General features: G+C 49.0%; 1 protein-coding gene across 1 annotated transcript; it reads left to right on the forward strand.

Annotated features, from left to right (window-relative positions):
• The first annotated feature begins 9375 nt into the window (after positions 1–9375).
• On the forward strand, positions 9376–962572 carry pou6f2 (POU class 6 homeobox 2). Its single transcript, XM_072467231.1, has 10 exons — positions 9376–9480; positions 23936–24110; positions 367124–367215; positions 451305–451533; positions 625124–625338; positions 772635–772763; positions 847674–847883; positions 864190–864349; positions 891360–891528; positions 958137–962572. Exons 1-10 carry the CDS (start codon positions 9376–9378, stop codon positions 958639–958641), a joined length of 1989 nt encoding a protein of 662 aa, XP_072323332.1. The 3' UTR covers positions 958642–962572.
• The last annotated feature ends 190861 nt before the right edge of the window (positions 962573–1153433 follow it).

Raw genomic sequence — 1153433 nt, forward strand, 5'->3', positions numbered from 1 at the left:
AACTCACTCTGACAAGCGATGCTTCCCCTTACAGGATGATGCACTATCAATTACGACGAGGCGAGAGTAGAGTGTAATCGAGGCTTTATTAAGCAGAGATGTGTTGCCTCCTGCAGCTGCTGCCGAAATGGCTGCAGCTCGGTGAGCACACACATTTATACTCCGCCTACTGGGCGGAGCCAGCAGGCAGGATCTACCCCCGTACCTGTAGTACAGGAGCCTTACCGTATTACCACTCATATACGTATTATACAAACAGTGGTGACTACCACATTCACCCCCTGTTAAAAAAGAGTCCAGCGGGGGGGGTGGAAAACTATTTACATGGCATGTGAGCATTTTCAAAACTATTTACATGGTATGTGAGCATTTTAAAAGAGTACAGTTTGGTGAAAGTTCACAAATTTAGCCGGTCGGGTGCCTTGATCTTCCGTTGTGAGTGCCGCATTCCCGGTGGTGATGCAGGCTTCATCCTCATCCCCGGGTGGAACCAATGGGAGGACGGATCGTCCTGGTGCGGGGGCTGTGGTGAGGTGCGCTGGGGGGAGGGTGGGTGGCGCCGGGGCAATTGGAGGGGAGTGGGGAACCAGCTGGTGCCAGGTCCCTGAGGCAGACTGTGTCTTGGCAGCCATCAGGGTATGCCACGTAGGCGTGCTGCGGGTTCACATGCAGCAGCTGTACCCTTTCGACCAACGGGTCAGACTTGTGAAGCCGCACGTGCTTGCGGAGGAGGATGGATCCTGGGGCTGCCAGCCACGTTGGGAGCGAAACGCCGGAGGTGGACTTCCTAGGGAAGGCAAGGAGATATTCATGGGGGGTTTCATTAGTCGCAGTGCAAAGTAGCAATCGGATGGAGTGGGGGGCGTCGGGGAGGACCTCCTGCCAGCGGGAGACCGGGAGACTTTTAGACCGTAGGGCCAGCAGGCCGGCTTTCCAGACCGTCCCATTCTCCCTCTCTACCTGTCCGTTTCCCCGGGGGTTGTAGCTGGTCATCCTGCTCAAGGCAATGCCCTTGCTGAGCAGGAACTGATGCAACTCATCACTCATAAAGGAGGATCCCCGGTCGCTGTGGACATAAGCAGGGAAACCGAACCGAGTGAAGATGCTATTGAGGGCTTTGATGACTGTGGCAGATGTCATATCGGGGCATGGGATGGCGAAGGGGAATCTGGAGTTTTCATCGACCACGTTCAGGAAGTACGTGTCTCAGTCGGAGGAGGGAAGGGGCCCTTTGAAATCCATGCTGAGGCGTTCAAAGGGGTGGGAGACCGTCACCAGGCACGCACGGTCTGGCCGGTAGAAGTGCGGTTTGCACTCCGCGCAGCCCTGGCACTCTTTGGTGACCATCCTGACTTCCGCAATGGCGTAGGGTAGGTTGCGAGCCTTTATGAAGAGAAAGAACCGGGTGACCCCTGGGTCACAGAGACCATCGTGTAGGGCCCAGAGTCGGTCCACTTGTGCGCTGGCACATGTACCTCGGGATAGGGCATTGGGGGGCTCATTGAGCTTACCGGGGCGATACAAAATCTCGTAATTGTAGGTGGAGATCTTATCGTTTTTGATCTTGCCCCGCTGATTATTACTGAACATGAAGGCCACTGACCGTTGGTCAGTGAGGAGAGTGAATCTCCTGCCAGCCAGGTAATGCCTCCAATGCCGCATAGCTTCAACGATGGCTTGGTCCTCTTTTTCGACAGAGGAATGCCGAATTTCGGAGGCATGGAGGGTGCGGGAAAAGAATGCCACGGGTTTGCCTGCCTGGTTGAGGGTGGCGGCCAGAGCTACGTCCAATGCATCGCTCTCCACCTGAAAGGGGAAGGACCCGTCGAATGCGTGCATCATGGCCTTGGTGATGTCCGCCTTGATGCTGTTGAAGTCCTGGTGGGCCTCAGACGTCAGGGTAAAAACCGTGGACTGAATGAGTGGGCGGGCCTTGTCTGCATAATTAGGGACCCACTGGGCGTAATAGGAGAAAAACCCCAGACATCGTTTCAGGGCCTTGGGGCTGTGGGAGAGGGGGAGTTCCATGAGAGGGCGCATGCGATCGGGGTCGGGCCCTAGAACTCCATTTTGCACCACATAGCCAAGGATGGCTAAGCGGTTGGTGCTGAACACGCACTTCTTCTTGTTATACATGAGGTCCAGGAGTTTGGCGGTGTGGAGAAATTTGAACAGGTTAGCGTTGTGGTCCTGCTGGTCGTGGCCGCAGATGGTAACGTTATCTAGGTATGGGAAGGTGGCCCGCAGTCCGTATCGGTCAACCATTCGGTCCATCTCACATTGGAAGACCGAGACCCCATTAGTGACGCCGAAGGGGACCCTAAGGAAGTGGTAAAGGCGGCCGTCTGCTTCGAACGCAGTGTATTGGCGGTTCGCCTTTCGGATGGGGAGCTGGTGGTAGGCAGATTTCAGGTCCACTGTCAAGAAGACCTGGTACTGTGCAATCTGATTGACCATATCAGATATGCGTGGGAGGGGGTACACGTCGAGCTGCGTGTACCGATTGATGGTCTGACTGTAGTCAATGACCATCCTGTGCTTCTCCCCAGTCTTTACTACTACCACTTGGGCTCACCAGGGGCTTTTGCTGGCCTCAATGATGCCTTCCCGCAGTAGCCGCTGGACCTCCGACCTGATGAAGGTCCTGTCCTGGGCACTGTACCGTCTGCTCCTTATGGCGATGGGCTTGCAATCCGGGGTGAGGTTTGAAAACAGGGAGGGTGGGTCGACTTTAAGGGTCGTGAGGCTGCATACGGTGAGGGGTGGTAGGGGCTCGCTGAATTTCAGGGTTAGGCTCTGGAGGTTGCACTGGAAGTCCAGGCCGAGTAGCAAAGCAGCACAGAGGTTGGGGAGGACGTAGAGCCGGAAGTTGCTGAACTCTACACCCTGGACGGTGAGGGTGGCGCTGCAGTACCCCCGGAGCCCCACGGAGTGGGGTCCGGAGGCCAGGGAGATTCTTTGGGTGACGGGGTGTACTGTGAGGGAGCAGCGCCTTAACGTAGCGGGATGGATGAAGCTTTCCGTGCTCCCGGAGTCGAGAAGGCAAGATGTCTTGTGGCCATCGACTTTCACCGTCGTTGTCGCGGTTGCGAGGTTGTGTGGCCGGGACTGGTCGAGCGTGATGGAGGCGAGCTGCGGCTGGTGTTGGTGAGGCCCGGGCTGGTCGGCGGCAGTTGAGGGCGATGAATGGCCAGATGAGGTGCCCGACAAGCAGGGGTCCTGAGGCGCCATCCAAAATGGCGCTGAAGATGGCGGTGCTCATGGGGCGCACGTGCGGGCGGCGTTAAAGATGGCGGCACCCACGGGCCGCTCGAGGTCTGATGGGGGAAGATGGTGGCTCCCACGGGCCGCACGTGTTCTGCTGAGAGGAAGATGGCGGCGCCCACGGGCCGCACGTGTTCTGCTGAGAGGAAGATGGCAGCGCCCACGGGCCGCACGTGTTCTGCTGAGAGGAAGATGGCAGCGCCCACGGGTCGCGCGTGTGTGGTGCAGGAACAATGGGCCTGGATACAGCGGCATTCGACCGAGCCTGGCACACCGCAGTGAAATGCCCCTTCTTCCCGCAGGTCTTGCAGATTGCACTCCGCGCCGGGCAACGCTGCCGGGGGTGCTTCCTCTGCCCACAGAAATGGCACTTGGGCCTTCCAGGGTTTGCTGACTGCCGCGCGGCGCATGCTTGGGATTGGCTGGGGGTGGCTTCTGGTGGGGTCCACGATGTCCATGAAGGGGGGCGCCGTGCGTTCGGGGGCCTACGCTTGTACATTACGGGGGGCTACCGTTAGTGAGGTCGCGTGTTTCTTGGTCACCGCTGGGTCGAGCTTACCCCCTTCTAAGAGGCGCTGGCGGATGTACGCCGACCCCATGCCCGTAACAAAAGCGTCCCTGATTAAGAGTTCAGTATGTTCAACGGCTGAAACTGCCTGGCAATCGCAGTTCCTCGCCAGGGCGAGCAGGGCACGCCAGAAATCGTCCAATGACTCACCGGGGAGTTGTTGCGGCGTGGACAGGAGGTGCCTGGCGCAGAGTTTGTTGATCGGCCGGATGTTGTTCTCTTTCAGAAGCGCCATGGTCGCAGTGAAGTTTGGCGCATCCCGGATAAGGGGAAAAATATCGGAGCTCAACTGTGTGTACAGGATCTGGAGTTTCTGTGCTTCTGAGGGTTGTTCTGTCGCTGCTCCGATGTAGGCGTCAAAGCAAGCTACTGGTCGAAGGCCAACACGGCGTTGTCTGCTTGAGGGCGCAGTTGCAGGCAATCTGGCTTGATGCGTAGGTCCATCGCTGTAAAGTCTCTGCTTAATAAATTGATGCACTATCAATTACGACGAGACGAGAGTAGAGAGGAATAGAGGCTTTATTAAGCAGAGATGTGTTGCCTCCTGCAGTTGCTGCCAAAATGACTGCAGCTCGGTGAGCACACACATTTATACTCCGCACACTGGGCGGAGCCAGCAGGCAGGGATCTACCCCCGTACCTGTAGTACAGGAGCCTTACCATATTAGCTCTCATATACGTATTATACAAACAGTGGTGACGACCACACAGGATTGGGGCGGTACTCTCACACCGCTGGAAAGATGGGACTGAAAGTTTCATCGCCTAAGCATCCAGAACACTCTCAGATGCTGAGCGGAGGTATTCTCAAATTGAGGAGGACTTGATGATCGTGTTTGATGTGACAAAATGGCACCAATACCTCTATGGCAAGTGTTTTGTGACAGTGACCGACCACAAGCCTTTATTGGGACTTTTTAAGAAGGATAAAGCAATCCCCCCTATTGCCTCCCATCTGGCCTTGTTATTTGAAGCTTATGAATATCTCTTAGACACCTCCCTGGAATGCGAATAGTTAACGCCGGTGCTTTGAGTCGGTTCCTGCTGCCCACAAGCCCGGCTCCTTGCCAGTGTTGGAAAAGGCCACGATGATCCTAAATTATTTGGAGACTTTACCAGTTCTTACAAAGCAAATCAAGACCTGGACACAAAGGGCCCAACACTGTCAAAATTGAAGCATGTGATCCTGAACGTTGGAGTCCGAGGTCAACCTCCGAGGACATGAACATTTATTTGATCAAGAAAGGCAAATTGAGTATTTAATTTTATTTAAAAATTCATTTGCAGGATGTGGGCTTCTCTGGTGGACCAGTATTTATTGCCCATCACTAGTTGCCCTTCAGAAGGTGGTGGTGAGTTGCCTTCTTGAACCGCTGCAGTCCTTGAGGTGTAGGTACACCCACTGTGCTGTGAGGGAGAGAATTCCAAGATTTTACCCCAGTGACAGTGAAGGAACGGCAATATGTTTTCAACTGCTGCTCTATTCTTTCTAGATGGTAGTGGCCATGGGTTTGGAAGATGCTGTCTAAGGAACCTTGGTGAGTTACTGCACTGCATCTTGTAGATGGTACACACGGCTGCCACTATTTGTCGGTGGTAGAGGATTTGGAATGTTTGGGGAAGGTGGAGCAATCAAGTGGACGGCTTTGTCCTGGATAGTGTCGAGCTTCTTGGATGTTGTTCTATTGGACTCATCCAGGCAAGTGGAGAGTATTCCATTATGCTCCTGACTTGTGCCTTGTAGATGGTGGACAGGCTTTGGGGGGTCAGGAGGTGAGTTACTCACCGTAAGATTCCTAGCCTTTGACCTGCCCTGGTAGCCAAAGTATCAACATGGCTAGTCCAGTTCAGTTTCTGATCAATGGTAATCCCCAGGATTTGATTGTGTGGGATTCAGCAATGGAAATACCATTGACTGTCAAGGGGCAATGGTTAGATTCTTCTTGTAGGAGATGACCATTGCCTCGCACTTGTGTGGCGCAAATGTAATTTGCCACTTGCCAGCCCAAGGTGAGGACTGTATCATTCTTTCGGGATCCCAGGTGGTTGTCCCCTGCACAGAGCAGCGTCCAATTCTACTGCAACTACATAATGGTCACCCTGGGGTCGCTAAAATTCAAATGTTCACCAGGAGCTACACCTGGTGGCTTGCTCGCAACTCAGACATCATAGACTTGGTGAAGAGATTCATGCCAGGAAAACCAGAAACTCCCTCCTTCAGCCTCCCTATTCCCACCCATGGGAATTACCAGGCAGGCCATGTGCACTTTTCCAGACCTTTTATTGTTTTTGATCCTGGTAGATGCCCCAAATGGTTGGAGATACACCCCATGGGGTCCACAACCTCCCATGCTATGATCAAGAAACTACGACAGAGCTTTTGCGCGCAAGGCATAGCGGAAATCCTGGTTTCCGACAATGGCACGGCCTTCACCAGTGGTGAGTTCCAAAGCAACCCAATGGCATCAGACATATTAGAACAGTATCACCTGTCATCAAATGGGCTGGCAGAATGGGCAATGCATACCTTTAAAATCGGCAAGACAAAGCAACCAGCAGCTTCCTTAGAGACCAAATTTGCACGATTTATATTTGATTATAGGACCATTCCTCATACTACAACAGGTATCACCCCAGGACCTGTTAATGGGATGGCAGCGTCATACGAGATTAAGCCTGCCAATCCCAAAGCTAGTGGGGAGGGTGGAGTCCCAGCAAGGAGAACAGAAAATAAATTATGATTCTGTGAGGTCCGAAAGAATATTCAAGATATGTGGACTGGTTTATGTGAGCAACTTCAGAATGGCTCCAGTTCTTTCCCCGGAGTCGTATTGGAGAAAACGAGGCCTGTCTCCTACAAATTGAAGGTTCAGGATTGGCCGGGATTCTCCCCTGCCCGGCGGGGCGGGGGGTCCCGGCGGGATGGAGTGGTGGGAACCACTCCGGCGTTGGGCTGCCCCAAAGGTGCGGATTTCCCCGCGCCCTCTCCAGGTCTCTGGAGCCCGCCTGCGCTGCCAATCCCGCCGGCAAGAGAGGTGGTTTGATTATCGCTGACGGGACAGGCGTTCCAGCAGTGGGGCTTCGGCCCATCGCGGGCCGGAGAATTGCTGGGGTGGGGGGGGGGGGGGTTCACGCCAGCCCCCGGCGATTCTCCAACCCGGCAGGGGGTCAGAAAATCCCGCCCGTCTTGAGGAAACACCTGGACCACCTCAAAAGTAGGGAGTCCGTCCCTGTACAAGCCTCACCACCGGCTGCAGAGGCAGTTGCTGTCAGTGCCGGGCTACAGCCCATAGAGCCCTGTGTCCGTCTCCCCTGATAATGAGAACTCAAGTGCCGAGATTGAAGCAGTGGAAGCAGTGTGTTCCAACTGTAGCAGAGTCCCAGGAGAAATCAGCAGCGACAACTCTTTGACGCTCCCTCCAGAAATGAAGATCTCCAATTTGGTTCCCACCTGCTAGTCCTGTTCCACCCTAGACGGACCTCAGACCGATCACGAAGAAGTAGGAGTGCAGAGGGAGAAACGGACTTGAGGGGGGAGGGATGTTATAGTGGCCACGAAGGACATGGGGGATCGGCAAGAGAGCTCCGTCTGGGCTTCATGGAATATTAATTCCTCTATTAAGCAGAAGGTGGCTCGCCCAATCGTAAATGTGAGCTTAAACCCCACTTTTCCAACCTGGTCCGACATCTCCGAAGGTCACTGGGCTTGGATGCATGTAAGCTGCAGTTGCAACCTTTTTTGTTTCTGTAATAAAAGGGTTTATTATTAAAAGATTGGCCTTGCCGAAGTTATTACAGTGTATACGTGAGTGTGATGATGTGTATGTGTTACATTGGATGAGTATGAGTGTATTACAATTGGTGTGTGTGAGTGTGAAGAGTGTGTTGAGGAGTGCATTACAATGAGTATCTGTGAACGATATGTGTGAGAGGGTAAATGTCTGTACACTGTGTGCGTTGCAGGGGATTTGCTTGGGAGAGGTGTGACTGAGAGCCCATACAGTGAATGTATGTCTGAGTGCGTTCACAGTGGGATTGTATGGAAATTTGTATTACAAGGGTGTGGCTGTACAAATGTTGGTGTGCATAGTGTGAGTGCCCACTGTGCCCAGCGCCTGCTCACAATCTCCAGACACATGCCATCTATTGTTTGTGACTGGGAGAATGGCTGATCATCTTGGTGTAGCAATCCCAGGTTAAATGTAGCTCAGGGAATAGTCCCATTTAGTGAGTTTCTTCAGTGATCACTGACATTGTTTAAGAAACCTAATTTGTGTCCAAAATTAAACTTTTCAAAGTTAATCAATCATAACTCTAATGTCCCCCAGGGTGACAATAATTAAAGATTTGACAGCAGAATAAAAAAGCTTGTCCGTTTGCAGCCGGACACTATGAATACCTTACAGATAAAAAGATATAAGACTGAACCCATCAAGCATTCCCTTGGTGATGATGTTTTAGAATTTGTAGCAAAGGGGAAGAGTTTGATGCAGCCTACAGGAGCAAGTGTTGCAGAGTTGGCAGTAGCATTAATTTGTCAACGTTTCTTGGGACGGAAGACGCATGAAGCAAATTAAAATAAACAGGGGCACATGATGCATTGGAAGTGAGGTGAATGCTCCCTCGTTCTTCTACATTTTGTTGAAGGATGTGTTGAGAGTATTTTACAACACAAAGGTGTTGAATGCTGGAACTCCTTTTCCACATCAATCAAAGTGCATAACCCAAACTTCTAATGCTCTTTATTTGTATTGAAATGATATTTGGAAAATCGATTACTAACTTTCAGTAAAGTACAAATATGTAAAGTGCAAATTAAATGGTGGTTTACTTTCATCTTACAACTATATTGTGTTGTATATGCAAATAACAGGTCATTAGTCAACAATTAATTGTCTCATTCATTCCCCATAAGTACAAATGAGTGTTTCGATCAATGGCTCTCACTTTTGACAAGCAGCAATATTTGCTTCCTTGTTGTGCAGGGTATTTTCCACTCAATAGTTATTTATACTTGTGTACTATTTTAACATTTTGATATTATGTATGACAGCAAAATATGTTGCGGAACATTTAACAATTTAGACATGAAATTTCGTAACATGCTACCTTTGTTTTTTTACAGGTACACTTTCAATTAGTGCACTGCATAATACTAGTATTGAGATTCTGAGCATATCAATAATCTTTATCATTCAATTGCAGATACAGTTTTTTGAATTTCAGTGACTTAATCTGATGTTTTATAAAATGGTACAGAATTACAGAAATAATTCTGTCTTTCCAAATAAAGCTATATTTATTTGTTTTTTCGTTCAAAACAGGCACTTATTATCAGGTAAGTAAATGGCAAATTTCTGAATGTTGCAGTTTTGAAGCAAGGTCACTTCTAATGTGCAGGAAATACATGCAGTATGTTTGTGTGTGTGTGTATACATACTGCTGTCATGTGATTTTTTTTCAATCCTATTTGGTGAAGCAGCTTGACTTTTTGCTTTTGCCTCTGTTTGGTGAAGATTTTGACTGCAAGCGTTGATTGACAGATGCATGGCAGAAACCCCCATTCTGCTTTTCACAAGATATGTATGATGGATAGCGATCTCTTGGCCCAGCAGGATACAGGGACCATGCATGCTGTAATTGGTCAGGTATGGAGTCAGCCATTTCTCAACTCCTCTCTTATTTTTCCATGGGGGTATAACAGTACGATTCATATAATTTATATTTACAGTAGCTTTCTTTTCTCTTATCTTGTCTGCAGTTATGCACAGCTATTGTTAGTAAGAAATTCAAAATTCCACCCTGACAATTAATGTTGTGAACTGTTCGCTGCTTTTTGGTTTTTGTTTACTGCTTAACATGACTCTATCATCAAAAATATTTTTAATTCCCTTTGTACTGTTATTTTAAATGTGCAACAAACCATTGAGGAGATGTAAAGGCTCAGATTCGGTGTACTTTCGTGAGAGATCCACAGTATTCTACTGATGTGACTGCTATGTTGTTCTGTTTTTTTATATTTTACCCCTAATCCAAATGATGTGTGCCCTTAGTAAGTATAGTAATTCCTGTTGTTGCAGAAGCCAGTCTGCAAATTAAAAAAAAACTACAACAATCTAAAAGGTCCAGGTGGTCTGCTCCGTCTAATGTAATACAGCAGAGTAGCTTTAATAAACAGCTCTATTTACTCCCTCAAGCCACCAAGATAAACTGGTCTAGGGCTGCTGTGATGAAATGCCAGAAGAATATTTCTCAAAGGCCTCACATGCTGGGCTTTAGAGCCATTTCGTCTTTGTCTACTGGATACCAGATGGGTCACTAGTGCTTCCTGTGTTGTTTGTATTCTGAGTAGTCCTGGTATACGTGTCCTTTGCTTTTAAGCACAATCATCTAGAAAGCAATCCCAGGCTTGTAATCTTCTTGTTTATCTGCAAATAATCACAGGAACTGGTGGAATTATGCTCTTTTGGGTAAGGAAGGTTGGTTAAGAACAGGTTGTGTAAAGTTAACATTTTCCAGAGATTATTTTAGTAAAATGATATAAAATCGCAACAATATGAATTATAATAAATTTGTTCCAGGGCAAGTATATTAAAACGTAATTTTATATATTGAAGGTGAAAAGAACAGCTGTATAAATGTGTGTGTGTGTAAGTTTCCTTAATGCGTAAGGTTCCTGTGAAAGGTGTTACTTGGAAGCATCTCACTTTGTTAGAAAATTGATGGAGAAGATCCCCAAATTTGATTGAAACGTGAGCCTGCCCACTCATATTTACCCCAGTGCCTTAGAAGATTTAATGAGCAGATGTACTGTTTCTGTAAAATATCATTGTTTTGAAGATGATTTGTAATATTGGTCCTCAGCAGCTAGTATTCTGCTTTCGAACAACAATCCAGATTAGTTTTGGTCTGTTCATAATTTAATTTGAATAACTGCTAATCAGAATATGTATAGAGTAACAAAACTCATTTGTTAAACTTGTACTGTTTAAGTTGATATCTCTTTGTTTTTCTCCAATGATATATTAGCCTGTGTACTTTTTCATTAACTTGAATTACTAGATATCTTAACGGCAAACTAATCAGGTATTCCAAATATAGATCATAAGAATATTTGCTAATTGTTACCTGGCACATTGTAAAACTATGCGGTGCAGTACAAGTGTGATGTGTTCATTATTACTGAGTTATTCTGAACTTATTAATTCTCTGTACAAGTAAATAAATTACTTTTATAACACAGCTTTATCATTTTAATGAATTAAATTTCACTTACCTGGTAGAAAAACCCAAATAGATTTATCTCTGCAAGTTTTCAAACATTGGAAGTAAAAATAACAAAGAACTTCTGAGGAATTCTTTAAACTAATGGTAATGTTAATGCTCAGCACCAAATGTGTCTTTTAATTTTTCCTCTTGTTTAAGTAATAAGCAGTCTGTGGTTTGGATAACATGGTGCAGCCAAATGCTTGTCATAGATCAAACAATATTTTCTAAATTTGTACAAGGCATCTTTCCAGTTGTGAGACTCAGCTGATTTTATTTCACAACTGGTCAGACTCAAATCATAATGCCACTGTCCAAAGAAAATGTCCATTCTGGAAATTGAAAATGTAGTATTTCTGTTACACAGTGTTCCACATAGGACTTCCTTGAGCCATGAAAGATGGCTATCAGAGTATCTAATCTCAGAATATTCATCTCTGCAAAGGTTATGTTTGTTGAAGGAGATGCCATGGGATTTTATGTAGATATAATTTGAACTGTTATTAAATCATTTCTAAATGTACTGAAAAGGTTACTTTTTCTCACTTTCTTTCTGTATATGTGAGTGTCTCCCTCTACCTCCGTGTTTCAGTCTCTGTCTGTCTGTCTCGCTCTCCCTCTCTCTCTCACTTTCTTTCCCTCCATCATCTCCCACCCAAATCCACTACTGACAAGGCAATCAAAATTATTTTAAAAACAAAATTGCACTCCACAGAGCAAGCATTTTTTTACATTGCATTCTCGTCTTTTCTGTGCATTTTACATTTTGAATATTTCACAGCACAGATAGTTGAATATTTAATTGCGCTATTTGAAAATGTATAATCTCAATTTGCGTTATTCAGATGGTGAAAATCCATTCATTGACCACAATAATCTGCATCCTTTTAGCATTGATATTTAAAGTAAAACAATTGAAATATTCCCTGTAAGAAAAGGTAGAATTATGAATACTTGAGTTTTTAATTTGTCATGATTTTTAAAAATTAAAAAAAATCAGTGTGGCATAAGCACTGGTGAACTCTAAATACAAAAAAGTTGCTTGTTTGATTGAAGCAGCAGTGAATAGGGAAACATTACTTAATGTTGTATATTTTATAATTTTACTTTAAAAAGATCCAGTGCCTAAAATAATGTGTTCCCTGCTCAATATTTGACAGCAATGCTCAAGAAATTAATTTGAAAGAAGATGAAAAAGTTGATGTACATAGATAAACAGAATTTTGCAACCGTCTTACATTCTTATATATTAATTGTAAAGATTTAAATAAATTGAAATATATGAACATGAGAGGGATTTTACAGATACACCTAAATTGTTCAGTGTGATTCCATCAATAAAATTCTTGAACGAAAACATTCAGTGACTATAGAAAAAAAATCTGTCTTCAATCACCAGAGGAGTTGAGATATTCTGCTCTTGTATATTGTTCAAACCAGCTGTTTTGCGAAACTAGGCTCCATTATAAATCTTCTGATCCAGAATCTTCTTAATGTGTAAAGAATGATCCTTAACTTCCCTTTATTTAGTTGATTTTGTTTTTCAAAAAGATGTTATAATATTAGAAGGCAAACCTATTTAAATAGCTTAAGTTTGGCTTCTCGGGTATAAATTAGATAAACGGTAATGGGTTTAGGATGGAAATTAAATAACAATTTATGTTACAGAATATCACACTGCTTATTAATCATCCCTTTGTGGAAAGCTTCAATACATTTATAATAAATTATTTAAAATAAATTATTTAAACTATGGTTATAGGTTGAATGACCAAGTGCATTGCAAAGAATTAAATTTGTGTTCTTATCAGAGCTCACCAGTTTTTAATTTTTCTGTTTTAAGCATGTATTATAGAATTGTCTGAGTGAGGCTTCATTCTCTGCATGACAGGTATGTTCATCAGTATTACTACCCTCCTGTTTATATCTCAGCAGAGGCAGGCAGGTCACAGCGTCCAGTCACCCTTCTCACACTGCTGTCCCCAGGGAACAGTCCAACCATGCCATCATGATCCCTAGGCCTGAGGGCTTGGACTAGCTGTGCATTTGTATGTTCGCTGGGTATGAAAACCATAACACAGCTCAGCTTGTTAAATGAGGTACAGAGGGAACAAAATTGCTGTGACATGAAGCAGGAGGTGTGTGTTTGTGTGTGCGTATGTGTGCGCGCGCGTGTGTGTGTACGCATGCAGTGGTGGTGTGAATATTTGTGCACATGCGCAGGTGTGTAATGGGACGGGTGATGGTGTAATGGGAGTTGGAGATTACTATTCTAAACCTGTTTGTTATTTTACTGATTCAGGATGTAAAATTACTCCCATTTCGTTGTTAACCCCTTGAAGATTGAAAAAGTTTATACCACAAAATAAAAATATATTTTAATATTTAAATGCCCATGGGTCTGATGTGGCAGTGTGTTATTTAGGATTAGCTTCATTAATTTTTTTGTGTTTTTGCTTGCAATTGAATGATGAGTCTATGTCTACTTATAGCATGCCCTTAAATCTTAAACATTGACTTAAATTAATGTTTCAATTTTTCAATGCCAGTATTGGTATATTTTCTGTAAAGTAGTATTGCACGTGGCAGGAAATCAACAGTAATTCTTGCTAAACATACAATAAGTAAATATAATTAATGTAGGAAAATTAGCTACTTTCTGTCTGGCACCTCCGATGAAAATTATTGGTGCGATATTGAACCTTTTACTAGAAGACACTTTTCAGCAGTAAAGCAGCAAACATTTTCGTATTCTGTTTGTAAAAATGTACTAATTCTGAAGATTCATATTCTGTGCTCCCAGCACTTACACAACAAATCTGTAATTTAAAAGATTTAATCAATTAATTAGAAATGTTTATTTAGGTTACTTCAGAACCTGTTTTTCATAGGTGAGAAGTTTGGTAGGTTTTAAATATTCTAAGGGAAAATGTAGTCATTATTTGCAATATTGGGGTTTGTGTATTTAATATGTTTGTGGTGACATTTCTTTATCCACTTTAACATAACTGGGTGGGAACCTCAGCCATAACAAATAAATTAAAATAATGCAGTTGCGTTGGGAAAACATCAATTTATGGGTCATTATCTTAATCTATTTAAGTTTGCACAAGTCAAAGTTCATTCAGGTTTTATTTTACTGGGTACTAGAGTTTGATTGCAAACCAGCTGAGCAACACTCTTTTCCACCATGTTTAGATCATTTTGTTCCCCCACTTTTATTTCTGTAGGTGAATCATTGTAGGGTTATTGATGCAGTTTTTAACCTTTCGATTTTGAGTTCTTTACTGTTCCTTTTTCTTCTGAAAACTAAGTTTTCATTTAAAAAAATAAAATAACACCTGTGGGCTTTTATATATAACGTTAGACAGATTATGAAATAATTGTGTCCTGATAGCTGTTCATTTTGTTGTGCTCGCAGAAGATATTAGGTACAACTTCAGTGTTTACTTGGAAATGTGGACCAACTCCTGCCTTAGTTTCTCTCATTCGTATGTAATTCTGCCCCCTCCTCTTTATACACACAGTGAGATATATTTGACTGGATTTCTCAGAGGCGTAACATATCCCAGTAGTAGAGACTTTTAAAAAATACCCTTGCCTATCAACCTTCTACTGTAATTGTTGTCAATATACAAAAAGAATGTCTGATTTTGAAAAATCTCATGGGTCAGTTTATTCCACACAGTGGAGCCTCACAGTTTACATGTAAATAATTACAATGCAAAACACTAACAACCCCTCCTGAATGGAAAAGCTAATCTTCTGTAATGAGAGACATAAAAGCAGCTTTGTCACAAATTGATTTAGAATGCTTCTACCAACAGGGTTGAACATTATTGAGAACAAACCGTTCCAAAGAAGGATGCTAGTGATGTCCAAAGGAGCAAGCCGCATATTTGAGGTCGAAGTTGAAATATGATATAAGCCCAGCTCTGAGTAGCCAAATCTGGACACTGATTAGAAATAAATCGTGTACCTTCAAAATTTGAGCATTTAAAATCATATGCCAGTTCTCAAACACACGCTGTTTCATGTGTTAATTAGCGGGCTGCACTAATCTCAAGTTAGTTGCAGTCCTGGGAAAATCTGTTTTGCATATTTCAAGTGCAAACACTTTGTACAAAATGATCAATTTATAGTTATAAACTTGTTAAATCCACCACCAACCCCCACCAAAAAAAATCACTAAAATCTACCAGAGGTAGAGTTGCTGACTATTGAAATTACTGTTATTATTTGGGGAGTGGGAGGGAGGTGAGGAGGTGCCAAAGTCACTGCGAGTCACACCTGACATTGGTGACTCTGGTTGTTTGAGGGCTGTCGGTATCCGTTTTCTGGATTGCTTACTAACTATAATTAATCTTCCACACAAACCATCATTAGTAGTTTTTTGGTAGACCTGAAATATTACGATTAGTGCAGTTTAATCTGAGGATGTTCGCCTGCTCTACTATGATCATTTTCCTCGAGTCCAGTCAAGATTATTGACAGGGCTGGGAAATATTTTATTTCTATTGTGCTAATGTTTTTTTAGTTGACAGGATATGAAACAAAAACAGACTTGCATTTTTTTATGCACATGATTTGACCTACATCTTTCAGTACCAAGAGACCATGAGGCAAATGGGGATTAAAGGTGGCTTTAGTTTTCTGATGTACTGTACAGGTCTTATTTAAATAAAAGAAAATATTTTTAAAATCAAGAAACCACCTATTCAAGATGTTTAGAAAATGGATGAGATCTGTGTATTTTAATCCCACCAAATACACATTTCAGTGATCATTAATATGCCTTAAGTAATTAGGGCACACTGAGATAGAAATTCATCTTGGGTGGCATCGTCTGCTAACTGCTGTGCTTGATATTCAATTCTGTTGAAGTCAACGGAACTGAATTTTGAGCGGAGAGTATAACATCAGTCAGGTTTGCTACCGCCCATTTTACGCTATTGCCCAAGGCAAATTTCCAGCCCATTCATTTTGATCAAAATTCTCTGGCTTGCTTGAAATTCTTTGTGTTTTGAACCCATGAAACTATTTGTGTAGGGGAGAGTATTGAAAAACTGCATAAATTCCAGAGATTTTGCAGTCAGATTAAATTAAATAAATTAACCTGCATCAGAAGCAAGTTTTCAATATCTCACGTGTCAAATTTGCTGTGGACGGCACAGTAGCACCAGGGTCCCAGGTTCGATTCCTGGCTTGGGTCACTGCTTGTGCGGAGTCTGCACGTTCTCCCATGTCTGCGTGGCTTTCCTCCGGGTGCTCCTGTTTCTTCCCACAGTCCAAAGATGTGCAGGTTAGGTGGATTGGTCATGCTAAATTGCCCCTCAGTGGCCAAAAGGTTAGGTGGGGTTACTGGGTAACGGGGATAGGGTGGGGTGCTCTTTCTAAGGGCCGGTGCAGACTTGGTGGGCTGAATGGCCTCCTTCTGCACTGTAAATTCACCTGCTAGGATTTTTTAGAAAGTGTCAACAAAGAAAAAGTGTCAGGCTGAAATTTGGAGGACTGCAGAAACTGACCTAGTGAATTGAAATTCAGCAAGAATCTTGCGAATAATACTAGAGGAGGGATATATATGGCAGAATGCAAAGAGAATTAAACATGTTCCCACTTTATTCAGGTGTTCTACCAAAGTACTCAATATTATTGGTGATGGAAATGCTGCAGTTGAGAGCTTTCACGAGTCAACTACGGCTCAGTTTCATCTCTGAGGCAAACGGTGATGGGTTCAAGTGCCATCCCAGAGATTTGAACATTTGATAGACACTGACATTTCAGTGCAGTACACAACAGAGTGCTGCATTGTCATAGGCGCTGTCTTTCAGAAGAGGTGTTAAATCTAAGCCACTCTTAAACCTGAGGTGGAAATAAAAGAACTTGACACAATTTGAAGAACAGAGGGGTTATCCTATTGTTCTGAACAAGTTTTGTTACTCAAGGATCGCCGCTAAAACTAGATAATCTGGTCAATAACTCTTTGCTGTTTGTGAAACCTTGTTATGTGCAGAAAGGCTGCCAATTACATTGCATTGGTGACCACACTTGAAAAGTACTTAATTGACTATTAAGCACTTGGGACATCCTGAGGCAATGGAAGCCGCTTTATAAATCCGAGTTCTTTCTTGCAATGAAGGAGGCTTGTGAATTAAAGGGAAGACCATGTGATAGATAAACACTCACGGTCTATGAATGAACTAGGATAAATTTAACTGTGTGCATATTTATTTGTAGTAATCTCAGTGCAACAAGCGATCACTTGTTTGGCCATAATTTAATAAACGGAATCTTTGTAGTCTGCCTAATTCCTCTTTGAGAACAATTTCTTTGAGTTGCAAAATTTATTTTGTAATGCAGCAATGCATTACTTCTGCTATGTGCCTCATTACATTTCATGCCTCCAAAGATAACTCTCTTAACCTCTCTTCATGATGCTATGAATTTGAGCTCCTGTAAATCTTTGCTATCCATATCTTAACTCTGTATGTCATGTTCATCCATCACCCATGTGCCTGATGACTTACAATAGCCCCAATTCTCATCCTAGTTCAATCCTTTCCATGATCTTGCCCTTCCCTAGCTCTGTAACCTTTATAACCTTCTAAGAACTCTGTGGTCACCCAAGTCTAACTGCTTGTGCATCTCCACTTTCTTCACCCACTATTGGAGCTGTGCTATCAACTATAGGCCTTAAATGCTGGGATTCCATCACTAAACCTGTCCGTCTCTCCAAATTTCTGTCCTTTATCCGAAAGACACTATAATCTACGACCAAGCTGTTAATCACCTGTCCTAATATCTCCTCCTTGGCTTGGTGTCATTTGTTATCTGATTGCACTCTTGTGGATTACCTTGGGACATTTTACTTATGTTGAAGGTGCTATATAAGTGTAATTTGTTGATGTTATTATTGCATCGCATATAATAATCTTTATTGTCACAAGTAGGCTTACATTAACACTGCAATGAAGTTACTGTGAAAAGCCCCTAGTCGCCACATTCCGGCGCCTGTTCGGGTACACTGAGGGAGAATTCAGAATGTCCAAATTACCTAACAGCATGTCTTTTGGGACTTGTGGGAGGAAACCGGAGCACCAGGAAGAAACCCATGCAGACACGGGGAGACCGTGTAGACTCCGCACAGACAGTGACCCAAGCCGGGAATCGAACCTGGGACCCTGGCGTTATGAAGCAACAGTGCTAACCACTGTGCTACCGTGCCGCCCGACAAGAGAGTTGAGGTATTATCACTGAACTAGTAATCCAGAGACCCAGGGCATTTCTCCGGAGACCTGGGTTCGAATCCCACCACAGCAGATGGTGAAATTCAAATTTAATAAAAATCTTGAATTAAAAGTCACAAAATTGTTGTAAAAAACCCATGTCCATTAGAAAAGGAAATCTGCCGTCTTTACTCAGTCTGGCCTACATGTGACTCCAGACCCACAGCCTATAGCATTGAGCAGCATAGATCAGGAAGTTGGGGGTTCCAAGGTTCAGGTTTTCGTCTGTGCTGAGTTACTGGATCACAAACAGTATTGGAAGAGCTGCTGCATCACTGGAATGGAAAATGTGCACATCCTGGTTGCCATCCAGAGATCCCTGCAGGTAGATAGTGGACAAGGACAAAGCTGTGTTCATCTGTGGTGGTCCCTTGGTTTAATAGCTCTCACGTGGAGAGTGGACACCCACTGAGACACTGTGGAATCATTGGCGTTTACTCAATGGCACCAGCAGGAAAATCATGCTCGAAGGAGTTATGGATCAGCAACAGGGCCTCAAAGTTATAATTTTTATTTGCATATCCGCCGTGCTGTGTACATGGCCTCCTGCAGGGAGTGTGGGATTGTGCAAGTATCCTGCATATTCCAAAATTATGTATCACTCTCAGGAAAAGAGCAGTAAAGAAGCAGAGCAAAGGTCGGGAGGGAATTTACTGTCCAGAAATAGTATAAAAATGTGGAACATTTCTTTCCCGTGTAAATCATTCCTCTAACACTAGCTGTCTGTTCCTTTCCGGCATCATCTGTATCAGCATGTTCCTATCCTACAGAAATCAAAGCATATTGAAGGCCACTGCGGAAATTATCATTTTCTCACAGTCGGAAACAACATTAATTTCTAATGGTTGAAATTTAGTAACTTTAGCAATCTCTTAGATGTAAATTAGTCTTGCATCTTCCCTTCTGTTCGGAATTTGACTAACCAGAAATGAGACAGGTCTGTGTTTGTGCAATTTCTTCCCCCCACCCCCCCCCCCCCCCCGCCCCCCCCCACCCCACCCTTTGTTATTAATAATACTTGTACACAAACTGGGAGAACAGGTGAAATTGAGCTGCTGGTCTCTTTGTATGAATACATGGCTTAAGACAAAAGTATTTGTGCTTCACTCCTTTCGCGGAATGGAATCACAGCTTGAAACACTTGTGAATCGATTCCGTGCGAAAGTCCTTCTGCTGGTGCCTCTTTGTTTGGCTGCCGAAAGAAGCACAGGAACTTTGTGTGCTGATTTGAAACATTTTCTTTGCTTAAATTTCCTCCGAGCCTCTCGCAGCTGTTGAAATAAGATTGCTTGGTTTATTATGTGTGTGGGAATAAATGTCCCAGTTACAGGTTTTTGTTCAAGGCAGTTATTTTTGTCCTGGATTGGGAGAGTTCTTTTATTATTCGATTGGTCAAAAAAATTCAATCACAGCTGGCTGTTTTCATTCTTTGGTTTTCCGTTGGATTTTATCCTTGTCAGAACTGGAAAAGATTGAAGGTGATACAAAGAATAAATCCAGTGGGATAATTCGGTGACTTTCCTCATCAGCATAATCTCTCTTTAGCTTCCTCTGCTCATAACCTGGCTATTGATTGTGTCACAAGCTACAGTAGGCCAAGGCAGGGAACTGAAACAACCACCATGGCAGTAGCTTGCCGATGTGACTGCAGCTCAAAGGGGGGATAAAAAATCACACTGAGAAAACAATCAGTGCATTTACTTTTCATCTAAGTAATTCCAGCCAGGTCGATGCCTCATGCTGATATGTTGAAAAACATTAAAAAAATTTGAAGAGCTTGACTTTCAGCTGGAGGAGTGTAGCATGCAGTCCTTAGTGTTTTGAAATAGTTATTTAACTGCTGCAACAAACAGTTCCCTCTTGTCACAACATAAGCCAGTAGAAAAAGTAGGCCATTAATCCATGTACTTTCATTAATGTTACCCTTCAAAGTGTTTGAGTTGTTTTCATTAAAAAAAAACATGTCTGCATTGTAAACCAGATGAACACAACATTCACACCCTAATCACCCAGAACTTCCTCATTGTAACTCTAATCATGTGGCTCATTCCATCTTCTGCATCTAAACTTAATTATCTGCAGTATATTGTTTCAGACAGATTTACAGATTGCACACTGTGTCTCTCATTAGTGTAGTAAAGCACTCCAATTAGGTGCCTGAGGACTATTTAAATATCTAGGACTCTTAGTATTGAGGTGACGCGCTGGCATCGTGCTTAGATTGTTTTAGACTTCCTAATGCGCTGTCAATGGAAGAATAATTTTTCTTTTGCAATGTACTTAGCAAAGATTTATCGATTCAGTTTTTTTCCTTCATAGAGAATTACTGATCCATTTTGGAAAATCAGATTTTCACACCTTCCGTGAGAATGTGCACAGCACAGTTCCCATGAGGCTGCCTTGGAAGTTGACTTTGACAAGAAATCCCTTGGTAGTAGCATACAACAAAATGTGTTCTCATTGCTGTTATACATTTTGCAAGGAGGTTAAAAATGAATTTCTTTATTTTATTTGAGAAGTGATTTGCTCCCAAGACTATTTTGTCAGAAGAGCCTCCATCAAGATTTAAATCATTTGTTTGTATTCATTATCTGAAGTTCAGTTTTTAAAAAACTTTATTAAGGTGATGCGCAACATTTGTAACAAAGGTCCTGAAATTTAAATACAGCACAGTTGGGTTCAGGTTATATTAAAAAAAATCAGGAGAAAACTACCTATAAATTCTCTCTTCGTCAAAGCAAGGGTAGATAGAGGAACTGCAGTGAGAGGACAGTGTAAGGATATTATAGCTTCAAAATGGCGCACTATGTAGGTACTGAAATGATTCAGCTGTCTTGGGCCGAGGATTGCCATTTGAACTATGCTGTGCTACTGAAAGACAGACAAATAGCTCAGCTGAAAGAATATTGAGCTCCGTGGCACTGGGTGCAGAAGGAAATGCCGACTGCGTGAAGTATTCTCTGCAGGAGCCGTTCTTGAATACTTTATTACATATTTGAAGGGAGTATGGCGTGGACTGTGAGTATCCCATGTGTACCGCTAGCACATCTAAAGCTAAGGTCACGTTAGGTCCGTTTTGAATCTTTCGTACACTGTAAGGTCACTGGCAGATCAGTGGACACAGGTGAACCCTAAGGTTTCTTTTGATTTGCTTGAGTTTTTTTGTTAATTTTTTCATCCATGTGTATTTAGAGCTAAGTTTTAACCTGCTAGTTTCCTTCCATCTATTCGAAATTGTGGACGTAGCTGAAACTTGCTTCTTCCGCTATCTGTAGGCTATTTGTGTTTAGTACGCTCATTCGCTAATTTTGGAATAGTAATTAATGTTCAGATAGAAACATCATCAATGATCAAATAAAAAGAAAATATACGCGGCAAATAATTATTTTCAAGAGAGTGAGAGAGAGCAATTATACTGCTTGCATAAAGCTTGGTCATAAAGCTTGGTGTAAATCATTAGCCATTCTATGGTGAAAGTAAACAAGAGTGGACACTAAGGAAGGAAATGTGAATATCCAACAATAGGAATATGGAGCATTAAAGATTCATTTAATGATCTTTGATTTCAGAAAATGCCATGTTCAGGCTCCAGCATTTCACCTTGCCTTTTTGTGGTGAAAGCTCTATATGTCTACAAAGCAGCTGATTTTTAAAAATTACCATTATTATTATTTACATGCAGGGTCAACATTGCAGTCTTATTACCTCTGGAAGTATGTTGCTTTGGGAGCAGTTTTTATTTAGTAATTAACAGGGTAAAAAGAAAGAAAAGCTGTCATGTTGGTTGTGGAACCAGAGATTGTGATGAAAGATGATATCTACGGTCTCATCCTTTCCACTTGTTTAGGATTGTCAGGATGAGGAATGTCAGCATTATGAAAGCTCAGCTCTGCTCTTGATATGATAAAACGCTTCAGAAACAGCCTGCTTCCATGTGTGCAGCTTTGTTCCATTCCCCTTTTTTCTGTGCTTGAATCTCAGAAATTAATTTCTTTTCAGAGTGTGCCCTTAACCCAGTCACTTTTCCTTCCACGGTCCAGACCTAATGCGTGCTGGAAATTGAATTGGTTAACGATAGCATGTTAAAATCATGAGTCCTTTCCAACCTTCCCCGCGAGGTTTCAAACAGTCAACAGACTGTAAAGAATAAATAATAAAAAATATTGATTATTTTGATGACTGTGAGATTCAATTAAGTATTAATTTTGCCCTCCAGTGGACCTACCAAAGTATTCAAAGGGGAGGATTTGCTGCAGCTAAATGCACATGGAGTTGTAGAAACCAACTATTTTCTAATACACCTGATAAGTAAAAGATAGCTATTTAGCGTAAATATTAAGCTCCAGTTTTAAATACCCATTTTAAATTGAGGATTTCAGCACTCATAACCTCAGGTCATGATTAAAACACATAATTCAAGTCCTAAAAAGAGGAAAATGTGTTAACTGCTTTGAAGACCAGCACATTGATGCACTGAGTCCAATATTTAAGTGCTGAGCAAATTAAGCCCTGATGACAGTGACATTGTTTGCAGCGATATTAGTATTGACTAAAGGAGTGCATTTGATGACAGCTTAAACTATTTTTATTGATTAACATTTTCATAGATTATCATGTGTCATATCAAATACCATTTTCAGAAATGAATACATTAAAAACCCGCAGGCATTCATCGACCAATGTGGTGACTGGACACCGAGGGCAGGCTATCCATCCTACAAAAATTCCAGTCACCTGTTCTCCACACAGAGCCATTTAGGCATAAACTTTTCAATAAATAGCCGAAATGCAGCTCAGGGAGATTAGTTATTTCTTATTTTCACCAGTGAAGGTTTACAAGAGCAACCGTAGCCATCAAAGGTAAATGTCAGCGAGTTTAATAACAGGCAGTTTACCCTTTCATTGCTTGTTGTTCCTGACACAGATCAAACTGCAACATAAGAAAGAGAATGCTAAAAGTTATTACTTTAGCTGAATCTTTTCAGATGTGACCAAAATCATTTTCTTCCCGTTGAGCTAATTTGTGAATCTTTTGAGTAATTATTGTTCACAAATATGAGATGCCAAAAAGTTCCACCTGTTGGTTTTTATTATAAATAGCAGATTTTATTTTATTTACAGCACACAAAGAGCCTGAGAGTAAATGATCCAGAACACCCATTGCGACAGATGCAAACTTTGTTGTCTTTTTCTTGAGAAAGTTTATGACCGGTTTTGTTAGCATCAGTTAATGCACCCAATGTTGCCAATAACTGCACATTTTTTGACAGCATAAATGCACTTTAAAAAAAATTACTAGGCTTTATGTCTTACGCTGCAGTGTTTCTTCAATCAGCTTTTCCTGAAAAGAGTATTGTAACAAAGGATAGCAAAATCCTCACATGCTAGTAGATCTTTAATAGGGCGGAGAGTAATGGAAAACTCATTGAATCTGTAATAGCTCTTCACTTGACTGCAGCTAGCAATAGCAGCTGAAGCTGCCTGGGACTTAGATAAGGGAGAGAGTGTGCACCAAAGCTAACCTTGTTTCACCCACCGTTTTCTTTCCCAGGATCCCATGATTTCTGGACAACAACTCAGCAAACCCTTGCTATCCCTCCGAGCTGAAATGAATGCAGAATTAAGAGGTGAGGACAAGGCGACCACTTCAGACAATGAGCTAAATGAGTCCCTGCTTGTGCCTGTGGAATCAAATGACAGCGAGGATACTCCCAGCAAGCTCTTCGGTAAGTCGGTTTGGATATTTGTTTCAAAAGCTCTTATTCTGTGTACAGGATCTGCTCCTCTTTTAAAAAAATTTTTTAGTCGTCTAGCTGCTGAAAGGAAGTGGACCAAATCCCTCTGTCTTATTTTCATTCTCATGCAAACCAAATGCATCTCGTTCCTCAAAATCCCTCTCCACCCACCCTCCAAGAAAAAAAAAATCAAAACCATCTGAAAATTAATTGTTAACTTATTCTCTAGGAACTTACAAATAAGCCAGGCATTGCTTATGTGGGTTTGAGATCTGACTTCATAATCCTTAATGGGGATCTGTCAGAGATTAAAAGCTAAATCCTCGCTGTGCATCAGTTTTTAGCCGAGTGACATTTTGATGCTATGTTTTAATATTCTGTGCGTTGCTGCATTGTGTTTGTCAAACATTGAGGAAATATTTGTCAAACACTTTAACAAAGGTTTTACCTATTCTCGTGGCATTTCTGGATGGCTGTTGCTGTTTTCAGTGTGAAACTTAACTGAATGTAGGTTTAGGTCAGCCTGTTCAGGCCATGAAGGAGTGAACTACTGCATGCCTATTGACAGAATGTGTTCAGATTAATTGATTAAATGTCTGTTTAAAACAGCATCAGAAAAGTGTCAGTGATGATCCCTGCTTCAGTAAGTTAGTTATGTGATTAACTGACTTCACTTGACTTTTATGTAAAGACAAAGAATAAGCGATGATGTATGACATTACTGTTACATTCCTCACGATGGTGTTCAAGCTTGCTGGATGTATAATTTCTATAGCATTCGAGCAGACAGACTTGCAAAAAATTGTACTTAACTTCCTTTTTGTACAATCAAAATAGTTGAATTTCCATTGTCAACCGTGAGTAAACATGGATTATTCAATGTTGGAAACTGGACTTTTCTTTGATTTAAAAACCTTGCAGTTATATGATTTGAAGTTAATAATACATCAGAGATCAAAAGAAGTAGGTGAAAATTTGAAAATCACCCATTAAATCTTTCTTCACTTCCCTCACTGCCCACCAAACACCTTCTCTGGTGGACACACTTTATTTCTCTGCATTGGAGATGTGATTCAGAATTACATTTATAAATGTCTTTGCAAAGCTCCAGTTTAATAACATCTGTTTGGATTTTTCCATTGCTAAGGAGTGAGGGCTGTTGAAAAACTTCAGCATGGTAAAGTGACAGGCGAGTGATCTGTGTAAAGTGTCATGCTGTGAGGTTAATAAATTTTTCAGCATATCCAAAGGCATGAATATCTTTAAAATACTTATGGCAGAAAATGCAATTCAGCCCATCTGATCCTCTTTAATATCCAGGATAGTTTCTATTTAAATGAACGGTTCAATTCTATGGTTCCTTCTTTCACCACTGGGCTACTGGGCCGAATGTTCGCAGTAATTGACTCTTATCTCATGTACTGTCTTTCATTCTGTTACTTTGTGCATTTAAACTTTTATTTTCTTTCTTCATCCATGCCCTTCATTTATCTGCTATTGTCTCAAACTATAAACTCTCTGGCATTGATCCTGTTTTGTATCACCGCAAATTCCCATTTGAAAGAAATTTACAATAGTTTTATTGCTGGTCTAAGGCCAAGTCTAAATGGTACATACGTAACTTACTGTGATCGTGGTTTGAAGGAATTATTGTTGCAGTTTCCGTTGAAGTAGCAGTTGAAGTACCTACGAGGCTGATATAAATGCCCAATGTGAAATTCCTGTGTGTTGATGGTCACATGAATCTGGTGACTATATTCTCTTCTTAGCTTCTTGACCCAAAACTGTATGTGATCTGTAAATGGAGATAGATCTGTGCTGAGCTTTTTGCCTTCTTGAAAGAGTTATGCAAAGCTGATCTCAGATTTTGGAACTATAAGCTATAGGGGTCTTCAAATAGAGAAACATTCTATTATCATGATCAGTGATGCTGTTAATAGTGTGCTGAACAAAGGGATAAAGTAGTGGATTTCTGCTGTTACAAAATTGTGTTGCTATCAAGTACTGATATGCTAATAATTAGTGGTGTCACTAGGAGATTAGACTATAGTACATTTTTGCTCTCTTTTGCCCTTTCATGGACAGTTTTGTGGACTCCGAGGCCATGTAGGGCCAAAATCCCTTGGTAAAATCTCTCTTTAGCATGCATCTACCCAACTCAAACTACCCACTTCAAGCGTCAACCATTAATAATTTATTGCACAACCCTGTACAATTCTCTTTTCCATTGAAATCATAGAATCATAGACTACCTGCAGTGCAGAAACAGACCATTCGGCCCAACGGGTCTGCACTGATCCTCCTAAAGAGTACTCTACTTAGGGCCACTCCCCCACCTACCCCGCCCTGTCCCTGTAACCCAACCTACACACCCCCTAGGCACTAAGGGGAAATTCTAGCATAGTCAATCTATCTAACCTGCATGTCTTTGGACTCTGGGAAGAAACCAGTGCACCCGGAGGGAACCCACGCAGGTATGAGGAGAACATGCAAACTGCGCACAGTCATCCAAGGTTGGAATCAAACCCAAGTCCCAGGTGTGTGATGCAACAGCGCTAACCACTGTGTCACCGTGGTGCCAGGAGAAACGGAAAACAGATGCAGTGAAAATGAGCTCTGATTTGCTTTTGCCCATTCTGTACTACTGCCAAAGACCAATTTTACCCCAATTTTGTCTCTTCTCTTTCTTGTCAGCAACTGATTTATGGAAATTGGATTATGAATTGTTGAAGTCATACCTTATTGGCACTCGGGCCTATACATTTTCATTTTTAAAGGATGTGTTATTCTGATATGGCTGATATGTCATTACTGAACAGCTTTTACAAGTACCATTGGCTTAGTTGCCTTCCCGATGTGAAAGCTGAATCGAATACTATACTGAATATTTACCTTTGCTTCTTTAGCAACAATATTATAGAGTCTGTCTTTGGAGGTGAGTGGGGGCGGGGGGGGGGGGGGGGGGGGGAGCAAATTGAGGGCTCTCTTCTGTTGCAAATAGCTTTAGCATCAAATATTAAGATGGTAATAGAGGGCTATTGCTATTGTCCCTGCATGGAAGGAATTTAAGCCTCAGGGATAAATGGCTTTGATGTTGAAAGAGACAAGGAAGGAGATGGTGAGGCACTGACTATCATGTGGAGGGGTTCACTGGATACTGGAGAGGAACTAATAGATTAGAAATAGGCTAATATGGTGCCTGTGTTCAAAAAGTGAAAAGATACAAAGCCATTAGTCTTAGTTGAACCTTGTGTGAAGTGTTTGAATTTGGGATTATCTATACAGCAATAAAATAATGAATAAACTAGTCAATGTAAATTCAGAAGGGAAAAATCCTCCCCGAGCAACCTCCTGGACTCCATCCAAGGAAATAATAACTTAAATAGACTGTGGTGTACCTAGAATTCCAAAGGATTTCTGACAAGTAGACTTGAAAGTTAGACTTCATGTTGTGCAGACTCAGGGCAACTCTTGGTAGTGGATAATAACTTGACTAGAGAAAGAAAGAACTTGAAATTATGTAGTATTTTCTTATAATCTTAGGTACTTCGGTCATCCCAAAGTGCTTTACAACCAATTTTTGCCTTATGTTAGGAAATATGGCAGCCATTTCACATACAATAAATTCTTAAACAGCAATGAGGTAATGACCATCAGTTAGGACACTTAGGTGATGTTAATCAGATTAAGAACAGTGACTATTTCATAAAAAGATTATGTCAAGGATGGGAGCTTGCTGTTGGGACCACTGCTGCTTCCAATTTACATAAATGATTTGGATTCTGATACTTCATGTAAATTGGCTAAATTTGTAGATGATGGAAAACAAGAAATGGCAGTAGATTTGGCGATTGAAACTCAAATGTTACAAAATCAGTGTGATAAATGAGCATATGTAAATTTCTGCACAAGAAGGGAAAATAGGATATGCCCCATGAATCAACCATACTGAGCTAATTATACATGAAGTTGAGAGAAACCGACCTAATCTTGAAATATCAGTGAAATTACCAAAGACAAGGCAGGCTGTGGAAAAGTTCAGACAATATTAATCTGCTCCTTTTGGCTCAAATGAAACTAGTTAGCCATGGGTATTGAGACCATTTCTGTTCCTGTTGGCCAGTATGCCCTATAAACTATGCCTGCACACTGCTGCCCAACAGTACAGGAGGCATCCTGTCGGCTATTATCCACTCTAAAGTTATCCCCTTTAAAATACCGCAGGGTGGATTTTATTGAACAAGAGTGAGAAATGTGTGCAGAGTGACTCAAGTAGGTGGGATGCAAAATTTCTATTTCCCAAAAGCGGGTGAGATGCAGAGATAAAGGGCGTGATTCAACCAAAGATTTCTGTGTCATTTTGGGCGAGTTTGGCAGGTGTTTGCTGCCGGACCTTTGGGCGAGACCCAGACGGGTATTCAACCACACGTTTTTTTGGGCCGTGGGGAGTTTCGCTCCAGTCCAGCCCACGCTTAGAGATGTTTTCAGCAGTGGGGAGCTGAACTCGCCAGCAAGACCAGCTCCTTAGAGATCAGGGAGCAATTGTGAATCTGTTCCCCGATCCCTAAGTGAACTTGACGGTCCATAACCCCCCCACCCCCCACCCATGGGCATTGCAACTCCCTGTAGACAGGGGCATTACCACCGCCCCCCAGTGACAACACCCCAATATGGGGTCGCTGAGGGCCTCCTTTTCAGGCACCCTCCTAAATGTTATAACACCCCTCTTTTACACTCCCGCCCTTCATACACCCCTCTTTCATGGGCATGGCCCTGCTCAGGCCTCGCCCCTTAGAGTGCCAACTTGGAACCCTGGCACCCGGACAATACCTCTGGGACCCTGTCAGTGCTAATTAGGCACCTTGGAAGCCAATATGGCACTGCCAGGGTGCCCAGGGGAAATGCCAGGGTACTACCCTTCTCTGTCCCCTACCATCTGGGGGGCTCCATTGGCCTCCAAGACCCCTGAGTGGCCATCACGCCTGGTCTCTGCTTGTGAAGACCAGCACTAATTGGCGCCCAGTTGAAGCCTAGCCAGTGCGGCCGGTGACTCCCGGGCTCCAGCTGAATGCGGCATCAAGTAGGTCATACATATTTAAATGAGCCTCATTGATCATTTAACTATGATTATCTGAATCTTGGCCAGAGAGGGCATGATCCAGATCACGCCGGGTGCAGCTGGTGACGTATTGGCGCAGCGTGAAGCCCAATTTGGGCCTCTCCCGCGATTCACCTGGTGCACCCGGACCGGTGCTGGGCCAGAAGAATCATGCTGTAAGTCAGTGGCATATTTGCAACACGTTGGAACTTGCGGTGGTTTGTGGTGACTTTGTACTTGTCATATATTTGCAGGCAATGACTACTCAGTCTTGTGAAACTTTTAAAATTAAAGTCCAACTTTCAAAATAAAATCACTGGCGAGCATGTGTTTAAAGGTGGCATGCATTAGTCAGCTTTGTGCAGTTATGTCTGAGTTCAGTGGTTTTCATTGTTAAGCTCTATGGCACAAAGGGGAGGAGCAGGACTGCAGCGATGAGACAGTGCTGGGGTAGAGGTAGGGATAGGAGTGCGGAGTGGGGTCAGGGGCATGGAGGAGTGAAGTGGGAATGGCCTGGTGTCCTGGGTGTGGAAGAAGGGTGGCTGAGACAATCAGTCAAGCAAAAAATGAGGATCCTAAAGGGTGAGTTCAATACCGTCCTCATGTCGGTCCATCTCAGGGTGTTGACTGGCAGATGGAACAGTCACGGGAGCAAGTCCAATCTGAGGTCATGATAATCAAAGGTCTTTATATGATAGGTCATGGGATCCAACAAGAACTCTAAGGATGATACAGAGAGAGTCCAGGTTTAAATGAGGAATGTCGACAGAGACAGGTGTCGGCTCAGGGGGAGAGATGGCATTTCCAAATGGACAGCGACAGGATCCAGGAAATGGGGGGCTGTTGAAAGGTCAGAGCAGAAAGGTGCAAAGTGATGTTGAGAGGGTCAAGGGTGATGGGGACAAGTGTAAAAGTAACAGAAGGGGGATGGTGGATCATAGCTTCACTGAAATGAAGCAGGTTAACCTTTGAATACCAAATGTCTTTTGAAACTTCCAGTTTTTTAATCTGCTGCAAATGATTCTTCCTTGCAATGACCATTCTTGAAATTTAGAAGCATATGCGGTACCAGGATCGGTTATCGAAGTGTGAGGAGCCCAGTGCCTGGTGGGTGAGTGTTGGTTGTTGACAATGCAATGGATTGAAAATCTCCTTGCTCATCTATGGGCACATTCCATGGACACGTGTGTCCTCACCATCACTGGCTGCCTTCTTCATCCAATTGTTGGAATACCTATTGGTGTCATACACCCAATATTCCAGCAACATCTAGAGCAGGAGTAGAGGACTCGATATCGGAGCGCTTTTGCTAGTCAAAACAGAGGCAACAACAGCAGCAGACAACATTGCATGCTCAGCATGCAGCCATCCAGGGAAGGCATTGTAGAAGACAGGCACTAGTTTTTGGAATATGCGGAGCTTTCTTGTTTGTCCAGGACTCTCTTTCATAAGCCACAAGTAGCTGCAATGTTGTCAGCTGATGGCAGGTTACACCAATGAAAAGCATTTCCCATGCATTCCGCAGGCATTTCAAATTGTAATTATAAGTAAGTAAAAGAGAAAGAGTGGGAGTGGCGCACACATTTGTTACACTGTTGGAAATGGCACACTGTTGACAAAACACACTGGGCGGAATTCTCTGATCCTGAGGCTAAGTGTTGATGCCGTCGTAAACGCCGTCGCGTTTCACGACGGCGTCAACATGTCCTCAGGAGCAGCGATTCTGACCCCGACAGGGGGCCGATACCGGTGTCAAATGGGTACTGCTGGTCTGCGCATGCGCAGTGCGACCAGCGCCAATGCGCGCATGCGCAGTGTGACCGGCGCGAGTGCGCGCATGCGCGGTGGCTCCCTTCTCCACTCCGGCCCCGTTGCAACATGGCATAGGGCTACAGGGGCCGGCATGGAGCAAAAGAGGCCCCCAGCCCTAGAGGCCGGCCCACCAATTGGTAGGCCAGGCCACAGCGGAGGCCCCCCCACCCCCCCCCGAGGTCGGATCCCCTCTCCCCCCCCCCACCGGGCCACACCCGGATGGATGGTCGCCAAGGTCCTGCCGGGACGGCGCCGCTGGGACTCGGATTTTTAAAATGCGGCTCAGCCCATCCCTAGCGGAGAATCGCCGGGGGGGGGCCACGTAGAGTGGCCCCCAACATGGTGCCGCGCCGACTACGCCGGCACCAATTCTCTGCTCTCCGGAGAATCAGCGGACTGGCGCCGGGGCAGCATTGCACGATTCACGCCCAGCCCGCCGATTCTTCGGCCCGGCCTGGGCTGAAAGAATCCCGCCCCCTATACATGTGCATAGCTGTGCAAAACCTTTTTAATGTACCAGACACTAAAATGAATAGGCAACACACAATGAAACATATTTAGAGGGGCCATCTCTACTGACATATCAGGTGAACCAAGCTGACAAAAATTTTTATGAACAGAAATGCTGTTCAGTTCACAGGTAGTGTTTAATATTGTAAGAATGAGGAATAGCAAATAAATGCAGCTGTGATTTGACCTTCGGGCAAATGATTAATGTGGTTAATGCAGGATAAAGGAAAATCAAAATAGCCCCAAAAATAACCAGTATAGTTTTTGACACCTCTCATGAAGAACTTATAATAGTCTCCTGTTGTGAAAAATAAAGTGTTCAATTGAAATATGCTAGTACACATTAATCCAATTATTAAGATGTCCAACTGAGCAAATCTGGAGATCAGTAACTTAGTAAATAACACTTCCAGGGAAATTAGATTCCAAATGAGTTTCTAAGTACTTCGAACTATTTAACCTGGCATTCTCTCTAAACAGTTCATCTGATGATCTATTCATGTCATTCACTTTGTTGTTTGAAAAGTGTATGGATTTATAATATTTTTATTATTTAAATGACTTTGTTTGCACTTTAAGTCAATATAATGTGTTTTTATTAAGAAATCATTCGAATATTATTAGAATGTCATTCCCCAGCTTCCTCATCTATCTGTTCATACTGTGGCCAGCATTTATTATTCCAATTTGATTATCATTGTTGTGAATCGTGGGACACTCAATTTAGAAGAGCTGGGGGAAAAGCAAAAGCTGGTATGTGAAGCAGTGTGAGCGATTTCAAGTGGCTAGCTTGTGCTACAACATTCTTATTGATCCTCTCTTTCCCTGGTATTTTGCCCAGTTTCAAACTGTGTTGTGGACACGCTTACCTGTGACTTAACTGCAACAAAATATTTAGATTATGAAGCATTTCACAATGTCTTGTCCTTTGCCTCGTGCAGTACATGCATTTTACCACTGGAAGCCTCCAATGAGCTATGTTGCCAGTTCAGCTCCTATTGTCGAGAAGCTTTCCGTATGCATTTTACTTTGTGATGCACGATCAATTGCACAAAGACTAAAGTCGGGTACAACTGTGGCTTCATTACAGTCAGATGCATGGCCTTCTGCTGCAGCTGGCGAAATGGCAGGGCACTGGAGGTCATGTATATTTATACAATTCTCTGTGGGCGGAGCCAGCCGGCAGGAGCTACCGGCGAATCTGTAGTGCAGGTCCTACCTTACATCTCCTATTACAGTGGTTCACCACATTCACCCCCTTTAAAATGAGTCCGGCGGGGGTGACGTGAAACTGTATACAATTAGTGCAATTATGTACAGTGGTAGGGAAAGAAAAGTCCATGTTGACGGTCCGGAGTCCGTCAAAGGTTCAGCCAGTCCCGTGCTTTGGTGCTTCGTTGGGAGCGGCGTAACGGTGGCGGTGAAGTCGGTGCTGGCTGTGGTGGAGGTGGCACCGATGGCAGTGGTGGTGATGCTGGTGCTGGCCAGTCATCGGGGAACTCCGGGAGCATGCAGAAGTCCTCTTCGTCCTCTTGTGCGGAAAAGGGGAGGAGGGGTGCTCTGGTGGGGTCAATATTGGCGGCGCGGTGGGAGGTGGGGGGGGGCGCATTGGTGGGGGGGGGGGGGGTGTTGGGGTGGAACCTGACGGTGCCAGGTCTCTGAGTGAGACAGTATCTTGGCGGCCATCCGGGAACTCAACGTAGGCATATTGAGGGTTTGCGTAGAGCAGGTGAACCCTGTCCACCAAGGGGTTCGCCTTGTGGAGTCGGACGTGTCTACGGAGAAGGACCGGCCCTGGAGCAGCGAGCCAAGTCGGGAGCGACACCCCGGATGTGGACTTCCTGGGGAAGGTAAAAACACGTTAATGGGGTGTGTTATTAGTGGCGGTGCACAATAGTGACCGGATGGAGTGTAGAGCGTCAGGGAGGACTTCCTGCCAGCGAGAGGCTGGGAGGTTACTGGACCGTAGGGCCAGCTGGACGGCCCTTCAAACCATCCCATACTCCCGTTTTGCTTGCCCGTTCCCCCGGGGGTTGCAGCTGGTCGTCCTGCTGGAGGCTATACCCCTGCTGAGCAGGAACTGACGCAGCTCATCGCTCATGAATGAGGATCCCCTGTCACTGTGGATGCAGGCGGGGAAACCGAACAGAGCGAAGATGGTGCTGAGGGTCTTGATGACGGTGGCAGACGTCATATCGGCCTCCAATGCCGCATAGCTTCAACGATAGCTTGGGACTCCTTTTTCCTTTTCAACGGATGAGTGTCGAATTTCAGAGGCATGAAGGGTGCGGGAAAAGAATGCCACGGGTCTGCCTGCCTGGTTTAGAGTGGCGGCAAGGGCGACGTCTGAAGCGTCGCTTTCTACTTGGAAAGGCAGTGACTCGTCCACTGCGCGCATCCCGGCCTTGGCGATGTCTGCTCTGATGCGGGCAAAAGTGTGTTGTGCCTCGGCCGCGAGGGGGAATTGGGTGGACTGGATGAGTGGGCGGGCCTTGTCCTCATAGTTTGGGACCCACTGAGCATAGTAGGAAAAGAACCCCAGGCAGCGTTTGAGGGCCTTTGGAGGTGGGGGAGGAGAAGTTCCATGAGGGAGCACATGCAGTCGGGGTCATGCCCGAGAAGTCCGTTTTGGACTATACAGCCGAGAATGGCTAACCGGTTCGTGCTAAACACACACTTCTCTTTGTTGTAGGTCAGGTTGAGAAGAGTGGCAGTGCGGAGGAATTTATCGAGGTTGACATCGTGGTCCTGCTGGTCATGGCCGCAGATGGTGACATTATCTAAGTACGGAAAGGTGGCCCGCAAACCGTACTGGTCGACCATTCGGTCCATCTCTCTTTGGAAGACCGAGACACCATTTGTGACACCGAAAGGGACCCTAAGGAAGTGGTAGAGGCGACCGTCCGCCTCGAAGGCAGTGTATGGCCGGTCTGACTTCCGGATGGGGAGCTTGTGGTAGGCAGATTTCAGGTCAATTGTTGAGAACACCCGGTACTGTGCAATCTGATTGACCATATCAGATATGCGTGGGAGGGGGTACGCGTCGAGCTGCGTGTACCGATTGATGGTCTGGCTGTAGTCCATGACCATCCTGTGTTTCTCCCCAGTTTTAACCACTACCACTTGGGCTCTCCAGGGGCTGTTGCTGGCCTCGATAATACCCTCCTTAAGCAGCCGCTGGACTTCGGACCTGTTGAAGGTCTTGCCCTGGGTACTGTACCGTCTGCTCCTAGTGGCAACAGGCTTGCAATCCGCAGTTAAATTGGCAAAAAGGGAGGGGGGGCCGACCTTGAGGGTCGCGAGGCTCAAAACGGTAAGGGGGGGGTTAAGGGCCCGCCGAATTTGAGGGTGAGGCTCTGGAGGTTGCACTGGAAGTCCAGGCCCAACAGGAGTGCAGCGCAGAGATTAGGAAGGACATAGAGGCGGAAGTTACTAAATTCTACGCCCTGGACTGTGAGGGTGACTATACAAAAGCTTCGGATCGGGATGGAGTGGGATCCGGGTACTAGGGATATCCTTTGATTGGCAGGGTGGACCGCGAGGGAGCAGCACCTTACCGTATCTGGGTGAACGATGCTTTCAGTGCTCCCGGAGTCCAGCAGGCACGAGGTCGCGTGGCCGTTGATTTTAACCGTCGTCGACGCGGTGGCCAGGTTGTGCGGGTGAAATTGGTCCAGCGTCATCGAAGTGAGCTGCGGGTAGCCATCGGATGCTTCGGGTGGCGAGCGTGTGCGGTTCCGATGTCGGGATGTCCGGGGACCCTGTGGGGAACAAGATGGCAGCGCCCATGGTGCGCACATTGCGGGGTCGGGATAAGATGGCGGCGCCCATGGTGCACACATTGTGGGGTCGGGACAAGATGGCGGCGCCATCCTCCATTGGTCGCACATGGACCAGGGAGGATAAGATGGCGGCTCCCATTGTGCGTCTGGCCTGGGGAGGGGGCGATAGCGGGCGCGATCGCAGCGACTGCCCGCGCCTGGCACACAGCAGTGAAGTGGCCCTTTTTACTGCAGGCTTTACAAACTGCAGTGCGGGCCCGGCAGTGTTGATGGGGGTGCTTCTGCTGACCGCAGAAGTAGCAGCGGGGACCCCCGGGGTGTGCGGATCGGCGTACAGCGCAGGCGTATTGGGAAGGCAGGGCCCCGGCTGAGGAGGTCGTCGGCAGGGTCCAGGAAGGGTAGGAAGGGGTAGAGGGGTGGGCAGCGCGGCGGGAGAGGTACGATTGTACGCTACGGGATGCGACCGTCATGGAGAGCGGCAAGGTTTTTGTCTCCGCCAGTTCGAGCATGGCCCCTTCCAGCAATCGTTCTCGAATGCGGTCCAACGCAATCCCCGTCACGAAGGCATCGCGCATGCGGAGATTCGCGTGTTCGGCGGCCGTGACGGCCTGACAGTCACAGTCCCGGATGAGTGGAATTAGGGCCCGCCAGAAGTCTTTGATGGACTCACCAGGTAGTTGCGAGCGGGTGGCAAGTATATACCTGGCGAAGAGCGTGTTCGCCTTCTGCGCGTGGTGTTCTTTGAGGAGATCCATAGCTTTTGTGTAAGTCGTGGCGTCTTGGATCAAGGGGAACATGCTGGAGCTCAGTCTGGAGTACAGGACGTTTATCTTCTAAGCCTCCGTTGGCGTGGTGTCCGCCGCGTTGATGTAAGCCTCGAAACATGCTAGCCAGTGAGTAAAGTCTTTCCTGGCGTTGGGCGAGTGCGGATCCAACTGCAGGCGATCGGGCTTAATTCGGATATCCATTCTGTGGAAAATCTGACTGTAATAAATTGATGCACGATCAATTGCACAAAGACTAAAGTTGGGTACAACTGTGGCTTTATTACAGTCAGATGTGTGGCCTCCTACTGCAGCTGGCGAAATGGCAGGGCACTGGAGGTCATGCATATTTATACAGTTCTCCGTGGGCGGAGCCAGCCGGCAGGAGCTACCGGCGAACCTGTAGTGCAGGTCCTACCTTACATCTCCTATTACAGTGGTTCACCACACTTTGGTGCAAAGGTCTTGTGCTTTTAACACTGATATTTTCTGTATATCTTGACTTCGTAATAATGTATTCCCAAACTTCACTCTTTGGACTGTTCCAACCCACCATATCCTTAACAAATGAACTAACAGAAGGGGAAATGACTTTAGGTACTTACAGATGCGGGACTTTGTACGCAGACAGGTCCAATCCTTCCCACGCCTCCCGCCAATAGGTATCCAGGACAGAATAGTCTACAGAGGAGAAGGAGGAGAGGTTAGAGTCTCGGATATCTACAAGGTGCTCATGAATGGGGAAGAGTCCTAGACGGAGGAACTGAAACTCAAATGGGAGGAGGATTTTGGCAGGGAGATGGAGGACGGGCTGCGGGAGGAAGCTCTGAGTAGGGTAAACTCAACCGCAACATGAACCAGGCTCGGCCTGATTCAATTTAAGGTTGTTCACCGGGCCCACATGACGGTAGCTCGGATGAGAAAATTCTTTGGGGTAGAGGACAAGTGCGCTAGATGCGCGGGAGGACCAGCGAACTATGTTCACATGTTTTGGGCATGTCCTAAGCTTAGGGGTTACTGGGAGGGATTTGCGGGGGTCATGTCCCGGGTGCTGAAAACAAGGGTGGTGATGAGTCCAGGGGTGGCAATTTTCGAGGTTTCGGAAGACCCGGGAGTCCAGGGGGAGAAAGAGGCAGATGTTCTGGCCTTTGCTTCCCTAATAGCCCGGCGGCGAATACTACTGGCATGGAGGGACTCAAAACTCCTGAAGACCGAACTATGGCTTTCGGACATGTCAAGTTTTCTGGGTATGGAAAAAATTAAGTTCGCCTTGAGGGGATCTGTACTGGGGTTTGCCCGAAGGTGGCAACCATTCATCGACTTCTTTGCGGGAGAGTGAACGTCAGGAGGAGGTGGGGGGGGGGGAGATTAGAGTAGAGTAGGAGGGATAAATAGGCGGGTAGTGTCTAGGGGAGAGGAGCGGGTATGTGCATTATGGTTTGGTTGAAGTGTTGGTTTTCTGTTGATGTTTGCATATGTCTGTAACTGTTCACAATGCCAAAAAATACCTCAATAAAATTGTTTGCTTAAAAAAAAGATGAACTAACACGTCATTTTAGAATTTTCTTTTCCATTCTTTAGGTGTAAGCATCTCTGGCAAAGTTGACATTTTATTGTCCATCCCTGAAATAGTAGTGGTGGAGCTTCTTGAACTGCTGCAATCTATGTGATGAAGATGCTTTTGAAGTGCTGTTAGGGAGGGTGCTGCAGTGTTTTTTTGCCCTATATATCATGTTCCACAGATGGTGCTGAGACCATAGATGATTTGGACTTAGGAATCAAAAGTACAATATCAAACGTTGTGAATGACACCAAATTGGGGAACATGGTTAATATTGAGGAGAACCATAATACCATAACAGATACCATGGTTTGGATTCTCCGATTCTGAGACTAAGTGCTGACGCCGGCATGGGAACGGTGTCATTTTACGACCGGAAAAAAGGAGCAAAACGGTCACCGATCCCCCGTGTGGTGGGGGGCTAGCTAGAGCGTAGAGCACCCGGCTCTAGCTGCGGATAGGGCCGGAGAATTGCCGGGTCCGTGGGCCCGCCAAAGCCCCCCCCCGCTTGCGGATCAGCTCCCCCCGCCCCGACTGTGGCGGCGCTGGACTTAGTCCGCAGCCGCCACGCCAAGTTCCCGAAAATAAATACCATGAGTGACCTACGCTGTTGGGAACTCGGCCATCGGCGGTGGAGCATCAGATAACATTCCAGGGGACACCATTTTGGAGGGGGCAGAGCATCGCAACAGTGGCGGCGCCCCCGATTTTGGCACCAACGTGGATTCTCTGGCCATCGCTGAATGCCATAAATGTAGACAACCTGCAGAATGGAGCTTATAAATGGCAATATAATTTCAGTACAGATAATTGTGAGGTGATGCAATTTAGTAGGAAAAGCAGAGAAGCCCTTTATTGAAAATAAGAGTTGAATTGGTACAACAGCGCAGAGGGACCTAGAAGAACAGATTCACAATTCATTAAAAGTGTAACTCGCAGTAACACAGCCAGAGGGGGCGATCTCTCCAATATGGAGCCCAAGTGCTCGCGCTGTCATGAACGCCGTCGTGTTTCACGATGGCGCAAACCGGGCCCGGGTACGACCGATTCTGGCCCCCACAGTCATGCCGCTCCAGCCTCCTTTCGCGGTGCCAAATGGGCGCCGCGCCAACCTGCGCATACGTGGGGGATGTCTCTAGCGCGCCGGCCCCGACTCAACATGGCGTCGGTGTTCAGGGGCCGACCGCGCCAGAATGTAGGCCCAGGGAGGGAGAGGCCGGCCTGCCGATCGGTGGGTCCCGATCGCGGACCAGGCCCCATCTGAGGCCCCCCCCCCCCCCGGTGAAGGAGCCCCCCTCCCCCCCCCCCCGCAGGCCGCCCCCCCCCCGACCGTTCATGCAGAATTCCCGCCGGCGCCGGCCCATTTGGGCCGGAGAATCGGTGGCCCGCGGCCGGCGCCGCTCCAAACGTGCCGGCGCAAATGGCGCCGATTCTCCGCACCTCGGAGAATCGCACGCCGGCGTCGGGGCGTCGTGGGGTGGTTGCGGTGATTCTCCGGCCCGAAGCGGGCCTCGGAGAATCGCCCCCAGAATGTTCAACCAAAGCAGAGATTCATCTCTAGAAGAATAGAATACAAAAGTAGAAGTGATGTGGAACCGATATGGAATTTCAGTCAGCGACACAGTATTGTGAACAGTTCTGGGTTTCCATGTTTACAAAAATGATACAGAAGCAGCAGTGGTGACACAAAGAATATTTATAAGTATGATACCAGAACACCGGCGTTATAAATATCTGGAATGACAAACAGGCTGCAACTCTTCTCTCCAGAAAAGGCAAGACTGAGATGTGAGCTGATAGAGATCTTTAAAGTTATGAAGGTGTTCAATGGGATAGATGTAGAGAAAATGTGGAGAAGACCAAAATTAAGGGCCAGAAAAATAAGAAAGTTACAAGTATGTCCAAATTTCAGAAGAACCTTCATAATACAGAGGAAGGTGAGAAAGTGGAACTTGTTATCACATGAAGTGGTTAATGGGAACCGCATAAATGCAGATAAAAGGAGGATAGGTCGGTACATGAGGACGAAAGAAGGAGAGAGTATGCTGATATGGCGAGGTGAAATAAATAGAGTGGGGAATGTGGAGCATAATCTGTGATACAAACCTGGTAGGGTGAATGCTCTGTTTCTGTGTTGTAAATTCAAAGTAATTGTGACCCACAGAAGCGGCCTTGTCATTATACTCCACAAAGCGGTTGGTGACAGCCAGGACTAGAACCAATCTTTACACACTGTTATATTTCTTGACAGAGTTGTACAGTACAACCATATACACCCCCCCCCACACCACCCAACCAAAAGCAACAGTTTGAGTCTGCATCTATTTATAGGGATTCAAATAACTCACCCGTAAATGCCCTCCTCCTGCATACAATTAAACATCATTAATATTCGTTTAACAGATTCTATTCTCTTTAAATAAATTAGAATTAATATGTACAACAAATCTGTCAAAAACAAAATCAAGAAGCTCCATATTTTTCACAAAGTATACCATTATGAGATGGTCCTCCTCTAGGACACCAAACAATTTTGTAAAACAGACAGTTGACGGCTTGCACCCACGCATTTAATTTTCAAGATTTCCCTTCTCTCCAGAGTTTGTTTCAAGTCAGCGAGATCAGTCTGTAACCTTTTCTCACTCACACGTTTCGCAGGGAGTATGTTATCCCACACTGAACAATTATCTCCATAACATTCAATGGATATACCACCTCACTTAAAATATGTATTAAAAAAATAGAATCCCATACCCACTGCTTCCACAAAAGCTGTTGTTTTCGCAGCCAAAGTATTTAAAAAAAATTATTTTATCTTTCTAAGGTTACTTCATATTTTCAACCGTCAGAAATATTATGAAAACAGCTGCACTGATACCTCTCAAATAGATTAGCATATGCAGCATCACTAAAGATATCTAGTTCTACGTACTGTGGATCATCTAATGCTACCAACCCAGTACGCATTTCTCCAAATTTAGTATTCAGTGTTTTATTTGTTCTTAAAACATTATCAAATTTGGAATGTTTCATCTTAGTATTTCACCCCGACACATTAGAAATAGCATATGGTCTAGTTTGAGTGCCCAGCATTTAACCAACCAAACAAGCTTCACAATATGTGTCTTTTCTTCAGATAAAACATCACCTTTCTGTGAGGATCCAGAATGACTAACTAAAATGGGTGTAACACTCACTAAACAGGATTGTTGGTTTGATTTAAAGTTATTCCAGACAGACTCTGCTTAATAGCTAAACCAATATTTTTAAAAGCCCCAAGAGCCTGACTCCCAGTTTTAAATTTCATCCTAATCTAATAACATATTTCTCACAGTTTGCAGAACCACCTTATAAGATATCATCAACATGCCTTATGAAGATGCCTGAACATTTCTGTTTACGAGTTTTGCAGTATCTGCTTTTAGTTGAAAACGACTAGTTTTTCAGCAAAACCAATCACACCAAACAAAAGCATACACTGGAAGCATCACCTTTTGTGCATTTGTTTAGTTTTCATCGTTTTCTGTCTGCATCTGCTGCCACCTCAGAGCAGTTTCAGGAATACATTTCTCGGAAAAATATCACCCTGCAGAAGTGTGGCTTTCATGCCAATTAACCTATGCTGCCATGTATATGTTACAGAGGATTATGAAGGAATAATGTGGCCAGAGCCAAAGTCATTTATGATTACTTTTCCAGCTGTGGGAGAATCTGCTCTAACATCTCTTTCATCCAGTTAGTCTTGAAAATGTCGAGCAACTAGATTTGCTTTACTAAGTCCCATATGCATGGGCTTTTTCAGTACAACTCCACCTATGTGACAAAACTGGCTACCCTTTATCTGATTCTTCAGCATAAACTCCAAACTCTCTACAATGAAATAATTCTGTTTGTTTGCTTCCCTTATTAATCTATCTTCAGGTTTATTGGCAGGCCCCAAAAATATTATAGTCATGAGGACTTTTGCTTGCAATTCTGTTTTGATGTGGCCTTTATTTCATTGTTTACTCTATTCAAGGTACTGCCTCCACTTGCACGTTTTGTCTGCTGGGATGACTATAGCAAGATTGTCTTCTTGCACTATCTGAGGGTCTTTCTCTGGTGTGACATTGTTTTCTGCAAAAAAGTCACTCTGGATCCATTGTATGATGCTTAGTAATAACCCTCATGTTCATGTAATTCTGTTAGTATATGGACCTCACTTCTTGGCCATCATCCTGAACGGTCAACCAATATATAAACCTGGTATATTTGTCACCAGAGTACCCACGCTCGGTGATTGGCCTTTGAGTGTGATGGCTCTGTCCTGTATGTCATGATCACTCACATTACCGCGACCTAACCCTTGATCTTCCTACTGTATTCCTTTCCTCAGGACTTTCATCTCAAAACACATGAGCATTTGAGCTTTGAGCACCTTCTTTACTTCCATCAACTGCTTAGAATCAGACATTTTGTATTTAGTTCTGATTAATCATGAGGAATGAACCTTAATCATTTTGTTGCAACGATTTATCATCATTACCTCCTTCCTTTCCAGGGTCTTTAAAATCCCCGTTGCTCTCCTTTTTATTATACACCAAATTTATTGAATTAAATTTTCTGATGGTCTTATACAATGTTTGAGCACACTGGATCTTCTCTGAAACCTCAGCCCATATCCCTGCATGCAAAGCATTCAGATATTGTTATGACACCCCGGGCTAGTGGGCAGCCAATTCCAACCCCACTTTCCCCAGAGTCACAACACAAGTGAATTAACCAATAATTCTTCAAAAAATACCCAAGGTCTTTGGCCCGAAATGAAAAACAGTAACAAGAACCATAAAAGTACAAAAGTAAAAGGAAAAAGAGACTTTGTTTCAGATGGTGGTTTTTAGCACACCTTCCCTCACATCAAGCTTGTAGATTAACATTTCTGTTTGCAGCCTGTAATGGTCCTCTCGGTAGGTTCATTCATTCAGGTTCTCTGCAACTTCAGAAATACAGTAGTCACAGTCTTTCTGAGGCAAGAAAACAGTTCCTAATCTTGGTTTGCAGCCTCCAATGCGTTTTCAGTAGATTGATTCACTCAGGTTCTCTGCAGTTTCAGAAATACTCACAGCTTTTCTGGAGAAAGAGAGAGAAGGGTCTTATATTTCTTCTGCCAGGAGTCAAACTGAAACTCCTTGGAACTCTGAAAATCATTCCACTGGGATAGGATTCAATCACCACCTATTACCGGGCAGAGTACGGCCTTTTGGGCCAATTCATTGGCCACCAGCCAATCAATCAAACCGCGTCCCACCCCTTTTCTCTCTGGATGTTGACAAGTCTGCAACTCCTGTGTAGACTAGCAGAGTGTTCTCTTTTGTAACTTCTGAATGCTGCTGCTTGACTTAAAGATACATGTCCATTAAGCATCAATGTATCAAAAATATTAAGAGCAAAATGAAAGAAAAAGGAAATAAGTGCATAAACAAGAATCATAGATTATCATAGAATGTATAGTGCAGAAGGAGGCCATTCGAGTCTGCACCGGCTCTTGGAAAGAGCACCCTACCCAAGTCAACACCTCCACCCAATCCCCATAACCCAATAACCCCACCCAACGCTAAGGGCAATTTTGGACACTAAGGGCAATTTATCATGGCCAATCCACCTAACCTGCACATCTTTGGACTGTGGGAGGAAACCGCAGCACCCGGAGGAAACCCACGCACACACGGGGAGGATGTGCAGACTCTACACAGACAGTGACCCAAGCCGGAATCGAACCTGGGACCCTGGAGCTGTGAAGCAATTGTGCTATCCACAATGCTACCATGCTGCCCTTAAGAAGAATCCTGACAATATTCAAAAATAAATGTACTCATTGTCGTACCTTCTAGAGCAAGAGGACTATCACATTGCACAGAAGGCAATTTGAGCTTTTGCCTGTAAACTAATAGATTGGGTACATACCCCCAACCAGCTGGACTGAATTTCTTAAATGAACCACTAATACCATGGTGGTTGTCAACTTGCGGTCTGGGTGATCAGTTAAATGGTTGGGCAGCATTTCATCGATCGCTACATGATTCCTTTCACAAGAGTTCATTGCTGAGAGGGACTTTAGCTGCGATATTCATGACGATGATGTTCATGTTTTCACACAAGACGGGCAGCACGGTGGCGCAGTGGTTAACACTGCTTCCTCACGACGCCAAGGTCCCAGGTTCGATCCCGGCTCTGGGGCACTGTCCGCGTGGAGATTGCATGTTCTCCCCGTGTTTGCGTGGGTTTCGCCCCCACGACCCAAAAAAGATGTGCAGGGTAGGTGGATTGACCACACTATATTGCCCCTTAATTGGAAAAAATGAATTGGGTACTCTTTTATAAAAAAAAATGTTTTCACACAAGTCTCTAAACTCATCGTTGGCAAATTCCCCTCCATTATTCGTCATAAATTTGCTGATGCCGCAAGTCTTGTCCCTACCTATTTCTCCATGAACTTCTCTATTATAACCCTTTTGCCCTTAGTATATATCAATGTAGAAAATCTAAATCTGATCACCTTTCAACAAATGAGAATGAAAATATATCTTTCTTTATCCCATACCTTTAGATTTGCCTTGTTAAAGTCACACACCAATGGAAGGCTAAGAATAGGATGTGATGGTGTCATTGTTACAGATTTCACACTTCTCACCAAACTCTTCTGATAGTCTCGTACACTCTTCATCAACCACACCTGAATTTTTAGGAGGATTTTTAACAAAGAATAAAGAACAAAAAACAAAGAAAGGTACAGCACAGGAACAGGCCCTTCAACCCTCCAAGCCCGTGCCGACCATGCTGCGCGACTAAACTACAATCTTCAACACTTCCTGGGTCCGTATCCCTCTATTCCCATCCTATTCATGTATTTGTCAAGATGCCCCTTAAATGTCACTACCGTCCCTGCTTCCACCACCTCCTCCGGCAGCGAGTTCCAGGCACCCACTACCCTCTGTGTAAAAAACTTGCCTCGTACATCTACTCTAAACCTTGCCCCTTGCACCTTAAACCTATGCCCCCTAGTAATTGACCCCTCTACCCTGGGGAAAAGCCTCTGCTTATTCACTCTGTCTATGCCCCATATAATTTTGTAGACCTCTATCAGGTCACCCCTCAACCTCCGTCGTTCCAGTGAGAACAAACTGAGTTTATTTGTCCGCTCCTCATAGCTAATGCCCTCCATACCAGGCAACATCCTGGTAAATCTCTTCTGCACCCTCTCTAAAGCCTCCACATCCTTCTGGTAGTATGGGGACCAGAATTGAACACTATACTCCAAGTGTGGCCTAACTAAGGTTCTATACAGCTGCAACATGACTTGCCAATTCTTATACTCAATGCCCCGGCCAATGAAGGCAAGCATGCCGTATGCCTTCTTGACTACCTTCTCCACCTGTGTTGCCCCTTTCAGTGACCTGTGGACTTGTACACCTAGATCTCTCTGACTTTCAATACTCTTGAGGGTTCTACCATTCACTGTATATTCCCTACCTGCATTAGACCTTCCAAAATGCATTACCTTGCATTTGTCCGGAAATAAACTTCATCTGCCATCTCTCCGCCCAAGTCTCCAAATGATCTGAATCCTGCTGTATCCTCTGACAGTCCTCATCGCTATCCGCAATTCCACCAACCTTTATGCCGTCTGCAAACTTACTAATCAGACCAGTTACAATTTCCTCCAAATCATTTATATATACTACGAACAGCAAAGGTCACAGCACTGATCCCTGCGGAACACCACTAGTCACAGCTCTCCAATTAGAAAAGCACCCTTCCATTGCTACTCTCTGCCTTCTATGACCTAGTTAGTTCTGTATCCACCTTGCCAGCTCACCCCTGATCCTGTGTGACTTCACCTTTTGTACCAGTCTACCATGAGGGACCTTGTCAAAGGCCTTATTGAAGTCCATATAGACAACATCCACTGCCCATCCTGCATCAATCATCTTTGTGACCTCTTTGAAAAACTCTATCAAGTTAGTGAGACATGACCTCCCGTTCACAAAACCATGCTGCCCTCACTAATACGTCCATTTGCTTCCAAATGGGAGTAGATCCTGTTTCAAAGAATTCTCTCCAGTAATTTCCCTACCACTGACGTAAGGATCACCAACCTGTAGTTCCCTGGATTATCCTTGCTACCCTTCTTAAACAAAGGAACAAGATTGGCTATTCTCCAGTCCTCCGGGACATCACCTGAAGACAGTGAGGATCCAAAGATTTCTGTCAAGGCCTCAGCAATTTCCTCTCCAGCCTCCTTCAGTATCCTGGGGTAGATCCCATCAGGCCCTGGGGACTTATCTACCTTAATATTTTTCAAGACAGCCCAACACTTCGTCTTTTTGGATCTCAATGTGACCCAGGCTATCTACACACCCTTCTCCAGACTCGCCATCCACCAATTCCTTCTCTTTGATGAATACTGATGCAAAGTATTCATTTAGTACTTCGCCGATTCCCTCTGGCTCCACACATAGATTCCCTTGCCTATCCTTCAATGGGTCAACCCTTTCCCTGGCTACCCTCTTGCTTTTTATGTATGTGTAAAAAGCCTTGGGATTTTCCTTAACCCTATTTGCCAAAGACTTTTCGTGACCCCTTCCAACCCTTCTGACTCCTTGCTTAAGTTCCTTCCTACTTTCCTTATATTCCACACAGGCTTAGTCTGTTCCCAGCCTTCTAGCCCTGACAAATGCCTCCTTTTTCTTTTTGACAAGGCCGACAATATCTCTCGTTATCCAAGGTTCCCAAAATTTGCCGTATTTATCCTTCTTCCTCACAGGAACATGCCGGTCCTGAATTCCTTTCAACTGACAATTGAAAGCCTCCCACATGTCAGATGTTGATTTACCCTCAAACATCCACCCCCAATCTAGATTTTTCAGTTCCTGCCTAATCTTGTTATAATTAGCCTTCCCCCAATTTAGCACATTCACCCAAGGACCACTCTTATCCTTGTCCACCAGCACTTTAAAACTTACTGAATTGTGGTCACTGTTCCAGAAATGCTCCCCTCCTGAAACTTCTACCACCTGGCCGGGCTCATTCCCCAACACCAGGTCCAGTACAGCCCCTTCCCTAGTTGGACTGTCTACATATTGTTTTAAGAAGCTCTCCTGGATGCTCCTTACATACTCTGCCCCGTCTAAGCCCCTGGCACTAAGTGAGTCCCAGTCAATATTGGGGAAGTTGAAGTCTCCCATCACAACAACCCTGTTGTTTTTACTCTATTCCAAAATAACCTTTAAAAGTAGGTTGACAAAATATTGTGTACAACTTTAAGACAATTTTCTTTTTGTGTTTTTAATTCTTATTACCTGATGCCAGTAATCCTTGTCCTGATGAGAAACATCAGATTTTCTTAAGGGGATTCAATAATATCCTAGCTGGGTAAACTGCAGGTCCACTGACTTCCCAAAAATAATTGCCGCCATGTCAAGCTTTGATTGTACCTTGTATTGTGGGAAGGTTCACTTTTTGGGAAATCTGCATTTTGGTTCACTTTAATATGCAGTTTCTCGAGGCACCTGAGGCATTGGGATCTAACTTCTTTACCTCGGAGACCTTAGGCAAGCACCGTTCAGTACTAGTCTCCACAAATGAGGACCAGATGGAACGGCACTCGTGGGGCTCTCCCACAGGATCGGAGGCCCCCAGGTTCTTGCCCTCTGGGCAGAGTGCCAGCAGGGGCACCTTGTCTGCCAGCCTGGCACCCTGGCAGTGTCACTTGGGTGCCGGCCTGGCACTGCCAAGATGCCCAGGTGGCACTGCCAAGCTGGCATTTTTCATGCGGTGGCTGGGGTGCCTTGCTTGGATGTTGGAGCGGGGCCTGGGGGCTCCCTCATAGTGAATTTGGCTTGGGGAGGAGTCAGGGGTTGTGTCAGGGGCTCAATAGATAGGGAAGCAATTTTGAAGGTGTTGCGGAGGGCAGCGCTCCTCCATGCAGAAAACGGGGCTTTGTCCTGCCTTGGCCATGCGTTTGCCACTGAGGCCCTAACCGGGGTGGGGGTGGGGGGGTTAAATAGCGGGTTGTTTATGCGCTGCCAGCGTTGGGAAACATGCGGCTGAACGCGCTCGCTCTGGGACATTTGTTCCCATTTGATTAAATCGTGCTCTATGTTAATGGACCAATTAGATGATTCTGATTGGGACTATTTTATTTGCAGAATATGAAGTGCAAACGTTAATTAGATTTCCAAAGTCGATCAATTGGATCTGACTCAGATTACCCACTGCAGGATTTGAAGTGTTGCCTTCTATAAACAGATACTCTTTTTGATATTTAAAATAAGTTTTAAAAAACATTAATTTAGTAGTGTTTTTTGGCTGTCTGCTTTATTTGACAGACCTATAGCTGCAGGCAGCAATATACCCCGCAACTACTAAGTTGCAATGAACAAATATATTTTATTGCAGTGTATTGATTTATTAGGTATGTTGTCTCAGTTGATAGCAGACTCACAGTCAGGGAATCAGGGGTTCTGGGTTTTGGAGTTGAGGATTATATCAGATCAGTCATGATCTCATTAAATGGCGGAGCAGACTCGAAGGGCCAAATGGCCCACTTCTGCTCCTACGTCTCAGGGTCTTATGGTCTCTGAGTGAGAAGGTTGCGGGATTATGATCCGGTCCAGAGACAGGAGCTCAAAGTGACACTCCAGTGACACACTGAGGTGCTCAGAGGTGCTGTTTTTGAATGAGAGTTATTACAGACAGGGGGATGTTTAATTTAAACAGCACTAATTTCTCCTCTCACCACCTGGCCATACAAAGAACGGTGTCCTGACTTGTTTCCCTCTTACAAGTGACTGTGCATACCCCAACCCCTCAGTTTTGGGGTGATCTAATTTTCTATTAACAGCCCCACAACCAACTCGATGTACTGTGAACTCAAAGGGTGAGTTTATTTGCACACACTCAAGAAGCAGGAGGAGGGCCTCCTTTACATTCATACAGTAAAATAGGGTTAGAGAAAAAGATTTACAGTGCTGAGACCATTTTCCCTGATTTAATGGGAGAGAAACAGCCCCGTTCTTTGAGCCCGTTTAGTGGGGTATTTTTTGCGCCTGCAGAGCCGAGAACGATACCGCTATTTAATGGTGCTTTGCCGTTTTTTTTTTTGCCTCGATCAGGACGCCCCGCCGAGGCGGCACTTACAATCATTTCCTGCACTGATAAGCTCAGCTCGCCAGTGCAGGAAGAGTACTCGCGGATTTGGGTGCCATTTTTAAATGCTGCCACGATCTTTCAACCCACCCTTCAGCCACCACTGGCTTAGGGACCCCTCCTTCCCCACCCACCACCACTGCACACAACGTACCTCTTATGGGGTCCTCGAGTCTTCCCTCACCGCACTCTTAAGGTCAAGCCACCCAGGTATCTTGGCACTGCCAGACTGGCACCCTGACAGTGTCCCTGACAGACTGGCAGTGCCACCTAGGCATCCTGTCAATGCCATGGGGCACTGCTAGGATGTCCAGGTGGCAGTGCTAAGGTGCCAGGCTAGCAGTACTAAGGTGCCAGGCTGGTCCTGTCAAGGTTGCCGGGTGTCAGCAGTAATGCAAGCATACCACCCTGCCCAGAGCCCAACCAGGGCCTCTAATGACCTAGGAGACCGCCTAGGTGCCGTTACACCTGGACCAGTACCAAACCATGGTGAGGTCACCTAGACGAGGCCGTTAGTTCCTAGGCCCCGGGAGAATATGGCGAGCACATAATTAAATGAGCCTAATGGCTTGTTTAAATATTCCGATCTGGATCTTGCCCAGCGAGAGTGCGATCCAGCTTGCGAAGTTTCGTGAGATTTTGTTAAATCTTGTGAGGCGTTTCGAGTATTGCGAATATCACAAGAGGCCTCTCGCGAGATTCAACGGGGTCATTGCGTCACCAGCTAAGGCATGACGAGGCCATTAAATCACGTCCATTGTTTCACTTGAGTTCCAGAGTCTAGGGGCGGGATTCTCCAATAATGGGAGTAAGTCCAGGGTGATACTCCGATTTTCAGGGGGCTAGCAGGACCCCAGAGTAGTCCTTGCAACTCCGGCTGCCGATACAGGGCCCTGCACTTGCAGTAGGGGGCCCGCTCATTCGCACGGCGGCGGCCTGTGTCTGCTGCCCCGCGAGATATGGTCGACCCACACTGCGGACCAGCACCAAGAAGATAGGCACCCCCAGGCCATGCCCGCCAACGGATCGGTGGCGCCTGATCGATAGCCTGGCTATCCTGGAGGCTCCCCCCGGTGAATTATTTTTTGAGGAGGTCAGAAAGATGATTGATGCAGGTAGGGCAGTGGATGTTGTCTATATGGACTTCAGTAAGGCCTTTGACAAAGTCACTCATGGCAGACTGGTACAAAAGGTGAAGTCACACGGGAGCAGAAGTGAGCTGGCAAGATGGATACAGAACTGGCTAGGTCAGAGAAGGAAGAGAGTAGCAATGGAAGGATGCTTTTCTAATTGGAGTGTTGTGACTAGTGGTGTTCCGCAGGGATCAGTGCTGTGACCTTTGCTGTTTGTAGTATATATAAATGATTTGGAGGAAAATGTAACGGGTCTGATTAGTAAGTTTGCGGACGACACAAAGGTTGGTGGAATTTCTAATAGCGATGAGGACTGTCAGAGGATACAGTAGGGTTTAGATTGTTTGGAGACTTGGGTGGAGAGATGGCAGATGGAGTTTATTCCGGACAAATGTGAGGTAATGCATTTTGGAAGGTCTAATACAGATAGGGAATATACAGTGAATGGTAGAACGCTCAAGAGTATTGACAGTCAGAGAGATCTAGGTGTACAGATCCACAGGTCACTGAAAGGGACAACGCAGGTGGACAAGGTAGTCAAGAAGGCATACGGCATGCTTGCCTTCATTAGCTGGGGCATTGAGTATAAAAATTGGCAAGTCACGTTGCAGCTGTATCGAACCTTAGTTCGGCCACACTTGGAGTATAGTGTTCAATTCTGGTCGCCACACTACCAGAAGGATATGGAGGCTCTAGAGATGATGCAGAAGAGATTTACCAGGATGTTGCCTGGTATGGTGGGCATTAGTTATGAGGAGAGATTGAATAAACCTGGTTTGTTCTCACTGGAACGACAGAGGTTGAGGGGCGACCTGATAGAGGTCTACAAAGTTATGAGGGGTATAGACAGAGTGGATAATCAGAGACATTTTCCCAATGTAGAGGGGTCAATTACTAGGGGGCATAGGTTTAAGGTGCGAGGGACAATGTTTAGAGGAGATGTACGAGGCAAGTTTTTACACAGAGGGTAGTGGGTGCCTGGAACCCGCTGCCGAAGGAGGTGGTGGAAGCAGGGATGATAGTGTTGTTTAAGGGACATCTTGACAAATACATGAATAGGATGCGAATAGAGAGATACAAACTCCGGAAGTGTAGAAGATTTTAGTTTAGATGGCCAGCACGCTCGGCGCAGGCCTGGAGGGCCGAAGGGCCTGTTCCTGTGCTGTACTTTTCTTTGTACTTTGATCCCCGCCCCCCACCAGGGCCGCCCCGGACTGTGTCCGCAGCCGCCACGCCGAGTGCCCGCCGGGTGGAACCATGAGAGAACCACGCCGGCGGGAACTCGGCCAGCTGCACTTGGAGAATAGCCGTGGCGGCCTCTTTCAATGGCCCCCGACCGGAGTCGCGTCGACGGTGTGCGTCCCATTGGCGGCGATTCTCCGGGGATGGGAGAATCACGGGAGCAGCGTCAGACCTGGGGCGAAATTCTCCTACCCACCCCGCCACATTTCTGCCCCGACCGGCCGGCGGGAGTCTCCGTAACACCGGCCGGTCAATGGGGGTTCCCATTGTGGGGCAGCCCCACGCCGTCGGGAAACCCCCGGGTGCCGGCAAAACGGAGACTCCCGCCGGCGGAGAATGACGCCCCCGATCTCAGATTTGACACCCATTCTCCGCACCAGCGCGAGCGCGATTTCGGCGCGGAGGCTCCGAGAATCCCGCCCAGAAGTCCAATGAAGTATTCCTTCATGGAGGTCAGCAGATTGAAAACCAAGCATCACTGGAACCCTCAGTAAACTCAGCTCAATTATTCTATACATCAAGATTTTAATTTAATTTAATTTTGTCAGATCTTGAAACTATTATAAGTTGTATTAGTAGTTATTAGATTTCACTATATTGTAGAAACTAGTGCCAAATTGGTAAAAGTGCCAGAGGCTTTGAAATCTGTCTCGTGGGGTACGTTTTCTGAGTTAGCGCTCACAATAAGCAACTTTGCTTGGTGGTGGAACAGATCTGACCAACTGGCATTGGGGTTGAAGCATCTGCTTCAAGGGCTTCACAATATTCCAGTTATTAATTTTAATTAGAACCATTGACTGAACATGATTGTCTGATCTCTCCTCCCATGAATAGCAGCTTCTAGTTTGACCTGCATACCTGCTTTTTATCTGCAGCTCTATGAAATGTTGTTTCGCTATTTCAATCGTTGTGAGGGTGAAAGGTACGCTATGTGGGAGTAGGGAAATGCATTTGTGGGTGGGAGGGGGAGGAGTGGCTGGGCAGCATTGTAGGATGATGGAGGTTGTGTTAACCGCAGGATCATTTTTAAAATTTGGACTCCCACCTGTCAGCCAGCTAGATTGACAGACTAGCCGGATATTGAGTGGGAAAACCAACATTTGGAACTGCAGCCAGGGACTCGTGGGAATGGTCCCTGGGAAAGACTGTGCGGGGTTGGGCCAGACGAAATATGAAGCGGAAGTGGAGGTATTGAACCACAGCTGACGGGAGGTGCAGGCTTCGGGTCAAGAGGCTGGATTACACATTGAGGGTCGGCTCTCCACGTCAGTGACAAGGCCATCTCTGCCAGCCAGCTTGAGGCTACTTCCGTTACACTCCAGGAGCGTGGCCACTGCCAATACTGAAGAAGGCCCGGAAAGACAAGCAGCCATGGATACCCTGGAGTCTAATTCTTCGATCCCACCGGCGTTGGCTGGCGGCACCTGGTAAAGGGGGTGGCTGGGAGCATATGGGACAGGGCAAGTTATGAGATTTTTAATGAGATTACGTTTTTAGAATGTGTAATTTGAACAAGAATCCAATCATAAATCAATTTACAAATACTCACCTTAATTGTGGCCTTTTCCTGTGATAGGTATAGATTGTGAGACTTGTGGTGACATTAGAAGAAGGTTTATTTGAAGATGGCACAATAAAGTAATGCATAAGACTACTGATACAGGAGTTCTTGATTGAATAAATTCTAATTAAGAAATGTAGAAGGCGAAGTTTAAAAACTTAACTAACTCAATTCTTTGCATGGCAGGATTTGCAAATTAGGTGAACGTTAGAGTGATCAGTTCTTGGAATGTGCCACCCTTTCCCGGGAGATGCCATGATTCATCTATCCTTTCTGATGTGACACCAGCTAGCAAAGATGTCGCTTACAACCTCTACTTTTAACGCCTAAATTACCATTAACTCATCTCGAATTATGTCCGTTTTACTTTTGCAATTGGTCAGTTTCACAGTTGAATTATTTTCATTGGATTTTAGCTACCTGTGTACATTGTCCATCTAAAGGAACAATGTATCTTTCACAGAGTCGTATTTGACTCTGCATCTATTGTCACAGACTATTGTCTTTTCACAACTTTGAGATGGTCAAGGCCAGAGTGACGCTGAGCAAGCACACAGTATCTGATTTGATGCTGTTCCCACAGGCAGAATTCACAATGGCTAATTCATGGGCGCGATTCTCCACTCCCACGCCGGTTGGGAGAATCACCTGGGCTGCCAAAATTTCCGGGGACGCCCGTCCGACGCCCTCCCGCGATTCTCCCAAGCGGCGGGAATGGCCTGGTCGAGTTTCGCGGGCCGCAGGCCGGAGAATCGCCGGAGACACCGAAAATGGCGATTATCCGGCACCCCCGCGATTCTGAGGCCTGGATGGGCCGAGCGGCCAGACAAAACGGCGGGTTCGCCCCGGCGCCGTCCACACCTGGTCGCTGCAGTCGTGGGCGGTGCGTGAACGCTGGGGGGCGGCCTGTGGGGGGGCGAGGGGGGATCCTGCACCGGGCTTCACCTGCAATGTGGGGTGGCCCACGATCGGTGCCCACCGATCGTCGGGCCGTCCTCTCTGAAGGAGGACCTCCTTCATTCCGCGGCCCCGCAAGATCCGTCCCCCATCTTCTTGCGGGGCGGATTTGGACAGGACGGCAACCATGCATGCGCGGATGACGTCCGTTATGCGGCGCCAGCTTTTACGCGGGAGACAAGGCCTGGCACGGGTAGATGACGCGGCCCCAATACTGGCCCATTGTCAGGGCCTGAATCGGTCGGGACCGGGGCCGTTCCGCGCCGTCGCGAACCTCGACGGCGTTCACGACGGCGCGGCCACTTTGGTGTGAGAGTGGAGAATCCCGCCCCAGATATTTTACTTACAGACTTGCTTACAGACTTAACAATAAACTACTTGAAAAATTGCTAGTTCTTCAATTGTAACTAAATTGAGGTCCTCTACTGAGTTAATCAACTGTTTCTGGCTGGTTATTATTTTTTTTTAAAACGCATTTTATTCAAACTTGTATCAAAGTAGATTACACAAATAAACACCCCGGGAAACATTCTTCCCAACAATCAACTATACAGTTTGTACAGATTTTCCTCCTTTTTTACCCCCCCTCTGCCATCCCCCCCCTCTGCGATGAACAGCTCCTCAAACACGATCACAAACATCCCCCACCTTTTCTCGAACTCCCCTGCTGAGCCCCTTAACTCATACTTTATCTTCTCCAACCGCAGGAAGTCGTACAGGTCACCCAACCAGGCTGCTACCCCCGGTGGTGATGCTGACCGCTGCTCCAGCAAAATTTGTCGCTGTGCAATCAGAGAGGTGAAGGCCATCATATCGGCCTTCCTCCTCTCCATGAGCTCCGGCTTCTCTGAAACTCCAAATATTGCCAGCAAAGGGTCCGGGTCCACTCCCTCCTCCACTATCCTCCCTTCAGAAGATGGTTGTGAGTTGCCTCCTTGAACCGCTGCAATCCTTGAGGTGTAGGTACACCTACAGTGCTGTTAGGGAGGTAGTTCCAAGATGTTGACCCAGCGACGGCAAAGGACTGGTGATATATTTCCAAGTCAGGATGGGGAATGACTTGGAGGGGAACTTCTTTCACTCTGCACGGACAAATCTGTCGGGCCTATGCCTCTACCGCTACCCATTAAATCTGAGTGACAGGTGGATTAGGCCGTTAAGTAGGCATTAGTTGCCAACTTAAAGACCTCAATTGGGTGTGGGCAAGAAGCCCACACAATGCCTCCCCTGCGACTTATAAAATTATGATAGAATGGTGGTGGGCGGAAGATGGCACAACACCTTATTTTATGGGTCTGACCACCTGTTTTCTTGCCTGTAGGCGGCTGTGAAATCCAGTCTCGGGATTTTGAAGGGGTGCTTGTTGATCAGGACAGAAGGATTGCTTGAAGGGCCAGGCTAGCATTCCTACATCTCCTGGTTTAAATATTATGGTGATGAGGTATAGTGCGTCTCTCGAGTGGGACACAGACTGCCACTGTAGGAAAATGACAGTATGCATGTACATGGCAGATTGTTTTTTTTAATCTTAAGTCTCCACCCCCGACCCTCTTCTCATTTACAGGTTAAAATTTCCCCCATTGCTGCCTTGTTTGCATTTTCTAAATTAACTAATATTTATGAGTCACAGGCCCAATTCCCTGGCACATTTGGTCTGCCTGAAGTCAGCGAGTAGTATTGTCGACATTCTGGAAGCGCACACATTTTAGTATCTTCAAACATTCAGATTGTTCCCCAAACACCTATCTTCTAGGGAACCCTTTTTTGTGGTACCCAGTCAAAAACATTTTGTATTATTAAGTAGTGCTGACTGGGCCCCCTCATCCAACACCTTCAAAAAATATAGTCAGATTTGCAAGACACAACTTCCTTTTTCTGAAGCCATGTTTGAGTTCCCTATTATTTCTTTCTCTGTCTAATCAGTAAAATCTTGTATTCCTAATGATTCCCTGAAGCATATTGCCTGTTACCGATGTCAAACTAATGGGCTATAGTTTCCAAGATCTGTCTTACCTCCTATTTTAAAGATGTCGCTGAAAGAAAGATTGGCTTTTTGATTGACTTTTGCTAAAGATCACAAATCAATATTTGTAGTGCTCGGAGAAGCTTCAAGCTCTGCTGACTAATCAGTACTTTAGAATCAGAGAATAAATACAGTGCAGAAGGAGACCATTCAGCCCATCAAGTCTACACCGACCCTTTGAAAGAGCACCCTACTAGGCCACGCCCCCACCCTATCCCCATAACCCAATAGCCCCAATTAACCTTTTGGACACGAAGGGGCAATTTAGCATGTCCAATCCACCTAACCTGCACAATTTTGTACTGTGGGAGGAAACACGAGCAACCGGAGGAAACCCACACAGACACGGGGAGAATGTACAAACTCCACACAGTTACCCAAGGCTGGAACTGAACCCGGATTCTTGGTACTGTGATGCAGCAGTGCTAACCACTGTGCCACTGTGATCCAATGCCATATTTTAGTCAACTTATTAAGATTTAATATAAATATGGGGAAAATAATTGGGTGATCTGGCAAAGGTGTCCACTTCAGCTTGGCAAACTCATAAATCTATTCTTGGTAAATGTGCTCCTGATTTTGTGAGTGCACAGTTCAAACTTTCTCTTGGAGAAAAGCCAGTATATTCACTGAAGTGGTGGTGAAACAAAAAAATACAACATAGAATTTTTGTCTCTTGGAGATGTGAATTTAGAATTTTGCAAAGCAAAAGTTACTTTTCCAAATAAAAAAAAATGATAGACTAGATTCTAAGAACTGCAGATACTGTAGGTTAAATTTTACTGGCCACCCGGACATGGGATTGGAGGTAGGGGTGTGGGATTTGATTTGATTTGATTATTATCGTTACATGTATTGGTATACAGTGAAGAGTATTGTTTCTTGCATGCTATACAGACACGCATACTGTCCATAGGGAAGGAAGGAGAGACTGCAGAATATAATGTTACAGTTATAGCAAGGTGTAGAGAAAAGATCAACTTAACATGAGGTAGGTCCATTCAAAAGTCTGATGGCAGCAGGGAGGACGCTGTTCTTGAGTCAGTTGGTACGTGACCTCAAACTTTGTATCTTTTTACTGACGGATGAAGGTGAAGAGAGTATGTCCGGGGTGCGTGGGGTCCTTTATTATGCTGGCTGCCATTCCGAGGCCATAGGAATTGTAGACAGAGTCAATGGATGGGAGGCTGGTTTGCATGATGGATTGGGCTACATTCACGACCTTTTGCAGTTTCCTGCAGTCTTGGGCAGAGCAGGATCCATACCAAGCTGTGATACAACCAGAAAGAATGCTTTCTATGGTGCATCTGTAGACGTTGGTGAGAGTCGTAGCTGACATTCTAAATTTCCTTAGTCTTCTGAGAAAGTAGAGTCATTGGTGGGCTTTCTTAACTATAGTGTTGGCATGGGGCCCAGGATAGGTTGTTGGTGATCTGGACACCTGAAAACTTGAAGCATTCGACCCTTCCTGCTTCATTCCTATTGATGTAGACAGGGGCATGTTCTCCACTACGCTTCCTGAAGTCAATGACAATCTCCTTTTTGTTTATCTTTGAGAGAGAAATTATTGTCATTGCACCAGTTTACCGATTCGCTATCTCATTCCTGTACTCTGTCTCGTCATTGTTTGATATCCGACCCACTACGGTAGTGTCATCAGCAAATTTGAACATTAAGTTGGAGGGGAATTTGGTCACACAGTCATTGGTGAATAAGGTAAATAGAAGGGGGCTGAGGACACAGCCTTATGGGGCACCGGTGTTGAGGATGATCATGGAGGAGATGTTATTGTCTATCCTTACTGATTGTGGCCTGTGGGTTAGGAAGTTCAGGATCCAGTTGCAGAGGGAGGAGCCGAGGCCCAGGCCATGGAGTTTGGAGATGAGTTTCATGGGAATAATGGTGTTGAAGGTTGAGCTGTAGTCAATAAATGGTGTAATGAAATGGCGAGGGAATGCATTGGAACAGAATTCTTGTTGCCGGCGAATTTTTCCAGAGGCAGTTGGGCAGCAAGGATGAGGACATAGCGACTGTTAAGAAGCTAAATGAAAGCTATTTTGAAGCGACTTTTCAATTTTACTGGGGGCGCATGGAATTCGTAGCACGTTAGTGGCTCTCCAGCCACAGAGGAATGAGAGCTCAGCAGCAGGTGAGAGGAGGCAAATATCGAGAGCACCATTGCTGCAGAGCAACATTCTTGAAAACTTCATCGAAACCAAATTTGCACACCCCTTGCATTGAATAGCCAGTGAAGGTTGGAGCCCATCTTCCAGGAATGGTGAGAGGCAATAAAGCATAGGAGTGACATGCTGGAGGCACTGCCAAGTGGGCAAACTCATCAAAGGCAAATTATGGGAACGATCTAACTGAGATGCAACTCATGCATGCAGAGTTAGGGGTCATAAAGCCATAGTCATGGAGTCAAATTCGAACAGTACAGAACAGGCCCTTCGGCCTATCGAGTCTGCACCGACAAAGCTACACTAAATCTACACTAATCCTACTTCCCAGCACTTAGCCCATATCTTTGAATGTTATGACATTTCAAGTGCTCATCCACGTAATTTTTAACGGTTGTGAGCTTTCCTACCTCTGCTACCCTGCCAGGCAGTGAGTTCCAGGCGTCGACCACCCTCTAGGTGAAAAAGATTTTCCTCAAATTCCCTCTAAACCTCCTGCCCCTTACTTTAAAGTTATGCGCCCTAGTTATTGACCCTTCAACTAAGGGCAACAGTTGCATCCTATCCGCTCTGTCCATGCCCCTCATGATCTTATACACTTCAATCAGGTCACCCCTGAACATTCTCTGTTCTGAAGAAAACAACCTAAGCTTATTTAGCCTCTCTTCATAGGTCAAATGCTCCATCCCAAACAACATCCTGATGTATCTCCTCTACGCCCTCTCCAGTGCAATCATATCCTTCCTATAGTGAGGCAAACAGAACTGCACACAGTACTCCAGTTGTGGCCTAACCAAAGCTTTGTACAGCTCCAACATAACCTCACTGTTCATATAATCTGTGTCAGGCTGATAAAGGCAAGTGCCCTGTATGCTTTCTTAACTCTCCTATTAACCGGTCCTGTTTCAGGCTTCTGTGGACAAGCACCCCAAGAGCCCTCTGTTCCTCTGAGCTTTAGTGTCCTGCCATTCATAGAATCATTGAAACATAGGATCCTAGAAAAGTCACAGCCCTTCTTGTCCATGCCAGTCAGAGGACTCCTAGGTGCCCTTTCTAATCCCACCTTCCTGCACCTGGTCCATAGCCCTGTAAATTATAATGCTTAAGGTGCAGATCCAGGTACCTTTTAAAAGAGTCTAGGGTCTCTTCTTCCACCACCATCTTTAGCAGTGAATTGCAAATTCCCGCGGCCCTTTGTGTAAAAAGGTTCTTCCTCATGTCCCCTGTATACCTTCTGCGACTTATCTTGAATATATTTCCCCTAGTTCTAGAATTCTACACCAAGGGAGTCTGCACGTTCTCCCCCTGTCTGCGTGGGTTTTCTCCGGGTGCTCCCACAGTCCAAAGATGTGCAGGTTAGGTGGATTGGCCATGTCAAATTGCCCTTAGTGTCCAAAAAGGTTAGTGGGATTACTGGGTTACGGGGATAGGCACTTTCCAGAGCAATAATGTCCTTCCTGTAATGTGGTGACAGAACTGCACACAATACTCCAGTTGTTGCCTCACCATTGTTTCACATAATTCCAACATTATATCCTTACTTTTATATTCCATACCTCTGCCAATAAAGGATATCATTCCAAATGCTTTCTTTACAACCTTGTCTACTTGAACTGCTGCCTTTAGGAAGCTATGCACTTGTATTCCAAGATCAAAGAACAAAGAACAAAGAAAAATACAGCACAGGAACAGGCCGTTCGGCCCTCCAAGCCCGTGCTGACCATGCTGCCCACTAAACGACAATCTTCTACACTTCCTGGGTCCGTATCCCTCTATTCCCATCCTATTCATGTGTTTGTCAAGATGCCCCTTAAATGTCATAATCGTCCCTGCTTCCACCACCTCCTCCGGCAGCGAGTTCCATGCACCCACTACCCTCTGTGTAAAAAACTTGCCTCGTACATCTACTCTAAACCTTGCCTCTCGCACCTTAAACCTATGCCCCCTAGTAATTGACCCCTCTACCCTGGGGAAAAGCCTCTGACTATCCACTCTGTCTGTGCCCCTCATAATTTTGTCAACCTCTATCAGGTTGCCCCTCAACCTCCGTCGTTCCAGTGAGAAAAAACCGAGTTTATTCAACCGCTCCTCATAGCTAATGCCCTCCATACCAGGCAACATCCTGGTCAATCTCTTCTGCACCCTCAGCTGCAACATGACTTGTCAATTCTTATACTCAATGCCCCGGCCAATGAAGGCAAGCATGCTGTATGCCTTCTTAACTACCTTCTCCACCTGTGTTGCCCTTTTCAGTGACCTTTGGACCTGTACACCTCGATCTCTCTGACTTTCAATATTCTTGAGGGTTCCACCATTCACTGTATATTTCCTACCTGCATTATCAGACCTTCCAAAATGCATTACCTCACATGTGTCCGGATTAAACTCCATCTGCCATCTCTCCGCCCAAGTCTCCAAACAATCTAAATCCTGCTGTATCCTCTGACAGTCCTCATCGCTATCCACAATCCCACCAACCTTTGTGTTGTCTGCAAACTTACTAATCAGACCAGTTACATTTTCCTCCAAATCATTTATATATACTACAAACAGCAAAGGTCCCAGCACTGATCCCTGTGGAACACCACTGGTCACAGCCCTCCAATTAGAAAAGCATCTTTCCATTGCTACTCTCTGCCTTCTATGACCTAGCCAGTTCTGTATCCACCTTGCCAGCTCACCCCTGATCCCGTGTGACTTCACCTTTTGTACTAGTCTACCATGAGGGACCTTGTCAAAGGCCTTACTGAAGTCCATATAGACAACATCCACTGCCCTACCTGAATCAATGATCTTTGTGACCTCTTTGAAAAACTCGATCAAGTTAGTGAGACACGACCTCCCCTTCACAAAACCATGCTGCCTCTCACTAATACGTCCATTTGCTTCCAAATGGGAGTAGATCGTGTCTCAAAGAATTCTCTCCAGTAATTTCCCTACCACTGACGTAAGGCTCACCGGCCTATAGTTCCCTGGATTATCCTTGCTACCCTTCTTAAACAGAGGAACAACATTGGCTATTCTCCAGTCCTCCGGGACATCCCCTGAAGACAGTGAGGATCCAAAGATTTCTGTCAAGGCCTCAGTAATTTCCTCTCAAGCCTCCTTCAGTATTCTGGGGTAGATCCCATCAGGCCCTGAGGACTTATCTACCATAATATTTTTCAAGACGGCCCAACACTTCGTCTTTTTGGATCTCAATGTGACCCAGGCTATCTACACACCCTTCTCCAGACTCAAAATCCACCAATTCCTTCTCTTTGGTGAATACTTATGCAAAGTATTCATTTAGTACCTCGCCCATTTCCTCTGGCTCCACACATAGAATCCCTTGTCTATCCTTCAGTGGGCCAACCCTTTACTTGGCTATCCTCTTGCTTTTTATGTACGTGTAAAACGCCTTGGGATTTTCCTTAACCCTATTTGCCAATGACTTTTTGTGACCCCTTCTAGCCCTCCTGACTCCTTGCTTAAGTTCCTTCCTACTTTCCTTATATTCCACACAGGCTTCATATGTTCCCAGCCTTTTAGCCCTGACAAATGCCTCCTTTTTCTTTTTGACGAGGCCGACAATATCTCTCGTTATACAAAAATTGCCGTATTTATCCTTCTTCCTTGCAGGAACATGCCGGTCCTGAATTCCTTTCAACTGACACTTGAAAGCCTCCCACATGTCAGATGTTGATTTACCCTCAAACATCCGCCCCCAATCTAGGTTCTTCAGTTCCCGCCTAATCTTGTTATAATTTGCCTTCCCCCAATTTAGCATATTCACCCTAGGACCACTCTTATCCTTGTCCACCAGCACTTTAAAACTTACTGAATTGTGGTCACTGTTCCCAAAATGCTCCCCTACTGAAACTTCTACCACCTGGCCGGGCTCATTCCCCAATACCAGGTCCAGTACAGCCCCTTCCCTTGTTGGACTGTCTACATATTGTTTTAAGAAGCCCTCCTGGATGCTCCTTACAACTCTGCCTCATCTAAGCCCCTGGCACTAAGTGAGTCCCAGTCAATATTGGGGAAGTTGAAGTCTCCCATCACAACAACCCTGTTGTTTTTACTCTTTTCCAAAATCTGTCTACCTATCTGCTCCTTTATCTCCCACTGGCTGTTGGGAGGCATGTAGTAAACCCCCAAAATTGTGACTGCACCCTTCTTATTCCTGATCTCTACCCATATAGCCTCACTGCCCTCTGAGGTGTTGTCCCGTAGTACAGCTGTGATATTCTCCCTAACCAGTAGCGCAACTCTGCCACCCCTTTTACATCCCCCTCTATCCCGCCTGAAACATCTAAATCCTGGAACGTTTAGATGCCAACCCTGTCCTTCCCTCAACCAGGTCTCTGTAATGGCAACAACATCATAGTTCCAAGTACAAATCCAAGCTCTAAGTTCATCTGCCTTAACCGTAATACTTCTTGCATTAAAACATATGCACTTCAGGCCACCAGACCCTCAATGTTCATCAACTTCTCCCTGTCTGCTCTGCCTCAGAGCCATACTGGCCCTATTCCCTAGTTCTTCCTTAATGCTCTCACCTTCTGACCTATTGCTCCCGTGCCCACCCCCCTGCCATACTAGTTTAAACCCTCCCGTGTGACACCAGCAAACCTTGCGGCCAGGATATATATGCCTCTCCAGTTTAGATGCAACCCGTCCTTCTTATACAGGTCGCACCTGCCCCGGAAGAGTGTCCAGTGGTCCAGATAATGGAAGTCCTCCCTCCTACACCAGCTGTTTAGCCACGTGTTTAGCTGCTCTATCTTCCTCTTTCTAGCATCACTGGCACATGGCACAGGGAGTAATCCCGAGATTACAACCCTAGAGGTCCTGTCTTTTAATTTTCTGCCTAGCTCCCTGAACTCCTGCTGCAGGACTTCATGCCCCTTCCTGCCTATGTCGTTAATACCAATATGTACAACGACCTCTGCCTGTTTGCCCTCCCCCTTCAGGATGCCTGCTACCCGTTCAGAGACATCCTGGACCCTGGCCCCAGGGAGGCAACATAAGATCCTGGAGTCTCTTTCACGTCCACAGAAGTGCCTATCTATGCCCCTGACTATAGAGTCCCCTATGACTATTGCTCTTCTGCGCTTTGACCCTACCTTCTGAACATCAGAGCCAGCCGTGGTGCCACTGCTCTGGCTGTTGCTGTTTCCCCCTGATAGGCTATCCCCCCCGACAGTATCCAAAGGGGTATACCTGCTCGAGAGGGGGACAACCACAGGGGATTCCTGCACTGACTGCGTGCCCTTTCTGGTGGTCACCCATTTCTCTGCCTGCACCTTGGGTGTGACCACATTTATATAACTGCTATCTATGACGCTTTCCGCCACCTGCATGCTCCTAAGTGCATCCAACTGCTGCTCCAACCGAACCATGTGGTCTGTGAGGAGCTCCAGTTGGGTGCACTTTCTGCAGATGAAGCCACCCGGGACGCTGGAAGCCTCCCGGACTTGCCACATCTCACAGTCAGAGCACAGCACCCCTCTAATTGACATTGCGTCAATGAATTAATTAATTAAATTTAAAAGTTTTTTAAAAAAGTTACTGTTAACTATATGTCTCCTAGCACTAGATTTCTACTATAAATGTGAAAGCTAAATACAGTACTCTCCGATCTCTGGCTTAGATACCCCTCTAAATTAGAATTAAGCAGTTGTGTTTAATTAGTTTAACAATGCTTAATTTTTAAAATTTTGTGTAGATTCCCAACCAGCCAATCAGGTCACAGCTTTTCTGTGATATCACTTCAGTTCCCCCCCCCCCCCCCCCCACCCCCCACACACAATTTAAAAAGGTAATAAAAGTAAAAATGAGTAAAACTCACTTATTTACCTTCTGAGGGTCTCAGATGCTCTCTGGTTCTCTCTCTGCAGAGTAAATGTTACAGGCCAGAAGAAAGAGAGAGAACAAAACAGTAGGGAAAAAGTACCTTCTCCCACTCTGCACCGAATTACCTCACTGCACTAAATTACCAAGTTCCAAATTCCCACTCTGGATGTGTCTCACTCCGGCTGTGTCTCCTTCACTTGCACAAAGATCTCTCACTTCATCTACCCCTCTTAGTATATTCCCATCTATTATATACTCGCTACAACTGTTTGACCTCCTAAATGCATGACCTCACACTTGTCTGTGTTAAATTCCATCTGCCACTTGATCACCCATCTTTATCACTTTGGAGACTATAGCCATCTTCTACACTGTCCACCGCTCAGCCAATCTTTGTGCCATCTGCAAATTTCCCGATCATGCCACCCACGTTCACGTTCAAATCATTAATATATAACACAAACAGTAAGGGTCCCAACACCGAGCCCTGTGGAACACCACTTGAAACAACTTTCTAATTGCAAGGGCAGCCATCGACCATTATCCTTTGATCCTGTTACTAAGCCAACTTTTTATCCAGTTTTCCACATTGCCCTGTATCCTATGGGCTTTCAGTCACTTGACCAATCTGCCATGTGGTACTTTGTCAAACGCCTTGCTAAAATCCATGTACACAACATCCAATGCACTATCTTCATCAACCCTTCTTGTCACTCCCTCAAAGAATTCAATCAAATTTGTGATGCTAGACATTCCTTTAACAAATCCATGCTGACTATCCATGACTAGTCCATGCCTTTATATGTGCTAGTTAATCCTAACTCTTGAGGTTGATTCTACTAATTTTCCCACCACCAACGTAAGACTAACTGGCCTATAACTGTGTGGCATTTCCTTCGATCCCTTTTCAAACAGTAGAACCACATCTGCATTTCTCCAGTCCTCCGGTACCCCCCATGTATCTTGTGAGAATTGGAAAATCATCCTCAGAGCATCTGCTATCTCCTCCCTGATCTTCTTCAGCAACCTCGGAAATAATCCATCTGGCCCTGGTGACTTATCAACTTCCAAGAATTTCAACTCTTTGGACTATTTCCTCTTTCTTTATGATTATCCCATCCAATATCTCACAGTGTTCCTGCTGGACTACTATATCTGCATTTCCTTTGCAAACATAGGGACAAAATATTAATTTAAAAGCCTTCCCACAGCCTACAGACACATCTACAGACACGTTCCCTTCCTCATCTCTGATAGTTCCCACTTTTGCCTTAACTAACCTTTTACCATTAATATATTGTTGAAACATCTTTGTGTTTTCTTTAAATTTACTTGCTAATTTTTTATCATACCCTCTCTTTAATTTCTTTATTTCCTTTTTAAATTCATCCCTGCACTTCCTACACTCATTTAGGCTATCAACAGTGCTTAGTTCTTTGTGTCCATCATAGAACATAGAACATAGAACATAGAACAATACAGCGCAGTACAGGCCCTTCGGCCCACGATGTTGCACCGAAACAAAAGCCATCTAACCTACACTATGCCATTATCATCCATATGTTTATCCAATAAACTTTTAAATGCCCTCAATGTTGGCGAGTTCACTACTGTAGCAGGTAGGGCATTCCACGGCCTCACTACTCTTTGCGTAAAGAACCTACCTCTGACCTCTGTCCTATATCTATTACCCCTCAGTTTAAAGTTATGTCCCCTCGTGCCAGCCATATCCATCCGCGGGAGAAGGCTCTCACTGTCCACCCTATCCAACCCCCTGATCATTTTGTATGCCTCTATTAAGTCTCCTCTTAACCTTCTTCTCTCCAACGAAAACAACCTCAAGTCCATCAGCCTTTCCTCATAAGATTTTCCCTCCATACCAGGCAACATCCTGGTAAATCTCCTCTGCACCCGCTCCAAAGCCTCCACGTCCTTCCTATAATGCGGTGACCAGAACTGTACGCAATACTCCAAATGCGGCCGTACCAGAGTTCTGTACAGCTGCAACATGACCTCCTGACTCCGGAACTCAATCCCTCTACCAATAAAGGCCAACACTCCATAGGCCTTCTTCATAACCCTATCAACCTGGGTGGCAACTTTCAGGGATCTATGTACATGGACACCTAGATCCCTCTGCTCATCCACACTTTCAAGAACTTTACCATTAGCCAAATATTCCGCATTCCTGTTATTCCTTCCAAAGTGAATCACCTCACACTTCTCTACATTAAACTCCATTTGCCACCTCTCAGCCCAGCTCTGCAGCTTATCTATATCCCTCTGTAACCTGCTACATCCTTCCACACTATCGACAACACCACCGACTTTAGTATCGTCTGCAAATTTACTCACCCACCCTTCTGCGCCTTCCTCTAGGTCATTGATAAAAATGACAAACAGCAACGGCCCCAGAACAGATCCTTGTGGTACTCCACTTGTGACTGTACTCCATTCTGAACATTTCCCATCAACCTCCACCCTCTGACTTCTTTCAGCTAGCCAATTTCTGATCCACATCTCTAAATCACCCTCAATCCCCAGCCTCCGTATTTTTTGCAATAGCCTGCCGTGGGGAACCTTATCAAACGCTTTGCTGAAATCCATATACACCACATCAACTGCTCTACCCTCGTCTACCTGTTCAGTCACCTTCTCAAAGAACTCAATAAGGTTTGTGAGGCATGACCTACCCTTCACAAAGCCATGCTGACTATCCCTGATCATATTATTCCTATCTAGATGATTATAAATCTTGTCTCTTATAATCCCCTCCAAGACTTTACCCACTACAGACGTGAGGCTCACCGGTCTATAGTTGCCGGGGTTGTCTCTGCTCCCCTTTTTGAACAAAGGGACCACATTTGCTGTCCTCCAGTCCTCTGGCACTATTCCTGTAGCCAATGATGACATAAAAATCAAAGCCAAAGGTCCAGCAATCTCTTCCCTGGCCTCCCAGAGAATCCTAGGATAAATCCCATCAGGTCCCGGGGACTTATCTATTTTCAGCCTGTCCAGAATTGCCAACACCTCTTCCCTACGTACCTCAATGCCATCTATTCTATTAGCCTGGGGCTCAGCATTCTCCTCCACAACATTATCTTTTTCCTGAGTGAATACTGACGAAAAATATTCATTTAGTATCTTGCCTATCTCTTCAGACTCCACACACAATTTCCCATCCCTGTCCTTGACTGGTCCTACTCTTTCCCTAGTCATTCGCTTATTCCTGACATACCTATAGAAAGCTTTTGGGTTTTCCTTGATCCTTCCTGCCAAATACTTCTCATGTCCCCTCCTTGCTCGTCTTAGCTCTCTCTTTAGATCCTTCCTCGCTACCTTGTAACTATCCATCGCCCCAACCGAAACTTCACACTTCATCTTCACATAGGCCTCCTTCTTCCTCTTAACAAGAGATTCCACTTCCTTGGTAAACCACGGTTCCCTCGCTCGATGCCTTCCTCCCTGTCTGACCGGTACATACTTATCAAGAACACGCAGTAGCTGATTTATGATTTATTTTTCTGTTGATCGTCCCCTGAATTCCTCTAGACAACCAGAGGGGCTTAGATTTTCCAGTACCACTCTAATTTCTGGGGCGGACATGTCTACTTTGTACATTTAGGATCTCGCTTTTTGGTGCTTCCCATTGGTTTCCACTGATTTATCCTTTACCAGTGCTGGCCAGTCCACCTCAGCCAAATTTCTTCTAATTTTTGCAAAATTTACTTCCCCCAGTTCAAACTTTTTACTTTGAGTACTTATTGAGTACATGCTTGTCTTGTTACTCCTTTCAAAGTGTGTCACCTCACACTTATTCGAGGCAAGGTACTAACATGGATTGACGATTGGCTGTCAGGCAGAGGGCAGAGAGTTGGGATATAAGGTTCTTTTTCGGAATGGCAACCGGTGACGAGTGGTGTCCCACAGGGTTCAGTGTTGGGGCCACAACTGTTCTCTTTATATATTAACGATCTAGATGACGGGACTGGGGGCATTCTGCAGAAAGTTTTAGACAGTTTAGGAGAGTGGTCCAAGAAATGGCTGATGAAATTCAACGTGGGCAAGTGCGAGGTCTTGCACTTTGGAAAAAAGAATAGAGGCATGGACTATTTTCTAAACGGTGACAAAATTCATAATGCTGAAGTGCAAAGGGACTTGGGAGTCCTAGTCCAGGATTCTCTCAAGGTAAACTTGCAGGTTGAGTCCGTAATTAGGAAAGCAAATGCAATGTTGTCATTTATCTCAAGTGGCTTGGAATATAAAAGCAGGGATGTACTTCTGAAGCTTTATAAAGCATTAGTTAGGCCCCATTTAGAATACTGTGAGCAATTTTGGGCCCCACACCTCAGGAAGGACATTCTGGCACTGGAGCGGGTCCAGCGGAGATTCACACGGATGATCCCAGGAATGGTAGGCCTAACATACGATGAACGTCTGAGGATCCTGTGATTATATTCATTGGAGTTTAGGAGATTGAGGGGAGATCTAATAGAAACTTACAAGATAATGAATGGCTTAGATAGGGTGGACATACGGAAGTTGTTTCCATTAGCAGGGGAGACTAGGACACGGGGGCACAGCCTTAGAATAAAAGGGAGTCACTTTAGAACAGAGATGAGGAGAAATTTCTTCAGCCAGAGAGTGGTGGGTCTGTGGAATTCATTGCCACAGAGGGCGGTGGAGGCCGGGACGTTGAGTGTCTTTAAGACAGAAGTTGATAAATTCTTGATTTCCTGAGGAATTAAGGGCTATGGAGAGAGAGCGGATAAATGGAGTTGAAATCAGCCATGATTGAATGGTGGAGTGGACTCGATGTGCCTTACTTCCGCTCCTATGTCTTATGGTCTTATGGCCTTATCAGAGACTTTGAGAAATGAGCACACCAATTAGAAATGGGCATCCGTCACTCAGATTTTGACCCCAGTGAGTAGGAACACATGAGTGAGAGAGATGGACAGGCACAAGAAGTGGGTGGGCTGAGATATGACACCCTGGGCTAGTGCATGGTCAATTCCAGCCCCACAGGCCCCAGAGCCCCAACATAAGTGAATTAACCAAATGCGATAAACATGTAACGAAAATAATAGATCAATGGTCTACTAACCTATCTATTGCCCGAACCCCGTCCCACCTTCCGTCCAGACACACACAAGACAGACACACGGTGGGCAGGTAGGAAAGGTTCAAAAATAACAGGGATTAAAAGGACGTGAGATGAATCTTTGTTGTTGAGATTATAGTCGGCGATCTTGAAATCATTGGTCGGTTTGGGTCTTTTAGAATCATTTGGACCTGGCGGACTGCCGGAATCCCTCCAGAGATTCACCTTCACTTGTACAGGTTTTAACCATATTGACTATCAGTCCCACTGAGATAGTACTAGACTTCTCTACCTGAGATTATAAAAAAGGTTTAACCGTCCACTCTGCTTGGCTGCTCTTGAATGCTTGGCTGCTCTTACTGCAGATCAAAATTAACTGTAGTAAATTACTTTGCACCTTCAGACAGAGACCCATCAGAACATAGGGATCAGGGCTTGTACTCACCAGCTTCTTGATACAACCAAAAACTAACTTGGAAAACTGTTTCATAAAGAATGCCTGTCAGCTCGGCTGAGGAAAAAACAGAGCCTCCAACTGGGGGTTTTGAGAGAGATCCACCTCCTTAGGTGGAGAGAACTTCAAGCCTTCTTCATCTCTGTCCCAAAACCAAACTTACGCCTCGGAGCCAGCCTCAGCTGGTAGAATCTGTTGGTTCCTAATTTTTCACAGAACTGGCTGCAGACTGCTTGCAACCTTTTAATCAGAGGGTACCTTCACAGGCCTGACTGTGTAGAGAGAGTGTTTTAAAAACCTGCTTCTGGCTGCTCTCGAGATCTAAGCAGAACTGCAAGCCAAAATGGATTCTGCCTTTTGTTCCAGAATCTTCTGAAGGGATCCACCAATCATAATCGAAAGTAGGATGTGTACTGATTTTCAGAGGAGGCAATTGACTGTTAGCCAAGTCCATCAAAACGACACCATAGCCCATAGTCTATCACGGCCACACAGCACACTGCATGGAGGGGAATCCCCTTGGGCCAGTATAAATAACAGCTTGCAGCGGGCGGGGGGGGGGGGGGGGGGGGGTGCGGTGTTCAAATGTCTGTAGTTTAAAAGCAGCCAGCAACATATGGCCAGCAAACAATAGTCAACAAGACATCGATTAAAAAAGGAAACTGGGATCAGGCAAGGATTTAAAAGAGGGCCCTTACAGCTGTAATGCCCAAAGGAGCAGTCATCTCCTGACAACAAAAGTAAATACAGAAGAGGAGGGAGGAGAGTATCATAATTGGAGACTCATGGCCGCAGAAGGTGTAACCCTACTGAAAGGCTTTACCGGCAAAGACTGCTACACACAGATGTTGAGTATCAGTGCCTATAAAGCCTGCAAATGTCTTGGCAAGTGTTGTCAGAGCTGTGCACAATGCTGAAGAAGGATTTGAGGCCAGTGGGATGTGACGGCCACATATTACTTGGGCTGTGAGGGGCACTATGGCCCTCAGCCTTTATACCGCTGGGATCCTCTGGAAGCAATTGTGAGATTTCCCAGTCAGCAACCACCACTGCATCAACCTGATCACAGATGGCCTATACCAGTGAGCAGGTCATTAAACATGTTAGGCCGGGTGGGAAGTTGGATTTGGGGCAATCGCTGGATTTTTCCAAGGAAGGGGGTAATTGACTGAATGCATGAGGCCATCAATCCTTCCGCGGGAGGGCCTGGAGCCATCGAGATAGGAAGTGTTTCCACTTGCTGCAAGTACAGCTAGTAAACAATCACGGCGGCAAATGGATCCTGCAGGTGTGTACAAAAAGCTGTCACAAATCTAACATCCTGAGACACCATTTGCTTCAAGTTTTCAAGCCACCTGAAACCTCCTTGGATGGACACTCTGAAAACATGGCTCCTATCACTTGAGGCACTCCAACACATAGGCAGCGAATACCTACAACTGGTGACACATGATTACAAGGGCAGCCATTGAGTAGGCCATAGGCCTTCTGAAAATGAGGTTGCAGTGCTCTATTAGATCTGGGGATCTCTGAACTATGAACATCGAGAGTCTCACGTACTGTTGTGGTATGCTGTTTTCTGCACAGCCTGGCGCTCCAGAGGACAGGGCCTTGAAGTCATGAGTACCCTCCGTTCCTCTTAGTATCTAAAAGAGGCCTGAAGCTAGGCAGCTAATGTCATTGCACCCACGGGACTGATACCAGTTGGTATTGATATGTGCTAGGGAGAAATACAGATCAATCATATGGACATGTTTTTCCTGAGTCTACCTTTTTTTTTTTTAATAAATGTTTTATTGAAAATTTTTTCCCAAACAACAATTTTTCCCCTCTTACAAAGCAAACGCAACAATAACAATACAGAAATTTTAAACAATACACAAGTAACAAAACCCCTTTATCTTTGACCTAAACTAAACCCCCCCCCCTCCCCCCCCCTGGGTTGCTGCTGCTGGTCATCTGTCTTCCCTCTAACGTTCCCCTAGGTAGTCGAGAAATGGCTGCCACCGCCTGGTGAACCCTTGAGCCGATCCTCTCAGGGCAAACTTTATCTGCTCCAGTTTAATGAACCCCGCCATATCATTTACCCAGGCCTCCAGTCCGGGGGGTTTCGCCTCCTTCCACATGAGTAGGATCCTGCGCCGGGCTACTAGGGACGCAAAGGCCACAACGTCGGCCTCTTTCGCCTCCTGCACTCCCGGCTCTTCCGCAACTCCAAATAGAGCTAACCCCCAGCCTGGTTTGACCCGGGCCTTCACCACCCGCGAAATCACTCCCGTCACTCCCTTCCAATACCCTTCCAGTGCCGGGCATGCCCAAAACATATGTGCGTGGTTTGCCGGGCTCCCGCCACACCTCCCACATTTGTCCACCACTCCAAAGAACCTGCTCAATCTTGCTCCCGTTATGTGTGCTCTATGTAGCACCTTAAATTGAATCAGGCTAAGCCTGGCGCATGAGGAAGAGGAATTTACCCTGCTTAGGGCATCAGCCCACATACCCTCCTCTATCTCCTCCCCTAGTTCTTCTTCCCACTTTCCTTTTAGTTCGCCCACCGACTCCTCCCCCTCTTCCCTCATCTCTCGGTAAATCTCTGACACCTTGCCCTCTCCGACCCACACCCCTGAAAGCACCCTGTCCTGTATCCCCTGTGTCGGGAGCAATGGAAATTCCCTCACCTGTTGTCTAGTAAATGCCCTCACCTGCATATATCTCAAGAAATTTCCCCGGGGCAACTTATACTTTTCCTCCAATGCTCCCAAGCTCGCAAAAGTCCCATCTATAAATAAATCTCCCACCCTCCTAATTCCCAACTGGAACCAGCTCTGAAATCCTCCATCCATTCTTCCTGGGGCGAACCTATGGTTGTTCCTGATTGGGGACCCCACCAGGGCTCCCCGCACCCCTCTCTGTCGCCTCCACTGTCCCCAGATATTCAATGTTGCCGCCACCACCGGGTTCGTGGTAAACTTTTTAGGTGAGATCGGTAGCGGCGCCGTCACCAGCGCCTCTAAACTCGTCCCTTTACAGGACTTTCTCTCCAGTCTTTCCCACGCCGCTCCCTCACCCTCCATCATCCATTTACGTATCATTGCCACATTGGCGGCCCAATAGTAATCGCCCAAGTTCGGTAGTGCCAATCCTCCTCTGTCCCTACTACGCTGAAGGAACCCCCTCCTTACTCTCGGAACTTTCCCTGCCCACACGAAGCTCGTGATGCTCCTGTCTATTTTATTAAAAAAGGTCTTAGTGATTAGTACAGGGAGACATTGAAATACAAATAAGAACCTCGGGAGGACCATCATCTTAATTGCTTGCACCCTGCCCGCCAGCGATAGAGGCTGCATGTCCCACCTCTTGAAGTCCTCCTCCATTTGTTCTACCAACCGTGTCAGATTAAGTCTGTGCAAGGTTCCCCAGCTCCTAGCGATCTGAATCCCCAGGTATCGGAAGTTTCTTTCCACTTTCCTTAGAGGCAAGCCTTCTATCTCTCTACTCTGGTCCCCTGGATGTATCACAAATAATTCACTCTTCCCCATGTTTAGCCTATACCCCGAGAAATCCCCGAACCCCCTCAAAATTCGCATAACCTCTATCATTCCCCCCGCTGGGTCCGACACGTATAACAATAGGTCATCCGCATATAACGAGACTCGGTGTTCTTCTCCCCCTCTAATCACCCCTCTCCATTTCCTGGAGTCTCTCAACGCCATGGCCAGAGGTTCAATTGCCAACGCGAACAACAATGGAGACAGCGGGCATCCCTGTCTTGTTCCCCTATATAGTCGGAAATACTCCGATCTATGTCGACCTGTAACTACGCTTGCCGTTGGAGCCCCATAAAGAAGTCTAACCCAGCTAATAAACCCGTTCCCAAACCCAAACCTCCTTAACACTTCCCATAAATACTCCCACTCCACCCTATCAAATGCCTTCTCTGCGTCCATTGCCGCCACTATCTCTGCCTCCCCCTCCACTGGGGGCATCATTATCACCCCTAATAGTCGTCGCACGTTAACATTCAGTTGTCTCCCTTTTACGAACCCTGTCTGGTCTTCGTGCACCACCCCCGGGACACAGTCCTCTATCCTCGATGCCAGTACCTTTGCCAACAATTTGGCGTCCACGTTCAACAATGAAATGGGTCTATAGGACCCGCACTGCAACGGATCTTTATCCCTCTTCAAAATTAACGATATCGTCGCCTCCGACATCGTCGGGGGTAGAGTCCCCCCTTTCCTGGCCTCATTGAACGTCCTCACCATCAACGGGGCCAACAAGTCCACATATTTTCTGTAATACTCCACCGGGAACCCGTCTGGTCCTGGGGCCTTCCCTGCTTGCATGCTTCCCAGTCCCTTAATAACCTCGTCCACCCCAATCGGTGCCCCCAGGCCTACCACCCCCCGCTCCTCCACTTTCGGGAACCTCAATTGGTCCAGGAACTGCCGCATCCCCTCCTCTCCCTCTGGGGGTTGAGACCTATACAGTTCCTCATAGAAGGTCTTGAACACCTCATTTATCTTTCCTGCCCTTCGCACCGTGTCTCCCCTTTCGTCTCTAATTCCTCCTATTTCCCTCGCTGCTGCCCTCTTTCGCAATTGATGAGCCAACAGGCGACTCGCCTTTTCCCCATATTCATACCTTCTCCCCTGTGCCTTCCTCCACAGTACCTCCGCCTTTCTGGTGGTCAGAAGGTCAAATTCCGTCTGGAGTCGTCTCCTCTCCCTGTACAATTCCTCCTCCGGGGTCTCTGCAAATTCCCTATCCACCCTTAAAATCTCCCCCAGTAATCTTTCCCTTTCCTTGGCCTCTGTTTTCCTTTTGTGGGCCCCAATGGAGATCAGCTCTCCTCTGACCACCGCTTTTAGTGCTTCCCATACCACTCCCACAGGGACCTCGCCGTCGTCATTGACCTCCAGGTATCTCTCAATACACCCCCGCACTCTTGCACACACTCCCTCATCCGCCATCAGTCCCACATCTAATCGCCAGAGTGTTCTCTGCTCCCTTTCCTCTCCTAATTCCAGGTCCACCCAATGTGGGGCATGATCCGAAACCGCTATGGCTGAGTACTCAGCTTCTTCCACCCTAGAGATCAACGACCTTCCCAAAACAAAAAAATCTATCCGGGAGTACACTTTATGGACATGGGAGAAGAAGGAATACTCCCTAGCCCTAGGTCTAAGAAATCGCCATGGATCCACTCCCCCCATTTGGTCCATAAACCCCTTAAGTACCTTGGCCGCCGCCGGCCTTCTTCCGGTCCTTGAGCTGGATCTATCTAGCCCCGGGTCCAGCACCGTATTAAAGTCCCCTCCTAAAATCAAGTTTCCTACCTCCAGGTCCGGTATACGCCCCAGCATCCGTCTCATAAAACCCGCATCGTCCTAGTTTGGGGCATACACGTTAACCAACACGACCTCCATTCCCTCCAGCCTGCCACTCACCATTACATATCTACCTCCGCTATCTGCTACGATGTTCTTTGCTTCAAATGCGACCTGTTTCCCCACCAAAATGGCCACCCCTCTATTCTTTGCGTCCAGTCCTGAGTGGAACTCCTGTCCCACCCATCCTTTCCTTAGCCTAACTTGGTCCGCCACCTTTAGGTGCGTCTCTTGGAGCATAACCACGTCTGCCCTTAGTCCTTTCAAATGCGCGAGCACTCGGGCCCTTTTTATCGGTCCGTTCAGGCCTCTCACGTTCCACGTGATCAGCCTTACTAGGGGGCTACCTGCCCCCCTCCCGTGTCGACTAGCCATTACCTTCTCTAGGCCAGTCCCATATCCCGCCTCCGCGCTCCCGCTCGCTCCCCCAGCGTCGCACACCATCCCCGCCCACCCACTCTTTAGCCATTTCCTTTTGGATTTCCGCAGCAGCAACCCAGTTGTCCCCCCCCCCCTTCTCCCTCCCCGCTAGATCTCTTTCTAGCTTGATTGCTCCCCCCATATTACTTCCGTAAGTCAGCTAACTTCAACTGACCCCGGCTACTCCTGCTCACTCCTCGACCCCCCCCATGTGGGGAACTCCCATCCGCCTTGCGTCTGTCTTCCCGCCTTATTCTTTCTGGTGCGGGAACATCCCTTTACCTGACCCGCCTCTTATGGCGCAGCTCCCTTTCCCCTCCCCCTCCCCTTCCCCATTCTCCAACTATGTCCCGTCTTTCCCCCCTCACCGGCGCCCACATTTCCCCAATGTCTCCCCCCTTCCCTGTTTACTTCTCAATTAACTTCCACCGTAACATTAACAATAACATTTCCTGCAGCATCAGTCCCTCAGTTCCGATCCAATTTCTCTTCTTTGATGAAGGTCCATGCTTCCTCCGCCGTCTCAAAATAATGGTGTCTCTCCTGATACGTGACCCATAGTCTTGCCGGCTGCAGCATCCCGAACTTCACCTTCCTTTTATGCAACACCTCTTTGGCTCGGTTGAAGCTCGCCCTCCTTCTCGCCACCTCCGCACTCCAATCCTGGTATACCCGTACCACTGCATTCTCCCATCTGCTACTCCGCACCTTTTTAGCCCATCTCAGGACCTCTTCTCTATCCTTAAGGCGGTAAAATCGCACGATTATCGCCCTGGGTGGTTCTCCCGCTTTTGGTCTTCTCGCCGGAATCCGATTTGCCCACTCCACCTCCAAGGGGCCCGTAGGGGCCTCAGCACCCATCAGTGAGCTCAGCATCGTACTTGCGTACGCTCCACAGTCCACTCCTTCCACACCCTCAGGGAGACCCAGTATCCGAAGGTTCTTCCTTCGCGCTCCATTTTCTAGGGCTTCGATCCTTTCAGTACACTTTTTATGAAGTGCCTCGTGCGTCTGTGTCTTAACCGCCAGGCCCAGGATCTCGTCCTCAATATCTGTCACCTTCTGCTCCACCACACGGAGCTCTGTCTCCTGGGTCTTTAATGTCTCCTTGAGCCCCTCAATTGCCTGTAGCAACGGGGTCAGCACCTCCCTCTTCAGCAGCTCCACGCACCGTCTCACAATTTCATGCTCAGGCCCCCATGTCGCCTGCGCTTTCTCCGCCGCCATCTTGTACTTCTCTCTTTCTGACCCTTTGGTCGACGATTCCTCGCGCTGCAGCCGCCGCCGCCGGTTTTTTCCTCCTTCGTTTGGGGGGGACTCCCTTCTCACACGCCCCACACCGGGTTGCGCCGTCGAAAAATTCCCCGTTGGGGCTCTTAAAAGAGCCCGAAGGTCCGTCGGAGCTGGAGCCGCCGAAGCGTGCGGCTAGCTAGGCATCACCGCAACCGGAAGTCCCTTCAGTGGCCTTGATGAGGTCTTTTCACAGTTGTTCCCTCTGCTGCTAGAATTCACCTTTGATACAGGCCCTCAGGTCAGCTTGCAGCTTTAAGCTTGCCCTTCCCCCGCCTGCATGCTGGAAGAGACCCTGTTTATCCTGTAGTTGCAGCCAAATCTTTCACTGTTTCTGCGTGTGTCTGGCAACCAAGAGACATACCCTTCCTGGGGGACACTGTCGGGGGAATATTGCCGCCTTCTTCCCACACCGGGAAATGTCAAACAAATGCCGTGGGGGCCCTGTAAAAGAGCCCAAAAGTCCGTTCCAAGCAGGAGCTGCCGAATATGCGACCTAGCTCTGCATAGCCGCACCCGGAAGTCTTCCTGAGTCTACCTTAAACGCCTGTGTAGACGCTTCACCTTTCTGCCTCACACAGCCGTCCTGACCTTTCCTTCAATGCCCTGACCATCTCAGTTAACCAATCTTGACAGGACTCCGAGGCATACATCAATCATTGACACAGGCAGTGCAAACCTTTTCCTTACCTCCTTCTCAAGAGCTTACCCGCTGGGGACAGCCCAATGGTGCAGAAATTAGTGTTCGAGACATTAACTAAAATAAAATATTGCCCTTCATTTTGTACATTGAGTCAAATATTTGCCATTTTACAATAAACTGGCACCCGGTGAGACCCAGGTTCAACCAAGCGGTTATATGTGAATGCCTGCACATGCTCAATGTTACCCCTGTCCTGGTACATGCAGCTGAGGTGGAGTCAGGCTGCTTGCCATCCTTCCCTGGTGCAGTAGATGGCCACTGTGTACATTCTCTAGGTGTCTGTGGCCTTGAGGGCTCTGACACATGGGGAGCCATCTGCTTCTGTGCAGGAGTTACCTTTGTCATCCTGGCTTCTTGTAGTTTTGGTGTCCCTGTCAGAGGGAACAAGGAGTTGCCGTCAATGCCAGGAACACCCTGATAGGAGCCCTCAGGATTTCCTCCCCCCTTTCAAGACCTCCCTGTGCATCCGGCTTGAGCAATTATAAGACGTCCATGCATCTGTGGTCCATTAGCACCCACTCATTACTGCACAGAGTTCATGGATGAGGCAATGTCCTATCTCTACTGGGTGGTTTGCTGCATGTGGTTCGCTCATAAGCCAGGGAAGTGGTTCCACTCATACATGGATGGACACGTCCAATCTCGATGTATGAATCCTGATGTAGAGTGTTGTTTACAGTTTGGTCAGTCTGAAGAAGTCTTTGTAGCGATACGTAGGTTAACTGTTTATTGACTCTTAGAACTATTTACAAATGTACAGTAAAGTGTACAAGCTAGAAGCTGTCTCTATGCCTGCTGGTCTGCACAACTCTGTCCAACATTAGACTGAGCGTCGGTGCGGGCCGTGTGCACTCTTATATCACTGTCCTTGGTCCCATATTAACCCTTTATGTGCCAGACCCTTAAACTACAGGTGTGGACAACCTCTGAGACTTTGGCAGATTTCCACACATTTCACTCAGCTGCTTTAGTATCTGTTGTTTTGCTAAAGACATCCAAGGCTAAACATTAGCATGAAGATGAGCATCATTGGGCCCTTCCACAGTCCTCCGATGTGGAGTAGTCTCTGCTGTCACTGTATCTGTTCACATGCTTCAAGCCACTGGATTGAGAATTCGTTAGCAGACAGGAAACAGAGTAGGAATAAATGGGTCTTTTTTGGAGTGGCAGGCGGTGACGAGTGGGGTCCTACAGGCATCAGTGCTTGGGCTCCAGTTATATTGATAGATTGGAAAATGTTGACATACAAAAGGACCTTGGTGTCCTTGTACTAGTCACTGAAAGGTGCAGCAAGCAGTTAAGGCAAATGGTATGTTGGTCTTCATTGCCAGAGAACTTTCATACAGGAGCAAGGATGTCTTACTGCGGCTCTTACAGGGCCTTGGTGAGACCATATTTGGAGTATTGTGAGCAGTTTTAGTTTCCTTACCTAAAAAAGGATACACTTAATAATAATTTTTATTAGTGTCACAAGTAGGCTTATATTAACACTGCAGTGAAGTTACTGTGCAAATCCCCTAGTTGCCACACTCCAGCGCCTGTTCGAGTACACTGGGAGAATTCACCTAACAAGCATGTCTTCCGGGACTTGTGGGAGGAAACCGGATCACCCAGAGAAAACCCACACAGACTCATGGAGAATGTGCAGACTCCGCAAAGACAGTGACCCAAGCCGGGAATCAAACCCAGGATTCTGGCGCTGTGAAGCAACAGTGCTACTAACTATGCTACTTGCATGGAAGGAGTGCAGCGAAGGTTCACCAGATCGATTCTTGGGATGACAGGATTGTCAGAAGAGGAGAGATTGGATCCACTCGGCTTGTATTCACTAGAGTTTAGAAGAATGAGATGGCATCAGATGGTCCTGGGATCCAGCAGCCCTCCGACTGCTGTCTTGCCTGGGGGCTCCTGCCTCCACCTGATGTGCATCATCAGCAGTGTGGTGCTCACCAGATTGTGCCCCAGAAGCCTGTCCACTGACATTTCCTGAGGTGTGTGTATTTGCGCTAGTGGGGGGTGGGGACAGCTGTGCCACGACCACGGTGGCATCCTTGGAGCTCTCCTCCGAGGTGTTTTCCTTGGAGTCAGGAGAGGGTGCAACCTGGGTAGGGCCAGCGCCATCGGCTGGGGGACCTTCAGGCGAATGGACATGTGGTTAGTAGGAGGGATGGGTCAGTCAACAAGGCAATCACTATTCATGTTTGACAGGTCCCCTGGGTGGAGCCCGGTGGTTCCTCACCAGTGCGGCATCCGCCAGCCTGTCCTCGGCCCCCCCAGTCACCTTCAGGGTATGCTCCTCGAAGGAGGTGAGGATTCTTGAGCATCATTCTCCGACCCCCCGCCGGGTCGGAGAATGGCCGTTGGCCGCCGTGAATCCCGCCCCCGCCCCCGCCGAAGTCTCCGGTACCGGAGATTGTGCGGGCGCGGGAATCGGGCCGCGCCGGTTGGCGGGACCCCCCGCTGGATTCTCCGGCCCGGATGGGCCGAAGTCCCGCCCAGAAATTGCCTGTCCCGCCGGCGTAAATCAAACCTGGTATTTACCGGCGGGACCAGGCGGCGTGGGCGGGCTCCGGGGTCCTGGGGGGGGGCGTGGGGCGATCTGACCCTGGGGGATGCCCCCACGGTGGCCTGGCCCGCGATCGGGGCCCACCGATCCGCGGGCGGGCCTGTGCCGTGGGGGCACACTTTCCCTTCCGTCTCCGCTACGGCCTCCACCATGGCGGAGGCGGAAGAGACTCTCCCCACTGCGCATGCGCGGGAAACTGACAGCGGCTGCTGACGCTCCCGCGCATGCGCCGGGAAACTGACAGCGGCCGCTGACGCTCCCGCGCATGTGCCGCATTTCCGCGCCAGCTGGCGGGGCAACAAACGCCATTTCCGCCAGCTGGCGGGGCGGAAATCCCTCCGGCGTCGGCCTAGCCCCTCAATGTTGGGGCTAGGCCGCCAAAGATGCGGAGCATTCCGCATCTTTGGGCCGGCGCGCTGCCAGTCTGATTGGCGCCATCTTTGGCGCCAGTCGGCGGACATCGCGCCGTTGGGGGAGAATTTCGCCCCTTTTGTCTGGCACCCCTCTGCCAGTCTGGGCCATCTCTTGCTAATTACGGGAGAGTTTTCCTGCGGAGACACAGAGGGGGCATCTGGTTCACAGTGGTGGCAGAGAGGGTGTAAAGGTGGGGTTGGGGGTTGGCGGGGAGGGGGAAGGAAGGGCTGAGGGTCGTTTGGAGAGTTGGGGGGGTGGATTCTCCCATGGGGACGGAGGGGTCTCGGGGAGGGGGACATTGGAGTCTACTCACTCGTGCTGCCTGATGGAGGTTGTTGACCTTCTTCCTGCACTGCTGACCAGTCCTCTTAGTCATACTATTCAAATGTACGGCTGCCACCATCTCATCCCAGGTAGCACTGGCTGCCTTGTGACTCACCCTCCATGACCCTCGGGGGAACAGGACATCCCTCCTGGCCTCCACCGCGTCCAGGAGTCTCCCCAGGTCAGCGTCCCCGAATCTTGGGGCTGGTGAGCTCGGTGCTATTGTGGCAAGCTGGCTGGGGTTGGTTGAGCAAGTGCAGTTTAAGTGCTGCTTGTTAGCAGGGGGCTGGCGAGCACGGTCCCGGAGAATCAGCTGGCGAGCCGTTATTTGCGGCGAGAAGCCCGTGAGGCCTGGTTAAGTGGACCAATTAACATTGCATTGCGTTGCCGGCCTCACTGGGCTGAGCGCCGGGAAGCTCGTGTCAATTCCCACTCGCTACCACACTTTGAAATTTTTACGGTGAATTACCCATAATATCTGTCTTGGAAGCATTCAACATTTATTGCTGAGCACAAATATTTTGTTTCCTGTTGCAGATATTCCCACTATAATATTTATTTTGGTTTCTTTTTCCTTTTTGTCTAATATCCTAGTCCAGCCCCAATGTGCCTGCATTTCTCCTTCCAAGGCCACACCCCCCACTCCCCTTGCTCCCATAATGAGCCCTGTAAATTAAATGTATGGCGAGAGGTCTTGGATGTCGGTTGTAGCAGCTGGGATTACACTGAATATTGTGTTGTAAGGAAAATTAGGTCATGCTGCTGATGGCCAATGTCTCAGTTTTCATTGCAGCAGAAGCTCAATTAATGATTTATTTATATTCTCCTAGTTTGTAGTAGCCTGCTACAGAATGCTGAAATACTTTTTAGTTGCAGTATGCGAAGCAATATTCTTTCAAGGGAAGAAAAACAGAAAATGCAGACATGTACACAACAGATCATTTAACATCTGTCAAGGAAAAAGATAAGTTAATGGTTTGCGTTTATAGCCTTCAGATTACTGAAAACTAAAAGATAAGAAAGCATTTTCGTCAGCTTAGAAAAAGGTGGTTGAAGAAACAGAAATTCGAATCGTAAGAAAGGAGTGAATGGGTTGAATGTTTTTTAGAAAACTTTCAGATGATATGATCTCAAGTGAAATATTGAAAATGCAGTAAAAGAACAAAGGAATGTATAGACAGATAAAGCATGAAAATACATGAGAGAAAATGAAAATGGAAAGAAATGAAATTAAAACCTGCACATGTAGTGTATGTTTAAAGGTTGTCAATTGAATTTTAATCGCACTATGAAGAGTTAATGGGGAGAAACTGTTTCTCGTGGTAAACAGAACAAAAATGTAAGATAATTGTCAAAATACGTTGAGGGGAGTGAAGTGGACTTTTTTTAACACAGTGAGTTTTTATGATCTGGGCTGCAATGCCTGAAAAGGTGAAAGCAGATTTGATAATAACTTTCAAAAGGGAGTTGAACATTGTAAGATCTGGGGTTTGATTTAATTTAATTGTCAGATTTGGGTCAATTACAATTACAGTCTAAGTTGGGAGAGCTGATCTAAAAGAGACTTCTCAGTTCAAACTAGCTGAAGACCACGCTAGGTAAAGATATGTTTCACAGAATTTATTATGTTTATCACAATAAGTACAACTGTTTAATACATAGCAATAGGCAGTGGTAAATAGTGATATTCACTGTGGAACACCAATCCTAAACCATTAACTTATCTTTTTCCTTGACAGATGTTAAATGATCTGTTGTGTACATGTCTGCATTTTCTGTTTTTCTTCCCTTGAAGGAATATTGCTTTGCATACTGCAACTAAAAAGTATTTCACCATTCTGCAGCAGGCTAGGAGAATATAAGTAAATCATTAATTGAGCTTCTATCTTCTTTCTTCTCTTCTTTTCTCGATGAAATCCACTTTGAGGTCTTGAAAGTTCTTATTTTATATACGGAAAATGAAAACATTGCACGCAAGAACAGGCAAAAATGAACCTTGCCTTCTGGTGAGTTGCCACCTGTGCTACCCTATGGCAATTCAAGATTCATGCAACAATTTTTATAATTTCCATGAGATCATTAAACTTTTTGGCCACTCAGGGCTAGACTGCTGGTATTGACCTTCTGGCTATTTGGTCTCACTGTGCTGGATTCTCTGTTGCCCGACAGCAGCAGCGAGATTTGCGATTGGGTGGTGAATCTTGCCTTGGGCTAAAAACATGATTGGCGCCTGGGATCGATCCAATTGCGATGGTCCGATTACCTGTTGGCGGAGGCATCAAGGGTCATGCCCTATGAAAATTCACGAATTGCATTGATTTAACTACGATTAACGGGCTGGACACCGGATGCACCATTCCTCCACAATGCTGTACCCCTCTCAAGCGGGAGTCACACGGGCGTGAATTGGTGCAGGTATTTACGAGCAGGGCCCAGATGGCATGGCTATTTAGGGAGAGCAAGAAGATAAGAGAACACTCAAAAGGGAGTCTGCTTTGAGCTCAGGGAGTAGTGGGGAGCACCATGGTGGCAAGTACATGGACTTGGGCTGTCCCCCTCGAAATCGAGGTGGCCTGGCTCAGACCCCCATCGCTGCATTAATTCATTTAAATCCACCTCCTAGCTACAACTTCCAGGCTCCTGTCTGTTCACACTGCTGACTGCTCACAGTAATCTGTATTTGCTCAGAGGGCTTCTGGTCATGTGGCTGTGCTTCTGCATCTGCACCAGTGATGGGATCATATTTTCCAGAAGCATGACACCTGTCTTGAGTCTCCGCCCCACCCTGGGGAAAAGGGTGTCCCTCCTCTCCTGAATGGAATCCAGCATACGGTCAATCTCAGGGAGGGCATGTCATTGTGCAGCCATCCTCTTGACTGGTATGACAGTCTGTGCTGAGTGGAGCGCTTGAAGCAGCTCCAGCTTGTCAGGTTCTTTAACATGAATCCCAGTCCCAGCAAATCAGATGCCAGCGGGGCCAGGAATCAATTGGGCGGCATGTCAGCACGAATGCTGGCCCACTTGCATGACCTGAATTTTAACTGCACAGTGTTCCCAACACGAATTCCCCGCGATTCAGTTGCGGCGGGGGAACATAGTCTCCCAAACAGAGAATTCTACCAACTGTCTCCAAAAGGTATGTGTGGAGGCCTTCTGGTCCTCTGTGGATAGACGACTACCGCCTGGGTAGCATAGTAACATAGTGGTTAGTACTATGGCTTCACAGCGCCAGGGTCCCTGGTTCGATTCCCGGCTTGGGTCACTGTCTGTGTGGTGTCTGCACGTTCTCCCCGTGTCTGCGTGGGTTTCCTCCGGGTGCTCCGGTTTCCTCCCACAGTCCAACGATGTGCAGGTTAGGTGGATTGGTCATGATAAATTGCCCTTAGGTTAGATGAGGTTGCAGGGTTCATGTCATTCTTGAATCTTTCTCACATCAAAATAACTTTCAGAATGTCTTCGAAAATGCCACGATGCACCATCGTTTTGAAATACGTTAGCTAAAGTGGTCATCTACAGAGGCTGTCTACTTACATGCCAGGACTGGTGGAAAGCTGTTCAGCCTCGCTCACCTGAGATCCAAGATAAAGGTGCACCAAGTTCTCATCAAAGAGTCGCTGTGTGCTGACAATGCCACACTAACATTCCATACTGAGGAATATCTTCAGCAGCAAATGGATAGACTCTCTTGCACCTGTGAAGGCCATCAGGAAGCCAAATGTCATGGTGCAGAATGTTGCCATACTGCCATCTATCAGCGTTGACAATGTGATGTTGGAAGTTGTTGATTGCTTCACATATTTAGAGTAGGCTTCACAATTTCACTTGATGCGGAAATTAATGCTGAGTAAGAAATGAAAAATGAAATGAAATGAAAATCGCTTATTGGCACAAGTAGGCTTCAAATGAAGTTACTGTGAAAAGCCCCTCGTCGCCACATTCCGGCGCCTGTTCGGGGAGGCTGGTACGGGAGAGTGTGGAACAACAGCAACCAAAGAACATGAAACCACCAGTCTATCAAGCTTGTATCCTCAGTGTAGTTCTCTACATTGGTGAGGCATGGACAGCATATGTTAGGAAGAGAAAAGGCTGAACAGTTTCCACCTTCATTGTCTCAGACATATCCTTGGCATCTCTTGGCAGGACATGAACACACCAACCCAGAAATTCTGGAGAATGTTTATTCCATCAGCATACACCCATTGCTAAGTAATGATGGCTGCACTGCCTCTGCCACATTCATCAGATGGATGATGGCTATTTACACAAAGACCTTTTATATGGTGAACTGGCCACTGGGACGTGACCACTTGAGCACCCATCCTCCACTACAAGAAGCCGGAAATGAGATATGAAGATGGCAGATAATAACACTGATAATAAGGGTTGCGATGCTGATGGCTGTAACCTCGGAAGACTGACTGGAAGGGCATTGGAAGAAGCGAGCAGAAAGCAAAAGCTCAGCTGGCCCTGAAGAGGGCCCACAGAAAGCAGAGTACAGCAAATTGTGCACCTTCCCAGACCACTGTCTTCCTCTGCAAATGCGGCAGAGCCTGCCTTGCCAAAATAGGGCTCCTGAACCACACCAGGCAATGTTTAACAGAGAGTTGATGGGACTTCCGTTGGCGGCCATGAAGTGAGCGGTCGCACATTTGGTGGCTCCTGTTCAAGGCGGATTTTCTCGGCCTTTTCCCGCCTGAAGGGCAACGTATTTGAGAGCAAGAGGTGCAAGGGTGCCTGAGGAAGGTACCTGATGGATGGATCCATGGACTAAGAGTGGGGATGAAGGCAAGGGCTGCTGGAGCAGGAGAGTCTTGGTGGTGTGCCACAGAATAAGGTGGCGGAGGGCAAGGGGGCAGTTCTGCCTTCCTGTGGTCAATTGAACAGTTAATAGAGTTCTTCAATGAAAGGTTTTGCCAGTAGAAGAACGAGGCCGTGGAAGACCTGGCCAAGGTGGTGGAGCCGATTAAATCGGGGTTTGAGAGAGGCTGGAGTCCCAGAGCCTGGCGATCGAGAAAGTGGGGGAGGCGCACGAGGACCAGTTGGCCTCGTTGCTGGCTGAGATAGGGGTGACGCGTGTTGCCAATTCGCACCAGAGACGCCAACAATGTTGCCCTTTTAATGAGTGGGGTACTATCCCACCAGCGTCACCAATAATGTTGCCAATTAATAATGATGATTTTGCTTTTCAGAGTCGCCAGGTATCAAATGATACAACTACAAGGTTCAACCGGATATTGATCAAAGACCCAACAAACAGTCAGTTAGTTCAAGTTCAATAATAGTTTATTCACACACAGGATTAACTCACACATGCAACATAAAAACACTACAAGCTAAATTATACCTAACACTACAACAACCTGTACTTAACTTCAGGCACCCGGCTTTGGCAGAGGAACAAGGCCTTTTTTCGGATCTGGATTGGCTGGGTCTGGAGAAGTTACTTCGGTTCTGCTGGGCTCATCCGTCTGGTAGCGATCGTTGATCTTGGGCTTGCTTCCGGTCATGGTGCTGCATTGGCTTCAGGAATATGCTGGGCTGAAGAGTGCCAGTGTGCCAGGGCCAAAAGCGATCAAACACATGGCAGTGTCTCTCTTTATCCTTTGGGATTTTTTGCTCTTTTGGGCGGTCCTTAGCTTTGGACCCAATAATTCGGCAGGCTTCAATTACTGCCTTCGATTTGAGCAAATAAAGGGGCGGGTGCCTTGATGGCTGGGCATGTTCTGAGCGGTCACTGACCTTGGCTGTTTGGGCTTCCTGGGTGAAGGGAGTGGCGTCTATGTGTCTGGAATTGTATCTGATACCTGCGTACCAGTCCTTTGTCCTGGGGAAATGGGCCATTAGAATGCAAATCGGCTAGGGGTTTCGATACTGTCTGGTTCTCTGTTAGCAAATATACATTTAGACCCTGAGTTTGCCTGAATCCTGTACTGGCCATATTTCTTTTGAGTCTTTGCAAGTGTCCCATGTTTCCTTTGTAAGTGGCCATCCCAGATGGCTACAGTCCGTCCTCTTGATCCTAAACGCGAAGTGTGGTGGATCATAATATTGATCCTTCATCTGTTCTTTGATGTGCCGGGTACCCTCGGTCAAGGACAGGTTCTATACTACTCTGTCCTATGTATTGGCGCATTTACCTAAGTTTTTAATACATCACACATTTATAAATTCTAAGGGGGCACTATAACATTTCATCATTCTGTTTAGCTGTTTAGCACAGGGCTAAATCGCTGGCTTTGAAAGCAGACCAAGGCAGGCCAGCCGCACGGTTCGATTCCTGTATCAGCCTCCCTGAACAGGCGCCAGAATGTGGCGACTAGGTGCTTTTCACAGTAACTTCATTTGAAGCCTACTTGTGACAATAAGTGATTTTCATTTCATTTCATTCATTTAACTTCTTCACACAAGGGGAACCTCTAACTGTCCTTACCTAAACTACACTTATGCTGCTAGCTAATAACCAAAAAGAACTTTAAATAATGGCAGCATCACATTCCTACTTAACTTATTACATTTACCGAAACGCGAACTTTATTTCTCAGAAAAGGGTTAAAAAAAGAGTGTGGGGTCTGTCGAAGTCCAACAAAAGGGGCTCAGAGTGTATATATCAGGGAGCGGGAGGCTCTCCTTCAACATTTTTGAAGTTTAAGTGTCTGAACGACATTGCAGAGTATTGCAATAACTAATAGAGCTTCTACCGTGTATGAGAGGGAATACCATTTTATGATGTTTTCGCACCATGTGGGGGTATCAGTCTTTATCTTCATGTGAGGTGTGGTGTCCGGGCTAGGGGTGTCGCATTGTATGGTTACGTTTGGGGCCAATGTGGTGTGGGTTACAGGGGCCGTCGACACGCGCAACTGTAGTGATCCAACGATGATCATAATGGAGGTCATCAGTTCTGTCTTCATCTTGTCTTTTGTTACTTGTATCTTCGTATATTCCTGGGGTTGCAAGCATAATATCCTGTTATTATCTTTGTTTAATATCTCGTTTGTCTGCCTGTTTCTCCTTAATATCAATTTCCCATGAGAATTGTCACCATGTGTGACTCCCTCATTTAAAAAAAAAACAACCATTTTGGAGAAAAGACATCTGAAAAGAACATTCTGTTAAAGTGCAAGGAATTCTCGCAGCTTGTGGTCGATGCGTTCAGTGGGAGGACAATTTATCTGTCCAGCGCTGAGGTAGTTTTTGTAATAGCAGCAAATTTTGTTTCAACCAAGTGTGTTGAACATGTAAATAGCAGTTGGGGTTAGCGACCAAAGAGTCGCCGGAAACCAAAGTTGAGTGCAGAGACTGTGGGAAAGAGCATTCTTCAAACCATACGCAAAAAAGAACAGACCAGGGAAAACAAAGACCTGCCAGAGACAGTAAAGAGTTTTGAAAAACTTTTCCAAATCAGTGATGGGAACATGGGGTGCGTATGAGCCGCGGCAGGGCAAGAATGGGTGGAAGCCCCGGGTAGGGCGGTGATCAGTGCCGTTGCTCCATTACCCAAGCTTTGCTGACCAAATACTTAGGGGGTCCTCAGGCAGGGCGAGGATTAGTGCCGTTACTCCACTGCCTGGGTGAGCTTACATGAGCGGAGTTTGTAACATATGGACTCCGAGAATGTGCAGACGAGTAATCATGACTGCATTGAGAAATGTAGTGGACGGGCGACATTAATTAACCATCCGAGACTGGAAGAATAAAGTGTATCAAGAAATTCGAGAAATAAAGGCGGGCAGGCTCCATCAGAAAATAGGACACCATAAATCTCAATCGGTTCCTTTTTCTCATCATCTGGACACCTCAGGGTTCCATTTCAAAAAGCGTCGTAAAAGGGTTACCATAACCGGAGTCAGATTCTGAGTCATCACCATCTCCCGGTTGCCAAACTCGTGTCTGGCGTTTTCATGCCGTGGCCGAGTGGGCCGTTGTGTTATCCGAATCGTCGTTCCGTATCAATCGACAAGAGTTATCGCGGTGCCAATGGGGAATTCTTTGGTCAGAAGGGGCAAATTTCTATCGTCGGGCGGTGGCGGTGGCTCTGGTTGTGGCAATGACAGGGGGTATGAGGGGCCAAACATATCTTGGTTGTGGTTCCTGGGAATGGAGCGACTAGGGCCTGGGTGGTTGTGCCATTGGTCGTTGATTTCAAGTAAGTCCGGAGCGCTGTCGCTAGCGTCCGAATCAAGTTTAAGGTGGAAAGTCGTTCCTGGGGGCTGAGACAAGGTTGGGTCTGTGGACGTGCTGTCCTGGCTGGGGGAGGGTTGGACTAGGTTGTCAGTGGGCGGGGTGTAATCATCTGCTATTGCCAGGGAGACGTGGTGTGAGTGGCTGCACTGGGTTCCATAAACCTTAAGTTGGTTGATATGAAACCATCCTGACTTTCCATAAGACCATAAGACCATAAGACATAGAAGAGGAAGTAAGGCCATTCGGCCCATCGAGTCCACTCCACCATTCAATCATGGCGGATTTCAACTCCATTTACCCGCTCTCTCTCTCCATAGCCCTTAATTCCTCGAGAAATCAAGAATTTATCAACTTCTGTCTTAAAGACACTCAACGTCCCGGCCTCCACCGCCCTCTGTGGCAATGAATTCCACAGACCCACCACGCTCTGGCTGAAGAAATTTCTCCTCATCTCTGTTCTAAAGTGACTCCCTTTTATTCTAGGGCTGTGCCCCCGGGTCCTAGTCTCCCCTGCTAATGGAAACAACTTCCCTACATCCACCCTATCTAAATCATTCATTATCTTGTAAGTTTCTATTAGATCTCCCCTCAACCTCCTAAACTCCAATGAATATAATCCCAGGATCCTCAGACGTTCATCGTATGTTAGGCCTACCATTCCTGGGATCATCCGTGTGAATCTCCGCTGGACCCGCTCCAGTGCCAGTATGTCCTTCCTGAGGTGTGGGGCCCAAAATTGCTCACAGTATTCTAAATGGGACCTAACTAATGCTTTATAAAGCTTCAGAAGTACATCCCTGCTTTCATATTCCAAGCCTCTTGAGATGAATGACAACATTGCATTTGCTTTCTTAATTACGGACTCAACCTGCAAGTTTACCTTTAGAGAATCCTGGACTAGGACTCCCAAGTCCCTTTGCACTTCAGCATTATGAATTTTGTCACCGTTTAGAAAATAGTCCATGCCTCTATTCTTTTTTCCAAAGTGCAAGACCTCGCACTTGCCCACGTTGAATTTCATCAGCCATTTCTTGGACCACTCTCCTAAACTGTCTAAATCTTTCTGCAGCCTCCCCACCTCCTCCATACTACCTGCCCCTCCACCTATCTTTGTATCATCGACAAACTTAGCCAGAATGCCCCCAATCCCGTCATCTAGATCGTTAATATATAAAGAGAACAGCTGTGGCCCCAACACTGAACCCTGCGGGACACCACTCGTCACCGGTTGCCATTCCGAAAAATAACCTTTTATCCCAACTCTCTGATTTCTGCCTAGGGATACATTATTTTATATACCGAGGGACTTACTTTATCTGAAATCAAATAGGGTCCTGCAAATTTAGGGGAGAGGAATGAACTGGGGTTATACCAGGAAACCATCACCTGCTGACCGACTGTATACTCTACTGGGTGTACTGTTTTATCAAAGCAGGCCTTACTCTGCTTTTTCCTAGCGCCTAGTCGGACAGCTGCAGCGAGCTGGGCTGCCTTGACATTTTCCATTACCTGTTGGACTGCTTTTTCGTGGGTGAGCGCGGTCACTGTGGGGCTGGCCAAATCAAGTCCTAATATATAAATATTCAGTTCCTTTCATGGGTCGTCCGGTCATAAGGGTGTGGGGGGTGAAACCTGTGGAACTTGATACCGTGTTCCTAATAAACATAAGTGCAAATGGGAGAACTGTGTCCCATGTGGTGTTGTGCTGTTGCACCATTTTCCTGATAGTCGTTTTTCGGGTTGTGTTCATACGTTCCACAATGCCGCAGGATTGTGGGTGATAGTCAATCTGGAATTTTTGTTTTATCCCAAAAATCGTCAAAACATTCTGCATCACTCTTCCCGTAAAATGCGACCCTTGGTCCGATTCAATGCTGTGGGGGAGTCCCCAGCGTGTAAATATTTGCTGTGTTAAAATCTTGGCTGTTGCCTTAGCCGTGTTTGTCCTGGAGGGAAATGCTTCCACCCATTTTGTGAAGTTGTCGACCACTACCAACACATATTTAAAACCATTTCTGCAGGAGGGGAGGGGACCAATATAATCTAGCTGTAAATTCGTCCATGGGCCATTAACAGGGCGGGTGTGTCTTAACTGACCTTTCCTGGAGTATCTTTCTGGATTATTTTGAGTGCAAATTAAACAATTTTCAATATAATGTGTGACGTCTGCTTTTAAATCGGGCCACCAGCACAAAGGTCTTAAGTGGGCAATGGTGGTTTCTATCCCCTGATGTCCGTGTCTGTCATGAAATTGACAAATAATCTGGGGCGCGATTCTCCGACCCCCCACCGGGTCGGAGAATCGCCGGGGGCTGGCGTGAATCCCGCCCCCGCCGTGTCCCGAATTCTCCGCCACCAGAGATTTGGCGGGGGCGGGAATCGCGCCGGTCGGCGGGGGCAGGAATCGCCTCACGCCGGTCGACGGGTTCACCCCCGCCGCTGTCAACCCTCTCCTGCCGGCGTGGATTAAACCACCTTTTGAACGGCGGGACAAGACAGCACGGGCGGGCTCCGGGGTCCTGGGGGGGGCGCGGGGCGATCTGGCCCCGGGGGGTGCCTCCACGGTGGCCTGGCCCGGGATCGGGGCCTACCGATCCGCGGGCGGGCCTGTGCCGTGAGGGCACTCTTTTTCTTCCGCCTTCGCCATGGTCTTCACTATGGCGGAGGCGGAAGAGACCCCCTACCCTGCGCATGCGCGGGGATGACGTCAGCAGCCGCTGACACTCCCGCGCATGCGTCATGTGGCGCCAAAGGCCTTTCCCACCAGCCGGCGGATCGGAAACCACTCTGGCATGTGCCTAGCCCCTCAAGGTGAGGGCTTGGCCCCGAAAGGTGCGGAGACACCCGCACCCTTGGGGCGGCCGGCGGCGGAGTGGTTCCCGCCACTCCATTACGCCGGAAAATGACTGGAATGCAGTGACATTATGGGGCAAGGGCAATTTAACAATCGAATCAATCCGTTTTTGCTCTATCTCTCTTTTTCCGTGTGTGATGACTGTGCCTAAATAAAAGACCTTTTCGTTTAGGATTTGGGACTTTTTCGGGTTACCTTTACATCCAATTGAGTGTAGGAGACCTAATAGTTCGGAAAGAAGCAAAATATGCTCTTCCTTGGTATCAGTTTGTAGGAGCAAGTCGTCCACATACTGAATGAGGCATTCGGGTCGGGAAAATTTGGATAATCAATTTGCCAATTGTCGGTGGAAAATGGAGGGGGAGTTGTGGAAACTTTGCTCAAGGCAAGACCACATATATTACCGTTCTTGGAACGTGAAGGCAAATTTGTATTGGCAATTCTTATCTAATGGAATGGACCAGAAGCCATTGCTAATGTCCAGTACCGTAAAATACCTTGACTGTAGTCCCTGCTTTAGCATTGTCCCGGGACTCGTGGCAATGGTGGGGGCTGCTAATGGAGTTACTTTATTGAGTTCTCTGTAATCGATGGTCAGTTTCCATGAACCGTCTGGTTTCCTTACGGGCCAAATTGGGGTATTGTTTGTTGAGGCTACGGGTTGAATTACACCTTGGTCTAACAAACATTGAATTACTTTTGCAATTTCTCCCTCGGCTTGCTCTGGGAAGCCGTATTGTTTCTGGGGCTTGGGATCGGGACCTCTCATGGTGACTGTTCCCGGAATTTTTCCACAATTGTGCTTGTGCTGGGCGAAGGATGCTTTGTGTTTCCTTAGGACCTCTCTAATTGTCCTATCTGTACTAATGGCTTGCGGATCAAACCAATAGTCGCCTACTGAGCAGATTCTGTGTTCGTAGTCTCCTACAGTGAGCGTGGCGGGGGCTCTCGCTGTTCTAGCCATTTTCCAAACACACTTATTCACGGGGTCAAAGGAAAGGTTGTGTGAGCTCATGAAGTCGATCCCTAAAATGTGTTCTGCTATTCGGGGCCAATCTACTAAAACAACGGGGTGCTTGGTATTAACGTTTCCGATTTGAATATCTACGGGGGCCATAATATATCCCTGCTGGATATGTCCTGTAAATCCGCTAAGAGTGACAGTGTCTGAGTTGGTCATTTATCTCGCGGAAACATTGTGGAGGAGTTTAAAGTGGTGCGGACCCTCCTGTGTCCCAAAGAAACTACGGAGTGTCCCCGGACTGTGCCTGTGACTACTGGTCTACCTGATTTGTCCCAGAATGTGTCGCAGACCCAAGTTGGGAGTCAGAACACCGTCAATCTGTGCTATTTATGGCAGAATTGTCTGGGCAGGCGCTAATACTATGTATAGGCCTGGCATTGTTCCTATGTGGGGCGTTCGCTTGCTGATTCTGTTGCTGGTTCGGGGGGGCATTGCATTGGCGGGCGTAATGTCCCTTTTGTCCACAATTATAGCATCCCTGTTCTCTGTGGTGCTGTCTGTCATGTCTACCTTCGTTTACCCATGCGGGGTCCTGGTGTGTCCTTACTGGATTCATATTTGCTTCTGCCTTCTCAGGCTTTGCCTTTTTATGTAGGGATTGTTCCCAAGTTCTAGAAAGTCTCTTCAGAACCCACACTTCGTTATGTGTGGCGTCTGAGGGGTCATAATTCGCACAGGCTTTTTGACCTGCTTCTGTGGCGTGGGAGACTAAAATACGGGACCATTTGGTTGTGCGCAGACTAAATCTCCAAATACCACTTTGAAGTGTATCCAAAGGCATCCTGCGTATGCAGTCGGATGCTCTCCCTTTTTTTATCTGCAGCGAATTAGACTTTCTACCGGATCTCCTCTGTTATAACCAATTGCATCTAAAATAGCTGGCTTCATGTCGTGGAGGCTTCCTCCTCCTACATTCTGTGGATCGGGTAATGCTGAACTAACGGATGGGTCAAGGCTCATCACTATAAGTTTCACTTCCTCTGGTTCGTCCAGACCGTAACTGTCCATAACTGTCTGTTGTCTTACTTGCTCAAAGAAATGATGTGGGTCTGCTGTGGATTGGAATGGTTCACTTTTAGCACACGCACCTCTCAATTGTGTGATGGATAATGGGGTGGTGTAGACAAAATCGGGTTCGTCGTCAATCGGTGACTTGCGCTGCGTGGTGACTGGATTCATGGGGTTGGGTGCTGCCTGTGCAGTCGGTGGTGCGGGTGCTTTCCTTTCCTTTTCGGGGTCTGGGGGGCTCTATTGTGATTTCCGGTATTTTCTACATACCTTTAGGCAGTTTCATTGAGTTCCTGCCAATCGGGGCCATCTTCCAGGTCTAAATTTGGTCCAAAGGTGTCTCTGAAACCATTTTGCACTGAGAGCAGTGACTTGAAATTAGCCACCTGCATTTGGCGTGGTCTACTGAACTCTGCCTTTGTTCCGTTGTGGAAGCTGCCTTCAAATCTGCGCATTGCTTCTTTAACTGTTCTACCTGTTATTCCGTCTCTTCTCTTACCAAGACTGCACGTTGTGTATCTTGGTAGGCCTTATCATATTGTGTCTGAAAGCTGCTTAGGTGGACTAAACAAAATTGGTGTGCCCGTTTGACATCAGCCATCTCCTTGTCTTTTGCTGCCATCTGCTCTCAGAGTTGCTCATTAATTTTTTCACACTTGCTAACGTTTCCCTCACTCTTCTCCTCTTTCTCTACAAGGTGTCTGCGGAGCGTCTTCACGATCTCCTCTGTGCCTCGCAATTGTGCCAGACAGGACACGATTGCCATCGGCTTACGAACTTTTCCTAAACTCTTCTTGTGTATCTCAGTTAGGTTGTCCCACCAAGTTTATCCTATACTATCAGGACCTGACTCTTCATTCGAACAAAACTCAGATGAAAGGGGCCATCCTTTCCCCTTTGAGTATTTCCTTAGTTCCTCTTCCCATATGGGATACTGCTCTGCTGGTCGCGGCAACCTCAGGTTCCTGTGGTTCATAAGGCGTTCCATTGCGTTTGCTGCCGTTTCTACTGGTATCTCTTTTCTGTATCCTAAATTTGGGACAGGGGGAATAGGGCGGCGATGCAAACAGCGGGTATGGCCTAAGCTATTTTCCGGTTTACAAAACTCCCGATAGTTATTACGCATCAAAATCTAACTAGTTTACCTTATATCCCCGTTAGTACGCATGCAAATTACTACACACTTCTGAAGCTTGGAGGTTTGATCAATACGGGTCTTACACTTGTGGTTTCTTTCACTTTTCCAATTGGGTTTTTAATTCAACGTTTTGAGGGTTCTCTCGGAGTGACAAAATCACTTCTAGGTCGAATCTTACCAGAGCTGCCAATAACTGTTGCCAATTCGCACCGGAGATGCCAACAATGTTGCCCTTTTAATGAGTGGGGTACTATCCCACCAGCGTCACCAATAATGTTGCCAATTAATAATGATGATTTTGCTTTTCAGAGTCGCCAGGTATCAAATGATACCACCACAAGGTTCAACCGGATATTGATCAAAGACCCAACAAACAGTCAGTTAGTTCAAGTTCAATAATAGTTTATTTACACACAGGATTAACTCACACATGCAACATAAAAACACTACAAGCTAAATTATACCTAACACTACAACAACCTGTACTTAACTTCAGGCACCTGGCTTTGGCAGAGGTACAAGGCCTTTGTTCGGACTGGAGTGGCTGGGTCTGGAGATGTAACTTCGGTTCTGCTGGACTCATCCGTCTGGTAGCGATCGTTGATCTTGAACTTGCTTCGGGTGGTGGTGCTGCAGTTGGCTTCAGGTATAGGCCGGGCCGAAGAGTGCCAGTGTGCCAGGGCCAAAAGAGATCGAACACATGGCAGTGTCTCTCTTTATCTTTTGGGAGGATGAGGAGGATGTGTGCGAAGGGGCGAGGGCCACCATTCGGGGGTACGTGGAGCTAAACGACATGGGGAAGGTCACGGCCGCCACACTGTGGGAGACACTCAAGGAGGAGGAGATATCTCCATTTGGGGGCACAGGGAGAAAGCAGAGCAGACAGAAATGGCAAGGCTGGTGGATGAGATTTTGAGGGCAGGCAGGAGGTACTTGGAGGCCCGGAAGCAGTGCTGTTGAAGGAGAGGCAGAGGCTCCAGATGCAGTTTGGGCTAGTGTCTACAGGGAAGGCGGTGGGGCAGTTACGGAGGGCCAAAGGGGCAGTGTATGAGTATGGGGAGGAGACGAGCAGGATGTTGGCCCACTAGTTTAGGAAGCAAGAGACGGTGAGGGAGATTGGTAGAATAAGGAATGGAAAGGGGAAGGTGGTGATCGACCCAGAAGGGGTGAATGGTGTTTTTTAGGTGTCCTAAAGAAGGGTATACAAGTCTGAGCCCCTGGTCGGGAGAGGGACGTGACGCTTTTTAGGCTGGAGTTTCCCAGCTGGAGGAGGAGCTGGTTCAGGAATTGGTGCCCCAATTGGGTTGTGGGAGGCGATGGACACCATTTTTCTCCACGGTCCCTGTGGTAGTCACCACTAGTGGTATATTATATGTATTGTGGCACTGCCCATATATTAGAGGTACAATGGTAAATCCCTGCCTGCTGGCTCCACCCCAGCAGGCAGCGTATAAAAGTGTGTGCTCTCCTGCGCTGCAGCCATTCTGGTTCCAGCTACAGGAGGCACAACATCTTGTTCAATAAAGCCTCAATTGTTCTACCATTCTCATCTTGTGGTAATTGACGGTGCATCAATTTGTCGAACAAGATTTTTTAAACGATGGATCTCCACATCAAGCCTGATCGCCTGCAGCTGACCCCTCAAGCAGCCAACGCCATGTCCATCTTCGACCACTGGCTAGCCTGCTTCGAAGGCTACCTCAGAGCAGCCGCTGAAGAACCCTCGGACGCGCAGAAGCTCCAAGTCCTCTATTCACGGGTGAGCCTTGACATTTTTCCCCTCATCCGGGATGTGCCCACCTTCTCCGAAGCGATGGAGCTCCTAAAGGGACATTACGTTCTACCGGTGAACCAAGTGTACGCCAGGCACCTCCTGGCCACAAGACAGCAACTCCCCGGGGAGACTTTGGACGATTTCTTGCGTGCCCTGCAGATCCTAGGTCGGAACTGTGACTGCCAGGCAGTTTCGGCAGTCCAGCACACCAAACTTTTAATTAGAGATGCTTATGTCACGGGCGTGAAGTCTGCGTACGTCCGCCAGCGGCTACTGGAAGGGAGTACGTTCGATCTTGTGGGGACTAGGCAGCTTGCTAATTTGTTAGGAGTGGCCTCCCGTAGCTTTCAGTCCAACGCACCCGACCGTGCAGCACCCTCGTGGGCATTGTGGGCCCCACCAGCTGCCGACTCCAGCTCACCGCAAGCCTGTGCCGTGCGGCAGCCAGCGAAATCTGGAGGGCCCAAGTGTTATTTTTGCGGACAAAACAAACACCCCAGGCAGCGCTGCCCGGCGCAGAGCGCGATCTGCAAAAGGTGTGGAAAGAAAGGACACGTTGTTTCTGTTTGCCAGGCCCGGTTGGACGGCGCTCTTTCCAGGCCTGGCGTTTCTACAGCCCCCACGTGCGCCCCATGGGCGCCGCCATCTTCGGCGCCATTTTGGACTGCGCCTCAGGACCCCTATTCGTCTGGCCGTTTTCCGCCTACCGCTACCTCCGCCACCACTGACCAGCCTGGGACCTCCCAGCATCTTCCGCAGCTCGCCTCTATCACCCTGGATCAGACCCGGCCCCGCAACCTCGCGACCGCGACGACGACGGTGAAGATCAATGGGCACTTTGACTCTGGGAGCACAGAGAGCTTCATCCACCCCACAACGGTAAGGTGCTGCTCCCTCCCGGCACACCCTGTCACCCAGAAAATCTCTCTGGCCTCCGGGGGTACTGTATCGCGACCCTCACCGTCCAAGGCGTAGAGTTCAGCAACTTCCGGCTCCACGTCCTCCCCCACCTCTGCGCTGCCCTGTTACTCAGCCTGGATTTTCAATGCCTCCTCCAAAGCCTTACTTTAAAATTCGGCAGACCCCTACCCCCCCTCACCGTCTGCGGCCTCATGACCCTTAAGGTCAATCCACCCTCCCTGTTTGCGAACCACACCCCGGACTGCAAACCCATTGCCACCAGGAGCAGATGGTACAGTGCCCAGGACAGGACCTTCATCAGGTCGGAGGTCCAACGGCTTCTGTGTGAGGGGGTCATTGAGGCCAGCAACAGCCCCTGGAGAGCTCAAGTGGTGCTAGAGAAAACTGGGGAGAAGCACAGGATGGTCATTGACTACAGTCAGGCCATCAATCGGTACATGCAGCTCGACGCGTACCCCCTCCTACGCATATCTGACATGGTCAATCAGATTGCGCAGTATCGAGTCTTTTCCACAGTGGACTTGAAGTCCGCCTACCACCAGCTCTCCATCCGCCTGGAGGACCGCCAATACACTGTGTTCGAAGCAGATGGACACCTCTATCACTTCCTTAGGGTTCCTTTCGGAGTCACTAATGGGGTCTCGGTCCTCCAGCGAGAGATGGTCCGAATGGTTGACCGGTACAGACTGCGGGTCACCTTCCCGTATCTAGATAACATCACCATCTGCGGCCACGATCAGCAGGACCACGATGCAAACCTCCAAAAATTCCTCCATACCGCCAAACTCCTTAATCTCATACATAAGGAGAAATGCATATTCTGCACCAACCGCTTAGCCATCCTTGACTATGCAGTAGAAAATGGAGTCCTAGGGCCCGACCCCGATCGCATGCGCCCTCTCATGGAACTCCCCCTCCCCCACAGCCCCAAGGCCCTGAAACGATGCCTGGGGTTTTTCTTCTATTACGCCCAGTGGGTCCATAATTATGCGGACAACACCCGCCCACTCATTCAGTCCACAGTTTTTCCCCTGACGTCTGAGGCGCGCCAGGCCTTCAACAGCTTCAAGGCGGACATCACCAAGGCCATGATGCACGCGTTCGACGAGACCCTCCCCTTTCAGAGGGAGAGCGATGCATCAGACGTAGCTCTGGCCGCCACCCTCAACCAGGCGGCAGACCCGTGGCTTTCTTTTCCCGCACCCTCCATGTCTCTGAAATTCGGCACTCCTCTGTCCAAAAGGAAGCCCAAGCCATTGTGAAAGCTGTGCGGCATTGGAGGCATTACCTGGCCGGCAGGAGATTCACTCTCCTCACTGACCAACGGTCGGTTGCCTTCATGTTTAGCATTACACAGCGGGGCAAGATCAAAAACGATAAGATCTTGAGGTGGAGGATCGAGCTCTCCACCTATAATTATGAAATCTTGTATCGCCCGGGGAAGCTCAACGAGCCCCGTGATGCCCTATCCCGCGGTACATGTGCCAGCGCACAAGTGGACCGACTCCGGGCTCTCCACTATGACCTCTGCCACCCGGGGGTCATCCGGTTCTTCCATTTTATCAAAGCTCGCAAACTGCCCTACTCAATTGAGGAGGTCAGGACCGTCACCAGAGACTGCCAAGTCTGCGCAGAGTGCAAGCCGCACATCTACCGGCCAGATAGAGCGCGTCTGGTGAAGGCCTTCCGCCCCTTTGAACCCCTCAGCGTGGACTTCAAAGGGCCCCTCCCCTCCACCGACCGCAACACGTATTTCCTGAATGTGATTGATGAGTACTCCCAGTTCCCTTTCGCCATTCCATGCCCCGATATGACTTCTGCCACAGTAATCAAAGCCCTGCACAGCATCTTCACTCTGTTCGCTTTCCCCACCTATATCCACTGTGATCGGGGATCCTCTTTCATGAGCGACGAGCTGCATCAGTTCCTGCTCAGCAAGGGCATCGCCTCGAGCAAGACGACCAGCTACAACCCCCGGGGAAACGGGCAGGTGGAGAGGGAGAACGGGCCCTCCAGAACCTGTACTCTTACATTTGTATGAGTCACGTGCAATGCCTCAGCAGGTTCAGATTTTCCTTGGCCTGAGTTGAAGCTTCGTGCCAGGGTAAGGATGGGCCTCCTAGTGGCTGTGAATATAACTATGTGGCAACACAGGAGTAAAGCTGAGGTCATTTGACCCAAAGCTACTATTGGTCAAATGCGGTGCTAGACCAGAATTATGGGGCGGGATTCTCCAATCCCGCGGCAGAGTGTCCACGGCGTCGTAAATGCCGCCGCGTTTTACGATGGCGTGAACGGGCCGCTCCCACATCTAATTCTGGCCTCTACAGGGGGCCAGCACGGCACTGGAGCGGTTCGCGCCACTCCAGCTGCAGATCCCGGCGTGAACTGGGCGCCGCGGGATCCGCGCATGCGCAATTGCGCCGACGCCAACGACGACATGCGCAGTGGCGCTGGCACAAACGCGTGCATGCGCAATGGCCTCCTTCAACGCGCCGGCGCCGACGCAACATGGCGCAGGGCTACAGGGGCCGGTGCGTAGGAAAGGAGGCCACCAGCCACAGAGGCCGGTCCGCCGATCGGTGGGTCCCGATCGCGGGCCAGGCCACATCGGAGGCCTCCCCGGGGTCGGACCCCCCCTCCCCCCACAGGCCGCCACCCGACCCTTACGCGCCGAGGTCCCGCTGGCCCAGAGCAGGTTAGAACGTGCCAACGGGACTCGGCTCTTTTCCTACGGCTGCTCGGCCCACCCGGGCCAGAGAATCGGTGGGCTGGCCGCATAGAGCGGCCCGCAACCGGTGCCGCGCCAACCATGCTGGCACTGATGGCGCCGATTCGCGCGGCCTGCCGCCGATTCTCCGGTGTTGGAGAATCTCGCCCATGTTCTGCCTACTTTGATTTCAATGGGCGGAGGCAAGCCATGGATTACAATCCACATATCAAAACCAGGGCAGACTAAATACTAGCCAATAGTGTACATTACTTGTGATAATGCACACAGGAAGAATTGTTCTGGATTATTCACTATATTGCTTGTTCTAATCCATGAAATACATGTTAGTGAGGATTATACACAACAGGGGGGATTTTCCGGCCCCCCAACCCACACACTGGCATGTTCTGCAGCGGCAAAGGTGGCCCACCATTGGTTGGTGGTGGGATCTTCTAGTCCCATTGCTGTCAACACGGTGCCCCATTGTTTGCACCCTCACGCGATGGGGTGTCCCTGTCTGCAGGACCGGAAGATCCTGCCAGCAGGAACAGCCAGAAAATCCTGCCCAGAATGTATGGCTTGGGGGAACATGTATTATTGGAGAGTAGTGCATACATTCTGTATCACAATGGGATAATGTGCATGGTCTTATGAGGGTAGTGAACATTGTATTTATTTCTGGAGTCCACTGCAGACAGCTTCTATCAATGGGGAGTAAAATATATTATATTACAGTAGTTTAAAGTACATTGTATTCTAAAATAATAAATTAAGGATTTATTAATAGTTAATGTTTCTGAATGTCATAGAATCATAGATTGTGCAGTGCAGAAGGAGGCCATTCGACCCATCATGTCTGCACTGGCCCTTGGAAAGATCACCCCACTTAAGCCCACACTTCCAACCTATCCTCATAACCCAGTAACCCCACCTAAGCTTTTTGGACACTAAGGGCAATTTAGCATGGCCAATCCACCTAACCTGCACACCTTTGGACTGTGGGAGGAAACCGGAGCGCCCGGAGGAAACCCATGCAGACACGGGGAGAACGTGCACATTCCGCATGGACAGTGACCCAAGCCGGGAATTGAACCTGGGACCCTGGAGCTGTGAAGCAACTGTGCTAACCACCGTGCTGCCGTGCTGTTCTTTATGTGGTTGTTGAAGAAACCCTCTTCACTCATTCTATTGGAAATTGTTTATTTAAAAATAAGAAGACTGATAACGTCTTCTTGCACTACATATTAAGCTGGTAAAAATCAGCAGCACCAAACATAGCTGATTATTCATATTCTGTCCATTACAACTAATAGAGGGAAGATCGACGTGGCGAGCTGACCTGTGCAGCCGGAATTATGCTGGAAGTGCTCATTTAGAAAATTGACCCCAAAAGGTTTATTCAGCACCAGTAAAATCCAGGACAGAAATATGCACACTGACCAATTGTTCTGTTTCTGTGTGCCTGTAGATTCTATATGCTGTGCAGCCTAGGTTAATTCAGAGTCATTTTTTTAATCATAGGAAAATTTGAATTATTCAAAAAGTAAGCAATGATGTGAAGTGGCAATTTGTTCCGAAAAAAATTACTCAAATTACCAGATAATTTTAAGTTAATAATTTGGATGTATGAGTTGGCTATGTTTGCATCTTGCTGCAGTTAATATATCCTGTATGCAAATATGCCCAAAATGTAAATATCTTTCTTGAGACTTTTAGTCTTCACTGGTTATTCCAGTATCATTTGTAACCGTGTGCATTAGTTTATTGGCCTTTTTTTATTTTCCTTTGGAGTTTCTTTTTTAACGAACGGGTCATATAAACCATACATTGCCTCTATGACACAGTGTCACCAGTGGGTTCCAGCAAGGGAGTAATGAGCAGTAGATTGTAACCTATATTACCAGCACTTTCAGTTTTTATTTCGGAGTTTCAGCATCTGCAGTATTTGTGAACAAAAGAACACCTATTAATTGAAAGTAAATTTAACCCGTCAGCTACAATATTGGAAGTTACTGATCTATTGGTCTGACGCCAGTGTCATTTGTTTGGATGTTAATTTATTCTATTAAAGTTTAGGAATATTGTTTTAAAAAAATGAAAATTTGATAATAATTCCTGTTTCATAAACTTATTTTCTTCTCAATTGTGAGTGAGCTGCTCTGTCTGCTTATTCTTTTCAATTTCCAGTTTGTTTAACCTTTTACAACAGTATCTACACACTGGCCATCCATTGACAAGTGTAATCAATGTCAATGTGTATATAAGTGTATCTCAGGTTTGAATTAGCGCTCCTACCATGGAGCATTGCATGGCAAATACATATATTATGTATTCGGAACAAAGGTCAGTGAGATCCACACTTTGCTGTGTTATGATTCCCTGATTGAGATGCATGTAAGTTAGAATATCGCGATGTGACAAGGTGCATTATTTGCTCCCATTTCGCTCTTATTTCCATTACCTGTTCTGCAAAATGGATGTTCAGCACTGCTCGCATTAGTCTCTCTGGAAGTATCTCTAAATAGACTAGTAGTGAGATGGCGACATTGTTGGTCCTCTGCTACATCGTTTAATTAATTGTTGCTAGTGATGAGTTTGAAGAGTTCTGGTGGCTGTTGCCTTTTTTCCTATTTCTGCTGCCATTGTATCCCCATCGCTTTCCATTAGAATTTCCTCAACATTGTTGTCTTTTGGGGAGGTAGGAAAGGTGGGAAGGCTGCAGTTAGAACATTATGTACCCAACTGCCAGGATTCCAATTTAAAATATACAACCAGTGGTGCATATGACTCGACTTGAACAAACGGCAGTGGGATTCAATTCATGAGAAAACTAGTGATGGATTTCCAAATCTTGCAAGAAGACTTGCAGCAATACTGCACCGAAGACACAACACTTACAATATTGTTAAAATTACAGCTGTACTGAACTTTCTATGCATTGGATGAATTCAAGATCTTTTCTGGATATTCCAAATTTGAGATCTGTGAAGCAAGTGGAATTATTCGGCACGTTCTGCACTTCAGTAACACATGTAGTGATTTGTCAAGTAGCCTGTACTATATTCATTGCATTCCCAAAATATCATTGTAGATTAACCCTAGAGCATAGACAGTGTATATTATTCCAATTAATGCACGGAACAGGTGTAGTTTAATGCCGCCCTCAGGAGTGGTATCGGAGGAGGCGCACTGTAGAATTGGTAATGAAGATGAGGGGAGGAGTGCTCCTCTTTTTCCCGACTCCCTACAATTAGGTCAGGGGCAGGGAAGGTCAAGGACTGCCTACCTGCCAAGATGCCAATTGAAGATCTTAAATGGTTAATTAAAGGCCACTAAAGAGCATCATTTTTTGCCACCACTAGTATTTTACCAGTGGCATTGGGGCCCTGTACCACATGGGGAGACCAGGCAGTAAAAGCTGTCGGCCTCCCCGTGGGACACCCTTCCCATCCGTCACATGCCAGCAACACCACTGGGGCCTGCCTGGCTGGCCACTGCAAACCCACAAACATAGCTAATTCCAAGGCTTCTTCCATCGTCACTGGGCTAGGTCTTCTGTGACTGAAGAGTTGGCGGAGTTCTAATTGGCTCTGAACTCAGGGAGGCAGGAAAATCCACCCTTAAAGGGGTATAAACTGCGACAGCAGTTACATAACTACATAATGCCATTGAATTCCATCAGGGCTTCTGAAAATGGCCATCGAAGCTTTTGCGGTCACCTCCCCCCAATTCCCACTCCCGGTTTTCGCTGCCGCAGCCGTTAAATTCAACCTTAGATGTGATGCTCTTCAATAATATACCACTGTAATAAATACTTGCAATTTAAAAGCTGCGCCGCGCCTGATTTGGTGAGGTGACAAGGCCATTGAATCTCGCGAGAGGCAGACATTCATGATGTTCGAAACGCCTTGCGGGATTTAATGAAATCTCACGAGATGTCGTGATCTGATACATATATACAGATATATGTCTGTTCTGTATTCACCCAGGGCCCAGAAACTAACGGCCTCGTCTGGGAGACCTCACCATGGCGCCCTTTAGCACTAGTTCACACAAACGTGGACCAGGCGTAAGGGTACTTCAGGGTCTCCCAAGACATTAGAAACCCACGGGTGGTTGTGCTCTGGGCAGGGTGGTACCCTGGCACTCCCACTGGCTGCGTTGGGGTGGGTGGGGGGGGGGGGTCGAAAGATTGGGGCAGCATTTAAAAATGGCACCCTGATCCGCCTATACTCTTATTGCACTGGCGAGCTGAGCTCTTCAGTGCAGGAAATATTGTAACTGCGGTCTCTGCGGGACATTCCTCGCCAAGGCCAAAAAAGCCCCCAGCAAAGTGCCGTTAAATAATAGCGCTGCAGTCAGCAAGAAACATCCCACTAAACCCACCCAAAACGGGACTCTGTTTCTGTTTGTTAAATCGCGCCCACAACCTCCAACTCTGTGCATTATAGATTTGTGATTTAATTTAAAAATATGTTCTTAATCTTCACTGTCCCATTGTGTTGCTCTTCGCATGAGAAGTCGTTGGCCAGAGATAATTCCTGGTATCAGCTTTGCATTCACGTTCCCAATAAAATTAGAGAAGTTACCACAGCCAACAAATCACATCCAAATAATGAAGATATCACATATTTCTTTAGACCAATCATTTCAATAATATATTGGTAACGTCCATCTTTGTTTCCAAAGACTAAATCAAAGCAGGAATAGACCACTGATGTGCAGTCTTCCCTCCCTGCAAAAGTAGAGACTCCCTTCTCTGCACAAATACAAATAACTGGTAAATTGCTGAATTGCATATTATCTACAAAACTTAAAAAGTACAGAGATGGGTGACAGACAGCAGTTCTAACACTGGGTTTAGGAAACAGCATCAGCACTAATAGTGATTCTCAATATAATCAGAATTATGTCATAGAGTTCCTCTGTCTTTTACGTAACATTCCCAAATATTTAATGCTTGACATTTAAATGATTATTTGGCTTAATTTACTTCCTTATTGTTTGGTGGACGAATGACAAGATCTGTTTCTCATTACTCTGCAGAGAAGGAAATATCAAGCTCATATCTTGAACTTATTGTCTGTTGTTCTGGTTGAATCATAAAATGACACTGCACTGAAGGAGACCATTTGGTATGCGTGCTCTTTGAAAGAGCTATTGAAATAGTCCCTTTCACCTACTCTTTACCAATAGTCCTGCTATCTCTTATTCACCACTGTTTTAGACTATGCATTTCAGATAACAATGAGCTGTATAAGTACATTCTAATTCTCCCTTAGGCTCCTTTGCCAATTATCTGGAATTTCTGTCCTCTTGCCATCGGTTCAGTGGAAACAATTTCTACCTATGTATCTTTTCAAACCCTTAATAATTTATGACTCCCCATTCAATCTTGCCATGACCTTCCCTGCCTTAAGCAGAACAATCCCAGCTCCTCAATATCTCTACAATGACAACTGTACTTTTACTCAACCATCAGAGTTCATCTCCTTGCCTAATAGGAATCAGGGCACCATTCAACCGCTGTATAATTATAGATTGGCAGGATTCCCAAGGTTGCAGTGTTGTACATTTTGTGCTCTTTTGGTCCTAGTTTTTCACTGAGCAATGTTTTATTACACCAACACAAATTGGTAAAGAGTCCTCTTTCAATGTTTAGTTTGCCTGCAACCATCGGCACCAAATTATGCAAATTAAACACTACCTTCCCCACACCTGTCACAACACCTTTATTTTATGGTTGTCTACTTCCCAAATTGGTAAATGTCCCCACTGCACAAATAACCATGACTGTATTTTCCTCAAGGTCTCTGTACATGTGCATCACTTTGGGTGGCATCCATTTTTCATTTTATAAACCTGACATTTTCCTGATTAAACTTGTTCCAAAATTTGCAATTTTTTTCCGGTTGTTTGTGCAAATTGGACTGTGAGAAAATTAAGTGTTCTTTCTCCTATCCCTGGATGAGGAGGGTAGTGCTAAACCTCAAAGGTTCTGGAGAAAGGGAGTGAATGAGCAGGGAAGTTGATTTTAAGCCCCCTTGTTGGGTGGGAAAGGATTGGAGAGGACATTAAATTGTCCAAATTATGAAACCTGACTTCTATCCTCTGTACAGACATATCTTTAAAAAATACATATTCTGTCACTCTATGGAGGAATCACTGGCAAGGCCAGCCCATCTTGCCCACCTTATTTGCTTGCCCTTGAGGGGATGGTGCACCATTTTCCTGAACTGCTGAAGTCCATGTGGTGCAGATATACCCAGGATGCCTTTCAAAAGGGAGTTCCAGGTTTTCACCCAACAGCAGTGAATAATTCCAAGTCAGGATTGTGTGTGGCTTGATGGGGAACTTGTAGGTGGTGGCATTTCCATTCAGCTGCTGCCCTTGACCTTCGAGGTGGAAGATGTCATGGGTTTGGAAGGAACTGTCAAATGAGTCTTGGCGAGTTGACACATGTGTATCGTAGATTGTACACGAGGCTGCCAATGTGCATTGGTGGTGCCAAGAGTGAATGTTGAAAGTTGTGGACAAGTGCTGATCAAGCGTACTGCTTTGTCCGGGATGGTGCTGAGCCTGTGTATTGTTGGAGCTGCACTCATCCAGATGACTGGATTCCATCATGCTCCTGATTTGTGCCTTACAGATGACAGGTTTCTAGCAACGAGGAGGTGAGTTACTCGTCGTATAATTACCAATCTCTGACCTGCTGTGTTTATCTGGGTAATTTCAAATCCTTAATAATTTATGACTCCCCATTCAATCTTGCCATGAGTATTTATCTTGCCACAGTATTTATCTGGGTTATCCAGTTCAGTTTCTGGTCTATACCAGAGATACAAATAATGTTTTAACCTCAGTGAATTACCTGCTCTGAAGAGGTGAGGGCATAATTAGAATATTTAAGTGAAGCTCTGTTTCTGATATGTTGGCAGTGATTTGAAATTAATGCCTCATGCATGGGTTTCCTGTGGTTCAGAAGACTTGCCGGAGATGCCAAGGTGCAATTGAGCACGCTTTGTGGAGATGGTCGAAAATTAGGATTGGCGATATCAATAAAGACCCGTTGCTCACAAGTACTTTCTCAGTTCCCTTCAGCAAATGGTGTGGTGAGAGCACGTATTGTGAGAGAAGTATTTGTCCACTTTGGAGGTGCCAAGAAATAAAACAGTAGGATGGGTGACATCATGGCTGCTTTGACTGGACTTCAGATGAGGAAGACAATTAGCATTCACAGCAGCAAGAGCATACTGTTGAGGAAGCTCCAGGTGGACGGCAGAAAGAGGAGTAACAGGGAGGTCCAGTTTGTAGGAACTCTCAGTTGAACAGACTAAGGCTCAGGTTCGTCAATTTCTCGAAAGAGTGGTGCTTTTGGAGGCTCGGATTATCACATCAGGTGTTTTCAGTCACCACTGGGGCTGGCTTAGCACACTCGGCTAAACCGCTGGCTTTTAAAACAGACTAAGGCAGGCCAGCAGCACGGTTCAATTCCCGTACCAGCCTCCCCGAATAGGTGCCGGAATGTGGCGACTAGGGGCTTTTCACAGTAACTTCATTTGAAGCCTACTTGTGACAACAAGCAAATTTCATTTCATTCATTCATTTCACTGGTCTGCTGGATCTGGCAGCTACACATCAATAGTGGCTTTAAATGTCACCTTTGCCCTTAGTATATTTGCTTCCGCTTGCTTCCAGCACACTACCAGAGATATATTGAGCGTTTCCCTGTTGGCGGCACACAAATGCATAAGACATGTGAATATGAATTCTTTCCAGGATTAGGAGTTAGTTACGCTTTCCCTGTGATGAGAATAGCCAGAATGAGCAGGTACCATGATTTACATATCTGGTTCACCTCCCACAGATGGAAGGTGCCATCGATTATGCATATATGGCATACTGAGTACTCCCAGAATAACCAGGACTATTGTCAATTATAAGGATTTCCTCTTATAGGTACATATGTAGCCTCTCGTGAGATACCTTCCATGAAAATGGCATCAATGAAATTTGACATCGAGCACGATGAGGCAATTATTGATGGAAAGTCGGTACATCTGCAGTTTACCCAGTTAGGACATCTGAACAAAATCTGATGTTTCCTGTCCGAATGTTAGACAAGTAATAGCAGCATCGGATGAAAAGGAATCAGAGAGGCAAAAAACAAATTGTCTTAAAATTACACACACAACTAGCTCACTTCACTTGGCAAAGGTCACAAATGCTGCGAAAAGGTGCAGGCATGGTTAATGAAGGGTGTACGTGGCTAAAGAAGAGATGAGTGAGAATTGTGAAATCTACAAAAAGTATCAGAGGTCACCATCGCATCCTATTGTAAGCTTTCATTTTCACATGACTTCAACCAGGTTGCTCATTCGAGGTGAAATTGACCATGTTTATCACCTGGGGTGTTGGGTAGGGTTACAATGGGTATGTAGCTGACTGCTAAGGCTGCTTTGTGCCCAGAAGGTTCTGCGGCAAATCGGACAGGATACTGCAAATGACTGAGTTTTGGACAAGTTGCCGGCTCAGAAGTTCCTCTCCTTGCAAATTCTCTCTGCCTTTAATATGAGCTTGTTTTTGCAATAGACCACAGATTTTTGTTTGGTTGCACCAGGTTCAGCGATCCTGGGCGGGCTTCCCTAAGGTCTTGAAGTCAGTATCTGAACACCTAAGTGAAGTCTTCAGTGAGTCCTAGCAGCGCTTCCTTTGACTGCCATGACAGCTGGGGTGAACTGGTGTTTTGCCCTGCCATCTGATATTTAGAAGATTCCGAAGGTAGCTTAAGTGAAAGCAGCTGATCTTGGAATAACACTGGTACACAACGCAGGTCTCATATGCATAGCGCAGAGTGTGCATGACTATTGAGTTATGGATATTTAGTTTAGTAGGCAGACTGATATCTGAGCTCTGCTGAAGGCTACACCTGCATTGGCAAGTCGTGGATATGTCTCATTGTCAACAAAGTCAGCTTAAGAGAGTGCGCTGCCGAGATAAGTGAACTTATTCACTGCTAACAGATTCTGGTCATGGATTGAAACAGGGCTTTCCTGGAACAGGCTGGTACATTACTCCAATTACCTTTGTGCTGCTCGTAAGGCTAAAATTGTCACAGGCATTGGAGAACAAGTCCATGCTACATTGCAGGTCCAGCAGTGAACGGTGAATCTACAGATATGGGATAAGGACAGAAGTATTCGTTCTAAATTTTGTAGACTTGGCAAGCAGGTTTAATCTTTCTTCAGTACTTTTTAGTGAGGACAAAATAGCTATTAAAGACAAAATCTTGGGGAAACAGGTAGAGCCTGGATGTGGGCAGGAAAGTTTCTGAATGATAAAGTGAACCAGCTAATGATCAGTTCAGTAAAAGCATGAAAGCATTAACATTATAGTCATGAATACCACAGCTGAAAGCTCTTTCAGCAATCAACTCTGTGAAAGGAATCATGTGGTTATCAATTAAATGCTACATTCGCTTTTAGCTGTTCAACCAGACTGTAAGTTTAAATACTGTTTTCTTTTCTTTTGTTTTAATAAAGTTTGTGTATAAAATAACCATGCCCTATTTCTTATTTTATCACTCCTGGAACAATTCGATCTTTCCGCACCATCTCCAGACTTTTAAAAAGTTATGGTCCTGGTCAAGTTTCTAAGCCACTGTTGAGGGCTGACCAGGCGTCTGTAACACCTTGAAAACACATGATAAGCTAAAGTCTTCGACAAACCAATCTGTTCAAGATCTCAACAAACAAATTTCTGAGGCACCACAAAGGAAATATCAACTCTAAATTCAGTTGTTGGCAAATTATATCAGGAGTTGGGAAAACTCAACAGGATGTACAACCAGGCACAATAGCAGGCAGAAAATGTACTCAAAGATGTTGCGGCCTTTAAAGATCTTTTGAGGAACCAATGCGCCCCTGGGAAAACAGGGATTGAGTACTACTTCATAAAAAGTTGCATTGGACCTTTTGGTAATAACAAAGTCATGTACTGATATGCAAAGTGAGAAGGCAAGGGTTCAACAGGAAAGTGAACTGTTGAAAGAACAGCTAACTGTCCTTCTGGATCAAATTCAAAAAAAAGTACATAATCCTTCGGCAGCATGAAGGGATAAGCTGATTAACTTCTTAAACCTCGGTCCAATCTGAATAGCATGAAGGTTGAGATGTGCAATATGGAAGAGCAAATCCAAACTTTGAAAGCAGATAGAAATTCTACAAAACAGGTTGATGATCTAACGAGTGAATTGAAAGAGTCCAAGGATCAGTCAGTGACCATGGGAGGAAGATCCTGAACACAACTGAATGCCCAGGTGAAATTGTCTGAAATATGTTATAAGGGTTCTGCAAATAACTCTGAATCAAGGACAACTCAAATCAGCAAGGGCAGTTGCTGAGCTGAATGAAAAGATTCCAAAGCTCGAAAAACAATTGGAAAAGAAGAAAGTAGTAAAAGAAATTGGTAAAATTGAAACATAAACTTCCATATGCGTCTTGACAGCCCACACGATGATGGAAGAAGCAAAGGAAGCGACAAGGAGATGAATACAATGCTCACCCGCCTCCCAATAAATGCATTAGAGTAGCAACCACCGATCAGCGCAACATGAATGGAACCAAAGGATTAAAAAACAAACATTTGCTCGAACAACCTGAAAACCTACAGGAAAAACTAGCAATGGCAAAGCCTACCACACCCCCAATAGTAGTGCGAATGAGATATGGATGGGATGTAAGAGTTCCAGACTACCTGAATTTTTGAATTCAAGGACTTGATGGCAGGAAGTGGTGTACTAATAATGTAGTAGTGACAATATAAATGTATGATAATATTAACAATGTATGACATAAGGTAAACTATAATCACTTAAAATACATTGAATAAAGACTTGGGGATGGGGGTGGGGTAGTATAAGGGTCTCGCATCTATAGGTTTAATGTGAGACTGAGTACAGCAGCACCCACACAGTGATGTAAGAGAGCACATGATCCACACCTAGGGCCACTTGTGTTGAACAGGGTCACGTGTTCTAGCAAACATGGGGACAACAACTAGCTTGTCCCCTTTACTATAAATGTGTAAATAGTTCTAAGAGTCAATGAAGTATTATGGACGCCTGGTCAGATCCCAACAACGCCTAAGATACTGGACCAGAACCCCAACATTTTTTTTTAATTTTAAGAATATGCGGAAATTTCGATTCGCTTCAGAAGTGATTGCAGAAGAAATAGGGCTTGGTTATTTTTATAAACAAAACTTGATTAAAACAAAAGAAAAACAATATTTAAACTTTTAAATTTCAAACCTAAGAAAAACAGCTTACGTGTATCTCTTAGCCGTAACACACGATTTCCCATTAAACAGTATGTAAAATGAACAGACAGCTCTCATCTGCACTTCGGCAGGCAGGCAACAATGATACTTGCATTTACAGAATAAATGCCTGTTGTTAGTGTAGCTCCTTCAGATTCCTTTATGAAAGTCTGTCTCTGCGCCAGCTTTTCATGACCTCTCCCGGTGGCTTTCCAAATCCTTCTGCCGCTGACCTATTAGAACAGGATTCTTTTTTCTGTGAGCTCTACCCAGCTCCTCAAACAATGGTTCTGTCCTGGGATGTCCAGACTTGAATTCATTATCGTGGTGGTCTTTTGATGGCCCACTCCCGTTAACACAAAAGAACAGGGCCATGCTATTAACCCCAAATTTACAAACAAAAGACGCTCTTAGACTTTGTTCATAATAGCTGGTCAGATCAGAGTGTCCCGGACATCCCAGTTGAACATAGGTATGCTGTTTATTCCCACTAACAAGCCCTAGTCTGAATGGGAAAATGTAACTCTGGCCAGGTGTGGGCTATACCTCTGACTCAGTGCTGGCAGTTTTACCCTCAGTCTGTTAACCCCTAAGTTGCCCACTACATCTTTGATTCCATTTCTGGATCCAAATTCCTAACATCTACCTGTCGCAACAAAATACTTACAGTTAACCTATGTAAGACAACAAAGACTGATCTACGGAACTATGACTAACATCCTACGAAAGTGGATGGGATGCTGATCAAGTGGGTTGCTTTGTACTGGATGGTGTTGAGTTACTTGAGTGTTCTTGGAGCCATATGCATCCAGGCAAGTGGAGAGTATTCCATCACACTAATGACTTGTACCTTCTAGATTGTGAACAGGAGTTGGGGAATCATGAGATGAGTTACTTTCTGCAGAATTCTCCGCTTTTGAACTGCTCTTACCATCACAGTATTTACATGTCTGGTCCAGTTAAGTTTCAGGTCAATGTTAACCCCATGAATGTTGATGGTGGGGGATTCAACAATGGCAACGCTATTGAATGTCAAAGGGAGATGGTTAGATTCTCTCTGTTGGAAGTCATCATTGCCTGGCACTTGCCTGGTGTGAATGTTTGTCAGAAAGCCAGGCCTGGAGGTGGCAAAGACTAAATGGATCTTTCTGCAAGAAAGGAATTAGACAATCCTACAATGAGTGTCGTCAACAACCGTAGCAGATGTAGAATTAATGGTTCAGCTTTGGGACAAGTAGAATACAGATGTTGCACGGCATTCGATTGGGCTTGAATAGGAAATCTATAAAGGGGATGAAATCAGGGACTAAGATGGAAAAGCCCTGATGGCCTTGCCAATGCTCAAATTCAAAGTCAACTACACAACAGACACGCACTGTGGCAGTGCAGCGGCAGGCGTGAAATTAAGAGTGGTATTCAAGAGAGAGTTGGGTATTGTCTTCATATTTATGAACAATTAACTCATTATTGAGGATGAAAATATTTTGAGGATTCCAAAAATATTATCTTAGGGCATCTTGGAGGTGACTTATAGTCATCGCACAACTAGCTGTAATGGGTAAATGTAACTGGAGTTAAACTATGATACTTTGCATAGAATTACACAGAGCCCACAGCATACAAACAAATCATTTGGCCTAACTAGTTATCCTGGGATTAATGCTCCCAAATTGTTCAATTCCTTCATGCAGCCTGAGCTTATTGGGCTTCCCTTTAAACGCAGCTATGCAATTCAGTACAGAACAGAAAGAGACCATTCAGGCTATTTTGGCACAATATATTCCATTAGTCCTACTGCCCTACCCTTTCCCATAGCTCTGCAAATTTTTCCCTTTGAGTATTTATGCATTTCCTTTTTGAATGTTGTTATTGAATCTGTTTCCAGAACCCTTTAAGGTAGCATGTTGTTGTGATCTACAGTCAAGATTTTCTTTATCTTTCATCTGATACTTACTTGTGTACTTTGGTTAGGGACCCACATGACACCAAAAACAATTTCCCCTAGTGTCATGAGAATGTCGCTTTAAGAAATGTTTGGTTGCTCATATTACTGCAGTGATGTCAGAGTGTGGGTGGAGCTGGGCTGTCTGTCGGCTTTTTACTTTCATTTTAGGCTGTCTGCTGCAGGGTGTGTTTTAGTTTTGTTTTCAGTGTTGGAGCTGAAGTCAGACAGAGCACGTGTACTGTTGATCTCTCTGCCATGAAAAGACTATCTCTTGATCATTTGGTGAATTCAGAATTATAAATGTTCTCAGGAGTGAATGTAAACTTAATGTGCTTCTGTTAAAAGGTGTTTCTTTTGTCTTCTGAATGTTGTTTGGGAAGTTATTAAGGATTACTTAGTGTTGTATTCTTTGGGATTGTATTTGAATTTAGATGTTCTAAAAAGGTTGGTAAGATGTTCTAAAAAGGTTAACTTGAGTTAATAGAATAAACATTGTTTTGCTTTAAAAAATAAGGAATAGAAACTGGGGATATGAGAAATACTCAAGTGGTAAAGGTGATTAGATGGGAGATAATAAGGAGAGTGCACCTCAGGTCATTTGGGAATAAGGAAAACTCAAGCTAAAATCCAAAAACATTTTTATTGGCTTGGACTACATAAAGATGTAGTTAAATTTTGTCAATCATGTCACACATGTCAAGTGATAGGGAAACCTCAAGCAGTGATAAAACCAGCGCCTTAAATACCTGCATTTGAGGAACCTTTTACAAGGTCCTAATTGATTGCGTAGGACCGCTTCCTAAAATGAAAAATGGGAATCAATATCTTTTGACGATAATGGATGTGTCTATGAGATTTCCAGAGGCCATTCCAGTACGTAATATTACAGCCAAAAAGATTGTGGAGGAGTTACTTAAATTCTCTACTAGATATGGACTATCCACAGAAATGCCTCAAGGTTATTCGAAGAAGTTATGGATATCTTAGGAATAAAACAATTTAAATCAACTGCGTACCATCCAGAATCGCAGGGAGCGTTAGAAAGGCGGCATCAAACATTAAAGACAATCTTGAGGGTTTATTGTCAAGATTATCCAGAGGATTGGGAGAAAGGAATTCCGTTTGTACTGTTTGCAATTAGGGATGCACCTAATGAGTCAACCAAATTTAGTCCTTTTGAACTAATTTTTGGTCATGAGGTAAGAGGACCACTTAAATTGATTAAGGAAAAATTGGTGAGTGAGAAATCGGAAATTACATTGTTGGATTACGTGTCAAATTTTTGGGAACGATTAAATAGAGCAGGTGAATTGGCTAGACAACATTTAAAAGTTGCACAACATGTGATGAAACGGGTAGCGGACAAGAAATCCAAAGTTCGTAGTTTTGCCAGTGGAGATAAAATTTTAGTATTGTTACCAGTGGTATGTGAACCTTTAAAAGCAAGGCTCTGTGGACCTTATCAGATTGAAAGGAAATTAAGTGAGTTGAATTATGTGGTAAAAACACCAGATAGAAGGAAGAATCACCGAGTGTGTCATGTGAATATGGTTAAAGGGTACTTTGAAAGGGAAGGAGAGAAAAAAGAGGAGGTTTTAATGATTCTATTTCAAAGTGACGAACCAAATCCAGATGACTGTGAATTTGACATACCTCAAATTAAATTGGAAAATGAGGATGTTCTTAAAAATTGGGAACGAACTGACCTGAAAGAGTTATTGATATCACATGGGCAAGTTTGTGGAGATAAATTGGGAAGTACTAAAATGGCTATACATGATGTAGATGTGAGTCCTTGAAAACTTTCTGAAAGTGTGTTGCCCAAAATTGGACAAATAAACTTGGATTTTTCTGTGGGCAGTGAAGAAACAGCTTTTGCTGTTAATCTTACATCAGTTGTCCAGAAATGTTTCACAAACCGGTCAGTGAAGATTTCCAGTTTTTGAGTATCTGGCCCAATGTGTTGCCATCCACAGGATATCTGCGGCAGCTGTCAGTTGGACAAGCAGCAGGGAGGCTTTTCAGCCAACCAGATTCAGGAATCTTTGGAATTATTTTAATCCGAGCGATTAATTTTCTTCTGAGGGAATGCGACTCGACGCTTTTTTTAGTATCAGAGAGGTTGTTCTTCTGTAATTATCATTTATTATGCCATTAAAATCTTAATTACTCCTGATTGCACAGGCCCTAACTTTCTTACTTTCTTTAGTGCGAGGCTAGTGAGAAATTGCCCTATGTTCACACCATTACAGTGATCTCTCAACAGATTCCATCAGTGAAGACTGCAATGGTACAGCCTCGGGATAAGCGTGGTCTCTCTGGCAGCAACGTACATATTTCCATGTTTAATTGCCATGTCTAATTGCCGGCAGACAGCAGATGTTCTCAGTTATACTCTGTATAAACAATAAGTAGTGAGTCCCGATAACCCCTTTGTTAATACCGCAAAATCTGTGTCATCACTCCAGCTAGGCTTAACCAGTGGTTTCTAAAGGTATAATGTAACGTCTTTGCTTTTGCACACTCTGCCTGTCAAGGATCACCAATGCTTTCGAACAGTCATCTCAATTTGCCCATTAGACCATAAGATATAGGAGCACAATTAGGTGATTCGATTCATCAAGTCAGCTCTGCCATTCGGTCATGGCTGAAATGTTCCTCATCCCTATTCTCGTGCCTTCTCCCCATAACCCCCGATCCCTTTACTAATCAAGAAATCCCCTTATTAATCAAGGACACCAGCTTTGTGCTTTGTTCCCTACATGGCTACAGACCAAGAGCTGCAAGGTGGAATTAGACAGAATAGTTCTTTCTTAGAATATAAGAACTTAAGAACTAGGAGCAGGGGTAGGCAATTTAGCTTCTCGAGCCTGCTCCACCATTCAACACGATCATGATTGATCTTATCATAGCCTCAACTCAACAATTCTGCCCGTTGTGTGTAACGCTTCAACCCATTACTAATTAAAAATCTGTCTAACTCCTCCTTAAATTTACTCACTGGACCAGCAGCCACTGCACTCTGGGGTATATAATTCCACAGATTAATGACCCTTTGGGAGAAGTAGCTTCTCCTCATCTCTGTTCCAACCAAAATTGATGACCTCACACTTACCCACATTAAACTCCATCTGCCACATTTTGGCCCACTCACCTAACCTATCTATATTCACTTTAGTACTTGTATATACTGACAGAAACTTTTGCTGTCCCTTTTGATGTTTTGCGCTAGTTTCCTTTCATAATTTAGATTAGCTCCTTTAATTACTTTTTTAGCAACCCTTTGTTTATGTTTGAACATTTTTCAATCCTCCGGCCTGCCTCTGGCCTTTGCAAAATGGTATACCTTAGTTTTTGTCTTTATATTATCCGTAACCTCTTTGCTTAGCCATGAATGTTTTTACCGTCTTCACTTCTGGAATATATTTTAATTGTGAGGACTTGAGCATCTCCTGAAGTGACTGCCACTGCTCTTCAGCTGTCCTACCCTTTAGTCTTCCTGCCCACTCTACCCAGGCCAAATCTGCCCTCATGCCTATGTAATTATCTTTGTTTAATTCCAGAACGCTAGTTCTTCCACTTTCAAAGATTTGTATATGTGAACTGCCAGATTTCTCTCTTCCAGCATCTCCTTTGAAATTGTACCATTTAGCTTATGTTGCTGGCCTCATTCTTTATACCAAAATACACAACTTACATTTTTTCTGCATTCAATTTAATCGGCTGCGTTTTCTGCTCATTTCACCAGTCTGCCAATGTCCTCCTGAAGTCTGCCGCTACCCCCCCTCGCTGCTAGTACACATGTGATTTGTTTCAACTGCAAACTTTTAAAACAATGCCGTTCACCCATGTCCAAGTTATTAATATATATCACAAATATACGTGGTGTTAATACTAACCCATGGAGTACTGTATACTCTATTGTTCTAGGTCCACCCTATCGTTACTACCTTTCGTTTTTGGCTCTCATCCACATTGCCACTGTCCCTTTAATCCCATGGACTTCAACTTTTCCAGTAAATTTCTTCTGCTTCTTAAAACTTGAGTCTTGCTGAAAAAAGGGACATGCTGTCCAAGCTTTGTTGTCTTGCACCCATCAGAACAGATTCGCAAGAATACCAATTCTAAAGGGAACAACAATTAATATTGCATGAGAAGAGAGTGCTAATTGGTTGGCAAGTGGACTCTGATTGGTAGAGGCGATGCAATGGAGAATGCACCAGGGAACAATTAACTGCCAAGCTTTCTTTTAAATTGAAACCAGGCAGGTTGACACTAATTGGTCAAGGCATTGCTACGGGGAATGAGCCAAGGAGTGGCTGCCCGTATGCTTTTGTTCAGTTGAAAAGAGTGCAATGTGTGGACATGCTATTTCTTTTTGCAAAGGACAGGGTCCTGTATGAGAATATATACTTCTAGCATGCATAAGTGCGCCACACTGCGAGTCTGACTAATAATCTTAGATTGATTGTCAGTGTAATTTTTAACACAACAAAGATTGTTTACCAAGTGCTCTCCAATTGCAAAATTACATCTCATGTTGGACACCATGGGCGGGATTCGGCGACCCCCCGCCAGCTCGGAGAATCCCCGGGGGGCGGCGTGAATCCCGCCCCGCCGCTCGGATGCTGGCTGCCATATTCCCGGCGCCGGTTTTCGGGCGGGGGCGGGGATCACACCATGCCGGTCGGGCGTGGTTGGCAGCGCCCCCCCCCCAGCATTTCTCCGGGCCCCGATGGGCCGAGTGGCTGTTGGTTTCTGGCCAGTCCCGCCGGCATGGATTGGACATGGTCCCACATGGCGGAACCTGACAGGTAAATTGGCTGGTGCGGTACTCGGGGGGGCGGGGGTGGGCGCAGGGGGAGTCTTCCCTGGGAGGGGGCCCCCATGGTGGCCTGGCCTGCAATTGGTGCCCACCGATCTGCGGGCGGGCCTGTGCCGTGAAGGCACTCCTTCCTTCCACGCCGGCCTGTGTAGGGCTCCGCATGTCCGGCGCGGAGAAGACACCCCCCTGCACATGTGGTAGAGTACGCCGGCTGGTCTGCGCATGCACTGAAACAAGCCAGCGGTTCTGTGCATGCGCTAACTCTTGCAGTCCCTTCAGCGCCGGCTGGCGCGGCGCCAACCCCTCCGGCACCGGCCTAGTCCCCGGAAGTGCGGTCGGCCCGACGCCGGAGTGGTTTGCGCCGTTTTTTACGCTGGCGTCGGGCCAACACACCGATTCGGGAGAATCCCGCCTCATGTTTTGATTTTTCCAAGCCCAAGTTACATGGGTGCGATCAGTACTTTGATACGATTCTTCAGTCACTGGGACATGTGGGCTACTTACCTGACATCACACCGGCACTGAAATTCATTATAAAGTTTTCCCTAATCAACTGAGCTTACCATTCCTCTGCCATTCCTCCAAATGTGACCAAAACGAGATCTGGAAGAATTGTCAAGTCTTGACTCTCTGAATTTGTCATCAGAGACTTGAAGTGGAAGAAGGAATGGCATGATTGTAATGTAAATATGTTGGGAAAAGGGGATTTCTGGTGTGAGGTAGGAGGGAGGTCCCATTAAAGGTGGCTCCTGCTTAGGTCCCGAACAGCTTCAGGTCAAAAACGTCAAGCACAGTCGGCCACGTACCCAGCCGGAGACAGCGCGTAGAAGAACGCAGCCAGCCAGAGACGGCGCAAACAGGCATGCACTCGGCCACAAACTCAGCCAGAGACAACGTGGAGAAAAGGATGCGCAGTTTACAGTGGTTTATCCGGCGAGGCTGAGGGTCATGTTGAACTCGAGGGATTGCTATTTTGACTCATGTTTATGATTTTTCTCTTTTTGTACAGGCTGAGTATATATTTGTCTTGCTCTCTATGACCATGTCATTTGTTGTTGATAATTGGGGGAATTCTCTGTTTGGTCCTCTCTTTTTGCTATAGGCGATTAGGTCTATGGGGGTTGATAGGACGTTGGACGAGGGTGGGGGACGGGGATCACAGGTCTTGGGTTTCGTGGCGATCCTTATCAATAAACGAGCTTGTTTCCATGTGGAGAAGATGATGGTAGATCCGAGAGGGCGATACGTGATAGTGTTAGGAGTCTTGGAGGAATTGGGAAAATATGTCGCTCATGAAAAGTTTGGAATGGGGTGCTAGAGCTAGACATCCACCAGACAATTGTGGGGGGGGTGTAATGAATTGTGTGCTGGATCCGAAGGCAGATCGAAATATGCTGAGATTGCTGGTCGGTTGGGATTGTGAGAGTATCATCCACGTTCATTGAAGAGGTGGGAGGGGTGGATCCTTGGAGGTTTGCGCACCCAGGGAAGAGGGAGTTCTTGTTTTTCTCTACGGTACACAAAGTGTATTCGCAGATTGATTAATTCATTGTAAGTAGAACTCCACTGGATGGAGTTAGGATAGCCGAATATTCATTGATAGTGATTTCAGATCACAGCCCACATTGGGTGGACCTGGTGCTGGGAGTGGGCCAAGAGCACCGCAGAGGTTGGCGGTTAGATATTGGGTCAGATTTGGGGGTCTGTGGGAGGATTTCAAGGCCATATGAATATTGACAATGGAGAGGTCTCACCCTCGATGTGGAAGGCACTGAAAGTGATGATCAGTGGAGAGATTAAAGCAATTAAAGCACATGCAGATACGGAGGCCAGGAAGGAGCAACAGAAATTGGTGGATAAGATTTTAAGCATGGACGGGAGGTATGCGAAGGATCCGACCCCTGAATTGTTGATGTGGAAGAGGGAAATGCAGTTCGACCTGATGTCAATGGACAAAGCAGTGCAGCAATTGAGGCGAGTAAAAGGGGCAGTTTACGAATATGGAGCGAAGGCAAGTCGACTTTTGGCACATCAATTAAGGCAGCAGGAGGCGAATAGGGACATCATCCAAGCTGATGACTGAGAGGCTAAGTTGGTTCCGATCCGGACGATGTGAATGGGGTGTTCATGGTTTTTTATGAAAAGTTATATCGATCGGACTCACCTAAAGATGGATGCGGGATGGGGGAGTTTCCGGGGAGTCTGCAGTTTCCCAGAGTGGGTGTCGGGCTATGGGTGGAGCTGGAGGCCCCGCTTTGTTTAGAGGGGATCCAGGGTGTCTTGATGCAATCAGAGAAGACACCATGGCCGGATGGGTTCCTGGTGTTCTATAAAAATTTCATGGATCAGTTGGGTTCATTGTTGCTGGGCATGTTTAAGGACTTGGTGGAGCGGAGCACTCTCCTGGAGACATTGGGGCAAGCGTCCATTTTGCTGTTTTTGAAGGTGTTGGCTATAGGACTGGAGTCGGTCCTCCCCGAGTTCATAGGGGACGATCAGATCGGGTTCGTGAAAGGGCAGAGGCTGTTGCCGAATTTGCGCCGATTGCTTAATGTGGTGCTTTTCCCTGTGACCAGTCCGGTATTGGAGATTGTTGTATCTCTGGAAGCAGGGAGGGCGTTGGGATTCTGAGAGTATCATCCACGTTCATTGAAGAGGTGGGAGGGGTGGATCCTTGGAGGTTTGCGCACCCAGGGAAGAGGGAGTTCTTGTTTTTCTCCACGGTACACAAAGTGTATTCGCAGATTGATTAATTAATTGTAAGTAGAACTCCACTGGATGGAGTTAGGATGGCCGAATATTCATTGATAGTGATTTCAGATCACAGCCCACATTGGGTGGACCTGGTGCTGGGAGTGGGCCAAGAGCACCGCAGAGGTTGGCGGTTAGATATTGGGTCAGATTTGGGGGTCTGTGGGAGGGTTTCAAGGGCCATATGAATATTGACAATGGAGAGGTCTCACCCTCGATGTGGAAGGCACTGAAAGTGATGATCAGTGGAGAGATGAAAGCAATTAAAGCACATGCAGATACAGAGGCCAGGAGGACATGTTTAAGGACTTGGTGGAGCGGAGCACTCTCCCGGGAACATTGGGGCAAGCATCCATTTTGCTGCTTTTGAAGGTGTTGGCTTTAGGACTGGAGTCGGTCCCCCCCGAGTTCATAGGGGACGATCAGATGGGGTTCGTGAAAGGGCAGAGGCTGTTGCCGAATTTGCGCCGATTGCTTAATGTGGTGCTTTTCCCTGTGACCAGTCCGGTACCGGAGATTGTTGTATCTCTGGACGCAGGGAAGGTGTTCGACCGGGATGAGTGGGGATACCTCTTTACAGTATTGGAGAAATTTGGACTGGGTCTGGGATTTGTGTCCTGGGTGCGGCTGCTGTTTGTGAATATTTGCACTAATGCTATGACTTCTGAATCTTTTTGGTTACATCCGGGCACAAAGCAAGGATGTCCGCTGTCATCTTTGCTGTTTGCAATGGCAATTGAGCCGTTAACCATGGCATTGAAGGCCTCGAAGGAGTGGAATGGAATAGTTAGAGAGGGGGTGGAGCACAGGGTATCGTTATATGCTGGCGATTTGCTGTTATATGTAAGGGATTTAGGAGCATACATTGGGAACATGAAGGAGATTTTGCAGCAATTTGGGGCTTTCTCTGACTATAAGCAGAATATACGGAAAAGTGAATGTTTAGTGGAAGGAGCAGCGGGAGGGGAAATTAGACTGAGGGGGTTGCCATTTTGATTGGCAAGGACCAGCTTCCGATATGTGAGGGTAATGGTGTTGGGGAGTGGGGATAGTTACGGGAGCTGAATTGTACAAGCTCAGTGGGGAGGGTCAAGGCAGACCTACAGCGGTAGGACAGTCTCTCACTATCGCTGGCGGGCAGAGTACAGTCAGTTAGAATGAACATACTGCCTGGATTCCTAGTCCTGTTCCAGGGCCTCCTGGAATTTCTGCCCAAATCGATTTTTCAAGAGGTAGACCGACCTATTACTGGATTTATTTGGGTGGGCATGGTCCCAAGAATTCAAAGGGGGATGCTTCAGACAGCAAGAAGTGGGGGGGGGGGGGGGCTCGCGTTGCCAAATCTGTTATATTACTATTGGGTGACTAATATGGAAAAGGTGTTCGGGTGGTGCCCGGGGACGCTCTGGGTAAGGTTGGAATCGGAGTCAGTTAGGGAAATGAGCTTGGGGGCACTGGTAATGGCACCACTCCCGATATCACCAATGAAATATTCAACAAATCTTGTGGTGGTGGCCACGCTAAATATTTGGAGGCAGCTCCTCCAACATTTCGAATTGGGGGCAACATCACGGCTGACTCCAATGTGTGCCAATCACTTATTCAAACCAGCAAGGCTGGATGCCACATTTAGGGCTTGGAAGGAGTGGGGCTTGGAGAAGGTGGGAGATCTATTTTTGGAGGTATGGTTTGCTAGCTTGGAGGAGTTAAAGGAGAAACGTGGGATTTTGGAAGCAGACGGATTTCGAAACCTTCAGGTGTGGAGCTGGGTTAAGCAGTTTTTCTCTGGCCTTTCTGGTGGTTCAGCCGCCCACCTTGTTGGAATGGAGTTTATCCTGCGCAGGATTGGTGGAGGCTAGTACGTCCAGGATGTACCAGCATATAGCAGGGGCGGAGTTGGTTTCAGTTGAGAGGACGAAGGTGAAATGGATGGAGGAGTTGGGTCCGATACTAGAGGAAGGGGTGTGGTGTGAGGCGTTGATGAGGATGAATGTGACATCGTCTTGCACGAGGCTGAACCTCATGCAGCTAAAGGTAGTTTTAGTTGCTCACCTCACTAAAGCGAGGATGAACCGCTTTTTTGACGGGACAGAAGATAGGTGCGAGCCTTGTTCAAGAGGACCCATACATCACACACAAATGTTCTGGTCGTTCCCCAGGTTGGTGAAGGTTTGGGTGTCCGTTTCTGACACCATGTCGATGATCATGAATGTAGGTGGGGTGAATCCCTGCCCACTGGTGGTGTTTTTTGGCGTCTCCGAAGTGCTGAAACGGGAGCAGGGGCTGATGTCCTGGCATTTGCTTCATTGGTGGCATGGAGGCGTATCATACTGGACTGGAGGATGGTGGCACGGCCAAAGACTTCAGTGTGGCTAGGTGATTTGATGGAGTTTGTGTGCCGTGAGAAGGTCAAGCACATTTTGTGAGGGTCGATTGAAGAGTTTTATTGAAGATGACGACCGTTCATAGTGTATTTCACAGAACTGGTCACTGCTAACATTTAAGGGAGGTGGGAGTACTCGTTTCGGGGGGGCGGGGGGGGGGCGGGGGGCGGTAGCCCGGGTGGGGCGGTGGGAGGGTGTGTAGAGGTGAGAGTTTTTGAAAAATGTGTTTATTGATGGAATCTTGTTAAAGAATGTTTGTCATGCTTCATGCCTTTTACATTCCTTTTGTATGAAAGGTTAAAAATGTAATAAAAATCATTTTTTTTAAAGTTGGGTAAAGACTTGGAGGAGTTGGAGGAGAAGGTATCTGACATAGCAAGGGTTAATATGGGACTGGGGACAGTATGCCCATAGTGTGCTGTAAAGAGACACATGACCTGAGATTAGTTGTAAACTGGACAGAGACCTGTGCAAGGTAAGCATGGAGTTAGCTGATAGCTTGGGCTGTACCCGAATATATGCATATAGTTATATGTTATCAATGAATATTCAATATTCAACCATACAAGACTCAGAAACACTTCTTGGGACTTACTGAACATGCAACATACTACACTGTTTACCCTTAACCTTAACCAGGTCCCTCACATCTGCACGCTGTCTTGGTATAACAGTGTGACTAAGAGGGTGTAAACCAGTAGGGTTGTTAGTGGTTGTGAAACACAGCATGCCAACTGGGAGTGACAGCCACATCATCCATGGCACCATGCATTGTGTGGAGCCATTTCTCCCATAACATCTCAACAGTTCTCATTTATAGAATGGTGAAAATAATTAGTGCATGTGAGCCCGCAAATGTGATTGAGAGCATTCTAGGATGTAAGGCTCATAACGCTTTTGTTTTAAATTTGCATTGCTAGATTTTCACAGAGGAGATGCTGGGAAAGGTGTGGGTCTAGCCACCCCTTTGTTCAGTGATCAGAGCCTGTAAATATTAGTGGATGAGGTCCATCAACCCCACTTGAAGGCTGACCTAGGGTAGTGGAGGTTACTGAGGAGGGTGATGATAGCAAGAGATTCTCTGCACCCTCAGCTTTCTCCACCTCACCAACTCCTCTGTCAGAGTCTTCTGCTCCACAGGTGTCAATGACCACCGCTGCCCATACAGCGATGCAGAGGGCGCAGTCTGAAGGAGACCCCAAAGGGTGCCTGGACAATGAGGCCGGCCAGCACGCTACTCATTGTCACATAGACTGAGAATCGAGATACCAGCCTCCACCTCCTAAAGGTAGGGGCACTTTGCAGTAGTGTGTACAAGAGCAGGGTGCCCAGAGCACTAATGGATTCACCATCTTCGCACTTTTTCTGAATGTTTTTTTGAATACATGTGCATACACTGTTAGCTATCTTGGTGTGTGTTTGTATATTATCAAACATAATTGAAATGTGAACTTAATGAAGGATGTTGTTGCCAACATCCTGAAGTTCACCTTTGTCATGTGAGAGTGCCTTTAAGAAATGGATGTTTACGCAATGTACCTTTAAGAAATGCAGTGATGTCAGAGTGTGGGTGGAGCTGTGCTTTAGATCAGCCATTTTGCAGTTTAGTTTTCAGTTTTGAGGAAAAGAGCTTAGGGTGTGTCTGTGTTTGCAGTGAGCTAGATCTGCTGTGATCTGTGCCATGAAAGACTATCTCTGGATCATTTGGGTGATTTAAACTCATAATAGTAAAGCCTTTAACTTGATGTGTTTCTGTTTAAAGGTGTTAAGTCTCTTGGATGTTGAAAGGAATAACTGAAGGATTATTTAGTGTTGTAATATTTTCGGGGTTATCTTTGAAGTAAGGGGTGTTAAGTGATCCAATGTTTATTTAAAAGGTTGAGTTGAGTTCATGGAATAAACATTGTTTTGTGTTTAAAAACCCACGTGTCCATAATTGTAATCCCACACCTGGAGACCAAGCCGTGTGCTCGGAAAAGCAACTATACATTATATTGTTAGGGAAACAGATCGGGAAACCTCAAGCAGTGATAAAACCAGTGCCCTTAATACCCATTCCAGCATTTGAGGAACCTTTTACAAGGTCCTAATTGATTGTGTAGGACTGCTTCCTAAAACAAAAAGTGGGAATCAATATCTTTGGACTATAATGGATGTGTCTACTAGTCTTCCAGAGGCCATTCCAGTCCGTAATATTACAGCTAAAAGGATTGTGGAGGAGTTACTTAAATTCTTTACTAGATATAGGCTACCCACAGAAATACAATCGGATCAAGGATCGAATTTTACTTCAAAGTTATTCAAAGAAGTTATGGATAGTTTAGGAATAAAACAATTTAAATCAACTGCGTACCATCCAGAATCGCAGGGCGGGTTAGAAAGGTGGCATCAGACATTAAAGACAATGTTGAGGGCGTAATGTCAAGATTATCCAGAGGAGTGGGGTAAAGGAATCCCATTCGTATTGTTTGCAATTAGGGATGCACCTAATGAGTCAACAAAATTTAGTCCTTTTGAACTAATTTTTGGTCATGAGGTAAATTGATTAAGGAAAAATTGGTGGGTGAGAAATCGGAAATTACACTATTGGATTACGTGTCAAATTTTAGGGAACGATTAAATAGAGCAGGTGAATTGGCTAGACAACATTTGAAAGTTGCACAAAATGTGATGAAACGCGTAGCGGACAAGAAATCCAAAGTTCGTAGTTTTGCCAGTGGGGATAAAGTTTTAGTGTTGTTACCAATGGTAGGCGAGTCTTTGAAAGCTAGGTTTTGTGGACCGTATCAGATTGAAAGGAAATTAGGTGAGGTGAATTATGTGGTAAAAACACCAGATAGAAGGAAGATTCACCGAGTGTGTCATGTGAATATGCTTAAAAGGCACTTTGAAAGGGAAGGAGAGAAAAAGGAGGTTTTAATGATTCTAACTCAAAGTGACGAACCAAATCCAGATGACTGTGAATTTGACATACCTCAAATTAAATTGGAAAATGATGCTGTTCTTAAAAATTGGGATGAATTGTTAAGTTACCTTCCTGAGGAAAAACAAACTGACATGAAAGAGTTATTGATATCACATGGGCAAGTTTGTAGAGATAAATTAGGAAGTACTAAAATGGCTATCCATGATGTAGATGTGGGAAATGCTGTTCCTATCAAACAACATCCGTATAGACTTAATTCTTTAAAATTGGCACAGGTTAACAGGGAGATTGAGAGCATGCTGAAGAATGGCATGATTGAAGTGGGTTGCAGCCAATGGAGCTCACCCATAGTGATGGCACCTAAACCAGACGGTACCCAATGGTTGTGTGTGGACTATCGAAAGGTGAATGCAGTTACAAGAACGGACTCTTATCCTATCCCGCGTTTGAAGGATTGCATTGAGAAATTGGGACAATCTGCTTTTATTTACAACTTCCAGACATGGAAAGAACATTTAAAACATCGTATGGAGTTCTTCGATCGACTTCAGGTGGCGGGTTTGGTGATGAACCTAGCCGAAAGTGAATTTGGAGAAGCACAAATCACTTTCCTTGCGGAGTTTCTGATACCCTCAAGACAAAGGGAAATAATGTGATTTCTTAGCATGAGTTGATTTGATCGAACATTTGTGCAAAAGCTTTGTGGCGTGATTACTCCACTGTTGGGTATTGCTGATTAGACCAGTGCTCATTGCCCATCCCCAATTACTCTTGAGAAGTGGGTGATTAGCTGCTGCAGTCCATGTGGTGTAAATACACCAACATTGTTGTTAGGGGGGGAATTCCAGGATTTTGACCCAGTGACAATGACTAGTGGCAATATCGTATCAAGTAGATAGTGTGTGGCTTGGAGGGAAACGTGCAGGTTGTGGTGTTACCATGTGTTTGCTGCCTTTTACCTTCTAGATGGTAGAGGTCATGCCTTCCCAAGGTACTATTGAAGGAGCCTTGGTGAGTTGCTGCAGTGCATCTTGTAGATGAGACAGACTGCTGCCATTGTGCATCGGTGGTGGAGGGAGTAAATGTTTAATGTGCTGGATGGGTGCTGATTAAGCAGTCTGCTTTGTCCTGGGTGGTGTTGAGTTTCTCGAGTGTTGTTGGAGCTCCACTCATTCATCCAGGCAAGTGGAGAATGTTCCTTTGCACTCCTCATTTGTGCTTTGTAGATGGTGGACAGGCTCTGGGGAGTCAGGCGTTAAGTTGCTCATTACAGAATTCCCAGCCTCTGACCAGTTCTATATCCTCAATATCTATATGGCTAGTCCAGTTCAGTTACTGGTCCATTGTGACCCCAGGATGGTGACAGTGGAGGATTCAGTGATAGTAATGCCAGTGAATACCAAAGGGAAGATAGTTAGATTCTCTCTTGTTGGAGATGTTGTGGAACTAATGTCACTTACTATTTATCAGCCCAAGCCTGAATGTTGTTCAGGCCTTGCTGCATATGGACGCAAACTACTTCAGTATTTGAGAAGTTGCAAATGGTATTGAACATGATGCAATCATCAATGAACATCCCAATTTGTTTAATTAATTGCACTCAGAACTGTGGCCATGGTTTGACTAGGCAGCAAGTGGCACTTTTGACCTTCATCGACAGCCATTATGATGTGAGAGGGCCAGATTGTGAAGGACATTTCACCCTTTTTTTGCTATATGCTGAAAACAAAGCTTGATGGCTGATGGTGACGGCTGTGGCATATTTTAATGTAACTGTGTCAAACTCATTGAGGTTACCTTTCTCTCTTTTTGGGGATTAGTATTACCTTGAGTAAATGTGGCTTCCATGTAAAAGGATATTTAATTAGAAAGTGCTTACCAGAGTCTGGCTAATGACATGTTTCACAACTGAGGACCCTATGTGAATCCATTTTGCACAAGGACACATTTGGCGATGATTGAGGGAGTAAATGTTTAATGAGGTGGATGTTCTCTGGAAGCCAACCACAGATCTATAGGTGGATGAAATAGCTAAGGGAGTTCGGAACTCCTCAGTATGAATGGGTCTTGGCAATTGCCAGGCAACCTTTCATATACTTGAAGGAAAGTTTTGTTGTGGTCACAGGCTAATTAAACATTGAGGAAATGGAAGGACTTTCAGTTCACAAAGGTGTTTGGTTGTTGATTTGGAGCCTTTATGGAGATGTGGGTACAACCAAGAACACTCTGCCCTTGAGGGAAACCTATGGCTCTCTGTATCCTGAGAGGCCAAATAAAAAATTAGGCTGCTCTCTCACATGAGCAAACAGGGCAACAGTTACTGCCTTGATGAAGCTGTGTGCCACTGAAATGAAATGAAATGAAAATCGCTTATTGTCACAAGTAGGCTTCAAATGAAGTTACTGTGAAAAGCCCCTAGTCGCCATATTCCGGCGCCTGTTCGGGGAGGCTGGTACGGGAATTGAACCGTGCTGCTGGCCTGCCTTGGTCTGTCGCTGCTCCATCCAACATATGTCGGTGAACACTTCGCAGTTCAACCTCAGCTGCCTTTGGCACTGGCTCTCTGTTGAGGTATGATTTTGGAGATCTGTGTACCCTTCCCTCAGGGTAATACCTGGTTGTCCTTCTTCTCTTTCCTGGTGCACATGGTGCTGCCTGCACTTCATAGAATCCCTTCAGTACAGAAGGAGGCCATACGACCCTCCATAGGAGCACCCTATCTAGGCTCACTCCCCCGCCCTATCCCCATAGCCCCACCTAACATTTGGACACTGGGGCACGGGTTCAATTCCAGACTTAGGTGACATTCTGTGTGTCGTTTGCATGTTCTCCCCATGTTTACGCGGGTTTTCTCAGAGTGCTCCAGTTTCCTCCTCAAAGTCCAAAGGTGTGCAGGTTAGATGGATTGGCCATGCTAAATTGACCCTTAGTGCCAAAAATGTGCAGGTTAGGTGGGGTTATGGGGGTAGGGAGGGGGAGTGGGCCAAGGTAGGATGCTCTTTCAGAGGGTCGATGCACAGATGATGGGCCGAATTGCCTCCTTCTGCACTGTACAGATTCAATGGATTCTTAGGTGAGACTGACTGGATTGCTCCAAGGAGAGCTGGCATGGTCTTGATGGACTGCAATTTCTCCACCCAGATCGTGGTGAGCCTGTAGAATTCGCTACCACAGAAAGCAGTTGAGGCCAAAACATTGGCGTTGGATATAGCTCTTGAGGTTAAAGGGATCAAAGGATATGGAGGTAAAACGGGAATAGGCTACTGAGTTTGATGATCAGCCATGATCATGATGAATGGTGGAGCAGGCACAAAGGTTAAATGACCTAATCCTGCTCCTATTTCTATTTTTCTATGTTCTTGGTATGCAGACAATTTGGGCATTTATTGCTCCTTCCTGGTTGCCCTGAGGGCACTAAGAGACAGCAGTGCAATGAGGGATTGGAGTCACCTGTAAGCCACAACTTGGGGTGGCAGATTTCCTTCCCCGGTGATGTCAGTGAACCCAATGATATTCTTCCATGTCTAACAGCAGACATAGCTTTTTTTAAGATTTCAAGCACCTTTTTCTCTTTGCAAGAAGCATACTTAACAATTTGAGCACAATAAAGTCTGCTGATCCTTATTTTTTCTTTCTTCAAAACTGTGTCAAATGTTTCTGACAGAGACTTCACCATGCTCTGTCTAGTTTTCCTGTTCATAATTTCTTTCACTGATACATTTCCTTAAATCTTTTATTTCTATGAATTTATATAAGCTTTAGAACTGGGATTCAAAAGAAATGAGACATTTCCTGTCTTTTATTGATATTTTCTTTTGAGTCTTTGCCCAATCTATTGTTCCAAATGAAGTAATATATTTTATAGCCATGAAAAACAAAAATGGCTTGTATTTAGATAGTATTTTTAAAATAATAAAATGCCCCAAGGAATTTGATAGAAATGATGTAAGGTAAAATTTGACACTGAGCCATGTAAGAAGATGAGGACAGAGAACCAAGGACAGGATTCTCACAACAGGAGTCTAAGTGCCGACGCCGGAGTACAAACCGGAGTGTTTTACTCCGGCGTCGGTGCCCGTTCCCAGACCCCTATTCTCCCCCCTCCGTGTGGCTAGCAGGGGCGTCGCGCGATTTACGGGGGCGGGGCCTCGGCGCGGCATCAGAGACCCGGCACCTTGGGTCCCGCGCATGCGCAGTTGGGCCGACGCCAACTTGCGCATGCGCGGTGGCCGTCCTCCGCTAGGCCACCCCGCATAAACATGGCGGATGGATCCAGGCTCGCCGGCGGAAGAAAGGCGGCCCGCCGACAGAGAGGCCGGCCTGCCGATCGGTTGGTCCCGATCGCGTACCAGACCACTCCGGAGGCCCCCCCACCCCGGGAACGGAGGACCCCTCCCCCTCCCACAGGCCGCCACCCAAGCCTTCGCGACGAGTATCTGCCGCCAGCGACCAGGTGTGGACGACGCTGGTAGGACTAGGCCATTTACGCGCGGCCGCTCAGCCCATCCGGGCCGGAGAATCGGCGCTTGCCGTTTACGGCGATTCTCCGAGCGGCTCGGCGCGATTCTCGCAGCGCTGGTTTCGGAGGGGGTGGGAGAATCGCGTGCAGGGGTAGGGGCGGCGTGGCGCGATTCCCGCGGCGCCCTGGCAATTCTCCCACCCGGCCGGGGGGGGGGGTAGAATACCGCCCCAAATGCTTGATAATAATAATCTTTATTAGTGTCACAAGTAGGCTTACAATAACACTGCAATGAATTTACTGTGAAAATCAAAAAGTAGGTTTTATGATACATCTTTAAGAAGTAAGGAGAGATAATATGTAATAATCTTTATTGTCACAAGTAGGCTTACATTAACACTGCAATGAGGTTACTGTAAAAAGCCCTTATTCGTTACATTCCGGCGCCTTTTCGGGTACACAGAGGGAGAATTCAGAATGTCCAAATTACCTGACAGCACGTCTTTTGGGACTTGTGGGAGGAAACCGGAGCACCGGGAAGAATCCCACGCAGACACAGGGAGAACGTGCAGACTCTGCACAGACTGTGACCCACGCCAGGAATCGAACCTGCGACCCTGGAACTTTGAAGCAACAGTGCTAACTACTGTGCTACCGTACCGCCCATATAGATAGAGAAGTGGAGAGATTTAGTAAGGGAATTCTAAAATCTGGGACCCAGGCAGCTAAAGGGGAACTACCATTTAAAATTATGGGTGTTCCAGAGACCAGATTTTGCAGAGGGTTGTGGGACTGGAAAATGCTATAAAGATCAGGTGGGGCAAAGCCTTGGAAGGATTTGCCGAAATGAGAACTATTGTAACTCAGCAAGCATAGAAGTTTTAAATGACCTCAAATTTACAGAGAGTGGAATGTGGGAGGCTAACCAGGGGTGCATTGGAATATCAAGTCGAGAGGTAACAAAATTATGGTGTGTGTTTCAGCAGCAATTGAGCAGAGGCTGGGGTAGAATTGCACAATGTTATGGAGGTAGAAACAGATGGTCAGAGTGATAGCACAGAGATGTGGGGCGTCATTCTCCGACCCCCCGCCGGGTCGGAGAATGGCCGTTGGCCGCCGTGAATCCCGCCCCCGCCCCCGCCGAAGTCTCCGAAGGGAGAAAAGTCGGCGGGGCGTTAATGGCGCCGCTGCCGCGGAGAATGTCACGGGTCTGCGCAAGGCAGCCGATTTTCGGCCTGCCGATATTCTCCCTTCCGGATGGGCCGAAGTCCCGTCGGCGTGATGACCGTTCACGTCGACGTGAATCAAACCTCCTTTTCATCGGCGTGACCCGGTGCTCCAGGCTCACGCCGACCAGCGAGGAGGTGAGTGACGGCCTGGGGGGTTGGCTCTGGGCAGGAAATGGCGTGGCCGCAGACTGATTGCCTGAGGAGAGGTGTGTCTCGCCTTGTGTGTGTGTGTGGCGGGGGGGGGGGGGGGTGGTTAGAGTAGGCTGGGCTCCGGGGAAGTGCCGGGAGGGGTTCCGTGCCGGGGTGGAGGTTGGGGGTTGTGGAGGGGGTTCGTGCCGGGGTGGAGGTTGGGGAGGGGGTCCGTGCCGGGGTGGAGGTTGGGGGGGGGGTCCGTGCCGGGGTGGAGGTTGGGGGGGGTCCGTGCTGGGGTGGAGGTTGGGTGTTGGGGAGGGGGTCCGTGCCGGGGTGGAGGTTGGGGGGGGTCCGTGCTGGGGTGGAGGTTGGGGGGGTCCGTGCTGGGGTGGAGGTTGGGGGTTGTGGAGGGGGTCCGTGCCGGGGTGGAGGTTGGGGGGGGTCCGTGCTGGGGTGGAGGTTGGGGGTTGGGGAGGGGGTCCGTGCCGGGGTGGAGGTTGGGGGGGGTCCGTGCTGGGGTGGAGGTTGGGGGTTGGGGAGGGGGCCGTGCCGGGGTGGAGGTTGGGGGGGTCCGTGCTGGGGTGGAGGTTGGGGGTTGGGAGGGGGTCTGTGCCGGGGTGGAGGTTGGGGAGGGGGTCCGTGCCGGGGTGGAGGTTGGGGAGGGGGTCCGTGTCGGGGTGGAGGTTGGGGGGGCGGGTCCGTGCTGGGGTGGAGGTTGGGGAGGGGGCCGTGCCGGGGTGGGTGATGGGAGGGCAAATGAGTTGGTCCACCTGGCCAGGTGCCAGCCTCCAACAGTTGGACCCATGCGGTCCATGCCACCTGGCTGGGGGGAGGAGGGGATATGGGCAATGATGACATGTCGTCGTTCCCCTCCCCCCCACCAGGCCGTCATGTTTTCAGACCATCCAGCGATGTTGGCCGCCGTGGTGGCAGCCACTCATGTCTATGTTGCCCTGGATGAGGAGGAGGAGGAGGAGGAGGACGAGGAGCGTGCCAGAGAGGCGGCGCAGGCTGCCGCAGAGGGGCAGGCGGCAGCCGCCCAGGCTGGAGGGACACCTGACCGACAGGACGAGGAGGGGGAGGAGGACGTCGCGGCCCCACGGCAACGGAGGCACCCGAGGGCGCCCCGTGTGTACCGGCCCCGGCAGTCATACCAGGACCTCACGGACCGGGAATGCAGGAGGAGACTCCGGATGAGCCGGGAAACCGTGGCACACATCTGCCACCTGCTGGCACACCTGTCACCGCGTGGCACTGGCGGGGGACACCCTCTCCCCGTGTCCGTCAAGGTTACGGTGGCCCTGAACTTTTATGCAACGGGGTCATTCCAGGCACCGAGTGGGGACCTGTCCGGCATATCGCAGACATCGGTGCATCGGTGCATCCGGGCAGTGACAGATGCCCTTTATGCCATGGCGCACCGCTACATCCGCTTCCCCGTGGACCGGCCCAGCCAAGATGCCCGGGCCGTGGGCTTCTCTGCCATTGCCGGGTTCCCCATGGTCCAGGGCGCGATCGATGGGATGCACGTCGCCGTGCGGCCACCTGCAGATAACAGGGCCGTGTTCACTAATAGGAAGGGGACCTATTCGATGAACGTACAGGTGGTCTGCGACCACCGCATGATGATCCTGCACGTCTGCGCCCATCACCCAGGCAGTGTACACGACTCATTCGTGTTGTCGCGGTCATCCATGCCCGGCATGTACGAGGGACGCCATCCCCGGCTGAGGGGCTGGTTGCTGGGCGACAGGGGCTACCCATTGCGATCGTGGCTGATGACGCCTATACGGAGGCCACGCAATGAGGCGGAGAACCGCTACAATGATGCCCATGTAGCGACAAGGGGAGTGATCGAAAGGTGCTTTGGCGTGCTGAAGATGCGTTTCAGGTGCCTGGACCTCTCTGAGGGCGCCCTCCAGTATCGGTCAGATAGGGTCGGCTGCATCATTGTGGTGTGCTGCGTCCTGCACAACATAGCCCAGCAGAGGGGCGATGTGCCGCAGGCAGGGGAGGGCGGAGTGGAGGAGCAGCAGGAAGAGGCCCAGTCCTCCCCAGATGAGGGGGATGGGGGCAATGGTCAGGGCAGACGGGGTAGACACAGACGGGTGGCTGTCCACCGTTACCGGCTGGCCCAGCGGGCACGGGACAGACTGATAGACGCCCGCTTCACTGACTAGATGGGCGTGGGAATCGGGTAGTATGGCCACAGACCGCACACCATGACAACAGCCGACCACCCACACCCCCCACCCATCCACCCACCCAGCACCCTCACCCCCCTCCCCAACCCCACACACCCTACCCGCATGCACACCATCCCCCCACCCCCAATTGCCGATCCACCGGCGGCACAACGGGCCGGGCTCACCCAGTTGCGGGTGGACGCGTGTCTATCGCAGGCCATGGAGAATGATGACAACCCGCCTCCGATGAGCTCCTGGCTCTACATCGTTGGACTATGTCTGACCCATGGCCACAGTACCACCATCCACCCGGACCATCCCTGCATGCGGCTGTGACACTGCAGCGCACGGTCCCGTCCTCTGCCCGGGGGATGTTGATGGCGGCCCAGGGGGAAGGGGGCAGACTCACCTGGGGCTGAGGTAAGACCACCCCTCACACACACACTTGCGCTCAACGTACATGACACCCCCGCACACTTTGGACAGAGCACAAAGGCAGCTTCGGTAGGTGTAACATTGACTTTAATAACCAAAGGAGTTCATGCACGTGCCCTCGCGCCTAAAACTCATCTGTGCCCTGCACCCGTGCCAACTTACTCAGTGTCTAATTGTTTGGCCTTACGGGCCCTTTGACTACGTCTACGTGGTTCCCCAGACGGTACAGCAGAACTGGAGGTGGACTCCTGTGATTCCTGCCCTCTGACACTGGATCCCTTTGGTGGCCGTTTCCTGGGGCGTCCTGGCCTAGATGGGCCAGGCTGCGGCCCGGGCGACTGGGATGGCGAGCTGCCAGCCTGTCCTACCCGTTGCCCACCCGATGCACCTGGGACGGAAGGGGGGGAGTCCGAGGTGTCGCGGTGTACCGGGACCTCCCCTACAGAGGGAGCCGGGACGGACCACACCACCTCCTCCTCCCTCGGGGTGCCCGATGGCCCCAAGGCCTCTACATGGGTGGGGGATGCGAACGGACTGGCCATCCGACGCGCCCCCGACATCTGGCGCTGCCAGTCCTGGAGGCCCGTGCTGGTATCGACAGGGGTCTGCAGGTTTGCAGCCATGGAGCCCAGGGGGTTGTCGAACCCTGTCTGCGACAGTGCGACGCCAGCTCGCACATGGCCACTGGCGCCGATGCCCTCAGCGATGGCCTGCTGAGACTGGGCATGGCCTGCAGAGACTGGGCCATGGCCTGCAGAGACTGGGCTATGGCCTGCTGAGACTGGGCCATGGCCTGCTGAGACTGGGCCATGGCCTGCTGAGACTGGGCTATGGCGTTGAGCGCCTCTGCCATCTGGCGCTGGCACTGGCTCATGGCCTCCTGTGAGAGGGCAGCCATTTCCTGGGCCACAGACGCCGCCTGCACGGAAGGCCCCAGGCCTCGCAAACCGTTCCCCATGTCTGACACCGTCGCACCCATTGCCTCCACCGCGGACGCCACCCGTGCGGTGTCAGCCTGGGTGGCACGCATGACCGGGACCACTCCCAGCTCCTGGACGCGGGTGGACTCCTCCACCTGCGACCGCAGCCGCCGCAAGCCACCCGTCACCCTATTCGCTCGTCTCCGTGTCGGTGGTTGCATCGGATCTATGTGTGGGTGTGGTAACTGCAGGAACCCGGGATCCATCTGGGCGGCAGATGTTCGCTTGGCCTGGGCTGCCCTCCGACCGCCCGGTCCCTCTGCTGCTCCTACCTCCACCTGCTGTACCGGGACGGCTGTGTTGTGCGCACCAGTGAGTGTACCAGACGCCTCATCACTAAAGTGCCCAACCGTGGTGAGTGTTTCTGCGATGGTGGAGGGTGTTGGTGACAGCAGTGGCGTTGTGTCGTGCTCGTCGTCCCACTCTGAGTCCATGGCACTTTGGGGTGGGGGTTCGTCTCCACCCATCCACTCTGAGTCACTGTCCGGTATTTCGTCTTCCCGGGTAGGGGTGTCCTGGGTAGTGCTGTCCCGGGTAGGGGTGTCCTGGATAGTGGTGTCCTGGGTAGTGGTGTCCTGGCTCGGATGTGACGGGGGCCTGTGGCTGCCCCCCTCATCGCTGGGTGGTCGCTCCCGCACGTGACGGGGGTGTCGTCTCCCTGTTGCTCCAGGTCTCTCCGTCTCCCGTGGTGTGCGAGAGGCATCCTGCGGGCGTCGCATGCTGGAGGGTCCGGGTCTCTCCGTCTCCCGTGGTGTGCGAGAGGCATCCTGCGGGCGTCGCATGCTGGAGGGTCCGGGTCTCTCCGTCTCCCGTGGTCTCCGAGGGGCATCCTGCGGGCGTCGCATGCTGGAGGGTCCGGGTCTCTCCGTCTCCCGTGGTGTGCGAGAGGCATCCTGCGGGCGTCGCATGCTGGAGGGTCCGGGTCTCTCCGTCTCCCGTGGTCTCCGAGGGGCATCCTGCGGGCGTCGCATGCTGGAGGGTGCGGGTCTCTCCGTCTCCCGTGGTCTCCGAGGGGCATCCTGCGGGCGTCGCATGCTGGAGGGTGCGGGTTTCTCCGTCTCCCGTGGTCTCCGAGGGGCATCCTGCGGGCGGTCTGCATCTGCGGGGATGGGTGCCTGGACGTTTGGTCCTGCGATACTCAATGAAGCATGCATGGTTAGACATCAGGCAGTGATCAGGTGATACGGGAGAGGGGGATATAGGGGAGGGGGGATATGGGGACGGGCTGTTGGTGGCTCACTTGCTCGTGGGGCCCCGACCTCTGCATCAGCAACCTCCCGGTCCTCAGGTCCGCCAGCCAGTTCCAGGGCCCTTTCCTCGTGTACGGTCAGTGGCCTCTCATCAGCGGGCCCTCCTCCAGTCCTCACATGCTCCCTGGTGTTGTGTGCGCGCTTCTCCTGTGGGGGGGGGGGGGGGTGGTGGCAGGGGTAAAAGGCAACAGTGTTAGGCAGGTATATGAATGCACGCCATCGGTTGCGCGTGCATTTCAGAGGTTAAGGTTAGGGCTGGATTCACTTGGGGATATGGGGGATATGGGGGAGGGGGGGATATGGGGGATATGGGGGAGGGGGGATATGGGGGATATGGGGGAGGGGGGAATATGGGGGATATGGTGGAGGGGGGATATGGGGGAGGGGGGATATGGGGGAAATGGGGGAGGGGGGATATGGGGAGGGGGGATATGGGGGAGGGGGGATATGTGGGAGGGGGATATGGGGGAGGGGGGATATGGGGAATATGGGGGAGGGGGGATATGGGGGATATGGGGGAGGGGGGATATGGGGGAGGGGGGATATGGGGGAGGGGGGAATATGGGGGATATGGGGAGGGGGGATATGGGGATATGGGGAGGGGGGATATGGGGGAGGGGGACATGGGGGAGGGGGGATATGGGGGATATGGGGGAGGGGGATATGGGGGAGGGGGGATATGGGGGAGGGGGGAATATGAGGGATATGGGGGAGGGGGATATGGGGGATATGGGGGTGGGGGGATATGGGGGAGGGGGAATATGGGGGATATGGGGGAGGGGGGATATGGGGGATATGGGGGAGGGGGGGATATGGGGGAGGGGGGATATGGTAGATATGGGGGAGGGGGGGATATGGGGGAGGGGGGATATGGGGGAGGGGGGGATTTGGGGGAGAGGGGATATGGGGGATATGGGGGAGGCTCACCCTGCCTGCTCTGACGAGGTCGTTCACCTTCTTGTGGCACTGGGTGCCTGTCCGTGGTGTTAGGGCCACAGCGGTGACGGCCTCTGCCACCTCCCTCCACAGACGCCGGCTGTGGCGTGGGGCAACTCTGCGGCCGTGCCCGGGATACAGGGCGTCCCTCCTCTGCTCCACCGCATCCAGGAGCGCCTCCACATCGCGTGACTCGAACCTCGGGGCTGAGCGACGGCCAGCCATCAAGTCGGGTGTTGCGGTCGGCTGTTCCGGTCGGGTGGGGGGGAGCTGCGCGGCCTTATGAGCCGTCACGCCGTGCAGCGCGTATGACGCTGCACGGCGTGAACCACTGCGCAAGCGCGGATCCCGTTACGTCGCTGCTAGCCCATTTCGGGCCGCAGACTATCGGCCCATTTTTATGACGTGACGCAAGTGGGATTTGCGCCGTTTTTTGCGCCGATCGGCGGAGTTTCTGCCGATAACGGAGAATTTCGCCCGTGGTCAGAAGCTCATCCCAGAATCAAATATGTTTCCAACGTTGCGAGCAGTTTGATTCAGCTTGTACAATTTTCACCCTAACTGCTGGGTAAATGGGAACATTTTGTGACTGACAAATCAAATATACTTTTTCTATGCAATAAATAAGTTTGTATTACTATAGTTAACAATACTTCCTGTGACATGGTCATCCCTCTTTCAAGCTGCCTAAATAAAGTGGAGCAATTAAAGAACAAAACTAGAGAACTATTATAATATCTGGACATGAAGTATCCTAATTTAGAAAATGGTTACATTTTTTCAAGTGGTTTGAATAATATTTGCCTTTTGCAATTGCGATCCACCTCATTTTCTGCACAAAATAAAAGCTCAGCATATGAAGCAAATTGTTTGTTATTTCCGTCCACCCTGCTGTATTTATTTTCAGAAAGGATGGACATTAGTTGGAAATCAGTTGTTAAAGGCTGACCGGTTCTGTGAAGCCAAATCAGTATGTGGGTTCTCGTTGTTTTAGATGAACCAACCTTCTGACATCAAAAGACAACATAATAAGGCACTTCAACCACAATTCAGTATTATATTCAACATCTAAAGGCTCATCTTCTGTCAGTTTGCATTTACTGTAGAAGGGATGTGCCGCTTCTGTCATCATTCTGTCAAGGGGAGCCTGGCAGAAAAAATGCAGAGCACTTATTTCACACACTTAGTGTTTTATGAAATAGGCAAACTCTTTTGGCATCAGCAAAAATAGAGGGATAATTTGAAAAGGGTCATGAGCAGACAAAGAGAGTTGTATTGATTGTATGATTAGGAGACATCATATAAAGCAAGTTTACATGGGTTTGCTATGATTTTGTTGGTTTATTCAGCAATATGTCTTATTCAGCATGTGAAATGGTCAATTACTAAAATCATTGTCTGAGAGGGGGAATGGCAATCCAGTTAACCAAAAGAATTCTAATGTGCAATGATTGAGAACATTTATCTGAAATATAAATAAAATAGTTTATTTGATTCACTGTTTCTTGATTCTTATAAAGTCAATATTCAATTTAAACTTCCTAATCTTCCATTCCTTCCCCGGTATAGATATTATTGATGCTCCAAAGCGTTCTGAAAAAGTCTTCTCCCTCAAAATTTACTGAATATTAGGTTCTTTGTTTTCTTTATATCATAATTTGGTAGTGCTGTACACAAGTAGCTCAGCCTCAGTGAAATATTTCCCCAGCATTTACTTTCAGTGTCTAATTCTTATGTCGACTGCACAATTTCTTCCCTCAAACAAAAGAGGCAGTGTTGCAGTCAAGACTTACCATTAAGAAAGCGTGCCAAGAAGGATTGTTAATGCCAACACAGCATTATATCTAACTGTACAAGGTGTGTGCAAACACTTTGCATCAAGCCAAAACCTGATTTTCAATACAGAATAAAAATAACCCAATCTCACAGAAATAAGAGGGTTATTTTATCCAGTTATGTTTCAATTCTGAGTCAGTGCAGATTTTAAATTAGATTGATCCAAAATGCACAGTAATGGTGCATCACAAAAATGGTGGCAGTAACACAACTGATTCTATTTCAAAGTTAAATATATGATTTATTATTTATTTTTCTTTTATTTATTTTCTCCCTGCAATATTGGCCGGAAGAGAGTCAGAGTGGCTTTAAACAACTCCAGCTGACTCTTCTGACACCACCTAGAACAAAGTTTCTGATTTCTGAGGATATCGCCTGCCCTACCAACAACTAGCACATTTGGAGCTGGCCAGCAAGTAAAGCATATCTCTCGTAACTTGGGTTTTTAACAGGGAATTTGATTCTTCTCTTTGATTGCTCAGCTTCGGTCCTGAGGTAATTTTGAGTGCCCTTCGCCCTGGCCATCTTTATTATTTATGACACTTATTCTTTGAGCGCTGACCATCACTAATACATGACCCTTTGTCCTTTTAACTGAATTGTTTCCTTTTGAAAACTAAAAAGAAAATTACACTGAGACACATTTGTAAGATTTCCAGGAATGTTATTACTTTAGTTTTTATGATGTGTTGGACAATCTGATGTTTACTATATTTCTGAATTCTTCGGAGGAAAGAAACACATTTGTTGTGGCCTTTAATTGCGTGTTTGAAGTGGGAAGGCTATTCCTCGTACGATGCTGTTCTTTGTGATGTGCACATCGGGCACATTTCATTGCACCTTAGCCCTCATACATTTCTGTTCATTTTTAATCTCTTAAAAACAAGAATAGGTGGGAAACCAAATTGTTCCTTACTCTGCACACGCAAAGAAGTGGGGCATGAAGGAACATCAGCAGCAAAACCCCTGGGGGGGCAAGGGAAAGTATCCACAGCACGACGCAGGGGTCTTGCCTTCTTGAATGGTCCATGTCGGTCTGATGGCTAATGACTGAAACTGGATACTTTGCCATCAGCTGCTTTTAATTTTGCTGCATTGCACAAATTGTACTGATGCAATTTGAAGTGACAGCTACAATTTCAGCTTTTCTCATCAACAGCTTGCGAGCCAAATAGGGTGCCTGTTTTGGGGTATGTGTCAGTGAGGTAATGATAGAGATATAATGTCATTTTTCTGGAAATATTAGTTTTGTCTAAATGCAGAAGGTATTGTGTGCTCTTGATGAGCTCCCATAAATTTCATGTTTCACCGCAATTCTCTCTTTTGAAACAAGGCTTGTTTCCCCTTACCGAACTGTACATTGTTCAGAAATGAATACTGCACAGAAATGGAGGAAGTGAACAATTAGCTTCACATGGATGACTTACAGAGCTGCCTTTAGAAGTTCCATGCAATAAATGTTTATATGAAGCTGTTTAATTTGTATTATTTTGTCAATTTGTACACAAAACATTCTCTTTTATGTAAATCTGGTACAAAGTATATCCTTGTTATTTAACCTTTGAAATCTTATCTGGAACAAGTTGAGTTATTTTAGTTAACCCCTGATAAATGAGGAAAAATGATCAATGACAATAAAGGTTTTAACAGTACTGTGAATCGTGTTCTGTCAGCTCCACACATTTTCCATTGTACATTGTCTGCTTGTTTCAAAAATATACACAGTTAAAACCCCAATCAACAGAAATGTAAAGCTAAGAGCAACAGGGGATTTTAAGGGGAGATTTATGTGAAATATTCAAAATTATGAAAGGTTTTGATAGTGAAGATGGGGAGAAATAGTTTTCACTGGCAGGAGAATCTGCAACTAGATGACACAGATTTAAGATAATTGGCAAAAGAACCAGAGGGGAGATAATGAGAATTTCTTTCTTAAGCAGTGGGTTGTTATGATCTGGAATGCACTGCCTGAAAGGGCAGTTGAAACAGATTTCAGATGGATATTGGCTGTACACTTAAAAGGGAATAATTTACAGGGCTATGGGGAAAGAGGAGGGGAGCGAGGCTAATTAGATAGCTCTTTCAAAGAGTAAGCATCGGCACGATGGGTCAAATGGCTTTCACTGTGCTGCGAGCTTCTATGCTTACCGTGCTCACAGAAATTTCTGCACCAATATTTATCAGGGCAGAAGAAATCTTTCTTCCACAAAATAAGAGAAAAAGTCATCAAGCTTCTCATTTAGTTGGGGGTTGATATCTTGTTGGTTACTGCCACCTGCCACCTTTGTCAGCTGCATGTGGGAAGGCCTTTTGAAGGTGGGAAATGTATAACTTTCACACTCCAGGAAGCATGACATTCCTTGTTACCAGTCAGAGTAAAGGCTAATTGAGAAATATGTATGAAAACTGTAATGAGTAGCATTTACATGCATTGATTAGAAACAGCCACTGGCTCTCATTTATCACCTACCGCAGCTGTGAAATTTCCCCCACATCAATCGGCACAGCTTCCTGCTCCTCCAGTTGTTTATCGCTTTTTTTTTCTGCAGCCAGAATTCTGACTCACCATCTGGAATGGGCTGGTAATTACTGCGACAGCTCCACCAGCTGCCAAATCGCTGGAGTGAAAAATTCCATCCTGCGTTTCCCGATTTTTACATTAGGACTGCATAATCATATTTGACGAATAATTAACCTGGGTTAATACTACAGGGAGTCATTTGCCAGTAAATTGATAAGCTGCATGCACTAACCGCTCACAAGGGTGTTAGGCTCTAGGGCCATTTCAAATGATTGCCAAATGGAACATAGAACCGTTTTGTTTTGCTCACATGTGTAAATTATTGCTGCTAATCTGACTGCTAGTTACACAGTTTAGTGAACCTCACTTCACACATTTATAGTGCAAAATTTGTGTTTTAGTTTCAATGGCTAATACACAGATCTAGATTGCATGTTTGTCGAAATTTGAATGACTGTGTTTCAGCCAGTATTTTGAATAAAACATTTCTATATAATGTTCAAGCTGGATGTTCTTTAAAACATTTGAATTGCAAAAACTGGTTTTCCTTCATCCCATACCCGACATTTTCTCGAATGACATTATCCATTGCATGAATTCCTACAGATCTTAATTTTATTTTGGAACTCATTGGATTGTAGGATTACATCAACCCCTCACAAACTGGAAGAGAAACATGATCAATTGGTTTGGAAAAGTGATTGTAATGGCCTAGCAAGTGTCAATGATGAAGCTTTCACTGAGTTACACACTTAATGGCCCAGATATCCAAAATACCGAAGAAGGTTCAAGATTGATTAAGACAGTTTTTAGTTTGCATCATAAAGCTGAATCAGAATATAGGTGCTTAGCTTAAAGATGCAAGTTACAAACAAATGTTGCAACCACATAGTGCATATCCTGTTCCATGTGGGAACTCCAGGATGCTTCTCTTGTCCAGGACAACCGTATGGTTAGGAAGTGGATTGTGCTCTGGGTTTAGAAACTTGAGTGGTAACTAGCATCACTGCAGTGTATCCAGGAGGCTGAAAGTTTTGCTGGTAGCACATTTCTGGATGTGGTCATCCTGTAGCTTAAGAGTGTGCAAGCAAAAAGGGAATGGGTAGCCATCAAGCAGACAAGTAGGACCTGGCAGGTAGTACAGGGGTTCCGGATTGTTTCTTGCTCACCAATTAGTGTTCAGCACTGAATACTAATGAGAGCGATGGTTCATTTGGGAAGTGCAATTACAGAAAATTCCATGGCATCATGGCTGGCTCAGCTGTACAAGAGTGCAGGAGGAAGATTAGGAAAGCAATAGTGATTGGGGGTGTTCTAGTTATAGGAACAGACAGGTGTTTCTGCACTCACAGACATGAATCTAGGATGGTACGTTGCCTCCTTGATGGCAGGGTCCAGAATGTCACTGAAGAGATACTGAGTACTCTGAGGGGTGTGGAGGGTGAGGTTGATCTATATCAGCAATGACATTTATAGAAGGAGGGATGATGTCCTGCTGGTAAATTTAAGGGAGCCTAGAAAGACACTTGCAAGCAGGACCTCAAAGGTGGTAATCTTTGGATTACTCGCAGTGTCACATGTTAGTGAATGTCGAAATAGGAGGGTAAGCATGGCTGGAGAGAGCGTGCAGGAGGGAGTGCTTTAGATTCCTGGGACAGGAGCAGTGCTGAGAGAGGTGGAACCTGTAACAGGCCACATGGTTGTACATGAACAGAGTCAAGACCAATGTCCTTGTGGAACAGTTTGCTGGTGCTAATGGGCAGATTTACACTAGCTTGGTGGGGAATGGGAGCAAGGAGTTAATATTAGAGAGGGAAAATAGGTTTCACAAAGAATTGGGAATACAGACAATTGCCATAGCTGGGGTAAGGAATAGCATTAATTCTATAAATCAATGTATTGTATCAACAAGTGGGGGGCACTTATTGAATAATTACTTGTGCACCACTATGTTTCTTTAAAATAAATTTAGAGTACCCAATTCATTCTTTCCAATAAAGGGACAATTTAGCGTGGCCAATCCACCTACCCTGCATATCTTTGGGTTGTGGGAGCGAAACCCACGCAACCACGAGGAGAATGTGAAAACTCCACACGATCAGTGACCCAGAGCCGAGATTGAACCCGGGATCGAACCTGGGACCTTGACGCCGTGAGGCAGCAATGCTAACCACTGCGCCACCATGCTGCCCTTGCACCTATATGTTGGTAGTCACATGTATCAAAATATTACAATGGTTCATAGGTTCCCAAGTCGTCTGTAATTTCTGCAGCCTCAGTAAGTCAATGTTCCACGCTGAAGTTGTATGCGTAAAGTTTCAGCAACTTTTTTATTATTTGAGGGGGCTAATTCTTCATTTCTGGTGGTACTTCAGCCCCACGCTCCTGTTCTTTGGTCACCCAGTGCAGAGAGTGGCGGGCAAGAGCAGAGGACCTTCATCTTAGCTTCCTCCTTGCTATCGCAGATGGTGCAAACCTGCCCCTTTATCTTCTCTCTCCTCACCATTCTTTTCAGGTTAAGCAGCATTTCACTTGCACCATCTTCAATTAGGTCTATGGCAGTGTTTAGCAAACATCTTTTCCAGGGACCCACTTTTGCCAACTGGCCGACCTTCGGGTGCCATTCAGCCTTTGGGACCCACGTCTCATTCGCTCACGTTTAATGTGATAGGTGAGCCTGCTTGGTCCTCACGATCTCACTCCATGTGCTTTGCATCCTTCCTCAGACTGGGTGAGACAGGAGGAATGAAGCACTCCCCCGGCTACATCGGCGCAAAGTAGCTGAAGCACATAGAACAAAGACACACGCACCTCTCTCTCTCTCTCCCTCTTCTCTCTTCTCTTTTCTCTCCCCCCATACCTCCCCAATGTCAACCTGGTGAAGCAACAATACAGAATTACTTGAGTACCAAACAGCAGAAGCATCATGCGATAGACGGAGCTAAGTGATCCCACAACCAATGATCAGACGCAACCTCTGTAGTGCTGCCGCATCCAGTCATGAATGGTGGTGGACAAATTAACAACTAACTGGAGGAGCAGGCTCCACAAATATCCCCATCCTCAATGATGAGGGAGACCAGCCCAGCAAATGACAAGGCCGAAGCATTTGCAGACACATTCAGTCAGAAGTGCTGAGTGGACAGATCCATCGGCATGTCCCCAGCGTCACAGATTCCAGTCTTCAGCAAATTTGATGCACTCCTTTTTATCTCAAGAAACAGCTGAAGGCATTGGATAATGCAAAGGCTGTGGGACCTGACATCGTTCTGGCAAAATCCGGCAAAATTGTTCCAGAACTAACTGCGCCCCTGGCTAAGCTGTCCCCATACAGCTACAATACTAGCATCTACCCGGCAATATGGAAAATTCCCCAGGGATGTCCTGTCCACGAAAAGCAGGACAAATCGAATCTGGCCAATTACCACTCCATCAATCTGCTTTCAGTCATCAACAAAGTGATGGAACATGTCATCCACAGTGTTATCAAGTAACACTTGCTCAGCAATAACCTGCTCACTGAGGCACAGTTTTGCTTCCACCAGAGCAACCCGCTCTTGACCTCATTATAGCCTTCATTCAAACATGAACAAAACAGCTGAACTCCAGTAGTGAGGTGAGAGTGACTGCCCCCGATATCAAACAGCATTTGACCGAGTATAACATCAAGGAGCTCTAGCTTAACCAGGATTGCTGGGGATCAGAGGGGAAACTTTCCATTGGTTGGTGTCATACCGAACAAAAGGAAAATGGTTGTGGTTGTTGGAAGTCAACCATCTCAGTTCCAGGACATCACTGAAAGGAGCTCCTTGGTAGTGTCCTAGGCCCAACCAACTTCGACTGTTTCATCAATGACTTTTCCTCCATCATAAGGTCGGAAGTGGGGATGTTTGCGGACGTTTGCACAATATTCCACACCATTTGCAACTTCTCAGATAGCAAAGCATTCTGGATCCATATGCAGCAAGAGTGCCAACCTGGTGAAGCTACAGCACATGACTACTTGTGTGCACAACAACATAAGCAGCAAGTAATAGACACAGCTAAGTGATCACACAACCAAACTTTTGGGTCTAAGCTTTGCATTCCTGCAGCATCCAGTTGTGAATGGTGGGGGACAATTAAACTGAGGAGGCGGCTCCACAAATATCTCCATCTTCAGCGATGGAGGGGGCCAGCACATCTGTGCAAAAGACGACACTGAAGCATTCATAATAATTGTCAGCCAGAAGTGTCAAGTGGAAGTTCCATCTCGGTCTGCTCCAGAGGACCCAGCATCACACATGTCAGTCGTCAGCCAATTCGATTCATCCCATGTGATATCAAGAACTTGCTGCACCCCTAACCACCCTGTTCCAGTACAGGTACAACACTGGCATCTACCTGGCAATGTGGAACATTGCCCAGGTATGTCCTGTATGCAAAAAGCAGGACAAATCCAAACCAGCCAATTACCATCCTATAAGTCTTCTCTCAGTAAAGTGATGGAAGGACGGGCCCAGTGGTTAGCATTGCTGCCTCAAGGCATCGAGGACCCGGGTTCTATCCTGATCCCGGGTAACTGCCCATGTGGAATTTGTACATTCTCCCCATGTCTGCGTGGGTCTCACCCCACAACCCAAAATAATAATAATAATCTTTATTGTCACAAGTGGGCTTACATTGCAATGAAGTTACTGTGAAAAGCCCCTAGCTGCCACATTCTGGCGCCTGTTCGGGTACACAGAGGAAGAATTCTGAATGCCCAAATGACCTAACAGCATGTCTTTCAGGACTAGTGGGAGGAAACCGGAGCACCCGGAAGAAACCCACGAGGAGAACATGCAGACTCCGCACAGACAGTGACCCAAGCCGGGAATTGAACCTGGGACCCTGGCGCTGTGAAGCCACTGTGCTACCGTTCTGCCCAAGATGGGCAGAGTAGGATTGGCCACGCTAAATTGTCCCTATTAAAAAAAAGTAAAGTGATGGAAGGGGTCATCAACAGTGCTATTCTGGTTACTTAGAATTAGCCTGCTGACTGATGCTCAGTTTGGGATTGGCCTGGTTCACTCAGCTTCTGACGTCTTTACAGCCTTTATTCAAACATGGACAAAAGAGTTGAAAACCAGAGGTGAGGTGAGAGTGCCTTCCCTTGACATCAAGGCAACATTATGAGAGGCACGGTAGCACAGTGGTTAGCACAGTTGCTTCACAGCTCCAGGGTCCCAGGCTTGATTCCTGGCTTGGGTCACTGTCTGTGTGGAGTCTGCACATCCTCCCAGTGTGTGTGTGGGTTTCCTCCTGGTGCTCCGGTTTCCTCCCGCAGTCCAAAGATGTGCAGGTTAGGTGGACTGGCCATGCTAAATTGCCTCTGAGTGTCCAAAAAAGTTAGGTGGGGTGGGGTTACTGGGTTACGGGGATAGGGTAGAGGTGTGGGCTTAGGTACGGTGCTCTTCCCAAGGGCCGGTGCAGACTCGATGGGCTGAATGGCCTCCTTCTGCAGTGTAAATCCTATGATTCTATGATCGAGTATGGCATCAAGGAGCCCCAGCAAAACTGGAGTGAATGGAAATAAGGGGGGAAACTCTCCGCTGGTTGGGTCATACCTGGCACAAAGTGTGGTTGTTGGAGGTCAGTCATCTTAGTACCGGGGCATCACTACTGGGGTTCCACGGGCCGGTGTCATGGGCCCAACCATCTTCAGCTGCTTCACCAATTACCTTTCTGACAATATAAGGTCATTTGCGGGGATGTTCGCTGATGTTCAGCACCATCTGCAATTCCTCAGACACTGAAGCAGTCCACGTGCAAATGCTGCAAGACCTGGACTGTATCCAGGCTTGGGCTGACAAGTGGCAAGTAATATTCATGCCACACAAATGCCAGACAATGACCATCTCCAATAAGAGAGAATCAAACCATTGCCCCTTGACATTTAGTGGCACTACCATCACTGAATCCCCCATTGTCAAAATCCTGGGGTTTGCTGTTGATCATAAACTGAATTGAACCAACCATGTAAATACTGTGGCTACAAGAGCAGGTCAGAGGGTACTCTGCAGCGATCTCACCTCCTGACACCTCAAAGCCTGTCTACCATCTACAAGGTACAAGTCAGAAATGTGATGGAATTCTCCAGTTGCCTGGATGAGTGCAGCTGCACAAACTCTCGAAGTTGGACACCATCCAGGACAAAGCAGCCCACTTGATTGGCACTGCTACCACCACAATAAATATTCATCCCACCGTCATTGATACATAGTGGCAGCAGTATATACCATCTAAAAGATACGCTGCAACAACTTAGCAAAGCTCCTTCGACAGCGCCTTCCAAACCTGCGACTGCTACCACCTACAAGGACAGGGGCATGGGAACAACACCACCAGGAAGTTCCCTTTCAAGTCACACACCATCCCGACTTGGTACTATATTGTTGTTACTTCATTGTCACCGTGTCAAAATTATGAAACTACCCTTCTCACAGAACTGTGGGTGTACCTGCACCACATGGACTGCAGTGGTTCAGAAATGCTGCTGGCCCCCAGCTTCTCAAGGGCAATTAGGGATGGGCAATAAATACTGGCCAAGTCAGAGACAGCCCACATCCATGAATGATTAATCAAAAAACAATATCAAGGGTAGTCCAGTGAAATGCATTGTCTGGTTTATAGTGCAGCGCAAGGACCATGAATTACCGAGATGGCTTCACTTGAACATGTTGGCGAGAACATTTGGTTTCAGCCTCTGTTCTCCACTATTGGCGTTGTGAGATATTATTTATTATTATTTTAAAAAATAAATTTAGAGTACCCAATTCATTTTTTCCAATGAAGGGGCAATTTAGCGTGGCCAATCCACCTAGCCTGCACATCTTTGGGTTGTGGGGGTGAAACCCACGCAAACACGGGGAGAATGTGCAAACTCCACACGGGCAGTGACCCAGAGCCGGGATCGAACCTGGGATCTCGGCGCCGTGAGGCTGCAGGGCTATCCCACTGCGCCACCGTGCTGCCCGTGGGATATTATTTTGTACATTGACGGAATCAGACAGAGTCTCTAAGTTAGCAGTTACCAGAAAGATAGCACTGACTCTATCCCACAATTTGTGGTTTGATGTGTTGGCATCAAAAATGGATTTAGGTTCCATAGGGATGATCTTAAACCTATTGCTTTCAGATCTGGTGGAGATTATAAAAATAGAATGTGTATTTACGTCTGCCCTTATAATCCTCAGGCTATCCACAAAGTCCTTCACAAAAAGAGGACTTCTTTTGAAATGTAATCACTGTTCTGCTGGTTAATTAGCATTGACTGATTACAAACTGTCCTGGAACTCTGCTGCAGTTGTCAACATTGGCCATGCTGAAGAACTGAATTACTGAATTCGGTTTGAAGCATTCAAGAGAAATATACTGACTCAACTGGGGCTTCCTCCCTCCACCACCTCCACTCTCCACTCTGATCTTTGTCTCTGGGGTATGTTCAGTTGTCTCAGTGGAAATAGCGAAAGAAGAGGAGCTGAGAATCGTTTTGCCAAACATCTTCTCTTATTTCATGTTGCACCAGCGTCTCTGTGAATTGGATAAGAACAAAGAACAATACAGCGCATGAACAGGCCCTTCGGTCCTCCAAGCCTTCTGGTCATGATACCACCCTTGGCCAAAACCCTCAGCACTTCCTAGTGCTGTATTCCTCTATAAAAGAACAAAGAACTATACAGCACAGGAACAACAGGATGATAGGCACTGGGTAGAGCTGGGGTTACATGAGATGGTCCATTGCAGCATGTTAATGATGTTTAGGGGTCATTCCTGCCCTTCCATATCATTTTTTGGAATGAACACTTGTTCACGCACGCACAGTTCAAAGCGTCCAGGAAGAAATTGGAACTACAGCTAATGGACGAGCTGATGGGCACTCATGAAGACAGGTCAAAGACTTAGGTTGGTACAGTTTGGCAATATTTCCCCCTTCAGTTTGATTCTCTTTCTGGTGTGTTTAGCTTCCAGGCCTCTGATCCCTATCAACATATAGAAAGCTCCAATCTCTAAGGCTCCTTCTGCTGCTGGAGGGATGGCCATGTGTTGGGACACATGATATATGAATGGTTTGAGATGGAAAATGCAGATGGGCATCCTTTGGATATATTGGTCCCATAGATCATGGGAAACAGAGGAAACATGATCTCATGTTGCAGTGAAATTAGACGTCTTTGGATATATGTACGTGGCTGTAGCTATCCTGTAGTTGCCAAAAGTATTTGAAAGTATTTATATAAGAAGTGGTTCTCCTGAAAAGAAATACAGAAGCAAAGCACTGTGCGTGCTGGAAATCTAAAATAAATGCAGAAAATGCTCTACATACTCAGCAGCTCTCAGCATGTGTGGAGATAGAAACACAATTAATGGGCTGAATTTTACAGTGCGGGGCCATGTAATGGCTGACAGATTAATTGGCTTGAGGTGAGACTTTTGCACCCATCTGGGGAGAAAGTCTCATTTCTGGGAGCTGACAGCCAACCAAATAGTCATCTGCACTCTCGTTCCTGCATCCAGCCCCCAACAGTGATCATCATGGAGCCTGAAGTGAAGGTAAAGTGAGGACGGTGGGGGGGGGGGAGGGAGGATTTCCTGCCAGGCCAGGCTGGCAGGCCCTAGCAAGGGGGATTTGGAGACTGGGATGGACAATGCAGGTGTGAAGGGAAAGACGGGGGTGGGGAGACCTTGGGGAATCTCCAATGGGTACAGCGAACCCGTAAAGAAGGCCCCCTAATCCGGCTTGAGCGACCACCAGCCCGTACAGTGAAGGCTGACAGGCTATACAATTGGCAGGTTAAATCCCAGTAACAGCAGGTGAAGGCCCTTGCCTCAACTGGATTACAGGCCTCCCGACACATACCCACCACTGATAAAATTGCTGGTGAGCAGGTGGGTAAGATCTGGGAATGGTATCCAGGAAGTGGCACCTAATATTGGCCCCCCACCCCTGCCTGCCAATCCATCCACAGGCACGGGCTGTAAAATTCTGCCCAGTGTTTCAGATCGGTGGCTCCTTGATTAGTTCACTACTTTTTTTTATTGTAATGACCTTTCTAAATCTCATCCACAGTCCAGTAATCTGCAAACAGTGATTAAAAAAGCATTTTTTGGGAATAGAATTGTGAGCGTTTCCAAGGTCTCATGCGACTTCAGGATAAGTGAGGCATAAGCAAATAGTGGACTGCCAGAAAGCAAATCTTGATTTGTTCTCCATTGTCCTAATGTCTGTATTAATAGATTTTATTTGGAATGGGTTCCCAGCAATAAACGTGACAATTCACTTCGAAGAAAATCTAACTTTTCACATCTCATTAGGGTGCGATATGAAAACCATTATGAAAGCATTTTCATTACAGATGGCTGATTTTAAGGGAAGTCATTGTTAATTTATTTTCTTTCCTGTTCATTATCCATCCCTTCACCCTCCCCTTCACAGTTTGCTTATGAAAACACATCACAAACAGATATTGAATCCACACACGTGTACTGCTACAGTACTTATTGGGTTATTTTTCTTTAAATGTTTTTATTAAGCTTTTGTCATTTTATACAAAAATACAAGCAACAACTGTAAATTAAAAAATAACAATAATCTAATCTATGCAGACCCCCCTCTTGAAACAAACCCCCATTTACTTCCTCTCCCTCCAGCGGCTAACAGTGAACAATTTCTTGAAATACAAACGGTTGCCATCTCCAGTAGAACCCTTCACTTGACCCCCCCTCACAATGTATTTGACCTTCTCGAGGTGCAAAAACTCCATTACATCCCCTAGCCATGCTGAGGCCTAGGTGGTGTTGCCAGCCTCCGGCTCAACAGGACTTGCCACCGAGCAACCAACGAGGCAAAGGCAAGGACATCCACCCCACACCCGTCCACAGCACCAGCACATCTGAGACCCCAAATATAGCAGCTGAAGGACATTGCTCCAGCTCAATGATCAAGATCGGCGACACAGTGCTGAAAAAAAACCACAAGCTTGGGACAGGATCAGAACATGTGCATGTGATTAGTGGGCCCTCTCAAACAACGCTCACACCTATTCTTAACCTACGCAAAGGAACGACTCATTCTTGCTTTAGTAAGGTGTTCCCTAAACACTACTTGAGCTGGATCAGGCTAGCCTCGCACACGATTACATGGCGTTCACCCTGCGAAGGTCCTCACTCCACACCTCCTTCCCCAATACCAGCCCCAGCTCTACCTCCCATTTGGCCCTCAGCCCTTCCATCAAGCCCGGATCCTCCCCCAAAATCCATCCATATATGGTGGAAGTACTACCCTCTTCCGACCCTGAACAGGAAAGGATCCTCTCCACGGGTTGTTTTCCTTTGTGTGACTGAATTGCCCAAAAATGGCAGGGGAAAGAAGGTAGAAAGCAGAAGTTTGTCGACAGTGTCTGACTCTCAGAGTTCATCGGCTGGGAAAATGGCAGAGCAAGTGTCTGGTGCTCCGGTCACTCCACTAACAGCCAAGGTCCTTTCTAATACCTTGACGGAGGACTTTGAATTGTGTCGGATGTCCTCCGGAAATGGATGGATAGAAAGCTGGTTAGCAGACAGGAAGCAAAGTGGTGGGATAAATGGGTCTTTTTCCGATTGGCAGGCAGTGGGGTACCTCAGGGATCTGTGCTTGCATTATTTTTGTGAGGGCCACGAAGAATCCAGCACGAGTTTTAAGGATACAAAGTAATAACATTTATTTACAATAACATATATATATAACAGTAGCAGTAACTTCCCTTGCTGCATACTCCTTCCTGCTGGTTCCTGAACTGGCCAGGTTTATTTATACTAGGAGTTTACTAATGGTTTCTCCGCCCCCCTCATTGGGGAAGCTCATACTCCCACAGGATTGTGGGATTGTCATTAGTCCCCAGCCAATGGTAAGTAGGCAGGTTATAACAATTATGTATTAATAATTTCGACGAGGGAACTAAATGTAGTATCTCCAAATTTGCTGATAATGCAAAGTTGGGTGGGAGGGTGAGCTGGGAGGAAGTCGCAGAGATTTAGACAGGCTGAGTAAGTGTGCATATAATAATAATCACTTATTGTCACAAGTAGGCTTCAGTGAAGTTACTGTGAAAAGCCCCTAGTCGCCACATTCTGGCACCTGTTCATGGAGGACGTTACGGGAATTGAACCTGTGCTGCTGGCCTTGTTCTGCATCACAAGCCAGCTGCTTAGCCCACTGTGCTATGCATGTCAGATGCAGTATAATGTGGATAAATGTGATGTTATCCACTTTGGTATCAAAAATAGGAAGGTAGATCATTATTTGAATGGGTGTAAATTGAGAGAGGGGGATACACAATGATACCTTGGTGTCCCCATGCATTGGTGTTTGAAAGAAAGTGTGCAGGTACAACTGGCAGTAAAGAAAACAAATGGTATATTGGCCTTCACAGCAAGAGCATTTGAGTATAGGAATAGGAATGTTTTACTGCAGTTATATATGGCATTGGTGAGGCCAATGTCAGACTCGAGGAATACGATCATCCCAACCATGTAAGACCCGCACAGGTATAGGTTATTACAGTATTGTTGTGTTTTCGCAATACCAGTTCCATATGGGGACAAATGGAAGCGAGCTCCTGCACAGCTTCTAGCCTTTCATGCAATAGTGACTGAACTGTTGCCATTTTCCCCGGTGAGATTTTCCTCAAATCCAGTGGTGGCCTCCACCTTGAGGGTTTGGAAGCAGGTCAGGCAACATTCCAAGCTCTTCTCCCTGTTTTCACTAGTTCCATCTGCAATAACCACATTTTCCTACAAGCTGGTTTGGTCCCAACGTTTAAATCTTAGGAGAGGAAGGGTGTGGAGAGGTTTGGGGACCTGTTCATGGAGTGGAGGTTTGCTCGTTTTAAGGAGCTGGCTGAGAAATTTCAACTGCCTGGTTCCAGTCTTATCAGGTATTTTAAAATTTGCAATTTTTCACCCAAAGATTTCCCCTCCTTTCCTCTGGTGCCACCCTTTTCCCTACTGAAGAAGATTTTGTCTCTGGCACGGCCAGTCAGGGGTTTATTTCGGACAAGTATGGCCGTATCCTTTCAATGGATTTTGTTTTGTTGAGTGAGGTAAGGACGAAATGGGAGGGTGAATTGGGTCCCATTCTTAATGGTGAGGTGCAGAGTGAGGCCCTTCACAGAGCCAACTTCATGTCTTCATGTGCTCAGCTGAGTTTGATTCAATTTAAGGGTTTGAACATGATCAGAGCTGGGATGAGCGGACTTTTCTCCGGGGTTGAGGATAAATGTGAGCGCTGCTTTCGGAGGCTGGCTAACCATACACACATGTTGTGGCCCTGTCCCAAGTTGGTAAGCTTCTTGGTTTCTTTCTTTAACACCATGTCGGAGGTACTCAGGGTAAACTTGGATTCATGTTCTACTGGTGGCCATATTCGCTGGTGCTTCAGTCTGGGGTGAAGGTGGATGCCCTCGCCTTTGCCTTGTTGGTAGCCTGGAAGCAAATTCTTCTTGGGTGGAGATCTCCTACTCTGCCTAATGCCTCAACTTGGTTGGGTGACCTCATGCCTTTTCTACACTTGGAGAAGGTCAATTACACGGTAGGTGGAGGGCTTCTAACTAAGATGGCAACCATTCCTTTCCTTTTTTAAGGAGTTAGTCACCATCAGCTGTTGGGGGGTTTAGTTTTTGTGTTAAAGTTAATGTGTGCTTTTGTTTTTTTCTTTCTGTCTTTTATATTGTATTTATGGTTGATTATTTCAGTGGTCTTGTTTGATATGGAAAATTTTTAATAAACATATGTAAAAAATAGAAGCTTGCAGTTGTGTGCCTCAATGACATACCATTTAACAATATTCCACCTAATAATATTCCACCTGCAATATGGCTTTGACATTGCATTGAATCAAGTTTAGCATTCACAATTCATATATACCATTCACACTGTAAGAGACTATTGCACTCTAATTAATGTAAAGCACTATAATGTGGAGTTAATGCTTAAAGCATCTGCATTATGCAACACTTTAATTGTGTGGCACTCGGTAACAATTACCTTTGCTGGTTAATACTTTACATGCTCACACTCGCTGTGTTCACATTACTGTATAACGATCACATTATCAATGCAGTGATTACTGTTTAACACTGATGCTTCCTCTTGCTTCTCCAACCAACTGACTCAGCCCATCTGCCAATTGGACAAGAACATACTATAGTTGCTGCAATAAGAAAATATATTGTCTTACTGCTACAAAATGTAAGCATGCACTGCTGTAAGATTAAACTATACTGTTACGCTGCTACAAAAGGAAACTATACTGCTTTACTGCTGAAAGGTGATAGTATACTTATATACTGCTGCAACATGCATGACAATTACTGCCACACTGCTGCAGCATGAACTATGCTGCTGGAGGTGGGGAGGCCCACATGGTTCTTGTATAAGTGTCTGGAACCTATCGGGTCAGTGTGGGGTTGGGTACAGTAACAGCCACGCAGTGATGTAAAGGAGCAGATGACCCCCACCCAGAGACTGTCGAATGTTGAACAGAACCGTGTGTACCAGCAAGTATAGAAACAGCTTCTAGCATTACTGTATATGTGTGCACAGTTCTAGAAATTAATGAAGATTTGCCATTTAACATGTGTATGACTATGAAACCTTCTTCAGACCTGCCAAATTGTAACCAACACCCTACAACATGGTGGCAACTTTTGGAAAAACCCAAGGCCTCACAAAAATGCAGAGGAAAACTAAAATGCTGGAACATTGAGAAAAATTTCAGCAAAGGAAGATCGAGAAGTAGAGCACCAGAGGGAATATCTCCAGGAAAATGCTCCAAAGAAAGGCTTAGAAGCTGGACGCAGAAAGTAAAAATTCTGTACTGCAGCAAAAGTCTCCTTTCATTCTCCTTTGGCAGTCCAGCTTCTAATCTGAGACCAAACCGGGGCAAGCTAAACTTTTAAAACTCCAGACTACAGTGATTCGTGAGAAATCTTTAAATAATTGAGAATCAGAATTGCAGTTTGATAGAACCCATCGCTAAATCCCAGCCCCTGATTCATCACCTGAACACGGGCTTGCTCCAAAATGGAAAACAAAATCAATTATTAAATAATCCGGGAGGACTGCAACTTCTAAATTCAACTCGGAGAAAGAAAAAGCCAGGATTCCACAAATTTGCTGCTTTAAAACAAAATGCTGAGCAAGCAGCAAAATAATTTTTTTTCAGGCTGAGGGCTTTTACCTCCCCCCCCCCAAACCAGCAAGTGATCAGTGGCGCCATCTTGAACTTCAGAAACCTCTTCAAGCAAAACCTTTACTTTTAAAACTTTAACCTTGGATCAGAATTCCACACTTCCAAATCCATTCAGAGAAATACAAGGCCTGGATCAATCATATAATTGGGCACTGTTGCTAACTTTGCGTTGGTTCAATTTGCTCTGTTTTATAACCTTTGCTCTAGAGTCGCCAGGTATCTTTATGATACCGCCACGAGGTTCAAGTTCAAGTACTGATCAATAACTCAACACACCAATTAGTAAGATTCAAATCAAAACACATTTATAATATATAGTAAGTCACTACTTATGCATATAACTCTACTTTCTAGACTATTTCTATCACTAAAAGGCCTATACTTAGCTTCAGAATTGGCCCACCAGGTCAGGGGAACAAATGGCCTTTCGTTCAGGTCCTGAGTCTGCAGGATTCAAAAGCTGGTATGTACTTGTAGCTAGGAGCGCCTATCTCGTAGCGAGCGTTGACTGGAGACTTACTTGGTTGGTGCGGCAGCTGGGCAGTTCACTCTCAGGGGTTGATTTGCGTTGTTGAATGACCCTGCCAAGAAGACCGATTTGAACTTGGGGGCTCTACTTTTTAGTCCCCAGAGGCTTCCCGCCCTTCGGGGTGGACCCCGTACCTGGTTCCAGGTGATTGGACTGCGTTCTAAACACTTGGATCAATTTCTGCAATACTGGAGTTGTTCCCTAATCCCTGGGCGGTCCCTGAGTGTCCGTTGGCCTTCCTTTGTCTTGGCTCCTGCTGGCGCCGAGGAGTCTGTCTTGGCCTTATTCACCTGAAGTGTATCAATTGTGCCTGGGAATCGCTCATTACTGTGCAGATGGCTGCTGGTTTCAGTGCTGTCTGGTTTTTGCAAGTTCCAATACACAGGATTTCTGCACTTGCTCGTTTTAGCCTGTGTTGGCTGAATTTCCCTTTAGTCTTTGCGGTTCTCCATTTTAAGTTGGGAAGTGGCCAACCCAGGTGGCTACACACCCTCCTTGTGTTCCCTAACGCGAAGCGTGAAGGATCAAATAACTGCGTTGTCTTCATTCCCTGACCCAGCGAGCACTCTTCCATGGCCTCTACACTGACCATAACTATGCAGTAAAAATTTTAACTAACAATTTCTAAGTGGCTCTATGTCAGACAGGGACATGCATGACAACACAAAAAAAAATGGTACCTCTAACTGTCCTCAGTAAACTACTGTGGTATGATCAGGTATTGCAGTACCCGAGAGGCTGAATACCATTGGTTAAACCTAGGAGTTTACCATTGGCTGTTTGGTATGTAGCTCCGCCCTGACAGGCGGGGTATAAGAACCGGTGCCATCCCAGCAACCATCACTCTGTACCGAAGCTGCTGGGGAACAGTTCTAGTCTATTAAAGCCTTCAGTTATGTTACTACCTCATCTTTAATTGTAATTGATTGTGCATCAACTAAACTCACTAAACATTCAGTCATATTAACTTCCTGAACAATACAAAATAATAGCAGCATTCACATTTTTCCTCTGGCTTGGCAGTCAAGCACAGGGGTGTACAATATTTCCATTTCTTTATTTACAAAAGATGCAACACAAATGGTCTTTATTGTAGATCAAGGGGTTCGGGGGCCTGGTGAAAACCGCAAATAGGGGATCTCATTCTGTATACCGGGGTGCTAGCGCGGTAGGCTCTCCTTCGCCATTTCCTCTTGCGGATAGTCTGCACGATGCTGCAGAGTATCGCCAACACTAATAGGGATTCGACTACGTAGGAAAGGAGTACCATGTTATGAGCTTATCACACCATGATGGTGCGGTGTTGCCTGTTACTGGGCTCTGGGTGCTATGGGGAAGTGAATCATTAGCGGCCGGGGGCGCGGGGGTTAGGGTCAGGGGGTCCGCGTTCGCACGCAACCGAATACACATTATAATGGTGGTGATCAACACGGAGGATGTCCTCATTGTTCTTCTTCTTTTCTCTTCTCTTCTTTTGTTTCCTTGGGGCTTCTGGAGTTCTGTGGGATCAGCATAGTTTCTGTTACTATCTTGGTTAATATCTCGTGCGTTAGCATGCCTGTCTTGTAGTGCCAATTCCCCTTGACAATTTGTCACCATGTGTGACTCCCTCATTTTTTTTTAAACCGAATATTCCGGACAAGACACCCTTAACAAATACTGAAACCAGTGCGATCCGTCTCGCAGGCTGTGCGATTTACCATCCAAATGTTGGAGGATGTAAATAGCATGGGGATGGCAACCTAAGGGTTGTCCGAAAACAAAACAAAACTTTTTGAACCAAGCGTGCCGAAATCAGGTGCGTATGGGCTGCGACGGGTAAGATTTGGATGGAATCCCCGGGTAGGACGGTGATCATTGCCATGTGTGCTCTACCCGAGCGTAGCTGACCAGAGGGGGGGTCCTCAGGCAGGGCGGAGACCAATGCCGTTTCTCCACTGCCTGAGCAACTGGCAAGAACGGGCAAAAAGGTAGTCATCGTGTGGGGGGTTGCCGTAAAGGTTCCACCTTCGAACCAGAAGAGTAGTTATGAACGGGGGTCTGGCAAGCTCTCAGCGGTTTCTGCCGATGAGCGTGCTGGCAGGTTTTCATAGGTTTCTGCCGACAAATATGGCGTGGGGCCGTGGAAGAAAAAAAAATTCCGATCTTACATACAACACATAACAATAACAGTAACAAACAACATTGAACAACATGCTGCAGGTTCCATCAGAAAGCACACCGTTTCTCCCAAGTGGTTCCTTTTTTAACATCATCTGGACACCTCAGTTATCAGTTGCGAACAGGGTTGCAAAGGGGTTCTCGCTTTGGGAGTCAAACTCAAAGTCGTCCTCTTCTCCCGGATGCCATACTCTCGAATGTATAAGGCCTGATAGGGCTGCATGGTGCGATTTGGGGTCCATCTCGTCGTTCCGGACGAGCCTGTATGAATTATCGCGGTACCAAAAGGTGGTGTCTAGTTCTGTGGGGACGGAATCGTCATCGTAGGGCGGTGGTCTTTGGTGGGATTTGTTGAGGAATGTGATGAGGAAGGGATCACTCGAATCATGGTCAGATTCGCTGGGTGTGGGTCCTGTTGCCTGGGGATAGTAGGGAGGCATGCTGTGGCTATTGTCTGAGTCACAGTCGCTGTCGCTGCTGCTGCTGTCTGTGGGTGTTCCGGGGCGGAGTCTAGAGGTCGGGGGTGGAGTCGAGGGCGAGTCCGTGGATGTGGTGGGCATGTTGGAGGAGGGGAGGGATACATTGGGTGTGGGCGGGGTGTGGTCTGCTGTGTCGAGCATGACGTGGTGTGTGTGGTTGGACTGTGGGCCATATGCCTTAAGCTGGTTAATATGGAACCACGCAGTCTTTCCATTGGGGTACTTAATTTTATACACGGAGGGGCTTACTTTGTCCGCAATGGAGTACGGACCCGAATACTTCAGTGACAGGAATGTGCTGGGGTTGTAAATTGAGAGCATGACCTGCTGTCCTACCTCAAACTCAGTCGCATGCACTGTCTTGTCGAAACAGGCCTTCCTCTGTTTCTTCCTTGTGCCTAATATTACTGCGGCTGCTTGCTGAGCCGTTTTCACATTTTCAACTAACTGTTTGACTGCGTTCTCGTGTGTGAGGGCCATCACTTCGGGGCTGGTCAAGTTCAATCCTAATAAAAATTCTGTGTCTTTCATGGGGCGTCTGGTCATGAGGGTGTGTGGGGTGTAACCTGTGGAAGTTGAGACAGTATTTCTCAAAAACATCAGCGCAAAAGGGAGGACTGAATCCCAAGTGGTGTTGTTTTGTTGGACCATTTTTCTGAGGGTGGCTTTTAGGGTCCGATTCATGCGCTCCACGATACCACTTTACTGGGGGTGGTATGCGATGTGGAATTTTTGGGTAATGCCAAATATCGTGAGGACGTTCTTCATGACACGTCCCGTAAAATGGAAACCTTGGTCGGATTCAATGCTGCGGGGAAGTCCCCATCTCGTAAAGATGTGGTGGGTTAAGATCTTGGCTGTGGTCTTTGCCGTGTTAGTTCTGGATGGGAATGCCTCTACCCATTTCGTAAAAGTGTCTATGACAACTAATACGTACTTGTAACCATTCCTGCAAGGGGGCAATGGTCCTATAAAATCGATCTGGAGGTTAGTCCAGGGGCCGTTAACGGGGCGGGTGTGACTAAGCTGAGCCTTCTTTGCGTATCTGTCCGGATTGTTCTGGGCACAGATAAGGCAATTCTCTACGTAGTGCGTTACGTCTTCTTTTAAACTTGGCCACCAACAGAGCTGCCTGAGGTGGGCTGTAGTGGGATCAATTCCCTGATGTCCATGACTGTCATGGAACAAACAAATAAGTTGGTTCCTGTCCTGTTCAGGAACCACATAAAGGATGTCTTTTAACACCACACCGTCATGTGTGGTCAGTGCATTTTTAAACCTATCATAGGGTGCTGTAAATTGTCGTTTTAAAATCTCCCTGAGATTGCTATCCTGCTTCTGGGCCTGCACTAAATCCTCGATATTAGTCTGCGAGACCTGAACTGCATTCATTGGTGCGCTTTCGGGGGGTGTCCAAAAATATCCATGCCTTGAACCTGCTTTTGCCAGTGCGTCGGCCTTTACATTTCCAGGGGGGGACTGTGGTGACTGCGAACTTTAACAATACCAAAGGTCCTGTCCTGTGCTTTCTCTAAAATGTGGCGGAGCAATGGGGCTGAAGGGAGGGGTTTTCCGTCTGCGGAAACAAATCCTCTTGCTTTCCACAGGGGTAGGAATTCTGTAAGGCTATTGCAGACATAGAGGCTGTCCCAGTATATGTCTGCTGGGCTGGGGAAGGAATCTGGGTGATATATAATATACGCAACGGCTGCTAGTTCTGCCGCCTGCGCGCCTAAGTGGCCTGGTAGTTTTAGTGAGATTTCTTCTAGGGCGCGTCCCTGCGCATCCTCGACATACATGCCGCATCCTGTAATGCTCTTCCCTTCTAATACTGTGGAAGAACCATCCACATATATCCTTAAGGTTTGGCACATGTCTGTGGGCTGGGGGCTCTGGAGTGAACTACCTATCTTTCTGGGGGGTGTTTTCGCAATAAAGGGGCCTGTGTTCTGGTGCGGTGAGGTGATTTCACATTCGTGGGGGGTGCCTGGGTACTGAAGGTTATCGGCTAAGAAAGTGTGGATCTTGGTCCGCTTAATGGTGATGTCCCGTCCCTGCAAAAGAAGGGTCCATCTAGCTGCTCTAATTTGGCTAACTGTACCGTCCTTAAGTCGTCCGTCAAGTAAAAGTTGGGTGGGGGTGTGTTCCGTGAAGATTGTGATGGGGTTTAGTCCGGTTATGTCGGAAAAGTACTGAACTGTCCAGAAATCTGCGAGCAGGTGCCTTTCACAGGCCGAAAATCCCTGCTCCACAGGATCTAAAAGTCTGGATGCGTAAGCCACGGGTCTTAATTGTTTGTGCCGTTCCTGGAGGAGCACGGACAAAAGGGTGCGGTCGGTGCTAGCTATCTCTATGGCGTAGAGGGAAAGCGGGTCTGGAACTTGTAGTGCGGGGGCTGCAATGAGGGCTCTTTTCAAAGCATCCACAGTATCCGTATGCTGCGGAAGCCATTCCCAAGGGGCTCCTTTCTTTAGGAGTTCCGAGAGGGGTGCTGCCTTGCTGGCGAAACCATCAATGTGGTTTCGGCAGTATCCAACCAGTCCTAAAAACGACCGGAGGGCTGAAACATTCTGGGGAAGGGGCAATTTGGCGATCGAGTCAATCCTTTTATGCTCGATCTCACGTTTACCATGTGTGATAATCGTACCCAAATATATTACCTTGTTTTCCAAAATCTGGGCCTTTTTTGTGTTTACTTTGCAACCAATCTGTTGTAGGAGTTCCAGGAATTCGGACAGAAGCTCGATGTGCTCTGCCTTGGTGTCTGTCTGCAGTAATAGGTCGTCCACATACTGGACCAGACATTCGGGGCAAGAAAATTTCGATAATCCATTTGCCAGCTGTCGGTGGAAAATGGAGGGGGAGTTGTGGAATCCTTGTGGAAGGCATGTCCACGTGTACTGCTGACTTTTAAAAGTGAAGGCAAATTTGTATTGGCACGCTTTTGACAATGGAATGGACCAGAATTTGTTACTGACGTCCAAAACCGTAAAGTATTGTGAGTTGAGTCCCTGTTTGAGCATGGTCTCGGGACTTGTAGCTACCGTGGGGGCTGCTGCGGGGGTGACTTTGTTGAGTTCCCGGTAATCGATGGTCAGTCGCCATGATCCATCGGGCTTTCTCACTGTCCAAATCGGGGCATTATTAGTGGAGGCTACTGATCTGAGTACGCCCTGCTCTAATAAGCTGTCGATAACTTTGCGATTTCTCCCTCTGCCTCTTGGGGAAATCCGTATTGCTTTTGGGGTCTAGGGTCAGGTCCTGTGATTTGAACGGAACCAGTCATCCGGCTACAGTCGTGTTTGTGGGTCCCGAATGCTGTCCTGTGCTTCTGCAGAACTGCCCTAACCTGCTTGTCTGTGCTAATCGTGGTCGGGTCAAACCAGAAATCGCCGACTGTGCTAATCTTGTTTGCGTATTCACCTATGGTGAGCGTTGCGGGGGCTTTTGCGGATTTTGCCATTCTCCAAACACATTGATTTACCGGATCAAATGAAAGGTGGTCGGAGTTCCTGAAGTCAATTCCCAAAATGTGTTCTGCTGTGAGGGGTAGATCGACTAAAACTATGGGGTGCTTTGTCGTTATATTGCCAATCTGAATGGGTACAGGGGCTGTGGTGTGCCCCTGCTGTGAGTGGCCTGTGAAGCCGCTGAGGGTGATTGTGGCTGTAGTGGGCCACATGTCTTTCTGAAACATGGTGGAGGAATTAATTGTGGTGCGGGACCCTCCTGTGTCCCAGAGAAATTTGATGCACTGTCCCCGTATCTTTGCTGCAACTACTGGTCGGCCGGACCTATCCCAAAGGGTGTCGCAGACCGAACTGGGGGAGCCCGAACACCGTCAGTCTGTTCCGTTCAGGTCCGTCTGGTCTGAACGGGTGCTCACGCTATGTATGGGCTCTGTCCTATTCTTATTCAGAGTGCCTACCTGCTGGGCTCTCTGTGGCTTTTGTGGGGCATTGCATTCTCATGCAAAGTGTCCTAATTGTCCAGAGTTGTAACACTCCTGTGGTTTCTGTGGGGGGCTGTTCCTTCCTTCGTTTACCCATGCGGGGTTCTGGTGCGTCTTAACTGTGTGGATATCTGCTTCTGCCTGCTGTTCTTCGGGTTTCTTAATTACGGGTTTGTTTTGGACAGATTGCTCCGAGGTGCGGGACAATCTTTTTAAAACCCATTTCTCATTGTGGGCTTCCTCTGAGGGGTCATAGTTGGTACAGGCTTTTTGTCCTGCCTCTGTGGCATGGGAGATAAGGGTGCGGGTCCATTTGGCCATACCGTCTTGGGACAAATGGGCGCGGTCTAAATTGCTGAAAACTGCTGTTAAATGAATCCACAGGTCCAGCAAACGCTGTGGGGTGTTCTGTCTTTTTCTGCCTGCACTTATTCAGGCCTTCTACTGGGTCACCTCTGTTGTAGCCGATCGCATCTAGGATCGCTGTGTGCATTTCTGCAAGGGTGCCTCCTCCTACATTCTGTGTGTCGGGAAGGGCTGCTATGACCGAAGGGTCTAAACTCAAAACTGTGAGTTTTACGTGCTCACACTCATCCAGGCCGTACATGGTCGCCTGCTGCTTTACTCTAGCAAAGAAGTGGTGGGGGTCTGAGGTGGGGAGGAATGGTGTGATTTTCTCACACGCATCCCGTAATTGGGTCACGGTTAAGGGGGTGGTATAAAGAAATTCTGTATCTCCGTCCGATGTGACTGTGCGGTGGGTGGTTACTGGATTCATTGGTGCCTGAACTATCTGCTCTGTGGGGGGTTGGGGCGCTTTTCTCTTCTGGGGCTTTCCTTGTGCACATGTTCCCTGAACATATCTATGCGCGGTCTCATTTAATTCTTCCCAATCCGGGCCGTCTTCTGCATCTAACTGGGATCCACAGGTGCTCTGGAATCCTTTCTGAACTGAAAGCAAAGACTGCAGTTCTGCAATCTGCTTCCGGCACTTTGCGTGGTCTAGTGAGCTTTGTCTGTGCTCCGTGGTGGCAGCATGGAGTGCTCGTAATGCTGCTTTCAGGTCGCTACACTGCCTTTACAATGCCTCTACCTGTTTCTCTGTTTCGTCTCTTACCAGGACTGCACGTTGCGTGTTCTGATAGGCCTTTTCGTACTGTGTCTGGAAGCTGCTTAGGTGCGCCAGACAAGACTGGTGTGCCCTATTGGCATCATCCACCTCTCCGTCCTTTGCTGCTAACTTCCTTCTCAACTCTCTGTTCTCTTTCTCAACCTCACTTACATCGACTTGCTCATTCGATGTATTCCTTCTATCTCTTTACGGAGCGTCCGAATGACCTCCTCTGTGCCTCGTAATTGTGCCAAACAGGACACGATTGCCATCAGCTTGCGAGCTTTTCACAAGGTCTTCTTGTGGATCTCTGACAGGTTCTCCCACCAAGTATGTCCTATACTCCCGGGTCCTGTTTCCTCATTCTCACAGAATTCACTCCAAAGGGGCCATCCTTTCCCTTTGAGGTACTTCCTGATTTCCTCTTCCCAAACGGGACACTGTCCTTCTCTGCTGCTGGTCGCTGCGACCATGAATCCTTCGGGGCTCATGAGGCGTTGCATTGCCTGCATTGCCATCTTTCCTCTCTAAATACTCTCTTAAAATTTGGAACGAGGGGTACTAAGGCGGTGCTGTAATTACGGGTACGGCTTTCGCTATTTTCCGGAATACAAACTCCCGACAGTTTTTCACAACAAATATCTATCAGTTTTACCTTATGGCCCTGTTAGTTACGCAAGCATTAACACACTTCCGAATTATGAGGATTGATCAGAACTGCTTGAACACTTGTGGTTTTTCTGTTCCCAATTGGATTTCTAATTCAAATTTTGGGTTCTCCCGGAGTGGTTAAGCAACTTCTAAGTCGGGTCCCATCAGATGTTGCCAGTAATATGTTGCTAACTTTTGGTTGGTTCAATTTGGTCTGTTTTATAACCTTTGCTCTAGAGTCGCCAGGTATCTTTATGATACCACCACGAGGTTCAAGTTCAAGTACTGATCAATAACTCAACACACCAATTAGTAAGATTCAAATCAAAGCACATTTATTATATACAGTAAGTCACTACTTATGCATATAACTCTACTTTCTAGACTATTTCTATCACTAAAAGGCCTATACTTAGCTTCGGAATTGGCCCACCAGGTCAGGGGAACAAATGGCCTTTCGTTCATGTCCTGAGTCTGCAGGATTCAAAAGCTGGTATGGACTTGTAGCTAGGAGCGCCTATCTCATAGCGAGCATTGACTGGAGACTTACTTGGTTGGTGCGGCAGCTGGGCAGTTCACTCTCAGGGGTTGATTCGCGTTGTTGAGTGACCCTGCCAAGAAGACCAATTTGAACTTGGGGGCTCTACTTTATAGTCCCCAGGGGCTTCCTGTCCTTCAGGGCGGACCACGTACCTGGTTCCAAGTAATTGGACTGCGTTCTGATCACTTGGATCGATTTCTCCAATACTGGAGTTGTTCCCTAATCACTGGGCGGTCCCTGAGTGTCCGTTGGCCTTCCTTTGTCTTGGCTCCTGCTGGCGCCGAGGAGTCTGGCTTGGCCTTATTCACCTGAAGTGTATCAATTGTGCCCGGGGATCGCTCATTACTATGCAGATGGCTGCTGGTTTCAGTGTTGTCTGGTTTTTGCAAGTTCCAATACACAGGATTTCTGCACTTGCTCGTTTTAGCCTGTGTTGGCTGAATTTCCCTTTAGTCCTGGCGGTTCTCCATTTTAAGTTGGGAAGTGGCCAACCCAGGTGGCTACAGGACTTTGGAGGAAAATATTCCTAAAATACAGCATCGCTTCAGGTTTAGACAACAGCAGAGCAGGTTAACATGTTGTTTTACTTGGTAGGCCTGATGGTGGATGACATTATTGTAAGACAGAGAATCAGTGAATCATCTGCTAAATTTGAAGTACTAAATTCTTTGATGCTTATTTTAATCTCAGAACTCTCGGAAAAAGCTGCATTGTACAAACAGGTCCAGCAGCCAAGAGAACTTGTCGATTACTTCATCAATGATCTGTACAAGATGGCAGAAGGTTGTGAATATGGACACCTAAAATCTGAACTTATTCTGACCTCATGCAAGAAAAAAGAATCTAACCTTGGGAACGGCAATCCAGATAGTTAAGCAGTCAGAACCCCATTAGCTGCGCAAAACCATTTTAAGTGGAGAAATTAAACTGTGGTACGAAGGCCGACCCATAGTTCGGTTCTTTAAGCAACAAAGAAACAAGGACACTCCAGGCCAGGAAAAGCAATACCCAAACCTGCCAGCAGATGATCATGCCAATATCGTGCAGCAAAGCACCCCGGCAGGCGATATCAGTGTCCCGCAATTTCAGCCCAATGCTTTCGGCACAACAGGATTGGTCACAATTGCAAACTAAGCAAGACAAAATCTCTGGAATGTACAAAAGGGCCAAAGACTATACACGAGTTTGAGACTGCAAGCTGGGAAGCACACAAAAATGCTTCCTGGAGAAGGTCAATGATCGTGGTTTCTCATTGTGAAATGCAGTCATTTCAATCGGTGGTCATTTAACAAATTTTAAATTGATACAGGAGCCAGTGTAACAGTACTGTCAGACAAAGAATCTTGGCTAAAAGACCTCTGGCTTTGAGCGACTGACTCACCATTCTCTGGGCCAGGCAGAATTCTGGAACCACCAAGGTATGACAGCAAACAAGTCTTCGAGCTGATGTATGTGATCTTTAACCAACCTTTCTCCCTCCTGAGTAGAGATGCCTGTGTAGCCTTGAATCTCTTCAAAAACGATAGAAGATGTGAAGACAACACTGTTTTTAATCAGACAGAACTGCAAGGTCCAGAGTCTCAAATGACTGGACCCAAAGCTCTGAACTGTCTTCTCTCTTTGTAGAGCGGATTTGTCCATTGTCATTATTGATGCCGGAAAAGCTTCACTGGTCCGACCAGCAAGCCCCCCAGGAGATGACCATGATGCTTCCAGTGGAGAATGTAAAAGAGAGCGACCAGCAGCCTGATCAGTTTCAACCTCCTGCTCCGACAGCAGTATAGGAGGGGTGAGAGCTTGGTAAATGGGGTGGGGGAGGAAGGGTTGAGACCTCGGGGTGGGGGGTGAGAGGTAGTGGGGGTGGGACCTTAGTGGAGGGAGGGTGAGACCTTGGGGGTAGGGACGGTGAGACCTTAGTTGGGGGAGGGTGAGACCTCGGGGTGGGATGGACTGACCTTGAGCATGGTTGGAGGGGGGGGATGTAGGAGTGGGGGTCCAGTCGGGCCTGTGGGGGTTCAGGGGCAAGAATTGGTCTGGTTGTTGGGGGGTGGGTGGAAATCCCATGATGTGTCGGGTGAAGAGTGGAGAATACCATATGGTAGCTTTGATAAAGAGTCATTGGACTCAAAACGTTAGCTCTTTTCTCGCCCTACCAATGCTGCCAGACCTGCTGAGATTTTCCAGCATTTTCTCTTTCGTTTCAGATTCCAGAATCCGCAGTAATTTGCGTTGATCGAGAATACTATGAGGTGGGGGAAGTTCCTGGGGGGGGGGGGGGGGGGGGTTAGGTGGGTAGTCAGGAAGTGGAAAGAGTGCCCTAGAGGGTTGGTGATGTGGGGGTGGGGTTGGGGGGGTTGGAAATCCCATGGCATCAGGAGGGTGTAGCTGGGGGTAGGGGAGTCCCTGGGGTGTCAGGAATGTGGGGGAGGGGGGGGTAGGTTTCATGGGGGTGTCAGTGTGGGTCTTTACAATAATTACCCATAAGCTAGAAGAGGTTTTAATTCTTCTCACATTTTCTGGTAACTAATTGGGCAACACAGCCGGGGCTTAAAATCACATTTTCAGATGTTTCTCAGTGTAGTTTGCACTTCTGGGCAATTGCCATGCTAACCCTTACCTGGGAAGCTCCAAGACCGAGTCCCCAGCGCATCTTTGGGATACCCCTCCCAAATCCCACACTCAGGATCTCAGAAGTTACAGCCCCTTTAAGGATGCCAGAGTCTAGTGTTTTACAGAGCCGTGTGTACCAGCAAGCACGGAGATGGTTCACAGCTTGAATCCTTTACTGTATATTTGTACATAGTTTTAGTGGTGAACAGGGACTTACAGTTAACCTGTGTAGGACAACGAAGATTCCTTCAGACCTACCAAACTGTAACCAACACCCTACAACAGTGGTCCCGTCTCCTTGAAAATGCTTTTGTGTGCTGCTGGCAACCGTACTGAAATCAGCGGGAAGACGATTGATCCTGGTATTGATTCAATTCTCAGCTATTTTATCAGGAGAATGAATCTTACCATAGCCGCACAGGACCCATGCAATGTCCTGCAACTCATCAGCTCACAGGAAACAAGTACACAGTGGACAGGCTGAGCAGTATGAAAGTGACGTGCAATCTGAATTGTAAGTAGTATAAACAGCAAGCTTGAGGTCATCTGTCCAGAGAGGCTTGCCATTGCTTGAGAAGTTCCCAGAAACTGCTGTCGTGGATAGTTTTGGGGTGAAGAAGTGGCTGCTGTTCTCTTAGCCTTATTTTGCATATATTCCATTCCATTCTCTTTTGTGTCATTCACCCCCACCAGCACTCCCATGACACCAAAGTGAAGGCTGCCAGCCAGACTTTCACAACACATGCTAAATCACAGTCTTACCTCCTCAACCCGCCCTCCCATCCATAAATGGACATGATCTTGGAGGGCAGGTTCTTGACAGGATACTACTCAGAAGGTTGAACTGAAAGGTACACCACTCTTGGTTTCAGTTATGGTGCTGGAAACAAAGCCATCTCATGTTTAAAAAACAAGGTGGGAAAATTCAGCCTGAAGACTCAGGCAGCACCCTGTAATATAACCTGCCCAGGCTATAATGGTGTTAAACAGGAATTCAACACTTGAATAACTTGGTCAGAAATCAATGTTGCAATGATGTTTAGGTCAAAGAATGTCATAAACATTCAGCATCCCCAGCTATTGCAATAACAATTGACATTGAATCTAATCAACAGCTAACCGATTGATAATATGTAAGGTAACAGGGCTATATTGCACATAAGTGTATACAGGTTGCACAGTAGGGAATAGTTCAGTACCGCATTGCAGTTTAGCCAACAAGGGAAATATTAACAACTGAGCAATAAAGGTCTTCTTGATGTGGATAAATTGAATATTCCAATATTTTCATCATTTTGTATTCCGTTTATATACAGAGCAATTGATCAATTTAGTTTTATTTGCAATGAAACTTTTAAAAACATTTTGCAGAGGGTAAAGTATTCATAGTGGATGTTGTCCCTGATAACGTTATGTTAGCCACCTCTACATCTTCTCCGATGGCTACCACCTTGACAATCCCCTGAAGGAAAATCTACCTCTTGATTCACAGATGATGTGTAATTTTTAAACTTAGAAGCATTAAATAGGTAGTACATTTCTAAATAAATATACACACTTTCAATTTCTCTCTTTATTGTTTTCTTTTTCTCACTCCCTTTCTCCTGTTTCCTCATAAAATCCCAGCCCAGGTGTAAGTTTATGTGAGTGATGGGGGCTTCGCCCACCATGTCGCAAGAGTTCTGACACTATTCCTGGGCAGCAGCGGGCCTCCTGTTTATTTAAACCCCAATAGGGTGGAAATCCTGCCCCTAGGGAGCTACCAGCCTCTCATAGTACTGGCAGCACCATCGGGCAACAGTGGTAGCACCGGCCGTGCCTGTGAAGCTCGATAGAGGTGAGTGTGGGTACAGGAACGAGGTTAGAAGCAAGGGCAGAATGGGTGGCCTCCTGCAGGGGCACCCGTTCCAGATGTTGAGTTCCTTGATCGGTCATCCCAAGATAATTTGCCGTTAGCCTTCCTGGATGGCGAGTTCCCCACCCACCGCTAGTTAAATAGGTGATCCTTAAGGGCGGGACGATCACCCACAAGCCTTCCCATCATGGACTTAATTTGGGGAGGTGAAAGGGCAGCGGGATCTCCAACCCACACCCAACCCAGTCACCGACCCCCACCCACCTCCAACCTCCAACCTTGCTCAATGGCGGGAGGAGTGCTGAGGGCATTAAACTCCACCCTTTTTTCACTCTTCACTTAACTGGTTTATTTTTCCTTTTTTTTTGATGTGTTTGTTCTCCTGCATGAATTCATTAAATACATGAATAGGATGGGAATAGAGGGATACGGACCCCGGAAGTGTAGAAGATTTTAGTTTCGCCGGGCAGCATGGTCGGCACAGGCTTGGAGGGCCACAGGGCCTGTTCCTGTGCTGTACTTCTCTTTGTTGTTTGTTCTTCCATTGTCTCATGTTCTGTCTCACTATTTTTTGCGCTCTTTTGTTCTTGCATGTTAGCTCTCACTGAAACCCTCTCTTACCCTCTTAATCTTTCCCTCTTGCATTCCTTTCATGATCTCTTTCTCTGTTCTATGCTCTCACTTTTGTTCATGCTCCCTTTCTCTCTCGTGCTCTCTGCCTCAAGCTCTCTTTCTCTTCTCCTTTCTTCGTTTTCTCACTTCTGCTTTCTTTGTTCTTTTTCATGCTCTCTTTCCTGCTCTCGTTCTTTCTTTGTTTCCGTAATCAGGGGCGGGATTCTCCCCTACCCGGCAGGATGGGGGGCTCCGGCGTAATGGAGTGGCGGGAACCACTCAGGCGTTGGGCCACCCCAAAGGTGCGGACGTCTCCGCACCTTTAGGGGCCAAGCCCTCACCTTGAGGGGCTAGGCCCGCGCCGGAGTGGTTTGCGCTCCGCCGGCTGGCGGGAAAGGCCTTTGGCGCCACGCCAGACAGGGCCGAAAGGTCTTCGCCGGGCGACGCATGCGCGGGAGCGTCAGCGGCTGCTGATGTCATCCTCGCACATGCGCAGTGGAGGGGGTCTCTTCCGCCACTGCCATAGTGAAGACCATGGCGAAGGCGGAAGAAAAAGAGTGCCTCCATGGCACAGGCCCGCCCGCGGATCGGTGGGAACCGATGGCAGGCCAGGCCACCGTGGGGGCACCCCCTCGGGGCCAGATCGCCCCGCGCCTCCCCGAGGACCCTGGAGCCTGCCCGCGCCGCCTTGTCCCGCCGTTCAAAAGGTGGTTTAATCCACGCTGGCGGGACAGGCATTCCAGCAGCGGAACTTCGGCCCATCGCGGGCCGGAGAATCGACGGGGGTGGGCCTGTCGACCGGCGCGGCGCGATTCCTGCCCCCGCCGACCGGCACGGCGCGATTCCCACCCCCGCCGAATCTCTGGTGGCGGAGACTTCTGGACACGGCGGGGGCGGGATTCACGCCAGCCCCCGGCAATTCTCCGACCCGGCGTGGGGTCAGAGAATCCCGCCCCAGAGCATTTTTGTTCTCTCGTACTTTCTGTCTCTCTAGTACTCGCTTTTTTATTACATTCCTGTTTCATCTATTATTACACTTCTTTGCGTGTAATGATATACTACGGAGTGTAATATGTGTCACTCAAGCCTTGGTTACTGATGAGGGCCGAAATTCTCCTACCCGCCCCGCCACATTTCTGCGCCGACCGGCCGGCGGGAGTCTCCGTAACACCGGCCGGTCAATGGGGTTTCCCATTGTGGGGCACCCCCACGCCGTCGGGAAACCCCCGAGCGCCGGCAGAACGGAGACTCCCGCCGGCGGAGAATGACGCCCGAGATCTTGTGAATCTCGATGAAGAAGACTCGAACTCGTCCAGTAGTAACAAAAGGTTTATTGAGTAACTATAACAATAATTGCGCGAGTTCTTTACTTTAACATTGATACTAGTGATAAGGTTAACAAGATCTAACTACAGTAACTATGCATAACTACACTAACCATCTGAGCTAATCTGATACTCTTGTCCTGGTCACAGTACATCCAAAAGAGAGAGAGAGAGACACACAATGTGGTTTCTTTTATACCCCTGTTGGTCCGGCCCTCTAGTGATCATGTGGTGTTACTGATTACACATTAACCCCTTATGTATATGCACATACAGAGACCACTACACTCGCCCCCTCTCTTTGCCCTTTCACTTTCATTCTCTCTAGTGTCCTCTCTCTGGATACTGCCATCAAAATGGGAAGTGCAGTCTGGGGAGTTGGGAGGGCAGACGGAGGTGGGGTGGAGATTAGTTGGTGGGGGTGGGTAGGCGGGTTGGTAGGTTCGTTGATGGGGTGGGTAGGTGGGTTGGTAGGTTAGTTGGGGAGGTGGGGAGGTTAGTTGGGGAGGTGGGGTAATCAAGGTGGGGAGGTTAGTTGGGAGTGATGGTGGGGTCATCATTGATGGATGGGGGAGTCTTGTGAGAACTCATGGGGTAATTGAGGTTTGGGGGACCATTTGGAAGAAAGTGCTCTGCTTACAACCTCGTAGAAGTGTCAATCAAAAAGGTTTTGTCGACTTAACATATCATCTTGTCCAAATAAATTAACAGGCATTGAATACAACCCCAAAGAAGGAAAACAACTTATTGCAACCTCATAAACGTGTCAATAAAACAAAGCTAGTACTCCTCTTTGCAGTTGTTTAAACATTATCTACAGGTCTGAATGCATTAATCAGTATTGGAGAACAGCCAACTATTCATAATGAGGCCATATAGATGCTATCCCAAAAGAAGCAGGCTGATGGTTTTGATATGAATGCTTGGCTGAACACCAAAACTGATGAGGGCGCATGGGGTTTCTGAAGTGGCATGGGGACAAGGGGGGGGGAGGAGTGAGGGCTGGGAGGGGCCAACAGACATGTACAGAACTGTAATAATGACCCAGCGAACTAGGACAGGCCTGGCTCACCACCATCATTTCTCTGATGCCACCTCGGGCCTACTTTGGGGCAACGCTCCCCACACCAACCTTGGCTTGACTCCCAGAGACCACAATCTGGGTGTTCCCAGATTTGTGATGTTGAGAACGCAACATTGAGAAATGGCCTGACTCATGACTCCCAGTACTAAGGTGAAAATATGGTCCATAGTTTTTGCAAACTTACAATAGTGTAGGGTGCTTTAAATCTCGCACGGTTGCCTTGAGGGAGTGCATTCGAACTGCAACAGCTTGGATCCACTGTGGGGACTAGTCTAGCAAAATAATAAAATGGAATGAGACATTATGAGGAAAAGGTGGTTGGTGGCTGTTTCATTTTGCTTTGCTCCAGAGCGCGTTGAGACCTGAACACCTAATATATAATGGTCCGTTAGCCCATTTACACGCAGCAAGATCCCGCAAACAACACATCAGGTGAAATGATTAGTCAATCAGTTTTTGTTGTGTTCATTAAGAAAAGCTTTTTACTGGTGCCTTGAGATCTTCTCTGTCCACGGGAACAGCAAATAGTTCTTGATTTAAGCTCACACATCTGTCACTACCACTTAGTAGTGCACTGAAGTGCCAGCCTAGATTATATTCCAGCTTTGGATCAATGCTAAACTTGTTGACTATGAATGTACTGTTAAGAGTCACTTTATATGCCATTGTGAGTACAAAATAACACCTGAGAGTTGAGAAGAGACGTAAGGCAGAAACAGGTTATCACCCTCAATGTTCCCAATGGCCCCTGGTACCACTGATTCCGACATAACTAGCTTCAAAATGCTGAAAGCCATTTTCTGCATCGGACTTGAAGTTTAAGATGTGTTGTCCCATGCTAATTCTGTTCTGTTTCCCTCTACTGTATTACCACCTTGTCTTGCAAGAGGAAGAGTAGAATGTTAGTAAGTGTGTAGTGCTGTGCCTGACATAGCTAAATAGCTGGAGGTATATGGAGGTAGCAAGGGGTGGATGTGAGGCTGAAAACATTGGTAAGTGTGCATCTTGAATGCTAAGGTGTGCTGGGGGTGAGGGATGTGGTGCATTGAACAAAGTTAGAGGCTACTGTTGTAATGGGTAGGATATGTGATGCGAACATTCATTCCATGACCTTGACCACCTACGTGAAGTAATTAGACCTCTTAGAAACCTACATAGAAAATAGAAAGAGGAGGAGGCAATTCAGCCCTTCGAGCCAGCTCCACCATTCATTATGATCTTGGCTGATCATCAAGTACAATACCCTGATCCCGCCTTCCCCCCATATCCCTTGATCCCTTTAGCCCCTTCTTGATGCACTGCTGCTACGTTCTTGGGTCCAAGCGCTATGAGTTGACCTACCTGACCACCTCCTTCCACTCACTTCTGAGGGTGGTCTTTAAGGGTCCTTTGGCCCTCGGCAGAAAGGCAGCATCGTTCCTCCGGCTCACCTCCACCATCAATTTCTCTTGAGCCACATCCGTCATCCAGGAACCCTTTCTCTGCTCCATTTCCAATCCTTTAAATTCCAGTAGCATTCTGCAGTTCAGCTTTTCTTTAAGGACAGCCTTCCTTTAAGAAGCAGGTTGACTGCACCATATCTCACCTATTTGGCTCCCTGCTGTGCTAATGACAGCCGAATGTTAATAACGTTGTTCGCAACATGATTTTTTCATTACATGATTTTTTACAGTGTAAAATCACATTGTAACAGACTTTGGTGCTGCCATCTTTCAGCTCTGCCTTCTCCAGTGCAAGTATCATATTTCATAATAACACACCTTGGCATCAGTGGTAACATGATGTGTTTGGCACCAACATGGCATGACTGTGGACGCAGAGCTCAAGACCCTCTTGGATGCCATGGAAGTGAGGAGGATGACCTTGTACCTTGCCCGGGAAGGAGACTGCCAGTCACCGCCATTCGCCGTGCCGGGGCACAGGTGGCAGAGGCCATGAGCACCTTGGGCAACACCATCCGGATGGGCCAGCAGTGCCGGAAAAAACTTCACAACCTCCTCAGGGCGGACAGAGTAGGCAGCACTGTGCCCCTGGCACCAACCTCCGTCCCACACACCTGCATACCCTACCCCCCCACCTCCCACCAGGAGGGCAGCCGAACCCCCACTCTGCACCACATGCCGGTACCCATACCGGCCGCCATGACTGGGTGCCCTTACCACTGAGGCCACCAGTGACACCCCCCCTGGGTTGCATGCTTCGGACTATCTAACGCTGTTGTTTTCTGTTTCCCCCCTCCCCCCAACTGTCGGGAGCGGGAGAAGACAGGAGGGGGACCACCAGACCACATGTGCACGTTGTCTGGGTAGGCTACATCAGCCATGACCGCAACCGATAACCTATGCCACCCAGGAGCCAACCCCTCAACTGGGGGGAGGCGGGGGGGAGGGGGGGGAGCCTCTTGAACATGCGAGGAATCGTCGAGTGTGCCAGGATGAAGGCATCGTGCACAGACGTGTATGATGCGCATCTGATGCTCACATAGCAGCTGCACGTTCGAGTGGAACGCCTTACGGTTCGTGTACAGTGGCCTGTTATTTGCAGGCGCCCGCCAATCCCCTCCCTGGACCCGAGGCATCCTGTTGATGGCGGAGAACCCCGCTGCCCGGGCATCCTGGTGGGATCGACCTGTTCCCCGCATTCCTCCCCCGACCCTGGCAGGGCCCCCCACTCCAGCCAGCGCAGCAGTGCCCCGGCCCGGCAGCTCACGGTCGCGTCTCTCTGTGTCCTTCCTCCTCTCTCTCTCCCTCAGCAGCCACCATGCCGGTTTCACTATTTTTAAAAGCACACGTGAACTCGGCCCATCGGAAGTGGAGAATCGCGGAGGTCCCGGAGAATACCGGGTCGGGCCCACTATGGACATGCAAACGATGTTTACTGAACGTGTGTTCCAGAACACATTGGCGCCACTGTCGACGTTACAGAGAATCGCAATTTGGCGTCAAATCGGCGCATGCAGTGATTTTGCCGTCGGAACCGATTCTCCGCCCAAATGCGTTTCCCAATTCTGGCATCGGCTGACGGAGAATCCCGCCCACTGTGTCTTCTGCATTCTCTTTATCATTCCATTCACAGAGTCTCCATAGTCCCATCTGCTACTTTATCCACTTTACATCTCTGGCGTTTCATCCTGAATGTCATCTCTACAAACATTCAATATTTATTTAATTACATTTTTGGAGAATAGAGTGATAAACAGAGATGATTAGAAGAGGTAAAACTTAAAGATACTGTTCTAATGCTCATTAACAAGACACTAATAAAGAACAACGCTGTAAACAAAGTCAAGCCATTAACAATCATCAAACGTCAAGACTGCAATCTTCGAAGTATGTAACCTGCTCTATTGAATTTGAATATGGGCTGACTCGAGCTTTCGACAAATTAAAGTCACGTGGGATGATTGAGCCAAGGAATTCATATTCGCCTATACACTGTGGCTCTCATATTTCTTCTTCCCTGACCACATAGAACAAAGAGGAAGCTCTAAGAGCGAATGTTTTACCTTTGACTCTCTGTATGCTTTTTGCATGGGATAGTTTCTTAATTTTAATTTTGTTGATGATTATTGTGTTATGCTTCTTCACGCAGCATAAGCTGCTTCCTTGATGTATACTCTGCCAAAGGAAGGTTCAGACTTGGAGATAGATTTAACACATTTATTGAACAGTTAGCAATTCTCCTACTTGGTTCAACTCTCCTGCTAATCTATCTGTAGTAACTCTATCTGACTAACCAGTCTGCTCTAATCCATGCGGTGGGTGTGATGCTCCCCTGATCTGCCCCTGTGTCTCTGAGTGTCACCGATGGAAAGAGAAAGAGCATGTGTGCCCTGTCCTTTTATATGGGTAGCCCCCTTGTGGTAGTGTCACCTTTGGGTGTGTCTTGACTGCCCATTGGTCGTGTCCTATCTTACTGACCTATTGGTTGAATGTCTGTGTGTCATTATGTCTCCGGTGCTCCCTCTAGTGTTTATTTAGTTCTAGTGTATTTACATTAACCCCTTGTGTATTTACAGTGCCCTAGTGTATCTACATTAACCCCTTGTGTATTTACAGTGATGCATATCACCACAATGATCTGGCACCACAGGGACCAAGTTGCTGTCTTCATCATTCACAGGATTGATGGTCACTGTTTGATCATCATAACCAGGTAGCAGTGGATCCCACCATCCTCTGACAATAGAGAGTATGCATGGTGTATATTGTAGACAGTTTTGAAAATGAAAGGGGTCCCAAACTCATTTCTTTCTTCTTTTCCACAAGAAAATTATGAACATATAAAGTACCCGATCAGGAGAAACTGCTTTCAATTACTGCCAAATATTAACAACAATCATGTATATGGACTGACCGATCATGGATTTAACATAACTAATTTCTCTGATTTGCTGACCCATTTAGGGTAATGTTTCTATAATGTTCCGCTGGAAGAAATCACTCCTTGGGCTGCTCGTGTCTTTTGCTGTGACAGGAAATCTGAACTCCGGCTTGAAGTGTGTGTCATCCATATCTAACATTGCATTATGGAGCTTTATGAAATAACAGATGTGTTCTAAAAAGGGTAATGTGGCCATCATCTGTTTTTTCACCACATTGGGCTGGATTTTACTAGCCCATTGGAGATGGGCTGGGAGGCAGGAGGAGTTCTACATTTGAGATGGAAGACATTGGGAAAGAAGCCTGACACCTTCGCAGCACAATCAGATGTTACGAACGGTGACCAGGCAGTGGAAAGAGGGTCACTCTGGATTAAGGCGGGAAGGTAATTAAGCCTGTTCAATAGGAAATTAACAGCAATTTTACCAAGTGTTACACAGGAACAACAGCGCTTCAGTGTTTCACCAGCTATAATGAGGCAGAGGCTTTGTGGAATGTCAGAGTGGTTTACAGTTGGCAGTCAATATTGCGAGCGACAGATTAGCTTGGCAGGGAGAGTGGAACTGGTTGGACAGCAAAAGTGGGGGCTAACTTGCTTAGCACAACAGAAGCATTTGATTAAGTACCCTCTCAGATTTGGCATCTGTGTCTATAGAACAAGGTGGTTGGGAGGTCCAGAGAACTGAATTTAGTTTATTTGCCATGGCACTTAATCAGTCAGACTTCAAGACTTCCATTGAGCAGTATCAAAGATGAAGAACTACAGATGGTGGGTCAGCAGCATTCTGAGAGGCATCAGACTCAAGAGCCTGGAAGGGGCAGGGCGGAGGTGGAAGCTGAGGGGAATACAACAAAGCATTTGCATGCAGAGACTCTACTGAGGGAGGCTGCACCACTCCAAGGAGGCCATTACTGAGCTGTGTGCCATGATAGTGGATGAGCTGAACCTTGACTTGACGACAGAAGACAAAGGGTGGTTGTAGAAGATTGTTTTTCAAACTGGAGTTCTGTGACCAGCGATGTGCCTCAGGGATCAGTGCTGGGTCCACTGTTATTTACATTAATGATTTGGATGAGAATTTAGGAGGTATGGTTAGTAAGTTTGCAGATGACACCAAGATTGGTGGCATAGTGAACAGTGAAGAAGGTTATCTAGGATTTCAACGGGATCATGATAAATTGGACCAGTGAGCCGATGAATGGCAGAGGGAGTTTAATTTAAATAAATGTGAGGTGATGCATTTTGGTAGATCGAATGAGGACAGGACCTACTCAGTTAATGGTAGGGTGTTGGGGGGGAGTTACAGAACAAAGAGATCTAGGAGTACAGGTTCATAGCTCCTTGAAGGCGGAGTCACAGGTGGACAAGATGGTGAAGAAGGCATTCGGCACGCTTGGTTTCATTGGTCAGAATATTGAATACAGGAGTTGGGACATCTTGTTGAAGTTGTACAAGACATTAGTAAGGCCACACTTGGAAAACTGTGTACAGTTCTGGGCACCCTATTACATAAAGGATATTATTAAACTAGAAAGAGTGTAGAAAGGATTTACTAGGATGCTACCAGGACTTGATGGTTTGAGTTATAAGGAGTGGCTGGATAGATTGGGACTTTTCTCCCTGGAGAGTAGGAGGCTTAGGGATGATCTTATAGAGGTCTATAAAATAATGAGGGGCATAGATAAGGTGGATAGTCAACATCTTTTCCCAAAGGTAGGGAAGTCTAAAACTAGAAGGCATAGGTTTAAGGTGAGAGGGGAGAGATATAAAAGGGTCCAGAGGGACAATATTTTCACACACAGGGTGGTGAGTGTCTGGAACAAGCTGCCAGAGGCAGTAATAGAGGTGGGTACAAATTTGTCTTTTAAAAAGCAATTAGACAATTATATGGGTAAGATGGGTATAGAGAGATTTGGGCCAAATGCGGGCAATTGGGACTAGCTTAGTAGTAAAAACTGGACGGCATGGACAAGTTGGGCCGAAGGGTTTGTTTCCATGCTGTAAACCTCTATGAGTCTTATGGCACTGAAAGTCATCGTAGCATTAACTTTCTACACCTCGGGATCATTCCAGGGATCTTCTGGCAATATCTGTGGGAACACCAGTCTGCGGGCTCATCACTGCATCAAGGTCATTAGCGCCATGTTCAAGAGGGCAAGCCAGTTCCTGTGGCTCCATGCTGCACTGAAGGGCCAGACTAAGAGATTTTTGGATTCCAAGCCATCGCTGGATTCCCCAGGTGCTAGGTGTGCTAGAGTGCACACATGTTGTCATTGAAGGTCCTAAAGACCATGAAGAGATTTTATTTGTTCAATGTACAACTATCCTGGGGAGACTCCCGCAAAGGGTTACTGCAGGTCTGTGCAAGATTCCTGGGAAGCTGATAAGGATTGCACTTTGGAAAGATGGCTGCTGACACCTGTCTGGAACCCAGGATGGATGCAGAAGAGAGATACAATATCTGCAACAGAATAACTCAAGCGACCATCAAGCAGCTGGACCTTAGGCCTTCTGGAAATGTGGTTCCGATGCCTGAATAGATCTGCTGGAGTGCTCCAAAATATCCCAGCAAGGATCTCATGTAAACTGTGCTCTGCCCAACCCAGCGCAACAGAGCAGAAAAGCTTTGAATGAGAACATCCTGGAGTATGTTGTCTCTTCCTTTGATATGGAGGAAGATGACCTAATGCAAAAGGATGAAGACGCCAAAAGACAGCGTTGAGAGATGAGCAACGGAGGCTCATACAGAGCTAATGCAGGCATGTTTCACATGAGCCTTACTTACACATCTAGTCAATTCAAGAAATTTACCACCTTCTGCAGACCCTTTTGTCATGTTCTTAATTGCCATAATATTTTCCTGCAGCCATTTTTGAATGAGGCAACAGCATGAGAAATGCACATCACACATTGTGCCCCTTACACCCTTGACGAGAGCTAGCAAATTGGAAATGGCCCTGTAGTATTTAACATAAGGGATTCCTTCAGTGGAGCACAATATCATAACTCATTTCAAACAAGTACAAATAAGCGTGCTATCTAGCATTAGCATTTTACCCCAAGCCCTCAAGTGCAGCTGAGTGGACTTTTTCCAAGTGATTTGGATGCACTTGTGTTTTACTCTCCCTGTGCTGTCATCTGACGTGGAGACAGGATGCTGACCTGTCTGCTCTGTGACGATTGGTGTGGTCAGCCTAAAGCTCCCCAAGGCTGGAGGGCTTGGGAAAATTGAGAGCCTCCTCCACAGGTGCAGGAGACCCTTCTGTCTCAGCGGTTTTGTGAGGCACTGGTGCTGTCATCATATGTGCTGAAGAGCAAAAGTCGCTGGCAGGCGCACTCTAAAAGGAGCCCACCAACGCTACCGACAGCTGCTTCTCCACTCTCTCAGGGCCCTGACAATTTTCTGGCAACAGTACTGAGGACTTGCGCTCGAGAACATGCTGAGCTCCCAGCCAAGCTGTCCTAGTGCAGCTACAACACTGTCATCTACCTGGCAATGTGGAAGATTGCCCAGGTATATTCTGTACACAAGAAACTAGGACAACTCTAACCCAGCCAATTACTGCCCCATCAGCCTACTCTATATCATCAGTAAAGTGATGGAAGGGGTCATCAACAGTGCTTTCAAGCAGTATTTGCTGAGCAAGAACCTGCTCACTGATGCACGGTTTGGATTCTGTCACTTAGCCCACAATCTCATTACAGCCTTGGTTCAAACATGGGCAAAAGAGTTTAATTCCAGAGGTGAGGTGAAAGGAACTGCCCTTGACATCAAGACAACATTTGATCAAGTATGGCATCAAGGAGCCCTAGCAGAACTGGAGTTGATGGGAATCAGAGGGAAAACCCTCCACTGGTTGGAGTCATGCCTAGCACAAAGGAAGATGGTTGCGGTCGTTGTAGGTCAATCATCTCGCTCCAGGATAACACTGCAGGAGTCCCTCAGGGAATGTCCTTGGCCCAACCATCTTCAGCTGCTTCATCACTGACCTAACTTCCTTCATAAGGTCAGAAGTGGGGACATTCGCTGATGACTGCACAACATTCAGTATCATCCACGATTCTGCAGATACTGAAACAATCCGTGCACAAACGCAGCAAGACCTGCACAATATCAAGGCTTGGGCTAACAATGTGCAAATAACACTCACGCCACACAAGTGTCAGGAAATGGCCACCACCAACAAGGGAGAAACTAACCATCGTTCCTTGACATTTAATGACATTACCATCGCTGAATCCCCCACTATCAACATTCTGGGGGTGACCATTGACCAGGAACTGAACTGGATTAGCCATATAAATACTCTGGCTACAAGAACAGGTCAGAGGCTAGGAATCCTGCGGCGAGTAACTCACCCTCCTTTCTCCCCAAAAGCCTGTCCACCGCCTACAAATCACAAGTCAGGAGTTTGATGGAATACTCCCCACATACCTAAATGAGAGCAGCTCCAACAACACTTACAAAGCTCAACACAGCACAAGCAGCCCACTTGATTGGCATCCCTTCCACAAACATTCACTCTCTCCACCACCAACGCACATCTACAAGATACACTGCTGGAACTCACCAAAACTCCTTAGGCAACACCTTCCAAACCCAAGACTGCTACCATTTCGAAGGGCAAGAGCAGCAGATACCTGGGAACCCCACCACCTGGAAATTCCCCTCCCAGTCACTCACCATTCTGATTTGGAAATATTTTTTAAAAATAAATTTAGAATATCGAATTCATTTTTTCCAATTTATGGGCAATTTAGCAGCAGGTATCTGCTGCTCTTCCCTTCTAAATGGAAGCAGTCTTGGGTTTGGAAGGTGTTGCCTAAGGAGTCTTGGTGAGTTCCAGCAGTGTATCCTGGGGCAATTTAGCGTGGCCAATCCACCTACCCTGCACATCTTTTTGGGTTGTGGTGAGCTGCCTTCTTGAACTGCTGTAGTCCATGTGGTGTAGGTGCATCCAAACTGCTATTAGGGAGTTCCAGGAAACCCACGCAAACACGGGGAGAATGTGCAAACTCCACACAGACAGTGACCCAGAGCCGGGATCGAACCTGGGATCTCGCCACCGTGAGGCGACCGTGCTAGCCACTTGCACCACCGTGCTGCCCTCCGATTTGGAAATATAACCACAGTTCCTTCACTATCACGGGGTGAAAATCCTGGAATTGTGTCTCTTAGAGCACTGTGGGTGTACCTACACCTTAGGGACTGCAGCAGTTCACGAAGACCGGTCACCACCACCTTCCCAAGGACAAGTAGAGACGGGCAATAAATGCTGACCTAGCCAGCAATGCCCACATCCGATAAATGAAGTTTTAAAAACCCTCTCTGCTTACCTGAGGAGATGGATGAACTGGTGATGTCTTCAGGCATCTCATCCTCCTTTCAACCAGCCATTACTCCCAAAATCTTATATCGGTGAAGATGGCAGGTTCACATGAATTTCCAGCATCCATTAAACTGTATGCTGGATATTACTCGTCACATGTGCTGCCACACTCTTTGTGGAGGGAGCCATGTGTGAACACTTCTGAATCATGGCAGCACTCACGACCTGGAAGCTCTGCCAAATGTTCACACACCGAATGCTGCAGCTCCAACATCTGCCGCCTTTTGGTTAACTCCAGAGGAATGGCATCAGCCGGCAGTTGAGTATTTTCGTGCCCTGCCATAGATCTCCAATTTTGAATGTTCATGGCTGTCAATGCCTCCATCAGTTTCTCCAGCACATCAGTATTGTGCTGACCAGAATGTTGCCCCGTTACTATCCGCACACTGCTACTCACCGATGTCTCAGTATCTGTGCTGGTAGTGCAAGTGGGAGAACGATGTAACAATGCATCCTGAGGTCTCCCCTTCCTCCTCCGAGGTGGAGTCTGTCTCTCAGGTTTGGCGGCTGGTCTCTCTTTGGCTGTGATCTGCAAGAGAGAAAAGACTGTTCAGAAAAAAGACTATTGAGACGGCTATCTCCATTCTCACCATCCTTCTAACTACTCATCATCTGGATTTTTATTAGAGCATTGTGCGCACATGGGCTCAATGCGTTGTGCTTACTGGAGGGTGCCTTCTCTCATCCACTCATCGTTTAATCCATTCATCCTCTTGTGGTTCTGAACCCATCTCACCTGAGACTCCAATAAAAGCAAGTAGCTTGACACCATCCAGGAGAAAACAGCCCACTTGATTGGCACCCCATTCAACATTCCCTCCTTCCACCGCCAGTGCACAGTTGCAGCAGTGTGCACCATTTACGAGATGCATTGCAGCAACTCACCAAGGTTCCTTCAACAGCACCTTGCACCTCCTGATCTCGACCATCAGGAAGAACAATGGCAGCAGATGCATAGGAACGCCGCCAGCGTTCCCTTCAATCCACTCGCTATTCTGACTTTAAATATACCGCCATTCTTTCACTTTATCTGGGTCAAATTCCTGGAACTCCCTAACAGCACTTTGGGTGCACCTACTCCACATGGACTACAGCAGTCCAAGAAAGCAGCTCACCATCACCACCTCAAAGGCTTTTAGGGATGGACATAAATTCTGGCCTTGCCAGCGACGTCCACATCCAATGAAATAATTTTTTTAAATCACCGTCCACAGTAGCCTGGCCTGCCTCCATTCCAACCAGTTTCAGTGCTCTTCCTCCATGCAGATGAGGAATACCATGCAGGGCGCATCACTTCCGAGACTTGACATTTCCCATGCATTACGAACTCTCTCCTAAACAAACTACGAAGATTCCCATTGTTTATTACTCAGTAAAGAAAGACACAACCTCAATGTTGGTGGCACCCTGACTGCTCAATGTGGTGTGACAGGCAAGCCTGATACATGCAGCCAATCAACACTGGCTGCAGGAGTGACCTTTGCCTGGTCAGGGCCTTGCACAGAGATTGACATACTTGTGACAGCCAATGCTGATCTTGCGCATCTCCACTGACAATGTGGCCACCCAATTCTCCGAACTCATAGTCGCCTTCAGTCATATCTAAGGATGCCGGCTTGATATTATGTGCTACTCTTACCTTGCCAGACTGCATCAGCGCATTGATTCTTTCTCAGCACTAGTTCAAGCGGTAAATCCACAGCTGCTAACCACCTATGCAACCTCTATCCAGGCCTTCGTGTTGTGCCATGCTGGTCATCTCCTGCTATCCTAGTGGTCATTCCTCCACCCCCTTGCCCTCTAGAGGAATACATCCAAGGAGGCGTCTGTGAATTTTGGGTTTCCAGCCATTTCTCCAATTTGCACTGCTGCTAGGATCTTCACCATTCCCTCCTTAGGACTGCTAAATTATCCTGTAATAATAGCGCAAGCAATTGATGTTCCAGGACGCCGCCCAACACCCTACCCTCTCCCAACCTCACCTGCCCTATCTCATTGGGTGTCTCCCACATGCCAGCCCTGATAATAGTGTAGACAGAACTCACCCAACCCCACCTGCCCGGAGTGTTTTTCTGGGTGTCTCTGTGTCTGTGCTATTAAACCTTTGAACAATTCTGACAAACTACTATTATCCAGCATGCATAGATCTAACAGTATAGTATTTTCTGACTTTGAAGGGTTGGGATTCCGAAGGATTCTGCTATCAGGCCTCCCACCCAAAATGTCCTCTCATAGAGAGACCCTGTCACCCTGTCTTTGAAGCCTTCCCCCCCCTGTCCCCTCCCTAAGGGAGATCCCTGACTGGGGGCCCCCATAAGAGGAAGCCTTGCCTGGGAGCCCACCATAAGAGAGGCCCCTGCCTGGAAGCTGCAGAGCAGTCCAGACAGAGGCGGTGAAAAAGATCACTTCTTTAAAGTTCACCTCTGCAATATATCTGCTGGCTCAGGCAGACAAAGCAGCACCTGTAAATGCCTGGAAAGAGAAAACAAGTCAGCTGGGTTTAAAACCCTCAGATCTTTGTCCTGAAAGCCTTTCATTCATATGTCTGTGAAATTGCTTGAACAAGGCTGTAATTGACTGCTTCCACATACACAGCAGCTCTCATCATTGTTTAATGCATCTCCCTTTATGCTTGAGTGGTTTTCAAGTATCGAGCTGTAAAACTAATCGCGATGTTCATAAACAGCAAGCTATGATTGACAATTCTGGGACTGCTCCAAAGACAGTTAAGTGCTTTCTGCAGAGATAAAGAGGAAGTGAGATCATTTAAAGCATTTAACTGGTTAGCTAAGGGTGGTGGGCTGGGTTTGCATTGTGTGGGAGAGGGTGGCCCTCCGATGCATTTTGGGGGCAACTCCCCAGCTCGAGGTCCACTGCGTCAGGGCCAGGTTTGTAAATACCTGCACCAGTTGCCGCCCACGTGTAACCAGGCCCAGAGGTCCGGAGAATCACACAGGCTCAGAGAATATGTTGCTCGATCTGTTGCTAGGTTGCAAATGGGTCTTAATGACCCATTTGCATCTATCTGCTGGCGCGGGTGTGAGCCTCTAAGCCACTCTCAGTGGGAGGCCAGAGCATCAGGAGGCAAACCCGTTTTGTGCCTGATGCTGGATTCTCTACTGTATTGAGAACTCCTCTACCGGTGGTGGAAAGCGGAGAAACCTGCCCAATAGTTCAGGGTAAGGGTTGAACCGGCACATTATGCCAGATGTGATATGATTCATGGAAAAGGTTTTGGATGATGGGAAATTTAGCATGTTTTTACAATTCACCCTTTCCATATGAAAAAGAGATGGGAATATTGACAGAAAGCTTCAGCTATTGCCCTTGTGAAATGCCACAATATTTCCTTCCCCTTGCAAACAGCTGTAACTCTGCAAGTGTAAAATCACCACTGAAAGCCTCCAGTATGTAATCTCACAGTTTTAGGACCAAAAGTTTGCTCCTGGGTCGGATGCTCAGAGACAGGAATATTCCCTGCTCTGCAAACCTAACCTTTATAAACATTTGCCCGCAGTTCAGTTTTTCCAGAGATCAGACCCACTGTCCCAGGAATGAGTGCAAAGGCTGCTGAATACGGATGCAAGCTGGGTGGAATGCCTGCTTCATGACCCATCCATACCAACTGAAGCCAACACATTTCCCCCCCCACACACCATGGCCCCTTAAACCCTGCCACACTCCCTATGTCCCCCGCACACCCCTACGCCAACGATTGCCAGCCCACACACCACCCTTTGCCTTTAACACATCATCTAGTATCCACCCTGCAAAAAATCTCAGCGGCCATGCTAACATAAAGCTATCTGTCCATTGCTAACATCAATTTTAAACAAGAAAACACTCTTGTTGATTAAAAAAACATTCAACACATAGAAATTATTTCCACGAATCTCTGATGAAAACAAAATATTTCTATGAGGAGTCATGTTGGACTCGAAACGCTGCCAGATCTGTTGCGTTTTTCCAGCACTTTGTGTTTCTGTTGCAGATCTCTAGCTTTTATTTGGCTTTTATTTCTATTCTATCACCTTGGAACTTTCAATCAAATTGTTAACTTAAAGACATTCCACTGTGATAATAGTTTGTAAAATCAGTCATTGCAGACAAAACAGGTTTTTATCAACAGAAATAATTAATATTAAGCGCTTTGAACTCCAGATTCACATTTTTAAATTTAAAGACGAGCTGAATTAAACCCAGTGACACCGTTGACAGCTCCAATGTGTTTCGACAGTTCTTTGACGGTATTGACAGTTCTTTGACAGCATAACCCATTCTTTAACATCTTGACAGTTCTTTGACAGTTCTATGGCAGTTTGACAGTTATTTTACAGCTTTGACATTTCTTTGACAACTTTCCAACAATGTTATGCACTTTTTACACAAAATCATGTTCAGTTTTAACAATCTCAAATGGGTGCCTTAACTCTCCCAAAGGGTGTCTTACCTCTCCCAAACCAAATAGTGTCTTATTTCTCCAAGAGATGTCTTGGGACCATATCCAAAGGCGTGCTTTACCTCTGCAAATGGGTACCCTGGCTATCCAAATTAGTTAAGATCACCTTTTGCCTGGTCTAATCTGCACATGCCAGGTTTCACACTCCTGACCCACCAACGTCCCTCTGCAATGGATGTAGACCATAAGACCTAGGAGCAGAATTAGGCCACTCAGCCCATCGGGTCTACTCTGCCATTCAATCATGGCTGATATTTTCTCATCCCATTCTCCTGCCCCCTCCCCATAACCCCTGATCCCCTTATTAATCAAGAACCTATCTATCTCTGTCTTAAAGACACTCAGTGATTTGGCCTCCACAGCCTTCTGCGGCAAAGAGTTCCACAGATTCACCACCCTCTGGCTGAAGAAATTCCTCCTCATCTCTGTTTTAAAGGATTGCCCTTTTAGTCTGAGATTGTGTCCTCTGGTTCTAGTTTTTCCTACAGGTGGAAACATCCTCTCCATGTCCACCTATCCAGGCCTCGCAGTATCCTGTAAGTTTCAATAAGATCCCCCCTCATCCTTCTAAACTCCAATGAGTACAGACCCAGAACCCTCAACCACTCCTCATACGACAAGTTCTTCATTCGAGGGATCATTCTTGTGAACCTCCTCTGGACCCTTTCCAAGGCCAGCACATCCTTCCTTAGATATGGGGCCCAAAACTGCTCACAATACTCCAAATGGGGTCTGACCAGAGCCTCATACAGCCTCAGCAGTACATCCCTGTTAAAGATTTAGATGGTCATTTGCTTCCATAAAATGCGCATGAACAAATCCTGGCCTGACTCAGGTCCCCGTCCCCCCACCCACTGCACAAATTAGGAAATGCCATGTTTTGGGGTGCGTCTTATGGTTTTCAGTCATTTCCGTTATTTTTGCGAGCCTCTCCACCATGGTGAAAAGCTGGGCCTTCGTGTTAGCTTCCAGCATTGTCTATGGGACAATTTAACTACTGAGAATTACTGGATAAAACTTATAATTATGTAGCATCTTTTAACATAGCAAAATGTTCACTTCACAGAAGTGTAAGGGATGAAACCTTTAGCTTGGTGGGGAAATAAGACAAATGGTAATGACTGATACCTGTTATTTACTTCAGCCAATTTACCTTTCCAATGATGTCAATAGAATGGAAATCCAGGAGTGAGCGTAAATAATGAATCAATGTTCACTAGTTTTCAATAGCGTGGATCCCAACTTTCTTCTACCGAAGGCACCCAGAGCCAGTAGTGATAACAATATAATTGCTATCCCAGTAGTCCATTGAAAGTTTGCCAATCTCAACACTTGATTGACAAAGCAGGAAAGAATTGTCCTGAGAAAGAGCCATTTACAATAGCTTATTTGAAATATATTGTTTTTATTGGACATCTAGGAGACAATCATGAAAAGTGATCCTTACACTTATGCAGGGACTGTGTATTTGATAAGAATGAGGAGCATGCTGTTTGACAGAAGCATGTTTGTCTCTATTATGGGTACAAATGAGACCAGATTTTGTTTCTTTACTTAAAGGAGTGAAGTTCATTCCAAGCTGATGGCTAAAGCTGGTGTAGAATGATGTTTCTAGAAAGATATTAAACTAATTTAAAATTCCAATATTGCAAGTTTTAAAAATAGTTAATTGTTCATTTTAGGAATTTTTCTGTTTCTAATGCTAGCTGTGTGTTTCGTCATGTGTGTAGAAATGCACTCAAGGCTGGACAAAAGATGTCCACATAAATATGTTGTGTATAGCATCCTCTAGACATTGAAAAGTGCTATACAGATAATGGGTGAAATAATATGCTCCCAAATCAGGAGTGTTCACTGTCTCTGCCAGTGCAATATTGAGTGTGATGATATTGGGTCACATCAGTTTCTTATAATACGTCAGGTGGGCGGCCTTAAAAAGGGAGTCCGCCCATGTTATTTAAATAATTTTAAAGTGAGCATTTAAGGTTTTTAACAACCTAGTTTATTGCAATAATACATTGTGTCAACAACAATTTGTTTCCAGAGTCTGTTATGCGGCATGTGGGGTTCCTGTTTTATGAGGATGCTTGTTAGGGGGGGGTTAAAATGTTCAGCTGAGCCCTGAGTCCCATCTCAGCAGTTTGGAGTTCGGTAACTGCTGGGAGTGTTTCATTCAAGGAGCAGAATTTCCATTTAAAACTTATATTAATCAGAGGCCTTTTATTCACCTGCTGAGTGCTCTGCTGAGTGCTTTATTTATTTCTTGTCCATCACTCAAGGCATGGAAGCAGCTAAGAAAAATTGGCACTGTGGTCTCTGAGAGACACAAAGGATGAAAGGGCGATGAGGAGAAGGAAGAGCGAGAGGAAGAAGGGCAGAGGGGTAGATCCAGGATGCACTGATGGTGAATCAAGGGGCCAGAGCGATGCTAGACTCAAAGGGTAATGAAGGCGTAGAACATTTTATGCAGCCACTTGAGTGCAGAGACTGAGATATTTGCAGATGTCAGCGACTCAATGAGGAAGGTTCAGGCTATCGAGAGCATGTAACATGCTTACAGGGGAGAACTCCTCCAACTGCACGGGGGGGGACACCCGATGCATGTATCTCTGAAGAGCACTGTCACGCTCAAAGTCTTTGTGACAGGCTCCTTTCAGGCAGCATGTGGAAATGCACACCACTGCACCAAGGTCTTCACTGATGTTATGTTTCTGAGGGCAGTGAATCACATCTCCTTCACACTGGACGAGCAGAACGAACTGGATAGAACCAGAGAGTTTTCAGTGACTGCAGGTTTCCCCAGAGTGCAGAGAGCCATGGAATGTCCTCACCTTTCTATAAAGGCTCCTGCTGATATCACAATCCCAGACAAGACCCCAACAGTGGCTAAGATAATGGACCGAAACCCTAATATTTTATTATATTTTTATTTTGCAAGTCTGTGAGGGAAGGATACTTCACTCCAGGAGTCATTACACGAAGAAATAGGAATTTGCTATTTTAAAACAAAACTTAATTACTAATACAGTATTAAAATATTTAACATCACACCCTTAAACAATGGCACTTAAAAAGTTAATACAGTAACCTTAATTGCTATCTTTAGTCCCACTTAAACAAGAAAATAAACCATCTCAGCTCTTAATCCACTTTAAGTACCAATAGCACAGAGTAATATTTGCTTTACAGATTTATTATTTGAGAAAGAGATCTCTTAACACTGCTTTACAGAATTGATCTGACTCCAGTCCAAACCTTTGCAGAAACTCTGGCTGGATGTCTTCAAAAGCTGTTTCAACTGGCTTGTTTCAGCTCCCCCTTGTCCTCAGACAAGTCTGCACTACTTTAAATCCAAGTAATCTCTTTTAACTAACTCATAGTGAGAACAGAACTGATTCACTGTGCACACCTTCAGCCAAATCAGAACTGAAACAGAAAAATGCTTTCTCAAAAAGCCTGATGCCTTATCTCCACCCAGCAATGACATCAAGTTAGCAAGCTGACAAGAATTAATTCCCCAGGGAATCCCTTTAATCAAAATAAAATAGCGTTAGCAAAAGCTTTTACGATGCCGAATTGCACCTCGAGCTCTGAAAAGCTTTGTTGTCTTTCACACCCAGATTATTTAAAAACATGACTGCAGCAGTCAAGCACACTCTAACACAGGGTTTTAACCCTTTACCAAATACTTATAATCCAATATATCTAAAATTCCATATTCATCACACTGTACAGCCCCACACCTTCAAAAACAAGGGGCGGGATTCTCCCCTACCCGGCGGGGCGGGGGGTCCCGGCGGGATGGAGTGGCGTGAACCACTCTGGCGTCGGGCCGCCCCAAAGGTCAGATTTCTCCGCACCTTTAGGGGCCAAGCCCTCACCTTGAGGGGCTAGCCCCGCGCCGGAGTGGTTGGCGCGCTGCCAGCTGGCGGGAAAGGCCTTTGGCACCACGTCAGCCAGGGGCGAAAGGATTTGGCGGCTGCTGACGTCATCCCTGAGCATGCGCGGGGGGGGGGGTCTGGTCCGCGTTGGCCATGGTGAAGACTGTGGCCGAGGTGGAGGGAAAAGAGTGCCCCCACGGCACAGGCCTGCCCGCAGATCAGTGGGCCGTGACCGCAGGCCACCGTGGGGGCACCTCCCCAGGGCCAGATCGCACCTCACCCCCCCCAAGGACCCCGGAGCCTGCCTGCGCCGCCTAGTCCTGCCGGGAAGGGAGGTGGTTTGATCCTCGCCGGCGGGACAAGCATGCCAGCAGCAGGACTTCGGCCCATCGCGGGCCAGAGAATCGCCGGGGGGGCTCGCCGACCGGTGCGGCGCGATTCCCGCCCCCGCCGAATGTCCGGTGCCGGAGAATTCGGCAACCGGCGGGGACGGGATTCATGCCAGCCCCAGGCGATTCTCCGACCCGGCAGGGGGTCGGAGAATCCCGCCCAAGAACTTCCAGTTCTTGAATGTCCAATTGGTGAGTAATCATAATCGCCAGATCATGCAGGTATGCGCCTGGTACCCAGGCAATAGCCAAGGCTCCTTCATTCTTCAAATCTCTGGTGCCAGATCTATACAGTTGTCCTCATGCCCTGGATGGAGGGCTTGTAGGTGACACGAGGTACCCATTGAAGAGATGGCTGATGACACCTGTGAGACTGCCAGAACAGAAGCGAAGAGGAGATACAATGACAGCCACAGGAAAACCAGGGCCATCATCGAGCAGACCATTGGCCTCCTGAAGATGAGTATCAGATGCCTTTACAGATCAGGAGGGGAATTGTAGTACTTTCCCTCACGTATGTTCCAGATGGTCATAGTGTGTTGAGTCCTCCATAACCTTACTCTCCCAAGAAGGGATGCACTGGAGGAGAAGGGAATACCACATAGGGGCCATTCCCCAGAGGATGAGGGTGAGGATGAAGTGAGGAAACACAGCAAGTCAAAGGCCATGATCACATGATGGCAGTGGCACCAGGGATGCTTGAATAAGCAGGAGTTTCAAAGTCTCAGAAGTCTTGACATCAGAGGTGCGTGGATGCTGTGTGACCAAACCTTTGTCCAGGTACAATGTGTGACTCATGTCACAATCATGTCACCACACTTACCCTTTCCAGACAATAAAACATGAGGCTTCCTGCCTGATGTAGGAGCGGTTTCAAGACCTGTGTATTGAGTCAGCTTCCACGTGGGGTTATTCCCTATGGCTCAGCTCAGTACAGAGCGGAACAAACAGGACAACCCAGGCAAGATGGCTTATTTAATCAAGTTTGTTACGTGTACACTGAGAACAGACTGGATATCTGCCAAGACCTGTTCTGCCGAACAAAGACCAGAACACAGTACTTATACAATGTTCAAAAATCAATAGCCCACCCCAGTTGGACGCAATCCAATCCCTGAATCTGCTACTTTTAAACTTATCCAATAGAATTGCAAGCAGTGTATAAACTTCATCCAATGGAATCGCAAGCAGCGCATGATTGATCCTCATCCTGACAGCTGTGTACAATCCCAGCAGCATGCACTGACTGTTTGTGAGAAACAGAACAGCAGAACCAGCACCCTGAATTGTTTCACAAAGACCTGGGCCAGGATTCTCCCCTACCCGGCGGGATGGAGTGGCGAGAACCACTCCGGCGTCGGGTCGTCTCAAAGGTGCGGATTTCTCCGCACCTTTAGGGACCAAGCCTTCACCTTGAGGGGCTAGGCCCACGCAGGAGTGGTTGGCGCGCTGCCGGACGGCGGGAAAGGCCTTTGGCGCCACGCCAGCCGGGGCCGAAGGGACTGTGCCAAGCGGCGGAAGTCTGCGCATGCGCGGGAGCGTCAGCGGCTGCTGGTGTCATCCCCACGCATGCGCAGGGGAGGTTGTCACTTCTGCATCGGCCATCGCGGAAGGAAATGTGTGCCCCCACAGCACAGGCCCGCCCGATCGCGGGCCAGGCCACTGTGGGGGCACCCCCTGGGGCCAGATCGCCCCGCGCCCCACCCAGGACCCCGGAGCCCGCCCGCGCCGCCAGTCCTGCGGGGCGGGGGGTCGGAGAATAGCCCCCTAAACCACTAATACTACCCCCATCTCCAGTCCCCCTGTCAGCAGCACCTCCTCCAGCAATGTGGAAGCCGGCTCGACTGGGAAACTCTGTATCTCCTTTCTGGCAGTCTCGAGCCATGTATCTAAATATTTCCCCCTGCTCCAGCGTTACTTCACTCCCAGCTCCTTCAGTCCTGCAAACCGACCCCCAAGAAACAAATCTTTTAGTGTCCTAATTCCTCTCTCCAACCATCTCCGAAAATTTCCATCCCACTTCCCTGGCTCAAATCTATGGTTCCCCCGAATCGGCATTTCTCTTGACCCTGCCCCCAACGCGAAATCCAGTTGCCGAAACTGTCTCCAAATTCTCAACGAAGTTATTACTACCGGACTCCCTGAGTATCTCCCCGAGGCCGTCAGAAGCAGCGCTGTTGTTAGCGCCTTCAATCCCGACCCCCTACACAAACTCGCCTCTGTTTTGACCCACTCAGAGTCAACCCCTCTGATCCAGCTCCGTACCTTCTCCGCATTTGCCGCCCAGTAATAATACATCAGGTTCGGAAGACCCAAACCCCCTGCTTGCCTTCCTCTCTGTAGTGGCATCTTTCTAATTCTGGCCACCTTCCTTGCCCATATGAAAGAGGTAATCATCCCTACTATCTCTCGAAAAAATGCCTTTGGCAGGAAAACCGGCAGGCATTGGAAAATAAACAGGAATCGCGGCAGCACATTCATTTTAACTGCCTGTACCCGACCCGCCAGTGACAGAGGGAGACCATCCCACCTTGGTCATCTGTGTCTTTAAGCAGCCCGCCGCATTAGAAGACTCCTGCTGAGAGGCTGGAAGATCTTCTGTCACCGTGGCACTGAACAAGGCCTATGTTAATGGCAGGTGGATAAAGAAGGTGCTGTCCCTAGCAGACGTTTCCGTAACCGTCCTTGTCGCTGTAAACCTCGGCCTCTTGTGAATCAGTATGGCTACTCCCCTAACCCTCATCTCTTATCAGGAGTGGTGTGTTTGTCCTACCCAGCCCTTTCGTAGTCCTTCTCCCTCAGGTGAGTCTCCTATGTCGGCTTTCAAACTTCTTATGTGGGCGAAAACTTTTCACTGGGCCGTTAAGTCCCCTGACTTTCCAGGTGATAATCCTGGTTGGGAGGGTGGGGTGGTTGTCGCCTACCCCTTGCGGGATCAACCATATTTTACTGGTGGACGCTCCCCTGCACTCTGGAGTTTCCATTTGTTCGGGGGCCGTCCAAAATGGCCACGATCACCGTTCTCAACATGAGGTTGGGCCCCTGCGCTTCGGGGTTTCCCTTTGTCTAGGGGCCACCCAAGATGGCCGCCAACTGTGTGTACGCCATGTGGGTGCACCCCTGCACTCCGGGATTTCCCACTGTTTAGGGACCCTCCATAGTGGCTGCTTGCGGCGCCATCTTGTCTCCTCAGCCTGCACCTTACCTGCTGAAGCCAATCTGAAAACCAACTCTTTATTCCCCGTTCTGTTCCCTTTCTGTTCTTTCTGGCCTCCCTGCATTGTCCTTTCCCTGTTTCCCCCGATGCGTTCCCCTTCCCCATCCCTGTGTCATTGTCCCCCACCCCGACCAGGCGCTCCCTCCCTGCCGGGAGCTGCGCCGCGGCCCCAATTGCTGTCTGTCTTCCTGTGCTAGCTATCCCTGATAGTATGGTGGCTCCCCTTCTGCGACTGGTCTAGCCCCTTACTTATGCCTGATGACTGCCCGCTTTCTCTGCCTAAACCCTCACCTACATTCCCCTGTCCTCGCTCTTTCCTGTGACCCAGTCTTTTTCATCAGAGCGAGGCAGCACAGTCCCACGAAAAACATATTCACTGACCAATGAGTTTTGGTTTCTTTTGCAATCCTCCTCTGGTCATCATTGCCTCGCTTGTCCCTTTTCCATACACAAATTCATTCACCTCCGCCAGGATGTTGAAATGGTGCTCTTTGTTCTGGTACGTGACCCAGAGCCTGGCTGGGAACAGCATACCAAATCGCACCCTGTTTTTGTACAGGGTCGACTGCGCCTGGTTCAACTCATCCCTCCGTTTTGCCAGATCTGCCCCAGTGTCCTGGTAAATTTGGAATTTGTGTCCTTCCCAGGTGCTGGCTTTCATCTGTCGTGTCCACCACAGGATCCTCTCATGATCGGTGAAGCTTTGCGATGATCGCCCTCGGCTGGTCCCCAGCTCTGGGTTTCAGCCTGAGCGACCTGTGTGCTCTGTCTGGGGGGTTGGGGAAGCTGCCTCTCCTGACTAGGTTAGTCAGCAATTGTGCGACAAAGCCCGTCGGATCTCTGCCCTCGATGCCTTCCGGCAGACCCACGATCTGACTATTTTTGTCGTCAGGACCTGTTTTCTTGGTCCTCGACTTTCCCCTTTAAGTTCCCTTGGGTCCGTCGAGGCCTTCTCCAGGGCGAGGACCGTCCTCTCCTGTGCCTCCACTCCCTTCCCCAGCCCCTCGTTTGTCTTTTGCATGGTGACCACTGCCTCTGTCACTGCCACCTTGATCGCCACCTGGCTTTCTATCCTGATCGCCTTTTTCATGTCGATCAGCTCCTTCATAAGGAAGTTCTTCCATCCATCTCCAGGTGGTGGTGGGGACTGATGCATGATCAATGACCACTAAAGCGAGATTGTAGTCCAACTGAAGGCTTTAATAAGCTAGAAGTTTTTCCCAGCGGCTCAGGTACAGAAAGAAGGCTGCTGGGGCGGCACGGGCTCTTATACCCCGCCTTGCAGGGCGGAGCTACCATACAGCTTGATCAATAGGAAACATACAATATCTACCAATGGTGTTCCAGCATTATCAGGTACCGTAATACCTCTACACAGACTACTATATTCACCACCTGTTAAAAAAGAGTCCGGCGCGAGTGGTGGCTTGATATTACAACATGGTAACATGGTAGAAATTATAGTTATGGAGGTACCGTAATACCTCCATACAGCGTTTTCTAACTATTTACAGATTCACAATTAACTATATACACTTTAAAATGAAGCAATCAGTCGATCGGGGGCCCTGGTCGTCCTCTGTGATGGTCGAAGCTTTGGTGGTGGCACCGGTGGAGGCTCAGGCATCTGTGACTCTGGGAGCGTGGCCTCGATCTCTGTGGCAGCTTCAACACCCCTAGACGGCGCTGGTGGGGAAAACGGTTGACCTGGGAAGGAAGCATCTGCGGGGTGCGTCGGTGGGGGGGGGGGGCCTAGAGGGGGCCGGCGGATGGACCGATCCTCCTGTAAGGTGCACTGGTGGGAGGGAGGGTGGGATTGGTGGCTGGGGTGTGCGTGGGGATCCGGCGGGCGTCAGGTCTCGTAGGGAGACCGTATCTTGTCGGCCGTCGGAGTATGCCACGTAGGCGTACAGGGGGTTAGCATGGAAAAGATGGACCCTCTCGACCAACGGGTCCGACTTGTGCGCCCGCACGTGTTTTCGGAGCAGGATGGGTCCGGGAGCTGCCAGCCAGGTCGGGAGCGAGGTCCCAGAGGAGGACTTCCTGGGGAAGACAAGGAGACGTTCGTGAAGTGTTTGGTTGGTTGTGGTACAAAGCAGTGACCGGATGGAGTGGAGGGCATCTGGGAGGACTTCCTGCCAGCGGGAGACTGGGAGATTCCTGGACCGTAGGGCCACTAGGACGGTCTTCCAGACCGTTCCGTTCTTCCTCTCTACCTGTCCGTTACCCTGGGGGTTGTAACTGGTCGTCCTGTTCGAGGCGATGCCCTTGCTGAGCAGGAATTGACGCAGTTCGCGCTCAGAAAGGAGGACCCCCTATCACTGTGTATGTAAGCGGGGAACCCGAACAGTGCAAAGATGCTATGAAGGGCCTTGATGACGGTGGTTGCAGTCATGTCGGGGCAGGGGATGGCGAATGGGAACCGGGAGTACTCATCAATCACATTCAGGAAGTACGTGTTGCGGTCGGTGGAGGGGAGGGGCCTTTGAAGTCCATGCTGAGCCGTTCAAAGGGACGGGAAGCCTTTATCAGGAGCGCTTTCTCTGGCCGGTAGAAGTGCGGTTTGCACTCCGCGCAGATTTGGCAGTTCCTGGTGACTGTCCTGACCTCCTCGATGGAGTAGGGCAGGTTGTGGGTCTTGATAAAGTGGAAAAAGCGAGTGATCCCCGGTGGCAGAGGTCCTCGTGGAGGGCTCGGAGGCGGTCCACTTGTGTGTTGCCACATGTGCCGCGGGACAGGGCATCAGGAGGCTCATTTAGCTTCCCGGGACGATACAAGATCTCGTAGTTGTAGGTGGAGAGTTCGATCCTCCATCGCAAGATTTTATCTTTTTTTATCTTGCCCCGCTGTGCATTATCGAACATGAAAGTAGCCGACCATTGGTCAGTGAGGAGAGTGAATCTCCTGCCGGCCAGGTAATGCCTCCAATGTCGCACAGCTTCTACTATGGCCTGGGCCTCCTTTTCGACTGAGGAGTGGCGGATTTCGGAAGCATGGAGGGTACGTGAGAAGAAGGCCACGGGTCTGCCCGCTTGATTGAGCGTGGCCGCCAGAGCTACGTCAGACGCGTCGCTCTCGACCTGGAAGGGGAGGGACACGTCGATGGCGCGCATCGTGGCCTTTGCAATGTCTGCTTTGATGCGGCTGAAGGCCTGGCGGGCCTCTATCGACAGGGGAAAAACTGTGGATTGGATCAGGGGACGGGCCTTGTCCGCATAGTTGGAGACCCACTGGGCATAGTAAGAGAAAAACCCTCGGCAGCGCTTCAGGGCCTTGGAGCAGTGAGGGAGGGGGAACTCCATAAGGGGGCGCATGCGTTCAGGGTCGGGGCCTATAACTCCATTTTGCACTACGTAACCGAGGATGGCTAGGCGGTCGGTGCTAAACACGCATTTATCCTTGTTACACGTAAGGTTAAGGATCTTTGCGGTCTGGAGGAATCTTCGGAGGTTGGTGTCGTGGTCCTGCTGGGCGTGGCCGCAGATGGTGACATCGAGATACGGGAATGTTGCCCGTAAACTGTACCGGTCAACCATTCGGTCCATCTCACGCTCGAAGACCGAGACCCCGTTAGTGACACCGAAGGGAACCCTTAAGAAGTGGTAGAGCCGCCCAGCTGCCTCGAAGGCAGTGTATTTGCGGTCACGAATGTGGATGGGGAGCTGGTGGTAGGCGGACCTAAGATCCACATTGGAGAAGACCTTGTAATGCGCGATCCTGTTTACCAGGTCGGATATGCGGGGAGAGGGTACGCGTCCAGCTGAGTAAACCTGTTGATGGTCTGACTGTTGTGTTGGGCGCTCTGGATTCCTGGAACACATACAGGTCATCAACACTTAAAATAGTGCAACACTATTTTATTGCGTCATTAACAGTTTAACATACTCTCACTGTGGGTTAACACAATACTAGCTTTAACTAAAGACCTTTGCCTTGTCCTAATCAGTCGATGCAATCAGCGCATGGTGAATGTCTGTGCTGCAGGCTGTGAGCTCTGTCCTACTGGGAAGCTGCAGCCCGAATGAGCGGGAACTCTGATGCCCCCTGTCTTTATAGTGTGTGTGCTCTAACTGGTGATTGGCTGCAGTGTTGTGTGTGTTGATTGGTTCCACTGTGTGTCCATCAGTGTGTGTCTGCACCATGATATACTGGTGTATATTATGACATCCCCCTTTTATAAAAGAATGTACATGTGTGGCAATAAATAGTGTATGGTGAGAATGTCCTTAACTACGTGTGTGCGAAAGACATATTTACAGGACTATGTACATGAGAACTAAGCTATTTACATGGGAAGGTGCCTGGTGCAGAAAAACAGTATGTCACAAGAATAACACGATGAACACTATATACAAACCATGTAAACGATCAAACAGAAGAACAGAACAATTCAGAAAGTCTATAAGTCCACAAAGTTCACAAATTAAGTCTCTAAGGTGGGTGACGAATTCTGGTTGACCGCCTCAAGGGTGGGTCGGGAGCCGCCGGCTGAGGAGCGGGCTGGACTGCGTCAGAGTGAGGAGGATGCAGAGTGACTGGAATCTCTGCATAGTCCATGGCAGGGTCAGCAGGAGGGCGAGGCGACAGTGGAGGATCACGTAGCGAGCGCGGAACGAGATGAAGGGCGCATCGATTGTGGCGCAGAATGGAGCCATCCGGTAGATGAACCAGGAACGAGCGGGGGGGGCCACCTGCCGAAGGACAACAGCCGTCGCAGACCAGCCACCATCCGGAAGATGGACGCGGACGTTGTCATCTGGAGCCAGAGCAGGGAGATCAGCTGCACGGGAGTCATGAGCCGCCTTGTGCTGTGCACGAGACAGCTGCATCCGTCGAAGGACCGGAACGTGGTCGAGGTCTGGGACATGAATGGACGGCACCGTCGTCCTCAGGGTGCGACCCGTGAGCAATTGGGCTGGCGACAGGCCAGTGGACAGTGGGACGGAGCGATAGGCCAGCAAGGCGAGGTAGAAATCCGTCCCAGCATCGGCAGCCTTGCAGAGGAGCCGTTTGACTATGAGGATGCCCTTCTCCGGTTTGCCGTTGGATTGGGGGTACAGGGGACTGGCTGTCACATGCACAAAGTTGTACCTCCTGGCAAAGTTGGACCATTCCTGGCTTGCGAAGCAGGGGCCATTGTCCGACATAACCGTGAATGGGATGCCGTGTCGAGCAAAGGTGTCCTTATAGGCACGGATGACTGCAGACAATGTGATATCGTGCAACCGTATCACCTCCGGGTAATTTGAAAAGTAGTCCACGATCAGGACATAGTCTCTACCCAACGCGTGAAACAGGTCGATGCCCACCTTGGTCCATGGTGACGTGATAAACTCATGGGGCTGCAGGGTCTCACGTGGTTGGGCCGGCTGGAAGCGCTGACAGGTGGGGCCTCTCGGGCCCGTCGGCGGCAATTTTCCACGCCAAGGTGGCCCTCGTGTAGCTGTTCCAGGACGAGCTGGCGCATGCTATGCGGGATGACAATGCGGTCCAGTTTCAGAAGAACATCTCTGACATTATAGAACTGAGGGCATTGGCCCTTGAGCTACCCGTCTGTTAGGTGACGCATGACACGCTGTAGCAAAGGGTCAGCTGCCGTCTCGCGGTGAATTTGGACGAGGCGTTCATCCGTGGCAGGTAGATTGGAGGCCACGAAGGCCACATGGGCGTCAACCTGGCAGACGAATCCCGCTGGGTCACATGGAGTGTTGATTGCCCTGGAGAAAGCGTCAGCAATGATGAGGTCTTTGCCTGGGTGTGTATACCAGCTGGGAGTCATATCGCCAGAGCTTGAGAAGAATACGCTGGAGGCGAGGTGTCATGTCGTTCAAGTCTTTCTGTATCATATTGACCAGCGGGCGATGGTCGGTCTCGACGGTGAATGGAGGAAGTCCGTACACATAATCGTGAAACTTAACCACACCGGTCAGAAAGCCCAGGCACTCCTTTTCTATCTGCGCGTAGCGCTGCTCCGTGGGGGTCATGGCGTGTGACGCATATGCAACGGAGGCCCATGATGAGGCCTCATCGCGTTGCAGGAGCACTGCCCCAATGCCGGATTGGCTGGCATCGGTCGAAACTTTGGTCTCTTTTGCTGGATCAAAGAAAGCTAAGACCGGTGCCGTGGTGAGTTTGGTTTTGAGTTCTCTCCATTCGCGCTCGTGGGCAGGGAGCCATTGGAGGTCTGTCGTCTTCCTGACCAGGTTCCTGAAAGCCGTGGTATGAGAGGCGAGGTTAGGGATGAACTTCCCTAAAAAGTTGACCATGCCCAGAAATCGGAGGACCGCCTTCTTGTCCTCTGGCGTTTTCATGGCTGTGATAGCAGCCACCTTGTCCGCATCCAGCCGCACACCCAACTGGGAGATGTGGTCCCCGAGGAACTTGAGTTCCGTCTGACCAAAAGAGCATTTGACCCTGTTGAGGCGGAGGCCCTGCTCACGTATACGTTTGAATATGCGCTGGAGGCGACTGACATGCTCCTGCGGGGTTGTGGACCAAATGATTATGTCGTTGACATAGACGCGAACACCTTCAATGCCTTCCATCATTTGTTCCATAATCCTATGGAACACTTCTGAAGCAGATATGATCCCAAACGGCATCCTGTTATAACAATATCTGCCAAAGGGGGTATTAAATGTACACAGTTTCCTGCTGGATTTGTCGAGCTGGATTTGGCAGAAATCTTTTGAGGCGTCGAGTTTGGTGAAGTGCTTGGTGCGAGCCATCTCGCATGTGATCTCTTCGCGCTTGGGAATTGGATAATGCTCCCTCATGATATTGCGATTTAGATCCTTGGGATCAATGCAAATTCTCAATTCGCTGGAAGGCTTTTTTACACATACCATGGAACTGACCCAGTCGGTCGGTTCCGTGATTCTGGAAATCACTCCTTGGTCCTGGAGGTCCTGCAGCTGCTGCTTGAGGCGTCCTTGAGGGGTGCTGGGACCCTGCGAGGTGCGTGCACCACAGGCGTGGCATTCTGTTTCAATAAGATCTTGTAGGTGTATGGGAACGTGCCCATGCCTTCGAAGACGTCGTGGTGCTGGTTGATGATGGCATCGAGTTGTGCCCTGAGGTCAGTGTCCTGAAAGGCAGACGTGTCATCAGGAGAGAGAGAGTGAACTCTCTGAACTAGGTTCGACAGCTTGCATGCCTGCACGCCAAGCAGGGAGGCTTTCGAGGAGCCCATGATTTCAAAAAGAAGGATGGCTTTGCGTGACCTGTGCGTCACTTCAAGTTGGCATGAGCCGCTGGCATCAATGGCATTGCCATTGTAATCCAATAGCTGGCAGGCTGATGGAAGGATGGCTGGTTTGACATGAAGGCTTTGGAAGTCAGATCGCGCAATGAGATTGGCGGAGGCACCAGTGTCCAGGCGGAATCGTATTTGGGACCGGCTGACCGGTGGTGGCACACCACTCATCGTCTGGATCGAGGTTGTATACCGACAGCGGCTGGTGTCTTTGCTTCGGAGACACCCTGTTTTTTGTCACGATATCGACTCGAAAAGGCGCCTTCGGGTCCTCGGTGTCACTGCTGTGTGGGAGGTCCGCATCGGACTCAGTGACCGTGGGTTGAATTGCCCGGACATTCCTGCGAGGCTGGCTGAAGCGATATGAATTGGCAAACTGAGCTGCTCGGCATAAGGCAGCATAGTGGCCAAGTCTGCCACATCTTAGTCATTGTCGAGATTTGGCAGGGCATTGCCCTTTTAAATGGGCGGAGCCACAGTTGCCGCACGTCGTAGCGTCAGCACGTTCGCTGCGCCACCGTGCATGCGCAGTGCAGTCGTACGTGGTGCACGCCTGCGCATTACGTTCTTCGACGTCGCCGTCCCCTCGTTTGGTGCGCACAAGCGCGGGAGTCTGCGAAAAGTGTGCAAAATGGCCGCCCTCATCCAGGCTGAGGCCCTGGAGTTGCTCAGTTGCTTGGACCCGTTCCGCCTCGTGGGAACCTTGCCGTGCCGTTTCAGCCGCTTGGATGTGGGAATACCGACTCGTGGCATTTCCGTGTAGGACACAGGTCTCAATGGCGGTCGCTAGGGTGAGCTCCTTTACTTTGAGGAGCTGCTGTCGTAGGGGGTCCAACTGAACACCGAAAACGATCTGGTCGCGTATCATGGAGTCGGAGGCGGGCCCGTAATTACAGGACTGCGCAAGGATGCGGAGGTGAGTGAGAAAGGATTGGAAAGGTTCATCCTTACCCTGCAAACGCTATTGGAACACGTAGCGCTCAAAACTTTCATTCACCTCTACGCTGCACTGAGTGTCAACCTGAGGAGGACCGTCTTGAACTTTGTTTAATCTTCATCATCTGCAAAGGTGAGAGAATTGAAAATGTGGATGGCATGGTCCCCGGCCGTGGAGAGGAGGAGAGCGATCTTCCTGGTGTCTGAGGCAGATTCCCGGTCTGTGGCCTCAAGGAAGGGCTGGAAGCGCTGTTTGAATATCTTCCAGTTGGCCCCGAGGTTGCCGGCGATGCGGAGCGGCGGCGGCGGGCGGATGTTGTCCATGTTGCAGGATGACAGAATGCTGGCGGAAGGCAGATCACTTGCAGGTAGGTCTAAGAAGTGCTAATACCCCTCAAATCCTGGTATCATGTCATGTTGGGTGCTCTGGATCCGTGGAACACATACAGGTCACCAACACTTGAAATAGTCCAACACTATTTTATTGAATCATTAACAGTTTAACATACTCTCACTGTGGGTTAACACAATACTAGCTTTAACTAAAGACCTTTGCCTTGTCCTAACCAGTCAATGCACTCAGCACATAGTGAATGTCTGTGCTGCAGGCTGTAAGCTCTGTTCTACGAGGAAGCTGCAGCTCGAATGAGCGGCAACTCTGATGCCCCCTGTCTTTATAGTGCGTGTGCTCTCACTGGTGATTGGCTGTGGTGTTGTGTGTGTTGATTGGTCCCACTGTGTGTCCATCAGTGTGTGTGTCTGCACCATGATATACTGGTGTATATTATGACACTGACTGTAGTCGATGACCATCCTATGCTTCTCCCCGGTCTTTACCACCACTACTTGAGCTCTCCAGGAACTGTTGCTAGCTTCAATGACTCCTTCCCTCAGTAGCCTTTGGACCTCTGACCTAATAAAGATCCGATCCTGGGCACTGTACCGTCTGCTCCTGGTGGCGACGGGTTAGCAATCCGGGGTGAGGTTTGCAAACAGGGAAAGCGGATCGACCTTGAGGGTCGCGAGGCCGCAGACAGTGATGGGGGGTATAGGGCCGCCGAATTTGAAAGTTAGACTTTGGAGATTACACTGGAAGTCTCAACCTAGGAGTGTGGCCGCGCAGAGGTGGGGAAGGACGTAGAGCCGGTAATTTTTAAACTCCCTTCCCTGGACCGTGAGGTTTGCTACACAAAACCCCTTTATCTCTACTGAGTGGGAACCGGAGGCCAGGGAGATTTTTTGATTAACTGGGTGGACGAAGAGAGAACAGCGCCTTAATGTGTCGGGGTGTATGAAGCTCTCCGTGCTCCCAGAGTCGATTAAGCAGGACGTCTCGTGCCCCTTGATTAGTACTGTTGTTGTAGCAGTTGAGAGTGTTCGAGGCCGGGACTGGTCCAGGGTCACCGAGGCTAATCGCAGCAGTTGAGTGTTCTCTTCGGGCGGTGTGCGGTCAGCCGAGCTGGGGTCCTGGGAGTCCATCCAAGGTGGCGGCTCCCATTGGTCGCACATGGCTGGGGTTGCACAAAATGGCGGCGCCCATCCATCGAACGTGGCGTCCGCAGGACAAGATGGCGGCACCCGGGGGCCGCACGTGGCCCTGGAGGAGGAAGATGGCGGCGCCCGCTGTCCGCACGGGGACCGTGGAGAGGTTTGTGGTGTCGGTCCGCATTCGCCACCTGAGACCACGGCGACTGCACGGGCCTGGCATACCACCACGAAGTGGCCCTTTTTACCGCACACCTTGCAGGTGGATGCGTGGGCTGGGCAGCGCTGCCTGGGGTGCTTGGCCTGCCCGCAAAAGTAGCAGCGGGGCCCCCTCGGGGTTGCCAGGCCAACTTGCAGCACAAGCTTGTGGGGGGATGGGAGATGTCTCGGGATCGGCTGCGGAGGGGTTCCACGTTGCGCGGTCGGGAACGTAAGCGCAGGCGTTTCGGGAGGCCACATCCAGGGAGCCTGCAAGGGCCCGTACCTCCTTGAGGCCCAGGGTGTCTTTTTCCATCAATCGCTGGCGGATTTGGGAGGACAGCATACCTGCCACGAAATCGTCCCGGATCAAGAGTTCTGTGTGGTCGCTCGCCGAAACTTGCGGGCAGCTGCAGCTTCTCCCCAACACCAGGAGCGCACGGTAGAATTCTTCCAGCGATTCCCCAGGGATTTGTCGCCCCATTGCTCGCAGATGTCGGGTGTAGGCCTGGTTTACCGGGCGAATGTAATGTCCTTTTAGCAGCTCCATTGCTGCATAGAAGTCGTCCGCGTCCTCGATGAGGGTGAAAATTTCTGGGCTCACCCTTGAGTGCAGAACTTTCAATTTCTGTTCTCCCGTGAGTGTGTTTTCGGCCGTTCCGATATATCCTTTAAAACACGCCAGCCAGTGCCTGAAGGTTGCCGCTGAGTTCGCCACGTGGGGGCTGAGTTGCAGACACTCCGGCTTGATTTGGAGCTCCATCGTTTTAAATCTAGCTTATTAAATTGATGCACGAGCAATGACCACTAAAGCGAGGTTGTAGTCCAACTGAAGGCTTTAATAAGCTAAATGTTTCCCCCAGCAGCTCAGGTACAGAAAGAAGGCTGCTGGGGCGGCACAGGCTCTTATACCCCCCCTTGCAGGGTGGAGCTACCATACAGCTTGACCAATTGGAAACATACAATATCTATCAGTGGTGTTCCAGCATTACCAGGTACCGTAATACCTCTACACAGACTACCACAGGGAGGAGGCCGATACTCTGGTCGCCGGTCTCCCTCTCTCCTGGGTGACCGGGGCCCCTTCATCTTGTGGGTCCGCCGGCTCGTCCGCCTGCTGCTCGTGGCCCTTTCCGCCACTTCTGCCGTCTCTTTGTCCCCTTGAGCTCCCGTTTTCTGGCATTTTTTCTTCTTGCCATTGAGATAAATTTGCCTTCAAATCTTCAGGCAAAATTCACCTAAAAGTGCCTATTTGGTTCTGGTCTGGAGGAGAGGCGCCTGATGTATGTCCACTCGGCACATCACCGTCACCGGAAGTCATAAAATGCTGGAATTATTTAGCAGCATAGGTAGCATCCATGGACAGAAACAGAGTTAATATTTAAGAACTGAGGGGAGAGTGAAATGTGACTGGGTTTGAGCGAGGGCGGGTTTTTAGCGAGAACTAAAGAGAAGGTCTGTGATTGAATGGAAGTAGGAGAGATTAAATTACAAAAGGTTTCATGGTTCCAAAAGCCAAAGGGAGTAGTAATGGGTAAAGAAACACACAATGTGTCCAGATGAGGTGTGAATGGCTGGATAGAAGCTGTCCAAATTCAAAGTGAAAGATTAAAGAATGAAATGAGAAAAGACCGAGTGAGCAACAAAAAAATAAACAAAGTGGAGGAGGTTATCATCTAAAATGGCAGAACTCAATGTTACGCCTAGAAGGCTGTAGAGGGCTGTGGTAAACACCACTAGTAACACATTGCATGTATTACGGTATTGCCCATTTGGTACCACAGTAAATCCCAGCCTGCTGGCTCCTCCGAGCAGGCGGCGTATAAAAGTGTATGTTCTCCTGCGCTGCTCCCATTCTGGTTCCAGCTGCAGGAGGCACAACATCTTGTGCAATAAAGCCTCGATTGTTTCACCATTCCCGTCTCGTGGTAATTGACGGCACATCAAGGGCCAAATTGAAAGATGCAATGCTGTTCCTCGCGTTGATCTTGGTTGGAACACAGCAGTAGGCCAAGGACAGACGGGTCAGAGGGGCGTAAAGTGGGGAATTGAAATGACAAGTGGCAGGAAGTTCAGAATCATGCTTCCAGCATGAACAGAGGTGTTCTGCAAAGCAGTTACCCAGTTTGTGTTTAGTCTCCCCAACATAGAGGAGATCACACGTGAGCACAAATACAGTATTCTAAATTGAAAGAAGTACAAGTAAATCACTGTTTCACTTGGAAGGAGTGTGTGGGGCCTTAGATGGTGAGAAGGGAGGAGGTGAATAGAACAGTTGTTGTATCTCCTGTGCTTCCATGGCACTGTAGGAGAGGGAGGGTGTGTTGGGCAATACTGAGGAATAGAGCAAAAAGTCGTGGGAGGAATGGTCCGCTAAGAATACTGAAAGGGGAGTGTGTTTGGCTCAGTAAACTTAATTTATAACCTTTGGTTCATTGTGTTCACATTTCACTTGCTTAACTGAGAAAAACGCCTTTATTCATTAATGGAGGCAATACATGCCTAACTCCCAACTTAGCATTGTTGTTCGCTCCCAGATCCGGGTCACTATCCGTGTGAAGTTTGCACATTCTCCCCATGTCTGCATGGGTCTCACCCCCACAATCCAAAGATGTGCAGGGTAGGTGAATTGGCCATGCTAAATTGCCCCTTAATTGGAAAAAAACATTTAAAAATGAAATTTACAACCACTTGAAATGGCTAGGGCCTCGGTTTATCATCTTGTCTCAAAAGACAACACCTCCAATATTTCCTCACTACCTTAGTGCTGCTCTGATGTGCAATAGATTATGACCGGGACTCGGAGGTGACAATGCTTACAATTGACCAAAGTAACATTTCATATCAGATAAACAAGGATCAGCAATAAGGTTGTTTTGGTCTATTCAGAGCAGATTTTATTGTAGAGTGAATGGTGAGGCTAACAGTGTTCGTTATTATCAAAGAGTAAATTGGACAACATCCGGTGACTGCAGAAAGTTCAACGTTGATATTGCCAAGTTTTTAAGCTACCAAGATTCCTGTACCCACTGAAATGATATCATGCCAAGAATTGCATAATTATAGTATATTGAACAGTGTAACGCTACTGTGTTTAGAATCATAGAATTTACAGTGCAGAAGGAGGCGATTCGGCCCATCAAGTCTGCACCGGCTCTTGGAAAGAGCATCCAATTTAAGACCATGCCTCCACCCTATCCCTGTAATCCAGTAACCCTACCTAATCTTTTAGATCCTAACGGGCAATTTAGCATGGCCTAATCCACCTAACTTGCACATCTTTAGACTGTGGGAGGAAACTGATCACCTGGAGGAAACCCACACAGACACGGGGAGAAAGTGCAAAACTCCACAGAGTCACCCGAGGCCGGAATTGAACCCCGGACCCTGGAGCTGTGAGGCAGCAGTGCCAACCACTGTGCCACCGTGCCGCCCCATGCTTATGTGATACATATCTATGAACCACCAGAGAAAGTTTGGCTTGTCCATTCCAGTTTAAGTAAATGTATGAAATGTAAGTGTGATAAGTCTTAATTACTGCTGAACAACCTCTCTGGCACCGAGAATTAAATTTTAATATGAAATCTGTCGCCTTCAGCTTTTAATTATTTCTAGAGGTTTTAAAGTATGAAAAGAAACTAAATATAAACTTTTAAAAACATTCTTTCTTTTAGCTCCCTTTCTCTCTTCATCCCATTTTTCTTTCCCTCTTCTTATTCCACTTTATGCACATGATTTGACACTGAATTAACTATTTTAACTTGGGCATTCTGATTCACATACTGTGTTGCTCAATAACGATTTTTCAGTCCAATTAATTAAGAAGTTTCATCGTTGCTTACCCTGGTCGCCGGAATGTGGCTACTAGGGGCTTTTCACAGTAACTTCATTTGAAGCCTACTTGTGACAATAAGCGATTTTCATTTCATTTCACACAGGCTCAGATCGTCTACAGAGGCTGCTGCAGTACTTGGTTCTCTAAGTTACAGTGCAAAATCCCATAGAAAGCTTATGAGCAAGTATAAGTATAATCAACATTCGGCATTGTATGTTCGTCACCAAGATTTAATTCAGCCAAATATTCTTCAGGTAGCTTCATTCCATTCAAAATATATAATTCCACAATTTCCAAGCGTACTAGAACTATGCAATGGTGGAAAACATATTTGGTGATCTGGGCTCTCTCTTGGATTTCAACCTGCAACTTTCTGACTCAGAGGCAAGAGCAGCACGTCTGAGCTAAGGCTGACACTTAATGCTTTCAATCATTCTGACCAGTCTTTGCTTCTGGCCACGTTAACAATAAAAATCATGAAGAAGCCAAAGCAAAGCATTTGTAGCAACAAGGATTTAGACTCATAATAAAGAGAAGGTGGATGGAAGATGGAAGATGGATGGTGGATGGGCAGCACAGTAGCACAAGTGGATAGCACTGTGGCTTTACGGCGCTAGGGTCCCAGGTTCGATTCCCCACTGGGTCACTGTCTGTGCGGAGTCTGCACGTTCTCCCCGTGTCTGCGTGGGTTTCCTCTGGATGCTCCGGTTTCCTCCCACAGTCCAAAGATGCGCAGGTTAAGTGCATTGGCCATTATAAATTGCCCTTAGTGACTAAAAAGGTTAGGAGGGGTTATTGGGTTATGGGTATAGGGTGGAAGTGAGGGCTTAAGTAAGTCGGTGCAGACTCGATGGGCCGAATGGCCTCCTTCTGCACTGTATGTTCTATGTTCTATTAGGGCAGCTGTTGTTCTTTAGCCTGGAATTGACATTAAAGAAGGCAGATCAAGTTTTAAAATACATCAAATATCCAAGATGAGATGGTTAATACCACAAAAAGAATCCCGTACCATGGGCGGGATTCTCCGACCCCCCGCCGGGTCGGAGAATCGCAGGGGGGCGGCATGAATCCCGCCCTGCCGAATTCTCCGGCATCGGCGATTCGTTGGGGGCGGGAATTGCCCTGCGCAGGTTGGCGGGCCCCCCCCCGGCGATTCTCAGGCCCGCGATGGGCCGAAGTCCCGCTGTTGTAATGCCGGTCCCGCCGGCGTGAATTAAACCACCTCCCTTACCGGCGGCGCGAGCGGGCTCCGGGGCCCTGGGGCGATCTGGCCCCGGGGGGTGTCCCCACGGTGGCCTGGCCCGCGATCGGAGCCCACTGATCCACGGGCAGGCCTGTGCCGTGGGGGCACTCTTTTACTACTCGTCAGCCGTGTAAGTCTCCGCGATGGCCGACGCGTAGGTGACCCCCCCCCCTGCGCATGCGCGGGGATGACGTCAGCAGCCGCTGACGCTCTCGCGCATGCGCGGACTTCCGCCGGCCAGCGGAGTTCCTTCAGCCCCGGCTAGCGTGGCGCCAAAGGCGTTCCACGCCAGCCGGCGGGACGGCAACCACTCCGGCGCGGGCCTAGCCCCTAAAGCTGAGGGCTTGGCCCCTAAAGGTATGGAGAAATCCGCACTTTTGGGGCGGCCCGACGCCGCAGCGGACCCCCGCCCCGCCGGGTAGGGGAGAATCCCACCCATGTCTGTCTTGCCAACATTTCACTCTATGAATTACTTTGGAACTGTCAAAACAATATGGCAATTATTCCACAGCTTCTGAGGTTTGATTTGAAAATTGTGAATCCCTTTTAACTATTTGTTCAGATTCTCCTTGACATTACAAGCTCGAGTTCACAACAGTGAAGCTTATGCACCTATCAACCATTTTCCTCTGTTGAATGAGATTTCTGGTTGCAAGCAGATCTTGTAAAAACATTGTACGGACACACACAGTTGCATTTGCAATGGTCAAAAAGAAAAACAGAGGGTGGTGGATAATTGAGGTTTAAATGCAGCATCATCTGAAATGTTAAGTTTGGAGAAATCGGCAGCTCGAGTTATTTCACTCCTCCAGATAATTTGGTATTCAAAAAGCAAGGGTGCAGAGCTTCTCATTATATCAAAATAAAACTTCTTCTTAAAATTGCTTTTCCTGCTTGTGAAACTTGTCTTGTGGGTCTAGGCTTCATCCGTTTTATTCATTCACTGGCAAAGGCAGCATTTATTGCACATCCCCAGCTGCCGTGTGAACATGATGTAGCAGTTTGGCACATCTGAGTGGCTTGCTAGACCATTTCTGTGAGCATATTTGGGTTATTCACATTGGTATTGAACTGGAGTTTCACATAAAGGAAGGACAAAAGTTTCCTTCTCTAAAAAGCGTTTGTGAACATTCTTATAACAATCTGATAGTTTCATGATTCATTTTTACTGATACTTGCTTACTTCCAGAGTTTCTAAATTGAATTCAAAATCTCAAACTGTTCTGATGGGATTTAAACTTTGGAGTTCTATTAGTTTAGTATGTTATGATCCTAGACAAGACTCCGAAGGTGTTGGTAAGATTTGGTTAGGGACCAATAATATTTTGTTTAAAGTAGGCAAAGTTTGAGATTGAAGACACTTGCTCAGTGAATAAAGCTACGGATTCTACAGATTGAACAACAAAAATAAAGGGGGCGATTCTCCAATATAGGGCCCAAGAGTTTGCGCCGTCGTGAACGCCATCGCGTTTCACAACGGCGCGAACCAGGCCCGGTTACGTACGATTCTGGCCCCCACAGGCGCCAGCACGGCGCTGCAGCGGTTCACGCTGCTCCAGCCTCCTTTCGTGGCGCCAAATGGGCACAGCGCCAACCCGCGCATGCGCAGTTGGACCAGCTCAATCCTGCGCATGCGCAGTTGGGCCGCGCCATCCTGCGCATGCGCGGGGGACTTTTTTAGTTTGCGGCCCCGACTCAAGATGGAGTCGGTGTTCAGGGGCCGACCGCGCCAGAAGGTAGGCCCGGTGGGGGGGGGAGAGGTCGGCCTGCCGATTGGTGGGCCCCGATCGTGGGCCAGACCCCATCAGAGGCCCCCCCCGGTGAAGGAGCTCCCCTGCCCCCCCCACAGGCCGCCCCCCGACCATTCCCGCAAAGTTCTCGCCGGCAGCGACCAGGGGTGAACGGCGCCTGCAGGACTCAGCGGCCCGCGGCGAACCGAAAGTGCCACCGCAAATGGCGCCGATTGTCCGCACCGCGGAGAATCGCGCGCCGGCGTCGGGATGTTGTGGCGCGGTTGCGGCGATTCTCCGGCCCGTCACGGGGCTCGGAGAATCGACCCCAAACTCCACCATACGAGGTCAGAAAGAAAAAAATTCCAAAATCTATTTTATACTCTAACATTCAAGGTTAATTATGAGGTACATGTGAATTAACAAGCAAATGATTGTTGAACACACCATGCCACATAATAAATGCAAGGTGTGACTGTGGTAGTCTGTGTAGAGGTATTACGGTACCTGGTAATGCTGGAACACCAGTGGTAGATATTGTATGTTTCCTATTGGTCAAGCCTAATGGTAGCTCCGCCCTTCAAGGCGGGGTATAAGAGCACATGCCGCCCCAGCAGCCTTCTTTCTGTACCTGAGCTGCTGGGGGAAACATCTAGCTTATTAAAGCCTTCAGTTGGACTACAACCTCGCTTTAGTGGTCATTGGTCGTGCATCAGTGACCAAGACAAAGTCCATGGATTTCTCAATATCTCATCCAGACGTCAGTAACACTGTGACTCAATCAATCTTACTGAAACTCTGTCTCTCTAATGAGGGACTCCAGTCTTCTCTTTCAAAGATCTAAAATGGAATTCTCTCTAAAATTTACTCCAACATGGACAGCATCAATGACCACCCACCTCAATCCCGTCTCCCAAGATTCCATTCCCCTGTATTCACTTTGACCACTAACACACAAGCACAACTTCAGCTGATTAGCCATGCCAAGCAGATCACGGCTGCTCCAAAGTGGTACCTTTTCTCCACAGGCCCGCAGCGTGGACTCACCAACCTTTGGCTGCCTTCTTTGCGCTAATGGGCCGTAGGAAGGAGTCACCAACTTTTGGCTGGCTTCTTTACTTAAAGTCTGTCTCCTGAATCTCTTTTCCTGTTTGGAACCTATTTTTTTATTCCTCTCTCTTAACGAAATTGGGGCCTTTTCCTGTCACTGTCCCCACTCTGGGACTCTTCCATTGGCACCTGCACTTGTGCATCTCACTCCCGGTGAGTGCATGTGCAAAAACTCCTAGGTCCATCAGGAGTTCTTGATCTCTGCTCTGATCATTAAGGTAAGTTTGACTTTCATAACAAATAATATAAGCACTAAACTACCAGCACTGGAAACAACAACGCAAGCAAAAAAGTCATTGCCTTTACATAGTGCCTTTCCTGATGGGAGCGGTACGGTGGTAGTGTTAGTTGCCTCACAACGCAAGGGACCTGTGTTCAATTCCGGTCTTGGGTTACTGTATGTGTGAAGTTTGCATGTTCTCCCTGTGTCTGCGTGGATTTTCTGTGGGTACTCTGGTTTCCTCCCACAGTCCAAAGATGTGCAGGTTAGGTGGGTTGGCCTTGATCAATGCGTGGGATTAGGGGGATGTGGTGGGAGAGTAGGCCGAGGTAAAGTGCTTTTTCGGAGGATCAGTGCAGACTCAATGGGCCAAATGGCCTCCTTCTGCACTGTGGGGATTCTATGGATTCACAGGATATTCCAAAGTGATTTACAGCCAACCACATACTTCTGAAAAATAGCCACTGCTATATTGTAGGAAACATCGTGGTCAATTAAATTCCCTAAAATAGCAATTAATAAATAACCAAAACATCTGTTTTACATGTTGCTTGAAGGATGAATGTTGACCAGAACATGAAATGAACTCCCCGCTTTTTATTTGAATGCTGTCTTATAGCCACACAATAGGGCAGATGGTGCCTTGGTTTAACCTCTAATCCAAAAGGCAGCAGTTCCAACAATGTAACCCTCCCTCAATGCAGCATTGGAGTGTCATCTTAGATTATGTGCTCAGGTTCCTGGATGGACTTTATTCTGCACCTTCTAATTCAGAGGTGAGAGTTCCAAAACTGTGCCACAGCTGGATGTGCAATGCAATTTGGGGAAGATGCCAATCAAGTAGTTTTGTAGCATCTACATTTAGTCATTGCTTATGTTTAAATGTGTGCACTAATGCTGTATTAATTTACCATTAGTTAGCAACTTAACAACATTGTGATTGAAAGGTTATGGACAACGGGCGGAATTGAAGAACTGCAGTGACTAATGCCTCAGCACAAAACATTTAAAGGCATTTGTCATTTGTATGTGACAGCACAGGAAATTTAGCCTTTTTAAGTGATAGACTTTAGCACAATGTGAAATCAATGGCTGGGCAATATAACACAATTGGTCACATATTGATAGAATTAAACAAAGCTGTTAACGTCACTTGTCATTGATCTGACTGGAAACGGAGTTCAAGCTTAGAAAAAACACCGTGAAGCTTGAGCACAAAGTGTAGTAGCGTAAATGTATTTTGATAAAAAAATGAAGGACCATCAGTTTCAAACATTATTTTTTGATTTGTCCTCTTGTAAAGTTGTTTCTTTTAAATTACCAATATTTTCATAGGAGTGACAGATAAAATGTTTCAGTTGAATGTTGCCCCTTTCTAAATTGCATTAACTATGAAACTGCTTGAGCTTGTTGTCAAAGTTAATTTGGAGTTGGTTGACATTCAATCTCGTGTTTTTTCATGGCATGTAGTATGGATTCCATGACTAATTCTCTATGGGAATTGGACATTAAGGGCGGGATTCTCCACCAGCGGGATGCTCCATTTGGCCGGCGCCCGGGGGTTTCCCAACAGCGTGGGGCTGCCCCACAATGGGAAACCCCATTGACCGGCCGGTGTAAGGGAGACTCCTGCCGGCGGGTCGAGGCAGAAATGTGGCGGGGCGGGTCGGAGAATCCAGCTCTAAATGTTTTAAATCCGAACGAGGACGAGTTATGTTGGGATTGGATCCCCACATTATCCCACCACATTTGGGTTTTACCCATTTAGGGTTGCAGATGAACAGGGAAGCCCTTGGAGCCATCAGGTCGTTGTGAAATGGAAATAGGCCATTAACTGCTGTCTTAATTGTCCATTCTGGCTTTAATAACCAGGGCATATATTTCCTGAGCTATCAGAAAATTGCCAGGGTCAACCAGGGGAATGCAGAGTGGGGACTGCTTCTTCAGTCAAACAGACAGGCCAGGAAGCCTTTGGTAAAAACCTTGTCTGTTTTCAAGGAGTTATGATGTGGAGATGTCGGCGTTGGACTGGGGTGGGCGCAGTAAGAAGTCTTACAAAACCAGGTTAAAGTCCAACAGGTTTGTTTCGAATCACTAGCTTTCGGACAGCAGCTCCTTCACCAGACTCACCTGATGAAGGAGCTGTTGTGCTCTGAAAGCTAATAATAATAATCTTTATTGTCAAAAGTAGGCTTACATTAACACGGCAATGAAGTTACTGGGAAAATCCCCTAGTCGCCACATTCCGGCACCTATTCGGGTACACTGAGGGAGAATTCAGAATGTCCAAATTATCTAACAGCACATCTTTCGGGATTTGTGTGAGGAAATAGGAGCACCAGGAGGAATCCCACGCAGACACGGGGAGAACGTGCAGACTCCACACAGCCAGTGACCCAAGCCGGGAATCAAACCTGGGACCCTGGCACTGTGAAGCAACAGTGCTTACCACTGTGCTACCGTGCTGCCCAGTGATTCAAAACAAACCTGTTGGACTTTAGCCTGGTGTTGTAAGACTTCTTATTGTTCAAGGAGTTAGATATAGCTTTAAGTTTATCCAGAATCTATCTGAAGAGATCAAAGAATATGGGGGGGGGTAGGCGGAAAGGCTATTTAATCAGTTGATCAGCCATGATCATAATGAATGGCGGAGCAGAATTGAAGGGCCAAATGGTCTCCTCCTGCTCCTATTTTCTATAAGGTGCAATGGAGAAACTCACCAAAGCTCTTTAGGCAGCATCATCTAAGCCCACGACTGCTACCATCTAAAAGGACAAGAGCAGCAAATCCATTATAACACTGCCACCTGGATACTGCCCTCCAAGCCACCTCTGATTTGGAAATATATCTCCATTCCTTTATTGTCACTAGATCAAAATCCTGGAACTTCCTCCCTAGCAGCACTGTGGGTGTACCTGCACCACATAGACTGCAGCGGTTCAAGAAGGCAGTTCACCACCGTCTTTCCAAGGGCAATTAGGATGGACAATAAATTCTAGCCCAGCCAGCGATGCCCCACAACCCATGAATGAATAAAACAAATAAAATAGGAAAGTTATGCTAAACCTTTACAACACTTTTATTGGCCCAAACTACTGTACTTTGTCCAGTTCTCGCCTTTAGGAAAAGTGGGAAGGTACTTGAGAGGGTTGCGAATAGTTCCAGGCATTGTGATGGGGGTGGGGGGGTGGGAACTCTTCCTGTTAGCTGATATTACAATGACTGGAGGATAATGATTTTAGAATTTGGGCAAGAGATGCAGTGGGAATGTGAGGAACAACGTTTTTACGCAGTGAGCATGACCTGAAACTTTTTGCCCATGGCAAAACAAATCAATGATTTAAAGAGGAAATTGGATGGCCATTTGAAATAAATAAACATACAGGCATATATATGGAGGTAGACTGGGGAAATGGGACTGACTGAATTGCTCTGGAGGGAGCTGGCATGGATCCCGTCAATTAAATGGCCTTCTTTGCCGTAAATTATTCTGTGACTTCGAAATATTTTCCCTTCCATCAAAAAAAACGCAACTTTTCGATGTGCTTTCAGAAAATCCAGGTTACTTCAAACATCCATATTCAGTCGGTCAAATGCTTAATTCTCTCATCTACTATGATGCAAGGAGCATTGAAGGCTACAAGGATTATGTGAATTTCTCCTTGGGCTTCATTAACCTGTGTAATGACCGAAACATGCTTTCGAAATCCTGGTCTGCAGTCATCACAGTGGCTTTGGAACAACCGAGAAAGATAAAGATTGAGGCAAAATTTCACAAATGTGTACGCCAAACATGGAGCCCAGCCTGCTATTTGCGCTTATTGGACAATTGCCTGGGAAAACTTGGGAGCTTAACCAGAATGTTTTACATTGTTCTTGGGATGAATGCAACACTGACAAGAATACGTATTGCCGATCTGTAATTATCCTGAGCGTATTGAGAGTCAGCCACGTTAAGTGTAGGGTGAGTTACATGCAGAGCAGACTTGGTTCCCTTTCTTGAAGAATATTAGTGAAGCAGTTGAGTTTTTATGACAATTTGGCAGCTTTCATACACATTGTCTGGTGCTAGCCAAAAATTGCCAGGTTTATTGAATTCAATTTTTCAACTTGCCACAGTGGGATTTGAACTGCATGCCCTCAGAGGTGCCAGTCCAGTACAATAACCAGTAGGTCAATGTACCGTAGCAGTTCTCCTGTTTCTGTTTCATGAGGAGCATCATAATATGCATGCAGTTAAAATGAATGTCTGTTTAAAAGCGAACGGACTACCAGTGCTAACTTATTTCAGTCAACATACATCCATGGTTTTCAATTAATATGCACATCTAAAAATCCTGCCAAATATGTTTTGTGAATTTTTCTATTATCTTGGCCTGTGAAGAGATGATCGGCTGGATTCTGTAGCGGAGTTCCTGATGGAGCGGAGAATCCAGCGTCAGGGAAAAAATGGTATCGCCGCCCGGTTTCTGATGCTTCAGTCCCCCGTTGGCGGTGGTATTGAGGTTCGCACCCCACGCCAGTGGGAGGATGCAAATGGGTCCCCATCACCTCCACCTCCCCCCACCAGAGACCCTCTAATTAAAGAGACCCACCCCCCAGATACCCCGTAATTAAAGAGATCCGCCAAAGACCCCCTAATTAAAGAGACCACCACCAGAGATCTCCCCAGAGATCCCGGAGAAGAGAGACCCCTCTCTGGAAGCTAGAGAGCAGTTCAGACAGAGGCAGTGAAAAAAAACACTGATTTTACTCACCCGGGCAATATACTAGCTGGCTCAGGCATGGTGGTGCAGTGGTTAGCACTGCTGCCTCACAACCACCTGGTTTCAATTCCAAGCTTGGGTGTCTGTGTGGAGTTTTCACATTTTCTCTGTGTCTGCGTGGGTTTCCTCCGAGTGCTCAAATTTCCTCCCACAGTCCAAAGATGTGGAGGTTAGATGGATTGTCCATGCCAAATTTCCCCTCAGTGTCCAAAAGGTTAGGTGAGATAATGGGGTTACGTGGATAGGGTGGGGTAATGGGTCTAGTTAGGGCGCTCTTTTGGAGGGTCGTGCAGACTTGGTGGGTCGAATGGCCTTTGTCTTAACTGTAGGGAGTCTATGATTCTATTCTAGGAAGCAGCACCTGTCAATTCCTGGAAAGAGAAAACCAGTAAGCTGGGTTTTAACCTCCTCAGACCTTTGATCTGCAAGTCATTCATTCATTTCTGTGTGATATTGATTTTACTAGGCTGTGATTGACAGCTTCCACACACATCCAGCAGGCAGCATTGCTCCAATCATCTCCCTTCATGCTTGAGTGACTTTGAAGTGGTCAGCTGTGAAATTAATCGCAATGTTAATAAACATTGAGTTTTGATTGACAGCTCCTGGACCACATACAACAGAGTTAAGTGCTGTCCATTCATCTTCCTGCACCTTGAGTGACTTCAAAGGAGTTAGAGGTGAAATTAACTCTTTAATTTTGGGGTTTCTGGAGTGGGTCTCTGGTTGGAGGGGTGGTGGTCTCTGGCGAGGGGGGTGCCCACAAACCCGGGGCGGGGGCTGAATTCCGCTGAAGGAGGGCCAGCTTCCGGACCTCACTATTGGGCTGCCCACTCAAAATGGTGGCCTGAAAGCGGGATTCCCTCGGGAATCCCTCGCAATCCTCACCATGCAAAAACTTTGCATGGCTAGGGATTAGGAATCACTTCCTGATTTGCACTCCCAGCGTGAACACAAATCAGTTGCAATTTAGCACCCGTGGGAGAACATAGGGCTAGATTCTCCATTTGTGCGTGTAATTGCTGACGCCAACAGAAGATCCGTGATGTTTCATGACTGGAAAATCGGCGCCACCGACGCCAACAGAGCAACCTGGTGTCAAACCGGCGCCTACCGCAATTTCGGCATCGGGAGCCATTCTCTGCCCTGTCGCCTTTCCCGATTTTGGCATCAGGCAACGCAGAATCCCGCCCATAGTCTCCCAAACTGAGAATCCTGCCCAACGAGTCCATGCTGATACCTCGGGCGAAATTCTCCGGAAACGGCGCGATGTCCGCCGACTGGCGCCCAAAATGGCGCAAATCAGACGGGCATCGCGCATCTTTGGGGGCCGAGCCCCAACCTTGAGGGGCTAGGTCGGCACCGGCCGAATTTCCGCCCCGCCAGCTGGCGGAAAAGGCCTTTGGTGCCCCGCCAGCTGGCGCGGAAATGACATCTCCGGGCGGCGCATGCGTGGGAGCGTCAGCGGCCGCTGACGGCATTCCCGCACATGCGCATTGGAGGGAGTCTCTTCTGCCTCCGCCATGGTGGAGACCGTGGCGGAGGCGGAAGGGCAAGAGTGCCCCCACGGCACAGGCCCGCCCGCGGATCGGTGGGCCCCGATCGAGGGCCAGGCCACCGTTGGGGCACCCCCCGGGGCCAGATCGGCCCGCGCCCCCCCCAGGACCCCGGAGCCCGCTCGCGCGCCTTGTCCCGCCGGTAAGGTAGGTGGTTTAATTTACGCCGGCGGGAAAGGCATTTTAGCGGCGGGACTTCGGCCCATAAGGGCCGGAGAATCGAGCGGGGAGGCCCGCCAACCGGCGCGCCGCGATTCCCGCCCCCGCCGAATATCTGGCGCCGGAGACTTCGGCAACCGGCGGGGGCGGGATTCACGCCAGCCCCCGGCGATTCTCCGACCCAGCGGGGGGTCGGAGAATCTCGCCCCAGATTCCTGTCTACATACCTATGCGAGTCCTGGGAAAAGACGTTGATTCTAGCTGTCAGCTAAATGATGGAGCCTCAAGAGATTGAGCTGTCCAATCAAAAGCTACAATTGCTGAAAAAGATTTATTTTCCTCCCAATTCAACAACGTCAGTTTTGAGAAGACCAGCATTAGAAGAGGATAGAATAATCTTTATTGTCACAGGCAGGCTTACAATTCCGAGCTTGGGTGTCTGTGTGGAGTTTTCACATTCTCTCTGTGTCTGCGTGGGTTTCCTCTGCACTGCCATGAAGTTACTGTGAAAATGCCCAAGTCGCCACATTCTGGCACTTGCTCGGGTACACAGAGGGAGAATTTAGAATGTCCAATTCACCTAAGAGCACATCTTTCGGGACTTGTGGGAGGAAACTGGAGTAACCGGAGGAAACCCACGCAGACACAGGGAGAACATGCAGACTCCGCACAGTGACCCAAGCCAGGAATCGACCCTGGGACCCTGCCGCTGTGAAGCAACAGTGCTAACCGGTGTGCGACCGTGCTGCCCAGTAAAAATGAAGGAAAATAAAATGTTACACAGGCAGTGGGAGTTTGGAGTAATTCCAAGATTTACCTGCATAGTCAAGGGTCCATAATCATGGTCAGTGCAATTACTGACCCAAGTATGTTTTATACTGTGCTGGGTTCAGATGAAAAAACTCTGGTCAAGTGGACAAAGCTAAAAATAGGGGGGAAAAAAGCCCAATATTGCAAAAGTGAAATATTACAGCATTTATTATTTCTGATTGCTATGTTGCATAAGGTACAGCTGCATGGTCACTCATGTGAAGGTGGGGCTGTTGCAGATAATCAGCTGGAGTTTACCAATTCTCCCTCTGTGACATGGCGGTCTGCATGCTTCCAGTTGGGAGACACCTATAACATAATTCATAAATACCAATCATCTAAATTAAATTATGCACCACACATCCTAGAATTTCCAATGTTCCCTTCTGGTAGAAAAGGCATCCTGTGTACTGAAAGCTTAAAGTCAGAAAATAGCCTCTTATGTGTTTGATTTGGGTAGTAGAGCGACAGTGGGCATGACAAAAGACGGTGTAATATCAGTAGGAATGCGTGAATTGCCTATTTCGTATTCTGCTCTAAAGATTGTTCTCACCTTTGTAAAGGATAAATCATGTCTCACTAATCTAGTTGTATTTTTGAAGACGTCTCTAATGCGATTGATAAGAGATTTTATTGAAATGGGCCTTTAGGTGGCGTTAACCAAGGTTACACACAAAGCATTGGCGCAAAAATGCAATTGAACATAATTGAAGGCAACCTGTTGGCATGGGTCAAAAATTGGTCAGAAGGTAGGAGACATAAAATCGGGACAATGAGTAAATACTCCAATTGGCAGGATGTATCTAGTGGTATTCCTTAGGAAACAGCTGAGGGGACCTGGATACTGAAAGGATGTTTTTTTCCTCATGGGGAGACTGGAACTAGAGAACACAATTTAAAAATAAGGAGTCTTCCTTTTAAGACAAAGATGAGGAGAAATGTTTTCTCACAGAGAATCATAGGTCTGTGGAATTCTCTTCCCCACAGAGTGATGGAGGCAGGATCAATATATGTTCTTGAGGCAGAGTTCAATAGATTATTGATTAACAAGGGAGTCAAAGGGCATAGACGATAGGCAGAAAAGTGTAGCTGAGGCCACAATCTGATCAACCATGGCCTGATGAAATGGCGGAGCAAGCTCAAGGGGCCTAATGCCCTTCTCCTGTTCCTAATTAGTTAGTTTGTGCAAATGTTCGTAAACTTGAATGACGCCTCAACTTTGCACTAATATTTGTCAATTGACATTATAACATACGAATAGGAGAAGAAATAGACCATACAGCCCATCTAGGCTTCTCCGCCACTCAGTAAGATCATAGCTGAGCTTCAATTTCAACATTATACTCCTGTGCTATCCTCATATCCTTTGATTCAGCACGGTAGCATTGTGGATAGCACAATTGCTTCACAGCTCCAGGGTCCCAGGTTTGATTCCTGGCTTGGGTCACTGTCTGTGCGGAGTCTGCACATCCTCCCCGTGTGTGCGTGGGTTTCCTCCGGGTGCTCCGGTTTTTTCCCACAGTCCAAAGATGTGCAGGTTAGGTGGATTGGCCATGATAAATTGCCCTTAGTGTCCAAAATTGCCCTTAGTGTTGGGTGGGGTTACTGGGTTATGGGGATAGGGTGTAGGTGTTGAACATGGGTAGGGTGCTCTTTCCAAGAGCTGGTGCAGACTCGATGGGCCGAATGGCCTCCTTCTGCACTGTAAATTCTAATTCTATGATTCTATTAGTGACCAAAAATCTATCATTTAAGTCTTGAATATGCTCATCAACTGAGCATCCACTCAGGATAGAGAATTCCAAAGGTTCACAATCTTTTGTGTGAAGAAATTTATCTTGATCTCAGCCCTAAATGATTGACCACATATAGAACAAAGAACAAAGAAAATTACAGCACAGGAACAGGCCCTTCGGCCCTCCCAGCCTGCGCCGATCCAGATCCTTTATCTAAACCTGTCTTTTATTTTCCAAGGATCTACGTCCCTCTGTTCCCCGCCCGTTCATATATCTGTCTAGACGTATCTTAAATGATGCTATCATGCCCACCTCTACCACCTCCGCTGGCAAGGTGTTCCAGGCACCCACCACCCTCTGCGTAAAAAACTTTCCACGCATATCTCCCTTAAACTTTCCCCCTCTCACATTGAAATCGTGACCACTTGTAATTGACACCCCCATTCTGGGAAAAAGCTTGTTGCTATCCACCCTGTCCATACCTGTCATAATTTTGTAGACCTCAATCAGGTCCCCCCTCAACCTCCGTCTTTCCAACGAAAAGAATCCTAATCTACTCAACCTTTCTTCGTAGCTAGCACCCTCCATACCAGGCAACATCCTGATGAACCTCCTCTGCACCCTCTCTAAAGCATCCACATCCTTCTGGTAATGTGGCGACCAGAACTGCAGGCAGTATTCCAAATGTGGCCTAACCAAAGTCCTATACAACTGTAACATGACCTGCCGACTCTTGTACTCAATACCCCGTCCGATGAAGGCAAGCATTCTGTATGCCTTCTTGACCACTCTATCGACCTGCGTTGCCACCTTCAGGGTACAATGGACCTGAACTCCCAGATCTCTCTGTACATCAATTTTTCCCAGGACTCTTCTATTGACCATATAGTCCGCTCTTGGGTTAGATCTTCCAAAATGCATCACCTCGCATTTGCCTGGAGTGAACTCCATCTGCCATTTCTCTGCCCAACTCTCCAATCTATCTATATTTTGCTGTATTCTCTGACAGTCCTCCTTGCTATCTGCAACTCCACCAATCTTAGTATCATTTGCAAACTTACTAATCAGACAACCTATACCTTCGTCCAGATCATTTATGTATATCACAAACAACAGTGGTCCGAGCATGGATCCCTGTGGAACACCACTAGTCACCTTTGTCCATTTTGAGACACTCCCTTCCACCACTACTCTCTGTCTCCTGTTGCCCAGCCAGTTCTTTATCCATTTAGCTAGTACACCCTGAACCCCATACGACTTCACTTTTTCCATCAACCTGCCATGGGAAACTTTATCAAACGCCTTACTGAAGTCCATGTATATGACATCTACAGCCCTTCCCTCATCAATTAACTTTGTCACTTCCTCAAAGAATTCTATTAGGTTTGTAAGACATGACCTTCCCTGCACAAAACCATGCTGCCTATCACTGATAAGCCTATTTTCTTCCAAATGTGAATAGATCCTATCCCTCAGTATCTTCTCCAATAGTTTGCCTACCACTGACGTCAAGCTCACAGGTCTATAATTCCCTGGATTATCCCTGCTACCCTTCTTAAACAAAGGGACAACATTACCAATTCTCCAGTCCTCCGGGACCTCACCCGTGCTCAAAGATGCTGCAAAGATATCTGATAAGGCCCCAGCTATTTTGTTCCTCGCTTCCCTCTTGAACCTGGGATAGATCCCATCTGGACCTGGTGACTTGTCCACCTTAATGCCTTTTAGTATACCCAAAACTTCCCTCTTCCTTATACCGACTTGTCCTAGAGTATTTAAACATCCATCCCTAGCCTCAACATCCATCATGTCCCTCTCCTTGGTGAATACCGATGCAAAGTACTCATTAAGAATCTCACCCATTTCCTCTGACTCCACGCATAACTTCCCTCTTTTGTCTTTGAATGGGCCAATCCTTTCTCTAGTCACCCTCTTGCTCCTTATATACGAATAAAAGGCTTTGGGATTTTCCTCAACCCTGTTAACCAAAGATATACTGAGACTATAAATCCAGTACTAGACTCTGCAGCTGGGGGTAACAACCACTTAGCATCCATTCTGTCAAGCCTTCCCCCCCAAGAATTTTATACATTTCATTGATATCACCTCTTATTCTTCTAAGCTGCAGAGAACGTAGGCCCACACGTAATAATAAGAAACGGCAACAGCTATGGGTCCTGACAACAATCCGGTGGTAACACAGACGTGTGTTCCTACGAGGCGGACCCCAAACCAATCTGTTCTAGTACAGATACAAATGCCAATTTCGAAAATTGCCCAGGCATGGCCTGCCCACTAAAAGCAGGACAAATCTTACCTGGCCAGTGACCACCCATCAGTATAGCCTCAATAATCAGAAAAGTTACAGAAGGTGTCGCCAACAGTACTGTAAAGTGGCATTTAGACAGCATTAACCGTCTCACTGATGCTCAGTTTGGATTCCGCCAGGGCTGCTCAGCTCCTGACCTCAGTATGGCCTATGTCAAACCATCGGCAAAAGAGCTGAACTCTTGACATTAAGGCAGCGTTTGACCGAGTATGACATCAAGGAGCCCAAGCAAAATTGGAGCAAATGGGAATTGTGAAAAACTCTCCACTGGTTGGAGTTAAAACTTATACAAAGGAAGGTGATTGTGGTTGTTGGAGTCCTCTCAGTCCTAGGACATCGCTGCAGGAGTTCACGAGGGAAGTGTTCTAGGCTGAATCATCTTCAGCTGCTTCATCAATTCCGTCCACCATAAGGTCTGAAGTGGGAATGTTTGCTGATGATTGCACAATGTTGAGTGCCATCCACAATTCTCCAGACACTGAAGCAGTCTGTGTCCAGATGCAGCAAGGCCTGAACAATAATTCAGGCTTGGGCTGATAAGTGGCAAGTAACATTTGTGCCAAACAAATGCCAGGAAATCACCATCTAGAGAGAGTCTAACAAATCTCCCCTTGACATTCAATGGCGTTACCATTGCTGAATCCACACTATCGACATCTTGGGAGTTACCGCTGACAAGGAACTGAACTGGACCAGCCATATAAATACTGAGGCTACAAGGGCTGGGAATTCTATAGTGAGTAACTTGCCTCCTGACTGCTCCCTGTTGTACAAAGGGAAGAGGAATAAATCTGTCTATTTCGGTTATTTAACCTAATCCTTAGTCATAGTGAAACTTTGAGGCAATAACATGGGACAAAATTATTTGCCCACTTGGAAAAATATAGTTTAATAAATGTAAGTGAGCACAAATCTGTTAAAGGCAAATTGTGTTTCACTAACTTGATTGAATTATTTGATGATGTAATGGGGATGTGTGATGAGGATAGCACGGTTACTGTGTATTTGGAATTTGAAAAAGTGTTTGTTCAGTATCACATAATAAACTTGTCATCACAATTGAAGCCCATGGGAAAAATGTGGATCCAGAATTAGCTCAAAGTTAATAAGCAGAGAGTAGAATTGAAAAGTTGTTTTTCAGACAAGAGTAAAATGTACAGTGATATTCTCCAGGGGTTGATGTTGGGACCACTGCTCATTTTGATTTATATTAATGACCTGCAGTTGGGGATAGAGGGCATAGTTGTTTGCAGATGACTGAAACCGGGAAATGTAGTAAACAGTAAGAAGGACAATAATGGACTTCAGTGAGTCGTCACATGAAAAATTAAATTTAGCCTAGAGAAGTGTCTAATGATTCATTTCGGAAGGAAGAATGAGGAGAGACAGCATAACCTAAATGGTACAATTTTAAAGGGGGTGCAGGGAGAAAGTTGCCTTTGAGTATACATACACATGCCTTTGAAGGATTGGTTGAAAAAGATGTTAAAAAGAGGTCTACCATCCATGCTTTTACAAATAGAAACATGGGACTGACTCTTCCTAGACCCATAGGAGCAGTTTTCTAGGGGGTGGTGATGAGAAATAAGGGGAAGTTACATTGTGATGGCAGCCTGATGCTTTCCTCCCTCCAGGGGAATTTCCCGGGGGAGGGCTGAGAACAATGTCAGCAGCTCATTCCGTGGAGGTGGGCAGACATTTTGGCCCCACATAGGGGCTGCTTTCCACAGCCAACGGCAATATGCTGCCATTGGAACAGTCCCCACCAAATGTGGAGCGCGTCAGTTCCTTGTAAGTGGCCTCTTATCACAAGGTCGCGGGGTCATGACAGGAAAATTGACTGCATCAGGGGTGGGCTGCAAGGCTCATAGTAATCAAAACATTTACAGCGCTGAAGGAGGCCATTCGGCCCATCGAGTCTGCACCAGCCCTTGGAAAGAGAAACCCACACATGGCCACACCTCCACCCTATCCCTGTAACCCAATAATGCCACTTAACCTTTTTGGACACTAAGGGCCATTTAGCACGGCCAATCCACCTAACCCGCACATCTTTGGACTGTGGGAGGAAACCGGAGCACCCGGAGGAAACCCATACAGACACGGGAGAACGCGCAGACTCTGCACAGACAGTGACCCAAGCCGGGAATCGAACCTGGGACTCTGGAGCTGCAAAGCAACTGTGCTAACCACTGTGCTACCGTGCTGCCCTAATAGAGCAGCAGTTGCAAGCATTCAACTTGAACAACATTCACTGTACTGTGTCTTATTGTATTTCAGCTGGAGAAGGAGGCCTTCATGACACCTCAATTTTGAAATGACCCCTAGGCCTCCAACATTTTCAGCAGTGCTCACTTCTCCTGACTGGGCTGCTAGCTGTGGGTCCTCGTAATGGGCCTCCAACTTCCCTGGTCTGCATGAGGTCCTTAATTGGATATGTCTCTCAGAGGTGGCCTCTTAATTTGCTGCCTCAGGAAGTTCGCAACCAGCATGCCTCTCATGGTTGAATCGAGGCTCACGTCAGGAATACAGCAAACTGGCAAAATTCAATCCAAGAGTACAAAAGCAAAGAAGTTATGCAAAACCTTCGTAAAAGACTGGTTATATCCCAGCTAGAGTATTCTGGCCAATCTTGGGTAGCCTAATTTAGGAAGGATGTTCGGGCTCTACAGATGTTAGGAGAAGATTTTCCCAAATGTTACCAAGGATGAAAGACTTCAGTTACATGGAGAGAATAAAGAAACTGGCAGTATGATGAAAATGTTCAAAATCTTGATAGGTTTACCAGAGTAAATGAAAAGAAACTGGCGGGAGGGTAAGTAACCATAGAACCCAGATTTTAGGGAATTTGAAAAGAACCAGGAAAACATGCAGTGATTTGTTATCATCTGAAACATACTGCAAGAAAGGCCAGTGAAAGCAAATTTGATTATTTTAAAAGTAGAATTGACTAAAAACTTGAACAGGTCGGTGTGGCATGGTGGCGCAGTGGTTAACACTCCTGCCTCACGGCGCTGAGGACCCGAGTTTGATCCTGGCCCCGTGTCACAGTCCGTGTGGAGTTGGCACTTTCTCCCCGTGCCTGCGTGGGTTTTGCCCCCACAGCCCAAAAATGTGCAGTGTAGGTGGATTGGCCACGCTAAATTGCCCCTTAATTGGAGAAAAATAATTGGGTACTCTAAATTTATAAAAATAAACTTGAACAGGAAAAATTGTCTGGATTATGAAGAAAGTGAAAAGATGTAAATATAATCGGAAAGCCCTTTCACAGGCATGATTGGCAGAATGTCCCACTCTGTGCTGTATAATTGCACGATTCTATGAAACACCGGTACGAACATAGACTTGTTGGACCTAATAGCTTGTCTCCACATAATATGGGCGAAATTCTCCCGAACCGGCGCGATGTTCGCCGACTGACGCCCAAAATGGCTCCAATCAGACGGGCATCGCGCCGCCCAAAAGGTGCGGAATGCTCCGCATCTTTGGGGCCGAGCCCCAACATTGAGGGGCTAGGCCGACGCCGGACGAATTTCCGCCCCGCCAGCTGGCGGAAACGGCCTCTGTTGCCCCGCCAGCTGGCGCGGAAATGTCATCCCCGGGAGGCGCATGCGCGGGAGCGTCAGCGGCCGCTGACAGTTTCCCACGCATGCGTAGTGGAGAGAGTCTCTTCCGCCTCAGCCATGGTGGAGACCGTGGCGGAGGCGGAAGGGAAAGAATGCCCCCACGGCACAGGCCCGCCCGCGGATCGGTGGGCCCTGATCGTGGGCCAGGCCACCGTTGGGGCACCCCCTGGGGCCAGATCGCCCCGCGCCCCCCCCAAGGACCCCGGAGCCCGCCCGCGCCACCTTGTCCCGCCGTTCAAAAGGTGGTTTGATCCACGCCGGCGGGACAGGCAATTTATCGGCGGGACTTCGGCCCATCCGGGCCGGAGAATCGAGCGGGGGGGCCCGCCTATTTTACACAGATCATGGGCGTCATTCTCTGACCCCCCGCCGGGTTGGAGAATCGCCGGGGGCTGCCGTGAATCCCGCCCCCGCCGGTTGCCGAAGTCTCTGGCACCGGATATTCGGCGGGGGCAGGAATCGGGCCGCGTCGGTTAGCGGGCCCCCCCGCTCGATTCTCCAGCCCGGATGGGCCGAAGTCCTGCCGATAAATTGCCTGTCCCGCCGGCGTAAATTAAACCACCTACCTTACCGGCGGGACAAGGCGGTGCGGGCGGGCTCCGGGATCCTGGGGGGGTCGAGGGGCGATCTGGCCCCGGGGGGTGCCCCCACGGTGGCCTGGCCTGCGATCGGGGCCCACCGATCCGCGGGCGGGCCTGTGCTGTGGGGGCACTCTTTCCCTTCCGCCTCCGCCATGGTGGAGACCATGGCGGAGGCGGAAGAGACTCCCTCCACTGCGCATGCGTGGGAAACTGTCAGCGGCTGCTGACGCCCCCGCGCATGCGCCGCCCCGACATGTCATTTCCGCGCCAGCTGGCGGGGCTACAAAGGCCGTTTACGCCAGCTGGCGGGGCGGAAATTCCTCCGGCGCCGACCTAGCCCCTCAATGTTGGGGTTCGGCCCCCAAAGATGCGGAGCATTCCGCACCTTTGGGGCGGCGCGATGCCCGTCTGATTGGCGCCGTTTTGGGTGCCAGTCGGCGGACATCGCGCCGTTTCAGGAGAATTTCGCCCCCCTGGGTTATGAGAGGTTGAATGGCTTACTTAAGATCCTGTGTTCTTATGCTGCTATTTCCCCACCAAAGGAAATAGATTCTCTCCATTAGCTCTATCGAATTCTTTTAGCATTTTAAAGACTTCAATTCTTTGTTCCCTCAACCATCTAACTCAAAGGAATACAAAATGCTTTCATGCAACCTGATGTTATAACTTAACTCTTCAAACTCAAATATTTTTCTCATGAACCTGTACCATATCTTCTCCAAGGTCAGTGTACCTTTCTTGTGGTTCAATGCCCAAGGTACAGATCTCCAGATGAGGAATAACAAAGTCTGTGTACAACTGAAATATAACCGGCGGGATTCCCGGGCTGGGTCGGAGAATCACCGGAGGGCGGGGGCGATTCACGCGATGCCGCCCCGACGCCGGTCCGCCGATTCTCCGGTGAAGGAGAATTGCTGCCGTGCAGCGCCGGTCGGGGACCGCTCTATGTGCCCCCCACCCCGGCGATTCTCCGTGTGGGATGGACCGAGTGGCCGTCGAGATAGGCCGGGTCCCGCCGGTGCCGTTCACATGTGGTCCTACCCGGCGGGACCTCGGTGTTCATCCCGCGGGGAGCGGCCTAGTGGGGGTGAGGGGGTGTCTGACCCCGGGGAGGCCTCCACCGTGCCCTGGCCCGCAATCGGGGCCTACTGATCGGCGAGCCGGCTTCTCCTGGTGGGGGCCTCCTTTCCTCCGCGCCGAGCCCCTGTAGCTCTACGCCGTGTTGCGTCGGGGCCGGCGTGGAGAAGGAAACTAGCGCGCAGGCGTGAGCTCGCACCGGCCTGTTCTGATGCTGGTATTGGCAGCTGGAGCTGCGTGAGTCGCTCCAGTGCCGTGCTGGCCCCCTGTGCGGCGCAGGGGGCCTGTTGACGCCGTTGTAAAGCGCGACGCCGTTTATGATGGCGTCAACATTTATCCTCAGGATCAGAGAATCCCACCCCATGTGCCTTGTATTCCAGTCTGCTTCCGATAAAGTCAACTTCCGATAAAGAAGGGGCTGTTTAGCACAGGGCTAAATCGCTGGCTTTGAAAGCAGACCCAGGCAGGCCAGCAGCACGGTTCAATTCCCGTAACAGCCTCCCCGAACAGGTGCCGGAATGTGGCGACTAGGGGCTTTTCACAGTAACTTCATTTGAAGCCTACTTGTGGCAATAAGTGATTTTCATTTCATTTTTTCACTTTCCAAAACTTTTTTTGACTTCTTTTAGTACCTGTACAGAGTATTTGAGTGACTTGTGACACGGACACCCAAATTCCTTTGCTTTTCCACTGTAGGCCACATTGACTATTTGGGTACTGGATCAAAGGGCAAGGTATTCATGTGATACACTGTTAGAAGTGAGTATTTTTCTGACACAGAAAATGGATGTGGTGGCATTTAGTCCCTATTCCTTAGTTCAGGGGAAAAAATGTCTGGAATGTGTTAATCCTGAGGTGCATGAATAGAGAACAATATCCCTGCAGTGGTGCCAGCTGCCTCACCAATGAAAATGGAGTGATATAGGCTGTGCGGTGTGTACTTCCTGTTCACAGGATTTATCTTCTGTCCTGCGGGGGATGTCACCATAGGCAGTTTCTCTGAGCTCGGGTCCATTCGGTAGGAAACAGAAAACATTAGCGAATACCAGTAGTAAAAGTACGAGTTGCAGTTTTTCCTAATTGATGACTTCCCCAAAGTACATTGTTGACTTTGTATGGTCATTTGTGCATTTACCTGTATAACGTTTACATATTTGGGACAAATACAAACTCTTTTTGAACAGAGTAAGGGATTTTAACCCATCATTTGATGCTGCTTGACTATCCTTTTTGCAGACACTCTGTTGTTTTCTTGTCAAACTTTAGTGGGATTCTCCTTTCCGGGGACTAAGTCCCCACGCCGGCAGGGAAACCGGCGCGAACCACTCCGGCGTCAACAGCCCCTGAAACTGCGGAATTCTCTGAACTTCCAGGGGCTAGGTGGTCGCCGGAGGGGTTGGCGCCGCTCCAACCAGCGGCGAAGGGACTGCGCGAGTTCGCGCATGCGCCAAAGGGCCAGTGTGATCTCGCGCATGCGCGGAGCCAACGGCATTTTGCGGCGCATGCGTGGGGGATTCTCCTCTCCGCGCCGGCCATGGTGGAACCCTGCAGGGGCCGACGCGGAAGGAGTGCCCCCACGGCACAGGCCCACCCGCAGATAGGTGGGCGATCACGGGCCAGGCCACCGTGGGTGCCCCCCCAGGGTCGGATCCCCCCGCGCCCCCCAGAGGACAGCACCAGCCGGCTTACCTGCCAGGACCTGCCGGTACTTGAGCCGAGTGATTCACGCCGGCGCGACTGGCCAAAAACGGATGGCCGCTCGGCCCATCAGGGCCCGGAGAATCGCCGGGGGCGGCAATGGCGTGGCCACCGGCGTGGCGTGAACCCCGCCCCAGCCCGAAAACTGGCGCCGGAGAATATGGCAGCCGGCGTCGGGGCGGCGGGGCGGGATTCGCACCGCCCCCCGAGTATTCTCCGACCCGGTGGGGGTTTGGAGAATCCCGCTGCATGATGTTTGTGTTGATTCTTTGAAAATTCTCTTTTCTCTGACTCACAGAAAACAATACTCGGGTTCTAGATGTCTTCCAGAATGGCTGAACTTTGTTAACAAATTGGCCATCCTTTGGTGCAATGTTTTTACTTCTGTGTAAAGTTTGCTCATGCTTTATTTGACAACAACAAGGTCTGAATGATTGACATTGATGCGATATTGTGGGTGGAAAGGGATGAGGTATGTCTTGTTCTAGGTTGCTGTTAGCTTTAGGATCTCAGCTGTTAGGTACACAAGGACAGCAGCTAGTTTGACAAGAGCTCCAGCTCAACATGCTAATGGGATGGTTTAGCACAGTGGGCTAAATAGCTGGCTTGTAATGCAGAACAACGCCAGCAGCGTGGGTTCAATTCACTTACCGGCCTACCCGAACAGACGCCGGAATGTGGCAACTAGGGGTTTTTCACAGTAACTGCATTGAAGTCTACTTGTGACAATAAGCAATTATTATTATTAATCATCAGTGATATTTGCCTATCGGGTACCGAACGCGGCTAACTGTGAATTAGAGGCAAACTGTGGGTGAACTGCTATTGCCTATCCCACAGTTAAAACACCTCTCATTTGGTTATGAATGGCCAATCCAGAATGGGTATCTCTGGAGCACCAACCCCTTTAGACAAAAGCCTATTCAAACCATATGTATATTTTGACTCAACTTCATCAATTTCTCCCACTTAAGAAGATTTGTGTATCTGAATTCTTCTCATCTCCCTAACCATTCAAACTTCACACTCTTCCTTCCCAATGCCCTCATTTCCTTCCGTCCTACCTTCCATCCTTCCTTCCATCTGTGTTTCCTTCCTTCCATCTGTTCTTGCATCCATCCTTCCTTCCATCCTTCCTGTCATCCTTTCCATCTCTCTGCCCAATCTGCTAACGTCTCTCCCTTCTGCTGCAGTTAACTATGCTCCCCAATTTTTGTGTATTATGAAAATGTTGTCAGTGTTCCCAACACCGCAATCCAGATGACTTGTATATAAATTCAGAAGAACAATGGTCACAAGAATAACATTTGGGGTAACACCACCCATTCAATCTAAAAAAAAACAGAGTACGAAATTCAATTGCACGCTATGGAGGCCTACCGGACATTCCGTTCTGCATGGTGTGCCATTGGCCACTTGCTGTGCAGTTCCTGCGGTGCCAATGAATTGCTGTGGCATGCGCAATTGCGTTCTCTCAGTGTACTTGAAAACCTTGAATGGCTACTATCACGACATCAATGACTCAAATGGACTAAAACAGCCAGATTACAAAATTCAGCCAGCACACGTGCAGGCAGCAACTTTGTTAGTTACTCCTGAAGTCACATACATTAAATTCCAAAGAGTTATATTGGCTGAACTTTGAAACGTTTACTCGGTTTCTCTCCCCACATGCCTGTTGTGTTTTTCCAGCACATTCTGTTTTCATTTTATCAATATGAAGTAATTTGGGTGCTTTTCTGGGACCATATAAAGGGTGGGTGACTCAACAAGCGGCAGCTAAGGTGCTTTTGACTTAGTTATGCTGAGGTTAAGTTGGTGGAAGCAGTGTGATGAGTTGCTAGGCCAATTTGGAGCTTTGGTTGTCCACAAGAAGGGAGGAAAGAAGTATGGGGACAGTTGTTGCAATACCTCTTGATGTGCAATATAAGGGCTTGGAGAGGAGAGGCAGAGAAGGGAATGTCTACCCAATGGGACGAGAAGAACGGCTCGCTGTACAAGGCCCTTCCCACAAAGGGTCTTCCAGGAGCACTATCCCGACTTAACCATGAGCCAAGAACAATACCTAAGGAGGCTACAATTCATAAAGCAGATTGTCATGAAATTGTACTTCACACTGACTTGAAGTCTCAAAGCAGGGGAATGACGTCCCTTCCAGTAGTGATAGTAATGTTCTCTGTAAGTTGGTGAGTAGTTTGTCTGCTCAGCAACTTGTAAGGTCAGGCACAGATCTCTTACAAGTTGTCCCCTTTAAAATAGTGCATGTGCATTTATATGTATTGTTCATTCAAATGAATTTGGCTGCGCACAGTAAAACAAATCTTAGAGGAAACATTGGCCGTGAAGGTAACTATCATCTTTACATTCTACACCACTGGATCCTTCCAGCCTGGTGGCACTAGCAATGAATTATAGTTCATCATGTATTGGGAGGTCACAGAGGTTACTTGCTATCCATGAGGAGAAGGATGTAATCCTCTCCTCCCTGATGAGAGAAGACCATGATGAAAGGACACTTGAATGTATCATGGCAGTTGGCTTTCTGATGGCACAGTGCACTGTCGATTGTATGTACGTTATTCTGAGGGCCCACCCATATCAACGTGGCGTGACATCACAACTACAAGGAAGACCATGCACTGAATGTAAATTTGTGCGTAATTACATCAACACGTTCATCTCATAGATGGCCAGTATCCTGGTAGCAACCACAATTTATCCCCCGCTCGTCTGCAGTACCTACATCTTCAGGCCTCCAAGATGCACTTGAGAATGGCTGCTCATTGGCAGTTGCTATCCACTCCACTCATGACCTCCTTCTGACATCTGGGGCGTCATTCTCCGACCCCCCGCCGGGTCGGAGAATGGCCGTTGGCCGCCGTGAATCCCGCCCCCGCCGAAGTGGGCGGGGGTGGGAATCGGGCCGCGCCGGTTGGCGGGACCCCCTGCTCAATTCTCCGGCCCGCATGAGCCGAAGTCCTGCCCAGAAATTGCCTGTCCCGCCGGCGTAAATCAAAGCTGGTATTTACCGACGGGACCAGGCGGCGTGGGCGGGCACCGGGGTCCTGGGGGGGGGCGCGGGGTGATCTGACCCTGGGGGGCGCCCCCACGGTGGCCTGGCCCGCGATCGGGGCCCACCGATCCGCGGGCGGGCCTGTGCCGTGGGGGCACTCTTTCCCTTCCGCCTCCGCCATGGCCTCCACCATGGCGGAGGCGGAAGAGACTCTCCCCACTGCGCATGCGCGAGAAACTGTCGGCGGCCGCTGACGCTCCCGCGCATGCGCCGCATTTCCGCGCCAGCTGGCGGGGCACCAAACGCCATTTCCGCCAGCTGGCGGGGCACCAAACGCCATTTCCGCCAGCTGGCGGGGCGGAAATCCCTCCGGCGCCGGCCTAGCCCCTCAATGTTGGGGCTCGGCCCCCAAAGATGCGGAGCATTCCGCACCTTTGGGCCGGCGCGATGCCCGTCTGATTGGCGCCGTTTTTGGTGCCAGTCGGCGGACATCGCGCCGTTGGGGGAGAATTTCGCCCCTGGGGTGGGATTCTCCGACCCCCCACCGGTTGCTGAATTCTCCGGCACCGGATATTCGGCGGGGGCGGGAATCCCGCCGCGCCGGTCGGCGAGCCCCCACCCGGCGAATCTCCGGCCCGCGATGGGCCAAAGTCCCGCTGCTGGAATGCCAGTCCTGCCTGCGAGAATCAAACCACCTCACTTACCGGTGGGCCCGGGCGGGCCCGGTGTCCTGGGGCGATCTGGCCCCGGGGGGTGTCCCCACGGTGGCCTGGCCCGCGGTCGGGGCCCACCAATCCATGGGCGGGCCTGTGCCGTGGGGGCACTCTTTTTCCTCCACCTCGGCCACAGCCTTCACCATGGCCGACGCGGACCAGACACCCCCTCCCTGCGCATGCGCGGGGATGACGTCAGCAACCGCTGACGCTCCCGCGCATGCGATGACTTCCGCCGGCCGGCGAAGTCCTTTCGGCCCCGGCTGGCGTGACGCCAAATGCCTTTCCCGCCGGCCGGCGGCACGCCAACCACTCCGGCGCGGGCCTAGCCCCTCAAGGTGAGGGCTTGGCCCCTAAAGGCGCGGAGAAATCTTCACCTTTGGGGCAGCCCGACGCCGGAGTGGTTCCCGCCACTCCATCCCGCCGGGACCCCCGCCCCGCCGGGTAGGGGAGAATCCTGGCCCTTATCACTCAAGGTCAGAGGGTTTCAGTGAAAGGAACTGAGCCAACCACAACAACATGGAGCAAACGGGGGCGGCACAGTAGCACAGTGGTTAGCACAATTGCTTCACAGCTCCAGGGTCCAGGTTCGATTCCCGGCTTTGGTCACTATCTGTATGGAGTCTGCACATTTTCCCCGTGTGTGCGTGGGTTTCCTCCAGTGCCCCAGTTTCCTCCCACAGTCCAAAGGTGTGCAGGTTAGGTGGATTAACTACGCTAAATTGCCCTTAGTATCCAAAATGGTTAAGTAGGGTTGATGGGTTACGGGGATAGGGTGAAGGTGTGGGCTTAGGTAGGGTGCTCTTGCCAAGGGCTGGTGTAGACTCGATGGGCCAAATGGCCTCCTTCTCACTGTAAATTCTATGTCTAAACCATTGTTCTCCTCGAGCCAAAACAGAAAATACTGGACAATCTCAGCAGATCTGACAGCATCTGAGGAGAGAAAAGGGAGCTAACTTTTCATGTCTGGATGACTCTTTGTCAAAGAGCTGGGGTCACTGTCTGCGAGAGTCTGCACGTTCTCCCCGTGTCTGCATCGGTTTCCTCCGGGTTCTCCGGTTTCCTCCCACAAGTCCCGAAAGACGTGCTCGTTAGGTGAATTGGACATTCTGAATTCTCCCTCAGTGTACCCGAACAGGCGCCGGAGTGTGGCAACTGGGGGATTTTCACAGTAACTTCATTGCCATGTTAATGTAAGTCTACTTGTGACACTACTAAAAAATATTATTATTATTACTTGTCTTTACCCACATCGATATACTTTCTATTGCCTCAACTTTTATCTTTGGATTTCTAAATCTCACTTCACCTGAACGATCCTCTTCTGATAGTTTAAAGCCATTTTTCCATACTCTGTCCATGTTTGCTTCGACTCTGTTTGTACGCACCGCCCCTTCCTGTCACGTTCTGATCACCATTACCCATAACACTACTCTGCACTGTCGTGTTAGGTACACTGGTCTAACACTGGCTGCAACTGGATGCAGCTTAGATCAGAAAGATACTCCAGACCTTGAAGTTAGTTCAATCAGGTTTATTGAACTAATAGCACAGTTAGCACAGTTCTCTGTGAGTTCGACTCTCTGCTAATTTAAGTGTGGTTACTCTGTCTGACTGAACCAGACTAGATCTTAGCCACGTGGTGGAGGTGTGAGATTGTAACAACACCCTTGACTGACTCTCTTGACTGATGTTCATCAGTGGAAAGAGGCGGAGTGTGAGTGCCTCATGTCTTTTATAGTCAGATCCCACCCCTGAGTGTCCTATTGGTCATGTCCTGTTCTCTGTGTCCTTTAGCTGCTTGTCTGTATATCATTATGTGTTTGTCTGCATATCATGACATGCACTATTGCCTTATTTTTACTTTTAACTTTACAAATCTTGACTCGTGTGAATCCTCCTCCTTCTCCCCACCCCACTATTTAGTTTAAAACCCTTTCTACAACCCTAGTTATGTAACTAGCTAGGACATTGGTCTCAGTATGGCTCAGATGAAGATCATTCTAATGGTACAACTTCCTCTTTTCCCAGTACTGCTGCCAGTGCCCTATGAATCAAAACCTATTCCTCCCACACCAGTCTTTGAGATAGACATTCAACACTCTGATTTTATTCACCTTTTGCCAATTTGTTTCTGGCTCAGGTGGTAATCCGGAGATGATTACCTTTGAGGTTCTGCATTTTAATTTACTTTCTAGCTACCTCAGCAGAACCTTATTCTCAGTCATACTTTTGACATTGGTACCCATGTGGACCAGGATAATGGATCCTCTCCTCCCTCTGCAAGGTCCTCTTCAGTCCGAGGAGATGTCCTTAACCCTAGCATCAAGCAAGCAGGAGGCGCTGGCCCATCAGCAGCTCCACTGGTGCTGCCCCTATCGTGACATGCGACATGGTTGTGTGTCCAGGGAGTGCATGGGCTGCTTCCCCAGTTCCCGCTTGAACATTTGCACCACCTGCTCGGCCAAGCCATTTGAGGACGGGCGGTACCCCGCGATCCAGATGTGTCTTACCCCAGTTGAGTGTACAAATGTAGAGAACTCCTCACTTGTAAACGAGATTGCATTATCTGTAGCCAGCACTTTTGGAATCCCATGGGTGCTAAACAAGCACCTTAATTTTTCAACATTGGCTCTCAATGTGGTGGAGGTCATCCTGCGTACATCTCATGTTAGGAACCCAGACCAGCCCTCAACAGTGGCTAGGATACTGGACCGAAACCCCAATATTTTAGATTATTTTAAGACTGTGATAAAAGAATGATTCACTCCAGGAGTGACTGCATGAAAAAATAGGGCTTTGGCATTTCTAACACAAAACTTTATTATGAATACAATATTAACATTTTTAACTTTATTGCCCCTTTACACTACTATACAATTTTCCATTAAACAACAAGAAAAGAAACATACAGCTTAAAAATCAGCAGGGCATAGAGTAATGCTTATTTTGCAGAAGAGATTTGGCTCCGGTTGAATCCCTTCAGTTTCTGGCTGAATATCTTCAAATAGCTGCTTCAACGAGGTTGCTTCAGTCTCGTCCTTGACTTCAGACAAGACTGCTCTGCTTTAAAATATTATTACTTTTCTTTTTCCACTATCCTACTGGGAAAGAATTGTGGACTCAGGGTCAGGCAGATCAGAATTCAGCTCCACTCTCTCTGCCCAAGCTTCTCCAAAACTCACTGCCTATCTGCCTTCCTGAGCTCCCCCCAGCAATGACCTCATCTCCCCAAGCTGAAAACAAATGATCTCTGCAGGCTTCAAAAGCACATTAGTCCAGTCAAGCCACATTCCTCCGGTCAATTTTACCTGCTATTTCCTAGGAGCAAAACAAATCCTTTTTACAACCATGCGCACTGCAACCAAAACATATTATACCCCCAGGCTTTTAATTCTTAACTTGTCCCAATATTTAGAATGCAATATTCCTAAAATCCTCCAATCATCACACCAACCACTTGGAATGGGCGTCCACAAGGATCAAGAACATGGACACCATGAAAGGTCCAGTGAGGTCTGCGTGCAGCCTTAACAGGGACACCCTGGCCATTCCCGGGGTGAAGAGAGGCTGAAGGAGGGAGTTTCTGGTGTTCTTGACACGCCAGGTATCTTTCACTACCTGCTCGATATCACCATCGACCCCTGGCCACCACACATACCTCATTGCCAGAGTCTTAATCTTTGAAGCCCCTGGGTGACCACTATCCAGGTCCTGCAGGGTCAGTTCCTGGCTTAGTTGCGGGTTACCACATGAGCTCCCCACAGGAGGATGCCGTCTTCAATTCTCAGCTCCTGCTGTTTCAAAACGTTGGGGTGCATGGCTGCCGGGGTATCCCCTGTAATCCGCTCTGCAGTAAATTATGGTGATGCTTCGCCAATGTGGGATTTCTCTGCATCCACTTGCGTATCTGCGTGGCTGTTACCGGCAGAGTATCCATGAACTTTAACGTCTGCCACTGGTGGCGAGGGCGGGGCTCACAGGCAGTGGAAATGGCAGAAGGCGTTGGAATGTGTTATCTGGACCCCTGGGTGATGCTGAAAGGTGTCTTCGTACAACACCAGTAATAGAGCCCAACGCAGAATCCAGGCCGAGGATATGGGGGCATCCCTTATCCTCCTTAAAAAAACTCATCAGTGGCTTATGGTCTGTGGTAATGAAAAAACGGTGCCCATAGACATATTGGTGGAATTTTGTTACTGCGTACATCACAGCCAAGCATTCCTTTTTGATCTGGGCATAGCAGATGGGTCCCAAGCTCTAGGCATATAGCCGTCCATAACAAGGTCCATATCTGAGTTTTACTGAAAAATGAGACATGCTATCAAAGTTTTTCATCTTCCATGGATCAGGACTGATGCAAGAGAGCCAAATTTCAATGGGAACAACAAAAGGGGTGCTGATTGGTTAGCAAGGCGGCTCTGATTTGTCGAGTTGTTGCCATGCTGAATGTACCACAGAACTATTGTTCCCATGCTTTTATTTATTCAAAAAGATTTCCAGCAGGCATAAATGTGTTACATTGTGAACCCAACCGATAATCTGAAATTGGCTGTTAATGTAATTCGTAGCACACTGAGGGCTCTTCAGCAAATCACATCGAACTTAAGACATTACATTCTAAGCTTTGCAAGCATGGTTTGGTTGGGTATAGTTAGTACTTTACTTATTGGAAACAGCCGAGGGGACGTGTTAATTGCTACGATCTGCCAGATATTGGAACTTGTGGCCTCTGCACCTGTCATTGGATGGCACAGAATTTCATATACCCGCTAACCTACCTCTCTGTCCTGGCTGCAGCCTACTTGTGTGCGTCGTAACTCACCACATGCTGATACAAATTCTACACTAACCTCTAATGTTTGCTCAATGCCAGTATCTGAACTGGTGGCTGCGGGTGTATGGTCAAGTGCCTATGCTTCCTCTTCACTTTCATGTACTTCTACTACCTCACGGTTCTTGGGAAGTTGAACAGCCAAGTTGTCGTGCTGGGTGTTCCGATACACAAATGAACCAACACGGTTGTAGATGGTACAACTCTGTTTTATTATCCTGTACAATAACAACTGTTAACTTCTGGCTGTGGTTCGTACTTCACCAGTTAACCTGTGGACCCAGCCCTAGCACTAACTTAGAGAGGCACTCAGCACATGGTGTATGTCTGAGTGGCACGCTGTGAGCTCTGTGTTCTGAGCTATCTCCTGGTGGAATGAGCGGGAGCTGTGGTGTTCCCTGTTTTATAGTGCGTGTGCTCTCACTGTTGATTGGCTGTGATGTGTGTGTGTTGATTGGTCCGTCTACCTGTCAATCAGTGTGTGTGTGTGATTGCACCAAGATTTGTTAATATGGATATCATGACATCCCCCCTTTTCACAAGAATATGTGCCTACATGGTAATAGATATTGGTGTGTACGGAGTGCGGCTGAGTATGTGTGTGCAATATTTACAACAGGTACATGAGGCTAAACTATATACATAGGAAGGTGTCAGGTGCAACAGAGCAACGAGGTTGTACCAGAAACAAAACAAGTGCAATCATCAAATATCGAAAGAGAACTCCTGGAACGACAAAAAGAGAAACACGTTAACATTGTTGCACAACAATTCAGTGAGTCCAATGTTCAAACAGGCTCATAAGTCCAGTCTAGTAGGTGGGCGATTACGCCGGCGAATGGAGCCATCAGGCATGCGAACCAGGAATGAGCAGGGAGCCACACGGCGGAGAACCTCGGTAGTTGCCGACCAGCCACCCTCTGGTAGGTGTATGCGGACGTTGTCTCCAGGCGCCAGGGCAGGAAGATCAGTTGCCCGAGTGTCATGTGCCACCTTCTGCTGAGCACGCTGCTGTCGCATCCTTTGCAGTAGTGGAGCATGTTCGGGTTTAGGAACATGAATGGACGGCACAATGGTCCTGAGGGTGCGACCCATCAGCAGCTGGGCTGGTGAGAGGCCTGTGGACAGTGGGGCCGAGCGATAGGCCAGCAGGGCTAAACAGAAGTCAGATCCGGCATCAGCAGCCTTGCAGAGGAGCCGCTTCACGATATGGATGCCCTTTTCCGCCTTGCCATTCGACTGGGGATGCAAAGGCTGGACGTCACGTGTGTGAAGCCATATGAAGCGGCAAAAGAAGGCCATTCTTGGCTCGCAAAACAGGGCCCATTGTCCGACATGACGGTAAGCGGAATGCCATGGCGAGCGAAGGTTTCCTTGCATGCTCTGATTACAGCTGCTGATGTCAAGTCGTGCAGGCGTATGACCTCCGGATAATTGGAAAAATAGTCAATTATGATGACGTAGTCCCTGCCGAGCGCATGAAAAAGGTCCACACGCACCTTTGCCCAGGGGGACGTTACCAACTCATGGGGCTGAAGTGTCTCAGGGGGTTGCGCCGGCTGAAACCTTTGGCAGGTGGGGCAGTTGAGCACCATGTTGGCGATGTCGTTGCTGATGCCCAGCCAGTATACAGCTTCTCGGGCCCTCCGCCTGCACTTCTCAACCCCGAGATGGCCTTCGTGCAATTGTTCGAGGAAAAGCCTGTGCATGCTGTGTGGGATCACAATCCGGTCCAGCTTTAGGAGGATACCATCAATGACGGCCAAGTCATCCCGGACATTGTTGAATTGTGGGCACTGCCCCTTGAGCCACCCTTTGCCAATGCATCACACGTTGTAGAAGGGGGTCAGCCGCAGTCTCACGGCGAATGTGGGCCAGACTTGCATCAGTAGCTGGCAGATTGGCCGATGTGAAGGCTACATGCGCTTCGACCTGACAGACGAACCCCCCCGATTCGGGCGGTGTGCTCACTGCTCTGGACAGGGCATCCGCAATGATGAGGTCCTTTCCCGGGGTGTAGACAAGTTGGAAGTCGTACCTCCGGAGCTTGAGCAGAATGCGCTGGAGGCGAGGGGTCATCTCATTGAGGTCCTTTTGTATGGTGCCGACCAGGGGGCGATGGTCGGTTTCCACGGTGAACTGAGGGAGACCATACACATAGTCGTGGAATTTATCGACGCCGGTTAACAAACCCAGGCACTCCTTTTCAATCTGCGCATAGCGCTGTTCTGTGGGGGTCATGGCCCGCGAGGCATAGGCGACCAGGGCTCATGATGCAGTGTCGTCCGGTTGCAGGAGTTCCGCCCCAATGCCGGACTGGCTGGCATCAGTCGAGATCTTTGTGTCTCGAGTAGTGTCGAAGAACGCCAATACCGGGGCGGTGGTGAGCTTGATCTTGAGCTCCTCCCATTCCTTCTGGTGTGCGGGCAGCCACTGGAATTCCGTTGTCTTCTTCACCAGGTGGCGAAGAGCCATTGTGTGCGAGGCAAGGTTGGGAATACATTTCCCCAGGAAGTTGACCATCCTGAGGAAGCGTAGCACTGCCTTCTTGTCTGCCTGCTGCGGCATGGCTGCAATAGCTGCCACTTTGTCGGCATCCGGACGCACCCCTGACCGGGATATGTGGTCCCCCAGAAACATTAGCTCAGTTTGGCCAAAAGAACACTTGGCTCGGTTGGGGCGCAGGCCCTGATCTCGTATCCGAGCAAAGACGCGCTGGAGACAACTGATGTGCTCCTGTGGTGTGTGGGACCAGATGATGACGCCGTCAACATAGACGCGCACTCCTTCGATGCCCTCCACCATCTGTTCCATGATTCAATGAAACACCTCGGATGCCGGGATGATGCCAAACGGCATTCTATTGTAGCAGTATCTGCCAAAGGGAGTGTTGAAAGTGCACAGCTTCCTGCTGGACTGATCCAGCTGAATCTGCCAAAAACCCTTTGAGGCATCAAGCTTGATAAAAATTTTAGCCCGGGCCATTTCGCTCGTGATTTCTTCCCGTTTGGGTATGGGGTAGTGTTCCCTCATGATGTTATTGTTCAGGTCTTTCGAGTCGATGCAGATCTGGAGCTCGCCAGAGGGCTTTTTTAGGCACACCATGGAGCTGACCCATGGCGTAGGCTCCGTGACCCGGGAAAGCACTCCTTGGTCCTGCAGATCCTGCAGCTGCTGCTTGAGGCGGTCCTTGAATGGTGCTGGGACTCAACGAGGTACGTGAATGACCAGGGTGGCGTCCGGTTTGAGCCGTATTCTGTAAGTGTAGGGCAGTGTGCCCATGCCCTCGAAAACCTTGTGGGCAAGGAGCGAGTGGAGCTGTGCCCTAAAATCTGCATCCAGGAAATCGGACGTGCCTTCTGGAGACAGAGTGTGTACCCGCTGAACGAGGTGGAGGATCTTGCACGCCTGTGCGCCTAGCAGAGAGTCCTTCGAGGATCCAACTATCTCAAAAGACAGTGTGGCTGTGTATGAATTGTGTGCAACCTAGAAAGACCCCATGGCCGGGATAACATTACCGTTGAAATCGACCAACTGACAGTGGGATGGCTGAATCGGTGGTTTGAGCTTCAAGGTGTAGAAGGCTGGCCACGCAATGAGATTGGCAGAAGCACCAGTGTCTAAGCGGAATGTGATTGGTGATCAGTTGACCGTTAGCGTGGCACACCATTCATCGCCCGGATTAATGCTGTGCACTGGCATCGGCTGGTGGGTCCTACTTGGGGACATCCGATTTCTGTCTATTCCCTTTCATTGGTATCACCGGTCTGTACGTCGTCAGGGTATGACTCGGTGTATGGAGGCTGAATGGTCCGCACGTCCCTGCGAGGCTGGCAGAATTGTGGAGCGTTGGCAGGTTGAGCTGCTCGACAGCAGGCAGCGTAGTGGCCCATCTTGCCACTGCGGAGGCATTGTCGAGTTTTGGCTGGACATTGCCTCCTTAAGTGTGCGGATCTACAGTTGCCGCACGTCGTGACGTCATGGCGTTCGTTGCGCCACCGTGCATGCGCAGTTCGGTCCTGCGTACAGCGCGCCTGCGCGTCACGTCCCTCTGCATCGACGTCCCCTCTTTTGGTGCGTACAAGCGCGGGAGGCCTCAGAAAGCGCGCGAAATGGCCGCCCTCGTCCGGGACCCGCTCGGCCTCGTAGGGTCCCTGCCGTGCCGATTCGGCCGCCTGGAATTGGGAGTACTGGCTGGTTGCGTTTTCGTGGAGGACGCAGGTTTCGATGGTGGTGGCTAGGGTGAGGCTCTTTATTTTGAGGAGCTGCTGGCGTAGGGTGTTCGAGGTGACCCCAACAACTATCTGGTCCCGAATCATGGAATCGAATGCCTCATAGCCGCAGGACTGCGTGAGGATACGGAGGTGTGTCAAAAAAGATTGAAAAGGCCCTGCAGGCGCTGCTGGAAGAGGTACCTCTCGAAGCTCTCATTCACTTTGACGCTGAAGTGTTGCTCAAGTTTTAGAAGGACCATCTTGTATTTCATCTTGTCCTCGCCTTCCGCGAATGCCAAGGAGTTGTAGATGTGGATGTCGTGTTGCCCCGCCGTGGAGAGGAAGAGGGCAATCTTCCTGGTGTCCGATGCATTCTCCCTGTCTGTGGCTTCTAGGAAGAGCTGGAAGCGCTGTTTAAACAGCTTCCAGTTGATGCCGAGATTTCCAGCAATTCGGAACGGCTGCGGCGGGCTGATGGTGTCCATGGCGCAGGATGGCGGATCTCTGAAGAGTGCAGGTAGGTCTTACAGTTGCTGGCGAGTTTCCAGCCCTGGTATCATGTCGTGTTGGGTGTTCCGATATACAAACGAACCAACACGACCCAACAAGATGGTACAACTCTGTTTTATTATCCTGTAGAATAACAACTGTTAACTTCTGGCTGTGGTTCGTACTTCACCAGTTAACCTGTGGACCCAGCCCTAGCACTAACTTAGAGAGGCACTCAGCACATGGTGTATGTCTGAGTGGCACGCTGTGAGCTCTGTGCTCTGAGCTATCTCCTGGTGGAATGAGCGGGAGCTGTGGTATTCCCTGTTTTATAGTGCGTGTGCTCTCACTGTTGATTGGCTGCGATGTTGTGTGTGTGTTGATTGGTCCGTCTACCTGTCCATCAGTGTGTGTGTGTGATTGCACCATGATATGTTAATATGGATATCATGACACAAGCGTTCATAACCATCTGTAAACATAAGAGTATAAATAAAAAGTAAAGCTGGGGGAACAGGGTGCAGGGTAGGAAAGCAGCAGTTCCACAGTCACTCTATCTGCACTTTCCATTTCATAGCACTTTTCCTGATGAGGTTGAGGAGTGAGTGGAGAAGGTGCATAAAGCAGTGACTTACATCGATGGCTGTGACAACATCTCTGCCACTGGTTAACAGTGAATCTATGGACTGGCTAACTCTTTGATTATGCCGAGGTGTTGCGGGTGTGTTGGTCTTTTGCTGGTGCCCTGAGTTTCTGCCCTGTAGTGTGCCACCCTCTCCTGCAAAACAGGGGACAGAATGTCGGTGACTGTGTGTCAATCTGCTGAGTTCATGTGCCTGTTATAGCTGAATAACTGTGGAGCTGTGTGTTTGAGGGATATGATTGGGAGGTATTTATGGGTGAGGTTGAGTATAAGGATGTTAGAGTGAGTCCTGAGTGTCCGATGCCTCCAGGGCAGTGTCAGTGAACCGGGAAGTGTTTCCCCTGGCATGGGGTGACATCTTGCTTGACCTTGAGTGCTCCAAAGTGATTATCAAGGAGCCTGCAGTGCATTAGTGCTGCTTTCCTTTTATAAGGACAGAGCCTTTAAAAAGGAAAGACAGTCTGGAGCATGTGCTTTGTTCAGCAGACAGAACTGGTAGCACTACAAAGAGCTGTTCAACCTGGGAACTGGGCAGGATTGCAACCACCAGGCTCATAAAGTGGACCTATTCAGTGTCACGCCCAGCGTCTGAAAACTATTTTTCACTGTGGCCCCATTTTAATACTTGAAAATTATTGAGACGCCATTTGCCAACCATACAAAATTACAATGAAGCAACATAGTAACATTCAGTCATAATTATTAAAGTTCATGTATTATTATGTATGATGTGACATTTAATACTTCATGGAAGAAAATCTGTGTTTGAAAAGTACTTTGTAGAAATCTTCTTATTTCATGTACTGATAATAGGTTTCAGTCAAGCTCTCCATATTCCCTGGTGACAGGGAATCCTGTGGTGAAGCCCTCCTCATCCAGCTTCCTGGTCCAGGATGACCATGTATGATCCCTGCTGCACATTACCCCCAATAAAGATGGCGGCCACACATTCATCCCTCTGTACATTGCCCCATATAAATAAGGCAGCCACACAGGTTGTCGTGTTAATCACCCTGGGGTAACACAGACTGCAACTGGATGCAGTTGTACTTGAAAGTAGACTCCAAACTAGGGCAGCACGGTAGCATTGTGGATAGCACAATTGCTTCACAGCTCCAGGGTCCCAGGTTCGATTCCGGCTTGGGTCACTGTCTGTGCGGAGTCTGCACATCCTCCCCGTGTGTGCGTGGGTTTCCTCCGGGTGCTCCGGTTTCCTCCCACAGTCCAAAGATGTGCAGGTTAGGTGTATTGGCCATGATAAATTGCCCTTAGTGACCAAAATTGTCCTTAGTGTTGGGTGGGGTTACTGGGTTGTGGGGATAGGGTGGAGGTGTTGACCTGGGTAGGGTGCTCTTTCCAAGAGCCGGTGCAGACTCGATGGGCTGAATGGCCTCCTTCTGCACTGTAAATTCTATGATCTATGGTGTTGGTTCAATACGCTTTGTTGAACTTGCTAAGCAGTGCACACAGTTCACTGTGGGTTTGACACTCTACTAATCTAAGCGTGCTTACTATAACTAACTAGACCAGACTAGCTCTGAGCCACGTGTAGAAGGTGCTAACTGATATACACACCCTGACTGTCACTCCAGTTGTCACCAGTGGAAAGAGGCAGAGTGTTGATGCCTCGTGTGTTTTATAGTGGGAAACCCCCCTCTAGTGTTCTGCCTGGTGATTGGTTGTGTTCTGTCCTGTGTGTTGATTGGCTGTACTGGGTGTCTGTCACTGTCTGTCTGTATCTCATTATGTGCATGAGTGCATATCATGACATCTCCCTTTTAAAAAAAAAATGTTGGTTGCTTGGAGCATATGCGACTGTATTTACATATAGACTTATTTACATTAAATGGCGAGTGGATGAAAGCAAGTGGATAAATATATACATAAGAGGTGTCTAGCGTGCAGATACAGAACAAAATTTACAAGATAAATGCCTAAGGGGGCGATTCTCCAAGCCTCGCGCCGGGCCGGAGAATCGGCGCAACCGCGCCACGACGCCACGACGCCGGCGCGCGATTCTCCAAGGTGCAGAGGGGGCCTCTGATGGGGTCTGGTCCGCGATCGGGGCCCACTGATCGGCGGGCCGGCCTCTCCCCCCAGGCCTACTTTCTGGCGCGGCCGGCCCCTGAACACTGACCCTATGTTGGGTCGGGGCCAGCGCACGTTAAGAAGTCCCCCGCGCATGCACAGGTTGGCGCGGCCCAACTGCGCATGCACGGGTTGGCGCGGCGGGTAAGGAGGCTGGAGCGGCAGCCTCCTTACCCGCCGCGCCAACCCGCGCATGCGCAGTTGGGCCGCGCCAACCTGCGGCCCCGCTGATGGCTCCATTGTCATTGGTGGCCTCCTGGTGCGAGGTGTCCAGAGGAGGCATGACAACATATGGAAAAGTAGGATCTGGTGGTGGGCAGGCAAGTTTGCCCAGTGCCCTTCTGTTGCGCCTGACAATGGAGCCATCAGCCATACGAACTACAAAATATCTGGGAGCAGCCTGTCGAACAACAACAGCTGGAGCTGACCAGCCTCCATCAGGTAGCTTGATCCGAACAGCATCTTCCGGAGATAGCACAGGCAAATCGGTAGCATGAGCATCGTACGTCAGCTTTTGCTGGTTCCTGAGTTGCTGCACCTTTTGCAGCACTGGGAGGTGATCCAGGTGTGGTAAGTGTATGGCCTGAACAGTCGTCCGCAGGTCTCTATTCATGAGGAGTTGAGCCGGAGACAGACCAGTGGACAGAGGGTTTGCCCTGTACGGCAGCAGTGCAAGGTTGAAGTCAGAAGCAGAGTCCGCAGCCTTGCAGAGCAGTTGCTTCACTATATGGACCCCTTTCTCGACCTTCCCGGTGGACTGCGGGTAGTGTGGGCGTGAGGTGATGTGGTTGAATTGGTATGCCTTGGCGAAATTGGACCACTCTTGGCTGTGGAAGCAGGGACCATTGTCACTCATGACAGTGAGTGGAATACCATGCCTGGAAAATGTCTCCTTGCAGGCCTTGATAACTGTCCTTGATGTGAGGTCTGACAGCTTCACAACTTCCAGGTAATTTGAGAAGTAATCTATGATGAGCACATAGTCACGCCCATTGGCATGAAAAAGGTCGATTCCCACCTTGGACCACGGCGAGGTCACAATCTCGTGTTGCTGGAGTGTTTCTTTGGGCTGAGCAGGCTGGAAACGCATGCAGGTTGCACAATTGAGGACCATGTTGGATATGTCCTGGCTGATTCCAGGCCAATAGACAGCCTGCCGGGCCCTGTGCCCACACTTTTCAACACCTAGGTGTCCCTCGTGGATCTGTTTGAGCACTAAACTCTGCAGACTGTGAGGAATAACGATACGATCTAGCTTGAGGAGGATCCCCTCGACGACTGTCAGGTCGGCCTTCACATTAAAAACTGAGGGCATTGCCCTTTTTGCCAGCCATTTGTGAGGTGGTGCATTACACGCTGCAGAAGAGGATCCTTGGCAGTCTCTTCACGAATGCTGATCACTCTTTCATCTGAGGCCGGGAGGATGCTGCCACACAGTTGCACCTGTGCCTCAGTCTGGCGGATGAAGTCAACCTGTTCACAGGGCGAGGTGATGGAGCCGGACACGGCATCCGCAATTATCAGCTCCTTGCCTGGTGTGTATACTAACTCAGAATCGTACCTGCGGAGTTGAAGGAGAATGCGCTGAAGCCTGGGCGTCATGTCATTCAAGTCCTTACAAATGATATGTACCAAGGGTCTGTGGTCGGTCTCCACTGTGAATGTTGGTAGACCGTAGACGTAGCCATGGAACTTTACAATGCCGGTTAGGAGGCCCAGGCACTCTTTTTCTACCTGGGCGTACCTCTGTTCAGTAGGAGTCATGGCCCTTGACGCATAAGCAATTGGAGCCCAGGACGAGGAGTAATCCTTCTGGAGGAGCTCCGCACCAATACCGTCCTGGCTTGCGTCCGTGGAGATTTTTGTTTCCCTGTCCGGGTCAAAAAACGCTGGTACCGGAGCAGTGGTGAGCTTTGCTTTGAGCTCGAGCCATTCTGCTTGATGTGTGGGTAGCCACTGGAATGCAGTGGACTTCTTCACCAGATGCCTGAGAGCCGTGGTGTGTGAGGCCAAGTTGGGGATGAATTTTCCCAAGAAGTTCACCATACCGAGGAAGCGTAGCACCGCCTTCTTGTCTTCCGGGGTCTTCATGGCGTTAATGGCCTTGACCTTGTCCGAATCTGGTCGCACACCCTACTGGGATATCTGGTCGCCCAAGAACTTGATGGTTGACATGCCAAAGGAGCACTTGTCCTCACAGCTTGAGGCCATATGCATGGACACATCAAAAGACTTGTTTTGAGACGAGATATGTGTTCCTCGGGGGTCGTGGACCATATGATTACATCATCTACGTGGACACGTACACCCTCAATGCCCTCCATAATCTGCTCCATGATGTGGAAGATTTCAGAGGCTGAGACAATGCCGAACAGCATACGGTTATAACAGTACCTGCCAAATGGTGTGTTGAATGTGCAGAGCTTCCTGCTGGACTCGTCCAGTTGTATCTGCCAGAAACCACGCGATGCATCTAGCTTCGTGAAGAATTTGGCATGTGCCATCTCACTGGTCAGTTCCTCCCATTCGGGATCGGGTAGTGTTCCCGCATTATGTTCTGGTTAAGATCTTTGGGATCTATGCATATCCGCAACTCTCCTGAGGGCTTCTTCACACAGACCATTGAGCTGACCCAGTCAGTCAGTTCTGTCACTTTGGAGATGATGCCCTGGTCTTGGAGCTCCTGTAGCTGTGCCTTTAAACGTTCCTTCAGAGGAGCCGGCACCCGGCGCGGTGCATGGATTACAGGCGTGGCATCAGGCCTGAGTAGGATCTTGTAGCAGTACGGCAGAGTGCCCATTCCATCAAACACATCCGGATATTGCGCAAGGATGTCATCAATGTCAGCCAGAAAGTCCACATTGGAAGAAGACATGGCATAGAACTTAGAAATGTTTTGGGAGAATCGTGTTTCTGTGTCTCCAATGGGGGTTGTGACCCCCAGTTTGGGAGAATCGTGTTTCTGTGTCTCCAATGGGGGTTGTGACCCCCAGTTTGGGGAGCGCTGGTCCATGCTGCTGATTTTTAAAATGTTCTTATTTCTGCTAATGAAGTTTTGCTGTGCAGAATCTCCTGTTTAAAACCTTGCCACCTTGGGAGAGGATTATTATCGTTTGTCGAACCTTATGGCAGAGAAGGAGGCCATTCAGCCCTTCGTGCCTGTGCCAATATTTTGAAAGATTCGGGGTGGGATTCTCCGACCCCCTGCAGGGCCGGAGAATCGCCGGGGAGGGGGCGTGAATCCCGCCACGACGCCTCGACGCCGGCTGCCGGATTCTCCGGCGCCGGATTTTCACCGTGGGCGGGAATCGCGCTGGTCGGCGGCCGTTGGCAGCGGCCCCCGTCCCCGCCGATTTTCCTGCCCGCGATGGGCCAAGTGGCCGCCCGTTTTCAGCGGGTCCCACCGGCGAAAAATACACCAGGTCCATACCGGCGGGACTTGGCTCTGCGGGCGGCTTGTGGAGTCCTCGGCTGGGCGCGGGGGGATCTGGCCCCAGGGAGGCCCCCCACGCTGGCCTGGCCCATGATCGGGGCCCACCGATCCGCGGGCGGGCCTGTGCCGTGGGGGCACTCTTCCCTCCGCGCCGGCCGGTTGTAACAGTCCGCCATGGCCGGTGTGGAGAAGAACCCCCCTGCGCATGCACTGGGATGACGCCAGCACACGCTGGCGCTCCCGCGCCTGAACCAACTCGCGCCCTACAGGGACCGGCGCGGAAGGTAAGAGTGCCCCCACGGTACAGGCCCGTCCGCAGATCGGTGGGCCCCGATCGCTGGCCAGCCACCGTGGGCCCCCCCCCCCCCCGGGGTTGGATCCCCCCGCGCCTCCCTGAGGACCGCCCCAGCCGATATACCTGCTCAGGTCCCGCTGTGCGGGTCATGTCTAATCCACTCCGGCGGGACTGGCCAGAAACGGGCGGCCGCTCGGCCTATCGGGGCCCGGAGAACTGCCGGGGGGCCGCTGCCAACGGCTCCCGACCGGCGTGGCGTTAACCCCGTCTCCAACCGGCGCCGGAGAACACGGCAGCCGGCGGCGGGGCGGGATTCGCGCCGCCACCCGTGGATTCTCCGACCAAGCGGGGGATCGGAGAATCCCGCTGCACATGTTGAAAGTATTTGCAGTTTCCTAGCTTGGAAAAGTATGTATCTTTTTGAGGGGTTGGAATTTGCCATTGCAAGTTATGGTGTTATTCTGTCACCAGAGGCTGAAATGCATACAGTTCAAGGAGTAAATAGAAAAGTCCACCAAAACTAATGTAGATAGCCCAGATATTGCATCAGCATCTGTTTTATTACTCTGGATGCTTATTACGAACGTCTGCAGGGAAATCTGGTTCCAAAGATTTCAATATCAATAAACAGATTACGTGGTTCAACAATGTGCAATTGAGGTTGAGGAAATGAAATGGTATAAATTCCCATGGTATTCTGTTTCTTAATTTTATACATAATATCACAAGTGTTCTGAAGCTGGTACTCTTGCATTTATTTATGGAATTTTTTGAATGTGTTAAATATAACTGGTTATTACAAGCTCAATCAAAGTTACATCAGTGGAAAAAAATCCTTTTATAAGATTTATTGCATGGAAGGAAGATTTATTTTCACCATCCGGTTGGAGTCAGATTCTCTAAGGTTTTGTAACAGGAATAAATGAAAAATAAACTTTAAGCTATGTATCACTGTGAATAACACATTCCATGATTCATTTAAGTGCATGAAGGAAATCTCTGTGTATATTGTTACACAAATAGAGACTGTGTCAAGGGCACGATTGCTAAGGCCATTACCCTGAGGCTGGAGGATTGACTGTATCAAACAATGACTGTTGCTTTGGGCAATTGAAGTTAGTGTTTCTCTTTCTTTTATATTATACCCTTGAGCCAGATGCCGTGACCTGCAGAGGAACAGTTAACGTTAATAGCGAGCACTACTGATACATCACAAGTCAATCATTTTCACTTTGCTAGGAAGGAGGGCTATATAACTAATTAAATGTTGTCTTTTAACCCACTTTATGTATAATTTTATGAGGGGCGTGTAGAAAACAAATCTGGCATAGGCCATTTGAGTGCCTTATTTACAGTAAATTTCACTATGAGAATGCAATAGCAATCAAAAATAATTGGATTGATTGACAACCCTCTTTGTAAAGATTCTTACATCCACCCTTTTCCATTTGGCGTGTCATAATTTCTGCAGACAGTCCTCAGTTCCAGACTCTCAGCCGCAAGAAACTGCATTGAGACTGCACAATTCATTGCACACAAGACTGTCAGACCCATCAGTTAAGGCTGGCTTTGAATTTAGTGGCAAGAGAACAATTTGCTAAGCTACTGTGCCACTCAGTCCCTGAGGCTGTGTGTCCATCTCTGTTTAAATGAATATATTTTTCAATGGAGGAATTTCAGAAACCTGCAGACAATCCTCATTAGACCATGCACAGCCAGGCAGTTTGGCAGTAACCTTTAAACTCTAATATTAGTTTCTAATTCAGAACGATTGGTGTACTCATATTTATCAAGAAAGTGGAAAATGTTTGCTGTACTATAAGCACAGGAATTAGAAAAGCTGACCTGTTTGATGCTCAACAATAGCATTTGGAATCATACAAATATCCATTGACCCTTTGAAAGAGTTATGCAGTTAGAGGGATTTGGGTGTCCTAGTGCATGAATCACAAAAGGCTAGAATGCAGATACAGCAAGTAATTAGGAAAGCTAATATAATATTATTGTTTAGTGTGAGGGGAATTGATTAAAAGCAGGGAGGTTATGCTTCAGTTGTACAGGGTACTGGTAAGACCACATTGGAATATTGTCTACCGTATTGGCCTCCTTAAGATGTAAAAGTGTTAGAAGCAGTTCAGAGAAGGTTTACTACACCTTGAATGGGTGGGTTATCTTCTGAGGAATGGTTGGAAATACCAGGCTTGTATTCACGGAATTTAGACGAGTAAGAGGTGACTTGGTTGAAACATATATGATCCTGAAGGGTATTGACAGGATGGATGTGGAAAGGATGTTTCCTCGTGTCAGAGACTCTAGAACTAGGATCACTGTTTAAAAATAGGGGGGGGGATTCTCCCCTAACCGGCGGTGTGGGCCGTACCGGCGCCGAGGAGTGGCATGAAGCACTTCGGCGTCGGGCCGCCTGGAAGGTGCAGAATCCTCCGCACCTTCAGGGGCTAAGCCGGCGCTGGCAGGGTTGGCGCCGAGCCAGCTGCCGCCAAAGGGGCTCCGCCGGCCGGCGTGAGTCGGCGCATGCGCGGGAGCGCCAGCGTGTGCTGGCGTCATCCCAGCGCATGCGCAGGGGGGTTCTTCGCCGCGCCGGCCACGGCGGACCGTTACACCGGCCGGCGCGGAGGGAAAGGGTGCCCCCGCGGCACAGGTCCGCCGGGGATTGATGGGCCCCGATCGTGGGCCAGGCCACCGCGGGGGGCCCCCCCGGGGCCAGATCCCCCCGCGCCCCCCGAGGACTCGCCGGTACGGACCTGGTGTAATATACGCCGGCGGGACCCACCGGAAACGGGCGACCACTCGGCCCATCGCGGGCCGGAGAATCGCCGGGGGGGGGGCGCTGCAAACGGCCCCCAAACGGCGCGGCGCGATTCCCGCCCCCGCCGAAAAACCGGCGCCGGACAATCCGGCAGCCGGCGGCGGGGCGCGATTCACGCCGCCCCCCCCCCCGGCAATTCTCCGGCACGGCGGGGGGTCGGAGAATCCCACCCCTGGTGTCACTTATTTAAGACAGAGATGTGGAGAAATGAATTTCTCTTAGATGGTCGTGAGTCTATGGAGCTCTCTCCCTGAAAAGATGGTGGAAGCAGTCTTTGAATATTTTCAGGGCTGAATTAGATAGACTCTTGATTAACAAGAGAGTGTAGGCTTATTGGGAATGGGCAGGAATGTGGGGTTGAGGTTACAATCACATCTGCCATCACCTTGCAGAATGGCGGAGCAGGCTCAAAGGATCTAGTGGCCTAATCCTCCTCCTAATTTAGACATTAGAACATTACAGCACAGTACAGGCCCTTCGGCCCTCGATGTTGCGCCGACCTGTGAAACCACTCTAAAGCCCAACTACACTATTCCCTTATCATCCATATGTCTATCCAATGACCATTTGAATACCCTCAGTGTTGGCGAGTCCACTACTGTTGCAGGCAGGCCGTTCCACGCCCTTACTACTCTCTGAGTAAAGAACCTACCTCTGACACTTGTCCTAGATCTATCGCCTCTCAATTTAAAGCTATGTCCCCTCGTGCTAAACATCACCATCCGAGGAAAAAGGCTCTCACTGTCCACCCTATCCAATCCTCTGATCATCTTGTATGCCTCAATTAAGTCACCTCTTAACCTTCTTCTCTCTAACAAAAACAGCCTCAAGTCCCTCAGCCTTTCCTCATACCAGGCAACATTCTGGTAAATCTCCTCTGCACCCTTTCCAATGCTTCCACATCCTTCCTATAATGCGGCGACCAGAATTGCACGCAATACTCCAAATGCGGCCACACCAGAGTTTTGTACAGCTGCAACATGACCTCATGGCTCTGAAACTCAATCCCTCTACCAATAAAAGCTAACACACCGTACGCCTTCTTAACAACCCTCTCAACCTGGGTGGCAACTTTCAGGGATCTATGTACATGGACACCGAGATCTCTCTGCTCATCCATACTACCAAGAATCTTACCATTAGCCCAGTACTCTGTATTCCTGTTACTCCTTCCAAAATGAATCACCTCACATTTTTCTGCATTAAACTCCATTTGCCACCTCTCAGCCCAGCTCTGCAGCTTATCTATGTCCCTCTGTAACCGGTAACATCCTTCCGCACTGTCCACCACTCCACCGACATTAGTGTCATCTGCAAATTTACTCACCCATCCTTCTATGCCCTCGTCCAGGTCATTTATAAAAATGACAAACAGCAGTGGCCCCAAAACAGATCCTTGTGGTACACCACTAGTAACTGGACTCCAGTCTGAATATTTCCCATCAACCACCACCCTTTGTCCTCTTCCAGCTAGCCAATTTCTGATCCAAACTGCTAAATCACCCTGAATCCCATGCCTCCGTATTTTCTGCAATAGCCTACTGTGGGGAACCTTATCAAATGCTTTACTGAAATCCATATATACTACATCAACTGCTTTACCCTCATCCACCTGTTTGGTCACCTTCTCAAAGAACTCAGTAAGGTTTGTGAGGCACGACCTACCCTTCACAAAACCATGTTGACTATCTCTAATGAAATTATACCTTTCCAGATTATTATACATCCTATCTCTTATAATCCTTTCCAAAACGTTGCCCACAACAGAAGTAAGGCTCACTGGTCTATAGTTACCAGGGTTGGCTCTACTCCCCTTCTTGAACAAGGGGACAACATTTGCTAGCCTCCAGTCTTCAGGCACTATTCCTGTAGACAAAGATGACTTAAAGATCAAAGCCAAAGTCTCAGCAATCTACTCCCTAGCTTCCCAGAGAATCCTAGGATAAATCCCATCCGGCCCAGGGGACTTATCTATTTTCACACTTTCCAGAATTGCTAACCCTCCTCCTCAAGCCCTTCTAGTCTAGTAGCCTGTATCTCAGTATTCTCCTCGACAACATTGTCCTTTTCCTGTGTGAATACTGACGAAAAATATTCATTTCGCACCTCTCCTATCTCCTCGGACTCCATGCACAACTTCCCACTACTGTCCTTGACTGGCCCTACTCTTACCCTAGTCATTCTTTTATTCCTGACATATCTATAGAAAGCTTTAGGGTTATCCTTGATCCTACCTGCCAAAGACTTCTCATGTCCCCTCCTGGCTCTTCTTAGCTCTCTCTTTAGGTCCTTCCTAGCTAACTTGTAACTCTCGAGCGCCCTAACTGAACCTTCATGTCTTATCTTTACATAAGCCTCCTTCTTCCGCTTGACAAGTGTTTCAACTGCTTTAGTAAACCACGGTTCCCTCGCTCGACCACTTCCTCCCTGCCTGACAGGTACATGTTTATCAAGGACACGCAGTAGCTGTTCCTTGAACAAGCTCCACATTTCCATTGTGTCTATCCCCTGCAGTTTTCCTCTCCATCCGATGCATCCTAAGTCTTGCCTCATCGCATCATAATTGCCTTTCCCCCAGATATAACTCTTGCCCTGCGGTATATACCTATCCCTTTCCATCACTAAAGTAAACGTAATCGAATTGTGGTCACTATCACCAAAGTGCTCACCACCTCCAAATCTAACACCTGTACTGGTTCATTACCCAGTACCAAGTCCAATATGGCCTTGCCTCTCGTTGGCCTATCTACATACTGCGTCAGGAAACCCTCCTGCACACATTGGACAACAACGGACCCATCTAAAGTACTCGAACTATAGCGTTTCCAGTCAATATTTGGCAAGTTAAAGTCCCACATAACAACTACCCTGTTACTTTCGCTCCTATCCAGGATAATCTTTGCAATCCTTTCCTCTACATCTCTGGAACTTTTCGGAGGCCTTTAGAAAACCCCTAACAGGGTGACCTCTCCTTTCCTGTTTCTAATCTCAGCCCACACTACCTCAGTAGACGAATCCTCATCAAACGTCCTTTCTGCCACCGTAATACTGTCCTTGACTAACAATGCCACCCCTCCCCCTCTTTTACCACCTTCCCTGAGGAAGGTTCCTTGTATTCATGCTCCCCACTGTCTTGCAATAATCTTGCATTATTTTTCCTTTAGAAGAATACGTACAATGCTATTTTTGAATGTTACTATTGAATCGCTACCGTCTGCATGCAGGCATTGCATTTCAGATCGTAACTACGTACTGCATAAAAAGAAAATCTCTCCACATCCCCCACCCAGCCCCCAATATTTTTCCCATTATCTTAAATCTGCATGCTCTGGTCACTGACTATTCTACCAGTGTAAACAGTTTCTCCCTATCTACTATTAACAAGTTGGGTGAGACTGCACTTGCCCAGTTTCATTCTTATCTATCTAACCATAGCCAGAAGTATCACTGAGAACCCCTAGCGTGCAGGAGGAGGCTATTCGGAACATCGAGTCTGCACTGATCCTCTGGAAGTGCACCCCACCAGGCCCACTCCCCCACCCTATCCTGTAACCCTACCTAACTTGCCCATATTTGGACAGGAAGGGGAAATTTTAGCATGGCCAGTCCACCTAATCTGCACACCTTTGGACTGTTGGAGGAAACCGAAGCACCTGGAAGAAACCCCCACACACACGGGGAGAATGTGCAAACTCCACACAGTCACCCAAGGCCGGAATCGAACCAGGGTCCCTAGTGCTGTGATGCAGCAGTGCTAACCACTGTGCTACCGTGTTGGCTTCTCCTCTTGCTCCTACATTATTTCTTCAGGTGTACCCTAAGCATTTATCCTTGGCCCTCTCCTATTTCTCATCTATATCACGCATCTTGGTGTCATTATCTGAAAATATGGCATTCGTTGATGATACCCAGCTGTACCTCACTATCACCCATTTCAACTCCTCCATTATTGATAAATTATCAGGTTGCTTGACCAGTAACCTCAGTGTCATATTTGACCCCAAGCTGAGTTTCCAAATCTTGATGTTAACTCTCATTTTGGTTTTCAAATCCCTATATGACCTTTCCCCTCCTTATAGAATCATAGAATTTACAGTGCAGAAGGAGGCCATTCGGCCCATCGAGTCTGCACCGGCTCTTGGAAAGAGCACCCCACTTAAGCCCTCACCTCCACCCTATCCCTGTAACCCAGCAACCCCATCTAACCTAAGGGCAATTTAGCATGGCCAATCCACCTAACCTGCGCATCTTTGGACTGTGGGAGGAAACCGGAGCACCCGGATGAAACCCACGCAGACACGGGGAGAACGTGCAGACTCCGCACAGACAGTGATCCAAGCCAGGAATTGAACCTGGGACCCTGGTGCTGTGAAACCATAGTGCTAACTACTATGCTACCGTGCTGCCCCCTACCTCTGTATGTCCTCCAGCCCACAACCATCCTGAATCTCTGCCACCTGTTCTCCATCTATAAAACACAAATCAGGATTGTGATGCAATATTCTCTACTTGCTTGGTTAAGTACAGTTCAATCAGAACAATGCAGCCCACTTGATTGGCACCGCATTTGCAGTGGTGTCCACCATGCTCACAATGCACTGCAGCAGCTCTTTCAACAACAATACAGGACAGGCAGTAGCATAGTGGTACTGTTGCTGGACGAGTAATCCAGAGACCCAGGATAATGCTCTGGAGACCTGTGTTCGAATCCCGCCACCAGGACAGATGGTGGAATTTGAATTCAATAAAAAAATATGGAATTGAAAGCCTAATGATAACCATGAAACCATTGTCAATTGGTGTAAAAATTCACCTGGTTCACTGATGTTCTTCAGGGAATGAAATCTGTCATCCTGACCTGATCTGGCCTACATGTGACTCCAGACCCACAGCAATGTGGTAACTCTTAAATGCCCTCAGGGATGGGCAATAAATACTGGCCCAGCCAGCGACACCCACATCCCATAAAAACGAATAAAGAGAAAAAAATCCTTCTCAACATACAACCATTTGGGCAGCACCATTTGCAAGTTCCACACCACTGTGGACCACATGGACCAATAAGTGGCAACTCACCACCACTTTCTGATGGACAGTTACACTTGGGAAACAAATACTGACCTTGCCAGGAATTCTCAATCCCATGACCAAATTACAAAAAAAACCAAGCTCATCTAATTCTGGTCTCTTAACCATCCCCGATTTTAATTGCTCCACTGTTGGTGGTTGTTTCTTTATCTGCCTAAGCGCTAATCTCTAAACGTCCCTGCTCCCCTACCTCTCTTACATTTCTCTTTCTTCCTTGAAGATGCTCTTTGACCAAGCTTTCAATCATCTGCCCAATATTGCTTTTTGTGGCTCAATGTCAAATTCTTCATCCTAGGGACCTGTGACGCAGCTAGGAACATTTTTCTATGTTAATCAAATTGTTGCTGTTCCACTTGACCAAAACTCATGGTTTTGCAACGTTCCTTGTGATTTTGAAATGATTTGATTTGATTTGATTTATTGTCACATGTACCGAAGTGCAGTGAAAAGTATTTTTCTGCGGCCGAGGGAACGTACACAGTACGTACACGTAGACAAAAAAAGAATAATCGACAGAGAACATTGACAAATGGTACATCGACAAACAGTGATTGGTTACAATGCGGAATAAGGGACCAAACAAAGCAAATACATGAGCAAGAGCAGCATAAGGCGTCGTGAATAGTGTTCTTACAGGGAACAGATCAGTCTGAGGGAGAGTCAGTGATGAGTCATGTAGCTGTGGGGAAAAAGCTGTTCCTATGTCTGGATGAGCGGGTCTTCAGACGTCTGTACCTTCTGCCTGATGGAAAGGATAATGCTGTCTGCCTTCCTGAGGCAGCGGGAGGTGTAGGCAGAATCAATGTGAGGGTGGCAAGCTTGTGTGACGCATTGGGCTGAGTTCACCGCACTCTGCAGTTTCTTGAGATCTTGGGCAAGTTGCCATACCAAGCTGTGATGCAGCCGGAGAGGATGCTCCCTATGGCACATCTGTAGAAGTTTGTGAGAGTCAATGCAAACATGCCAAATTTCTTTAGCCTCCATAGGAAGTAGAGACGTTGTTGGGCTTTCTTGACTGTTGCATCAACGTGAGTGGACCAGGACAGACTGTTGGTGATGGTGACCCCCAGGAACCTAAAGCTATTGACTTCGGAGATGCGAATGTTTCACATTTCCTCTTCCTTTATTATGTTTTCCATGATTTTGGACACATTTTCTGCTGGGATGTCTCATTCGGTTTGTTGCTTTATGACTATTTGACTGTACAACCGTGTACTGGTGAGTGCGCTCATTCGCTCAGACAGTCATACCCACACCCTGCTCATCATCACAGCTGTCTGAAAGTGGCACTATTTCTGGCATCCATGTTGGCGCTACTGCTGAGTTCTCATGAGCTAAACTGTCAAGGTCAGTGCCTGATCACCAGCAAAAGAGATTGTGTTATTTTAATAAACTATCTGCTGATAGAACTTAATGAGAAAGCAGGCAGCGAGTATTGTATCTGATTATTGACATACAGGGCAGTTTTGTAATTTGCTGTTCTTTCCTCCTCCCACACTATCCTGAGCACCGCTATCAACAGTAATGATTTTTTGTCAAGTTCAAAATGTCAGAGTAAATTGTCTTATAATCACATACTGTACATGGGTTCTGCCAGTCTGCTGTAAACCCCTAGCATTTGAAATAAACAAGACACATGCACTCAGAAAACCCCACCCCCACACCCTGACTGATCCTCTGGAAAGGCTTAATACGTTGCTTGGGCTGGGAAATCAAGAACACAAAAAGATAGAGGTAATTTTGAACATATAAGTAAACATGAGTTATTGATTTTATTGACCACCCTGTTAACTCAGTACAGCTTATTTATGTACAGAACGTACATGCAGCATCAACTGTTTTCCTTTCAACTGAATATAGTCACCATTCCAATTATAAATAAACTGGTAATGAAATTGTCTGTCACTTGTGTCGCAATTTGGCTAATTTTCAGCTGTAAAAATCAATTCATCTAACTAGATGTTACAGTTACTTGATCAGCATCAGTCTTAACAAAGATTCTGTCCCTAGTTTATTCCAAATTATATATTTATCGGGTCTTAATATGTTCCTGGCTATTTCACCAAAGGAGGTGACACTTCTTAAGAATCTTCGAAAGAGGGGTGACAGCTGTTGTTTCTGAAGGACCTTATATAATGAAATAACAGCTTGACAAGGTTTCCCTCGCACCTGATCAAATGATTTGGGATCTACTTAATACCAAAACAAAAATTAGCCCGAAGGGGGTACTAATTTTTTGTTTCGAGGAAACAATTATTTAGTGTCATACTTTGAGATCCAACTGTTGTTTCTGCATCCAGACAGAGTGTTGTTTCTATTTTGGAGGCAAAGCCAATGTAAACAACTTGTTTTAAGCACTCGTAAAATTAAACCTTTCCAGAGCTACCTGCTCCGGTTTATTTCCATGTTAATGGAGAGGTGGGGAAGAAGGGATTTATATCTGTGAACAGCAAGCAGAAGGAGCTAGAAGGGAATACAATGTTGACCTGAAGTTCTTGAAGGAACTGATGTTTCACTGCTGGCAGTTTGAATATTTAACCCAACCACTGGTTCATAAATGCCCTTTAGGGAAAGAAATCTGACATCCTTACCCGAGCTGGACTACAGATGTTTCTAGTCACCAGAATTGTATCCCATGACCCTGTATATCCCTCATTCCTAAATCAACATCAATTGAAGGGACCAACCCTGCTTCATTAAAGATACTGGGTTTTCCTGCAGTCCTGCCAAATGCATTCATAAATGGTGGTGGACAATTACACCATAAGATGTAGGAACAGAATAAGGCCATTCAGCCCATCAGGTCTGCTCCGCCATTCAATCATGGCTGATATGTTTCTCATCCTCAGTCTCCTGCCTTATCCCTGTAACCCTTGATCCTCTTATTAATCAAGAACCTATCTATCCCTGTCTCAAAGGCACTCAGTGACTTGGCCTCCACAGCCTTCTGCTACAAAAAGTTCCACAGATTCACCGCCCTCTGGCTGAAGAAATCCTTCCTCATCTCAGTTTTAAAGGATCGTCTCTTCAGCCTGAGGCTGTGCTCTCGAGTTCTAGTTTTCCCAGTGGTAACATCCTCTCCACGTCCACTCTATCTCGGCCTCTCAGTAAGACCTCCTGTAGGTTTCAATGAGATCGCCGCTCATCCTTCTAAACTCCATCGAGTACAGGAGCATCCGGAATAAGGTGGGTGAACTTGCAGCATGGGTTGGTACCTGGGACTCCGATGTTGTGGCCATTTCGGCGACATGGATAGAGCAGGGACAGGAATGGTTGTTGCAGGTTTCGGGGTTTAGATGTTTCACTAAGCAGAGGGAAGGTGGTAAAAGAGGGGGAGGTTGGCATTGTTAATCAAGGACAGTATTACGGTGGCAGAAAGGACTGAGGTAGTATGGGCTGAGGTTAGAAACAGGAAAGGAGAGGTCACCCTGTTGGGAGTTTTCCATAGGCCTCCGAAAAGTTCCAGAGATGTAGAAGAAAGGATTGCAAAGATGGTTCTGGATAGGAGCGAAAGTAACAGGATAGTTGTTATGGGTGACTTTAACTTTCCAAATATTGACTGGAAACGCTATAGTTCGAGTACTTTACATGGGTCAGTTTTTGTCCAATGTGTGCAGGAGGGTTTCCTGACACAGTATGTAGATAGGCCAACAAGAGGCGAGGCCACATTGGATTTGGTACTGGTTAATGAACCAGGTCAGGTGTTAGATTTGGAGGTAGGTGAGCACTTTGTAACCACAATTCAGTTACGTTTACTTTAGCGGTGGAAAGGGATAGGTATATACCGCAGGGCAAGAGTTATAGCTGGGGAAAAGGCAATTATGATGCGATGAGGCAAGACTTAGGATGCCTAGGATGGGGAAGGAAACTGCAGGGGATGGGCACAATTGAAATGTGGAGCTTGTTCAAGGAACAGTTACTGAGTGTCCTTAATAAGTATGTACCTGTCAGGCAGGGAGGAAGTGGCCGAGCGAGGGAACCGTGGTTTACTAAAGTAGTAGAATCACTTGTCAAGAGGAAGAAGGAGGCTTATGTAAAGATGAGACGTGAAGGTTCAGTTAGGGCACTTGAGAGTTACAAGTTAGCCAGGAAGGACCTAAAGAGAGAGCTAAGAAGAGCCAGGCGGGGACATGAGAAGTCCTTGGCAGGTAGGATCAAGGAAAACCCAAAAGCTTTCTATAGGTATGTCAGGAATAAAAGAATGATGAGGATAAGAGTAGGGCCAGTCAAGGACAGTAGTGGGAAGTTGTGCGTGGAGTCCGAGGAGATAGGAGAGGTGCGAAATGAATACTTTTCGTCAGTATCCACACAGGAAAAAGACAATGTTGTCGAGGAGAATACTGAGATACAGGCTACTAGACTAGACGGGATTGAGGTTCATAAGGAGGAGGTGTTAGCAGTTCTGGAAAGTGTGACAATAGATAGGTCCCCTGGGCAGGATGGGATTTATCCTAGGATTCTCTGGGAAGCTAGGGAGGAGATTGCAGAGCCTTTGGTATTGATCTTTATGTCGTCATTGTCTACAGGAATAGTGCCAGAAGACTGGAGGATAGCAAATGTTGTCCCCTTGTTCAAGAAGGGAAGTAGAGACAACTCCAGTAACTGTAGACCAGTGAGCCTTACTTCTGTTGTGGGCAAAGTCTTGGAAAGGATTATAAGAGATAGGATGTATAATCATCTGGAAAGGAATAATTTCATTAGAGATAGTCAACACGGTTTTGTGAAGGGTAGGTCGTGCCTCACAAACCTTATTGAGTTCTTTGAGAAGGTGACCAAACAGGTGGATGAGGGTAAAACAGTTGATGTGGTATATATGGATTTCAGTAAAGCATTTGATAAGGTTCCCCACAGTAGGCTATTGCAGAAAATATGGAGGCATGGGATTGAGGGTGATTTAGCGGTTTGGATCAGACATTGGCTAGCTGTAAGAAGACAGAGGATGGTGGTTGATGGGACATGTTCAGCCTGGAGTTCAGTTACTAGTGGTGTACCGCAAGGATCTGTTTTGGGGCCACTGCTGTTTGTTATTTTTATAAATGACCTGGAGGAGGGCATAGAAGGATGGGTGAGTAAATTTGCGGATGACACTAAAGTCGGTGGAGTTGCGGACAGTGCGGAAGGATGTTGCAGGTTACAGAGGGACATAGATAAGCTGCAGAGCTGGGCTGAGAAGTGGCAAATGGAGTTTAATGCAGAAAAGTGTGAGGTGATTCATTTTGGAAGGAGTAACAGGAATACAGAGTACAGGGCTAATGGTAAGATTCTTGGCAGTGTGGATGAGCAGAGAGATCTCGGTGTCCATGTACATAGATCCCTGAAAGTTGCCACCCAGGTTGATAGGGTTGTTAAGAAGGCGTACGGTGTGTTAGCTTTTATTGGTAGAGGGATTGAGTTTCAGAGCCATGAGGTCATGTTGCAGCTGTACAAAACTCTGGTGTGGCCGCATTTGGAGTATTGCGTGCAGTTCTGGTCGCCACATTATAGGAAGGATGTAGAAGCATTGGAAAGGGTGCAGAGGAGATTTACCAGGATGTTGCCTGGTATGGAGGGAAGATCTTATGAGGAAAGGCTGAGGGACTTGAGGCTTTTTTCGTTAGAGAGAAGAAGGTTAAGAGGTGACTTAATAGAGGCATACAAGATGATCAGAGGATTCGATAGGGTGGACAGTGAGAGCCTTTTTCCTCGGATGGTGATGGCTAGTACAAGGGGACATAGCTTTAAATTGAGGGGAGATAGATATAGGACAGTTGTCAGAGGTAGGCTCTTTACTCAGAGAGTAATAGGGGCATGGAATGCCCTGCCTGCAACAGTAGTGGACTCCCCAACGTTAAGGGCATTTAAATGGTCATTGGATAAACATATGGATGATAATGGAATCGTGTAGATGGGCTTTAGATTGGTTTCACAGGTCGGCACAACATCGAGGGCCGAAGGGCCTGGACTGTAATGTTCTATTGTTCTTTTGTACAGACCCAGAGTCCTCAACCACTGCTCATATGACAAGCCCTTCATTCCTGGTATCTTTCTTGTGACTCTCCTCTGGACCACCTCCAAGGCCAGCACAACCTTCGTTAGGTACAGGGCCCAAAATTGCTCACAATATTCCAAATGGGGTCTGGCCAGAGCCTTATACAGCTTCAGCAGTACATCCCTGCTCTTGTATTCCAGCCCTCTCGAAATGAATGCTAACATTCCATTTGCCTTCCTAATTGCTAACGGAACCTACATGTTAACCTTAAGCAAATCTTGAACTAGGAATCCTAAGTCCCTTTGTGCTTCAGATTTCTGAAGCCTTTCCCCATTTAAAAAATAGTCTATGCCTCTATTCTTCCTAACAAACTGCATAACCTCACACTTTTTCACATTGTATTCCATCTGCCACTTCTTTGCCCACTCTCCTAGGCTGTCCAAGTCGTTCTGCAGTTTCCCCACTTCCTCAACACGACCTGTCCCTCTACATAACTTTGTATCATCTGCAAACTTAGCAACAATACCCTCAGTTCCTTCTTCTAGATCGTGAATGTATATCGTGAATAGTTGTGATCCCAACACTGACCCTGAGGCACACCACGAGTCACTGGCTGTCATCCTGAAAAAGACTCTTTTATATCTACTCTATGCCGTCTGCCAGTCAGCTGATCCTCTATCCATGCCTGTATCTTATTTAACAGTGTCCTGTACGGCACCATGTCAGAGACTTTCTGGAATTCCAAATAGATCATGGCCACTGTCGCTCCTTTGTCTAACTTCCTTGTTGCCTCCTCAAAGATTTCCAACAGATTTGTCAGGCATGACCTCCCTTGACGAAGCCGTGCTGACTCAGACCTATTTTACCATGCATTTCCAAGTACTCTGCAATCTCATCCTTAATAATGGACTCTAAAATCTTACAATGACCGAAGTCAGGCTAACTGACCTATAATTTCCCGTCTTCTGCCTCCCTCCATTCTTAAATTCACTGCAGCCCCCTGACTCTCTTGAAGTTCTGGTATGCCACTGGTGCCTTCCACCCTGAAGACTGATGCAAAGTACCTATTCAGTTCCTCTGACATTTCTTTGTTTCCCATTACTTCTTCTCTCATTTTCTAGTTGTCCAACGTCCATTCTTGCCTCACTCTTACCTTTTATATATCTAAATAAATCTCTTGCAATCTTCTTTTATACCCCTTATTGCTTTTTTAGTTGTCCTCTGCTCGCTTTTAAAGGTTTCCCACTAATCCTCGCCATATTGTATGCTTTTTCTTTTGTTTTTATGCTGTTCCTGACTTCCCTTGTCAGCCATGGTTACCTCGTCCTCCCCTTACTATGTTTCCTCCTCCTTGGGATGAATTTCCGTTGTGCCTGGCGAATAACCTAAAAACTAAGCAACTAATGGGAGAAAGAAGATCTGTGAGCATTTCTGCCCTCTATGATGGTGGATCCTAGCTTTGGAGGGCAAAAGACAGGCTAAAACATTCAAAACCATCCTCAGTCACAAATGGCAACTGGATGATCCTTGTCAGCCGCCTGCTCCCCATCATCACAAATGCCAGTCTTCAGCTAAGTTAATTCACTCCATATGATAGCAAGGAATAACTGAATATACTGGACACAGCAAGAGCATCAACATCCTAACTGTGTTATTGTAGACTTGTGCTCTAGATGTGTCTGTGCTTCCATCCAGTCTATTCCAATAAAGCTACAATACTGACAGCTACCTGACAAAGTGGAAAATTGCACACAGAAAGCAGAAACAAATCCAACAGACTGCTCTCAGTCATCAGCAAAGTGATGGAAACTGTTGTCAGCAGTGCAATCAAGTGGCACTTTCCAATAATCAGCTTGTGTTTCACCAGGGCTACTTGGCGTCAGATTTCTTTACAGCCTTAATCCCAACCTGGATACAAGGGCTGAATTTGAGAAGTGAGGTGGAGAGTCTTCCCACCATTCCCTTCACATCAAGGTAGAATTTGACTGAATGTGGCACCAAGAAACGCTAGCAAAACTGAACTCAGTGGAGATCAGGGCTTGAGTCATACCTTGCACAAAGGGAAATGGTTGTGTTTGTTGGAAATGAATCAACTCAGTCCCAGGACAACATTGCAGGGATTCGTTAGGACAGTATCCTGTGCCCAGGCATTTTCAGAATTCATCAGTGACTTACCTCCCATTATGAGTTCAGAAATAACAGCTGCCTGTTTGCTCATGATAGCACAATGTTCAATTCCATTCACAATTGCTCAGGTAATAATAAGTAATACTTGTGCTAGACAAATGCCAGACAATGACCATCTTCAACAAAAGACGATAAGCACCTTGATTTTTTAACTTTTTAAAAATAAATTTAGAGTACCCAATTATTTTTTTCCAATTAAGGGGCAATATAGTGTGGCCCATCCACCTACCCTGCACATCTTTGGGTTCTGGGGGTGAGACCCACGCATACATGGGAAGAATGTGCAAATTCCATACAGACAGTGACCCGGGGCCGGGATTGAACCTGGGTCAACTGCGCCACCGTGCCGCCCGATAAGCACCTTGTTAGCACTGTTTAGCACTGTTGCTTCACAGCGCCAGGGTCTTGGGTTCGATTCCCGGCTTAGGTCACTGTACAGAGTCTGCACATTCTCCCTGTGTCTGCGTGGATCTCCTACGGGTGCTCCGGTTTCCTCCCACAAGTGCCGAAAGACATGCTGTTAGGGAATTTGAACATTCGCCCTCCGCGTACCCGTACAGGCGTCGGAATGTGACAACTAGGGACTTTTCACCATTACTTCATTGCAGTGATAATGTAAGCCTACTTGTGACAATGAAGATTATTATTAAAGTTCTGCGATTCAGAGATATCCCCATTACCAAATATCTCACCATCAATATCTTTGGGATCACCATTGATCAGAAACTCAACTAAACTATACATATAAACTCTGCAGCTACGAGAGCAATTCAGAGGTGAGGCTAATGTCTCACCTCCTAACTTCCCAAAGCCTTTGCACCATCAATTATGCATAAGTCAGGAGTATAATGGTGTACTCTCCACTTACCTGAAAGGATGCAGCTGCAACACCACTAAAGACGCTCAACATCATCCAATATAAAGCAGGCTACATGATTACCAGTGCATCCGCAACCTTCAACATCTACTACCTCCACAACCTGAGTACCGTGGCTATGAGAAGTACTAGCTAATAGATGCATTGCAGTAAGTAATCAATGTCTTCTTTGGCAGAACCATCCAAACTCAGAGGCACCAACCATTTAGAAGAAGGACAGAAAATACAAGGGGCGTGTGATTCGTTTTTCCATTGGAGGCACTATTCATTCCGCGATTCAGGACATGCAAATGGGTCAGCACTCTCCCGGCGAGAAGTGCCAGGCAATGACCATCTCCTACAAGAGAGGATCTAACCATCACCCTTTGACATTCAATGGCATTACCGTCGTTGAATCCCCCACTATCAACATCCTGGGGGTTACCATTGATCAGAAACTGAACTGGACTACCACATTAATACTGTGGCTACCAGGGCAGGTCAAAGGCTAAGAATCCTACGGCGATTAACTCACTTCCAGACCCCCCCAAAGCCTGTCCATCATCTACAAGTCACAAGTCAGGAGTGTAATGGAATACTCTCCACTTGCCTGGATCAGTGCAGCTCCAACACTCAAGAAGCTCGATACCATCCAGGACAAAGCAGCTTGAGTGCTCCCCCTTCCACAAACCTTCAATCCCTCCACCACTGACGAACAGCGGCAGACGTGTGTACCATGTATAAGATGCACTGCAGTAACTCACCAAGATTCCTTAGACAGTACCTTCCAAACCAATGAGCACTACCAACTAGAAGGACAAGAGTAGCAGATACCTGGGAATCCCTTCAAGTCTCTCACCACCCTGACTTGGAAATATATCGCCACTCCTTCACTGTCGCTGGGGCATCATTCTGGAACTCCCTCCCTAACAGCACAGTGGGTGTACCTACACCTGAAGGACTGGAGCAGTTCAAGAAGGCAACTCACCACCACCTTCTGAAGGGCAACCAGGGATGGGCAATAAATGCTGGCCTAACCAGCAACACTCACATCCAGTAAATTAATTTTTAAGAAATTGAAGCAATTCCTGGCCCAGTGGCTGTTGAAACCGTTGGGGCTGGAATCAGTGCTAAAGAGTCCGACAGCTGGAGCTGTTTTTAAGCGCGCCCCTCACTACATACTCACTGAAACCACGACGATGGCTCAGGGATGACCTGCCACCCGATCTGGGAGGCCGAGGTGGACTCACTGCTCAATGCCAATGAGGAGAGGGTGGGCCGCAGACTCAAGCCTGCCCTCCCGAACAGCTCCTGGGAGGTGGTGGCAGAGGCAGTCATTGCTGCCGGCCTCACCAGGAGGAGATAGATGACGGTGGGGGTCATTGGTGAGGCCTCTGCCCTGAGAGGGGCACAGAACCAGGGAGGGTTCCTAAAGCCACAGTGCAGGTCTCCTCTGGTTGGGGTGAGCTCTGCTAAACCCCTGCTTCCTCTGCTGTGGGGCACCGTTTCTGAGGAGACTTTTCTCTAACTTTAGGAGACTTCTCAACTGTAGGAGGTACAGCAGTACTAAGCACATCAAGGTGAAATAAAAACAGAAAATGCTGGATAAACTCAGCAGGTTTGGTAGTATCCGTATGGAGAAGCAGAGTTAAGCTTTTGGATCTAAATGATCATTCTGCAGAACTTCAAGGTGAACTTTCTGATTGCACAATCCTAAGTCAGTCTCACGCGTCATGAGCACAGATTGGGAAATTAGATTTCTTGGGTGGGACTCTCCGCCCGCCCCCCCCGGTCGGGTCGGAGAATCGCCGGGGGGTGGCGTGATTCTCCAGCGCCGGGGGTTTGGCAGGGGCGGGAATTGCGCCGCGCCGGTCAGCCGCCGCTGGCAGCGCCCCCCCTCCCCCCGGCGATTCTATGGCCGCCGATGGGCCGAATGGCCGCCCGTTTTCGGAGGTCCCAGGCGGCGTAAATCATGACAGGTCCTTACCGGTGGGACCTGGCTCCATGGGCTTCCTGCAGAGACCTCGGGGGGGGGGGGGGGGGGGGGTCTGGCCCCTGGGTGCCCCCACAGTGGCCTGGCCCGCGATCGGGGCCCACTGATCCGCGGGTGGGCTTGGGCCGTGGGGGCACTCTTTCCCTCCACACTGGCCTCTTCCAACCTCCGCTGTGGCCGGTGTGGAGAAGAACCCCCCTGTGCATGCGCATGGATGTCGCCGGCACACCATGGTGCTCCCGCGCATGCGCCAACTCGCGTATGCGCCAACTCGTGCCGGCCGGCGGAGGCAATTCGCTGCCGGCTGGCGTGGCGCCAAACCCTGCCGGCGCCGGCCCAGCCCCTGAAGTTGTGGAGGATTCCGCACCTTCGGGGCGGCCCGACGCCGGAGTGATTCACGCCACCCCTCGGCGCCGGACGGGCCCGCCCCGCCGGTTTGCAGAGAATTCCGCCCCTTGTTCCCCAGTATGCATGTGTCATGTGCAAGGAACCAGATTCAGAATACACACATGAAAAATGTACTCTTCAATATAAAGGTTCCTTTCATTCCCAGTAATTGTTTAATTTTTATACTCCTGGGCCGGGATTCTCCCCTACCCGGCGGGGCGGGGGAATCCGGCGTAATGGAGTGGCGGGAACCACTCCGGCGTTGGGCCGCCCCAAAGGTGCGGAAATCTACGCACCTTTAGGGGCCAAGCCCTCACCTTGAGGGGCTAGGCCCGCGCCGGAGTGATTTCCGCCCCGCCGGCTGGCGGGAAAGGCCTTTGGCGCCACGCCAGCCGGCGGCGAAAGAACTTCGCCGGGCGACGCATGCGCGGGAGCATCAGCGGCCGCTCACGGCATCCCCGCGCATTCGCAGTGGAGGGGGTGTCTTCCGCCTCCGCCATAGTGAAGACCATGGCGAAGGCGGAAGAAAAAGAGTGCCCCCACGGCACAGGCCCGCCCGCCGATCGGTGGTCCCCTCCCGGGACCCCGGAGCCCGCACGCGCCGTCTGCGCCCGCCGGTAAGGTAGGTGGTTCAATCCACGCCGGCTGGCGAGGGTTGACAGCGGTGGGCCTTCGGCTCATCGCGGGCCGGAGAATCTCCGGGGGGAGCCCGCCGACCGGCGCGGCGCGATTCCCGCCCCCGCCAATTCTCTGGTGACGGAGAATTCGGGACACGGCGGGGACGAGATTCACGCCAGCCCCCGGCGATTCTCCGACCCGGCGGGGGGTCAGAGAATCGCGCCCCAGGTGTGTCAAACATTAGGCTCAAACTAACACAAAAGTTTCTAAGTGTCATTTGTGACACATTTTGCTGGAAGTTCCCATCGGCTCTGTCGGGGGGGTTTCTCACCACACTGACGCTGAGATTTTCCACCACCACGCCGCGTGTTATTCAGCGGGGGAGGCAGCTCACCAGCTGTCGATGGGAAATCCTGTTGACAGCACCCTTCACCACCGGGAAATCAGTACGCCAGCATTGGACTGGAATATCCAGCCAGCGTGAACAGTCGGTAAATTCTGCCACTTTTTGGGGCTTTGGGGATTTTCTCCCAAGTCAAGCCCACACTTAGAATTATTTTCTCGCTGGCCAAATCGGCTCCTCCAAATATTCATCTTTTTTTTAGTGTCACAAGTAGGCTTACATTAACACTGCAATGAAGTTACTGTGAACATCCCCGAGTCGCCACATTCGGGTACACTGAGGTAGAATTCAGAATTTCCAATTCACCTTACAAGCACCATGGCAGTGCTTTGTTCGCTTTGCAGTGCCACCTGGGTACATTGGCAGTGTCAGGATGACAGTGCCAAGGTGCCTGTGTTCCAGGGGGAAGTGCTAGCCTAGACCATCTAGAGGCCTATGATGACCCGGAGACCCCCGGTGCCAGTCCGCCTCGTTCACGTTTGTGTGGACCAGTAATGAACAGCGGTCAGATGGGGAGGCCGTTAGATGCCGGGAGCCCGATAGACCCCGAGTGAGCATGCCTAAGTGGGTTTAAAACCAACTTAGGCACACGGGGCTTGGCCATGCCCATTGTGGGCAGGATCCTGATCGTTACACCTCAGGCTCCCGTTCGGGCGCGATCTACCGGCTGCATAGTCTTTGTTTAATGAATGTACTCCGAATAACAGGAATTTTATAAGTAATGCACAGCATATTGTAACTATTGCAAAGTGTGTATGATGGGAGCGGGAAGATGGGCTATTGTGCCGGATTTGCAGCCTGCGCAATTTCCCAAATCAACGGACAGTACGTCCTGCGGAAATCCATGTTCTCAATTCCCTGCTGCCTATTCCCATAATGTTTTAGGGCACTAAATCCTAATATGTACTCTCCTGGCTAATCAGAAGTAATTTTAATCCCCTCTCCTCCAATTCTATATCAGCCGAACTGTTCTGCTAGAATTTCTTTTGTGTTTGCTTTCCTGTTCTGGCTACTTTTTAATTGTTAAAATTTACCTCACTTGCCCCAAATTTAATATAATTGATTGCCGAGAATTTCACAGCCAACAGGTCCCCATTGTAATGAAAAATTAATAAAACTTTATGTCCTTTACTCCCATCAGGAAAACGTCTGCTTGTTGAGAATATTTCGCAGATCTAAAAACAAGAATAACTCCTAAAACATGATTTAACTGCACTAGCCATTTATATCCTGCCAATACTTCATCTGATTTTATTAATCCTCGGAATTAAGTTTTAAACTGTTGTATATAATCGGGAAGGGGAGTAGAAGCGCATTGCTTGCTTTTAGCAGATCCAATTCAACAAAAGTCAGGTTAAATTGGCCTTTATTAAGATGGCTGAAATTGAGTGGGAAGCAGTTTTAATTTGGACAGGCCTTTCTGTTGTCCCTATTGCGCTGAGGGAGCAGCTGGCCAACATGAAAAAATAATGAACGCAGAAGGTTCATACATATTTGGTGACCTTTATTTCTTGGGCAGCAGTTGCAACAAGAGAGCAAAGGCTGCTCTGGTAATTAGCAAAAAGGAATAACGGGCTATTTTAACATATAACTAAAATGTGCACAACCTATATTTCTTTTTCTGTGCATGAAACCCTGATGTAGCATTTGACACAAACACTGACTCCACATCTACATTTTATCAGCCCAATGCAGTTCCAGAGCGAAGTGACCTTGGTGCACACCACACAGAAATGGATTTCCAAAGGAACAAAATATGTATAATTTAATTACTGAATATCCCACCCAGACAATGTGATCCAAAAATATTCTGCAGTATTTAAACAGAGTACAAAGTGGCAGAGACGTCCTTTGTATCGACCTATCATCATCGGTCGGTATCTACTTACCACATCTGTTTATTTATCTGTCTGTTTGGCTATCTGTCTCCCAAAATCTATTAATCTGGTTTCCTTATCTATCAAAACACCCATCACGTTCTGAATGTGCAAGTACCTAACTCTCTCTTTCTTTCTCGTCTGTATCAATCATTATTTATCAAGCTATCTGCGTATTTAGCTCTCCATGTGTCCTTATTTACCTATCACTACCAGTCTGTCCACCCAACTCTATGAATGCCTGCTCACCTAGTCAGCTATAATCTACCTGCCTCTTTATCTGTTGCCATCTGTATCTATGCATCTAACTTATCATAATCTATTTATCTAATTATATCTACATATATCCATCGACAAAGCCTTTCTGCCCAAGATGTCAGCAGATACAACCTTTGAAGCCTTGAAAAATCCCTCCAAAAATTATTACCGAGTATGAAGGTGAGTCAATTCGGTCACCATTTTGAATGATCTATCACAAAAATTGGGGGCTGGATTCTCCATTTGCCGGCTGCAAAATCGTGAAATGCGATTGGCGGGGAATAGCTTCCGACGACGAAATCGTGGTAGGCACCGGTTTGACGTCAAATCGGTATGCTTCGGCACCCCGAAAATGCATAAATGCGGCGCTCGCTGAAAATACAGTAGGCATATCATTAGCGAGCCTGACACACAATGCTCCGGGCCCCCGCGATTCACCGCCTCCAATGGGCCGATTTCTTGATGGCGTCGTTCACTTGTGGTTATAAAAATCATGAACCTGGCGTCTCGGCTGCTCAGTGAGAGAGAGGAGGTAGGAAATGGCATGGAGTTACTGCGGGCTTCCGTCCCGGACACTGGCCGCGCTGGCTGTGGTGGGGAGGGCCCCTGCCAGGGCCGGGGGAGGGGAGGTGGGGGGGAAGGGGGGGCACAGGCCGAGCAGCCGATGTGTCCCCCCCACAGAACTGGGGCGGTGCCCAGGCACCGACCACCATTACAGTGGCCATCTTGCTGATCACCCATCCCAGCCCCTGGTTCTACACAGAGACATCGGCCATATGGGTGCGCCCACCCTCCCACCCCACCCCCCACGACAGGGCGCCCCGCCCTCCCCCGAATACCCCACCCAACCAGCCGCAACCCACCGGGGGACCACCCAAGGCCACACTGACGGCAGCCCCCAGTGAGGGCAGTGCCAGCCAATGGTACCCCTTGCAGTAGGGACGGGTGCCAGGACCAGGGGCACCAACGGGGCCGGGGTGCGGGGTTGGGGGGGCATGCGTGGGTGGGGACCGCAGTGCCAACCAGGGCCACCATGTAGCCCATGGTACCTGGATGGGCACAGGAGAATGCGCCATGCTAACATGTTTCACCCCTTGCAGAGAATGGTATTCGGACATCAGCCTGCGATGCTGGCCGCCGTGGCGATGGCCGCAGAGCTGCAAGATGCCCTGCGGCAGCGTGAGCAGAGGCCGCTCAGAGAGGAGGTGGCGGCTGCAGCAGAGGAACGGGCTGCAGAGCGGCAGGTGGCAGCCGCTCAGGCTGGAGGGCCGGCCGCCCAACAGGCCGAGGAGGAGGAGGTGCCATCGGGGCACTGTTTGAGGCCCCGTGTGTACCGTAACCACATGTCATTCGAGGAGCTTCCGGACCGGGCATGCAGACAGAGACTGCGGATGAGCAGAAGGTCCGTGAGACACATATGCCAGATGATGGTACACCTGGCACCGTGAGGGTATGTGGGAGGACACCCACTCCCGGTGACTGCCAAGGTTATGGTCGCCCTGAACTTCTATGCGACGGTGTCATTCCAGTCGCCAAGTGGGGACCTGTCTGGGATCTCGCAGACATCGGTGCGCAGGTGCATCCGTGCCGGTCTGGAGGCCCTATATGCACAGGCAGACCAGTACATCCTGTTCCATGTGGACCGAGCCCACCAGGATGCCTGGGCCGCGAGGTTCGCTGCCATCGCCGTGACGCACCGGGTCCACGGGGTGATCGATGGCATGCATGTCGCCCTATGGCCACCTGCGGATAACAGGCCGCTAGACACCAAGAGAAAGTGTTTCCACTCCATGAATATCCAGCTTGTCTGTGACCATCAGCTGCGCTCCGTGCACCTCTACGCCCGATACCTGGGCAGCGTGCACGACGCTATCATCTTGACACACTCAGTGATTCCCGACATGTTTGAGGGGCAACCCCTCTGGCTGCAGGTTGGCTGCTGGGCGAAAGGGATTACCCATTGCGGTCATGGCTGATGACGCCTATCTGGAGGCCACTGACCGACGTAGAGACCTGATACAACTATGCCCATATAGCGACCAGGGGTGTGATCGAGCGGTGCTTTGGAGTACGGAAGATGCACTTCAGGTGCCTGGACCTCTCTGGAGGGGCCCTCCAGTATGAGGCTAGGAGGGCGCTCGCACGCTGGTGGCCTGCTGCATCCTCCACAACATCACACAGCAGAGGGGTGATGTGCTGGAGGAAGAGGATGAGGAGGAAGGGCAGGCCTCGTCCGACGAGGAGGATGCGGGGGAGGGGGACAATGACTGGGACCTGGGGACCAGGCAGGCACGGGTGGCCGCATGACACCATCACCAGGGCCAGTGCACACTGGTCACCCTCATCACGACACGTTTCACCAACTAGGGGGAGCGGGGTTGCTGGCCTTGGGCACATACACCACCATCCCAGACTCACACCCCTCACCTCCCACACCACCAAACCACCCGCATGCACACCCCCTCCATGACACATAAATGCGGCGCCACGAGCTGGGGGCACTGGGTTGGCAGTGACAGCGGATCTGGTCCATGGGATGGAGGATGATGCTAACCCGCTTTGCGATGGGGTCCGGTGCTCCACACTGTATGGCAATGTCTGACTCATGCCCACCGTACCACCGTCCACCTGGGTGATCCCTGCATGTGAGCTGGCCAATCCATCACACGGTCCCGTCGAATCCCTGGGGTGCGGGTGCTGGGGACAGTCGGGGCGAGGGGGGGGGGGCAGGGAAGGATGATGGGGAGCACGGTCCACCCACGGGGCCTGCAGTGGTCCCCCACCCCCAACGCCCCATGGCCAGCCCGGACTAGCCCACCCCCACACCCATCAGACAGAGCACCAAGGCAGGATTGAACAGTGTTAACAGGTATTTATTGTGCGGAAATATATACACAGTCTGTGCCCTAGCCCCTCGAACTCAACTGTGCCCTGCATCCGAGCCAACTTAACTGGTGTCTAATTTTTTGGCCTTACGGGCCCTAGCACTTTGAGGTGGTTCGAGGTGGTTCCCCAAACGGTACAGCAGGAGTGGAGGCGGCCTGCTGTGACTCCTGCCCTGTATCAAGTGTCCCCGTTGGTGCACGTCTCCTGGGGTGACCCGGCCTGGATGGGCATCGTGGGTGGCATGTCCCTGTTCTATCCGCTGCCCACCAGATGCACTAGAGACAGGGGTCCGAGGTGCTGTGCTGGTCCGGCACCTCCCCTGCGGGAGTCACCGGCACGGGCCCCAATATCTCTTCCTCCCTCGGGGTGCCTGATGGCCCCCGGGCTACTCCATGGGACGGGGGTGTGAACAGAGCCATCCCCGGAGGCCTGCCCGCTACCTGCCGCTGCCAGTCCTGGAGGCCCTTTCTGGTCTCGACCAGGGTCTGCACGTTCGTGCCCGTGGAGCACAGGGAGTGGACCATCTCTATCTGCGACTATGCCACCACCCTGAGGGTCTGTGCCACATCAGCTAGTGACTGGGCCACGTCCCTCTGGGTGTGGGCCATGCCCCTCTGGGAATGGGCCACCTCGCTCAGTGTCTGCACAACCCCGGTCTGCACGTGGACAATGCCGCCGACGTTCTTAGCTATGGCCTGCTGTGACTGGGCCACGCTGAGGAGTGCCACTGTGATGTCCAGATGGCTCTAGAACACGGCTGCCCGTGAGAGGGCAGCCTGTCCTGGGCCTCGGCCCCCGCCTGCACAGAATGCCACAGGCCGTGCACATCCTCTGATCCATATCTGACACCGTCGCCCCCATTGCCTCCACCGCGGACACCAATGTGTGCTGTCGGCCTGGGTGGCACACATGACCGGCACCACCCCCTGCCACCTGCAGGTGCTGGAAGCCGGCCATCATCCCCTGTTGCAGTCCCTGGCTGTCTGACTGCACCTGCACTGTAGCTGGGACTGGATGATCCAGGAGCCTGGGATCCATCTGGATGGCAGCTGGTTCCTGGGGTTTGTCTGCCCTCCGACCATCTGGCCCCTCGGCTGCTCCTACCTCCACAGATACGATGTGTGGTACGCACCAGTGAGTGTCCCAGGAGCCTCTTCACTAATGTGCCCATCCGAGGTGATAGTCTCTGGGATGGTAGAGGGTGTTGGAGACAACTATGACGGAAAGTCGTGTCCTCCTCCGACTCGGGTTCCGGGGTCTCCTGAGACTTGGGCAGAGGGCTGGTGTTCGGGCTGCTCTCCCTGTCCGTGCTCGCCCGTCTGGGGGCATCGGCTCTGGCACGGCCCCATCTCCAGTAGGTCCTGTAAGACAGAAGATGACATGTATGGTTAGACAGCGGGCTGGGAGGGCGGGGGGTAAGGGTGAAGGGGTGAGGGGGGTGTGGGGGAGGTGAGGGGGGTGGGAGGAGGCGAGGGTGGTGAAGGGGTTGAGGGCTGAGGTAACTGGGGGTTGGGGTGGTCAGGGGGCTGAGGGGGGTCAGGGAGTTGAGGGGGTTCTGGGGGAGTGAGGGGGCCGAGTGGGGATGAGGGAGAGTGAGGGGGCAGAAGGGGGCGTGCGGGAGGTGAGGGGGCTGAGTGGGTGGGGGGTGTGGGGTGTGAGGGGTGTGGGTCGAGAGGGGGAGTGGTGATGGGTGCCCACACATGTGTCATGGGGATCTGCAACTGAGCAGGGTCTCACTTGCTCGCCTGCCACCGACCACCCCGTCGGCTACCTCCCTTTCCTCCGGGCCACCGGCCACGTCCAGTGCGTTCTGCTCAGGCACAGTGAGGGGCCGCAGGTCTGGCGGTCCCCTCCTCTCTACTTCCATTCCCAGCGGTTGTGTGGCGGCCTTCTCCTGGAGGGGGAGCCAACAAAGGTAACGACACTGTTAGACATTCCGACGCATGCAGCCCAGGGTAGATGATGGCATCAGTGGCCAGGGCACTCGGCCATTGCGGCTGGCATGGATGCTGGCATGTGGGGCAGGGTGAGGGGTCGGCTCTCCCTCAGGGGGGAGGGGCCAGGTTACGTGTGTGTGTGTGTGTGGGGGGGGGGGGGGGGTGGCCAGGGTTGGTGCCATGGGCACAGCGCTGCGTACTCACCTTGGCCGCCCTGAGGAGGTCGTGCAGTTTCTTCCTGCACTGGATGCCAGTCTGGACGACGTTGCCCCCCGGCACTGACTGCGTCTGCCACCTGCGCCCAGGACGGCGAACGGCGGCGCATGGTGGCCTTCTTCCCGGGCCGGGGTATAGGGTCAGCCTTCTCTCCTCCACGGCGTCCAGGAGGGTGTCCAGCTCTGCGTCTCGGAATCATGGCGCTGCTCCCCTTGCAGCCATCGTGTTGACTGGGACGGTGTGTGTGGGGGGGGGGATGGATCGTTTAAGTGTAGCTGCGGCGTGTGAGCCTCATGTGTGCCAATCATGGACCCGGCCAATCCGCCGCCGTTTCGCTTGGAACCGGTTGCGTTCCACGTGGCCATGGTGCTGGCCCATTCAGCGTTGCTGAACCGGTGCAGCTGTTGCGTCGCTTGTGCTGTCGTAAAACACCACTGTTCCCACGCCGGCATCAGCACTTAGTCTCAGAAACAGAGAATCCAGCCCTGGATGTCTTTAAACTGTTTCACATCTTCACAACACAACCGCTTGATTTCTTGCACCCAGTTGTAAGGTACGCATTAGTAAGACGCGTACCTGGAGGGTGAAAAATTGAGACTGACTATTAATGCGAGTATCGCATGTAAAGCACAGCTGAAAAGGAGATCACCTTAGGCACTGAGTATGTGCAAAATGATTTTCGGGGCTAGAAGAATGGGGTTGTTGAAAACGGCAGCATTTACAGTATATCTATATATAATTGGCTCCCTATTGTGGTGGTGTGATACAGTTCACTCAGTGAGTCCAAATTGCTGTGGCTCCATGAGCTTTCACATGCATGTTGTAGTCTGGAGCTATTGATAGTAATGGCAACTCATGGCTGACCAAGAATCTCTCCTGCTCTGGCTGCCTGCCATTAGAGTTTGTTGGAAGAATTTGTAGGTTGATTCTCAACCTGTTTGTCTGCATTATGAATGCACCTTTCTTGGCCATCAAGCCATGGAACGGAGTTTTGAACCCGGAGCCTCAGAGGCAGGGATGCTGCCCACTGCGCTACAGTCCTCTGATTTGTCTACCTATGCCTGCCTATATACCTGTCTATTAATACCAACATCCTTTTTATACAGCTATATATTCATCCACTTATTTAACTCTGCAGCTATGTCAGAATCTACCTCTAACTCTCTCTATGCCTATATACCCACATCTCTATTTATAATATATATATTATGCCTATATCTTTGTCTATCAATCAAACAATCTATCCCAATCTACATTCATATTTAATTGTCAAATCCATCTATATGGAAAGTTTTGTATGTATGGCATACATTTGTGGAGTTATAAATATAGTGTTATGTCTGCATACCGAACAATTTATTTTAATTTACAGAGTGGCTTATTGTAAAAGGAAATATTGTTGAACTGGAAGTAATGACATTTAAGCATTATTCAAATGCAAATATCAGACTTCCCACCGACATTCTCCTAAGTCACGTAATGTAGCTTTTTTAGGATTTATCTAGTCACCCAGGACCAATAGTTAAATTGATTCACGTTTGGTGAATGTGTTCATGAAGAATTTGTGTTAATGAAGAATCAATAAAGCAGGAGGTAAGTTGTGAACAGAAATCACAGTGTTGTACATCTAAACTGTATGGTGTTGCAGACAGAAGAGCAAGGCAAAGCTGAACTCCCTAACCCTCTCACCGTCTGTATATCAGCAGAGGTCTTTTCAATTGTTTAAAAATAGGCAGTGGTGTGTTTCCCCAGGTCTCACTTTGTGTTGTGTGGTGAAACCACTGTGTTGTCATGTGCTGCCACAGTCTTCCGTGGTGCCAAACCTGCTACATAAGCCTCTCTGATCAGGAGCTCCGTGTGCTCATTCACCGTTACTGCCGGGCAGTTGCAGTTTCTTCCCAGAATCAGTAGAGCACTGTAGAATTCGTCCAGAGATTCCCCGGGCATTTGTCGTCTCGTCGCGAGCTGGTGGCGTGCATAGACCTGGTTGACGGGCCGAATGTAGATCCCTCTCAGCATGGTGATCGTCGCTTGGAAATCTTCCGCGTCCTCGATGAGCGAATAAATCTCGGGACTCACCCTGGAATGTAGGACCTGGATCTTCTGGTCTTCTGTTGGTCTGCCGGGGGCCGTTCGGAGGTATCCCTCAAAACACGTCAGCCAGTGCTTAAACGTAGATGTTGAGTTAGCTGCTTGGGGGCCAATTCGCAGACACTCCGGGGCGATCCGGAGCTCCGTAGTCCTTTTTAAGTGTTCTCAATAAATTGTGGCACCATCGATAACACACAAGGCGAGATGTAGTGAACTCAATCGAGGCTTTATTGAGCAGACTTGTTCCCCAGCAGCTCAGTTACAGAATGAGGCTGCTGGGAGAACCAGGGTTCTTATACCCCGCCTTTCTGGGTGGAGCCCAGTAGGCAGCAGATCCAATCAGGACCCAGTATCTATCCACCAATAGCCTCTCGGCATAATGGTGTACCGTATTACCCCTAATACATACCACCACAAATGACCAGGACTTCCCCAGCATCCTCAGAGATAGGAGGGCAGAGCAAGTAAGTTGAAAAATGTGTTGACCCAGCTCCTGACGTGTTGCCGCCTCCACACACTTTTACCAGAGGTGGCTTTGGGTGCTAATGGCATCCTATCTGGCAGAGGCGGGATGCCAATTAAAATAGTTGTTTTGGTAATTAAGATGAAGTTTCCTGAGACAATGCCAAATTTTACAGAGCTGTAATCGCACATTTGCATGACTCATCAGCTCACAGAAGGTGAACACACAGCAGGGACATTTATAAAGCACTTCTTCCAACCACCAGATATCTGAAAGTGCTTTAAAGCCAATGAAGTATTTGTGGTGATCTTTGTGAGGGGTTTCCAGGATGGTAGACATGGGACAGGATTCTCCGATAATGGGGCTAAGTGTTGACGCCGTCGTAAACGCTCCGGTGTTTACAACGGCGTCATCTGGCCCCTAGAAGCAGCGATCCTGCGCCGCACAGGGGGCCAGCATGGCACTGGAGTGCCTCATGCAGCTCCAGCTGCCGATACGGGTGCCAACATGGGCGGCGCGGGTCCGAGCATGTGCGCCACGGCCGGCGCGGGTCCGCGCATACACGTGGGTTGCCGTCTCCACGCCGGCACCTGGGCAATATGGCGGAGCCCGACAGGGGCCCGGCGCAGAGGAACATAGGCCCCCTCCGCAATTAGCCCGCCCGTCGATCGGTTGGCCCTGATCGCGGGCCTGGCCATCGTGGAGCCCCCCCCCCCCGCCCTTGCATCAGTACGGTCCCTGCAGCCAGAACGCCGAGGTCCCGCTGGGTAGTACCAGAAGCGCGGAGAATCGCCAGGGGGGGGGCCACATTTTGCGGCCCCTGACCAGCGGCACGCCAACGCTACGGGATTCGCGCCCCCCCCCGGCGATTCTCCGATCCGCGGGATCGTAGAATACCGCCCATGGTGATCACAAAGATACACAAAGCTCTCTTTAAAGAACTAAACTAACTTGATTTTAACACTACTAAATGTGAGTTTGACACTTGTTCCAAATAGCAAACATACATAAAAGAATTAAACTACACTCACTAACAATATCTATTAACTATAACAATTATATTTTAACAAACTCTGCAACACCCAAGAATCTAATCTCCTCGAGCTCCAACCTAATCTCCCAAAAGTCCAAGAGCCTGTGCATTATTTAACACTGTCACTTAGTTCCTCTAGTGGCTCGGCTTAACATAACATCAATTCTTTATATGCTGTACATTTGTATAATGGCACATCCCCCTTTCTTTGAGAAACAAAAAGTTGTCTATACATTTTCTTGTTTACAATAGTTTACAGCATGTTAACAATGATATAACTAATGTTATTTTACAAATTCACAAATTTAATTTGTTTGGAGGTTTCCTACATCTTCTAGAACTTCTTAATGCTACTATACTGTTCTGTGAATTGTCTGGTACATTTGACAATATAGCTTTTGGAACATTTGTAGGAAATATGAGTTTTTGACTCGTGGTAGCTGATTCTGTTGCTTAAGTTTGAGGAGATCTCTTCTGTTTCTTCTAAAAGTCTTTCGAGATTGTGTTCTGATGACGTATGATCTTGGTGTGAGCTCGAGTATTTTTGCAATCTCAATCCATTCACCTTCAAGATTATGAATGCGTCCGATATCACCTTCTTTGAGTGTAGACAGTGGTTTGGAGTTTTTATCGTAGTATTTCTTTTGTTTGTTCTTTACTTGCTGCACTTTTTCATGCACGACTTGTTTATCTTTGTTTGGAATAATGAGAGTTGGTAACGTAGTACGTATATTTCGTCCCATCAATAGTTGTGCTGGAGAAAGCCCTGATGACAATGGGGTAGCCCTGTATGCCAACAGTGCTAAGTCAAAGTCCTTTTTTGTCCTCCACAGCTTTTTTGAGAAGCTGCTTCACAATTCCTACCCCATTCTCAGCTTTCCCGTTCGTCTGTGGGTATAATGGTCCAGAAGTTACATATGTGAATTTATATTGATTAGTAAATTGTAACTACTCTAGACTGCTAAAACATGGTCCATTGTCTGTAACAACAGTAATAGGTATGCCATGTCTGGCAAATACATTCTTTGTTGCCTTGACAACTGAATGTGTTGTTGAGTCGGATAACTTGATAACTTCTGGAAAATTTGAGTAATAGTCAATGATTATCAAATAATCGCAGCATTGAAAGTAAAATATGTCCATTGTGACTTTAGTCCATGGTTGAGTAACTAGTTCGCTTTCCACTAAGGTCTGCTTACATTGCGCCGGTGGTGTGTTTGACATATCTGACACAGCTGAATGTAGTTTTTCTGTATCCTTGTTGATTCCTGGCCAATACACCGATTGCCGTGCTTGTCTTATACATTTCTCAATGCCTTGATGTCCTTCATGGATTTGTGCGAGAATGTCTTGTCTAAGACATGATGGAATTACCCTACAGTCGCCTTTCAATAGAAAGTCGTCTATGATTGTCAAGTCCTCTCTGATGTTGTGAAAGTTTGCACATTTTCCTTTGGGTCAGTCAGTACGTCGATATTGTATCACTTGCTGAAGTGTCGTATCGTGTAGAGTTTCTGCCTTGATTATTTGTAATTTAGCATCTGTGACAGGTAGCATGGGCGGGATTCTACCCCTACCCGGCAGGATGGGGGGCTCCGGTGTAATGGAGTGGCAGGAACCACTCCGGCGTCGGGCCGCCCCAAAGGTGAAGAAGTCTCAGCACCTTTAGGGGCCAAGCCGTCACCTTGAGGGGCTAGGCCCGCGCCGGAGTGGTTTGCGCTCCGCCGGCTGGCGGGAAAGGCCTTTGGCACCACGCCAGACAGGGCCGAAAGGTCTTCGCCGGGTGACGCATGCGTGGGAGCGTCAGCGGCTGCTGACGTCATCCCCGCACATGCGCAGGGGAGGGAGTCTCTTCCGCCTCTGCCATAGTGAAGACCATGGCGAAGAAGGAAGAAAAAGAGTGCCCCCACGGCACAGGCCTGCCCGCGGATCGGTGAGCCCCGATCGCGGGCCAGGCCACCGTGGAGGCACCCCCCGGGGCCAGATCGCCCCGCGCTCCCCCCAGGACCCCAGACGGCCTGCCCGTGCCGCCTTGTCCCACCGTTCAAAATGTGGTTTAATCCACGCTGGCGGGACAGGCATTCCAGCAGCGGGACTTCAGCCCATCGCGGGCCGGAGAATCGGCGGGGGTGGGACGGGCGCGGCATGATTCCCGCCCCCACCGACCGGCGCGGCGCAATTCCCGCCCCCGCCAAATCTCTGGTGGCGGAGACTTCGGGACACGGCGGGGGCGGGATTCACGCCAGCCCCCGGCGATTCTCCGACCCGGCGTGGGGTCGGAGAATCCCACCCCATTGCTGTGATGAAGTTGGCTTGAGTTTCTATACTGAGTACAACGTCAACAACTTTCTCATCGTCGTGCATTGTGGATCTGGATAACGTATCCGCAAGTACTAAATTTGTCTTTGCATCTTCATGCTGAGATGCTTTGACATGCTGAGTTAATTTCAGCAGGTTTAATTTTAGACATGCCTCTGCTCCAATAAGTGAGCATTCTGTATCATCCACAATTTCAAAATCAAGTGGAATTTTGATGTCACTACTCTGAACTATGAGGCAGCATGAACCTTTTGTTGCTATTTCATTTCCATTGTAGTCTGTTAATCTACAATGTGTCTATTTGTATTTTAGACAAGTTTCTACTTTACCTAAATCCAATTCTGTGATCAGATTGGCATGTGCGCCAGTGTCCAATTTAAATTGTACCACTGATCCATTTATGACTAATGTTTCTATTCAATCTCTAGTTCTATCAGATAGCTGCCTGATTGGTTTATTAACAGTATCGTTTCCATTTGTTTTAGTGATGACTTCTATTATGAAGTTATCCAGCGAAGTAGGCACAGTTAAATCAACCTTTAATTTTAAAATATTTACTTTGTCTTCTTTATTTTGTATGGTGTTGACTTTTTTATACTGTTGAAATGCCTTTTTAATTGATTCTGTTGTGTTGTGTTAAATCTGCATTGTGTGTCAAAATAATTGAATTTATTACATGTTGTACACCTTTTTCCAAATGCAGGACAGTGTTGCTTTAAGTGGGAGTGTCCACAGTGTGTACATGTCATCATGTTGGTGACATCATGCATAAACCTCTCGTGCGCATGCACAAATTGGTCAACTTCCGGTTTGCGTCCTTTTTCAAAGTGCACATGTGCGAATTGATTTTGTACAGAACGTCGAAAGTCCATTTCGTGGTTTTTTTCCACCCGCGTCTGCGCAGAACGGCTACCTGCTGCAGCGCAATTTGTTTCAAACTGCGCCCCAGAGGCAATGGCACCGAGCACGTTGCTGAAGTTCACTCCTCTTTCTCAGGTTATGAATTCAGCATATTCATTGGTGGCTTGCTCACTTGCTTTACAGAGGTTGATAGCTTCTTCTAAAGTTAAGTTTGGTTTTCTTAGTAAACGTTCCCGCATTTGCGCTTCATAGATGCCAAAAACAATTTGGTCACGAAGGATTGATTCAATAATTGAGGAAAAATTGCAGGATTGCGCTCAGAGCCTCAAATCAGTTAGAAAAGAGCCAAAAAATTCTCCTATTCGCTGCACCCTTTTTTAAACATGTATCTTCCATACGCCTCATTGACCTGTTTATTGCAATGAGTGTCAAATTTCTCCATTACTGTTTCATATTTATTTTTGTCTTCATTTTCTGAAAAATTAAATGAATGCCTGCGGACCTGCCAGATTTAGTAGGAGAGCTATTTTTCTAATGTCACGAGCTGATTCAAGCGCAGAAGCAGAAAGTAAGACCTCAAACTGCTGCTTGAGGTTTTTCCAATTTAAACTTAATTTACCGGACATCTGGAAGAAATGTGGTTTTCTTTTTCTCTTTGTAGATTTTTAGATGTGTAGCGATGCACTAATTTATTTTCTTTCTTCTTTCTTACTGCTTGCTCTTCTGGAATACACCACCTGGTACCATGTCGTGGTCTTTGTGAAGGGTTTCCAGGATGGTAGACGTGATCACAAAGATACACAAAGCTCTTTTTAAAGAACTAAACTAACTTGATTTTAACACTACTAAATGTGAGTTCGACACTTATTCCAAATAGCAAACATACATATAAGAATTAAACTACACTCGCAAACACTATCTATATCTATTAACAATAACAATTATATTTTAACTAACTCTGCAATGCACTATGAATCTAATCTCCGCGAGCTCCAACCTATTCTCCCAGAAGTCCAAGAGCCTGTGCATTATTTAGCACTGTCACTTAGTTCCTTCTAGTGGCTCGGCTTAACATAACATCAATTCTTTACATGCTGTACATTTGTATAATGTCACAGTACTTATGAAGTCTCATCACTATTACAATGTAGGAAATATGCACACTGCACACTTCCATACACAGCAATGTGCCAATAACCAGATAACCTGTTTTCCTTTGCGCAGTGTTGATCAAGGAATAAATATTTGCCAAGACACTGGGAATAACTGGGTCGCAGCACTGATCATGTTAACTGTTTGGAGCAGCACAGTGGTTAGCAGTGTGGCTCACAGTGCCAAGGACCCGGGTTCAATTCGGCCTTAGGTGAATGTCTGTGTGGAGTTTGCACATTCTCCCCGTGCCTGTGTGGGTTTCCTCCGGGTGCTCCGGTTTCCACCCACGGTCCAAAGATGTGCGGGTTAGGCGGATTGGCCATGATAAATTGCCCCTTAGTGTCCATGGGTGTGCAGGTTAGGTGGGGTTGGGACGGGGGAGTGGCCCTTGGTAGGGCGCTCGTGCTCTTTCGGAGGGTCGGTGCAGACTCGATGGGCTGAATGATCTCCTTCTGCACTGTAGGAATTCTATGGTTCTTGAGCTTTACTTGAGATCCGCTCATTAATTCATCGAAACAAGGGGCGCAATTCTCCGCTCCGACAGCAGAGTGTCGGCGCCGGCGCCAAAATGGGAGTGTTTCACTCCGCCGTCGGTGCCCGGTCCGGGACCAAATTCTGCGCCGTACGAGGGGGCCAGCAGGGGCGCGGCGGGAAGCGCGGGGGCGCGGCCTCGGAGCTGCGTCGGAGACACGGCGCCACGCAATTGACGCGGCGCCGTGTCGCACATCAGCACAGGCTGCCGATGGAGCATCACGGCGCCACGCCGAGCAGCGCCCCAGTTCACAGACCACGACCTGGAGACGCTCCTGGACGCCGGCGAGGAGAGGAGAGGGCGTCTGTACCCTGGACCCGGCCAGAGGGTCCCACCCAACGTGGCCCGGCCTCTGTGGAGGGAGGTGGGCGCGGATGTCAGTGCCATCGCGTTGACACCCAGGACTGGAGAGCAGTGCCACAAAATGCTCAATGACCTACTGTGGGCAGCCAGGGTGCCTACCCGGTAATGTGCCCATAGTGCCAACCGCCCTCCCCCCCACTTGTGCGACACCCACCTCTTCCCCAGGGGGATGGTACAACCACAGTCGTGACTGCAGCCACCCATGCAAGCCGCGTTGGCCGTGTGCCCTGTGCACCCAAGCCAACATAGATCCAACTGCGTGCATCGGACCGCCTAACAATGCTGTCATTCCCCCCCCGCCCCCGCCCCCCCCCCCCCCCCCCCCCCCCCCGCACCCCCAGGAGAAGAGCGCCCATAACCAGCGAGAGCGTGCCCGAACTGGAAGGGGTGAACCTGACTTGCGGCACCTCACCGTGCACCAGCAGAGGGCACTGGACATAGCTGGTGCACCCGAAGACCTGGAGATTGCCCATGCCGAGATCGGGGGGGGGGGCGCCAAGTGAGATCGCCCCCCCTGCCTGGTCCCTTTCCCCTCAGCACTCTTTCCTCAGCACTCTTCCCTCAGCACACTACCCTCAGCACTCTCCCCTCAGCCCTCTTCCCTCATCACACAGGACACAAGCACACAGGACAAAGACAGGCACGACACAGGACACAGGCACACGGGTCGGACAGGCACGACACGATGACACAGGCCACCAGCACACAGGGGACAGACAGGCACGACACGATGACACAGGCCACCAGCACACAGGGGACAGACAGGCACGGCACGATGACACAGGCCACCAGCACACAGGGGACAGACAGGCATGACATGACGACACAGGCCACCAGCACACAGGGGACAGACAGGCACGACACGATGACACAGGCCACCAGCACACAGGGGACAGACAGGCATGACATGACGACACAGGCCACCAGCACACAGGGGACAGACAGGCACGACACGATGACACAGGCCACCAGCACACAGGGGATGGACAGGCACGACATTGGACACAGGCACACGGGACGGACAGGCACAACACGACGACACAGGACACCAGCACACAGGGGACAGACAAACATGAAAGAACACAACACGACACCACCAAGGAGGCGTCGGACATACGGGACATGGCACCCCAGGGTACCCCCGACCGCAGGTCTGATGAAGACACTGAGGTTGCGTCACAGCTGTCCCCTGCACCCTCCGCCACCGCAGATAATCTCACCTCGGTTGGCCATTTTAGTGATGAGGCTTCTGGGACACTAACCACACAGCCGCTCCGGTACAGCAGGTGGAGGTAGGAGCAGCAGAGGGGCCGGATGGTCGGAGGGCAGCCCGGCCCCGGCAAACACCCGCCGCTCAGACGGGTCACGGGTCCCTGGAGTTCCCCCGCCCACCCATAGGCCCGATGCAGTCAGGGACCCAGGGGCATGATAGTATGCCGGCCGGTTTCCAGCACCTGCAGACGCAAGTGCAGGAGTGCACCCGCGTCCAGGAGCAGTAAATGGTGCCGGTCATGAGTGCCACACAGGCCAACACCGCACGGGTGGCGTCCGCGGTGGAGACAATGGTGGCGACGGTGTCGGGCATGGGACTGAGTTTGCAGGGCCTGGGGCTATCTGTGCACGCGTCCTCCGCGGCCCAGGACAGGGCTGCCGTCTCACAGGCAGCCATGAGCCAGGGCCAGCTGAACATCGCAGAGGCGCTCAACAACCTGGCGCGGTCTCAGCAGTCCACGGCCCAGTCCCAGCAGGCCATGGCCCAGTCCCAGCAGGCCATGGCCCAGTCCCAGCAGGCCACAGCCCAGTCCCTGCAGGCCATCGCTGAGAGCATCAGCACCATTGGCCGGGTGATGGATGGCGTTGTACAGAGCCAGATAGGGATGGCGCACTCCCTGAGCACCATGGCTGCGAAGGTCCAGACCCTGGTCGATACCAGCGAGGGCCTCCAGGACTGGCAGCGCCAGGTGATAGTGGTGCCCCGGGTGCTGGATCCGCTCACACCCCATCCCATGGAGAGCCCCGGAGGCCACCGGGCACCCCGAGGGAGGAGGAGGTGCTGGGGCCTGTTCCGGCTACCCCTGCAGTGGGCAGAACAGGGTGGCACCATGCCATCCCAATTGCCCGAGGTGCAGCCTGGCCCATCCAGGCCGGGCCACCCCAGGAAGCGGCTGCCAAAGGGGACCGTAGTCACAGGGCAGGAATCACAGGAGTCCACCTCTAGTTCTGCTGTACCGTCTGGGGGAACACCAAGACATAGTCACAGGGCCCGTAAGGCCAGAAAGGTAGACACGAATGAGCAAGTTGGCACGGGTGCAGGGCACAGAATAGATGGGCTAGGGCACATGTACTGGATGTCTGTTATTAAACACATTCCACACGTATGTGAGCTGCCTCTGTACTCTGTCCAATGCAGGCGGGTACTGGGTGCCAGTGTGTGTGAGGGGCGCTGTGATATAGGTTGAGCTCCGGTGCGTGTGACGTACCCCCCCACCCCCCCCATGGTTCTATCACACCAACCCGCCCCAAGCCATACGCCAGGGCCATGGGATGCAGTGTCTGGGCCGCGTGTAGGGTCTACCCAGGTGGAGGGTCTTGATGTAGCCATGAGTCAGACATTGTCGAGCGATGTATGGCTCGGAGCCCATCACAGGGCGGGCTGTCATCATCCTCCATGCTTTGTACCAGACCCGCTTACACCATCAACCGTTTGCCCCCATCCCGTTGTGCCGCAGGTGGCTAACAACGCTGGAAGATGGCTAAACATTGTACTATCTGTAGGGGGTGGGAGTAGACAGGGTTTCAGCATTGGTATACCCCCCTCCACAACCAGGTGCCATGGTCCACATGGCCAGCCCGGTTGACAGCACACGTCCCACCCCTGCCCCCTCGGTGCCCTGAGACCCATCGGCCGTCTCCTCTGCCAGGGTCACCGTCTGGTGGCAGTCCCCGCACCGGGGGGCTCCCGTGTGTGCCGCCCTGGACATACCCGCTGGTGGGTGCCTCCAGTTTGGTGGGTGGGGTGCGGGTGTCTGGCACACGTCATGTGGCCTGGCAGCTTGCGCCGTGAAGCGAACGGGTTGGGTGGACAGCCGCGTGTCCGCCGTCATGGGGTCTGGCCATTGGATCCGCCCTGCCATGGCGGCCTGTGGCCGCCCGCAGCCTTTGTCGCCCCCACTGCTCCTTCCCCACCCCCACCCCCGGATGTGTGGGCCATCCCCCACCCCCACATGTGTGGGCCACCTCCCCACCCCCACCCCCACCCCCAAATGTGTGGACCCCCTCCCCCAGCACCCCCAGATGTGTGCCCCCCACCCCCAGATGGGTGGGCCCCCTCCCCCAGCACCCCCGGATGCGTGATCCCCAACCCCCTACCCCCCAGATTTGTGGCCCCCCTCCCCCAACACCCCTGGATGTGTTCCCCCCCCCCACCCCCGGCAGCCTCCCTCACACCGCCCGTAGACACGTCCCCTCCATCCCGGGCTCCCCACCCCCAACGCCGTCAACCCACCCCCCCCCACCCCCACCCCCCGCCCCAGGGACCGCTCCACGCCCTCACCCACCTCCTCCCACAGCGTCAGCCAGCACGACTGGCTGACGCTGCTTTATACCATGTTAGAACGGCGCTGGCGTGACATCCGGTCATGCCGGCGGGACTTCGGCCCATCCGGCTCGGAGAATCCCTGCTCCAGCGGAGAATCGCCACTGCGACCGCTTTCGGCGATTCTCCGAGCGGCCGGGCGCCATGCGCGAGCGCCTGTTTTGCCACGCATCGGAGAATGCCGTCCCAGCGTCGGAGCGGCGTCGCGCGACTTGCGACTGGCGGGAGGTCGGAGAATTCCGCCCAGGGAACCTGTGTTCATAGTTGGCTGAGCCTTGTATTGCAGCAGATCTTCATCCAGCCTTCTGTGACTGAGCATGCAGTGGCTTAAGAGAATCATTCAAGCCCTTTCCTCGTTACCTCCCTCTGGTAATGGTGCTCCCTCTTATTCACCAGTTAGTGTAGCCAACCTCCCTCACATACTGGCTTCTGTTTGGCCCTCCTACCTCCTCAGCCCACAGCCATCTCTGATTGGATGATGCACCCAGGGGCAACCTGTTACTAGGCTGCCTTGAGTAATGAAATGCAATGAAAATCGCTTATTGTCACAAGTAGGCTTCAAATGAAGTTACTGTGAAAAGCCCCTAGTCGCCACATTCTGGCGCCTGTTCGGGGAGGCTGTTACGGGAATTGAACCGTGCTGCTGGCCTGCATTGGTCTGCTTTCAAAGCCAGCGATTTAGCCCTGTGCTAAACAGCCCCTGTAAGGCTGGAGTCACGCCGCTCCAGCGGGTACGCTGCCAATCCAGAAATGCTCCTGACTCTGAAAATATTTTAAGGGGAGAAAATTCCAGTCAATTTTATGCATTCATATGACAACTGAAAACAATCCAACCGGATATTGGGTCAGGCCATTTTTCAATTGTCCAGAATGACTGTCAAAAATATGCTAATGAGATCAAAATGCCTGCTTCAGAATGTTTACTTGAAATTGGCCTGCCAATTTCAGGATGTGGATGCATCCGAGCCAGGAGATTTCTAGTCTGCCTTTCATGGTAGAAAATTGAGTCATTCTTGGCACGAGTTTTGTGTTTTTGACTGAGGGTTGAGTTTGATAACATGAGGGAAGATTTCTATTCATCTGCATTTGGGTGCACTGGGTCACCTATGTGTAGTGAATATTGAACAGATTGAACAGATTGGAGTAGATTGGAGTTCATGCCAGTAAAGGATCCTGCCCAGTTCTCCTTTCAGTCATTTACATTGAGGAAAGTTGGACCAGTTTCCTTGGGCGGGATTCTCCGAAATGGAGGCAGAGTGTTCGCGCCGTCGTGAACGCCGTCGAGGTTCACGACGGCGCGAAACGGCCCCTATCTCGACCGATTCAGAGCCCGATAATGGGCTAGGAGCGGCGCCGCGTCATTTCCGCGCGCCAGGCCTTGGCACCGCGTAAAGGCGGCACGCATACATGGCGCGGCCGGCACCGCATAACTGGCGTCACCCGCGCATGCGTCTCTCTCCAAGACTGGGGGACCAACTTTTGCAATTAGGTTCAGTAAATTTAGAGGCGTGTCATGCTGTGACAATAAGCGATTTTCTTCTTCTTCTTCCCAGTGGCGAGTGTGTGAAAGGCCATCTACATGCAACAGCACATCAAGCATGTTCATTAATAGGCTGGCTTTCCAGAATTAAATTCACCTTCCCAATTAGGTTATTGGAGAGAGAGCAACACATGCCTTCAGATTTACGACTGCATGTGGCGTGAAGCAGGCGAAGTAGAAAACATGCTTCAGTTGAAGTGTGTACCCACTGCTTTTTCCTCTTTGCGGAACATTTTTCAATGAGGCAATGATTGGGTGGTAGCAGCAAAACGGTAAAGCGGCAGGGAGGCTGGCCGAGGGAGGACGGGAATCAGGCGCAGAGTCAGATCCATGTGGTAGTCACCACTAGTGGCATATATGTATTATGGCACTGCCCGTATATTAAGGGTACAATGGTAAATCCATGCCTGCTGGCTCCGCCCAACAGGTGGAGTATAAATGTGTGTGCTCTCCTGCGCTGCAGCCATTCTGGTTCCAGCTACAGGAGGCACAACATCTTGCCCAATTAAGCCTCGATTATTCCACTATTCTCGTCTTTATGGTAATTGATGGTGCATAAATTTATTGAGCAAGATTTTTTAAACGATGGATCTCCGCATCAAGCCTGATCGCCTGCAGCTGAGCCCTCCAGCAGCCAATGCTACGTCTGCCTTTGACCACTGGCTAGCCTGCTTCGAAAGCTACCTCAAAACAGCCGCTGAAGAACCCTTGGATTTGCAGAAGCACCAAGTCCTCTATTCACGGGTGAGCCCTGACATTTTTCCCTGCATCCGGGTTGCAACCCCCTACTCAGAAGCGATGGAGCTCCTGAAGGGACATTATGTTCGACCAGTAAATCAAGTGTACGCCAGGCACCTCCTGGCCACGAGACAGCAACTCCCCGGGGAGACTCTGGACGATTTATTGCGTGCCCTGCAGATCCTAGGTCGGAACTGTGACTGCCAGGCAGTTTCGGCAGTCCAGCACACAGACCTTTTAATTAGAGATGCTTACGTCACGGGCGTGAAGTCTGCGAAAGTCTGCCAGCGGCTACTGGAAGGGGGTACGCTCGATCTTGTGGGAACTAGGCAGCTCGCTAATTCGTTAGACGTGGCCTCCCATAATGCTCAGTCCTATGCCCCCGACCGTGCGGCACCCTCGTGGGCATCGTGGGCCCCACCAGCTGCCGACTCCAGCGCCTGCGCCGCGCGGCAGCCAGCCAACTCTGGGGGGGGGCCCAAGTGTTATTTTTGCGGGCAGAATAAACACCCCAGGCAGCGCTGCCGGCGCGAAACGCAACCTGCAATGGGTATGGGAAGAAAGGACACTTCGCTTCTGTTGCCAGGCCCGGTCGGTCGCTGCTGTTTTCAGGCCCGCCGTTCCTACACCCCCCACATGCGGCCCATGGGCGCCACCACCTTCCTCACCGCAAACCACGTGCTGCCCGCGGGTACCGCCATCTCTGATGCCGACCGCCATGTGCGCCCTGTGGGCGCCGCCACCTTCGGCGCCATTTTGGACGCCGCCTCAGGACCCCTGCTTGTCTGGCCGTTCATCGCCTGCCGCTACCTCCGCCACCGCTGACCAGCCCGGGACCTCCCAGCATCTGCCGCAGCTCGCCTCTGTCACCCTGGATCAGTCCCGGCCCCGCAACCTCGTGACCACGACGATGACGGTGAAGATCGATGGGCACGTGACGACCTGCCTTTTTGACTCCGGGAGCACAGAGAGCTTCATCCACCCCACTATGGTAAAGCGCTGCTCCCTCCCGGTACACCCCGTCACCCAGAAAATCCCCCTGGCCTCCGGAGCCTTCAACCGCATCAAGGCAGACATCGCCAAGGCTACAATGCACGCAGTCGACGAGTCCCTCCCCTTTCAGGTGGAGAGCGATGTATCGGCCGCCACCCTCAACCAGGCGGGCAGGTCCGTGGCCTTCTTGTCCCGCACCCTCCATGCCTCCAAAATTCGGCACTCTTCTGTCGAAAAGGAGGTCCAAGCCATTGTGGAAGCTGTGCAACATTACCTGGCCTGCAGGAAATTCACTCTCCTCACTGACCAACGGTCGGTTGCCTTTATGTTTAATAATACACAGCGGGCAAGATCAAAAATGACAAAATCTTGAGGGGGATGATCGAGCCCTCCACCTATAATTATGAGATCTTGTATCGTCCAGGTAAGCTCAATGAGCCTCCTGATGCCCTATCCCGCAGTACATGTGCCAGCGCACAAGTGGACTGACTCTGGGCTCTCCACTATGACCTACTCCATTGAGGAGGTCAGGACCGTAACCAGAGACTGCCAAGTCTGCGCAGAGTGCAAGCCGCACTTCTACCAGCCAGATCGAGCGCACCTGGTGAAGGCCTCCCGCCCCCTTGAGCGCCTCAGCATGGACTTCAAAGGGCCTTCAAGCGACCGCAACACGTACTTTCTGAACGTGATTGATGAGTACTCCCGGTTCCCTTTCGCCATCCCGTGCCCCGATATGACTTCGGCCATGTTAATTAAATCCCTGCACAGCATCTTCACTCTGTTCGGTTTCTCCACCTACAACCACAGCGATCGGGATCCTCTTTTATGAGCGATGAGATGCGTCAGTGCCTGCTCAGCAAGGGCATCGCCTCAAGCAGGATGACCAGCTACAACACCCGGGGAAACGGGCAGGTGGAGAGGGAGGACGGGACGGTCTGGAAGGCTGTCCTGCTGGCCCCGCAGTCTAAAAATCTCCCAGTCTCCCGCTGGCAGGAGGTCCTCCCCGACGCGCTCCACTCCATCCGATCGCTCCTCTGCCCCACAACTGACGAGACCTCTCACGAACGTGTGTTTGCCTTCCCCAGGAAGTCCACCTCCGGGGACTTGCTCTGAACATGGCTGACAGTTCCTGGACCGATCATCCTCCGGAAGTATGCGCGGACCCATAAGTCGTACCCCTTGGTCGAAAAAGTCCACCTCCAACATGCAAACCCGCAATATGCCTACGTGGCACACCCCGATGGGCGCCAGGACACAGTCTCCCTCCGGGACCTGGCACCTGCTGGAACCCCACCCACGACCCCCGTCCTGACATCGCCCTCCCCCTCCGGTTGCCTCAATCACCCCTGCGCCACTCATCCTCCCTCCAGTGAACCTCACCACAGCCCCCACCCCAGGAGGATCCATCCTCCCACTGGATCCACTCAGGGGTGACGAAGACGAGGACAACACGCTCCCGGAGTCGCAGGTGACCAAGTCGGCGCCCACATCACCACCAGGACTGAGGCAATCGCAGAGGAGGGTCAAGGCCCCCGACAGACTTAACTTGGAATGTTTTCCACCACCCCCGCCAGACTCTTTTTTTAACAGGGGGTGAATGTGGTAGTCACCACTAGTGGCATGTTATATGTATTACGGCACTGCCTGTATATTAAGGGTACAATGGTAAATCCATTCGCCCAGCAGGCAGCGTATAAATGTGTGTGCTCTCCGATGCTGCAGCCATTCTGGTTCCAGCTACAGGAGGCACAACACCTTGCTCAATAAAGCCTCGATTGTCCCACTATTCTCGTCTTTGTGGTAATTGATAGTGCATCAATCCAGGAAGGGATGGTACAGAAACAAGGAAAGCTGATTTTTTGGCCTTCTGCTCAATTATAGTCCCCCACCCACCTTGCTTTCTCCTCCGGGAGCAGCACAAGATTCCACCCGTATATCATATCGCAGAGAATTGAGCCCATTGAGCTCTTTGAAAGAGCTATACAATTAGTATCACTCCCATGCTCTTTCCCTATAGTTTTGCAAATTTTTCCTTTTCAAGTCTATATCTAATTTTGTTTTGATAGTTACGATTGAATCTGCTTCCACCAGAACATGCATTCCAAACTACGCAGCAACGAGCTGCGTTTAAAAAATATTTCCTTTATATCTCCTCTGATCCTTTTACCCATTATCTTAATTCTGTCTCTTCTGGTTCCTCTGCCTCCTGTCAGTGGGAATAGTTTCTCCTCATTGACTCCATCAAAATGCTTCACTATTTTGTACACTACTATTAAACCTTCCCCCGAGACTGCTCTGCTCCAGAGAGAACAATTCCAGCTTCTCTAATCCTCTCCATGAAACTGAAGTCTGGGATGTCTGGTATCATTGTAGTGAATTTGCTCTGCACCCACACAAAGACCTTGAATACTTTGTATTAGTTTTAAAAACTGGATTATCAGTGTTCATCAAGAGAGTGTCCGAGAAGCTGGACTTCAAACTAAGCTAAAAAGCGATGGACAACCAGGCAACAAAATGCATGCAAATGTTCCCAGGACAATGAATCTCCAATAACTTCAAGTATGGGGACGGCACGGTAACACGGTGGGTAGCACTGTTGCCTCACAGCTCCAGGGTCCCAGATTCGATTCCCGGCTTGGGCCACTGCCTGTGTGGAGTCTGCACTTTCTCCCTGTCTCCTCCGAGTGCTCCGGTTTCCTCCCACAGGTCTTGAAAGACATGCTGTTAGATGAATTTGGACATTCTGAATTCTCCCTCTGTGTACCTGAACAGGCGCCGGAATGTGGCGACTAGGGGCTTTTCACAGTAACTTCAGTGTTAATGTAAGCCTACTTGTGACAATCAAGATTACCATAAAGAAAAAAGTAATAAATTAATCCGATTTCTACATAAAATACTTACACAATTATTCCTTAATCATATCATGAAATATTATTATGATTGACAGAATGCTGTTAAAATAAAGTTAATTCAACACTCTGTACTGGTCAATTTTATTCAGACTATGATGTCAGAACCTTTTATTTTAAGTATTCTGATTTACATTGTTCTTAATCTATTCCCGGGAGTGACATTTTGATGAATTGAAGATCCTGGGCGGGATTCCCTGTCAGCCGACAGTGGAATCGAGAAACGCGATTGAACAAAGAATCGGTTCTGAATCCGAAATCATGGCGGGTGCTGATTTCACGCCATATTGCAATTTTCTGTCGCCTCGACTGCAGCGTCAATGCGTTCCACCCTGCATCTACAGTAAATGCCGTTGGCATATCATTAGCGGGCCTGACTCGGTATTCTTTGGGGCCTCCATGATTCTCCGCCTTCACTCGGGGGAATTCCCGATTTACTTGTGCTTTTAAAAATTGTGAAACCAGCACTGTGACTGATGAGGGAGAGAGAGGAGGTAGGACACGGAGAGGCACGACCAAGGGCTCCCGGGCCAAACACTTGCCGGGCTGGCTGGGGTCGGGGGGGGGGGGAATGGGCCGTGGGCCGGGGTGACCCCACCATGGGACGTGGGTGGTGTCCAGGCACAGACAGCCATTGCCGCGGCCTGCAGGCAGCACCTTGGCCCCTGGTTCGCAGAGTGACACCAGCTGTATGGGTTCCCCCAGTGTACGAGGATGTGGGGGGGGGATGTGGGGACAGAGTCCTCAGTGCCAACCGGGGAAACCATGCGGCCCATTGGACCTGGTTAGGCACAGGGGTACGCACCATGCTAACATATCGGCCTTTCACCCTTGCAGACAATGGCTACTGGAATACAACCAGCAATATTGACCTTCCTGCTAGTCGCCACAGCCCTGGGGGATACAATACGGCTGTACCAGCTGGAGCTGCTCGAGGAAGAGGAAGCTGCAGCAGCGGAGTCTGCCCCAGAGGAACAGGAGGCAGCTACTGAGGGTGGAGAACTGGCCGCTCAACAAGCCGAGGAGGAGGTGCAAAGGAAGCGCCACATGAGGCCTCGTGTGTACCGCAGCATCTGTCATTCGAGGACCTGCTGGCACGGTCATGCCGTCCAACACTCCGGCTGAGCAGGGAGACAGTGCGACATAAATGCCAGACCATAGCGTACCTGACACCACGGGAGAATGGGGGAAGACACCCGCTCCCAGTGGCCATCAATGTGATGGTCGCCCTGACCATTTATGTCACGGGGTCCTTCCAGGCGCCGGGTCCAGGGGGTGGTCGATGGGATGCATGTTGCCCTTCGAGAACCTGCAGATGACAGTCCGCTCTACACAAAACGATAGGGGTTCCACTCGATGAACGTGCAGCTGAAATGTGACCATAGGCTGTGGCTCATGCAGGTTTTGCGCACGACACGCAGGCAGTGTGCATGATGCCTTCATCCTGGCCCACTCAATAATTCCCGGCCTCTTTGAGATGCCCCACCCAGCTGGGAGGTTGGCTCCTGGGCCACAGGTGTTATCCGCTGCGGTCGTAGCTGATGACTCCTATCTGAAGGCCACAGGCCGCCGCAGAGACCTGCTGCAATGTTCCCCATGCAGCGACCAGCGGCATGATCGAGCGGTGCTTCGACATCCTGAAGATGCGGTTCAGGTGCCTAGACTGCTCTGGAGGGCCCCTCCAGTATGACACTGAGAGGGTCGCCCGCATCGTGGTGGCCTGCTGTGTCCTCTAGAGCATCATGCAGCAGTGGGGCAATGTGCTGGATGAGGAGGATGAACGCCAGGCCTCCACCGACGAGGAGGATGCAAGGAGGAGGGAGGATGGGCAGGGCATAGAGCCCAGGCAAGCATGGGAGGCCGCATGACGTGTGTGCCAGGGCCAACGGGCACGGGATATTTTGATGATCTCCAGGTTCACCAAATAATTGAACCTGGCCTGGATACGTGCCCCAGCCCATATAACTTAACTGGTGTCTAACTTTCTGTCCTTACAGGTCCTAACTCTATGCCTAGGTGGATCCCTAGATTGTATATGATAATTGGTGGTGGCCTGCTATGATTTCTGCCCTGTGACCTGGGTCCCCGTTGACGGCCGTCTTCTGGGGTGACCGGGCCTGGTTGGGCCCGGTTGCTGTTTGGGTATCCCAGCTGGCATGGTGCCGCCCTTTACTGCTCGGTGCCCACCAGATGCACCAGGGACAGGAGTGAGGAGTCCGAGATGCTGTGGTGTTTCGGCCCCTCCACTACGGAAGTCATCGATATGGGCCGCATCAATCCCTCGGAGTGTCCGATGGCTCCCGGGCTACTGCATGGGATGGGGGTGCGAGGGGAGCTATTCCCTGAGGCACCCCTGTCACCTGGCACTGACAGTTCTCGAGGCCCACTCTGGTCTCGACCAGAGTCTGCATGCTCACACCCATGAAGCACATCACGCTGTGACTGTGCTGCCACCTTCTGGGTCTGTGGCACATCAGCCAGTGACTGTGCCATCTCTCTCTCATACTGGGCCACCTCCCTCTGCATTTGCACCATGTCGGCTAGCGTCTGGGCAATGCCACCGACATTCTCAGCCATGGCCCGCTGTGACTGGGCCACGCTCAGAAGCGCCGCTGCAATGTCTGGGTAGCTCTGGAACGTGGCTGCCTGTGAGAGGGCAGCCCTGTCCTGGGCCTTGACCAGTGCCTGCACAGAGTGCCTCAAGCCTTGGATATGGTGATCTATAGACCCTCACCACCAATGCCTCTATCATGGACGCCATCCGTGTGGTGTTGGCCTTGGTGACATGCATGTTCGGCAACATCTCCTGCTCCTACACACGTTTGGACCCCTCCAACTGTACTTGCAGGTACTGGATGTTCGCCGACAACCCCTCATGTAGTCCCTGGCTCTGCGATGGGACTGATGGGACTGTTTGTTCCAGAAGCCCAAAACCTGTCCGGACGGCAGCAAGTCCCTGGGCTTGGTCGCCTTCCGACCGTCTGCACAGACAACATGCCTCAACGACTACCTTCGTTGGTGTGGATGGTGTTGCTAGTGACTCTGGCAGCCTTTGCCACCTGCGCCCAGGGACGACAAATTGCGGTGGCTGGCAGCCCCCTTCCCGGACTGTGATACAGGGTGGCCCGCCTCTCCTCCGCGGCGTCAAGGAAGGTCTCCAGCTTGGCATCCCTGAAGCGTGGTGCTGCTTTTCTTTGCTGTTGGCTGGGATGATGTGTGTGAGGAATGTAGTGTTTACATGCGGCTGCAGATTGTCAGCCTGTTGCGAGGTCCCCTTGGGGGAACAGGGCATCCCGTCTGATTTCGATTGCGTCCAACATTCTGGCCTGGTTGGTATCCCCGAATCGTGGGGCTGGTCTCCTCGATGACATGGTTACGAGCTGTGTAGTGTTGGCTGGCCCAATTAATGCTTTATTGCAGTGACGGCCTTGCCTGGCCGAGCGTCGGGAAGCTTGCAGCAGTTCACGCTCGTTACCACGTTTAGAATCGTTTCCATTAAATCGCGCCTGTGACTGTATGAGATCAGTTGTGTGAGGAGCAATCCCACACTCCTGACCTATCTTCTTACAGTCACCAACACACATTGTTCTTTTTCACTCAGCACTTACTATTTCCCCCCCCGCTTTACTGCAATCATTAAAACCAATCCCAAAGCAAATTCAAATGTATTAAATCAATATTCTTATGTTCTACACAAAACTGAAATATTCACATTTGGGCATTCCCTTAGTGCTGTCCTTCATGTTCCTTTGATTTTCCTGATGCTCCTACAATGCACTCCCTGTGCAGTAGTCTTGATCTGCAGGCTGACAGGTTCCAGTTATGACACTGAGGAATCATCAATGTGGGAACAGAAATGCTACCATGCTGAGGGAGGACAGCAGATTCCCTTCCATGGGACCAACACCACTCATGTACGACCCCTCAGCATTGCTAGTGCTTTTCTAGAGAATAGAGTGCTGGAGTGCTGTGAGTTCAATTGTAGCATTTTATGTTACAATGAAAATTGCCATAATCATCATGAGATGCTCCATCACGGTGGATTCCAAAGCAGTGCTGAATAAATTGCCCATAATCTCACATTGGAAAGAATGGGCTCCGTGCTCTGTGAAAAGCTCTGCTTCCTCCATGTTGGTGATATTATGTTCAAATTGTCCAGCAGATTTCCCTCATACCTCCCTTTTTAAATAGTGGGGTTACATTAGCTACCCTTCAATCTGTAGGAACTGTTCCACAGTCTACAGAATCTTGGAAGATGACCACCAATGCATTCACTATTTCAGGAGCCACTTCCTTAAGGTGTTAGAATCAATTATTAAAGAGGTTATCTCTGGGCACTTAAGAGTAGCTCAAGGTAATTGGAAAGAGTCAGTATGGTTTTATAAAACAGAAATCATGTTTAACCAATTTGCTAGAGTTTTCTGAAGGAGTAACTTGTGGATAGAACATAGAACATAGAACATAGAAAATACAGCACAGAACAGGCCCTTCGGCCCACGATGTTGTGCCGAACCTTTGTCCTAGATTAATCATAGATTATCATTGAATTTACAGTGCAGAAGGAGGCCATTCGGCCCTTTGAGTCTGCACCGGCTCTTGGAAAGAGCACCCTACCCAAACTCAACACCTCCACCCAACACCAAGGGCAATTTGGACATTAAGGGAAATTTATCATTGGCCAATTCACCTAACCCGCACATCTTTGGACTGTGGGAGGAAACCGGAGCACCCGGAGGAAACCCACGCAGACACGGGGAGGACGTGCAGACTCCGCACAGACAGTGACCCAAGCCGGAATCGAACCTGGGACCCTGGAGCTGTGAAGCAATTGTGCTATCCACAATGCTACCGTGCTGCCCTTAAGAACAAATAAATCTACACTATATAATTTTACCGTAATCCATGTACCTATCCAATAGCTGCTTGAAGGTCCCTAATGTTTCCGACTCAACTACTTCCACAGGCAGTGCATTCCATGCCCCCACTACTCTCTGGGTAAAGAACCTACCTCTGATATCCCTCCTATATCTTCCACCTTTCACCTTAAATTTATGTCCCCTTGTAATGGTTTGTTCCACCAGGAGAAAAAGTCTCTGACTGTCTACTCTATCTATTCCCCTGATCATCTTATAAACCTCTATCAAGTCGCCCCTCATCCTTCTCCGTTCTAATGAGAAAAGGCCTAGCACCCTCAACCTTTCCTCGTAAGACCTACTCTCCATTCCAGGCAACATCCTGGTAAATCTTCTTTGCACCTTTTCCAAAGCTTCCACATCCTTCCTAAAATGAGGCGACCAGAACTGTACACAATACTCCAAATGTGGCCTTACCAAAGTTTTGTACAGCTGCATCATCACCTCACGGCTCTTAAATTCAATCCCTCTGTTAATGAACGCGAGCACACCATAGGTCTTCTTCACAACTCTATCCACTTGAGTGACAACTTTCAAAGATGTATGAACATAGACCCCAAGATCTCTCTGCTCCTCCACATTGCCAAGAACTCTACCGTTAACCCTGTATTCCGCATTCATATTTGTCCTTCCAAAATGGACAACCTCACACTTTTCAGGGTTAAACTCCACCTGCCACTTCTCAGCCCAGCTCTGCATCCTATCTATGTCTCTTTGCAGCCGACAACAGCCCTCCTTACTATCCACAACTCCACCAATCTTCGTATCGTCTGCAAATTTACTGACCAACCCTTCAACTCCCTCATCCAAGTCATTAATGAAGATCACAAACAGCAGAGGACCCAGAACTGATCCCTGCGGTACGCCACTGGTAACTGGGATCCAGGCTGAATATTTGCCATCCACCATCACTCTCTGACTTCTATCGGTTAGCCAGTTCGTTATCCAACTGGCCAAATTTCCCACTATCCCATGCCTCCTTACTTTCTGCAGAAGCCTACCATGGGGAACTTTATCAAATGCCTTACTAAAATCCATGTACACTACATCCACTGCTTTATCTTCATCCACATGCTTGGTCACCTCCTCAAAGAATTCAATAAGACTTGTAAGGCAAGACCTACCCCTCACAAATCCGTGCTGACTAGCCCTAATCAAGCAGTGTCTTTCCAGATGCTCAGAAATCCTATCCTTCAGTACCCTTTCCATTACTTTGCCTACCACCGAAGTAAGACTAACTGGCCTATAATTCCCAGGGTTATCCCTAGTTCCTTTTTTGAACAGGGGCACGACATTCGCCACTCTCCAATCCCCTGGTACCACCCCTGTTGACAGTGAGGACGAAAAGATCATTGCCAACGGCTCTGCAATTTCATCTCTTGCTTCCCATAGAATCCTTGGATATATCCCGTCAGGCCCGGGGGACTTGTCTATCCTCAAGTTTTTCAAAATGCCCAACACATCTTCCTTCCTAACAAGTATTTCCTCGAGCTTACCAATCTGTTTCACACTGTCCTCTCCAACAATATTGCCCCTCTCATTTGTAAATACAGAAGAAAAGTACTCGTTCAAGACCTCTCCTATCTCTTCAGACTCAATACACAATCTCCCGCTACTGTCCTTGATCGGACCTACCCTCGCTCTAGTCATTCTCATATTTCTCACATATGTGTAAAAGGCCTTGGGGTTTTCCTTGATCCTACCTGCCAAAGATTGTTCATGCCCTCTCTTAGCTCTCCTAATCCCTTTCTTCAGTTCCCTCCTGGCTATCTTGTATCCCTCCAATGCCCTGTCTGAACCTTGTTTCCTCAGCCTTACATAAGTCACCTTTTTCCTCTTAACAAGACATTCAACCTCTCTTGTCAACCATGGTTCCCTCACTCGACCATCTCTTCCCTGCCTGACAGGAACATACATATCAAGGACACGTAGCACCTGTTCCTTGAACAAGTTCCACATTTCACTTGTGTCCTTCCCTGCCAGCCTATGTTCCCAACTTATGCACTTCAATTCTTGTCTGACAACATCGTATTTACCCTTCCCCCAATTGTAAACCTTGCCCTGTTGCACGTACCTATCCCTCTCCATTACTAAAGTGAAAGTCACAGAATTGTGGTCACTATCTCCAAAATGCTCCCCCACTAACAAATCTATCACTTGCCCTGGTTCATTACCCAGTACTAAATCCAATATTGCCCCTCCTCTGGTCGGACAATCTACATACTGTGTTAGAAAAGCTTCCTGGACACACTTCACAAACACCACCCCATCCAAACTATTTGATCTAAAGAGTTTCCACTCAATATTTGGGAAGTTAAAGTCACCCATGACTACTACCCTATGACTTCTGCACCTTTCCAAAATCTGTTTCCCAATCTGTTCCTCCACATCTCTGCTACTATTGGGGGGCCTATAGAAAACTCCTAACAAGGTGACTGTTCCTTTCCTATTTCTGACTTCAACCCATACTAGCTCAATAGGGTGTTACTCCTCGAACTGCCTTTCTGCAGCTGTTATACTATCTCTAATTAATAATGCCACCCCCCCCACCTCTTTTACCACCCTCCCTAATCTTATTGAAACATCTATAACCAGGGACCTCCAACAACCATTTCTGCCCCTCTTCTATCCAAGTTTCCGTGATGGCCACCACATCGTAGTCCCAAGTACCGATCCATGCCTTAAGTTCACCCACCTTATTCCTGATGCTTCTTGCGTTGAAGTATACACACTTCAACCCATCTCCGTGCCTGCAAGTACTCTCCTTTGTCAGTGTTCCCTTCCCCACTGCCTCATTACACGCTTTGGCGTCCTGAATATTGGCTACCTTAGTTGCTGGACTACAAATCCGGTTCCCATTCCCCTGCCAAATTAGTTTAAACCCTCCCGAAGAGTACTAGAAAACCTCCCTCCCAGGATATTGGTGCCCATCTGGTTCAGATGCAACCCGTCCTGCTTGTACAGGTCCCACCTTCCCCAGAATGCGCTCCAATTATCCAAATACCTGAAGCCCTCCCTCCTACACCATTCCTGCAGCCACGTGTTCAACTGCACTCTCTCCCTATTCCTAGCCTCGCTATCACGTGGCACCGGCAACAAACCAGAGATGACAACTCTGTCTGTCCTGGCTTTTAACTTCCAGCCTAACTCCCTAAACTTGTTTATTACCTCCACACCCCTTTTCCGACCTATGTCGTTGGTACCAATGTGCACCACGACTTCTGGCTGCTCCCCCTCCCCCTTCAGGATCCTGAAGACATGATCCGAGACATCCCTGGCCCTGGCACCCGGGAGGCAACATAGAGGGGAGTCTCTGTAGATGTACTGTACTTAAATTTCGAGAAGCCATTTGATAAGCTAAATTAAAAGTTCTTGCAAAAAATTAAAGCTCTTGGTGTAAGAGGTAACATATTAGCCTGGATTGAATATTGACTGGCTCGCAGAAAACAGAGAGTATGCATAAATGGGTCTCTGTCTGGTTGGCAGGATGTAACAAGTGCAGTCCCGATGCTGGAGCCTCAATGTTTTACAATTTCCATCAATTTAGAGAGCAGCTAAATTTGCAGGTGGCGCAAAGTAGTTGTGAAGAAGACATACAGAGTTTGCAGATGGATATAGTTATGTTGAGTGAGTGAGGGAAAATTAGGAAAAGCTGGGCTTGTTTCCATTGGAGTTTAGAAGAGTGGAGGTGACTTGATAGAAGTACCTCAGATCCTGAACAGTATTGACAAGGTGGACGTTGAAAGGATGTTTCCTCTTGTGGGTGAGTCTGGAACTAGGGGGCACCGCTTTAACATTCGGGGTCGCCCTGACAGGACAGAGATAAGGACCAAAATTTTACGCCCATTCCTGCTGGCGGGATCTTGCAGTCACGCCGGCAGTGACCGCCCCCACCCTCATTCTGGATTCTCTGGCGGCATTGGGTGTGTACAGCAGGAATCCCCCCCCACCCACCCATTGACAGCGGCGCAACCAGAAGACCCCTATTTTTAAGGCAGAGGAAGATAGATTCTTGTTGAGCAAGGGATTCAAGGGTTATCAGATAGGGAATGTGGAATTCAAACTTATCGTATATACTCATGTAAAAGTTGAATTTTTGGGAACCTTTTTTAGACAATCTCTTTCTCGCTCTCTTTCGGGTGGAATAAGATAGATGGAACAGTCAACTTTTTTCTGTCTTTCATTGTTCGCATGTTTGCATTTCCTGAGGAAAACGTACCACTTATTGACAGAGTTACATTAATAGACCTATAACCTGTTTTTTACGTTGGTGCTCTTTATCAGTGGAGTCTTGAGTGAATCTTGCGTCACTTCTGAGTCTTGCACTGCGCAGGAGTGTGTTTCCTAACTATATCCTGAGTTTAGATTAATTTCAGTCTCAGATTGCCATGCATTTATCAGTGGATTTAAGGTTGTTGTATCAGCTACTGCCATTTAATGAATGAAGACAATGGACAACGTTCCAGTCTAATGGAATGTACAATGTAATTTCAGTGGAAAGATTTGATGGGACTGTTAATGCAATTTGCAGTTTAGTTCTAGGATGTGGCACACCACTTTAACCTCAGTCACCAAAGTTTCTGCACTGAGCGCTGTGTGATGAATATGTGTTAAAATGGAAATGTGTAACAGTAAAAGGCAGCAACACTGTAAGGTTGACAAAAGGTGGCATCATTATTAGTTGAGCCGTGCCTGACCTCAGATTTTGATGGGTTTTAAATATGGTTAAGGCTTGTTTAACATTTTTTTCAGCTATTGGCAGTGTTGGTTGATCATAAACTCACACTGAAATATCCATCTGTATGGTTTGAGAAATGGTGTAAAGACTGCTGGCGGTGGCTGCTCTGCTGTGTAGCCAAGAATGGTACCTTGCAGTTAACTTCATACCTTTTGGTTTAAAATTATATATACTATAGCATCAGTTCATGTTATGTTGTCGTTAATAGCCTGTGACTGTGGCTTCAAGTGTAGTTAGGTGTATAAAAAGGGGTTTGAAAATTATATTTCATGGCAATTTCGATTGAGTGCACAAAAATGAATACAGAGCGGTTTGGCAACAAGCAACTTTGCTTTGAATCACGTGGGTTTAATTGACTTAATGCATTTGCTTTTGAGGAATTGACTGCTCCTTGCAATCAACTTCCCAGGTGATATCACTCAGCCTGCTGAATTCCTTATTTGTGTAGATCATAGAATCCCTACAGTGCAGAAGGAGACCATTCAGCCCATCAACTCTACACGGACCCTCCAAAAGAGCACTCTACCCAATTCCACTCTCCCACCTACCCCACCCTATCTCCATAACCTTGTAACCTAACCTGCACATCCATGGACACTGATCATGGCCAGTCCACCTAATCTCCACATCTTTGGACTTTGGGAGGAAACCGGGGCACCTGGAGGAAACCCATGCAGGCACAGGCATGGGTTGAATGTGCAAACTCCACACAGACAGTCACCCAAAGCCGGAATCGAACCATGAGCCCTGGCGCTGTGAGGCAGCAGTGCTAAGAACAATGAGAATCTGGGAGTGATTTTTCACAAAAGGAATAGATTTATAGCAGTGATTCTGATAGCGAATCAGATACCAGAACAAAGAACAAAGAAAAGTACAGCACGGGATTCAGGCCCTTCGGCCCTCCAAGCCTGCGCCAGAAGATGTACCATTGAGTATAATAAATACCCAGAGATCATTCCATCAAGAGCAATGTCCAGATATATTACAGTAGAGAAATGTTGACATGAAAGAACTCACAGGGAAGAATTGGAACGCCGGAGTGATCCGCTAGAGAAGAATGGGTAAAGGTGGTGTTTTAAATAACCTTCTAAATGTTTCACAGTGTTTTCCAACACATGGAGTGCTTTTGAAATGTAGTCATTGCTATCATGGAAGGGAACATACCTTGTACGCAGCAAATTCCCATAACAGGCAGTGAGATAAATTACCAGGCAGGTAGTCTACCTGACCTGCTTCATGCCTCAAGGTAAAAGGCCTGCATGGGAGCAGATGGTGTCAGGAAACTAGTACGCCAGTCAGCGGCACCAATGTTCATGTCCACCAACATCCGCACTTAACCCCCATATGGGGTGAAAATTGAGCCGTCCAGAGTTAACATTTCAGGTCGATGGCCTTTCAGCAGAATTCCACTATGTTATTTTACTCATTGTGTAGGAGTGCTATCATGTTCCATGTACACTGCCACCCTCCACCCGACCTCCCCCCTTGTGAGTTAATGCCTGCAGGAGTGGAATGGGGGAATCAATCCGGTGACAAGATGCCTATTTAAATCCAAATGATTAACCAACTTTTTGAATCGCAGGAGCATGTTTAGAAACATGCTAATGCACAACTGAAACATTCTTGTATAAAAATAAGATCATTTTGGGCTTGGCAGGACAGAAGGAATTAATAAAAACTTTACTCATAGAAATCATGGGCGTCATTCTCCGACCCCCCGCCGGGTCGGAGAATGGCCGTTGGCCGCCGTGAATCCCGCCCCCGCCCCCGCCGAAGTCTCTGAAGGGAGAAAAGTCGGCGGGGCGTTAATGGCGCCGCTGCCGCGGAGAATGTCACGGGTCTGCGCAAGGCAGCCGATTTTCGGCCTGCCGATATTCTCCCTTCCGGATGGGCCGAAGTCCCGTCGACGTGATGACCGTTCACGTCGACGTGAATCAAACCTCCTTTTCATCGGCGTGACCCGGTGCTCCAGGCTCACGCCGACCAGCGAGGAGGTGAGTGACGGCCTGGGGGGTTGGCTCTGGGCAGGAAATGGCGTGGCCGCAGACTGATTGCGTGAGGAGAGGTGTGTCTCGGCTTGTGTGTGTGTGCGGCGGGGGGGGGGGGGGGGTGGTTAGAGTAGGCTGGGCTCCGGGGGAGTGCCGGGAGGGGGTCCGTGCCGGGGTGGAGGTTGCGGGTTGGGGGGGGTCCGTGCTGGGGTGGAGGTTGGGGGTTGGGGGGGTCCGTGCTGGGGTGGAGGTTGGGAGGGGGGGTCCGTGCTGGGGTGGAGGTTGGGGGTTGGGGGGGTCCGTGCTGGGGTGGAGGTTGGGGGGGGGTCCGTGCCGGGGTGGAGGTTGGGGGGGGGGTCCGTGCTGGGGTGGAGGTTGGGGGGGGGGTCCGTGCTGGGGTGGCGGTTGGGAGGGGGGGTCCGTGCTGGGGTGGAGTTTGGTGGTTGGGGGGGGTCCGTGCTGGGGTGGAGGTTGGGGAGGGGGTCCGTGCCGGGGTGGAGGTTGGGGGGGGGTCCGTGCTGGGGTGGAGGTTGGGGGGGGGTCCGTGCTGGGGTGGAGGTTGGGGGGGTCCGTGCTGGGGTGGAGGTTGGGGGGGGGGGTCCGTGCCGGGGTGGAGGTTGGGGGGGGGTCCGTGCTGGGGTGGAGGTTGGGGGGGGGTCCGTGCTGGGGTGGAGGTTGGGAGGGGGGGTCCGTGCCGGGGTGGAGGTTGGGGGGGGGTCCGTGCTGGGGTGGAGGTTGGGGGGGGGTCCGTGCTGGGGTGGAGGTTGGGGGTTTGGGAGGGGGTCCGTGCTGGGGTGGGTGATGGGAGGGCAAATGAGTTGGTCCACCTGGCCAGGTGCCAGCCTCCAACAGTTGGACCCATGCGGTCCATGCCACCTGGCTGGGGGGAGGAGGGGATATGGGCAATGATGACATGTCGTCGTTCCCCTCCCCCCCACCAGGCCGTCATGTTTTCAGACCATCCAGCGATGTTGGCCGCCGTGGTGGCAGCCGCTCATGTCTATGTTGCCCTGGATGAGGAGGAGGAGGAGGAGGAGGAGGAGGAGCGTGCCAGAGAGGCGGCGCAGGCTGTCGCAGAGGGGCAGGCGGCAGCCGCCCAGGCTGGAGGGACACCTGACCGACAGGACGAGGAGGGGGAGGAGGACGTCGCGGCCCCACGGCAACGGAGGCACCCGAGGGCGCCCCGTGTGTACCGGCCCCGGCAGTCATACCAGGACCTCACGGACCGGGAATGCAGGAGGAGACTCCGGATGAGCCGGGAAACCGTGGCACACATCTGCCACCTGCTGGCACACCTGTCACCGCGTGGCACTGGCGGGGGACACCCTCTCCCCGTGTCCGTCAAGGTTACGGTGGCCCTGAACTTTTATGCAACGGGGTCATTCCAGGCACCGAGTGGGGACCTGTCCGGCATATCGCAGACATCGGTGCATCGGTGCATCCGGGCAGTGACAGATGCCCTTTATGCCATGGCGCACCGCTACATCCGCTTCCACGTGGACCGGGCCAGCCAAGATGCCCGGGCCGTGGGCTTCTCTGCCGTTGCCGGGTTCCCCATGGTCCAGGGCGCGATCGATGGGATGCACGTCGCCGTGCGGCCACCTGCAGATAACAGGGCCGTGTTCACTAATAGGAAGGGGACCTATTCAATGAACGTACAGGTGGTCTGCGACCACCGCATGATGATCCTGCACGTCTGCGCCCGTCACCCAGGCAGTGTACACGACTCATTCGTGTTGTCGCGGTCATCCATCCCCGGCATGTACGAGGGACGCCATCCCTGGCTGAGGGGCTGGTTGTTGGGTGACAGGGGCTACCCATTGCGATCGTGGCTGATGACGCCTATACGGAGGCCACGCAATGAGGCGGAGAACCGCTACAATGATGCCCATGTAGCGACAAGGGGAGTGATCGAGAGGTGCTTTGGCGTGCTGAAGATGCGTTTCAGGTGCCTGGACCTCTCTGGCGGCGCCCTCCAGTATCGGTCAGATAGGGTCGGCCGCATCATTGTAGTGTGCTGCGTCCTGCACAACATAGCCCAGCAGAGGGGCGATGTGCCGCAGGCAGAGGAGGGCGGAGTGGAGGAGCAGCAGGAAGAGGCCCAGTCCTCCCCAGATGAGGGGGATGGGGGCAATGGTCAGGGCAGACGGGGTAGACACAGGCGGGTGGCTGTCCACCGTTACCGGCTGGCCCAGCGGGCACGGGACAGACTGATAGACGCCCGCTTCACTGACTAGGTGGGCGTGGGAATCGGGTAGTATGGCCACAGACCGCACACCATGACAACAGCCGACCACCCACACCCCCCACCCATCCACCCACCCAGCACCCTCACCCCCCTCCCCAACCCCACACATCCCACCCGCATGCACACCCCCCCCCCCCCCCCCCCCCCCCAATTGCCGATCCACCGGCGGCACAACGGGCCGGGCTCACCCAGTTGCGGGTGGACGCGTGTCTATCGCAGGCCATGGAGGATGATGACAACCCGCTGAGCTCCTGGCTCTACATCGTTGGACAATGTCTGACCCATGGCCACAGTACCACCATCCACCCGGACCATCCCTGCATGCGGCTGTGACACTGCAGCGCACGGTCCCGTCCTCTGCCCGGGGGATGTTGATGGCGGCCCAGGGGGAAGGGGGCAGGCTCACCTGGGGCTGAGGTAAGACCACCCCTCACACACACACTTGCGCTCAACGTACATCACACGCCCGCACACTTTGGACAGAGCACAAAGGCAGCTTCGGTAGGTGTAACATTGACGTTAATAACCAAAGGAGTTCATGCACGTGCCCTCATCTGTGCCCTGCACCCGTGCCAACTTACTCAGTGTCTAATTGTTTGGCCTTACGGGCCCTTTGACTACGTCTACGTGGTTCCCCAGACGGTACAGCAGAACTGGAGGTGGACTCCTGTGATTCCTGCCCTCTGACACTGGATCCCTTTGGCGGCCGTTTCCTGGGGCGTCCTGGCCTAGATGGGCCAGGCTGCGGCCCGGGCGACTGGGATGGCGAGCTGCCAGCCTGTCCTGCCCGTTGCCCACCCGATGCACCTGGGACGGAAGGGGGGGAGTCCGAGGTGTCGCGGTGTACCGGGACCTCCCCTACAGAGGGAGCCGGGACGGACCACACCACCTCCTCCTCCCTCGGGGTGCCCGATGGCCCCCAGGCCTCTACATGGGTGGGGGATGCGAACGGACTGGCCATCCGACACGCCCCCGACATCTGGCGCTGCCAGTCCTGGAGGCCCGTGCTGGTATCGACAGGGGTCTGCAGGTTTGCAGCCATGGAGCCCAGGGGGTTGTCGAACCCTGTCTGTGACAGTGCGACGCCGGCTCGCACATGGCCACTGGCGCCGATGCCCTCAGCGATGGCCTGCTGAGACTGGGCCATGGCCTGCAGAGACTGGGCCATGGCCTGCAGAGACTGGGCTATGGCCTGCTGAGACTGGGCCATGGCCTGCTGAGACTGGGCTATGGCATTGAGCACCTCTGCCATCTGGCGCTGGCACTGGCTCATGGCCTCCTGTGAGAGGGCAGCCATTTCCTGGGCCACAGACGCCGCCTGCACGGAAGGCCCCAGGCCTCGCAAACCGTTCCCCATGTCTGACACCGTCGCACCCATTGCCTCCACCGCGGACGCCACCTGTGCGGTGTCAGCCTGGGTGGCACGCATGACCGGGACCACTCCCAGCTCCTGGACGCGGGTGGACTCCTCCACCTGCGACCGCAGCCGCCGCAAGCCACCCGTCACCCTATTCGCTCGTCTCCGTGTCGGTGGTTGCATCGGATCTATGTGTGGGTGTGGTAACTGTAGGAACCCGGGATCCATCTGGGCGGCAGATGTTCGCTTGGCCTGGGCTGCCCTCTGACCGCCCGGTCCCTCTGCTGCTCCTACCTCCACCTGCTGTACCGGGACGGCTGTGTTGTGCGCACCAGTGAGTGTACCAGACGCCTCATCACTAAAGTGCCCAACCGTGGTGAGTGTTTCTGCGATGGTGGAGGGTGTTGGTGACAGCAGTGGCGTTGTGTCGTGCTCTTCGTCCCACTCTGAGTCCATGGCACTTTGGGGTGGGGGTTCGTCTCCACCCATCCACTCTGAGTCACTGTCCGGTATTTCGTCTTCCCGGGTAGTGCTGTCCCGGGGAGTGCTGTCCCGGGTAGTGCTGTCCCGGGTAGTGCTGTCCCGGGTAGGGGTGTCCTGGGTAGTGGTGCCCGGGTAGGGGTGTCCTGGGTAGTGGTGTCCTGGGTAGTGGTGTCCTGGCTCGGATGTGAAGGTGGCCTGTGGCTGCCCCCCTCATCGCTGGGTGGTCGCTCCCGCACGTGACGGGGGTGTCGTCTCCCTGTTGCTCCAGGTCTCTCCGTCTCCCGTGGTGTGCGAGGGGCATCCTGCGGGCGTCGCATGCTGGAGGGTCCGGGTCTCTCCGTCTCCCGTGGTCTCCGAGGGGCATCCTGCAGGCGTCGCATGCTGGAGGGTCCGGGTCTCTCCGTCTCCCGTGGTGTGCGAGGGGCATCCTGCGGGCGTCGCATGCTGGAGGGTCCGGGTCTCTCCGTCTCCCGTGGTCTCCGAGGGGCATCCTGCGGGCGGTGTGCATCTGCGGGGATGGGTGCCTGGACGTTTGGTCCTGCGATACACAATGAAGCATGCATGGTTAGACATCAGGCAGTGATCAGGTGATACGGGGAGGGGGATATAGGGGAGGGGGGATATGGGGACGGGCTGTTGGTGGCTCACTTGCTCGTGGGGCGCCGACCTCTGCATCAGCAACCTCCCGGTCCTGAGGTCCGCCAGCCAGCTCCAGGGCCCTTTCCTCGTGTACGGTCAGTGGCCTCTCATCAGCGGGCCCGCCTCCAGTCCTCACATGCTCCCTATTGTTGTGTGCGTGCTTCTCCTGGGGGGGGGGGGTGGTGGCAGGGGTAAAAGGCAACAGTGTTAGGCAGGTATATGAATGCACGCCATCGGTTGCGCGTGCATTGCAGAGGTTAAGGTTAGGGCTGGATTCACTTGGGGATATGGGGGATATGGGGGAGGGGGGATATGGGGGAGGGGGGATATGGGGGAGGGGGGATATGGGGGATATGGGGGAGGGGGGATATGGGGGAGGGGGATATGGGGGAGGGGGGATATGGGGGAGGGGGGATATGGGGGATATGGGGGAGGGGGGTATGGGGAGGGGGGATATGGGGGAGGGGGATATGGGGGATATGGGGGAGGGGGTATCGGGGAGGGGGGATATGGGGGAGGGGGGTATATGGGGGAGGGGGGGATATGGGGGTATGGGGGAGGGGGGATATGGGGGAGGGGGGATATGGGGGAGGGGGGATATGGGGGAGGGGGGATATGGGGGAGGGGGGATATGGGGGAGGGGGGTATGGGGGAGGGGGGATATGGGGGAGGGGGTATATGGGGGGAGGGGGGATATGGGGGAGGGGGGATATGGGGGAGGGGGGATATGGGGGAGGGGGGTATGGGGGAGGGGGGATATGGGGGAGGGGGGGATATGGGAGGGGGGGATATGGGGGAGGGGGGATATGGGGAGGGGGGATATGGGGGATATGGGGGAGGCTCACCCTGCCTGCTCTGACGAGGTCGTTCACCTTCTTGTGGCACTGGGTGCCTGTCCGTGGTGTTAGGGCCACAGCGGTGACGGCCTCTGCCACTTCCCTCCACAGACGCCGGCAGTGGCGTGGGGCAACTTTGCGGCCGTGCCCGGGATACAGGGCATCCCTCCTCTTCTCCACCGCGTCCAGGAGCGCCTCCACATCGCGTGACTCGAACCTCGGGGCTGAGCGACGGCGAGCCATCCAGTCGGGTGTTGCGGTCGGGTGTTGCGGTCGGGTGGGGGGGGGAGCTGCGCGGCCTTATGAGCCGTCACGCCGTGCAGCGCGTATGACGCTGCACGGCGTGAACCATTGCGCAAGCGCGGATCCCGTCACGTTGCTGCTAGCCCATTTCGGGCCGGAGACTATCGGCCCATTTTTATGACGTGACGCAAGTGGGATTTGCGCCGTTTTTTGCGCCGATCGGCGGACTTTCCGCCGATAACGGAGAATTTCGCCCCATATCTTGATAGAATTGTTAAAAAATCTGTAGCTTTTCCTGTGACTGGTATCCAAGAGAGGGGCCACAGTGTTCAGTGCAACTATGAACATTTTGTGAGATTTGTTCAAATTTGTAGGGTTTTTTTGTGAAAGCAAATGTCCATTATTTAAATATTCTTGCTCACAAACACGTTTTGAAGCTATGTATCAACCCGTCTTATTCAAATGAGGGTATGCCTGAAGCTTCAATTGAAAGATGGGAAGATCACATAGATTCTGTGAACAGTAATAAAAGAAAAAGGACTGCTACATAAGAATATTACTTGGATCATGGTTTACCACAGCAATTGCAAAGAATTTGTTCTTTATTTCCGTACACAAAGGGCTAACTAAACTTAATAACAATGATAAACACACATAGTGTTACTACTTCTATTCACGAGTGCGTTTGCCACAGGATAAAATTATTTGGCAGTTCAATACTTGTGTAGCGTTATTCTGCCACCTTGCGAAGACAAGACATGATAGAACCAGTAGCTGACATGAACTGAAAAGCATGCTCTTTTTGCTCCTTAGGCATGCTATGAATTTACCAAGTTAGCCGGCCATTTTATGTACTTGTGGGGGGGGCATAATGACATTGGCATGCTGACAGGAGTAATCTAAACTGTATTTAGAGTGTGAAAGGTGTAAAGAAACTCTAAAATTGCAACTCGTGATTATTTTGTGAGATTTTGTTCATGAAAGAAAAAATCAGCCACCTGCAATGTATCTTTTTAAAATTTTGTCAGCAGCTAAATTAAGAAGTAGCCCATTCTTTCCTCATGATTATGATGGGGTAAATAATGATGGATTTTTAAAACTATTTCAAGAGATGAAATCAAAAAAGCACAGTCTTAAGATCATTGTAAAGAAATAGGCCTGAATTTGCTGAAAACTTGCACTGTCATCATGATGCATCGCCTCTCAGTATGGAGGATTAATTGCAGGAAATTATATCATGAATGACGTCATTAAAAATGTCAGACTGTTATTTGTTAAGGATTTTGCGTTCCGACAAATAGACCCCATTGAAAAAGGTGAACAACTAAATGTTGTAGCTTCGCCCCCATTAAATCAATGGCTTGACTGAGTTTGTTGAATTCATGCCATTGTGAGTGCCACAGCCACTTAGACCATTGGAAAACTGGACTAGAATGATCAAAATCAGTAACATATTCAATTGTTCAGCAGGTTACCTGGGAGTAGTATCTTAACTGACCAGTTCTAGAAATGTTACTGCGATCAAAAATCTCAAGAAAGTTAAAAAAAATCACTTGCTTGTCAGCCACACATGTTCTGATTTTTCCAAATTAAATTATTTTGATGTTACAATTTCTTTTGTTTGTCCACTAAACAAGTATTGCAACTAAATAAAAACAGAATGCTGAAAATACTCAATGTATCAGTCAACATGTGTGGAGAGAGAAACAGAGGGCGGGATTTTCCGACCCCCCCCGCCACTCCAACGCCGGCTGCCGAATTCTCCGGCGCCGGTTTTTGGGCAGGGGTGGGGATTGCGCCGTGCCAGTTGGGGGCCATTGGCAATGGCCCCTCTGGCGATTCTTCGGGCCCCGATGGGCCGAGTGACCGCCCGTTTTCGGCCAGTCCCACCGGCATGGATTAGACATGGTCCATACCGGCGGGTCCTCGGAGGGAGCGCGGGGGGATCCGGCCTGGGGGGACCCTCATGATGGCCTGTCCCGCGATTGGGGCCCACTGATCTGCGGGCGGGCCTGTGCCGTGGGGGCACTCTTTCCCTCCGCACCGACCGGTGTAACAGTCCGCCATGGCCGTCGCGGAGAATTAACCCCCTGTGCATGCGCAGGAATCACGCCAGTGGTTCTGCGCATGCACCAGAACACGCCGGCCGGCGGAGGCCCTTCGGTGCCGGTTGGCGCACCGCCAACCACTCCAGCAACGGCCTAGCCCACGGAAGTGCGGAGGATTCCGCACCTTCCGGGCGGCCCAATGCCGGAGTGGTTCACGCCACTCTTTGGCACCGGTACGACCCACCCCGCCGATTGCGGGAGAATCCCGCCCAGAGTTTGTGGGCGGGATTCTCTGATTTTTAGGTTATGTCCTGACACCAGCAAGGGAACGGTGGCATTTTAAGACCAAGAATTCAGCGCAAAGTGGCCACCGATCCTCCATCTAGTGGGGGGTTAGCAAGCAGGCAGCGTAGAGCACCCGGCTCTAGCTGTGGATACGGCCTGGAGAATTGCCAGGTCCGTGGCCGCGCATGCACGTAGTGGCGGCCAGCAGCGGCCGTGCCGTGCAATATGGCGACGGCCGCGCGTGGCCCCGGCCTGCCAAATAGTGACCCCCCTTTGGCCAGCTCGCGACCCCCGGACCACCCCCAACTGTGCCCCCCGCCCCTGCCAAAGTCCCCCCTTCCCGTGGATTGGCCCTACCTGAGTCCGCAGCCGCCATGCCGAGTTCCCGACAAGTGATACCATGAGAAACCCAGAGAGACTCCTAGAGTATGCCGCTTTGGAGTGGGCGGTGCATCGCAAAAGTGGCGCCGCCCCCGATTTAGGCGCAAACTTTGATTCTCCGGCCGATCGCCGAACACGATTTTGCCGTCGACGACCAGAGAATCCTGCCTTGTGTTTCAGGACAATAATCTTTTATCAGAACTCCCTGTGAAGCTGAATATTTCTGGCAGGTTTCACTTTTTATTACAGATTTCCAGCATACACAATATTTTTGCTTATGTGCTTAGCTGAGGATTCCACACAGTTTGGTAATTTGGTGCAGTGAGATAACCAGGAAAGGTAAGTGGTGAATCTAATTTTGCTGTTTTTCAGTTAAAAGTGCAGTGTAGATTAGTGTCTGATTGGCTGAAGCTGCCCCCACCCTAATTGCTGAGAGGCAGTTATCTGGCAGTCACCTGAGGCCTGTTAAGGGGCACAAAGGTACACATTGTATTCTTCTCTTTGAAGTTTTAGTGTGAGTCATCCTGAAGTCTGTATAAAATACAGACCAAAAGCGCACTCAGTAAGCATTGCGCAGGTCAAAGAGACACAGCCACTTTTTTTTTTCAAAAGTGAAGTCAGAGGGAAGCTGTGATCTGATTGGTTGATAGCAAATCTGCCCCAAATTTAAAAAAACTCAGCTAAACTCGTAAATTTAAATTAAAATAATTAATTAAATAGAGATCATAGATTATCATAGATTATCATAGAATTTACAGTGCAGAAGGAGGCCATTCAGCCCATCGAGTCCGCACTGGCTCTTGGAAAGAGCACCCTACCCAAGGTCAACACCTCCACCCTCTCCCCATAACCCAGCAACCCCACCCAACACCAAGGGCAATTTTGGACACTAAGGGCAATTTATCATGGCCAATCCACCTAACCCGCACATCTTTGGAATGTGGGAGGAAACCGGAGCACCCGGAGGAAACCCACGCACACACGGGGAGGATGTGCAGACTCCGCACAGACAGTGACCCAAGCCGGAATCAAACCTGGGACCCTGGAGCTGTGAAGCAATTGTGCTATCCACAATGCTACCGTGCTGCCCCAATGGCTGGTCAGGTGATGTGCTTGAGCTGCTTGATGTGGGAGCTGGCAGATCCCATTGCGAGCTGCAGCGACCACATCTGCAGTAAGTGTTGGCTGCTCGAAGAGCTTTGGCTCAGAGTTGATGAGCTGGAGTCTGAGCTTCAAACCCTGAGGCACATCCGGGAGGGGGAGACTTACCTGGACACTGTGTTTCAGGAGGCAGTCACACCTGTCAGAGTAAGTAGTTTAAATCCTGCCAGTGGCCAGGGACAGCAGGGTGTGACTGCAAGTCAGGCAAGTAAAGGGAACCAGCAGTCAGGAACTCAGGAGCCTCAGCACTTGACCCTGTCCAACAGGTACGAGGCACTTGCTCCCTGTGTGGATGGCGAACAGGGCTGCAGGAAGGATGAGTCAGCTGACCATGGCACCATGGTTCAGCAGGCCATTCAAGGGGAGGGAGTAAATAGGCAATGTTGTAGTTGTAGGGGATTCTATTATCAGGGGGATAGATAGTATCCTTTGTGAGCAGGATAAAGAGTCCCGCATGGTATGTTGCCTCCCCGGTGCTAGGGTGCGGGACATCTCTGACCGGCTTGAAAGGATACTGGAGGGGAAGGATCCAGTTGTTGTGGTCCATGTCGGTACCAACAACATAGGCAAGTCTAGGAAAGAGGACCTGTTTAGAGATTATAAAGAGCTAGGATTCAAATTAAAAAACAGGTCCTCAAGGGTCATAATCTCCGGATTACTGCCCGAGCCACGTGCAAATTGGCATAGGGAGGCAAGAATAAGGGAAGTTAACACGTGGCTGAAAGAGTGGTGTGGGAAAGAGAGGTTCCTTTTCATGGGACACTGGCATCAGTTTTGGGACAGGGGGGACCTATACCGTTGGGATGGTCTCCACCTGAACCGAGCTGAGACCAGTGTTCTGGCGAAAAGAGTAAATAGGGTGGTCAATAGGATTTTAAACTAGAGATTTGGGGGGAAGGGAAAGTCAGGGAACTAAGAGGTGAAGTAATCAGTGGGAAGCGTAGCTGCTTAGGAATACAAAAAAACACGAAAAGACAGAACTTAGGAGAGGTTATGATAGTCCCCATCTCACAAAATATGACACAGTGTATGGAAAAGCTCAGTAAACCAAGGTCCACAACACTAACAAAACAAAAAGGGACGGCCAATAGAGAATTAAAGGTGCTATATTTAAATGCGCGCAGTGTACGGAACAAGGTAGATGAGCTTGTGGCCCAGATTGTGACTGGCAGGTATGATGTGGTAGGCATCACAGAGACGTGGTTGCAGGGGGTTCAGGACTGGTATTTAAACATCCAGGGATTCACAACCTATCGAAAAGACAGAGAGGTGGGCAGAGGGGGCGGGGTTGCCTTGTTAATTAGGAATTAAATTAAATCAATAGCACTAAACGACATAGGATCAGATGATGTGGAGTCTGTGTGGGTAGAGTTAAGGAACCACAAAGGCAAAAAAACCATAATGGGAGTTATGTGCAGGCCTCCGAACAGTGGTCAGGACCAGGGGCACAAAATGCACCACGAAATAGAAAGGGCATGTCAGAAAGGCAAGGTCACAGTGATCATGGCGGACTTCAATATGCAGGTGGACTGGGTAAATAATGTTGCCAGTGGACCCAAAGAAAGGGAATTCACTGAATGTTTACAGGAGGGCTTTTTGGAACAGCTTGTGATGGAGCCCACGAGGGAACAGGCCATTCTGGACTTAGTGTTATGTAATGAGCCAGACTTGATTAAAGATCTTAAAGTAAGGGAGCACTTAGGAGGCAGTGATCATAATATGGTAGAATTCAGTCTGCAATTTGAAAGAAAGAAGGTAGAATCAGATGTAAAGGTGTTCCAGTTAAATAAAGGTAACTACAGGGGCATGAGGGAGGAACTGACGAAAATCGACTGGGAGCAGAGCCTAGTGGGAAAGACAGTACATAGAACATAGAACATAGAACAATACAGCGCAGTACAGGCCCTTCGGCCCACGATGTTGCACCGAAACAAAAGCCATCTAACCTACACTATGCCATTATCATCCATATGTTTATCCAATAAACTTTTAAATGCCCTCAATGTTGGCGAGTTCACTACTGTAGCAGGTAGGGCATTCCACGGCCTCACTACTCTTTGCGTAAAGAACCTACCTCTGACCTCTGTCCTATATCTATTACCCCTCAGTTTAAAGTTATGTCCCCTCGTGCCAGCCATTTCCATCCGCGGGAGAAGGCTCTCACTGTCCACCCTATCCAACCCCCTGATCATTTTGTATGCCTCTATTAAGTCTCCTCTTAACCTTCTTCTCTCCAACGAAAACAACCTCAAGTCCATCAGCCTTTCCTCATAAGATTTTCCCTCCATACCAGGCAACATCCTGGTAAATCTCCTCTGCACCCGCTCCAAAGCCTCCACGTCCTTCCTATAATGCGGTGACCAGAACTGTACGCAATACTCCAAATGCGGCCGTACCAGAGTTCTGTACAGCTGCAACATGACCTCCTGACTCCGGAACTCAATCCCTCTACCAATAAAGGCCAACACTCCATAGGCCTTCTTCATAACCCTATCAGCCTGGGTGGCAACTTTCAGGGATCTATGTACATGGACACCTAGATCCCTATGCTCATCCACACTTTCAAGAACTTTACCATTAGCCAAATATTCCGCATTCCTGTTATTCCTACCAAAGTGAATCACCTCACACTTCTCTACATTAAACTCCATTTGCCACCTCTCAGCCCAGCTCTGCAGCTTATCTATATCCCTCTGTAACCTGCTACATCCTTCCACACTATCGACAACACCACCGACTTTAGTATCGTCTGCAAATTTACTCACCCACCCTTCTGCGCCTTCCTCTAGGTCATTGATAAAAATGACAAACAGCAACGGCCCCAGAACAGATCCTTGTGGTACTCCACTTGTGACTGAACTCCATTCTGAACATTTCCCATCAACCACCACCCTCTGTCTTCTTTCAGCTAGCCAATTTCTGATCCACATCTCTAAATCACCCTCAATCCCCAGCCTCCGTATTTTCTGCAATAGCCTACCGTGGGGAACCTTATCAAACGCTTTGCTGAAATCCATATACACCACATCAACTGCTCTACCCTCATCTACCTGTTCAGTCACCTTCTCAAAGAACTCAATAAGGTTTGTGAGGCATGACCTACCCTTCACAAAGTCATGCTGACTATCCCTGATCATATTATTCCTATCTAGATGATTATAAATCTTGTCTCTTATAATCCCCTCCAAGACTTTACCCACTACAGATGTGAGGCTCACCGGTCTATTGTTGCCGGGGTTGTCTCGGCTCCCCTTTTTGAACAAAGGGACCACATTTGCTATCCTCCAGTCCTCTGGCACTATTCCTGTAGCCAATGATGACATAAAAATCAAAGCCAAAGGTCCAGCAAGCTCTTCCCTGGCCTCCCAGAGAATCCTAGGATAAATCCCATCAGGTCCCGGGGACCTATCTATTTTCAGCCTGTCCAGAATTGCCAACACCTCTTCCCTACGTACCTCAATGCCATCTATTCTATTAGCCTGGGGCTCAGCATTCTCCTCCACAACATTATCTTTTTCCTGAGTGAATACTGACGAAAAATATTCATTTAGTATCTCGCCTATCTCTTCAGACTCCACACACAATTTCCCATCCCTGTCCTTGACTGGTCCTACTCTTTCCCTAGTCATTCGCTTATTCCTGACATACCTATAGAAAGCTTTTGGGTTTTCCTTGATCCTTCCTGCCAAATACTTCTCATGTCCCCTCCTTGCTCCTCTTAGCTCTCTCTTTAGATCTTTCCTCGCTACCTTGTAACTATCCATCGCCCCAACTGAAACTTCACACCTCATCTTCACATAGGCCTCCTTCTTCCTCTTAACAAGAGATTCCACTTCCTTGGTAAACCACGGTTCCCTCGCTCGACGCCTTCCTCCCTGCCTGACCGGTACATACTTATCAAGAACACGCAGTAGCTGATCCTTGAACAAGCCCCACTTATCCAGTGTGCCCAACACTTGCAGCCTACTTCTCCACCTTATCCCCCCCAAGTCACGTCTAATGGCATCATAAAGGAAGTCAGGGAATGCATCAAAGCAAAAGAAAAAGCCTATAATGTGGCAAAGAGTAGTGGGAAGTCAGAAGATTGGGAAGGCTACAAAAACAAACAGAGGATAACAAAGAGATAAATAAGGAAAGAGAGGATCAAATGTGAAGGTAGGCTAGCCAGTAACATTAGGAATGATAGTAAAAGTTTCTTTAAATACATTAAAAACAAACGGGAGGCAAAAGTTGACATTGGGCCGCTCCAAAATGACGTTGGTAATCTAGTGTTGGGAGACAAGGAAATAGCTGAGGAACTAAATAAGTACTTTGCGTCAGTCTTCACAGTAGAAGACATGAGTAATACCCCAACAATTCAGGAGAGTCAGGGGGCAGAGTTGAATATGGTGGCCATCACAAAGGAGAAAGTGCTAGAGAAACTAAGAGGTCTAAAAATGGATAAATCTCCGGGCCCAGATGGGCTACATTCTAGAGTTCTAAAGGAGATAGCTGAAGAAATAGTGGAGGCGTTAGTTATGATCTTTCAAAAGTCACTGGAGTCAGGGAAAGTCCCAGAGGATTGGAAAATCGCTGCTGTAACCCCCCTGCTCAAGAAGGGAACAAGAAAAAAGATGGAAAATTATAGGCCAATTAGCCTAACCTCGGTTGTTGGCAAGATTCTAGAATCCATCGTTAAGGATGAGATTTCTAAATTCTTGGAAGTGCAGGGTCGGATTAGGACAAGTCAGCATGGATTTAGTAAGGGGGGGTCGTGCCTGAAAAACCTGTTAGAGTTCTTTGAAGAGATAACATATAGGTTAGACCAAGGAGAGCCAATGGATGTTATCTATCTTGACTTCCAAAAGGCCTATGATAAGGTGCCTCACGGGAGACTGCTGAGTAAAATAAGGGCCCATGGTATTCGAGGCAAGGTGTTAACATGGATTGGCGATTGGCTGTCAGGCAGAAGGCAGAGAGTTGGGATAAAAGGTTCTTTTTCGGAATGGCAACCGGTGACGAGTGGTGTCCCACAGGGTTCAGTGTTGGGGCCACAGCTGTTCTCTTTATATATTAACGATCTAGATGACGGGACTGGGGGCATTCTGGCTAAGTTTGCCGATGATACAAAGATAGGTGGAGGGGCAGGTAGTATTGAGGAGGTGGGGAGGCTGCAGAAAGATTTAGACAATTTAGGAGAGTGGTCCAAGAAATGGCGGATGAAATTCAACGTGGGCAAGTGCGAGGTCTTGCACTTTGGAAAAAAGAATAGAGGCATGGACTATTTTCTAAACGGTGACAAAATTCATAATGCTGAAGTGCAAAGGGACTTGGGAGTCCTAGTCCAGGATTCTCTAAAGGTAAACTTGCAGGTTGAGTCCATAATTAAGAAAGCAAATGCAATGTTGTCATTTATCTCAAGCGGCTTGGAATATAAAAGCAGAGATGTACTTCTGAAGCTTTATAAAGCACTAGTTAGGCCCCATTTAGAATACTGTGAGCAATTTTGGGCCCCACACCTCAGGAAGGACATACTGGCACTGGAGTGGGTCCAGCGGAGATTCACACGGATGATCCCAGGAATGGTAGGCCTAACATACGATGAACATCTGAGGATCCTGGGATTATATTCATTGGAGTTTAGGAGGTTGAGGGGAGATCTAATAGAAACTTACAAGATAATGAATGGCTTAGATAGGGTGGACGTAGGGAAGTTGTTTCCATTAGCAGGGGAGACTAGGACCCGGGGGCACAGCCTTAGAATAAAAGGGAGTCACTTTAGAACAGAGATGAGGAGAAATTTCTTCAGCCAGAGAGTGGTGGGTCTGTGGAATTCATTGCCACAGAGTGCGGTGGAGGCCGGGACGTTGAGTGTCTTTAAGACAGAAGTTGATAAATTCTTGATTTCTCGAGGAATTAAGGGCTATGGAGAGAGAGCGGGTAAATGGAGTTGAAATCAGCCATGATTGAATGGTGGAGTGGACTTGATGGGCCGAATGGCCTTACTTCCGCTCCTATGTCTTATGGTCTTATGTGTATGGGCCTCTTGTTAATGTTGATTTATATAGTCATACTGTTTCAGTACAAACTCATCATTGACTTTAATCTCAACCTGTACATACTGACCCAAATTCTGTGGTCAGTGGCGAATGGACAGCGCTTGCCACTGACCTTGACGAAGGCTGCCCACAAAGATTTAATGGGCTCTATGGTATCAATTTCCCATCTTACAATGTCAATTTAATTTTGGCGACATCAAACAGGCTGAGCAGCCAATCAGATTGAAGAATTCTCACAGACAGCAAACCAGGAAGTAAAAAAACACTCATTATCATTTATATTTCATCATTTCACAGAGACAAAATAAAGATTGGAGCATACACATAAAATTAAGGTAGTATCATAAGCAAACTTTTAAAAATGAAATAAAAGGGGCTAAATCATCTGGCATCTGGTTCATAGGAGACCGGATTATGGCAGAAGATGGGTGTCGGGACCCTGTGGAAGCCCTGACATACAGACCTACATGGAAATTGTCTGATAAGTTTCTACTTTGATGGACTATTTCCCTGCTTCCCACGATCCTGTCCTATGCCCAATGTCCTATGTTTTTCATGTATGGAATGATCTGCCTAGATTGTACACAGACTAATAATTTTCACTGTACCTCAGTGCATGTGACAATAAACCCAAATCCAAATCCTCTGCGAATCTCCCCTCCGAGAGTTTACGTGGGAGACTCAAGACAATTGTGCGAAATGTACTTGGGCAGTTACTCAGAAAATGTAGACAGATTGAAACCTTGTCTAACACCGAGGTAACTCCACAACTGAAACCCCAATCACCCCCTGACCCAACCAGGCCACCACCCTGACCTGAGTACCGCCGATCACCGATTACCGCTGACTATCCAACAGCCCGCCCGACCACTGGACGACCGCATGATCACCCAACTACTCCCTTACCTGACTCAACTATTACCGACCACCCAACTAACCCTGAATCACTCGACTACCACACGCACCCGCCTCACCACTCACCCGCCTACCCACTTCACCTACACCCCATGCTCTTGCCTACTTATCGACATCACCCACCTAGCCACTCACCACCTATCCACCGCCAACTCACCCACCACCTGCTTACCAGTGTACCCATTCGTCCATTCACTCATCATTCATTAACATTCTAAGACCAGGATCTTAAGACGTATCATGGCGCAGCTAGTGCCGTAAGAAGGGGGAATGTCCTGTTTTCCCCTGACTGCTCTGTCCTGATGGAGTTTCCCAATGGATGCTGCATGGTGCATGATGACTGGGATCAGAAGTCATGTGCAGCAGCGCTGTTTTGGGTGAATATTGAGCGCAATGGCAATCTACTCATCATAATAATCTTAATAATAATCTTTATTACTGTCACAAGTATGCTTATATTTACACTGCAATGAAGTTACTGTGAAAATCCCATAGTCGCCACACTCCGGTGCCTGTTTGGGTACACTGAGGGAGAATTCAGAATGTCCAATTCACCTAACAAGCACGTCTTGCAGGACTTGTGGGAGGAAACCGGAGCACCCGGAGGAAACCCATGCAGAGACAGGGCAGACAGATAGTGACCCAAGCCGGGAATCGAACCTGGGACCCTGGCGCTGTTAAGCAACAGTGCTACTCACTGAGCTACCGTGCCGCCCAGGTACCATTGCCGCTTCTCTGAAGTTTTACGCCTCTAGTTTAAAAGCCTGTGGTACTTTTATCATGCTATGTAGGGAATAATACTCTCGACTTCCCAAATTAGTTTTCAGGGCCAGGGAGGTTGTTTGACAGTAATGATATCTTAGCATACTAATATAACCTCTGTTACAGTCAGGCTTAATGATTTTTACACTGGAAGAATGGATAAAAAGATGAAGTTCGTGTTCAATAGCTGATCCTGTGCTGATTACACCTGTAAAGTCTGCAACAACACACTCTGCAGAGAAACAGGGCAGCCACTTCCAGATTTTTGCATTGAAATGCGAATGAGTGGACTCAGATGTTGCCAGTTTTAAGCAGTATTGGCAGCGAATGCTGACCGTTTCATCATCATTGCAACTGAAAATTCGGGGACAACGTTCCCTATCTTCTTGTTTCAGACTGGAGCGACTGCAGTCAAGCATTTTCATATTAAATTATCTGATGCTTTATTCTGTGTCAAGACGTGGAACCTTGGATGTGTATCAGATATTGGCTGCATTGCTCCTAGTCTGTTGCTATGTTCCGTGTGGCATTTTCTAATCGTTTACCCAGCAAATTGCGGTGCACATTCCCCGCTGGAGGAACAGGAAGCAAAGAGGTCTAACTTATGGCATTCCTCGCCAATATCACCATTGCAGTGCATTGTGGTTACATGGAGGATGGTTAGGCTGGAGAATTCTCTTGCACCACAAACTATTGTTGGAGCAGGGTCCATGTTTTTTCTTTGAAAGGAAATGAGATAGTTGCTTGAAAAAGAGGAATGACGTGAAGAGCAAGCAGCAGAATGCAACTGGATTAGGCGAGCAGGCGTTTCTGCTCCTGTGCTTGACAGTCTGTGATTTTCCACCCATTTAAGTGAATAGGCAGGAAATCACAAACTTATGAGCACAGGAGCAGAAAACTCCAGTTGTTAACTTGTGGAGAAAAACACCAGTGTAGTTGTGCTGAATGAAATGGTCCTTTCATATGCTGGTACAATCTGTTACAATTATACAAAATAACTAAAGTTTGCTATAAATGTAATTGTGGCAAACATGTTCTGAGGGGTATCCTCAATTTCCCTTTTTGAATCCTAGCATCCATACAGACCATGATGTCAACGTTAGCAAGCCTAATTTCCACAAGACATATAAGCACCCTTTTTCTTGACCTGAGTGACCCCAGGGCACGAGCACATTTCATTAGTTGTTACAAACTGTGGGTTGCTGTAGATATCTTGTCCAATTCATTGATGATGTGGAGATGCCGGCATTGGACTGGGGCAGGCACAGTAAGAAGTCTTACAACACCAGGTTAAAGTCCAACAGGCTTGTTTCTAATCATTAGCATTCGGAGCGCTGCTCCTTCCTCAAGTGAATGTTCACCTGAGGACGGAGCTGCGCTCCAAAAACTAGTGAGTCGAAACATGCCTGTTGGACTATAACCTGGTGTTGTAAGACTTTTACAATTCATTGATGGGAGTTGATCTGTGTTGCCCCATGCCTAGTTTTACGATAGTGTTACCTCGGAGCTCAGAGTTCTGTCGCTCAAACCTCTGTGCTGGGAACACTAAATTGCAGCATTGATCCCATAAAGGCTAAAAAGAATTTGCATTTCTATATCACATTTCCCTTAAAATACTTTTGCAATGCAGTTCGTTTTGTAATGCAGAAAAGATTGGGGCAACCTATTTATGAACATCAAGTTCCAACAAAGAGATGACCTGGTAATTTATTTCAGTGATGTCAGTAGAGTGTTACCAGTGTTGAGATTAGAAAACAGAAAATGTTGGACCACCTCAGCAGGTTTGACAGCATCTGTGGAGAAAGAACGGAGTAACTTTTAGAGTCCGGATGACCTATGGTGGCCTATGGTGTGCTAGCGTTCATTAGCAGAGGAAATGAATTTAAGAGCCGTGAGGTGATGATGCAGCTGTACAAAACCTTGGTAAGGCCACGTTTGGAGTACTGTGTGCCGTTCTACTCGCCTCATTTCAGGAAGGATGTGGAAGCTTTGCAAAAGGTGCAAAGGAGATTTACCAGGATGTTGCCTGGAATGGAGAGGAATGCAGGTGTTACCTGCGTGGTCGATAAAACCTGTTACTCAATCCTTGGCTGATGGTGAGGTCCTCTGAATCTTGTTGAAGAAGACTCGAACTCGTCCAGTAACAACAAAGGTTTATTGAGTAACTATAACTATTAATGCGTGAGTTCTTTACCTTAACATGGGAACTAGGAATTGGATGACAAGATTTAACAATTGTAACTAAATGTAACTCCACCAACTATCTATGTGATTCTGATGTTTCCCTGTTCACAGCACACCCGAAAGAGAGACAGAGACCCCGTGTGGCAGCCCTTTAAACCCCTGTTGGTCCAGCCTTCTGGTGATCATGTGGTGCTGCTATCTATCCATTAACCCCTTGTGTGCATGTATCTACAGAGATCACCACAAGGAGGTCTTACGAGGAAAGGTTGAGGGTGCTAGGCCTTTTCTCATTAGAACGGAGGAGGATGAGGGGCGACTTGATAGAGGTTTATAAGATGATCAGGGGAATAGATAGAGTAGACAGTCAGAGACTTTTTCCTCGGGTGGAACAAACTATTACAAGGGGACATAAATTTAAGGTGAATGGTGGATGATATAGGGGGGATATCAGAGGTAGGTGCTTTACCCAGAGAGCAGTGGGGGCATGGAATGCACTGCCTGTGGAAGTAGTTGAATCGGAAACATTAGGGACCTTCAAGCAGCTATTGGATAGGTACATGGATTACGGTAGAATGTTGGGGTGTCAAATGATTTGTTCTTAATCTAGGACAAAAATTCGGCATAACATCGTTCTGTGCTGTATTTTCTATGTTCTATGTTTGTCAAATCTGGCTGGTTCCACAAGAACACAAGAAATAGAAGCAGGGGTAGGCCAACCGGCCTTTCAAGACTGCCCCTCCATTCAATACAATAATGGCTGATCTGTGCCGTCCTCAACTTCTTTTCTGTGCTATTTCCCCATTTCCCTCTATTCCTCGATCACTGAAATATTTATCCACCTCCACTTCAACTACTTCTGATGATCCTGCCTCCACCACCCTTTGGCCAGAGAATTTCAGAGATTCACCACCGTCTGCGAGAAGAAATTTGTACTCACCTCAGTTTTAAATGACCGTCCCTTTATCTACCCGGTCAAGCCTCCCAGGATCTTATGGACGCAATTCAACTAATTGGGAACAAAGTTCCATAGTGAGCACGTTTAGCTGCGTGTTTCCTGGCGCTCGCAGTACAGAGAAACACATGGCTATACAACCCGACTCACGTCGTATAAGGGGCCTCAACAGAGAACACATGGCCAAGACTGGACATAACCCCGGTTTTCACTCTGAGGAGCTCCACTTTCCGGAACTCCCCAGTGTAGCGAGAGATCGGGACGTCATTTTTAAATGCCGTTACGATCTCCGAGGCCCTGAAGCGACCCCACCCAGCCTGAACGCACTACTGAAAGCACAATGGGAGGATACCCCCCTACACTATGTGAGGGTACTCCCCTCCCCCATGCTGAGCACCCCCAGCCCAATCGCATGTGTGAAAAAATCCCAGCTTGGCACCTTGGCAGTGCCAGTCTGTCACCAGTACGCACTGCCAGCATATCCAGGTGGCACCAGCAGTGCCAGGGCACCATCCTGCTAAAAAAAGGGCATGCAGCTGCGGGCCTCCAATCCCCTGGGAGACCCCCACGAATGCCATTCCGTCTGGTTCCCATTTGTGGAGACCAGTGCTGAACAGCGCTCACCTGAGGTCTCCTAGGTGAAGGGGATGAATCCCGATGCGTCAGGTACCAAGGGAATCTGCACAGCAGAGTGAGACTAACTGTCTCGCTCTAATATGCAAATTTGGTAAAAGGTGATCCCACCCACAATGGGTGCGATCGCTTGAGGCGTTGTGAGGTGGGTAGATCTCGGGAGTGGGGTCTCCTGGCTTTTATCAACCACGCTGCGTCATGGCGAGCTGACATTCCGGGTGCAGCATGGCCACTGGATTGCGCCCTATATGTTTGAATAAGGTCACACCTCACTCTTCTAAACTCCAGGGAATACAGACCCAGACGATTTAGTCTTTCTTGAAAGAACAACCCTCTCATCCAGGACTTAGCCTGGTGAATCATTGGACTGCGTCCAATGTTACTGTATCTTTTTTATATAAGGGGGACCAAAACAGTACGCAGTATTCCAGGTGAGGCCTCACCAATACCCTGTACAATTGCAACAAAACCTCCCTATTGTTAAACTCCAACCCCTATGCAATACAGGCCAAAATGCCACTGGCCCTCTTAACTACATATTGCTAGCTGTTTTGTGGTTTTATTTTAGAACATCTTGATCTCTCTGTACTTCACTGACCTGCAGTCTCTCTCCATTTAGATAATAATCTGCCTTTTGATTCCTCCCACCGAAGTGCATGACCTCAAACTTCCCCACGTTAAACTCCACTTACCAGGTTTTAACCCACTCACCCAATCTTTATATCCCATCGCAAAAGCATAATATCCTTATCACAACATGCCCTTCCAACTATTTTCGTATCATCGGCAAATTTGGAAACCTTACATTCTGTTCCTTCCTCCGGGTCATTAATGTAAATAGTGAACGATTGTGGCCATGAACTGATCCCTGTAGGACTCCACTAGTTACATCTTTCCACTCTGAAAAGGAACCATTTATTCCAACTCTAAGGTTAGGCTGTCGCCATCGAGTTTTGGGGGATCGTAGCAGTTAAGCATTTAATCTGCCAGTCAGCTATAATTTTTTTAATAATCTTTATTGTCACAAGTAGGCTTACATCAACACTGCATTGAAGTTACTGTGAAAAGCCCCCAGTCGCCACATTCCGACACCTGTTCGAGAGGGAGAATTCAGAATGTCCAATTCACCTAACAAGCTTGTCTTTCAGGACTTGTGGGTGGAAACTAGAGCTCCCGTAGGAAACCCACGCAAATACTAGGAGAACGTGCAGATTCCGCACAGGCAGTGACCCAAGCTGGAAATCGAACCTGGGGCCCTGGCGCTGTGAAGCAACAGTGCTAACACTGTGCTAAGATCACTGACGGGGACTTCACTTGTGCAGGAAATTCACAGCATTCAGATGAAGGGACAATATTCATAACATTGCACAAAGAAATAGAAATATTGTTGGAAATACACATGTCTGCCAAAGTCAGAATCCTGTCATTTGTATCATCTGTATGGGACTTTCAGATAAGTTGCTTCTGGTTTTACAGCCAAATCCCACCATTTGTGACTTCCTCTTTCGTGAATTCACTTATGCAAGCTAAAGCCTTTGTACCCCAGATTGCCCAGCGCTGGCCCAATTGTTCATTTAACCAGAGTTTTAAACATTTTTTTAAAAGCCAACTTTAGAAAATGCTGGAAAAAAGAAAAAAATGCCGAAATGAAGTCCCTCTTGGGCTGCAACGTGGCAGGGAGAAGGCTCACAGGCAGCTGAGCAGAAGCTGTGCACAGGCTCTCAACAGAACGACATACTCATCTAAGGTGTTCAGGTAACACTTCTCCGATTCCCACCTTATCCAAGAGCAGCATGGGAGATGGCTGGTCACATTCCCACATCATTGTTGCTCCACAATTCCTCACCTTTCCATCCCTATGATGCGCTCCATCACAACATCCTCTTGACCAGAATTTTGTGGCAAATTGTGATATGACACTTCAAATAATATACACAACACTGAACTATTTTCCATTGTGCTTTCACTTGCAGATGCCTTTATCTGGCTTAGTGCTCCTCTGTAAGGCCTGAAAGCCCCTTTGAGCACTGCTATGCGCAGTCATGATGGCAGCAGTCTGAGCCTGCATAACAACAGGCTGGACTGATATGGCAGCAAGCTGAGATGACATGGCCTCATTCTGAGCTTCCACTGGAGCACTTAGACATTGGATGGCCTCTGCCTGTGCTGTAATGGAAGCTGAGACATCAGCCATTACACCCAGCATTATAGCTCTGTCTGGAAGACATGGAGTTGATCACCACTTCAGAAAGGATGGGCTGCGTGCTCTTTGTGAAGCCCTGTGCCGCATTGGAACTCAATTCCTCCACACCACTTCACAGTGACAACATGTTCTATGGCAAGCCTGCCAATGCACCAAGCATTGTGTGCATGCCCATCTGTCTATTCCTGTACACCCAGTGGAGTCCATATCTGCGTGAGGAAATCCCTACTCATCTTAGTCTGAAAGAATCATCCCTTATCCTATACCCCCATGTACTACTCTGGAAACAAACTCTCAGTGGCTACCCTGTCAAGCCCCTTCTGTATCTTGTGTTGCAATGAGATCATCTCCATTCTCCTGCACCCCAGAGAATGTAGTCCCATTGTACTTATCATGGGATAAACAGTGAACCTTTGTACACCACCTCCAAGGCAAGTATATGCTTCCTTAGAAAAGGAGAACAAAACTGTACACAATTTTCCAGACATGGTCTACAAGTCCTTTATAATTTGCTGACCTTTGCCACTGGTTTGAGAGCTTTTAACTTTTTCCAACACTAGTCAGGTCCTGACTGATTACATTGACTTCTCTGTCTACTTCCTCCCATTCCATGCCTGGATTTGCTATGTGGCCACTGGCAGAAACATGATGACCTCCTTTCCACCGCTTAGTCTAAGCGCTGCATCACAGAACCACAGAATTGTTACTGCGCAGAAGGAGGCCATTAAACCCATTGAGTCTGCACTGGCTTTCTAAATGAGCCTTCCCCTGTCCATCAGCACATTTTTTCTATTCAAATAATCATCTGATGCCCTCTTGAATGCCTCGATTGAATCTGCCTCCACCACACTTCCAGGCAGAGCATTCCAGACCTGAACCATTCTTTGTGTGAAAATGGTTGTGTTCACATCACATTCGCTTCTTTTGCAAGTCACTTTAAATCTGTGCCCTCTTGTTCCTGATCCTTTTAAAGCAGGAATAGGTTCTCCTTATCTACTCTGTCCAACCCCGTCATGATTTTGAACATCTCTATCAAATCTCCTCGTAGCCTTCTCTCCAAGGAGAACAGTCCCAACCTCCCCAATCTAACCTCAACTCATTCAGAGAATCATAGAATTTACAGTGCCATTCGGCCCATTGAGCCTAGAAAGAGTACCCCACCCAAGTCCACATCTCCACCCGATCCCCACAACCACATCCACCCTTTAGGATACTAAGGGCAATTTAGCATGGCCAATCCAATTAACAAGCACATCTTTGGACTGTGGGAGGAAACCAGAGCACCCCAGAGGAAACCCACGCAGACACGGGAGAACATGCAGATCTTCACAAACAGTGACCCAAGCCGGGAATTGAACCTGGGACCCTGGAGCTGTGAACCAATCATGCTAACCACTGTTCTACCGCGCCCCCCAATTCCTGGAACCATTCTCGTAAACCTCTTCTGCGCTCTCTCTAATGCCTTCACATCCTTCCTATAATGTGGCGCCCAGAACTGTACACGATATTCCAGCTCAGGTCTAACTCGTGTCTTGCACACGTTCAGCATAACCTCCTTGCTCTTGTACTGTGTGCCCTATAATAAAGCCCAGAATACAATGTGCTTTGTATAGACCGAATGCTCATGTGATTACGTGGCTACTTAAAGGGCCATATGATGGAAACACTGGAGTTCTCCCTCAAGCACAGGCAGAGTAGAAGAATGTAAGAGCTGCTCAGACTACTGAATACTATGGCACTTCTACATTTTATTAACTGCTCTCTCCACCTGCTGTGCCACCTTCAATGATGTATGCACATAAAAATCAGGTACCTCTGCTCCTGCACCCCTTTAAGAATTTTACCCCTTGTTTTATACTGTTTCTGCATGTTCTTCTTATCAAAATGCTTCACCTGACAGTTCTCCGCATTGAACTTCATTTGCCACCTATCTGCCCACTCCACCAACTTGTCTGTGCCCTTTTGAAGTTCGATACATTCCTCAGAGAATCTTGGATTCCTTTCTCTGACCTGCTGTACCATTGCTCAGATTTCTTTTGTTAAACACTTCCAACACCTGATGCAGACAGAACGCACCTCTCCTCCAGGAAAGTGTGGACTGTTTTTACGATCTGGAGGCTGACTTTACCTTGTGCTAGCCTGGCATGAACATAGGCCCCTTGTTGAGTGTTTAGCCACTCAGTAACATGTTTAGCAAAGGGTTGCATGTCGTTGTATGAGATGAGCTGGCAACACAAAGGTTTGTGTGCTGCTTGCATCTCCTCAACTGGATGTGGGATAAACATGCATCCATATGCTTACAAAGTGGCCATATCCAATCTTTAGCCCAAAGTTTGTTTTGGATTTCCTATCTAGTGGTTACAATGAACTCCAATATTCTTAAAAATGTGATGCCTCGGGTTGTCATATTTTGAAATTTTCATGTTCCCAAAACTCAAAACAAATGGCTGATTCCCTCATCAGATATTTCTAGCGAGGAAGGGCATCACAGGGTGCACTGGTCGGGGATATCACAAGCTGGCATGCCTAATTTTTAAATTTGAATGGACTGAAAACTAAGTGCATTCGCCCGCCAATTCCCAACCAGGACTCCCTGACCTCTCATGTTAAATCAGCAATTAGTCTCAGCATCAAAACTGTACTAATTTACTCAGGAGGCTATCATTAATGGCTTTAATGAGCCCTTCAGAAGCAAAGTCGGCTTTTTCTCTAACTTTTTAATAATTACTGATACAACCATTTACAGAGGCTTAGGGATCCTCAGAAAAAGGCTTCAAAAGAGGGACTAATCTACAAATACTTTCTCCTCCGTTTTTCACAACAACTTCTTTGTTGACGTTCGAGAATGCTGGATGTGAACATCAAAATAATGTTACAGCACCCTATGAACCCCTAAGGCGTTCCAAAACACCTTGTAACAAATGGATGACAGGAATGTTTCCCCACAATCATTTTTGCAACATGCATCTTACTTGACCGTAATCTGTGCTCCTAAAACATGTGGTCATGTTCTGCTAACACATGTACAAAATACTGGCTGCCCAGAACTCAAAAAGCACCTTTTGATATATGATGACACTGTGGGTCAGCCCCATGGGAACTGGAGTTTGCAGTCTGAACAGGAGCTTTGAATCACAGCATTCGTTGTTAGATTGTATTGAAAGCCAATATGATCTGCCAGCTTGAATTTAAAAGTATAATGTAGTCTGACCACCCCAGTGAATATCTCGGTGATACTGGACTGTATGTTGCTTCTGCCAATTTCAAGGGCCTGTTGAATCAGACACATGCCTCCTCTGTGATGATGGTGGAAGCATTCAAAGGCGAGCATCTCATTTGCGGCGAATTTTGCAGATTTCCCAACTTGCACAGTCTGAGAGAAAGTATCTTGGGAGGCATGGCAACAGATGAAGAGTCATTCCACCAGTCACCTTGTTGTAGAATCTGGCACTTGACTGGTGTGCCTTCAATAGCCGAAGTTGACTTTCTTTGCTGAAATTTTGAATTTTTTGCTTCTCCTCAGTGAAGGGATTTGACAAAGAAATGTTTTGAATATATTTTTCAATTTGCAAGTTGTTCAGTCTGGGGAAGGGATCAAATATCTGAATACGCAAGTTAGAAATTAGAATATTGGAAGTAAGAAAGAACGTAAAGAAAATCCTTTTCATTGTCTCTTGACATAAGAACGTTGAGCTTCTTTCAGAACAGGCAAACCTTTTTGACTCAAACTTGCCTATACCTTTTTCAGATATAAATAACATCAGCAAACCTTTCCCCAGCATCCTTTAATCCATTTCTCTCCAAGATTCATTTATACTGTTTGCTTCACTTAGTTTCATAGAATCATAGAAGGAGGCCATTCAGCCTGTCGTGTCTACACCGACCCTCTGAAAGAACACCCTACCTAAGTCCAATCCCCTGCCATATCCCCGTAATCCCACATCTTTGGACACTACGGAACAGCTTTACATAGCCAATCCACCTAACCTGCACATTTTTGGACTATGGGAGGAATTGGGAGCATCCGGAGGAAATACAGCAGACATGGGGAGCATGTATGAACTCCCGCAGATAGTCACTAAAGGCCGGAATTGAACCCAGGTCCCTGGCTCTGTGAGGCACCAGTGGTAACCACTGTGCTATCATGCCTCGTTTCCTGATACTTATATCACAGTTTTATTACACGTCTCAGTTTTCCTCTTAATCTATGGGCGGAGTTTTCCCTCCCTGGGCTAAATCCTGTCAGGGATGGGGACAGGGAGTTTTTCCTGCCACAGAGGTGGTTGGTAATTTGCGTGAACCTGGCCTCATTCATTATGCAGTTGGGGGTTTCCTGAGGTTTTTCTCAGTGGGGTGGGCTAGATGGCTTGCACCCTGCTGTTGTATCTGGGCACCATATTTAAAAGGTGTCGGGACATTAAATTACTCACCACGCTGATTGAGGAGATAGCCACAGGAGGACAGGGAGATCCGTCACACAAATTCAGAAAGGCCTCCCTGGGCTTCCAGCTTAACCAAGTGGAGGACACGGGGGACGTCCTCAATCCTTGGGTGGGAGAAGGAGGGGGAGCAGGGATATGAACTCTGCATGGGAGCAAGTCCCCAGGGCAGTCAGTGCTCAGGGTGTCTATCAAAGGACTGCTCTGCAAGGCCGCAAAAGGATAAATGATCTCATCTGCTCCAGCAGCGTAAGTGAACCCTCAACTGCTCACACTCACCTCAGTGAATGCTCCAGGAAACATGGGTCTCAGTGGCCATGTGATAAGATGATGCCTCATAGCCCCAATGCAGTCCATCCACTCTGCAGGTGGAGAGGCCATTGTGGGTCCCTTACCCTTCCAGACAGAGAGCCCACATTGTCTGGGATGGGTGGTGGGAAGGAGGTCAGACATTGAGGGCACCAGCAAGAACTGCGAATAATATGCCTCTCTGAGCCTTATCCTTCTATCTGCTCAGTACTCTGGAGAGTGCTGGCCCAGAATCCTTCTGGTCAACCTGCAATGCATCAATAAGATGGCACACAATCCAATAAGTTATTTATAAGACTGGAAACATGGGAAAGATACAGAAAGCACAATTTCTCTCCATCACACCTTCTCTCTTTGCACAGGAGAAGTTAAACCATAATAGGAGAGAGAGAGAAAAAGTGGGAGAGAGAAGGTAGGAGGGAGTCATCCACACCTAAATTAATTGACTGACTTTGTGGAGCGGGCAGCCCAGCTGGTAAGGATGGAGTGGGACAGATGCATCGGAGATGGACAGATTGGCTTACGGCCTCCATCCAGTAAAGATCCATGCATGCCGTAGAAACTTCAGGGGGCCTCCATGTTGGAGGCAACTCGTGCTGTCTCTCGCTCTCCCCTGTCTCACAGGTGCCACCAGGAAGAGGGCAAGTCCTGAAAGTGATGAAACCCCATCCAGCACACATACAATTCTGGAGAGGAGCGCGGATGTTTCGGATGAAGGAAGTGCGCCAGTAGAAACATCACAGCAGCCTCCTTCACCATTCATCAGTACAGAGTCACACCTCTAGTTTGGGAAGGTCTCACATTCTGGTGGTCGCCACATGGACATGTGTCTGCAGCAGGAGGAAGCAGGGTCAGCTGAGCTCACCAGCATTGGAAGGCATGCTGGGTAAGAGGTCAAAGTCTGATGTTAACCATTCGGGCCTGGCCTCGCAACAGATGGTGCGGGGTTAGCAAGAGGCAAGGGAACATCAGGCAGAGATGTTGGAGGCCCTCAGCAGGGTGGCACATGAGGCAGATGAGTTGTCCACCTGCTGGCTGATGAAGAGGTGCTGACCTGTGCATGCATGGAGGCCTCTATAGGGAGCATGGCGGACTTCATGGAGAACCAGATTCTGCCAGACATGTGCACAGATCTGCACTCCATCACTGTAGCCATGGGTGAGCTTCTGCAGTGGCTATGCAAGAGGGGTGGGGTATCCCGACCACCCTCCAGGTGACCGTTCCCCTCAAGGAGTTGAACTGGGGCCTACTGGAGCCCAAAAGGATGAGGAACAGCAGTTGGACAACCATGGGACCTCCACTCAGACCCCTCTGAGGGTGTCCGCCGTTTGGAATCCCCATTGCTTGTGACCCCTTCCGCCTGGTCCTCTGTGACTACAGGGTGCAGTTACCCCACTGCAGGGCAGCTAAGGAAAGCATGGGGCCCTCCAGCCATTGACTCTCCATTGACTCTACAGATGACAGCCTTCAAGGTCATCCAAGGTCACAGGGCAAACTTGTCAGCTGGCTTCTCTGTGCAGCAACTTCCAGGAGGTGGTCGTTCTCGGTGCAGCAGAGATTGGGGGCTGGATTCTCCGATTTTGCGGCTATGTCCGGAGGAAGTGTCTGGCCTTATGACCAAAAAGTCGGTGCCGCCCCTGCACCGATGTTCCGCCCCTGTGGGGGCTAGCAGTCCCGCCACGTAAAGCCCTGCCGATACAGACAGAGAATGGCCGGGTCTGTCGCCGGGCATGCGCACGGCAGCGACCTGCGGCGGCCGCACCGTACAACATGGCGCTGGCCGCGCACGGACCCGGCCTGCCAGATGGTGCCCTCCTGTAACCCCACTCAACACCCCTGGACCACCCCCCCCAACAGTCCCCTAGCCCACCACCGAAGCCTCCCCTGCCAGCGGAACGGCTCTCCCCCGATCGTGACGCCGCTGGACACAGTCCGCAGCCACCACGCGAGGTCCCCGAAAACGTAGAGGACACGCGACCGGCGGCGTCGGGAAGTCAGCCCATCGGGGGCGGAGCTTCGGGGAAGGGCCTCAGGTGATGTCTTGAGGCCGTCCCAACGGTGTGCGGCGTACTCAGTGATTATGACGTTTTTGAAGGGGCGGAGCATCCGAAGAATAATGAAGAGGTAGGAAAGGGCTGTGGAGGCCTAGAGGGAGGTGGGAAAGTTAGGGGTGGTAGGGGAAAGAGAGTGGTTCTGCTGGGTTGTGAAATGGGTGAGTTGGTATGGAGCAGGAGGGTGCGAAGGGCTACGCTGGGGTGCGGGAGGCAGGATTGTGCAGGTGTAAAGGGGCATGGGGGCATGTGGAGATGTGAAGAGACATGGGGGGGGGGTTAGAGGAGAAAGGGGTTCGGAGGAAGGGTTCAGTAGAATCAATGGTGGATTCTTAGGCAGCATACGGAGGATACCGGTGGTGGGACGGGATGGTGAGGGCTCAAGGGTGCAGTGGGAGTCAGTAGGGTGGGAGGGTGAGGGTGTGGCGATTTTGAGCGAAGGGGCGCTGAATGATATTGGAGGAGATGCGGAACCTGAGACAAGGGATGCCAGAAAACTAAGATAAAAAGTATTAAAAATGCAAAAAGTAGTACAGATGCTGGTGAATGGGAAGAAATGTAAAAAGTGACAAAACGAGACAAGTGCTACAAAAAGAGACGTGCAAAATAAATCAGCACAAAATAAAATTACTTTTATATTAGGGAGCATAAGATTGTCAGGGGCAATGTGGATCCCTTCAAAATTAGTAACTGGCTAGCAATGAAAGTAAGGAAATATAAACATGTTTTACAGGAGAGGGAGAAGTTAGCGTGCCAACCATCCCATGGAATGGCCGCTGGCGGGGCTCCCAGTTCATGAGTGTTGGTTGAACTATCTCAGAGACCGCCTGTTCGTCCCTCACTGGACAGTGATTCTGTTCCCTAGTCTTTTATTGACCATTTCTTTAAAAATAACACTGGGTGTGTCTGGAACATGTCATGCAGGGTCAGCACTCAAATCTGGTGCATAAATCAGATCGCTGCCCCGGAACGGAAACGCAGCCCCTGATGTCCGACAAGAATCTCTTTTGGGACTTAATTGTCACCTGTGCTTATTAACAACTTAACGCTCCAAATTTGTATAGGACAAAGAAAGGCTGCATTATAAGCAGTGCAAATGGAAGCGATATGTTGATCGATTAAGCGAATGGGCAAAACTGTGACCAATAGATTTCAATGTGAGAAAATGTGCAATCATCTACTTTGGACCGAAAAAGGATAGAACGGAGAGAATTCTCTTGCGCTTCTTAGGTTCAGTTGAGTTTGTTGACCGAATCTATTAAGGTCTCAGTTGAAAGAGGACACCTCCAACAGTACAGCACTCCCTCACTGCACTGTACCGCCAGCCTAGCTTTATGCTCAGTTCACTGGAGTGGCATTTGAACCCACAACCTCTTGGTTCAGAGGTGAGAATGCTGAAACTGTATTAGAATGATGCTTAGTAGGGCACAGCTAATTATTTCTTCTTTTATTAATTATTTCTTCCACTTGCATTCTCTGATGTGCAATATTATCCTTATTTTTAAATATATGTCCATTATTTCTGACTCTTTAATCATCAATCACCTGTATCTTTTAATTATTTTTCTTATTAATGTCAACCTGTGTCACTGTAGGTTCAGTTACATTTTCATTCACTGCCCTAAGGAATATCACGTAATAGCTTGAACAACAACTTGCATTTTTATAACATCTTTAATATATTGGGATTTCACAATTGGTTTACCTATAAATAGAAATTAACTAACTTGTTTATTGATGAAACAAAGGCTGCAGTATTGAAAGCTTGCTCTGCTGGAGTGTGGAATTTGAAGAACACGCAAAGAACTGTGTAAAAGATGTTAAGAATGAGGCAGTAAGCATTTTTTGATGACTTCTCGAAAATGTGTTATGCTTTTTTTCCACCCAGTGCCAATAGATGAATAAAAGTTACATGATTTAAATACATATCCGCATATAACATGAGAGCAACTCCTTAGTGTCCATTTATTTATTTATCATAAATAGCGAAGGCTAAGAAATACATAAAATTAAGATGAAACTTTTTCATTAGCCTTTCTCTTCCTTGACTAATACAGCACTTTATTTGAACAGACATCGTTGTTAAATCGTGACTTGTATTTAAATTGCCCTGAAAAACAAAATAATGGGAAAGGCCCAAGTAATGAATGGCAATTGTGGCAGAATTCGGCATAACTACTGGAATGAATGGAAATTTGGCTCAAAGTGATTATAAGGTTACTCGTGTGGTTACCCTTGTAAATTGGAGTGAAGGTGGGAAGGCAGGGGTTGTGGTGAGAGGAAGTTTGGAAATGGTGGGGGGAGGGATTGGTGAGGTAGGAGTTAATCAGGGTCTCCGGATCACAAACATTCTGAGCCCTAGTCTTTATTAAGGAGTTAGTGCTCGTGCATACCAGGGGATCGAAGCGACTATTAAGAATTGGCCAACTAATTTTATTTTGTAATGATTATTTACCCTGTTGTAGCTCCCATTATTACAGGGGATCCCACAGTTCTTCCACCAAAGTTACAGTGCACAAGTGGAAAAGTCACCCATGTATTGAGCTCCGATGGTATCGCTGTAAGAAGAATTAGAAAGCACGTCTTGACTTCTTCAACTCCAATTTTGTGGTGTTCTGCAGTCACTTCTTCATTCCAGAACCACCTGTATCTCCTTATATATTATATATATGTGTGCAGTCTATCAAACAATGTGTGGTCTATTAAGCAATTAAAGCTCAAATTCTAACATAAGCACTGGGGAACATTTAACTCTTCCCTAAGCATGGATATTCCCCCTCCCATAATATGAATCCTTAATTAACAGTGTAAATTCTGGGAACCAGCATGAACTTAAGAGTCATACAGTGGCACAGTGGTTAGCACTGCTACCTCGCTAAATCATAGTGCCAGCGTCCTGGGTTTGATTCTGGCCTTGCAACTGTGTGGAGTTTGGAGTTTGCATGTTCTTCCTTTGTCTGCATGGGTTTCCTCCGGGTGCTCCAGTTTCCTCCCACAGTCCAAAGGTTTGGTGGAATGCCCAGAGTCAATACCCGGTGTTACATGCATAGGGCAGGGGAATGGGCCGAGGGAGAGTGCTATTTTGGAAGGTCGTGCAGACTCAATGGGCCGAAAGACCCCTGTAGAGATTCTATGGAGATACTTCTCACATATGCACAAAACTCCAATAAAAATGAAATGAAAAATGAAATGAAATTCATAGGAATCAGTTTGTGGAATTCAACTGCAGAAAATGTTATTGTTCGGTTGGTTTTATTGGGCGTCATTCTCCAACCCCCCAGAGGGTCGGAGAATGCCCGTTGGCCGCCGTGAATCCCGCCCCCGCCCCCGCCGAAGTCTCCGAAGGGAGAAAAGTCGGCGGGGCGTTAATGGCGCCGCTGCCGTGGAGAATGTCACGGGTCTGCGCAAGGCAGCCAATTTTCGGCCTGCCGATATTCTCCCTTCCGGATGGGCCGAAGTCCCGTCGACGTGATGACCGTTCACGTCGCCGTGAATCAAACCTCCTTTTCATCGGCGTGACCCGGTGCTCCAGGCTCACGCCGACCAGCGTGGAGGTGAGTAACGGCCTGGGGGGTTGGCTCTGGGCAGGAAATGGCGTGGCCGCAGACTGATTGCGTGAGGAGAGGTGTGTCTCGGCTTGTGTGTGTGCGGCGGGGGGGGGGGGGGTGGTTAGAGTAGGCTGGGCTCCGGGGGAGTGCCGGGAGGGGGTCCGTGCCGGGGAGGAGGTTGGGGGGGGGGTTCCGTGCCGGGGTGGAGGTTGGGGGTTGGGGGGGTCCGTGCTGGGGTGGAGGTTGGGGGGGGGGTCCGTGCCGGGGTGGAGGTTGGGGGGGGTCTGTGCTGGGGTGGAGGTTGGGGGTTGGGGGGGTCCGTGCTGGGGTGGAGGTTGGGGGTTGGGGGGGGGTCCGTGCTGGGGTGGAGGTTGGGGGGGGGTCCGTGCCGGGGTGGAGGTTGGGGGGGGTCCGTGCTGGGGTGGAGGTTGGGGGTTGGGGGGGGTCCGTGCTGGGGTGGAGGTTGGGGGTTGGGGGGGGTCCGTGCTGGGGTGGAGGTTGGGGGTTGGGGGGGGTCCGTGCTGGGGTGGAGGTTGGGGGGGGGGCTCCGTGCCGGGGTGGAGGTTGGGGGGGGGTCCGTGCTGGGGTGGAGGTTGGCGGTTGGGGGGGGTCCGTGCTGGGGTGGAGGTTGGGGAGGGGGTCCGTGCCTGGGTGGAGGTTGGGGGGGGGTCCGTGCCGGGGTGGAGGTTGGGGGGGTCCGTGCCGGGGTGGAGGTTGGGGGTTGGGGGGGGTCCGTGCTGGGGTGGAGGTTGGGGGTTGTGGGGGGTCCGTGCTGGGGTGGAGGTTGGGGGGGGGGTCTGTGCCGAGGAGGGTGATGGGAGGGCAAGTGAGTTGGTCCACCTGGCCAGGTGCCAGCCTCCAACAGTTGGACCCATGCGGTCCATGCCACCTGGCTGGGGGGAGGAGGGGATATGGGCAATGATGACATGTCATCGTTCCCCTCCCCCCCACCAGGCCGTCATGTTTTCAGATCATCCAGCGATGTTGGCCGCCGTAGTGGCAGCCGCTCATGTCTATGTTGCCCTGGATGAGGAGGAGGAGGAGGAGGAGGAGCGTGCCAGAGAGGCGGCGCAGGCTGCCGCAGAGGGGCAGGCGGCAGCCGCCCAGGCTGGAGGGACACCTGACCGACAAGACGAGGAGGGGGAGGAGGACGTCGCGGCCCCACGGCAACGGAGGCACCCGAGGGCGCCCCGTGTGTACCGGCCCCGGCAGTCATACCAGGACCTCACGGACCGGGAATGCAGGAGGAGACTCCGGATGAGCCGGGAAACCGTGGCACACATCTGCCACCTGCTGGCACACCTGTCACCGCGTGGCACTGGCGGGGGACACCCTCTCCCCGTGTCCGTCAAGGTTACGGTGGCCCTGAACTTTTATGCAACGGGGTCATTCCAGGCACCGAGTGGGGACCTGTCCGGCATATCGCAGACATCGGTGCACCGGTGCATCCGGGCAGTGACAGATGCCCTTTATGCCATGGCGCACCGCTACATCCGCTTCCCCGTGGACCGGGCCAGCCAAGATGCCCGGGCCGTGGGCTTCTCTGCCGTGGCCGGGTTCCCCATGGTCCAGGGCGCGATCGATGGGATGCACGTCGCCGTGCGGCCACCTGCAGATAACAGGGCCGTGTTCACTAATAGGAAGGGGACCTATTCGATGAACGTACAGGTGGTCTGCGACCACCGCATGATGATCCTGCACGTCTGCGCCCGTCACCCAGGCAGTGTACACGACTCATTCGTGTTGTCGCGGTCATCCATCCCCGGCTTGTACGAGGGACGCCATCCCCGGCTGAGAGGCTGGTTGCTGGGCGACAGGGGCTACCCATTGCGATCGTGGCTGATGACGCCTATACGGAGGCCACGCAATGAGGCGGAGAACCGCTACAATGATGCCCATGTAGCGACAAGGGGAGTGATCGAGAGGTGCTTTGGCGTGCTGAAGATGCGTTTCAGGTGCCTGGACCTCTCTGGGGGCGCCCTCCAGTATCGGTCAGATAGGGTCGGCCGCATCATTGTGGTGTGCTGCGTCCTGCACAACATAGCCCAGCAGAGGGGCGATGTGCCGCAGGCAGAGGAGGGCGGAGTGGAGGAGCAGCAGGAAGAGGCACAGTCCTCCCCAGATGAGGGGGATGGGGGCAATGGTCAGGGCAGACGGGGTAGACACAGGCGGGTGGCTGTCCACCGTTACCGGCTGGCCCAGCGGGCACGGGACAGACTGATAGACGCCCGCTTCACTGACTAGATGGGCGTGGGAATCGGGTAGTATGGCCACAGACCGCACACCATGGCAACAGCCGACCACCCACACCCCCCACCCATCCACCCACCCAGCACCCTCACCCCCCCCAACTCCACCCACCTCACCCGCATGCACACCACCCCCCCCCCCCCCCCCCAGTGCCGATCCACCGGCGGCACAACGGGCTGGGCTCACACAGTTGCGGGTGGACGCGTGTCTATCGCAGGCCATGGAGGATGATGACAACCCGCCCTGCGATGAGCTCCTGGCTCTACATCGTTGGACTATGTCTGACCCATGGCCACAGTACCACCATCCACCCGGACCATCCCTGCATGCGGCTGTGACACTGCAGCGCACGGTCCCGTCCTCTGCCCGGGGGATGTTGATGGCGGCCCAGGGGGAAGGGGGCAGACTCACCTGGGGCTGAGGTAAGACCACCCCTCACACACACACTTGCGCTCAACGTACATCACACGCCCGCACACTTTGGACAGAGCACAAAGGTAGCTTCGGTAGGTGTAACATTGACTTTAATAACCAAAGGAGTTCATGCACGTGCTCTAGCCCCTAAAACTCATCTGTGCCCTGCACCCGTGCCAACTTACTCAGTGTCTAATTGTTTGGCCTTACGGGCCCTTTGACCACGTCTACGTGGTTCCCCAGACGGTACAGCAGAACTGGAGGTGGACTCCTGTGATTCCTGCCCTCTGACACTGGATCCCTTTGGCAGCCGTTTCCTGGGGCGTCCTGGCCTAGATGGGCCAGGTTGCGGCCCGGGCGACTGGGATGGCGAGCTGCCAGCCTGTCCTGCCCGTTGCCCACCCGATGCACCTGGGACGGAAGGGGGGGAGTCCGAGGTGTCGCGGTGTACCGGGACCTTCCCTACAGAGGGAGCCGGTACGGACCACACCACCTCTTCCTCCCTCGGGGTGCCCGATGGCCCCCAGGCCTCTACATGGGTGGGGGATGCGAACGGACTGGCCATCCGACGCCCCCCCGACATCTGGCGCTGCCAGTCCTGGAGGCCCGTGCTGGTATCGACAGGGGTCTGCAGGTTTGCAGCCACGGAGCCCAGGGTGTTGGCAAACCCTGTCTGTGACAGTGCGACGCCGGCTCGCACATGGCCACTGGCGCCGATGCCCTCAGCGATGGCCTGCTGAGACTGGGCCATGGCCTGCAGAGACTGGGCTATGGCATTGAGCGCCTCTGCCATCTGGCGCTGGCACTGGCTCATGGCCTCCTGTGAGAGGGCAGCCATTTCCTCGGCCACAGACGCCGCCTGCACGGAAGGCCCCAGGCCTCGCAAACCGTCCCCCATGTCTGACACCGTCGCAGCCATTGCCTCCACCGCGGACGCCACCCGTGCGGTATCAGCCTGGGTGGCACGCATGACCGGGACCACTCCCAGCTCCTGGACGCGCGTGTACTCCTCCACCTGCGACCGCAGCCGCCGCAAGCCGCCCGTCACCCTCTTCGCTCGTCTCCGGGTCGGTGGTTGCATCGGATCTATGTGTGGGTGTGGTAACTGCAGGAACCCGGGATCCATCTGGGCGGCAGATGTTCGCTTGGCCTGGGCTGCCCTCCGACCGCCCGGTCCCTCTGCTGCTCCTACCTCCACCTGCTGTACCGGGACGGCTGTGTTGTGCGCACCAGTGAGTGTACCAGACGCCTCATCACTAAAGTGCCCAACCGTGGTGAGTGTTTCTGCGATGGTGGAGGGGGTTGGTGACAGCAGTGGCGTTGTGTCGTGCTCTTCGTCCCACTCTGAGTCCATGGCACTTTGGGGTGGGGGTTCGTCTCCACCCATCCACTCTGAGTCACTGTCCGGTATTTCGTCTTCCTGGCTAGTGCTGTCCTGGGTAGTGCTGTCCCGGGTAGGGGTGTCCTGGGTAGTGGTGTCCTGGGTAGTGGTGTCCTGGGTAGTGGTGTCCTGGGTAGTGGTGTCCTGGGTAGTGGTGTCCTGGCTCGGATGTGACGGGGGCCTGTGGCTGCCCCCCTCATCGCTGGGTGGTCGCTCCCGCACGTGACGGGGGTGTCGTCTCCCTGTTGCTCCAGGTCTCTCCGTCTCCCGTGGTGTGCGAGGGGCATCCTGCGGGCGTCGCATGCTGGAGGGTGCGGGTCTCTCCGTCTCCTGTGGTCTCCGAGGGGCATCCTGCGGGCGTCGCATGCTGGAGGGTGCGGGTCTCTCCGTCTCCCGTGGTCTCCGAGGGGCATCCTGCGGGCGTCGCATGCTGGGGGGTGCGGGTCTCTCCGTCTCCCGTGGTCTCTGAGGGGCATCCTGCGGACGTCGCATGCTGGAGGGTCCGGGTCTCTCCGTCTCCCGTGGTGTGCGAGGGGCATCCTGCGGGCGTCGCATGCTGGAGGGTCCGGGTCTCTCCGACTCCCGTGGTCTCCGAGGGGCATCCTGCGGGCGGTGTGCATCTGCGGGGATGGGTGCCTGGACGTTTGGTCCTGCGATACACAATGAAGCATGCATGGTTAGACATCAGGCAGTGATCAGGTGATACGGGGGAGGGGGATATAGGGGAGGGGGGATATGGGGACGGGCTGTCGGTGGCTCACTTTAAACTCACTATTTTAAATCAGCAACCTCCCGGTCCTCAGGTCCGCCAGCCAGTTCCAGGGCCCTTTCCTCGTGTACGGTCAGTGGCCTCTCATCAGCGGGCCCTCCTCCAGTCCTCACATGCTCCCTATTGTTGTGTGCGCGCTTCTCCTGTGGGGGGGGGGGGGGGGGGGCTGGTGGCAGGGGTGTTAAAAGGCAACAGTGTTAGGCAGGTATATGAATGCACGCCATCGGTTGTGCGTGCATTGCAGAGGTTAAGGTTAGGGCTGGATTCACTTGGGGATATGGGGGATATGGGGGAGGGGGGATATGGGGGATATGGGGGAGGGGAGATATGGGGGAGGGGGGATATGGGGGATATGGGGATATGGGGAGGGGGGATATGGGGGAGGGGGGATATGGGGGATATGGTGGATATGGGGGAGGGGGAATATGGGGGAGGGGGGATATGGGGATATGGGGGAGGGGGGATGTGGGGGATATGGGGGAGGGGGGATATGGAGGAGGGGGGATATGGGGGATATGGGGGAGGGGGGATATGGGGGAGGGGGATATGGGGGAGGGGGATATGGGGGAGGGGGGATATGGGGAGGGGGGATATGGGGGATATGGGGGAGGGGGGATATGGGGGAGGGGGGATATGGGGAGGGGGGATATGGGAGAGGTGGGATATGGGGGAGGGGGGATATGGGGGAGGGGGATATGGGGGATATGGGGGAGGGGGGATATGGGGGAGGGGGATATGGGGGATATGGGGGAGAGGGGCTATGGGGGAGGGGGGGATATGGGGGAGGAGGGATATGGGGAGGGGGGATATGGGGGAGGGGGGATATGGGGAGGGAGGAATATGGGGAGGGGGGATATGGGGGAGGCTCACCCTGCCTGCTCTGACGAGGTCGTTCACCTTCTTGTGGCACTGGGTGCCTATCCGTGGTGTCAGGGCCACAGTGGTGACCGCCTCTGCCACTTCCCTCCACAGACGCCGGCTGTGGCATGGGGCAACTCTGCGGCCGTGCCCGGGATACAGGGCGTCCCTCCTCTGCTCCACTGCGTCCAGGAGCGCCTCCACATCGCGTGACTCGAACCTCGGGGCTGAGCGGCGGCCAGCCATCCAGTCGGGTGTTGCGGTCGGGTGTTCCGGTCGGGTGGGGGGGAGCAGCGCGGCCTTATGAGCCGTCACGACGTGCAGCGCGTATGACGCTGCACGGCGTGAACCACTGCGCAAGCGCAGATCCCGTTACGTCGCTGCTAGCCCATTTCGGGCCGGAGACTATCGACCCATTTTTATGACGTGACGCAAGTGGTATTTGCGCCGTTTTTTGCGCCGATTGGCGGACTTTCCGCCGATAACGGAGAATTTCGCCCATTGTTTCTTTTGAAAAGTTGATGTTTCTGTCTCCACTAGATTACAAAACTTCAGTTCAGTTGTGATAGCTGAGCACAGCTCCGAAAACATGATTGTGGCTATAAGGACTTTCCAAAAATATTTTAAATGATTTGATTGGTTCTTTAGCTAATTTTTACTGACATTTAAGCTTAATTTGTTATTTTCAGTCATCCTTTGTAATTCTCTGTTTGACCTCTGTTTTATTCATGTTTGTGAGGTACGCTAACTATTTTACAGCTGTGGCAATTTTTGGTTTGCAAATACCGCGTTTCAGCCAATTCGGTACAAACATGACATAAAATTTGCAGGTAAACATGTGTGACGCCTGATGTGTGCTACTAAATTGTGGGGCCAGATTTTCCGTCTTGTGCTGGGCAGCTGAAAATGGAGGAGGGGTGAGGGAAATCCACAATTGCTCGGTAGACCACTGGGCAGTCAATGACGCCCCAGAGCCCCCAGCCATCTTCCCGTCTGTCGCACTTCGAAAGTCCTCCCGACCAGACTGCTGCCCCTTGCTCATTATACTCCTTGTTTGGTAAGCCATAAACCAGCCCCACTGCAGGAGAATTCCTATCTCTCACTGTTCATGCACTACGCACCAGCAAACACCCCGTATATCGAGCGATAAAGACAAAACAATTCCACCTTGATCGGGAACCACCAAATGTGCGACCACTCACTCCATCGCCGCCACCGGAAGTCCTCACAGTTACAAACCTGATAACTGTTGCTCAATCAAAGACCTCGGGTATTTTAAATAAGATTTAATTTTATCGGTGTTGAGACTCTGGGTCAAGTGCGACTGGAATTAACATGCACTAGCCCAGCATGTCGTGTTAAGAGCCAGGTATTAAGGTATTACCTGGGCCCTGTGCTTTGATTTTTACATCGATTTAAAGTCCATACATCTGTTGAGCCTTGAAATAGTTGAACAGATGTCTGACATTTTTTTTTTTAATTCCAACTGTTGAACCTTTAGGAAAAAAAATGAACCGATGGCCACCTGTTCTGGTCATTTCAAAAACTCCATTGTATTTTCCTTTAAAGGGTTGTTAAACAGTTGTGCAGTGTATTCTCTATATGATTGGTTGGCTGAACTTGAAACCGCTCTGATTGAATTAGCTCAGCATGGGTTATTGACACAGCTGTGAAGGGGGCTGGAAGGTTTGTTTGATTGATAGTTTATGAGTATTGATGTATTTTGAAGAGGTATATTTTTGCTATTTGTTTATTTTGACAGTTTTAGGAGCACTTTAAAGAAGTGAATTTTTTCAAGGCTGGTTTGAGTGGCTGTGATTTTGACAGTTTTATGAAGTCCGAATAGGAGCAATCTTTATCAAATTGAGTCTAATGGATAATTATTTATTTATTTATTTCATGAGAATTTCAAAGATTTTCCAGTGCTATTATATATGAGTTTTGTTCATTGGTGGTGAATAGATATGGCGGATTGATGGATCTGTATTTTGTTAATATATTTATGTGTCGCCGCACTATATATCAATCATACAGAACTCGAGACTGGGAATCTTGAGTGAAGTCGAGAATATCTTTATTTATGTCAGTGACAAAGTCTATTGGTCAAATCAAATTTTATACGAATACGGAATCTAAAAAGTTGTTTGTCCAATGCAAATACCCATGATTGAGTTGAATTCAAGATACAATTCAGTTCGAAGCAATTTCTTCAGATCAAAATGCATGATACAAAACTGAAATAAAAGTAAATAGCTGTTTGCGAAGCAAAGTAGAAATAGGTTTCAAAGATTAGATTAAGATGAATTCCGAGAGAGTGCAAAAGTTTTCTCCTGGTCTCTTGAAGAAATCATAATCTTTTAGACTCCGTCCCCATTCTGACTGTGATTGGGTTAAAATAATTATTATTCATATAATTGACCCAAATGCCTGTCTATCAAGTTTTGAAATAATATGGCATGGGAAAACTTCTCTATGTTTCTGTAATATTGTGTGATCGGACCACCTGCTTTCCCACCATAGTCTCGAGAACTGGGATGTTTGCCCAGTAATGATAACAATGCAATGTGAATAGTCAGTCTGAATACTGACGACCTTATCAGATCTTTCTCATGCTCTCAGCATTTTCTGCTGTCCTAGCTTATTACATGATTTTTAATAGTATAATGTCACTAAATCATTTCTTCCCTTAACCCTTTATTACCTATTACAAATCTATCAAGGATACATGGGGGACATTGGTGGTATCAAGGAGTGAGGGAGTGGGCCAATGTACCAGTGAAAAGAGCTGGGCCTTCTAACCACCCCGTCTCAACATGCACCTGCCTCTGTTCCTACCTCGGACCTGCTTCGGGAGGTGGCAGCCCCAAATCCTGATTTACCTTGACTCCCGGGGGGGGGGGGGGGGGGGGGGGGGAGAGTATACATGCAATGTCAGGTGTAGGCCTGACTCTCAACTCCTGACTCTACATTGAAAATCAGCCCGTGATCTCAGTATCAAGCATGATGCTCATTGACACTGAAAAGCTGCTTTTTATCTCTCAGCTGCTGAGATTTTCCACCAGGAACCTCACATCTGACAGGTTCTCTGACAGACAAGTGGGGCGGACCCACATTTGTGGAGTGCCAGTCTTCAGAAGGTTTAGCTGAAGAATGGCTGACTCATGAGGTTGGCCTAATCATTCTCTTGCCCTATAACCACCTGCTTTCAGCACTCCCCACCAACCCCACTGTGAGCCACCAAGATGGGTCGAGCCCACCAATTCTGTGCCTGGTTGCCCAGGTGGACCCCACTTTCACTGCTGGTTTGACTGCTCTACTGACCTTACTGTCATCTAGCACCACAAGACCAATTTCCATTGTACGCTAGGATGTGCTATGTCTGGGTTCCAGCTTAATTTCAAGTGCGCCCAGCATATTCCTGCTGAATTTAAAGGGGAAGTGCATTGTGAAAGTATCAGGTTTTCATGGTCAGTATTTATATATCTGGTACTTCGCATGGTAAATCAGATTACGGATTGTTTCATATTATCATAAACCTTCCAGTATAGAATGGTTGGTCCATTGTGCCTCTGTCACATTTTTGAAAGTGCTATCCAATTAGTCCCACTTCACTACGCTTTTCACATTGCACTGCAAATATTTACTTTGAAAACATAAATCTAATTACCTTTTTAAAGTTACTATTGAATATCCTTCCACCGCTCTTTCAGGCACAGTATTCTTGATGAAAACAATTAGCTACTGAAAGAAAATTCTCCTCACCCGTTTGTTTATTTTACCAATTATCTTCAATCCACATCGTCTAGTTACCAATCCTTCTGTCAGTAGAAACAATTTATCTCTCTACGTTTTAATATTGAAAACAAACATTTCCCGAACTTGCTCTCCTCCAAGGAGAACCCCAGCTTCTGTCGTCTCTCCAAGTGACTGAAATTTATTTTCCCTGGTTCCAATCTAGTAAATCTCCTCTGCAGTCCCTCTCCTAAGGTGTGGTGACCAGAATGGATATAATACTCTAGCTGAGGTATCACCACTGTTTCATAAAGGTTTGGCATAATTTCCTTCCTTTTAGCAAAGGTCCTGTATTATTTTCTTCTTAACCTTATCACTTTGCCACTTTGAAAGATTTGTACATGTGAACCCTCAGGGCTCACTGTTCTGCACGCCTCCAAAATTGTCCCATTTATTTCTCATTATTATGTCACGATATGGGAGAGCTGGTCAAAACCTGAGTTCATTTAATTGCAAGAGACCTAGGGCGGGATTCTCCAAACCCCCGCCGGTTCGGAGAATCGGCCGAAGTCTCCGCCACCAGAGATTCGGCGGGGGTGGGAATCGCGCTGCGCTGGTCGGCGGGCCCACCCCCGCCGATTCTCCGGCCCGCGATGCGCCGGAGTCCCGCAGCTGGAATGCCTGTCCCGCCAGCGTGGATTAAACCACCTTTTGGACGGCGGGACAAGGCTGCGTGGGCGGGCTCCGGGCTCCTGGGGGGCGGGGCGATCTGGTCCCAGGGGGTGCCCCCGCAATTGGGGCCCACCGATCCGCGGGCGGGCCTGTGCCGTGGGGGCACTATTTCTTCCGCCTTCGCCACGGTCTTCACTATGACGAAGGCGGAAGAGACCCCCTCCCCTGCGCATGCGCGGGGATGACATCAGCAGCTGCTGACGCTCCTGCGCATGCGTGGACCCGTGTCACCCAGCGAAGACCTTTAGGCCCCGGCTGGCGTGGCATCAAAGGCCCTTCCCGCCAGCTGGTGGAGCGGAAACCGCTCCGGCGCGGGCCTAACCTCTCAAGGTGAGGGCTTATCCCCTAAAGGTGCGGAGACTTCCGCACCTTTGGGGTGGCCCAACGCCGGAGTGGTTCCCGCCACTCCATTACGCCGGAACCTCCCGGCCCGTGAGGTAGGGGAGAATCCCGCCCATGATGTAGAACATAAGAGCATAAAAACTAGGAGCAGGAGAAGGCAGTTCAACCCCTCAAGCCCACTTCACCATTCAATACGATTATGGCTAATCTCATCACGACCCCAACTCCATTTTCCTGCCTGTTCTCCATAACCTTTTAACCCATTACGAATCTGTCACCGATCCATTACTTTTTTCTCCATAACCCTTCAACCCCATGCCAAATCAAAATCTATCTATCTCTACCTTAAATTTACTCACTGTCCTGACGTCCACTGCACTCTGGGGTAGTGAATTCCACAGATTCACAATCCTTTGAGAGAAGTAATTTCTCCTCATCACTGTTTTAAATCTGCTACCCGTTATCCTAAAACCATGACCTCTCGTTCTAGATTGGCCCACAAGAAGAAGCATCCACTCTATGTCTACTTTGTCAAAACCTTTAATTAACTATATACCTCAATTCGATCTCCTCTCATTCTTCTAAACTCAAGAGTGTATAGGCCTAAACTGCTCAATCTCTCTGCATAAGACAAACCCTTTGTGGTATTATCAGGTATTACAGTACCCAACAGGCTGAAGACCATTGGTTAAACCTAGGAGTTTACCATTGGCTGTTGGTACGTAGCTCCGCCTTGACGGGCGGGGTATAAGAACCGGTGCCGTCCCAGCAGCCCTCACTTTCTGTACTGAAGCTGCTGGGGAACAGTTCTAGTCGATTAAAGCCTTCAGTTATGTTACAACCTCGTCTTTGAGTTTAATTGACCGTGCATCAATTTAATCGACTAGACTTAAGCTGAAAGAATGGATCTCCGAATCAAGCCAGAGTGTCTACAACTCAGCCCCCACGCGGAGAACTCGGCGGCAATATTTAAGCACTGGCTGGCGTGCTTTAAAGGCTACCTCGAGACGGCCGGAGGCAACCCCTCAGGAGAATAGAAACTGCATCTCCTGAACTCGAGAGTAAGCCCTGGAATCTTCACCCTCATCGAGGAGGCAGAGGACTACGATGCTGCGAGCAAACTGTTAAAAGGACATTATATCCACCCTGTAAACCAGGTCTACGCACGTCACCTGCTCGCAACTAGACGGCAAAGCCCCGGGGAATCGCTGGAGGACTTCTACCGTGCGCTACTGGTGCTGGGCAGAAACCGTGGCTGCCCGCAAGTTTCGGGCAACGAGCACACGGAACGTCTAATCCGGGATGCCTTCGTAGCAGGTATGAGCTCCTCAGAGATCCGCCAAAGACTCTTAGAAAAGGACACACTGGGACTGAGAGAGGCACGGGCCCTGGCAGGGACCATGGATGTTGCCTCCAGAAACGTGCAGTCCTATGCGCCCGACCGCGCAGCGGCCCCCTGGGCTGCGTGGCATCCCGCAGCGGCAGCCCCACTGACCTTCCCCGTGTCCCCGCAGGCCTGCGCTGTAAGACGGCCCGCAAACTCCGTCGGGCCCCGCTGTTTCTTCTGCGGGCAGGCGAAGCATCCCTGCACGTGCTGCCCGGCCCGCACCTCCACCTGCCAAGGGTGCGGCAAGAAGGGCCATTTTGTGGCGGGTCTGCCAAGTGCGAACCATGGCCGCGGTCTCCAGCGACTCCGGACCGCTGCGGCAATCTTCCCTTTGGGCCCCAGGCGGCCAGCACTCACCGCCACCCCCCTATCCTAGGGCCACGTCTGACCCACGGGCGCGGCCACCTTTCCCCTCGGACACCACGCTGGACGGATGGGCACCGCCATTTTGTCCATCCCCGCCGCCATTTTGTCCATCCATGACCACCATGTGCGATCCATGGGAGACGCCATCTTAGATGGGGCACCAGGCCCCCAGCACGGCCGACTACACGCTGCCCGATCACAACCTGCAACTGCTCCATCTGGCCTCGGTGACGCTGGACCAAAATTGACCTCGGACACTCGCGACTGCAACGACGACGGTGTTCATCAATGGCCACGAGACGTTTTGCCTGATCGACTCTGGGAGCACGGAGAGCTTTATACACCCCGACACGGTAAGGCGCTGCTCACTTGTTACCCACCCTGTAAACCAAAGAATCTCCCTGGCCTCCGGGTCACACTCGGTGGAGATAAAGGGGTTCTGCCTAGCAGACCTCACTGTCTAAGGCAGGAAATTCAACAATTTCCGCTTGTATGTCCTGCCGCACCTCTGCGCGGCTACACTCCTGGGGTTGGACTTCCAATGTAACTTGCAAAGCCTGACCTTTAAATTCGGCGGCCCTATACCCCACCTTACTGTCTGCGGCCTCGCGACCCTTAAGGTCGACCCGCCTTCCCTGTTTGCGAACCTCACCCCGGATTGCAAACCCGTCGCCACCAGGAGCAGACGGTACAGAGCCCAGGATCGGATCTTTATTAGGTCCGAGGTCCAAAGGCTGCTGAGGGAAGGGGTCATTGAAGCTAGCAACAGTCCCTGGAGAGCTCAAGTAGTGGTGGTGAAGACCGGGGAGAAGCATAGGATGGTCATTGACTACAGTCAGACCATCAACGGGTTTACGCAGCTGGATGCGTACCCTCTCCCCCGCATATCCGACCTGGTGAACAGGATCGCGCAATACAAGGTCTTCTCCACGGTGGACCTCAAGTCCGCTTACCATCAGCTACCCCTCCGCACTAGTGACCGCAAGTACACTGCTTTCAAAGCAGATGGGCGGCTCTACCAATTTTTAAGGGTTCCCTTTGGTGTACTAATGGGGTCTCGGCCTTCCAACGCGAGATGGACCGAATGGTTGACCGGTACGGCTTACGCGCAACGTTCCCGTATCTTGATAACGTCACCATCTGCTGCCATGACCAGCAGGACCACGACACCAACCTCTGGAAATTTCTCCAGACCGCGAAAATCCTTAACTTAACGTATAATAAGGATAAATGCGTATTTCGCACCGACCACCTAGCCATCCTCGGCTACGTAGTGCGAAATGGAGTTATAGGCCGCGACCCTGAGCGCATGCGCCCCCTTATGAAGTTCCCCCTCCCTCACTGCCCCAAGGCCCTGAAGCGCTGCCTCGGGTTTTTCAGTTATTACGCATAGTGGGTCCCCAACTACGCAGACAAAGCCCGACCCCTAATCCAGTCCACAACCTTCCCCCTGTCGACGGAGGCCTGCCAGGCCTTCTGCCGCATCAAAGACAGACATTGCAAAGGCCACGATGCACGCCATCGACGAGTCCCTCCCCTTCCAGGTCGAGAGCGATGCGTCCAACGTAGCTCTAGCAGCCACCCTCAACCAAGCGGGCAGACCCGTGGCCTTCTTCTCCCGTACACGCCATGCTTCAGAAATTCGCCATTCCTCAGTCGAAAAAGAGGCGCAAGCCATAGTAGAAGCTGTGCGACATTGGCGGCATTACCTGGCCGGCAGGAGATTCACTCTCTTCACGGACCAATGGTCGGTGGCGTTCATGTTTGATAATGCACAGCGGGGCAAGATAAAAAATGACAAGATCTTACGGTGGAGGATAGAACTCTCCACCTACAACTATGAGATACTGTACCATCCTGGGAAGCTAAACGAGCCTTCCAATGCCCTGTCCCGTGGCACGTGTGCCAACGCACAAGTGGACCGCCTCTGAGCCCTCCATGAGGACCTCTGCCACCCGGGGGTCACTCGTTTTTCCCACTTCATTAAGACCCGCAACCTTCCCTACTCCATCGAGGAGGTCAGGACAGTCACCAGGGACTGCCAAATCTGCATGGAGTGCAAACCGCACTTCTACCGGCCAGAGAGGGCGCACCTGATAAAGACTTCCCGTCCCTTTGAACGCCTCAGCATGGACTTCAAAGGCCTCCTCCCCTCCACCGACCGCAACACATGTTTCCTGAACGTGATTGATGAGTACTCCCGGTTCCTATTCGCCATCCCCTGCCCCAACATGACCGCAAACACCGTCATCAAGGCCCTCCAGGGTATCTTTACACTGTTCGGGTTCCCCGCGTACATACACAGTGATGGGGGGTCCTCCTTTATGAGCGACGAACTGCGTCAATTCCTGCTCAGCAAGGGAATCGCCTCAAGCAGGACGACCAGTTACAACTCCCGGGGAAACGGGCAGGTAGAGAGGGAGAACGGAATGGTCTGGAAGACCGTTCTACTGGCCCTACGGTCCAGGAATCTCCCCGTCTCCCGCTGGCAAGAAGTCCTCACGGAGGCCCTCCACGCCATCCGGTCGCTGCTCTGTACAACTACCAATCAGACACCTCATGAACGTCTCCTTGTCTTTCCCAGGAGGTCCTCCTCCGGGACCTCGCTCCCAACCTGGCTAGCGACACCCAGACCCATCCTGCTTCGGAAGCACGTGCGAGCGCACAAGTCTGACCCGTTGGTCGAGAGGGTCCACCTGCTGCACGCTAACCCCCAGTATGCCTACGTGGCATTCCCTGATGGCCGGCATGATACAGTCTCCCTCCGGGACCTGGCGCCCACCGGAACCCCACGCGCACCCGAACCATTACCCCCCACAGCACCTCACTGGAGGGTCAGTCCTCCCGCCACTCCTACCTAGGCCATCCCACCCACCGACGCCCCCTACAGGCCCCCCTCTCGGCCCAACCGTTGGCCCCACCAGCGCCGTCTAGGGGTGACGAAGCTGCCATGGAGACCAACGCCACGATCCCGGAGTCGCAGACGGCCGGAACCCCACCAGAGTCACCACCGAAGCCCAGACGATCCAGGAAGACGACTGATTGTTTCACTGTAACTGTAAATGAATACTGAATGTATATATCTTCCACGCTTGTAAAATATTCTCGACAACTCTGTAAAGAGGTATCACGGTAACTCCATATCTGATCATACCATGTAGATGCAATTGTAACCACTGGCCACCACCCCCGCTGGACTCTTTTTTAACAGGGGGTGAATGTGGTATTATCAGGTATTACAGTACCCAACAGGCTGAAGACCATTGGTTAAACCTAGGAGTTGGGACGTAGCTCCACCTTGACGGGTGGGGTATAAGAACCGGTGCCGTCCCAGCAGCCCTCACTTTCTGTACCGAAGCTGCTGGGGAACAGTTCTAGTCGATTAAAGCCTTCAGTTATGTTACAACCTCGTCTTTGAGTTTAATTGATCGTGCATCACCCTTCATCTCCTGAATCAATCTAGTGAACATCTTCTGACATCTAATGCAACTACATCCCTCCTCAAAAATGGGGACCAAAACTGTTACCAGTACTCCAGGTGCGGTCTCACCAATGCCTTGTAAGAAATAGGTTAATACCTCTGATAAGTTGCAGCTATTCCTATGAATGCAGTAAGTATATATATGTTGGAGGACAAGGGGTGGCCAGGACCAAAGTGGCGGCCAGGACCGAAGCGGGGGCCGAACCTTCAGGGAGGAAGGAACGGAGGAGCGACCGACACCCCCCACCCCCAGCAGCAGAGCACAGGGTGTGACGAGCGGCGGCCAGACCTAGCAGCGGGGAACGAAGCGGGGAACGAAACGGGGATGTCCGACCGATCCCCCCCCCCCCCACGGCGGCAACCACCATGAGGCAGGAACAAAGAGGGACTCCGGACCAGAAGCCACTCTCCCTCTCTCTCGACCTGGGTGAGTGAGGGAAAAGGAAGGAAAAAAGAACTTTTGCAAAAGCAAAACTCTGAAAAGAAAACTTTTAAACTTTTAAAACTTTTTTAAAAAAAAATTATTTTTGCACTTTTCTTGTTCTCACCCAAAACAAGTTCACCTGAGAAGAATTTTATAAAAGAGGAAAAATAAAGTGGTAAAGGAGAGAAGGGAGGGGAGAAGAAAAAGGGAAGGGTGGGACAAAATAAATAAATAAGAGGGGGAAAAAAAGGGGGAAAAAATGCCAGAAGGGAGCCAAAGCAAAGGGAGGAGGGGCACTAAAGGCAGACGGGCCAATGGGCGAGCCAGTTCAGATGAGCCAATTAGCGAGCAAAGCGGCAGAATGGAAGTATCGCCGCATCAAAAAGAGCTGGGCAGACAGGTGCAGTCTCCCCCGGGGCCAGGGGGAAGCTGGAACTGGAAGGCAGCCTTTGCCGATGAGCTGAGGGAACATCAGCAGGTAAACAAGGCAGAGGCTAGGGCAGACACAGAGGCCGCAGTGCAGGCAGCAATGGCCAAGGCCCTGGCGGAGGTGCAGCAGGGCCTGGGCAGAGCAGAGGAGAAATTGGACGCCCAAGGGAAGAAACTGGAAGCCCAAGAGGCGACCATTAAGGAGCTGGAGAAAGCAGCGACTGACGTGAGCGACCGGATCACGGCCCTGGAGAGGGGGGGTGGCGAGACTGGGCACAACACAGGGGAGCCTGAAGGGCAGAGTGGACGACCAGGAAAACCGCTCGAGGAGGCAAAATGTCAGGATAGTGGGCTTACCAGAGGGGATCGAGGGTAGAAACCCCATGGCATACGTGGCCGAGATGCTGGGCAACTTAGAGGGGAAGAAAGCCTTTCCCAGCCCACCAGAAATGGACAGAGCACACCGGTCGCTGCTCCCGAAGCCCAAAGCAGGGGAACACCCGAGAGCAGTTATAGCTAAACTGCACCGGTACCAAGATAGGGAAACAATCCTCCGCTGGCCAGGAAAAACAGAACCTGCAAATGGGAAGGACATGCCATTAGAATTTACGAGGACATTGGGGCAGACCTAGCCAGGAGACGGGCCGAGTTCAACAGAGCGAAAGCAGCTCTTCACAAGAGCAACGTGCGTTTTGGTATGCTGTACCCAGCGAAACTCTGGGTCACATACCAAGAAAGAGAATACTTATTTACAGCCCCTGCTGAAGCAAACAAGTTTGTCGAGGAACACGGGCTGGAAAACCACCAGCGAAGGTAGAAAATGAGGGGCCCCTGGCAGGGGGCAACAACACGCCAACGGGGGGGAGGGGAGGAGTGAGGCAACGCCAGGCCCCCCTGCACCCGCCACGGCGAGCGCACCCTGAACAAAGAACAAACCACTGCCCGAGGGAACGCTTCAGGTGGGAGGCCAGGCCCCAGCACGAGGGAACGAGAGTAGCGGAGAAGGGAGAGCAAGCAAGAGGAGTGCAGGGTAGGATAGGGGAAGAGTGGGCAGAAAACCTCAGAGGCCGGGCAGGGGGGAAGCGAGACAGTAACTCCCGAGAGGGGGGCCACCGTACTAGCGGGAAAGCTAGCGCCGGGGGCATGCAACAAAGCAGGGCCGCAGCGCGCCCCCAACAGGGGGAAGGCGCGAAGCTGGAGGTGGGGGGACCACTCAACAGAGACGGGAGAGCAAACTGGGACAAGAACAGGGGAAAGAGGGACAAAGGAGGGGTACAAGGGAGAGGGGGGGAAAGGGGAGAGACTGGGAGGGGCGGACACAGGGAGGGAGAGACCGGGGGGGGGGGGGGGGGGACACAGGGAGGGAGAGACCGGGGAGGTGCGGCACAGGGAAGGAGGGACAAACAAGGTTAGAAAAGGAATAGGGCTACAAAGTGCCACAACCAAGGGCTCGAAACAAGGAATCGCTGCAAGCACCCACCCAGTACGGTCTCTGGGTGAAGGGAGACCCCAGAGTGCAGGGAACTACCCGCATGGAGAGAGCAGTGACAGCGGCCATCCTGGACGGCCCCCTAACAAAGGGAAACCCCGGAGGGCAGGGACCCGACCGCATGGAGAGAGCAGTGACAGCGGCCATCCTGGACAGCCCCCTAACAAAGGGAAACCCCGGAGGGCAGGGACCCGACCGCATGGAGAGAGCAGTGACAGCGGCCATCCTGGACAGCCCCCTAACAAAGGGAAACCCCGGAGGGCAGGGGCGCGTCCACCAGGTAAGTATGGTTAATCCCACAGGAGCGAGGGGGCAGAAGCCCCCCCACCAGGATAGTCACCTGGAACGTAAGGGGACTCAACGGCCCAGTGAAGAGATCCAGAATCCTCACCCACCTAAGAAATATGAGGGCCGACATAGTCTTCCTCCAAGAGACACAGCTGAGAGAGCAGGACCGACTGTGGGTAAGGAAGGGCTGGGTGGGACAAACCTACCATCCCTGCTATGGAACAAGGGCCAGGGGGGTGGCGATATTGATCGGCAAGAGGACGATGTTTAGGGCGACAAAGATGGTTACGGACCCAGGGGGACGGTACGTCATGGTCAGCGGGGCCCTGGATGGGGCACCGGTAGTACTAGTTAATGTGTCCGAACCCAACTGGGACGACACGAGCTTTATCAAGAAGACAATGGCAGAAATCCCTGACATAGCGACGCATCGACTAATCATGGGGGGGCGGACTTCAACTGTGTACAGGACCCAAAGACAGACAGATCAAACCCCAAAACAGGGAAAATCTCAAGCATGGCAAGGGAACTTAGTCACTTTATGGAGCAGATGGGAGCGGTGGACCCCTGGAGGTTCGTCCACCCGGGGGAGAAGGAATTCTCCTTCTTCTCCCCAGTACACAACGTATACACCAGAATTGACTTCTTTGTGGTGGGGAAAACGGTGCTTCCGGGGATAGACAAGGTGGAATACTCCGCAATTGTGATATCAGACCATGCTCCACACTACATGGACGTGAGGCTGGAGACGGGCAGGGCCCAAAGCCCCACATGGAGGTTGGACGTTGCCCTACTAGCGGACAAGGCCTTCAACGAAAGGTTATCACGGGCCATTGCAGAGTACACAGAGAACAACCAGAACGGGGAGGTCTCACCGTACTAAGAGGGGAAATCATCGCTTTCAAAGCGTGAAGAGATAGGGAGGAAAGGGCGGCTAGGCAGCAGCTGGTCGACTCCATACTGGAGGTAGACCGTAAATACTCCGAGGCCCCGACCGTAGAGCTCCTGGCGGAGAGGAAAGAGTTACAAAGGAACTTTGACCTGCTCTCCACCAGGAAAGCAGTGCACCAACTCCGCCAGGCACGTGGGACCCTATACGAACACGGAGACAAAGCCAACCGCCTGTTAGCACACCAGCTGAGAAAGCAGGCAGCCACCAGAGAAATTGCACAAATTAGGGATACCAGAGGCACACTAGAAACAGAACCAGAAAAGATCAACAAAACCTTCAAGGCCTTCTACCAAGGGCTATATACCTCAGAGCCCCCAATGGGGTAGTCTGGGATGAAACGGTTCCTTGGTGGACTGGACATTCCAGTCGTGGGGGAGGGCAAGAAATGGGGCTTGGAAGCACCACTAGCACTGGGAGAGATCATGGACAGCATTAGCTCCATGCAGGCGGGGAAGGCGCCAGGACCCGATGGGTTCCCGGTGGACTTCTGCAAAACATTTGCGACAGCTCTGGCCCCGCACCTGCAGGTGACATTCACAGACTCGCTAGCGAGGGGCACACTGCCACCCATGCTAGCACAGACCTCAATCTCGCTGATACCTAAGAAAGACAAAGAGCCAGCGGAATGTGGGTCATACAGACCCATCTCACTGCTGAATGCAGATGCCAAAATACTGGCCAAAACCCTAGCCAAAAGGTTAGAAGACTGTGTACCTGAGGTGGTCGCAGAGGACCAGACGGGCTTTGTCAAAGGTAGACAGCTTACCTCGAACATCAGGCGCCTGCTGAATGTGATAATGACCCCCTCCGGGGAGAGAACACCAGAGGTAATCATCTCCCTTGATGCAGAAAAGGCCTTCGACAGAGTCGAATGGAAATACCTCAGAGGTACTGGAGCGGTTCGGGCTTGGAACAGGGTTCACCTCCTGGGTAAAGCTCCTATACAACGCTCCCATGGCGAGCGTACGGACCAACAATACCAACACCCGATACTTCCAGCTGCACAGGGGCACCAGACAAGGATGCCCACTGTCCCCACTGCTGTTCGCTCTAGCGATCGAACCACTAGCAATCGCGCTCAGAGCAGCAAAAAGCTGGAGGGGGATACGAAGGGGAGGCAGAGAGCACAGAGTCTCACTCTATGCAGATGACCTGCTCCTCTGCATTTCGGATTCACAGAGCGGCATGGACGGAATCATCGCGCCCCTGAAAGAGTTTGGCGCCTTCTCAGGCTACAAACTCAACATGAGCAAAAGCGAGATCTTCCCGGTACACCCACAAGTAGGTGGGGCAGCACTAACGGGACTGCCGCTTAAACAAGCCCGACTCAAATTCCGCTACCTGGGGATCCAAATAGCCCATGATTGGAAAGGGATCCACAAATGGAACCTCACCAGTCTGACAGAGGAAGTAAAAAAGGACCTGCAAAGGTGGAACGCACTCCCACTCTCCCTCGCGGGGAGAGGCCAGACGATCAAAATGAATGTACTGCCCAGGTACCTCTTCCTATTCAGATCCATCCCTATCTACATCGCCAAGGCCTTTTTCAAAGCACTAGACAAACTAATCATGGCGTTCGTATGCGGGGGGGGGGGGGGGGGGGGAAGAATGCCAGGATCCCAAAGAAGGTCTTACAAAAAACAAAATCAAGGGGGGGCTTGCCCTCCCAAACCTACAATTCTACCACTGCGCGGCGACGGCCGAGTGAATAAGGGGATGGATCAAGGAGCCAGAAGCCAAGTGGGTGCGCGCGGAAGAGGCCTCCTGCTTGGGGACCTCCCTCCGGGCCCTCGCCACGGTGGCGCTCCCATCCCCACAGAAAAAACACTCCAGCAGCCCGGTGGTGATAGCCACCCTCCAGTCCTGGAACCAACTACGGCAACAATTTGGCCTGACCAGAATGTCGGGTAAAGCTCCCATCTGCAACAACCATAGGTTCACGCCAGCGCTGACTGACACCACCTTCAAAAGGTGGGGACAGGACAGAAGGACACTGACAGTCAGGGACCTATACACGGACGGCAGGATCGCAACACTGGGCAAACTGACAGAGAAATTCCAGCTAGCCAGGGGGAACGAGCTAAGGTACCTGCAACTAAAAAACTTCCTACGAAAGGAGACAGGGACATACCCACAACCACCACGACAGACACTACTGGAAGAGTTACTGGACGCAAGCATACGAGATAAAAGAAACTGTAGTGACATGTATTACCGACTGGTAGAAGGGGTAGACACCGTACTGGACGCAACAAGAATGAAGTGGGAGGAGGACCTGGGGTTTGAGATAGGATGGGGACTCTGGAGCGAAGCACTGCATAGGGTCAACTCCACCTCCACGTGCGCAAGGTTCAGCCTGACGCAACTAAAAGTGGTACATAGAGCCCACTTAACAAGAACCCGTATGAGTAGGTTCTTCCCGGAGGTGGAGGACAGATGTGAGCGGTGCCAAGGAGGCCCAGCCAACCACGCCCACATGTTCTGGTCCTGCCCCAGACTTGTGGAGTACTGGACAGCCTTCTTCGAGGCAATGTCCAAAGTGGTGGGGATGAGGGTGGAGCCATGCCCGAAAGTGGCGGTCTTCGGGGTATCAGACCAGCCAAATCTATTCCTGGGGAGGAGGGCGGACGCCCTTGCCTTTGCCTCCCTGATCGCCCGCCGTAGAATCCTGTTCGGCTGGCGGTCAGCAGCACCACCCAAAGCTGCAGACTGGCTGTCCGACCTCTCGGAATCGCTCCAAATGGAGAAAATCAAATTCGCCATCCGAGGATCAGACAACGGCTTCCACAGAACGTGGGAGCCATTCACCCAATTGTTCCGGGACCTGTTTGTGGCCAACAAACAAGCAGAAGAATAGCCAGGTAGCCAAGAAACAGGGGAGAGTAGCCAAAGCATGAGAGGGAGAGATAGACCGGGCAGGGGTGGGGGGACACACAGCTAAATCTAAGAGGAAGGAAAGGCGAACCACAGGGGTGGGGGGGGGGAGGGGGGCAGGAGCGGGGAGAGGGTGGGTAGAGGGAAGAGACAGGGAACAATAGAGGAGAGCTAGGGAGGGCGGAGGCAGGGAAACATTAACAAACTTAACGTCCAAAGGAACAGAGAAAACGGGGAAGATGGGAGGGCCGCAGAAGCGAAGGTGCGCAGAAGCGGAACGAGACGACAACGGCAGCGAACTCCATCTGGGAGAAGCAAGGGACGACAACACCACGAACAGATGCCTACTTGTGGGTGTAAATAATTTTTCCAAGTGTACAGAGCTGCTGCTGTTGAGCGGGGGCATAATACCGTCCGATGGCTTCTCGGAAAATTAAAACGTCAGCAGCAGCAGCGACCCGTAGGGGAGTGGGGGTGAGTGCTCCGTTGGGAGGGTGTGGGAAGACTGAGGCGAGTGGGGTCACGTCTAGTCAATTGCTATTGTATATTCTCTTTTTGCACTATGTTAATGTTCACTCTATTTTGCTGTGTTAGGATTATTACTATTTATTATGAAAAACTTTGCAAAACTTTAATAAAAAAATATTTTAAAAATAAACCAATGCCTTGTAATAATCATTATAATAATCTTTATTAGTGTCACAAATAGGTTTAGATTAACACTGCCTACTTGCCCCTACTTGCCACGCCACGGCACCTGTTCAGGTTCACTGAGGGAGAATTCAGAATGTCCAATTCACCAAACAAGCATGTATTTCACGACTTGTGGGAGGAAACCGGAGCACCCGGAGAAAACCCATGCAGACACAGGGAGAACGTGCAGGCTCCGCACAGATAGTGACCCAAGCTCGGAATTGAACCCTGGTCCCTAGTGCTTTGAAGCAACATTGCTAACCACTGTGTTACCGTGCCGCCCTTGTACAGTTGCAGCAACACCTCCCTACTTTTATACTCTATTCTTTTAAACATAAATGTCAAAATTCCATTTGCTTTCATTGTTACCTGCTGTACCTGCATGTTAGTTTTGTGTGACTCATGCATGAGGACACCCAGATCCCTCTGCAGCGAAGCACACTGAAGTTTCTCTCCATTCACATAATAAGTTGCATTTCCATTTTTCCGACCAAAATGGATAACCTCACACTTATTCACGTTAAACTCCCATCTGTCAAATTTTGGCCCATTCACCTACCTATCTATAACCATTTGTAAATTTCTTATTTCCTCACTGCAACTTAGTATCCCACCTATTTTAGTGTCATCTGCATTTTTGGCGATCGTATCTTCTACCCCTACATCCAAGACATTAAGATCTACTTTAAATAGTTGGGGCCCAATGACCGAACCCTATGGCACCCCACTAGTTACATCTTGCCATCCAGAAAAAGACCCTTTTATCCCGACTCTCTGCTTTCTGTCGGTTAGCCAGTCTTCTATCCAAGCGAATAAATTACCCCCAATCCCATGTGTTCCTATATTGTGCATTGATCTTTTACGCAGCACCTTATCAAATGCCTTCTGAAAGTCCAGATATACTACATCTACAGGATGCCCATTATCCACTTGGCTTGTCACATCTTCGAAGAACTCTAGCAAATTAAACATGATTTACTCTTCATAAAACCATGTTGACTCTGATGGGTTGCGATTTGACTTTCCAAATGTCCTGATATTACTTCTTAAATAATGGATTCTAACAATTTCCCAATGACAGCTATTAAATTAACTGATCTAAATATATATTGAAGATATACCACATTAAATGCTATGTTATATTATATTGATTACTTACCTTTTGTCAAAGCTTAGTATTTCTGTAATATTGAAAAATGGTTACATTGGAGAAGTAAAACATGAAACACCAGACTCGGCACATTAGCACTTACTTTACTACATGCATGTGTGTGCATCTGTCTGTGAGGTTGAAAGTAAGCAGGTATGCATTGCTTTTTAAGTAATCAATGTAATTTGGGGGGGATAATTTCCAGTTGTTACTTGTTTTTACCCTTGGTCAGTTTTTAGAATCATACTTTACTCAGCTTGCTAACCATTCTTGCATCAGCAGAAGGCTGAACTTGCGAACTGAAGTGGTGAGGCTGGAATGATTCACCTGCTACTGTCTCTCGAGTATCTCACTACCATTGAGTGCTTCAGGTTCCATTTTAATCTGTCAGATTAATGCATCCTCCGCAATAAAATGGGTTTGTAGGCATTGCATGATGTTGCTGCTTTATTTACATGGTTTAATTGATTTATGGAGCAACTGAGCAATAATTTGAGATCATCTTGAATGGAAAATACTGGTGGATATTTAGTGGAGCTTCTGTTTGGGTTTCAGGGACCAGAGGAAGCTCTATGCACTCCGAAACCGGCACAACAGACCAGCACCAACCTAGCCAAACGCATCCTTCTTTTTCAGTCGGGGCACAGGTTAGTAGATTACGATTTTACAGAGAGGAGAGTTTGCCTGCATGACTTGTTTCTGAACGTATACAAGTGCAAATCAATCTTCCAGTAAGAGATGTATTTTTATTTTCCAATTTTTTTAAATTACTGAATGATTGCCATGGCTCATTGTCCAAAATTGGTCCACAAGTCATATCTATAAATCACTACATGAGCAAGAAACAATGAGCTGGGATTTTTTGCACCCAAAGTCCCAGGTAAATGAATTTCCAGATCTTTGCATGAGGATTTGGAAGGTGTCGCTGTGAGTTTCAAGGATGGTTACCAGGGATGCTGGACAGCTTTCACTTGGTTCAAATGATAGCCAGGTGACTTCCTGCATCGTCTGCCTTCTTGTCCTTGATACCTCTTTATTTTCCAAGGGTTGAGCCTGCCTCACATGCTCTTTCTCATCAATATGCTACCCCTTCAGTGGGCTGGTTTGGATTATAAAGTGGGACCAACACGTTCCCCCCCCCCCCCCCCCCCCCCCCCCCCCAACCACCACCAACACCACTACGTCCAGCTTAAAGGAATTGGCAAGGTAGGTGGACTCCCAATCAGCTCCAAGGTTGTGAACTGACAAGGTTGCGAGCCTTATTATTACTCTACTTTTGGAATTTAGTTATAAGCGGCCAGAGGACACTTGTTAGTGACAACCAGGCGTGTGCTAATGTATTCAGGCGTCATGGGCCATTTTCACATGAGGTGTATAAAATTATGAGGGCATGGATAGGATGGACAGGAAGGAACCTTTCCCCTTAGCCAACTGGTCAATAATCAGGAGGAATAGATTTAAGGTAATGGGTAGGAGGTTTATAGGAGATGTGAGGTAAAAAGTTTTCACCTCGAGGGTGGTGGGAATCTGGAACTCATTGTCTGAATGGGTGGTAGAGGAGGGAACCCTCACAACATTTAAGAAGCATTTAAAATACCATAGCATACAAAGCCACAGGTCAAGTGCTGGATCATGGGATGAGGGCAAATAGGTCCTTAAAGGCCAGCATGTGCACGATGGGCCGAAGGGCCTCTTTCCGTGCTGGAAAAACTCTATAGCTCCATGACATGCCAAACCCAGCATGTATGCCTGGGGAGCCCCTGTCATTGGGCACACACCCACCCCATGACCTTTCCCATGAGACTTCACACTTCCCTTCGCCAGGATTTTGATCAGCCCACTGCTCCCGCACCCCCACCATATTCACCCAATGCTCAGACTTCTCAAGCCCCTGCCCCAGCTTCCTTGCTGCCCCAAACTCTGATCCCCAACTTTCAGGCATCCAATTACCTCAGCAAAGGTCTCTGATGCTATTTGGATGTTTGTGATGTCTCCCACTGAAGCCCCCAATCTCCCCTGGGTTGAATCAGCTTCTCCACCCCCCCTCCCCCCCACGCGCAGGGATCAACCCCATCTTCTGATTTCCTGCACCCCCTGACACCTGCCTCACGATCAACTCCCATTCCCACCCCCCCACTGATCAGTCATCACCTCGTGATTGCTCTTCCCTTCCCTGCAGACGGCATCCGCTCTTTCCCAGTGGTCATAATCTACATTGTTCAGTACCCTCCATTGACCTGTTTCTTTCCTGACTGGCTGAATGTTTGACATCCAGGCGGGGAATTGATTATTAACACCACATGAATGCGGTGGGGTTAAAATTCCTCAGCATGCAGGAAAGTCCAGGCTTACAGGTGCCCCAAGGCTTACCAAATTTCCTTGCTCCCGTCACATAAGGTAGTCAAAACGCAGCTTACACATTTATGGTCGGTGCTATGCTGAGATCTTTTGTGGTACACGGCAGAGTTGCTGGCCTTGGGTCCGTTGTTAAGACATATTTGAATGTGTAACATTTCTAGTGATTGCCCAGAGATGCCACAAAAATAATGGAACCTTCAGAAAGCCACATAGGTATGTAAAGTTATGGAAATAATACTAGCCTCGCATTTATGCAACAGTAGAAGGTTTTACTTCCAAGAAAATGTGTAAGAAAATAATGACATGTATGTTCTTCATTTAAATTCTATTGATCCCAAGGATCAGAAATTTGCCTGGTGCAACCCATAGATGTATAGCCTCAGAGGCACTATGAAGTATAAATCCAAGTTGCCTAATTTTCACATGTGGAGGTGCTAATACAAATAGCTCTTGGTATAATGATTCAACACTGATCAATCAACGGGGCAACAACATTAAGAACAGAGTGGGCATGATTCTTTTGCCACGTTGCGCTCGAGCAAGAGCAGGACGCGGCCGGAGAATCTCGGGAGAGGCCTCTAGTGGGCCTCCTGACAGCCTCCGCACCTCACGGGATTCCCCCAAGTCCTGCTAGACGTCGGAGTCAGAACTCCGCTCAAAAGGGGTGGAACCAAATGACACTCGTAGAAGTAGGTCGTAAACTTACTTATGACCTACCATTGATTCTCCAGCCTCCCCAGGGATGTGGACCAGGCTGAATGGCAGCCGGGGGTCTCCCAGGCCATCGGAGACCCCTGGGTGGTCAGGGTCAGTGCAAGGTGGCCTCCTGGCCCTCCCCATGAAACGTGGGCACCTTGGCACTGCCCAGTTGGCTCCTTGGGACTGCCAGCCTGGAACTGCCACTCTGGCACTGCCAAGGTAACCAGGTGGCACTGCCAAGCTGGCAGGAGTGCTGCCTGGGTGCCAGTGTGGCAGTGGAAAGGTCAGGGGTTGAGGGGGGCCTTGCACATGGAACAAGGGTGGAGGGAGGGTTTGAAGAGTGGGGGTGGTGTAGGGAAGGTAAGTAGGGGCCTCTGGGAGGTTGGGGGTGAGGAGTGGGGGTCCTGGAAGAGAGGAGTGCATAAGAGGGCTTGGGGGGGCCTGAAGAGGGGGGACCCAAGGGACCCCAAAATGGGGTGTCCTCATTTGGGGGGGGGGGGGGGGTAGTGCCGATGTGTGTGGAGGGTGACATTTCCCATGGGTGGGTGCTGAGGGGGACCCATAAGCTCACTTAGAGATTGGGGCGCCCTTTCAAATTGGCAGCCCGATCTTTGAGTTCAGCTCCACAGTGCTAAAAGAAATTCTAAGTGTGGCCTAAAACAGTGAGAAATTTCCCAGGGCCCAAAAAAGTGATTAAGTGTCATTTAATAGCGGTGGGGAACTCGCCTGCAGAGCCGGTGGGAAACTCCCTGAAAAACCTGCTGATGCACTATCAATCTTGTAATTAAAGGTGGCGAGATTACGACGAGACGAGAGTAGAGAGTAATCGAGGCTTTATTACACAGAGATGTGTGGCCTCCTACAGCTGCTGCCGAAATGGCTGCAGCTCGGAGAGCACACACATTTAGACTCCACCTACTGGGCGGAGCCAGCAGGCAGGGACCGACTCCCGTACTTGTAGTACAGGGGCCTTACCGTAATACCCTCGTATGCAGTGCAGTATATACAATATAATACAACAGTGGTGACTACCACATTCACCCCCTGTTAAAAATGAGTCCAGCGGGGGGGGTGGGGGGGGGGGGGGGATCTATTTACATACAGGTTGTCATTAAAATTTCAGAGAAGGCTACAAATTTAGACGGTTGGGTGCCTTAATCTGTCGTTGAGAGCGCTGCAGTGCTGGTGGCGAGTCAGGCGTCGGCTCGGTCGTCGGTGCCTCGGGACGTGTCGACATCCTCTTCATCCCCGGTGGGACCAAGGGGAGGACGGATTGTCCTGGAGCGGGGGCTGTGGTGGGGTGCACTGGGAGAAGGGAGGGTGGCGTCGGGGCAAGGGGGGGGTGTGTGTGGGGACCCAGCTGGTGCCAGGTCCCTGAGGGAGACTGTGTCTTGGCGGCCGTCGGGGTACGCTACGTAGGCGTACTGCGGGTTTGCGTGGACTAGCTGTACCCTCTCAACCAACGGGTCCACCTTGTGCAGACGCACGTGCTTGCGGAGGAGAACGGGTCCTGGAGCTGTCAGCCACGTTGGGAGCGAAACCCCGGAGGTGGACTTCCTGGGGAAGGCAAAGAGACGTTCATGGGGGGTTTCGTTAGTCGCCGTGCACAGGAGCGACCGGATGGAGTGCGTCGGAGAGGACCTCCTGCCAGTGGGAGGCTGGGAGATTTCTGGACCGTAGGGCCCGCTGGAGGGCCTTCCAGACTGTCCCATTCTCCCGCTCCACCTGCCCGTTTCCCCGGGGGTTGTAGCTGGTCGTCCTGCTCGAGGCAATGCCCCTGTTGAGCAGGTACTGGCACAGCTCATCGCTCATAAATGAGGATCCCCGGTCGCTGTGGACGTAGGCGGGGAAACCGAACAGAGCGAAGATGGTGTTGAGGGCTTTGATGACGGTGGCAGATGTCATATCGGGGCATGGGATAGCGAAGGGGAATCTGGAATATTCGTCGACCACATTGAGAAAATAGGTGTTGCGGTCGGTGGAGGGGAGGGGTACTTTGAAGTCCACGCTGAGGCGTTCAAAGGGGCCGGAGGCATTCACCAGGCACGCACAGTCTGGCCGGTAGAAGTGCGGTTTACACTCCGCGCAGACCTGGCAGTCTCTGATGACAGCCCTGACTTCCTCGATGGAGTAGGGCATATTGCGGGCCTTAATGAAGTGATAAAAGCGGGTGACCCCTGGGTGACAGAGATCGTCGTGCAGGGTCCGGAGTTGGTCCACTTGTGCGCTGGCACATGTACATCGGGACAGGGCATCGGGGGGCCTGTTGAGCTTACTGGGGCGATACAAAATCTTGTAATTAAAGGTGGAGAGATTACGACGAGACGAGAGTAGAGAGTAATCGAAGCTTTATTACACAGAGATGTGTGGCCTCCTACAGCTGCTGCCGAAATGGCTGCAGTTCGGAGAGCACACACATTTATACTCCGCCTACTGGGCGGAGCCAGCAGGCAGGGATGTACCCCTGTACCTGTAGTACAGGGGCCTTACCGTAAATGCAGTATATACAATATAATACAACAGTGGTGACTACCACACCTGCCACAAAGGAACTTAGGAATTTTTTCGGAGATTCACGCCCTCTATACCAACTATCCCGGACCACAAAATTCAGGCAAAAAAACAAATCCGATGACGAACCACCAGCAGCGTTATATTTCCTGGGCTTCAAGAGCTGGTCAGCCAGGCACTGAGAGTCATATGTAACATCCCAGCATAGACAGTCTTATTAGATAATAAATTACCAGCTTTGCTTTTCTTATGTTACTACTGAATTGTCGCTCTGAACCTAATTAAAATGGTAAATGACAAAATATCAATGCGCATCAAGGATTATACATGCAAACAACTCAGTTCTCCCAAAGGCACCATTCTTATGTGTTGAGTTTATCTGTCTACTTTCACTGAGCCCTTGTCACACGTTCTGTACACTGATGTTGAGTGCAATTTTCCTCACCATACTGCACCAAATCAATACACCTTAATGTGACAGTTTAACACTTGTATGTTAATACATAACGACAGAATTGGAATCAAATACCTTTGGGCTAGATGTTAAAATTACAGCTGGGGATTGGGGCGATATTAATACTGTTTTTTTGTCTGCAAAAGTACCCTTCGTGCCCACAGTGCACACACATGCTTAGTGCCCACAGTGCACATACATGCTTTTAAGGCAAGTTGTGCCGATTGACATTTTGGTGAGGGCATCAGTGTGTGTACTGTGAATGGCTGCAGGCACTGGGGCAACAGGTGTTGAAGGTCAACAGGGATATTAAAGAACCGTGTAATCTCCCCTCTTCCGACAATACTAGGGGGGTTAATATCATAAATGGCCAGCAGTGCTTCAAGCGAGTTGTATTGTGGCTGGAACAGGTGGTGACAGTTGCACACAGAGCGAATCTGACCTGTGAAACATTAAAGAATGGCACAAGGTAGGAGAGCGAGGACTCCAAAGGTTTTCGGGTGCTTCACTAGGTCCCTTGGTGAAGGTGGTGAAAAGGAGGGCCGATGTGCAGAAACCTTGAGGTTAGCAAGACTCCTTCAACACCTGTTGCCCGAGTGCCTGCAGCCATTCACAGTACACACGCTGATGCCATCACCAAAATGGCAATCGGCACAACTTGGCTGAAAAGCATGTGTGTGCACTTTGGGCAGCACTTAAGCATCTAAGGGTAATTTTGCAGACAAAAGCCAAGTACATAAGAACATAAGAACATAAGAATTAGGAACAGGAGTCGGCCATCTGGCCCCTCGAGCCTGCTCCGCCATTTAATGAGATCATGGCTGATCTTTGTGGACTCAGCTCCACTCTCCGGCCCGTACACCATATCCCCGAATCCCTTTATTCTTTCGAAAGATATCTATCTTTTTCTTAAAAACGTTTAAAGAAGGAGCCTCAACTGCTTCACTGGGCAAGGAATTCCAGAGATTCACAACCCTTTGGGTGAAGAAGTTCCTCCTACACTCCATCCTAAATCTACTTCCCCTTATTTTGAGGCTATGCCCCCTAGTTCTGCTTTCCCTGACCAGTGGAAACAACCTGCCCGCATATATCCTATCTATTCCCTTCATAATTTTATATGTCTCAATAAGATCCCCCTCGCATCCTTCTAAACTCCAATGAGTACAGTCCCAGTCTTATACAGTATTAATATGTATGGTTTACCCTTCATATGTGTGCATTTATACTAGTGGTCTCCAACCTTTTTAAACACAAGATCATTTTTACAATTTAAATGCAGCGCACGATCTACTCTTAAAAATTCGACTTTACTAAAGTACTGACTATTCTTACTGTGACACCATCTTGGTGCACCATCATGCTTGTACACCATCTGTAAGTGCTGTGAGGTCTGCATCGTAGTTTGAGATGGCCAATCTCATACATTCCATCAGATGGGCATCTGTGAGACGAATGAAATACTTGGACTTGATGATTTTCATCTGGGAAAAAGCCATCTCACAGAGGCATGTGGAAGCAAGGTAGGCCTTCACTTTGAGTCCGCAGGATGTCAGAAGAGGGTACTGCTCTTTATTTACAAGTCCACAAAAGATTTTGTCCCTTGACCTAGCTTTCAACTCTATGTCATTTTGCATGGTGATGATTTTCATACTTTGTTCAAACGCATGCAGAAATCTTGCTGTCAGTTCTACAATGTCCACTTGAAGAAATGTATTTGAGACAAACATAATGGGTGCTATTCAACCACCGCATTGCGCCGGGCCCGGATCAGGGCATGTCGGGTGGGAAAGGCCAAAATTGAGATTCGTGCTGGGCAATAATAATAATAATCTTTATTATTGTCACACGTAGGCTTACATTAACACTGCAGTGAAGTTACTGTGAAAATCCCCTAGTTGCCACACTATGGCGCCTGTTCGGGTACACAGAGGGAGAATTCAGAATGTCCAATTTACCTAACAGCGCATCTTTCGGGACTTACGGGAGGAAACCAGAGCCCCTGGAGGAAACCCACGCAGACACGAGGAGAACGTGCCAACTCTGCACAGACAGTGACCCAAGCCGCAAATCAAACCTGGGACCCTGGCATTATGAAGCAACAGTGCTAACCTCTGTGCTACTGTGCCACCCGTATGAACCAGTTTGCAATTTGCCTTGCTCGCTCTTGATAATGAGTTCCAGATCTCGCCCCAAAATGGCGAGAATAGAGCCCTGCTGTGGCTTCTATCCTGAAAGTCAATTTCACTCCCTTTGACTGTGAGCAGCCTCTAGCTTCACAGCTGAAGGTTATTTCAAATGAATCATTAGCTTTGTTAGTTGTGATAGCACTTCGCGCTCCTCAACTGTCAAGAGCTTCCTTGAGGACACACGTGTCGTGTCTCAAAGGATGATTAGTGCATAGCATGGAAAGCAAACTTTGATGCCTGCACAGTGTGTCTGCACCCTAGGAGCATCAGTATCATAGAGGCAGCTGCCAACAATCTAAACTATAGAGCAGGATTTCAACACTGGGAATCCTCTCATAGCCAAAGGGTAAGTGTGTGGATCAGGGAAGGGCGCCTGAGCACGACCTCCCTAATGTTCCATGTGGAGGACTGGAATCTCCGGTCTAGGGCTCCTGATGTTGTCAGGATTGTGTGTACAGAGCAAGGTTTGCCAGCACAACTGGCTCGCTGGATGGCAGTCTGAGAGAAAGTGGGACACGTAAAGATGGAGGAGGCATGGTGTATTTGAGGGTCCCAGGATGGAAGCCCTCACTGATTGTCAGTCTCTCTCCTTCTCCAATTCTTTCCAGATCAAAAAAGGTTTGCTGGTATGGATCCTGCAGAGGCTACCCTTGTGTTGCTGGTGGCAGACATGGCAGGCAGACGCTGGCGAAGGCAGCAGCAACAATGCAGGCTGGAGGCAGCACCCCATGTACAGGGGCCACCGCACATCCTGAAGACCCAGCCGCACATCAAGCTGAGGAGGGACCCAGGAGGGAAAGCCAGCGATGGCCCTAGGTGCACAGGCATCGCTGGCCATTCAGTGAGCTGATGGACACCACGTGCCGTCGAAGAATGTGTCTCAGCATAGAGACAATGCGGCACCCGTGTCATGTCCTCACGACTTGGCACCCTGTGGAGGAGGAGGACACCCGCTCCCAGTGGCCGTGAAGGTTACCGCAGCCCTCATATTTTACGCCACTGGGTCATTCCAGGGCTCGTGCAGGGACCTGTGTGGTTTTACACAACCTTTAGCCCACAGGTGCATCCGGGAGGTGACGGAAACTCTGTATGTAGGGCTTCCTCTGGAGGCCTGGAGCCGGAAGGTCCCGGTCAACTTGCCGGCATCACAGGTGTTGCCGTGCCACCTTGTCCTGCCCGCTGCCCTTGAGATGCACCGGTTTCAGGAGGGGAGAATTTGGAATTTTGAATATGGGCCGGCATCCCCAATATGGCCTCATGGTGGCAGGCCCCGGTTTGGCCTCCAGTGCTTCCTCCTGACTGAAGGTGCCCATAGGACTCTGGGGGACACCATGGGTTGGAGGGGCATCTGGAGTAAGCTCCAGAAGTTTCCGAGTCATCTGGTTCTGCCAGTCTTAGAGGCTTTTCATTGCCTGCACCATGGTATCGATGCCCTCAGTGATGGTCCTCAGTGAATGGGCCATGCCCTGCAGTGCCCCGGCAATGTCCATCTGTGTCAGCACCATGTTCCTCGTTGACTGGGACATGATCTTGAGGCTCTCAGCCATGGCCGTCACAGACTGAGCCCCCCCCACCCCCCTGCCTTGAATGTCACAGCTGCGTCCTGTCATTTGTTGTCATCTGACTGGGATCAGGCTGAGTACTGGAATCCAGCATACCTCCAGCTGCTGTCTCACCTGGGGGTTCCTGCTTGCACCTGGGGCGTCATTCTCCGACACCCCGCCGGGTCGGAGAATGGCCGTTGGCCGCTGTGAATCCCGCCCCCGCCCCCGCCGATGTCTCCGGTACCGGAGATTGGGTGGGGGCGGGAATCGGGCCGCGCCAGTTGGCGGGACCCCCCGCTCAATTCTCCGGCCCGGATAGGCCGAATTCCCGCCCAGAAATTGCCTGTCCCGCCGGCGTAAATCAAAGCTGGTACTTACCGGCGGGACCAGGCGGCATGGGCGGGCTCCGGGGTCCTGGGGGGGCGATCTGACCCCGGGGGGTGCCCCCACGGTGGCCTGGCCCGCGATCGGGGCCCACCGATCCGCGGGCGGGCCTGTGCTGTGGGGGCACTCTTTCCCTTCCGCCTCCGCCACGGCCTCCACCATGGCGGAGGCGGAAGTGACTCTCCCCACTGCGCATGCGCGGGAAACTTTCAGCGGCCGCTGACGCTCCCGCGCATGCGCCGCGTTTCCGCCCCAGCTGGCGGGGCAACAAACGCCATTTCCGCCAGCTGGCGGGGCGGAAATCCCTCCGGCGTCGGCCTAGCCCCTCAATGTTGGGGCTCGGCCCCCAAAGATGCGGAGCATTCCGCACCTTTGGGCCGGCGCGATGCCCGTCTGATTGGCGACGTTTCTGGCGCCAGTCGGCGGACATCGTGCCGTTGGGGGAGAATTTCGCCCCTGATGTGCATCAGCAACTGTGTGGTGCTCACCAGATTGTGTCTCAGAAGCCTGTCCAGTAGTGTCGCCGAATGAGGTGCGTGTCTCTGCGCTGGTGGAAGGTGGAGGTGACAGCTGTGATGCCTCGATGGTGGTATCGTTGGAGCACTCCTCCGAGGTGGTATCTTGTGTGGCAGGGGGTAATGGCTCTTGATGGCCCGGCCACATCAGATGGAGATCTTGCGGGACAATGGACATGTAGTCAGTAATAGGGAAGGACCATTTTGTCTGACATGAATAACTCACTTGAGCCAGGCCACCTGGGTGAAGGGACAGTGGATCCTCACCTCTGTGAGGTACAGTGGTTAGCACTGTTGCCTGACAGCGTCTTGGACATGGGTTTGATTCCGGCCTCGGGTGACTGTGTGGAGTTTGCACTTTCTACCCGTGTCTGCGTGGGTTTCCTCCGGGTGCTCTTGTTTCCTCCCACAGTCCAAAGATGTGCAGGTTAGGTGGATTGGCCATGCTACATTGGCCCTAGGTGGGGTTACGAGGATAGTGTGGAGTTTGGGCCTAGGGAGGGTACTCTTTAGAGGGCTGGTGCAGTCTCAATGGGCTGAATGGCCTCCTTCTACCCTGTAGAGATTTTATAATTCTGTGGCATGGGCCAACCTCACTGTCGGTCACTGCTCTCTCCTCAGGGAACCCCGCAATCCCCAGGGCACATTGCTCATAGGGGGTGAGGACTTGGATCTTTGATTTGTGGGGTGGGAGGTGGTTTGGGAATTTGAGGGCTGGCAGGCTTAACTGATACCCGGGGAGAGGTGAAAACTCACCCTCGCAGCACAGTGGAGTTGTTGGTCTTCTTCTGGCATTGGATTGTGCTGCTGGTCATGCTGACTGAACTGACAGCTGCTGCTACTGCCTCCCAGGCGGCTTTGCTGACCCTGATGCTGGTCCTCTGACCCCCTTGGGGGAACAGGGTGGTCCTCCTCTCTCATCCACAACATTGAGAAGCTTGGCTAGGTGGGCATTGCCAAACCGAGGAGCAAGTCTGCACGCTGCCAGGCTTGTGTGTTGACTGGAGTGAGTGGCGAGGGAGCGCTGAAAAGCAGCTCTCTTTTGTTAGCAGCAAGAAGCTGAGGCACGAGTCAGGCGAATCAGAGAGCGAGGGAGCCATTAATGTTGAGAATCATCGGGGTTTATTCTTGGCGTTTACTGCCATTGAATATGGGCCGGCATCTCCAATATGTCAATTGAGAAACACCCTTCAAATGGGCCTAAAATGACCTTTGAAATGTTTCCATTAAATCGCGCCCAATGATTTGTTCCATCTTGTCTACCTCCTAAAATCGGCTGTTGAATGCCTCCCCCAATTTGTTCAGGTGACCACAGAATTTGTTTGGATGGAACCCTTTCTGTTCGACCTGTTGTTGGATTTTCTCCAGATTTGGGAAGCAGTTAGTAATTTTGTTCTTTAACTGGGAGGACCACATGCCCAGTTTCAACTTGAATGTATTCAGTGCACTGATCGTGTGTGACAAGACTCCCCTGCATTTGGAGATCTAGATCATTCAATTTTGCACTTATGAATGTAAGAAAAGCCAAATCTAGCAAACACACATTATCAGGCAGCTCGCTGGACACCTCTTTTCGTGATTTAAGAAAGGTGAAAATTTCATGGAGCAGATCTAAAAGTCTCTGGAGGCCTTTTCCTTGACTTAACCACCTCACATCTGCATGAACGATTAGCTCACTGTAGGTGGCATCAAGCTCAACGATTTGAACAAGTAATGCTGCAGAGCTCCAGCACGAATTGAGTTGACAATCTTGACAACAACTGTCATTACATGAGAAAAGTCAATAACTTTCCTCACTAGCACTTGTTGGTGGATATTACAGTGCTAACTGACAAAGGAGGGGAATTTAGGATCATTTCTGCAAGGCACAACGAAGCCTGCATTGACAACTAGCATTGACAGTGCACCATCAGTTGCGACTGAAACCTGGGACAGGATTCTCCGACCCCCCACCGGGAGGGAGAATCGACGGGGGGGGGGGGGGGTGAATCCCGCCCCCTCCTGCCACCGAATTCTTCAGCACCAGAGATTCGGCGGGGGCGGGAGTCGCGCCGCACCGGTCGGCAGGCCCCCCCCCCCGGCGATTCTCCGGCCCGCGATGGGCCGAAGTCCTGCTGCTGTAATGCCATTCCCGCCGGCATGAATTAAACCACCTCCCTGACCGGTGGGACCAGGCGGCGCGAGCGGGCTCCGGGATCCTGGGGGGGGCCCGGGGCGATCTGGCCCCGGGTGGTGCCCCCACGGTGGCCTGGCCCACGATCGGAACCCACCGATCCGCGGGTGGGCCTGTGCCATGGGGGCAGTCTTTCCTCTCCGCGTCGGCCACAGCCTCCGTGATGGCCGACACGGAGATGATCCCCCCTGCGCAGGGATGACGTCAGCAGCCGCTGACGCTCCCACGCATGCGCGGACTTCCGCCGGCCGGCGGAGTCCCTTCGGCCCCGGCTGACGCCAGCCGGCGGGACGGCAACCACTCTGGCGCGGGCCTAGCCCCTAAAGGTGAGGGCTTGGCCCCTAAAGGTGCAGAGAAATCCGCACCTTTGGGGCGGCCCGACGGCAGAGAGGTTCACGCCACTCCATCCCGCCGGGACCTCCCGCCCCGCCGGGTAGAGGAAAATCCCGCCCCAGTTTCTTGATTGGAGTGTTTATCTCAGTCACACAACTTGTGAATTTGTTGCAGACATCCTCACCTCTTCTCCTCTCTTTGTGTAGCAAAAGAGTGAGAAAGTCCCCCTTTGCCGTTGATCTTTTGATGCCATGCGAACAAAACAATCAGCTGGGCGGTATCCGTCATGTCTATTGATTCATCAAACTGCAGTGAGCCTGATATGTCTTGGTGTATTTGCTGAGACACGTCCTTGGACAATGATTTCACCCTTCTTGCTACTTAAAACGCCAAGCAGCATGCTTTTGATGGTTGTTGTGATTTCATCTTTATTTTTAACGTCTTTGAACAAGGTGTCAGCAGAATCACCATAGCCTCCTTGATAAGTTTGCCATCGGTGAATAGTTTCTTATGTTTTGCCAGCAGATGGCAAATGCAAAGAAAACGCCTCTTTGCTAACCTTGCCTTTAACCACAGGCTTGGAAAAGACTGACTGTTGAGCTTTCAAAATTCTCTTTAATCCCAAATTTTCTTCGTCCGAATCAGCCTGTTTAAAGGGAAATTTTCTGGAAATTTTGCATGCATTGTCTTGTGATGCCATTTTCAATGACCTCCTTTACTCAAGGCCACACTCTGTTGACAAATGATCCAAATGCTCTTGTCTTTGAAATTCAGAAAAGTAAATTTACTTTCCCATTCATGGTGGAAATGGTAGGTTTTTGCCCTCTTCGTGGACATCACCTGCTCATTATTTTGGCTTCAGAAAATTAACCTTCGAAACATGAGAAATGAAAAGGTCAGGGCCAGGATTTTCCGAAATACCGGGCAAGTGTTGACGCCGGCATAAACACCGGAGTGGTGCATGCCGGTGTCAACGGGCCTCCTGGCCCAGCGATTCAGCGGCCCTCAGGGGGCCAGCACGGCGCTGGAGTGCTCCACGCAGCTCCGCCGCCGATACGCGACCCTGCACTGCGCGCGACGGCCGTCTCCGCTCCAGCGTATGAGCGTGGTGGCTGTTTCCGTGCTGGTGCTGCGCAACATGGCAGAGCCCTACAACGGGCCCGGGCAGAAGGAGGTAGGCCCCCTCCAGATCGCGGGCGCTTGACGATCGGTTGCCCCCGATTGTGGGCCTGGACGCTGTGGAGGCCCCCCCCCCCCCCACCCCCGGAGTCTGATCTCCCCACCCCCCCCACCAGGACGGCCACCTTGGCCGTGCGTCTGAGTTCCCGGCGAGTGGTACCAGGTTGGAACCACGGTGGCGGGACTCGGCGGGAATTTGGCCGGTCGACCGCGGAGAATAGCTGCGAGGGCCTCTTTCTGCGGCCCCCGACTGGCATCGCATCAGCCGAGCAGGTGTGACTGCCGCCAATTCTGTGTAGGAGAGGTGTTGCGGGAATTTCCTGTGTCACCGGCGATTCTCCACTCCCGGCACGGGCTCGGAGAATCCCGGCCGAGATCTTTCCAAGTTTTGGGCGGTTCGACCACAGGCAATGATGTGACAATTGGACGGCAGCCGCAACAGTTCAGTGACACACCATAGGTGGATAACTTATTTGTTTAAGCATAAAGAATTTCTAATTAGTCTGTGAGCTGAAATTTAGCTTTCCCTCTTTTTGTTTAAACTCTCCTGCAGCTTGCATTTGCAACCTACGGCCGCCACGGTTTTAAATACAACCACTGTGAATCTCGGCTTTTTCCACACTCTCTATATAATTTTTGAAAATATGTTAAGATTGACTGTTCGAGATTCTGGGATTGACCTGTTGATCAACTGATTGAAGACCACTAATTTAGACAATTTATATACACACATACACATTAGTACTTTATCCAAAAGGCTGCTCACCAAAGGTGCAATTTTAACTTAGCCCACCTGGCAGGAACAATACATATGATGAGAGAATTAAAATATCACATGGGTACCTGTCATGCAATTCCCAAACTATTTCTGTCCCACGCAATGGCCATCTTAACTGGTAATGTTTTAGATTCAAGGCAGGTGCCTACCCCAGGCAAACATTAAAGTCATTCTGCAATGTTGTCGCCTACACACCAGTGTGATTTTAACTAAAAACTGTGCTGTTTCACCCAACCGTGGATCTGTGAATAAAACATTGTGGGACTGCTGTGCAAGAGCTGCTGAAGTATTATAAAGGGACTCCCAGCTGCACCTCGCTCGATTCGAGGTTTTTGTCATTGCATTTCGACGCGAATTTGCAGCTTCCAGATCACCACAGGCCTGAATTTTTGGGGGACTGAATCCTTCCAGGCTGTCACTGGGGTCATCTACCATATCTCCCAGCCTTCAATGCACAGCTACATTAAGCAGATCCTGGATGTCAGTGCATCATCTTCCCTATTAACCTTGACAGGAAAGAGCTCAAGCTTTTCGGCAGTATCTGGCACTCCTCATGCGCAGGACATATTCTGTACTCGCTGGAGTTTAGAAGGATAAGGCTGAAATAAAAGGATCGTCCCTTTAGTCTGAGATTGTGTCCTCTGCTTCTAGTTTTTCCTACAAGTGAAAACATCCTCTCCACGTCCACTCTATCCAGGCCTCGCAGTATCCTGTAAGTTTCAATAAGATCCCCCCTCATCCTTCTAAGCACCAATGAGTACAGACCCAGAGTCCTCAACCGTTCCTCATATGACAAGCTCTTCATTCTAGGGATCATTCTTGTGAACCTCCTCTGGACCCTTTCCAAGGCCAGCACATCCTTCCTTAGATATGGGGCCTAAGACTGCTCCCAAATGTCAGTGATCATCTCACTGCTCATTCATCTTTAGATATATTGACAGAGGAAGTGAGACTTTAACCTGGGTAAAATGATGCTTGTGAATGAGAGACATCCTTATGTTGATATCAATGATTTGGCTTCAGATCACTGAATCTAATTAGAGAGGCAAGGCTGTAGTCTAATGACATCATTGCAATGAATTGCAATCTTGGAATTACTGGTAAGCAGCATCAGGCTAGAAGAGACTCAGATAAGTTCTGATTCTTTTCACTTTCATGAGGTTCCTTGTTGACCAAGAACAGCAAGAACAGCCCACTTGGTTTAACAAGGAAACCGTGAGCACCTTTTCCCCAAATACTCCTGGAAGCTTGGATGGCTGCCTGTAATGTGTCTGTTCTGCTGAATCCAGATGTTTGTGGGTTGCAGATGGGTTGGAGTCAAGTTTGAAACTCCTAAAATTTTAGAATTTCACTCAACACCAACCACCTGATTATTGAGGCTGAAACTCATTCCATGTGGACAGGTAAAGTCTAGTATATTGCAAGATCTGAACATTTTGTTACCTTGCCCTTTTCTGCTGCCCTCTCTGGTGGGAGTTAATTCGATAATGGCTGGCTGCAGCTGATCGTATATCAGTCTTACTCAGTGCAGAGCACAGCAGAAAAATGATGATGAGGCCGGGATTGAATTTGCTTTCATGTTTAATTTGAGATATTAAGGGCTGAAGAACATGATGACACATTTTGGAACTTCTATTGTTGATTTTGTGGCAGTTTGAAACGTTGATCCGTGTGCACATCATATTCAGGTACGCAGTGAGTCAGCATGTTACATCATTAATTACAATAATAATAACCTTTATTAGTGTCACAAGTAGGCTTACATTAACACTGCAATGAAGTTACTGTGAAAACTGAAAAATGGCACTGAAGGTATATTTGGGGACAGTGAGAGAATTCAACCCTAACAAAGGGTTGGTGTAATTATGATTAACGGTTACACATTTGGCTGAGGTGAATAAACTAAGAGACGAAGATAAAGTTAATGTTTTCCTCACCACGTTACAATTGGATGATTTTGAGGGGTTGTCTAACCAATGTTAGCCGTGAGACCCCAGTAATATGGGCAATTCTGAAATTAATGAGGTTCTGGATTTATATTATGGCACGACTAAGAATGAGATTGCACTGATGGTTGCATTCTGTAAAATTAAGCAGTTGTGAAGTGGTGCCCATTACATCCTCAAATTAAATAGATCTTCTCATTACTGTGCAAACTTAGACATCAATCAGAAACATACTTGTAGGATGACTTAAGAACAATATAACCCAGGCCAAGCTTTTGCACAAAGGTAATAAACTGAAGTGGAAGGAGCCTGTGATGAGAAAGAAAGATTGTTGCAAATTACTAGGCAGTTCTTTTCCTGAGCCAGCAGGGGTGATCCTCTGGATTTCAGCAGCGTACAGGTCATGCCAGCTCGGTTCACAATCTCAAGAGTCAGAAATTTAGATGCTACTGTTGCCATGGTAGCCACCAACTATTTATATGCTCCCATTTCCAGTCAAAGTACTGTACCTGTGGGAAAGTCGGGCATATCCAGACGACATTCAGGAATAGGGGAAACAGCAATGCTCCAGATCATAGCGAAGCTCCAGGCCGCAGACAGCGCCTGTCATGGTGGACCGAAAGCTAGTTTAGGAGCCTGGAAATCCTCAAATGGTCATATGCTAGCTATGAAAACAGAGGTTGCTATTACTGAGTAGGAAGTTCAAGAGTTGTATTCAGTCAGAGAACAAGAAAGATAGCACATGGAAGATAAGTGTAATAGGTTTGAAGATCAAATTTTAGTGCCCACAGTGCAAATGGAAGTTGGAAATCCACAACTTTCACCGTTGATCCAGATACAGCTGTCTCCATTCTCTTAAGAGAGCGCAAGAATCCTCTGGGACACATTCCCTTGACTAGTTATTGCAGTAGCAGTATTCCAGTGTTAGGTGAAGCTAGTGTTCGGGTAGAATACACTGATACAGTCTATTACTTGCCATTGGTAGGTGTAGGAGGGAACAAAATAAATTGGCTTAAGGCGATACAGTTGATCTGTGCTGAGTGATTTATTGTAGGGATCAGTAAGAGGACATCTGACATTGAGAAAGTGCTAAGAGATCACAAAGTGGTCTTTCAGCAAAGGAAGCCAAATGATAAATGTAGGCATCAGTATGATATTAAATATCATGGGGGGGGGATTTTCTGGCCATTCTCACATTGGGATCTTCGGGTCTCACCCAGTGCGAAGCCCTACCGTGGGTTTCCCAGCAGCAGGGGTGAATTCAATGGGAAGTCTCATTGACAGCGGTGGGCCCAGGAGATCCCGCTGCCGGGCAACTTCAGACCACCTCCCGCAGCTGAGAAACATGGGGTGCGAAAAATCTCCCCCCGCCACCCCCGCAACATGTCAGTAGATTATACGGCATATACGGATGTCCTTCGAGATTTCCCTTGAAGATTAATTTCCAACCATTAAGTTACCTGTAAATTACTTTACATCCACAAGTGACATGCAGCATTTTCCAGAGATATTAGTGAAGAAACTTGCAAACATGTAATGCTCAGTAAAGTGTTTAATTATATCATAAAAGGCTGGCATACAGAGTGTGATGGTGAGAAATTGCAGAAGTATTTTTCACATACAAATGAACTAAGTGTAGATCAAGGTTGTCTCTTATGGGGTTTAAGAGTTAGTTTTCTACTAAGGTTGAGAGAGAGACAGTTTCAGAAATTGAAAAAGAGCACGCACGGATTGTCTGCCTTAAAACAGTAACAAAAGGTATTTCTGGTATCCAAAGGTGGATAGATAAATTGAAGAGTTAGTGAAAAGTTGTGAAGCGTATCTCAGAATGAGGAAATATCCAACCAAGGTTCCTTTCATTCCATAGTCAAACACACGGTAATGAGTACATGTTGATTTTGTTGAAGTGGAAGGGAAAGAATACCTTGCTTTGATTGATAGCGATATTGGGTCCATGCCCAATACTACAAGTACCAAAACCATTGAGGTTTTGAGAAGTTAGTTTGCAATTTATTGGTTGCCAGGGATGTTGGTGTCAGATAATGATCCACATTTAATATCAGAATAGTTTCATATATCTCTGAGTAAGAACGCAGTCGAACACACTCTAATATCACCAAATCATCTAGCATCCAATAGTGTTGCCAAAAGAGGTGTGCAAATTGTGAAAAGGTCTTTGCAGAAGTATTTGTTAGGAGACAATCTCAGCAAAAATTTCCACATTTCTCTTTGAGACATGCTAGAAAATTTTCTCATGTCTAAAAGAATAACCCCACAATCTACACCAAGTTTCTCACCTTACAGTCAGAGTTTAAAACATGTTCCTGGTACAATGTTCAGTTTGCTTAAGTCTGACATCAATAGTAAAGTAAGAGAAAAGCAAAGCAAATGAGTCCTGACAATGACCAGTACTGGTCAGAACATGGTAATAAGTATGTGATTGGAGCTTTTGTAAAGAGTGGCATTATAATAATAATTTTAAGAATCTTAATTATTATAATAATAATTATTATATTAATATAGTCTCTTTTGTAAAGAGACTACGTGCATTTACAGATCTAGGGAAGATTGCAGAGAGACAGTCAGTGTCATTGTGGATCATTTGCTTGAAAGAGGAAATCTGACAAAGAGAGAGCATGATAAACCTCCTGTAATCCAAGTTCCTCCGACTGCCCAAAGTGAAAGTCAGAGACAAAGTAAATTCAAAAAGAAACTGAAAGCTTGCCGGTATGAGAGAATCCACTGATAGAGCAAAGTGAGTCAATGCATTTGAGACAAATCAATCAATGTCACAGTCTCAACCATTAAGTGGAGTTGGTGGACAAAGTTAGAGATGTTGAGAGAGCAGCGTCAAGCTCAGAGAAATGGAAGGAGATACCCAACAGAAAAAGAAAGAATTCAGATAAATTAATTGGAAGTATATAAGATAGAAGATCAACTGACTTGTTCTTTTCATTATCGCTTGTGAAATACATATTAGCGTTAAGGAAAAACATTTTTTTTTTACATGTAAACTGTGTTATGATCCAGGAGGTAGCAAGTTCTGTGCAAACTAAATCCCAAAGGGAAATATGGCAAGCTATCACAACTGTTTTCTATTGGTGTTTTACCATGAGATGATAGGTGTACTGATGTCAGGGATCAATAATTCCAGCAACACATTCAGAAACTCTAAATATTAAATTAAGACATTTATAACATAAGAAAAGACAACTTACACACACAAGATTACATTATCGCATTAAAATTAATCTTACAGAAAATTCCCCCAAAAGATTCTTACTTGGTTATACTCACAAATAAACACCCCTTTAGGCAAAAGTTCATGTAGATGGTTAATCTATACGGATTCCATTATATTACCACAAGGCATATCCCACTGTATCTGGAGGGAAAAGATATCCCAGGGCTTCTCTTTATCTTCCCCCTTCTGCTGTGGAAAATTCCAAAAGCTTAAAAATACCTGCTTTCTGAATAAAACAAACATTGTTATCCGTTGACTTAAAAATGTTTCACATTGTTTCTTTTTACAGCTCTCTCCCAGTGAAGAGCACACTCCAGGTGGCATTACATGGACACACCCCAAAACAGTCCCCAATCTCTCTCATAATAAAAGGCAATTGACTGCAGATGCTGGAATCTGAAACAAAAACAGAAAATACTGGACAATCTCAGCAGGTCTGACAGCATCTGTCGAGAGTCATCTCAAAACATTAGCTCCCTTCTCTCTGTACAGATACTGTTAAACCTGCTGAGATTTTCCTGTATTTTCTGTTTTTGTCTCTCTTTTAGTTAGTTTTTTTCCTATTTCAACTATTCCAATTGTCCTTATCCTTATTTGAAATTTATCTTTCCTATAAAATAAAAATCTTTTATGGCCACTCCTCTCTGGTAAAATACAATTTAATGACTTTGCCTTATTTATTAATGACCTTTTCTAAGTAGTAAACTCCTTCTTACCTACCTTTAAGATTCAACAGCTAAAAACCCAAATCTTCACTTATCATCAAATGCAAATTTCTACCCATATTTCCTACCCATGCTTGTAGTAAATTAAATTTGGTCATTTTGTACTTCAAGTGGCTGCCTTTCACACCTGGACCCTGTGATATCCTCAACTTTGTAGATATTCATTCCCCAGCATAGTTAAATTAGTCATATATATACACACACACACACACACACGCATAGCCCCACAAGCCTTTCTTCACAGAATAATACAATAAACCCAAAACATATTAGAATAATAACATTTTCTTCACAATGACTCATGTATATTTTGTTTGTGATAAAAACATTGTGGGCAGGATCATCTTTTAGTAAATCTGTGTGTCAAAGTGAGACTCACTGTAATGTCCAGATTCCTCAGTTACCCAAGGCATGGGTCCAATCTCCCTCACCTCAGAGACCTTGGAAGAACACTGTTCAGTATTGGTCTCCACAAACGGGGACCAGACTGAACGGCACTCGTGGGGGTCTCCCAGGAGATCGGAGGCCCCCATGTACATGTCCTTTGGGCAGAGTGGTACCGGGCACTGCTGGTGCCACCTGGGCACCCTGGCACTGACAGCCTGGCACCCTCACTGCCAGATGCCAGGTTGGTACTACCATGGTGCCAAGCTGCCATTTTCTGCGTGGTTGCAGTCAGGCCGGGGTGCCCTGCACAGGTGTTGGAGAGTGTGGGGGGAGGCCGGGGAGCCTCCCTTGGTGTGTTAGTGCTTGGGGGGGTGGGAGTCGGGGGTTGCTTCGGGGGCCTCGGAGATCAGGACACCGTTTAAAAATAGCGTCCCAGGATGGGACGTGACACAGTGGTTAGCACTGGGACTACGGCGCTGAGGCCTGGATTTGAATCCCGGCCCTGGGTCACTCTCCGTGTGGAGTTTGCACATTCTCCCCGTGTCTGTGTGGGTTTCATCCCCACAACCCAAAGATGTGCAGGTTAGGAGGATTGGTTATGCTAAATTGCCCGTCAATTGGATAAAGAAATAATGTATTTTTAAAAAATAAAATAGTGCCCCGATCACTCGCTACACGAAGGTGCTCCGACGAGCAGAGCTCCTCGATGCACAAAGCGGGGCTATGTATGGCCTCAGCCGTGCTTTCCCCGTTGTGGCCCTTTATTAAATGTGAGGCAGGTTTTATAGTCTTGTGTTTCGAGGTGCTATGAGCGCCAGGAAACACGAGGCTAAACGCAATCGCTTTGGAACTTTGTTCCCATTTAGTTAAATCACGCCCTAAAGCTCATAATATTGCCCTGACAGCAGAGATCATGTACCCATAGAAAATCTTGACTTAAAGCCTCTTGTAGGATATAGCTGTGGATGGCAGTGGTATATTGATCCCAGTCTTCCATGAATATCCCCCATGTCTCCCGTGTAAATTATAATCAACTTTTAGTATCACCCAATAGTGCCGAATGAAGTAAAATCGCCCAGTCCCAGCTGGCCAGAGGCTCCCCTTTAGGGGGAGAGCTGACTGGTGGTGATTTAACCTGGGGACCACCACACCTCAGGCAAGGGGTGAGTTTGAGAAGGCGAGGCCTTCATGAATAACCTTAGCCGGTACGGGAATTGAACCCGCGCTGTTGGCATCGCTCTGCATCATGAACCAGCTGTCCAGCCAACTGAGGTAACCTGGCCCCTTTGCTCCATTTAAATACCCGGATGCCAGATTCGCTCTGCGCCCGGGAATCAATGGCCATGCATGCAAAATCTCACCAGGGAGCCATTTAGTTCTGGTCCACAAAACATGCTCAGGGCGTGATGGCACTGCGGCGCGGGGGGTGGGCGCCCAGGCGATTGGAGATCTCTGGGTGGTCGAGGCGGAGCAAGATGGTACCCTGGCACTACCCCTGCCAGGGGCACTGCCAGGGGTCGGGCCTGGGGGCCCTTGCAATTTGGAGGTGGGATGATGGGAGTTCCCAGGAGTCTCGACATGGTTGGGAGGTGAAGCCGGGGGGGGGGGGGGGGGGGGGGGGGGGGGAGGGGGAGGGGGGCGCGCGGGGGGGGGGGGTCGGGGGGGTGCTCAAAGGCGGGTCTGGGGAGACGATCGGGGCTGCTGGTCATAATGGAGCCCAATCTGCAAGCTCAGCTCGCCAGCAGGAGGTCAACTAAAGTGTAATCTTGGTGGGTGGAAACTCCCTGACGCCAAAAAGAACAGCAAAGTGCCGTTGAATTGTGGAGTGTTTCTCTGTGTTGCAGCCGCCAAGAAACATGCCCAAAGCGGAATTTAACATTTACCCGCTGAATTGTGCCCACAGTCTCCTATTGTGATAGCTGAATTGGCCAGGTTAGCTTAGAACAGATGAGAGTGGAGTGAATTAATTTGGCCCAATCAGTCTGCTGAGCTGAGAGATGGGAATGTGGCTGAATGAGAATTAATTGTCATAGAAATATGGGGTGGGATTCTCCCAATCTAAGTGTTTTACTCCGGCGTCGGCACCCATTCCCAGACCCCTATTCTTGGGCCTCCGTGGGGCTGGCAGGGGGGTGGCACGATTTGCGGAGGCGGGGCCTCGGCGTGGCGTCGGAGACCCCGCGCCGCGTAAAAGATGCGACGCATGGTTCCCGCGCATGCGCAGGTGCCAACTAGTGCATGCGCAGTGGCCGTACTCCCCCAGGCCACCCCGCACAACAATGGCGCAGGGCTATAACATTGCCGGTGGAGGAAAGGAGGCCCACCGACAGAGAGGCCGGCCCGCCAATTGGTGGGCCCTGATCGCGGGCCAGACCACTTTGGAGCACCCCCCACCCCCCCCCCCCTGGCTCCCCCCCCCCACAGGCCGCCCCTCGAGCGTTCCCGCCGGCAGCGACCAGGGGTGAACGTCGCCGGCGGGACTATGTCGTATCCGCGCGGCCGCTCGGCCCATCCAGGCCGGAGAATTGGCGACCCTGCCGATTCCAGCGGCCCGCAGCTAGCGCCGCTCCAAACGCACCGGCGCAAATGGCGCTGATTCTCCGCAGCTCGAGAATCGCGCGCCGGCGTCGTGGCGCGGTTGCTCCGATTCTCCTGCCCGTCGCGGTGCTCGGAGAATCGCCCCCATGGTATCAGGTCTGCAGTAGCTCAATTCTCAGTGAATCTTTTTTTAAATGTTTTTCCACACGTTCACAATGATTCTTTGCTACAAATGTCCCGTTTGTAAGATGTTCAATAAATATTCCTGGCTTTCAGCCAAAACATACGATTTCAACATAGCATTGGGTGAGATGGGAATAACTGTGCATACCACATGTGCTGAATTCTCAAGCACTTTGAAAAAAACCCAATTGTAGAAGTTTTTCAGCCGGTAAATTACAAAACTGCTGTGATCCTGTTGCGAATATTCAGTTGACGCAGTCACTTCAAGGGCATCAGCACCAATTCTCCTGATGCCCCCTTCTGCTTATTTAAACCATTTGGATCATTTCAGTTCTAGGGTCAGCAGGGAAGCTTGGAATATCCTTTTGCATTTTAAATTGCTCACTTGCAATAAACAAGTCAAATTCTGCTCTTCGGGAGCTGGGCCGTGAAGTGATTATGAGGCAGCTCCCTGCTCACTTGAGTGACTTCGAATTTGCTGTATTAGTTATCTGTGTTACAATGGGGATAAGAGGTTTTGGAAACAGACAATAGCACTTTTGGTGGGAAAACAAAGCTCTGTGCAAAAAGTTAAAACACAACAAAACTGTGGTAAATTAGGAATTGAACACTTTTTTCAGAATTTCGAGGGCCTTTGAATGGCGACGTGATGTGTAATGGTGACAACGGGGGTCTTGCCAGCCATTTGGAGAGACAGTGAGGGTTCCATGTTCCCTCTTTTTTGTAAAGCCACCCACAAGTGCCAATCAGGCATTGAACTGGGCAGCGCTGGACCTTCCCTCGGACCTGTTAGAAAAACAAAGGTAGTTTTGTGGGATCTATACTTGTATTGTAAATATTAGAAATAAGATATAGTTTTAAATGGATTTAAATTTAATATTTCTGTGCCTGAAAGGGTAAACCCTATAGTTAGATTCATGCTGGACAAAGGTATTTGTATGTGTTAAGTTCCAGTTATGTTTCTATTGTACTGAGAGAGGTCTACAGCATGAAGACTAAATAAAAGGCATAAGCATGATGGGTTGCTTAGCATCGGGGGCCATGTAAGGTAGAGAAGCTTCTAAGTTTTAATTTAGCTAATTTTATTGCAGTTGGAGATATCTAGTCTGAGAGAAGACAGCTCTTACAGCTCTGCTAGAAGCAGTTTGTTCAGAAGGATAGCGAGGGAACATCTCCTTCCGTCTTGCTAGAATAAAAGCTAAACCATGGAGTAATGGTTAAGTAAACAAATGCCGGAAATCCAAAGTCCAGCTGGTTAAGGAACTATAGAAACAAAGAGAGGTTTCCAAGAAGTGTGGACTTAACGGAACAGAGGAAACTGGAAAGCAGAACAGATTACTGTTCTGTAAAGTCACAAAGATTTGGAAAGACATTGGATCATGAGAGGCCAGAAAAATATTTGCAGTAGTGCTAAGGGTTGTGAGAAATTTCTACAGTTTGGGAGACATTATTTGAAATAATTGTGGAAAGAGGTGGCTGGACCTCGGAGTTTGAGTGACAGCCTTTAAGTCAAAGGAATCCTAAAGGGACTGGTGTAAAATCCTGCACTAGATTCTGTGGTAATACCAGGTATTGCAGTACCTGAGAGGTTGATGCCCATTGGCTAGACCTAGGAGACTACCATTGGCCAACGTATGTAGCTCCGCCCTGAGAGGCGGGGTATAAGAACCAATGCCGTCCCAGCAGCCTTCACTTTCTGTATCGAAGCTGCTGGGTACAGTTCTAGCTGATTAAAGCCGATTAGTATGACTCTCCTTGTCTCACGAGTAATTGATTGTGCATCAGATTCACTGTTAAAAATGGAGCAGAAGCTCTGTTTAAAACTGTTATTTGGAAAACCAGATCTGGATTTTGGAGTGCAAACCACTGAGGGAAAGCATTATTATGAGAGAAGATTTTAAAGCGTCATTTTGGGAACAGAGTTTGGAAACTCTCATGCGACTGTCACCTGGAGATTCGGAAGAGAAATCCACAGACACTGGGTGGGATTCTTCGTTGCTCGACGCCAAAATCAGGAATGGCAATTGGGAAGAGAATAATTCCCGATGCTGAAATTGCGGCAGGCGCCAGTTTGACGGCGGGTTGCGATGCTCCACCTCCTCCAAATCGGCATCATTACGAAGGCGCCGCGTGTAGTTGCAACCACGTTCACATCTCCTTATCGGGCCCACCCGCGATACTCCGCCACCGATGGGCCGAGTTCCCGACAGCTTGGTCCACGTGTGGTCTCAACAGGCGTGAACCTGGCGTGGTGGCTGTGGAGAAGAGAGAGGGTGTACGTACAGTGTCCAGCACCGCCATACTTCACCGACAGTCGTGCCGCTGGCCGGGGGGCTTCTGCCAGGGCTGCGGGGAGTAGTGTGGGGTGGCCAGGAGGTGGGCTGTGGGATCGGAGTGGACGTGTACGCGGTCCAGGACAACCAGCGCCATCTTTTTGGGCGCGATCGGTGCAAGTGTACGCGCGGCTACAGCTTGTCAGCCCTGAGCGTGTCCATCACGGACCCGGCGATTTCCCCCACCATTTTTCGCATGTTCTGCAGGTGTTCCACGTGGTGCCGGTGCTGGGCCCTCACCGGTTTCAGAATCGGTGCAGGTGTGGCGCCGATTTTTTCGTCGTGGAACTCCATGGATCCTCTGTTGGTATCAGCACTTAGACTCAGGAACGGTGAATCCAGCCCCCTAACTTTTGTTCAGAACAGAATATGTGCATTGGGCCAGTCAGCTTGTGTGCTTAAAAGGAATTTTTTGTGTTCATGCGACTATGGTAGCTTAAGATGTAACCATTTTCATCTTTAAATTTGTGTGCATTTCTTGAGCTAAGGGGGGAGTAAAGGAATATTCTATTATTATCAATTTTTTCATGCTTAATAAATGTTTTTCCTTGTTGTTAAAACTAATTAGCGGTCCTGTGACTATGTTCCTCCACATTTTATAAAAAAATATAAAAGTTAGGGTCTTTTGAGCCAGGGTTTCATTCTGGGATCTTCCCGTCCAGTTATAACACCAACTAGGGTCAGAACAGATCAAGGAGTCGGGTGGTAGAAATCCCATCCTCTGAGGGCTGTCAATCAACCAGAGGCTAGCAGCTCTTCATTGCCAGGCAGCACCACTGAAAAGACAGTGGTTGCTGCCATTACTATACCCACCTGAGCCCCAGGATCGCAGATGGACCCAGGGACAGGTGAGTGATGGTAGGAGAGGGTTTGCGGGGTGGGCTTTCCAGGGCTTCGGTAGAAAGGGCAGGGGATAGCTCAATGCAGGCTCTCTCCTTTCCAATGCTTGGTCCCTCAATCTGGCACTGAGTTTTATAGACTTTTGTTAGGTAAGGATATCAGAAGATTTAATGGCCTAATTCCACATTTTTGTAGCAGAAATTGTTGTAGATAGAAAATTATTGACAATGCATTGCATCATGCTTTATAGGCCAGTTTGCATGGCTTGTTAGGTCCAGATAAACTACAGTTAATATGCATTAAAGGAAGTTGTGGACCGGCTGCTAATATTTTTGTATTAGTTGCAGCATTGTTTCCACTACAATAACAAAATATATTACTGTAAAATTGGAATGGGCATCAGTGCATTGCTGAATACGTCACCGTTGTATCAATACATTATAGGCCGTTACTGTGCGCCTCCTTCGCTTGGTTTTAAGTTGCACAAAAATTTCTGACTATCATTAAATACCATATTGTGTTTGCACTTGCATAGTCAAGTCACTTTCTCAAGTCACGTCTGTGAACAGAGGACCACCCCACCCCTTGAAGCCCACAAGCAAGCACAACAACATTTGTTTTTTAGGCTGAGTGCATGGTGGGTCCCCTGCCCGCTGATGGGCAAATACCAGCGACAGCAAGAAGGCTGCCCACAATCCTGCCCACCACAAACTTAATCGGAGAAGAGGTGAGAAGTCACCTGCCACCCCCCCCATTGAAGTAAATGCTTTGCCACCAAAATTGCCATGGGGAAGGGTAAATTCTATCCCTTACGTGAGCTGAGTAGAGCCAAATTAGTCCAGGATAGGTTTCATTCATGAGGAGCGTCGAACAATAATTTTATTTTTGAATACAATCTATTTTTTTTTTAAAAATAATTTTAATTAAAGTTTTCACAAAATATCACCAACAAAATGTAAAAGGAACCCAATAGAATTAAATACAAAACAAAACAAAACAACCCCCCTCCCCTCTATACATAAATAATAAATTAACACCCGCCGAAACACATAGCAAACATAGCAAATATATACGCCCCCTCAGATCCCCCAGTATAGACAAACAAAAATAAAATAGAACCCACCTCCACCCCTCCCCCCCCGGGTTGCTGCTGCTGACCATTGTCTACCGTTCTGCCAGGAAGTCTAAGAACGGTTGCCACCGCCTGAAAAACCCTTGCACCGATTCCCTTAAGGCAAATTTCACCCTCTCCAATTTAATAAACCCCGCCATAACGTTGATCCAGGATTGCACGCTTGGGGACCTCGCATCCTTCCACTGAAGAAGAATCCTTTGCCAGGCTACCAGGGACGCAAAGGCCAGAATAGCGGCCTCTTTCGCCTCCTGCACTCCCGGCTCCTCTGCAACCCCAAATATTGCGAGCCCCCAGCCTGGTTTGACCCTGGATCCTACCACCCCCGACACCATCCTCGCTACGCCCTTCCAAAATTCCTCCAGCGCTGGGCACGCCCAGAACATATGGGTGTGGTTTGCTGAGCACCTAACACACCTGTCCTCACCCCCAAAAAAACGGCTCATCCTTGTCCCGGTCATGTGTGCCCTGTGCAGCACCTTAAACTGTATGAGGCTGGGCCTCGCGCACGCAAAGGAAGAGTTCACCCTCCCTAGGGCATCTGCCCACGTCCCCTCCTCGATCTCCTCCTCCAACTCCTCCTCCCACTTACCATTCAACTCCACCACCGAAGCCTCCTCCTCCTCCTGCATCACCTGGCATGTTGCCGAAATCTTCCCCTCTCCAGCCCACCCCCCCGAGAGCACCCTGTCCTGTACCGTGCGTGGCAGCAGCAGCAGGAATTCCACCACTTGCCGCCTGGCAAACACCCTTACCTGTAGATACCTAAAGGTGTTTCCCGGGGGGAGCCGGTACTTCTCCTACAGCTCACCCAGGCTCACGAACTTCCCATCATAAACAGATCCCCCAACCTTCTTATCCCTGCCCTGTGCCACCCTGAAAACCCTCCATCTATTATTCTCTCTGGGACAAACCGGTGGTTCCCCCATATTGGGGTCCACACCGAGGCCCCCACTCCCCCCCTGTGCCGCCTCCATTGCCCCCAAATTTTGAGGGTAGCCGCCACCACCGGGCTTGTGGTATACCTCATTGGAGGGAGCAGCGGCAGTGGCGCCATTGCCAGCGCCTCCAGACTCGTACCCTCACAAGATGCCGTCTCCAGCCTCATCCATGCCGCCCCCTCCATCACCCACTTGCACACCATCGCCGCATTGGCGGGCCAGTAGTTGGGCAGCGCCAGCCCCCCCCCCCCCCCCCCCAATCCCTACTCCGCTCCAGGTACACCCTTCTCACTCTCGGAGTCCCCCGCGCCCACCCAAACCCCGTTATGCTTCTGTTGATCCGCCTAAAGAAGGGCTTCGGAATAAGAATGGGGAGGCACTGGAACAGGAATAAAAACCTTGGGAGCACCGTCATCTTGACTGACTGCACCCTACCCACCAGGGACAGCAGCAACGCGTCCCACCTCTTAAACCTCTCCTCCATTTGCTCCACCAGCCTCGTGATATTAAGTCTATGGAGGGCCCCCCAGCTCCTGGCCACCTGGACCCCCAAATACCTGAAGCTCCTCGCCGCCCTTTTTAGTGGGAGCTCACCAATCCCCCTCACCTGGTCCCCTGGGTGAACCACAAACAACTCGCTCTTCCCCATGTTGGGCTTGTACCCTGAAAAAAACCAAACTCCCTGAGGATCCTCATTACCTCCGGCATTCCCCCCACCGGGTCCGCCACATATTGCAGCAAGTCGTCCGCATAGAGCGACACCCTATGCTCCTCCCCACCCAGCACCAACCCCCTCCAGTTCCTCAACTCCCTCAGTGCCATAGCCAGGGGTCCAATCGCCAGTGCGAAGAGCAGGGGGGACAGGGGACACCCCTGCCTCATCCCTCGATGCAACCAAAAGTACTCAGACCTCCTCTTCTTCGTGGCCACACTCGCCATCGGGACCTCGTCCAACAGCCTAACCCACCTGATGAACCCCTCCCCAAACCCGAACCTCTTCAGCACCTCCCACAAGTACCCCCACTCTACCCTATCGAAGGCCTTCTCAGCATCTATCGCCACCACCATCTCTGCCTCCCCCTCCCTCGCCGGCATCATAATAAAGTTCAGGAGCCTCCGCACATTCGCGTTCAACTGTCTCCCCTTCACGAACCCTGCCTGGTCTTCACGGATGACCTGCGGTACCCAATCCTCAATTTTCGTGGCTAAGACCTTCGCCAGCACCTTGGCATTTACATTTAACAACGAAATCGGCCTGTAAGACCCACACTGCAGGGGATCCTTGTCCCGCTTCAGGATCAAGGAGATCAGTGCCCGGGACATCGTCGGGGGCAAAGCCCCCCTCTCCCTTGCCTCATTGAAAGTCCTAACCAGCAACGGGCCCAACAGGTCCACATATTTTTTGTAAAATTTGACCGGGAAACCGTCCGGCCCCGGTGCCTTCCCCGCCTGCATGCTCCCTATCCCTTTGGCCAGCTCCTCCAGCCCAATCGGGGCCCCTAATCCTGCCACCAGTCCCTCCTCCACCTTCGGGAACCTCAGTTGGTCCAGAAAGCGGCCCATCCCTCCCTCCTCCAGTGGGGGCTCAGACCGATACAGTTCCTCATAAAAGTCCCTGAAGACTCCATTGATGCCAACCCCACTCCGCACCATACTCCCTGCCCTACTCTTAACTCCCCCGATCTCCCTAGCTGTGTCCCGCTTCCGAAGCTGATGCGCCAGCATCCGACTTGCCTTTTCCCCATGTTCATAAATCGCCCCCTGGGCCTCCCTCCACTGCGCCTCCGCCTTCCTGGTGGTCAACAGGTCGAATTCGGCCTGGAGGCTACGCCTCTCCCTCAACAGTCCCTCCTCCAGCACCTCCGCGTACCTCCTGTCTACCCTCACCATCTCCCCCACCAGCCTCTCCCTCTCCCTCTGCTCTCTCCTCTCCTTGTGGGCCCTAATGGTGATCAGCTCTCCCCTAACCACCGCCTTCAGCGCCTCCCAGACCATCCCCACTCGGACCTCTCCGTTATCGTTGGCCTCCAAGTATCTCTCTATGCTTCCTCGGGCCCGCTCGCTCACCTCCTCGTCTGCCAACAGCCCCACCTCCAAGTGCCACAACTGCCGCTGGTCCCTCTCCTCCCCCAGCTCTAGGTCTACCCAATGCGGGGCGTGATCCGAAATGGCTATCGCCGAGTACTCGGTATCCTCTACTCTCGCTATCAGCGCCCTGCTCATAACAAAAAAGTCGATCCGGGAATAGGCCTTATGAACGTGTGAGAAGAATGAAAATTCCCCAGCCCCCAGCCTTTCAAATCTCCAAGGGTCCACCCCTCCCATCTGGTCCATAAACCCCCTCAGCACTTTAGACGCCGCCGGCCTCCTACCCGTCCTAGACCCGGAGCGATCCAGTGCCGGATCCAACACCGTGTTAAAGTCCCCCCGGCATTATCAGGCCCCCCACTTCCAAGTCCGGGATCCGACCCAACATGCGCCGCATAAAACCCGCATCGTCCCAGTTCGGGGCGTACACGTTGACCAGCACCACCCTCTCCCCTTGCAGCTTTCCACTTACCATTTCGTACCTGCCGCCATTGTCTGTCACAATGTTCGACGCCTCGAACGACACCCTCTTTCCCACCAAGATCGCCACCCCCCGATTTTTGGCATCCAGCCCCAAATGAAACACCTGGCCTACCCATCCCTTACTCAATCTTATCTGGTCTGCCACCTTCAGGTGTGTCTCCTGGAGCATGACCACATCCACCTTCAGCCCCTTCAGGTGCACGAACACCCGAACCCGCTTAACTAGCCCGTTCAGTCTCCTGACGTTCCTGGTTATCAGCCGGATCAGGGGGCTACCCGCCCCCCTCCCCGCTGACTAGTCATAATCCCTCCTCGGCCAGCCACGCGCCCACGCCCGGCCCATTCCCCACGGCGGCAGACCCCGTCCCAACCCCCTCTACTCGCTCCAGCTCCCCCTTGACCATACCAGCAGCAACCCGGTTCCCCCCCCCACTCCTCCCTCCCCAGCTAGTACCCCTCCTAGCTGCATTGCTCCCCCCATTGCACTCCTGCAAGACAGCTGACTCCTGCTGACCCCGGCCGCTCCCGCCTCTCCATCGACTCCTCCCATTGTGGGAATCCCCCTCCCCCTCAATTACCCATCAGCAGGCTCTCCGCCTCCCCCTTCCATCCCAAGCACGGGAAAAAACCCGCACTTGAATACAATCTATATTTAACACGTCATTCTCAACCAGTCTTCCACACAGCTGAAACCTCAGTCACTCCTGCTGATCAGAACATTTACTACACTGTGAATCACTGGGACTGTGCAAACTTACTACAATGGTCTTTTTGAGCCCATGTATTGCAATTCCAATTTAGCATTCCCTGCCTGCAGCTCATAGAAAGGGCGGGAGGAACTTTTAACCCCACAAATAGGTGGGCTGGGAGCAGGTGTGGGATGGAAATTTGTTAATTTCAAAGCAGACAATTAACCCGGCTCCAACACGCAGTTTTGGATGTCTCTGAGAAACCTACTCTCCAAATTTGGGCATTACCTAATTACATGTTGGCAGCTACTTATTGGGGCAACTAAGATCCTGAGAGACATTCATGACTTATTTTTAAATTGTTTTTATTTGCCTTTGAATTTTACTTGGGCAGCGCGTGTTTCAGGGATTCTGAAGACTAACTGGGGAAATGGAAGCAGGTTTGAGTAGAAGCTCAGGTGGATTTTTAAAATTGTCATTGTCCAATCTGAATAAAAGCTTACTATCTATTGCAGCTGCTGTGCCTGACAAAATGTTTGGCAGAGAATTCTTGTATGGTTATAGTTTTACAATTTTTTGAAGATTTCAAATTGGTAAGATCAGTTTTTTAAATATATATTCTGTCACGGGATGTGGGCGTTGCTGGTTAGGCCAGCATTTATAGTCCATCCTTGACTGCCTTCCTGAACCACTGTAGACCATGTGGTGTAAGTATGCCCACAGTGCTGTGAAAGATCTGAATGGTAGGCACGTTGAATCTGTTGACAGTAAATCACAGCAATAAGACCACCATCATACATCACAGTGATGATATGTTGTCTTGCCATCAGTAGGGAGGTTTACAAGAGAGAATTCCACAGGAGAAAGGTGCGGAGGACAGGAGTTGTGTTTTTGGAAGTCTTTCTCACGTTACAGGTTGAAAGATATTTTGCAAACAATTTCAGCTTCCTTTACCATTCAGAACAGCAGTTCTTTCACAGGCTGAGATTTACATGTCAGATGGTAGCAAATGTCTGCAACTTCATGCAGGAAGATCAGCTCCCTGGTGTCCGCACATTGTCAGTGGTTGTGAAAGTGGCAACCATCCTCAACATTTCTGCCTGCAGATCATTCCAATGTGCGATTGGAGGCACATCTAGGATCTGCCAGTCAGCTGCACATAAATACATAAGCTTGTTTGCCTGTGCTGAACATTACGTAAATTTTCCCTTTGATAGCAGTAGCCAGAATGAGTGAGTACTGAGATTTGACTCTTCGGTAGAATCCCAGGTGTCTACATGCACATGCCAATCCAAGGATCACCTCTGCATCAAAGAGTTGTATAAATCTCCAGGAAATATGTCAATCAAAGCCCAGCTGGTATGCACCCACATGTAGAAGTTCAGGCAGATCTCTGTCAGATTTTCTGAGAGCTGTCATTGTGCCTTCATATGATGCAGTTCAACATCGAAGAGGTTTTCATTCCAGGAAGCAGACTTAAGCAGTGACTCATAGGAGACAAGAGCCTCTACAATGATTGGCAGGAACACTACAATTAGAACCTCAAAAACCTTACAGCAAGTCATTGAAATATTGAAGATCTGCTTTAGTTGCCTATACGGGCCTGGAAGCACACTTCAGTTCACTCTCGCAAGCAAGTCCAGGATGATGGTGCTGTGCGGCATCCTGCACTGCAGAGAGGAGGATATTCAGGTGCATGTAAGGGTTTGGCACTCATCTCTGGATGAGAGGAACATAGAGGAGGAGGAGAAGCAGCACGAAAATGAAGATGGGACACCCATTACCAGATCAACCGTTTAGATTGCTACCAAGGGTGGCTGGAAAATCATAAAGGTTAACCAAGTATGAATTGTAACAAACCAAATCCTAAGATCTGCTCCCCTATACTCCCCTTACCTCTTCACTATGTGGTCCTTCAACCACTTATCTATCCATTGACTATCCACTCAACAGGTCCAATCATGAAAAAATTGAAATGCTACTTCAGTCAAAATAATGGATAGAATGTGCAACGGTGGTAATCAATGCATTTTATGTAGCATTCTAAAATAAAACTTTTAACATTTGCTTCGTAGTACTGAATTTGAACATTGCTGAAAAGAGACACATTTTGCTGATGGTTTTTGTGTTACACTCATCAAAACAAATGCAAGAATACCAAATTTCAAGCAAACCTAACACTTTATACTGCAGGACAAAAGGATGCTTGTTGGTTGACGAGTGAACTCTGGCCGAGGTATCGCCATGGAGAAAGCAACAGGGATTATAAATTATCCTAGTAGCTGGGCGATTGAAAAAGGCACAAGGCTCAAACATATTCCTTTTGTTTTCAGAGAGCGTGTACCTGGGCATGAATGTATGTTGCTTCGAGCAAGTATAAAATGGCAAGATCCATTGTGAGCTTGACTGATTATCTTAAATTGGTTGTCAGTGTAAAGTTATTTGCATACTCAGGGTAGTTCAGCAAGTACTGCCCATTTGCAGCACCACATGTAACAGTAGATATCTAATTTTGTGTTGCGTTGTAAACGTACTGAGCAAGAAAATTCTCCCTGTTTGTTATTCATTATGGGATGTGGGTGTCACTGGATAGGTCAGCATTTATTGCCCATCCCTAATTGCCTTTGAGAAGGTAGTGGTGAGCTGTCTTCTTGAGTTGCTGCAAATCCTGAGGTATAGATACAACCACAATGCTGTGAGGGAGGGAGTTCCAGGATTTTGACCCAGTGATAATGAAGGAACGATGCTATATTTCCAAGTCAGGATAGTGAGTGACTTAGAGGGGAATTTCCAGGTGGTAATGTTCCCATATGTCTGCTGCTCTTGTCCTTCTATAAGGTAGCAGTCGTGGGTTTGGAAACTGCTGCCTTCGGAGTCTTGGTGAGTTGCTGTAGTGAATCTTGTAGGTACACACTGGTGCTACAGCTCATCAGTAGTTGAGGGAGTGAATGTTTGTGGATCAGGTGCCAATCAAGTGGGCTACTTTGTCCTGGATGGTGCTGAGCTTCTTGAGTGTATTTGGAGCTGCACTCATCCAGGCAAGTGGAAAGTGTTCCATCACACTCCTGACTTGTGTCTTGTAGTGGGGGGAAAGGCTTTGGGGAGTCAGGAGGTGACTTCTGATGAGCCTCTGACCTGCTCTTGTAGCTGCATAATTTATCTGGTCAATCCTGGTCAGTTTCTGGTCAATGGTAACCCAGGATGTGGGGTATCCCCCGGGAATATTAACCACAGGAAGTTAATGAACATACTTCGGATACTCTTCTCCCTCTCTGCTTTGTATCCTTTGGCGTTTCCAATTTATATTCGAATAGTTAAATATGTAACATCGCTACTCTACAATTCGACTCTGCCCTTGACCACTCTTGTACATACTTTCTCTTCAACAAGTTTAAGATCCTACTTTTAGATTAATGTGGATCACTCTCAAACTCAATGTAATATCAATCACAGTATGATCACACTTTCCTTGAGGCTTCCTGACTGTGAGAATACTAATTAATCCTGTTGTATAACACAAAACAAGATCTAAAGTCGGCTCCTCTCTGGTTGGTCTGTGATGTTTTGTTCAAGGAAACTTGGATGCATTTCATGATCTCTGCTTCCAAATTACTTTTGTCAATTTGATTTGTATAGTCTGTATGAAGAATAAAGTCCCCCACAATTATTGCATGGCCTTTATTACAAGCTCCTTTCATCTGTCCAACTGTGTGGCTACTATTAGGGAGCCTATAAACTACTTCCACCATTCTTTTATTCCATTGATATTTCCTATCTCTACCCACACTGATTCTGTTATTTCTTTATGTCATCGTTTATATAAGTGCTATCCCTCCTCATTATCCATTTTGGCTGTCCTTTTGAAATGTCAACTATCCTGGAATAGTCGTTTGGTAGAGCAGAACTTGAGTATTGTTGAAAAAAGAGACATGGTGAAGCTTCTGTGTGCCTCTTTTTTCAGCAATATCCTGGAATATTTAGTTCTCAACCTTGGCCACCAAGCTGCCATGTCTCTGGAATGATTATTAGATTATTTATCTGTGTTATAGAATCATAGAATCACTCCAGTCTGCACCGACCCTCCAAAAGAGCACCCTACTTAGGCCCACGCCCCCACCCCGTCCCCATAACCCAGTAACACCACCGAACCTTTTGGACACTGAAGGGCAGTTTAGCATGGCTAATCCAGCTAACCTGTAAATTTTTGGACTGTGGGAGGAAATTGGAACATCTGGAGGAAACCCACGCAGACGGCAGAAAGAGCAAACTCCACATAAACAGCCAAGATCGGGATCGAACCCGGGTCCCTGGTGCTGTGAGGCAACAGCCGAACCACTGTGCCACCATGCGACCTTCCTGTCATTAATTCATGTGTTTTGATATGAATGCTTCATGCATTCTGTGGTGTGGTCTACCTGGAAAAGGTTTGCAGATACATGAAAAATTCTTCATTTTTTAAATATAAATTTAGAGTACGCAATTATTTATTTTCCAATTGAGGGGCAATTTAGCCTGGCCAATCCACCTAACCTGCACATCTTTGGGTTCTGGGGGTGAACCCCACGCAGACATGGGGAGAATGTGCAAACAGTGACCCAGGGCCGGGATTCGAACCTGGGTCCTCAGCGCCGTAGTCCCAGTGCTAACCACTGCGTCACATGCCGCCCTTATGAAAAATTCTTCAACAGTGTCTTATGGGGCTGCACCACGTGAAGAGCTCACAGGATGGTTCTTCTCTGTTGGGTAAGAGAAGGAGGTAGAAGATGTTCATAATTTTATCTGTCTGGTGTTGCATTTATCTTTACCTCTCAGGTGTTTAACAGCCTCAATGACAACCATATGCTGGAACGACTTCTCAATTGAACTTTGTGCCACCCAATGACATCACCAGTGCCAAAGAGAAAACTTGACCAGCTGTAGTTCAGTATATCCACATATGGGAAAATCACCTCCTTTGTTCTTTTTGATCTGGATATGCATGGGGCAGGATTCTCCGACCCTCTGCGCTGGAATCACGCCCGGCGCAGGGGCGGAGAATAGCCGTTCACACCGGAAATCCGGTGCGACGGCGCTTCTGCGATTCTCCGTGAACCCGCCAGTCGCGGTCGACGCGGCGCAGGTCGGGGGCCACTGAAAGAGGCGCCTGCGGCGATTCATCCGCGGTAGACCGGCCAAACTCCCGCCGGCGTGGTTTACATCTGGTACCACCTGGCGGGAGCTCGGACCGGCGGCCGCGATGGCGGTCCTGGTGGGGGGCGGGGGGGGAATCTGACTCCGGGGGGGGCCTCAACCATGGCCAGGCCCGCGATCGGGGGCCACCGATCGGCGGGCCATCGCGATCTGGGGGGACCTACCTTATTCCCCGCGGGCCCGCTGTGTGGCTCCGGCATGTCAGTGGCGTCTGCTTTTCGAGGAAAATGTCTGGAGTGATTCGCGCCCATTTTCCGGCGGGCGTGGGGACTTAGTCCCCAAAAGGGAGAATCCCGCCCATGGTGTTTGTACTTTGAAATACATTTAAATAAACGTTCTGAGCGGTCTTTTAATTCAGCTGTCAATTCTGGAGTCCCACTTGCTCCTCTTCCTAATGTTGAATCCAGATTTCCATAAGTACTAGTGGCAGACTTACAAGGTGTAATTCTACAAAATTTTCTTTTTTTTAAATTTAGAGTACCCAATTCATTTTTTCAAATTAAGGGGCAATTTAGCGTGGCCAATCCACCTAGCCTGCACATCTTTGGGTTGTGGGGGCAAAACCCACACAAACACGGGGAGAATGTGCAAACTCCACACGGACAGTGACGAGAGCCGGGATCAAATCTGGGACCTCGGCGCCATGAGGCAGCAGGGCTAACCCACTGCACCACCGTGCTGCTCTAAGAATTCTACAAAATTAAGCTCCCGGAGGGAGACTGATTCTTTGGAAGTGTGCAGGATGGATTGCTTAGCTGGTTTCTACCCCGGTGAACGAGACTCTGTGCCTGGAATGTAGTTTCATAAATTTACACATATGGACCCAAGGAGCTGAAAATCTGCTGCTGGTCTACAGAATCTAGATAGAGCAGCATAAACATAGAAAATGCTGGAAATTCTAAGCAGCTCTGCAGCGTCTGTGGAGAGAGAAACCGAATTAACATTTTGTCAGAACATTTCATCAGAATTTTTCACAAATACTGTCAGACTTATTGAGTAGGCAGAAAATAACAAGACTTAAGGAGAGAAAACAGTGAGATTTCAAGGTATAAGAGCAAGACTCCAGTGTATAAGAGAGAGACTTTGGGATATAAGAGGGGGACATTGGATATTGGAGCGGCGCCATTCACCAGTTAGAGCTTCCATTCCGAACAAAAAATCGAGATGTGCTAGGACCCCAACTATTCACATGATATATTAATGATTTGGACGAGGGAACTAAATGTATTATCTCCAAAGTTTCAAACGATACAAAGTTGGGTGGGAGGTTGAGCTGTGAGGTGGATGAAGAGATGCTTCAGGGCCGAAGGGCCTGTACTGCGCTGTAATGTTCCATGTTCTATGTTCAGCGTGATTTGGACAGGCTGAGTGAATGGGCATACACATGGGGCGGGATTCTCCACTCCCACGGCGAAGTGGCCGCGCCGTCGTGAACGCCGTCGAGGTTCACGACGGCGCGGAACGTCCCCAACCGATTCAGGCCCTGACAATGGGCCAATATCGGGGGCCGCGTCATCTACACGCGCCAGGCCTTGTCGCCCGGGTAAAAGCGGCGCTGCATAGATGACGCAGGCCGGCGCCGCGTAACGGACGTCATCCGCGCATGCGGGGGTTGGCCGGCGCCAACCCGCGCATGCCTGGTTGTCGTCCTGTCTAAATCCGCCCCGCAAGAAGATGGGGGACGGATCTTGCGGGGCCGCGGAAGGAAGGAGGCCCTCCTTCAGAGAGGACGGCCCACATTCCAAGTGAAGCCCGGTGCAGGATCCCCCCTCGCCCCCCAACAAGCCGCCCCCCCCAGCGTTCACGCACCGCCCACGACTGCAGCGACCAGGTGTGGACGGCGCCAGGGGGAACCCGCCGTCTTGGCCGAAAGGTGGTTGAATTTGGGGCAATCGCTGGATTACCCCAGGTGCTGGGGGTAATCAACTAGCATGCATATGGCTATGAAGCCTCCTGCAAAGCAGCCAGGAGCCCTTCCCAAAAGAAAGGGTTTCCACTCACTGAATGTACGACTAGTACATCATAATACTGAAGGTACCTTGAAGGTCTGCACAAGTTCCTGGGAAGCTGTCATTGCAACTCTTGCATCCTGAGAAAGTGGCGGGTGCCTCAGAGTTTCAGATACCTTCATGGATAAATACTGGCCGAACTATGCTCTAAAAACATGACACGCCCACACAGAGACAGGGGATACCTAGCAGTGGTGCCATGTGACTGCAAGGTCAACTATTGAGCAGGACATAGGCCTCCTGAAAATAAGGTTCCAGTGCATGAATAGATCTGGGGGAGCCCGCAGTATGCACCAACAAGGAACATAAACATAGAACATAGAACATACAGGATCCTGCAGATTATTATGTTGTGCTGTTTTCTGCACAATGTGGTGCTACAGACAGGCGTAGTCTTGGAGAATGAGGGTTTCTTTGAGAATTCACCCTCCTCAGAAGAGGAGGAGGATCTGGAGACGACCCGAGACCTAGTGGATAACAGCAATGCACACGAGGGAACAATACCACTGGGTATTTACGAGCGTGCCAGGGAGACATGTGGATTATTATTATGAAGATATTTCTCTTGAACCTACCATAAACACCTGTGTAAATGCTTCACTTTTCCCCATCACATAGCCTTTTTGGCCATTCGTTGAATGTCCTGACCATCTCAGGCCTGGCACGGCAGGATGACCAAGGCATAAAGCCGTCATTGCCCTCATGCAGTGCAGATCTTGTGCAAACTCCACAGGGACATTGACCCGGGGCCGGGATCGACCACTGCGCCACCGTGCCGCCCTTGTGCAGACCTTCACCCCCCTTCGGCAAAAGATCACCAACTGGCGATGGCCCAATGAGCACTTCAGACCTTAGCTGAAGCAAAACATTAACTTTTCTTTTGCACGATAAGGCAAATCTTTGCCATTATACAATAAACTATAACCTGGCGAGACCCAAGTGCAACTAGTTGGATTCATGTGAAAGCTTGCAGGTACTTATTTGTTGTTCTGTCCTGATATATGCAGCTGAGGTGGAGGTAGGCTGCTTGCTTTTCTGCTCTGGTGCATTAGATAACCACAGCATTCAGCCACTGGATGGCTGAAACCTTGAGGCCTTCAGCACCTGGAGGGTTAACTGCGCCTGTAGCAATGCAGCTTCATGAGGCATTGGTGTCACCAACAAAGGAGCTGAAAGGCTGCCTTTGATACCAGGGGTGCCCTCAGAAGGGCCCCCAGGGCATTCATGCAGCTGCTCTGCCACCCTTCAATAGCCTATCGAGTTTGCTCCCAATGCTCCAAAAGAGCACCACACCCAAGCCCATTCACCCCTATTCTCGTAAACCCACCTAAACCTTTGGAAAATAAAGGGGAATTTAGCATGGCCAATCCACCGAACCTGGACATCTTTGGACTGTGGGAGGAAACTGGAGTACCCGGAGGAAACCTGGCAGACACGGGGAGAACATGCAAACTCCACACAGTCACCGAAGGTTAGAATTGAACCCGGATCCCTGGCGCTGTGAGGCAGCAGTGGCAACCACTGTGCCACTGTTCCGCCCAAGGCCTACCCGGGCTTCCTTGCGCTCTTGGAGTGCATAAGCCCTGGAAAGAGGCCTTGCAATGATACTGAGCAGGATTTTCCCTTTGGCGCGGGAAACAGCAGTTGGGATTGTTTCCGGATCCTAAACCCACTCCTGAGGGGAAATCTGTGGGATTTTGGGATCTATGGATGGCACAGTGGTCAGCACTGCTGCTTCACAGTTTCAGGGACCTGGGTTCAATTCCCCTTCAATTCCGGCCTCGGGTGACTGTCTGTGTGATATTTGCACTTTCTCCCCATATCTACATGGGTTTCCTCCGGGTGCTCCGGTTTCCTCCCACAATCCAAAGATGTGCAGGTTAAGTGGATTGGCCATGCTAAATTACCCGTCAGTGTCCAAAATGTTAGGCGGGGTTACTGGGTTACGGGGATAGGGTGGACGTGTGGGCTTAAGTAAGGTGCTCTTCCCAAGGGCCGGTGCAGAATTGATGGGCCGACTGGCCTCCTTCTGCACTGTAAATGATTCGTATGGTGTATTGGCTTTCATTAACAGGGGGATTGAGTTTAAGAGCCGCAAGGTTTTGCTGCAGCTTTATAAAACCCTGGTTAGCCCACACTTGGAATATTGTGTCCAGTTCTGGTCGCCTCAGTGTAGGAAGTATGTGGATGCTTTGGAGAGGGTGCAGAGGAGATTTACCAGGATGCTGCCTGGACTGGAGGGCATGTCTTACGAAGAAAGGTTGAGGGAGTTAGGGCTTTTCTCACTGGAGCGAAGAAGGAAGAGAGGTGACTTGATAGAGGTGTACAAGGTGATGAGAGGCATGGATACAGTGGATAGCCAGAGACTTTTCCCCAGGGCGGAAGTGGCTGTCACGAGGGGACGTAATTTGAAGGTGATTGGAAGAAGGTATAAGGGGGAGGTCAGAGGTAGGTTCTTTACACAGAGTGGTGGGTGAGTGGAATGCACTGCCAGCGGAGGTGGTGGAGTCAGAGTCATTAGGGACATTTAAGCGACTCTTAGACAGGCACATGGACAGCAGTAAATTGAAGGGGTGTAGGTTAGGTTGATCTTAGATTAGGATAAATGCTCGGCACAGCATCGTGGGCCGAAGGGTCCATACTGTTCTATGTTCTATGTTCCATGTAAATTCTATGATTCTATGATTTTCATGGAGGCACCCTAGTGTCATGATCTGCAGACATGCAGATAATGATATACAGACAGGCACAGACAGGCAGCTAATGAACACAGAGAACAGGACATGACCAATGAGCAGGCAGGACACTACAGAGGTTTCTGCTGTACATCGAAGCTTCAGACCTCATGGGTGCGTCTGATGTAAGGAAGATCGCGCTTCTCATCTCAACAGTGGGTGATCAAGCCATCGAACTCTTCAACTCTTTTCACTTCACCGAAGGCCAGGACAAGACAAAGTTTCAGACCATCCTGGACAAGTTTGACAGTCACTGTGAAGTGGACACCAATGAAATTTTCACGCGCTACATATTCAAACAGCGTCTACAAGGTAAAGATGGTTCAACTCCTTCTTAACTAACCTCCGCCTGCTAGCCCTGTCCTACAACTTTGGTGATATTGCTGACTCCATGATCAGAGACCAAATCGTTTTTGGAGTTCACACTGATCCTCTGAGAGAGCAGCTACTGAAAATCAAGCATTTGACCCTGCCAGTCGCGATTGAAACATGCACAGTGCATGAGCACGCCAAAAATCAGTATGCCCAGTACAAATCGGCTGAAAATGAGAAACTTGCCTCCCACGAGGCAGAGAGTGTGCAGGCCATCTCCCGGACGCAGTGCCTCAGCCTTGATGAAAGCGGCCATTTCGCAAGCTTTTCCCGGGGCCCCACGCATGCGCGATGCGAACGGGATAACGAAGCGGCCGACGCCCGCACTGCGCATGTGCGGCGACGCGTGGAGCGTCAGGACGCTGATGTCATGACGTGCTCGAACTGCGGCAATGCCCACTTAAAGAAACACTGCACTGCAAGAGGCAGGCGATGTCTAAACTGCGGAAAGCCTGGACACTATGCAGCCTTGTGCAGGTCTGCATTACCAGTCAGGGGCCAGTGCTCCCAATTCCGACGACGGCACGTTCAGAGTGTGCAACAATGATTACAGGATTCTGATCCTGGCAGCACAACGGATCCAGAGGAAGAATGCCTGGACTCCACCTACTGTGTGGGCATCATCGCTAAATGTGAATATGCCACATCCAACTCATCACAAATTCAATCCATCCTCGCTGTGGATTCTGGACGAATGGCGTGCGGTGATGCAGGTCAACCACTGCTCCATCCAGTTTAAGCTGGACACAGGTGCTTATGCCAACCTCCTCTCACAGGCAGATTTCAAACGCATCAAGAAGCCACCCAAGGTCCTTCCAGCAGCCTGCAGACTCCTGGACTACAACGGAAATGCCATCACGGCACTGGGATCCTGCCATCTACCCTTCTCCAACCGGAGTACCCATGCACGGTTACGTTTTGAAATTGTCAAGCTAGACAGGGCATCCCTACTTGGCGCGCATGCCTGCAAGCAGCTGAACCTCGTGCAGTGGGTTTACAGAACGACATCCTCCAATGTGAATCTTCAGGCCGGCATTGACGACATCCTCGCTCAGTATTCAACGGGATGGGCACGCCACCATATCGATACAAGATTCTGCTACAACCTGATGCCAAGCCAGTGGTCCATGCACCACGCCGGGTCCCGGCTCTGCTGAGGGAGCGCCTGAAGGCACAGCTCAGGGATCTTCAGCAACAGGGCATCATTTCCAAGATAACCGAACCGACTGACTGGGTCAGCTCGATGGTATGTGTTAGAAAGCCTTCGGGAGACCTGCGCATCTGCATTGATCCCAAGGATCTCAATAAGAATATAATGCGTGAACACTACCCCATCCCGAAGCGGGAGGAACTCACCAGTGAGACGGCACACGCACGTTTTTTCACCAAGTTAGATGCGTCACAAGGATTTTGGCAAATCCAGCTGGATGAGTCCAGCAGAAGGCTCTGCACCTTCAACACACCGTTTGGCAGATACTGCTATAATCGCATGCCGTTTGCCATTGTCTCGGCATCGGAGATCTTCCATCGCATCATGGAGCAGATGATGGAGGACATTGAAGGGGTTCGTATGAACGTGGACGACATCATCATATGGTCCACGACCCCTGAAGAGCATGTTTCCCGTCTCCAGCAAGTATTCCGCCGTGTCCATGCCAATGGCCTGAAGCTGAACAGGTCCAAATGTTGCTTTGGCATGTCGACACTCGAGTTCCTAGGTGACCAGATCTCTCAGCAGAGCGTGCGCCCGGACACGGACAAGATCAAGGCCATCGAAGCCATGAAGGTCCCTGAAGAAAAGAAGGCGGTGTTGCGCTTCCTGCTGTTATGGGTCAGGGATTAGAGAATCCCAAAGTGTATCATGGAGTTCACCTGACCCACAACTTTTAATAGATTGTAGTATGGGGAGCACACGGCCCACTCTACAAGTGTGGTGCTTCAGAAATGGAAAAGTTATTTTTTAAAGTAAAACAATGTTTATTCTATGAACTCAAGTTAACCTTTTTAAAACAAACAGTGACTATCTTAGCAACCAGTAAATCAAATATACCCCCCAAAGAATACAACACTAAGTAATCTGTATGCTGTTCTGTTAACACCCAGAAGACTTAACAAACCTTTAAACATAAGCACATCAGAGTTTACAGTCACTACTGAAAACATTTATAATTCTTCTGAATTCACCAAATGATTAAGAGATAGCCCTTCATGGCAGAGAGCTCAACAATAAAGCTGCTTTGGCTGACTTCAGCTGCAACACACACTGAAAAACGAAACCAAAAAACACAGACACACCCAAGCTTTTCTCAAAGTGAAACTAAAAAGCAGAACCAGAGCTCAGGTCCACCCACACTCTGACATCACTGCAGTAACATGAGCAGCCAAACATTTCTTAAAGCGACATTCTCATGACACCTCCCCCCCCCCCCAAGAAAAATAAATAAACCATCAACTTCAAGGTGGTTTCATTTTTCACCTTTTCACCATCCTTTAAGAAATGCACATAGTAAATATACTTCATTGTTTCAAAAAACAACACACGCAAACAGGTATAATAATATAGTCCATTTTTTTCCCATTCTTCTTCCTCCAACTGAAATCCTTCTCGATTAACAGTCTCTTTGAACAAGGAGGTCGCTGCACGATCCGTGCATTGCTCTCTACGCCTCGGCATTTCTCTTTAAAGTCAGATACTTTAGTTCAATCGGATCACAGAGTCCCTTGCAATTCTCCAACACAGGAGCATTGGTTATCACAGCTTTCAGGCCGTCAAATGCCTGTTGAAAGTCCGCTGTCCATTGAAATTTTCGATGTTTCTTAAGCAAGTCCATCAGCGGAGCAATCACGCTACAAAACCTTTGTACAAATGTTCAATCAAATCCACTCATGCCAAGAAATCGCATTATTTCCCGTTGTCTTGAGGGTATTGGAAACTCCTCAAGGAAAGTGACTTGGGCTTTTCCAAATTCACTTTTGGCTAGGGTTATCACCAAACCAGCCTCCTGAAGTCGATCGAATAACTCCATCAGATGTTTTAACTGTTCTTTCCATGTCGGGCTGAAAATTATCAGATCGTCGATGTGTACTGCACAATTGGGTAATCCTGAAACAACTTTGTTAGTTAACCTTTGAAATGTGGCTGGGGCGTTTTTCATGCCAAATGGCATAACTTTGAATTGGTATATACCATCTGGAGTTACAAAAGCTGAAATCTCCTTCGCCCTTTCGGATAAAGGTACCTGCCAGTAACCTTTAAGTAAATTCAATTTGGAAATAAAAGCTGATTGTCCCACTTTCTCAATGCAATCCTCCAAACGTAGGCTAGGATAAGAGTCTGTTCTTGTAACTGCATTAACCTTTCTATAGTCCACACACAACCATTGGGTACCGTCTGGTTTAGGTCCCATCACTATGGGTGAGCTCCATTGGCTGCAACCCACTTCAATTATGCCATTTTTAAGCATACTCTCAATCTCTTTGTTGACCTGTGCCAATTTTAAAGGGTTAAGTCTGTATGGATGTTGTTTGATTGGAACAGCATTTCCCACATCTACATCATGTGTAGCCATTTTAGTACTTCTCAATTTATCTCTACAAACTTGCCCATGTGATATCAATAACTCTTTCAGGTCAGTCCGCTTTTCCTCTGGAAGATAACTCAACAGTTTATCCCCATTTTTAAGAATATCCTCATTTTCCAATATAATTTGAGGTATGTCAAATTCACAGTCATCTGGATTTGGTTCATCACTTTGAGTTAGAATCATTAAAACCTCGTCCTTTTTTTCTCCTTCCCTTTCAAAATACCTTTTAAGCATATTTACATGACACACTCGGTGAGTCTTCCTTCTATCTGGCGTTCTTACCACATAATTCACCTCACTTAATTTCCTTTCAATCTGATAAGGTCCACAAAACCTAGCTTTTAAAGGCTCACCTACCACTGGTAACAACACTAAAACTTTATCTCCACTGGCAAAACTACGAACTTTGGATTTCTTGTCCGCGACCCGTTTCATCACATTTTGTGCAACTTTCAAATGTTGTCTAATCAATTCACCTACTCTATTTAATCGTTCTCTAAAATTTGACATGTAATCCAATAATGTAATTTCCGATTTCTCACCCACCAATTTTTCCTTAATCAATTTAAGTGGTCCTCTTACCTCATGACCAAAAATTAGTTCAAAAGGACTAACTTTGGTTGACTCATTAGGTGCATCCCTAATTGCAAACAGTACGAATGGAATTCCTTTATCCCAATCATCTTGATAATCTTGACAATAAGCCCTCACCATTGTCTTTAATGTCTGATGCCACCTTTCTAACGCTCCCTGCGATTCTGGATGGTACGCAGTTGATTTAAATTGTTTTATTCCTAAACTATCCATAACTCCTTTGAATAACCTTATCATAGAATTGGACCCAGAGAACAGGACATGACCAATGAGCAGGCAGGACACTCAGGGGTGGTATCTCACGATAAAAAGCACGAGGCACTCACACTCCGTCTCTTTCCACTGATGAACATCTACAGAGTGAGTCAGGGTGTATGTACAGCATCACACCTCCAGCACGTGGCTAAGAGCTAGTCTGGTTCAGTCAGACAGAGTAACCACACTTAGGTTAGCAGCGAGTCAAACTCATAGAGAACTGTGCTAACTGTGCTACTGGTTCAATAAATCAGATTGAACTAACTTCAAGGTCTGGAGTATCTTTTGGTTAAAGCTGCATCCAGTTGCAGCCTGTGTTATCCCAGAGTAGATAACACATCACCTAGTAGTTGGCACAGAGACAGGCTTTCAAATTAAGGGCAGTGGATGGGTTTCAAAGCTGGAGGACCAACCAGAAAATAGGGCAGACTGAAGGACGTCAGGAGTCTACAGTTTTGAAATTGTGGGAGAGAATGATTTAGAGTTGGCCACTTAGCATTGAATTCAATACAGTGAGGATGCTTGAGATGCTATTTCCAGCTTGAAAGGAACAACAGCCTGCAGTGAATGATAAGTAAATGAAAGGGTACTTCAACATGGAGCCTTCCTTTCAACAACACTTAGGCTCAGAAGGCACCATCCTTGGAGGGGGTTGGGAAGCAGGGATGGCTTTAGGTCTGTCTGGAAACCAGTCCCCTATCCTGCATTGGGTCCCGACCTCCAGGCAGTTAAATTACTCCACATCAGGACAGGAAACTGGAGGTCAACTAGAAAATCTCATTCAGCCTACTTGGCTACCTGCCCCATTGAAATGGGTGGCTTTTTGGCTCCAAACCTATTTCAGTAACTGGGAATAGGTTCGATAAATGGCATACAAACCGTATTTTCGGGTCACATCCACCACCATTCCCAACCACGGCACAGCCCAAAAATACAGCCCACAGTGTGAGCTGCATGACTAATTTTATGCAATTGCATGTTAATTAGTCCCACACTGAAGTCAGCAATTTTTTTCTTACCTACTTCATTAGCAATATTTCACCAGGTAAAACAGGCACTACTAGTATTTTGGCTTTGGCCTTTGAGAGTTTATTTCCTAAAGGTGCAGGTGACTGATGATTATTGCATCAAAGACTGACTAATCTGGCAATTGCAAGTGATGGCTCGGATACAGCTTGATAATACAGAAATGTAATGCTGTGCTCACAGCCACAGACAGCTCCTGTGGCGGAGTTTCTATGGATGTCTTATTCAAGAAGACAACATAAATCATTCAGAACCTTCCTTACAAGTTGTAGATGATTGAGGCATGTTTCAGTTGATGTTTCTGAGTAAATGTGCCCAGACTGTAGGTGCATCTTCTGGACAAGGGTGAGTAGGCATCATACAACTAAAGTACATTTAGATGCATTTCTGGAGAGAGTGAGGGAATGTTGGGATAGTTAATTGGAAACAGAGCTTTCACCCTAAAAGTCTTCTTCCCAAACATCTTACAGCCTTATTCTTATGCACTGTATACTGAGTGCTCCTCTAAACTTTTTCAGTTTTTCCTTCTGCGCTCCAACGGCATATATTTTCAACCTTTTCCTGCATCGTCACTCAATACTAAGTGGCCAACTCTAAATTGTCCTCTTCCACAATTTCAAAACTGTAGAACTCCTTAAGTCCCCTGGTCTGCCTGATGTTCTGCCATTCACAGCATTACTCAGTCATTATTTCTTGATCTGCCATACTTTATTTCTGCCAATTAGTTATCAACCTAGAGTGATGTTCTGCATTTTGAACCATATTCCTTTTCTTGTGTTTCTGAACAACATTGAAATCACAGGTCATCTGTGTAAAAAAAACATTCTGTTCATTACAGATTTTACGATCTATGCATATTGTAAAGTGTATGTTGTAATATTTCTTTGTTGCCGTCAAGAGAAAAGATATAGAGGTGCCCACACTCTGGATTCCTGTAAAGCATGATTAGAGATTTATTAAGAGTGTTGCTCATACAATCAAGATGGTGACCTGCTCCAACATTTTGCTCATATCACTACACGTCACGTGATGCATAACTAGCAAGAATGTATTTCAGGTACATAACAAATATCAATTGCTAACTTACTCAAGAATATGCTTTAACATTGTTCTATCTGGGATCGAAGCATTGAACTGAGAGTTGTCATTGAGATATGATGCATTCTCCTTGAAGTTATATTTTCCAGGCAGTATACAGCTACTGAGAATATCTTTCAACCATGGAAACTGACATTTCAAATTGTCTAAGAATGCTTTGATCAGTGTTAACACTAATTGCTGAACATGCTATTGGGTGAGGAGAGTAATTTATTTCTTCTGCGCAACATATATGCTGACGACACCCAGTTCTCCCTCTCCATTTTAGTGTAAAAGGGTAATGTTAGATATGTAAATACATAGGGCTGGATTCTCCGTTGCCCGATGCCGATATCGTAATCGTCGGTCGGGCGGAGAATCGACTCCGATGCCCAAATCAGGGAGGCACCGGTTAGCCATGCTCCGCCCCCTGGGAAATGGCGTAATCGCACCGTGTGCCGTTGCAACGGCATTGGCGCATCGTCAGCCAGCCTTCCAGCGATACTCCGCCCCCGATGGCCTGAGTTCCCGACGGCGCAGGACACGTGTGGTCTCAGCAGTCGGGAACCCTGCGTGGTGGCCAGCACTGCCACACTTTCCCGGGATCATTGCCGCTTCCGGGGGGTGGGGCTTCCGTGAGGGCTGGGAGGGCTGGTGGGGGGTGGCCACGAGGTGTCCTGTGGGGTCACGGATGCTGGTCGGGTCCATGCACGTCTGGTGCCATGTTGTATGGCATGACCGCTGCATGTCATCAGCCGTGCACATGCGCGACCAGGGACCCGGCCATTCTCTGGCCGTTTTCGATGTGGGAACCAGGAGTTTCACCCAACGCTGCTGCTACCCCTTCACCAGTTCCGGAATCAGTGAGGTGTTGGTGCCGATTGTTTGGTTGTAAACCTTCCGCAAATTCTCCGTTCAAGCTGGCACTTAGCCGCTGAAACGGAGAATCCAGACCATAGTCTACATCATCAGTGACCTAAGATCAGATGGCAACAGAGCATAACAAGAGATAGTACTATGTCGTGCCTCGTGCCGAATCTATATTCTAAATAACGTAGGGCTGGATTCTCTTCCACCCACCAGCAGTAGCGGAGTTCCGGATGTGGCGGAGAATCTATTGTTGCCCATTCCGATGCTCTGTCCCCAGTTGGCGGCAGTTTCGAGGTTCATGCCCCGCACCAGCGGGGCCCCAGATTCTTCTGGCCTGTGCGATTCTCCGTTCCTCTGAGCTGGGATTCACATAGACCAGAATTGGTGCAAATATTTGCCAGTGAGGCCTTGGCGCTGCTTGAATGCTTTCCATTTCCTATACACCCTTTCAGTAACATTTCCCAATCTATCATAGCCAGCCAACTCCCGCCACATATTGTCGTAGTTTTCTTTATTAAGATTCAGGACCCTAGTCTCAGAATCAACTATATCACACACCACCTTGATGAAAAATTCATGTTGTGGTTGCTCATCCCTAAGGGGTCGCGCACAAATAGGTTGCCAATGATTCCTTTCTCATTGCACAATACCCAGTCTCGGATGGCCTGTTTTCTAATTGGTTCCTCAACATATTGGTCCAGAAAATCGTCCTGTACTCACAGCAGGAATTCCTCCTCTACAGGGGCGTCATTCTCCGACCCCCCAGAGGGTCGGAGAATGGCCGTTGGCCGCCGTGAATCCCGCCCGCGCCCCCGCCGAAGTCTCCGAAGGGAGAAAAGTCGGCGGGCCGTTAATGGCGCCGCTGCCGCGGAGAATGTCACGGGTCTGCGCAAGGCAGCCGATTTTCGGCCTGCCGATATTCTCCCTTCCGGATGGGCCGAAGTCCCGTCGACGTGATGACCGTTCACGTCGACGTGAATCAAACCTCCTTTTCATCGGCGTGACCCGGTGCTCCAGGCTCACGCCGACCAGCGTGGAGGTGAGTGACGGCCTGGGGGGTTGGCTCTGGGCAGGAAATGGCATGGCCGCAGTCTGATTGCGTGAGGAGAGGTGTGTCTCGGGTTGTGTGTGTGTGTGTGCGGCGGGGGGGGGGGGGGGGGCGGTGGTTAGAGTAGGCTGGGCTCCGGGGGAGTGCCGGGAGGGGGTCCGTGCCGGGGTGGACGTTGGGGGGGGGTGTCCGTGCCGGGGTGGAGGTTGGGGGTTGGGGGGGGTCCGTGCTGGGGTGGAGGTTGGGGGGGGTCCGTGCTGGGGTGGAGGTTGGGGGGGGTCCGTGCCGTGCCGGGGTGGAGGTTGGGGGGGGGGTCCGTGCCGGGGTGGAGGTTGGGGGTTGGGGGGGGTCCGTGCTGGGGTGGAGGTTGGGGGGGGTCCGTGCCGGGGTGGAGGTTGGGGGGGGATCCATGCTGGGGTGGAGGTTGGGGGGGGTCCATGTCGAGGAGGGGGATGGGAGGGCAAGTGAGTTGGTCCACCTGGCTAGGTGCCAGCCTCCAACAGTTGGACCCATGCGGTCCATGCCACCTGGCTGGGGGGAGGAGGGGATATGGGCAATGATGACATGTTGTCGTTCCCCTCCCCCCCCCACCAGGCCGTCATGTTTTCAGATTATCCAGCGATGTTGGCCGCCGTGGTGGCAGCCGCTCATGTCTATGTTGCCCTGGTTGAGGAGGAGGAGGAGGAGGAGGAGCGTGCCAGAGAGGCGGCGCAGGCTGCCGCAGAGGGGCAGGCGGCAGCCGCCCAGGCTGGAGGGACACCTGACCGACAGGACGAGGAGGGGGAGGAGGACGTCGCGGCCCCACGGCAACGGAGGCACCCGAGGGCGCCCCATGTGTACCGGCCCCGGCAGTCATACCAGGACCTCACGGACCGGGAATGCAGGAGGAGAGTCCGGATGAGCCGGGAAACCGTGGCACACATCTGCCACCTGCTGGCACACCTGTCACCGCGTGGCACTGGCGGGGGACACCCTCTCCCCGTGTCCGTCAAGGTTACGGTGGCCCTGAACTTTTATGCAACGGGGTCATTCCAGGCACCGAGTGGGGACCTGTCCGGCATATCGCAGACATCGGTGCATCGGTGCATCCGGGCAGTGACAGATGCCCTATATGCCATGGCGCACCGCTACATCCGCTTCCCCGTGGACCGGGCCAGCCAAGATGCCCGGGCCGTGGGCTTCTCTGCCGTTGCCGGGTTCCCCATGGTCCAGGGCGCGATCGATGGGATGCACGTCGCCGTGCGGCCACCTGCAGATAACAGGGCCGTGTTCACTAATAGGAAGGGGACCTATTCGATGAACGTACAGGTGGTCTGCGACCACCGCATGATGATCCTGCACGTCTGCGCCCGTCACCCAGGCAGTGTACACGACTCATTCGTGTTGTCGCGGTCATCCATCCCCGGCATGTACGAGGGACGCCATCCCCGGCTGAGGGGCTGGTTGCTGGGCGACAGGGGCTACCCATCGCGATCGTGGCTAATGACGCCTATACGGAGGCCACGCAATGAGGCGGAGAACCGCTACAATGATGCCCATGTAGCGACAAGGGGAGTGATCGAGAGGTGCTTTGGCGTGCTGAAGATGCGTTCTCTGGGGGCGCCCTCCAGTATCGGTCAGATAGGGTCGGCCGCATCATTGTGGTATGCTGCGTCCTGCACAACATAGCCCAGCAGAGGGGCGATGTGCCGCAGGCAGAGGAGGGCGGAGTGGAGGAGCAGCAGGAAGAGGCCCAGTCCTCCCCAGATGAGGGGGATGGGGGCAATGGTCAGGGCAGACGGGGTAGACACAGGCGGGTGGCTGTCCACCGTTACCGGCTGGCCCAGCGGGCACGGGACAGACTGATAGACGCCCGCTTCACTGACTAGATGGGCGTGGGAATCGGGTAGTATGGCCACAGACCGCACACCATGGCAACAGCCGACCACCCACACCCCCCACCCATCCACCCACCCAGCACCCTCACCCCCCTCCCCAACCCCACCCACCCCACCCGCATGCACACCACCCCTCCCCCCCATTGCCGATCCACCTGCGGCACAACGGGCCGGGCTCACACAGTTGCGGGTGGACGCGTGTCTATCGCAGGCCATGGAGGATGATGACAACCCGCCCTGCGATGAGCTCCTGGCTCTACATCGTTGGACTATGTCTGACCCATGGTCACAGTACCACCATCCACCCGGACCATCCCTGCATGCGGCTGTGACACTGCAGCGCACGGTCCCGTCCTCTGCCCGGGGGATGTTGATGGCGGCCCAGGGGGAAGGGGGCAGACGCACCTGGGGCTGAGGTAAGACCACCCCTCACACACACACTTGCGCTCAACGTACATGACACCCCCGCACACTTTGGACAGAGCACAAAGGCAGCTTCTGTAGGTGTAACATTGACTTTAATAACCAAAGGAGTTCATGCACGTGCCCTAGCCCCTAAAACTCATCTGTGCCCTGCACCCGTGCCAACTTACTCAGTGTCTAATTTTTTGTCCTTACGGGCCCTTTGACTACGTCTACGTGGTTCCCCAGACGGTACAGCAGAACTGGAGGTGGACTCCTGTGATTCCTGCCCTCTGACACTGGATCCCTTTGGCGGCCGTTTCCTGGGGCGTCCTGGCCTAGATGGGCCAGGCTGCGGCCCGGGCGACTGGGATGGCGAGCTGCCAGCCTGTCCTGCCCGTTGCCCACCCGATGCACCTGGGACGGAAGTGGGGGAGTCCGAGGTGTCTCGGTGTACCGGGACCTCCCCTCCAGAGGGAGCCGGGACGGACCACACCACCTCCTCCTCCCTCGGGGTGCCCGATGGCCCCCAGGCCTCTACATGGGTGGGGGATGCGAACGGACTGGCCATCCGACGCCCCCCCGACATCTGGCGCTGCCAGTCCTGGAGGCCCGTGCTGGTATCGACAGGGGTCTGCAGGTTTGCAGCCATGGAGCCCAGGGGGTTGGCAAACCCTGTCTGTGACAGTGCGACGCCGGCTCGCACATGGCCACTGGCGCCGATGCCCTCAGCGATGGCCTGCAGATACTGGGCCATGGCCTGCTGAGACTGGGCCATGGCCTGCTGAGACTGGGCCATGGCCTGCTGAGACTGGGCCATGGCCTGCAGAGACTGGGCTATGGCGTTGAGCGCCTCTGCCATCTGGCGCTGGCACTGGCTCATGGCCTCCTGTGAGAGGGCAGCCATTTCCTGGGCCACAGACGCCGCCTGCACGGAAGGCCCCAGGCCTCGCAAACCGTTCCCCATGTCTGACACCGTCGCACCCATTGCCTCCACCGCGGACGCCATCCGTGCGGTGTCAGCCTGGGTGGCACGCATGACCGGCACCACTCCCAGCTCCTGGACGCGGGTGGACTCCTCCACCTGCGACCGCAGCCGCCGCAAGCCGCCCGTCACCCTCTTCGCTCGTCTCCGGGTCGGTGGTTGCATCGGATCTATGTGTGGGTGTGGTAACTGCAGGAGCCCGGGATCCATCTGGCCGGCAGATGTTCGCTTGGCCTGGGCTGCCCTCCGACCGCCCGGTCCCTCTGCTGCTCCTACCTCCACCTGCTGTACCGGGACGGCTGTGTTGTGCGCACCTGTGAGTGTACCAGACGCCTCATCACTAAAGTGCCCAACCGTGGTGAGTGTTTCTGTGATGGTGGAGGGTGTTGGTGACAGCAGTGGCATTGTGTCGTGCTCTTCGTCCCACTCTGAGTCCATGGCACTTTGGGGTGGGGGTTCGTCTCCACCCATCCACTCTGAGTCACTGTCCGGTATTTCGTCTTCCTGGGTAGTGCTGTCCCGGGTAGTGCTGTCCCGGGTAGGGGTGTCCTGGGTAGTGCTGTCCCAGGTAGGGGTGTCCTGGGTAGTGGTGTCCTGGGTAGTGGTGTCCTGGGTAGTGGTGTCCTGGGTAGTGGTGTCCTGGCTCGGATGTGACGGGGGCCTGTGGCTGCCCCCCTCATCGCTGGGTGGTCGCTCCCGCACGTGACGGGGGTGTCGTCTCCCTGTTGCTCCAGGTCTCTCCGTATCCCGTGGTGTGCGAGGGGCATCCTGCGGGCGTCGCATGCTGGAGGGTGCGGGTCTCTCCGTCTCCTGTGGTCTCCGAGGGGCATCCTCCGGGCGTCGCATGCTGGAGGGTGCGGGTCTCTCCGTCTCCCGTGGTCTCCGAGGGGCATCCTGCGGGCGTCGCATGCTGGAGGGTCCGGGTCTCTCCGTCTCCTGTGGTCTCCGAGGGGCATCCTGCGGGCGTCGCATGCTGGAGGGTCCGGGTCTCTCCGTCTCCTATGGTCTCCGAGGGGCATCCTGCGGGCATCGCATGCTGGAGGGTGCGGGTCTCTCCGTCTCCTGTGGTCTCCGAGGGGCATCCTGCGGGCGGTCTGCATCTGCGGGGATGGGTGCCTGGACGTTTGGTCCTGCGATACACAATGAAGCATGCATGGTTAGACATCAGGCAGTGATCAGGTGATACGGGGGAGGGGGATATAGGGGAGGGGGGATATGGGGACGGGCTGTCGGTGGCTCACTCGCTAGTACGCCCCCGACCTCTGCATCAGTAACCTCCCGGTCCTCAGGTCCGCCAGCCAGTTCCAGGGCCCTTTCCTCGTGTACGGTCAGTGGCCTCTCATTAGCGGGCCCTCCTCCAGTCCTCACATGCTCCCTATTGTTGTGTGTGCGCTTCTCCTGTGGAGGGGGGGGGGGGTGGTGGCAGGGGTAAAAGGCATCACTGTTAGGCAGGTATATGAATGCACGCCATCGGTTGCGCGTGCATTGCAGAGGTTAAGGTTAGGGCTGGATTCACTTGGGGATATGGGGGATATGGGGGAGGGGGGATATGGGGGAGGGATATATGGGGGAGGGGGGATATGGGGGATATGGGGGAGGGGGGATATGGGGAGGGGGGATATGGGGAGGGGGATATGGGGGATGGGGGATATGGGGGAGGGGGATATGGGGGTAGGGGGGATATGGGGGAGGGGGGATATGGGGGATATGGGGAGGGGGGATATGGGGGAGGGGGGATATGGGGGATATGGCGAAGGGGGATATGGGGAGGGGGGATATGGGGGAGGGGGGATATGGGGGATATGGGGGAGGGGGGATATGGGGGAGGGGGGATATGGCGATGGGGGGATATGGGGGAGGGGAATATGGGGGAGGGGGGATATGGGGGATATGGGGGAGGGGGGATATGGGGGAGGGGGGTATGGGGGATATGGCGGAGGGGGGGATATGGGGGAGGGGGGATATGGGGGAGGGGGGATATGGGGGATATGGGGAGGGGGGGATATGGGGAGGGGGGATATGGGGGTGGGGGGATATGGTGGAGGGGGATATGGGGGAGGGGGGATATGGGGAGGGGGGATATGGGGAGGGGGGATATGGGGGATATGGGGAGGGGGGATATGGGGGAGGGGGGATATGGGGGATATGGGGGAGGGGGGATATGGGGAGGGGGGATATGGGGAGGGGGGATATGGGGGAGGGGGGATATGGGGGAGGGGGAAATGGGGGATATGGGGGAGGGGGGATATGGGGGATATGGGAGAGGGGGATATGGGGAGGGGGGGACATGGGGGAGGGGGGGACATGGGGGAGGGGGGATATGGGGGAGAGGGGATATGGGGGAGGGGGATATGGGGGATATGGGGAGGGGGGATATGGGGGAGGGGGGATATGGGGGATATGGGGAGGGGGGATATGGGGGAGGGGGGATATTGGGAGGGGGATATGGGGGAGGGGGGATATGGGGGATATGGGGGAGGGGGGATATGGGGGAGGGGGATATGGGGGATATGGGGAGGGGGGATATGGGGAGGGGGGATATGGGGGATATGGGGGAGGGGGGATATGGGGGATATGGGGGAGGGGGATATGGGGGAGGGGGATATGGGGATATGGGGAGGGGGGATATGGGGGAGGGGGGATATGGGGGAGGGGGAAATGGGGGATATGGGGGAGGGGGGATATGGGGGATATAGGGGAGGGGGGATATGGGGAGGGGGGATATGGGGAGCCTCACCCTGCCTGCTCTGACGAGGTCGTTCACCTTCTTGTGGCACTGGGTGCCTGTCCGTGGTGTCAGGGCCACAGCGGTGACGGCCTCTGCCACTTCCCTCCACAAACGTCGGCTGTGGCGTGCGGCAACTCTGCGGCCGTGCCCGGGATACAGGGCGTCCCTCCTCTGCTCCACCGCGTCCAGGAGCGCCTCCACATCGCGTGACTCGAACCTCGGGGCTGAGCGACGGCCAGCCATCCAGTCGGGTGTTGCGGTCGGGTGTTCCGGTCGGGTGGGGGGGAGCAGCGCGGCCTTATGAGCCGTCACGCCGTGCAGCGCGTATGACGCTGCACGGCGTGAACCACTGCGCAAGCGCGGATCCCGTTACGTTGCTGCTAGCCCATTTCGGGCCGGAGACTATCGACCCATTTTTCCGACGTGACGCAAGTCGGATTTGCGCCGTTTTTTGCGCCGATCGGCGGACTTTCCGCCGATAACGGAGAATTTCGCCCCAGAATTGTGACTAATTTGATTTTCCCAATCTATATGTAGATTAAAATCGCCCATAATTACAGATGTTCCTTTATTTGCAACCTCGGTGTCATATTTAATCCTGGGATGTTCTTCTGACAATATATCCACGCCATCACTGAGACCACCTATTTTCATTTCTGTAGCATCAACTGACTGCTCCATCTCAGCTTAACTTATATTTATCCAAAACACATCTTTAATGTCACCAAATTCCATTCACTTATCACTCCTGTGTATGCTGACATATACTGGCTCACGGTTAAGTAATGCCTCATCCTTATTTACAAATCTCTCCATGCCCTTGCCTCTCCCTTTCACTGTAATTTCTTCCTGCCCTACAACCCTCTCGAGATATCTACGCTTCGCCGATCATAGGAGGCAAGGTAGCACAATGGTTAGCACTGTTGCTTCATAGCTCCAGGGTCCCAGGTTCGACTCCCGGCTCGGGTCACTATCTGTCTACGCGGTCTCCCCGTGTCTGCGTGGGTGTCCGCCGGATGCTTCGGTTTCCTCCCACAAGTCCCCAAAGACGTGCTGTTAGGTGAATTTGACATTCTGAATTCTCTCTCAGTGTACCCGAACAGGTGCCGGAGTCTGGCTACTTTGGGATTTTCATAGTAATTTCATTGTCATGTTAATGTAAGCCTACTTGTGACACTAATAAAGATTATTCTGGCTTCCTATTTATCTTGGACTTCCATCTTTCCATTTTCCACATCCGTACTTTTAGGGGCTGGTTTAGCACACTGGGCTAAATCGCTGGCTTTTAAAGCAGACCAAGGCAGGCTAGCAGCATGGTTCAATTCCCGTACCAGCCTCCCCGAACAGGTGCCGGAATGTGGCGACTAGGGGCTTTTCACAGTAACTTCATTGAAGCCTACTTGTGACAATAAGCGATTTTCATTTCATTTCATTAGCTGGCAAGTTCCAAAGCTCTGGAATTCCCTCCCTAAACCTTTGCATATATCTACCTCTTTATCCTGCCTTAAAAATTCCCCAAAAAGTATCTCTTTGATTAATCTTTTGTACTAATGGCTTCTTACGCAGCTTAGTGTCAAATTGTGTTACATAACGCTCATAAGAGGCAGCTTAGCTCGTTTTGCTTTGTTAATGGTGTTTCATTATTGTAAGTTTTTATTGTTGATGTGGGTGGAATACCTTGGATTCTGCAAACTCTACGGGAGAAGCCAGGAGCAGAAACAACACAGTAGAGAGAAAAAAAAACCAAGCAGGTACCGTTGGTTATTTTGAGACTGTGTGAAGTTTCATGTACTGATCTGCCATATAATCTCTCACCTTCAGAAATGTTAGCCCATCTCTGCAACTTTGAACCCTTCTCCTCCTCAGAGGATTGAAATTTCTCAAAGATTTTCCTCCATCGTTTTCAGAGTTTTGCCCCCTTGTTCCCTGAGATATTGTGCTTTTCCTCAGTGAGAAGCTGGTGACCCTGTGACAGGGGCTCTGATCAATCCGATTCCCTAGCAGCTCCTTAAAGGAAACATGCCTTTGTCACCCCCCGACGACAGACACGCTGACTAATCAATTTCATCAGGTAACAAAAGCAAATCACTGCAGATGCTGAAAATCTGAAATAAAAACAGAAAATGCTCCAGGTCTCAAAGCATCTGTGGAGGAACAGAATTAATGTTTCAGGTTGGTGATCTTTCATCAGTACTGATTAGATTTAAACACATTTTTTAATTAGAGTTAATCTTTATCCTTCTGTCAAGGTGCCATGTGTTATGAGCCTGGGTTTAGAGAACCCCAAAGTGTATCATGGAGTTCACCTGACCCACAACTTTTAATAGATTGTGGTATGGGGAGCTCACGGTTCACTCTGCAGGTGTGGTACAACAGAAAATGGACCAGTGGTTTTTAAAACAAAACAATGTTTATTCTATGAACTCAAGTTAACCTTTCTAAAACAAACAGTGAACATCTTAGCATACAAATACACCCCCAAAGAATACAACACTAAGTAATCTGTATGCCGTTCTTTTAACATCCAAAAGACTTAACAAACCTCGAAACAGGAGCACATCAGGGTTTACATTCAAGACTGAAAACATTTATACTTCTTCTGAATTCACCAAATGATGCATACATAGTTTTTGGATGGCAGAGATCAACAGCAGTGCAGCTCACTTTTAACTTCAGATTCAGCTCACTGAAAAACACAGACACACCCAAGCTCTTTCTCAAACTGAAACTAAAAAAGCAGAGTAAGAAGTCTTACAACACCAGGTTAAAGTCTTTTGGACTTTAACCTGGTGTTGTAAGACTTCTTACTATGCTCACCCCAGTCCAACACCGGCATCTCCACATCATAAAAAAGCAGAAGTAGAGCTCAGCTCCATCCACACTCTGACATCACTCCAGTAACATGAGCAGCTCCATTTCTTAAAGGTACATTTCTTAAACACCCATTTCTTAAAGGGTACTCTCACATGACACATGTTTCAACAGACCATTTAAAATCTTCTCAGATCCTGAAAGGGCTGCAAACCCCTAGTTGATAACACCTGTCATTCAGTGATCTTGTACTGAACTTCATTGTATTTTACTACATTACAATCAATAGTCATGTGCTGTATTATTATATACTGGATTGTACAGTACAGTACTGTGCAGAATTATAATGTGCTACATTTCTGTGGACACAGACACTACTTAGGGACCTTACTTCTTCCACTTACTGGGGAAACAAAAGGCTCACTGTTAGGAAGTAGAGTGTTAGAATGGTTGCACCACAGGAGGGGCCAATTGATCCCTCATGTCCACGTTGGAACTCTGTAAGAGCAACTCAGATAGACCCACTCCCTTGCCGTATCCCTGAAATCTTGCAATTTTAAAAAACTATTTTGAAGAAGTGCCGGGGTAAAACACACTGGCCACTAAACGTGGTTGCAGAGCCCACTTATTTTTGGAACTATGAGTGCCATTTTGGCTCCAAAGTATCATTCATGCCATGCACACACACTTCTGCTGTGGGCTATGCTGGATGCTGTTTTGGGTCTGTTTTGGGTAAATTGTTCGCGTGGGCATTAGACATTTGCAGCAGAGGTATGCAAAATGGACAGATCGTGACAGCATGTTGACTTGCCTCAAGCATTGCTATTTTGACCCCCAAAGATCCTCCAAACACCCCTTATTAGCAGTAAAATGGTTAGTTACATTTGCTGTTGCTGAGTTGGTCAAACTGTTTGGAGGTTTACGTTGCTATTTAATGTTGCTGCTGTTTACAGAGAGTAGTGTGGCACATGGTGAGAGCTCTTGTTCTGATTTCAAGGTTTCTGCTCAGGCCATTTTCTTCCCATCATGGGTGCCGTGGTTCCCATCTCCTTTTTGCCTGCAGCGTGACAAGGAGAATGAGCACAGAGGAAGACAAGTTGCTTGAAAAGGAAGAAGGAAGGGGAGGACGGCTTTCACCAAAGGGCCATATTGATCTGGGTGGCATGGTAGTATAGTGGTTAGCACTGCTGCCTCACAGCGACAGGGACCCGGGTTCAATTCCGACTCGAGTGACTGTGTGCAGTTTGCACTTTCTCCCCGTGTCTACGTGGGTTTCCTCCGGCGGCTCCGGTTTCCTCTCACAGTCTAAAGTTGTGCATGTTAGGTGGATTGACAGTGTTAAATTGCCCCTTAGTGTCCAAAGGTTAGTGTCCAAACAGCAATTGAGCATCAGTTCAGAAGGCTGTGCATGGCAAGCCTGTCCTGGCCCGAGTGCAGGGATGGGAAGAGTCTGTCTGTCCTGTGTCAGCCATGTCCAGCATGGTGTTCAGAACATGGTCAGTCGCTCACACATTGGTCCTGGGGATTCCAGGATTGGTACTGGATGCCACACAGTCAGGGGAAGTGCCTGTAGATGGGGAACCAGTAAGACAATGGTGGACACTCGATGATGTCATGGGGGGGAAGGGAGGGGAGGGGAGAGGTCTTGTTACATCACTGTGCATAGGGCCTCAAGATGGGCAAGGAAGGGTTAGGTTGACCTGGGGCATAGGGACATCAACATCAGATGGTTCAGCAAGGAGGGAGGGGATACTAACAGCAATCATGATCGGATCCAAAAGTGGAGGTGGAGAGTAATTTGCAGGGCTTGAAACCTGCAGATAAAGCTCTTCCAGCATGGTGGGAGGAACTTCAATAGTGATGGCGGGGATTGGTACCTGATAGAAGTTGATCCGAAAGTAATGCCTCAACACCACCATATTGCAAGCCGATCCAATGATACTGTACTAAAAGAAGCTTTGAAAGAAATCGCTGGGAGTGGTGGTGTTGGTCTAAGGGTTTGTGGGAGGAGTTAAATATTGCACTTTTGGGCCGAGTGAAGGGGCACACTACTTTAATGACTCAGGAAGTTGACGGTAAATAAATATAACTTTATTTAACTATGTGGTATTATCATAAATGAAGGCAGCACAATAGTTAATGAAATGTATGCAGACAGCCACTAGAGGGAGCTAGTCCCATAAGTATATAACCTTGTGAGTAAGATGATGATCAAGAAGAAGAAGAACAGACAGAAGATAGTGACGCATGAGAGAGGGCAGTTGTGTACTTGAGAATTCTGCAGTTAGATATAGCATAGTTTAATATAGAAACCTTCTACTTTAGGAATGTGAATGAATCTTAGTTAGTAGTGTAATAAATTTATAGTTTTGTTCTTTATTCAACACTACGCATCCAAGCCGTCCAGGTGAAGCTAAATAGAGAACACAACAAACTATTTACAAAGTCCTGCTGAATGCAGCCTGTCCCTCCCATTACAGTCCCTGCTGGGAGGACTAAACTCACCAGGCCCTGCTTTGGGCCTGCTTTTATCTTGGTTCCCAATGAGTACCACAGGGAGATCAATGATGGTTTTCTCTTGGTTCTCGTGGGGGTGATGACAGCTAATTTGTGCTTTGCAGAATGGGGATCACTGCACAGCTGAAACTTGTAAGGAAGAATCAAAGCCAGTTGAATGATTTGGACACTTTAAATTCATAGTGTGCATTCTTGTGCCACTCCACTCTAACCTGCGGCCAGATTTTGATTGTGTTCCAATGATCATTTACCCCTCTCATGGCAAAACGCAACCCTCAGATGGTTGTAACTGTCATGGGACAATGGCTAAACTGCATATACCTGAACCTAATGCCCCAAAGACCTCCACGTCTCTAAGCTGACGGGTCCAGGATTCCCACACCGCCCTCATTCCAGTCATTACATTAGTGAATGGTTGGGCTCTAGTCTAATCCAAAGGAGTCAGTCTGTCAGAAATGAAATGAAATGAAATGAAAATCGCTTATTGTCACAAGTAGGCTTCAAATGAAGTTACTGTGAAAAGCCCCTAGTCGCCACATTCCGGCGCCTGTTCGGGGAGGCTGGTACAGGAACCACTAATGCCTGTCAGTAGCATCCAGATCCAAATCCCTTTCTGAAAGCAATGCTATGTGTGGGCCTTTGTGACTCTGGGCTTGGACTGGGGAGGCCATCAATTGTCAGTGGCTATAAAGGTGACCCCTGTACTGAACTTTATGCAAGTGGCTCGTTCCAGGGTTCCTCTGAGGACTTCTGTAGCATATCCCAAGCAGCTGCTCATAATGCGTCAAAGAATTATCGATGCCCTATTTAACAAGGCACACAATTATACAGTTCATCCTGGATGAAGCCAGTCTGGCTGCCAGAGATGTCAGGCTGGATTCTCTGCCCTGCTGCGCCACATTTCTGTTTCAGCACGTCGGCGGGATGCTGCTTTACGCTGGCTGGCCAATGGGGTTTCCCACTGTGGGGCAGCCCCACACTGTCGGGAAACCCCTCGGGCTACCGGCAAAACGGAACATCTCGCCAGCGAGAATCCAGCCCCAGGAGCCTGCAATGGCCTCTGACTTCCCACAGGCGCACGGTACCATTGATTGTACACATGCGGCTTTAAGACCTCCCTGGCAGCAGCCCGTATGATTCATCAGCACTCTCTCAACATGCAGCTGATCTGTAACCAGCAGCAAATTACACAGGCCTGTGTGAGATACCCTGGAACCTCCCACAACTCTTACGCCTTGAGTCACTCGCAGATGCCACAATTCTTCGAGGGCCCACAAAGCATCCAAAGTCGGCTCCTCGGTGACAAAGGCTATCTGCAAAAGATGAGGCTGATGACAATATGGCTCATGCTGTGACAAACTCCTTGATTGAGACGATAATTGACGTGTCGAATATGCGATTCAGATGTCTGGACAGGCCAGGCAGTGCTTTCCAGTACTCTTCCTAGACTTGTCCTGCATTATCATGGTTTTCTGCGCTCTACACAACTTGACGCTACAAACGTTGTTGGAGGGAGGGTTACTTGCCAGATAGAGGAGCTGCACATCTCTGATAAGAAGGACGTCGAGGGGGCTGAGCTCAATGAGGATGAGGACTCTAGGGCTCCAGAGGAGGAGGCCGTAACACAGGCCAGACAAGGCTGATGTGCCCATGAGATGCTTATAGCCACAAGGTTCCAGGACAATGATAACGACTAACTCAGATGAACCTTTTTCACCTGTGCCCCACTGGCTGCTTCGATGTTAACATCTTTGTTGTTGTCTTCAACATCTCAGCGGAGGGCATCAATCTCCGAGTGAATAGTTCCAATCTTGCTTGACAATGGCATCATCCTTGGAATGCTAGGAATCCTCTGAAGCATAGAACATAGAACAGTACAGCACAGAACAGCCCCTTCAGCCCTCGATGTTGTGCCAAGCATTGTCCGAAACCAAGATCAAGCTATCCCACTCCCTGTCATTCTGGTGTGCTCCATGTGCCTATCCAATAACCGCTTGAAAGTTCCTAAAGTGTCCGACTCCACTATCACAGCAGGCAGTCCATTCCACACCCTAACCACTCTCTGGGTAAAGAACCTACCTCGGACATCCCTCCTATATCTCCCACCCTGAATGTGGTCATTCTGTTAAGGAAATATAACTCCAACAATGTACACTGAACAGAGTCAACATGGTGCATTCACTTCAGGCATCTCATCAGCATTCCACTGCTTGTGGCAGCTTTCAAGGGGCAGGAGCAGCACTGCCAACCTCAGTCACTCGTGGCAGTATGCCTTGTGGTGATATGCATCACTGTAAATACACAAGGGGTTAATGGAAACACACTACGACTAAGTAAACACTAGAGGGAGCACCAGAGACGTTATGACATGCCGATATACAGCTACTGAACACATAGAATAGGACATGACCAATGGGCAGTCAAGATCACCCAGAGGTGACACTACCACAAGGGGGCATTACACAACCCATATATAAGGACAGGGCACACATGCTCTGTCTCTTTCCACAGGCGACACTTAGAGAGAAGGACAGGGGCAGATCAGAAGCATCACACCCACCACGTGGCTCAGAGCAGACTGGTTAGTTAGACTGAGTTACTATAGCAAGATTAGCAGGAGAGTCGAACTCATAGAGAACTGTGCTAATGGTCCAATAAATCACATTGAACTTACTTCAACGTCTGGAGTATCTTTTGGTCAAAGCTGCATCGAGTTGCAGCCTGTGTTATTCCAGAGTACATAACACAACATGCCTGTGGAGTTGTGAGGTGTCTCAAGGAGAACAATCAGCATTCACTGGTTCTCACCTTGATTTCAGATCTGACCTGAATCCAGACTCCAGGATGCCTCCACAGGCAATCCTTCATGCAAGATTAGTGCTCAGACTGCGTCACCATGCTGAGTCCACAGCATGAGAATGTTCTTTAGGGCGCAGTGATCTGTCACTCTCAGTCATGGACGCAAGCCTCCGAGTCAGGTTACCTTTGTGTGCATTGCGAGAGCTTCCACAGCAACATTGTCTGATTACTGACAAACTCCCATGACCGTATCTTTGTCTGGAGTATCCCGATTTCCCATGCAGCCAGGCTTTCATATCTATAGGCCTGAGGATGCAAACATTGCATTTTGAATGAATTAGTTAGTTCTTTGATAATAAACAGTGCACATCAGATGTAGCGATGCTTGGCTCTGGCCTCATTTGTGGCCTCCACATTTTCATTCCAAAAGTCTCAGTTGTCCACACGGAAACCAGGTACACTGATGGCATTCTCACAGTCAGATAACCATGTCGATTGCCCATTGAAGAACTGCAAAAAGGATTTGGGCAAGCCACGCTAGCCACACCTTCAGGTCCGGAGTGGCATCTGGGGCTTGGCACACACCTCTGCTCCCACATAGTTGTTGCCCTCTAGCAGGCATTTCATAAGTTACCCAAGTGTCAGTTCAGTCCAAAGCTCTATATTATGCAGTTGGACAAGTGGGGACCACTATTGAGCTGATGTCTAGCTGAAAACGCATACATGACATAACGCTGCAGGTCGCCAGTAGAGTAGAAGAACCTCGAATATTGGTAGATATGTAACCCATACCCAAACCTGATAGTCATTATATGGAGGCCATTGAAAAATGTACTGACTGAGTTTGATTGTAATGCGGCTCCACATTAAAACCTATACGGACCACATGGACCATTCCTCTGCGCAGAAGCAGCAGATGAATAAACAGACGGCAATATTTAGATCATGAGGCCACATGATATGTTCCTCTGTCGCAAGTCTCAGATCATTGCTCAACTACCGTTTTGCTGGAGCCAGAGGCCTTCCCATGTCCCTGCTATGCACACAAAGGTGATGGACTGTAACAGGGCGGCATGGTGGCACAGTGGTTAGCAATGTTGCTTCACAGCGCCAGGGTCCCGGGTTCGATTCCCGGCTTCGGTCACTGTCTGTGTGGAGTCTGCACGTTCTCCCCGTGTTTGCGGGGTTTCCTCCGGGTGCTCCGGTTTCCTCACATTGCCCAAAGATGCGTGGGTTAGGTGGATTGGTCATTCTAAATTGCCCCACAGTGTCCAAGGTGGGTTGCTGGGTTCAGGGATAGGGTGGAGGTGTGGGTTTAGATAGGGTGCTCTTTCAGGGACTGGTGTATACTCAAAGGGCCGAATGGTCTCCTTCTTCACTGTAAATTCTATGATTCTATAATGAAATGGTGCGAAATACATACCTGAAGCACAAGGTGGGAGATATGCCTCTGATATATTTTTATGACCTCAGAACATTGCATCAGACTGACAGGCCATTTACTAGATAAGATGTTAATCAAAACAAAATATATTGACATAATTGCAGAGTCTGTACAGATTCTGAACACCTGTGCCACCTTTGTGATCTTAATATTTCTTAATTTCTCTTACCCTACGTCTAAATTTAGTGGTTTCCCTGACATGCGCAGCAGAGGCGGCACGAGCCTGCCGACTGGTATGGCTTGTTGTCTCTGTTGACGTTGGCGGTTGTCCTCTGGAGAGCAGAGACCTCAGCCTCGGCCTGCTTTGGGTCTCCTGTTATGGCGCAAGTGTGCCCTCCTTGGTCTGAGGAGCTGGAGTTGATGGGGTAGAATGGACTTGAAGCAGGACAGCCCCGGGGTGTCCTGGGTGATGGCCCTGGAGCATCGAGGTGACGCTTCTCCTCCCTATGGGTGGCCAAGCGCTTCTTCCACACTCCTCAAGGAGAAGGGCCTCTTGGGGTGAGATCAAGTTGCCCCATCCCCCCCTTATTGAGCCACTGCTGAAACATTCCCATGGCTGAAACGATGCATATTAGGCAGAAACTGCTGGACAAAGGTCTCAGTGGCGATTGCCACTCTTAAAATGGTGACCTCAATGCAGTGGCATGTCATGGTGTGATGAACGGTTACTGCCTTATCATCATGTAAGGTGATGTCCCCTTTAAGACCAGGCTTGGAACCCTGGGGACTCCGCCTCTGGCTCCGCCCATCTGGGAGCCATACATAAAGGCCTGCCTCATGGTCTGTATAGCAGTCAGCTCTCGTCCAAATCTGTAGCATAGTTATTAGCCTAATAGAGCCTTCTTTACAGTTTAATCTCTCAGCATCATTATTGAGGGTACCTCACATGGCCAAAAAAATAAGACTGAACGCAGACAGACTCCTCCATCCTAATCTGGTGATGACCTCAAACAACCCTGGCTGATATGCCCCTGTCTGTCTTTGAAGCTCCACCGTCTCTATCATGGCTAAGTCCAGCGGTTCGACTTCCGGTGGCGGCCATGAAGGAGTAGGTCGCACATTTGGTGGCTCCCGCTCGGGTCAAACCATTAGACCTTTTCCCCGATATTTTCTCGGATTTTGGAAAATTGATAGTGGAGGCGACTGTGAGGAGGAGTCCCACAACAGTGCATGAATAGGCGGACCAGGAGTGCTCGCAAAGGAAGAAATAGGCAAACAGAGAAGGCCTGGGTTGAAGCTGCAGTGGGAAAAAGCATGGCGGACGACCAGAGTCATAGAATCATAGAATCATCATAGAATTTACAGTGCAGAAGGAGGCCATTCAGCCCATCGAGTCTGCACCGGCCCTTACAAAGAGCACCCTACTCAAGATGAGTAGGTCGACCAGCGGTCGACGGAGCAGTTGATGAAGTTTATTCAAGAGGGCTTCGCCAAGCAGAAACATGAATGCTTGGACCCGATTAGGGAATCGATTGCTTGGCTGGAACAGAGATTGGATGCTCAAGATCGAGTGATCCAGAAAGTGGAGAAGACACTGATCGAGCACGAGGAACATCAAACAGCAATGGAGGTGGAGGTGGGGATGCTGAGAGACCAGCAGAAAATGCTCCAGGAGAAGGTGGAGGATCTAGAGAATAAGTCCCGCCGGCAGAACTTGAGGATCGTTGGTCCCCTGGAGGGGTCCGAAGGAGCGGTTGCAGCGGCATATATATAGCGGGTATGCTTGAGAAGCTAATTGGGGATGGGACGTTGACCTGAGCCTTGGAGGTGGACAGGGCGCACAGAGCACTAGCGAAGAAGCCGCCTGTAGGTGACCCTCCGAGGGCGATGGTGGTGAGATTGCACAGGTACCTGGACAAGGAGTGTATTTTACGGTGGGCCAAGCAGACAAGGAGCTGCAAGTGGGAGCATAGCATCCTGCGCATTTACCAAGACCTGAGCGCAGACGTAGCCAGGAGAAGAGTGGGGTTCATACATTAAACATCAATGGTGCCTTGCTCTATGGGAAATCTAGTTAGATGGTAGAAGTGCAAGCCTGTCGTGTGTTGCTGCCTGTTTTCCATGGTCCACTTTGTAATCGGTATATTTACATAAGATGATGGTCATGCAGCAAATCCATTCGCAATGAGATAGTTTCATATGGGTGTCACAGTGGTTAACACTGCTGCCTCACAGAGCCACGAACCCGGGTTTGAATTCCGGCCTTGGGTGGTTGTCTGCTAGCAGTTTGCACATTCCCCGTGTCTGCGTGGGTTTCCTCCGGGTCCTCCGGTTTCCTCTCACAGCCCAAAGATGTGTAGGTTAGGTGAATTGGCCATGATAATTTGTTCCTTAGTGTCCAAAGATGTGTAGGTTAGGTGGGGTAATGGAGACCGGCTACGGAAGCGAGTCTAGGTAGAGTGCTTTTACAGAACGTCAGCGCAGACTCGATGGGCCAAATGGCCTTCTTGTGCACTGTCAGGATTCTATCGTTCTATGTCACCATTTTACTGATAACTGAAGAGACCAGTCTGTTAAAGGCAGGCTCTGTCAGAAGTGCCACATGTGAGGTTATTATCTGGTGTCATTGTGGGTAATTTGAATCCTGCCAGTGTGCTTTGGCGGTTGGGAGATTTAACATATGACTCCTTCTGTTGTTTAAGCATCCAGTAGCACAGCAATGTAAGGCTGCCGTTCCCTTGACAGGCACTAATGGAGTTGACCTTTGCCTGTAAATAATTTCCAGATCTGGCCACAAGACTTGGCACAATTCTGTCATGGTATATCACAGTTCGGATGCTGTCTCCACATTACAAGGCCTTGCCCTACTTTTAGAGCCACATTGAGATGAGTGCACGTTTCACAGGTGCTTCTCCAGCTCTTAGTGCCAAGCATGCTGGACACTGAGCGCATATCAGCATCCAGTTCATCCTCCAGAACCAGATGTTGAGCCAGTGATAGGCTTTGACTGATAATGTATCCATTATACAGCCATACATGGCCGAGATAGAGGATTTTATTTAAGAGCAATCATTCAAATGTTAACACAGAGTTGCCCTTTGAAGTACATCAGCCATTTTGAGCAACAAGTGTCATTGCCCACCAGCTAAACATTTTCTATCAGAGGGTGAATCATAATCCTCATCTGTTATTGTATATTTATTCAAAAGCAGATATTTGTCTTGGGATTTATGAAGGATAATGTTCCGTTGTTTATATTCATACATTATTAATATGTGTATTACAAATTATTAAGATATTGCATTGGGAACTAGATTAAAACAGTGTTGTGATTTAATTTGTTTTTATTAAAATGAGAGGTCAGGCAAAATGTTATCTGATTAAGCTATTCTGGCTGCCAGAGTGCAAAACAGGTTGTGCGTGTTATGCTGTCTGACATTCTGCTCAGTGATTGTTAGCATTATTGTGCTACATACCTGTTATAACCTGCCTGCTTGCCATTTGCTGGGGACTAATGACAATCCCACAATCCTGTGGGAGTATGAGCTTCCCCAATGAGGGGGGCGGAGAAATCATTAGCAGATTCCCTGTATAAATAAAGCTGGCCAGTTTGGAACCAGCAGGAAGGAGTAAGCAGCAAGCGAGGTTGCTGCTGTTGTGTATGTGTATATATATATGTTATTGTAAATAAATGTTATTTCTTTGTATCCTTGAAACTCGTGCTGGATTCTTCGTGGCCCTCACAAAAATACCCTATTAGGATGGAGTTATTAAGAATGTGCTGGGCCTCATCAAATGCACTTTATTACCCTGGATATCTTGTTGACGTGGGAATAACCTGGGGTACAGGTAAAGCCTCCAGCATTGAGCTACAGAATAAGAAATGGTCATGCAGCATCTCTGTGATGGTGCCATTGACTCACAATGTTGAGAAAGCAATATAAGTGGAAACAATGAACTTCAAACTCCCATCATGTTTAAGACAATAAACAACTTCACACTGATCTAACACCAAGACTGGAGGCCAAGGTTTTTATTGCTGCAGCGGAGCCATTTAATAGCAAGTACATTCAGGGATTGTACATTTATCAGTGTTATATTGCTTGTTGAATTTATAAGATGAAATATGAAGGTACTCTTAGAATAAGTAGAAATAAGAATGGGTATGTATGTGTGCGCAAGCGTGTGTATGAGCATGAATGTGTGAGTGTGCTGGTGGTGTGTGAGGATGCACGTGTGTGCATGTAAGCTCCTGCGTATGTGAGCATGTATGTTCCCAGAATTTTTGTTACAATCTTAAATTCATAATGACACAGGTCATTGATCCAGTAACAGCCTATGTATTACACCTGATGATAGATGCCTCATTGTGAAGTTCAATGCCTTGAGATTAGGTGTGAATTTATAGGAAAATTTTACTGAGTCTGTTTCTCTGGCAATTTCTGGTTATGATACGCCAAGTGTACTCGCGTAGTCAGCGGTGGTAGTGGTTAATCTGCTCACCTCTTGTTTTCACCTCTCACCGCTGGCTAGCAGTACAACCATTGCAAAAAGAGAGCCGTGTGCGTGAGCCTCTCCCACCAGTATATTGCTTCTTCACCAGAAAATACGATGTTTTCCCTCCCATGGCAACGTACGTAACAGTGTACTATTCGGACCTAGGCAAAGCTACAGGGTACTTGGAGGCGGCCTGGCCCCCTGACAGGTGGCATACGGGGCAACAGTGCGTGGTTAACCCTTGGCGCCCAAGAGCCAGACTTCAGCTATGGGTAAATAGCCTCACTGCCTTGTCATTATCTTGAAAGAGAAGGAGGCTAAGGGAGTAAACCGTGACAGAAAATCTGGAGTGGAGTCCCTTGGGTGGAAATCTATCATCCATTGGGCAACTTACTGACAGCTCCTGCAGCAGGGCTGGTAACAGTAGTGGCATCACCTTTTCCTTCACTAGCTATGTTAGCATGATATTGAGAGATTGCCTAAGTTCAGGAAAGCAAGATATAGAAACCGTTTTGGTAGAGATGAGAAATAGTAATAGCAAGAAGTCACTTGTGGGAGTTGTGTACAGAGCCGCTAATAGTCAAGGGTGGAGCATAAAGGGAGAAAAAATGGGACCTTGTCAAAATGGCATGCCAATAATCATGAATGGTTTTAATCTATAGATTGACTGGAAAAGTCAGATGGGCAAGGACAGCCTAATGAGAAGCAGATATAATTTTTTGGGATCGTTTCTTAGAACAACGGGCAGGATTCGCTAATCCCGCGGCACAGTGTTCACGCCGTCGTAAACGCCGTCGCGTTTTACGACGGCATGAACGGGCCGCTGCCTGGACTAATTCTGGCCCCTACAGGTGGCCAGCACGATGCTGGAGCGGTTCACGCCGCTCCAGCTGCCGATCCCGGCACGAACTGTGCGCCGCGGAATCTGCGAATGCGCAGTGGCGCCGGCGCCAACGCGCACATGCGCAGTGGCCTCCTTCAACACGCCGGCCCCGACGCAACATGGCACAGGGCTACAGGGGCTGGCGCCTAAGAAAGGAGGCACCCAGCCAGAGAGGCTGGCCCACCGATTGGTGGGCTCCGATCGTGGGCCAGGCCGCATCGGAGCCCCCCCACCCCACCCCCCCCCCGGGTCGGACCCCCCCTCCCACCCCTCAGGCCGCCACCCGACCCTTAAGTGCCGAGATCCTGCCGGCTCAGAGCAGGTTAGAACGGCGGCGACAGGACTCTGTTTTTTTCCTCCGGCCGCTCGGCCCATCTGGGACGGAGAATCGGCTGGCTGGCCGCGTACAGTGGCCCGCGACCAGCGCCACGCCAACCACGCCGGCGCCAATGGCGCCGATTTTCCACTCTGCAGAGAAACGCATGCCGGCGACAGGGCAGCGTGGCCCGGTCGCGGGGATTCTCCGGCCCGGCCCAGGGCTTGGAGAATCCCACCCAGCATGTTCTGGAGCCAATCAGAGCTGGCTAAACGTGCAACGAGATGGGATTAATTAATGATCTCATAATGAAGTTGCGCCAATAGAGCAGCAACCATAATATGATCGAATTTTACATTCAGTTTGAGGGAGAGAGGAATGGGTCCAAGCCTATGTTTTTAAACTTAAATAAGGGCAGAAAAGCAGAGCTGGCTAAAGTGAATTCATTAATTAGGTTGAGGCACAGGTCATGAGAGAGGCAGTGCCAAACCTTTAAGGGTATATCTCAGAATACACATAATAGATACATCCAACAAGTAAGAAAAAGTCCAATGGATGGAAACACCATCCGTGGTTGACTAGAAAGATTAAAGATAGTATCAGACTTAAAGAAAAAGCATATAATTGTGCAAAGATAGGTATAAGGTCAGAATTTTGGTCAGAATATAAGGAACAGCAGAGGAAGGTGGCACAGTGGTTAGGCACGGTGGCACAGTGGTCAGCACAGTTGCCTCACAGCGACAGGGACTCGGGTTCAATTCCAGCCTTGGGTAACTGTGAAGTTTGCACTTTCTCTGCATGTCTACGTGTATTTTCTCCGGGTGCTCCAGTTTCCTCCCACGGACCAAAGATGTGCAGGTTAGATGGATTGGCCATACTAAATTGCCCCTTAGTGCCCAAAGATGAGATGGTTATGTGGGGCTATGGAGCTACAGGGAGAGGGCGAGTGTGTGTGCCTAGGTAGGGTGCTCTTTCAGAGGGTCAGTGCAGATTTAATGGGCTGAATATCCTCCTTCTGCACTGTAGGCGCTCTATAGTTCTTTGGTTCTCTGACTAAAAGGTTAATAGGGAGGAAAAATTTAGAGTACGAGCGAAAGCTAGCCAGAAATATAAAAACAGATTCTAATAACCTTTATTAGTGTCACAGTATGCTTACATTAACACTGCAATGAAGTTACTGTGAAAAGGCCCTAGTCGCCACACTCTGGCGCCTGTTCGGGTACACAGAGGGAGAATTCAGAATGTCCAATGCACCTAACAAGCACATCTTTGGGACCTTGTGGGAGGAAACTGGAGCACCCGGAGGAAACCCACGCAGACACGGGGAGAACGTGCAGACTCCGCATAGACAGTGACCCAAGCCGGGAATCGAACCCGGGTCCCTGGCATTGTGAAGCAACAGTGCTAACCACTGTGCTACCGTTCTGTAAGTACTTTTTTTAAAAGGGGGGTGGTTAACAAGCGAGTGTTGGTTCTATAGAAAGTGAGCCTGGAGACAGGAAATGGTAGATGAATTTAACAGTTATGTTGCATCAGTCTTCACTATGGAGGACCCTAGAAGCAACCAAAAATCAGGAAGAGGAACTCAGAAAAATTACAATGATCAGAGACAGAAAGGCGGAAACTACTGGCCAATTAGTTTAATGTCTGTCATAGGGAAAATGTTAGAATCTACAATTAAAGAAGCTCTAACAGGGCACTTAGATACATTTAAGATAATCAGGCAGAGTCAACATGGTTTTGTGAAAGGGAAATCATGTTAATCAACTTATTTTAGTTCATTGAGGAAGTAACATATTCCGTGGATAAAGGGAACTGGTGGATGTGTACTTAGATTTCAAGAAGGCATCTGATAAAGTATCACATCAAAGGTTATTACAGAATATAAAAGCTCACGGTATAAGGGGTGACATGTTGGCATGCACAGAATATTGGCTGGAGAACAGGAAGCAGTGAGTTGGCACAAATGGGACTTTTTCTGGTTGGCAAGACGTCACAAGTGGTGTACCACAGGAATCTGCACTGGGACCTCAATTTTTTGCAGTTTATATAAATGAGTTGGATGAAGGGATGGATGGGATGGCTGCCAAATTTGCTGATGGCACAACGATAGGTAGGAAAGTAAGTTGTGAAGAGGACATAAAGAGGCTACAAAAAGATGTAGATAGGTTAAGTGAGTGGGCAAAGATCTGGCAAATGGAGTACAATGCGGGATAATGTGAAATTGTCAATTTTGGAAGGAAAAATAAAAGAGAAGTAGAATATCTAACTTGCAAGAGATTGCAGAGAGATATGGATGTCCTACTGCATGGATCACAAAAGGCTAATATGCAGGTACAGCATAATGATTAGTAAAGCTAACGGAATGTTCTTATTTATTGCAAGGAGGATAGGTTACATAAGAACGTATGATCTAGGAGCAGGAGTAGGCCATCTGGCCCCTCTAGCCTGCTCCGCCATTCAATAAGATCATGGCTGATCTTTTTGTGGACTCAGCTCCACTTACCCGCCCGCTCACCATAACCCTTAATTCCTTTACTGTTCAAAAATCTATCTATCTTTGCCTTAAAAACACTCAACGAGGGAGCCGTAACTGTTTGACGGGGCAGGAAATTCCACAGATTCACAACCCTTTGGGTGAAGACGTTCCTTCTCAACTCAGTCCTTAATCTGCTCCCCCTTATTTTGAGGCTATGCCCCCTCGTTCTAGTTTCACCTGCCAGTGGAAACAACCTACCTGATTCCATCTTATCTATTCCCTAAATTCTTCTAAATTCCAATGAGTATCGTCCCAATCTACTCAATCTTTCCTCATAAGTCAATTCTCTCGATTCCAGAATCAACCGAGTGAATCTCCTTCCAGTGTCAGTACATCCTTTCTCAAGCAAGGAGACCAAAACTGTACACCGTTCTCCAGGTGTGGCCTCACCAGCACCCTATTCAGCTGCGACATAACTGCCCTGTTTTTAAACTCCATCCCTCAAGCAATGAAGGACAAAATTCCATTTGCCTTCTTAATTACCTGCTGCACCTGCAAATCAATTTTTTGCGATTCATGCACAAGGCCACCCAGGTCCCTCTGCACAGCAGCATGCTGCAATTTTTTACCATTTAAAAAATAGTCCATTTTGCTATTGTTCTTACAAAAATGGATGACCTCGCATTTCATAGAATTTACAGTGCAGAAGGAGGCCATTCGGCCCATCGGGTCTGCAGCAGCCCTTGGAAAGGGCACCCTACAGAAGCCCACACCTCCACCCTATCCCCGTAACTTGGTAACTCCACCTAACCTTTTTTGGATACTAAGGGCAATTTATCATGACCAATCCACCAATTCTGCAAACCTTTGGACTGTGGGAGGAAACCGGAGCACCCGGAGGAAACCCACGCAGACACTGGGAGAATGTGCAGACTCCACACAGCCAGTGACCCAATACGGGAATCGAACCTGGGACCCTGGAGCTGTTAAGCAACTGTGTTAACCACTGTGCTACCGTGCTGCCCTTACCAGCATTGTACTCTACCTGTCAGACCCTTGCCCACTCACTTAAACTATCTATTTCCCTCTGCAGACTTTCAGTGTTCTCTGCACACTTTGCTCTACCACTCATCTCAGTGTCATCTGCGAACTTTGACACATTACACTTGGCCCCCAACTCCAAATCATCTGTGTAATTTGTAAACAATTGCGGTCCCAATACTGGGGCTGGATTCTCCGCTGGCGTGAAGATCCATTTTTCCGGCAGCCCGGGGGTTTCCCGACGGCATGGGGCTGCCCCACAATGGGAAACCCCATTGACCAGCCGGTGTAACGGATGATCCCACCGGCGGGGTGAAACAGAAATGTGGCGGGGCGGAGAATCCAGCCCCTGATCCCTGAGGCACACCACTAGCCACTGATCACCAACCAAAATAACACCCATTTATCCCCACTCTTTGCTTTGTGTTAGAAAGGTAGGGAGGTTATGCTTAAGCTGTACAGGGCACTAGTGAGACCACATCTGGAATACTGTTTAATATTTAATATTTAAGGAGGATGTAAATGCATTGGAAGCAATTTAGAGAAGGCTTGCCACAGTAATATCTGGAATGGTGGATCCTCTTATGAGGAAAGATTGGACAGGCTACACTTTTGTCCACTGGAGGTTAGAAGAGTAAGAGGCAACTTGACTGAAAAATATAAGATCCTGAGGGATCTTGATAGGGGGGGATATGAAAGGATGTTTCCTCTTCTGGGTGAATCTAGAACTAGGAGTCCCTGTTTTTGGGTGGTACAGTTCAACAGTGGTTAGCACTGTTGCTTCACAGCTCCAGGGTCCCAGGTTCGATTCCCAGCTTGGGTCACTGTCTGTGCGGAGTCTGCCCATTCTCCCCGTGTCTGCGTGGGTTTCCTCCGGGTGCTCCGGTTTCATAGATTATCATAGAATTTACAGTACAGAAGGAGGCCATTCGGCCCATCGAGTCTGCACCGGCTCTTGGAAAGAGCACCCTACACAAGGTCAACACCGCCACCCTATCCCCATAACCCAGTAACCCCACCCAACACTAAGGGCAATTTTGGACACTAAGGGCAATTTATCATGGCCAATCCACCTAACCTGCACATCTTTGGACTGTGGGAGGAAACCGGAGCACCCGGAGGAAACCCACGCACACACGGGGAGGATGTGCAGACTCCGCACAGACAGTGACCCAAGCTGGAATCGAACCGGGGATCCTGGAGCTGTGAAGCAATTGTGCTATCCACAAGGCTACCGTGCTGCCCAACAGTGGGAGATTATTCTGCTGGGGACTCTCACCAACAGTGGGGGATTATTCTCCCACAAGTCCCAAAAGACATGCCGTAGGTAATTTGGACATTCTGAATTCGCCCTCAGTGTACCCGAACAGGCGCCGGAATGTGGCGACTAGGGGCTTGAGACAGTAACGTCATTGCAGTGTTAATGTAAGCCTACTTGTGACAATAAAGATTATTAATATTAGAAGTGGTCGCTGATTTAAATGGAGATGAGGTGAAGTTTGTTCCCGAAGGGTGTTGGGTCTTGGTCTTTGAAACTCTCTTCCTGAAAAGTTGGAGGAAGCAGAGTGTTTGAACATTTTTTAAGACAAAGGTGGATAGAGTCTTGGGGGTGGTATTCTCCCCCCCCCCCTGGCCGGGTGGGAGAATCGCCGGGGCGCCGCGCGATTCGCGCCACGCTGCCCCGACCCCCGCACGCGATTCTCCCACCCCCCCAAAACCAGCGAATTGCGCCGGGCCACTCGGAGAATTGCCGCAAATGGTGAGCGCCGATTCTCCGGCCTGGATGGGCCGAGCAGCCACGCGTAAACGGCCTAGTGCCGCCGGCGCCGTCCACACCTGGTCGCTGCCGGCGGGTACTCGTCGCGAAGGCTGGGGGGCGGCCTGTGGGAGGGGAGGGGGCCTCCGTTCCCGGGGGGGGGGGGGGGGTCTCCGGAGTGGCCTGGTGCGCGATCGGGACCAACTGTGCCGGACCAACTGCGCATGCGCAGGACGGGCGCCGCGTCTTTTACGCGGCGCTGGGTCTCTGACGCTGCGCCGAGGCCCCACCCCCGTAAAGCGTGCAACGCCCCTGCTAGCCCCACGGAGGGGGGAGAATAGGGGTCTGGGAACGGGCACCGACGCCGGAGTAAAACACTCCGGTTTGTACTCCGGCGTCGGCACTTAGACTCCCGTTGGGAGAATCCCGCCCTTGGTAAGCAATGCAATGGTAGGTTATTGGGGGTAGTGGGATGCAGATTTCAGGTTACTATCAGATCAGCCATGATCTTATTAAATGGTGGAGCAGGCTCGAGATGGCGAGTGGCCTACTCCTGCTCCTTGTTTGTATGTTTGAATTATAAAGACAAATTAAAGGAGAGGAATGTAGCCAAAGAGGTAGTACCCATAGTTGCAAAAGATGTTGTAATCCAGTTCAAAAGGTTATAAACGTACTGGTTTCTTTCTAAGAAATCAGAGGCATTGTAGAAGGATTCAAATGTATTTTTTTGAAAACTAATGCTTCTCCAGTTGTTGAGGGATTGGATATCTTAAAGCAGACAGCCTTTTATGCCCAGCTGCCCGACAACTGAAACTCTCGAGGATATAACGTAAACCCTTACCTTCAATTTTGATGTATGTCCATAACTAATTTTAGTTGTAACATTGGGCGGGATTCTCCAACCCCCCGCCAGGTCGGAGAATCGCCGGGGGCTGGCGTGAATCCCGTCCCCACCGATTGCCGAATTCTCCGGCAGGCAGAGGTGGGAATCGCGCCGCACCGGTTGGCGGCCCCCCCCCCCGGCGATTCTCCGGCCCGCGATGGGCCGAAGTCCCGCTGCTGGAATGCCTGTCCCGCCGGCGAGAATCAAAACACCTCTCTTACCGGCGGGACAAGGCGGCGCGGGCGGGCTCCGGGGTCCTGGGGGGGGGCGCGGGGCGATCTGGCCCCGGGGGGTGCCCCCATGGTGGCCTGGCCCGTGATCAGGGCCCACCGATCCGCGGGCGGGCCTGTGCCGTGGGGGCACTCTTTTCCTTCCGCCTTCGCCATGGTCTCCACTATGGCGGAGGCGGAAGAGACCTCCTCCACTGCGCATACGCGGGGATGCCGTCAGCGGCTGCTGACGCTCCCGCGCATGCGCCGCACGGCAAAGTCAGTTTTGCGCCAGCTGGCGGGGCACCAAAGGCCTTTCCCGCCAGCTGGCGGGGCGGAAATCAGTCCGGCGCGGGCCTAGCCCCTCAATGTGAGGGCTCGGCCCCTCAAGATGCGGAGGATTCCGCACCTTTGGGGCGGCACGATGCCGGACTGATTTGTGCCGTTTTTGGCGCCGGTCGGTGGACATCGCGCCGATTGTGGAGAATCCCGCCCATTGTGTTTCAAATTAATTTTCATTAGATTCTCTATTAAAACTAAGACAATGTTGTTTAACTTTTTATAGTCATTAACATTGCATGTACATTTCCACTTTAAAGTATATTGCTGGTTGAACAATTCTTTAATAAATTTGTAAATAAGTTAGCAAATTATAAAGTCTCTTTTAGTTTTTCTGTAAACAGTTTTAAGAACACACCTCTCTTGTAGTTTCTGGAAGTGGGAAGATACAAGTATTTGAAGAGAGACCCCCGGATCCTTATAATAACCAGCTGATTATAACCTGGCCTATAAATTATTTAACAAGCTATCTGGAAGAAGGTAATATCTCTTGATGTTCAACTTCTTTGTGGGGGAAATAGTTCACTTTCTCAGACCCAAGATGTGACTGTGCGAAGTGGCATGGTTTGAACTCAAGTGAGGATGATTGTTGAGGGAATTTCCATTAGGGATGGTGGTTATGATTCACTTCAATGCGAGCCGAATGGATAAAGGCTGCCTCCCCAAAGACATTCTCAATGGCAAGCTTGCTGTCAGCACGAACCCAACAGGTCACCTACATCTGCAATACCAGGATGCATGCAAGCGAAACTTCAAGTTGACTGGGATCAGAGTCGATGCATGGGAAACCCTTGCTGCTGACTGGAGTGCCTGGAGACAAGCATTCAGGGTGGGAATGGAAAAGCGAGAGGGCATAGTAAATGATGAGATGGTGGAAAAGAGTGTCTGCCAGAAAGATAAAACATCAGTCCACCTTGGGCCAATGCTGTTCACCTGTGCCAGCTTCAGAAAGGACTGCCACTCACGAATCGGCCTTTAAAGCTACAACGGATAATGTCCAATCTAGAAGTTGCTTGCACCCTGGGCAGATGGCTTAAGAACATCAGGCTTAGGAGGAGGAGTAGGACAGTTGCCCTTTGAGCTTACTCCGCCATTCGTTAAGCTCATGACTGAGCTGATTGTGGGCTCAACTTCACTTTCCTCTCTTCTGCCATAACCCGTGGCACAATTGTCTATCAAAAGTCTATCCAACTCAGCTTTGCACAAATTCAATGACCCAGCCTCCAATTCTTTCTGGAGAAGAGAATTCCACAGTCTAACAACTGCCTGAGAGACAAAAATTCCTCAATGTCATCTAAAAAGAGAGGCTCTTATTTTTAAACTGTGTCCCCTGGTTACTCGGCTCCCTAACAAGAAGAAACATCCTCCTGGTATCCACCCTATCAAATCTCTCATGATCTTATATGGTTCAATAAGATCACATCTCATTCTTCTAAATTCCAATGGGTATAAGCCCAATCTGTTCAACTTTTCTTCTTTAAGATAAGCCCTTCATTCTAGGAATGAGTTGTGAACCTTTTCTGAACTGCTTCTAATGCAATTCTCTTCTTTTTCAAATAAGGAGATCAAACTGTACAGAGTCTTCCAAATGTGGTCACACCAGGGCCCTGTACAACTGAACTAAAGCTTCCCTACTTTTATGTTCCAATCCCCTTGCAATAAACACCCACACTCCATTTGCCTTCTGAATCATATGTTGTACCTGCATAGTAACCTTTTGTGATTCATGTACCAGGACACCCGCATCTCTTTGTGCCACTGAGTTTTGCAATCTCTCTCCATTTAAAAATATACTACTTTTCTATTCTTCCTGTTAAAGTGGACATGTTCACATTTTCCATGTTATATTCCATCTGTCAAATTTTGCCCACTCACTTAACCTTGTAGAAACCTTACCTACTGTTGACAATCTACTTTCCGACCTATCTTGGTGTCATTGTCAAATTTGCCACCATATATTTATGTCCATCGTTTAAACCATTGACAGAGATTGTAAATAGTTGAGGCCTCAAAACTGGTCCCTGCGGCACTCCTGTCCTTAAAGCTTTCCAATCCAAAAATGAGCCACTTATTCGTATTCTCTTCTTGTTAGCTGACCAATTCTCTATCCGTGCTAATATGTTACCCCCTTTACAATGAGCGCTTATTTTGTTAGCAAACTTTGATTTCGCACCTTTGACTTTTGGAAAGCTTAAGTACATCACATCTGCAGGTTGACCTTTATCCACATTGCTAGTTACTTCCTCAAATAATTCTTAGTTGAACGTGATTTCCCTTTCATAAGACCACATTGATTCTGCCTGATCCCATTTTCTGAATATTCAGCTGTAATCTCCTGAATAAAGAATCCCAGCAATTTTCCAAAGACAGATGTTAGGCTAGCTGGCATATAGTTTACTGTTTTGTGCCTCCTTTAGTTATATTTCCTATTTACCAATTCACTGGATTCTTCCAAAATCCAAGGAATTGTGAACGATGAATGCCTCTACTATCTCTGCAGCCACTCCTTTTAAAACCATAGGATGCAGGCCAACAAGTCCTGGATACTTGTCAGCCTTTAGATCTAGTAGTTTTCCCAGCACTTTCTCCCTGATGATAGTGATTGTTTAAGTCTCTCCCTCCCTTTCACCTCTTGATTCCCAAGTATCTTTGGGAAATTTTCTCAGTCTTCCACAATGAAAACAGACACACATACCCCTGTTCTTCACTTCTGCCATTTCCTTGTTTTCCATTCATAATTCCCCAAACCCATTTTCTATCGGACCATCATTCATTTTACTCTTTTCCTTTTTAGATACTTGTAGAAATTTTCTCTCATACCTTATTTTCTCCCGCTTATTTTTAGTTTTTCTTTGCTGCTTCTTAAAATCTGTCCAGACTTCTGACTTACCGCTAACCTTTGCAGAATTGTACAGTATTTCTTTTTGACTTGATATTATCCGTGACTTTCTGATCCACGTCTAAATGCCATCACAGACTCTTTTCAGCAAGGGACTATGGTTAGAAAATATCAGAGATAGTTTGACCATGGGCCATGTTTCTCAGAGCCAATAGAAAACCCAACCTAAATGTATATGGAAGGGACCTGTGCAAGTGGGCCCCCACTTGGGAGAAGTGTTCCAGCTGGGGATTGGAGCCTGAATCATTAAAGATAAAATACAACTGACAATGGGTCATGGGCGTAAATGAGAGCTCGGAGATTTTGTTCTTGAGGAAGGCCCAGCACAACCAGAGTTGTCCACTAATGGCGCATTGTGCTTCTTCCTCTATTGGTTGATGCCCAGGCTCCAACCCTCAAAGCACCAAAGACCCATTCTCAGTGGCCTCACCCATGAGCTTAAACAGGTCAGTTCGACTGGGTGCAACGCCAGCACTTATTCCACTCAACCATGGATTTTCAGCCTCATCATATACAGCATGTGCCCAGATTCCTTGCTGTCAGAAAGCAAGGCTCTTCACCAGAAACTGCATATCACAAAATTATCTCAATATGTGTTATTGTCATCTCATGGAACAAAGTCATGCAGTTATTGCATTTTCTAGCCTATTGGGGGTCTGTTAGCTCAGTTGGCTGGGTGACTGGTTCTTGATAACGGAGCGATGCCAACAGTGAGAGTTCAATTCCCATACCAGCTGAGGTTATCCATGAAGGCCCCACCTTCTCAACCTTGGCCCTCGCCTGAGGTGTGGTGGCCCTCAGGTTAAGTCACCACCAGTCAGCTCTCACCCTCAAAGTGGATATTTTTCAACACTGTGAGCGCAGTCCAACGGCCGCATTGCGCTCTCGCTTAAGTGCGGTGCGGCTGGTGAATGCTGGGAGAGCCCTCTTGCGGGCTTCCCAGCAGTCTTCATGCCCCGTGAATTCACCCATGTGGCGTCAGAGTCAGAATCCCACCCACAAGGGACAGGACCAAACGGCACATGCCAAACTTACCCGGTATCCACCGGCATCACGGGATCCACCGGCCACCCCAGCGAGGCCACAGCTGGGCGCCATTCAGCACTGGTGCACACAAACGTAAACCAAGTGGAACGGCACCTGGGGGGTCTGCTGTGCCATCGGAGACCCCTGGGTGATCATGGTCAGTGCAGGGTGGTTCCCCGAAACATGGAACCTTGGCATTGCCCAGATGGCGCCGTCACGCTGGCAGGAGCATTACCCAGGTGCCAGAGTGGCAGTGCTAGAGTGCCAACGTGCTAGGATGGCTCTGCCAAGGGCCAAGTGGTGAGGGGGGTCATGCCCATGAAATGAGGGTAGGGGGGGTTTGAAGGGTGGGAGAGTACATAATAGGTAAGTAGGGGCCTATGGGAGGTTGTGGGGTGATGGGTGGGGGTCCTGAAGGTAGGTGGTGCTGTAAGTGGGCTTGGTGGGGCCTGAAGAGAAGGGACACCCAAGGACCTCATAGCAGGGCGTCCTCACTTGGGGTGTGGGGGGGGTCACATTGCCAATGGGTGGCGGGTGAGGAGGATCCACAAGCTCACTTTGAGATTGGGGCACCCTTTCAAAATGGCAGCCCGATCTCAGAGTTCAGCCTCCCAGTGCTAAAAAAAATTCCAAGTGTGGGCCAAGCCAGTGAGAAACTCCCCGGGGCCCAAAAAAGGTGACCGAGTGTCATTGAATAACGGTGGGAACTCGCCGGCTGTTTCAGGGAAAATCCCTGAAAAACCCGCCTCAAATGAACTTTGCAGTTTTTTTGGAGAATCACGCCCTACAATTCCATTGAATGAACACAAATATTCTTTAAGCAGAGCTTGAATGCGTTGCAGTCAATCTCAATTACAACTTGTATTTAACTGGATGGATTAGCATAGGCTGCTGTACGCTATTCCTGGTGCAAGGTCTGAACAGGTCATTTTTAGCAGTTACTGGCTATCGAGCCTTTGAGCATCGCTACATTTAAGCCAAGAAATGACGAGACCATTTTCCACAAATATACTGTGAGGTGCGGAAGAAAGTGACAGATGAGGTGTAATTAAGTGCAGGCCGGGAGGGGAAACGGTCAGTAATGTCTATTTTGGTAATCAGCTGAATAATTAACCAACAGCGGGCAATTAATCACCTTCAATAAATTACTACTTTTTACAGTCTTAATTTGTAACTTCAAGAATTATACTTGTTTAAATGTTTAAAACCCATAGAACTGCTTGGGTTGCTACAGTAACGCATGGAGCACAAACCTCAAAAACTGCTTCTTACAATCTGCCTGTTGGACCAGTAGCTTATTTACGGGAGGTCACACAGACATAGACCACTGGCCGAGACTCCAGAAGAAATTGAATAAAGTGTTGTTTATTTGAACTATTGGAAACTAATCGGATAAGATGACATTGGCAGGCAGGGAACACGAATGTGGCCAAACTTCAGCTACCAATTAACATGGGGAATATTCCTGCTAATTGCTAAATGATTCTTTCTGTTCTTTTCAGCCTCTGCTGACAGCACAACAGCTGGCCTCCGCTGTAGCAGGAGTGATGCCAACCAGCAATCCTGCCCTCAATCAGCCAATTCTCATACCATTTAACATGGCTGGTCAGCTTGGCAACCAGCAGGGCCTCGTCCTCACACTGCCGGCTGCCAATTTAACCAACATCCAGGGCCTGGTTGCCGCAGCTGCTGCCGGAGGCATTATGACATTACCACTGCAAAACCTGCAAGGTAAGCGCATTCACCGAACAACAAGCTTGAAATTTCCTTTTCCAGATTGACCAGCAGCTGTGTAACTGTGCTCACATATTGACAATTCCTTTTTGAAATTAATCTGCTTTCATTACTTTAAAATATTATCTAACATTGACAGTTTATGAAAATTCATCAGGAACACCGAGACATCTTTGATCTACTTTATATCTGAGGACCTTATTTTCACCGTATCAATGATAAGAGGGTAATTTGCTGTCAGATGTTGAAGATATTTAGCTGTCAATATCATGGACTGGCTTGAGCCTCAACTGACTAAAATAAGCTTATTTATGCTTCAGTTTATATTGCATCATGAGCAAAATAATGAGGAATGAGTTTCTGTAATTGATGTAGAGTTTGATACCACGGTGAAGAATCTTGTTCAATCATTGATGCAGCTCCCACTTTAGGGAATGTTATTCAATCATTAAAGTTGGTCCTGGTAATCGAGTTAGGCGTGCCTTTCAGTCAGTAGTCCAAAACCGAGCTTCATGGCTATTCTGTTCTCACAAGACTTGGACGCGATTTAACGGAAAAAGTTCTAAGTGTCAAATCAGGCGTGACTTCCTGGTTCTTTCTGATGTCTGAGCCGGTACTTAGCGCCATAAATGATCCCTCACGAGCTTCAAGGCAGACTGGCTGTCCCGTCAGCTGATTCGCTAACCAGGGGGAGCTGCTTTTAAATGCTCCTTCCGAGCTCACTCCCAGTCAGCACACAAGCATGGCACCATGCAGACCTGCTCCATGTTTCGGGGATGCTGATCTGGCCAGGATGCTGGGCGCCGTGGATGTGAGATGGGATATGCTATTGCCCCTTCGTCCCATGGAGACTGCCAGGGCCCTCTGGGCACCATCCAGGAGGAGTGGGTGCTGAAGGCCGACCCGCTGTCTGCCATCAGGGAGACGATGGTTGTATCCACCTCACCCGAACCCCCGCCCCCTTCTGACACCGGTGCATCTCAAGGTCAGCGGGCAGAACAGGGTGGCACGGTGATGCCAGTGACACAGGTAAATCGGCCAGGGCCACCCGGCTCCAGGCCCAACAGAGGACGCAGCCAAGGGTGTGCATCCTGGGGATACACCTAGACAGGCAACAAAGCACGAAAGATTAAGAAGATTGAGGATCACTGAGTGGGCACTGTGGGGGGGCATCCGTAGATAGGGACAATGAGGATTTTGAATATTCATTATTAAACAATGTTACATCTGATTATGTGTGAAGCCTCTGTTATTCTTCACAGCGGACCTGCCCGCACACCCAGCCCTAGCGGCCCTCCGCTTCCCCCACCCCCTGCCCCTCAGGCAGAGTAGTCCAACAACAAGAGCCCCCAATACATACCTCAATGGGTGTGAGCTGTCAGCGGAAAGACAGGAGTCAGACTTTGGCATAGACTGAGGAGCACCAGAGCTTACCTCACAGCGAGTTATCATCACTCTCCTGCCTTGTATAGTGACCCACTGACAGTACCGACAGAGGCCCATCACCCTGGAGTGATGTTACACAAACTCTGGGAGGGCAGGACAGGGTGGGTGCGGCGGGGGTGTGATGTGGGAGGATTGGGGAATGGTGGTGGAAGGGAGGAAATGGATGGGAGGGAGAGGAATGTGGGTGGAGTGGTCAATGGGGGGAGGGGGTGTTTCGGAGATTTGGGGGGAAAGGGGGGATGGACAAAGCCTCATTTTATGAGAAGTGGGCTAGGATGAGGGCCTCTCTGACCCTCCGGGCATGCCGGACCCTCGCTGCTGTCTGCCTCCTTCCTCCAGTTGCTCCTGCAGGTCCTACCCAGGCTCGTCCTCCAGCCCCTCCTGGTCTGGCTCTGCCTCAGAAAAGGCCGCATGTCCCTCCTCCTCCTGTCGCCCTGCTGCTGTGCCAGGTAGCGGAGGGCAAAGCAGACCACCACAAAGGGGGAGATCCTCCGGGGGGGGGGGGGGGTGTACTGCAGGGCAGAACCAGGCATTGGAACTGCATTTTCAGCAGTCCGATGCACCGCCCAATGGCAGCATGGGTGGAAGTTATACTGGGTACCGCCTCGATCTCTGGCCTTCGCACTGGTGTCATTAGTTAGAACCTCAAGAGCCAACCCAACAGTCTGGGATGGTCCTCCAAGATGCCGGGGATCTCCCAGTGTCCATGGATGTAGCTGTCATGCACACTCCATGGACAACGTGCACAGGCGTGCATGCACTGGAGTCAGTGGTCCCACACGGGTTGAACATTAAGGGAGTGGAACCCCTTCCTGTTGATGAAGGGCACTCCTTGATGCCCCAGTGCGCATAAGGTGACATGCGTGTCATCTATTACCCCCTGGACCTGAGGCATCCTGGCGATGGTGGAGAATTCTGCTGCCTGAGCATCTTGATGGGCTTAATATCGTCAGATGCCTGGCCATACAGGGCATTTGTGACTTTGCGGATGCACTTGTGGGCTGTAGCTTGGGAAACGTCACACAAGTCTCCGCTTGAGCCCTGGAATAACCTGTTGTGTAAAATTCCATGGCTGCGATGACCTTCCCGGCCACTGGGAGTGGGCGTCCTTCTCCCCCATGAGATGCCAAGTCCGCAAATCCCGGAGCCACGGATGCCAGAGCCGGCGCCTGCATCACCGCAAAATCTGCGACGATCGCAGAGGACGACCAGGGCTGCTGACCGACTAATTGCTTCATTTTGAATATAAACAAATACTGTAAATAGTTGCGACATGTAACGAGGCAAAACACTGTACTAATGTATACCGGGTACCACCATAACCTCAACCTCTACCACTGTATAACGCACCACCCCCGCCGGACTCTTTTTTTTTAACAGGGGGTGAATGTGGTAGTCGGTATTAGGGGTATTACGGTACCCAGGTTGATGCTGTAAGACCATTGGTGTAGGAGGTACCTGAGACAGCAATATCATTGGTGAAGCCTGCCTGCTGGTTCCGCCCAGTAAGGTGGAGTATAAGAGCCTGTGTCACCCTAGCAGCTGCATTCTGTACCTGCGCTGCTGGGGGAAACATCTAGTCCAATAAAGCCTTCAATTGTCATCCAATCTTGCTTCTGGAATTATTGATCGAGCATCAGGGGGCATTTAAAAATGTCGCTCCTCTAAACCACACAGTTCCCCTCTACTCACCACCCCACTCCCTTCCCGGCAGTGGCTCCACTTCAAAAATCATGTCCCGCAGAACCTTTGGCCGATTCCTCGCCCTCTTCTTCATCCTGGCCAAAACTGCGGCCCAAGAGTTCACCCGAATGCGGTTTATCAGCGCTTACATCCCCCTGGACATGGACCCCATGTGCTCTGCCCCAATGCAGAACAGTGATCCGGTGGACGACATCAAGGGGATCATCCTCCAACTCCAGGAGACCATCCTGCAGCAGAAAGAGACCATCGTGAATCAGAAGGAGGCCATCAGAAACTCACCACCAAGCTGAACAGATGCGAGAGTGGGAGTATGTCAGAGCCCTCAGTCAGTGAGCACAATTCCGGGCAGAGATTCCACAGCAAGCAGCCAGGGAGCAGTAGGAATACTCTGGGAGATCTCTCTCCGGCTCAGGTTGACACATTAAATCAACTTGGACAGAACCTACAGTCACTCAAAACACCTGGAGAATTTGAGGTAAATAGTAATGAAACTTCTGAATGTCGTCGAACTGGATTAGAACAAAAAAACACGTGGCGACGACCCAAACAGGTATTGTTACAATGACCGATTGGAATCGATTTGAGATTCGGCATACCAAATAGATACGACTTTTTAAAAACAAACTGAATCCCTGCAAAATGTTTGTCCAAGTGAAAGTTTGAATTGTGTGTGTGCGTGTGGTGTGTTCTTGATGATGACAACAGCAATACAATTCACCATCCAGACATGGAACTATATCGCTGTTCCTTCACAGTTGCTAGGCCAACATCCTGGAACTCCCTTCCTAACAGCACAGTGGGTTTGCCTACCCCACAAGGACTGCAGTGGTTCAAGAGGTTGGCTCACCCTCACCTTTTCAGGAGCAATTAGGCACGTGCAATAAATGTTGTCCTAGCCAGTGAAGCCCACAACCCATGAATAAATATAAAAACATCAACATTTTATTGAAGCGGAGGAAGTCCTGATGTTGGGCCTAAATCATACTTGGGTGTGAGGTGGGACATGAAAGTGGATTTTGCCATTCACATCCAATTCCCACCAATGCTGTCAGGCATGGGAGCTGACAGACAGGAGGAAATAGTGGAAGATGAAATACTTACTCCACATTTAAAAGGACAGTATTACACTTGGTCTTCAGGCATCATACAGAGTAATCGAGTTCCAGCTAGAGGACAGGGTGGCTTTGAGGTTTCATGATGCTGCCCTGCAGTGCTTCTCAAGGTGGCAAAGACATGGTACGAGATGCTTTTCCCTGTCAGTAGGGGAAGAGGCCTGCATGCCTCACCAGGAATGTGTAGCTGCAGGTTACAGAGCAAGTTAGCAGCCGTGGGGTGGTCACATGGACATGGTGGAGGTACCACAAGTGATGCACTGGCCGGCTGAGATCAGACAAGCCAAATGCGCCTCATTATATCAAGCTTGCAATCCTGAAAATCCCCAAAACACCAATGCAATGCAATAGCTGAACTGTGAGCGACCATTGAAAATTGCAACAGTGTACTGCGGTCACTGTCCATGTGGAGTTTGCACATTCTCCCCATGTCTGCGTGGGTTTCACCCCCACAACCCAAAGATGTGCAGGTTAGGTGGATTGGTCATGCTAAATTGCTCCTTAATTAGAAAAAATAATTGGGTACTCTAAATTTATTTTAAAAAGGAAACAGTGTACCGCAGTGTTTGTAGGAAAAGAGAGCTAAAAGGACAAAGGAGTGCAGACAAAATTGAGGAAGATTACCAGTGCTAGCTATGTTGATACCAATGGAAGAGACAGAAACGCAGCTGGGTGGGGTTTTGGCAGGGCAGCCTAAGCTGGGTGGGGTTTTGACAGGGCAGCCTACTGCTGAGGGTGGGTGGGGGTGGAGCCCATAGGGAGAGAGTTGCTTCATGATAGTGCCTAAGGCGCACCTTTGGCTTGATAGGCGAGAGGAATTGGTGGAAAGCACTGTTCCCAGCATCACTCTGGTCTCTTTCACAGTTCAAGTAGCAGATGGTGCCTCACTTACTTATGTCACCTGCCAAGTCTAAAATTTGACAATTAATTCCAATTATTTGTGAAGAATGCACTATAATTTTAACTGTGTACCATCTACAGCAGGAAGATGATCAGAAGGTAATTTGGGTATGTACCCATAGACTAGTGCTGGTAAGGAGTATATCCTCCAACCATCTGAAAAGAATTGTTTGGATGTGCCTCCCATACCAAGGCAGATGACAATTTATACTCTTATTGATCAAAGTTTTTATGCACCAATTCACCAATCACTACATGATTCCTTTGACAAAAGCCATTGCTAGATGGACCTTCAACTGGAGTACTCATGACAATGATAATCATTTTATCTGTCAACACATCATTAGCAAATTCATATGTATTATAGATATAAAACTTTGCGAGAGTCCCATGCCCAGTCCTTATCCAATTTTTCATAATTATATCTATAATAATTTCTCATCTTTACTGTATGTCAGTGTAGAATTACTAAATTTCAAAGACAGGTCAATGCAAGATGAAAACATTTTTGTCTTTCTCCTATACCTCTGGATCACTGTTTCTCAATGTCTTTTTCCCGGGACCCACTTTTGCCAACTGGCCGACCTTCAGGACCCACATCATGTTCACTAACCCAGTCTATCCTGAGTCAAGGCAGTGTTTTGGACACTAAAGTTGTCTTGCCCCAGTTAAGGGAGGGAAAGTAAATTATCTAGTTTTCCTGTTCCTAATCACTATCCAGAAGCCCCTGGTGCATTGAATTTACATCAGCATTGAGTGAGAACAGAATCAGACAAGCCTGTGATGTCCTCCTTTTAAAAAAGTTCACTGTCCAGGGTCGCACTTGAAGAATAGTTACTCATGAGAGATGCTGGTGGGCTACCAACAATTGTGAACCAGAATTCATGATGGGACACTGCCTAGAGAAAAAAAGAAGCAAAGGAAGAAGACTGAGGAGAGGAGAACAAACAAACATGTATCACTGGGAGAGAGCCATATGTGGTTCTTGTAAATAAAAAAAACAGATCTGAAGATAGTGATATTAAAATCCTGATTTATAATTTGTGTAAATGCAATTCAATTACTTAATGCAAGTTCATTCAATTTCAAAGTACACTATTAGAAACAAGTTAATCAATATTGATGAATGCTGACAGCAGTAAAACTGCCCCACAGACAACTGACAAACTAACTGTTCTGGTTGTCATTAATCAGACAGAATGGACATTGAAAAAGTTTCTCAGATATTAATTATTTTCTCCAGATATTCAATTGTGGCATTGTGATATGCGCATGTCTCGCCAACCAGAAGACATGCGATTACAGTCACTTAATGGAGACTGATGTCTGAAGTAATGTAGCTCTTGCTGCAATGGGACCAAATTTGCACCCCCCACCCACCCCCGCCCACAGTGAATGTTATTCCATGGTGTCGCTGACACACACGCTGCTGGGCCCTCAGCAGCAATCACACTGCAAGAAGATCTGCAGAAGATCTTTCAAGCTATTTGTCTGCAAGGAGACATTGCTGCCAAAGATGCCTTGGTGAATTTCTGTAGTGCGCCTCATATACAGTACACCCTGAGGCTACTGTGCATCGGTGATGGTGGAAGTGAATGTTGAAAGTTGTGGATGGGGTGCCAATCAAGCGGGCTGCTTTTTCCTGGCTGGTGTCAAGCTTCTTGACTGTTGTTGGAGTTGCATTCATCCAGGCAAGTGGAGAGTAGTCCAACACACTCCTGAATTGTGCCTTGCAGATGGTGGAGAGGCTTTGAGAGTCAGGAGCGTTACCCACTGCAGAATTCCAAGCCTTTGACCTGCTCTTGTAGCCATTGTATTTATATGGCTGGTCCAGTTCAGTTTCTAGTCAATGGTAACCCCCAGAATGGTGTTTTTTTAGCAATGATAATGCCATTAATTGTCAAGCGGAGATGAGCAGATATTTTATTGTTGGCGATGATCATTGCCTGGCACTTATGTGATGCAAATGTTACTTGCTGTTTATCAGCCCAAGCCTGAATGTTGTCCACGTCTTGCTGCATATCGGCATGCACTGCTGCAGTATCTAAGGAGTCTTCAGTGGCGTTAAACATTGTCATATTGATTAACAATCTTCAGCCAGTGTCCCCACTTCTGACCTTATGAAGGTGGATAGATAATTGAAGCAACGGAAAAGCCTAGGACACAACCCTGAGAAGCTCCTGCAGTGATGTTCTGGGATTGGGACGTCTAACAATCACAACCATGTTCCTTTGTGCTAGTGACAAGTTTCCCCTGATTCCCATTAACTTCAGTTTTATTAGGGTTTCTGATGCAACACTCAATCAAATGCTACCTTGATATCATGGAAAGCCACTGCCACGTGACCTCTGGAGTTCAGCTCATTTGTCTATGTGTGGACCAAGACTGTAATGTGGTCAGGAGTTAAGTGGCCCTAAACTGTGCATCAGCAAGCAGGTTATTGCACTGCCGATGACTCCTATCACTTTGCTGATGACCAAGAGTAGATTGATGGGATGGTAATTAGCTTGGTCCTGCCAACCAACAAAGTCTATTTTTATTTATATAAAAACAGAAAAGGGAATCTTTTGATTATATGTTAAGTGGGATATTTAATAGTATTTCGGTGGCGAGGGTTAACTGGCAACTAACCTGGGCTCATATATAGGGAAAGACTGAGGCTGCAATTGTTGGGTTGAAGGTGCACAATATGTAATTTTGATCTCTGTGAATAAAGGTTTGTTAGCGTATAAAGATTTTGATCCAGTATTCTATTACCTACTGCCTAGCTGTCTGAGTTATTCTTAAGTCTGAAGATTTCCTAAAATATTACAAGCCCCTGCCAGGTGACTATAATTTAGCACCAGGGGCGTCATTCTCCGACCCCCCGCCGGGTCGGAGAATCGCCGGGGGCTGGCGTGAATCCCACCCCCGCCGGTTGCCGAAGTCTCCGGCACCGGAGATTCGGCGGGGGCGGGAATCGCGCCGGTTGGCGGGCCCCCCCGCTCGATTCTCCGGCCCGAATGGGCCGAAGTCCCGCCGATAAATTGCCTGTCCCGCCGGCGTGGATTAAACCACCTTTTGAACGGCGGGACAAGGCGGCGTGGGCGGGCTCCGGGGTCCTGGGGGGGGCGCGGGGCGATCTGGCCCCGGGGGGTTGCCCCCACGGTGGCCTGGCCCGCGACCAGGGCCCACCGATCCGCGGGCGGGCCTGTGCCGTGGGGGCACTCTTTCCCTTCCGCCTCCGCCACGGTCTCCACCATGGCGGAGGCGGAAGAGACTCCCTCCACTGCGCATGCGTGGGAAACTGTCAGCGGCCGCTGACCCTCCCGCGCATGCGCCGCCCGGGGATGTCATTTCCGCGCCAGCTGGCGGGGCAACAAAGGCCGTTTCCGAAGCTGGCGGGGCGGAAATTCCTCCGGCGCCGGCCTAGCCCCTCTATGTTGGAGCTCAGCCCCCAAAGATGCGGAGCATTCCGCACCTTTGGGGCGGCACGATGCCCGTCTGATTGGCGCCGTTTTGGGCGCCAGTAGGCGGACATCGCGCCGTTTCGGGAGAAATTCGCCCCAGATCTTTTGCGCAGGGTGACTTTGAGGTGTGTGAAAGATCCATTTCTTTGCACGACAATTATAAGGCTGCAGCCTAAAAACGATCCCAGTCATCAAGGTTTGGCACATCACTAAAATCTGATCACCAACCCACCAAGATCACATGGACAATGAGCACAGCCCAAAAACCCACATTAAACAAAGTCACATGCAGCCTTCTACCCGGGTCCATTTGCCAAGTCCTGTGACGATGGAGGGTTGGCAGCAGGGGCAAGGCTGTGAAGCTGTGGGTCATAGGTCAAGAATCTGTGTAATGGTGACAGATGCATGAAGGCGCCTGTGTTGGGATGGAGGTCACTTTGGGTAGCAGCATCTATGACTCAGCAGTCCTCAGGATACCCACTGCTCACCCTAAATGGGGGCGGGGGGCTTGAAAACGCACGCTAAAAATTGGCTTTCCCCCTACCGCACCTTGGGGGATCATCACCTTTGTACTCAAAGAAAATTTAAAATTTTGCAACTTGTAATGTTGGAGCACTCATGGATAATCTCAAACTTGACAGTCCAGAAAGAAAACCGGCACGTGAGTTATCAAGACTCTGAACTGATTTTGCCTCACTCAGTGAGACCTGCCTTGGTGGGGAGTGGCAGCTGAAGGAATAGACAGGGGAAAACACCTTCTGCTGGAATGGAAAGGCTGATAGTATCTCATGTGCCCTTAGCTTTGGTTTTGTCATTGGGAATAGGATCTGGGATGCTGTGCCAAAAGCCCCCAATTGTATAAATGAAAGACCCATGGTTCTTCATCAACAGTTCTGCCGTAACCAATATGTCACTGCCATCAGCGCGCCTTGACTCCGTTGAAGATCTTATGGGAAAGTTCTATTCTGGCCTGGATTTATTTCTCTTTGCCATAAGATCATCCTTCTGGGAGACATGAATGTCAAGGTTGGCAGAGACTCCAATGCGTGAAGTGGGACTATTGGAAAAAATGGGATGGGAAAGCCAATGCAAAATGGCATTCCCTGCTGTTGGAGTGTACTCAGCATTGTCTCACTATAACAAACAACCTCTTCCACCAGAAGGACATATATAAAACCAGATGGAGGCATCCTAGATCATTGCATTGATACCTCCTGGCTTATTTCATGGTTTGGATGGAAGATCTATAAAACTGGATCCATACAAAGTTTGATGCCTGTTGGACAGGTCATAGACATGTTTGATTGGTGATAAACACCCACCTGGCATCAAGACATCACATGGCCCAGAAGTCCAAGAGGAAGAAGATCAATGTCTCAGCCCTAAAACAGCTGGTCTTAAAAAAGGAATTCCAGCTGCAACTCACGACCAGCCTGGAACTCTTCACACATCTAACTGCATTCTAGAACAATGGGATCAAATGAAGCACTAGCCTCCTGTGCCCGGACACATGGGGCTCAATATTGCTGTCACCAGAATTAGCTTGGCAAAAATGATGCGGAAATATGTGACCTGGAACAAAAATGAGTGGCCTTCATCGCCTGGCAAAACAGCCCAAGGTCACAAGTCAAGGAGATGATATTCTACCAGCTCGAGACTGCCGCCCAGAGACAAATCTGAATGGGAAAGAGCATTGGGAAGATGAAGCCTGAAAGATCCAACAATGTGATAACTGTCATGAAATGCAAAGTTTTTTTTCAGCCACCAGGGCCATCTAAAGACAAAGGACAAATCACAGGATAGTGTTTCTCTTCTGAAGAATGATAATGCTCACCCCACTGAGTGTCTCAGGTAAGTGTAAACAAACTAAGACCTCATATTATATTTTTGTGAAAGATATATGCCATAAAGGCTACTTCCTAAAATTTTTAAACTTGACAATGATCTTTCATAGAATCATAGAACCCCTACAGTGCAGAAGGAGACCATTTGGCCCATCAGGTCTGCACCGACCCTTCGAATAAACACTCTACCCATTTAAGAGTGCCGACCCGCCCTATCCTTGTAATCCCATAGATTTCATAGAATTTACAGTGCAGAAGGAGGCCATTCGGCCCATCGAGTCTGCACTGGCTCTTGGAAAGAGCACCCTGCCCAAGATCAACACCTCCATCTCATCCCCATAACCCAGTAACCCCACCCAACACTATGGGCAATTTTCGACACTAAGGGCAATTTATCATGGCCAATCCACCTAACCTGCACATCTTTGGACTGTGGGAGGAAACCGGAGCACCCGGAGGAAACCCACGCAGACACGGGGAGAACGTGCAGACTCCGCACAGACAGTGACCCAAGCCGGGAATCGAACCTGGGACCCTGGAGCTGTGAAGCAATTGGGCTAACCACCATGCTACCGTGCTGCCCATAACCTAACCGTCACATCCCTGGACATTAGGGGGCAATTGAGCACGGCTAATGCACCTAACCCACATATTTCTGGACTGTGGGAGGAAATAGGAGCACCAGGAGGAAACCCACACAAACTCCACACAATCACCCGACGCAAGAACTGAACCCTGGTCCCGAGCGCTGCGAGGCAGCAGTGCCAACCACTGTGCCACTGCGCCATCCTTGTCAAAATTTTACATTTTGTTAAAGTTTCTTGCTTAAATCTATTTGCATATTACAACATATAACATCTGCACTGAACCATCTCCCAGGCAGAATTTTAGAACTTAATTTTTATTTGCGCTAGAAATATTTCTTGATATATTTAAGTGGTAACCTGATACAATTTATCAATACAGATGAAAATAAGTTTAGCAGAAAAAATAAGCATTCATTATCAGTGCCTACTCCACCATTTCTGTGTAACTTGATTTTAAATAACTGAAAACATCTAAAAAAAAACCTAGATTTGTAAGATGATTGAAGCCATGTCTGGCTGTGTCCTTCGAACAACAGAAGTTAATCTAGCAGTAGTGAAGACATTTTTAACTCGTTACCACTGAAGATATGTAACCACCCAGTGGACTGCAGAGACAAACCCAAAGGTAATTACGTCAATGCCATCTACATTTCATAAGCCAGGCCTGGCCACTGGAGTCTACTTGTCTGCTAGGATATAGAGCCTTGCAGCCTTCCTTTGTTAATGCTCCAACCATTAAGACGTACAATCTCATGAACCCAGACAAACGAATATACGCTCTTTGTCAAAACCAAGGAGGAGAGGTGGGAATCATGTGACATTATCCATGAGCTGGAGGAACCTGTAATTTGGCCTTATGGAGCCACAAAGCTCAGTTTGCTATTTTCCATCTAGCAGCTCAGACAAAGAGCTCTATTCAGGTTTGAATGTCTGCCCCCACCTACAGCGTTTATACTGGGATATCTGAACTTCTGTGCCATTGCCTACAAAACAAATTTATCTCCATGTGTCTTTCTCATTTTGGAAGCCAACTCGACTGGTAAAGTGAATTATTGAGCATAAATTCAGCCCGTCAGTCTCTATGAAGGAATTCAACATTGGACTTTTAATTCTGCATTCCCGTGAAACAATTCTTTGCTCTGTGATCTGTGCCCTATAAATCTTTCTTTCTCTATCCCTCTTTTATTGTCTGAATGTACTGGGGGCTTTGTAACAACACCCTCCATCCTGTGTTTTGAGCATGTGCAAGTAAACTAACCCTTTGAGTTTACCTTAACTCAAGTTTACTGTGGTGTTATTAATAAAAATTGGATCATACTGTTGCTCTATTTATTTATCTCGGTGAACTACAAGCCTTTCCCTTATATCGATCAAATGACCACACAACCTGTTAATTAGTTTAAAAGATGGTTTGTTTACATACACAAGAGTTATCTCAACATGCAAACACAATATCTACTACGGGTTAAACTACACCTATTAGCTACAATAACCTATACTTAACTTCAGGGCGACCGGCTCTGTGCAAATGGATAAAGGCCGTTATCTGGATTTCACTTGGCTGGTTCGAAGAAAGTGGCTCTGTCTCTGCTGGGCTCATCCGACGGGTAGCGATTGTTGGTCTTGAACTTATCTGACTGTTCCTGCTGAAATTGGGTGGCACAGACTCGATCCAAGAGGGGCAGAACACATGGCTGAGCTCTCTTTTATCCCCTGGGATTTCACGCTCTTTGGGTCGGTCCTTAACCTTGGATCCAATAGTTCGACAGGGCTCTGATCACTCTCTTCGATTTCGGCCAATAAAGGGACGGGTGCCTTGGTAGCTGGGCGGGTCCTTAGCGGTCATTGACCTTGGCAGTTGTGCTTTCTGAGTAAGGGGAGTGGCACCGATCAGTCTGTGGCTGTACCGGTTGCTTGATAGGAGTTCTATTGTCCTTGGAAAATGGGCCATTGAAATGTAAACGAGCGGGGGTTTCGGTCAGGTCTGGTTACCTGTGTTTTAGATACACATAGGCTGTGTATCTGTCTGAGTCCTGGGTTGGCCATAATTCCCACGGTCCTTTGCAGGTGGCCATCTTAGATGGCTACAATACCTAAGCTGAAGGGTTGGAAAATAAGCCAGTGCTTGTAAAAGGGGAAATCAAAACACCTTTCTGCTTCAGATGGGTGGTGAGAGGAGAAAGCAGGGCCATTTAAATTAAATCCCCTCCTGTCTGTAACATGGGGTTTGAAAGCAATTGTCTGGGAAGTACAATCTCCCATGGGCAATTGCCCAGAACTGGGAACTGTCTGAAAATTGAGTTTTAAATTGTAAACTTCAGATGGTTCTGACTGTGTCACATCAATTACCCAGAAAAAGTTAGAAGGATTGAAACCACTTTTAGCTTCTGGGTAACAACGTACAAACCCACACTAATACTCCCCTCTTTAATGGACTCCCGCCACACCTCTAAATCCCCCAGGCGACTCTCACCTCCCTCCCCACCACCTCGCCACCTCCGCACCACCACGGGAATACCCCCCCACAGTATTTCCCCAAACCCAAATTACCATCACCCACAAGGCACAAGAGAGCCTGCCACCTCTCCCTTCCCACTTATGCCTGGCCTGTCCCGATCACCCACTCCAAGGCTAGGCCTGACCAGATCTACCCTGCCCTCCAACCCTTTTGAACTTAGCTGGTGTACAGCAGGTAGTGGTGTTACTTACGTTTGACTAAACAACCCTCAACGCGAGGCCCTAAGGACACCCTGAACTGCCCAGATCTCATTCAACCTGAATTAGAATGTCAGGCAAGATGGGTTGCTTGGATTTCAAAGGTAGAACTTTTGATTGGCCTCAAGTTATGGCTAGAAGTGTACAGTTTTGGTATCCTTATTTGAGAAAGGATACAATTGCATTAGTAGCAGGTTAGAGAAGATTCCCTTGACTGATTCCTGACTTGAAAGGATTATCCCCTAAAGAAAGGTTGAGCTAGTTGAAACTATATTCATTGGAGTTCAGAAGAATGAGTGAGATCTCATTGAAACACATAAGATCCTGAGGGGATTTGATAGGGTGAATATTAGAGAATCTAGTGACGTGGTGTAACAATAACTATCTCTCCCTCAATGTCAGAAAAATCAAAGAACTGGCCATTGACTTCAGGAAGCAAACTATCGTTTACACCCCTGTCTACATCAAAGGTGTCAAGGTGGAGATAGTTAACAGCTTCAAATTCCTAGGTGCGCACATCACCAACAATCTGTCCTGGTCCACCCATGTCGATGCTTCGACCAAGAAAGCGCAACAGCGTCTATACTTACTCAGCAAACTCAGGAAATTTGGCATGTTCACATTGACTCTTACCAGCTTTTACAGATGCACCATAGAAAACATCCTATCTGGCTCCATCACAGCTTGGTATGGCAACTGCTCGGCCCAAGACCGTAAGAAACTACAGAGACTCGTGAACACAGCCCAGTCCATCACTCCCATCCATTGACTCTGTCTACACCTCCCGCTGCCTTGGGAAAGTGGGCAGCATAATCAAAGACGCGTCCCACCCGGGATATCCTCTCTTCCAACTTATAAGGGGTGATAGGGTGGAAGTGAGGGCTTAAGTAGGTCGGTGCAGACTCGATGGGCCGAATGGCCTCTTTCTGCACTGTATGCTCCATGTACTATGTTAGTCCTTTGGGCAGGAAATACAGAAGTCTGAGAACACGCACTAACAGATTCAAAAACAGCTTCTTCTCCACTGTTACCAGACTCCTAAATGACCTTCTTATGGACTGAACTGATCTCTTCACACATCTTCTCTACTTCATATGCTCACCCAATGCCTGTACCTATGTATTGACATTGTGTATTTATGTGTGTCCTATGTTTTTCATAGATGGAACGATCTGTCTGGACTGTATGCAGAAAAATACTTTTCACTGTACCCTGGCACACGTGACAATAAATCAAATCAATTCAATTGTTTCCTCTTGTGGGGAAGACTAGAACTGGGGGACACAGAGTAAAATGAGAGATTTCCAATTGAAGGCAGAGATAAGGAGAATTTTTTTCCCTGAGGGTCATTAGTCTATGGAATTCGCATCCCCAGAAAACAGTGGAGAATGAGACATTGAATTTATTCAAGGCTGATTTAATAGATTTTTGGTAGACAAGGTGGCCGAGGGTTATTGGGGGCAGGCAGGAAAGTGGGATTGAGACCACACCGAGATCAGCCATGATCTTATTGAATGGTGGAGCAAGCTCGAATGACCTACTCATGCTCCTAAGTCCTGTATTCCTATTATTCCTGTGGACTGTGTGTCAGTGGCACATAAGAATGCTGGAGAAATTCCAATAGCAATGCCTTTACTGCATCCTCTGCATTCAATTGGAGGACCGTCTAACAAGCGCTGATGTCTTTCTTGAAGGCAGGCCCACTAGCATTCATGCAATGCTCCTGCAGATCAACTTTGATGGGCTGGACATTGTGTCCAGATGGCTGAAAATCATCTCCTCCACCAATTCCTGTTTTCCCAACTCTTCAAATGGTTGACGGTCCAGGGGAAGACAAAGAAAATGCTTCAAAGAAACTCTGATACTTATCGAAACACAGAAGCGTTGATGTTAGTGACTAGGAGGAGCTTGCTATCAAACATTACAGATGGTAACAACTTGTCCATCAAGTTGCAGCATGCTTTCAGTCCAAATGTCTTAATGATGAGGCAGAGCGGTAGCAGAGAAAAAAAGAAATAAAAGGAATCAAATCGTGCACTCTGGATCCCATTACCTCATGGGACATTTTGCTCGTGTGCCCTAAGATCTGTGATCCGAGAATCAATCTGTTCAGTCACATGAAGACTCATGGTAGCAACTCCCAACCTTGAGCAGACGTGATCCACAAACTGAGCGACAGCCACCACAGATGACAGTTCCTGATCTCAGCCGATGCTGGTTGATCCCATACCTTTTAGCAATTATTTTCAAGCAGCACCATTTTCAATCAATTCAGGGATTGCTGACCCTACAGCCTTTTGTTGAAGGTGGTCTGGGCTTATAACAAGTTCTTTCTCATGATGCCCTGTGATTCTCTTATTGTCTTTCTTTTTGCTGTACTTTTTTTATTTTCTGTGTTAACATGAATTATTTTCTTGAAGTGGTAGTTTATGGTGCCTCAACTTGCTGATTCAAGAAGATTGTTTCATAAATTCATTGTTTAAATATTATCACAACACCCTGGGCTAGTGTGCGATCAATTCCAGCTCTGGAGTCAAAACACAGGTAACATTAGATTTTATTTAAAATACCTGAGGCCCTTGGTTGAGCTCAATAAACTGCAGTCACCGTGTTTGTAAACACACAAGTCATGTTTTATTATGTACAGTATTTATAATTAAACAGCCAGAAATGTAACTGATCATCTACAACCTCTTTCTAAACCTCCCCTTCCTAACTCGCCCCACTCTCCACACAGACCCACACAGACAAACAACACAGAGGGGAAAGGGTAATGGAAAGGGAAATAAAACATAAATAAAAATAAAAGGGTAAGGATTTTTGATGCAGTGGGCCAACTTCCAGTCAATGTTTTCCTGAAGTTCAAGCTTTCCTTTTGATTCTTCTTCCTTCTAGGTTTGAGATGTTTTTTTCTGGCAAGGTTGTCTACTTTCTCTGCAGACGCAGCATCACTTCAGATTCACAGCAAAAGATATGCCAGGCACTCACTGCTTTCAGAACAATAGAGTAGTTCTTTCACTTCAGCAAGCAGGAGAGAGCGTTCATTTCACTTCCAAGGTCCAAACACTTCTGCCCAGTTCTCTGAGAAATGATCACGCAGGAGCCAATCACTGACTATTGTCAGGCAGAACACTGTCTCTGGCCAATCTACCAGTTGTCGGTTAACCAATCGAACTGACTCCCACCAAAGCTGATTCCTAAGATCCACTCAGTGCCGGAGAGTCTGGCTTCTCCTTTCCAAAATACAAAACCTGAAAAACACAGTGTCCCGGCAAACAGGCTGTTTCAACCTTGAGTCTTCCACATGAAGACACATCCCGATTTATGGGTCCAAGGACCAAAAATAATAAAATTAAAATTAAATAAATGGGAACAAAGGAAATAAACAGGAAGGAGTCTTACAACATAAGAGTGTGCAATATTCATCTTTCCAAATCCACTTCATGTTAACATTTGCACTTCTAGTTTTAATTTGGTGATTGTAAGGTTTTGTGTTACAGCTTTAACCACACTACAGTGAAATTGTGCTAATGTAAGAAAAAGAAAAAGAATCACAGTGCTGAACTATTATCTCAAGACAATTGAATCTGCATCACTAACATTTTATTTCCTTTGCAAATTACAAACCTTAGTGTTATTCAGAGCAGCAAAAATCACCAGTTAAATGCAAGTAAGTTCATCTGAAACCAACAGACAAGACAGCTGCATTAAGCTGCAGGATCCGACAAGACGACAGATTTGACAGTTCTCCTGAAGACAGTGCAGGGTTGATTTCCCTCAAGAAATCTCTGCCTGCAGCAGGGACATTCCTGGGTGGTCACGGTCATCAAACAGGGTTTGAGAGCTTGTAAATTCGGTTGGAGAGAGGGGGAGGAAGGAGAACGGCCACCAGGGTGTCGTCTTGTCAGTGTCTCAGCTGCTTGTCCTCTTATAGCACAGAACACAGAAGCTTAAACACACAAGGGTGGGCCTGTCACATGACTGCTACCCAGTGATTCAAACATAATCGTTACTAGTGTAGTCCCCTTGTAAATTGACCAGTTCAGGTCTGGGAATCTTCTCTCTCAACTAGGGGTTCCACTGTTAAAGTGATTGGGGGCAAAGCACATGCCCATTGTAGCTTGGTGAGTTCATGTCTGAACCTCCTATTGAATATCCCAGGTGCCTTTATGTCCTGTTCATGGGCACACGACATGTGTCCACTCATATTCTCCTGAGGTCATTGTCCTTGGTGGGTCTTTGGTGTCTCCATCTCAGTGGGTTAGAATGTGTATGGGCGGCACGGTAGCACAGTGGTTACCACCGTTGCTTCACAGTGCTAGAGTCCCGGGTTCGATTCCCGGCTTGGGTGACTGTCTGAGCGGAGTCTGCACGTTCTCCCCGTGTCTGCATGGGTTTCCTCCGGGTGCTCCGGATTCCTCCCACTAGTCCTGAAAGACATGCAGTTAGGTGAATTGGGCATTCTGAATTCTCCCTCAGTGTACCCAAATAGGCGTTGGAGTGTGGCAACTAGGGGATTTGCACAGTAACTTCATTGCAGTGTTAATATAAGCCTACTTGTGACAATAATGAATATTAATGGGGGGCCTCTAGGCAGTAGTCTATGTAACGGGGGGCTTTGCTGTAATAGGGGATTTCTGATGGGGGTCTCTCTTATGGGGATGTTTCTGGTGGGAGTCTCTTTTATGGGGGGATCTCTGGTGGGGGTTCCTCTTGGGGGGATTGGTAGGGTGGGTCTGGTGGTGGAGGGCAGGATTTGCATTGTGGGGGGGGAGGGGTCCCTTTTGGCAGCATCTCCCTTAATGAGTTACCCCCTTGGCCCACAGCGAGGTCCACTGCACCAGGGCCACGCTGAGAATTACCTGCACCGATACTATCCCACATGAATCCCAGACCAGAGGACCAGAGATTCATGCAGGCTTGAAGAATCCGGTGCCCAACCCGTTAATAGGATGCAAACGGATCACGAACTTCGATGACGCCGGCAGCAGGGGACCGGAGCATTGGAAATGGCTCCAATCCCGTTTTGTGGATAACGCTGGATTCTTCGCCGCCTTGGGAACTCCAGTATCGATGGTGGGCGACGGAGAATCCAGCCAAGAATCAGGTACATATATAAGTCCACATGTGTATCTTTTGTAGATATAAACTAAAATCAGGGTGAAATTGGTCTTTGGCAATAGTAAACAAATGGTGCTAACAATTTGCCAGTCAGTTTTACACCTTGCCTGATTCCTTTTTTATTGCAAAAGTAAATTGGCCGGGGTGTATTCACTATGTCTGTCGTCAAAGACCAATTTTATCCCCGGTGTTTTACATATGCAGATGATGTGTATAGGAATAAGAAGAGGTCTGAGGCTTTCAAGACAGGCGACCCTGACCTATACAAGATATCCAGGTACGACCTCCTCAAAGCCATATGGGATGCCAAGAGACAATACCAGACTAAGCTAGAGTCACAGACTAATGACACGGACGCTCGTTGGGTGTGGCAAGGCTTAAGCAACATAACGGGTTACAAAGCAAAGCCGAGTCAAATCTCTGGTGGCAGCGCTCCCCTCCCCGATGAACTCACTGCATCTATGCTCGTTTCAAGCCATCTGACTTCGGAAGTTGTGACGGTAGGTATGGAAGTCAGATCGGCCTTCTTGAAAGCGAACTCTCGGAAAGCAATGGGTCCTGACGGAGTCCATGGTCGTGCACTCAGATCCTGCTCAGACCAACTGGCAGGTGTGCTCGTGGCCATCTTCAACCTCTCCCTACTCTGTTCCAAGGTTCCCACCTGCTTCAAAAAGACCACCATCATACCAGTGCCAAAGAAGAACCAGACGACGTTCCATGACTACTGTCCGGTGGCCTTGATATCTATCTTTATGAAGTGCTTCAAGAGGTTGATCATGAGCCACATCAACTCCATACTCCCAGAATGCCTTGATCCACTGTAATTCGCAGACGCCATTTCCCTGGCCCTACACTCATCCCTGGAGCATCTCAACAACAAGAACTCCTTCGTCAGACTCCTATTCATTGACAACAGCCCTGCCTTCAACACCAAAATCCCAGCCAAGCTCATATCAAAACTCCAAAACCTAGGACTTGGCTCCTCCCTCTGCAACTGGATCCTCAACTTCCTGACCAATAGACCACAATCAGTGAGGACAAACAACAACACCTCCTCCACAATAGTCCTCAATATTGGGACCCGTAAGGCTGCGTACGTAGCCCCCTACAAAACTCACAATACACACATAACTCTGTGGCAAAATTTGGCTCCAACTCATCTACACGTTTGCTGATTACTCAACCATAGTGGGTCGGATCTCGAACAATAATGAGCCTTGAGTACAGGAGGGAGATGGAGAACCTAGAGGCATGGTGTAATGACAACAATCTCTCCCTCAATATCTGCAAAAACTAAAGAGCTGGTCATTGACTTCAGGAAGCAAAGTACTGTACACACCCCTGTCTACATCAATGGTGCCGAGGTGGAGATGGTTGACAGCTTCAAATTCCTAGGTATGCACATCACCAACAATCTGTCCAGGTCCACCCACATCTACGCCACAACCAAGAAAGCACAACAGCGCTTATACGTCCTCAGGAAACCTAAGAAATTCGGCATCTCTACAGTAACTCTTATCTATTTTTACAGATGCACCACAGAAAGGATCCTATCTGACAGCTTCATAGCCTGGGATGGCAATTGCTCGGCCCAAAACTGTAAGAAACTAGAGAGAGTGGTGAACACAGCCTAGTCCATCACACGAACCCGCCTCCCATCCATTGACTCTGTTTAACCTCTCGCTGCCTTGGCAAAGCGGGCAGCATAATCAAAGACCTGTCCCACCCGGGTTATTCTCTCTTCCAACCTCTTCCAGCGGGCAGGAGATACAAAAGTCTGAGAACACACACTAACAAGTTCAAAAACAGCTTCTTCCCCGCTGTTACCAGACTCCTGAATGACCCTCTTATGGACTGAACTGATCTCTTCACACATCTTCTTTACTGAGTAGTGCTATACTCTGTATGATCACCCAATGCCTGTGTCTATGTATTTACATTGTGTATTTATGTATGTCCTATGTTTTTTCATGTATGGAACGATCTGGCTGGACAGTACGCAGAACAATACTTTTCACGTACAAGTAACAATAAATCAAATCCAAGACCACCATCATACTAGTGCCAAAGTGCCCAGGTTGAGAGGGTTGTTAAGAAGGCGTACGGTGTGTTAGTTTTTATTGGCAGAGGGATTGAGTTTCGGAGCCATGGGGTCATGTCGCAGCTGTACAAAACTCTGGTGCGGTCGCATTTGGAGTATTGCGTGCAATTCTGGTTGCCGCATTATAGGAAGGATGTGGAAGCATTGGAAAGGTGCAGAGGAGATTTACCAGAATGTTGCCTGGTATGGAGGGAAGATCTTATGAGGAAAGGCTGAGGAACTTGAGGCTGTTTTCGTTAGAGAGAAGGTTAAGAGGTGACTTAATTGAGGCATACAAGATGATCAGAGGATTGGATAGGGTGGACAGTGAGAGCCTTTTTCCTCGGATGGTGATGTCTAGCATGAGGGTCATAGCTTTAAATTGAGGGGAGATAGATATAAGACAGATGTCAGAGGTAGGTTCTTTACTCAGAGAGTGGTAGGGGCATGGAATGCCCTGCCTGCAACAGTAGTGGACTCGCCAACACTAAGGGCATTCAAATGGTCATTGGATAGACATATGGATGATAAGGGAATAGTGTAGATGGGCTTTAGAGTGGTTTCACAGGTCGGCGCAACATCGAGGGCCGAAGGGCCTGTACTGCGCTGTAATGTTCTATGTTCTATGTTCTAAAGAAGAACCAGGCAACATGCTTCAATGACTACCGTCAGGTGGCCCTGACCTCAGTCGTAATGAAGTGTTTCAAGAGGTTGGTCATGAAGCGCATCACCTCCATACTCCCGGAACGCCTTGATACACTGCAATTTGCATACTGCCACAACCGGTCCACAGCAGACGCCATCACCCTGGCCCGACACTCATCCTTCGAGCCTCTCGACAACAAGGACTCCTACATCAAACTCCTATTTATTGACTAAAGCTCCACCTTCAACACCATAATCCCAGCCAAAGTCATATCAAAACTCCAAAACCTAGGACTTGGCTCCTCACTCTGCAACTGGATCCTCGACTTTCTGGCCCACAGACTACAATCAGTAAGAATAAACAACAACACCTCCTCCACGATAGTCCTCAATACCGGGGCCCCGCAAGGCTGCGGACGTAGCCCCCTCCTATACTCCTTGTATACTCACGACTGCGTGGCAAACTTTGGTTTCAACTCCATTGACAGGTTTGCTGACGACACGACCATAGTGGGGCGGATCTCGAATAACGACGAGTCAGAATACAGGAGGGAGATAAAGAACCTAGTGGAGTGATGCAGCGACAACAATCTATCCCTCAATGCCAGCAAAACAAAAGAGCTGGTCATTGACTTCAGGAAGCAAAGTACTGTACACACCCCTGTCAGCATCAACGGAACCGAGGTGGAGCTGATTAGCAGATTCAAATTCCTAGAGCTGCACATCTCCAAAAGTCTGTCCTGGTCCACCCACGTCGGTGCTACCACAAAGAAAGCACAACAGCACCAATACATCCTCAGAAAACTAAGGAAATTCAGCATGCCCACATTAATTCTGATCAACTTTTACAGATGCACCATAGAAAGCATCCTATCTGGCTGCATCACAGCCTGGTATGGCAACTGCTCGGCCCAAGACCCCAAGAAAAGTCAGAGAGTCGTGAGCACAGCCCAGTCCATCACACGAACCTGCCTCCCATCCATTGACTCCATGTACACCTCCCGCTTCCTGGGGAAAGCGGGCAGCATAATCAAAGATCCCTCCCACCTGGCTTACTCACTCTTCCAACTTCTTCCGTCGGGCAGGAGATACAGAAGTTTGAGAACATGCACGAACAGACTCAAAAACAGCTTCTTCCCCGCTGTTACCAGACTCCTAAATGACCCTCTTATGGACTGACCTCATTAACACTAAACCCCTGTATGCTTCACCCGGTGCCGGTGTTATGTAGTTACATTGCGTACCTTGTGTTGCCCTATTATATATTTTCTTTTATTTCCTTTTCTTTTCATGTACTTAATGATCTGTTGAGCTGCTCGCAGAAAAATACTTTTCACTGTAACTCGATACACGTGACAATAAATAAAATCCAATCCAATCCAATCAAATCAAGAAGAGATATTATACTTTGTATTTTACAGAAATGCAACTACTGTAACCTATCCGACTGAATCAAGGATAGGTTTTGTGCTGTGCCTCTACACCCACTCTGAACTAGATGGAACCTATCTAAAACTCAATTCCCACAGGATCACTGTGGCCACAAAAACTGAATTTCTTTCCCACCAGTCTGGGCTCTATTCAGATCTCACAAGGGGGAATTGTACAGCATGAATTGTGAGTTCTGGAGTACAAGTCTTCAGCATTATTGCCGGAATAGTGTCAGGGCCCATAGCTGTTGCAGTATCCAGTGCCTTCAGCCATTTCTTAATATCATGTGGGGTGAATCGAATTGGCTGATGACTGGCATCTGTGATGCTGGGGACGTCTGGAGGAGACCGAGATGGATCATCCACTTGGCACTTCTGGCTGAGGTTTATTGTGAATTCTTTAGCCTTGTCTTTTGCACTTCTAATTTGTTTCAAACGTTCCTCTTCAAACTCTGCCTGTTGTGCCGAAGACTTACAAAAGACACCAAGGAGCAACCTTGAATCGTCGCCATAATGTTGCTGGATCTAAAATGTTTGAACTCCATATTTCCACCCATTCAGTTGCATTTATTTCCCTTTTAACAAATAAAGCTGCATGTCCTTGTTTTATTTAGAAGACTTCTTTACACTTTTAAAAAAAAAAACTGTAGCTTTATTTTATTTCTACGTTTCACACTACCCTGAACTCTGTTCGTTCCAGAGCGAGAGTTTTCACTTTCGTGGATATCACTATGAATTTATAGCAAGCCTAAGGAACTAAAAGATAACCTTCTTCGGTTTATGGCAGCTGATGGTTTTATTCTTGTTTTTATGTGATTGCCCTTGTCTTCAGAAAACTGCAGAACAGCACTACATTCGACTTGGACTTTAAATGCCAAATAAATTTATTAAACAGTAAAGGAATAAGTGAAATGTAGCAGTAAAGAGTATAGATATTTTGCTGTAGTTGTTAAACTTAGCTAGCCCATCAGGTAATAGAAAGTAATCAGTTGTTTACAGCAACTGCGCTAAACTACCATGAAAGAAATATCCTTGCAGAGTGGTTCTTTTCCTTTTCTTGATGTCTGCCTTGGCCGATTGTCACGTTTGGAAGATTACGGACAAGATCCCAGAAGTGAATAAGACAGGTTGATGAATAATTTCGGAAAGTGACTGGGGCTATACAGATTTCAGCAACTACCTGTTACATTTAAAAAAGCTGACAATCCAAAATAATAATCCCACGAGGACGTTGGTATTTGAACAAAAAGGTTTGTTGTTGTTACTGTGAAAACCCCCTAGTCGCCACGTTCTGGCACCTGTTCGGGTACACGGAGGGAAAATTCAGAAGGTCCCAATTACCTAACACCAGGTCTTTCGGGACTTGTGGTTGGAAACTGGAGCACCCGGAGGAAACCCACGCAGACACGGGACGATGTGCAGACTCTGCACAGACAGTGACCAAAGCCGGGAATCGACCTGGGACCCTGGAGCTGTGAAGCAACAGTGCTAACCACTGTGCTGCTGTGCCGCCCGTGATTGATCCCTCGGAAAGCCCTTGGACTGTTTCCTCCATGCGCTTGTCTCATCGCCCATGTCACCCTGAACCATTTATCTGGGAGCAATTGTTTGATGGCGTCAGTAACCCGCAGAGGAATGAGTCCTGAGATTTTGACAAGGACCTGGCCACATGCCCTTGCTGAAAGCCAGCTTGTTCAGCTTTCCAGATTTTCTCCACCTCCGGCTCTATCGGCAGAAGATGAGAAGCTCTAAGACCTTGCAGTGCACAGTGAGCAGAGATTTGGGTCGGTAGCTCAAAGGTAAGTTTGTGTCTTTGCCTGGGTTTGGGAGGCAGATGATTTTGGACATGTGCCATGGTTTAGGAAGTCTTGCTTCACAGATAATGTGAGGAATTGAAACAGCCAGCAGCGGGCACGTGGGCCAAGGTGTTTGAGAAACTCAGGAAGAATGTTGTCATTGCCAGCAGTTGTGCCGCGCTTGTTTCTTTGTGGCACGTTGCCCAACCTCATGCCAGTGCAGGGTTCAGGGCACGATCTGAAATTGTAATGCCTTTGAAAGGCTCTCCACTCAGTCTTCATTTGTTTTTCACTTCTTTCCACAGGGGCCCCTTTCCCATGTGGAGGAGATGGGTCGCTACTTTGTTGGCATTTACATATAGTCGTCTTGGTGTCAGTGATTTTCTGAGCTGTTCCAAGTTGGCATAGGAGCCACCAGTATTTCTGGCTGGAAATATTTCTGGCTGGAACGGGTGAAGTTCAAATTTCTGGTGGTCTCTTCCCATCCAGCTCAGCTGGCAGAGTACAAGGACCCCATCAAGTATCAGCTACATCTGAGACTTCTGGTGGTGGCTTTGTGGTGGGCAGTCGTACACGCAGTGGCTCCCACCAGGGTAATTTGTTTTTGGCCCTTCTTTCCCAGTTTGTACGTGATGTTTGCTGGAAAGGTTGAATAGTTTGATGGTTTAAGGTCCCATAAATGTAATGCCCAACAGGTATAATACAAGGCAGCAGTCGAACAAAGAATCATCGTCGGACAAAGAAACCCCTTGAGCCTCGTTGGTGGAGAAAATGACGATGCTCCTGAGGTGACTTTGACCTCTCTGTGCACGGCCGAGATGGGGTTGTTTGTAAGCTGGGGATTGGTTTTCTTTCCCCCCCATCTCTTTGTATTAAAGTTGGGTATGGTCAGGGGGCTGGTTTCGGTATTATTTTTCTGATTTTATTCTGTGCGGGGGTCACCCTGCTAGCTTTAAGGTTAGTTAAAAGGAACGGAGGAGTGGGGGTATCTGCAGCTCATTACTATAGGGTTTTTCTTTTAGGAATGAGCTTTACATTTTTGTTTTTATTTTGTTTGGGGGTGGGCTGGAGGAGAGCGGTCTCTATTTTCCTTTTGGCTGTTTGCTTATTGGGGTGCGGTATGGCTGGGAGACGGGGTAAGGGCAGAGGTAGACTGCTGACAGTGACAAATTATTTGTCTTTGTTCTGGTTTTATGGGGCATTTGTCAGCCATATTGGGTAGGCCTGGTTTCAGCACTCGGTGAGGTGTTGTTGGAATACCCCACATGGTGGGAATGCCTGACTCTTGGTTGGGGAGAGGAAAGAGACTTCCTGTCCGGTTGATAACTAGGAATGTAAGGGGGTTAAGTAGCCCAGTAAAAAGGACCCGGGTGTTTGTGCGCCTGAGAAGTTTGAAGGCTGATGTGGTGTTTTTACAGGAGACCCATTTATGGACCAAAGGGTACGGAAGGGCTGGGTGGAGCAGGTATACCATTCGTGTTTCGATGGCAGGGCACGGGGGCTGCAGTGTTGATCAAAAAGAGGATGTCTTTTCAGCTGCTAGAATATTGGTGGACCCAAGTGGGAGGTATGTAATCGTTAGTAGGTCATTGGCGGGAACATTGGTGGCCCTGGTCAACGTGAATGCACCAAATTGGGATGATATAGCATTTATCAGTAAGGTGCTGGCTTCTATCCTGGATCTGGATTCACATCAACTAATTCTGGGGACGGACTTCAATTGCGTTTTGGATCCTAGGTTTGATAGGTCAAGTCGCAAGTCTCTGAATCCATCAGGGATAGTGAAAGCAGTATTGTTTTTTATGGATCAGACCCGTGGAGATTTATGTATCCAAGGGATAAGGAGTTTTCTTTTATTTCCCACGTCCATCGTGTCTACTCCTGGCTTTCTTTATGGGGGTAGGCCTCTTCACCCTGGGATGAGGGGGGGGGGGGGGGGGTACTCAGCGATCAACATCCTGGATCATACTCTGCATTTTGTGGACATGATGTTGGAGCCAGGCCCCTCTCAATGACCCCCGTGGAGATTGGGCACAGCATTGCTGGCGGACAAGGGATTCTGTGAGCTGATATCCTCGGCCATTGGGGAGTACATTGAGTTCAAGAGCGAGGCGGTCTCGCCTTCCACGCTTTGGGAAGCTCTGAGGATGGTCATTATGGGGAAGACAATCTCCTACAAGGCGCGTAAGGATAAATCTGGAGGGGTGGACAGGGAGAGGCTGGTGGATTCCATCCTTGAGGTGGACCGCCAGTACTCGATTGCCCCGACACCGGAATTGTTGGCGAGCAGGAAGAAACTGCAGACTGAGTTTGAGCTGCTGTCGACGGTCAAAGTGGTGAACCAGCTACTCTGCTCGAGGAGGACCGTTTACGAATATGGGGAGAAGGTCAGTCGACATTTGGTGCACCAGCTGAGGCAGCAGGCTGTCTTTCAAGAGATAGTACAGATCAAGGATTTGGGTGGCGGGTTAGTTTCCGTCCCAGAGAAGGTCGGATAAAGATCCAGGTCCGGATGGGTTCCTGCTCGAATTCTAAAATACGTTTGTGGGTCAGTTGATTCCACTGTTGCTGGATATGTTCAATGATTCCTTGTCCGGGGCGTGTTGCCGGCCATCAATTTCCCTGATCCTGAAGAAGGATAAGGAGCCTATGGAGTGTGTACCGACCCATTTCGTTGTTGAATGCTGATGCTAAGTTGAAGGTGTTGGAGCTTTGCCTTCCAGGGGTGGATGGAGGCAGACTCGTGTTGAGGTTCGCGTCTGAGGGCCCTGGTCCCTGGCCCCCTTCCGTTTTCCCTGCAAAATTCACCTCGAGCCCGGTAGTGGTGGCCACTTTGGAGGAATTAGGAGGCAATTTAGGCAGCATTTTAAACTGGAGGAAAGAAAGAGTAAGTGGGAGGGTGAACTGGGTTTGTTTTTTGATGTGGGGCGGGGGGGGGGGGGGGGGGGTGGGGGGGGGGGTGGCAGAGGTGGAGTAAGGCTCTTCACAGGGTCAACTCCACCTCCTCTTGTGCTAGGCTCAACTGGATCCAGTTTAAGGTGGTACACGGGGCCCACTTGACCAGGGCATGGTTGAGTGGCTTCTTCTCGGGGGTGGAGGATAAGTGTGACATTGTGCTAGGGGACCGACGCATCAGATGTGTTTTGGATCTCCGGGTCTCCTTTTCCAGCACCATGTCGGGGATCTTGGGTGTTAAGTTGGAGCTGTGCCCATTGGTGGCTATTTTTGGTATATCGGACTTGCCAGTGCTGCAGTTGGGGGTGAAGGCAGACGGCCTCACCTTCGCCTCGTCAATAGCAGTGAGGTGCACTCTGCTGGGGTGGAGGTCCCCGGTACCACCCAGTGCCTCGGCCTGGCGGAGTAATCTAATGGAACTTTTGCATCTTGTGAAGGTCACGTGCACCATGACGGAGGTCGGTGGGTGGGTTCTACTCGAGCTGCCAACCTTTCACCTCCTTTTTCAGGGAATTGGACACCGTCAGTTGTTGGGGACGTTTGTTTTTTGTTAAGTTTTGTTTGCTTATGAGGGGTTGGGGTTGGAGAGGGGGGTGCACATCTGAATGGGTGTATTTTCGAATGGTGTTTGCGGTACGTTATTCTTTTGTTTTACCTTGTTGTAATGCAGAACCTTGCTGAATAAAAATATTTTTACAAAGGTTTCAACTACATCTGACTCTCCAGTTTCCTCGGAGCATTGAAGGAGAGAAGCACATTCCTCTGCGAGGCAGGGAGTGAACCGTGGGCGATATCCTTGTGGGATGGATTAGGCGGCCACTTTGTAGATAGCATTGCAGAAGCGGCTGTATGCCTCCCCTATGAGATACGGGGGTTGGTTCCATTATCGCACTTTGTTCCAGTGTCTACGTAGAATCATAGAATTTACAGTGCAGAAGGAGGCCATTCAGTCAAGTGAGTCTGCACCAGCTCTTGGAAAGAGCACCCCATTTAAGCCCACACTTCTAACCTATCCCCATAACCCAGTAACCCCATCTAACCTTTTTGGACTCGAAGGACAATTTATCATGGCCAATCCACCTAACCTGCATATCTTTGGACAGTGGGAGGAAACCGGAACACCCAGAGGAAACCCGCGCAGACACGGGGAGAACGTACAGACTCCGCACGGACAGTGACCCAAGCCGGGAATCGAACCTGGGACCCTGGAGCTGTGAAGCGATTTTTGTGGTATTTTTCCCAGTGCTGATTGTTAGTCGAAGGCTGATGTAAGTCAGAGTTGGCCTGTGCCCGTTGTGTAGGAAGCTCTGCAAAACTTGCTATGTATTGGGAGTGGGTTGACATGTTTTGAGCTGACCCTGCAAAGGTCAGGTGAGTAGCCATGCCTCCATCTTGCAGAGTGGACGATTTCCAGATGTTTGGGGTCATGGATAAGATTGGGATCATTCTGTGTGGCCCAATTTACAAGTTTTGCACTATCAGCATCAACCTCATTGTAGTCCCAATCTATGTGATGCCTGATGAAATCTCCAACATAGACAGCTGGGTGTGATAAGGCAGGAAGAACATGTTTGCCCCAGCTGGCTTTGACGGAGCTGGTAGACATTTGCTATCTCGAAGGCCCCATCTTGATGATATCAACATGTTCAATTGAAGAGAAGTAGACTTCTAAGGTCAGATGTGGGGATGTTTGCTGACGACGGCACAATGCTCAGCACCATTCGTGACTCGTCAGACTCTGAAGCAGTCCACGTGCAAATGCAGCAAGACCTGGCTTGGGCTGACAAGTGGCAAGTAACATTCGTGCCATACAAGTGCCAGGCAATGACCATCTCCTACAAGAGAGAATCAAATGACATTACCATCACTGAACCTCCACCACCAACATCCATGTGTTACCACTGACCAGAAACTGAACTGAAATAGCCAGATAAATACTGTGGCTGGGGTTGCATGTGGCGCAGTGGTTAGCACTGGGACTACGCCACAGAGGACCCGGTTTCGAATCCCAGCCCTGGGTCACTGTCCGTGTGGAGTTTGTACATTCTCCCCATGTCTGCGTGGGTTTCACCCCCACAACCCAAAGATGTGCAGGTTAGGTGAATTGGCCACGCTAAATTGCCCCTTAATTGGGAAAAAAATAATTGGGTATTCTAAATTTATTTTAAAAATAAAAATAAATAAATAAATACTGTGGCTACAAGAGCAGGTCAGGGGCTAGGAATCCTGAAGCAAATAATTCAGCTCCTGGCTGCCCAAAGCCCATCCACCAGCCATATGGTATAAGTCAGGAGTGTAATGGAATATTCCCCACTTGCCTGGGTGAGTGCAGCTCCAACAACACTCAAGAAGCTCGATACCATCCAGGACAAGCAGCCGCTTGTTTGGCACCCCTTCCACAAGCATTAATTTTCTTCACCATCGACGCACAGTAGCAGCAGTGTGTAACATCTACAAGACGCACTGCAGGAACTTACCAAGGCTCCTTAGGCAGCACCTTCAATACCCACACCCAAGGCCATCTAGGACAAGGGCAGCAGAAATATGGGAACACCACCACCTGGAAGTTCCCCTCCAAGACACTCACCATCCTCAATGGGAAATATATCGCCGTTCCTTCGCTGTCGCTGGGTCAAAATTCCAGAACTCCCTCCCTAACAGCACTCTGGATGTACCTATACCACATGAACTGCAGCAGTTCAATAAGGAAGCTCACCACCACCTTCTCTAGGAGCAATTAGGGATGGGCAACAAATGCTGGCCTAACCAGCGAATCCCGCATCCTGTAAAAATGATTTATTTTAAAAGTTGCAGCTGTTATGCCCAAGCTAAGTAAGACAGTGTGGAACAACAGCAGCCTGATTGAGAACACCAAACTGCAAGTTTACCAAGCCTGCATCCCTGCTACAGCAACGACACCTGGACAACATACGCTAGGCAGCAGAAAAGGCTGAACTATTTTCATTTTCGCTGTTTCAAATGCATCCTCAACGTTTCTTGGTCGGACAAGGTCAGCGACTCAGAGTTCCTGGCGCGTGCCCATTCAAAGAGCATATTCTCATTGCTCAGCCAATGATGTCTGTGCTGGTTCAGCCCAGTTCATTGGATGGATGATGGACGTATACGGGCCGAATGGCCCACTCCTGCTCATATTTTCTATGTTTCTTTGATGCATAAGCTGAGGGAGTGCAATAGATGGTAATTAGCAAGCAGTTTCCTTGCCCATGCCATGAGGCTTCATGAGGCCTGGGGTCAATGTTTGAGAGTTGTTAGGGTAACACCGCCCTGACTGCGTACTGCTGTGCTGCCATCTCAGGTGGGTTTGTCATCCAAAGATGGTGATGGTGGTGTCTCGTGGCTGTCAGGTATGATTTGGTGAATATTATTATGTCAGACTGCTTCCTGACCAGACTACGGGACAGCTCTTCCAATTTTGGCACAAGTCGAAACTTGGCTACCTGCCGAAACTACGCAGTGTGATCTCCTCTTTGCATGGCAACATGATATGACGGGGCAGCATCAGAACCCGTCAGGAAGGAGGATGTGGTAGGGTCAACAGGGCTGGGTGTGCTATTGCCATTTCCAGTGCCAAGATCGATGCTTGATGCGCTGTCCGGTTTTATTCCGTTTTATTTTCTCTCTAGTGATTTGGTACAACTGAGTGATTTGCTGGGTTGCTTCACAGGGCAGTACAGAGTCAGCCACGTTGCTGTGAGACTGGAGTAACATGTAAGGACAGCAGACTTCCTGTCCTTAAGAACACCAGTGAACCAAATGGATTATTATGACAATCGATGATGGTTACTGAGACTAGCTTTCAATCTCAGATTTTATTCATTCATTTTGATTTAGAAATTAGCTGCCGTAGTGGGATTTTTAACCCCTCTCCCCAGACCATTAGCCATGGCATCTGGCTGACTAGTCCAATGACATTATCACTGCATCACCTTCTCCCCTCCTTTTTCCCGCTTTTCTACCTCATAAGTTATCGGTGCAAAAGTAAATGAAATGGTGGAAGAGTGTTATCAAAGAATTATTCGTAGAATCAGCTGGAATGTGTAAATATAAATGATTGTAGTGGTCTGACATAACATAGAGATTCCTGGAAATTGTGTGATTCTATTTTCATTCATCATACATTTCAGTATCATACATACATAAACTGCCTTTTGATCCATCAGCCTGGATTTCATAGAATCATTGAATTTAGAGTGCAGAAGGAGGTCATTTGACCTATCGAGTCTGCACCGGTCCATGGCATCTAAGCCCACACTTCCACTCTATCCCCGTAACGCCACCTAACATTTTTTGGACACTAAGGGCAATTTATCATGATCAATCCACCAAACCTGCAAATCTTTGGACTGTGGGAGGAAACCGGAGGGCCCCTGTCTGTTCCAGACGGTATTTCGCACAATGCCGGTCCGACGCCGTTTCGCGATTCTGCCAACAAGCCAAAGCGACGTGGTCGTGATCGCCGCCGAGCGGGCCAGAGAATAGCCTGAGGGGGTCCGTTTAGCGATTCTCCGGGGTCCCGGCGATTCTGCGGTCCGGAAGGGCCGTAGTCCCGACCGCATTTCCCCAGGTCAAGCCGGCGCTGTTCTAACCTGCTTTTAAAAATCGTGAGCCAGTCTTGCTAGCTCACGATGCGGAAGCAGGACGTCAGGGGTATGCATGGGGGGACCTACGGGTGGCGGAACGGGCACAGCCATGGCTGGGGGGTGAGGGGGTGAAGGGGGGAGGGCCTCCAGGTTCGGGGGGGGTGGCGCGTGGAGGACAGCCCTGCCGGCCGGGAACAGCCCACCATGGCAGGGCGGTGCCTAAGTTACGGCCGCCATTACGGCATCCAGGCTGATGGGCACCGCCCTTGGGTGCTGGCTGAGCGCAAGCCCCCGGCCGTGCGGATGGGTGCCGGACCCCCACCCTCCCCGGGGGGGGGGGGCGGGCCACCCAGCCGGCGGCACCCACCGTTGGGTAGGTCCAGGGCCGCAATCATGGCATCCCCCAGTGAGGGCAGCTCCATCCAACAGTGGCGCTAGCAGGAGGGATGGGCAACAGGAATTGGGGCACAGAGGGTGCGGCCAGGGGTGGGTGTGCATACGTGTGTGTGTGGCGCAACTGGCTAACCAGGGTGGCCATGTAGCCCATGGCATATGGTTGTGGAGGGGGGCCATGCACCATGGTTAAACGTGTTGTCTACCCCCCACTCCCTGCAGATCATAATGTTTGGGCACCAGCCAGCAATGTTGGCCACCGTGGCGGGGTCCGCTGCCCTGCATGCAGCCCTGTGGCAGTGTTGGTGCTGGTGGCTCAGAGAGGCTGCGGCAGCGGCGGCCACAGTAGAGGGACGGGCTGCAGAGGGCCAGGTTGCACCCGCTCAGGCTGCAGGGCCGCCCGCCCGACAGGCGCAGGAGGAGCAGGAGGACAACGACGAGGACGAGGTACAAACTTTTTACATTTGATGTTGCCTGTCAGTCCATTGGCCCCTAGCTCGATAAGAGCACAATCTGTCATTTCCTGTCTTCATAGTAAGGTATCTTGTTAATCTTGTATCATTTGGCTGTGACACGCATCGCCTGGAAAATAACAGGTAAGCAATTGCACAGGGCACAATCATAGTGATAATAGTATTCAGCTTTTAACTGCTGGTGTCAAGGAAAAGTTTGGTGCTGACAGGACACCTTTTGGTCATGCGGTGGATTAGTGTACCTGTCAAAGTCCCACACTTCCCTTTATAAGCTGCATTAATGCGGCAAACCCTGTGGGAACACCATGTCAGGGATGGTCTGTGCGACAGCGATAATATGGCATTCTTAAATCGTGTTATTTGGTATTGCAAAAAGAACAAAAGTTACGAGAAGGTAACAATATTAAAGTTCACTTAAAGGCCTACGCTACCTTGCAGTTTAGAGTGAATGCATTGCCTTTGCAGAGAAGTGACAAGACAAAGATTCTTTGGTGTAATTTGACTGATTTGTTTTGACAGTAGTCAAATTATTTGGAGTGAAAGGTGGCACTGCAGATCAAGTTTGGTGTGAACCACTTCTGACAGACAAGAGGGTTCATATTTCATGTTGTTTGATATTGAATGTTGTTTACTCTTTAATCAAAGTCGCTGAACAATCGGTTAATTTATTTATTTTAGCACTTATTTTATTTGCATTGATTAATTCAAATTATTAGAAAAATCCATTTTTTTAATGAAAACAATGAGTTGAAAAGTCCTGGGTCCATTTAAAAGGGGATTCTACAGATTTGCAATAAAATATTTACAATTATTGTTGCTTTGAATATCTTCATACTTAGCATGAAGTAGTCAAAGCATTTGCGGTTTTATAAGTTACCAGATGAATGTTCCCTCCATGGCCATGGGTGGGTGAAAAATTCTGAGCAGTTTGTGCCCGACATTGTGAATCGGCCCCACTACATGTCTAGATCCCAGTGTTTAAGAGGAAAATCTTTTCCTTTTGCGTATATCATAACTATTGTACGAGAGCGTGGATATCTTTCAGGTTTTGTTCTTATTTATTGGTCCATGTGGAAATGAGACATCAGGAAGCACTATGCTAATTGGCTGCCCCATTCAGTCCTCCATTCGAAGTGTTGCATCAACCCTGCAAATCCTTTGCTTCCTCCTGAACCCATTGCCAGGCCTCTGCTCTGCCCCAAGTCCCACTCTAGCTTTTCTAATGCTGCTTCTCTCTTTTACTCTATCCCTGCTTCCCAGTTCCAGCTGGGTACCCTGTCCCGAGGCATTCCCATTGAGGCCTCTCTCATTAGCGCTCCTACACTTCCTCCTTTGCAGTAGTCATAGAGCAATTTTGCTTCCAGGTGCGCGATCACCTGGCCACGCTGCACTGAAAAAGCAGCTCGCTGCGGCGCAGTGTGGCTGGAGAAAGCCGGGAAACCCCCCTTCCGGGTTCTATCTGGCTCGCAACGCCTCGCGTGACATTGCATGGGGATTCCCGCCCACAATGGACGGGATCAGCTTTCAGTCAAATCTGCATATTAGAGCGAGGAAGTAAGCCCCACTCTCATGTACAGATTCTCAAGATACCTGAGGCTTTGAGATTCTTGGCACTTGTGGGGGTCTTCAAGGGAATAGGAGGTCTCCCAGCTGCATGTCCCTTTGGGCAGCGTGGTGCCCTGACACTGTGCCACCTGGGTATCCTGAAAGTGCCAGCCTGGCACTGTGGCACTGTCAGCCTGCCACCCTGGCAGTGTCACCTGGGTATCAACTTGGCATTGCCAAGGTTCCCAGGTGGCACTGCCAGCTGTCATAGGCACTGCCAGGGTGCCAGATTGGCATTGCCAAGGTGGCAAGCTGGAGTTTTTTGCGTGTGCGCGATCAAGCCGGAGTTGCCCGTGTGGGTGCGGGGGGAGAGACGGGGGACCATTCCACGTTGCGTTCGGGCTGGGAGGGGAGGTCGGAGGCTTTTTGTGGACCTTGGAGATCGGGGCACCATTGTAAAAAACAGGGCTATGTGCGGCCATGGCATTCCCCATTTAGGCCCCTTATTCAAAACGAGTCACGTTCAATGGCCATGTGTTTCTCGGCACTGTGAGTATCGGGAAATACGCGATAAACACGTTTGCTCGGGGAATTTGTTCATAAGCTCTCTCACTCTGTTCTTGCTTCAGCATCAGGATAATAATGATATACAATAACAATAATCTTTATTGTCATAAGGGGCAGCACGGTGGCGCAGTGGTTAAGCCCTGCTGCCTGACGGCACCGAGGTCCCAGATTCGATCCCGGCTCTGGGTCACTGTCCGTGTGGAGTTTGCACATTCTCCCCATGTTTGCGTGGGATTCGCCCCCACAACCCAAAGATGTGCAGGCGAGGTGGATTGGCCACACTAAATTGCCCCTTCATTGAAAAAAATGAATTGGGCACTCTAAATTTTTTTTTTTTTAAATTATTGTCATAAGTAGGCTTACATTGCAATGAAGTTACTGTGAAAATCCCCTAGTCGCCACATTCCGACGCCTGTTCGGGTACACTGAGGGTTAATTCAGAATGTCCAAATGACCTAACAGCACATCTTTTGAGACTTGTGGGAGGAAACCGGAGCGTCCGGAGGAAACACATGCAGACACAGGGAGAACATGCAGATTTGGATCCTGTCATGAAACCTCCCAACCAATTATCTTTCTACCTAAACAGCTGGCTTGTAATGCAGAACAAGGCCAGCAAGCCGAGTTCAATTCCCGTACCGGCCTCCCCGAACAGGTGCCGGAATGTGGTGACTAGGGGCGTGTCACAGTAACTTCATTGAAGCCTACTTGTGACAATAAGCGATTATTATTATTGTTCTCTTTCCTCCTTTCTCACTCCTCTCCTTCTGGTCCTCCCTCCCCCTCCCTGTATCTTTCCACCTCTGTCTCACTCTCTCTCCCTTTCTTCTCTATCTCCAACTCCCTAAAATACCGGGCGGGATTCTCCACTCCCGCGCCGAAGTGCTCACGCCGTCGTGAACGCCGTCGAGGTTAACGACGGCGCGAAACGGCCCCTATCCCGACCGATTCAGGGCCCGATAATGGGCTAGGATCGGGGCCGCGTCAGCTCCACGCGCCAGGCCTTGTCGCCGCGTAAAGGCGGCGCCACATAACTGGCGGCACCCGCGCATGCGCGCGTTGGCCGGCGCCAACCCGCGCATGCGTGGTTGCCGTCCTCTCCGAGTCCGCCCCGCAAGAAGATGGCGGACGGATCTTGCGGGGCCGCGGAAGGAAGGAGGTCCTCCTTCAGAGAGGACGGCCCGACGATCGGTGGGCACCGATCGCGGGCCATCCCACATTTGAGGTACCCCCCGGTGCAGGATCCCCCCTCCCCCCCCCCCCCCCGCAGGCCGCCCCCCCCCCAGCGTTCCTGCGCTGTTCCCGACAGCAGCGACCAGGTGTGGGCGGCGCCGGGGGGAACCCGCCGTTTTGGCCTGGCCGCTCGGCCCATCCGGGCCTGAGAATAGTGGGGGTGCCGGAGAATCGCCATTTTGGGTTTTTCCGGCGATTCTCCGGCCTGCGGCCCGCGGAACCCGACGGGGCCGTTCCCGCCGCTAGGGAGAATCACGGGAGGGCGTCGGACCGGCGTCCCGGGAAATTTTGGCAGCCCAGGCGATTCTCCCAACCGGCGCGGGAGTGGAGAATCTCGCCCACCATACCTTCCCTTTCCTCTCTGTCTCTCCCCCTTCCCTCTCAATATCTCCCCCCTCTCTGTCTCTCTCTCTCTATTATCATCTCCCCTCCCTCTTTTTCCCCTCCCTTCTTCCTGGTCTGGCCCCTCTCAACCAGACACAGAATCCCATCTTGAACTGGGTATATTTTGGCTTTTATGTCATACTGCTCCTTTAAAAAACAGCTTCTTAAAATATACATTGAGGAGACAAATTGAGTGAATTGCCAATGGTCCGTGTGATACTTACAGACACCATGGTAAATAAGAGTGGGATTTAGCGGGCCCATTAGCCGTGGGCGCAAATCTCGCCGTGGCCGCAAAATATTGCGAGAGGCCAAAAACAGGACTTGCGCGGTAAGATTTCCGATCACGATGTTCCCGGGCCGTCCACGATGACGTCATCATGTCGCGTGAACCTGATTTGCATACATTTGAATGTATAAAGTTGAATCTTCAGACCTTATTGAGTCTTCCCATCCAACAGGCGTGATGTCACACAGGCGCGAATTATTACTGTTTTTTAAAAACGTGAACCAGGCGCCATGATCTCAGAGAGGGAGGAAGGAGGTGAGCACCAGTCACCACCTCGTACCAGGGAGCCCAAAGGGCAGAGCCCGCTGCCCAGCTCCGGGGAGGGGGGGGGTCAAGGGTGTGGGGGGTGGAGGGCTCAGGATGGCGGGGTCGGGGGTCTCCGGGATGGAGGTTGCAGCTAGGGTGTGTTCCTTGGGGTGTGCTGCCTGTGTCGTTTGAAATTATTTTAGAGCAATGTGCCAGTCGGCAGCCTGTGTTGTTGCACTGACTTAGTCAGCTATTAATGTCATGGGGTGTCTATGGATGCGGGGCTCATGAGATGGGGGGGAAGGGTCTGATAAGACTGAAGGAGGTGGGCTTAAGGAGCTGGGTGGACTAGACCCTCCGTGGGGTTTGGGGTAGCGTTAAAAATTAATGGAGGGGCTGTACAGGAGTCTTGGGATGATGCAGTGTGAGTAAGATGGTGCCTATTAGACTTGTCTATCCCTGATGCAGAAAGTAATCGTGCTCCCTAACATTTCTGAAACTCATGCCTGTCAAACTAATTGGCCCTCATGGTGATGTGTTGGGTGTTCTGGATCACACACAGGTCACCAACACTTGAAGTAGTGCAAGACTATTTTATTAAAAGGTTAACTATTTAAACATACTTGAACTGTGGGTAAATACGATACTAGCTTTAACTAAAGACCTTTGCCTTGTGCTAACCAGTTGATGCACTCAGCACATGGTGAATGTCTGTGTTGCAACTGTGAGCTCTGTGCTCCTAGCTAGCTGCTACTCGAATGAGCGGGAACTCTGATGCCCCCTGTCTTTATAGTGTGTGTGCTCTCACTGCGGTGTTGTGTATGTTGATTGGTCCCACTCTGTGTCCATCAGTGTGTGTCTGCACCATGATATACTGGTGTATATTATGACATCCCCCCTTTTATGTAAAAAAATGCACCTGCGTAACAATAGTGTGTGGTGAATGTTCCTGACTACGTGTGTGCGAAATATTTACAGGACTATGTACATAAAACTAAGCTATTTACATGGGAAGGTGCCTGGTGCAGAAAAAACAGTGTGTCACACAAATAACGAGATGAACACTATATACAAACCACTTGAACGATTAAACGGAAGAACAGAACAGACCAGAGAGTCCATTAGTGCACAGAATTCACAAATTAAGTCTCTGAGGTGGGCGACGAATTCTGGTTGACCGCCTCAAGGGTGGGTCAGGGGCCACCGGCTGAGGAGTGGGCTGGACTGCGTCAGAGTGAGGAGGATGCAGAGTAACCGGAATCTCCGCATAGTCCAGGTCAGGGACAACAGGAGGGCGTGGCACTGGCAGAGGATCACGTAGCGAGCACAGAACGAGACGAAGGGCACTTTGATTACAGCGCAGAATGGAACCATCTGGTAGACGAACCAGGAACGAGCGGGGAGCCACCTGCCAAAGAACCACAGCAGTTGCAGACCAGCCACTATCCGGAAGATGGATGCGGACATTGTCATCTGGAGCCAGAGCAGGGAGATCAGCTGCACGGGCGTCATGAGCCGCCTTGTGCTGTGCACGAGACAGTTGCATTCGTTGAAGGACCGGAATGTGGTTGAGGTCTGGGACGTGAATGGACGGCACCGTCGTCCTCAGGGTGCGACCCATGAGCAGCTGGGCTGGCGACAGGCCAGTGGACAGTGGGGCCGAGCGATAGGCCAGCAGGGCGAGGTAGAAGTCGGATCCCGCATCGGCAGCCTTGCAGAGGAGCCGTTTGACTATGAGGATGCCCTTCTCCGCTTTGCCATTGGATTGGGGGTACAGGGGACTGGATGTCACATCACAAAGTTGTACCTCCTGGCCAAGTTGGACCATTCCTGGCTTGCGAAGCAGGGGCCATTGTCCGACATCACAGTGAGTGGGATGCCGTGTCGAGCAAAGGTGTCTTTACAGGCCCTGATGACTGCGGACGATGTGATGTCGTGCAAACGTACCACCTCCGGGTAGTTTGAAAAATAGTCTACAATCAAAACATAGTCCCTGCCCAGCGCGTGGAACAGGTCGATGCCCACCTTGGACCAAGGGGACGTGACCAACTCATGGGGCTGTAGGGTCTCACGTGGTTGGGCCGGCTGGAACCGCTGACAGGTGGGGCAGTTGAGCACTGTGTTGGCGATGTCGTCATTGATGCCGGGCCAGTACACTGCCTCTCGGGCCCGTCGGTGGCACTTCTCCACGCCAAGATGGCCTTCGTGTAGCTGTTCCAAGACAAGCTGGCACATGCTGTGCGGGATAACAATGCGGTCCAGCTTCAGGAGGACACCATCGACTACCGCCAGATCGTCTCTGATGTTGTAGAACTGCGGGCATTGGCCCTTGAGCCACCCGTCTGTTAGGTGGCGCATGACATGCTGTAGCAGGGGGTCAGCCGCTGTCTCGCAGCGAATTTTGACGAGGCGTTCATCCATGGCAGGTAGATTGGAGGCCACGAAGACCACATGGGCGTCAACCTGGCAGAATCCCGCTGGGTCACACGGGGTGGTGACTGCCCTGGACAGAGCGTCGGCTATGATCAGGTCTTTGCCCGGGTTGTATACGAGTTGGAAGTCGTATCGCCGGAGTTTGAGCAGAATGCGCTGGAGGCGAGGCGTCATGTCGTTCAAGTCTTTTTGTATTATATTGACCAGCGGGCAATGGTCGGTCTCGACGGTGAATTGGGGAAGGCCGTACACATAATCATGAAACTTGACGACACCGGTCAACAGGCCCAGGCACTCCTTTTCTATCTGCGTGTAGCGCTGTTCTGTGGGGATCATGGCGCGTGACGCATATGCAACAGGGGCCCATGATGAGGCCTCATTGCGTTGCAGGAGCACTGCCCCAATGCCAGACTGGCTGGCATCGGTCAAAATTTTTGTCTCTCACTGGATCAAAAAGGGCCAATACCGGAGCCGTGGTAAGTTTGGTTTTAAGTTCTCTCCATTCGCGCTCGTGGGCAGGAAGCCATTGGAAGTCTGTCGTCTTCCTGACCAGGTTCCTGAGAGCTGTGGTATGAGAGGCGAGGTTAGGGATGAACTTCCCTAGGAAGTTGACCATGCCCAGAAATCGGAGGACCGTCTTCTTGTCCTCTGGCTTTTTCATGGCTGTGATGGCTGCCACCTTGTCCGCATCCGGCCGCACACCCAACTGGGAGATGTGGTCTCCTAGGAACTTGAGTTCCGTCTGGCCGAAGGAGCATTTGGCTCTGTTGAGGCGTAGGCCCTGCACCCGTATGCGTTTGAACACATGCTGGAGGCGACTGATATGCTCCTGCGGGGTGGTGGACCAAATGATTATGTCGTCGACATAGACGCGAACACCTTCAATGCCTTCCATCATTTGTTCCATTGTCCTGTGGAATATTTCTGATGCCGATATGATCCCAAACGGCATCCTGTTGTAACAATATCTGCCAAAATGGATGTTAAAGGTACACAGTTTCCTGCTGGATCTGTCTAGTTGAATTTGCCAGAATCCTTTCGAGGCATCAAGTTTGGTGAAGAGCTTGGCGTGAGCCATCTCGCATGTGATCTCTTCGCGCTTGGGGATTGGGTACCTCATTATATTGCGATTCAGATCCTTTGGATCAATGCAGATTCTGAGCTCGCCGGAAGGCTTTTTTACGCACACCATGGAACTGACCCAGTCGGTTGGTTCCGTAACTCTGGAGATCACTCCTTGGTCTTGGAGGTCCTGCAGCTGCTGCTTGAGGCGGTCCTTGAGGGGTGCTGGGACTCTGCGAGGTGCATGCACCACAGACATGGCGTTCTGTTTGAGTAGGATCTTGTAAGTATATGGGAGCGTGCCCATGCCTTCGAAGACGTCGCGGTGCTGGTCGATGATGGCGTTGAGTTGCACCCTGAAGTCAGCATCCTGGAAGGCAGACGTGTCATCAGGAGAGAGAGAGTGAACTCCTCGAACGAGGTTTAGCAGCTTGCACGCCTGTGCTCCAAGCAGAGAGTCCTTCGAGGAGCCCACGATCTCGAAAGGAAGGATGGCTTTTCGTGACTTGTGCATCACTTCGAGTTGGCATGAGCCGGTAGCAGGAATGATGTTGCCATTGTAGTCCCATAGCTGGCAGCCCGATGGAAGAATGATTGGTTTGACACGAAGGCTTTGGAAAGCAGACCACGCCATGAGATTGGCGGAGGCACCAGTGTCCAGGCGGAATCGTATTTGGGACCGGTTGACCGTCAGGGTGGCACACCACTCATTGTCTGGATAGATGCTGTATACCGACAGCGGCTGGTGTCTTTGCTTCGGAGACAGCCTGTTTTTCGTTACGACACCGACTCGAAAAGGCACCTTCGGGTCCTCGGTGTCACTGCCGTGTGGGAGGTCGGAATCGGACTCGGTGACCGTGGGTTGAATTGCCCGAACATTCCTGCGAGGCTGGCTGAAGCGATATGAATTGGAAGGCTGAGCTGCTCAACAGCAGGCAGCATAGTGGCCAAGTCTTCCATATCCTAGGCATTGTCAAGATTTTGCAGGGCATTGCCGCTTTAAATGGGCGGAGCCACAGTTGCCGCACGTCATGACGTCAGCACGTTCACTGCGCCATCGCGCATGCGCAGTGCAGTCATGCGTGGTCCGCGCCTGCACATTACGTTCCTCCACGTCGCCGTCCCCTCGTTTGGTGCGTACAAGCGTGGGAGTCCGCGAAAAGCGTGCGAAATGGCCGCCCTCATCCAGGCTGAGGCCCTGGAGGTGCTCAATCACTTGGACCCATTCCGCCTCGTGGGGACCTTGCCGCACCGTTTCAGCCGCTTGTATATGGGAGTACCAACTGGTGGCATTTTCATGTAGGACACAGGTCTCGATGGCGGTCGCTAGGGTGAGTTGCTTTACTTTGAGGAGCTGCTGATGTAGGGGGACCGACTGAACACCAAAAAAGATCTGGTCGTGTATCATGGAGTCAGAGGTGGGCCCGTAGCTGCAAGATTGCGCAAGGATGCGGAGGTGCATTAGAAAGGATTGGAAAGGTTCATCCTTACCCTGCAAACGCTGCTGGAACACGTTGCGTCCGAAACTTTCATTCACCTCAACGCTGCAGTGAGTGTCAAATTTGAGGAGAACCGCCTTGAACTTCGTCTTGTCTTCGTCTTCTGCAAAGGTGAGAGAGTTGAAAATGTGGATGGCATAGTCCCCGACCGTGGAGAGGAGAAGAGCAATCTTTCTGGTGTCCGAGGCGCCCTCCCTGTCCGTGGCTTCGAGGAAGAGCTGGAAGCGCTGTTTGAAAATCTTCCAGTTGGCCCCGAGGTTGCCGGCGATGCAGAGCGGCGGCGGCGGGCTGATGTTGTCCATTTGCAGGATGACAGAATGCTGGCGGAAGGCCGATCACTTGCAGGTAGGTCTAAGAAGTGCTAGTATGCAACCATTCCTGGTATCATGATGTGTTGGGTGTTTTGGATCACATACAGCTCACCAACACTTGAAGTAGTGCAACACTATTTTATTAAAAGGTTAACTATTTAAACATACTTGAACTGTGGGTAAATACAATACTAGCTTTAACTAAAGACCTTTGCCTTGTCCTAACTAGTTGATGCACTCAGCACATGGTGAAAGTCTGTGTTGCAGGCTGTGAGCTCTGTGCTCCTAGCTAGCTGCTACCCGAATGAGCGGGAACTCTGATGCCCCCTGTCTGGTGATTGGCTGCGGTGTTGCGTATGTTGATTGGTCCCACTGTGTGTCCATCAGTGTGTGTCTGCACCATGATATACTGGTGTATATTATGACACATGGGTTAATCCTAAATAATGTCAGCTGCCCACATTTGGTGTGCGACATTGTTCAAAATGGGCTACCTGCCAACGTCGTTGAAGAAATGCTTTCGCAGATTACTGATGCAGCACGATAGCACAGTGGGTAGCACTGTTGCTTCATAGCGCCAGGGTCCCAGGTTTGATTCCTGGCTTGGGTCACTGTCTGTGCGGAGTCTGCACGTTCTTCCGGTGTCTGCGTGAGTTTCCTCCGGGCGCACCAATTTCCTCCCACAAGCCCCAAAAGATATGCAGGTTAGGTGGATTGGCCATGATAAATTGCCCTTAGTGTCCAAAATTGCCCTTAGTGTTGGGTGGGGTTACTGGGTTATGGGGATAGGGTGGAGGTGTTGACCTTGGGTAGGGTGCTCTTTCCAAGAGCCGGTGCAGACTCGATGGGCTGAATGGCCTCCTTCTGCACTGTAAATTCTATGAAGTTCTATGAAACTGATCATCTGGATGGAAGTGCAGTGGCTCCTCACTTTTCTCTCTCAGGCTAACCTTGCTCCTCACCTGCGAGCTCCCTGGCCCTCTCCTCAAATTAGGTCGTGATCCTCAGCTCAGGTATTCCACTCCCCATTTTCTCTCTCTCTCTGTGGTTGTGAGTTATAGTCTCCCGCAAGGACTCAAATGGGAATAATGTGAGCTGACGCTTGGCAGGTCAGCGGTCGATGCAATTGATATATAGGGGCTTGTTTAGTACACTGGGCTAAATAGCTGGCTTTTAAAGCAGACCAAGGCAGGCCAGCAGCATGGTTCAATTCCCGAACCTGCCTCCCCGAACAGGCGCCGGAATGTGGCGACTAGGGGCTTTTCACGGTAACTTCATTTGAAGCCTGCTTGTGACAATAAGCGATTTTCATTTCATTTCATTTTCATTTTTCAAATGTGGGCACTGCGCTTAAGCAGGGACGGGTTCTGATGAAGAGTGCTGGGGGCGTTTGAGGATGATGCTGGCTGGTTGGGAACTGCGAAGCTGCGAGGTAGCGGCTTCTAAGTTCCCGATGACCTTCCGGGCGTGAGGGATGGGTGGAGTGCCAAGGGGAGACAGGGGACCCTTACCCTTGCTGATCGTAGTACGTCATTCATCTTCTTCCAAAACTGCACTCCCGTCCTCTTGGTCAGGTTGCTGGCACTGACCACTGCTGCCACCATCTCCCAAGTCGGATTTGTGACCTTGCTGGAGTGTCTCCTGTCAGTCTGAGGGTAGATAGTTGTCCTTCCCTCCTCCATGGCATCCAACATTCTTGTGAGGGCTCCTTGATGTATCATGAAGCATAAGACAGGTGGTGATGGGATATTTTCCAGACCCTTCAATTATGGCATCATTGACTGTGATGACTCCAGTCAAAATAATCTGACACTTAGGCTGGAGTCTCTGATTGGCTTCCCACAAGTGCAAGGTACCATTGATTGCATACAATGGCAGCCTGGGCACCCTTAGATCAACCAGGAATATTCATGACCTGCAAGAGCTTCCACTCCATCAATGTGCATTTGTTGTGCCACTGCAAAGAGATAGTCATGCATGTATGAATCAGATACCTAGGGATTGCCATAACGCTTTCATCCTGCATCAGTCCAAGCTCCCTTCTGTCTTTGAACATGCAGGTGCACTTAACAAGCGACTGTTGGGAGACAAAATGGTGGCACATGGTTGGCACTGTTGCCTCAGCGCTAGTTTCAATTCCGGCCTTGGGCCACTGTCTGTGTGGAGTTTGCACATTCACCCCGTGTTTGCGTGAGTTTCCTGCGGGTGCTCCGGTTTCCTCCCACAGTCCAAAGATGTGCAGGTTAGGTGGATTGGCTATGATAAATTGTCCCTTAGGGTCCAGGCATGTGTAGGTTAGGTTTAGGGGATAGGGCGGGGTGGAGAGGGGAGTGCACAGGGATAGAGTACTCATTCGAAGGGTCGGTGCAGACTTTATGGGCCGAATGGCCTCCTCCTGCACTGTTGAGGTTCTATGATTTCTATTTCTATAACACAGCCCTTCAATATGGGTTGATGAGACCTGTAAGAAACAGACCAGTGAAGGTCAGCAGTATGGCAGTGAAAGCCATATTACCAGCAGAGTTTTTCACAAGCTCAAGATGCACTTCAGGCATAGGAACAATAAACAAATGGTTATGTAAGGGACTTGTAGTCCAGACCTGGACTAATGATGGAGGGATACGAGTTGAAATGCCATCATGGCAACTGGGGAATTTAAATTTAGTCAATTAAATAAATCTGGAATTAAAGGCTCCTCTCAGTAATGGTGGCCATGAAAACACTGGATTGATGTAAAAGCCTATTTGGTTCTCTAATGTCCCTGCTGAGGCCCCGAATTGCAACAGAGTCCCGTTCGCTGGCACAGGAAAACACCAAGTTAAACAAGCTCAACACGGGACCCTGTTGCGATTTAATTAGGTTGCACCCTAAGTGTCATTTTGGGCAGATTTGGCAGGTGTTTCCCGCTGGCTTTTTAGGTGAAATCCAGGGGCGAAATTCTCCGGAAACGGCGCGATGTCCGCCGACTGGCGCCCAAAACGGCGCCAATCAGACGGGCATCGCGCCGCCCCAAAGGTGCGGAATGGTCCGCATCTTTGGGGGCCGAGCCCCAACATTGAGGACGCCGGAGGAATTTCCGCCCCGCCAGCTGGCGGAAACGGCCTTTGTTGTCCCGCCAGCTGGCGCAGAAATGACATCTCTAGGCGGCGCATGCGCGGGAGGGTCAGCGGCCGCTGACAGTTTCCCGCGCATGTGCAGTGGAGGGAGTCTCTTCCACCTCCGCCATGGTGGAGACCGTGGCGGAGGCGGAAGGGAAAGAGTGCCCCCACGGCACAGGCCCGCCCGCGGATCGGTGGGCCCCAATCGTGGGCCAGGCCACAGTGGGGGCAACCCCCGTGGTCAGATCGCCCTGTGCCCCCCCCTCCAGGACCCTGGAGCCTGCCCACGCTGCCTTGTCCCGCCGGTAAGGTAGGTGATTTAATTTACGCCGGCGGGACAGGCAATTTATCGGCGGGACTTCGGCCCATCCGGGCCGGAGAATCGAGCGGGGGGGCCCGCCAACCGGCGTGGTGCGATTCCCGCCCCCGCCGAATATCCGGTGCCGGAGACTTCGCCAACCGGCGGGGGCGGGATTCACGCCAGCCCCCGGCGATTCTCCGACCCGGCAGGGGGTCGGAGAATGTCGCCCCAGATCTGGATTCATCAGTCCAGAATTCTTAATTTCAGAGATTAAGTGCTGATGCCAGGACTGAATCGCGTGAGTTCTACGGCCCCGAAAGGAGCGCATGTCCCGGAGAAATTCAGGGCATTCTAATGGGCTAGCATAGGCACCACGTGGAACGAGTGCAATTTCAGCGAACACTGGCGTGTGATTCGCCGGGGTTAGGATTGGCACTCGAGAGCCTGACAAGCTGCATATAGGACTCCACACCACACACACCCTCATCCCAGCCAGGAAGATGGCACTGGTTGCACTGGAGCACGCCCATCCCGTTGATTGATCGGCTGGGTCCAAAGGGTACATGGCGGGTGGCCTGGGGAGGCACTCACATGACCAGTGGCACTAAGTTCACAGTGGGTATTAAGCAGCCGCATGGTTGACTTGCAGGCAATGGTGGTCCATGCCCGTCCACCCCGACCATTAGATCTAGTACCCGGTTGTCCCCCGTTACTCCCCCGGCCCTGGCAGGACACCTTCCGTACCCCCTCTCTCTCCCTTGGCAGCCACGGCACCTCTTTCCCGATTTTAAATACCACAAGTGAACTCCTCCTGGCAGAGGTGGAGCATTGCGGTGGGCCCAGAAATTGCAGGACGGGCCTGTTAATGGTATGCCAATGGCATTTACTGTGCAATTTGCATGCCCACGCCGGCGCGTGGCATGGAACGCATTCACACCACTGTCGGTGCACTCTGCGGATCATGGGATTCCATTGGGAGCCCGGTACCAGCCTCAATTCTCCGCCTAATCACGCTTCGCGATTCAGGCGTACTGGACGGCAAATCCCGCCCCGAGTCTTTTTTGGGGTTTTGGGGTGTTTCTCCCCGGTCTAGCCCACACCCGGAAATATTTTCATCATTGGGGAGTTGTATTCACCGTTGAGACAGACTTCTCAATGATCGAGGCGCCATTTTGAAAGTGTTCCCCAATCCCTAAGTGAGCTTGAGGATTCCCCACCCATAGACAATGCCACCCTCCAAGTGAGCACATGCCATTATGGGGTCACTGAGGGCCCTTTCTTTCAGGACCCCTCCTTGATCCCCTCAACCTTTACGAAGCCCCTTCATATACCCCTTGCCCCCCACCCCTCAAACCCCCCCTTCACCCCCCCTTTCATGGGCACAGCCCCCCTCAGGTCCCGACCCTTGTCAGTGCCAACTTGGCACCTTGGCACTCTGCCACTGTCAGCATGGTACCCAGGCACTCTGGCCAGGGACACTGCCCGGGTGCCAGGGGGAGTGCTAGGATACTGCCCTGTCCCCGACAACCTAGGGAGCTTCAATGGCCTTCGAGACCCCATGAGTGGCCATCGTGCCTAGTCTCCGCTTGAGGAGACCAGTACTAATAGCACAAGGTTGAGGCCTTGCCGGTGCGGCCAGTGACTCCCGTGAATCGGGAGAATACATATTTAAATGAGCCAATGTGACTATCTGGGTAATGCCAGTAGGGAAAGAGCAAAGGGAAAGATAGATGAACAATCCATCAAACATCTATCTCCGGAGTAATAAAACTATCAATCACTGGTTATGTAAATGTATTACTGTGTATAATCGAATGGAAGATTTGCAATTCAAAGGCTGGCAAGGAATTTGCAGCTCTTTGAAGTGGGTACTTGGATTTTGATTAAGCCTCTGACATTTGTAACACCTTCTGCTTTAAACACTTTTGTCTGAGGCAGCAGATGTTAGGGAAGGGGAAGTGAAAATGCAGTGATTTTCCACTCTACGGTCTGGACTACTCTTCAGCTTTCAGACAGGGGTGACTGGTGGGGGGTCCCTATTGGGGAGGCTCTGAGGGGGACACAGATAGGGGGCCTGATGGGTGGTGCTGGGGGTTTGGTGGTGGCGCCCCAGGACCGCCTTATGCGTGGAGGGGGTGACCCATTATTTCTGTGGTGGAGGGGAAGGATGCGGCGACTTGTCAGCAGGGGTGGGGCAAAGGGCAGGATTTGCCTGGGGGGGGAGGAGCCCACTGCCAGACCTCAGTAGCAGGCTGCCATTTTGAAGAGGCGGTCCTGTACCAACATTCCGACGGAATCCAGTGAGCTCGCCCCCATGCATAAATTAGCATGGTGAAGGAGAGAGAATCGCACCTGGATGCTGCTCCTAGCACCAGCGAAGACCAATAGCGATTCTCCGCTGGCGGCAGAAATTTGTCTCCAAAACAGAGATTCCAGACCACTTTCTGAGAGGAGGTTTTGGGAACTGCAATTACTGCATCCCCCTCCCCCTCCAACTGTTAATCCCTGGAGCTGCTGCCACCCCATGTGGAACTGACACATTTCCAAACACAGACAGAGAGGCCCCAATGTACAGCAATGTCTCCCTGCAGGTTCGTACTGTTCAGGGCCAGCAGGAGGTCCAAATTTCCATGCATGGCAGCAACAGCCCTACCTTTTGTCCTGAGTACTTTGGCCAATGGAGAGCCTGATACTTTGCATCAGTTGCTCCCTGGTTTCTACCCATGCCATCGTGGTCAGCTCCTTGCTCCAGCTTCACTGTAGAGAGCTCTTGTTGACACAGCCTATTCCATGCACACTGGCACAGTGACTTGGAACAACAAACCATCAACATGCACCTTCCCCCAATTACATTTGACTTGACCTCCATTACTCTTCACCCTCACTCTATTTCCCATGCCTTGGTAACGTTTGATCCACCCCATCACCCTTGACCACCTATCACTGACCCTCAAGCTTTCCCTCGGCACATTGGAGCTGCCCCCCCATTATGTGTGGCCTTTCCTCTGTTATCCTTTACTCTCAGGGCTTCTAAAATTACCTTCCCTGTATAACCCTTCATCAACTCATAATTAGAAGTGATCACTGGACAGTCCTTGTGGGGACAAAGATCCGTCTTCCTATTGAGGACACCCTCCATTGTGTTGTGTGCTAAATGGGATGGACTTCAACCAGATCTAGCAACTTAATACTGGGCATCCATGAGGCGCTGTGGCCCATCAGCAACAGAATTGCACTCAACCACAATCTGAAACCTCATGGCCTGGCATATCCCCCACTCTACCATTACCACAAAGCCAAGGGATGAACCTTGGTTCAATGAAGACTGCAGGAGAGCATGTCAGTAGCAACATCATGCTCCTGAAAAATGAGGTATCAACCTGATGAAGCTACAACACAGGACTACTTGTGTGCCAAACAACATAAGCAGCAAGTAATAGACAAAGCTGAGCGATTCCACAATGAATGCATTAGATCTAAGCTTTGCAGTCTTGCCACATCCAGCCATGAATAGTGGTGGACAATTAAACAACGCACTGGAGGAGAAGGCTCCATAAATATCCCCATCCACAATGATGGAGGTGCCCGGAGCATATGTGCAAAAGGCAAGGCTGAGGCATTCACGGCAATCCAGCCAGGAGTGTCGAATGGGTAATCCATCTCGGTCTCCAGCATCACAGATGTCAGTCTTCAGCCAATACGATTCACTCCACGTTATATCAAGAAACGGCTGAAGGCACTGGATATTGCAAAGGCTATGGGTCCTGACAATATTCCGGCAATAGTACTGAAGACTTGTGCTCCAGAACTTGCCGCACCCCTAACCAAGCTGTTCCAGTACATCTACAACACTAGCATCTACCCGGCAATGTGGAAAGTTTCCCAGGTACGTCTTGTACACAAGAAACAGGACAAATCCAAACTAGCCAATTACCGCCCTATCAGTGTACTCTCCATCAGCAAAGTGATGGAAGGTGTCATCAACAGTACTATCAAGCAGCACTTACTCAGCAATAATCTGTTCATGGGGGCAGCATGGTGGCACAGTGGTTAGCACTGCTGCCTCATGGCACCGAGGTCCCAGGTTCGATCCTGGCTCTAGGTCACCGTCCATGTGAGATTTGCACATTCTCCCCATGTTTGCATGGGTTTCGGCCCCACAACCCAAAAGGTATGCAGGGTAGGTGGATTCGCCATGCTAAATTGCCCCTTAATTGGAAAATATTAATTGGATACTCGAAATTTATTTTTAAAAATATAACCTGCTCATGGACGCTCAGTTTGGGTTCCGCCAGGGTCACTCAGCTGCTGACCTCTTTACAGCCTTGGTTCAAACACAGACAAAAGAGATGGATGCCAGAGGTGAGGTGAGAGTGATTGCCCTTGACATCAAGGCAGCATTTGACTGAGTGTGTCACCAAGGAGCCCTAGCTAAACTGGAGTCAATGGGAATCAGGGGGAAACTCCCCACTGGCCGGAGCCAGACCTGGCACAAAGGAAGATGGTTGTGGTGGTTGGAGGTCAATCATCTCAGTTCCAGGACATCACTGCAGAAGAATCATCTTCAGCTGCTTCATCAATAACCTCTCCTCCATCATAAGATCAGCAGTGAGGATGTTTGCGGATGACGGCACAATGTTCAGCACCATTTGTGAATCATCAGATAATGAATCAGTCCATGTCCAAATGCAGCAAGCCTGGATAATATCCAGGCTTGGGCTGACATGTGGCAAGTTACATTTGTGCCACACAAGTGCCAGGCAATGACCATCTCCTACAAGAGAGGATCTAAACACCGCCCCTTGACATTCAATGGCATTACCATCACTGAATTCCCTGGAATTAACATCCTGGGGCCTACCATTGATCAGAAACTGAACTGGACTAGCCATATTAATACTGTGGCTCCCAAGGCAGGACAAAGGCTAGGAATCCTACAGCGAGTAACTCACCTCCTGACCCCCCAAAGTCTGTCCACCACCTACAAGGCCCAAGTCAGGCATGTAATGGAATACTATCTCCTTTCCTGGATGAGTGCAGCTCCAACAACACTCAAGAAGCTCAACACCATCCAGGATAAAAGCAGCCCACTTGATTGCTCCCCCTTTCACAAACATTCAAACCCTCTACCATCTAGAAACAGTGGCAGCCATGTGTACCATCTACAAGATGCTCTGCAGTAACTCACCAAGGTTCCTTAGACAGCACCTTCCAAACCCATGACCATTACCATCTAGAAGGACAAGGGCAGCAGATACCTGGGAACCCCACCACCTGCAGGTTTCCCTGCAAGTTACTCACCACCCTGACTTGGAAATATATCGGAGCTCCTTCACTGTCGCTGAGGCAACATCCTTGAACTCCCTCCCTAACAGCACAGTGGGTGTACCTACGCCTCAATGACTGCAGTGGTTCAAGAAGGCAACCCACCACCACCTTCTGAAGGGAAACTAGGGATGGACAATAAATGCTGGGCGAACCAGCAACCTTCACATCCTGTAAGCAAATTTTAAAAATTGCTTGACCTACTACTGTATTTTACATTGACCTTCCCCATGAGGTCCAGTTTCCTCCCTCTGTCTTCCCACAAATCCTTGCAAACCTGACAGTCTCTCTCTGTTCCCTCTCTCATGCCTCGTTCCCTTTTGACTGCTGCAATCTAAACGCAATATCCATGCATCCTCGCGAGTAGTTGGAAAAATACTCCCCATAGAGTGAAAGCAGTTCCTACTCACTTTAAATCCACCATCTACCAGAAAGACTTTGTCGCCTGCTGCGCACCACATTTAAACAATTGTCAACCTGAAAGCCCGTGTTTCTCATTCATTGATTACTTAATTGGAAATTACTTAATTCTGCCAAGTTTTATTTTTAATGAGTATTCATGGTATGCCAATGTAATAAAAAGAGGTTGGCAACACTTCTGTCAGGAAGCTTGACCTGCCATCAATCCGCCGTCAATTAAATTCCATAGTTTCATCGATTTGTCAGAGGCTGACTATCAGCCTCCGACACAATTAAGTATCCCCATCTGCCTTAATTCCAAATCCTGGGAGCTTCATAAGATTCTGCTCAATGTCAGAGAGGCCCACCTCCATAGCCCACTCCACCCCTCAACCATCCCTGAGTTAATATCATAGATATCGCAGAATTTACAGTGCAGAAGGAGGCCATTCGGCCCATCGAGTCTGCACTGGCTCTTGGAAAGAGCACCCTACTCAAGGTCAACACCTCCACCCTATCCCCATAACTCAGTAACCCCACCCAACACTAAGGGCAATTTTGGACACTGAGGGCAATTTATCATGACCAATCCACCTAACCTGCACAACTTTGGACTGTGGGAGGAAACCGGAGCACCCGGAGGAAACCCACGCACACACGGGGAGGATGTGCAGACTCCGCACAGACAGTGACCCAATCCGGAATCGAACCTGGGACCCTGGAGCTGTGAAGCAATTGTGCTATCCACAATGCTACCGTGCTGCCCGATATCCGGGTCAAGGTTACAGCGAGTTAGCCACATTTATTATTATTGTTGATGAGTACTGGCCTGGGAGGTCAACCAGCGCAGGACTTTTGAAAGTGCGAGTTGCGACCCGCAACCGTAAGGTTGCGGAACAATCGGTTGCGGCATTCCGGTGGTTGTCTTCCAGCCATAAGCGGCAGCAGTGAGCAGGTCATATGCCCTACACATACACTTGACATCAAGAACCCTGTATGTACGTACTTTTGGTGTCATATCATAAAGGAGCACGGTAGCATAGTGGGGCAGCACGGTAGCATAGTGGGCAGCACGGTAGCATAGTGATTAGCACAATTGCTTCACAGCTCCAGGATGTTTCCTCCGGGTGCTTCGGTTTCCTCCCACAGTCCAAAGATGTGCAGGTTAGGTGGATTGGCCATGCTAAATTGCCCTTAGTGTCCAAAATTGCCCTTCGTGTTGGGTGTTAGTCGTTTTTGTTGCTGTGATATGAGGAGTCTAAAATTCTGTTCCTTTTTCACAAACACACATTTATTTCCTTCCAACAGCCTTTGCACAAAACTCTCCCTATGCATCACCTGACAGAGGCCACCTGAAGCCCCTTTACATATCAGTGTCAATTAATGGATACTTAACATAAATGAGACAACTAATTGCAATGTCTCTCAACCCATTATTTAACAGTCTCCCCTTCCTTGGAGAAAAAAAAAATTAGGTGAAAACAAAATTTCAAGAAACTCAAAAACACACACATGATTTCCCCCTTTTTTTTGTTTGGGCGAGAAAGAAAAAAAACCAGTCACAGAAACAAGCGCCCTTCATTAACAATATCCAAAAGTTTCTGTGAACTCGTCCCTCTTTTCGTAAAACAGTCTGACAGTTGATAGCTCCTGTCGACCCATTTAATTTTTGTTATTTCCCCTCTGTCCAACATCTGCTTCAAACTTGCGATGTCTATCCGTAACCTCTTTTCATTGACACTTTTTGTAGAGTGCACATATTCACACAGGGATTTATTGTCAATGTGACAGTCAATAGGTATATTACCCAAATCCCCTAATCCCAAAATTTCTGTCAGTATCATACTTCTATAAAAGGCCATATCCACCGCCTCTACAAGGCATAATGTCTCAGCAGCCAAAGTGCTTTTTACCACTCTCCTTATTTTCTTTGTTTCCCACATAAGCGGGCAACATTTACCATTGTTCCCCAAAAGGAAAATTATAAAACCTCCTGCGCTTGAAACCCCATCACATAAATTTGCATAGGCCGCATCACTATACACTATGGATTTCAAGTGCCTAAGGTCACCTAAAACCGGGAACTTCAAAACACACTACTGCATTTTTAGTTTGGCCAACGCTTTATTTGCTCTTATTATGTCTTCCACTTTGGGATCATTCATTTTTGTACTCAACTCTAAGACATCAAAACTCACGTCCAGTCTAGTCTGTCTACCTAACCAGTTCAGTTGCCCAATTAAACTTCGCAGTTGCTCTTTTTCTATCTTTGAAACCATTGCGTCTTTTTGTGAAACTCGGCCACGACTAATTGCTATTGGGCTGATGCTTTCCAAATAAGATTGCTGACGTAAAGTTGCCCCTAACTTAGTCTGTCTAATTTCCAGTCCAATATATTTAAATGCACCGGAAGCCTGACTTCCAACCCTGAATTGGTTCCTCAAACCAGAGATTACAATAGCTTCAAAATCACTGGTCCCAACCCACAAAAAATCATCGACATGCACCATAAAAATGCCAGAAAGATTTCCTTTATAGTGCCAGTAAAACATTGCAGGATCTGCTTTCAACTGGCAACAGCCTAACTTTAACAAAACTGACCTTACTGAAAAATACCAGACTCTAGATCCATCATTTAATCCATATACACATTTGTTCAACTTCCAGAGTACCCCTTCGGTGTCAGCTGTTTCTTTAGGAGGACGGAGAAAAATGTCTCTCTGGAGCTGATGCCCCTGCAAAAAGGCAGCTTTTATATCTATAGATTTGCATTCCCATGCCTTTGTGGCTAATAGAGCCAAGAAGATCTTTAAAATAACCTTTCCTGCTGTAGGTGAATCTACCCTTAAATCCTGATCTTCTAAGTTTTCTTCAAATCCCCTTGCCACAAGCCTGGCCTTTGCCTTATAAGTTCCATCCGGAAGAAGCTTTTCCGTGCAAATCCATCTGTGGGATAGAGCTCTTTGTCCCCTATCCGGTACTTCCGTGTATACCCCAAATTCACTCCAACTATGCAATTCTAGCTGTTTAGCTTCTTTGACAACTTTTTCATCTAATTTATTTGAAGCCACCAAAATCTCACGTGCATGTGGGCTTCTACTCCTATTAGTATTCGTAGTCTTACTCATGTTCCGAGATCTTGATAAACTACGTCCCCTCTCTCGTCTGGTATCTCGTTCTGTACTGCTACTGCTTGATCTTTCCCTTCTGCTGTGGGATGTCCTTTCAATAGTTCTCAACCTTTTCCTGAGGACCTATTCACTATCCGATGTACTATCTGAACTGGCACTGCGTTTCTGTGCCCTCCATTTTTGAACTTCGTTTTCCCAATCCATTGTCTTGACTCCTTCCCCTGAATGCTGTACATTCAACCAATGTTTATACTTTCCAGTGGCCTTCCCTGCTCTACTAATAACAGTTGCATCCTTCCATTGACTGGACCCTTCAGGCAAGTATGTCACTTTTGTACCAACTTTTGGCAGTTGCCCTTTGGGAAAAATGGCCTGTCCTAATTCATCAGAGTGTTGTGTTCCTCCACAGAAACCCTGTCTATATCAGTTAATTGGTCCTCATAGTTCTGCAACACATGCATACCAGATGACTTTGGTTCCTCGTCATGTCTGTCTGCTCTGTCTAAGTTTGAAAATTTGTAATCTGTACCCATTATCCTTGATGAATGTACCCGAACAGTTTGATTATCATGTTGCAAAATAATTGTTTTGCCATCTATGCCTATGATCTTCCCTGGGCCTTTCCATTCATTAGAATTGTCTCTCTTATAGTATACTATGCCTCCTTGCTGAAAAACAGCACCTGACGGCCGTTCGTTATGTCTTAAAGCTCTGCGAATTCTTTCAGAGACTTCTGCTTCCAAAAAAGCTTTTCTACTGCGGTGTAATGCATTTAAATGTTCAGCAAAACCAGAACTAATTGTAGTCCCCTCCCAAGCTGGAGGCTGGTCATCCAAATTGGACGGAATTTTAGGATTTCTACCAAACACTAATTGATAAGGGCTATAGCCCCCAACCATCTGCAATGAATTCTTTGCATGTACTGCCCAATCTAAAGCTGAATTTAGCCTGCAATTTGGTCAATCTGCCAAAATTTTCCGAAGTATGTCATCGATGACAGCATGATTTCTTTCAAAGACACCATTACTAAATGGGCTTTCTGTAGCCGTATTCATAACTCTGATATTCATGTTTTCACACATATCCCTAAACTCATCATTAGCAAATTCTCCCCCATTGTCCGTAAGGAATTTTGCCGGTGGACCCATTCCTGTCCCTATCCATTTTTCCACGATTTGATCCAGAATTACTCTCTTTTCTTTACTTTGTACAATCGTTGATTGACTAAATCTGGTTGCTAAATCTACAAAATGCAAAATAAATATATTATTTGCTTTATCCCAGATCTTAAGATCCATGGCCACAATGTTGTTAAAATCCCTGGCCAAAGGTAGGGTTACTATCGGTCGTGCTGGTGCCCTTCTGTACTTCCTACAAACTTCACAGCGGTCACTAACCTGGGGCGAAATTCTCCTACCCGCCCCGCCACATTTCTGCGCCGACCGGCCGGCGGGAGTCTCCGTAACACCGGCCGGTCAATGGGGTTTCCCATTGTGGGGCAGCCCCACGCCGTCGGGAAACCCCCGGGCGCCGGCAGAACGGAGACTCCCGCCGGCGGAGAATGACGCCCCTGTTCTATCAGTTTAGTATAGTCGTCATCCCTTACCCCTGCATCCTTTAATAAATGTTTCAGCCTCCGAGGAGACGGATGTGCAAATTGCCTATGCAGTTTTAATACCACAAGCTTTTTATCAGCTAAAGTCCCATTTTCAACTGCCATTGACACATCCTTAACCATTCTACTTGAAATATTATTTGTCAGTAATGGAATACAATAATGTCCCAACTGTGTAAATTGTAAGTCCACCATCTTTCCAAAAACTGTTGCCTTATCCTGTTCCATATCCAGTTTCATGTGTGCTTTCTTCATCGACGGTCTGCTCAGAAGCAAAGGTATCTCACTTGATACAACATCCATGCTAATGAAATGGTTCACTGCGGCAATATTGCAAGGGCTCACCACTCTTTTCAGCGACTTCAGAGTATTATCATCGCCAAACCTGAAACTTATGGAACTTTCAAATTCCTTAACCTTGTTACGATTTTCAGCATTCAAAGAGTCCAGGTAACATTTTAACCAGTCAATTCCACACACAGTAGATGTGCAGCCACTGTCCAATACAGCACAGTTTAAGTATTCTGCAACCAACACCCTCATTACCGGTGTAAAACTGCTTGTCAATAGGACAATGCCTTCTTTATGGTCACTATCTTTTTCCTCTTCTGACTCTTGCATGTCATGTGTCGCTTCAAACACTCTATCATAACGAGTTGGACAGTTGAAAGCATAATGGTATTGAGAGTATATCGAAAACATCGATTTATCATGCCCCGTGCATCTTTGGGGTTCATCTTCCTATTGTAGGTTCTAACTGGGTTTCTGTCTTCATAATTTCCTTGTCTCGGTCTCCTTCTATAGTCTTGAGCCCTGTTCGTAGCCATACAATTTTGCCATCCTTGTTAGTAGTGTATCTTACATATTCTGCCTTATTGCAGGCTGACCTATTTGGGTCATCAGAGCCATCGGAATCAAATGTTTCCCTAGAAACTTTTGTAAAGCTTTTGTCATCTGTTCGAATAAGGTATCCTTATCAGTAAACTGAACTCTTGTCAAAACCAGGAGCCTATCCATGTTGCTCACTCTAGCACAGCCAAGTAATTTAAAGGCCAACACAGGCTGTGGAAATTCCAGATTGTGTTTCTGCAGCCTTTTATATAGTCTGCCAAATTCCATTATATAGTCTTCCATGGAGTTATCCACCATTTTCTGGAACTTATCAAAATCCGACCATGCTTCATACGCACTTAACAAGTCATCTTTCTTATAAATCTTATCCATATAATGTAATAAAGTCTCCAGACCATCTTCTGAGTCTAACTCTTCCAATTCCAGCTCAGAAAGCACTTTGTTTCGGATTTTACTGTCATAAGGTAGAGAAAGAGCCAATGCCATACCTGGTTTTCTCTTTCCCAAAGCAGTTACCTTAGTCCACATAACTACTGCACTTCTCCATTGGTCGTACGATTCCCTTTCAGAAAATAAGGGAGGATAGTCATATCCAGCCATCTTTATCCTCGGTTCAGCCATATATCCCTTTTTTTTTTCTTTTCTCACTCACTCCTTGGTTTGATCTGGAAAGTTGTATCTTTCAACCCTTCACATTTACACAGCAACCATCCTCTGTTACCAATTGTTAGACATTTTAGTTGCTGTGATATGAAGAGTCTAAAGTTCTGTTCGTTTTTCACAAACACACATTTATTTCCTTCCAACAGCCTTTGCCCAAAACTCTCACTATATATCACCTGACAGAGGCCACCTGAAGCCCCTTTACATATCAGTGTAAATTAATGGATACTTAACATAAATGAGACAACTAATTGCAATGTCTCTTAACCCATTACTTAACATTGGGTGGGGTTATTGGGTTATGGGGATAGGGTGGAGGTGTGCGGTTGGGTAGGGTGCTCTTTCCAAGAGCCGGTGCAGACTCGATGGGCCGAATGGCCTCCTTCTGCGCTGTAAATTCTATGAAATCTATAAGGAGAGCTTATTCCATTATTTAGCAGCTAGCAAGGCGAGAGGGCTGTGGAGATGAATCATTTTGTTACAAGAGAAAGACAGCCAGAGACACAAATAGGCAGAGAGCCTACTGGCCAGATCTCACATCTGAATCTATTGGAGAGAGCTGCACAGGAGAGTCCAGGGTGGGACAGAGCAGTAGTGTTAACTTTGTGCCTTTGGTTAACAGCCTACAAAGAAGAAACTTAACTTGGGAACAAAGCAATATAAAGTTAATTTCTTGAGATATGGTTTTGTCAGTTGTGCCAATGCAGATAAGGATGTAACACCCGTCTGTGCTATATGCAGGGAAGTAGTGGCAAATGAGAGGAAAAAGAGAAGTGGTGGGTTTAAAATTCCCTTTGAGTCTGAGATCTCAGAGTTAGTTATTAACTTAGAGATGACTCCAAATGAAAAGACTACACTGCTGTGCCTTATCTGTGACAGCACATTAAAAACATGCCAAACGTCCATGAGGCTGTCAGAATTCTGGAGTAGCATCTCCCAGGAGTTTCTCTGCTGAATAAAACAAGCATTTTGTTGCTATTTCCCTTCACGACTACCTACATGTGCGAAGTGAGATTTTCCATCCTCACAAAGATGAATGCCGAACAAAGGAACTGGCTGAAGTCCACACCTCATATGTACATTGCCCTCTTCTCCTGTGAACCTGATTGGAGTGAGATCATGAGGACCAAGCAGGCCCTCCTTTTCATTGAAAGAAAGTGAACTTGGCATCTGTGATGAAGGTCGGCCAGTGTGTGTAGCGAAGGTCAGCCGGTTGGCAAAGGTGGGTCCCTGGAAAAAACGTTTGGGAAACTCTGAGCTAGTGTATGTTAAGATCAGGGGATTGAACCGGCTAGTTTTGATTCCACTCTCACTGAGCCAAAAAGTCATGAGTTCAAGCTCCTCTCCCCACACGCTAGTTTATAATCTTTACTGCACTACTGTAGGAGTGATGCATTACTGGAGGTGCCATCTTTAACATTACATATTAAGCTGAGGCCCTCACTGTGATGGTAGGCAGACTATTATCTGTATATAATATGAGTAGTTCATCATCATCTGCATGTGTATTATACGTTATATGTTTTACTGTTGTAGTTCTAGCATCCAGCCAGCAGGCGGGGCGAGTGCGGAGCCCCGGAACCATGTGCTCCTTCAGAAGGTGTTTGTTAGCAGTTAATAGCAGTCACATATTGGAGTAGCTCTGTAGTATCTTGGTGTAAGTTAGTGTGAGACAATTATTTCCTACTGTATTCATCTTAGACATTCTAGTTACTCGTTAGTGTAGTGTTAGTATGAAATAACTTTGTTTATAAAACAAAGTCTAATGTTTTTTGTTCACACCGCATATCGAGATTCCACATCAGCCCAATCAAAAAACGTTACACTCACAGCCTAACCAGAAGGATGTAACTACTCGAAGGCACTGTTTGAAAAAAGCAGCATCCTAGTTAACATTCCTTGCCCAACCAACACTATACAAATAGAAACTAATAATTCAATTCATTGGTTGAGAGACGTTGTAATATAATGCATTGGCAGTTGTGATTGCCTCCATAGTAACATGTGACTTCACGAGAAAAGTAAGGCATTGGGTGTGAGTGCTTTCGGACAATCTGAGAATATGATAAGGCACTCTATTCTATGCTCAATCCTTTCTTTCCTATCACAGAACCAGGAAAAGGGGAAATAGTACCCAACATAGCCAAAATCTCCCAGATTGTTGTAATAGATAAGATATTGCATATAGTAAATAAAATGCTGCGCTCGTGAATAATAGACAGCTTATTTTAATATATTTTAATTCTATCACAGAATATATTATTCCAGACAACACATTGCTTTTTTTGAGCAGATCAGCATGGTTTCAATTGTTTTTGATGTGGAAGGTGCATATTAGGTTTGCTCCAAATATAATTTGTAGCATCCTTTGGGAATCTTGTAGATGGCTCAATATAAAATTATTGTTTCTTCTACATGGCTCTGTGTTTCAAAATGTGACAGGTGTTCATCCCTTAAGTAATAACCTTGGCGTTTAAAACTGTTATCACTGTGCACATAAAGAAGATTGTGTTGAAAATGTGCAGCTCAGAAATAGTGGTTACCCCAGTACGGAGTAATAGAGCTTCCGATCATTCTGGCATTGAATGAATAGGTAGAAATCAATACATATCTGCAAGAGTGAGAATTAGTGACATTAACCCACATCTTTGGACTTGAAGGAAAGGAATAAAGTGACTGAACCCACATTTAATGCGAAAGTTATTTTGTTGTTGTTGGAAAAAGCAAAATAAATCAGATTTTTTTTGACGTGTGTTGGAGATCTTGGAGAATGCGTTGAAGCATAAACGCAGTGTTGTCAGATTTACATGGTCAGTGGAAGGAAATTAACTTATGAAATATTGTACGTGAATATTAACCAAGTTTTAAAAGGAAATGGTAATCTGGTGGAACAAACCTTCCATTCTGGCATAATTGATAGAATCATAGAACAGCTACAGTGCAAAAGGAGGCCATTCAGCCCATCGGCACTGCACCAATTCTCTGAAAGAGCACCCCACCCAGGCCCATTCCTCCATCTCATCCTTGTAACCTTGCAACACCAATTAATCTTTGAACACTAAGGGGTAATTTAGCATAGCCAGTCCACATGACCAATCCACATCTTTGGACTGTGGGACGAAATTGGAGCACCTGGCGGAAACCCACGCAGACACAGGGAGAAATTGGGCTGTATTTCAGATTAACAGACTGGAAGGGGTGTTCTTCCACCATGTCACCCAGAATTGGAGGAACATCCATTAATTTTTGATTAGTCAGGCCTATACCATGACTACAGGCATGTTTATGGCTTGGATTTTTGATTTGCACCCACCTCCTACCCACCCTTGTACATTCCCTAACAGGGAAGACCGCTGAATTGCTGAAAATGACAGTGGAGAATTTCAGTCCAACAATACCTTCAGCCTTCTGAAAAATAACCCGAGGACCATGAGGAGATGGGTTCCTGCGGCAGATGGAAACCTGATGCTCTCCCTTTTAGAGGGAGAGGATTCAGTTGGTGAAACCGGAGATTTTACTGAAATGAAAACTTTAGACTATCAATGTACAAGAATGATAGGCAGAAATGGGCCAGTGGTCTATCACGCCTGCCCCATAGAACATCCCCCCTGGTGTATTGTGACCAAACAATTCCCAACCCTTCACCAACCCCAACATGTAATTGCAAGGGAGGAGCAAAAAACAAAGACAAACCAATAGGAACAAGTAATCTTGAAAGTTCCTTCCCACCCCTATAAGAATCAGATCAGAGGATCACATGGATCATGTGCTTCTATAAAACCTTCTATTAATGGGATTTTTGTCCCAGTCGAGAACTGGTCCAGCTCCAGCTTGAAGGCATACAGCAGGCTTGATCGGATGGCTTCATCGTACCCGAGTCGGGCACGACAAGGCCATTGAATCTCACGAGACTTGTGACCCTCAGCACGCCTTGCGAGATCCTTTTGCTTTATTTATTTTAAAAATGTTTTTATCCCATCCTTGAAGTTACAAAGCCAATGCGCAGAATGGCCAGGGCAAATCCTTAATCCATCTCATTGCTTACTCCAAAAACCAATTCAAATTCAAATTGAAGGCAATTGATGGTCTCCACAAAAGACAGACATACAAGATTTGAGCTGACAAGAAAAGGCATTCCACCTCCTCTTGGGCTCGATCTGATGCTTGATCTTAGCCAAAAGATCGAGAAGCGATAGCCTTGAGAGATCAAATGAGATCTCGCGAGAGGTCATGATCTGGATCTCATCCTCACTGGGCATGATCCAGATTTGTATATTTAAGAGAGCACCTTGGAACTGCCAGCCCTGTACCTGGGCACCCTGGCAGTGCCACCCTGACAGTGCCACCCTGGCTATCCCGGGCAGCACTGTCAGGGCACTGCCAGGGTGGTAGTGCCAAGTAACCCAACTGCCAAGTTGGCACTGCCAGGGATCGGGCCCAGGGGTGCCCTGGCCTTATGAGTGGAATGAAGGTGGGGGGGTTCGAGGACCCCTCAGCAGTAAGTTGGGGGTATCCAGAGATCGGGGCGGTATTTAAAAATTACTCAGCTCATCAGTGCAGGAAATTAAGCTAAGTGCGGCCTCAGAGTTCCATTTGATAGCGGGATCGTTCTCAAGGAAGGTGCTTGCGACGGAGCCCATGGCAAGAGCTTGGACATGGAGTCTTTTAATAGGCGATGCTGTGGTGTTGTAGCTACCAAACGGTTCTGACTTACCATAAATATCCCGCTCTTACTGCCTGCCAGAGGGATATTGGAAGAATTTACAGGTTGGCGCTCAACCTACTTGGTTATATCACGCAGGTAACCTCCTTAGCTATCAAGTCATGGGGTGGGACTCGAACATGGAGGTTCTGGCTCAGAGGCAGGGACGCTACCCACTGCGCCACTAAACCTCCTTGCAGGCCCTCTCACTAAAAGCTGCCATTGTATTTTTATGCCTGTCCATGGAGAATTCCCACAAATACACAGAAAAACAGATCAGAAAGATTTACTGCACAGGGCAATTTGGGACCACTTTTAAACATATTGCAATGTAAAGTTGGAAATGAAAACAGAACTGCTGCAGTTATAGAGCCAATATCATTGAATGTTAGCTGGAGTTGCAGCTTGTTCTAATCAATTCAATCTACATTAGTTACCAGCCATATATAAAGCGATTTGCCAATCCACATCGGACAAATTGTATTTCTGATTAAGAACTAAAAAATGAGTAATAGATAACATTATAAGTCACGTGTGTCAATATTTGAAGGGAAGGAGTGGTGGAGCGTGGCAGTGGGGGAATTTGGTGGTTTTGCCAAATTTAATGGCAGGACCTCATTAACATTTAATTTTTCATTCCCACCTGGCAGCTGAACAGATTGGCCATTTGATTAGCTGCCAGACAACAAAACCAGTAGCAGGAGGCTGCAGCCAGAGACTGTTGAAGATAGCCACCGGCACTCAAGAAAGAACAGGGCTTGGTGGAGAGTCAGAACCTAGCAACCAAGAGGAAAGAGAGAAGGGAAAGATTGGAAGGTTGGTGGGGGGGGGGGGAGGTCAAAGCCCTGCAGTCAGAAGAGAGGGAATCGCGGGATGGAAGGGGCAGGTGGTTTGGCTGAACACAGGGCAGGAGGCTTGGGAACGGAGGTTGGCAGGTTCAGGAGGCTGCGGAGTGAAAGGCTTGGAATTGTAATTGGAGGTGTGTTGGTGCAGATGGCCCAGAATTACAAGTTGGAGGATCGAGGTTGGTTAATCACAGCAGTGAGAAGAGACTGCGATTGGCAGAAGAGCTGCTTAAGGGGCTGTGGGGGTGAAGTAGGGTGGTGTCCGTCCTGCTGCTCCTGGCTCTCGAGGTGTACTCCAAAAAGCACTCATCTTCTGCAGCCATCTTCCAGGCTTATTGAACTTTGGTAAATCTGGCCAGGAACTGATACATTTAAGCCAGACTCCCAATGATACTCTAGAAGCCTGATTTAAATAATCAAATGAAGTATCTGCTTCCCCAAGATGGGATGGAACCTGCTACTGTAAAAATAGCAGTAAACATTGAGGTCATATCTTGCGATTTTTAAACGTCCATCCAACTCTCTCCAGCTCATCATATGGATCTCCATACTTATTTGTATGATGCATTCATGTGTATTTAAACCACTTTGTGCGTTTGCTGGTGAAATGATAAGCTGTAAAGCATAATGCATGCACTGTGTCTTTGATTGTTATGATTGTGCCACTTCCTTGGTTAATGCATGGTGATAAATCTTTGTTCACTAAGTATATCCGTGTGAAAAGAATTTACTTGTATAGTGTGAGTGTATGTAAGTGATGCGCGATCAATGACCACTAAAGCATGGTTGTAGTCCAACTGAAGGTTTTAATAAGCTAGATGTTTCCCCCAGCACCTCAGGTACAGAATGAGGGCTGCTGGGGCGGCACGGGTTCTTATACCCCGCCTATCAGGGCGGAGCTCTTATACACTCTAGCCAATAGCAAGCATACAGGTTCTACCAATGGTACTTTAGCCTCTCAGGTACCGTAATACCTATAATACCACATTTACCCCCTGTTTAAAAAAAAGTCCGGCGGGGGTGGTGGCCAGAAACTACAAAACATAAAATGGTATAATTAGTTATGGAGGTACCGTAATATCTCCATACAGTGCTTAGTAACTATTTACAAGTCTGGTAGCTATGGACATTTGGTGGTTTATATTTACAGATTACAGTTAAAATGAAGCAGTCAGTCGATCAGGCGCCCTGGTCGTCTTCTGTGATCGTCGGAGCCTCGGTGGTGACTCCGGTGGAGGCTCGGGCGTCTGTGAATCCGGGAGCGTGTCTTTGATCTCCATGGCAGCTTCGTCACCCCTAGACGGCGCTGGTGGGGAAAACGGTTGACCTGGGAAGGGAGCGCCTGCGGGGGGCGTCGGTGGGTGGGGGGGGGGTTGACAGGGCCGGCGGAAGGACCAATCCTCCTGTAAGATGCTGCGGTGGAGGGGAGGGTGGGACTGGTGGCTGGAATGTGTGTGGAGTTCCGGCGGGCGGCAGGTCCCGTAGGGAGACCGTGTCTTGTCGGCCATCGGGGTACACCACGTAGGCGTACTGGGGGTTAGCATGGAGCAGATGGACCCTCTCGACCAACGGGTCCGACTTGTGCGCCTGCACGTTTTTTCGGAGCAGGATGGGTCTGGGTGCTGCCAGCCAGGTCGGGAGCCAGGTCCCAGAGGAGGACTTCCCAGGGAAGACAAGGAGACGTTCGTGAGGTGTCTGATTGGTGGTTGTACAAAGTAGTGACCGGATGGAGTGGAGGGCCACCGGGAGGACCTCTTGCCAACGTGAGACTGGGAGGTTCCTGGACCGTAGGGCCAGTAGGACGGTCTTCCAGACCGTTCCGTTTTCCCTCTCTACCTGTCCGTTACCCCGGGGGTTGTAACTGGTCGTCCTGCTCGAGGCGATGCCCTTGCTGAGCAGGAATTGACGCAGTTTGTTGCTCATAAAGGAGGACCCCCTATCACTGTGTATGTAAGCGGGGAACCCGAACAGTGCAAAGATGCTATTGAGGGCCTTGATGACGGTGGTGGCGGTCATGTCGGGGCAGGGGATGGCGAAATGGAACCGGGTGTACTCGTCAATCAAGTTCAGGAAGTACGTGTTGCGATCGGTGAGGGGAGGGGGCCTTTGAAGTCCATGCTGAGGCGTTCAAAGGGACGGGAAGCCTTTATCAGGTGCGCTCTCTCTGGCCGGTAGAAGTGCGGTTTGCACTCCGTGCAGATTTGGCAATCCCTGGTGGCAGTCCTGACCTCCTCGATGGAGTAGGGCAGGTTGCGGGTCTTGACGAAATGGAAAAAGCGAGTGACTCCCGGGTGGCAGAGGTCCTTGTGGAGGGCTCGGAGGTGGTCCACTTGTGCGGTGGCACATGTGCCGTGGGACAGGGCGTCAGGAGGCCCGTTTAGCTTCCCGGGACGATACAAGATCTCGTAGTTTTAGGTGGAGAGTTCGATCCTCCACCGCAAGATCTTGTCGTTTTTTTATCTTGCCCCGCTGTGCATTATCGAACATGAAAGCAACCGACCGTTGGTCCGTGAGGAGAGTGAATCTCCTGCCGGCCAGGTAATGCCTCCAATGTCGCACAGCTTCTACTATGGCCTGGGCCTCCTTTTCGACTGAGGAGTGGTAGATTTCGGAAACATGGAATGTACGGGAGAAGAAGGCCACGGGTCTGCCCGCTTAGTTGAGGGTGGCCCCCAGAGCTACGTCGGACGCATCGCTCTCGACCTGGAACGAGAGGGACCCGTTGATGGTGTGCATCGTGGCCTTTCCAATGTCTGCTCTCCCGTGGGTGCGTTTTCGGCCCGTCTTTCCTGGTGGCGACGGGTTTGCAATCCGGGGTGAGATTCGCAAACAGGGAAGGCGGGTCGACCTTAAGGGTCGCGAGGCCGCAGACAGTAAGGGGGGGTATAGGGCCGCCGAATTGGAAGGTCAGTCTTTGAAGGTTACACTAGAAGTCTAAGCCCAGGAGTGCAGCCGCACAGAGGTGGGGAAGGACGTAGAGACGGAAATTTTTGAACTCCCTTCCCTGGACTGGGAGGTTTGCTTCACAAAACCCCTTTATCTCCACTGAACCGGAGGCCAGTGAGATCTTTTGATTAACAGTGTGGATGAGGAGGGATCAGCGCCTTACCGTGTCGGGGTGTATGAAGCTCTCCGTGCTCCCAGAGTCAATTAGGCAGGACGTCTCGTGCCCGTTGGTGAAAACGGTCGTCGTAGCGGTTGAGCGTGTTCGAGGTCGAGACTGATCCAGAGTCACCAAGGCCAATCGCAGTAGTTGGGAATTCTGTTCAGGATGTGTGTGGTCGGCCGGGCTGGGGTGGGGGTTCATCCAAGATGGCGTCTTCCATAGGTCGCACATGGCCGGAGGTGCACAAAATGGCGGCGCCCATCCCTCAAGCGTGACGTCCGTGGAACAAGATGGCGAGACACGGGGTCCGCATGTGGCCCTGTGATAGGGGAGTGGCGGCGACCGCTGGCCGCACGGGGCCCGTGGAGGAGTTTGTGGCGGCGCTCCGGATTCGCCGCTGGAGACCGCGGCCACTGCTCGGGCCTGACATACCCCCACGAAATGGCCCTTTTTGCCGCATCCCTTGCAGGTGGATGCGCGGCCCAGGCAGCGCTGACAGGGGTGCTTGGCCTGCCGGCAAAAGTAGCAGCGGGGCCCCTCGGGGTTGCCAGGCCGCCTTGCAGCGCAGGCCTGTGGGAGAACGGGGGAAGTCTCGGGGTCGGCCGCTGCGGGGTTTCACACTGCCCAGGGGGCTGCCGCGCGGTCGGGAATGTAGGCACGGGCGTTCCTGGAGGCCACGTCCAGGGAGCCTGCAAGGGCCCATGCCTCCCTGAGACCCAGAGTGTCCTTCTTTAACAGGCGCTGGCGGATTTGGGGCGCAAGCATACCAGCCACGAAAGCGTCCCGGACTAAGAGTTCCGTGTGCTTGCTCGCCGAAACTTGTGGGAAGCCGCAGCTTCTTCCAAGCACCAGGAGTGGGCGGTAGAATTCCTCCAACGATTCCCCAGTGGTTTGTCACCTTGTTGCAAGCAGGTGCTGGGCGTAGACCTGGTTTACCGGGCGAATATAGTGTCCTTTTAGAAGTTCGATTGCTGCATCAAAGTCTTCCGCTTCCTCGATGAGGGTGTAAATCTCCGGGCTCACCCTTGAGTGCAGGAAATGCAGTTTCTGGACCACTAAAGCGACCACCTCCTGTGGGTACGTTTTCGGCCGTCTCGAGACACCTTTAAAGCACGCCAGCCAGTGCTTAAAGATTGCCGCTGAGTTTGCTGCGTGGGGGCTAAGTTGCAGACACTCCGGCTTGATTCGGAGCTCCATCCTTTCTTCTTAAAAATCTAGCTTATTACATTGATGCAGCTCAGGTACAGAATGAAGGCTGCTGGGGCGGCACGGGTTCTTATACTCTGCCTATCAGGGCGGAGCTATTATACACTCTAGCCAATAGCAAGCATACAGGTTTTACCAATGGTACTTTAGCCTCTCAGGTACCGTAATACCTATAATAGCACAGTAAGGTGTTTTCATGAATAGTAGTGTCTGGCTAAAATGGCATTGCTGTACCCACATTACTGTGGTTAGTCAGTAATTTCTATTCCAACCTGGGAATAGAAGGTTGGAATAGAAATCTCCAACGGCATGTTTAGTGCTGGTGCAGTTGCTTCTTCAGCTTGTTTCCAACACTGAGTTTATGGAGTGGGAACCGGGTGCTCGGTCCCAAACTGATTCTCCTCCAGGGAGTATTTACTTCTTAACCACAGCGCCAGTGTGATGCGACACTCCCGTATCTTTCTTCAGCTTATTTGAAACTTACACGACCTGTATATTCCAATAAGAAGGCTGGTAAAAGATGCTAAAACAGTGAAGGTAAGTAGAGAAGGACAAGGCTTGGAGCTAATTTCTCAGTAGAAGCTTGCATCCTGTAAATTCAAATCTGACCATAATTACTCTAATTAATAGCCTTTAACTCTGAGCATTTACCAGCTTTGTGTAGTTGAGTGTAATAATTGCTGGTACATCAAGTAGTTTTTTGGAAGACTCACTGAATATGTCAGCAGAGCAAAGAGACTCCAGGGAAGAGACACTGACTGTAATGATCCGAAGAGTCCCAGATTTTACTAACCATAAGTACATCAGGGTAAGATCATATTTCACCTGGTCAGACCACAGCGCTGCGAGTGGTTTGGAACTTGAGGAAAGAAGAGATTACTTTCAGAATCTATACCCTGATTGGCGAGGATACCCGTCAGCACAAATAATATAAAACTGGCCCCGGCATTACAAATATTGGGGCAATTTGATTTATTCTGCTTCTGTCTGGAGTTTGACTTCTTTATTGAATCCTATGAGAAACATTTCTATATGGTCACAGTGATCTTCCGCAGTATTGTTTGCGGTTTATCTGAGGTTTGGAGTAGATGCCTGATAATTGTTGTGCTTTCATTCTGAACCAAGGAGCATGTTGAAGATTTTGGAACAGTTTGACAACTGTTTTGGGAGATATACAGGGTGGGATTCTCCGTCCCGCCAGCCCCGTTTTATAACGCAGTGCACCCTGCCGGCAGCAGCGTTCTCCGTTCCCGCAGCCTGCCGATGGGAGTTTTCAATTGTGGCCACCCCACACCATCGGAAAACCCGCGGGCCTGGGTACGCTACTGGCAAAGCAGAGCATCCCGCTGACGAAGAATCCCGCTGATAGACTTTGACGGTATCCCAGTTATAGTGCTGAAGACAACCCCTTAACCAAGCTGCTCCAGCACATGCAGCCCCATGGATCATTGGCAGCTATCTAATAGAAACATAGAAAATAGGAGCAGGTGGAGGCCACTAGGCCCTTCGAGGTATAACCGGCTCAGACCATAATACGGTAGATTGTTTACCCACAAAAATAAGAAAAAATTATAACACAAGCCCAACCAATTATTGCCCTATCAGCCTCCTCACAATCAATAATAAAGGGGTGGGAAAGTCTTCCATAGTGCCACCAAGTAGCATCTGCTTTCCAATATCCTGTTCCCCCACGCTCACTTTGGAATCATCCAGGACCACTTGACTCCAGACCTCAATACAACCTTGATGCAACCATGAGTTCATGAGCTGAATATTAGGGGAGAGGTGAGAGTACCTGCCCTCAACTTTAAGACAAAATTATGAGCAAGTATGGTACTGAGGAGACTGAAAAAAAATGTCAACAAGGGTCAAAGGGAAAATCCTCCAGAGACTGAAGTCATGCCTGATATTTGCTTTACCCAGACTCACCCTTCTGCGTTGCATCTCTGACGGTCTAATCACAGAGCAGCCATCTGCAGTGTCAAAGGATGACTTGTTTCCCAGATTGTTTTTTCATTTAGAAAAATAAGAATGACAACCTGAGGAGAAGGAAAATACAAGAGGAATAGAGTTAATGCAATCGCTGAGTGGTTTCATTCCACAGTCAACTGATTGCATTATTTCATCTAAAATTAAAGCATTTCCATTCAAAATCATGCCACATTGTTCATGGTTATGAGCTGAACCTCACAACGTCCTTTATAAATTGCATGAGGAAAGCTTTCAAGTGACATAAAACGAGCAATTTCTTTCAAGATGTGCTGCTGCTTTTTTCATTTTCTGAAACATTTATTTTTTACTATTTCACACCTTGTCTGTGTTTTGAAACCTTGCTAAATTTCAAGCGCATATATTCCTCCTGATGATATATTGTCCTGGTGGAAAATTTCATTTACTGGCTCTGGCCTTTGTTGAACCTGTTGCTAGTGGGAAAACACAATGAGCATATAAGTAGTAACCCATTTCATTTATCATGGATCGTTTTAGATGCTCAAATATCTCAGATAATTTAGCATTCTGCAGCATGACAGTACCAAACTAGCAGAATCCCAGCAGTATTGATGGGAAATTGAGGCAAAACCCTTTATTATTGGCCTTCCCTATAAAGTTGAGTTCTAATAAACTTATTAATATCAACACAATAGCTTAAGGTTTGAATTCGCACCACCAGGTCATCCTCCATCAATGCCCATGATTTTTGAGTGGGTGAGTTAACTCATAAATGGAGCAAGCTCGGAAAATTTACCCCAATGCGTTACAGTAGTTATTTGCGTCAGCTGTGCCTCTCTAAGGTGACACTCAATCTGGTCTCTGAGTTAGAAGTTTGCAGGTTAGAGCCGCACTTCATAGATTTGAGAACATATTGGAGGCTAACACTTGAGTACAATATTGAGGGAGTGCTGCATAGTGGTAGATACAACTATCTTTCAGAAGAGACCATAAACCATGGGCCTGCTGTATTCTGTGATGGTCATAGGAGATCCCATGGCTCTATCCAAAGAAGATCAGGTAGTTCTCCTCGTGTCCTGGTTTGCACCTATTCATTAACCAATGCCTGTGGAGCAGGCTTGAGGGACCATGTGGTCCATGTCTGCTCCTATTTCTTATGTTCTAATACAGATTGATCAGTCATTCATGGGAAAACACAATGAGCATGTGTTCAATGAGCAGGGGAGACCTGATTGAGGTATACAAAATTATGAGGGGCATAGACAGAGTGGATAGTCAGAGGCTTTTCCCCAGGGTAGAGGGGTCAATTACTAGGGGGCATAGGTTTAAGGTGAGAGGGGCAAGGTTTAGAGTAGATGTACGAGGCAAGTTTTTTACGCAGAGGGTAGTGGGTGCCTGGAACTCGCTTCCGGAGGAGGTGGTGGAAGCAGGGACGATAGTGACATTTAAGGGGCATCTTGACAAATACATGAATAGGATGGGAATAGAGGGATACGGACCCAGGAAGTGTAGAAGATTGTAGTTTAGTCGGGCAGCATGGTCGGCACGGGCTTGGAGGGCCGAAGGGCCTGTTCCTGTGCTGTACATTTCTTTGTTCTTTGTTTGTTCTTTGTTCATTCTGTGCCTACAATTCAAAATTGTTTAATTGGCTGAGATTATAAAGGATCCCATTTTTTATTCTTTCATGAAGTGTAAACATTGCTGGCAAGGTCAGGATTTGTTTCCCGTCCCTGAATTGATCGGCTTGCTCGGCTATTTCAGAGAACAGGAAAGAGTCGACCACATTGTTGCATGTCTGGAGTTATGTAGGCTGGACTGCACTGATTGAGGCCGAAAAGGTGGAACAGGTTGTGCTGGAGCGCCCATACAGCTGACGGGTCGGCTGGGACCAGAAGGCACCCAGGGGGTTGTCCCGGGGTGGGTCACCTATACGACCCAGGACAACAGGTTTAAAACAGGCTGTCAGCAGCATTCGCAGGTGCATGGTTGACCTGCCGGCCGAAGTAATGGTGTTGCCAACCCCACAGCCCACTTCCTGGCCACCCCTCACTACTCCCCCTGGCCCTGTCAGAAGCCCCCCGCCAGCAGCACAACTGTCGGCCAAGTATGGCGGTGCTGGACACTGTACGTATGCCCTCTCTCTCTCAGCAGCCAACACACCAGGTTCACGATGTTTAAGAGCACACATGGACCGTGCTGTCGGGAACTCGGCCCATCGAAGGCGGAGAATCGTGGCCTGCTAATGACATGCAAATGGTGATTGAAGTACATGCGGCGTGCATCGCATTGACGCCATTTTCGAGGTGCGGAGCATCGCGATTTGGCATCAAACCGGTGCCTGCTGCAATTTTGGCGTCGGAAGCTATTTTCCGCCCAATCGCCCACCCTGATTTCAGTGCCGGCTAACGGTGGATCCCGCCAATGGTTGTCGTCTGTGCTTACGTTCCGATTTTTAAAAAATTTCATATGAAGTCAGAAATTACTTTTGCAGTTTTTGCAATAGTTTGCTTTCTAATATGTAAGGTGTATTCATTTAAATATATAACTTTGTAAATACTTATGTTATCACCAGAAATGGTACAATGAATACAATTCACCCAAAAAATGACATAGGGCGCAATCCAATGGCCACGCTGCACACGAAAGGCAGCTCGCCGCGGCGCAGCGTGGCCGATAAAAGTCGGGAGACCCCGCTCCCAGGATCTACCCAGCCCACAATGCCGCACGAGATCTAACGCGATCTCGCGAGATGTTGCAATGTAAATCCCGCCCATAGTGGGCGGGGTCACATTTTAGCAAATCTGCATATTAAAGCGAGACAGCTAGTCTTACTTTAATATGCAGATTCCCGCGGTGCCCCAGGAGTCGGGATCTATTCCCTTTACCTCTGGGACCTCGGGCAAGCGCTGTTCAGCACTGGTCCCCACAAATAGCGACCGGACTGAGCGGCATTTGTGGGGGTCTCCTAGGGGATCGGAGGCCCCCCAGGCACATGCCCTTTGGGCAGGGTGATACCATGGCACTGCTGGTGCCACCTGAGCATCCTGACAGTGTCAGCCTGGATGCCAGTGTGGCACTGCCAAGGTGTCCAGGTGGCACTGCCATGGTGCCAGGTTGCAATGCCAAGGTGCCCAGGCAATGCGTGGCACCGAGGCTAACACTGCTAGGGTGGCGACGGCAGTGGAAAGCCTGCTGCACGACGTCAAGCGAAGGTATCCAAGGTGTCGCGCAGTCAGCGACGGCCATGGCTAACAGCCTAGGCAGAATGTCCGACTCGCTGGAGAATATCACCCAGGCAGTGCTCCTGCCAGCTTGGCACTGCCATCCAGGCACCTTGGCAGTGCCAGACAGGTGGTGGTGCCAAGGTGGCAGCTGGACGGTGCCAAAGTGCCCACATTCCAGTGGGAGGGCCAGGGAGCCACCCTGCACTTACTCTGGTCACCCAGGGGTCTCCAATGGCCCACGAGACCCCCATGGGTGCCGTTCCGCCTGGCCAACGTTTGTGTGGAACAGTACTGATCGGCGCCTGGCTGCAGCCTCCCTGGAATCAACGGAAACAGGTGGATCCCGGGAAGGATGGTCGTAAGTAGGTTGCAAGTAGGTTGATGACCTACTTTTGCGAACATCATTTGGTCCCTCCCAATTTGGGCAGAGGTCGTTCTTCGGTGAATCCCACGAGGCGTGGAGGCTGTCGGGAAGTCCGCTGGAGGGCTCTCCCGAGATTCTTCGGCCACGTTGTGCTCTCACTTGAGCGCAATGTGGCAAGAGAATTGCATCCTCTGAATATTTTTCTGCAGTGGGAAACTAAACTCGCCTGCCCGACCGGCTCCTCAGAGATTGAAGCATCATTTTGAAAGGGTGCCCAGATCCCAAAGTGAGGTTGAGGGTCCCCCACACCCCCCAGCCATGGACAATGTGACCCACTCGCAGACACGCACCTCAACCCTCGACATCTGAGGAGCAACCTCCCACCATCATTAAATGTGAGCATGAGCACCCCCTCCATGACCCAGGCATGAGGATGACCCTGCCCCACAGCCATCCATCCTTGTGAGCATTGTCTCCCCCTCCTTTCAGTCCCCAGCCTTTTCAGGCTCCGCCCCTCTTTCAAGACCCCCCCCTTTACCCCTCAACCGTCATGATGTGCCTCCATGCCTCTTTCAACCACCCCACCGTTCATGGACTGGCAATCCTCAGGCCCACCCTTGGCAGTGCCAATCTGGCATCTAGACACTGTCCTTGGCACTGCCAGTGTGCCCAGGTGCGAAGGACAGTTTTATTTATACAGTCTAGAAAGAGATAACAGTCGTAGCTTGTCTTTGGCAACATAAAGATATACAAAATATTTATTTCATGTCCCCAATACTTAATATTCTGACAGTTTTTGGGAAAGAATGGTGTATACACATTTGGCAAGATTATGTTTAAAAATCTTTTTGAGGCTGTAGATTTCAAATTAAAAATATTGAACCCTCGACAAATATAAATTGCTTGTAGTCCTTAGTGTAAAAGCTGTTAAATACACATCACAAAGATCCATCCAAATAAGCAAGTCGAATAATACAGTGGTAATGGATGCAATAACACAACAGTACAAGCTATTATACTAAATTCAGGAACACAAAATTATTCTATCTTGTCAAACAGAATTGATTTCTTACATTTAACGTACTGGATTCATCCACAAACATGCACGCACACATTCACGCACGCACACATATGTATTAAATAAGGCAGTTATGTACTTTATTGTCTATCTATCTGTAAGAGGGTATTGTCTATCTAACTGTGTGAAAGAGTGCCGGGAAGTTAAAATATATCAGTCTCAGCTTCTGACCTTGTCATCAATATATCAAATACTGACTGTTTTGCTTTCCATCAGAGGAAAGAAGAATAACTGTCAGGGAGAACACATTTTATTGAATATACATGTGCATTAACATATCCTTACAAAATACACCCGATTGAAAAATTGCATGAATAAATTTCCCAGCACTATGTAGATTAACTGGCTATTCATCCCCTTGGCTCCATAACAGAGATTTCTAAAATATTTAATTTGCTGTGAAGTGCTTTGGGACATTGTGGATTTGAAAGGTGCTATATAAATGCAAGTGTTCAATTTTGCTGCGCAGTCCACTTCTCTTTATTCAAAGTCACAGTTGCAGATTTTGATTTTGTGTGCCGTGTGTGAAAGGATAGTTGTCAATCAATAGCCCTTTTTACACCTCTTCCAATTTTTGTTTCCATTGAAACCAATGGGAGTAAAAATTGGTCGAAATTGTCCCACACTTAGAGCGCGATTGAACGACCACACTGCACCCAAAAAGCAGCTCACCATGATGCAGGGCGGCCAATAGAAGCCGGGAGACCCTGCTCCCGGGATGTACCCGTCTCGCAGCGCCTCGCCAGATCTAACGTGTTTGCCCATGTATGTGGGTTGCGATGTCCATGGGTGGGAGGTGTGCGGACCTTCAACTTAACTCTGGGACCTGGGCACCCTTTAAAAAGGGCACCCCAATCTCTGAGGAGCCGGTCTGGGCTGCCCTACCCTGTCCCCAGCCAGCCGGCGTGGCCATCACATCTGGTTTACGTTTTTGGATAACAGTACTTATCATTCTGCGCCGCTGGGGTCAGTGAATCCCGGAAGCCAGGAGACTCAGGCCCCCAACTGCACATACTTAAATGAGAAAAGATTTGACACTTGCAGGAAAACCAATATATTAATCTAGTCGGCTAATGGTAAATAACAAAATACTGATCTTAGTGCAGCAATGTTACCAGCATTATTAATAATAACAGCAATATTAGGCATTAGATTGCTTGAGTGTACAGGGAATTTCCAGTTGCTTTGGAAAGACAAATTCTTGTTTTCTGACTCAGGTGCAAGACATCGACCAAGGACTAATTTTACATTAATAAAGCTACACATACATCAGTTTATTATTGGAATATTAACCCTCAGCACACAAAATTATCATTAATACAGAATTTGTATGTGAGACTCATAACTTACAATCTTCTGAAGGTTGTACCCGGGAGATACCCCAGACGATGTGATGGAGACCCACCCGGACGTCCCCACACATGCACTGCATGGGAATTGCCTGGGAAGTTCAAATTCTGATGGGCAGTTACCCTCCACTAGGAACCATCCAAAACTCTGATTTAAATCGGAGACTTCAGATGGTTCTGGCTGTCTTAACAGAATAGTTACCAAGGAAAACGTAGAAGAATTAATCCACTTTTAGTTCCAGGGTAACTATAGTACCTGACCGCCACCGACCATCTTCAGCAACCTAGACTACGCTTCCCACCGACTACACCGCACCCTCACCTCGAACGCCTCTACTGAGTACTCAACAGACTGCTACTCCCCACCCCCGCCACCCTCCCGACTCCTTTTCCCCCACTGACCACCAAATGCCCCTAACACTGACCACTCAACAATCCCCCAACCCAACGTCGCATCCTACACCCCACTGAACATATGAAAATGCCACCGCCCCCTTCCCCTGCCATTCTACCCACTTACCTTACACACTTACTTCCTGCCTCGTTTTTCAAAGTGGTTGGGACCTTTAAACCTAGCTGCTTTAGTGCCGTAGAAACAGGGAAAGTGGCCTGATCTTTTCCCTCAATACTGCTACACTTGACTGAAGGACTCAGGAACCCCCTGCATTGCACATTTCTCACCTTGCCCGAGTCCGAATGTCGGGCAAGAAAGATGCAGCTGCATTTTAGTGCAACTTACAAGGGACAGACTGGCAATCCAACTGCGATTGCCACTCCTTGGAAGTTCTGACCCATATGCTGGACGTTTACGGCCACTCACTCTAGTGGGATTTTCCAGTCCTGCTGATGGTGCACCCCGCTGCAACGAGGGGTGCATTAATGAAAAACCCCATTGACAATGACGGGACCAGAAGAGCCCACCAGCGGTGGGTTGCGCGGGAAAATCCAACCCATAATGTTTTAACATATTTGTCCTGTAGCCCTGTTTCCTCTCTGCCCTTTTTTTGACAACTCCCTTTGTTTATCTATTTGAAATAGAGCAGCGGTGTTCTTCCAGATATCCTTGACATTATTTATGCCTCAAGCAACATCATTAAAAATAGTTTGTGTTATTTGCTGTTTGTGTGAGGTTGTCTCTTTGTATAAATGTGCTGTGCACAACTTCAATGCTGTGCTTCACTACTTTATAACAGTACCTACATACTAAAGCACTTTGGGATCTGCTGAGGTTGTGAAAGGTGCTATGTAAATGCAAAGTTTTTTTTTGTGTTTGCAGTTTGTTCCAGTTCCTCTTTCCCTCCTATTTTAACTGGCTTATCCTAATAGCTCCCTCTTTAAATCCTCTCTCAATTCTATTTTAATTTGATTATCCGAATCTTTCCCTCGCTCCTATTTTAACTTAGTTCAGGACAAAGGCCTTCATTTCTCGTGCTGCTGCCGACTGTAGCTTTGGTGGAGGGGGTTGTGTAAAATAGAGTAGGTGCTCATTCCACCAGCTCCCTGGCCGCCCTCAAGCTCGCTACCCCATGGTAAGTGGTGCTGGGGGGACACCAGAATTGGCAGCCCTATTTTAATAGATAGTCAAGCATCAAATAAGCTTGTTACCAAGCCAATTGCCCCCAAACAATATGATGCACTCACCATAAAGTGGTTGGCCTGAGCCATCAGGTAGGAGTGGGAAACCCAATTTTAAAAAGAATGTCAAGGGGCTGGAAGGAAGGTGAGGTACTATCGTCAGGGGCTGTCCTTTGTGCATTGGAGGTGGCCCCCTAAAATATAACCACCCCCTTTTCCTCATACTCACATGTTCTATTAACCCATCCTGCTCCACCCCTTGCCCCCTCCCTAATCATCCCTGCCCAAGACCCCTGTCTAAGGCCTACCTGTCTCCTGCATCCATTGGGTTTCCTTCTTCCTGGTCGCAGTCCCGGCACTGCCCACAAATGTGCTCTTAGCACTGATGGACAATTGGATTGAGTGGCAGGTCCTGAGGGTAGGGCCTCTGCTCCGGTGATGGGCTGTAGTCCCTCGTTGCCCCTATTTAGCCCTTTCGCGCGCATTATTGCGGCGGAGTGGGCTGGCGTGGAACGGGCTGGCCCCATGCTGGCTTTGCTTTCCGGGGAGGGGCAGGCGGGTGGGGGGGGTCGGTCATTCCCCCCAACACCCCCATCACCGGTTACTGCCCAGTAGTCTACATTCAAATGAACCCCTCAATTGCATTTTGCAAGTGCCCTTAAAAAACAATATTTTGATCGTAGGCATATTTCCGAACTTTTGTTGAAATTATGACCTGGCTGCTGATTACGTGCAGCAGCTGCCTTTATTACATTATTTATTGTGTAACTGTTACGAACCGTTGGAGCTGAACTCAGGCAGTGATTTTTTTTTGTTGCAAGTCTTGCATGAACCAGGACCAGCCCCCTGTAGGAGATTAAACAAAATGCTCTGAATGAAAGGGTGTGTTGGACTCACTACATATTAATGCTTTCCCCAATGCGCTGGGGTTGAAAGTAAAAGCACACATATATACAAAAGCAGTCAAATGAATGAATTGGAAGGAATATAAAATGCATTCGGTTTAGTGAGGTGTTGCATCCGAATTTAGAACTAAACTTTATGAAGACTGCCTTCCCCCCCCCCCCCCCCCCAGTGACAAATGGTGTGTGTGTGTAATCATCTCAGAATGTGGCAACGGCAAAGTTTAATTTAAATGTAAATGTTATTTTTTGTGTGTAAATAATGAAATTGAATACTGGAATAATACATCACATTACAAGCAACTGCTCTCCGGGTTCAAAGTGCACTGTTGGAAAATAATTATAAAGCAGTTGTGGTGCGAAAATAGATGACAGCTTTCTGGGGCTTAAAAGCAGCCATCTCGATGTAATGGTGTAATTGCTTTGAACTTCACAATCATAATTGTTATCAAAAATAATCCCAGGGAAAGGCTAATATAAGGTGAGCAGACTATTATATGAGCTCTAATACACTCGATTCCATGAGCAGCAAATGCAGCCTCTCAATCTCCCGGTGCTTTTAGTGTCAGGCAGAGAGCACTCAGTCATTTCTGTGCATCAAGCCTGCAGTATTGATTTTCCCACTGACTGAAACAGCCATATAAGCATAAATTTTGCATGAGGCTTTCACTTTGTAGACTCTCCTTTGGTCAGATGACACATGATGTGAACATGAAGGCTGTATAATAACCATGCATGGTCAACCTACAGACTTTAAAGCATGGTCTCCCTCAACAGTGAAGGACAAAGGCTCACTGTTTCAATTCAACAGCCAGAATATGATCGAAACAAATATCACTTCCATCTTGGCAGCTTGTGGTTGGTCTTTTATTCCGTACAGTAAGGCTGATATCAGCAACAGATAGAAATCAGCTTTGTTGAAGTAAAGCTGATATAATCAATGTCTCAACATCAAAACACATATCGTCTGAACTTGTTTCTGTAGTGGTTAGATATCTTTTTAAACCAACCCTTGGGACTAAATATTGTACATTGCTATTTGATAACATCTTGTATCAAAAAGGAGAAGCTAATCTCGAGATTTTGCTGTGTGATAGCAAGGGTGCTGAAGATTTTACCAAACGCCATCCTCGACTCAGTTTGTCTCAGTACTACATATTACATACAAATAGAACATATTGTTTCCTTCTAATTCCGTACTCACTTTTCCAGCAACTCCCTGTTTGAATCCCTCTAATCAGATTTGTACGCTGACACATTGCTGAAAAGATCCATTTCAAAGTCACAAATGACATCTAATGTGAATGTGACCATGCACACTATTCTTCCTCCTCCTGGCTGCAACCTTTGACACAGTTGACATCCACAGATGTCTGTGCGGAGTCTGCACATCCTCCCCGTGTGTGCGTGGGTTTACTCCGGGTGCTCCGGTTTCCTCCCACAGTCCAAAGATGTGCAGGTTAGGTGGATTGGCCTTGATAAATTGCCCTTAGTGTCCAATATTGCCCTTAGGGTTGGGTGGGGTTACTGGGTTATGGGGATAGGGCGGAGGTGTTGACCTTGGGTAGGGTGCTCTTTCCAAGAGCCGGTGCAGACTCGATGGGCCGAATGGCCTCCTTCTGCACTGTAAATTCTATGATCTATGAGATCCTTGAAGGTATGGGTAGATAAGGTGGACAAGAAGGCATATAGGATACTTTTCGATATTGACCAAAGCCTGGAATATAAAGCCGGGACTTTACGTCCAAAACACTGGTTGAACCGCGGTTGAAGCAGTGTTGTGCACAGTTCTGGTCACTGCATTACAGGTAGGATATGGTCGGAGTAGAAAGGGTACAGAGGAGAATTTGCAAGGGTGTTGTCAGGATTGGATAATTTTAGCTGCGAGGAAAGATTGGAAAGGCAGGAGTTGTTTTCTCAGGACAGAGGGGAAAGATTCAGTTGTGGTGCATAATATTATGAGGGCACTAGATAAAGTGGGTAAGAAGGACCTATTTCCGTTAGCAGAGAGGTCAAAAATCCAGGGACGTAGGTCTAAAGTAACTGCTGCAAGGATTAGAGGGGAGCTGCAGAGTAATTTTTCATGTTGAATTCACTAACTGAAAGAGTGGTAGAGGCAGAAACACTTGGATATGTACTTGAGGAGCCATAACTAAAGCACTAGAAGGTGGGATTAGAAAGGTAACTCTTTCTCAGCCAGCTTGGACATGATGGGCTAAAATGCCTGCTTCTGCACTGTAAATCTTTCTATGTTTCTACCACCTCTCCTCTATCATCCAGCTGGGTGGTAGAGAGGTGTAGCCAGAGAATGTCCTCTCTTCTTGCTTGGGCTGTGTTACCTCTGGATTCGCTTGAATATCTCTAATTTGTCACACTGCCTGTCTGATATCCAGCACTTGATCAGCCGAAATTTCCTCCAGCTAAGTATTGGAAAGACCAAAGTGATTGCCTTCAGTCCCCACCACAAACCTTGTTCTTTAGATACTGACTACATGCCCCTCCCTGGGAAATGTTTGAGGCTAAACCAGAAGGTTCACAACATGGGTGTCATATTTGATCCCAAAGTGATCTTTCAACCACAGATCCCCCCATTACCAAGACTGCAGGTTTGCATCTCCGCAACGTTGTTCAATTCTGCTCTTGTCTCAGCTCATATGTTCCCGAAACGTCCATTCCTACCCTTGTGACATCTGAACTCAACTAATCCAATCCTCTGCCAGCCAGCTTAAGCTCATCCAAAGCGCTATCATCCATATCCTAAGTGCACCAAGTTCCGTTCACTCATCGTCCCTGTGCCCAGTGACCCAAATTGGCCCCATCTCTGGCAATGCCTTCATTCTAAAATTCTAATTTCTCTTATAAATCCATCCATGACCTCCTCCCATCCATCCCTGTCTCTCTAACCTACTCCAGCCCTCGAAACATTTTAGATATTTGCACTCCTCCATTTCTGGCCTCTTATGTGAATTTGAATTGCTTCACCATTGTCAGCCATGCTCTTGGTGGCCTAGGCTAAAGGCTCTGGAATTTTGCCCTCCATAAACATCTTCACCTCCTCTACCTCTTTCTCTATCTTTAAGTCTCTCCTTAAAACCCCTCCTTGATCAAGCTTTTGATTGTCTGTTCTATTTCCTAATGTGGCTCGGCGTCGAATGCTCTTTTCAAGTGCATTGGATCGTATTAATACATTGAAGACATTATATAAATGCAAATGTTTGTTATTTTATGTTTAATTTCCATATTTAACAACTCATTATTTAGTTGAAAACCACAGACACTAGCTTTGGCTGAGAGGCATTAACCATTATATCATGGAACCATAGAATCATCAAATTTACAGTGCAGAAGGTGGCCATTCGGCCCATTGCGTGTGCACCGGCCCTCACAAAAAGCACCCTACTCAAGCCCATGTATCTACCTTAATCCCATAACCCCCATTTAACCCTTATTGGACACTAAGGGCAATTTAGCATAGCCAATCCACCTAATCGCACATCTTTGGACTGTGGGAGGAAACCGGAGCACCCGGAGGAAACCCACGCAGACACGGAGAGAACGTGCAGACTCGGCACAGACAGTGACCCAGCCGGGAATCGAACTTGGGACCCTGGAGCTTTGAAGCGACTGTGCTAACCACTATGCTACCGTGCTGCCCTCATCAGGTTGGTTGTGCAAGCTTTGTGGGTTATCAATCTAAGCTTCATGGAGTGTTTCCCTGGAATCCATTTAATTCAGAAAAGCTCCGTGACCGTTTATAGCCCAATCAATGAAGCTTTAACTTAAATGCTCAAGTGCTGTCATTCGAATGCTGGATAGTGTTGGGTGTGAAGTCAGTAGACCCCAGTCCCAGTTTAGATCAACTTCCTCCTGTATAAGAGGAGAACAGGGAACTTTGACATTAAGGATGCCCCTTTCCAGGTGCAATGATATGAACTGTCACATGATGGGGTTGAGAACTGGTGGGACTGTCACACTGGGAATTTGTTTGGAGTAACACCGCAAGGTGCAGGATTGGATGGGCTGCCACACTGTGGAATGGAGGTTGGGTGGGCTATCACATTATGGGATGGATGATTGGATGGGCTGTCACTGTTAATGATTGAATTAACTGTAACATTCTAGGGAGCTGATTTAATGGCGTGTTACTGTGGGGAGCTGATTGGCTGGACTATTGTATGGTGCGTAGCCAGCATGAGTTTGTAAATGGTAAGCCATGCCTGAGGAAATTAATTGAATTTCTGAAGTGGTTATGAAAGTAGTGCACCGTAGGAATGCCTATAGATCTTATTTATATGGACATCCAGAAGCCATTTGATATAGCCCCTCATAAGAGACTGCCAGTTAAAGTTAGTGCCCATGGAATTGAAGGAAAATTAGTTGACCTTGTTTGGAAATTGGCCGAGTGGCAGGAGACAGAGACTAGGGGTAATGAGCAGGGGCTCTAATTGATAGGGTGTGACTAATGAACACAGAGGGTGTGATACTCTGGCTGCTTTGCACCTGGCACAAATCCCGCTATGTTGGAAGAATTCCAGGAGAGGCCCGAAATGGGATTTGCAGTGGGCGCTAAATTCTTTCCAATGCTCCTGGCCTGCTCCAGCTGGCGTGATTGGGATCTCACCCAGAAAGGGTGAGAAATGATCAGAACTCATTTGCATTGATTTTAATCTCATGAATGAGATTAAAGTCGAATGCAGCGGCCTCCTGGTGTTCTCCCCCTCCCTCCGCCAGTGGGAAGTGACAGAGCCATTCTGCAGCTTGTCTATTAAAGAAGCATTTCACACCCCTTGAAGTTTCAATAGGCTCTGTGGTCTCAATGTTGCAGTATACCTGCTTTTATCCTTTTGTATTTGGTTGTTTATATTGAATTTCATACCCCATTGACTTTTACACAGCTTTTCATTGACAGCTGAAGGCTATCTCCTCAAAGGAGGGATTAGCTCTGTTTGGTTTTATAGCACTTCATGGTCCATTAGCTCTGAAGTGCTTCCTCTTTTGAGCAGGTGCTGAGTGCATTTTCTTTCATAGTGGATTTGTTTAAAGTCTGAAGTGCTTCCGAGAATGAAAGACAGCTGCTCTGTGTGACAGCAATTTTTTTTTAGACTGGATCTTATTCAGCCCCTGATGTCTGAACAGCGTACCTGAACTGGAGGTACCTTTCCATCAGAGAAGTAGCTGGCACCACTCAGACATCGAAGTGCAAGGATTCCTCAATGAGGACATTCTCGCAGCCATTGTTGAATTTAAGCCCAGGTGCTTGAAGGCCTTCATAGCCCCTGGGTGGCCAGAGACAAGGCTAGACAGTGCCCTGGCAGTGCCAGAGGTCAATGCCAAGATGGCATTGCCAAAGGGTAGGGCCTGAAGGGGAGGCTGAGGAGAAGCCCGGGGGTGGGCCCTGAGGGATGGGGGGGAGGGGCTGCTTTGGCAACTCCATAGAGACGTGTCGCTGACAGTGATTGGGGCTGTGGCAGTTATTGCCGGAGAGACATGGGGGTGGGGGGAGGCGGTAGGGTTATTCTGAGATCGGGGTGCCCTTTAAAATGGCACCTTGATGTGCCATCAATTAACACAAGACGAGTAGTGAACGAAACTGTGGCTTTAATAAGCTAAACAGAAAGCCTCCTGGCCACTGATCCCGAACGGGGCAGGGCCGGAGGTCAGCCACCTTTACACCGAGCCCGAGGGGAGGCGGAGCCATCAGGCAGTGGTTTACCACAATACATGTAGTACAGTAACAGTTTACCACAATACATATAATACACTAACAGTGGTTTACCACATTCACTCCCTGTTAAAAAAAGGAGTCCAGCGGGGGTGAAGTGTACTTAAAGGTCAAGTCTGTTGGGGCTTTATGGCTTTAACCTTCCGCTGTGATCGCCTCAGTCCCGGCTGTGGTGTGTGCACTGGTGTCGAGACCTGGGCATCCGGGAGTGTGTTGTCTTCTTCTTCGCCCAGTAGTTGAGTCGGTGGAGGGGGGGCAGGGTAGGGGTGGGGGTGGTGGTGATGGTCGTTGGTGGGCCTGCGGGTGCCAAACTTGAAGTAGCCGGGTAGTGGTGGAGGGAGACGTTGTAGGGGCGGGGGTGGTGGTGATGGTCGCTGGGGAACCTGCAGGTGCCAAATCCCGGAGGGAGACTGTGTCCTGCCGCCCGTCATGATGTGCCACGTAGGCATATTGTGGGTTGGCATGGAGGAGCAGGACCTTCTCAACGAGGGGATCCGATTTATGACTCCTCGCATGCTTCCGGAGGAGGACGGGCCTTGGGAATGTCAGCCAGGACAGGTGCGAGACCCCTGAGGTAGACTTCCTGGGGAAGGTAAGCATACGTTTGTAAGGGGTCTCATTGGTGGCAGTGCACAGGAGCGACCGGATGAAGTGGAGCGCATCGGGAAGGACCTCCTGCCAGCGGGAGACTGGGAGACTTCTAGAACGTAGGGCCAGGAGGACAGCCTTCCAGACCGTCGCGTTCTCCCTCTCCACCTGTCCGTTTCCCCGGGGGTTGTAGCTGGTCGTCCTGCTTGAGGCGATGCCCTTGCTAAGCAGGAACTGACGCAACTCGTCGCTCATGAAGGAGGAACCCCGATCGCTATGGATGTAGGTGGGGAAACCGAACAAGGTGAAGAGACTGTGCAGGGCCTTGATGACGATGGCAGAGGTCATGTCAGGACATGGGATGGCAAAGGGGAATCGTGAGTACTCGTCAACAACGTTGAGGAAGTACACGTTATGGTCAGTGGAGGGGAGGGGCCCTTTGAAGTCGATACTGAGGTGCTCAAAGGGGCGAGAGGCCTTTACCAGGTGCGCACTGTCGGGCCGCTAGAAGTGCGGTTTGCACTCCGCGCAGACCTGGCAATCCCGGGTCACGGTCCTGACCTCCTCGATGGAGTAAGGCAGGTTGCGAGCCTTGACAAAATGAAAAAAACGGGTGACCCCCGGGTGACAGAGGTCATTGTGGAAGGCCCGAAGTCGGTCTACTTGTACGCTGGCACATGTACCGCGGGATAGGGCATCTGGGGGCTCATTGAGCTTCCCAGGTCGGTACAAGATATCGTAGTTGTTGGTGGAGAGTTCGATCCTCCACCTCAGAATCTTGTCGTTCTTGATTTTGCCCCGCTGTGTATTGTCAAACATGAAGGCAACCAACCATTGGTCAATGAGGAGAGTGAATCGCCTGCCGGCCAGGTAATGCCTCCAATGTCGCACAGCTTCTACAATGGGTTGGGCTTCCTTTTCGACGGAGGAGTGTCGAATTTCGGAGGCATGGAGGGTACGGGAGAAGAAAGCCACGGGCCTGCCCGCCTGGTTGAGGGCAGCGGCCAGGGCAAAGTCGGACGCATCGCTCTCCACCTGGAACGGGATGGACTCGTCTTCTGCGTGTGTTGCGGCTTTAGCAATATCTGCTTTGATGCGGTTGAAGGCCAGACGGGCCTCAGCCGTCAGGGGAAAAAGGGTGGATTTAATGAGTGGATGGGCCTTGTCCGCATAATCAGGGACCCACTGGGCATAATAAGAGGAGAACCCCAGGCATCTCTTCAGGGCCTTGGGGCAGTGGGGGAGGGGAAGTTCCAGGAGGGGGCGCATGCAGTCGGGGTTGGGCCCTAGGACTCCGTTTTCCACAACGTAGCCAAGGATGGTTAGGCGGGTTGTGCGGAAAATGTATTTCTCCTTATTGTATGTGAGGTTAAGGAGCTTAGCGGTGTGGAGGAAATGCCGGAGGTTTGCGTCATGGTCCTGCTGGTCGTGGCCGCAGATGGTGACATTACCTAGGTACGGGAATGTGGCCCGCAGCCCGTACTGGTCAACCATTCAGTCCATTTCTTGCTGGAAGATCGAGACCCCATTGATGACGCTGAAGGGAACCCTGAGGAAGTGGTAGAGGCGGCCATCTGCCTCGAAGGCAGTGTATTGGCGGTCCTCCGGGCGGATTGGGAGTGGTGGTACGCAGACTTCAAGTCAACTGTGGAGAAGACTCGATGCTTCACAATCTGATTGACCATGTCAGATATGCGGGGGAGGGGTATGCATCGAGCTGCGTGTACCGGTTGATTGTCTGACTGTAGTCGATGACCATCTGGTGCTTCTCCCCAGGCTTGACGACCCCCACTTGGGTTCTCCACGGGCTGGTACTGGCCTCAATGGTCCCCTCTCGTAGGAGTCGCTGGACTTCAGACCTGATAAAGGCCCTGTCCCAGGCACTGTATCGTCTGCTCCTAGTGGCGACGGGCTTACAGTCCGGGGTGAGGTTAGCGAAGAGCAAGGGTGGGGTGACCTTAAGGGTCGTGAGGCTACAGAATGTGAGGGGGCAGGGGTCCACCGAACTTTAAGGTAAGGCTTTGTAGGTGGCACTGGAAGTCGAGCCCCAGTAATAGGGCAGCGCAGAGATGGGGGAGGCCGTAGAGCTTAAAGTTAGTGTACTCTACGCCTTGTACCAAAAGGGTCGCGACACAGTACCCCCGGATTTCTACGGAATGCGATCTGGAAGCCAGGGAGATTTTCTGGGTCGCGGGTAAAATTGGGAGAGAGCAGCGCCTTACCGTATCTGGGTGGATAAAGCTGTCTGTGCTCCCGGAGTTGAAGAGGCAGGTCGTCTCTTGCCCGTTGACCCGGACGGTCATTGTGGATTTCGTGAGATGATGAGGTCGAGACTGGTGAAGTGTGATGGAGGTGAGCTTCGGAAGGTGGTGGGTGGGCCGCTTGGAGGTAGTGGTGGCCAGTGTACGACCAGGTGAGCAGGGGTCCCGGGAAGCGGCGGAGTAGTTCCAAAATGGCGGCCCCCATGGGTCACGCGTGGCGGGTGGCATCGATGGTGGCGTCAAAGATGGCGGCCCCCATGGGTCGCGCGTGGTAGGTGGAATCAAAGATGGCGGCGAAGATAGCAGCACCCACGGGTCGCTCATGGCGGGTGGCAGCGAAGATGGCGGCGCCCACAGGTCTCACATGGCGGGTGGTGCGGCAGATGGGGGTGGTCCCGACAGACAACAGGCAGCGCGGCTGGGCCTAGGAACTTTAGGGACAGGTCGGGCCTGGCAGACTTTGGCGAAGGGGCCCTTCCATCCACACACGTTGCAAATCGCGTTCCGTGCAGGGCAGCGTTGTCTGGGGTGCTTACCCTGGCCGCAAAAGTAGCATTTCGGGCTTCCGGCGTTGGCGGGCTGCTGCGCGGCACAGGCTTGCGCCGCACTCGAGTCGGGTGATGGCGGTGCCCACGACGTCCACAAGGATGCCGCATTTCTGACAAGGTCAATCAGATTGCGTAGTATTGAGGTGTAGACCTCCATGTTCTGGAAAGCCACTTCCAGTGTTTGAGAGCTGCACTGTCTCTGGGAGGCCTAGTGTACACCCTTCTAGCAAGCGCTGGTGGATGTAATTGGATTTAATGCCCGTGACACAGGCGTCCCTGATTAGCAGCTCCGTGTGTTGGAGAGCCGATACCGCCTGGCAAGCACAGTTCCGGCCGAGTGCCCGCAAGGCACGCAGGAATTCGGCTTGTGATTCTCCGGGGCATTGTTGCCTCGTGGCAAGGAGGTGCCTGGCGTACACCTCGTTTACTGCCTTTACGTACTGTCCCTTCAGCAGCATTATCGCCTCCGAATACGAGGGGGTATCTCTGATAAGAAGGAAAACTTGCGGGCTCACCCGTGCATTGAGTATTTGAAGCTTTTGGAGGTCGGTGACGTCATCGGTGGAGGATCCGAGATAAGCTTCAAAGTAGCTTAGCCAGTGCTCGAATGTCGCAGTGGCGCCGGCTGCCTGTGGGTCCAGTTCCAGGCGATCAGGCTTGAGTGAAGAATTCATCTTAAACGTTTAGCTTATTAAATTGATGTGCCATCAATTAACACAAGACGAGTAGTGAACGAAACTGTGGCTTTAATAAGCTGAAGAGAAAGCCTCCTGGCCACTGATCCTGAACTGGGGTAGAGCCGGAGGTCAGCCACCTTTATACCGAGCCCGAGGGAGGCGGAGCCATCAGGCAGTGCTCTTGCTTCTTATTATTTTTGCTTGTCGTTTACTTTTTCTTTCAGCAAGCAGGCTGACCACTTTTTCCACAGCTTCTGCATATTGTATCATTGTACCAGCATTCTGCAGCTGAATGCCCTGGTTTCGCGCATCGGTGACATGTATGAGTTTTGAAATTCTTGGGTGTTGATTCAGCTGTCATTTTGTCTCTCCGAATATTCAAATTCAGCTGTTAAGTTTCTTTTGTGGCCCGCTCCATCGAAACTGCAATTTCCATGGCCCTTTTTCAGAATAAGGTTACTCTTGGTTAGCAGCCGTTTCTGTATTGCCCCATTTCGTACACCACAGACCAATCTGTCCCGAATGGAATCATTCAGCACATCACCGAACTAACAGTACTCTGCAAGTCTTTTTAATACAGCCACGGATTCCACAATCGATTCCCCCTCTTCTCGATGTTTGTGGAATCTAAAGTGCTCTGCAATCACCAAAGGCTTCGCTGAATAGCTTGCTTGCAGAAACTCTACAATTTCATAAAATCCCTACAGTACAGGACACCATTCGACCCATTAACTCTGCACTGACCTTCGAAAGAGGACTCTATCCACATCCACTGTCCCATCCATTCTACCCTATCCCCGTAACCTAACCTGCACATCCCTGGACACTAAGGGGCAATTTAGCATGGCCAATCCGCTTAACCCACACATCTTTTGGGGCAGCACGGTGGCATTGTGGTTAGCACAATTGCTTCACAGCTCCAGGGTCCCAGGTTCGATTCCCGGCTTGGGCCACTGTCTGTGCGGAGTCTGCACATTCTCACCGTGTGTGCATGGGTTTCCTTCGGGTGCTCCGGTTTCCTCCCACAGTCCAAAGATGTTAGGTGGATTGGCCATGCTAAATTGCCTTTAGTGTCCAAAATTGCCCTTAGTGTTGGGTGGGGTTACTGGGTTATGGGGATAGGGTGGAGGTGTGGACCTTGGGTAGGGTGCTCTTTCCAAGAGCCGGTGCAGACTCGATGGGCCGAATGGCCTCCTTCTGCATTGTAGATTCTCTGATCTTTGGACTGTGGGAGGAAACCGGAGCACCCGGAAGAAACCCGTGCAGACGCAGGGAGAACGTACAAACTCCACACAGACAGTGGCCCAAGGCTGGAATTGAACCTGGGTCCCTGACGCTGTGATGCAGCAGTGCTAACCACGGTACCCCTGTGCCGCCAGATTTGTTTTGTATGTTTTAGTGCCCGGCTTCTCCGTTTGCACTAAACGTATGAAGAGATTGAACATTTTTCCCTCCATCACTCTCAGGAGCATGGAAACCCTAATATCTTCTGCTTTTTTGTTTGTTGTGCAAAAGGACCAAAACGCTCAGTATCGGAGCCCCATTGCTGCACGTTTACGAAGTCCTTGGTCGCCAGTTTTTGTGTTGTGTATTGTGGAAAACTCACGGAAGCACAGAGGATCAAAAACTAACAGAGCTTTATTTACAAGGTGTGCTCACTACATGCTGCTTCTGCACTCTGGCAGTTTCTCACACTAGTAACCTGTGACCTCAGTTCCAGTTCCAACATGCATATATTAATACACAGTGCCTTAAAGCAGCTACTAAGATTCAATATAAATACATAACAACAGCGTCACCAGGATAGTTCCCTCCTCTTCAAAATGGTGCCTTGGGATCTTTGACATCCATAAAGGGCATGTTGGGTTTCGGTTTAACATCTCTTCTGAAGTGCTACACTGGAGTGTCAGCATAGATTTCCTGTTTAGATCCTGGAGTGGGACTTGAACCTAGAATTTCTGACTCTGAGGCAAGTGTAATACCAACTGAGCCAATGCTTATACCCCTGAATGCACTTAGATTATGGGGAAGTAGTGGTATTGTCACTAGGCCAGAAACCCAGGGTAATGCTCTGGGGACTAGAGTTCAAATCCCGCCAGGGCAGATGGTGGAATTTGAATTCAATAAAAATCTGGAATTAAAAGTCTAATGACAAACATGAAACCATTGTCAATTGTCGTTAGTGAACCATTTGGTTCGCTGACATCCTTTAGGGAAGGAAATGTGTCGTCCTTACCTGGTCTGGCCTACATGTGACTCCAGACCAGCAGCAATGTGGTTGACTCTTAAATGCCCTCAGGGAGGGGCAATAAATGCTGGCCCAGCCAGCAATGCCCACATCCCATGAACGAATTAAGAAAAAAAAAGATGTTGCAACTTTTTTTTAAAAAGTAGTTTTGAAAACTGTACAAAAAGCCATGGCAACCAGAAAGATGCAATAGTGAGATTGTATTGTATGATTTCATTTTGAGGTGCAAGAAGCAATGGACGGGCAGCTCTTCATGTAGAGTAGTAATACGCAGCAGAGGCTTGAATGAGGGGAAATTTATCGAAAGTGGAGGATGGGAGGCTGGCTTAGGGAACATTAAAATAGCAACATTAATATCAGCACCGTGAAAGTCTTATGTTTGCAAAAATCTTCAGAAACTTTCCGACAAAAAAAAAAGTTTTAAGCAAGTGCATCTGACTATTCATGGGGGCCGGATTAGCTCAGTTGGCTAGACAGCTGGTTTGTGATGCAGAGCGAGGCCTTAAATGCAGGTTCAATTCCCCTATTGGTTGAGGCCTCGCCTTCTCAACCTTTTCCCTCGCCTGAGGTGAGATGATCCTGAGGTTAAATCACCACCAGTCAGCTCTCCCCCACCCCCACCTCAAAGGGCAAAGCAGCCTATGGTCATCTGGGACTATGGCGACTTTGCCAGACCATTCAATTTAATTGGTACCCATCACAACATCTGAAGTTTTCCTTTGATCAATTTTATTACGACTTATAAAATTCGAAGAGTGACTTGTGATGCATTTCATTGAACATAAAAATATTGGCAGACAATGAAATGGCTTATGTAATGAAACTCTATAATGTAAAAGATGCCATATCCCCAATTATTCATAATGCACCGTACAGAAATCAATGTTTTATGTTATTGTGTTCATTTTCTTCCGTATTAATAATCAAAATGACCTTTGCGCAAAGCTGTTCTAAGAAGCTGAGCTCAGGAAGTCTCCTTGGCAGAATTAATTCTGCAGGTCTCCAGCTCCTCCTTTCTCTCTGTTTTCCTCCCTATCTCTCCTCTCTCAACTCTGTAGCACCAGTCCATTAGTCATCCCATTTTCTGTTTTTCAGGTCTTAAAATAATTTCCCTCTTCATCTGCGGTCTCTACATGTCAAAGTAATCCATGTAAGCTGCTCTGGGGAATGTCTGAGCCATTAGAGGGTATTTATATAAATATAAATTTTGTTTCCTTTCTAAAGTAAACATTTTCATCTCTTTTCTCTCTGCCTTCATTTATCTCTACCTAATTATGTATTTGTCCTCAATTTCTTTATATCATTCTTGCTTTTTTCCTTTTTTCTTTGAACCCCTCTTATTTCCTGTTTAATGTTTCTGTCTCTTTCATTATTGCGTTATTTTTCAATGTGTTTAAATCTCTTGCTTCTCTGCGACCACCTTGCTCTCCGTTTTCACTCAATCTTTCTGATGTCTTTTATTTCTTGGTTTCGTTTTGTTATTAGAATGTATTGTATTTAAAGTAGGTGCCAATTTAAGGGGCCAAAGTGGCCTTTTGGTCCGCCAGAGCATTTGTTAATTCTATAAATTGGGTTTTCCAGCTAAAGTTGAAGTTGGCGGGTTGCTAAGCATCAATAAGGAGCTAATGGTAAACTGGCTTGGATTGATCAGCAAATAGAATGGGGAATAATGCCAGAGTTTTATAGTAGAAAGAGGAATAGGCACCATTAAAGCTGAGAGAGTCTGGGAGAAGGTTAGCAGGACTGAAGACAGAGGTTTTCATCTCACTTATTGTCAAATGGAGTGTCTATAAATGTGCTCAGCTCTGTGCTTTGCAATTCAGCATATGTGAGGGCCATAACAACTGCTTTTTCCCTTTGGAGTTGCAATATTCTTCATAGAGTGTTCTATGACTGCAACAGACCATTCAGTCTATTAAGTCCACGCCAGACTTCCCCATTACATAAGTCACCTAATCCAATCCCACTGTCTCTGATAGGTTATCACTATATTTATAATAATTATTGGTGTTGATATTGCAAAATAATCATAGAATCATAGAATCCCTCCAGTGTAGAAGGAGGCCTTTCGGCCCATCGAGTCTACACTGACCCTTTGAAAGAGCACCCCAACCAGGCCCACTCTCCCACCCTATGCCTGTAACCCCTTAACCCCACCCCACCTAATCCTTGGACAGCACGTGCAATTTAGCATCACCAATCCACCTAACCCGTACATCTTTGGACGGTGGGAGGAATCCGGAGCACCCGGATGAAACCCACGCAGATACGGGGAGAAAGTGCTTGCTCCATTTACTCTTTAATATTCTTCGAGCTCAAGCAAATATTGAATTCTCTGATAAAAAGCACTTATGGACTTCACTTCAACAGCAGTGGGTGACAAAGAATTCCAAAAAACTAACTTTTTTATTTGTAACACTTATACTGGGATACTAAAGTCAGGGGGTGGCACAGTGACACAGTGGTTAGCACTGCTGCCTCACAGCACCAGGAACCTGGGTTCAATTCCGACCTCGGATGACTGTCTGTGTGGAGTTTGCACTTTCTCCCCGTGTCTGCATGGGTTCCTCCGGTGCTCCGGTTTCCTCCCACAGTCCAAAGATGTGCGGGCTGGGTGGATTGGTGATGCTAAATTGCCCGTAGTGTCCAAAGGTTAGGTGGGGTTATGGTATTACAGGCATAGGGTGGGAGAGTGGGCCTGGTTGGGGTGCTCTTTCAGAGGGTCAGTGTAGACTCGATGGGCCGTAAGGCCTCCTTCTACACTGTTGGGATTCTATAATTCTACGATTTTTTGCAATATCAACACCAATAATTATTACAAATATAGTGATGACGTATCAGAGACAGGCTGATGGATGACAAGGGACTGCTTTCAAGAGCGGTTAAAATATTCCCAGTCTTAAGTCCGTGAGGAAACTTGAAACTAAAAAGGCAATCTGTAGAATAATTTGCCACGTTTATTGTATTCTAATATTTTATTTATCTAATCAGATATATAACATGCAATTTGTTGCATTCTGACATTGGCGTGACAATTCCTGGACCATAGCAGAGCAATGCAATGTATAATAGTTAAGGTTCTGAACTTCTGAAGCTGAAGTGAGGCTACCTTTTTGATTCGCAGACAGAGCAGCGTGTGGCTTTGTCCATTGATATAGGAGTTTTGCTACACATTTCAATCGTTGATACTAGACAAACAATCTGAGAGAAATTGCCAATCTTTGTCAGCCGTTAAATGCGGATGCAATCCAGAGGCACAGAGAATACATAATAATAGATTTTAGCAATAAAATAGACACTACCCTTTTGCCAGAAAAAAATAACATCTAAATGCTGCCCTTTTGCACACAATTGGATATTCCAAAGAAGTCTCTATTCATCTGCTGTTGATAGTTTAGCTGTAAGTGCGTCAAAATATAATTGCCACTGATATCTTTAAAAGCACAGTGTGCACTCAGAATTAAGGTTTGCACAGTACAGAGCCAGGTACCAAAAGAAATAATGCAGCCAATTTTCTTAAATCTAAGGAAAAGTGACATTTAGAATGTGGCTCCGATAGCACGTAACTCCCTCTGAAAGGAAGTGCGACCTTTAAAATTGACTCTGATAATCATTTGACAGGCACAGATTTGTTTTATTTAAATAATCTGAATCATCTAAATCATTCTCTACATATAAATTCAGATCATCTGAGTGTCCAAAACTGTAATAATACAGTTGATTATTATTGATGATGTCAAGAGGTATATTGGGAGCAGGATGGAAAATTGACAAAAGAGTGGTTTTAAATGGGACTATTTCCCATTGGCATCTGGTCAATAGTGGAGTGCTCCAGGGATCACTGCTGAATTCCTTCCTATTTATTATGTTTATTCATAACCTGGAATAAGGCATAGATATTACATTTAGCACATTTGCAGTTGGTACTAACTTGGGTGAAAGACACACAATATTAAAGGAGTAAAGGAAGAAACAGCTTCCATTTGGGTTATGTTTTTCACAATTTCAGTGCTTCAATTAAAATAGACTATAACTTTATCTGAATAAAGATACTAATCCCAAGACTGACAAATGTCTTTCATTGTGGTTAAGTGTGCAGTTATGTGTGGATATTAGGGATGGAGCACAGAAACATAGGAACAGGAATAGGCCATTTCGGCACTCAGCCTGTTCCACTGTTCAGTGAGATCATGTTCAATTGGTGATCTAACTTAATAGACCTGCCAAGGAGACCAGTGTTCCTACCCGAACCAGAAGTTTCAGGTTCAAGTCCAATGCCACAGAAGGAGCGTTCAATGGTCTTCAACAAACTGATAATCAGCTCAGGAATCCTTCTGCCACTTACCCCCACAATTCCCCAAAGGCTAAAAAATGCTGGGTGCAAATATATTCCCCAAAAAAGACCTGCCACTCCCCTGTATCATTTAAAAACAAAAATCTGTGAATCTGAGATTTAAGATTAACAATTGACCGAACATCAACTGACATTTGTAGAAGACAGTTTTCCAAACTTCTTCCGCCCAATGAATGTGGAAGTGTTTCCTAACTTCACCCCTGAAAGACCTCTAACCTGGGCTTAAGTAGGCTTAAGTAGGGTGCTCTTTCCAAGGGCCAGTGCTGACTTGATGGGCCGAATGGCCTCCTTCTGCACTGTAAATCCAATGTTTCTATGCCCCCTTGTGCCAGGTTCCCCAAATATTTGAACTAGTTTATTTCTATCTTTAGTAGCCACAGAGGAGTCCACACACAATGAGTGGCGTAAAGAAACTTGTCTTTATTAATAAACAACTATTTACTCAATACACGTAAGGTCCCAGTTGGGACTGCTTTGTTCGGCTGCCATTCGGGTGAAGCTTTTATTGCCGGAGTCCATTACTCCACTGATTGGCCCCGGCCCCTCAGCGGGGAAGCTCATATTCTATGAGGCTTACAGGGAGGCTAATTGGTCCATCCTCTTAGATCTTGTGCGGGTTATAACACTATCAATTCTATCGTTCCTTTTCATATCTTGAAAGCTTTGACCAAATCACGCCTTAGCCTTCTAAATTCCAGTGAATACAACTCTCTAACTTGTATATCCTCTCCTGTCCTCTCTTTGTATTTTAACTCTTGGCGTCCCGGCAGCATTTTGGTAAATCTATGTTGCACTCCCCCGGTAAATCCATGTTGCACTCCCCCTAAGACCAGTGTGTCCCTCTTAAGGAATGATGTTCAGAACTGAATACAGTGGGTGCAATTCAGTGGACAAAAGTTAAAGTCAGCTTTTGGGTCCATTTGGTGGGGTGTTTTTCGGAGCTGTAGCCGCCGAGATTTACCCTGCTATTTACTGGCATTTTGCTGGTTTTCTGGGCCTCGGGGAGTTTCTCCCTGCTGGGGCCACACTTTAGTTGATTTGAGCTCACCAGCAGGAATGGCTCTTCATAGATTGGGGCATCATTTGAATGGCAGCCCCAGTCTCGACGTAAAAACCCCTTTCAAACCCCCCCCCTTCCCATGCTTTCTGGACCCCTCTTCACCCCTCCCAACCTTGTTGAGGCCCCTGGGAACCCCATCATTCTGCACATCCCCAATGGGCAAGGCCTCCTGGCCCAACCCCGGTAGTATCCCACCTGACAACTAGGGGCACCCTGGCACTGCCAGCCTGGCACTCTGGTACCACCCTGCCCTGTCCCCAAATACCTGGCCTGCGAGACCCCCCAAGATGCGGTTAGCCTGATCCACGTTTGTGGAAACCAGTGTTAGACGGCGTCTTGAGGAGGTCTCGCAGGCACGGCCGTTGACTCCCCCGCGCCGGGTGTATACGGTGCCTGGGTATTTAAATGAGCTTAATGGTACATGTAGATATGCAAATCTAGATCTCGCTGAATGAGGGCAAGATCCAGATCTCGCTGGGTAGGGTGAGTTGGGTAACCTGCAATTGGCCCGATGGGGAACCCAATTTGGGGGTTGCGCACGATTCACCAAATGCGCCTGGATCTGCTGCAGTCGTCGAACTGCACCCAGTATTCCAGGTGTGGCCTAACTAGAACTTTGTACAGCGGAAGCATATCTTCTACTCCTTTGTATTCTAGTCCTCTTAATATAAATTTTGATCTTCCATTAAACATTTTGTTCCATATATCCCCATGAAATTTTAACTATTTATGTACATGAACTTTAGGCCTCCACTGTTTCTTGCTTTTCACCATTTAGAATCTGATGTATCCATTTCAGGTCCAAAGTGGATGACCTCACAATTACCTATATTGAAATCCATTTACCACAGATTTGACCAGTCACTTAATTTTAACATCCCCTTGTAATGTTGTCTCATTGTAACATCCATCTACACTTCTTACAATGCTGACAATCTACATATCACTGACAAACTTGGATGTAAGATGTGTGGATGTAAGTTCAAGGTGATGGGAAAAGTGTGAGACTTGGAAGTGGTCAGTGACGGTTCCCTGAAGGGTCAAGCTCAGCATAATTCAATTGATGCCAGAATGGTAGTGACCTGAGCTGTATGGCCCAGATTCATGAGTATAAACTAGGATCATGCTGATATTTGGGTTTATGTCTTTGGTGAGACTAATTCTCCGCCATCCACACTGGTAGAGGAGTTCCTGATGCAGCAGAGAATCCAGCGCTGGGGAAAAAATGGGAACGGCGCCTTTCCGATGCTCCAGACCCCTGCTGGTGGCAGCATCGAGGTTCGCAACAAACACAAGCAGTGTCAGGAAGGTGGTCTTAAAGAAGTAAATATGACAGCAAATTATATAGAAAAAATTACAGGACAGGTGGATGTAAGTTCTCATCAATAAACTGTAGGGCTAATATCAAAAGGTTCTTCCTCAAGGAAGGAATGATGTACTATCAAGCAAAGTAATGGAAGCAAAAAATCTTTGAAGGAAAAGCTGGATGTGGCAGCGGAGGAAATATAGGGGGCGGAATTCTCCGTTAGCTGATGCCAGAATCAGAAGAATCGATTGGGCGGAGAATCGGTTTTGATGGCAAAATTGTGGCTGGCACGGTTTCACGCAAAATCAAATTCTCCGGTGTTTTGACAGCAGCGTCAATGCGTTCCAGAATGCATGTACAGTAAACGACGTTGGCAAATCATTAGCGTCCTGACCCGGTATTCTCCGGGACCTCCGCGATTCTCCGAATACCTGATGGTGAGGTTCACTTGTGTTTTTAAAAATCGTGAAACAGGCACCATGGCTGCTGAGGGGGGGAGAGGTGTATGGAAAGTGTCCAACCGCACCATACCTTGCTGGAATTCGTGCCACTGACCAAGGAGCTTCTGCCAGGACCGAGGTGAATAGCGGGGGGTGGCCAGGATGTGGGCTGTGGGGTCGGGGTGGATGGGTATGTTGCACCATTGCCGATCCTGCTATGCAGCCATGTAGCTGCATACGCTGCTGATTGCCCACTGTGAACATAGGGCCACAGGACGTATGGGTCTCCCCCCAGGGCACCCTCTTGTTGGCTGGGATGAGTGTGTGTGGGGTGTGAATTGCATATATGCGGCTGTAGCTTGTCAGCCTCCTGAGTGTCAATTGCAAATCCGGCCCGTTTCTCATTGAAATCGATTGAAATCTATGTAGCACTGGCGCTAGCCCCTTAATGGTCGGTGAATTGGTCCAGGTGCGGCACCAGTTTTGCTTTTGTGGAAGTCCACGTATCCTGCTCCGGCATCAACACAGGAACGGGAGAATCTATCCAAGGGTTTTATTGACAGTTGGATTGAAATAGGTGAAACCCTTCCTAATTCATAAATGATTTCTGATGTTGTAAATACAGACCCTTTGGATTGCATCTATTTTATATCTCACAGTGTGTTTGATATTGCCACGTATTATCAATACTTCAAAATGGAAGACAAATTCCCTTTGCAATTATGGATGGCAGCCAAGTAAATGTTCCTTAATCCGGATGTATCTTCACAGGATCTTAAAAAGGAGGGAGAAGAGCGGAAAGGAAGGGAGTGCAAAAGGAGGGGAGGGGGGAATGTCGGGCAGGGGGGGGGAACGTAGAGGGAGAGGAGGGAAAGGAGGGGGAGAGGGCAGAAAGGAAGGGAAGAGGGGGAAAGAAATTGTCATGATATTCAAACACACACATCATGATGGACACACTAACAGGCAAATCAGAGTACACAACACCACAACCAATCACAGACAAGAACACCAACCACATAAAAAGCACGAGCACGACACCTGGAGGTCAGGAGGTCTGGGGAGAAGGGAACAGAAAGAGCTGATGAAACACCACAAGCAGGGAGCCCCCCACGTGCAGAGTGCAAAGACCAAGTTGTAAATAGTGAGTTTAAATAAAGAAGTGTTGTACCATATGCAACTGTGTTGGCTCTTCTGTGTGTCAGAACACCCAACACCACATGGTACAGGAGTGGATCGATACCTGCCTACTAACCTGCCATTCTGGACATGGACCACACCGGCAAACCGCAGCCGATGCAAGTCACGGGGAACCTAGGCACCAACTGGAAGCTCTACAGGCAGCGATTTGACCTGTACATCCGTGCCACCGAAAAACAGAATGCCTCGGATGATTCGAAGATTGCAATGCTCCTCTTCTACGCAGGCCCCCACCCGAACGATGTCTTTAATTCACTGGTGTTCGAAGAAGGCGAAAACCAGGCCAAATATGACACGGTCATCCTCAAACTGGACCAGCACTTTCAAACTGAAGTAAACAAAACTTTTGAAAGATACATCTTTCAGCAACGCCTGCAAGGTAAGGAGGAGCTTTTTCAACCCTTTTTGACGCACCTCCGGATTCTAGCGCAGTCCTGCGGTTACGGCACCACTACAGAGTCCATGATCAGGGACCAGATTGTTTTTGGCGTTGCCTCTAGTGGCCTACGCCAGCAGCTTCTTAAAATAAAGAGCCTCACCTTAGCGTCTGCTGTGGAAGCCTGTGTCCTCCATGAAAATGCTACCTGCCGTTTTGCCCGATTTCAGGCGTCCGAGTTGGCACGGAGGGGGTCCCCAGCCGTCGAATCGGCAAGCCAGGCCGCCCACGACGTTGAACGCATCCAGGCCGTCGATTTCTTCCCGCCCCACGGCCCGGACGACAGCGGCCGCTTCCCGCGCTTTTCGCGGTCTCCCGCGCAGGTGCGCGCCAAAAATAACGGCCACAACGAGGGACGCACTGCGCAGGCGCGCCCACCGCAAGATCGCACTGCGCATGCGCAGTGGCGCAACGAACGCCGTGACGTCATGACGTGCAGAAATTGTGGAGGTCTACACTTAAAAGGGCAATGTCCTGCAAAATACCGACAGTGCAACAGATGTGCCATGATAGGCCACTACGCAGCCCGCTGTCGTGCGGCTCAACCCATGGATCCGGCGCATCCTCGACAACCTCGCACACGAGTCAGGACCGTCCAGCCCACGCATCAAGACTTCCAATTAAGTGATGCAGATGACCAGGATGACTTCCGAGTTGCCGTCATTGATGTCAACAAGGTCAATGCCATCAATCCAGACGATGAGTGGTGTGCCACCCTGACGGTCAACCGATCGCGCGTCGCCTTCCGTCTGGACACCGGCGCATCCGCCAACCTGATTGCTTACTCTGCAGTCCAGGCCATGAAGGTCAAACCACCCATCACACCATCCCGGCTTAAGATGGTTGACTATAACGGGAACGTTATCCCGTCCATAGGATCTTGCCAGCTACAGGTGACTCACAAGAGGTACACGGCCACACTCCCCTTCGAAGTTGTGGGCTCATCAAAGGACTCGTTACTGGGCGCACAAGCGTGTAAGGTCCTTCACCTGGTACAGCGCATCATGTCTCTCTCTCCAGATGAGATATCCGACTTCCCGGATGCTGAGTTCCACGCGAATCTCCATTCCCTCCTCGCTCACAACCAGGAGGTTTTTGAAGGCATGGGGACATTGCCACACACGTACAAGATTCGACTCAGACCGGACGCCATCCCTGTCGTTCACACACCTCGCAGGGTTCCTGCGCCTCTCAAAGACCGCCTCAAGGCACAACTGCAGATTCTTCAGGACCAAGGGGTCCTATCCAAGGTCACGGAGCCCACGCCATGGGTCAGCTCCATGGTCTGTGTAAAGAAGCCCTCTGGCGAGCTCCGTATATGTATAGATCCAAAAGATCTGAACAACAACATCATGCGGGAACACTATCCCATCCCGAAACGAGAAGACCTCACCAGCGAGATGGCGCGAGCCAACATATTCACTAAATTGGATGCGTCCAAAGGATTCTGGCAGATCAAACTGGACCCGGCCAGCCGAAGACTATGCACATTCAACACCCCTTTTGGCAGATTCTGCTACAACCGGATGCCATTCGGCATCATTTCGGCATCTGAAGTATTCCACCGCATTATGGAACAGATGATGGAAGGCATCGAAGGGGTACGTGTATATGTGGACGATATCATCATTTGGTCCACCACTCCGCAGGAACACATGCATCGTCTTCGACGTGTCTTCACCCGCATACGGCAAAATGGCCTGCGTCTCAACCGTGCGAAGTGTGCTTTCGGCCAGACGGAGCTGAAATTCCTCGGGGACCACATCTCAAGGTCCGGGGTCCGTCCCGATGCAGACAAGGTTAGCGCCATCACAGCCATGCCACGACCGGCTGACAAGAAGGCTGTCTTAAGATTCCTCGGCATGGTCAACTTCCTTGGGAAGTTCATTCCCAACCTGGCTTCTCATACAACAAACATGCGCCATCTCGTAAAAAAATCGACGGAATTCAACTGGCACCAGTCGCATCAGCGGGAATGGGAGGAGCTCAAGCACAAACTGGTCACGGCACCAGTGCTGGCCTTCTTTGACACGACTCGCCCCACAAAGATCTCAACAGACGCCAGCCAATCTGGTATTGGAGCGGTACTCCTCCAAAAAGACAGCACGTCATCATGGGCCCCGGTTGCGTATGCCTCACGAGCCATGACCCCTACCGAACAGCGCTACGCGCAAATCGAAAAAGAATGCCTGGGCTTGTTAACTGGACTGGACAAGTTCCACGACTATGTGTATGGCCTGCCACGATTCACGGTCGAAACTGACCACCGCCCCCTGGTCAACATCATTAACAAAGACCTGAACGACATGACTCCTCGCCTCCAGCGCATCTTACTCAAACTCAGGAGGTACGATTTTGAACTGATCTACACTCCGGGGAAGGAACTCATCGTGGCGGACACTCTTTCCCGAGCAGTGAGCACACCACCAGATGCAGAGGGGTTCGTGCGTCAAATTGAGGCACACGTGACTCTGACAGCAGCAAATATGCCAGCTGATGATCCTAGTCTGGCCCACATACGCGCAGAGACGGCGACTGACCCTCTGCTGCAGCGAGTGATGCGCCACATGACGGAAGGGTGGCTAAAAGGGCAGTGCCCCCAGTTTTATAATGTGCGAGATGATCTCACCAATATAGACGGGGTCCTTATGAAATCGCATAGGATCGTCATTCCACACAGTGTGCGCCAGATGATTCTTCGTCAACTACACGAAGGCCACTTGGGCGTCGAAAAATGCAGACGAAGGGCCCGGGAGGCGGTATATTGGCCGGGTATTAATGAAGACATAGCCAACATGGTGCTCAACTGCACAACCTGTCAGAGGTTTCAGCCAGCGCAACCTCCGGAAACACTTCTACCACACGAGATGGTGACGTCCCCCTGGGCGAAGGTGGGTGTTGACCTATTTCACGCGCTCGGCAGAGATTACATTGTTATTATAGACTACTTCTCAAACTACCCGGAAGTCATGCCTCTCCATGATCTGACGTCGTCCGCAGTCATTGGGGCCTGCAAGGAAACGTTTGCTCGCCATGGCATTCCAAGGACTGTCATGTCAGACAATGGACCTTGTTTTGCCAGCCGTGAATGGTCGTCCTTTGCCGCAGCATATGGTTTCACTCATGTGACATCCAGCCCTCTGCATCCACAATCGAACGGGAAGGCTGAAAAGGGTGTCCACATCGCAAAGCGGCTCCTGTGCAAGGCGGCTGATGCCGGATCGGACTTTAACCTTGCCTTGCTGGCCTATCGATCGGCCCCGTTATCCACGGGCCTCTCGCCAGCGCAGCTACTAATGGGTCGCTCCCTCAGGACGACGGTACCTTCCGTCCTGGCACCGACAACAGACCATGAGGCGGTTCTTCGGAACATGCAACTGCAGCGTGATCGCCAGAAAGGTCGGTACGACACACGAGTGACGGACCTGCCCCCCCTGTCCTCCGGAGACAAAGTACGCGTCCATCAACCGTATGGTGGCTGGTCAGCACCGGCCGAAGTCCTCCGACAAGTGGCTCCCCGCTCGTTCCTGGTTTGCATGCCGGATGGTTCCGTGCGTCGCCGCAATCGGCGCGCCCTTCGCCGACTTCCACGCTCACAGCCACACAACACGCCAGATCCTCAACAGGCTTCCGAGGATGACTTTGTGGAGCTGCCGCACATCACGCCCTTTCCATCGCCACCCATGGCCATGCCTGCACAGCAGCCGGTGGTTCTTGATCCACCCTTAAGGCGGTCAACCCGAATTCGTCGCAAACCCATTAGAATGGACTTATAATACAGTTCATATGTTTAATAAGTTGGACAATTTTACATGATAACCTGTTGTTGTTTATCGTTCCAGATGTCGTCTGACTGGACAACTGATCAAATTTTTTTTTCTTCTTCTCTCGTTCGCATTTCTGTTATGTTATGGTACAACTGGATTCATGTGACGCACTCGACATCGCCCCATGTACATAGTTCCGTCATAGACACATGCTGCACACGACACACACACACTCTTAGATGCACTCACGTCACGATCATATTTATTACCACGTAGGCACATATCTTTGTAAAAAGGGGGGATGTCATGATATTCAAACACACACATCATGATGGACACACTAACAGGCAAATCAGAGTACACAACACCACAACCAATCACAGACAAGAACACCAACCACATAAAAAGCACGAGCACGACACCTGGAGGTCAGGAGGTCTGGGGAGAAGGGAACAGAAAGAGCTGATGAAACACCACAAGCAGGGAGCCCCCCACGTGCAGAGTGCAAAGACCAAGTTGTAAATAGTGAGTTTAAATAAAGAAGTGTTGTACCATATGCAACTGTGTTGGCTCTTCTGTGTGTCAGAACACCCAACACCACAGAAATGGAACGGGCAAGTAGGGCAAAGGGGAGAAAGGATGGGAGAGATGGGAAAGGCGGGGGAAAGGAGGTGAGCGGGAAGGGGAAAGGAGGTGAGGGGGAAGGGAAAATGAGAGAAGGAGGAAAGGAAGGTTAGGGGACATGGAAGGGGATAGGGAAAGACGGGGAAGTGGAAGGAGCGGAGGGCAAGATGAGGGAAAGGAGGGGAGGTGGAGAAGGGAAAAGGAGTGAGTGGGAAAGGAGAAGAGAGGGAGCAAGGGGGAGAATCGGAAAGGAGGAGAAGGGAAAAGGAGGGGAGAGGGGGAAATGAGAGTGAAAAGAGGGGTGAGCGGCAAGGAGCAGAGTGGAGAGGATGGAAAGGAGGGGAGAGGGGCATAGGAGGGGAGTGGAGGGAGGGGGAAGGAGGGGACATGGAAATGTGGGGAGAGGAAAAGGAGGTTAGGGGACATGGAATGGATGGGGAAAGGAGGGAGGGGGAAAGGTGGAGGCACAGGAGAGGACGTGTAAAGGGTTCGGGGACATGGAAGGTGATGGGGAAAGAAGGGAAGGGGAAGAAGCAGGGGGCAAGATGGGGGAATGGAGGGGAGGGGAGAGGGGGAATGGAGGGGAGGGGCAGAAGGGGGAGAGGGGAAATGAGGGGAGGGGAAATGAGGACAGGGGGAAAGGAGGGGAGAGAGGGAATGGGGGAGGGGCAGAGGGGGTAATGGAGAGTAGTTGGAAAGGGGGAAAGAAGGGGAGGGGGAAGGAGGGAAGGTCAGAAAGAGGGAAAAGGAAGGTGGGAAGAGGAGGAAATGGGGAGCGCGGGGAAATGAGGGGAGAAATGAGGGGGACAAGGAAGGAGGTGGGAGAGAAGGAAAAGGAGGGGAGGGGGGAAAGGAGGGAAGAGGGGGAAAGGCTGGGAGGGGAAATGGGGAGAGCAGGGAAAGAAGTGGAGTGAGGGGGAAATGGGGTGGGGAAAGGAGGGGAGGGGGAGAAGGGGGAAAGGAGGGGAGGGGAGATTGTGGAAAGGAGTGGGAAAAAGAAGGAGAGAGGGAAAAGTGTATGGGTAAGGGGAAAGGAGGAGAGGGTAAAAGGAAAAAAGGAGGGAAGATGATAGGAGGGGAGGGAGCGGGATGGAGAGGGAAGGAGGGGAGGGGAAAGGATGGAAGGGGGAAATGTGAAAAGGTAGGAAGAGGAAATGGGAAAATAAGACGAGGGGAAAGGAAGGGAAGGGAAAGGCGCGAAAGTGGAAAGGATGGGAGGGGAAAGGAAGGGGTGGGAAATGTGGGAAAGAAGAGGAGGGGTAAGGGAGGGGGAAAGAAGTGAGTTGACAGGTGGAAGGTGATGAGAAAGTTGGAGGCAGGGTAAGAAGGGTGGGAAGATAGAGGAGGGGAATAAGAGGGTTTGAGGAGAGAAATATGGAGAGTTGTGGAAGGGAGGGGTGAGAGAGAGAGAGGTGCTGTGAGGATGTGTGACCCTGTATGAATCATCAGCTGGGACGTATGAAAACTTTGGCTGTAACTATAGTCATATTTTGTTGTGATTACTGCAGGATAGCAATTGATGGCAATGATATCAGTTGATAACTATATATAACATCGCAAGTATGATTCTGTGTGAAAATGATAGATAAATGTTCGATTCTGAGTGAAAATGAGATAGAATTATAGCTAGATGATTGTTTGTGAGTGCAATTGATAGGAAAATGATCACTTTTGAAAACAATTGATGTCAAATGATAGCAAAATGAATGCAATTGAGTTCAGTTGACATCAAATGAAAGCTGTTGAAAGCATATGATGTCAAATGATATGAAAAACTTTGGGTATGGATTCTCATCAGCCTGGTTATGTTGAAAGATGGAAAATCATCAACATTATTGTATGACAAATGCAACACACACTATTTTGCAAGAGTCCTAAATATTTACCTTATTTAGATTGTCAGTTGTGGCACAGTTGGTAGCAAACTTGCCTCTGACTCTGAAGGTTGGGGGTTCAAGTCCCACTCCAATAACTAAGAGTCATACTCCAGTGCCAGACCGAGAGAGTGCTGCCCTGCAAGATATGTTGAACTGGGACCCTGTCAGATGGGGATAGAAAGATCCCATGGCACTATTTTGAAGAATGTCACTGCCCTGGTTTAAGTTTATCGTTCAATCGATATCACAAAACCAGATTATCTGGCCATTATCACATTACTGTTTGTTCACAAATTGGCAGCCCTGTTTCCTAAAATGCAACAGTCGTTGTCAAAAGTACAACATTCCAACAGCCTGACTATGTCTGTTTGAAGTCCATCACCAACATTTTTACAGTTCACAATTTTTCTGAGTTTTTGACATCCGTTTTGAAATGGTGCCCTCCCAAATGTAGATCATTAATATCGATCAAGAAAAGCAGCAGCCCTAGTACTGCCCCCAGGGTACCCAACTCTAAATGTTCCCCAGTCTGAAAACCAACTGTTCACCAGTCCTCTGTTCCTGTCACACAGCCAACTTTCTATACATTTTGCCTCTACCTTTTTCATCCCATGGGCTTCAACTTTGCTGGAAAGCCTATGAAGTGGAACTTCATCATCTTTTGGAAGTATTGGTAAATGTCTTTTGGAAGTTAATGCCTCAATCTAATCATTAACCCTCTGTTACATGAAAAATGCAAGTTAATTAAGTATGATTTCCATGTAATACATCCATGCTGGTTTTCCCTAATTTATCTCACTTGTCCAAGTGGCTGTTAATTTTGTCCTGGATCATTGTTTCTAAAAGCTTTCTCCCCACCGACGTTAAACTGACTGGTTTATTGTTGCTGGGTTTTTCCTTACACAGTTTTTTGAACAAGTGTGTAACATTTACAACTCTTCAGCACTCTGGCACCACCCTGTGGTGTATTTGACTTGGGAGAGGAACTTGCAGAAGGTGATGTTCACATGCATCTGCTGCCCTTGTCCTTTGAGTAGAGGTGCCAGGTTTGGAAAATCTTGTTGAAAGAACCTTGGTGAGTTTTTGCAATGCATTTTGGAGATGGTGCATACCGCTGTCACAGTAGTCGAGGGAATTAATGTTTTAGGTGATGGATGGGGTGCCAATCAAGCAGGCTGTTGTTGAGCTTCTTGCATCATGGTGGAGCTGCACGCATGCAGGTAAATCCCATTACACTCCTGACTTGTGCCTTGTAAATGCTGGATGGAGTATGGGGAGTCAGAAAGCACTCTATGCACTGCAGAATTCCCAGCCTCTAAAATGCTCTTGTAGCCATAGTATTTATCTGGTTGGTTTAGTTAAGTCACTGGTCAATGGTAACCCAGGATGTTGATGGTAGTAGATTTAGCAATGGCAATGCCTTTTAGTGACAAGGCGAAATGGGTCAATTTTCTCTTGTTGGAGATGGTCATTGCCTGGCACTTGCATGGGGCAAATGTTACTTGCCACTTGTCAGCCCAATCCTAGCAGGTCTTGCTGCAGGTGGGCATGGACTGTTTCAGTATCTGAGGAGTTGCAAACGGTGCTGAACATTGTGCAATCAGAGGTGAACATCCCATTTCTGACCAAACGTGGGAGGGAACGTTACTAATGCAGCAGATGAAGATGGTTGGTTACCATACTCCCTGGGAAACTCCTCCAGTGAGGTCTTGGGACTGAGATGATTGACTTTCCACAACCACAACTATCTTCCTTCATGCTAGGTATGACTTCAATCAGTGAAGAGATTTCCCGAGATTCCTGTTGACTTGTGTTCAGCTAGGGCTCTTTGATATTATGCTTGGTTAAATGGTGCCCTTATGCCAAGGGCAGTCACTCTAGCCTCACCTGGAATTCAGTTATTTTACCTATGTTTGGATGAAGGTTGTCGTGAGGTCAGGTGGCCCTGGTGGAACTCAAACTCGGTGTTGTAGAGCAGGTTGTTGCTGCCAAAGTGTTGTTTGATAGCACTGTCAGAGACACCTTCCATCACTTTACAAATGATTGAAAGTAAACTGATGGGGAGGTAATTGTTTGTCTTGGATTTGTCCTGATTTTTGTGGACTTGACATACCTGGGCAATTACCTGGAGGTGGGGGTGGACTCCTCCATTGGTGGGGGTGAGGAGGGGGGATGCTTTCTTTACGGGAGTGAGGGAGAATTCCTGCATTGGTGGGGGGAGAGGGATGCTTGTATTGTGGGGGTGAGGGAGGATTCCTGCATTGCTGCGGGGAGGGGTGATGTGTGCATTGCAGAGATGAAGGAGGATTCCTGCATTGGTGGGGAGGCGGGGGGATGCTTGCATTGCGGGGGGGTGGGAGAATTCCTGCATTGGTGGGGGGAGGGGGATGCTTGCATTGTGAGGGGGAGTGAGGTATGCCTGCATTGGTGGGAGGGAGGGGGCTTTAATGCCCGCTGCCAGTGATTTGGGGGATGGAGGTCTTTTACTTCAATTTGACATTGGGTGCCCTTTAAAAATAGTGTTCCGATCTCTGTGGAGCCGGGCTTGCCGGTATCTTTAGGCCCCACCCCTCAGAAATGATGACATAAAACACGCCCCCCTGCATTTATTTGATGGAAGTGACAGAAGATCTGGAGAGAAAACCTGTTTCTCTGAAGAGAAACGCACTGGTTGTCAGTCAAAGCCTGACTCTCGGCCATTTTGGGGGAAATTTCCGCCTCAACGTATTGTTCAGAAGAATTCAAGGAAGAGAAAACAAAGTTTTCTGAGTTAAAGAGGCAATTGCAGTAACAAGATTTAAAGTTGGACAGCAGACTTTAGAGGTAGATAAACATTTGATATTATTTTAATAGTCTTAGAATTGAGAGTTTGTACAGTCGTCAATGCAAAGCATTCTTTAAAAGGGTTGGATTTGTTGTTCAAGGTGAAGCGGAAACTTTGTTTAAAGTTGTCATTTGGAAATCCTGGACTGGATTTCAGAATGCAAACCGCAAAGGGAGTGGATTATTATTCTGAGAGAAGCTTTTAAAGCACGTTTTTAGAAGTAGAGTTGGAAACTCTCTTGTGACAGTCATCTGGGGGATTCTGAGGCGAAATACACAGACACTAACTTGGGTTCAGAGCAGAGTGTGTGTATTTGACCACAGTCACTTTGAGTGCTTAAAATTGACTTTGTGTGTTCATGAGACCTTTGTGGCTTAACATGTACTTTGTGATCGATGTTAATGTTTACATTTGTGTGTATTTGTTCAGCTAAGTAGGAGGAAAGGAATATTGTATAGAATCCAACTTTCCATGTTTGATAAATGGGCGGCACGGTGGCATAGAGCAGGCATTGTCAAACTCGGGGGCGTGACCTGCGGGTGGGTTGCGGGCGGGTGTCGGGAGGGTCGCTGAGCCGTCCGTCACTGCGTTCCTGATCGTGCAAATCAATGTGGCCGCATGAGCGATATCATCGGTGCTCATGCGCAAAACGATGCGCATGCGCGCCGGTGATCGGCCACACATGCGCAGTTTGCTCATTTTTTAAACGGTTGCAGCTTTTTTTTACAAGTTCGGGAGGGTTTTATTCATTTTATTTTATTCATTTATTTTATTCATTTTATTTCATTCATTTATTTTATTCATTCTTTTTTTTTCATTTATTTTATTCATTTTATTTATTTATTTTTTAGAAGTTCGGAGGGGGGGGAAAAATGCAGAACTTTGGTCAGATGGAGTCTCCATACCTTCCGACACCGGAAGGCTTCAACTTCATCCAACAGGTTCCATTGGAGGAGCGTGTACGAGGGCCAAAGGGATCTAAAACCATTTCCTCCATTATTCTCAGCAGCAAATAAGGTAAGAGAAAATGCTGGGTCGCAAAGGTCGGCCGGCGTGTGCCGCGAAGGTCGGCCGCCGTCGGTCGCAAAGTGCGGCTGGCGTGGGTCGCAAAGTTTGGCCGGCGTGTGCCGCGAACGTCGGCCAGGATGGGTCCTGAACGTTGGCCGGTTGGTAAAAATGGGTCCCCGGAAAAAAAGTTTGAAAAACACTGGCACAGAGGTTAGCTTGGCTCCCTCACAGCGCCAGGGGCACGGGTTCAATTCCGATCATGGGTGACTGTGTGGAGCTTGCACATTCTCCCCGTGTCTGCGTGGGTTTCTTCTGGTTTTCTCCCACAGTCCAAAGATGTGCAGGTTAGATGGATTGGCCATGTTAAATTGCCCATTTATGTCCCAACGTCGGGTGGGGTTATGGAGTTTTAAGGATAATGAGGAGTTGTGACCCTAGATAGGGTGATCTTTCAGAGGGTTGTTGCAGACTCGATGGGCTGAATGACCTCCTTAGGCACCATAGGGATTCTATGATAAATGTTATTTTCTTGTTATTAAAACTAATTATCAGTCCACTCATCCACGTTTTATAAACAAAATGTAAATGTTACAGTCTTTTGAGCCAGGGTTCTATTCTGGGATCTTCTCATCCATCTATTGGGATTGTAACACTTTGCTACCTGCCACTGCGCCAATTTTGGATCCAACTTATCATATTTTCTTGGCTCCCACGAGCTTTCAATTTACTGATCAGTCTACCGCCATGTGGAATCTTATCAGAAGCCTTGCAAAAAAACATGTAGACCACATCAAATGCACTACCTTCATTGAACCTCCTCAAAAACTCAAATCAAATAAGTCAGACCTTCCCTTATCAGATCCATGCTGGCTCTTCTTGATTAATCGGTACCTCTCTAAATAACTATATATACAGTCTCTCAGAACTTTTTCCAATAATTTGCCCACCACCCAGGTTAGGTTGACTGGTCTGTAGTTACTCAGGTTATCTCTTTGTCCCCTTTGAAACAAGGCTGCAACGTTAGCAATCCTCTGGTACAATGCCTGTAGAGATAAAGGATTGAAAATGATGGTCAGAATCTCCACTGGACCTCCCTTTATCAGCCTGGGATACATTTCATCAGGACTTGGTGGTTCATTCATTCCAATATTTCACATTCCCCCTCTTTAACTACAATATCTGCTTCATTTCTCTCGTGAAAACAGATGCAAAGTATTCACTTGAGAACCATGCCCACTTTCCGACTCAATATAAATGAATCTGTTTGGACCCGTTCTTAGTTACACTTTTGGTTTTTTTTCTATTCAGTAAACATCCATGGGTTTTAGACCATAAGACATAGGAGCAGAATTAGGCCACTCGGTCCATTGGGTATGCTCCGTCATTAAATCATGGCTGATATTTTTATCATCCCCATTCTCCTGCCTTCTCCCCATAACCCCTGATCCCCTTATTAATCAAGAACCTACCTATCCCTGTCTTTTACAGCACAGGGCAGCACAGGAGCACAAGTAGCTAGCACTGTGGCTTCACAGCACCAGGGTCCCAGATTCAATTCCCCGCTGGGTCACTGTCTGTGCAGAGTCTGCACGTTCTCCCCGTGTCAACGTGTGTTTTTCCGAGTGCTCTGGTTTCCTCTCATAGTCCAAAGACGTGCAGGTTAGGTGGATTGGCCATGCCAAATTGCCCTTAGTGTCCAAAAAGATTAGGAGGGGTTATTGGGTTATGGGGATTGGGTGGAAGTGAGTGTTTAAGTGGGTGGGTGCAGACTCGATGGGCCAAATGGCCTCCTTCTGTACTGTATGTTCTATGTCTTCAAGACACTCAGTGATTTGGCCTCCACAGCCTTCTGCGGCAAAGAGGTCCACAGATTCACCACCCTCTGGCTGAAGAAATTGGGGCAGCACAGTAGCACAGTGGTTAGCATTGTTGCTTCACAGTTCCAGGTTCCCAGGTTCGATTCCCGGCTTGGGTCACTGTCTGTGTGGAGTTTTCCCGTTCTCTCCATGACTGCGTGGGTTTCCTCCGGGTGCTCCGCTTTCCTCCTAGTCCAAAGATGTGCCGGTTAGGTGGGTTGGCCATGCTAAATTGTTCTCAGTGTCCAAAAAGGTTAGGTGGGGTTACTGGGTTACGGGGATAGGATGGAGATGTGGGTTTAAGTGGGATGCTCTTTCCAAGGGCCGATACAGACTAGATGGGCCGAATAGCCTGCCTCTGCACTGTAAATTCTATGATCTATGAAATTCCTTTTCATCTGTTTAAAAGGATTGTCCCTTTAGTCTGAGATTGTGTCCTCTGGTTCTAGTTTTTCTGACAAGTGGAAACATCCTCTCCACTTCTACTCTATCCAAGCCTTGCAATATCCTGTAAGTTTCAAGAAGATCCCCCCTCATCCTTCTAAACTCCAACTAGTACAGACCCAGAGTCCTCACCCGTTTCTCATATGACAAGCTCTTCATTCCAGGGATCATTCTTGTGAACCTCCTCTGGATCCTTTCCGGTTTCCTCTCGTTTTACCCGCTGATGTCATGGATAAGGTAAAGATGAGGAGGCTCCTGGTGAACATAGACACCAGCACAAAGATATTGAGCCGAATGATCCGTTTCTGTAAAAAAAAAGTCCATTGTAATACTTCACAATGGAGGGAGGGCTGCTCAGATAAATTTCTCCTTGCTGCTCAGAGTGTCAGCCTCCCATCTTGGCGGTTGGGGGTTAGAGTTGACCTAGATCACCGAGGGGTACGTGTAGGCTCAGAAGTGGGGTGCTTGACACATTCGTGAACAAGTGCTAAACGCAATCGCCTGCCGCTGTACTCGTGCAGCCATTCATGTATTTAAAACGATTGGCTTAGCGAATCCATTGTGCTGGAAGATAGCGGGATGCCAAACGATTATTCCAACACGACAAGTAATTTCAAAATTAACCCCTTATTTTTCAGCATCATTATTATTTGATGGATGTAAAGCGATTTCATTTTCCAAGTCTGTGTCGCTGTGCGGGGTGCACTCCACATGAGCAGTTTGATCACTTCAGCCTCGGTGAAGACAAATCAAAACAGTGGCCTCTGCAAATCTAGGCATTTTGTTTGTTTATTGTGATGAACTTCTGACCTTATTTGTTACACAATCTTGAACAGAATTGACATAGTATTTTTTGAGAGCTATTACTTTTATTTTCAAAGATGCTCACCACCCCCCATCCACTGCAGTGAGATCCCAGAGGTCGGACATAATGGATCACCTTACTTCAATAAACTTGAGAAACTTTGCATTGCATGTCTCTTGGTGAAAGTTAACCATGAGGATCTGATAAGGGAAGAACATAAGAAAATATAAAACTTCAGCCCGTTTGCGTTAGATTCAAGCCAGGCCTGAAACATGGGAGAGTGGATAGCAATCTGCAATTGTCAAAGACAGCAGCGGGGGAAACACACTCCATGCAAACTGTGACAGTGTAAAAAGAAGCTAACTTGTTATCCGGAGGGGGTCTTTCTGCAGTTACGGGACTTGACATAAATCTTTTCTTTAAATTATCCGGGGGAGGCTACTGGGGTTGGAGCTGGAAAGATCAGAGACAAACTACCAGAGCCAGAGCCGAGTTTCATTAATACTGGATGGCAGGGAAGGAAGCTGAATCCCAGATAATGAGGACGCGCTTCTTTAAGGATACGTGTCGGGTGACAGTGAAAACAAAAAAAAAATGGCATTCAGCTGATGAACGAGCAGAGCTTGACCTACTCTTTCAACCTCTGACAATCAATCGTACCTGCTCCTTCATAAAGAATTATAACCACGCCAGTCACATTTGACTCGCAGAATTTTGAATTGCATTTTTTTGAATGTTTTATATTTTAGACCACATGGTACACACGGAACAGAGTCATGTAAATAATGACTCCCAGACCGATTATATATTTGTAATGCACACATCAATGGATAGCAGGAATCAATCCACAAGGCTACCAAATATTGAAAAGATTTCGCTTGGTATCTCATTCATTTTTACTGTTTTGGTTGTAAATGTTTCTTATTTTTTGAAAAACACGCCAATCGCTGATGGCAAGTAACCTACACTAAAGATGAATAGGAGACATTGATATTGTATGTGTGTGGCTGTGCACATCGTTTTAAATGTCTATATGGGTTGCATATTTAATTTTAGCTACCTCAGGTTATCCTTTAAACTTTATCGTTTCGTCAGTATTATCCAGAAATCTCCAACGAGGATGTTAGCAAATACATTTCAACCAGATGCATTTGGTGGCTTTGCTGCAGTCTCTCTACATAAGAGAGTTTTTAAGAGCAGTGTTCCAATTGCAATAAAATGAAAAGCCAAGGTTCACATTATTTTCCAAGCTCCATAAAAATGTATCCGCCTCAAATTTGGGGATACTCCGCAGCTGGCTTGTTAGTGGAAAACTGAGGTCAGCGGTCTTGACAGTCCTAACAAGGATGCCAGAATTTATGAAGTGCCAAACGAAGAGAAGATTGGTACCTGGAGTCTGGTGATATAATAAGTACACTAGGGGCCAATAGTTATTCCCCTTGATTTGTTTTTTTTTCCTTCTTTTTTTTGTTTCTTTTTGTTGCTCCCTCTCTCTCTCCATGTCTTGGAATCTGTGCTCGAGGAAGTACAAGAACTGACTTTGATCTGCGGCCGATTCAGATAATTTTATGACAGAATTTTATTTTTTAGAACAGGCTTTTGCGTTTTGGTCCATGATGTGTGGAAAATAAGATGGTAGCTCTGTCAGTGCTTGTTACATTTCTCGTCTTGGGGTTTTAAGTAAGACCGAGACCCTTATTTTATGGTATAGTTTATATATATAATTCATGGAGCAATATAATGCGAGTGTCAAAGTGTCAGACACCATGAGAAACGTAAAAGTGCCGTGTTTACAAAGCAAGCGCTCAGAATCAAATGTGACTTAACTATCACTGGCTTGATTTTATTTTCCTTACGTGTGGTAATATATAGGTGTGGTTATTCTGCACTCAAAAATAAACCCCCCCAGGAATCTTGTCTGATGATGTTCAAAAGGTAAGTAATCTCTTCAGAGAAATTAAATGTTACAAGGCCTTCAGTGATTTAGCTCAATTCCAACAAGAAGCCTTTAAAAAAAACATTAATATATTCGGGCTTTTCTCGGTGTGATTTTCTTTCCTGAATCAAATGCTTTGTTCGCATTTCTGAACGAAACATTTCGTTCTGCGTTTTCTGGTGGGTTTCCCGCGCACACTCGTCGTTTGTCTGTCACCCATCATTGGACAGTCAGATTGTGGTAACTGTAGGCGAGTCCCCCTGCTGTCCGCCACAGGGATGATCATTGCGAGGATCCCCTTCAACTGCTTCCTCTCACTGGCGAGGAACTCGGGCCGAAATCGCAGTGTGTTTTTCAGCCATTGATAGGCACCACTGACATGATGTTCACTGCCCGGCAAGGTCAAGGGAAGTGCAAGGAGCAGCACCAGCTGTCATGTTAAGCACACTGAGATAACACGGGCTGCAACTGGATGCAGCTATAACTCAAGTAGACGCCAGACCTTGAAGTTAGTTCAATTTGATTTATTGAACCTGTCACACAGTTAGCACAGTTCTCTGTGAGCTCGACTTTCTGCTAACCTAAGTGTGATTTCTCTATCTGACTGAACCAGACTAGCTCTTAACCATGTGCTGTATGCGTTACGTGATATGTACACTGGACTCACTCTGTAGATGTCCCTAGTAGAAAGAGGTGGAGTGTGAGTGCCTCCTGCCTTTTATAGTGGGAAACCACCCCCAAGTGTTCTGCCTGCTGATTGGTTATGTCCTGTTCCCTGGGCTCATTAGCTGCCTGTCTTATATCTCATTAAGTGCATGTCTGCATATCATGACACCAGCCACTCACTGTACATGCTCCTTTTCGACCTCAAGAAAGTCTTTTAATCTGTCAACCATGAAGGCTGATGGAATATCCTTCTTAAGTTCCATTGCCCTCCACCTACTCCACAATGCCATGCAAGCCCTGATCCTCACCAAGTGAACCAAATCTCAGTGAAATCCAGGGTCAAAACAGGCCGTGTCATTACACCAACTCTCTTCTCCATTTTCCTGTTTGATTCTGACCTCAGGTGACTGTGTTGGGTTTGCACCTTCTCTCCGTGTGTCTACATGGGTTTCCTCCGGATTCCTCCCACAGTCAAAAGATGTGCAGGTTAGGTGGATTGGCCATAATAAATTGCCCCTAACTGTCCAAAGGTTAGGTGGGGTTGCAGGGATCGGGTGGGAATTGGATCTGTGTCGGGAGGTCTTTCAAATGGTCAGTGCAGACTCAATGGGCCAAATGGCCTCCTTCTGCACTGTAGAGATTCTATTCTATTCTACACTGCACCTCACCTCCAGAAAACTGCCCACATGCCAGGGGCGGGATTCTCTCAGCCCAAGCAGGGCCGGAGAATCGCCGGGCCAGGTGCGAATCGCGCGACGCTAGCCTGACGCCGGTCAGCCGGTTCTCCGGCGAGCGGAGAATCACCGTCATTGGCGCTGGCATGGTCGTCGCGGCGCCGGTCGGGCCGTTCTACGCAGCCCCCCCCCCCCCCGCCGATTCTCCACCCAGGATGAGCCAAGTGGCCGCAAAAAAAATCCGAGTCCCGCCGGCCCTGTCCACGTGTGGTCGTACCCGGCAGGACCTCGGCGCGCATCCTTTCGGGGCAGCCTGGTTGGGGAGGGGGGGCGGGGGGTGTCCGATCCCGGGGAGGGCCTCCGCTGTGGCCTGGCCTGCGATCGGGGCCCACCGATTGCCGGGCCGGCCTCTCGGGCTGGGGGCCTCTTTTGCTCCGCGCTGGCCCCTGTCGCCCTACGCCATGTTGCGTCGGGGCCAGCGCGGAGAAGGAAGCCACCGCGCATGCGCACAATCACGCTGGTCACAGTGCGCATTCGCAGCGGTCGCAGCGTGTATGCGCAGACCCGTGGCGCACATTTGAGGCCGGTATCGGCAGCTGGTGTGGCGTGGGTCGCTCCAGTGCCATGCTGGCCTCCTGAAGGGCTCGGAATCGCTGCTCCTGGGGGCCTGTTGACACCATTGTAAAATGCAACGCCATTTACGATGGCGTCAATACTTATCATCACGATCAGAGAATCCCATGCATGGAGTTAATCTACAGAACTGGTGGGAAGTTATTCTACCAACATTGCCTTCAATGCAAAACCATCCAACCTTAGTTATAGAGCTCCATCCAGTATGCAGCTTCAGTGTACAGATGATGCTTGTGTGTGCACTCACTCAGCTCCTAGTCATGTTGACTCCTCCTCCGAAGCACATGAGAAAATGGGCCTTTCACTAAGGAAAAATAAAGTCCTCTTCTAACCAGCACTCACAGCATAACACCTCCACCTGAAGATTAAGATCACCAGCTGACTCTTGGAAAATGTGGGCCATTTTTCTATACCTTGGGAGTTTCCTCTCAATGAAGGGTGGTGAATCTGTGGAACTCTTTGCCGCAGAAGGCTGCGGAGGCCAAATCACTGAGTATTTTTAAGACTTAGATAGATAGGTTCTTGATTAATAAAGGGATCGGGTTATGGGGAGAAGGAAGGAGACTGGGGGTGAGAAAAATATCAGCCATGATTGAATGACGGAGCAGACTCAATGGGCCGAGTGGCCTAATTTTGCTCCTATATCTTATGGTCTTAAACAGACGTAGATATCAAAATTCATCATCACTTCCACTGTACCACCTCAGCCTTTGGTCAACTGAGGAAAAGATAATTTGAGGACCAGGATCTCAAACCTGAGACTGAGGTCATAGTTGATTAGCAATGATCCCTGTGCTCCTGTAAATTTTGGTGACCTGCATGACCTGCAGGAGGCACCTTAAAATACTGGAAAAGTACCAGTGATGCCTTTGCAAATCCGGTGGCAAGAAGTATCTGCTCCCAAATCGATTTCATTGAGGCTCTTCTCAAAGCAAACCAACTCTGCCGGGCGGGACATGCCATTTGTGTTGCTGATGCCAGACTCCCAAAGCAACAGGTCTACTTGCAACTTGGTCCTGGCAGGAAATTATTAGGAGGATTGCAGAAACACTTTAGGATGTCTTCGAAGCAGCCATGGTGGGGTTAAACATATCTACCCACTCACAGGGTACGCTGGCTTGTAGCTGACCAGAAAAAAAAGAAGGTTCATTCGGGAAGTCACTGAACACTTCAAGAAACTTTGTTAGAATTGTGCAACAGTGAAGTTGAGGCATCAGAGAGAACGCACAATCCTCCAATCTCTCCATCTACCCACACTTACAAGCACACTTGCCCTGCATGTGACAGAGTCTGCAGCACGGTAGCACAGTGGTTAGCATAGTTGCTTCACAGCTCCAGGGTCCCAGGTTTGATTCCCAGCTTGGGTCACTGTCTGTGCGGAGTCTGCACGTTCTCCCTGTGTCTGCATGGATTTCCTCTGGGTTCTCCGGTTTCCTCCACAGTCCAAATATGTGCAGGTTAGGTGGATTGGCCATGCTAAATTGCCCTTAGTGTCCAAAAAGGTTAGGTGGGGTTACTGGGTTATGGGGATAAGTTGGAAGTGTGGGCTTAAATGGGGCGCTTTTTCCAAGGGCCAGTGCAGACTCGATGGGCCAAATGGCCTCCTTCTCCACTGTCTTATCCTGTTTTACTACATCAGCCTTCCCAGTGCTTTTCTTCAACCACCAACACTGTGACTTTACATGGCCTAGTTTATTACAGTGAAAACATTTGAAACTTTTCATTTCTTTTCCACCCTCCTGGATTTCTTTTTTAATCTGAGGTACACTCTCCTTATTATCTCCCATCAGATCACCTTTGCCTCTACCACTTGAATATTTCTCTTTTCCCCAGTTTCTATCCCTCACAGGCTGAAACTGATGTCGGAAACCAATCTTTGATTTATGAACTAATTCATAATCATCTGCCATTTCTGTTGCTAACCTCGCAGTTTTAACCCTCTGTTCTTCCACATGAGTTCTCACTACATCAGGAATTGAATTCTTAAACTCCTCCAAAAGTATAATTTCTTTGAGAGCTTCATACATTTGGTCTATTTTCAAAGCCTTTATCCACCTATCAAAATTACTCTGAGCCTTTCAAACTCCATGTATGTTTGACCAAATTATTTCCTTAAATTTCTAAACCTTTGTCTGCAAGCTTCAGGCACTAGTTCATATGCAGCTAAGATGGATTTTTTCACCTCCTCATACGTCCCAGATACCTCCTCCGGTCGTGATGCAAACACTTCACTAGCCCTACCTTCCGCTTTGTTTGAATCAGTAATATCCACATGTCCTGTGGCCATTTCATTTGTTTAGCTACCTTCTCAAATGAAATGAAAAAGGCTTCTACCTCCTTCTCATCAAACCTTGGCAATGCTTGGACATATTTAAATAGATCCCCACCAAGCCTTCGACTTTGACACTCTTTCTCACTATCCTCATCACTATCCTCCAACTGTACGTTTCCCTTTACATCTGCCAATTTTAACTGACTTTCATGTTTCATAGCGATTTTCTGAAGTTCAAACTCTCTTTTTCCATTTCCTCTCTATCTCTTTCTTTTTGTTCTGCTAGGGCTATTCTTTCTTTGTTTCTTTCTTCTCACTCCTTTTCTTTTTCCCCGATATGTATCTCCCTTTCTCTTTCTTTTTCTCTCATTTCATATTCAAGCTGCTTTAATTCTTTTTCATGTTCAAGTTGCTTCATCTGCAACTGGATCTTTGCCATTTCTAATGAGTCAGACTGTATCTCCGGCAACTTTAAATGCTGAGCCACCGCCATAATTACCTCATCTTTTCGCATTTTGTCAGGTAATGTTCTTGTTCCGCCTCTTCCTGCAGTCATCAAGAGGTGGCAATTCACTCCCATCATGTAGTAGCGTTATCACTCTGCAACAAAGTGTCAAGGAAAAGACAATTGCAGGTGGAAGGCACAGTCACAAAAACTCCTTCCTCGGTCCAGATATTCCTAACAATCAGATTGCAGATGAGAACCCATTTTAATTGTGAGATAATGTTCGCTTCCAACCACTACAGCCTAGTAGTATTGAACACACTAGTAGTGCTCTGATGTATATACATGTATGGTTCTCCTGTCTGTTTCAGGCAGTCACTAACCACATATGCCTGGACAAGGATTAAAATAGCAACATGAACAGGAAATAAATGTATCCCCTGGTGGTAGGAGTAGAATATTATATGAAGGTGGAATCTAGCAACAATGTCAGAATAGGGAACACCTTGCTTGTATGGACCACAAGGCGCTCTAGATCGTTTGTCACTTTTCCACTAATAGAAGAGTGTCCTTGTTATCTCAAATGGTCAGTTTGTTGAGTTCTGTCCAGTCGGTGTTGCATTCCACTTCTGGACAATTACGTCTCTATTTTAATGGATGTGCTTATTGAAAGGAGTGGGATTATGTTGAGGATCACAGATGGCAGCGAAGATGGCGGCCCTCACGGGTCGCACATGGCGGGTGCCAGCGAAGATGGCAACGCCCACGGGTCGCACATGGCTAGTGGCGTGACAGAGCGGGGCTGTCCCGACAGACAACAGGCAGCACTGCTGGGCCTAGGAACTTTAGGGACAGGTCGGGCCTGGCAGACTTTGGCGAAGTGGCCCTTCCTCCCACACCCCTTGCAAATCGCGTTCCGTGCTGGGCAGCGTTGTCTGGGGTGCTTACCCTGGCCGCAAAAGAAGCATTTCGGGCTTCCGCCGTTGGCGGGCTGCTGCGCGGCACAGGCTTGCGCCGCACTCGAGTCGGGTGATGGCGGTGCCCACGACGTCCACAAGGATGCCGCATTTCTGACATGGTCAATCAGATTGCGCAGTATTGAGGTGTAGGCCTCCATGTTCTGGAAAGCCACTTCCAGCGAGTTTGAGAGCTGCACTGTCTCTGGGAGGCCTAGTGTACACCCTTCTAGCAAGCGCTGGTGGATGTAATTGGATTTAATGCCCGCGACATAGGTGTCCCTGATCAGCAGCTCAGTGTGTTGGACAGCCGATACCGCCTGGCAAGCATAGTTCCGGCCGAGTACCCGCAAGGCACGCAGGAATTCGGCTTGTGATTCTCCGGGGCGTTGTCGCCTTGTGGCAACGAGGTGCCTGGCGTACACCTCGTTTACTGCCTTTACGTACTGTCTCTTCAGCAGCATTATCACTTCCGTACACGAGGGGGTGTCTCTGATAAGAAGGAAAACTTGCAGGCTCACCCGTGCATTGAGTATTTGAAGCTTTTGGAGGTCGGTGACTTCGTCGGTGGAGGATCCGAGGTAAGCTTCGAAGCAACTTAGCCAGTGCTCGAATGTCGCAGTGGCGCCGGCTGCCTGTGGGTCCAGTTCCAGGCGATCAGGCTTGAGTGATGAATTCATCTTACAAGTTTAGCTTATTAAATTGATGTGCCATCAATTAACACAAGACGAGTAGTGAACGAAACTGTGGCTTTAATAAGCTAAACAGAAAGCCTCCTGGCTACTGATCCCGAACTAGGGCAGGGCCGGAAGTCAGCCACCTTTCTACCGAGCCCGAGGGGAGGCGGAGCCATCAGGCAGTGGTTTACCACAATACATGTAGTACAGTAATAGTTTACCACAATACATGTAGTACAGTAATAGTTTACCGCAATACATATAATACACTAACAGTGGTTTACCACAATTTGTGCAGGAAATGTCATCATTTGCAGATACCTGAGTTTGGGGTTTCGGAACTTGAGCACCAGTTGGCATCACTGCGGTGCATCCATAAGGGTGAGATCCTCATGGATAGCACATTTATCGATATGGTCATGCCCCAGCTTAAGAGTATGCAAGGAGGGAGGGAATGGGAAACAGGCAGATAGTGCAGGAATCTCTTGAGTGCTTTCCACTTTTCAACCAGTATTCAGTTTTGAATACTGATGAGAGTGATGGTTCATCCGAGGAGTGTAGCCAGAGTCAAGCCCGTGGCACCATAGGTGGCTCAGGTAGGACCCGGGAGGTGGGGTGTGTGTAAGGTGTTAATCATGCGGCTCATGTTTGGGGGAGCATGAGATCATTGGCTGAGTAGCCTGTTAATCAAGATGGTCAGTATCCAAAACAGCTGTTGTTCTGGACAATAGCATTCATTGACTGAGTAGGAAGTGCCACATTCCCCAGTCAGTCCTTTCTTACTTTTTTTGAATTTAAAATGCTGCCGAAATTGTCTCCATATCTGAATATTTCCCCAGGACAAACAGAAGCGGCGCCGTTGCCAATGCCTGCAATTCTGACCCCCTACAAGAGCTGGCCTCGATCCTCACCAAGATAGCCTCCGGCTCCCTGCCCAGTCCCACACCTTCTCAGAATTCGCCACCCAATAATAACTGTCTCCCTCTCTGGTGCATCGTCTTCCAAATCCTCGCTATCATACCTGCCCAGATAAACGACAAAATCAACCATTCCACCCCCATAAAAATGTTTTCGCAAGAAGGCCGGTAAACACTGGAATAAAAACAAAATTCTTGGCAAAACAGTCATCTTCACCGCCTGCACCCGGCCTGTCAATGATAGGGGAGGCTATCCCAGCTCAACAAATCCGTCTTGACCCTGCCGACCAAGCTTGTAAAATTAAATTTACGGAGCTGGGCCCAATCCCGAGCCACCTGCACCCCCAGGTACCTGAAGTGAGTAGTCACCTCATGAAATGGCAGACCCCGCAACCAGCTCCTATTGCTGGTGGGGAGACCGAAAATCACTCGCTCTTCTCCAAATTCAACTTATATCCCCAAAATGCCCCAAATCGCTTCAGCAGCTCCGTATATCCCCTACTGGGGAACTGGGAAAGGTCGACGGCATACAGGGGCACCCTGTGCTCCACCGCCACTCCCCCCCTCACTATCCCTCTCCACTTATCCGAGCTCCGCAACACAATGGCCAAGGGCTCTATCGCCAGAGCAAACAAAAGGGGGGGCATGGGACACCCCTTCCTCAATCTCCTATGCAGCTGAAAATATCCCAAGTTCACCTCATTCGTACGAACACTCGCCTTCGGTCCCTTATACAACAGTTTGACCCACGTCACAAACTTAGGCCTCATCCCAAACCGTTCCAACACCGCAAACAAATAACTCCACCATGCTTGATTAAATGCCTTCTCCACATCCAGTGTCACCACCACCGCCTGTTCCCCTCCTTCTGATGGGGAGCGTACCATATTTTGCAAACGCCACACATTCGAGGACAACTGCCTACCCTTTACAAATCCTGTCTGATCCTCCCCAGCTATCTGCAGAAGGCACTCCTCCAACCCAAGCGCCAACACTTTGGCAAGAAACTTGGCATCCACATTCAACAGAGATATTGGCCGATATGACCCACACTCCACTGTGTCCTTATCCTTTCTTAACAACAGCAAAATAAATGCATGTCCCATCATCTCCGGAAGCTCCCTCCTAGCCACCGCGTCCTCAAACATCTCCACAAACAGCAGCGCCAGCCTATCCAAAAACTTCTTGTAGAATCCCACTGGGAACCCATCCAACCCCGGTGCTTTACCCGCTTGCGTCTTCCCTGCCGTCGCCAGAACCTCCTCAAACCCCACATTGGCTCCTCCAACCCTGTCCTTTCTTTCACTCCCGCCGTCAGACACTCCATCCCGTTCAAAAACGTCTTTGTATCCAACTCATCCCCGGGGTCTCCGACCGATTACAACTTGTTATAAAATTCCTCAAATTCCCTACTCACCTGTTCCAGCACAGTCACCAACATCCTCACCCCAACCCGAACCTGAACAATCTCCCGAGAGGCCAACTGCCAGCGGAGCTGTCCCGCCAGCAAGCAACTGGCCTTGTCCCAGTACTCATGCACCACACCAGTCGCCCGCCTCACGTAGCGCATCGCTTTCTATGTAGACAAAAGGTTCTGGAGTGGAATCTTCTGCATACTTCCCATCCACTTCCAAAATTTTGTCTACCAACCGCTGCCACTCCTCTCTTCACCTACGCCTTAAGCAAGATAATCTCGCCCCTTACCATCACTGCCTCCAGCACCTCCCGTACCATCAACGGTGAGACCTCCCCATTTTTATTGACCCCAACATAAGCATCAATCACCTTTGCCATCTTCACACAAAAACACGGATCCGAGAGCAACCCCACATTCAATCTCCACGTCGGCCCCTGTGTCGGCCCCTTCTCCGAGACCACATCCAGCAAGTGCAGAGTGTGATCGCTGAGTATTCCGCTTTGCTCACCCCCGTCAACAACGACCTCCCCACAATAAAGAAATCAATCCTTGGGGCGGCACGTGGCACAGTGGTTAACATTGCTGTCTAAGGCACTGAGGACCTGGGTTCGAATCCCAGCCCTGTCTGTGTGGAGTTTACACATTCTCCCTGTGTGCGCGCATGGGTTTCACCCCCACAACCCAAAGATGTGCAGGTTAGGTGGATTGGCCATGTTAAAATTGCCCCTTAATTGGAAAAAAAATAATTGGGTACTCTACATTTATATTATATACATTATGCTCCGGCGAGAAAATGGGATACTCTCTACCCCCTGGATTCAAGAACCTCCACGGGTCCGCATCTCCCATCTCCTTCATAAATGCTGCCAACACCCTCACACCCTGTGCCACAAAAGGGGTCAATAAGCGCGGCTTAGATTGATCCATCTACGGATGCAACACTGCGTTTAAATCCTCCCCCTAAAATTAACTGACGCATGTCCAGGCTCAGGATGGCTGCCGACATCCTCTTCTTAAACCCTACATCATCCCAATTCGGTACCTACCCCCCTTCCCCCCCCCACCCCACCACCACCCCACCACCAACCTCCCCTCCAAAGCAGCACCACACTAACTCTCAAGCTCTTTAAATGTGAAAAGACTCTCGCCCTCTTCACCGCTCCACCCAACCCCCACACTTCCACATTACCATTTGGACTGGGGTCGCTCACCCCTCCCTCCTCCTCCTATCAAACATGACCGCCCCTCGGGGCATACCTGCCACCCCCCACCCCCCGCCAACTTCCTAGGCCCACTGCCCCTCAGACAGTCCCTTGATCCAAAGATTCCACCACCGTGACATGCTCTCCACTTTGGGTCTCAGCCCTTTATTATTGTCCTCCAACTTCCACAGCTCCTCTCCCATCGAGACGAGCTGTTGCTGTGCCACGACTGTGCCTCCTCCACCACCTTCAACCTTGCTCCCGCACCATTTCCAACATCGTTCCAAGAGCCTCCTTTATCAGGGCCAGCGTGTCCTCCACCAGCTGTTTGAGCGTTCCCATCATCTCCTTCCCATACCGCTCAAAATGCTTGGCAAACTGCCACTCAAACTCCACCGCCATCACCTCGTCAGCATGTCCACTGTAATGGCCACAGCCCCACCCGGTCAGCTTGCTCCCGCCATCTTTCCTCCCACAGAACTGGGCACCGAATTCAGACCCACAGGCGGACTAGCGCTCGTTCCTCTTAGTGCCGTATTCGCTCGTTGGGATTTCGACATCCTCTATTTCCCACAACTTTTTCGAAACCGTTCATATAAAAGTTCCCCCCAAAACTGGGTGGAAGATGCCATAAAACGAGAACTCTAGCAGGAGTTACAAGGCCCTTCCCTTCTCATCCTCTCCTCCAAGTGTCCTCCTCCAAGTACTTCATCCAGTCCATCGAGTCTGTGGATCCCTGGCCCTTTCCGACCCCACTTTAGTCCCTTGCAATGGTGTTGTCCTCGCTTTGGTTTTCCCTGTATGAGAGTGAATGAGTGTAAGAGGGAGTGAGAGAAAGCCCCGAGACTGGGGGTGAACCAGACACATGCACAGACAAAAATTGCTTAGTATCGGGTAATAAACCCTCCTTCTCCTCCTCCTCCCTCCCCAAAAACCTATCTCCACAACGGGCTAGGAGAGGAGGAACACCCAGGCTGCAAGGCAACTCGCTTACAGCCCCTACTTTCATATGAATTCCGCCAAGGCCAGCTTGGAATGGGAGCCTGCAGAAGCGAATGCAAGGTTGCCGTTCGCTAAAACCAATCCTTAACTCAGCCCCGGTCCCCTCCCATTCCCATGGTGTCCAGAAATTGGGATCTCATCTGTCTCTCTCCAGTTCTGTTCTTGAGCGAAAGGCAAAAGAGAGTTGTATTAGTTAGCTCTGTTGCTTGGCACGTGTTAATGGCCATTTCTATTATTTACTCAATCTTTCTAAATGAACAGTTTATTGATTTGACATTGATTTCTTTCGCTCAGCAAGTTGTTTCTGGGTTTTTTCATACCTTTACTGTTTTTCTGAATTTCATGTTTAATGTTATGTCAAACCAGATCCCAGGCAGCTGCTGCTGGGTTTCTTGCTGAAGGGGATTGAGAGGCTCACAAGAAGCCTGATTGCTTTTTCGGGGGGGCAACAGGATTATTTTTGCTCCAGGAGAAGTGGTAAGGGTTGGAAATGCTCAGCATGTCTGGTGGCATCAATGTAGAGCAACAGAGGTCAGTGACCCTTCATCAGTACACATGTAGGTCATGGACCTGAAGCATCAACTCTGTTCCTCTTTGCACAGCTGGTGCCTGGATTGCTGAGTATTTCCAGTTATTTCTGGTTATATTACAAATTTATAGTACATGTAGTACTTTTCTGTCCTCTTATACGCTCCATGCTGGACATTTGAAGGTCTGGTTAATTTCAGTTTAAAATGAGAAAATGCTTATCAGTCAACGCATAGGTTATTTTTTCTATTAAATAAGCCCACTTTGTGGATAGAAATGTGTGCGTGAAAGAGTTAAAAGATGGGTGGGGAGGAGGTGATGATTCAATAGTTGGGGGGGGCTGGATAGACAGGTGCTTCTGTGGCCGCACACTTGAATCCTGGATGGTATGTTGCCTCCTTGATGCCTGGGTCAAGGATGTCACCAATGGCTGCAGAGCACCCTGAAGGGGGAAGGTGATCAACCAGCAGCCATTCTCCATATTGGTATGAACAACATAGGCAGAAAGAGGGATGTTGTCCTGCAATATAAGAACTTAGAGAGCTGGATAAGAAATTAGCAAGCAGGACCTCAAAAGTAAGTCACCTCTGGGGGCTGTGGGTGTTCCCAGGTGGCACATGGACTGCAGCGATTTTAAGAAGTCGCTGGCTTTGAAAGCAGACCAAGGCAGGCCAGCAGCACGGTTCAATTCCCGTACCAGCCTCCCCGAACAGGCGCCGGAATGTGGTGACTAGGGGCTTTTCACAGTAACTTCCTTTGAAGCCTACTTGTGACAATAAGCGATTTTCATTTCATTTCATTTCACCACCACCTTCTCAAGGACAATTATGCTTTGCCAATAAATGCTGGCTGGCCTAGCCAGCAACACCCACATCCCATGAACGAATAAAAAGAAAATTCCCAATACCACACAGAAGAGGATAAAACAGATGAATGTGTGGCTGGGAAGATGAAGCAGCAGGGAGTTCAGTGGAGGGAGTTACCAGTTCAATGAGAAAGGAACCACCCCTAGATCTGCTTCAATGAGGTGAGCCAAATGGATCAAGTGTTAGTCAGAAAACATTTTATGAGCACTGTCCATTGTATCATACGGTTTAGAAAAAGGACAAAACAATCCAGAGGAAGTACAATTAACTTGGGGAAAGCCAACTTAATTGGGGTAGGAAGGATCTTGGCCGATAAACTGGACTCAAAAGTTGGCAGGAAAAACAGTAGCTGAACAATGAGCTCCCCTCAGAGAAGAGATAGTTCGGGCACAGTCAGGATATATTTCCTTGAAAGGGAAAAGTAGGTCAAACAAATCCAGAGTTCCCTGGATGACAAAAGAGCTGGAGATTAAGATGAAGAAGAAGAAACGTGCTAGAGAATCAGGCAGAATAGTGAAGGTTCAGAAGGGGAAGTGAAAAAGCAATTGGAGAAGCAAAGACGGAGTAAGAGAAAAGACCGGCAGCTAACATAAAAGGGAATTTCAAAGACTTCTATATGCATATAAATAGTGAAATGAAAGTTGTCATAGTCCCAGAGGACCTTTGAGGATCAACACATCTCAGGCGAGGGACAAGGCTGAGAAGGTGGGGCATTCATGGATAATCTCAGCTGGTATGGGAATTGAACCCACACTGTTGGCATCGCTCTGCATTACAACCAGCCAACTGAGCCAACCGAGATAGTAAAAAGGTGGTAAAAAGAGGTGTCGGGTTGATTTGGGACAGAAAGGTAAATTTACACATGGAAACTGGAGGAGTAGCTGAGGTATTAAATTAATACTTTGCATCTGTCTTTATCAAGAAAGAAGATGCTGCCAATGCCATTCTGAAAGATTTAAAATGATCAGGAAGAGGAATTGGGTAGACTGTCTGTACTTAATGTTGATAAGGCACCAGGGTTGGACAAGAATACTGAGGGAAGTGAGAGTGGGAATTGTAGAGGCACTGGCCATAATTTTCTAATCTTCCTTAGACCTAGACTTCCTGAGGACTGGAGAACTGCAAATGTTACACCGTGTTCAAAAAAGGGTGTAACAATAAGCCCAACAACTACAGGCCAGTCAGTTTAACTTCAGTTGTAGGGAACCGTCTAAAAACAAAACATTGGCACAAAATTAATAGTCACATGGAATAATGTGGGATAATTAAGGAAAGACTACTTGGATTTGTTAATGGAAAATCATGTTTAACTAACTTGTTAAGTTTTTTGAAGCGCAGTAAAGAGGATTGATGAGGGTAATGCATTTTATACAGTGCCGCACAAAGGACTTGTGAGAAAACTTATAGCTCATAGAATAAAAGGGATAATTAACAACATCAATAAAAAAATTATTGAGTGACAGGAAAGAGAGGATAGTGGTCAATGGATGGTTTTCGGCTGGAGGAAGGTTTGTAGGGGGGGTCAGTGTTGGGACGACTGCTCTTTCTGATGAATACAGTACTAATGTCCTAGACCTTGGTGTACAGGGCACAATTTCAAAATTTGTGGATGATACAAAACCTGGAAGCATGGTGAACTGTGAGGTAGACAATGTAGAACTTCAAAAGGACGGAGACAATTTTTGTAGTCAAGGAGGAGCCCGGAACAGGAAAGTCAAAGTGGTTTATTTCCAACTAACAGGTAGGAAAATTATATGCAAAGCAGTAGTCCTAGTCCCAGCCGGGACCATTCTGAGATGCCGGCTCCTACCTGGGCCAGCTTTTATCTCATGGAATTAACAAGCCCGCTGATGGCCTCTGCCCCTCAGCGGGGGAGCTTGTACTCCATGAGCCCCACGGGGAGATCAATCAGGTCATCCCTGTCGGCCACGTAGGGGTTATAACAACAATTAATGGAATGGCCGGACAAGTGGCAGATAGAGTTCAATGTAGAGAAATGTGAAGAGGCTGCAGGAGCAGAGGGACCTGGGTGTATATTTATTTATGTATTTGAAGGTGGCAGGTCAAATTGAGAGTGTGGTTAATAAAGCATACAGTATCCTAGGCTTTGTTAATAAGGGCATACAATCCAAGAGCAGGAAGGTCATGTTGAACTTGTGTAGTTGGGCCTCAGGTAGAGTACCGCATCCAGTTTCAGGCATAACAGCTTAGGAAAGATGTGAAGGCATTGGGGAGAGTGCAGAAAAGATTCAGAGGAATGTTTCCAGGGCTGAGGAACTTCAGTTATGAAAGATGTGAAAGCTAGGACTGTTTTCCGTGGAGGAGAAAGTTGAGAGGAGATTTGATGGAGGTATACAAAATCATGAGGGGTCTGGACAGAAACTGTTCCCACTCATGAAAGAATCGAGAACGAGAGGCAACAGATTTAAAGTAATTGGTAAAAGCGAAAAGAGAAAGTCCTTTTTCGTACAGTGAGTGGTTAAGGTCTGGAATGCACTGCCTGAAAGTGTTGTGGAGAGGGGTTCAATTGAAACATTCAAAAATGAATTAGACTACTATCTGAAAGTCAAGAATGTGCAGGTTGTGGGAGGGGAATGGTGTTCGATGAATTGCTCAGTCCGAGAGCCGGTGCAGAGACAATGGAATGAATGGACTCCTTCTGTACTGTAGTGGTTCTATGAACTGAATATTTAGTACTTTAGACAAATCCATGGCATAAGCCGTGCCAAACATGGCATAAATAATCATCTATAAATTGTGGTAACACTTGTCCAGCAGAACCTGCAATTCATGGGCTGTCGCTACATTTCTAATATTAAACTCTTCGTAAATTTCAGCAGTTTTGAGTGTCCCTTGATCTTTCTTGTTAATAATCCTTGTCGATTCACTCCTCTCTGCTGATGTAAGATTTGCTTCGGAAGGCCACACAAAGAGTAGCCAAGATTTCAGTATTTGTATCTCTCACACTTTTGTGTCAACATGTGTGTCCTTTTTTGTGAATGAAAGACTCCAAAGGCATCAAACAGAAAAAGTGCTGTTCAAGGGCTTAATTAATGCAGAGGTGTTAGTGTCATTTTGCTCAAAATCCAATGGTATGAGATTTGTGTAGCTATTTATTGCATATTGATGGAACTCTGCAATTAGTTCTGTTTTATTGATTTTGATAAGTTCCTGCATCTTCATCAGTAATTCCCTTTACATGTGTTGATTCCCAAATTTCTTTCTCTGTCAGTCTGGCCTCAATAAAAGTTGAGATGGATTCGCACGTAAAAAGAAGTTATTTATTTAGCTTGCAAGCTTGATTCATTTCATAGAAACATAAGAGACATCCAGTCTCCTACATCCCAGAAAGCGAATGAACAAAGAAACAAAGGGATCTCTGCAAATCAATTCAAATGGTATCAAGTTTCACATACTCGACGCCCATAGGTCAGCCTATATCCCTCCTGACCTGTTTGATCTATTCTGATTGGCTCACTTCCAATCCCTTTCTCTGGCCCCTATCAATGCAGCATCACTCTCATAGACACACCTCTTCCTGCTTTTTCCATGCGGTCTCAAATCCCTTTGTCCCTAACTGCCAGAATCAAAGTGGCTTATTTCTACATTACATTAACTAGTATCTCTAAAGTAACTATTTTATATCACATTCGTCATTCCCTCCTTTTATCATTCCATGATAACCGAACTATCCAATCCATAGCTACGGTTCCTCATCTAAAAGATCCGTCGCTGCATTTCCAATTCCTGTCTTAGCCCCCCTTCATCTGCCTCACCCTCATGGATTTTAACAGTTAAATTTTTTTTCGGTGATTGGGGCGGTGATCTGATCCAGTGCACCCCGCATTCTACCCATCACACATTTAAGGATGGCCAGGCCCACAAAGATGCAGCCGATAGCTACCACTAGATACATGGCCATATTTATCAACCAGTCCTTCCATCCTCCAAATCCCCAGTTACCCCAAGAGCCAGGATCCTGCATCCCGTCCAAGTGATCCCGTACGCGATCCATAAATTTAGTGATGTTAGCGGTCAAGTCCTGAACTCCCATGATACACTTGACCTGTACTATGGCGCATACCCCACCCTCACGGGCCAGAAGATAGTCAAGAGCATACCGGTTCTGCATTGCAAACAACCGTAGCTGAGACAACTCCTTGGTTATTGCCCCGAGGGCTCCCAAGGTTTCATTTCCCAAGATGGTAAGGCCACAAATAAAATAATTCCGATCACTGACAGCCAAGGAACCCCCCACACCTCCCAGTTTATCCAACTTTGAAATGCCATTCGGGCCGCCCAGCAATGCGGAAAGCCCTAGTCCCAACAGTATATGAGAGACATTCGCCCAGCCACAGAGGAGCTGGAGGCCGGCGTTCAATGGAACGCAAGTGGTGTTGTAACAAACGCATTGGCCAGACGCCTGAGTGATATGGCACCTCCTGTCCGTACAGGTGGGAAACAGACATGTTATATTTGTGTCCACCTCTACCAGCAAACAGCCATATCCTTCACTGCTGAAACAATTCTCGTACGACCGGGAATCCCTATTGGGAGTGAAGTGGCTAGGTATGTACGCCCTCCACCGTTGCAGCCTATCATACTGTGAGTGGGGATTATCCCGAGGAAGGGGAAGGCAAATAGCCGGTGGTGCTGAACCCGGATCGTAAGGAAGAGTGACTTGCTCGGGCGGTGGCTCGGAACGCTGACAATGAACCACCGTTTGGGGAGTGCCCCAAAGCGGTGAAACAGAAAATAACCTAGACACTGCTGCGGGGTTTGGGTAGCAGACAACCCGTCCCTGGCCATACAAGCGGTGGTAAATCTGGTAGAAGAGATTCATACTACCCGGGTTTTCCTCAGTTTGGCCTTTAATTAACTTAAGTGTATCTCCCGGTAACCTACGTTCTAGCTGTACTTCCCTTCTCACTCGTCCCGTCCTCTCTCTAGTCCCTTTCTCTTTCTCATAGCCCCTTCCTACACTCTTCTGACAGCCTGATTTTACCTTTATTGTACCACTCTTAACACATCCAAAATCAAATTTACATGTATTCCAAAAACAAGGCAATGTCCATATAATGTTCCCTTCCCATCGCTGGGACCGGTGCAACTGCTTCATGACTCCTGCATTCTCCTTAACTTTAATGACCTTCCATGAGTCGATACCATGTCCTCGTATATGGGGGCAGCGAAGAACATCACCTTTGCATAGGTGATGTATCCTTGTAGATTGGTTGGGGCTACACAGATACATAATATTCCCCTTTTCCATGTCCATCGCCAATAACACGCCAAGCGAAGTGAGGCCAAATATCAGACAGACGATGCGTAGCCACTCCATCATGCTCCACACCTGTAAAATAGCACTGGAGAAGGGAGGCAGGTTAGTATCCGACCTTTTACAGTAGTGGAGACGGACTCAATTGACAGTGATGTAGGTGGACCCAAGCACTTCGCCCCTCCACTTTAACTGCTGTGGGGGTGGTAAGGAGAACTTGGAAGGGCCCGTCCCATCGCGGCTCCGACCCCTTCCTAGTCCAATTTTTGACCATGACATAACTACCGGGCTGGACTGAAAGTGAGCTAGGTACTGGGGGCAATGGCTGGTGAGCCGCGCGGACCTGGCCATGGATTTCCTTGAGCACTTGCGAGAGGGCTAGAACATAGGCGGTCATTTCTTCAGTCATCTGATGAAACTGAACCAGTCTGGGAACCTGCAGGCTCCAGGGAGTTCTAAGAGGCCTGCCATAAAGAATCTCGGCGGGAGAGAGCCGGGCCGGTCCCGCAGGTGTAACCCGCAGCTGGAAGAGGGCAACGGGGAGCAACTTAAGCCATGTCAGTCCCGTGACTGCTCTTAATTTAGCCAATTTAGTTTTGAGGGTCTGATTGTGTCTCTCAACCAACCCGGCCGCCTGCGGTCTGTAAGCACAGTGTAACTGCTGGCGTATGCCCAACTGGGAGCAAAACTCCTTGTTAATTTGTCCAATAAAATGAGGCCCATTATCAGAACTTAACTGAGCTGGTATACCGTACCGGGGAATGATTTCCCTCATCAAGACTTTAACTACAGTAGCAGCTTTATTATCGATAGTCGGATACACCTCAACCCATCTGCTGAACACATCCACAATGACCAAAACATATTTGTAACATTGACACCTTTCCAACTCAATGTAATCCATTTGGAGCGTCTCAAAGGGACCACTGGGCAACGGGGTTTGCCCCTTCCCACAAGGGATACCTTTTCCGGTGTTATATTGCTGACAAATCAAACACCGATTACTGATACTTTGGGCCAACCCCTGCATTTTAGGGTGCCACCAAGTGTCCAGCAACAAATCACTAGTCCCTCGAGCCCCACAATGAGTTGCAAAGTGTACACATTCAATGACCCATAAAGCCAGCACATCAGACATACAAGTCTGATGTGCAGGCGTGGTCCATAAAGAGGAAACAGAATCATATGTACAACCTAACCGTTTCCACATTTGTTTATCACTCTCAGGAGCGTCCTCCTGTAACCTTATGACGTCTTGGATGGTTGGCATTGACTTGTCAGAAGCAGACATATTTATAGTAGATCGTTTAGTCTGACTTAACATTTTAGGCACCATCACTTGCTGAATTTGCGCGGCTGTTCGCGCTGCACGATCTGCTCGTTCATTACCAACGTCAACTGGGGTTGTACCATTCTTGTGGGCAGCGCATTTAATAACGGAAATCTGCGCTGGCATAAGGAGGGCCTGCAGTAGGTCATTAACTAAACCCCGGTGGGATATTTGACCACACATAATCATGTCAGGTTGTTCTGACGAAATGTCACTCAAATCGCCCCTTATTGTGGTAGTTTCCTGAATCAAGGCTAAACATTCTTGACCAGGCGCGTCCTCATGGACAGGGGGACCGCTAAGAAAACAGGCTGGATTGATAGTGGTACAGTATTTAAATGTCAGACGTGGATTGTTCAAAAGGTATATCTCATACCTATTCTGACGAGCTGCGGTAAGATGCTGACCATTCGCCCCATATCCCTGGCATGGTACTGGTCATGGACCTGACGTGTAATATGAGGGCTTACCGAAGCTGACTGTGGCCATAAATGTGGTGATATTGTAACAAAATCGGCTGTACCTTCTTTTCCCGTGACTGTGGCTGTAACCTTGACTGGCCATTCGGTCTCAAGTAATGGCCGGTATTTGTCCTCCAACTCCCTGTTTCGTCCAGTTCTGTCATAGGCCAGGGTAACGTGATGCAGTGACTGTTCAACGTCTAACGTCCACCACTGGGGGGTGATAGAAATATAGCACTGTTGTCTCATCCTCCTCTTCGCTGATCCACCCACCCAAAGTCACTATATTGGGGCTCCTGCTGGTAAACTACCATTTCTGCCGCTTGTTGGGGTCGCAGATCATCCTTTTTCATTACATACTCAGTCTTAACCTTTGTAACTGAGCCTCCTTCTTGGCCTACACCCTCCTTCCAGTAAAATCTGACTGCCCTTGCCATCTGGGAAGGGTCGTTCTCTGTCCAATTCATGTTATTACATTTCACAGCAGTAACCACAGAAGGTGGTAGGCAATGCATTAACATAGCACAGTATTGAGGGGAATTCTGACCATTTTGATACAGCAAATCGCCTGACTGCCCCCGGTAGATTTCATTAAAACGCTCCAGAAATTCCTCTGGCTCTTCAGTCTTCCTAGGTTTTAGGTCTAAGATAACAGAAAGATTTATGGGCCTTTGAAATGTGCTATTCAACGCATTCAAGATCTGTGTCCTTCTTTTCTCTATTTGCTCTTTTTTTTTTTTAAACTTAAAAATGTTTGAAAATTCAAATTGAATTACTGCAACTTGCAAGCTTAGCTCTGATCTCAACTCAGAACTAAATTTACAATTTGCTTAACACAAACTTGTATAACATTTACAACTTAATTATTTCTTTATCTTAACAATTTTTCTTTTAACAAGTTTTTTTTTCTTTTACATACACATAAGTATTAGCAAAATCAACTATCATCTCCAGATTGACACTTTTTAAAATGGTGTCCATGATCTTCTTTAAGTTTCTATTAATCTCCAGATAAAATTAGATAAACCTTATTTCAAGTAAGTAAAACTTAAGATTCTGGCAATTTCAATCAATTGCTTTCGAAAATAATAACTTTTATCAAAGAGGTGGAGAAACCCACTGGTTTCCTTTAATTAATTCAAAACGTAACTTTGCTGGTGTTCACTGACTCAAAGGAAAGGTATCCGATTACACTACAGGCTGCTGCTGTTATCTCAAAGCCTGAGTGAGAAGCACTGTCTGTTTTCAACTTCGCCTGCTGCTGTTAACCCTTTGAGAGACTTCTGCTTCAACCAATATGCAGCATTCCCCACAATCTCAACTAGACCTCGGAACTGCGTTTTTCGCCAATACAGTCCAAGGAGACAATTTTAGCTTAATCAACTATATATTTAAAACACTCACACATAGAGTTGAACCATCTTCAGATTTAAAAACAGTTATACTGGACTGAACCTTCATCTACTGAAGTCCCATCAGCCCCTGAACCCATATAATAGACTGAACCTTCATTACTGAAGTCACATCAGCCCCTGAACCCATATAATAGACTGAAACTTCATTACTGAAGTCACATCAGCCTCTGAACCCTTATACTTGGAATTGAATCATCATTTAAGATGTCCCATCAACCCAAAACCCTAACCCAAGCCGAAACAACAATATGAAATCCCATCAATTAAATTGCTAATCCCCAGACTGACCTGTGATTTCGTCGAAGCGGTCTTTCTGTGCCAACCGCGAGTGACCAGACTAATCAGACGATAAGAAGAGGGGAACAATCAATGCGCGGTCGTTTTCCAGTTCTACATTGAGGGCCCTTTGTTCCCCATCCTCCTGTTCATAATCAGTCTAATTCTGATTTCGCAGTTGGATCAGGACCGCCCTGAGAAATCCCGGTTTTCGGCACCAAATGTTGATTCCCAAATTTCTTTCTCTGTCAGTCTGGCCTCAATAAAAGTTGAGATGGATTTGCACGTAAAAAGAAGTTATTTATTTAGCTTGCAAGCTTGATTCATTTCATAGAAACATAAGAGACATCCAGTCTCCTACATCCCAGAAAACGAATGAACAAAGAAACAAAGGGATCTCTGCAAATCAATTCAAATGGTATCAAGTTTCACATACTCGACGCCCATAGGTCAGCCTATATCCCTCCTGACCTGTTTGATCTATTCTGATTGGCTCATTTCCAATCCCTTTCTCTGGCCCCTATCAATGCAGCATCACTCTCATAGACACACCTCTTCCTGCTTTTTCCATGTGGTCTCAAATCCCTTTGTCCCTAACTGCCAGAATCAAAGTGGCTTATTTCTACATTACATTAACTAGTATCTCTAAAGTAACTATTTTATATCACATTCGTCACATGGGCCAGGATTTTACAGCCTCTCCCACCCGGTGGAATATTACAGTCCCACCCAAGTCAATGGTCATTTAAATGGCCCGCTCCATCCACCAGGGGAAGGACCCCCCCCCCCCCCCCCCCCCCCACCACCGCCACCCAGCTTCAGTTATGTTACCAGGGATTGTTTCTGTGGGCCCATGGAATACTCAGTCCCCGGTCCATTAATTTTGACTTACACCTTCCAGGGTGGTGCCACTCACAGCAGCTTTGGGTAGGAGTCAGTTAACGCTAATGAGGACTGGAAGATAACTGCTTTGGTCTTGTCGGGTTAAAATATGGACTACTGTTTTATTAAGCTCAGCTTTGGTATACTATTAAAACAAAAGCAAAATATTCTAGATCAAGAAATCTAAAATGCTGGGAATACACAGCAGGTCTGGCAGCATCTATGGCGAGAGCAACAAAGGATGAGATTTAACACAGAGCTGCGAGACGCTTGGCGAGGTGTAGATTGATTTCTCTTGTGATTGGATCTTCCTCTTCACTTGCCGTGCTGGAATGATGAGAGCTTTGCAAGTGTGTTCTTGTGGGGTTTGTTATATTGGGTAGGATGACTGGGTGGGGTGGTTGCTGTGCCTGTTACCTTCATGCCACTGCTGGTATTTTATCTGCAGTAGGATAGTTGATGAGTGGCTTACCTTCCCTTGCGCTTATTGCCACTTTTGGCCAATATAGGGCCTCTTCCCACCACCGCTGTTATTAAAAAAAACATTCTACCTGGCAAGGCTGCTAGGTATACCTTGGTGGCCTACCCCCTGAGTAGCAGGGTGGTCTCTCCTGTCGGCACCCTGTCCATGCAGTGGTAAGGTCTGAACCTGCTTGAAGAATTACTCTTTATTGCAATATGGTTTAAGGGATAGCCACGTGCCATTGTTGTATAAGGGCATTCAGCAGGGCAAGAGTTAATGTTTGCTGCCCTGGATAGTGAGAAGGGAAGACTGAAAGGATGGGTCTTGCAACTTTATGGGAAGATATCAAGAGTGAATAGGGGACAAGGAGGTTGCAGAATGCTGCCAGAGGAGGGGAGAGCAATATGTGTTTGGTGGTGGCATTGGCTGGATGTGGCAGTAATAGTAAAAGATGCTGTGTTGAATATTGAGACTGGTAGGTTGGAAGATGAGGAGAAGGAGGACCCTATTGTGGGAAGTTGCATGGGCAAAAGTGCAGGAAATAGGACAAGACAGTCAAGGCCCTTTGTCAAGCTGAGTAGAGGGGAATCCTCAGTTATGGAAAAAGGAAGAAATATCACAAGTATAGAAGATGGAGCTGTCATAACAGATGTTACAAAGACCAGTGTATAATCCTTTCTCCTCTCTCACAGAACCACAATAGAGTCCCGCTTGCAACTTTCACCCAACACCCCATGGGCACCCCTTCCCCTCCCCCAACCCTGGGTTCAATAAGGGCTAGAGAAGGATTTCAGGATTACTGTGAAATTAGCAGTAGCAGTCCAGCACTAATTTATAAATAACTAATACCTAATACAGCAAAAGATTCCACGTGTACTATATATAAAAAGAAAGGGAATAGCTAAAGTTAGTGTTCTCTGAGAATTAATAGTGGAAACCATGGAAAGACAAAGGGCGGGATTCTGCAATAATGGGGCTATGTCCCCACGCCAGTATGAAAACTCGCGCCAACGACTCCGGCGTCAACAGCCCCCGAAAATGAGGAATTCTCACTTTTCTCGGGGGTTAGGTTGACACCGGAGTGGTTCCTGGAGCTCCAGCCGGCGCCGAAGGGCTGGCGCGTGTTTGCGCATGCATGGAACGACCGGCGTGATCTCGCGCATGCGTGGACAGGCCGGCATATTTCCGCACATGCAGAGAACGGCCGGCGTATTTCCGCGCATGTGCGGGGGTTCCCTTCTCTGTGCCGGCCCCCGGGCAATATGGCGGAGCCCCAAAGGGGCCCGGCGCGGAGGAAAGAAGACCCCCCACGGAACCAGCAAGTCCGCTGATCGGTAGGCCCCGATCGCGGACCAGGCCACCGTGGGGGCCCGCTGTGGTCGGATCACACCCCCCCCCCCCCCCCCCCCCCCCCCCCCCAGGTCCTGCCGTGTGTGAGGTGAGTAATTCACGCCGGCGGGACTGGGAAAAACTTGACGGCCACTCGGCCCATCGGGGCCCGGAGAATCGCCGGAGGGGCCGTTGTCAACGGCCCCCAACCGGCGTGGCGGGAATCCCGCCAGCCCTCGAAAAATGGCGCCAGAGAATAGGGCAGCTGGCACGGGGCGGCGGGGTGGGATTCCCGCTTCCCCCCGGGGATTCTCCGACCCGGCGCAGGGTTGGAGAATCCCGTCCAAAGACTTTGAACAATATTTTTCTGATCTGTCTTCACAATTGAATATACAGAAAACATTCCAAGAGCAGAAATAAAAGAGAGCGAGAGACTTAAAACAGTCACCATCACTCAGAAAAAGATACTGGTAAAACTCATTGAAGAAGAGCTGACAAGTCCCCTAGGCATGATGGCCTGCATCCTCGGGTCTTCAGGGAAGTGCCTGAAGTGAAATTGGATGCACTGTTTGTGACCTTCCAAGTTTCCCTAGATTCTGGAAAGGTCCGAGCAGATTGGAAAAACGGATACGTAATACCACTATTCAAGAGAGGAGGGAATCAAAAAGCAGGAAATTCTAGGCCAGATAGTCTACGATCTGTCATTGGGAAAATGCTAGAATCATTATTTAGGAGGTTGTAGCATGACATTTAGAAAAAAACAATCAAAAAGAGCCAACACGATTTTGTGAAAGGGGAATCACAATTGACAAATGTATTAGTGTTCTTTGAAACTGAAACATGCAGGGTGGATAAAGAAAAACAAGTAGATTTTGTGTATTTGGATTTCCAAAAGACATTTGACAAGATACCACCTAATAAGTTATAGCACAAAGCTCATGGGGCTGAGGGCAATATATTTACGGAGAGAGGATTGACTAACAAGAAACAGAGGGTCAGGATAAATAGGTTTTGAGGTTGGCAAACTGCAAGTAGTGTAGTGTCGCAGGGATCCGTGCTGGGGCCTCAACTGTCTACACTCTATACTGATGACTTGGGTGAATGTGCAGGCTGTAAGACAGTATTGTAGCCAAATCTGCTGATGGTGCAAAAATAGGTAGGAAGGAAAGTTCTGAGGGGGATACAAAGTGTCAGCAAAGGGCGATAGGTAGGCAGATGGAGTACAATGTAAGAAAATGTGAGGTTGTCTGCTTTGGGAGGAATAGAAAAGCAGAACATTATTTAAATGATGTGGAGATGCCGGCGTTGGACTGGGCTGAGCACAGTAAGAAGTTTTACAACAGGTTTGTTTCGATGTCACTAGCTTTCGGAGCGCTGCTCCTTCCTCAGGTGAATGAAGAGGTATGTTCCAGAAACATATATATAGACAGATTCAAAGATGCCAGACAATGCTTGGAATGCGAGCATTAGCAGGTGATTAAATCTTTAAAGATCCAGAGATGGGGTAACCCCAGGTTAAAGAGGTGTGAATTGTGTCAAGCCAGGACAGTTGGTAGGATTTCGCAGGCCAGATGGTGGGGGATGAATGTAATGCAACATGAATCCCAGGTCCCGGTTGAGGCCGCACTCATGTGTGCGGAACTTGGCTATTCTGCGTTGTCGCGCGTCCTGAAGGCCGCCTTGGAGAACGCTTACCCGGGGATCAGAGGCTGAATGCCCTTGACTGCTGAAGTGTTCCCCGACTGGAAGGGAACATTCCTGCCTGGTGATTGTCGCACGATGTCCGTTCATTCATTGTCGCAGCGTCTGCATGGTCTCGCCAATGTACCACGCTTCGGGACATCCTTTCCTGCAGCGTATGAGGTAGACAACGTTGGCCGAGTCGCACGAGTATGTACCGCGTACCTGGTGGGTGGTGTTCTAACGTGTAATGGTGGTATCCATGTCGATGATCTGGCACGTCTTGCAGAGACTGCCATGGCAGGGTTGTGTGGTGTCGTGGCCACTGTTCTGAAGGCTGGGTAGTTTGCTGCAAACAATGGTTTGTTTGAGGTTGCGCGGTTGTTTGAAGGCAAGTAGTGGGGGTGTGGGGATGACCTTGGCAAGATGTTCATCTTCATCGATGACGTGTTGAAGGCTGTGAAGAAGATGTTGTAGTTTCTCCGCTCCGGGAAAGTACTGGACGACGAAGGGTATTCTGTCGGTTGTGTCCCATGTTTGTCTTCTGAGGAGGTTGGTGCGGCTTTTTGCTGTGGCGCGTTGGAACTGTCGATCCATGAGTCGAGTGCCATATCCCGTTCGTATTTAAATGGAGAGAGATTGCCGAATACTGTAATACTAAAGGACCTGGCAGTCTTTGTACATGAATCACAAAAAGGTAGCATGCAGGAACTGCAACTAATTATCACAGCAAACAAATGGAATATTGGCCTTTATTGCAAAATGATGGGTTATAAAAGTAGGAAAGTCTTGCTAAAGTTGTAAAGGGTATTGGTGAGACCACACCTGGAGTACTGTGCACAGATTTGGTCTCTTTACTTAAGTTGGGATACTTAAGTATTGGAAGCAGTTCGGAGAAGGTTCACCAGGCTTATTCTTGGGATGAAGGGATTGTGTCATGAGGAAAGGCTGAGCAGTTGAGGCTAATACTCATTGGAGTTTAGAAGAATGAAAGATGATCATATTGAAAATTTAAGATTCTGAAGAACACCTGGCAATAAAACCAGGAGAGGCAGTTTAAAAATAAGGGGCGCAATTCTCCCATCGGGAGACTAAGCCCCGACGCCGGAGTGAAAACCGGAGTTTTTAACTCCGGCGTCGGAGGCCGTACCCAGCCCCCTATTCTCCCCCCACCCCCCCTGGGGGGCTAGGAGCGGCGCCGCGTCATTTACGCACACCGGGCCCTACGCGGCGCCATGTAAATGACGCAACCGGTGCCGCGTAAATGACGTCACCCGCGCATGCGCAGTTGCCGTCCTCCCCGCTGCAGCCCCGCAAGAAGATGGTGGATCGATCTTGCAGGGCAGCGGGGTAAAGGAGGTCCTCCTTCAGAGAGGCCGGCCCGCCGATCGGTGGGCACTGATCGCGGGCCAGACCCCTTTTGAGACCCCCCCCCGGTGCAGGAACCCCTCGCCCCACCCCACCCCCCCAGCGTTCCCGCGCTGTTCCCGCCCAGGTGTGGATGGTGCCAGCGGGAACCTTGTCGTGTTGGGCTGGCCGCTCGGCCCATTCGGGCCGGAGAATCGCCGCTCGCCCATTACCAACGGCAAGCGGCGATTCTCCCAGCGGCCAGCCGCGATTCGCGCCGCGCCGGTTTGGGGGGGGTGGGAGATTTGCGTGCGGGTGTCGGGACGGCGTGGCGGGACTCGCGCGGCGCCCGGGCGATTCTCCCACTCGGCATGGGCGGGGAGAATTCCGCCCAAGGTTTCTCCTACTTAAATTGGAGATGAGAAGAATTTTCCTTTCTCAGAGGGCTGGAATTCACTTCCACAGAGAATTGTAAAGGCTGGGCCACTGAATATATGCAAGGCTGAGTAAGATTTTTGATTGACAACTTTTCTTCCAATTTAGTACACTGTGTTTGCTGCTCACAATGTGCTCTCCTCTACATTGGGGAGACCAAATTGCATGATTGTCTTGGTGAACACATCCATTTACTCCACAAATATATGGGGCGAAATTCTCCGGAAACAGCGCGATGCCCGCCGACTGGCGCACAAAACGGCGCAAATCAGACGAGCATTGCGCCGCCCCAAAGGTGCGGAATGCTCCGCATCTTTGGGGGCCGAGCCCTAACCTTAAGGGGCTAGGTCGGCGCCGGACGAATTTCCGCCCCGCCAGCTGGCGGAAAAGGCCTTTGGTGCCCCGCCAGCTGGTGTGGAAATGACATCTCCGGGCGGTGCATGCGCGGGAGCATTAGCGGCCGCTGACAGCATTCCCGCGCATGCGCAGTGGAGGGAGTCTCTTTCGCCTCCGCCATGGTGGAGACCGTGGCCAAGGCGGAAGGGAAAGAGTGCCCCCACGGCACAGGCCCGCCCACGGATCGGTGGGCCCCGATCGCGGGCCAGGCCACCGTGGGGGCACCCCCCGGGGCCAGATCGCCCCGCGACCCCCCAGGACCCCGGAGCCCGCCCGCGCCGCCTTGTCCCGCCGGTAAGGTAGGTGGTTTAATTTATGCCGGCGGGACAGGCATTTTAGCGGCGGGACTTCGGCCCATCCGGGCCGGAGAATCGCGCGGGGGGGCCCGCCAACCGGCGCGGCGCGATTCCCGCCCCCGCCGAATCTCCGGTGCCGGCCGGGGGGTCAGAAAATCTTGCCCCATGAGCCTGAGCATTTATTGTTAAATTCAAACTTTTTTGTTCAATCCATTTGTATTGAATTGGTTAACAACGACTGGCGGAATGTGGGTCTCTATTTTGGGTGAAACAAGTTTTTAATGTTTACATTTGTCATGTATCCCCAGCACAGAACCAGTGTGCTCAGTATTATTTACATCATAATCAGACTTTTCCTCATCAAAGAAACTTCGGGTCTTCTAGCAAATGGGACACTGGGACACAACCTCTTGGATGTTCATACCTCTGTGTTATAACCCCTGTGGAGGTCACAATCTAAGGACTATCAGATTATTCCCCGTGACCTTCACAGAATCATGGGCGGGATTCTCCGTGAATTGGCGCGATGGCCCGAACCCGACAACAAAAACGACGTGAATCACTCCGGTGTCGGGCCCCCCGAAACGTCGCAAATTCTCCGACCGGGAATGGGCTAGTAGCGGCGTGATGCCATTCGCGACGGTGTCTCCCGTCACGGACGTGCGGGCCGTCAGTGACGCCGCGTGGCGTCACTGCACAAAGCACGCCCCCCCCTCCCCCCGGAGACCCGGCAAAATGGCCACCTGCCGCGCAGCGCCAAGTGAGACCCCCCACTGCCTGGCCCTCTTTCCCACTTCCCCATCCTCCCTTACCCCATATCCCCCTTCCCCCATATCCCCCTTCCCCCATATCCCCGTTCCCCCATATCCCCGTTCCCCCATATCCCCCTTCTCCCATATTCCCACTTCCCCATCCTCCCTTACCCCATATCCCCCTTCCCCCATATCCCCCTTCCCCCATATCCCCATTCCCCCATATCCCCGTTCCCCCATATCCCCCTTCCCCCATATTCCCACTTCCCCCCTATCCCCCCTTCCCCCATATTCCCACTTCCCCCAAATCCCCCCTCCCCAATATCCCCTTTCCCAACATCCCCCTATCTGCCCTTCCCCCATATCCCCCTTCCCCATATCTCTGGGGGATATGGGAGAAGGGGGATATGGGGGAAAGGGCATATGGGGAAGGGGGGATATGGGGGAAGGGGATATGGGGGAAAGGGGATAGGGGGGAAGGGGGATATGAGGGGAGGGGGTATTTGGGGGGAGGGGGGATATGGGGGAAGGGGGGGACAGACCCGGCCCATCAGGCATACAACGCCCCCAGGACGGCCACGAGCCAGGGACTGACCCGGGGCACCAGGCGGATGCCGCCCACATCTAATGCAAGTGCGGCGACGCCAGCAGGCCACACCCAGCGACGAGGAGGGCAGGCACAGCAACAGGCCCCCGTCGCAGCCGACCCAGGACACTGACACACAGGACACTGACGCACAGGACCCTAGCACACAGGACCCTAACACATAGGACCCTAACACACAGGACACCGACGCCCAGGACACTGACGCACATGACACCCACACACAGGGACGGATTGACAGGAATCACCACTCCTGGGGACCCAGGACTTGGGGTTGGATGAGGAGCACGCCATACGCCACTACTATCTCCTCCACCCTCCACCATCGCAGAGACACTCACCTCGGTTGGGCACTTTAGCGATGAGGCATCTGGGACACTAACTTGTGCGCACAACACAGCCGTCCCGGTACAGCAGGTGGAGGCAGGAGCAGCCGAGAGGCCGGGCGGTCGGAGGGCAGCCCGGCGCAGGCAACCATCTGCTGCCCAGATGAGTCCCGGGTTCCTGGAGTTGCCACACCCACCCATAGACCCGATGCAGTCACGGACCAAGGGACGACCGAAAGGGGTGACGGCCAGCTTGCGGCAGCTGCAGATGAAGGTGGTGGAGTCCACCCGCGTGCAGGAGCAGGTAGTGGTGCCGGTCATGCGTGCCACCCATTCTGACACCGCACAGGCGGCGTCCGCGGTGGAGGCAATGGGTGCGACGGTGTTAGACATGGGTCGCATTATGCAAGGTGTGGGGCTTTCAGTGCAGGTGGCATCCGTGGCCCAGGACATGGCTGCCCTCTCACAGGCAGCCATGAGCCAGAGCCAGCAGCAGATCGCAGAGGCGCTCAACGCCATGGCACAGTCTCTGAAGGCCATGGCCCAGTCTCAGCAGGCCATGGCCCAGTCTCAGCAGGCCATGGCCCAGTCTCTGCAGGCCATGGCCCAGTCTCTGCAGGCCATGGCCCAGTCTCAGCAGGCCATGGCCCAGTCTCAGCAGGCCATGGCCCAGTCTCAGCAGGCCATGGCCCAGTCTCAGCAGGCCATGGCCCAGTCTCAGCAGGCCATGGCCCAGTCCCAGCAGGCCATGGCCCAATCTCAGCAGGCCATGGCCCAGTCTCTGCAGGCCATCGCTGAGGGCATCGACGCCATTGCCCAGGTGCTGGCCGGCATCACCCAGACATAGACAGGGGTGGCCAACTCCCTGAGCTCCATGGCTGCAAACTTGCAGACCCTTGTTGATACCAGGGTGGGCCTCCAGGACTGGCAGCGCCAGGTGTCGGAGGGGCGTTGGGTGCTCGGTCCGTTTGCATCCCCGACCCATGTAGATGACCTGGGGCCATCGGGCACCCCGAGGGGGAGTAGGTGCTGGGGCCTGTTCCGAGTCCCCCTGTAGGGGAGGTCCCGGAACACCACGACACCTCGGACTCCCCCCCCACTTCCGTCCCAGGTGCATCTGGTGGGCAACGGGCAGGACAGGCTAGCTGCTCGCCATCCCAGTCGCCCGAGCCGCGACCTGGCCCATCTAGGCCGGGTCGCCCCAGGAAACGGCCACCAAAGGGGTCCCTAGTCACAGAGCAGGAATCACAGGAGTCCACCTCCAGTTCTGCTGCACCGTCTGGGGAGCTACCTAGACGTAGTCATAGGGCCCGTAAGGCCAAAAAATTAGACACTGAGTAAGTTGGCACAGGTGCAGGGCACAGATTAGTCCTGGGGCTAGGGCACGTGTATGAACTGTTTGTTATTAAAATCACTTTCACACCTGCAGAAACTGCCTTTGTGCTCTGTCCGATGCGTGCGGGGGTGTGGTGTGAGGTGAGCGCCAGTGGGTGTGTGAGGGGTGATAGAACGTCGGCCTCAGGTGAATGTGCCCCCCTCCCCCCGAGTCGCCCTCGCCATCCCCCCGGGCAGAGGACGGGACCGTGCGCTGCAGTGTCACGGCCGCATGCAGGGACGGTCCAGGTGGAGGGTGGTACTGTGGCCATGGGTCAGATATTGTCCAATGATATAGAGCCCAGAGCTCATCGCAGGGCGGGTTGTCATCATCCTCCATGGCCTGCAAGAGACATGCTTCCGCCGGCAACCATGTGAGCCCAGCCCGTTGTGCCGCAGATGGATGTGCAATGGATGTGGTGGATGTGGTGTGCATGCGGGTGGGGTGAAGGTGGTTTGTGTTGGGTGGGTGGGGTGAGAGTCGTTGGTGTTGGGTGGGTGGGTGAGGGTGATTGGTGTTGGGTGGGTGGGGTGAGGGTGGTTGGTGTTGGGTTGGTAGGGTGAGGGTGATAGGCTGGTGCCGTGGTGAGCAGTCTGTGCCCATACTCGGCGATTCCCACGCTCCACTAGTCGGTGAACCGGGTGGCTATCAGCCTGTCCCGTGCCCGCTGGCCCAGCCGGTAATGGTGGGCAGCTTCCCGTCCATGTCCACCCCGTCTGTCCTGACCATTGCCCCCATCCTCCTCATCTGGGAAGGTCTGTGCCTCATCTTGCTGTTCCTCCCCTTCCCCCTCCTCTGCATCCAGCCCATCGCCCCTCTGCTGGGCTATGTTGTGCAGGACGCAACAGACCACAACGATGCGGCCGACCCTATCTGACAGGTACTGGAGGGACCCTCCAGAGTGGTCCAGGCACCTGAAGCACATCTTCAGCAGCCCAAAGTACCTCTCTATCACACCCATGGGCATCGTTGTAGCGGTTCTCCGTGTCAGTCTGTCGCCTCCGTATAGGCGTCATCAGCCACGACCGCAACGGGTAACCCCTGTCGCCCCTCAGCTGGGGGAGGCGTCCCTCGAACATGGTGGGGATGAAAGATTGCGGCAATACAAATGAGTCATGTATACTGCCCGGGTACCGGGCGCAGACGTGCAGGATCCTCATGCAGTGGTCACAGACCACCTACACGTTCATGGATTAGGTCCCCTTCCTATTCGTGAACACGGCCCTGTTATCCGCAGGTGGCCGCATGGCGATGTGCATCCCATCGATCGCCCCATGCACCATGGGCATCCTGGCCATGGACTGCCAAGGCATCCTGGCTGGCCCGGTGCACAGGGAACTGGATGTAGCGGTCCGCAATGACATATAGGGCGTCTGTCACTGCACGGATGCACCGGTGCACCGATGCCTGCGAGATGCCGGACAGGTCCCCACTCGGCACCTGGAATGACCCCGTGGCACAGAAGGTCAGGGCCACCATAACGTTGACGGCCATGGGGAGAGGGTGTCCTTCCCCCAGTGCCACGCGGTGCCAGGCGTGCCATCAGGTGGCAGATGTGTGCCACAGTTTCCCGGCTCATCCGGAGTCTCCTCCTGCATGCCCGGTCCGTGAGGTCCTGGTACAACGAGCGGGGCCAGTACACACGGGGCCTCATCTGGCGTCTCTGTTGCCGTGGCACCACCACCACCTCCGCCTCCCCCTCCTCCTCGTCCTGTAGTGCGGGCTGCCCTCCAGCCTGGGCAGAGGGCAGCCTCCCTGCGGCACGTTCCTCTGCGGCAGCCTCCGCCGCCTCTCTGACACGCTCTTGCTCCAGCTCCCCCAGAGCAACATGTTGAAGTGCGGCTCCCGCCTCAGTGGCCAACATCGCTGGGTGATGACCAAACATAACGGCGTGCAGGGGGTGGGGGTGAGGGGAATAGACGACATGTCATCATTGCCCATAACCCCACCCCTGCAGCCAGGTGCCATGGGCTGCATGGTCGCGACTGTTGCCAGCTGATTTCGGGCCAGGCGGACACCCCTCCACCCCCCGGCATGCACCGTCCCCAAATCCCCCCCTCTTCTCCTCGACACGCACCCTCCCCAACTGTCCCCCCCCCCCTGCCAACCGCCCCCCCTCTCCTCCCCGGCACGCACGCTCCCCAACCGCCCCCCCTCCCCAACCGCCCCCCTCTCCTCCCCGGCACGCACCCTCCCCAACCGACCCCCTCCCCAACCGCCCCCCTCTCCTCCCCGACACGCACACTCCCCAACCGCCCCCTCCCTCCCCGGCACGCACCCTCCCTAACCGCCCCCTCCCTCCTCCCCGGCGCGCACCCTCCCCAACCCCCCCCCCCCCCCCTCCCCGGCACGCACCCTATCCATCACTGCCCCCCCCCCTTCCCCCCCGGGCACGCATTCTCCCGAACCCCCCCCACGCCCCCGGCAGGCACCCTGCCCAACCCCCACCCACCTCTCCTCCCTGGCACGCACCCTCCCCAACCGCCCACCCCTCTCCTTCCCGGCACACACCCTCCCCAACCGCTCCTCCTCTCCTCTCCGGCACGCACCCTCCCCAACCGCCACCTTCCTCCTCCCCGGCACGCACCCTCCCCAACGGCCCCCTCACTCCTCCCCGGCACACACCCTCCCCAATACCCCCCCCCCTCCTCCCCGGCATGCACCCTCCCCAACGGCACACTCCCTCCTCCCCGGCACGCACCCTCCCCAACCCCCCCCCCCCCCCTCCTCCCCGGCACGCACCCTCCCCAATACCCCCCATCTCCTTCCCGGCACACACCCTCCCCAACCGCCCCTCCTCTCCTCTCCGGCACGCACCCTCCCCAACCGCCACCTTCCTCCTCCCCGGCACGCACCCTCCCCAACTCCCCCACCCTCCTCCCTGGCACGCACCCTCCCCAACCCCTCCCCTCTCCTCCCCGGCGCGCACCCTCCCCAACGGCCCCCTCCCTCCTTCCCGGCACACACCCTCCCCAACCGCCCCTCCTCTCCTCTCCGGCACGCACCCTCCCCAACCGCCACCTTCCTCCTCCCCGGCACGCACCCTCCCCAACTCCCCCACCCTCCTCCCCGGCACGCACCCTCCCCAACCCCCCCCCCCCTCTCCTCCCCGGCGCGCACCCTCCCCAACGGCCCCCTCACACCTCCCCGGCACGTACCCTCCCCAACCCCCCCACCCTCCTCCCCGGCACGCACCCTCCCCAACGGCACACTCCCTCCTCCCCGGCACGCACCCTCCCCAACCTCCCCCCCCGTCCTCCCCGGCATGCACCCTCTCCATCACTGCCCCCCCCCCTTTCCCCCCGGCCACGCATTCTCCCGAACCGCCTCCCCCCCCACCCCGGCAGGCACCCTGCCCAACCCACCCCCCCCCCTCTCCTCCCTGGCACGCACCCTCCCCAACCGCCCCCCCTCTCCTTCCCGGCACACACCCTCCCCAACCGACCCTCCTCTCCTCTCCGGCACGCACCCTCCCCAACCGCCACCTTCCTCCTCCCCGGCACGCACCCTCCCCAAAGGCCCCCTCACTCCTCCCCGGCACGCACCCTCCCCAATACCCCCCCCCTCCTTCCCGGCACGCACCCTCCCCAACGGCACACTCCCTCCTCCCCGGCACGCACCCTCCCCAACCCCCCTCCTCCCCGGCACGCACCCTCTCCATCACTGCCCCCCTCCTTCCCCCACGGCCACGCATTCTCCCCAACCCCCCCCCCCCGGCAGGCACCCTGCCCAACCCCCACCCACCTCTCCTCCCTGGCACGCACCCTCCCCAACCATCCCCCCCCTCTTCTCCCCGGCACGCACCCTCCCAACCACCCCTCCTCCCCTACCCGGCACGCACCCTCCCCAACCGCCACCTCCCTCCTCCCCGGCACGCACCCTCCCCAACGGCCCCCTCACTCCTCCCCGGCACGCACCCTCCCTAAACCCCCCCCCCCTTCTCCCCGGCACGCACCCTTCCCAACGGCACACTCCCTCCTCCCCGGCACGCACCCTCCCCAACATCCCCCCCCTTCCCCCCCGGGCACGCATTCTCCCCAACCCCCCCCCCCCGGCAGGCACCCTGCCCAACCCCCACCCACCTCTCCTCCCTGGCACGCACCCTCCCCAACCGCCCCCCTCTCCTTCCCGGCACACACCCTCCCCAGCCGCCCCTCCTCTCCTCTCCGGCACGCACCCTCCCCAACCGCCACCTTCCTCCTCCCCGGCACGCACCCTCCCCAATACCCCCCCCCCTCCTCCCCGGCACGCACCCTCCCCAACCCCCCCCCCCTCCTCCCCGGCACGCACCCTCTCCATCACTGCCCCCCCCTTCCCCCCCGGGCACGCATTCTTCCCAACCACCCCCCGGCAGGCACCCTGAACAACCCCCACCCACCTCTCCTCCCTGGCACGCACCCTCCCCAACCGCTCCCCCCCTCTCCTCCCCGGCAGGCACCCTCCCCAACTGCCCCCTCCCTCCTCCCCGGCACGCACCCTCCCCAACTCCCCCACCCTCCTCCCCGGCACGCACCCTCCCCAACCCCCCCCCCCCCCTCCTCCCCGGCGCGCACCCTCCCCAACACCCCCCCCCTCCTCCCCAGCACGCACCCTCCCCATCCCCCCCCTCTCCTCCCCGGCATGCACCCTCCCCAACTCCCCTCCCCCCCTCTCCGGCACGCACCCCCCCCAACCCCCCCCTCCTCCCCGGCACGCACCCTCTCCATCACTGCCCCCCCCTTCCCCCACGGGCACGCATTCTCCCCAACCCCCCCCCCGGCAGGCACCCTGCCCAACCCCCACCCACCTCTCCTCCCTGGCACGCACCCTCCCCAACCGCCCCCCCCTCTCCTCCCCGGCAGGCACCCTCCCCAACCACCACCTCCCTCCTCCCCGGCACGCACCCTCCCCAACCACCACCTCCCTCCTCCCCGGCACGCACCCTCCCCAACCACCACCTCTCTCCTCCCCGGCATGCACCCTCCCCAACCGCCACCTCCCTCCTCCCCGGCACGCACCCTCCCCAACCCCCCCCCCCTCCTCCCCGGCACGCACCCTCTCCATCACTCACCCTCCCTGGCCCCCCCTCTTCTCTCCGGCACGCACCCTCCCAACCCGCCCCCCTCTCCTCCCCGGCACGCACCCTCTCCATCACTCGTCCTCCCTGCCCCCCCCCCCCCCCCCCCGGCACGCACCCTCCCCAACCCCCCCCCTCCTCCCCGGCACGCACCCTCTCCATCACTCGTCCTCCCTGCCCCCCCCCCCCCCCCCCCCCCCCCCGGCACGCACCCTCCCCAACCCCCCCCCCTCCTCCCCGGCACGCACCCTCTCCATCACTCACCCTCCCTGGCCCCCCCTCTTCTCTCCATCACGCACCCTCTCAACCCCCACCTCCCTCCTCCCAGCCCCTCCCCCCCCAGCCCCCCGGCACGCACACTCCAACGGCTCCTGCGACCCTCCCCACCACCTGCGGCTATGCCGTCACTTCTCCGGCGGCCGCCCCATGCCGACCCCTACCTCTGCGCTGGCCGGCGTCAACCAGCACGACTGGTTGACGCCGTTAAATAGGTGGTTTGATTTACGCCGGCGTGACCTGTGGTCTTGTCGGCGGGACTTCGGCCATCCGGCCCAGATAATTGGGGCGGCCCCGGGGCCCGTTGCGCCGCGCCGGTCCTCGACATTTTCCGAGGCGCGCGACTCATGTCGACAGGATTTTGGCGGGGGCCGAAGAATATCGCGGGGTGGCCGGGCGGGATTTCTGCCGCCCCCCCGGCGATTCTCCGACCCGCCGGGGGGGGGTCGGAGAATCCCACCCATGAACTTTCCTGGCAATGTGGGGGCGGGGTTTTCCCCTTAACAAGATGAGACCCCACCAGTATATAAACCCCTATCTGGGTGCAGGTCAGGGAGGGTGACCTTTCGGGAAGTGGAAGTCATTGTACATCGAAATAAACCCAGTCTTTGTTTTCTACCCGCTTGTCTATGCATACTTCATTGGCGGATTCTACATTGTGCTACAAGGACACCTGCAAGCGTGAAATTAAGATAGTGTATATTGATACTAACGACCAGGAGACACTCACTGATAGACATGTGGTGCACGCGATTTAGTGGCCTCGTGCGCCCAACTTGGTGTCGGGACGAAGCTGTTGAATCTTCCAAGAGGCCTTTTGCAAGATTTGCAACCCCCGAATCGCCAAGATGTCTCGCAAGATTCGAGCGCACCGCATGTCTGTCAGTGAGTGTCTCCTTGTTGTCACTGGGCATGAACCAGATCTGTATTTTTAAATGAGCCATTAGGTTTGCAGGATTCTCCTGGCAACTGGGACCTAATGACTCCACCTGGGAGACCTTGCCAAGGCACCATTTAGTACTGGTTTCCACAAATGTGGGTCTCTCAAGTCATGAGAGACCTCTGAGTGGTCGGGGACAGGACATGGTGGCACCCTGGCTCTCCCTCTCGCACCTAGGCATCTTGTGCTGGCAGGGGCATTGCCAGGGTGCCAGCTGCCAGTGCCAAGGTACCCAGGTGCCAGGTTGGCACTGCCAGGGATCGAGCCCAGAGGGCCTTGCCAGGTGGCGGGGGAATGAGATGATATTCCTGGATGCCTCTCCAAGGTTGGGGCGGAGGGGTGTCTAAAAAGGGAGGGGGACTGAAAGAGGGACTGGGGGGAGAGGGATCTGGGCAGTCAGAGAAAATGGCGCCGATCTGCGGTGAGTCCTTCCTTCAGGAAATAACTCAAGTGAGGCCTCGGGGGAGAGAAACTCCCCGAGGCCAAAACAAGGCAAAGTGTTGTTGAATAGCGGGGTGTTTCTTGGCACTGCAGCTGCTGCTAAATGTGCCCAAAACCGAACATAGATTTTTTTTTCCGGTTGGATCGCGCTCATGAAGCATTCATAAGGGCAGCATGGTAGTGCAGTGGTTAGCATTGCTGCCTCACGGCGCCATAGTCCCAAGTTCGATCCCGGCCCCGGGTCACTGTCCGTGTGGAGTTTGCACATTCTTTCCGTGTTTGCATGGGTTTCGCCCCCACAACCCAAAAGATGTGCAGGATAGGTGGATTGGTCATGCTAAATTGTGCCTTAATTGGAAAAAGTAAATTGAGTACTCTAATTTTATTTTATTTTAATTAAGCATTAGCATTCCAAGGAATATAAATATATTGGGTGAGAATCTCCGACCCCCCGCCGGGTCGGAGAATTGCCGGGGGCTGGTGTGAATCCCGCCCCAGCCGGTTGCCGAATTTTACACCACCGGGAATCGCGGCGCGCCGGTTGGCGGGCCCCCCCCCGCGATTCTCCGGCCCGGATGGGCCGAAGTCCCGCCGCTAAAATGCCTGTCCCGCCGGCGTAGATTAAATCACCTACCTTACCGGCGGGACAAGGCGGCGCGGGCGGGCTCCGGGGTCCTGGGGGGGGCAAGGTGATCTGGCCCCGGGTGTGCCCCCAAGGTGGCCTGGCCCGCGATCGGGGCCCACCGATCTGCGGGTGGGCCTGTGCTGTGGGGGCACTCTTTTCCTTCCGCCTTCGCCACGGTCTCCACCATGGCGGAGGCGGAAGAGACTCCCTCCACCGCGCATGCACGGGAATGCCGTCAGCGGCCGCTGACGCTCCCGCGCATACGCCGCCCGGAGATGTCATTTCCGCGCCAGCTGGCGGGGCACAAAAGGCCTTTTCCGCCAGCTGGCGGGGCGGAAATTCGTCCGGCGCGGGCCTAGCCCCTTAAGGTTGGGGCTCGGCCCCCAAAGATGCGGAGCATTCCGCACCTTTCGGGCGGCGCGATGCCCGACTGATTTGCGCCGTTTTGGGCGCCAGTCGGCGGACATCGCGCCGTTTCCGGAGAATTTCGCCCATTATAACTGAAGGGGAGCAACATGGTGGATTTAATCTAAATGAGAAATGGCCATTGAAAAATCATGGGGAATAAGGTAAACAATTCTCAAAGGGATAATGGTTTTCAGAAGTTATAAGTCTCTAAGAAGTCATACGGACCCAAAACATTAACTCAGTTTCTCTCTTCACAAACATTGCCAAACCTGCTGAGTTTTTCCAGCATTTTTTGTTTTCATTATTGACACAGTAGTTAGCACTACTGCCTCACAGTGCCAATGACCCATGATTCAATTCGGCTTTGGGTCAATGTCTGTGTGGAGTCTGCACATTCTCCCCGTGACTGCGTGGATTTCCTCCAGGTGCTTCGTTTTCCTCCCATGATCCACAATGTGCAGGTCATTGACTTCCAGTGACGGGGATGTGCTGAGGGGCTGGTTTAGCACAGTGGGCTAAGCAGCTGGCTTATAATGCCGAACAAGGCCAGCAGCGCGGGTTCAATTCCCATATCGGACTCCCCGAACAGGCGACGGAATGTGGCGACTAGGGGCTTTTCACAGTGACTTCATTGAAGCCTACTTGTGACAATAAGTGATTATTATCAGGTAGCTCTCCTCCTACAAACCCAGAAAAGTCTCTTTCACCCAAAGCAGCCCGCTAATACAAAGGAAACAAATATCCTCGCACTTCAAAGAACATCAATGCGAAGGGAAGGCCACTTCAGAGGCTGTGTGGAAACAAGAAGTGGAGAAAGCCAGGAGAAGCAAATGGCTGAGCCGGCAGACTCACAAGGGAGCAAAACTCAGGCCTCGCCAGAGCAAGAAGGACTGACCCGCTGCACAAGGAGCCACCCCGCCCCTCACCAGAGGGTGACTGGAGGATGTTTCCCTCAAGGGAATGGAGAGAACATAGAGGGCAGATGAAAACCGATCTCCGGGCTGCGGTCAGGGTGGCGGCTGCGGCAGCTCTGGTGACCATGCAGGTGGCCCCAGACAAGGCGGAAAGGCGATTGGAAGCCCAGGAAAGCACCATAAAGGAGTTAGAGACGGTCTCAACCGACCAGAGCGATCGGGTCGCTGCTCTGGAAAAGGAAATGTCAAGTTGGGTCGCGACGCAGGGGAGTCTGAAAGGAAAGATTGAGGACCAGGAAAACCGATCGAGGTGCCGACACCTATGGATTGTAGGCCTGCCAGAGGAGGCCGAAGGTAGAAACCTCACGGACTAGGTGGCCCAAATGCTGGAAAATCTGGTGGGAAGGGATAGCTTCCCCAGCGCACCAGAAATAGACAGAGCCCACTGGTGGCTGCATCCAAAACCCAAAGCTGGGGAACAGCCGAGGGCGATAATCGCTAAAATGCACCGGTGAGCTAGCACTGAGAAGTGTGAAGGAAAGAGAGGCTGCGGCACATCTCCCGCAAGGGAGAGAGAGCGCCTTGCAAAGGGGTGGGGAGGGGGTGTAAGCCTCAGCAACAGAGGGACAACTAGGGGAACAAACAGAGGGAAGGGATCATGGGGCGGGGGGGACTCCAGGGAGCGGGGGAGGGGAGTAGGACGGGTGGGGGGTTGGTGAGAAAGTACCATGGGGGAAACTTAGAAACAAAGATAGCAAGGGCATTAGGCTGGCTACAACAAGCCACACGTTGCGACTTGGAACACAAAGGCACCGCAAGCAACCGCTTAGGAGAGTCCATGAACAAAGGGAAACCCCAGAGTGTAGGGGCTCACCCACATGGCGTACACGCATTTGGCAGCCAGGTTGGATGGCCCATGGACAAAGGGAAACCCTGGAGCGCAGGGACACAGCCTCATGGGGAGAACAATGACAGTGGCCGTCTTGGACAGCCCCCTAACAAAGAGTGCAGGGGCCATCCACCAGGTAAGTATGGTTGCTCCTGCAGGAGGGTGGGGAACAGAAACCCCCTATCAGGATAGTCACCTGGAATGTCAGGGGACTTAACACCCCAGTGAAAAGATCCAGTGTCTTCGCCCACCTGAAAAGTATGAAAGCCGACATAGTCTTCCTCCAGAAGGCGCATCTGAGGGAGAAGAACCGATTGCGGGTAAGGAAGGGTTAGATGGAACAAACCTATCATTCCTGCTGTGGGACAAGAGCCAGGGGGTGCCATACTGCTAAATAAGAGGACGTTGTTCACTGTGACAAGGACGGTTACGGGCCCAGGGGGATGGTACATCATGGTCAGCGGTGTCCTGGGTGGGGCACCAGTTCATAGAAATCATAGAATTTACAATGCAGAAGGAGGCCATTCGGCCCATCAAGTCTGCGCCAACCCTTGAAAAGGGCACCCTACCCAAGCCCATACCTACACCCTATCCCCGTAACCCAGCAACCCCACCTATCCAGTAAGGGCAATTTAGCATGGCCAATCCACCTAACCTGCACATCTTTGGATTGTGGGAAGAAACCGGAGCACCCGGAGGAAACCCACGCAGACACAGGGAGGACGTGCAGACACCACACAGACAGTGACCCAAGCCGGGAATCAAACCTGGGACCCTGGAGCTGTGAGGCAACATTTCCCATACCGGTTGTCCTGGGCAACATATATGTGCCCAACTGCGACGATACGGAGTTTATAAAGGGGACCAAGGTGGAAATCCCCGACATCGACACACACTGACTTATCATGGGGGCGGGGTGGGGGGGGGGGGGAGTGGGGGGGGGGGTATTTTAACTGTGTACAGGACCCACAAATGGACAGGTTGAATGTCAAAACAGGGAAGACCTCCAAAATGGCAAAATAACTCGGCACATTCATGGAGCAGATGGGGGCTGTGGACCCATGGTGGTTTGCCCACCCAGAGGAGAAGTTCTCCTTCTTTTCCCAGATACACAACGTATACACACGCATCGACTTCTTTGTAATGGGGAAATCAATGTTTCCAGGGCTAGTAAGAGCGGAATATTTCGCAATCGTAATCTCCGACCATGTTCCACACTATGTGAATGTGAGGTTGGACACTGGCCGTGCCCAACGCCCCCCCCCCCCCCCCCCCCATGGAGGTTGGACACAGCCCTCCTGGCCAATAAGGCTTTCTGTGAGAAAATATCACAGTCCATAGATGAGTACATTACTAATAACCGAAAAGGGGAGATCTCATCCTCCACGTTCTGGGAAGTACTGAAGGCTGTGATCAGGGGTGAAATTATTTCTTACAAAGCACAAAGAGAAATAGGGAAGAGAGGGTGGCTGGGCACCAGCTAGCCGACTCCACCCTCGGGGTAGATCAGCGATACTCTGAGGTCCCAACCATAGAGCTCCTGGCGGAGAGGATAAAGCTACAAATGGACTTTAACCTGCTCCCTACAAGGAAAGCAGTGCACCAATTCTGCCAGGCATGGGGTCAAGGCCAGTCTCCTGCTGGCTCACCAGGTGAGAAAGCAAGCAACCAGGAGGGAAATAGAAGCAACAAGGGCAAGGATTAGAAACAAGGGAAAATAATAGCGGAGCCGGAAAAGGTCAATGAGGCATTTGAGACCTTCTACCGGGGGTGAAACAGTTCCTCGATGGACTGGCATGCTAGATGTGGAGGAGGACGGAAAACGGGGGCTGGAAGCAAAACTAGAACTGGTCATGGAGACTATTAACTCCATGCAGGTGGGGAAGACGCCGGGATCAGATGGATTCCCGCTGGACTTCTACAAAGAATTTGCAGCAGCATTGGCCCCGCACCGGCGGGAGATGTTCACAGACTCTGGCGATGTGCATTCTGCCACCTACGCTAGCACAAGCCTCAATCTCGCTGATACCCAAGAAAGACAAGGACCCAACAGAATGTGGGTCCTACATATACATCTCGCTGCTAAAGGCGGACGTGAAAATACTAGCCAAGATCCTAGCCAGGAGGCTGGAGGACTGCGTACCAGAGGTGGTAGCAGAAGACCAAACAGGCTTTGTCAAGGGTAGACAGCTAATATCGAACATTATGTGCCTGCTGAACATGATCATGACCCCATCCGGGGAGAAAACACCTGAGGTGATCATCTCCCTAGATGCAGAAAAGGCCTTTGACAGAGTCGAATGGAAGTACCTCATAGAGGTACTGGAGCGGTTCGGGCTTGGAGCAGAGTACACCGCCTGGTGAAACTCATGTATAGCGCTCCCAGTGAGCATACGGACAAATACCACCAGCTCTAAGTCCTTCCAGAGGCATGGAGGCACAAGGCAGGGATGCCCGTTATCCCCGCTGCTGTTCGGCCTAGCGATCGAACAACTAGCGATCACATTCATGGCGGCAAAGAATTGGAAGGGGATCTGGACAGGAGACAGAGAGCACAGAGTTTCGCTCTATGCTGATGACCTGCTCCTCTACATCTCGGACCCAGCATGGAAGGAATCATGGTGTTCTTGAGAGAGTTTGGAGCCTTCTTGGGCTACAAACTCAACCTTGGCAAAAGTGAGATCTTCCCGGTGAATCCGCAAGGGGGAGGGGCAGAGCTCGAGGGCCTGCCATTTAAACAGGCCTGGCACAGATTCTGCGACCTGGGGATCCAAATTGCCCATGGGTAGACAGGGATCCACAAATTGAACCTGACCAGCTTGGTGGAGGAAGTAAAAAAGGACCTGCAGAGGGAGGACACACTCCCATTCGCCCTGGCAGGGAGAGTGCAGGCAATCAAGATGAACGTACTGCCCAGGTTCCTCCATCCCGAACTACATCCCCAAGGCCTCCTTCAACTCATTAGAAAAAACAATCATGGTGTTTGTGTTGGTATGGAGGGGGGGGGAGGGGGGGCTCCAAGGGGCTTAGATCAGCTAGTGCCAGGCTGATGCTCTTGACGCCCACAGCCATGGCTCGTTGTGACTGGGCCACGCTCTGGAGCTCAGCAATCATATCCATGAGGCCCTGGTACATGGCTGCCTGTGACATGGCTACGCTTCTGATGGTGGCTATGGAGTGAGTGGTCGTAGACAGGGCAGCTCTGGCTCAAAGGCATTGGTTTGAGCTCTTTTTACCCGGAAATGGGGCAATTTCGACAGGAAAGTGTAGCTGAAGGTGTGGAGGAGAAGTTCCCCCATGAATTGCATGTCTGTTGGTTATCAGAACCCGCAGAAAAGGTTAAAGACCTGGCCAAAGAACTGGTGGAGACCTGTGGTGCAGTAGCAATTGGGAAGATGGCGGAGGCGGAAGGGTTGTTGCTTGTTGGAGAATCCCAGATGGAGCAGTTCATGGTGTTTATCGGAGAAGAGTTCCATCAGCAGCGAAAGGAGATGCATGATGATCGGTTGAAGACCATCGAGGGACCGGGAGCACCTCTGAAAGGCTCGACGGAGAGAGCCGAGGAGTGTCTGGATGCACAGGGGCCACAGATTCGGAAGATGGAGGTGATGTCTGATCACAGTGATCGGGTGGTGGCGTTGGAGTCGGAGGTGGGGCTCCTGGGGGACTTTTGAAAGTCACTAAGGGCAAAGGTAGAGGAGCAGGAGAATAGACCCAGAAGGCAGAACCTGCATATCGTTGGCCTGCCTGAGGGTGTGAAAGGCACAAGTGCCACAGATATGTCTCAAAGATGCTAATGGGGCTGTTGGTTGAGGGGGTTCTGGACAAGGCCCCAGAGGTGGATAGGCGCACAGGTCCCTAAGGCAGAAGCCGAGAGCAGGGTAACCGCTGCGGGTGGTGGTTGTGAAGCTACATATGTTTGTGGAGAAGATCCTGCGGTGGGCGAAGGAGAAACGGAACTGCGAATGTGAGGGGAACAGGCTCCAAATCTATCTGGACATTGGAGCGGAGCTGGTGAAAAGGTGCACCGGGTTCAACAGGGCCAAAGCAGTTTTATACCGAAGGCAGATCTGGTTGGGATACTTATATCCGCCAAAACTGTGGGTGCATTTTGAAGGCTGAAAGTACTATTTTGAAACCCCACAGGAGGCCAATGACTTCATCACAGACCATAAATTGGGGGAGAACTGGAGGGGCTGGTACAGCAGAGATCGGAAGACGCAGGTTTTGTGGAGGCTGGAGAGTGGGGGGCTTTTTCTTCGGTGGGATGATTTGATAGTTGTGATTGTTTGGTAAGGGGCAACAAGTTTGTATGGGTGAAACCCCCACCCCCCCTCCCCCACCTGCCGTTGGTAGGGTTTTCTTTTTGGAGAGGGTGACCTGTGGTTTCGGATCTGTCTTTGTTTGTGTGGGGGAGGGTGGGGTCCACGGGGAGCCATTTGCACAGACCAAGGAGGGAAAGGCGAGTGGAGGGATAGATAGGAGGAACCTATGGGAGAATGGAGATGGGGGCGTTGGCGGTGGGGGTTGACCAAGAAGAGGCGGGGGAGGGGGAGAGGGGTCGGGGGTGGCGGGGAGGGGGGGTGCGACGTGGCAGTGTTGGAGGATGAATGGGTCATAGTGGAGAAAGGGGGCATCTTGGATGAGCCTGGTTCAGGGCAAAATCAAATGAGGTAGAATTGGAAGGGGATGATGGCGGACGGTAGAGGGAAGTGGAGGCGCAAGCCTCCGGCAAGGTTCATAACATGGAACATACGGGGACTGAACGGGCCGGTGAAGAGGTCATGGGTCTTCGCACACTTGAGGAGCTTGAAGGCGGGGGTGGTCTTTCTGCAGGAGACACACCTCCGGGTGAAGGATCAGGTCAGGTAGAGAAAGGGATGTGTGGGTCAGGTAATTCATTCAGGGTTTGATTCAAAGTCGGGGGGGTGGTCATCCTGTTGAGCAAGAAGACAGAGTTTGTAAGAGTTTGTAGGGGCCAAGGAAGTGCGGATCCGGGTGGGAGGTATGTGATAGTGAGCGGGATGTTGAAGGGGACGTCGATGGTGCTGATGAACATTTAGTCGCCGAATTGGGACGACGTGGGGTTTGAAAGGAATTGCTGGGAATGATTCCGGACCTAGACACGCATCAGTTGATTATGATTTTAATTGCTTCCTGGAACCGAGGGTGGATAGGTCGAGCCCTAAGTCAACAGGAAGGTTCAGGACGGTGAAGGAGCTGGGAGGGTTTATGGAAAGGATGGGAGTGGTGGATCTGTGGATGTTCAGGAAACCAGGGGAGAGGGAGTTCTCCTTCTTCTCGCACGTGCACAAGGTATACTCTAGAACTAACTTTTTTGTAGTGAGCCGAGCGGTGTTGGTGGGGGTTATGGAGGTGAGGTATGTGGGAATCGTGATCTCAGACCATGCGCCGCACTGGCTGGAGGTCAGGCTTATTTCAAGGCAGGAGCAGAGGTTGGGATGGAGGTTAAATTCAGGGCTTTTGGCAGACAAGGGGTTCTATGAGAATGTGCGGTCGGTGATCAGAGATTATGTGGAGGTGAATCAAAGTAGAGTGGTATTCGTGGCCACATTTTGGGAGGAGTTGAAGGCGGTGGTTCGGGGGTAGGTTATCTCGTTCAAGGCACACAGAGACAGGAGGAGGGAGGATTATGGACGGTTGTTGGATGAGATAGTTGAGGTGGACAGGATATATTCGAGTGCCCCCACCAAGGGGGGGTTTATATGGGCGGGGAGTGTACCTAGAGTGAAGAGGGATCTGCAACAGAGGCAGAGGCAGAAAGGGAGGTTGGCGCTACCAGACTGTTGCATCACTATTGGGCGACAAATGCGGAGAAGGTGAGGCGGTGGTGGGAAGGAGAAGGATTAGAGTGCAGGAGGAGTCCTGTAGAGGGACCAGTCTGACAACCATAGTGCTTCCGCTGGCACCGAGGAGGTGAGCCGGTGATGCAGTCCACGGTTAGGGTGTGGAACAAGTTGAGGAGACACGTTAGAATGGCGGGGATGTCGGTGCTGACACTGTTCTGTGGGAACCACGGGTTTAAGCTGGGGGAGTAGGATGGCATGTATAGGAGGTGGAGAGAGGTGGGGCTGGTGAAGGCGAGGGATTTATATCCGGAGGAGAGGTTTGCAAGTCTGGAAGAGCTGCGGGAGAGGGTGGAGTTGCCGAAGGGAAGCTACTTCAGGTATATGCAAGTGAGGGACTTTGCACGGAAGGAATGGAGAGGGTTTCCCAAGCTGCCGGAGTGTCCCCTATTGGAGCGGTTGCTGCTCCCAGATGTGGGAGGGGAGGGGAGGATTGGGGATATATATGGGTGGCTGGGGGAGAACGGCGGAGCGCAGGTAATGAGGATTAAGGAGAAATGGGAGGAGGAGCTGGGGGGCGGGGGGTGCGATGGGATGGGGAATGTGGAGTGAGGCGATGCGCAGAGTGAATTTGACCTCCTCGTGTGCGAGGATTCAGTTTAAGGTGGTGCATAGGGTGCATATGACTCGGGCGAAGATGAGTGGGTTCTTCAACGGAGTGGCAGACGAGTGTGAGATGTGTGGGCGAGGATCAGCTAATCACGCGCATATGTTTTGGGGCTGCGAGAAATTAGAGAGGTATTGAGAGGGTGTGTTCGGGATGCTATCAAAGATTGTGGGGGTATAGGCCGAAACGGACCCTAGGGTGGTGATTTTTGGGCTATCAGAAATGCCGGAGCTGATGGAGAGGAGGGCCGATGTTGTGGCCTCCACGTCTCTTGTTGCCCAGCGAAGGATTCTGTTGGGGAGGCGGCCTGGCGGCGAGACTATACCACTTTCTCCGGCTGCTAAAGATCACGTTCTAATTGAGGGGATCAGCAGGGGGCTTTGAGACGCAGTGGGGACTGTTCATGACCATGTTTGAGGAATTGTTCATTGCGATGAGGAGGGGGCAGGGGGTGAACTGTGGGGGTGTGGAGAATGTTTTTTGATTTATTTATGATTTGGACTTGAGAATATGGGGCGAAATTCTCCGGTATCGGCGCGATGTCCACCGACCGGCGCCAAAAATGGCGCAAATCTGTCGGGCATCACGCCGCCCCAAAGGTGTGGAATCCTCCGCATCTTGGGGGGCCGAGCCCTAACCTTGAGGGGCTAGGCCCGCGCCGGACTGATTTCCGCCCCGCCAGCTGGCGCGGAAATGACATTGCCGGGCGGCGCATGCACGGGAGCGTTAGCGGCTGCTCACGGCATCCCCGCGCATGCGCTGTGGAGGGAATCTCTTCCGCCTCCGCCATGGTGGAGACTTTGGTGAAGGCAGAAGGAAAAGAGTGCCCCCACGGCACAGGCCTGCCCGCGGATCGGTGGGCCCCGATCGCGGGCCAGGCCACCGTGGGGGCACCCCCCGGGGCCAGATCACCCCCCCAGGACCCCGGAGCCCACCCGTGCCGCCTTGTCCCGCCGGTAAGGTAGGTGGTTTAATCCACGCCGGCGGGACAGGCATTCTAGCAGTGGGACTTTGGCCCATTCGGGCTGGAGAATCGCGGGGGGGGGGGGGTGGGGGTGGGGGGGGGGGGGCCGCCAACTGGCGCCTCACGATTCCCGCCCCCGCCGAATCTCCGGTTCCAGAAAATTCGGCAACCGGCGGGGGCGGGATTCATGCCAGCTCCTGGCGATTCTCCGACCCGGCGGGGGGTCGGAGAATCTTGCCCCTTTTTGGAATAAAATACATTTTTTAAAATGACTGTCTTGACTTGTGCCTCAGCCATCACCTTGCACAGAGTGCCGCAGGCCTTGGACATCCTGACCCATGGCCGTGACCCTTGCACCCAAGGCTTCCACCGTGGATGCCACTGTGTGTGTTTTTGCATGGGCGGCACCCATTGTTGGCACCGCCTCCTGCTGTTGCAGGCAATTGGACTCCTCAAACTGCACCTGCAGGCGCTGGATGTTTGCTGACACCGCCTCATGTAGTCCCCGAGTCTGTGCCTGCATCTCGAACGTTGATGGGACCGCCCTTTCGGGAAGCCCAAGATCTCTCTGGATGGCAGCTAGTCCCTGGGGCCAGGCCGCCTTCCGACTCTCCACCCTCTCGGGGGTTCCTACCTCCACCTGATGTACTGCAACATGTGTGTCGTGCACACCAGAGAGTGTCCCAGGAGCCTCTTCACTAAAATGTCCAACCAAGGTGAGTGTCTGTGGGATGGTGGAGGGTGTTGGTAACGGCAGTGACGGGAAGTTGCCGCTGGGAGCGAGGGACACCAGCCGGCCCCGCCTCGTCGGAACACAAGACAGGACTCATGGTGAGATCGGGTGTGGTGTGAGGGGGAGGGGTGACTCAATTGCCATAGGGACATCGCAATGCATTGGGGGCTCACTTGGTTGCCCCATGCCAACCTCTCCCTCTGCCCTCTCTCTCACCCTGCCGACCAGGTCTATCGCCCTCTGCTCTGCGGAAATGAGGGGTCCAGTGGGCCCCTCTCTGCTTCACCTGCTCCTGGCGGTTGTGGGTCACCTTCTCCTGGGGGGACACATAATGTACAGTGTGAGACACACGGATGCAGGCAGCATGGGGGTCTGCGCGCAGCTCGTGGCTTGAGTGTGCCTGGCTATAGTGGGCGGTATGGGTGGGTATAGACTATCGGCGGGGTGGGTTTTGTCACCCTCTCGGGCACGGCGGATAATTTACGGGAGCGTGGGACATGGGTGGTGCCAGGGATGCAGTGGTGGTGACTCACCCTATCTGGCCTGGAAGGTAGCCCATCATCACTACTGCCTACCGGTCTGCCTGGTGGGGCCGCATGATGAGGGGGGGGGGGGGGGGGCATTGATGACTCTGGGGTGTGTGAGATGGGGGTGGTGCCAGCGTTTAGTATTGTTTAACACTCACCCGGGCCGCCCTGAGGAGGTTGTGCAGCTTCTTACAACACTGCTGTACGGTCCTCGCAGTGGGGCTCAACGCCTCTGCCACCTGCGCCCAGGCCCAGTTAACATTGGCGGGTGGCAACCTCCTTCCCTCCCCGGGGAATAGGCTGTCCCACCTCTCCTCCAGCAATAGCTCCAGCTCTGCATCCATAAACCTTGGGCGCTCTCTGGGGTGCCATCTTCTTGGCTAGAATGACAGTGCGTGGGGAGTGGAGTGCTTATACGCAGCTGCAGCTTGACAAGCTCTCGAGTGCCATTCCCAACCCCAGCAAATCACACGTTGGCGTGCATTGGAATTGTACTAGTTCCACATGTACCTTTAGCATGTCCTGAATGGTTCCATCGGGACCATGGAACACCCCCCCTGCCCCATTCAGACCCGGCTCAGCACTTAGTCTCTCAAACAGAGAATCCAGCCCATTGTATTATATGTATTTGGTGCAGTCAGGGTTAAAAGCCTGGGATAGTATACAACTTGCTGCAGTTTTTAAAATGGTTTTTAAAATCCTGATTTGAAAGGTAGCAGACACTTCTTGGAGGCAATTAAAGCATCATAAAAGATCATAATTCATTCCAGCTGGGATGTTGTTTGCTGCTGTTGGGCGAATGGAATTTTGTTTATATTAATAGGGTTCCCTGGGGAGGTAGATAATTAGAGACATTGGGTTGATTGCTCCGATTTGAAGACTAACTGCTGACGTCGACGTGGGAACAGTCGCGTTTTATGACCGCAAAAACGTGCAAAAGCTGCACCGATCCTCCGTCTGGTGGGAGGCTAGCAGGCAGGCAGTGTAAACCCCCGGCTTTACCTGGGGAAACGGCCAGAGAATTGCATGTGCACGGCGACGGCCAGCAGCGGCCAGCAGCGGCCAGCAGCGGCCAGCAGCGGCCGTGCCATGCAACATGGCGCCGGCCGGGTGCGGACTCAGCCGGACAAAAACTGCCCCCCTGTAACCAGCCTCGCGACCGCCGGAACATCCCCCACCAGTGCCCCCAGCCCCCGCCAAAGCACCCCCTACCCGCGGAACGGCTCCCCCACCTGACTGTGGCGGCGTTGGACTCAGTCCGCAGCCGCCACGCCGGGTTCACGAAAAAAGGGTTCCACATCATCGGGAAACCGGCCCACGGGGGCGGAGCATCGGGGAGAGCCTCAGGCCCATTGGGGGCAGAGCATCGGGTAGAGCCTCAGGCCCATCGGGGGCGGCCTATCGGGAATGGAGCATCGGGGGCGGAGCATCGGGGAGAGCCTCAGGCCCATTGGGGTGGCCTATCGGGGGCGGAGCATCAGGGGCAGAGCATCGGGGAGAGCCTCAGGCCCATCGGGGGCGGCCTATCGGGGGCGGAGCATCGGGGAGAGCCTCAGGCCCATCGGAGGCGGCCCATCGTGGGCAGAGCATCGGGGAGAGCCTCAGGCCCATTGGGGGCGGCCTATCGGGGGCGGAGCATCGGGTAGAGCCTCAGGCCCATCGGGGGCAGCCTATCGGGGATGGAGCATCGGGGGCGGAGCATCGGGTAGAGCCTCAGGCCCATCGGGGGCAGCCTATCGGGGATGGAGCATCGGGGGCGGAGCATCGGGGAGAGCCTCAGTTTAACAAATTCAGTTTTAGATTGGGATATGATCAGAGAAGCAGCTGATCTCAATACAGTGATTTTAGATGTCTGTGGACAGACTAGCAGTTTCTGGGAAATTAAGAACAGGCCATTCGGCCTCTCAAGCATGCTTCGCCATTTGATAATAAGATGGTTCATCTGATTGTGGCCTCACTCTACATTTCTGTCTATCTCCTGTACGCTTTGACTCCCTTGTTAATCAAGAATCAATCTAAATCAGCCTTAAAGATATTCAGTCACTCAGCTTTCACTGCACTCCTGGGAAGACTAACGACCCTTGAGGGAATAAAGTTCTCAGCTCCGTCTTAAATGGGCGACCCACCGACGAACAGAAGCAGCCGTGTGTACCATTTACAAGATGCACTGCAGTAACTCACCAAGGTTCTTTAGACTGCACCTTCCAAACCCACGACCACTACCATCTAGAAGGTCAAATGCAGCAGATACCTGGGAACCCCACCACCTGGAGGTTCCCCTCCAAGTCACCCTGACTTGGAAATAAATCGCCGTTCCTTCACTGTCGCTAGGGCAACATCCTGAAACTCCCTCCCTAACAACACAGTGGGTGTACCTACACCTCAAGGACTGCAGCGGTTCAGGAAGGCAACTCACCACCACCTTCTGAGGGCAACTGGGGATGGGCAATAAATGCTGGCCTCACCAGTGACGCCCACATCCCGTAAATTCATTAAAAAAAGAAATCCTCTTCCAATCACTGAATCACTGTTGCTTGAGGGACTGGATAGCTGTCAGCCAATCCGATCAGCCAGCAGCTCTCCAAGGCGGGACTTCCTCCAAGGCAGTCTCCAAGTTGGGGGCCAAGCCCGCCATCTTAAAAATTCAGGCCATGGCGTTTCTTCAGTAGAGATCTGTTCACACCCTTCATGGTGAGGCTGCACTGACTGATCAGGTGAAAAACCTTGGGGTATCAGAAAGCAAAAATACAGAAGAAGAGGATTGGGATGAGGGATGGAAAGCAAACGGTTCATGGTCAGAACCATCTGCAGTTTACACTTCATGCCAGGTTGAGGGATGAGAGGGAGTAGGATTTGAGAAAGTGCATAAGAAGGAACATACAGTGTTCTCGGTGATACTGGATGCAATGTTCTCAGACACGGTTGACCCCATGATGTAGAGCACTGTTTCTTCCAAAAGGCTCAGGAGGTGCAAGTGTTGCTGTCTCCTGCAAATTCTCTGATGCTTCCTGTGGTTATGAGGCCTTGTCCTGTTAGATGGGGAAGAATCTCAGTGAGCACATTGCAATGCGTTTGGATGATATGCCATCTATTGTTGAAAAGCTGGGGTATTTGAAATGTGCAAGAGGTGGATGCGAGGCTGGCAGCATTGCTGAGTGTTTGAGAGTGAGGTATAGTATCTGAGTGTTCGGTGTGAGACCTGAATGTTGATTGGTGAGTGATGATGGTGTGGTGCATTGAGAAGCATGAGAGGATGGTGTTAATGCTCACTCGGAAATGGTATTTGAAGGTGCATTCACTGACCTTGACCCCTCCTGTGAGTTGAGCTTCCTCCAACACTGGACTGGTCCATGGGGGCCAGATTCCCAGGAATTCAATTTCCTGGCTACCTGCTTTCCAGACCCTTCATAGTGTGTGCATTGAGGGACTGATGGCCTCCTGTAGAAAGCTGACCTCTCTCCTCCTCTGGACTTGCTGAATTGGAGAATCTGGGAACCCTGCCTCAGGCTTGTTACTCCATTACTGGTTTTCGTCCTTCCATAGCCTTCCTGATAAAGAGCCAAACTTTTTTCCCCACTTGATCCCTCATCCCTATTCACAAAACGAAATGCTGCACGAGTGCCTTTGACCTACTGTCTGTTGACATACGTGGGTTTCTATAGTTTCTATTGTGAAGTCATGTGACATAATTTCCTCAGTTGCGATGTGAAGCTATGATGTGGCATCGGGCTTGACATATTGCAGCACTGCAAGCTGTTGAAAAAGCTGGGCGCATGGTACAGCCCTGAGATATGGAACATATTAACCAAAAATTGGGACCCCAGTGGCCATATTGGAGTTTGTAGCTGGTTTGTAGACATCAGTTCCACAAGTTGCCTCAATTCTCATGTCAAAATTATGCGCAGAATAGAATTGTAGGCCAGACATGGCCACTGCAATCCAAATCAAACTCGCTTTTTGTCACTCAAAATCAATTTTGAATAAACTGAAGGAAATGATCTGACTTCAAATGATTTCTCACGAGGTTGAAATTCAAAGCACCTGTCAATACAGAGAAACCAAAGAGCCCTTCATTCGAGCTAAATTTCTGAAATATTGGACAGTATCAAATGTTATTTCTATCTCATTGGAAAGTATGATTTCCTCGCTCCCAAACAAAATGATAATGAGTTTATACTTAAATCATATTTTAAAGAAACTCTGTTTTTACTTGCGCTGTTGATAAGTTTTAAGTTGTTTCACGATGTCACGGGGAAGTTATTATGAAAACTGAGCGGGCTTGTGTGATACCAGAAAGGAAATAATGATTCATTTGGAATAAAACTGTGGATGCATCAGCTGTGTAATAGACATTATAATGGATAAAAACATCTCCACTTATTTCACACTCTTTAGCCCTGAGTTCAACCCTGGGATAAAGGGGGGACTCCCAGTGGCGACCATGGCATGAGTGGTCGCACATTTGGTGGCTCTTGATCGAGACGGATTTCTTTGTTTCATTCCCCACCCGATGGGAAAAGTATTTGAAGGCAAAAGGTACTGGAGTACCTGGGGAAGGTAATACTCCTCTGGTGTGGCTGGTGGATAGATCCAAGGCCAAGGAACGGCGCAAGAAAGAAAGAGCTGCAGGAGCAGGAGAGTCTTCATGGTTTGCCACAGGTAAAGATGGTGGTGGACATGGGGGCTGTGTTGCCCGCCCAGTGGTCGACAGAGCAGTTCATAATTCTACAAAGAGGAAGTGGCACACATCTCTGGTGAAATAATTTAGAAATTTCACCAGAGCCGATAAAGTAAGTGTTTTTGCTTGCTTCCCAGAAAAAAAAATGATGTTGCTTATCCACTGCAAGTAGATAAGCAAACAAATAAACTGGAATGCACATGTTTATACAATGGGAGAGGCAGCGCTTCTGTTTTATCTATCCAGAGTGGGGCATCTTTATGTGAAAGAGAAATATTAAGACTTGACTTCAAACGTTTCTTCTTTGCATTGATCATTCTCTGTAGAATATCTCCTCTTCGTCTAACTAAGCACAGTCTGTTGGTAGAATATTTAGGGGGAGAGATTTATTTATATAAGACCACTTTGAATAATGTCCTTCAATAGTCATTGAAGAGCATCAGATCAACTGTTACCTATGCGTTCCGCAGTGCTGCCTGCCCATGGGGAATCGACACAAGTGTGAATAAACACAGCTTGAAGGGATCTCTCCCCCTTAGACTTCAATACTTCATTAAAAATTCCTCCCAATCTTAAATAATAGGACTATCTTTTCACATCTTTCTATTTAGTTTCTTTATTTGAACAGTCCCTGATTTCAAGTCCTCACCATAAAGAAATTAAAGAAATGAAGCTGATTGGGATTATAACATTACTGAAGAGGAAAGCATTAGTTGATGACAGGCCTGCTCAGGGGTGGAAAGAAGAGCAATTCTGGGTACATTTGAAATTCAAGTGAGGATAAACAAATCAAGAGCTACATGCATTGTAATCCTGAGCATTATTTTGTGTAGGAGGCAAGTAACTTTCATGGCACAAAAGGGGCAGACTATATTTGTCACCCAATAGAGAGTCTAACTACCTCCCCTTAACATTCAATGATATTACCATTGTCAAATCTCAAGCCATCTACATTCTCAGGTCACCGCTGGCTAGAAACATAACTGGACCAGCCAAACAAATACTGTGGCTAAAAGAGTGGGTAGGAAGCTAGGAATTCTGTGGCAAGTAATTCACATCCTGACTCCCCAAAGACTGTCCACCGTGTACAAACCATAAGTCGGAATGTGGTGAAATACTCTCCACTTGCCTACATACATGGAGCTCTAACAATACTCAAGAATCTTGACACCATCAGGACAAAACAGCCTAGTCAATTGGCACCCTACTCAATTGGCACCCCATCAACCACCTTAAACATTTACGCTCTCCAACACTGACACACTGTGGCTTCAGTGTGCATTATATACAAGGTAGCAATTTGTCAAGGCTCCTTAGACATCACCTCCCAACCTGCAGCTTCTACCACCCAGAAGGTAAAGGGCAGGAGTTTCCTGGGAACACTATCATCTGCAAGTTCCACTTCAAGTGATGCACCATCCTGACTTGGAACTATAGTGGCCTTTCCTTCAATGTCACTGACTCCACATAGGAACATAGGATATAGGAGCAGGAGTAGACCATTAGGCCTCTCGGGCCTGCCCCACCATTCGATCAGATCATGGTTGATCTTCTACCGCAATGCCATTTTCCCACAGTATCCGCATGTCCCTTGAAATCTTTAATGTCTAGAAATCTATCAATCTCTGTCTTGAACAAACTCAATAACTGAACCTCTATTGTCCTCTGGAAGAGAGAATTCTAAATATTCATCAGCCTCTGAGTGAAGAAATTATTCCTCATCTCAGTCCTAAATGACCTACCCTTATTTTGAGACTGCCCCCACCCTCCTGGTTCTAGAACCTCCAGCCAGAGGAAACATCCTTCTTGCAACTCCTTGTTCCTTAAATCTCGACCTCTAAGCAGACCCCCTTTCCAAAACGTTCTGTTCCACCTTACGTTAAAGGAGACATTTTGAAACATAACCACATTGTAAAATCCAGTGTTCGTAACATTACCTCTAGACTATTCTGATACACTTCATGCCAGTTTCCCATGTTTCCTGCTGCCACTCTTGCCTCCACTTAAAGCATGATGGACAAGCCGTCACTGCCAGCCCAAGCGACCAGCAGCAAACTCCTCCCAGCCATCAATGTCAGCGCTACCACACCTCAAACAGAGCTCAACAGCACCCCCTGAAGAGTCCTCTCTGTCCCACTACCGGAACGCTGGCCACCCGAAAGCCTAGAAAACAGGACCCAGCAGGGGAAATGGTCCTTGGTCACCCAGACACAGTATCTAGCTCATCACAGCGGACCCTGCAGAAGTCCTCCCTGAATATCTGCAGAGCTGGCCCCAAGAAGGGTGCTAGCCCCTGCTCGAAGATCCTTAAAATCCATACCTAATGACACTTTTTGGGGTACCTTCACCACATAGACTACAGTGGTTTAATAAAGAAGCTCACCCTCTCGCGAGCAACAAAGGATGGCTAATAAATGCTAGCCTTACCATTGATGCCACATCCAGTGAATGAATATAATATTTTAACCGGATTGATGTTTTCCTATAAACAGCAACCTAACTTACTTTACATAGAAAGGAGAGGTTTGGAGGCAAGTTTCCAAGGCCATTTGTGAAGGATGACCCTGCAGGTTGATTTTGTGAATGAATTTCAGTTCAATGATGTGCAGCAGTAAGAGTGTAATGAAAATGTTCCGGGCATGGGCAGACAATAGAATGGTAAAGTTTAAAAAGTACCACTGAAAGATCATGCCTACTCTGTGGAAAAGAAAAACTGTATTAAATTGTAAGAACCCATCATCAATGACTACAAGACGAGAGAGGATGGTTATTAATAATACGGAAATGACAAAGGGATTATTAATTCAACATAAGGATTATAGTAAAACAACAATGATGAATGAAATGGACAGTGGAGTGGGAGGAGACATATCTTACTGCGTACATAAAATGAAATGTGCACTACAACAAAGAGCTTAAATAAAACAGAAGTAGGGGAATTGCCCAGATGCATTAGAGAGGCACCAGAACACCGGGGAAATATTTCCTGAGATTTATGCCTTTGTTTTGATAAGTGCTCGGTGTCTAAACCTTTACAATGTTTTCTATATTTCCAGAGAGTTTAAAACGGTGTATTCTTTGCTAAAATTAAAATGGGCAATGGCTTGTCCAAAAATAACATACTTTTTAAAAATGTTGGTATAATAATTTATTACTAGTTATATCTTTTGCACAAACTGGCAGCTAGGTGAAGCCTAAAACCAGGACATGGGACAATATTTTCGGATCATACTGAGGAAATGCTTTACTTATAGGTACCGCCTTTTAAGGTGGGATGTTAAACCGAGGCCCTATTTCTCAGTTCAGATGGGAAGAATAGGTCTTGTGACACTTTTACGAAGCTAAGGTTTGGTTTCCTGGCCAACATTCATTCCTTAATCAACAACAGTTAAACAAGTTAACTGGTCATTCATTGTATAACTGTGTGGTAGTCACCACTGTTGTATTGTATATACCGCATACGAGGGGTAATACGGTAAGGCCGCTGTACTACAGGTACGGGGTTAGATCCTTGCCTGCTGGCTCCGCCCAGTAGGTGGAGTATAAATGTGTGGGCTCTCCTAGCTGCAGCCATTTCGGCAGCAGCTGCGGGAGGCTACACATCTCTGTGTAATAAAGCCTCGATCACACTCTACTCTCGTCTCGTCGTAATTGATAGTGCATCAACTGCTTATATAATTTGCTGTATATAGATTGGTGGCCATGTTTGCACAATAATGATTACACTGTAAAGTAATTCATTGGCTGTGTAGCATCTTTGCCCCAAGAATGTGAAAAGAGCTACTTCTTTATCAAGCACATCAATTTATCACTTGCTGCTTTTCTCTTTGCTAAATCTCTGTATATAAAGAATAAATGCCATCCTTAGATAAATAACGAGCTGATGTGCCGCCCATTCAGATAATATTTCAAATATGCCCTTAGAGTATTTGATATTCAATTTTAAATCAGAGCTAGATGGTCTCAGCAAACTGCGAGATGGGCCCGAAGCAGTGGCAGGAGGTCTAGGTCCTATCTAAAATAGTTTCCTCGAGTTAAGCTTCAAGAAACATATTTTCAATGAGAAAAAATGAATTGAGGTATGTTCAAAATGAAAGTCCTGCTTGCAAGTGGAGGGGAACATAATGGCAGCTTAATGGCAATGTGGAAAGAGCCACTGGAACTACATGTGTGGTCGGCATGATTAACATGGTTAGAGTGGAACCTTTAACAATCGGCACCTTTCACAATGACAAATAGTTACAGTTATATGCCCAATATAGGTGGTTGTCTGGGACAAACACGTGCTGTGTAAGTGGTGGATATTCCAAATAAATGTCAGCTACTTCTAGCAAATTATTGTTTTTCAAAATCAAATTCAGTTTTAGGGAAGTGGTAGCCATATTAGAGTATCCCTATTATATATTAATAAGTTACTTCTTGTATATTAAATCACATTTTGGAATATTCGTCTATTCCTGTCATTGTATATTAATCTATTCCTGCTATTCTATATTAGTCCATTTGTGATTGTATACATTAATATATTCTTTTATTGCATATTAGTCAATCCCTCTTATTAATCCTCTGTTTATTACCACCTTTTGGCCGAATGAAGTGGCAGTTGGCACTGAAAGACCATTATCTTCACTACCTGTTTAAAACATTACCTCCAAACTGTGAAATATGAACAAAAATTGCAAAATACCGGGGTTGCTGAAAATCTGAAATAAAAACAGACAATGCTGCAGATATTCTGTGGAGCTAGCAGCAGTTCTGATGAAATGCCATGAGCCTCAAACGTTAATGGTTTCTCTCACGAAAGATGCCGCCAGACTTGCTGAGTATTTCCAGCATCTTCTGTTTTTAATCACAATATCTCCCTTGACCTCGCTGATCTCAGCGAGGGCTGTGGTAAGCACACTAAAATTGGCCTCAGTGATCATGGAATAGCAATGGTCAAATCAGCCAGGCGATTGTACTGCTGATCACTATTGGGTGAGGACAGTATTGAACTCTGCCGCAGTGCTTCTCAGAGTGGAATGGTCAGTGTCAAAATGCACTTGAAAATAATGGGCACATGGGTGGGATAATGAAGTGGAGCTAGCAGCAGTTCTGACGAAAGGTCTGTGAAGTTGTAGAGCAAATGACATAGAGACAACAGTTTCAGGAAATAATGAGAGAAAACTGGCGAAAGTAAAAATAGAGTTGGCTAAAATAATGATTATTTGTGACGCCTTAAGCTTGTTCTTCGCATATTCAACATTTACGTTTTACATGACTATTTTTATGTACCACAGCTACCTCATCCCTGAATTCCCAAATACAGCAACTTCAACATCTTCAGCAGCTACAACAGCAACAGCAACAGCAACAACAACAACAGCAACAAGGACAGCAACAGCACCAACAGAACCACCAGCTGCCTGGTCAGCAGGCATCATCCCCTCAAAAACAAAGCCAGTCACAAGGGCAATGCCTCCAGTCAACACTGACTTCAACCAGTCCCCTTCAGGTAAGGCAATTTAATCCAACTGCAAAACAGTGTGACCTGTAAATAGTGCTTGTTCCTTGCTAGTTATGTTGAAATATGCTTGAACGATACTTCAATGAGAGTTTCTGGTTAATTCAGACTTCATTAGCAGATCAAACATTAGATCAGAGTCATTTCAATTCCTGAACCTAAGTCTGTGGCTAAGCGAAAACTTACTTCAACTCAAGGACAATTGTGTCAGTTAGTGATTTTTATTTCTTAGGACAGAGTTTGATCCCAGCACATTACAAAGAAATGAGAATGCCTCATTTATGTGGAGTTCCATAGAGGAAGAGAGGACATAGGGTGAACAAACTTCTCGTGTCGAATTAGCTCCATCAGTGGGATTTGGGAGTTGAAGGAGGTTCTGTACATGATGAAAAGGGAGTTAATCGCTCTCTCTAACTAGAGCAAGCACATGTCAGGATTGTGCTATTGCCAGTGAAACAGGGAACCATGGATTGCATGTGCATACCTCTGTGGACTCTGCATGCCAACGGGGAGAGGTACAGGAAGGACAACGGCTCCACTCCCTTAATGTACAGATGGTGTCCAATCATGCTCAAACCATCATGTCGGTCAATGCCTGCTATTCCAACAGCAGACTTGATGTCTTCATCCTAAGATAGTCTGTCACTCCCATCATCTCTGGCCCACCACAAAGAACCAAAGACTGGAATCCTTGAGGAATAGCCTCTCTACACTGAGAGTTGATCCGACAATAACAGCCTTGTTGTGGTGCAGAATGGGAGTGAAGAATGGACAATTTGTACCCCACAGCCTGTCAAGTAGAAGAAAGTTAGTGCCTAATTCATCTAACTCTATTAACAAGAGAGTCTGAAAGCCTTGAGTCATTAAGAAATTTGCTGTCTATGATCATTAACTTGCGACAAAATTTCACTAATTCATGAGAGGTACGTAAAGTTTTACCCAGGGTCCTATCCTGGTGATTTCAGGCAAATGTCACAAACTACGCTGGTGGTATCTGTGAGGGTGTCCCAACTTAGAAGCACCTGTTTGTGGGGGTGTATAATTTTGTTTTTGGATTGGTGTGTGGAGTCACGTGAAACCCCAGGGAGAATAACCAGTCTAGCTGTTGTGTCACAGTTATTAAAGACTATTTATTAAATTAAAGAAAAGACAAGCTACACACGAGCAGGACTACAATACTGTAGGACAATTAAGTACTAAATACTAATCACTAATACTAAATACTAATACTAAATACTAATCACTAAACACACCCACAGTTCATGTAGAACATATCCCTTGTTCGAAAATATGTCTAAGATTCCTGAACTTCAGACTTCCCTTCTCCCCAATCAACATCCAAATTACTTGGATTTATGAGCCAAATTCGGCGGATAGTTACCACACAATACTGGGCTGACAATCAAGTCTGGAAACATCTTTTCCTGGTCCAGTGAAGATATTTAAACTACCTTTATGAAAGTCTTTGCATGGTCTTGGCTCTAAGATTTAGACGTGGGACTAGCCTCCTGGCTGTGAGTTGTGGACTGGCCTCTCAGGCTTTTTGATGTAAACTGGCCGGCTAGTTACTGAGGATGCTTGCGTTGTCCATTTTTCATTCTGTGTATTTGGCTATCTGCCTTTCTCAAATTCCTTGACTCTAGAATTTTGCATGTGTATACCTCCACTGATCTCTCAGCCGTCCAGGTAAGCTGTTTCTACTAATATGATGATTTACAACTGATTTTGTCTAGATGTCTGCTAATCCCATTACTGGGAAAGTCACATCTCCACAGGCCTTTTGAATGCTGCCTACTGCTGCCGCTTGGTTGATTTCTACCTCTTGCTAGGCAGATTGCATCCTATTATGATTTTTAAAATTTATTTACTGCTGTTACTAGGTAGATCCATGACACGTCCCCACCTTTTAAAAATTAAATGTCTTAATTTGTAAGATGTTTCATTTCTCAGCCCTTTTCTTATTAGTTCTATCTGATTAAACATTATAAAATTCAAGAGCATTGACATAGAAGATATCCCAGAGAGTTTACACTCACTGTTCCCAAAAGCTTATTTTATACTCAGGATAAAGTGACCACAGTGAAGTTTTCTATCCACAGCCACATGGAAGATTGTCAAGTTAAATAGTTGCAATAGCAAACTCCATTGGGGTAACCAGATTTTCCAATCTTGAAATTTCTCCAAATAATTCAAAGGGCTGTGGTCCGTATATATGATTGTCTCTGCTGAGTTCTCAATGTTGGAACGCCAGTACCAGGCTTAAAGTCTCTTTCTCAGTTGAATACTTCAGCCGGTGACTTTTTAATTTCCGTGCTAAATATCCCACTGGCTTCTCAAGGCCAATTTGTCTTCTTGCAATAAGATGGCTCCTACACCACCCTCGCTAGCATCCACCGCCAGTTTAAACTGCTTGTTATAATTGGATGCTGCTGACACTGAGTTTGTCGTCAACAGTTTTTAAATGGTTGAATTCTGTTTGGCAATCCTCCGTCCAGTCGAAGTGCTTGTTCTTCTTCAACAGCTCTGTGAATGGTACATTGCTCAAGTTTGACACAAACCTAACTGTGGAATCCGCTCATGCCCAGAAACCTTAAAATCTCTTTTCTGATGGTGGGTTCCGGGAAATCTCAAATGGCCTGTATTTTTGCATCTCATTGGGCCATTTAACCATGTCCCACTGTGTCCCGGATATGAAATTTGGGCCTTGGCAAATTTGCTTTTTGCTAGATTTATCGCTGCATTAGCTTCTTCTAAGCGGTCAGACAGTTCTTTTTGGTAGTGTAGATAGTCTTCCCAACTCTGGCTGAACACCACTCAGTCATCAATGTATACGGCACAGTGACTCAATCCTTGAATCACTCTGTTTGTGAGTCCCAGAAACGTTGCAGGGGCGTACTTCATTCCAAATGGCATAACTTTGAATTGATAGAATCCCTGTGGCATCACAAAAGCGGAGACCTCCCTTGCCCTCTCAGTCAAAGGTACTTGCCAAGAGCCCTTTAGCAAGTCTATTTTGGTGATGAATTTCAACTGTCCAACACTTTCGATGCAGTCTTCCAAATGTGGAATAGGAAACAAATCCCTTTTGGCTACAGTATTCACCGCCTATAGTCCATGCACAGGGTTCCATCCAATTTGGACACCATGACAATAGGGGAGTTCCAATCATTAGAACTCAATTCAATAATCTCATTTTGGAGCATTTACTCAATTTTCTTCTGCACCTGCGATACCTTAACTGTACTTAACCTATATGGATGTTGTTTAATTGTAACGGTGTCTTCCACATCTACGTAATGCGTCACTAACCCCGTTCCACCTAGTCTATTCCCGCAAATACATTTATAGGACTTCAGTAACTCTGTTATCTGGGACATCACTTAACCACTGGTTTAAATTTTTCAGTGTTTCCTCATTACCCAAATGAATTATAGGGATGTCACAGTTTGAATTTGACCCCTCGTCTTCCTCCTGCTATGTTACTAATATAAGGGTCCTTCCTGTTGATTCCCTTATTTCCCCTTTCTTTTATTTGCCTGTTATCGTTTTTGATCCATGGGTGCTTAATGGACATGTATCTTTAAGTCAAGCAGCAAAGAGAATGAGGAATTCAGAAGTTGCAACAGAGAACGCTCTGCTAGCTTTGGACAGAAAAACTCAGAGTTTTCGGAACCCAAGAAATGGGGTGGGACTCAGTTTGATTGATTGGCTGATGGCCAATGAAATGGCCCAAAGGGCATATTCTGCCCGGTAACAGGTGGTGATTGTATCCCACCTCAGTGGGACGATTTCCAGAGACCTAAGGAAAGCAGCAAGTTGAGGCCTATGCACAGAAAAAGGGTCTGCTCCATCACTTCTCTCATCTTCAGAAAGGCTGTGAGCTGATGTATTTCTGAAATTCCAGAGACCTGAATGAATCTGCAGTGAAAACCTCAAACTGAAAGCCTAGATTGAAGGAGGTCAAAAACTGCATCGCTGTATACAAAATTTGCATGAATCTGCAGTGGAAACCTCAAACTGAAAGCCTAGATTGAAGGAGGTCAAAAACTGCATCGCTGTATACAAAATCTGCATGAATCTGCAGTGGAAACCTCAAACTGAAAGCCTGAATTGAAACAAAGATGCGAGAAGCAACCATCTGAAACAAAGACTCTTTTTCTCTTTATTTATGATTTTCACCCCTTTCCTCCCCTCTGTGTGTGTCTGTCATGTGTGTATAGAGGTTGCGGGGAGGAAGTTAAAGTGGTGGATTAGGAATTAGATAATAGTTGACAAAGGACCATAATGTTTGCTCTTTTTAGTCAACACGGATGAACAGAGCCAGAAGGCTATCAAATAAAAATTCTTAAACGTGAAACGTTTGACGATAATACAATACTCCTTCACTCCCACTTATCTTCACAAATGTACACTGATCTTAAGGATAACACAGGTTACATGATATATTTTATGCTGTGATGTTCTCACTAAGCACACAGGTCCTGTTACCCAACAGGCTAACTGTGGTCAGACAACATCCCACTCTGAAATCAAGTGTCAAATGCCAGGCAATCGATCTTCGGTGGATTTCTCCTCAAATTCCTCCCAGATGATTGTCACACGAATGTTTCTAAACTCCACTCTCAAAAAGACACACTTTAAAATCTTCTCTCAACCGATGTTTTCCAGCAGCTGTTTCATCAAGGATCCACCCGCAGGTTTTCCAGTGATCCTTTTAAACAAGGCTTTCTCTCAGCTGTTCCCAACAAGGATCTGCTTCCAGGTTTTACAACTCTGCTTTCAGACTTCCTTCGTCTTGAGTGCTTTTAAGCATTTACACAAACTCTGTGATCCAGTCACCAATTGCACCATAATTGCTTCCACTATCGCTTCACAGGCTATAATCATATAATGCAAACCTTAGAATCACTTCAGATATCTTTGGCTTCTCACGCGCCAACTCCTTCTCAGCTCTGTCTGTGGCTTCAGTGAACAATACCCTGTTCCAGTTCCAGTTTCCTCTGTTCCTTTAACTTCAGACTTCCTGGAACTTTCTCTTCCATCCCTGGTTTTCTTACCTAAGTGTTCTTTAGAGTTTTCTGGCACCTTCTCCTTGCCCCTTACTCCATTGTATGGCTGTTCTTCTAGCAAAGCTCCGAGAGATGTTCCCGCTCTCCCTGCGGAGCTCCTTATACTCTGGTCTCTAGTTAAAATTAACCTCAAAGAGGCCTTTTCCTCAAAAGTGGCCCCATTTGCTTTGCAACATCTCATTCTTTCCCCAAGTTCATGATTACTTTTATCATAAACTCTCTCACTCAGCACAATACAAACACAGTTTGAATTGGAACCAAAATCCCCCATGCACGCAAACGCCTTTGTTTAACATGAATCTAACTAGAGTTTTGCCCTTTCTTGCACTAAATTAAATCCACTTAAATCTATACCTTATTTCTAATATTTAACAAGACAATTATAGATCACTTAAAACAATCTCTATTTTCCTAACAAATGGAACACAATGAATACATGATAATTAATAGATTTCCAATATAGGAGCCTCTATTCAAGTAAAACTGATAAATTTTACAGATCCATCAGTAAATTCACCTTTTACAGATTTTACAGATCCCCATAGCGATGCGACCAGAATTCCTTTTCCCTCTTCTCTGAGCTTCTACATGGTTCGCCCTCTGTGACTGAGACTGACCTGGAGGCAGCCTGCTCTTTGCTCTGGCAAAGAAAATGCCCATGACTGCCATTCTAGCTTGTTATGCCCATGAAGGAGCCACCACAGTCTGCCTCACCTTCATATATGCAGGGGTATTCTCAGTCATGATAGGGGGGTCACAGGGGGTGTCTCTGTCAGAGGGAACCGGGGGTGGTCAATGCTCACAGGCACCTTGAAGATGCCACCCCACCATTGATAGTAGTCTTGACTGCTTCAGTCCTTTTGAGGGTTAACCAGGAGCGGGACAGCATCTGGGACTGAATAACAATCATCATTGCTGAGTGTTTCAGCCACACTGTGCAGGCCACTTCCTGCACTCACTTGTTGGCCTAGCTTTTATGATCTCCACGAGAGTGGCCACTCTTTCAATTAATCCACACAATGCAGCATTTGACTGAGAGGTGGTGGCACTCATGACATAATTTTACTCCCCCATCTTCTGCCCAAGGGTGCACACAGGCTAAGGAAACTCTGTTAGATGTCCAAATATCTCCCTTTGCTGCTCCGCAAGCATCCACTTTGTGCATGATCCCTGAGGCTTAGCATCTCCAGCAAGTTAAGTACGGCTGGTACTGAATGTGGCTCTCCACAGCTTTCCATGCCTCCATCATCTGTTCACATATGATGGGATGCTCACCTTGTACCAACAATTCGACATGCAACAGAGGTCCTACCAGGGTATGTATCTGAATTGGTGGAGGGTGCAGTTGACTCTTCAGAATGCAACGTGCCACCACAGAGGCCTCTGTTGCCTTGCGTGCCGTCACAACCTGCTCTTCCTTCAGCACTGACACTGCAATTTAGAGAAGATATAATTTAATGAAGCTTCCATCTCACTGTGGCTACTTCCACGCAGTTCTAGCTACTTATCAAATTAAAACACCTAGATACAAAATTATAGATGAGCTGGGTGATCCAAGAAGAGGCATGTTTCACCATCTCGCTGGAAAACCTCCACCTTGCCCTACTGAGACCCTGTCAATCTCCAGGGCCACCTCTTCCATTGTCATCAGGACTGAGATTAGAGCCGGTCTGGTCCCAGTTCTCCTTTGAGGGTGTTGTGTGTTCTCTAGTCCTGAATAATGAAGAGTGAGAATGTGATAAATGAAGGTGTTCCCATCTGCACCTGAGAAGGCATTGCACTGTTTAATACATCTCTGACCATTCATATCTTGGTGACATTCTAACATCTTCCATGTATGGCCATGATATTAATGCTTCCAAAGTCTCAGTATTGGTGGCGCTTGTTATTGGATTGGATTGGATTGGATTGGATTTGTTTATTGTCACGTGTACCGAGGTACAGTGAAAAGTATTTTTCTGCGAGCAGCTCAACAGATCATTAAGTACATGAGAAGAAAAGGGAATAAAAGAAAATACATAATAGGGCAACACAACATATACAATGTAATTACATAAGCACTGGCATCGGATGAAGCATACAGGGTGTAGTGTTAATGAAATCAGTCCATAAGAGGGTCATTCAGGAGTCTGGTGACAGTGGGGAAGAAGCTGTTTTTGAGTCTGTTCGTGCGTGTTCTCAGACTTCTGTATCTCCTGCCCGATGGAAGAAGTTGGAAGAGTGAGTAAGCCGGGTGGGAGGGATCTTTGATTATACTGCCCGCTTTCCCCAGGCAGCGGGAGGTATAGATGGAGTCAATGGATGGGAGGCAGGTTCGTGTGATGGACTGGGCGGTGTTCACGACTCTCTGAAGTTTCTTGCGGTCCTGGGCTGAGCAGTTGCCATACCAGGCTGTGATGCAGCCTGATAGGATGCTTTCTATGGTGCATCTGTAAAAGTTGGTAAGAGTTAATGTAGACATGCCAAATTTCCTTAGTTTCCTGAGGAAGTATAGGCGCTGTTGTGCTTTCTTGGTGGTAGCGTTGACGTGGGTGGACCAGGACAGATCTTTGGAGATGTGCACCCCTAGGAATTTGAAACTGCTAACCATCTCCACCTCGGCCCCATTGATGCTGACAGGGGTGTGTACAGTACTTTGCTTCCGGAAGTCAATTACCAGCTCTTTAGTTTTGCTGGCACTGAGGGAGAGATTGTTGTCGCTACACCACTCCACTAGGTTCTCTATCTCCCTCCTGTATTCGGACTCATCGTTATTCAAGATCCGGCCCACTATGGTCGTATCGTCAGCAAACCTGTAGATGGAGTTGGAACCAATTAAGCAATGCGACGCAGAGGGCAACTGTACGTGCCAAACCTTGCCACTGTGGTTTTCATGCCAGTCTGCTACCCAGGACTCAACAAGTCATGTAATCGATTTTGGGCACTGAATCCATGTCTCCCTTACTACTCTGCAGCGGGACACCCTCTAATCCACGTCCACATATATCTGCTTCATCATTGCAGCAGACCTCCTCCTCCTTCCACTCTCCAAGAACAATATATACATACATGCCCTAACCACGTCCACCATTGTCTCAAGGGAGGTGTCATTAAACCAGTTGCCCTTCCACCCAATCTGTTCATCCTGCTTTTCTCTCTTCTACTTTTCATAGTCAACAGAGGCACTCTGCCTGCAACCACAGTTCAGGTACCCTTTAACTAGCCATCCAACTTCCATCTCCCACCTACAGAACCCGCCTGATGTCCACAACGGAGGCCTGTTAATTGGTTGCCTCCCTTAAGATCGCGACGCCATATGAACAGCAAATACCAGTTTGAGCAGAACCTGTAAATGTCATGGTTCTCAAATATTTTCTATGTCAGAAAGATTTCAACTGTTAACTCTGTTTCTCTCCATTGTTGCTGCATGACATGCTGAGTATTTCCACCACTTTTTCTGTTCTCATTGTCTCCCTCTTCCTATTACACATGCTGCAATGATAAGGTGTCATCAGAATGAGGCACACTGTTCAGATGCTTGTTCTGACTGCTGAGTTAATCTTGGTCAACACGCCCTGGGCTTTGGAGCCTATAAGGGGCCCTGCCAAAGACCGTGCCACCCTCACCTGTGCAGGGCCAGACATGGCCATCGGGGCATGAAGCAGCACTTAATGCACTGACTGAGGGGAGGGGTGGCGCGGATTGGCAACGGATGAGAAGTGGAGTCACTTTGAGCTGGTGCCCACTGCCATGTTTCCGTTCATCATCATCCTTCACATGGTGATCCAACACTTCCATTGGAGATCACTTTTCTGCAAATCAGTGAGATGATAAATGACCAAAGCTATTGTGACATGCGTTCTATTTCAAGTGGCCTTCATGATGTGAAAGCCACCGATGAGGCCTGGATGTATTCATTTGATTGTCACATTTGCTGCTTCATACAGGTTGTCACTCTTTCCATGCACAAAGGCATCATTACAAACACCTGTGGTCTGTGTGCCACGAATGGTTGAGATTGATTGCTCTCAAGGGTGCACAATGTAGCTGGAATGCCTGCTAGTACATTTCATGGTGTCTGCTGCTATTCCAGAAATAGTAATCCCCTACAATTCAGCATCTATATCCAGCTGACTGAGATTAGTGCATCCTGCAGCCTCCCATGTGGACTCGCTGTTGCAGTCTGTCTCCACCACCAGCTTACAAACTTGGGAAGCTCAACTATCTTCCATTCCGATTATACAGAAGTGTGAGGTCTGAGTTGCTGCTTGGTTTGCATGAATACTGTGGTGGTGCTCCTTCAGAATGTATGACCTCCTCACAAGAGTTGCCATTATCTTCCTGCACCCCCTCCAATGGGATGCTTGACCGTCCGATGGAAGATTAAAGGTATGAATTGGAACTGCCAAGATAAAAATGTTTCAAGTGATCATCATAAATGTAATCATATTTCACTCACTGCCAACACCAGGTCAACATCAGCGAGTGTTGTATGCCATGGGGCAGTCTGATATTTAATTATGTTACTAAGTGTGCGGGTAATGGCATAGATGAATGGATGGATGGAAAGCATTGATTGGGTACCATTTATCTAAGCATTGACTTGTGGAATGATGCACATGTACTGAGTGTGAATTTATTGCAAGAGTTCTAATGGGAGTTTCTGTTTCTGGTTAACATAAGTCAAAGAAGAGCCTTCATTTATATAGTGTTTTTCCTGGCTTCAGGATGTCCGAAGGGTGCTTAAAACCCATTGAGTGTTGTCCCCGCTGAGACTCATAGAGGGATTTCTTGCTAGCGAGCTTCCTCACAGATCGAGGTGCCATTTTGTCCGGCAACCATTATCTCTGTCCCCCCCCCTGCTGCGTATTTGACCCCAGCCCTCCACTCACCCGACCCATCCTCACCCCAACCAAGGGGAGGCCCCTGGGACACCCCCCCCCCCCCGCCTTCAATGGGCAGGCCCTCCCTCGCTGGCCCTGAACCCCGGCAGCCGGGCTCCCTGGCACTGCCAGGGTGGCGCTGCCAGGGTGGCACTGCCAGGGTGCCAGGCAGGCAGTGCCAAGGTGCCAGGGGGAGTACTAGGATGCTATCCTGCACTGTCCCCGATTACGCGGTTGTCTTCAATGGCTTGGGAGACCCTCCCAGGTGCTGTTAGAACTGGTCCACGTTTGTGTGGACAAGTACTAAACAGTGCCCTGGCGCTGTCTCAGAGGTGTGGCCGGTGAGTCCTGGGAACCTGGTGAATCCGGCGCCCAGGTATTTAAATGAGTCATGGGCTCATTTAAATATTCAGATCTGGATCTCACCCAGCGACGGAGAGATCCAGATATGCAGGTGAGCAGGGTTTCCAGCAGGAGGTTTCGCGCCCGACGCTGAGCCCGATTTGGGGCTCACATGTGCTTCACCGATTGCGCCCGGATCTGTGCCAGGTGAAAGAGGATTGCTGAATTGCACCCAAAGGCTCTGCTGTAACGCTGTAATATAGGGGCACACGGCAGCAGATTCGGTTGAGGGATACTGGGAAAAACATTCTCCCCTTCATCGAGTAACATTGGTGATCTTTTACAATGACCTGAGAGGACAGATGAGGCCTCCGTTTTATGTCTCATCTGAAAGACAGTAAGCGCGATTCTCCGCTCCCGCGCCGGTTGGGAGAATCGCCTGGCGCGCCATTTGTCCACGTGACGCCGGTCCGACGCCCTCCCGCAATTCACCCAAGCGGCGAGATCGGCCCCATCGAGTTCTGCGCGGCGCAGGCCAGAGAATCGCCCGAGACAGCCAAAATGGCGATTCTCCGCTTCCCCCGCTATTCTCCGGTCTGGGTGGGCCGAAATCCCGACGCCGGGAACTACAGGCCGGTGAGCCTTACTTCAGTGGTAGGGAAATTACTGGAGAGAATTCTTCGAGACAGGATCTACTCCCATTTGGAAGCAAATGGACGTATTAGCGAGAGGCAGCACAGTTTTGTGAAGGGGAGGTCGTGTCTCACTAACTTGATAGAGTTTTTCGAGGAGGTCACTAAGATGATTGATGCAGGTAGGGCAGTAGATGTTGTCTATATGGACTTCAGTAAGGCCTTTGACAAGGTCCCTCATGGTAGACTAGTACAAAAGGTGAAGTCACACGGGATCAGGGGTGAGCTGGCAAGGTGGATACAGAACTGGCTAGGCCATAGAAGGCAGAGAGTAGCAATGGAGGGATGCTTTTCTAATTAGAGGGCTGTGACCAGTGGTGTTCCACAGGGATCAGTGCTGGGACCTTTGCTCTTTGTAGTATATATAAATGATTTGGAGGAAAATGTAACTGGTCTGATTAGTAAGTTTGCAGACGACACAAAGGTTGGTGGAATTGCGGATAGCGATGAGGACTGTCGGAGGATACAGCAGGATTTAGATTGTTTGGAGACTTGGGCAGAGAGATGGCAGATGGAGTTTAATCCGGACAAATGTGAGGTAATGCATTTTGGAAGGTCTAATGCAGGTAGGGAATATACAGTGAATGGTAGAACCCTCAAGAGTATTGAAAGTCAAAGAGATCTAGGAGTACAGGTCCACAGGTCATTGAAAGGGGCAACACAGGTGGAGAAGGTAGTCAAGAAGGCATACGGCATGCTTGCCTTCATTGGCCGGGGCATTGAGTATAAGAATTGGCAAGTCATGTTGCAGCTGTATAGAACCTTAGTTAGGCCACACTTGGAGTATAGTGTTCAATTCTGGTCGCCACACTACCAGAAGGATGTGGAGGCTTTAGAGAGGGTGCAGAAGAGATTTACCAGAATGTTGCCTGGTATGGAGGGCATTAGCTATGAGGAGCGATTGAATAAACTTGGTTTGTTCTCACTGGAACGAAGGAGGTTGAGGGGAGACCTGATAGAGGTATATAAAATTATGAGGGGCATAGACAGAGTGGATAGTCAGAGGCTTTTCCCCAGGGTAGAGGGGTTAATTACTAGGGGGCATAGGTTTAAGGTGAGAGGGTCAAGGTTTAGAGTAGATGTACGAGGCAAGTTTTTTAGGCAGAGGGTAGTGGGTGCCTGGAACTCGCTACCGGAGGAGGTAGTGGAAGCAGGGACGATAGGGACATTTAAGGGGCATCTTGACAAATATATGAATAGGATGGGAATAGAAGGATACGGACCCAGGAAGTGCAGAAGATTGTAGTTTAGTCGGGCAGCATGGTCGGCACGGGCTTGGAGGGCCGAAGGGCCTGTTCCTGTGCTGTACATTTCTTTGTTCTTTGTTTGTTGTTTGCGTGACCCCAGTTCACGCCGTCGCCGTTCAAAGCTGGTAAATAAAGTCGTCAGCCAGTCGTGCTGGCTGGTGCTGAGCAGTGAGCAGGTGAGCGGACTGTTCTGGAGCTCCTGCAGCCCAGGTCGGCTTCCCCGAGAACGCTGCGACCAACGGGGGGGGGGGGGGGGGGGGGGGGGAGGGGGGGGAGGGAGGATGTGGAGGTGGGAGGGGGAGGGAGAGTGTGGAGGTGGGAGGGGGGTGAGGGAGAGTGTGGAGGTGGGAGGGGGGGGGTGGGAGGGTGTGGAGGTGGGAGGGGGGAGGGAGAGTGTGGAGGTGGGAGGGGGGTGAGGGAGGGATTGGAGGTGGGAGGGGGTGAGTGAAGGAGTGGAGGTGGGAGGGGGGTGAGGGAGGGAGTGGAGGTGGGGTGGGGGTGAGGGAGAGTGTGGAGGGTGTTGTCCATCCGCGGATGCCACATGTCAGCCGCCCTGATATGGCAGGACGGTGACGAGGACACTGCCGCAGGTTGTCGTGTGGCTGAAGGGTACAGGCGACTGGCACACTGGTGAGGAGGATGGTGTGAACTGACCGTTGGACGCAGACAGTGACCAGGTGTTAGGCTGGCTGCGTATCTGCAGCGCGACCAGGCCACCGGGGCGCACAGGGATCCCATGCAACCCGGCTGGCGAGGTGTGGAAGAACCTCCGTGTAACATGTTGTTTCTCTGCCCCCCACCACCCGCCTGCAGGTCACCATGTATGCAAACCAGACAGCGATGTTCACTGCCGTGGTTAGAGCCGCAGCTCTGCGGGTGGCCATCCTCTGCTCGTGAACATTTAGGGGCTGCAGCACAGGAGAACCCCCTCCGGTTTTCATACGCTCACGTTGGTTGTGAGCTGTCTTGTCCGGGGGGGGGGGGTGGGGGGAGGGGGGTGGGGGGAGTGGGGGGGGGGGTGGATAAAGCATCACAATTAGGCGGGTATCATCAGGATATGCAGATATAAGCTATATTAATGCTGGGTGAGGAGACAGTTGGAGCCACGCCATGGCATCTATCTAGGGGGGGGGGGGGGTCCCGGTGCTCATGTGGATCGAGTACAACGTCGTGCACCCTGAACCCCCCTCCCCACCCCACCCCCCCCCACCCCCCATCTGACAGTGTAGCACTCTCTGGGAGTGCGGCATTTCACTGGAATATTTTCCTAAATCATGTGTTCAAATCTCTGGCTTGAACCTACAACCATCTGACTCGAGGTAAAAGTGCCGTCAGATGGGTCACGGCTGACAAAGAACATCAGGCTGACAACTAAATTTAGAAAGTAGGTTCGTATTATGGGGTGTGCCTTCAGTCAACAATGTCTCCTGCAACTTGCTTGATTATTTTTAGGGCTATGAAAGGAATCCCTTGATATTTTTCTTCTGAATTGGTCTCAGGTTCTGCCGTTCTCCTGGGAATTGAGTAACTAACTGGTGGTTGAGTGGGAGTCGTGGTGTATTGTACTTCTACCATGGCAGAATATCTGGCATATATGATAGCTCATCTTTTGCTGTCCTTTAGTTTTCATGTGTTCCTACACAATCAGTGAATCCCCCACGGAATTTTGGGCCCAAAAGGGCAAGAAGTTGATTGAAGCAAGACTCAGGTGCTCATCAAATATCTATATATATTGAGTGTTTTAGATACAACATATCTGGTTCTTTTTGGGTAAACTTTTCTGAACTGCAGGTTTTACTAAGGGTAGAATTGTGTTTCGATTAATGTAGCAAATGCAAACAGTCAAGTGAGTGATTCATGTTAAAATCACATTGCGTTTTAGAGCCACATTTCAATGAAAAATTGATCTTGAGAACTCAATTCCCGAAAAAAAGGAAGGCTTAAACACTGGAGGCATTTTAGTTTTGCCAGTTTTGTTACCAATTTGTGACAGAATGTGTGGGGGAAAGGTCACTCAGGCAGTCTTTTTCATCTTGATAGTAAGAAAGAATATTTAGTCAAACCTGTAGGAAACTAAGATTTCTTTTAAAGCAAGCTTTTGCACTTCAGTTAAGCACGCAGGTGCAGCAGGTGGTAAAGAAGGCAAATGGTATGTTGGCCTTCATAGCGAGAGGATTCGAGTACAGGAGCAGGGATGTTTTGCTGCAATTATGCAAGGCCTTGGTGAGATCATACCTGGAATATTGTGTGCAGTTTTGACCTCTTTCTCTGAGGAAGGATCAAGTCCAGCAGAGGTTTATCAGACTAATTCATGGGATGGCAGGACTGACGTGTGAGGAGAGATTGAGTCAGTTAGGATTGTATTCCCTGAAGTTTGGAAGAATGAGGGTGGATCTCATAGAATTCCTTAAAATTCGAATAGGACTAGACAGGGTAGACGGAGGAAGGATGTTCCAGATGGTGAACGAGTCCAGAACCAGGGGTCACAGTCTAAGGATACGGGGTAAACCATTTAGGACTGAGAGGAGGAGAAGTTTCTCCACCCAGAGAGTGGTGAACCTGTGGAATTCGCTAGCACAGAAAGCAATTGAGGCCAAAACATTGTATGTTTTCAAGAAGGAGTTAGGTATAGCTCTTGGAGATAAAGGGATCAAAGGATATGAGGCGGAAAGCAGGAACAGGTTACTGAGTTGGATGATCAGCCCTGATCATAATGAATGGCAGAGCAGCCTTGACGGGCCAGATGACCTCCTCCCACTCCTATTTTCTATGTTTCAATGTTATTAGAGTGAATTAAACGTGCCTTTTTTTCCATCCCTATCTACCAACACAGGAATGTACAGTGAACTGGCATACATACAACTAAAATAAGATCACAGTGCATACGTTAGTAAAAATGAAGGGGGTAATTTTGATCTGGGGAGAGATATTGCCAGTCACACACACTCACAAGGGGCAAAATTCTCCTACCCGCCACGCCACATTTCTGCCCCAACCGGCCGGCGGGAGTCTCCGTAACACCGGCCGCTCAATGGGGTTTCCCATTGTGGGGCAGCCCCATGCCGTCGGGAAACCCCCGGGCGCCGGCAAAACGGAGACTCCCGCTGGCGGAGAATGATGCCCATGAAGCCCAAATTATTGCCATTGAGTTTTTGGTTTATAAATGTTAACCAGTGTCTGAGCAGCTCAACATTTGTGCCCTTGACTTCCAAGTAAAAGATAATTAGTGTTGGAGGGGTAATTCCTAATTTTGTGCAAGCATGTATTAAAGAGGATAGTGAATTGGCAATCTGTTTCAATATGTCCCCATTTTTATCTCCATTGACTTCTTGGAGCTTGGGTGATAAACCATCTTGCTACTTAACCTCGTTTGGGTGCATTTCAGGAGTTACAAATCAAATAGGACTATTCTTTTTTATTCTGGGGGCAAAAGAGGAAGTTAATACTGACAAGACCCACCAGAACTGGTACACAATTTGCCAGTCAATTACCTGTACCATTACTCAGAGGACACAAGAGAAAAAGCCCCTGCCTAAATAATCTGTCCTCTTCAAACGCTTCTACTTCAAAATTACGTCACATTTTGGTTGCATAAAATAATGCACAATGGCGAAAGGTCTAAACGATAAAGATGGAGCTGGGGATTGCTAAATCTCAAAGTACACTGTGAGACTTGTACCAAAGAATTCTCTCTGCATTCAAATAATTGTTACACCTTAAAATTCAGAAAACTGCACCTTTAGCTAACTCCACTATTATGGTCTGGGGGTGTTTTACCCATTTCTATTCTAGGGGCTGGATTTTATGCCCTCTCCCACCCCGCCCCACCCCCAGCCAGATGTGTTACTCCTCCTTATTGTCCAGCCCTAAGCTTTTTTTAAAATTCGTTCTTGGGTTGTGGACATTTGTTGGCCATCACTAATTGGCCTTGAACTGCGTGGCTTATTGGGCCATTTCAGTGATATACACATTAACATATCATGGTGCAATCACATATACACACTGATGGACAGGTAGTTGGACCACCCAACACACACACAACATCGCAGCCAATCACCAGTGAGAGCACACGCACTATAAAACAGCGAACACCACAGTTCCCGCTCATTCCACCAGGAGATAGCTCAGAGCACAGAGCTCACAGCGTGCCACTCAGACATACACCATGTGCTGAGTGCCTCTCTAAGATAGTGCTAGGGCTGGGTCCACAGGTTAACTGGTGAAGTACGAACCACAGCCAGAAGTTAATAATTATTATTGTACAGAATAATAAAACAGAGTTGTACCATCTACAACCGTGTTGGTTCGTTTGTATATGGGAACACCCAACACGACATGATACCAGGCCTTGAAACTCGCCAGCGACTGTGAGACCTACCTGCACCTCTTCAGAAACCCGCCATCCTGCGCCATGGAAACCATCAGCCCACCACAGCCGCTCCGGATCGCTGGAAATCTTGGCCTCAACTGGACGCTGTTTAAACAGCGCTTCCAACTCTTCCTAGAAGCCACAGACAGGGAGAATGCATCAGACACCAGGAAGATCTCCCTCCTCCTCTCCATGGCAGGGCAACACGCCATCCACATCTACAACTCCTTGGCATTCACGGAAGGCGAGGACAAGACGAAGTACGAGACGGTCCTTCTAAAATTTGAGGAACATTTCAGCGTGGAAGTTAATGAGAGCTTCGAGAGGTACCTCTTCCAGCAGCGCCTGCAGGGTAAGGATGAGCCTTTTCAATCTTATTTGACACACCTCCGTATCCTCGCGCAGTCCTGCTGCTATGAGGCCACCTCCGACTCCATGATTCGGGATCAGATAATTTTTGGGGTCACCTCGGACACCCTACGCCATCGGTTCCTCAAAATAAAGCACCTCACCATAGCCACTGCCATCGAGACCTGCGTCCTCCACGAAAATGCGACCAGCCGGTACTCCCAATTCCAGGTGGCTGAATCGGCACGGCAGGGGTCCTACGAGGCCGAGCGGGTCCAGTCGATCGAGTTCCTCCCTGCCCGCGGCCCGGATGAGGGCGGCCATTTCGCGCGCTTTCCAAGGCCTCCCGCGCTTGTACGCGCCAAAAGAGAGGACGTCGACGCAGAGGGACGGGATGCGCAGGCGCGCTCTACGCAGGACCGCACCGCGCATACGCAGTGGTGCAACGAACGCCATGACATCACGACGTGCGGCAACTGTGGAGCCATACACTTAAAGCGGCAATGTCCGGCCAAAGTGCGGCAATGCCTCCGCTGTGGCAGGATGGGCCACTGCGCTGCCTGCTGACGAGCAGCTCAACCTGCCAACTCTCCGCAATTCCGCCAGCCTCGCAGCTCCCATACAACGAGTCATACCCTGACGACGTGCAGACCGGTGATACCGACGACCGGGAACTCTTCCACGTTGCTGTAATACACAAGAACCGGATGTCCCCAACTCGGACCCACCAGCCGATGCCAGTGCACAGCATTAATCCGGGCGATGAATGGTGTGCCACCCTAACGGTCAACCGATCACCAATCACATTCCGCTTAGACACTGGTGCCTCCGCCAATCTCATTGCATGGTCAGCCTTCCACACCTTGAAGGTTAAACCACCGATTCTGCCATCCCACTGTCAGCTGGTTGATTATAACTGAAACGCTATCCCGGCCACGGGGTCCTGCCAGCTCGAGGTTGCATACAATTCACATACAGCCACACTGTCTTTTGAGATAGTTGGATTCTTGAAGGACTCTCTGTTAGGCGCACAGGCATGCAAGATCCTCCACCTCGTTCAGCGGGTACACACTCTGTCTCCAGAAGGCACGTCCGATTTCACGGATGCAGACTTTAGGGCGCAGCTCCACTCGTTCCTCGCCCACAACCAGGAGGTTTTTGAGGGCATGGGCACACTGCCCTACACTTACAGAATACGGCTCAAACTGGACGCCACCCCGGACATTCACGCACCTCGTAGAGTCCCAGCACCACTCATGGACCGCCTCAAGCAGCAGCTGCAGGACCTGCAGGACCAAGGAGTGCTTTCCCGGGTCACGGAGTCAACGCCATGGGTCAGCTCCATGGTGTGCGTAAAAAAGCCCTTCGGCGAGTTCTGTATCTGCATCGACCCCTAAGACCTGAACAACAACATCATGAGGGAACACTACCCCATGCCCAAACGGGAAGAAATCACGAGCGAAATGGCCTGGGCAAAATTTTCACCAAGCTTGATGCCTCAAAGGGTTTTTGGCAGATTCAACTGGATCTCTCCAGCAGGAAGCTGTGAACTTTCAACACTCCCTTTGGCAGATACTGCTACAATAGGATGCCATTTGGCATCATCTCGGCATCCGAGGTGTTTCATCGCATCATGGAACAGATGATGGAGGGCATCGAAGGAGTGCGCATCTATGTTGACGACGTCATCATCTCGTCCACCACACCACTGGAGCACATCAGTCGTCTCCAGCGTGTCTTTGCACGGATACGAGATCAGGGCCTGCGCCTCAACCGAGCCAAGTGCTCTTTTGGCCAAACTAAGCTAAGGTTTCTGGGGGACCACATATCCCGGTCAGGGGTGCGGCCGGATGCCGACAAAGTGGCAGCTATCGCAGCCATGCCGCAGCCGGCAGACAAGAAGGCAGTGCTACGCTTTCTCGGGATGGTCAACTTCCTGGGGAAGTTTATTCCCAACCTTGCCTCGCACACAACGGCTCTTCGCCACCTGGTAAAGAAGACAACGGAATTCCAGTGGCTGCCCGCACACCAGAAGGAATGGGAGGAGCTCAAGATAAAGCTCACCACCGCCCCGGTATTGGCGTTCTTCGACACCACTCGGGACACAAAGATCTCGACTGATGCCAGCCAGTCCGGCATTGGGGCGGTACTCCTGCAACGGGACGACATTGCATCATGGGCCCCGGTCGCCTCTGCCTCGCGGGCCATGGCCCCCACAGAACAGCGCTATGCGCAGATTGAAAAAGAGTGCCTGGGTTTGTTGACCGGCATCGACAAATTCCACGATTATGTGTGTGGTCTTCCGCAGTTCACTGTGGAGACTGACCATCGCCCCCTGGTCGGCATCATTCAGAAGGACCTCAACGATATGACCCCTCGCCTCCAGTGCATTCTGCTCAAGCTCCGGAGGCACGACTTCCAACTTGTCTACACCCCGGGAAAGGACCTCATCATTGCGGATGCCCTGTCCAGAGCAGTGAACACACCGCCCGAATCGGGGGGGTTTGTCTGTCAGGTCGACGCACAAGTAGCCTTCACATCGGCCAATCTGCCGGCTACTGATGCACGTCTGGCCCACATTCACCGTGAGATTGCGGCTGACCCCCTTCTACAACGTGTGATGCGCCACATGACGGAAGGGTGGCTCAAGAGGCAGTGCCTACAATTCTACAATGTCCGGGATGACTTGGCCGTCATTGACGGTGTCCTCCTAAAGCTGGACCGGATTGTGATCCTGCACAGCATGCACCGGCTTGTCCTCGAACAATTGCACGAAGGCCATCTCGGAGTTGAAAAGTGCAGGCGGAGGGCCCGAGAAGCTGTGTACTGGCCGGGCATCAGCGACGACATCGCCAACATGGTGCTCAACTGCCCCACCTGCCAAAGATTTCAGCCGGCGCAAACCCCTGAGAAACTTCAGCCCCATGAGTTGGTCACGTCCCCCTGGGCAAAGGTGGGTGTGGACCTCTTTCATGCGCTCGGCAGGGACTACGTCATTATAATTGACTATTTTTCAAATTATCCGGAGGTCATACGCCTGCATGACTTGACATCATCAGCTGTCATCAGAGCATGCAAAGAAACCTTCGCTCGCCATGGAATTCCGCTCACCATCATGTCTGACAACGGGCCGTTTTGCGAGCCAAGAATGGTCTTCTTTTGCCGCTTCATACGGCTTCACACATGTGACGTCCAGCCCTTTACATCCCCAGTCGAATGGCAAGGCGGAAAAGGGCGTCCGTATCGTGAAGCGGCTCCTCTGCAAGGCTGCTGATGCCGGATCTGACTTCTGTTTAGCCCTGCTGGCCTATCGCTCGGCCCCACTGACCACGTGCCTCTCGCCAGCCCAGCTGTTGATGGGTCGCACCCTCAGGAGCACTGTGACGTCCATTCCTAAACCCGACCATGCTCCAGTACTGCAAAGAATGCGACAGCAGCGTGCTCAGCAGAAGGTGGCACATGACACTCGGGCAACTGATCTTCCTGCCCTGGCACCTGGGGACAACGTCCGCATACACCTACCAGAGGGTGGCTGGTCGGCAACCGCCGAGGTTCTCCGCCGTGTGGCTCCCCGCTCGTTCCTGGTTCGCATGCCTGATGGCTCCATTCACTGGCGTAATCGGCGGGCCCTTCGGCTGCTTCCGCGCTCGCTACGTGATCATGCACCGGTGCCACGCCCTCCTGTTGTCCCTGATGTCGACTTTGTTGAGCTTCCTGACACTCTGCCTATTCCTCTCTCGCCCGTGGCCAGGCCCATTCCTCAGCCGGTGGATCCTGACCCACCCTTGAGGCGGTCAACCCAAATTCGTCGCCCACCTAATACTGGACCTATGAGCCTGTTAGCACATTGGACTCACTGAATTGTTTTGCAACAATGTTAACGTGTTTCTCTCTTGTCGTTCCAGAAGTTCTCTTTCGATGTTTGCTGATTGCAGTTGGTTTGTTCGTGGTACAACCTCGTTGCTCTGTTGCACCTTCCTCTGTATATAGTTTAGCCTCATGTACATGTTGTAAATATTGCACATACTCAGATGCACTCAGTACACACCAATATTTATTACCATGTAGGCACATATCCTTGTGAAAGTGGGGGGATGTCATGATATCCACATTAACATATCATGGTGCAATCACACACACACTGATGGACAGGTAGTTGGACCAACCAACACACGCACAACATCACAGCCAATCACCAGTGAGAGCACACGCACTATAAAACAGGGAACACCACAGTTCCCGCTCATTCTACCAGGAGATAGCTCAGAGCACAGAGCTCACAGCGTGCCACTCAGACATACACCATGTGCTGAGTGCCTCTCTAAGTTAGTGCTAGGGCTGGGTCCACAGGTTAGCTGGTGAAGTACGAACCACAGCCAGAAGTTAATAGTTATTATTGTACAGAATAATAAAACAGAGTTGTACCATCTACAACTGTGTTGGTTTGTTTGTATATCGGAACACCCAACACGACAGGGGGGCAGTTAAGAGTCAACCGCATTGCTGTGTGGGTCTGGGTAAGGAAGGAAGATTTCCTTCCCTGAAGGACATGAGTGAACCAGATGGGTTTTAACGACGATCAGCAATGGTTTCATGGTCATCATCAGACCTTTAATTCCAGATTTTTACTGAATTCAAATTTCACCATCTGCCATGGTGGGATTCGAACCCAAGACCCCAGAGCATTACCCTAGTTATCTAGATTACTATCCAGTGACTATACCACTACGCCACCGCCTCCCCTATAATATAACTTTCCCCCATAATACAGTATATGAGCAGATGTCAAAATTGGTGGCCCACCCACCATTTTTATATAAATAATTAATGGTCAATTGAGCCTGTTAATCCTATTAAGGCCCTTCAGTGCACGTAATGGCCATTTAAGGGTCTTTTCCCACCCAGCCTATTGAGGCTGGCGGGCACCCAATGACTGAGAGTGGGAAATAGAGAAAGTACTAATCCTCAATCTTGGGATGGAAGGGGTGCACCTCCATCAAATGGCCCCTTCTGACTGGGGGTGCCCTACCCTCACAGACCTGAGACCTCCTAATGTCCCCCAACCCCCAAAACTGAAATTGACCCCCTCACAACCCCCCATCTGCCAATTTTCTGCCCACTCATTTAACGTGTCTGTTTCCTTTTGCAGTCTCTCTAACTCCTCTTGACAACTTACTTTCCAACCTCTTTTGGTGGCACCGTTAGATTTAGCTTTCATATATTTGGTCCTTTCATCCAAATCCTTAAGAGAGGTTATAAATAGTTGAAGATCCAGCACTGACCCCTCTGGCACACCAGTCATCACAGCTTGTGTAGTAACCTTTGATGTGGTAACTTTTCAAATGCATTCTGTAAATCTAAGTACATCACATCTACCAGTTCCTCTTTATCCACCTTGAATGTTATTTTGTCAAAAAGCTAACAGATTTGTTTTGTAATTTCCCTTTCACAAAGCCATGTTGACTCAGAAAATCATGGTTTGATGAGACAATGTATCCCACTATAACCTCCTTAATAATGGATTCTAGCACTTCCCAAGGCAGATGTTAGGCTAATGAATCCAAACTTTCCTGCTTTTTGCCTCCCTCCTTTCCTGATTAAAGTTGCTACATTAGCTATTTTCCAATCCGCTGAAACCCTTCCAGAATCGGAGGAATTTTGGAAGATTATAACCAATGCATCTGCTATCTGTGCTGTCACTTCTTTAAAGACCCTAGGCTGCATGGCATCCAGTCCTGGGGACTTGTGAGCCTTTAGGCCAGTAGTTTCCTTCACACCTTTTCCCAGGCCTCCCGATGATCTATTGATTTTCAAGAATCTTTGGGAAGTTTTCTAAGTCCTCTACCGTGAAGACAGACACAAAATACTGATTCAAAGTCTCTGCCTTTTCCTTGTTTTCCATTATCAATTCCCCACCAGACTCACTCTCTAGGGGACCAACAATGGCTTTTGTTACTCTTTTCCTTTTCACATGTAGAAACGTTTACTATCTGTTTTTATATTACTAGCTAGCTTTCTCTTATACTCTACTTTCTACCTCTTTATTATCTTTTTAGTCATTCTTTGCTGGTTCTTAAAATCTGCCCCACCGTCTGACCTACCACTAATCTTTGCAGGATAGACTACACCAAAGTGAAGCAAACTCCCAATTTATTTCTAAACGTATGAAACTTGTTCATGCACAATTATTTCAGGGTTGTGGCCTGTGCTACAAAGACTATCTTTAATGCTCATTTCCTGTATTAAAACAGTGACCACACTCCAGACATACTTACATGGAAGCATAGAAAATAGGAGTAGGAGTAGGCCTTCAAGGCTGCTCCGTCATTCATTATGAGCTTGACTGATCATCCAACTCAGTTCCCTTTTCCCACCTCTCTCCCCCCCACCATATCCTTTGATCCCTTTAACCCCAAGCGCTATATGTGACTCCTTCTTGAAAACATACAGGGTGCGATTCTCTGGCCTCGCCGCAGCTTATTTCTCGGCGGCGGGATCGTCTGATCCTGCCACTGTCAACAGGATTTCCCATTTAATTGACCCCACACTGCCGGAAACCTGCGACATGGGTGCACCGTCAGCAGGTTCACTGGTCTGAACAGCTGGAAATTCTCACGAACAATGCTTTGGCCTAAATTGATTTCTATGGGAGCGAATTCCACTGGTTCACCACTCTCTGGGTTAAGAAATGTCTCCTCATCTCAATCCTAAATGGTTTATTCCATATCCTTAGACTGTGACCCCTGGTTCTGTGCTCCCCCAGCATTGGGAACATCTTTCCTGCATCTACCCTGTCTAGTCCTGTTAGAATTCTATAGGTTTCTATGAAATCCCCCCTCATTCTTCTAAATTCCATTGAATATAATCCCAAGTGACTCAATCTCTCCTCATTTGTTTGTCCTGCCATCCCAGGTATCAGTCTGGTAAACCTTTGCTGCACTCCCACTATAGCAGGAACGTATTTCCGCAGATAATGAGACTAAAAGTGCACACAATATTCCAAATGGTGTCTCACCAAGACCCTGTATAATTGCAGCAAGACATCCCTGCTCCTGTACTCGAATCCTCTCACTATGAAGGCCAACATACCATTTGCTTTCTTTACCGCCTGCTGCACCTGCATACTTTCAGCAACTGGTGCCCAAGGACATCCAGGTCACATTGCACATTCCCTTGTCTCAATCTATTTTTGTTCAGATAATGATCTGCCTTCTTGTTTTTGCTACCAAATTGGATAATCTTGCATTTATCCACATTAACTGGTGTTGACCACTTTGGGACATCTTTGGGTCAAGTGAAGCAATATATAAATGCAAGTTGTTTCCCACTGTAAACTGTTGTTAAATAAACAACGTGGCCATTTCACGAGAACAGTTGCCTTTGTAACCATTGTGCAGGTCCCATGGGTACATTTACTTTATTAGAACTGTGACTAAACTTCAGAAATGCATAATTAGCTGTTGAGCACATTGGAACATCTTTCGGCACTATCAAAATGCAAGTTATTTTCTCCTTTAACCTGCTGTTCTGCAAAAAGGTGATGATGGTTTTGGTTTAATGTCTCATGCTGACAATATCTCTGACAGAGCAGCACTCCCTCAGCACTGCACTAGTATGTTAGTCAAGATGATATACTTATTCTGACTCAGAAGCGAGTGTGTTATCAACAGAACCAAACTGATATAGAGGTGGTTCTTCCCGTGCTGTCCAAACCAGCAGCCAGTGGTGCATTTAACTGTTTGTGTGTAGATGTATCTCATGCCATTAGCAGCACTAAAGAAAACTGGTTGGGAGATCCTTATGAAGGAGTTACTTGATGCACCATCAATTGCACACGAGGCAGTGTGTCGTTCGGGAGCGTGTCGTCCTCTTCTTCTTCTTCCGGAAGCGTTGACAGAGAGGGAGACGGTGTAGGCGCGGGGGCGATGTTAATGGAGGTAGACGGTGGAGGGTCGGGTGGGGAACCAGCGGGTGCCAGGTCCCGAAGGGAGACTGTGTCCTGCTGCCCATCCTGATGTGCCGCGTAGGCATAATGTAGGTTAGCGTGGAGAAGCATAACCCGCTCGACCAGGAGATCGGTTTTGTGGTTCCTCACATGCTTCCGGGAGGAGGACAGGCCCTGTGGTTGTCAGCCAGGACGGGAGCGAGACCCCTGAGGTGGACTTTCTAGGGAAGACAAACATACGTCCGTGAGGGGTCTCATTGGTGGCAGTACACAGAAGTGACCGGATAGAGTGGAGCGCATCGTGAAGGACCTCCTGCCAGCGGGAGACTGGGGGACTTCTAGACCGTAGGCCCAGGAGGACGGCCTTCTAGACCGTCGCGTTCTCCCTCTCCACCTGTCTGTTACCCCGGGGGTTGTAGCTGGTCGACCTGCTTGAGGCGATTCCCTTGCTGGGCAGGAACTGACGCAGCTCATCACTCATGAACGAGGAGCCCCAATCACTATGGATGTAGGTGGGGAAACTGAACAAGGTGAAGAGGCTGTGCAGGGCCTTGATGACAGTGGCCGAGGTCATGTCAGGATATGGGATGGCGAAGAGAAAATGTGAGTACTCATCAACGATGTTGAGGAAGTACACGTTATGGTCGGTGGAGGGGAGGGGCCCTTTGAAGTCGATGCTAAGGCGCTCAAAGGGGCGGGAAGCCTCACCAGGTGCGCTCTGTCTGGCCGATAGAAGTGCGGTTTGCACTCTGCGCAGACCTGGCAGTCCCTGGTCATGGCCCTGAACTCCTCGATGGAGTAAGGCAGGTTTCTGGGCTTTGACAAAATGAAAGAAACGGGTGACCCCTGGGTGACAGAGGTCATTGTGGAGGACCCGAAGTCGGTCTACTTGTGCGCTCGCACATGTACCGCGGGGACTGGACATCTGGGGGCTCATTGAGCTTCCTTGGGCGATACAAGATGTCGTAATTGTAGGTGGAGAGTTCGATCCTCCACCTCAGTATCTTGTCGTTCTTGATCTTGCCCCGCTGTGTATTATTGAACTTGAAGGCAACCGACCGTTGGTCAGTGAGGAGAGTGAATCGCCTGCCGGCCAGGTAATGCTTCCAATGTCGCACAGCTTCCACAATTGTTTGGGCTTCTTTCTCGACGGAGGACTGTCGAATTTTGGAGCCCTGGAGGGTACGGGAAAAGAAGTCCACAGGTCTGCCTGCCTGTTTAGGGTAGCGGCCAGGGCAAAATCGACGCATTGCTCTCCACCTGGAACGGGATGGACTCGTCCATAGCCTGCATCGTGGCCTTGGCAATGCCTGACTTGTTGCGGTTGAAGGCTAGGCGGGCCTCAGCCGACAGGGGAAAAAGGGTGATTTAATGAGTGGGTATTTTCCGCATACTTGGGGACCCACTGGGCATCGTACGAGAAGAACACCAGGCATCTCTTCAGGGCCTTGGGGCAGTGGGGAAGGGGATGTTGCAGGAGGGGGCGCATGCGGTCGGGATCGGGCCCTAGGACTCCGTTTTCCACAACCTAGCCTAGGATGGCGAGATGGATCTTGCGGAAAACTCACTTCTCCTTATTATACATAAGATTAAGGAGCTTGGCGGTGTGAAGGAAATTGGAGGTTGGCGTCATGGTCCTGCTGGTCATGGCCGCAGATGGTGACATTATCCAGATACGGAAAGGTGGCCCTCAGCCCGTACTGGTCAACCATTCGGTCCATCTCCCGTTGGAAGACCGAGACCTCATTGGTGATGCCGAAGGGGACCCTCAGGAAGTGGTAGAGGCGCCCATTTGCCTCGAAGGCAGTGTATTGGCGGTCCTCCGGGCTGATAGGGAGCTGGTGGTACGCGGACTTCAAGTCTACCGTGGAGAAGACTTGGTACTGCGCAATCTGGTTGACCATGTCAGATATGCGGGGGACGGGGTACGCATCGAGCTGCGTGTACCGGTTGATCGTCTGACTGTAGTCGACGACCATCCGGAGCTTTTCCCAGTCTTGACGACCACCAGTTGGGCTCTCCAGGGGCTGGTACTCGCCTCTATGATCCCGTCCCGCAGGAGTCGCTGGACCTCCCACCTGATAAAGGCCTTGTCCCGAGCACTGTATCGTCTGCTCCTGGTGGCGATGGGCTTACAGTCCGGGGTGAGGTTAGCAAAGACCTTAAGGGTCACGAGGCTACAGACGGTGAGAAGGGGTAGGGGTCCACCGAACGTTAAGGTCAGGCTTCGGAGATGGCATTGGAAGTCTAGGCCTAATAAGAGCGGAGTGCAGAGATAGGGGAGGATGTAGAGTTTAAAGTTAACATACTGTACGCCATGTATCGCAAGAGCTGCGACACAGTACCCCCGGACCTCAACAGAGTGTGATCCGGAAGCCAGGGAGATTGTCTGGGATGCAGGAAAAATTTGGAGGGAGCAGCGCCTTACTGTATCCGATGGACAAAGCTGTCCGTGCTCCCGGAGTTGAATAAGTTGGTCGTCTCGTGCCCGTTGATCCGGACGGTCATCATGGAGTTCTTGAGATGATGGGGTGGGACTGGTCGAGGGTGATGGAGGAGGGCTGCGGAAGGTGGCTGGTCTGGTCGGTGGTAGTGGGTGGCGTCGAAGATGGCAGCTAAGATGGCGGCCCCCACGAGTCGCACGTGGCGGGTCGCGTAGAAGATGGCGGCCAAGGTGCCGGCCCCCATGAGTCGCACGTGGCGGGTCGCGTTGGAGATGGTGAACAAGATGGCGGACTCCATGGGTCGCACGAGGCAGATGGTGCGTTAGAAGGGGGCGGTCCCAACAGGCAAGATACCACGCGGCGGGATTTGGACGTTTTAGGCCGGGCTTGGCAGACTTTTGCAAAGTGGCCCTTCTTACCGCACTCACTGCAGGTCGCGTTCCGAGCTGGGCAGCGTTGTCTGGAGTGCTGACCCTGGCCACAGAAGTAGCAGGACGGTCCCCCGGAGTTGGCAGGCTGTCGCGCGGCACAAGCCTGTGACACCCCCGGATTGGATGATGGCTGCGCCCAGGACACCCACGATTATGCCGCGTGGTCGGGCGTGAAGGCATCCATATTCTGGAAGGCCACTTCCAGGGAGTTCGTGAGCCGGCCCGTGTCGTTTAGGTCGTGGTTATCCCCTTCGAGCAGGTGCTGACGGATGTAGTCAGACCTAACACCGGCCACATAGGCGTCCCGGGTCAGGAGCTCGGTATGTTGAACTGCCATTACTGCCTGGCAGCTACAATTCCGGGCGAGTACCCGCAGGTCACGCAGGAACTTGGTCAAAGATTCTCCTGGGCACTGACACCTCATGGCGAGGAGGTGCCTGACGTATACCTCATTTACCGCCCTCACCTACTGCCCTTTGAGGAGTGTAATCGCCTCGTCCTACGTGGCCGCGTCTCTGATGAGGGTAAATATTCGGTGGCTCACCCGGGCGTTGAGGACCCGAAGCTTGTGCTCCCCTGAGACGGCGTCAGTGGAAGAGTCGAGGTAGGCCTCGAAACAGCTTAGCCAATGCTGGAAGATCGGGGTTGCGTCGGCTGCCTCTGGGTCCAGGTCCAATCGCTCAGGCTTGAGTGACTTATCCATTGTACTATCTTAGAGTATTAAATTGATGCACCATCAATTACACACGAGGCAAGTTGTAGAAAACAAAGTAATGGTTTTAATACTCTAAGATGTAGCCTGTCTGCTGCTGAATCCAGACTGGAGACAGGGCTACAGTTCAGTCAACTATATACAACACCCAGTGGGGCGGAGCCACGGAAGAACAACAATATATAACACAGTGAGTAACAATGGAACAAATAGTAACAGAGAATATATCCAGCGCTGTAAGTAACAGTGGAACAACAGTGGAACTGCAATAACAGTGGTTCACCACATTACTGGCCTCAGCAAACCTAATTAATTTGCTTCAGGATTGTCAGCAACCATGTCAGGTCTGCCAGTTGGAAGCCAGCAGTAACTTGGCACAAAGCCCAGTATCAAAACAGTTTTAAATGCCACCCATCTCAGCACAAAATGATACTCAGCCTATTTATGGAGCTTTGTCCAATTTGAAGGACGTTTCTATGTTTTTCTCCACTCACAAAGCTTGTCCAAGTATAATTATTTCAGTGTCACGGCCTGTATTACAAAATTTGTCTTTAATGCAAACAGGGCGAACTCCTTAGCTCTGACTGTCCAGCATATTGTGAAATCTTTTCCACTAGAAGCAGTTCCTGATATAAATGAGGAATGTTAATGAGTGAAGCATGTTTCTCTTTTCCTTTTTTTGGACACATCAAGTCATAACCCTGAATATTTAGGAAGTCAAGGTTCCCTTTTATGAAGGGTGCGCATTGTTTTTGTATTGTCACCACTTCTGAAAACCCTGGGGGGGGGTAACAAAATAGACTTTTGTCTGTCTGTCATCATCTATTTGTTTCTGCTGGTGGTAATATCTTTTCAAAGATATATTCATCAACACAAAGCAAATATCTAACCAAGTAATCTTTGAGGCAGCAAATGAATGCCGCTTGTGAGCAATAATCATCGCACGCTCAAAAGAAGATTTGAATTACAAATCTTCTGAACATACAAAAAATAAAGAATGTCACAAACTTAACAACTGACTTATCATACCCTGAAACTGACAGCCTGAAATGAGTGTCTGAATTTCTGAGTATCCTCGGGCTGTCATCCTCTTATATTATTCAAGAACAGCCTGCAAAAATATTAGTTTTGGGCAATAACATTCAAGTCTGCTTGTAAAAAAGGACAGTAATTTAAAGGATTATTACATCTGGCCCAAATCTCTCAAAAATGAAAACACAGAAATTTTAGAAAATGTGGAAGGCCTGTCAGCTTTTCTTAGAGAAATGAAATGAAAACAATTTGTTAAACTCTGCCCTGTACAGAGCTGTTACTGTTGCCCAAGAGCTAAGCTGCACAGTGCTTCCAGAATCTGTATTTAAAGGAGTCCTCATTTTATTGATCAATCTGACCAGGATGCTTTGACTGTAGTACTGATATTAAATAGTCCCATCGTAACCTATTGACAGTTCTACTACCCATGCATTCTCTGTAGGTCCGAAACACTGCCTGCCATTTTGTTCTTTGGAGTTCTGGCTGTTGGGTGACCAGCAGAAACGAATCAGACAATAGTGTAAAATGCCCAGTAACAAATGAGTTGTCCAATGTACACAACGTCCAAAGTTAATTTCCATTGAAGTCAAAGGAGTGGAAAATTGTCTGGGTATATTATTGTGGGGACCCATTCAATACGGCCCATTTTGCATGAATTGGGCAAAGTTAAAATTAACCCAAATAACTTTTAAATGAGCACTTCTGAAGGTTGAATATAATTCCGGATAAAGAAGCTTACATTTATGGCAACCTGAGGACATCGCAAAGAGCTTTTTCACAACCTCACCTTTTGAAATGTTGGTGTGGAGGTGAACACAGCAACCAATTTGCATGAAGAAAGGTTTGACAAACGGCAATGCAATGAATGAGGATTTGATGTGTTTTGATAGGCGGTGTTGGATGAGGTAGAAATATTAGTTGGACACCAGGCAAATTCCCCAAATCTACACTAGGAAGACCAAACTCTGATAGGGTGACAGCTTTGCGGGACACCTCCATTCCGTCTGCAAGTGTGACCCAGTGCTTTCAGTGGCCTGCCATTTTAATTCTCCACCTTGCCCTCACATTGGCATCTCTGTCCTGGACCTCCTACAGTATTCTGCTGGAGCTCAACGTGAGCTCGAACAAAATCACCTCATCTTTCAATCAGGCACTTTACAGCCTAAAATTGAGTTCAGTAATTTCAGACTACAATCTCTGGCCCTCCCCATCCCCATTAAGGTTGTTTCCTTTTCTTTAAATGTTTCCGTCTTAAGGTTGTTTCTTTCTCTTTTTTGATTTCGCACAGCAGCTGATCAGGTGTGAATATGCCATTCACACCTCGGGCGAAATTCTCCGGTATCGGCGCGATGTCCGCCAACTGGCGCCCAAAACGGCGCAAATCAGTCGGGCATCGCGCCGCCCCAAAGCTGCGGAATGCTCCGCATCTTGGGGGGCCGAGCACCAACCTTAAGGGGCTAGGCCCACGCCGGACTAATTTCCGCCCCGCCAGCTGGTGGAAAAGGCCTTTGGTGCCTCGCCAGCTGGCACAGGAATGACATCTCCGGGCGGCGCATGCGCGGGAGCGTTAGCGGCCGCTGACGGCATTCCCGCACATGCGCAGTGGAGGGAGTCTCTTCCGCCTCTGCCATGGTGGAGACCGTGGCGAAGGCGGAAGGAAAAGAGTTCCCCCACGTCACAGGCCCGCCCGCGGATCGGTGGGCCCCGATCGCGGGCCAGGCCACCGTGGGGGCACCCCCCGGGGCCAGATCGCCCCACGCCCCCCCCCCCAGGACCCCGGAGCCCGCCCGCGCTTCCTTGTCCTGCCGGTAAGGTAGGTGGTTTAATCTACGCCGGCGGGACAGGCATTTTAGCAGCGGGACTTCGGCCCATCCGGGCCAGAGAATCGCGGGGGGTGGCCCGCCAACCGGCGCGGCGCGATTCCCGCCCCCGCCGAATATCCGGTGCCGGAGAATTCGGCAACCGGCGGGGGCGGGATTCACGCCAGCCCCCGGCGATTCTCCGACCCGGCGGAGAATCTCGCCCCTCGTCTGGACATGGCTTTTGGTTTTTTTTGCTTATCTCTTTACTGGTCCTTTGACTCTGTCCCACCAACCGTTTTATCATTTAATGTCACCTGCCTTCCGCCCTGTGACAGGCCTTCTCTCTTATATTTTGTTCTCCTTCCCCCGTTAAAATGTATTACATTTCTAACTTTTCCCAGTGCTGATGAAAGAAAAGTTGACCTAAAATGTTAACTGTTTCTCTCTCCACGGATGCTGAGAATTTCCAGTACTTTTTGTTTTCATTTCAAAGTTCCAGAATTCTGAAGTAATTTTCTTTTGTATGCATCTTCACATCCTATTTGTTGCCCCTGCAGTTCTGAGATGCTCAGATCATTTTTATCCCCACTGCTTTTTGCTTGACATTGCCAGAACCCAAGCGCTTCATGCTGTCTTTATCCATACTGAAGACCAGCCTGTTTTTAACCATTCATGGAATGTGGGCATCATTGGCAAATAGCACAGTGGTTAGCACTGTTGCTTCACAGCGCAAGGGACCCGTGTTCGATTCCCAGCTTGGGTCACTGTCTGTGTGGAGGCTACACATTCTCCCCGTGTCTGCGTGGGTTTCCTCCGGATGCTCCGGTTTCCTCCCACAAGTTCCGAAAGACGTGCTTGTTAGGTGAATTGGACATTTTGAATTCTCCCTCAGTGTACCGAACGGGCATTTTCACAGTTACTTCATTGCAGTGTTAATGTAAGCCTACCTGTGACACTAATAAAGATTATCATTATTAATGTGCCAACTAGGAAATTTTCACAGGAACTTCATTGCCGTGTTAATATAAGTCTACTTCTGACATTAATAAAGACTATTATTATCCTGCCCCTGGGTTGCTGTCCATGTGGAGTTTGTACATTCTCCCCGTGTCTGCGTGGGTCTGACCCCCATGACCCAAAGATGTGCAGGGAGGTGGATTGGCCATGATAAAATGCCCCTTGATTTGAATTTACATTTTTTTTTTCTTTTAATAAATTTAGAGTACCCAATTAATTTTTTCCAATTAAGGGGCAATTTAGTATGACCAATCCACCTACCCTGCACACAAACACGGGGAGAATGTGCAAACTCCACATAGACTGTGACCCAGAGCCAGGATCGAACCTGGGACCTTGGTGCTGTGAGGCAGCAATGCTAACCACTGCGCCACCGCGCTGCCCCAAATTTTTTAAAAATAAGAGTGAACCATATTGCTGTGGCTTTAAGTCACATGTAAGTCAGATTGGATAAGGATAACAGATTTCCATCACTAAAAGATATAGAGCCAGGTGATTTTATGACAATCTATTAGTTTCATCACTACTGATGCTAGCTTTTTTATTTCAAATCTATTTAATTCATTAAACTTAAATTCCCCAGCTGCCATTTTGGGATTTGAACTTGTGTCTCTAGATCATTGGTCTGGATCTGTGGATTATTAGTCCAGTAAAATAACCATGATGCTATCACACCATCTGTTGCACACAGGTCCATTCCCCCAGTTGTTGTGACTCAACCTTTTCCATCCAATTAATTGATAAAGGTGGTGAAGATTTGCTGCCCCAACATTGATACCTGCAGGATTCCGCTAGGAATCAAACCCCAAAGCTGCTCCCATTACTAATCACCCACTACCTGGGCAAATATAATCAATTCACAATCCAGTTTACAATTTGATCAACGGTCTCACATAATTGCTGTATCTGTGGTACCTTTCGGAAGTTGAGATTTACAATATCAATATTGTGCGGGATTTTGGTTCCTCAGATGGTGGGGGAAATTAAGACCCTGGAAAAGATCCAGAGAAAGATCACCAGAATGATTCCTGATCTCAGGATTCTTAGTTTTCGGGATAGATTCAAGAAACTGGAACATTTTCACCAAAGAAATGTAGATTTTGAAGGAGACCATCTTAGACAAGGACTGTAGAGGATCCAGTGTTGCAGTGCTGATAAAGATCCATGACTAAATCATCAGTAAAAGATCCAGCGCAGAAGCACTAATTCTAGACCAGACTTGTAGGGTGGTATTTAATGGGGTCTGTAAAATCTCAAAATGTGGCAATTAGGAGAATTTAATTCAGCGAGAACAGAAATATTGGTTTCCCGACACAGTTTGAGTTCCTGAGATAAAGTAGGCAACGTGTCAGTGGTTGAGCAGACAACATGGCACCAGATTGCGAGAACCTAATTGCTATTCATTTGCATGTGATGAATACTGATAATTTGGAAGCGTGTCAAATTCAGTCTGACCTTCAATTTTTTTAAAATTTAGAGTACCCAATTATATTTTTCCAATTAAGGTGCAAGTTAGCGTGGCCAATCCACCTACCCTGCACATCATTAGGTTGTGGGGGTGAGACCCACGCAGACACAGAGAAAATGTGCAAACCACACGGACAGTGACCCGGGGCCGGGATCGAACCCGGATCCTCAGCGCTGTTGGCAGCAGTGCTAACCACTGTGCCACCGTGCTGCATCGGTCCGACCTTCAGGATTATGTCAGTAGCGCATGGGCATCTCATGCTTACCAGCTGGGCTGAATGGCCTCCTTCTGCACTGTAGGAATTCTATGGTTCTAATACATCTGAAACTCCTACATTCATTACACCTTCCCCCTTAAAAACAAATTAACCAATAATATAAAAAGATGGCTTAATTTTTCCAAAGTCTTTCACTCCAAAGATTTCTCCTTACAAACACAACTAATACTCGATACAATACACATCATATTACATTTAAACATGCAAATGTAAACAAGAGTCTAGTCCATTTCAATCTTTCTTTTCCACCTTCGAACATTCGAGCCCTCTCAAAGTCGTGATAAAGCAACTGCAATCACATTTTCTCTTCCTGCTACATGAATCATTTTTTGACTGAAGTGGTTGTAACAAACTCCATCTAAGCAGTCTTGCATTTCGATCCCTAAACTTTGACAAAACTTCAATGAATTATGGTCTGTTGAGGACAATTATGGACAATTGTCCCTGATGAATTGTTAGCAACATAAATGTCAAAATGTTGTAACACCAATACCAAACTCAATGTCTCCTTCTCGATGATCGAATATTTATTTTGATGAATATTTAGCGTCCGAGAAAAATAACCAACAGGCCTTTCGATTCTTTTGTAGACTTCCTGCAGCAGTACAGCACCAATGCCACACAGTGCATTTGCATCAATTGCCACCTTCAATTGCTTGGAAAAATTAGATGACATCAACACTAGTGCGGTGGTTAACTCCGTTTTCAGATTATCGAATACCTCCTGACATTCCGACGACGCCCACTTAAATTTCCTGTGCTTTTTCAGAAGTTGAGTCAGTGGAGTATCCACGCTGCTGAAATTTGGCACAGATTTACGGTAGAAACCACTCATGCCGAGAAACCTCAGAACTTCTCTCCTCGTTGATGGTATTGGAAATTCCCCAATAGCTTTTGTTTTCAAATTCCATGGAGCCAACTGACCATGTCTAATTGTATGGCCTAAGAATGTGACTTGAGCTTTCACAAATGTACTTTTAGTCAAATCTACCACCAATCCATCCTCCTGTAATTGATCGAATAATTCCTTTCAATGTTCCAAATGCTCCTTCCACATTTGACTGAACACCACCAAATCGCCAACGTACACCGCACAATTTTAGAGTCCAGAAATTACCTTGTTGGTTAATCTTTGGAATGTTGCTGCCACATTCGTCATTCCGACAGCATAACTTTAAACTGATACAGACCATTTGGCATCCCAAAAGCCAAAACTTCCTTCACCCTGTCTGTTAAAGGTACTTGTCTATATCTTTAAGTAAGTCAAATTTGATAATAAAATTCACTTGTCCCGCCTTTTTTACACTGTCTTCCAAACAAGGAATACGATATGAATCTGACTTCATAACTGCATTGACTTTTCTATAGTCCACACACAATCTTTCCATCTGGTTTTGCTACCGTCACAATAGGTGAGCTCCAATCGCTGCATTTCACTTCATTTTTAAGCATGCTGTCATTCTCCTTTTGAACCTGTGCTAACCTTAGTGGATTGAGCCTGTATGGATGTTGCCTAATTGGAATGGCATTTCCTATATCTACATCATGCAAAATTACTTTTGTACTTCTGAATTTATTCCCACATACAGCTCTGTGTGACTGTAATAATTCTTTTAGGTCATTTTGATTATCCTCCAGAGGGTATTTCAATAATTTATCCCAATTTTTTATTACTTCCTCATTGTCCAAACTAATTTGAGGAATGTCAAGATCAAAATCATCTCGATTTATCTCTTCTCCCGGAGTCCCAACAATTAAAACCTCCTCTTCTTTTTCTTCTCTATCAAATACCTTTTGAGCATATTAACATGCCACACTCAGTGAGTTTTCCTTTTATCTGGCATTCTTATCAAATAATTCACTTCACTCAATTTCCTTTCAGTTGGATAAGACCCACTAGAGCCATAGAGTCATAGAGGTTTACAGCATGGAAACCGGCCCTTCGTCCTAACTTGTCCATGCCGCCCAGTTTTTTCCACTAAGCTAATACCAATTGCCTGCATTTGGCCCATATCCCTCTGTACCCATCTTTCCCATATAACTGTCTAAATGCTTTTTAAAAGACAAAATTGCACCTGCCTTTACTATTGCCTCTGGCAGCTCATTCCAGACGCGAAATCTTGCTTTTAATGGTTCACCTACTATTGGTAACAGTACTAATACTTTCTCCCCACCACCAAATTTAATCACATGTTTTGACAATTTTAAATGTTTCCTGTCCAGCTCACCAGCCCGAGTTTGACACATAATCCAACAACGTAGTATCCGAACGTTGGCTCAATAATTTCTCTTTGATTAATTTAAGTGGTCCTCTTAGCTCATGACCAAAACTCAATTCAAATGGACTGAATTTAGTTAATTCAGTAGGTGCATTCCTAATTGCAAATAGTACAAATGGAATTCCTTTATCCCAGTCCTCTGGATAATCCTGAATATAGGTCCACAAATGGTTTTTAAAGTTTGATGCCATCTTTCCAATGCTACCTGCAATTCCAGATGAATTTATTTTGGTAGTCTCGATCTAGTAAAAATTTTGCTTAACTCCTCTACAATCCTCTTAGCTGTAATGGTTCTCAATAGAATGGCCTCCAGAAATCTAGTAAACACATCCAATATGATCAACAAATGCTGATTTCCTCTTTTGGTTTTAGGCAGGGGTCCCACGCAATCAATTAGGACCCTAGTGAAAGGTTCCTCAGATGCTGGAATGGGTATTAAAAGTGCTGGTTTGATTACTGCTTGATGTTTCCCTCGTCCCTGAGATATGTGACATGTACAGCAAAAGTTAACTACATCCTTATGCAGTCCAGGCCAATAAAAGTGTTTTTGTATTTTTACTTATTCTTCAATGACACCCCACTGGATTCTCATGCACTACCCGTAAAAGTTCCTTTCTATAACCCACTGGTAATACCACTTCACCCCATTTCTCATCTTCTTGAATATGTAAAGGTCTCCATTTTGTCATTAATACATTATTTCTCATGTCATACCACTCTGGTATCCATTCAGATTCTACTTCCGTATATGCTTTCTGATACAACTGCTTTATCTCTGAATATTTCTGGTGATATTCAACCAACTTTCTTGAACTAAAGATATTTGCTTTATCCACCACCTGCTCTTGTTCTCTACCAACCATCTGATCAAACATGGTTTCTGACAACTGGACTTCAACCTCACTATCGGTACTCCACAAGTTCTCTTCTTTCTGTCTCATCCTGTGGCTTTGTGATCTTGTCACCACGCAATCAAGAAACACCCCAGGATATACTTCTTGCAACACCTCAGTTGTATGGCTTTCCACTGGCTTTTCCAGCACAGTAGGCTGCACTCCCATCTGTGATCCAGTTATATCATTACCTAGGATAAATTGTTTTCCTGAAAAAGGTAATTTTTCTGTTACTCCTACCACCAATTCACCACTTTTCACTGGATTCTCTAACCTTACTTTACATAGTGGCATACACTCCTCTGACCACTAATTCCACATATTATCACCTTTTCTGGCAATACTCCTTCCAAACTGCCTATTTCCTTGTCTCATTAAAGACTGACTTGCTCCTGTACCCTTTAAGATATTAATCTCTTTACCTACTCCACCTTTTATACATGAGTAAACCTTATGCCCACAAATAAAATCCTTAAAAGGTTCTGGCACCTGCTTTTGCACAAACCTCTGGACAGGCTGTACACTCTGTTATACCTCTTGCACTGGAACAATGGTTTTTCTTCCCACTTTAAAACATCCCACCGGCTTATCTTGTTTTACAGAGTCTCTCTTCCCAGTACTTTTCTTAAGCCACCAACCCTGTAACGTCAAGTGTCCAACTTTATTACAATGAAAATACTTAAGTTTTCTTATCTCTCTTCCACTCTCATAGGTTTCCTTTTTAACCTGAGGCAAACTCTCCTGCAGATCAGCAATTAAACCTTCTTTGTCTTGACCACCTGTGAATTTCTCATTTTCCAAGTTTCTGTCCTTCACAGATTGAAACTGATGTTGAAAACCAGACTTTGCTTTGTGAATTAATTCAAAATCATAGGCCATACCTGCTGCCAGTCTAGCAGTTTTAACTCTTTGCTTTTCCACATGAGTTCTCACTACTGCAGGAAGTGAATCCTAAAACTCCTCCAAAATAATCGTTTCTCTAACAGTGTCATACGTTTGGTCTATTTTTGGTCTATTTTTAATAGCAAAATTATTTTGTTCAATTCTATTCTAACCTGCCTGGATCCTTTTGGCTGGGGACACTTGGTTACACAATGACTCTTGGGGAATATGAACTCCCCAATGAGGGTGGGGGGTGGCAATCACTAACCTTTCAGCTGCATAAATAGAGCTGGCCAATGTGGTACTGGCTAGAGAGAGACCCAGTAGTGAACTACTGGTGCTGTGTGAATATTGTTGTAAATAAAAGTTACTTTCTGTTTGACTCTACAAACCCATGCTGGATTCTTCGTGGACCTCCCAAAAAATTATTTTGTATTCTATATGTGTCTGACCTGGTTATTTCCTTAGATTTCTAAACTTCTGTCGGTAGGCTTCTGGCACTAGTTCATATGCACTTAATGTGGTTTCTAACACCTCACCATAATCCTTAGATACCTCCTCAGTTGGTGCTGCAAACACTCCACTAGCGCTGCCTACCAACTGTGTTTCAACCAACACTGTCCACAATGTCTTTGGCCAATTCAACTATTTGGCCACTTTCTCAAATCAAACCTTCGTAGTGCTTGAATATATTTAAACATACCCCTTCTAAGCTATTGACTAGGAAATGTTTCTCTTTCCTCTAAACCTTTCTCAGCTACTGCCTTTACCTCCAACAGTTCAAGTTGATATTCTTTTTTCCTTTCCAACTCCCCCTCATTCATTTTAATTTTATGAAGTTCAAATTCACTCTTTTTCCTTTGCTTCTGCCATTGACAATCTCTCTTTTTCGTTATCCTTTTCTTCCTTTGCCAATTTTTCCATTTCTATGTAATGTTTCCTCCTTTCCATTTCCTTTTGAAAAACCTTCCCTTTTTTTCTTATATTTCCAATTTCTTCAATTCGATTTCTTTCTGTTTATCATTTTCCTGCATTTCTAATTTTTTCATTTGTATTTGAATTCTATCTAATTCCAATGATTCAGGCTGCGTCTCTGGCAAATTTAAATGCTGAGCTATTTGTATTATATCTACCTTTCTCGCCCCTTCAGATAAGGTTAACTGCATCTTTTCCACAAAACCCAAAAGTTTTGTTTTAGTCACCCTTTCTAAACTAGCCCGAGTAACCTCTTTCACACCCAGGAAAATGTATGCAACTGAAAGAGCCATTTCCAGTCACTCCCTATTTAAACTTCAACACCTAAAAGAAACCAATCATTCCACACACACTCACTGTCTTTAAATTCAATAATCCCAAACCAAACAAGGAATTACACGTTAAGATGCCAGATGAGCCCCTAATTTTATTACAATCCTAAACCAGACCTCAACAGTGGCTAGAATACTGGGAAGAAAAACATTAATTTATTTTAATCTTGTAAGACTGTGAGGAAAGGAAGGTTCCCTTCAGGGGTGATTGCACAAAGAAATAGGGATATGGTATTTTAAAACAAAACTTTATTACTAATGCAGTATTAAATCCTTTAAATATCACACCAAAAATAACTTACAATTACCCTAAAACAATACTACTCAATTCAGTGAATACCCTTAATTGCTATCTTCATTCCCACTTAAACAACAAGAAAATAAACCATCTCAGCTCTCAATTCACTTTAACTACCAATGGCACATTGGAATAATTACTTTGCAGAGATGTTCCTTGAGAAAGACAGATCTTTTGATACTGCTTCAAAGAAAAGATCTGACTCCTGTGAGACTCATGCAGAAACTCTGGCTGTATTTCTCCAGAAGATGCTTCTCAGCTTGTTTCAGTCCACTCGTGTTCTCAGACAAATCTGTACAGCTTTAAATACTGATAATCTCTTTTAACTGAACTGCAGTGAGAGCAAAACTGCTTCACCTCTGGTCACAGCCTCATTCAGCTCAGAACGGAACTGCTTTCTCAAAATGACTGATGCCTTAGCTCCACCCAGCAATGACATCACCTTACCAAGCTAAAATCCAATTAACGGCCCTTAATCAAAACAAAATTCCATTAGTTCAAGCTTTTTTTAATCGTTTAATTGCACCTCTGGCTCCCAAAATATACTTGTCTTTCAAACTCAGATTCTTTTGAAACATGATTGCAGCAGTCACACACACATTAACCCAGGCGTTTAACCCTTACTGCACCAAATACCTATAATACAATATATCTGAAATGCCAACATTCATCACACAGTGGTAAATATTATTATGTGAGGAGGCCATGGAGAAATGGGAGGAGTCTGGGTAGTCTATGGGAGGGTCATGCATTCCCATTTTCCGCCTTCACACAGTACATTTTGTGGATCTGAAATAGGTCTCATACACCCAACGTTGTTGCAACCTTGGGTGTAGGTGGAGAGGATTCTCCAGAGTGGAGGATTGATCACACAGCAACATAGGCCACTATGTCATCAGCTAGCATCAGCTGAGGGAGAGGGAAGTCAGGAGGAACCCAACCAAGGGTTACTGAAGAGTGTTGGCATGTCAGCGCGTATTCTGACCGTGCACCAACTACCGCCAAATGTCTGAGAGGCAATGCCAGAGACAGGAGACTGCTGAGACTTTCTTGGGAGGCAGTTACTGACCTGTGCATGTGCAAATTCATCAGATTCTCAATGGATAGCTATTCTGTGGTTCCCACATGTACCGGGTACAATGGACTGCACTCATGGCGATTAGAACTCCCTGGAAACAGCCAGCTGTATTTGTAAATCAGAAGTGGGTTTCACTCCCTTATTATTTCTTGAACGCAAAATAACTGTGCAGGGGTGTGGTAATTTTCCACGGGACACTCATGATGCATGTATTTTAAGGAACTTCAGTTGCCAGAGCTATTTGAGGCCCTGACCCATGTGCAAGATTTGATTCTGGATGACGAGGCCTATACCCTTCAGAACAGGCTCATAACACCAGCGTGTCATCCCCAAAGCTCTGCAGAGAAGCATTGAAATGCTTCACGTGGCTCAACAAGGACAATCATAGAGAAAAGACCACAGACTGCTCAAAATGTGCTTCCAATGGTTTGACCAGTCCGGTGGACCATGGAATTGCAAAGGGGAGCAGAGTTGTCAATCAAGGACATAAAGAAGCTGTGAACCTCAGATGTACATGATGGAGAGAAATATTAAGAGAAAGTCAGAGATCTTATGGTAGCTCTTCCAGGTGCCAGGACCTTGCAGAGTGCCAGTGTTGCTTTGGACACTAACGTTTATTTGTTCTAACCATGAGTGATCCACCTACCTGACCATCATTTCCTCATCTGCAAACCTTTGCCTGCTCCAATTGTGCATCCACCTCTGCCAGCCTCCCATCAGAGCTGCCTTGCCGCACACATCCTCTACCCTCTAGAAGTCCAAAGGAAGTGGACCGTTCTCATACAGGATGAAAAGAGATGACTCCACCTAAGGATACCAGCTTCGCACTGACACTGAAGTTAATAAATCTGACTTGAGTGAGCTGTCTGCTCCTCACTCATGTTGTGAAGGCCATGATTGCACAAGCAGCACATCACTTCTCACACTCATCAGTGACCTCAGCCAGTTACTCCTTGTGCAGCCATGTTGCATTGCCTTGAGAAGGCAAATCACGCCACGCACAAACATCCTGACAAATGCACGTAATGCACATAATAGACAGTGGGCAAGATCTTCTGGCTGTTCATACTGAAGGGATCTTCCAGTCCCGTCGATGGCACACCCCTGCTGTGGGTTCCCAGGCGGCATGGGGTGGATTTAATGGGAAATCCCATTGACAGCAATGAGACCAGGAGATCCTGCCACTGGCCAATGGCACGTCAGCTCCCTCTTCATCAATACAGGCTGCAGGCAGGCCAGAGAATCCTGTGCAGTGTCTCAGCATTCATGTCACCCCTGTACCCTCAATATCGTTTAAGTTTTCTTTTATCACCACCACACCTTGTTACGACCCCAACATCAGCAGCTAATGAGGAGGCAGGCTGCTGACAGTGATTCCTCCACCGTGTGATTGCTTGTGGTCCAATTGCCTTGTGATTGTGATTACATTGTGGCTCCCAACACATAAGAGGGAGTGGTGCCCACTTTTTGCCTCGCCATCAGGAGCCACACTCTTATTAAATTCTGCCCATCGTGTTGATAAAACATTCAGTGTAACTGGTGGGGGATCCAGCGCAGAAGCACTGTTGCTACACTCTGACTGATTTTTAAACCACAGATGAGCCTTGTGGTAAAGTTACCTCTCTTGGAATCAGTTCTTTTACAAATGGTGAGCAGCAAAACAATTTTGTAACTATTGCTATAAACCTATTCCTCACAAAACAAATGATACGACTAACCACTTAATGGTGGCGCTGGATGAGGAAGAAAAGTTGGGCAGGCCAACTGTTTCATCAGTCTAAAATAATCTATGACACCTGCTAAGAAGCCAAAAGCGGCCCCCAGATAAGAGCAACTTAAAATATGCGGGTTTGCTGACATTTAGTCTCTTTAGGTAAATTTTTATTAAGGGAATTGTGCTGAATGATGGTACTGTATTATTTATTCATGTTTTGCTGAAAAAAACCTGCAGATCTGCACTTATGCTGAAATAGAATATGTGGCACTGCTGGGATTTCAAGGCGCAAGGGGCACTTGCCGAGCTGACATCAGCAAACCTGCTGCTGGGTGCAGAATAATAAAGCTCAAATTTCAACACTCAAACATTCCTACTTGTTTGATGGCTCCTGACAGGATTAGCTTGATTTGCAACAGGGTTCCGCAAACTTCCCACAAAGCATGTGAACACAGTACACATGAAACTGCATGGTGGGCAGAACATTTATTTATAGACCACGGTTTCTCACTTGTTCCATCAGGGCAGGGAAAATGCATCTTACCACATGCACCGAGACACCTGTCACTTGTAGTGGTACACTTCTATCTCTTGAAGGGGCAAGTAGAGGGGATGGGTTTCTGGATTTATAAATTAGCTGCTGAGTCAGCTTGCATGTCTTTTCTTCAAAAAACAGTTCCTGTGGCAGTTAAGAACCTTGGCCGCTGGCAGTGTTGAACCCTTCCAACCGCCGGTGTGGCAGAAAAACCATTGGGCATGAGAACCTGCGATCACTCTGCAGTTGCCAATTGAGGCTTTTCACGGCAGATGTGTACTTGGAAGCGTATTAGGCCAAAGTGCGAAACCCATGGTCGAATCATCCAACATCAAAAATAATTCTGAATTGAATCATTTGAAATGAAATTACTTCAAAGGAAACAAAAAAAATATGAATTGGGCTGCCACTTTGTTGTCGCCTGTCCTAAACTGCCACGCAGTCAGAATTACGATCATATCTCTGGGAAACGATATCTTAAGGATTTTGTCTGTAATATCCAGTCACGGACATGGGCCGGGATTCTCAAATCTGCCGGCGCCCGGGGGTTTCCCCGACGGCGTGGGGCTGCCCCACAATGGGAAACCTCATTAACCGGCCGGCGTAACGGAGAATCCCGCCGGCGGATTGAGGCCGCAATGTGGCACGGCGGGGCGGAGAATCCAGCCCCATGTGTTGATCACCCAACATCAGTCCCATGTTCACCTTTCATTAGTTTGACCTCTGTGGTCTTTGCAATTTTCCTTGGAAAAAAAAATCCAGATTTTCCTTTTTAAAATAATTTCCCACTTGACACATTGTTAAGGATGTCTTGTGACGCAGTGAGTAGCACTCCCTGCCTCTCAGTTAGAAGCTCTTGGTTCGGGTCTTACCCAGGAGTTGGTGGCCAAGCAGATTGAAAATCAATCTGCAAATCCTTCCAATACAATGGAAGCAATAAGAGCAGGAGTGCTCTCTGGTCCACCATGTGCTGGGAAGAATGTTAGAGCCTCTACCATTGCTATCCATAGCTCTAGATTACAGCATGCATGGAAAATAGCTTTTAGATCCCTTCGATAGGTAAATAAGATATCTAATGCCTGTTGAAAGACTCCATTGGGAAATCTGTCAACAATGGGTAGGGCCTTCAGTGATCCCCATAGCCACCTACTCCAGAGAATTGATTTTTTTAAAGTGTTTATTAAAATAACCCATCTTTTAAAACCAGGAGATACAATCGCATACCTACCACCCCACCCTCTCCACCGCGATAACCCATCGAACTTGAGGACTAATGAAGTTGGAGGATCAATTTCCATTGATTTGAGGGCCTATTGGTTTCGGCGGTGCGAACTCTGGGTGCAAAAACAAAGTTGGATGTACCTCAATGACCAAAACTGGGCACAATAATCAAGGCACAATTGGATCAGAGCACTGTGTAGATTCAGCACAATATCCTTCGGTTCATAGTCTGCTGCTTTGTCACTCTTATGACAACTGAATCTAAGAAAAATAGGTAAATGAAGTTTTGACTTTTACATGGAATAACTTACTCTCGACGTCCTTGAGCTCAATCACTGTGACCCTGTATTTTATGTGGGTAGTTTTACGACCCAGTCATGGCAGGGGTTGGGCGTAAAATGCAGCGAGGCATTCTCTAGTCCATTGACTTCAGCAGGAATGGGATGTCCTGCCGGTGGGAGGGACTGTAAAGCTACCCCTCCCCCTCCCCCCGCCCCCCTACTAATTATGCTGATGTTCAGAGACAACAAAATCTCAACAGTATATGTTCAAACTATTTGCCTGAATTGCCCAATCACAAGTCAACCAGAAAATGCTGCATATCTCAAGTGTGGATTAGCACCGAGGCAAAATATGATTTTATTGCAAATAACAACAAAAGGATTGTGCTGAGTTCTCTAAAATAATAAACCTCAGATCGTTTTAAAATCAAACTATGTTTATTTGAACTTTATATTTTTTAAATTCTTTTAAAGGTCCCTTTCTGAGACCAAGGGAAATAGCCTGCCTTTTTGATAATTTGTGTCAGGCTGTCCTGGTTAATCTTGGGATAACAAAGGTGGATTCTCTTCTTGCTGCACACGGGTCTACTATCACCACATCTACAAAGTTCTGTACCACATCGAATCACGCACACAAAATAATTTAAACCTCAGTTTAACAAGAGAGAGGGGAAGCGCAGGGGTCCTAATACTGGAGATGCTAACTGGAGGCTAAAATGTAAGGAGGCGAGTTCATTCAGAAAATAACTCTGTTTCAACTGAGTGGTTTATTCAAATGCAATGTCAGCCCATGACTTCAAAACCCTGTGGCTGCATCCTTAAAAGAAAAAGAAATTTGCAAGGATCTCAAAGATTTAAGATCTGTGGCAAGATTTTACCTCACGATCATTCTTAAAACAATTTTTTTTGCATTAGCAAGCGGATCAAATAATGTTTATGAAATGATCTATTAGCGGATTGCACTTTTAATAGAATGTTACAGGAGTGCAACTGAAAATCCATAAGATTTCAATATTTGCTTAAGTGCGTTAATAGGTTCATGGCTGAGTCAAGGCCCAGTGGGTTTTCAGTTCACTGATTGATTAGTGCTGCAGGTCCTCCCTACTCAGCCCTGGGATTTGACTGTAAATGCTGCCAAGTCTGTTACATAGAAATTTATCTTAATTAGATCTGAAAGACCTGCCACAGCAGAATAGTCACACCGATTAAAATGAAAAACAGGAGAAATTACTGATCAAATTAATCATAATGTCGGGTTACAGCTGTAGGTCTGATGTAATTTGCCACTCCAGTGAGTTACATCGGTCGAAGCAGAGGAAAGGGAGCTGGTACATGCTGATCCGTAACACACAGCTAGCCCAGGGCCGCCCATGAGAAGCTATCATTCCATTCAGACTTACAGTCTATACCGACCTCAAAGTCTTGTGACTGGAACAAAATACGCCTGAAACAAGTAGAAACTCTTAGAGAAGTGATTTTGATAGCAGTGTAATCGAATACCATGTTTCAGATCTTCTTAATTATGCTGAGACACGGGTTTGCTTCAGAAAAAGGCAACTTGATGGTCTGTGCCAATTTACTTGATGTATTGCTTTACATGCAGGGAGAAGGGAAGAAAGGATTGTTGCAGAAGAAGTGTTTGCCTTGACAAAACTGGAACGCAAAACTGGTCGTCATTGTGTCTGATTTTTAAGAGCTAAATTCACATACAGCGGGGACTAGTTTCCAGATACAATATTCCGTGCCCGCTCCACCACAACCTCCTGTAAATTGGCAGCTGGTGACTTCCGATTGCCTGAGGATGCCCACCTAAAACAGGCATTAAGATCACTGAATTTGCTAATCAGGAGCCGAGTGCCCGTTTTAAGATCTCACTGCCAAATTTGGCAGAAACTGGACGGAGGCCATACCATATATACATACATGCCACAGTTTTTCCAGCTGCACTGCTCCAGCCTAACCAGGAGTCTTTAAAGGGACCATTGGAGACAGACAAAGCACAGGTGTTTCTTAATCTCAATACTTACCTCAATACAGAGATATCTAAGCAAAATTGCTGACTGTTACCAGCTCAGGATCACACCGGGGCCTAAGCAGCCAATCTTGAGTAGGCCCCAACTGATAAGTTGCTTCGTGATCCCAAATTGCTGTCCACAGCATGTCAGTTTTATGAAAATGAAGCCGAAGGTTCAATTTGAAGTAATTCTCAAGCCTCCACTTTGGCCATATGTTCCAGACACTCTACCCACTTGACACTAAGAAATGATGCAATACCAGTTTCTTAGCAAGTGGCTTTTATGCCACTTTCATCATCTGCAATGGAGTCCTCAAGGAGGACAAACATGCTCTACAAAACACAAATATAAGAGTTATTATGAATTGGAATGCACAGCCTTGAAGCGTGTCAAAAGCAGATGCAATAGTAACTTTCAAAGGGGAACTATATTAACACTTGCACAGGAAACTATGGCAGAGCTATGGAGTAAGAGCAGGGAAGTGGGGTTAATTGGATAGCTCTTTCAAAGAGCTGACAGAGGCACAATGGGCCGAATAGTCTCTTTCTGTGCTACACATTAAAAGGCTGAAATCTGACAGAACACGCTTATTCCTTTATTTGCTTTTATTAGCAATGGTACCGCAATTCTATGCCCTCAAGCGTTTGCACAAGTCTCAAGTCTCCAAGCTGCAGTTTGTGTGTGCATTAAGCAGTTTTACGATCACACTGCCCTAATCCCAGGCTGTTGCTCTGTGTAGTATGGATAAACTCATTTCATATAAGATTGTTCCAGTAAGTCTTTCAGACAGTGTCTGCAAACAGGAGTTCAGATTTGGCACTTCACAGATCTCTTGGGGCACCTGCCCTTCTGATATGTTTCCAAATGCATTTTCCCTTTTAACCCTTTGAGTTGGAGTGCTATGGCTGTCAATTCCACAAAATACTCTGCTCAAAAAGTCATTTTACTTCTGTAATTGAATGATTCTCAAAAGAAATGTTTCATTTATGCCCCCCAAAAATACGATAAGGAATTCAGGAGAAAATTTTACTCAGGACGGTTAGAATATGGGATCTGCTGCCACATGCAGTGGTTGAGGTGAAAAGCGTAGATGCACTTGTGATCGTACGTCCCAGTTTTCCAGAGATAATCCTGAAACTAGGTTCTCTATTACCAGACAAACCATGTCCCCTGAAGAGTCCCCAGATTACAGAATTCATCCTGAAATACACTAAGTGTTATTTCGTTTGCAGCTCACGTAAATCTGCATTCACAATCAGTGACTTAAAGATGGACCAATCAACGAGGGTCGACTGTTGATTCGGTGTCCATTGGCAACAATGAATAAATCAAAGAGCAAATCACTGTTTGGCTTCTCCTGGATTGCCTTGATGGGATTGATTCAGTCTGGACTAATGAAAAAAATAGAGCATGGTTCGTGATGAAACTTTGGCTTTGACCAAATTGGCTTCAGTTTGGTCAATGAAAGGACAGCATGTGTTAGGGGTAGTTGAGTGCTGGTTAATAGATGGCTGTATTTACAAGGGGTTTGATGGCAGCACTGGCTTTGCGAGTTGGAGCCCAGGGACAGGTAACACTGAAAGTGTGTTAATACATAGAGTGGAAGAGTTTGGGATTTTGCCCCGTAACTTGGCACATGGGGCTCAGTACCTCAGTTTTGCTTAATTCTACGTGAACTGTGCCAGCCTGATGCCAAGCATGGCTGTGTGTGTATGTGTGTGTAGTTGCCGTGCTCCCACCCCGTGTGCCCCTGGATTCTGGTGAGAAAAAATAGTCACCCTAATTTACGGGGATTTAGGTGAAGTACATAAGAAATAAAGGATTTGCTGATCAGGTGAGATAAAGTAAGGTGGAAATGTATTCATATATAGGATAAATTATGGTTTGGTCCTGTTGTGCTGAACATCTATGTTGTAAATTCTATGTAATTTTATGAATATGTAAGTTGAATTGGCCACATACATTTTTAAACAGGGGTTTGAACCAAAATTTTAGGCTTGTTTTTTTCATTGATGATTTTCCCTTTCAAATGTTTTAATTATTCTAAAATGTACAAGAAAACAAGTATTTAACCATGCAGCCCACTTTTATCACTGCTGACTGATATTTCTGACCATTCTCGCTGCATCTTATAATGCATCACACCAATTTCAATTTCAGCAGCAGATTACTGTGATTAGACAGTTACATACTACTGAAGAATTAGGAGAACTATAGGAATGGAGATCTGATGGAAGAGGGCACAGTGTTTTCACTCCGTTTGATGGGACTAATGTGTACTCAGACTGTCCATCTGCAACTCTCAGATATCTCTTCAGGCTCCTAAACACAAATTTGGACCAAATGCTGAGAATAACAAATTCATCTGATAAATTGTTCGCAGATAGAGTATACAGGGCATTGTTGATTTGTAATGTGCATCGCGTAATGCATCTTTTGTACACATCTGATGCACCTTTTGTACAATTCCTGCATACAGCGTGAGTGGGAGAGTTATATCTCTCATCAATTTAAGATGAAAGACAAAAACATATCTGGTCCTTCATCAATAGCCCATGCCCTTCTGTCATTATTGATTGGCAGGAGTTCTCACTGTTTTGCAGTGTTGCTTCACAGTGCCAGGGACCCAGGTTCGATTCCCAGCTTGGGTCACTGTCTGTGCGGAGTCTGCACGTTCTCCCCGTGTCTGCGTGGGTTTCCTCCGGGTGCTCCGGTTTCCTCCCACAAGCCTCAAAAGACGTGCTTGTTAGGTGAATTGGACATTCTGAATTTTCCCTCAGTGTACCCGAACAGGTGCTGTTGTGTGGCGACTAGGGGCTTTTCACAGTAACTTCATTGCAGTGTTAATGTAAGCCGACCTGTGACACTAATAAAGATTATTATTATTAGTAGTAGTAGTCATCAGTCCAGTTTCGGTCCTTGTCTTCATCACCAGCGCAAAAAAACTGGATGTAGGCAACAAAAGCCCATCAAGTGTCTGAGTGCTTTGAAAACTCTCGGTTCTTTGTGGTAAAAGGCACTGCCTACGGGTTTTAAAAGATTTTCAAAATACACCATTTAAAATGTTTCTCAATGGATCTGTTACTGGTGCAGAACTGAAGACATGCAAGGCCATTTACTGGATATAGTCTTTGGCAGGTAGCTGTTGGCACCACCAGCTATGCATGACACTTCCGATGCCAGTGCTGAGAATTTCAGCCCAGTGCTAATGCCAAGAATGCAAAATAGCAGCCAGCATGCTCTGGCCAAGTCTCCCGAGGCTATTTAATTCTTTGTGTTTCCAATATGTTAGTGCATTTACCCTTTGAGCAAATTGCTGTCCAATCAGTCTAACGTGTGTTAATAACCTGACTTGCCAGGCTAATGGTGTGCATACTTTATGATTAGTCATTAGGCTTGATGGGCCCCATCAGCTGTGTGTCAAATTAAATTATTATTTAACATGCTGCAATAATCATGAGGTATTTCATGAAAAAAAGACCCCCAGGAGGCAAGAATGTTTCAGCACTTGGACAGATCCCAGGTAGATAAGTGTAAGCCTATTTCTGATATTTGTCACAGCAGCTCACAGTCACAGTAGTGTCACACAGCAGCTTGCAGTGGCAATAAGTCAACTTTGCAGTTTTGGTGAAGTTGTGAACTGCCATTGCAATGCTCAAATGGTTTATGACCTTAAGCAGTGCTAGAAGATTGAATTACTGCCTTATACTCACTGCCAGCCATTTGTTATTCTCCATAGCATATAGTCCATAGGTTGCTTTGTCAAAGAGTGTTCATTTGTTACTCTGTTTCACACTATGCACTGAGCCCACTAAACACAGCAGAGACACCATCATGTCAATTTTAGGATAATAAAGATGATAGTGTGGTTAAACATGAAGGGTTTCAGCACTGTGCAACAGGCACTGTATGTAGAAAGAGCAGTTGATACATTTCCCCAACAACAGAGTACAAGAAAATGGACTGTGTACTAAATAGTCCACCTGTTAAGGCAGTAATGACGACCATACATCACTGGAGATAACAGGCGCGATTTAATGGTAAAGTTCATTAGTGTGGTAGTGAGTGAGAACTGCCACGAGTTTCCCGACGCTCGACCCGGTGAGGCCGTCACTGGTATAAAACATCAATTGGACCACTTAATGAAGCCCCATGGGTTTCACACCGCAAATGATAGTCCCGCCAGCTGATTCGTCGGGACCTCGCCCGCCAGCTCCCCACTTACAAGGGGGAGCAGCACTTAAACCGATCCTGCAGCGCAAACCCCACACAGTTCGCAGCCATGCCACCGAGGAGACCAGCCCCACGATTCGGGGATGCTAACCTGGCCCGATTGGTGGACGCAGTTGAGTGCAGACGGGATGCCCAGTACCCCCGATGAGCTCGGAGGATCAGCCACAGGGCAGTCAGTATCGCCTGGGAAGAGGTGGCGGCAGCTGTCAGCTCGGGAAGCGTCACCAGGAGGACCGGCACCCGTAAGAAGATTAACTACTTCCACCGGGCCGAACAAGTGGGTTGACACTGGCCCCCTGGCACCAGCACCATCAGCCCCCCGTCGACCACGAACCTGGCACCATCCCCACCCAGCAACATACCATGCCCTGACATAGAGGTTGACATATGGCGCAGAGATGAGGATCCACAGGTCACTACCCAGATGACCTGTTACACTTGAGTTGTTAGTATCATACAGACTGACCCATCCTCCCACTGACCACATGTCCATTCTCCCGCAGGATCTGACGGTGCCGGCCCACCCGGGGTGGTTCCCCCCTCCCACCCTCTTCCCATGAGAATACCTTGGAGGGAATCTCCGAGGAGACCACCGTATTTGCGGCACAGCTGTTATCCCCACCAGTGCAGAGACACACACTTAACGGTGGGCAACAGTACTGGTCAGGCTTCTCGAGCACATTCTGATGAGTACCACACAGTTGCTGATGCACATCAGGGGGAGGCATGAACGCCCTACTGAGACAACAGTCAGAGCTCTGCAGGGTCCCAGGATCCAGCTGAGTCCCAGTCCGATGCTGAGCCTCTGGACCAGGATAAACTGGCGCTGACTTTAGGGTGCGGCCGTGAGATTCCGAGGGGGATGTCAGCGACACTCCAGCAGGTCCATAGCCGATCGGAGGAGTCCCAAAGGCTATGGGTGCAGGAGATAGCGTTGGCAATGCGCGGCACCAAGGCCAACACTGCTGGGCTGGGGACCGCAGTGGAGAGCCTGGTGCACAATGTCAGCAGAATGAGTGGAGGTGTCCACGGCGTGGCTCAGTCAGTGACAGCCATGGCTGAGCTCCTTGACAGCATGTCCGACTTGGTGGGCATGTGTCCCAGTTCCAGGTGGGCCTTTCTGAGATGCTGCGGAGTATGTCCCAGTCTCAGGTGGGCATTGCCGGGGCACTCCAGAACATGTCCCTGTCACAGGTGGGTATTGCCGAGGCACTCTAAAATATGTCCCTGTCGTAGGTGGGCATTGCCGGGGCACTCCAGAACATGTCCGTGTCGCAGGTGGGCATTGCCGGGGCACTCCAGAACATGTCCCTGTCGCAGGTGGGCATTGCCGGGGCACTCCAGAACATGTCCCTGTCGCAGGTGGGCATTGCCGGGGCACTCCAGAACATGTCCCTGTCGCAGGTGGGCATTGCCGGGGCACTCCAGAACATGTCCCTTTCGCAGGTGGGCATTGCATAGGCACTCCAGAACATGTCCGTGTCACAGGTGGGCATTGCCGGGGCACTCCAGAACATGTCCCTGTCGCAGGTGGGCATTGCACAGGCACTCCAGAACATGTCCATGTCACAGGTGGGCATTGCCGGGGCACTCCAGAACATGTCCGTGTCGCAGGTGGGCATTGCCGGGGCACTCCAGACCATGTCCCTGTCACAAGTGGGCATTGCCGGGGCACTCCAGAACATGTCCGTGTCGCAGGTGGGCATTGCCGGGGCACTCCAGACCATGTCCGTGTCACAGGTGGGCATTGCCGGGGCACTCCAGAGGATGTCCCAGTCACTGAGAAGCATCGCCGAGGGAGTCGACACCATGCTGCATAGATTGGGGAGCAGCCAGGACTGGCAAAGCCAGATGACGTCGGGGCTCCATACAGTTGCCTCTCCATCCTGGGGTGGCCCCCAGGGCCATATGGGCACAGACCTGGAGGAGGGGCCGCTGGGTGCCAACCTGGAGTCACCCTATGTAGTAGCGATGGCGGCCACCAGCTCAACCAATTTCCACCCCCCTGACAATGGTGCGTCTCAGAATAATCACCCGGAAAAGGATGGCAATCCACCTGGAGCATGGGCTTGCAGCAAGTAGACTGGGGCCCTGCAGCCCCAGGGACCCCGGAGGATGCATGCCAGGAGCATCGAAGGCCATGGGACGCAACACGCACCAGGCTGTCTCCATCTCCGGTGTGCATTCTGGGGACACACACAGATGCAATGGAAGATCACAGAAGACTAAGCAGGTCGAGGATTACTCAGAGGGAACTGGGGTGTAGAGGGTGAGGTGGGCAAGTCGTGAGGGTAGGGTGAGGGGGGAAGAGGTTGAGGGAGGGGTTGGGGAAGGTGGAGCGGCACCATCGGGGGCTAGGGACAGTTGGGGACACATATGTATAGCATTTAAAAACATTGCAGCTGAGGAATATGGTGCCTCTGGCACTTTCTTCCACAGTGGGACCGACCACTGGGCAGGTGATGGGTGTGCGCAAGCACTCAGCAGGCAGGCAGGAATCAGACTGTGGCATATACTGAGAAGCACCAGCTCTCAGTGGGTTATCATCACCCTCTTGCCTTCGACAGTGACCCGGTGACAGTGCCGACACAGTCCCGACACCCTGGGGTGATGTCGCACAGACCCTGCGAGGGTCGCAGGGGGGTGGAATAGGTGGGGGATGGAGGTGGCGAGAAGACAGATAAATTCATGTGCCTCCGCGCTTGCAGACTCTCGCCGCTTCCGCCTCTCCTCCATCTTCCTGCGGTTCCTTTCCATGCTCGTCCTCCAGCCCCTTCTGGTCCGGCATCACCTCATCCTCCTCCGCGGAGATGGCTACTTGTTCTCATGTTCCTCTCCCTCCACCTCCAGCACGTCAGCCCGCTGCTGTGCCAGATGGTGGAGGGCACAGCAGACTAACACGAAGCGGAAAATCCTCTGGGGGGAAGTGTACTGCAATGCACCACCCGAGCGATCGAGGCATCGGAACTGAATTTTGAGCAGTCCGATGTACTGCTCAATGACAGCCCGGTTGGCGCATGGACCTCGTTGTATTGGGTCTCTGCATCGGTCAGCAGCCTCTGTACTGGCGTCATTAGCCAGGTCCTCAGCCGGTTCCCCTTATCCTCCAAAGGCCAACTGGCCATCCTGAGGTGGTCCTCAAAGAGACCAGGGATGTCCGACTGCCCCAGGATGGAGCTGTTGTGCACACTTCATGGGAAGCATGCACAGACGTGCATGATCGTCATGTGGTGGTTGCACATGAGCTGGACATTCAGGTAGCGGAACCCCTTCCTATTGATGTAGGGCACTCCCTCGTGGCCCGGTATATGCAAGGCGACATGCATGCCATCTATTATCTCCTGGACTTCGGCACCTTGTTGGGCCTTGTCCAATGTTACAACACGCTGGATAAGTGCACGGTCAGTTCAAGCCTCACAGACCCTGGCATCTCAACATAAGTGAATTAACCAATAATTTGTGTTTTCCTGAGATCTTTAACCTTCGACTGCTCCAATGCAATACAGACACCAACTTTGCAAGTAAAACATGAAAAAACTGTTTATTAATAATATGGGGAGATGAATATCCAAGGAAATGACAGGACAATGATCTACCAGTCTACCTAACCCCAAAATCCATCCCACTCCCCACCCAGACACACAAAATACAGACACATGGTTAGGGTTGGAGAGGATTTAAAACAGGAATTACGGGAAAAGTTTCAAGATTAATCTTCGCTGCTGTGGTTGTGGCCTCTGGGGAATAGACCTATTCAAGAGATTCAGGGCGGGACTTTTCTATCCTTTGAGCATCAGGTGGAGTTTAAATAGTTCCAGGTCGATGTAATTCTGCCCTTCTACCACCAGGTGGAGTTTTACGCGAGATTCAGATCGATGCACTTCTGCCCCTCTACCACCAGATGGAACCTCTGTCTCCCTGAGATATTACTAGGCTTTATATCAGAACATTTGTGGGCCTATCATTTGCCTGATTTTGGTGCAGGAGCCATGGCTATGGAAAAACAGCTTGCACTTTCTCATTCCAGACATTTCTTACGCATTTCTGTTTGTTGTCTGTGTCTATTAAAGAAGAGAGCCTTCACAGGTCTAAATGGCAGTTTTTAAAGCCCCTGGCAGTGAGAGAGAACAGGGGGAGAACCTTCAAGCTGCATCAGGGCTGAACTCTTCTTAGAACTGAGGACAAAATGGAGCTCTGCAGATGACCCACCTTCCTTCTGGAAGTCTCTGAATAGCTTAACCAATGCAAACAACAACAGGAGATATTTCAGCGTCATCGATTGGCTGCTTGTCAAGTCTATCAAACCGACTCCATGGGCTCTGCCACTGAACCTAGCAGGCAAATTCCGATTAGTCCATCACTGCAGAGGTGTTTCAGTTTGTCCAAAGTCTATAATTGAAACAGAAATCCCAAACGGTGCAGCAGCTAACCAGAAGATTGAAGGCAGGTAGCAGAGCAGGGATTAACAGGAAACACAGAACAGACAAAGGTTTTACGACAGTATCCCAACATACCTCCCTCCTCCCGCCCCCCCCCCCCCCCCCCCCAAAAAAAAGAATAATATATCAGGACATGGACACTGACACATACTTGTCTGAACCAGCAACAATACAATTCCCCTGCCCCGTTTCGGCATTAGTAACAATTTGACTTTTAAACATCGGATAAAGTATTTGCAAACACATTATCACTTGCAGAAAATATGTTTAGTGTTTACAACAAACAATTGCAACAATGACTGTCAGAAAAACCTTGCCTTCCGGGTTTTAAATGTCACTGCAAACGCAAGTAGTTAGCAGTTCAGGGGGCAGCTAGCACCAATTCATCCTCCAACATGGCCGTCAACTTCCCAGACTCTCCTCGGCATTCCATGGACCACAACACGGTTGCGTGTTCCGGTAACATGTCCAACATGCATCGTTCCTCAGTTTCCAACTGAGCTAGTCTCTGTGGTTGTAATCGAGACTTAGATGGCTTTGGTAATTCAAAAGGTTTGAGACCCACACCATGGGTAGTGAACAGACTGCCCCCTGGTGCTTCCCTACATCTTTGCCTACACTCCCTTGGCACCTACTCTAGACCCATCTCTTGTGTCCCTCAGGTAACACTAACATGCCTTCCTGGTTGTCCAATGAACTTCTACACAAACTTTGAAGGTTTCCTACAACTTGTCTGCGAGTGGAGTTGTATACTGTTCCGTCATTCTCTTCACCTGCTCCCACAGCAATGTCTGCCTTGGGTCTCCTAAGTCCAGTTAATGCCACCACCAGAAGGTAAGGGGTCATTCTCATTAATTGTATGGAGATTGGATTTAAGTAGTGACTATCCATTCCTTGCCATGTCACAGCAGGATCCTGCTTTTGCCAACAGAACGGGCCGATTAGATCATAAACCATTCGGCGCCCAGCCTCTCAATATTCGCCTCTCCTGCAATCTAATGGCCGCATCACGCTCTCGCTCAAGCGCGACGCGGCTGTAAAATCGTGCCCATAATGTGTTGTTGCACCCATGATCTAATTGAACTTTGTGTTCTGGTTCACTGTGTGTTAGACTGGTTCACTGAGTAGCACTGAGAGAGTGAAAGTTGTGTGTTCAATACACATTACAGGATTTGAGCTGAGAATTTAGACTGACACTGCAGTGCAAGACTGGAAAGGTTCTGTCTTTTGGATGAGGGGTTAAACATTTTCTCTATCTGAAATAATTTTTATTTAATGTGCACAGTTGTGTTTATGGAAATAAAAAGATCCTGGAGAATATTCAAAGAGCAGGGAGCCAATGTTCCTCCTTTAACCAATGGCACCCGATTATCTAGTCTTTCAAGTATCTTTTCTTTCTGTGAGATCTTTCTGTTCAGCTTTGACTACACTTCAAAGGTAATTTATTGGATTGAAAGCACTTTGAGCACCTGATGAGGCATCTGATAGATGTAAGTTCTATTGTGTGGGTGAAGCCAAGGCTGGGTCTTTATATGCATTGAGGAGAAAGCATTTCTGAAGACTTTGACCACAATGTCTTAAATGTAGGGCGTCCATCATTTACGGATAAATGTTTGCATTTTTGAGAAGACTTCAGAATTCCAGCATTCAAACCTTAAATCGGGCTTCTCTGAGGCAATACAGAGTTGACTGGTTATTGGTGTCACTTGTCTGTATATAATTGCAGTCACCACCATATCTACACAGTACTCAAAAACCTGACTGAAAATATTTTGAAAAGATGAGTCTCCCTGACAGGTTTGAAGCTCATTCGCTATCTGTATCTTTCATTTGGTTCTCAGGCTTTGGTGCTTGATCATTTCACACTTTGGGGGAGGGAGTTTTGCCGTCCGTACTTTAATCTCTGTTTCTGGTCAAGCTTTTCAATGAGGTGTACTTTAATTAATCCATATTTCTGGGAAAAGCAGCAGCAGCTTTTGCCATTACTAAATTGATATTTACATTGCAGTATTGCTGTTGGGCAATAACCTAATTTTCTGCTTCATTCCACAGCCACACAGTTGGTTAGTTTCCATTATTTGATTCTGTACATCAAACTGTTGTTGATAGTGTTAATGGTTTAACTTCCCAACTGCTTCTAAATCCTGCAGCATTCTTTCTTTTAACATATGCTTGACATAATCCTTTGCGCACGTTTCTATGAATGATAACTCCAGTCGATCCATTGATGGGAGCCAGCACAACTGTGAAGTGTGAGCCACACGATAGCGCTGATTAGCACTGTGGCTTCACAGCGCCAGGGTCCCAGGTTCGATTTCCTGCTGGGTCACTCCCGGAAGCGATGGCTTACCGGCTGAGTTGTATTCGGCTCTGTGGGACTGGATGGGCCCAGACCTGCTGGAAGTGTACGAGACCATGCTTCTGGACGGCAGCATGTCAGAATCCATGAGGAAAGGCATCATCACCCTCATCTACAAGCAGAAGGGGGAAAGGGAAGAAATTTGAAATTGCCGACCCATTTCACTGTTGAATGTGGATTATAAAATTCTCGCCAAGCTCATCGCCAATCGGTCAGGTCTGCTCTGGAGTCGGTGATCCACCCTGACCAGACCTGTGCTGCACCCGGCAGGAAGATCTCTGATAGCCTCGCGCTACTCAGGGATACGATCGCCTACGTGCAGGACAGGAAGGTGGACACCTGCCTCATCAGCCTTGACCAGGAGAAGGCTTTTGACAGAATATCGCACACCTACATGATGGATGTGCTCTCCAAAATGGAGTTTGGGGAGGGAATTTGCAATTGAATCAAACTGCTCTACACAAACATCTATAGCGCAGTCTCAATCAAGGGGTGGGAATCAGAAAAGTTCCAGATCAAATCAGGTGTCAGGCAGGGCTGCCCTCTCTCCTTGGCCGTTTGTATGCTGCATAGAACCTTTTGCCGAGTCTATCAGGAAGGATCCGGAGTGACGATCCCAGGCAGCGGAGGCATGCAAGTTAAGGCCTCCCTATACATGGACGACGTCGCTGTCTTCTGCTCGGATCCCGCATCTGTACGCAGGCTCTTGAATGCCTGTGACCAGTTTGAACTGGCCTCGGGAGCCAAGGTAAACTGCGGCAAGAGTGAGGCCATGTTCTTTGGGAACTGGGCCGACCGGTCCTTTTTCCCCTTCACTGTCAGGTCAGATTACCTGAAGATGCCGGGGATATGGTTCGGAGCGGCTGGGGCGTGCACCAAAAACTGGGAGAAGCGCATCGCCAAGGTAAGACAGAAACTGGGCTGGTGGGAGAAACGCTCCCTCTCCATTGCGGGCAAAACCCTGGTCATTAGGTGTGAGGTACTCTCGGTGTTACTGTACGTGGGGCAGGTCTGGCCCATTACCCGACACTACGCCGCAGCAGTCACGCGGGCCATCTTGAAATTCATCTGGAGATCAAAGATGGACCGTGTCCGAAGGGACACCATGTACAAACCTCTGGAGAAGGGAGGGAGAAACGTACCCAACGTCTCCCTCATCCTGATGGCCACCTTTGTGTCCAGCTGCATCAAGCTGTGCGTGGACCCCCGGTATGCAAACACCAAGTGTCACTACATACTGAGGTTCTACCTGTCCCCGGTGTTGCGAAGGATGGGCCTGGCCTCAATGCCGCGGAACGCTCCAAGTAGTTGGACCGTGCCGTACCACCTGTCTCTCGTGGAAAGGTTTTTGAAGAAAAACACCTTTGACCACAAGGCAATGAAGCAGTGGTCAGCACGTAATGTCCTCGAGGCCCTCAGGGAAAAGGAGACTGTGGAGGACGTTGGATGGTTCCCTGAGCAGACTGCCAGAGTAATCTGGCAGAACGCCTCATCACCAGAACTTTCAAACAAGCACCAAGACCTAGCTTGGCTGGTGGTGAGAAGGGCCCTCCCCGTCAGATTCTTCATGTACACCCGAAGGCTCAGCGCCGTTGCACTCTGCCCTCGGAGTGACTGGGGGAAATGAGACGGTCACCCACCTCCTTGTGGAATGTGCCTTTGCAAAGAAGGTCTGGAGAGAGATGCAGTGGTATTTGTCAAGGTTCATCCCGAGCAGCTCTGTGACACAGGACTCTGTGCTCTACGGACTGTTTCCAGGGACACACACCGAGACAAACGTCAACTGCTGCTGGAAGGTCATCAACTCGGTGAAAGACGCTCTTTGGTCTACCCAAAACTTGCTGATCTTCCAGTGCAAAGAGCTGTCCTCGACCGAGTGTTGCAGACTGGCACATTCCAAGGTCCAGGACTACGTGCTGAGGGACGCACTCAAGCTTGGGGCAGCTGCCGCCAGGGCGCAATGGGGAAAGACCACTATGTAAGGTCTTTCCAGCAAATGTACACCGAGGGGCGGGTAACTGTGTAAACCCCCCTCGGTCTGGGTCATTAACACTCCAATGTATAAAAGAAACATGACAATGTAAATATTTAAGAAGGAATTGTAGCGTAAAGAGCGATATGTGTGTAATGTTATCAAAATTGAATGGAAGAAAGTCAAGGGAATGTGTAAATCTGATGGAAATGTACAGTCAATACAATTTGAAATGTTCTGTAATGTTTATGATAGATTTTATGAATAAAGTATATTTTTTGAAAAAAAATTTTTTTAATGTCTGTGCGGAGTCTGCACGTTCTTTCCATGTCTGCGTGGGTTTTCTCCAGGTGCTCCGGTTTCCTCCCAGAGTCCAAAGACGTGCAGGTTAGGTGGATTGGCCATGATAAATTGCCTTTCGTGACCAAAAAAGTTAGGAAGGGTTATTGGGTTACGGGGATAGGTTGGAAGTGAGGGCTTAAGTGGGTCAGTGCAGACTCAATGAGCCGAATGGCCTCCTTCTGCACTGAATGCTCTATGTATTCATTCCGATCCCTCAATGTTACACAGGTGCAGTACTCATTTAAAAAATTCATTCTAGCAGAGGTTTAAAACTTTGTAATGACTACTTTTTATGGAGCCAGGGGGAGAATCACTTTGAAACCAAAAAACATTGGCGAAATAGTGTGACGCCTAATTTAGGAGCAAAATGGAAAATTATATTGAGCAGACCTCATTGCCGCTTCTCCGGCAACGCACTCAGGCCCATGGATTTACCGATGGTATGGGGTGCCCAGATTGGGAAACCCCATTGGCCAGCTGCCGAGGCGGAGGACCCTGCTGCCGGCAGGGGCAAACCACACCAGAAAACGGGTGCAGGGTGGAGAATCCTGCTCCGGGGGGCGATTCTCCGAGCCCCGCGCCGGGCCAGAGAATCGCCGCAACCGTGCCACGACGCCCCGACGCCGGCGCACGAGTCTCCGAGGTACGGAGAATGGGCGCCATTTGCGACAGCGCGTTTGACGCGCCGCCGGCCGCTGGAATCGGCAGGGCCGCCGATTCACCGGTCTGGATGGGCCGAGCGGCCGAGCGGATACGACAGAATCCCGCCAGCGCTGTTCGCCCCTGGTCGCTGCCGGCGGGAACTCCGCGCGAAGGGTCGGAGGGCGGCATGTTGGGGGGGGGGGGAGGGGGGCTCCGTCCCCGGGGGGGGCCTCCGATGGGGTCTGGCCCGCGACCGGGGCCCACCCACTGACACCATATTGAGTCGGGGGTGGCACGCTGAAGACGTCCCCCGCGCATGCGCAGGTTGGCACGGCCCAACTGCGCATGCGCGGGTTGGCGTGATCCGCTCCAGCGCCATTCTGGGGACAGAATCGGTCGTCCCCGTGCCCATTTCGCGCCGTCGTGAAACACGACGGCGTTCACGACGCCACGAACACTTCGTCTCCATTATGGAGAATCGCCCCCCCTGATGTCTGGCATCCCCATGAGACTGCTTTTCAGTTCTTAAACCAGTTTATTTCAAATCTCATGTACCCATCTGCTGCTACCTTTATAGCAAATAGTTAATTAATAAAGTAAATTCCAGGTATTCTCACTTGTCTTCCTTTACTGCATTGTATGCATGAAATAGAGCATGCAGTATAGTTTTGATTATTCAATTCTTAGGAATTAACATGTACATTCAATGAAGCCACCACATGTTTGGACGCCACAGTGCTTATAGGAGGAAGTGAATTGATACACTTACACTTGTTAATCACGATTGCAAAGGAGATATTATGCTCCCAAAATGGAACTCCCTGCTCTGGGAACATGCGTTGGGATTACGGGGACAGAGAGCCATGGGCCTACCAGAAATTTCTGACGGTTAACATTAGGGTCCGACGTCTAGTTAATTCATTACTGATCCATTTTATTCCACTTGCGTGAGAAATGGCTGCAGGGAGCAAGTATGTATCAAACTTGTCATGATATTCAGATGAACATATCATGGTGCAAACATACATACACACTGATGGACAGATCAACGGGCCAATCAACACTCACGCAACATCACAGCCAATCACCAGTGAGAGCACACACACTATAAAAGGGGGAACACCATAGTTCCCGCTCATTCCAGCAGGAGACAGCTCAGGGCACAGAGCTCACAGCGTGCCACTCAGACATACACCATGTGCTGAGTGCCTCTCTAAGATAGTGTTAGGGCTGGGTCCACAGGTTAACGGGTAAATTACGAACCACAGTCATAAGTTTACAGATGTTGTTATCAAGAGTAATAAAACAGAGTTGTACCATCGACAACCGTGTTGGTTCGTCTGTATAGCGGAACACCCAACACGACATAGTACCAGGCTTGGAACCCAGCAACTGTGAGACCTACCTGCACATCTTCAGGGATCCGCCATCCTGTGCCATGGACACCATCAGCCCGCCGCAGCCGCTCCAAATCGCTGGAAACCTCGGCGTCAACTGGAAGCTGTGTAAACAGCGCTTCCAGTTCTTCCTAGAAGCCACAGAAAGGGAGAATGCATCGGACACCAGGAAAATCGCCCTCCTCCTCTCCACGGCAGGGCAACACACCATCCACATCTACAACTCCCTGGTGTTCGCGGAAGGTGAGGACAAGACGAAGTACAAGACGGTCCTTCTAAAACTTGAGCAACACTTCAGCATTGAGGTGAACGAGAGCTTCGAGAGGTACCTCTTCCAGCAGCGCCTGCAGGGTAAGGATGAGCCTTTTCAATCCTTTTTGACACAACTCCGTATCCTCGCACAGTCCTGCGACTATGAGGCCACCTCCGATTCCATGATTCGGGAACAGATAGTTTTTGGGGTCACCTCGGGCACCCTACGCCAGCAGCTCCTCAAAATTAAGAGCCTCACCCTAGCCACCGTCACCGAAGCCTCCTTCCTCCATGAAAACGCGACCAGCCGGTACTCCCAATTCCAGGCGGCCGAATCGGCACGGCAGGGGTCCTACGAGGCTGAGCGGGTCCAGTCGATCGAGTTCCTCCCGGCCCACGGCCCGGACGACGGCGGCCATTTTGCGCGCTTTCCGCGGCCTCTCGCGCTTCTACACGCCAAAAGAGACGTCGATGCAGAGGGACGTGTCGTGCAGACGCGCTCTACGCAGGACCGAACTGCGCATGCGCGGTGGCGCAATGAACGCCATGATGTCACGACATGCGGCAACTGTGGATCCGCACATTTAAAGCGGCAATGTCCAGCAAAGAATCGACAATGCCTCTGCTGTGGCAAAATGGGACACTACGCTGCCTGCTGTCGAGCAGCTCAACCTGCCAACACTCCCAAATTCCGCCAGCCTCCCAGGGATGTGTGGACCATTCAGCCTCCATTCACCGAGTCATACCCTGATGATGTACAGACCGGTGATACCGACGACCGGGAAGCCTTCCGCGTTGCGGTCATTGACAGGAATCGGAATCCCCAAGGAGGACCCACCAGCCGATGCCAGTGAACAGCGTTAATCCGGGTGATGAATGGTGTGCCACCCTAACGGTCAACCAATCACCAATCACATTCCGTCTAGACACTGGTGCCTCCGCCAACCTTATTGCATGGTCAGCCTTCTACGCCTTGAAGGTCAAACCACCGATTCGGCCATCCCGCTGTCAGATGGTCGATTACAACGGGAATGTTATCCTGGCCATGGGATCCTGCCAGCTCGAGGTTACACACAATGCATTCACAGCCACACTGTCCTTTGAGATAGTTGGATCATCGAAGGACTCCCTGCTAGGTGCACAAGCATGCAAGGTTCTCCACCTCGTTCAGCGGGTACACACTCTGTCTCCAGAAGGCACGTCCGACTTCCCGGATGCAGACTTTAGGGCACAGCTCCACTCGCTCCTCGCCCACAACCAGGAGGCTTTCGAGGGCATGGGCACACTGCCCTACACTTACAGAATACGGCTCAAACCGGACGCCACCCCGGTCATTCACGCACCTCGTAGAGTCCCAGCACCATTCAAAGACCGCCTCAAGCAGCAGCTGCAGGATCTCCAGGACCAAGGAGTCCTTTCGCGGGTCACGGAGCCCACCCTGGTCAGCTCCATGGTGTGCGTAAAAAAGCCCTCTGGCGAACTCCGGATCTGCATCGACCCGAAAGACCTGAACAACAACATCATGAGGGAACACTACCCCATACCCAAACGGGAAGAGATCACGAGCGAAATGGCCCAGGCTCAAATTTTTACAAAGCTTGATGCCTCAAAGGGTTTTTGGCAGATTAAACTGGATCAGTCCAGCAGGAAGCTGCGTACCTTCAACACTCCCTTTGGCAGGTTCTGCTACAATAGAATGTCGTTTGGCATCATCTCTGCATCCGAGGTGTTTCACAGAATCATGGAACAGATGATGGAGGGCATCGAAGGGGTGCGTGTCTATGTTGACGACATCATCATCTGGTCCACCACACCACAGGAGTACATCAGTCGTCTCCAGCGCGTCTTTGCTCAGATATGAGAGCACGGCCTGCGCCTCAACCGAGCCAAGTTTTCTTTCGGCCAAACCGAGCTAAAGTTTCTGGGGGACCACATATCCCGGTCAGGAGTGCGTCTGGATGCAGACAAAGTGACAGCTATTACAGCCATGCCGCAGCCGGCAGACAATAAGGCAGTGCTACGCTTTCTCGGGGTGGTCAACTTCCTGGGGAAGTTCATCCCCAACCTTGCCTCCCACACAACGGCTCTTCGCCATCTAGTCAAGAAGACTACGGAGTTCCAGTGGCTGCCCGCACACCAGAAGGAATGGGAGGAGCTCAAGATTAAACTCACCACAGCCCCGGTCTTGCCGTTCTTCGACACTTCTCGAGATACGAAGATCTCGACTGATGCCAGCCAGTCCGGCATTGGGGCGGCACTCCTGCAACGGGACGACACTCCATCATGGGCCCCGGTCGCCTATGCCTCGCGGGCCATGACCCCCACAGAACAGCGCTATGCGCAGATTGAAAAGGAGTGCCTGGGTTTGTTAACCGGCATAGATAAGTTCCACGACTACGTGTATGGTCTCCCTCAGTTCACCGTGGAAACCGACCATCGCCCCCTGGTCAGCATCATACAAAAGGACCTGAATGAGATGACCCCTCGCCTCCAGCGCATTCTGCTAACGCTCCGGAGGTACGACTTCCAACTGGTCTACACCCCGGGAAAGGACCTCATCATCGCGGATGCCCTGTCCAGAGCAGTGAGCACACCGCCAGAATCGGTGGGGTTCGTATGTCAGGTCGAAGTGCATGTGGCCTTCACATCGGCCAATCTGCCAGCTAATGATGCAAGTCTGGCCCGTATTCGCCGGGTGACTGCGGCTGACCCCCTTCTACAACGTGTGATGCACCACATGACGGAAGGGTGGGTCAAAGGACAGTGCCCGCAGTTCTACAATATCCGGGACGACTTGGCCGTCATTGACGGTGTCAATCACAGAATTTACAGTGCAGAAGGAGGCCATTTGGCCCATCGAGCCTGCACCAGCTCTTTGAAAGAGCACCCTACCCAAGCCCACACCTCCACCCTATCCCCATAACCCAGTAACCCCACCCAACACTGAGGGCAATTTTGGACACTAAGGGCAATTTAGCATTGCCAATCCATCTAACCTGCACATCTTTGGACTGTGGGAGGAAACCGGAGTACCCGGAGGAAACCCACGCACACACGGGGAGAACGTGCAGACTCCGCACAGACAGTGACCCAAGCCGGGAATCGAACCTGGGACCCTGGAGCTGTGAAGCAATTGTGCTAACCACCATGCTACTGTGCATTCCTCCTAAAGCTGGACCGGATTGTGATTCCACGCAGCATGCACAGGTTGATCCTCGAACAATTACACGAAGGCCATCTCGGGGTTGAGAAGTGCAGGCAGAGGGCCCGAGAAGCTGTGTACTGGCCGGGCATCAGCGACGACATCGCCAACATGGTGCTCAACTGCCCCACCTGCCAAATGTTTCAGCCGGCACAGCCCCCTGAGACGCTTCAGCCCCATGAGTTGGTAACGTCCCCCTGTGCGAAGGTGGGTGTGGACCTTTTTCATGCGCTCGGCAGGGACTACGTCATCATAATTGATTATTTTTCAAATTATCCAGTGGTCGTACGCCTGCACGATTTGACGTCATCAGCTGTCATCAGGGCATGCAAGGAAACCTTCGCTCACCATGGCATTCCGCTTACCGTCATGTCGGACAATGGGCCCTGTTTTGCAAGCCAAGAATATATGGCTTCACACACGTAACGTCCAGCCCTCTGCATCCCCAGTCAAATGGCAAGGCGGAAAAGGGCGTCCATATCGTCAAGCGGCTCCTCTGCAAGGCTGCTGATGCCGGATCGGATTTCTGTTTAGCCCTGCTGGCCTATCGCTCGGCCCCACTGTCCACTGGCCTCTCACCAGCCCAGCTGTTGATGGGTCGCGCCCCCAGGACCACTGTACCGTCCATTCATGTTCCTAAACCCGGCCATGCTCCAGTACTGCAAAGGATGCACAGCAGCGTGCTCAGCAGAAGGTGGCACATGGCACTCGGGCAACTGATCTTCCTGCCTTGGTGCCTGGAGACAACATCCGCATCCACCTACCAGAGGGTGGCTGGTCGGCAACTGCCGGGGTTCTCCGCCGTGTGGCTCCCGCTCGTTCCTGGTTCGCAGGCCTGGTGGCTCCATTCACCGGCGTAATCGCCGGGCTCTTCGGCTGCTTCCGCGCTCGCTACGTGATCATGCACCGGTGCCACGCCCTCCTGTTCTCCCTGATGTCGACTTCGTGGAGCTTCCTGCCACCATGCCTATTCCTCTATTGCCTGTGGCCAGGCCCATTCCTCAGCCGGTGGATCCTAACCCACCCTTGAGGCAGTCAACCCAAATTCGTCGCCCACCTACTAGACTGGACTTATGAGCCTGTTTGCATATTGGACTCACTAAAGTATTATGCCACAATGTTAATGTGTTTCTCTTTTTGTCGTTACAGGAGTTCATTTTCGATGTTTGATGATTGCACTTGTTTTGTTTATGGTACAGCCTCGTTGCTATGTTGCACCTGACACCTTCCTATGTATATAGTTTAGCCTCATGTACATGTTGTAGATATTGCACACACATATTCAGCTGCACTCAGTACACACCAATATTTATTACCACATAGGCACATATTCTTGCAAAAAGGGGAGATGTCATGATATTCAGTCAAACATATCATGGTGCAAACACACATACACACTGATGGACAGGTCAATCAACACACACGCAACATCACAGCCAATAACCAGTGAGAGCATACGCACTATAAAAGGGGCAACACCACAGTTCCTGCTCATTCCAGCAGGATACAGCTCAGGGCACAGAGCTCACCGCGTGCCACTCAGACATACACCATGTGCTGCGTGCCTCTCTAAGGTAGTGTTAGGGCTAGGTCCACAGGTTAACGGGTAAATTACAAACCACAGTCATAAGTTTACAGATGTTGTTATCAAGAGTAATAAAACAGAGCTGTACCATCTACAACCGTGTTGGTTCGTCTGTATAGCGGAACACCCAACACGACAAAACTCTCCTCCTCAAACTAGATTTGGTATTAGATCCCAGCTACAGACCATCTCTGACCCCAGTGCCAATGCTCCATACGCAAGCTTCACTGAACCTGCCTGAAAGTAGAAAATAGATGTTAGCTTCGGTCCTTGACTTTCAACTGGAGGAAGAATTCTTGTTCATTGAACTAAGGACAGCATGTTAACGGCCTATAAATTAAAAACATATAAAGAAGGAAGCTGATAGTACAAGGGTACTGAACTATTTTGCAGTCATTAGTAATGAGTACACAACAGATGCCTTATTGAATCTTGCTTCTGAACAGCTGTGGGGAATCACTGGCAATCCCAATTGAATATCAGTTTTCTCACAAGTGCTTAGTCACCCACTTGTAATAAAATTTGTGTCACTTCATTTTTAGCAGTGAGGGGAAGACCCAAGTCACTTTCCACTGGTACAGCAACTCTTTGTTTCTAATGGTTCCGATTTACTCTTGGCAAAAAAAAACTTTCCCTCACCACAATGTTTCTGCATTGAAAATCCATCATTGACAAATTTCCCTCTTTTCTAAATGCTAATCTTTTACACATTAGGAGACAATAAAAATGTCCAGTGTGTGGTGTTGGGTGCTCTGGTGCACAGATGAGCCAACACAGTTGTATGTGGTACAACTCTATTTTATTTTAACTCTTATAATACAGTTCGTTCTGGATACTCTGCACGTGCTGTCTCCCTGAGTGTGTCTGGTAGCAGGTCTGTCCTGGTCTTCCTCTCCAGCTAATACTGACCACCGGGGGTCGTGTCTGTGCTTTTATATCTTTCTGTCATTGGTTGTGGTGTTGTGTGTTCTGATTTGTCTGTTGGTGTGTCTATCATGATGTGTGTGTTTGAATATCATGGCATCCCCCCTTTTTACAAAGATATGTGCCTACGTGGTTATAAATATAATCGTGTCGTGAGTGCATCTAAGAGTGTGTGTGTGTGTTGTGTACAGCGTGTGTATATGATGTAACTATTTACATGGGGCGATGTCGGGTGCGTCACACTAACAAGGTTGTACCATAACAAAACATGGATGCGAGAGAAAAAAAAAACTTGAACAGTGGTCCGGTCAGACGATATCTGGAACAATAAACAACAACAGGTTATAATACAGAAGTGTTTGACTTTTTGAACGTATGAACAGCGTTATAAGTCCAGTCTAATGGGTGACCGCCTCAAGAATGGGCTGGTCCTCAAGCCGGTTCAGCTGTGGAGATTTGGGGTCACACTGGTTCACCTTGGACTGTTGGAGGTGATGCTGTTGCCGAAGTCTCTACTTTACCATTTGTTGTACTTAGTGCAGTGCTTGGTTTTTTATTCGTGCAAATATGACATTCAACATCTTTGTTAGTGTTGCCTTGGCTGTGGTTTGGTTCTGGTGGCGATGGAAGGGGCATGATCCGTGGCATCTCCACGAAGTCATCCTTGGGAACCAGTGGAGGATCCGGCGTGTGCGTACGGTTCAGTTGCGAGCGTGGAAGGCGGCGCAAAGCTCGCTGATTGCGCCTACGCACCAATCCATCCGCCCTGCATGCCAGGAACAAGGTGGAGTCTTTTTTCTTTTTATGTTTGTGGTGGACGGCATCTTGTAGCCAATGGGTTGTTGCCATCGAAGTAGCACCATCACTAATATCATGCAAGGCGATGACTGTGCCAGATGTGGAAGTTGGCCGAGACCGTGCACGCTGGTTCCGGCCACCTGCTGTGCCGGAAGGGCGACTCCGCAGAGAAACGTCGAAGCATGTCGCCTTGGAGAGAGAATTGTTGCTCGCATAAACGTCTGGCGATGGCGCGAATTGGTGTGTCCATCTTGGACCACCGGTGCTGGTTGCCACTGCCGACCCAGTGGGACTGCCACGCGATCCATTCCCTGTCGCCGTGGCATCCGCCGTCACCCTGAGCGTGCCATCACCGAGGCCGCGACACCGCCCGTCCGGAGCAAGGTCTGGCGTGCACGAATCAGAGTCGGCGCTTGGCTGCTCCCCATCTGGAGTCCGGTCTGCCTTCCGTCGATGCCCCCCGTCCGGAGTCCCAACAGGTTCACTGGAGGCAGCCGAGATTCCCTGAAGCTGCACTTCTGGAGTCGGAACATGCAGGAATGCACCAACCAGTGGAGAGGCTCGAGCCATCGAGGGTGGAAGCGGTGCGCCGCCACCGCAGTCGTCAGTGGTCCCACCGTGATCGTCGAGTGCCTCGGTACGCACTAGGCGAGGTCTGTCACCTTGCACCTTTTGCATGGGAAGTGGGATGCTGTCGTCACTCGTCTCACATCCCGTGGATAGATCCTCATTAGCAGCTTGCTGTTCACTAGGGTTGGGTAAATTGTCAGAGTTATCATCTGGTGGTGCACACCATGTCGGTGGACTGTCATTGTCTTGCCGTTGTCCTTCATTTGGGCTTTTCTTCTTTGGAATTTTAAATCTTCCCCCAGACATTGCAGAACCTTGTTTATTACCCCCAAATTCTCCCATATGTATGGTCTCGAATATAGGATCCAATGTTTCTATCGACATTGTACTATTTTCCAAAGAACATTCCGTTTCACTTTTCTTCTCAGGTACCTCATATGTATCTTTGTCTAATGTACATGCCTTCATGGTCTCTGGGTCTGATTTTGCTGGGACTGGCATGGTCACAGTCTCTCTTTTACTGTTCTCAATTGCCCACATTATACTCCCCATACATAACTGCTTAATCACTGGGGTTAGTGTGGTACAATGGATAATCGGGTCGACCTTATCTGCATCTTCACCATTAGTGGAAAGCACACTTGGTTCACTTGAAACTGCTGTGGGGTTTAAATTCGTTATCTGGCTACTCGATGTCGGTGTCCTCAGGATTCTTGCTCCAATTTTCTGCTCATTTATCAATGGAGTGTGTATAGGTTCAATGCAATTAATGTTCCCCTCAAGGTTTGAAGAGTCATTACTGACTAACTGCTGGTCTCCGAAGTTGGGACTTTGCGGCGTTGTGTTGAAGGGAGACATTTGTCCCTGCTGTAGATATAATTCAGGTTGTGTTATTTCCATTAACTGAGGATCAATGTCTTGTCCATTTTTTCGATCCGTACTAAAACACTGGCAATTCTCAGTCTGCTCCTTGCAAGTTAAACATTCAATTAATTTCTTTAGCAAATCCTCAGCATCCTTCTGTGGCCGTGCAGCATTATTAATCTCTGTTCGGCTATAATGATCCTGAAGGTCAGCGCATAAACCTTTTTTCTTCGGGCTTGGACGAGGCGATTCCTTTGGCTTGTCTTCAGTTGGGCTGGAACAGTCTTCAGCGCTGTGCCCTTCATTGTAGCATGAGAGACCGTCATGGTCATGCTGCTGTGTAGTGGAGCATGGTAGGCTGTTATAGCCTTCTTGCTGTTCACGTGAGCATGGCAGACTTGCATCGTCTGCCGCTGGTTGGTCAGGAGAGGTTGCTAGACCCTCATTGTCTTGTTCCTGCAAGGACTGCACATTGGAGTCTTGCGTTGCTTCTATCGTGGAGGCTGTCCACGAGCTCTCTGTGGAGGCTTGTGACACTGGAGTCACTTCTTGTTCGTGCAAGGACTGCGCTCTGGAGTCTTGCTTGTCTTCTTTCATAGAGTCGGGAACGTTGAGCGGGACGTGGACCACGCTCTGTGTGGCAGCAGGGCGCTCTCCATGTGCTTGCAGCGCTCCCTGTCTGTTAATGTCAGGCTGCAGCATCATCCGGTACTGATAAGTTGGGACGTCATATCTGCTGGATTGAAGATCCTCAAATCCGAAAAATGAATCCGCATCTGCGTCGGATTCAATGTGGGGGCCGCCAATGTGCAACACGAAAGGTTCGTCCGAGTCATAGTCGTATAGGACCACGGAGCTATCATTGGGCTCGCGAGGTCCGGAAACACTGTAAAGATCGTCATCGAAGTATTCGAGGTCGGAATCATCGGCTTGTGCGTAGGTAACTGCTTGTCGGAGGGTTCTTCGGAGGTCAAATTCATCTCCTGGGTCAATTTGCGGCAATGTGCTGTCATTCCAGGTGAGGGAAGGTTGTTTTACAGCTTTAACAGATTTTTGTTTTTTTGATTTGGGACGTTTCCCTTTTAAATTGGATTTGGGACGTTTCCCCTTTAAATTGGTGCAGTCTGGGGCCTCTGACATCCTGACGCTCGGTATGTAGCACGTAGGAAGTGACTGCGCATGCTCAGATCGCTGTTCCTTTAACGATGGCCGTTTTCTTGACTGCGCATGCGCAGCATCTCGCGCATGCGCAAACGAAACTTCCGGTTCTGCGCACTGCTCACGCAACTGTGCTAGCGTGATACCTATAGCAAGATGGCCGCCGACCTCGACCCAGCCCTCTCTCAGGCCCGGGATTTCGGCCTCTGGGAATTCGGGCTCCGGGATCCCAGCCACGAGGTGAGTACTGCAGCTTTTCTTACCTTTACTTGCCGATTGGATTGCGTTTTCTTCACAGTACTTGGAGAATTTGTCCAGGACTGCCTGGTAATCGTACCTTTGCTGCCTCCTGAAGAACCTGAACCTTGTGAATATTTCTCTTGCCCTTGCACCGGCGATGGTGAGGAGAAATTCAATTTTTTCGCTATCATCCAGGTCTTGGAGTTCAGCTGCCACCAGGAACAATTCGAACACTTGCCGGAATCGCCGCCAGTTTTCGCGGAGATCGCCGTAGCACTGGAGCGGCTGCGGAACCGGGAGCTCTATCATTTTGCCTGGGCACTGCTGGTTGTCTGTGTACACTGAGGTATGCCGGCAGGTATCGATCCACTCCTGTACCATGTGGTGTTGGGTGCTCTGGTGCACAGATGAGCCAACACAGTTGTATGTGGTACAACTCTATTTTATTTTATCTCTTATAATACAGTTCGTTCTGGATACTCTGCACGTGCTGTCTCCCTGAGTGTGTCTGGTAGCAGGTCTGTCCTGGTCTTCCCCTCCAGCTAATACTGACCACCGGGGGTCGTGTCTGTGCTTTTATATCTTTCTGTGATTGGTTGTGGTGTTGTGTGTTCTGATTTGTCTGTTGGTGTGTCTATCATGATGTGTGTGTTTGAATATCATGACACAGTGTAGCAGAATGTAATAAGGAAGTTTATTGATTCACTTATTTTTGAATTTGAATGGTATGCTGTATTTATAAACTGTCTTTCTAAACATGTGTATTTCAGCGACAGTCTCTAAAGGGCTTTTAGTTGCAGTATTCTGCTCGACTTTTTTGTTGCCCAAAATCGTTTCTTCCTTCCCCATGTTATAAATAGAGACCGGGATTCTCTGATCCCGCTACGGGTCGGAGAATCGGCGGGGGGGGGGGCACAGGAATCGTGCCACGCCGCTCAGACGCCGGGTCGCCAATTCTCCGGTGTCCGCGGGGTCGCCGCCGCGCCGGTCGGGGGCCGTTGAAAGCCCCCCCCCCCCCCCCCCAGCAATTCTCCATGTCTTGACGTGCCGAGTGCCCACCGGGTTCTGCCGAGTCCCGCCGGTGTGGGTTACGTATGGTCCCACCTGGCGGGACCTCGGAGTTCTGGCTGCAGGGGCCGTCTTGGTGGGGGGGTGGGGGGGGGGGGCGGCAGGATCTGACTCCGGAGGGGGCCTCCACGGTGGCCTGGCCCATGATCGGGGCCTACCAGATTCCCACCACCCTCTGGGTGAAAAGGTTTTTTACAGTAAATTATAGACCAGTAAGCCTAACTTCGGCAGTGGGGAAAATTCTTGAATCCATTATCAAGGACTTTATAGCGGTACATTTAGAAAGCAGTGGCAGGATCAGTCAGAGTCAGCATGGATTTATGAAGGGGAAATCATGCTTGACAAATCTTTTGGAATTCTTTGAAGATGTAACTAGTACAATTGACAAGGGGGAGCCAGTTGATGTGGTATATTTGGACTTTCAGAACGCGTTTGACAAAGTCCCTCATAAGAGATTATTGTGCAAGATTAAAGCTCCTGGGATTGGGGGAAGTATATTGAGGTGGATAGAAAACTGGGTGGCAGAGAGGAAACAAAGAGTAGGGATTAATGGGTCCTTTTCAAATTGGCAGGTAGTCACTAGTGGGGTACCACAGGGATCGGTGCTGGGAGCCCAGCTATTCACAATATATATTAATGATTTGGATGAGGGAACAAAATATAACATCGCAAAGTTTGCAAGTGATACCAAGTTGGGTAGGAGGGTGAACTGTGTTGAGGATGCAGAGATCCTACAGCAAGATCTGGACAGGTTGGCCGAGTGGGCAAATCAATGGCAGATGCAGTATAATTTGGATAAGTGTGAGGTTATTCACTTTGGAAGCAAAAACAAGAAGGCAGATTACTACCTGAATGTTTGTAAATTGGGAGGGGGAGTGTGCAGCGGGACCTGGGTGTCCTTGTGCACCAGTCGCTGAAGGTAAGCATGCAGGTGCAGCAGGTGATAAAGAAGGCTGATGGTATGTTGACATTCATTGCGAGAGGTTTCGAGTACAAGAGCAATTATACAGGGCCTTGGTGAGGCCACACCTAGAATATTGTGTGCAGTTTTGAGGAAGGATGTTCTTGCTCTCGAGGGAGTGCAGCGAAGGTTTACCAGACTGATTCAAGGGATGGAGGACTGTCATATGAGGAGAGATTGCCCAGGTAAGGATTGTTCTCGCTGGAGTTCAGGAGAATGAGGGGGGATCTCATAGAGATTTATAAAATTCTAACAGGACTAGACAGGGTAGATGCAGGGACGATGTTACCAATGATGGGTACACAGTCTGAGGATTCAGGTTAAATCGTTTCAGACAGAGATGAGGAGACATTTCTTCACGCAAAGACTGGTGAGCCTGTGAAATTCATTACTGTGGTATTATCAGGTATTACAGTACCCAAGAGGCTGAAGACCATTGGTTAAACCTAGGAGTTTACCATTGGCTGTTTGGTATGTAGCTCCGCCCTGACAGGCGGGGTATAAGAACCGGTGACGTCCCAGCAGCCCTCATTTTCTGTACCGAAGCTGCTGGGGAACAGTTATAGTCTATTAAAGCCTTCAGTTATGTCACTACCTCGTCTTTGATTGTAATTGATCGTGCATCAATTTAATAGAGCAGACTTAAGCTGAAAGGATGGATCTCCGAATCAAGCCGGAGTGTCTACAACTCAGCCCCCACGCGGAGAGCTCGGCGGCGATATTTAAGCACTGGCTGGCGTGCTTTAAAGGCTATCTCGAGACGGCTGGAGGCACCCCCTCAGGAGAACAGAAACTGCATCTCCTGCACTCAAGGGTAAGCCCTAGGATCTGCACCCTCATCGAGGAGGTGGAGGACTTTGGTGCTGCGATCGAACTGTTAAAAGGACATTATATCCGCCCAGTAAACCAGGTCTACGCACGTCACCTGCTCGCAACTAGACGGCAAAGCCCCGGGGAATCGTTGGAGGAGTTCTACCGTGCGCTACTGGTGCTGGGCAGAAACTGTGGCTGCCCGCAAGTTTCGGGGAGCGAGCACACGGAACTTCTAATCTGGAATGCCTTCGTAGCAGGTATGAGCTCCTCAGAGATCCGCCAAACACTCTTAGAAAAAGACACCCTGGGACTTAGAGAGGCACGGGCCCTGGCAGGGACCATGGATGTTGTCTCCAGAAACGCGCAGTCCTATGCGCCCGACCGCACGGCGGCCCCATTGGCTGCGTGGCATCCCGCAGCGGCAGCCCCACAGACCATCCCCGTGTCCCCACAGGCCTGCGCTGTAAGACGGCCCGCTAACTCCGTCGAGCCCCGCTGTTTCTTCTGCGGGCAGGCGAAGCACCCCCGCCAGCGCTGCCCGGCCCGCACCTCCACCTGCAAAGGGTGCGGCAAGAGGGGCCATTTTGTGGGGGTCTGCCAGGCACGAGCCGTGGCCACGGTCTCCAGCGACTCTGGACCGGCGCGGCAACCTTCCCTTCGGGCCCCAGGCGGCCAGCACTCACCGGCACCCCCCTATCCTAGGGCCACGTGCAACCCACGGGTGTGGCCATCTTGCCCCTCAGCACGCTGGACGGATGGGTGCTGCCATTTTGTCCATCCCCACCGCCATTTTGTCCATCCTCGACCACCATGTGCGACCCATGGGAGACGCCATCTTGGATGGGGCCCCAGGCCCCCAGCACGGCCGACTACACACTGCCCGATCAAAACAAGCAACTGCTTCATCTGGCCTCGGTGACTCTGGACCAAAATTGACCTCGGACACTCGCAACAGCAACGACGACGGTCTTCATCAACGACCACGAGACATCTTGCCTGATCGACTCTGGGAGCATGGAAAGCTTTATACACCCCGACACGGTAAGGCGCTGTTCACTTGTTACCCACTCTGTAAAGCAAAAAATCTCCCTGGCCTCCAGGTCACACTCGGTGGAGATAAAGGGGTTCTGTCTAGCAAATCTCACTGTCCAAGGCAGGATATTCAACAAGTTCCGTTTTTATGTCTTGCCACACCACTGCGCGGCTACACTCCTGGGGTTGGACTTCCAATGTAATTTGCAAAGCCTGACCTTCAAATTCGGTGGCCCTTAAGGTGGACCCACCTTCCCTGTTTGCGAACCTCACCCCGGATTGCAAACCCGTCGCCACCAGGAGCAGACGGTACAGTGCCCAGGACCGGACCTTCATCAGGTCAAAGGTCCAAAGGCAACTATGGGAAGGGGTCATTGAAGCTAGCAACAGTCCCTGGAGAGCTCAAGTAGTGGTGGTAAAGACCGAGGAGAAACATAGGATGGTCATTGACTACAGTCAGACCATCAACAGGTTTACGCAGCTGGATGCGTACCCTCTCCCCCGCATATCCGACCTGGTAAACAGGATCGCGCAATACAAGGTCTTCTCCACGTTGGATCTCAAGTCCTTCTACCATCAGCTACCCCTCCGTACTAGTGACCGCAAATACACTGCCTTCGAAGCAGATGGGCGGCTCTATCAATTTTTAAGGGTTCCCTTTGGTGTCACTAATGGGGTTTCGTCTTCCAACGCGAGATGGACCGAACGGTTGACGGGTTCGGCTTACGCGCAACATTCCCGTATCTTGATAACGTCACCATCTGCGGCCATGACCAGCAGGACCACGACACCAACCTCCAAAAATTTCTCCAGACCGCGAAAATCCTTAACTTAATGTATGATAAGGATAAATGCGTGTTTAGCACCGACCGCCTAGCCATCCTCGGCTACGTGGTGCGAAATGGAGTTATAGGCCCCGACCCTGAACGCATGCGCCCCCTTATGGAATTCCCCCTCCCTCACTGCCCCAAGGCCCTGAAGCGCTGCCTCAGGTTTTTCAGTTATTAAACCCAGTGGGTCCCTAACTACGCAGACAAAGCCCGACCCCTAATCCAGTCCACAACCTTCCCCCTGTCGCCGGAGGCACGCCAGGCCTTCAGCCACATCAAAGCAGACATTGCAAAGGCCACGATGCACGCCATCGACGAATCCCTCCCCTTCCAGGTCGAGAGCGACGCGTCCGACGTAGCTCTGGCCGCCACCCTCAACCAAGCGGGCAGACCCGTGGCCTTCTTCTCCCGTACCCTCCATGCTTCCGAAATTCGCCATTCCTCGGTCGAAAAAGAGGCACAAGCCATAGTAGAAGCTGTGCGACATTGGAGGCGTTACCTGGCCAGCAGGAGATTCACTCTCCTCGCTGACCAATGGTCGGTGGCGTTCATGTTCGATAATGCACAGCGGGGCAAGATAAAAAATGACAAGATCTTGCAGTGGAGGATAGAACTCTCCACCTACAACTACGAGATCTTGTACCGTCCTGGGAAGATAAACGAGCCTCCTGATGCCCTGTCCCGCGGCACGTGTGCCAACGCACAAGTGGACCGCCTCCGAACCGTCCACGAGGACCTCTGCCACCCGGGGGTCACTCGTTTTTTCCACTTCATTAAGACCTGCAACCTACTCCATCAAGGAGGTCAGGACAGTCACCAGGGACTGCCAAATCTGCGCGGAGTGCAAACCGCACTTCTACCGGCCAGAGAGGGCGCACCTGATAAAGGCTTCCCATCCGTTTGAAAGCCTCAGCAGGGACTTCAAAGGCCCCCTCCCCTCCACCGACCGCAACACGTATTTCCTGAACATGATTGACGAGTACTCCCGGTTCCCATTCGCCATCCCCTGCCCAGACATGACCGCAACCACCGTCATCAAGGCCCTCCAGGGTATCTTTACACTGTTTGTTTCCCCGCGTACATACACAGTGATAGGGGGTCCTCCTTTATGAGCGACGAACTCCGTCAATTCCTGCTCAACAGGGGCATTGCCTCAAGCAGGACGACCAGTTACAACCCCCGGGGAAATGGGCAGGTAGAGAGGGAGAACGGAACGGTCTGGAAGACCGTTCTACTGGCCCTACGATCCAGGAATCTTCCAGTCTCCCGCTGGCAAGAAGTCCTCCCGGAGGCCCTCCACGCCATCCGGTCTATGCTCTGTACAACTACCAACCAGACACCTCATGAACATCTCCTTGTCTTCCCCAGGAAGTCCTCCTCCGGGACCTCGCTCCCAACCTGGCTAGCAACACCCGGACCCATCCTGCTTCGGAAGCACGTGCGGGCGCACAAGTCGGACCCATTGGTCGAGAGGGTCCACCTGCTGCAAGCTAACCCCCAGTACGCCTACGTGGCGTTCCCTGACGGCCGGCAAGATACAGTCTCCCTTCGGGACCTGGTGCCCGCCGGAACCCCACGCGCTCCCGAACCATTACCCCCCCCCCCCCCCACAGCACCTCACTGGAGGGTCAGTCCTCCCGCCGCTCCTGCCTAGTCCCTCCCACCCACTGATGCCCCCTACAGGTGCCCCCCTCTCGTGTCAACCTTTTGCCCCACCAGCGCCGTCTAGGGGTGACGAAACTGCCATGGAGGCCGAAGCCACGCTCCCAGAGTCGCAGACACCTGGACCCCCACCAGAATCACCACCGAAGCCCAGATGATCCTGGAGGACAACCAGGCCACCCGACCGACTGATTGCTTCACTGCAACTGTAAACGAACACTGAATGTAGATATCTTCCACGCTTGTAAATATTCTCGACAACTCTGTAAGGAGGTATCACAGTACCTCCATATCTGATCATACCATGTTAGATGCAATTGTAACCACTGGCCACCACCCCCGCTGGACTCCTTTTTAATAGGGGGTGAATGTGGTATTATCAGGTATTACAGTACCCAAGAGGCTGAAGACCATTGGTTAAACCTAGGAGTTTACCATTGGCTGTTTGGTATGTAGCTCCGCCCTGACAGGCGGGGTATAAGAACCGGTGCCGTCCCAGCAGCCCTCATTTTCTGTACCGAAGCTGCTGGGGAACAGTTATAGTCTATTAAAGCCTTCAGTTATGTTACTACCTCATCTTTGATTGTAATTGATCGTGCATCAATTACCACAGGAAGCAGTTGATGCTAAAACATTGAATATATTCAAGAGGCGGACAGATATAACAGTTGGGGCGAATGGGATCAAAGGCTATGGGGAGAAAGCAGGATTATGCTCTTGAGTTGGATGATCAGCCATGATGGTGATAAATGGCGGAGCAGGCTCGAAGGGCCAAAGGGCTCCTCCTGCTCCTATTTCTATGTATCTACGTAAACCATTTAAAATTGCCCAAGTGAAATTTGACTAACAGCATTTGTAAAAGAGGTTATCTGTTGAATCAAAGATGTTGAATACATTTTATCATTAGTTCACCTCACTTATGCTTGATTAGAAGAAGAGGTTTTATTCAATGCAAGCACCAGGAGAATTGCCATACCTATCTGGCTATTAAGGTTCCATTTCCATAAAGTTTAATCCTGGATATCATGGAAATACTTCATTTTTATACTCTCTACACCATCTATTACTTTTCTGAAAGATCATAATTTAGTAGCTTAATCACAGAATTGCTACAGGGCAGAAGGAGGCATTTGGCCCATCAAGTCTGCACCGACCCCATGAAAGAGCACGCTACCTAGGCCCATACCCCCACCCTATCCCTGTTACCCAATAACCCCACCTAACCGTTTGGACACGAAGGGGCAATTTAGCATGACCAATCTACCTTACCTGCACATCTTTGGACTGTGGGAGGAAACCGGAGGAAACACACGCAGACACGGAGACAATATGCACACAGACGTGACCAAGGTTGGAATTGAACATGGGTCCCTGGCGCTGTGAGGCAGCAGTGCTAGCCACTATCCATGTAGCTCTGTGCCAGTTAATGGTAACTAGACAGTGACCCAAGGCTGAAATTGAACCCGGTCCCTGGCTTTGTGAGGCAGCAGTGCTAACCACTGTGCCTCCATTTGCCAGTTAATGGTAACTGTTCATAACTCTTATGATTTTCTTCTCTTTCATGCAAATTCAAATAAAGTCCATCACTCAAGAATCTATTAAACAGTCAGTATATGCATGCTTAAACCTGCATGCATCATTAGAATCGTCAGTTTAGAAATGCAGTGTCGAAGTCATGGTCTGCAGACAACAATGCTCCTTTGGTCCAATCACTGCAGCAACTTGTGCATCCTGTAACCCCTTGTTTCCTCCATTAGTGTCTGTGATTTCAGTTGTCTGAACCCTAAATTCCGGAATAGCCTCCTTAAATCTTTCCAACAATCCAGCTAATAGATGGCGCGCAGAGAGTATAAAAATGAAGTGATAACTTTCTGCAAAACTGAGACACATGAAATGAAATGAAAATCACTTATTGTCACGAGTAGGCTTCAATGAAGTTACCGTGAAACACCCCTAGTCGCCACATTCCGGTGCCTGTTCGGGGAGGCTGGTACGGGAATTGAACCGTGCTGCTGGCCTGCTTTGATCTGCTTTAAAAGCCGGCGATTTAACCCAGTGAGCTAAACCAGCCTCTGTAAATGCATCACTAAAACAGTAGATTACACTGCCTTTGCGTTCAAGCTTGAAGCTTTTCATCGCTGACATCCTCCATCACTGAGCAAAGGTTTATCTAAGACCATACAGTTTGTGCAGCCACTAATGATTGTTACCTGGCTGGCTGCTGCAGATGCGAGTGCGTTTCCACAAAATATAACACAGTGATACTTTTAAGCAAGTTTTCCAGTAAAGCTATTTTGCCAGTATTATAATTTCCTGATCGGTTGGTTTCTGCATTCAATGCCAACTATGACTGGGAAGTGATTTGTTTTCCTTTGTCTTGACCATGGTACATCAGCTGCGCTCCTTGCTAGGCAAGTTTTTACACAGAGGCTAGTGGGTGTCTGGAACTCGCTGTCGGGGCAGGTGGTGGAAGCAAATACGATTGCGGTGTTGAAGAGGCACCTTGACAAATACATGAATAGAATGGGAATAGAGGAATATGGACCCCAGAAGTGCAGAAGATTTTAGTTTAGACAGGCTTCATCATCGGCGCTGGTTTGGAGGACCAAAGGGCCTGTCCTGTGCTGTACTGTTATTTGTTCAATTACATAGAACATAGAACGATACAGCGCAGTACAGGCCCTTCGGCCCACGATGTTGCACCAAAACAAAAGCCATCTAACCTACACTATGCCATCATCATCCATATGTTTATCCAATAAACTTTTAAATGCACTCAATGTTGGCGAGTTCACTACTGTAGCAGGTAGGGCATTCCACGGCCTCACTACTCTTTGCGTAAAGAACCTACCTCTGACCTCTGTCCTATATCTATTACCCCTCAGTTTAAAGCTATGTCCCCTCGTGCCAGCCATTTCCATCCGCGGGAGAAGGCTCTCACTGTCCACCCTATCTAACCCCCTGATCATTTTGTATGCCTCTATTAAGTCTCCTCTTAACCTTCTTCTCTCCAACGAAAACAACCTCAAGTCCATCAGCCTTTCCTCATAAGATTTTCCCTCCATACCAGGCAACATCCTGGTAAATCTCCTCTACACGCTCTCCAAAGCCTCCACGTCCTTCCTATAATGCGGTGACCAGAACTGTACGCAATACTCCAAATGCGGCCGTACCAGAGTTCTGTACAGCTGCAACATGACCTCCTGACTCCGGAACTCAATCCCTCTACCAATAAAGGCCAACACTCCATAGGCCTTCTTCACAACCCTATCAACCTGTGTGGCAACTTTCAGGGATCTATGTACATGGACACCTAGATCCCTCTGCTTATCCACACTTCCAAGAACTTTACCATTAGCCAAATATTCCGCATTCCTGTTATTCCTTCCAAAGTGAATCACCTCACACTTCTCTACATTAACTCCCAAATTCTCCAGTAGATGGAAATATTGGAGTTAGTGACTAATTAATGCCCATCGCAAATTTAAGTTGAGAATTTGATAGCGGCTCCCAAATGCCTGTTCATATCACGTGCTGCAGTTATTCCAAAGCACATGATGAGAGGCAGAAGGACTATTTTCCAACTTCACAATGGGTCACGTTTTCATGGAAGGAGCAAATCAGCAATTAGATTTGGCATTCAATAGGCTTCTGCTTCTCGATAGGCATCCACTTACCGTCTACTTCAGCAGTTACAACAATTGACATGGAATGTGTTCGAAATTAATTGCTGCATGTACTTGGGAAAACTGAACAACCTTTCAATTTATTGTCTGGAAATTCGATAGACTGAGCAGGACATTAGCAAAATGTTAAATGTTAAATCGGAATTTTTATGTACGGAAATGGGGAGGTGGTGAGTGAGCAATGTCATTACTTGGGAAAAGTGAAAGAAATTGGGAGACTGTAGCATAGTTGTAATGTTACTGGACGAATTACTAGAAGCCTAGACAAATGGTCTGGGGGGCACATGTTCCAATCCCACCTTGGAAGCTTGTGGAATTTAATTTTGGGCGGCATGTTGGCACAGTGGTTAGCACTGCTGCTTCACAGGTTCAATTCGGCCTTGGGTGACTGACTGTGTGGAATTTACATGTTCTCCCCCTTTCTTTGTTGGTTTCCTCCAGGTGCTCCAGTTGCCTCCCACAGTTCAATGATGTGCAGGTTAGGTGGGTTGATCATGCTAAATAGCCTCTTGGTGTCCAAAGATGTGCAGATTAGGTGGTATTATGGGGATAGAGTGGGGGAGTGGGCCTAGGTAGGAAATATACCACGGATATCAAAGGGGCAGTGCAGACTTGATGGGCCGAATGGCCTCCTTCTGCACTGTAGGGATTCTATTAAATTCTGGTGTCCACAAAAAGGCGTCAAAAGTGCTACAAAGAAACTTTCAAACTGGTGAAATCAACCATTTTTAAAAACAAGGGGAGGAGACTCAGGTATGAGTGCGGGTGTTGCTGGGGAAGGAGAGGAGGGTATGGAGCAGAATCCACATCCAGCTGGCTTGGATCAAAACCAGATATAATCCTGATTTGGAAGTTATTGACGTTCCACAAATGATGTTGGATCAAACTCCTGGGGCTCAATTCCATGCTACATTCCATAAACGATCTGGGTACGCGAATGTGGCCTGGGTCCCAAAGGTCAGCCGGCGGGTGTCCTGAAGGTCGGCCAGTTGGCAGAAGTGGGTCCCGGAAAAAACTTTTGAAGCCTCACATTCATCTTTTACTTAAACCTTTGTCAGCTCTGGTTATTTAAACTTTCTGAAGGACTGGAAGGCCCACACTCAATTTGTTGAATCAAACAGCAGCTATTTTACAACAATCAGGAAGCAGCTCTTTACAACTCCTCCCCACACAGGAAATTTAAGTTTGGCAATTTTCATGTTTTCAAGCATTAGGAGAAAGGGATAGCGGAAACAAATTAAATTATGGGAGAGAAAATGGAGAAAGTGAGGCTTGGGATAACAATTTTGTTGGAAGGTTTACCAGGAGACGAAGGCTTTCTATGGAACACAAGCTATATAGCCAAGATTTGGTGTATAATTTCACTGGGTTGAAGAGAGACAAGTAACTGCTGCCAAAGCTGCACACCTTCAGCTTGTGCAACAACCATTTATTGGTGCAAGTGGATAGGTTTTGAGTGAATTAAAATCTTGCCCTATATGTCCACGATGTGGACAAGACGTTGGTGAAAATGCATTCGTGGATTTCCTTGTGTTATTCATTATGTTACTTGGAGGAGTTACTGGTACTTTCTGTCAACTTAACTTCTGATAGTAAGAATGCTTACACCAGGTTAAACTTCAATAGGTTTGTTTGGAGTCTCTGTAAGACTTCTTACTCTGCCCACCCCAGTCCAACGCCAGCATCTCCACATCATGATTATGATCGTAGCTGAAACATTCTGGCTGTTCACGCCAGTGGGATCTCCTAGTCTCACCGACAATACCCCACCTGCCATGGGTTTCATCTTTGGGTTGTGGGGGTGAAACTCACGCAGACACGGGGAGAATGTGCAAACTCCACGCAGACAGTGACCCAGGACCGGGTTCGAACCCGGGCCCTCAGCACCTTAGGCAGCAGTGCTAACCACTGTGCCACCATGCCGCCCATGCCCACCCATGTTGACCTGCTTTGCTTTCTGATCCTGCAACACCAACAATTCTCATTCTTGTGTTGAAATTCATTCATGGCCTCTCCCTTCCCTCATTCCAGTCCTGCAACACCCCTCTCCCCTGATGTTTTCACTCCAACATTTTATGCATTGCGCTATCCCTTCATCCAAATCACTGGCCACCATGCCTTCTGCCAACTTGACCGTGCATTCTGGAATTCTCTGCCAAAACTCTTTTCCATCTCCCTGATGTTTACGTTCCTTTATGAACCTTCCCTCTTCAATAAAGTATTTGATCATCCTTCTTAATATCTCCTTCCTTGACCCGATGTCCATAGTTTCATGACAATTAATAATAATAATATCACTTATTGTCACAAGTAGGCTTCAATGAAGTTACTGTGAAAAGCCCCTCGTCGCCACATTCCGGCGCCTGTTCGGGGAGGCTGGTATGGGAATTGAATCCGCACTGCTGGCCTTGTTCTGCATTACAAGCCAGCTGTTTAGCCCGCTGTGCTAAACCAGCCCTCAATTCTGTGAAATGCACCAGGATGCTTTGTTTTCATTAAAAACGCTATATAAGTGAAAATTTTGTTTATGGGGAATATTGAGTTAAATGTCAAGCATTTCTATAAAAAGTCTCAAGCAGTTAAAAAGGAAAAGGTAAGGCCATTGAAGGACCTCGAAAGGTGCCCTGATACCAGGTGCAAAAGGCATCGCAAATAATCAAAATTAATTTTTCTCTCTTGTGTTATGGAGTAGAACTTGGTCATTCTCTCCAGCATTTTGAAAATGTTAAAGAGAAAGTGAAGTTCCAATGGACTTCACACAAGTGTCCTGTAAGAAACGGCCGGAGAAATTGGCTGTGCCCTTGCCACTCACTTTAGGGAATCATGAGAAACTGGCAAAGGAAAACTTCCTTTGACAAAGGAACAATTTCCTGGAAACTTGTTCCTGTTGGGAAAGTTTGTTAGGGTAGTGGTAAAAGATAATGCAAGGAAGTGTGAAATCTGTAACAAATTGTCATATTTTGAGGCACGTCCAACCTCCAGAATCCACCAAAAAACAAGGGACGGGATTCTCTCAGCCCACACCGGTTCGGAGAATCGCCGGGCCGGGCGCAATTCGCGCGACGCCGCCCCAATGCCGGTCTGCCGATTCTCCGTTGATTGGAGAATCACCGCCATTGGCGCCGGCGCGGTTGGGGCAGCACCAGTCGGGGGCCGCTCTACACAGACCCCCGGCGATTCTCTGCCCGGGATGGGCCGAGTGGCTGCCAAAAAAGCCCGAGTCTCGCCGGCGCCGTTCACAACTGGTCTTACCCGGCAGGACCTCGGCGTCCATCCTGTCAGGGGCAGCCTGGTGGGGGGGGGGGGGGGGGGTCCGACCCCGGGGGGGAGCCTCCACTGTGGCCTGGGCCGCGATCAGGGCCTACCAATCGGCGGGCCGGTCTCTCCTGGTGGGGGCCTCTTTTACTCCGAGCCGGTCCAAGTTGCCCTATGCCATGTTGTGTCGGGGCCAGCGTGGAGAAGAAAGCTACCGTGCATGCAGGCATTCGCGCCGGTCGCAGCGCACATGCGCAGACCCGCGGCGCCCATTTGACGCCGGTATCAGCAGCTGGAGCAGCTGGAGTGGCGTGGGTCGCTCCAGTGCCGTGTTGGCCTCCTGTAGGGCAGAGGATCGCTACACGTAGCGGTCCGATGACGCCGTCGTCAAACTCTCCAGTTTTTACAACGGCATCAACACTCTGCCGTCAGATGGGAGAATCCCGCCCAAGATGTTAAACCTACTCAAACTCTGAGGATGAGAGAGCACTTGGCCTCCCAAAGAGCATAGAATCTTCCCACCAATGACACAATTCCAACATCTGATTCAGGAAGCTGTATGGCCATTTCTTTAGTAGTGAATATCCATTTGTCCATCGTGTTTTATTCTAACTCTAAAACATAGAACATAGAACATAGAACAATACAGCGCAGTACAGGCCCTTCGGCCCACGATGTTGCACCGAAACAAAAGCCATCTAACCTACACTATACCATTATCATCCATATAAATTTGCATGATGCAGATTTTAGGATTGTGGTCGGGGTGTTTCTCCCTGGGTCACTCCCAGTAAGATTGTCCATTCCCTTTTTTCAAGAACAAAGAAATGTACATGATGTGGAGATGCCGGCGTTGGACTGGGGTGAGCACAGTACGAAGTCTTACAACACCAGGTTAAAGTCCAACAGGTTTGTTTCGATGTCACTAGCTTTCGGAGCGCTGCTCCTTCCTCAGGTGAACGAAGAGGTCTGTTCCAGAAACACATATATAGACAAATTCAAAGATGCCAAACAATGCTAGGAATGCGAGCATTAGCAGGTGATTAAATCTTTACAGATCCAGAGATGGGGTAACCCCAGGTTAAAGAGGTGTGAATTGTACCAAGCCAGGACAGTTGGTAGGATTTCGCAGGCCAGATGGTGGGGGATGAATGTAATGCGACATGAAATGTACAGCACAGGAACAGGCCCTTCGGCCCTCCAAGCCCATGCCGACCATGCTGCCCGTCTAAACTAAAATCTTCTACACTTCCTGGGTCCGTATCCATCTATTCCCATCCTATTCATATATTTGTCAAGATGCCCCTTAAATGTCACTATCGTCCCTGCTTCCACCACCTCCTCCGGCAGCGAGTTCCAGGCACCCACTACCCTCTGTGTAAAAAGCTTGCCTCGCACATCTCCTTTAAACCTTGCCCCTCGCACCTTAAACCTATGCCCCCTAGTAATTGACCCCTCTACCCTGGGGAAAAGCCTCTGACTATCCAGAAAAATGTACTGAGCTACTGATTGCTCCCCGGTGCCCTATCTATGTGTCCATATTAATAGGCAAGTCTTGGCAGTGAGTAACCGCAAACTACTTGACACAATCCTAATGGCACATGCATACTTTTAGAGGAACTCACTGGATAACAAATAAAAACAAAACCCTTGATGATTTATTTCCTAACCTAGTGGCATTCAGGCCACTGTTCCAGATGAGATTGGTTAACACCACACGGAGCAGCTATAGAACTTGAAGCTTTCTGCTCTATGTATCTTAACTATTCACTGCAGAAAATGATGGAGCTTTGGAATAAGGTTATAATTAAGATACCTAATCACCCGATTATGATCATGAACACCACACTGTGGTTAGTATTCAAACATTCAGGTGGATCTTTCACCTCTGAAGGATAAGTTGCCATCTGCCACTTGTTACTACACTGAAGATGAATATCTGAGGGGCTGATGAAACGGGTCATAAGCGTGTGAGGTAATGGGAATTGTGTTTTAAAATTCCTCATGTTTATTTTGGGAGGGAGAAGCTTCATATTTCCCTCAGGCGCATTGGAAAGATCCTGTGGTTTCCAATCCATTGCAGAAGCGGCTGTTAAAATTCTGCAAAGGAAAGTAATGTAAGTGATCATATATATTCTTATCAAATTAGGTTTTAAATAATTGAACTTGTAATAAATCTAGTGCAGGTAAAATGTTCATATTCACCACTGTCAGTCTGTCGGAATAAATGTTACTTACGAAATGTCTCACACCAGGCAACATAAAATGGAATTTGTTCATTGTTAAAGACTGAAATGCTGCAAAATAAAAGAACATTAACCAGGAATGCATGTCTTAATAGAAGAAGGCAGGCCCAGCAGTTATTTGCTGTAGTAAGGGTGTTCATTCACTCGGACATCGTTCAAAGACAGCAAGTTAAAAAAAAATTAGAAGGTCAGTCAGCGACATCTCATAAGACAGCCAGATACACTCAGTCCCCAGATAGTATCGATAAGATTGCATCATTTCCCTTATTGCAATGAGGCGCCCAGTGTGTACTCTGCAAATGTTATTGTTATAAGAGGACTGAATGCAGGGCGGCATGTGGCGTAGTGGATAGCACTGGGAATGCGCCGCTGAGGACCCGGGTTCAAATCTCGGCCCTGGGTCACTACCCGTGTGGAGTTTGAATATTCACCCCATGTCTGCGTGGGTTTCACCCCCACAATCCAAAGATGTGCAAGCTAAGTGGATTGGCCATGCTAAATTGCCCTGAATTGGAAAAAAAAAATAAGTGGGTACTCTAAATTTAAAAAAAATAAGAGGACTGAGTGCAAAATATATGCTCACCAAGAACTGTGGATGGTAATAGAACTGATGCAGATAGTTTAGTGCTGCATATGTTTCCTGGCTGGTGCAGAGCTCAGTAATATTTCTGAATCATGGATGAATATAATATCCTATCTCCCAGCATTTACTTAAGTCAGATTCTGAAAAAAAGTAATTTTGAAAATTGTGGGAAAATGTATTTACTTTGTTAAGAAAACTGTAAGAGAATTGGCTTTTATTTTCAAAATAGAGCAGTTGGTTTGAAGAAATTGATGTAGAGTTCCTCAGATTCAATTCTTTTCCCAAGGCACCTTTCCATAACCAAATGCTTTAGAATGAGTAATCGAAAGCTACCTTTAGCTAACCACTGGGGACTCTTTACACACTGGCTTCGATTTGGAACCGAGTGCAGCCCAGCATTCAGGAAGTGTTTGTAAGCATTTTCTAATGGCATTTTGATGTACATGTACAAAATTGATGTCAGATGGATCATTGCATAGTCTAAAACTGTAGAATCTTGAGGACATTTTCAGGTGGCGGTCAGACTCTGCGTGGATGATCCCCAGTATATTTTCTCATGTCACAGTTGATTAGGTTCACAGGGAAGTGGAAATTGTGGGGGGGAAAATCTCCTATTACCGCGCTGTGGTTGGCCATATCAGTTCTCTTTTCTTTCCCTTTGGACACTACATTAGTTTGACTTCAGAGCAGTAATTGCTTCCGACAATTTGGAGACTTATTAAGCAAAAGTTATTTTCACAAGTGGCGTGGCCTTCAAAGTCATGAAAAGTGACTCGAACATTTTTATTTGAATCTCTTTAATGTTTCTAATGAAACAAATGGGAAGAATTTACTTGTTATTTCTGTATGATGCAGCAGATGTTCTGTCAACACTTGGGCCTTATTTTTTGGTTTAGATCAAACGAGCTTTTGAACAAATGTATAGAATAAAATGATTTTGTGTTTTCTATTATCGTTACCAAAGTCAATTTTCAATGTTTATTTCAAAGAACAAACAAAGAACAAAGAAATGTACAGCACAGGAACAGGCCCTTCGGCCCTCCAAGCCCGTGCCGACCATACTGCCCGACTAAACTACAATCTTCTACACTTCCTGGGTCCGTATCCTTCTATTCCCATCCTATTCATATATTTGTCAAGATGCCCCTTAAATGTCCCTATCGTCCCTGCCTCCACTACCTCCTCCGGTAGTGAGTTCCAGGCACCCACTACCCTCTGCGTAAAAAACTTGCCTCGTACATCTACTCTAAACTTTGCCCCTCTCACCTTAAACCTATGCCCCCTAGTAATTGACCCCTCTACCCTGGGGAAAAGCCTCTGACTATCCACTCTGTCTATGCCCCTCATAATTTTGTATACCTCTATCAGGTCGCCCCTCAACCTCCTTCGTTCCAGTGAGAACAAACCGAGTTTATTCAATCGCTCCTCATAGCTTATGCCCTCCATACCAGGCAACATTCTGGTAAATCTCTTCTGCACCCTCTCTAAAGCCTCCACATCCTTCTGGTAGTGTGGCGACCAGAATTGAACACTATACTCCAAGTGTGGCCTAACTAAGGTTCTATACAGCTGCAACATGACTTGCCAATTCTTATACTCAATGCCCCGGCCAATGAAGGCAAGCATGCCGTATGCCTTCTTGACTACCTTCTCCACCTGTGTAGCCCCTTTCAGTGATCTGTGGACCTGTACTCCTAGATCTCTTTGACTTTCAATACTCTTGAGGGTTCTACCATTCACTGTATATTCCCTACCTGCATTAGCCCTTCCAAAATGCATTACCTCACATTTGTCCAGGTTAAACTCCATCTGCCATCTCTCCGCCCAAGTCTCCAGACAATCTAAATCCTGCTGTATCCTCAGACAGTCCTCATCGCTATCCGCAATTCCACCAACCTTTGTGTCGTCTGCAAACTTACTAATCAGACCAGTTACATTTTCCTCCAAATCATTTATATATACTACAAAGAGCAAAGGTCCCAGCACTGATCCCTGTGGAACACCACTGGTCACAGCCCTCCAATTAGAAAAGCATCCCTCCATTGCTACCCTCTGCCTTCTATGGCCTAGCCAGTTCTGTATCCACCTTGCCAGTTCACCCCTGATCCCGTGTGACTTCACCTTTTGTACTAGTCTACCATGAGGGACCTTGTCAAAGGCCTTACTGAAGTCCATATAGACAACATCTACTGCCCTACCTGCATCAATCATCTTAGTGACCTCCTCGAAAAACTCTATCAAGTTAGTGAGACACGACCTCCCCTTCACAAAACCGTGCTGCCTCTCACTAATACGTCCATTTGCTTCCAAATGGGAGTAGATCCTGTCTCGAAGAATTCTCTCCAGTAATTTCCCTACCACTGAAGTAAGGCTCACCGGCCTGTAGTTCCCGGGATTATCCCTGCCACCCTTCTTAAACAGAGGAACAACATTGGCTATTCTCCAGTCCTCCGGGACATCCCCTGAAGACAGCGAGGATCCAAAGATTTCTGTCAAGGCCTCAGCAATTTCCTCTCCAGCCTCCTTCAGTATTCTGGGGTAGATCCCATCCGGCCCTGGGGACTTATCTACCTTAATATTTTTTAAGACACCCAACACCTCGTCTTTTTGGATCACAATGTGACCCAGGCTATCTACACCCCCTTCTCCAGACTCAACATCTACCAATTCCTTCTCTTTGGTGAATACTGATGCAAAGTATTCATTTAGTACCTCGCCCATTTCCTCTGGCTCCACACATAGATTCCCTTGCCTATCCTTCAGTGGGCCAACCCTTTCCCTGGCTACCCTCTTACTTTTTATGTAAGTGTAAAAAGCCTTGGGATTTTCCTTAACCCTATTTGCCAATGCCTTTTCATGACCCCTTCTAGCCCTCCTGACTCCTTGCTTAAGTTCCTTCCTACTTTCCTTATATGCCACACAGGCTTCGTCTGTTCCCAGCCTTTTAGCCCTGACAAATGCCTCCTTTTTCTTTTTGACGAGGCCTACAATATCACTCGTCATCCAAGGTTCCCGAAAATTGCCGTATTTATCTTTCTTCCTCACAGGAACATGCCTGTCCTGTATTCCTTTCAACTGACACTTGAAAGCCTCCCACATGTCAGATGTTGATTTGCCCTCAAACATCCGCCCCCAATCTATGTTCTTCAGTTCCCGCCTAATATTGTTATAATTAGCCTTCCCCCAATTTAGCACATTCATCCTCGGACCACTCTTATCCTTGTCCACCAGTACTTTAAAACTTACTGAATTGTGGTCACTGTTACCGAAATGCTCCCCTACTGAAACATCTACCACCTGGCCGGGCTCATTCCCCAATACCAGGTCCAGTACCGCCCCTTCCCTAGTTGGACTGTTTACATATTGTTTTAAGAAGCCCTCCTGGATGCTCCTTACAAACTCTGCCCCGTCTAAGCCCCTGGCACTAAGTGAGTCCCAGTCAATATTGGGGAAGTTGAAGTCTCCCATCACCACAACCCTGTTGTTTTTACTCTTTTCCAAAATCTGTCTACCTATCTGCTCCTCTATCTCCCGCTGGCTGTTGGGAGGCCTGTAGTATACCCCCAACATTGTGACTGCACCCTTCTTATTCCTGATCTCTACCCATATAGCCTCACTGCCCTCTGAGGTGTCCTCTCGCTGTATAGCTGTGATACTCTCCTGAACAAGTAGCGCAACTCCGCCTCCCCTTTTACATCCCCCTCTATCCCGCCTGAAACATCTAAATCCTGGAACGTTTAGCTGCCAATCCTGCCCTTCCCTCAACCAGGTCTCTGTAATGGCAACAACATCATAGTTCCAAGTAGTAATCCAAGCTCTAAGTTCATCTGCCTTACCCGTAATGCTCCTTGCATTAAAACATATGCACTTCAGGCCACCAGACCCGCTGTGTTCAGCAACTTCTCCCCGTCTGCGCTGCCTCAGAGCCACACTGTCCCTATTCCCTAGTTCTCCCTCAATGCTCTCACCTTCTGACCTATTGCTCCCGTGCCCACCCCCCTGCCATACTAGTTTAAACCCTCCCGTGTGACACTAGCAAACCTCGCGGCCAGGATATTTATGCCTCTCCGGTTTAGATGCAACCCGTCCATCTTATACAGGTCACACCTGCCCCGGAAGAGCTCCCAGTGGTCCAGATAACAGAAACCCTCCCTCCTACACCAGCTGTTTAGCCACGTGTTTGTCTGCTCTATCTTCCTATTTCTAGCCTCACTGGCACGTGGCACAGGGAGTAATCCCGAGATTACAACCCTCGAGGTCCTGTCTTTTAACTTTCTGCCTAGCTCCCTGAACTCCTGCTGCAGGACCTCATGCCCCTTCCTGCCTATGTCGTTAGTACCAATATGTACAACGACCTCTGCCTGTTTGCCCTCCCCCTTCAGGATTCCCTCTACCCGTTCGGAGACATCCTGGACCCTGGCACCAGGGAGGCAACATACCATCCTGGAGTCTCTTTCACGTCCACAGAAGCGCCTATCTGTGCCCCTGACTATAGAGTCCCCTATAACTATTACTCTTCTGCGCTTTGACCCTCCCTTCTGAACATCAGAGCCAGCCGTGGTGCCACTGCTCTGGCTGCTGCTGTTTTCCCCTGATAGGCTATCCCCCCCGACAGTATCCAAAGGGGTATATCTGTTCGAGAGGGGGACAACCACAGGGGATTCCTGCACTGACTGCCTGCCCTTTCTGGTGGTCACCCATTTCTCTGCCTGCACCTTGGGTGTGACCACACTTACATAACTGCGATCTATGACGCTTTCCGCCACCTGCATGCTCCTAAGTGCATCCAATTGCTGCTCCAACCGAACCATGCGGTCTGTGAGGAGCTGCAGTTGGGTGCACTTTCTGCAGATGAAGCCATCCGGGACACTGGAAGCCTCCCGGACCTGCCACATCTCACAGTCAGAGCACAGCACCCCTCTAACTGACATTGCGTCAATTAATTAAAATTTGTCTTTTTTTTTTTTTTTTAAATACTTTTTTTAAATTTCAAAGTTACTGTCAACTATCTGTTTCCTAGCACTAGATTTCTAATAGAAATGCGATAGCTAACTATAATATTCTCCGATCTCTGGCTTAGATATCCTCTAAATTATAATTAAGTTATTATGTTTAATTAGATCCCAAATACTCAAAAAAATTTAGGTTAGAATCCCAACCAGCCACTCAGGTCACAGCTTTTCTGTGATGTCACTTCAGTTTCCCCCCGACACACACAATTTGAAAAACAGGTATAAAAGTAAAAATCACTTGCTTACCTTCTGAGATGTTCTCAGGTTCCCTCGCTGACAGAGACTGCTCCTCCACCTCCAATCCTTGACCTGCACAATGCTAATAATATAATATGGCACTTACCTTACACCAATGGGTCTTATTATTAGGTTAGAGGAGGAGGGCGGGTGGGAGACACTACACGTGTAGTGTCTCGGGTTTCCTCTCCACCAGAATTTATTGGGGGGGGGGGGGCACTTGCCAGAGGTCGAACTTCCGGTTCCCGCCGAAATCCAAAGGGCTGCTCCTGTAAAGGTATTTCCCTCGATAAGCAATATTACATTCGGGGGAGATGTTAATGTAGTGATGATATCACTGGACTAGTAATCCAGAAGCCCAGACATGTGTTCTGGGGACGCAGGTTCAGGTCCCACTAGGGCAGCTCGTGAAATTCAAATTCAATTAATGAATAAATCTGCAATGGAAAGCTTGTTTCAGCAATGGTGGCCAAGAAACCATCATCATTATCATATTACGGTGAGGTACTAATGTCCTTTAGGGAAGGAAATCTACCGTCTTCACCTGATCTGACCGACATGTACTTCCTGACAATGGCAATGTGCCTGACTCTGAACTAGCCTCGAGTGCAATTAGGAATGTTGATTTTGCCAGAGAGGCTCACATCAGATGAAAGAATAAAAACACTGTTTCTTGTAAAATCAAATGTTTGATTTAAATTTCCATACTGTGGCACATTTGTTTTCTGCTCTGATCCAACGCATTACCAAACTAGTATTAATAATAAAAAGTACACCCAACGATGTTACATTTATCTGCCCAATATTTAATATTCTGTTTCAATATTGTGGGGTAGAATTTTGCCAGTGGTGCGCCGTTCCCGACAGCATAACCGAAAGTGCGCGCCATGTCTACTGTTCTTTCCCTTTCCTGTTTCACACGCGATTTACAATTAAAATTTAAAGTGTCAGTAGAGTGCCCAGGAGACATGTGCAATTTCATGGCAGCAGCAGTTTCTCACCTGATTAAACCCACCATCAAATGACAATGCTGCAGCTACAGATGAGCTATCAAGGAGCCTCCTGCTCCAACAGGAAGACTGTACTTCACTGCCAGGGTATTGCAGTGCTGCAGGCCGAGAGATTTCTCCATGTGAAGACGCCCCCCCCACCCCTATCAAATACTGGGAGCATTGAGCTGCTCCACCATTCAGGTTGTTCGCCAGGCCAGCAGGGAAAGGCAGGTGATGTTCTTTCCTGCAAAAAGGCCCACCTTAAGGCAGCCTGGACAGAGGGCACAGCAGAGGTGAGCAACCATGGGGTAACAATTGAACTTCGGTGCAGTGCAGGAAACATGTCAATGACCTCCTTCGATCCACCAGGGTAAGTGTCCATATTGCACCTTCAACTGGGTCTCTTGTGTAGTCATCAGTAATGTATATGTGCAAGTGGGCAGCTTTGCCAGAAGAGTGAGTGTGTAATTGAGGCCTAAGCATGCGGAAGATTGGCTTTTGAGTGCACTTGGATGCAGTGTGTGACTGACAGACCAGTGTTTGTGATTGGGGATGAGTGCAGACAAGGGAGTTAGGTATCACTTAACAGGTCGCTATCTCTGCACTTTGTCATGGGGGCAAGCACGCCCATAACACCAGGGGAGAGGAAACAGACAGGCGGGGGAATGCCAGACCTCAGACTCTTCACAGTCACAGAGGAAGAGGTGATGGAGACCTTTTGGTGAAGAGTGTGGGAGATCCATCATAGACGGTGAGGGTGGACCAGCCAAGTATAAGGATAAAGAGACATTCTGGTGGTGGCATCCGGTCACACTAGGTAGAACACGATGAAATGTGACGTGTTTGAATCGGGTTGATTCTTGATGTGATTCTGTTCCTTCTTCACTACAGGGCAACTCCATTCAAGGACCAGGCCAGAGCCTGATGACTCTACCTCTGGGAACAAAGAACTCAATGTCCCAGAGGATGCAACTTCACTTGCCCCGTCAGTAACCTATGCTTGTGCAGTTACATCCTCACAGTCCATGGAGGGTTTACATTTAAATCTGAGAGCACAAGCAAGTGAGCACAGCACAGATATGCCCCGCAGCTGAGGGAGGCTGCGACGGCCAGGTCCCCAGATAATCAGAGGGCTCTTGCTGATCAGGCCCCTATCGAGTCCCAAGTTGATGAAGGGCCTCTGGTTGTGGCCACAACAAGCCTGGGGGAAATGCAGCAAAGTTAGAGGAAAACATGGAGAAGATGCCACATATTGTGCACAGTTTTGCACAGGATATGGTGGAGACCATGATAACGATGTGTTCGACCATATCTCGGGCATTTCAGCACATGGCTTCATGCATGGTAAAGATTGTGCGCGCCATGGAAAACCAGCTTGAGCATTTGATTCATATGCGCTCGGACCTGTATTCCATCACTCTAGCCGTGGGTTAAGTGCAGTAGTTTCTCGGCAGGAGGGAGCAAGGCATCTGGCTCCACCCCCCCCCTGCTTCCTGGAGCCCCTTCCCCTCAGGGAAGGAGGAGCGGGGTGCCAGCTGACCCCAGGCCTTCCTCTCAGGACACCCCCAGGGTTGACAGCTCTAATCTGCCTCTCTGCCACTGACCCCATTAGCTCTAGCAGGCGAGGCTAAGGAGGATGTCCCTCCATCAGTCCAAAAGACCCCTAGTAGACTGGAACCCTCAAGGCCTAACATCTCCAGAGGGCACCTGCCACATTCATCCAAAGCACTGGGGCATCACAGTGAGAAAACTGCCTCCATCTCGGCTGCCAATGTTGGGGTTCCAATGAGATGTTGTGGCTGGAAAGGGTGAACATAAACGTCACATGGGTAATTTAAGCATCTGTTTTGAACTTGTAAATAGACGTAGAAAATAATGGACTAGATTTTACAGCCCATTTCTGGCAGAGGTCAGGGCCATGTAAAATATGTTACGTGCCCAGATCGTTCCTGCCCACCCCTGACTTGTTCCCCATAATGTGGGCATTTGGGTAAGGTGCCCAGTAGGCCATTTGTCCTTAGACCTATTGAGGCCCTTAACTGGCAATTAAAGCCTCAATCCACTGTCATAAAATGCTGGTCAGTGGCAGGCAGACCAGAGTGCCAAGTCCATTTTTGAAACTGCTTCTTTGAAAAGCTGGGTAGGAAGGGGGGGGCACCTCATTTGGGGAGGGGTGGAGGGGTGGGATTCCCTGAGAAGATGAAGTTCGCCATCTCCCGCCCCTACTCCCAAGGTGTCACCAGTTTTTCCTCTCTGCCTGCCCTCCTATACCTGGCTCCCCACCGCCTTAATGAGTGTGTTTGAGAAAGTTCCTCTTGCCCCTTCAACGCGAGGTGGTAGAGGCCACAGGTTAGCTCCTCAAGGGAAGATGGCAGGGCTAGGTCTACACCCCAGGAAACGGGCAAAGGTCTGGCGATGGGACAACAGTCATGCAGATGTCAGGTTGTTGGGCACACCTTGTGTAGATCAGGTCGTCCCTGGCATCCCTTGCCTGTTTCACCATGGCCCTGGCATCCATAAAAGGCTTATTCACACGTATGGCCACCTCCTCATGCTCCCACAATTCATTGTCATCTAAGGAAGTTTTATGTTTGAACAGGGGGAGAGTGAAGGAACATGTGCAAAGCCAGATTGCGTGGTGACAGCAGATCACGACTATTCTTGACACCCTCTGGAGTAAGTACTGCAAAGCCAGTCCAGAAGATCAAGACAGTAAAAGTGTATTTTAAGCATCTATGATGGCTCTGGTGGAAGCATATGACCTTGATTGTAGAGCCTCAATGGTGTCATCAGCCATGTACACGGTGGATAGCCCTTATCATGGAGGATCCATCTCTCAACCTGGACTGGGGCTTCAAAAATCTCTGGGAGCCATGAATTGCACAAGATGTCGATGTTGTGACAGGTCCCTGGGAAACGAGTACAGACCTGCCTGATTATTCTCCTGTATTCTCCTGTAATTGCACACCATGGGGCGCGATTCTCCGAGCCCCGCGCCGGGCCGTAGATTCGTCGCAACCGCGCCACGACGCCCCGACGCCGGCGCACGATTCTCCGAGGTGCGGAGAATCAGCGCCATTTGCGGCGGCGCATTTGACATGGCGCAGGCCGCGGGCCACTGGAATCGGTGGGGACGCCGATTCACTGGCCCGGATGGGCCGAGCGGCCGCGAGGAAAAAGCAGAGTCCCGCCGGCGCCTTTCACCCCCGGTCGCTGCCGGAGGGAACTCTGCGCAAAGGGTCGGGGGGAGGGGGGGGGGGGGCGGCCTGTGAGGCGGGGAAAAGCGTTCCTTCACCGGGGGGGGGGGGCGCCTCCAATGGGGTCTGGTCCGCGATCGGAGCCCACCGAACGGCGGGCCAGCCTCTCCCTACCCCGGGCCTCCTTTGTTGCGCGGCTGGCCCCTGAACCCCCACACCATGTTGTGTAGGGGCCGGCACGCTGAAGAGGACCCCCGCGCATGCGCAGGTTGGCGCGGCGCCCATTTGGCGCCGGGAGGGGAGGCTGGCCCCCTGTGGGGGACAGAATTGGTCGTTCCCGTGCCCGTTTCGCGCGCGCAAACACTTCGTCTCCATTTTGGAGAATCGCCCCCCCCCCATATTTGTACAAGGAATTAAAGCCTTTTCAATTCACAAAAGCAACTGGCTGTTCCCAGGGAGATGTATTGACCACATGAATGTATTCAACGACCCCTTGCATCGAGGAAACAGAGCAATGGCACTGAACATGGCTGATGTAGCCACTTGGCTGTCTTTGTCGGTGGGGAGGTGATTGGCGTCTTTATCGGTGGGGAAGTGGGAGGCATGATGGAATAGGACAGCAGTCACCTTGAGGCAGCTTGTGGCTGTTTCTCTTGGCACTCTTGAAGCCACCATTGGTAATCTTGAGGACCCCAGCATGCAGTTCCCACCAGTTCCACATGGTTGACGGTCTTGATGCACAGTACCACATATCATGATTATTATTTCCCGGGACATTCTCAGTCATCTATGGTATTGTCTCTTTGACATTTGGCGGTAGTTTGTTCTTGTCCTCAAGATGCATTGACACACCAGTGTCCCTCTTTGACAAGGCCTTCCCTGGACCAGCCTTCCCCTCCGGTGCTTGCTGTTGGCTTCCTGGCCTCTGTTGTTCACTAGCAAGAGCTCTTCCTCGTTGAATCGTCTCCACCTGCTTCCGAGGTGCTGGGATATTGGCTGAATGAGACCTATAGTGACTGCATTATGTTAAGAGAACAGACGTGGAGATGAGAGCAAGCTTGCCCATGGTTCTCACACATACAGCTAATGATCGAGGAATCCCTTGAATCAGCCAGCTCCCACTTCATCGAGATTTCATTCAGAGAAGCTGCATTACTAACTATGGTGCTTGTAACATTTGAGACCTGCCGGGCAGTTTTCAACCTCATCCTGTCACCCTCAGCACCTCCATCATCCCTGTCCCACACAACCATAACCTTTTGTCTTCCTGCTGCGTGACTTTTGAACCTCCCCTGATTACCCATCATTCCCACTGACATGTCATCTCTCTTCCCTGTACCTGCACCTGTGCCCATACAAATGTCCACTCTAGCCCTGAACTCTCTAGTTATCCTGCTCAGTACACCTACGCTCTGCACTATGAAACATGAACTTCGAACCTGCTGCCTACTGAATCCAGCCCCTCCTGTGTCTATGTCTGTTCTTTCACCATGCAGTACCCTCAATTCGAACCACAGGGCCCCAACATTGATAGCATCAATCCCACTCTTTAGATTAATTATTCTCTGCCTGGGACCCCCCCCCCCCCCCACTCACCACATTGAGGACGCTAGGCCCTTCCCTCCTCCGCACACATCTCCACACCCAACCATCACCATTTGTCCTTGCCACCTTTCTGTACCTCCCCATCCACCTTTCCAGCCCCTGCGAAGGAGAAGTTCATCATGGACAACCACTCACCTCAGAGACATAACTGCATAAAGCCGAGTGGTGCATACCCCCTTTAAAAGTCTGTGAACCGGGTGTCATGAGAATGCCACAAAATGTTGACTTTATCTTGAAGATAGAACTTAACAGTAAACAATTGGATGTTGATGAGTATTATTTATTTAGCGAATGCAAATACCAGAAGACAAGCGATAGTATTCATGGCCTGCAGCATTACAGGTAGGAAGTTGCTATCGGCCAACATGAGATGCAGCATGCACTTACATAACCTCTGCATTTCAACTCACCATTGTGGAATCAAAATTTACACTGATTCATTCAAACGGAGTGCCACGTTCCCCTTTCTTGCAGGTTCCATAAAATTCCCTGCGTGATGTAAGATTGTGGTTTTCATGGGACAGATTGTGATCCCACAATCGGTGGGCTGAGTTTCAGTCTGCTACTGTTTGTTGTAGCACAGTCATGTCCCAAATCCAAAGCTGGGAATCATCTAGCAGGTGACCATGCTGGGAACTGCACAAATTCACGTGGATCTGTAACCTTTGGGACGATAGTTTTCTGTAGTTTATGAATCAATTGTGCTGAATTGCAGTAACTGGGGTAGCTGTTAGTCATCACTAATCCAGCAATTTGGAAGCCGCCTAAAGATTGAGTGAACACTGAAGGATTGAGTGTTGGCCTGGATACAGCTTGAAAAGATTCTAGTACTGAATCTACCAAATCTACTTGCTTATATGATATGAAGCGTGGCATTCAGATTTCCCATTTAAGGGATTTAGAAGTGGTCCGTTATTGAGAGAATGTGTGAATTTGTAAAATCTTAGTTATAGTGTTGACTGGTTGGAATTAGATTAAAAATAAAGGACGCGATCTTCCCAAAAGAGAACAAACTCCCTGAGCAAACGCGTTTATCGCGTGTTTCCCAGCACTCACAGTGCCGATAAACACATGGCTATTCAACACAACTCGCGTTGAGTAAGGGGCCCAAGCTGGCATGTTTGCGCGAGCAAGATTGGGCCGGGGTTGCCTGGCGTGGGTGTTGGGGGATACAGGGTGGGGGGCAGGGGACCCTCTCATGTTGCGTTCGGGTTTGGGGGGGGAGGTCGAGGATTTTTTTCGAGGCCTCAGGGATCGGGACAACATTTAAAAATGGCATCCCGATCTCTCACTACGATGGGGAGTTCCAGCGAGCGGAGCTCTCCATTGTAAAAAACGGGGCTATGAGCAACCTCTGCCACGCGCTCCCCATTTAGGTCCCTTATTCAAAGCGAGTTGCATTGAATAGCCACGTGTTTCTTGGCACTCTGCGGCTAAACGCACTTGCTCGGAGATTTGTTCCCTTTTAGACCATCAGACATAGGAGCAGAATTATGCGCACACACGGGCAGCACGGTAGCATGGTGGTTAGCACAATTGCTTCACAGCTCCAGGGTCCCAGGTTCGATTCCCGGCTTGGGTCACTGTCTGTGCGGAGTCTGCACGTTCTCCCCGTGTGTGCGTGGGTTTCCTCCGGGTGCTCCGGTTTCCTCCCACAATCCAAAGATGTGCGGGTTAGGTAGATTGGCCATGCTAAATTGCCCTTAGTGTCCAAAATTGCCCTTAGTGTTGGGTGGGGTTACTGGGTTATGGGGATAGGGTGGAGGTGTGGTCTTGGGTAGGGTGCTCTTTCAAAAGAGCCGGTGCAGACTCGATGGGCCGAATGGCCTCCTTCTGCACTGTAAATTCTATGATTCTATGAATTAGGCCACTCGGACGATCGGCTCCACAATTCAATCATGGCTGATATTTTTCTCATCCCCATGCTTCTCCCCATAACCCCTGAGCCCCTTATTAATCAAGAATCTATTTATCTCTGTCTTAAAGACACTCAGTGAGTTGACCACCACAGCCTTCTGCGGCAAAGAGTTCCACAAATTCACCACCCTCTGGCTGAAGAAATTCCTCCTCATCTCTGTTTTGAAGGATCGTCTCTTTAGCCTCAGATTGTGTATCTGGTTCTAGATTTTCCTCTCCACTACCACTCTATTCAGACATACAGTATCCTGTAAGTTTCAATAAGATCCCCCAAAACTCCAACGAGTACAGGCACAGAGTCCTCAACCGTTTCTCATATGACAAGCTCTTCATTACAGAGATCATTCTTGTGAACCTCCTCTGGACCCTTTCCAAGGCCAGCACATTCTTCCTTAAATACGGGGCCCAAAACTGCTCACAATACTCCAAATGGGGTCTGACCAGAGCTTTATACAGCCTCAGCTTTACATCCCTGCTCTTGTATTCTAGCCCTCTTGTCATGAATGCTAACATTGCATTTGCTTTCCTAACTGCCAACTGAAACTGCACGTTTTGGGAAGATTGCGCCCTAAGCCGGTGAGAAACTCCCCAGGGCCCCAAAAAGGCGCGGTCTTGCCAAAAGGGAACAAAGTCCCCGAGTGAGTGCCTTTAGCCGCATGTTTCCGGGCACTTGCAGCGCTGAGAAACATGTAACTATTCAACGCGACTCTCTTTGAATAAGGGTCCTGAATGGGGAACGCATGCTCGAGGCTGCACATAGCCCATTCTTTACAAAGGCACTCGTTGTGGCGAGAGAACAGGTCACCATTTTTAAATGGTGTCCTGATCCCCGCCCTCCCCCACTCATCCCCCGGCACCCCCAACATCCACGGCAGGCAACTCCGGCCCAATCGCCCGTGCACAAAAAATGCCAGCTTGGCACCTTTGCATTGCCAACCTGACACACTGACATTGCCCCTGCCAGCACCTCCTGGGCAGTGCCAGGCTGGAACCCAGGTGGCACTGCCAAGGTACCCAGGTGGAACCAGCCCAAAGGACATGAAGCTGAGGGCCTCCGATCCCCTGGGAGACCCCCACAAATGCCATTCCGTCTGGTCCCCGTTTTTGGGGACCAGTACCAACCAGTGCTCACCCAAGGTCCCCAAGGCAGAAGGATTGAATCCCAAAGCCTCAGGTACCTCGGGAGGTTGCACATTAGAGTAAGGCTCACTGCAGATTTTAAAAAATGCCCCTTGTGGGCGTGATTCCACTTGCAGCGTCTCACGGGATTGCATTGAATCTCGTGAGGTGGTGCGAGCTGGGTAAATCCCAGGAGTGGGGCCCCCCCCGGCTTTCACCAGCCACCCAGCGCCGTGGCGAGCTCTTTTCCGACGCAGTGTGGTCGGAGGATCGCGCCCCCAAGCGTCATTGAATAGCGGTGGGGAACTCGCTGGCAGAGCCAACAGGAATCTCCCTGAAAAACCCGCCACAAATTAACTTGGAAACTTTGGGGGGAGAATCAGGCCCAATGTATAAGTTTTTAATTGACTCATCATTGACTCTCCAATAATAGGACATCATTTTCCCTAATCACACTACAATAATCCTTTAAAATGTTAAAAAATTAAGTAGTTAAATGTTTCTTTTAAATCCTCTATTAGTTCTCCACTGGCCTTTTCTACTTAAATGGAAATAGTCTAAGCACCTCAAGTCTCTCCTGATAGCTATGATTTTCCTCTCCCATAAATATTGCTTCCAATGCTGGTACTACAAAAGGGTTATTACTGAAGCCACAGTTCAGGATCTTTGCCTATAAATCCTATCGACATGATTGCGTGAATGGCCTCTTTCTGAGCTGTAAGCTTCCATGGTTCCAAAAGAGTGGAGGTACCAGGGTTCTCTTCAATGAGGAAGTTGTAAAATAATTTATATCATGTCAAAGAGCGGAGCATACCAGAGAGGCTTATACAAATTAGTTTTCCGAAATGCTGTCTGGTTTCTGCCATTTTCTGTTATAATTTCAGCCTTATTAAGGGATGTACTGCAAATTAAGGAGAAGTGTGAGACCGACCAGCTTTAAGCAAGTTGCCTTTGCTCTGTAAATGTTGATCTTGTTGTGCCATCTCTGCCTTGAATTTAATATCTGTCTCATAATTCATGCTCAGGTCAATCAGTCCGCTCCTGATGTAGTGAAATGTCCCGGCAAATGAGATTTCTTTATCACATGTTCCACAGTACATCTAAGAATGGATGAAAATACTGCCTCAAGAATTCTTGGAAGTCTGTCTTGAGAATATAATAATAGCGTAGTGTTTAGTGTGTTACAAGTAGTTTACTGACCAAATATGGCTGATGCACAGATTTTTTTTCCTTGGGTACTTGTCATATTATTCTGAAAAATTTGTTCTATCTGTTTGACTCTGTGCTTCCACCAATGATTATTATCAACACCCTGGGACGTTACCATTAACGAGATACTGAATTGGACCAGCCAGATAAGTACTGTGGCTACAAGAGCAGGTCAGAGGCTGGGAATTCTGTGGTGAGTCTAACTCACCTCCTGACTCCCCAAAGCCTGTCCACCATCTATAAGGCACAGGTCAGGAGTGTGATGGAATGCTCTCCGCTTCTCTGGATGGTTGACTCTCACATCTCCTGATTGAATAAATGTTTAACAACTCTGCCAATTATTTTTTTTTTAAATTAGGCAAGTATCCACTTGGTTTTTGGTCAGAACAAATGACCACCATCAGTATGGCACTGAGATCACCATGGGCATCCAATCGTTTCACATCTGCATTCTCCACCACGACAGCCTGAGGACTTATTACTCCTTTGTTGAATGGGTGTCCAACCACCGCCATCCTTCCCTGCTTGCTGAAATTGTTCTCATTTGAACAACTTCTCCTTTGACTTCATGCAATCCTCCAAATTAAAGGTGTTGCTGTGGAAACCAGCATGGGTGCAAGCTACACTCGCCTTTTTGTGGGATAATTGGGACATCCTCCTGCATCGATGACGCGGGTCCTCTCCCTCCCGTTATATATCCACATTGATACCACTTCCTGTCCTTTCCTCAAATTGGAAAATTGCATCAGCTTTGCTTCCAATCTTGCCTCTCTCACACCTTGAGATGATTTATTTCTGACTCTTATCTTCCCTTCCTTCACCTCCCTCTACATTTCTGGGGATAGGCTGTTGAACCATGCCTACAATAAACCCACTGACTCCCACAACTACCTTGTACTGATATTTTTTGTCTTCATGGTAGAAGATAATATAAAATTTCCCAAAACTGTAGTTAATGCAGAGACACAGGACTTCCGGTTGCGGCGATGCCCTGCTAGCCGCACGTTTCGGCGGCTCCAGCTCTGACGGACCTTCGGGCTCTTTTAAGAGCCCCAACGGGAAATTTTTGGGCGACGCAACCCGGTGTGGGGTGAGTGAATAGGGAGTCCCCCCCCCCCCCCAACGAAACAGGAAAATATCGGCGGCGGCGGCTGCAGCGCAAGGAATCGTCGACGAAAGGGACAGAAACTGAGAAGACACAAGATGGCGGCGGAGAAAGCCCATGGGGGCCCGAGCAAGACGAATTTCTGAGACGGTGTGTGGAGCTACTAAAGAGGGAGTTGCTGACCCCGATGCTACAGGCAATTGAGGGGCTCAAGGAGGCACAAAGGACCCAGGAGACAGAGCTCCTCGTGGTGGAGCAGAAGGTGACGGATAATGAGGACGAGATCCTGGGCCTGGCGGTCAAAACACAGACGCATGAGGCACTCCATAAAAAGTGTATTGAAAGGATTGAGGCCCTAGAAAACAGAGCGCGAAGGAAGAACCTTCGGATACTGGGTCTCCCTGAGGGAGTGGAAGGAGCGGACTGTGGAGCTTATGTAAGTACGATGCTAAGCTCATTGATGGGAGCTGAGGCCCCTGCGGGCCCCTTGGAGGTGGAGTGGGCACATCGGATCCCGGCGAGAAGACCAAAAGCGGGAGAACCACCCAGGGCGACAATCGTGCAATTTCACCGCCTTAAAGATAGAGAAGAGGTCCTGAGATGGGCTAAAAAGGTGCGGAGTAGCAGATGGGAGAATGCAGTGGTACGGGTGTACCAGGATTGGAGTGCGGAGGTGGCGAGAAGGAGGGCGAGTTTTAACCGAGCCAAGGAGGTGTTACACAAAAAGAAGGTGAAGTTCGGGATGCTGCAGCCGGCACGACTATGGGTCACGTGCCAGGAGAGACACCATTATTTCGATACGGCGGAAGAAGCATGGACCTTTATTAAAGAGGAGAAATTGGATCGGAACTGAGGGACTAATACTGTAGGGAATGTTATTGTTATTGTTATGGTTGATGTAAATAGAGAAGTAAATTGGGATGGGGGGAGAAACTAGGAAATGTGGGCGCCGGTGAGGGGGGAAAGAAGGGACATAGGCGGAGAATGAGGAATGGGAGGGGGAGAGGAAAGGGAGCTGCGCCACAAGAGGCGGGTCAGATAAAGGGGTGTTCCCGCGCCAGAAAGATTATGGCGGGAAGACAGGCGCAAGGCGGATGGGAGTTCCCCACACGGGGGGGTCAAGGAGTGAGCAGGAGTAGCCGGGGTCAGTTGAAGTCAGCTGACTTGCGGAAGTAATATGGGGGGAGCAATCACGCTAGAAAGGGATCTAGCGGGGGGGGGGGGGGGGGGGTGAGGGGGACAACTGGGTTGCTGCTGCGGAAATCAGAAAGGAAATGGCTAAAGAGTGGGTGGACGGGGATGGAATGCGACGCCTGGGGAGCGAGTGGGAGCGCGGAGGCGGGATATGGGACTGGCCTAGAGAAGGTGATGGCTAGTCGACATGGGAGGGGGGCAGGTAGCCCCCTAGTGAGGCTGATCACGTGGAACGTGAGAGGCCTGAACGGACCGATTAAAAGGGCCCGAGTGCTCGCGCACTTGAAAGGACTAAGGGCAGACGTGGCTATGCTCCAAGAGACGCAGCTGAAGGTGACGGACCAAGTTAGGTTAAGGAAAGGATGGGTGGGACAGGTGTTCCACTCAGGACGAGATGCAAAGAATAGAGGGGTGGCCATATTGGTGGGGAAACGGGTAGCATTTGAAGCAAAGAACATCGTAGCAGATAGCGGAGGTAGATATGTAATGGTGAGTGACAGGCTGGAGGGAATGGAGGTCGTGTTGGTTAATGTATATGCCCCGAATTGGGACGATGCGGGATTTATGAGACGGATGCTGGGTCGTATACCGGACCTGGAGGTAGGAAACTTGATATTGGGAGGGGACTTCAATACCGTGCTGGACCCAGGGCTAGATAGATCCAGATCAAAGACCGGAAGAAGGCCAGCAGCGGCCAAGGTGCTCAAGGGGTTTATGGACCAAATGGGGGGAGTGGATCCATGGCGATTTCTTAGACCGAGGGCCAGGGAGTTCTCCTTCTTCTCCCATGTCCATAAAGTGTACTCCCGGATAGATTTTTCAGTTCTGGGATGGTCGTTGATCTCAAGGGTGGAAGAAGCTGAGTATTCAGCCATAGCGGTTTCGGACCATGCCCCACACTGGGTGGACCTGGAACTAGGAGAGGAAAGGGAGCAGAGAGCACTCTGGCGATTAGATGTGGGATTGATGGCGGACGAGGGAGTGTGTGGAAGAGTGCGGGGGTGTATTGAGAGATACCTGGAGGTCAATGATGACGGGGAGGTCCGTGTGGGAGTGGTATGGGAAGCACTAAAAGCAGTGGTCAGAGGAGAGCTGATCTCCATTGGGGCCCACAAAGGGAAAACAGAGGCCAAGGAAAGGGAAAGATTACTGGGGGAGATTTTAAGGGTGGATAGGGAATTTGCAGAGACCCCGGAGGAGGGACTGTACAGGGAGAGGAGACGACTCCAGACGGAGTTTGACCTCCTGACCACCAGAAAGGCGGAGGTGCTGTGGAGGAAGGCATAGGGGAGGAGGTATGAATATGGGGAAAAGGCTAGTTGCCTGCTGGCTCATCAGTTGCGAAAGAGGACAGCGGCGAGGGAGATAGGGTGAATTAGAGACGAAAAGGGAGCCACGGTGCGAAGAGCAGGGAAGATAAACGAGGTGTTCAAGACCTTTTATGAGGGACTGTATAGGTCCCAACCCCCAGAGGGAGAGAAGGGGATGCGGCTGTTCCTGGACCAATTGAGGTTCCCGAGGGTGGAGGAGCAGGATGTGGAAGGCCTGGGGGCACCGATTGGGGTGGACGAGGTTATTAAGGGGCTGGGGAACATGCAAGCAGGGAAGGCTCCGGGACCAGACGGGTTCCCGGTGGAATTTTATAGAAAATACGTGGACTTGTTGGCCCCGTTGTTGGTGAGGACGTTCAATGAGGCCAGGAAAGGAGGGACTTTACCCCCGACAATGTCGGAGGCGATGATATCGCTAACTCTGAAGTGGGATAAAGATCCGTTGCAGTGCGGGTCCAATAGACCTATTTCATTATTGAATGTGGACGCCAAATTGCTGGCAAAGGTACTGGCATCGAGGATAGAGGACTGTGTCCCGGGGGTGGTGCACGAAGACCAGACAGGGTTCGTAAAGGGGAGACAACTGAATGTCAACGTGCGACGACTAGTAGGGGTGATAATGATGCCCCCAGCGGAGGGGGAGGCAGAGATAGTGGCGGCAATGGATGCAGAGAAGGCATTTGATAGGGTGGAGTGGGAGTATTTATGGGAGGTGTTAAGGAGGTTTGGGTTCGGGAACGGGTTTATTAGCTGGGTCAAACTTCTTTATGGGGCCCCCACGATTGGTAGAACAAATGGAGGAGGACTTCAAGAGGTGGGACATGCAGCCTCTGTCGTTGACGGGCAGAGTGCAGGCAATTAAGATGATGGTCCTCCCGAGGTTCTTATTTGTATTTCAATGTCTCCCTATACTAATCACTAAGACCTTTTTTTAAAAAATAGACAGGAGCATCACGAGCTTCGTGTGGGCAGGGAAAGTCCCGAGGGTAAGGAGGGGGTTCCTACAACGTAGCAGGGACAGAGGAGGATTGGCGCTACCGAATTTGGGCGACTACTATTGGGCCGCCAATGTGGCGATGATTCGTAAATGGATGATGGAGGGCGAGGGAGGTGCGTGGAAAAGGCTGGAGAGAAAGTCCTGTCAAGGGACGAGCTTAGAGGCGCTGGTGACGGCGCCGCTACCGCTCTCACCAAAAAGGTTTACCACGAACCCGGTGGTGGCGGCAACATTGAATATCTGGGGATAATGGAGGTGACAGAGAGGTGTGCGGGGAGCCATGGTGGGGTCCCCAATCAGGAATAACCATAGGTTTGCCCCAGGAAGAATGGATGGAGGATTTCAGAGCTGGCACCAGTTGGGAATTAGGAGGGTGGGAGATTTATTTATAGATGGGACGTTTGCGAGCTTGGGAGCATTGGAGGAAAAGTATAAGTAGCCCCGGGGAAACTTGCTTAGATATATGCAGGTGAGGGCGTTCACAAGACAACAGGTGAGGGAATTTCCGCTGCTCCCGGTACAGGGGATTCAGGACAAAGTGCTTTCGGGGGTGTGGGTCGGAGAGGGCAAGGTGTCAGAGATATACCGAGAGATGAGGGAAGAGGGGGAGGAGTTGGTGGGCGAATTAAAAGGAAAGTGGGAAGAAGAGCTAGGGGAGGAGATAGAGGAGGGTATGTGGGCTGATGCCCTAAGCAGGGTAAATTCCTCTTCCTCGTGCACCAGGCTTAGCCTGATTCAATTCAAGGTGCTACATAGAGCCCCCCTGTGGTCGTGTCACCTCCTTGTGTATCGTGAATGTCCATTGGTCGTCTCCTATCTAACTGATCTATTGGCTGAGTGTTTGTGTGTGATGTTTCTGGTGCTCCCTCTAGTGTCTAGTTAGCCTACATGCATTTACATTGATGCACATCACCACATCCCCCCTTTTTATATGTTCATATTTTCTGTACACTTTAAGAAAATTGAACAAAGAACAGGTAGATAAGGTAAGGTATATACAAATCATGGGAACAGTGATCAAATAATAAGTCCAAATCATTCTTGTGAGTCCATAAACCATCAATCATCATGGTCAAATGTCTCTCTTGGTTATGAACACCATCAACGTCCCTGTGCCACAGGAACCAAGAAGTTGTCAAATCACTTCGCTGTCTGATTTGGAGTCCCTTTCTTTTTTTAATGTTTGTGATGATGCTGTTGGATGGCATCTTGTAGCTGATAAGGTGTTGATGTTGAAGAGGTACCATCCACAGTATCATTCGAGATCATGGATGTGCCATATGTTGAAGTTGGATAAGACTGTACATACTGGTTCTGGGCACATGCTGTGCTGGAAGGTTGATCCTGCTGAGAACCGTTGAAGCTTGTTGAATTGGAAACACAATTGCTGCTCACATAAATACTTGGTGATGGTGTGAAACTAGAACTTTGCATCTGATAGGAATATGCCGTCTGGCCAGGCTGGGGTGCAGCAAATCCTGGGCTGTAACTAAGGCATTCAGTCTGTAGTGCAGATTGCACTTGTGGGAGTCCTCCTTCGGTCTTGATTCCATTAGTGGGCAATCCGTAGCGCTGGCCTGTTTGAGAATATGCGGCATAGACTGCTGGCTGCTGCATGCCTGAATACTCGGTTTGTCCAGCATGAACTGTCATTGGCTGCATTGTTGGTGTGGAACAAATGTGTGGATATAGCTGTGGTGAATATTGGTGTATTCCTCTTGGACTGTAGCCGCTGCTTGTTATTACTGACCCAGTGTAATTGTTAAGTGATCCATCTCCTGTCGTTGTGGCATCAGCTGTCACCCTGAGCGTGCCATCACTGAGGTTGCGGCACTCCCTGTCTGGAGGAAAGTCCGGCTTACGTGAATCAGAGTCGCCGTTTGGTTGCTCCCCATCTGGAGTCTTGTCTGTTTTAACTGAGTCAGTGTTGGTTTGTTGATGCTCCCCGTCCGGAGTCTTAGCAGATTCACTGGAGTCAGCTGAGATTTCTTGAAGCTGCACGTCTGGAGTTGGAACATGCAGGAATGCATTTACCTGTGGAGAGGTTTGAGCGAATGAAGGTGGAAGTATCGTGGTGTCACCGGAGTCACCAGTGGTCTCACAGTGATCGTCGAGTGTCTCTATACACACTAGCTGAGGTCTGTCACTTCGCACATCTTGCATGGGAAGTGAGATGCTGTCGTCACTCATCTCACATACCGTGGGTAGATCCTCAGTAGCTACTTGTTGTTCACTTGGGTTGGGTAAATTGTCAGAGTCTTCATCTGGTGGTGCAAACAATGTGGGTGGACTGTCATTGTCTTTCTGTTGTTCTTCATTTGGGGTTGAACTGTCATCGTCGCTTTGTTCTTCACTGTAGCATGATAGACCGTCATGGTCATCCTGCTGTGCACTGGAGCGTGGTAGACTGTCGTAGTCTTCTTGCTGTTTACTTGAGCATGGCAGACTTGCATCGTCTGCCGCTAGTTGGTCAGAGGAGGTTGCTAGACCCTCATGGTCTTGTTCCTGCAAGGACTGCGCGTCGGGGTCTTGCGTTTCTTCTATCGTGGAGGCTGTCCACGAGCTCGCTGCGGAGGCTTGTGACACTGGAGTCACATATTGTGTGTGCAAGGACTGCACTCTGGAGTCTTGCGTTTCTTCTATCGTGGAGGCTGTCCACGAGCTCGCTGCGGAGGCTTGTGACACTGGAGTCACGTTTTGTGTGTGCAAGGACTGCTCTCGGGAGTCTTGCGTTTCTTCTATCATGGAGTCTGTTCACGAGCTCGCTGTGGAGGCTTGTGACACTGGAGTCACTTCTTGTTCGTGCAAGGACTGTGGTGTGGAGTCCTGCATGTCTTCTTTCGAAGAGTGGACCACGCTCTGTGTGGCAGCAGGCCGCTCTCTTTGGGCATGTACCGCTCTCTGTCTCTTAATTTCAGGCTGCAGCATCATCCTGCACTCACGAGTTGGGATGTCATATCTGCTGGGCTGAAGATCCTCAAATCCGAAGAACGAATCCGCTCCAGCCGACCTATCAGGTGTATGGGTGTGTTCCAACACAACCAGTACCATCTTCTGGATGTTGCTCTTTGCTGTTGTTTCTTAATTTGGCTCTGTTTAATTACATTTGCTCAAGAGTCGCCAGGTATTTTTCGATACCGCCACAAAGTTCTAAACCGAATACTGATCAAAGGCTCGATACACCAGTTAGTAAGTTCAAACTCAATGCTCATCAAATATGATTTGACTTATTTACACAGTCAAATCCACTCCTGCATAAAACTCTACAAACTAAACTATCACTACTACTAAAAGCCTCTACTTAGCTTTGGGTGCCCACTCAGTCTGACATGGATACCACTATTACACGTGAGAACACCACCCACCAGGTACGCGGTACATACTCGTGCGACTCGGCCAACGTTGTCTACCTCATACGCTGCAGGAAAAGATGTCCCGAAGCGTAGTACATTGGCGAGACCATGCAGACGCTGCGACAACGAATGAACGGACATCGCGCAACAATCACCAGGCAGGAATGTTCCCTTCCAGTCGGGGAACACTTCAGCAGTCAAGGCCATTCAGCCTCTGATCTCCGGGTAAGCATTCTCCAAGGCGGCCTTCAGTTCCCGCGACAATGCAGAATCGCCGAGCAGAAACTTATAGCCAAGTTCCGTACACATGAGTGCGGCCTCAACTGGGACCTGGGATTCATGTCACATTACATTCATCCCCCACCATCTGGCCTGCGAAATCCTACCAACTGTCCTGGCTTGAGACAATTCACACCTCTTTAACCTGGGGTTACCCCATCTCTGGATCTGTAAAGATTTAATCACCTGCTAATGCTCGCATTCCTAGCATTGTTTGGCATCTTTGAATTTGTCTATATATGTGTTTCTGGAACAGACCTCTTCATTCACCTGAGGAAGGAGCAGCGCTCCGAAAGCTAGTGACATCAAAACAAACTTGTTGGACTTTAACCTGGTGTTGTAAGACTTCGTACTGTGCTCAATTATTTGAGCTGTTTAACGATCACTTGACAGTTTCCTGTTGCCAATTATTCAAAGATACCCCAGGGTCCTGGAGACCACACTGTTAGAGGACCTGCTGAGTACAGACAGTAAGGAAGGGGGACTCTGTGGGAAAATATATGCACAGCTACTGGACAGGGCCTGAACGCCACTGGACGAGACCAGACGGAAATGGGAAGACGAACTGGGAACAGAGGTGGGTTGGGGATTCTGAAGAGAAGCACTCAGCAGGGCCTACACCACCTCCTCCTGTGCAATGCTCAGCCTCATGCAGTTTACAGTGGTGCACAGAGCACACCTGACCAGAACCCGAATGAGCAGGTTCTTCCCGGAGGTGGAGGACAGATGTGAACGGTGCCAGAGAGGCCCGGCCAACCACACCCACATGTTTTGGGCCTGCCCCAAACTTGCTGGGTTCTGGACAGTCTCCTCCGAGGCAATGTCCAAGGTTGTGGGGGTGAGGGTGGAGGCGTGCTCAAAAGTGGCAAGCTTCGGGGTATCAGAGCAGCCAGAACTACACATGGGGAAGAGGGCCGACACCCTAGCTTTCGCTTCCCAAATCGCACGTCGGAAAACCCTGCTCGGCTGGCGATCAGCAGCATCACCCACAGCTGCAGCGAAAGAGAAAACGCTGGAAAATCTCAGCAGGTCTGGCAGCATATGTAGGGAGAGAAAAGAGCTAACATTTTGAGTCCGATGACTCTTTGTCAAAGCTTTGACTCGAAACGTTAGCTCTTTTCTATCCCTACAGATGCTGCCAGACCTGCTGAGACTTTCCAGCATTTTCTCTTTTGTTTCAGATTCCAGCATCCGCAGTAATTTGCTTTTACCCACAGCTGCAGACTGGCCGGCAGACCTGGCGGACTTTCAAATACACCATCTGAGGGTGGGAGGAACGCTTCCTTAAAGCATGGGGGCAATTTGGCGGCCTGTTCCAAAACCTGTTCCAGGCCAACAACAACTAGCAGAGAGGAAAATTAAAAAGTAAAAGAGGGGGATCATGAGCACACAACCCAGGGAGAGGGGAAATGGAAGAGCAGAGGGGACCTGAGGGGAACAAAAGGAACAACCCAAAAGGAGGGGGAGGGGGTAGACCCCCCCCCTCCGCCCCATCCACAAGGTGGACGTGGCCGAAACGGGCAGGAAAGAAGTGGGGGGGAAGGGGGGAAACTGGGCTGGAGGGGAACAACCCCCGATGGAGCAGGGAGGGCATTGGGGGGAGAGCTAGGGAGGGGTGGGGGTGGGCTGGGAGGGGAGGGGGGGGGGGGGGGGGGGGAGGAGAGCATACCGAGTCAGATGGCGACAAATCGTAAATAGACACAATAAAATCTTTTGTACTGAACAGCACCAGAAAAGAACTGCAATGTATATAAAACTGAAAATGGCAATAAAAATATATTTTTAAAAAAGGTATGTAGTTAGAATTTGGAACAAGTTGACACTTGTGCGCATCACTGGTGAGGTCAAATGGAGTATGCAGTGCAATTTTATACATCCTGGGGTAGATTCTCCAGTAACCCCAAGCCCATACTATATCCCTACCAATGATGCCTAACATCCCATTTCCTACTGTATTCGGATGACCAATTGATGGACCCCAGTTGACTTCTGTTGCAGGCTGTGAATGGATCCAAGTGCCCCAGGGCTCTCCAGCCCCAGGTTTTACAATGGTAGTGGGTTGCGGAGCAGCAGTGGTGGCTGTTATTTGGAGCCCAGAGGGCTTCTCCTGATCCTTTTTGACCCACGAAAATAAACATTGATTCAGTTGTCAACTTCTCTTCAATTGAACTGCCAGCTGAGACTAGATGGCGAACACCCAGTAAAATAGTAAATTCGTAGTGTGTCATAGGACTCTGATCAGCATTTTGAATTGATCGGCCACCTGCTTCAGTCCCAGTTGTAACTTCCTGCTGACAAATTCCTGCTTCTGCACGCTGAAAACATTTATTGAACAAGGCCATGCTGCGATGAATGGCAAAACCTCTGGGTGTGCCACCCACTACGCAGCTTCTCACGCACCGTGTCTGCCTCCACTCCATGTGCATTCATTTTATACTGGCATGAAATTCTTTAAAAGAGATGAACTCTGACATAAAACAGCTGATAGACTGAAAATACCGAGGGCCGTATTTCCCCATCCCAAGTCAAGGCAGAACACAGGCAGGACAGGAAAGGACTGCCTTTGTTCCTGCTTCTGCCTTTTGCTTGAGGGCAGGGAGGGAGTGGGCCTTAGAAACTGCCCATTCCTATTAACATGTCAAATAGCATGAGCAGCATGCGATACACAGAGCTAAGCGGATCCCACAACCATCAGATCATATCTAAGCTCTGCAGTCCTGCCACATCCAGTCATGAATGGTGGTGAACAATTAAGCAATTCACTGGAGGAAGAGGCTTCACAAATATCCCCATCCTTAATGAGGGGGGGTACCCAGCACATCATTGCAAAAGATAAGGCTGAAGCATTCGCAACAAACTTCATCCAGAAATGCCAAGTGAATGATCTATCTCGGCCTCCTCCGGGAGCATCACAGTTTGATTTATTCCACGTTATATCAAGAAACGGCTGAAGGCACTGGATACTGCAAAGGCTATGGGCCCTGACAATATTCCAGCAATAGTACTGAAGACTTGTGCTCCAGAACCTGCCGCACCCCGAACAAGCTGTTCCAGTGCAGCTGCAACACTGGCATCTTCTTGGCTGTGTGCAAAATTATCCAAGTATGGCATGTACACAAGAAACAGGACAAATTCAACCCAGCCAATTACCGCCCCAATCTGTCTACTCTCGATCATCAGTAAATTGGTGGAAGAGGTCAGCAACAGTGTTATCAAGCAGCACTTACTCAGTTTGGATTTTTCCAGGATCACTCAGCTCCTGGCCTCATTACAGCCTTAATTCAAACACGGTCCACTGGTTGGAGTCATACCTAGCACAAAGGAAGATGGCTGTGGTGATTGGAGATCAAGCATCTTGGTTTCAGGACATCACTGCAGAGTTCATCAGTGTAGTGTCCTCGGCCCAACCATCTTCTGCTTCACCAATGACCTTCCTTCCATCGTAAGGTCGAAAGTGGAGATGTTCACTGAAGATTACACAATGTTCAGCACCATTCATGACTCCTCAGATACTGAAGCAGTTTGTGCCCAAATGCAGCAAGGCCTGAACAATAGCCAAGCTAGGGCTAACAAGTGACAAGTAGCCTTCATGGCACACAGGTGCCAGGCAATGAGGGAATCTAACCATCAGCCCTTAACATTCAATGAATTTCTACTGTCAACATCCTAGGGTTACTATTGACCAGAAACTGAACTGGGCTAGCCATATAAATACTGTGGCTACAAGAGAAGGTCAGAGGCTAGGAATCCTTTGGTGAGTGACTCACCTCCTGACTACCCAAAGCATGTCCACTGGAAGACCAACACATTTCAGGCAGACCAAAGAGTGTCTTTCACCGAGTTAATGATCTGCCAGCAGTAGCTGATTGTCTTGGTGTTGTCATGTGAGAGTACTTTTAAGACATGGATGTTTAAGCAATGTACCTTTAAGAAAACAGTGATGTCAGAGAGTGGGTGGGGCTGAGGTCAGGTCAGCCATTTTGCAGTTTAGTTTTGCAGGTTTTTAATTTCAGTTTTGAAAAGAGCTGTGTGTGTGTCTGTGTTTTGCAGTGAGCTGGATCTCTGACATGAAAGACTATCTCTGGATCATTTGGGTGATTTAAACTTATAACAGTAAAGCCTTTAACCTGATGTGATTTTGTTTAAAGGTGTTAAGTCTCTTGGAAGTTTGAAGGAACATTTTAAGGAATTATTTACTGTTGCAATATTTTCTGAGTTAACTTTGAAGTAAGGGGTGTTAAGAGATCCAATGTTTATTCAAGATGTTAAGTTGAGTTCATGGAATAAACACTGTTTTGTGTTTAAAAACCCAGGTGTCCATAATTGTAATCCCACACCTAGGGAAAAAGCCGTGTGCTAGGAAAAGCAACAAGTCCATTAAAGGGAGAGGTTGGTTGAACTCCATGATACATTTTGGGGTTCTGAAAACGCCTTGCCCATAACAGTGTGCATCCTTGGAAACAGCTCAAAGAGCACTGAGTCCAGTATCACAGAACTACTTGGGAAGAACCTCAACAAAGCCATTGCATCTCTCTCCAAACCTTCTTTGCAAAGGCACATTCTACAAGGAAGTGGACAATGGTATCTTCCACATCACAGCTACCTTGAGGGCAACGTGTGGACGGGGAGAGACTCTGGGCATGTAGGAAGGATCTGACTGGGATGGCCTTCTTCATCACCAGCCAAACTACATCAGGGTGCTTGTTTAAAAGCTTTGGCAGAGTCATTTTACCGAATAACTTTGAGAGTCTGCTCAGGGAATCATCCGACAGGACCCACCATCTCCTTTTCGAGCAGGCCTCTAGTTCATTATGTACAGATAATTTGATGGACTTGTGGTTAAAGGTGTTTTTCTGCATAAACTTTTCCACGCGGTACAGACCAACCCCTTCGAGCATTCCATGGCAGCATGGCCAGACACATCATTCACAACATCCGTAGACAGCCTTCACACAGCTTGGTCTACCAACACTGGGTCTCAATCAGGAGGCTGACATTTCTGAGCAATATCTAGGAAGGCCAAAACAGCTTCATGGAAGAAGTCAACCTCGCCAGGTGTATGTCACTTAAATGCATTTGTATATACGAACATTCTAATTCCTGACTGATGAGGAATTCAATTTGGAAGGGAACTTAATTCCAGCGAGCTGGCCTTTTGATGAGCAAGCATGACATCCTAACGCATGCAAAAGGGCTTCCTGACATTGCTCATCGGGAAGTTCAACCTGCCTTTAAAGTCCAGGGAACTCAATTGCAAAAGTTTGTCTCGTCATTGGGAAACTGATTTTTGATCTTTTGCCAAATTAAGTTCCCCTGCCCGCCAAGCGTCTCACTGCCGTTGGGACTGGAAGATTCCACCCCCCAAAGTGGACATTTGATTTGGATAGAATTGCTGAATTGTACAACACAAGCTCATTGATACGGTGTCATGAATTCAAGACATATTTGTTTGGAAATTTATCGCAGTACAATAGATCCTTCCACAGAGTCGGCAGAAGGCAGTGAGCAGTTTATGTATTACAGTACATAATCCAGGATTTGAGCACAAAACAAAATCAAGTCTGACACTCCAGTGAAGGGAGTGCTGCATCTTTTGGATGAGACCTTAAACTGAGGCTCTGTTTCCCCTCATAGGTCAGTGTAAATGATCCCATAGTACAATTTTGAAGAAGAGCTGAAGGGTTATGCTTGGCATCTCTCAATCAACATCACAAAAGCAGATGATCTGGTCATTGTCATGTTGTATGTGGAAGTTGCTTTACACTTAACTACCACATTTCCAATACCCCGACAGTCACTACTCTTCAAAAGTTCTTGATACACTCTAAGGTGCTTTGGGACGTCCTGTGCTTGAGAAATACACTACGGAAATGAATTATTGAATCATTAAACCATTGAATGGTTGGAGAACAGGCGGCAGGATTCTCTCAGCCCAGGCCTGGCTGGAAAATCGCCGGAACGGGCGTGAATCGCATGACGCCGCCCCGACGCTGGCCCACCGATTCTCCGGAGAATTGGCGCCGGCACAGTCGGTGCGGTGCCGGTCGGGGGCCTCTCTACACGGCCCCCCCCCCCCCCCCCCCGGCGATTCTCGGCCTGGAATGGGCCGAACGGCCACGCAAAAAAAAACGAGTCCCACCGCCGCCGTTGACACCTGGTCTTACCCGAAGGGATCTCGGCGTGAATGCATCCGGGCGTAGCTTGATGGGGAGAGAGGGGGGTTCGACCCTGGGGGGGGGGGGGGGGGCCTCCGCTGTGGCCTGGCTCACGATCGGGGCCTACCGATTTGCGGACCGGCCTCTCGGGCTGGGGTCTCTTTTGTTCCACGCCGCCCCTGTAGCCCTACGCCATGTTGCGTCGGGGCCGGCGCGGAGAAGGGAGCCACCGCACATGCTCGGCAATCGCGCCAGTCCCTCTGCACATTCGTGCATTGGCCCCGGTCCCACTGCGCATGCACAGACCCGTGGCACCCATCTGATGCCAGGATCGGGTCGCTCCAGTACCGTGCTGGCCCCCTGTAGGGGTCAGACCCTCTGCTCCTGAGGCCATGTTGACGCCGTCGAGAAATGCAACTGTGTTTACGACAGCGTCAACACTTAGCCTCAGGATCAGAGAATCCCGCCCAGAATGTCCATTTGCCACACAATATCAATTTTGGCTCTCTGCAAGAGCAACTTACTGAGCCCCACTCACCGTCATTTCCCCACTGTCCTGCACGCGTTTTCTTTTAACAGAACGTTTCTCGTTCTTTAGTGCACTTTCCACCACATTGTTTCCATTCACCAACATTTGCAGTGTTTTATTTTTTAACCAACGGAAGCATATCCGTTCACATCGTATTCCTCTAGGGGAGGAGTTTGCTTCTTGAACTCTCCACTTGATGGGGTGGATTTTCTGGCCAACCACAGGGTGGAAATGAGCCTAAGCATGGTCGGCTGTTATTGATTGCATCGTTCCTGAAAGCAAGGAAGCTAACACATTGGGCGGGATTTTCTACGCAACACGCCACGTGGTTTTCGGCGGTGGAGGTGGTTCTGCCAGTAGAATCTTCTGGTTCCGCCATTGTCAAGGGGATTTCACGTTGAATGCACCCCTTGTCGCAGGGAAAACCGAGGGTGCGCCGTCGGTGGATGTGGTAAACCACTGTTGCACCTATATTAGGACCTGTACTACAGGTTCGCCAGTAGTCCCTGCCTGCTGGCTCCGCCCCAGTAGGCGGAGTATAAGTATGCGTGTCCTCCATTCAGCAGCCATTTTGCCAGCTGCTGTAGGTGGCCACACATCTGAGAGCAATAAAGCCTCGGTTGTATCCAACTCTAGTCTTTGTTAAATTGATCGTGCCTCAATTTATTGCTCTAAGATTTTCTAAAAGATGGACCTCCGTATCAAGCCAGATCGCCTGCAGCTGGATCCGCAATCAAGCGATGCCAAAAAGGACTTTAATCACTGGTAGCTTGCTTCGAGGCGTATATAAACTCAGCGACCACCCCTGTTCCGGAGGCTCAGAAGATACAGATCCTGTACTCAAGGTTGAGCTCCAACGTGGTTCCGCTGATCCAGGATGCCCCGAACAACGCCGACGCCATGGCGCTTCTCAAAGAAAACTACGCACAGAAAACGAACACGCTCTTCGCCAGGCACGTACTCGCCACTCGCTCTCAACTCCCTGTTGAGTCCATAGAAGACTTCTGGTGGGCACTAATCCCACTCGTCCGGGACTGTGACTGTCAGGCCATTGCGGCCTCTGAATATTCAAACCTCCTTATGCGGGATGCGTTCGTTACGGGGATTGGGTCGGACCTCATACGCCAAAGACTGTTAGAAGGGGCCACGCTCGATCTAGCTGAGACAAAGTAGCTAGCACTCTCTATGACGGTCGCCTCGCACAACAGTCAGGCCTAACCCCCAGCCGCGTGGCCCACCCGTCCTACACATCGTGGACCCCACAGACAGCCGCCCCAGCGGGGGCCTTACCTAGCCAGTACGCCTGCGCCACGCGCCAGCCCACGCACCCCAGGGGTCCCCGATGTTACTTCTGCGGCCACCAGAAACACCCTCGCCAACGCTGCCCGGCCCGCACGGCCCTTTGCAAGGCTTGCGGCAAAAAGGGACACTTCGCCGCGGTGTGCCAGGCCCGCGCAGTCGCCGCTATAGCCCCCACCCCCCTAGTCTACACACAATGGGCGCCGCCATCTTCATCTTCCCGGACCGCGCGCGGCCAGTGGGCGCCGCCATTTTCCCCCCCATAGTCCACGTGCGGCCCATGGGCGCCGCCATCTTGTCCAACCCCTGCAATGTGCGGCCCATGGGCACCGCCATGGGCACCCCCGCAGGATCTTCAGGATCCCCATGGGGCATGGACAGCATTCCAGGACCTGGGCCCTCCAGGCTCCCCATCATCCGACGCCAGCGACGATTGACCACGACTCGCCTCAGTGACGATCGACCAGTCTCGTCCGCACAATCTGGCCACCGCATCGACCAGCGTGAAAATCAACGGCCATGTGACCTCTTGCCTGCTGGACTCCGAGAGCACCGAAAACCTCATACACCCGGATACGGTAAGCTGCTGCTCCCCGCCAACCAAAGAATCTCCCTGGCCTCCGGATCCCATTCCGTCGCGATCCGGGGGTACTGTACGGTCACACTCACGGTCCAGGGCGTAGAATTCAGCGGCTTCTGCCTCTACGTCCTCCCTAACCTCTGCGCTGCTCTACTACTAGGCCTGGACTTCCAGTGCAATCTCCAGAGCCTAACCCTGAAATTCGGCGGACCCCTACCACCCCTCACTGTGTGTGGCCTTGCGACCCTAAAGGTCGTCCGCTTTCTCTCTTCGCAAATCTAACCCCGGATTGCAAACCCATCGCCACCAGGAGCAGATGGTACAGCACCCAGGACAGGACCTTCATCAGATCCGAGGTCCAGCGGCTGCTTCGGGAAGGCATCATCGAGGCCAGCAACAGCCCCTGGAGAGCCTAAGTGGTAGTCATTAAAACTGGGGAGAAACACAGAATGGTCGTGGACTACAGCCAGACCATCAATCGGTACACGCAGCTCGACGCGTACCCCCTCCCACGCATATCTGATATGGTCAATCAGATTGCACAGTACCGGGTCTTCTCAACAGTAGACCTCAAATCTGCCTACCACCAGCTCCCCATTCGTAAATCGGACTGTCCATGCACAGCTTTCGAGGCGGACAGTCGTCTCTATCACTTCCTCAGGGTTTCCTTCGGCGACACTAACAGGGTCTCGGTCTTCCAAAGAGAGTTGGACAGAATGGTCGACCGGTACGGTTTGCGGGCCACCTTCCCGTACCTAGACAACGTCACCATCTGCGGCCATGACCAGCAGGAACACGATGCCAACCTTGCCAAATTTCTCCACACCGCCACTTTCCTCAACCTCACCTACAACATGGAGAAGTGCGTGTTTAGCACGACCCGCTTAGCCATATTTGGCTTTGTGGTCCAGAACGGAGTTCTGGGGCCCGATCCCGACCGCATGCGCCTCTTCATGGAGCTCTCCCTTCCCCACTGCCCCAAGGCCCTCAAACACTGCCTGGGGTTCTTCTCATACTACGCCCAGTGCGTCCCAAACTATGCGGACAAGGCCCGCCCACTCATACAGTCCACACACTTTCCCTTGGCGGCCGAGGCACAACAGGCCTTCGCCCGTATCAGAGCCGATATCGCCAAGGCCGGGATGCACGCATTAGACGAGACACTGCCCTTTCAAGTAGAGAGCGATGCATCAGACGTCGCCCTAGCCGCCACCCTCAATCAGGCAGGCAGACCCATGCCATTCTTCTCCCGCACACTTCATGCCTCAGAAATTCGGCATTCATCCGTCGAAAAAGAGGCCCAAGCTATTGTTGCGGCATTGGAGGCATTACCTGGCCGGCAGGAGATTCACCCTCCTCACTGACCAACGGTAGGTAACCTTCATGTTCAATAACACACAGCGGGGCAAGATCAAAAACAATAAAACCTTGAGGTGGAGGTTCGAACTCTCCACCTATAATTACGAGATTTTGTATCGTCCCGGAAAACTCAACGAGCCCCAGACGCCCTATCCCGAGGTACATGTGCCAGCGCACAAGTAGACCGACTCCGGGCCCTGCACGACAGCCTTTGTCACCCGGGAGTCACACGGTTGTACCATTTTGTCAAGGCTCGCAATCTGCCCTACTCCATTGAGGAAGTACGGACAATCACCAGGGACTGCCAGGTCTGTGCAGAGTGCAAGCCGCCCTTTACCGGCCGGACTGTGCGTGCCTGGTGAAGGCCTCCCACCCCTTTGAATGCCTCAGCATGGACTTCAAAGGGCCCCTCCCGTCCACCGACCGAAACACGTATATTCTCAGTATGGTCGATGAGTACTCCAGATTCCCCTTCGCCCGATATGACGTCTGCCACCATCATCAAAGCCCTAAATACTATCATCGCTCTGTTCGGTTTCCCTGCCTACATCCACAGTGACAGGGGATCCTCATTCATGAGCGATGAGCTGTGTCAGTTCATGCTCAATAGGGGTATCGCCTCCAGCAGGACGACCAGCTATAACCCCCGGGAAACGGGCAGGTAGAAAGGGAGAACGGGACGGTATGGAGGGCTGTCCAACTGGCCCTATGGTCCAGGTACCTCCCAGTCTCTCGCTGGCAGGAGGTCCTCCCTGGTGCACTCCACTCCATTCGGTCACTGCTGTGCACCGCCACTAACAACACACCCCATGAACGTCTTTTTGCCTTCCCCAGGAAGTCCACATCCGGGGTGTCGCTCCCGAGTTGGCTCGCGGCTCCAGGACCAGTCCTGCTCCGTAGGCACGTCCGACTCCACAAGGCGGACCCGTTGGTGGAGAGGGTGCAATTGCTCCATGTAAACCCCCAGTATGCCTACGTAGCGTACCCCGATGGCCGCCAGGATACTGTCTCCTTCAGGGACCTGGCACCAGCAGGTTCCACAAACACACACCCCTCCGGCCCGGTGCCACCCTCCCCTCCCCCGGCGCTCCCAGCATTAACCCCACCAGGATCATCCGTCCTTCCCCTCCCACGCCCGAGGATGAAGAGGGGTTCGGCACGCTCCCAGAGTCACCGAACATCGGGCCAGCATCAACATCGCCGCCACCTCTACGTCGATCCCAGCTACGGTCCCAGTCGACCGGTTAAACCTCTAACTGGTCCGCCAGACTTCAAAAGACATTTTTTTCCTGCTCAAATACTGTAAATATAGATTCATTGCTGTATATAGTTCTCCACCACCCCCGCCAGAATCAATTTTAACAGGGGGTGAATTTGGTAAACCACTGTTGCACCTATATTAGGTGATGTAAGGTAGGACCTGTACTAAAGGTTCGCCGGTAGTCCCTGCCTGCTGGCTCCGCCCAGTAGGTGGAGTATAAATATGCATGTCCTCCATTCAGCAGCCATTTCGCCAGCTGCTGTGGGAGGCCACACATCTTAGAGCAATAAAGCCTCAGTTGTATCCAACTCTAGTCTTTGTTCAATTGATCGTGCATCAGTGGAACCGGGATATCAGTCTGTAAATTCCACCCTGTATTCCCAAGAGTCAGCTGCTTGACAGCTTGGGAGGGCATAAGGCCCTTTTAATATGCAAGTCAGGGGCAGCCAAAGACCAGCCATCTAATACCATGGAGCACGGGTTTTCCACCCGTAACCCACCAGCTCTCACAAAAGGCCTGGGGCTCCCACTCACCGGACGTCCATATACCTGTTGTGGAAGATTGGCAAGCAGACTCCTTCGATCCATGGGGCCCTCGGCTCCTGTAAGCGCCACATTCCCGCTTCAATGAAGCTGCCAGGTTTCTCAATGCTACGGAAACCCAACTGACAACAGTTACATTTCTGAAGTGGAAAAGCAATGAGGGTCTCAGTTACAGTATCATTTTAAAAGTACCAGCCTGCCTCGTGTATCAGTTTAAAGCTGAAAATGGTCGGGTAGAAGATAGATTTGGACTGGAAAACAGTTCTCTCGGAATTTGATCTCCCACCCAATGCAAACTTGTCTTTCTCTTTAGGTTAACACATCCCCCGTGTCCCTTGGATTTTTGCCTTTTATTAAAAGCGGCATCACACCATGGGGGATGGAGCAGAGAGGGAGGCTTGTGCAATAACCAATTTTCATCATCATTATGGGGAAATGAATTGCTAACAAATTCATAGGAAGGAACAGTCTTGAAGTGGACGCATAGTAAGAATGCATTTTCATTATTAGTATTGGAAAATGGCAGTCAAGCATGACACAGCTCCAATATTGATCCTTTAACCCATCTTAAGCATCTAATGAACCACTTAATGTCAATAAGTCTATTAATGAAAATGAGTGGCCAATACCTCTGGGTGATGATGTGATCACAATTGAGAAGAGTCTTATTTGAGTATTGCACTCGGCAAGCTTGATGCTGAAATAGGGAGAATGAAAGCTACCTTGCGGAATAAAGGCTATCCCGATTGGGTCTTCTGAATGGTAGAGAATCAGAAATTTGAGCAACAGGTGAAGCAAGCCGTTTCATGCTGCTACTGTGCAGCAGCAAAACAAGTGGTATTTTCCATGAACAGGATGCTACCATCAAGCCAAAAAGACATTCTGCCTATCAAAAAAGTGAATAATGTGGTATATGCATTTCAGTGCCAGTATGATTTCAAGTGTTTGGGCCATATGTCTCAATGCCTGGTGGATCGTATCAAACAGAATGTGCCTTTGGCTTTTCGCAATGGGCAAAGTATTGGCCACACTGAAACCAGCCCATGCTTGCAAAACCGAGAACATCGTGTCCAATATTAGGTGTGATTCTGTGATTGGACAGCACTTACTAACAATCCCACTTGTGCTAAAAATTACACCGACAACCAAATTAAGATTATCAATCAGGCTTACAATGTACTGGAAGCTACATATATTCATGCTCAGCGCCATAAGACCACAAGACGTAGGAGCAGAATTAGGCCACTCGGCCCTTTGAGTCTGCTCCGCTATTCAATCATGGCTGATATTTTTCTCATCCACATTCTCCTGCCTTCTCCCCATAACCCCTGAACCCCTGATTAATCAAGAACCTATCTATCTCTATCTTAAAGACACTCAGTGATTTGGCCTCCACAGCCTTCTGCGGCAAAGAGTTCCACAGATTCACCACCCTCTGGCTGAAGAAATTCCTCCTCATCTCTGTTTTAAAAGATCGTCCCTTTAGTCTGAGATTGTGTCCTCTGGTTCTAGTTTTTTCCTACAAGTGGAAACATTCTCTCCACATCCACTCTATCCAGGTCTTGCAGTATCCTGTAAGTTTCAATAAGGTCCCCCTCATCCTTCTAAACTCCAACGAGTACAGACCCAGAGTCCTCAACCGTTCTTCATACGGCAAGCTCTTCATTCCAGGGATCATTCTTGTGAACCTCCTCTGGACCCTTTCCAAGGCCAGAACATCCTTCCTTAGATAGGGGGCCGAAAACTGCTCACAATACTCCAAATGAGGTCTGACCAGAGCCTTATACATCCTCAAAAGTACATCCCTGGTATTCTAACCCTCTTGACATGAATGCTAACGTTAGGAAGGAATTTGCCTTCCTAACTGCCGACTGAACCTGCAGTTAACCTTAAGAGAATCGTGAACAAGGACTCCCAAGTCCCTTTGTGCTTGTGATTTCCTAAGCATTTCCCCATTTAGAAAATAGTCTATGCCTCCGTTTCTCCTTCCAAAGTGCATAACCTCACATGTTCCACATTGTATTCCATCTGCCACTTCTTTGCCCACTCTCCTAGCCTGTCCAAGTCCTTCTCTATCCCCCCTGCTTCCTCAATACTACCTGTCCCTCTACAGATCTTTATATCATCTGCAAACCTAGCCGTGTCCTTTGCAGCTGAAGGAGCATGTCCAAGCATTGCATCTTTTCCAACTAAACAAAACCTTGGGGGACAGTCATTCCCTGATTCATTCCCCATGGCAGTACTTATCAACATCCTGCGGGTTACCATTGACCAGAAACTGAACTGGACCAACCATATACAAATACTGTGCTACAAAAGGAGGTCAGAGGCTGGGAATTGTGTGGAGAGTGACTCACCTCCTGATTCCCAAAGCCTGTCTTCCATCTACAAGGCTGAAGTGAAGTGTGTGATGGAATATTCTCCATTTGACTGGATGAGCGCAGCTCCAACAACGCTCAAGAAGCTCAACACTATCCAGGACAGATCAGCCCACTTGTTTGGCACACCATCCACCACCTTCAAAATTCACTTCCTCCTCCGCAGTAGTGTGTACCATCTACAAGATGCACTGCAGCAACACACCAAGACTCCTTTGGCAGCACTTTCCAAATCCCGGACCTACACCACCTAGAAGGACAAGGGCAGCAGATGCAAGGAAACACCACCACCTGCAAGCTTACCTCCAAATTACATCCTGACTTGGACAAATATCGCTGTTCCTTCATTGTCTCTGAGTCAAAATCCTGGAAATTCCTAACAAAGCTGTGGGAATTCCTACGCCACATGTTCTGCAGCAGTTCAAGAAGGCCGCACACAACCACCTACTCAAGGGCAATTAGGGTTGGGCAATGAATGCTAGCCCAGCCATCAACACCCACCCCCTGTGAATGAATAAAAAAAGTGTTGACTTGCCTGGTTTGAATTTACACCAATGTTCAGAGGATAACTATTCCTCGGTGCAGTCTTGCTAGTGAAATAGCTACCAACCAGCCTCTGCTTGCCAATCTAATCAGCACCATTTTCTCATGTAATATGAATCGTTGTTCTCTTCGAAATTTGTCATACTTGCAATCCTGGTATGATGGGTACAGAAAGTATCCAACTTCACCATAGTGTGCTGACAGTTGTGTCCCTGGCTTTGGGGGGGGGGGGGGGGGGGGGCTTCTGCCAGTGCCGGGGGGAGTAGCAGGGGATGGCCAGAAGGTGGGCCATGCAGTCGGGTAGATGGACACGGAACACCATTGCCGCAGCCTGCAAGGCAGCCATGCGGCCACGCACGCCACTGACTGCTTACTGGGAACCTAGTGCCCCTCTGGCCACCCCCCTAGGTACCCTCTGGCCCCAGCCGGCCCATCAATGGGATGGGCGCTTTCCAGCTCTATCAGTGCCATCTTGTTGGCTGGGATGAGTCTGTGTGGGGAATGGAGTGCAAATATGCGGCTGCAGTTTGTCAGCCTCTCGAGTGTCAATCCAGACTCCGGCGTATCCAACATCGGTTTTCATTGGAATTGATCGTGTTCCACATTGCGTCGGTGCTAGCCCATTAACGGTTGATGAATTGGTCCGGGGCGGCGCCATAGAATACCACCAAATTTGTCCCAACGTCAGCATTTAGTCTCTGAAACGGAGAAGCCCGTCCAGTGTTTTTCTTCATCTCTGCCATAAATGGGCAACCCCTTATTTTTCAACTGTGGTCTCTAATTAATTCTAGATTCTCCCACAAGAGGAAACATCCTTTCCCTATCCACCCTGTCAATACCCCTCAGAATTTTATATGTTTCAACCATGTTGCCTCTTAACTTTTCTAAACTCCAGCGGATACAAGCCTAGCCTGTCCAGCCATTCCGCATGCGACAATTCAGCCATTCTAGATATTAACCAAATAAACCTTCTCTGAATGCTTCCAATGCATTTACATCCTTCCTTAAAAGAGAAGACCAATACTATAGCCAGTATTCCGGATGTGGACTAACCAACACTCTGTATAATTGAAGTATAACCTCCTTACTCTTGTATTCTTATGGTCTACATCTGTTCCTATCTCGGCTTCTCATGTTCTTGACACTCATCTGAAAAACACCCTTGTGTGAAACCACAGGATTTTGGTAACCTATAACACGTGGAGATATGATGCAGAATTGATGCTTCCAAAAAGTGACTGGTTAGTGGGCCCAGTTTAGCTCAGTTGCCTGGACAGCTGGTTTGTGATGCCGAACAAGGCCAAGGCCAAGGTTCAACTCCCGTACCGGCTGATGTTATTCATGAAGGCCCACCTTCTCAGCCTTGCCCCTCACCTGTGGTGTGGTTAAATCACCCCCAGTCAACTCTCCCCCTCAAAGGGGAAAGCAGTCTATGGTCACTGTCATAATATCCACTCATGTACATAATGAGATGCAGACAGGCAGTGATTGACACACAGGATGACCAGTAAGCACACAGCACAGCGCAGCCAATCACCAGGCAGGACACTACCAGTATAAAGCCAGAGGGCACTAGGTTTCCTGTTCTCTCGGGACCCAGCCACTGAGACAGTCAGAGTCCACGAGCCAGCAAGTGCAAACACCATGCGATAGCTAGTAAGTCTGGTCAGGCTACTACAAGGTCTCCAGTCAGTTCAGTATAGTGTCGACCCACAGCTGAATATGTATATCAGTTCTATCGTTGAATAAAACAGTGTTGGATCTTCTCCAGTGTTAGACGTCTGTTTCTAGCTTCCCTGCATCGAGTGCAGTCCACATCAAACCTACCTGCCTAACACATCAGTCACCTGGGACTATGCGACTTTGCTACACAGGAGAAATCTGGTTGTGAACCACTACATGGTTACTCTTACACAGTCTTGCTTTGTGTCTTTAGCAGAGGCCTGGGATTAACCAGTCTCATGAGAATATGAACTTCGAAAGAAAATACAGGAAGAACTTGGGCTGGATTCTCCATCGGCGGGATCCACCGTTTTGCCGCCAGCGCACTCACGCCTGTGGATTTTCCAACAGTGTGGGGTTTCCCATAGGCCGGCTGTTGGGACGGAGAATCCCGCTGCAGTCAGGGGGGGAGGGGGCGCTGCACCAGAAAACGGGTGCCGCGGGGTGGTGAATCCCGCACTTTATATTTGCGCTGCACCTTTTATGATCTCAGGACATCCAAAGTGCTTGACAGCCAATTAATTAGTTTTGAACGGAAGTCGCTGTCATAATGTAGGAAAAGGCGCCAACCAATTTTCCCACAGCAAACTCACACAATGGCTATGTGATAATGACAATTTTACTTTAGTGATTTGGTTGAATGGTAAATATAAGCCATGCTCCCAGGGAGAACTTTCCAGTTGTTCTTAGAAATGGTGTCATGCTATTTTTCATGCTACATCTACCTGAGAGGCTTGACAGGGTGTAATGCTTTATTTGAAAGACAGAGGGTGCGGTTCTCCGAAATGGAGACAGAGTGTTCGCGCCGTCATGAACGCCGTCGCGTTTCACGATGGCGTGAAATGGGTGCGGGCACTACCAATTCTGGCCCACACAGGGGGCCAGCACGGCGCTGGAGCGGTTCACGCCGATCCAGCCCCCCTTCCCGGCACCGAATGGGCATCACGCCAACCCGCACATGCGCAATTGGGACACACCAACCCGCGAATGCGCAGGGGACTTCATCAGCGCGCCGGCCTCGGCGCAACATGGCGTGAGGTTTCAGGGGCCGGCCGCATAATAAAATAGGGCCGTGGCTGGAGAGGCCGGCCTGCCGATCGGTGGGCCCCCATCGCGGGCCAGACCCCATCGGCGGCTCCCCCCAGTGAAGGAGTGCTTTTCCCCGCCCCACAGCCCCCCCCCCCCCCACCCCCCCCCCCCCGACCCTACGTGCAGAGTTCCTGCCGGCTGCAAGCAGGTGTGAATGCAGCCGGCTGGACTCTGCCATTTCTGCGCGGCCGCTCGGCCCATCGCGGACAGCGGCCCGCGACCGGCGCCGTACCAAACGCGTGGGTGCAAAAGGCGCCGATTCTCCGCTCCTCGGAGTATCGCCTGCCAGCGACGGACCGCCACCGCGGGAAAAAATGGCGCGAACGGCGATTCTCCCATACGGCGTGGCATGGGAGAATCGCGCCCAGAATCTCCAAAAATGCAGCCCTAAACTGTCAGTGTTGATTATATGCCCAAGTCCCTGGAGTGTGAGCTCGCACCCATAAGATTTGAATTCAGGAGTGAGAGAGCTATCATTTGAGCCATGGCTTCCAGTCTCTACATGGGATATATCCAGATGTGGAGATGACCGTAATAGGAGTGAGCATAAAAAACAAACTAAATTGCATGTTAATAAAAAAACTTGAGAATGGATAATTACACAATACAATCTAAAAGCAAACAAATACAGAACAAATATTTATGGAACCAAGGCATCTACCTAGAACATTCTCCCTGCTCTCCCATTATCTATTGCATATTTATTTTGCTTGAAAGATATTCTTAGATGATCGTAGCAAGACAGAAATTCCTTCAACTGAACATGCTAATAGATGTTTATTGAGCACCTAAACTCATACAATTACAAATGAATTGTGTTTATCTATATAATGTAACACTGCATCTACATAGTTTATGTCAAATTGATGCATGTTTTTCTGCTACCTTCGTATGCTGGCAATTGTGCTTCAGTGCAGATTGGAGTGGAGAAGCTGTAAACCAAGCTTGTGAGAAGTGACAACATGACAAATGTAAGCCAGAGAAAAATGGATTACCTGTACACAAATAAAAAAAATGGATACAAATACGTTTAGCTGTGATTTATGCATCGTTCAGCAACAGAAAAGTTTAAAGCAATATTTTGCTGATAATTTCTCAGACTTGAAATAAGTTCCTCAGACATTGACTTATTTATTTTAAAATAATTCACATCCCTTTTAGATTCGCCGACAAAGGAATTTTGCACAAGTGATTGAATATTCAAAGATCCCAATTTCAAGTCACCCAGCAAAATAATTTTTGAGGGTATTTCAATTTCATATAAAGCGATAAATGTGCTGCAATAATTTGTTTCATCAGGTGTATTTAAATTGTAAAACAGTTTTAATTGATTTTCTTTATTGTAATGAAACAAAGTGAATTTTGAACTCTTCACTCAGTCAATTGACAGTCCTTTGAGAGCATTTAATATTTCAGCATCCTATGCATGTGCAGCAATATAGTAGAGTATTCAATGCCTCTCAGGCATGCAGTAAAATAAGTTCCATCATGTAACATTCATTTCATTTTCAAATTCCACTTCAAAAAGAACTCTTAAAGAACAACTTTTACATATTCCTTTCCATTCTATCAGAAACATATGGACTTATGCATTGCTGATGCTCCATTAACATGAGCTCACCCAAATCTATGTTCCTGGTATCTTAACTCACACCAAGTCCTCTTCACCCATTGACCCTGGGGCTCACTGAGCTAATTAACTCCCGCTACCCATTGCATTGACTTTTGAATTCTCATCCTTGTGTTCGAATTCCTCCACAGCTTCACCCCTTCCTATCTCTGCAATCTACTCCAGTGATGCAGCCTCAGAGAACTCTGTGTTTCTCCATATCTGGTCCGTTGTGCATCTGCAACTTCCTTTGTCCAACTATTAGCGGCCACGCTCCACGTTATGTGGTTATGTGTTTAGAGACAGGTCACTCTCAGTGACCCCCATGGGGGTTGGACATGGGGTTGCTAGCTGACAAGGGGTTTTGTGGGAGGGTAGCTTCTGCTATTGGGGATTATGTGGAACTTAATGAGAACAAGGAGGTCCCACCTTCCACGTTCTGGGAAGCGCTGAAGGTGGTAATCAGGTGGGGAGATTTTTAAGGCTCATAGAGATACACCGAGTAGGGTGGAGAAGCAGAAGTTGGTGGATTCCATCCTTGAGGTGGATCTTCAATACTCTGCTGCTCCAACGGCGGAGCTGTTTGCGGAGAGCAAGAAACTTCAGATGGAGTTTGAGTTAGTGTCAACGGGGAAGGGAGTAAGCCAACTCCATCGTGCAAGAGGGATATTTAATGAGCATGGGGAGAAGGCCACCCATTTATTGACTCACCAGCTGAGGTGGCAGGCTAAGATGGAGGGATGGTCTTTGCTCCAGAGAGGATTAATGGGGTGTTTGAGGCCTTTTACTGGGGGTGATACAAGAATTAGCCTCAGGGGAGGATTCAGCGATGGTATAGTTTCTGGATGGGTTGGGGTTCCCAGTGGTGGAAAGCAAAAGATGGCAAGAATTGGATGCACTGCTGGGGAAGAAGCAAATTGTGAACTGTATTCGTGCAATGTAGTCAGGGAAGTCACCGGGCCCGGATGGATTCCCTGTGGAATTTTATAAACAGTTTCCGACTCTGTTGGTGCCATACATGTTGGGTGTGTTCAATGACTCGCTGTCCCGGGGGGGGGGGTGTTGCTGCTGGCCATGCTAGTGCAGACTTCAATCTCGTTGATCTAGAAAAAGGACAAAGATCCTAAAGAGTTTGGGGCGTCTAGACCCATCTCTCTGTTGAATGCTGATGCAAAGCTGTTGGCTAAAGTGCTGGCTACCCGTTTGGAGTCGTGCCTTCCGGGGGTCATGCCTGAGGATCAGATGGGTTTGTTAAGGGTTGACAGTTGTCTGTCAGCGTCAGGAGACTTTTGAATGTGGTGCTACTGCCCTCTGCAGGGGTCAGGCCAAAGGTCGTTATCTCCATGGAAGGTGAGAAAGCGTTTGGCCAGTTGGAGTAAGGGTACCTTTTTGAAATTACGGTTTCATATCTTGGGTTAGGCTTTTGTATAGGGCCTCCATTGCAAGCATCCATACCAATGTTCTGAGTTTGGGCTACTTTCAGTTGAATAGAGGTATTTGGCAGAGGCATCCACTTTCCCCATTGCTGTTTGCGTTGGCAATTGAACAGTTGGCCATTGCACTCATTTGTTCATTTGTGTCTTTTTTCATAGGTTTACTTAGGTATCTCACTAGAGAGTGCACCTGAACTTATAAAGTGGCTTACTCCAGCTATTTTACATGGAATTATAAGTCTTTTTAGTGACCTCAATGTGATGTCATGGTAAACCAAAAGCAAGTAGTATTTTTATATACTTTAGCCTTGCTTTGCTCCTCACTATTCAGGTTCTAAAAGTTTCTTGAATCACTATCTGTCCTGCATGCTAAGTACATGTACCATGTAGTACTGCAGAGTCTACACCAAACACATTTATCAGAGAACTAAACTCCTTGTGACCAATATAATTTATTCAGATGTATCATTATCTTCCTTCTCTTCCTCCAAATTATCTTCAGCACATGTCATTTCATTGGCCCTGCCTCTTCACTTTGGGCAGTTAGCCACATAGTGCGTCTTACCTGAAGCACCTTTGGACATTACTGGTATATCCATTTGTCCATTATTATTTTATTTTTATTTTGCTGCATTGGCCAAGTACCTGTATCTTCATTCTGCCTGTCTTTAATCCTTCTATTGTATTGAAGGCTGCATCCAATATCTTGAGTATTTTGAAATCTGGGAATCATAGAGCCTTCTGTTCTTTGTATCACTGTGGAACATTTTCTTTGTTCCATGAAGACGGGAGAATTGGTTATTCCCACAAAAATATCAAGGCAGTGGACATCGAATACAAAAGCGTCGTCTCCTCCGAGAATTGAACATCTGTTAGAACAAGTTGGCCGTCCTTACGAGACACCTTGGGTGAAATTCTCCGGAAACAGCCCGATGTCCGCCGACTGGCGTCCAAAACGGCGCAAATCAGTCGGGCATCGCGCCGCCGCATCTTTGGGGGCAGAGCCCCAATCTTAAGAGGCTAGGCCGGCACCGGATGAATTTCCGCCCCGCCAGCTGGCGGGAAAGGCCTTTGGTGCCCCGCCAGCTGGCGCGGAAATGACATCTGCGGGCGGCGCATGCGCGGGAGCGTCAGCGGTCGCTGATGGCATTCCCGCGCATGCGCAGTGGAGAGAGTCTCTTCCGCCTCCGCCTTGGTGGAGACCGTGGCAAAGGCAGAAGGGAAAGAGTGCCCCCATGGCACAGGCCCACCCGCGGATCGGTGGGCCCCGATCGCGGGCCCGGCCACCGTGGGGGCACCCCCCTGGGTCCAGAACGCCCCTCGCCCCCCCCAGGACCCCGGAGCCCGCCCGCGCTGCCTTGTCCTGCCGGTAAGGTAGGTGGTTTAATCTACGCCGGCGGGACAGGCATTTTAGCGGCGGGATTCGGCCAATCCAGGCCGGAGAATCGCGGGGGGGTGGCCCGCCAACCGGCGCGGCGCGATTCCTGCCCCCGCCGAATATCCGGTGGTGGAGAATTCGGCAACCGGCGGGGGCGGGATTCACGGCAGCCCCCGGCGATTCTCCCACCCAGCGGGTGGTCGGAGAATCTCGCCCCTTAACACAATCCAATAAGTTATACACCAAGACCAATCCAGGAATCCCCAAAATAAATTGTATCAATCTTTTATATAATCTGTTAAAATCCACGGTAGTTTTTAGAAAATCTTTGGTCATTCCATGGAAGAAAATATCAAATTCTGCCTATTCCTCATAAGCATTTAATGGATTATCCTTCTTGTAGACACTCTAATAGAAGGTTCAAACCTTGATCGTTAACCAACTGACAGGCATCTATTTAGCAAAATACTGCCACTGCCTTCACTTCTTATAGGAAGTGGCAATCTATGACCATGCTTTGTTACCCTTTGGTAAGAACATCACCCACGTCCAAACATTCATTTCTTTCTTCCACTGATTATTTGGTTCAGACTCTGAGGACACTGCAATCACAGCCCAACAATTTACACTTGCTTTCTGCCTTTCCCACAATGGCCGCCAGGATTTTAGTTTTCTGTCTGAATGTTTTTGTCTTAGTTCCCAACCCTCAGCTTTAGCCAACCATGCGCTGCTACCATATTCTCCTCAGACTCTGGAGACTAATTTTGAACATTTAACAAGCTTCTATTTGCAGAGATACACATTACAAACATACCCTTCATAAATCTTGCAACAGGCGCACCCGAAGAATCCAGCCCATAGATTATAAATGGGTGGAGCTTGTCGTGTTAAGCACGTTGAGATAAGACGGGCTGCAACTGGATGCAGCTATAACTCAAGTAGACTCCAGACCTTGAGTTTAGTTCAAAATAATTTATTGAACCTGTCTCACAGTTACCACAGTTCTATGTGAGTGCGACATTCTGCTAACCTAGCTGTGATTTCTCTATCTAGACTGAACCAGACTAGCTCTTCACAACGTGCTGTATGCGTTATGTGATATGTACACTGGACTCCCTCTGTAGATGTCCCTAGTGGTAAGAAGCGGAGTGTGAGTGCCTCGTGCCTTTTATCGTGGAAAACCACCTCCCAAGTGTTCTGCCTGCTGATTGGTTATGTCCTGTTCCCTGCGCTCATTAGCTGCCTGTCTGTATCTCATTAAGTGCATGTTTGCATATCATGACATCTCCCCCTTTGAAAAGTTTTTCTGCAGCCTATGTGAAGGTATTTACATGTGTAGGCTGCAAAACTAACATATTTACATGAGATGACAGTTAAAAAAAAGTGTACATATGAGAACGGGGGCAGGATTCTCCGGCTCCCCCACCACCGGGTCAGATAATCGCCGGGGGGCGGCGTGAATCCCGCCCCCGCCGGCTGCCGAATTCTCCGGCACCGGGAAGTTGGCAGGGACGGGAATCGCGCGGCGCCCGTCGGCGGCCACTGACAGCGCGCCCCCCCCCCCCCAGCCATTCCCCGGTCCACGATGGGCCGAGTGGCTGCCCGTTTTTTTGCCAGTCCGGCTGGCGTAAATTGGAGTAGGTCCTCACCGGTGGAATCTGGCGGCGCAGGCAGCCTTCGGGGTTCTTGGGGGGGGCGCGGGGGGATCTGGCCCCGGGGGGTGCCCCCACAGTGGCTGTGCCGTGGGGGCACTCTATTCTTCCGCACCGGCGGCTGCAGCGGTCCGCCATTGCCAGTGCGGAAACAAAGCCCTCTGCGCATGCGTAGGGATGACGCCAGCACACGCTGGCTCTCCCGCGCATACGCCAACTCATGCCGGCCAGCAGAGGCCCTTCGGCGCCGGTTGACGTGGCACCAAGCCCCTTCCCCACCGGCCGGCGGGGCGCAAACCACTCCGGGGCGGGCCTAGCCCCTGAAGGTGCGGAGGATTCCGCACCTTTGGGGCGGCCCGACGCCAGACTGGCACACGCCACTCCCCGGCGGCAGGACCCCCCGCCCCGCCGGGTAGGGGAGAATCCCGCCCCAGGTGTCTAATGTGCAAAAACAGAACATGCCAAACAAAACAATTGTTCACAAGTCCAGCCTCTGAGGCTTGCGTCTGATCCGGGTCGACCGCCGGAGAGGTGGTGGTGGGGACGGCGGCGCCTTGATGGGCGAGGTTGCAGCCAGCCTGGTGGCCTCGTGGTTCAAGGTGTCCCGAGGTGGCACAATAACAGAAGGAAACAACGAAGAATGTGGTTGCGGGCGGGCAATCGTGCGCAGTGCCCGTCAGTTGCGCCGCACAACAGAGCCATCAGCCATACGCACAACATACGATCGAGGAGCAGCCTGTCGGACAACAACCGCTGGAGCTGACCAGCCTCCATCAGGCAGCTGGATCTGGACCTTATCTGCCGGGGATAGCACAGGCAAATCAGTGGCATGAGCATCATAGCCCTGCTTTTGCTGGTCCCTGAGCTTCTGCACCTTCTGCAGCACCGGGAGGTGATCCAGATCAGGCAAGTGTATGGCTGGAAGAGTCGTCAGCAGGTCCCTGTTCATCAGGAGTTGAGCCAGTGACCTGCCACTAGACAGAGGGGTCGCCCTGTATGCGAGCAGCGCAAGGTTGACGTCGGAAGCAGAATCCGCGGCCTTGCAGATGAGCTGCTTTACTATGTGCACCCCTTTCTCAACCTTCCCGTTGGACTGAGGGTAATGTGGACGTGATGATACTGATATAGCTGGGCAAATCCCGACTATTCCTGGTTGCTGAAGCAAGGACACTTGTCACTCATGACAGTGAGGGGAATACCATGCCTGGAGAACGTCTCCTTACAGGCCTTGATGACGGTCCTGGACGTGAGGTCCGAGAGCTTCACAACCTCTGGGTAGTTGGAGAAGTAATCAATGATGAGCACATAGTCACGACCATTGACGTGAAAGAAGTCGATGCCCACCTTAGACCATGGGAAGGTCACAATCACGTGCTGCTGAAGCGTCTCCTTACCCTGTGCTGGCTGGAAGCGTTCACAGGTCGGACAGTTGAGGACCATGTTTGAGATGTCCTGACTGATCCCAGGCCAGTAGACAGCTTGCCTGGCTCTGCGCCTGCACTTCTCGACACCCAGATGCCCCTCGTGTATCTGTTCGAGCACCAAGCTCTGGAGACTGCGTGGAATGACGATGCGATCCAGCTTTAGGAGGATGCCATCAACCACTGTGAAGTCTTCCTTCACATTAAAGAATTGGAGGCACTGCCCTTTCTGACAGCCATCGGTGAGGTGGCGCATGACACGCTGCAGAAGCGGGTCCTTGGCTGTCTCGTCGCGAATGCGGATCACCTTTTCATCCAACGCAGGGAGGTTACACCTGCACCTGTGATTCGATCTGCTGGACGAATGCCGGGGGATCGGCAGGCAAGGTAATGGAGCGGGACAAGGCATCATTAATAATGAGCTCCTTGCCCGGTGTGTACACGAGCTCGAAGTCACACTGTCTGAGCCAGAGGAGAATGCGCTGCAGCCGGGGTGTCAGGTCGTTCAGGTCCTTGTGAATGATGTGGACCAGAGGCCTGTGGTCCGTTTCGACAGTGAACGTTGGCAGGCCGTACACATAATCGTGGAACTTGAGGATTCCAGTAAGCAGGCCCAGGCATTCCGTTTCGATCTGGGCGTACCGCTACTCGGTGGCTGTCATCACCCGTGATGCGTAGGCAACCGGAGCCCAGGAGGAGGTGTCATCGCGCTGGAGCAACACCGCGCCGATGCCGTCCTGGCTCGCATCTGTCGAGATCTTCGTTTCCCTGTCAGGATCAAAAAAAGCCAACACAGGTGCAGTGGTGAGCTTGGCTTTCAGCTCCGACCACTCTGCTTGATGAGCTGCCTGCCACTCAAAGGCAGTGGATTTCTTTACCAGGTGTCTGAGGGCCGTGGTGTGTGATGCCAGATTCGGGATAAACTTGCCCAGGAAGTTCACCATCCCTAGGAAGCGCAGCACCGCCTTCTTATCTTCAGGGGTCTTCATGGCTTCAATGGCCTTCACCTTGTCTGTGTCCGGGCGTGCACCCTACTGAGATATCTGGTCACCCAAGAACTTCAGTGTTGTCATGCCAAAAGAGCACTTTGCCCTGTTCAGCTTGAGGCCATTGGCATGGACACGGCAAAATACCTGCTGGAGATGAGAGATGTGCTCTTCGGGGGCAGTGGACCAAATGATAACGTCGTCCACATACACACGAACCCCTTCAATGCCCTCCATCATCTGCTCCATGATTCTATGGAAGATCTCCGAGGCCAAAACAATGCCGAACGGCATACGATTATAGCAGTACCTGCCAAACGGTGGGTTGAAGGTGCAGAGCCTTCTGCTGGACTCATGCAGCTGGATTTGCCAGAACCCGTGTGATGCATCCAGCTTTGTGGAAAACCGGGCGTGCGCCATCTCACTTGTCAGTTCCTCCCGCTTCGGGACGGGATAGTGTTCCCGCATGATATTCTGGTTCAGATCATTGGGATCAATACAGACGCGCAGCTCCCCTGACGGTTTCTTTACACAGACCATCGAGCTGGCCCAGTCAGTCGGTTCTGTGACTTTGGAGATAATGGCCTGGTCCTGAAGATTCTTCAACTGCACCTTCAGGCGCTCCTTCAGTGGAGCCGGAACCCGGCGTGGTGTGTGGACCACAGGCGTGGCATCAGGCCACAGCAGGATCTTGTACCGATATGGCAGAGTGCCCATCCCGTCAAACACATCCGGATATTGAGCGAGGATGTCACTAATGCCGGCTTGAAGATCCACGTTGGGGGAGGGCATCATGTAGACCCACTGCGCCATGTTCAGCTGCTTGCATGCCTGTTCGCCGAGCAGGGAGGCCCTGTCAGGCTTAACGATTTCAAACCTGAACCTCGCCCGAACGATTCTGTTGGAGACAAGCAGATGGCAGGATCCCAGTGCTGTGATGGCATTGCCGTTATTGTCCAGGAGCTGGCAGGCTGCTGGAAGGAGCTTGGGTGGCTTTTTGATGCGGTGGAAATCCGCCTGTGAAAGAAGATTGGCAGAAACGCCTGTGTCCAGCTTGAACTGGATAGAGCACTGATTAACTTGCATCACCGCATGCCATTCGTCCGCAGAATCCACAGTGAGGATGGGCAGGCTTCGTGATGCTGTTGGCGAGGCATGCTCATGTGTGGTGATGATGCCCACATGGTAGGTGATGTGTTGGGTGCTCTGCTGCACAGACGAACCAACACGGTTGCGGATGGTACAACTCAGTTTTATTACTAACATATATTTGCAGTGGGAAACTGGTTACTGTGGTTCGATCATAACCCTTGAATCTGTGGACCTATCTCTAACACTATCTTGGAGTGGCACTCAGCACATGGTGGATGTCTGAATGGCTTGCTGTGAGCTCTGTGCCCTGAGCTGTCACCTGCTGGAATCAGCGGGAAGTGTCGTGTTCCCCGTTTTATAGTGTGTATGCTCTTGCCTGTGATTGGCTGTGGTGTTGTATGTGTATTGATTGGTCCATTGATCTGTCCATCAGTATGTATTATGTTTACACCATGATATTTACCTGAATATCATGACATCACCCCTTTTTTTACAAGAACATGTGCCTATGTGGTTATAAATAGAGATGTGTACTGAGTGCAGCTGAATGTGTGTGTGTGTAATATCTACAGCATGTACATGAGGCTAAACTATATACAAGGGGTGATGTCAGGTGCGACATAACAACGAGGTTGTACCATAAACAAAAGACGGGGAAATGTTGAATGTCAGAACGAACTCCTGTAACGACAAGGAAAAATAGAAACATATTAACACAGTGGTATTATGAGTTCAATGTTCAAACAGGCTCATAAGTCCAGTCTAGTAGATGGGCGACGAATTTGGGTTGACCGCCTCAAGGGTGGGTCAGGATCCACCGGCTGAGGAATGGGCCTGGCCACGGGCGACGACGGAATGGGCATGGTGGCAGGAAGCTCCACGAAGTCGACATCAGGAACAACAAGCGAGCGTGGAAGCAGGCGAAGAGCCCGGCGATTGCGCCTGCGAATGGAGCCATCAGGCATGCGAACCAGGAACGAGCGGGAGCCACGCGTCGGAGAACTTCGGTAGGTGCTGACCAGCCACCTTCTGGTAGGTGGATGCGGACGTAGTCTCCAGGCGCCAGGGCGGGAAGATCAGTTGCCCCTGTGTCATATGCCATCTTCTGGCGAACGCGCTGCTGTTGCATCCAGTGCAGTACCGGAGCATGGTTGGTTGTGGGTACCAGAATGGATGGCACAGTGGTCCTGAGGGCACGGCCCATCAACAGCTGGGCTGGTGAGAGGCCAGTGGCTAGTGGGGCCGAGCGATAGGCTAGCAGGGCTTGGCAGAAATCCGATCCGGCAGCAGCAGCCTTGCAAAGGAGCCGCTTGACGATGTGAACGCCCTTCTCCGCCTTTCCATTGGACTGGGGATGCAGAGGGCTGGACGTCACGTGTGTGAAGCCATACGAAGCAGCAAAGGATGACCATTCCTGGCTGGCAAAACAGGGCCCATTGTCCGACATGACAGTCATCGGAATGCCATGGCGAGCGAAGGTGTCTTTGCAGGCCCTTATGACAGCGGACAATGTCAAATCGTGCAGGCGTATGACCTCTAGATAGTTTGAAAAGTAATCAATGATGATTACATAGTCCCTGCCAAGCGCGTGAAAAAGGTCCACACCCACCTTCGCCCAGGGGGACGTCACCAGCTCATGGGGCTGAAGCGTCTCAGGAGGTTGCGCCGGCTGAAACCTTTGGCAGGTGGGGCTGTTGAGCACCATATTGGCAATGTCATCACTGATGCCCGGCCAGTATACCGCCTCTCGGGCCCTCTGTCTGCACTTCTCGACCCCCAGATGGCCTTTGTGTAGTTGGTTGAGGACCAGCTTGTGCATGCTGTGCGGAATCACAATCCGGTCCAGCTTTAGGAGGACACCATCAATGACGGCCAAGTCGTCCCGGACATTGTAGAACTGCGGGCACTGTCCTTTGAGCCACCCTCCCGTCATGTGGCGCATCACACATTGTAAAAGGGGGTCAGCCGCAGTCTCCCGGCGAATACGGGCCAGACTGGAGTCGTCGGCTGGCAGATTTGCCGATGTGAAGGCCACCTGCGCTTCGACCTGACAGACGAACCCCTCCCAGTCGAGCGGTGTGCTCACTGCTCTAGATAGGGCATCCGCAATGATAAGGTCCTTTCCCGGGGTGTAGACCAGTTGGAAGTCGTACCTCCTGAGTTTGAGTAGGATGCGCTGGAGGCGAAGGGTCATTTTGTTCAGGTCCTTATGTATGATGCTGACCAGGGGGCGATGGTCAGTCTCAATGGTAAAATGGGGGAGACCATACACGTAGTCATGGAACTTGTCTATTCCGGTCAGCAAATCCAGGCACTCCTTTTCGATCTGCGCGTAGCGCTGTTCTGTGGGGGTCATGGCCCGCGAGGCATAGGCGACCGGGGCCCATGACGCAGTGTCGTCCCGCTGTAGGAGTACCGCCCCAATGCCAGACTGGCTGGCATCAGTTGAAACTGCTTTCTTGTCTGCCGGCTGCGGCATGGCTGTAATGGCGCTCACCTTGTCTGCATCCGGACGGACCCCGGACCGGGATATGTGGTCCCCCAGAAACTTCAGCTCGGTTTGGCCGAAAGAACACTTGGCTCGGTTGAGGCGCAGGCTGTTTTCCCGTATCCGCGCAAAGATGCGCTGGAGACGATTGATGTGCTCCTGTGGTGTGGTGGACCGTCAACGTAGACGCGCACCCCTTCGATGCACTCCATCATCTGTTCCATGATCCTGTGAAAGACCTCGGATGCCGAGATGATGCCAAATGGCATTCTGTTATAGCAGAACCTGCCGAAAGGGGTGTTGAAGGTACGCAGCTTCCTGCTGGACTGATCCAGTTGGATCTGCCAAAAACCCTTCGAGGCATCAAGCTTTGTGCAAATTTTAGCCCGGGCCATTTCGCTCGTGATCTCTTCCCATTTGGGTATGGGGTAGTGTTCCCTCATTATGTTGTTGTTGTGGTCTTTTGGATCAATGCAGATCCGGAGCTCGCCATAGGGCTTCTTAACACACACCATGGAGCTGACCCATGGCGTGGGCTCCGTGACCCGGGATAGCACCCCTTGGTCCTGGAGATCCTGCAGCTGCTGCTTGAGGCGATCTTTGAGTAGCGCTGGGACCCTGCGTGAATGACCGGGGTGGTGTCCGGTTTGAGCCGTATTCTGTAGGTATAGGGCAGTATTCCCATGCCCTCGAATGCCTCCTGATTGTGGGCGAGGAGCGATTGAAGCTGTGCCCTAAATTCTGCATCCGTGAAGTCAGGTGTGCCTGCACGAGGTGGAGAACCTTGCATGCCTGTGTGCCTAGCAGGGAGTCCTTTGATGATCCGACTATTTCGAATGACAGTGTGGCCGTGTATGTGTTGTGTGTCACCTGGAGCTGGCAGGATCCCATGGCCGGGATAACGTTTCCATTGTAGTCGACCATCTTGCAACGGGATGGCCGAATTGGTGGTCTGACCATCATGGCGTAGAAGGCTGACCATGCTATGAGGTTGGCGGAGGCGCCAGTGTCCATACGGAATGTTATCGGTGATCGGTTGACCATTAGGGTGGCACACCATTCATCACCCGGATTGACACTGTTTACTTGCAACGGCTGGTGGGTCCTGCCTGGAGACATCCGGTTCCCATCAATGACCGCAACACGGAAGGCGTCCCGGTCGTCTGTGTCACTGGTCTGGATATCGTCTGGGCACGACTCGTAGTATGGAGGCTGAATGGTCCGCATGTCCCTGCAAGGTTGGCGGAATTGGGGAGCATTGGCAGGTTGAGCTGCTCGACAGCAGGCAGCGTAGTGGCCCATCTTGCCACAGCGGAGGCATTGTCGTTTTTTTGCCAGACATTGCTGCTTTAAATGTGTGGCTCCGCAGTTGCCGCACGTCGTGACGTCATGGCGTTTGTTGCGCCACCGCGCCTGCGCAGTTCGGTCTTGCATCGTGTGCGCCTGCACATCACGTCCCTCTGTGTCGACGTCTTTTTTGGCGTGCACAAACGCGGGAGGCCGCGGAAAGCGCGCGAAATGGCCGCCTTCGACCGGGCCGCGGGCCAGGAGGAACTCGATCGCCTGGACCCGTTCGGCCTCGTAGGACGCCTGCCTCACCGATCCAGCCGCGTAGGACCCCTGCCGCGCCGATTCGGCCGCTTGAAATTGGGAGTAGCGGCTGGTCGTGTTTTCATGTAGGACACAGGCTTCGATTGCGGAGGCTAAGGTGAGGCCTTTAATTTTGAAGAGCTGCTGGTGTAGGGTGCCCGAGGTGACCCCAAAAACAATCTGGTCCCGAATCATTGAATCGGAGGTGGTGTCGTAACCGCAGGACTGTGCGAGGATACGGAGGTGTGTAAGGAATGATTGAAGGGGCACAGCCTTACCCTGCAGGCGCTGCTGGAAAAGATGCCTCTCGAAACTCTCGTTTACCTTGACGCTGAAGTGTTGGTCGAGTTTGAGAAGGACCATCTTGTACTTGGTCTTGTCCTCACCTTCCACGAACACCAGGGAGTTGTAGACATGGATGGCGTGTTGCCCTGCTGTGGAGAGGAGGAGGGTGATTTTCCTGGTGTCCGAAGCGCTCTCCTTTTCGTTGGCTTCCAGGAAGAGCTGGAAGCGCTGTTTGAACAGCTTCCAATTGACGCCAAGGTTTCCAGCGATTTGTAGCGGCTGCGGCGTGCTGACGGTGTCCATGATGCAGGATGGCAGATTCCTGAGGATTCGTAGGTAGGTCCCACAGTTACCGGGTTCCAATTCTGGTACTATGATGTGTTGGGTGCTCGGCTGCACAGACGAGCCAACACGGTTGCGGATGGTACAATTCAGTTTTATTACTAACATACATTTACAGTGGTAAACTGGTTACTGTGGTTCGATCATAACCCTTGAATCTGTGGACCTATTCCTAACACTATCTTGGAGTGGCACTCAGCACATGGTGGATGTATGAGTGGCTTGCTGTGAGCTCTGTGCCCTGAGCTGTCTCCTGCTGGAATGAGCGGGAAGTGACGTGTTCCCTGTTTTATAGTGTGTATGCTCTTGCCTGTGATTGGCTGTGGTGTTGTATGTGTATTTATTGGTCCATTGATCTGTCCATCAGTATGTATGTATGTTTGCACCATGATGTTTACCTGAATATCATGACAGTAGGGGTACTCCGGGCAATCGTCCTCCGGATCCGTGATACTGCCAGGATCCGAATCCTGTACTCCATGCTGTACATGCCGAACATGCCTGCTTTGGAGCTGGGAGCACTGGCCCTTTACTGGTGGTGCAGACCTGCATGAGGCTGCATAGTGTCCAGGCTTCCCGCAATTCAAACAGCGCCTGCCTCTTGCAGGGCAGTGTTTCTTTAATTGGGCGATGCCACAGTTTGGGCACGTCGTGACGTTGTTACGCTTCGTGCATCGTCGCACATGCGCAGTGCGGTCGGCAGACGTTCGCACCTGCGCAGTGTGTTGGTCGGCCGCTTCATTATCCCATTCGCATCTCGCATGCGTGGGTCCCCGGGAAGAGCGCGTGAAATGGTTGCTTTCATCAATGCTGAGGCGCTGCGTCGGGGAGATGGCCTGCACATTCTCTGCCTCGTGGGAGGCAAGTTTCTCATTTTCAGCCGATTTCTAATGGGAATACCGATTTTTGGCGTGCTCAGGCACTGTCCACGTTTCGATCGCGACTGACAGGGTCATATGTTTGATTTTCAAAAGCTGCTCCCTCAGCGGATCGGAGTGAACGCCAAAAACGATCTGTTCCCTGATCATGGAGTCAGCAATGTCACTAAAGTTGCAGGATAGTGCTAGTAGACGGAGATTAGTTAGAAAGGAGTTGGAAGATTTGTCTTTACCTTGTAGGCGTTGCTTAAAAATATAGCGCTCGAAGATTTCATTGGTGTCCACTTCACAATGACTGTCAAACTTGCCCAGGATGGTCTGAAACTTCGTCTTGTCCTGGCCATCGGCGAAGTTGAACGAGTTAAAGATTTGGGGATGGCTTGATCCCCCGCAGTTGATAGGAGGAGCGCGATCTTCCTGGTATCAGCCGCACCCTTGAGGTCTGAGGCGTCAATGTACAGCAGAAACCTTTGCTTGAAGGTCCGCCAGTTGGCACTGAGATTGCCGGAGGTCCGTAGCAGTTGAGGAGGCTGGATCTTCTCCATGATGCTGGTCGGCGCGGAACAGATTGAGGTAAACCACCTAGATAAAGCAGACTGCTGGTACCATGTCGTGTTAACCACATTGAGATAACACGGGCTGTAACTGGATGCAGCTATAACTCAAGTAGACTCCAGACCTTGAGTTTAGTTCAACTTAATTTATTGAACCTGTCACACAGTTAGCACAGTTCTCTGTGAGTTCGACTCTCTGCTAACCTAGCTGCGATTTCTCTATCTAGACTGAACCAGGTTAGCTCTTCTCTACGTGCTGTATGCGTTACGTGATATGTACACTGGACTCACTCTGTAGGTGTCCCGAGTGGAAAGAGGCGGGGTTGTGCTCTTTATAGTGGGAAACCACCTCCCAAGTGTTCTGTCTGCTGATTGGTTATGTCCTGTTCCCTGTGCTCATTAGCTGCCTGTCTGTATCTCATTACGTGCCTGTCAGCATATCATGACAGAGCTTGGCAACACACCTCAACCTATACATATGAGGTGTTGAGTGGACAAACCAGCAAACCCTAAAGGGCCCACTGGATCCCACATGAAAACGGCCCTCAGCAAACTTCCAGTTTCAGCAAAAGAGCTGCAACAAACAATCCCAGCCCATTGCGAGGGCATTTGAGGCCTGCCCTCAGGGACCAACAACCATAACAACCACACCTTCCCTTCACCCCACCCCCGCCCAAGACCTGACCTACTGACCAAGTTCTTTCTCTCTCCAAGCAGCAAAATACAGAGGAGGCCCATTTGTTTGCTGGTGGTATTTTATCGAAGCCTGAACCAGAAGTTTGTCCGCAGTTGGAATTTCTTGGCCAATCTGTGGAGAATGGTTTTTGTGATACAAGAACATCAAAGCTCCAACACATTAACCCAATGCACCAACTGTTGGCTAAAATATTCTATATTAGAGAAACCATCTATAATTCATCAGTGTGCTATATAACGGGAAAGGCGAATACAAAGTTACGTAATGAATTTGATGTTAATTTAATAAAGCTAAAAAAAGTATTTGCAATGCAAGTTGCATGTTATAGAGCAAAAAGCCTTGTTGCATACATTTAGTAACTCTCAGGAGCCTCCTGTTGAGATGATTAAAAGCCTCCGAAAGGCTTTAGTGTATTATAGAAATGAACTTGTGCCCTTCTGAGTACTAAATTTCCTGACAGCTTCCAAAATACACACACATTTTCTTGTCTGAAAAGAGTTGTCTGTAAATTTTTAATGTGAAATCGTATAAAGCAGAAGAGAAAATTGAAAAGCCTTCTTTTGTTTGTTGTATTATTGAGCAAAATGTCTGAAATAACATTTAACTTCCTTTTTCACATCATGCCCAAAGCAATGCAAGGTAACTGTGAAGTCTTTTGAATAGTTCCAGCACTTAAGTACGAATGCCACCTTGAGGATGCTAAAATATGTTCTTAATAATTAAGATCATGGGCAGCATGGTAGCATTGTGGATAGCACAATTGCTTCACAGCTCCAGGGTCCCAGGTTCGATTCCGGCTTGGGTCACTGTCTGTGCGGAGTCTGCACATCCTCCCCGTGTGTGTGTGGGTTTCCTCCGGGTGCTCCGGTTTCCTCCCACAGTCCAAAGATGTGCAGATTAGGTGGATTGGCCATGCTAAATTGCCCTTCGTGTCCAAAATTGCCCTTAGTGTTGGGTGGGGTTACTGGGTTATGGGGATAGGGTGGAGGTGTTGACCTTGGGTGGGGTGCTCTTTCCAAGAGCCGGTACAGACTCGATGGGCCGAATGGCCTCCTTCTGCACTGTTAATTCTATGATCTATGATCTATGAACATAGATTTGAGGCATTTAAACTTTTCAGCAAAAAATGCATAATTGATGCCACTGAAGTTGGAGCATATCCTTCAAATCAAGGTCTTACATCAGCTATAAACCTCATTAGTCCTTGTACCACCAAAGAGTTGCCATAATTCAGAGTCAAAGTAGTTTGCGGGTTTTGACAGGTCAGGCCACTACAGTGTGTTAGTATTTTAATTCCCCATGTTGTCAAAGCTGTGTGACCTGTCACATGATCGCCTTTGGAGAAGAAGTGCAAATAAAACCTTAAGTTTCTACACAAGAGTAAACAAATCAGCTTTCAAACTCTCAGAACACTGAGAAAAAGGAAATGAAAGAATGCAAGGAATACAATATAATAATAATAATAATTTGTATTGTCACAAGTAGGCGTACATTTACATTGCAATGAAGTTACTGTGAAAAGCCCCTAGCTGCCACATTCCGGTTCGGGACCACAGAGGGAGAATTCAGAATGTCCAAATTACCTAACAGCACGTTGTTTGGGACTTGTGGGAGGAAATCAGAGCACGCAGAGGAAACCCACGCCTCCACCCTATCCCCATAACCCAGTAACCCCACCTGGACACTGAGGGCAATTTAGCAAGGCCAATCCACCTAACCCACACATCGTTGGACTGTGGGAGGAAACCGGAGCACCCGGAGGAAACCCACGCAGACACAGGGAGAATGTGCAAACTCCACACAGACAGTGACCCAGGTCGGGAATCGAACCTGGGACCCTGGAGCTGTGAAGGAACAGTGCTACCCACTGTGCTATCGTGCTACCGACAAATAGGATTGATTGTTGTTGGTGGTTTCCAATGCTCCAGACTTCCAGTTCTTTAAATACATCTTCAAATCTTCAACTTTGATTTTATGAATGAAATTATCATAAATATAACTGAAAAAGAAGGTAAATTTATTTGGGACATTTATATTTTTGGTTGGAAATGACAGAGTTGATTAAGCTCAATTGTAAAATGAATGCAAAGAACGCCAAATTTTAGAAATGGAACCTGGTGTGAAATCCACATTGAAACCACAGTTACACTGAGATTCCTTTACATCACGTTACAGACTAATGACATTGCCATTGCTTTTTTCAGCTGGTCAATAACCCTTTGGCAAGTCAAGCAGCTGCAATGGGTTCCATAGCTGGTTCTCAGGCCTTCAACACAGCCCTCTCCAGCCTGCAAGGGATGACTTCTCAACTCGTGACAAACGCACAAGGCCAGGTTAGTCTACGTATTATTTGTTGGTTACGCACAAAAGAAGCAATGCTGGTTATGTTAAACAATCTCTGCTTTCGCATGAAACACAATTTCCTAGCAGAGCCAAAGGAACAAAGGAGTCTATTTTGGAGAGTGCGTGTGAAAGCATCCATGTTGATTTATTTTGTGATCATTAGATATAAAGAACATAGAAAGATAATATTGTGATTTTGCCCCATTTGATTTTGGTAGTTATTTCAGTATTTAAAAAAATATTGGTACATACACATATACATATATAATATATATAAAGATGTGTGTGTCTTTTGAGAAAGATCTAATATAAGCAAAGATATACCTTGAGCAACAGTAAATTGCTGGCCTTGTCATATTTATTGGGCAGATTTAGAATTGCACCATCAGTACTCAGAGAGTTGAACGATGAACCTTGTCAATGTAGAGCCTGATCTAATGAATCATCCAATCTCAGGGGCACATAACAGATATTATAGGACGATTGTCTCAACAGCATGCCAACCATGCCATCTTGTTGTAACCTGAACCTTTAATCTATATTAATTTCTGTTGGGAAGCTATTCAAAAGTGATTTTACTGTGTTTGCATGATCTGTTTAGAACAATTGAGCAGTGGTTTGTAGCCTGTGGCCTGTGGTTCATTTTAGAGGGAGTTGTTGCTTTGCACTGACACCTTTAATTTTATAAGGTCCAAAATGCGCATCAATCATTTAGGATGGCATATTTTGCAGGTTTTGCGTTTGTTTTCCAAAGCAAGCAGAACCCTGAAGTATTCACCAGTAATTGTTAGAACACCATCTCCTAGAGGGTGAAACACTGATGGCTCGATCCCTCAACTCTTGTGTGAAAGAGAAGACAGTTTTTTGAGGTAGTTATTTAGTCGCAGCCCTCGGATTTTGTTCCAAAAGATTGCTCTCTGCCATTGTCTGTGCATCTGACTAAAGATGCAAAAGAAATTAATTCCTCGCACGGCACTCGCACAATTCAGGTAGAATGTAATAGAAACAAGATATTGTATCAGGGTTGCCAGATATTGTACTAAGGTTGCCAGATTCTGGGATATGCTTGCAGATTCTGAGCATATTTCATAGAATTAAGAGCACTTAAGGCCATTCAGTCTATGCTGGCATTTTTCTCCACACGAGCCTATTTCACCTGGTCTTTCTATTCCTTTCTCCCTCTTGTACTTTTCTAACTTGAAGGATTTATGTCATTCACCTCAACTACTCCCATGTACTGACAAGATCTACATTCTAACCACTCGCTGGGTAAAGATATTTTTCTTGCACTTGGTACTGGATTTACTGGCGGTATCTTGTATTAATGGCCCCTCATTTTGGGCTCACCCACAAGTTGAAACATTTTCTCCACACCAACTTTATCAAACCCTTTCATAATTTTAAAGATCTCTATTAGGTCCCCACTCACTCTTGCCTTTTTCTAGAATATTAAAGACTATTCAGTATTTCCTAACAGTTGTATCATTTCTGGTGTTACTCTTGTGAAACATTTTTCACTTTCTCTGGTATCCTGATACCCCTTTCATAACATAAAGGCCACAACTGTACACAGTATTTCAAGTGTGGTATAATCAAGACTCTGCACAAATTCACCATAATTTCCCTGCTTTTCAATTCTATTCTTCGGGAAATATATCCCACTGCCTTGTTTGTATTTATTATGGACTTGTCCGCTTGCTTTACTACTGATAATGATTTGTAAATTTTTTCCTATGAATTCCTTTCCTCCAACATCCCATTTAGACTTTAGAGGAAGTTTTAACCACAATGAAATGGATGAATTGAGGCTGTTTTTAAAAAAAATTAAAGTCTCAAACTCAATTCCAACCCGACGCATCTGTCGTATTATTCACATTGGGGTAACACGGACTGCAACTGGATGCAGTTGCACTGTAAAGCATACACCAAGCTGAGACGTTGGTTCAAAACAATTTATTGAACTTCTTTAACAATGCACACAGCTTGCTGTGGGTTGACACTCTACTAATCTAAGTGTACTAACTCTAACTAACTAGACCAGACTAGCTCTGATCCACATGTAGAAGGTGCTAACTGATATATACACCCTGACTGTCATTACAGTTGTCACCAGTGGAAAGAGACGGAGTGCTGATGCCTCATGTGTTTTATAGTAGGAAGCCCCCTCTAGTGTTCTGTCTGGTGATTGGTTGTGTTCTGTCCTGTGTGTTGATTGGCTAACCTGGGTGTCTGTCACTGCCTGTCTTTACCTCATGATGTGCATGGGTGCATATTATGACATCCCCCCTTTTTAAAAAAAAATTTGTCGGTTGCTTCAAGCATATACGACATATATATACAGATATGACTATTTACAGCAAATGGCGAGTGAATGCATATGTACATGGAATGTGTCTAGCGTGCAGATACAGAACCATATGTACAACAAAAAAAAATTGTCTATAAGTCTAATCTCTGGGGCTGGCGTTGGATCCTTGTCGATCGCCTGAGAGGTGGAGGTGGGGACGACGCCACCTTGACAGGTGGGATTGCAGCCAAATTGGTGGCCTCATGGAGCGAGGTGTCCGGAGAAGGCATAACGACAGCTGGAAAAGTGCGATTCGGTGGTGGGCAGGCAAGTTTGCGTAGTGCCCTTCTGTTGTGCCTGCTAATGGAGCCATCGGCCATGCGAACCACGAACGACCTGGGAGCAGCCTGTCGAACAACTACAGCTGGAGATGACCAGCCTCCACCAGGCAACTTGATGCGAAATGCATCTTCCGGAGAGAGCACAGGTAGCATGAGCATCGTATGTCAGCTTTTGCCGGTTTCTGAGTTGCTGCACCTTTTGCAGCACTGGTAGGTGATCCAGGTCTGGTAAATGAATGGCCGGAACAGTCGTCCACATGTCTCGATTCATCAGGAGTTGTGCCGGAGACATACCGGTGGACCGAGGGGTTGCCCTATACACCAGCAGCGCAAGGTTAAAGTCAGAAGCCGAGTCCGCAGCCTTGCAGAGCAGTTGCTTCACGATATGGACCCCTTTCTCAACCTTCCCTTTAGATTGCGGGTAATGCGGGCTTGAGGAATGTCCTTGAACTGATACAGCTTCGCGAAGTTGGACCACTCTTGGCTGTAGAAGCACGGACCGTTGTCGCTCATGACCGTGAGCGGAATACCATGCCTGGCAAATGTCTCCTTGCAGGCCTTCATGACTGTCCTTGATGTGAGGTCGGACAGTTTCACCATTTCTGGGTAACTCGAAAAGTAGTCAATGATGAGCACATAGTCATGCCCATTGGCATTAAAAAGGTTGATTTCCACCTTAGACCAGGGAGAGGTCACGATCTCATGTTGCTGGAGTGTTTCTTTGGACTGAGCAGGCTGGAAACGCTGGCAGGCTGCACAATTGGGGACCATGTTGGATATGTCCTGGTTGATCCCAGGCCAATAGACAGCCTGCCAGGCCCTGCGCCTACACTTTTCAACACCTAGGTGTCCCTCGTGGATCTGTTTGAGCACTAAGCTCTGCAGACTGTGAGGAATAACGATACGATCTAGCTTGAGGAGGATCCCCTCGACGACTGTCAGGTCGTCCTTCACATTAAAGAACTGGGGGCATTGCTCTTTCTGCCAACCATTTGCAAGGTGATGCATGACCCGCTGCAGAAGGGGGTCCTTGGCAGTCTCTTCTCGAATGTTGATCACTCTTACATCTGAGGCCGGGAGGATGCTCGCACACTGTGCCTCAATTTGACGGATGAAGTCGACCTGTTCACAGGGCAAGGTGATGGCGCGCTACAGGGCATCCGCAATGATTAGCTCCTTGCCCGGTGTGTATACCAATTCGAAACCATACCTGCGGAGTCGAAGGAGAATGCGCTGAAGCCTAGGCGTCATGTCATTCAAGCCCTTGTGAATGATATGGACTAAGGGTCTGTGGTCAGTCTCTACTGTGAAGGTTGATAGACCGTAGACGTAGTCATGGAACTTTACAATGCTGGTTAGGAGGCCCAGGCACTCTTTTTCTATCTGAGCATACCTCTGCTCAGTGGGAGTCATGGCCCTTGACGAATAGGCTGTTCAGGGGCTGTTTAGCACAGGGCTAAATCGCTGGCTTTGAAAGCAGACCAAGGCAGGCCAGCAGCACGGTTCAATTCCCGTAACAGCCTCCCCGAACAGGCGCCGGAATGTGGTGACTTGGGGCTTTTCACAGTAACTTCATTGAAGCCTACTTGTGACAATAAGCGATTTTCATTCATTTCATTTCATTTTTCATTTCATAGGCCACTGGAGCCCAGGACGAGGAGTCATCCTTCTGGAGGAGCACCGCACCAACACCGGCCTGACTGGCGTCCGTGGAGATTTTTGTCACCCTCTCTGGGTCAAAAAACGCTAGTACCGGAGCAGTGGTGAGCTTTGCCTTTAACTCGAGCCACTCTGCTTGATGTGTGGGTAACCACTGGAATGCAGTGGACTTCTTCACCAGATGCCTGAAAGCCTTGGTGTGTGATGCGAGGTTGGGAATGAACATTTCCAAGAAGTTAACCATACCGAGGAAGCGTAGTACCGCCTTTTTGTCTTCCGGGGTCTTCATGGCGTTGATGGCCTTGACCTTGTCCGAATCTGGTCGCACGCCCTGCTGGGATATCTGGTCGCCCAAAAACTTGATTGATGACATGCCAAAGGAGCACTTGGCCTTGTTCAACTTGAGGCTGTTTGCATGGATGCGCCGAAAGACTTGTTTGAGACGAGATATGTGTTCCTCTGGGGTCGTGGACCATATGATTACATCATTGACATAGACCCGCACACCCTCAGTGCACTCCAGCATCTGTTCCATGCTCCTGTGAAAGATTTCAGAGGCTGAAACAGTACCGAACGGCATGCGGTTGTAACAGTACCTTCCGAAAGGTGTATTAAACATGCAGAGCTTCCCGTTGGTCTCGTCCCGTTGTATCTGCCAGAAACCACGCGATGCATGTCGCTTCGTGAAGAATTTGGCGTGTGCCATTTCACTGGTTAGCTCCACCCGCTTCGGGATCGGGTAGTGTTCCCGCATTATGTTCCGGTTAAGATCTTTGGGATCTATACATATGCGCAATTCTCCTGAGGGCTTCTTCACACAGACCATCGAGCTGACCCAGTCAGTCGGTTCCGTCACTTTAGAGATTATACCCTAGTCTTGGATCTCCTGCAGCTGCACCTTTTAACGGTCCTTCAGAGGAGCCGGCACCCGGCGTGGTGCATGGATCACAGGCGTGGCATCAGGCCTGAGTAAGATTTTGTAGTGGTACGGCAGCATGCCCATCCCACTGAACACATCCGGGTATTGTGACAGGATTTTGTCAATGTCAGCCTGAAGATTCATATTGGCAGAGGACATGGCATGTACGCACTGGACGAGATTGAGTAGCTTGCATGCATGGGCACCAAGCAGGGAAGCCTTGTCAGGCTTGACGATTTTGAATCGCAGTGTGGCTTTGATGGCCTTGTTGGAGACATGTAGGTGACAAGGCCCTAACGCAGTAATGGCATTGCCATTATAATCAAGAAGCTGGCAGGCCGGCGGAAGAATCTTTGGTTGCCTTTTGATGCGACCAAGATCTGCTTGTGATATGAGATTGGCTGAAGCACCAGTGTCCAGCTTGAACCGGATGCTGTATTGGTTAACGTGTACGACAGCACGCCATTCGTCCACAGAATCCACGTTGAGGTTAGATAGGCGTGTTGCTGAATTTGAGGAGGCCTTGTCACCTGTAGCAATGATGCCCACATGATATGGGGAGTCCAGGCAGTCATCCTCTGGATCCGTGGTGCTACCAGGATCAGAATCCAGCAGCCCTTGCTGCACACTTCGAACGCGTTTGCGTTGGAACTGGGATCGCTGGCCCATGACCGATGGTGCAGACCTGCACAAGGCTGCATAATGTCCAGGCTTCCCACAATTTAAACATCGCCTGCCTCTTGCAGGGCATTGCCTCTTTAAAAGTGGGCGGTGCCGCAGTTCGGGCACGTCGTAACGCTCCATGCGTCGTCGCACATGCGCAGTGCGGTCAGCCGCCATTCGCACCTGCGAAGTGTGGTCTTCGGCTGCTTTGTTCTCCCGTCCGTGGTGCACATGTGTGGGACCCCGGGAAAAGCGCACAAAATGGCCGCCTTCATCGCTGCTAAGGCGCCGCATTCGGGCGATGGCCTGTACACTCTCTGCCTCGTGGGAGGCAAGTTGGTCCTGTTCTGACGATTTAAGGCGGGAGTAGCGACTTTTCGCCTGTTCATGCATTTTGCACGTCTCAATGGTGTCAGGGTCAATTTTACACGTCTCAGGGTCATGTTTTTTATTTTTAGGAGCTGTTCCCCAGGGCATCGGAGTGGACCCCAAACACGATCTGATCCCTGATGAGGGAATCAGCGGTGTCACCGTAGTTGCAGGACTGCGCTAATATACGGAGATGAGTTAGAAAGGATTGGAAAGGCTCATCCTTACCCTGAAGGCTTGCTGGAAGACATGGCGCTCAAAGCTCTCGTTCGTTTCGACTTCACAGTGACTGTCGAATTGGGCTAAAACGGTCTGGAACTTGGTCTTGTCCTCGCCGTCGGCAAAAGTGAGCGAATTGAAGATTTGGATGGCTTGGTCCCCCGCAGTCGATAGGAGCTGCGCGATTTTTCTGGCATCGGACGCATCCCGCGCTTTTAGTTATTTAGGTTATTTAATGGAGGCAGTGAAGTGGCCAGAGACCCACTTCGCCTCTTTTCAGGAACAATCACCAAATTGAGTGTCAGTCAGGCACTTAAATGGGCATCGCTGGGCCTTCACTGTGTTAATGAACACTAGGGCGGAAGTCCTAACCATTTCATTTCTTCATTGCTTGGCAGTGCTCCTGAGGAATTAGTGGCTGCTACTGGCACAACACCCACCTGAGGCCTAGGATTACCAATGGACCCAGGCGCATGATTAATGGCCGGAGAAAAGGGTTGCAGAATGAACTTTGCGGGAATGGGGGAGTGGATGTTCGCAGCAAGGGTAGGGTGTGAGCTCTCAGTGGGCACTCCTTCCTGATGCCAAGTCTTTCAATCAGGCGCTTGAGTGATTGAATGAGGGACCCCCCCCCCCTTCACGAGCGCTCAAACAACCCCATTAGGGTATGTTTTTTGAGTTTTCTGCATGGCTAGTCCCCACACATTGCTAGGTGACTACCAGTGACAGAGGAATGAGGCTCTGAAGTGGGAAATAAATGCCCACTTAAGGCCTCAATTGGCCACAGAATGGCAAGGCCATTCACGGGCCTTCCCACTACATACTTAATATGAGCAGGATCCCCACCAGCCACACCCCACCTGATTCTAAATTCCCCCACCGGGTGTTCCTCCCCCCCGCAACTAAACTCACCACGTGGAACGGCATTAAATTCCACCCAGAGTCTTACATGCCAAGGTTTATGTCACCTTCATTTTCCACAAAATGCAGCATTTCGCACTAATCTGTATCGACATTAATTTGCTAATTTACAGACATCTTCTTAACTCTATCTCCAATTTGGAGTCGTCCACAAATTTTCAAATTGTAAATGGTAAACTTCCAGCCTTCCACCAATTTGAGTAACTACCTTAAACAACTACTTCCCATTTTCTGTTTTGTAACCAGTTTGCTAGCTTCTGCTACCAATTGCTTAGCTCCACATATTCTATCTTGACTTCCAAAAGGCCTTTGATAAGGTGCCTCACGGGAGACTGCTGAGTAAAATAAGGGCCCATGGTATTCGAGGCAAGGTACTAACATGGATTGACGATTGGCTGTCAGGCAGAAGGCAGAGAGTTGGGATAAAAGGTTCTTTTTCGGAATGGCAACCGGTGACGAGTGGTGTCCCGCAGGGTTCAGTGTTGGGGCCACAGCTGTTCTCTTTATATATTAACGATCTAGATGACGGGACTGAGGGCATTCTGGCTAAGTTTGCCGATGATACGAAGATAGGTGGAGGGGCAGGTAGTATGGAGGAGGTGGGGAGGCTTCAGAAAGATTTAGACAGTTTAGGAGAGTGGTCCAAGAAATGGCTGATGATATTCAACGTGGGCAAGTGCGAGGTCTTGCACTTTGGAAAAAAGAATAGAGGCATGGACTATTTTCTAAACGGTGACAAAATTCATAATGCTGAAGTGCAAAGGGACTTGGGAGTCCTAGTCCAGGATTCTCTAAAGGTAAACTTGCAGGTTGAGTCCGTAATTAAGAAAGCAAATGCAATGTTGTCATTCATCTCAAGAGGCTTGGAATATAAAAGCAGGGATGTACTTCTGAAGCTTTATAAAGCATTAGTTAGGCCCCATTTAGAATACTGTGAGCAATTTTGGGCCCCACACCTCAGGAAGGACATACTGGCACTGGAGCGGGTCCAGTGGAGATTCACACGGATGATCCCGGGAATGGTAGGCCTAACATACGATGAACGTCTGAGGATCCTGGGATTATATTCATTGGAGTTTAGGAGGTTGAGGGGAGATCTAATAGAAACTTACAAGATAATGAATGGCTTAGATAGGGTGGATGTAGGGAAGTTGTTTCCATTAACAGGGGAGACTAGGACCCGGGAGCACAGCCTTAGAATAAAAGGGAGTCACTTTAGAACAGAGATGAGGAGAAATTTCTTCAGCCAGAGAGTGGTGGGTCTGTGGAATTCATTGCCACAGAGGGCGGTGGAGGCCGGGACGTTGAGTGTCTTTAAGACAGAAGTTGATAAATTCTTGATTTCTCGAGGAATTAAGGGCTATGGAGAGAGAGCGGGTAAATGGAGTTGAAATCAGCCATGATTGAATGGTGGAGTGGACTCGATGGGCCGAATGGCCTTACTTCCACTCCTATGTCTTATGGTCTTATTCTTAGCCAATTCATGAATTTAGTATATGGTAAAATCAACAATATTACTTGTACAACATTACACTTGTCTATTCTTCTTAAGTTCTTTGCTGTAAGCACGTTTTTGACGTTTATTTGTTAAATGTCGGCAAAGTGCGATGACGCTTTTATTGTGGGTAGGGCAAGGAGGCAGGCCCTGGGCGGGATTCTCCGTCTCGCCGCACCCGTTTTCTGGTATGGCGCACTCTCGCCGGCAGCGGGATTCTCTGTGCCGGCAGCCGGCCAATGGAGTTTCCCATTGTGGGCACCCCGACGCCGCCGGGAAATCTGCAGACTTGAGTGCACTGCCAGTGAAACGAAGGATCGCGCCAACAGAGAATCCAGCCCCCTGAGTCTACCTAAACCCTAACTGGACTTGAACCCCATGCTGTTGCTGTTGTCTGATCCACACAATAGCCATCCCGCCAACTGAGGTGTTTGGCTTCCCATGCTCATCTCTTCTTCCTATAAATAGCAGAAGTCCTGGCTTGCCAATGATACAATTCCTTTCAATAAGCTAGGAGTCCCAGCCTGAAACTGGTAAAGGTACCAGGCTTGATTTGTCAGATATTGAGCTTGATTGCCACATCCCAGACTATAGTTGAGAGAACTAGACTAGCATTGCCAGATGTGGGGCTGCCTAATACAAAGATATGATTGCCATGCGTAAGTTTTCACCAGTACAGACAGTTTTTTGTTTCTTCAGATTGATGCTGGTTAAAGTTTAGACAATAATTCAATTTTTGTTGTTTTTTGCTAAAATGCTGCAATAATCAATGGCAAAACCTGCCGAATTGAATAACACGTATATCTAGTGCCAGAAAAGGTGCAAGTCAGACCATAGTGGGTGTGGTAGGCTATATTAGGGGTATCGCAGTACCTAGGTGGGATGTACCTTATACTGTAGTATGAGTGGTAGAACCTGCCTGCTGGTTCCGCCCAGCAGGCGGAGCATAAGAGTCTGTGTTTCACCCACAGCAGTCATTCTGTACCGGAACTGCTGGGGTAACTACTTACTCATTAAAGCCTTCAATTGGACTACAATCTCGCATCAGTAGTGATTGATCGTGCATCAGTGGGTGACTGTAAACTAGGTTTATCAGCCATGGAAGTGCATGAAACGGCCAGAGCAAGGAAAGAAATTAAGGGCCATGTGTTACAGCAAGAAGCCAGTCTGGTAAGTAGGTCTGATGGAATCTCTCAGGTGGTGAATGAAGCTTGGGCCTTGTTTAGATTGGAAGGGATAGAGGGAGTCAGGATCCTACAAGGTGAAGAATCAAAAACTGATTAGCATTAGGAAGGTTAAGGACAGAAGCTGATATTTAGGATCCATTGGTAATTTGATTCTAGGTCATGATGCCAATAAAAAGATATTTAAAGGCCAGAGAGTGTGGTAAAAAAACGGGATTGTGAAATTGGGATTGGGTATGATAGCAAAATGGATGATGACAAATCAACAGTATGCCAATTTTCTGTTCCATTCATCAAGTGAGGTGATCTCTAGGCTAGGAGTCCAAAATCAAGTCAATCGTGACCACATAATTCAAGTAGCTTTAGTTTATTACCTGTGGCATGTAAAGAAGAAATTAGGGAAATTAGCTTGTAGCTTAGAAATAACTCGTTTAGCCAGATGGCATTTGTGAGAAGTCAATAAGAATGTGTCCTTCTCAAGGGGGTAACTGTAAGAAATTATAGTTTTAATAGTCCTAGAATCAGGAAGCATAGAATTATGAACCCCAGCAGAAGACTGTTTCTCTTTCCCTCTCTCTTTCTGAAGAAACAGTTCTGAACAACCATGGAGAAAGATAATAACCAATGAGAATGTTGCTTTCAGGGCACTCCGGGTAAAGACCTCTAGGTTGACATTCCTGAGTTGATAAGATGTGCCTTTTATCTGTACAGGTGTCTGACAGGAGTTAAGAAATTACTCCCAGAGTGAGATATGCTGAAAACTGATATCAAGGCAAAGTGAAGGATAGGGAGGGTTTACCTTTAATACCTGTCCTTCAGCCCTTGATTAGATGAGATTGAACAAGTGATTGACACGGGATAAACCACCAGCCCCTAGAAATAAGGTATATTGAAAGGTGCTCAGGAGAGCAGTGGGGATCCTTCTTCAGATGGAGAAAGACCAGTGAAGAGCTGCCTAACATTTTGGCTGGAGAGCTAAAGGTTCCCACCACCAGCGACAGAGATTGACACACTCTACATCATCTATACATTCACCCTCTGGGGCCAGTAAACTGTTCTCACCTGCCACAGGTCATATACTTTACTGTTTATTCAGCTTATGCCCCATTTATTTAGCTGATGCTTCTTAATAAACTAATTTATGAGCTCAAACCCCCTTGTTGTGTAATCTGTGACTCCCGAACGCAAATCGTCCACCTTCCTCCAATCCAAGTAACAACTATTCCTCACTACTCACTGTTTCCTGTCCTTTAGCTGACTTTGTATCCATGCTGTTGCAGCCCTCTTTGTTCCATGCTTGGCTGACAAGCCAAGTGTGGCACTTTGGGGCGGCACAGTGGTTCAATTCCAACTTTGGGTGACTGCCTGTGCGGAGTCTGCACGTTCTCCCTGTGTCTGCGTGGGTTTCCTCTGGGTTCTCTGGTTTCATCCCACAGTCCAAAGATGTGAAGGTGAGGTGGATTGGTCATGCTAAATTGCCTCTTAGTGTCCAAAAGGTTAGGTGGGGTTTGGGGGATAGGGTTGGGGTGTAGGCCTAGCTGGGGTGCTCTTTTGGAGGGTCGGTGCCAATTCAAAGGGCCAAATGGCCTCCTGCACTGTAGGGATTCTATGAAATACCTTTTAGAAGCCCATATATATTACATCATAAACAGACGTCTATGCAGGCGTCCCTTTATAAATCCACAACCATTCAATTGACTGTTAATTTAGCTCTGGATTATCATTTCAAAGAGTGTTCCCATTACCGTGGTTAAATTGAATGGCCTATAATTACTGGGTTAATCCTTATACCCTCTTCCAAACAAAGGTGCATCATTTACATGATACAGAACTCTGACAACATCCCTGTACTTAAGAAGGATAGGAAGTCTATGGCTAGTGTCTCCACAGTTTCCACCCGTACTTTCCTCAGCTTCCTAGCATACATTCCTTCCAGTCCTGGTGACCTACCTACTTTAATTACAGCTTACCTTTCCAATAGCACCTGTTTATCAATTTTTAGCCCATCTAATGACTCAACAACCTCCCCTTTCACTATGACTTTGGAAGCCCCTTCCTTGGTGAAGACAGATGTAAAATATTCATATAGTACCTCATTCATGCCCTCTGCCTCCATGTGTACATCTCTTTTTTTTTGTCCCAAAGCAGCCCCGTCTTTCCTTTAATAACTCTTTTACTGTTTCAAGGGCTATTGAAAACTTTTGGATTCCATTTTGCATTAGCTACCAGTCTCTTCTCATCATCGTCATTTAGGTCAACGGAAAAGAAAATCGAGCAAACAAGACTGCTGTGTTGCTCTGTCTTGTTTTTCTCTAACACCCAAGATCAATTTCACTCTCCTGTGTTCAAATTGATAGCAACACATTTTAAATAATCAATAAATAAAAGACCTGTATCTCTATAGCACCTTTTATAGCACTGGAGACCTCAAATCACAGTATGGCTTTAAGTGCAGTCACTGTTGTAATGTTGGACATGCATCAGCCAGTTTGTACACAGCAAGTTTGTGCAATGAAATATGTGGTAGTGACCAAATAATTGTGATGTTGATTCAGAGATAAATATTCACCAGGACGCTGGGAATAACTATCTTGCTCCTCTTTGCAATTGTTGTCATCATCAGCAGCACCCTTTCATTCACATAAGATGGTGGACATGCAGCAAATCCATTGGGTTATGGTTTAATATGATGCACGTTTGCTGATGGCTGAAGAGACCATCCCATGAGAGGCAGGTTAGAATCTTAGAATAGAATCCTTACAGTGCAGAAGGACCCCATTCGGCCCATCGCGTCTGCGCCGGCCCTTGGAAAGAGCACTCAGCTTAAGCTCATGCCTCCACCCTACCCTGAAACCCAGTAACCCCACCTAACCTTTTGGACACTAAGGGGCAATTTTGCATGGCTGACCCACCTAACCTGCACATCTTTGGACTGTGGGAGGAAACCGGAGCACCCGGAGGAAACCCACGCAGACAGGGGGAGAACGTGCAGACTCCGCACAGAAAGTGACCCAAGACCAGAATTAAACCTGGATCCCTGGAGCTGTGCCACCGCGGTTATCAGGTGTTGTGGATTGTTGTTTTCAGTGTTTGGTGCCTGTTATCAAACTGATCGTCATGGCATGCCGGCCAAAAAATTATATTAGCATTTCCTTCTATCGTTAGATAGTGTCTCCAAGCTGTGAAAATCAATGTTCAGGGCCTTCACATCAAGCTTGCAAGCATTTTTGAAGTGGTGCTTTGGGCGTCCTGCAGGTCTTCTGGTCCCACCTAAACCATAATATAGAAAATTCTTGGACATGCATCCATTCTCAATCCTGCAAATGTGCACGATTCAGCAAAGTCACTTTTGCCTGGTGAGTGTTAGCATACTTGAAATAGTGCCATAGAATCCTTATGTCCACCTGAAGGGTAGGCAGAGCCTCAGTTTGACACTGTATCTGAAATACTGCACTGGCGTGTCAGCTCTGATTTTGTGTTAAGTGCTGAATGGGGCATGAATCTACGACCTTCTGGCTTAGAGGTGAGGATGCTACTAACTGAGCCATGGCTAACAAACCACTGCTATAGTTCAGTCAATAGGTTTGCAACACGCATCCATGGAATTTATTCATGCAATTCAATCCGTAATTAATTATTTAAGTAGCCAATAAATTGACTATTTATTGAAATCAGCTAGTGTTGTGAATACTGTTAAAACCAAGTCAGGATAACAACTATTTTAAAATTCAGTCAGAAACGTATTCAATTATTGAAGGCATTCAGTATTTCCTTTGTTCATCCAATTATTTTAGAAATTTGCTCAACAATTAAATGTAGTCAGTATGGCAATTATTATAATGCCTATTCTTTTTTCCACCCTGAAGAAATACACAGAACTTACAACCATGTCAATATTATATGCTGGCACAGTTTTTTGCCTTAACCATTAAAACCCTGAAATGAGATTCCACAGCCTCACAACTAACTGTGCAAAGGAGATTCTTCTGTTATCTGTTCTGAATCTCATGCATTTAATCTTTTAGCAATGGCCTCTTCCTCTTGGCACCTCCATTACCGGAAACAGTCCGCTTCTATGTATCAAATCCCATTCTTTCATAATTTTTTTAAATTACAATTACAATTACTATTTACAGTGCAGAAGGAGGCCATCTGGCCTATCGAGTCTGCACTGGCCTTTGGAAAGAGCACCCTACCTAAGCCCACACCCCCACCCTACCCAGTCACCCCACCTCCCCTTTTTTTGGACACTAAGGGCAATTTAGTATGGCCAATCCACCTAATGGGCACATCTTTGGACTGTGGGAGGAAACCGGAGCACCCGTAGGAAACCCACATAGGTACGGGGTGAACGTGCAGACTTCGCACAGACAGTAACCCAAGCCGGGAATTTAACCTGGGACCCTGGAGCTGTGAAGCAGCAGTGCGAACCACTGCGCTATCGTGCCGTCCAATGTGAAACATTATATTCATACTAAACATTAATCTTTTAAACTCTGCTTACCTGGTGGAAATTGATGAACAATTAAATTCACCCAATTAACACCCACAAACCGGATTGATGTTTAAGGTGTCCAGTGACAAACATTGGGGATCCTTCTTCAAATGTGTAGATCGACTTCTCTGATGTCATTGGGCACTGTAATGACTTAGGCCAGGCCTTTGAGATTGACCCAATCAGGAACCCCTTTCTCTGTATATAACAGGGAATGTCAAATCCTCTGCACTCCCGGTGTAGACAGCAAGCTGAATGCACCTGGTTGTTCGGCTGTTGGTTTTGTAAATAAGGAATTCTGGTGAAGGGACTTCTGCCTCCGTGGATTTATTACAGGCTCCCACTGCAATGTAACTCAGAACTGAAGAATGCTACCATAGATTTCCCCTAATCTGAACCTGGTCACAAGAGGGACATGAAGGGACAGTTTTACGATCCCAGACCAGATCCCAACAGTGGCGAGGATACTGGACAGAAACCCCAGTATTTAATTTTAATTTTGTAAGAGTGTGGAGATAGGAAACCTCGCTTCAGGAGTGATTATATGAAGAAATAGGGATAGATCTGAAAACAAACTTTATTACTAGCATAGTATTAAAATACCTTTAACATCACACAAGGAAATACCTTACAATTACCACTTAAACAATGCTAACCCTTAACTGCTATCTTTATTCCCATTCAAACAACAAAACCACCTCCCATCCCAATCCACTTTTAAAGGCAGTTAGCACTCAGGAATACTTCCTTGACAGAGATGTCTGGATACTCTACTTTGAGAAAGACAGATCTTTTGACTGCTTTAAAGAAAGAGACCTGACCCTGTCAGAATAATGCAGAAGCTCTTGCTGAAATCTTCAAAATCTGCCTTCGTAGCTAGACTTCCAGCTCACAACTAAAACTCTGACCCTTCACACCTGACTGCTTCAACTATTTTCTCCTATTAACTTCATCATCTTACTAACTGAACACACTGGGCTGAATTCTCTGCCGCCAAGATGCTGCTTTTTGCCGGCAGCCCGGGGGTTTCCCGACGGAGTGGGGCTGCCCCACAATGGGAAACTCCATTGACCAGCTGGCAAAATGGAGACTCCCGACGGCGTGATGACCCATAATCTGGTGCGGCGGGTTGGAGAATCCCGTCCAATGTCTCTAATTAAATACTCCACAGGGAGCCCTCTTAATATAAACAAAAGTCTATTAGCCCAAACCTTTACAGTGCTTTAATTGCACCTCTGGCTCCCAAAAAACTGAGTTGTCTTGCAAACTAGGATTTTTAAAAACACTACTGCAGTAGTTATACACACACTAACCAGCGTTTAACCCTTCCTGTGCCAGGAACATGTAATACGCTGGATTCTCCAATTCTGAGACTAAGTGCTGACGCCGGCGTGGGAACTGTGGCATTTTACGACCGAAAAAGTGTCGCAAAACAGCCACCGATCCTCCGTCTGGTGGGGGCTAGCAGGCATGCAGCATAGAGCACCCGGCTCTAGCTGCAGATACAGCCGGAGAATTTCCGGGTCTGTGGCTGCACATGCGCACAGCGGCAGCCGGCAGCGGCCGTGTCATGCAACATGGCTCCGGCCGCGTGCGGACTCGGCCTGCCAAATAGTGACCCCTTTGGCCAGGCGTGCCACCCCCTGGACCACCTCCACCAGTGTCCCCAGTCCCTGCCAATGCCCCCCCCCCTGCCCGCGGACCGGCTCCCTCCTGACTGTGGCGGTGCTGGACTTAGTCTGCAGTCGCCACACCGAGTTCCCTAAAATAAATACCTCACGCGACCGAATCCGTCAGGAACTTAGCCTATCTGGGGCGGGGTATTGTAGAGTACGCCGTTTTGGAAAGGGCGGAGCATCACAAAAGTGGTGCTGCCCCAGATTTCGGCACCAATGTGGATTCTCCGGCCGATCGTCGAACGCGACTTTGGCGTCGGAGACCAGAGAATCCCACCCAAGATGTCTGAAATTTCTCCATTCATCACAGACAGTGAGAGGTGATCTTTTGCTCTTTGTGGTGGGAGGAGAGGTAGGAGCACTTCCCACATTCCATTCCACAAGACGCTCCCAGGCTTCCATTCTTCATATTTTTCTGCATAGGAGGCCAAATCTTTCAGTGCAGGAGGTTGACCAGCAAAATATTAATGAAGGGATTAAAAATAGTCCAAGCAATTTGACAACATCTGGACCAATCCTTGCACAAACATTTCCGGCAGGGCTCACTGGATAGAGATAAAGAGTGGAAACCCTAAGCTAATGTTTTTCAAACTTTGTTTTTCCGGCAACCCACTTTTACAAAATGGCCAGTTCTTGTGACGCACGCCACGTTCACAATAGATTCTCCATAGTTACTTTTAAAAATGTCACCTTCATTGTTAGCACTTCTGTATTGTTAAATGTAAAAATTGTAGATAAGAATATATTTTCTATTTTTCTTGTATTATGGGCCAGGGTTTAAAGAACACCAAAGTATATCATGAAGTTCACCTGACCCTCAACTTTGAATAGAGTTTGATTATGGGGAGCACAAGGGCCCACTTTACAGGTGTGATGCAACAGAGATCTAAAGTAATTTTCAACAAAAACAATGTTTATTCTATGAATCCAGTTATTATTTTATAAACACACATGTAAACATTTTATCAACTACCAACACTGATACTCCCCACAGATACAATACTCTGTAGGTAATCCTGAATAACTTTCCTAACAAATGCATAAGTCAAAACCCTTATTAACAAAGACAACAGGTTTGCATTCCTTACAGAAACGGGTATTACTTTGAAATCATCAAGTGATCTGGAGACATTCTTTAGAGGGAGGGAGACCCAAAATACATCTCCTTGGTTTGAATGCAGCTTTCCAACTGAAAACAAAACTAAAACTCAGCTACAAAACAGCTTCCAACTCAAAACAAAAGTAAAAAGCAGAGCGAGAGACCAGCTCCACCCACTCACTGACATCACTGCAGCCACTTGAGAAGAGAAACATTTCTTAAAGTGACATTCCCATGACACCTCCAGACAAGAAAAAAAAACCATCAACTTTAAGATGGTTTCAGTTTTTACCTTTTCACTTTCTTTTAAATAACATTGACAGTAAATATACTTTTTGTTTTAACAAAACAAAACATGCAAACATTTATAATAACATAGTCCCTTTTAGTTCTTCTTCCTGCACCAAACCTGCTTCTCTTCATCACATTTGTGACAAAGCATCGGCTATCACGTTTTCTCGTCCGGCCACATGTATTATTTTTTAATGAAATGACTGTAACAATAAACTCCATCGAAACTGTCTTGCATTGTTGTTCCAGAATTGCTCCAAAAATGTCAATGGATTACGATCAGTTTATATAATTGTTTCAGGCAGATTGCTGGTAATATAAATTTGAAAATGTTGCAAAGCCAGCACCAAGCTTAAAGTCTCCGTATCAATCGTTTAAATCTTCTTCTGCTGCATATTTAATATCTTCGAAAGATAACCAATTTAGACCATTCTAGTCCTTCGTTATCTTCTTGTAAAAGCACCGCACCTACACTCACATCGCTCACATCAACAGCCACTTTGAATGGTTTTGTAAAATTTGGGATGGCTAACACAGGAGCAGTGGTTAACACAGCCTTCAGGCCATCAAATGCCTGTTGACACTCCGCTAGCCACTGAAATTTGCAACGCTTCTTTAGCAAGTCCATCAGTGGAGCGACAACACTGCTAAAATTCAGCACAAATTTCCGGTAAAATCCACTCATGCCAAGAAATCGCATTATTTCCCTTCATGTCGAGAATATTGGAAACTCCCCAATAACTTTTGTTTTCCCATCCCATGGGACATTCGACCCTGTCCGATTGTATGGCTGAGGAAAGTGACTTGGGCTTTTCCAAATCCACTTTTGGCTAGGTTTACCACCAAACCCGCCTCCTGACGTCGATCAAATAACTCCATCAGATGCTTCAAATGTTCTTTCCATGTCTGACTAAGAATGACCAGTTAGCGATGTATACAGCACAATTGGGTAATGCTGAAACGACTTTCTTAGTTAACCATTGAAATGTGGCTGAAGCATTTTTCATGCCAAATGGCATAACGTTGAATTGGAATAAACCATCTGGAGTCACAAAAGCTGAAATCTCCTTCACCCTTTCGGATAAAGGTACCTGCCAGTAATCTTTAAGTAAATCCAGTTTGGAAATAAAAGCTGACTGTCTCACCTTCTCAATGCAATCCTCCAAACGTGGGATAGGATAGGAGTCGGTTCTTGTAACTGAATTAACCTTTCTGTAGTCCATACACAACCATTGGGTACCGTCCGGTTTCAGTACCATCACTATGGGTGAGCTCCATTGGCTGCAACTCACTTCAATTATGCCATTTTTAAGCATACTTTCAATTTCCTTGTTAACCTGTGCCAATTTTAAAGGGTTAAGTCAATATGGATGTTGTTTAATTGGAACAGCAGTTCCCCATCTACATCAGGTATAGTCATTTTAGTACTTCCCAGCTTATCTTCACAAACTTGCCCATGTGATATCAATAACTCTTTCAGGTCAGTTTGATTTTCCTCTGGAAGGTAACTCAACAATGTATCCCAATTTTTAAGAACATCCTCGTTTTCCAATTTAATTTGAGGGATGTCAAATTCAAGTCATCTGGCTTTGGTTCTTCACTGTGAGTTAGAATCATTAAAACCCCCTCCATTTGCTCTCCTTCCTGTACAAAGTACCTTTTAAGCATATTCACATGACACACGGTGAGTTTTCCTTCTATCTGGCGTTCTTACCACATAATTCACCTCACTTAATTTCCTTTCAATCTGATAAGGTCCACAAAACCTTGCTTTTAAAGGTTCACCTACCACTGGTAAGAATACTAAAACTTTATCTCCACTGGCAAAACTACGAATTTTGGCTTTCTTGTCCGCTACCCATTTCATCACATGTTGTGCAATCTTTAAATGTTGTCTAGCCAATTCCCCTGTTCTATTTATTTGTTCCCTAAAATTTAACACATAATCCAATAATGTAAGTTCCGACTGTTCACTCACCAATTTTTCCCCAATCTATTTAAGTGGTCTTCTTACCTTATGACCAAGGTTTAGTTCAAAAGGACTAAATTTGGTTGACTCATTAGGTGCATCCCTAATTGCAAACAGTACGAATGGAATTCCTTTATCCCAATCCTCTGGATAATCTTGACAATAAGCCCCCAACATTGTCTTTAATGTCTGATGCCACCTTTCTAACGCTCCCTGCGATTCTGGATGGTACACAGTTGATTTAAATTGTTTTATTCCTAAACTATCCACAACTTCTTTGAATAACCTTGAGGTAAAACTTGATCCTTGATCCGGTTGTATTTCTGTGGGTAGTCCATATCTAGTAAAACATTTAAGTAACTCCTCCACAATCTTTCTAGCTGCAATATTGCATACTGGAATGGCCCCTGGAAACCTAGTAGACACATCCATTATAGCCAAAAGATATTGATTCCCACTTTTTGTTTTAGGAAGAGGTCCTACGCAATCAATTAAGACCTTTGTAAAAGGTTCCTCAAATGCTAGAATGGGTATTGAGGGCGCAGGTTTTATCGCTGCTTGAGGTTTCCCTATCACTTGACATGTGTGACATGATCAACAAAATTTAACTACATCTTTATGTAGTCCAGGCCAATAAAAATGTTTTTGGATTTTAGCTTGAGTTTTCCTTAACCCCAAATTACCTCCCACTGGTACCTCATGTGCGACTCGCAACACCTCCTGTCTATACCCTACCGGCAATACCACTTGATGAACTTCTGCCCACTTTTAATCCGCCTGCATATGTAAAGGTCTCCATTTTCTCATCAAGATATCATTTTTACAGGAATAACATTCTGGTATACACCCAGATTCCTCTTCCGTATATGCTTTCTGATACATCTGTTTTATTTCTATATCTCTTTGTTGGAGCTCCACCAATTTTCCTGAACTAAAAATATCCGCCTCATCCTCCACCTGTTCTTGTTCTTTTCCAACCATCTGATCAAAAATCGTTTCTGATAATTGAACTTCAACTTTATCTTCACTCTTTGATTTCTCCTCTTGTCTTAACCTGTGGCTTTAGACCTTGTTACTACACAATCTGGAAAAATCCCAGGATATTTGTCCTTCAACACTTCAGTTGTCTGGTTTTCCACTGGCTTATCAACCACAGTAGGCATCACTCCCACCTGCGATCCAGCTATATCATTACCAAAGATAAACTGTATTCCTGGACAAGATAATTTCTCTATTACTCCTACTACCACTTCACCACTCTTCACTTGACTTTCCAACCTTACCTTAAATAATGGAACACTACTCTTCTCACCCTGAATTCCACATATTACCACCTTTTCTGGCAATATTCCCCCCAAACTACATAACTCCTCATCTCTTACCATCCCGTATCTCTTAAAATTGTGACTTCTTTACCTACTCCTCCTGGTACACATGAGTAAACTTTACCCACACAAGTAAATTCTTTAAAGGGATCTGGCACCTTCTTATCAATCACCTATTGATCAAGTTGTACAATCTTTTGCACCTCCTTTGCTTCGCTTGTGCTTTCCTTTACCTCTTGAACAAATCCCACTGACTTATCCTGTTTTACCACATCAGCCTTCCCAATGCTTTTCTTCAACCACCAACACTGTGACTTTACATGGCCTAGTTTATTACAGTGAAAACATTTGAAACTTTTCATTTCTCTTCCACTCTCCTGGATATCTTTTTAAATCTGAGGTTCACTCTTCTTATTATCTCCCATCATATCTCCTTTACCTTTACCACTTGAGTATTTCTCTTTTCCCCAGTTTCCATCCCTCACAGGCTGAAACTGATGTTGGAAACCAACCTTTGATTTATGAACTAATTCATAATCATCTTCCATTTCTGCTGCTAATCTCGCAGTTTTAACCCTCTTTTCTTCTACATGAGTTCTCACTACATCAGGAATTGAATTTTTAAACTCCTCCAAAAGTATAATTTCTCTGAGAGCTTCATACGTTTGGTCTATTTTCAAAGCCCTTATCCACCTATCAAATTACTCTGTTTGATCCTTTCAAACTCCATGCATGTTTGACCAGGTTCTCTCCTGACATTTCTACACCTTTGTCTGTCGGCTTCAGGCACTAGTTCATATGCACCTAAGATGGATTTTTTCACCTCCTCATACATCCCAGATACCTCCTCTGAGAGTGATGCAAACACTTCAGTAGCCCTACCTACCAGCTTTGTTTGAATCAGTGATACCCACATGTCCTGTGGCCATTTCATTTGTTTAGCTACCTTCTCAAATGAAATGAAAAAGGTTTCTACCTCCTTCTCGTCAAACCTTGGCAATGCTTGGACATATTTAAATTGATCCCCACCAAGCCTTCGACTATGACGCTCTTTCTCTTTATCGTCATCACTATCCTCAAACTGTACGTTTCCCTTTACATCTGCCAATTTTAAACGACTGTCATGTTTCATGGCCATTTTCTGAAGTTAAAACTCTCTCTCTTTTCCCCTTTCCTCTCTCTCTCTTTTTCTTTTCCCCGATCTCTAATTCCCTTTCTCTTTCTTATTGTTCTGCTAGGGCTATTCTTTCCTTTTTCCCTCATTTTGTATTCAAGCTGTTTTAATTCTTTTTCATGTTCAATTTGCTCAATCTGTAACTGAATTTTTGCCATTTCTAATGAGCCAGACTGTATCTCAGGCAATTTTAAATGCTCAGCTACCGCTGTAAGTACCCCTTCTTTTCGTATGCTGTCAGGTAACATTAACTGCAATGTTTTTGCCAAATCTAAAAGCCTTTGTTTAGTCTCTGTTCGTAAGGTACCGCGTGTGACCTTCTCCACCCCAAAAAATGTCTGAGCCGCTGAAAGAGCCATTGTCCACAACACACTCCCTACTTAAACTGGAATATCACACCTGAAAAGCAAACACAAATATGCTCAGCCCTCACTGTCTTTAAGTTCACTCAGCCAACCCAAAGGTAGACTTTTATCCCGGACGAGCCCCTAATTTATTATGGGCCAGGGTTTAGAGAACACCAAAGTATATCATGGAGTCCACCTGACCCACAACTATGAATAGAATTTGGTTATGGGGAGCACAAGGGCCCAAAAAGGTGTATTGCAACAGAGATCTAAAGTATTTTTAAAGAAAAACAATGTTTATTCTATGAATCCAGTTAACATTTTATAAACACACAGTAAACATTTTATCAACTACTAACACTGGTACTCCCCACAGATACATACTTTGTAGGTAACCCTTAATAACTTTCCTCACAGCATGCAGAAGTCAAAACCCTTTTTAACAAAGACAGTAGGTTTGCATTCCTTACAGAAACAGGTATTACTTTCAAATCATCAAGTGATCTGGAGACATTCTTTCAAGGGAGAGAGACCCAAAATACAACTCCTTGGTTTGAATGCAGCTCTCCAATTGAAAACGAAACTAAAACTCAGCTACAAATAAGCTTCCAACTCAAAACGAAAGTAAAAAGCAGAGCAAGAGCCCAGCTCCACCCACACAATGACATCACTGCAGCCACTTGAGAAGACAAACATTTCTTAAAGTGACATTCCCATGACAATTGTCATTTGGAGATCTAAATAACTTGTAACAAAAATCTCTGAATAGAAGCATTTTTTTCCCTGACTGGAATGAATGGAGTTCCCAAACCCACACCGGTCCCCCCAGAGCCAAGTTAAGAATGGGGCAATCATGAATCAGCTTCATAACAATGGACCAATTGAAAGGTGGGGAGATCCCGACAGAAAAACTGGAATTTTCTGCTAAATCTTGTGTGTGGGAGTCCAGTTGCTGACTGGGGTACTTGTGGAAACATATCCCAGTAAGGATTCATTTGGTTTGGGGTGAGAGGTGCCGGTCTGGCAAGAAAGAATGCAAAGCATCACTGGAAACTAACTCTGTGCAAAAGGAGTTCTTCAGGAAAGAAACTTAAAGGGAATTGATTTTTCTTTTAAACGCTTCAGTTTTAGCTGCACGTGCTGACTAACCTGGTTGATCAGCTACTGCAGAAACAGGAGCTGTTGCCGGAGGCTGTGGCGGTGACTGTAACAGTGACCCAGGGAGGCAAGAAAGTCCACGGCACCCCTTCGACATCAGCATGGTACTGCAGCGAGAATTTACCCAGAGAGAAAATAGTAAAAATGGTCAGGCAACATTTGGGGATCATTTTTGGTGACTTTTTGGCGACCCATTTTACACCATCCCACGACCTGCATCTCACTGCTAATATTTCCTGTGTGACAAACCCTATATTAGACCTTGCAGGTGTTTTCATCACTCGTTCATCTTCAGTCAGCTGAATCCAACTTTGGCATCTTTTCTGAAATAATTGACTCCTGCAAAGTGGGGGTTGAAGGGCCACCTCCTCAGGAAGGGATCAGTGTTTTATTCTAATAATGACAGGCTAGTATCTCAGTACCTGGGACTGAAGGCGTCACTGAGTGTCAGCTTTGGTCTCAGATCAAGGTGGTCAACATGTGATACCCTCAAACCCATCCAGAAACAGGACAGCTCACTCAGCCTTCACTGTAATCAGCACAGTAACTCTTAGCATCTAAGAGCGTAGAAGCATGTGCCCCCTTCAGCACTGCGATGAGTTAATCAATATCTCTGTTGAGAGAGATTGACTGGGATGGTGGCCACCCATTTCTAATCTATATGAGTACTAAGCTCTTCAGTTGAAAGTATTGAACCTCTCAGCAAGACAATCACATCCAAACTTGCTGGAAATAACACACGTGCAAAAGATGTCTGGGAAATCTCGCAGAGCTGAAATTCTGAAAATGTTTAACGCCGGTGCCTTAATAAAAGCTGTCTACGCTCTGTGATAGAATATTGAAATCCTGCTTGGTTGACGACAGCAAAAATCACAAGGGGACAATTTTGACATTGCTCACTGTGTCTGATCTTCCATTCCCAATGGGAGAACTTTGCTCCCAATTTTTCACATTCATTTAAATTCAAACAAACGATTGAAGAAAACAAGAGGTCTGCACGTTGAACAGGCAAACCTCCAAAACTCGCTCATCCAATCTCCCCTCCCATTGATTTCACTTCAATTAGGAAACAGAGGACAATGCTCCCTCATAGTTTTAATATGAAATAACTAATTAAAACCACGAAGGTCAAGTGTTTGATGAATTCACTTACATCCATTCGTACCATATATGGAAAAGCTTTAGGTTATGCTTGCGTTAAGCAAGAAATTCAATCACGCTGTGTCATTTGCTCTGCGGACTTAGCTCCATCTTCGGGAGCAGGCAACACACGGACGGCTACATCTACACTGTGTCCATTCTTGACATGGACCCACACAGCCTCATACCCAAAATACGTGAAAACAGCATTTTCTTAATGCCACTCAACCTAACTGGCTCTTGTCCACTCTTAAAAAAGAAAGTATGAAGCAGAAAATGGGCCCTACAGTCGGGTTACTTAAAGCGTCCTGATTGCAATTTAAAAAAATTATGGGCTGGATTCTCTGATTTTGCGGCTATGTCCGGAAAAGCGTCTGGTCTTACGACCAAAAAGTCGGCGGCGCCCCTGCACCGATGCTCCGGCCGGTGGGGGGCCACGTAAAGCCCCTGTCTTTACCTGCAGGTACGGACGGAGAATTGCCGGGTCCGTGGCCGCACATGCACGCGACCACGGCCTGCGGCGGTTGCGCCATACAACATGGTGCCAGCCATGGTCGGACTCGGCCAGCCAGTTAATGCCCCTCTGTAACCTCCCTCGCCAGCCCCAGACCACCCACCCTCCAGTCTCCCCAGCCCCCGCTGGAGCTTCCCCAGCCAGTGGAACTGCTCCCCCGCCCCTGTGACTGTGGCGGCGCTTGTCACAGTCCGCAGCCGCCACGCGAGGTCCCCGAAAACTGAGAGTACACGTGGCCCACGCCGTCGAGAAATCGGCCCATCGGAGGCGGAGCATCCGAAAAACGGTGCCGCTCCCGATTTCGGTGTAAAATCGGATTCTCCGGCCAATCGGAACGCGATTCCGACGTTGGCAATCGGAGAATCCCTCCCTATGGTTTATTCCCATTGAAATACGTCTGAAATTACTCAGGAGTGTCTTTGGAGGTGGTGTGATGAATTTGCCAGACAGATTTGTCACATCCTCACAGGGATAGTAGAGCAGTAGTCGACCAGTAGGGCACCAGTAGCAGTATCTCTGGGGCTGCACGATGACATGGAGATAGATGAAATAGAGGCTGCATAAAGGGCACACCATTCCCTCGGCCAGCTTTGAACTGGATACCTCCATGTCCCTTCACAGTGACAGGAGGCTGCCTGGAAGGCCAATGCGTCCAGCATTTTGTTGCCCTAACCCATTCAGTGTTTGCCCATATGCCACCCCACCATGGTCTTCACCTGAGAACCCTGCAGCAGCACTCGCCTGTCACCTTGCCCTCTGGAAAGCTGGCAAATGCAGCATTCTTTAACCCCGGCTTGGCTGCAATCCACTTTTGCTGAGATGACAGAACATGTGGTGATCCTAACTCTATATTAACCCTAAAGGTATGTGTAATGTCAGCACCTGAGCTCTAGGCTGTGGATATCAGAACTTGTGTTAGGGCTTCCACATCATGGCTGCTTTTGCTGGGCTGGGCAGAGGGCAGTTCTTAGGTAACTGAAGGGGGGTGGGCTATAAAGCAAGAGGTCCATGGTCATTAGCAGCTTGCTGATGGTGCTAGATGGGTCAGCTGAAAGTTGAAGAGGCATAAGAGGCGTTGGAAATGTACCACGATTAAAAATGTTCCCAATGATGTCAGATCTCACAGGTTCTGTTGTTGTTGGCCGTGTAATGGTGAGAACCATCTCTTTTATAGAGCTCAGGAGATACAAGTGTATTTTGCCCCCACCTGTTCTGTTCTGCTTCCTTCAATCGTGTGACAACTTGTCCTGGAAAGGAGAGGGCAGAATGTCAGCAATTGTGTAGCCCTGTGTTTGGGTCATGTACCTGCCATAACTGAATAGATAAAAGTGTATGTCGACAGCAAAAGGTGGGTGTGAAACTGGTAGCATTGATAGGACTGTGAGGGTGAGGTGGAGTACCTGTATGTTAGTTATTAGTACTGAGTGCCAGAGTGTTCTGCTGGTTGACCGATGAGGGTGCAGTGTGAGAGGCTAGTGTTGTGCTGGCTCTGAGGTGTGATGTGAAGATGTAATGCATTCACTGGCACTGACTATCTGTGTGAGGTTATTAGACCTCTTGTGGCAATGCTGTCAGTTTCTGAGATCCACGCTGAAGGTGTGGATATTCGCTTCCACTGAGGATTGTCTGTGAGCTTCTCCTGTATCCCACGGGATAGGGCATCTGTCTTTCTGTCCAGCTCAACCATTAATGTCTGCTATACCATATCCATCAGTCTGGAACCTTTTGTGTCTGCTGGTGTTCATTCTTCAATCATTTTCAAGGCAGCAATCCTTTATTCCACCATCTGTTTACGAGACAAACTGCCTTTAAGAATAAACAGGCTGCCTATGCAACATGAACACTGCTGTAACTGCTACCTGCTGTGCCCAGATCAGCAGCAATGAGTAAAGGAGACCAAGTTCCAGGACATCACTGCAGGAGCTCCTCAGAATAATGTCCTCGGCCCAACCACATTTAGCTGCTTCATCAACGACATTCCTTCCTTCATTAGATCAGATGTGGGGATTGTGATGTTCTCTGCTTTCTTGATAAGGATGGCTTTGACATGTAGTGTTCAACAAAGAACATCAAGCTATGTTGATTAGCAAAGCTAATTTGTTAACACTACTTATAACTAGATTTGAACGTCTCCCTAAGTACAAATGTTGCTAAATAAACTATGCTACAACACTATCTACAGATCGCCTGAACACATGACAACTCTCTCTCACGCCTAAACACCTTTTCCCAGAATCAAGGATTTCATGTGATCTACGTGACTGCTCTTGATCACCATCTGGCAGTTAGATGTATTTACGTAGAATTGTTAACCCTTCATTTACCGTACAATATCCATATAGTCGCCGGGATGTTCGCTGATGATTGCATAATGTCCAGCACCATTCCTGGCTCCTCACATACTGAAGCAGTCCATGTCCAAATGCAGCAAGACCTGGACAACATCCAGGCTTGATGGCGGACAAATGACAAGTAACTTTAGTGCTACACAAGTGCCAGGCAGTGGTCATCTCCAACAAGATAGAATCTAACTATCACCATTTATATCCAATGGCATTATCATCACTTAACCCCCACTATCAACAGATTACCATTGGCCAGAAATTGAACTGATCTCGTCATATACATAATGTGGCTAAAAGAGCAGGTCGGAGGCTAGGAATCCTGCAGGGAATCAATCACCTCCTGAAACCCTAAATCCTGTCTACCATTTACAAGGCACAAGTCAAGCAGTGCAATGGTATACTTGCCACTTGCCTGAATGAATGCAGCTCAAACAACACTCAAGAAGCTTGACACCATCCAGGACAAAGCTTGATTGGCACCTCTTACACAAACGTTCATTCCATCCACCATGGCCGCCATGGCAGCAATGCGTACCATGTACAATGTGCACTGGAGGAAGTCACCAAAACCCCTTAGACAGCAACTTCCAAACACACAACCACTACCATCCAGAAGGACAAGGGCAGCAGATACCTGTGAACACCACCACCTGGAATTTCCCCTCAAAGACTCTCGCTATCAGGACTTGGAAATATGTCGCTGTTCCTTCACTGTCACTGGGTCAAAAGCCTGGATCAGTCTCCCTAACAACAGTGTGTGCACCTACACCACATGGACTGCAGCAGTTCAAGAAGACAGTTTGTCACCACGTTCTCAAGGACACCTTCTCAAGGGGAGCCACGATGGTACAGCGGGTAGCACTGCTGCCTCACACCGCCTTGGACCCAGGTTCAATTCCAGCCTTAGGTTACTGTCTGTGTGGAGTTTGCAGGTTCTCCCCGTGTCTGCGTGCGTTTCCTCCGGGTGCTCTGGTTTACTCCCACAGTGCAAAGATGTGCGGGTTAAGTGGATTGGCTATGCTAAATTGCCCCTTAGTGTCCAGAAGGTTACATGGGGTTACTGGGTTACGGGGATAGGGTGGAGGTGTGAGTTTAAGTAGGATGCTCGGACTGGTGCAGACCTGATGGACCGAATGGCCTCCTTCTGCACTGTAGTGATTCTTCTATTCTATTCTAGTGACGTCTCACTCTCAGCCTCCCTTGTCCCCTGTCTGGGATACTTCTTGGGACCTCTCCCCTTCCCTCTTCCTTATCCCGCTCTCTGAGGCTCTTGATGGCTATGGTGCTCTGCACACAATCATCTGCCCTGGGTTTTTGGGCCGTTCTTCTTTTTGCTCTAGGTACAGGTACACGGGGCCTGTCCTGGCCCTGAAGAACGTAAAGGTGTCGAACTGTGCATTTGCAACTACTTCTGACCTGCAATTGAGCGGAAAGTCAGAGGTCCGTTAAGACCTAGAGTTACTGAACTCTGCGTTCAACAATGCAAGTTTTATAACATGTTTCTGTCTACACTGTAGAAGGCACAAAAACCATCCCAGGAATGCTTGAATATGAAGAGGTAAAAGGGAGGGAGGAACTTAATGCAATCACAATCACGAGGAAAAGAGTACTGGGAAAAATTGTTAGAACTAAAAGCTGACCAGTTGCCTGCACTTGATGGCCAACATCCTCAGGTCTTAACAAGGACGTGGCTGCAATGGTTATGGATGCATTGGTTGCAATCGTCCAAAATTCCCTAGATTTAGGAAAGGTCCCTGCAGATTGGAGCATTGCACATGAAGAACCATTATTCAAGAAAGGAGGGAGACAGAAAGCAAGAAGATATAGGCCAGTTAGCCTCACATCTCTCATATGGAAAATCCTAGAATCTATTATTAAGGAGGTAATAGCAGGACATTTAGAGAAAATCAATTGTGCAATTGTGCAGAATCAGTGTGGTTTTTTGAAAGGGAAATCACGTTTGGCTAATTTATTAGAGTTCTTTGAGGAAGTAACAAGCAATATGGATCAGAGAGAAACCTGCAGGTGTGGTGTACTTGGATTTCCAAATGGAATTTGATCAGCTGCTCTATCAAAGGCTACGACAAAATAAGAGTTCATGATGTGCTGGGGAACATAGTAGCATGGATAGAGGATTGGTTAAAACAGACAGCAGAGCGACTGAACGAGAGGAGGAGTCCACTGCAATTGCTTTGGAAATTAGCATACTACAGGACAGACAGAAACGACTGCTTGATAAAGTGGAGGACTTGGAGAACCGGTTTCGCAGGCAAAATATCCGAATCGTCGGGCTGCCAGAGGGGAAGGAGGGATCAGATGCAGGAACGTATGTGGGGAAGATGTTGCAGGAGATGGTCGGGCCGATGTGTTTGACAAGCCGCTGGAGGTGGACCAGGCGCACAGGATGCTCGTACGTAAGCCCCAGGGTCATGAGCCCCCGAGGGCCATGGTGGTGAGGCTACATCGATTCCTCGACAAGGAGCGTTTCATGAAGTGGGCCAGGCAGACGAAACGGTACATGTGGGAAGAATCAGAGACCCAGGTGTACCAAGACTGGGGACCAGAACTTGCAAAGAGGAGAGCAAGTTTCAACAAACTTAAGGCGGCCCTGTTTGAGAAAGACATTAAATTCAGACTGTAATACCTGGCACATCTTTGGGTGACCTATGAGAACCGGGAGCTGTACTTTAATTCACCGGAAGTGGTGGCTACTTTCATGAAAGACAATAATCTGGCTTAAGGACTTTTAAATTAAGGACTCTTAAATTCTAACTGTGGTGGGCTGAGTTTGAGATGGAGTGGCGGGGAGGAGAGAAAAATGGTTCTGTGTTCTGCTTTGTCTTGTTTAAAATTTCAGTCTTTTAATTCTGTGAGTTAAGTTGCGATGTTCGGGAAGAAAAGGGTTTGGGTGTTTTATTTTTTTTTAAATGTTTTTCTTTCTTTTCTTTTCTCTCGTCTTGTGTAATTTGATTTTGATTTAGATGGTTGATTCTTGCATGCATAATTTTGATTAAGCTGCTTGGAGCTTCTTTTATTGTGTTTGATTCTCTTTGAAGATGATGTGACTTGATAAGAATCGGTCAAAGGGGGAGGGGTAGAACCTGGCAATCTGGTGAAACGACTTTTACACTCAAACTTTGGGGGTCTGAGTTTGGGAGACAGGATGGCAGGGAGGTGAGAAAAATGGTTCTGTGTTTTGCTATGTCTAGTTTAAAATTTCGGTCTTTTAATTCTGTGAGTTAAGTTGCGATGTTCGGGAAAAGGGTTTAGGTGTTTTAATATTTTTTTAAATCTTTCCTCTCTTCTTGTGTAATTTGATTTTGATTTACTGCTTTATGTATGATATCACAGAGGGAAGAACTTTTAAGATGCGATGGGCTGTTTTAGTTTCCACAAGAATGATGGATGATTCTTGCATGCATAATTTCACTTCAGCTGCTTGAAGCTTCTTCCTTTGAGTTGGATTCTGTTTGAAGGTGATGGGACTGATAAAGGGTGAGGGGTTTGCCTTTTTGCCTGCGTGTTGGGGGAGGGTATGTTTGCTTTTTGGAATTGTTGTTACTGTGTTGAGTGCTTGTTTTATTGCTAGGTATGATAGAATCTGGGAGTCGGCAGGCTTTTTGACGACAGAAGGTGGGAGAAGCTGAGCTAGCTGGATGGCTGGTTCACGGGAGCAAAGTGGGGGGAGAGTTGAGGAAAGCTGAGGAAAGACGAAATGGGGGGGGGGGAGGGGGGAAGGGGGGATACTGCTGACAGATAAGGGACAGGAAGGAGACTGGAGATTAGATGGCGGTCGCCGCCGAGGGGCAGCTCAAGTGAGGTGTGGAACACGGGCTAGGAGCTGGCCTAGGAAAGGTCATGGTTGACCGACAGGGGAGGGGGGCAAAAGCCCAGACTGGTTACGTGGAATGTTCGTGGACTGAACGGGCCGGTTAAGAGAGCTCGTGTTTTCGCACACCTGAGACAGTTAAAAGCGGACGTGGCTATATTACAGGATTCACACTTGAAGCTGGGAGACAAAATTAGATTAAAGAAGCGATGGGTTGGGCAAGTGTTTCACTCAGGACTGCGCTTTAAAACAAGGGGGGCGGCTATCCTGAGTAATAAAAGGGTGACATTCGAGGTGGGGAGGATAGAGGTAGACCCGGGAGGCAGATTTATTATGGTTAGTGGGAAGCTAGAGGGAATTGCAGTGGTGCTGGGAAATATATATGCCCCAAACTGGGATGATGTCACGTTTATCAGTTAGGTGCTGGGGAAGATCCCAGACCTTGACTCGTACCGGCTGATGTTGGGGGGGGTGACTTTAATATGGTCCTGGACCCGAGGCTGGACCGGTCAAGTGTTAGGTTGGGGAGATCGAGTGCTAGGTCGGGGAAGCTATCAGCAATGGCAAAGGAACTGCGGGGGTTCATGGAGCACATGGGAGGGGTGGATCCGTGGAGATTTGAGAGACCAAGGAGCAGGGAATATTCATTCTACTCCCATGTACATAAGGCGTACTCCAGGATAGATTTCTTCGTGTTAGATAAAACACTGTTAGCAGGGGTTGAGGACAATGAGTACTCAGCAATTGTGGTCTCAGATCATGCGCCACACTGGATGGACCTATGGGCAGACACGGGAATGTCCCAGCGCCCAGAGTGGAGACTAGATACAGGGCTGTTAGTGGATGAGGAGATCTGTGAGCAAGTGAGAGAGGCCATTCGGGGGTACATAAAGATCAATGACATGGGAGAAACTGCAGCTGGGGTGGTCTGGGAGGCACTGAAAGCGGTCATTAGAGTGGAATGTATTTAGATTCGAGCCCACAGGGATACAACTGAGCGGTCAGAGCTGGACAGGTTGGTAGGAGAAATCTTACAGGTGAACAGGAGATACTCGGAGTCTCCAAGTGAGGAGCTCCTGAAGGAGCATCAGAGACTTCAAATGGAGTTTGGGCTCCTTTCCACAGGAAAGGCGGAGGATCAGCTGAGGAGGTTAAAAGGGGCAATATATGAACATGGGGAAAAAGCTAGCAGGATGCTGGCACATCAGCTGAGGAAACAAGAAGCGGCGAGAGAAATAGGGAAAACAAAGGATTTGAGGGGGAAGATGGTGACGGGCCCGGGGGTGGTGAATGAAGTGTTCTGGGAATTTTATAGCCAGCTATAGAAGTCGGAACCCCCGGATGGGGACGAGGGCAGGAATCAATTCCTGGGAGGCTAGAGTTCCCGAAGGTAAATGAGGAGCTGGTGGAAGCCCAGGGGGGGGTCCCGATTGGGCTTGGGGAGGTGATAGATGGACTGGGAGCGATGCAATCGGGTAAAGCCCCAGGACCTGATGGGTTCCCAGTGGAATTTTATGAGAAGTTCTCTGGGTTACTGGGGCGCTCCTGGTTAAGGCTTTCAATGAGTCCAAGGATCTTGGAGTACTCCCCCCAACATTATCACAGGCATCAATTTCTCTCATTCTGAAGCGGGACAAGGATCCAGGGAGCTGTGGATCGTACAGGCCAATCTCCCTCTTAAATGTAGATGCCAAATTATTGGCAAAGGTCCTGGCCACTCGAATAGAGGATTGTGTCCCGGAGATAATTGGGGAGGATCAGACGGGATTTGTAAAGGGCAGGCACCTGACATCCAACATTAGACGGCTTCTTAATGTAATTATGATGCCGGCGGAGGGGCGCAAAGCTGAGGTGGTAGTTGCCATGGACGCGGAATAGGCTTTCGACCGAGTGGCGTGGAAGTATCTATGCGTTATTTTAGGCAGGATTTGGTTTGGGCAGGGATTTGTGGAGTGGGTCCGGCTACTGTACCAGGTCCCGGTGGCAAATGTAAGAACTAACCGAGTTCGGTCAGAATACTTTAATCTTTGTCGGGAGGCAAGGCAGGGATGCCCGCTCTCCCCATTACTGTTTGCCATGGCCATATATGTTATTCTCTAAGTCTGAATAAAGATTGTAGACTTCCAGTTAACACAAATACTTTATTCAATGGGTTCGTTCTGTTTCCAGAGCTTAACTAGATATAATACAGTCGAGAGGTATGACCAGTGAAGCTCAGGTAAACTGCCTATGCTGAGTTGTCTCTGTGTGCTGCTGCTCCCTAGCCCTGTGCTTCTGAAAGAGGCGGATCCTACCTTGGGCTGGACCCTTTATACCCGTCCCTGATGCTGCCCTCTAGTGATGCTGTGGCTGTTACATCTGCCTGCAGTCCCTGGTGTTTGTGCAGATGTATGTATAGATGTACAGATCACTACATCCCCCCCCCCCCTTTTATTGGGCATGTTTTCTAGACTGGCCCCTATCAAAGAGGTGAAGAGGAAGAGGGAAGAGGAGTTGGGAGGGGAGCTGGAAACTGAACTGTGGGAAAAAGCTTTGAAAAGGGTAAATGCATCCTCGTCCTGTGCTCGACTCAGCTTGATTCAGTTCAGCAACTATTTAAAATCTATCTATACCAATGACTTGTGTGAAGGGACTGAATGTATGGTAGCTAAATTTGTTGATGGCACAAAGAAAGGTAGGAAAGTAAGTTGTGAAGAGGACATAAGGGGCTGAATTCTTGCCATCGGGATGCTCTGTTTTGCCGGCCGCTTGCGGGTTTCCCAACGGCGTGAGGCTGCCGCAAAATGGGAAACTCCATTGACCAGCTGGCGAAACGGAGAATCCCGACGGCGTGCTGAACCATAAATCTGGCACAGCGGGAAGGAGAAACCCACGCTTGGAATCTGCAGAGGGATTTCAATTGGTTGAGTGAGCAGACAAAATATTGGCAGATGAAGTACAATGTGGGAAGATGTGAATTTGTCCACTTCGGCAGGAAGAATATAAAAGCGTTCAAATAGAGAGAGACTGCAGAGCTTTACGATACGGAGGAATCTGGGTGTCCTGGGGCGAGAATCACAAAATGTCAATATGCAGGTACAACAAGTAATGAAGAAGACAAATGGAATGCTGCCATATAGTGCAACGGGACTCAAGTACAAAAGTAGGGAAGTGTCGCTACAGCTCTGGTGAGACTGCAATTGGAGTATTGCAGAGTTTTGGTCTCCTTACTTTAGAAAAGGTATAAATGCATGAGAAGCAATTCAGAGAAGATTCACTTGACTGATTGCTGGTATGAAGGGCAAACGTATGAGGAAAGGGTGAGAGGTTGATCCTATACCCATTGGAGTTTAGAAGAATGGCAGGTGATCTTATTAAAACATAAAGGGCGCGATTCTCCCAAAAGGGAACAAAGTCTCCTAGCGAGCGTGTTTAGCTGCATTTTGATAGCGGGAAGGTACTCTGCACAGGTGGGGATGTGGGGGGCGTACGGGGGGGGGGGGGGGGGGGGGGTGCTGAGGATCCATTATACATGGGTTGGGAGTTCAGCGGTCACATCGGGGGCTCGAGAGCTCCTCAGTTCAGGGAACGTGGCTAAGTGCAGTGTTGATAGCACTCCTATATTTATAAAATAGCATCACCTCACAGTTTTATAGAAAATGTTCTTATATTTACTCAAACTGGACCCTGCAAAAGGTGCCTCCAAACAGTGGAAAGCAAAATCAGGTTTATCTTTGGCTGTGCTCTCAATTAAGACTGTCCTGCTATTGAGTTGCGAGAATTGTTTGCAAGAATAAGTTAGTTCAATTCACTGCTTCAATTTTAATCTTGTTCAAGCTAATTAAATCTTGCATCTCTTTCTTAAATGTGTATTATTCTATACCTTTTACTGTTGAAGAAATATATTATTTATCTAATGTGTATTAATATGAGGAGTGTTCAATATGAGATCTTGCAAATTGAATAAAACATTAACAATATTAATCATTACCTCACGTAATTTCATATCACACTACATGTACAAATTAAATATTGCTGCAATTTATCATTGTTTGCAAAAAAAAAATGCACATAAACAATTTGATTAAATTCATCAAATGCGTGCCTGAAAAGTGCTAGGCAGACTTAGACCGCAGACTGAACAGATTATCGTTGCCAAGGACAACGTGTCTTGTGAAGTGGGTGGGGGAGCTCCTTTGTGGCTGGCTGTGTGCAGCTTAAAGTGTTGGGTACCCTGCTACACAGACAAACCAACACGGTTGCGAATGGTACAACGCAGTTTTATTTCAAACATCTATTTACACTGGTAAACTGTTTACTGAGGTTCGATCATGACCTTTGATTCTGTGGACCTATTCCTAATTCTATCTTGTAGTGACACTCAGCACATGGTGGATATCTGAGTGGCTTGTAATGAGCTCTGTGCCCTGAGCCGTCTTCTGCTCGAGTGCTCAGGAAGTGTCGTGTTCCCTGTTTTGTACTGTGTATGCTCTTGCCTGTGATTGGCTGTCGTGTTGTGTGTGTTGATTGGTCCGTTGATCTGTCCATCAGTATGTATGTATGTATGTGCTATGATGTTTACCTGAATATCATGACACAGCTGAGGTGCCAGTACTTCATTGGGCGGAGTGGAAATGATCATACAGCCCCTAAATTCAGAGACTGGGGTCCTTTGTATAGTCAATCAAGTATACTGGATATTTTGCACATTGAAAAAATTATTTAAGGGATCTTTAAGGCACAGATGTTGGCATGGGAATTATGTGCAAAAACTGAAACTTTAAGAATGAGTGATTGGGGAGGAACAGATCTCTTGGGCTCGATCCTCTGCTCCCCGACGATGAAATCACAGGGCTGAGAATCCGTTTTGGCGACAGGGCTGAGAATCCGTTTTGACGCCAATATCGGGAGCAGCGCCGGTTTTCGTATTCGCCGCCCCCTGAAAAGCGCCGGACTCTAGGAGTACGCCGCACCAAGTATGCACTGTCATGATATGCAGACACACACATAGTGATATACAGTCAAGCAGCTAATGGACACAGAGAACAGGACATGACCAATAAGCAGGCAGGACACTCAACGAACAAAGAATAGTACAGCACAGGAACAGGCCCTTCGACCCTCCAAGCCTGCGCCGACCATGCTGCCCATCTGAACTAAAATCTTCTACACTTCCTGGGTCCGTATCCCTCTATTCCCATCCTATTCATGGATTTGTCAAGATGCCCCTTAAATGTCACTATCGTCCCTGCTTCCACCACCTCCTCCGGCAGCGAGTTCCAGGCACCCACTACCCTCTGTGTAAAAAACCTGCCTCGTACATCTCCTCTAAACCTTGCCCCTCGCACCTTAAACCTATGCCCCCTAGTAATTGACCCCTCGACCCTGGGGAAAAGCCTCTGACTATCCACTCTGTCTATGCCCCTCATAATTTTGTAGACCTCTATCAGGTCGCCCCTCAACCTCCGTCATTCCAGTGAGAACAAACCGAGTTTATTCAACCGCTCCTCATAGCTAATGCCCTCCATACCAGGCAACATTCTGGTAAATCTCTTCTGCACCCTCTCTAAAACCTCCACATCCTTCTGGTAGTGTGGCAACCAGAATTGAACACTATACTCCAAGTGTGGCCTAAATAAGGTTCTATACAGCTGCAACATGACTTGCCAATTCTCATACTCAATGCCCCGGCCAATGAAGGCAAGCATGCCGTATGCCTTCTTGACTACCTTCTTCACCTGTGTTGCCCCTTTCAGTGACCTGTGGACCTGTACACCTAGATCTCTCTGACTTTCAATACTCTTGAGGGTTCTACCATTCACTGTATATTCCCTACCTGCATTAGACCTTCCAAAATGCATTACCTCACATTTGTCTAGATTAAACTCCATCTGCCATCTCTCCGCCCATGTCTCCAAACGATCTAAATCCTGCTGTATCCTCTGACAGTCCTCATCGCTATCTGTAATTCCACCAACCTTTGTGTCATCTGCAAACGTACGAATCAGACCAGTTACATTTTCCTCCAAATCATTTATATATACTACGAACAGCAAAGGTCCCAGCACTGATGCCTGCGGAACACCACTAGTCACAGCCCTCCAATTAGAAAAGCACCCTTCCATTGCTACTCTCTACCTTCTGTGACCTAGCCAGTTCTGTATCCACCTTGCCAGCTCACCCCTGATCCCGTGTGTCTTCCCCTTTTGTACCAGTCTACCATGAGGGACCTTGTCAAAGGCCTTACTGAATTTCATATAGACAACATCCACTGCCCTATTTGCATCAATCATCTTTGTGACCTCTTCGCAAAACTCTATCAAGTTAGTGAGACACGACCTCCCCTTCACAAAACCTCTCACTAATACGTCCATTTGCTTCCAAATGGGAGTAGATCCTGTCTCGAAGAATCCTCTCCAGTAATTTCCCTACCACTGAAGTAAGGCTCACCGGCCTGTAGTTCCCTGAACTATCCTTGCTACCTTTCTTAAACAAAGAAACAACATTGGCTATTCTCCAGTCCTCCGGGAAATCACCTGAAGACAGTAAGGATCCAAAGATTTCTGTCAAGGCCTCAGCAATTTCCTCTCTAGCCTCCTTCAGTATTCTGGGGTAGATCCCATCAGGCCCTGGGGACTTATCTACCTTAATATTTTTCAAAGACGCCCAACACCTCGTCTTTTTGGATCTCAATGTGACCCAGGCTATCTAGACACCCTTCTCCAGACTCAACATCCACCAATTTCTTCTCTTTGATGAATACTGATGCAAAGTATTCATTTAGTACCTTGCCCATTTCCTCAGGCTCCACACATAGATTCCCTTGCCTATCCTTCAGCGGGCCAACCCTTTCCCTGGCTACCCTCTGGCTTTTTATGTCTGTGTTAAAAGCCTTGGGATTTTCCTTAACCCTATTTGCCAATGACTCAGGAGTCGGATCTGACTATAAAAGACACGAGGCACTCACACTCTGCCTCTTTCCACTGATGAACATCTAGGGAGTCAGTCAATGGTGTTGTTACAATCTCACACCTCCACCACGTGGCTAAGAGCTAGTCTGGTTCAGTCAGACAGAGTAACCACACTTAAGTTAGTAGAGAGTCGGACTCACAGAGAACTGTGCTAATTGTGCTATTAGTTCAATAAACCTGATTGATCTAACTTCAAGGTCTGGAGTATCTTTCTGATCTAAGCTGCATTCAGTTGCAGACAGTATTAGACCAGTGTACCTAACACAACATGGTACCAGGAAACTACTAATTTAAGGTGGCTTACCTTGTTCCGTTCCGTGATGACCAGCAAATGTATCCTGGCACCATGGAGAAGATTCAGGCTCCTCACCAGCTCAGGACCTCCGGCAATCTCAGTGCCAACTGGCGGATATTCAAGCAAACGTTTCTACTGTACATTGAAGCCTCAGACCTCGAGGGTGCGTCTGATGCAAGAAAGATCGCGCTTCTCCTCTCGACAGTGGGTAATCAAGCCATCGAACTATTCAACTCATTTAACTTCACTGACGGCCAGGACAATACAAAGTTTCAGACCATCCTTTACAAGTTCGATAGTCACTGTGATGTTGACACCAATGAAATCTTTGAGTGCTACATATTCAAACAACGCCTTCAAGGTAAAGGTGAATCTTTCAATGCCTTCTTAAGTAGCTTCCGCCTGCTTGTGCTGTCCTGCAACTTTGGTGATACTGCTGACTCCATGATCAGAGACCAAATCGTGTTTGGAGTTCACTCTGATCCTCTGAGAGAGCAGCTCTTAAAAATCAAGCATATGACCCTGCCAGTCGGGATTGAAACATGTACAGTGCATGAGCACGCAAAAAAAATCAGTATTCCCAATAAAAATCGGCTGAAAATGAGAAACCTGCCTCCCACGAGGCAGTGAGTGTGCAGGCCATCTCCCGGATGCAGCGCCTCAGCATTGAAGACAGCGGCCATCTCGCGGCCTTTTCCCGGGGCCCCAAGCATGCACGATGTGAACGGGATAACGAAGCGGCCAACACCCACATTGCACAGGTGCAGACGCCTGCCGACCGCACTGCGCATGTGCGACGACGTACACCTCGTCACGACGCCGACGTCATGACGTGCCCGAACTGTGGCAACGCCCACTTAAAGGGACACTGCCCTGCAAGAGGCAGGCGATGTTTAAACTGCAGGAAGCCTGGATACTATGCAGCCTTGTGCAGGTCTGCACCACCAGTCAGGGGCCAGCGCTCCCAATTCCGACGACGGCGCGTCCAGAGTGTGCAACGACGATTGCAGTATTCTGATCCTGGCAGTACAATGGATCCAGAGGACGAGTGCCTGGAGTCCGCCTACCGAGTGGGCATCATTACCACACATGAACATGCCACCCCTAACTCATCTCGCATTCAGTCCATCCTCGCTGTGGATTTGGAGGACGAATGGCGTGCGGTGATGCAAGTCAACCGCTGCTCCATCCAGTTCAAGCTGGACACAGGTGCTTCTGCCAACCTCCTCTCACAGGCAGACTTCAAACGCATCAAGAAGCCCCCCAAGGTCCTTCCAACAGCCCGCCAGCTCCTGGACTATAAAGGTAATGCCATCACGGCACTGGGGTCCTGCCATCTACTCGTCTCCACCCGGAGTACCCATGCACGGCTAAGGTTTGAAATTGTCAAGCCGGACAGGGCATCCCAACTGGGCGTGCATGCCTGCAAAAAGCTAAACCTGGTGCTGCGGGTTTATTCGACAACATCCTCCAACGTGGATCTTCACGCTGGCATTGACGACATCCTCGCTCAGTATCCAGATGTGTTTGACGGGATGGGCACTTGCCATATCGGTACAAGATCCTACTGCGACCTGATGCCAAGCCAGTGGTCCATGCACCATGCCGGGTCCCGGCTCCGCTGAAGGAGCACCTGAAGGAACAGCTCAAGGAGCTGCAGCAGCAGGGGATCATTTCCAGTGTAACCGAACCGACTGACTGGGTCAGCTCGATGGTGGTGGTTAAAAAACTGTCTGGAGATCTGCGCAACTGCATTGATCCCAAGGATCTCAACCAGAATATAATGCGTTAACATTACCCCATCCCGAAGCGGGAGGAACTCACCAGTGAGATGGCACATGCACGGTTTTTCACGAAGTTAGATGCGTCACATGGATTCTGGAAAATCCAGCTGGATCAGTCCAGCAGAAGGCTCTGCACCTTCAACACACCGTTTGGCAGATACTGCTATAACCGTATGCCGTTCGGCATCGTCTCGGTATCGGAGATATTTCATCGCATCATGGAGCAGATGATGGAGGGCATGGAAGGGGTTCATGTGTACGTGGACGACGTCATCATGTGGTCCACGACCCCTGAGGAACATGTTTCCCGTCTCCAGCAGGTATTCCTCCGTGTCCACGCCAATGTCCTGAAGCTGAACAGGGCCAAATGTTGCTTTGGCATGTCGACACTCAAGTTCCGAGGAGACCATCGGTGTGGTCCTGCTGCAATGTGATAACACTTCCTCCTGGGCACCGGTTGCCTACGCATCAAGGGCAATGACGCCCACAGAACAAATGTATGCACAAATCGAGAAGGAATGCCTGGGCCTTCTCGCTGGCATTCTCAAATTTCACAACTATGTCTACAGCCTGTCGACATTCACAGTCGAGACGGATCACAGGCCCCTGGTCCACATTATCCACAAGGACCTTAATGACATGACGCCTCGGTTGCAGCGCATCCTCCTGAAACTCAGAAGGTACGACTTTGACCTGGTCTACACGCCTGGCAAGGAGCTCATCATTGCCGATACACTGTCCCGCTCCATCGCCATGCCTAGTGAACCACCGAACGTCATCCGGCAAATTGAGTCACAGGTGCAGCTGTGTGCTAGCACCCTCCCGGCATCTGATGAGAAGGTGATTCGTATCTATGAGGAGACAGCCAAGGACCCCCTCTTGCAGCGTGTTATGCAACACTTTGCCAATGGCTGGCAAAAAGGGCAGTGCCCTCAATTTGTCAATGTAAAGGACGACCTAACAGTGATTGATCGTATCCTCCTCAAACTAGACCGGATTGTAATTCCACACAGTCTCCAGAGCTGAGGGCCACCTGGGTGTGGAAAAGTGCAGGCGCAGAGCTAGGCAGGCTGTCTACTGGCCCGGGATCAGCCAGGACATCGCGAACATGGTCCTTAACTGTGAGACCTGTCAACGCTTCCAGCCGGCGCAGAGCAAGGAGACACTTCAGCAGCATGAAATCGAAACCTCTCCGTGGTCCAAGGTTGGCATCGACCTCTTTCATGCAAATGGTCGTGATTACATGTTAATCTTTGATTATTTTTCCAATTACCCCGAAGTCGTGAAGCTCTCAGACCTCACATCTCGGACCGTCATCAAGACCTGTAAGGAGACATTCTCCAGGCATGGTATCCCACTCACTGTCATGAGTGACAATGGCCCGTGTTTCAGCAGCCATGAATGGTCTCTGTTTGCCCAGTCGTATCAGTTCAAACACGTTAATTCCAGCCCACACTATCCGCAGTCAAACGGAAAAGTTGAGAAAGGGGTACACATAGTGAAGCAATTCATCTGCAAGGCCGAGGATTCTGCGTCTGACATTCACCTTGCGCTGCTTGCGTACAGGGCGACCCCACTGTCCACTGGCATGTCGCCGGCTCAGCTTCTGATGAACAGGGACCTGCGAACGACACTTCCAGCCATACACGTGCCCAACCTGGATCACCTCCCGGTGCTGCAGAAGGTGCTGCAACTCCGAGACCGTCAAAAACAGGGCTATGATGCTCATGCCACCGATTTGGCCATGTTGTCCCCGTCAGACACTGTTTGGGTCAAGATCCCTGATGGAGGCTCGTCAGCTCCAGCTGTCGTTGTTCGACAGGCTGCCCCCCGCTCGTATGTTGTGCGTCTGGCTGATGGTTCTGTTGTGCGACAAAACAGACGGGCACTGCGCAAAGTTACCTGCCCGCAACCACATTCTTCTCCGTTTCCTTCTGTTGTTTTGCCACCTCCTGAAACCTCGACTCACGAGGCCACCAGTCACGCTTCATCAAGGCGCAGTCGTCTCCACCACCACCTCTCCGGCAGTCGGCCAGGATCAGATGCAAGCCACAGAGACTTGGTTTATGACCATTTGTTCTGTTTGCTATGTTCTGTGTTCTCGCATTAGACAGCTGTTTTCACATGTACATATGTTCATATCAACTGCATGTATATATGTTAATATTGGCCTATTCTTGTAAATACGTTCACATATGTCGTCCAAACATTACAAAGAAGGGAGATGTCATGATATGCAGACACACACATAATGATATACAGACAAGCAGCTAATGGACACAGAGAACAGGACATGACTAATAAGCAGGCAGGACACTCGGGGGTGCGATCTGACTATAAATGACACAAGGCACTCACACTCCGCCTCTTTCCACTGATGAACATCTAGAGAGTCAGTCAAGGGTATTGGTACAATCTCACACCTCCATCACGTGGCTAAGTGCTAGTTTGGTTCAGTCAGACAGAGTAACCACACTTAAGTTATCAGAGAGTCAAACTCACAGAGAACTGTGCTATTAGTTCAATAAACCTGATTGAACTAACTTCAAGGTCTGGAGGATCTAAGCTGCATCCAGTTGCAGCCAGTGTTAGACCAGTGTACCTAACACAACATGCATGGCCTCAGGCCATTGCCTGAGGCCCACCCCGCGATGCTCCGTCCCCGACCGGCTGAGTTCCCGACGGCGTGGGCTCTCACGGTCATGAACTTAGCGTGTCGGCTGCGCACTCAGTCATGCGCTGCCACAGATGGGGGAGGGTATTTCCGCAGGCAGAGGTGGCTTTATTCGGGGCTGGGGGCACTGTCGGCTGGCGGTCCGGGGCGCGCGAGCGGCCGAAGGGGGGCACTACTTTTGCGGTCGGGGTCCGTGGGCTGAGTCCACCATGAAGCACGGCACAGCCACTGCAGGCCGCCACCTGCGCCATAGAACTGGAAATGCTCAGGGCCATATCGGCAGCTAGAGCTGCGAGCTCTACGCTGCCTCCCTGCTAGCCCCAGCAAAACAGCGAATCGGTGGCCGTTTTGCGCTAGTTTTCCTGACATAAAACACCACCGTTTTCACGCCGGCGTGGGGGCTTAATCTCCCAAACCGAGAATTTAGTTTTCTCCTTGAAGCTGTGAGATGGTGGCAAAATGGTTGGGAAGAAAACAAATGGCAAGCATTTCCTTGGAAGTGGAAGTTTAGTAGAAAGCCTGTTTACATGCAGGCTGCCCTGGTAAGATAAGATAGGGTCTAAAATCTTCTGGATAATATTTCCATATATCCATATTTAAACTCCATAATTAAATAGGGCAGGGTCAGGTACTAAATATTCCTGGGTACAAAATGTTCAGGAAAGATGCGGAAGATAGGATAGAGAGGAAGATGTGTGGCAGTATTGATTGAGACAATATTACAATGCTGGAGAGCGAGGAAGGATGTCAGAGAAGGGTTAAGTACAGAATTTGCTTAGAATTAAGAAACAATGGAAGTGCTATTACATCATTGGGTGGGTTCCAATGAAAAAGTTCAACTAGTGCGAAAGATATTGAGGAACAAATTTGCAGGGAAGTTACACAAAGAGGTGAAAGAGCAGTGGAGTAATTGTGACTGGAATAGTAATCATGTAAAGTGGAGAGAAGGGAATGCATTTTTGAAATACTGTCCAGAACTTTCTAGATCAGTATGTTTCTGGCCCAACAAAGAGACAGTTGTAGATCCAGTTCAGGGAAATGGGTTGGGTCAGATGGAGCAAGTGGCAACGGGGGAGCATTTAGGGAGCAGTGATCATGGTATCATAAGGTTTAGATTTGCAAGGACGAAGGACAAGAAGAAATCAAAAATAAAAATACTTAATTGGAGTAGGGTTAAATTCAGTCGGTAAATTTGAATTGGATCACAGATTGGCATGCAAGACTGTAATCAAACAAGGGGCTGCCTTTAAAGAGGTGGCAACCTCGGCGCAGTTGGGGCACAATCCATGAGGGGAAAGGTAGGGAAGCCAAAGCCAGTGCTCCGTAGATGAGGAAAGAAATGGCGACCAAGATGAAGCGGCAAAAGAGGACATATGACAGATGCCAGGTTGATAATACAAGAGAGAACGAGGCTCAATTATAGAGAGTTCAAACGGGAATGAAAGGGGCAAATGAAAAGAGATTGGCAGGTCGTATAAAAAAGAATGCAGAGAAATGCAAAGTAGTGCATTTTGGCAGGAAGAGACAGCGGAGGTAATATGAACGAAAGGATAAAATTCTAAGAAGGGTGCAAGAACCGAGGAACCTCGGGGTATGTATGCACAAATTGGTGAAGGTGGCAGTGTAGTTGGAGAACTGTGAAAAAGATAAACAGGATTATGGACTTTATCAAAAGAGGAATAGAATTTATTGGCAAGAAATTAATGATGAACCTCTATAAAACATTAGTCTGACCTCAATGAAAGTATTATGTCCAAGTGTGGCACATTTAGGCATGATATGAAGGCAGTGGAGAGAATGTAGAAAAGATGTACGAAAATAGTTCAAGGAATGAGGGTCTTCAATTATGTGGATAGATTAGAGCATCTGGGCTTAATCTCGTCAGAGAAGAGAATGTTGAAAGGAGATTTGATGGAAATGTTCAAAATCATGAGGGGTCTAGTCAGGGTAGATAAAACAAAACTGTTCCCAGTGGCAGAAGGGTCAAGCACCAGAGGACAGCAATTAAAGTGATTGACAAAGAAACAAAGGCATCGTGAGGAAAACCTTTTTTTAACTCAGTGAGTCTTTATGATCTGGAATGCGCTGCCAGAAAGGCTGGTGGAGGCAGATTCAATCTTGGCTTTCAAAGGGGATTTGGAATAGCACCTAAAGTTAAAGAAAAAAGAATGCAGAGCTCTGAGGAAGGGCAGTGGAGTGGGACTAATAAAATTGCTCTTGCAGAAAGACAGCACAGGCTTGACAGGCCAAATGACCTCCCTAAGTGCTGTAACCATTTTATTATTCTATGATCTTTATGTCTGAAGATCAATGCATAGGCAATGCAGTGACATGCAGCCAGAGAAAATTCAAATCTGGATGGGGAGGGCTTGTAGTTTCCAGGGTCTTTGCTATTCATTGGCAGTCAAGGTCAAGGAAGGGCTAATTTCCCAACTTCAAAGCTCTTGAATGGGAGCTTCGTCTATGGCAGCCACCCATATTAAATACCCGTGCATACATCGCTTGCAGTTTCCCAAATATTCAGCAATATTAGGGGGAATAGTTTGAATTGGTGCTACTGGCAGGCAAAGCTCCCAAGCAGCAGCATAGGGTATTGTCCCTCAGATTCCAGTCATAAAAAATAGAGGGGAGAATTTTCAAGGCCTGTGCAGTGTTCACCACGATAACAAAGAGGAAAGACATATAGGTCGCAGCCTGTGGTGCCGTATACCACTTGGTAATCTATGTAATATGTGTAAGTGGCTTCACACAATCAAATATTTCCCCCATAGTGATGAAACCTACAATTGGAGATGAAGTGAAAATTAGAGGGATACACAAGTAGAGACCTGAAAAGTTATATTTGAGTTCTTTTACAATGAAATGAAATGAAAATCGCTTATTGTGAAGGTTTAACTAGTGTGTGACCATCAGATGCGCATCATGTATGTCTGCACCCGATACCGACGATGTGCACCACGCCTTCATTCTGGCACATTCAACGATTCCCGGTCTCTTCGAGTGCACATCCGGTTGGGGGGCTGGTTCCTGAGCGACAGGGATTATCCGCAGCGGTCATGGCTGATGACACCTATCTGGAAGCCACAGACCAATGCGGAGACCAGCTACACTGTCGCCCACATCGCGACTAGCGGTGTGATTGAGAGATGCTTCGGCATCCTGAAGGTGCAGTTCAGGTGCCTGGTCCACTCTAGAAGGGCCCTCCAATATCGCGTTGGGTGGGTCGCCCATATCATGGCAGCCTGCTGTGTCCTCCACATCGTGCAGCAGAGGGGCAACGTGCTGGAGGAGGTGGATGAATGGCAGGCCTCATCCGAAGAGGAAGATGCAGGGGAGGGCGAGGATGGACAGGACATGGGGCACAGGCAGGCACTGGAGGCCGCACAACACCTTGACAGCCACTGGGAGTGGGTGTTGCGCCAGAGCCAAAGCGCCTGGGATACTTCGATCGACTCCAGGTTCACAGATTAGGGGGGGACTGACCAGGGATTCGGACATCTCATACCATCCCCACACACTCCCCCCACCTCGCCCCAACCCCTGTTTGATACATACCTGCCGCACAATGGCGTGTGGGCCGTGGATTGGCAGCAACACTGGGTCTGGGCCATGGGATGGAGGATGATGACAACCCTCTCTGCACTGAGCTCTGGTGCTCCACATCGTTTGACAATGTCTGATTCTTGCCCATGGTAGCACTTTCCGCCATCCACATGGGTGATCCCTGCATGCAAGCTGGCAATTCCATCACACGGTCCCATCTGATCCTCTAGGGTGGCAGAGGTGTGATGGTGGGGGGCGGGGTGGTGGTGGTGGTGGGGGGGGGGGGGGGGGAGGGGGATGTGGTGGGATGGGGCTCGGACACCGGAGCGGTGAGCGCTGGTTGAACTGCGGTCCCTGAGCCAAGCCCACCCCCAACCCACCCCTCCCACCCCTCAGCAACTAGCCTAGACGAGTCCACCCCTCACATCCGTCGGACAGAGCACCAAGACAGGTTGTAACATTGTGCACGACTGTTTAATGTGAGAGCATATATACAGAGGCATACCCTAGCCCCTATCACTAAACTGTTCCCTGCACCCATGCCAACTTAACTGGTACCTACTTTTCTGGCCTTACAGGCCCTAACGCTACATCTAGGTGGATCCCCAAATGGTACATCAGGAGTGGAGGCAGCCTGCTGTGACTCCCCCCCTATGACCTGGGTCCTCTTTGGCAGCTGTCTTCTGGGGTGACCCGGCCTGGATGGGCCCGGCTGCTGCTCAGGTGTCCGAGGTGGTGTGGTGCCACCCTGTTCTGCCTGCTGCCCATGTGATGCACCAAGGAGAGAAGGGGGGGGGGAGTTTTAGGTGCTGTCGTGTTCCTGCACCTCCCCTGAGAGGGGCCACAGGTCTGGCAGTCCTCCTCCAGTCTTCTCTTGCCCCCGGCAGTTATGGGCGGCCTTCTGTTGGAGGGGGCGGGGGGGGGGGGGACAGAAAGCACACACTGTTAGACAGTCCAACACATGCAGCCCAGGGGGTGGGTAGCTGATGGCTTCAGTGGCCAGGGCACCCGGCCATGTCTGCCGGTCTGGGTGCTAGCATGTGGTGCAGGGTGGGGGTCAGCTGGCTTCCTGGTGGGGGGCAATGTGGGGTAATGGGTGAGTGGGGGTATGGGTTGGTGCCAGAGGCACAGCACTGCCTACTCACCCGAGCCACCCTGTGGAGGTCGTGCAGTTTCTTCCGGCACTGCAGGCCGGTCCGGACGGTGTTGCTTGTGGCGGTCATGGCCTCTGCCACCTGCGCCCAGGCACAGCAAATGACGGTGGCTGGCAGCCTCCTTCCCGGACCGGGGTACAGGGTTGCCCACCTCTTCTCCACAGCATCTCCAGCTCAGCATCTGTGAATCTTGGTGCCGCTCTCCTTGCTGCCATCTTGTTGGCTGGGATGGTGTGTGTGGGGAGTGAAGTGTGTATATGAGGCTGCAACTTGTCAGCCTCCTGAGTGTCAATCATGAATCCAGCGAATCGGGCACCTTTTCCCATTGGAATCGACTGTGTTCCAGGTGGCGCCGGTGCTAGCCCCTCAACAGTCACTGGATCGGTCCAGGTGCGGCTCCAGTTTTGCTGTCGTGGATGTCCGTGAATCCTGCCCCGGCGTAAACAGTTAGTCTCAGGAATGGAGAATTCCGCCGCAGTTCTTTTGAACTTTGGTGTTTGAAAAGGATGCTCAGGGTGAATGGACTGATGGATGTACAAACAAGTGGGTGTTACAACAAAGGCAGATTATTGTCAGTGGTGGACAGACAGAAGTTGAAATACTTTGGGAATGTGGCACAAAGCAAAGATATATAAAATATGATGCTGGAAGGAATGATAGAAGCAAAACATATTGTCGGTAGGCAAAAGACCACCATGGAATTATCATGCTTGAGTTTCACAAGGGGACTGAGAGTAACTCAAGATCAACGGGACAGTGTGTGTTGGCACGCAACTCAGCCTCGCTGAGTTATCTGCAACACCGTAGATGCAAGTAATAATAATAATAATAATAACCTTTTAGTGCCCCAAGTATGAAGTTACTGTGAAAAGCCCCTAGTCACCACGTTCCAGTGCCTGTTCGGGTAAGCTGGTACGGGAATTGAACCCGCGCTGCTAGCCTTGTGCTGCATCACAAACCAGCTGTCTAGCCCACTGAGCTAAACCAGCACTCCAGCTGCCAGTTTTTGTGGGTTTGGGGGACTGCACTGGGGGTGGCAGTGGTGTACGCAATTAGTGCAGCACAGATTCATCAGAATGATTCCAGGGTTAAATAATGGGGACAGGTTGCACTCCCGCGCTCCCATGAGTTTAACAGGTTGAAAGATGATATTATTGTGGCCCAGTGGACACAAATCCCATTTTAATAAGAATTCTGGGAGTACAGACCATGTAAAATAAAGAAATGTAGTTTCATTTACACACAATATTTCCTGCCCGGTAGATCCCTACCGGGTTCCTGTCTTGGTCAGTGTCTTACTGTCCGACCTTTTATATAGAGATTAATAGAGATCCCCCACCTCTAGTGGGGGAGCCTGTACTCTGCAAGGACCACGGGGAAGTTAGCCATTCCCACCCTGTAGGCCCCATGTCGGCTATTATACCCGTAATGACCAGTCAATCTCGTAAGTGGCCAAAAAGGGGATTCGCGCCAGCAAGGTCTCATTTTGAGATCTTCTCGTCCCCTCCTCCCACCTGTGACGGGATCAGGGGTGTGAATCTGACTTCAATACATGAACATATTTTAACATATTATTAAAGGGCTTGATGCCATACCATTCGAACACGGCACAACCTCCCAACCACCCCCCCCCCCCCCCCCCGCCCCCCCCCCTCCACCAGCAGCAGCAGGACATCACAAGGCTGGGCATTTCCTCCTATCAAGGGGGCACTTGCAGGCAGCTGCACTAAGAGGGCACATGCAAGCAACACTGCCAAGGGAGCACATGAAGGTTGCTCTGGCAGGAGGCTCTGGCAAGGTGGGGGGGGGTCTTCTCCTTCTTCATGCAGGGGTTGTGGGGTGTTCCTCTTGCCTGCCGGGGGGTCCCGATGTCTGTTGGTGTGGCCTTCAATTTAACTTTGAGATCAGACCCCCAATAAAAATAGTGCCCCAATCTCAGAATCCCGGTCTTGCTGCCCAGTTTAGGCCCTGCCGCCCCAGCTGGCTTTGTGATCCTCACCAGCACCTTCTCGCCAGCCTTGCCAGGCTGACAAGCTGCAGCCGCATATACACACTTCATTCCCCACACACCATTCCAGCCAACAAGAGGACAGCAAGAAGAGCGGCACCAAGAAAGGAGCACACTCCTGAAGTTGGAGCTAGGCAATTTGAGAATGATGCAGGAAGCATTTTTTTTCCCATACATAGGAAACCTGGAATTTCCTCTGTCACATCTCTCTGGATTATGGAACAATTACATATTTCAATGCTGCGATCAATATAATTTATTTGGTAAACGCGTGTAAGGATAGGGGAACATCCTACCAACCACCAGCAGCAGCTCCCAGCGCACTCCCTCCAACACCAACCAGCCACACCGACAACTATGTCAGACACCAAGTCAGACAGCAAAGTAGAAATAAGTGTGGAGCGAGTCCCGAAGGACTTGAAAAAAACTCAAGAGGTAGAGCCGGAAAACGGCAAAGGTGACACGCCAGCCAATGGAAATGCTGGCAATGAAGAAAATGGAGAGGAAGTTGAAGAGAATGCAGACGAAGTAGAAAATGAAGAAAGCGAAGATATTGGTGAAGATGATGAGGAAGTAGATGAGGAGGGTGATGATGAGGAATGTGAGGGTGCTGCAGAAAAACGGGTCGCTGAAGATGCAGAGGATGATGTTGCAAAGAAGAAGCAGAAAACAGATAAAGAATAAGCTGTATTTTCATCACATTTTCCCCAATTTTTTTTTCTGTTGGAAAAACTTGGTCATCATCACTAAGTAGAGTGTACACCAGTGCAAGTCAACTACAGAATTTAAAAATAAAATTACTTAGACTTCATGGCCCTACTTCTTTCTTAAAATCCTAAAGGAGAATTTGTTTGTATTTTTATTTACATTTTATATTTTTGTACATATGGTAGAGGTCAGCCAATTTAAACAGTGATCTCTGGTGACCACACAGGGCTTTGAAGTTCTTCTGTAAAACTGACTTTACTGGTGGTTTGACCATGTTTTGGCCACATTATCTTAAAAGGTAATCTGTAAAAACAAAATTAATGTTCAGCATTCCAATAACTGTATGTACTTTAGCTGTACTATAAGTAGTTGCTTTGTATGAGGTGGAAAGGCCAAATATCAAGGTTTTTTTTTGTCTGAAATACTGTCCATTGTGGCCTGTTGTAGGTGTGAAAAGTTTGTTGTCCACAATAAACCGGAATTTTTTTTTTTTAAAGAGTGTAAGGTTCGGGTTAATAGCCTGGCTTCCAGTTCAGAGCAGTGTTCTTTATGGAGATACTGGATGTGTGCGATACTTGCTAATTACCGCGATACTTGTCAGTTGCAGTGATACCGCAGAATTGAATTGTTCCTCACAGAAAAGTAGTTGAAATCAGTGGAGGCTAATTGAAACCAGACCTGCAATCCCAGCAGGATGGGCAGCACGGTAGTATTGTGGATAGCACAATTGCTTCACAGCTCCAGGGTCCCAGGTTCGATTCCGGCTTGGATCACTGTCTGTGCTGAGTCTGCACATCCTCCCCGTGTATGCGTGGGTTTCCTCCGGGTGCTCCGGGAATGGATCTCCTATGAGATAGTGGGACCCGGTGTGCAGGATTTGCTTCTTTTTCTTTCCTTCTCTGCCACTGCACTGTCTCATCAATAAGATGCTGTGCCTCAAAACGTGATATAGCTTGATGGACTAGTTGTTGCCACCCTGAATGAATGGTAGCAAGTTCCACCCAGTCACTAATATCAACACTTTCAAGTTTCAATAATAGCTGCAGACTGCCTTTGAAGCATTTTCTTTGTCCTGCCCTGGACTGTTGGCCACTTGAAAGTTGAGAAAACAAGCCAGGTAGATGGTTTTCAGCCATCCTGACATTGTCCAGTCCTACCAGAATTGATTTAGGAGGAGTTTTGCCTGAATTCCTGTGGGCCTGGTTCAAGAAGGACACTAATGTTTGGTCGATGGTCCTCCAGTTGAATCTGGAAGACATAGAGGAGGCTGATGGAATTATGGAATTTCTCTTGTGCTCTTAAATGTCACTGTTACACAGATACTCACTGCACTATACCTGTGTGGTGACGACAACTATTCTGTACGCTAAGATATTTGTTCATTTCCTGAAGTCCTCGTTGTTAAACACTTGTCGCCATAGTTTGTAGAAGGCTGAAGTCTGAGCTGGCACATGGTGACCTTTGGGAGAGTTGACTGTTAAAGTGTGGGAAGTTCTGAACATATTCCAGAGTATTTCCTTCGATATATATTGGAGGTGAAATATTTGGCTGGCCAGGTGTGGGTTAATGTATGAGTTTTGTTTTGACTATATTCAAGGACAGGTTGAGCTTCTTGTACTCAGAATTGAAGAAATTGAGAGTAACTTGCAAATCAGCTGACGATTGGCACGGACAATGCAGTCTTCTGTAGATCTTCATGTCGATCTATGGTGATCAATTTCGGTTTTGCACAGAGGCCACCGAGGTTCAAGCATTTTCCATCTCGGCAGTATGTAATACTGACGCCAGAAGCGGCTGACCTTTGATGAGGTGAATGGCCATTGTCAGGTAGATTGTAAATCGTATGGGGACTGTCACATTGCCTCGCTTGACCCCAATCTGGACTTTTAAGGCACTTGTTTCAGACCTTGCACTGAAAACAGTTGGAGCCATATCTTCATGAAGCGATTGCAGGATTGTGATGAACTTTCTTGCACATCCAAATCTTTGCAGCACAATTCACAGAGCCTCACAATTTGCTGAGTCAAATATTTCAGTCAAATTGATGAATGCAACGAAGAGTGGCCCTCGACATTTTTCTTGGATTTGTTGGAGCTTCCCCTGGAAGATTTAAAGCCACACTGGTAGGCGATTCAGAAGAATGTGTGTCAGAATTTTCCCTGCTATGGACAAGAGGCAAATACATCAATAGTTTCCACAACATAATTTATCTTTCTCCTTGAAGACAGTTATTATTGTCACAGTGCTGAAGTCGGGGATGGGGGCAGTTCTTTCTCCTTCAAAACGTTGTGAAGTCTTCAAGTGAGCAAATGTCCACCAGCTTTGAGGATCTCAGCTGGGATACCATCCGAGCCGCTGGCTTTGTTGCTTTTTAGCTGTTGTTGCAGCTCTCCCACTGATGGTGGTTCACCGATGGACTCTATCACAAAATACTGGGAGAAGGGAGAAAGTGGCTGTCACTATGGATTCATGGTTGAGGAGTTATTCAAAATATTATTTACAGTGTTGGCAGATGGCATTATCATCTGCAAAAGGAGAGATAGCAAGGGGATTTTGCCCATTTGAATCGTGGTCTATAAAGTGCCCTGGTGGCTTCAAAAAAACTTTGCATGTCATGGCATATGATGGCCAGCATATTGTTGAAGCTCTCAAGCTTTTTCTTCCCACCACGTGTATTTTAGCTTTCGGATTTGTCTTTGGCTGTCAGCCTTGAGCTTTCTTGACTTGGGACCTTGGATTGTTCTGTCTGACAACAAAGTCTGCTCATCTGTGCTCTAGGAGCTCACATATTTCAGTATTGTTTTCATCGAACCAGTCCTGGTGAGGGCGATGCTCGAAGCCAGTGGCCTGGGCACAGAAGTGTAACAAGGCTGGCTTTATTTGATCCCACCATTCTGAAATTGAGTTGGGTGTTTGAAGATTTTTCAGATTGGTTGTGAGCTGTATTTGGAATTCCTCTCTTTGATCAAGCTACTGTTGGGCTAAGACATTGATCTTCTTCCTCTTGGACATTTAGGCCTTGCATTGCCTTGGTGCTAGGTGGATGTTCATTACCAAGAGAGCAAGTTGGTGATCTGTCCAGGTGGCACCACTCCCCCACATGGATCGAGTGGGACAGAGATCACTTAGAACTTTGGCCTGGACAATGACATAATCGACCTTTCACCCAAATAGTGACAATTGAAATTTCCAAGACCAAGATGGATAGAATTTGTAAAGTAGGGGTATCAAAGGATATGGATCAATGGTGGGTAAATAGAGCTCAGGTACAGGTCAGCATTGATCTGATTAACCAGAGTCAAGGGTCTGAATGGCCTGCTCCTGTCCCTATGTTCCCAGTCAAGTACTGAGCCATAATTACACCTCCACGCTCTGTCAGAATTTTAAATGTTTTCAGTACTTGTTCCATTGCATAGTCTGAGAAGAAGGAAGTTCATGTTCTAGGGCACTGCACGGTAATCAGCCAGTCTATTAAAGAGACAGAGGATTCAGTAACTTGGGCCGAGATTCCCAGCTTTTCCAGCGACGTGTTTCTTGGCAGCTGGAGGTGGCCACTAGGGAGCAATGTAACATGGTCAATCTACCTAACCTACACTTCTTTGGACTGTGGGAGGAAACCGGAGCACCCGGAGGACACCCACGCAGATGTGGGTAGAAAGTGCAAACTTAACACCCAAGGCCGGAATTGAACCCGGGTCTATGGCGCTGTGAGGCAGCAGTTCTAACCAACTTTAACAGCAGGGCTAGGGGTACGGCAACTTTGATTAACAACATAATGAAGTTCTCCCCATTCAATATTATCTCAAATCCTGGAAGACGTTACACAATAGTCAGTGGCGCACTTTTACAAACCTCTGTAGTGTTGGTGAACACCTATGCCCCTAACTGGGACAATACGAAAAATATAGCATAAAAGCCCAAACCTACAGCAAAGATCAAAGGTGAGCTGGTAGGAACAGGAGACCATAAGAAAGTTGGTGTCTGAAGTAGGTGGTGGCAGTTCAGGTGGCTGCACTAGCAGCAGTTCAGGCGACTGCACTGGCAGCAGCTCAGAGGGAGTGGGGTGCAGTGCACACCTTGGAGTGGGAGGATCGGAGCAGGCTTCAGGGTGGGCACAATAGCAGGGGTGGCAGGGGTGGCTATGAAAGAGGGGTGAGTACATGAGAGAGGAGGGTGAGGATGAGTGTGTGAGAGAGGAGGATGAGGATGAGTGTGTGAGAGAGGAAGATGAGGATGAGTGCGTGAGAGAGGAGGGTGAGGATGAGTGTGTGTGAGAGAGGAGGCTGAGGATGAGTGCGTGAGAGAGGAGAGTGAGGATGAGTGTGTGAGAGAGGAGGGTGAGGATGAGTGTGTGTGAGAGAGGAGGCAGAGGATGAGTGCGTGAGAGAGGAGAGTGAGGATGAGTGCGTGAGAGAGGAGGGTGAGGATGAGTGCATGAGAGAGGAGAGTGAAGATGAGTGTGAGAGAGGTGGGAGAGGTTGAATGTGTGAGAGAGGAGGGTGAGGATGTGTGCGTGAGAGAGGAGGGTGAGGATGAAGGTGTGTGAGAGGGGAGGGTGAGGATGAGTGTGTGTGAGAGAGGAAGGTGAGGATGAGTGTGTGTGAGAGAGGAAGGTGAGGATGAGTGCGTGAGAGAGGAGAGTGAAGACGAGTGTGAGAGAGGAGGGTGAGGATGAATATGTGTGGGAGAGGAGGAAGAGTTTGAGTGTGTGGGAGAGGAGGGAGTGTTTGAGTGTGTGGGAAAAGAGGGACAGGTTGAGTGTGTTGGAAAGGAGGGTGAGGATGAGTGTGTTTGAGAGAGGAGGGTGAGGATGAGTGTGTGTGAGAAGAGGGTGAGGATGAGTCTGTGTGAGAGGAGGGTGAGGATGAGTGTGTGAGAGAGGAGGGTGAGGATGAGTGTGTGAGAGAGGAGGGTGAGGATGAGTGTGAGAGGCGGGTGAGGATGAGTGTGTGAGAGAGGAGGATGAGGATGAGTGTGTGTGAGAGAGGAGAGTGAGGATGAATGTGTGTGAGAGAAGAGGTGAGGATGAGTGTGTGTGGAAGAGGAGGGAGAGGTTGAGTGTGTGGGAGAGAAGGGTGACGGTGTGTGTGGGAGAGGAGGAAGAGGATGAGTATGTGTGGGCGAGGAGGGAGAGGTTGAGTGTGTGGGAGTGGAGGGAGAGGTTGAGTGTGTGGGAGAGGAGGGTGACGGTGTGTGTGGGAGAGGGAGGCGTTTGCGCATGCACGTGTGTGTGAATGCATGTGAGGGAGAGAGGTGCATATCCGATATGTGTATTAGCTTTCCAGCATTGTTCCTCCCATTAAAAATGACAAAAGGTAAGGCTTCAATTATTTCATAAGAGAATTTTTTAGATTACCCACTCCAAATGTAGGTACTACTTCCGGGTTAATGTTAAGGGGCTATGGGAGGGTGACGTGACCAGGAGTTCGTGTGAAGGGGCCATGGAGCTGGCGAATGTATTTGTGTCTGTGTGCCTCTTTCTAATTCTTAATATATGTATAGACGCAGCTGGAAAAGATTTGTTAACATTTGATTTCTGTGTTCGCACCTATCTTGCGGCCAAAAAGGGGGATTGACATTATGAGAATGCTTGGGGTTCCCTGATCCACTTGGGAATTCACTAAGGGTTTGGCGGCTCAATGTTTGGGAAACCCTGTTGTAGGATATTGTGTAGGGTTCAAAAAATAAAATTAACCCTCATTACTTACGAAAATTTCCTTTTTTTTAAAGCAAACGGATATTTATCAAGAAGGATGCAGTGTGACGTGTCAGTCTTTTCTTTTTCATTTAATATTTTCCTTCTAAGCATTCAACATCTCAGTAAATCTAAACTTTTCCGCTCACAAATTGTTTGCAAAGAAGGAAACTTCTATTAGTCCAAATATGTGCAGGTTAGGTGGATTGGCTATGCTAAATTGCCCTTTAGTCTCCCAAAAGATGTGTAGGTTAGATTAAGGGGTTAATGACTTAGGGTAGGGGAGTAAGCTTGGGTGAAATGCTTTTCGGAGGGTCGGTGCAGACCCGATGGGCCGAATGGCCTCCTTCTGCACTGTCGGGATTTTATGATTAGTAAAAGCTAAGAGTTCCCTTCACATCAGTGGATGCATATGTCAGAAAGTGTACATGAGCCCAACACCACATTTTAAATACTATAGGGGGGGGTGGATGGTGGCATAGTGGTAAAATCAGTGGACTAGCTAATGCTGGTTCACTAATATCCTTTAGGAAAGGAAATCTGCTGACCTTACCCGGTCTGACCTATGTGTGACTTCAGACCCACAACACTGTGGTTGACTATGACTATGGGCTTTGACAAAGAGTCATCAGACTCGAAACTTTAGCTCTTTTCTCTCCCTACAGATGCTGCCAGACTTGCTGAGATTTTCCAGCATTTTCACTTTCGTTTCAGATTCCAGCATCTGCAGTAATTTGCTTTTATCCAGTGGTTGACTATTAACTGCCCTCTGAATTGGCTCAGCAAACCAGGGATGTGCAACAAATGATGGCTTTTCCAGCGACATTCCATGAAAGAATAAAGAAATACCAGTGATTCGACCATCAATTCACGCGAGACAGAGAGTTGAAGTGAAAAATGGCTTTAATCGACTAGAACAGTGCCTGCCTGCGACTGCTCTGCTAGTGAGAGCCGCCTACAGGCAGCTGCTCTTTATACCTCCCCTCAAGGGGGTGGAGCCAGGGGCAGAGCCCACAAGGGCACCAACATGATACATTCCGTGTAGTTCAGTACAATGGTCCATAGGTGGCGCCCACATGGGCAACAGCGTGATACAATGTAGTACAGTGGTGAATGGTTAGTACAATACGTTCACCACATTCACCCCCTGTTAAAAAATTGAAGTCCGGCGGGGGTGAAGGGCTTACAGGTTCAGTCTGTCCGGCGCGCTGATCGTGCACTGCAATCGCCGGAGCTCTGGTTTCGCAGAGGGCATGTGTGTCGAACTCGTCAGTACGGGCATGGGTGGTGAACTCGTCAGTGCGGACACAGGCGTGGACTCTGGGAGCGTATCTTCAGGAGCTTCATTACTGTGGGTCGGTGAAAGGGGGCGTGAGTATAGGAGGGGGTGTAGAGGCTATGTAGGGGCGGGGGCGCTGTTCGGTGTAGGTTGGGGGGGGGTAGGTTGGGATGGTGGTAGGGGAACCTGCGGATGCCAGGTCCCAGAGGGAGACAGTATCCTGCCGGCCATTGGGGTGTTCTACGTATGCGTACTGCGGGTTGGTGTGAAGGAGCTGGACCCTCTCGACCAGGGGGTCGGACTTATGGCTCCTTACGTGTTTGCGGAGTAGGACGGGCCCCGGTGTCTTCAGCCAGGACGGAAGCGAGACCCCGGAGGTGGATTTTCTAGGGAAGACAAACAGGAGGTCAAGAGGGGTCTTGTTCGTGGCTGTGCAAAGGAGGGACCTAATGGAGTGGAGCGCGTCGGGGAGGACATCCTGACAGTGGGAAACTGGGAGATTCCTAGACCGTAGGGCCAGGAGGATGGCCTTCCATAACGTCGCATTCTCCCTCTCCACCTGTCTGTTTCCCTGGGGGTTGTAACTGGTAGTCCTGCTCAAGGTGATGCCCTAACCGAGCAGGTACTGACGCAATTCGTCGCTCATAAACGAGGAGCCCCGGTCACTGTGGACGTAAGTGGGCAAACCGAACAAGGTGAAGATACTATGTAGGGCCTTAATGATGGTGGCCGCGGCCATGTCGGGGCAGGGGATTGCAAAGGGGAAGCGGGAGAACTCGTCAACGATGTTGAGAAAATACGTGTTGGGGTTGGTAGAGGGGAGGGGCTCTTTGAAGTCGATACTGAGGCGCTCAAAGGGCCGGGATGCCTTCACCAGGTGGGCCTTATCCAGTCGATAGAAGTGCGGCTTACCCTCCGCGCAGATTTGCCAGTCCCTGGTCATGGCCCTGACCTCCTCAGTGGAGTAGGGCAGGTTGCGGGCCTTGATGTCATGGAGAAGCCGGATGACCCCCCGGTGGCAGAGGTCATCGTGGATGGCCCGGAGTCGGTCATCTTGCGTGCTGGCGCACGTGCCGTGGGACAGGGCATCTGGGGGCTCGTTGAGCTTCCCAGGACGATACACTATATCGTAATTATAGGTGGAGAGTTTGATCCTCCACCTCAAGATCTTATCGTTCTTGATCTTGCCCCGCTGTGTATTATCGAACATGAAGGCTACCGACCGTTGGTCGGTGACGAGGGTAAACCTCCTACCAACGAGGTAGTCCCTCCAATGCCGTACGGCTTCCACGATGGCTTGGGCTTCTTTTTCGACTGAGGAGTGTCGGATTTCGGAGGCATTGAGGGTACGGGAGAAAATGCTACTGGCCTGCCCGCCTGATTGAGGGTGGCGGCAAGGGCGACCTCTGACGCGTCGCTCTCCACCTGGAAGGGGACGGAGTCGTCCACCGCACGCATCGCGGCTTTGGCAATATCTGCCATGATGCGGCTGAAGGCCTGGCGGGCCTCAGCCGCCAGTGGGAAGATGGTAGCTTTGATCAGTGGGCGGGCTCTGTCCGCCTAGTTGGGGACCCACTGGGCGTAATAGGAAAAGAACCCGAGGCACCTTCTCAGGGCCTTGGGGCAGTGAGGAAGAGGGAGTTGCAGGAGTTGCATACGGTCGGGGTCGGGCCCTAGAACTCCGTTTTCCACGACGTAGCCGAGGATGGCTTGCCTGGTTGTGCGGAAAACGCATTTCTCCTTGTTATAAGTGAGGTTGAGGGCTTGGGCGGTTTGGAGAAATTTCTGGAGGTTGGCGTCGTGGTCCTGCTGGTCGTGGCCGCAGATGGTGACATTGTCCAAGTACGGAAATGTGGCCCGCAGCCCATACTGGTCCACCATTCGGTCCATCATTTTTTGGAAGACCGAGACCCCGTTTGTGACACCAAAGGGGATCCGGAGGAAGTGGAAGAGGCGGCCGTCTGCCTCAAAGGCCGTGTAGTGGAGGTCCTCCGGGCGGATTGGGAGCTGGTGCTTTGCAGACTTCAGATCCCCCGTGGAGAAGACTTGGTAGTGTGCGATCTGATTAACCATGTCCGCTATCCGGGGTAGGGGGTACGCATCGAGGTGCGTGTACCGGTTTATGGTTTGGCTGTAGTCTGCAACCATCCGGTTCTTTTCCCCGTTCCTGACAACCACCACCTGGGCTCTCCAGGGGCTATTACTGGCCTCGATGAACCCTTCCCGCAAGAGTCGCTGGACCTCGGACCTGATAAAAGTCCTGTCCTGGATACTGTACCGCCTGCGGGGAGATTTGCGAAGAGCGGGGGAGGGTCGACCTTCAGGGTCGCGAGGCTACACATGGTGAGTGGGGGTAGGGGCCCGCCGAACTTCAAGGTTAGGCTCCTGAGGTTGCACTGGAAGTCTAGTCCCAACAGGAGAGGAACGCAGAGATCGGGGAGTACATATAGTTTAAAATTGGCGTACTCGGCACCCTGTATCGCGAGGTATGCGACAGTGTACCCCCGGATCTGCACTGAGTGCGATCCGGAAGCGAGGGAGATTGTTTGAAGTGCGGGAAAATTTGGAGCGAACGGCGCCTTACCAGATCTGGGTGAATGAAGCTCTCCGTGCTCCCGGAGTCAAACAGGCAAGGTGTTTCGTGTCCATTGACCCGGACGGTCATCATGGAGTTTCGGAGGTGTTTTGGTTGTGACTGATCGAGGGTGACCGCGCCGGGTTTCGGGTAGCCAGCATGGTCGGAGGTGTGGGGTGGTCCCAAGATGGAGGCCCCCGTCGGTCACACGTGTCGGGCGGCGAGGAAGATGGCGTCCAAGATGGCGGACCCCATGAGTCGTACGTAGCGGGCCGCGTGGGAGACGGCGGCCAAGATGGCGGCCTCCACGAGTCGCACGTGTTGTGCGGGGTTGAAGATGGCTGCCCCCACGGACAATACGAGGCCGATGACGTGTCCGGAGGGGACGGAGCCAGCAGGCATGCAGCCACACTGCGGGTCTGCGGGCCTGTGAGTCCAAGAGTCGGGCCTGCGATTTGGAGGATTTGGGCCTGGCCAGGCAAACTTTGGCAAAGTGTCCCTTTTTGCCGCAGTCGCTGCAGTTCGCGTTCCGAGCCGGGCAGCGCTGCCTGGGGCGCTGGTGCTGGCCGCAGAAATAGCAGGGTAACCCCCCCGAGTTGGGCGGGCAGCCGCGCGGCACAGGCCTGGGGTACTCTCTGGTCGGGGGTCCACGAGGGGGTCACATGATCAGACCGGACCACGTTCCGGCTTTGGAACGCTACTTCTAGGGAGGTAGCTAGTTTTACCGTATCTTCTAGGTCGAGGGTGCCTTTCCCAAGCAGGCGCTGTCTGACGTAGTTGGACCTGACTCCAGCCACATAGGCGTCCCGGATGGCGAGTTCCATATATTGAGAGGCCGTGACGGCCTGGTAGTTGCAGCTTTGCGCGAGGACTTTGAGGTCGTGTAGGTACTCCTCCAGTGATTCCCCGGGAGCTGGCGGCGAGTGGTGAGGAGATGCAATGCGTACACTTCGTTCACCGGTCTTACGTATAGGCGCTTCAGCATCACGAAGGCATCCGCCTATGTGGAGGCTTCCTCCAGTTGTACAGAGATTCGATGGCTCACCCGGGCATGGAGGAGGCTCAGCTTCTGTTCATCGGTGACAGAGGGCGAGGAGGAGGCGGTGAGGTAGGCCTCGAAACATCGGAGCCAGTGTGAAACAATCCCTTTGGCTTCCGCGGCCTGTGGGTCGGGTTCCAGTCGGTCAGGTTTGAGGGCTGATTCCATTGCGGTGTTGCAGTCGATTAAATTGATGAGACCATCAATTCACGGGAGACAGAGAGTTGAAGTGAACAGTAGCTTTAATCGACTAGAACAGTGCCTGCCTGCGACTGCTCGGCTAGTGAGAGCCGCCTACAGGGCAGCTGCTCTTTATACCTCCCCTCAAGGGGGTGGAGCCGGGGCGGAGCCCACAACGGCACCAACATGATACATTCCGTGTAGTACAGTACAATGGTCCATAGGTGGAGCCCACATGGGCAACAGCGTGATACAATGTAATACTGTGGTGAATGGTTAGTACAATACGTTCACCACAACCACCATCTGTATTTCCTGTGGTCTATTAATGAATGTATTTAGCAAAGTGTTGACCTGCTGTATTCTTTGTACGTAAATTCAGAGACTCTTTGAATCGCTCATGGGCAAGCGTGAGTGAGATCCTGTGATTTCAGCAGCAGCATCAATCTTTACAATTGGTTCATTGCAGAAGAGAAATAACAACCTCTGACCAACATTCATGCTTCACACTGTACCAGTGTTAGCTTATAGCTCAGATATTGTTTTCAATGAGAAAACTAACCTCATTATTTTCCATATTATCCCCAGTGTCTTTTAAATACTCCTAAATATGAACCTCTTGTGAGGTTCACTGCCCGTAAGGTTTATGTGTACAGCATTCAGGATGTGGTTTGATGTAGGTAACTGTTCAAAAGTGCTATTAAACTCATTATGTCTCGCGTTATGAAAATGTGCAGTGGTTGAGTAAGCTGTTTAATGTTTTTGTGCCTAAATGGTGAGATATATAGATTGAGCAACAGGAGGTGCATTGAGATGAAACATTTGCCATTATCGCTACAGTGCAGCAGTCTTGATATCAAAGGTTTTCTGTAGATTAGGTGCTAATGTTCAGTACTGCTGCTGTAAAAACACTTTTTCACAGTTAAGGATGCCTTGGTTAACAAGTGGCTCCTGACTCAAAATGTATTTCAATGCTAAATGTTGCAGGGTGTTTTAACAGTAAAGATTAACATTTAGCAGGGCTTTCTGAGCTACTTTTCAGCCTACAATTAGCCCATGCATCAAAATCAGACGATTCAACATGTTGATCCAAAGTAATGGGGTGTACACTCTTTTCATTGCTCTGATTAGCCAAGTAGACATGGTTCTCCGAGATTCTCGATGCTAAATGGTGCTGATGAGATCTGATAGATGCTCTGCTTGTCGCAAACCTGCAGTACTGAGGCATTACTCTGACAAGGGATTTGAAGGGATGTGCTTGCTTTTGTAGTGCCTCAGCTGCTGAGACTGCCAACATAAATCAGGTCACAAAACTGGCCACAGCCATCAACATAAACACACACACACGCGCGCACACACTAGTTCCATCCCTCATTATGGGAAGACAGTATTCAGCTTCAAAAACAGGTCCAAACGAAAGCAACTCTTTCTCAGTGAAAACCTGTTCAATATTAGAAGAGAGATAAAATGTTCACCCTTCACTGTTTCTGTTCCACAAGTTAATATCATGCCGTTTCAGAAAAACACTGAGATGATATCCGCCCTTCCGCTGCAATTAGGATCATTTGCAATAAGGAGTGTGACACTTGCTGACTCGGGGGCAAGAATGCTGCCTTTCTGCCATCGCGAGGAAATGGATGGAAACCTTCATTACGTGTAGTCTTGCTTTTACCAATTTTTATCCCTGCTTCTTGGGTGGAGTGCAGGAAAAGAGGGAGAATTGGCAGATATAGATGGGTGAGTTAGCCCACCACAGGAAAGCAACAGTCAAAGGGCAGAAAGTTACCTACTGGCTAACTCTGCTCTGACTTTGAAAGAAGAAGCTTGCCATAATGAGGAAGCATGATGTAGTGGAATGGGGAACTAATTTGGCAATGAAAAGAGAAAATGAAATGAAATGAAAATCGCTTATTGTCACAAGTAGTCTTCAATGAAGTTACTGTGAAAAGCCCCTAGGCGCCACATTCCGGCGCCTGTTCGGGAAGGCTGGTACGGGAATTGAACCGTGCTGCTGGCCTGCTTTCAAAGCCAGCGATTTAGCCCTGTGCTAAACAGCCCCATAAACGAGGAATTTCAGAAAATGTGGAAATCAAGGATTCAAGTGAAATGCACAAGGTCACAAGGGCGGCATGGTATCACAGTAGTTAACACTGTTGCTTCACAGTGCCACAGACCCGGGTTCGATGTGCGGGTTAGGTGGATTGGACATGCTAAATTGCCCTGTCATGTCCAAAGGTTCGGTTGGGCTGCTGGGTTACGGGGATAGGGTGGAGGTGTGGGCTTTGGTGGCATGCTCTTTCAGGGGCCGGTGGAGGTTCGATGGGCTGAATGGCCTCCTCTTGCACTGTAAATTCTATGAAAAGTTTCCTTGATGAGATTTGGACTTTAATTTACAAACAGAAAATTCTGAATTAACTCAGCATATCTGGCAGCGGGGAAAACTAAGTTACCATCTCAAGACTTAATGATCCTTCTACAGGACTGAAGAACGGTCGAAATGTAAAGAATTTTATATTTGGTAAAGGGGCAGAGGAGGTGGAGCAAAACAAGTAACAGGAATAGGTAAAGGCAAAATGAATATTGGCAAATTTGTGATGGACGAGTGACAAAAGGGAGTGTTAACGATGCAATAAAGGGATAAGAATGCTAATAGTGGCAGAATGTGGAAAGTATTTTGCTTTTATTACACTGATTTCTATCACAATTTTTGACAACATTTCCCAGGGCATCATCAGCAAGCAGCAGAATCTAAAAACCAGTGTGAAACAAGTGAAAATCAACATTGGCGGAATCTGGGGGAAGTGCAGAAAGTTTGTCTCTTTCTTTAAGCTGCGTTTTAACTATTGGCATTATTAAGTTGAAGTTTAAAGCCATCAAACTATCTTTTATTCACATTAAACAGAGCACATTTCAAAAACAGTTGTGCAAGGTATTATCTTTTTATTGTAATGAGTAACCTGGGTCAGAAAATAAATTCAAAGTATTCAGTGTAGATACAGTGTGGGTCTCAAGCAATTTTTACAATTGTTACAACACCAGGTAAGGTGACCTCAGGTCCAACACTGCCTAAAACTTGGGGTGTACATCGACAGGCAATTCATGTTTTCTGGCCTTTTGCAGTGAGGTTGTGTGGAGGTTGTTACAGTGGTTAACACTGCTGCCTCACAGCTCCAGGGACGCGGGTTCAATTCTGGCCTCAGGTGACTGTGGAGTTTGTACTTTCTCCCCTTGTCTGCGTGGGTTCCTCCGGGTGCTCGCTTTCATCCCACAGTCCAAAGTTGTGCAGGTTAGGTGGATCGACCATGCTAAATTTCCCCTTAGTGTCCAAAAGGTTGGGTGGGGTTACTGGGTTACGGGAATCGGGTGGAGGCGTGGGCTTGAGTAGGGTGGTCTTTCCAAGGGCCGGTGCAGATCCGATGGGCCGAATGACCTCCTTCTGCATTGTAAATCCTATGATCAATAAGGTAAGAGGGGATTCGACAGATGGGCGGCACGGTAGCACAGTGGTTAGCACCGTTGCTTCACAGCGCCAAGGTCCCGATTTCGATTCCCGCTTGGGTCACTGTCTGTGTGGAGTCTGCACTTTCTCCCCTGTCTGCGTGGGTTTCCTCCGGGTGCTCCAGTTTCCTCCCACTAGTCCCGAAAGACGTGCTGCGAGGTGAATTGGACATTCTGAATTCTCCCTCTCTGTACCCGAACATGCGCCGGAATGTGGCGACGCGGGGCTTTTCACAGTAATTTCATTGCAGTGTAAATGTAAGCCTACTTGTGACGATAATAAAGATTATTATTATGTAATTTGGGAGTGGCAACAACAATTGAGGGAATTCACTTCTAGCGGAGCTTCAATTGCATTTGCTTTTTTTTTAAATGATTCAACTTTGCTCTTACAGCATAATTATGTTGAAATTTCCCCGGAATGTTCTGAACACAGACATCAAATTTAAAAGAAATAAATCTATTTAAAGATTAAAACATTAGAGGTGATGTGGAGGCCTGAAAGCTGATACACAAGGAGCCACTGACCAGATACCTCATACTGTGAGGGGAAGGAGATCCATCAGTGGTTTCTCACTTTCATGTGCCTTCAGGCAACCGGTTTTCAAGCTGCATTTATCCTGGAGCAAGTCCCCTTGCTATGAATAGCTTGTGGAGACTTGTGGAATTAGCATTGATATCGGGTGCGATTCACCGGAAAGATTTCTATGTATGGTAGTGAGCGGGAACTGCTGCGGGCATCCTGCCGCTCGGCCCGAGGTCGGCAACGCAATACAACATTAATTGGTTCACTTTAGAAGGCCCCATGGGCTTCACGCCGTAAATCATGGCTCGCCAGGCGATTCGGTAGGACCGCGCTCGTCAGCCCTCTGCTAACAAGGTAGAGCAGCATTTAAACAGCTCTTGCTCAGCCAACCCCATTCAGCTCGCAGCCATGGCACCGAGACAGCCAGCCCCACGATTTGGAGACGCAGACCTGGGGAGGATCTTAGAAGCAGTCAAGGCCAGGAGGGATGTCCTGTTCCCCCCCAAGGGTCCCAGAAGGTGAGCCACAAGGCAGCCGGTTCCACCTGGGACGAAGTGGCAGCAGCCAGTCAACTTGGACAGCGTGACGAGGAGGACAGGTCTCCAGTGCTGAAAGAAGGTCAACGACCTACACCGGACCACGCATGTGAGTTGGCACCTGACCCCCACCCCACACAAATCCACGTGAACCATCCCGTCCCAATCAACTCTTCCCCGACCCCCTCCCCCACGGTAAACCATGCATGCGACTAGCAATGCCCTCTCTATGTCCCCGCAGGAGACGTTCTCCCACAACTTTCAAGAGAGGCCCAGACTGACGGCAACATGCCGGACATAAGAATCCTTACCATCTTCAAGGAACGGGCCCTGGAGGTTACGGGATAGCTGAGGACGCAGCGGCCACCAATGCAGAGGTCGGCACACGCCGCAGAGGGGAGGATCCGCTGGGCCCCACCCGGATGACCTGTCAAATGTGAGTCATTATTGCCATACAGACTGACCCCCCCCCAACTGATCACATGTCCATTCTCCCACAGGACCACCTGGGGAGTGTCTTCCCCCAGCCTCCCATGACAACACTCTGGAAAAGAACTCCGAAGATGCAACCATAGATGCGTCACAGCTGTCATCCCCACCCTCCACCAGCACAGAGACACACACCTCAATGGGCAACGTTAGTGGTCAAGCTTCTGGGCACACTCCAGTGAGCACCACACAGTTGCTGATGTACATCAGGTGGAGACAGTAACGCCCAGGCGAGACAGGAGGTCTGTTGCAACCCAGGATGCAGCTGGGTCCCAGTCCGATGCTGAGCCTGTGGACCAGGTTTACCTAGAGCAGATGCAGACGTTAGGGTACGGCAGTGATAGTCAGAGGGGGATATCAGCGACCCTCCAGCTGGCCCATAGCTGATTGGAGGAGTCCCAGAGGCTACGGGGGCAGGTAATAGCCCCGGCAATGTGTGGCACAAGGCCAGCACTGCTGGGGCGGCGACTGCAGTGGGAAGCCTGGTGCAAGATGTCAGCAGCTTGTGATGGTGTCCAAGGCGTGACACAGTCAGTGACAGCCATGCTGAGGGCCTCGGCTGACTGCCCACTCGCTGAGGGACATGACCCAGTGCCAGGCTGACCTTGATGAGATTCTGCGGGACATGCCCCGGTCTCAGATGGGAATGGCCGAGGCGCTGCGGAGCTTGTTCCAGTCGCAGGTGGAAATTGCCGAGGTGCTGCAGAGCGTAGCCCAATCACTGAGGAGCATTGCTGAGGGAGTCAACATCATGGTGCAGACATTGGGGAGCCGCCAGAGTTGGCAGGGCCAGATGACACAGGGGCAGCCGCGCTCAATCCAGCCGCCCCTTCCTTCCCCAGGACCCTATGGGCACAGACCAGGAGCAAGGGGCGCTTGGAGCCAACCTGGGCTCATCCTATGGAGTGGAGATGGTGGCCACCAGCTCCCCTGAGTTTCACCCCTCTGACAATGCCATGTGTCGCAGTCTGCACCTGGTACAATGTGGCACAGCAGTGCGTGTGCCTACGGCAAGTGCGCCAGGGCCTTCCGGCCCCAGAGCCCCCAGAGGATCCCCGCCAGGGGCACCAAAGGCCACAGGATATGGTAGGCAGCTGGCTACCTCAGCCTCTGATGTGTATCCTGGGGATACGCCTAGAAACAGCTGTAGAGCAAGGAGGACAAAGCGCATCGAGGATCACTGAGAGGGCACTGAGAGGTGGGGAGGGAGTAGGTAGGGGGTAAGGAGGGGAAGGAGGGAGTGTGGGGGAGGGGAGGTGGTAATCGAGGGTGGGGGAGGTAGAGAGTGTGGTAAGAGTGGGGTGTCACCATCGAGGTAGTGGGGCAGTGGTGTACATTTGTCTGTGACAAATTTTAAAATCCTCACCACAACCAGGACGAGGCCTCTGGCTCTTTGTTCAGTGATGTGGGCTGAACACCAATCCCATTCCCCATCCCCATGGCGGCCCATCCCAACTGGGGCTGCACAGTCTGGTCGCACCCCCCCCCCCCCATCCCCCTCCGAGCACAGGGTCAGCAAGTCCGGTACCCTCGGGCTCATTGCCTGTGAGTGAAGCTGTCTACTCATCTCCTAGGGTCACCAGAGCTGCCCTTCTGCCAGATTCACGATTTTCTAAAGGAGTGCTAATCGGCGCTAGCGGGACCACATGCTGGGGAGGCCGCTGGATCACGGGTGGCTGTTGGATGCGAGGTGGCTCCCATTAATTGTATGGAAATCGGGCTTAAGTGATAATTATTAGTTTCTCGTCACGCCACGGCAGGATCCTGATTTCACCTCAGGAGCGGGCCGGTTGCATCACAAACGGTTCTCGTTTTTCGTCTCCCGCTATACAGCGGCCTTGTCTCGCTCGAGCGCAACAAGGCCACTGAATCGTGCCCCATAGTGTCTTCAATATTAAAGTAAAAGTAAAATAGAAATTGGCAGGGAAAGGATTCTGGGCCATGGAGATAGAGGTTAAGAGGAGTTGACCATTAGCCTCGTTGAAAAAGGATTGCCTAACTATTTGGCTGGCTTGAACAGAGTAGAGGGAATAATGCCTGCACTTGAATGGAAATTAAGTGAGACCAACAAGCTGTGTACACCCTGCAGGGCATCTCCAGGTAACTTGCCCGCGAAGAGCCTTTGAATCATGAGCTGCCTGCATCACAGTTCTCTGTCTGGTCGCTAAAGAGGATGCAACTGGGAGGACTAGGCAATCTGGAAAAGGAGGCCGGTGGGTGGGGTGGGGGCGGGGGCATCAAGGCAAGTGTCAAAGCATCAAACAGGAGAAGGATCAAGTGGTGGCTGGCAGTGATCACAATGTGGGATTGGGAGGAGCACTTTGTCGCCTGGCTTCACATCCAGATAAGTATTTTTTGAAAACTTGCCTTTTTAATGTCCCTTCTGCATTGAGGGGAGCTCAAGTGGGTTTGATATTCACTTCATGGTTTGAACAGAACTGGAATGCAAGAGATAGAAAGCAGAGAAAATAGAAGAGATCTTACCCTTACCTGCAGGGTAAGGGGGAGAAAAGCAATGATGTTAACTTGCAGTATATAAAGGGAAGTGTTCTTTTGTATCCATTTCAATCAACAGCGATATGAATCTATTTTCATAAATTAGCATAAAATTGCAATGCAACAACATTTTAGGCCACAATGGTGTGTTCTGTTAAAAGGGTGACATGAAGTCTAAGTCATAACAATTTAAGGCTGGGCGTTGCTGAAAGGTGTGCAGTGTGATGTGCTGAAGAAGGCAGAACGAGCCTGAGTGAGAAGATGGGGGGTTTGTACCACAGGATGTAGGTGAAGCAGCAAATATGCTCACTTTTCCTGGCCTGGTTACCTGATTAAATTACTTCCTAAACTTCACCCAGGATCTGGCCACAACGCTTCTGCTACTCACTCCTGCATCTGTTTCCAACCATTCCTCTTTGGTGAGAACCACAGATTTCTTCCAAAACTGGGGAAACATATGCCCCTTCTCCTCTGACTACACCTAGCAGTAATTCAAGTGATGCATCAATAAATTGACAATCCTTGCTCTATGTCTATGGTCCTTCCTGATAACCTCCACTTTACAAATGTGGACTATGCCTTTAAAAACAGATGGAACGGTGGCATGTGGCGCAGTGGTCAGCACTGGGACTACGGCGCTGAGGACCCGGGTTCGAATTCCGGCCCTGGGTCACTGTCCGTGTGGAGTTTGCACATTCTCCCCATGTCTGTGTGGGTTTCACCCCCACAACCAAAAGATGTGCAGGATAGGTGGATTCGCCACGCTAAATTGCCCCTTAATTGAAAAAAAAAATTGGGTAGTCTAAATTTATTTTTAAAAACAGCTGGAATCACGTCATGCAGGTGTGAATGATGTCCATTGCATTGTTTAGAGATGCAAAATCTGAAAGGAATTTGTACAGTTGAGTGGAGATCACCGATTGACTGATTGGCCTTCAGATTATCCCCATGAAATTCCATTTAACTATCAGAGCCAATGGACAGCCATTTCTGATCTCACCAGTGGCGGGTTTTGAGGCAGGCGGGATTAGAAAATTCAGTGTAGTGATCTGCATATCAGTGTATATACACAAGGGGGTCAATGTAAATGCAAAACAATTGAGCAATCACTAGAGGGAGCACGGGAGATGTATAAATACAGACAGACAGGAAGTCAGAGGTCACTCTTCACAGGAACGGCAGCTGGTGAGCAGGACACAGACAGGCAGCTCGGATGTAACATAGTATAAGCGCGGGAGAGACAATGAACTCATACAAATAAAGCATCTACTTCAACTGTAAGACTACGAGCTTTATTCAGACACAAGGAATAACACATGGTACCAGGAGACTTCAGAACGCTTACTAGAAGATTACACAAGATGCACACAAGAAAGATCAAAATGACAAGAAACTTCGTACCGGACAATGACTTCTCTGATTCAATGAAACTCGTTGGAACTCCACCGCAGCTGAAAACAACCGGTAATTTAAGTCATAGATGGAAAAGTTTTAAACAAATGTTTGAAATATATATCATAGCTAATGAGTTGAGAACAGCCTCAGAAGAAATGAAAATAGCACCGATCCTAGCAGGACATGAAGCTAGAGAAATCTATAATGGCTTTAAATACTTGAAAGGTGAAGACAACACCAAATTTGAAGTAATACTCAAAACATTTGTAGATCACTGTAACACCAGTAATAATGCTGCCTTAAGACATTCAATGCTTGGAGACCAAATTGCACAGGGAATGAGTGACGCGAAACTCAAACAATCATTACCAGAACAGAAAGGTTTAACACTGGAAATTGCAGATCGAAAGAAAAAAGTAACATTAAATTTTTACCAAGAAAAAAACGCCGAAATCCACATTAAAATTGCGTCTCCGCACATTTTAAAGTCCCAGGGGAACAAAAGATGCAAACCTGGGTCTGCGTATGTGCAAGAAACCACAGCCATGCATGCGCAGTTGAAAACAGCCATTTTGGATTCAGATCGTTATGCGCATTCGCAAGCCGCACATGCGCAATTGAAAAAAGAAGTTATGGGCGCAGATCATTATGCGCATTCGCAAGCCGCACATGCGCAGTCAGAAGAAGATCGAACACCGTTCGAAGATGGATCTGCACATGCACAAGCCGCGCATGCGCAATTAAACAAAAAGAGCGCACAGTTCAAAGATGGATCTGCGCATGCGCAAGTCGTGCATGTGCAGCTTACGAATAAAGGAAAATCGATTTGTGCATGCGCAAACGATTCCTACACTGCACGTCACAAGCGCCATGACGTCAGAAGACTCAGACCACGCTCACTTAAAGAGGAAATGCCTGAAAATTAAAAATAAGAATTTTAAAGCCACAAAACCCAATTTTCCTACCTCGAAAGACAGAACAATGCCTGAACTTCCACCAGCAGTTGAAAATAACTTTCGCAGCACCCTGGAACAAGCAGTTTGCACCACCCAAAGTGAAGAGCACAATGACAAATTTGAAACCAAAGAAGATGATTGGTTCGTTGAGCATGAAGAGAACAATAACAAATCCAAAACAAAAAAAGATGATTTGTTTATCGAAAAATACTACTCAGACATGGCTGAGTTATTCGGATATGCTAATCATAGCATCAGCAATACGGTTGCAAAGCTCAACACAACTCTACTCATGGTAGATGAAACCAATACAATGATGCAATGGCAGATCGTCGCTACATTGGATGACAGCAACCTGTCAAATACCCAAGAAGAACACAACGCCCCACAGAGAGTACTGACCGACTCTGTTGCGAGAGCACTGATCGGCTCCACAGAGGGAACACTGCACAACTCCACACAGAGAGCGATGAAAGACTCCACAGAGAGAACAACGCAAGCCTCCACAGAGAGCTCGTTGACAGACTCCAAAATGGAAGCAATTAAAGACTCCATAGCGAACGCCATGCATGATCAAGATTATGAACGTCTATCCACCTCACGTGAACGAAGAAAAGAAGACTATGAAAGTCTACTCAGCTCACATAATCAACAAGAAGAAGTCTACCCACTGTATGTGAAAACAGTGACAATGTGATCACAATCGACATACAGGATGTGCAGGAACACAGCGAGACTGACAGATCTCAGCTCGTCTGTACAGAAGCACTTAGCAACCAGAGTAGAGCTACTCATGAGTCCAGTGAGACCACGTCAATTGAAACCTCATCCACTGTAAACTACCCACAAGGAAATGAAATCTTGAAGATTTTGACTCCAGAAGAGGAGCACCAAGAAACCAAAGATGATTCAAATGAAACAGAAATGACTCCAGAGGAGGAGCACCAAGGAAGCAAAGAAGAGGAATCAAATTCACCACAAATGACTGATGTCACCAAGATCAATGCAACATCAGATCATTCTCACAATCCTCAAGAAGAAACGCTCAATGAAACAGCAGACAGCATAAAGGACACTGACACCAATAACTTGGAGAATGACTCAAATTATCCACACGGAACAGTCATTGAGCGCAATAAGAACAATAAAAACCACAAGAAGCACAGCAGAAACAAGAACAACAACAGCAACAACAAAAACACCAAGAAGCACAAGAAGAACAACAACAAAAACTACAAACACAACAACAAAAACAACAACAAGAAGCATAACAAAAACAACAACAGCAACAACAAGCATGACAAAAACAATAAGAACAAAAACGACAGAAACAACAACAATGAAACAACGGTCTGTACAACATGGCACAACTCTGCACATGAAGGACAATGCAACAGCACACTCCAAACAATGACAAGAATACAAACATACTATGGCATGACAACGAATCTCACAAATTCACATTTGCTCCAGAACAAACAAGCGCCACCAGCTTTCAAGGCAGATGACACACTAAATCGATACCACAAGCACAGAATAAAGTCCACGTCAGTCAGCATCAGTGGTTCGACCATTCAAACACCTCGTGATGACTTGTTGGTTACTTAAAATACAAGAACACTGACGACATTCGCAAAGAAGTTACAATATCAATATCACCACGTCAACAACAGAAAAAAACCCTCAACCGAACAAATTCATGAAGTTTGGACTCATAAATGTTTTTATTAAGATTGGACTCATAAATATTAATTGGCTTTGTATAATAACCAATATCATCACCACTTGTATAGATATACATATCATAATGAATCTAACTGTTTTGTACAATTTTCTTTAACACTGTGCAGAAAATATGTAAAAGAAAAAAGGGGGATGTAGTGATCTGCATATCTGTGTATATATGCAAGGGGTCAATGTAAATGCAATACAACTAAGCAATCACTAGAGGGAGCACGGGAGATGTATAAATAGAGACAGACAGGAAGTCAGAGGTCACTCTTGACAGGAACGGCAGCTGGTGAGCAGGACACAGACAGGCAGCTCAGATATGCCATAGTATAAGCACTAGAGAGACAACAAACTCATACAAATAAAGCATCTACTTCAACTGTAAGACTACAAGCTTTATTCAGTCGCAAGGAATAACAATCAGATTCACGCCAGCAGAAAAACAAATTGAAATTTTCCCCTCACCACTTTCATGGTGGCTGATGGTTGGTTGGCTTGTAACTGGAACGTAACTGTGGAAAATATAATAAGCGGGGAGTACTTGAAACTCTCCTCGGGGTGGGGATGGGGTGGAGGGGTCATCTCTATATGTGATCCTGCTCATAGCCTCAAGATGGCCTGGGTGAGATCCACATAGGGCATGGAGACATCAACAGTGATGGGTTCAGAGTGGTGGACAAAAATGTCAACTACACTGACAAAGAGATCCAGAATTACTGAGGGAGATTCGTAAATTACCAGAGGGAGCTCTACCTGCACATTGTGAGGCTCCAGGGACACCAAGGGACCCGAACATCCTCTGCCAGTGCCCCTGAATGTTACACTCAATTTCTTTGCCAGCAGATTGTTCCAGGGGTCCACAGGTGACCCAACGTGCATCCCTCAGGGCTGAACACATCAATGTATCAAGGACATGATAGGTGTCTTATGTGAGGTTCACACTGGATGAAACTGGAGTTAACATTTTGGATCTAAATGATCCTTCTGCAGATGTTCTGTCGAAGGGCCATTTTGATCCAAAACTTTAACTTTGTTTGTCTCCACAGACGCTGCCAGACTTGCTTGAGTTTATCCAGTTATTCCTGTTTTTACAACATTGTATGCCACTGACTGTGACTGTGAATGTCAGGATGTGATCAACTCCTGGAGGGCTCATCTGTACTAGTTTGCTGGGAGAGGCCAATCTTGTCACCACCACAGTAACAATCTCTGTCTTCACCTGCCAACTTGGCGGCAGCCTGCTCTAATTTGGAGAGCTCCTAGATGTTGGCTGTTCCTCCTCCAGATTGGGATCTCTCCCTTTTGTAGTGGGCAAGGCAAGCCTGCATGAAGACAGGTAGATGGGATGTGATGAAATGGAGTGAAGCAGAGGTTGGGAAGCATGCAGGCCGGCTCTGTGTGATGAGTACCGCCTCTGCGCCCGCCCGCACCATCTCCGGAACTTACGTCCACACAGCTGGGCTTCGGTGAGTTCGGATGGTGTTTAAATATGGCGTCCGATACATCGACCCCTATGAAATGACAGCAGGCGGACAGACAAATCAATGCCCGCCCCACCACGCGATTCAGCAAGCCAAGCAGTTCACCTATGGAAAAATACTGAGGTTTTCAGCAGAAGGTAAGTGTACGAGAACCCGAGCCACCAAGCAGTGCCAACTGCTGCTAATCCCGCCCGCCCGCCACCACACTTAGTCTCCAGAGCATACAATTCTGACCATGTTTCTGTCACAAACAATTTTCTTGTATCATTTTTGGAAACATTTAGTGTACAACTCTGTAACAAAAAGTCAATGTTTAGTCCAACAGAAAACGATCAAACAGAGAATGGTTTGTCCTGCTGAAATAAACAGCTACATGTAGTATCCAGTTTTGTTAATCCAGTTATTTATTTTGACAGTAAAAATAGGAGAGAAAATGACATTGAATCTCTTGTTTTTACTGTTTCTTATTTCTGCTTTTCCTTATTATAGATAATTGGAACGATCCCACTGATGTCAAACCCAACTATGTCGCCCAATCAAAGTGCAGGTGGGACTCAAGGCATCCAAGTGCAACCAATCACCCCTCAGCTTCTGACTAATGCACAAGGTCAGATCATTGCCACAGTGATTGGGAATCAGATTTTGCCAGTGATCAATACACAGGGAATCACACTATCGCCAATGAAACCGGGACAGCAGGTAAAAAACTTCTCCCATATTACAGTTCAAATAACTGCCGTAAGCCATATCAAATCAGAAAAAGAAGGAAAGATAACTAATCAGGCATCGGTACAACTCTTTGCTTTTCCCCTAAAATATTCTGTTGCGCCAATTTATTTAGTGGCACAAAGGCACAAGACTGTCCAATGTGTAAATAGGTCTTCTAGTGCACTTGCGAAATGCCACAGATCCCCTCTGAACAATACTCAATCAGCCAGCAAGACAGTCTGTTTATAAGCTGAGCTCTGAAGCACTAATAAAGTCACGCATGGTGACAATAGGAATGGTACAAGCTAGGGTTGAAGTAAGGGATCACTGCACAAGCAGATCTTACAGTGATGCCACAAGCAGCAAATGAGATGTAAGGTGACAAATGGAGTTGAAATATCAATAGTTTAAAAAAAAGACAAGTTCAAAAGTCTGTTGGCAGTAATGATCTCACTTAGGGGTTTGCTAACAGCCCTCCGTGTCTTGTGGACATTTTAGTATCCACAGAGACCAATTTGTCACGTTGTATTATTGTCATGGAGGCTGGTGGTAATTGTACCATAAATGTGAACCTGGTGATTAGTTGAAGAGAAACAAAGAGAAATGAAGGTCCAGGTTGTGATAAAGCGTCCAAATATATTGTATTTATTTATCATTTTAATATCTACTATGATGGACAGATTATTCTGATCTCTGATCAGGTTCCATCACAGCCATGGTACAGATGTTAAGACTCTGCATTTTCAGGTCCCACAATTCCCTGCAATTGCTAGTTCCCTTGAGCAGTGTTGGCCTATATAAATTGTTGTCCAGCCAGTAGTGTAACTATGGTGACACAATTTTGGCAACATGCACTAATTTGAAACACATTCACACAATACAGGCTACTAGCCAGTCATGTAACTATGGAGCCGCTATTTTAGCCATATGCACTAATTCTAAACACACTCACTCAATACAGTATTTCACATGGACATATCTACTTCTCAATCCTCCCACAATTCAGCAATTAAGGAATGGTTCACGATAATGAGCAGTTTGGGCACCCTGTCTTATGGAATATATGATCATTTATACGTTACTTCACTAAGCTGGTTTTCTGAACAAGGCCACGTAAGGTTCCTACCATGAAGACTCAATAGTCACATATTGGAGGTAATTCAACATTTGGCAGTGGTGTAAAACAGTTGATATCAACAGCTGCCCGATATCCATCTCTTCTGATTTTGATTTACTCTTTTAAAAAAGATTTTTATTTGATTTTTAACATTTTAAATATGCTCCATCCTCCAACAACCCAGTAACTCAAAGCAACCCCCCGACGCCCCTCAGCAGCTGACAGTAACCAACTCTTTAAAGTGTCATACAAACAAACCCCATCTCTTGTGGAACCCCTCACTCGCACCCCTCAAAACAAACATAGCCCCCTCAATACAAACATAGCCTCCTCAAGATACATGAACTCCATCAGATCCCCCAGCCATACTGAGGCACAGGGCGGAGAGGCTGACCTCTACCCCAATAGGACCTCTGCCCCCTCTTCTGTCTGCAGCTCTGGTAAGCCCTACACCCCAAATAAGGCCCCCAGGGGACTGGGCTCCAAATCCACACACAGGACTGCCGACATCATGCTGAAAAACAACCTCCAAAATTACTCCAGCTTTGGGTAGGAGCAGAACATATGTAAATAATTTGTCAGACCCCTCCCCACACCGTTCACAAGTGTCCTCCACCCCCTCCAAACAAATGGCTGATCCTCGGCTTCGTCAGGTGTGCTCTTTGTACCACCTTTAACTGTTATCAACCTCGCACATGAGGTTGAGGCTTTCACCCTCCGCAGCACCTCAAACCACAAGCCCTCCTCCAATGCCACTCCCAGCTTCTCCTCCCACATGGCCTTAACCCCCTCCATGACACCATATCCTCCTCCAAAATCCTCCCATAGATTGCTGAGATGACCCCCTCCATCACTGACAACACCCCCTCCAACTACGAGGAGGGCGGTGCCACTGGAAAAGCCGGGGGAACCTCCTTCGCAAAATCCCGCACCTGCATATACCTCAAGGCCTCCCCCTGCGGACTGCCAAACTTCTCCGTCAACTCCTCCAAACTCGCAAACCGCCCTTCTGAAAATAAGCCCTTCATTTCCATCATCCCCTGTAATTATGTTCCAATTGTGTCTCTCCTACATATGCTGTGATTGTGAACCTGACTCCACTTCACCTGATGAAGGAGAGGCGCTCTGAAAGTTTGTGATTTCAAATAAACCTGCTGGACTTTAACCTGGTGTTGTGAGACTTCTTACTGTTTTCCAGATTCAGCTTATAAACTGAAAAAGTACAGAATCTCCTGAGCAACCCATTATCTTCCCCACCATGGAATCCGGGTTGGAGATGTACAACATCAAATAACCGGCAAACAAAGACACACTATGCTCCACCTCCCCCCCCCCCCCCCCCCCCCCCCCCGCCGCCCCCCTCACAATCCCCCTCTGCTTATCCGAGCACCTCAGTGCAATGGCCAAGGACTCTATCGCCAGTGCAAACAGGAGGGGGGACATGTAACTGAAAGTATCCCAAATTCACCTCATTCGTACGCCCACTCGCCTTCAGTTCCTTAAACCACAATTTAACCCACCCCACAAACATACGCCCAATCCCAAATCTCTCCAACACCGCAAACATGTAACTCTGCATCTAGCGCCACCACCACCTCCGGCTCCCTCCCTTCTGACAGCAAGAGCACCACATTTAACAAACACCGCACATACAAAAACAACCGCCTACCCTTTACAAACCCCGTCTGATGTTCTGCAATCACTTGGGGAGGGCACTCACCCAACCTAAGCACCAACACCTTGGCAAGAATCTTGGCATCCACATTTAGCAGAGATATTGGCCTATACGATCCACACTTCACCGGGTCCTTATCCTTTTTTAACAGCAAAATGAAAGACTGCACCATCATCTCCAGGAGTGCCCCCTTAGCCACTGAATCCTCAAATAACTCCACCAACAGTGGCGCCAGCCTATCCAAATACTTTTTTTTTAATTAAAAATTTAAAGTACCAAATTATTTTTTTCCCCAATTAAGGGAATTTAGCGTGGCCAATCCACCTACCCTACACATTTTTGGGATGTGGGGCTGAAACTCACTCAGACGCGGGGAGAATGTACGAACTCTGCGGGGGCAATGACCCGGGGCCGGAATCGGACCATGTGGCAGCAGTACTAACCACTGTGCCAGTGTGCCCCCTCTCCAAAAACCTTTTATAAAATTCCAATGAGAACCCATCGACCCCAGTGCCTTACCAGTTTGCATCTTCCCTATCGCCGTTTGAACCTCTTCAATCACCATTGGCTCCTCCAGTCCTCCCTCTCCTCCTCTCTTACTCTAGGACACTCCAAACCCCCCCCAAGAAATCCCTCATTTCCGGGGGCTCCAACCAATACAACCTTTCATAAAACTCCTGAAATGCCTTGTTCACCTGCTCCGGCGCCACCACCAGCTCCCCTGTCCCATCCCGACCCAAACAATGTCTTGCACGGCCGCCTGCTGGCAGAGCTGGTCCGCGAACAAGTGACTGACCTTCTCCCCATACTCATATACTACCCCCTTCGCCCGCCTCAACTGTTGTCCACTGTCCCTGTAGCCAAAAGTGCAAACCGCGCCTGCAATTCCTTTCTACTCACTAGAGGTTCCGGACTGGGATCCTCTGCTTTCTTTCCATCTGCTTCCAAGATTTTATCTACCAGCTACTGCCACTCCTCTCTTGCCTCCCTATCCACCTGATCCTTAAATGAGGTGATCTCACCCCTTACCACTGCCTTCAGCGCCTCCCCATTCCTATTGAACCCCACATAGTCATCAATCACCTTCCCCATCTTTACACAAAAATCCAGATCCTCTAACCACCCCACATCAAACCTCCATGCTGGCCTTGGTGCAGGCCCCTTCTCCAAGACCACAAATACCAAGTTCGGAGCATGATCTGAAATAACAATCGCTGAATATTCTGCTATTCTCATCCCCGACAACAACGACATCCCATAATCAAGAAGTCAATGCTTGAGTACACATTATGCACTGCCGAAAAGATGGAATACTCCCTACCCCCTGGATGCAAAAACCGCCACAGAGCTGCTCCCCCCCATCTCCTACATAAATGCAGCCAACACCTTCGCCTCCCCTAGAGGAGGTCAGCGAGCGCGGCTTAGACCGATCCACCTTCGGATCCAACACTATTTAAGTCCGCACCCAAAATTAACCAAGTGAACCCAAATTCGGTATGGCAGCCACCATCCTCTTCCTAAACCCGACATCATCCTAATTGAGGGCAAACACGCTGACCAACACCACCAACCTCCCCTCCAAAGCACCCGTCACTATGACGTACCTGCCCCCCTGGTCAGCCACCACCTTCTCCATCTGAAACCTCACACTCTTACCCACCAGTATCGCTAACCATCCTCGGGCCCTACTATCAAAGCCCGAGTGGAACACTGGACTCACCCAGCCCTTCCGAAGTCTCGCTTGGTCCTTCACTGTCAGATGGGTCTCATGCAACAGCACCTCATTGACTGTCAAGCTCTTCAAATGCGAGAAGAGTCTTGCTCGCTTCACCAATCCACCCAAACCCCACACGTTCCACATTACCATTTGGACCAGGGGTCTCTTACCCTCCCCCCCCCTCCTGTCAGTTTTGTACACCACTCCCAGCCCCAGCCAGCGAGTGAGATCTAACCCTGCCCCTAGTCACCGTCAACCAGCTACCCCTCCCCCTCCAAGAAACCCCCAAGCCACTTTCTCTCGAAACAACTTCTCTCTGCATACTCCACATCCCCCCCCATCACCATTCACACCTCCAAGGCCCATCAAAACCTGTCCACACAGTCTCTAATGGCCACTGCCTCTCCCCCCGCCCCACTTCGCTCCCATTCACTGGCCAACTTGGATTTGCTAGCGAGGTGGCCCCTTCCAGAGCCCCCTCCCCCCACATGCCCAATACTGAAAAACCAACATAAAAGCCCCCCCACAACCAGTACTTCCAAACAACCCAACGTAATAGACCCCCAAACAAAGGAAAACAAACCCCAACATATTACCCAGATGTCCCAGACCCATACCCTCCCATCCACAACATTAAAAAAACAAAGTCCAAGCTCAGTTTAGTCCCAGTCCTTCAGCCTTCAAGAATGCCCCTGTCTCCTCCGCTGTGTCAAATCAATAGTCCTTGGAGTTATGCATAACACTCAACTTCGCCCGGTAGACAACCCCAAACCATACATTACTCTTGTGCAACGTTTCTGTCGCCCTGTTGAAGGCCGCCCACCTTCTTGCCAGCTCCCACTGTGAGGTCTTGGTATATATGAATACCATTGCCTTCCCATTTTACCTCTCGCTTCTGCTTCGCCCATCTCAGCACCTTCTCCTTCATCTGGTAGCTGTGAAAACAGACTATCACAGCTCTTGGTGGTTCATTTGCCTTTGGCTTCGGCCGGAGTGATTGGTGAGCCCTATCCAGCTCAAAGAGGGAGGTGTCCTCCTCCTACTCCTCCAACAAAACAACTGAGCGAACATCTTTGAAAAGTACTCTGTCGGCCTCCAGCCCCTCAGGCAGTCCCAGAATCCGCAGATTCTGCTGCTGTGACCTATTCTCCAGGTCCTTCACTTTGGCTCTCAACCCTCTGTTGCTCTCCTCCACCTTCCTCTCCCATCGAGGCGGGTTGGTCACTGTGCCGCGACAATGCCTCTTCTGCCCCTTCAACACCTCTCCTTGCTCCCGCACTGTTGTTGATGTCTTTCTAAGAGCCTCCTTTGTCGGGGCAAGCGTATCGTCCACCAAATGTTTGAGCGAGGCCATCATCTCTTTCCCATGCCACTCAAAATGCTTGGTGAACTGCCATTCAAACTTCACTGCCATCACCTCAACCAGCTTGTCCACCAGAATGGACGCAGCCCCACCCAGCGGGCTTGCTCCCGCCATCACTCCACCAACAGAACTCCGCACCGAACCTAAGCTCTCAGGCGGGTTCGCTCGCTCCTTTTCATCCCATATTTTTCAGTTGGGATTTCGATATCCTTTAGTGACCACAACCTTTCGGAAGATCAATCGTGTGAAATTTCCCCCCCAAATCTGGGTGAAAAGGGCAAAAAGAACAAAAGCTCTGGCCGGAACTACCCAGTGTGTGACCTCCACAGGAAGTCCTCCCTGTTTATGATTTCCAATAAAGTCAGCAAAGGGAGAGATCAGGTGGCTGATCAGGCATCGCTCATCCAAAGGCAACATTCCTCTCATTAATTTGAAATCTATGATACTATTAAGTTCCAAATATCTCAAGACCTAACATTCCCATACCAGCCTCCCCGAACAGGCGCCGGAATGTGGCGACTAGGGGCTTTTCACAGTAACTTCATTTGAAGCCTACTTGTGACAATAAGCGATTTTCATTAGTGATTTTCATGTCCGAACTTAACGAAAAGCAAGATAAGACTATTTTTAGTTGCTGTTGCCTTAATATTGCACACTTCTTATGGCAAGCTGAGATAACTGCAAATTAATAGTTACCTGAATATTAACCCTATAAACGGCCCAAGGATTCATGGCACAGGCCTACGAAGACAAAAAGCTTGCATGCCACTGCGTGAATTACACGATTAAAATCCAGAAGTCAGCAAACAAAACAAAAAAAATAAGGGTTTTGAGCTATTTGGGGTTTAATAGAGCCAGCATTTTGAGAGACAGACTGTCAAGAGGTCGAGGTTGCTTGTGGCCCATGGGCTACAGTTTAGACATTCCCTGATTTATACATAGACTGGAGATGTAACAATTTTCTCAGTTTGAAGAATATCATCCAAAAGTCCACAATATTTTGTAGCCTCAATCCTGTTGCATTGTTTATTTAACAGCCAAAGGAATATTTTCTTCATAAAATGAAGAAGTTACTGTTCAGTACAATAATGGCTATTCCAGTTCGAGCAGACAGTAGGTCCCTGAGATTTTAATTGTGTAATTCACACAGCAGAGATACTGAGTTATTTCATGGGCAGTTCCAAGGACATATCAGCTCTCTATACATTGTATTGCAACATAAATACCTGTTATCATAGGCAACACATAGTCTCACCACTAATCACAAGTATCCATTAGAATCCTCCCAATACAGTTACTGTTTGACTTGTTAATCTTAAACCCTGCTTATATTAACAGTACAAATGGAGATAAATGTTTAGATTACCGAAAAGCTAATTATTGAAATATATTGTATTTGGAGCGTTAACTGAGGGTGCATGTAGTACTGAGTGCAGCACGAAAATTAGTGGCAACTTTCACATCTAGTTATGTAGAATAGGCTAGATACAAGTGCTTCGGTTCAAATTTGCAGTGTTTAGATTTCATTTTCTCCTGGTTGCAGGTGATCCTTGTGGAGCGAGTTTTGTCAGTCTCAGTTCAGTTACTATTGGGACTCACAGCACAAAACGCCTCCGAATTTCCCAGGAAAACCCTGTGAAATTGACAATGCCACTCAGCAGCAACAGGGTGCACTCTTCTGAGGTTTAGGCTGAGGCTTTGTGTTGGGGGGGCCATAGATCAGTATTTAAAAGGAAGCGGTGGCCTCACTACGCCATCTCCCCCCACCCCTATCATGTAGCTCTTCCCACCCCCTGCCTCCCCTTGGTCAGGAGCTACAGTGATTTAAGGGATGAGACTTTTGCTCCCACCTGGGAGGAAGTCCAGTCTCTGTCAGCTTTCTAATCTCCAGGGATACCTGGAGTTGTAGCCACTGCTGGGTCTACAGGCGGACCCCAACGTCAAGGGACCATTGATCCAAAGACCCAGGTTAAGTCTGGGTTTTGCAGTGGGGGTGGGCAAGGGGTATACTATGGCAGGGGGGGGTGTTTGAGCCTCCATTGGGTGCAGTGTATCCTCAGAGGTAAAGCCCCCCAACCATAAAATGGTCACCAGGAGGCCTCGCTATTTGGCATTTATACCTCCGGATGTTTAAGGGCCTCTGTTGGCCCAAGGGTGGGTGGGTTGTCCAACACCCCACCACCACCCCCCCTCACCTCCAACTGATGCTGCAGTAAGCTGCAGCTACAATGCCCTCACCATCGCCCCCAATTTTATGGCCCCTTAGATCTGCCAGCCCGCTCCTAGGAAGGCAGTAGAGTTCCACCCTCAGAGTGAGTTTTCTCCACATTGAACCCCATGTTATCCACAAACTGGCAGTGGTTAAATCTAGGGAAGGGTGTTTTTACCCGAACCTGGGCAGTAGAAGCACAAGAAAAAGTGGGTGAAATTGGGCAGTGAAGCCTACCACTGCCTCAATCCTCAGACCTGCATGCCCTTCCCCAGGTCAGTGTTGCTGCTAACTCCTTCCCCCAGCAATTGACTCCATCCTCTCTCTGCCAACTGCCCAAGGTTGAATCAGACACTTTGCAATTCTGGGGGGGGGGGTTTGCCCCCCAAATGAATTTTCAGCCATATATTGGTGTCGTCACTAGAATAGCCTTTCTTCGCCTCTGAACCATCACCCAACTCCATCTCATCCTTGGTTCATCTACTGCTGAAGCCCTCAGTCATGCTTTTGTTACCACCAGACCACAACACACTCCTGGCTAGCCTGCCACATTCTTCTCTCCATAATTGTAATTCCATTGAAAACTCTGCTGCTTGTATGCTAACTTGCAACAAGTTCAATCACTCCTCTGTTTGGTGATCTACACAGGCTCTCACTTAAGCAGTACTTCAATTTTTAAATCCTCATCCTTGTTTTCAAAAACCCTCCATGGCCTCCATCCTTTCCCTATTTCTGTAACCTCATTCAGCCCTACAACTCTGAGATCTCTGCACTCCTCCAGTTCTGGTCTCTTTATGCATCCTGATTGTATCACTGCACCATCTATTAAGTTGTTGAGCTCCTATGCTCTGGACTTCCCTCCCTAAACTTTTCCACCTCTCTATCGTCCTTCAAGACACTCCTTCAACCTACAACCTGGACCAAGCTTTTGGTTATCTGCCCTGTTCCTCAAATAGCTTGGTGTAAAATTGTGTCTGAAAACCTCCCTTAAAATACTTGGGATCTTTTACTCCTTTCAAGGTGCTATACAAATGGAGGTCAATTTTGCTGAAGACCACTCTTTCCATGCTTGCCCACTGCTTCCGATGGGGAATTGGGCCTGAAATCCGGGCCCATTACCCTCCATCTGGGCTTACTCTGTCTGTTTTCCAGACCTTAATGTCAATCCTTGTAATAAGCTGGGCATAACAGCTGGATTGGTCCCATCTTGTGGACGTCTCTGCTGCCTCCAATTCCACCAAACAACCTATTCCTTATCTGTTAAAGGTCTCAAGCTTGTTTGTGTCTTCAGACTACAAATGAATGATGGAAGGGTTTAGTGAGTTGCTCCCACTGAAACAGTAAACTGAACCTTATCCTGAACCCACTGATGACCACTCATTCCATGCCTGCTACTTGCAAACATTGTCTGGGGGATAGCTTTAGTCCTGACCCATGACCCCACCAATTGAAGCTCTTCATTCCAGTCCTTAAATCGCCAGCTAACCTATAAAATGGGCTGGGGATTGCAGCAGGAGAGGCATTAAATTGTCGGCTCACGCGAAACTCAATCGTATTCCATACAACAGGAGGGCAAACTGGCACTCACTCAATGGGAGGGCAACTAACCCATTCAACAGGCTGGCAGACTAACCCATTCAACAGGCTGGCAGACTAACCCATTCAACAGGCTGGCAGACTAACCCATTCAACAGGCTGGCAGACTAACCCATTCAACAGGCTGGCAGACTAACCCATTCAACAGGCTGGCAGACTAACCCATTCAACACGCTGGCAGACTAACCCATTCAACAGGCTGGCAGACTAACCCATTCAACAGGCTGGCAGACTAACCCATTCAACAGGCTGGCAGACTAACCCATTCAACAGGCTGGCAGACTAACCCATTCAACAGGCTGGCAGACTAACCCATTCAACAGGCTGGCAGACTAACCCATTCAACAGGAACGCAGGCTGACCCTCGCACGACAGGTCGGAAGACTGATCCTCACCCAATGGGAAACAGACTGATTCACAATCAACGGGAGGGCAGACTGACATGACACTCAACGGGAAGGCAGACTGAATTGTCACTCAATGGGAGGGTAGACTATTTAGTCACTCAACGGTAGGGCAGACTAACTTGTCACTCAATGGTAGGGCAGGCTGACTCTCACTCAACAGGAGAGCAGACTGACTTGTCACTCAACAGGAGGGCAGACTGACTTGTCACTCAACAGGAGGGCAGACTGACTTGTCACTCAACAGGAGGGCAGACTGACGTGTCACTCGACGGTAGGGCAGACAGACTTGTCACTCAACAGGAGGGCAGACTGCCTCTCACTCAACAGGAGCGCAGACTGAGGTGTCACTCAATGGGAAGGTAGACTATGTAGTCACTCAACGGTAGGGCAGGCTGACTCTCACTCAACGGAAAGGCAGAGTGACTTGTCACTCAACGGTGGGGCAGACTGATATGTCACTCAATGGGAAGGCAGACTGACTTGTCACTCAATGGGAAGGCAGACTGACTTGTCACTCAATGGGAAGGTAGCCTGTCTTGTCACCCAATGGTAGGTCAGACTGACATGTCACTCAACGGGTGGGCAGGCTGACTTGTCACTCAATGGTAGGCAGACTGACTTGTCACTCAACGGGAGGGCAGGCTGACTTGTCACTCAATGGGAGGGTAGACTATCTAGTCACTCGACGGTAGGGCAGACTGACTTGTCACTCAATGGTAGGGCAGGCTGACTCTCACTCAACGGGAAGGCAGAGTGACTTGTCACTCAACGGTGGGGCAGACTGATATGTCACTCAATGGGAAGGCAGACTGACTTGTCACTCAACGGGAAGGCAGAGTGACTTGTCACTCAACGGTGGGGCAGATTGATATGTCACTCAATGTGAAGGCAGACTGACTTGTCACTCAATGGGAAGGCAGACTGACTTGTCACTCAATGGGAAGGTAGCCTGTCTTGTCACCCAATGGTAGGTCAGACTGACATGTCACTCAACGGGTGGGCAGGCTGACTTGTCACTCAATGGTAGGCAGACTGACTTGTCACTCAACGGGAGGGCAGGCTGACTTGTCACTCAATGGGAGGGTAGACTATCTAGTCACTCGACGGTAGGGCAGACTGACTTGTCACTCAATGGTAGGGCAGGCTGACTCTCACTCAACGGGAAGGCAGAGTGACTTGTCACTCAACGGTGGGGCAGACTGATATGTCACTCAATGGGAAGGCAGACTGACTTGTCACTCAACGGGAAGGCAGCCTGACTTGTCACTCAACGGTAGGGCAGACTGACTTGTCACTCAACGGGAAGGCAGACTGACTTGTCACTCTACAGTAGGGCAGACTGACTTGTCACTCAACGGGAAGGCACACTGACTTCTCACTCAACGGTAGGGCAGACTAACTTGTCACTCAATGGGAAGGCAGACTGACTATCACTCAACGGGAAGGCAGATTGACTCTCATTCAACGGAGGGCAGACTGACTTGTCACTCTATGGGAAGGCTGGCTGACTTGTCACTCAACGGGATGGCAGATTGACTCTCACTCAACGGGAAGGCAGACTAAGTTGTCACTCAATGATAGGGCAGCCTGACTTGTCACTCAACGGGAAGGCAGACTGACTTCTTACTCAACGGTAGGGCAGACAGACTTCTCACTCAACGGTAGGGCAGACTAACTTGTCACTCAACGGTAGGGCAGACTGACCTGTCACTCAACGGGAAGGCAGATTGACACTCATTCAACGGGAAGGCAGACTGACTTGTCACTCAACGGAGGGTAGACTAACTTGTCACTCTATGAGAAGGCTGGCTGACTTGTCACTCAACGGGAAGGCTGGCTGACATGTCACTCAACGGGAAGGCTGGCTGACATGTCACTCAACGGGATAGCAGATTGACTCTCACTCAACGGGAGGGCAGACTGACTCGTCACTCAACGGTAGGGCAGACTAACTTGTCACTCAACGGGAGGGCAGGCTGACTTGTCACTCAACTGGAAGGCAGGCTGACTTGTCACTCAACGGGAAGGCAGACTGACTTGTCACTCAACGGTAGGGCAGACTGACTTGTCACTCAATGGGAAGGCAGACTGACTTGTCACTCAACGGTAGGGCAGACTGAATTGTCACTCAATAGGAGGGCAGACTGACTTGTCACTCAACGGGAAGGCAGACTGACTTGTCACTCAACGGTAGGGCAGACTGACATGTCACTCAACGGGAAGGCAGACTGACTTGTCACTCAACGGGAGGGCAGGCTGACCTGTCACTCATTGGGAAGGCAGATTGACTCTCACTCAACGGGAAGGCAGATTGACTCTCACTCAACGGGAAGGTAGCCTGTCTTGTCACCCAATGGTAGGTCAGACTGACATGTCACTCAACGGGTGGGCAGGCTGACTTGTCACTCAATGGTAGGCAGACTGACTTGTCACTCAACGGGAGGGCAGGCTGACTTGTCACTCAATGGGAGGGTAGACTATCTAGTCACTCGACGGTAGGGCAGACTGACTTGTCACTCAATGGTAGGGCAGACTGACTTGTCACTCAATGGGAAGGCAGAGTGACTTGTCACTCAATGGGAGGGTAGACTATCTAGTCACTCGACGGTAGGGCAGACTGACTTGTCACTCAATGGTAGGGCAGGCTGACTCTCACTCAACGGGAAGGCAGAGTGACTTGTCACTCAACGGTGGGGCAGACTGATATGTCACTCAATGGGAAGGCAGACTGACTTGTCACTCAACGGGAAGGCAGCCTGACTTGTCACTCAACGGTAGGGCAGACTGACTTGTCACTCAACGGGAAGGCAGACTGACTTGTCACTCTACAGTAGGGCAGACTGACTTGTCACTCAACGGGAAGGCACACTGACTTCTCACTCAACGGTAGGGCAGACTAACTTGTCACTCAACGGGAAGGCAGACTGACTATCACTCAACGGGAAGGCAGATTGACTCTCATTCAACGGAGGGCAGACTGACTTGTCACTCTATGGGAAGGCTGGCTGACTTGTCACTCAACGGGAAGGCAGACTGACTTGTCACTCAACGGGATGGCAGATTGACTCTCACTCAACGGGAAGGCAGACTAAGTTGTCACTCAATGATAGGGCAGCCTGACTTGTCACTCAACGGGAAGGCAGACTGACTTCTTACTCAACGGTAGGGCAGACAGACTTCTCACTCAACGGTAGGGCAGACTAACTTGTCACTCAACGGTAGGGCAGACTGACCTGTCACTCAACGGGAAGGAAGATTGACACTCATTCAACGGGAAGGCAGACTGACTTGTCACTCAACGGAGGGTAGACTAACTTGTCACTCTATGAGAAGGCTGGCTGACTTGTCACTCAACGGGAAGGCTGGCTGACATGTCACTCAACGGGAAGGCTGGCTGACATGTCACTCAACGGGATAGCAGATTGACTCTCACTCAACGGGAGGGCAGACTGACTCGTCACTCAACGGTAGGGCAGACTAACTTGTCACTCAACGGGAGGGCAGGCTGACTTGTCACTCAACTGGAAGGCAGGCTGACTTGTCACTCAACGGGAAGGCAGACTGACTTGTCACTCAATGGGAAGGCAGACTGACTTGTCACTCAATAGGAGGGCAGACTGACTTGTCACTCAACGGGAAGGCAGACCGACTTGTCACTCAATAGGAGGGCAGACTGACTTGTCACTCAATGGGAAGGCAGACTGACTTGTCACTCAACGGGAGGGCAGACTGACTTGTCACTCAATAGGAGGGCAGACTGACTTGTCACTCAACGGGAAGGCAGACCGACTTGTCACTCAACGGTAGGGCAGACTGACTTGTCACTCAACGGGAAGGCAGACGGACTTGTCACTCAACGGTAGGGCAGACTGACTTGTCACTCAATGGGAGGGCAGACTGACTTGTCACTCAACGGGAGGGCAGACTGACTTGTCACTTAACGGGAAGGCAGACTGACTTGTCACTCAATGGGAGGGCAGACTGACTTGTCACTCAATGGGAGGGCAGACCGACTTGTCACTCAACGGTAGGGCAGACTGACTTGTCACTCATCGGGAAGGCAGACGGACTTGTCACTCAACGGTAGGGCATGCTGACTTGTCACTTAACGGGAAGGCAGACTGACTTGTCACTCAATGGGAGGGCAGACTGACTTGTCACTCAATGGGAAGGCAGACTGACTTGTCACTCAACGGTAGGGCATGCTGACTTGTCACTTAACGGGAAGGCAGACTGACTTGTCACTCAACGGGAAGGCAGACTGACTTGTCGCTCAACGGTAGGGCAGACTGACTTGTCACTCATCGGGAAGGCAGACGGACTTGTCACTCAACGGTAGGGCATGCTGACTTGTCACTTAACGGGAAGGCAGACTGACTTGTCACTCAATGGGAGGGCAGACTGACTTGTCACTCAATGGGAAGGCAGGCTGACTTGTCACTCAACGGGAAGGCAGACTGACTTGTCACTCAATGGTAGGGCAGACTGACTTGTCACTTAACGGGAAGGCAGAGTGACTTGTCACTCAACGGGAAGGCAGACTGACTTGTCACTCAACGGGAAGGCAGGCTGACTTGTCACTCAATGGGAAGGCAGACTGACTTGTCGCTCAACGAGAAGGCAGACTGACTTGTCACTTAACGGGAAGGCAGACTGACTTGTCACTCAACGGGAAGGCAGACTGACTTGTCGCTCAACGAGAAGGCAGACTGACTTGTCGCTCAACGAGAAGGCAGACTGACTTGTCACTCAACGGGAAGGCAGACTGACTTGTCACTCAACGGTAGGGCAGACTGACTTGTCACTTAACGGGAAGGCAGTCTGACTTGTCACTTAACGGGAAGGCAGACTGACTTGTCACTCAACGGGAAGGCAGACTGACTTGTCGCTCAACGAGAAGGCAGACTGACTTGTCACTCAACGGGAAGGCAGACTGACTTGTCACTCAACGGTAGGGCATGCTGACTTGTCACTTAACGGGAAGGCAGTCTGACTTGTCACTCAATGGGAGGGCAGACTGACTTGTCACTCAATGGGAAGGCAGACTGACTTGTCACTCAATGGGAAGGCAGACTGACATGTGACTCAACGGTAGGGCAGACTGAATTGTCACTCAATGGGAGGGCAGACTGACTTGTCACTCAACGGGAAGGCAGACTGACATGTGACTCAACGGTAGGGCAAACTGAATTGTCACTCAATGGGAGGGCAGACTGACTTGTCACTCAACGGGAAGGCAGACTGACTTGTCACTCAATGGTGCGGCAGACTAACTCTCCCTCAACGGGAAGGCAGACTGACTTGTCACTCAACGGTGGGGCAGTCTGAATTGTCACTCAACAGTAGGGCAGATTGACTCTCACTCAGTGATAGGGCAGACTGACTTGTTACTCAACGGGAAGGCAGACTGACATGTCACTCAACGGGAGGGCCGACTGACACTTCAAAGAGTTGGCTGACTGACTCAATTGATGGGAGGGCAGACTGACTGTCACTCAGAGAGAAGTGACCGCCTGTCCCTCAAAGGAAAAGATCCTTACTCAATGGGACTGCAGAATGAACAATTAGGTGTAGAGATTGTTTTATCTTTTCCAATATCTGCCTCATTTTCTGCCCAATTGTTCAATCTGCCTGGCAGTCGAATGTGGATCGACACCAGGATGAGAACCTTCACCATTAGCTCGTGAATACTACCCCTCAATGTGTTTTTATTTACAGCAGGGGTACAATTCACTTTTAGTCAATGTGCATAATGGAAGCTAACAGGTCCTCCACATGTTATATCAAAGTCAGCAGAACTGATTGAAGGACCTGTATAATGAGCAGCCGAACCACTGCCAATGTTGAATTATACAACCAGAATATCTTACCATTGTGAAAGCACATTGCTGATGGTCATTGAAAAGGAATGAGAAATACCTGATCCCAATTGGAACTTCTTTAATATATATAGATATATATAGTTTTGAATTTAAACTTTGGATATGTCACTAACCTTGCTCTTTTAACGTAGTCACAGCTTAATGTAGGTACAGCATTATTTCTGTTTATCTTCGCCATCAGTCTAATTTTTAAATTTAAAGCCAAAAGAGAACCTATCCTCTTATCATTTATGCAGACCTTGTGTGAATTGACATAACTGACTTTTTTCCCCTTAGATTTCTGTGTAATCTAACCTTTAGTGTATATTTGTGTGTTCTGCTTCCGCCACAGCAGCAGCATCCGCAGGTAGGCCAGCCAGTGTCCCAGGCTAACCTTCTGCACATGGCACACGGGCAGTCCTCTCTCGCACAAAGCCCAGTGCGTCAAGCCTCTTCCTCTTCCTCTTCATCTTGTTCTTCTTCAGCTCTGAGCGTTGGACAGTTAGTCAGCAGTAAGTAGGGGCTCCTCACTGCGCTGTTTGTTGTTCAGCAATTCATTCTCAGACAAACAATATAATGCATTTATTGAAACTGGCACACTCCATTGATTTATGTTTTTGCTCACAAAGTCCATCGAGGTCAGCTCAGCTTTGGTACCTCCTGCATGGAAAAGGGAATTTAGGAGATATCACACAGTTATTAGAATGTAGTCAGCTTACCATGATTGGCCATAGAAGCAGTGACTATAATAATATTTAAAAGCAAATGGCTAAGTCTTTTAAAGGAACCATATATAACCATATGGAAAGAGAGCAAGGAAATGGATTAGTGTAAATAGTCCTCATTGAAGAACTTGCACGCTTGGGCTAAATGGTCTCCTTCCTCGTTGTAACATCTGTGATTCTCCGAACAAACACCATGAGCATGACCTACCTAAATGGGAAAATGATCCCATAGCACGCTAAGAAACACCAGGCTATCAAACGGCCATTCAGGTAGATCAGGAGCCTCAGTGGGGAACGCACGGCCGAGGCTGCACTTAGTCCCGTTTTCTGCACTGAGGAGCTCCGCTCGCCGGAACTCCACGGTACAGGGAGTGATCTCTCGACCCCCCGAACACTCCCAATTCCCAACTCACCAATAAGGGGTCCTCAGCACCCTTACACACCCATGCAGGCCACCCCCAGATCCGATCCCCGTTGTGTGAAAAATGTCAGCTTGGCACTGCCAGCTTGCCTCACTGGCAGTGCCACCTGGGTACCCTGGCAGTGCCAGGCTGGCTCCCAGGTGGCAGTGCCAGGGTGCAAGGCTGGCAGTGCCTGGGTGGCACCAGCAGTGCCAGGGTGCCACCTTGCCAAGAGGGCATGCGCTTGTGGCATCCAATTCCCTTTTGTGGAGACCAGCACTGAACAGTGCTCGCCTGAGGTCTCCAAGGCAAGGGGGTTAGATCCCATGTCTTGGTTAGATCTCGGGAACATATTAGAATGAAACTAGCTGTCTCGCTCTAATATGCAGATTTGCCAGAAAGTGATCCCACCCACAATGGGTGGTGTTCACATTGCAACGCCTCTCGAGAATACGTTAGATTTCGCGAGGTGTGGCGAGCCGGGTAGATCCCGGAAGAGGGATCTCCTGGCATCTATCGCCGCACTGCGCTGCTTTTTGGGCCGGTAGATCTGGCCCATATGTACGAAGTCAGTCCATGGTCACATTGTGAGGGACAAAGAGGAGTCCAAATAAAACCCACCGAGAACACAGGGAGATGTGATTTCTGTGGGCATGGTGCTGATCTTGCTCCAACCATAAATTTGGTCAAAGATCGGCTGAAACAACTACTTGGGATGTTCTCCAGACTTTCCACTGCAGTAATAGTGGGAAAACCTTACTAAAAGGTCTACCCTAAGTGATATTAACACCATAGGATCAGGAGTAGGCTACTGAGCCCTTTGAGCTGGTTAGGCTATGCCTGATTCATTCTAAAACCCATGCAACTTTGCTCCATATCTCTTGGAAACATTACCCAAGAAGAATCCATCCATCTGTGCCTTGAAAGTTCCAATCTTCAAAGGTCCCACAAGCTTTTAATGATGTGGAGATGCCAGCGTTGGACTGGGGTGAGCACAGTAAGAAGTCTTACAACACCAGGCTAAAGTCCAACAGGTTTGTTTCGATGTCACTAGCTTTCGGAGCGCTGCTCCTTCCTCAGGTGAATGAAGAAGTATGTTCCAGAAACATATATATAGACAGATTCAAAGATGCCAAACAATGCTTGGAATGCGAGCATTAGCAGGTGATTAAATCTTTACAGATCCAGAGATGGGGTAACCCCAGGTTAAAGAGGTGTGAATTGTGTCAAGCCAGGACGGTTGGTGGGATTTCGCAGGCCAGATGGTGGGGGATGAATGTAATGCGACATGAATCCCAGGTCCCGGTTGAGGCCGCACTCATATGTGCGGAACTTGGCTATAAGCTTCTGCTCGGCGATTCTGCGTTGTCGTGCGTCCTGAAGGCTGCCTTGGAGAACGCTTACCCGGAAATCAGAGGCTGAATGCCCTTGACTGCTGAAGTGTTCCCCGACTGAAAGGGAACATTCCTGCCTGGTGATTGTCGCGCGATGTCCGTTCATTCGTTGTCGCAGCGTCTGCATGGTCTCGCCAATGTATCACACTTCGGGACATCCTTTTAATGGACAGAGTTCCAGTTTCCAGTACCTGTCTGTGGGAACAAATACTTCTGTTTTCACCATTAAATGACCTCGCACTAATTTCAATATAATATCAATGTAGCTGTAGATCCAAATCTTCCAATCAGCAGCAATTACTGTCGGATTGCCACAGCATTTGTGAATTCCCCCAATTCGACGTTGCTAGCATTTCTACCAGGGTCTTCCGAGCCCAACTTTCATAGAAATGCGCATCACAGAATCCCTTGGGGAACTCTGTTGGAGCGGAGACGAGTCGGGGAAGACATGATGTACCCCCCTTTTACAGCACCAGCTGCCGTACAATAAGTTTAAAGGTCCAGTTTGAATGCCAGTGATTGAATAAGTGAATGGGTAATGGGCGAATGGGTAGGAGTCGAGTAAGTGTGTAGGGGGTGAGGTAGATAGGGTTAGAAGGTTTATTGGATAAGTGGTTGAGGTGGGTAGGGGTGAGGCAAGCAAGATGGGTAAGTGGGTAAATAGGTTAGGGGTGGAGGGTAATTGGATGAGGTGCATTGTTGGCAAGGTGGGTACTTGGATAAATGGGTTAGATGAGTAGTTGGGTGAGTTGGGTACGTGGGTGAGGTAGGATGTGGGTAATTGGGTACAGTAGATAGAATGTGTAAGTGGGTAAGTGGGTACACCGGTAAGGTAGAGGTTGGCGGTTGGATGCAGAGGATAGTTGGGTCTGGCTGGGTCTAGTCAGGGTTTTAGTAAGGTGGTTGGAGGGTAGTTGCGAAAGAAGAGTAGTCATGTGGGTAGTCGGGTGCTGGTCGGGCGATTGGACGGTTGTCAGGCGTTTGTGAGGGTTGTTGGGTGGCCAGAAGGGGTAGTCAGGTTGGGGTATAATTATGTCATCATGAGGGTAGTCAGGTGTTGGGGGATAGTCGCGTAGGCAGGAGGGTATTTAGATCCGTTTTATTGTGGGTGGACAGATTGGATCAGGTGGGATGTCAGGTGATCAGGGGACTGATTCAGGTATCAGTTGTGGAGTTACCCAGACCCAACATTAGATGTGATTCCACGATTGGACAACATTTGCTGGAGGACTTCCGGTGGCGGCATGTAGGAAAAGGGCACACATAAGGTAGTTCCCTCCAAGATCCTTGCTTTTTAGTCCTTTTTGCCTGGTGGTTCCCGGGGGAAATCGGTGGAGAAACCCGACCGAACTGATTGCATTTGACAAAAAAACGTCGAAAGCCGCGAAACTAACTTGTAAAGAAGGGTACAAGTGGTTGTCCTTTGATGGAGCCAGAGAGGGTGCGAAGCTAATTGGGAGGAGAGGCGGCGGAGGTGACCTCAGTGGGTGTAGCCACTGCTATCACAGTGGAAACGCTGACTGGGGTAATGGCATTTGAATTCAAAAAGAAATTGGTAAACACTTTGAAAGGCAAGGAAGGGACATGATGGGGACCCTCAAAACATCTATTGGAGAGGCTCTGGGCCCGATAAGAGGGAAGCTGGGAAGGATTTCAGAGGCCGTGAAAGAGCATGAGAGTTGCTGAAGGAGGTGGAAGGGATTTTGTCAAGGCATAGCAACCGGACTGCCTCACTGGAAGCAGAGACGCTGATGGTGGAGGAGAGGAATTAGGTCCTGAGGGCGAAGTTCGAGGATCTGGAGAACAAGTTGAGGAGACAGAACCTCAGGATCGTGGGGTTGCTGGAGAGGGTGGAGGGCCCGAGGCTAACCGATTACTTTCCCCAAATGTTTGCAAAGTTGTAGGTGGGGTGGGGGCGGTTGCGGGGGGGGGGGGGGGGGGGGGTGGTGAACAGATGTCCTCTCCTGAACTGAATTGGGCCCACCAAAGACTCCGTCAGAGGCCTCGGGCAAACGAGTCACCACGGAGGGTTTTCACAGCTTCCAGAAGGAGGAGCGGTGCCTGAATGGGCCAAAGAGAACCCCGGGACATGAGGTGGGAAGGAAGCAGCATCCGAATTTATCAAGATGTCGGGGCAGAATTACAAAGAGGCGTGCGGCCTTTAATAAGGCAAAGTCAACGCTACATAAAAGTGGAGTGCATTTTGGAATAGTGTACCCAGCGAGGTTGAGAGTTACGTATACCTGAAAAGATCACTTTTCCGAGACATCGGAAGCTTCTGTCAAGGGACAAGGCCTTGAACTTAATTGAAAGGTTTGAATGAGACTTTGATGGATGTTGATGAGGCGGGATTATTTGGGGATGTTCAGTATTATGTATGTATTTTGGGGGTTTATTGTTTTGTATTTGAGTATATATCTTTTTGGGGGAGGGATAAGGGGCCAAAGTAGTCGGGTGTAATGGTTAAGGCAGCAATGTGGACAATATATGGCCCGAGGTGAGATTTTAAGAATTTCAAAGGCTTTGGTTTTGATTATCCCTTTTCAGCGGAGGCAGACAGGGGAGCTTCCCTTTTCTCTTTGTGTGTGGGCCCGAGCGAGGGGACTACCTCACGAGCAGTTAGGTCTTAGCTACTTGATGTGAGTGAGGTGGGGAGAAGGGGCTGTGGCCTGTTGGACCTATTTGGACAGGTTTCAATATGCCTAGTGTGTTTGTTTGATGGGGAGGGGGTTGGCGAGGAGGGAGCACTGTTCATTGGGAGGTAGTTTGCAGATTCTGAGTTGGGGGGAAGGGTAGAGTGCAGACGAGGGTTTTTTCCTTGTCTCACCTCATGGGTGGGCCTTGGCATGAGGAACCTCAAGTAAGGACTGGATAATTCCTCATGGTGGAAATGACTGACTTGAGAGGGAGGGGATGGAGGTGCGAGACCCCCGATCAGACTCTTCACTTGGAATGCTAGAGGTCTGGGGGGCCCGGTGAAACGTTTGAGAGCTTTCTCTCACCTGAAGAATTTAAGAGCCGATGTGGTGCTTTTGCAGGACACCCACCTGTGGGTGAGGGATCAGACTAGGCTCCAGAAGGCTGGGTGAGCCAGGCATTCCACTCGGGATCTGATAGCAGGGCCCGAGGGGGTGGCAATTTCAATTAACAAAAGTGTCCGTTTTCTAGTGGGAAGGGTTGTGGTAGATCGGGGAGGCAGGTATGTGATAGTCACTGGGGCGCTGGGGGGTAAGTCAATGGTGCTGGTAAATGTATATCCCCCAAATTGGGATGATGTAACATTTATGAGGAGATTGTTGGCCGCAATACCGGATTCGGACACGCATCAGTTGATTCTGGGGGGAGATTTCAATTGTGTTTTGAACCCAAAACTTGACTGGTCGAAGCCAAAATCGTTGGCCCCTTCAGTGTGGCAAAGGTTTTGTTGACGTTTATGGAGGAAACGGGGGGGGGGCAGATCGGTAGCGGTTTATGCACCCTGGGGGTGAAGAATTTTCATTTTTTCCCAGTACATACAGTATATTCCAGGATAGATTTTTTGCTTGATGGAATGGTCTCTTCCTGGGGTGAGGAAAGCTTAGTACTCCATAAGGCCATAAGACATAGGAGCGGAAGTAAGGCCATTCGGCCCATCGAGTCCACTCCGCCATTCAATCATGGCTGATACCAATACCACAAGCTCGGGTACTTTCAACTAAATGGGGGAACGAGACAGGAGTGCCCTATGTCCTCCCACTTGCTTGCATTGGTGATAGAACCTTTGGCCATCGATTTGAGGGCTTCAGGTAAGTGGAGAGAGATAATTAGGGGAGGATTGGAGCCTCGGGAGTCCCTGTTTGCTTTATGTGACTGACCTGGCCCCCACCATGGTTGATATGATGGAATTACTGAGGTGCTTTGGCTCCCTTTCAGGATATAAGCGAAACCTGGAAACGAGTGAGTGTTTTCCAGTAAACCCCCCGGGCAGGGGAACCAATCTCGGGGTGCTACCATTTTGCATGCCCGGTACCAGCTTTAGATATCAGGGGGTTCATGTGGCTCAGTATTGGGCCCGACTTCATAAACTGAATTATACTAGTTTGGTAGGTGGAGTAAAGGCCGACCTGCAAAGGTGGGATAACGTCCCCCTGTCCTTGGCAGGCAGGGTCTTGTCGATAAAGATGAACATTTTGCCACAATTTTTGTTTTTGTTCCAGTGTCTGCTGGTTTTCCTGCCTAAATCTTTTTTTGGGACGATCGAGAAATTAATTTCATCCTTTATATGGGCAGGCAAAACCCCGAGGATTCATTGGACAGTCCTTCAAACAGTTAGACAGTCAGGGAGGTCTGACGTTGCCGAGCCTCATGTTTTATTATTGGGCAGTTAATGCAGAGAAGGTGTTGGGTTGATGTAGTGATCCCGAGAGCTACGTGGCTGCAGATAGAATCAAAGTCATCGAGGGAGTCTGGTCTGGGGCATTAATAACAGCCTTGCTCCCGTTATCACCAACAACGTATTCGTCACGTCCAGTGGTTGTTTCCACTTTGAAGGTATAGAGACAATTTCGACAACATTTTAAGTTGGTGTCAGTGTTGAAGCTGGCTCCCATTTGTGCTAACCATCTATTCGAGCCTGCGAGATTAGATGCCACGTTTGGGGATGGGAAGGAAAGGGGCTGGAGAGAGAGTCCAATTTGTTCCTGGAGGGGCGGTTTGCCAGTCTAGAGGAATTGACAGAAAGGTTTGGGCTCTCTGGTTCACATATCTTCAAGATCGCAACTTTGCGAAACGGATTTTCCCGACATTCCCTGTGGTGCCGCCAATATCTCTAATGGAGAGGGATAATTCGATCACAGGGTCGGAGGAAGGGAACACTTCCAGTATTTATGGGCAGATTTTGTCGGAACATTCAGTGTCAGTGGTGGGGGTTAAGGCTAGGTGGGAGGAGTTGGGGCCCATATTAGATGACGAGGTAGGAATGAGACTCCAAGACTTCACAGCGCCAGGGTCCTAGGTTCGATTCCCTGCGCGAGGTTTGGTTTGATCCAACTTAAGGTAGTTTTTAGGGCGCACCTGACCAAATCCAGAATGAGTCGTGTCTTTGCAGGGGTGGAGGACAGGTGCTATTCAAGAGTCTGGCTAATAACACGCACATGTTCTGGTCTGTTCCAAGCTCATGGGTTCCTGGGTCTCCTTCTTTAGCACCATGTCGGCGATTCTGAAGATTGAGCTGGAGCCTAGTCCTTTACTGGCCATATTTGGGGTGTCAGGCTCACAAAGCTGCAGATGGGTCCAGGGGCCGATGACCTGGCCTTCGCCTCACTGATTGCCCGGAGGCGAGTATTGCTGGAGTGAAAGTTGTCATCTCCGCCCAGTGCCTCGGTGTGGCTGGGAGACCTGATGGAGTTCCTGTACCTTGAGTAAATCAAGAACACCGTGAGGGGTTCTATCGGATATGGCAGCCTTTTATTATTTATTTCAAGGACTTGGGGGGGGGGGGGGGGAGTTGTTAAGGGAGGAGTAGGGATAGGAGGGTTGTTCGGCTTTGTGAGGGGTTATTTTATATTTTTGCTTTCTTTATGTATGTAACTGTTTTTACTCTTGTTATTTTGTATTGTAAATGTGTTAAAAAGGGGAATAAAAATATTTTTTAAAGAAACATTTGCTGAACAATTCTCATTGTGCTAAAAATTCCGCTGACAACGAATTTACAATTGTCAGTCTTGTCCTGTGGCCCATTTGTGTGTACTGGAAGCTGCATATAATAATACAGGGCCCTGTACTTTGAAGACAGAAAGAACATGTACATTCATCACGCCTATTTCAGCTGAACAAAATAAGTGACAGCCATTTGCAGGTTCATTCCTCAGGGCAAAATATGGGAGGGGTGTGGAATGGGGGTCAGGCCTGCCCAGTGGCACTCGTGATAAATCCAAACAGTCTCATGGTCAGGACTCATATTTGTTGGGTGAGCTGCAAACACTCAATGCTAGGCAGCATGTCAGTGGGGAATATAGTACCTCCTGCCAGAAACCATAACGGGAGAAACACAAAGCAACCAGCTACTTGAAGACAATTTGTGAGAGACAATACTGAAGCTCTTTGCACTATTTGTGGAGAGGCCCACAATGGGAGGTTGGTTAGGCTACTCTGTACCATTGTCCATTGGTAAGACCCCAATTTAAATCAGAAATGCTCTTGATGATTTTGAGGCTCGCTTGAAATTTGAGGCCGCCAACAGGTGATAATAGAATCATAGAAATTTACAGCACAAAAGGAGGCCACTTGGCCCATTGTATCCCCGCTGACCAACAAGCAGCCATCCAGCCTAATCCCACTTTGCTGCACTCAGTCTGTAGCCTTGTAGGTTACAATACTGCAAGTGTATGTCCAAGTACATTTTAAATGGTATGAGGATTTCAGCCTCTATCACCCTGTCAGGCAGTGAGTTCCAGTTCTCACTCCACTCTAGGTGAAAAAGTTTTCCTTTGGACCCCCTCTAACCTCCCACCTCTTTACCTAAACCCCTTGGTTATGGACCCTTTAACCAACATGTAGAGAGGCTTTCTATTCACACTGTCCACACCCCTCATAACCTTGCACGATTGGCTAATGTTACTCTCAATTAGATCTCCTCTCCACCTTTTCTGTTCCAAAGAACTAAACTGTCCAATCTTTCCTCATAACTAAAATTCTCCAGTGCAGGCAAGATCCTGCTAAATCTCCACTGTGCCCTATGGTTAGTTCAATCTCACCTTTCCTATTGTGTGGTGACCAGTGGCCTAACCAGCATTTGTACAATTCCAGCATTATTTCCCTGCTTTTATATTCTATGCCTTGGCTAATAAAAGCAAGTATCCCAAATGCCTTCTTGACTCACCTTATTTACCACCTTCAGGGATCTGTGGACATGTCCTATTTTCCTGCGCATCCTACCATTTATAATGTATTCCCTTGCCTTGTTAACCTTCCCCAAATTCATTCTGCATACTTTTCTGTATTGAACTCCATTTTCCTCTGTTCGCCAACTTCATTAGTCCATTGACATCTTCCTGCAGTCTCCAACTTTCTTCCTCATTATCGATGACAGATTAATATTTGGATCATCTGCAAACTTCTTAATCATACTCAAGTCCATATCTCTGATAAATTCCACAAAAAGCAGGGACCTAGTACTGAGAAACCCCCACTGGAAGCAGCGTTCCAATCCCCAAGGCAGCAGTTCTGGCAGTATCTGTGGAGAGAGAACGGAACTAATGTTTCGAGTCTGGATGACAGGGTTAATGTTTCAAGTCCATATCACTCTTCTGCACAGTGGTTATTTCTTCCCTTGCTTCCCTTAACAGCTGGGATACATTTCATCTGAGCCTGGGGATTTATCCATTTTCAAAGATGTTAAACCCATTAATACTTCCTTGTTCACTGTATTAATTGTCCTTTGCATCCTGCCTGATCAAACTTGCCACTTTGCCTGGGCTTATAGCTTTGTGACCACTCTGTCAAGTGGGACCTTGTAAAATACCTTGCCACAATCCATATAACATATATATCATATCAAATGCACTACCCTCATCAACCCTTCTTGTCATCTCAAAATATTTGATCATGTTAGTCAGACACGACCTTCACTTAACAAATTTCTGCTGTCTTTGATTAATTAATGTTTTTCTTGGGCGGCATAGTGGTTAGCACTGCTGCCTCACAGCTGCCTCACAGGGTCGGGGTTCGATCCCGGCCCTGGGTCACTGTCCGTGTTGAGTTTGCAGATTCTCCCCATGTCTGCGTGGGTCTCACCCCCACAACGATGTGGATGGTAGGTGAATTAGCCATGCTAAATTGCCCCTCAATTGGAAAAAAGGGTACTCTAAATTTTTTTTAAAAAAGTAATTCATGTCTTTCTAAATGAAGATTTATCCTGTCCCTCAGAACATTTCAAATAATCCCAACATCGTGGTTCAGATGATTGGCCTGTAATTACTCCCTTTTCTGGTACAACTTTAGATGCTCTCCAGTTCTCTGGCACTATGCCAGTAGGCAGAAAGGATTGGAAAATTTATGTCAGGGCCCCCAACATTTCTTAAAATAAAAGCAAGATATTACAGATGCTGGAATTTGAAACAAAAACAGAATTTGCTGGAAAAACGCAGCAGGTCTGGCAATATCTGTGGAGAGAGAACGGAACTAATGTTTTGAGTCTGGATGACAGGGTTAATGGTTCAAGTCCATATCACTCTTCTGCACAGTGGTTATTTCTTCCCTTGCTTCCCTTAACAGCTAGGATACATTTCATCTGAGCCTGGGGATTTATCCATTTTCAAAGATGTTAAACCCATTAATACTTCCTTGTTCACTGTATTAATTGCATGTAATATTTCACACTGATTGCAACACCTGTATTGTCCCATCGTTTGTGAAAATAGATGCAAAGTATTAATTAAGAACCATACTCACATCCTCTGTTCCACACACAGGTTACCCTTTTGGACCCTAATCATCCCTGCTCTTTAGTAATCCTCTTGTTCTTTCTATATTTATAAATATCTTTGGGTCTTCCCTGATTTTATTTGCCACTACTTTTTCATACCCTTTCCTTGTTTTCCTAATTTCATTTTTAAAGTTGCCTCTCCACTTTTAAACTCCTACAGGTTTTCTGTTGTATTGCACACACGGTAACTATCAAAAGCTTCTTTTGTTCTTTACCCTCTTCTTGAATTTCTTGACATTCAGGTGCTCTGGATTTGTTCGTCCTTCCCTTTTTTTCCTTATGGGAGTATACTTGCTCTGAACCTTTACTTGTACACCATTGATTGCCTCCCACTGATCTGACACTGATTTCCTTTCAAGTAGCTGTTGATGTGTTGGGTGCTCTGGATCCGTGGAACACATACAGGCCACCAACACTTAAAATAGTACAACACTATTTTATTAAGTTAGAAACTGTCGAACATACTTTCACTGTGGGTTAACACGATGTTAGATTAAACTAAAGACCTATGCCTGTCCTAACCAGTCTATGCACTCAGCACATGGTGAGGACCTGTGCTGTAAGCTGTAAGCTCTGTCCTTGTAGGCGGCTGCATCCTGAATGAGTGGGAACTCTGATGCCCTCTGTCTATATAGTGAGTGCTCTAACTGGTGATTGGCTGCGGTGTTGTGTGTGTTGATTCGTCTTGCTGTGTGTCCATCGGTGTGTGTGTCTGCACCATGATATCCTGGTGTATATTATGACATCCGCCCTTTTATAAAAAAATGTATGTGTGTGGCAATAAATAATGTGTGGTGAGAATGTTCCTAACTACGTGTGGGGTGCAAAGACATATTTACAGGACTACGTACATGAGAACTAAGCTATTTACATGGGAAGGTGCCTGGTGCAGAGAAGCAGTATGCAACAAGAGTAACGAGATCAACACTATATACAAACCAGGGAAACGATCAAACAAAGCAACTAAACAATTCAGAGAGTCCATAAATTCGAAAAGTTCATAAATCTAGTGTCTGAGGTGGGCGACAAATTCAGGTTGACCAACTCAAGGGCGGGTCAAGAGCCGTCGGTTCAGGAGCGGGCTAGACTGCGTCAGAGTGAGGAGGATGCAGAGTGACAGGGATCTCTGCCTAGTCCGTAGCAGGGTCAGCAGGAGGGCGAGGCGACACTGGAGGATCAAGTGGCGAGCGTGGAACGAGATGAAGGGCGCGTTGATTGCGGCGCAGAATAGAGCCATCCAGTAGACGAACCAGGAACGAGCGGGGGGCCACCTGCCGAAGGACAACAGCGGTTGCAGACCAGCCACCATCCGGAAGATGGACGCGGATGTTGTCACCTGGAGCCAGAACAGGGAGATCAGCTGCACAGGAGTCATGAGCCGCCCTGGGCTGTGCACGAGACAGCTGCATCCGGTGAAGGACCGGAACATGGTCGAGGTCTGGGACATGGATAGACAGCACCGTTGTCCTCAGGGTGCGACTCATGAGTAACTGGGCTGGCGACAGGCCAGTGGACAGTGGGGCGGAGCGATAGGCCAGCAAGGCAAGGTAGAAATCAGACCCTGCATCGGCAGCCTTGCATAGGAGCCGTTTGACGATATGTACTCCCTTCTCTGCTTTGCCGTTGGATTGGGGGTACAGGGGACTGGACGTCACATGGGCAAAATTGTACCGCCTGGCAAAGCTGGACCATTCTTGGCTGGCGAAGCAGGGGCCATTGTCCAACATAACCGTGAGCGGGATGCCATGACGAGCAAAGGTTTCTTTACATGCACGAATGACTGGAGACGAGGTGAGGTCGTGCAACCGTATCACCTCCGGGTAATTCGAAAAGTAGTCCACGATCAGGACATAGTCTCTACCCAGCGTGCGGAACAGGTCGATGCCCACCTTGGTCCATGGTGACGTGACCAACTCATGGGGCTGCAGGGTCTCACGTGGTTGGGCCGGCTGGAAGCGCTGACAAGTGGGGCAGTTGAGCACTGTGTTGGCTATGTCCTCATTAATACCGGGCCCATACACTGCCTCTCGGGCCCGTCGGCGGCACTTTTCCACGCCAAGGTGGCCCTCGTTTAGTTGTTCCAGGACAAGCTGGCGCATGCTATGCGGGATGACAATGCGGTCCAGTTTCAGAAGAACCCCGTCTACTACCGCCAGATCATCTCTGACATTATAGAATTGAGGGCATTGGCCCTTGAGCCACCCATCCGTTAGGTGGCGCATGACACGCTGTAGCAAGGGGTCAGCAGCCGTCTCGCGGCGAATTTGGACGAGGCGTTCATCCGAGGCAGGTAGATTGGAGGCCGCGAATGACACATGGGCGTCAACCTGGCAGACAAATCCCACTGGGTCATATGGAGTGTTGACTGCCCTGGAGAGAGCGTCAGCAATGATGAGGTCTTTGCCTGGGGTATACACCAGCTGGAAGTCATATCGCCGGAGCTTGAGAAGAATACGCTGGAGGCGAGGCATCAAGTCGTTCAAGTCTTTCTGTATTATACTGACCGGCAGGCAATGGTCGGTCTCGACGGTGAATTGAGGAAGTCCGTAGACATAATCGTGAAACTTAACCACACCGGTCAGAAGGCCCAGGCACTCCTTCTCTGTCTGCGCGTAGCGCTGCTCCGTGGGGGTCATCGCACGTGGCGCATATGCAACAGGGGCCCATGATGAGGCCTCATCACATTGAAGGAGCACTGCCCCAATGCCGGATTGACTGGCATCGGTCGAAATTTTGGTCTGCTTTGCTGGATCATAGAAAGCTAAGACTGGGGCCATGGTCAGTTTTGCCTTGAGTTCTCTCCATTCGCGCTCGTGGGCAGGGAGCCATTGGAAGTCTGTCGTCTTCCTGACCAGGTTCCTGAGAGCCGTGGTATGAGAGGCGAGGTTAGGGATGAATTTCCCTAAACAATTGACCGTGCCCAGAAATCGGAGGACCGCCTTCTTGTCCTCTGGTGTTTTCATAGCTGTGATTGTAGCTACCTTGTCCGCATCTGGCTGCACACCTAATTGGGAGATGTGGTCCCTGAGGAACTTGAGTTCTGTCTGACCAAAAGAGCATTTGGCCCTGTTGAGCAGAGGCCATGCTCATGTATACATCTGAATACACGCTGTCCTAACCAGTCTATGCACTCAGCACATGGTGAAGATCTGTGCTGTAAGCTGCAAGCTCTGTCCTTCTGAGAGACTGCATCCCGAATGAACGGGAACTCTGATGCCCTCTGTCTGTATAGTGAGTGTGCTCTAACTGGTGATTGACTGCGGTGTTGTGTGTGTTGATTGGTCCCGCTGTGTGTCCATCAGTGTGTGTGTATCTGCACCATGTATATTATCATACAATTTACAGTGCAGAAGGAGGCCACACGGCCCATCGAGTCTGCACCGGCTCTTGGAAAGAGCACCCTACCCAAGGTCAACACCTCCACCCTATCCCCACAACACAGCAACCCCACCCAACACTCAGGGCAATTTGGGACACTAAGGGCAATTTATCATGGCTAATCCACCTAACCTGCACATCTTTGGACTGTGGGAGGAAACCGGAGCACCCGGAGGAAACCCATGCACACACGGGGAGGACGTGCAGACTCTGCACAGACAGTGACCCAAACCGGAATCGAACCAGGGACCCTGGAGCTGTGAAGCAATTGTGCTATCCACAATGCTACCGTGCTGCCCCCAAAAATCATTATGACAGCTGTTTCCAGTCCACTTGAGCTAAATTATACGCCAGTTTTGTAAAATTAGCTTTCCCCAATTGAGCACTTTTACTCCTGGTCTATCTCTGTCCTTTCTCATAACTACCCTAAATCTAACAAAATTAAAATGCACCCCAACTGATACCCCTTCCACCCTAAAACTAAGTCCAGAATCACAACCTCTCTTCTTGGGCTTGCTACATATTGGCAAACAATGTTCTCTTGAATGCATTTTAAGAATTCCGTTTCCTCTTTGCCTTTCACACTCGTTCTATCACAGTTAATATTAGGGCCGTTAAGTGTCGTGGTTGTTAGACGTTTTGCTGCTGTTGTACAAAGAGTCAAAGGTTTTGCTGCTTTTCCACAAACACCTTTAATTTACTTCAACAGACTTTGCACAAAACTCTAACATCACATCACCTGATACAAAGGTCACCTGAAGCCCCATTATACATCAGTGTCAATTATTGGATACTTAACATAAATGAGACAACTAAATGTCTCTTAACCCATTACTTAATTCCCATTACCCCTTCCTTGGAGAAAAAAAATAATTAGGTAGAAACAAAATTACAAGAAACTCAAAAACACACACGCATTTCCCCCTTCTTTTCTTTTTCATTTTTGGAAGAAAAAAAATAATCACAGAAACAGGCGCCCTTCATTAACAATATCCAAAGGTTTCTGTGAGCTTGCCCCTCTTTTTGTAAAACAGTCTGACAATTGATAGTTACTGTCAACCCATTTAATTTTTGCTATCTCCCCTCTGTCCAACATCTGCTTCAGACTTGCAATGTCTATCCTCAACCTTTTTTCATTGACACTTTTTGTAGAGTGCACATTTTCCCACAGGGATTTATTGTCAATGTGACATTCAATAGGTATATTACCCAAATCCCCAAATCCCAACATTTCTGTCAATATCTGAGATATATAAAAGGCCATATCCACCGCCTCTACAAGGCTTAATGTCTCAGTAGCCAAAGTTCTTTTGACCACTCTCCTTATTTTCTTTGTTTCCCACACAAGAGGGCAACATTTACCATTGTTCCCCAAAAGGAAAATTATAAAACCTCCTGCACTTTAAACCATCACATAAATTTGCATAGGATGCATCACTATAAACTATGAGTTTCAATTGCCTAAGGTCACCTAAAACCGGGAACCTCTAAACACACTCCTGCATTTTTAGTTTGACCAACGCTTTATTTGCTCTTATTGTGTCTTCCACTTTGGGATCATTCATTTTTGTACTCAACTCCAAGACATCAAAACTCACGTCCGGTCTAGTCTGTCTACCAAACCAATTCAGTTGCCCAATTAAACTTCGCAGTTGGTCTTTTTCCATCTTTGAAACCATTGCATCTTTTTGTGGAACCCGGCCACGACTAATTGCTATTGGGCTGATGCTTTCCAAATAAGATGCTGACATAAAGTTGCCCCTAACTTAGTCTGTCTGATTTCCAGTCCAATATATTTAAATGCACCGGAAGCCTGACTTCCAACCCTGAATTCTTTCCTCAAACCAGAGATTACAATAGCTTTGAACTCACTAGTCCCACCCCACAAAAAATCATCGACATGCATCATAAAGTTGCCAGAAAGATTTCCTTTATGCCAGTAAAACATTGCCGGATCTGCTTTCAACTGGCCATTGCCTAACTTTAACAAAACCTACCCTTCTGTGTTAGCTGCTTCTTTAGGAAGACTGAGAAAATTGTCACTCTGGAGTTGATGCCCCTGCAAAAAGGCAGCTTTTATATCTATAGATTTGCATTCCCGTGCCTTTGTGGCTAATAGAGCCAAGAAGAACTTTAAAATAACCTTTCCTGCCATAGGTGAATTTACCCTTAAGTCCTGATCTTCTAAGTTTTCTTCAAATCCCCTTGCCACAAGCCTGGCTTTTACCTTATAAGTTCCATCCAGAAGAACCTTTTCCGTGCAAATCCATCTGTGGGATAGAGCTATTTGTCCCCTATCCGTACTTCAGTGTATACCCCAAATTCACTCCAACTATGCAGTTCTTGCTGTTTGGCATCTTTGATAACTTTTTGATCTAATTTATTGGAAGCCACCAAAATCTCACGTTCATGTGGGCTTCTATTCCTATTAGTATTCATAGTCTTACTCATGTTCCAAGATCTTGATAAACTACGTCCCTCTTCCGCCTGGTATCTCGTTCTGTACTGCTACTGCTTGATCTTTCCCTTCTGCTGTGGGATGTTCTTTCAATAGTTCTCGACCTTTTCCTGCGGACCTGTTCACTATCCGATGTACTATCTGAACTGGCACTGCGTTTCTGTGCCCTCCATTTTTGAACTTCGTGTTCCCAATCCATTGTCTTGACTCCCTCCCCTGAATGCTGTACATTCAATCAATGTTTATACTTTCCAGTGGCCTTCCCTGCTCTACTAATAACAGTTGCATCCTTCCATTGACTAGACCCTTCAGGCAAGTATGTCACTTTTGTACCAACTTTTGGTAGTTGTCCTTTCGGAAAAATGGCTTGTTCTAATTCATCAGAAGTGTTGTGTTCCTCTACAGAAACCCTGTCTATATCAGTTAACTGATCCTCATAGTTCTGTAGCACATGCATACCTGATGACTGGTTCCTCGTCATGTCTGTCTGCTCTGTCTAAAGTTGAAAATTTGTAATCTGTACCCATTATCCTTGATGAATTTGATTGCCGTGTTGCAAAATAATTGTTTTGCCATCTATGCCTATGATCTTCCCTGGGCCATTCCATTTGTTAGAATTGTCTCTCTTATAGTATACTATGTCTCCTTGCTGAAAAACGGCATCTGATGGCCGTACATTATGTCTTAAAGCTCTGTGAATTCTTTCAGAGACTTCTGCTTCCAAAAAAGCTTTTCTACTGCTATGTAATGCATTGAAATGCTCAGCAAAAGCACAGCTAATTGTAGTCCCTTCCCAAGCTGGAGGCTGGTCATCTAAGATGGACAGAATTTTAGGATTTCTACCAAACCCTAATTGATAGGGACTATAGCCCCCAACCATCTGCAATGAATTCTTTGCATGTACTGCCCATGCTAAAGCTGAATTTAACTTGCAGTTTGGTCTATCTGCCAAAATTCGCTGGAGCATGCCATCTATTACTGCATGGTTTCTTTCACACACACCATTACTAAATGGGCTTTCCGCAGCCGTATTCATAACTGTGATATTCGCAATTTCACACATATCCCTAAACTCATCATTAGCAAATTCTCCCCCATTGTCCGTGAGGAATTTTGCTGGTGGGCCCATTCCTGTCCCTATCCATTTTTCCACGATTTGATCCAGAATTACTCTCTTTTCTTTACTTCGTGCAATTGTTGATTGACTAAATCTGGTTGCTAAATCTACAAAATGCAAAATAAATATATTATTGGCTTTAACCCAGATCTTAATGTCCATGGCCACAATGTTGTTAAAATCCTTGGCCAAAGGTAGGGTTACTGTCGATCGTGCTGGTGCCCTTCTGTACTTCCTACAAACTTCACAGCGGTCACTAACCTGTTCTATCATTTTAGTATAGTCTTCATCCCTTACCCCTGCATCCTTTAATACATTTTTCAGCTTCCGAGGAGACGGATGCGCAAATTGCCTTTGCAGTTTTAATACCACAAGCTTTTTATCAGCTAGAGTCCCATTTTCAACTGCCATTAACACATCCTTAACAACTGTACTTGAAATATTATTTGTCAGTAATGGAATACAATAGTGTCCCGACTGTGTAAATTGTAAGTCCACCGTCTTTCCAAAAACTGTTGCCTTATCCTGTTCCATATCCAGTTTCATGTGTGCTTTCTTCATCGACGGTCTGCTCAGAAGCAAAGGTATCTCACTTGATACAACATCCGTGCTAATGAAATGATTCACTCCGGCAACATTGCAAGGGATCACCACTCTTTTCAGCGACTTCAGAGTATTATCATCAAAAACCTGAAACTTGTGGAACATTCAAATTCCTTAACCTTGTTACGATTTTCAGCATGCAAGGGGTCCAGGTAACATTTTAACCAGTCAATTCCACACACAGTAGATGTGCAGCCACTGTCCAATACAGGATTCTGCAACCAACACCCTCATTAACAGCGTAAAACTGCTTGTTAATAGGACAATGCCTTCTTTCTGGTCACTATCTTTTTCCTCTTCTGACTCTTCCGTGTCATGTGTCGCTTCAAACACTCTATCATAACGAGTTGGACAGTTGAAAGTACAATGGTATTGAAAGTCACATTGAAAACATCGATTTATCATGCCCCGTGCATTTCTGGGGTTCATCTTCCAATTGTAGGTTCTGACTGGGTTTCTGTCTTCATACTTTCCGGGTCCCGATCTCCCTCTACAGTCTTGGAACCTGTTTGTAGCCGTACAATTTCACCATCCTGTTAGCTGTGTGTCTTCCACATTCTGCTTTGTTGCAGATTGACCTATGTGGGTCATCAGAGCCATCGGAATCAAATGTTTCCCCAGAAACTTTTTTAAAGCTTCTGTCATCTGATCGAATAAGGTATCCTTATCAGTAAACTGAACTGCTGTCAAAACCAGGAGCCTATCCATGTTGCTCACTCTAGCACAGTCAAGTAATTTAAAGGCCGACACAGACTGTGGAAATTCCAGGTTGTGTTTCTGCAGCCTTTTATATAGTCTGCCAAATTCCATTATATAGTCTTCCATGGAGAATTCCTCTATTTTCCGGAACCTATCAAAATCCGACCATGCTTCATACGCACTTAACAAGTCATCCTTTTTATAAATCTTATCCATATAATGTAATAAAGTCTCCAGACCTTCTTCTGAGTCTAACTTTTCCAATTCCAGCTCAGAAAGCACTTTGTTTCAGATTTTACTGCCATATGGTAGAGAAAGAGCCAATGCCATACCTTGTTTTCTCTTTCCCAAGGCAGTTACCTTAGTCCACCCTCACCCTCACAGCCCCTGGCAATATAATCCTTACCCTGCTCTGAGGTTACAGTTGTGGCTGAAGCTTATAGCAGTTTTCAGTAAAAGTACTGATGTCTCATCCATTGATCATCACTGAGGCTCAATGAGGGAAATTGTTCCCGGGACACCCTGGGCTGAGAAACTATTCTTCCTCTCCACCCCGCCCGTTATCCAGCCCACCCGTTATCCACTCTGCCGTTATCCACCCCGCCCATATCTAACCCGCCCATTATCCACCCCGCCCGTTATCCACCCCGCCCGTTATCCACACCACTCGTTATCCACGCTGCCCGTTATCCACCCCGCCCGTTATCAATCCCACCCGTTATCCACCCTGCCGTTATCGACCCCACCCGTTATCCATCCCACCCGTTATCCACCCCGTCCGTTATCAATCCCACCCATTATCCACCCTGCCATTATCCACCCCACCCGTTCTCCACCCCGCCCGTTATCCACCCCGCCCGTTATCCACCCCGCCCGTTATCCACCCCGCCCGTTATCCACCCCGCCCGTTATCCACCCCGCCCGTTATCCACCCCACCCGTTAACCACCCCGCCCATTATCCACCCTGCCCATTATCCACCCCACCCGTTATCCACCCCACCCGTTACCCACCCCGCCCGTCATTCACCCCGCCCGTTATCCACCCCGCCCGGTGTCCACCCTGCCCATTATCCACTCCGCCCGTTATCCACCCCACCCGTTGTCCACCCCGCCAGTTATCCACCCCGCCCGTTATCCACCCTGCCCGTTATCCACCCTGCCCCACCGACCACCCATTACACTTATCAACTGCAGTGGTCTCTGGTCGTGCCGCTGAAGACTATTGCTAACAGGGAATTGGCATTCGTGTTTAAGTGAGCACTTCACACATCTCAAGTGGATTCCCGTGGGTGGACGGGCCATGTAGCATGTGGGAGACATTGCCTAGCATCCCAATCAGACCATGATGCATGGACACTGTTCCTGAGCACTGCGGGAGACAACACCTCACACACAGCAGCCAACATCCGAACACCCTGGGGATGGAACACAGCTGGAGGGTGGGTGAGTGCTACAGAGAGGGGGAGATGCCTGGAGAGATGGGCCATTGGTTCGGAGATCGGCCGCATTGAGGAAGAAAGTGACAGAGGCATCATACTGGTTATGCATAAAAGTGTTTATTTTGTGCAACAATTCCCCACTCTCCTGATGATGCCAACCCCCCTCCCCCCTTCCCCGGTGCCCTCAGTGATCCTCAATGTGCTTTGCCTTACTAGCTCTACCGCTCTCTAGGAGTGTCCCCAGGATGCATCTCAGAGGTGGAGGCAGCCAGCTGCTTACCACGTCCTGTGGCCTTCGATGCCCTTGGCGGGCATCCTCTGGGGGCAATGGGGCTGGAGGGCCCCAGCTCACTTGTCGGCGGCACAGGAAAAGCGGTGCTGTCCTGTCCGGTGTACTGGCGGTGTACGCGGCCTCATCAGAGGGGTGGAACTTGGGGGAGCTGGTTGCGACCATCCCCACTCCATGGGACTGGTCCAGGTTGGCACTTAGTGCTCCCTCCTCTTAATGGGTGCCCATAGCACCCTAGGGTTCACCATGGAACAGAGAGGCAGCTGGTTTGAGCCCTCTCTGCCCCTGTGTCAACTGCCTCTGCTAGCCCTGGCAGTTCCCCATGGTCTGTACCATCGTGTCGATGCTCCTCAGTGATTGGGCCATGCTGTGGAGCACATCAGCCATGCCCATCTGCGATTGGACAAGCTCCGCAATGTCTCGGCCATTCCCATCTGAGAACGGGATATGTCCCGCAGAACCTCATCAAGGTCAGCCTGGGTGACATCCCCCAGCGAGGCGGACATTTTGTCGAGACCCTCAGCCATGGCTGTCACCGACTTTGCAACGGCTTGGACACCTTCACTAATGGTCACCACCGAGCAGTGTTGGCCTCGGTGCCACACATTGTTGGCGATATCTGCGCCTGTAGCCTCTGGGACTCCTCCAATCGGCCGTGGATCTGCTGGAGTGTCGCTGAAATCTCCCTCTGGATGTCCTGAACACTCCCTAATGTCTCCATCAGTTCCAGAATACCTCTTCCACGGGCTCAGCATCAGTCTGGGACCCAGCTGGAGCCTGGGATCCAGCAGACTTCCGACTGCTGTCTCACCTGGGGGTTCCTGCCTCCACCTGATGTGCATCATCAGCAATGTGGTGCTCACCAGATTGTGCCCCAGAAGCCAGTCCACTAACATTTCCCACTGAGGTGGGTGCGTGTATCTGCATCGCTGGAGGGTGGGGAGACAGCAGTGACACCTCAATCATGTCTTCCTCGGAGATCTCATCCGGTTGTTCTCCGGGTAGGTTGGAGAGAGTATCACCCGGGACCTGCGGGAGAATGGACTTGTGGCCTGTGGGAGGGATGGGTCAGTCAGTAAGGCAATAACAACTCACGTTCGACAAGTCCTCCGGGTGGAGCATGGTGGTTCCTCACCTCTGCCAGCCTCCGCGTGGGTGAGGCTCTGTCCTCAGCCACTTCCAGGGCTTGTTCTTCGAAGGAGGTGCGGATTCTCCTGTCCGGCACCCCACCGCCAATCTGGACCCGTTCCAGACGGTTGTGGCAGAGCTTTTCCTGAGGAGACACAGAGAGGGCATCGTTAGACACACATGTTAACAGTGGTGGGAGGGGAGTGTGTGAAGTAAGGGTTGGGGGGTTGAAGGGAGAGGGGGGGGGGGGTCGAAGGAGGTGTGGGGGGTCGCATGGAGAGTGGATCCTTGCGTGGGGGCAGAAAGGTCTCGGGGCGGGGTGTGGGGGGGGTGTCGGAGGTGCTTTGGTTTCTACTCACGCTTGCTGCCCGGTATAGGGTCATTGACCTTTTTCTGACACTGGAAGCCTGTCCTCCTGGTCACACGCCCGGACCTTCCAGTCGCCGCCACCTCACCCCAGGTGGCGCTGACTCCCTTGTGACTGATCCTCCGGGACCCTCGGGGGAACAGGACATCCCTCCTGGCCTCCACTGCGTCTAGGAGCCTGGCCAGATCTGCATCCCAGAATCTTGGGGCCAGTCTCTTGGGCGTCATTGTTGCAAGCTGGCTGGGGTTAGCTGTGCAAGGGCTGTTTAAGTGCTGCTCAATCTTGTTAGCGGGGACTGGCGAGCGCGGTGCCGGCGAATCAGCTGGTGAGCCTTCATAAGCCCGTGGGACCACGTTAAGTGGACCAATTAATGTTCAGTAGCGTTCCCGGCCTCGCTGAGCCGAGTGCCCGGAAGCTTACGGCAATTCCCGCTGGCTACAACACTTCAAAATCTTTCCGGAGAATCCGCCCTTTCTTCCCTTCAATCCATATTGTTTTGTTATGCCTTCTGCTTCCTGATTTTATCATTTTAACTTTCTTGTTCTCTGGCGAAACCCAATCCACTTGCCCACCAATTTTTTCTCTCTAATTGAAACTATTTTATCAGCCCATGCTCCTCTCTCCTTGCTAGCACTATGACCTTTGAGGACAGTGTGTGAGCAACTGTTGCCTAAATCAGATTCAAAGGTGTGTTTTTCACTCAAATCAACACTTGGAAGGTTAGAGATTAATATAAACGTATATACGAGGTCAGTCATTGATGTGAATGGGCAATATTGAATAGGCCCAGGCTGTGGCTGGATAGCTTTCTGCCAATCTCCTCATATCCTCAGCTAATCTTTTACAATCATTCTTATGGACACTTTTATTACCTCCAGACCTAACTATTTGGATGTTTTCCTGACCAGCCCTCCAATCATCCACCTTCCATGAGTTCAAAGCCCTCCAAAATGTTGTCACCTGTATTCTACCTTGCACCTTTTCCCATTCATTCGTTGCTCCTATGCTCGCTGATCTACATTGTCTCCTGGGTCATTCATGCCTCGGTTTAAAAATTCTGATTCTTGTTTTCAAAACATCTTCTCCAGCCATTGAACACTCTACTGGCTAAATCTGGACAGTTCCGGATTGGCCATTCAAGACCTTCCCGCGCCCATTCAGATTGAACTGGGAAATATGCAAACTTCATGTATCCACCTCATTTGAATCAATTGAGGTGTTGACTAGAGTGTGCCTCAAGGGGATGCTATCGGCGCTTAAATGCTGCCTGTGCACAGCAGGGGCCTCAGCAGCATTGTTTTCAGACCACTTGGTACAGTCAGCTTGGAAAAGCAGATGGCGCCTCAATGAGAAGCTGCAGAAAAAGATTCTTCCACCTAAATTCTTGCAAAGTGAACATCAGGGTAGCCAGAGGCATGCATAATGACGAATGTGACACCAGAAGCGTTAATGGTGTAAGTGGCAGAAGGAGAGATGCAGCCATAGTCCCACAGGGAGCAGGGTGCCCTCAAATGTCATCCTTAGAAGGAAGTGAAAGCAGGCAGACAGCGCCTATACTTCCTCGGTAAACTAAGGGAATTCAGCATGTCTACATTGACTCTTACCAACTTTTACAGATGCACCATAAAACGCATCCTATCTGGCTGCATCGCAGCCTGGTATGGCAAATACTTGGCCCAAGACTGTAAGAAACTAGAGTCGTGAACACAGCCCAGTCCATCACGTGAACCCGCCTCCCATCCATTGACTCAGTCTATACCTCCCGCTGCCTTGGGAAAGTGGGCAGCATAATCAAAGACCCCTCCAATCCGGATTATTCATTCTTCCAACTTCTTCCATCGGGCAGGAGATACAAAAGTCTGAGAACACGCACTAACAGGTTCAAAAACAGCTTCTTCCCCGCTGTTAGCAGACTCCTTATGGACTGATCTGATCTCTTCACACATCTTCTCTACTGAGTAGAACTACACTCCGTATGCTTCACCCGATGGCTGTGTCTATGTAGTTATGTATGTCCTATGGTTTGTTTTTTGTGTCTGGAATGATATGTCTGGACTGTACGCAGAACAATACTTTTCACTGTACCACAGTACACGTGACAACAAAACAAATCCAATCCAATCCAATCCAAGGAAGATCTACTCCAGAGTCTGGACTCAAGAACCTGGCAACAGCACCTCACACGGGTGGTCAACATCAGTGAGTTCATCTTCATGTGGCATCTCCTACCCGCCATAACACCTGACTCTCATACCCCTCGGTGCGCCTTCGTAACTCACCCGCACCACTACCTGGCACTCGGGATTCACACCTATCAGGCAGATACTTCACCTCACACCCACACCAACCTACGCTGCCAGTCTCACACCCACTTCCTGCACATACCCCTCTAGTTATTCAGCTAAATCAAGTGCATTACCCCAAAACAGTGCTACACAATCACTGATATTCTGCCCTCATTCTTGTAGGGCAAGGTGGCACATAATAGATGGGAGCACAGGAAACAGACACTTGTACCTCCTCAGCCTCCTGGAGATGGGTCTCAGCATAATGAGACTGGCAGCATGGGTGTCCTTAGCATCTAACGTCACATAGAGCATTGAGGGTGATGGTATGTTTCCTTTTTATTCCTCCTCAGTTCCCAGCCCGTCCTCATCCAGCTATCTGGTATGATGAGGAAGCTGCTCTTGGTCTGACCAAGGACCTCTGGCTTCCCACTCCACCCCTCTTCTCTCACACCAACCTTCCCCGGTGGCAGACAGGTCCTGCTGCAGAGGACACCGATGAAGATCTCTATGGGGTGGTATATAGAAGGACACTGAATTAGCATGCATAACAAGATGCTGGGTTTATTGGCTGACCTGTCAGATAGCTTTCTGCTCCTGTCAAGGAGCTTGGAGAAGTCTGACTCCAAGTTAGCAGAAGACATGGTGAGGAGCCAGCCCGTCCTAGCCTCTGCTCCATCTCACTTTCACCCTGCAGACCCAGAGACACTATTACTGCTGTCCCTCTGCGTCTCACACATCGCTGTGAGCAAGAGGCAGCATTTCTAAAAGCTTCCTCTTTGATCACGCGTTTTACCAACTCTCCTAATGTCATCTTCTTTGGCTGGGTATCATCTTTCACAAATTATATTCCTGTGAAGCTCCTTGAGACATTTTACTCCATTGAAGGCAAGTAGTTGTTGTAATAAAAGCAAAATACTGCAGATGTTGAAAATCTGAAATAAAAACAGAAAATGCTGGTCTTTGTCACCATCTCCTTAGCTTCCCTGATCTTCCATTCTGCCCCCAACTATATAATTCATTACATTTCTATCCCTCTTCGGTTCTGGAGAAGGGTCATATGGACTCGAAACGTTAACTTTATTTCTCTCCACAGATGCTGCCAGACCTGCTGAGTTTATCCAGCATTTTCTGTTTTCATTTTAGTTATTATTGTCCCGATGCCAATAGCACGATCTCACCACAGTCGGGATTAAAATTCAGGACCAACTGCTGGTCATGGTTTGATCTGTGAGTATGTCAGAGTGCCGTGTCCTTGCACGTTCAGCGTCTTTCACTCAATGGTTCATGGACTGACAACTTCCCAGTTATTTTGGATGGAATTTCCCATGTGTGGCTTGACAGGAACAGTTGTGACTTTTGTCAATATCTCAGTGAATGTGCTGATGCTCCAATGCACAGCACAATTGAAATATATGAAAAGCAAAATATTGTAGACGCTAGAAATCTGAAGGTGGACAAAAACAGTGAGAACATAAATGGGTCACCATGTTGAATCCGTGAGGGAGGGAATTGTTCTCTATCAGCTTTGCTATCAGATCTGCAGAGTGTCTACATTTTCCCATTCAAACATTGTTACTCAGCCGCTTTCTGAGTTTCTTTCTGATGCAGTAACCGTTTGTTCAGCTGTTCCTTCTTCCTCCACTGTACTCTCAGCATTCCATTTGTTCCACTAAATCTCTTTTCACCGTTCTCTTTCTCTCTCCACACTTGTTTATTCTTTTATCCCTTTTCCCATCCTCCCATTCCAGCCAATTTGGTCACATTCTGTTCCTTACTCCTCTCTCTTGCACACCTCTACTCACAATGATATAAGAACCCGTTTTCCTACAAAATGATTGTCCTGTTACTCTGTGCTTGGAGGTATTCAGTGAGGTGATATTACAATGCTATCACTGGACATGAATTCTCCGCCGGCGGGATTCTCCGCTTTGCCGCTGCCCGGGGGTTTCCCGACGGCGTGGGGCTGCCCCACAATGGGAAGCCCCATTAACCGGCTGGCAAAACGGAGGACCCCGCCGGCCGGTTGGGGCAGAAATGTGGCGCGGTGGGGCGGAGAATCCCGGCCGACATAATTCATTCCTGATATGTCAACATTTCCACAACTTCTTTTTTTACCGGTGTGTAGTTTAGTCAGTGCTTATTTCACTGGTGCCCCCTTTTAAGTTATAGTAAATGGACAATGTAACAGGGGGCAGTAAGTATGGCCTAGACTTTTATGCAGCTTAATTTATCCAAGCTCACTGGCTTCTTCTGTAGGCATGTGAGTGTGTGTGTATATAGATCATTTGATTTACAGTGCAGAAGAAGGCCATTTGGTCCATTGAGTCTGCACCGGCCCTTGGAAGGAGCACCCTACTTAAGCCCACGCCTCCACCCTACTTAAGCCCACGCCTCCACCCTACTTAAGCCCATGCCTCCACCCTATACCTATGTGTATGTGCGCCCATATGTTAATTTGTGTGGCCGTTAGTCCATTTGTGCATGCCTTTGTGTAAATGTGTGCATGTGTGTGTGTACACATTTGTTTGTACCTGTATGTGTGTGGGCTGTCTGCTGTTGATTTGAACTATTCTTACCAAGTAGCCGATGTAAAGGAAATTGGGCGGGATATCAAATGGGCAGAGGGAGCAGTTAAATTGGACCTCTGTTTGTGTGTGTGTGCATGTCAGTCATATCTATCTGTGTACATGTTTTTGCATGCTCGCATGTGTATGTCTGTGTGTGTATGCTGCTTTAAACGTGACTTGCTCTGTTTACTTTGCTTCCTGCAGATCCGCAAACAGCAACCAGTGAGGTCGATGGTGTGAACCTTGAAGAAATTCGTGAATTTGCAAAAGCATTTAAAATTCGGCGCCTGTCTCTTGGTCTGACACAGACACAGGTTGGACAGGCCTTAAGTGCCACTGAGGGACCAGCGTACAGCCAATCTGCAATCTGCAGGTAGTTAAGTACTTTGTGACTTTTGGAATATGACCGGTATGCTTGGTGAGTGTGTCAAGACATATTTGACTGAAAGTTTTGTCATTGCTACTCTGAACAACAAAACAAATATCAAATGAAAAGTTATATTCTCGATGCATACCTTTTAAAATCTGAATTTCTTTTCATCAGTTTATTAAAATGACTGAAGACTTATAAAGTTTCACTCGAAACTTTTTAAGCCAACGGTCTAGAAATTAGATCCCAATACAAATTGGTCAAATAAGTCCATTAGTGCATTGTTATAATACCACGTGTGTGCCATCCCCAAAGGTAACTTACCAGATGTGGAGGAGCATGCAAGATTGGCTGAGTAAGATATTGCCCAAGGGCCTAAGGTGAGTCTGGGATTTGGTGGTTGGCGGGGCGCGCGGGGGGGGGGGGGGGGGGGGGGGAGATGGGGGGGGCTGCGCTGTGGATTGTGGAGGGCAAAAATCAGAGGAATTCCGAAAGGGATGGGGTCAGCAGCTCAGAGTTTGAATATAGAGCCGAGAGGAATATTCTGCTCTTCCTGCACCACAATTAAGGTTAATTTGTTCTTTAAAGATTTGAACTCACGTTCTTGTAATTGCCAGTGCAAGCCTCTGGATTACTAATGGAGAAGCATAATCATTACATAATCGTCATCCTCAGCCAGTCAAAATACCATTCGGAAATTTACAGAGTTGACTGAAACCCGCTTGCAACATTAGGTGTGCAGAACGTCAAAGGGAAATAAGTATTTTGACACCCAATGTGTTGCCGTTTTCTAACTTCTAGAGAGAAGGAAAATTAACAGTAAACACTGTGTGATGTGGAGCAGCCAGTGCTGGTTTGGAGCAAGAAACAAAAGAAGGCCTCAAATTTCCACTGTATTTGTACCAAGGGAGATGAGTAATCATGATGCAACACAATTAAATGGTTGAAAAGATAGTAGAATGTTAGTGAGTTTCATGTGCAACTACAATATTATCAAATTGCCTCAATCTTTTTGCATTCATCTATTGCTCGCTGTGCCTGAATGTATCTAATCTCACCCCGTTAAGGATACATTCATGCCAATTTCTTGTAGTTGAGCTGACTCAAGGTAGATATAACGTAATGCTCCGAATGGCTGCAGGATACAAAGCCATATTCCTGTTGTTTTATGGTGCAACGTCCCTCATGGCAGCTGGAGCAAAAGATTAGACCACATGGGGTCAGGGCTGAACTAACTGGATGGATCCAGAACTGGCTTAGCCATAGAAGATAGAGGGTAGCAGTGGAAGGGTGTTTTTCCGAATGGAGGTCTGTAATTAGTGGTGTTCCGCAGGGATCAGTTCTGGGACCTCTGCTCTTTGTAATATATATAAATGACTTGGAAGAAAACGTAGTGGGTCTGATTAGCAAGTTTGTGGATGATATTAAGATTGTAGGAGTTGCGGATAGTGATGAAGATTGTCAGAGAATACAACAGGATATCGATAGGCTGCAAAATTGGGCAGAGAAATGGCAGATGGAATTTAACCCGGACAAATGCGAGGTGATCCATTTGGTAGATCCAATTCAGTTGGGAGCTATAAAATAAATGGCAGAACCATCAGGAGCATAGAGACGCAGAGAGATCTGGGCATGCAGGTCCACAGATCCTTAAAAGTGGCAACACAGGTGGAAATGGTGGTAAAGAAAGCATATGGCAAGCTTTCCTTCATAGGACAGGGTATCGAGTATAAAAGCTCAAATATTATGATACAGTTATATAGAACGTTGATTAGGCCACATTTGGAATACTGTGTCCAATTCTGGTCACCGCGCTACCAGAAGGACGAGGAGGCTTTGGAGAGAGTACAGAAAAGGTTTACCAGGATGTTGCCTGGTATGGAGAGTATTAGCTATGAGGAGAGATTGAATAAACTGGGATTGTTCTCACTAGAGAGACAGAGGCTGAGGGGCGACCTGATAGGAGTTTATAACATTATTAGGGGTATAGATAGGGTGAACAGTTGGAGGCTTTTTCCCAGGGCAGAAATGACAATTACAAGGGGGCACAAGTTCATGGTGAGGATGGAAAGGTTCAGTAGAGATGTGCGGGGGAAGTTTTTTACACAGAGGGTGGTGGTGACCTGGAATGCACTGCCAAGTGAGGTGGTTGAGGCAGATACGTTAGCGATCTTTAAGACTTATCTGAATAGGCACATAAACAGGTACACGTCGGGGCTGGTTTAGCACAGTGGGCTAAATAGCTGGCTTGCAATGTAGAACAATGCCAGCAGCGTGGGTTCAATTCCCGTACCGGCCTCCCCGAACAGGCGCCGGAATGTGGCAACTAGCGGCTTTTCACAGTAACTTCATTGAAGCCTACTTGTGACAATAAGCTTTTATTATTATGAACAGATGGGGTATAGAAGGATACAGGCGATTGGTCTCGATAGGACATGTGATCGGCGCAGACTTGGAGGGCCGATCCTGTGCTGTATTGTTCTATGTTTTGAAGCAATAGCTTCACAGAGAGATGCTGTTTCTATAAATATGTTTTTCTGCCATCAGTATGAACAGCGTTAAGCATTGGAAAGCTTCTATGGTTATATTTTATTTAAATTGCATTACTGAATGTACATGAGTGGTTGTTAGATGGATTCAAAATTTTAATTTTAATTCTTAAAAAAGCAACCGATAAGGCAAGGTTAACCATAGAATCATAGAATCCTTACAGTGCAGAAGGAAGCCATTTGGTCCATCAAGTCTGCCCGACCTTCCGAAAGAACGCCCGCCCTATCCCTGTGACCCCACCTAACCTTTTGGGCACTAAGAGACAATTTAGCATTTCCAATCTACCTAAACTGCACCTCTTTGGATTGTGGGAGAAAATCGAAGCACCCGGAGGAAACCCACGCAGACTCCACATAGACAGTCACCCAAGGTCAGAATCGGTCCCTGGCGCTGTGAAACAGCAGTGCTAACCACTGCGCCACCATGCTTTCCTTCCGCCTCACTAGTCCATACTGACCATGTCCATTTTTATATTCAGATATATTTCAATGAAACTGAGAGGGAATTTGGGCATAACACAAGAGCAGCAGAATGGACGTAGGAATAATGGGCTGGATTCTTTGCAGCCCCGCGCCAAAATCGCGGCCAGCGCCGGGGTGGGGGGTGGGGGGGAGAATCCAGTTTCACGCCAAAAACGGGCCCGGTGCAGTCCGGCGATTCTCCAGCACCGAAAATCGTCGTGACCGCGGAGTACGCCACACGGCCGGGAGCTCATTGCAAGAGACCTGCCCAGCAAACCACCGCTCCCGATCGGCCGAGTTCCCGACGGCGTGGAACTAACCACCTATTGCTGGTCAGGATGTTGGCTGCGGCCGCCCTGGTCGGGTGTGGGGGGATCAGTGGCCAGGGGGGCCTTATAGGCGACTGGGGATTAGATCTGCGCGGTTTCAGGCTCGTGTTCGCGGCCGATCGTGTGGGGGGGGGGGGTCTCCTTTCTCTGTGTGGCTCCGCGGTCCGAGTCTGTCATGGAGCTCGGTGCGGCTGCTGGAGGCCGCCACCGTGCATATGAGCGGTCTCTGAACCGGAAGTACGGAGGCCCGTATCCGCAGCTAAAACGGGTCCCTGCTCGCCCCCTGCAGGGCATTGGATTTGTTCAACTTTTTAATAGGAATTTCGGGAGTTAAACTCCACCGTTTTTACGCCGGCGTGGGGACATTGTCTAATTTTGGGAGAATCCAGCCCAATGTGTTTCAGATCTAACTTCTCAATTGCACCCAAGGAGGAAGTTCAAGATTAAAAGCATAAACAGTAAGTCAACATAATAGAACAAAAGGGGACTTTAACATTTGGGGCCTGTCCCTTGTTCAGAATTGGAAAGATAAATGTGCATATTAAACAAATCGGGGGGGAAAAGCTTAAATAACGTTAAAAAATTTAAATAACAGATACCCCAGTAGCCCCACTGTGCAAAATGGAATAAGACTGCGAACAGTTCAAGCAACTCAAAGCTGGGCATCCATGAGGCATCAACCTAACAATATGGAAAATTGCACAGGTTTGTCCTGTCCACAAAAAGCAGAACAAATACAACCTGGCCAATTACACTCCATTAGTCTTCTCTTGAACATCAGAAGAGTAATGGAAGGTGTCATCAACAGAACTATCAAGTGAAATAAACTGCTCACTGATGCTCACTTTAGATTCTGCCAAGGCCACTAAGATCATGACGTAATTAAAGATTTGGCCCAAAATGGACAAACGAATTGAATTCCAGAGAGAGATGAGAGTGACTGCTCTTGACACCAAGGCAGTATTTGACTCGGTGTGGAGTCAATGGAAATCTGGGGGAAAACTCTCCACTGGTTGGAGTCATGCTTGGCATGAAGGAAGATGGTTGTGGTTGCTGGAGGTCAACCATCTCAGTCCCAAGACACTATAGGCATTCCGCAGGGTAGTGTTTGTGGCCCAACCATCCTCAACTGCTTCATGGATGATCTTCCCTCCATCATAATATCAGAAGTGGGATGTTTGCTGATGATTGCACAATGTTCAGCACGTTTCATGACTCCTCAGATACTGAAACTGCCCATGTCCATATGCAACAAGACCTGGACCACATTCAGGCTTGGGCTGATAAGTGGCAAGTAACATTTACACCACACAAGTGCCGGGCAATTACTATTTCCAATGAGAGAGAATCTAACCATCGTCCCTGACATTCAATGCCATTAGCATTGCTGAATCCCCCACTATCTACATCCTTGGGATTATCATTGACCAGAAACTGAACTGGACTAACCATATAAATACTACAAGAACAGTTCAGAGGTTGGATATTTTGCGGTGAGTAACTCACCTCCTGACTCCCCAAAGCCTGTCTGTCCGCCATCTACATGTCACAAGTCAGGAGTGTGATCGAATACTACCCCCTTGCCTGGAGGAGTGCTGCTCCAACAACACTCAAGAAGTTCAACACCATCCAGGACAAAGCAGCCCACTTAATTGGCATCCTATCCATCATCTTAAACATTCACTCCCCCCACCCCAATGCACAGGGTAACAGCAGTGTTTACCATCTTCCAAGGTGCCCTGCAAAATCTCTCCAAGGTTCCTTCGATAACACCTTCCAAATCCGTGATCTCTACCATCTAGAAGGATAAGGAGAGCAGATGCATGGGAACACCACCACCTGGAAGTCCCCCTCCAAGTCACTCTCCATCCTGACTTGGAAATATATCGCTGTTCCTTCACAGTTGCTGGATCAAAATCGTGAAACCACCTTCCTAACAGCACTGTGGGTGTAGCTAAACTACATTGGCTTCAGATTCGAGAAGGGAACTCACCGCAACCTTCTCAAGGGCAATTAGAGATGAACAATAAATTCTGACCTAACCAGTGACAACCAAATCCATTCGAAAAAAACTTTAAAATAGCATGGGGTTAAATAAATTGATTGACTTATTGTGTGTTTCCAGAATTTCAGTTTGCCTTTTACATTTTAGACAAGACTTCTCAGTTTTTAACTTACATCCAACCCCTACCCCCAACAACCACATTTTCTCAGATTTTTCATTGGTTGGTCCTCACACAAGTTTAATTATTTGCACGTTCCTTTTTTTGTGGACCTCTTGCCTATTGAGATGACCTACTGACTATAGTATTAACTACCACCTCTCTTTTTTGTTAAATTTAGAATACCCAATTCATTTTTTCTAATTAAGGGGCAATTTAGCTTGGCCAATCCGCCTACCCTGCACATCTTTGGGTTGTGGGGGTGAAACTCACGCAAACACGGGGCGAATGTGCAAACTCCACACGGACTGGGACCCAGAGCTGGGATCGAACCTGGGACTTCGGCGCCGTGAGGCAGCAATGCTAACCACTGCGCCACCGTGCTGCCCCACCTCTCTTTTAGGCAGGGAGCTGGTCATTTAACTCGTTAACCCCACCCCCAACACTTATCTCCCTCCTCCTGGCCCACCTTTTATGTGGTCTTGTTTTATCTTTCATTTTTCAGTTCTGTTGTTGCGTTTACCTCTGGAATTTCTTTTATCTTTATAAATGTTGATTAAACTGCCATAGATTTCCAGAACTTTCCACTTTTCTTTTGGAGGTCTGCCAAAGGCAGGTTTTACTCCTTACTTGTCGTACTTAGATCAGACCTCTTTGTCCAATACCTTTATGCCAGTTCCAGTTCTTCAATTAGAGCTGGCTTTTCTAACTTGGCCATTCCCCGAAATCTTTCTCTTCTTTTTCAAAGGCTTACCCAATTCATTTTTAAGTGATGTTATGTATCTTCTATTTCCATGGGAGTTGGGGGGGAAGGGGTTGAGGGGGAGGAAACTCTTCCAAATTCCGACAGTAATTTGAGTGGAAACCCTGGAGAAACAGTAACAGTCAGATTGATGAAACCCTATGGAATTGCTACTCCATAAGCTCTTACACATTAGCTCCTTATGAGAATAGACCTGTTGTGAAAACATTTATCTTAACCTTCTCCTTCATTCATCTCATGATAACCTTGCATCCACCCTCAGTTGAAACTAACTTTTACCACTTGCTCACTCAAAACCTTTTATAATTTTGAATACCTGGATTAGCCTCCCTCGACCATCCTTATTTTTCTCGGGAACGGGGGAGATTAAATTTGAGCCTTTCTTCCAAGCTTAAAGCTTTCATCCCTGCTATATTTTCAGTGAATACTCACTTTATTGGTTCATAATTGAAAGCTTCACTCATTAAAAATGCCATCTGTGCTCAGTGGTAATGCACTGGACTCTGAATCAGTGTGTTGGGTATTCATGATGTATTCCAGGGACTCTGAAGCTGCCCTATTGGATGTTCAGCTTTTCAGATGAGACATCACACCAGGGTCAACCTAAAAGGATGTGAAAAGATTTAGTGATATCATAGTGGCTGTTACTTATCCCACAACCAACATCACTCAAAATTGATTACCTGTTCATTTATCTCATTGCTGTTTGTGAGGGACAGGGAGCGGGATTCTCCGCCGACGGGGTTCTCCCTTTTTCCTGCAGCCCGGGAGTTTCCCGATGGCATGGGGCTGCCCCACAATGGTAAACCCCATTGACCGGCTGGCGTAACAGAGCATCCCACCAGCAGGTCGAGGCTGAAAAATGGCACGGCGGAGAATCCAACACAGGGACTTTGGTGCAAAGATGAATAAAACAGACTGATTTCCTCAAACACCTGACAATGAACATTTATATAAATGAAGAAGTGAGGGGAGTAAGATAATAAAAATCTTTATTATTGTCACAAGTAGGCTTAGGCTTACATTACCACTGCATTGAAGTTACTGTGAAAAGCCCCTAGTCGCCACACTCCGGCGCCTGTTCAGTACACAGAGGGAGAATTCAGAATGTTCAATTCACCTAACAAGCACGTCTTTCAGGACTTGTGGGAGGAAACTGCAGCACCCGGAGGAAACACATACAAACATGGAAAGAACGTGCAGACTCCACACAGACAGTGACTGTTATAACCTGCCTGCTTACCATTGGCTGGGGACTAATGACAATCCCACAATCCTGTGGGAGTATGAGCTTCCCCAATGAGGGGGGCGGAGAAACCATTAGTAAACTCCATGTATAAATAAAGCTGGCCTGTTGGAACCAGCAGGAAGAAGTGTGCAGCAAGGGAAGTTGTTGCTGCTGCTGTTATATATATATATATATATATATATGTTATTGTAAATAAATGTTATTACTTTGTATCCTTAAAACTCGTGCTGGATTCTTTGTGGCCCTTACAAAACTGGCGACGAGGGTTAAAGTGAATAGCTGTCTACACTGCTGAAGCCACCTCCCTGGATTTTTGTTGGATACAGGTTGGAAGTTGTTTTCTATTATACCATGCCTCTGTACGGACGTTTGGATTTTTTGATGCTGCGCTGGAAAGCTGGAACCAGTATGCACAACGGATGCGTTACTATTTCTGGGCAAACAATATCACCGAAAACGAGTGCCAGGTGGTCATATTGCTCACCGCCTGCGGCCCGCATCCGTTTGGGGTGATTAGGAGCCTTACGTACCCAGCTGCGCTGGACACCAAAACGTTTGACGAACTTGTGAATATAGTGGGGCAACATTTTAACCCAACCCCGTCCACGATAGTCCAGCGTTACCGGTTTAATACCGCTGAGAGGACCCCTGGAGAATCCCTTGCCGACTTTCTATCCTGGCTACGCAGGATTGCAGAGTACTGTGACTATGGTGAGACCTTGTCAGAAATGTTACGCGACCATTTGGTTTGCGGTATTAACAATGCGGCCATCCAGAGAAAGTTGTTAGCTGAGCCAACATTGACTTTTCAACAGGCCATTCAAATAGTATTGTCCCGAGAGAGCGCAGAACGAGGAGTGCAGGAGCTACAAGGAATGGAAGTGCATGCCTTGGGGCGCAACCCCTCCCATCCGAAAACGTCCCCCCGCACTCCTGCGGTACCTTGGGCGAGGCAACATCCGGACCGACGCCAGTGGCCGTCGGACATTCCTCCCAGAAGGGAGCCTTCTCCAGAACCAATGGATGAGGAGCCATGTCCGTGTCAGACTTGTAGGCGCCGACCCAGTCGCGGACGCCGGTCCTGGGGGCGCCAGAGGGGCCGTCGTTCCGACCGAAACTGGGACCTGCCCAGGGGCCGTACCTTCCATGTGGATGAACCTGCGGCAACTACTCCTGAGGACGTGGAGACGGAGGACGACTGCCTGCAGCTGCATTGTGTGGCAGCTCCCCGTGTGGCCCCCATTAAGGTGACAGTACGGGTCAATGGTCACCCGCTTGAGATGGAGTTGGACACTGACGCAGCGGTCTCCGTGATCGCCCAGAGAACATTCGACCGCATCAATCAGGGTATACAGACCCTTACATTAACCGATTCACAGGCCAGGTTGGCCACCTACACGGGGGAACCACTGGACATTGCAGGAACTACAATGACCCCTGTTGTTTATGGACGCCAGGAGGGGCGTTTCCCACTTATCGTGGTGCGCGGCCAGGGGCCCAGCCTGTTGGGTCGGGACTGGTTGCGCCATTTGCGGTTGCAATGGCAGCACATCCTCCAAACAGTTTCTGGAGGGTTGACTGAGGTGCTAGGACGATACCCAGGTATATTGCAGCCCGGTTTGGGGAAAATAAAAGGGGCCGTAGCCCGTATCCAAGTCGAACCAGGAGCCACGCCGCGCTATTTCCGGGCGTGCCCGGTGCTTTACGCCTTGCTCGAAAAGGTAGAAGGGGAGCTCACTCATTTGGAGAGTTTGGGTATTATCAGGCCCGTCCGTTTTGCTGACTGGGCAGCACCAATTGTACCTGTAATGAAGCCAGATGCCACAGTTCGCTTGTGTGGTGACTATAAACTTACAGTGAATACGGCTTCCCGACTTGACCGATATCCAATGCCTAGCATAGAGGATCTCTACGCGAAGCTTGCTGGCGGACTCTCGTTCACAAAATTAGATATGAGTCATGCCTACCTACAGTTGGAGCTGGACCTTGCCTCCCGACCATATGTAACGATTAATACACACCGGGGCCTGTATCCTCTGCCTGCGCTATTTTTCAACATGCTATGGAGGGCATTGTGAGAGGTTTACTGCGTGTCACTGTCTACTTAGATGACGTTTTGATTACAGGGACGTCGGAGCAGGAACATTTGGAAAATCTGGAGGCTGTCCTTAGACGCTTTTCGGAGGCTGGAGTCCGTTTACGTCGCACAAATTGCGTATTTCAGGCAAAGGAAGTAGTCTACCTAGGTTATCAGGTGGACCGCGAAGGTTTGCACCCCGTCGCAGAGAAGGTGCGTGCGATTCAACAGGCCCCCGCCCCGACTGACACTTCGCATCTTCGTTCTTTTCTCGGTCTCGTAAACTATTATGGGAAGTTCTTCCCCAATCTGACAGCTACGCTGGCCCCGTTGCACCTTCTGCTGAAGAAAAATCACACCTGGGTTTGGGGTCAGCTGCAGGAAACCGCTTTCCGGCGGGTAAAGCAACAATTGTCGTCGTCTGGGTTACTAACCCACTATGATCCTGGAAAGCCTTTGCTCGTCACCTGTGATGCATCCCCGTATGGTATTGGGGCCGTCCTGTCCCACAAGATGGAGAACGGGGCCAAGCGACCGATAGCTTTCGCCTCCCGCACATTGACTGCAGCGGAGAAAAGTACGTGCAGATCGAGAAGGAGGGCCTGGCAGTAGTTTTTGCGGTGAAACGCTTCCACCAGTATGTGTATGGCCGCCATTTCACTATCGTGACTGATCATAAGCCTCTGTTGGGACTTTTCAGAGAGGATAAGCCAATACCGCCCATTGCTTCCGCACGGATCCAGCGCTGGGCTTTGTTGCTCGCTGCATACGAGTATTCTCTGGAGCACAAACCAGGAACGCAGATAGCAAATGCTGACGCACTGAGCCGATTGCCTTTATCGACCGGCCCCATGTCGACCCCCACGACCGGTGAGGTGGTTGCAACCCTAAACTTTATGGACACCTTGCCTGTCACGGCATCACAGATCCGTGAGTGGACCCAGACGGAGCCAGTCCTGTCAAAGATTCGGCACATCGTCCTGTATGGTGGGCAGCATAGACAGCTCCCAGGCGAGATACGGGCATTTTCGTCCAAGCTGTCAGAATTCAGCGTGGAAGACGGCATCCTCTTGTGGGGACGCGTGTGATTGTCCCGGAAAAAGGACTGGAGCTGATACTAAGAGACTTGCACAATGGGCATCCAGGTGTGACCAAAATGAAAATGTTGGTCCGGAGTTATGTCTGGTGGCCAGGCCTTGACACCGACATTGAGACGGTGGCCCAAAACTGCTCCATTTGCCAGGAGCATCAGAAGCTTCCGCCGGCCGGGTCCCTACATCACTGGGAATGGCCAGGGCGGCCTTGGGCGCGCTTGCATGCAGATTTCGCAGGCCCTTTTCAAGGATCCATGTTCCTTCTATTAATCGACGCCCAGTCTAAATGGCTAGAGGTGCATAAGATGCAGGGGACAACGTCCTGCGCAACAATTGAAAAGATGCGTTTGTCTTTTAGTACGCATGGCCTCCCCGAGGTGCTGGTCACGGATAACGGCACTCCATTCACGAGTGAGGAGTTTGCGAGGTTCATAAAGATGAACGGCAGACACCATACCCGCACTGCCCCTGACCACCCGGCTTCAATTCAAAAGAGGCCTAAAGAAGCAGTCTTCCGGATCAATGGACACGAGACTGGCTCGCTTTTTGTTTATGTATAGGACCACCCCTCATGCGGTGACTGGGGTAGCTCCCGCAGAACTCCTAATGGGCCAGAGACTTCGCACCCGCCTTAGTATGGTTTTCCCGGCCATTGGCGCAAAAGTACGCTGCACACAAGAACGGCAGGGACAGGGATTTTCTCGGCATCGGCCGATTCGGCAGTTTGCGCCCGGTGACCCAGTGTTCGTTCGGAATTTTGCTGGTGGTGCACAGTGGGTTCCTGGCGTAATCTTTCGCCAAACGGGCCCTATATCTTACCAGGTGCAAGCCCGGGGTCGTCTCCAGCGCAAACATGTAGACCACGTTCGGTCCAGAGGGTTTTCCCCTCCAAACATTCCCCGCCCCCGGAGCTCATTTCTACAGCCGCAGAGACCAGAGACAATGGAAGGTAGTCCTCACAATCTTCCTCTGGTGCCTCACTCAAAGCCTGCGCAGGTCATTACAGAACCGAATGGAGATAGAGACGCTGACATGACGGAGGCAGCAGACTCTGACTCCGAGATGGAGACACAGGACGCATCAGAGGGGGAATCCTCGGGTCCACGGGCCATGGATGTACAACCGTGACGCTGTTCATCACGGAAGCGCCGGTCTCCGTCTCGTTACACGCCGCCTGATCCAGCGCCGCGTGCAAATGGTGTCCGGCTTGCGGCAAAACAAGTCCGACGCCCTCCTTCGCCAAGGTCTTCAGTGGATTCCTTGGACTTTGTGGGGGAGGGATGGTATAACCTGCCTGATTACCATTGGCTGGGGACTAATGACAATCCCACAATCCTGTGGGAGTATGAGCTTCCCCAATGAGGGGGACGGAGAAACCATTCGTAAACTCCATGTATAAATAATGCTGGCCAGTTGGAACCAGCAGGAAGGAGTTGCTGCCGCTGCTGTTATGTATATATGTTATTGTAAATAAATGTTATTACTTTGTATCCTTAAAACTCGTGCTGGATTCTTCGTGGCCCTTACAAAAGTGACCCAAGCGGGAATCGAACCTAGGACCCTGGCGCTGTGAAGCAAATACTGTGCTACCGTGCTGCCCAAAGAAGTCTTCATTTTGATTAGTTAAAATTTAAAGAGGATATGTTAAATATACTGATCAAACTCAAAGAGGATAAAACCCCTGGTCAGGATGGACTATATCCATGTATTTTAAAAGAATCCAGGGAAGAGATAGTTGAGGCATCACTACACCTGTTTAATAATTCATTAGGAAAAGATATGCCAGACGACTGGGGCAGATAGCTAACCAAATGAATATATTTAAGAAGGGGGATACAGCATGTCCAAGGAATTAAGGTCCTGACAGCTTAACATCAATTGCAAGAAAAATACTGAAATCTTTACTGAAGGAGAGCTTCTAGAAATTTAAAATATAATAATGAACAGGCAGCATGAATTTCAAAAGGAACAATATTGAACAACCTTATTGAATTTTTTCAGGAGGTAACGGAATGGACAGTGGCAATACTGAAGCTGTAACTTATGTGGATTTTCAAATGTCTTTGAAAGCATGCCCCATAAAATTATGAATAAAGTCAGAGAAGCAGCAGTGTGGATTGTTAGCTGCTTCAGGACAGAAAACAGAGAGTTGAGCAAAGGGCAGTTATTCAGAGAGAACAAAGAACAAAAAAAAGTACAGCACATGAACAGGCCCTTCGGCCCTCCAAGCCTGTGCTGATCACGATGCCCTTACTAAAAAAAAGACCTTCTGCACTTACTCGGTCCATATCCATTTCCTCCCTATTCATGTACCCATCCAGATGCCTCTTAAATGTTGCTACTGTGCCTACTTCCACCACATCCTCTGGCAGCGCGTTCCAGGCACCCATCACTCTCTGCGGGAAAAACGTACCCCGCGCATCTCCCTTAAACTTTCCCCCTCTCACCTTGAACCCTTGTAATTGACACTTCCACCCTTGGAAAAAGCTTGTGACTATCCACCCTGCCTGTGCCTCTGATAATTCTGTAGACCTCTATCAGGTCTCCCCAAGCCTTCCTCTTTCCAGTGAAAACAATCCTAGTTTATTCAACCGCTCCTCATAGCCAACACCCTCGAGACCAGGCAACATCCTGGTGAACCTTCTTTGCACCCTCTCCAAAGCTTCCACGCCCTTCTGATAAGGTGGTGATCAGAACTGCATACAGTAATCAAAATGCAGCTTAACCAAGGTTTTATATACTTGCAACATGATTTCCCAATTCCTGTACTTAATGCCCCGGCTGATGAAGGCAAGCATGCCATATGCCTTCTTAATCGCGTTGATTTTCCACTTTTTCCACCTGAGTTTCCACTTTTAGGGAACTATGGACCTGCATGTCCACATCTCTCTGCATGTTAATGGTCCTAAGGGTTCTGCCATTTACAGTATAATTTGATCCTCCAAAATGCATCACCTCGCATTTGTCTGGATTAAACTCCATCTGCCATTTCTGTGCCCAAGTCCCCAATCTATCTATATCCTGTTGTATCCTCTGACAATCCTCGGCACTATCAGCAACTCCTTCAATCTTCGTGTCATCTGCAAACTTATTAATCAGACCACCCACATTTTCCTCCAGATCATTTATATATGCAACAACAGATGCCCAGCACTGATCCCACTCGTTCTTTGGAAGGTTAAAACCAGGCAGTTGTTGGGTTAAGTTTGAGACGAGGTACTTGCTTGTCATGTCCAATGATTCCCATTCATTTGTCCGGGTGGAATTTGCATTGAAGTCCTGTGTGGGAGGGTTTTTCCAGGTTGCCTTCTCGATAGGAGCCGTACCGTGGGTGGGCTGAATAGATCAGCATGGAATGGCAGGTGGAGGCATTGTGAACTTTTCCTATACATTTGTGGGTTGTTGCAAGTTGGCAGATATGTGGAGGAGCGATGTTTGCCAGGACAGAGAACCAAGAGAGTGGTGTTGAGCATGGTGTTCCAGTAATGATAGTCATGATGGCATTCAACTGGGCTGGGAGTGTGTGTGTGTGTGTGTATTGATCTTGATCAAACAAGGCCGCAGTATTCTGCTACTGCGTATAAGAGTGCGAGTGCTGAGGTTCGGAGGGTGGTGGGAGAAGCGTCCCACGTTGAGCTGGCTACTTTGGCAGTCAAGTTGTTTCTGGACTTGACCTTGGCTGCAGTTGTTTTGAGGTGTTCCCGGGAGGTCAATATCCTACCTAAGTTCACTCCAAGATACTTTGGAGTTGGGTAGACAAGATAGTCAATACTGAGGAGGACTGTAATTAATTACAGGTGTATGTTAATAAGCTTGAAGAAGAGGCAAATAATTGACAAATGAAGTTCAACACCAATAAATGTGAGGTAGTACATGTGGTTGCAAGAATAGGGAGGTCACTTGTTGTTTAAAAGGCGCAAGTCTAGTGGGGGTAGAAAAACAAAACAATTTCAGAGTTTAAATGCACCAGTCACTAAAAGTTGTGCCACAGGTAGCAAGACCATAAAAAGCAAACCAAGTACTAACTATTATTTCTAGAGGGGTAGAATTGAAAAGTCAAAACATTATGCTAAACCTGCATCAAATTCTAGATAGACTACACTTAAGAATACTGTGTGCAATTCTGGTTGCCATATTATAAGGACACTGGAGAGGGTGCAAAGAAGATTTATAAGTCTGATATCAGAAAAATACACAGGAAAGGATGAACAGGCTGAGTTTCTTTTCTCTTGAAAAAAGCCGACTAAGGAGTGATCAAACAGAGGTCTTTAAAATTATACGAGTTTGATAGAGTCATTGCAGGGAATGTTTTCACGTGTGGGCGAGAGCATAATTTGAAACCATCATTGCTTCAACATCAACAATGCTTCTTTTCTGAATAAGCAATAAGAGAAGCAAAGAGGGAGTATGAATAGAGACTGGCAGCTAACATAAAAGTAAATGTCAAAGTTTTCTATAAGCATATAAAGAGTTAAAGGGTGGTTAAAGTACAGCTGATGAGGGACCAAATGGGGATTTACACATGAAGGCACAGGGCATAGCTGCGGTATTAACTAAACACCTTGCATCTGTCTTTACCAAGAAAGAAAATGCTCCCCAGGGATTTCAAATTGAAAAAGAGGAGGTATGGGATAGGTTATCTGTATTTAAAGTTGATAAGGCATCGGGATCAGATGAGATCTACCCAAGGCTACTGCGAGAGGTGAGAATGGAAATTGTGACGGCACTGGTCATAATTTTTCAGTCTCTCTTAGACTCGAGAATGCCACCAAAAGACTGGAGAATTGCAAACATTAAATCCTTGTTCAAAAAAAGGGTGCAAGGATAAGCCCAGCAACTACAAATCACTCAGTTTAACTTTGGTGAGGGGGAAGCTCTAGAAACAAGAATTCAGGACAAATCACATTGTCACATGGACAGATACAGCTTAATTATGGAAAACCAGCCTGGAATTTTTCATGGGAAATAATTGTTTAATTAAGTTGCTGGGGTTTTTTGAAGAGGTGACAGAGAGGGTTGATGAGGGCCACTCTGTTGATGTGGTGTACATGGAATTCAAAAACATTTGATACATTGCCGCACAATATCAGGCAACACGGTGGCACAATGGCTAGCACTACCGCCTCACAGCTCCAGAGTCTCTGGTTCAATTCCGGCCTCAGGTGACTGCCTGTATGGAGTTTGCACTTTCTCCCCGTGTCTGCGTGGGTTTCCTCCAGGTGCTCCGGTTTCCTCCTACAGTCCAAAGATGTGCAGATTAGGTGGATTGGCAATGCTAAATTGCCCCTTAGTGTCCGAAAGGTTAGATGGGGTTACTGGGTTATGGGGATAGTTGGAGGCATGAGCTTGGGCAGGGTGCTCTTTCCAAGGGCTGGTGTAGACATGATGGGCCGAATGGCCTCCTTCTGCATGGTAAATTCTATGATCTATGATCTGTAAATAACAGACTTGTGAGCAAAGTTATAGCTCATGGAATAAAGTGGACAATAGCAACATGGATACAGAACTGATTGAGTGGCAGGAAACAGAGAGTAGTAGTTGGTGGATGTTTTTTGGGCTGGAGGAAGGTTTGTTGTGCAGTTCCCCAGGGGTCAGTATTGGAACTCTTGCTTTTCCTGATATATATTTATAGGTCCTGGTTGACAACCTTTCAGAAGTGGTATGCTAAGTCTTCATTTATTCACTCTAGTTTAAAGTTTCACATGCCAGTAATACATTTTAACATTTATACGGTCTCCATATATAATTTAACTATTGTTGCATGTAAAGTAAATAATGGGTGCGATATAATGGAAACGTTTATAAGTGTGGTTGCAACAAATAAGAGCACACACAATGGAGAGGAGCAGAGGGGGAGAGGAGGGAACCCAAGGGAGTCATAGAATGAAACAAGGGGGAAAAGGGAGGAGGGGAGGAGGCAGGAAGACCCTCCCCCTGACCCTAGAAGGACAACAACCAAAACTGCAACAAAAAGGAGCAGAGCACAGTATGTGACACCCAGAGCAAGAGTCGGTACCAGGGGAGAAAACAGACTACCATCGGGGGGGAGGGGGGTGGGCAGATGGAGGGAACACATGTAAAAATGTCTTTGTAAATAAGAAGCATCACTATATGTAAATATCAGCATAGATTGAGTTGTTACTCTGGAAAAATTGAAAAATGCCAATAAAAAGTACTTTAAAAAAAAAAGTATGGTAGAGAACGGGACCTGCCGCGAGTTTCCCGACACGTGATCCGGCGAGGCCGTCACTGGTATCAAACGTTAGTTGGTCCACTTAACAAGACCCCACGGGCTTCACACCACAAATGACTGTTCCACCGGCTGATTCGCAGGGACTGCACTCGCCAGCCCCCTGCTAACAAAGGAGAGCAGCACTTAAACCGATCCTGCAGAGCAAACCCCACAGAGTTCGCAGCCATGCCACCAAAGAGACCAGCCCCATAATTTGAGGATACCAACCTGGCCACACTGTCGGACGCAGTCGAGATCAGACGGGATACCCTGTTTCCCCGAGGGTCTCGGAGAGTCAGCCACGGGGTAGCCAGTACCGCCTGGGAGGAAGTGGCAGCGACCGTTAGCTCGGGGAGCGTCACCAGGAGGACTGGCATCCAAAGCCGTAAGAAGATCAACGACTTCCACCGGGCCACACTGGTGGGTTGACACCGGCCCCATGGCATCACCCCCGTCCAAAAACATTCTGTGACCCAGCCCACCCATACCCATCAGTGCCACCCATGCCGGCCCCATATGCCCAATCCCCCCATACTCCTCATGCTCCCCTTCCCCCCCCCCCCCCCATATGCTCCATCCCTTCTACCCCCACGATGACCAACGCCTGAGGCTTACAATGCCCCCACTGTCCCTGCAGGAGAAGTTGGCCCATAGTAGATGGGAGAAGACCCAGACAGGCATTGGGATGCTGGAGTCCTCACCCCCTACGTGGAACAGGCCTCGGAGGTCATGGAGCTCAAATGGGTTGACATATGACGTAGAGGTGAGGATCCGCTGCCCCCCACCCAGATGACCTGTCACACGTGGGTTGTTAATGCCTGACAGACTGACCCATCACTCCAGCTGACAAGATGTGCATTCTCCTGCAGGATCTCCATCTGCCGGTGCCAGCCCATCTGGGGTCCCCCCCTAACCCCCACATTCCATGAGACCACCTTGGAGGGGAGCTCCGAGGAGTCCACCGTATTCGCGGCACAGCTGTCACCCCCACCCGCCACCAGCACAGAGACACACACCTCGGTGGAAGACAGTCGTGGACAGGCTTCTGGGGCACATTCTGGTGAACACTACACAGTTGCTGATGCACATTAGGTGGAGGCAGGAACGCCCAGACAAGACAGAGGCCTGGGACCCCAGCTGGGTCCCAGTCTGATGCTGAGTCTCTGGACCAGGTTTACCCGGAGCTGATGCAGTTGATAGAATGGAGCCGTGATATTCAGAGGGGGATGTCAGCAACAGTCCAGCAGGCCCATCGCCGATTGGAGGAGTCGTTAGGCCAAGGGCGAAGGAGATAGTGCCTGCAATGCGTGGCAGAGACCAACACTGCTGGGGTGGCGACCACAGTGGAGAGCCTGGTGCATTGTATCAGCAGCATGGGTGGTATCCAAGGCGTGGCTCAGTCAGTGACGGCCATGGCTGAGTGCCTGGACAGCAGGTCCCAGTCGCTGGGGGATGTGTCCCAGTCCCAGGTAGATCTTGATGAGGCACTGCGGAGCATGTCCCAGTCTCAGATGGGCATTACCAAGGCACTCCAGAGCATGTCCCGGTCGCTGGGGCAGGTGTCCCAGTCTCAGGTGGACATAGCTGAGGTGCTCCAGAGCATGTCCCAGTCACTGAGGAGCATCGCTGAGGGTGTCAACACCATGGCACAGACATTGGGGAGCCACCAGGGCTGGTAGAGCCAGATGGCACTGGGGCAGCCAGGGTTCAATCCAGCTGCTCCTCCGTCCCGAGGTATAGGAACCCCGGGGGGAGGGTATTGAGTACCAGAGCAAGGAAGTTATGTTGAACTTGGATAAGTCACTAGTTTGGCCTCAGCTGGAGTATTGTGTCCAGTTCTGGGCACCACACTTTAAGAAGGGTATGAAGGCATTGGAAAGCGTGCAGAAAAGATTAACAAGAATGATTCCAGGTATGCGGAACTTCAGTTATGAAGATAGTTTGAAGAAGTTGGGATTGCTTTCCTTTGTGAAAAGAAGGCAGAGAGATATTCAAAATCCAGGAGGTTCTGGACAAAGTACATAGGGAGAGACTCCACAATAATCAAACAATGGAGGGCACAGATTTAAGTAATTAGTAAAAGAAGCAACAGTGATATGAGAAAAACCGTTTCACACAGCAAGTGGTTAGCGTCTGGAATGCTCTGCCTGAAAGTGTTGTTGGAGGCAGGTTCAATTGAAACATTCAGAAGGGATCTTATCTGAAAAAGGAAGAATGTGCAGGGATGGAGAGAAGGTGGGAGAATAGAAATGGTGAGCTGTTCATTCGGAGAGCTGGTGCACATACGATGGGCGAGTGGCCTCCTTCTGTTCCGGACTGTTTCTGTGACAAAATAGTGACCAAGAAATCCAATAGGAAGACTTCTGGTGCGGCCATGGAGTGAGTGGTCGCACACAAGGCAGCTCCTGCTCAAAGGGGTTGGTTTGGGCTCTTTATACCTTAACTGGGGTAGCTCTGGTGGGAAAGTCTAGCAGAACGCGTGAAGGAAACGTTCCTCCCATGAGTGGCATGACTACTGGTTACCAGACCTGACAAAAAAACAGTTAACGACCCGGCCAAGGAATTGGACGAGACCTGTGGCGCAGCCACAGTTGTAAAGATGGTGGAGGGGGAAGGGTCATGGCCAGGGCGAAAGCCCCAGGTGGAGCAGTTGAGGGGCGGGGAGGGGAAGAACGCCTGTGTCAGAGTTGGAGACTGAGCGTGATCATGGGTGGAGAAGGGGGCCATCTTGTATGTGCCCAATTCAGGGTGATATTAAAGGAGATAGAACCGGAAAGGGATGAATGCGGACGGTAGAGGGGAGTGGAGGCGTAAGCATCCGGTAAGAATTGTAACGTGGAATGTCCGGGCTGAACGGGCCGGTTAAGAGGTCTCGGGAGGCACACCTTTGGAGTTTGAAGGCGGGCGTGGCCTTTCTGCAGGAGATGCACCTCCAGGTGAAGGTCCAGGTCAGGTTGAGGAAGAGATTGGTGGGACACGTATTTCACTTGGGGGTTGACTCAAAGTCATGAGGCTTGGTTATCCTGCTAAGCAAAAGGACAGGGTTTGTAGGGGCCAAAGAAGTGTGGGAGGTCATGCCTGTGGTGCTACTGAATTTATATGTGCCGAATTAGGATGTTCTGGGCTTTGTGAAGGGGTTGCTAGGAGTGATCCCGGACCTAGACACAGACCTTTTGATTCTGGATGGAGATTTTAACTGTGTGATGGAACCGAGGGTGGAAAGGTCGAGCCCCAAGTCAATGGGAAGGTTGAGGATGGCGAAGGAGTTGGGAGGGTTTATGGAACGCATGGGAATGGTTGACCCTGTGGAGGTTTAGGACCGCGGGGGGGGGGGGGGGGGGAAGGTATACTCCTTCTTCTCGCAAATGTATAAGGTATACTTCAGAATTGCTTTTTTTGTGATGAGGTGTGCGGTGTTGCTGGTGGGGGCGGAGTACAAGAAATCGGATTAGGCGCCATACTGGCTGGAGATGAGGCTTAGTTCGGGGCAGAAGCAGAGGCCGGGATGGAGGTTGGGTTTGGGGCTTTTCTGCGAGAGGGTGTGGTCGGTAATCAGAGATTATGTGGAATTGAATCAGAACGGGGTAGTGCCGTCGGCCACATTTTGGGAGGCGCTGAAGGCGGTGGTCCGGTGGGAGGTCATCTCATTCAAGGCGCACAGGGACAGGAGGAGGACGGAGGAATTTGGACGACTGTTGGACGAGATAGTCGAGGTGGGCAGGAAATATTTGAGGGCTCCGACCAAGGAGGGGTTGGCGGTGAGAAAGAGGTTACAGATGCAGTTTGACATGTTGACGATGGGAAAGGCAATGGGGCAGTTGCGGAGGGTGAGGGGGCTGCAATATGCCGCATGCTGGCCCATCAGCTACAGTGGCAGGCTGCGTCCAGGGAACTTCTAAGGGTGTGGACAGAGAAGGGGGTGCGGGTAGTGATGGAGCCGGGGAGGATAAACAAGGTGTTTAGTGGGTACCATGAGAAGGTGTTCAGGGCCGAGCTGGGTGGGAAAAGGGGGATATGGGGCAGTTTTTGGTCGGGCTGGAGTTTCTAGGGCTAGATAAAAAGAGGAAGCTGGGGCAGGATTCTCCGCAATCGGCGCGATGTCCGCCGACCAGCGCCAAAAGCAGCACGGATCAGTCCGGCATCGCGCCGCCCCAAAAGTGCGGACTTCTCCCCTCTAGGGGCCAAGCCCTCATCTTGAGGGGCTAGGCCCGCTCCGGAGTGATTTCCGCCCCGCCGGCTGGCGGGAAAGGCCTTTGGCGCCCCGCCAGCTGGCGCAGAAATGACTTTGCCGTGCGACGCATGCGCGGGAGCGTCAGCGGCCGCTCACGGCATCCCCGTGCATGCGCAGTGGAGGGAGTCTCTTCTGCCTCCGCCATAGTGAAGACCATGGCGAAGGCGGAAGGAAAAGAGTGCCCCCACGGCACAGGCCCACCCGCGGATCGGTGGGCCCCGATCGCGGGCCAGGCCACCGTGGGGGCACCCCCCGGGGCCAGATCGCCCCGCGCCCCCCCCAGGACCCCGGAGCCTGCCCGTGCCGCCTTGTCCCGCCGTTCGAAAGGTGGTTCAATCCACGCCGGCTGGCGTGGGTTGACAGCGGTGGGACTTTGGCCCATCGCGGACCGGAGAATCGCCGGGGGTGGAGAATTCAGCACAAAACGGGGTCGGGATCCACACCGGCCCCCGGCGATTCTCCGACCCGGTGGGGGGTCGGAGAATCGCGACCCAGATGCTGGAGGAGCTGTTGGGGTTGAGGGAAGTGATGGACAATAAAAGAGGGTTGAAGTCGGGGAAGGCCCCAGGGCCAGAAGGCCTCCTGGCGGAGTTTTATAAGGAGTTTGCAACGGAGTTGACACCACATTTGCTGGGGATGTTTAGTGAGCCACTAGATAAAAGGGAGCTGCTGGAGACGTTGACAAAAGCGTCGATTACGCTAATCCCGAAAAAGGGGAAGGCCCATTTGAGTGTGGGTCATTTCGGTGTTAAACACGGATGTGAAAGTACTGGCCAAGGTAGTGACGGAGAGGGTGGAGGGGTGTGTACCAGGGATTTTGTAAAGGGAAGGCAGCTCTCCAGTAACATCAGGAGGCTGTTAAATGTGATTATGACCCCGTCGGCGGGCGGGTGCCGGAAGTAGCTGTCTCGATGGGTGGAGTGGAGGTACCTGTTTGAAATCTTGGGTAAACTTGGGTTTGGTCTGAAGTTTGTGGTGTGGGTGCGTCTGTTTTATGTGGCCCCCATGGCGAGTGTACGGACAAATGAGATGAGTTCACGGAGTTTTGAGTTGCACAGGAGAACGAGACAGGGTGTCCGCTGCCGCCGTTTTTGTTCATGCTGGCGATAGAGCCGTTGGCGATGACCCTTACAGGATCCGGGAAGTGGCAGGCGACCATGAGGGGGATAGGGAACACTGGGTGTCGCTGTATGCAGACTACATATTGCTGTCTGTGTCAGACCCTCTGGAGAGTATGGGGAGGATAATGGAAATACTAGAGAGGTTTAGGGCCTTCTCAGGATACAAGTCAAATGTCGGTAAGAGTGAGGTGTTCCCAGTGAATGCAGCGGGTCAGAGAGCCAACCTGGGGACGTTGCCATTTAGGGTATGCGGGAGGGGGCGGGGGGGGGGGGGTGGGGGAGGGGGGTGTTCAGAGTGGGTTAAGATGGAGGAGGAGTCGTGCAGGCAGTCCTGTTTGAGGGTACATATGACTCGGGCGAGGATAAGTGGGTTCTTCCAGCAAGTGGCCGACGAGTGCGAGAAGTGTGGGCGAGAGCCAGCAAATCACACGCACATGTTCTGGGGCTGTGAGAAGTTGGGGAAATACTGGGAAGCAGTGTTCAGGACGTGATCTAATATTGGGTGGTAGAGGTCAGTCCGGACCCAATGGTGGCAATCTTTGGGGTATCGGAAATTGCGGAGCTAGTGGAGGGGAAGTGGCAGGGGGGGGAGGATCATGTCGTGGCCTTCGCCTCCCCAATTGCCTGGCGAAGGATCTTGCTGGATTGGTTGTCGGAATCGCTGCCAGGGGTGGCAGCCTGGCTGGGGAACCTGTATGACTTCAATTGGCTGGAATAGATTGAGTTTGAGTTGAGGGGTTCAGTGGCGGGCTTCGAGACACAGTAGGGGCTGTTCATGACAATGTTTGAGGAATTGTTCGTTGCGGGGAGAAAGAAGGAGGAGGTAAAAGGGGGCAAATCTGTGCAAACTGTGGGGATGTTGAGAATGTTATTGACTTGTATTGCTGTATTTTTGCACATCTGATGCGACCATCAATTCACTCGAAGACACGTGGAGAAGTAAACCGCGGTTTCAATCAGCTTAGAACTGAGCCTGCCTGTGACCGGTACAGCACTGAAGGCGGCCCCGCAGGTCAGCAGCTCTTATACTTCCTGTAAAGGGGGTGGAGCCATGGGCGGAGCCTGTACATGCCCCAACATATCCCATGTGGGTGAAGCCACACAAGGGCCCATAGGTAGAGCCCACAGGGTTAATAACATAACACAGTGCACTGGTGAATTATCAGTAATTATACATTCACCACATTCACCCCCTGTTTAAAAATGAAGTCTGGCGGGGGTGACGGGCTCACAGATTCAGTTGGTCCGGTGCCCGGATCGTACGTTGCGACCGCCGAAGCACTGGTGTTGCAGCCGCTTCGGGTGGCTGTGGAAGTGGGTCCGGAACAGGCACAGGCGTGGACTCTGGGAGCGGCTCTTCCGGAACTTCATTCCTGTGGTCGGGTGCGGCGGGTGGGAGGGAGCGCGGGAACCATAAGGGGTGGGGGCGCTGAACTTGGGAGGTTGGACGGGACATAGTGTGCGGGATGCAGTAGTGGGAGTCGTGTTGGATCCTGCAGGCGCCTGGTCCCGGAGGGAAACGGTATCTTGCCGGCCATCGGGGTGTTTGACGTACGCATAGTGTGGGTTGGAGTGCAGGAGCTGGACCCTCTCTACCAGGGGGCCAGTCTTATGGCTCCGAATATGTTTTCGAAGGAGGACTGGACCCGGTGTCATCAGTCAGGGCGGAAGCGAGGCCCCCGAGGTAGCGCCCCTAGGGAAGACAAACAAACGGTCATGAGGAGTCTAGTTTGTGGCCGTGCAAAGGAGGAACCTAATAGAGTGGAGCGCATCGGGGAGGACCTCCTGCCAGTGAGAAACTGGAAGATTCCTGGACCGCAGGGTCAGTAGGACGGTCTTCCAGACCGTTGCGTTCTCCCTCTCCACCTGCCCGTTCCCCCTAGGGTTATAACTGGTAGTCCTGCTCGAGGCGATGCCCTTACTGAGCAGGTACTGACGCAATTCGTCGTTCATGAACGACGAGCCCCTGTCGCTGTGGACATAACTGGGGAAACCAAACAGGGTGAAGACACTATACAGGGCTTTAATGATGGTGGGGGTGGTCATATCAGGGCAGGGGATGGCAAACGGGAAGCGGGAGAACTCATCTATGATGTTAAAGAAGTACATGTTGCAGTTATTGGAGGGGAGGGGCCCTTTGAAATCGATACTGAGGCGTTCAAAGGGCCGGGATGCCTTTACCAGGTGGGCCTTATCCGGTCGATAGAAGTGCGGTTTACACTCCGCACAGATTTGGCAGTCTCTGGTTATAGCTCTGACCTCCTCAGAGTAGGGCAGGTTGTGGGCCTTGGTGTAATGGGCGAGCCGGGTGACCCCCGTGTGGCAGAGGTCATCATGGATAGCCCGTAGTCGGTCATCTTGCACGCTGGCGCATGTGCCGCGGGACAGGGCATCTGGGGGCTCGTTGAGCTTCCCAGGACGATATACTATATCGTAGTTATAGGTGGAGAGTTCGATTCTCCACCTCAAGATCTTATCATTCTTGATCTTGCCCCGCTGCGTATTGTCAAACATGAAGGCAACCGATCGTTGGTCGGTGATGAGGGTTAACCTCCTACCAGCGAGGTAGTGCCTCCTGTGCCATACGGCTTCCACGATGGCTTGGGCTTCTTTTTCGACCGAGTGTCGAATTTCGGAGGTGGTGAGAGTGCGTGAAAAAAACGCTGCCTGTCTGCCTGCTTGGTTGAGATTGGCGGCGAGAGCGACCTCTGAGGCGTCGCTCTCCACCTGGAAGGGGACGGACTCATCCACCACGCGCATCGCAGCTTTGGCGATGTCCGCCTTGATGCAGTTGAAGGCCTGGCCAGCGTCGGCTGCCAGTGGAAAGAGGGTGGCCTTAAATAGTGGGCGGGCTTTGTCCGCATACTGGGGGACCCACTGGGCGTAATAGGAGAAAAATCCAAGGCACCTCTTCAGGGTATTGGGACAGTGAGGGAGAGGGAGTTGTAGGATGGGGCGGGGCGGGCCCTAGGACCCCGTTTTCCACGACATAGCCGGTGATGGCTAGCCTGGTTGTGCGGAAAACGCATTTCTCCTTGTTGTAGGTGAGGTTGAGTTTTTGGGCGGTTTGGAGAAATCTGTGGAGGTTGGCATCGTGGTCCTGCTGATCATGGCCGCAGATGGTGACATTGTCCAAGTACGGAAACGTGGCCCGCAGCCCGTACTGGTCCACCATTCGGTCCATCACTCGTTGGAACACCAAAACACCGTTCGTGACGCCAAAGGGGATCCGGAGGAAATGGAAAAGGCGGCCGTCTGCCTCAAACGCCGTGTGGTGGCGGTCCTCCGGGCGGATTGGGAGCTGGTGGTATGCAGACTTCAGATCCACCGTGGAGAACAAGCTGTAGTGCGCAATCTGATTTACCATGTCTGCAATCCGGGGAAGGGGGTACGCATCGAGTTGCATAAACCGGTTAATGGTCTGGCTGTAATCAAACACCATCCGGAACTTTTCCCCGGTCTTGATGACCACCACCTGAGCTCTCCAGGGGCTATTACTGGCCTCTATGACCCCCTCCCGCAAGAGATGCTGGACCTCGGACCTAATGAACGTCCTGTCCTGCATGCTATACTGCCTGCTTCTGGTGGCTACTGGCTTGCAATCGGCGGTGAGGTTTGTGAAGAGGGGGGGGGGTCGATTTTTAGGGTCGCGAGGCTGTATATGGTGAGCGGGGGCAGGGGCCCCCCGAACGTAAGAGTTAGGCTCCTGAGGTTGCACTGGAAGTCGAGTCCCAAAAGGAGAGCACAGAGGCCTGGGAGCACATATAGTTGAAAATTAGCGTACTCAGCGCCCTGTATCGCTAGCGTTGCAGTAGTGCACCCTTGGATTTGCACCGAGTGCGACCCAGAGGCGAGGGATATGGTTTGTTGCGTCGGGAATATTGGGAGCGAGCAGCGTCTTACCATGTCCGGGTGAATGAAGCTCTCTGTGCTCCCGGAGTCGAAAAGGCAAGGTGTCTCGTACCCGTTAACCCGGACGGCCATCATGGAGCTCCAGAGGTGCTTAGCTCGCGACTGGTCCAGGGTGACCGCGTTGAGGTGTGGGTAGCCGGCGGCGTGATCGGAGGTGCTGGGGCGGCCCCGCGATGGCTGTCCATGTAGGTCGTACGCGTCGATTGGCGTAGCAGATGGCGGCCAATATGGCGGCCCCCGTTGGTCGAGCGTGGTGGGCGGTGAGGAAGATGGCGGCCAAGATGGCGGCCCCCATGAATCACACGTGGCCGTCCGTGTGGGGGAGGATGGCCAAGATGGCGGCCCCCATGAGTCGCACATGTTATGCGGAGGCGGACGCGGCAGACATGCTGCCACCTTGCGGGATCTGCAGGCCTGTGAGTCTGTGGATCGGGTCTGTGAGTTTGAGTTCTTAGGCCTGGCCAGGCAGACCTTGGCGAAATGTCCTTTTCGCCCGCAGCTGATGCAGTTCATGTTGCGGGCCGGGCAGTGCAGTCGGGGGTGTTGGGACTGGCCGCAAAAGTAGCAGCGTAGCCCCCCATGATGGGCAGGCGACCGCGCGATACAGGCCTGGGGTAGTCTCGGATCGGGGGCCCACGAGGGGTCTCGTGATCGGCCGGGAACGCAGTGAGGGTCTGAAAAGCGGCCTCCAGAGAGGTAGCGAGTTTTACCGTGTCGTCCAGGTCCTGGGCCCCTTTTTCGAGCATGTGCTGTCTCACATAGTTCGATCGGGCCCCCGCCACGTAGACGTCTCGGACGGCGTGCTCCATGTGCTGAGAGGCCGTAACGGCCTGGTCGTTACAGTTGCGCGCGAGGGCTTTGAGGCCGCGTAGGTAATCATCTAGCGACTCCCTGGGGTGCTGGCGGCGAGTGGTGACGACGTGTCGCGCGTATACCTCGTTCACAGGCCGCACATAGAGGCATTTGAGTAGTGCGAGGGCCGCTGTATAGGAAGCGGCTTCGTTGAGCTGGACAGAAATGCGATGGCTCACCCGTGTGTGGAGGAGGCTCAGCTTCTGTTCGTCAGTGACGGATGGTGTAGATGACGTGGCGAGATAGGCCTTGAAGCATCGAAGCCAATGTGAAAAAATCTCTTTCGCCTCTGCGGCCTGTGGATCGAGTTCCAGTCTGTCAGGGTTGAGGGCTGATTCCATAGTAGTATTTTAAGCTGATTAAATTGATGCCACCATCAATTCACTCGAAGACGCGTGGAGAAGTAAACCGTGGTTTTAATCAGCTTAAAACTGAGCCTGCCTGTGACCGGTACAACACTGAAGGCGGCCCCGCAGGTCAGCAGCTCTTATACTTCCTGTAAAGTGGGTGGAGCCATGGGCGGAGCCCCTACATGCCCCAACATATCCCCTGTGGGTGAAACCACACAATGGCCCATAGGTAGAGCCCACAGGGTTAATAACATAACACAGTGCACTGGTGAATTATCAGTAATTATACATTCACCACAGCATGTTTGGAATAAAATACATTTTTTTAAAAAACGAAATCCAATCGGAAATTGAGAATAAACTTATTTACCCAGAGTGGTGAAAATGTGGAGCTTGTTACCACAGGACGTGGTTGAAGTGAATAATATGGATGCATTTAAGGGGCAGCAGCACAATTATATGAGAGAACACGGAATGGAGGATTACCCTGATAGATTGAAGTGAGAAAGAAGGGAGAAGGCTCAAGTGGAGCTTAAACATGAGCAGCGGCTGTTTGGGCCAAATGGCCTGTTCTGGGTTGTATATCCTCGTAAAATAATCGCCACACTTAGTACATTACAAGTGACACCTCCGTAATTGGTTCCTATGTTTGTGGAAATTGTTAGTGCCATTTGCTTGATATAGATGGTTACACCTGATAAATGGTGAGGATTGTGTTTAGAAAGTAAACAATATAGAGGTTTTGAGAAACCGTAGGGAGAAACATATTAATCATTATTGATGACATAATGTAAGGAGTATGGCATCCACATGTTTATCTCAGCTGATTTAACATTGAGCAGTCTCTAAAACATATTTTAATTAACCCTCATTAAGGTTGGAACCAACTCATTAACTTGTATACTTTAAGCCCCAGGCTAGAAATACAAGAATTTAATTGATCATTTGGAAAAAATTAACTTCCACTACAATGACAATTTCCACATAATCATGTCTATCCAAACTGCTTCACAGCCCTTGAATTACTTTTGATTGACATTTGCTGGTGTTTTATAGACAAACTTGCAAAGAGCAAGATGGCACACTTGCACGGCGGACGGGATGAATGATGAGTTCATCTATATTTGGTGATGATTACCATTGAAATGCTTTCAATTTAATCCTTCAATCGAATCTTAAATGCACTTCCGTATGCAGTTATGAAATCAATATTTATTCATACTGAGTTCACTTAGCTATAGTTTACTAAATGGTGAAGAATAATGAACTTCAACACAGGTTGTCCTGCCAGTTCCTCATTTTGCATCTTGAAACAATTGCAGTCAGATACCAAACAACCCAGTGGCCCTCTTCATTTTTATCTAGAGCCAAGACCAGCAGTCTCTCTAGCAACACGAAAACGCCGACAAACAACCTCTTCACTCAGCCTAATGGATTCTGCTCTTGATGATCCATGAAAAACTCTGTCCTTTTAGACATCTTGTACTTCTGATTTACTCCCTTTAGAATGGGAAAGTACTTTTCCTGCAATTTAGCATCAGTGTTATGAGGAATCACAGTATGGGGCATTGTAGATGCAGTTTAAATGGCTTTGCTCAATAATTCTCCATACTATTGCATTGATTGTTGCTGCATACAGAACTCCAGCTTGTGCACAACAGGATCTCTTGACTGCTCTGACCCTCCCTACTGTTTTGTCTTACTGGGTACTTCAGTGCAGAAAATTACTCCACTTATTCAATCCTTTCAAAGGGATCACTATTTAAATGTGTCACTTTACAGATTTGTACGTTGCCGACAAGCTGTTCTCCCCTGGCAGACAATCAGCTGTGTAAATCCGATGTCTTCCAAAGACTGTAGCTAATTTGAGGTTGTGTACACAAGTAAGAGATATAGGAAAGGTTTTAAATGGGCGTGTGAAATAAAACCTTTTGTTATAAAAGACATTATGTAAGATCACACATTAATGTCTTGTATATGATGTATGTGCAGCAATAGAGGGTGAGAGTACGTTGGCTCATTTCCACAATCCCACATGTGACAAGCTCTTAAATGCAGCCGTACTGTTGGGAACAGGGTGTCATGATATTCAGGAAAACATCATAGCACATACATACATACATACTGATGGACAGATCAACAGACAAATCAGCACACACACAACACGACAGCCAATCACAGGCAAGAGCATACACAGTACAAAACAGGGAACACGACACTTCCTGGGCACTCAAGCAGGAGACAGATCAGGGCACAGAGCTCATAGCAAACCACTCAGACAGCCACCATGTGCTGATTGCCACTACAAGATAGAATTAGGAATAGGTCCACAGAATCAAGGGTCATGATCAAATCTCAATAAACAGTTTACCACTGTAAACAGATGTTTGAAATAAAACTGAGTTGTACCATTCGCAACCGTGTTGGTTTGTCTGTGTAGCAGAGTACCCAACACTTCATAGTACCAGGAGTAACTGTGGTACCTACCTACAAATCCTCCGGAATCTGCCATCCTGTGCCATGGACACCGTCAACACACCGCAGCCGCTGCAAGTCGCTGGAAACCTCGGCGTTAATTGGAAACTGTTCACACAGCGCTTCCAGCTCTTACTGGAAGCCAACAAAAAGGAGAGCACTTTGGACACCAGAAAGATCGCCATCCTCCTCATCCCGGCAGGTCAACACGCCATCCATGTTTACAACTCCCTGGTGTTCGCGGAAGGCGAGGACAAGACCAAATACAAGACGGTCCTTCTCAAGCTCGACCAACACTTCAACGTCGAGGTCAATGAGAGCTTTGAGAGATATCTCTTCCAGCAGCACCTGCAAGGTAAGGATGAGCCCTTTCAGTCATTCCTTATGCATCTCCGTATCCTCACGCAGTCCTGCGGTTCAACACCACCTCCGATTCAATGATTCGGGACCAGATCGTTTTTGGGGTCACCTCGGGCACCGTACGCCAGCAGCTCTTAAAAATAAAAGGCCTCACCTTAGCCTCCGCAATCGAAGCCTGTGCCCTGCACGAGAATGCGACTAGCCGCTATACCCAATTTCAGGCGGCCGAATCGGCGCGGCAGGGGCCCTACGCGGCCGGATCGGCGAGGCAGGCGTCCTACGAGGCCGAACGGGTCCAGGCGATCGAGTTCCTCCCGGCCCGCGGCCCGGACGAGGGCAGCCATTTCACGCACTTTTCGAGGCCTCCCGCGCTTGCGCGCGCCAAAAACGACGGCAACAATGAGGAGCGTGATGCGCAGGCGTGCTCGACGCAAGACCGAACTGCACATGCGCGGTGGCACAACGAACGCCATGACATCACGACATGCGGCAACTGTGGAGCCGCACATTTAAAGCGGCAATGTCCCGCAAGAACCCGACAATGCCTCCGCTGTGGCAAGGTGGGCCACTACGCTGCCTGCTGTCGAGCAGCTCAACCTGCCAATGTTCCCCAACTCCAACAACCTCGCAGGGACGTGCGGACCATTCAGCCTCCTTACTACGAGTCGTGCCCAGACGATATCCAGACCAGTGACACAGACGTCCGGGACGCCTTCCGTGTTGCGGTCATTGATGGGAACCGAATGTCTCCAGCCAGGACCCACCAGCCGATGCAAGTTAACACTGTCAATCCCGGTGATGAATGGTGTGCCACCCTAACGGTCAACCCGAATTCGTCGCCCAACTACCAGACTGGACTTATGAGACTGTTTGTACATTGAACTCGTACTACCACTGTGTTAATATGTTTCTGTTCTTATCGTTACAGGAATTCGTTTTGTCGTTCAACATTTCCCCGTTCTTTGTTTATGGTACAACCTCGTTATGTCGCACCCAACATCGCCCCTTGTATATAGTTTAGCCCCATGTACATGCTGTAGATATTGCACACACACACATTTAGCTACACTCAGTACACATCTCTTTTTATGACCACGTAGGCACATGTTCATGTAAAAAAAGGGGGATGTCATGATATTCAGGTCAACATCATAGCACATTCATACATACATGGACAGATCAACGGACCAATCAACACACACACAACACGACAGCCAATCACAGGCAAGAGCATACACAGCACAAAACAGGGAACACGACACTTCCTGGGCACTCGAGCAGGAGACCGATCAGGGCACAGAGCTCATAGCAAGCCACTCAGACATCCACCATGTGCTGAGTGCCACTACAAGATAGAATTAGGAATAGGTCCACAGATTCAAGGGTTATGATCAAGCCTCAGTAAACAGTTTACCACTGTAAATAGATGTTTGATAAAACTGAGTTGTACCATTCGCAACTGTGTTGGTTCGTCTGTGTAGCAGAGTACCCAACACTTCACAGGGGAGTAGATTTTCACTGTGGAATGGCCAACAGTCCATTTTAAGTACTAGGTTTCTGTACTATACCCTGGTACACTCCAGGCAGAAAACAGTCACCTTGAGCCAACCTGTTGGACCAAAACAGTTGCAGGTAGCTTAGAAGCCAGCCCATATTTCAGGTGACTATTGTAGTTTTTATTCTTTCCCTTTCATCTCCCAGCCCTTCCTGTCAACTTTCTGCAGACTTGCTGTTGATAAAGGAAATGTATAGTGCAATCCATAGACATCTCGGTGCATGCGGTCAACACCAGTTTAAAGTGTTTATAATAAACAGTTTTGTTTGGATTTAGATTGAGGATTTAAAGGTGGTGAGCTGGTAGAGGCTCCATGCAATCTTGAGTACTATGGATAGAGCTCCACTTAATATATCCTCTTAGAAAATCAGAGATAGATCTGGCCCTTTCCCCACCTCCTGAAAGAACCATAAATTATAAACGTTGGTGTGCCACCAGAACCCATGAGAAAAGAAAGGGATGTAACCACCTTACCTAAAGGCTTTAAGACCTTCATGTGCACCTATTAGTAGTAAACCAGAAGGTAGGAACCATGGTGACTAGACACCCACAGAAGTTGGGGGATAGAGCATCAAAGGCTTTGACACATACCTGGAGGAAGATATATTGGAATGATGGTCAGCAAGCACCTTGTTGATGCAAGACCAAAATTTCATGATACATGCAACATAAAGACACATGACACAATTGAAAAACATAAATTTCTGTGCCTATAATAGGCAACCAGCACCTCCTATGGGGATGTCCAGTGTAGCAGGTTTTAACAGGATAGCTTCACACAGATGGTCCAAACAGGGCTTGAGGTTTTGGGCATGTGATAAAGTACCTATTGCACAATCAGTAGGTTGTTTGTTGGAGTCCCAGTGTTGCTTGTCACTCAGTTCCACCAACTAAGCTTCATATTCCAATAAGGATAGTTAGATGTTCTGATAGTTAGATAGTTTTGCAGTGCTGGAGGAAGAGGGATCCTGGTCTGCTCTACTCGAATGAACCAAGTTTCCTTGGTCCTGGATCATCCATCCAGAGGGGAATTCGTAGGTATTCAGCAGCCAGAACCTCCCTGGGGTGAAAATGGTCTTCATCAATAATATGAATGTTATTATTTTGCACTCGCAGCGAATGACGATGCCGGAGAAAATTACCGTTAAAGTTGGAAAGCGAGAATCTTGCCAGCGACATCTCATTTTCTGATTTTCCCTGCCCAGCCCCCTCCGGTGATGTTAAATAAATTATAAAGACGTAAAGGGTTTGTAGCGCACAAAGACTCCGAGAGACGAAAAGAGTGAAGTCGATGAGGCTTTATTAAGCGTGACTGTTCCCCCGCAGTTCAGTAGTAGACTGCCTGCGGGGGAGGACTCCAGGTACTTATACTCTGCCTTCAGGGCGGAGCTAGAGGTCAACGTCCAACCAGGACCCGGGATCTGTCAGCCAATGACACCATGGCTTCACAGTCCCACATGACCCCTAATGCATACTACCACATTCAACCCTTGTTAAAATGAACCCGGCGGGGTGATGCTTCGCATGGTGGTAAGGGTTTACAAGGCTGGTCCTGGGAGGAAAACTTTCGCATGTTATTACAGTATGTACAAGGTTTTTTTTTTGTTTCAAACTATTTACAGTAATTGTCAGGAAAAGACAAAATGTTCTCGTTAAAAGTCCACATATTGTACTGTTAGATCGACGCCACGAGTCGGTCGGGCGGTCTGGTCGTCCGTGTCGATCGCCTTGGCCCCGGTGGTGGTGGTGGTGCTTGTTCCGGTGTTGTCGTCTCCGGGAGCCTTACGGTTTCAGCTTGGGCTTCATTCCTGGTCGGGCCTGGGAGGAGGACTGATCCTCCTGGGAAGGGGGCGGTCGCGGGGTGCGGCGGTGGCAGGAAGGGGGGGGGTGGGTGATTGGTGTCGGGGGGGGGTGTGTGTTGCCGGCGGGCGCCAGATCTCGCAGGGAGACCGTGTCCTGTCGGCCGTCGGGGTACTCCACGTAAGTGTACTGCGGGTTCGCATGAAGGAGGTGAACCCTTTCGACCAACGGGTCCGACTTGTGCGCCCGCACATGTTTTCGGAGCAAGATGGGTCCTGGGGCCGCCAGCCAGGTCGGCAGCGACGTTCCAGAGGAGGACTTCCTGGGGAAGACAAGGAGGCGCTCATGAGGCGTTTGGTTAGTGCTAGTACAGAGTAGTGACCGGATGGAGTGGAGGGCATCCGGGAGGACCTCCTACCACCGTGAAACTGGGAGGTCCCTGGACCGTAGGGCCAGTAGGACGGTCTTCCAGACCGTGCCGTTCTCCCTCTCTACTTGCCCGTTCCCCCGGGGGTTGTAGCTGGTCGTCCTGCTCGAGGCTATACCGTTGCTGAGCAGGAACTGGCGCAGCTCGTCACTCATGAAGGAGGACCCCCTGTCGCTGTGGACGTATGCGGGGCAACCGAACAGTGTGAATTTGGTGTTCAGGGCTTTAATGACTGTGGCTGCGGTCATGTCAGAACAGGGGATGGCGAATGGGAAGCGGGAGTACTCGTCCACCACATTAAGGAAGTATATATTGCGGTCGGTGGAGGGGAGGGGTCCTTTGAAATCCAGACTAAGGCGTTCAAAGGGGCGGGAAGCCTTAATCAGGTGCGCACCATCCGGCCTGAAAAAATGCGGTTTGCACTCTGCGCAGATGTGGCAGTTCCTTGTGACTGTACGGACCTCCTCTAAAGAGTATGGGAGGTTGCGGGACTTGATAAAGTGGTAAAACCGAGCGCCCCCCGGGTGGCAGAGGTCCTCGTGGAGGGTTTGGAGGCGGTTAATTTGTGCGTTGGCACATGTGCCGCGGGTTAGGGCATTGGACGGCTCGTTCAGCTTTCCGGGACGATACAAGATCTCGTAGTTGAAGGTGGAGAGCTCGATCCTCCACCGCAAGATCTTGTCGTTTTTGATTTTGCCCCGCTGTGCATTATCGAACATGAAGGCTACCGACCATTGGTCCGTGAGGAGAGTGAATCTCCTGCCGGTCAGGTAATGCCTCCAATGTCGCACAGCTTCCACTATGGCTTGGGCTTCCTTTTCCACTGAGGAGTGGCGGATTTCTGAAGCGTGGAGGGTTCGGGAGAAAAAGACCACGGGTCTGCCCGCTTGGTTAAGGGTGGCCGCTAGAGCTACGTCGGAGGCGTCGCTCTCGACCTGGAAGGGGAGGGACTCGTCGATGGCGCGCATCGTGGCCTTTGCGATATCCGCTTTGATGCGGCTGAAGGCCTGGCAAGCCTCTGTCGACAGAGGGAAAGCCGTGGTCTGTATTAGGGGGCGGGCCTTGTCTGCGTACTGGGGGACCCACTGGGCGTAGTATGAAAAGAACCCCAGGCAGCGTTTTAGGGCTTTTGAGCAGTGCGGGAGGGGAAATTCCATGAGGGCGCGCATACGTTCGGGGTCGGGGCCTATTATCCCATTGCGCACTACGTAGCCCAGGATGGCTAGCCGGTTGGTGCTAAAAACGCACTTGTCCTCGTTGTACGTGAGGTTCAAGGCTTTAGTGGTCTGGAGGAATTTTTGGAGGTTGGCGTCGTGGTCCTGCTGATCGTGGCCGCAGATGGTTACATTGTCGAGATACGGGAACGTGGCCCGCAACCCGTGTTGATCAACCATTCGGTCCATCTCTCGTTGGAAGACCGAGACCCCATTTGTGACGCCAAATGGGCCCCTTAGGAAATGGTATAATCGCCCGTCTGCCTCGAAGGCTGTGTACTTGCGGTCACTTGGGCGGATGGGGAGCTGATGGTAGGCTGACTTGAGGTCCACGGTGGAGAAGACCTTATATTGGGCAATCCGATTGACCATGTCGGATATGCGGGGGAGAGGGTACGCGTCTAGTTGTGTGTACCTGTTGATGGTCTGGCTATAGTCTATGACCATCCTTTGCTTCTCCCCTGTCTTTACTACTACCACCTGTGCTCTCCAGGGACTATTGCTGGCCTGGATTATGCCTTCCTTTAGTAGCCGCTGGACTTCGGACCGAATGAAGGTCCGGTCCTGGGCGCTGTACCATCTGCTCCTAGTGGCGACGGGTTTGCAATCCGGGGTGAGGTTTGCAAACAAGGACGGGGGTTGCACCTTGAGGGTTGCGAGGCCGCAGATAGTGAGTGGGGGTATTGGGCCGCCAAATTTGAAGGTTAGGCTCTGTAGATTGCACTGGAAGTCTAATCCCAGTAATGTGGGGGCGCAGAGTTGGGGAAGGACGTAGAGCCTGTAGTTTTTGAACTCCCTCCCTTACACCGTTAGGGTAACTATGCAGAAGCCTTTGATCTGTACGGAGTGGGATCCTGCAGCTAGGGAAATCTTTTGTGCGCTGGGATGGATGGTCAAAGAACAGCGTCTTACCGTGTCGGGGTGGATAAAGCTCTCCGTGCTCCCGGAGTCGACTAGGCATGGTGTCTCGTGCCCGTTTATCAGCACCGTTGTCGTCGTCGTCTGGAGTGTCCAGGGCCGAGCTTGGTCCAGCGTCATTGAAGCGAGACGTGGTTGTAGTGGTTGAGCATCTTCTTCGAACCCCGTGGAGCCGTCGACACTGGGGTCCGTTGTTGCCGTCCAAGATGGCGTCGGGGGTGAACAAGATGGCTGCCCCCATGCATCGCACGTGGCTGGGGGGTCACAAGATGGCGGCGGGGGTGGACAAAATGGGCACCCCCATGCGTCGTACAGGTCTGTGGTGGTCCAAGATGGCGGCGCCCTTCCTCCACTCGTGGTGGCCGGGACCCAAAATGGCGGCGTCTGCGGGTCGCACATGGGGCGCTGGGGGGGTTGGGGAGCGTTAGGAACGCGCGGGGCTCCCTCTTCTCCGGGGACAGCGGTGGTCGGGACCCAAATTGGTAACGCCGGCGGGTCATACGTGGGGCGCGGGGGGGGGTTTGGGGGCGTTAGAGACGCGCAGAACTCCCTCTTCTCCGGGGAGAGCGGTGGTCGGGACCCAAAGTGGTAGCGCCGGCGGGTCATACATGGGGCGCGGTGGGGGGGGGGGGTTGGGGGGCGTACACGGCGTGCAGGGCTCCCTGTTCTCCCGGGACAGCGTGGTCGGGACCCAGAGTGGCTGCGCCTGCGGGTCGTACATGGGGCGCTGGGGGGGTTGGGGAGCGTAAACGGCGTGCAGGGCTCCCTGTTCTCCCGGGACAGCGGCGACCTCGCGGGACCGGCACACAGCCGCGAAATGGTCCTTTTCCCGCAGCTCTTACAGATCGCTGCGCGGGCCGGGCAGCGCTGCCGGGGGTGTTTCGCCTGGCCGCAGAAATAGCAGCGGGCGCCCCCGGTGCGACTTGGCGTTTGGACCGCGCAAGCCTGTGGGGTGTCCGGGGGGGGGGGGTTTGTCGCGACGGGTACATACGGAGCCCAATGGGCTGCCGCGCGGTCGGGGCCGTAGACGCGGGTATTTCGCGCGGTCACGTCTAGGGAGGCTGCTAGGGCCCGTGCCTCTGAGAGTCCTAGCGACTCTTTTCTAGAAGTCTTTGGCGGATTTGGGAGGAGTTCATACCTGCCACAAAAGCATCGCGCATTAACATGTCCGTGTGTTCATTTGCGTTCACCGACGGGCAGCTGCAGGCTCGTCCCAAAATTAGTAGCGCGGCGTAGAATTCATCTATCGATTCTCCGGGACTTTGCCGTCTCGTTGCGAGTTGATAGCGAGCGTAGATCTGGTTTACTGGGCGGACATAGAGACTTTTTAGTGCTGCGAACGCCGTCTGGAAATCCTCTGCGTCTTCGATGAGAGAGAAAATCTCCGTGCTTAACCTCGAGTGCAGGACCTGTAGTTTTTGGTCTTCTGTGACCCGGCCGGTGGCCGTTCTGAGGTAGGCCTCGAAACAAGTCTGCCAGTGCTTGAAAGCTGCTGCCGCGTTCACTGCGTGGGGGCTGATCCTCAGGCATTCCGGGATGATCCTGAGCTCCATAGTCCTTTAGTCACGCTTAATAAATTGTAGCGCACAAAGACTCCGAGAGACGAATAGAATGAAGTCGATGAGGCTTTATTAAGCGTGACTGTTCCCCCGCAGTTCAGTAGTAGACTGCCTGCGGGGGAGGACTCCAGGTACTTATACTCCGCCTTCAGGGCGGAGCTAGAGGTCAACGTCCAACCAGGACCCGGGATCTTTCAGCCAATGACATCATGGCTTCACAGTCCCACATGACCCCTAATGCATACTACCACAGGGTTTTCCTGCATGTGTTCCCCCCGTCTTGGGACCTTCCCCCCTCGCTGACATGACATCACGTTGGCAAGGTTTACAACATGTTTTTAAAAATGGAAACAAGGTGGAGGGAACCTGTGGCGGGCAGACAGGTGAGTATAGCCCCCGGAGGGAGAGTGGCATAGCCGGGAGATACCCTGGCCTCCTTCAGGCCACCTGACAAAAGGGCGAGATCCTCTGGGGAGCTCCATGACGGGGTCCCCTTATACTTCGGGGGTATTCCCCGTATCTGTGGCAGGGGGCTGTCTGTGTGTGTGTTGGGGTTGGGGGGGGGGGGGGGGTGTCACCCTGTGCTTTGGAGAAGGGAGATCCTGATTTTTTTATTGGAGATCGGGATACCGATCTCAGATTACTAGCATTGCTGGGCTTGTCCAGCCCCGCCTGCCACAGATTTGTTCTGCACAGAATGCTGCGTAATGTGGTGTGAAAAACCGGCTGTGAAGCCGGCGAGCTGCGTGCCGGTTTACCGTCTCAGCCAGCACTATGTGCAGAAAACAGAAATTCTGCCCGAATAATGGAAAAGAAAATTGTGCATCGTATTGTTGTATCTGTCCAATTCCGACACTTCAAACAACTCCTTAATTAAAGTTTACCCAGATGTCTTTATTTATGAGGAGAACAAAGGATATAATGCAACACACTTTCTTAAATATAGGTAACCCGTAAACTACCCACTATACAAACAGGAAACACCCAGGATTCGACTCTGCTACCCGTAAAGGTGGTTTGGTAAGTTGTAGATCCGACGCCTGAGTCCCTCAGATTCCTCTATGCAAATGTGATTCTCACTGGCTGTTTCCTGCTTGCTTGCTTCCTTCTGGTCTGGTCAAGGTCACCTCACACACCGAGTCTTTGCTTCGAGTCTTTGCTTCAAGTCTCCTGCTAGTCTTCTGCTTCTTCTAGGCAGCACGGTAGCATTGCGATTAGCACAATTGCTTCACAGCTCCAGGGTCCCAGGTTCAATTCCCGGCTTGGGTCACTGTCTGTGTGGAGTCTACACATTCTCCCCGTGTGTGCGTGGGTTTCTTCCAGGTGCTCTGGTTTCCTCCCACAGTCCAAAGATGTGCGGGTTAGGTGGATTGGCCATGCTAAATTGCCCTTAGTGTTGGGTGGGGTTACTGGGTTACGGGGATAGGGTAGAAGTGAGGGCTTAACTGGGTCGGTGCAGACTCGATGAGCCGGATGGCCTCCTTCTGTACTGTATGTTATATGTTCTAAAGGCTGTGTTATACATACAAGAAACACCCAGGATTTGACTATATTACCCGCAAAGGTGGTTTGGTAAGTTGTAGATCCAATCCGTGAGTCCCTCAGGTTCCTCTTTGCAAAGGTGATTCTCGCCGGCTGTTGCTTGCTTGTTGCTTTCTTCTGGTCTGGACAGGGTCACCTCACACACTGAGGGCTGGATTCTCTGCAGCCCCGTGCCGAAATCGTGTTCGGCGCGGGGGCGGAGAATCCAATTTCACACCGAAATCGGGCCCGGCGCCTGTCCGACGATTCTCCGGGACCCGAGAATCAGAGTGATCGCAGAGTACACTGCGCGACTGGGGGAACAGTGACAGAGGCTAGCCCAGCGATCTCCGCTCCCAACCGTCCGAGTTCCCAACGGCGTGGAATTAACCTGCTTTTGCCGGTTGGGATGCTCGCGTGGCCGCTGCGGACTCAGTCCGCTGCCACCCTGGTGGGGGGTGGGTGGAGGGGGGGGATCGAACACTGTGGGGGGCCTTATAGGCAGCCAGGGTTAATATTTGCGTGGTCAGATCGGGGGGAGGTCTAATTTTTCAGTCTGCCTCCGCGTTCTGCGTCCTCCATGGCACTCAGTGTGGCAGCTGGAGGCCGCTGCCATGCGCATACGCGGACTCATAACTGGACGTTTGGGGGCCCGTATCCACAGCTAAAGCTGCGTGAATTACTCCGGGTCCCTGCTAGCCCTCTGCAGGGCATTGAATTAGCTGATCTTTTTTGCAGGAATGTCCAGAGTAAAACTCCAGCGTTTGTACACCGGCGTGGGGACATAGTCCCATTTTTGCTTCGAATCTTTGCTTCTGATTCTTCGGCTATTGAGATGCCTACTTTTATCGCCCTCCACTCGCTTTTCCAGAAACGTCTCTGACTCCCAGCAGCCAATGGTCCGGTTGATGACTGTTTGACAGGTCACCTGAGCCTGCCCCAGGTGTCCCATCTCTGAGGGTGTGGGCTGCACATGATCTGTTCCCATACAAGGTAACAGTAGATATTCTCGTTGACGGAACGTCTTGCTCGATCTGCGCTACGACAACAGACTTCCTGAGGTTTGACTGCAGTATGATTTTAAAATGATCACAGTATAAAATGGGCAGCCAATTCATATGAACATATTTTGCGCTACTACCCAACGCTTTGTTCACCCTGAACAGGTTGAGGTACAATATTGGGATAATGTAACCTAAATTCACCGAAGTGTCTTATCTGTTAGGAGGTGCTGGGGGGCGGGGGGGGGGGGGGGGGGGAGGTAGGCTGCATTTTCTTCAACTCCAAGTTGTTCTGCTCCTGGGATCGAAAACAGGTGCTGAGCCCCTTTGGCCCTCAAAAGGTCAATTGAGTTGTTTCTTTGACTGTGGCAGGACTGGGCAGTCAGGCCGTAACAGTGGGAAAGGTAGTCCCTCCAGCAGTGGGCCATGGGTGCAGGCTTTGCTGGAAGGGGACCTTTCACAGGCTGTGGAAGGGCCATTATAGAACACTGCTAGCAAGCTGCAATGGTTTATCTGTTGATCTCGCCATGCGGAGACATTCGTGTGGCCATTAATTGGTCAAATAGTTTGTTTAATTGTCTGCCTGCCTCCAGTCAGTGGGTTACTGCACTACTGCCATTCTGTTCATTGGGCATAACCAGTATTACGATCCAAGACCAAACCCCAACAGTGGTGAGGATACTTGACAGAAACCCCAATATTTTATTTTAATTTTGTAAGGCTGTGAGGAAAGGATACTTCATTCCAGGGGTGATTGCATGACAAAATAGGGATATGGTGTATTAAATCAAACTTTATTACTGACACAGTATTAAAATCTTTAACATCACATGAGAAAATAGCTTACAATTACCCCTTAAACAATACTACTCAATACAATGAATACAGTACCCTTAATTGCTATCTTTATTCCCACTCAGACAACTAGAAGAAACCTCAGCTCTCAGTTCACCTTAAAACCGATGACACTGAGGAATACTCGCTTTACAGAGCTATTCTTTGTGAAAGAGTTCTTCAGACACTACTTTACAGAAAAGATCTGACTCCTGTCAGACCCATGCAGCAAATCTGGATGTATGTCCTCAAAAAATGTTTCAACTCGCTAGTTTCAGCTCCCCCTTGTCCTGAGACAAATCTGCACTTCTTTAAAGGCTGTTAATGTCTGTTTAACTAAACTACAGAGAGCAAAACCTGACTTGTGGTCCCAACTTCATCCAGAATAGAACTGAACTGAAAATGCTTTCTCAAAAAGCCTGATGCCTTAGCTCCACCCAGCAATGACATAATCTCACCAAGCTGAAAACTAATGAACTCCCCAGGGATTTCCCTTGCATTAGCCCAAGCTTTTTGCGATGGTTAATTGCACCTCTGGCTTCCAAAAGCACGGGCTTTTAAAGAATCTTTTCAAGTATGATTTTAGCAGTCACACACTCTAACCCAGGCTTTTAACCCTCACTGCCCCAAATACCTATAATATATTACATCTGACATTCATCACACCGATAGTCCAAAGACTCCGGCCTTTGGTTCCAATACCTTTACCACCTTCCCACAAGGCTTTCCACCTCCTAATCTGTCTCCAGGGCGCAGGTAAAATCCAGCCTGAACTTTTTTGCCTGTTGGGTGCTGAAGGAATGCATTAGTCTATTCTATATTGACACAGTTTAGCTGCCTATTAGGTGTCTAAGGGACTTAACTATCCATTGGGCGGTGATGAATCTATCTAAACATTGGGTATTGAAACAACCTATCTGTTCACTTGGTGATCTTTCTGGGCATTCAGTTTTCTCAGGAAATGAAGACAGTCATCAAGTCTAGGTAACGGTGTGTAGCTTAAAGCATTTGCTGATTACGATGTTAGCACTGATGCTTTGTGCTTCATTAGACCATAACTTCCTCGGAATGGCAATCAGTGTCAGATTGGCACTCTACATCCACTTGCCTGCATCTGCCTGCACTAAAATTCTTGGGCGGGATTCTCCGACCACCCGCCAAGCCGGAGAATCGCCGGGGGGTGGGGGGGGGCGGGGGGGGGCGTGAATCCTGCCCCGCCGCTCCGGCGCCGGCTACCGGATTCTCCGGCGGCGGTTTTTCGGCGGGGCGGGAATCGCGCCGCACAAGTTGGGGGGCCATTGGCAGCGCCCCCCCGGCGATTCTCCGGCCTGCGATGGGCCGAGTGACCGCCCGTTTTCGGTGGGTCCTGCCAGCGTGAAATAAAATAAACCAGGTCCTTACCAGCGGGTCGTGGCTCTACGGGCAGTCTGCCGAGTCATAGCGGGGGGGGGGGGCGTGGGGGGATCGGGCCCGGGGGGGGGGGGGGGGCCACGGTGGCCTGGCCCTCAATCGGGGCCCACCGATCCGTGGGCAGGCCTGTGCTGTGGGGGCACTCTTTCGCTCTGCGCCGGCTGATGTAACGCTGGTGGTCCCGCGCATGTGCAAACACACGCCAGCAGGCGGAGGCCCTTCGGCTCCGGCTGGCACAGCGCCAACTCGGCTGGCGTTGGCCTAGCCCCTGAAGGTGCAGAGGATTCCGCACCTTCCGGGTGGCCCGACGCCGGAGTGGTTCACGCAACTCCTCGGCCCCAGTACAGCCCGCCCCGCCGGTTAGGGGAGAATCCCGCCTCTCAAGTCCCTATCTCACCCGACCTTCCTGACTGGATGAGATTCAAGAAACACAGGCCCCCCCCCTCGCCCCCCCAACTCACCCCGGCCTGGCTGCAGCATCTAAGTGGAGTAAAGGAGTACACCCATCTTTTTTACAGCACTAGCTACCGTAATGCAGGTGAATTTAAATGTCCCATTGAAAATAACAGGCCACAGAGAAGGTAAATGGATGGGATGTGGGGTTTGGGGTTCATGGGTGGGGGCTTTGGACATGTGGGGATGGGTTCGGATATCAGGGGAGGACCAGACATGAGGGGGTCAAGCATCGAGGGGGTGTTCGGACATGGGGGACTGGTCATCGGGGCAGTTGGACATTGAGGGGGCGGACATTGGGGGGGGGTTCAGATATCAGGGAGGTTGACATCAGAGGCTGTCATGTTAATTAAATCCCTGCTCTTTAAATTTTGAGGAAAAACAGCCTGCGTGTGTCTGTGAATTAAAATAAATGTGCTTTTAGTTTCAATATATATTTGCTGCCATAACCCTAAGTGCTATAACTATAACATTATTATTGCTTGCCTGCTTAAACAGCCTATCATTATCATAGTGGGGGACTGTAAATTCACCATTTTGACTGACAGCTCCAAGAGGTTATTAAAGGATTGTAAAATAAAATGTAATTGTCACCACAGTCCCAGAGGACCATAGGCTGCCCTACCCTTTGAGAGTTGACTGGTGGTGATTTAACCTGAGGGTCACTAAATCTCAGGTGAGGGGCAAGGTTGAGAATACCCTCAGCTAACATGGAAATTGAACCCATGATGTTGGTGCCGCTCCGCGTCACGAACCAGTCTTCCAGCCAACTGAGGTAACCGACCGCAATTACCTGTCTTTGATGTGGAGTTATTGGGCGGGATTCTCCCCTACCCGGCGGGTGGGGGGTTCCGGTGCCGAGGAGTGGCGTGACCTTCAGGGGCTAGGCCGGCCCCGGAGTGGTTTGCGCCGTTCCGGCCGGCGGGGAAGGGGCTTGGCGCCACACCAACCGGTGCCGAATGGCCTCCGCCGACCGGCGCGAGTTGGCGCATGCGCGGGAGCGCCAGTGTGTACTGCCGTCATCCCAGCGCATGCGCAGTGGGGGATCTTCTCCGCGTCGGCCATCGCGGAGGACCACAGCAGCTGACGCGGAGGAATAGAGTGCCCCCACGGCACAGGCCGCCCGCGGATCGGTGGGCCCCGATCGCGGGCCAGGCCACCGTGGGGGCACCGCCCGGGGCCAGATCCCCCACACCCGCCCCCCCCGAAGATCCCGGAGGCCGCCAGCGCCACCAGGTCCCGCCAGTAAGTACATACTCTAATTTACGCCGGCGGGACCGGCCGGAAACGGGCGGCCACTCGGCCCATCGCGGGCCAAAGGGGCCGCTGGCAGTGGCCACCGACCGTTGCGGCGCGAATCCCACCCCTGCCAAATCCCCGGCGCCAGAGAATTCGGCAATCGACAGGGGCGGGATTCACACCGCCCCCCCGGCGATTCTCCGACCCGGCGGGGCATCGGAGAATCTCACCCATTATGTTTTTATCAGGAATTAAGTACTTAAACGGATTTTGATGTTTCAAGTCTGCTTTTATGAATGATAGTGGTCCTTTTACATAGTGAAGTCTGCAATTGATACCTTGATTTTTTTTCATCTCAATGTGAGGTCTGCCCATGGTGGCTACTGAAGGTAAAAGGGAAAAGGGTGATGGTTGGATATATGGGTTGGCATGAGCTGCCACTGACTGAGCACAGGGCTCATAAGGAGCCAGGGGATGAATGGGATCAGAACTGTTACTTTCCTTTCATTTAACTTACATTTAGAGACACAGTTCCAAACTATGATCATCTTAAAAACCAAAGATATACATAATGATCACGTAAATCTCACACTTGTAACAGATTACATGTGCTGTCATATTTGCGAGGAAAGTAATAATGAGGTGTTCGGAACTATGTGAGGTTTCTCTTTGTTGTATCAACTATTGAAAGCAAAATTTATCTTTTTATTTGCAAAATCTTTCACTTTTTAATTAATGTTTGAATTATGTACATTTTTGTTGGTTAGTGACAGTAAGCTTTTAAAAAGAGAAATCCTGTCCATTGGTTCTCTTTCTGTTGGAGCTTTGGGGATTCCTTTCTTTTAGAAGTTCTCTGTCTTTACGGTGATCAGAACACAGTGGCAAATCCACTTGTACAAGATAAATGCAGCAGAATTAAGACCATGCATTTCAGCATTCCCAACTTCATTCGGATCCTATAATTTAGCTCAACATAGGGATGCATTTGTTATTTTTTCTTGTAGCGGTGCTGGTATTTTACAGCACAATCTGCTCATCTGCCTATCTGTTAACCTGGAATGCCTGAGCTAGGAAGATGACCTTGTGTGGAAGTATAGGACACTCATATGCTATCTCTCCATGGTCCACCTTCCCAACTTGGCAATCCCAATGGCTGCCACTAAGTGCACCATGAAATGGTGTTTCAACATCAAACATCTTACCAAATCAAGAGAAACAAAGGAAATAGCACATATTTGGCAGAAATTGATGTTTTGCCCTTTGATGAAGAAGGACTTTCAATCCATTTAATTTCATCTCTCCAGAACAGCCAACAATATAACAGCATCTAATTATTTCTTACATGAGTCCAGTCTTCTGGGCCTGACAAATGCACATTCAGTTGTTAATTAATCTCTGTGGAAAAAGTGGGGAAGAACTAGGTCCAGCACTAGTGTGAATTGAGCTCATGGTGAATTAGTTACCTATTAATTGTTTTCATGAAAACTTTTATGTGTTGTTTCTGTTCTCTAAATTGGTTAGAAACGCTCTAATTTCTTGGATTAAATGGCTTCATCATGACATCACTGGCGAGTCCAACATTTTTTGCCTATTTCCAATTGCCCTTGACAAGTTGTTGGTGAGCCACCTTGTTGAATGAACACGGAAGAAAGATAGTGTTGGTTTGAGGGATGGGCGGGGTGATGGAAAGCAAGATGCGCAAGGTTAAAGCATCCACCACTGGCACTTCAGAAAACGCAGAATGAGGATGAAATGAAATTTGAGAAGTTGCATAAAGCAGGAACATATCATCATCCTGGATGGTTTCATAGGTTACAATGATTTCAGTAATTTTGTGCCAATAATTCAGAGCACCATCACCTCCAAGAGCCTGAGAGCTTGCAGCCTTTCTTCCAGTGGTTATTTGCATCTCCCACTTGTTATGTGTCTCCTTGTCCTGCAAGGAACAAGGAAGATTGTATTGGCAATCCCTTGGCAAATGTGACTCATGGTTGAATAGCTGGAGGTGTATGGACAGAGAGGTGTGAGTCTGGCAGCCATAGTAAGTGTGAAAGTGAAGTGGAGCATATTAATGTTAGGCATGAGTTCTTATTTCTAGAAATTGCTGATGGGTGAGTGATAGGAGTGTGGTGCCTTGAGAAAAGTGTGAGGTTAATAGTGCAGTGGATAGAAAATAGCATTTGAGATGCATTCACTGGCTTTGACCACTAGTGTCAGCTCATTGAACTTTTTCCTATGCTGTAACTTTAATGGATAAGGTCTACAGATGTGGGTATATAATGGGTGGTATGTATAGATGTGGATGCATATCAGGCACCATGAATAATTGGTGGAATCTATGGTGTGGGTGTATTGTATAATGGGCAGGGTTTATAAGGAGCAGGTTCTATAGGTGTCAGTGTATAATGGGTGTATAATGGGCGGTCTCTATAGGTGTGAATGTATAATGGGCAGTCTCTATAGGCGTGAGTGTGTAATGGGCGGACACCATAGGTGTGAGTGTGTAATGGGCGGACACCATAGGTGTGAGTGTATAATGGGCGGACTCTATAGGTGCGGGTGTATAATGGGCAGAGTGTGTAATGGTCAGACTCTATAGGTATGGGTATATAATGGGAAGAGTCCTCAGTATTAATCTCTGTTCACTGACCCCTGTATATTCCTTTTACATTTGAAGCATATATCTGGAGGTCCTCCTTTTGGAAGATAAGCCCTTTCCTCTTCTCCACCTCCATCTCTAAGGCCTCCTGCACGGTATCAAGGAATCTGGGAGCTGTCTCTTTGACCTGCCGCTGCTTGCTCCACTTTTTTCCTTCTGGCAATGTCTTCTACAAACAGTTCCAGACACATGCAGCAACCAGAATGCACCTCCATTTTAAGGAGTACTGGATAGCTGTACTCATACTCACCCCGCATCAACCTGGACCACCTGCAGAACACACAGCCAGTCAACAGTGCATTTCGCATTAGATTGAACACCTCAGTTCCAGAGGTAAGCAGTATGTGCTGCATCTTCTCAATCAGGTACAAGATAATAATGCATCATGAATTCCATGCCCGCAAATGGATACTATGTTTAGCGCCATGGCCATTATACATAGCTTGGGTTATATGCCCCACATTGAGAGAGCCCAACCATTATACACCCCTCAGATGATACAGTCTAGGTCTATAGGGCTCGCCTGTTCATGACCCCGTTCAATATCCACCCTGCATCTGTGGAGATTTCATATTGTACACTCCAACCAATATATACCACACACCTATCGATGAGGGACCACCCATTTTTCAGTTTGCCTAATGTTCCTGTCCATATACGCTATCTGTATTACAGGCAGCCAATCATATATTAGCGATTTTACACAACCACCAATATTACCCACTCTGTCTGCCTATATGCTGAGATTTCAAAACTTGGCATTTCATGTCTTTTTTGTGAATTTTGGATAGTTTCTTTCTTTCTCAACTCAGAGAGTATTGAAGTACTGATGGGTGCTGATGACAGAATGTGGTCCTGACTGATAATTTAATCCTGGGCCTGAACAGAGTATTGATTGTGGCTTTCCCAGCAGACTAACTGGGGTGGGGGGGGGGGGGTGGAATAGTAAGGGCCAGAAGGGACCCAATGAAGTAAGCAATTTGTTTTATTGCGTTTGACTTACCTTGGGGCTGAGAAGTGAGGAGTACTTTCGCGGCTGGGCCCAACAAGGAAAGCTTAGACCTCCCTTAGCCACCAGGCTCCTACTCCCCTTTCACGGCTAGTCATGAGAGCCTCCTGAAACCCCACCTCTGCAACTTAACTCCACAACGGGGAATGTTCCTTAGGTCCTGCTGACAGCCTCCTCTCATCCAATGGCACTCCTGCCTGCTAGCCAGCTGTTGCTTTCAGCCGATTTCAGCAGGGGAACTGACCAAGAGCCAATGATACCTGGTTGTTAAAGTTGACCGGGTTTTTTTCCAGCAACAGCACATAAATACCTGTGTTAAACTCAGGGCTAAAGAAATTATAGTACTCAAGGAGCCTGGGCCCAACCCCAACTCTAAAACTGGAACTCCCTGTTCTTTTCGAATATATTTTACCTTTTCAAATATTTATCTATTTTCTTTTTAAATGTTGTAACAGTCTCTGCCTCAGTCATAGAGTGGTAGCATCTTGCAAGGCATAGTTGAAGGCTAATCTCCCTATCACACCTGTACCAGCCCTTTGAAAGAGCAATCCAATTAGTGCCTGTCCCTGCTCTTTCCCCATAGTCATGCAGGTTAAGTATATATACATATATAATTCCCTTTTTTTACCTCATTTGTAGTAAAGAAGTCTAAGGTCACATATGCCTTCATTGTGTGAAAATCTATGCATTACTGCCTTTGCTTGACTAGTCATAAAATCTCTTAATCTTTTTACATTGCAAAAGATAAGGTAAAATTGTCGCTCTGAAAATACTGCACAAGCTCAGATCACTCATAGAAACATAGCTCTTAGTTACCTCCCTCCTGACTATTAGAGATCATTTTAAATGGATGTGCCCACCCACCCACCCATCCCTCCAACCAGAGAAAACAGTCTGTGCTATTCACTCCATCAAAACCCTTCAAGATTTTTAAAACTTTTATAAAATCTCCTCTTAGCTGTCTCTATTTTCGTGAAAATAGTCCCAGTATCACTGGTCTTTCCTTGTAAAGATAGTTTTTCATTCCTGCCGTTACCCTGGTGAATCAGAATTCATAGAATCTGCCTGCTGAGGCCGTGTCAGCTCTCCAAGAGCAGTTGAGATCCTCCCTGTCTCCCGCCCTTATCCACAGCCCTGCAATTCTTTTCTCCCCAGGTGCTTATCCAATTCAGTTTTAAAAACCACGGCTGAATCTTCCTCCACCACCCTCTCAGGGAGAGCACCCCAGATCATTACTACTCACTGAGTGGAAATAGCTTTTCCTCATGTTGCTTTGGTTCTTTGGCCAATTACGTGAAATATGTGTCCTCTGGTTCTCAACCCTTCTGAAAATGAAATGAAAATGAAAATCACTTGTCACAAGTAGACTTCAAATGAAGTTACTGTGAAAAGCCCCTAGTCGCCACATTACGGCGCCTGTTCGGGGAGGCTGTAACCGGAATTGAACCATGCTGCTGGCCTGCCTTGGTCTGCTTTCAAAGCCAGCGATTTAGCCCTGTGCTAAACAGCCCCTTCTGCCAACGGGAACAATCTCTGTTTGCCTACGCTCTCCAGGCACCTCTTGATTTTGAAAAGCTCTGTCAAATCTTCACTCAACCGTGTCTTCTTGAATGACTCCAGCTTCTCAAATCTATCCACATAACTGAAGTCCATCACCTATGGAGACATTCTCATAGATCCTTTTTGCACCCTCCCTAAAGCCTGCACTTCCTTCCTGAAGTGCAGTGTCCAGAATGGGACAGAACAGTCCAATTGAGGCTGAGCCAGTGTGTTATAATTTCCTTGCTTTTGTATTCTGTACATCAATCATAGAATCCCTACAGTGCAGAAGGAGACCATTCAGCCCATCAAGCCTCCACTGACACTCTGAAAGAGCATCCCTGACCAGGCTCCCACCCTATCCCTGCAGCCCCGTAACCCCACTTAATCTGCACATCCCTGAACACTTACAGTCAATTTAGGATGGCCAATCCACTTTACTTGCACATCTTTGGACTGTGGGAAGAAACCGGAGCACCCAGAGGAAATACACATGGACAATCACCCAAGGCCAGAATCGAGCCTGGATCCTTGGTGCTGTGAGGCAACAGTGCCACTGTGCCACCACTCGTATTCATAAAGCCCAGGATCCTCTATGCTTCATTAATCACTTTCTCATCCTATCCTGCCATTTCAATAATTTGTGCACATAGACTCCCAGGTCCCCCTGCTCCTGAAACCCATTTAGAATTCTGCCTTTTATTTTTATATTGCCACTTCTCGATTTTACCACCAAAATAAATCACTTCACACTTCTTTGCAGAGGTGGATAGAGAACGAAACACATTGTCCCTAGGCACAGGGCCCCAACCAAGGTGGGGGGAGGAGGGGGGGGCGGCTCCCGCCACCTGGTGTCTTTGGGCACCAATCAGAGCCTGATAACACTGCATTTGCTGGGGTCATTTGTACTTGTTTAGACTATCAGCAGGCAATTTAGAGCGACATCAGTCTCGGATGGGTTGAGTCCCCTTAGGGCAGACTATCCCAAATGTTGTGGCACGCACACGGAATGAGAGGTGATTTCGGGGAAGAGGGAGCGAGGCAGAGGCAGAAGATTTTGGGCGGTATCCTCCCTTTCACCGGCAGTGCACTCACGCCTGTGGATTTCCCAACAGCATGGCATTAACCCCATTGACTGGCTGCCAGGACAGAGAATATCACTGCCGGCGTGGGCGCGCCGCACCGGACAATGGGTTCTGCGGGAAGGATACACACCACCCCCTGTGTTTTTACTTTTGAAAAAAGAGCGCAGGTTTCTTTATCCAGGGCTGAGGGCAGGCGAGCCAGCAACAGTGAGGCGAGGCGCGAGGTGCCAGGCAAAAACACGAACCAAATTGAACCAGCCAATCAGCAACCTTCGAGCAGAAAGGGGACCAGGCGAGGGACGACTCAACTCAGCCAGGCCTGAGGGCAGGCCAGCCAGCAACAGCAAGGCATGAGGAGCTGGGCAAAAGCCATGAGGTGGTGAGCCATCTAGTTGGGATCAGCAACTGTCGAGCAGCGAGGGAAGCAGGCGAGGGGTGACCCCGTGCACTGAGGAGGGTAGACCGGCCAGCAACAGCGAGGCGAGAAGCCGAGTAAAAACCACAAGCCAAGGTGAGTCAACCGGTCAGCAGCCATTGAGCAGCAAGGCTTAACTCGACCCAGCCAAGGCGAAAGGCAGGCTAGTCAGCAACAGCGAGGAGCCGGAGCAAGACTTATCAGCAACAAGTGAGGTAGGGGGCTGCCTTGAAGACCCCAGGCGAGCGAGGTTACTGAGAGTGTGAGGGTTGGGGGGACCCAGGGAGGAGAGTGTGTGAACGTGGGTTAGCTAGGGCTGAAAACTTGCAGGAAGGGAGAGTGTGTGAAGGTTGGGCTGCATTTTGGAGGGAGGGAGAGTGTGTTTTGTGTATTTTTATGACTTGCTCCTTTGCGTTCTGTAGAGCGAGGGTGGGCGGGGTCAGGAGGGGCGTGATGTCGTGGGGTGGACAGAGCCTTACAACATATTAATCTGCCTCTGCTTCTCTGCATTAAATTTCCATCTACTACTTGTCCACCCATTCCATCACTTTGTCAGTCTCCTCTTGAAGTTTAACATTGCCCTCGCAGTTCACATTACATCCAAGTTTTGTATCTGCAAATTTCGAAATTGAGCACTGTACACCCAAGTCTATGTCATTAATATAGATCAAGAAAAGCAATGATACTAACACTGATCCTGAGGGAACTCCACTATCAACCTTCCTCCAGTCTGAAAAACAACCGCTCACCAATACTCTATTTTTTGTCACTCGGCCGAATTCATATCCCTTTTATTGCATGACCTTTAACTTTGCTGACAAACCTGTTATGTGGCACTTCATCATTAAACATCTTTTAGAAGTCCATGTGCACCACATCAACTGCAGAAGCCTCATCACTCCTTTCTGTTATCCACTCTGCTACCTCAACAAAAAGCTCTCATTAAGTTAGTTAAACACAAATTGCTCTTAAAAAGTTAATGCTGATTTACCTTAATTAATCCAAGTTTGTCCAAGTGATTGTTAATTTTGTCCCAAGCGATCATTTCAAAAAGCTTTCCCACCACTGAGGTTAAACTGTCGGGCTTTTAAGAACACAAGAACTTAAGACATAGGAGCAGGAGTAGACCACAGAGCCCATTGAGTCTGCTCCTCCATTCAATATTTTATCATGGCTGATCTTGGGCTTCAATCAAATTTTCCCGTCCGCTCCCCATATCTCTTAATTCACTGGGAGACCAAAGATCTGTCTATCCCAGCCTCAAATGTTTTCAACGGTGGAGCATCCACAATCCTCTAAGGCAGAGAATTGCTAAGATTCACAACCTTTTGAGTGAAGAAATTTCCCCCCATCTCAATCCTAAATGGCTGACCCCTTTTCCTGAGGTTTCAATGAGATTGCATCTCATTCTTCTAAACTCCAGAGAATGGAGGCCATACCTACTCAGCCTCTCATCATAGGACAAGCCCCTCATCCCAGGAACCAATTTAATGAACCTTCATTGTACCACCTCCAATGAAAGTATATTCTTTCGTAAATGTGGAGATCAAAATTGTGCACAGTATTCCAAATGTGGAATTGTAGCAAGACTTTTTTATTCCTATAATCCAATACCTTTGCAACAAAGGCCAACATGCTATTTGCCTTCTTAATTGTTTGCTGCATCTGCATACTAACTTTCTGTGTTCCATGTACAAGCATACCAAAGTCTCTTTGGACATCAACATTTACAAGTCTCCTATCTTATAAACTATCTTATAAGCTTTTTAATTCTAATGACCCAAAGTGAATAACTCCATTCTTCCTATATTATACTCCATCTGTCATCTTGTTGCCCACTTACTTAACCTGTCCGTAGCTCTTTGAGGCCTCTCTGTGTCCTCCCCACAGTTTCTAATTCCAACTAACTTGCTATCATTCTTTTTCTGCTTCATCTAAATCATTAATATAGTTTGTAAATAGCTGAGGTCCCAGCACTGTTCCTTGTGGCACTCCAGTAGTCACTGCCTGCCAACTTAACAATCCCCCGTTTTTGCACACTCTCTGTTTTCTAACTGTTAACTAATCCCCTGGCCATGCTACATATTACCCCCAACTTCTGTGAGCTCTTATTTTGCCGATTAACCTTTTGTGCAATGCCTTATTGAATGTCTTTTGGAAATCCAGGTATGCTACTTGTTCCCTTTTATCTGCCCCACCAGCTGCATCCTCACAAAATTATAATACATTTGTCAAACAGGATTTCCCTTCAGTAATGCCACATTGATAATTTCTCCCTTTTTCCCACCTTTCCACTGACCACAACAAGATGTATTTTAGAAACGTGTTTTAACCCATTGAGTCCTGTGAATTTTAAGAACAGACACAAAACAGAGGGCTCAATTCAACTAAATGGAACAACATACCATAGCAAGCGTGTTTAGCTGCGACCCGCGTTGGAAAAAGGGCCTTAGCGGGCAACATGCTAACACTGGGGAGCTCCGCTGGAGAGTGCCAGGCTGGCACTGCCAGGGTGCCCAGGTGGCACCAGCAGTGCCAGGTCATCACCCTGCCCAAAGGGCATGCAGCTAGGGGCCTCCAATCCCCAGGGACACCCACAAGTGCCATTCCATCTAGTCCCCATTTGTGGGATTAGTGCTGAATGGCGCTCACCAAAGGGGCGTCATTCTCCGACCCCCCGCCGGGTAAGAGAATCGCCGGGGGCTGCCGTGAATCCCGCCCCCGCCGATTGCCGAAGTCTCCGGTACCGGATATTCGGCGGGTGCGGGAATCGGGCCGCGCCGGTTGTCGGGCCCCCCCGCTCGATTCTCCGGCCCGAATGGGCCGAAGTCCCGCCGATAAATTGCCTGTCCCGCCGGCGTAAATTAAAGTACCTATTTACCGGCGGGACAAGGCGGCGTGGGCGTGCTCCGGGGTCCTGGGGGGGGGGGGCGTGGGGCGATCTGGCCCCGGGGGTGCCTCCACGGTGGCCTGGCCCGCGATCGGGGGGCCACCGATCCGCGGGCGGGCCTGTGCCGTGGGGGCACACTTTCCCTTCCGCCTCCACAACGGTCTCCACCATGGCGGAGGCGGAAGAGACTCCCTCCACTGCGCATGCGCGGGAAACTGTCAGCGGCTGCTGACGCTCCCGCGCATGCGCCGCCCCGTCTTGTCATTTCTGCGCCAGCTGGCGGGGCAACAAAGGCCGTTTCCGCCAGCTGGCGGGGCGGAAATCCTTCCGGCGCCGGCCTAGCCCCTCAATGTTGGGGCTCGGCCCCCAAAGATGCGGAGCATTCCGCACCTTTGGGGCGGCGCGATGCCCGTCTGATTGGCGCCGTTTTGGGCGCCAGTCGGCGGACATCGCGCCGTTTGGGGAGAATTTCGCCCCAGGTCTCCGAGGTGAAGGGAATGAATCCCAAAGCCTCGGGTCCCTCGGGAATCTGCACATTAGAGTGAGACTTCCTGTCTCGCTCTGATATGCAGATTTGTCAAAAGGCCAACCCGCCCACAGTGGGCGGGAATTACATCGCAACACCTCGCGAGATTGCGTTGGATCTTGCATTGGATCTCGCGAGGCGTTGCAAGCCAGGTAGATCCCGGGAGCGGGGTCTCTCGGCTTTTATCGGCCATGCTGCACCAATGGTGAACTGCTTTTCGGGCACAGCGGGACCATTGGAGCGCGCCTAGACTTTCTGGTAAGTTTAAAGCAAAAGAAAGGATAAGTGTTTATTTTGCCCAATACCTGGAATGTAATCGCAACATATATCCACTCCTCATTCGCAATGACCTAGGCACACAGACACACATGAGATAGTGATTTCTAAAGAAGTACCTCGCACTTAGATGACTTTAAGTCCCAAAATCAATATTACTCTTTTACTCCATAATATCCTTCGGAAGCTTTACAGGTCTAAACATTCTATTTTCAGCTCACTGGAGGTTGAAGGTCTCTGATGATGAATTAATAATGGCACTCCAAGCATCATCAAGTTGGACTTAGATTAGTTGGATTAGCAGGTTGCGACATTCCAGTTGAAGCTGTGGAGGAGCCTCTGTCGTGAAAAAAAGAAGAATCTTCCAGGTATAAAAAACACGCCACTTCTCTGCCCAAAGGGACATTTTCTAGGCAGGGCCCTATTTGCTGTGTGAGCTGCCTTCTCTGAGGTCCTTGTGCTGTCCTTAGCATAATGAGATCTCTACGGTTTCTGGCCAACTTCTGCCATGTGACCACAGAAGCAGTGTTTCCATTATCCACACAAAATGGTTTTATCACATGATGGGGCATGAATGATGGCCATTCATATCTCCTTGTGATAAGATGGTTTCCTTCACACCGATTGTGTGTTTTCAAGTTTACAGATGCCAAGTCCAGGGCACCCATTGTATTTGAGTTCCGGTAAATGTCCAGAGCAGCTGTTAACCCCACAAGTGATCCATTGCATCCTGATGTCTCTTCAATGGAAAGTCCTCCACAAGGACATTTACATTTTGATGACTTTCCAGAGGTATGTGCAGACATGAGTTAATCTGTGTCTGTATGGGATCAACAAAAAAGTCATATGATTCCCTGGAATCCAATTTGTTAAGGTAAATTATCCATATTCTATACTGCTTTTTAAAAGTGAACTGCCCATCTTCCTAATGGGCATATGACGCAGCCATAGCACTCCACAGTTTCCACCCTTACTTTCATATCCTTGGATACATCCACGCAGTTCTGCTGATTTATCGTGGTTAACTACAGTCAACCGATCCAATATCCCCTCTTTACCAAATGTTAGCCCATCCAGTGTCTTAGCTACCTTCTCTTTTATTACACCCAACCCTAATTGCGAATTGCACCAAACTGTCTGTCCCTTTCAAGTCTATCACCATCCTCCTCAGTTCACAATATCCCCACGCTTTGTGACATCGGCAAATTTGGTATTTGTGTCCTTCAGTCCTTAAAAACAACCTTTCACCACCACTTTCTGTTTTGTGTCACTGTTCAACTTGCAATCTATGCTACCACGGTCCTTTTTATTCCATGGGCTTCAAACTTTCTGCAAAGCCTAGTATGTGGTACTTTATGAAATGCCTTTTGAACGTCCACAAGGACCACATCAATCACATTGTCCTTACTTGTCACCTCATCAAAAAATATCAGTCAAGTTGGCTGATTTACCTTTAACAGCTACATCCTGGCTTTCCTTAATTAATCTGCACTTGCCTAAGCATCTGTCCCAGGTTACTGAGCTGAATTTTGTGAGTTTGTTCAGTGACAGGAGTCAATCAAAGCTCAGTGTACAGAATCAACCAACTCGTCCACGGATTTGAGTAATACGACCAGAGGACCTAGCTAAGGAAGTGGCTATGGAAATGGTCTCAGCCAAGCAGCCTGAAGTTTTCTGGTAACTTCTTGCGGGCCCTCCTGCAGGCAGTAACTGAGCAATGGGAGATACTGCTGCCACGTGGAAGCCTCCACATCATGGCAAGAAAGCCTGGACGTGGTGGCAGCTATTAGTGAGCAGCCTTGGGGTTGTCTGCAGGATGTGGGTGCTGTGTCAGAAGAGGCGAATGACCTTCTCCACCGTGCAAGGGAGAATAAAGAAGCCCCTTTGTATCTTGAAGACATTTATATGTGTGGGAATGCATGTGGTGGGGCTGGAAAGTGGTTAGCACCATTCACCAAGTTAAACCTTATCCAATAAGACTCTCTAGGACTAGACAGGGTGGTAGGTATAATGATATGTAGACTGACATGAAACTAAGGGGTTAATCAGAACACCCGGCTGTGGCATGACCATGTGGCCTAGATTCCAGTTGTACAGTTAGTCATTATCACTGAGTTACTAGAGGTAGATCAGCAGAGTGTCGAACTCATTTAACTAGTTGTTGTTACTGAATAAATCCTTTCAACTTACTTCAAGGACTGGAGTGTCTTTCAATGTCGTCTATGGTCAGTATCAACTTATGTTAATCAAACAGCATAACATAACATGGTACCGGTAATGGCTGCTGCATCTACCAAGTAAATTCAGTAAGTTTAGGGAAACAATCAAGACAGCTATTCGACAACAGAAGCATCACTATGACAAACCTGCAACTGATCTGGATGCGCTATCTCCAGCAGACACCGTCAGAATTAAAATACCTGATGGTGGCTGGTCTGCTCCAGCTGTTGTGATTCGACAAGCTGCACCCAGTTCCTACGTGATACAAATGGCTGATGGTACCAATATCCGCAGAAATCGAAGGGCACTTCAGAAAATACGGCCACCACTGATCGCCCCTTCAATGCCGTTTGTTGAGGCAATGCCTCAAGACATCCTGACCGACGTTTCCACTGGTCGTGAGACACACACAACGATCAAGCCACCGACATCTCCACCGCCGCTTCTCAGGAGGTCATCAAGGACGAGGCGGAGGCCTCAAAGACTGAACCTGTGAACATTTTCTCTTCCCTGTTTGCTCTGTATATAAAAAAAATGTACATATCATATCATTATAACTAGCTTTGCCGCACAATTTCCCTAGTAAAACACCTGTAATGTTAAAAAAAAGGGAGATGCAATGATGTATCGACTGACATGAAACTGAGGGGTTAATCAGAACACCCAGCTGTGGCACAACCACTAGAGAGCACTACACAACTCATTATAAAACCAGACACACACTAGACCCTCCCTCTCACTCCTGGCAGGGACTGTAGGATTAGCACCAGAATAGTTTAGATCTCAGGCTGGGTCACCACATGTGGCTTAGATCCCAGTTGTACAGTTAGTCATTATCACTGAGTTACTAGAGTTAGATCAGCAGAGTGTCAAACTCATTTATCTAGTTGTTGTTACTGAATAAACCCTTTCAAATTACTTCAAGGACTGGAGTGTCTTTCAACGTCGTCTATGGTCAGTAGCAACTTATGTTAATCAAACAGCATAACATAACAGTAGGCATGTCTCGAAGGGGGAAGTCCTGCAATATGTTGGGCACATGGACCAGTGCTAGTGTGGAAGAGAATGTAAGCCTTAGCCATATCAAAGAGGGACTCATGAATCTCCTTTTGTCCTCACAGGAGAAGAGGAAGCACAATGTGGTGGGACACAACCATACTAATGGTGGTGTTCCACATCTGGCTGTGCTGATGCTAATGGAGGAGGACATTTTTGAGTTGGCATGTGATCAGAGGGCGCGATCTACTGGTCGAGCAGAGGCAGGGATTTTAGAGGAGGGTAAGAATGAAGGGGAATACTTGCGATGGGGAGTAGTTCAGAAATAGAGGCTAACGGGTCTAGGAGTAGAAGGCTATTCCCATTATTCCCCTATGTTCTTACATCAATTAATGTTTGAATAGTTCTATACACAATATCAGAATGCAGCAGAAGCTACTTTGCTTCATTAATGTTCATGTGTACTCACTGCTGTTCTTTATTCATCAGATGGATCATCGTCCAGACCAGTGAGGATCCGGATGGTCAACCATTAACCTCTGAGGGAGGGACCCTCAAATGCTACTGCATCACCTCCTTGCTCCACCTCACACATCACCTCAGATATTGGCAGCTTGGTGGGTTTGAGCTCATCAGTACTGAAGGTTGCACACACAGGGGAAATCACATGACATTTGCCTGAGGAGCTGTTGGAGACTGAGAGTTCCCAGAGTGCTGACAGCCAGAGGAGTGTTGGAAACTAGGAAGGTGCTGAGACCCAGGCAGATGATGAGCACCTGCAGCTATCCATTACGTGGCAAATGCTGGATGTCTAGTGGAATGTCCACAGAAAAGTAGCGGAGCTTCCGGAGGGTTTGCAGCCATGGTTTTTACAATGGAGAAGTCCATGTGGAACATGAGCACACGCAGTCATCTTCAGCTCTGGATGCACAGCACTCTCTATCGAGAGATTGGAAACTCTTATGAAGCAACAGGTGGGGTTGCTGGGTTATGGGAACAGGGTGAAGCTGTGGGCTTGGGTGGGGTGCTCTTTCCAAGGGCCGGTGCAGACTCGATGGGCCAAATGGCCTCCTCTGCACTGTAAATTCTATAATAACTCCAGGAGCTCCATGAAGAGTTTCTGGGTTTGCATTCAGATCTGCAAGCTCACCCTTTGGCAGTGATCTCAGCAGGGCATTGCCAGTGTGAGAGATGGATGAAGCACCTGGTGACTCTGCTCGTCCATCTATGATGAGCAGGGAAGTACAAACAAGCCTCATGTTGGCGGATGAGCAGCAGCTATCTGCACCTGGGGGCTCCTCTCAGGGTGCTTCTGATGGTGACAGCAGCCCCTCCGCCCCTCTGCCTGTGACTGTCTTGTCTGAAGATACCGCGGCAACTCAGGAGCATCCCATTATTGTGCTGGAATCTCCCTCCGGGCCGAGACCCTAACAGCCTCTGACAACCAAAGGACAACCACCAAGATCATCCAGGTCAATGGGGCATCTGAATCTGCAGCCTGCCTTCAATGCAGCTGGCAGCAATGGGGGAGCACCAAGTCGAAGCATTCATGAATGGTTGAAGAAATCGCTGTAAGCACAGAAGGGCAATCGGGGTGAAATCTTTATGTCTATGACTTCTGTAGTGTTATTCCATATCACTGCATTAAGATCTCACATCATATCACATGTCCTTTCTGTGCTATGCGTGCCACTAAGGCCTGCAACCCAAACCAAAAAAGTAATTGAGCATGATAGCTTTTTCAAAGAGGATATGCAGGAGAAAGATTGTGTCAGGAGGGATCCATGATCGTCAAGCAATAATATAATTGCAGCTTTTCAAGGATATGGAGTGTTCTCTTTAGAACCGTACCGGAAACTTCTTTCAATAAGAGCTTCCCCCATCCTCCTGGCTCCCAAAAGCTTCTGCTTTGCTAAGTCCTCAGCATGAGCCTGCGGCTATGCAGGTTCCTCCTCGGAGTCTGTTTTGGAGTCGCCCTCAAAGGTTAACGACTGCACTCTTCCTCCTCCATCTGGTCTCCCCACGAGAGAGCCAGATTGTGCAGGACACAGCGCTCAACAACAATTAACGACACGCCATCTGGTACAATGCTGACACAATTCTCTGACTGTAATCTAACCAATGTTCGGTACAAAATCAACTGTCTCTCTTTATCCTTGTCATCTACATCTCAAACCCAAAATGATAATTGGAGTTTAATTGGAGTTAAACAAGAGTCTGTGCAATAAAATTGTTTGATGAATATTAAATACACTTGAAAAATCAGACAGTTATTAAAATTCCTCCTCATTCTACTTGAGATAATGCTCATTTACATCCTTTGTTTTGACCCACCAATGAGTCGAAGCAATCTTTCAATTTAGCTCTCAAATCCTTTCATAATTTTGAAAGCCTTGATTAGATCTCTTCACTTAAACTTTGCAATCATATGCAGAATTTCATAATGTCCATGGGCATGTGACTAGGTAGCACTCAAACCTTCACGGAGTGAATTGTACTCCTCCAGCTCTAGTATGTTGGGGCCATTTTAATAGAGTTAATGCATTTAGACGTTACAGCAACACTTTGCACTTATATAGAGCCTGCTTCGTAGAGGCCTTGATGAGGTTACAGAGATAGGGAGGGGCAATATCATGAAGAGATGTAAACACAAAGATGATCATTTTAAAATCAAGGTGTTGGTCAACTGGGAACCAATGGGGGTCAACAAGCACAGGGATGATGAGTGAATGAGACTCGGTGTGAGTTAGCATACAGGCAACCAAGTTTTTTAAATCTTTTTTTTTGGACACTAAGGGCAATTTATCATGGCCAATCCACCTAACCTGCACATCTTTGGACTGTGGGAGGAAACCGGAGCACCCGGAGGAAACCCACGCAGACACGGGGAGAACGTGCAGACTCTGCACAGACTGTGAGCCAAGCCGGGAATCGAACCTGGGACCCTGGAGCTGTGAAGCAACTTATTTAATCACTGTGCTACCGTGCTGCCCCAGGCAGCAGAGTTTACTTTAGATTTCACAGAGACAACCACTCCCTACGTTCTGTCTCGCAGCGAGTACCACAGAACCTCAATATCTCAACCCTATTACAGGTCCCAAACTACATAATTTAGAGAGTTAAATTATGAAGATAGCTTGCATCAACTTATATTCCCTGAAGTATAGAAGACCTATACTGACATCTATTTGAGGTGGTTAAGATGATTAAAAGATATGGGGCTCGATTCAATCAAATGGGAACAACGTTCCATAGCGAGCGTGTTTAACCGCGTGTTTCCCGGTGCTTGCAATGCAAAGAAACATATGGCTATACAACGCGACTCAGGTTGGATAAAGTGCCTGAATGGGGAACGCACAGCCGAGGCTGCACATAGGCCCATTTTGTACACTGTGGAGCTCCACTCGCCCGAACTCCCCAATATAGTGAGTCAATCTCCGAGGCCCCTGAAGCGATCCTTGGCCTCCCCCTCCCCAAACACACTATGGGAGGGTCGCTGGCCAGATCATGCGCATGGGAAAATGCCAGCTTGGCAGTGCCCATAGGAGCTTGCAATGCCAGGCTGGCACCCAGGTGCCACTGCCAGGATGCCAGGCTGGCACCAGCAACACCAGGGCACCACCCTGCCCAATGGGCAGCCTCCGATCCCTTGGGAGACCCCCACAAATGCCGTTCCATCTAGTCCCCATGTGTGGGGACCAGTGCTAAACGGCGCTCATCCAAGGCAAAAGGGATGAATCCCAAAGCCTCAGGTACCTCGGAAATCTGCACATTAGAGTGAGGCTAACTGCTTCGCTCTAACATGCAGATTTGCCAAAAAGTGATTCCGTCCACAACGGGTGGGATTTACATCGCAACACCTCGCGAGATTGCGTTGGATCTCACGCTGCGTTGCAAGCCGGGTAGGTCCCGGGAGCGGGGCCTCCCGGCTTTCATAGACTATGCTGCGCCATGACGAGCTGATTTTCCGGCACAGCGTGGTCATTGGATCACGCCCATGATAAGAGAAGATCGAGAGAAACTATCCCCCTCGTGAGGAGTCCAGAATGAGGAGGCATAACAATCTTAGAGCTCGGGCTGTGCAGGAGTGCTTCATGAACCACTTCTTCACACAAAGGGTAATGGAAATCTAGAACTCCATCCCTCAAAAAAGTAGTTGAGGCTGGATTATTTGAAAATTTCAAAGCTGAGATTAATAGAGTTTCGTTAGACACGTGTATTACGGGATATGGAGCCGAAACAGGTAAAAAGATTTAAGGTACCGATCAGCTGTGATCTGATTAAGTGGTGGAGAATGTTCAAAGGGCTGATGTGCCGACTCCAGGTCCTGTATCCTCATGCTTTGAATACCAATCTGTTGAATGAAGAAACTGAACATGCCAGTTTTGATTCATGTGTAATTTATGTCTCAAATTACTAGAGATTCCAAAAGAAAGTCACCAATTTACCAAAACAAACAATTAAACCCCGGGGCAAGAGATTAAAACAGAAATAATGCAAAGCGCACTTGAGAGAAATTGTGTTCTCTAATACTCTCATTGAAATTTACGAAACTTAATTTGATATGCATTTTAAAGGTAGAAGGTGGGGATTCTGTTATCAGAAAAGCATTTTAGATAAAACCAAAAGTTAAAGTGGAAAATCCGCTTCCCACAGTGTTGGTTTTTTTTTTAAGGTGGAAGGACTAAATCCTGCATAGCTCAGTCAACTTTGTCAAGTGGGGGTGCTGATTTGGAATCTCATTAAACAAGAACACTGGTCACTAAATAAGCCTTATTGTGTTATAAACCCATCTCTGACCAAGGTCTGTTATTATATACTGAAATTTGAGCAAATAATTCAGGTTAACACTTCAGTGCAGTACTGGAGGAATGCTGCACTGTGCAATACCATCTTTCAGAAAAGACATGGGACAGAAGTTGACACTCCCCCACCACTAGCTTTTTAGGTAGGGTGGGGAGCATGAAATTGAAAGGATGGGTTGCCTCCAGGTTCCCAACTGCCCTGACCGTGCAGGAAATTTATGCTGGGGTGGGCATTGCCTGAGATTGAAAGCCCGCCCTTGCCCCAATTGAGGCCTTTAAGTGGCCAATTATTGGCTACTTAAGGGCTGTTCCCCACCCAGTCTCGATCTTGAGTCTGGCAGGAGGATTGAACTTGCTTGAGAAAAAGCTGAAGATCAAAAGGTTTACATCTCAGTGGGAAGTGGGGGACACCCCCATCAGAAGTCAGGCATCCCATTAAATCTGGCAGCCTCCAGTCTACCCTACCCTCCATCCCCCACCTCCCCCGTCTCCTTCCCGGCCTCCCCCCGATCGTCCTCTTTGTGCACCTCTGGCCTTCCTTACTATCCCTGCCCTTCGATCCTTGGAATCGAACAGAGTGTCTGGTACCCGGACCTAGGTTACGAGATCCTCCTGCATTTCTTCTTCTGCCCACTGGGGTTAGAGAGCTGCTGGCCAATCTGAGGGGTGGACGTCCAGTCTGCAGCCGCTTGACACTCATTCGAATGTGAAATAGCTGCGGCTCACTCGGTGTCTTCAGCGGCTCTCTGGATGGCAGGAAGTGAGAACCCACCATCTGAAAAATTCGGGCCATGGAACTGAGGTCCTATGTGTCCTGTCAGAAGGCCATTAAAGATTCTAGAGCACTATTTGAAGAAGACCAGGGCATTGTCCTGGTGCTCGAGCCAATGTTTATCCCTCAATTTGTCCCTAAAACAGATTACCTTGTCATTTATTCTATCTCATTGCTGTTTGTGGGATTTTGCTATGCAATGGCTGCACTTTTTCCCACATTAAACAGTGACTACATTTCAGAAAAATGTTAAACAGGTGAAAAGCACTTTGGGTTGCCCCGGGGTTGTGAAAGGTGTCATGTTAATGCAAGCTCTTCCCTTTATGTCTGGCAAGGCTCAGCAGTGAGAGCAAAGCTACTCAAAGTTCACCTTCATGAATCCAAATCCATATAATACACTCAAGAGCAATGGAAGTACTTTTGACATAGACAAATATATGCTCTCAATAAGTATCCACAGCAATGCCAATCCCATTAACTACAACTGTACAAGTGTGACGAGATGTATTTAAAAAATATTTGGGAGGGGGTCCTATTGTGTTCTTCTATGAAGCAGGTTTGACGGTCTGTATATGAAATTAATTTATTTAAGTTGGGGACTGATCATCTGGTAGGGTTTGAGATATGAAGGGAATGTAAATGTTAAAGGAATACATTTGAATTAGGTAAGGGCAGGTAAATGTTCTATAAATAACACGCAAGGGGTAGAAATTTGCATTAGGCGATAAGTAAAGGTTTGGATTTTCAGCTGTTAAATTTCAAAGGAGAGGAAAGGTTTTAAAACTTGGAAAAGGTCAAAATTAGTAAGGAAAGATTATTATATTTTATTTGACCAGAAAGTGGGGGGCAGGGAGAGCATGAAAGATCTTTTATTTTGGGAATGTTACATTTCAAAGAGGTGCTAAGGAGAATGGAATCAAAGATGAAACAGAAAAATAATATTTAAGGAGCAATGTTGAGCTGTGTTAGGTTTTGGCTGTTTGAGGAAGATCTGCTAGCAACAGATCTGGGCAGGAAGAGATGAAGTTTAAATCAGTCATTCGGTCAAGCCAGAAAAGTCTTGAGGCTGCAAAAGGCAATTTTGTGTCTGAGGTTTTGTATTTCCACAGCAGAGTGGAAAAGAGAATTGAGAGGTTGTGTGGTATGCCTCACTAAATCTTGTGAGTACTATTACTGGACTTTTACAGTTAAACATCTATAAGGAATTGTTCCCTGGAATGTATTTACTTTAGAAACTGACCAAGTGGGGAATCCTTTGGGAAAATGTTTTATGAAGCAAAATCTGACTGTGTAACTGTGATTTTGGGTATTTCATTTTTATTTTCTGTTGTTGATAAACGTTTGAATTTAATGTTTAAAATCCCAAAAGTGTTACTGGAATTTGTAGCTTCTAAATTCTGTGGGTTTTTCTTCTCATTGTCAGAATACAAACAAAAAATGGTTGTGATACGTGGGCTAGGTTTCCCTTTGAGATTTGGTCAGCTCAGCAATTAACATCTCGCGGATTATAATAATAGCAATTCTAAATTAAATGAAATGTTAATTTCATTTAGTTATTCACTTGCTTGTGGGTATGTTTGAAAAGAACTGTTTATATCGATGAAATTTCCATTGGAGCAATCTGAACAAATTACTGCCAGAAGTGGCCAAATGACAGGTACCGGACCTTGTGGAGTTTGGCGAGACCTTGATAGACCTGCTTGGGAATGCTGTTTACATCCTTTGCATGATGAATTAAGCAGTTGTGTCTGGATTTTTTTGTTGTTGAAATCATTAATAAACTATCTGGAACATTGATTCAGAAAAAAAAACTATGTTTATCATTTGCAGAGGTGAACTACTTCTGTTCATTAAATCCAAGTACAAAAGTGATAGGAGAGTGTAAGGGGCTGGTTTAGCACAGTGGGCTAAATAGCTGGCTTGCAATGCAGAACAATGCTAGCAGCGCAGGTTCAATTCCCGTGCCAGCCTCCCCAAATAGGCGCTGGAATGTGGCGACTAGGGGCTTTTCACAGTAACTTCATTGAAGCCTACTTGTGACAATAAGCTATTATTATTATTTCTGGGGCTCAAACATAAACTCACCTTAATGAGAACCTGGACTCTGATTTTGAATGCAATTATTATTACAGCACTGTTGATCTGCCTATAATTATGTTTTCATTTTAAACATGTGTTGGGTCCTCCATTTAACAAACCCATTGATTATTAACTGGCCACTACATCAAAGCTTTCCCCAGTACAGCTGTACCACAGCCAGCAGCAGCAGTACTTCATCATGCAAAGCAATAAATCAACTTTAAAAAGGTCAATTTTGCCACACCCTATCAATTTGTAAAATGTTTTGAATGTATGTTTGGTGATAGAATTAATATTGGTCATTTTTTGAAATTCCACATTGGTATTTCATTGAAGTTTTTAAAAATGAACCAGCACTTGAATTTAGACCTGATTAGCCGATAATGGAATACCTCTTCTTCCACTCACTACTGTATTAGCACAATGTATTTGTTGTAAAGTTTCATCATTATTCTATCTTGCTGAATCCATACTATTTTAAATTGACAGTACAACACCTTATAGAGGCTGATAAAATTACCTTATGGGGTGATTAAATCCGTAAAAGGGGCTTTAAAAGCAGAGCCTATATGTGTGACAGTGCTGATGAGACAGAGTTGGTCAAAAAGCTGCTGCCTCTGTTACATCTCGAATGTTCGGCAATGTGGGTGAGCTGAGTATGGTGCTGCTGTGAGCACAATTTCCCTCTTTCTGCTCTAATTCTCATTACTGCGGGTGGAATCCTGGTACCTGCCCGGTCTCTGAAGAACCAATTGGATCATTGTCTCATTGATCTTATAGCAGGTTCCGTCCCATTTTCTACCAAAAATGGGTAATTTGATGCAAAGTGGGGGGTTTTTTGTTTGCATGTTTTTTCTCTCCAAATTGAAATGAGACTTTGTGTCATTTGTGGTGTGACTAACTCTTTATGTGAATAACATAGACACAATATTAACTGGAAAAATTGTATAAATGCTTATATCTTTTCTACTTTGGGAGTAAGAATTTTGATAACTGCTGTGGAGATATTAAGCTGATGTAAGTTGTATGTGAATTGATGAAATTATACTTTTAAGATTAACTCTTATTGGCAAATGGTCTTCGTGTAACGTCGCAGGGCCAATTCTAAGTGACTCTGCCCATTAATCAATCAGTAGCATCCCACCCTGGCAGAGCACCAGAGTAAGACTCTTCTTTCTCAACTTTCCTCAGACACACCATCCTGAGAAGCCACTTTTTCCTACCACAGGATACCCAAGAGAGCTCTGTAGCTAGCAGTCTGACAGCCAAACTGAACCCTGGCCTTTTGTATCCTGCCAGGTTCGAAAAGCTGGACATCACCCCTAAAAGTGCCCAGAAGATTAAGCCCGTTCTTGAGCGGTGGATGGCCGAGGCTGAGGCCCGCCACCGAGCAGGAATGCAGAATCTAACTGAATTTATCGGCAGTGAACCTTCCAAAAAGCGCAAGCGGCGGACGTCTTTCACCCCCCAGGCCCTGGAGATCTTAAATGCCCACTTTGAAAAGAATACGCACCCATCAGGGCAGGAAATGACGGAAATTGCTGAGAAACTGAACTACGATCGGGAGGTGGTTAGAGTTTGGTTCTGCAACAAGAGACAAGCACTGAAAAACACAATTAAACGCTTAAAACAACCCGAGCCTTCGACAGGGCTGCCCATGGAACCACTCACAGACTCTTTCGAAGAAGCTTCCTAAAAGTAAAAAAAGGTCCACCAATAAGTCGTGAAGCAAACATCTTTGGAAAAGTCCTTGCACATTTCCTGCAAGAATACGACTGCAAACTGCTGTGTTGACACAATTCCAGACGGTCCATTGAATTTACTGTTGAGAAAAGCAACACGACACATTACTGTGCGGTAGAATTAGTTTGAACAATATTTTCAAAAAACACCCAGTCGTTTAGCAGACTGAAACTGAACCAAATAGACATTTCATGTACCGTAAAATATTTGACTGAAAAGAAACACCTTCCATGAGTTACAGAGAGCTCTGTATTTCACACAGGAACAACATCTGAAGTAGTGCCTGTCATTGTCAGGTACCAAGTGATGCATTAATATTAATCTGTTAACCAAAGTCAGAAGCAAAGCACCAGAATCAAGTTAATAGCCTACTGTTTTTGAGTGTATATTGTGTTAAAGTTTTTACATTTGTAATTACTAAAATTGGATGAATTACTTTTTTCCCTTTCACAGATTGTGTCCGTTTGTCGTGTTGGGGTAACACAACTGTAGAAGCCATTAATTACAAGGTTGTCATTTTGTCTTCTGTGCTATTGTAAGACCAGAAATATTCACATGCCAACAATTTCTATGTAATTTGGCAGTCGCCACTGTTTCTATGTGATGGGTTTTAAATTGCACTGTATTTTAGTAGTGCAAAACAAATGGAAATTGTGCACATTGCCAGTAATGTAATGTTGGTTGTCCCTTCTTTACAAATATGGTCACGAGCGTGAAGGGGTTTTACTTAGCACTCTTGGGTCACAGCCTCAGTTGTTTGTGTAATTCCAGCATCCGTGTGAATTTTGTGCACAAAGCAATGTTTTTCCAAAGCCTGTTAGCCAAAGAGTTTCAATAGCATACTGGTTAAGTGAAAAATGACAACGGTTAAATGAGAAATTAGATTTGGTCATGACCTCAAAGGCTGCTTCTATTGTCAGACATATTTAGTCAGATGAAGTATTTGAAGCACAGACTGACTGGTAATCAAATTTATTTAACAGCTCATGTTTATGTCACTAAACTTTAGATTGCTGAACATCCATCAGTTTGCCAGATGCACACACTAATGGAAGCACATAGAAACGCACATGCATATACACACACATGCATGCAAACATGCTCACACACTAATATGTGTGCACATATACACACATGCAGAGACATATGCATATTCTTTAATTTCAAATGTTAATCTTTCTTTGTTGGGCAGAATAACTGACTCACCTATGCCAAAAAAGACATTACCCAAAAATCATGTCACTTGGTTAATTTAGCAACAGTTTAGGCATAGAAAGTGCCTAAACCATGAGATATTTCAACTATGTCGAAGGAACACTTGTTCTCGCAGTGTTCAGATTCATAACCAAAGTTAGTTTAGAAGAGAGTAGTGGGAATTGGGAATGAATTCCATGTCTTTATTTTCCGGTAGCATGGTGCCTTGTGTTCATCAGGTGATTTAATAACTCATCTGTGGTATACTTTTAACACACTGGCCTCCACCAGCATTAAATTTCAAAGACGCAAATGAAAAGTGATTATTTTGCATTGTATTATTCAGTTGTTATTTACTGAACTTTGCAAATTATATTTAAGTCGGGATTCAACAGTTTCAGGTTCCATGCGGCGAATGAAGTTGTCATGTGAATATTGATAGCATCAAACAGGGCAAACCAATTGTTACGACAAATAAGTATACAGATATTATGGAAATAATGTTTCTTGATCCAATTTTTCTGCCACTGACTAGTTTTTTTTCTACATGGATTTCATTTTAGCGCGGCGATAATCTGTGCACATCCAAAATGGTAAACAGTGAGAATCATTTGCTGAAATTGTGACCCACACAGAGTGCACGGTTTTGAATCGGCAAAGTCCCTTATTGAGTAGCTAGCTCTTTCTTCTGCTTGCATACTGTTCATCCTCTCTTAATTCAAGATCAAATAGAATGATATACAAGAACCAAATAGATTTTTTCACATTGAGCAGATTTTGTTTCTCAGTCACATTGGCACAAACACAGCTGACAAACTTAACTGTCTATTGAACAGCCTTGACAACAATGTGCATTGAAGGGGATTCATTGGTTTGACCATAACTCAAAGCAACACAATGTGTGCTTCACATACATTGCAAAGCAGTCAAGTGAAGTTATTTACAGAAGGTGCAGAACCCAAACCAGGGGAGGGCGGGTTAGCAGGGATAACTAAATACTTGATAAAAGTAATAGGTCTTGAGAATGCTTTAAAGGTGGAAGAGTTCAAGGCGAGAGTTCCAGACAGTAAGACCAAGTTAACTGAGGCTGTGAGTGTGACAGTTGTTACATTGTAACCAAGCACTTCATCTGGTGAATTGTTGTTCGTCCAATTGGTGATTAGAGGTGAGCAATAATGAAACATTGCAGGTCATAAAAATGAACATAATAGTGAGGTTGTTGTAGATGACACTGAACTGTTGGGAAAGCAGTGTGCCTGAGGCCTAGTGATATAATTGCAGCGTGTTAAAAGGTGCATGACCTTTCACAGGAGCCTCCGTTCAACACAACGGAAAAGAAAAAAATGACAAATATGGAGCTGAGATGGCTAAAAAAAGTTATAATTTTATCTGGACATTAAGCACATTGCTACCTTGAAGGTTTTATTAAACACAAGCAGCTCAAGGCCTAATAGTCATCACACTTTCCATTACTGATAAGGCACACACTTTAGGGTGTTATTACGGAACTGTATCATAAGACAGTCAGATCATGGCAATGTGACGAAGATCTTTGCAGGACTGGATTACTTACCTGGCGGTAATCTTTTGATTAGATTTGCCAATTGAATGCTAGATAGATGTTCTTCAATGATGTAGCAGTACAAGCCCAGGCATACGGCACAACCATTTGTAAAGGGAAGTAAACCAATGTTACAAGAACACCACTGGCCATCAAGAGAGACTTTGCAGTTCTGATAGCTGCTGTTTACATTCATTGTGCGTCTTACTTTAATTCCATATTTATTTTCCTTTTCTTCAGTAGCTTGTGTGTGTATGTCCCCTTCAGCATCTTTGTTTAATTATAGCGACAAGCTAAGAGATTCTGACGAATCTAAATGTTTGAAAAGGTTCAACTCATTTGTCGCATTTCTACCACATTCAAGGAAATGAGACAGACTGAATGGAACTGAGGAAGATAAGTAGAGGCTTAATGTAACTCAAGCTGTAACCAAATATAGAATCTAAATGCCTTTGCTCATCTTATCAATGCTGGACCAAAGCTCAGAGTAAATGGGTATAGGTATATGCACATTGTATAGATGTGGCTCGATATTACAGACAATCTCACAATATTAAACTGTTACTTTTTAAATCTCTTTATAAATGCTTTACCTCAACACTCTACTTCTAGAACCCTAAATTACAACATTCAAAACTACTAATTTCCTCATTAGACTTTGATCAATTGAGTAAAATATGTTTGGGTTGAAGTTTGCATTGTTCTCAGCTGAATGTGAAAGTCATGTGTTTGCTTGTTTATAAATTAAGAAAACTATGTGTAGCACAGTGTCCATTCATTCATTTGCAAATGAACATTCTGCTAAAAGCTATACAATTGTTGCCAGGGTCACTCAAATAAATTGCTGCAGAAAGTTTGGGTGTGAAACACACCACTGTTACACTGACAGTAAGAAGATCATTCTGTTGGAGCTTCAATGAAATGGAGATTATAAACTGAAGCCAGAGACCAAATTCACCAGGTCAAGATCCTTACTGCTCAGACACTTAAACCAAAGCTGACTTACCTGCACAGGTTGCTTACCTTTTATAGACTGAAAATACTGTACTTTATCTACAGCAATATCTGTATGGTCAGTTAAGCTGCACTTTGTGTATTTCTAAACAGCTTCAGATTTGTCACTTTTACTTTGTACCATAAATAAATAAACAAAACATTTGAAATGATTTTTTTTTTAAATGATTATTTCATGGATACTTTAGTTTTGCTGTTTGTGCGATTTATTGTTGATTCCTCCAGCGTGTGGAAGGTGTCTTCAGCATGGTTGCAGAGGAGATGACGTGACACATGTAAGTATGATCCTCCTAGATTAGAAGTCAACTGTTGACTTTATGAGGGGAAGGAATTCTGTCCAACGGACTGACACTATTACCGTAACACCATGAGCAGGAGCCAGTTTATTGAATTATTTTCTGTCTGTTCTTTTATTACTGTCTTTGAACAAGCAAACAGAAAGAAGGGAGTTGCATTTTGAGGCAGTCACTGTTATAATAACAGAAGAGGAAGTTTTGCACACTAGGGAGGCGATTCTCCGAGTCCCGCACCGGGCCGGAGAATCGCCGCAACCGTGCCGCGACGCCCCGACCCCGGCGCGTGATTCTCCTAGGTGCGGCTGCGCGGATACGACAGAGTCCCGCCTGCGCAGTTCATCCCTGGTCGCTGCCGGCGTGAACTCTGCACGAACGGTTGGGGGGGCGGCCTTCGGGGAGGGGAGGGGGCCTCCGATGGGGTCTGGCCCGCGATCGGGGCCCACCGATCGCCGGGCCGGCCTCTGCCCCCCCCCCCACGGGCCTACTTCCCTGCGCGCCAAACCCCTGAACACCGATGCCATGTTGAGTCGGGGCCAGCGCGCTAAAGTGGTCCCCTGCGCATGCGCAGTTTAGCGTGGCCCAACTGCGCATGCGTGGGTTGGCGCGGCAGCGATTTGGTGCCGGGAAAGGAGGCTGGAGTGGCATGAACCGCTCCAGCGCCATGCTGGCCCCCTGTGGGGGACAGTATAGGTCGTACCCGGGCCCAGTTCACGCCGTCATGAAACGCGACGCGTTCATGACGGCGCGAACACTTGGGCTCCATTTGGGAGAATCGCCCCCTAGGTTTCCATGAGCAGAAATGTGATTGGGCCATAACTTCTTGGCTGGATAGCACGGTGGCGCAGTAGTTAGCATTGCCGCCTCATGGCGCCGATGACCCAGGTTCGATCCCAGCTCTGGGTCACTGTCCGTGTGGAGTTTGCACATTCTCCCCGTGTTTGCGTGGGTTTAGCCTCCACGACCCAAAGATGTAGGTGGGTGGATTGGCCACGCTAAATTGCCCCTTAATTGGAAAAAATGAATTGGGTACTTAACATTTTTTTTAAAAAATAACTTCCTGACTTCCCTAAATAGGATTTGGGGGGTACCTCAAAGATAGATGCCTTGGGGAATCTCTCTTGGAAGTGCCCAAGTAAGGGTTTACCCGGCAGTTATCCAGAAGGGCTAATTTTCCCATGACATTTGCACTGACCAAAGAAAAGTACAGCACAGGAACAGGCCCTTCGGCCTTCCAAGCCTGTGCCGACCATGCTGCCCGTCGAAACTAAAATCTTCTACACTTCCTGGGTCCGTATCCCTCTATTCCCATCCTATTCATGTATTTGTCAAGATGCCCCTTAAACGTCACTATCGTCCCTGCTTCCACCACCTTTGTGCAAAAGACTTGCTTCATACATCTCCTCTAAACCTTTCCCCCCGAGTAATTGACCCCTCTTCCCTTGGAAAATATCTCTGACTATCCACCCTGTCTATGCCCCTCATAATTTTGCAGACCTTTATCAGGTCGCCCCTCAACCTTCGTCGTTCCAGTGAGGACAAACCGAGTTTATTCAACCTCTCCTCATAGCTAATGCCCTCCATACCAGGCAACATCCTGGTAAATCTCTTCTGCACCCTCTCTATAACCTCCACATACTTCTGGTAGTGTGGCGACCAGAATTGAACACTATACTCCAAGCGTGGCCTAACTAAGGTTCTATACAGCTGCAACATGACTTGCCAATTCTTGTACTCAGTGCCCCGGCCAATGAAGGCAAGCATGACGTATGCCTTCTTGACTACCTTCTCCACCTGTGTTGCCCCTTTCAGTGACCTGTGGACCTGTACACCCAGATCTCTCTGACTGTCAATATTCTTGAGGGTTCTACCATTCACTGTATATTCCCTACCTCCATTAGACCTTCCAAAATGCATTTCCTCACATTTGTCCGGATTAAACTCCATCTGCCATCTCTCCGCCCAAGCCTCCAAAAGATCTAAATCCTGCTGTATCCTCTGTATCATCGCTATCCGCAATTCCACCAACCTTTGTGTCGTCCGCAAACTTACTAATCAGACCAGTTACATTTTCCTTCAAATCATTTAGAAATACTACAAACAGCAAAGGTCCCAGCACTGATCCCTGCGGAACACCACTAGTCACAGCCCTCCAATCAGAAAAGCACCCTTCCATTGCTACTCTCTGCCTCCTATGACCTAGCCAGTTTTGTATCCATCTTGCCAGCTCACCTCTGATCCCGTGTGACTTCACCCTTTGTACCAGTCTGCCATGAGGGAACTTGTCAAAGGCCTTATCAAAGTCCATATAGACAACATTCACTGGGCTGTGAACCGTTCGACAAAGCGATTTCAATCGCTAACTTCGGATGGTGATGCCTGCTTTACGCTCATAGTTACTCAGAAAGAGTTAGAAGGGGGAAAAAAGCTCTTCTAACTTTAGAATGTCTGGACACTATCCAACACCCCAACCCAACCTGACTCACTACTCTGAGGAAGTAATGGGCCAGTGATTGCAATGATGCTGGCGGAGAGATAAATATCATCCAGTCCACCCAGGAAAACTTTGCTGCTCTTCTAGAAATAACAGACGTGCTGGAGGTGGACAGACTCTGAGTGGGGTGATGTTATCCAGTCCCATCCACCACTGGGATCATCTGGTCCCACTGAAACTCAATGGGCTATTGGCTGGGCCGTCGAATCGGCCGGTTCTGCGCATGCACTAACTCGCACCAGCCCTTTGCCGCCGGTTGACGCGGCGCCAACCCCTCGGGCGCTGGATTCCGCAACTTCAGGTTGGCCCGACGCCGGAGTGGTTCGCGCCATTTTTTAACGCCGGCATCGGGCCATCGGGGGATTCGGGAGAATCCCGCCCATATCTCTGTAGTGGGACTTGAACCCACAACTCTGACTCAAAGAGTAGAGCACTGCTGGCAAATGGTCCAGTTGGTAACCTGTTTCAGAACTGGGAGGCAGCTTTTGTCTTTCCACAGTCTGCCAGAAATGTCATAAGTTTTATTTACACATGACTTCTAATTTTGAGTGTGTTGACATGGCTATCATCATTCACATTTTTAAGTTTAGTCAGTGCTTCTTCAATGTTTTGTCAGAGGTTAACAGGAAAACCCCAGCAAAGTGTTGACTGACTAACTATCATCCTGCAGAGTGACATTTATTGTCGCATTTGACTGGTGACTAAAAATTACAGTAGAAATAGTATCATTTAATGAGAATGTGTGCTTTTGTTTAGGCAGGGAGCTAAATTATTTAAAAGGGGTCATTCTATTATACTTCTGGGTCTCTTAAAGCCCTGAGCAAAGTTCTATTCAGGAAGGCCAAGATATTGACCCGTCTTGAGGAAGCCGTTGTCTTCTATCCTTTTCAACCAATCTACCTTTCGGATCTTGATTACAAGATGGTACAGACCTCTTGAAGGTTGTAACTATCCATTTGTCCGAAATTCGATTCGACCATTTACTCCACAGCCAAGAACAAAATTGCAGAGTACAGCTTTTGGAAATTTACCCGTGCAGCAGTTTAAAAGCTTTATGTAACCAGGCCATTAGCCTGTTCTGATATTACCAGTAACAGCAAAGTTGAGGGATGGCTATGAAAGTTTGTTTAGTCCAGTGAATCCTCAGTGACTGCACCTTGAGTTGCAACAAGTGGAACCTCAGCTGGACAAAACAGCCTGTCCTCATAATCAGAGGAGTGACAGGGTAAACTCTAGCCTACCTTTTCCTCACGATTACTGCTCATTTTGAGTTGAATTGTCGGCAGGCAGCAGGAATAACCTAGCTTCAAATCCTCATCAGTCCAAAACGTCCCTCCCCCTCCCCCACCCCGCCAAAAATGTGGTTGTCCCACAACCATGCCACACTTGCCACACTGCTGCCCGCACTATGTAAAATAGAATTGAACGTAAGCTTGATGTTCAGTGTTGCATTTCCTCCTGCGACCATCCACGGGGCATACCCCAAAACAATTCATGTGTAAAAGAGCTGGAGCTGGTTGCGAGGCAGTAGTAGCCAGGCAGAGTACGAGTGATGGTCATTTTGTTCTGAGAGTCTTCCTATCTATATTTTCTGCAGAATCTAACAGAAGAGACACAGGGGCAGGATCAACTAAGGTTTATTTTGGTATGCACAATAATTAATAAGCAAACAACTCCTCTCCCCGAAGGACTACCCTGCCCGAACTGCACCCAGGTCGGGGTTTTTATACTGAGAGGTTCCCCCTTGTTAAGGGGAAACCCCGCCCCCAATTACCTGCAGAGTTTATACTCTGAGGTAAATGCGGGAATCAAATTGAGCATGTGGCCCAAGAGGGGGTCGTAACATTTTCTACATTCATTCATGAGATTTGAACATCATTGGTGTAGCAAATCGCCATTTTAAGGGACCATGCTGTGGTAGTCACCACTAGCTATATTACATGTATTACGGCACTGCCCGTATAGTAGAGGTACATGGGTAAATCCCTGCCTGCTGGCTCCGCCCAGTAGGCGACGTATAAATGTGTGTGCTTGCCGGTGCTGCAGCCATCCTAGTTCCAGCTACAGGAGGCACAACATCTTTGCTCAATAAAGCCTCGATTATTCCACTACTCTCGTCTTTGTGGTAATTGATAGTGCATCAATTTATTGTGCAAAGAGCTTTTTTAAACGATGGATCGCCGCATCAAGCCTGATCGCCTGCAGCTGAGCCCTCAAGCAGCCAATGCTACGTCCGTCTTTAACCACTGGCTAGCCTGCTTCGAAAGCTACCTCCGAACATCCGCTGAGGAACCCTCGGACTCGCAGAAGCTCCAAGTCCTCAATTCACGGGTGAGCCCTGACATTTTTCCTCTCATCTGTGATGCGCCCACTTACTCCGAAGCGATGGAGCTCCTGAAGGGACATTACGTTCGACCAGTCAATCAAATATAGGCCAGGCACCTCCTGGCCATGAGACAGCAATTCCCCGGGGAGACTCTGGACAGTTTCTGGCGTGCCCTGCACATCCTAGGTAGGAACTGTGACTGCCAGGCAGTTTCGGCAGTCCAGCACACCGAACATTTAATTCGAGACGCTTACGTCACGGGCATGAAGTCTGCGTGCGTCAAGCCAGCAGCTACTGGAAGGGGGTACGCTTGATCTTGCGGGAACTAGGCAGCTCGCTAATTCGTTAGAAGTGGCCTCCCGTAACGTCCAGTCCTACGCCCCCAACCACACGGCACCCTCGTGGGCATCAAGGCCAACACCAGATGCCGACTCCAGCCCACCGCAAGACTGCGCTGTGTGGCAACCGGCCAACTCTGGGGGGCCCAAGTGCTATTTCTGCGGGTAAAACAAACACCCCAGGCAGCGCTGCCCGGCGCGGAGCGCGACCTGCAATGGTTCTGGGCAGAAGGGACACTTTGTTTCTGGTTGCCAAGCATGGTCGGTCGCGCTGTTTTCAGGCCCAGCGTTCCTACAACCCCCACGTGCGACCCACGGGCGCTGCCATTTTCCCCTTCGCAAGCCACGTGCAGCCCGTGGGCACCGCCATCTTCTTCACCGCAAGCCACGTGCGGCCCGTGGCTGCCGCCATCATTGATGTCGCCCGCCATGTGCGCCCTGTGGGTGCCGCCATCTTCGGAGCCAATTTGGACGGCGTCCCAGGACCCCTGCTCGTCTGGCCATTCATCGCCTGCCGCTACCTCCATCACCGCTGACCAGCCCGGGACCTCCCAGCATCTGCTGCAGCTCTCCTCTATCACCTTGGATCAGACCCGGCCCCGCAACCTCGCGACCGCGACGACGATGGTGAAGATCGATGGGCACGAGACGACCTGCCTTTTTGACTCCGGGGAGCACAGAGAGCTTCATCCACCCCACTACGGTAAGGCGCTGCTCCCTCCCGGTACACCCCGTCACCCAGAAAATCTCCCTGGCCTCCGGATCCCATTCCGTGGAAATCCGGGGTACTGCATCGCGACCCTCACCGTCCAGGGCGTAAAGTTCAGCAACTTCCGGCTCTACGTCCTCCTCCACCTCTGCGCTGCCCTAGTACTCGGCCTGGACTTTCACTGCCATCTCCAAAGCCTAACCTTAAAATTCGGTGGACCGCTACCCCCCTCACCGTATGCGGCCTCACGACCCTTAAGGTCGATCCACCTTCCCTGTTTGCGAACCTCACCCCGGATTGCAAACCCATCGCCACCAGGAGCAGATGGTACAGTGCCCAGGACAGGACCTTCATCAGGTCGGAGGTCCAACGGCTTCTGCGGGAGAGGGTCATTGAGGCCAGCAACAGCCCCTGGAGAGCTCAAGTAGTGGTAGAGAAGACTGGGGAGAAGCACAGGATGGTCATTGACTACAGTCAGACCATAAATCGGTACATGCAGCTCGACACGTACCCCCTCCCACGCATATCTGACATGGTCAATCAGATTGCGCAGTATCAAGTCTTTTTCACAGTGGACCTGAGGTCCGCCTACCACCAGCACCCCATCCGCCTGGAGGACCGCCAATACACTGTGTTCAAAGCAGATGGCTGCATCCATCACTTCCTTAGGGTTCCTTTCTGCATCACTAATGGGGTCTCGGTCTTCCAGCGAGAGATGGACCGAATGGTTGACCAGTATGGACTGCGGGCCACCTTCCCGTACCTAGATAACGTCACGATCTGCGGCCACGATCAGCAGGACCATGACGCAAACCTCCAAAAATTCCTCCAGACCGCCAAACTCCTTAATCTCACATACAATAAGGAGAAATGCATGTTCCGCACCAACCGCTTAGCCACCCTTGGCTATGTCGTGCAAAATGGAGTCCTAGGGCCCGACCCCGACCGCATGTGCCCCCTCATGGAACTCCCACTCCCCGACTGCCCCAAGGCCCTGATACGATGCCTGGGGTTTTTCTCCTACTATGCCCAGTGGGTCCCTAATTATGTGGCCAAGGCCTGCCCGCTCATTCAGTCCACAGTTTTTCCCCTGATGGCTGAGGCACGCCAGGCCCTCAACCATATCAAGGCAGACATAGCCAAGGCCACATCCACGGTCTTCCGCCACCTACAATATATAAGCCAAACACCTAGGCCAGAATTTTACACTTCCCTTCCCTAAGCAAGTTGTAGGACGAGGTCACTTTCACCCACGCTATGTCACTTTCACCCACGCTATGTCACTTTCACCCACGCTATGTCACTTTCACCCACGCTATGTCACTTTCACCCACGCTATGTCACTTTCACCCACGCTATGTCACTTTCACACACGCTATGTCACTTTCACCCACGCTATGTCACTTTCACACACTCAACTACCCACACCGAGGCCCGAAGCGTGCGGGCACTCATGCCCGGTGGGATCTTACAGTCCTGCCGATGGTGCACCCCTGCTTGGTTTTCATAAAAGTGAGGTGTGCATTCAACTGGAAACCCAATCGTCAACGGTGGGACCAGAAGATCCCATCGCCATTCAATTGCGAGCCATCGCCGCGAAACACACACAGTAAACCCTGCCCCAAACACACACTCAAGGAAGAATGCAGTTAAAGAAAACAGTGCACTTTTACAGTTATGTGGGGGAGCTATCTTCTTGGTGCAGGTCCGCGGTGTGGTTCGGCCATGTCTCACGGGGCAGCCGACGCAGGCCGTCGCCGTGTGCATGCACGGACCCCCGACCGGAAGTGCAGGGCCCCGTATCGGGGTGTCAAAACATTGGTCGCTGTGCCACTAAATAAAAAGTAGTATCCTTGCTCCGTGTACAGGCTAGCATCACAATCAGTATATCGGTGGCCCAGGGATCCCCCAGTAGCCCAGTTTATCCAGCTTGGGAACGTCCATTCGGGCCGCCTAGCAATGCGGAAAGCCCTAGTCCCAACAGTGATATGAGAGACATTCACCCAGCCACAAAGGAGCTGGAGGCCAGCGTTCAATGGAACGCAAGTGGTGTTGTAACAAACGCATTGGCCAGACGCCTGGGTGATATGACACCTGCTGTCCGTACAGGTGGGGAACAGACATGTTATATTCGTTTCCACCTCTACCAGCAAACAGCCGTATCCTTCACTGCTGAAACAACTCTCGTACGACCGGGAAATCCCTATTGGGAGTGAAGTGGCTAGGCATATACGCCCTCCACCGTTGCAGCCTATCATACTGTGAGTGGGAATTATCCCGAGGAAGGGGAAGGCAAATAGCCGGTGGTGCTGAACCCGGATCGTAAGGAAGAGTGACTTGCTCGGGCGGTGGCTCGGAACGCTGACAATGAACCACCGTTTGGGGAGTGCCCCAAAGCGGTGAAACAGAAAATAACCTAGACACCACTGCAGGGTTCGGGTAGCAGACAACCCGTCCGTGGCCATACAAGCGGTGGTAAATCTGGTAAAAGAGATTCATACTCCCCGGGTTTTCCTCAGTTTGGCCTCTAAATGAATTAAGTGTATCTCCTGATAACCTACGTTCTAATTCTACTCCCCTTCTCACATGCTCCGTCCTCTCTCTAGTCCCCCTCTCTCTCCCACAACCTCTTCCTACTCTCTCCTGACGGTCTGATTTTACCTTTATCGCACCAATCTTAACACATCCAAAATCAAATTTACATGTACTCCAAAAACAAGGCAATGTCCATGTAATGTTCCCTTCCCATCGCCGGGACCGGTGCAATTGCTTCATGCGTCCTGCATTGTCCGTTAACCTGATGACCCTCCATGAGTCAATACCATGTCCTCGTATATGGGGGCAGCGAAGAACATCACCTCTGCATAAACGAAATGGCCTTGTAGTTTGGTTGGGGTTACAAATGTAGATAATATTTCCCTTTTCCATGTCCGTCGCCGATGACACTCCAAGCGAAGTGAGGCCGAAGATCACGCAGGCGGTGCGTAGCCACCCCATCATGCTCCACACCTGTAAAATAGCACTGGGGAAGGGAGGCAGGATAGTAACCGACCTTCTAACAGTGGTGGAGGTGGACCCAATTTACAGTGATGGAGGTGGACCCAAGCACTTCGCCCCTCCACTTTAACTGCTGTGGGGGTGGTAAGGAGAACTTGGACGGGCCCGTCCCATCGCGGCTCCGACCCTTTCCGAGTCCAATTTTTGACCATGACATAACTACCGGGCTGCACTGAAAGTGAGCAAGGTAATTGGGGCGGTGGCTGGTGAGCCGCGCGGACCTGGCCATGGAGCTCCTTGAGGACCTGAGTGAGGGCTAGAACATAGGTGGTCATCTCTTCAGTCATATGGTGAAACTGAACCAGTCTGGGAACATGCAGGCCCCAGGGAGTTCTAAGCGGCCTGCCATAAAGAATCTCGGCGGGAGAGAGCCAGGCCGGTCCCGCAGGTGTAACCCGCAGCTGGAAGAGGGCAACGGGCAACAACTTAAGCCATGTCAGTCCCGTGTCTGCTCTTAATTTAGCCAATTTAGTTTTGAGGGTCTGATTGTGTCTCTCAACCAACCCGGCCGCCTGCGGTCTATAAGCACAGTGTAACTGCTGGCGTGTGCCCAACTGGGAGCAAAACTCCTTGTTAATTTGTCCAATAAAATGAGGCCCGGTATCAGAACGTAACTGAGCTGGTATACTGTACCGGGGAATGATTTCCCGCATCAGAACTTTAACCACAGTAGCAGCTTTATTATCGATAGTCGGATACGCCTCAACCCATCTGCTGAACACATCCACAATGACCAAAACATATTTATAACATTGACACCTTTCCAACTCAATGTAATCCATTTGGAGCGTCTCAAAGGGACCACCGGGCAACGGGGTTTGCCCCATCCCACAAGGGATACCTTTGCTGGTGTTATATTGCTGACAGATTAAACACCGATTTCTAATGCTTGGGCCAACCCCTGCATTTTAGGGTGCCACCAAGTGTCCAGCAACAAATCACTAGTCACCCGAGCCCCACAATGAGTTGCAAAGTGTACACATTCAACGACCCATATAGCCAGTACATCAGACATACAAGTCTGATGTGCTGGCGTGGTCCATAAAGAGGAAACAGAATCATATGTACAACCTAACCGTTTCCACATTTGTTTATCACTCTCAGGAGCGTCCTCCTGTAACCTTATGACGTCTTGGATGGTTGTCATTGGCTTGTCAGAAGCAGACATATTTATAGTAGATCGTTTAGTCTGACTTAACATTTTAGGCACCATCACTTGCTGAATTTGCACGGCTGTCCGCGCTGCACAATCTGCTTGTTCATTGCCAACGTCAACTGGGGTCTTACCGTTTGTATGGGCAGCGCATTTAATGACGGAAATCTGCGCGGGCATAAGGAGGGCCTGTAGGAAGTCATTCACTAAACCCCAGTGGGATATTTCTGTGCCTGCCGAGGTAAGGAATCCCCTATTCTTCCAGAGTTGTCCGAAGTCATGAACTACCCCAAAGGCGTATCGGGAGTCAGTGTAAATATTTACCCACGATCTACCCCAAGTATACATGCACGGGTAAGGGCAAAAAGTTCGGCTTGTTGGGCTGAATAACGGGTCTGGAAAGCTGCCGCTTCTAGGTTCAGACCATCCTGATCTACGATTGCATAACCGGACAGTCTCCGACCAGTGGGGCTTATTAATGCACTGCCATCAACATGCATAATCATGTCAGGTTGTTCTAACGGAATATCACTCAGATCGTCCCTTATTGTTGTAGTTTCCTGAATCAAGGCTAAACAGTCGTGGGAACATGGTTCCCAGACCAGGTGCGTCCTCATGGACAGGGGGACCGCGAAGAAAACAGGCTGGATTGATAGTGGTACAGTATTTAAATGTCAGACGTGGATTGTTCAAAAGGTATATCTCATACCTATTCTGACGAGCTGCGGTAAGATGCTGAGTCTGCAGTTGCCCCAATAGTGCGATTACCGAATGGGAGCTATATACCGTAATATCCTGTTGGAGAGTTATATTGGCAGCAGCCTGCAAACTATTGTTTCTCGCTGCCAAGATCTGGGTGTAAACAGGGTGGCCCAATGCCACTGGGTCGAGTTTGGAAGAGTAATATGCTACGGGCTGGTGCTTGTCCCCATGTTGCTGGGTGAGTACCGCTTTTGAACATCCTTCCAGAACAGTACAGTATATCTGGAACGGTCGGTCGTACAAGGGCTCCCCGAGGGCCGATGCTTGTAACAAGGCCTGCTTCAGGCAACGGAAGGCTTCGAGTGCCTCGGTGGCGAGAGTAAAATTCCCCCCTTTACTAGTGTAAGGCGTCAGCAGCTTTGTATAGACGCCGATGTTTGGTATCCACTGCCGACAATAATTCACCATACCCAGCCAATGACGGACCTCCTTGGCTATGGTAGGGGCGGGGAGTTGGCATATTGGTTCAATCCTACTGGGTTCAAGACTTCTTTCTGTGGCTGTAAGTAAAACTCTTAAGAACTTGACCTTTGTCTGAGCCACCAAGACCTTTGATTGGGAAACAACATAACCCAACGAGGATAGGTGGTTTAATAGCTGGATCACATCATCCCTGTTACTGGGCTCGTCTGGACTCGCTACCAATATGTCATCTACATACTGCACTAGAGTGGAACCATGCTCCAATGTCAAGGCCTGGAGTTGGGACTGCAGACATCTGGAGAAGAGCGTAGGTGAGTTGATGAACCCCTGTGGCAGTCGGGTCCAGGTATACTGCTGTCCATTGTACGTGAAGGCAAACAAGTATTGGCTTTCAGATTCAAGTGGGAGGGCAAAGAAGGCATGCTGAAGGTCAATTATGGCGAAGACCCGGGCTTGAGCTGGAATTTGAGCCAGTATGTGGGCAGGGTTAGGGACGAGAGCATGTAACGGCTGTGCGATGGCATTGATTGAACGTAAATCCTGTACTAATCGGTACTGGTCTGGTTTGGCTGGTTTAGGCACAGCAAGTATGGGGGTGTTACATTCTGATTGACAAGGTACCAAAATACCCTGTTGCAACAGCACTCGGATTGATTTGTCTATAGACGGCGCAGCTTGGGATTTCAGGGGGTTATTGCCGAATGGAAGGCAGCTTTACATGGTCCTTAATCGTTACCTTAATAGGTGTAACATTTGTCTTTCCCACTTGTGATGGGTATTCCGCCCAGACCTGTGGATTGACATATTCCAAAACATCACGTCCCCGGTGATGATGCAGTCGAGTGTTAATCGTTTCAGGGACCTCAAAATATTTTATGGCAGTGCCGTCTGGCGTGACTTGAAGTGCGTACTCTGTTGGATCCGAATGATCCACTGCCCTCCTTACCATAGGCCCCAGATCCCTGGCATGGTACTGGTCGTGCACCTGACGTGTAATATGAGAGCTTACCGAAGCTGACTGTGGCCATAAATGTGGTGGTATTGTAACAAAATCGGCTATACCTTCTTTTCCCGTGACTGTGGCTGTAACCTTGACTGGCCATTCGGTCCCAATTAGCGGCCGGTATTTGTCCTCCAACTCCCTGTTTTGTCCAGTTCTGTCATAGGCCAGGGTAACGTGATGCAGTGTATGTTCAATGTCTAACATCCACCACTGGGGGGGTGATAGAAATATAGCACTGTTGTCTCATCCTTCATGATTGAACCGTCACCCCTTCGTCTCCGCACTCTAGCTGTAGCTGGAAGATACACAGTAAATCTCGGGCCAACAAGTTACAGTCCAATCCAGTAGTCACTACAAACTGATGATCTGCAGACTTATTCTCGTAAGTGACTGTCACAGGTTCAGAGATAGGATACTCACACACCTGTCCTTGGAACCCCGACAAATGCTGCGTGTGGTCGGATACTGGTAGTCGAAGTTCTGATTGCACCGAAACATTGGCTGCTCCAGTGTCGATTACAAATGAGTGATGTTGATCTCTTATCTGCAGAGAAATAATAGGTTGCCTGTCCGATTGGAGAGTCCTTATGACTAAGTTAGCTAGTCAATCTTGTGTTGTGAAAGGGTTTGCCTGGGAGAAGTCAGTGTATCTCGTCTGTCCTCCCCTTGGTGGGTACCCCCTCCTTTGGGTCTGGTAGTCTCCTTCAGCTGCCTGTCTTTTAAAGGGGCATTCCTGTTGCCAGTGATCTGCACGGCCGCAATTAAAACATGAATTGTTCCCTCTATATCTGCCCCGTCCTCATCTCCCAGTAGACCAATGGCCCCTCAGAGGGGGCGGCGGTTGTAAAGCTGTTGGTACATACGGTGGGCCATAAAGAGGAGCTGAGGGTCCATTTGGGTGGGTTTGATATCCTCCCCCTCGCTGATCCACCCACCCAAAGTCACATATTGGGGTTCCAGCTGGTAAGCCACTGTACCTGCCGCTGGTTGGGGTCTCAGATCATCCTTTTTCATTGCATACTCAGTCTTAATCTTTGTAACTGAGCCTCCTTCCTGGCCTACACCCTCCTTCCAATAAAATCTGACTGCCCTGGCCATCTGAGAAGGGTCGTTCTCTGTCCAATTCATGTTATTACATTTCACGGCAGTAGCCACGGAAGGTGGTAGGCAATGCATTAACATAGCACAATATTGAGGGGAATTCTGACCATTCTGATATGGCAAGTCGCCTGACTGCCCACGGTAGATTTCATTAAAACGTTCCAGAAATTCCTCTGGCTCTTCAGTCTTTTTAGGTTTGAGGTCTAAGATAGCAGAAATGTTTATGGGCTTTTGAAATGTGGCATTCAACGCATTCAAGATTTGTGTCCGTCTATCATCGTCCAACGCATGGGCCTGCTGAAGTGCGGCTTGGCTAGCATAATTCAAGTGATTAAGGTGATTGCGGTACTCTGCTGGGGTTAAAACCTGCTGGACTAGGGCCCAGAGGTCCCTAGAATCAGCTTGATAAATTGAGATGGTAGTTCTCAATTTTTTCTGTCTGGGATTGTAGCCATAATAGCCATCATCTCACTGGGTCTCCATGGGAAATAAACGTCTATCGTGGGCTGGGCGGCCGCCGTCACAGCGTCGGGGTTTGGTCTTTTCCTAATCGGCAACTGTCTCCGAGTCTCACCAGGGGGCACTCTAGCTATTTCCTCTGACTCTTCCAAGACTTCGACGTCCCTCCCTGTCACTAGAGGGAGCTCCTTCTCCTCAGAACCACCCCTTTCCTCTCCCTTTGTTCTCGGAGTTTTCTGTTCCCCCTTATCGGTCTCAAGGGATTTAGGTGGTAGGCTTGATTGTTTCTGGATAGGATCAGGCCCTTCTCTCGCTGTCCGAGATCGGGTCCTAGAGCTAACTGGGCTTGTGGAACAGAGCTCACCTTCTCTCTTAGATAGTGAAGATGGTAAAATAGGACCCGCGCTATCAACCGAAAGGGCTGGAGTGACTGGCATGATTTGAATCTGGGGAGCAGTGACTGGATATAAATTATTATACTCTGGTGGTTCTGGCATTAGTGCCGACAATGCTACAGGTGCAGTCGGAATCCTAGTTGACCTGGTCAAATTGTCCAATTCATCATCTTCTGTCAAAGCAAGGCCAGCCATTGAACTACGTAGCCCATCTTTTGTTTGACCTGAGCCTTCCCTGTCTTTACTTGCGCGTTTTTTTAATGCACACTCCTTTTTCAAAACCTGTTACGTTTTCTGGTTACCCCCTTCACTAATTGGAATTCCCATTTTAAAGGAATTGTCTTGCCAACTTGATAACATGATCTTATCTCTTTCCTCTTGACAATATTGTCTCCATAATCCAATTAATTCTTTTGCTTTCATACTTTGACTCTTTTTCCAGATGTGTCCCTGAATTTTCTTAATGATTTCTAGGTCTGTGGTGCCCCCTAGTGGCCATTCATCACCCAATTTGTTCCTTAACGTTGCTGACATTTTCCTAAAATCTTTCGCTTTATCCGGATAAATATCACATAATATTTGCAGTGGCATGCCTGGATCATTCGTGTTATCCAAGCAATTCCCCATAATCTCAACTAGTCCTCAAAACTGCGTTTTTCGCCACTACAGTCCAAAGGTACAATTTTAGCTTATCAACTATAGATTTAAAACACTCACACGTGGAATTGAACCATCTTTTCTTTTTTTAGATGTTGCATCAATCCAAACCTAACCCAAAGCCGAATCAGAACTCACACATGGAATTGAACCATCTTTAATTTTTAGATGTTGCATGAATCCAAACCTAACCCAAAGCCAAATCAGAACTCACATATGGAATTGAACCATCTTTAATTTTTAGATGTTGCATCAATCCAAACCTAACCCAAAGCCGAATCAACAAATATGAAAGCCCATCAATTAAATTTCTAATCCCCAGACTGACCTTTGATTTCGTCGAGACGATATTTCCTTACCAACCGCGAGTGACCAGACTAATCAGACGATAAGAAGAGGGGAAAAATCAATGCGCGGTTATTTTCCAGCTATACATTGTGGGCCCTTTTTCCCACTCTCCCTTTGTCCATAATCAGTCTAATTCTGATTTTGCGGTTGGTCAGCACCGTCGTGAGAAATCCCGGGTTCCTGGCACCAAATGACAAATATAAATTTCTTTACCCGTCAGCCTGGCCTCAATAAAAGTCGAGATGGATTTGCAGGTATAGCATTAGTTATTTTATTTGACTTGCAAGTCTGACTCATTTCACACAGGTACAGAACACATCCTGCTTTCCGCACCTCCGGAATCGAGTGACTCTGTAGAACAAAGAAATCTCTACTGATACATTCAAATGGCATCAAGTTTCACATACACGATTCCCATAGGTCATCCTATACCCCTCCTGACCTGGCCATACATCCTAATTGGCTCACTTCCCATCCCTTCCTCTGGCCACCTATTACCCAGCATCCTTTTCTCCTCCGTAGCTGGACACCCCTCCCCCTTGCCTCCCCCTTGCTTTGCCATGCGTTCTGAAATCCTTTGTCTGTGAACTAATAAAATCAGACCAGCCTATCTACATTACAGTAACTAATATCTCTAAAGTAACTATTTAATATCACATTCATCAATTTGCGTGTGTTTTTTCACGGGCTTGGGGACATAGCCCCATTATTGGAGAATCCCGCTCATGGGCTTTTGCAGCCAGTTCTGATGCTTGTGATGAAGACATTTTGCTCTCTTTATAGTTTGTTGTTAATAACCCTTGTTGTTTGTTAGCCAACGGGAGATCGGCAATCATTGCATTTGCTACATTGGTGATCAGGACAAACAACAGAGGACGTGATCGAATGGAAAAGTTTCTAAGTGTTGTCGTGAGCCGGAAATGCTGGGTGTTTCCCGACAGCCGACCGCGAGTCAGAGATGCCGACCTGGCCCGATTGATGGACGCAGTTGAGTCCTGAGGGGATACCCTGTTCCCCCGAGGGGCTCGGAGGGTCAGCCACAGGTCAGCCAGTGTCGGCGAGAAGGCAGTGGCAGCAAACATCAGCTCGGGGGGGGGTGTCACCAGGAGGACCGCCACCCAGTGCTGCAAGAAGCTCAACAACCTCCACTGGGCCACATGGGTGAGTTAGCCCCTGGCACCCCCGACGACCTTGCACTTGGCACCGCCCCCCCCAGCACAATACCGCGACTTGCCCCAGCAAACCCTGGCATCCACCATCACACCCCCCCCATACCCAGCAGTGGTGCACCCGCCTGTCCCCTGCCATGCCCCACCCACCCCCACATTACCTGTTATGCATTGGTTGTTCAAGCCAGGATGATGATCCTTCCCTCCAACTGACCACATGTTCATTCTCCCACAAGGTCTCCAGCCAGCGGTGCCAGCCCATCCCCCACCCCCTCCGGCATCCACGAGAACATCTCAGAGGCGAGCTCCGAGGATGCTACCATCATTGCATCATGACTGTCATCCTCACCCTCCACCAGTGCAGAGACACACACCTCAGTTGGTGACGTTAGTGGACAGGCTTCTGGGGCACAATCTGGTTGGCACCACACAGTTGCAGATACGCATCAGGCGGTGGCAGCAGTCAAAGTTCTGCTGGACCCTAGGACCTAGCTGAGTCCCAGTCAGATGCTGAGCCTCTGGAACCGGCTATCCCGGAGCTGATGCAGTCGATAGGGTGCAGCCGTGAGATTCGGAGAGGAATGTCAGCGACATCCCAGCGGGTCCATAGTGAGGGCAGCGGCTCTGGTGACCTCGGGCCGACTGCCCAATATTGAAGATGGTGACTCACTCCCTTGGCTATGCACAGCAGTCATTGCACTAGCTTCACGTTTTTAAATAGGTGTACTGAATGGTGTCCACGTGACCGCTCGCTGGGGAGGGGGTTAGATCACATGAAGCCGTTCGATATTAATGGGATGGAGAATAGTTTTAATAGGTGATTATTGGTTTCTCACCACTCCGCGGTGGGATCCGTATTTCGGCAACAGGAGAGGGCCGGCTATATCGGAAACCAATTGGTGCCCGGCGTGGTTCTGAATTTCTGCCTCTTCCGCTATCTCGTTTTCACGTCCGGCCATCAGTTGCAGCCATTAGTTCACGCCCAGAGGCTCAGATGCGCTGGTAAAAAGAATTTTGATGGCAAGTTCGGTTGCAAGAATAAATCCAATTGTGTCCAGTCTGAAAAAGGAGCAATAAAAATAATTAGTCATTGTCATGATATGCAGACATGCAGATAATATACAGACAGGCACAGACAGGCAGCTAATGAACACAGAGAACAGGACATGACCAATGAGCAGGCAGGACACTCAGGGGTGGTATCTCTCTATAAAAGGCACGAGGCACTCACACTCTGCCTCTTTCCACTGATGAACATCGACAGAGTGAGTCAGGGTGTATGTACAGTATCACACCTCCAGCACGTGGCTAAGAGCTAGTCTGGTTCAGTTAGACACAGTAACCACACTTAGGTTAGCAGAGAGTCGAACTTATAGAGAACTGTGCTAACTGTGCTACTGGTTCAATAAATCAGATTGAACTAACTTCAAGGTCTGGAGTACCTTTTGGTTAAAGCTGCATCCAGTTGCAGCCTGTGTTATCCCAGAGTACATAACACATCAGTCATGCCTCTCTTCAGAAAATTAGAAGCTTTTGATGCTGCTACACCGGAATGGGTACAGTATTTGGAGTATTTGGAATTCTCTTTCTGTGCTAATGACATAGAGGGGGAGACAGGATGAAAGTTATTTTGCTGACTGCATGTGGGATCTAGATGTGTAACTTGATCCAAAGTTTAACGTCCTCGGATGCTCCTGACACAAAGACATTTGCAGAGCTCATTGAGCTAGCAAAGGGGTATTACCACCCTCAGCCCTCACTAATATTACAAAGGGACAAATTTAACTCCACTATCGTCTGCTTAGATTTGGTGTTGATGAGGTTTTCTGAGGCCATCATGCCTAGAAAATATAGCCCTCTTGGCCACAGTTCTGCCACTTATTTTCTCTCCTCCAGCATTCCCCAGCCGAGTGTCCAACCTGTATACGTCGGTAACATGGTTTTACCCTTACAGCCTTGTTTCTTGTGGTAGACATTTTGTGGATCTTCATTCCAGCTATGAAGCTTCTTTTGTTGCAAACTCCATAGACTTGGCAACTTACACAACTTATTTGAGGGTTAAATCACAGTAAGCAACTTCCTCTGAATAGCTTCACTACGGAGTCCGCAAACCAGCCTATCATGAAGAGTGTTATCAAGTGCTGCACCAAACTTGCAATATTTTGCTAACAAATTGTAAAATGCTTTCACCTTCTTCCTGACTAGGGCAATGGAACCAGAACCTTTCTGCAATTAATAATGGTCTAGGTGTGAAATGCCCTTCTAAAATCTTCATTAGTTCCCTCTAAGACTTATCTCCCGGTTTTGCTGGGTCAACTAAATTTTGTAGTCGCATAAAAGTTTTATGCCATACGTAACTGAGCAATGTTGCAACCTTTAGGTCCTCCAGTGTTGGATTCACTATGAGTTACAATTGGAATGTTTCCTCATATAAGTTCCAAGCCTCATAGTCTTCATCAAATGCATCCATGGCGCCTGTTTTTCCTACCATTCCGGATCCAGCTCTAAGGGCCTATACTTTAACCAACTTCCTCCCTTCCAATTCTGTTGGCTGTATGGCAGAGGTACCCCCTTATCCACAATGCAGCTTAGAAATGTTTATTTTTGACTGACTGTGGTTTGACTTTTCACCGGATGGTAACCCGTACAGGATCAGAAGACTTCTTAATTTCTGTTCCGCAGCCCGTTTAGCTTCACCACATGCGTGGTCTCTGCATCCCAGACTCTACTCATTTCAATGGCAAGGATATTTACGAACTGTTCAGCTATTTTTGTTCCTGATTAAAACCTTCAAGATCAAAGGTTTGCTTCGCTCGACATGTGTGTGAGTCCGGTTCAAATAATCGTTTCTACTCTTGACGCTGTCCACTCTGATTTCATCGACGATTCTTTTTTCCGCAATTTGTTTTCCTGTCTGAATCCTCATCACCAGTTTTCTCTGTTGTTGTATCTTTGAATTTGCCACAAAGAGAATGGGTATGGAGGTGCCCATAATCTGGTTTCTTACAAATACGATAGAGGATTTGTCAGAGATGTTGCTCATACAAACTAAGATGGAGAACTGAAGCCTACGCAAACACTCTACTGGCGTCAGTACAGATCATGTAGTGCTTCACCAGCAGATACTGATACATAACAGTATCTCATCCCCAAAATAGGGAATCTTTATGGCAGGTAGACTGGAGGTTTGACACATACACCAAGTTGGACATGAGCTACGCTTACCAACAGTTAGAATTGGACAATGCATTATGAGGATTTGTCACCATAAATATTCACAAGGACTTATACCAATGCACACATCCACTGTTTCATTGGCTTGTGACTTCTTCCAGCGAACTATGGAGAGCTTGCTGCACGGTTTGCCCAGGGGTGTAATTTATTTAGACAATGTTTTAATAATGAGATCCACTGAAGGGGGACAACTGGCCAATTTGGACAATGTTTCAAAGAGATTTCAGGAGGTGTGAGTGCTTTCAAAAAGAGAAAAGTGGACCTTCCAAACAAACAACATAGTTTATCTTGGTTACCAGGTGGATGGTCAGGAGTTACACCCCACAGAGGACAAAGTAAGAGCAATTAAGGAGGCACCAGCCCGTAGGAACACCTCAGAACTCCGATCTTTCCTGGGGATGGTCAACTATTATGGGCAGTTCCTCCCAAATCTATTGACATTGCTAGCAACATTGTATGTGCTGCTAAAGAACTGCCAGAGGTGGGGTTGGAAAGCACCCCAGGAAGATGGCGTCTAACCAAGTTAAGCAGACTCTTCAGTATTCATGTTTATTGGTACATTTTGACCCCTCGTTGAAGACAGTACTTCCATGCGATGCATCACCGTATGGGGTAGAGGCTGTGTTATCCCATACAATGGAGGATGGGTCCGAAAGACTCACTGGGTATCTATCAAGAACCCTATCAGATGCGGAAAGAGGATTCTCACAAATCGAAAAATAAGGCCTGGCCGTTATCTATGGCATCAGGAACTTTCATCAGTACATATACAGGAGGCATTCCATGATCATCACGGACTACAAGCCACTTTTAGAGCTCTTCAGGGAAGACAAAATGATTCAACTAATTGCTTCTGCTAGGATGCAACATTGGGTGCTCTTCTTATCGGCATACAAATATACTTTCGAACATCAACCGAGGGTTCACAAAGCCAATGCAAACGTCTTAAGGTGTCTCCTGTTCCGGAAAGCATGCCACCCACCCTCGCACTGGAAAAGGTTGTAATGGCCTTAAACCTTCTGGACTCCTTACCTGTAACAGCACAGCAAATTAAGTACTGGACTAATAGAGATCTAGTGTTATGAAAGATTAAACATATGATACCGCATGGGTGGCGGAATCAGAACGTTTTGGAGGATATGAAGCCGTATTAGCTTTGTTGATAGTGAGAGATGCAAGATGCATTGCTGATAGTGAGAGAGGCGGGTTAATACAAGATCTCTATCTCCTTCAGATCTCTATCTTATTGCCAGGCCAAAGTGTTCTGAAGCTGGAGAAAGGCAATCAACAAGCAGATGAATGTCCTTGGGAAAATGCGGTGTGAGAGCGCAGTGATCTATGAACAACAGTTCACTCAGTGCCTGTTCAGTAATTCTCGTGCAAGCCTTGAGCCTTTGCAAATTGATGAGGTCACTGTCTATCCTCAATTGGATTGGATTAGATTGGATTTGTTTATTGTCACGTGTATCAGACTTTTGTATCTCCTGGCCGATGGAAGAAGTTGGAAGAGCGAGTAAGCCGGGTGGGAGGGGTCTTTGATTATGCTGCCTGCTTTCCCCAGGCAGTGGGAGGTGTAGATTGAGTCAGTGATGGGAGGCAGGTTTGTGCGATGGACCGGGCTGTGTTCACAACTCTCTGAAGTTTCTTGCAGTGTTGGACCGAGCCTAACCCTAACCCTAATCCTAACCCTAACCCTAACCCTAACCCTAACCCTAACCCTAACCCTAACCAGATAGGATGCTTTCTATAGTGCATCTGTAAACGTTGGTAAGTTAGAACATAGAACATAGTGTAGAAGGAGGCCATTCAGCCCATCAAGTCTGCACCGATCCACTTAAGCCCTCACTTCCACCCTATCCCCGTAACCCAATAACACCTCCTAACTTTTTTGGACACTAAGGACAATTTATCATGGCCAATCCACCCAACCTGCACATCTTTGGACTGTGGGAGGAAAGCGGGGCACCCGGAGGAAACCCACGCAGACACGGGGAGAATGTACAGACTCCGCATAGACAGTGACCCAGCGGGGAATCGAACCTGGGCCCCTGGCACAGTGAAGCCACAGTGCTATCCACTTGTGCTACCGTGCTAGTGTGGACATGCCGAATTTCCTTAGTTTCCTGAGGAAGTACAGGCGATTTTGTGCTTTCTTGGTGGTAGCCTCGACGTGGGTGGACCAGGACAGATTTTTGCTGATGTGCACCCCTAGGAATTTGAAACTGTCAACCATCTCCACCTCGGCCCCGTTGATGCTGACAGGGGTGTACAGTACATTGCTTCCTGAAGTCAATGACCAGCTCTTTAGTTTTGCTGACATTGAGGGATAAATTGTTGTTGTCGCTGCATCACTCCACTAGGTTCTCAAGCGCCCTCCTGTATTCTGACTCGTCGTTATTCGAGATCCGGCCCACTATGGTCGTGACGTCAGCAAACTTGTAGATGGAGTTGGAACCAAATTTGGCCACGCAGTCGTGAGTGTATAGGGAGTATAGTAGGGGGCTAAGTACGCAGCCTTGCGGGGTCCCGGTATTGAGGACTATTGTGGAGGAGGCATTGTTGTTTATTTTTACTGATTGTGGTCTATGGGTCAGAAAGTCGAGGATCCAGTTGCAGAGTGAGGAGCCAAGTCCTCGGTTTTGGAGTTTTGATATGAGCTTGGCTGTGATTAGGGTGTTGAAGGCTGAGCTGTAGTCAATAAATAAGAGTCTGATGTAAGAGTCCTTGTTGTCGAGATGCTCGAGGGATGAGTGTAGGGCCAGGGAAATGACGTCTGCTGTGGACCGGTTGCGGTGGTATGTGAATTACAGTGGATCAAGGCATTCTGGGAGTATGGAGTTGATGTGTCTCATGGCCAACCTCTCAAAGCACTTCATTACGACTGATGTCAAGACCACTGGACAATAGTCATTGAAGCACGTTGCCTGGTTCTTCTTTGGCACCGCAAATTCTTTGACAATTGAATGTGTACTTGATGTGTCAAGAAATTTGAGTGGGCATTGGAACATGGCTGAGAAGTATGTGGCAAACAGAGTTGGAGTCACACTGTTGGTTTAGCGGCCATATATTGATTTCAGACCTTCGCATAGAGTTTTTAAGTCATTTTAATCGGCAGTTGATTGAAGCTCATCAGCCTTATTTATCCACCATCGATCTTCATCTCTCTTAGTTTGGCCGTGCAGCATGTCTTTGCACGACACTATTTGACATTCTTTGCTGGTGATATCTTGTCAGATATATAGGCCTGGATTCTCCGACCCTGCGGCGGGTCGGAGAGTCCCCGGGGGGAGGCGCGAATCCTGTCCCGCCAACCCGACGCCGGCTTCCCTATTCTCCGGTGCAGTTTTTTGGGGGCCAGCGGGATTCCCGCCATGCCGGTCGGGGGCCATTGTTAGCGGATCCCCCGGCGATTCTCCGGGCCCCGATGGGCTGAGTGGCCGACAGGTTTTGCCCAGTCCCGCCGGCGTGGAGTACTCACCTCACACACGGCGGATCGGGCAGGTAAGTGTGCGGGGGCCGTCCTGAGGGGGGGGGGGTAGCGGGGGGATCCGACCCCGGGGGTTGCCCCTCCCACGGTGGCCTGGCCTGCGATCGGGGCTGGTTCTGTGGGGGCCTACTTTACTCAGCGCCGGGCCCCTGTAGGGCTCTGTCATATTGCCCAGGGGCCAGTGCGGAGATACGCCGGCCGTTCCACTCGCGCGGGTCGTTCCTCGCCGACTGGAGCAGCGGATACCACCCCGGCGACAACCTAGCCCCCTAGAAAGATGAGAATTCCTCACTTTCTGGGGCCGTTGACGCCGGAGTCGTTGGCGCCGGATTTCCCGCCGGCTTGGGAACATAGCCCCATTTTTACAGAATCCCGCCTATAAGGCCTGTGATCATAGGGCAGCATGGCAGCACAGTGGTTAGCACTGTTGCTTCACAGCGCCAGGGTCCCAGGTTTGATTCCCGGCTTGGGTCACTGTCTGTGCGGAGTCTGCACGTTCTCCCCGTGTCTGCGTGGGCTTCCTCCGGGTGCTCCGGTTTCCTCCCACAAGTCCCGAAAGACGTGCTTGTTAGCTGAATTGGACATTCTGAATTCGCCCTCAGTGTACCCGAACAGGCGCCGGAGTGTGGCGACTAGGGACTTTTCAAAGTAATCTCATTGCAGTATTAATGTAAGCCTACTTGTGACAATAAAGATTATTAAATTACATTAATCATGCCCTTTTTCTAGAATCTTCCCTGTGTCTTGGTTGTTGTTGTAGAACCAGAGTCCGTGCTTCCGCTTAATGAATCCTTGGACCTCTCATGCGTGCTGGAAACAACATGCTTTAACTTTTTCCAAGAATCTTCAACTGTCCTCTGGAATATCAGGAATTCCTGTCACTCATTTGTGTTTCAGTTTTTGTCTCTTGGCCTTGGCTTTAAGAACAGCATGCCATCGAAGACTCTGGCTGAGCAGAGGGACAGTGCGACATGGCACACCTGGCAAGGTGGGGGTGTGGGGGAAGGCACCCACTCCGGGTGGCCATCAAGTGACGGTCACCCTGAAACCTTATGGAACGGGGTCCTTCCAGGCACCAAGTGGGGATCTGTCTGGGATCTCTCAGACCTTGGTGCACAGGTGCATCCACGGTGTCACAGAGACCCTGATGCCCAGTTGGCACAATGCATAAAACTCAATGTAGACCAAGCCCACCAGGGTGCTCGGGCAGCGAGCCCGTCGCCATCGCTGAGATGCCAGGGTCCAGGGGATGATCAACAGGATGCATGTCGCCCGCGAGCCCTGAGATATGGGATGGGAATAAATGGGTGTGGGGCTCTGGAGCAGAGAACGTGGCTGAACTGGGGTCTCTGGCTCAAGCCCACCTCAACATCTGCCCATCCGCCCCCCACCCCCCAACCCCACCCCCAGCAGCCCCTCTGCAGCCAGCCCAACCTATCCCTCATGCCTGTCTGACAGAGCACTGAGGTAGGGTGAAAAGTTGGGAACATGTGTTTATTGTGAAACAGTGAACATATATAGACAGATTTGTGCACTAGCCCTGATCGCTATACTGTGGACTACATCTGTGCCAACTTAACTGGTGTCTACCTTTCTGGCCTTATGAACCCTAACACCCTGCCTAGGTGGATCCCCAGGCAGTACATCAGGAGTGGAGGCAGCCTGCTGCGATTCCCACCCTGTGACCTGGGCCTCCTTTGGCGGCCGTCTTCTGGGGTGACTTGGCCTGGATGGGCCCGGCTGCTGCTCGGGTGTCCCAGGTGAGTTGTGCCACCCTGTTCTGCCCACTCCCCAGCAGATGCGCCAGGGACCGAAGTGGAGAGACCGAGACACTGTGCTATTCCGACACCACTCCTGTGCGGGTCTCCGGCAAGGGCCCCATTACCTCCTCCTCCCTCGGGGTGCCCGATGGCCCCAGACTACTCCTTGGGATGAGGGTGCGAGCGGAACTAATTCCTAAGGCTCCCCCGCAACCTGGCGCTGCCAGTCCTGGAGGCCCAGTCCTGTCTCGACAAGGATCTCGATGCTCGTGGCCATGGAGCACAGGGAGTGGATCACCTCCCTCTGGGGCTGTGTCGCGTCACCCAGTAACTATGCCACCACCCTCTGGGCATGGCTCAGGTCAGCCAGCGCCTGGGCAATGCCACCGATGCCTCAGCCATGACCCGTTGTGACTGGGCCACGCTCTGGAGCGCCGCCGCAATGTCCAGATGGCCCTGATATGTGACTGCCTATGACAGGACTGTCCTGTACTGGACCTCGGCCACTGTCCGCACAGAGTGCCCCAGGCCTTGGCCATCCTGAGGCATGGCCGATACATTTGCCCCCAATGCCTCCGCTGCGGGCGCCACCAGTGGGGTGTTGGCCCAAGTGACACACATGGAACCACCTCCTGCCCCTGCAGGCGATTGGACTCCTCCAACTGCACCTGCAGGTGATGGATGGTTGCTGGCAGCCCCTCATGTAGTCTCTGGATCTATGTCTGCATCTCCATTATTGATGGGACCGCTGTTTCCAGAATCCCAAATACCATCCAGACAGCAGCTAGTCTCTGGGGTCAGGCTGCCCTCTCATAGTCCACCTCCTCGAGGGTTCCTACCTCCATCCACTGTACCGCAGCACGTATGTGGTGTGCACCAGATAGTGCACCAGGAGCCGCTTCACTGAAGTGCCTAACTGAGGTGACTGTCCCTGGAATGGTGGAGGGTGGGGGACACAGCTGTGTCGAGAAGTCAGTATCATCCCCAGACTGGTGCTCCGGGGTGTCTCGGGCTACGGTTTGAAGGCTACCTTTGCTCTCCTCGCTATTATCCGATTTGGGTTGGGGTTGTGCTGGGATCGGGCGGGGGTCAGGAGAAGCACCCGCCTCATTGGCAGGTGGTCCTGCAAGACACAAGGCATGACGCATGATTGGATCGCGAGTTGGGTGGTGGTGCGAGGGGAGGGGGGGCTGCGGGGTGCGGGGGTGACAGTGGTGGAGGGGTGTGGGGGGGGTGTGGGGGGGCTGCAGGGGGTTGGGGTAGTATGGGGTGGTGATTGGGGTGGGGTAGTGGGGTGAGGGTGGTGACACATGTGCCATGGGGAGCCGCAACTTAGCAGGGCCGATGCCGACCTCTGCCTTGGTGACTGACCCCTCTCCGGAACCACCTACCAGCTCCAGTGCCCGCTGCTCCGCATTAGTCAGGGGCTGCAGGTCAGGCAGACGCCCTCCAATCTTTTCCTTCCCCCAGTGGTTGCGGGCTGCCTTCTCCTGGGGCGGGGGGTGGGGGGGCGCGGTGGAGACAGAAAAGGCACAGTGTTGGACAGTCGGATGCATACAACATAGGGGGTGGGTAGCTGCTGGCCTTGGTGGCCAGGGCAGCCGGCATGGCGGCACTGTAGCCACCTGAGTTGGCCACTTCCCGACTTAAAATGGAGAACCGCAAAGGCTGAAGGGAAATTCAGCCAACACAGGCAAAGTCTAGCAAATACAGGAATCATGTGTATTGGAACCTGCAAAACAACCAGACAGCACCGAAACCAGCAGCCAACTGCATAGTAATGTAGCAACCATCTACATAGATGTGCGATCCGCAGGCAACAGTAAAGGTAAACAAAGCCAAGCCAGACTCCTCGGCGCCAGCAGGAGCCAAGACAAAGGAAGACCAACGGGCACTTAGGACCGCCTAGTGATCAGGTAACCGCTCCAGCATTGGAGAAATCGATCCAAGTGATCGGAAAGTAGTCCAATCACTTGGAACCAGGTACGGGGTCCGCCACGAAGGGCGGTAAGCCCTTGGGGACTATAAAGTAAAGCCCCCAAGTTCAAATTGTCCTTCTTTTGGCAGGGTCACTCAGCAGCGATTCAACACTTGAGAGTGAACTGCCCAAGCTGCCTCCAAGCAAGTAAGTCTCAAGTCAATGCTCGCTACGAGATAGGCGCTCCTAGCTACCAGTCCATACCAGCTTTTGAATCCCGCAGACTCAGGACCTGAACGAAAGGCCATTTGTTCCCCTGACCTGGTGGGCCAGTCCGAAGCTAAGTATAGGCCTGTTAGTTATAGAAATAGCCTAGAAAGTAGAGTTTATGCATGAGTAGCGATTTACTGTGTATAATAAATGTGCTTTGATTTGAATCTTACTAATTGGTGTGTTGAGTTATTGATCATTACTTGAACGTGAACCTCGTGGCGGTATCATAAAGATACCTGGTGACTCTAGAGCAAAGGTTATAAAACAAAGCCAATTGAACCAACCAAAAGTTAGCAACATATTACTGGCGACATCCTGACGGGACCCGATCTAGAGGTGGCTAAACCACTCCGGGAGAACCCAAAATTTGAATTAGAAATCCAATTGGGAACAGAAAAACCACAAGTGTTGAAGCAGTTCTGATCAAACCTCATAATTCGGAAGTGTGTTAATGCATGCGGAACTAACAGGGCCATAAGGTAAACTAATAGATTTTTTGTTCCGTCAAAACTGTCGGGAGTTTGTATTCCGGAAAATAGCGAAAGCCGTACCCGTACTTACAGCACCGCCTTAATACCCCTTGTTCCAAATTTTAAGAGAAGTATTTAGAGAGGAAAGATGGCAATGCAGGCAATGCAACGCCTCATGAACCCCGAAGAATTTGTGATCGCAGCGACCTGCAGTAGAGTAGGACAGTGCCCCGTTTGGGAAGAGGAAGTCAGAAAGTACCTCAAAGGGAAAGGATGGCCCATTTGGAGCGAATTCTGTGAAAATAAGGAAACAGGTCCCGGGAGTATAGGACATGCTTGGTGGGAGAACCTGAGCAAAATCCATAAGAAAAGCTTGGGAAAAGCTCGCAAGCCGATGGCAATCGTGTCCTGTTTGGCACAATTGTGAGGCACAGAGGAGGTCGTTCGGACACTCCGCAGAGAGATAGAGGAGGCACATCGAATGAGTAAGGTCGATATGAGCGAGATAGAGAAAGAGAACCTAGAATTAAGAAGGAAGTTAGCAGCAAAGGACGGAGAGGTGGATGATGCCAAGTGGGCACACTAGTCTTGTATGGCGCACCTAAGCAGCTTCAAATCCCAGTATGAAAAGGCCTATCAGGACACGCAACATGCAGTCCTGGTACGAGAGGAAACAGAGAAGCAGGTAGAGGCATTGCAAAGGCAGTGTAGCGACCTGAAGGCAGCGTTAAGAGCATCCATACTACCACCACAGAGCAAAGACAAAGCTCATTAGACCACACAAAGTGCCGGAAGCAGATTGCAGAGCTGCAATCGCTGCTTTCAGTTCAAAAAGGATTCCAGGAAACCTTTGGATCACAGTTAGATGAGGAAGACGGCCCTGATTGGGAAGAATTGAGTGAGACAGCGCTGAGGTATGTTCAGGAAACATGTGCGCAGGGAAAGCCCCAGAAGAGAAAAGCGCCCCAACCCCCCACAGAGCAGATAGTTCAGGCTCCAATGAACCCAGTCACCACCCACCGCACAGCCACATCGGACGACATGGAATTTCTGTACACCACCCCCTTAACAGTGGCCCAATTACAGGACGCATGCGATAAAATCAAACCGTTCCTCCCCACCTCAGACCCCCACCACTTCTTTGCTAGAGTAAAGCAGCAGGCGACCATGTACAGCCTGGATGAGCGAGGGAAAGTAAAGCTCACAGTTTTGAGTTTAGACCCTTCGGTCGTAGCAGCCCTTCCTGACCCACAGAATGTAGGAGGAGGCACCCTTGCAGAAATGCATACCATGATCCTAGACGCGATCGGGTATAACAGGGGTGACCCCGTAGATGGCCTCAATAAGTGCAGGCAAAAGAAAACCAAGCACCCCACAGCGTTTGCTGGACGCTTGTGGATCCATTTTGCAGCAGTTTTCGGAGACTTAGACCGCGCCCATTTGTCCCCAGACAACATGACCAAATGGACCCGCACCCTTATCTCCCATGCCACAGAAACAGGACAAAAAGCTTGTGCCAATTATGATCCCTCAGAGGAGGCTCATAATGAGAAATGGGTTGTAAAGAGATTGTCCCGCGCCTGGGAGCAGTGTGTACAAAACAAACCCGCAGTTAGGAAACCGAAGGAACAGCAGGCAGAAGCAGACATCCAAGCAGTGAAAACGCACCAGAACCCCGCATGGGTGAACGAAGGCAGGAACAGCCCCCCACAAAAGCCACAGGAGTGTTACAACTGTGGACAGTTAGGACACTTTGCACGAGAATGCAATGCCCCACGAAAGCCGCAGAGAGCCCAGCAAGCAGGCACTCTGAATAAGAATAGGACAGAGCCCATACATAGCGTTAGCGCCCGTTCAGATCAGACGGACCTGAACAGAACGGACTGACGGTGTTCGGGCTCCCCCAGTTGGGTCTGCGACACCCTTTGGGATAGGCCCGGCCGACCAGTAGTTGTAGCAAAGATACGGGGACAGCCCATCAGGTTTCTCTGGGACACAGGAGGGTCCCGCACCACAATCAATTCCTCCACCATGTTTCAAAAGGACACGTGGCCCACTACAGCCACCATCACCCTCAGCGGCTTTACATGCCACTCACAGCAGGGACACATCACAGCCCCCGTACCCATTCAAATCGGCAACATCACCACCAAGCACCCCATAGTTCTAGTCAACATACCCCACACAGCAGAACACATTTTTAGGCATAGATTTTATGAATTCCCACAACTTGTCCTTTGATTCAGTCAACCAATGTGTCTGGACAATGGCAAAATCCGCAAGAGCTCCCGCAACGCTCACCATAGGAGAATATGCGAACAACATTAGCACAGTCGGCGAATTTTGGTTTGACCCGACCACAATTAGCACAGACAAGCAGGTTCGGGCAGTTCTGCAGAAGCACAGGACAGCATTCGCGACCCACAAACACGACTGTGTCCGGATGACTGGTTCCGTTCAAATCACAGGACTTGACTCTAGACCCCAAAAGCAATACGATTTCCCCAAGAGGCAGAGGGAGAAATCATAAAAGTTATCGACAGCTTATTAGAGCAGGGCGTACTTAGATCAGTAGCCTCTACTAATAATGCCCCGATTTGGACAGTGAGAAAGCCCGATGGAACATGGCAACTGACCATCGATTACCGGGAACTCAACAAAGTCACCCCCGCAGCAGCCCCCACGGTAGCCACAAGTCCCGAGACCATGCTCAAACAGGGACTCAACTCACGATACTTTACGGTTTTGGACGTCAGTAATGGATTCTGGTCCATTCCATTGGCAAAAGCGTGCCAATACAAATTTGCCTTCACTTTTAAAAATCAGCAGTACACATGGACATGCCTTCCACAAGAATTCCACAACTCCCCCTCCATTTTCCACCGACAGTTGGCAAATGGTTTGTCAAACTTTTCTCGCCCCGAATGTCTGGTCCAGTATGTGGACGACCTATTACTGCAGACAGACACCAAGGAGCTTCTGGCCGAACTCCTGCAGAAAATTGGTTGTAAAGTAAACCCCAAAAAGGCCCAGATTTTGGAAAACAAGGTGATATATTTGGGTACAATTATCACACATGGTAAACGTGAGATCGAGCATAAAAGGATTGACTCGATTGCCAAATTGCCCCTTCCCCAGAATGTTTCAGCCCTCCGGTCGTTTTTAGGACTGGTTGGCTACTGCCGAAACCACATTGACGGTTTCGCCAGCAAGGCAGCACCCCTCTCGGAACTCCTAAAGAAAGGAGCCCCTTGGGAATGGCTTCCGCAGCCTACGGATGCTGTGGATGCTTTGAAAAGAGCCCTCATTGCAGCCCCCGCACTACAAGTTCCAGACCCACTTCCCCCTTACGCTATAGAGATAGCTAGCACCGACCGCACCCTTTCGGCCGTGCTCCTCCAGGGACGGCACGAACAGTTAAGGCCTGTGGCTTCGTCTCCAGAATCTTAGATGCTGTGGAGCAGGGATTTTCGGCCTGTGAAAGGCACCTGCTCGCAGTTTTTTGGGCAGTACAATATTTTTCATTCATAACCGGACTGAACCCCATCACCATCCTGATGGAACACACCCCCACCCAACCTTTACTGGACGGACGACTTAAGGACGGTACAGTTAGTCAAATAAGAGCAGCCAGATGGACCCTTCTTTTGCAGGGACGGGACATCACTGTTAAACGGACTAAGACCCACACATTCTTAGCAGATAACCTACAGTACCCAGGCACCCCCCATGAATGTGAAATCATCTCACCACACCACAACACAGGCCCCTTTATTGCGAAAACACCCCCCAGAAAGATAGGTAGTCCAACCCAGAGCCCCAAGCACACAGACACGTGTGAACCCATAAGAATATATGTGGATGGATCTTCCACAATATTAGAAGGGAAGCGCATAACAGGATGCGGCATTTATGTCGAGGACGTGCAGGGACGCGTCCTAGAAGAAATTGCAATAAAACTTCCAGGACACTTAAAGGCGCACAGGCGGCAGAACTAGCTGCCGTTGCGAACATTGTAGAACACCCAGATTCCTTCCCCAGCCCAGCAGACATATACTCGGACAGTCTCTATCTCTGCAATAGCCTTACAGAATTCCTACCCTGTGGAAAGCAAGAGGATTTGTTCCCGCAGACGGAAAACCACTCCCCTCAGCCCCATTGCTCCATCACATTTTAGGAAAAGCCCAGGGCAGGACTTTTGGAATAGTTAAAGTTCGTAGTCACCATCGTTCCTCCCCCCCGGATATGTAAAAGCCGACGCACTGGCAAAAGCAGGTTCCAGGCACGAATATTTTTGGACACCCCCCGAGAGCGCACCAGTGAATGCAGTTCAGATCTCGCAGACTAATATCGAGGATCTAGAGCAGGCCGAGAAACAGGACAGCAATCTCAGGGAGATTTTGAAAGAAAAATTTACGGCACCTTACGATAGGTTTAAAAATGCACTGACCACACATGACGGTGTGGTGCTAAAAGACACCCTTTATGTGGTTCCTGAACAGGACAGGAATCAGCTCATTTGTTTGTTCCATGACGGTCATGGGCATCAGGGAATTGATCCCACTACAGCCCACCTCAGGCAGCTCTGCTGGTGGCCAAGTTTAAAAGAAGACGTAACGCACTACGTTGAGAATTGCCTTATCTGTGCCCAGAACAATCCGGACTGATACGCCAAGAAAGCTCAACTTAATCACACCCGCCCCGTTAATGGCCCCTGGACTAACCTCCAGATTGATTTTATAGGACCATTGCCCCCTTGCAGGAATGGTTATAAGTATGTACTCATTGTGATAGACTAGTTTACAAAATGGGTAGAGGCATTCCCATCCAGAACGAACACGGCAAAGACCACAGCCATGATCCTAACCCACCACATCTTTACGGGATGGGGACTCCCCCGCAGCTTTGAATCCGACCAAGGTTCCCATTTTACGGGACGTGTCATGAAGAACGTCCTCACGATATTTGGCATTACCCAAAAATTCCACATCGCATACCACCCCCAGTCAAGTGGTATCGTGGAGCGCATGAATCGGACCCGAAAAGCTACCCTCCGAAAAATGGTCCAGCAAATTCGAAATACAGTTTCAACATCTACAGGTTACACCCCACACACCCTCATGACCGGACGCCCCATGAAAGGCACAGAATTTTTATTGGGATTAGATTTGACCAGCCCCGAAGTGATGGCCCTATCACACGAGAAAGCAGTAGAACAACTGGTAGAGAATGTTAAAACGGCTCAGCTAGCAGCCGCGGTACGATTAGGCGCACGAAAGAAACAGAGCAAGGCCTGTTTCGACAAGACAGTACATGCGACTGAGTTTGAGGTAGGACAGCAGGTCATGCTCTCCATATACAACCCCAGCACATTCCTGTCACCTAAATATTCGAGTCCGTACTCCATTGCAGATAAAGTAAGCCCCTCTGTGTATAAAATAAAGTTCCCCAACGGAAAGACTGCGTGGTTCCATATTAACCAGCTTAAGGCATATGGCCCACAGTCCAACCACGCATACCACGTCATGCTCGACGCAGCAGACCACACCCCGCCCACAGCCAACGTATACCTACCCCCCCCAACACATCCAGCCCAGCCATGGACTCAACCCCAACTCCACCCCTGAGCTATACACTCCGCCCCGGAACGCCCACAGACAGCAGCAGTAGCGACAGCGTTTGTGACTCAGACAATAGCCACAGCACACCACCCTACTATCCCCATGCAACAGGACCCACACCCAGCGAATCTGACCACAGTTTGAGTGATCCCCTCCTCATCACATTCCTCAACAAACCCCACCAAAGACCACCGCCCTACGATGACGATTCCGTCCCCACAGAACTAGACACCACCTTTTGGTACCGCGATAATTCATACAGGCTCATCCAGAACGACGAGATGGACCCCAAATCGCACCATGCAGCCCTATCAGCCCTGATACATTCCAGAGTATGGCATCCGGGAGAAGATGACGACTTTGAGTCTGACTCCCAAAGCGAGAGCTCCTTTGCGACCCTGTTCGCAACTGATAACTGAGGTGTCCAGATAATGTTTTAAAAAGGAACCACTTGTGGGAAAACGGTGTCCTTTCTGATGGAACCTGCAGCATGTTTAATGTTGTTTGTAGTTGTATTGTTAAATGTTGTTTGTAAGATCGGAAATTTTTCCACGGCCCCACGCCTCATTTTTCGGCCAAAACCTTTGAGAACGTGCCAGCACGCTCATCGGCAGAAACTGCTGAGAGCTTGCCAAACCCCCCGTTCATAACTGCCCTTCTGGTTTAAAGGTAGAACCTTTACGGCAACCCCCCACGATGACTACATTTTTGCCCGTTCTTGTCGGTTGCTCAGGCAGTGGAGAAACGGCATTGGGACCTACCCTGCCTGGGAACCCCCTCTCTGGTCAGCTACGCTTGGGTAGAACACACACGGCATTGGTCGCCGTCCTACCCGGGGACTCCATCCAAATCTTACCCGTCGCGGCCCATACGCACCTCATTTCGGCACTTTTGGTTCAAAAAGTTTTGTTTTGTTTTCATCCCTATGCTATTTACACCCTCAAACATTTGGATGGTAAATCGCACAGCCTGCGAGACGGCTCGCACTGTTTCAGTATTTTTAAGGGTATCTTGTCTCTAATATTCGGTTTAAAAAAATAAAATAAAAAATGAGGGAGTCACACATGGTGACAAATTGTAAAGGGAGAATTGGCACTGAAGGACAGACATACTAACAGACGAGATATTAAACCAAGATAGTAACAGACACTATGCTTGATCCCACAGAACCCCAGAAGCTCCAGGAAAAGAGACGAAACGAAGAGAAGAGAAGAGAAAGAAGAAGAACCATGAGGACATCCTCTGTGTTACCCAACACCCTAATGAACATTTGGTTGCGCGCGAATGCGAACCCCCTGACCCCAACCCCCCCCCCCCCCCAGCCATTAATGATTCACTTCCCCATAGCACCCAGAGCCCAGTCACAAGCGACACCACACCATCTTGGTGTGACAGGTTTATAACCTGGTACTCCCTGTCCTACTGAATAGAATCCCTATTAGTGTTGGCGATATTCTGCAGCATCGTGCAGACTATCCGCATGAGGAAATGGCGAAGGAGAGCCTACCGCGCTCGCACCCCGGTATATAGAATAAGATCCCCTATTTTTGGTTATGACCAGACCCCCGACCCCCGCGATCTATAATACAGGACATTCGTTTGCGTTCCTTTTGTGAATAAAGAAATGCGTTTCATGAGCGATTGTACAATCCTGAGCTTGACTGCCAAGCCAGGCAAAATGTGAATAATGCTGCCATGATTTTGTGTGTATTGTTTAAGAAGTTAATATGATTGAATGTTTGAGTGAGTGTAGTTTAGTGAGGACAGTTAGAGGTACCGTTTTTTATTTTGTAATGCATGTCCCTGTTTTGACATAGCGCCACTTAGAATGTTAGTTAAAATTTTTCTTGCATAGTTATGGTCAGTGTAGAGGCCATAGAAGAGTGCTCGCCGGGTCAGGGAATGAAGACAACGCAGTTATGTGATCCTTCACGCTTCGCGTCAGGATCACAAGGAGGTGGTGTAGCCACCTGAGTTGGCCACTTCCCGACTTAAAATGGAGAACCGCAAAGGCTGAAGGGAAATTCAGCCAACACAGGCAAAGTCTAGCAAATACAGGAATCATGTATATTGGAACCTGCAAAACAACCAGACAGCACCGAAACCAGCAGCCATCTGCATAGTAATGTAGCAGCCATCTACATAGTAATGTGCGATCCCCAGGCACAATGGCAACAGTAAAGGTAAACAAAGCCAAGCCAGACTCCTCGGCGCCAGCAGAAGCCAAGACAAAGGAAGGCCAACGGACACTTAGGACCGCCTAGCGATCAGGGAACCGCTCCAGCATTGGAGAAATCGATCCAAGTGATCGGAAAGTAGTCCAATCACTTGGAACCAGGTACGGGGTCCGCCCCGAAGGGCGGGAAGCCCCATGGGACTATAAAGTAAAGCCCCCAAGTTCAAATTGTCCTTCTTTTGGCAGGGTCACTCAGCAACGATTCAACCCTTGAGAGTGAACTGCCCAAGTTGCCTCCAAGCAAGCAAGTCTCAAGTCAACGCTCGCTACGAGATAGGCGCTCCTAGCTACCAGTCCATACCAGCTTTTGAATCCCACAGACTCAGGACCTGAACGAAAGGCCATTTGTTCCCCTGACCTGGTGGGCCAGTCCGAAGCTAAGTATAGGCCTGTTAGTTATAGAAATAGCCTAGAAAGTAGAGTTTATGCATGAGTAGCGATTTACTGTGTATAATAAATGTGTTTTGATTTGAACCTTACTAATTGGTGTGTTGAGTTATTCATCATTACTTGAACTTGAACCTTGTGGTGGTATCATAAAGATATCTGGCGACTCTAGAGCAAAGGTTATAAAACAGAGCCAATTGAACCAACCAAAAGTTAGCAACAGCCCGTATGGGTGCTGACATGTAATGCAATGTGGGGTGTGCTCGCCCTCAGAGTGGTGGTGGGGGGGGGGGGGGGGGGGTAAGTGTTACGGGTGGGTTGGACAGGGGTTGGTGTCAGGGGCACAGTGCTGCCTAATCACCCTGGCCACCCTGAGGAAGTTGTGCAGCTTCTTCCTGCACTGCTGTCTGGTCCTGGGGGTAGACCCACGCCGCTCATGCCGTCTGCCACCCAGGCCCAGCCCTGGTGTATGGGGGTGGGTGGCAACCTCCTTCCCACACCAGGGTACAAGGTGTCCCACCTCTCCTCCTCGGCGTCTAGCAGGTCTCGTGTTCCGCATCTCCGAACTGGGGTGCCGCGCTCCATGCTGCTGTTGGGTGAAAATATTCATAAGTAGATGTTAATGTGAGCAAAAGAAGCAATTTATTGTGCAGAGCTCTAGGAGAAAGGCCCTGGACTCCTTAGTCCTGCCGGCATACCTTCTCTCTGAGCTGTGGCTTAAAACTGTGTTAATATACCCTTTCAAAGCAGAATTAGTTTGCATTCTCATTTACATACAGCCAATCAATTCTCTTAGTATCGCAGTTCATACCATTTATAGCTATCAATTCTTTACATAGTAGTTTACTTTTTGTCCAATCCATATGTTACGCGCGTGATTACATAAGGTCATGAGTTGCCAGTCATAAGGTCATGAGTTGCCAGTCCTGGATGTGGTCGCAGCTGTTTCGACAGCTTAGAATAACAGCTCCTGCAGAAATGGAGCACTGGTCATCATTGACCCATTGAGCGCAATTCTCCGGTATCGGCGCGATGTCCGCCGACTGGCGCCAAAAACGGCTTTAATCAGTCCGGCATCGCGCCACCCCAAAGGTGCGGAATCCTCCACATCTTGGGAGGCCGAGCCCTAACCTTGAGGGGCTAGGCCTGAGCCGGACTGATTTCCGCCCCGCCAGCTGGCGGAAAAGGCCTTTGGTACCCCACCAGCTGGCGCGGAAATGACATTGCCGGGCGGCGCATGCGTGGGAGCGTTAGCGGTCGCTCACGGCATCCCCGCGCATGTGCTGTGGAGGGAGTCTCTTCCACCTCCGCCGTGGTGGAGACCGTGACGAAGGCAGAAGGAAAAGAGTGCCCTCACGGCACAGGCCCGCCCGCGGATCGGTGGGTCCCGATCGCGGGCCAGGCCACCGTGGGGGCACTCCCCGGGGCCAGATCATCCCGCGCCCCCCCCAGGACCCCGGAGCCCGCCCGCGTCGCCTTGTCCCGCCGGTAAGATAGGTGGTTTAATCCACGCCGGCGGGACAGGCATTCTAGCAGCGGGATTTCGGCCCATCCGGTGCCGGAGAATTCGGCAACCGGCGGGGGCCTGATTCACGCCAGCCCCCGCCGATTCTCCGACCCGGCGGGGTGTTGGAGAATCTCGCCCATTATCTTTGGAGGATACATCTGTTAGAGTCACTCTTAGTCCAAAGTTCACTGTCTCAGCAGACAAACACCATGTTGCAATTTAAAAGCAATCATTAATTCATATCCCAGCAGAAAGTTTACACCAACACTGCTATCTTGTTGGCTGGGATGTGTGTGTGTGGGGAGTGTGTCAGCACGTAGTCTATGAAACGGAGAATCCCGCCCTCATATTTTTAAACTGTGTTCCCTAGCTCTAGTCTCTATCGCAAGAGGAAACATCCTCTCACCATCCACCTCATCAAGTCCCCTGAGGATCTAATATATCCCAATAAAACCACCTCACATTCTTCTAAACTCCAATGGATACAAGACCATCCTGTTTAATCTCTCCCTTTAAGATAACCCTTCCAATCCCCGGTATCAGTCCAGTGAACCTTCTCTGAACTGCTTCCAAAGCATGTGTATCTTGTCTTAAACAAGGAGACTAAAACTGTCCACAGTACTCAAGATGTGGTCCTTCTTGTGGTCCCCTGTACAACTGTAGCAAAACATCCCTCCTTTTATATTGCATTCCCCTTGCAATAAACAACAGCATTCCATTTGCTTTCTTAATAACTTGCTGTACCTGCATACTATACCTGCAGAAACACCGACTATCTATCTTTTATATTTCTAGCTAGATTTGTCTTGCACTCTTCTTATTAATCTTTTTATCATTCTTTGTTCTTTATATTCTGTCCAATCTTCTGATCTGCCGCTCATCTTTGCAGAATGATATGGTTTTTTTCTTTTATCTTGATATTAGCTTTAACTTCCTTAGTTAGCCATGGGTGGTGCGTCCTTCCCTTTGAGCGTTTCTTTCTCCCTGGAATGTATCATTTCTGAATATTCTGAAATATCTCCTTAAATGCCTGAGGTTTGACATTGTGCCAAAGTACTTTAGATTTTATTTTCAAAGACACAATATTCCTGACAAGCCGATGAACCAGACCAGGATTCTGTATCTCTAAGGGAGCAGGTAGCGTACATGTCCTTGAGATCTCTCTGTTGTACAGTAACATAGCCCAAAATGTGCCAATGCTTGGATCTGGGGTACATCCATGTTGTTTTCAGTTTGTCTGCTTGCTGGAAGACTGTATTTGTGATGGTTGGGTCTAACCCACTGCACTTAGATAGAAGGAACTGGCACTTAGATAGGAGTATGCCCTGCCAGTACCGTGGTGTCCTAGTACTCCTCACATGTATTACAGTCTGTACCCACTCTGTCATTGCAATAACACGGCCACTCTATCATTGCAATCACCAAGCATTGTGAGTTCGCCATGTTGGGTTATTCCTCTGTTTATCCCGCTGAGGTTATCATAGGCTCCTTTGTCCTCGCCTGTATATTGTTAAAACATAGGCTCTAATGAGAGTTGCATGCTGGCTACAGGCAAGAATTAAGAAAAGAACCATGAGTCCACTGCTGATCCCTGTAGGAAGTGAGTCAAGCTAGTATGCTAGTTCAGATTGAATGGCAAAGCCCATGCTTGACTGCCGAGGTTAGTCCTTAGACTTGCCAATCCAACAGGGTGTCTTGCCTGCACCAATCTTCCCAAGTTGAAACTCTACAGTGAACTTTGTTTCTCTTTTGTCCTCTATGTCAATGTTCTACCTGCTCAGCATTCTGGCTATGAGGGCTGCTCTGTGCTCTGGTCTTGCATAGTTGTTGTTACGGCATCCTGGGCTAGTGCGCGGTCAATTTCAGCCCCACAGGCCCCGGAATTCCAACACAAGTGAATTAACCAATAATTAATTTATAGTTTCTGAGATCTTTGGCCCCTGATTGCTTAAATGACTTTCTGGCCGCAGATTTGTAAGTGAAGTACAACTGTTTATCGATAACAAAAATAGAGACAAAAAATGCAATACTTATAATAGAATAATGGCCAACTAATCTACTACTCCCTCGTTTTACTGTCCCACCCTCTATCCAAACATACATAAGACAGACACGCACAGAGGAAGGGAAAGGGGTAAAATCATAGAGAATAAAATGGAAAGAAGAGAGATGAGTGACCTGGTTTCTAATATTGGAGTCGTTGTAGCTGGCTATCCTTTCAGGACGCGGAGTGTTTGAAGCCACCAGTTGGATTGCTAACGAGGATCTTCTGGCAAATGCATTCGGTCAGAACTCCCAGGCTGTAGGATTTCCTCTGGGGAGTCACTTTCACTTTTATTATCCTGGGCCTTCGCTCAAATGAACATCCCCTCAGGCTTGTTTAATTCTTATTTGGTTATCAACTCCACCAGAATGACCAACAGCTTGTCTGAGAAAAGAACACAGTTCCACACACAAGAGCTTAAAGGTTTTTTTTAAACAACTGACCCACCTGCAGCTGCTGGTGGACTGGATCTTCCTGCAGTTCAATCTGCAGTGCAGAGAGAAGAGTCTTTGCTTTGGATCTTTAGACAGAGACCATCAGGCAAGAGAGAGAAAGATCAGGGCTTTGACCCTCCAACTTCTGATCAAACGAAAACTAAACTCCAGATCAAGCCATCCTGCCCTTGGCAAAATATTCTGGAATGGTCAGCACCAATCAGCATAGATTATCAGATAAGAACCTGGCAAAGTAAACAGCTCATTGGGCGCCAGCCAAGTCCATCAAGATGCCTCATCACTGTTGTCAGACCAAACAGCGCATCCTGCTGGGGAATTCCTGTTTTAAAATTAAAGGTGAAGTCTATCTTAAAGGCATAAGTCTCATTAATTGTCCAGGTACAGAAATTGAAATAACAGAATAACAGAAATTAAAAGGAAAAACAAGGGACAGACAGGGAATAACATTGTCCAGCAGTGTTGTGACATTACATGAACCGAGCGCGATATGATGGCCAGCAGACTTGTTCTTTACATTTCGACCACGGTGAATGAATAATCAACCGGAGGAGTAACCTGGCAGGATCAGGGAGAGCTGGCTGTGTTTAGGATTTCTTTTCTTCCCCTTCTTCAGATTGATGTGGAGACGCCGGCGTTGGGCTGGGGTGGGCACAGTAAGAAGTCTTACAACACCAGGTTAAAGTCCATCAGATTTGGTTCCACTCACTAGCTTTCAGAGCGCAGCTCCTTCCTCAGGTGAATGTAGAGGCGGGTTCCATAACCACATCTATAGACAAATTCAATGATGCAAGATGATACAATTCACACCTCATTAACCTGTGATTATCCCTCTCTCCAGTCGCACCGTCTGGACCTGTAAAGACGTAATTAACTGCAAAGACTCGCATTCAAAGTATCATCCTGCATCATTGGCTTTGTCTATATATGTAGACTCTGCACTCCGAAACCTACTGATTCGAAACATACCTGTTAGACCTTAACCTGGTGTTGTAAAACTTCTTACTGTTCTTCAGATTGGGAAGAGCAACGGTGTACCTTAAAAGTCTGCACTGTCGCCTCAGGAGGCTACAAACTCCACATCTTCCCCAATCTGTGGAGAGCAGCCATCAGTCAGAGGCTGCCTGTGTGCAGGGTTATGACTGCAAAATGCCAGATGAATCGTTTACCTGTCCTCCTTCTCACTTCCCCATCATCACAGAGGCTGGTACGTCTGGTGTTTTGGCTGCTGAACAACCAGCACCTTGAGTATATTTAAGTGATGCAGAATATTGCAAAGATTAATGGTGGGCCAAAAGACAGAGAGAATGTTATAAACTAGCAAAGAATCGCCAATTCTGGGATGGAAGGGCATCTCATTAGTGTTTAGAAGAGTGAGGTGTGTGGTACTGAAAACAGCCTGAGAAGATACACAAAGGCCAGGAACAGAAACTGCCTCATGAAACCCTGGCTGGAATCGATACTGGCCATCTGCAAAAAGCACTCAAGTCAAAACATAAACCTGTTATTGCTATGTGGATTTTCTGATTACCCACTCCCAAGGCCATGAATATGTAACAAACTTCCAGACACAGGTGATCAACTTTAGAATATAGAACATAGAACATTACAGCGCAGTACAGGCCCTTCGGCCCTCGATGTTGCGCCGACCTGTGAAACCACTCTAAAGCCCATCTACACTATTCCCTTATCGTCCATATGTCTATCCAATGGCCATTTGAATGCCCTTAGAGTTGGAGAGTCCACTACTGTTGCAGGCAGGGCATTCTATGCCCTTACTACTCTGAGTAAAGAACCTACCTCTGACATCTGTCTTATATCTATCTCCCCTCAATTTAAAGCTATGTCCCCTCGTGCTAGACATCACCATCCGAAGAAAAAGGCTCTTACTGTCCACCCTATCCAATCCTCTGATCATCTTGTATGCCTCAATTAAGTCACCTCTTAACCTTCTTCTCTCTAACGAAAACAGCCTCAAGTCCCTCGGCCTTTCCTCATAAGATCTTCCCTCCATACCAGGCAACATTCTGGTAAATCTCCTCTGCACCCTTTCCAATGCTTCCACATCCTTCCTATAATGCGGCGACCAGAATTGCACGCAATACTCCAAATGCAGCTGCACCAGAGTTTTGTACAGCTGCAACATGACCTCATGGCTCCGAAACTCAATCCCTCTACCAATAAAAGCTAACACACCGTACGCCTTTTTAACAACCCTCTCAACCTGGGTGGCAACTTTCAGGGATCTATGTACATGGACACAGAGATCTCTCTGCTCATCCACACTGCCAAGAATCTTACCATTAGCCCAGTACTGTGTCTTCCTGTTAGTCCTTCCAAAATGAATCATCTCACACTTTTCTGCATTAAACTCCATTTGCCACCTCTCAGCCCAGCGCTGCAGCTTATCTATGTCCCTCTGTAACTTGTAACATCCTTCCGCACTGTCCACAACTCCACCAACTTTAGTGTCATCTGCAAATTTACTCACCCATCCTTCTACGCCCTCCTCCAGGTCATTTATAAAAATGACAAACAGCAGTGGCCCCAAAACAGATCCTTGTGGTACACCACTAGTAACTGGACTCCAGTCTGAACATTTCCCATCAACCACCACCCTTTGTCTTCTTCCAGCTAGCCAATTTCTGATCCAAACTGCTAAATCACCCTGAATCCCATGCCTCCGTATTTTCTGCAGTAGCCTACCATGGGGAACCTTTTCAAACGCTTTACTGAAATCCATATACACCACATCAACTGCTTTACCCTCATCCACCTGTTTGGTCACCTTCTCAAAGAACTCAATAAGGTTTGTGAGGCACGACCTACCCTTCACAAAACCGTGTTGACTATCTCTAATCAAATTATTCCTTTCCAGATGATTATACATCCTATCTCTTATAAACCTTTCCAATATTTTGCCCACAACAGAAGTAATGCTCACTGGTCTATAGTTACCGGGGTTGTCTCTACTCCCCTTCTTGAACAAGGGGACAACATTTGCTATCCTCCAGTCTTCTGGTACTATTCCTGTAGACAAAGATGACTTAAAGATCAAAGCCAAAGGCTCAGCAATCTCCTCCCTAGCTTCCCAGAGAATCCTAGGATAAATCCCATGCGGCCCAGGTGACTTATCTATTTTCACACTTTCCAGAATTGCTAACACCTGCTCCTTATGCACCTCAAGCCCTTCTAGTCTAGTAGCCTGAATCTCAGTATTCTCCTTGACAACATTGTCTTTTTCCTGTGTGAATACTGATGAAAAATATTCATTTAGCACCTCTCCTATCTCCTCGGACTCCAAGCACAACTTCCCACTACTGTCCTTGGCTGGCCCTACTCTTACCTTAGTCATTCGTTTATTCCTGACATATCTATAGAAAGCTTTAGGGTTATCCTTGATCCTACCTGCCAAAATCTTCTCATGTCCCTCCTGGCTCTTCTTAGCTCTCTCTTTAGGTCCTTCCTAGCTAACTTGTAACTCTTGAGCACCCTAACTGAACCTTCATGTCTCATCTTTACATAAGCCTCCTTCTTCCTCTTGACAAGTGTTTCGACTGCTTTAGTAAACCACGGTTCCCTTGCTCGACCACTTCCTCCCTGCCTGACAGGTACATACTTATCAAGGACACGCAGTAGTTGTTCCTTGAACTGGACCTGGTATTGGGGAATGAGCCCGGCCAGGTGGTAGATGTTTCAGTAGGGGAGCATTTCGGTAACAGTGACCACAATTCAGTAAGTTTTAAAGTACTGGTGGACAAGGATAAGAGTGGTCCGAGGATGAATGTGCTAAATTGGGGGAAGGCTAATTCTAACAATATTAGGCGGGAACTGAAGAACATAGATTGGGGGCGGATGTTTGAGGGCAAATCAACATCTGACATGTGGGAGGCTTTCAAGTGGCAGTTGAAAGGAATACAGGACCGGCATGTTCCTGTGAGGAAGAAAGATAAATACGGCAATTTTCGGGAACCTTGGATGACGAGTGATATTGTAGGCCTCGTCAAAAAGAAAAAGGAGGCATTTGTCAGGGCTAAAAGGCTGGGAACAGACGAAGCCTGCGTGGAATATAAGGAAAGTAGGAAGGAACTTAAGCAAGGAGTCAGGAGGGCTAGAAGGGGTCACGAAAAGTCATTGGCAAATAGGGTTAAGGAAAATCCCAAGGCTTTTTACACGTACATAAAAAGCAAGAGGGTAGCCAGGGAAAGGGTTGGCCCACTGAAGGATAGGCAAGGGAATCTATGTGTGGAGCCAGAGGAAATGGGTGAGGTACTAAATGAATACTTTGCATCAGTATTCACCAAAGAGAAGGAATTGGTAGATGTTGAGTCTGGAGAAGGGGGTGTAGATAGCCTGGGTCACATTGTGATCCAAAAAGACGAGGTGTTGGGTGTCTTAAAAAATATTAAGGTAGATAAGTCCCCAGGGCCTGATGTGATCTACCCCAGAATACTGAAGGAGGCTGGAGAGGAAATTGCTGAGGCCTTGACAGAAATCTTTGGATCCTCGCTGTCTTCAGGGGATGTCCCGGAGGACTGGAGAATAGCCAATGTTGTTCCTCTGTTTAAGAAGGGTAGCAAGGATAATCCCGGGAACTACAGGCTGGTGAGCCTTACTTTAGTGGTAGGGAAATTACTGGAGAGAATTCTTCGAGACAGGATCTACTCCCATTTGGAAGCAAATGGACGTATTAGTGAGAGGCAGCACGGTTTTGTGAAGGGGAGGTCGTGTCTCACTAACTTGATAGAGTTTTTCGAGGAGGTCACTAAGATGATTGATGCAGGTAGGGCAGTAGATGTTGTCTATATGGACTTCAGTAAGGCCTTTGACAAGGTCCCTCATGGTAGACTAGTACAAAAGGTGAAGTCACACGGGATCAGGGGTGAGCTGGCAAGGTGGATACAGAACTGGCTAGGCCATAGAAGGCAGAGAGTAGCAATGGAGGGATGCTTTTCTAATTGGAGGGCTGTGACCAGTGGTGTTCCACAGGGATCAGTGCTGGGACCTTTGCTCTTTGTAGTATATATAAATGATTTGGAGGAAAATGTAACTGGTCTGATTAGTAAGTTTGCAGACGACACAAAGGTTGGTGGAATTGCGGGTAGCGATGAGGACTGTCGGAGGATACAGCAGGATTTAGATTGTCTGGAGACTTGGGCGTGTTGATCTCCAAATTTCTTTCTCTGTCAGTCTGGCCTCAATAAAAGTTGAGACGGATTTGCACGTAAACAGAAGTTATTTATTTAGCTTGCAAGCTTGAATCATCTTACAGAAATGTAACAGGACATCCAGCCTCTTACACTCCAGAAAACGACTGAACTAAAAGACAAAGGGATCTCTGCAAAATCAATTCAAATGGTATCAAGTTTCACATACTCGACGGACATAGGTCAGCCTATGTCCCTCCTGACCTGTTCGATCTATTCTGATTGGCTCACTTCCAATCCCTTTCTCTGGCCCCTATCAATGAAGCATCACTCTCATAGACACACCTCTTCCTGCTTTTTCCATGCGGTCTCAAATTCCTTTGTCCCTAACTGCAAGAATCAAAGTGGCTTATTTCTACATTACATTAACTAGTAACTCTAAAGTAACTATTTTATATCACATTCGTCATTCCCTCCTTTTATCATTCCATGATAACCGAACTATCCAATCTATAGCTACGGTTCCTCATCTAAAAAGATCCGTCGCTGCATTTCCAATTCCTGTCTTAGCCCCCCTTCATCTGCCTCACCCTCATGGATTTTAACAGTTAAATTTTTTTTCTCGGTGATTGGGGCGGTGATCTGATCTAGTGCACCCCGCATTCTACCCATCACACATTTAAGGATGGCCAGGCCCACAAAGATGCAGCCGATAGCTACCACTAGATCCATGGCCATATTTATCAACCAGTCCTTCCATCCTCCAGATCCCCAGTTACCCCAAGAGTCAGGATCCTGCATCCCGTCCAAGTGATCCCGTATGCGATCCATAAATTTAGTAATGTTAGCGGTCAAGTCCTGAACACCCATGATCCACTTGCCCTGTACTATGGCGCATACCCCACCCTCACGGGCCAGAAGATAGTCAAGAGCATACCGGTTCTGCATTGCAAACAACCGTAGCTGAGACAACTCCTTGGTTATTGCCCCGAGGGCTCCCAAGGTTTCATTTCCCAAGATGGTAAGGCCGCAAATAAAATAATTCCGATCACTAACAGACAAGGAACCCCCCACACCTCCCAGTGTCAATACGCTCAGAATGCCCCACCCGGCTGAGTGGCCCCGGTTGGGTGCGAGAACCTGAGGTTTTTTCCAGTTCTCGCAAAATTCAGCAGAGACTGCCCGGCGTGCAAACTGATTATGCAGGTTCCACGCCGAAGGGCAGGGGACTGTGGTAGGGACTAGAGTCCCAATAGCAATTCGGCGGGGAAATGGGGTGACAAAACGTTGGTCGCCGTACCATTAAATAAAAAGTAGTATCCTTGTTCCGTGTGGAGACTAGCATCACAATCAGCATATCGGTTGCGTAAGGACCTCCCAGTAGCCCAGTTTATCCAATTTTGAAATGCCCATTCGGGCCGCCCAGCAATGCAGAAAGCCCTATTCCCAACAGTGATATGAGAGACATTCGCCCAGCCACAAAGGAGCTGGAGGCCAGCGTTCAATGGAACGCAAGTGATGTTGTAACAAACGCATTGGCCAGACGCCTGGGTGATATGGCACCTCCTGTCCGTACAGGTGGGAAACAGACATGTTATATTTGTGTCCACCTCTACCAGCAAACAGCCGTACCCTTCACTGCTGAAGCAATTCTCGTACGACCGGGAATCCCTATTGGGAGTGAAGTGGCTAGGTATGTACGCCCTCCACCGTCGCAGCCTATCGTACTGTGAATGGGAATTATCCCGAGGGAGGGGAAGGCAAATAGCCGGTGGTGCTGAATCCGGATCGTAAGGAAGAGTGACTTGCTCGGGCAATGGCTCGGAACGCTGACAATGAACCACCGTTTGGGGAGTGCCCCAAAGCGGTGAAACAGAAAATAACCTAGACACCGCTGCGGGGTTTGGGTAGCAGACAACCCGTCCCTGGCCATACAGACGGTGGTAAATCTGGTAGAAGAGATTCATACTACCCGGGTTTTCCTCAGTTTGGCCTTTAATTAACTTAAGTGCATCTCCCGGTAACCTACGTTCTAGCTGTACTTCCCTTCTCACACGCCCTGTCCTCTCTCTAGTCCCTTTCTCTTTCTCATGGTCTCTTCCTACACTCTTCTGACAGCCTGATGTTACATTTATTGTACCACTTTTAACACATCCAAAATCAAATTTACATGTATTCCAAAAACAAGGCAATGTCCATATAATGTTCCCTTCCCATCGCCGGGGCCGGTGCAGCTGCTTCATGACTCCCGCATTCTCCTTAACTTTGATGACCTTCCATGAGTCGATACCATGTCCTCGTATATGGGGGCAGTGAAGAACATCACCTTTGCATAGGTGATGTATCCTTGTAGATTGGTTGGGGCTACACAGATACATAATATTCCCCTTTTCCATGTCCATCGCCAATAACACGGCAAGCGAAGTGAGGCCAAATATCAGACAGACGATGCGTAGCCACTCCATCATGCTCCACACCTGTAAAATAGCACTGGAGAAGGGAGGCAGGTTAGTATCCGACCTTTTACAGTAGTGGAGATGGACTCAATTTACAGTGATGTAGGTGGACCCAAGCACTTCGCCCCTCCACTTTAACTGCTGTGGGGGTGGTAAGGAGAACTTGGAAGGGCCCGTCCCATCGCGGCTCCGACCCCTTCCTAGTCCAATTTTTTGACCATGACATAACTACCGGGCTGGACTGAAAGTGAGCTAGGTACTGGGGGCAATGGCTCGTGAGCCGCGCGGACTTGGCCATGGAGTTCCTTGAGCACTTGCGTAAGGGCCAGAACATAGGTGGTCATTTCCTCAGTCATCTGATGAAACTGAACCCGTCTGGGAACCTGCAGGCTCCAAGGAGTTCTAAGAGGCCTGCCATAGAGAATCTCGGCGGGAGAGAGCCGGGCTGGTCCCGCAGGTGTAACCCGCAGCTGGAAGAGGGCAACGGGGAGCAACTTAAGCCATGTCAGTCCCGTGTCTGCTCTTAAGTTAGCCAATTTAGTTTTGAGGGTCTGATTGTGTCTTTCAACCAACCCGGCTGCCTGCGGTCTGTAAGCACAGTGTAACTGCTGGCGTATGCCCAACTGGGAGCAAAACTCCTTGTTAATTTGTCCAATAAAATGAGGCCCATTATCAGAACTTAACTGAGCTGGTATACCGTACCGGGGAATGATTTCCCTCATCAAGACTTTAACCACAGGAGCAGCTTTACTATAGATAGTCGGATACGCCTCAACCCATCTGCTGAACACATCCACAATGACCAAAACATATTTGTAACATTGACACCTTTCCAACTCAATGTAATCCATTTGGAGCGTCTCAAAGGGACCACTGGGCAACGGGGTTTGCCCCTTCCCACAAGGGATACCTTTTCCGGTGTTATATTGCTGACAAATCAAACACCGATTACTGATACTTTGGGCCAACCCCTGCATTTTAGGGTGCCACCAAGTGTCCAGCAACAAATCACTAGTCCCCCGAGCCCCACAATGAGTTGCAAAGTGTACACATTCGATGACCCATAAAGCCAGTACATCAGACATACAAGTCTGATGTGCAGGCGTGGTCCATAAAGAGGAAACAGAATCATATGTACAACCTAACCGTTTCCACATTTGTTTATCACTCTCAGGAGCGTCCTCCTGTAACCTTATGACGTCTGGCATTGGCTTGTCAGAAGCAGACACATTCATAGTAGATCGTTTAGTCTGACTTAACATTTTAGGCACCATCACTTGCTGAATTTGTGCGGCTGTGCGCGCTGCACAATCTGCTCGTTCATTACCAACGTCAACTGGGGTTGTACCATTCGTGTGGGCAGCGCATTTAATAACGGAAATCTGCGCTGGCATAAGGGGGGCCTGCAGTAGGTCATTAACTAAACCCCGGTGGGATATTTGACCACACATAATCATGTCAGGTTGTTCTGACGAAATGTCACTCAAATCGCCCCTTTTGTGGTAGTTTCCTGAATCAAGGCTAAACAGTCGTGGCCAGGTGCGTCTTCATGGACAGGGGGACCACTAAGAAAACAGGCTGGATTGATAGTGGTACAGTGTTTAAATGTCAGACGTGGATTGTTCAAAAGGTATATCTCATACCTATTCTGACGAGCTGCGGTAAGATGCTGACCATTCGCCCCATATCCCTGGCATGGTACTGGTCATGGACCTGACGTGTAATATGAGGGCTTACCGAAGCTGACTGTGGCCATAAATGTGGTGATATTGTAACAAAATCGGCTGTACCTTCTTTTCCCGTGACTGTGGCTGTAACCTTGACTGGCCATTCGGTCTCAAGTAATGGCCGGTATTTGTCCTCCAACTCCCTGTTTCGTCCAGTTCTGTCATAGGCCAGGGTAACGTGATGCAGTGATAGTGGCTGTTCAATGTCTAACGTCCACCACTGGGGGGTGATAGAAATATAGCACTGTTGTCTCATCCTCCTCTTCGCTGATCCACCCACCCAAAGTCACTATATTGGAGCTCCTGCTGGTAAACTACCATTTCTGCCGCTTGTTGGGATCGCAGATCATCCTTTTTCATTACATACTCAGTCTTAACCTTTGTAACTGAGCCTCCTTCTTGGCCTGCACCCTCCTTCCAGTAAAATCTGACTGCCCTTGCCATCTGGGAAGGGTCGTTCTCTGTCCAATTCATGTTATTACATTTCACAGCAGTAACCACAGAAGGTGGTAGGCAATGCATTAACATAGCACAGTATTGAGGGGAATTCTGACCATTTTGATACAGCAAATCGCCTGACTGCCCCCGGTAGATTTCATTAAAACGCCCCAGACATTCCTATGGCTCGTCAATCTTCCTAGGTTTTAGGTCTAAGATAACAGAAAGATTTATGGGCCTTTGAAATGTGCTATTCAACGCATTCAAGAACTGTGTCCTTCTTTTCTCTATTTGCTCTTTTTTTTTTTAAACTTAAAAATGTTTGAAAATTCAAATTGAATTACTGCAACTTGCAAGCTTAGCTCTGATCTCAACTCAGAACTAAATTTACAATTTGCTTAACACAAACTTGTATAACATTTACAACTTAATTATTTCTTTATCTTAACAATTTTTCTTTTAACAAGTTTTTTTCTGTTACATACACATAAGTATTAGCAAAATCAACTATCATCTCCAGATTGACACTTTTTAAAATGGTGTCCATGATCTTCTTTAAGTTTCTATTAATCTCCAGATAAAATGAGATAAACCTTATTTCAAGTAAGTAAAATTTAAGATTCTGGCAATTTCAATCAATTGCTTTCGAAAATAATAACTTTTATCAAAGAGGTGGAGAAACCCACTGGTTTCCTTTAATTAATTCAAAACGTAACTTTGCTGGTGTTCACTGACTCAAAGGAAAGGTATCCGATTACACTGCAGACTGGTGCTGTTATCTCAAGGCCTGAGTGAGAAGCACTGTCTGTTTTCAACTCCGCCTGCTGCTGTTAACCCTTTGAGAGACTTCTGCTTCAACCTCACAATCTCAACTAGACCTCGGAACTTTACAGTCCAAGGAGACAATTTTAGCTTAATCAACTATATATTTAAAACACTCACACATAGAGTTGAACCATCTTCAGATTTAAAAACAGTTATACTGGACTGAACCTTCATTAATTAAGTCACATCAGCCTCTGACCCCTAATAATAGACTGAACCTTTATTATTTAAGTCACATCAGGCTCTGAACCCTGATAATAGACTGAACCTTTATTATTTAAGTCACATCAGCCTCTGAACCCTGATAATAGACTGAACCTTTATTATTTAAGTCACATCAGCCTCTGAACCCTGATAATAGACTGAACCTTTATTATTTAAGTCACATCAGCCTCTGAACCCTGATAATAGACTGAACCTTTATTATTTAAAGTCCCATCAGCCCAAAACCCTAACCCAAGCCGAAACAACAATATGAAATCCCATCAATTAAAGTGCTAATCCCCAGACTGACCTGTGATTTCGTCGAGGCGGTCTTTCTGTGCCAACCGCGAGTGACCAGACTAATCAGACGATAAGAAGAAGGGAACAATCAATGCTGGTCGTTTTCCATTTCTACATTGAGGGCCCTTTGTTCCCGTCCTCCTGTTCATAATCAGTCTAATTCTGATTTCGCAGTTGGATCAGGATCGCCCAGAGAAATCCCGGTTTTCGGCACCAAATGTTGATCTCCAAATTTCTTTCTCTGTCAGTCTGGCCTCAATAAAAGTTGAGACGGATTTGCACGTAAACAGAAGTTATTTATTTAGCTTGCAAGCTTGAATCATCTTACAGAAATGTAACAGGACATCCAGCCTCTTACACTCCAGAAAACGACTGAACTAAAAGACAAAGGGATCTCTGCAAAATCAATTCAAATGGTATCAAGTTTCACATACTCGACGGACATAGGTCAGCCTATGTCCCTCCTGACCTGTTCGATCTATTCTGATTGGCTCACTTCCAATCCCTTTCTCTGGCCCCTATCAATGAAGCATCACTCTCATAGACACACCTCTTCCTGCTTTTTCCATGCGGTCTCAAATTCCTTTGTCCCTAACTGCAAGAATCAAAGTGGCTTATTTCTACAATACATTAACTAGTAACTCTAAAGTAACTATTTTATATCACATTCGTCAGGCGGAGAGATGGCAGATGGAGTTTAATCCGGACAAATGTGAGGTAATGCATTTTGGAAGGTCTAATGCAGGCAGGGAATATACAGTGAATGGTAGAACCCTCAAGAGTATTGAAAGTCAAAGAGATCTAGGAGTACAGGTCCACAGGTCATTGAAAGGGGCAACACAGGTGGAGAAGGTAGTCAAGAAGGCATACGGCATGCTTGCCTTCATTGGCCGGGGCATTGAGTATAAGAATTGGCAAGTCATGTTGCAGCTGTATAGAACCTTAGTTAGGCCACACTTGGAGTATAGTGTTCAATTCTGGTCGCCACACTACCAGAAGGATGTGGAGGCTTTAGAGAGGGTGCAGAAGAGATTTACCAGAATGTTGCCTGGTATGGAGGGCATTAGCTATGAGGAGCGATTGAATAAACTCGGTTTGTTCTCACTGGAACGAAGGAGGTTGAGGGGAGACCTGATAGAGGTATACAAAATTATGAGGGGCATAGACAGAGTGGATAGTCAGAGGCTTTTCCCCAGGGTAGAGGGGTCAATTACTAGGGGGCATAGGTTTAAGGTGAGAGGGGCAAGGTTTAGAGTAGATGTACGAGGCAAGTTTTTTACGCAGAGGGTAGTGGGTGCCTGGAACTCGCTACCGGAGGAGGTAGTGGAAGCAGGGACGATAGGGACATTTAAGGGGCATCTTGACAAATATATGAATAGGATGGGAATAGAAGGATACGGACCCAGGAAGTGTAGAAGATTGTAGTTTAGTCGGGCAGCATGGTCGTCACCGGCTTGGAGGGCCGAAGGGCCTGTTCCTGTGCTGTACATTTCTTTGTTCTTTGTTTGTTAAGCTCCACATTTCCATTGTGCCCATCCCCTGCAGTTTTTCTCTCCATCCAATGCATCCTAAGCCATGCCTCATCGCATCATAATTGCTTTTCCCCCAGATATAACTCTTGCCCTGCGGTATATACCTATCCCTTTCCATCACTAAAGTAAACATAATCGAATTATGGTCACTATCACCAAGTGCTCACCTACCTCCAAATCGAACACCCGTCCTGGTTCATTACCCAGTACCAAATCCAATATGGCCTCGCCTCTCGTTGGCCTATCTACATACTGTGTCAGGAAACCCTCCTGCACACATTGGACAAAAACGGACCCATCTAAAGTACTCGAACTATAGCGTTTCCAGTCAATATTTGGAAAGTTAAAGTCCCCCATAACAACTACCCTGTTGCTTTCGCTCCTATCCAGAATCAACTTTGCAATCCTTTCCTCTACATCTCTGGCACTTTTCGGAGGCCTATAGAAAACCTCTAACAGGGTGACCTCTCCTTTCCTGTTTCTAACCTCAGCCCATACTACCTCAGTAGACGAGTCCTCATCAAACGTCCTTTCTGCCACCGTAATACTGTCCTTGACTAACAACGCCACTCCTGCCCCTCTTTTTTTTAAAAATATATTTATTAAAGTTTTTTAACACAATTTTTCTCCCTTACAAACAATAACCCCCCCCCCCCCCCCCCCCCCCTCCCCCCCCGTAACAAAAAAAAAACGAGAAATCGCGCAGAGCAAGATATATACATGGCAAAATGATATATTTACACAGCTTTGTACACTGGCCCTCACCCGTACGTGCCAGTTTCCCCAACCCTTCATGTTATCTCTTGCTCATCCACCTTCCCAGGCAGTCCCCCCTTTCCCCTCCCCCTCCCCCCCCCCCCCCCCCCCCAAGGTTGCTGCTGCTGCTGACTGACCATCCTCTAACGCTCCGCGAGATAGTCTAGGAACGGTTGCCACCGCCTGTAGAACCCCTGCGCAGACTCTCTCAAGGCGAATTTAATCCTCTCCAACTTTATGAACCCAGCCATATCATTTATCCAGGCCTCCAGGCTGGGGGGCTTCACCTCCTTCCACATTAGCAAGATCCTTCGCCAGGCTACTAGGGACGCAAAGACCAGAATGCCGGCCTCTTTCGCCTCCTGCACTCCCGGTTCGTCCACTACTCCAAATATAGCTAGCCCTCAGCTTGGCTTGACCCGGACTTTCACCACCTGAGATATTGCTCCCGCCACTCCTCTCCAGAACCCCTCCAGTGCCGGGCATGACCAAAACATATGGACATGGTTCGCCCTGCTCCCTGAGAACCTTCCACATCTGTCCTCTACCCCAAAGAGCCTGCTCAACCTCGTCCCCGTCAAGTGCGCTCTGTGGACCACCTTAAATTGTATCAGGCTGAGCCTGGCACACGAGGAGGAGGAATTAACCCTACCTAAGGCATCAGCCCACAGACCTTCCTCGATCTCCTCCCCCAGCTCGTCCTCCCATTTACCCTTCAACTCTTCTACCAGCGCTTCCCCCTCTTCTTTCAACTCCTGGTGTATTTCCGACACCTTGTCCTCCCCGACCCATACACCCGAGATCACTCTGTCTTGAACTTCTTGTGCCGGGAGCAACGGGAATTCCCTCACCTGTTGCCTCACAAAAGCCCTCACCTGCATATATCTAAAGGCATTTCCCGGGGGTAACTCAAACTTCTCCTCCAGTGCCCCGAGGCTCACAAACGCCCCGTCGATGAACAGGTCCCCCATTCTTCCAATCCCCGCCCGATGCCAGCTCTGGAACCCCCCCGTCCATCTTCCCCGGGACAAATCGGTGGTTACCCTGATCAGGGACCACACCGATGCTCCCATTGCACCCCGGTGCCGTCTCCACTGGCCCCAGATCCTTAGCGTTGCCGCCACCACCGGGCTCATGGTATACTTTGTCGGCGAGAGCAGCAGCGGTGCCGTCACCAACGCCCCCAGGCTCGTTCCTTTACAGGACGCCATCTCCATCCTCTTCCATGCCGCCCCCTCTCCCTCCATAACCTACTTGCGGATCATCGCCACATTTGCTGCCGAGTAGTAGCTCCCCAGGTTTGGCAGCGCCAACCCTCCTCGGTCCCTACTGCGTTCCAGGAACCCTCTCCTTACTCTCGGGGTCTTATTCGCCCACACAAACCCCATAATACTCCTGCCTACTCTCTTAAAAAAGGCCTTAGTGATCACGATGGGAAGGCACTGAAACACAAACTGAAACCTCGGAAGGACCACCATTTTGACCGACTGCACTCTACCGGCCAGCGAGAGCGGTAACATGTCCTATCTTTTGAAATCCTCCTCCATTTGCTCCACCAACCTCGTCAGATTTAGTTTATGTAGGGTCCCCCAACTCCTGGCTATCTGGATCCCCAGATACCGAAAGCTCCCCTCCGCCCTCCTCAGCGGTAGGTCCCCTATCCCTCTTTCTTGGTCCCCCGCCTGTAATACAAAGAGCTCACTCTTCCCTACATTAAGCTTATAGCCCGAAAACTCCCCGAACTCCCATAGAGTCTGCATGACCTCCACCATCCCCTCCATTGGATCCACCACGTACAGCAACAGGTCATCCGCATATAGCGACACCCGATGCTCTTCTCCCCCTCGGACCACCCCCCTCCATTTATTAGACTCCCTCAATGACATGGCCAATGGTTCGATCGCCAATGCGAACAACAGGGGGGGCAGGGGGCACCCCTGCCTCATCCCTCGGTACAGTCGAAAGTACTCCGACCTCCGCCGGTTCGTCACTACACTCGCCATCGGGGCTCTGTAAAGGAGCTTAACCCAATTGATAAACCCTACCCCGAACCCAAACCTCCGCAGCACTTCCCAGAGGTACTCCCACTCTACTCGGTCAAAGGCCTTCTCCGCGTCCATAGCTGCCACTATCTCCGCCTCTCCCTCCTCCGATGGCATCATTATCACGTTTAAGAGCCGCCGCACATTGGTGTTTAGTTGCCTGCCCTTTACAAATCCCGTCTGGTCCTCGTGGATTACCCCCGGGACACAGTCCTCGATCCTCTTGGCCAGCACCTTTGCCAGCAACTTTGCATCCACATTGAGGAGCGAGATCGGCCTGTACGATCCACATTGCAGTGGGTCCTTGTCCCGCTTTAGGATCAAAGAAATTGTCGCTTCCGACATTGTCGGGGGCAGGGTCCCCTCCTCTCTTGCCTCATTAAAGGTCCTCACCAGTAGCGGGGCCAACAGGTCTGCGTACTTCCTGTAGAACTCCACCGGGAATCCGTCCGATCCCGGGGCCTTCCCCGCCTGCATGCTCCCCAAACCCTTGCTCAGCTCCTCCAACCCAATTGGTGCCCCCAAACCAGCCACCTCTTGCTCCTCCACCCTCAGGAATCTCAGCTGATCTAGGAATCGTCTCATCCCCTCTTCCCCCGCTGGGGGCTGGGATCTGTACAGCTCTTCATAAAAGGCCTTGAATACCTCGTTTATTTTCGTTGCACTCCGAACCGTGGCTCCCCTTCCATCTTTGACTCCCCCTATTTCAGCGGGAGGTGTAGATGGAGTCAATGGATGGGAGGCAGGTTTGTGTGATGGACTGGGCGGTGTTCACGACTCTCTGAAGTTTCTTGCGGTCCTGGGCCGAGCAGTTGCCATACCAGGCTGTGATGCAGCCTCATAGGATGCTTTCTATGGTGCATCTGTAAAAGTTGGTAAGAGTCAATGTGGTCATGCCGAATTTCCTTAGTTTCCTGAGGAAGTATAGGCGCTGTTGTGCTTTCTTGGTGGTAGCATCGACGTGGGTGGACCAGGACAGGTTTTTGGAGATGTGCACCCCTAGGAATTTGAAACTGCTAACCATCTCCACCTCGGCCCCGTTGATGCTGACAGGGGTGTGTACAGTACTTTGCTTCCTGAAGTCAATGACCAGCTCTTTAGTATTGCTGGCATTGAGGGAGAGATTGTAGTCACTACACCACTCCACTAGGTTCTCTATCTCCCTCCTGTATTCTGACTCGTCGTTATTCGAGATCCAGCCCACTATGGTCGTATCGTCAGCAAACTTGTAAATGGAGTTGGAACCAAGTTTTGCCACGCAGTCGTGTGTGTACAGGGAGTAGAGTAGGGGGCTAAGTACGCAGTCTTGCGGGGTGCCGGTGTTGAGGACTATTGTGGAGGAGGTGCTGTTGTTCATTCTTACTGATTGTGGTCTGTTGGTCAGAAAATCGAGGATCCAGTTGCAGAGTGGGGAGCCAAGCCCTAGGTTTTGGAGCTTTGATATGAGCTTCGTGGAATTGTGGTGTTGAAGGCGGAGCTGTAGTCAATAAATAGGAGTCTAATGTAGGAGTCCTTGTTTTCGAGATGCTCTAGGGATGAGTGTAGGGCCAGGGAAATGGTGTCTGGTGTGGACCGGTTGCAGCGGTATGCGAATTGCAGTGGATCAAGGCGTTCTGGGAGTATGGAGGTGATGAGCTTCATGATCAACCTCTCGAAGCACTTCATTACGACTGAAGTCAGGGCCACCGGTCGGTAGTCATTGAGGCACGTTGCCTGGGTCCCCAGGCACTGGGGGTTCCCCAGGCACAACCATCGCATGAAAAAAGGTCCCTGGGTTTCAAACCCAAAGAAGACATCAACATCGAGTGATCGTAGCCTGGCAGCCCCCTTTACTAAGTGCGGGTAAAACCCAAAGCTCGGCCGTGAGTCTGTGTCATATTTTCTTGAGTAATAGAATTGTGAATAAAATTGCGTTAAACTGTGAACCTGTTTTGTCCTTTGGTCACCTCGCAAATAAGGGCACCTGAGTAAAACTTTTGAGTAAGTAAACTGGCCGAACATATTAGAGGTTTTAAAGGTACAACAGGTGATCGTATTAAAATATATAAGACTCTGAAGGGGATTGAAAGGGTCGATGCTGGGAGGATGTTTCATCTCATGAGGAGTCTAGAGCTCGGGGCACAGTTTAATAATAGGTCTCCCTCCCATTCAAGGTGGAGGTGAGGAGGAATTTCTTTCATTGAATCATAGAATTTACAGTGCAGAAGGAGACCATTCAGCCCATCGAGTCTGCACCGGCCCTTGGAAAGAGCACCCTACTTAAGCCCCAAGCCTCCATCCCATCCCCCTTTATCCCCGTAACCCAGTAACTCCACCCACCCTCTTTGGACACCAAGGGCAATTAAGGATGGCCAATCCATCTAACCTGCACATCTTTGGACTGTGGGACTGTGGGAGGAAACCGGAGCACCCGGAGGAAACCCACGCACACACGGGGAGAACGTGCAGACTCCGCACAGACAGTGACCCAAGCCGGGAATCGAACCTGGGACCCTGGAACTGTGAAGCAACTGTGCCAACCACTATGCTACCATGCTGCCCTAATGACTTTCCTCAGAGGGTCATTGGTCTTTGGAATTCCCTTCCACAGAGATCCATGGAGGCTGAGTTATTGAATACATTCAAGACTGAGTTCAATAGATTTGCCACGGGCAGCTTGGATTAAGTCATATGTATACGCCCACCACAGGAGTCAAGGATTATGGGCAGGTGGCAGGAAAGTGGAGTTAAAAGCCCAATGAAGATCAGCCATGAAGTTATCGCATGGCAGAGCAATTTCTTATTTCTAATGATTTTATGCCTGAGATTGCTGGTTTGGAAGATGCTGTCGAAAGAAATATGGTTGGTTTTGACAGTGCATCCTTTAGATGGTGCAGCTACTGTTTGGAAAACATTCTGCGACTTGTTCTTCAAGCCATCTCCCCACCTCAGCCTGTTTCTTGCTCCTTACACCAAATTATTCTGCATAGACTCCATTGGTCATTCAGATTTTTTTAATGTATTAATCGACCAGGCTAGTTCTGCTGCTTTTTCACACGGGACTTCCCCCTTGGTGCCCACATATGCTATTTCCTTTCAAACTCATCCTTGTCGCTCCCTCGGTGACAGACGTCTGAGGTTACTTTCCAACGGGAGCCATGAGCGTCTGAAGTGACCTTTGTTGTTGGAAGCTGAGGTCCAGGAAGGGCCTACTCCCAGGCTGTGTCGCCTCTGCTGCAGCAAGAAGAGCCTGCCTCTGGCTTCCCTATCCCTCTTGTGCAGGCATCTGAGGTGGTGGTGAAATTTGTGGGCCATGGATCTTGAAGCTGCTACCCATCTGCGATGGCTTTAGTTATGAGTTTTAGCACTAATACTTTGTCATGGCGACAATCCGCCTTTTCACATAAGCAGTGGAAATTTAAGCAGTGGATCATTTGGAATTGATGCCACTCCCTTGGTTTTATTTCTCACTTTTGTTCAAAAGGATTTTTCTCCTTTCCAATTGAAATATTTCAGACATGCCATACAATGTCCAGGTAGCTTAATACACTGTATTGTATATATTTTGTCATGGATTCCAAATATCTCCACACTTCAGGGATGTTGTAAATGTGTTTTTATACATAAATCTAGCGAGAGCAAATACTAAACTGGCACATTCAGCTTGCACGTTGTGCTGTTGCATCCAATCTGTCATCGCACAGGGCATGATGGTTCCTTTCTCCATGTATCCATTGAGTTGGTTTGATCACTTGCACCCCTCCCTTTCAGAATGCTGAAGGGAAAGGCTGCCAGAAGCTCATGACTGGGACGCCTGCTTCACTGAGACAAGATTCATCTCAGGCTCCAATGGCTTCTGGGAAACCATCCCAGCCACCCACTGAGCCCTGGCCACCAAATCAGTCATTTCACTGACTGTATGTCTCAGATAGGAGCAAGAGCAAGTCAGCGAGTTGGCACACAGGACAGATGCAGGGTTAGGAAGTAATTATAAACAAGGAGTGTGGGTTATTTAGAACCCTTGGGTGAATGTTGTTCAACAAAGAAAACTTTCTTTGGCCATGCTTGCAACTTTTGTCAGTTGAATGATGACAGGGAAATTATACATTTTGTCCAATGAAAGAAACAGGGAGGAGCTTTTGCCAACAAAGATGTTATTTTCTTGGAGGCATTGGGTCCATGTACAGGAAGGTATAAATCTGGCTTTATTCGGTATGCTAATTGTTCTTTTATTCAAAGTACTGAGCTATTATTTGTAGCTTCATTTCTTTGCAGTAGCTGCCTTTTTGCACACCGTAATGCTGGAGGGGTGAAAGTGGTCTGTCCCAGCCGCTTCTATGCAGATCACAGAAGGAGCCATCCTTCCTTCATCTCCATGGTACGTAGTACGCAGCAAGCTTTAATGATACCAGGCTCCACCAGATTTATCCAGGCACCTAAAGCAAGACTTTGGAGTTGTCTGCATTATTTGATCTCCCTCTGCCTAACTACGTCTTGTAGTTACATAGGCCTCATTATATTTTGTTTGGCCACAGAAGGCTTATTGGGGTCATAAGCTGTGATTGCTAGGGAAAATCTTTTTTCTGATGTATTTTATTCTGAACATGTGTAAAAAAAAGCAGTAACATATACAAAAACACACTCCACAAACTCACAGTGCACAGTTTGTACATTTTTTCCCCTTTATACCCCCTCCGCTGCCCCCTCCTCCTCCCTCCTCCCCCACCCCCCCCCCCTCCCCCCGCGATGAACAGTTCCTCAAACACTGTCATGAAGAATCCGCCATTGCGTCTCAAAGCCCTCGCTGACCCCCTCAACTCAAACCGGAGAACGCCGTACAGTTCACCCAGCCAGGCCACGACACCCGGTGGGGTATCTGACCTCCAATTTAGAAAGACCCTTCACAGGGCGATTAGAGAGGTGAAGGTCACAGCATCGGCCACCTACCCCTCCAGCAGCCTCATCACTTCTGATACCCCAAAGATTGTCACCATTGGGTCCGGCCTGACCTCCACCCCCACAATTTTAGATAGTATCCTAAACACAGCTTCCCAGTAACTCTCCAGCAACCACAAAACATTTGCGCATGATTCGCTGGCCCTCCCTTTTCACCCTTGTCAGTCACCCCTTGGAAGGACCCACTCATTCCCTCCCTGGTCATATGTAACCACCTTGAACTGGATCAAGCCCATCCTCGCGCAGTTGGAAGTCGAATTCACTCTACGCATCACCGCGCACCACAGTCCACAGCTTATCCCCCCCAATTCCTCCTCGCATTTTTTTCGTAATCCTCACGACCTGCGCTGCCCCCTGCTCCCCCAACCACCCAAAAGACCCAAATCTAGCCTCCATCCTGACCTCTGCACTTTCTCTGAGCTAAGCCTCAGCTCCAGCCCATGCGGCACATGATCTGAAATCACGATTCCTGCGTACTCCGTCCCAACCACCCCCACCAACACCGCTTGATCCACCACAAATAAATCAATTCTCGAGTATACCTTCTACACCTTATGTGTGAGAAGAAGGAATGCTCCCTCCCCCCTCCGGGTTCTTAACCTCCACGGGTCAACCATTCCCATACATTCCATAAACCCTCCCAACTCCTTGCCATCCTAAACCTTCTCATTGACTTGGGGCTCGACCGGTCCACCCTATGTTCCATCACACAATTAAAATCTCCACCCATAAACAACTGATACATATCCAAATCCAGTATCAGTCCTAGTAAACCCTTCACAAACACCACATCATCCCAATTTGGCGCATATACGTTGGCGCATATACGGTGACCCCTCCAGCATCCCACTCAATATCACATACCTGGCCCCGGGTCCCGCACTTCCTTAGCCCCCACAAACCCCGTTCTTTTGTACAACAAAATGGCCACTTCCCTCGATTTAGAGTTAAACCCTGAGTGAAATACTTGTCTCACCCATCCCTTCCTCAACCTAACCTGATCCTTCACCCGGAGGTGAGTCTCCTGTAAAAAGATCACTTCCGCCTTCAAACTCCTCAGGTGCTCAAAAACCCGAGACCTCTTAATCGGACGTTCCGCGTTACAATTCTTACCGGAGACGTACGCCTCCATTCTCCTCTACCCTCCTGAATGCCCCTTAGCCGGCAAGCCCACTCAGCGGGCCCCACCAATCACACCCCTTACCCGTAAAGAAAAGACACCCAAAATCACAAGTCGCCCCCTCCAAAAAGAAAAATGGCTCAAACGGCCGGGGTTGGGTGGTTGGGGGGGGGGGGGGGGGGGGGGGAGAGAGAGAGAAGAGGGAGAGGGGCGGGGGGCGGGGGGGGGGGGAGGTGATTATCCTTTTACACACTCATAACTCCTCAACTGTGAGCTGTGATGCAGTAACTTTTCCTCACAGTTTTATCAAATGAAAGTAGTTGGGTTCTAATCCAGGACCTTAACCAAAATTGGGGTTCTGGTCTGAGCCCATAACAGTGATGATTGGTTGCCAAGTGGACACTGATTGGTAGAGGCATTTGTTTAGTTGTTTGATTATCAGTTTATTTCTGAGCACACGCAGGGTTGTTCAGCATATGTTGTCCAATCGCAGAATCACATCTAATGTCGGACATTATGTTTGAGTTTGTGGCTCACTGTTACAAGCTATTTATATTGACACACAGGGCCCTGCTCCTTGCAGACAGAAGGAACATGTACACACAAGGCACCTTTTGAAACTTTTGAAACTCAGGGACAAGGCCGGGGGAGAGGGGTTGGGGGCGATGGAGGAATGGGCCATGGGGCCGGGGTGACCCCCCACGGGGCTGCGGCGGTGTGCAGGCACAGACTGCCACTGCTGCGACCTGCAGGCCAGCCATTTTGCCGGGCACCTCACTGACCATCTACCATAGCCTGCTTCTGCAGTGAGACACTGGCAGTATGGGTGTCCCCAACCTGCACCCCAGCCCCCACACTTCCACTCCAAAACCCCCTGCACCCCAGCCCCACCCTACCATCCCCCGCACCCCTTCCATATCACCTACCCCAACTGGCCGACACCCGCCGGCGGGGCATTATGCGGCCCACTACAGGACGCAGGCAGGGGCCCTGGTGGGTACAGCTGGCAAGGGCAGCACCAGCCGATAGTAGCCCTGACAACAGAGATTTGCAGCAAGGTCAGAAGCCCCTACAGTGCTGGGCACCGACGGGGCCTGGGATGTGGAGAGGAGGTGGGATATGCGGGGACAGAGTCCGCAATGCCGTTGGACATGGTTGGGCGCAGGGGTATGCACCATGCTAACATATCTGCCTTTCACCCCCTGCAGACAATGGATATTGGAATATAACCAGCAATGCCGACCTTCCGACTAGTCGCCGCAGCCCTGGTGGAACAGGAGGCAGCCGCTGAGGATGAAGAGCCCCAACAGGCCAAGGAGGAGAAGGAGGTGCAAATGAGGCCCTGCATGAGGTCTCGTGTGTACCGACAGCGCCTATCATTCGAGGACCTGCTGGACTGGGCATACCGTCGGAGACTCCAGCTGAGCAAAGAGACTGTGCGACATATCTGCCAGATCAAGGCATACCTGGCACCTCGGGGGAATGGGGGAGGACACCTGCCATCAAGGTGATGGTCGCCGTGAACCTTTACACCATGGGGTCCTTCCAGGCGCTGATTGGGGACATGTCTGGGATCTCACGGAGCTCGGTGCACAGGTGTCACAGAGGCCCTTTATGCCCAATTGGCACAATACATCGATTTCAATGTGGATTAAGCCCACCAGAATGCCCGAACAGTGGTGTTCGCTGTCATTGCCAAGATGCCCCGGGTCCAGGGGTGATCAACGTGATGCCTGAAGCCCTACGAGCACCTGATCACCAGATGCTCGAGGGACAGGAGGGTGGGGGGTGGGGGGGGGGGGGGGGGGGGGTGGAGGCGGGGGGGGGCCAAGGTGCTGCGGTGTTTCGGCATCTCCTCTGCGGGAGTCCGCGGCATGGGCCCCATCACCTCCTCCTCCCTCGGGGTGCCCAATGGCCCGTGGGCTACACAATGGGATGGGAGTGTGAGTGGAACTATCCCCTGAGGCTCCCCGCACTTGGCTCTGCCAGTCCTGGAGGCCCATTCTGGCCTCTGCCAGAGTCTACATGCTCACGGCCATGGAGCGCAGGGAGTGGACCATCTCGGTCTGGGACTGCGCCACCCCATGCTGCCACTGTGCCAGCACCTTCCGGCTCTGTGCCACATCAGCCAACGACTGCGCCATCTCCCTCTGGGACTGGGCCACCTCCCTCTGGATCTACGCCACGTCGGCCAATGCCTGGGCAATGCCGCCGACGTTCTCAGCCATGGCCCACTGTGATTGGCTACGCTCAGGAGCACCGCTGCAATGCTGCAATGTCCAGGTGGCTCTGGCTCATGGCTGCCTGTGAGAGGGAAGCTCTGCTCTGGGCCTTGGCCAGCACCTGCACAGATTTTCCCAGGCCTTGGACATGCTGATCCATAGCCAAAACCCTCACCCCAACGCCTCCACCGCGGATGCCACCAGTGTGGTGTTGGCCTGGGCTGCATGCATGGTCGACACTGTCGTGTTGGGTGTTCCGCTATACAGACGAACCAACACGGTGTAGATGGTACATCTCTGTTTTATTACTCTTGATAACAACATCTGTAAACTTAAGACTGTGGTTCGTAATTTACCCGTTAACCTGTGGACGTAGCCTTAACACTATCTTTGAGAGGCACTCGGCACATGGTGTATGTCTGAGTGGCACGCTGTGAGCTCTGTGCCCTGAGCTGTCTCATGTTGGAATGAGCGGGAACTGTAGTGTTCCCCATTTTATAGTGCGTGTGCTCTCACTGGTGATTGGCTGTGATGTTGCGTGTGTGTTGATTGGTCCGTTGATCTGTTCATCAGTGTGTATGTGTGTTTGCACCATGATATGTTTATCTGAATATCATGACATCCCCCCGTTTTACAAGAATATGTGCCTGTGTGGTAATAAATATTGGTGTGTACTGAGTGCAGCTGAATATGTGTGTGCAATATCTACAACATGTACATGAGGCTAAACTATATACATAGGAAGGTGTCAGGTGCAACATAGCAACGAGGTTGTACCATAAACAAAACAAGTGCAATCATCAAACATCGAAAATGAACTCCTGTAACAACAAAAAGAGAAACACATTAACATTGTGGCATAACAATTCAGTGAGTCCAATGTGCAAACAGGCTCATAAGTCCAGTCTAGTAGATGGGTGACGAATTTGGGTTGACCGCCTCAAGGGTGGGTTAGATCCACTGGCTGAGGAATGGGCCTGGCCACAGGCAATAGAGGAATAGGCATGGTGGCAGGAAGCTCCACGAAGTCGACATCAGGGACAACAGGAGGGCATGGCACGGTGCATGATCACGTAGTGAGCGCGGAAGCAGCCGAAGAGCCCGGCGATTACGCCGGCGAATGGAGCCATCAGGAATGTGAACCAGGAACGAGCGGGGAGCCACGCGGCGGAGAACTTCAGCAGTTGCCGACCAGCCATAGACCAGCAGGGCTAAACAGAAATCCGATCCGGCATCAGCAGCCTTGCAGAGGAGCAGCTTGACGATCTGGACCCCCTTTTCCGCCTTGCCATTTGACTGGGGATGCAGAGGGCTGGACGTCACGTGTGTGAAGCCATACGAGGCGGCAAAAGAAGACCATTCTTGGCTCGCAAAACAGGGCCCATTGTCCGACATGACGGTAAGCGGAATGCCATGGCGAGCGAAGGTTTCCTTGCATGCCCTGATGACAGCTGACAATGTCAAATCGTGCAGGCGTACGACCTCTGGATAATTTGAAAAATAATCAATTATAATGACGTAGTCCCGGCCGAGCGCATGAAAAAGGTCCACACCCACCTTCGCCCAGGGGGACATGACCAAATCATGGGGCTGAAGTTTCTCAGGGGTTTGCGCCGGCTGAAACCTTTGGCAGGTGGGGCAGTTGAGCACCATGTTGGCGATGTCGTCGCTGATGCCCGGCCAGTACACAGCTTCTCGGGCCCTCCGCCTGCACTTTTCAACCCCGAGATGACCTTTGTGTAATTGTTCGAGGACCAACCTGTGTATGCTTTGTGGAATCACAATCCGGTCCAGCTTTAGGAGGACACCGTCAATGATGGCAAAGTCGTCCCGGACATTGTAGAATTGTGGGCACTGTCCATTGAGCCACCCTTCCGTCATGTGGCGCATCACACGTTGTAGAAGGGGGTCAGCCGCAGTCTCCCGGCGAATACGGGCCAGACTTGCATCATTAGCTGGCAGATTGGCCGATGTGAAGGCCACATGCGCTTCGACCTGACATACGAACCCCCCCGATTCGGGCGGTGTGCTTACTGCTCTGGATAGGGCATCCGCAATGATGAGGTCCTTTCCCAGGGTGTAGACCAGTTGGAAGTCGTACCTCCGGAGCTCGAGCAGAATGCGCTGGAGGCGAGGGGTCATCTCATTCAGGTCCTTTTGTATGATGCTGACCAGGGGGCGATGGTCGATTTCCACGGTGAACTGAGGGAGACCATACACGTAGTCGTGGAACTTATCTATGCCGGTTAACAAACCCAGGCACTCCTTCTCAACCTGCGTATAGCGCTGTTCTGTGGGGGTCATGGCCCGCGAGGCATAGGCGACCGGGGCCCATGATGCAGTGTCGCCCCGTTGCAGGAGTACCGCCCCAATGCCGGACTGGCTGGCATCAGTCGAGATCTTCGTATCTCGAGAAGTGTCGAAGAACGGCAAGACCGGGGCTGTGGTGAGTTTAATCTTGAGCTCCTCCCATTCCTTCTAGTGTGCGGGCAGCCATTGGAACTCCGTAGGCTTCTTGACTAGGTGGCGAAGAGCCGTTGTGTGGGAGGCAAGGTTGGGAATGAACTTCCCCAGGAAGTTGACCATCCCGAGAAAGCGTAGCACTGCCTTCTTGTCTGCCGGCTGCGGCATGGCTGCAATAGCTGTCACTTTGTCTGCATCCAGATGCACTCCTGACCGGGATATGTGGTCCCCCAGAAACTTTAGCTCAGTTTGGCCAAAAGAACACTTGGCCCGGTTGAGGCGCAGGCCGTGCTCTCGTATCCGAGCAAAGACGCGCTGGAGACGACTGATGTGCTCCTGTGGTGTGGTGGACCAGATGATGACCTCGTCAACATAGACGCGCACCCCTTCGATGCCCTCCACCATCTGTTCCATGATTCTGTGAAACACCTCGGATGCCGAGATGATGCCAAACGGCATCCTATTGTAGCAGTACCTGCCAAAGGGAGTGTTGAAAGTGCACAGCTTCCTGCTGGACTGATCCAGCTGAATCTGCCAAAAACCCTTTGAGGCATCAAGCTTTGTAAAAATTTTAGCCCGGGCCATTTCGCTCGTGATCTCTTCCCGTTTGGGTATGGGGTAGTGTTCCCTCATGATGTTGTTGTTCAGGTCTTTCGGGTCGATGCAGATCTGGAGCTCGCCAGAGGGCTTTTTTACGCACACCATGGAGCTGACCCATGGCGTGGGCTCCGTGACCCGGGAAAGCACTCCTTAGTCCTGGAGATCCTGCAGCTGCTGCTTGAGGCGGTCTTTGAGTGGTGTTGGGACTCTACGAGGTGCGTGAATGACCGGGGTGGCGTCCGGTTTGAGCCGTATTATGTACGTGTAGGGCAGTGTGCCCATACCCTCAAAAGCCTCCTGGTTGTGGGCGAGGAGCGAGTGGACCTGTGCCCTAAAGTCTGCATTCGGGAAGTCGGACGTGCCTTCTGGGGATAGAGTGTGTACCCGCTGAACGAGGTGGAGAACCTTGCATGCCTGTGCACCTAGCAGGGAGTCCTTCGATGATCCAACTATCTCAAAGGACAGTGTGGCTGTGTATGCATTGTGTGTAACCTCGAGCTGGCAGGATCCCATGGCCAGGATAACATTCCCGTTGTAATCGACCATCTGACAGCGGGATGGCCGAATCGGTGGTTTGACCTTCAAGGCGTAGAAGGCTGACCATGCAATAAGGTTGGCGGAGGCACCAGTGTCTAGACGGAATGTGATTGGTGATCGGTTGACCGTTAGAGTGGCACACCATTCATCACCCAGTTTAACGGTGTTCACTGGCATCGGCTGGTGGGTCCCACTTGGGGACATCCGAAACCTGTCAATGACCGCAACGCGGAAGGCTTCCCGGTCGTCGGTATCACCGGTCTGTACATAGTCAGGGTATGACTCGGTGAATGGAGGCTGAATGGCCTGCACGTCCCTGCGAGACTGGCGGAATTGGGGAGCGTTGGCAGGTTGAGCTGCTCGACAGCAGGCAGCGTAGTGTCCCATCTTGCCACAGCGGAGGCAGTGTCGATTCTTTGCTGGACATTGCCGCTTTAAATGTGCGGATCCACAGTTACCGCACGTCGTGACGTCATCGCGTTCATTGCGCCACCGCGCATGCGCAGTTCGGTCCTGTGTAGAGCGCGCCTGCGCGTCACGTCCCTCTGCGTCAACATCTCTTTTGGCGCGTACAAGCGTGGGAGGCCGCGGAAAGCGCGCAAAATGGCTGTCCTCGTCCGGGCCACTGGCCGGGAGGAACTCGATCGACTGGACCCGCTCGGCCTTGTAGGACCCCTGCCGTGCCGATTCGGCCTCCTGGAATTGGGAGTACCGGCTGGTCGCGTTTTCATGGAGGACACAGGCTTCGATGGCGGCGGCTAAGGTGAGGCTCTTAATTTTGAGGAGCTGCTGGCGTAGGGTGCCCGAGGTGACCCCAAAAACTATCTGGTTCCGAATCATGGAATCGGAGGTGGCCTCATAGCCGCAGGACTGCGCGAGGATACGGACGTGTGTCAGGAAAGATTGAAAAGGCTCATCCTTACCCTGTAGGCGCTGCTGGAAGAGGTACCTCTCGAAGCTCTCGTTCACCTCAACGCTGAAGTGTTGCTCAAGTTTTAGAAGTACCGTCTTGTCCTCACCTTCCGCGAACACCAGGGAGTTGTAGATGTGGATGGTGTGTTGCCCTGCCGTGGAGAGGAGGAGGGCGATTTTCCTGGTGTCCGATGCATTCTCCCTTTCTGTGGCTTCTAGGAAGAACTGGAAACGCTGTTTAAACAGCTTCCAGTTGACGCCGAGGTTTCCAGCGATTTGGAGCGGCTGCGGCGGGCTGATGGTGTCCATGGCGCAGGATGGCGGATCTCTGAAGATGTGCAGGTAGATCTCACAGTTGCTGGGTTCCAATCCTGGTACTATGTCGTGTTGGGTGTTCCGCTATACAGACGAACCAACACGGTTGTAGTTGTTACAACTCTGTTTTATTACTCTTGATAACAACATCTGTAAACTTATGACTGTGGTTCGTAATTTACCCGTTAACCTGTGGACCCAGCCCTAACACTATCTTAGAGAGGCACTCAGCACATGGTGTATGTCTGAGTGGCACGCTGTGAGCTCTGTGCCCTGAGCTGTCTCCTGCTGGAATGAGCAGGAACTGTGGTGTTCCCCGTTTTATAGTGCGTGTGCTCTCACTGGCGATTGGCTGTGATGTTGCGTGTGTGTTGATTGGTCCATTGATCTGTTCATCAGTATGTGTGTGTGATTGCACCATGATATGTTTATCTGAATATCATGACAGGCACCACCTCCTGATGCTGCACAGGGTTGGACTTCTCCACCTGCAGATGCTGGATGCTCGCCGACAACCCCTCCTGGCTCTGTGACTGCATCTCCACTGTAACTGGGCTTGTCCGTTTCAGAAGCTCGAAACCCATCTGGACGGCAGCTGGTCCCTGGGGTCAGCCTGCCCTCCGATTGTCCGCCCTCTCTGGCGTTCCTCCCTCCACACAATGTACCGGGGCAGGGTGTCCCAGGAGCCTCTTCGTTAAAGTGCCCAACCAAGGTGAGTGTCTCTGGGATGGTGGTGGGTGTTGGAGACAGCTGTGACGGGAAATCAGTGTCATTCCCGGACTCACCCTTGGGCCACAGGCGAATGGCTCTGTGTCGGTGTCCTCGTCGCTGGTCAGCACTCGGGGTGGGGGACACCAGATGGACCCACCCCATCACCAGCAGGTCCTGCAAGACACAAAACAAGACAAATAATTAGATCGCCGGTCGGGGGTTCGGGAGCGGACGGGCAGACGGTTGGGGGGGGGGGGGGGGGGTGGGGGGGTTGGGAGGATCGTGGAGGTGAGGGTGCTGTGGGAGTGAGGTGGGGTGAGGGTGATGTGGGGGTGACGGTCGGGTTGAGGGTGGGGGTGGTGTGGGGGTGGAAGTGGGGGTGAGGCTGGGGTTAGGGTGAGAGTGGTTGGGGTGGTGTTGAGGGGGTGACACACTTGTCACGGGGAACCACAACCATGCGGGGTCTCACCTCCTTGCCCGCGGTTGACCTCCACCCCGGCAACTTCCCTTTCTTCTTGCCCGCCAACCAGGTCCAGGGCCCACTGATCTGCCACGGTGAGGGGTCGCACGTTTTCTCCCGCTCCTGGAATTTATGGGCGGCCTTCTCCTGAGGGAGGGGGAAACAGTAACCTAGTGTTAGAAAGACCAATGCATGCAGCCCAGGATAGCCGGGGGCCCCAGTGGCCAGCGCACCTGGCCATGGCGGCCAATATAGGTGCTGGCATGTGACGTAGGGTGGGGGTTCGGCCACCCTCCTGGCGGGGGGCATTCACAGACGTGTGGGAAAGAGGTTGGTGCCAAGGGCACAGTGCTGCTTACTCACCCTGGCCGCCCTGAAGAGGTTGTGCAGTATTTTCCTGCACTGCTGGCCAGTGCTGGTGGTGCTGATTGCCGCTGCCCCTGTGCCCAGCCACGGTAAACGGTGCAACACAATCGATTTCGCGATTGACACTCAGGAGGCTGACAAGCTGCAGCCGCATATACACACCCCTCCCCACACTCACCATATACACACCCCTCCCCACACTCACCATATACACACCCCTCCCCACACTCACCATATACACACCCCTCCCCACACTCACCATATACACACCCCTCCCCACACTCACCATATACACACCCCTCCCCACACTCACCATATACACACCCCTCCCCACACTCACCATATACACACCCCTCCCCACGCTCACCATATACACACCCCTCCCCACACCCAGCACATACACACCCCTCCCCACGCTCACCACATACACACCCCTCCCCACACACACACCCCTCCCCACATTCACCATATACACACCCCTCCCCACACTCACCATATACACACCCCTCCCCACGCTCACCATATACAAACCCCTCCCCACACCCACCACATACACACCCTTCCCCACGCTCACCACATACACACCCCTCCCCACACACACACCCCTCCCACACTCACCATATACACAACACTCCCCACACTCACCATATACACACCCCTCCCCACACTCACGATATACACACCCTTCCCCACACTCACGATATACACACCCTTCCCCACACTCACCATATACACAACACTCCCCACACTCACCACACACACACCCCTCCCCACACTCACCATATACACAACACTCCCCACACTCACCATTTACACACCACTGCCCACATACACACCCCTCCCCATATACACACCCCTCCCCACACTGACCATATACACAACACTCCCCACACTCACCATATACACACCCCTCCCCACACTCACCATATACACACCCCTCCCCACACTCACCATATACACACCCCTCCCCACACTCACCATATACACAACACTCCCCACACTCACCATATACACACCCCTCCCCACACTCACCATATACACACCCCTCCCCACACTCACCATATACACACCCCTCACCACACTCACCATATACACAACACTCCCCACATACACACCCCTCCCCATGTACACACCCCTCCCCACACTGACCAGATACACAACACTCCCACACTCACCATATACACACCCCTCCCCACACTCACCATATACACACCACTCCCCACACTCACCATATACACACCACTCCCCACACTCACCACATACACACCACTCCCCACATTCACAACATACACACCACTCCCCACACTCACCATATACACACCACTCACCACACTGACCTATACACACCCCTCCCCACACTCACGATATATACACCACTCCCCACACTCACCATATACACACCACTACCCACACTCACCATATACACACCACTCCCCACACTCACCATATACACACCTCTCCCCACACTCACCATATACACACCACTCCCCACACTCACCATATACAAGTCCCTCCCCACACTCACCATATACACAACACTCCCCACACTCACCAAATACACACCACTCCCCACAGTCACCATATACACACCACTCCCCACACTCACCATATACACACCACTCCCCACACTCACCATATACACAACACTCCCCACACTCACCATATACACACCACTCCCCACACTCACCATATACACACCACTCCCCACACTGACCTATACACACCCCTCCCCACACTCACCATATATACACCACTCCCCACACTCACCATATACACACCCCTCCCCACACTCACCAAATACACACCACTCCCCACACTGACAATATACACAACACTCCCCACACTCACCATATACACACCACTCCCCACACTCACCATATACACACCACTACCCGCACTCACCATATACACACCACTCCCCACACTGACCATATACACACCTCTCTCCACGCTCACCATATGCACACCACTCCCCACACTGACCATAAACACAACACTCCCCACACTCACCATATACACACCACTCCCCACACTCACCATATACACACCACTCCCCACACTGACCGTATACACAACACTCCCCACACTCACCATATACACACCACTCCCCACACTCACCATATACACACCCCTCCCCACACTCACCATATACACACCACTCCCCACACTGACCATATACACAACACTCCCCACACTGACCATATACTCAACACTCCCCACACTGACCATATACACACCACTCCCCACACTCACCATATACACACCACTCCCCACACTCACCATATACACACCACTCCCCACACTCACCATATGCACACCACTCCCCACACTGACCATATACACACCATTCCCCACACTCACCATATACACACCATTCCCCACACTGACCATATACACAACACTCCCCACACTGACCATATACACACCACTCCCCACGCTCACCATATACACACCACTCCCCACGCTCACCATATACACACCACTCCCCACACTGACCGTATACACAACTCTCCCCACACTCACCGTATACACACCACTCCCCACACTCACCATATACACACCCCTCCCCACACTCACCATATACACACCACTCCCCACACTGACCATATACACAACACTCCCCACACTGACAATATACACAACACTCCCCACACTGACCATATACACAACAATCCCCACACTGACCATATACACAACCCTCCCCACACTGACCATATACACACCACTCCCCACACTCACCATATACACAACACTCCCCACACTCACCATATACACGTCCCTCCCCACACTCACCATATACACAATACTCCCCACACTCACCATATACACACCACTCCCCACATTCACCATATACACACCACTCCCCACACTCACCATATACACACCACTCCCCACACTCACCATATACACAACACTCCCCACACTGACCATATACACACCACTCCCCACACTCACCATATACACACCACTCCCCACACTGACCTATACACACCCCTCCCCAAACTCACCATATATACACCACTCCCCACACTCACGATATACACACCACTACCCACACTCACCATATACAATTCACTCCCCACGCTCACCATATACACACCACTCCCCACACTGACCGTATACACAACACTCCCCACACTCACCATATGCACACCACTCCCCACACTCACCATATACACACCCCTCCCCACACTCACCAAATACACACCACTCCCCACACTCACCATATACACAACACTCCCCACACTGACCATATACACAACCCTCCCCACACTGACCATATACACACCACTCCCCACACTCACCATATACACAACACTCCCCACACTCACCATATACACGTCCCTCCCCACACTCACCATATACACAATACTCCCCACACTCACCATATACACACCACTCCCCACATTCACCATATACACACCACTCCCCACACTCACCATATACACACCACTCCCCACACTCACCATATGCACACCACTCCCCACACTCACCATATACACACCCCTCCCCACACTCACCAAATACACACCACTCCCCACACTCACCATATACACAACACTCCCCACACTGACCATATACACAACACTCCACACACTGACCATATACACAACACTCCCCACACTGACCATATACACAACACTCCCCACACTCACCATATACACACCACTCCCCACACTCACCATATACACACCACTACCCACACTCACCATATACACACCACTCCCCACACTCACCATATACACACCACTCCCCACACTCACCATATAAACACCACTCCCCACACTGACCGTATACACAACACTCCCCACACTCACCATATACACACCACTCCCCACACTCACCATATACACACCCCTCCCCACACTCACCATATACACACCACTCCCCACACTGACCATATACACAACACTCCCCACACCGACCATATACACAACACTCCCCACACTGACCATATACACACCACTCCCCACACTCACCATATCCACACCACTCACCACACTGACCTATACAAACCCCTCGCCACACTCACGATATATACACCACTCCCCACACTCACCATATACACACCACTACCCACACTCACCATATACACACCACTCCCCACACTCACCATATACACACCACTCCCCACACTCGCCATATACACACCTCTCCCCACACTCACCATATACACACCACTCCCCACACTCACCATATACACGTCCCTCCCCACACTCACCATATACACAACACTCCCCACACTCACCATATACACACCACTCCCCACATTCACCATATACACACCACTCCACACACTCACCATATACACACCACTCCCCACACTCACCATATACACACCACTCCCCACACTGACCATATACACAATACTCCCCACACTGACCATATACACAACACTCCACACACTCACCATATACACACCACTCCCCACACTGACCATGTACACAACACTCCCCACACTCACCATATACACACCACTCCCCACACTCACCATATACACACCACTCCCCACACTGACCATATACACAACACTCCCCACACTGACCATATACACAACACTCCCCACACTGACCATATACACAACACTCCCCACACTGACCATATACACAACACTCCCCACACTCACCATATACACACCACTCCCCACACTCACCATATACACACCACTACCCACACTCACCATATACACACCACTCCCCACGCTCACCATATACACACCACTCCCCACACTCACCATATACACACCACTCCCCACACTGACCGTATACACAACACTCCCCACACTCACCATATACACACCACTCCCCACACTCACCATATACACACCCCTCCCCACACTCACCATATACACACCACTCCCCACACTGACCATATACACAACACTCCCCACACTGACCATATACACAACACTCCCCACACTGACCATATACACACCACTCCCCACACTCACCATATCCACACCACTCACCACACTGACCTATACAAACCCCTCGCCACACTCACGATATATATACCACTCCCCACACTCACCATATACACACCACTACCCACACTCACCATATACACACCACTCCCCATACTCACCATATACACACCACTCCCCACACTCGCCAGATACACACCTCTCCCCTACCCTCACCATATACACACCACTCCCCACACTCACCATATACACGTCCCTCCCCACACTCAGCATATACACAACACTCCCCACACTCACCATATACACACCACTCCCCACATTCACCATATACACACCACTCCACACACTCACCATATACACACCACTCCCCACACTCACCATATACACACCACTCCCCACACTGACCATATACACAATACTCCCCACACTGACCATATACACAACACTCCACACACTCACCATATACACACCACTCCCCACACTGACCATGTACACAACACTCCCCACACTCACCATATACACACCACTCCCCACACTCACCATATACACACCACTCCCCACACTGACCACATACACAACACTCCCCACACTGACAATATACACAACACTCCCCACACTGACCATATACACAACAATCCCCACACTGACCATATACACAACCCTCCCCACACTGACCATATACACACCACTCCCCACACTCACCATATACACAACACTCCCCACACTCACCATATACACGTCCCTCCCCACACTCACCATATACACAATACTCCCCACACTCACCATATACACACCACTCCCCACATTCACCATATACACACCACTCCCCACACTCACCATATACACACCACTCCCCACACTCACCATATACACAACACTCCCCACACTGACCATATACACACCACTCCCCACACTCACCATATACACACCACTCCCCACACTGACCTATACACACCCCTCCCCAAACTCACCATATATACACCACTCCCCACACTCACGATATACACACCACTACCCACACTCACCATATACAATTCACTCCCCACGCTCACCATATACACACCACTCCCCACACTGACCGTATACACAACACTCCCCACACTCACCATATGCACACCACTCCCCACACTCACCATATACACACCCCTCCCCACACTCACCAAATACACACCACTCCCCACACTCACCATATACACAACACTCCCCACACTGACCATATACACAACACTCCACACACTGACCATATACACAACACTCCCCACACTGACCATATACACAACACTCCCCACACTCACCATATACACACCACTCCCCACACTCACCATATACACACCACTACCCACACTCACCATATACACACCACTCCCCACACTCACCATATACACACCACTCCCCACACTCACCATATACACACCACTCCCCACACTCACCATATACACACCCCTCCCCACACTCACCATATACACACCACTCCCCACACTGACCATATACACAACACTCCCCACACTGACCATATACACAACACTCCCCACACTGACCATATACACACCACTCCCCACACTCACCATATCCACACCACTCACCACACTGACCTATACAAACCCCTCGCCACACTCACGATATATACACCACTCCCAACACTCACCATATACACACCACTACCCACACTCACCATATACACACCACTCCCCACACTCACCATATACACACCACTCCCCACACTCGCCATATACACACCTCTCCCCACACTCACCATATACACACCACTCCCCACACTCACCATATACACGTCCCTCCCCACACTCACCATATACACAACACTCCCCACACTCACCATATACACACCACTCCCCACATTCACCATATACACACCACTCCACACACTCACCATATACACACCACTCCCCACACTCACCATATACACACCACTCCCCACACTGACCATATACACAATACTCCCCACACTGACCATATACACAACACTCCACACACTCACCATATACACACCACTCCCCACACTGACCATGTACACAACACTCCCCACACTCACCATATACACACCACTCCCCACACTCACCATATACACACCACTCCCCACACTGACCATATACACAACACTCCCCACACTGACCATATACACAACACTCCCCACACTGACCATATACACAACACTCCCCACACTGACCATATACACAACACTCCCCACACTCACCATATACACACCACTCCCACACTCACCATATACACACCACTACCCACACTCACCATATACACACCACTCCCCACACTCACCATATACACACCACTCCCCACACTCACCATATACACACCACTCCCCACACTGACCGTATACACAACACTCCCCACACTCACCATATACACACCACTCCCCACACTCACCATATACACACCCCTCCCCACACTCACCATATACACACCACTCCCCACACTGACCATATACACAACACTCCCCACATTGACCATATACACAACACTCCCCACACTGACCATATACACACCACTCCCCACACTCACCATATCCACACCACTCACCACACTGACCTATACAAACCCCTCGCCACACTCACGATATATATACCACTCCCCACACTCACCATATACACACCACTACCCACACTCACCATATACACACCACTCCCCATACTCACCATATACACACCACTCCCCACACTCGCCAGATACACACCTCTCCCCTACCCTCACCATATACACACCACTCCCCACACTCACCATATACACGTCCCTCCCCACACTCAGCATATACACAACACTCCCCACACTCACCATATACACACCACTCCCCACATTCACCATATACACACCACTCCACACACTCACCATATACACACCACTCCCCACACTCACCATATACACACCACTCCCCACACTGACCATATACACAATACTCCCCACACTGACCATATACACAACACTCCACACACTCACCATATACACACCACTCCCCACACTGACCATGTACACAACACTCCCCACACTCACCATATACACACCACTCCCCACACTCACCATATACACACCACTCCCCACACTGACCACATACACAACACTCCCCACACTGACAATATACACAACACTCCCCACATTGACCATATACACAACACTCCCCACACTGACCATATACACAACACTCCCCACACTGACCATAAACACGCCACTCCCCACACTCACCATATACACACCACTCCCCACACTCACCATATACACACCACTCCCCACACTGACCATATACACACCACTCCCCACACTCACCATATACACACCACTCCCCACACTGACCATATACACAACACTCCCCACACTGACCATGTACACACCACTCCCCACACTGACCATATACACACCACTCCCCACACTGACCATATAGAATCCACTCCCCACACTCACCATATACACACCACTCCCCACACTCACCATATACACACCACTCCCCACACTGACCATATACACAACACTCCCCACACTGACCATATACACACCACTCCCCACACTCACCATATACACACCACTCCCCACACTGACCATATACACAACACTCCCCACACTCACCATATACACACCAGTCCCCACACTCACCATATACATTCCCCTCCCCACACTGACCATATACACAACACTCCCCACACTCACCATATACACACCACTCACCACACTGACCTATACACACCCCTCCCCACACTCACGAAATATACACCACTCCCCACACTCACCATATACACACCACTACCCACACTCACCATATACACACCACTCCCCACACTCACCATATACACATCACTCCCCACACTCGCCATATACACACCTCTCCTCACACGCACCATATACACACCACTCCCCACACTCACCATATACACGTCCCTCCCCACACTCACCATATACACAACACTCCCCACACTCACCATATACACACCACTCCCCACACTGACCATATACACAACACTCCCCACACTCACCATATACACACCACTCCCCACAACACTCCCCACACTCACCATATAAACACCACTCCCCACACTCACCATATACACACCACTCCCCACACTGACCATATACACAACACTCCCCACACTGACCATATACACACCACTCCCCACACTGACCATATACACACCACTCCCCACACTGACCATATACACAACACTCCCCACACTCACCATATTCGCACCACTCACCACACTGACCATATACACAACACTCCCCACACTGACCATATACACACCACTCACCACACTCACCATATACACACCACTCACCACACTGACCTATACACACCCCTCCCCACACTCACGAAATATACACCACTCCCCACACTCACCATATACACACCACTACCCACACTCACCATATACACACCACTCCCAACACTCACCATATACACATCACTCCCCACACTCGCCATATACACACCTCTCCTCACACTCACCATATACACACCACTCCCCACACTCACCATATACACGTCCCTCCACACACTCACCATATACACAACACTCCCCACACTCACCATATACACACCACTCCCCACATTCACCATATACACACCACTCCCCACACTCACCATATACACAACACTCCCCACACTGACCATATGCACACCACTCCCCACACTCACCATATACACACCACTCCCCACACTGACCTATACACACCCCTCCCCACACTCACCATATACACACCACTCCCCACACTGACCTATACACACCCCTCCCCACACTCACCATATATACACCACTCCCCACACTCACCATATACACACCACTACCCACACTCACCATATACACACCACTCCCCACACTTACCATATACACACCACTCCCCACACTCACCATATACACACCACTCCCTAAAATGACCATATACACAACACTCCCCACACTGACCATATACACACCACTCCCCACACTCACCATATACACACCACTCACCACAATGACCTATACACACCCCTCCCCACACTCACGATATATACACCACTCCCCACACTCACCATATACACACCACTACCCACACTCACCATATACACACAACTCCCCACACTCACCATTTCCACACCACTCCCCACACTCGCCATATGCACACCTCTCCCCACACTCACCATATACACACCACTCCCCACACTCACCATATACACGTCCCTCCCCACACTCACCATATACACAACACTCCCCACACTCACCATATACACACCACTCCCCACATTCACCATATACACACCACTCCCCACACTGAACATAAACACACCCCTCCCCACACTGACCATGTACACAACACTCCCCACACTCACCATATACACACCACTCCCCACACTCACCATATACACACCACTCCCCACACTGACCATATACACAACACTCCCCACACTGACAATATACACAACACTCCCCACATTGACCATATACACAACACTCCCCACACTGACCATATACACAACACTCCCGACACTGACCATAAACACGCCACTCCCCACACTCACCATATACACACCACTCCCCACACTGACCATATACACAACACTCCCCACACTGACCATATACACAACACTCCCCACACTGACCATATACACACCACTCCCCACACTCACCATATCCACACCACTCACCACACTGACCTATACAAACCCCTCGCCACACTCACGATATATACACCACTCCCCACACTCACCATATACACACCACTACCCACACTCACCATATACACACCACTCCCCACACTCACCATATACACACCACTCCCCACACTCGCCATATACACACCACTCCCCACACTCACCATATACACACCACTCCCCACACTCGCCATATACACACCTCTCCCCACACTCACCATATACACACCACTCCCCACACTCACCATATACACGTCCCTCCCCACACTCACCATATACACAACACTCCACACACTCACCATATACACACCACTCCCCACACTGACCATGTACACAACACTCCCCACACTCACCATATACACACCACTCCCCACACTCACCATATACACACCACTCCCCACACTGACCATATACACAACACTCCCCACACTGACAATATACACAACACTCCCCACATTGACCATATACACAACACTCCCCACACTGACCATATACACAACACTCCCCACACTGACCATAAACACGCCACTCCCCACACTCACCATATACACACCACTCCCCACACTCACCATATACACACCACTCCCCACACTGACCATATACACACCACTCCCCACACTCACCATATACACACCACTCCCCACACTGACCATATACACAACACTCTCCACACTGACCATGTACACACCACTCCCCACACTGACCATATACACACCACTCCCCACACTGACCATATAGAATCCACTCCCCACACTCACCATATACACACCACTCCCCATACTCACCATATACACACCACTCCCCACACTGACCATATACACAACACTCCCCACTCTGACCATATACACACCACTCCCCACACTCACCATATACACACCACTCCCCACACTGACCATATACACAACACTCCCCACACTCACCATATACACACCAGTCCCCACACTCACCATATACATTCCCCTCCCCACACTGACCATATACACAACACTCCCCACACTCACCATATACACACCACTCACCACACTGACCTATACACACCCCTCCCCACACTCACGAAATATACACCACTCCCCACACTCACCATATACACACCACTACCCACACTCACCATATACACACCACTCCCCACACTCACCATATACACATCACTCCCCACACTCGCCATATACACACCTCTCCTCACACTCACCATATACACACCACTCCCCACACTCACCATATACACGTCCCTCCCCACACTCACCATATACACAACACTCCCCACACTCACCATATACACACCACTCCCCACACTGACCATATACACAACACTCCCCACACTCACCATATACACACCACTCCCCACAACACTCCCCACACTCACCATATAAACACCACTCCCCACACTCACCATATACACACCACTCCCCACACTGACCATATACACAACACTCCCCACACTGACCATATACACACCACTCCCCACACTCACCATATACACACCACTCCCCACACTGACCATATACACAACACTCCCCACACTCACCATATTCACACCACTCACCACACTGACCATATACACAACACTCCCCACACTGACCATATACACACCACTCACCACACTCACCATATACACACCACTCACCACACTGACCTATACACACCCCTCCCCACACTCACGAAATATACACCACTCCCCACATTCACCATATACACACCACTACCCACACTCACCATATACACACCACTCCCCACACTCACCATATACACATCACTCCCCACACTCGCCATATACACACCTCTCCTCACACTCACCATATACACACCACTCCCCACACTCACCATATACACGTCCCTCCCCACACTCACCATATACACAACTCTCCCCACACTGACCATATACACACCACTCCTCACGCTCACCATATACACACCACTCCCCACACTGACCATAAACACCACACTCCCCACACTCACCATATACACACCACTCCCCACACTCACCATATACACACCACTCCCCACACTGACCGTATACACAACACTCCCCACACTCACCATATACACCACTCCCCACACTGACCATATACACAACACTCCCCACACTCACCATATACACACCACTCCCCACGCTCACCATATACACACCACTCCCCACACTGACCATAAACACAACACTCCCCACACTCACCATATACACACCACTCCCCACACTCACCATATACACACCACTCCGCACACTGACCGTATACACAACTCTCCCCACACTCACCATATACACACCACTCCCCACACTCACCATATACACACCCCTCCCCACACTCACCATATACACACCACTCCCCACACTGACCATATACACAACACTCCCCACACTGACAATATACACAACACTCCCCATACTGACCATATACACAACACTCCCCACACTGACCATATACACAACACTCCCCACACTCACCATATACACACCACTCCCCACACTCACCATATACACACCACTCACCACACTGACCTATACACACCCCTCCCCACACTCACGATATATACACCACTCCCCACACTCACCATATACACACCACTACCCACACTCCCCATATACACACCACTCCCCACACTCACCATATACACACCACTCCCCACACTCACCATATACACACCACTCCCCACATTCACCATATACACACCACTCCCCACACTCACCATATACACACCACTCCCCACACACACCATATACACACCCCTCCCCACACTCACCATATACACACCCCTCCCCACACTCACCATATACACACCCCTCCCCACACTCACCATATACACACCCCTCCCCACACTCACCATATACACACCCCTCCCCACACACACCATCCCAGCCAACAAGACTTGTGGCACCACACTTCACCGATGCCAAGCTGGATCCCTCCTGCGCGCTGTGGAGAAGAGGTGGTCCATCCTGTACCTTCAGGTGGGAAGGAGGCTCCCAGCTGCCAGCTGCCGCCGTGCGCCGGGCCTGGGCGCAGGTCACCAGAGCCGTGGACAACACCATGAGGACCGGTAAGCAGTGCCCAGAAAAACCAAAGAAACTGCACGACCTGCTCAGGGCGGCCAGGGTGAGTTGGCAGCTCTTTGCCCCTGCCCCATGCCCCCGTAACCCAATCCCCCAGCTGGAGGGCGGGCGAACCCCCATCCTGCACCACATGCTGGCATCCATCATCCATACCAGCTGCCATGGCCGGGTGCCCTGGCCATTGTAGCCGCAAGCTACCCAATTCCTGGGCAACATGCACGGACTGTCTAACACTGTGGGTTTTCTGTTGTCCCCCCCCCCCAGGAGAAGGCTGCTTCTGGAGGGAGACTGGAAGGGGACCACCAGACCTGTGGCCCCTCACCGCAGCAGAACAGAGGGCACTGGATGTGTTTGGAGGACATGAAGAAAGGGCAGTGGCCGGGGTGGAGGTCGGCAAGGAAGTGAGACCCGCTGAGCTGCGGTTCCGTATGGCACGTGTGTCTCCCCACCACCACCAGCCCGACACCCACACCATCCCCACAATCACCCGCACACCCCCTCTGCCCCCCCCCCACCACCTCCTCCCCCCCCCTCCCCCCCCCCCCCCCACACACCCCAACCAGCACCCCCCCCCCCCCCAGGCCGCAATGCAATCATGCGTCTAGTCTTGTGGCTGGCAGGAGATGCTGATGATGGGGCGGGGCCTTCTGGTGCCCTCACCCTCGACCCCAGACACAACCCAGGTGTCGAGCAGCGACGACAATGATTCCGACATGGACGGGAGCCATCGATCCACATCCCGAGACACCCAGGAGCTCGAGTCTGGGGGAGACGCTGACTTCCCATCACAGCTGTATCCAACCCCTTACCTGTAGAGCAGGTGGAGTTAGGAACTCCCGAGGAGCCGGATAGTGGGAGGGCAGGCTGACCCCAGGAGCTAGCTGCCATTCAGATAGGTTGCGGGTTTCTAGAATAGACAGTCCCATCGATTATGGAGATGAGGTTGCAGAGCCAGGGACTACATCAGGGGTTGTCGGCGAGCATCCAGCACCTGTAGATGCAGGTGGAGGAGCCAACCGCGTGCAGGAGCAGGAGGTGGTGCCGGCCATGCATGCCACCCAGGCCAACACCACACAGGTGGCATCCTTGTGTAATGGGTCAGGATGTCCTCGGCCTGGGTCACCCATACAGGCAGTGGCTGAGGCCCAGAACAGGGCTGCCCTGTCACAGTCAGCCATGTACCAGAGCCACCTGGACATTGCAGCCCCGCTCCAGAACGTCGCACAGTCACAGCGGGCTTCGGCTCAGAGCATCTGTGGCATTGCCCAGGTGCTGGCCTGATGTGGCACAGACCCAGAAGGTGGTGGCACAGTCGCAGCGTGATGTGGCGCAGTTCCAGATGGCGGTGGTCTACTCCCTGTGCTCAATGGCCATGCGCATGGAGACCCTGGTCGAGACGAGAGTGGGCCTCCAGGACTGGCAACGCCAGGTGGTGGGAGGAGCCTCAGCGGCTAGCTCCTACCCCCATCACATGGAGTAGCCCTGGGGCCATCAGGCACCCCGAGCAAGGAGGAGGTGATGGGGCCCATGCCGGTGACTTACCCAAGGGAGGTGCCGGAACAGCGCAGAGCCTCAGACTCCACTCCCCGTCCCTGGTGCATCTGGTGGGCAGCGGGCAGAACAGGGCGTCACCACTCCACCTGAGAGACCTGAGTAGCATCCGGGCTCATCCTGGCCCGGTTACCCCAGACGATGGCCACCAACGGGGGCCCAGGTCACAGAGCGGGCATCGCAGCAGGCCGCCTCCACTCCTGATGTACCGCGATCCGCCTTGATGTAGCTTTAAGGCCCGTAAGGCCAGAAAAGTAGGCACCAGTGGAGTTGGCATGGGTTTTGGGCTAGGACACAAACCAGTATATATTTGTTCACATTAAACACAATGTTACAACCTGCCTTGGTGCTCTGTCAGGGAGGGGTGAGCTGGCCTGGGCTGGCCGCAGGGGGGGGGGGGTCGCGGGTTGTGGGGGGTGTGAGGGAATGGTTGGGCGTTGTGGGTGGGCTTGGGCTTGGCCCAGGGACTGCAGCTAAGCCAGCGGGTCTTTGCCTCGGTCTGTGGCCTCCAGAAAGATGTCATCAGCCTTGACTGCAGCAGATAACCCCTGTTGTCCAACAGCCAACCCCTCAGCTAGGAACCAGCAAGTGCGGCAGGGTGAAGGTGCCGTGCACACTGCCCGGGTAATGGGCACAGACGTGCATGCTGCGCCTCTCGTGCTCACAAACCAGCTGCACACTCATCGAGTGGACCCCTTTCTCTTTGTGAAGACTGGCCTGTCATAATGTACACCAGTATATCATGGTGCAGACACACACTGATGGACACACAGTGGGACCAATCAACATACACAACACCGCAGCCAATCACCAGTGAGAACACACGCACTATAAAGACAGGGAGCATCAGAGTCCCCGCTCATTCGAGTAGCAGCTAGCTAGGAGCACAGAGCTCACAGCCTGCAGCACAGACATTCACCATGTGCTCAGTGCATCGACTGGTTAGGACAAGGCAAAGGTCTTTAGTTAAAGCTGGTATCGTATTTACCCACACTTGAAGTATGTTTAAATAATTAACCTCTTAATAAAATAGTGTTGCACTACTTCAAGTGTTGGTGACCTGTATGTGATCCAGAACACCCAACATATCATGATACCAGGAATGGTTGCATACTAGCACTTCTTAGACCTACCTGCAAGTGATCTGCCTTCCGCCAGCATTCCGTCATCCTGCAACATGGACAACATCAGCCCGCCGCCGCCGCTCCGCATCGCCGGCAACCTCGGGGCCAACTGGAAGATTTTCAAACAGCGCTTCCAGCTCTACCTCAAAGCCACGGACAGGGAGGGCGCCTCGGACACCAGAAAGATTGCTCTTCTCCTCTCCACGGCCGGGGACCATGCCATCCATATTTTCAACTCTCTCACCTTTGCAGATGACGAAGACAAGACGAAGTTCAAGACGGTTCTCCTCAAATTTGACACTCACTGCAGTGTTGAGGTGAATGAAAGTTTCGAACGCTACGTGTTCCAGCAGCGTTTGCAGGGTAAGGACGAGCCTTTCCAATCCTTTTTAACGCACCTCCGCATCCTTGCGCAATCTTGCAGATGCGGGCCCACCTCCGACTCCATGATACGCGACCTGATCGTTTTTGGTGTTCAGTCGGACCCCCTACATCAGCAGCTCCTCAAAGTAAAGTAACTCACCCTAGCGACCGCCATCGAGACCTGTGTCCTACATGAAAATGCCACCAGTCGGCACTCCTATATACAAGAGGCTGAAACGGCGCAGCAACGTCCCCACGAGGCGGAACTGGTCCAAGTGATTGAACACCTCCAGGGCCTCAGCCTGGATGAAGACGGCCATTTTGCGTGCTTTTCGCGGACTCCCGCGCTTTTACGCACCAAACGAGGGGACGGCGACATCGAGGAACGTAATGCGCAGGCGCGCACCATGCAGGACCGCATCACGCACGCAGCGGCAACTGTGGCTCCGCCCATTTAAAGCGGCAATGCCCCGCAAAATCTCGACAATGCCTGCGATGTGGAAGACTTGGCCACTATGCTGCCTGCTGTCGAGCAGCTCAGCCTTCCAATTCATATCGCTTCAGCCAGCCTCGCAGGAATGTTCGGGCAATTCAACCCACGGTCACCGAGTCCGATTCCAACCTCCCACACGGCAGTGACACCGAGGACCCGAAGACGCCTTTTCGAGTCGATGTCGTAACAAAAAACAGGCTGTCCCCGAAGCAAAGACACCAGCCGCTGTCGGTATACAGCATCGATCCAGACGATGAGTGGTGTGCCACCCTGACAGTCAACTGGTGCCAAATACGATTCCGCCTGGACACTGGTGCCTCCGCCAATCTCATGGCGTGATCTGCTTTCCAAAGCCTTCGTGTCAAACCAACCATTCTCCCATCGGCCTGCCAGCTATGGGACTACAATGGCAACATCATTCCTGCTACCGGCTCATGCCAACTCGAAGTGACGCACAAGTCACGAAAAGCCATCCTTCCTTTCGAGATCGTGAGCTCCTCGATGGACTCTCTGCTTGGAGCACAGGCGTGCAAGCTGCTAAACCTCGTTCGAAGAGTTCACTCTCTCTCTCCTGATGACACGTCTGCCTTCCAGGATGCTGACTTCAGGGTGCAACTCAACGCCATCATCGACCAGCACCGCAAGGTCTTCAAAGGCATGGGCACGCTCCCATATACTTACAAGATCATACTCAAACAGAACGCCACACCTGTGGTGCATGCACCTTGCAGAGTCCCAGCACCCCTCAAGGACCGCCTCAAGCAGCAGCTGCAGGACCTCCAAGACTAAGGAGTGATCTCCAGAGTTATGGAACCAACCGACTGGGTCAGTTCCATGGTGTGCGTAAAGAAGCCTTCCGGCGAGCTCAGAATCTGCATTGATCCAAAGGATCTGAATCGCAACATAATGAGGGAGCATTACCCAATCCCCAAGCGCGAAGAGATCACGTGCGAGATGGCTCGGGTCAAGCTCTTCACCAAACTTGACGCCTCGAAAGGATTCTGGCAAATACAACTAGACAGAACCAGCAGGAAACTGTGCACCTTTAACACCCCTTTTGGCAGATATTGTTACAACATGATGCCGTTTGGGATCATATCGGCGTCAGAAGTATTCCACAGGATCATGGAACAAATGATGGAAGGCATTGAAGGTGTTCGCGTCTATGTCGACGACATAATCATTTGGTCCACCACCCCACAGGAGCATATCAGTCGCCTCCAGCATGTGTTCAAATGCATATGGGAGCAGGGCCTCCGCCTCAACAGAGCCAAATGCTCCTTCGGCCAGAAGGAACTCAAGTTCCTAGGGGACCACATCTCCCAGTTGGGTGTGCGGCCGGATGCGGACAAGGTGGCTGCCATCACAGCCATGAAAAAGCCAGAGGACAAGAAGGCGGTCCTCCGATTTCTGGGCATGGTCAACTTCCTAGGGAAGTTCATCCCTAACCTCGCCTCGCATACCACAGCTCTCAGGAACCTGGTCAGGAAGAAGACAGACTTCCAATGGCTTCCTGCCCACGAGAGCGAATGGACAGGACTTAAGACGAAGCTAACCACGGCCCCGGTATTGGCCTTTTTTGATCCAGCGAAAGAGACAAAAATTACGACCGATGCCAGCCAATCTGGCATTGGGGCAGTGCTCCTGCAACGCGATGAGGCCTCATCATGGGCCCCCGTTGCATATGCGTCACGTGCCATGACCCCCACGGAACAGCGCTACGCGCAGATAGAAAAGGAGTGCCTGGGCCTGTTGATCGGTGTCGTCAAATTTCATGATTATGTTTACGGCCTTCCCCAATTCACCATCGAGACCGACCATTGCCCGCTGGTCAATATAATACAAAAAGACTTGAATGACATGACGCCTCGCCTCCAGCGCATTCTGCTCAAACTCCGGCGATACGGCTTTCAGCTCGTATACACACCGGCAAAGACCTGATCATAGCCGACGCTCTGTCCAGGGCAGTCAACACCCTGTGTGACCCAGCGGGATTCTTCTGCCAGGTTGACGCCCATGTGGCCTTCATTGGCTCCAATCTACCAGCCACGGATGAACGCCTCGTCAAAATTTGCCGCGCGACTGCGGCTGACCCCCTGCTACAGCGTGTCATGCGCCACCTAACAGACGGGCGGCTCAAGGGCCAATGCCCGCAGTTCTACAACATCAGAGACGATCTGGCGGTAGTCGATGGTGTCCTCCTGAAGCTGGACCGCATTGTTATCCCGCACAGCATGCGCCAGCTCGTCTTGGAACAGCTACACGAGGGCCATCTTGGCGTGGAGAAGTGCCGCCGACGGGCCCGAGAGACAGTGTACTGGCCCGGCATCAATGACGACATCGCCAACACAGTGCTCAACTGCCCCACCTGTCAGCGGTTCCAGCCGGCCCAACCACGTGAGACCCTACAGCCCCATGAGTTGGTCACGTCCCCTTGGTCCAAGTTCGGCATCGACCTGTTCCACGCGCTGGGCAGGGACTATGTTTTGATTGTAGACTATTTTTCAAACTACCCGGAGGTGGTACGTTTGCACGACATCACATCGTCCGCAGTCATCCGTGCCTGTAAGGACACCTTTGCTCGTCACGGCATCCCACTCACTGTGATGTCGGACAATGGCCCCTGCTTCACTAGCCAGGAATGGTCCAACTTTGCCAGGAGGTACAACTTTGTGCATGTGACATCCAGTCCCCTGTACCCCCAATCCAATGGCAAAGCGGAGAAGGGCGTCCACATAGTCAAACAGCTCCTCTGCAAGGCTGTCGATGCGGGATCCGACTTCTATATCGCCCTACTGGCCTATTGCTCGGCCCCACTGTCCACTGGCCTGTCGCCAGCCCAGCTGCTCATGGGTTGCACCCTGAGGACGACGGTGCCGTCCATTCACGTCCTAGACCTCAACCACATTCCGGTCCTTCAACGAATGCAACTGTCTCGTGCACAGCACAAGGCGGCTCATGACTCCCGTGCAGCTGATCTCCCTGCTCTGGCTCCAGATGACAATGCCCGCATCCATCTTCCGGATAGTGACTGGTCTGCAACTGCTGTGGTTCTTTGGCAGGTGGCTCCCCGCTCGTTCCTGGTTCATTTACCGGATGGCTCCATTCTGCGCCGTAATCGGCGTGCCCTTTGTCTCATTCCGCGCTCGCTACGTGATCCTCCGCCAGTGCCATGCCCTCCTGGTGTCCCTGATCTGGACTCTGCAGAGATTCCGGTTACTCTGCATCCTTTTCACTCTGACGCAGTCCAGCCCGCTCCTCAGCTGGTGGCTCCTGGCCCACCCTTGAGGCGGTCAACCAGAATTCATCGCCCACCTCAGAGACTTAATTTGTGAACTTTGCACTAATGGACTATCTGGTCTGTTCTGTTCTTCCATTTAATCGTTCAAGTGGTTTGTATATAGTGTTCATCTCGTTATTTGTGTGACACACTGTTTTTTTCTGCACCAGACACCTTCCCATGTAAACAGCTTAGTTTTATGTACATAATCCTGTAAATATTTCACACACATGTAGTCAGGAACATTGTCACGCAGGCACATTTTTTTATATAAAAGGGGGATGTCATAATATACACCAGTATATCATGGTGCAGACACACACTGATGGACACACAGTGGGACCAATCAACATACACAACAATGCAGCCAATCACCAGTGAGAGCACACGCACTATAAAGACAGGGGACATCAGAGTTCCCGCTCATTGGAGTAGCAGCAAGCTAGGAGCACAGAGCTCACAGCCTGCAACACAGACATTCACCATGTGCTGAGGGCATCAACTGGTTAGGACAAGACAAAGGTCTTTAGTTAAAGCTGGTATCGTATTTACCCACAGTTAAAGTATGTTTAAATAGTTAACCTTTGAATAAAATAGTGTTGCACTACTTCAAGGGTTGGTGACCTGTATGTGATCCAGAACACCCAACACATCATGGCCTATTATCTGTAGGTGCTCATAGGGGGACATGCATCCTGCCCATCACCCCCTGGACCCGGGGCATCTCGTGGGCATTAGTGAACACCACTGCCCGGGTATCCTGGTATGCTCGGTCCATATTGGAATGGATGTATTGTGCAACTGGGCATATTGGGCCTTTGTGATGGTGCGGATGCACCTGTACACCAGTCCCCTGTTGACCCCCCCCCCCGCCCCCACCCCCCCCCCCCCCCGGCCCTGGCACCGCCCCCCCCCCCCCCCCCCACCCACCCCACCCCCAGCTAGCCAGCCCGGCCAGTGTCAGGACCAGCACTGTCCTACCTCCTCTCTCTCCCCCACCAGCCACGTAACCTGTCTCCCAATTTTTAAAAGCACAAGTGAACCTTGCCGTCGGTAATTTACTTCTCCAACACAGACAGAAACATGACAGACTGGTGTAGTGATCAACAACTGGTAGCCAGGAAAGTGGGGAAGAGGGTGAGGTGGTGCCTCCTTTTCTAGGCCTCGTGTGCCCAACAGCAGGCCCCTCCCCAAGGTATTCTTCCAGACCCTGTGTTTCCCCTTCCCCCTACTCTGTGCAGCCCGGCAAACTCCCATCTTCACAGGGGCCTGCCAACCTTGCTCTGGTGAGAGCTGGACTTACCTTCAATTCCAGCTCCATCAATAGTCACTTAGATTGCAGGATAATTAAAGAAAGCCAGCATGGATTCATTAAGGGAAAATCATGCTTAACGAACTTGCTGTATTTTTTTGTGGAGGTAACAGAGAAGGTTGATAAAGTGTTGGATGAGATATATATGGATTTTTAAAAGACATTTGATGCAGTGCCACACAACAGACTTGTGAGCAAAATTCTAACTCATGGAATAAAAGGGAAAGGTGGCAACTGAATAAGAAATTGGCTGGGTGACAGGAAACAGAGTAGTGGTAAATAGTTGTTCTTCAGATTGGAGGAAGGTTTGTAGTGGAGTTTCCCTGGGCCCAGGGGTCAGTGTTGGGACTCTTGCTTTTCCTGATATAAATTGATGATCTAGACTGTGGTGTGCAGGGCAAGACTTCAAAATTTGCAGATGCTACAAAAATTGGAAGCATTGTCAATGGTTGATGATAGTCTTAAACTCCAAAAGGATATGGACCTGTTGATACATCGAACAGACAAGTGGCAGATTAATTTCAATGCAAAGAAATGTGAGGTGATTCATTTTGGAAGGAAGGATATGGAGGGATATAAAATAAAGGGAGCAACTCTAAAGGAGATGCCGGAACAACGGGACATTGGTGGGGGTGTACACAAGTAATTGAAGGTGGCAGGGTAGTTAATAATGCATGTAGTACCTTAGGGTTTATTAATGGGGCCATTGAGTAAGGAGGTTGTTGAACTTGTACAAAACGCTAGTTAGGCGTCATCTGGAGTACGGCGTCCTGTTCTGGGTGCCATGCTTGAGGAAGGATGTGAAGACATTGGAGAGAGTACAAAAGAGATTCACAAGAATGATTCCGGGGGTAAAGAGCTGGAGCTATGAGGAGAGATTGGAGAGGTTGGGACTGTTTTCCTTGGCGAAAAGAAGATTGAGAGGAGATGTGATAGAGGCATTCAAGATCCTAAGGGGGCTGGACTGGGTAAATAGTGAGAAACTGTCCCACTCAAGGGAGTATCAAGAACTAGAGGCACAGAATCAAAGAATCATAGAATTTGCAGTGCAGAAGGAGGCCATTCAACCCATCGAGTCTGCACCGTCTCTTGGAAAGAGCACCCTCTTTAAGCCCACGCCTCCATCCTATCCCCATAACCCAGTAACCCCACCTCACCTTTTCTTTGAACACTAAGGGCAATTTAGCATGGCCAATCCACCTAACGTGCACATCTTTGGACTGTGGGAGGAAACGGAGCTCCCGGAGGAAACCCACGCACACACGGGGAGGATGTGCAGACTCCGCACAGACAGTGACCAAAGCCGGGAATCGAACCTGGGACCTTGGAGCTGTGAAGCAACTGTGCTAACCACTGTGTTACCGTGCTGCCCGTTGCTTCTTCTCAAAACCTATGATCTGCTGTTACACATTCCTCCCTTGCACCCATAAATTCCTGCTAGCCTTCCTTTTGATGAGAACAAATGTGAGCTGCCCATTCGACCTTGAAGGTTACAATCACCTGCAGTAATTTACAGCAGGGAGCTCTTCAGGCATTATCTGTGATTGGCTCATCCATTGTTAGCTTTATTCTGTGTAAAATCCCAAGATGCAATGTCCTGTCAAGTGAAGCTAAGAAGTCACATGATGCTAAAACTCACTACAAGGTTAATCAGAATCATATAATAGTATGTTGATTGATTATTACACTAAACTAAAAGTATTCATGAGACACCAATGTCCTGCACCTTATTTCTGGAGTGATAGGGTTGCATGGGGGGGGGCAGTTCAGAGAGGGGTCACTCGGTTGTTTTCCCGGATGAAGGGGTTGTCCCATGAGGAAAATTTGAGCAGGTTGGACCTAGACTCTTTGGAGTTCTGGAATAGTGAGAGGTGATCTTATTGAAACATGTTAGATTTTGAACGTATTTGACAGGATCGATGCTGAGAGGATGCTTTTCTCTAGTGGGGGAATCCAGAACTAAGGGGATCCTTCAGAGGTTTAATGTGGAAATAAGAATTTATTTTCAGTGATGTGAATCTTTGGAGAGGTGGAGGCTGTCATTTAATATATTCAAGGCTGAGATGCACAAGATTCTTGAACTATAGTAAAGTCCAGCCATTCGCATCTCCGCCATTCACAAATGTTCTTATCCACGGAAAGTATTATGTACACCATTTCGCCAATTGCAGGTTCAATCTTTCGTTATCTGCGGTTTTCAGAGAAACAGAAACTAGAAGAAAATGTCATAAAATGTAAAAACCCTTCTAAATGAATATTGTGTAAAAAAATATTCCATGTAAGGTGTCCGTGATGTATTTCCTGGAAGAAAAACTGTGCATTGCACATATGTCATCTGCCATGTTATTTACTCGGGCGTTTGCATGTGGTCTTCAGGGCTGTTAAAAATTCATTTGTGTCTATAATATAGTATTTGGGCAATCTTTAAGTCATCTTTTTTGAAAAATGAGTGTACCTGAACCAATCGGTGAACATCCTAGAAAAGCAATGTCACTTTCCAAGAAAGTGATGATATTAGTCTAGCACTGGTGAATTAATGTTGGCCAGGAATTACAGTGTTAACAAATGTACAATATCACAACTTCACTATGACTAATAACTAATTTTTACTTTCTGGGGAGGCAGTGGTGTAGTGGTATGTTACTGGACGAGTAATCTAGAGACCCACAGTAACGCTCTGGGAATTCGTGTTTGAATCCCAGCACGGACAGATAGTGGAATTTGAATTCAGAAAAAGTCAGGAATTAAAAGCCTAAGACAATTGTAATAAAACACCTGGCCTGCATGTGACTCCACATCCATAGCAATGATTAAATGTTGTATCAAACCGCTAAAAATAAATCAATACGGAATGAAACTGGGCGGAACACCCGGCATCCACCTAGGCAATGGCAAACTCCACTCTGTAGGAAGTCTTACAATACCAGGTTAAAGTCCAACATTTATTTGGAATCACAAGCTTTTGGAGCTTAGCTCCTTTATCAGGTGAGTGAAGAGATAGGTTACACAAACACAACATATATAGACAAAGCCAATGATGTAAGATGATACTTTGAAGTGAGTATTTGCAGGTAATTAAGTCTTTACAGGTCCAGACGGTGTAACTGGAGAGAGGGAGAATCTCTCCAGGCTAAAGAGGTGTAAATTGTCTCAAGCCAGGGCAGTTGGTAGGAGTTTGCAAGCCCAGGCCAGATGGTGGGGGTTAAATGTAGTGAGACAATAATCCAAGATCCAAATAATGGGCAAGGGAGCAGAAGTGATGTGAGGAAAAATGTTTTCACCCAGAGGTTGGTTGGAGTCCGGAACAAACTTCCTGAGAGGGGGGTGGGTGCAGGTTCGATTGGGGTATTCAAAAGGGAATATCTGAAAAGAATAAATGTGCAAGGTTACGGGGATGAGGCAAGGGAGTGGGGGAAGGTAGAATGCTCTTTCAGAGAGCCAGTGGGCTCGATGACCAAATAGCCTCCTTCTGCACTGTAAAGATTCTGTGATTCTATGCAATGACTGCAAGGCAGGCTTGTCCCCAACTTTTACACTGGGTAAGTGGGGAGGAATCACATCCCTAGTGTAGAATTGTAAAATTCAGCCCGAGGTCTCATCCAAAAGCTAACACCTCCAACAATGCAGCGCTCCCCCAGTACTGCACTGGGATTGTTCGCTGGAATAGATTATGAATTCAACCGGTAGTTTGGAGCCTGAATCCTCAATGTCTGACTCAGAAGCAAAAATGCATTTGTGTCATGGTAGCATTTGCTAAACAATCCTCCATAAATCGAATAAATAGAATATATCTGTATATCAGTATTAACACTATATTTATCAATGTTAATTTTAATATGTTAGTTATTTAAGATATTTGGCAAACAAACCAGAGATCAAATATTGAGAAGTTGTTTTGATCGGCTCGCGCTGGTGGAAGCAAATTCAGTAATAAATTTTAAAGAGAATTGGATGTCTGCTTGAAGTGGTAGACCCCAAGAAAAAGGCAGGGGACTAATTGGATAGCTCCTTGAAAGAGCTAGCAGAGGCTTGATGGACCAAATGGTCTCTTGTGCTGTATGATGCTATGATTCAATCATTCTATTGGTAGTTGTGAGTTGATTGACTGTTTATTAAAGTTGCTGATGACAGCACAAAGCTGCTGTATTTTGCAGCAAGAACATGTACCTCCCACCTAGTGAAGTTCAGTAACTATGTGTGATTGTGGATAAAGTTGTACCGTCAACCTGATTTACAGACTGTGTCACACCAACCTTGTTTTTCCCAACACAAGGCTCCAGCCATTGATTTACTATTGAACAGCTTTTTAAAAAATTCTCAACAAATTCTATAGCGGATTGAGAGCAAATCAACACTTGGATTTTTTACCCATCATGAAAGCTAAATTGGCAGAGAAATCCGGTTGTGTAAATAAGTATAAAGATCTTGTAAGGAAATAATCTAACTAACCGTTTTGTGCTGGGTGTACAGATGCATTAAATTCGTTTCCATTTTGTATCTTTTTCTCTTATGAATCATAGAATCCCTACAGTGTAGAAGGAGGCCATTCGGCCCATTGAGTCTGAAGTTACTGTGAAAACCCCCTAATCGACACATTCCGGTGCCTGTTTGAGTACACTGGGGGAGAATTCAGAATGTCCAATTCACCGAACAAGCACGTCTTTCGGGACTTGTGGGACAAACCAGAGCACCCGGAAGAAACCCACGCTGACACGGGGAGAAAGTGCAGACTCCGCATAGACAAATCACCTGTCCTATTCCCGTAATCCCACCTAACCTTTGGACATTAATGGACAATTTAGCATGACCAATCCACCTAATCCGCACATCTTTGGACTGTGGGAGGAAACCAGAGCACCCGGAGAAAACCTAGGCAGACACGGGGGGGAATGTGCAAATTCCAGCCAGTCACCTGAGGTTGGAATTGAACCAGGGTCTCTGATGCTGTGAGGCATCAGTGCTAACTACTGTGTCAACATGCCATCCCTAATATTCATAAAGCCCAGGATCCTCTATGCTTTATTAATCACTTTCTCAACCTCTGGTTTTATCATTTCATTATTCAATTTTTTGTTTTACTTTTCTATCTGGTATTTCTCACTATCATTTTTCTCCTGATTTTTTAATTTAATTATTTAACTTTCAATTTTAAGACTGTCTATTTCAGCTGTTATCCTACACCGAGGACTGGATTTTCACAGAGTCATAAACCTTTGACAGGTAAAGTCAAAAAGTCTTATCCATGTCCCCATGCCCTATCCATACCAATTCATGCCCTCACCGAGCCCCATAGCCCCACATACACTCCATGGCAATTCATGGCACTTGTATTCTGCACATAACCAATAAACCCGACAGTAATAATGACATTTGTGGAATTGCTTAAGAAAGATCCATTCAAAATTTTATTTAAAATAAACCACTCTCTTGCTTTGTGCATATTTTCTTTCATTCCTGCAATGTGGGCATTCATTGCACATCCACAATTCTTCAATTCTTTAATTTTTGGTCATGAGATAAGAGGACCACTTAAATTGATTAAGGAAAAATTGATGAGTGAGAAATCACAATTACATTATTGAATTACGTGTCAAATTTTAGGGAATGATTAAATAGAGCAGGTGAATTGGCTAGACAACATTTAAAAGTTGCACAAAATGTGATGAAACGGGTAGCGGACAAGAAATCCAAAGTTAATAGTTTTGCCAGTGGAGATAAAGTTTTAGTAGTGTTACCAATGGTAGGTGAACCTTTAAAAGCTAGGTTTTGTAGACCTTATCAGATTGAAAGGAAATTAAGTGAGGTGAATTATGTGGTAAAAACACCAGATAGAAGGAACATGTCATGTGGTGTTATGTGTCATGTGAATATGCTTAAAAGGTACTTTGAAAGGGAAGGAGAGAAGAAGGAGGAGGTTTTAATGATTCTAACTCAACGTGACAAACCAAATCCAGATGACTGTGAATTTGACATACCTCAAATTCAATTGGAAAACGAGGATGTTCTTAAAAATTGGGATACATTGTTGAGTTACCTTCCAGAGGAAAAACAAACTGACCTGAAAGAGTTATTGATATCACAAGGGCAAGTTTGTAGAGATAAATTGGGAAGTACTAAAATGCCTATTCATGATGTAGATGTGGGAAATGCTGTTCCAATCAAACAACATCCATATAGACTTAACCCTTTAAAATTGGCAAAGGTTAACAAAGAGTTTGAGAGTATGCTTAAAAATGGCATAATTGATGTGGGTTGCAGCCAATGGAGCTCACCCATAGTAATGGTACCAAAACCAACCGGTACCCAACGGTGTGTGGACTATAGAAAGGTTAATGCAGTTACAAGAACGGACTCTTATCCGATCCCACGTTTGGAGGATTACATTGAGAAAGTGGGACAATCAGCTTTTATTTCCAAACTGGATTTATTTAAAGGTTACTGGCCCTTTGTCCAAAAGGGCGAAGGAGATTTCAGCTTTTGTGACTCCAGATGGTATATACCAATTCAAAGTTATGCCATTTGGCATGAAAAACGCCCAGCCACATTTCAACGGTAAACTAGCAAAGTTGTTTCAGGATTACCCAATTGTGTCGAATACATCAACGATCTGGTAATTTTCAGCCAGATATGGACAGAACATTTGAAACATCTGATGGAGTTATTTGATCGACTTCAGGAGGCGGGTTTGATTATAAACCTAGCCAAAAGTGAATTTGGAAAACCCCAAGTCACTTTCCTTGGCCATACAATCGGACAGGGTCGAATGGTCACGCGGGATGTGAAACCAACAGTTATTGAGGAGTTTTCAATACCCTCAAGACAAAGGGAAATAATGCGATTTCTTGGCATGAGTGGATTTGATCGAACATTTGTGCAAAGGTTTTGTAGCGTGATTGCTCCACTGATGGACTTGCTGAAGAAACGTCGAAAATATCAGTGGACAGCGGACTTTCAACAGGCATTTTACGGCCTGAAAGCTGTGATAATCAATGCTCCTGTGTTGGAGAATTACAAGGGACTCTGCGATCAGATTGAACTAAAGTATCTGACTTTAAAGAGAAATGCCGAGGCGTAGAGACCTTCTTGTTCTAAGAGACTGTCAATCAGGAAGGATTTCTGTTGGAGGAAGAAGAACAAAAATGGACTATATTATTGTACCTGTTTGCGTGTGTTGTTTTTTTGAAACAAAAAAGTACATTTACTGTGTGCATTTCTTAAAGGATAGTGAAAAGGTGAAAAATGAAACCATCTTGAAGTTGATGGTTTATTTATTTTTTCTTAGGGGGAGGTGTCATGTGAGAGTACCTTTAAGAAATGGGTGTTGAGAAATGGGTGTGTATATAAATATCTGTAGTGAGAGTATCTTTAAGAAATGGGTGTTTACTACTGCAGTGATGTCAGAGAGTGGGTGGAGCTGGGCTGTCTGTCGGCTTTTTACTTTTGTTTTAGGTTGTTTGCTGCAGGGTGTGTTTTAGTTTTGTTTTCTGTGTTGGAGCTGAAGCCAGACAAAGCAGGTGTACTGTTGATCTCTCTGCCATGAAAAGACTATCTCTTGATTGTTTGGTGAATTCAGAATAAAAATGTTTTCAGCAGTGACTTTAACCTGATGTGCTTCTGTTAAAGGTTTTGTTTTTAAGTCGTATGGATGTTAAAAGGAAAGCTTAAAGGATTACTTAGTGTTGTAGTCTTTGGGGGTTGTATTTGAATTAATGGTTGCTAAGATGTTCACTGTATGTTTTAAAAAGGTTAACTTGAGTTCATAGAATAAACATTGTTTTGCTTTAAAAAATACGTTTCCATTTCTGCTGTACCATTCTTGTAGAGTGGGCCGTGTGCTCCGCATACCACAATCTATTAAAAGTTGTGGGTCAGGTGAACTCAATGATACACCTTGGGGCTCTCCAAACCCTGGCCCATAACAACATCCCCTCATGGCTGGAGAAGAACTTTGAAGACACGGATCCAGTCGTCCTGGTCCATATAGCAACTAACACACAGGTAGAACTAGGAATGATATTCCGCTGAGAGAGTGTGAGGAGTTAGGATCCAACATGAAAAGCAAAGCCTCATAGGTAATAAACTCTGGATTATCACCTGAGCCATGTATCAATTAGCATAAAGACAGGCAGATTCGAGAATTAAATGCATCAGTCAAACAGATATGCGGGAAGAAGGGGTTTTGATTCACGGGACACTGGTATCAGTACTGGGGAAAGAGGGAGCCATTCCATTGGGTTCGTATTAAATTAAAAATACCCAATATATAAATGGAAACTTTAAACGCATGCGTCTTCCTTCAGGCTGTGGTGATGCTAGGAGCATGGGATTAGCGTCCAGGCAAATTATATAATTAGTGCCGTGGATAGGTCTTTAAACTAAAAGAGAGGGGGGTGGGGGTCTGGTGAAGGGAGATCTATAAAGCTTAACATTTCAAAAAGACAAGCAGAATGGAATAGGAGGTGAGAAAGGCTTGATAATTAAGGAATAACACAGAAAAAGTAGTAAGACTTGGCACAGGGCTAAAGAGCTGGCTTTTAAAGCAGACCAAGGCAGGCCAGCAGCACGGTTCAATTCCCGTACCAGCCTCCCCGAACAGGTGCTGGAATATGGCGACTAGTGGCTTTTCACAGTAACTTCATTGAAGTCTACTTGTGACAATAAGCGATTTTCATTTCATTTCATTTCAAGATCAGGAGGTAACCAGTGTGGGTGGAGATTAGGAATAACATGGGTTGGAAAACATTGGTGGGAATAATTTATATGCCTCTAACAGTTGTTATACTGTTTGGTAGAGCATTGAGCAAAAAATAATTTCACCCTCTAACAAATCGTGGGAAAGATTAATCTTCATATAGACTAGCCACAGCAAATTGGCAAATGTTGTCTGGAAGATGCGTTTGTAGAATTCTTTTGTGACAGTTTTCTGCAACAATACATGTAGAACCAACTAGCGATAAAGCTATTTTAGATCTCACATTGTGAAATGAGACAGGGCTAATTAGTAACCCACACTAAAAAGCCTTCTGGGAAAAGGTGATCATAATACATTTGAAGTCTATATTAAACTTGGGACTGACATACTCAAATCCAAAACAAGGTACATTATTCAAGCCTATTGCACTGGTATGAGAGGATTTGACAGAGGTTGATTTGGTAAACAGCTTAAAAGGTATGTTGGGAAATAAACAGGGGGAAACATTTGAAGAAATGGTTCAAAGTTTTCAAACAAAAATTATACAAAACAAAGACTTAGCGAGAAAGACCAACCCCCTCAACAGCAACCCCCCCCCCCCCCCCCCACCCCCCCACCCCCACCCCATGTTTCCCAACTCCCCATGGCTTAATAGGGTTGTTAAGGATCGTATTAGATTGCAAGCGGAGGCTTATAGGATGTGATTCACTCATTTTGGGTGAGTTTGGGGGGTGTTTGGCACCGGCTATAAGACCGTGTTTGACATCTGTATTCATCCGCACTGAGGGCAAACAACGAGCCCCCAAGTGAAACTCACCATGCCTGAGTCTTCACTGTCTGATTCACCCGACTCACACCTCAGCTGTTCGCAGCTGACAAGAAGAGTTGCATTTAAATGTACCTCAGCACTCTCCTAGTTAAGACACGAGGATGACCTGCTCCTTTGGAGATGCTCGAGGGGGTAGGAGAACCACCAGCAGGGTCAGCATGCCATCTGGGAGGCAGTAATAACTGCAGTGAGTGCAGGCAGCATGACCAGGAGAACCGCCGTCCAAGGTCGCAAGAAGATGAACCACCGCCTCCGAGCTGCATGGATAGGTTACCACCTCTCTCCTCCTGATATCAGTGCCACCTGCCACCCTTCAATTCTCAAACCACCCCCCCCCCCAATCCACTCACTGACACCTCACACCATCCCAACATCCAATCTCCAAGCTTGGTCCTCAGAACCCCCGGTACTCACCATCACAACCTCTTAATATCTAAGCAGGGTGCCCACACATGCCACCTGCCATAGACCCCCTGACCCATCAAGCCTGTGGATCACAATCTCTACTGTTTGTCCTCGCAGGAGAAGATAGCCCATAATAAGAGGGAAAAAACGAAGACAGGGGAGGAATTCAGAGGGCCGAGTCCTTACCCCCTATGGGGATAGGGCGCTAGAGATCACGGGGTTGCCCGAAGAGATAGTAGTGACCGAGAGCGAGGCTAGTCTGCAACAGTAAAGTTAGGATCCTTTGCCCCTTCACCCAGATGACCTGTCTCAACTGAGTTGCTGATGTCCCAGACAATTATCCTTCCCTTTCACTGACTCCATGTCCATTGTCTTGCAGGATCCACATCTGAAATGGTCATGCCATCCAGACTCGTATCCCCCCCCCCACCCCGCCCGCTACTGAAGGGACCACCTCGGAGGAGAGCTCCAAGGAGAACACCGACGATGAATCACAGCTATCACCCACACCTTCCACCATTGCAGAGAGACACACCTCGGTGGGTGATATTAGCAGATAGGTGTCTGGGTCACTATCTGGTGGGCATCACATATCTGCTGATCCACATCAGGTGGAGGCAGGAACATCCAGGTGAGACACTAGTCAGAGGTCTGCTGGAACCCAGGACTCAGCTGGGACTCAGCCAGAAGCCAGGCCTCTGGACAAGATTCTTCCAGAGCTGCTGCAGATGACAGGACTCAGCCGTGACATTCAGGAGGCAGCGACATTCCTGTAACTGCAAGGCCAATTGGAGGATACCAAAGGTTTCAGGCACGTGAGATGGTGCCGGCTTTGCGTTGTCATGGGAATGTCACTTTAAGAAATGTTTGTCTGCTCAAGTGGCTGCAGTGATGTCAGAGTGTGGGTGGAGCTGAGCTCTGGCTCTGCTTTTTAGTTTCGCTTTGAGGAAAAGCTTGGGTGTGTCTGTGTTTTTTGGTTTTGTTTTTGTGTGGGAGCTGAAGCCAGCCAAAGAAGGTGTAATTTTGATCTCTCTGCCATCTAAAGACTATATCGCGATCATTTGGTGAATTCAAAGTGATAACTGCTCTCAGTAGAGAACATAAACCTGATGTGTTTCTGTGTAAAAAGGATTTTTGTCATATGGATGTTAAAAGGAAAGTTTAAGGATTACTTAGAGTGTTGTATTCTTTGGGGTGTGTATTTGAATTGATGGTTGCTAAGCTGTTCACTGTATGTTTTAAAAAGGTTAACTGAGTTCATAGAATAAACATTGTTTTGCTTCAAAAATTACTTTTAAATGTCTGCTGCACCACAACTGTAGAGTGGGATGTGTGCTCACCATACCGCAATCTAGTAAAGGTTGTGGGTCAGATGAACTCCATGATACACTTTGGGGTCCTCGAAACCCTGGCCCATAACAGCGTGGCAACCAGTCCAACACTGCCATGGTGGTGACTGCAGTGGAAAACCTGGAACACAATGTCTACGCCTTGGGTGGTGGTGTCCAAGGCATGGTTCAGTCTCTGACGACCATTACTGAGGGCCTTAGGCTGGCAGGTTGGCACAGTGGTTAGCACTGCTACCTAACAGTGCCGAGGACCCAGCTTCGATCCCGGCCCTGGGTCACTGTCCATGTGGAGTTTGCACAATATCCCTGTGTCTGCATTGGTCTCACCCCCACAACCCAAGATATGCAGGGTAGTTGGTTTGGCCACGCCAAACTCCCCCTTAATTGGAACTTTTTTTTTAAACCTAAAGAAAAAGACTGAGGGCCTTGACATCATGGCCCAGTCTTTGAGTGACACCTCTCAGATACAGATGGACATTGCTGAGGCACTCCAGAGCGTGGCCCAGTCACAGGACTATCGCTGAGGGCTTCAACACCATAGCTTCACTCCAGCTGCCCCTCCATCTCATAGAGTCACTCATGGCCCCACAGGCACCCTTAAGGAGGATGAAGTGCTGGAGCCCATCTCAAGGCCTTTTACCAAGGAGACTAAGGCATTCTCCAATCCTTCTGAATCCCCCCTCCTGACACCGGCACATCTCAAGGGCAGCGGGCAGAACAGGGTGGCACAGGGATGCCTGTGCCACTGGAAGGTCGGCTGGGGCCCTTCTGCTCCAGGCCTTTCAGAGGACATCTGCCAAGGGATCAAAGGCCACAGGGCATAGAAAGCAGCAGGCTGCCTCCATCTCTGATGTGCATCCTGGGGACACACCTTGACAGCGCACTATACCATGGAGGATTAAGAAAGGTGAGGAGCACTGAATGGGCACTGGAAGGTCACGATCCATAGATAAGGGAATGGAAGTCTGTCACAGTAAAATGTTCACCAGTAAAACATTTTGGGTGGGATTCTCCATCCAGCGACATCGGAATCACGAAATGCGACCGGACGGAGAAAAGCGAGTCAGCCGCTGGGCGCCCAATGGAATGCCACACTCCAGTGCCTCAACAGTGGCGTGAATGTATTCCATGTCGCACGCCGGAGTAGGCATGCACGATGTACAGTAAAGGCCGTTGGCATATCATTAGCAAGCCAAATCCGGCATTCTCTGGGCCGACCATGATGCTCAGCCTCCTCCAGGCGAGGTTCGCTTGTGGTATTTAAAATCGGGCAACAGATACCACGGCTGCTGAGGGAGAGAGAGCCGCTCACGGCCTCTGTCACACATGTCCAGGCCTGGTTGATATCCACGGGTGGCAGCCTCCCTCCCACGCCGGGGAACAGGCCTTTCCTCCATGGCATCCAACAGCCCGAGTCTCGAGCTCAGCATCAGTGAACTTTTTGGGGTGGCATCTTGGCTGGAATGAAAGTGTGTGGGGAGTGGAGTGCTTGTATGGAGCTGCAGCTTGTCAGGCACTTGAGTGCCAATTCCGACCCCAGCGATTCACATGCCAGTGTTCATTGGAATTGCACTAGTTCCACGTGGCGCTGGTGCTTGCCCATTAGGACATCCGGGACTGGGACCGGTGCCGCCTTCTGGGCCTTAGAACGCTCGAGATTCAGTCCATTTTGTTTAAATTTAGAGGACCCAATTATTTTTCTTTTTCAATTAAGGGGCGTGGCCAATCCACTTAGCCTACATATCTTTGGGTTGTGGGTGTGAAACCCACGCAGACACCGGGAGAACGTGCAAACTCCACACGGACAGTGACCCAGGGCCGGGATTCAAGCCTGGATCCTCAGTGCCATAGTGCTAACCACTGCACCACCTGCCGCCCCCATTCAGTCCTGGCATCAGTGTTTAGTCTTTGACATGGAGAATCCAGCCTATCATACCTGACACACATGTAAAGCCTCTGTCATTTCAATCATCGCAACAGGCCTGCCACAACTCCACCCCCATCCCCACACCCTTTTCTTCATGGTCCCGCTTGCCTCTCCCCCACCACAGTGGTCGAAGATCAAAGTCCCCTGATGCAGTCTACATCATGAGGATGAGTGTGAGTGCACTGTCAGCAGAAAGACAGGAGTGTTAGGACATTGTTCGAAAACCTTTTGCCTATCCTGTGTTCCTTTTTATCCCCATCCTGCTGCCTGCTTTAATCTACTGTCTTCTGGTTAGCTGCTACAACTTTACTGCATCCCTTGAGATTTCAATCTAACAGAATGTCCCCTTTAGGTACTGTGGCAGAACCTCTGATGGTGATTTGATAGATTTGGCAAGCAGCAAATCAATGAATGTAGAGTTATCGGCCTTCTCTTATTGTTGCCTGTGATTGGTGGAGCCAGTCAGAAACTTTCAGAAAGAAGGCCGGTCTTCTGATGAGCTCCATTTTTGTCTCAGTTCTGTGAAGGAAGGTCAGCGAGAAGGTTTTTTAAAATTCACTTACGGCATGTGGGCGTCGCTGGTTAGCCCAGCATTTATTGCCTATCCCTACTTGCCCTTCAGAAGGTGGTGGTGAGTTGCCTTCTTGAACCGCTGCAGTCCTTCAGGTGTAGGTACACCCACTGTGCTGTTAGGGAGGGTGTTCCAGGATTTTGTCCCAGTGACAGCGAAGGAACTCAATATATTTCCAACTTAGGGTGGTGAGCGACTTGGAGGGGAAACTCCAGGTGGTGGGGTTCCCAGGTATCTGCTGCTGCAGGGGGAAAATCTCCCTGTCTCTCTCTTTGCCTGACAATTTCAAGTGGCAAGTGGCATTCTAGCTAAATCTGTAGAGACTTTCTTGTTAAAAGGGCGCAGACAGGCATCAGAACTGGGAAAGAGATCTTTTGGATGTGAAACTGCCAGCCATTTGCCCCAGGTCGGTAACCCTCTTACAGCTCTGTCAGAAGAGCGGGGAATAGCTCAAAATTGAAGCTTTGGTAAGAGCTTTCGTGATAAAACAGCCAGAGCTTTGTGCAGAAATCAGGCAAGGGACAGTCTGCTAATGCCAGGGTCAAAGTTGTAGTTATTTCACAGGGAGATGAAAACTCCATCTGGTGGTCAAAGAGCAGAAGTGCACTCATTTGAACAACCTGTGTCCCACCTTCTGGCGGCCGGCGATTAGAATTGCACTGACCTGAACATCCAGTATCGAGCTCCATCCAGTAGAAAGATGGAAATCCGCCGACCTGACTTTCTTAAGCAAAGCTATTTCCAGAGGTCGCAATCACAGCAGTGGAGACACACCTCAAACTTTTCCCTTTAATTGCCATTTTTTAATTTCCCCCCACCCTTACCTCGTGTGTGTCTGGGTGGAGTGTGGGATGGGGTTTGGGGATTAGTTAGGCTGGTAGACCATTGTCCTGTTATTATATACATATATATTCATCTTTTACTTTTATCATTGAACAATTTGTTAATGTTTCACGTATAAATCTGGGGCGGGATTCTCTAATAATGGGGCTATGTCCCCACACCGGCGTGAAAACTGGTGCCAACTACTCCAGCGTCAACAGCCCCCGAAGGTGTGGAATTCTCACCTTCCTAGGGGGCTAGGTTGGCGCCGGAGTGGTCCCCGCAGCTCCAGCCGGCGCAGATCGGCCCACGCGAGTTCCCGCATGGGCGGGGGTTCCCTTTTTCCGTGCCGGCCCCCCGGGCAATATGGCGGAGCCCTACAGGGGCCCGGCGCGGAGTAAAGTAGGCCCCCACGGAACCAGCCCGCCCGCCGATCGGTAGGCCCCGATCACGGGCCAGGCCATCATGGGTGCCCCCCCTGAGGTTGGATCCCCCCAACCCCCTCCAGGACGGCCTCCGCACACTCACCTTCCAGGTCCCGCCGCGTGCGAGCTGAGTAATCCACGCCGGTGGGACTCGGCCAAACTCGGCGGCCACTCTGCCCATCGGGGCCCGGAGAATCGCCGGGGGGGCCGCTGTCAACGGCCCCTGACCGGCGTGGCGACGATCCCGCGGGCGCCGGGTTGGAGAATTCCGGCCCTGCTGTCTGTAACTCATTGCAGCAGTCAAGAGTTAAAGATCTTCGGAAAACACAAATTATTGGTTCATTCACATGTATTGGGACTCCGGGATCTGTAGGGCTGGAACTGACTGTGCATTTGCCCAGGTTGTCGTAACATAAATTGGGGGCTCGTCTGAGATTGGAAAAGTTAGACGGCAAATTTGGGGTACAGAGTAAATTATAAAGAGGCACCAGGTTTGCAGTAACATAACAATATGGCTATGGAAGCTGCTGCGTGATTTCTCCAGTTGGATGGCATATCTCTGCTTCATTTGGAGGAGCTTTGCAAAGACCAACACATCGAATTAGCAAGGGAATTAAAACTGATTGTACCAGCTGAAGCTAAGCAAGCGGAGGTAATTGGCGTGATTGCTCAACATTTAAATTTGAAGGAAAAACAGCCAGATCAACAATCGGTAGAAATAGCTAAGATCGAGTTACAAATGAAACAATTAGAGATGCAGCAAAAACAGAGAGAAATAGAGGTGCAGCATAAACAGAAAGAAATGGAAATGAGAGAGGAAAGAGAGAATGAGAGAAAAGAAAGTGAGAGAGTAAAGAGACAAGGAGAGAGAGTTCCAGCTTGTGGTACTGGCACAGAATGGGGAGCTGCCAGAATTGGGAGGGGAGCCTAATCCTAGAACAGAACTTAGCAGTGATATGTTTCGGTTTATACAGGCTCTCCCAATATTTGAAGAGAAAGAAGTAAAAACGTCCTTTAGGGCTTTCGAGGAAACAGCAACCCTAATGGAGCGGGCCATCTTGGTTAGTGATCCAATGCTGGCCACCCCGGATTTCTCAAAACCGCTTCAACTGGCTTTCAATGCCAGTGACCTAGGAGTAGGGGCGGTGTTTCTGCACAATGATGATACCGGCATAGAGAGGCCTGTGGGGTATGACTCAAAAAAACTCAATTCCTGCCAGAGAAAGTATTCCACTATTGAGAAAGAAGCCTTGCTCCTTGCCCTGTAACACTTCAAAGCGTATATCCACCAGGACCATGTCCAGAGCACAACCCACTGCCGTTCATTGAGAAATTTAACATCCAGAATGCAAGGCTTTTTTGTTGGAGTTTGCTGTTGCAAAAGGTCAATGTTAGAATTGTACATATTCCTGGAACTGATAGCTGATGCTCTATCCCAAGTTTAGAGTTAATTGTTGGTTACTGTATGGCAGGATATTGAATGGGGGCTAGTTTAGACAGATATATGTGGGTGTTGTGTGTCTTGCCTACCTCGTAATGAAACGTTCGTGTCCTGACATTTAATTCTTTTAACGGGGGGAGGTATGTCAGGACATTATTGTAAAACCTTTTGCCTGTCCTGTGTTCCCTTTTTATCCCCGTCTTGCTGCCTGCTTTGATCAACAGTCTTCTGGTTAGCTGCTACAACATTACTGCACCCTTTGGGATTTCTGCTTACATTAATCGTTGGGCACTGAAACCCCCTGTCCTGATGGACCAGGCCAAGGTGACCCCTTTAGGTTCTGTGGTAGAATCTGTGACGGTGATTTGATAGACCATTTATTATTAATAAACAGTTTTTTGATGTTTTACTTATAAATCTGGTGTCGTAACTCATGGGAGCAGTCAAGGGTTAAAAATCTTTTATTGGTTAATTAACAAATTGGGACTCCAGGATCTGTGGGGCTGGAACTTGCCGTGCATTCGCCCAGGGTGTCGTAACAGGAGTCAGACTTAATCTGAACCTAAGAGCTTTCCTCACAGTGAGTGGTCATCACTCTCCTGCCTTGTATAATGACCTGCTGACAGTGTCAACACCAGCCCATCACTCTGGCGTAATGTTACATAGATCCTTGGAAGAGGGAGCTGTAAACAAGGTGGACAGGGAAGGGGTGGGAAAAAGGGTGGTTGGGAAAGGGGGACCAGGGTAGTCGCCAAAGGGGTGGTGTGATGGTTGGGGGTGCAGAGTTGACAGACACACAGCCTCATCTCATGTGAATCTGGAGACGATGAAGGCCTCCCTGGTCCTCCTGGCATGTCGGATCCATGCTGTCGCCTGTCATCAATCGTCTGGGTCCTCCTCAGGCTCATCCTCCAGCCCCTAATGGTCGGTCTCCTTCTCCTCAGATGAGACTGCATGTTCCTCCTCCTCCTCCTCCTTTTCCAGTACGTCGCTCCGCTGCTGAGCCAGGTTGTGGAGGGCACAGCAGACCACTACAAAGTGGGAGACCCTCTGGAGGCTGTATTGCAAAGCACTGCCAGAGTGGTCCAGGCAGCGGAACCACATTTTTAGCAGCAAGATGCACCACTCAATCACAGCACAGATGGCAACGTGGGCCTCATTGTATCAGGTCTCCATCTCGGTCTCAGGCCTCCGCACTGGCGCCATCAGCCATGGATCTCAGTGGGTATTGTTATGGGCCAGGGTTTAGAGAATCCCAAAGTGAAGCATGGAGTTCACCTGACCCACAACTTTTACTAGATTGCGGTATGGGGAGCACACGGCCCACTCTACAGGTGTGGTACAGCAGAAATGGAAAAGTACTTTTTTAAAGCAAAACAATGTTTATTCTATGAACTCAAGTTTTTAAAACATACAGTGAACATCTTAGCAACCATCAATTCAAATACAACCCCCAAAGAATACAACACTAAGTAATCCTTTAAGCTTTCCTTTTAACATCCATAAGACTTAATGCACTGCCTGTGGAAGTAGTTGAGTCGGAAACATTAGGGACCTTAAAGCAGCTATTGGATAGGTACATGGATTACGGTAGAATGATATAGTGTAGATTAATTTGTTCTTAAGGGCAGCACGGTAGCATTGTGGATAGCACAATTGCTTAACAGCTCCAGGGTCCCAGGTTCGATTCCAGCTTGGGTCACTGTCTGTGTGAAGTCTGCACATCCTCCCCCTGTATGCGTGGGTTTCCTCCAGGTGCTCCGGTTTCCTCCCACAGTCCAAAGATGTGTAGGTTAGGTGGATTGGCCATGATAAATTGCCCTTAATGTCCAAAATTGCCCTTAGTGTTGGGTGGGGTTACTGGGTTATGGGGATAGGGTGGAGGTGTTGACCTTGTGTAGGGTGCTCTTTCCAAGAGCCGATGCAGACTCGATGGGCCGAATGGCCTCCTTCTGCACTGTAAATTCTATGATAATCTATGATTAATCTAGGACAAAGGTTCGGCACAACATCGTGGGCTGAAGGGCCTGTTCTGTGCTGTATTTTCTATGTTCTATGTTCTAAGACTTAAAACACCTTTTACCAGAAGCACATCAGGTTAACATCACTATTGTTATTACTTTTAAATCACCAGGATCGATTTACAGTCTTTAGATTACAGAGAGAGACTCTAATACACCTTCTGGCTGTTACTGCAGCTATCCAGCTCTGAAAACAAAACTAAAACACACCCTGCAGCAAACAGCCTAAAACAAAAGTAAAAAAACTGACAGACAGCCCAACTCCACCCACTCTCTGATATCACTGCAGTAATAAACACCCATTTCTTAAAGGTACTCTCACTACAGATACTTATATACACACCCATTTATAAACACCCATTTCTGAAAGGTACTCTCACATGACACCTCCCCCCAAGAAAAAAATAATAAACCATCAACTTCAAGATGGTTTCATTTTTTACCTTTTCACTATTCGTTAAGAAATGCACAGAGTAATGTTCTTAGACTTTTGAATATTATTATGATGCCCCCAGAAGGAGGCAGAGGTGGTAACAGCGATGGACGCAGAGAAAGCCTTTGACCGGGTGGAGTGGGAGTACCTGTGGGAAACGCTTGGGAGGTTCGGGTTTGGTGAGGGCTTTATTGGCTGGGTGAAATTGCTGTACCAGGCGCCTGTAGCAAGTGTATGTACAAATCGGCTGAGGTCGGGGTACTTCAAGCTTCACCGGGGAACGAGGCAGGGGTGCTCCATCTCTCCATTACTATTTTCCCTAGCTATAGAACTGCTAGCTATGGCACTGAGAGCCTCGAGGAACTGGCGGGGACTGGTTCCGGGGGGGGGGGATGGAACATCGGGTCTCGCTATACACGGATGATTTTCTCCTGTACATTTCGGACCCTGTGGAGGAGATGGGGGAGGTTCTGCGGATCCTGAGGGATTTTGGTAGTTTTTCAGGGTACAAGCTGAACATGGGAAAGAGAGAGTTGTTTGTGATCCAGGCCAAGGGGCAGGAGGACAGACTGAAAGAGCTGCCGCTCAGGATGGTAAAGAAAAGTGGGTATACAGGTGGCCAGGAAATGGGATGCCCTGCACAGGCTCAATCTGACCCAGTTGGTTGAGCAAATGGAAGGGAACTTTAAAAGGTGGGACATGCTCCCGCTGTCATTGGCAGGGAGGGTGCAGACCGTGAAAATGACGGTCCTCCCAGATTGTGGTTTGTCTTTCAGTGCCTCCCCATCTTCATTCCTAAGGACTTTTTTAAGCGGGTGAGTCGGATCATTTTGGGCTTTGTGTGGGCGAATAAGACCCCGCGAGTAAGGAGATCGTTGTTGGAGCGCAGTCGGTGAGGGGCGGGGTTGGCAGTGCCGAACTTTCGCAACTACTACTGGGCGGCCAATATAGCCATGATTAGGAAGTGGGCGATGGGGAGGGGGTGGCGTGGGAGCGGCTGGAGGCGGCGTCATGTAAAGGTACTAGTCTGGGAGCTTTGATAATGGCTCCGTTGCCGTTCTCGCCGACCCGCTACTCCACAGGACCGGTGGGGCTGGCAACTCTGAGGATCTGGGGGCAGTGGAGGAGGTACAAGAAGGTGCAGGGAGCGTCGGTCTGGACCCCAATACGTAACAACCACAGATTTGTCCCGGGTAAGATGGATGGTGGGTTCCAGAGCTGGCAGAGGGCAGACATGAGAAGGATGGGAGATCTGTTCATAGACGGAAGCTTTCCCAGTTTGAAGGCGCTAGAGGACAAATTTAATCTGCCGCCAGGAAACGCCTTTAAATATCTGCAAGTACGAGCCTTCCTGAAAAAACTGGTAGTGGCCTTTCCGACGCTGCCGCCACTGAGGATACAGGACAGGGTGGTCTCCGGCACCTGGGTGGGGGAGGGGAAGGTGTCGGACATCTACCAGGAACTACAGGAGGCGGAGGAAACCCCGGTGGAGGAGCTCAAGGGCAAGTGGGAGGAGGAGCTAGGTGAGGAGTTGGAAGTGGGTCTGTGGGCAGAGGTCCTGGGCAGGGTAAATTCCTCCTCACCATGTGCCGTACTCAGTCTAATTCAATTTAAGGTGGTCCACCAGGCACACATGACGGCAGCGAGAACGAGCAAGTTTTTTGGGGTAGAAGACAGTTGTATGAGGTGCAAGGGCAGCCCAGCAAACCATGTCCACATGTTTTGGGCATGCCTGGAGCTTGGAGAGTTCTGGCAGGGGTTTGCGAGGGCAATGTCCAAGGTGCTTAACACACGGGTGGTGCCGAGTCCAGAGATAGCGATCTTTGGAGTGTCAGAAGACCCGGGAGTTCAGGGGGCGAAAGAGGCCAACGTCTTGGCCTTTGCCTCCCTAGTAGCCCGGAGACGGATTTTATTAATGTGGATGGACTCGAAGCCCCCGAATTAGAGACTTGGGTTAGTGACATGGCTGGGTTCCTCAGCCTCGAGAAAATAAAGTTTGCCTTAAGAGGGTCTACGCTAGGGTTATCTCGGAGGTGGCAGCCGTTCATCGACTTTCTCGGGGAAAATTAAAATGACAGCAGCAGCAGCAATCCGTGGAGGTGGGGTGGGTGAGTGCTTCATTGGGATGGTGTGGGAAAACTGAGTCGCGTGGGGTAATGTCTATTTAATTGTTATTGTACATTCTCTTTTTGCACTATGTTAATGTTCACTCTATTTAGTTTGGTTATTATTGTTACTACTGTTTTACAATGAAAGCATCTGCAAAACCTTAATAAAGATATATAAAAAAAAAGAAATGCACACAGTAAATATACTTTTTCGTTTCAGAAAACAACACACGCAAACAGGTATAATAATATAGTCCATTTCCTTTTTTTTCTTCATCCTCCAACTGAAATTGCTTTCGTTCATCACATTCGTGACAAAGCGTCGGCTATCACGTTTTCTCATCCTGCCACATGTACTATTTTTGAATGAAATGGCTGTAACAATAAACTGCAGCGAAACAGCCTTGCATTGTTATTCCGGAATCGCTCCAAAAACGTCAATGGATTATGATCAGTATATATAACGGTGTCAGGCAGATTACTGGTCACACAAATGTGAAAATGTTGCAAAGCCAGCAACAAACTCAACGTCTCCTTCTCAATCGTGGAATACATTTCTGGTGAGAATTCAATTTCTTTGAAAAATAACCAATAGGTCTCTCTAGACCTTCGTCGTCGTCTTGTAGAAGCACCGCACCTACGCCCACATCACTCGCAGCAACAGCCACTTTGAATGATTTTGTATAATTTGGGATGGCTAACATAGGAGCAGTGGTGAACACAGCCTTCAGGCCGTCACATGCCTGTTGACACTCCGCTGTCCACTGGAATTTGTTACGCTTCTTGAGCAGGTCCGTCACTGGAGCGACCACACTGCTGAAATTCGGTACAAATTTCCGGTAAAATCCACTCATACCAAGAAATCGCATTATTTCCCGTCGTGTAGAGGGTATCGGAAACTCCCCAATAACTTTCGTTTTCACACCCGTGTGACCATTTGACCCTGTCCAATCGTACGGCCAAGGAAAGTGACTTGGGCTTTTCCGAATTCACTTTTGGCTAGGTTTATCACCAAACCCGCCTCCTGAAGTCGATCAAATAACTCCATCAGATGTTTTAAATGTTCTTTCCATGTCTGGCTGAAAATTACCAGATCGTCGATGTATACCGCACAATTGGGTAATCCTGAAACAACTATGTTGTTTAACCGTTGAAATGTGGCTCGGGCGTTTTTCATGCCAAATGGCATAACTTTGAATTGGTATATACCATCTGGAGTCACAAAAGCTGAAATCTTCGCCCTTTCGGATAAAGGTACCTGCCAGTAACCTTTAAGTAAATCCAGTTTGGAAATAAAAGCTGATTGTCCCACTTTCTCAATGCAATCCTCCAGACGTGGGATCGGATAAGACTCCGTTCTTGTAACTGCATTAACCTTTCTATAGTCCACACACAACAGTTGGGTACCGTCTGGTTTAGGCACCATCACTATGGGCGAGCTCCATTGGCTGCAACCCACTTCAATTATGCCATTTTTAAGCATATTTTCAATCTCTTTGTTAACCTGTGACAATTTCAAAGGGTTAGGTCTGTATGGATGTTGCTTGATTGGAACAGCATTTCCCACATCTACATTATATGTAGCCATTTTAGTACTTCCCAATTTATCTCCACAAACTTGCACATGTGGGGCGAGATTCTCCGACCCCCCCCCCCCCCCCCCCCCCCCCCCCCCCGGCCGGGTCGGAGAATCGTCGGGGGCTGCCGTGAATACCGCCCCCGTCGATTTCTGAATTCTCCGGCACCAGAGATTCGGTGGGGGTGGGAATCGCGCCGCGCCGCGCCGGTTGGCGGGCCCCCCCCCCCGTGATTCTCCAGCCCGGATGGGCCGAAGTCCCGCTGCTAGAATGCCTGTCCCGCCGGCGTGGATTAAACCACCTCTCTTACCGGCAGGACAAGGCGGCACGGGCAGGCTCTGGGGTCCTGGGTGGGGCGCGGGGTGATCTGGCCCCAGGGGGTGCCGCCACGGTGGCCTGGCCCGCGATCGGGGCCCACCGATCCGCAGGCGGGCCTGTGCCATGGGGGCACTCTTTTCCTTCCACCTTCGCCACGGTCTCCACCATGGCGTAGGCGGAAGAGACTCCCTCCACAGCGCATGCGCGGGGATGCCGTGTATCATGGAGTTCACCTGATCCACAACCTTTACTAGTTGGTGTTATGGGGAGCACACGTCCCACTCTACAGGTGTGGTACAGCAGAAATGGAAAAGTACTTTTTTAAAGCAAAACAATGTTTATTCTATGAACTCAAGTTAACTTTTTTAAAACATACACTGAACATCTTAGCAACCATCAATTTAAATATAACCCCCAAAGAATACAACACTAAGTAATCCTTTAAGCTTTCCTTTTAACACCCATAAGACTTAAAATACCTTTTACCAGAAGCACATCAGGTTAAAGTCACTATTGTTATTAGTTTTAAATCACCAGGATCGATTTACAATCTTTAGATTACAGAGAGAGACTCTAATACACCTTCTGGCTGTGACTGCAGCTATCCAGCTCTGAAAACGAAACTAAAACACACCCTGCAGCAAACAGCCTAAAACGAAAGTAAAAAGCCCAGCTCCACCCAACCTCTGACATCACTGCAGTAATAAACACCCATTTCTTAAAGGTACTCTCACTACAGATACTTATATACACACCCATTTATAATCACCCATTTCTTAAAAGTACTCTCACATGACAGTATCCCTTCTCCCCCACGAACTAACCGGTCATCCTGGGATGGTCCTTGAAGAAACTGAAATTCTCCGAGTATCCCAGGATGTAGCTGTCATCCATGCTCCCAGTATAGCGTGCACACATGTGTGCATGATCCTGAGGTGGTGGTTGCACAGGATCTGAGCATTCAGGAGTGGAACCCCTTCCTGTTAACATAGGGCACTCCTTGATGCCCTGGTGCTCGCAGGGATACATTCATGCCTTTGGTGGCCTTCTGGGCCCGGGAGATGGTGGCAAATCCTGCATCCCGGGCACCTTGGTGGGCCTGGTACAGGTCAAAGGTGATATAGTCTGATGCCCGGGCATACGGAACATCCATCACCTCCCGGATGCATCTGTGGGCTGATGATTGCGAAATGCCATACAGGTCCCCGCTCAAGCCATGGAATGACCTGGTGGCATAGAAATTATGGGCTGCCATGACTGTTATGGCCACCAGGAGTGGGTATCCTCCTCCTCAGGGTGCAATGCCACAATGTCTCTCTGTTGATACGTAGCCTTCTGCGGCATATACTGTCTGTCAGCTCATTGAAAGACCAACAACTCCTCTCCACCCTTGTACGTCGTTGGCCTCATCTTCTGGCCCCCTTCTCAGCCTGACGGGCAGCCAGGTCTTGATGGTGTGCGGTGGCCCCCTGCACATGTGGTGCCACCTCCAGTCGCATTGGCCTTGCTGCCTTCTTCGGCGTCGGCCTCAGCTGCAACAAGAAGAGCAAAGGAAATCTCCGAGGGACTTAACTCCAACATTCATTTTTGTCTTTGGAAGGATTTGGGGAAGGAGAGAGACTGACAGTCAGTTAGGTCTTCAATCCCAGGAGCCTCAAATCCCCCAAGCCTCCCCCCTTACCATGACTGGCCTGCTTTCTCTCAGAGTGCCATCCAGTGAGCCAGTTGTGCTGCAAACCTCACCCTGCACACTCACTCCCGGGAAGATCAGGAGCCCCTGGATCCCAGACCTCTGTCAGCAACATGAGGGAGGCCGTGCTCAGCTATCATCCCCTTATCCAGATAGTTATCCTTTGGCCAAGGGAGAGTCCTCAGTGGTGAGGTCGTGCTCTTTATTGATTGATTGTTGGCTGCGGCCTCTATGGTGCTGACACTTCTAGAGTACAGGTGCACTGTTCAGGAATGAAAGGTTACAGGACATCCAGTCCACTAATCATCCTCTCAGAGGAGGTCTCTGAGAGTTCAGGAAGCATGAAGTGCGATCACAACTAACAAGACTAATTCCTCATTTGAAATAGCCTTCCGCTGTGAAGCTAGAGGTTGCTCATGTTGCGTCCTCAGAGCTCTCCGGAGAGGTGTTCTCCCCGGAGTCGGGAGAAGGGGCGGCCCCGGATGTGCCTCGCATTCGGCTGCAGGACTTGCGGGAGAATGGACATGTGGTCAGTGGGAAGGGTTGGTCAGTTAGTCAATCAGGCAATCACTACTCACTTTTTACAGGTCCTCTGGGTGGAGTCTGGTGGTCCCTCGCCTCTTTGATGTCCACCAGCCTCCGCGTTGGCGACCGTCCTGTCCTTGACCACACCAGTCACCTCCAGGACCAGCTCCTCGAAGGAGGTGAGGATTATCATGTTCGGCAACCCCCCGCCCCCCCGCCAGTCTGGGCCCTCCCCTGCCGAAGGGAGGGTTGGGGTGGAGGAACGGTTAGGAGTCGCCTGGGGGGAATGCTGCATTTCCCACATGGCAACAGTGACAATACTTCAAAATATATTTATTGGCTGTGGAGCACTTTGTGGCATCGCGTGGTCGCTAAAAGTGCATTAGAAATACAAACCTTTCTGTTGGCACTCCATGCTGAGTTGATCCATGAGTCAGTATCCATGGCGACATCAATAATAATAATCTTTATTATTGTCACAGGTAGACTTACATTAACACTGCAATGAAGTTACTGTGAAAATCCCCTGGTCACCACATTCCGGCGCCTGTTCGGGAACACAGAGGGAGAATTCAGAATGTCCAAATGACCTAATAGCAGTCTTTCAGGACTTGTGGGAAGAAACCGGAGCAGCCGGAGGAAACCCATGCAGGCACGGGGAGAACGTGCAGACTCCACACAGACAGTGTCCCAAGCCGGGAATCAAACCTGAGACCCTGGTGCTGTGAAGCCACAGTGATAACCACTGTGCTACCGTGCTGCCCCAATGGATAAGCAGTCCCATAAATAGGCTACCCCTCCCTATTTTAAACAAAAATGTAAAATGACAAATAGCCATGTGTGCCTTGCTTACCTTTTGTATGGTATTTACTCCATCCTTTTGATGAATTCAAAGGTTTTTGAATTCCATTTGATGACTCCTTTGCTCTCAAACTTCAGTTACAACACTTGTCAGTAAATTCCATTCTGCAGTTGATAACGTGGCTGCAGTCTATTTAAATATTTGATGTTTCTTTTTCAAAGGCTCAGAACTACTTTATCTTATGAAGAGGGTATTCTTTTATTATCCTAATGGTACCTGCGCTGTGCTTTATCAACCAAATTGGATTAACAACCTGACATTAATCCCACAAAGGCTAAAGATCTCAAGCAAACTCCACCTGTGTGATGAAATATTTATTCACTTTTGTTTAAGAGGATTTCTTTTCCTTCTCACTGAAATATTTTAACAGATATTAAGTGTAGCTTAAAACACTTTCATATATTACATCAATTTTGGAAAGCATATACAGTCAGGGGTATTGTAAATACTTTTTAAAATGTGCGATACGTTTTTATAAGCAAATGAGGTGAGAGGAAATTCCGGTTAAACTTTGGCACGTTCAGCTTACACGTTGTGTTGTTGCACACTATCTGCTGTAGTCAAACAAGGAGAGATGGTTAGTTTCTAGGGACGCAATTTAACGGGAATAGTTCTAAGTGTCATATCGGGCACGACTTCCCGGGTGTTTCCGGGCGGCCAAGCCGGTGAGACTTCGGCCCATATTTAACGGCACTAAGTGACGGAAATGATCCCACACGAGCTTCACGGTGGTACTGGCTGTCTTGCCAGCTGATTTGTTGGACGGGTGCCATGGTGGCACAGTGGTTGGCACAAATGCCTCACAGCACCAGGGACCCGGGTTCAATTCTGGCTTTGGGTGACTGTCTGTGTGGAGTTTGCACATTCTCTCCGTGTCTGCGTGGGTTTCCTCCGGGTGCTCTAGTTTCCTCCCACAGTTCAAAGATGTGCAAGTTAGCTAAAAATTGCTCCTTAGTGTCCAAAGGTTGGATGGGGTTTCAGAGTTGACGGATTGAAAGGCCTAGGTAAGGTGTTTTTTCAGACGGTCGGTGCAGACTCGATGGGCTGAATGGCCTCCTTCTGCACTGTAGGGTTTCTATGGAAATGCACCTGACAGCTCCCCAGTAGCAAGGGAGAGCTGCTCATAAACACTCCCTCCGAACTAACTCCCGGGCAGCACACGACCATGGTAACACGCAGACCTGCAATGGCGAACTGGCTAGGCTGCTGGGCGCCATGGAGGCAAAACGGGACACCCTGTTCCCCCGAGGGGGTCAGAGGACCAGCAACAGGGCCGCCAATGCCGCCTGGGATGCAGTGGCAACGACCGTCAGTTCAGGCAGAATGTCCAGGGGGACTACCATACAATGGTGGAAGAAGATTTACAACCTCCATCGTGCCGCAAGGGTAAGTTAACACCAGCCCCCTGGCATCAGTCCCACCTGCCACCCATCTTACCACCACACACACCCTCCCAAAAAGGCAGTGGCTGGCACCACGCACCCCCTCCCCCACTTCAAACCACTGCACTTGTGCCCTGGCACACCCTGGCACCCACCAGCACAACCTCTCCATGTCCAGGTGAGGTGCCCACACATGCCACCTGCCATAGGCCCCCTGATGCGTCTAACGGGCAGCTCACAATGCCCCCTCATTATCCCCGCAGGAGAAGTTCACCCCATAACAGGCGGGAAAAGGCCCAGATGGGTGGCAGTGTTCCGGACGTCAGAATCCCGACCCCCTATGAGGAACCGGCTCTGGAGGTCCCGCCGTTGACCGAGGAGGGAGCAGTCACCAACAGCGAGGTGGGCCTGAGCCGCAGAGGTGGGGATCCATTGCCCCTTCACCCAGATGATCAATCTGAAGTGAGTAGTCCATGTCAGACAAAAGTATCCTTCCTCTCAGTGACCACATGTCCATTGTCTCGCAGGATCTCCAGCTGATCAGGCTGGGCCATCCGAGATCGCCCCTATTCCCCTGCACCTAACAGAACACCTTGAGCTGTAACAAAGGGTCATTTGAGCTTTGAAAAAGGGTCATCTGGACTGAAAACGTTAGCTCTTTTCTCTCCCTACAGATGCTGCCAGACCTGCTGGGATTTTCCAGAATTTTCACCTTGGAGGGGAGCTCCGAGGAGACCACCATTAGCGTCACAGCTGACATCCCCACCCTCCACCAGTACACAGACAGACCTCAGTGGCCGGCATTAGTGGACACGCTTCTGGGGAACAATCTGGTGAGTACCACACATCTGCTGATGCACATCTGGTGGTGGCAGGATCATCCAAGGGACACAGCAATCAGAGGTTTGCTAGATCCCAGGAGTCAGCTGGGTCCTAGTCAGACGCCGGGCCCCTGCACAAAGTATCCCAGAGCTGGTGCAGACGCTAAGGGCACAGCAAGTGCATAGCCGATTGGAGGAGTCCCAAAGGTCATTGGCACAAAAAATGGCACCAGCAAGACGTGGCACTGAGGCCAACACTGCTAGGGGAACGGCCACGGTGGAGAGCCCGCAGCACAAGGTCAGCATCATGGGTGGTAGCGTCCGAGGTGTGACTCAGTCAGTGCGGGCCATGTCTTAGGGCCTTAACATCATGTCCCAGTCACTGAGGGACATGTCCCAGACACAGTTGGACATTGCCCAGGCACTGCAGATCACGTGTCAGTCACGGAGGGACATGTGCCAGACACAGGTGGACAATGCCGAGGCACTGCAGAGCATGTCTCTGTCACTGAGGGACATGTCCCAGACACAGGTGGACATTGCCCAGGCACTGCAGAGCATGTCTCTGTCACTGAGGGATATGTCCCAGACACAGGTGGACATTTCCCAGGCACTACAGAGCATGTCTCTGTCACTGAGGGACATGTCCCAGACACAGGTGGACATTGCCGGGGCACTGCAGAGCATGTCTCTGTCACTGAGGGACATGTCCCAGACACAGGTGGACATTGCCGGGGCACTGCAGAGCATGTCTCTGTCACTGAGGGACATGTCCCAGACACAGGTGGACATTGCCGGGGCACTGCAGAGCATGTCTCTGTCACTGAGGGACATGTCCCAGACACAGGTGGACATTGCCGGGGCACTGCAGAGCATGTCTCTGTCACTGAGGGACATGTCCCAGACACAGGTGGACGTTGCCGGGGCACTGCAGAGCATGTCCCAGTCACTGAGGGACATGTCCCAGACACAGGTGGACGTTGCCGGGGCACTGCAGAGCATGTCCCAGTCACTGAGGGACATGTCCCAGACACAGGTGGACGTTGCCGGGGCACTGCAGCGCCCATGCCAGTCACTGGGTCACATGTCCCAGACACAGGTGGACATTGCCCAGGCACTGCAGAGCACGTGCCAGTCACTGAGGGACACATGTCCCAGACACAGGTGGACATTGCCGAGGCACTGCAGCGCGTGGCTTTTAACTGAGGAGGATTGCTGATGGTGTCGAAACCATGGTGGAGACAATGGGGTGGCACCAGGACTGGCAGAGCTGGACGATGCAGAGGCTTTTGGCGCTCACTTCAGCTGTCCCTCTATCCCATGGAGACCCCCAGGGCTCTGTTGTCACTGTCCCGAAAGAGGGATCACTGGAGGCCGACCCAATGCCTTCCACTGAAGAGACAACAGTGGTCTCTATGTCACCCCCATCCCGCCCTCCTGACATTGGTGTAGGTCAAGGTCAGCAGACAGAACAGGGAAGTATGACAATGTCAGTGACGCCGGTAAGTTGGCCGGGCCCTCCGACTCCAGGTCCACCAGGGGACACCCGCCAAGGGCATCAAAGGTCACAGGGCACAAGAAGGAGCAGGCACTGGAGGACACTGAGAGGGGGGCGGGGTTAAGGGCACCATCCTTAGCGAGGGACAATGGGAGTTTTGAATGTTCACTATCAAACCATACTACACCAGATACATTTGCAATCTCTCTCATGGTAATCTTCAAGTTGGGCCTACCTGCGTCCCCACGCTCTGTTGCGCTCTGCTTTAACCGCCCTCTGCCCCCCAAGCACAGTGGACCTACAGCGAGAGCCACCAATGCAGACCCCGTGCAGGTGATGGATGTGAGTGTGCTGTCAGCAGAAAGACAGGACTTTGGCATGAGCTGAGGAACACCAGAGCTTACCTCACACTGGGTTATCATCACTCTCCTGCCTTGTATATCGACCCATTGACAGTAATGACACATGCTCATCACCCTGCTGTGATGTTGCACAGACCATCGGAGGGCGGAACAGGGTAGTTGGGGAGGGGGGGTTGTGTGGGATTGTCGGTGAATTGGGGGGGGTTGGAAGCGGGGGTATGGATTGAGGGAAGGGGAATGGTGGTGGGGTGGTCAATGTGAGGAGGGTGATTTGGGGAGCTGGGGGGAATGGGTGGGGGGGGGGAGTGAGGATGGGGATGGTCAATGGGAGGAGGGTGATTGGGGTGGTGTTGGGGGGAAGGGGATAAGGCGACGGAGAAAGCCTTGTCCTATGAGAAGCGGGCAAAGGTGAGGACCCTCCTGGCCCGCTGGGCATGACAGACCCTCGTTGCGCCCTGTCCTCCTTCCTCCGGCTGCTCCCAGGCTCGTCCGCCATCATCTCCTGGTCCAGCTCCTCCTCAGACGAGGCCGCATATCCCTCCTCCTCCTCCAGCACGTCACCCTGCTGGTTTGCCAGGTTGTGGAGGACACAGCAGACCACCACAAAGTGGGAGATCTCTGGGAGGAGTGTACTCAGTGCACCACCAGAGCAGTCCAGGCATCGGAACTCCATTTACAGCAGTCCGATACACCACTCAATGACAGCGCGGGTGGCAACATGTGCCTAGTTATATCGGATATCCGCCTCGGTCTCTGGCCTCGGCGTTGCCGTCATTAGCCAAGGCCTCAGTACCCATCATCCCCCAAGAGCCAACCCGTCATCCTGGGGTGGTCCTCGAAGAAGCCGGGAATCTTCACGTGTCCAAGGATGTAGCTGTCATGCCTGTTCCCTTGGAAGCATGCACACACATTTATGATCTGGAGGCGGTGGTCCCACACGGTCTGAACATTCAGGGATTGGAACCCCTTCTTGTTAATGAAGGGCACTCCCTGATGCTCGCTGATGGTGACATGCGTGGACATGGGGCATCCCGCCGATGGCAGAGAACCCTGCTGCCCATGCAGCTTGATGGGCTTGGTCCTGCTCAAAGTTAATATAGCCTGATGCCCAGGCATACAGGGCATCCGTGACGTCACGGATGCACTTGACGGCTGTAGCTTGGGAAATTCCTCACAAGTCCTTGCTCCAGCCCTGGAATGAACATGATGCATAAAGGTTTAGGGCTGCAGTGACCTTCATGGCCACCGGGAGCATGCATCCTCCTCCTCTATAGGTTGCCAAGTCCGCAATGACTGGTACAGGTGCCGCACCATCTCCTTGTTGAGACGGAGACTCCTGCAGCCCATGTTATCCACCATCTCCTCGAATGACCAAAGATGCCTGTACACCTTGGGCCATCACTGCCGTCCCCCTCTGGGTCTCTCCTCGGCCTGATGGGCCGAGTCTTCAGGGTGTGCGGAGTAACCTGCATATGGGGTGATGTCTCTAGCCTATGTTGATGCTGCTGCCGTCTTCATTTTGTTATGGGACAGGGTTTAGAAAACTACAAAGTATATTCTGGAGGTCATCTGACCCATAACTGTTTATTGATTTTGCCTACGATGAGCACAAGAGCCTGCCTTACGAGTGTTATTCAACAGACTTTTTAGGTGCTTTTAATCAAAAAAAAAGTTTTATTCTAAGAATTTAGTTAACATTTCTTTAAACACACACAGCAAGTATTTTTATCAACTACAAACATAAAGACCCCACACAGCTCCAGCAATCTATGTATAACCCTTAATGAATTCCCCCTTAACTGTTCCAATTCAATAATAAAATCCAAGTAAAACCAGAAACCCTCTTTTCAAAGGTGTGGCCCAGCACACAGCATTCTTACTGGTATAAAACGTGTTATTGATACTCTGTTCCCCTTTTCTAACAGCAGGTTTGAATTCCTTCCAGAAAGCAATTATCTGTTTTAGATCATCAAATAGTCTGAAAACAGCTTTTAAAATGAGGATCGAGAGACACTTCTTTCAACCTGTAAAGTTCAAAACAAGTCCAAACTCAAAACGAAAGTAATAACTTCCAGGCGCACAGCCCAGCTCCACCCACACAATGACATAATTGAAGCCATGTGATAAGACAAAAACATTTCTTAAAGGGACTCCCATGACAATTATACAAAGAAAATCAAACACACTGTATCCCCCCCCCCCCCCACCCACCCATGCAGGTCCTCAACAGAATGGAGGATCCTTGCTCTGCAGTCATTTTATGTTTCAGTCTCTGTCCATCAGCCTCCGTTGCACCACCTTCTTACATGACCTAATTTCATCAAAATCAAAGTTTGTTATCCACATGTTCCATTGGCATTCTAGCTGCAGTAAAGCAGCCTCGACATCCAGTATGTCTGACTCGCAGGGATGTGCTAGTCGTCACGCAGCTCTCACCGCACTCACAATAAAATCACCAGCAATCTGTAAAAGCATTTCTTCAACACCTTCATCAAGTTGCTCATTTGGATCATTCCGCTTCTCTCTCTCTCTCTCCTTCCTGCATCTCCCAGCAGTAGACTCCCGAGCAGTAGAAAATCGAACCAACCCAGTGCACATCAGTAGAGAGAAAGAGCTACTCTTTCCCTTCTCCAACCTGGACAGCAGGTCATCTTAAAGTTCTCCCTTTCCTTACACCAGGCCACAAAAACAAAGCGGCAGCAGGAAACAAACACAGGGTCTCCAAACAGCTGCAGCTGCAAGCAGCAAGCACCACTCATTCGGATCAATTTGCCTCTCTCTCTCTCTCTCCCTCGTGCAGATCCCAGCAATAGATTCCTCAGCAGTGAAAAAATGCACTGACCTAGAGCAAATCAGAAGAGAGAACGAGCTCCCCTTCCCCTCCTCCAAAGCTCTGCAGCTGTAGTTGCCCCTGTTATGGATATGCACAATGTTGGAGGATGGCCTGTTGGCCCCACAGAGGTTCAGCCCCGCTCCCCCCGCCCCCCTCCCATCTCCTCAGCAGCCATTGCGCTAGGTTCCGGTTTTTAAATAGGAGTACTAAATGGTGCCTGCGCGACCTCTCGCTGGGGAACCGGTTGGTTCCCGATCGGCCATTCGATTGGGCTTCCATCTCGTTAATGAGATGTAGATTGCTCTTAATTAGTGACAATTGATGTCTCGCCATGTTTGGGTGGGATCCAGAACCCGCCAATGGGAGTGGGCCAGCTAGATCGCGAACTGATTCGTGCCCAGTGAGAATCCCGATTTCAGCCTCTCCCAGGATTTAACCGGCACACCCAGATCCGCGCCGGGAGCGACGTGGCCATTAAATCGTGCTCTATATGTCTCTGTTGTGTTAGTTCTCTCTTTCAAAAGAAAATACCCCATTCCCACTGATAACTTCAACAGTGTAAGACTCTTTTAACAAGAAGATGTTATTGTACCTGTAAGCACGGGCCTTTTTTTAACACATGTCCACCTCCACTTCCACAATCATTCAAGTGGCCTAGCAAAAGTATGATAAGCAAAATGTGATTTTTGATACTGCTAATTCTTCATCATTGTGTCTGTCTGCATCTCCCAGTGTCTGGGTTAGTTGGTGTAGAACAGTTGGTTTCAATCATTCACATGTAATTAGAAGTAACACTGCTTGGCACACATTCCCAGGTGGCTCTGCGCTGAAGTGCTTTGTATTTCACTTTTCAGAATAAAGTTCTTTCTGTTCCAAGTCAATCTGTGAGTTGCCAAGGTGCTTTCGGTCCATTGTGCAACATACTGTCACGTTAAATTAGATAGTACAGACTCCATGAGTGTAAAAAAATCAATACTTGATGGAAGATTGCTCCCTGGAAAATGTGTTTTGATTCCAAGATTTATTCTTGACCAAAAATGACATACCATTAGGCTGAAAATGAACACATTCTACTGTACAAATTGGATCGAAATGTGTCAGGTGACTTGACCTGTTCATTTGTTTTCGCTCTCTGAGCAAGAAAGGTGGGTGTGGTTTTCCGGACTGCATCCTGTGCCTGCTCTGTTTAAAAGCCCAATACTCCATTGTGTACAGGAAGAATTCTCCAGACCATTATTGCAAACCTACAGTAAATGCACTTCATGAAGGTAAATGCATTTTACTCAGTGAAGTTTGTCTCTCTTGTGTTTTAAAATCTCAGCACACACTACAAAAATTTCCTAAAATAAAGCAGTGATTTTGTTTTTCCCCCCCGTTTGAAAGTCATTTAATATTAATAACTATCTCACATCTTCCATTTGTTAAAAAATGACTTTGGTTTTGCCAAACATCGAAAGAATGTTAAAATAACAATCTTCCGCAGTTGCTGCCTTCCATCTAACTCGCCTTAAGGAACTCTATACTTTCTTTGGCAGACTGATTTAGTTTATTTGAACTGAAATAACCATCAGAAAAATAAATTTTCTCTGGTGTTAAAAGAATTGTAAAACTGAACGAAGGCTAACCTTAGCACACAGTAAGACAAGTCCTCAAAGGGGAAAATGTCCAGCTTCCTTTTTCAATCAATCCTCTCATTTCGTTTGATGACATTGTCAACATAGTGGAAGATTTCACCATCATTACTATCTCACAAAATAATTTTTAAAAAGATAAGAATATTTTACAATGGTGCAAAAAGTAGAACTTGGAGGAAATTCTTACCATTTACTGTCTCCTGGTTGAGGCCTGCTCACGTTGGACGCAATTCAGCCATTGCGTTGCACCCGACGCAGAGCCGGGCATGACAGGTGAATCCCGGGAGAGGCCCAAACCGGGCTTCGTACCGGACACTGGGCTGAACACGTGTCACCCAACTCGCTGTGCCCTCCGCAATCTGGATCACGCCCTCGCCGGGCCTGATCTAGATTGTCATGATATTCAAACACACATCACAACACACACATCATGATAGACAGACCAACAGACCAATTAGCACACATAACACGACAGCCAATCACAGACAAGAGCAGACACAGTATAAGACAAGAAACACGACACCTCCTAGTCAGTCCATCTGAGACAGGACAAGTCCAGGACCTCATTAACAAGACACTCACACCGTCACCACGTGCTGAGTACCAAGTCAGATGTGTAAATAACTAGTTGGAATAAAACTGCGTTGTACCAATCGCAACCGTGTTGGTTCGTCTGTACCTCAGAGCACCCAACACCACATGGTACCAGTGAGTAAATCGATACTTACCGGCAAATCTGCCATCCTGAGCCATGGGCACCCACAACAAACCGCAGCCGTTGCAAGTCGCTGGGAACCTGGGCACTAATTGGAAGCTCTTCAAGCAGCGATTCGAACTGTTCATGCGAGCCAACGAAAAACAGGGCGCCTCGGACGAAACAAAGATTGCCATGCTCCTCACTACCGCAGGTCAGCACGCCATCGATGTATACAACTCCTTGGTGTTCGCGGAAGGCGAGAACAAATCTAAATATGACACGGTCCTCCTCAAGCTCGACCAGCACTTCAACGTTGAGGTCAATGAAAGCTTTGAGAGGTATATCTTTCAGCAGCGTCTACAAGGTAAGGATGAGCTCTTTCAGTCCTTCCTGACGCACCTCCGCATACTCGCGCAGTCCTGCGGTTACGGCACCACCTCAGAGTCCATGATCCGGGACCAGATCGTTTTTTGCGTTGCCTCCAGTGGCCTACGCCAGCAGCTTCTAAAAATTAAAGGCCTGACCTTAGCATCTGCAGTTGAAGCCTGTGTCCTCATGAAAATGCGACCAGCCGCTATGCCCAATTTCAGGCGACCGAATCGGCACGGAGGGGGTCCCAAGCGATCGAATCGGCAAGCCAGGCCGCCCACGAGGCCGAACGCATCCAGGCAATCGAGTTTCTCCCGGCCCGCGGCCCGGACGAGGGCAGCCGTTTCACGCGCTTTTCGAGGCCTCCCTCGTTTGTGCGTGCCAAAACCTACGGCAACACTGAGGGACGTGCTGCGCAGGCGCGCCCGACGCAAGACCGAACTGCAGTGGCGTAACGAACACCATGACGGCATGACGTGCGGCAACTGTGGAGCTGCACATTTAAAAGGGCAATGACCTGCAAAAACCCGACAATGCCTACTCTGTGGCAGGATGGGCCACTACGCTGCCTACTGTCGAGCGGCTCAACCTGTGGATCTTCCACATCTCCGACAACCTCGCAGACACGTGCGGACCATCCAGCTTCCACATCACGACATCCAAACCGACGACACAGATGACCAAGACGCCTTCCGGGTTGCGGTCATTGATGTGAACCGGGTCAACACCATTAATCCGGCCGATGAATGGAGTGCCACCCTGGCGGTCAACCGATCGCCGATCACTTTCCGCCTGGACACTGGCGCCTACGCCAACCTCATAGCATGGTCAGCATACTATGCCATGAAGGTCAGACCACCAATCCAGCCATTCTGGTGCAAGATGGCCGACTACAACGGGAACGTTATCCCGGCCGTGGGATCCTGCCAGCTCCAGGTGACACACAAAACACACACGGCCACACTCTCGTTCGAGATAGTTGGCTCATCGAAGGACTCCCTGCTGGGCGCACAGGCATGCAAGGCTCTCCACCTTGTGCAACGAATTCTCTCTCTCTCTCCACACGGCACGTCTGACCTCCCGGATGCAGAGTTTAACGCACAGTTCCAATCGCTCCTCGCCCACAACCAGGAGGCATTCGAAGGCATGGGAACACTGTCATACACCTACCGAATTCGCCTCAAACCGGACGCCATCCCAGTCGTTCACGCACCTCGCAGGGTTCCTGCGCCACATAAAGACCGCCTCAAGCTACAGCTGCAGGATCTCCAGGACCAAGGGGTCCTATCCAGGGTCACGGAGCCCACGCCATGGGTCAGCTCCACGGTGTGTGTCAAGAAGCCCTCTGGCGAGCTCCACATCTGTATAGACCCCAAAGACCTCAATAATAACATTATGCGGGAACATTATCCCATACCCAAACGGGAGGAGATCACCAGTGAAATGGCCCAAGCGAAGATAGTCACGAAACTGGATGCTTCTAAAGGATTTTGGCAGATCCAACTGGATCCGTCCAGCCGAAAGCTATGTACCTTCAACACCCCTTTCGGCAGATTCTGCTACAACCGGATGCCATTTGGCATCATCTCGGCATCCGAGGTCTTCCACAGAATCATGGAGCAGATGATGGAAGGCATCAAAGGGGTGCGCGTATATGTGGACGATGTCATCATCTGGTCCACCACAGCGCAGGAGCACATACATCGTCTCCAACGCGTTTTTGCCCGCATACGGGAAAATGGCCTGCGCCTCAACCGAGCCAAGTGCGCCTTTGGCCAGACCGAATTGAAGTTCCTGGGGGACCACATCTCCCGGTCAGGGGTCCGTCCCGATGCAGACAAGGTGAGCGCCATCACAGCCATGCCGCAGCCGGCCGACAAGAAGGCTGTCCTACGCTTCCTTGGCATGGTCAACTTCCTAGGGAAATTCATTCCCAACCTTGCCTCCCACACAACGACTCTGCGCCACCTCGTCAAAAAATCTACAGAATTCCAGTGGCAACACACACACCAGCTGGAATGGGAGGAGCTCAAATGCAAACTCACCACGGCACCAGTGTTGGCGTTCTTCGACACGTCTCGTCCCACCAAAATCTCAACTGATGCCAGCCAATCTGGCATTGGAGCAGTGCTCCTGCAGAGGGATGGCACGTCGTCATGGGCCCCGGTTGCCTATGCATCGCGGGCCATGACCCCCACAGAGCAGTGCTACGCGCAAATCGAAAAAGAATGCCTGGGCTTGCTAACCGGTTTAGACAAGTTCCACGATTACGTCTATGGTCTTCCACGGTTCACGGTCGAAACTGACCCCTGGTCAGCATAATAAACAAGGACCTGAACGAGATGACCCCTCGCCTCCAGCGCATCCTACTTAAACTCAAGAGGTACGACTTCCAACTGGTCTACACTCCAGGGAAGGACCTCATCGTGGCGGATGCCCTATCCAGAGCAGTGAGCACGCCGCCAGATGCGGAGGGGTTCGTATGTCAGGTCGAGGCACAGGTGGTCTTGACAGCGACAAATCTGCCGGCTGACGACTCCAGTCTGGCCCGCATCCGCCGAGAGACAGCGGCCGACCCCCTTTTACAGCGAGTGATGCGCCACATGACGGGAGGATGGCTCAAAGGGCAGTGCCCGCAGTTCTATAATGTACGAGACGACCTAACCACCATTGATGGGATCCTTCTGAAGCTAGACAGGATCGTCATTCCGCACAGTATGCGCCAGCTGGTTCTCGATCAAATACACGAAGGCCACTTGGGGGTCGAGAAGTGCAGACGGAGGGCCCGAGAGGCGGTATACTGGCCGGGCATCAGTGACGATATTGCCAACATGGTGATCAACTGTACAACCTGCCAAAGGTTTCAGCCGGTGCAACCTCCTGAGACGCTTCTGCCCCATGAGCTGGTGACGTCCCCCTGGGCGAAGGTGGGTGTCGACCTATTTCACGCGCTTGGCATGGACTATGTTATCACAGTTGACTACTTCTCCAATTACCCAGAAGTCATACGCCTGCACGATCTGACGTTGTCTGCTGTCATCAGGGCCTGCAAAGACACCTTTGCTCGCCACGGCATTCTGATGACTGTCATGTCGGACAATGGGCCCTGTTTTGCCAGCCATGAATGGTCGTCCTTTGCGGCCTCGTATGGCTTCACACACGTGACGTCCAGCCCTCTGCATCCCCAGTCCAATGGAAAGGCAGAGAAGGGCGTTCACATTGCCAAGCGGCTCCTCTGCAAGGCTGCTTCTGCCGGATCGGACTTCTACCTCGCCCTGCTGGCCTATCGCTCGGCCCCACTAGCCACGGGTCTCTTGCCAGCACAGCTGCTGATGGGTCGCGCCCTCAGAACCACTGTGCCTTCCATCCTGGCACCAACAATAGACCATGCTCCGGTACTGCACAGGATGGAACTGCAGCGCGATCGCCAGAAGAGATCGTACGACACAAGGGCAACTGATCTTCCCTCCCTGGCCCCTGGAGACAACGTCCGCATTCACCTACCAGACGGTGGCTGGTCAGCACCTGCCGAAGTTCTCCGACGAGTGGCTCCCCGCTCGTTCCTGGTACGCATGCCGGATGGATCCGTGCGTAGGCGCAATCGCCGAGCCCTTCGCCTACTTCCACGCTCGCAACGGAACCATACACAGACGCCGTGTCCTCCACTGGTTCCTGATAGCGACTTTGTGGAGCTGCCATATACCATGCCCCTTCTGTCGCCGCCCGTGGCCAGGCTCGCACCTCAGCCGGTGGTTCTCGACCCACCCTTGAGGCGGTCAACCCGAATTCGTCGCCCACCTACTAGACTAGACTTATGAGACTGTTCACACGTCAGATTTAAGCAACTACTGTATTGTAACATGTCACTGTTTTATCGTTCCAGGCCTCGTTTGATCGGTCCAAATTTCAACGCTCTTCTTCTTTTGTTATGGTACAACCTCGTTAGCATGTCACACCTGACATCGTCCCTTGTATATAGTTACGCCACATATACATGCTGTAAATATCACGCACACACCTTTAGCTGCACTCAGGACACATTTGTATTTATAACCACGTAGGCACATAATCTTGTAAAAAAGGGGGGATGTCATGATATTCAAACACACATCACAACACACACATCATGATAGACAGACCAACAGACCAATTAGCACACATAACATGACAGCCAATCACAGACAAGAGCAGACACAGTATAAGACAAGAAACACAACACCTCCTAGTCAGTCCATCTGGAGACAGGACAAAGCCAGGACCTCATTAACAAGACACTCACACAGTCACCACGTGCTGAGTACCAAGTCAGATGTGTAAATAACTAGTTGGAATAAAACTGTGTTGTACCAATCGCAACCGTGTTGGTTCGTCTGTACCTCAGAGCACCCAACACCACATAGATAATGATATTTAAATGACCCGTTAGGCTCAACTGCCAGCATCAACCCCTGTCAGCATCAACGGTGCTGAGGTGGAGATGGTTAGCAGCTTCAAATTCCTAGGGGTACACATCACCAAATATCTGTCCTGGTCCACCGACGCAACGCTATCACCAACAAAGCACAACAGCGCTTATACGTCCTCAGGAAACTAAGGTAATTCGGTATGTCCACATTGACCCTTACCAACTTTTACAGATGCACCATAGAAAGCACCCTATCAGGCTGCATCACAGCCTGGTATGACAACTGCTCGGCCCAGGACCGTAAGAAACATCAGAGAGTCATGAACACCGCCCAGCCCATCACACAAACCTGCCTCCCATCCATTGACTCCATCTACACCTCCCGCTGTCTGGGGAAAGCGGGCAGCATAATCAAAGACCCCCCTCCCACCAGGCTTACTCACTCTTCCAACTTCTTCCATCGGGCAGGAGATACGGAAGTCTGAGAACACGCACGAACAGACTCAAAAACAGCTTCTTCCCCACTGTTACCAGACTCCTAAATGACCCTCTTATGGACTGACCTCATTAACACTACACCCTGTATGCTTCATCCGATGCCGGTGTTTATGTAGTTACATTGTGTACCTTGGTTGCCCTATTATGTATTTTCTTTTTCTTTTATTTTATTTTCATGTACTTAATGATCTGCTGAGCTGCTCACAGAAAAATACTTTTCACTGTACCTTGGTACACGTGACAATAAACCAATCCAATCCAACTGTGCGCCAATTCGTACTGATCTCCACAGGCGGTGAGCAGTCATGATGGCCACTCGGAGCCCCCTGTGTTGTCCGGGACAGGGCAGGGCACTACCCAGGTGCCAGGCTGATATTGACAGCATGCCTTTGTACCAGGTTGGCACTGCCAAGGGTTTGGGCCTGCTGAGGAGGGAATGCCTTTGAAAGGGGAGGTACGAAGGGTGGGGGGAGGGAGGGGGGGGGGGGAGAGGTGAAGGGGAGATATGAAGGGACCTTATAAAGTGCGTTTGGGCTGGCTGTGATCGCTTTGGGGGCCTCAGAGATCGAAACGCCATTTAAAAATGAGGCCCAGATCTGTCACTACACTGGGGAGTTCTGGTGAGCAGAGCTTCCAATGTACAAAATGGGCCATGTGCAGCCCCGGCTGCACATTCCCTGCTGAGGCCTCTTATACAATGCGAAGCACTTTGTATAGCCTTGTGTTTCTCGGCACTGTGAGCACCATAAAGCACACGGCTAAACATGCTCGCTGTGGGACTTTGTTGCCAGTTAGTTGAATTGAGCCCGAAGTGTGGGCTGGACCGTGGAGAAATTCCCCAAGGCCCAAGAAAATGAGTAAGGTTGGGCAAATGCCGGTGTGCCTCTCACCAAAAAAGCCGGCGGGAAACATCCCGCCAAACCAGCCCAAAATGACGCTCAGCGATAGCACAACGTGGCCGGTAGATCCCAGGTGAAGCCTCCTGCGGGCCTCCCCACAGCCTTCGCACCTCGCGGGATGTATAAGTCCTGTGGAACAAAGAACAATACAGCAGAGTAACTGGCCCTTAAGCCCTTCAAGCCTGCGCCGATCACGCGTCCTAACTAGACCAACCTCCTGTCTACCCCGACTGCTCATGTGCTTATCCAGATAAGTATTAAAGGTCGCTATCGCATCTGCCTCAACCACCTCACTTGGCAGTGCATTCCAGGCCACCACAACCCTCAGTGTAAAAAACTTCCCCCGCACATCTCCACTAAGCCTCTCCCCCTTCACCTTGAACTTGTGCCCCCTTGTAATTGTCATTTCCAAACTGGGAAAAAGCCACCAACTGTTTACCCTATCCATACCCCTTATAATTTTATAAACTTCTATCAGGTCGCCCCTCAACCTCCGTCTCTCTAGGGCGAACAATCCCACTTTATTCAATCTCTCCTCACAGCTAATACCCAAAAATACCAGGCTCAACCTTTTCTGTACTCTCTCCAAAGCCTCCATGTCCTTCTGGTAGTGCGGTAACCAGAATTGGACAGTATTCCAAATGTGGCCTAACCAACTGTTATGGGCCAGGGTTTAGAGAACCCCAAAGTGTATCATGGAGTTCACCTGACCCACAACTTTTAATAGATTGTGGTATGGGGAGCACACGGCCCACTCTACAGGGGTGGTACAGCAGAAATGGAAAACGTATTTTTTAAAGCAAAACAATGTTTATTCTATGAACTCAAGATAACCTTTTTACAACATACTGTGAACATCTTAGCAACCATTAATTCAAATACAACCCCAAAGAATACAACACTAAATCATTCTTACTTTCCTTTTAACATCCATAAAACTTAAAAACACCTTTTAACAGAAAGACATCAGGCTTAACTTCACTACTAAGAACAGTTACCATGTTGAAATCAGCAAATGGACACTCATACGCTTGCAGAGATTCGCACATATCCTGCTTTGATTTCAGCTTCTCCAAAACTAAAATGAAACCAAACCCACCCTGCAGCAAAAAGCCTAAAGCGAAAGTAAAAAGCTGACAGAGAGCCCAGCTCCACCCACTCTCTGACATCACTGCAGTACTAAACACCCATTTCTTAAATGTACTCTCACTACAGATATTTATATACACACCCATTTATAAACACCCATTTCTGAAAGGTACTCTCACATGACAACAACATTCTATATAACTGTAATATAATTTTCGAGCTTTTATACCCGATGCCCCGTCCTATGAAGGCAAGCATGCTATATGCTTTCTTCACCACCATTTCTACCTATGCAGCCTATTACAAAGAGCCAAGGTCCCAGTACTGATCCCTGCGGAACACCACTAGTTACAGACCTCCATTCGGAAAAACACCCTTCCAATGCTACCCTCTGTCTTCTATGGCCAAGCCAGTTCTGGATCCATCCAGCTAGCTCACCCCTGACCCCATATGACTTAATCTTTTGCACCAGCCTGTCATGATACATCGGAATCAGAACTCTATCCTAAAGGGGCAGGACCAAACAGCACTCGCTAAAGGAGGTCTCAAACCTACTTAAGGCCTACCTACCCGGGATCTACCGGCCTCCCTCAATCTACCGCCTCCCCATGGAGGCTGCAGCCAGGTGCCAATCAGTACTGGTCGACAAGAATGTGGACCCGACGGAACGGCACCCAGGAGGGTCTCCTGGGCCATTGGAGGCCCCTGAGTGGTCAATGATAGTGCAGGGTGGTCCCTGGCCCTCCCTCTGGAACGTGGGGAGCTTGGCACTGCCCACCTGACAGGAGCACTGCCAGGGTGCAAGGATAGCAGTATAAGTGTGCCCAGGTACCATGGTGGCACTGCCAAGGGTCAGGACCCGAGAGGAACCATGCCCATTGAAGGAGGGCCGAGGAGGGTTGAAGGTTGGGGGTGTGCTTGGGAGGTATGTAGGGACGTCTGGGAGGCTTTTTAGTAAATCTTCATAATAGAGCACGGCAGTAAGACAAGTTTCCACTCACACTGGCTAAACCTTGAAAGCCCTTGGAACCACAAATGCACTGGTGATGAATAAAGAGCAAGAGGCCCATCTGGCCTGGTTGTTGTGGGCGGGCACAGACCCAGACTCATGGGAAGGGACTGGTCACAGCAAATCAAACTTAATTGGCTGGAAATGTTTTAAATTTCCAATAGTATCGTTCAAGATGTCCTGAGACGGCATGAGGCTGTTTTTCACGGCAAATGAGGTCAGATTAAAGGCATCAAAGCCAAAGGCTTGGATTCTCTGATTTTGAGACTAAGTGCCGACGCCCCATTGGAACCGTGGGGTGGGATTCTCCGACGCCCCGCCGGGACGGAGAATCTCTGGGGTGCGGCATGAATTCCGCCCCCGCTGGCTGCCGAATTCTCCAGCGCTGGAGATTTGGCGGGGGCGGGAATCGCGCCGCGCCAGTCGGCGGCCGCTGGCAGCGCCTCCCCCCGGCGTTTCTCCGGCCCGCGATGGGCCGAGTGGCCGCCTGTTTTTTTTTTGCCGGTCGGCGCAGGCGGCCTCCAGGGTTCTCGGGGGGGCGCGCGGAATCTGGCCCCGGGAGTTGCCCCCACGGTGGCCTGGCCCGCGATCAGGGCCCACCGATCCGCGGGCGGGCCTGTGCCGTGGTGGCACTCTATTCTTCCGCACCGGCGGCTGTAGTGGTCCGCCATGGCCGGTGCAGAGACAAAGCCCTCTGCGCATGCGCTGGGATGACGCCAGCCCTTCGCCGCCGGCTGGCATGGCGCCAAGCCCCTTTCCCGCCAGCCGGAGCGGCGCAAACCACTCCGGGGCCAACCTAGCCCCTGAAGGTGCGGAGCATTCCGCACCTTTGGAGTGGCCCGATGTCGGACGCCACTCCTTCCCGCCGGAGTTGCCCGCCCCGCCGATTCACGCAGAATCCCGCCCGTGGTATTATACGACAAAAAAAACGGTGCAACAGCTGTACTGATTCAGCGACTTTAAATGGGCAAGCACTGTCGCCGCGTGGAACGCAATCAATTCCATGGAAAACGGTGCCGGATTCGTCGAGTCCGTGATTGGCGATCATGACGCTCACACGCCACAGCCGCACTTAAACGGTCCTTTCCCAAACACACACCGTCCCAGCCAACAAGATGGCTGGAAGGAGAGCAGCGCCACGGTTCAGGGACAGTGAGCTGGACACCCTCTTGGGCATCATGGAGCAGAGAAGGATGACCCTGTACCCTGACCCGGGATGGAAGGCTGGCAGGCACTGCAGTTCGCCGAGCCTGGGCACAGGTGGCAGAGGCGGTCAGCACCGTGGACAACATCGTCCAGACTGGCATGCAGTGCCGGACGAAACTCCACAGCCTCTTCAGGGCAGTCAGGATGAGTTGGCTGCTCCCTGCCCCTGGCACTAACCCTGCCCCCACCCCCATACACTTGTAACCCGGCCCCTCCCCCCCGGGGGATGGCCAAACCCCCACATGCCAGCACCCATGCCAGCTGCCATGGCCGGGTGCCCTGGCCACTAAGGCCATCTACCCAACCCCTGGGCTGCATGCGTGGACCGTCTAACAGTGTCGTTTCTGTTTGCCACCCTCACCAGGAGAAGGCCGCACACAACCGCCGGGATCGGGAGAAGACCAGAGGGGGACACCAGAACTGCGGCCCCTCACCATGCCTGAGCAGCAGGCACTGGACGTGGTCGACGGCCTGGTGGAAAGGGAGGTCACCGAGGTGGAGTTCAGTGGCGGGCGAGGAAGTGAGACCCTGCTTCGTTGCGGATCCCCATGACACATGTATGGACTTCCCCCTCCACACTCCCCTCACCCCCCCAACCCGCACTCCCCCTATCCTCAACCCCCACCCCCTGACCGCTTGCCCCCTGACCGCCCTCAGCCAAGCTCCCTCACCCCCCCTCACCCCCATCACCCCCCTCAACCTCGCCCCCCACCCACGCCCACTCTGCCCACTGTCTAAACATAGATGTCATCTTGTGTCTTACAGGACCTGCCGGAGATGGTACCGGTCCATCCAGGATCCCCCCCCCCGACAGTACCAGAGCCGGTGCCAGACAGACAGCCGAGCACTGACGGGGAGAGCAGCCCAAACACCAGCCCTTCGCCCGAGACCCAGGACACCCCGGAGCTCAGGTCGGAGGTTGGCAATGACTTTCAGTCACAGCTGTCTCCGACACCCTCCACCATCTCAGAGACTATCACCTCAGTTAGGCACATTAGCGAAGAGGCTCCTGGGACACTAACTGGGTGCGCACCACATACCGCATCCGGTACAGCAGGTGGAGGTAGGGGCAGCCGAGGGGCCGGATGGTCGGAGGGCAGGCTGTTCCCAGGAACCAGCTGCCATCCAGACGGGTCCCGGGCATCTGGAACATCCAGTCCCAGCCACAGCGGAGATGCAGCCTCAGGGGATGGCTCCGCTCGCACCCCCGACCAATGGAGTAGCCCGGAGGCCATCGGGCACCAGAGGGAGGAGGAGGTGCCGGAGCCCGTGCCAGTGACTCCCGCAGGGGAGGTGCCGGAACACCGCAACACCTCACACTCCCCCCCACCCCCGGCCTGTCCCTGGTGCATCTGCCGCGCAGCGGGCAGAACAGGGTGGCAACAAGCCACCTGGGTCACCCGAGCAGTGGCCGGGCCCATCCAGGCTGGGTCACCCCAGGGGACGTGCGCCAACGGGGCCTCTTATCGCAGGACAGGAGTCACAGCAGGCCGTCTCCACTCCTGCTGTACCATCTGGGGAACCACCTGGGCGTAGTGTTAGGGCTCATAAGGCCAGAAAGACACCAGTTAAGTTGGCATGGGTGCAGGGCACAGTTGAGTTATAGGGGCTAGGGCACAGACTGTATATGTTTCCGCACAATAAACACCTGTTAACACCATTAAAACTTGCCTCGATGCTCTGTCTGATGGGTGGGGAGTGGGCTGGTCCGGCTGGCCGGGGTGCCAGGGGGGGAGTGGGGGTGGCAGAGGTGGGGGACCAGTGCAGGCCCCGTGGGTCGACCGTGCTCCCCACCTGCCCTCTTCCCTCCCCCCCCCGCCCTTTACTTCCCCTTATTTTGAGGCTATGTCCCCTAGTTCTGCTTTCACCCGCCAGTGGAAACAACCTGCCCGCATCTATCCTATCTATTCCATTCATAATTTTATATATTTCTATAAGATCCCCCCTCATCCTTCTAAATTCCAACGAGTGCAGTCCCAGTCTACTCAACCTCTCCTCGTAATCCAACCCCTTCAGCTCTGGGATTAACGTAGTGAATCTCCTCTGCACACCCTCCAGTGCCAGTACGTCCTTTCTCAGGTAAGGAGACCAAAACTGAACACAATACTCCAGGTGTGGCATCACTAACACCTTATACAATTGCAGCATAACCTCCCTAGTCTTAAACTCCATCCCTCTAGCAATGAAGGACAAAATTCCATTTGCCTTCTTAATCACCTGTTGCACCTGTAAACCAACTTTTTGCGACTCATGCACTAGCACAACCAGGTCTCTCTGCACAGCAGCATGTTTTAATATTTTATCATTTAAATAATAATCCCTTTTACTGTTATTCCTACCAAAATGGATAACCTCACATTTGTCAACATTGTATTCCATCTGCCAGACCCTAGCCCATTCACTTAACCTATCCAAATCTCTCTGCAGACTTCCAGTATCCTCTGCACTTTTTGCTTTACCACTTACCTTAGTGTCGGCTGCAAACTTGGACACATTGCCCTGGGTTCCCAATTCCAAATCATCTATTTAAATTGTGAACAGTTGTGGGCCCAACACTGATCCCTGAGGGACACCACTAGCTACTGATTGCCAACCAGAGAAACACCCATTAATCCCCACTCTTTGCTTTCTATTAATTAACCAATCCTCTATCCATGCTACTACTTTACCCTTAATGCCATGTAACTTTATCTTATGCAGCAACCTTTTGTGTGGCACCTTGTCAAAGGCTTTCTGGAAATCCAGATATACCACATCCATTGGCTCCACGTTATCTACCGCACTGGTAATGTCCTCAAAAAATTCCATTAAATTAGTTAGGCACGACCTGCCTTTTATGAACCCATGCTGCGTCTGCCCAATGGGACAATTTCCATCCAGATGCCTCGCTATTTCTTCCTTGATGATAGATTCCAACATCTTCCCTACTACCGAAGTTAAGCTCACTGGCCTATAATTACCTGCTTTCTGCCTACCTCCTTTTTTAAACAGTGGTGTCACATTTGCTCATTTCCAATCCGCCAGGACCACCCCAGAGTCTAGAGAATTTTGGTAAATTATCACGAGTGCATTTGCAATTTCCCTAGCCATCTCTTTTAGCACTCTGGGATGCATTCCATCAGGGCCAGGAGACTTGTCTACCTTTAGCCCCATTAGCTTGCCCATCACTACCTCCTTAGTGATAACAATCCTCTCAAGGTCCTCACCTGTCATAGCCTCATTTCTATCAGTCACTGGCATGTTATTTGTGTCTTCCACTGTGAAGACCGACCCAAAAAACCTGTTCAGTTCCTCAGCCATTTCCTCATCGCCCATTATTAAATCTCCCTTCTCATCCTCTAAAGGACCAATATTTGCCTTATCCACTCTTTTTTGTTTTATATATTGTAGAAACTTTTACGATCTGTTTTTATATTCTGAGCAAGTTTACTCTCATAATCAATCTTACTCTTCTTTATAGCTTTTTTAGTAGCTTTCTGTTGCCCCCTAAAGATTTCCCAGTCCTCTAGTCTCCCATTAATCTTTGCCACTTTGTATGCTTTTTCCTTCAATTTGATACTCTCCCTTATTTCCTTAGATTTCCCCTCTTTCTACCGTCCTTCCTTTTTGTTGGTATAAACCTTTGCTGAACACCGTGAAAAATCGCTTGGAAGGTTCTCCACTGTTCCTCAACTGTTTCACCATAAAGTCTTTGCTCCCAGTCTACCTTAGCAAGTTCTTCTCTCATCCCATTGTAATCTCCTTTGTTTAAGCACAAAACATGAGTGTTTGATTTTACCTTCTCACCCTCCATCTGTATTTTAAATTCCACCATATTGTGATCGCTCCTTCCGAGAGGATCCCTAACTATGAGATCATGAATCAATCCTGTCTCATTACACAGGACCAGATCTAGAACCGCTTGTTCCCTCGTAGGTTCCATTACATACTGTTCTAGGAAACTATCGCGGATACATTCTATAAACTCCTCCTCAAGGCTGCCTTGACCGACCTGGTTAAACCAATCGACATGTAGATTAAAATCCCCCATGATAACTGTTGTACCATTTCTAGATGCATCCGTTATTTCTTTGTTTATTGCCTGTCCCACCATAATGTTACTATTTGGTGGCCTATAGACTACTCCTATCAGTGACTTTTTCACCTTACTATTCCTGATTTCCACCCAAATGGATTCAACCTTATCCTCCATAGCACCGATGTCATCCCTTACTATTGCCCGGATGTCATCCTTAAATAACAGAGCTACACCACCTCCCTTACCATCCACTCTGTCCTTCTGAATAGTTTGATACCCTCAGATATTTAACTCCCAGTCGGGACCATCGTTTCACCATGCTTCAGTAACAGCCACTAAATCATAGTCATTCATGATGATTTGCGCCATCAACTCATTTACCTTATTCCGAATACTATGAGCATTCAGGTAAAGTACACTTATGTTGGCTTTTTTATCTCTGTTTTGAATCTCAACACCTCGATCAGTAACCACTCCTAAGTTATATTTCCTCTTAACTTTTCTCCTAATTTTCCTTGTCGTTGAACCCATATCTTCATGTAACAACCTGTCACGTCGCTTGCCATTAATGTTTTTACTTCCCATTTTATTCCTTTTAGTATTACTGGGCCTATTCACTGAGCTCCCCTCAGTCACTGTACTTTGTACTGTCGCCCTTTTTGATTTTTGACTATGGCTTCTCTGCCTTACACTTTCCCCCTTATTGCCTTTTGTTTCTGTCCCTGTTTTACTACCTTCCAACTTCCTGCACCGGTTACCATCCCCCTGCCACATTAGTTTAAACCCTCCCCAACAGCTCGAGCAAACCCCCCCCCCCAGGACATCAGTTCCAGTCCTGCCCAGCTGCAGGCCGTCCGGTTTGTACTGGTCCCATCTCCCCAGAACCGGTTCCAATGCCCCAGGAATTTGAATCCCTCCCTCTTGCACCATCTCTCAAGCCATGCATTCATCCTATTGATCCTAACATTCCTACTCTGACTGGTTCGTGGCACAGGTAACAATCCTGAGATTACTACCTTTGAGGTCCTACTTTTTAGTTTAACTCCTAACTCCCTGAATTCAGCTTGTAGGACCTCATCCTGTTTTTTACCTATATCGTTGGTGCCTATGTGAACCACAACAGCTGGCTGTTCACCGTCCCCCCCCAGAATGTCCTGCAGCCGCTCCGAGACATCCTTGACCCTTGCACCAGGGAGGCAACATACCATCCTGGAGTCTCGATTGCGTCCGCAGAACCGCCTGTCTATTCCCCTAATGATTGAGTCCCCTATCACTGTAGCCCTGCCATTCTTCTTCCTGCCCAGCTGCGCAGCAGAGCCAACCACGGCGCCATGAACCTGGCTGCTGCTGCCTTCCCCCGGTGAGCCATCTCCCTCAACAATATCCAAAGTGGTATATCTGTTTTGCAGATAGATGACCGCAGGGGACACCTGCACTGCCTTCCTACTCTTGCTCTGTCTTTTGGTCACCCATTTTCTATCTCCCTCAGTAACTTTCACCTGCGGTGTGACCAACTCGCTAAACGTGCTATCCACGACGTCCTCAGCATCCCGGATGCTCCAAAGTGAGTACATCCGCAGCTCCAGAGCCGTCAAGTGGCCTAACAGGAGCTGCAACTGGGCACACCTCTTGCAAGTGAAGGAGCCAGGGACAGTGGACTTGTACCTGAGCTCCCACATCGCACACGAGGAGCATGACATGGGTCTGGGATCTCCTGCCATGTCTTAAACCTCCTGTGCGTCTGTGAGATCCTGGACAGGTCCCCACTTGGCAACTGGAAGGACCCCGACGCATAGACGTTCAGGGCGGCCATAAACTTGACGGTCATCGGGAGAGGGTGCCCTCCCCCATACCCCTGCGGTGCCAGGTGTGCCATCATTTGGCAGATGTGTCGCACTATCACTCTGCTCATCCGGGGTCTGGTACACACGAGGCCTCATGCGGCGCCTCTTTGGCACATCCTCCCCCTCGCCCTGTTGGGCGGCCGGCCCTCCAGCCTGTGCTGCCGCTACCTGACCCTCTGCAGCCCGATCCTCTGCAGCCTGTTCCTCTGCAGCCCGGTCCTCTGCAGCCTGTTCCTCTGCAGCCTGTTCCTCTGCAGCCCGGTCCTCTGCAGCCCGATCCTCTGCAGCCTGTTCCTCTGCAGCCTGTTCCTCTGCAGCCTGTTCCTCTGCAGCCCGGTCCTCTGCAGCCTGTTCCTCTGCAGCCTGTTCCTCTGCAGCCCGGTCCTCTGCAGCCCGTTCCTCTGCAGCCCGTTCCTCTGCAGCCTGTTCCGCTGCAGCCTGTTCCTCTGCAGCCCGGTCCTCTGCAGCCCGTTCCTCTGCAGCCTGTTCCTCTGCAGCCCGGTCCTCTGCAGCCCGTTCCTCTGCAGCCTGACCCTCTGCAGCCCCGTCTTCTGCAGCCCGATCCTCTGCAGCCCGGTCCTCTGCAGCCCGTTCCCCTGCAGCCCCGTCCTCTGCAGCCTGTTCCTCTGCAGCCTGTTCCTCTGCAGCCCCGTCCTCTGCAGCCTGTTCCTCTGCAGCCTGTTCCTCTGCAGCCCGTTCCCCTGCAGCCCCGTCCTCTGCAGCCTGTTCCTCTACAGCCTGGTCCTCTGCAGCCCGGTCCTCTGAAGCCCAGTCCTCTGAAGCCCTGTCCTCTGCAGCCCGTTCCTCTGCAGCCTGACCCTCTGCAGCCCCGTCTTCTGCAGCCCGGTCCTCTGCAGCCCGGGCCTCTGCAGCCCGTTCCCCTGCAGCCCCGTCCTCTGCAGCCTGTTCCTCTGCAGCCTGTTCCTCTGCAGCCCCGTCCTCTGCAGCCTGTTCCTCTACAGCCTGGTCCTCTGCAGCCCGGTCCTCTGCAGCCCGGTCCTCTGCAGCCCGTTCCCCTGCAGCCCCGTCCTCTGCAGCCTGTTCCTCTACAGCCTGGTCCTCTGCAGCCCGGTCCTCTGCAGCCCGTTCCCCTGCAGCCCCGTCCTCTGCAGCCTGTTCCTCTACAGCCTGGTCCTCTGCAGCCCGGTCCTCTGAAGCCCAGTCATCTGAAGCCCTGTCCTCTGCAGCCTGTTCCTCTGCAGCCTGTTCCTCTACAGCCTGACCCTCTGCAGCCCGGTCCTCTGCAGCCCGGTCCTCTGCAGCCCCGTCCTCTGCAGCCCGTTCCTCTACAGCCTGGTCCTCTGCAGCTTGTTCTTCTGCAGCCCGGTCCTCTGCAGCCTGTTCCTCTGCAGCCCGGTCCTCTGCAGCCTGTTCCTCTGCAGCCCGTTCCTCTGCAGCCCCGTCCTCTGCAGTCTGTTCCTCTGCATGCCCATCCTCCGTAGCCCCGTCCTCTGCAGCCCTTTCCACTACTGCCCGCTCTGCTGCTGCCAGCTCCGCTGCTGCGGCTTCCCCCTCCTCTCCAAGCGGCCCCGCTCATGCGGCCACAGGGCATCTCACAGAGCTGCGACCATCACCACGGCGGCCACCATTGCTGGATAAACGCCATTGTCTGCAGGGGGGGAAAGGCCAACATGTTTTGTTGTTTTTTTTAAAATATATTTTATTCAAAATTTTTTGGCCAAACAAAACAATACAAAGGTTTTCCTTTTTTGTTTTTTTAAAAAAATATTTTATTGAAAATTTTTGGTCAACCATCACAGTACATTGTGTATCCTTTACACAATAATATAACAGTATAAATAACAATGACCTGTTTTATAAACAAAGAATAAATAATATATAACAAAAACTAAAACTAAAACGAAATGGCAACTGCCTTGTCTCAGATAAACACTCTCCAAAAATATGATTTAACAGTCCAATATACAATTATTTATAGCAACGACCTATACACATTATACATATATATTAACAACCCTGAGAGTCCTTCTGGTTCCTCCCCCCCCATCCCCCCCCCCCCCAAACCCCTGGGCTGCTGCTGCTACCTTCTTCTTTTCCATTCCCTCCATCCTTCTGTGAGGTATTCGACGAACGGTTGCCACCGCCTGGTGAACCCTTGAGCCGATCCCCTTAGGACGAACTTAATTCGTTCCAGCTTTATAAACCCTGCCATGTCATTTATCCAGGTCTCCACCCCCGGGGGCTTGGCTTCCTTCCACATTAACAATGCATCTCGCACACCTATCCTCTACCCCAAAAAATTTACTGAGCCGTGCTCCAGTCATATGCGCCCTGTGTAACACCTTAAATTGAATCAGGCTTAGCCTGGCACACGAGGACGATGAGTTTACCCTACTTAGGGCATCCGCCCACAGCCCCTCCTCGATCTCCTCCCCCAGCTCTTCTTCCCATTTCCCTTTCAGCTCATCCACCATAATCTCCCCCTCGTCCCTCATTTCCCTATATATATCTGACACCTTACCGTCCCCCACCCATGTCTTTGAGATCACTCTGTCCTGCACCTCATGCGTCGGGAGCTGCGGGAATTCCCTCACCTGTTGCCTCGCAAAAGCCCTCAGTTGCATATACCGGAATGCATTCCCTTGGGGCAACCCATATTTCTCGGTCAGCGCTCCCAGACTTGCGAACTTCCCATTCATAAACAGATCTTTCAGTTGCGTTACTCCTGCTCTTTGCCATATTCCAAATCCCCCATCCATTCTCCCCGGGGCAAACCAATGGTTATTTCTTATCGGGGACCCCACCAAGGCTCCCGTCTTTCCCCTATGCCGTCTCCACTGTCCCCAAATTTTCAAAGTCGCCACCACCACCGGGCTTGTGGTGTATTTCTTCGGGGAGAACGGCAATGGGGCCGTCACCATAGCTTGTAGGCTAGTCCCCCTACAGGACGCCCTCTCCAGTCTCTTCCACGCCGCTCCCTCCTCTTCTCCCATCCACTTACTCACCATTGAGATATTGGCGGCCCAGTAGTACTCACTTAGGCTCGGTAGTGCCAGCCCCCGCCTATCCCTACTACGCTGTAAGAATCCCTTCCTCACTCTCGGGGTCTTCCCGGCCCACACAAAACTCATGATATTCTTTTCGATCCTTTTGAAAAAAGCCTTCGTGATCACCACCGGGAGGCACTGAAACACAAAGAGAAATCTCGGGAGGACTACCATTTTAACCGCCTGCACCCTCCCTGCCAGTGACAGGGATACCATGTCCCATCTCTTGAAGTCCTCCTCCATTTGTTCCACCAATCGCGTTAAATTTAACTTATGCAATGTACCCCAATTCTTGGCTATCTGGATCCCCAAGTAACGAAAGTCCCTTGTTACCATCCTCAGCGGAAAGTCCTCTATTTCTCTGCTCTGCTCCCCTGGATGCACCACAAACAACTCACTTTTCCCCATGTTCAGTTTATATCCTGAGAATTCTCCAAACTCCCGAAGTGTCCGCATTATCTCTGGCATCCCCTCCGCCGGGTCCGCTACATATAATAACAAATCATCCGCATACAGAGATACCCGGTGTTCTTCTCCTCCTCTAAGTACTCCCCTCCACTTCTTGGAACCCCTCAATGCTATTGCCAGGGGCTCAATCGCCAGTGCAAACAATAATGGGGACAGAGGGCATCCCTGCCTTGTCCCTCTATGGAGCCGAAAGTATGCAGATCCCCGTCCATTCGTGACCACACTCGCCACTGGGGCCCCATACAACAGCTGCACCCATCCAACATATTCATCTCCAAAACCAAATCTCCTCAGCACCTCCCACAAATAATCCCACTCCACTCTATCAAATGCTTTCTCGGCATCCATCGCCACCACTATCTCCGCTTCCCCCTCTGGTGGGGGCATCATCATTACCCCTAGCAGCCTCCGTATATTCGTATTCAGCTGTCTCCCCTTCACAAACCCAGTTTGGTCCTCATGGACCACCCTCGGGACACAATCCTCTATCCTCATTGCCATTACCTTGGCCAGAATCTTAGCGTCTACATTTAGGAGGGAAATAGGTCTATAGGACCCGCATTGCAACGGGTCCTTTTCCTTCTTTAGGAGAAGCAATATCGTTGCCTCAGACATAGTCGGGGGCAGCTGTCCCCTTTCCTTTGCCTCATTAAAGGTCCTCATCAGTAGCGGGGCGAGCAAGTCCACATATTTCCTGTAAAATTCAACTGGGAATCCATCCAGTCCCGGAGCCTTCCCTGCCTGCATGCTCCTAATTCCTTTCACTACTTCCTCTATTTCAATCTGTGCTCCCAGTCCCACCCTTTCCTTCTCCTCCACCTTGGGAAATTCCAGCCGGTCCAGAAAGCCCATCATTCTCTCCTTCCCATCCGGGGGTTGAGCTTCGTATAGTTTTTTATAAAATGCCTTGAACACTCCATTCACTCTCTCCGCTCCCCACTCCATCTCTCCTTCCTCATCCCTCACTCCCCCTATTTCCCTCGCTGCTCCCCTTTTCCTCAATTGGTGGGCCAGCAACCTGCTCGCTTTCTCCCCATATTCGTACTGTACACCCTGTGCCTTCCTCCACTGTGCCTCTGCAGTACCCGTTGTCAGCAAGTCAAATTCTACGTGTAGCCTTTGCCTTTCCCTGTACAGTCCCTCCTCCGGTGCCTCCGCATATTGCCTGTCCACCCTCAGAAGTTCTTGCAGCAACCGCTCCCGTTCCCTACTCTCCTGCTTTCCTTTATGTGCCCTTATTGATATCAGCTCCCCTCTAACCACTGCCTTCAGCGCCTCCCAGACCACTCCCACCTGGACCTCCCCATTATCATTGAGTTCCAAGTACTTTTCAATGCACCCCCTCACCCTTAGGCACACCCCCTCATCTGCCATTAGTCCCATGTCCATTCTCCAGGGTGGGCGCCCTTCTGTTTCCTCCCCTATCTCCAAGTCCAGCCAATGTGGAGCGTGATCCGCAATGGCTATAGCCGTATACTCCGTTCCCCTCACCTTCGGGATCAACGCCCTTCCCAAAACAAAAAAGTCTATTCGCGAATAGACTTTGTGGACATAGGAGAAAAACTAAAACTCCTTACTCCTAGGTCTGCTAAATCTCCACGGGTCTACTCCTCCCATCTGCTCCATAAAATCTTTAAGCACCTTGGCTGCTGCCGGCCTCCTTCCAGTCCTGGACCTCGACCTGTCCAGCCCTGGTTCCAACACCGTATTGAAATCTCCCCCCATTACCAACTTTCCCACCTCTAGGTCCGGGATGCGTCCTAGCATACGCCTCATAAAATTGGCATCATCCCAGTTCGGGGCATATACGTTTACCAAAACCACCGTCTCCCCCTGTAGTTTGCCACTCACCATCACGTATCTGCCCCCGCTATCCGCCACTATAGTCTTTGCCTCAAACATTACCCGCTTCCCCACTAATATAGCCACCCCCCTGTTTTTCGCATCTAGCCCCGAATGGAACACCTGCCCCACCCAACCTTTGCGTAGTCTCACCTGGCCTATCAGTTTCAAGTGCGTTTCCTGTAACATAACCACGTCTGCCTTAAGTTTCTTAAGGTGTGCGAGTACCCGTGCCCTCTTTATCGGCCCATTCAGCCCTCTCACGTTCCACGTGATCAGAGGGTTGGGGGGCTTTTTACCCCCCCCCCCCCCTTGTCGATTAGCCATCCCCTTTTTCCAGCTCCTCACCCGGTTCCCACGCAGCTGTGTTCCCCCCAGGCGGTGCCCCCCCGCCCATCCCACCCCATACCAGCTCCCCCCTCTCCCCAGCAGCAGCAGCCCAATAATTCCCCCCTCCCACCCCCCCCCCCCCCGCTAGATCCCCCACTAGCGTAGTTACACCCCCCATGTTGCTCCCAGAAGTCAGCAAACTCTGGCCGACCTCGGCTTCCCCCCGTGACCTCGGCTCGCACCGTGCGACGCCCCCTCCTTCCTGCTTCCCTATTCCCGCCATGATTATCATAGCGCGGGAACCGAGCCGCGCTTCCCCCTTGGCCCCGCCCCCAATGGCCAACGCCCCATCTCCTCCACCTCCTTTCCTCCCCCCACCACCTCCTGTGGAAGAGAGAAAAGTTACCACATCGCAGGATTAATAATATAAAACTCCTCTTTCCCCCCTTTTTACCCCCCTCTTCGCCCCCCATACTCGCCCCATCACTTTGTTTCAAACGTTCTTTTTTTTAATAACCCGTTCATTCCAATTTTTCTTCCACGATAAAAGTCCACGCCTCATCCGCCGTCTCAAAGTAGTGGTGCCTCCCTTGATATGTGACCCACAGTCTTGCCGGTTGCAGTATTCCGAATTTTATCTTCAGTTTGTGAAGCACCGCCTTGGCCCGATTAAAGCTCGCCCTCCTTCTCGCCACCTCCGCACTCCAGTCTTGGTATACGCGGATCACCGCGTTCTCCCACTTACTGCTCCGAGTTTTCTTTGCCCATCTAAGGACCATCTCTCTATCCTTAAAACGGAGGAATCTCACCACTATGGTTCAAGGAATTTCTCCTGCTCTCGGTCCTCGCGCCATCACTCGGTATGCTCCCTCCACCTCCAGCGGACCCGCCGGGGCCTCCGCTCCCATTAACGAGTGCAGCATCGTGCTCACATATGCCCCGACGTCCGCTCCCTCCGCACCTTCAGGAAGACCAAGAATCCTTAGGTTGTTCCTCCTCGCGTTGTTCTCCAGCGCCTCCAGCCTTTCCACACATCGTTTATGGTGTGCCTCGTGCATCTCCGTCTTCACCACCAGGCCCTGTATGTCGTCCTCATTCTCGGCAGCCTTTGCCTTCACGACCCGAAGCTCCCGCTCCTGGGTCTTTTGCTCCTCCTTTAGCCCTTCGATCGCCTGTAATATCGGGTCCAGCAGCTCCTTCTTCATTTCCTTTTTGAGTTCTTCCACGCAGCGTTTCAAAAACACGTGTTGTTCAGGGCCCCATATTAAACTGCCACCTTCCGACGCCATCTTGGTTTTTGCTTGCCTTCCTTGCCGCTGCTCTAAAGGATCCACTGCAATCCGGCCACCTTCCTCTCCTTTTTTCATCCGTATCCAGGGGGGATTCCCTTCTGGTTCACCGCACAGTACTTTTAGCCGTTAAAATTGCCGTTGGGGCTCTTATTAAGAGCCCAAAAGTCCGTTCCACCGGGAGCTGCCGAAACGTGCGACTCAGCTGGTCATCGCCGCACCTGGAAGTTGGTTTTCCTTTTTTCAACAATAAAACAGTATAAATAACAGTGGCCGTTTTAACAAATAAATAAATAATATATAAACTAAATGGCAACTGCCATATCAAAAATAATAACTCTCCAAAAATGAAATCAAACAATCCAATATACATAACCTGGTACAAATATCTATACACAAACATCCCTGAGGACCCGCCTGGGCCCCCCCCCCCCCCCCCCCCGCCCTCCCTCCCCCCAGGGTTGCTGCTGTTACCTTCCCATTTCCTTTATCGTTCTGCGAGGTAGTCAATGAACGGTTGCCACCGCCTGGTGAACCCTTGAGCCGAACCCCTTAGTGCGAACTTTATCCGTTCTAGTTTTATAAACCCTGCCATATCATTTATCCAGGTCTCCACGCCCGGGGGTTTGGCTTCCTTCCATATAAGCAATATCCTTCGCCGGGCTACTAGGGACGCAAAGGCCAAAACATCAGCCTCGCTCGCCTCCTGCACTCCCGGCTCTTCTGCAACCCCAAATATAGCCAACCCCCAGCCTGGCTCGGCCCGGACCCCCACCACCTTCGAAAGCACCTTTGCCACCCCCACCCAGAACCCCTGCAGTGCCGGGCATGACCAAAACATGTGGGTGTGGTTTGCTGGGCTTCTCGAGCATCTCCCACACCTATCCTCGACCTCAAAAAATTTACTGAGCCTTGCTCCGGTCATATGCGCCCTGTGTAACACCTTGAATTGTATCAGGCTTAGCCTGGCGCACGAGGACGACGAGTTTACCCTACGTAGGGCATCAGCCCACAGCCCCTCCTCAATCTCTTCCCATTTCCCCTTCAGCTCATCCACCATGATCTCCCCCTCGTCTCTCATTTCCCTGTATATATCCGACACCCTACCATCCCCCACCCATGTCCTTGAGATCACTCTATCTTGAATCTCCTGCATCGGGAGCTGCGGGAATGCCCTCACCTGCTGCCTCGCAAAAGCCCTCAGTTGCATGTATCGAAATTCATTCCCTTGGGGCAACCCATATTTTTCCGTCAGCGCTCCCAGACTCGCAAACGTCCCGTCTACGAACAGATCTCTCAGTTGCACAACCCCAGCTCTCTGCCATGCTCCAAATCCCCCATCCATTCTCCCCGGGACAAACCTATGGTTAGTTCTTATCGGGGACCGCACCGAGGCTCCCGTCCTTCTCCTATGTCGTCTCCACTGCCCCCAAATTTTTAGTGTTGCCACCACCACTGGACTTGTGGTGTATTTCTTCGGGGAGAACGGCAACGGCGCCGTCACCATTGCTTGTAGGCTGGTTCCTTTGCAGGACGCCATCTCCAATCTCTTCCACGCCGCTCCCTCCCCTTCTCCCATCCACTTACACACCATTGAGATATTGGCGGCCCAGTAGTATTCACTTAGGCTCGGTAGTGCCAGCCCCCCCCCCTATCCCTGCTACGCTGCAAGAACCCCCTCCTCACTCTCGGGGTCTTCCCGGCCCACACAAAACTCATGACACTTTTCTCAATTCTCTTGAAAAAAGCCTTCGTGACCATCACCGGAAGGCACTGAAACACAAAGAGGAATCTCGGGAGGACTACAATTTTGACCGCCTGCACCCTACCCACCAGTGACAGGGGCACCATGTCCCATCTCTTAAAATCCTCCTCCATCTGTTCCACCAATCTTGTTAAATTAAGTGTATGTAAGGTTCCCCAACTCCTGGCTATCTGAATCCCTAAGTACCGGAAATCTCTTGTTACCTTCCTCAGCGGAAAGTCATCTATTCCCCTGCTCTGCTCCCCCGGATGCACCACTCACAACTCACTCTTCCCCATATTCAATTTGTACCCCGAAAATTCCCCAAACTCCCTGCATTATCTCAGGCATCCCCTCCACTGGGTCCGCAACATACAGCAATAAATCATCTGCATACAAGGATACCCGGTGTTCTTCTCCTCCCCTGAGCACACCCCTCCACTTCCTGGAGCCCCTCAGTGCTATGGCCAGGGGCTCAATCGCCAATGCAAACAGTAACGGAGACAGGGGACACCCCTGCCTCGTCCCTCTATGAAGACGGAAGTAATCAGACCTCTGTCTTTCATGACCACGCTCGCCACCGGGGCCCTATACAGCAGCTGTACCCATCCAATATACCCTTCTCCAAAACCAAATCACCTCCCACAGATAATCCCACTCCACTCTGTCGAATGCTTTCTCGGCGTCCATCGCCACCACTATCTCCGCCTCCCCCTCTGGTGGGGGCATCATCATTACCCCTAGCAACCTCCGTAAGTTCGTGTTCAGCTGTCTCCCCTGAACGAACCCAGTTTGATCCTCGTGGACCACCCCCGGGACACAGTCCTCTATCCTCGTCGCCATAACCTTGGCCAGGAGCTTAGCATCTACATTAAAAAGGGAAATGGGCCTGTAGGACCCACACTGCAGCGGGTCTTTTTCCTTCTTCAAAAGGAGCGATATCGTTGCCTCCGACATAGTCGGGGGCAGCTGCCCCCTTTCCCTAGCCTCATTAAAGGTTCTCGTCAAAAGCGGGGCCAGTAAGTCCATATACTTCCTATAAAATTCCACCGGGAATCCGTCCGGTCCCGGGGCCTTGCCCGCCTGCATGTTCCCAATCCCTTTTACCACCTCCTCCATCTCAATCTGTGCTCCCAGTCCCGCCCTCTCCTGCTCCTCCACCTTAGGGAATTCCAGCTGATCCAAGAAACACATCATTCCCTCCTTCCCTTCCGGGGGCTGAGCCTTATATAACCTCTCATAAAATGCCTTGAACACCCCGTTCACTCTCTCCGCTCCCCGTTCCATCTCTCCCTCCTCATCTCCCACCCCACCTATCTCCCTCGCTGCTCCCCTCTTCCTCAATTGGTGGGCCAGTAGCCGACTCGCCTTCTCTCCATACTCATACTGTACACCCTGTGCCTTCCTCCACTGTGCCTCTGCCTTACCCGTGGTCAGCAGGTCAAATTCCACATGTAGCCTTTGTCTTTCCCTGTACAGTCCCTCCTCCGGTGCCGCCGCATATTGCCTGTCCACCCTCAAAAGTTCTTTCAGCAATCGCTCCCTTTCTTTACCCTCTTGCTTCCCTTTATGTGCCCTTATGGATATTAGTTCCCCTCTAACCACCACCTTCAATGCCTCCCAGACCACTCCCACCTGAACCTCTCCATTGTCATTAAGCTCCAAGTACCTTTCGATGCACCCCCTCCCCCTTAAACATACCCCCTCATCCGCCAATAAGCCCATATCCATTCTCCAGAGTGGGTGCTGTTCTTTTTCCTCTCCTACCTCCAGGTCTACCCAATGTGGAGCGTGGTCCGAAATAGCTATGGCCGTATATTCCGTCACCTTCGAAATCAGTGCCCTTCCCAAGACAAAAAAGTCTATCCGTGAGTATACTTTGTGAACATGGGAGAAAAATGAGAACTCCTTACTCCTAGGCCTACTAAATCTCCAGGGGTCGACCCCTCCCATCTGTTCCATGAAGTCCTTGAGCACCCTGGCCGCTGCCGGCCTCCTCCCGGTCCTGGACCTCGACCGGTCCAGCCCTGGATCAAGCACCGTATTGAAGTCTCCCCCCATTACCAACTTTCCCGCCTCCAGGTCCGGGATACGTCCCAACATACGCCTCATAAAATTTGCATCATCCCAGTTCGGGGCGTATACGTTCACCAGAACCACCGCCTCCCCTTGCAATCTGCCACTCACCATCCCAGGTTGCTCCCAGAAGTCAGCGAATTCTGGCTGACCTCGGCTTCCCCCCTTGTCCTCGGCCCCCACTGTGCAAGGCCCCCTCCTTCCTGCGTCCCTGTTCCCGCCATAATTACCATAGCGCGGGAACAAAGCCCGCGTTTCCCTCTCGGCCCCACCCCTAATGGCCGGCGCCCACAGTTCCTCATACTCCCCCCCCAACATGGGGAAGAGAGAAAAGTTACAGGATCGCAAGATTAACAAATTGAAAAATCATCCCCCCCCCCCCCTTTTTCGGCCAACATGTTTTTACTTATCTGTTAACATCACACTCTCACATGCACATATTACTCTCTTTGGATGTTACTTTCACAGTTAATCCCCCCCCACACCCCCATAACCGGACCCCACCCCCCCTCCCCAGGTCCTCAACCACCTCCGTCACTGTCTGAATGTATAGGACAAAAACTGTTCTTTAATCTACTCTATATTTCACAAAATTATCCAAAACATTAACCAAGAACGAAATATATTTTTAACATTAATAACTTGGTCGAACGCCACTTAATTCCATTTATTTCTCCTATCTCCCCACTATTAATCACATTTACCGACACGATGATGGAGAATGAGGGCAGCTTAATACCCGCAGTACTAATCTATCTCGACCATTATCTGTGTGTCGCTGTGTCTGTTGAGGTGATTGATATTTCATAACATGAAATGGTTTTAAAGGAAAGCGCATTAGCCCAGGCTTCCAGAAATTGTTTCCAGTTGTCTTTGCTGTGCACCAATTTATTGTCTAGGCCCTGATTGCAAGGATGATTGAGTAACCTGCTGTGGAAGGACAAGATGGCCCCCATCAATCTGGTGCTGAATAATAAAGTGTAATGCTCTGAAGATCCGGCAGGCGTTTGTGTGCATGTGGATGTAAGAGCTGAGATGCTCCAGCCCCAGACTTCCCTCCTAGGCACTGACAAGTCTCAAAGGGACAGGGAGATCTCTGATTCATTCCACAATGACAAGCCAAGGATGCATCTGTGACACACCCCACCCCAATTCCTTGCCAAAGAGGCCAGATAGTAATGTCAAAGACAGGCGAGGTCATGTCTCTCTTCTTCAAAGGAAAATTATGGGTGTCTTGGAGATGTCCTTACAAATGGAGCCACTTTATAAATTGAACTGTCTCAGTGATAGATGCCGACGAGAAAAGTTAGGGTCCAGGCCTACTCTGGTTGTTGAACGTGGGGTCGGCTGGGGTGGAGGGTTGGGGGTTGTGGTGGTGGGCGGAGATGGTGGGAGGTGTATATTTCACCCAGAGGTCTGACATCATGAAGTTGCTTCTGAATTTTATATGTGGCGGGCAGGCCTCTCATTACGATACAGCGTTACGTCAATTAGTGTGATTAAAAGATCAGTGACAGTGGGCTGGATTCTCCGCTGCTCGCCGATGGTAACGGGGTTCCCGATGCAGCGATGAATTGGCCGTCTGGAAGAAGTCAGCAACGGAGCCATCCGCTGATCCGATAATGATGCTCTGGCCCCAGCAGTGGCGGCAGGATCGGGATTCATGCCCACGCTCCAGCGGGAGGATGCAAATGGATGCAAATGGGTCTGGAGGAGCGGAGGGTGGCAGGAGAGCAGGGGGAGGTGGATGACCCATTTGCATCCACCTATTGGGCCCAGAGTCTCCGGAACCTCGTGATTCTCCTGTCCTCATGTGGGCGAGATTACAACAGGTATCACCAAATGTGAAACTGACAAGGTGATCCTCACAGTGGCCAAAGGGGTAACTCCTTTGGGGAGATGCCCTTAAAGTCCAGTTGAGGGGCACTCTCTTTCCCCACACAATGCATGACCTGCCCACCCCTCCCCTACCAGACCCCCCCCCCCCAATGGTCCCCCCCAAACCCTAAAACAGGAGACCCCTATCGAAAACCCGACTCCAAGTAAGACTCCGACAATAAAATATAAGTTTAACATCCATAGTTAGTTTTATTTTTACTTGCACAAGGGGAGACTGCACCTAATCAACGGTTCGGGCAAGACTCCTCAGTACAATGGTTATTTTGCTACATTTATACACTGGAGTAAACAGGTAACTCATGATTCTGGCTTAATTAGTTTGTGTGTGTAACTATGTACAGAAACAGACTTCTGGTGGCGGCTATGGAGGAGTAAGTCGCACATTTGATGGCTCCCACTCGGGTCGGACTTTTGGACCTTTTCCCCCGATTTTCCACCGGACATGAACTGTAAAACTGATGACAGAGACAATTGTGTACTGAATTCCCACATTGGTGCATGGAGCGAAGGACTAGAAGTGCTCATAAAGGCAGAAACAGAAAGACAGAAGGCTTGGGCTGAAGCTGCAGCAGGAGACAGCATGGCGGTGGACCGGACCTCTGGTTTGTCGACCCAGCGGTCAACGGAGCAGCTGATGCAAGTCATTCAGGAAGGCTTTGCTACGCAGAAACGGGACTGCTTGGACCTGATAAAAGAGTCGATTGAGCGGTTAGAGCATAGATTGGACGCCCAAGATCGGGCGATCCAGAAGATGGAGAAGGCGCTGGCTGAGCAGGAGGAACATCAGACTGCGGTGGAGCTGGAGGTGGGGATGCTGAGGGACCAGCAGAAGAAGCTCCTGGAGAAGGTGGAGGACCTAGAGAATAGGTCCCGCCGGCAGAACTTGAGAATCGCTGGGCTCACGGAGGGGTCCGAAGGAGGGGATGCTGGGGCATACATCGCAAACATGTTTGAGAAGCTGCTGGGGGATGGGGCATTCTCCCGACCCTTGGAGGTGGACAGGACTCACAGAGCACTCACGAGGAAGCTGTGAACGGGAGACCCCCCGAGGGCAATGGGGGTGAGATTGCACAGGTACTTGGATAAGGAACGCATTCTACAGTAGGCCAAGCAGACACGGAGCTGTCAGTGGGACAATAGTATCCTGCGGGTCTACCAAGACCTGAGTATGGAGGTGGCCAGGAGAAGAGCAGGCTTCAACCAGATTATGTCGATCCCTTTTTTAAAAAAGGTGAAGTTCGGACTGCTGTATCCGGCCCGTCTCTGGGTCACGTACGAGGAACAGCACTTTTATTTCGAGTCACCTGAGGACGCGCTGCACTTCGTGAAAAGGAAAGGACTGATGGTGGACTGAGAACTTTGGAACTTTGCTGCAACGTTCATGTTTTTTTTTCTTTTTGTTTCTCTGTTCTTTAAAAAAAACTTTCTTGTTTTTCTTTTAGTGGAAGCTGTTTGTAATGCCTTCTGTATTGATTTGGGACCAGTGGCAGATCTGAGTGAGTTAAGGTTTTCATTTGCACTGTTGGGGGATGGAGGTGTGCTTGTTTAGATTTTGGTGTTTTTCTGTCCGGTAATTGTGTGGGGATTGTTTGATGTTGGAGTATGTTTGTATGAGCAGGGGTGAGAGGGGGGGAGGGGAACAATAGGTGAGAGACTATCTGGCGCCGGGGATGGAGGCCACCAAGCTAGCTTGGCGGGCTAGCTCACGGAAGCGCAGTGGGGGTGTGCATATGTTCAGTTTATCAAAGTCGTTGGGTTACAGAGTGTTGTTACTAAGGGGGGGAATTGTTCTGCTGATGAGGGAGGGACTTGGGCCAAGAGACAGAGAGGAGGTTGGGGGCGGAGGCTGCCTGGGGGCGGGCCGGTGGAGGATTGGAGCATGGGTTGGAGGCGGGCCCAAAAAAGGGGATGGCTGATCGGCGAAGTGGGGGGGGGGGGGGCAATGAGCCCCCCCAAGTAGGCTGATCACCTGGAATGTTCGAGGGTTAAATGAGCTGGTCAAGAGGGCACGTGTGTTCGCGCATTTTAGGGGACTGAAGGCGGACGTGGCAATGTTGCAGGAGACGCACCTTAGAGTAACTGATCACATTAGATTTAGGAAAGGCTGGGTCAGTCAGGTCTTCCACTCGGGCCTGGATTCAAAGACGAGTGGGGTCGCGATCCTGATCAATAAGCGGGTGGTGTTTGAGGCGGGTAGAATTGTTTCAGATGTGGGAGGTCAGTACATTATGGTCAATGGAAAACTGGAGGGGTTGCAGGTGGTATTAGTAAATGTGTATGCGCCAAATTGGGATGATGTGGAGTTTATAAATAGGATGCTGGGGAAGATACCGGACCTGGACTCGCACAGGTTGGTCATGGGAGGGAACTTCAATACAGTTATGGACCCTGGCTTGGACCGGTCAAGTTCAAAAACGGGCAGGGTGCCAGCAATGGCAAAGGAACTAAAAGGGTTCATGGAGCAGATGGGGGGGGGGGGTGGATCCATGGAGATTTGGGCAGCTGAGGGTGAAGGAGTTCTCCTTCTACTCACACGTGCATAAAGCGTACTCCCGGATCGATTTCTTCATTTTGAGCAGGGCCTTGCTGGCTGGGGTGGTGGACACGGGGTACTCGGCAATTACAATCTCAGACCGTGCTCCGCACTGGGTTACCTGCAGGTTAGTAAAGACAGTAACCAGCGCCTGCACTGGAGGTTGGATGTGGGACCTTTGGCGGATGAAGGGGTGTGTGAGAGGCTGAGGAAATGTATTCAGAACTACCTGCAGGTCAATGACACGGGGGAAATTTCAGCAGCGGTGTTCTGGGAAGCACTGAAGGCGGTGGTCAGAGGGGAGCTGATCTCAATCCGGGCCCATAGGGAGAAGGTGGACAAGGCAGAGACGGACCAACTGGTTAAGGAGATACCACAGATAGATAGGAGGAATGCAGAGACCCCAGAGGCAGGGTTTTTAAGGGAACGGCGGAGGCCACAGGCGGAGTTTGGCTTGTTAACCACAGGGAGGGCAGTGGAGCAGCTGAGAAAGGAGAGGGGGCGATCTATGAACATGGAGAGAAGGCCAGCAGAATGCTTGCACAGCAGCTTAGAAAGAAGGAGGCAGCCAGGGAGATAGGGAAAGTAAAGGACGGAGATGGGAACCTGGGGCAAAATTCTCCGGTATCGACGCGATGTCCGCCGACTGGCACCCAAAACGGCGCAAATCAGTCTGGCATCGCGCCGCCCCAAAGGTGCGGAATGCTCCGCATCTTGGGGGGCCGAGCCCCAACCTTAAGTGGCTAGGCCCGCGCCGGACTAATTTCCACCCCGTCAGCTGGCGGAAAAGGCCTTTGGTGCCCAGCCAGCTGGCGCGGAAATGACATCTCCGGGCGGCACATGCGCGGGAGCGTCAGCGGCTGCTGACGACATTTCCACGCATGCGCGTGGAGGGAGTCTCTTCTGCCTCCACCATGGTGGAGACCGTGGCGAAGGTGGAAGGAAAAGAGTGCCCCCACGGCACAGGCCCGCCCGCGGATCGGTGGGCCCCGATCGCGGGCCAGGCCACTGTGGGGGCACCCCCCGGGACCAGATCGCCCCGCGCCCCCCCAGGACCCCGGAGCCCGCCCGCGCTGCCTTGTCCCGCCGGTAAGGTAGGTGGTTTAATCTACATTGGCGGGACATGCATTTTAGCAGCGGGACTTCGGCCCATCCGGGCCGGAGAATCGTGGGGGGAGGGCCCGCCAACCGGCGCGATTCCTGCCCCCGGCGGGGGGTCGGAGAATCTCGCCCCTGTTTGGTGATTCAGGAGGGCTGAATAAGGCGTTTAAGGATTTCTACAGTAGGCTGTATAGGTCGGAACCCCCTATGGGGCTAGAGGGGATGAGGCACTTCTTGGGGGAGCTGAATTTCCCAAAGGTGGACGTGGAGCTGGTAGAAGGGCTGGGTGCGCCGATCGGGTTGGAAGAGATAGTGGAGGGTCTGAAGGACATGCAGGTGGGTAAAGCCCCGGGGTCGGACGGGTACCCAGTGGAGTTTTATAAAACGTTCTCTGGGATATTGGGGCCGGTATTGATGAGGACGTTCAATGAGGCAAGGGGAAGAGGAGTGCTGCCCCCGATGATGTCACAGGCCACAATTTCGCTGATTCTGAAGTGGGACAAGAACCGGAGCTGTGTGGGTCCTACACACCGATATCCCTGTTGAATGTGGACTCCAAACTGCTGGCCAAAATTTTGTCCTCCAGGATTGAGGATTGTGTTCCGGACGTTATTGGGGAGTACCGGATGGGGTTTGTTAAGGATAGGCAGTTGGTGGCCAATGTAAGAAGGTTGCTAAATGTGATCATGATGCTCACAGAAGGTATGGCGGTGGAGGTAGTGATTGCAATGGATGCAGAAAAGGCTTTTGATCGGGTAGAACGGGATTATCTGTGGGAGATACTGGGACGGTTCGAACTTGGGCGGGGCTTTATTGACTGGGTCAGGTTGCTGTCTCAGGCTCTGTGGCACGTGTACGGACGAATAGGACAACATCGGACTATTTTAGATTACACCGGGGGACGAGACAGGGATGCCCCCTCTCCCCACTGTTGTTTGCGCTGGCTATAGGGCCATTGGCAATTGCTCTGAGGGCCTCAAGGGGCTGGAGGGGACTGGTCCGGGGGGTGGGGGGGGTGGAGCACAGAGTTTCGCTCTATGCAGACAACCTGCTTCTGTATGTATCGGACCCATTAGAGGGGATGGAAGAAATCATGAGGATTCTCGGGGAATTTGGCCGGTTTTCAGGGTATAAGCTAAATATGGGAAAGAGTGAGATGTTTGCGGTCCAGGCGATGGGACAGGAGAGGCGATTGGGGGAGCTGCCATTTAGATTAGTAGGGGGAAGCTTTAGGTACCTAGGCATTCAAGTGGCGCGGGAATGGGACCGGCTGCAAAAATTAAATCTGGCCCGGCTAGTAGCCCAAATGAAGGACGATTTACGGAGATGGGACGCGCTCCCGTTGTCATTAGCTGGGAGGGTGCAGACGGTGAAGATGACGGTCCTCCCGAGATTCCTGTTCATGTTTCAATGTCACCCCATCTTTATTCCGCGGTCCTTTTGTAAACGGGTCAACAAAGTGATCTCTGGCTTTGTTTGGGCGGGCAAGACCCCACAGGTAAGGAAGGTAATGCTTGAGCGGAGTCGTAGAGAGGGGGGGCTAGTGCTGCCAAATTTTACAAACTATTACTGGGTGGTGAATGTAGCCATGGTCAGGAGGTGGCTGGTGGGGGAGGGGTCGGCATGGGAGCGTATGGAGGCGGTTTCATGCAAGGGCACCAGTTTGGGGGCATTGGTAACTGCGCCTCTGCCGTTCCCGTTTGCACGGTACTCCACCAGCCCCGTGGTGGTGGCGGCCCTGGGAGTCTGGGGGCAATGGAGGAGACATTGGAGCAGAGGGAGCATCGATCTGGTCCCCAATCTGTAATAATCACCGGTTTGCCCCTGGAAGTATGGATGGGGGGGTTCCGGATCTGGTGGAGAGCCAGGGATTGAGAGGCTGGGGGATATATTTATAGAGGGGAGCTTTCCAAGTATGAGGGCGCTGGAGGAGAAGTTTGGGTTGGCGAGGGGAAACAAATTCAGGTATCTGCAGGTGCGGGACTTCCTTCGTAAACAGGTGTCAACCTTCCCGCTCCTACTGCTAAGGGGGATTCAGGACAGGGTAGTTTCCAGAGGGTGGTAGGAGAAGGGAGCATCTCAGACATTTACAAGGAACATGTGGGGTCAGAGGAGACGCAGACCGAGGAGCTGAAGCGCAAGTGGGAGGAGGAGCTGGGAGAAGAGATAGAGGATGGTCTATGGGCGGACATGTTGAGTCGAGTCAACGCGTCCACATGTGCCAGGCTCAGCCTGATACAATTTAAGGTCGTTCACCGTGCACCCATGACAGTGGCCCGGATAAGTAGATTCTTTGGAATGGAAGACAGGTGTGCAAAATGTGCGAGAGGACCAGCGAACCATGTCCACATGTTTTGGACATGTCCGAAGCTTAGGGGATTTTGGCAGGGGTTTGCAGATGTCATGTCCACGGTGTTAAAAACAAGAATGGCGCTAAGTCCAACGGTGGCGATTTCCGAGGTGTCGGAAGACCCGGGAATCCAGGAGAAGAGGCAGACGTTCTGGCCTTTGCTTCCCCGGTAGCCCGGAGACGGACACTATTAGCATGGAGGGACTCAAAGCCCCAAAGCCGGAGACCTGGCTATCGGACATGGCTAGCTTTCTCTGTTTGGAGAACATCAAGTTCGCCTGGAGAGGGGAGGGTCACTGTTAGGGTTCACCCGGAGGTGGCAACCGTTCATCGACTTCTTTGCAGAAAATTAATCGTCAGCAGTGGGGGGGTTAGTTTAGCTTAGAGTAGGAGGTTAATAAAGGTGGGACCTGTGAGGGAGGGAGATGGCTTTTGCACGACGTTTATAGTTTCATGTACATTGTTTATTGTGTTGTTGTTATAATACCAAAAAGTACCTCAATAAAATGTTTATTTAAAAAAACTATGTATAGAAACAGATTGATTTACGAAGCGACACTACTATGAAAGGAGCACAATAGGTTTCTATCCGTATGTGACAAACTGTGATAACCAGAAGTCTGGTTTGTCTATCCAGTTGATATGATTAAAGACAGGGTTAACACAGTTAAGGGGTCTGCTTCATTTCTGGCTACTCATTTCTGGCTACTCATTTCAGCAAAGTCAAAACGCTTTGCATTAGGTCTGTGGTTTCAGATGTCAATTTATGTTTAACGGATACTGCAACGATGATTTTCAAATAGGTTGTTTCTTATTCTTGCCCTGTCAGTAGTTTTGCAGGGACATTATAATTATGGCCAAGCATCTCATCATGCATTGGCTATATTAGCCCGAAATCTACATTTTCACACGCCCCCCCCGGGACACCCTAACTACGGAAACTTCCCCAGGGACCCTTTAACTAAAGGGACCACCCACAGGACCCTCTGACTAGCGGAACCCCCCACAGGGACCCCCTAACTAAAGGGACGCTCCACAGAAACTCCTTAACAAGAGGGACCCCCCCCAGGAGATCTCTCTGGGGGTCCTTCTAGTCCGGTGATCTTTGTGGGGGGTCCTTCTAGTTTGGGGGTCTCTGTGAGGGGTCCCTCTAGCTAGGGGGTCCCTGGGGGTTCTCCCTATTTAGGGAGTCTCTGGGGGGTTACCCCATTTAGGGAGTCCTGTGGGGGTGGGTTTGGTCACCCCGGTATTCGGTGGAAGGGGGGGGCACCAGGGAATTTAGGAGTGGGGGGCTCCTTTGCTATGCAGGGGGTTGGGGGATGATTTGCATGCGGGGGTGTCCAGCCGCGGGGCTTCACTATCGAGCCACCGCTTAAAATGGTGGCCCCAAAGCGCAAATCCCTCATATTCCTCACCATGCATGAATTTGCATGGCAAGGGATACTGAATTATTACGCGATTTGTGATGCCAGATTGCAAATCATGTGCAATTCAGCTCCGGCGGGAGAACATAGGTCTGGATTCTCCGATTTTGAGGCTATGTCCGGAGGGCGTGTCTAGTTTACAATGAAAAAGCCGGCTCCACCCCCATACCAGTGCTCCGCCCAGTGGGGGTATAGCTGCTGCGCCACGTAATTCCCCGGCGATCCCGACCTAAACGGCCAGAGAATTGCCGGGTCCGTGGCTGCACATGCACTCGCCGACAATCTGCAGCGGTCGCACCGTACAACATGGCACCGGCCGTGTGCGGACGCAGCTAGCCAAATAGTGTCCCCCTGGACGCCCTCTCACCACCCCTGGACCACTCCCCACCAGTCCCCCCAGCCCTCTCCGAAGCCTCCCCTGACAGCAGCACGGCTCCTCCCTGACCGTGGCGGCGCTGGACACCGTCCACAGCCGCCATGCCAGGTTTACGAAAACCCAGACCACACGCGACCCACATGGTCGGAAACACGGCCCGTCGGGGATGGAGCATGGGGGAAGAGCCTCAAATCAACGCGCTGACACTGTCTGGAGTCTGGATGACACTTTGTCAAAGCTGAATATTAGGATGCTTTGGGAATTTTACGAAAGGTGCATTGGAGCCCCAACTGGTTAAAGTTGACAACACAAGACTCGAGAATTCAGTGCTGTGCCAGCCAATAATGCTGAGAACGAACATGTGGTTGGAAAGGCGGGTGGCAAGGCATGGCTGTGGGGTGGGAATGTGGCAGCAGTAACAGAGGGGCATGGGAAAGTTACAACACTAACAGAAGAGGTGTATAAGGTGCCAGCACTGACTGAGGGGTTGTGCTGAAAGGGGAAGTGATTCTTGCTCCCGAAGGACTAGCTTGGGAAACATTTTGGGGGGGGGGGGGGGGGGAAATGACAGGAGGCTGGTTGGGGGGTGGATGCTGCAAAGAAAAAACAGGATGAGGAGAGAGAGCTCACCTGCCGTGGGCCTGATCCGCCCATTCTTTGTGCCGTCCCCCACCTCCGAGGAGGGGGTGCAGCTCAAAGGGCGGGGTTCCAGGCACTGGCCGGGGCACAACTTGAATACCAGGAATGGGTAGAGGACCACTCCACAGGTGGGCATGTCAGGGAAGGGCACAGACGGCAACCGCTGCCATAGAAGAAGGGTCTATCACTGGGAAAGAGTCTACTTACATGGCTAAACTATTTGTAGATGTCAGAGTGGCTTGTCAACTCAGACTAAGGTTCTCCAGGTAAGCTGACACTGATCTTGGAACCGTACTTCAGGATGAGCTGTGGAGTTCAATGGACACCCATTGCCAGTGCTTCTGAAGATCACCTTGGCTCTCAGCCTCTAAGCCTCCAGATCTTTTCAGGGATCCACGAAGAATATGCATGGGATCTCCCAGGTAACAGCCCAATGTTGCAATAAGGAGATAGCCAATGCCTTAGTCATGAGGGTTTGCAACTATGTGCTCTACCGCATCGACCTAGACAGTCAGGTGGAGAGGCCCATTATCCCCCAGGTGCAGCTGGGTGCATGTGACCATCAAGGATCCCATGGACCAGCCACCAGCCTACGTCAATGTGTAACTGGTCTGTGACCATTGAAAGTGGATCCTTCAGGTCTGCGCACAATTTCCAGGAAGCAGCCACATCGCTTACATACTTTGGCAGTCCCGGGTGCCACATCTTTCTGGTCCCTGCATGTATTCAGAGATGGATTCTTAGAGACAAAGGCTACCCTTTGAAAACATGGCTACTCACCCTTGTGAAGAACTCTTGCACAGCAGCAGAGGAGCAATACGGAGAGCACGAGTTCACCTTGTGGCCATTGAATAGGCCATTAGGCTGCTGCAGATGAGGTTCAGTTGCCTTGGTCAATTTAGTGGAGACCTTCAGTATGCCCCACTGAGGGTCTTGAGTGTTGTGCAGGTCTCCTGTACTCTGCACAACCTAGTACTGTGGTGGTGGGGGGGTGGGGGGGGTGGGATAGGAGAGGCGGGAGGGGGGCTTGATCGTCAGTCCTCTTTTTAAAAAATATTTTATTAAGAAATTTGAAAATATTTATAAAAATAACATTAACAATGACACCAACATTGTATAATAAACATTTCCCCCCCCAATCTCAATCTCAATTAGGACTGAGTTTAGGAGGAACTTCTTCACCCAAAGGGTTGTGAATCTATGGAATTCCTTGCCCAGTGAAGCAGTAGAGGCTCCTTCATTAAATGTTTTTAAGATAGAGATAGATAGTCTTTTGAAGAATAAAGGGATTAAGGGTTATGGTGTTCGGGCCGGAAAGTGGAGCTGAGTCCACAATAGATCAGCCATGATCTCATTGAATGGCGGAGCAGGCTCAAGGGGCCAGATGGCCTACTCCTGCTTCTAGTTCTCATGTTCTTATGTTCACACACCCCAACTATAAAACAACAATCCGGCCTTCTCCCCCCCCTTGGAATACTGCATCTGCTGACATTTTAATTTTCCCCGAGAAAGTCGACAAACGGCTGCCAGCTCTGGGTGAACCCAACCATTGACCCTCTTAAGGCGAACTTTATCTTCTCGAGACTGAGGAACAATGGGCAAAATTCTCCGGAAACGGCGCGATGTCCGCCGACTGGCGACCAAAACGGCGCCAATCAGACGGGCATCGCGCCGCCCCAAAGGTGTGGAATGCTCCGCATCTTTGGGGGCCGAGCCGGAGGAATTTCCGCCCCGCCAGCTGGCGGAAACGGCCTTTGTTGCCCCGCCAGCTGGCGCGGAAATGACATCTCCGGGCAGCGCATGCGCGGGAGCGTCAGCGGCCGCCGACAGTTTCCCACGCATGCGCAGTGGAGGGAGTCTCTTCCACCTCCGCCATGGTGGAGACCGTGGCGGAGGCGGAAGGGGAAGAGTGCCCCCACGGCACAGGCCCGCCCGCGGATCGGTGGGCCCCGATCGTGGGCCAGGCTACCGTGGGGGCACCCCCCGGGGTCAGATCGCCCCGCGCCCCCCCCCCCCCCCCCAGGACCCCGGAGCCCGCCCACGCCGCCTTGTCCCGGCGGTAAGGTAGGTGATTTAATTTACGCCGGCGGGACAGGCAATTTATCGGCGGGACTTCGGCCCATCCGGGCCGGAGAATCGAGCAGGGGGGCCCGCCAACCGGCACGGCGCGATTCCCGCCCCCGCCGAATATCCGGTGCCGGAGACTTCGGCAACCGGCAGGGGTGGGATTCACGCCAGCCCCCGGCGATTCTCCGACCCGGCGGGGGGTCGGAGAATGTCGCCCCAGGTCACCAACCCAGGTCTCTACACTTGGGGGCTTCAGGTTCCTCCACATTAACAAGATCCGTATCCGGGCTACCAGGGAGGCAAAGGTCAAGATGTCAGCTTCTTTCGCCCCCTGAACTCCCGGCTCTTCCGACACTCCAAAGATCACTACCTCCGGACTAGGCACCTCCCGCGTTTTTAGCACCGTGGACATTGCCTGAGCAAAACCCTGCCAAAACCCTCTAAGCTTCGGGCATGCCCAAAACATGTGGACAAGATTTGCTTGGCTTCCCGCGCACGTCGCACACCTATCCTATACCCCGAAAAACTTACTCATCCTAGCCACTGTCATGTGTGCCCGGTGGACTATCTTAAACTGTATCTGGCTAAGCCTGGCACATGATGAGGAGGTATTAACCCTGCTTAGGGCACCCGCCCATAGACCTTCCTCTATCTCTCCTCCTAGTTCGTCCTCCCACCTACCTTTCAACTCCTCCACCGGAGATTCCACTGCCTCCGAAAGCTCCTGGTAAATATCTGAAACCTTCCCCTCTCCCACCAGGTACGAGAAACTACTCTATCCTGCATCCCACGTGGTGGCAGCAGCGGAAAGGCCGGCACTTGTTTTCTCAGGAAGTCTCGCACCTGCAAATACCTAAACCCGTTCCCTGCTGGCAATTCAAATTTATCCTCCAAGGCTTTCAAGCTGGTGAAGCTCCCATCTATAAATAGATCCCCCATCCTTCTAATTCCTGCCATCTGCCATCTCTGGAAACCACTACCTCGCCTACTACCTAGCACACCGATGACTATTACAAATCGGGGTCCAAACCGATGTTCCCTGCACTCACTGATATCTTCTCCATTGCCCCCAGATCCTCAGAGCCGCCACCACCACCGGACTTGTGGAGTATCGGGCCAGTGAGAACGGCAGAGGTGCCGTAGTGCTCCCAAACTGGTGCCTTTACATGACGCCGCCTCCATCCGCTCCCATGCCGACCCCTCCCCCACTACCCACTTCCTAATCATGGCTATATTAGCCACCCAGTAGTAATTGCAGACGTTTGGCAGCGCCAACTCCCTCCCCTCCCCCCCCCCCCCCCCTGACTGCGCTCCAGCGACACTTTCTTCACTCGCGGGGTTTTACCCGCCCACACAAAGCCCGAAATAACCTTATTCACCCGCTTGAAAAAGGCCATGCTTTGGGATGAAGATGGGGAGGCACTGAAAGACAAACAGAAATCTGGGGAGGACCGTCATTTTCACGGTCTGTACCCTCCCGCCAGTGATAGCAGGAGCATATTCCATCTCTTAAAGATGGGACATCCATTTGTTCTATCAGCCGGGATAGGTTTAACTTGTGCAGTGCCTCCCATTCCCAGGCCACCTGGATTCCCAGATACCGAAAGCTCTTCCCTACCAGTCCTGGGATTTCAAAAATTATGATTAGTATATATAACGGTGTCAGACATATTGCTGGTCACATAAATGTGAAAATGTTGCAAAGTCAGCACCAAACTCAACGTCTCCTTCTCAATCATGGAATACTGTTTCTGGTGAGAATTCAATTTCTTTGAAAAATAACCAATAGGCCGCTCTAGCCCTTCATCATCGTCTTGTAGAAGCACCGCACCTACACACACATCACTCGCATCAACCGCCACTTTGAATGGTTTCATATAATTTGGGATGGCTAACACAGGAGCAGTGGTTAACATAGCCTTCAGGCCGTCAAATGCCTGTTGACACTCCGCTGTCCACTGGAATTTGTTACGCTTCTTGGGCAAGTCCATCAGTGGAGCGACAACACTGCTAAAATTGGGTACAAATTTCCGGTAAAATCCACTCATACCAAGAAATCGCATTATTTCCCGTTGTGTCGAGGGTATAGGAAACTCCACAATAACTGTTGGTTTCACATCCCGTAGGACCATTCAACCCTGTCCGATTGTATGACCAAGGAAAGTGACTTGGGCTTTTCCAAATTCACTTTTGGCGAGGTTTATCACCAAACCCGCCTCCTGAAGTTGATCGAATAACTCCATCAGATGTTTTAAATGTTCTTTCCATGTCTGGCTGAAAATTATCAGATCGTCGATGTATACCGCACAATTGGGTAATCCTGAAACAACTTTCTATAGATATGTCAGGAATAAACGAATGACTAGGGCAAGAGTAGGACCAGTCAAGGACAGTAGTGGGAAGTTGTGCTTGGAGTCCGAGGAGATAGGACAGGAATAGTGCCAGAAGACTGGAGGATAGCAAATGTTGTTGTCCCCTTGGTCAAGAAGGGGAGTAGAGACAACCCCGGTAACTATAGACCAGTGAGCCTTACTTCTGTTGTGGGCAAAATCTTGGAAAGGTTTATAAGAGATAGGATGTATAATCATCTGGAAAGGAATAATTTGATTAGAGATAGTCAACACGGTTTTGTAAAGGGTAGGTCGTGCCTCACAAACCTTATTGAGTTCTTTGAGAAGGTGACCAAACAGGTGGATGAGGGTAAAGCAGTTGATGTGGTGTATATGGATTTCAGTAAAGCATTTGATAAGATTCCCCACGGTAGGCTACTGCAGAAAATACGGAGGCATGGGATTCAGGGTGATTTAGCAGTTTGGATCAGAAATTGGCAAGCTGGAAGGAGACAAAGGGTGGTGGTTGATGGGAAATGTTCAGACTGGAGTCCAGTTACTAGTGGTGTACCACAAGGATCTGTTTTGGGGCCACTGCTGTTTGTCATTTTTATAAATGACCTGGAGGAGGGCGTAGAAGGATGGGTGAGTAAATTTGCAGATGACACTAAAGTCCGTGGAGTTGCGGACAGTGCGGAAGGATGTTCCAAGTTACAGAGGGACATAGATAAGCTGCAGCTCTGGGCTGAGAGGTGGCAAATGGAGTTTAATGCAGAAAAGTGTGAGGTGATTCATTTTGGAAGGAATGACAGGAAGACAGAGAGTACTGGGCTAATGGTAAGATTCTTGGCAGTGTGGATGAGCAGAGAGATCTCGGTGTCCATGTACATAGATCCCTGAAAGTTGCCACCCAGGTTGAGAGGGTTGTTAAGAAGACGTACGGTGTGTTAGCTTTTATTGGTAGAGGGGTTGAGTTTCGGAGCCATGAGGTCATGTTGCAGCTGTACAAAACTCTGGTGCGGCCGCACTTGGAGTATTGCGTGCAATTCTGGTCGCCGCATTATAGGAAGGATGTGGAAGCATTGGAAAGGGTGCAGAGGAGATTCACCAGAATGTTGCCTGGTATGGAGGGAAGATCTTATGAGGAAAGGCTGAAGGACTTGAGGCTGTTTTCGTTAGAGCGAAGAAGGTTAAGAGGTGACTTAATTGAGGCATACAAGATGATCAGAGGATTGGATAGGGTGGACAGCGAGAGCCTTTTTCCTCAGATGGTGATGTCTAGCATGAGGGGACATAGCTTTAAATTGAGGGGAGATAGATATCAGACAGATGTCAGAGGTAGGTTCTTTACTCAGAGAGTAGTAAAGGCGTGGAATGCCCTGCCTGCAACAGGAGTGGACTTGCCAACACTAAGGGCATTCAAATGGTCATTGGATAGACATATGGACAATAAGGGAATGGTGTAGATGGGCTTTAGAGTGGTTTCACAGGTCGGCGCAACATCGAGGGCCGAAGGGCCTGTACTGCGTGGTAATGTTCTATGTTCTATGTTCTAACTTTGTTAGTTAACCATTGAAATGTGGCTGGTGTGTTTTTCATGCCAGATGGCATAACTTTGAATTTGTATATACCATCTGGACTCACAAAAGCTGAAATCTCCTTCGCCCTTTCGGATAAAGGTACCTGCCAGTAACCTTTAAGTAAATCCAGTTTGGAAATAAAAACTGATTGTCCCACCTTTCTCAATGCAATCCTCCAAATGTGGCATAGGATAAGAGTCCGTTCTTGTAACTGCATTAACCTTTCTATAGTCCACACACAACTGTTGGGTACCGTCTGGTTTTGGTACCATCACTATGGGTGAGCTCCATTGGCTGCAACCCACTTCAATTATGCCATTTTTAAGCATATTTTCAATCTCTTTGTTAACCTGTGACAATTTTAAAGGGTTAAGTCTGTATGGATGTTGTTTGATTGGAACAGCATTTCCCACATCTACATTATGTGTAGCCATTTTAGTCCTTCCCAATTTATCTCCACAAACTTGCCCATGTGATATCAGTAACTCTTTCATGTCAGCCCGTTTTTCCTCTGGAAGGTAACTCAACAATTTATCCCAATTTTTAAGAATGTCCTCATTTTCCAATTTAATTTGAGGTATGTCAAATTCACAGTCATCTGGATTTGGTTCATCACTTTGAGTTAGAATCATTAAAACCTCCTTTTTCTCTCCTTCCCTTTCAAAGTACCTTTTAAGCATATTCACATGACATACTCGGTGAGACTTCCATCTAGCTGGTGTTTTTACCACATAATTCACCTCACTTAATTTCCTTTCAATCTGATAAGGTCCAGAAAACCTTGCTTTTAAAGGTTCACCTACCACTATAACAATACTAAAACTTTATCTCCACCGGCAAAACTACGATCTTTGGATTTCTTGTCCGCTACCCGTTTCATCACATTTTGTGCAACTTTTAAATGTTGCCTAGCCAATTCACCTGCTCTATTTAATCGTTCCTAAAATTTGACACGTAATCCAATAATGTAATTTCCGATTTCTCACTCAACAATTTTTCCTTAATCAATTTAAGTGGTCCTCTTACCTCATGACCAAAAATTAGTTCAAAAGGACTAAATTTGGTTGACTCATTAGGTGCATCCCTAATTGCAAACAATACGAATGGGATTCCTTTATCCCAATCATCTGCATAACCTTGACAATACGTCCTCAACATTGTCTTTAATGTCTGATGCCACCTTTCTAATGCACACTGCGATTCTGGATGGTACGCAGTTGATTTAAATTGTTTTATTCCTAAGCTATCCATTACTTCTTTGAATAACCTTGAGGTAAAATTTGATCCTTGATCCGATTGTATTTCTGTGGGTAGTCCATATCTCGTAAAGAATTTAAGTAATTCCTCCACAATCTTTTTAGCTGTAATATTATGTACTGGAATGGCCTCTGGAAACCTAGTAGACACATCCATTATAGTCAAAAGATATTGATTCCCATTTTTCGTTTTAGGAAGTGGTCCTGCTCAATCAATTAGGACCCTTGTAAAAGGTTCCTCAAATGCTGGAATGGGTATTAAGGGCGCTGGTTTTATCACTCCTTGAGGTTTCCCTATCACTTGACCAATAATGTAATTTCCGATTTCTCACTCACCAATTTTTCCTTAATTAATTTAAGTGGTCCTCTTACCTCATGACCAAAAATTAGTTCAAAAGGACTAAATTTGGTTGACTCATTAGGTGCATCCCTAATTGTGTGACATGATGGACAAAATTTAATTACATCTTTATGTACTCCAGGCCAATAAAAATGTTTTTGGATTTTAGCTTGAATTTTCCTTATTCCCAAATGACCTCCCACTGGTACCTCATGTGCAACTCGCAACACCTCCTTTCTATACCCTACCAGCAATACTACTTGGTGAACTTCTGCCCACTTTTCATCTGTCTGCCTACATATGTAAAGGTCTCCATTTTCTCATCAAGACATCACTTTTACGGTAATAACACTCTGGTATACACGCAGATTCCTCTTCTGTGTATGCTTTCTGATACATCCGTTTTATTTCTATATCTTTTTGTTGTAACTCCGCCAATTTTCCTGAACTAAAAATATCCTCCGCATCCTCCACCTGTTCATGTTCTTTTTCAACCATCTGATCAAAAATCGTTTCTGATAATTGCACTTCCACTTCATCTTCACTCTTTGATTTCTCCTCTTGTCTTAACCTGTGACTTTGCAACCTTGTTACTACGCAATCCGGAAAAATCCCAGGATATTCGTCCTTAAACACTTCAGTTGTCTGATTTTCCACTGGCTTATCAACCACAGTAGGCATAACTCCCACCTGCAATCCAGCTATATCATTCCCCAAGATAAACTGTATTCCTGGACAAGATAGTTTCTCTAATACTCCTACTACACTCCCCCACTCTTCACTGGACTTTCCAACCTTACCTTATATAATGGAACACTACTCCTCTCACCCTGAATTCCACATATTACCGCCTTTTTAGGCAATATTCTTCCCAAACTACATAACTCCTCATCTCTTACCATTAAAGATTGACTAGCTCCCGTATCTCTTAAAATTGTGACTTCTTTACCTACTCCTCCTGATACACATGAGTAAACTTTACCCACACAAGTAAATTCTTTAAAGAGATCTGGCACCATCTTATCAATCACCTCGTGATCAGGGTGTACAAACTTTCGCACCTCCTTCACTTGTGCTTTCCTTTACCACTTTAACAAACCCCACTGTCTTATCCTGTTTTACCACATCAGCCTTCCCAGTGCTTTTCTTCAACGACCAACAGTGTGACTTTACATGACCTAGTTTATTACAGTGAAAACATTTGAAACTTTTCATTGCTTTCCCACCCTCCTGGATTTCTTTTTTAATCTGAGGTACACTCTCCATATTAGGGCAGCACGGTAGCATTGTGGATAGCACAATTGCTTCACAGCTCCAGGGTCCCAGGTTCGCTTCCGGCTTGGGTCACTGTCTGTGCGGAGTCTGCACATCCTCCCCGTGTGTGCATGGGTTTCCTTCGGGTGCTGCGGTTTCCTCCCACAGTCCAAAGATGTGCAGGTTAGGTGGATTGGCCATGATAAATTGCCCCTAGTGTCCAAAATTGCCCTTAGTGTTGGGTGGAGTTACTGGGTTATGGGGATAGGGTGGAGGTATTAACCTTGGGTACGGTGCTCTTTCCAAGAGCCAGTGCAGACTCGATGGGCCGAATGGCCTCCTTCTGCACTGTAAATTCTATGATTATCTGCCATCAGATCACCTTTACCTTTAACACTTGAGTACTTCTCATGTCCCCAGTTTCCATCCCTCACAGGCTGAAACTGATGTTGGAAACCAAGCTTTGATTTATGATCTAATTCATAATCATCTGCCATTTCTGCTGTTAATCTCGCAGTTTTAACCCTCTGCTCTTCCACATGAGTTCTCACTACATCAGGATTTGAATTTTTAAACTCCTCCAAAAGTATAATTTCTCTGAGAGCTTCATACGTTTGGTCTATTTTCAAAGCCCTTATCCACCTATCAAAATTACTTTGTTTGAGCCTTTCAAACTCCATGTATGTTTGACCAAATTCTTTCCTTAAATTTCCAAACCTTTGTCTGTAGGCTTCAGGCATTAGTTCATAGGCACCTAAGATGGATTTTTTCACCTCCTCATACGTTCTAGATACCTCCTCCGGTAGTGATGCAAACACTTCACTAGCTGTACCTACCAGCTTTGTTTGAATCAGTAGTACCCACATGTCCTGTGGCCATTTCATTTGTTTAGCTACCTACTCAAATGAAATGAAAAAGGCTTCCACTTCCTTCTTGTCAAACCTTGGCAATGTTTGGACATATTTAAATAAATCCCCACCAAGCCTTCGACTATGACGCTCTTTCTCACTATCCTCATCACTGTCCTCCAACTGTACGTTTCCCTTTACGTCTGCCAATTTCAACTGACTGTTATGTTTCATAGCCATTTTCTGAAGTTCAAACTCTCTCTCTTTTGCCCTTTCCACTCTATCTCTTTCTTTTTGTTCTGCTAGGGATATTCTTTCTTTGTTTCTTTCTTCTCTCTCCTTTTTTTTTCCCCCAATCTGTATCTCCGTCTCTCTTTCTTTTTCTCTCATTGCATATTCAAGCTGCTTTAATTCTTTTTCATGTTCAAGTTGCTTAATCTGCAACTGTATCTTTGGCATTTCTAATGAGTCAAATTGTATCTCAGGCAACTTTAAATGCTTAGCCACCGCCATAACTACCTCATCTTTTCGCATTTTGTCAGGTAATGTTAACTGCAATGTTTTTGCCAAATCTAACAGTCTGCTTTTAGTCTCTGTCCGTAAGGTACTGCGTGTGACCGTCTCCACCCCCAAAAACTTCAGAGCCGCTGAAAGAGCCATTGTCCACAACACACTCCCACTTAAACTGAAATATCACACCTGAAAAGCAACCACAATATGCCCACCCCTCACTGTCTTTAAGTTCACTAAGCCAATCCAATAGATAGGCTTTTATCCTGGACGAGCCCCCAATTTGTTATGGGACAGGGTTGAGAGAACCCCAAAGTGTATCATGGAGTTCACCTGACCCACAACTTTTAATAGATTGTGGGATGGGGAGCACACGGCCCACTCTACAGGTGTGGCACAGCAGAAATGGTAAAGGATTTTTTTTAAACAAGACAGTGTTTATTCTATGAACTCAAGTTAACCTTTTTAAAACATACAGTGAACATTTTAGCAACCATTAATTCAAATACAACCCCCAAAAAATACAACACTAAGTAATCTGTATGCTGTCCCTTTAATACCCAGAAGACTTAACAAACGTTTAAACACAAGCACATCAGGGTTTACATTCACTACTAAAAACATTTATAATTCTGAATTCACCAAATGATCAAGAGATAGTCCTTCATGGCAGAGAGCTCAACAGTACAGCTGCTTTGTCTGACTTCAGCTGCAACATACTGAAAAACGAAAACCAAAAAGACAGACACACCCAAGCTTTTCTCAAAGTGAAACTAAAAAGCAGAACCAGAGCTCAGCTCCACCCACACTCACTGCAGTAACATGAGCAGCCAAGCATTTCTTAAAGCGACATTCTCATGACACATCTCACCCACTTTCACCTTGCCATTGCTGCATTGAGCTGATGGACAAGGTGATGGAAGTGTGGGTGGTGAATGGAGACGCAAGACACAAAAAGCATCCCAAGAATAGTAGAACATCAAGGGGCAATTGGGAGGCAGGAACACAAAACAATCATTATCACTGGAGAAAAAGTATAAGGAAAACAAATGGTGCACCAGTCCTCCCTCTACCCCCCTCCCCCTGGCCCCCCTAACACCGAGATCGCAAACCCCCACCCCATCCACCCACCCTACCCCTGACCCCCAAGGGCATCCCCTTCTCTCCCATCCCCAGGGCATCCTCTTCCCTCTCAACTCCCGGGCTCGTACTTACCTGAAGTGTGGTCCGGACTTGGACAAAGGCATGGTGCTACAGTACCTCTTCTGGCCACTGCAGTGCTGCACCTGGATGGGCCATGAGAGGAACTCTCAGATACAGAAGGCAGCCCCTCCTCCTCTCCTGTGAGGCACACATGTGCCTCCCTGCTGATCTGAAAAGACCAATGACCTGGTGAAGACACCAGACGCCACATCCACTCTCTTCAAGGTGGGATATCTGTCCTTTTTTCTAAATTTATTTACGGGATGTGGACACCGCTGGTTAGGCCAGCACTTTTATTGCCCATCCCTAGGTGCCCTTCAGAAAGTAGTGGTAAGTTGTCTTTTGGAACTTCTGCAGTCCTTGAGGTGTAGGTACACCCACTGTGATGTTCGGGAGGGAGTTCCAGGATGTTGCCCCAGCGACAGTGAAGGAACGGCAATATATTTCCAAGTCAGGGTGGTGAGTGATTTGGAGGGGAACTTGCAAGTGGTTGGATTCCCAAGTATCTGCTGCTCTTGTCCTTCTAGATGGTAGTGGCCGTGGGTTTTGAAGATATAAGGGGCTGGTTTAGCACAGGGCTAAATCGCTGGCTTTGAAAGCAGACCGAGGCAGGCCAGCAGCATAGTTCAATTCCCGTACCAACCTCCCCGAACAGGTGCTGGAATGTGGCAACTAGGGGCTTTTCACAGTAACTTCATTTGAAGCCAACTTGTGACAATAAGCGATTTTCATTTCATTTCGTTTTCATATTGTCTAAGGAACCTTGGTGAGTTACGGAAGTGCATCTAGTAGATGGTGCACACGGCTGCCACTGTTCATCGGTGGTGAAGGGTTTGAATGTTTGTGGAAGGGGGGGGGCAATCAAGTGAGCTTCTTTGTCCTGGATGGTGTTGAGCTTCTTGAGTGTTGTTGGAGCCGTACTTATCCAGGCAAGTGGAGAGTATTCCATTACACTCCTGACTTGTGTCTTGGACAGGCTTTGGGAGGTCAGGAGGTGAGTTACTCGCTGTAGGATTCTTAGCCTCTGGACTGCCCTGGTAGCCACAGTATTAATATGGCTAGTCCAGTTCAGTTTCTGATCAATGGTAAATTTTGGGGTTTCAGCAAAGGTAATGCCATTGAATGTCAAGGGGCGATGGTTAGATTCTCTCTTGTAGGAGATGGTCATTGCCTGGCATTTGTGTGGCACAAATGTAACTTGCCACTTGTCAGCCCAAGCTTGGATGTTGTCCAGGTCTTGCTGCATTTGGACATGGACTGCTTCATTATCTGAGGAGTCGCGAATGGTGCTGAACATTGTGCAGTCATCCACAACCATCCCCACTTCTGACCTTATGACAGAAGGGAGGTCATTGATGAAGCAGCTGAAGATGGTTGGGCCTAGGACACTACCCTGAAGAACTCCTGCAGTGATGTCCTGGAGCTGAGATGATTGACCTCCAACCACCACAACCATCTTCCTTTGTGCCGGGTATGACTCCAACCAGCGGAGAGTTTTCCCCTGATTCCCATTGACTCCAGTTTAGCTAGGGCTCCTTGATCCCATACTCGATCAAATGCTGCCTTGATGCCAAGGGCAGTCACTCTCACCTCATCTCTGGCATTCAGCTCTTTTGACCACGTTTGAACCAAGGCTGTAAAGAGGTCAGGAACTGAGTGACCCTGGCGGAACCCAAACTGAGCGTCCGTGAGTAGTTTATTGCTGAGTAAGTGCGGCTTGATAGCACTGTTGATGACTCCTTCCATCACTGTACTGATGATGGAGACTAGACTGATAGGGCAGTGATTGCCTAGGTTGGATTTGTCCTGTTTCTTGTGTATGGGACACAACCTGGGCAACTTTCCACATTGCCGGGTAGATGTCAGTGTTGTAGCTGTACTGGAACAGTTTGGCTAGGGATGCGGCAAGTTCTGGAGCACAAGTCTTCAGTACTATTGCTGGAATATTGTCAGGGCCCTTAGCCTTTGCAGTATCCAGTGCCTTCAGCCATTTCTTGATATCACTTGGAGTGAATCGTATTGGCTGAAGACTGACATCTGTGATGCTGGGGACCTCCGGAGGAGATCGAAATGGATCATCCACTCAGCACTTCTGGCTGAAGATTGTTGAAAATGCCTCAGCCTTGACTTTTGCACAATTGTGCTGGGCTCCTCCATCATTGAGGATGGAGATATTTGTGGAGCCTCCTCCTCTAGTGAGTTGTTTAAATGTCCACCACCATTCATGGCTGGGTGTGGCAGGACTGCCAAGTTTAGATCTGATGCGTTCACTGTGGAATTGCTTAGCTCTACATATTACTTGCTCGTTATGCTGTTTGGAACACAAGTAGTCCTGTGTTGTAGCATCACCAGGTTTGCCTGATGTTGCTACTGGCATACTCTCCTACACTCTTCACTGAACCAGGGTTGATCCCCTGGCTTGGTAGTAATGGTGCAGTGGGAGATATGCCAAGCCATGAGGTTGCAGATTGTGGTTGAATACAATTCTGCTGCTGATGGCCCACAGCGCCTTGTGGATGTGGGTACCCAGTCTTAAGTTGCGCAATCTGTTCGAAGTCTATTCCATTTAGCACGGTGGTAGTGCCACACAACACAAGCGTGGACGAAAGTCCTGCCTGCTGCCTATCAATGCTCAACTGAGCGTGAAATGGCAAAGGCCATGTTGGAATCGGCGAGGTTGCATTTCCCATTGACTCTCAGGATGGTGGGCGCTGAGTGTCGGAAAATTCAAACCCATGTCTTTGTACAAAAGATAGTGGAAATTTAAACCCTTCTCCCTCAAAAAGCTGTTGAAGCTCTTGGGAAAATTGAAAATTGTAATAAGTAGATTTTCATCAAATGAGAGCATTGAGGGATATAGAGCAAATATGCATCAATGGAGTAGAATTATAGATTAGCTATGATTTAATTGAATGTGTAATGCAGGTTCTATTTAATACACACTTTTGCTGTTAATTCATGTTTAATTTGTGTTGACTGTTACAGTAAAAGTTTTTAAAAGTGAAATCTTGTCCATTGGGTTTCTTCAATTGAGGTTATTTGTGAAGCTCAATTCTTTTATGTTATTGGTCTCCATGGGGATAGTAACACATCCAAATGAATTGAGGTTAGGTTTTTAAAAATATATTCACTGACTGGAGTGCAATGTACTTGTAAGAAGACGGATGCAGCACATTTCAGATCCCTTTTTTGGGGATAAATTTAACTTATTCAAAGTATTGAAGTACATATCATATTTCCTTTAGTTAAAAGTACCATTGCTTCTCTTTTCTCCTTTACCTTTTAGATTTTTGGATTTCTTTTATTGACTCAGTTTTGATCTTGTCTCTACTGGCAAGTTTTAGAATGAGTCAGATGGAAGTATTTGCACCACAATTTTATGAAGCCAGTTATCATAACTTGACTTGTGCATTCAAAAGAGCCCAAAGAGCTGCGAGTCGGAGCGGAGATTTAAAAAGAGCAGGAGCTGCGAGTCGGAGCGGAGATTTAAAAAGGGCCGGAGCTGCGAGTCGGAGCGGAGATTTAAAAAGATCACGGCCTAGTTTCGGGAGCCGTTCGGAGGAAGAGGAGCAGTCTCTGTCAGGGAGAGAACCTGAGAACATCTGAGACCCTCAGAAGGTAAGAAGGTAAGTAAGTGATTTATACTCATTTTTACTTTTATTACCTTTTCAAATTGTGTGTGTAGGGGTGGGAAACTGAAGTGACATCACAGAAAAGCTGTGACCTGAGTGGCTGGTTGGGAAGCTACACTAAATTTAAAAAAATTAAGCATTGGTAACTAATTAAACATAATTACTTAATTATAATTTAGTACTATATTTAGCTTTCACATTTATAGTAGAAATCTAGTGCTAGGAAACAGATAGTTAACAGTAACTTTTTAAAAAATTTTTAACTTTTAATTTTAATTTACTAATTAATTGACGCAATGTCAGTTAGAGGGGTGCTGTGCTCTGACTGTGAGATGTGGCAGGTCCGGGAGGCTTTCAGCGTCCCGGATGGCTTCATGTGCAGAAAATGCACCCAACTGGAGCTCCTCACATACCGCATGGTTCGGTTGGAGCAGCAATTGGATGCACTTAGGAGCATGCAGTTGGCGGAAAGCATCATAGATCGCAGTTCTATAAATGTGGTCACACCCAAGGTGCAGACAGAGAAATGGGTGACCACCAGAAAGGGCAGGCAGTCAGAGCAGGAATCCCCTGTGGTTGTCCCCCTCTCGAACAGGTATACCCCTTTGGATACTGTCGGGGGGGATAGCCTATCAGGGGAAAACAGCAGCAGCCAGAGCAGTGGCACCACGGCTGGCTCTGATGTTCAGAAGGGAGGGTATAAGCACAGAAGAGCAATAGTAATAGGGGACTCCTATAGTCAGGGGCACAGATAGGCGCTTCTGTGGACGTGAAAGAGACTCCAGGATGGTATGTTGCCTCCCTGGTGCCAGGGTCCAGGATGTCTCCGAACGGGTAGAGGGCATCCTGAAGGGGGAGGGCAAACAAGCAGAGGTCGTTGTACATATTGGTACTAACGACATAGGCAGGAAGGGGCATGAGGTCCTGCAGCAGGAGTTCAGGGAGCTAGGCAGAAAGTTAAAAGACAGGATCTCGGGATTACTCCCTGTGCCATGTGCCAGTGAGGCTAGAAAGAGGAAGATAGAGCAGCTAAACATGTGGCTAAACAGCTGGTGTAGGAGGGAGGGTTTCCATTATCTGGACCACTGGGAGCTCTTCCGGGGCAGATGTGACCTATATAAGAAGGACGGGTTGCATCTAAACTGGAGAGGCATAAATATTCTGGCCACGAGGTTTGCTAGTGTCACACGGGAGGGTTTAAACTAGTATGGCAGGGGATGGGCACGGGACCAATAGGTCAGAAGGTGAGAGCATTGAGGGAGAACTAGGGAATAGGGACAGTGTGGCTCTGAGGCAGAGCAGACAGGGAGACGTTGCTGAACACAGCGGGTCTGGTGGCCTGAAGTGCATATGTTTTAATGCAAGAAGTATTATGGGTAAGGCAGATGAACTTAGAGCTTGGATTAGTACTTGGAACTATGATGTTGTTGCCATTACAGAGACCTGGTTGAGGGAAGGGCAGGATTGGCAGCTAAATGTTCCAGGATTTAGATGTTTCAGGCGGGATAGAGGGGAATGTAAAAGGGGTGGCGGAGTTGCGCTACTGGTTAGGGAGGATATCACAGCTGTACTACAGGAGGATACCTCAGAGGGCAGTGAGGCTATATGGGTAGAGATCAGGAATAAGAAGGGTGCAGTCACAATGTTGGGGGTTTACTACAGGCCTCCCAACAGCCAGCGGGAGATAGAGGAGCAGATAGGTAGACAGATTTTGGAAAAGAGTAAAAACAACAGGGTTGTGGTGATGGGAGACTTCAACTTCCCCAATATTGACTGGGACTCACTTAGTGCCAGGGGCTTAGACGGGGCAGAGTTTGTAAGGAGCATCCAGGAGGGCTTCTTAAAACAATATATAGACATTCCAACAAGGGAAGGGGCAGTACTGGACCCGGTATTGGGGAATGAACCTGGCCAGGTGGTAGAAGTTTCAGTAAGGGAGCATTTCGGGAACAGTGACCACAATTCAGTAAGTTTTAAAGTGCTGGTGGACAAGGATAGGAGTGGTCCTAGGATGAATGTGCTAAATTGGGGGAAGGCTAATTATAACAATATTAGGCGGGAACTGAAGAACCTAAATTGGGGGCGGATGTTTGAGGGCAAATCAACATCTGACATGTGGGAGGCTTTCAAGTGTCAGTTGAAAGGAATTCAGGACCGGCATGTTCCTGTGAGGAAGAAGGATAAATACGGCAATTTTCGGGAACCTTGGATAACGAGAGATATTGTAGGCCTCGTCAAAAAGAAAAAGGAGGCATTTAGCAGGGCTAAAAGGCTGGGAACAGACAAAGCCTGTGTGGAATATAAGGAAAGTAGGAAGGAACTTAAGCAAGAAGTCAGGAGGGCTAGAAGGGGTCACGAAAAGTCATTGGCAAATAGGGTTAAGGAAAATCCCAAGGCTTTTTGCACATACATAAAAAGCAAGAGGGTAGCCAGGGAAAGGGTTGGCCCACTGAAGGATAGGCAAGGGAATCTATGTGTGGAGCCAGAGGAAATGGGCGGGGTACTAAATGAATACTTTGCATCAGTCTTCACTAAAGAGAAGGAATTGGTAGATGTTGAGTCTGGAGAAGGGTGTGTAGATAGCCTGGGTCACATTGAGATCCAAAATGACAAGGTGTTGGGCGTCTTAAAAAAAATTAAGGGAGATAAGTCCCCAGGGCCTGATGGGATCTACCCCAGAATACTGAAGGAGGCTGGAGAGGAAATTGCTGAGGCCTTGACAGAAATCTTTGGATACTCACTGCCTTCAGGTGATGCCCCGGAGGACTGGAGAATAGCCAATGTTGTTCCTTTGTTTAAGAAGGGTAGCAAGGATAATCCAGGCCGGTGAGCCTTACTTCAGTGGTAGGGAAATTACTGGAGAGAATTCTTCGAGACAGGATCTACTCCCATTTGGAAGCAAATGGACGTATTAGTGAGAGGCAGCATGGTTTTGTGAAGGGGAGGTCATGTCTCACTAACTTAATAGAGTTTTTTGAGGAGGTCACAAAGATGATTGATGCAGGTAGGGCAGTGGATGTTCTCTATATGGACTTCAGTAAGGCCTTTGACAAGGTCCCTCATGGTAGACTAGTACAAAAGGTGAAGTCACACGGGATCAGGGGTGAGCTGGCAAGGTGGATACAGAACTGGCTAGCTCATAGAAGGCAGGGAGTAGCAATGGAAGGATGCTTTTCTAATTGGAGGGCTGTGACCAGTGGTGTTCCGCAGGGATCAGTGCTGGGACCTTTGCTGTTTGTAGTATATATAAATGATTTGGAGGAAAATGTAACTGGTCTAATTAGTAAGTTTGCAGACGACACAAAGGTTGGTGGAATTGCGGATAGCGATGAGGACTGTCAGAGGATACAGCAGGATTTAGATTGTTTGGAGACTTGGGCGGAGAGATGGCAGATGGAGTTTAATCCGGACAAATGTGAGGTAATGCATTTTGGAAGGTCTAATGCAGGTAGGGAATATACAGTGAATGGTAGAACGCTCAAAAGTATTGAAAGTCAGAGAGATCTAGGAGTACAGGTCCACAGGTCACTGAAAGGGCAACACAGGTGAAGAAGGTAGTCAAGAAGGCATACGGCATGCTTGCCTTCATTGGCCGGGGTATTGAGTATAAGAATTGGCAAGTCATGTTGCAGCTGTATAGAACCTTAGTTAGGCCACACTTGGAGTATAGTGTTCAATTCTGGTCGCTACACTACCAGAAGGATGTGGAGGCTTTAGAGAGGGTGTAGAAGAGATTTACCAGAATGTTGCCTGGTATGGAGGGCATTAGCTATGAGGAGCGGTTGAATAAACTCGGTTTGTTCTCACCGGAATGATGGAGGTTGAGGGGCGACCTGATAGAGGTCTACAAAATTATGAGGGGCATAGACAGAGTGAATAGTCAGAGGCTTTTCCCCAGGGTAGAGGGGTCAATTACTAGGGGGCATAGGTTTAAGGTGAGAGGGGCAAGGTTTAGAGTAGATGTACGAGGCAAGTTTTTTACACAGAGGGTAGTGGGTGCCTGGAACTCGCTACCGGAGGAGGTGGTGGAAGTAGGGACGATAGTGACATTTAAGGGGCATCTTGTCAAATACATGAATATGATGGGAATAGAAGGATTCGGACCCAGGAAGTGTAGAAGATTGTAGTTTAGTCGGGCAGCATGGTCGGCACGGGCATGGAGGGCTGAAGGGCCTGTTCCTGTGCTGTACATTTCTTTGTTCTTTGTTTGTTTGTAAGTGCACGTGAGGCTAAGAGCAGAAAAGTTACTGTAAGTGAAATTTAAACACTTGGGAACAATAAATAGGGAATGTTACAATATGGGGAGAAATATTCTGAAAGACTTAGTGAGCTTCAAAAGGTATGTCAATTAGAACATAGAACATAGAACATTACAGCGCAGTACAGGCCCTTCGGCCCTCGATGTTGCGCCGACCTGTGAAGCCACTCTAAAGCCCATCTGCAGTCTTATGCTGCAATTGTATAAGGTGTTAGTGAGGCCACACCTGGAGTATTGTGTTCAGTTTTGGTCTCCTTACTTGAGAAAGGACATACTGCCACTGGAGGGTGTGCAGAGGAGATTCACTAGGTTAATCCCAGAGCTGAAGGGGTTGGATTACGAGGAGAGGTTGAGTAGACTGGGACTGTACTCGTTGGAATTTAGAAGGATGAGGGGGGATCTTATAGAAACATATAAGATTATGAAGGGAATAGATAGGATAGATGCGGGCAGGTTGTTTCCACTGGCGGGTGAAAGCAGAACTAGGGGGCATAGCCTCAAAATAAGGGGAAGTAGATTTAGGACTGAGTTTAGGAGGAACTTCTTCACCCAAAGGGTTGTGAATCTATGGAATTCCTTGCCCAGTGAAACAGTAGAGGCTCCTTCATTAAATGTTTTTAAGATAAAGATAGATAGTTTTTTGAAGAATAAAGGGATTAAGGGTTATGGTGTTCGGGCCGGAAAGTGGAGCTGAGTCCACAAAAGATCAGCCATGATCTCATTGAATGGCGGAGCAGGCTCAAGGGGCCAGATGGCCTACTGCTGCTCCTAGTTCTTATGTTCTTATGTTCTTATTATCTACGCTATTCCCTTATTGTCCATATGTCTATCCAATGACCATTTGAATGTCCTTAGTGTTGGCGAGTCCACTACTGTTGCAGGCAGGGCATTCCACGCCTTTACTACTCTCTGAGTAAAGAACCTACCTCTGACATCTGTCTTATATCTATCTCCCCTCAATTTAAAGCTATGTCCCCTCGTGCTAGACATCACCATCTGAGGAAAAAGGCTCTCACTGTCCACCTTATCCAATCCTCTGATCATCTTGTATGCCTCAATTAAGTCACTTCTTAACCTTCTTCTCTCTAACGAAAACGGCCTCAAGTCCCTCAGCCTTTCCTCATAAGATCTTCCCTCCATATTAGGCAACATTCTGGTAAATCTCCTCTGCACCCTTTCCAATGCTTCCACATCCTTCCTATAATGCGGCGACCAGAATTGCACGCAATACTCCAAATGCGGCCGCACCAGAGTGTTGTATAGCTGCAACATGACCTCATGGCTCCTAAACTCAATCCCTCTACCAATAAAAGCTAACATACCGTACGCCTTCTTAACAACCCTCTCAACCTGGGTGCAACTTTCAGGGATCTATGTACATGGACACCGAGATCTCTCTGCTCATCCACACTGCCAAGAATCTTACCATTAGCCCAGTACTCAGTCTTCCTGTTATTCCTTCCAAAATGAATCACCTCACACTTTTCTGCATTAACTCCATTTGCCACCTCTCAGCCCAGCGCTGCAGCTTATCTATGTCCCTCTGTAACTTGTAACATCCTTCCGCACTGTCCACAACTCCACCGACTTTAGTGTCATCTGCAAATTTACTCACGCCCTCCTCCAGGTAATTTATCAAAATGACAAACAGCAGTAGCCCCAAAACAGATCCTTGTGCTACAACACTAGTAACTGGACTCCAGTCTGAACATTTCCCATCAACCACCACCCTTTGTCTTCTTCCATCACTATCAATTCCATCACTTTCAATTTGCCCTGACTAAGAATGAAGACTCAATTGACCAGGAATAAAAAGTAAACTGAGGAATACATTGCAAGAAAGCTATTGAAAGCTATCCACATCCCATTAGCTGTTGAATTGTGGGCAGTTGTTATGTGCAGTGAATGGCTGTCACTCATTGTCATTCTCCCAATTTAGCATTACTGCCTGCGTGAAAGAAAGAACTTTCATTTATATAGCATCTTTCACAACCTCAGGAAATCCCCAAGCGAATTACACCTAAGGTACTTGTCAAGTCTAGCCACCATTGTCACTGAGAAATGTTTAGCCAATGTACACACAGAAAAAGTCCTCCAAAGAGCAACAACATAAATGAGAAATGTTGGCGAGGACACCAGGAGAATTTCCTTGCTCTTTTTCAAATAGCAGCATGGAATCTTTTTGTATCCATCCCCTCTGAGATGACAGATTAGTTTAATGCCTCATCAAAAAAATAGCACCTCCAACAATGCCTGACTATTCCACTAGGTCAGCACACTTTATGTGATCAAGTGTCCATAGCGGTGTTTGAACTCAATATATTCTAATTGAGAGCCAAGAATGCTTCCTCTAAGACAAGCTTGATGCCTTGAAGGTGTAGCTTTAACATGTTACCATGTCACGGTCAAATTTCTGCTTAATGTTTGCACTGGTTTCCCTGAATTTATGGCCTAAACTTGGACAATGGTGTAAGGATGGGCATGTATAGATTATTAAATACAATAAGCTAGTTGACATTTTACAGAATTATAAAATATTGAACTGTTAGGTTAAACAAACATTAAAGAAATACATACATTTATCAGACTGGATTTTAACACAGTTGGTGGGGGAAGTGAGGTGGGAGAGGTGTAGTATGATGAAGGGATGTTGATTACTGAATGGACCCCAGTACACATAAGCAAATAACTGTTCTTTCATAATAAAGATTAGAAAAGATTAGACATTTAAGGCATGTATAATAAAGGATAAAACCTATTAGAAATGGTACCAGCAGCATATGCATCGATGCCATTTAGATCCCAGACCAGATCCAATAGTGGCTAGGATACTGGACAGAAACTCCAATATTTAATTTTAATTTTGTAAGACTGTGAGGAAAGGAAACTTCGCTCCAGGAGTGATTGCACAAAGAAATAGGGGTTTGGTATATTAAAACAAAACTTTATTAAGACAGTATTAAACTCTTTAACATCACACCCAAAAATAGCTTACTATTACCCCTGAAACAATACAGTAAATACAATACCCTTAATTGCTATCTCTATTTCCAATTAAACAACAAGAAAAACAACATACAGCTCTCAATCCATCCTACATCCCAATAACACAGAGCAATACTTGCTTTCCAGACATATTTGGCTCCTGTTAAAACCCTTCCAGACACTGACTGGGTGTCTTCAAAAAGCTGTTTCCCCTTGTCCTCAGACAAGTCTCCACTGCTTTAAATGTTTTTTTTTTTTTACCTATCTCACTGTGAGAGCAAAATACCTTACTTGTGGTCTAAAGGATTAGCCAGTTCTAAACTCAACTCAAAAGCTTTCTCAAAATGTCTGAATACCTTAGCTCCACCGAGCAATGACATCTCCCCAACCTAAAAACAAAATTAACTCCCCAGGCTGAAAACACATTAACTCCCCAGGGACCCCCCCCCCCCCCCTTGTCAAACAACAGTACATTAGCCCAGGCGTTTTATTCTGGTCAATTTAATCTCTAACTCCTAAAAGAGTGGGTTTAAACTAATGTGGCAGGGGGGTTGAAATTGAAACAGTAAGTCAGCAAGTGTAGAGACTGGGGACAAGCATGGTACCTAAGCCAGACTGGATAGGAGGAAGGGCAGGCTGGGGAAAGACAAACTCAGTGGGCCTGGAGGTCTGGAGTGCATCTACTTCAATGCATGGGAATAACAGGTGAGACCGATGAACTTAGAGCCTTGGTTCATGCGCAGAACTTGGATGTGGTTATGGTAACAGAGACTTGGTTAAGAAAGGGACAGGACTGGCAGCTAAATATTCCAGGATATAGGTGTTTTAGGTGAGATAGAGGGGAAGGTAAAAGAGGTCAGAGAGTTGTAATACTGGTTAGAGAACATATTTCAGCTGTACAGAGAGAGGACACCTTGGAAGATTCAAGTAATTCAAGAACTCAGAAACAGGAAGTGGGCAGTCATTATGATGGGGGTGTACTACAGGCCTCCCAACTGCCCACGGGAAGTTGAAGAACAGATATGTAAGCAGATTCTGGGTCGATGTAGAAATAATCGGGCAGCACGGTGGCGTAGTGGTTAGCACCGCTGCCTCACGGCGCCGAGGTCCCAGGTTCGATCCCGGCTCTGGTCACTGTCCGTATGGAGTTTGCACATTCTCCCCGTGTTTGCGTGGGTTTCGCCCCCACAACCCAAAGATGTGCAGGGTAAGTGGATTGGCCACGCTAAATTGCTCCTTCATTGGAAAAATGAATTGGGTGTTCTAAATTTATTTTTAAAAAGATGTAGAAATAATAGAGTTGTAGTACTGGAGACTTAATTTTCCTCAAATTGACAGGAAATCCCTTAGGGCTAGGGGTTCAGAGGGTGAGAAATTTGATAAGTGTGTCCAGGAATGTTTTTTGGAACAATGTGTGGATAGTCCGACTAGAGAAAGGGCTATACTGGACCTAGTACTGGGGAATGTGCCCGGCCAGATCATCAAGGTTGCAGTGGGGGAACATGTGGTGAACAGTGACCACAATTCTGTAAGCTTTCAGATACTGATGGAAAAGGACGAGTGTTGTCCTCGGTTTAAGGTGCTAAATTGGGAGAAGGCTAACTACAACCAGATCAGGCAGGATTTGGAGGCTGTTGTTTGGGAGAGGCTGTTTGAGGGTAAATCCACATTTGGCATGTGGGAGTCTTTTAAGGAGCAGTTGATGGGAGTGCAGGACAGGTATGTGCCGATGAAAAGGAAAGAGAGGAACGGCAGGATTCAGGAACCATGGATGACCAGGGGAATTGCGAGTCTAGTAAAAAAGAAACAGGATGCATACATGAGGTATAGGCAACTAAAAACAGATGAAGCACTTGAAGAATAGAGGGAAAGTAGAAAAGAGCTCAAACAGGGAGTTAGGAGGGCAAAAAGGGGTCACAAAATGTCCTTGGCAGGCAGGATTAATAAGAATCCCAAGGCATTTCATACATATATTAGGAACAAGAAGGCAACTAGAGAAAGAATTGGTCCTCTCAAGGACAAAGGGGGGAAATTATGCGTAGAACTGAAGGAAGTAGGTGAGATCTTTAATGAGTACTTTGCATCGGTATTCACAAAGGAGAGGGACATGTTGATTGGTGGTATCTCAGAGGGATATGTAAACACTTTAGAACAAGTCATTATTATGAGGGAGGAAGCCTTTGGTGTGTTACAAAGCATTAAGGATATCAGCTTTGACAAAGAGTCACCTGGACTCGAAACGTTAGCTCTTTTATCCCCCTACAGATGCTGCCAGACCTGCTGAGATTTACCAGCATTTTCTTTTTGCATTAAGAATATAAAACATTTTTTTTTCCAAATCATTAAGGTAGATAAATCCCCAGGGCCAGATGGCATCTATCCCAGATTGCTCAGGGAGACAAGAAATGAAATTGCTTGTCCTCTAACAGAAACTTTTGTTTCCTCGTTGGCCACAGGTGAGGTCCCAGAGGATTGGAGGATAGCCAATGTTGTTCCATTATTTAAGAAGAGTAGCAAGGATAACCCGGGTAATTATAGGCCAGTGTGCTTGACGCAGTGATGGTGAAATTGTTGGAAAAGATTCTCACTCTGCACTTTTGGAAGTGAATGATTTTATTAGCGACAGACAGCATGGTTTTGTACGAGGGAGGTCATGTCTCACTAATTTAATTGAATTTTTTGAGGTGACAAAATGATTGATGAGGGAAGGGTTCTGGATGCTGTCTGCATGATTTTTAGTAAAGCATTTGACAAGGTCCCTCATGGGCTGTTGCAAAAATATTAAATCACATGGGGTCAGGGGTGAACTAGCTAGATGGATTCAGAACTGGCTTGGCCATAGAAGACAGAGGGTAGCAGTGGAAGGGTGTTTTTCTGAATAGAGGTCTGTAACTAGGTGTTCCGCAGGGATAAGTACTGGGACCTCTGCTGTGTATAATATATATAAATGAGGACTTCCGGTGACGGCGGGCGGGAGGCGGCCGCACAATGGAGGGCTCTCGGTCGGCAACGGCATTTTCGGGGCTTTAAGCCCGGTCCCAGGGTCCGCGGAGGCGACAGAAGAAGGGAGAAGGCACGGAGGAGGCACAGTGGAGACACCGGAGGAAAAAAGGAACAAAGAAAAATGTCGAGGGTGAGCAAGAAAACGGCCGGAAAAAAAACAGCTGGAGGTCCGTCAGGGAGTGGAAAGGTCACCGCGGGGTCACCACGAAAAATGGAGGCTGGAGCACCAGGGAAGGCCGCACTGCTCACGGCTGAAGAAATGACTAAGGTGATGGCTGCGGAATTTGAAAAGCAGTTGGCGCAGATTGCGAAATGCATGGAGACGGTGAGGAAGGAGATGAGGGAGGTTTTGAGTGTGCTGGTGGAGGAGGCAGTTTCCCTGGTGAGGACGGAGGTGGCGAGCACCGTGGCGGAGGTGCGAGAGCAAGGGGAGGCGCTGAAGGAAATGGAGGAGACGTTATTGCAGCACGGTGATCAAATTGCCTCGATGGGGAAAGAGATGCGGAAGGTGATGGATACTAACAAGGATCTGTGAGGAAAAATGGAAGACCTGGAAAACAGATCCAGGCGACCGAATTTGAGGATTGTGGGGCTGCCCAAAGGAATTGAAGGACCGAAGCCGACTGAGTACTTTGCCGCGATGCTGGCAAAACTATTGGGGGAGGGGGAGGATCCCTCCCGATATGAACTGGATCGGGCTCATCAGTCGTGGAGGCCTATACCAAAGGCGAGTGAGCCGCCAAGGGCAGTGACTCTGTGCTTCCGTAGGTACAGGGTGAAGGAGAAGGTCCTGAGCTGGGCCAAGCAGAAGCGGGTGGTGCAGTGGGCTGGAGCTGGTATACGTGTATACCAGGACTTTACGGTGGAGCTGGCAAGGAGGCGGGCTGCCTTCAACCGGGTGAAGAGGGCACTGTACATTAGCAAGGTGCGGTGCGGCATTGTATATCCGGCGAAGCTGAGGGTGACTTACAAGCTCAGGGACTTTTATTTTGGAACGGCGGAAGCAGCGGAGGAGTTTGCGAAAGCAGAAGGACTGTGGCAGAACTGACAAATTGAGGAATGGCCATGTGCCGATGTAACCTCATGACTGTATTTTATTCTTTTTTGTATCACTGCGCACGGGTGTAGAGATTAAAGGAGCCAATGTGGTATATATTTGGACAAGGGAAGGGACGGGACTTTCACTCGAAATGAGAGTTCTTTGGTGTGTAGGTGGATATGCGGGGTTTGTGTGCTAAAAGGGGATCTTTGGGCTTTCCTAGGGCCGGGCAAGTGGGAAAGGGACCCCGGCGGGGGCCTCCACGCTGGCCGGTTTAAGCCGGCCAGTGAACGGGAGTGAGGTGGGGGGAGGGGCTGCGGCCATCGGAGCCTGGCAGAACAGGGTCCGAGTGGTCTAGCCGGGGTGGAAAGTTGGGGGGAAGGAACCGAGGTTGGGAGGAGGAGTTTTACAAGAGGCAGTGGACAGGAGGAGCTGGAGACCTGCAGTGGGGGGTGGGGGTGGGGGAGAGCTGTGTAAGATTAAGGGTGACTACGGGTAATCCCTGATTCCTTTTTGCCATTTGTTTATGTAAACATGCGGGTTGAGGTTTGGGGGTTGGTGGGTAGATGGGATCGTTGTTATTATGGGGACTGACATATCTTGCTGATTATTGTTTATTATTGATGGATGTAAATGTGGGAGAAAATGTGAAAAAGGAGGAGAATTTATAAAAAAAAAAAAAATTTTTAATATATATATAAATGATTTAGAAGAAAACGTAGCTGGTCTGATTAGCAAGTTTGCGGATGATACTAAGATTGCAGGAGTTGAGGATAGTGATGAAGATTGTCAGAGAATACAGCAGGATATAGATAGGCTGCAAAATTGGGCAGAGAAATGGCAGATGGAATTTAACCCGGACAAATGCACGATGATGCATTTTGGTAGATTCAATTCAGGTGGGAGCTATAAAATAAATGGCAGAACCATCAGGAGCTTAGAGACACAGAGAGATTTGGGCATGCAGGTCCACAGATCCTTAAAAGTGGCAGCACAGGTGGAAATGGTGGCAAATACACTATATGGTATGCTTGCCATCAGTGGATGGGGCATTGAGTATAAAAGTTCACAAATTATGTTATATTGAACGTTGGTTAGGCCACATTTGGAATACTGTGTCCAATTCTGGTCACCGCACTACCAGAAGGACGA

The sequence above is a fragment of the Scyliorhinus torazame genome, chromosome 11, assembly GCF_047496885.1.
Source record: "Scyliorhinus torazame isolate Kashiwa2021f chromosome 11, sScyTor2.1, whole genome shotgun sequence".
Taxonomy (NCBI): Eukaryota; Metazoa; Chordata; class Chondrichthyes; order Carcharhiniformes; family Scyliorhinidae; genus Scyliorhinus; species Scyliorhinus torazame.

Bases quoted from the DNA above. Each gene is read 5' to 3' on its own strand.
- pou6f2 (XM_072467231.1), top strand. From the start codon at position 9,376: ATGCATGGCAGAAACCCCCATTCTGCTTTTCACAAGATATGTATGATG. The intron at 24,111-367,123 runs GTAAGTCGGTTT...TTTGGGTTTCAG, and splicing joins TACTCCCAGCAAGCTCTTCG to GGACCAGAGGAAGCTCTATG. The intron at 891,529-958,136 runs GTAGTTAAGTAC...AACTTTCCTCAG, and splicing joins AGCCAATCTGCAATCTGCAG to ACACACCATCCTGAGAAGCC.